Genomic DNA, 1,035,853 nt, shown 5'->3' on the forward strand with positions numbered 1-1,035,853 from the left:
AAAGCAAATTGTTGAGGTCCTGGCAGAGAAATTGAAATTGCTCAAAGAAATTCCACACCCAGTCAATCTGCCACTAATGCCCACAACCAATAATCACCACCTCCAACAATTGTTACGCACCCCCAAATTTGTTTATGTTCCACCAAAGTTGTGGCAAGTTAATTCAATTCAGCTTCCCTTTCTGTGAAATTCAGGTTGTTTTTCAGTAATAAGTGTTTGCAAAAAAAATAAACAAATACACATGCAATGATTTTTAAAATCCCTACCATTAAATAATAGCAACGTGCTCCATCACTCGAACAGCAACAGACACCAAAAGCTTCCTTTACTTTTAAAACGTCCTTCTTTCTGTCTCTCCATATAAATAAACAGACACGCCCAAAAAGTCCTGCCTGTTAAGGAAAGTTAAATGATCCAGTTCTGAAACAGTCCAGAGTGCCTTCCTCCATCTCACAGAGACTGCTGAAGAGTTACAGCAGCTTCCCTATATATAGCTAGGTGAATCTACCTGCCCAAACTTGTTTTCTCAATTCTCTTAAAAGTTCGGGAATTTCAACGAATCTGGGATTGGGACAATGAATTCCCCAGAGTTTTACTCAGGACTGATGTGAATAAAGGGAGGAGGATCTTTTGACATCAGGGTGGCCCCCACACTAAGTTTATGTGTGTCTAGGGGCTTATCCCAGGCATACATTTCAACTATTTTATGGGTGGTCCTGTTAAACAGAATAGTCATGCTTATGGTCAGCATGAGGATTTCTAGTTGTGATGCTGCAAGGCAGACAGAGGTTTGAAAAGAACCGAGTCTTACTTACACTTTCCCATCTGCGTAAACGGTTCTATGTCCTTTCATCTACACCCGTTTTTACGACAGTGTTTTGCCGCGGAATCTTGCCCGCCAAAAAAACATTTTGAAATGTAATCCAAAATAATTCTGCTCCCCCAACTGCCCCGTCATTTACCTATTTTCTTTATTTCCCAACCCCCCCAACACTTTATATGTAATTGCCCAACCCCAAAAAACATTTTGAAAAAGTTTTTTTTCAGCAGAAATGCCACAGAAAAACGGGTGTCGCTGAAAGGACGCTATACTGTGTAAACCATGCAGTGTTGGACTAGGAACGGGGAACAGAGAGAGTTTTCCTGAACAAATCACTCTGGGAATCAGTGATTCCAACAGTCCTTTATAATAAAGTGCCAGAGGGGTGATGGTTCAAGATAGTTCAACTTCTTGGAGGCTATAATTTCTGTTCCCTGTTTTTAATAAGCATGGTAGGGTGCATTTCGAATGCAATCGCATGGTTGTCTGAACTCTATCTTTGCCACCTAAATGTTTTGGTAAAAGGTGTTTGAATATGTTCTGAAATAGACTGAGGAGGTACAACGACTGGTTAGCGCAAACTATGGATTTTTAAAGGGCATGTCTTCTACTTTCAATGTGTTACTCAAAATGGCCTTGCAATAGATTATGCCAAATGTTTGTGGCTGCTAATTTGTGATTTACACATATGAGGACTATATTTAACTATATACATGTAGAGAACCATGGAAAATCCACTCTTCTGTGGGAATGAGTTATAGACTGATATGAAAAATTAATGACATCAATTAAATAAATAATGTTTCTTCACTTAAATTCCATAAAACATATAGAAAAAACAAATACATACAATAAGTTCTCAAAAGTATTATAATACTTTAAAAACAATAGCATAGTATATGATTCTCTTATTTACATTTTTTTAAACATCTATTAAAATATACCAAACGCAATATTCAAGATCTTGTGCATAGCAGCAAGTAAAGAAACAAGGCATTTTGACAATGGGTAAAACCCATGTTCTTAAAATGGGCACCAAAACTCTGATGGATCGCAACCCATTCACAAAAACATTGTGTAACATTGCTTAGCCACAGAGATGTGCACTGAGCTGGGCCAGCCTCAAGTCCTCAATGTTCTACCACGTTGGGGTGAATTATCTACAACGTTGCAGGAGTTGAGCACATCACCAGCTAGAGTTGGACAGGAGCCTGTACCAAACTAATCAAAACTGCTGCCTTTCATAGTAAGAGGGACTGAACTTCCCATAAACTGTCCTGCAGACATTTTTGGTGAAAACGTTTGAAAATTTGAGGTGCCTTGTAGTCCATTAACAATACCCTTAATTCACCTCAACTTTCCATATAATTCTCAAACCGCAATCAATTTTGGGAGATTCAAAGTGGAAAAGGTATGGCAAGGATTGCTTAGGACTGATTTGTAGGATTGCTTGCTGAATTTCTGGGAGTGTCAAGTGAAGCCGTTCCCCCGGGTTTGTACACCAAATGGCTTCTTTGGGTACCTATACCAATCTTTCTGTCCTTCCTACATGGCTCACTAAGGAGATAAACACATTGATGTTCATCAATACACGTTGTATATCATTTGGGCCTCAATACCTTCAACTCTTTCTTCCTAAATATCTTCCTTCTCGTGCTCTTCGATCATCTGCCTCCAACTCTCTCAGGGTAAGTCGCTTCGCCAAGCAGTGAGTTGGTGGTAGATCTCTTTCTTCGGCTGGTGTCTCCGTCTGGAACAGCCTCCCTGCCTCCCTTAAACTTGAGCAGAACCATCTCTGGTTCCAGAAGCACCTCAAAACCTTTCTATTTGTTTCTACTTTTTCTCCCCCTCTCCTCTGCTGACTTCTGTAACCGGAACTGCACTGGCTACCTGGACACCTTCTGATCTTAGGCCCAGGTACCTTCACTGCCAGCGTCACACCTGCACAGCCCACCTGGCAACCCCCGCTCCTGGGGACTGTTTTTGTATCCCTACAGTCCCCCTCCCAGCCCTTGACACCTGATGCCTGCACTTACCTATGCACTTATCCTTGAACTTGCCACTTGCTGGTCGTTACTTTACTTATTGTTATTACCTATCCGCATGTACTGCACTGTCCCATCCGCCTTCCCTGGCACTTGCACGATCTGAATGACACCTGGCCTAGTAGGATCGATGTCCGTCCTCCCTTTGTTCCCCTCCCTGGCCTTGTCACGCCTTGAAGCACTTGTGTATAGGCGCGTTATAAATAACATATCATATATCATATCATGTAAGAACAATTTTCCAGAACACCGAGGCCTTGAGCCTCCAAACATGTAATTGACAAACAGAACAAAACTAGGACCCAGCAAATGCCAGTGCGGATCCGTGGTTATGAAATGACATCCCACTAAACTGAAGGCTTTCTCTGAGTCTAAAGCCAGACTAGCTAGACTGTCAGGAGAGGTTTCTGCTGCAAAGAGGCTGGATAGTAGGACCCTGGTATGGGATGCAGACATAGACGTATGCCCCAAAACAAACCCCAGTTATTGGTATGTCATTCATGTGAGAAGTGGGATCCACATTAAGTTTAGAATCAGAGTAAACATAGCCTCCAGGGTCAAGCTCATTACAATCCCCATATTATTGAAGAGAGTTAGTAACCTGGGTGGTAAGTGCATCCACAAATGGCTAGAACAAGACAACAGTGACACTGCTTGGCCATAGTCTTAAATGTTTTAAACTCCTTAAGGTTCTTTCTCAGGCTATTTAATTTTTCAATTCTCCTATCAAGTTAGTATACATATTTTTTTCATGTTGGCCTAAAATATTTGCTTCAATATCTGCATCGTTGTCCTAGGAGTTGGGGTTTTATATCTCCTTGTAGAAATAAACATCTCTTTAAATATCCCGTAAGATTTTTTAACCCTAGGAATACACTTCTTCTCCTTCGACACATTTAATGTTCACATTTTGTAGCACTATCTCCTAGACTTTACCAATTTATGGAAGTTGGTGTCACTGGGAAAGGCAAAGTGTATTGTCACCAGACCTTTCATTTTGGTCATTTGTTCCCTCTCAAGGGACATAAACGCTTTTTTCTTCTTGGCTGTGTACGCTAGTGTCTGGTGCACTGTTCATTTTAATCTACATCATGAGATCATGAATCCTGTCAGAAATCAAGGAATGTGCTGTGAGACATCAGTGTTGCAAGGCTTGCTTGCCAAGAAGGACGCAACATAGGAGGAGTGGATGATACGTCTGCTTTATTTAACTGTTACACTGAAACTGCTGTTTGCCTCCTTGGTTCCTCTTCCTCCCTTTCTTCCCTCTCGTTCCCGCTTCCCTCCAGTGCCCTGGTCTCTCACTTAAAGGTGCAGAGACCCCTAACATCACCCCCAGACAAATGTTCTGTCTTCTGGCTTATCATTCTTCCACCAGGCATGCAGGCTTCCTCGTTATGCATTGTGGATGCAGCCATGCCTCACTGGGTCCTGCTGCTTTGGCTGCTCTTGATGGGTACAGTGTTTCACGTCAATCTTTCTTGGGAGGGATCCTTGTCTCATCCCTGTGTTTCCTGGGTTCTGGGTCAGGTTCTGGTGGGAGCAGTTCAGGCTCCTCTCTTTTGAGCAGGTGCTTGAATTGTGAACTGTTTCCCGTTATCTCACGGGCTGGGTTTTGGGCTGTCACCGTGGATCCTTTAGGCAGCCACGTTTAGAGGTTTTTGTGCGTATCTTGCATCGGTTTTCCTGTTCATGGCTTGATGTACCAGAATGTCATATCCAAACTGGAATTCTTTGGGCACAGCTCTCCGTCTTGAGTCAGTGTCTACTTCTACTCGCTCTTTCCCTTCTGTGTCTCTCCTTATGATTTCTTTGCTAGCTTTCTCTTGTTCACTGGTGTTTCTCACAATCCTGTTGTGAACTTGATAGCACATCATTATTTCTGCAGGTGATTTGTTGGGGGCTTCATGGGGCGTGATGTGATAGTCCCGGAGCATCCTGCAGAGTGCTTGGTGTGGATTGGTGGACTCTATGTGAGATATCTGGATCGTCTTTTTAATTGACGCCATGAAGTGTTCCGCCATTCTGTTGGCTTGTGGCCAGCGGGGGGTAATATTCTGATGTGTGAATCCCATGTGCCTTGCAAATGCTGAGAATTCATGACTGTTAAACAGGAGTCCGTTATCAGACTTGATGGAGCGGGGAATGCCCCAATTGCTGAGTACCTCATGGAAGGTGGCGGCCACCTGAGGGTATGCCGTTGTTGTCAACTTCTCTATAATGGGAAACCTTGAGTATTCATCCAAAATACTAGTAAATATTCTCCTGACTCTATAGGAGCATAGAGGTCGACAGCCACTCTGTCCCACGGGTTGTTCCAGTATGTGTGTTCTGAATCCCATTTGGTTGGGCGTCCTGCTGATTGTGGCCCCTCATTCTGCAGGTCGTTCTGGTATTGGTTGGATGGCAGAATTAGTCTCTCCCTTCACATGTTTTGCATTGGAATGGCCTTCAATGGAAGCCGCTTGCGCGTCTACCCTCTCAAAGATCCTGGCCATCTCGTTCATGTCATCTATAGAAAGATTTTTTTTAATAGTTGTTTCCTGAGGGCAGGTGACAGGCATCCTTCTATTACTCGTAGTCTGATTGCCTTGTCAGTGTATAATAGGTTGAATTGACAGTGGCCACTTTTCAGCTGTAGGCGAGTGATGAACTCGTCGATGGACTCCTCTGGTTTCTGCGTGCATTGGTTACATATGTATCCCTCATAGACCCTGTTGGGTTCAATAATGAGTTTTCTGTTGAGGGAGGTGATCAGTGCAGTGAAATCCGTCTTGTCTTCTGGGGCAATTATTTTGAGAGTGGTTTTTATTTCGCTGCCAACCAGGTTGATGATCATGTTGCTTAAATTTGAGGATTACTCCTCACCCTCTGCCTTCACAAAGTGATTGTAGTCTTCCACCCACTCACATCAGGGTGAACAGGAGTGGTTTGCGCAGCAGCGCTGCCTTGGACGTGGGTGCAGGGGAGGGTGGTTGTGCCTCAGGCTGCTCATAATGGCAGGCTGGTAGGTGGGTGCCTACGAAGTGGTCTAGGCCTGTTCTTTTTTTTGGCACCTGGTAGGCTGTGTGCCTTATACATGACGTGCCTCCTGCCGTTGGGATGCTGGCACACTTGTAATGTCCTGTCTGTGTCTCTTTCCAGGGTCAGGAAGTGGGGCTCTGGTGTGTAGCACCTGCTGTGCAGTGTGCACGTGGCTTGCAGGCTCTTTGGTGGTCTCAGGCGGTGGGCTGTGTGGCCGTGTTGTGAGGGGTGCCTTGGTAGCAGGCGTGCATTTTTGGTGGGATCGCCTTTCACTTACTTCCTTTTCCTGTCTTTACATCGTCCTCTGCTGTCAATACGGGTAGAATTGTTGTAGGGTAGCAGCTCCTGCTGCAGGGATGTCTTTGGGAGCAGGTTGCTGTCGGATTGCAGCACGGAGGAATGGCGGAAAGCCTTTGGAGTGTGTCTGCGGTGGGATCGCCGAGCACTGTAGGATGCCAGCACGAAATTCTGCATGGATATGGAGTAGCGGATTGCCACCGAAGCGGGCGCGTGGCTGGATTGCTAGGCCTCTGGTATGCAGCTCGCGAGGTAGGATCACCTCTTGGAGGACGGGTGCATTGGGATCACTGCTCTGGAAGTGCAGAGCATGGTGTCCAGTGCGCGGGAAAACATCCTTGTCGCCAGTTGTTGCCAGGCATGCTTGCCAGGAAGGACGCGCCACCGGAGGAGTGGATGATACGTCTGCTTTATTTTACTGTTACACAACGAAACTGCAGTTTCCCACCTTGGCTCCTCCCTTTCCTCCCTCTCGCTCCCGCTTCCCGCCAGTGGAGGAAGGTTTGAGTTACTGCACTACCCAGGGATGAAACCAGCCGCGGTACTGCCCAATGAATAAAAGGTACGCTCCTTTAAATCGCGGTCCAGGTGGACGGGTGCTTGGGCAGGGCAGGTGCAGGAAGGCAATTGGCAAACTGGTTGGCCCCACCAGCTCAAGGGAAGAAGGCTCTTGCAGATGAAGATCTTCTCTTGTCGTGTGGAGAAAAGTGGTGAGACGCTGCAGCAGGGCTTCACCGGTGGTTCAGTCATTGCAGGTGTCTTTGGCTTCTCTCCTCTTTGGCTTCTTAGTTCCAGTGGCGATGTCTTGCTCTTCCAGTCCTCAAGACCCTGCTTTTATGCAAAAAGATCCCCATTCATACAGCATAGCTGTCACTCATACAGTGAAGTGGTCATCTTGGCGGGAGACCCTCCAGCCTATCAGGATAGAGTGCGACATGGGTTGCCGAGGCAACCCTGTCCAGGGGTCCTACTCCCCTCCCGCACAATGGACCCACCCCAGACTCAGTGGCGCCGAAAGGAGGGCTTCTTGGCAGAAGCCCGCCAAAAGGACGAACAAAGGATCCCCGACCTGGGTTAGGAGTTTAGAGAAAGACACGAGAAAGAAGTTATATTAAAGTTCTGGCAAATAAAACTTACCGGAGTAAAGTTAATATTAAAATGCACAGGCAGTATGTTAGAGGCTGTCAGAAAATGTCATAGTCTCGAACAATGGGAAAATCCCATAGGAAAATATTTGCGGTCGAATATTTACAGTAGTAACCACTGCCACCAGCCAGAAACTTTTGAAAGAGGGAATGTACGGTACCCTCTCGAAAATGTACACCAGGGAAAAACTATTAACCCTTTCCAGTACCTCCATAGTAAGATGGGTTGTACTGGTTTAGTTCATAACAATTGACTAGTAAAGTCAATTGGATCTTTACATGCCCTGGGAGACAGTAGTCAGTCCCAGGGTATGGAGTCTATGTTTGGGGGTCGCTACAACAACCCTGTGTCACTGCACGGAGGGGGCTGTGTAACACATGTGAATAAAGATGGTCCCTATGGGGGTGAGAAAAACCCCATAGACATTAAACACAAAAATAGCCTAGAACACACATAGCAAAAATGCCTAATAGTGGGAAAAGAGTCTCACTCTTAACAGGAGGAAGAAACACACACTTCAAATCCAGCAAAGCTGCTGGGGGACTCTATAGGTAAGGGAAATTAGCCATAAGATGAGAATTCTCCCTAACAGGTGTGCTGACAGATGGCCATTGATTCTTTGCAGCATAACATCAGTGATCTCATTACAATAACCTCAGGTAATCATACGTAAGCAGGGGTATTTGATGCTAACTTCTGAAATATTTTGCAAATGTGCATAACTCCCTTGTTTGCTGTCCACAAATGTTGGCACCCATTTAATTGTTAGCTTATGGCACTTTGCCTGTGTTTCTCCTTAACATTGGCTTCCTGTTATCCAACTGGTGCTCTTTCTGAAAACCTTTCTGTTGCCTGTTGTTGCCTCTCCACCTCTGTCCTAGATGAGTGGCTGTACAATAGTCCAGAGATGAGAACAAGTTGTGAGGCATTTTATGAGGCTGTACAAAAAGAAAGTAGAACAAAAAAACTAAATAAATGTAAAATATATATAAGAAACATGTGACTTCTAGAGGTAAAATGAACTTAAAGGGGGAGCGCTTCAAATTAGAGGAGTACTACATAAATATGCAAAATTACATATTTAAGAGTCACGTGAGGGGTTGTTGGGTCAAGTAGGGAGGATGGGCTAGTGCACAGAGGGACCTCCCTCTTTAGCAAGTAAGTGAAGTGTAAGCTAAACTCTGATTGTGATGGGTCGCAGGTTCCAGTGGAGTGTGGCAACCCAGGAGAAAAAGCAGAAGCAGCAGGAGGCACAGGGGGCATGGGACAGTGAAGATGAAATCAGAGGAGAACCTATTCAAGGTGGTCACTGTCATTCTGTCCTCCCATAGTATTCACAAAAAGATGACTTATTCTTAGGCTAATAATATTTCCCCAAATCAATCTTATTTCAATGTTCCACCTCTCACTGAATTAAATCCTATTTCAATTTTCTGGATTCAAATGCAATTTTCTACACCTTCCTGCTCGAGAAACCTTCTACAAGACTTATAAACAACTCCATTAAAACAAGACGTGTATACGTTTTTAAGTGACCCTTGCCAGATCACTTTGCCTAAACCCTGAAGACAGTTTGGATAAGCTCAGCTTGGACAACTCACTCGAAATTCGGGTGATTTTGAATTTGTTTGAATTAATTGGCATGGTCTTACTGGGGGCCATGCATGTCTGAGTGTTGGGCACTAGGCCGAATCTTGGAATTGCAGGCAGCTGCGTAACACTTTTGAGTGCCCTGTCCACTTCACATATCACTCCTCTGTGAATGAGGTTACCATGTGAATGGGGTCATCTATTTAAAATACCTGGCTACTTCCAAAATCTTTGACCTCTATGAACATGCCTTGTCGGAATTGACACGTGGACAAGTAAATCATTTGCAGATTTGTATGGCATTTGCTTAAAAGATGATATGAAGATGCCAAAAGTTAAAAAGGGTATTTTAGGCAGAGCCAAGAGATGTCTTGCATCATTCAGAGGAAGGCACATAAGATTTATTTTGCAAACTAAACGGGCAAACAGAGGCTCAGCACAGCTGCCTGGCGACCACCTTTGCTTAAGCTACTTAAAGCATTCAAGTATATAAGGTAAGAAGAGTGAGACTTTTCTGATGATTTGTGTTCTATAGTTTGTGTTTTCCTTATTGGCTGCTTTGTGTTTGTTAATTAATTATTTACTAAACTTTATGTAGTGCTTCTGGAACCTATAGTTTTTCAATTAGTATGTTACAGGCCTTCTGGTTTTGTGCACTTTAATTATATATGTGATTTTCTTTGCATAATGGACTTTTTCTCCTTTTATGGTTAAGTGTAATGCACTCTATTTGTAATACGTTTTTTAGGTCAAATATGTTCTGATCTGCCCACACCCACAAATTATAAGATGTAATCCGTTAATAGACATTCAAGCGTTCTACATCTAGCAAACATTTTTGGAATACACTTGAGGTCTAATTTACCAAAAAAGCACCAAGTCCATGCAAAGTAGTTAGCATGAGAAAGAACATTGCACAGATGAAAAGAAGAAATCTGCTGGTCAAAGAATAATGAGTTGTGCATGGAAATCTACATAAAAAAGAAATTTCAAACAACACATAGAAAAAAGTAATTGCAGATTACTTACCAGTAATCATAATTACTCCCTCTTCACTCCTGCAAACGACAGTTCCTTGTCCGAGCAACCCTGACTAAATTGCGCCTCGTCCCCCTAACTGCAAACAGCTGCCCCGTAACCTGACAAAACTGCTCCTCGCCACTGTAACTTGAAGTAGCACCCATGTACACTGTTGAAACTGCGGCTCACTCCCATACCTTGATGCAGAACCCACCTACCCCAACAAAAATTTGCTTCTGTCCCCTAACTTGAAGAGAAACCGCGTACCCCAATGAAACTGCGTCTCGGTCCCCTAACTTAAAGCTGCAACTGCCTACCCTGATGAACCTGCGCCTCAGCCCCCTAACTTGAAGCATTACCGATAGTCTGCCTTTGTCCCAGTGCCCCCTTGACCTGTGCCCCAACTCAAGGCAGCAGCACACAGGTCTGCCCTTGTTTCAGTACCCCCACTGACCTGTGGCCTAACCCAAGGCAATACCCGCAAGTCCACCATCATTCCAGTATCCTCACTGACCTTTACTCCAACTCAAGGAAGCACCCACAAGTCTGCCCTCTTCCTAGTACCCCCACTGACCTGTGCCCCAACACAAGGCAGCACCCGCAGGTCTACCCTCGCCCCAGAACACCCACTGACCTGTGCAGCAACCCCCAAACCAAGGGAGCACCCGCAAGTCCACCCTCACCCCTGTACCCCTACTGACCTGTGCCCCAACCCTCTAACCCAAGGCAGTACTTGCAAGTCTTCCCTAGTCTCAGTAGTCCCATTGACCTGTGCCCAAAACCCCCCAACTCAAGGGAGCACCCGCAAGTCCACCCTCACCCCTGTACCCCTACTGACCTGTGCCCCAACCCTCTAACCCAAGGCAGTACTTGCAAGTCTTCCCTAGTCTGTGTAGTCCCATTGACCTGTGCCCAAAACCCCCCAACTCAAGGGAGCACCCGCAAGTCCACCCTCACCCCTTACCCCTACTGACCTGTGCCCCAACCCTCTAACCCAAGGCAGTACTTGCAAGTCTTCCCTAGTCTCAGTAGTCCCATTGACCTGTGCCCAAAACCCCCCAACTCGAGGGAGCACCCGCAACCTCCCCTTGTCGAAGTCCATTGTGGAGCACCAACCAACTCTTCTGCCCTCGGTCCACCATGCAGTACATCTACCAGGCATCCTCCTCCATCATGAACTCCTGAAAGCAGTGCTGTAGAATCCAGGACCATAGCCTCTTCCACAGCCCCCTTTTTGATCACACTCAGATTCACATCAACAGCCAGCAATGTTGTTAAAGCAGCCACATTTTACTCCCTCGATGTACATTTGTCATAGTTCACATGTGATGTGCATAGCCCAGTGATCCAGAGTGGAGCCAATTCCCACCTGAACATCCCCAATGCCAATGACCCATACCTGTGAATGAAGTGTGAGCACATCCACATTGACAAGCCAAAGGGACACCAAAACATCAATGGGCCAGAAAGGAATAACATGCCAATGAATGGAACCTCAGGTAGGTGAATGAGCTGTCATCAAAAACAACAACCATCTAAACCTTTGCCGAACATGTGGCAAGACACATGAAGAAATGAGCACCCATCCCCAATGAGAGACCCCAAACACCATCAAGAAACATTTAACTTATCACCAACCGCATCCGTGCATTGACACCAAAAGGGAAACACGGGCACCAAACATGCAGTGCTACTGCACAAGGATTGGTATCAGGCAACCAGCCCTTGCCCCTCAGGCTGTTTGATGGTCTCTCCCCTACATGTAAAACACATGTCCAAGTTAATCAAAGTAATACCATCATGGAATCCACAAACAACCCACAACATTACTTAACACCCATGAACATATTCACAAAAGAAGTGCCATGTCAACCACAGCATGCATGCATCACACACCAACGTCAACCATTGGCCAATATGCCTGTACTGCAAAGCACTGAAGTAGGCAAGCAAGAGATGGACATGTCAAAGATGTGAAACACGTGAATCCCAAAACATGTCACCTCCCCACATCTACAATAGACTACATACCTTTATCGATCATATATGGAACGTTCTAAACAGCATACACACATGTCCCCCAGCAAAGAGCGCAGTAACAAAATTACCCACAGCGTGAGCCCCCAATCCACATTACAGCCATAGGACAAACTCAACAAACAAAAGGTGCTGATGAATAATAGACAGCAAGCAGTGTTGTATAACAGTTCCATGTGTTAAAATCCCCGCAAAAATATCGCCATACAAAAAGATTACCATATTTTTGTGGCAACATTAAGGCATGGAACCTGCTGGGGACACCCGCACAACCCTGCATTATTTTTAAAGGAGCAGGGGACACCTCCACAACCCCTGCTCCCAAAAACCCCAAAAATTGTCCCCCCAAAAAATATCGCCTATGGCCATTCCAGATGACCAGATATACAGCGATATTTTTGGTGGGGTTAATATGTAGTGATACCGGTATAACCATGAAACTAAGATGACTTTAAGAAAACCTATGTAGAAAAAAAAGGGAATGGAAAAATTGTTCTTGAAAAGTAAATAAATAAAAAAGGAAACCCACAACTAAGAACTATGTACACGAGTCAGCAGGCTGGTCCCTTGTGATTTCCAACAATGCCTCCACCAAGGCTGATTCCCCCTCCACCTCTGCTGCTTGCAGGCGGGCCTCCATTGCTGCCTGGAGGGCTGCAAGGCTTTCCTCATATGAGACTAGATCTCCACACCTGCCCTGCAAGACTCCAACAGGATGGCATCCCACGCCATCGTCTCTGCCATCTCAGCCCCGGCCCTGGATATTGCTGCATCATGTGCCCACTGCCCCTCCACCTCCTGTGCCCTCACATAGTCCACATGGGCCAAACCCAAAGCCTGCAGGTGCCATCCTACTTCCTGCTTCACTTCTGCCATGTTTGTGCCTGCTTGCCTCCTCCTACTGCCAATGCCCTCCAGGATTTCCCTCCTCAGTCACAATCTCCTGCTGCCTGGCATTCATGTGTGTCACAGGTATCTTACAACTGGATTACAGTCTGCATCTGGGGAGTACAGCACTTGCACTGCCTTTAAGTCTCTGATGTACCTCACACCCTGTTCCTCTGTAGGCTCCTGGGCAGGCTCCGTGATTACCTCATCTGCCACTGTATGGACTTCCATCTCCACCAGGGGCACTGGCACATCCAGATTGGGCAATGGTGGGACTGGTGCACAGGAGGCCATGGTGGTATCTGGCATAAAGGCCTTATTGGTGGACAACTGGGGCACACATGAGGAGGAGGAGGAAGCTATTGCAGCGGCCCGCCCAGAGAGACCAGAAAAAAAGTTCTTTTGCTGATTGTGCCAAGAGGCAGACCATCTGCAAGTAATGCTCTATGAGCAGCTCACGAGATGCATGCACAGAATCATGCATAGAATCCTACCACCTCAAGGCACCCATCAGTAGGGGCAGGACTTCATCCCAGATGGCCATTTCAACTGGAAGTGCGACCTCTGTCTGGGTGGAGGAATCGCTGAAGGTAGGTAGTGATACAGTAGATGGCCTTGGGACAGGAGGTTGTGATGGCCCCTCCATTGTCCTGTCTCAGGGCCAGGTGTGCAGCCTGTCCACCCCTTTCAGTACCCCCACCTAACACTGTGATCAGGGCTGGAGTGGCCTCCTCCACCTACTCCTTCAACCCAGATAGCACTCCAGAGGTCTCCATGTTTTGGGGCCCCTGCATGGCAACATCACCACCATCCTGTCCCACCGCTGCCGTGGTGCCCACGCCAATGATGGAATCCTGGGACTCACCCTCAGCAGCATTGACTGATACATGGACTTCTGCCCCAACCACATTATCCTTTAGAAGAGGTGGACACAACTGAGCATTGCTGGGGTCTGTGCATCGATCTGGAGGCCTTATCCCTGTGTTTCTCCTCTACAGCACAGCGTGTCACCTCTTCACAAGAAGCAGCAACTGTGGATAAGGGAACAAAGAACATAGCCATCAACCAACAGTGTCAATGCATGTGTAGTATACACAATAGTAACAGTAGCATGCAGTCAGCATGTGTCACAACCTGAAACTGCCACACACACACAGACCCATGCCGTGCAATCACAATGTATATGGTCACGCAAGTGTAGGAAAAATGACGAGTCACAATGACATGCACATGTGAACCCTATACGAAGACATGTGGCCACATACACATGGCAATACATCATTCACCTTGCCAATGCTGCAGTGACCCAATGTAATCCAACAGGCAGGGCCATGTGAAGGGCACCTGACCACATGCATCCATAGCACCATAGCATGGCTTACGATATCTGCTTGTTCGCTAGCATAGACATGCAGTGCGAGAAACAAACAAATACAGGACTGACCCAAGGAGTTCTGGAAGGAACAGGTAAAATTGACAGCTATGTCCTACCCAGTGGCACCCAAGGGTGGGGCGGCACCCGAGTCTGTCTGTGGCTATGCATTTGATGCCTTAGAGCATTGCCCTCTTGAGATGGCTGGGTCCCGCCTGGGCCTTCAACTGCAGAGCTTGCTTAGCCTCTCCCTCTACAGCCAGACCCATTGTTGCACACCTGCTCTGGTACCCCGGTCTGAGCACAGAGGAGTTTATTTGGCTCCCATGACACATGTCCATCCCACAGAGAGACACTTCCCACCGACATTCAAACCCCACAAAGTGGGGGCTCATGGAGCCCTGCTGCAGACAAATGTAGGTGACAGCCGGTTCAGCCGCAACTCAGGCCATCTGGTCTGACCGCCCCGGACAGATGTCCAATTGGGCCTGGTCGAAGGAACTGATGGCCCAGGCCTACAGGCATGGAGCAGATGGTCGGGAGTTCATGAAGTTGTGCCTGCCTTAATGATATCGTCTAGGGTCCCGGGCTTAAGCCACCACCTCTGCGCCTGGGGCCACTGGGTGAGCCTTGATCTCAAGGACTTGGGCCCCCCTGAGCAATGCCAGGTAGTTTTTCTTCTGTACGCCCCTTTTCCCACGCCCTGTGTCAGATGGGGATTCGGTGTTGGGCTCTTCCCTCTTCACTCGCTGTTAATGGGGGAATCCTGGTCTGTTTATTTTCCTCTACTTTGCAACATCTGATCTGAGGTTGTAGTCAGTGAGCTGAAGTGCGGGAGGTCAGCCTCAATCCCAGGGCTGAGGGTGAGTTTGACCCAGCCTTGCGCCTCCAGCGTGCCCTCATGTGCACTGTCCCGATCTGCACCAAAGTACATCTGGGGGGAGGTTGCTCGCGGACGCAGTCACGAGGCCTGCGCTGCTGGGCCGTCCTACACAAGCATTCATAGGACAACACCAACAGCCACACGTGGCATGTCCAGCTGCCCCAGCAATAGGGAAAGGTGCATCGGGTATTAAGGCTGCCGCCACTACCACCGGGGCAGCCTGGCCTTCCCGACCACTGTAAGGGGAGAACGGAGAGGCCAGTACCCGCCGGCAACAATCCTCTGTACCAGGTACAGGGATCCTGCGATGGTGCTGATTGGGGTTTGGCCTTAGGGTGACTTATGATACGGGGTCCCTGCAACTGTCACAGCTGTGCCCCGGGATGGTCCCAAGGTTGATTGATGTATAAGATACCCTCAGACACGCAAAGCCCTGGGAGGAACCCGAGGCCGCAAAGTGCTTTTGAAGTGTCTATGATATGATATGATATGATAGGTTATTTATAACGTGCTTAATACCCAGATGTTTCTAAGAGCGGACCAGGGGATCGAACTTGTGTTGCTATGTGTCATCTTGCTTCCAAGGCGAGCATGTTGCCCCTGAGCTATTCTCCCGATCTGTGTCCTCCTGATCTGTGTCCTGCTATTCACACTAATCTTCACAGCTAGCTGCACTCTTCAGTGAAGTGCGAGCAGAGTGGTCCACTGCCAAGTGTCACAGGACATTTTCTTTTCCAGATGTTGGTCCATAGATACCCAGTGCAGGAGAGGCTGGTGAGAGGCAGCATCACCATTCCGCCCACACAGCGAGATGACCCAGTGCCCTGTTTAGCTTACCCACTTGGAAGTCGGCCAAGACCACCGCGGTTTTATACAAATGGGTTACAGTTGCTCATGTTGGCAAGCTTGCCCATCATTTTCTGCGGTAGTGCAACTGAGCTTTCAACAGCGACAAAGGCAGAATGCTCTGCTGCTGGGCCCACCCAGCCAATCCACCCACTGTGACCTCCCACTCCCCTTTCAGGGGGAATCAGAGGAGGGCTGGAAGTGACATGGGGATCAGGTGGGAAGGCAAGGAATTTGAAATCACTGCAAGGCTGCACATGGTCTAACTGGTATCTGGACACAAGGGAATGCCACCTGTTATTCAGGTAAACCTGGCCATCGCTCACCCATTGTAGTGGGCAGCAGGAATCTTGACTCCTGGCCCTCAAGAAGTCCTGGCTGTGCTATGGCTCAGAGCACACACAATATGCTGGACCTCCGTCTGATAGTGAAGGTGTCCTTCACAAACAACCAGGATTCCCTCAGATCATGGCTGCCCCCACTCAGAACTTCCTTACTGACTCGGGGGCCCCTGCCAACACCCACCCGCTGGCGGTTTGGAGACTGGAGTGCCCGGCTGGCACAGTGGCTCAAGGGTTAACTTGCAGAGGGGGTGCCACTCAGGGCACCCCTTCATCTGCTCCATCATGTACAGTGTTTTATTCGTGAAACGCGGAACAAATTTAGAATAATATTCTGCAAGTCCAAATAAAGACCAAAGCTGGTCTTTATTGGTGGGATTATGGCTACCTTCTATGGTTTCAACATGTTCCTTTTTTGGCTTGATCCCCTCACTTTTAATCACATGGCCCAAATACATAACCTCCTGAACCTTGCTCTTGCACTTCTCAAGGTTCAGCGTGAGTCCCTTCTCTCGGATACCTTGCAGGACACCCACAAGTTTCACATCATGCTCTTTTTCTGTGAGTGTGGCTATCAAAAGATCATATTGGAAAACCCCTTACAGCTCCCCAAAGAGTTGTTGCATAAGTCTATGGAAGACTCCAGTCACCTACACTCATCGAAAAGGAATGCACTTGTATCTGTATGCTCCCAGGAGTGTAACAAAAGATGTTAAGTGCTTTGAATCATCGTCAAGAAAAACCTGCTTTTTAGGCCAATGATAGGTACAATGATGTGAAATGTTTCTGCCATTGTGGTCAACAACTTATTGATATTCGGGATGGGATGTTTGTCAACCCAAAGGATTGCATTGAGGTCCCTAAAATCCACACAAATTTGTATTGAGCTGTCACTCTTCTGCAATATTATTATGAAAGACAACCACTCTGAGGACTCTACAGGATATATAATGTCTTTTATATCTCCTTCTGCAAAGCACAGTTGGTCAATGTTTCTCACTCTATTCAAAACTGCCTTGACTCCCCTCCTCAAAACAATCTGGTGCTTAAATCCTTTAAGATTCCCAATACTGTCATTGAACACTTGTAGACATGTCTTCACCAAACCTTCTTTAGAGGATATATCTTGGGTTATAGCACTCAGAATTGGTTTGCTTCACCTGGATGTATTCTGAGTTGTAAGGCAGCCTGCTCACCCCACCACATGACGGATGATCCATTCTCGGCCACAAATAACTTCAAGAATGTTTCTCTTTCCCTGTACAAGAGGTATACCCATTTGTATTCTGTAATGCATATGGGATTCTTGCCATTGGTAGGCTGCACATCTCATAGACACCCACCTAACTAATTTTGATAGGTAAGAAAATCCAGCATAGTGTACGGTGAGCCAGTGTCCACCATCAAATCTGAGAGGGTCTATCTCCACCTGCTCCCAAGGGCCTTTCTTCTTAGAGGTATTTACAGTAAAAATGCATATCGGCCCTTCTTCTTTCCACTCCATAATTGTGAGGATGCTGCTGAGACCACCAATTTCCTCAAGGGCTCTTATGTTGTGGTGCCCTGTACCCATGGGATTCTTGCAAGCCCTACCACAGTGGCCCAACCTACCACATCTAAAACATTCAGCGCTGACATATGGGCACTCCTTTTCACCATTATAATGTCTGGTGCATCCACACCTGTAAACCCTGATTGAGAACAAGCACCCTGCACACTCTTGTCCGGGGACTTCTCTCTTTTAACTTTGTCATTCACCTTCAGATTGCACCATACTGAAGTTCTCTTTACTAATGCAACCATTGCATCATCACTGTCATCGTCACACTCTTCAATACTCTTCACTTTGGGGGTGATGCAATCTTGCTGCACACCTTCATGCACGTGTTGCCTAATGGGAAGTCTCTGGAGGATATCTTAGGGGCAATGCGCTGGCCTTGGAAGCAAGACAATGTGGAGCAACACAGGATCGATCCCCAGGTCCAAGCTTAGAAACCTCTGGGTATTAAGCGTGTTATAAATAACCAATTACAATTACAACTCAATGGACCTGGCTAATTCAATGGCTTGATATAACGTCAGGTCCTTTGCTTGCCATAACTTCTGTTGAATTTTCAGATCTGCAATGTGTAGCATGAGTTGATTTCTGAAATGTTCATAAGCCACCCCTGTAAACTTACAGGAAGTAATGAGACCACTCAGAGCAGCAATGTTTATGTTTGTTTATGTTTATATGTTTGCATAGCGCCGCAGCCCGCAGGCATCAGGGCACTTAAAAAGGAGACGCGGACAACAATAAGTAACGGGACAAGCAGCCCCTATAAATAGGTAGAGATTGGAGGTCCTGTATAGGAGCAATATAATAACTGTCCTCTGATTCCCCTTTACTCCTCTGTAGTAGTTATCAAGCAAAAGGTTTGTTTAATTCCCCAAATGTTTCTCTAGTTTAGCCAAAGCTGGTTCATAGTTTCTGGTGCAGCCTGGAGTCCCTTGCTCCCTCCAAGCTAAATATATTAGGACGGGTACGGAAAATTCACAGAACCTCAGCATCAATTCAGAAATGACACTCCTTCAGGTCATCATTAAACTTGCCACCACCGATTGCCCTAATGTAGAATTGGAAGGAATCTATTCACTGCTCCCATGGATCCCCAGGAGACACTAGGAATTAACATGAGGCAGGCACATTCAGCATGTTGCACAGTTATCAGTTCTCACAGTTCCCATTAATATGTATCTTCCTGTCAGTTCCTATGATATTTATTATTTATTATTCACTTCCTTGCACTCTTTTGCAATTTAACATGTTCGCTCCCTTCCTTTACTTTAGTTGTTCTCCTGCATTCTCTGAAGTACAGTCTTAGATTTGTTGTTGTTTTGTTTCCTGCAGTGTCTCTTTCACAATATTTATCCTCTGTGATCTGTTTTAAAGTTCACTGCACCCCATATGCAATCTAAATCACTGAGACAAGGATGATTGCATCTCGAGGGAGCATGACACCATCAAAGGAACCAAAACGGCCCCATGCTTTACATACTTTCCTCTAGTCCTTCAGCTGGTGTCGGTACGCTCATGACTTGAGGTGCTTTCTACCAATGCCCCAGCTCACACTACTCTTCAAAATTCTCAGCATGACGGCTCTCGTGCTGTCCTTCACGGGCACTTCCTTGAAGTCCTGCACTGTACGTGGCAACTGCCTGCCCACCCCCAGCATGCCAGGGACAATAACCATAGGCCCTCCCAGATGGGAGTCCCGAGGACATAAACTGGGAGGTGGGGGTTTGTTAAAGGTCCGGTAGGGCAGCACCTTCAAGGTGCTGCCTTACTTTGCATGCCGGTGTTAGGGCGGGCAGGTGAGTCCCCACAACAATGGGGACTCAGACTGCCTGGAGCCTCCAGGAAAGCGAGGTGACAGGGGTAGGCGACAACAGGTAGTCCCTGCCCCTTGTCACCTCACATCAAAGGTCCCCCTCCCACCCGGATGGACGTGGAGCGGGGGGCCTTTGATGATCAAAGAGAGGCTGCCTTGCCCTTGGGCAAAAATATGCCTGTATCCAGGGAGTGCAAGGCAGCCCCTCTGATTCATTGCCTCTCCCCCTGACAGGCTCCAGCAGGACCACGGTCCTGATCTGTGAGAAAAATACCTCCCGCCCACCCTGCAAACAGCTTCTAGGAATCCCACAAACAGGGAACAGGTAGAATCCGCAATGACAGCAAAAACAAGACAATTTTTAATAATTTGAAACACAAAGTAGTACAAGAAAGGCTGAAACGCCTGCAGAAATCAAACACTGACGCCACATGGGTTTCTGTCAAAAACACAAGCAGATCAGCACTGAGAAATATCATAGTAAGGCTCCAGAACCCACCCCCATGCATAAGCAATCTGACAAAAGCGCTCAAAGGGGGTCAAACACAAGTCGATCAGGAACAAGGTAAGTTCCTAGTAAGGCTCTAGAACCCACCACCGTCGAAAAAATAGTGCAACAAAAGCACTTTGGGTGTATCATAACCAAGTGGATCGGGAGCAGGGCAGAATCCCAGCAAGGCTCCCGACAGCACACTGCAGGCAAAGAAAACAAAGCCGCTGATGCACTGTCCCATTTTCAGTTCTCCACTTTCAGGGCACTAAACCCACAGGCAGAAGCCAAGAGGACCAAATATGAGGTCAGACTTTAGCCGGGCATAGGAGACCGACTACCAACGTCTCCTCCATTTGCACTTTCATCCTGTGCTTTCTACATTCATTGGCATGGAACATTTTGCTTACAAACAAACTGCCAGTTAAATGTACAAGTGAATGATCTATTTTCCATGCCTTTTGCATTTATGTCATAGTGAATGTATAACTATGCTTTTGTGTTCCACAATGGACATTATAGATTGTCATATATAAAAATCTACTAAAATGTTTTTTATAAAGAAAATAAGCATCAGCTAATTAATAAAAAGCTGCAATTTTGTATAAAAAAGTTGGAATTTTCTATATGAATGGTGTATATGAATTGGAGATACCTGTTTGACAGCAGCAAGCATGCTGTTTCTTACAACAGTTGCCCAAACTGCACGGGCACCCGTAAGGGTCTAAAAAACCAGTGTGCACTGAATTCACCCTGCGCACCCCTGAGATCCATAGAGGGCAGGACAACCCCCCTTGTTATAGAAGCCAAGAGGTCAGCAGTTCCAAAGGAGGTTTGGGACATCCTGGAACAACACATGACAGACTGCGCCACCCCTCCAGGCATGGCTCCCCCATGAGAAACCCTTCTCCAGCTTTCACCCGCCCCCAGGGCATAAGCAAGGGGGGGACATATCCTGGCACCACACACCAACAGGTGAGCCCAGGTGGTCCTAGGCGAATTGGCCAAAAAAGCACTGGCCCAAAAAACGGCTAAAATGTACAACAAGTGCTTAATTGACTTTGGCAACATCACAAAAATCACCAACATCAGAGACATACAGGAGAGCCATGTCAATGACTTTATGGACTGGGCCTTCAAACAGAACAAAAAGAAAGCATGGGGCTCATCCCACCTGGCAGCAGTATCTTAATACACCAGATTAGCAGGGGCCACCGATCCCACACACAACGCCTTAACTAGGTACGCACTAAAAGGGTGGTCCAAATTGGAAGGGGTGAAAAAAGACACCAGACGCCCTCTCAATTTTGCAAAATTAAAAACCCTGTTGGACACCCTCCCCAAAGTATGCAACAATGCATATGAGACCACCCTATTTAGAGCAGCTTTCACTCTCAACTAGTTTGGGGCCTTCAGGATTAGCGAGATAGCCTAAAAAAGCAGAGGATCTGAGGAAGGGCTGGATGTAGGCGACATCCACTTGGGGAAGGAGTCAATGGCAGTAAAACTCAACAGAAACAAAACGGATCAACTAGGAAAATGGAGGATTATCAATCTGTACTGCATTGAGGAAACAGAGTACTGCCCTATCTGCAACACAAGGGCTTTTCTAAGCAAACGCCCCGGCCGCAGGAGGAAAACTTTTCACACACAAAAATGGGTCTGCTCTCAGTAGATTCCAATTAAGGTCAGTTCTAAAAAAACATAATTGCAATAGGTTGGAACCCCTCTGAATTTGGGTTCCACTCCTTTAGGATAGGAGCAGCCACTTCAGCTTGGATGGGAGGGCTGCAAGAAAATGCCATAAAAGGGATAGGGGGCTGTAAATCAGACACTTATAAAAGATATATCAGGAAAGACTTGATCTAACAGTCCCCCCACCTCCTTGCTTTCTCACAGGCAACCCCCCTTCAAAGACAGCATGGATAGTGGGCCACTTATTTGACACCAGAGCCAGCAGATGGCTGGAGGAAACCCAGGACGGCATACATTTCCAGGACACCATCACTTACTGGTGGGGCAAGCCAGGCATGGCTGGGGGGACCTCCACTAAAAACTGGCCTGCTCCCCTCCCCCCGATTTCCTTATCATCCACCTTGGGGGCAATGACTTACCCCACCTGGGCAGGAAGCCCCTACTGGCAGAAATCTGCACCTCTCTCAGATCCCTGGCTCACATGTTAAGACTACGAACAGAAGTGATGATATCTGAAATCATCCCACGCCAGCATTGGCATGGTGCTGAGTGCAATAAAGCCATGGAAATATCCAGGTGCAAACTGAATAAGGCAGTGGCCAATTTCTGCATATTTTCAGGCCTCAATTTCATAAAGCATGGGATCTCGGTGCACAACCAGGCCATGTTCTGCAGCGATGGGGTCCACCTGTCCATTGAAGGCATGGACATCTTCACCAGAAATATCTTCTGGACCCTGGCTGCCAGGGGCTGTGTCTAAGTTATGTCACCTATTTTGGGGGGACCTAGGGGCCGCAGGTCAGCACCCCCTCAGGGTGGTGGAGGGGATCAACCTTGAGCGGGCCCTAAATGGGAGTAGGGCCCCCCGCTCACCTGATCTCTCTGTCTCCAAAACATATTCTGTTATTCTTTATATGATGTTGTTATGGTCGGTTTTCTTTTGCACCACGGCTTTTACTAAAATAAAGCTTGTGGCCAAAGTATTTCCACCTCACACCCTGTTTGGCCTCCTCATTCCGCACACCGTAATTACTGTCATGTCATACTTGTCATTTGTCACTCATGACACCTGTCAGCTGCATGCACCCTCTGCACGAAAACACTTCCAGGCTTATAAACATGGGCTCTCCCAGATGGGAGGCCCGAGGACATAAGCTGGGAGGTTGGGGGTTTGTTATAGGTTCGGTAGGGCTGCACCTTACAGGTGCTGCCCTACTTTGCATGTGGGTGTTAGGGCGGGCAGCTGAGTCCCCACAACAATGGGGACTCAGACTGCCTGGCGCCCTCCAGGAAAGCAAGGTGACAGGGGCAGGTGACAACAGGTAGTCTCTGCCCCTTGTCACCTCACATCAAAGGTCCCCCTCCCATCCGGACGGACGTGGTGCGGGGGGCCTTTGATGATCAAAGGGGGGCTGCCTTGCCCTTGGGCAGAAATATGCCTATACCCAGGGAGGGCAAGGTAGCCCCTCTCATTCATTGCCTCTCCCCCTGACGGTCTCCAGCAGGACCATGGTCCTGATCTGTGAGAAAAATACCTCCCGCCAACCCTGCAAACAGCTTCTAGGAATCCCACAAACAGGGATCAGGTAGAATCCACAATGACAGCAAAAACAAAACAATTTATAATAATTTGAAACACAAAGTAGTACGAGAAAGGCTAAAACGCCTGCAGAAATCAAACACAGACACCACAGGGGTTTCTGTCAAAAACACAAGCGGATCAGGAGCAGGGAAATATCATAGTAAGGCACCAGAACCCACCCCCATGCATAAGAAATCCGACAAAAGCGCTCAAAGGGGGTCAAAACACAAGTGGATCAGGAGCAGGGTAAGTTCCTAGTAAGGCTCTAGAACCCACCACTGTCGAAAAAATAGTGCAACAAAAGCACTTCAGGGGGTATCATAACCAAGTGGATCGGGAGCAGGGCAAAATCCTAGCAAGGCTCAAGAACCTACACCCGTGCATAAGCAATTCAATAGGAGCGCTCAATGGGTCAAAATGCAAGCGGATCATGAGCAGGGTAAGTTCCTAGTAAGGCTCCTAGAACCCAACCCCAAAGAAATAACAGGACAACAAAAGAGCTTGGAGGATCATGAAATTAGAAAATGCCAAATTTTGACGCCAAAGTGCTACACACCAAGGCTAAAACAACTCCAAAAACAGCAATCCACATGATCACACAACACATTGGTTCAAAGAACCCACCCCGAGGATTATCAGAGGCATGGTTTCGCAGAGGGGGTTTTCAGACAAAAAGTGGATCATGATCCAAGAAAACAGCAAGAAGTCCCAAACATGGATCAGGTTGGATGCAAGCGGAGGAGGGAAACCAATAACACCTCATCAAGCACATACCTTTCCACCTCAGACAGAAAAGAAAAGTTAAAGCGGGGTACACCTACTGCAAAGCCAGGCATGTTAAAAATCAAGACACAGCTCACACGCTGGGTCCACTGAATACACCGACACAGCTCACAGACTGGGTCCACCAAATGTCACAAGCATGAGTATGAAGAGCGGAGGGGATCATCCTCAAGTGGGCCCTACATGGGAGTAAGGCCCCCTGCTCACCTGATCCCTCTGCCCCCAAAATATATTCTGTTATTCTTTATATGATGTTGTTATGGTCGGTTTTCTTTTGTACCATGGCTTGTACAAAAATAAAGCTTGTGGCCAAAGTTCTTCCGCCTCCTCATTCCTGACACTGTCATTAGTGTCATTACTGTCATGTCATACTTGTCATTTGTCACTCATGACACCTGTCACCTGCATGCACCCCCTGCACAAAAACACTTCCAAGCTTACAGCAGGAGCACAGAGAATGCAGCTGCTCCACGAGGGTTTCTGCCTTCACCGCCGCCTCTCTCTCCATACTCAAACCCCACATTCCAATGCAGCCGTTGCCAGGAATCTTGTCACAAATATGTTGAGAATAGAAGCACAGAGAGGCAAGGAGACTTAGCGGGTGAGGAGTTTAATTTGTACAGAGACCTCCCTTAGCTCCAAAAGGAAACAGAGCGCTCACATCAACTTGCTCAGCTCCACTCAACGACTCTCCTGTACCACTCTCAAATCCATGTGGAGATTCTAGAATGGCACGGGAAAAGCCATCATAACAGTCAATTATGTTCGGCACATCATAGTTGAGCTTAAATAAACAATGAAAATGCCCCCCGGCCTCCCGGTTAAAAGTTAAATGTGAGGACCAATCACAGCAGGGGCACCAGCTCCAACTATTATATTTACTTATGTTTTGGTTCGTTTATTTCAAACATTTCACATATCAAAACATATCACAACTTAAATTCATCATTGTCCTTCAGTAAAAAAACATCTTCAGACATTTCACAGATTAAAAAGAAAAAGAAAAGAAACACACACAAAAAAGAAAAGGTTACCAGTGTCCACTATCCCCAACATGTTCAATTTTTTTAATTTAATTTTTAACACTTTATCCCAAAAAATTGCTCACGTTTTCAATGTGTGTTTTTAAGTATAAAGTTCTCTTTGCAGAAAGGGCGGGACAAAAACGTATCAAGTGTTTTGTGCATTCTATTTTTTTTTTTCAGAAACAATATTTGTTATCTTCCTAACCCTGCTGTTTCTTGGCAAACAGTAATTCCTTCATGTGGTATACATTCTATCTTAGTCACAGACATTGGTTAAAATACATGCTAGGAAACCTCATCAAGTACCTAAGCATTGTATTCATTGGTCGAGATTCAAGTGATAGATCTAGCACCAATTTATGTTGCATTCTGTGGCGCTGGGTTTCTATCCAATCCTGCCTCCTCAGCTTCTGCTTGACTGCACAAGGGCTGGTTATTAGGGTCTCTATGGACATATCTATGCATTTGTTGTGCCACTTCGTTAAGGGCCATGATTGTTCCTGGATGTTTAGCTTTTCACTAGCCACCACACTTTCATGTTCCTAATGTTCTGCTTTCAAAACCGTGGGTGGATTCTTCCTGATGGCAGGCAGGCAGGAGAAGCAGGGTCAATGCACCTTTAGAAAGCTGTTTTTATTTGGGTGTTTTTAATAATTGTTGGAGTCATATACTTGATTTTAATAACTAATGGAACTTAGTTTTTCTCTCTTTTCTCTTCTTTGTTTTTATTGTTGGTTTCCCACGTGCCTTGGGTTTCACATGCATCGTGTTTTGATACTCTGAATTTTTGTATTGTTTTAGTTTGATTTCATGGACTTATCAGCCTTGAGAAAGACCTTCAGGGGTCAAAACACGTGTCTGTTGATCTCTGTTAGTGGTGTTATTTCTTGTTTTGAATGACACAGTATTAAACATTGTGTTATTCGTGTGTCACGGCAGATATTGTCATTGTTTGCCATCTGATTCTTGAGTATTATTGTTCTTCTGTTCTAACAGCCAGTATGTGGGGAAAGAATACTTGATATTTAAATTTCATGATCAAGCACATTTTGTGTATATACATGCTCAGCTATGCCACATGTTTAGATGTTGTAAGGGCATTGTCATCTTACCCATGGACACTTGCGACTAGGTCAAATCTCACACTGAATCACAAAACCATGTGCAGTTTTATAGGTGTTTTACTGCCCTCTTATTATTTTGTAGTAATCTGTAGACAGATTCGGCTCTGAGATGGCTCCAAGATGGCTGTCATTATATGTATGTATCTGTTGCCCTTGTGGGTCGAACTAGCATATTGTTTGTTTCCCGGAACGCGGCACGCGTCACCACTCTGATGAGACGTAAAATTGTTCCTCTTGGACGTGCAGTGGGAATAGTTTACTGCAATCCATGCCAAAGGTTTACATTGAGGACGACAGAACTGCTGCAGGCTGTAAATGGACTCTAAAAAGGTATTTCACAATGATAATAAGATTAGCATACATGCACTGTCCGTATACAGTGTTTGAAAGAGGTTCTCACTTCTGAAAGTGTTTATCCTTATCATTTCAGATTACCGTAACTGGGTCTTAGCTTTTTAGTAGCTTTAGAAGTACCATAGCTTTCCTGGTCATATTAGTGCAGGATGTGCAGGAGTGGTCACGTGACTATCACTTGACTGCTACTTCAGAAAGTGGCCTTAAGGCGTTATTAGCCCTAGGCATCCCATTCAAGGGGCGAACCTTTAAGGGCATTGTCTTTCCCTGTTTGAACCAGTTTGTGTCTGATCATGCTCCCATCTGCTGACCACCTGCTCCTTTTCCCACTTATCATTTGCACTCTATTTTTCATGACTAGCCCTATTCCATCTAGGATAGCCCACTATTCCTTACTTTCCTCAGGTAGTCTCTGCTGGGTCTTGCCACCATTCCAATCCATGTTCCCCTCTAATTTCTACTTATCCCTTGCCTGCTTTTCACTTTGGTCTTCTCAATGCCTGTTCAGTCTGCAATAGGTTTCACTTGATTCTTGATCTGTTTTTCTGTTCTAATTTGCACCTTCTATCCCTTACCGAAGGCTGGAAAACCCCTAACTCTTTTATACCACCTTAATTTCATACTGTGTCTACCCTATTGTCTAATAGTCCTCGCCTTCTCAGACGTGGTGGGGGTACTGGGATTCTCTATAATTCCTCCTAGAATCTCGTAACATCTTTTTTCTGGCCATCTCATCTTTAATTCTCTTGAATATCATTTTTCTTCATTCTCAGGATCCTTTCCGGTCTCACTTCTTTTTGTGTACTGGACAGTGATATTCTGGACCATCTTTATTTCCTTCTAACCTTTCTTCTTCCTTCTTTGTCACCATTTTTCCTTTTGGGTGACTTTAATCTCCCTTCTTCTAATCCTTCCTGCTCTCAGTTGATCTCACTTACTGATGCCTATTATCTTCAATTGTTCCCATCCCCGCTTTCACACAGTCTGGCTCTTCTCTTGACCTAATCTTTTCCTCACTGACTTCAGCCGAGTTTGTGTCTTCTTGTCCCTTCTATGCTCTGATAACTTTTTACTTTCCTTTTCTCTCTCCCCCTAACTTTTCTACTACTCCTCCTTCTTTACCTACTTTTACTCGTCATAATATTTGTTCTCTACACTATTCTCTTCCATCTCTTCCTACTTTCTCTTCATTGTCTCCTGATGTGGCTGCTAGTACCGTCATTTCCACTTTGTTGCCTGTACTTGATTCTGTCACTCCTCTTTGCTCTTTTACTTCCACTCGTAAAACTCCATAGTCTTGGCTTACTTCTAAACTTATCTCCCCCTGCTGCTCTCTGCGTAAAGCTGAGTGGCACTGGAAAAAATCTAGATCACCATCTGATCTTGTTGTGCTTTCCTCTTTATACTCTTCTTATGACTCTGCCTCACTTGCAGCCAAATAATCTTTATTTTCAGATCTTACTGTTTCTCTTTCTCATCACTCTTGTTGTCTTTTCCAACTTCTCCACAATATCCGGTCTCCTAAATCTCCTGACCTGTCCCTCCTTACATCTTTCTCCCTCTGACTTTGCTAGTTACTTCACATCCAAAGTTGCTTATCTTCGTTCTGCTTTTGCTCCTTTCTCTTCTTCCAGTTTACCTTCATACTCTTTATCCTCATTCTCTCCTCTTACTGATTCTGATACTTTTGCCCTTCTTGCCCATGCTCATCCAACAGTGTCTCCTTCTGATCCTCTTCTCTTTTCTTTTATTTCACATGTTCATCCCCATCTTCTTCCTTACCTTACTTCACTCATTAATTCTTCTCTTTCTAACACCCTGAATCAGCTTAGCTCGTCTCTTGCTCAGAGGCCTGATTTGCTAGATGCTAATTTTCCTAAACCTTATAATGCGGTTTCTACAGTGTCCATGCTGTACTACATTTCCATAGGTTATTCACACTTTGGCTATGTCAGGTCCCATAGGTGCTCCTGCAGTTTCACTCGTATAGTGGTGTATAGTGCCTCAAGCGCCATTGCCATTCTCTGTGGTACTTCCCTGTAGTGTATTTGTAACCAATAAGTCACACTCATTTCAAACACCATCTCTATTTCTAGTCTGTCTTCCCTGAAAAGATCTTAATCTGTCACTGTGGTCTACCTGCACCCTTCTGCCTCTGTGATCATTGCTCTCCATGCCTGTTCTGTGTCATCCATCCCGTACACTGCAAACCAAACCTCTTTCGCAACCACTGCCTCTATATCTATTGGCACTATGGTTCAATCTTCCTCATCCATTGGTAGCACATGTTTAAATAGGTATTCGTTTGGAACTCGCCACATCTTCCCTGCAATTCCTGGAAGCCATGGAATGGCAATGTCAGTTCCGTACTGGAATATTTCTGCATCCACTCGCACCCTCCTCTGTACCTTGCATCCGCAATAGGCTTGGACAATCTGTCTTACATTGAGCATGTGCATTCCTGGTGTGGAGCACACTATTCCCTTGTCTGTGCATGAGATGGTCATGTTCAGTCTGCTCATAATGTCTTGTCCCAGAATGTTTACAGGTGTCTGTCGAGAGTAAATTAAAGGCAGTTATAGATCGTGATCTCCTATAGAAAGTGAGATGTTGCCTGTGAAAGAAACCACTTCCCGAGCCCCAGAGAATCTTTAATTGTTCATGGCATCACCTGACAATGTAGATGCTCCTTCCTTAATACATGACCTAGTCGCCCCTGTGTCAACAAGAAAGGACAACGTTTTGTCACCTATCACCACCCCTATGTGAGGTTCCTCCACAGAGTTGGGTTTCATCAACAGGATGGGACACATCAAGTTCATCTGTGTGCTGTCCTATTGAGGGTACAGGGACATTGCATTCCCTGTAAAGGGGCTGTTGCCCATCATGGTAACTCCTCCCAGTTGTCTGTCGGGAACTGTTGCCATTGAGTATACATGTGCTGCTGCGTCATTGCTCTGTATCTGTGCTAGTTGCTGTGTATTTCCTCAGATCTGTGGATCTTGTAAATACTGTGGTGCTGGTCTTGATGTGTTTCCTGCATATGTCCTTGTTGTTGTTGGTCCTGTTTGTTTGTTTGTTTTTTTTGTTTATTAGCTTAATATACATACATACATATGAATGGGTATTGATGCAGATTACAATGTGGAATGACGTAGGAGCAGTGAATCAAAGAAGATAACAGACAACTACCATGGTTGTTAACAAAAACAAAAAGTACATGGATACATTGTCAGTGAGTAGAGGCTATGAATAAATTGTGATAGGGTATAGATGCAGGCGAGATAGTGCCGGTACAGATTTGGAGTTTGTTTAGTACATGTTTATTGGCTCCTGCCATAGCCTACAATGATGAACTATCATGAGTTCTATTTTTGGCCACCCTTTTTCTTCCATCCCTACCAATTTTCTTAAACTGAGAAAGTTTCTCCCGCTCTGCTTCTCCTCTTTGCCTTTTGCTCTCTTCCACTTTCCTTGTCTTTCTATCCCGCTGCTCTTGCTCTGCTCTCTACCTTTCCTTGAGGTCTCTTTCGATCCTCTCCTCCCGCTCCCTTTCTATGCGCTCCTTCTCCTCCCTTTGTTCCCTATCCTCCCTCTCCAGCTTCTCTTCTCTCCTCCTCTCTTTGTCCTCACATTGTAATCTCTCATCCCAATCCTTCTCCCTCCTATCTTCCTCATCCATTATCTCTGCCCAGTCTGATACTTGGCAGCTTCTCTTCAGGCCCTCATTGCCTTAGTCGCCCCTTCTGCCTCTCCCTCTGTTTTCCCTTCGAGCTTCAGAAGTATCTGTCCTCCTATCCACTCATGTGTGGCTATGTTCCCAAGTCCCTCCCTCACGCCCCTCTACACCTCACAGCTCCCTTCTTGATCAGTAGCTGGCTGCCCTGCACCTTTCGGCCTCTCCTCCTTAGTATATGGTGCTGGTTTATATGTCAGATTTTAGTACCCCTCTGCCTCCCTTAATTCTCACATTGGGTACATCCCTTGCTCATCATCTGTGTCATCGGATGCTACACTTGGAAGAACATGGGGACGTGCGGAGGGATGAGCCCCTGGTCCCTTCACCTCCTGTTGGCTCAGCATCCGCTGACACCTCACGACATCCTTATTGCCCTCCTGAAACAAGCGCCACATCTCGAACATGGCCGTGCATTTTGTAAACTTCTCCTCCTTATGTATGTGTGTCAGTAGTGATAGCTGCATGTCTTTGGATAAACTTCCACAAGGTGGCCATGGTTTAATTAACTTCCCTGTGGTACTTTCTATGCTATACTTGCAAATCTTCTCTTTCTGTCATGTGGGAGTGTCTTACACAGGTGCTGAAGGGGTGTGACCCCCACGCACTTCCCTTGATACATGTTTTTTGTGCCTTTACCTGACCTCAAGTCAAGGGTTTTAATAGTCTACTGTTCAGGGAGAAAGGTACAATATAATGTCAATACTTTTCAATTTATATGAGCCTTTCTGGCTCCACGACTTATTAGGTGTGCACCGCCCCTCCTTCACAACAACTGCCTCCTCAGGCAGACCCACAATTGCACGCATGCGCCTTCGGCGCACCACCACTGGTTCATCTCGTCTGCCAATCCCAAATTTCCAATACTAGCTCCTCACCATCGCATGCTCTCCGCGTCCTATGTGCAACCCTATGGGTGATGCACCATTCTATTAACCAAGGTAGTGCAGAAATATGAAATACCGCCCGCACACTGTAATAGCCTGTGACTCCCAGCCAACACAAAACCCACACATAGCTGTCGTCTCGCCTCCAGGCAGAGTATACCAATATTCTCTTGCGATCGAACTGTACCTGTGGCGTCGCCTTGAGTGTAAAAACGTCTCACTCCAGGAAACTTAATCAGTCGACTCACCTTCTGCAATCTAGGCCAGCACCCTTGCTTACCCTTACAGGGATACTGTTGGAATTCTAGAATGGCCTCTGAGGGAGTAGCAGCTTAAGGCAGCAGCTCCTGCTCTCCACCCTGGCAACCATTGAAAACCTGATGATTATTGGCTGAAAATGTCCAGAAAAAAGAAGAATGAACTCGTGGACAACCCTCTTTCCAAGAAGCCCAAGCAGGTGGCAGCGGATCTTGAGGAAGAAACTCCAAGCAATGCTGAGATATTTAAATTGCTTAAGCAGGTGGCCAGTGATATGGTTGAAGTGAAAAATGACTTTATGTGATTTATCTGGAGCTGTCAGTGGTCTGGAAACACGCATGAAAGATGTTGAAGGCAGAACTGCAGGTTTGAAGAGAGAGGCCTCGGGTAGTTATAGAGCCTATCAGGAACTACAAGAATGGGTGTCTACACTCCAACTGTCAAATATGAACTTGGAAATCCAGGCCAGAAATAACAACCTGCGCTTGATTGGGATCAAAGAGCAGCCTGAGCTTAATCTGTTTGCTTTGGTTACCAAGATCCTTCAAAAGAGTTTGCCGGGATGCAATGAGCAATCAACGGATTTGGATGTGGTGTTCAGGGCTGGGAAGGTGGAAACTGGTAAACCCAGACAGATATGTGAAATTCATGAGAGCCAGCATGAAAGAAGATGTTTTGAATATTGCGAGGTGACAGATCTCTCTGTTTTGGGAAGGAGTGTCTTTTAATGTTTACCCTGATTTCCCTAAAGAAGTAGTCCTTAAAAGGAAGGCATTTGGGGAGGCAGAACGCTTGGCCAAAAAAAGAGGATTGAAGACTTCCCTACTGAAACCTGCTGTTTTGAAATTGTTTCTGCCAGATGGAGTTAAACTCACTGAGACTCCTGAACAGGTCTGTGTTTGGCTTCGAAAATACCCATGCGTGGCTGTGCAAACAAAAACTTAATACTTTGAGGTTTTACTGTCCGATTCGATGTTCATTTTTAATAGTTTATTAGTTTTTTTATTATTGTTCGTATTGTTCCTCATTTTGATGCTCGTGTTTGTTGATGGTATTGTTATTTCCTGGCGATATTAATGTTTTATTATAATTTGACTTCCTTTTTGTTGACGTTTAAACTGAGTCAGTTTAAACGTACGCTGAGCGTGCTACTTTCAATTGTCGCGGTGGGCCGTAAGTATGGTGCCATATTAGAGGAAAGGACCTACATGCGTGGCGTAATGTAACGTAGTGTAGTGTAGCGTAACGTTGAGGGATGATGTCTTCCTTGTTCTATTTCGTGTTAACAGAGCGTTTTTCTTTAACCCCGTTGTTGTTGTGGTTCCCTGTGGGATTGCGATCCCTGAAGTTGTCCCAGGATGCGGGTCCAGGTGGGCGGCGGTGGATTTCCTGAGCGCTCTCCTCACCTTCATATGGGATCTCAGGTTAGTAGTGGTGAGTGAAATGCCTCTTGGTTCCTGTTGGGGGTGGCGGTGTCTGCCTGGTGCGGTTTCGCGCATGTCGGAGGGGATGTCTATTCTTTATGATGAGAAACGTTTTAATATCATGCATCCGCGGCCCCCACTCCCCTTGACCTTTGAATTAGCGCAGGGCTCCCTTTGTCATGTGTGGGCTGTGCTGGGTGAATGTCGCCGCTGCTTTCAGATTCCTATATTTGGAGTGGGTGTCTGTGATGTTAAGATGCTTCCGCATTAGTGGCACCCGAATGGGGCACGGGCAGTGTTGCACCGGGCCACTGATCCTTCAATGTTCTATATAGGATCGGAGGTTTGGTCCATAATGAATATGCTGTGTTTACCTCAGACTTGTATGACCTCTATTGCCTGAACGTTGCATTAATTTCATTTCCAACTGTTGTGGTTGGTGTAGGATACACTACAAACTGTTCTTGGGGTTCATAGGTGTAGGCTGCAAGTTACGTTTGTGTGTCTCAAGCGCTGCATCCTTGCTGGTGGGTAGTGTGGCAAATGAATACTATGTTTGGGATTGTGGCGTGCCAATTGCTGGGTATTGTGGAACAACTATTCGGGTTTACACTCTAATGTAGTGTCCTGTGCCTCTAATCCACTGGGGGCCTGGGCCGTAGGAGCATAATTTGTGTTCTCCCGCTAAGGTTTACTTGAGTCAATGCACACCTTATCCTGTTAGGCTCATTATTCTGACTTGAGCACATGTTCAATGTTTTGGGAGAATCCATGCATTTCAAATGCATGGCCTAGCACTTCAGCCCTCTGTCCTTGGATGGGCTCTTGGTGGGGATGCTTTCTGCCAATTTGAGGTTTTTGGAGTACAGGGGTGGAATTGGTTCTGCTCTCCAATATAGTGACCTGCATTGCGCTGCATTGATTTCTCCTTTCCCTACTTTATAGTCGAGTATGGGATGTTCCTGGATGGTGGGGGTATTGTGGGTTCGTAGATCTTCCGGTGTGTGCAGGGGGATGCACTAGTGCGACAATGGTGATGTATTATGATCTTTGTGTGATTCACGCTGCTTACTGCGTGGTGTTGCTTGGCCAATTCTCGGTTTCATGTTGTGTTACGTTCCTTGTGACGATTGTTGCACTAGCGTTGGGGTCACTCAAGGTTGGGTTGTGATTGTGTGCCCCTTTTTATATTATTGGAGGCATATGTGGGGACAGTGATTGGTTACAGGAGGTATGGGGTCCAATTGCTACTTACCTCCGTCCTTGGTGTATTGTGGCATCCATCTTTATTTGTGGTTCATGCAGTTCTGTGTCGCTGGGGCACTTGGACTTTATTCTGCAATTTGTGGGGCGGTTGGGTGTGTCTGTTCAATTATTGTTGGACTACAGTGAGAATGGGAGTATGGCGAAGGACTAGCACACAATGCATGACGCAGCAATCTTGGGTTGACTTAAGCAGAGGAGAGAACTCGTGGGTCTGAATGGTTGGGTGTGTCTACTGGACCCAGATGCGGATGACTACATTATTGTATGTACGGTAGCAATCTAGGCCATGACCCAGATGTGGCTGCGTTGTGGTTGGTTTGGACTTTTTCATCTGTTGCTGCCAGTGGCAGGTGGATGTGATTTTTTGTGTGATGAGTAGAGCAGAGGACTGGTGGTGGTTTGTACTTAGCTTCTCTATTGCAAGTGGGTTGTCCTTGTTGTATGTGGACAATTATATTGCTATGTTTTCGACTTTGGGTGTAATTTTTGGGTGGGAGTGGGAGACGTAGGTTTGGTATTTACTGAAAGCTTAGTGTTTTGTGACATTATACTTTTAGTTGCCTTGCTGCTGTATCTGTACAGTGTGCCATCTATTTGTTACCTTTGTTAATATATTCTAGAGGTTTACTGCCCTTCTGGGCATGTACTTACCCTTTTGTCTTTCCCTTCTTTTCTGTTTTCTATTCTATCTTCCTATCCTGTTCTCTGACTGTTCTTGCATTTACTATAAATTGTCTAGAAATTTGAATTGTGCCATGAGTGCTAAAATTGTGGATCATCTAAATATTATCTCATGGAACGTTAATGGACTCAACAATGTGTTGAAAAGTACTAAGATTCTGTCTCATCTACGTTCAAGCTCTTATGATATTGCATTCCTCCAGGAGACGCATTTGGAGGATCCTGAGGCTGAAAAGTTGAAGAGAGGTTGGGTAGGGGATACTTACTTCTCTAATCACTCATCTAGTAGAAGAGGGGTTTCAATTCTTATTTAAAAGAATCTGCCTATATCAGTCATCAATTACAAAGGTGACAAAGAAGGACATATTATTTGTGTGCTGGTGAGGATTCAAGGTGTGGACATTCTACTATGCAATCTATATGTGCCAAATTTGGATGATCCAATCTTTTTTCATGAAGTGGCTCAATTGCTTCAAAGTTTTCATATGGACTCAATTGTGGTTGGAGGTGATTTTAATCAGGTCATGGACTCTGCTTTGGATCGATCAAATGGAGATTGCACTAGAACCCCGACCAGATGTAGGCGATCCTTGGAGAATTTAGTCAGGGAGTTCAACCTGGCTGACATCTGGAGGCTGGAACACCCATCGGACAGGGACTATAGCTTTCATTCAAGGTGTCATGACACGTACTCTAGAATTGACTTCTTGTTGACTTCTGGACGGGTGACTTCAAGTTGCTATGCTTCAACTATTGGACTTATTGCCCTATCCGATCACGCACCTGTTTCATTGCAATTGTCCTTGCAGTACTCTCTAATCAAATCACCAAGGTGGAGAAGGAACTCTTCTATACTGAAAAATGATCAGATTAGGCAAGAGGTGGCAGAGGAAATTGACAACTTCATCCGGATTAATAGAACTGCCGACGTCCGAATATCGACAGTCTGGGAGGCGCTGAAATGTTTTATTAGAGGGGTGCTGATTTCGAAAACTGGCAAAGAGAGGAAATTGAGAACGAAAGAAATTCAGAGGCTCTCGTCTGAGGCAAAGCGCCTGGATGTTCTATTTGCAGCAAGCAAGGATGAAAATACTAGAAATCAATTGCGAAAAACTAAGTATGAACTAAACAAACTCAACTCTAGCCAGGTTGAATATGCACTGTTTAGACAAAAGATTAATTACCTTGAGAATGGTGAGAAGGCGGGGAAGTTGCTGGCACATCGGATGAAGGTGGCTGACAGCGATCGCTTCATTACCGCAATCAGAGGTCTTGATAACTCATTGGAGACTCAGCAAAAGTGTATTAACGATTCATTCCATGGCTTCTATGAAAAACTCTATGCCTCTGAACTATCTTGTGGAGATGAAGAAATTGGGAACTTCCTTGATTCGCATGTTCTCTCTCGTCTGACGACGGATGAGGCGGCAACCTTGGAGGGGAAGGTGGAGGTGGATGATGTTCAAAATGCAATTTCCAGACTGTCAGTGGGTAAATCACCTGGCACTGATGGTCTACCTAATGAATTTTATAAGGCCCTCCCTGATTCCGCACTACAGCTTCTGTGTGATGTTTTTAATGACGCCTTTGAGTCTAGTTCGCTACCGGATACAATGAGACATGCATTGATTACGGTGATGAAAAAGAAGGACAGGTCTGGCACAAGGTACGAGAATTATCGGCTGATCAGTCTGATAAACTGTGATAGCAAAATATTGGCCAAAATCCTGGCTGTTCATCTGGGTAGAGTCATTTCAACTTTGGTGCATGTGAACCAAGTGGGTTTTGTCTCTGGCAGGGCTGTGGCGGACAACATGAGACGCCTGCTATTGACAAATGAGAAAGGGCACAGTCAACCTATTGCCAGTGCGGTCATTTCCCTAGATGCTGAAAAGGCATTTGATCGTGTTGAATGGAACTTTATGTTTGCATGCTTGGGGAGAGTGAAGTTTGGGCACGATTTCCAGCGTTGGGTTGAACTGTTGTACTACAATCCTTCTGCTAGTGTGCTGACGAATGGACTTATCTCCGATCCATTTGAACTTCATCGTGGTACAAGGCAGGGTTGCCCTCTTTCACCTCTCCTATTTATTTTGTCTATGGAACCACTTGCTGTGAGCCTGCGGGAGGACGTTCATCTTCTACCCGTCATTGGAAATGGTCGGAATAACTTGGTATGGTTGTATGCTGATGATTTGCTGATTGCCCTTCAAGACCCAGCTGTTGGTGTTTCTTATTTGATATGAGATATTCAATCCTTTTCCTTGGTATCAGGATATAAGATTAATTGGAGTAAATCCGAGATCCTGCCTATCAATGGGTTGTGTCACCGACACACATGTGCTCAATTTCAATTCCGGTGGTGTGCTGTGAAGTTGAGGTATCTTGGGATATGGATTGGAGCGGACGTAGGGAAGTTACCAGCCATTCATTTTGCTTGGATCCTTCTGAATCTTAAATCAGATTTGATGAGGTGGAGTGTTTTGAAGTTGTCAACCTGGGGCAGGATCAACTGTTTGAAAATGAACCTGGCACCTCGGATAAATTATTTCTTAAGCATGCTCCCCATTAAGATAACTGGAAGCATTTTTAAAGAGATCAATAGGATTGTGCAGACCTTTATTTGGGATGTGTGTCAGTAGTGATAGCTGCATGTCTTTGGATAAACTTCCACAAGGTGGCCATGGTTTAATTAACTTCCCTGTGGTACTTTCTATGCTATACTTGCAAATCTTCTCTTTCTGTCAGGTGGGAGTGTCTTACACAGGTGCTGAAGGGGTGTGACCCCCACGCACTTCCCTTGATACATGTTTTTTGTGCCTTTACCTGACCTCAAGTCAAGGGTTTTAATAGTCTACTGTTCAGGGAGAAAGGTACAATATAATGTCAATACTTTTCAATTTATATGAGCCTTTCTGGCTCCACGACTTATTAGGTGTGCACCGCCCCTCCTTCACAACAACTGCCTCCTCAGGCAGACCCACAATTGCACGCATGCGCCTTCGGCGCACCACCACTGGTTCATCTCATCTGCCAATCCCAAATTTCCAATACTAGCTCCTCACTATCGCATGCTCTCCGCGTCCTATGTGCAACCCTATGGGTGATGCACCATTCTATTAACCAAGGTAGTGCAGAAATATGAAATACCGCCCGCACACTGTAATAGCCTGTGACTCCCAGCCAACGCAAAACCCACACATAGCTGTCGTCTCGCCTCCAGGCAGAGTATACCAATATTCTCTTGCGATCGAACTGTACCTGTGGCGTCGCCTTGAGTGTAAAAGCGTCTCACTCCAGGAAACTTAATCAGTCGACTCACCTTCTGCAATCTAGGCCAGCACCCTTGCTTACCCTTACAGGGATACTGTTGGAATTCTAGAATGGCCTCTGAGGGAGTAGCAGCTTAAGGCAGCAGCTCCTGCTCTCCACCCTGGCAACCATTGAAAACCTGATGATTATTGGCTGAAAATGTCCAGAAAAAAGAAGAATGAACTCGTCGACAACCCTCTTTCCAAGAAGCCCAACCAGGTGGCAGCGGATCTTGAGGAAGAAACTCCAAGCAATGCTGAGATATTTAAATTGCTTAAGCAGGTGGCCAGTGATATGGTTGAAGTGAAAAATGACTTTATGTGATTTATCTGGAGCTGTCAGTGGTCTGGAAACACTCATGAAAGATGTTGAAGGCAGAACTGCAGGTTTGAAGAGAGAGGCCTCGGGTAGTTATAGAGCCTATCAGGAACTACAAGAATGGGTGTCTACACTCCAACTGTCAAATATGAACTTGGAAATCCAGGCCAGAAATAACAACCTGCGCTTGATTGGGATCAAAGAGCAGCCTGAGCTTAATCTGTTTGCTTTGGTTACCAAGATCCTTCAAAAGAGTTTGCCAGGATGCAATGAGCAATCAACGGATTTGGATGTGGTGTTCAGGGCTGGGAAGGTGGAAACTGGTAAACCCAGACAGATATGTGAAATTCATGAGAGCCAGCATGAAAGAAGATGTTTTGAATATTGCGAGGCGACAGATCTCTCTGTTTTGGGAAGGAGTATCTTTTAATGTTTACCCTGATTTCCCTAAAGAAGTAGTCCTTAAAAGGAAGGCATTTGGGGAGGCAGAACGCTTGGCCAAAAAAAGAGGATTGAAGACTTCCCTACTGAAACCTGCTGTTTTGAAATTGTTTCTGCCAGATGGAGTTAAACTCACTGAGACTCCTGAACAGGTCTGTGTTTGGCTTCGAAAATACCCATGCGTGGCTGTGCAAACAAAAACTTAATACTTTGAGGTTTTACTGTCTGATTCGATGTTCATTTTTAAAAGTTTATTAGTTTTTTTATTATTGTTCGTATTGTTCCTCATTTTGATGCTCGTGTTTGTTGATGGTATTGTTATTTCCTGGCGATATTAATGTTTTATTATAATTTGACTTCCTTTTTGTTGACGTTTAAACTGAGTCAGTTTAAACGTACGCTGCGCGTGCTACTTTCAATTGTCGCGGTGGGCCGTAAGTATGGTGCCATATTAGAGGAAAGGACCTACATGCGTGGCGTAATGTAACGTAGTGTAGTGTAGCGTAACGTTGAGGGATGATGTCTTCCTTGTTCTATTTCGTGTTAACAGAGCGTTTTTCTTTAACCCCGTTGTTGTTGTGGTTCCCTGTGGGATTGCGATCCCTGAAGTTGTCCCAGGATGCGGGTGCAGGTGGGCGGCGGTGGATTTCCTGAGCGCTCTCCTCACCTTCATATGGGATCTCAGGTTAGTAGTGGTGAGTGAAATGTCTCTTGGTTCCTGTTGGGGGTGGCGGTGTCTGCCTGGTGCGATTTCGCGCATGTCGGAGGGGATGTCTATTCTTTATGATGAGAAACGTTTTAATATCATGCATCCGCGGCCCCCACTCACCTTGACCTTTGAATTAGCGCAGGGCTCCTTTTGTCATGTGTGGGCTGTGCTGGGTGAATGTCGCCGCTGCTTTCAGACTCCTATATTTGGAGTGGGTGTCTGTGATGTTAAGATGCTTCCGCATTAGTGGCACCCGAATGGGGCACGGGCAGTGTTGCACCGGGCCACTGATCCTTCAATGTTCTATATAGGATCGGAGGTTTGGTCCATAATGAATATGCTGTGTTTACCTCAGACTTGTATGACCTCTATTGCCTGAACGTTGCATTAATTTCATTTCCAACTGTTGTGGTTGGTGTAGGATACACTACAAACTGTTCTTGGGGTTCATAGGTGTAGGATGCAAGTTACGTTTGTGTGTCTCAAGCGCTGCATCCTTGCTGGTGGGTAGTGTGGCAAATGAATACTATGTTTGGGATTGTGGCGTGCCAATTGCTGGGTATTGTGGAACAACTATTCGGGCTTACACTCTAATGTAGTGTCCTGTGCCTCTAATCCACTGGGGGCCTGGGCCGTAGGAGCATAATTTGTGTTCTCCCGCTAAGGTTTACTTGAGTCAATGCACACCTTATCCTGTTAGGCTCATTATTCTGACTTGAGCACATGTTCAATGTATTGGGAGAATCCATGCATTTCAAATGCATGGCCTAGCACTTCAGCCCTCTGTCCTTGGATGGGCTCTTGGTGGGGATGCTTTCTGCCAATTTGAGGTTTTTGGAGTACAGGGGTGGAATTGGTTCTGCTCTCCAATATGGTGACCTGCATTGCACTGCATTGATTTCTCCTTTCCCTACTTTATAGTCGAGTATGGGATGTTCCTGGATGGTGGGGGTATTGTGGGTTCGTAGATCTTCCGGTGTGTGCAGGGGATGCACTAGTGCGACAATAGTGATGTATTATGATCTTTGTGTGATTCACGCTGCTTACTGCGTGGTGTTGCTTGGCCAATTCTCGGTTTCATGTTGTGTTACGTTCCTTGTGACGATTGTTGCACTAGCGTTGGGGTCACTCAAGGTTGGGTTGTGATTGTGTGCCCCTTTTTATATTATTGGAGGCTTATGTGGGGCAAGTGATTGGTTACTGGAGGTACGGGGTCCAATTGCTACTTGCCTCCGTCCTTGGTGTATTGTGGCATCCATCTTTATTTGTGGGTCATGCAGTTCTGTGTCGCTGGGGCACTTGGACTTTATTCTGCAATTTGTGGGGCGGTTGGGTGTGTCTGTTCAATTATTGTTGGACTACAGTGAGAATGGGAGTATGGCGAAGGACTAGCACACAATGCATGACACAGCAATCTTGGGTTGACTTAAGCAGAGGAGAGAACTCGTGGGTCTGAATGGTTGGGTGTGTCTACTGGACCCAGATGCGGATGACTACATTATTGTATGTACGGTAGCAATCTAGGCCATGACCCAGATGTGGCTGCGTTGTGGTTGGTTTGGACTTTTTCATCTGTTGCTGCCAGTGGCAGGTGGATGTGATTTTTTGTGTGATGAGTAGAGCAGAGGACTGGTGGTGGTTTGTACTCAGCTTCTCTATTGCAAGTGGGTTGTCCTTGTTGTATGTGGACAATTATATTGCTATGTTTTCGACTTTGGGTGTAATTTTTGGGTGGGAGTGGGAGACGTAGGTTTGGTATTTACTGAAAGCTTAGTGTTTTGTGACATTATACTTTTAGTTGCCTTGCTGCTGTATCTGTACAGTGTGCCATCTATTTGTTACCTTTGTTAATATATTCTAGAGGTTTACTGCCCTTCTGGGCATGTACTTACCCTTTTGTCTTTCCCTTCTTTTCTGTTTTCTATTCTATCTTCCTATCCTGTTCTCTGACTGTTCTTGCATTTACTATAAATTGTCTAGAAATTTGAATTGTGCCATGAGTGCTAAAATTGTGGATCATCTAAATATTATCTCATGGAACGTTAATGGACTCAACAATGTGTTGAAAAGGACTAAGATTCTGTCTCATCTACGTTCAAGCTCTTATGATATTGCATTCCTCCAGGAGACGCATTTGGAGGATCCTGAGGCTGAAAAGTTGAAGAGAGGTTGGGTAGGGGATACTTACTTCTCTAATCACTCATCTAGTAGAAGAGGGGTTTCAATTCTTATTAAAAAGAATCTGCCTATATCAGTCATCAATTACAAAGGTGACAAAGAAGGACATATTATTTGTGTGCTGGTGAGGATTCAAGGTGTGGACATTCTACTATGCAATCTATATGCGCCAAATTTGGATGATCCAATCTTTTTTCATGAAGTGGCTCAATTGCTTCAAAGTTTTCATATGGACTCAATTGTGGTTGGAGGTGATTTTAATCAGGTCATGGACTCTGCTTTGGATCGATCAAATGGAGATTGCACTAGAACCCCGACCAGATGTAGGCTATCCTTGGAGAATTTAGTCAGGGAGTTCAACCTGGCTGACATCTGGAGGCTGGAACACCCATCGGACAGGGACTATAGCTTTCATTCAAGGTGTCATGACACGTACTCTAGAATTGACTTCTTCTTGACTTCTGGACGGGTGACTTCAAGTTGCTATGCTTCAACTATTGGACTTATTGCCCTATCCGATCACGCACCTGTTTCATTGCAATTGTCCTTGCAGTACTCTCTAATCAAATCACCAAGGTGGAGAATGAACTCTTCTATACTGAAAAATGATCAGATTAGGCAAGAGGTGGCAGAGGAAATTGACAACTTCATCCGGATTAATAGAACTGCCGACGTCCGAATATCGACAGTCTGGGAGGCGCTGAAATGTTTTATTAGAGGGGTGCTGATTTCGGAAACTGGCAAAGAGAGGAAATTGAGAACGAAAGAAATTCAGAGGCTCTCGTCTGAGGCAAAGCGCCTGGATGTTCTATTTGCAGCAAGCAAGGATGAAAATACTAGAAATCAATTGCGAAAAACTAAGTATGAACTAAACAAACTCAACTCTAGCCAGGTTGAATATGCACTGTTTAGACAAAAGATTAATTACCTTGAGAATGGTGAGAAGGCGGGGAAGTTGCTGGCACATCGGATGAAGGTGGCTGACAGCGATCGCTTCATTACCGCAATCAGAGGTCTTGATAACTCATTGGAGACTCAGCAAATGTGTATTAACGATTCATTCCATGGCTTCTATGAAAAACTCTATGCCTCTGAACTATCTTGAGGAGATGAAGAAATTGGGAACTTCCTTGATTCGCATGTTTTCTCTCGTCTGACGACGGATGAGGCGGCAACCTTGGAGGGGAAGGTGGAGGTGGATGATGTTCAACATGTAATTTCCAGACTGTCAGTGGGTAAATCACCTGGCACTGATGGTCTACCTAATGAATTTTATAAGGCCCTCCCTGATTCCGCACTACAGCTTCTGTGTGATGTTTTTAATGACGCCTTTGAGTCTAGTTCGCTGCCGGATACAATGAGACATGCATTGATTACGGTGATGAAAAAGAAGGACAGGTCTGGCACAAGGTGCGAGAATTATCGGCTGATCAGTCTGATAAACTGTGATAGCAAAATATTGGCCAAAATCCTGGCTGTTCTTCTGGGTAGAGTCATTTCAACTTTGGTGCATGTGAACCAAGTGGGTTTTGTCTCTGGCAGGGCTGTGGCGGACAACATGAGACGCCTGCTATTGACAATTGAGAAAGGGCACAGTCAACCTATTGCCAGTGCGGTCATTTCCCTAGATGCTGAAAAGGCATTTGATCGTGTTGAATGGAACTTTATGTTTGCATGCTTGGGGAGAATGAAGTTTGGGCACGATTTCCAGCGTTGCGTTGAACTGTTGTACTACAATCCTTCTGCTAGTGTGCTGACGAATGGACTTCTCCGATCCATTTGAACTTCATCGTGGTACAAGGCAGGGTTGCCCTCTTTCACCTCTCCTATTTATTTTGTCTATGGAACCACTTGCTGTGAGCCTGCGGGAGGACGTTCATCTTCTACCCGTCATTGGAAATGGTCGGAATAACTTGGTATGGTTGTATGCTGATGATTTGCTGATTGCCCTTCAAGACCCAGCTGTTGGTGTTTCTTATTTGATATGAGATATTCAATCCTTTTCCTTGGTATCAGGATATAAGATTAATTGGAGTAAATCCGAGATCCTGCCTATCAATGGGTTGTGTCACCGACACACATGTGCTCAATTTCAATTCCGGTGGTGTTCTGTGAAGTTGAGGTATCTTGGGATATCGATTGGAGCAGACGTAGGGAAGTTACCAGCCATTAATTTTGCTTGGATCCTTCTGAATCTTAAATCAGATTTGATGAGGTGGAGTGTTTTGAAGTTGTCAACTTGGGGCAGGATCAATTGTTTGAAAATGAACCTGGCACCTCGGATAAATTATTTCTTAAGCATGCTCCCCATTAAGATAACTGGAAGCATTTTTTAAGAGATCAATAGGATTGTGCAGACCTTTATTTGGGATGTGTGTCAGTAGTGATAGCTGCATGTCTTTGGATAAACTTCCACAAGGTGGCCATGGTTTAATTAACTTCCCTGTGGTACTTTCTATGCTATACTTGCAAATCTTCTCTTTCTGTCAGGTGGGAATGTCTTACACAGGTGCTGAAGGGGTGTGACCCCCACGCACTTCCCTTGATACATGTTTTTTGTGCCTTTACCTGACCTCATGTCAAGGGTTTTAATAGTCTACTGTTCAGGGAGAAAGGTACAATATAATGTCAATACTTTTCAATTTATATGAGCCTTTCTGGCTCCACGACTTATTAGGTGTGCACCGCCCCTCCTTCACAACAACTGCCTCCTCAGGCAGACCCACAATTGCACGCATGCGCCTTCGGCGCACCACCACTGGTTCATCTCGTCTGCCAATCCCAAATTTCCAATACTAGCTCCTCACCATCGCATGCTCTCCGCGTCCTATGTGCAACCCTATGGGTGATGCACCATTCTATTAACCAAGGTAGTGCAGAAATATGAAATACCGCCCGCACACTGTAATAGCCTGTGACTCCCAGCCAACACAAAACCCACACATAGCTGTCGTCTCGCCTCCAGGCAGAGTATACCAATATTCTCTTGCGATCGAACTGTACCTGTGGCGTCGCCTTGAGTGTAAAAACGTCTCACTCCAGGAAACTTAATCAGTCGACTCACCTTCTGCAATCTAGGCCAGCACCCTTGCTTACCCTTACAGGGATACTGTTGGAATTCTAGAATGGCCTCTGAGGGAGTAGCAGCTTAAGGCAGCAGCTCCTGCTCTCCACCCTGGCAACCATTGAAAACCTGATGATTATTGGCTAAAAATGTCCAGAAAAAAGAAGAATGAACTCGTGGACAACCCTCTTTCCAAGAAGCCCAAGCAGGTGGCAGCGGATCTTGAGGAAGAAACTCCAAGCAATGCTGAGATATTTAAATTGCTTAAGCAGGTGGCCAGTGATATGGTTGAAGTGAAAAATGACTTTATGTGATTTATCTGGAGCTGTCAGTGGTCTGGAAACACGCATGAAAGATGTTGAAGGCAGAACTGCAGGTTTGAAGAGAGAGGCCTCGGGTAGTTATAGAGCCTATCAGGAACTACAAGAATGGGTGTCTACACTCCAACTGTCAAATATGAACTTGGAAATCCAGGCCAGACATAACAACCTGCGCTTGATTGGGATCAAAGAGCAGCCTGAGCTTAATCTGTTTGCTTTGGTTACCAAGATCCTTCAAAAGAGTTTGCCGGGATGCAATGAGCAATCAACGGATTTGGATGTGGTGTTCAGGGCTGGGAAGGTGGAAACTGGTAAACCCAGACAGATATGTGAAATTCATGAGAGTCAGCATGAAAGAAGATGTTTTGAATATTGCGAGCCGACAGATCTCTCTGTTTTGGGAAGGAGTATCTTTTAATGTTTACCCTGATTTCCCTAAAGAAGTAGTCCTTAAAAGGAAGGCATTTGGGGAGGCAGAACGCTTGGCCAAAAAAAGAGGATTGAAGACTTCCCTACTGAAACCTGCTGTTTTGAAATTGTTTCTGCCAGATGGAGTTAAACTCACTGAGACTCCTGAACAGGTCTGTGTTTGGCTTCGAAAATACCCATGCGTGGCTGTGCAAACAAAAACTTAATACTTTGAGGTTTTACTGTCCGATTCGATGTTCATTTTTAATAGTTTATTAGTTTTTTTATTATTGTTCGTATTGTTCCTCATTTTGATGCTCGTGTTTGTTGATGGTATTGTTATTTCCTGGCGATATTAATGTTTTATTATAATTTGACTTCCTTTTTGTTGACGTTTAAACTGAGTCAGTTTAAACGTACGCTGTGCCTGCTACTTTCAATTGTCGCGGTGGGCCGTAAGTATGGTGCCATATTAGAGGAAAGGACCTACATGCGTGGCGTAATGTAACGTAGTGTAGTGTAGCGTAACGTTGAGGGATGATGTCTTCCTTGTTCTATTTCGTGTTAACAGAGCGTTTTTCTTTAACCCCGTTGTTGTTGTGGTTCCCTGTGGGATTGCGATCCCTGAAGTTGTCCCAGGATGCGGGTGCAGGTGGGCGGCGGTGGATTTCCTGAGCGCTCTCCTCACCTTCATATGGGATCTCAGGTTAGTAGTGGTGAGTGAAATGTCTCTTGGTTCCTGTTGGGGGTGGCGGTGTCTGCCTGGTGCGGTTTCGGTCATGTCGGAGGGGATGTCTATTCTTTATGATGAGAAACGTTTTAATATCATGCATCCGCGGCCCCCACTCCCCTTGACCTTTGAATTAGCACAGGGCTCCCTTTGTCATGTTTGGGCTGTGCTGGGTGAATGTCGCCGCTGCTTTCAGACTCCTATATTTGGAGTGGGTGTCTGTGATGTTAAGATGCTTCCGCATTAGTGGCACCCGAATGGGGCACGGGCAGTGTTGCACCGGGCCACTGATCCTTCAATGTTCTATATAGGATCGGAGGTTTGGTCCATAATGAATATGCTGTGTTTACCTCAGACTTGTATGACCTCTATGCCTGAACGTTGCATTAATTTCATTTCCAACTGTTGTGGTTGGTGTAGGATACACTACAAACTGTTCTTGGGGTTCATAGGTGTAGGCTGCAAGTTACGTTTGTGTGTCTCAAGCGCTGCATCCTTGCTGGTGGGTAGTGTGGCAAATGAATACTATGTTTGGGATTGTGGCGTGCCCCTTGCTGGGTATTGTGGAACAACTATTCGGGCTTACACTCTAATGTAGTGTCCTGTGCCTCTAATCCACTGGGGGCCTGGGCCGTAGGATCATAATTTGTGTTCTCCCGCTAAGGTTTACTTGAGTCAATGCACACCTTATCCTGTTAGGCTCATTATTCTGACTTGAGCACATGTTCAATGTATTGGGAGAATCCATGCATTTCAAATGCATGGCCTAGCACTTCAGCCCTCTGTCCTTGGATGGGCTCTTGGTGGGGATGCTTTCTGCCAATTTGAGGTTTTTGGAGTACAGGGGTGGAATTGGTTCTGCTCTCCAATATGGTGACCTGCATTGCGCTGCATTGATTTCTCCTTTCCCTACTTTATAGTCGAGTATGGGATGTTCCTGGATGGTGGGGGTATTGTGGGTTCGTAGATCTTCCGGTGTGTGCAGGGGGATGCACTAGTGCGACAATGGTGATGTATTATGATCTTTGTGTGATTCACGCTGCTTACTGCGTGGTGTTGCTTGGCCAATTCTCGGTTTCATGTTGTGTTACGTTCCTTGTGACAATTGTTGCACTAGCGTTGGGGTCACTCAAGGTTGGGTTGTGATTGTGTGCCCCTTTTTATATTATTGGAGGCATATGTGGGGACAGTGATTGGTTACAGGAGGTATGGGGTCCAATTGCTACTTGCCTCCGTCCTTGGTGTATTGTGGCATCCATCTTTATTTGTGGGTCATGCAGTTCTGTGTCGCTGGGGCACTTGGACTTTATTCTGCAATTTGTGGGGCGGTTGGGTTGTCTGTTCAATTATTGTTGGACTACAGTGAGAATGGGAGTATGGCGAAGGACTAGCACACAATGCATGACGCAGCAATCTTGGGTTGACTTAAGCAGAGGAGAGAACTTGTGGGTCTGAATGGTTGGGTGTGTCTACTGGACCCAGATGCGGATGACTACATTATTGTATGTACGGTAGTAATCTAGGCCATGACCCAGATGTGGCTGCGTTGTGGTTGGTTTGGACTTTTTCATCTGTTGCTGCCAGTGGCAGGTGGATGTGATTTTTTGTGTGATGAGTAGAGCAGAGGACTGGTGGTGGTTTGTACTCAGCTTCTCTATTGCAAGTGGGTTGTCCTTGTTGTATATGGACAATTATATTGCTATGTTTTCGACTTTGGGTGTAATTTTTGGGTGGGAGTGGGAGACGTAGGTTTGGTATTTACTGAAAGCTTAGTGTTTTGTGACATTATACTTTTAGTTGCCTTGCTGCTGTATCTGTACAGTGTGCCATCTATTTGTTACCTTTGTTAATATATTCTAGAGGTTTACTGCCCTTCTGGGCATGTACTTACCCTTTTGTCTTTCCCTTCTTTTCTGTTTTCTATTCTATCTTCCTATCCTGTTCTCTGACTGTTCTTGCATTTACTATAAATTGTCTAGAAATTTGAATTGTGCCATGAGTGCTAAAATTGTGGATCATCTAAATATTATCTCATGGAACGTTAATGGACTCAACAATGTGTTGAAAAGGACTAAGATTCTGTCTCATCTACGTTCAAGCTCTTATGGTATTGCATTCCTCCAGGAGACGCATTTGGAGGATCCTGAGGCTGAAAAGTTGAAGAGAGGTTGGGTAGGGGATACTTACTTCTCTAATCACTCATCTAGTAGAAGAGGGGTTTCAATTCTTATTAAAAAGAATCTGCCTATATCAGTCATCAATTACAAAGGTGACAAAGAAGGACATATTATTTGTGTGCTGGTGAGGATTCAAGGTGTGGACATTCTACTATGCAATCTATATGCGCCAAATTTGGATGATCCAATCTTTTTTCATGAAGTGGCTCAATTGCTTCAAAGTTTTCATATGGACTCAAATGTGGTTGGAGGTGATTTTAATCAGGTCATGGACTCTGCTTTGGATCGATCAAATGGAGATTGCACTAGAACCCCGACCAGATGTAGGCGATCCTTGGAGAATTTAGTCAGGGAGTTCAACCTGGCTGACATCTGGAGGCTGGAACACCCATCGGACAGGGACTATAGCTTTCATTCAAGGTGTCATGACACGTACTCTAGAATTGACTTCTTCTTGACTTCTGGACGGGTGACTTCAAGTTGCTATGCTTCAACTATTGGACTTATTGCCCTATCCGATCATGCACCTGTTTCATTGCAATTGTCCTTGCAGTACTCTCTAATCAAATCACCAAGGTGGAGACTGAACTCTTCTATACTGAAAAATGATCAGATTAGGCAAGAGGTGGCAGAGGAAATTGACAACTTCATCCGGATTAATAGAACTGCCGACGTCCGAATATCGACAGTCTGGGAGGCGCTGAAATGTTTTATTAGAGGGGTGCTGATTTCGAAAACTGGCAAAGAGAGGAAATTGAGAACGAAAGAAAGTCAGAGGCTCTCGTCTGAGGCAAAGCGCCTGGATGTTCTATTTGCAGCAAGCAAGGATGAAAATACTAGAAATCAATTGCGAAAAACTAAGTATGAACTAAACAAACTCAACTCTAGCCAGGTTGAATATGCACTGTTTAGACAAAAGATTAATTACCTTGAGAATGGTGAGAAGGCGGGGAAGTTGCTGGCACATCGGATGAAGGTGGCTGACAGCGATCGCTTCATTACCGCAATCAGAGGTCTTGATAACTCTTTGGAGACTCAGCAAAAGTGTATTAACGATTCATTCCATGGCTTCTATGAAAAACTCTATGCCTCTGAACTATCTTGTGGAGATGAAGAAATTGGGAACTTCCTTGATTCGCATGTTCTCTCTCGTCTGACGACGGATGAGGCGGCAACCTTGGAGGGGAAGGTGGAGGTGGATGATGTTCAACATGCAATTTCCAGACTGTCAGTGGGTAAATCACCTGGCACTGATGGTCTACCTAATGAATTTTATAAGGCCCTCCCTGATTCCGCACTACAGCTTCTGTGTGATGTTTTTAATGACGCCTTTGAGTCTAGTTCGCTGCCGGATACAATGAGACATGCATTGATTACGGTGATGAAAAAGAAGGACAGGTCTGGCACAAGGTGCAAGAATTATCGGCTGATCAGTCTGATAAACTGTGATAGCAAAATATTGGCCAAAATCCTGGCTGTTCATCTGGGTAGAGTCATTTCAACTTTGGTGCATGTGAACCAAGTGGGTTTTGTCTCTGGCAGGGCTGTGGCGGACAACATGAGACGCCTGCTATTGACAATTGAGAAAGGGCACAGTCAACCTATTGCCAGTGCGGTCATTTCCCTAGATGCTGAAAAGGCATTTGATCGTGTTGAATGGAACTTTATGTTTGCATGCTTGGGGAGAATGAAGTTTGGGCACGATTTCCAGCGTTGGGTTGAACTGTTGTACTACAATCCTTCTGCTAGTGTGCTGACGAATGGACTTATCTCCGATCCATTTGAACTTCATCGTGGTACAAGGCAGGGTTGCCCTCTTTCACCTCTCCTATTTATTTTGTCTATGGAACCACTTGCTGTGAGCCTGCGGGAGGACGTTCATCTTCTACCCGTCATTGGAAATGGTCGGAATAACTTGGTATGGTTGTATGCTGATGATTTGCTGATTGCCCTTCAAGACCCAGCTGTTGGTGTTTCTTATTTGATATGAGATATTCAATCCTTTTCCTTGGTATCAGGATATAAGATTAATTGGAGTAAATCCTAGATCCTGCCTATCAATGGGTTGTGTCACCGACACACATGTGCTCAATTTCAATTCCGGTGGTGTGCTGTGAAGTTGAGGTATCTTGGGATATGGATTGGAGCGGACGTAGGGAAGTTACCAGCCATTAATTTTGCTTGGATCCTTCTGAATCTTAAATCAGATTTGATGAGGTGGAGTGTTTTGAAGTTGTCAACCTGGGGCAGGATCAACTGTTTGAAAATGAACCTGGCACCTCGGATAAATTATTTCTTAAGCATGCTCCCCATTAAGATAACTGGAAGTATTTTTAAAGAGATCAATAGGATTGTGCAGAACTTTATTTGGGATGGGAAGCCTCCGAGGCTCGCAATTTACAAACTTCAGCTCCCGTTGAAATTGGGTGGAATGAACTTGCCTAATTTCTCAGACTACCATTTGTCGTTTTCCACTCGACACTTGTGCAGGATTATTGACTCTGAAGTTGTACAGTCTGTACATTCTGACCTCTTATCCTGGGAATGTAGTGCTGTTTCCCAATTGGACCCGAAAGCGCTACTGACTACTCTGATGAGTAAATCTAAAAAAGTCAGCGCCCCTATGTCATTCTTGCAAGACTGCTGGTGTGAGCTCTCGAACCGAGTGAATGCTGATCCCTATTTGCACCCGGATGCCTCCATATGGAATAATTTGGCCTTGAAATATCAGGGTAAGACTCTATTTTGGGCGTAATGGTTTGTGGCTGGCATCAAATACACTGGGAATTTGTTTGAGGGGGCCGACTGGTTGACGTACACTCAGCTTGGCCAGAAGTTTGACATGGCAGGTTGTTCATTTGCTGAATATAGGAAGTTGAAGATTATTATTTCAGCTTGTGTTGAGGTGCCACAATTGACTGTTCAGAGTCCTGCCTGGGCAGCACTTTCTGTATGCGTGAGTGCATCACATCCTGCTTCTACCATGTATGGAGTCCTTAAAGCTACTTGGAAAGGTGATCCGAGATTGCCTACGATTTTGGCAGAGGAACTGGGGGAAGATGTGAACTTCAGATGTTGGCGGAGATGCTGTGAAAACACTTGTCTGGTGAGTTTGGATTGGTCCCTCAGAGCTTCTCAGACGAAGTTGTTGTTTAGGGCCTATTGGACGCCGGAGAAACTATTCAGGAGGCAACTTTTAGACAACAATCTTTTCTGGAAGTGTAAATGTTCGAGAGGATCTCTTAGTCACTTGATTTGGTCCTGTTCCAAAACGATGCAGTTCTGGGACAAGATTCGTGAAAGGTTAACTCTGGTCTTGGACATCACAATCCCCATGAATGCCTCATTACTGGTTTTAGGTGATGTCTCTTCGCTGGAGGACATTGACTTTGGTAAGAAAGTTTGTTTGCTACGTGCGTGCATGGTTCCTAAAAAAATCATATTGAGGTCCTGGAAATCGAGTGCTTCATTTAACATTGATGACTGGGTGGAGGAGCTTCTTACTGTTTCAACGTATGAAAGAGCCATTTATAAACTCACTGATGACATTGACAAATTTTGGGACATTTGGAGCTGCTTTCTTGATGCCTATGGATAATTCTGGACTTTGCTCTGGGGTATGCATGCCTTTATACGCTCATGCTCTGTATGTAACTTATGGTTTGTGTGATGATTTTGTAATGCCTTTCGTTTGATTTATAGTATTTTGCAATTGTCATTCTTGGTCCCTTTCTCCTACATTTATGCTCTTTTTCTTTTCTTCCTTGTCTTTTACCTTTTCTTTTTTCCTTTCTTCCTTCTTGTTCTCTTTTTTAATATTTATATGATGTTTTGGATTGGTTGTGACGTGGTGGTTACTTTGCTTTCACTTGGTTGTTATATGTGAATTTCTTGGAATACTGTTCATTTTGTTCTTGTTTGTTACTATGAAAATAAAAATGTTGAACCTATTACAGGGATACTGTCATCTATGACCGGAGCTAAAACGCCCAACCCACAGGAAAACCACGTATTTACATATCGTCTGTCATCCGTGCCCTTGAGTCAATAGTCTAGGTTATTCACCAGAATTGTTTACCTCTAAAACTGAACATACCCTAAACATAGAAGAAGGACTTCTACCTCCGCTCCTGGCCCTACTAACATTGGCAATACTAGACAATACCTTGTCAATACTCGACAATACTAAACAATACTCCACAATAAACAATACCCTTCCTCACACCCACAGTTGCAGTTAGACTGGGTCAGTACTAACACTCTGTGGTCTGCTGGCGCTGCTCGGCTGCCGACTCCTCCAAAAGGTGCTCACTTGCCCATCCTGGTCTGCCTGGATTCCTCGCTGACTTCGGGCAGGGTGATTTACAAGTGGCTCCTGATGGCCTTTTCACGGGCAAGCGCTTTCCCTTTGTCTTGAAATATGGGGGGGTCCTGCAGCCTCTCAGTTTTGGCGGCGGACGATCGGGTGCCGGGCTGGCGCATTCAAACAGCCTCTCTGCTACCAACATTTTGGGGACGGACCCTCAGGTATGCCAGAGGGACACTGGAAGTCTGCGGACTTGGAGGCCCCAAAATTCTCCCCCAGGATACACGGAGGACTCAGTCAACGGCAAGTACAAACTGTGGTTTATTACAGACAAAACCAACAGGGATCAGCACAGGAACAGAAAATGTTCATGCACATCTCGCTCTTCCTCGGCTTGCAGGCCGGTTTTACTTCCAAATGGCATCAGCACTTTGTCCCTTCTCCAGAACACCTATCGGGCCAAGTGACTGGGTATTGAGTATTCTGTTACCTATATAGGACATTATAGATGTTATTCTACTGGCCCTTACATGTCAGGTGGCTGGCCTGCCTTTTAATAGTGTGCTAAGTGTAGTAGGTAGATTCTGTCTTTGGAAGGTTTTCTCTCATGTACGTAACGACTGGGATGAGGAAGACGGATGAGTAGTAATGTGCCATTTGTCAATGTGCTTTGAACATTTCCTAGAAACATGCAATCCGTTTGTTAATCATACTCTGACATGTTTTTTTCTTTCATTGATAAGGTGTTGTCAAGATGGTACAATGCTTTCTTCACGGTTTACGGTTCTAATTGGAGCATTTTTTACATTGCAGGTGAAGAGGTAGCCGGCTGGATTCCAAGATGGAAATGTGGATAGTGCTTGTTTCTGCACTGGTTTTCTTGGTCTCCTGCCTCATATTGAGGAATGTACTACGGAAGAAAGACAAATACGACACTCCCCCTGGACCAACTCCCTTGCCTATTGTAGGCAACCTAATGCAAATCCGTTATAATGACATTGTCAAATCACTCATGAAGGTAGCCTCTGCTTTCTCAAATTCAAATAACACATTTTATTTGCACCAGTGAATTAATGATTATGTAGCCTGAAATTGGAATCTGTATGGAATACTTTTCGTAGTTGGCTGTGCCCATATCTGGGCGACATATTCAAATGCCTGAGGTTAAGACAGCAGATGTTGTATTCAGGGGTAGAGAAGGATGGGTTGGGGGCATTAGGATATGATCCAAAGCCTATTCGCTCTCACGGATGGGTTGTAAAGTGTCAAGCTACTGTACAACAGTTTTAAAAAGTAATTCTTTTGTGAAAGCCCCCCATTGCGTGTTGCCCCCTCCCATTGCAATTACCGTGCATATTGGATATTTAGTTTGCAATGTTGCCCCACATAGATGGCTTGAGCAATCATTTAAGAAGTGACTTGATCCTAGTGTGTTTTAGAATGAACCCTGGGCCCACCTACTGTGTCTCATACAGTTACCACTTCATGCAGACTGGAAATAATTGCTTTTTTGGGTGGGGATATAGATTTTTAAATGCTATGTTCAATTAGGTGACATTTGCAAAGCGCTGATGGGGAGTACTGTGTGTTTTTGACAATGTCGGAAAATTTGTGATTGCTGGTGTGAGAAGTACCTTTAGGGCATGGGACGCTGCTATCTGTTATGGGTATGTTGAACTAAAAAGATGTAGCGAGTACAGTGAATCGGGACACACATGGAATAGTGTACGGTACGCAAAGGGTGCATTGAAATGTGTATGTTACCCTGCTTGTGAAGCAGAGCCATGTGGATGATAACTAGCAATGATATTCCTACGAAGAAATGCAAAGCCCTTGTGATAATTGTGCATCTTGCACTTGGGGGCCACACGTTTCTCTGATGGGGACACGTTTCAAGTAGAACTTAGATATACAAACATTGCCAAAATTGAAGGGTCTCGGATGATTAAGGGTAGTGTTTTTCTCGTGCTTGGGGTTTAACTAACCAGATTCCAATTACCCTACAAACTTGGCAGATTAATGGCATCTTCTGTATTCCGAGTGACCCCTCATGTTCTCCCATCCTTCCTTACCCTTCTTTACAGCTCTCTCCTCGTGATCCTCTCCCTTTCCTGACAGTTTCTCTTCTTATTCCTTAACAAACCCCTTTCTTGCCCTTCAACCAACATTTCCAATTTCAACTTCTATCTTACTTCCATCTTTATTATCCCCTTATCAATTCTTCCAAATCGCCCTTTTTTATATATGTTTTTGTATGAAAGTGTTTGAACCAGAAACACTCATAACAGTAAAAAATTGTCTGTTGGGCCATCCTGCAGCATGTATGTGCCTGATAATAGCATGCATAATGAGGCACTGACCAGTTGATGGTGGGCAATGCATGTAGCATGAGGCAGGGACTGGTCAGGGCAACTGTAATCCAAGAGGAGGATGAATATATACAGGCAAGTGGTAGTGACAGGATTGTTAGGAGTAGTAGTGATGCTTTTGAATATCAAAGGTGCATCCTCCATGCTCAAGAGTTGGAGATTCAGGATGGATGGTCATGCTATTATTGATATGATATGGAGGTTGCAGAGGTGAGGGGGCAAGGAAGGAGATGGAGTGGAAATGAGAGGAAGCACAGGGTGCCCGAGTAACAGGCAGATTTAGAAAGTTTTTATAGGAGAAGTTGGAAAAAGTGTAGCAGGAGAGTGGGGGTTTCAGCCAGTCGAGAGAGAGGCAAGGCCATGAGTGAATTTAAAAATGTGCAGTCGAAATTTGAAGAGGGGCCAACTTTTCATAGTCATCAACTATAGAGAGGATGTCAGGCAGTGTAGAAGAGTGGGTTAGAATATAGAGGGTGCATGTGGTAAAGTGGAGTATTTTGTCCAATGGGGAGAAGAAATAGACCGGGAGTCTGATGCTAATACAGAGTGAGGATGATAGTGTTGGCAGAATGTCGGTTGAGAAGAGGGCAGATTTTTCTTATATTGAGCAGGTCGAACTTGTCAGCAGTTTTTATAGCTGTGATAAAGTGGTGAAGATTGACATTGCTGTCAAAAATGGCCATAGGAGATACTAGTGGGTATGGACGGCAATGGCCGACTGAATTTGAGCTTGAAGGCCTGTTGGCAAATGAGAGAGGATATCGGGCACAGACACTCCACAACAACGTGCAGAGATCAGTGCCAGTGCTGGGTGTAGCTGCCCTGCATATGGTGAGGGAGGCGGGTGTGCAGAAGGAGCTACCCCGCTCTCGTGAAAGGAAATGCTCTGCACTGAAGACCCTGTGGTGGCTGTGGCACGACGAGCGGGCCTGCCAGTAGGGAAAGACTACAGGCCCGTGGTGGTGACTGTGCGCCAGAGACCTCGGAGAGCAGACATTGAGGAGGTGGCCATGACACAGGGGACCTGGGGAGGCTGGATCCACTGGAGTGAGGGAGTCTTCGTGAGAGCCCGCTGCATAGAAGAGGCCCACGGCCCACGAGTGAAGAGCAACTCAGGCCCACATTGTTATTGCGCCACCTGCAGTGTGTGATGACAATGGTTGCAGAAATGGTGGTAAAAAGATCCCAAGGGGGCTCCTTAGGATCTAGGTGAAGAAGGGCAGGCCTCCGCTCCCACGTGCATGAACATAGGTGGTTGGACACTTACAGAGTCAGAGGATAAAGTTCCAGAGCCTCCAGGCTAAAAACATGGCGTGGGGGAGGGGGGTGCAATCAACAGCACGCAGTCGGTGACTACAGAGGAGTGGCCAGTCACGAAGAGGGAGGAAGACAAGCTGTAAATATTAACAGGATTCTGTGTGCCCTGGCCAGCCCCAGCCTGACTGTGAAGAAGGCCAGATTGGTTAGATTAGCACTGAAGGCCATGGTGGAGAGGCCCAAAGCAAGTGAAGTGAAGAGATACATGCTTGGTGCACCCAGGGGTACGGGCAGCAATGCTGCCATGTTGTAAACCGTTCCAGCATGGCTGGGAGGGCAACTGGTGAGGAAGCAGATTCCCAATCCTCTCGACAGGATACCAGAGATGGTGTAGGGTGCTTGAGCCCCTGAACCACAGGCAGACGAACGAGTAGAAAGCAGCAAGATGGAGTGGACCTAGCGACAGAGGAGGTTGACTGATCCCCCAGCAATGAAGACAGCAGAAAGGTGGCACGCACCACCCTACAGATGTACAGGAGAGGAGTGGCAAGGGTGAGGTTGGGGGGGCGCAGCCCAGAACGCAACCATGACCGAGGCTTCTACCAAAGAGGACATTGCCGGGATTATGACCAAAATACGGGCCCTACGGGCCATTTTCAGCATTTTTGGGGCCCTGGGCATGGACATCTTTGGGGCCCCCTCCACCACACCAAAGTAATTAAGTGATCAATAATATCTGGTGGCATACCCCCCACTCCTCCCATCATGATCATAACCTATAGGTTGATATGCTGCCTGCAGCATTCAAAATAAGCATGTTTCCTCCCTTTAAGTCACCTTACCCTCTCCATACTCCATCAGAATGATAAACAAGTAGAATTTGAAGGCCAACATTAGCAGTCTACAAAGAGGTTACTTCTCTTCTAGTATAGAACATGATACTTTTTATCAATAGCATCCGGGAAGGTATGCACCCTGTAGTATTATCGGAGGACTGTAAGTAAAAGGTACATTTGCCCAGAATAGGCAGAGAACTCACATTAACTGCCTCAGAGAATGCAAAAGTGCTCGAGGATGATAGAGTAGACCAATTGTGAGGGAGGAGAAAGCTACATATAGCATAGCATGGATAGTGAATGCATATTAGAAGCTACCAGGAAGGTGTCTCTATCCAGGCAGACCGAGATTAGAGGTGGGACATGGTTTTCAAATAGTGTTGCCCTTGGAGATCAAGGGAACAAGTGCCTGTGGTGTGCAGTATATCAATGCTCACTATTATAGTGGCTGGGACACTATAGCCAGTTAAACCATGAGTGAGGCTTTTATGAAGATCATACCCTGAGAAGGAAATCACTCTGAAGGGCTGACAATTCAGAAAGGATTAGGGACTGGCAATTCTGAGAGGTTAGGCAATACAAAATTAAATGAGATGCCCAGGATCACACATTGCTTAAGGGGTGAAGCTGGGATTTGTGCCAACTCTGCAATTTCTGCATTTGAACACTTTCTTTTCCAGCTCTTACATGTGCTAAAACAATCTCATTGTATAATACTGACTTGCAAAGTACACAAATCACATTTCCAAACATGACAATTTTTAAAACCAAAATATTACAGAAGGGTGTTACGCAAAATGGGAATGATTCTAGCTTAAGTCTCTCCATCATCAAATGAAGTATATGAGTACCAGCATACCAATCAGTGTGATTTAACAGACTTAATCTAGGTATGTCTTTTGTACTTTTAAGAATTAAATACTTCCAAACAATGGCTTGTGAAATTGTCATTCATAAACGTGCAGAAAAACGTATGACTTGTATACAAAAACCAAAACGTTTTTCGTGTCAAATGAGCAGACCTTAAAATATGGTTGCCCAAGGCCTACAACATCTGGTCCGCTCTCTCTTGTCCACCACCACTTCTACTCAAATGGCCTACATAAGAAGAATGATCAAGTAATGAGCTACACAATGCCACCAAGCATGCAAGAAGGCAAACCGCACAGAAAACAGCACAGTAATGCAAGAGATAATATATGATTGGACCAGGATCACTGTATCGTCTGCTGGCAAAGCCAGAATACAAGAATGAACAGTTTGGTTCCACAGTCTTGAATTTGGACACTTATTCACCTCTTGTATTAATAGTTTATGCTCATCTTTGGAGGGGATTGCCTAGGTTTTGGAACGCCCCATCTGAACAAAACAATTTCTAGACCTTCACCATACGAATTACATGTTACTTTTTATAGCAACCCCTATCTGGTGCAGGAGCATTGCTGATAATAGCACCTCTTATGCTGCAAAACCAAGTACATATGCAGGTAGGTTTATAGACTTCAGACATAGGAAAGTTCAACCAGCCTTGCTGGAATGTGCTCTTCTAATCATTCGAATGAACACATATCTCTGCAATGAGTGCTTAACACACTAAGCTAACTTCTGAACCATTATGGCACTCAATTTATCAATATGGATTTCAACTTTGGCTATAACAATGATCAACATAATTCCCACAGGAAGGAAAGTATGCTACAGAACTGTGCCACACAAACTATGTATTCCACAGTGAACACAGAATCCATTACATGATTAATTGATCAAGGCAGAATGTTCTTGTCAAAACAGACAGGCGCATGCCATAAAATCTCCTGGCATGTGCTATTTAAGTCTGGTGAACAATGGAATCTTACTTTAGACCAGGCACCCTTGTGGGGGCCCCCTCAAAGGTGGGGGTCCTGGGCAAGTGCCCCTTTTGCCCTCCCAAAAAAACGTCTCTGCTTGCAGGGTCAAATTCAAACATCTATCACTGAGCTGCAAGCCGCTCGCATGACGGATCTGGAGCTCCGAGAGGAAGATTTCACCTTAAAACTTGATGACCTAAAAAACTGAGAGCAGAGGAACAACATCTCAGTTCTCGGTTTAGTGGAGAAAGATGGAGAGACACCCTTGCAAGTTGACCAGGTCGTGCAGGACTTGGTGAACATTCTATTCCAAGGCAAAGGGGGGAAACTACCTGGTTGGGGCATCCCTCATTTTGGATCTCAGTTCATCTTTGCCCTGCTGTTTGAGCCTGCAGTGAAGAATACAGGGTGGCCACTGGAAAAGAAGCAGAACAGGTGTTGAAATGCCTACAAGATGAACTGAGATCCAGAATGAGGGAATCCCCAACCAGGCAAGACGGGCCCCTCCCCAATCAAACAATCATGAACAGCGCACAGAAGATGCTGGAGGTGTGTCTGTCAACTCACTTGATGGACATTGTAGGTGGCGGCTTACAGTTTGGAAGTGCCAATGGGCAGAGCAGGCCCTCAGCTAGCCCTCTGGTGCTAAAATGGTGTCTCAGTTGAAGGAATGTTTTCTATCATTGTAAATGTTTTGGGGGTATGGGTACTGTTATTGGGGGAAGGGAGAAAAGGAAGATGGTTCACCCGCACTTACACACATAAAGGGGAATGGGGGATGTAAAAGCTGGAGGGGGTATCGGTACTTCTGCCTTCTATATGGTAGGGTAGAGGAACAGAACACCCCAGAAAGACTCTCAATTGGGTAAAACGTGGCGAGCAGCAGGCTTAAGCTTTCAGAAGGTGATACATGCAGATTCTTAAGTACAATGTTTCCCCAAAGCCTACACAATAGAATGTCCACACACTATGTTAGGTAATAACAGCTTTTCTATATAAAATAAGGTTGCTAACTCTACCATAAATATATACATATAAATAAAAAACACTTTGTACTTGAAATACTTATTCAAAGAATGGCAAATATATACACTCTATGTGGTACCACACATTACTAAAAAATCAATAATAGATGCACTAACTGCAGACAGTTTTAAATAGGCAGTTGAATTCTTAAGAGACTTGTAACAGCATGGAATAGGGAAGAAAGGCAGGTTAGTGGTGAATAGTGGCATAATACTTTCTTTGTGCTAGATAGATAATTCTGAGTGGGGATCCCCCCACCTGGCAACCTGTAAAGGAAATGTTAGGGAGTAACTTATTCTGTCTTTTACAGCCCAGTCCAATAATGTTCAATAACTGTGTGCTTTCTTTAAAAGGTTCTAGCACCCCAAAGTACCTGAGAGGCCACAGGAGAACAGGATCCAAGACAACTCTGGGACCCCAGATGACTCCTGAGGCTAAAAGATGCTCTTCCTCATCACAGTACCTTTTGGTGCCTTGGCAGGCGAAGTGGCAGAGTTTCTCGGTTTCACTCGACAATTCCCTCCCGGGCTGGACCCCCTCTGGAAGAAGGAGCCACTGTGATGCAGCAGTTTTACTCTTTGTGGTGCTCTTGTTTGGTCGATGATTTCTATGACTGTGGATGTCCTGTGAAGATAACATTTGCTGTGAGCGCCTGAAAAGGCTTGTTGGATGAAAGTAAAACCCCTGGCACCCTTTGATGACTTTGGCCAGTGTCAGGTGCATAGTTCACCGATGTCGGGTTTCGGATATATGCAGTTATCTGACTATTGGTTCTTCAGTGCTGCAGCTGTAATACCGACATCTGGATGACTTTTGGTGACCTGGACTAGACCACTGGTGTGGACCTCAGACCCTTTCCAAGTCTAGACCCTTGGGAGATCTTCGGTAGCTTCTAGTGGCGGCAAACCCACCAGCGGACCTTCTTCTGCACCTAATGACTCTGAGCTCTCACTGGTGGGAAAAAGTGGTCAGTGATGATGGCAAGGATGTCCTTTGAAATGGTCATAGGCAGTTTGGAACTTTCACAGCTCTGGGTATCCAGCAGGACTATGCCAGTGTACCCCCTTTTCTGGGCGGTAGATTGCAACGGTTTCCAGCGGTAACAAAATGCACCTCCGGACCCTGGTCGATACCAATTGACTTCTCTGATTCGAAATGTCCCGGCAATACTCGTCAGGACTCGCAAAGTCCCTTTCACCAGACGGCAGGCACACAGGACTGGCTTCGAGGGCACTTCGGATGAAGAGGAGCAGGTTTGCACGATGGTCCCTCATAGCTCTGGGAGCGGTCTCCTTCGCAGGTCCTATCTGGATCAATCCTTGGGAGACACAACAGTTTTCCGATAACTTAAAGAAATTGCAGCAGCAGATTTCTCCTCCAGCTGGGCTTCAAGGAACAGTTTCTTCTTGCAAAGCTTCAACTTCACCTTCTGAACAAATTGCTAAGTGAGAGGTCCCCAGATATACACATATGTTCCCCATTCACTCTAGCTGAGCCAGGCTCAGTCAGCCAATTACGCAGAAGGGCATTCATGCAGGCAGCTGATCAGGCTCACCGGCATTTAGGCCATTCACTCCACCCAAACAACCATAACAAAGAATGTGGATTGGGGCATGTACCCAGCATTTCAGCACACTACCCTGCATTAAAGTCAGTTTCAGTCAGGGCTGTCTCCTTCATTGTGTCACACACACATAAACCAGACACCCATAAAAGAGAATGTGAGTTGACTCCCAACTCCATTCACACAGGTCCCACCCCTAGGGTGTACCCACACCACACCATGCCTGGGAAGGATCCAGTCAGTCTGACAGGAGGCAGCCCCAGAGCCATGTATGGTATTTCCACCCAATAGCCACTCAGTAGGAAAGGGAACAACAGAAACATGTATGGTGGTTCCACCCAACAGCCATTCAGGAGGAAAGGACAGAGTCAGGGCTTCCCAGGACTTTGGGGAAAAAAGGTAAAAGGCAATTGAAACCAAGAGGCCACAGTGGCCATCTTGCCTTTGTGTAGGAATCCATTGATTCCTATGGCAGGGCATGGATATCCCAAAAATGAGGACACTCAGAGCCACTGCCAGGTCAGTATGTAGCTGTCACCATCCCATACCCTGCTCTGTGGGCAACACACAGGTGCCCCAAAACACACATGAGGGGTACAAGGGTGTACCCCCACCCATGCGTGCCATAAGAGTATCCCATGGGTGTGGTTCACCAACAGATCAAATGAAGAACTGCACTGCCAGAGGTCCAGGCTGGACCTCAGTTTCAGAAAATATAAGGAAACCACACACAGAGAATTGGTAAGTACTAGGATGTCCTGTCTCTCCATAAGGCATTTCCAGCATCACAAGGGGTGCACTGGGGGAGGCCAATAAGAGGATGGGGAGCACAGGAGAGATCTGCAGAGAGCCTGGATGATAGGAAGAAAGCAGGCAACTAAAGAGATGCCTATGCTAAGATGAGAACGCTCAATGTTAAGGGCCTTAAATCACCAGGTAAGAGATTGTTAGTTGTAAGGAAATTTCAAAGAGCGAGATTAGATGTCATATTTCTTCAGCAGACTCAACTAAAGGTGGATAAGGATAGGTCACTTAAGGGGAGGGATTTAGCAAGGACACTGGGCTTTGAATACCTTCAAGAAGGGGGGTATTGGTATGCTGCTGCATAAGATTGTCCGTATGACACATGTACAAGTATCGGCCCCAAAGCCAGGTAGATTGGCTTTAGTTTTGGCCATGGTGGAAGGTGCGTGGGTGGTGTTCACTTCAGCCTTTGCTCCCAATCAAAGTCAATAAGCCTTCTACATGCAAGCTCTGGATAAGATACTGACCTCAGGAGGTTGCCTGGTAATTGTGGGAGGAGACTTCAATTCATTTGCGGAAGCGGTTATGGACAGGTTCTCTGTGAACGAGGTGGATGGTGGACCTGCAGTAGAAGGAGATGATGCATTTTGGTGAGACCTTGAACGTAGGGCTCTAGTTGATGTATCGAGATCTATCCACCCACACCGGAAAGGGTGCACTTTTCGCTATACACCACATGATACATTTACACGTATAGATGAGCTGCTTCTGATTGGAGAACATGCATCTAGGATCTGCAAAATCCTCCTGGTGGGATTGTCCAACCATGACATTGTGGGAATGACAATGAACTTTGCAGGGTTAAAGAGAGGAGACTCCCATTGAAGGTGCAACAACACCCTATGGAGGGATTCACATTTCTCTGAGATGTTTAGCAACTAGATGGCAGAGTACTTTCAATTAAACTATACAGAGGTGGTGGGGTTCAATACAGTGTGGGAAGCAGGGTAGGCCACCTGGAGAGATTGAGAAATCAGTGAAGGAGCAAGGTGGGAAAAGGACTGGAAAGTGATAGAGGATAGGCTCTGTCGAAAGATCATAGAACTTGAGGACGAAATGCATAAGAAAGATAAATATGGCGTAGCGGACAGAGATGCCTTGATACAGAAACGGGTAGAGTTGAAGGTACTGGCAGAAGGAGACACCGTTCGTAACATCCGCCGAAGGGATAGCATAATATTGTGCATAGTACTACACAGAGCTCTTTGCAAGTGAGGGCCAAGGACTGCATGCTGAGACTGTAGAATACGTAGAGAGTTTGGAATTAGTCCCTTTAAGGGACGAAGAGATTGATGCATTAGAGGCACCGCTCATAGCAGAAGTAGTACAGAAAAAGTACAAGCTATTAGCAGACCTCCCAGTATGAAGGCACCAGGGGAGGATGGGTATACCGTAGGCTTTTCTACAAAATGTGCACATCTTGTTAAGCTGTACAATAACATACTGGAGACAGGGACGCTGTGGGCTACATTGACCCACTGAACAGAATGTCGCCAAATCCAAGCTGCATTTGCGCAGAAACAGCAAAATGGTTGCACTGGCTTCTGTGAGCACCATGGCTTTAAAACTGCATTTTGCAGCAACAAAAAGATGCCTGTACCATCTTGACAAGCATACATGGGGAAGGATGGAACAAGGGGACACACTGAGGAAGCGTGCCAGTGTGATCTAAGATATACAGATGGAATAAAGTGAAAAGGCAGCACTGCTTTGCTGAAAGCCCAAAATCCCTATTAAATGGAAACTTTTTCACCTTCAAAAATAATGCTGCTCTGACACTATTTCCATCTATTTTTCCTTAGACCACTATGATTAATATGGACCTGCCATATCCAGTATATTTCATTGTGCTTCAGCAAAAACAAGCATGATTTCTGAATGACAGGTCCTGTCAAATCAACTCTGAGGAAAATCAAAAAAGAGCTTCACTTTTCCCGCATGGGAAAACGCGTTCATTTTCTTTACAATGTACAAACTACTTTACAGTAGTTCCAAGAAACTCCAGCTATCTGAGCCATGTCAATATCAATACATTGTGCTTCGAACAAAACTCCTGCATACAAGTAAACATTTATAGCTGCAAGACAGTGTGGAAATCCAGAGGGAGATGCAAAACCGAATTTACACAAAAAAAATGCCAGCTTTTCATCACACGTGTAAATTGGGCTTTGAAAACTCAAGTAGAAAAGCCTGTTTTAAAAGTAAACTGTTGAATGAAAGCCTGCCATTATCTAGCAATGTGAAGGGGTTTGTTGCTGTGGAAAATACAGACATGGGTTATTTTATTCAACTGGCTTGTTTAACTCAGGACCAAAATATAAGAAAGTAAAACTGTTAACCTATATCGGCTGGATTTTGCAAGTTCCAAAAGAAAAGTAGGTTTCTGCTTGGGGGGGGGGAGGATGCTACCAAACAGGAGGGCCTCTCTCAGCAGACACTAACACCCCAGTGATAATTATTAGGTTGAACAGAATCTAGTCTAGGCTGAACCCACGGACAATGGGACCTCCAGAAAAAGGAAGTGTGAAGTGGGGAAGGGGCAATAAAACCTTCAATCCAGAGGGTAAACCCCCAACTTGCACTTGTGGAAATGACAGTTGGTGGCAGCTGAAGAAAGAAAAAAATGGCCAAGTGACAGAAAAAGGACTGCCATTTCCTTCCAAAGATTATTTATGAATATAAATGTAAAGACTTTTAACTCTGCAGCAAGACTTTGTAAAAATGTAAATGTTCGCAGTTTAAAAGTGATTTTATTGGGCTTTCATTTAAGACATGGTAGAATTCAATGACCCGTTGGGAATAGAAATGGCAAAGAATAAGGGATTACGAGGAAAGTATCCATGATGCCAATGCACATTTTTAAAATTACATCCATTATGTTAATCCACACATGTGTATAAAGTTTTGGAATTTTAGGCCGAAGCGTTCATACTCAAAATTACCAAAATGTCTTAGAAGGGCGAAAAAATGTCTCACGGATTGCAGAGTTGGAGTGCTATGCTCTACTCAAAATATGTAACCTGTGTATACAATTTGCTAAGAGATTTCAAATGTATAAATGTACCATTTGTGGCAAAATCGGATTTTGGCTAAAATAACTGTGGGAGGTTTTTGAACATTGTAAACTCACACCATAAATCTGCCCTCCTGCTTTGAAATCCAACCAGTTGAGAGTGAGGCAGGGACGAGCACCACTGGCCAATCCCGTCAGTTAGAGGTGTGCTTAGCTAAGCATGCCCAGCCATCTACTTTGATGTTGTCACGATGCATTATAATTAAGAGTCCCTGACAGGACTCTAGACACACACTAACTGATTTTCCTGCGCTGGCGTTCCGTTCCTGTTCTGTTCATCCTGCTGAGTCCAGATTCCAACTACAAGGCCAAAGCATTGCTGACCCTACTCCAGGGCCCAATGCAAAACCCAAGCAGTGCTGATCCTATTCCCAGCAAGGCCATTTCTCCAGAATCAACCCACTAATCTCCCATTAAAAAGGGGAAAGCTGTGGTATTCTTTGGGAAGCATTCTGAACCAGCCTGGCTTGCTGCCTACTAACTGCTTGCCCACTAACTGCATCCAGAGGTACCTGTGCCGTCCCATGACCAGAATTCCCATCCGGTGACCCGACCAGCTGTCTTTGCCCAACTGTCTTTTGCCAGGCGTGCTGCTGTGTAGTGACCAGAACCATTGACGGTCCGAAAATCCCAAACTAAAAGTGAACTGTAAGTATAATCCCTACCCCATAGAAATCCATAGTCTACCTTGTCTTGCATTTGTCCTTAACACTCTCTAAGCCATCCTATCCTTATCCTGGTAACTTGTTAAAACTGTCAGAATTTTCTGTGTTCTTGCCCTTGATCTCCAAGTGTTAGCGCCACTTTTCTCTTAATTACTGTCTTGCACAGATCATAAATCATTAGCAATACTTTAATTAAATAAATTAATTTTCCCTCAAGAAAAGGGGTACACTGCGTGAATGGTTAGAACTGCAGCGTAACTTTGATATTAATGGGTGGTGTTCCTCTTTTCTTAGCTATTCAATTTGCCTTTCACTTTTAAAAAATTATTTCTCATTTCACCGCTTCTACCTTCCAAATCTCTCTCAATTCACAACCAACCTAGAGACCTATTTCCACCTCTATGTTGTACCCTTGATATATATTTATTCCCCAGCCCAAAACCGCACTCCAAATCACAGTATCTCACCTGTTTTTATAAAAAAAACGTTTGGGTGAATTTACACGGAAATCGAAAGGAAATGCAACTTTTACACGTGTCATTTTGCTACAACATGTTTTAAACTTTCCATTAATTTTTGAATGATATGCTCTTGGTAATCCATTGCTTGTGATTGTTAATGTCTATGCATGGTTGCTTTAGTGAGAAATTGTATTTGCCTTAAAGTATTAACCATACATTAATTAATTATTTGTCCATTTTCGAGTGTCATTTCATAACATTGCAAGGGGTTTAAATCCATTTTCCACTCTTATTTGGTGAGGGAAGGTCGAATTTGGACTCTGTTTTATGCATCTTATTCTTGATTACCTGCTGTGCCTTTCTATTCTTTCCCATTCAGAAATAATTATTTGTGGGTTGAGGGAACATTGCAGGGGGAAATCCTAACTTTGGTGCCATCTTTCCTAAATCAAAAAAGTACTCCTATTCCCCAGCGTTTTGTATAGGTTCCACTAGAAGGTTCATTAAGGTTCATTAAGTGCATTGCTTTCATTTTCATTGTGATTATCACCCCATTGGTGAAAAATTATATGATTTCTTTTGAATTTTAAAATAAAATAAATAAACTACTTCTGTGACTGCATAACTGTTTTTGATCCACCTAAAACAGCAGTATACCATTTGTGTTATCACATTGAGATCCAGTTGTCCATACTGGACTGTACTCATTTTGTATTGTTGTGTCTTTAATACGCCTGGGGTGCTCTATCCCAACTAATACTATCCATTTGTTATTAAAAATATACATTTTGTGAAAAAAGGATTGCAGTATGACTAACTGTTTCTTTCTGGTATTAGATTGGAATTGTTGCTTTACCTCCCACCCTGAAATTTTGGTTCAGTTTATTTAAGTATTCCCTCCTGGGTTTTTCAGGGCTCTGCCAGGTGCCCTTTATTTAATTTAGTATGAACCTGGAATGGACACGTGGCAGGATGGTGGCCTATTACACCAAGCTTTGAGTGAATTATATATGACCCCAAAAATTAAAGAGGAGCAAATCAAAATTGCCAGAATTACAGCCTACATGTATCGCCACATGGGAGCGATGCGGGAAAGGCATGAGGAAAACATGACAGAAGAGGACAGAAATTACAAAATCCTGACGCATATGTACACCTCAACGCCCATCTGCAACAGCAGGGGTTGGGGTTAAACCCAACACCATTATTCAATGTAGAACACAACACCATTCCAATTTTAATGGATAACAATGACCTTAGGAGTATCACTCTGGGTGCAGGCACCATTATTGGAATGGCGGTGTATGACCGAAAGTTTTCCATGGATCTAGGAAAAGAACTGATAGGATCAATCCCCAATGACTATTTTGACATTGATAGTGACAATGACATACCGCCTGACAGGATCTTCACCCGGCAAGGGGGGAATTTCCTGGTGTACTCTTCCTGCCCTTACAGTGAGGAAGAGGTGACCTGTGCTATCAGGCAGAATGAGGTGATATTTCAGGTCCACAATGACTGCCTCTCCTACCTAAAACCCTCTGTCCAGGTAAACACTCTAACTAGGGACCTCTCCACCCAGCTGGAGGAGGCCACTGAGAGAGCAAAACCAGAAGTCTTTCCAGGCTTCAGGCACATGGTGAAGAGCGGGTCATGCCTGTGAGACTCTGGAGCAAAGCAAAAGTTGAAACAGGTGTTCTTAGATTTTCAAGATCTCTTTGTGGTGGACTCGTATGACTGTGGTCGCACCGAAATCCATACAACAATTCCCACGGACCCTGAAATGACTCCAGTGTTTTGAAGCAATACCGCTTGCCTCTCGCATCCATGGAGTCCCTGACGGAAATAATCAAAAATCTTGAGTCCTGTGGGATAATTCGTCCAGTCCACAGCACCTTTAATAATCCGGTGCTGGGGATTTTAAAACCGAAGGGCCAGTGGAGACTCTGTGCTGACCTGAGGGAGCTGAATTAATGGGTCCACATGTCCCGATGGCCTCTTCACTACATTGACCAAAGACTGGCCTAAATCCAGGGGTCAAAGGTATACACTGCCATTGACCTGACCAATAGGTACTGGACCGTGCCTGTCAGTAGGGAGGACCAACACAAGCTGGCCTTTACCTTCAGGGGCAGCAGTAGACCTGTACCCAGACTCCCTTCAGATACATCAACTCCGGCAACAAATTCAACATCTTCTTACATAAGGTCATGCCCGACTCGGGTGAAAGGGGTAAACTGGCCTATGATGATGATTTCCTGATAAAAAGCTCAACTGTGGAAGAATACATAGTGGAAATCCATTATGTTCTGACACAGTTGAGGGTTGCCGGAGCAAAACTATCCTTCCAAAAGGCATAGTGGTGCAGAACCCATGTCAACTTCTTGGGACATGAAATAACTCCTGAGGGTCTCTGTCCCCAGGAGAAGAAAGTGGAAGCACTCCCAAAAGTTAAAGACCCCACAACTCTGCAGGAGCTAAGAAGCCTCCTTGGACTGACTAATTACAGTAGGAAGTTCATTGAGGACTATGCAGAGGTCACAAGACCCTTAATGTATTTGTTGAAGGGGGGTCAAGTGGGAGTGGGGTCCAGAATAAGCCAAAGCAGTAAAGCAACTCAAAAGAAGCCTCTCACATGCACCTTGTCTAGCTTACCCTGTCAAAAACAAGGAGTTGTTCTTGGAGACAGGGTTCTTGAATACATGCTTAACAGCATTATTACATCAAAAGCATGACAAGGTCAATAAAGTCATCTCCTATGCAAGCAAGACTTTATCCTCTGTGGAGGAAGAATTCAACGATTGTGAGAAGGCACTCCTGGCAACGGTGTGGGTATTGAAAAATACCGCCTGTTCATCTAGGGGGAACACATCATAGTGGAGACTCCACACTAGCAATACCTCCAAAGTGACAGAATCCGGGCCGGAAATGTGAGTAATTCCAGAATTACTTCCTGGATTCTGTCAATGCAAGGCTTTCCTGTGGAGGTCAGATATGGCCAAAACAAGAAGAGTCCCCTCGCGCAAGGTCTGGCTGACTTGCATGATTGTGCTAGAGAAAACTGTCTCGGGAAGAAAGTCAGTCTTAAAACCAAGGACAACATGGAGGCGTACCTGAATTCCCACACAAAGTCTATGACAAAGACAAGTGCGAGGGAATGCCCATAGTTTATGTGGATGGGTGCTCCTACCATATTGACAACAACAGGGAAAATGAACTGGTGGCCGGCGTTGGGAATGCCTGGGTGAATGGTGCCCCGGAACCCTCCACTGGGTACAGAATCAGTTCCCGTATTAGTCAGGTGGCGGAGTTGATGGCAGTTCATCAAGCCATCCTCACTGCCGTCCAACACCAACTCCACAAACTGGTCATAATCACTGATTCAGATTATATCCGGAACGGGTTTGTGGAGCACCTCGTTAATTGGAAAACCAGAGGCATGCTATGTGCTAACAACAAACTGCTCAAACATGGCAAGCTAATACAAAATATTGATGATCTGGTCACCTCTAGTGGGATGGCCATTTACTGGAAAAAAATCAAGGGTTATTCCAGAATAGAGGGCCCAGAGAAAACTGGAAACAACCTAGCTGATCAGCTGACCAAAACCAGAGCCATCCAGGGGGATCTCCTCGAGATTGAGTCCATGTTGGGGCAAAACCAGGTCACTGCTATCACTAGGTCCCAGACAAATGCTCACAATGAACTCTGAACTGCCCAGTGGAGTAAGGTGACCACAGATGCTGACTTAATCATGGCACAAAAAGGGGATCCGATTATTGGTAAGTGTTATCAACACATTGAGGACCCTGAGAACTTTCCCCTAATGGATAACGATTACATTGGGAAAGAGGACCTCAGAGTGTTGATGAAATGTCCAAAAATGTTCCAAATTCCAAGGCGGTTTGTTGGTAAGGAGATCCATATCTGGCTGTGACCAGTGGGTGGTCCCTTTCTCATTCCGAACCCTGATTCTACGTCACGCCCATGATGTGGCCACAGCCGGTCATCAGAGGTTTCACACTACTTTAGAAATCTTATGAAAGGTTGCATACTGGCCACACATGGGGCAGGACCTCGACCAATACTTGAAGGGGTGTCTTGTGTGTGCACAATTTCAGCCAACATCACTCACACTGAGCTCCCCTCCAGAAGAGGGAGATGACACTGCCTTGGTCAGATTTACAAATAGATTTCATCGGGCCTGTGATTCACTCCTCTAGGGGGAACAAGTACATGTTAACGGTAACATGCTTGTTTACCAAATGGTTGGAATGTCTCCCGGCCCCAAATTGTAAAGCAGAAACACCAGCTGCCCTGATGATCTTCTCGCATTTTGGCCTACCCCAAAGGATTGAGTCAGATTGTGGTAGTCACTTCACAAGCGAAGTGATGACAAAGATGTGGGAGATACTTGGGTTAAAAGGAAACTTCACATTGCATACCGCTGTCCTCTAGTGGTGGAGATGAGAGGTACAATAAAACCATTGTGAGCATTCTAAAAAGGTTTGTGTTAGACTCTGGGCCAAGTTGGGACATCCGATTACCACTTGTCCTGATGGCCATCAGATCTACACCTTCTTATGCAACCAAGATGTCGCCATTTGAGCTGATGACTGGACGAAGGATGGTGCTACTTCAGCATTTGCTCTATAGAACCCAGCAGCAGACACTGATAAACGCTTCCACAACTCATGAGTATGTTGAGAATCTAAGAAAACACCTTCAACATGCTTTTGCGTACACTCAGTCGAATCTAGAGTAATTTGCAGAGGGTATGAAGACACAATATTCTATAGGAACCAGAACAAAGAGCATATATTTTTACAGTGTTGGCACAGTCCTATTGAAATTGTAGATAAAATCTCACCTGTCGCCTACAGACTCTGCATCCCCAAAGGTGAATTGACAGAAGAGAAATGGGTCCATATTAATCAGCTAAAGAGTTGTCACCATAGGCACACTTTGCAACAAATTGAGGAGCCCAGAGAGAATCAAATAGAGGAGACATCTGAAGCATGAGGATAAGAAAAAGAAGAATCAGAAGGAAGCAAGGGATTTATTAATATAATGATATAACAGGGAGTATTTTTCTTGACTATCCATTGTCAGTATTGAATGCATGCGTGCCCCACTGCTGTCAACCCTATTGGAAGGCAGTTAGTGGGAAAATGAAGTACCAGTTCTGATTTGTTTAATAGATTCACGCTGGGTGCACCTATTCAAAGACCAAGGAGGACCTTGGAAGCCCAGCGACCTGGAAGGGAGAAATCAAAGAAAATCTGGGAGTGTCGCTCAACACCCTAAAGGAAGATCCAAGAGAAAGCTGGGGGTGTCGTTCAACGCTCCAACGAGAGACCACAAGATGATTGGGGGGTTCCGCTCTCTGATGGAAGAAGGACTCCTGACTGATGAAGCCCACCTTGCCCTTCTCTCCCTAAACAAGGATCTCAGAAGAGTCGGGATGGGGATCTGTGGGCTACATTGACCCACTGAACAGAATGTCACCAAAACCATCTGCATTTGCGCAGAAACAGCAAAATGGTTGTGCTGGCTCCTGTGAGTATCATGGCCTTAAAACTGCATTTTGCAGCAACAAAAAAATGCCTGCACCGTATTGCCAAGCATACATGGGGCAGTACATGGGGCAGGATGGAACAAGGGGACACAGTGAGGGAGCGGGCGAGTGTGTTCTGACATATACAGATGGAATAAAGTGAAAAGGCAGCACTGCTTTTCTGAAAGCCCAAAATCCCTATTACAAAGGAAACGTTTTCACCTTTAAAAATAATGCTGCTCTGACGCTGTTTCCATCTGTTTTTCCTTAAACCACTGTGATTAATAAGGCCCTGCCATGCCCAGTATATTTCATTGTGCTTCAGCAAAAGCAGGCATGATTTCTGAATGACAGGTCCTGTCAAAGCAACTCTGAGGAAAATCAACAAAGAGCTTCACTTTTCCTGCACGGGAAAATACATTCATTTTCTTATCAATGTATCAAAGCTCAGTAGTTCAAAGAAACTCCAGCTATCTGAGCCATGTCAATTTCAATTTCAATAAATCTGTGCTTCAAACAAAACTCCTGCATACAAGCAAACAACTATAGTTGCAAGACAGGGTGGGAATCTAGAGGGAGATGCAAAACCAAATTTACAAAAAAAGAAATGCCAGCTTTTCACCAAACATGTAAAATGGGCTTTGAAAACTCAACGAGAAAGGCCTGTTTTAAAAGTAAACTATTGAATGAAAGCCTGCCATTATCTAGCAATGTGAAGGGAGTTGTTGCTGGGGAAAATAAACACATGGGTTATTTTATTTAACTGGCTTGTTTAACTCAGGACCAAAATATAAGAAAGTAAAACTGTTAACCTATATTGGCTGGATTTTGAAAGTCCCAAAAGAAAAATAGGTTTCTGCTTGGGGGGGGGGGGTGCAACCAATCAGGAGGGTCTCTCTCAGCAGATACTAACACCCCAGTGATAATTATTAGGTTGGACAGAATCTAGTCTAGGCTGAACCCCACGCACAATGGGACCTCCAGGAAAAGGAAGTGTGAAGTGGGGAAGGGGCAGTAAAACCTTCAATCCAGATGGGAAACCCCCACCTCGCTCTGGAGGAAATGACAGTTGGTGGCAGCTGAAGAAAGAAAAAAATGGCCCAGTGACAGACAAAGGACTGCCATTTGCTTCCAAAGACTGTTTAAGAATAAAAATGTATAGAATGTTATCTCTGCAGCAAAACTTTGTAAAAATGTAAAATTTTGCAGTTTAGAAGTGATTTTTGTTGCCGTTCATTTAAGACATGGTAGACATCACTGACCCTTTGGGAATGGAAATGGCAAAGAATCAGGGAATATAGGGAAAGTATCCGTGATTACATCCCTTATGTTAATCCACACATGTGTATAACATTTTGGAATTTTAGGCCAAAGTGTTCATACTCAAAATTACCCAAAAGACTTAGAAGGGCGAAACAATGTCTCACAGATTGCAGAGTTGGAGTGCTATGCTCTGCACAAAATATGTAACCTGTGTTTTTCCTGCGCCGGTGTTCCGTTTTTGTTCTATTCATCCTGCTGAGTCCAGATTCCAACTACAAGGCCAAAGCTGCATCCAGAGGTACCTGTGCCATCCAGTGACCAGAATTACCATCCGGCGACCCGACCTACCCAGCTGTCTTTGCCCAGCTGTGCTTTGCCAGGCGTGCTGCTGTGTAGTGACCAGAACCATTAACGGTCCGAAAATCCCAAACTGAAAGTGTACTTTAAGTATAATCCCTACCCTATAGAAATCCATAGTCTACCTTGTCTTGCATTTGTCCTTTTCACTCTCTAGGCCATCCTATAGTTATCCTGGTAATTTTTTAGAATTGTCAGAAATCTCTGTGTTCTTGCCCTTGATCTCCAAGCGTTAGCGCCACTTTTCTCTTCATTCCTGTCTTGCATAGATCATATTTTGATTAAATAAATGAATTTTCCCTCAAGAAAAGGGGTACACTGCGTGGAGGGTTACAACTGCAGCGTAACTTTGATATTCACAGGTGGCGTTCCTCATTTCTTAGCCATTTAATTTAGTTTAAATAAAATTTGCCTTAAACTTATAAAAAACGATTTCCCTTTTTCACTGCTATATTTTCCTAAAAACGTACCTCACTCTACCTTCCACATCTCTCTCAATTCACCAGCTAGAGATCTATTTCCACCTCTATGTTGTACCTGTGATATATATCTATTCCCCAGGCCAAAAACCACACTCCAAATCAGAGTATCTCACCTGTTTTTTTTTTTATTAAAAACCGTTTGGGTGAATTTACACAGAAATCAAAAGGAAATGCAACTTTTATACGTGTCATTTTGCTGCAACATGCTTTATTCTTTCCATTCATTTTTTAATTATATGCTCTTGGTAATCAATTGCTTGTGATTGTTAATGTCTATAAATGATTGCTTTAGTGAGAAATTGCATTTACCTTAAAGTTTTAACCGCACATTAATTAATTATTTGTCAATTTCCGAGCATCTTATTCCTGATTACCTGCTGTGCTTTTCTATCCATTCAGAAGTAATTATTTGTGGGTTGAGGGAACATTGCAGGGGGAACTCCTAACTTGGGTGTTATCTTTCCTAAATCAAAAAGTGCACCTATTCCCCCGGTGTTTTGTATAGGTTCCACTAGAAGGTTCATTAAGTGCATTGCTTTCATTTTCATTGTGATTATCACCCCATTGGTGATTGCTGCCCCATATTAAAAATGGTATGACTTCTTTTGAAATGTAAAATAAATAAATAAATATTGCATTATTCCAACCAGCTTAGTTCATGGTCATGGTCCATAGTGACCCGGGTATTTGAAAAGGGGGTGTGATACGAGTTGTGTACCATCTCAAATTGAATCTGTATAAAATAAGGAGAAAAGCATATCAGGTGTGTGCTACATACTAGGCCGAGACCAAGGTGTGTGTCGCCTGAATGAAATCCTGAACAACACCCCCCTTCCCCCCATCCTTTAATAAGGACCTAATCTCTGTGATCCCTGAGGAAGCCACAGACTCGGGTAGCTGTCATTCCTACCACCCAATCCCCTACTGAACCTTGATGAAATCATTTTCACTCGAGTATTGGCCACCAGGTTGGAGACTATATTACCCTGTCTGATACACAGGGCCATCTTGAAGAATTTTGGGGCCCGGGGCAGAGACTTCTTTTGGGCCCCACTCTCAACCAGAGAAATTACGGGATCTAAAATCTCTGATCGCGTCCCCCCTCATCACATTCTCAACCCACATCTTGATATTTTTTCTTGCAGCAATGAACATATGCATGGGTACTCACTCTCAGTCCCCTTAACCTCTTCAGACTTGCTGAATAAAAAACAAGCAATATTTGAAGGGCAGCATTTTCAGTGCAGGAACTTCCCGACGTCCTCCCTCTTGTCCCCGCGATTGAGGCTCAGGAAGAGCGAGATCTGCAGAAACTAGCAGGAACAACTGCCTCAGGTACAGCTTTCTTTCACCCAAAAGGTAATGTGCAAATGCGGTAGAGAAAATCTCTTTGCCGTGGTGAAAGTTTGTGAAACTTTCCCAACTTTGGAGTCTTGTTCGCTCCTAAATCCTCATACAACTCTTTTTCGTGCAAACTACTTCTAAAAACATTGACAAAGACTTAACCGTTCACTACCAAAACTGTGCTATCCTATTGAAGACACTGATCCATTGACTTTGGCCCAGGCCTATTGATATGAGCTGCCTCTTGTAGTAAACTGAAACTAGTTGCCCTGCCTATGAAAGTAATTGTGTTTGATTCTTACAACCTTTGTCTTGCTACCCCTTTTGAAAGTTACTGAATGCCATTTTGCTCCCACTTCGGGGGATCCTAACTTGTTCCAAAACGTATTGGTTTGGTACTGAAGTGTATTATAGTGTGATTTTGAGCTGCTTATTATTAGTGGAATGTTTTCTAACTAACTGTGTAAATAAATGTATATTTTTATACCAAGAAACCTTGAGTAAGTGTTTGTTTGAATCACTGTGATTGTAAGTCCTTTGTGTAACACCTTGTACTGCTCACATCCCCTTTGAGATAAGCCTGGCTGCTAAGCCCTGCTACCACAAAACTGTTCAGTACAGACTTATACCAAAGGTTAGATTGTGCTTACACCTGTTTTCTTAATTGTGTGTAGCGTTCCCAAAGGATACTGCTTGTAATTCTGCCTAACAAGGGCTGAAAATTTTCAAAGGTTTGTAGACTGCCAATTTTGGCAGGTTAGGCAAAACGAGATTAAATGAGTTGCCCAAGATCATACATCATAGTTAAGAGGTGAAGCTCAGATTTGAGCACAATCTGCAATTTCTGAGCTTAAGGACAGTGTTTCCATGTTCCTATCAGAAAATGAGGTGCAATGATTTGTCAATATATCACTTTCATGAACTAGTATCCTATTGTTTTAAGAAATGACATGGAAAATACACAAATACACAAATCACATAATAACCCAACATGACAACATTTAAAAAACAAAACTTTATAGATGCATTTTGTGCAAAAGGACATTGATTCTTGCTTCATTTTCACTATCACAAAGGCAGGTGCATAGCAGTGCAATATTATCTTAATAGATGTGAATTTAAAAGGTTAATCTGGATTTATTGATTGTATTTAAATGCTTTACATACACCCAACACACATCATTGAGGACTGTTATTCTTGTTGTGCAGCAATACCTTCGAAATAGTATAAGAAAGAAGTCTGTTTTTTTATATGGAAATATGATCACCAAAGACCTGTGACATTTTATCAGCTCTCTTCTGTCTGGGATCCCTTCCACCCAAAGGGCCTACATGAAAAGAAAGATCTGGCATTAGGGTATACAATGCCATCGGAAATTGAGAAGGCAACACTTTTCACAGAAGACAACAGTTATCTAGGGTGAAATAATATGATTTTTTTAGGATCAATGTATCATCTGCAGGTAAACCCGGGATATGAGCATCCATACTTTAGTTCCCGTCTCTCAAATTTGACTACCTAGTCACCTCTCCCTACTAAAAATGTATGCTCCTTGTTGAGGTGTGTGGGGTGACTGACACTTTTTACAACCGACATTTAGAGGAACAGAGCACTATACCTGCACCACACTGATGCTATGTTACCTTTTACAGATAGCACCAACTGGGACAGTTACGTTCCTGTGTAGCACACAGTAAGTGTTACTATCGCAAAAGGATATATACATGCAAGTTTATTCACTTCAGACATAGGAAAGGTTGAGGCGGTCTTGCTGGAATTTGGTTATGTGAACTGACATATTAACCCAAATCTCTGTAACAAGTGCTTAACATATTCCCCATAGAAGGTTAAAAATACTACAAGAGTTGTGCCATCATTAATGGACAAACTGTATGCACTATCATGAACCCGAAACACATTGTAGGATTAATTGATAAAATTCATACAAGCAGAATTCACTTGTCAGCAACAGCCTGGAAGCAGGCTTGGTGCATCTAGTGCACCATAAAATATCTCGTTTCATGTTATTTTAGTTTTGTTAAAGAATGGGCACTGACTTTTTTCAATCAGTCAGCCATGCATGCCCTCCTCCCCATGGTGGGGGCCTGGGGAATTCACCCCTTTTGCCCTCCCATAAAGATGTCTCTGCAGTTCCGCACCCAACCCATCTTACCTTGGGCCATATAGAGCTTTTTGGCGGTTAAAAACAGATCAAAATGTATCTTTTTTAGATACTACTGAAGGAGCTTCCTAATTGAAAATCACCTTGAGAAGTCCCAATTAAATTGGATACCTTAATAATGACCGCACCCACTAACTAAATCAGGTAATTATAACCTTGATAGTAGTTCTATAGTCGATACTGACTAAAATAGTAACACAAGCAACTATAGCTCATACAATTCTTTGTTGGTTTTCTACCAACAGTTCAAGGATTCAATACTAACATAGTGAAAAGAAGGGAAGCTAAAAACTGAACATCTGAATAGCCAAGTGACCGTCCATCTTTCTCCTGATGAATGTTCCTCATTCTAAATAGTGAAAAGAAACATGTTGAGCCATATCCTGTATAAACAAATGCACTAGGACCTATACATAGTTTGGAATCTATACCAATTCTGATAAGAATTGGAGTTTTTTTCTTATCTCTCAATCTTTTCACTCTTAGCTATAAGAGCTCCATTGAAAGGATAAAGCAAGTCACAGACTATTTTTTATAATAGTTTTTATGTGTATTAATATATGCACTTACTAGATAATATACTTGTTGTTACAATGTGTTAAAATGAAAATTGATGTATTTTTCTTTAATTAGAGTTTGACTCTTTGAACTGTGGGTATATCTATCTACCTTTACAATTGTTAGACATTACCCACACCCGGGAAAAGGTAGGGATTTCACTATTGAAATGGTGTGCATCGGGATTCCCCTTACATTTTGAAGTGTTGTGGGGGTAGACCATGCCCCTACTCCTTCAAAGCTCCAAGTTCAGCCCGATTAGGCCAAAGCCTGTGGGACCAAGGGAGCAGGTGTTGTACTCCTGCAGGCTGTTCAGCGCCCCCAGAGGGAGAGGGGCTGCTGTTCTGAACTGCTTCCTGACATCTATCCGGGGAGGTGAGTAGGGAGGCCATCCATTGAACAACAATTGAACACTTGTCAAGGTGTGGATACTGTTCTCTGTGACTCTTCTCAGCAATCTGTGTCTGGCTAACTGCAGCTGATAGCTGTTATGGAGATGAGGGTGAGGAGGCCTAACCACCCCTCACAATGAAATTCTGAGGTGCCTTCCCATTCAAAGAGAAGAATACTGACTGTGAGACGTAAACTGCCTGTGCTGGATTCACAATTTGACTTAAGCAGACTTAATGTTGACACGTGAATGATAACTGGTGAGGCATATACACTGATTAAGGAAATTAACCAATTTCTTGTGGATAGCCAGGGCACCACGGAGAGTCATGGGCTTGAGGACATTCACACTGCATAAAATGCCAAAGTCAGCCCATCTACGGGCATGGCTTGTAGAAAGGATACAAATAGTCTATTGAGGGGAGCAGCAGAGAACTCAGACAATTCTGACAACTTTGTTGGTCATGTTCCAACTTGCAGACCCAGCGGAACACTGCTTGAGATTCAACCTGGTTCTTTACTGGGTTCTCTAACAGGGTCTGACTTGTGCAAAGACAATGCAAAGAGCCACGAGCTTATTGTTTTCACTCCCTGCACTACAAATACCAGCAAACCGATTTTAAACCATTCAAAGGGGCCTTGAACAGATGCCATTGGCACCTACATTGATATTGTCCCTTACCCTGCCTTAAACAAACTCGATGTGGCTGAAACAACACAGGCCAGACCATAGAACTATGCACCACGCTAAGTGAATCGCCAAATGAATTTCAGAGGGGAGGGATGTTGCTAAGTCCCAGCCCCTTAACAACTATAACCGACAGGGAGTGAATTGAGCAGACTAAACCTTGGATCTTGGAAATGGGTGAATGCTCCCTGTTCCCTAGCCACCAACAGATTGTCACATGGAAGGCCTTCAAACTCTGCTGTTCACCAAGAAGAGAAACCATCAGGGGCTATTGGATGCAAGTGTAATCTTGTGTTGACTGAACTAGCAGTCATAAAAGGACTTCATTTGTCTCCCCTTACAAAGCGAAGCAAAGGAGATGTAGTAGGTGTATATTATTCAACAACAGAGGCTGGTATAGGGGCTTTTCAGTCCCAATTCCACCCACTTCAGGAGGAAGCCTATTGCAATGTGGTGCCTGACCCAAAGCTGCTCAACCCTTCTGGTAGAAATCTATGTTTATTCGAGCAAGGGCCTTTGTCATCAGCTGATCCAGGCACTGGTGTTATTCCAAGCACTCAAAACATGTCATGATCTCTGCTTCCAAAAGGTCAGGGTTTTCCCAACTCCCTTGGAAGCAGATCCATAACCCAGGTTCCGAGTGCCAACCAGTCCCAATTGGGACCTTTTGGACCCAGTCCTGGCGCCAGTGGCACCAGGCTCATAAATATGCCCAGTCCCAGCACTGGAAGCGCCGGGCTCATAATGCTTGGGTGGACTTACCTGCAGCAGACCATGCTGCTTACTTGCCTGCCAGTTGAGTCTCTGATCCTCTTCTGTTTGGAACTACTTTTCCTGTTGGGTGGGGCAGGAGCCACTCCCTAGATTCAGAACACTGGAACTCTTCTGGAAAGCAGGAACTCTTTTCTTACCTAGGCGTGGCTGTGGAAGGAGACACCTAAGCACTACAGGAGGCTATTTAAACCACACGCGATGGATGAATCTTGCTTTGCGTTATTCTGCATCCTCAGCAGCAGAACGCTCATCGTGTCTTCTGCATCTGATCCTGGGCCTAAGGAAAAAGGCTTACCATTCTGAATCCAGTCTTCAGCAACACCTATAAAGACAAGAAAGAACAGGTTAGCATTACGGTCTTCAGTGACAGCTCTTCACTTACCTGGTCCATCGGCTGTCACCAACGCCTCGCGCTGCATTCCGGCATCTGAAAGACAAAGGCTTACCTACTCTTCGTGCGCTCCGGAGGTCTTCACACTGCATTCCAGCATCTGAAAGACAAAAGCTTACCAACTCTTTGCACGCTCCGGAGGCCTTCGGCGCTGCATCCCGCATCTGAAAGACAAAACAAGGTGCGTTTAAAGACATTGGGGAACTTTAATACTCACGTGCCGGCTATTCACTAAGTTAGTTTCAGCATAGAGGGTTTTATAAAACGAAGCCCATACCTCCTGTGGAATGGGATTCAGCTGGTGAATCATTTCGACCTTAGCCTGGGGGACTTTCAAAAGGTTCCAGATCTTTGCTGAGTTTTTTGATTTTAATTGTTCTAACATATTTTCCGCATCCTGTTGATACATTAACGCATGTCTTGATTTTACCCAATTTTTGTAGTTACATTTCAGGGATCTAAGTCTGGCATCTCTTTTCGACGGACTTAAGTATTTTAATTGTCTCTTTTCTTTCCTATATTGTGCTTTCCGTACAGACACGTCTTCATCATATGAGTGTAGCCTCAACTTAGAATTTATTCCTGAATTGTTCATTATTTTAACTACGAATATCTGCATTTCTTCTACGTAAGTGCGGTCAGTGCCTTTAATCTGATTTTGTCGATCATTTTGAGTTCTCATAAGATTCTGCTCCAATGTTTTTAATGACTGAGGAGACCATTTAAACCTATTGCGAGCTGCATTTAAGGTTAAATTAGTAGCTCGAGAGTTGTCAAAATATTTCTTTTGAGCATTCCAATTCCATTGCATAGTCTGGATATCATGATCACTAGATGTCTGTGAGACAATTGTGAAATTTACCATACTATTAAATAAGGAGTTATCAACAAAAGTATAGTCAATCATAGATGATTGCGAACCCCGATGCAAGGTGTTTTGTTGTGGAATGTCCCCTTCTATTGCTCCATTCAGTTTGAATAGTTGCCTTTCCTTCATTAACAAATTCCATTTCATCGCCACTGCGGATAGTTGTTTTCCCTCTTGTCTTTAACAGGTAATGTTAAGATCGCCTGTGATGATGACATGATCACAGGACCGATCCACGACTGTCATGTTCAAGAGCTCTTCCAGGGCGGTAAAGAAAACTTCTTCTGTAATTGCTCCATGATTCCAATAAACATTTATTAACCCTATTGTTCTGGTGTATATTTTTATTCTTACCAATTGAAGAAAACTATTTGGAGATGCCCATGGTTCCAAGTAGACATTTGGTGATATTTTTATAGCCACCATCAGACCAGCCATCGGTCGACCTTTTACAGGGACTATTGCCGGTATCAGAGATATTATATGATTGTCCCAGACCGGGGCAGTTGCCAGCCATATTTCTTGGAACACTAAAATATCATATTGGCCTAGAATAGTATTCTTAAATTTGGTTAGATGTTTAAAGCCTCTGGTGTTCCAAGAGGCAAGAGAGACAAATGTGGAAGGCTGAGATAGTTAATTCCCACATGATCTTCCAGGCATATCATCTGATCGACTAAGACTCTCCAGCTCATTGATCAAAAATTGATTAGTGTATTGGTTCTTCACATTTTGATTTGCCTTAGATTGATATTGATTTCTCCCCAACGGAGTCGGTAGTTGCACAGGTTCAGCTAGATTTATTAACACAAAACCCAGTTCGTATAAATCCATTCTGGCTTGCCACAAAGCATTTTTGACAAACCCTGATTTCATCCATAGTTTAACCACTGATAGGTCAGAACCGTGTATAAACTCCACTTGATCAATGTCACCCGAACAAATCCCCTCTAATGACGGTACATCTGAAATGATGTTCATAACAGATTGTCTATTCAAATCAAAACATCGAAACGGGTGCGAGCGGCACTGCAGAATCAGGTGATGCATTGTTACAGATTTTACCAATTTTCCTTGTGCTCTTCTAGGGGCAGAGATCGGATAAGGTTGATTCCGAAAGGCTAGAGGAGTTGTATTAAACGATGAAGCATCATTCCCGACATCGTTTTTCCCCTCACTCTGCTGCGCTACATTCGGTCTATTTACAATGGAAACGATTCTCTTTAACGAGTTTTCAATTTCCTCTTTCCACTCTTTCAATCTTAATATATTCTCACCCACCAATTCCACTGGTGCCACTCGCACTCCTTCCTTTGCAAATTCAGGCAACATCGTACCATTTGAAGTAGAAGTAGTAAACTCAGGCTCCGCTTGAGCTTTCGGAGCTTCCTGTGCAGTAGTCACTTCCCTTGCATCTGTACTGAAGTGGGAGAATGGAAAACCAGGCTCCCGTCCTTCACCTCTCGCGCTTGGCCTAGAGGGTCAAGACCCAAACACCCGCCACGAGAAGAGTTTGCCCATTTACCAAACGACCAGATACCCTGGTACAGGAACATACGGATGTGTCCATCTGCTTGCCCAGCAGCCCGCACTGGCCATGCCGACACCTGCGGCACGGATCAACTAGACTAAAATCTACACGTCGTTAGAGATGCCATGACGACCTAGACAACGGGAAGCACATCTGTACAAATATACACACTGGACATTCCCACACCAACCTACACGAAGAATATACTCAGTGCTATGACGTAGGCGACAGGCATATTCACGGACGTGCATCTTTATTATTTTTATATAGGCTTTCAGAATGCAGAAACGCAAGACGCGTCATGAACTTTTACTAGCTTGCTCACGCTTCTCTTTGAAATCAGGTACAACGATGAGAAATATAATAAAGACAATACCGATTATGGAATTATATGCTCCTATAACCTAAAGCACCTGTGCACCAAACGAACAACTTATGCACCGGGCCAAAGTAGGCCTCAAACGAGCGTGGACATCAACAAGACAAGAGTCAGTTGCTGATCCTGCAGAACGAGCTTGGCGAAGCAACCAGCCAAGGTCGCAATGTTGCAAACCCATGTTCCAAGAGCAAATCATCAAAGGCACGATGTTGCAACCTTGCACTCCGCGCACCAACGTTAAAGTCACACCGACAAATTAAACCAGACGCACAGTAGAAAAACAATATTAATTGTGCAGAATTATGCCTCTTTCACGGTCCCTCCCCACGTGATCAAGCCAAACCTGACGAGATGCCAAACCCGGGAGAACAGAGGCGTCTAGATCCCTCGCTACGAGACACTGGCAGATACACTTGAAAGGCTCAATGGACATCTGCAACAGTGGGAACGGTACCCCGTCTAGCTATGAATAAGTCCTCACATTGTCTGCATGTACCCATAGTGAAACATTGTTGCAACTTACAGGTGCACCGAGAGCTGGGAACGACGGTGATCCCAGGCTGGGAAGCTCACGGGCGCACCAATTAGAACATGGGGTTCTTATCACTGACGCCAGCACATTTAGCCAATCCTCAGGAGCCTTCATGTAACAATTTTCATGTATCTAATTGTAGGGACAACCCAGATATACCACCTGACTACACCTTGTCCACTAATATCTTTCTCTATATGTGTGCTATACTAACCCTACCACTCGAACACCCAATTAAGAGTGGCAATAGGTTTTTTTGTTAACTTTCTGAAGTGACGCACGTAGCGCGTCATAATACAGTAAAAAGGGCCTGCGAGCCCCACGATTGAGTGTGTGTCAGGACGAACGCGTGCGCTCCTTGACCCATCCCTGCCGTTTTGTTTAATAAACAGCAGAGTCACCTTGCTCTTTGTGTGCGTCTCATACTCTATCTCATCTTATCTGGGATACACACGGGAGGAGTTGGGGCCTCCCTGCCTGGAGGTCTGCGGACGGTCCGGCCGACCCCGGCAGAATTTCCCCCCGACAGTACTCTCATTCTGATTACTCAACAATACTAAGTTATCAAGGGGCTCATATGCGAGGGAGGCTAGTTTATTTTGACTTGCTTGACTAGTTCTGATTAACATTGCGTCCCTATACTTATTGGCTATTGCTTTTCGAGCCAAAGCTGTTACAGTTTTTGGTTTTGTCAGAGATTGTAAAAAGTGCCTAGTACCAGAGATCTTAGAATTTGGTAAGGTTTTCAAATTTTTTGACTTTTTAGTTTCTTGCACTTTTACCATCTGAGTCTTTTGATTTTTTTTTTCAAATATCAAATATGTTGGCTCTTTATCACCTGTCAGAATTACATTAGTATTTTCAACAACCATTTCTTGATGAACCTTTTCATCACCTAGTGTGGACGGGGTTATCATATTCTTCACTTTTGTTTTTTTTTTCTTCAAGCATTGCTGGCCTATTTGACATACTTCCTTATTGTCCGCATTTAATTTCGAAATAGGCTGTATGTCGATCTTAATGGGGTCTTGGACCAATATTAAAGATTTTTCATGATCTTCAATCTGCTTATTATTAGTTAGTGGTTTTAATCTTATTTCTTTCCCAGCATCTTGTTGTAAGATCAGTTGCTGATTCTGATTACAATCAATCAATAAAACATCATGATCATTAGTATAATTCATCTTTCTTTGCATATCAGTAAGATTTTTCCCCATTTGCGATTGTACATTATTACAAGTCTTACACTGTTCGCATGACGTCAAGTTCGCTGACTGTCCCTGGACCAGTTTCAATAACAACATCTGTTGATCATTCAATTTTGTGTCCAACGAATCATATAGCCTTGTCAGTGAAAACAGCGCAGCATTCATTGTTTGGATAGAGGTCTCCAAACCAATTACAAAATTCCCCTGCGTAATCTGGTTATTGCCACCAGGGTTTACGTAGTTTCTGCGCGGAGTGGGCTGCACAAAAGAACATGATAACACCGGAGATTCATTTTGTGTCGGTGAAAACATTATTGGGGATCTCGATAGATCATGCCGAATTGCATCGTTATCGGGAAACTGCTCAACCAAATTACTGTTATCTGGCATTCTTATAGGAACAGTGCTGTCAACATTAGAGCCTTCTTCCAAGACCGGGAAAACCTTCACTATAGCACTATCAGAGGGAGAGCCCGTACAAACATCTTGCTTAGCGCCGCCTTGATTTATATCAACTACAGTTACTGTAGTTTGTTGTGAAATGATAATAGGCAACGTTTCTTTATCACCCCCCTTAACGGCCAATTGTTCTTTAATTTGCCTCTCCTGACCTTCCACCATAAATGAGAAGGGAGTATTATCAATATCTTGAATTAACTGAACTTTGATATTACTACCCAAGGGCATTTTTGCTGTTTCTACATTCAACAAGTTTTCTTGAGGAGTTTCTTTTCCCTCCCTCATTTTGGGCCCCAGCGCACAAAACTTTCGTATGTCAGCCAATGGAGCACAAGACCGAGATACAGTTGCTGACTTGGACGCTCGTTTTAGATGAATAGTACGCGAGGAGGATTTCGGGGTCATGATTGATTCTGCTACGCATACATTAATTTTTTCAATTGCAGGCATTCCTGATTTAAGCGTCAACACCATTGTAATGAAAGGGGAGAAATTTTCACTTACGGTGAGTAGATTAAGAGTATTAGGAGGTGTTCACACAACGTACAAAACTCTCCACACAGAAATTGTCACTCGCAACTAGCAGTGAGCAAGGTTGATATTTAGAACAGTGCGTCGCTGCTCCGTGGCTACGCGGCTAAGCGGCAAAGCGGTACTTAACCGAGTACTTGCCCGAGATGCGCGCGCGCGATGCGCGTGCGTTTGGGCTGTTAAGCAATATCCAATGGGAGAGGAAAAAATCACAGACCAATCCGTGGAGAAGGGAGGCGGGATGCAGCAAAAGTGTCAATCAAGGCGCTGAGGAAAGAGAAAGGAGCAGGAGCCAATCAGCCAAAAGTCAGCCAAAGTTCGCACATGAAAGTCAGTTGCCAGTAAGCTCTGGCGCAATGGTCACCTGTTTCCCTCGTTGTACACGTCTCAGCTCCTTACAGTCTCGCAGCTTCTTTCACAGTGGCACCCGGCTTGAAAACAAAAGAGACCGCGGCAAAGCGGTACTTAACCGAGTACTTGCCCGAGATGCGCGCGCGCGATGCGCGTGCGTTTGGGCTGTTAAGCAATATCCAATGGGAGAGGAAAAAATCACAGACCAATCCGTGGAGAAGGGAGGCGGGATGCAGCAAAAGTGTCAATCAAGGCGCTGTTTCCCTCGTTGTACACGTCTCAGCTCCTTACAGTCTCGCAGCTTCTTTCACAGTGGCACCCGGCTTTAATACTCACGTGCCATTACTCCTTTACACATCTAACCCAGTGGGTATTCCGGCACCCTGCAGCCGCCCCGAACTTGTACCTGCAAAATAAAAAGACAGTTAGAGCGCATCGTGAAGCAGGCAACAAGCGCTTACTTACGTGCTTCCAGGCGCTTCTATTCATCACACGGGCTCCATCTTCAACTCACTTCAGCCCACCATCCGCCATCGCCGGAACCCTGCAAAACAAGAGACATCATTACTAAAGACTTTAAAGACATTAGAATTACTCGAAACTTACCGTTCGTGCAGTAAACGACGGACAGCAGTCCTCTGAAGTCAAGAGGCCTGCTCCCCTTATCCAGTGAAGAAACTGGTTACAGCACCCTGCCTCGAGGCAGATGGAGAGCACGGCGTTCACTTACCTAAGACATCTTACCCTTCGAGCCAGACATACAGTGCACAGAGGTCCAGCCCAAAGAGCCAGCCGTGTGTTACACATCACCTTTGAAGATACGGTATACGCCCAGTCAAGACCGGCGCCTCTACGGGAATCAGGTGAGCGTTACAAAACATCACTATTCCCCCAGCACTTGTGGCCATAGGTGGGAGGGTCAGACAGGGTCCCACATCCATGCACACCGGTGTCAGCTTGGGCGGAGAATCAGCCAACAGAGACTCCAACCCGGCTACTAATGGCACCAGCCCCAGGGCCTGTACATTGCGCCCTGGATATGGTGACCCAAGGGTTAATATGAGAATGACACAGAAGGTGGCGTGGTATTTCTTCACAGAGTACCCAAAATCTCCTCTGGCTGCATAGAATCCAGGGAATCCCTTGCCAACAAGTGCACGTAGTGGTTTTGAGATGTGTGAAGGTGCCTGTCCCTAATTCATGAGGACATTATAAACTGCTCTAGAATTCACTATAATGCAGGAAGCACTCATTACTATGTATGCATAGAATTAAGTCAGCAATCACTTGTTAATGGTATACTTGCCATTTCTAGGAGACGCTGTCCATCACCACACAGCATTGTTGAAATGGGTGCCTATCCCCACCATAATAGCTCTCACCCCCTCCCCCCCACCCCCCGGACCTTAGGTTTCAAAATCCACTGCTATCGGGGCCAATGCACTCCCATTGGGGATTAGGTTCTGGGAAACTATTAAGGGAACCAGCAAGGGAGGTGAAGAGCTTGTTAATTTGGTCAGTACACTTGATTCCAACTTCTATAAAGTCTGGGCACAGTAGAAAAGCACTTGGGGCACAGTCACTAATTTCCCCCTTGGGTAATACAGACTGCATCTTAATGTGTTGTGAATTTGGATGAGCAATGTGTTTTGTGTTTTGTTATATGCTGTACTTTGATGGCCTTATGGGCGAATACAGTTAATATGATGATGAATAAATGCCAATTTTACCATTAATAATACATAGGTGGTGGTGCTGAAACCAGGATGGTCACAGAGATATCCATGTACTGAGCCCTGAAAATATTAGTGAAAGGTACTAAATATCCTGGAACGTAAATTAAGAATATCCCAACTCTGAAATAAGGATGGAGACTACGCATATATTGAAGCGCAAGTATGTAAAGCCGGAAAGCCTTAAATTAGAAAGAAAATGAACGCTCATAGCTCAAATGTTACCTGCACAACAGTCTACGCAGCACTAGCCCTGTGAAGAAAAAGTGAATTACATATTTTATTTTTAACTTACAAAAAGCCAAATATCATGTAATGAACTAACCAAGCAGATCTAGCCAAAGCAGGTAGTTACAAAAACACTTCAAACACATCAATTGTATGTAGCCCATGAAGCACAGTCCTAAATTGACAAATCAGACGGGATTCCAATTGCCTCAATTTCAATTGGTGCTTGCCACCTCTTGCTGGCAAGGTCACTTGCATCAAGCCCGTAAAACATACATGCTTTGTATTGTCTAGTTGGTGATACTTTTTACGGTGGACGGCAAGTGGAAACCTGGAGTCTTGGTTTGAGATGGTACTTAGATGCTCTCTAATCCTCACTTTATTTATTTATTTATTTATAATATGCTCATAGCCAAATAATGGCTTTACATATACAAACAATTTACACACACAAACAATTTAAAATACAAAAATCACACAATCCATAAAAATGAAAAACAGAGATTTCATACAAAAATACTCTCAAATAAATCCTTTAAAATTGTTAAGACTAGTTCGTAAAATGTCATCATATGATATATTAAATTGATATCATTTCCTTCTAGTAGTTTTTTCCAAATAATTTCAACATCCTCAGTAATACTGGTGTTATTATAGCGTAAGAGAAATTTTCCACGAATAAATGCAAGACTTTAACAGTAACATATTAAGTGCTTCGCATTTTCAATTTCTAAAATTCCACATAATAGACAGAACCTTATATTTCTCTCGAGCTTAAGTTTAGCTTCTAAAATTTCCAGAGTATCACAACGGTTGAACTTAAACAAAAAGTACTGTCTTATAGTCGCTGCGGTCGGAAAGGCAAGTTGATATTTAGGTTTCTCAGTTGTTGGCTACCAGTGTTCTAGGAATAAACCACTTGTGGATTTTGTGGACAGAGTAATCATGTCACGTTCTTTTGCATGGCTATATATCCTCACTTTAAGAGGCTGAATGGTGCTAATGATATAATAGGTGTTACACACATTTTATGCAGTATATTACATATTTCGTGTTACAATTAATGAACTTAAACATTTTATGGGTGCCAATACTCCCAGATTGTACACTCTTGGTTTCCCATGCAAATGTACACATATTATAATGGCCACATTTGTGAAAACCCCCTGTTTGCATTTGAGTCAGACAGTCCAGACTCTTGGGTTCATCCGCCATGTATGAGGGACACAAAAGATTCCTAAGCATGGGTGCCTTACTATATGTTATACTCAAGGTGGGAGCTAAATGTGTCACCAACTCTCTAGTCAAAGCAAGTGTCAGTGCTTGTTTAGAATGGTAATGAATGGATAACTGTCCGTGTTGAATCTGGTGATCAGTCTCAATTGATTGGAACCCCTGTGTCTGATCTAATGGATTTAGCAATTAGTAAACTTGATCGCTCCATTTTGCTAACCTGACATTTAGCCTGCTGGAGAAGGGACAATGGGTAACCTCTTGACAAAAACGGTTAGGGAGAATTCACCAGAGTGGCTAATTTCCCTTACCTACTGAATCCCTCAGCAGCTTTGCTGGATTTCTAGGATTTATTTTTTCACCTGGTAAGAGTGTGAGCCTTTTTTTACCACTCTTACATTTCTTTTTGCTTTGTGTGTTTAACATATTTGTGTTTATAGACTGTGGAGCCTCACCACAGGCATCATCTTTTTTACTATGTGTTACACCGCACCTTCAGTGAAGTGACACAGGGTTGTCTTTTAGACTTCCCAACTCAGACTCCATTTTTCTGGGACCGACTAGTGTCTCCCAGAACACATAAAGTTGCCATTAACTTTATTAGCCTCTGTAAAACCACAGACCCAGTACAAACGATCTTACATGGAGTAATGGAAAGGGTTAATACGTATCCCTTTGTGACTGTTTCTCTTGGAGCATTGTTTCGCTCCCTTTTCATCAAGACTTGGCTGGTGGCAGTGGTAACCCCTATTTTTCCTACCACGGTTATCTTAAATAAACTTGGTATTGTTTTAGGCTATCTTGGTAGCCTCGAACTTGAATCCGAAAGACCATATATGTTTTATTACGGTTCTGGCTGGGTTTATTCGCCATTTCTTTTTGTAAAAGTCTTTCTCGTGTTTTACTCTGTGTGCCAAACCAGGTTTGATTCCTTTGTTCACAGTCTTTTCGCGGGCCTCTATGCAGAAGCCCTTCTTAGGCACCTGTATGTCTGGGGGGGACAGGATGTGAGGGAGGGGTTTATGACTCTCTGCAGAGGGTCTCCTTGGAGACCCATGTCGCACTCTGAAATGATTGGCTGTGGTGATTGTCCCAGCGGGACAGCCACCCTGCTGTGTGATTGACAGCCAGGCTGTGAATGGGGGAAAACTGCATTAAAAGCAGGACTCTGGGTATGGAAATGCAGAGTCGCCACTAGAACGAAGGAATCGACGAGGATCTGATGGAAGAGGACCCCTACCATGACTGAACTGCCCGGTGAAGCCCTGCTGCAGGTCTGAATCCTCGAACTCCAATGACAGAGAAGATCCTCCAGGAATCCTCTTCCCCTGAACTGGTGGGACCAACCAGTTCGTCCAAACTGTAAGCCAGGACTAACTCCTCTGGTCGAATTCGATGTACAGAGCTACAGTGGGCCGGATAGCCAGGAAGGTCGGACCCTGCTTGGGTTTTAAGGAGCACACCTTTTATTTGTTGCTTTGCTCTGCTGCTGGTTTCTTTCATGGGTAGTGCGAGACCCTTCAGTCTTCCTACTTCGTCCGGAATTCGATTTGGTTCCGTCACTGTAGTTTCTCTTTCTAGATTGCCCTGCTTACTTACCTGTTGGTGCTGCTCAATTTTAGCCTAACTTTGTTTTTCCCTACCTTTTAAAATTACTAGAGTGCCATTTTGCTCCCACTTCATTTTGTGAGCTTAACTTGTCTGATAATTATTGGGAGTGGTGTGGTTTATTGGTAACTTGATTTTTCGACTGCTTTACTTTAGTGAAATGCTATACAACTGATGTGTAAATAAATGTATATTCTTTTACTCAGAAACCTTGAGTCAGTGTTTGTTTGAATCATAGTAATTGCTGTCCTTGTGTAACTATTTGATACTGCCCACTTACTCTTGAGAAAAGTCAGGCTGCTCAGCCATCGCTACCACTTATTCTGTATAGTACAGGCTTGTACCAAAGGTGAATTTGTACTGTCACTGTAGTCTTAATTGTGTGTGGTGTTCCCAAAGGGTACTGCATTTAATTCTGCCTAACACTGGTGTACAGCGGTGAGGATCAAGTATAGTAATTACACTTAGAGTGCAGCTATTACCTTGGATCGACTAACCACAAGACTAACATCACTAAAAAGCAATATTAATCATGTCTGATATGGAAAGCTACAGTCAGGAGACCCTCCTTAGTTACACTGTGGATTATTTAAAGAATCTGTGTAGAGAAAGGAACCTCTCTGTTAAAGGCAAAAAGTCTGAATTGATTGAACGATTGTTAGAGAAACAAAGTCTGGAGGGTGGGTCTGAGATACTTGACCCATCAGCAAATGTGGAAAATAATGAGGATGGTAATGTGTCTATTATTGATGAGGTGGAGGAAGAAGATGTGTCTCCTAATGTAGGCACACTGCTCCCTTGTCTGCTCAACAACTTCAACCTTTGTCCACTGGGACCCCACCAGGTCCTACACTCAGTCCTGAATTCATTGCTCTAGAAAATAGGAGGCTTGAACTGGAATTCAAACGTTTAAATTCTCAACCTGAACAAAAACACCAAGAACTTAAGCTCAGAGAAATGGAGTTGAATCATGAACTTGAAATTAAAAGGTTTTCTCTTGAAAATGCTTCTCTCCAAGAGTCGTTTAGTTCTTCCAGTCCTAAGAGACCATGTATACCTAAAGAAATTGTGGGTATGTATGAGGTTAAAGGATAGTTCTGGGACTTTTTTTTTATTGTCCCTACTATTCGGCCATGTGTTTTTAAGCATAAATCGGTAGATTGTAGAAAACTTTCCTATGGACCTTACCCGACTTTTCGTCCATTAACGCACTCGAAATCAGCCGCCATTTTGTGATAATCCTATCATTTCCCCCCATCGACCTGGCTCACCTGCGTTTGCGGCACTAAATCATATCCCCCGCCCCTGAAACAGACTTTATCAAAACATTCATATTCCCCGCCTCTATCCGTGACGTGACTGTGCTGCGTAGGCAAACGCGCCCAGGCGTCTTCTAAGCGAGTCCACACAGAACCCGGAAACCAACACAGATCAGCTCACAACACAGCGCGCCACAATTCGGAAAATGAAACTGTACTTTTAAATCAAACCGCAAGATTGTAAATTTGGTAAAGTACATTTATTTGACATTAAATGTTTAGAGAATATTCAGCGATTTGCATTTTTCTTTGCTCTCGATGCAAAATAGTTTGTCTTGAGGCAAGCGATGTTCGTGTGCAGTACACAGGGTGTTGGTTTACGATAAAATAAGCTCTTCGGTCGCACTGATAATCGCATGGCTGTTCCAACAACGAGGCACTAGGCCACCACAACGGTATGTCTGTTGCATCTAGCCATTAGTACCGCGTTAGGGCATACTTGTACTTGGCGATCGTCCCATAAAATGGTCAGGGTGGTAACGTTGTTCACGCGGAGAAGCAACTGGCGGTTGTAAAAGCCATCCGCCGGTGTCTGGTACTCGAGACACATACAATAATGAAGGATGTACCTGTTTTAAAAACATAAAAAATGAAATTAGTCTCACCATCAGATCTTTATTAAAATTATTCATTTTATATATTAGGTCGGGAAATTATTTCATAGCTAGGACAGTGCAACTGGGTATTATACGTCATTTCCAGTAACCCACCCCCTCTCCTCTGCCTTTTTCAGAGCCGCCTGAGCGCCAGTGGACCACTTCGTCACTGATATGATATAATATGGCATTTGCAACGCGCCTATACACAAGTGTTTCAAGGCGTGGCGAGGCAGGGAGGGGGGGGAACAAGGAGAAGACAGACAACGATCCTACTAGGCCAGGTGTCATTCAGATCGCGCAAGTGCAGGGGTAGGGGGAAGGTAAAAGTGCAAGGGGAAGGGGAGGGGGGAAGTGGAGTACAAGGTAAGTAGAATAAAATAATAAATACATAGGGACAGCTGGTGGCGAGTGCAAGGTAAGTGCAGAACAAGTGCTGGGAAGGGGGGGCTGTAGGATACTGAGACAGTCCCCCAGTGCAGGAGTTGACAGGGAGGCAGTGCAGGTGGAGAGTGGAAGGGCCCAGGACCGAGGTCGCAGACAGTGGACCAGTTGTAGCAGGGGAGAGGGAGAGAGAAAGCAGAAGCAAAGAGGAAGGTTTTGAGGTGCTTCCGTAAAAGGAGATGGTTCTCCTCAAGATAGTGCGCAGTACAAAACAATATGCCACATAGAACGAACAAGTACAACTTAACCCGTCTTTAAAGCTACTGTATAGTAATTAAATTGCGGTATAAACTCATCTAAAGAGTTACTTACATTATATTTGCATTTTCCATTGTGTCTGTCAGCCCCGAAATACCACCCCTTCTATGCCAACGTTATTTCTTCTAATGAACGAACATTAAATGGCTTTCGTTTCTGAAATTATATTCATTATCGTTTACGTTATTGCACCACACCCCCAAAAAGAAGTCTTTCGGGATGGTCCCGGCCTGTCAAGGTCAAATAACAATAGAACCTTATACTGAGTCGTGGGCCATTCCGGCACCCGAGCAAAAAATCAAAGCAGCTGACCTTCACTTTGAACGAGCACACATTCCTAGTTAGCTACATTCAGTGTAAGGCCATCTCACAGGACTTGAAATTTACATTCCATCTTTGCATTTTGTCTGCGTGCATTTGCAGCCCCAGAGAACCATAAATACGTAGACATTCTATATTTTTTGAAAAATGATTTATATTACTGTTTGGTTTAATTTAATGCGCAAATGAACAAGGTTGGATAGACACATTGCATGTACATTGAGCAATCACTTTTATTTACACAATACATAGATACACATATTCAATGGGCCTGCGACATGAGGAGACTCCAGAGCAAAGTCACAGGTGACACCCGGGTGGTTCGCACAACTGCACGGTGAAGGGAGGGGCAACGGTGGAGAGACACATTGCATGTACACTGAGCAATCACTTTTATTTACACATTACATAGATACACATATTCAATGGGCCTGCAACATAAGGAGACTCAAGAGAACAGACAATCAAATTACAATCATTTAAACTGTGATGTGTATTTCTCAATGAGCTCTGCTTTAGGTGGACATGGAACAGAGGCAATGTTGGGTGGCAATGCAGTTGTCCCCTGCACAGGTTCGTTCACAACTCCATGTATGTGCCTATCTAGGACATCAACAATAAGTCTCTCAATAAACTCATATTGCATATCCTGAAACACTGGTTTGATCACCCATTGTTTACTTCTTTTAGTGAAGGCCTTATTGTAGCGAAGTGTCCCTAAAGTTCCGGTCGTCCTACTTTGTTGACGGCCAACATTATGGTTATGTGCCAAGACCGCTAGAAGAGTCCGATTTATCATGCCCTCCATGCCAAAATGCAATCGTTTTGGGCTGTACTTTAGGCACATATTGTGGAACACCTCCAAATCTCCTGTGTGGCAGAATTCCGTGAGTCCCCTCAAATCTCTTGTTATAGTTTTATCAAATACAATCTTTTCAATGGCTTTGTGAGTGGGTGATGAAGGAATCAACCACTTCTTCTTCCGTGCCTCCTCTGTGGACAAATGGCCATGTTCACAATTGTGGAAATGTTGGTTTGTGGTCCAGCGGTGAACGTTGCTACAGTGTAGCATTACTGACCGCCATTTATCCAGTAGAATTTCCAACGACCCTCCACATGTTTTTTAGCTCCACCAAAGATGGTTGCTGATTGACTTGGACCACTGTGAAATACCTTGCATATCTTTTTTTTTTACCTGCAGCCGACATTTTTTTATTGATTGTTTTTGCAAGATGCCATACGTCAAATTGGTGATTTATATTTTTGTACTCTTCTCTCATTGTCTTGGCAATTGAAACGTGTGTGTCCGTGGCTATCAGGTCGATCACCATTCCCCGCGATTGTAGTTCTTGCAATGATGCTACAAAGCCAACTTTCTCCATGGCCACTGAGGATGTACTTTGTGACACCTGCACGACCACCAAACTCACAATTTTCTTACTTTCCATGTCCTGAAAGTGGTAGGTGCAGTACTTGGCTGAAAATCCTGGGCTGTCGCACTGTCCATCACCGGCTAGCCTGAACCGTTTGCCCGCGAATGTACTATCAATAGACATTTTTTCCATTCTCCAAGCTTCGCTAATGGCTGGAAATAGATAATCGATTTGGTATTTGTAGAACTGAGTTTTCGCAATGAAATGGATTCCCACAAACTGAAAGAAATACTCTAACTTTTTAAAACTTGAACCACTAAAAAGTGCGGCCGCTGCACAAAGTAGATTGCCTGCTGGCAGTTTCCCCAGCATGGGTTGTGCAGACCATGAGAAAGGATGATATTTTGTACAGGTGGCATGTATTTTAAGGTTAGTGCCTCAAATTGCATGAGTCACATTAATCAATGGCTCCCCACATACTTCCCCACCAACTGAATGCCCACATTTCATCCTAATAATAATATCAATCAAACAACTATCGAATACAATGAATTTGGCCTCTTTCCTTATACTGTCACTCTGCATCCCAGCTGGTTCGGCCTGTAACGTTGAGGACATGTCACTCACATGAAAGGTAGAATCTCTGATATCGTCTTCCGCTATGTTCAGTGATATTGATGGTGTTTCATTGTCGTCCACTTCATTCTCTTCCATTGCAACATCTGTTCCTTCTCCGGCGATGGGTGAATAAAACAATTTCTTCAACTTTCTCGCGGTCTTAGTTTTTGCGGGTGTGGATTCTGTGAATTGATCTCCGACTGCATCCGAACTACCAGGAGGACATTCACTATCAATGGCTGGTGGTGGTATAGCTCCGTTGTCAATCACTTCATATTCTTCCCATTGGCACGATGCATCTCCAGTCTCAAGTCCCTGCCAAAAGGTTTGACACGCAACATCTCTCGTTCGCTTCACTGTCTGTGTAGATTTAGTTCGTACACCCACTCGCAACTAGAGGACAGATTGGAAAAGGGATGTTCAGTTTAAACACAACTTACAGTATTGAACTATTAACAGTGAAAAACAACATAATATAGTGACCAGGACACTAACCTTCTTTTGCTTTCTTTTCTTTGAAACTTTCTTGCCTCGAACTTCAACATCAGGACGCTGTTGCTCCGACTCGTGTGTGCATGTCTCCACTTCCTCTTGCGCTGCAACGACTATATTTTCATGATAAGCACATCCATCACGCACTGACGCTCCATCGACTCCCTGAAACATAGAACTTTCATTAGTATGTATAATAATATTGAAAACACAAAATGTACTTGGGGACCAATACCCACGTACATCTCAATAGCAAAACACGAATGAACGCATTGTGTAGAACATTCAAACGACAATTATTCATGCATTGTTGATCTAGTTAGATGGAACTGTCAAGATCCATACCTCGGGCTCCGCATAGACTTCCATTGATGATATTATTGAAGATGACGCTTCAGCAACTCCCTGAAACACAGTAATTGCATTAGTATGGTTTTCTATTTTGTTAAAAAGAACATAAACTTTGTGCAGGCGTCAACGGCTCATCTAAATAGACCTGCACAAATGATCAGTTGTCTAAAATAAGTAATGGATATCTAAATATGATTCGATTTGCTCGATCGTTGGAAGTGTCACCACCCAGAGATCTGCATCAACTACTAGGGGTGATGTTCTTGTAGAACATTGCGCCGACCCGTAACTGCATGCTCCCCCTTCTTTTTGGACTAATGCTCCATCGACTCCCTGAAACATAGGACTTTCATTAGTAATGAACACAATATTGAAAAAAGAAGACACATAGGACGGCGACGACAGAAGGACATATCAATGGCTAAAAACGAAAGAAACATTGTGTGTAACAATCACGCTACAAGAATGCAAGATCTGATGATCTCCATCGATGGAACTGTCCGGAAACGTACCTCGAGCATCTGAGTGACATCAACGGTTGTCGTCAATGCGTTGGACTCCTCAGCATCTCCCTGAAAGACAGTACTTGCATTATTTTGGATAACAATAATTATAACTGAAAACAAAGACTAGAGGACGAGTACTAGGGTGTACCATTAGGTAAAATAATTACACGATAAATTAAAACTATTGATTTACATGCCTAAAACAAGTCAGTGGCAGAATAGCTAAGTAAGATTACCCGATAGGCGCTTGAAGTGGCTGATGACTGCAATAACGACACGGATGGAGAATCTTCCGCCTTCATATTGAGTGGATACATAAATGGGGAAATTATTGTTAGCTAATGCTACACACTACCGCAAGGCCGAGAGCTAAATCCGTAAACTTGACTCACCAGTGGAGGGATGTGGACGAATAGAGTGGGAATAGTGGTTGAGAGCAATTTTCGCTTCGCTCGCGGTGTGTTCTTCTTTATTAGCAATGATGTGGAGTACATGTCTGAGCTAAAGTGCCTGCTGCAGATGCGGTATCGATCACCCCTCTTGTCCGCAAAGACTTCTAGGACTCTACTTTCAAGCTCAGACGGTGGATATCCGCAATATTGGACCCATTCTCTTATCAGATCTATTGTCTTAGGGAAAACATGCATTATAGTACCTTCAGATTTTTTATGGGTCTTCGAAGGGCAACCGCCAATGGAACAGGCAGGCATTGTGGAAAGTTCTGAAAAGTAAAGATCAACAATTCTCTATGAATACCAATGTGTTAAAAATTAAATGACACATAAAAGGTTCAATGCAAGGTTCGTTTTGGTTCTTGGAACTATACACGTTATTCACATGCGGATAAGTATTTGAATAACTTTAAAAAAATAGAAAAATAATTTGACTAAACTCAGAACATGTGACTAGTTCCTTGCATGTACTGTCTTGAACGAAAAGAAAACATGGATGCAATTTGATGACTACAAGCAAATAGATATAAATTAAAAAATTGGACGCAAAATGATTATGGTACATGGCCTTACCTTGACGAACAAACAGTTAGATGCAGGGATCAGAGTAGTTTCTTGTCGTAGAACAGGGAGCAGTTCACAGGTTGCAAACTGACGAGTTTGCTCGAAGTGGTCACGGAAGTTCACAGAGACGAAGAGCAGATAACCAGCACCTTCACAGGTTGACTAGCAAAGCGCAAAGAAGTTCTCATTAGAAATATGAAGTGGGTTATAAAGAATTCGAAACAGGGGTGTGTTTGTGAATGAATGACGTGAATATGTCGTGGCATTATGCGGTTTGCAGGGGGGCGTCCAGCGTGAGGGGGGATGCTTGGCAGGAGACACAGGGTCTGGAGGTAGACATGGGAACAACAACCCATGCTCTATAGACCACTTTGAAGTGTACATGGTCTTTGGCACCTCTTGGCCTTTATCGCTCCCTGACAGCTCCACTTGCCAGCGCAAGTACCCCGGTGCGAACTGCCTTTGATAGGGTAGGGGGGTGGATTGGGGCGGTGGTCGTGCAGACAAGACACAGGAAGACTCGTGAATGGAGACACACTTATGTGGATTGCAGGGGGGCGTCCAGCATGAGGGGGGATGCTTGGCAGGAGACACGGGGTCTGGAGGTGGACATGGGAACAACAACCCATGCTCTATAGACCACTTTGAAGTGTACATGGTCTTTGGCACCTCTTGGCCTTTATCGCTCCCTGACAGCTCCACTTGCCAGCACAAGTACCCCGGTGCGAACTGCCTTTGATAGGGCGGGGGGGTGGATTGGGGCGGTGGTCGTGCAGACAAGACACAGGAAGACTTGTGAATGGAGACACACTTATGTGGATTGCAGGGGGGCATCCAGCGTGAGGGGGGATGCTTGGCAGGAGACACGGGGTCTGGAGGTAGACATGGGAACAACAACCCATGCTCTATAGACCACTTTGAAGTGTACATGGTCTTTGGCACCTCTTGGCCTTTATCGCTCCCTGACAGCTCCACTTGCCAGCGCAAGTACCCCGGTGCGAACTGCCTTTGATAGGGCGGGGGGTGGATTGGGGCGGTGGTCGTGCAGACAAGACTCGTTTGCCACAGGGCCTCACCAAGGAGAGGCCATCTAACTGCATGTAAGAGGCAGGCTGCAGGATCTAGTACATGGAAGGCAGGGGGGTGAGTTTATAAATACCTCACCCTCCCAGGAGAATATATGGGTGCAGTTCACCCTGGAGACCCTGGATGCCTAGGCAGTTAGTCAGCAGCAGGCTGGCCTGTGGTGGCAAGGCGGCACGGGCCAGAGGGGGTCATCTCTGTACCCGGTGCCCAAAAGGATGATTTATTATGATCAACCATATTGATTATTTACCTATAACCATGTTTTGTATCAATAAAATCCAACAGCCTTTTATTGCCAACGCTTGAACAAAGTGGTGTGGTAAGTATTTTTGGGGGTGGAGGCAAGGCCGGGAGGCTTGATGCCAACCCGCAAAATAACATATGTATGTCTGCTGCATATGGGTTCAACGGTTATGTGGATTGAAGGTGGGCGGCCAGCGTGAGGGAGGATGCTGGCCGGAGACATGTGGTGTGACAAGACAAGGCACAGGAAGACTATTCAATGGAGACACACTAGATTCATTTAAAAAATCAAAACAACCATTGTTAAAATATATGTTGGGTTTTATTTTAGATCTTAATTTCAATTGAACATAAATAATTAACATTACACATTGTAAAGTTCCGGTTGCAGCACATCCAGGGAAAATCTGCGGTATTGTCCACTGTCGCTGGGGAAATGTTGTCTAATGGCAAGTACCGCACAGGCAGGTATTACTCTCCGAACGCGGTGTCCGAGCCTCCCGTGAAGCCACCAAGTGAAGCAACGATAGGCCACCAGCCTGTACCACCGGTGAAAAAGAAAGATGCAAACGGTATTAAAATGACAAAACTTTCTTATCAATGTCGATGAAGGTAAAAAATGTCATTCTGCTTTGAAAAAAATTCTATCTAGAAAATGCACAATATGGAACCAATTTACATGCGTTCGAATGATATGTAGATGTAATTTTATATGTGGGTGACGACCATGAAATAGTAGTGGCATCACTGACATCACAACCAGAGTATGTTTACTCGTTACTCGGATTACGCGGACGAACAGTGCCGCGAAGTTCGTGCATGAGCACCATCATCATCCTCAACACGGTCCGTGAGAGGCAGGCTTCCCTGAACTCTGGCAGCTCGGTGATGCATTGCGGACTTGGCTCGCCTTCCGAAATGTAGGCCACGCACCCGGAATTTTCACGGCAGCAGCAGTTCTCCTCCTCAGTTGGCATTAGCTCGCACCGATTGCACGTGCACCAGGTGGAGACGCCGTCCATGCGACATGGTCCAGGCTCTTCATCCGTTGACTGGTCCTCCCAACTGCCGTCCGAATCCCCATCGTTTTCGCGTGCTTGCCTTTCCAGTAGTTCCTCCTCGGTGTACTCAGGCTCGTACATATACGCCATTATTGTAGCCATTGTGTGGTAAAGAAAGTAAAATAATTTACAGAGATGGTACAGGTGTTCACAAGGCCTAGAAGCGGCGAAGGTAGCTGACCAGAGCACAGAAACAAGTCACAGAATACTCAAAGTAACACAGAGAGAGTAATGGAATCGAAAATCTGCTGCTGTGTGTTGTGAAATGGTGTGTTTATACTTATTGAGGAAAGAGGCGTCCTGCCATTTCCATGGCGACACTTCATTAGCTGAGGCGCAGCGATTGCTGACACGAAACGTGCTTTGGCGTTGGGAAATGGGCGGTACGCGTCTGCTGATGTCAGGCTCAGGGGCGGGGGATATGATTTAGTGCCGCAAACGCAGGTGAGCCAGGTCGATGGGGGGAAATGATAGGATTATCACAAAATGGCGGCTGATTTCGAGTGCGTTAATGGACGAAAAGTCGGGTAAGGTCAATAGGAAAGTTTTCTACGATCTACCGATTTATGCTTAAAAACACATGGCCGAATCGTAGGGACAATAAAAAAAAAGTCCCGGAACTATCCTTTAAGCTTGATATTTTGGATTGGTTGACAATGTTTGAATATAACCATTGTATTCAAGGTCTTAATCAGGTGCTTCCCTGGCTCTTCTCTAGGCTACCCACTGTTGCATCTGATGTTGTGATGGAGTTGGGGGAGGTGGATTGGATGGATTATGAGTGTGTGAAGCTAGCTTTAATTGCTAGATTTGGGAGCACTCCTTCCCAGTACCTTAAGAGGTTTAGGACCCTCAAAAAGCATGATTGTACCCCTTGGGCTACCTTTGTATGTGAATGTTTGAAAAACTTAGATGGTTGGGTTAAGGGTTACAGAGTGAACACTTATGAAGGTATGAGAAATCTTGTTATGTTGGAGTCAATTTATGATGCCTGCTCTCCCGAGCTCAGACAGCACTTGACTGATTCTAAGGAGATAGATCCAAAGAAGTTAGCTAAGGCTGCTGACTTGTGAGTTGCCAACAGGGCTACTCACAAGTATTCTGGGGCAACTCAGATGAAGGATGTGGGAAGGCAGCCAAAGAAAGATAATAAAAAGAATATTAATACCTCCTATCCAAAAGAGGGCCGCAAACAGCAACATAATGGTAAACCAAAGGGAAAACCAAATCAGGCTAGTGCACCATATGGACCCAAACCATATGGAGGTCAGAACAAACCCCCATTCATCAAGACATTTGGGAAATGTTATGTTCGTGGGTCAACTCACCATGTGAAAAGGGGGTCCCAGATGTAAGGGTAAACCTTCAGGGATCCACACTGTCTCCTTAGCCTTCTCCCCAGAGGAAGAAGTACCTATGGCAAGTGGAAACTTTTACCTACTGGCTGATGAACCCATGAGAGTCTCAGCTATTGTTTCTTTAGTGTCCCTGGCCTTGTGTTGTGGGAACAACAGAATTTAGATGTCTAGAATTCCATCCCAGATAACACTAAAGAGTATTATAAAGATAGTGTTCTTGTGAATGGTACAGAGATTCCTGCCATCAGAGACACTGGAGCCAGCATAACTCTGGTAGATGAATCATTTTTCAAGGTGGAGGATGTTGCTAAGCCACCCAAATGCCTCACCAGGTTAGCTGGAGGCCCTGTGCAAATGCTTCCCTGGTTACCAGCTCTCATCCAGTGTAATAATATGACTTTCAAAATACCTGTTAGTGTGCAGAGTGAAGTGCCTGGGAGAGTTCTGTTGGGTAATGACCTGAAAACTCTTGGAGTTGTGTCAAGTACCCGAGGCCTCCCAGTAAAAGGAGACAGGAGCTCACTAGGCCTGCAAGGGAGAGGACCCTGAGGGGCTCTCAAGCGGGGCTGATAGAAGAAATATCACTCCCACTCCACAGGAGTTGCTCACTGCCATTTCTAAAAAGACAGAGGCAAAGGGGAAACCCAAGGCCTCCAGGAAAAAGTCAACAGCACCCCTGTGCTACCAACAAGGACATCCCCAAAATTGTCTAAGACCACACCTGTGATCCCTCCACCTGCTGAGGCAGAGTGTGAGGTGCAACCTGTGTGGTTGAGCCAGTTTCTGAAGAATCAGATTGGAAGAAGACACTGTTTTGGTTGGAGATCTTGACCCTGTTGACCATCCTGAGCTGCAGTCTTTACTGGCAGAAGGTGGATCCAACAGGGCAGACTTCAGCAGAGGACAAAGAGAGTGTCCTACTCTTGAAGGTCTTCAACAACAGGTTGCTAACCAACTTGATGGGCAAGAAGTTGGAAAACACAGGTTAAGCTGGGAAGATGGCCTCTTCTACAGTGAACCGACTGAGTGTATCCCTGGGGACTGCAAAAGAATTGTATGCCCCTTGCCAACAGACTCCAGTTCCTACGGTTGGCCCATGAGATAACTCTGGCTGGTCATTTAAGTTTCAAAAAGACCAAGGAAAGGCTCTCCTTATACTACTACTGGCCTAAAATGGGTTCAGAATTTAATAAATTCTGTAGGAGCTCTCACACTTGCCAAACCTCTGGCAAGAGTGGAGCCAAGAATATGGCACCCCTGGTGCCTCTCCCAGTGGTGGGAGTTCCTTTTGAGAGGGTGGGCATTGACATTGTTGGTCCCCTTGACCCTCCCACATCTTCAGGGAACAGGTTTATCCTGGTTGTAGTGGATCATGCTACAAGATATCAGAAGCCATACCTCTGAGAACTGTTGCAGCTCAGGCTGTGGCTAAGGCTCTACTTGGTATTTTCTTACAGGAGTAGGGTTTCCAAAGGAAGTGATATCAGACAGGGGATCCAACTTTATGCCCCACTACATGCAAGCCATGTGGAAGAACTGAAGTGTCACTTACAAGTTCTCTACAGCCTAACATCCACAGACAAATGGACTGGTAGAGAGGTTTAATCATACCATGAAGAGCATGATAGGTGCTTTAGAGGAACCCCTTAAAAGAAAGTGGGACCTTATACTGCCATGCCTTCTCTTTGCTTATAGAGAAATCCCTTAGGAGGGAGTTGGATACTGATTAAGGAGGGGTTGGAGAGTGCTCCTTCACCCAGGCTAGTCGGAGTGACTGACTATGTGATAGGTCTCCGGAAGAGAATGTCACACATGATGGCAGAAGCTAGTGATAACTTAAAAGCAGGTCAGGCTCTGGTCAAACATTGGCATGACCAGAAGGCCACCATGGTTGAGTTTACTCAAGACCAGCTTGTATTAGTTATGGTGCCCGCAAGGCAGAGGGCCTTGCAGGACAAATGGATAGGACCCTTCAATTTTGTGGGCAAACTTGGAGAGGTGAACTATTTGGTGGACTTAGGCAGACCTAAGGAGGCTCCCAGAGTCTTTCACACCAACCGTTTAAAGGCATATGGCTCGAGACCAAGAGGAGGAGGAGAGTGAGCCTCTACCTGACCTCCTCAGAAGCCAACCTTTGGATTAGAAAATAGAAGGAGTCAATCTCTCTTCTCAACTGACATCTGTTAAATCAGTTTGCCTCCCTGTTTTCACTATCACCAGGCTTAACCCATCAGGGCCAGCATGATATTCTCACTGGTGACTGTCTACTTGTAAAGAGCAGGGGTTATAGAATGCCAGAACATGTAAGATCCCACATCAAAGGATAGGTCAACAAGCTGCTTGATCTTGGGGTTATAGAGCTCTCGACAAGTCCATGGTCTAGTACAGTTGTTCTAGTACCAAAGGCAGGATCCAGGGAGTTGAGATTCTGTGTGGACTATAGAGCTATAAATGCAGTCACTAAGACTGATGCCCATCTTTTGCCAAGGACAGATGAACTAGTGGATAGACTTGGTTCAGCCAAGTACCTCATTACATTTGTTCTGACGTCAGGCTATTGGCAAGTAGCCCTGACAGACCAGCCAAGGAGAAAACTGCATTCTCAACTCCAGCAGGCCTCTACCAGTTTAAGGTTATACCTTTTGGACTAAAGAATGCACCAGCAACATTCCAAAGGATGGTCAATCAAGTTCTGAATGGGATGGAGGACTTCTGCATGGCATACCTGGATGACATTGCAGTGTTCAGCCCTACACGGAAAGAACATATTGATCAATTAGGATATGTTTTGCAGGCTCTTGAGCAGGCCCATCTGACCATAAAGTCAAGCAAATGTCAAATTGGTCAGAGCAAAGTGATCTCCCCTGGTCATGAGGTAGGAGGAGGTGAAATAAGGCCATTACCTAGCAAAGTACAAGCTGTACACAACTGGGCCACCTCTACTACGCAAACCCAAGGGAGAGCGTTCCTAGGTCTCAGCGGGTACTACAGGAATTTCATAGAGAACTATGAGACCATAGCTTCTCCCTCGAATGTGATTTTCTCTCCAAAAGTCCCTAAAAAGGTTAGATGGAATGAGGAGTGCACTCAAGCCTTTGAAAACCTGAAGAAAGTCCTTTGTCAGGCTCCAGTCCTAAGAGCTCCTGATTATCACCAACCATTCATTGTGCAGAAAGATGCATCCAATACAGGTATAGGTGCAGTCCTTAGTCAACTGCATGAGAAAGGTAGGGAGAACCCCATTTGCTTCGTCAGTAGGAAACTGAAGGAACCAGAAAGAAGGTGGGAACCATAGAGCGTGAATGTTTTGCCATTGTGTGCTCGCTGAAGAAGTTTGGGCCATACTTGTGTGGATCTACTTTTGTGATTCATACAGACCACCAACCCTTGAGATGGTTAATTCAAATGGAAGGGGAAAACCCAAAACTTCTGAGATGGTCAATCTGCCTGCAAGGGTTTGATTTCACCATTGAGCACAGAGCAGGATGTCACCACCAAAATGCTGATGGTCTCCCTAGGATGTTTTTAACCAACTAGAGGTAGAGATTCATCCAGGAGTGGATTAAATCCTCCTGTCCCTTTGTTTGGGGGGGGGGTTAGGGAGAATTCTCCAGAGTGGCTAATTCCCCTTACCTACTGAGTCCCTCAGCAGCTTTGCTGGATTTCTAGGATTATTTTTTTCACCTGGTAAGAGTGTGAGCCTTTTCTTTCCCACTCTTACATGTGTTTTTGCTGTGTATGTTTAACATGTTTGTGTTCATAGACTGTGGAGCCTCACCTACTCCACAGGCATCATATTTTTTACTATGTGTTATACAGCACCTTCAGTGTAGTGTCACAGGGTTGTCTTTTAGACTTCCCAACTCAGACTCCATTTTTCTGGGACTGACTACTGTCTTCCAGAACACATAAAGTTGCCATTAACTTTATTAGCCTCTGTAAAACCACAGACCCAGTACAAACCATTTTACATGGAGTACTGGAAAGGGTTACTACTTTTCCCTTTTTGTCAGTTTCTCTTGGAGCATTGTTTTGCTCCTGTCCATCAAGACTTGGCTGGGGGCAGTGGTAACACCCTATTTTTCCTACCGCGGTTATCTTAAATAACCTTGGTATTGTTTTAGGCTATCTTGGTAGACTCGAACTTAAATCTGCTAGACCATATATGTTTTATTACGGTTCCGGCTGGGTTTATTCGCCACTTATTTTTGTAAAAGTCTTTCTCGTATTTTACTCTGCACGCCAAACCAGGTTTCATTCCTTTGTTCACCGTCTTTTCGTGGGCTTCTATGCAGAAGCCCTCCTTAGGTGCCTGTATGTCTGGGCAGGACAAGATGTGAGGGAGAGGTTTAGGACTCCCTGCATAGGGTCTCCTTGTAGACCCATGTAGCACTCTGAAATGATTGGCTGCGGTGACTGTCCCAGCAGGACAGCCACCCTGCTGTGTGATTCACAGCCAGGTTGTGTGAATGGGGGAAAACTGCATTAAAAGCAGGTCTCTGGGTCTGGACAGGCAGAGTCTCCACTGGAACGAAAGAACCGATGAGCAGCTGAAAAAAGAGGACCTCTTCCATGACTGAACCACCCGGTGAAGCCCTGCTGCAGGTCCGAATCCTTGAACTCCAACGACAGAGAAGATCCTCCAGGAATTGTCTTCCCCTGAGCTGGTGGGACCAACCAGTTTGCCCAAACCTGCAAGCCAGGACTTCCCTGTACAGAGCTACAGTGGGCCGGATAGCCAGGAAGGCTGGACCCTGTTTGGGTTTTAAGGAGCGCACCTTTTATTTGTTGCTTTGCTCTGCTGCTGATTTCTTACCTGGGTAGTGCAGGACCCTCCTGTCTTCCTACTTCGTGTCAGTCCGACAGTTGGTTCAGGAACCGTGAGCCTGCAGGAACTACCAGGAACATTCGCTTCAGCTACATCTTCTTCTCCATTTAAAGGTACTGTGCAAATCCAGCTGTGTGTTTCGTTCAGCCGCGGAGAAGGTGTGTGAAACCTTTCGCCAATTCGAGGGCTTGTCCTTCTCTTCTCTTTAAACTAACTTTTCTGCTGACCACCTTCGTCCGGAACTCTTGGCAACAACTTAATTCCGAACATCCCTGAACTCTGTGAACTTGAGCAAAAGACTTTTGTCTTATTGACTTTGGCCCTAAGCCTATTTCCATCACTGTAGTTCCTCTTTCTATATTGCCCTGCTTACTTACCTGTTGGTGCTGCTCAATTTTAGCCTAACTTTGTTTTTTTCCCTCCCTTTTAACATTACTGGAGCGCCATGTTGCTCCCACTTCATTTTGAGAGCTTAACTTGTCTGATAATTATTGGCAGTCGCGTGGTGTATTGGTAACATGAATATTTGACTGCTTTACTTTAGTGAAATATTATACAACTGATGTGTAAATAAATGTATATTCTTTTACTCAGAAACCTTGAGTCAGTGTGTTTTTGAATCATAGTAATTGATGTCCTTTGTGTAACTATTTGATACTGCTCACTTACTCTTGAGATAAGTCTGGCTGCTCAGCCATCGCTACCACTTTTTCTGTATAGTACAGGCTTGTACCAAAGGTGAATTTGTACTGTCACTTGTAGTCTTAATTGTGTGTGGTGTTCCCAAAGGGTACTGCATTACATTCTGCCTAACAAAAACCTACCTTGAATATTCTTACATTCTGCAGGATAAGTCCTGGCTATGGCTACAGCCTCTTAATGCATCTGATAAATTCCACTTTCGTGATATTAGAAACCACTGATTTCTTATGGCAGCTCTTTGCATGTAGCACTGAATAAACTGCTGTAGCTTTCCTGAAAGTTTTAGTAATATACCCTGTGCGTGAGGTATGCATATGTAGGTCTAAGAAGTCTACACTGGACCTGCTGGACAAATGTGTAAATGAAAGGCCCGAGTTGCTAGCATTCAGATAATCCATAAATTGTGTCAATTCATATTCAGTGCTTTGCCAAATCATGATAACATCATCGATGTAAGGTCGCCATAAATGTACTGATTTTTTAAAAACTGGATTTTCAAAAACATAGGATTCTTCAAACTGATGCATGGAAATGTTAGCTAATACAGTGGCATAACTCGCTCCCATTGCAATGCCCACCTGCTGCTTGTAATAAATGCCATTAAACAAAGATATGCTATTGTCCAACGCAGACTTTAACAATTCTCGAATCATTACAATGTGATCATGAAAAGAGGCTGAATGTTGTCTGAAGATGTAACTAACACTTGCAATAGCTAACTTGTGCCAAATGGATGCATTGACACATTTGACATCTAGAGTGACCAGTTTATGGTCTGTATCAATTTCAAGCTAATTAAATATCTTGAGCAAATGCATAATATCTCTTAGGTAGATTGGTGTGTGTTTGACCTCCTGTAACAGATTTTCATTAATATATTGAGAGATACCCAACCCTTCCCACTCATGATAGGTTTACCTCCCAGGATTAAGTCATATAGTTTATGTATTCTGGGACGAAAATACATTTTGGGGATATTAGGATGTTCTACCACCAAGAATTGCTTTACTGCATCCATCACCAGTCCTCTACTATGCCATTTGTGAATCAATTTGATCAAATTGATTATGATAGATTTAGTTGGGTTAGTTTCAAGTGCAGAATAACAACCAGGGCAATTGCGATGTTTGTAAGCCATTTGAATATAATCTTTTTCATCCAGAATAACCACATTGCCTCCTTTGTCTAGCTCTTTAATAATAAGCAAATTATTATGAATCAGTTGTTTCAAAGCTATAGATTCTGAAGATGAAAGATTAGTTTTGCAAGTATATTGTCCTTGATCTTCTAAAGCATGAAGGTCACTAATCATTGCCTCATGAAAAGTGTTCATTATATTCTCTCCTGCGACGTTAGGAGTAAACCGTGATTTTTGCATGAATTCTTTCATCTGCATAGACTGCTTTTCTATGTCAAGCTCATACAATAATTCATCAAATGTTGGTTCCAATACATCTTCCCTCCCATCCAGGGACATTAGTACTTGAATGGCAGACAAAGTGTCCATAGATATATCAGAAGGTAACAAATATGGGCCTGGAGGAGAGTATTGATTGACCTGGGTAGCAAAAATTTTTTTTCAATTTTAATTTATGGACACATTTGAACAAGCCAATCTGTTTATCTGTAAAACTGTTATATACTGATTGTATTTTCACAGCTCAGTGTGGTTGTGTACTTAATTTTTTTATAAAAGAATCCAGCCCGCAGAATGAACGGTTAAAAAAAAAGGCATATTTAGGAACACCAACGTAGAGTGAACAACAATAATACATAAAGGACAAAACTAAAGTTTGAAGCAATGTTTTGGCAGAAGAAAAAGTTACTAAAGGGCTCATCCTCTTAATATTGAATAAATGAAAACAACACAAATGGACAACTGAGGAGATTTGAATCTGAGAGGAAAAGGAAGGATCAAATATGACACCAATATTGCATGCCTATGACGATAAGGGGAGAAACAGAGTAGGAAAGAAGGAAGAAAGCGGCAGGGATATTTTTTAAGGAGGAAGAACAAGATTTCAATCTTTTTTTTATTTAAACAAAGAAAATGAGGAGATAGTCACAAGACAAGTGGAACGACAAGAGTGAATATTATTGAATGAAGGGAAGGGCAGAAGGAGCTAGGTGTCGTCAGCATACAGATCAACCTGTAACCCAAGTCATTGATTAGAGAAAACAGCGAGGAGGTATGAAGCTTGGATATGACAGGACCTAAAGCGCACCCCTGAGGGACACACCATGAAAAAGAGAACAATGTTGAGAAGTGATTTGCAAGCTAAAAAGAAAACCACTTCCGAAGAGTGCCAGAAACCCCAAGGGAAGAGACAGTCAAAAGTAAAGTGGAGTAAGCAATAGTGTCAAATGCAGCTCTGTGGTCGAGCAAAATTAACAACGGTTATGAGCATGAAGAATATGATAAGATACTATCAAAGTAAAGCAAAACAAAAATGACTCGGGAGTAGCTTTGGAAATGGACAAAGCAAGACGCCCTTCATTGCTGGTTTACAAATCACATAAACAGACAGCACCCCATTAGCCCACCACCCAAACTAACCTAACCCACCTCCAATTCGCCTTCCTGTTATATCTCCCCATAGTCTATCCCCTCACAATATACATACTTCCGCTTGACCTATCCCTCCCAACAATAGCCCTTTATATATCTACCCATATTCTGTCTTCCGTTTCCATCCTGTTTCTCGTCATCACGTTATCCTCTGCTTTCGGGTTGGTCGCTCTGGTCTGATGATATCCAGTGTCCACCTCCTCATGTGAGGGGCGTAAGGCTGCCATGTCCTGATGCACTTCCACCCAGGAATAAGGTTCCATTCTCCAAACCGGTATACGCTTATGAGGTAAATAAAATGGCACTAGGTGGCCTTCACCCAGTTACCCCGAGATCTCCTGAAAGCACTGCCTTGGCAGCACTACCACACATAATCCCTCTAGAGAGCCCTTGGGGCAAGCATTGCCTCAAGCCAGCAAACAGGGATTACCCTATCCCTTGTCCACTAGGATTTAAAGAAGAAGAATAAACACTCAAATATATATATATATATATATATATATATATAAAAAAATGACACTTCAGGTATTCAAATATATTCCTAGTCTCCTCCCATATCGCTCTTTACCTTGATTTATGATCACTATTATCACATGACTTTATGGCATCATCACAACATATGTCTTGTCACCCCTCGGGGGTTATCAACGTTCGCAGACCCCCTGTTGCACCTACTGTGCAACTAATCAAGCTAAACCTCTTATACCCAGGCACTAATTCCCCAATTCACCTGTTTTTCATTTGCACAGGGTATTCTGTTCTAATCCTTACCTAAATATGGTATACTCCGGCTTTTTGATTGTGCAGGTAAAACAACTACCGCTACCACATTACTCTTTACAGTATCAACAATCATCCCTGTGTGCTTGCAACAATGTCCCCAACTTCTTCTGTAACATCACAGTTTCCTGCTGTGTTTCTAGCAGTGTGAAGGAGGAGATGAAGACAGGGGCCGACCAAAGAGGAGGTGAGTTGGAGTGTCTGTTTTGCATTACCCTTGTACAACACCATATTACCCCTGTCATTATAAGAGAAAGTGTTGTGAAACATACTGTGATGGTAATGTGCGGCTGTTCAGATTCTTCCTGATTCATGGACACAAACATCCTTTGCAATACATATTGTGGCTGTGCGATGAGCCACTTCAAATGCCTGTTTCTCTTTATTAAACACTGTCTCCGACACCTGGAGACTCCATTGCCACATCTTTTACATGTCTCACTGCTTCTTCTTCCTGCAAATCCTGAAATCTATATGGCACTAACCCCTGCCACCCCTTCAAAAACTGAACATACACCTTTACTGTCCTCCTCTTTATAGCTGGCTGGAAAACTGTAAATTGCTTAGTACTTGTATGGACAGCGAAATGAACACAAGACTCTGGCAGAGCTTCTAATTCTACACACTGATCCTTCCCTTGAAACAACCTGTTCCTACCAAACTATATCCATCTGCCTCATCTTTTCAGCACGCTCTGTTTCCAATCAACATTATCTGACTCTTACTTAATTTGCTCAAACATTGCAACAGTGGGGACTGTGAATACCATAACTCCCAATTTGATCCTAGACCGAACCACCTATTAGGGATCATCCCCGGGGAAGAGATCAGGTATTGGGAGGCATTGTTAGGTAGTTTGATTTCACATACTTCCTGATGCATCAGCCACTCCCAGTTACATCTTGCCCATGACAGTATTCTGCTGGCCAGCACCCATAGTCCTTTCATTGGCCCATATGCTGTAAACAAACACTCTTTACTTCACAGTATGAACCACTGTATTTCCAGAAGTTCCTCTATTGCCATAGACTTCCAGGAATCCCAGAGTAATTTTTCAACAATCTGGGACAACTATTATGTCGCACATCATCTCTGATTGATATCAATTGGTTGTCCAGATAATCTTGCGCCTCTTCGCGTGACAAGGTTCCTTCCTGTTTCCAGCACGTCATCCATCAATCTCTGGAGGCCACCTTTGGTAAACTGACTAAAGGTGCACATCACATGAAGCTCCTCAAGCCATGCCTCAATACCTGTAAATCATGCCCCGATATGAGCCTGGTGGCCTTCTGAAGTTAGTCAACTCAAGCCTCTAAATGTGTACCTTTATATAAATCCCAGGGTGCAAGAGCAGTATTAGCCCCACTCCAAATATCATCCAGTATGTTCATTTTCTGTTGTACTTCAAAGAACTTCTCTCATTTTTGTGCCAACCGAATTCCAGCCCATTGGTGCAATTACAGTAATAGGTAGTCACCGGGAAAGCAGACAAAGGAACAGTAAACAAAATCGTGGCTACAGTCTCGTTTAACACCATATATAGTTATCCAGATCTATGTGTTGCACACAGTGTTATACTACAACCGTTGATTATACGCTTCAGTATACTTCATGACCTCTCCGAAATCCATCTCTAGGGACTGCAAAAGCTGAATCATAGTACATGTTCAATTGTCTAGACTGTCTGAAAAAAGACACTGGGCATCAGTAGAATTCTAACCTACTTTCACAGACCTGGTACTATTTTTCCTATCCACTAGTGTTAGTAAATAACATGCCAAACGTACTGGTTGTTCCTTCCTTTACCTACTACAGCATTGGGACCTTCCATTTTACAATGCCCTGGCACGACCTCTCTGTGCATAGCCTTGGGCAAGTTTACTAAATCAGGAGCTGCCCTTCAATTACCACCAAGATTTCTTCATGCAGTCCCCACTGTGAATCCTGTCCATTGTGTGTACCAATATATGAGTTTAAAAATCATTGTGTTGTTTCTCCTAGTAAAAAGAACAGAGTGACAGTAATACATCAGATCAATAACATGTGAAGGTTCTGGATATAATGCAATCAGCTCTTTGGTTACAGTAGTAGGCATGTTAGCAGTTTAGGCTTCACTATGGGCTCTTCCAATTCAGAACTTTCAAATAATCTTCATCACTCATCCAATTCAGGAGAGCCTCACAGGAAGATGGTACTACCCCACTGGACATTCAGCCTCCATTTATATCACAGGTTCCCCCTTGCCGATGCACTATCCATTGTTTCTTATACCACGGCCAGACCCTGACACAAATAGATGTCACAACGTTAATCACGTTTTTCATAGATATTATAGTTTGTACAACATAGTCATGTTCTCCTATAACTACGTAAGTGCAAACCAGATCAGCAAAACAACAGGAACTATACTACAGGGGTTACGCCTGTTTGGAGTGACTCACTGTAAAGATACTCACATAATTGTTGTACTCGAGACTTCACCGTAATCGTGATGATCTGGTCTGGACCATAATAGGATAGCCAAGTAGGGGCCTCCTCAAAGAGGGGGACCTTCCCTATGAAATACCACCCTGTCTGAGCCAGTAGGAAATGGACAGGATGGTGGTTCACCTGAAAGAGTGCAAAAAATACCACCAGGTATTGCCAAGCTGAAAATAAATGAAGGTGATAACTAATACAGGAATTTGGTAAGATATATATGATCGGGAAATTAATGAAAGACTAACCTGATCATGCTGTGAATAGATGTTTAATGAATGATCAGGTGTAGGTGGTAAAAATAACTTTTTGTAGAAATATTCTTTGATAGAATGTCTGGATTAGAGTGGTAGCAAAGCTTACAGGGTTTCTTGGGGAAGTAGGTTAAAAGTGAAGGGTCGTTAATTTGGTTAGTAAGGACCCTATTTCCCGGGTGGAATGAGGGTGCACTAATGGAAAGCAAAGAGGCAATGACAACAGCAAAGTGTCCACAGTTCAAAACATTCTGAGAAAATATTGGTTAATCCAGTAAGAAGTCAGTAGAAACAAATAATGGGTAAACAACCAGGTTATCAGCAAGGAAGCAAGTACAAAATCCAGTTAGAAATCCTTAATACAAAAATGGGTCAAAAGCCATACAATCAGAAGGAGTAAGTACAAAAAGGGGTTAATCCAAAAAGCAGAGTCGAATTACCCGACCCAGGGTCGAGGATCACATATAGGTTCAGTTTGGGAAGTGAGTCAACAGAGCAGGAGATCGGTAACCAGGAAAGCAGAGCAGAACGTTGAGGAACAGGGAAGCGAGAAACAAAGTGTAACTTCAATCAGAAGCATCAGTCGATTGCAACGCAGCTATACTTAAGCGTGTTGGCTTGACGCCTTCTTTGATGACTTGATACATGTGCGAGGTCCAGGAGGGTTGTGTGGCCATGACAACCAATTGGGGGTGTGATCACTGTTGGTGATCGGGCAGTTTGAGACCGCAATGTTCTCGAAGGCGCCATGGCAACTGCCAGAAGCATCTAACGGTCACGTGTCTATTCTGTGTGTGCACACGGCGGTGGCGCAGAATGGTGGGAATGGGAACTGTGATACTCACATGCACTCATGCTGTGTGCCCCCAAACATTTACAGCAGAGTTTGAGGTGAGTAGTACGAAGAAGGTCCCCTTCTACCTGGTTGCTCGAACTGTCTTTCTTTGGTGAACCTTTGTCAGGACACTTCACTGGGCTGTAGGGAATGTCCTGAAGAGTGTAGCTCCCATTGCAGAGCAGCTTGAAATTGATTGTGAATGAGACTGACATAAGATATTAATGTCTTGACATATTCCAACAATCGATCATCTGACAATTGCAAATCATCTAATACAGTTTTCACTGGTGGTGTTCAGGCAATCGCATAGGTGGGAGGGCTTCTGGGCATGTCAACCCTGTCTCCTGACACAGTTTGGCAAAGATGAATCTTCAAAGTGTTTTGAGGAGATTTTTGACAAAATGGATTCCCTGATCATTTTTAATACATACAGGTATTCCAAACCTTGGTACAAATTCTTGAATCAGAATTTTTGCAAGTCACCATCTGCCGTTCTACAGATGTAGGCTTACACCCACCCTGAAAACACGTCCACTATCACTAACAGGTATGACAGCTGGTTATAATGTGTAAGTTGGAGAAATTCAATCTGTACACTCATGAATGGGTCATAAGGGGGAGAGTGCACCCTTGGTCTGATAGGCAAACTACTCCCCATGTTATTCTGTAGACATATTACACATCTTTGACAGTATTCTTGACACTAGTGGTAAACTTTGTTGTAAACCATGAACATCCCACTAGCATGGTTATTCCATCCCTACCAACATGTGCCTGTTCATGGTACATCCTGATAAGATGTGACACTAGTATTCTTGGAGCCACTAACCAAACCTGCTCCTCATACAACAGAGAGACCGCATGCAACTGGCAGCCTTTCTGATCAAATAATCCTTTTCATTAGATGGTGCATTCTCCTGCATATGTCTTCTAATGTCTTATACAGAGTTAGCTCCAGCACTGTTTGAACTGGTAAAACTTGCACATCACTGTCCTTTATTGTTACAGCCAATTTAGGGGTTCATCAGCAAAATAATTTCCACAACAAATAGGATAATCCTGCCACTGGTGGGTGGCACACTTAACCGTAACAATCCACTCAGGCAGCATTAAGGCATCAAAAAGAGCCAATAAATACTGACTGTTTTTTATGGGAGTACCGGTTGAGAGAAGTCTCTCTGCTTCAAGAGCTGACCAAAGGCGTGGGCTACATCAAATGCGTATCGTGAATCAGTAGAAACATTAACAGACTGTTAGGCTGCTAATTATCAGGCTTGTGTAAGGGCCACTAACTCTGTGGCCTGGCCTGTCATCACCTGTGGCAATTTGCCACTCTCCACCAGCTCCCTGTGGGCACATGCTGTGTACCCTGTGACCACCTGCCCATTCCTATTTCTAAAACACGACCCGTCTACAAAGTACTCGAGGTAAGGGCTTGGCAGTGGTACATCAGAGAGGTTGGTATGGGGCATTAACAGACAGTCTGTCATTGACACACAGTCATGGAGGGTGGGATGGTGTTTCTCTCCCTCCTATGGAGTAGACAACAAAGAAGCTGGATTCAGAATTGCTCATCTAGTCAACATGATGTTGGATGAGTTCAAAATGTGCATTTCATATTTGCTAGCTCTCAAGGCATGCCTAGTCTTGGTTTTTAATAATAATTACACCACTGCATGTGGAATAACCACCTCTAAAGGTTACACCAATATTACATTCTCACTTTGTTCAACTGCCAGAGCAGCAGCAGTCACTGTTCATAGACAGGGCGACAATTCTGTCAAACCAGGTTCAATTCTTTACTGTAATAGTCTATAAGTCTATGATGGATCCCTTGCTTCTGGGCCAGGAGAACCACCGGAAGCCCCTTTATTTTGTGACCGTACAAAGTTTATCCTTTTTATAATCAGGTAGGCCCAATGCGGGGGCTTCTGCAAATAACTGTTTGATCTTAATAAAAGCCTCTTCTGCTGCTGGCGTCCACTGCAATGGGTTGACAGAGTTCAATCCGGTGCACTCCTGAAGTAGTTTAACTATTTCTGTAAATCCTGTGATTCAATGCTGGCAGTAAGTGACTACCCCTAAGAAAGCACACATTTGGGTTATGGTCTGAGGTTTTGATATGTTATAAACAGCCTTTTTCCGAGAAGCGGATTTCAGCTGACATCCCTTCGTAATGTCATGTCACACATAGTGTACCCTAGAGGCACATGACTGTAGCTTCTTCTTCGAGGCCTTACAGCCTTTCTCTACCACTGCTGTTAGCAGGACGGCAGTATCTTCTTTACAAGCCTCATTTGAGGATGCGACAATTAACAAATCATCACTGCATGGTATCAATACTGAATTCCCTGCCAACTTTATATCATCCAGATATTTCTTTAGCTTTTGTTAAAAGATGGTTGGGGACTCTGTATACCCCTGTGGCAAACGAGTCCACATGTACTGGACTCCCCTATCTGAAAATGCAAACAGGTACTGGGCATCCTTATGTATGAGAACAGAGTAAAAAAGCTGTACACAAGTTGACCACCGTAAAATTGATGGCCTCTGATGGAATACAAGACAATATGATAGCCAGGTTTGGCACCACAGGAAAGGAAGGTATCACCACAGCATTGATATTTTGTGAGTCCTCAACAAAATGATAAACCTCCTTCCGAGGCTTCTTGTTGCATATACTACTGGTCTGAAAAAATATTGCCTGACTCAGCAAAGACTCAATGACTTGGGTGATACATGCCTCTACTTCAGGCTTCACGTGGTACTGGGTGAGCGGGGCAACCTTTCAAACAAATCTAATGTTATCTTCACTGGTTCAGAAGTGTGTATATATCCCACCTCATTATCATGGGTGGCCCACAAGCACTCTGGTATAGAATCAAATTTCGTATATCCTCATTGCACATCTTTCTCCATTTCTCTAGCTCCTGTTTCGTCCCTTAAGGGAGCCATCAGCACTAGCATATTATCTAATGGTACACTGAAAAACACCCCCCCCCTTGGGGTGTCTGGTTGGAATACCTCGGGATTCCGTGGTCTGCAGCATTGCGTGACAGGACCAAGTCACGGTCCCCATCTATCAAAGTAAAGAAAAACAAAGGGGACTCAGGAGTCATATTGGAAATGGACAAAGCAAGACACCTTTTATTGCAGGTTTGCAAACCACATACACAGACAGCACCCCATTAGCCTACCACCCAAAACTAACCCAACCCACCTCCAATACGCCTTCCCCTTATATATCACCATAGTCTGCCCCCTCATAATATAGCTCACTTCAGTTGACCTTCCAAACCCCAAGATATAACAATAGCACTTTATGTATAACTCCATAGTCTGTATTCTGTTTCCATACCGTTTCTCGTCATCATGTCATCTTGTGCTTTCAGGACGGTTGCTCTAGTCTGACGATATTCAGTATTCACCTCCTCCGCTGAGGTGCATAGGGCTGCTGCCCTCTGACACACTTCCGGACAAGAATAAGATTCCATTGTTCTAATAGTTATACAACGGTGAAATCAGAAAATGGTGGCCAGGTGGCCTTCACCCACGTACGCCGAGAGCACCTGAAAGTGCTGACTCAGCAGTCCTACAGTGCATCTCTCTCTAGAGAGCCTCCAGAGCAGACACCAAATTGAGTAGAAGGGAGAATATTATGAAAATGAAAGTTGAGAAAAAGTTATGAATGCACAAGGCGTTACAGAAATATGGATAGATATGTGAGCAAAGAAATGGAATGGAAGTTCAAAGGGTCCGAGCGGGAATGTTTTTTTAAAAAGTGGAACAGTTATTGTAGATTTGAATAATGAAGGAAAGGAACCAGAAGACAATTATAGTTTGAAAAAGTCAGTGAGTACCGGAGCAAATGCAGAAAATATGGGCTTCACCAAAGTCCCAGGAAGACAATTAGAAGGAGCAGCCGTAGGATCCGACCGAGAAATAACCGTAGTGATATCAGTCACTATAATGAGGGAAAAAGAAGAAAGAGAGAGAGAAACATGGGGTGAAAGATTATTCAGCAGGGAAACCGGGGAAGCAGACGTATAAAAGGCAGTAGAGGCTGCAGTATTAGACGAAGATGACCTAATATTGTAAATTTTAGCCAGCAAGAAGGTAGCAAAATCATCAGGAGAAAAAGAAGACGAAGAAGAATCATCTGGGGGAGGTGCTAAGATCTTATTAAGAATGGAAAAGAGAACTCTAGGTGAGTTAGCATGTTGACTAATAAGGGATTCAAAATAGTTCATTTTAGCTTATTTGAGAGTAGAAATGTAAAAACAAAGAGATGAGGAAAATTGATGATAGCACTGGGCAATGTATAGACATTCGATCCAGAACCCTTCATGATATTAACACTGATGCTACCAATAAGCAGCACAGAGGACTCGAATAAACACATGGATATCATCAGAGGAGGGGTCTGCTGAAGCTGTGAACTTGGACCAAGTCAGGTGACACAGCAATAGCAGCATGACGCTGCCTGTTGTGGAGATAATCTGACAGGAGGGGCACAGCTCCTACATTGCATGCAATTTCTGCAGTGTGGGGAATGTGATACATGTCACAGCTTCAATAGGAGGATTTATCCGGAGAAATGTTGTGGGCTTCAAAATGTAAATGAATTTGGATTACATGGCACTGAGCATATTCACTGAAGTAGATATTTATTCTCCTGAACGTGGTGAGTCTTTGACGTTTACTACATTCATTATTCATCTGTGCCTTTTATATGTGTAATTCCTGCGCGTTTGCTCATCCTCCCCTCGAAGATTATTGGGCAACATAACATACAATGAATGCCCATTGGAGAAAATACTCAAATAGATGTTTTTAATAAGCTGGGTTTCTAAACACTTTATTGGAAAAGGTCTGTTTAGATGTTTCAGGTTACTGGAAGCTGCAGAGGAGGCCCTTCTATTGATAGTAGTTTTACTTCCTTTGCAAAGCACTCTTATTTCCCAATATCACACATATCTAGGGTGGATGTGGGACTTGCTATATGCATGATGCGGAGGATAAAAAAGTCTACCTCCTCTCCAGGAGTAAACTCGTGGTGTTCTCCCCCAGACCTTCAAAGTTATTGTGGCAAAGGGCAGTACCGAAGTCCAGTGGGCATATATGAGTCTTGAACACTGGTAAGCAGTCTCAGGGTTCCCATGGGGCCAAAGGAATTACTAAGACTGATCTGCAGCAATGCTTTGCGACCTTACAAGAAACATTTGTGTCATTTCAGTATCAATTTAACTCCCTGAAAACTGACCTGCAGAGGTCAGTAGCAGATATTAAGGGAGATGTGACACAGCTGGGCAAATTCACTGACACCAATGAACAGGTAATTTTGAACTGTGGCAGAGGAGGTCCAAAAGTACCGTGAGCTTCTGGAACATATTAATCAAGCCTGGAGAATCATTCTGGGAGGTCTAACCTTTGCTTCAGAAACCTTCTGGAAAATGTTGCTGACAAGGACTTTAAAGATACTGTACTGAGACTGTTTCGGGAAGTGTTGGCCATTTCATCACCAGAATTGGTCCTGATAGACTGTGTTCATCATACGGGTCTCAAACAACTTAGTTCTGTTCAAAGACTGGGAGATGTTATAGTGGCGATGTCTTCAAAAGGACATACCCTCAAAAGGAAAGTATTTTGATTGCTACTAGGGGAAAACCTCTGATGCAAGTAAATGGAAAGGAGATTCAGATCTACCAGGACATCGCTGTGAAAACTTTACAGAAGACAAGGGCCCATTACTAAATAACTATCCAGAAAGAACATCAAATATAGTAGGACCCTTCCTTTTGGTCTCGTGTTCACCGAGGAAGGCATTCAACCCAGGATTACAACTCTGTAGGAGGGTCTTAGCATCTTGAGTCCTGATGATGAAAATCTTGGATGGTCAATGTTTTCTAAAAAGGGGGTTACAATTAACAGGCACCCATGGTCTTGGTTGAATGTTTCAAGAGCTGCTACTGCTGGGGTGATGAATGCCCCTTGGATTGGGACTTTTTAGCACTGTTGCTTGACTGGTTGGCTTCCTGGTAACATTAGTAATTGATTTGTTGGGATATGGTTAGACTATGTTATAATTTATCCTTAGGTAATAGGTTTTTTCCTAGGTTACTCCAACAAGAGATAGTCAAAGGGGGGGTTTATTCATTGAGGGGGCGGATGTGGGATTGCTCATTGGAATCCACTTAGAGGGTCTTAGGGATGCCATGGCTAGTTCTGGGCCACTTTGCCAGTACCTGTGTTTTAGTATATTGGGAACCTAGTGGTAAAATGGCTATGGCTGAAGTTGTGGAAGTTTGGTTTGGTTTCTTTTAGCATGTCTTTTGTAGGTTTTATACTTTATAAAGTATGTTCTTTTTCATTTCAGGGGGGCAGATAGGGGGCTCATGGGATGGAATGTGTGCAGAACATAATTTGTCACATGAATACATATATGTTAAACTGAGCATTGTTGGAGTTTGTCTTGGGAGTTTAGGTCCAATTATTGGTAAGTGAAACTAATGGAACAAGTATAGTTAAGTTGTTGATTTTCTCTCAGAACATCAGGGGCTTGAAATCCCCTACTAAAAGAAGACAAGTGGACTACTATTTGTAAGGAAATAAAGCTGATATAATGGGCCTTCAAGAAACACATATCGGCCTCACCGACCGGGATAAAGTTAGAATTCAACACTATACGAACATGTTTCAGGCAAATTCCAATATTGAACTTAATGGGGTCTTAGCCACTTTTCAGAGAGGCCTGACAGTAAATATTCAAAATCACAAGTAGGAGAGGACCTCTATTTATTTTTTAATGTATGTTGTGAAGGTTCAAATTTGACAGTGTCTACTTTGTATGCCCCTAATACAGTTCAGGAAGTTTTTTTATTGAATGTTTTTATCCCAGATGAGTGATTTTTCAATGGGTGATATTCTCCTTATGGGTGACGTTAGTATTACATGGTCACGATTGTGGATCGTACCCACAATCGTTTTACATTGGATAGTGCCCTATCCAAAACTTTGCAAAACTAATATGGACACGTTAAAGCTTAGGAATTCTTGAAATTCAGTGAACTGAGTAGGGGTTTATGTTTTATTTGCATATATATGGAACCTATTTAAGAATTGATAATGTCTGGGTTGCAGCCCTTCTTTTGGGAAAAAGTATGAAGGTTGAAATAGGTGTGATATCTATAACCAATCACGCCGATCACGCTACCGTCTTGGTTACGATTGAGATCTCTGGAAGCAGGGATGGAATGTGGAGATGGAGCTTTCTGTCTGAGCTTCTTAAGGACTCAGTTCTCAGAGATCGTATTCAAGGAGTTAAAGAAGGATCATTTGAGAACAATCCTATGGAAATGTCACCCTTTAGTACAACGTGGGATGCAATACTGAGGGAAGAATTTATCTCGATGAAAGCTCAAAGGGATTAACATCTATGTGTTCTAGAAGAAGAATTGGAAGCGGAATCGTTAGTTCTTCCCAAAAAATAGGAGCATACTCTTTCTAGGAATAATTTGAAGACATATAGAGGGCCAATTAGATCAACCTATTGTTGGAAGGTGCGCTTCGCACACAAGGAGGTGAAAGGTGTGTCAAATCATTTATTGTTGATAAAATGGAAGGCTTACTGGAGGAGTTAAACACATTCCATATGGCTTTTTATATGATGGAGAAACCAGCAGATGTTCCTTAGGGGTGTATTTTGTTAATTTACAGTTGTCCAGAACAACCTTGGAGGAGCAGGGGAGATTAGAGGAGGGCATTTTAGAGGCGCAGGTATGGATAACTATAAAATCATTATCGAGCAATAAGGCTGCCTGTGCAGATGGCTTTTCCTCCCTGTTTTATAAAATCTTAGGTTGTATTTTGTTCCCCAAGTTGGTGAGTCTTTATAATTCCTTTCCAACTACGGATCAAATCACTCCATCAATGGAAGAGGCTACATTTATCCTAATTGTGAAACCTGGGAAAGATGTAACTAGTTCAGTTTCATACAGACCCACAGCCTTAATTAATACTAAAAATGTATATGATTATTTTGGCCACTCGATTAGACCCCTTGTTACCTACATTGGTCAAATCAAATCAATCAGGATTCATAAGGAATCATCAAACCATTGATAATATCTCAAGTTCTGGTGATTCCAGTCCTTGTGCCTCCTCACCTGGCTCTCTTTTGGGACTGTCTTTGGTTTCAGTATTCTTCTTTCTCTGTGTCTTCTTAGTCTCTTCGTCCTTCTTGTCCTTCTTTTCTTTCTTCTTTTTGAAGAGACAAGGCCACCTTGACTGGGTAAGTACACTCCAGACAAAGGGGACACAGAGGAGCCAACCCCTACCAGGGAAAAAGCCTTACGGCTAAAAAAAACCTGGATCAGTGTGGACATGTAGTTGGAGTTGATAGTTCTGTAGTCCACAAAATGGAGGGTCCGGACTGAAGGAAGGCACTTGCATGAGTCTGATCTTTACCAGAAAGTAGGAATGCCGGATCCAAGAAGGCGTAGCGTATGCAGAAGCGAAAGTGGCAAACTCTTCTGAAATCCACAATACTGAATATCCTGAAATGCTGCTTACCGAAAAGGAGATACCCAGTAGGCATAGGAACGAAGAGCTAAGAGAATTAGGCATTGTGTGGTGGGAGGTCGCAATAGAGCGAGCCGCTGGAGTAGACGGCACAGCAGGGCACAATGGGTGGTGTGGCGCTAGCCGACAGCAACAAATGAACAGGAGAAGCAGAGAGAGAGTTGGCATTCCGGGAATTCGAACGACGAGAGGGAATTGCTAGCGCAAGATTATAACAGAGAAGCAAAGGCTTGCAGAAGGCGGACATACAAGTGTCTACCAAAAACGAGTCGGGGGTGAGACTCCAGTAAATGGTATGTGGCCATGTTGGAAAATACTAGAGCGTTGCTGCGATTAGGTGGAAGAATGTGACAGCACGAGCTAACAAAGCCGCCAGCCATACTTTCCAGGGACGGAGCGTGACATAATATTAGAAGTGTGATCCACTTAATGGAAAAAGTGCAAAAAACAGGAATACAAGCAGTGTTTTTCTCTTTAGATGCTGAGAAAACATTTGAGCATGTTGAGTGGTTGTTTTTGTTTTGCACACTAGAAAGGATGGTTTTTGGCATCCGGTTCTTGTGAGATATTAAAGCTAACCCCATTAGTGCTTATATTAGTTAGCAATGTGTTGTTGTGGAAAATCTTACTTACTGTAGGAACCAAACAAGGCTGTCCACTTTCTCCAATTTGTTATTTATTTGGAACTGTTTTTGGCAAGCATTAGACTGAAAAGAGATATCAAGGGAATTCCATTTGGGGGGAGGAACATAAGATCTCTGCATTTGCAGACAACATGTTGCTAACATTGGCAGCCCCTATCACACCTCTTAAAGCTGTTCAAAGATAACTTGGTATATTTAGGAAGGTGGCGGGTCTCAAGATTAATGTGGAAACCTCTAAGATTCTCAAACTCTCTCTGATGGAACCAGAGCTACAGTTTGCAAAGTGCTCTTGTCCATTTAAATAGGCAACCACAGATATTAAATATCTGGGAGTGCTTTTTACTAAAAGCATTGTACATTTATGTTTTGCCAATTTTCCTCTTGTACTGTAGAAACTTAAGGGTGCTCTCTCTATGTGGGGTCCAGATTTTTGATCTTGTGGATGGGTAGGACCCGGGAAGGACACCTGGTAAAACCAGGCATCATTACCGGGTCCCGCAAGGGGACCAGGGAGCTAACAACGGGCCGGTTGTAATGGGCCCGTTGTTAGCTCCCTCTCCCATTCCCATTGAGACCTATGGGGGCTCGAATGGGAATGGGGAAGGTCCGGGCCCAGGTTCCATGAGGGAGGAATTACCGGGCCCTCCGAATTCAGAATGGCCCGGTAATTCCCCATTCAGGGAACCCGGACCCGGTTTTGGAGCAGCCATGCCGCCAATAGCGGCATGGCTACCAACAAACCCGTAATGAGGCCCATTGTGTCAAACACCAGATATTAGACACCCACAACACAGAATGTGTATTTGTCACACACTTCATTCACCCAGGTCCCACCCCACGGGCGTACCCACAATATACAGTCATTGGGAAGGCTCCAGCCAGTCTGTCCTGGACTTCCCCACAACACCATATATGGAACTTCCACCCAACAGCCAGTCAGGTGGAAGGGACAGATTCAGGGCTTCCAGGACTTCTGGAAAAGTACGCTAACAGGCGATAGAAAGCCAGAGGCCACAGGGGCCATATTGTTTACTATCATGAATCCACTGTTACCAATGACAGGGCCTGGGCATCCCAAAATGGAGAACAATCAGGGCACCTGTCAATTCAGCACAGAGCTGCTACCAGCCCGTACCCTGCTCTGTGGGCCACACACAGGTGACCAAAAACATACACTAGGAGTACAGGATCGTACTCCCAACCATGGGTGCCATAAGGGTTTTCCACGGGTCTGTTCACCAAACCAAATACAGGAAGAGCCGCACCGCCAGGAGTCCCAAATGAACTCCTTCGTGGAAAACAAGACAGAACGTACATGATAAGGCAATAAAGGACAAGGATTTGTAGGCCCTGTCCCTCCAATGCATTTCCAGCATCACAAACACGAGCTGCAACCCGACCTTGTGCTAAATTTATTGGTATCACTTCTGCTCCTTTTACCCCAAATCACAAGACGATTCAGACACGGCTCCTCCCTTATCTCCTCCCAACTCCTGGTGCCCAAGGATGACGTTATAAATGATTTCAATCTGGCACACACCCAAGTCAATGACTAGCATGTAGTGCACAACTGAAAGATTTATTTTTGTCTAAAAGTTCTTTATTTTGAACGATATACCACTCATATCACACCCTTCTCCTGGAACCTCCCTAGTCACACTGAACCAGGAATCAGGCTGGTTTGCAAAGGTACATATTTATTTATGAATTTAAAAGTTAATGACAATATGTTTTAATAGGTACACAACAATCACCAATAGGGTGAGGTAACACTGAGTAATCTCTTTAATACATGAGGAGTAAGTAGTGAGCAAAATAATTCAGCACATAAAATGATACTTTTGTGTTGGTTCTAATAAAATAGCACTGTGGTTAGAGGTTCCCCCTGCAATACCACTCAACCCCCAATAGGTAATGTAAAGTAATAGGAGGAGAGAGCAGGTATTCAGGAATTGCAGAAATCAAATAGAATATCAATCCCACTTTCCACCTTTGAAACACAAGGGAAAATGGAATTGACTTCAAGTTGTCAGAATGGCTTTTAAAGTTATGTTTAGAATGGACTGGGCAAAAACACCAAATAGGGTTAAAATTGCTGAAATTGTTATAAATCCTTATGGGGGACACTTTGGATAGATGCACACAAACACAAACAATGATTTAATCCCAAGAAAACATTTGAAATCTTAAAAGTCAGAAGCAATGAAATGCTGTTTTACACTTGTAAAAATGTCCCAAAATGAAAAGATATTCGCGATAACAGGAGATGGAAAGGTGCGATGGATAGATGTGGATGTCAGCTACAAGCAGAAGTTGAAATTTTGTTTCTATCACAAGAACTGAGGGAGTTACAGAAGTTTTAGTAGAGGTTGTTTTTTCGAGATAGGCGCAAGACTGGAAAACAGGAATGCACTTTTAAAATGACTAATGGGTTGCTTACACTAAAGGATGACTATGAACAAAACAAATACTACACAGGAAAACAGTCACTTGATCAGGGTGACTGCCTGCTAAGGAAACTCGCCTTCTTCAGATGAGAAAGGATCAGTGCAAAGATAGTTTTAACAATACTGGTTATGGAGGAAGGGTAGGATAGTTTGGAGAGAGGGTTCAGACAATGCAAAGATACTCCTAACAATACAGTTTCTGAATACAAGATAGGATGGGTTTAAGATAGGGATAAGACTATGCAAGGACATATGCTAGTGACACAATTCTTCCTATTTATACTCACTCGATACATTTTTAACTGGAACCGTCAGTTCTGGTCAGGGAATTGGATCTGGTTTAGGACAGATGGCTTGGCACATCGGACGGGAAAGGGTCAGCAAGGTGCTCTGGTCACAGCACGGCACAAGACTGGATTGGATCTGCCATTCTTGTTTCTGAGGATATTTATTTTCAGCACGCAAGCAGTAACAGCACAGCCCCACTCTATTATGTTGCTTTCCCTTAGCCTTGTGGGGTTCTGCTCTGGAATTTGAGGCCTAGCTGAGAATGGTTCAGCTATGCAGTGGGCCTTTTTTCTTTGCCAAGTTTCTGGAGTCTGGAGCAAGGAAGATGTAGAGTTCAGAAGCAGGGTGCTAAGCCAGCATCAGGATAGTCAGTGAATCTGTCTTTCCTTATGTGTGGTGAGCTGTCTCTATTTATGTAATGAAATGACATCTTAAAGGTGGTGTGTGGGCCGGTTTAGCCTAAGCTTGCCCCGTTGAAATGTGATTGGATCAAAGTCTGCTCTCTGCCTTGATAGGAGGAGAGAAACAAAGTGTCATCTTTATGGTGTGATTTTATGAGGCTGAGAATCCACCCCTAGCCCTTGGAACACAAAGTCTACTTTTGGCACAATACATATTTACACACGTGCAACCTCTATAAAAATCACATATACAGATTGCATATTTTACCTAGCAGTTATTCCTCAAGACCCTGTAGCTGTGGGATCTTGTCACCGCTTTTCACAGAATTTTGCCCTTTTCACTATGAACACATTGTCCAATTTTTAAGCAAATTTCTGCAAGTGTGAGTGTTTAACATGGGAATAAGTGTATAAAGTTTCACAATTCTAGCAGAAATACATTTTGCGTAAAGTCACATTTCATGCCATTGCTGACGAGAACAGGTCACATAGGTCTGGCGCCTCTTCACCAGTGCAGCCATTAACACTCTGTTATTTTTATATTTTTCACAATTTTAAACAGAAAGTTATCAGTCTTTTTAAAATGTGTTCTTTGTGCTTGTTAAGCAACAAACGGTTGTTTGGCCCCACCCCTTGGTCACTCCCTGGAACCCCAGGAGCCATCCCCCAAGCTTGTTCCTTGCAGAGGCCATTTATGACTGTCTTCACACTTCGAATTTCCTGCTCTGCAGCTTGTCATTGTTCCTTTTGCCTCTGTAGATCAGGTACCCTGTAATTAACACCTCTGCTTGATTAACTGCAAGGGGCAAAGACCTTCCTTCTTTGAGAAAAACCTGTTATTCAAGTTCTGCAGCTTCCGCCAGGTTTAAATTAATTGTTAAATTTTGTGGCCTTTTGCTTAGCACAAAACAAACCTGTTATATCAAATACAGCTAGAATTCTCATTCAAGATTTTAAACCATGGGATCAAACAATTACAATATGGGTTACTATCAGTAACATGCCTCTTCGATTGCAAACATTTGATTTTCAGTTTATACATGTTAAAGTTTAATCAGGCAGGCTCCTGACATCTGTCATCATCGCAGCCCTCTGCTGCACAGATATTTTTGACAGATCCACAGGCAGGCCACTTTTGCTGTGGAAATCTCTTTATGCTCCCAGCCTTTCAGGACCATGTAAGTTCACAATGATTTCATAACTAAGTGAATTGTAGCACCCAGTAAGAATTTTGAATTTTTTGAAAGGTGTTTTGTGCCGGCATTCTGAAGTTTCAGCAACAAAGAAAAAGAAATGTAAAGCAATCTTGGAGTTTAATTTAGCAAAGTACTGCTTTTTCCTTCTGCAATCCACTTTCAATTGTTGTGGAGCCCAGTGACACATTTCAGTAGTTTTGCTCTGTTCCAACACCAACAACATGCGTGGCAGATTGGGCAGCCATATTTTTGTGCGTGGAAAAGCGTGATTTTCAGGGGTTTTGGCACGCACAAGGGTTTTGTTGCCATTTTGTTGTTTCTGTCACCATCATAAAAGAGTGATGCAGAATAGCAGTGCAAAAGTGGGTCAATACATCCCACAGAGTCCCCCCTCACAACTTGAGTTTGACCGCCCATCAAGGGGAAGTCAAGAGATTGGGATGCTCTTTTTTTTTGGTCCAGGTGGAGAAAGTCATCTGCTTCTCCCGTCAGTGCTGGATGGACACGCTATCCTCGCCGGTTCTGGTTGGGAGTATGGAATAGCACTCTGGGCTCCTTGGGTCTTTCCTCCCGGTTCCCGAGTGGTCCTGCTTGGTAATCAGAATTTCTTAGTTCCAATGCTAGGAGACAGAATATAGCATGGTTATGGATATTTCCCCACTACTACTCCCTGAGGGTGTAGTGGGGCACATGCATGCATTGAATACAATTTACAATATTCCCGCCTGTATTTACTAATGGTTTTAACAGGTGGATTCTTCTAGGGATCCGGAATTTCCTCCTCTGCATTTTCGGTTGGCTCCTCTATTTGCCGCAAAGTATGCCTGGGATGGCAACTCTTCAGCTGGTTTATGTGGACCCACTTATCTTTCCCATCTGCCAAAATGCCCTTGGGGATGCAGATTCTGTAGGCGACTGGTGAGATTCTGTCCACAATTTCAAAAGGACCCCGCCAACTTGGTGGGAATTTGCACTCTTTGGCTTGGTTCCTTTGGAAATTGAACAAATAGACCCGGTCTCCTACTTGATATTCTTTTTTAGTTGTCTTAAGATCATAGTGGGTCTTCGTACTGTATGCAGATCTTTCTAGATTCCACTGAGCATAGGCAAAAGCATGTTGAAGGTGTTTTCTCAGATTCTCAACATACTCATGAGTTGTGGAGGCATTTATCAAGGTCTGCTCTTGGGTCCGGTAGCGCAGATGCTGGGGTAGCACCATCCTTCGTCCAGTCATAAGCTCAAATGGAGACATTTTTGTTGTGGAAGAAGGGGGTAGATCTGATGGCCATCAGGACAAGGGGTAATCGAATGTCCCAACTTGGCCCAGAATCTGCCACAAACTTTTTTTAATATGCTCACAATAGTCTTGTTGTATCTCTCAACTCCACCACTAGAGGTTGTCGGTAGGCAATGTGTAGTTTCCTCTTCACCCCACGTATCTCCCATATCTTTGTCATCACTTCGCTAGTGAAGTGACTACCTCGGTCTGACTCAATCCTTTAGGGTAGTCCAAGACACATTGATCATCAGGGCAGCTGCTGTTTCTGCCTTGCAATTTGGAGCCGGGAGACATTCCACCCATTTAGTGAACCAGCATGTTACGGTCAACATGTACTTGTTCCCCTTAGAGGAGCGAATCACGGGCCCGATAAAATCGACTTGCAAATCTGACCAAGGCAGTGTCATCCCCCTCTTTTGGAGGGGAGCACGGTGTGTGAGTGATGTTGGCTGAAATTGTGCACACACAAGACACCCATTCAAGTTTTGGGCAAGGTCCTGCCCCATGTGTGGCCAGTATGCAACCTCTCGCAAGATTTCTAATGTTGTATGAAACCCCCGATGACCAGCTGTGGCCGCATCATGGGCATGACGTAGCATCAGGCTTCGGAATGAGGTAGGGACCACCCACTGGTCATGGCCAGATATGGATTTCCTCATCAAAAATCCATCTTGGATTCGGGACATTTCTGGATATTTCATCAAAACTCTGAGGTCCTCTTTCCCAATGTAATCGGTATCCGTCAGGGGAAAGTTCTCAGGGTCCTCAATGTGTTGATAAAACTTACCAATTATTGGATCCCCTTTTTGAGCCATAATCAAATCAGCATCTGGGGTCTCCTTACTCCATTGTGCAGTTGAGAGTTCATTGTGCGCATTTGTCTGGGACCTAGTGATAGCAGTGACCTGGATTTCCCCCAACAGGCACTCGATCTCAAGTAGATCCCCTTGGATGGCTCTGGTTTTGGCCTGCTGATCAGCTAGGTCATTTCCAGTTTTGTCTGGTCCCTCTACTTTAGAATGACCCTTGATCTTTTTCCAGTAGATGGTCATCCCATTCGAGGTGACCAGATCATCAATATGTTGCATTAATTTTCCGTGTTTTAATGGTTTATTATTAGCACATAGCATGCCTCTGGTTTTCCAATTGACCAGGTGCTCCACAAACCTGTTCCGTACATAATCTGAATCAGTGATTATGACCAGTTTGTGGAGTTGGTGATTGACATCAGTGAGGATGGCTTGATGCACAGCCATCAGCTCTGCCACTTGACTACTTCTAGGACTGATTTTGTACCCAGCTGAGGGTTCTGGGGCATCATTCACCCATGCATTTCCTACGCCGGCCACAAGTTCCTTTTCCCCGTTGTTGTCAACATGGTAGAAGCACCCATCTACATAGACAGTGGCCATTCCCTCACACTAGTCTTCTTCATAGACTTTCTGTGGGGAATTAAGGTACGCCTTCATGTTGTCCTCAATTTTAAGATTTTTGTCCTCGAGACAGTTTTCTCTAGCACAATCATGCAAGTCAGTCAGACTCTGCGCGAGGGGACTCTTCTTGTTTTGGCCATATCTGACTTCCACAGGAAAGCCTTGCATTGACAGAATCCAGGAAGTAATTCGGGAATTACTCACATTTCCAGCCCGGATTCTGTCACTTTGAAGATATTGCAAAGGTTGGTGTGGAGTCTCCACTATGATATGTTCCTCCTGGATAAACGGGCGGTAGTTCTTTAATGCCCACACCGTCACCAGGAGTGCCTTCTCACAATCGTTGAATTTTTCCTCCACAGAGGATAAAGTCTTACTCGCATAGGAGATTACTTTATTGACCTTGTCATGCTTTTTATATAATACCACAGTCAAGCATGTATTTGAGAACCCTGTCTCCAAGAAGAACTCCTTGTCTTTGAAAGGGTAAGCTAGGCAAGGTGCTTGTGAGAGGCTTATTTTGAGTTGTCTTACTGCCTCGGCTTGTTCTGGACCCCACTCCCACTTGACCCCCCTTCAAAAGATGGACCAGGGGTCTTGTGATCTCTGCGTAATCCTCAATGAACTTTCTGCTGTAATTAGTTAGTCCAAGGAGGCTCCTTAGTTCCCGCAGAGTGGTGGGATCTCTTATTTTCTGGAGGGCTTCTACTTTCTTTTCCTGGGGACAGAGACCCTGAGGAGTTATCTCATGCCCCAAGAAATTGACACAGGTTCTGCACCACTGTGCCTTTTCGAAAGAGAGTTTTGCTACGGCAGCCCTCAACTGTGTCAGGATATAACGGATCTCTGTTATGTGTTCCTCCACAGTTGAGATTTTGACTAGAACATTGTCTACATAGGCCAGGTTACCCCTTTCACCCAGGTCGGACATGGCCTTATGTAGAAAGATGTTAAATTCATTGCCGGAGTTTATGTATCAGAAAGGAGTCCGGGTCCAAGTGTACTGCTGCCCCCGAAGGTAAAGGGCCGCTTGAATTGGTCCTCTCTACTGTTCAGTACCAATTGGTCAGGTCAATGGCAGTGAATACCTTAGACCACTGGATCTGGACCATCCCTTGGTCAATGTAGGGAAGAGGCCACCGGGAAGTATGGACTCATTTGTTGAGCTCCCTTAGGTCAGCAGAGAGTCTCCACTGGCCGTTAGGTTTCAAAATCCCCAGCACCGGATTATTGAAGGTGCTGTGGACTGGACAAATTATCCCACGGGACTCAAGGTTCTTAATTATTTCAGTAAGGGACTCCATTGATGCGAGAGGCAAGCGATATTGCTTCACAAACACTGGAGTCATGCCAGGATCAATGGGAATTGTTGTTGTGTGGATGTCGGTGTGACCTCAGTCATATGAGTCCACCACAAAGAGATCTTGAAAATCTAAGAAAACTTGTTTCAATTTTTGCTTTTGCTCCAGAGTCTCACAGGCATCAGCTAGGTTGACTCTCTCTTCAACCATCTGCCTGAAGCCTGGAAATACTTTTGGTTTGGCTTTCTCAGCGGCCTCCTCCAGCTGGGTGGAGAAGTCCCTAGTCAAAGTGCTGATTTGGACGAACGGCTTCAGGTGGGGAAGGTAGTCCTTGTGGACTTGAAAAATCACATCATCCCTCCTGAAGTCACAGGTCACATCTTCCTTACCATAAGGGCAGGAAGAGTACACCAGGAAATTCCCCCCATGCCGGGTGATGATCCTGTCGGGTGTTGTGTCATCGTCTCTATCACTGTCAAAACAGTCCTTGGGGATTGGTCCTAACAGTTTGTTACCTAAATCTATGGAACAATGTCGGTCATCAACCGCTATTCCAATAATGGTGCCTGCGCCCAGAGTAATACTCTTTAGGTGGCTGTTATCCACCTCTATTGGAATGGTGTTGAGTTCTATGTTGACTAGTGGTGTTAGGTTTACCCCCAACCCATGCAGTTGACCTCACCAAAATGCTTTCTCTGGATCATCAAAATCCATGGGATTACCCACTAATCGGGACCAGGCTTTGAAGTTTATTAGGTCCAAACTAATGGCAAAGAGATTGAGAATGTCACTGCCTAAATAAAATGTGGCTGGGACATCTTCCACAACCCGACAATGATGGACTATGCTCTTGTTGCTTATGGAAATTTTGAACATATACTTGCTAGGCAGGAGATGTTTGGAATTGTGTGTTTCCAGGTCCATTTCCCATTTGTCTAACAGTTTAAATGTGGGAATGGCTGGATCTTTTGGGAGTTTGGGGAACATGGCCACACTGATGAAGCTCTTACCGTTGTTCACACATACTCGGGCGAGAACAGAGTCCTTCCCCTCTTTTAACTGAATAGGGATGAACAACTGCTCTCCAATTTTCTGAATACCAGCCAAGCCTTGAGCTGATTTATCATCTTTTTAGACTATAGGAATGGGATTTTCTGATTGTGAATTTGTATAGAATTTCAGAGTGTTTCCTTCCCGTGTGGAATGCCACCTTAGACTGGAAGGAAGGTTGATTTTCAGAACTAGAGTGGACTCCCCATCACCAGTTTGTTGTCCTACTGCAATTACTGTCACATCTGGGATTTGATTATTCTGGAAATGAAATTCAATTTAGTCAGGTTTTTGTTCAACCACTTGGCATGTGCCATTTAAACTAACATGGTTGGCACTCTGTTTCAATTTTATTGGTCCGTTAGTCTGAGTCCAGAGGACCTTGTTTACATAATATATGAGGGGAGACAATCTACGCAGGATGTCATTCCCTAGTAAACATGGTGTGCCCTCTGGAGTCACAACTATGACCGGGTGCTTCACCTTGTGTTGCCCAATTTTAATGTCTAAATTTGCAGTCCCCTCGACAGGAATTTCCTTCCCATCGAAGTTCTGAAGTTGTCCAGGAAGAGGTGTGAGAGGAATTTGGTATTTCTTATCCCTTCCCGAATTCAGCTGATCTAAGGCCCTTTTTGACAGAAGGGTGGCTTGGGATCCAGTGTCCATCAGTGCCAAAATTGTACATTGCCCCTGTATTTGGACCGGGGCATACAATCTTCCCTCCTTCTCCTCAAGGGGGCAAAGATAATGCACATTTTTGGCCAGTTGGTGGGTTAATGTCTTTGCTTCGGATACTGACAGAGAGGTGATTTGGCCAGGATTCTGTTTGGGATCTTGGGAACCTGTAAGAACAAGGTGACAGCTAGATATGAGGCAAGTTTTGGCCTCCCCTGGTTCTGATTCTGGGCTGCCCACCCTCCCCTTTTTGGAGGCAGTCACCAGAATGGGTTTGAACAAGGGGATTTTCATGGTGGTCATTCTGGGGTTTGATGATGGGTGGTTTTAACTCGGTCCCCACATCTACCCAGTCTGGATTGGGATCCTTTGAGACCCATTTTTCTTTGGGAGGAGTTCCCCCATCCCTGAAGGAGAAGATCCTTTTCCCAGAATCCTCTGAGGAGCCCTCGCCTTCAAACGGGAAGATTTGCACCTCCTCCAATAAATGGGCCTTTTCAGGCTCTTATTTCTCCTACCCACCCTCTGTTCCTTGGGTTGCAGACTTTCGGGGGCCGGAGATTTTGGTTCCGGTTCCTGGGCTTCCAGGGGCTTTACACAAGTGGGGAAGGAAGCTTCCTCTAAGGCTTTACACCCCCTTCTCCTTGTGCCTCCTCCTTGGGAACTGGTGGGTTGTCAGGGTTCTTCCCCCATCATTGTTCTGAATCACCAGACCCTGGATTTGAGGAGTTCTGGGCTGCAATGCTTATCTGAGGGTTCTGTTGAGCCCTCAGCATGCAACCTAGATCCTGTGCCATGTTCTGGACCTGGCGCTACAGTTGGGACACCCGCTCTGGCTGTTGCAGGATCCTCTGGTCTACCCTGGGTTGATCCCGGGAAGGGTAACTATCCCTTCTCGCATAATACCCCTGGTTAGGATAATTTGGTTACCACTCCACCATTGGCCTCCCCTCTCCCTGATTGGGCTGTCTGGGCTCAGGAAAGTGGGGAAAGAAGGAGGGGTTGTTTTGGGGGTTGAAGTTTGGCGGATACTGGGGAAAGAAATTTGGTCCGGCATTTGGGGGATTACTGCCCTCCTGGGGAATGTGAGGAGGGAAGTTTCCTGGGTTTCCAGCTGTCTGGTTGCATCTCCCCCTCCCTTGGGCTGGGGAGTACACACGTAGCCCAGGATTGGCCTGTTGCCCTTGTAGCATGGGCTGATGTAGTCAGGGGAGTTAGGGGTCACATTTGTGGGGTTACCTCCCTGACTCCCTGATTGGGATTGGCTCAAGGGCCTTCTGGGTCTGGGGTTGGTCGGGTTCTGTGCGGGAAGGTTTTTAGGCCCCCAATCTCCAGATCTAAAATGGGGGCAACCTTCACCTCTGTCACCTTAGCAGCAGCAGGGGTGCTGGTTGGTTTGGGGTTTTTGCTAATAGTTTTACTTTCTAGGGGCTTCTGCACTTCATAGATGCATGTTGCTGGTTCAATGACCCAGTCTAGTGATCTTTTCTCATTAAAGTCCCTCACTAGCTGGGTCATAATGTATTTAGGGAGAGCATGAAAGAAGTTGTTCACAAATTCCTTACTGTCAGTGCGAACCTTTCTAGTGGTCTGCGTAAAGGCACGTTTCAATTCCTGGACAAATTCTTGTGGGGCCTGGTCTTCCCCACATTGTAGGTTGAAGGCTGCCTTGCGGGCCGCTTGAGGGTTTCTATGAATAGAAAAATGTTTCAGGATGGCCATCTGGAATGGTTCTGATCCTCCAGCCCCGCAAAGAAGCTGGAGTACTCAGGTGAAAATGTCCACTCTACATACTGAATACAGCTTTGGCTGTTCTTCAGGTGGAACGTCTCCATCATCTGCTCAAATAATTCAAGGTGTTCCCAAACCGAATATTTGGCATTTTTGTGGTAGGGCGTAATGATGCTCCTAATAGCTTTTATTTACTTTAGGGGATCCTTGAGTAAAGCTCTCTTGACTTTTGTTAACCTTTTTAGTTCTGGTCACCCTGGTCCACTCATCCTCTGACTCAGAGGCACTGCTACCAGAGGTGGCTGTCTGATCTTCTAGACTCTCCCGGATTCTGCGAGCTTGGGAATGGCTGGCAGAATGTGGGGGCCTAGTCTCTTGGGACCTGTGGTGCTCAGTCTTTTGACTCTTTCTTGCTCCCAGGATTGGTTGAGTACCCCCCACTGTCCTAGCTGAGAAGAGGTTTTTAGCATGCTCTTAGTGGGCCTAGTCTCATGGAATTCCCCACCAAATGTTACTGCCTGATCTCTTGGTATGTGATATTTCTGAGGATCCAGTTCCCTTATTCTCCCCTCACTGGAGTCTCCCTGATCAGAGAAGATGTCCCTAGCACTTGGGAACCTGTACATATATGCCCACCCATCCATCTCCTGGAGGCGCTGACCTATTAGTCCCATATTGCCCATTGGGTTGAAGTCTACCATCCCTGTGCCCCTTGGTTCATATGAGCCAGTGGACATGGGGGTGACAGAGTCCATGGTATTGAAGGGATTAAAGTCCCTGATACCAGGGTTCCTGAGGTTATGCTCAGGGGTTTCCCTCTCCCATCTGACCTCATCTCTTTCAGCCCCTACTCCCAGATAACCTGCAAGAATCTGACCCTTTTGTTCCTCTATTAAGGCCTTACTGGTTTCTATGAGTTTTTCCTGCATGGCTATCTGTCTATGGAGCCTGTCATGTATTTCACAGAGAGCCTCAATGTCTCTCTGTGCTTCCTGTCTGAATTGGGAGTATTGGGCCAATTTTTGCTGCAGGAGACTCACCTCCTGAGCTTGGTCATTACTGGCCTGATTATTCTGTCCCAGAGCATCTTCCACCCTCCTGGTATGCTCTAACAGATTTTCATAGTCCATTTTGAGTTCACCCAGTCCCTGTAGGGTCAGGTGATTTTCTCCTAACTTGCTTTTTAAATGGCTGACTTCCTGGCCTAAGGTGTCCCTTTCCTGAGTTGGAGTGCCCCCAATGGCATATAATTTCTGGCGCTCCTCATCAACATCTGTTTGAGTGTGGAGATCCTTCACTATTAATTTATTATTTTCCTCCTTTAGCTCATCAATCTGACTTTCTAGGGCAATTATCTGCCCTGCACAGGCTCCATTATAATTTAATTGCAGCTCCAGATTTGTTTTCTCTGTTGTAGAGAATCCAACCTTTCTTGACACTCTTTTTGCAGTGTCAGTATTTTGGTATCTTGCTCTGCCTTCTCTTGCTGCAGGAGATCCAGATCTTCCTTTACTTCTGTCAGGTATTGTCTGGTTTCTCTCTCTGATTCTTGACTCTTTTGTAGCCTTTGCTCTGCAGTGTCCAGATCAGTTTGGGTTTTTCTCTAGGAATTGTACTTGTCTCTTTATCAGATCTAGGCTTAAGGCATATTTTTCCTGTATTACTCCAATGTGGAGGTACAGGTAAGCCGCTATTTTGCCAATTTTATATTGCTCTTCTTTTACTTTTGGGGCCATATACAATTCACTAAGTACCTGGTGTAATTGACTTGACTATAAAGTTGTCAGAATGGCTTTTAAAGTTATCTTTAGAATGGACTGGGCAAAAACACCAAATATGGTCAACATTGCTGAAATTGTTATAAATTCGTATGGGAGCCACTTTGGATAGTTGCACACAATGATTTACTCCCAAGAAAACATTTGAAATTTTAAAAATCAAGTCGGAAGCAATTAAAAGCTGTTTTACATGTGTATAAATTACCCACAATGAAAATTTGCGGCAAATTTTTCACTGCGCGATATTCGTGATAACGGTAGAATCGATTTGGAAAATGATTTGGAGTGTGGTTTTAGATGGATAGATATGGATGTCAGCTACAAGCAGAAGTTGACATTTTGTTTCTATCACAAAAACTGATGGAGTTAAAGACGTTTTAGTAGAGGTCGTTTTTTCGAGATAGGCGCAAGAATGGAAAACAGGAATGCATTTTTAAAAGGACAAATGGGTTGCTTATACTAAAGGATGACTATGAACAAAAACGAATACCACACAGGAACACAATCACGTGATCAGGGTGACTGCCTGCTAAGGAAACTCGCCTTCTTCAGATGAGAAAGGATCAGCGCAAAGATAGTTTTAACAAAACTGGTTATGGAGGAAGGATATGATAGTTTGGAGAGAGTGTTCAGACAATGCAAAGATTGTCCTAATAATACAGGTTCTGAATACAAGATAGGATGGGTTTAAGATAGGGATAAGACTATGCAAGTACATATGCTAGTGACACAATTCTTCCTATTTATACTCACTGGATACATTTTTAACTGGAACTCTCAGTTCTGGTCAGGGAATTGGATCTGGTTTAGGACAGACGGCTTGGCACATCGGATGGGACAGGGTCAACAAGGTGCTCGGGTCACAGCACGGCACAGGACGGACTGGGTCAGCAAGGTGCTCTGGTCACAGCACGGCACAAGACTGGATCGGATCTGCCCTTCTTGCTTCTAAAGATATTTATTTTCAGCAGGCAAGCAGTAACAGCAGAGCCCGGCTGTATTATGTTACTTCCCTTTAGGCTTGTGGGGTTCTGTTCTGGAATTTGAGGCCTAGCTGAGAATGGTTCAGCTATGCAATGGGCCTTTTTTCTTTGTCAAGTTTCTGGAGTCTGGAGCCAGGAAGATGTAGAGTTCAGCAGCAGGGTGCTCCGGCAGCATCAGGATAGTGGGTGAATCTGTCTGTCCTTATGTGAGCTGTCTCTATGCTATGAAATGACATCATAAAGGGTGTGTGGGCCGGTTTAGCCTAAGCTTGCCCCTTCGAAATGTGATTGGGTCAAAGTCTGCTCTCTGCCTTGATAGGAGGAGAGAAACAGAGTGTCATCTTTATGGTGTGATTTTATGAGTCTGAGAATCCACCCCTAGCCCCTGGAACATAAAGTCTACTTTTGGCACAATACATATTTACACATGTGCAACCTCTATAAAAATCACATATACAGATTGCATATTTTACCTAGCAGCTATTCCTCAAAACCCTGTAGGTGTGGGATCTTGTCTTTGCTTTTCACAGAATGTTTCCCTTTTCACTATGAACACAATGTCCAATTGTTAAGCACATTTCTGCAAGTGTGTGTGTTTAACATGGGAATAAGTGTATAACGCTTCACAATTCTAGCAGAAATACATTTTGCGTAAAGTCACATTTCTTGCCGTTGCTGTCCAGAACATGTCACATAGTTCTGGTGCCACTTCACCCGTGCAGCCAGAAATTGCATTAACACTCTGTTATTTTTATATTTTTTCACAATTTTAAATAGAAAGTTATCAGTCTTTTTAAAATGTGTTCTTTGTCCTTGTTAAGCAACAAATGGTTGTTTGGCTCTACCCCTTGGTCTCTCCCTGGAAGCCCAGGAGCCATCCCCCAAGTTTGTTCCTTGCAGAGGCCATTTAGTCCTGTCTTCACACTTTGAATTTCCTGCTCTGCAGCTTGTCATTGTTCCTTTTGCCTCTGTAGACCTGGTTCTTTCCTACCCTGTATTTAACACCTCTGCATGATTTCCCGCTGTTGGAAGTCCTTCCTTCTGTGAGATAAACCTGTTATTCAAGTTCTGCAGCTTCAGCCAGGTTTAAATTAATTTTTAAATTCTGTGGCCTTTTCCTTAGCACAAAACAAACTTGTTATATCAAATACAGCTAGAATTCTCATTCAAGATTTTAAACCATGGGATCAAACAATTACAATATGGGTTACTATCAGGCAAACATTTGACTTTCAGTTTGTATGTGTTAAAGTTTAATCAGGCAGGCTCCTGACAGCTGTCATCACAGCAGCCCTCTGCTGCACAGAGATTTTTGACAGATCCACAGGCAGGCTGCTTTTGCTGTGGAAATCTCTTTATGCTCTCAGCCTTTCAGGACCTTGTAAATTTATAATAATTTCATAACTAAGTGAAATGTACCACCCAGTAAGAATTTTCAATTTTTTGAAAAGTGTTTTGTACCGGCATTCTGAAGTTTCAGCAACAAAGAAAAAGAGATTTAAAGCAATCTTGGAGTTTCATTTAGCAAAGCACTGCGTTTTCCTTCAGTATTCCACTTGTTGTGGAGCCCAGTGACACATTTCAGTAGTTTTGCTCTTTTCCACCACCGACAACATGCGTGGCAGATTGGGCAGCCATCTTTTTGTGGATGGAAAAGCGCAATTTTCAGGGGTTTTGGCACGCACAAGGGTTTTGCAGCCATTTTGCTCTTTCTGGCACCATCATAACAGAGTGATGCAGCATAGTAGTGCAAAAGTGGGTCAATACATCCCACAACGTGAACAGGGCACCACTCTTGAGTCTGAATTTTGAGGATGTGTTTGCTTGAGTTATGTGTTTAGCTGTAGTTCATGTGGGGTGTTTTTCATCTTCTCATCACCAAGTGGTGTATAATGAAAAAAACAATCAAAGTTCATCAGGCTCCTCACATTTCACAGACTCAAAGGGTATGGTTCTTCCCTTGATCGTCTTTCTCACTTTCACAATTCACAATGTCAAGAAGTTATTCCTCTTTTCTTGGCTCCTGGGAAATGTCCAGCGTTACCATAGTGAATGCCACTCTTCCCCTGTTTGCAATGTTCACAGTTCACAATTTTCCAATCACTATGGGATTGTTTCCTTTACCTCAGTCACAATATGCTGGTTGCAAGTCTAGAGGGAATTACTCTTGTCCCCTGATTTCACACTCAGGAGGTTGAATCCCTACTTTTGATTTCCTCATTTACATGCAGATTCTTTGACAAACATGAGAGTGAGTTGCAGACCCTCCTTTGTCGGTCTGGTACGCGTGCCTCCTTTGCCCCCACACACTTACCTTGGGTGCAGGTCCGAGACTCAGCAAATTGTTCACCTGCTGTACTCTCCTGCCAGGACATTCTCAATTTGTGCACTTATACTTCTGTGCCGGTCCCAGACTTGCAATTACTTTGCTTGGTGTTCTGTCCTGCTGGGACTTTACCAATTTGGAATAGTTCCAGGATTTTATATTTTCTTCAATCAACCATTGGGTCCTTGACCCTCTTTCACTTGCTTCATTCAATAATTGACTTGGCCTCCCAGCTTCCCTTCTCAGATTCACCCAGTTCAAATATCTGTCCTCTGATGATTGCAGCATATGCCACAAAATGCTCCGGCATCCCAACTCCCCTCTATGGAATCACTGTTCTCCCCTGGCGGCTTCAGCATTCTCAGCGACCTGCAAATTTCCCAGCGGGTCACTTCCTCTTTGCTGGTGGCTCGCCAGCTCTCTGGTACCTGCAATGCCTCAGCCTTCATTCCACAGTTTCCTATACTCTCGGCCTATATGCAACAGACCTCTGGCTTCCAAGCCTCTTGTGACAGCACCTACAGGAGCTCTCTTGCTCCCCTCTGCAAAATGCTTCCTCTCTGTTTCCTGACCACGTCGGGAGTAGTAGATCTCCATGTTTCTTGCTGCTTTATCTTTATTAAACATCCAGGTACGTATTGGACTCATCCAACAACTAGTGTGTGTCTCTGGTTTTGTGGCTTCAGTCTCTGCATATTTGTTGTCAGCGCGGATGTGAGGCTGTAGTTCTACATTACAATAGGCCATACAGGATTGGGAATTTAAGCGGTTGGTGTCATACCCAAAGTGGAAAGGGGAATACCATGTTCCAGCTAGTGAGTCCATCTCCCTCGCATAAGGGATGTCTCCCCCCATATGGTCCTCCCTGAGACAGCCACTCTCATGGTCAGGTTCAGGTAGCAGTTACCTTTCCCAGGACATGTGGGAAGACAGTTTCCCAGGAGAGGCAGTGATGTCATCGCTAGATTCATCATAACTACCAGAACCACAGCTCCATACCACATCCTATGTTCCCTTCTGTTCATCGTGAGCTTCGGCCTTAACAGCAAAATGGCAACACATCAGCCAAATTAATACAGCAACCTTGCTTCTACCACACTACCTTGCTGACTCCATCTTCAACCTATTTCAATCCTTCTCACACATCACACTATCCTATGTCACTACAATACAGCGACCAAACACTGTGCCTATAACACTGCACATCCTCTGAGGTCAGGGCAGGAGCCCCCTCAATTTATCTGCTGCTGGAGCAGCTGTTCTCCTTCATCGCCTGAAACCCGCTTCTGCAGGAGCAGCTAGACATCGGCTCCCGACACTGAAACCAGCCGATGCAGCAGATGCTGGATGCTGGAAAAGGTGGATTAATAGTGCCCCCGCACTCTATTTTACAGCCAGAAGCCCTTTTTGCCCCATTTTCATACCTGAAACCACGTGGAGGCTCACAGCACGTGGTAGAATCCATAAAATGGCTGCCACCGCATCGCGCAGCTTTGTTTAGAGCTGTCACCTAGCAACAAGCAAGGTCATTGCTTGTAACCTGACGAGGGTCCGCCGAAAGGCAGAAGCCGGCCCACAAGCCTAAGGCTCACAGCACAAGATCCCTAATGTCTGTGGCTGTCCGTGGATGGTTGTGACCACTCTCCTTAATTCCTCAACAAGCAAGTAGAGGTGTTTTCAGACATAATCTAATCCACCATCCGTCACCTTGCCTTTTAGAGGCCGGAGTAAGCTCCACACTTCAGCCAAGCACATCCTTACAAGGTGCACCACCCCTAGCCCTGCCCCATACCCGCTCATCCCTCTCCACGCTTCCCGTTGATAGCCCCTGAGACCTCAACCTAGCTTATGTGCTGCGCCACTAAGCCACAAGTTTGTAATTACGGCGTTAAGTGTACAGAATCGACATCTACTGTCACAGGGCTCTACCTTTTGCCATTTCAAACATTGACTACCTCACCTCTGCCTAGCCCCTTTTGGACTGCGACCTGCCAACTATCGGCACCTTTGCCCAATTTGTGACTATTGAACTTTTGCATTGTGCACAGTGGAGCTTAATAAGATGTGTGTACCTTTGCCCATTACTGTGATTACTGTTAACTCTGCATCTTGCCTAGTGGTGTCTAATATGATTTGTGTACCCTGCGCATTAATGTGATTACTGTTAACTCTGAATCTTGCCTAGTGGTGTCTAATACGATTTGTGTACCCTGCTCATTACTGTGATTACTGTTAACCCTGCATTTTCCCTTGTGCTGGCTTATATGATTTGTGTACCTTGTCCATTACTGTGATTACTGTTAACCTTGCATCTTGCCCAGTGGTGGCACATTGTGAACTTATGACTCACCATAGATGTGCATTTCGTCCCCTATCCCTCGGCAATTCTTAGCTCACCGTGATCTTAAGACTGCTTTGAGTTTACTATGATAGTCAGCCCTACGTGCTGTTTAGTGATTCTGAGCTTGCTGTGTCATTTTGCCCTACGTGCCATTTAGTGATTCTGAGCTTGCTGTGTCATTTTGCCCTACATGCCATTTAGTGATTCTGAGCTTGCTGTGTTATTTAGCCTCACGGGCCATTGATATTGATATTATTGTAATACTCAGCCTAATGTGATACTAGTGATTAGTTTTGTTAGTTAACCTGCCAATCCTGCATTCTTAGACCACCCTGCACATTGTATCACAAACCTTGCACCAGCGCATTGCGTGTGCTGCTTCAGCTTGCTGCTCCGTGCTCCCTGTCCCGATTGAACCAGACACTGTGTAATCTGCTCACCACTCTGCCAAACATTTTGCACCTTCAAGGTTAGCACTACTTCTGCCCACATGGCCACCTTATGCAGAGTCACACTCACCATGGCTAGTATCCTGCCATTGTTCCACACCTTTGCTCCTACCAATTTCTTACCCCCTCTCGACTTACACACTTTGCACACAGCCTTTGCTAGGACTCACCGCAATAACAATATACTGGCACACACAGCCCAGCAGAATGGATCCAACACTTCGCCTCACCACCCACTCCATGGATACCCTGTCCTGTGAACTCTAGAAATGAAAGACTAGATCCCATTTCCCAAACAGTAACACTATCCTTAGGCCAACTGGTCCGCCTCATTCAACTAGAATCACCCCCTCAGAGCTGGATCCTTTACTTGCAGAGACTACAATGCCTATTGATAATGCCAGCCCACTGCCACCTTCACATTAGCACCAGGAAGCTCCGCACTTAATCACCCCCGTCATCAAAGGAGCCCTCACCAATGCTCGGGCGCTGGTTGCGCATGCTCTTGATATTGCTGATCTTATTTCAACCAACCACCTTGACTTCCTGCCCATCACCGAAACCTGGTTGCATCAGGCAGCAGGTCCTGCCCTTTCGCTAGCTCTCCCTGAGGGCTATAACATCATCTGGTCAGACAGAGACACTGGTAAAGGAGAAGGAGTAGCTTTTATAGCCAAAACCTACCTTGGTCTTCGAGCTGCTTCCTTTATCTGCCCCCCTTCAGCGAAACTCCTGTTAGTTAAGCTCCCTCTCTCAGCTACCCGAACGATACTACTGCATCTAATCTACCGACCACCAGGTCCTATCTTCTCTTTCGAGGAAGGCAAAACAGACCTCTTAATCTCAAATACCAAACCAGGCTCTCAAATTATCCTGATGGGTAACCTGAACCTAGGCCTCTACGACGCTAATGACACGAACGCAGCCTCTGTGGAAAATTCCATAACCCAGCTGGGCTTCAAACACTGTATCAGCGGGCCTATGCACAACAAGGGCAGAACGTTGAACTGGTTGGCAGATCTCAATTGCACAACCACAATCCTCCAGAAAGAACCCACTGCATGGTCAGACCATCATTGTATCTTTTTCTCTATTCAGGAGAATGTACTCCCCAATATCAGCGCTACCATTGCCCCACAAACTCTCTCCAGAAACAACCGGAACATAACGATTCAGAACCTACGACCTTTGCTCCAAGATATATTAGACCCCCCTAACTATGACAACCTAGATTTGGATGAACTGGTGCACCTTTATGATGGTACCCTAGAACTAGCCATAAATAACATCGCCCCTATCAAACAAAAAAAAGCCATGCCTGCAACCCACCTTAACAAATGGTTTACGGATGAATTAAAGACCCTCTGCAATATCAAAAGAGTTGCCGAAGCCACGTGGAGAAAACAGCTAACCACTGCTAACAAGGCAATGTTTGCCTCAGCGGCTGCCACCTATAAATCAGCTATCCTCATGAAGATTGGTGTTTTAAAATTCCGAAGGCTTTATCTGACGAAATAGCTATGCTACAAACCAGAATAGAAACAAAAAAGAACAGCTTGGCGAATAGTTCTAATCGCAACACTCCGGTGGACCCTCACCCTCTATCCTGCCCTCCGTTCTTTTCTCCAGTCACTCCGAAAGAAGTGGAAAATATCATTAGAGGCCTAAAACCATCAAGGTGCCAGGGAGACATCTATCCTGCCACAATCATTAAGGAAGGCGCTAAAGACTTGGCCCCTTTCATTGCCGCTGTGATTAACTCCTCGTTCAATACTAGCTTGGTCCCCAATAACCTCAAGGAGGCTTGGGTCATGCCAATCCTCAAAAAACCGAACCTAGACCCTAACATACCGACCAATTATAGGCTGATCACAATTGTCCCCTTCCTCTTAAAAACTCTGGATAGAGTGGCCTATCTCCAAATTCCCAAAGATTTGGAAGATAACCTAAAACGGCCCTCTTGGACTTAAAAATCCAAATACATGAAGCCAAAGATAACGGCAATTTGGCCATCCTTTTGCTTTTGGACCTCTCTGCTGTGTTTGATCTGGTCGACCACCAAATCCTCACAGAACATCTGACTACAGCCGCTGCCTTCTCTACAAACACTGCTAAATGGATCCAGTCATTTCTCTCTAACCGAACAACTAGTGTCTTTGCACCCTCAGCCGATCCAGTCCCCATCTATTGCGGAGTTCCACAGGGCTCATGCGTATCTCCAACGCTTTATAATATCTTCACAAAGCTACTCTTTGATTGTCTTGCTAACATTGGTGTCACCTACACAAACTATGCAGATGACACCCAGATTCTCATTACGCTGACTGGTTGCTATGTAAATGACTCCAAACTGATAAACGACATCTACCTTGAAATCCAGTCGTGGATGGCTGCTCACAGTCTATGTCTTAATGATAAGATGGAGCTCCTGATCAATGGTTCACAAGCTCGCCTAAACAAACTTGACACACAGTACACTTCCTTCAATATTAACGGGAACACTATCAAAATGGCCAAGGAGGTCAAAACCTTGGGCGTCTATCTGGACTCGATGCTCTCACTTAAGAAACAAGTGAACGCCACCGCCTCAACAAAGGCTTATACCAATAAACTGATTAACACCTGCAAATCATAGTTATCCACCAACAGTTGCATCACGCTAGCCAGGGCAATAGTCCTATCGAAGCTGGACTACTGCAATACTCTCTTCTAAGGATCCTCAGAACGCAATCTTGATAGACTGCAGGTCCTACAGAATAATGCATTGAGATCAGCATCAAACATACCTCAATCCAACCATATCTCATTCATTAGACGGTACGCCCACTGGCTCCTGGTGTGCGACAGGATCTCATTCTGCATGCTTGTCATCACTCATAAATGCTTGTCAAATTCCACCCCGAAATATCTGGCTGACAAGTTCTCTAGAAACTAACCAGCCAGACATACCATATCAATCTACTCGCACTGCCTTAACATCCCGATGTTCAAATGAAAAACTGCAGGAGGAGCCAGCTTCCCAGTTTTGGCTGCCAAAACCTGGAATTCTCTCCCCCTCACTATCAGATCTGAACCATCCTTCTGGGTCTTCAGAACCCAAGTAAAAAATTGGCTCCTTGACATGAAACATTAACAAGTCACAAGTAATTCACTACCCCCACACGCTGTTAGCTCTGCACTTTATCCATACCACCATGTATCTTGTTTTACTGTACTTCATGCATTGTCAACTAAATTGTAACCACTGTCGGCTCCACTACTCATTTATATGTAGCATTCAGCTAGTCGACGATCTTGTAACCTTCTTTTCGACAGGATCCTATGTACTATATATGTATGGTTTTGTAAACTTGTCACAAGTTACAGCACCCAGTTACCTCAGGGTTAGGTGCGCTCTAAAAATAATAAACTAAACTAAACTAAACTGCCCTATCTATGACCTCTGCAACTAAGACATTTAAACATTTGTTGCTCTTTCAATGTTGCTATGTCTGAGTTTGTTATATGTTTCAGGCCTAACTATGACAATGTTTATGCTGTCCGCGGAACAAACCTTCACTCTGCTATTATGATGTTGCTGTCTGGTTGGTTTTCGTGAACCTGAAACGGTTTGACTAGCTGGTACTCTATTTGTGCATCTCAGCATAGGCCCCAAAGAAACATATTGGTGCAATATGTACAGTGGTCACAGCCAAAGGCCATGCCTAGTCGGCCCCAATGAAACTATAGTATAACAATACACTTCAAATTCTGTGATGCCATCATTGTGGTCATGCGCTGGGCAAAGGATGGCGCAAAGTTATGGTGTACTTGATTGAAATGCAAGCGCTGAATTTCAAGGTTTTTGTTGCGTTAATGCTGATCACCTTAACTGTCTCTTTACAAAGGTTTTTCACTGAATATTTATAGGAGGAATTGTTGTTTTATGGAGTCGAATAGTGCTACCAAGCTATATAAGACATTGTTCATCCTGGTATAAATAGGATATTGAAGTAACCAGGAAGTCAGCGTGGATATATGAGGTAATGTATTTATTATAAGAATGGAGAAGTTAAGACCCTCTCGTCAGCAGAGGAGGCCAACAGAAGTTAGGGATAGCATTGATGAACATAGTAATATGCGAGCATTTACACAATATATCATAACAGAAAAACAGAGTGATAATAAAAAGACCTACACCAGTTGATGTGTATTACTAGTTAGTTAGCATTCATAAGGTTTAGCTGACTTGAGCTCATATGGGTGTAGTACTTATATGTATGAAAAATGTAAGCACCATTTAATAAGAGCAACTGATAAATTGCATACAATGAACATTGATTACTTATACAGTTCATAGTCATAAAATTTCACTGGTCTTTTTCTCATGCAGAACGTGGTATCATAACCACCATTATGCCCCTTGTTAGGCAAGATTGTATGCAATACCCTTTGGTGCACTACAACAACCCTGACCTCCTGGCAATAGGAACCCAACCTTTGGTATAAGTCTGTACTACACAGGTTGGTAGTGTGTTGAGCAGCCAGGCTTATCTCAAGAGGGGTCAATGTGAGCTGTATGGGAGTTACACAGAGATTCACAGTGACAGGTATTCAAATAAACTCTTACACACAAGGTTTCTTGATTAAACAATTATTAATTCATTTAACAGTCAGTTTGAGTAAGCCTTCTTCAGAAGGGGCAATATAATAGTAGCACACAAATACACTCCAAAATAGTCACTCTGAGGTTCCCTACATCACCAAATACCCATTTGGGATGGCACACAGAAACTTCCTACACCTTCAGGTGACTTCAATAGATGGGGCACTGTGGACATTAATATATCACTGTTGCATTTAGGGCAATACTTGGGAGTATGTCAAAGAAAAGGATTATTAGAATAAAACAAGAGATATCTCAAATGTTCTGAAGCAGGTAAGTACTTTTGGTAACCCTCAATGCAAAGTAAGTTAACCCCTTCCTTGAAGGAGGGCTAAACATAGAGTCAGAGGGAAGAAGGGTTATTCAGGGAGCCAGGCCGGGCCAAAGTCAATTGGACAAAAGTCAAGGTGAGCTGAAGCACTTCTTGCAGGTAGGTAAACGTCTTGCACAATGTTTTAAAAGTCTTTGTAGAAAAGCAGAAATCAATGTAGGGCCACAGGCTGATTAGGCTTGTGAGGTAAAGAAGCAGTTAGCAACTCTACAGTAGCAACAAAGACAAGTCTCTACTGAGAACAAGTGAGTTTACACAACAAGAGGTAAGTTCTCTTAGATTTTGGTTAGAAGAAAAGGGCTTTGGCTGGCTTCTGTTCCTGTGTAGCTCTGAAAATCCTGTGTTTCTGGGCCTCAGTTGTGGGGACAAGAGGGAGGATGTCTAGAGGACTCCTGAACTGCAATGGGATGGCCGGCGACAGAAAAGGACCAACTTCTATTCAGTGGCACTTTGCAGTTTCGCTCCTTGCGTCTCAGCAAATAGCACCACTGCGGACTCTTGGCTGTTGAGATGGGCTTTCCTTGCATCTGGGGTCCAGTAATCTGTTGAGGTGGCTCAGGCTCAGTCAGCACTCCTTTCTGGGAGTCAGGAGGATCTTCCTGGAGCTATTGGCCAAATTAAAAGCAACACATACAATCTGGTGTTCCTCTCCCTGGCTCTTCAGTTCCAGCAGCAACTGCAGTGTAACTACAACCAGCTTCGAGAGGATGTCCAGGTGGCTTACTTTGGAGTTGATTGGTCCCACCAACTCAAGGGGAGAACTCGTCCTTGCAGGGTTTCTCTAGTCGATACGAATATCGAACTTCCGCACCGCAGCAGAGCTTCACTGGGCAAACCAACGGTCCAGGAGTTGCAGCAGGTGTCTCTTCCAAGTTCTTCTTCGGATTCCTTCGTCCAGTGGTCGACTCGCCTTCCAAGCCAAAAAGTCTCACCTGTTATGCAGGTTTCTCCCATTCATTCCAGCTTAGCTGTCAGTCACCCAGTAGGGTGGCTGTCTTTGGTGGGCAGCCAGCCGGCCAATCATCTAAGAGTGCATTTCTGTCTCCTAGGAGACTAAGCACATGGAGTTTCGGGCACACTCCCTCGCTTCTTGCCCCCACCAGAAACCCTGGAGCCAGAGGCGGGCTTCATTCATGAATCCCGCCAAAGACAAAATGAACAAAGGGACCAAACCTTTCCACTAAGAAATGGCAAAAAAGAAGATTGGGCCATTTTGACAAAAATGGCACCCTTGGGTACTTTACTGCAGCTGCGAAAGCAGCCCGCAGTAAAAGTACACCACAGTAGTTAAAAGTAAACCACTGCCACCAGCCATTCATCAAGGAAAGGGTAACATAAAAACGTTACATGAGAAACTAGACAAAGGGGATACTAAGTAACCCCTCCAGCACCCTATTGTGAGATAGTGTGTGCTGGGTCTAAAAAGTCACAAATGCAAGTAAAGTCAATTTCACTTCACTGTGCTTCAAAACAGTAGTTTAACCAGAGAAGGTATTTAAACCTTTGGGAAATCTGAAAGATTTCCCTGTGCCACTGCACTGAAGGTGCTGTGTGACACAATGTAAAGAGGATGCCTATAGAGTTTGTCAGACTCCAAACTTAACAAAGAAACACATAGTTCAAAATCACAACAAAAATACATAAGAGAGTGGGAAATAGGGTCTCACTCTCTCTAGGTTAAAAATGAAAAGTCCTAGAATCCAGCAAAGTTGCTGGGTGTCTCTAAGGTAGAGAGGAATTAGCACATTTCTGAGAATTCTCCCTAAAACCCCAACACACTGTTATCACATCTTTCATTACATGTGGGTTGAGACCCGTTGTCCATAGTATCATTGAATATGATTCCCTGCTCATCAGTGTTAAGCATACCCTCAAATTCACCTCCACACTCATTCTCTTCTTGCAATGGAAGTGCTTAATTCGTGGGGGTGGTTGCCAGTGCCCAACACCGGCACTCTTTTTTGGGCACCGGAACTCATGCGGGGCCAGCGCACATGCAATTGCTTTGTTTGTTCTTCCACTTCGCTTTTCTTCGATTATAAATCATTGGGATTTGTCATTCTGATCTCGATCCCTCTCTTGCTTGCAGGCCATGGCTGGCTGGGCCTGGGAGGGGCCAGCAATAGCAATGAACAACAAACTGTTACAAACAGCCAATGAAAACTACCATTCTGTTGTTACCATGCAGTATTTGATACTTTCTGTATAGTAACACAGAATGTGCAGTTATCATTGGCTGTTCTTCTGAGCCAGTGAAATTACATGGTGACGTGGTGTTGTTGCCACAGGAGGCGGTCTTGACTTGTGAGAGAGAGACCCTGCCCTGCTGCCCCCTCTGCCTGCTTTTTCATGTGTGCGGGTGCCAGTATGTGCACCCGCGCCCCCCAACCCTGAGGCCCTGACAGGAGAACAAGAACCAGCCGGAAAAGCAGGTAAGTCACTTGTTGTTGCGTGCGGTGGAGCCTGAGCCTGTCACAGTCAAGTGATCAAGCAAGGAAGGCCCAGGTCGGGGCTCGGGTGGTGGCGTGGTCGCCTGAGGTGTACTGACTGCCCAGTAGTCAGAACCCCATTAGGGGCCCGTCTGCGCCCGGGCTTCTGTCTGTGTGACCTGTGTGCAGTGTGCTGCTGACTGCAGTCAGTGCCAGGCCTAGGCCAATTTCTGTGACCAGGGGCTGCCGGCTGCCACAGACTGAATCGATGACTTTGCCGCAGGCGGCCGGGCCCGTGGATTGTGCCCAAAGGTATGTTTTTTTACTTTTTTCTTTGAAAACCTGACCTTCCGTGGGACCGGTGGCTGGGGCCCCACCCCACGGAAGGGAGGTTTTAAAAGAAATAACTTATTTTGAGTGGCGGCTGTGGCCCAGCCACCCAAATATATGTTTTTTCTTTTAAAATCTTACCTTCCGTGGGGGCGCTGCGCCGCACACCTATTTTTGTCATCATCAGGCTCAGCATGGCGGTGGTGGCCCCACGGAAGGTAGCCTAAGTGATTGAGGCAAGGCAGGGCAAAGGCCAGGACCGGGGGGCACGGGCGGCAGCGTGGTCCCACAAGTGTCTGTCACAAAAGGAATGAATTGTCGTTTGCAACTTTGGCCACTTTTTCATTGGTGCCGAGCTCTACTCGAGACAATTGTATGCCCCAGTCCGACCCTGGATAGCATTCATCTAAGCGAAACATGAACTGTGAACTTTTGCCTGGGTGTTTCCGTTCTTCCTTTTAATGTTATCGGCCTCATTAGTTCACAAACGAGCTTCAGCGAAGCGACCCGGAATGGTGCAGGTATTGGGCCGAAACCGAACCGGCTGCACTTCGCGAGAAAAGCCCATGCAAAGACGAACTTCTGAAATGCTATTTCAGGCTTAAAGATACACACATGGATACTAGACAGGGATAAACATGGTGCACTGCCCACTAATCTGTCGTCATAAATAAAAGCACTAGTTGAGTATTCGTGTATAATTCTCAACCGTCTTTTCCTGTCATTGTTTTACATAATTCCAGCACATGTTTTCTATCCTGATGTGTGGTTTATAAACCAGATGTGGCCCCTTAACCTGGGTACAATACACTCCGAGCATGTGCTCCGAATGAGAGCACATGCACTCATCAGATAGGAATCCTCAGATAGGGAGGTGGGTGTCTGTTACACCCCGCAGTTTAGTGAAGTATGTCAAGAACATGTCAGTGGGAAGGAGATATCCGAATATGCACTCTCCTCTGGCTCCAGAATTTGGGTGACAAAACATATTTAGTTTTTTAATATGTGCTAAGGTGGAAAGAGGCCCTAAAGCAGAAGTAGCACAGGCCGTTGATTTCACAACAAAACGTCTTGCAGAAATGACTTTTCCAAGTAATACAACACCATGCTCATGCTTGAAGGAAGGGTGAAGGGGGATGCATTTCTGAGATGTGATGACTGATAAGGGCTTGAGAGTAAATTGATTACACAAAACACCTGGATGAGGTGACTGAAGAACGGGCTGAGGGGAGGGTGCTCTTCCTGGAGGGAACCGATTAACAATACTTGGTGTATTTAACTGACTGCCAGATGGGGCAGAAGGGGTAGAGACAAATACAGTGCAACAGTGACTGAAACAGAATGCTTTTTTATTTATTTGCATTTTTAAAGCGCTCACAGAGCCCGGTGGCATAGGGCACAGTTACAGGAGGAGCATGCCTTAGTTGCGTATTTACTACTAGCCTGTGCCAGCAGTTGCTGCAGTACCAAACATGTGACATGGAGCAGCAGCTGTGTGATGGGCTGCTGGTGGGCCGATCTAGGTAGGTCTAGCACTGAACTGGTGCGGCAGGTGTGCCCGTGCTGAGGGCGGCGCTGCACCCGCGCTGAAGGTGGCACCACGCCCACACTGGGTGCCGCGTCTGGCATTTTGGGGCCTATATTTTTTGGGCACTGGCACTTATTTTTTTACAAATTAAGCACTGAATGGAACATTCGTGTACCATTCATCCCCCAACTCATTGTAGGTGGGATTTAAACTGTTACCATGCAGTATCTCATAACTGCCACACGGTTCATACTCCAGCATTTCCCATTGCTGGTTACCACATGTTTCTGACCTACTTTAGTGTTACAATAGGGTTGAAGTATTGAGAACATCCTTTAAGTACTTTGAACGGTTTCTTTACCCTTACTGTTAGACCCACTTTTATTCCTTGCTTCTTACTCACACACCTACTCTTGACACTCTTACACTGATTCATTAACCAATCCGGAAATATATCAGGGCCCATATCTCTACCTCTCCTCATACAGAACTGTGATGTACCCGATAATACATGTGGAGTGTCATGTTGTGCCATCAACATGTCATGCATACCCCTTTTCCAGTCCAGCCCACTTGCCAAAGACAGTTGTAATAATTCTATGATTATGTGATTGGTGCGTTCCACTAAGCCATTTGCTCTAGAATTGTATAAGATTGTGCGATGATTTTTGATTCCATGAAGTTCCAAGTATTGCCTCATTTCATTAGATACTAATTGAACAGCGTTGTCAGGTACTCTCATTTTGGGATAACCTTCCCTAGAAAACAACCTTTCCAAATAGTTGATAGCAACTCCTGTTGATATACTGTCTACAAACCCAACTTCAAACCACCTCGAAGCATAGTCAACAACCACAATTGCAAACCTATACCCACGCCCAGTCCTGCACAAAGGACCTATCAAATCAATTTCTATCTTCTCCCAAGCCCTATTCGGAATGTGCACTATGTGTTTTCAAGGATTTGTCACTGACAGAACATGGAATACAATGCCCCACTTCTGAATCTACCATTGCATCCATTCCCAGCCACCAAAACCTAAGACGTATTGCCAAATGACCTTTGTGGGCTCTCTTTGTCAGTTCACTATGTAGTGAATAAGGTGGAACCATCCTCTCACCCCGAGCTAGACCCCATTCCGAACTACTCAACTCATCTCTAAATTTATAGTGGCTTCTCCCCATCTTGAACTTAGCTCCATGCTCAACATAGCCACTCTCATCTCTTGGTCCTCTTTCACTGCAGCAAACCACAGCTTTTCAGAAGAAACATTGCTGACAGTACTCTTAATCTGTGCAATCTACTCATTACATACATCATCATGTGGATCCACTCCTTCTAAGGGATCTCTGGATACACAGTCTGCCACCGGATTGCACTTCCCAGAAATATACTCAACAGTGAAATTATATCTCTGTAATGCTGCTAACCACCTAGCTATTTTGGGGGTCGCCAACCCTGACCCCTTTGTAGAAAACAAATGTGCCAAAGGCTTATGGTCCCTCCTGATCTTGTAAGGTATTCCCCAAATGTAAGTCTTAAAATACACAGAGGCCCAATAACATGCAAGGCTTTCTCGTTCAATGGTAAACTAACTGGATTCCGTGTCAGATAATGTTCTAGATGCAAAAGCCACCAGTACTTCTTTACGATGCCTGACCTGACTTAAGACAGCCCCCAAACCTGACACATATGCATCCACTGACATAATTGTTTCCACCAAGGGATCAAATCTATACAGAGTGTGTGCATTCGCTGTTCCTTCCTTAAAACCCCTTAATGCAGTTTTTTTTTTTTTTAAAGTTTATTGATTAAATTTTGTTTTTGATGCTTACGCATCCTTACAAAATTATAACATAGTTCACATCAATTTCATTCAATAAACATCTTTACCTACATTCACTACACATCTTATGAAAAGAGAAACCAGATAATTACAAATATCTACATTAAACATAACATACAGAAAGGAACATCCAAAATTGATTGTTCAATACAAATATGATTGTCATTTTACATAAAAACATTTCATTATTCACAAAAACAAATAGGTTCTGGGAAAAACCTCTTATAACAGAGCCGATCATACAAAGAAACCTAGGAATTCTAGGTCTCTTCATCGGGGATATGGTGTGCCTCGATAATTTTCACTAGGCGTACAGTCGCTAAAATTATTGAATTACAAGAGCCCCACATACAACGTGACCATATTAATTCCCTTCCAAAAACTGAGTGAGTAGAAATAAACGAGTTAATATTTTTTAACCTTTTGGTTTCAAAAAAAGGACATATAAGTAAGAGATGTTTTAAAGTTTCAATTACTTCGTCCTTATTACAAAATCTGCAGGTGGTATCGAGAAGAGTGTTAGAGTTGCAGTTCCAATGTTTTGTTCTCGTTTTCGTGTGAAATAAATCTAAGCGGAATTGCATGTATAATGTCTTGGTTTCAACACTAGGGCAAAGGATGAGGTAGTGTAAACGTGGCGATTGCTTGTGTCTAAATATCGCATATTCCGTAAATGATACATAAGAAGATATCTGAGAGCAGGTAGCAGCCCAGTCATTCCAAAACAAACGTTTATGAGCTGTTTTAGTTTGAATTGTAAATCTCTAGAAGAAATATTAATTCCGGCTAAAATGATAAGTATACGCTTATGGAAAGTTGCAATCGAAGTCGGATGGGATTCTCTCAACATGACAAGGAAGTCCTTGTATATCGAGTTTTCAAGAGGGAAACACATCTTTGCATAATTTTACAGTATACGCCAATTATGACGTGCTGCCAGGGAATTTAATCCTAGTTCGTGGCGTAAGATTGCATTCGGAAGATAAGAAGGTAGACCGAGAGTAGTTTTCCACAATTTAGCTTGCAATTTGTTTAAAAATGTGGAGAGATCTAATAAACATAGATCTAATCCATATAGGATAATTGCCTCTACCTTTTTAGAATAGATTTCGAAGAGCGGCACTAAAGAGAACTTACATTATTTGCGAAAAATTATTTTCATTTGGTTTTGCAGTGGAAAAACTTTTTCAGCCAATGTTTCTTGCCAAAAAATAGCAGAAGTGTTATTTGCGAAATAATAACCCAAATAAGTAAACTGTGTGACAATTTGAATATAGATGGAGTCTAATTGCCAGCAAAATTTGTGCACCTTTCTCCTTGAAGACAGCACAAGGATATTCGATTTTGCAGAATTTATCGTCAAGTTGTTTACTCTACAAAAGTGCTGAAAGGTTTCCAGTTTGTTCTGAAGACCCGATTGGGTACTATCAAACAAAAGCACATCGTCAGCGTACGCTAACCACAAGAGTTGAAGCCCACCAAGACGGACGATGAAAGATTTTTCAGAGTTCCATGACCCTTCGAGATCTGATAAGTATAGGTTAAATAGGACTGCCGGAAGATTACAACCCTGCTTGACACCAATTGCCGTTGGAATAGGCTCGGTCAGGCGACCATTGCTTGATATGCGTACTCTAAAGGACGTGTTATGATGTAGCAACGCAATGAGTGCTACTAAGGAGAGCGGAAATTTGAGTTTTGCCATTTTATCCCATAGTCTGCTACGAATTACGCAGTCAAATGCGGAAGATAAGTCTAAGGAAGCAATAAAAATAAGTCCATAATGAGGACCATGCGCTTTCGCAATTAAATGCGCCAATATAGTGCCATTTAATTGTGTCCCCATATTTTTTCGGAAACCAGTTTGTACTTTGTTTAAGATACGATTTTCCATAATGTGGGTTTCGACATCCTTCAATAAGAATAGTGCGAAGATTTTAGACGCCACGTCCATAAGGGCAATAGGCCTGAAATTAAGAGGGTTGTTAAACGGACATTTTTTGTGCAAAGGAATAATGATGAGCTAACCCACGAGGGTGGAAGAGATTTTAAGGTGAAGATTGATTGAAAAATCCTCAACAATACAGTGGCCCAAAATAACGGGTCATCCTTAATTACGCAGGGAGGCATCCCATCAGGGCCTGCACATTTTGAGATTTTTAGCTTAGTAATAGCACAAAGTATGTCCTCAACAGACCATGGGCACAGCGCTGGGATGTGAATGACTAACTCAAATATATCAGTAGGTGTAAATCTCACTGGTAAGAGTTATTTCTGTTAAAAAAATTCAAACCAAGAAGTGCCGTCTATGGCTGATTCCAGTGGAGGCGTGGAGTTTTTATTCGATGCCCTAAGTCATTTCCATATATCTCGAATATTATGCTTACAGATCAGGCGTACCATATTTTGGTTGCCTATTAAGTGGAACGAGGTTCGGGCAGCTTTTATGCTATTTTTATGTTTTCGTACAAGTGATTTTTTAGCTGCCAAGTAGTCAATACAATCGCTAGAGCGGAATTTTCGCTTAAGGGTTCTTAACTCACTATTTCTCACCGCTTTTAGTTTGGCAAGTATGTTTGCCAAATGAGAAGCCGAGGAATTTGTGTTCTGCTGTAACTGCGCCTATTCTGCTATGGCAGCTAGATGTCCTTGAATCATCTGCAGATTCCACTCGAGAACAGACTGAGAGGGGTTATCCTCAAAAGCGGAATCAGGCCACCAATCCCGATTGACTAAAAATGTCAATTGCCTGCAAATCGAAATATTCCAGCGAATTGACAAAAACTGTTGATCACTCTGAACTAAGGCAAGAGCCTGCATCTTATCAAACACTTTAGTTTCAACAGTCATAGTGCTCGAGAGTATGGCATGATCGCCATAAGGTGGAAAATGGAAATTAGTGAGCAAAATAATACCAGAAAGATATTGGGAGGCAACTATGTAATCAATAGAAGAGCATGAATTTCCTCGACGCCAAGTAAAGCAGGCCTGAGGATGCTGTGGTTGTATCACCACAAGATCCCAGCTAGAAAGGAAATGTGTCCATCTTACACCATTTGCGTGAGCAGTTTTAAAGTGGTATGAAGATTCATTTGATGGGGGAACATTTAAAGAGGCGTATAGGTATGCATTAAAGTCACCACAGATCAAAACCTCTGCGGTGGGATAATTACAGAAAGTTTCCATTAGTGTTTCATTTAGGATAGAAATGGCTTCTTCAATACCAAGGGTAGAGGGATTCCAATAAATGGATATCAGGACCACTCTTTTCGGACTAAAATTGTTAATATCAATATCAATCATTAAGAACAATTGATTGGACACATTAGAATTTATTGCAAAGAAAAGGTCATTGTTGATTAAAATGGAAGTCCCCCCTACAGGACGACCAGACCAAGGCTGAGTCGTGACATTGTGAACGACGGTAAAGCCATCCAGAAATAATTCATTACAGCACATGGTTTCTTGCAAAAAGAAAATAGATGGAAGGTCTTTCCTATTCATATTTGCGAACCATGTTAAACGATTATTAAATCCGCAACAGTTCCAGGACTGAATAATGAACTTGTTGCATCATGAGGTCATCATGACAGAGGAGTTCGTACTTGTTAATTGTGATGGAGCTTTTGCCGCAGGCAGGATCCCCAAGATACCGTCAAAGCAGTAGTGAGAGAGGCCAGTTGCACTAAAATTTTATCGTTCTCAGATGGAGCAGAACCCGAATTATTCACAGCAGTACAATTTTTTGGGATTAGAGGAGGAGTAAACTCCAAAAATTGCACTGCTTTTTCAAAGGATGGGAATGCTTGTAATTCGAATCCAAGAAAAAACAAATCAGTTTTGTATTCCCAAATCAATTTCGCTATGATAGGCGATATTACTTTACACAACATACGATTATTGTTAATCAGATGTAGCTTTATCCACTCTATATCTTGCGAAATTAAATTGCGCAAGGAAGAAATTTTATAGAGAGTGTTCATCAAAAATGTGCGGTTAATGGGAACTGCCCCGTTGATTTGTTGGTTACTGGACCATCCAATTAGAGTTTGCATTTCAACAGGGATTTCATTAAATGATTGTAAGTCTCGATTGATAATAAGAGGGGAAGAGGATTTTGATTCAACACTGCAAGATGTAATAGGTGTTTGAACAGCCGCTACCGGGGGGAAGTTGTGCACAGCGTCGGCCGCTTGCTCTGATGTGTCCACTCTTGGACAAGTAGACTCTTGACACCTTTTACCTAAAAAAGGCACCAGAGGTGATGTATGCTGCGCAATGGATACTTGGGGTTCTAGCAAAGGTGGCGCAGACAGAGGTTGATGAATCAATGCCTGAACGACCGTTGGAGCAGGGCCCTTAGAGTCAAGTGCCCCCATGTTGGAAGTACTACTAGCACCACAGCACAATGTTTTTTTATTGTCCACAAGAGGAAACAAAGTATTCAAATTTGTCTGTGTTAATACACTCGAAGGGATAGTGCCTTCGCAACCAGCCGTTGCTCCAACACTAATGTGATCTTCTAGTACATTCTCCTCAATAGGTTTGAGCACGGAAGAACCCATGCCTTTCTTTGCTCTTGTTTGTGCTTTTTTAGATGATTTCAATTGAAGTGCCATTAAAATCTCTTCATTCAATTGACTGACATTAAGTTGAAATTCTTCATTTCCGATTTGAGAGGAGTTCAACAACGCATCTGCTTTATCACAGTTTTTGGCTGAGCATTGCAAGGAGGCAACTGCATTGCTAACATTCGAGATGGAGGCACTAGTCCTCTTGGATCTATTTCTCTGTTTCAATGCTCTTTGATATGATTTTTTTATTCTGCACGACGAATGGTAACTATTTTAGACATATCAATTAATTCTAAGGAGGTGGACTCCTCAAGTAGATTCGTAATCGCTGAAGGGCTATCAGGGGGGGCTCCGCAGAAGCGGAGGCCGGAACATTTGTATCATTTTGGAGTAATTCAGCCGAAAACAACTGAGATTTAAATAGAATCTGTTCAATTTGTAGAATTCTCTCGTGTTGAAATTTCACCACTTCAACTACGTCATTCTCTGGGGAATTTGATGTTAACGGCTCCTGTAAGTTAGGTTTGGCCGCTGCATTAGCAAATGACGTTGGCATACCATTTAGCAGAACGGTGACTTCGTCCGTTTGAGTACATTGCGATGTCAAGGCCTGCATTGAAAGATTAGCGGGCAAGCTCCTCTTTACAAGCTCAGCCATCCGTTCTGGACAAGTTATATGGAATTTGTGACACGCTTCTTGAGCTAACATAAACCCTTCGATTTTAGAGAGTTTAATGGAGTTAGTTAGAATTGAGTCTTTGATGTCTTTTAATAGCACATGAGTAAGTTCATGTCCCTTATCAAGTAAAGTTAAAATACGCGTAAGAACAGGAAATGAATGGAGTTCTTGTTCTAACAGATGAGAAGAGTTTTCATTAGGTGGAATTGGAGACAATGAAGAATGAGGCGAAAGCGGAGTAGCTACAAACGCCTGTGCCACGTATTTGTTAGAAGAATCATGAAGTAAAAGATCATCTAACTGTAGCTTCCTTTGAGACTGAAATTCAGGAGTAGGCAAACTACCCATTTTGCTAGGCGCAAAAGGATCTCTCAAGTGGTTTCTAGATGTAGTTAGAGTGTTAATTGGGGCTAAAGTGGAAAAAGGCATCGGATGAAAGTGCACTTGTCCACGCAGTCCACAGGACGCTGTCACAGGGGTAGAAGGACCTAACGAGAGGCTAATACGTCTCAATAGGATAGGAATATGAATATTGTCAGTCGCCTCCAAGCAAGTGTCTGCCTTAATCGGCATGTCGTTGGCAATTTGTAATGTAAAGGGTGTGTTATCTTTTACCTCTAATTTGGAAGCAGATAGCTCGGTGCCAGTGTGTTGGTCAGTGGGTGTTTGAAGAGGCAACTGCTCTACAGAGTTGAGCAAGGGATCTGCTTGTGTAGAGGCAGATAAAAAAGATTGCTGACCTGTTGCAATAGCATACGGTCCTTCCATTTTCACTTTTGGGAACGTCTTGTTCCCAAGAATTTTAACCGATTCTTTAAGCCGCTTACCGTTCCTTAAAGTGAGTAAAGGGGAATCCATAAAGCAGACTCTAGTAATTATAATGAATCAGACAAAGTAGCGTTTTACCAATAAGATGACTACAGACAGCCTAGAATAAATCATGCAAACAAGTTCCTGAACATAGCTATGAGGGCTGCTTGCGGCATTAGAATCAGGCCAAAAATCAACCAAACAAGTCTTACCAGAAAGCAACAAAGCTTGCCAAAAAATGAGAGCCAGACACCACACACCACGAACCGCGAACAGCAAACAGTCCTTTGCGGTGCTTCGCGGTGCGCAGCGCGGGTGAGCTGGCGATGTGTATTTAAATGTACCAGGAAGGGCGTTACCCAATGCGTGGGAGGCGTAACAAGTCCCCACCACCTTGAAAAGAATGCAAAAGAATACAGATATTAAAGATTGCGCATGTAACGTTCACCATCCATTGTTCATTGTATATAATTCATAGTCCCATATGCCCCAAGCTCAAGAGGAGAGGAGGAGGCACACTGCAATTCACCTGTTTCCTGCTCTGACGCAGGTCAGGCACAAAGCGGTGTCGCTGAAAAAGACTTCCGCCACGATTGGCATGATCAGCACGGCAGCTCGAATGAAGAGAGCGCAAGATTCCAGCCACAACGGACTCCTATAAAATAGTCAGCAGCACAGCAAACAGTCCTTTGCGGTGCTTCGCGGTGCGCAGCGCGGGTGCGCTGTCGATGTGTATTTAAATGTACCAGTAAGGGCGTTACCCAATGCGTGGGAGGCGTAACAAGTCCCCAGCACCTGTTTCCTGCTCTGACGCAGGTCAGGCACAAAACAGTGTCGCTGAAAAAGACTTCCTCCACGATCGGCACGATCAGCACGGCAGCTCGAATGAAGAGTGCGCAAGATTCCAGCCACAACGGACTCCTCGAAAATAGTCGGCAGCACAGCAAATAGTCCTTTGCGGTGCTTCGTGGTTTATTCCTCTTTACTCCAACAAAATTCTTTCCTCTCCTTCAACAAAGCTCAAGAAGTTTGCTTTTTACTGCTAGATTCCCCACACATTTACAATAATACTCTATTAAACCTTAATCCCAAAAAGGATTTCAGCTCATCTTTGTTGGATGGTGATTTTACCTCCACAATAGCATTCACCATTTCCGGACGCTGAATCATGCCCTCTTTTGTGAGCCTATGTCCGAAATATGATACTTGGTTGATTTTAAACTGGCACTTGCTTATTTTGACTATCAAGCCAGCCCTTTCCAGTCTCCCTAACACTTCATACACTCTGGCATTATGTTCACTCACAATTTTTTGCACCAATTAATATATCTCCCTGAAAACACTTCACACCCGGTACATCCCCCAACAAATCCTCCATAATTGTTTTAAATATGGCAGATGCCGATGCTAACCCAAAAGGCATTCTTTTGAACTTGTAAGCACCCATCAGGGTGATGAAAGCCGTTAAGGCTCGGGATGAAGTATGTAGGTCTATCTGATAGTATGCCAATGCGAGATCCAGGGTAGTATATCATTCCACTTCCTCCATGGTCATGAGCATTTCATTGATCTTAGCTAACAGGTGTCTATTGACCCAGATAGATTTATTGAGGTCACTTAAGTCAATGCATAGTCTAATGCGACCATCTGGGCATTGAGTGACTATAATTAGTGACAACCACTCTCTATCCTCAGTGGGTTCAACTCCTCATTGCTCACATAGGCCCTGTAACTCTTTTCTCAATTTCTCTCTCACACTCAAAGGAAGATTCCGTACTTTGTGCACACATGTTGTTGCTTGGGCAGACAATTCAATCTTATGGCAGTACCCCTTCAGATTCCCTGTGCCATGACTAAACACCAGCTTAAACCTAACACCCGCCTTTTTGGCAAATTTCTCCACCCTGTTTACCTCCACCACTCTGACTTGCATCTGTTTACCAGGATGTAATTAAAGATCCAATTTCCCTTGGTGCCACCAACCCAATATGCAATCACCTTTGACAGCTATATAAATCTTTACTCTTATGTTCCTGTCACCGTAAGCAATGTTGCCCCACACAAAACCTTTGATATCAATCTTCCCCCCACAATATGCTCTTGGCTAAATGGCTGTTTTGTGTAACACATGGCCTTTGTCACCCCAAATGTCCTTGTATATGGAGACCTAGAGTCAGCTAATGCTTTCCCTAAACACCCCGCCACTACAATTTCCACTTCCGGAGGAACATACAGCTCTTCCTCATCATTCTCTATACCACCCACAATATGGGACATTTTATTTGCCCACTCACTTTTCCCTTCCCCCACAAACTAAACATCTCTTTCTTCCTCCAATGGTGTGTTGTTAAATTTACACATTCTGGTGAAATACCCCATTTTACCACAATGCCTACATTTCACTCTCATGGCCAGACATTCTTTAGCATTCATGGCAGGTTTTTTCAAACCCGCACCTCGTGCATTGTCCCTTGCAGTTATCATGTACTGCTGAATTATTCCTGCTAGTCAACATAGGTCCACTATTTCCATAATGGCCCATACCTGATTTGGTGTACTTTTTCACTACACACACTTTTGTTTTCTCACCACTATTTGCATTTTCTCCCTCATTGTCTACTATTGTTTGTACCAACTCCTTATTATTTTTGGAATTCACCTCCTTAAGTCACATACTTGTTAATTCCATTCCCTTGGTAATTTCCAATGCATCCAGTAACTGTGGATTCTTTGCCTGCCACAACTGTTCTTGAATTTGGGGGATGGACATATCCATCATGAATCTCTAATATATTCATCTTCATTACCCGTAAACTCACTGTTGCCAAGAGTACTCTAAGTCTGCTACAAATGAGTCTACCACCTCCCCCACTCCCTGTCTCCTTGAGAAAAACATGTACCTCTGCAAATCTAAATTAATCTGTTTGCCAATCTACCTGCAATTGTTTCATTGCCATTGAATATAAACCATCACCGCTCCCTCCATCATCTACACCTTCATCCACAACATCAGGCAGTTTTTTGATTATTCATACAGCTTCAGACCCCAGACAACACATTAGTTTCGAAAATGTCCTCACATCAGAGTATCGTTCTACCCCAGATGCAACAAAATGAAATTTAAACGCACCTCTCCATTCTTCCTAAGGAATTGGAGGTTCCCCGAGTGTGGCCAGAAATGTGGGTGGTGGCTCTTAGTTTTGCATAGTGGTGCCACTTAGCAATTGCACCAACCACAGTTTCCAGCAATCTTCAGACAGGAGTGCCTCCTACTGTCAATTCCAGATGGTGCTGGGAAAGTCCCTCATAATACCAAAAAGTTCTCTCCAGGCGCTAAGCACAGTTCCCAGCTATCTTCAGATAGGAGTACCTCCCACTGTCACTTCCAGGTGGTGCTGAGACAGTTCCTCACACACACTGCACCAGAATTTCCCAAGTAATGCAGATTGCTATTCTTGAGAAACAGGGGTCCTCAAAACTGATCCCTTGGTGCACATCCTTTGGTTCTCCATTATCCACGGAGTGTAACCTTAAAATGTGATGACAATTGGCTTTCCTCAGGCTACTCGCATAATACCAACTTCATCTGGACTGCATTCTCCCTCCTGTGTGCCTCATAGATAACATGCCCAAAAGATCAGGCATATATCTGACGATAGATGGAGTAATCTTTATACCACCACAGTGTGGGCGTAGCTTTAATCTTATGCAGCATGAACTGTGATGCTACAGCCCCTGACTTCTCTGGCATTCAACCCTGCCATGCGTTGCTTCCTCCGGTGCGCCTCCCTGCTTTCTGCTGTGTATTCCAGAAGTTGCCGACACCTGGTCCGTCTCTCAGGACTGCATACATCAATGACCTCACCTTCGCTGCAGATCCACCCGCGCCAGCCGTGTGTGGAGCTGGGTCAATGGTGTTGTAATACCCTGGGATGCAGCCCCATCGGACGCCAGACCAGTGCGAGCCACTACCACGATGTGCCAGACGAGGAGACTCGCCCTGATCCAGGTCAAAGATGGTAACTGGGGTCTTCCTACACGTCTCTCACCCTAGTCACCACTTGAAGTAACTAGGAAGTCAGCATGGATATATGAGGTAACGTATTTATTATAAGAAGGGAGAAGATAAGACCCACTCATCAGCAGAGGAGGGCAACACGATATGACAGTTGAACTGTCAGTTACGTCATAGCCTCGCGTAAGGGAAAACAGTGGGAGTCATCTCGCGCATGGAGACTATACTACAGATGTCTTAGTTATCGTACAAATATAGTACAATATGCAATTTGCTTTCAGTGTGTATATTTTCCCTATCGGTCCCATCGGCACTGCTACAAATTTAAGCACAGTAAAAATAAATATTACCAAATCTAATATGGACTCAAAACAGCTGACTTGCATGATGTGCACACATTCCTGAAGCAGTCACTCAATGCACAGAGCTATCTTAAAGGCAAGCTCCATGTTGCGCAATATTACTTTGCTGCTTAAACAGTCTCATTCATGGAAAGCTGTAAAGATGATTTGCACTATGGTAGTAAGAGCTCTGCAAAGAATCCTCTGTCAGTTTCCAAGAAAATCAACTCACAGCCTCTTGCAAAATTGGCAACATCTTGCTGACTAACATTATCTAGCATTGCTCCTAACTATCGGCCTGGCATGATGAACCAACAAAGGGTGCTTGATCTAAATAAAATGAATGACTGAAAATGGGTACAGACACAGTGCCTCAAATGCACTGACACAGCAAGTACAACTCTGAAGTCCGCCTAAAGTATATGGCAAGCATATCCAGGAAAAGTGCAGCTATGATGATAGAGCACTCTTCCTTTGGATCTCTGCTGCAAAGGATGTAGAAACAAGCCTTCACAGGTTGCACTGGCCTAGGGGATTGTCAGTTATGGAAAGTGTCAAAATGTAAAGATTTATTTGCGATAATACTCATTTAGCTCAGCATATTTTTGCTGAGGCCTCTAAAGGTCGTAGCGTTGGCACTCTGGGACAGCAGAACACATGCAAAAGAACAAAGTGCTACATGTCTAGGCAATTCTACCACCTACATATCAGAGGGCCAACACTTGATGGAGTTGTTTGTGTCCACAGTTTTAATTGCATAGGTAGAGACGAGTGTTCAGATACCAGTACCACAGTGATATATGAAGATGTATAAAGGTTGTTTATCAGAAGTAGTAGATCTGAATGCTGAAATGTGTACTGGGGCCTTATTGAACTGGTTCGATAATGGTGACGGATAAGAGGTGTGGAAGCCTGGTGAAAGGAAAAAGGTTCTGGCCTGCTTCCTCCAGTATTTCTACAGAGGAGATTACCCTGGTTCCCATATTTAGCGCAATTCATGGCAGACCCAGCAATTCCTGAGCCTGGAACCCCTACAGAGCAGGGCCGATTCTCCAAGCTTGGACACTTCTTCGCATAGATGCAAACTGAGCAACAATGGCCTGGTTGGAGCTCCAGACTAATAGAAGCATACACATCCTTGCCACCAATACGAACTGGGTACTATTCAGCACGGACAGGCTTAGGAATGCTCATGTATGTACTTACCATATGAGCATGTGCACTGGTCCAATAAAAAGTGCTGTCACATCCACATCCATTCTAAAACAAAACCTATGAAGCTGCTTCAACCAGGGGTAAAGGGAGGAGAAGAGGTGGCAGGGGGCATTCTCTATCAGACTGTGGCCGTGTGAAAGGGGCTTGAGGCATCTTGGTGAAACTAGGCTAAACGTTGGGGAGAAACAAAAGTAGATACTGGCCTCTGTCCCATCAGCAAACAAAAGCCTGGCAAACACTGTGTGTTGCCCTGACGGCCAGAGATGCCAACAGGTACACTGAGAACAGCACCTGAACAGGTTAGAGTGAGATTTGAGATGGCATTTATACTGTCAACTACCATACTAAGGAAGGTAAAATTAAGCCCAGGAGTCTTCAGATATAAATCAGCTATTTTCCTGTACCAAATGTTCATGCCTCCTATAAGCCTTAGCCCTTTATTTATGGTAATGTGTGAAGTCTCCAGAATGCTCCCTCCACTCATCTGCCAATGTTCAGATCCTCGTTGTACAAGGTGTACAATGTATCTATCTAAGCAGTATAGGAAGAGGGAGAGGCATGAAGAAGGGGCGAGAGAAACAGAGTATGACAGAGAGAGAGAGAAAGAAAGAGAAAGTGCAAGGGAGGGAAAGAGAAAGCAAAAGATAAAGTAAAAGAGAAAGAGAAAGAGAAAGAGAAAGAGAAAGAGAAAGAGAAAAAAGAAAGAGGGCCAAGTCCTGAACTGTGGCAAAGTGAGAAAGTAAAAATGGCAGCTGTTTGCTCAGGCCAGTGGTAGGAATGCATCAAAAGCGCAGCATAACCACCTTATATAAGGTATGGACATACGATGATTGTGTCTCTCATAAATGGTGGACATTTGTGGTTTTCCAAATAGAGGAACTCAACGTAACGTAATTAGTGCATACACTGATATAAAATTACATTTTAGAGTTAAAAAAAAGTAGTGCTTCACTATAAGCAAAGTATACCAATGGAAAAGGACACCTCAAACGTGTGATTTGGTGAAGTTTGACATCTGCATTAATAAAATGTGTAATTTAACACAGCATAACATAAGTAATACATACAACTCTATAAGATGACACTTTAGAGGTCCAAAAGAAGGCACTATCAGCAACACATATGAATGAAGAAAGATCCCTTAAAAACATGATTCTGTGAAGTGTACAATTTGCATATTTAACGAGAAGGCAGTTTAAAAAAATAAACTTCACATGGTTCAGGCAAGTTATATTTTTATAGGGTATGTGATGCTGAGTTTGAAAATGCAAATTATGTCCGCCTCCCATTTCAGGATTCAGAGGTGAATGACATAGATTTACTTATCACTTAAATGCTCCCCTTCGTGTTGCGCTTTAGATGATTTAATATTGCAAAGCCTTATAGGTTCTAATTTATACATATTAAGGGTGCAATTGATGACTTTATTAGTCTGGGCCACAGACCAGCTCACAGAGGAGTTGAGGGAGGGGCTAAGGGACTACAGCCCCCTGGTCTTTTGGTTGTAGCTCCGGATAGAAGCTCAGGGGCTACAGCCAGAAGGCTAGCTAGCTAGCCCGCAGTCCCAACACTCCCGACTGTCCCATGATTATGTAGCCGGAGATCTTTTCCAGACCTAGCACCATATAGTTGCATAATGCCCACGGGTATCTTCTTTATATCGTATGACTTCTTTTATACCTGTCAAGTGTTTCAAGATATTTGTACTTTGCACTCAATTGGCTTTCTTTGTTCTTGTGTTAAACTGTATTTGTATGATACCGCCTTGTTATGAATATTGGCCTAAGCCCATTCGAGCTTCACAGAAAACCACATCTGAAATGTTTCGATTTCTGATCAACTTCGCCTCCATTTTAAGAATCATCCGCCATTTTGATCTCAACTCTTGCTTTGTGTTCTAAAATGGTGGACTGTGTTTTCAACTGCAGCCGAGCCGAACAACCTTTGAATTGTGTCAACATTTAGGCTGACCGAGAGCAGACTGTTTTATGCAAAGAAACCTTGTGACTCGTATGAACTGCAATCCAAGTGTTGTCTGCGCTCACAAGCCTCATCCTCATCTAAACAGTGGAACAATGCAGAGCAAACTCAAACCGTGTGCTTTGGTTGTAATATATTGTGTTCTTTCTTGAAAAAAGGCTTACTGTGGATCAGAGAACCAATGTCACCATTGTTACTTCATGGACATGCAAACGTGTTAAATCCGTTGAACAATATTGTAATATTTGTCATATGAACTGGGCACAAACCCTAGCATGTAAATTATTAGTTTGGAGAGGTGCTGGACAATGTTTGGAAAATTGTATAAAGACATCCGTGTTAAGATGTCCAGAACTCTCACCCCTCACTGTGTCTGCTGGTACACACTGCGAGGTGTTGGGAGCCAGACAGCTATCTGTTTGCTTTGAACTCTGTATAGAATAAAAATATTTGTATCTTTACGACCCGTGATTGGCGTATTTAATTTTGTGGTACTAAGCCTCGATATTTCTTTGGTCTTTCACTTGGATGTCTGCTAATACAGCTCATTAATATGTGGCATACTCACTTACATAATGCACTCAGCCTTTGATAGCAGAATTGAGCTCTTCTGCTCATTTTCCCCCAGTTCATATTTCTGTCCTTTAATTGTGTGTGACATAAGCCATGAAGAACCCCAGTGTCCCAACTCCACTCTCTGGGCACACCAGTCTCCCCTGGCAGCTTCAGCATTCTCTGCGATCTGCAATTTGCCCAGTGAATCGCTCAGGGCAAACTTAAAGAATTTTGGAGCCCCCTCTGAACAAGAGAATTTACAGGATCCATAATCTCTGATCGCGTCTCTCCCGCCACTCCCTGCCCTCCCTATCCTGTTCACAACCCACAGCTGGATATTCGTTTCATGAAGCAATGCAAATATGCATGGGTACTCACTCTTAGTCCCCTTACACCCTTCATACTTGCTGGAATCAAAATAAACAAGCAGCATTGGAAAGTCAACATTTTCAGTACTTTCAGTACTTGTCTTCAAGCATAAGTACAGGGCGCATTGTAACAACAGCAGCCACGACAAAGATGTAGTTCAGATGCAGGACACAGCGGAAGTAGCTGTATGAAAAAGGCACACATTCCCCAGCATAGAGAGAGGACTCAGAGTAGCCATCTCAATAGATATTAAAGTGCTCAAGCATGCAAACAGATTCCATAGATTGTGGATATAAATTAGGAGCTATGGTTTTCAAGTAGTAGTGCTATTAGTCCTGATTAAGAATGTTTTGAAGAGCATAACATCAGAACTAAATGACTCTTAAGGGCTGACATTTTTCTAAGGTTTACAGACTGGAAATGTTGGCAGGTTAGGCAAAAACGAGATTACATTAGTTGCCCAGGGGATCATATATCTGAGGTGAAGCTGAGATTTGAGCCCAATCTGCAATGTCTGCACTTGACCACATCGGTTCCCAGTTCCTATCATAAAGCAAGGTGCAATTTTTTGTGAATGTTTCTCTTTCATGAACTAAACTAATTCCCGATTGTTTGAAGAACAAAATTGGACAATTACATAAATCCCATAATTACCCAACATGACATTTGAAAACAAAGATTAATAGAAGCATGTTGTGCAAAATTACAATGATTCTATTGTCATGTTCACTATCACAAAGGCAAGTATAAAGCACTGTAATATTATATTAATTTATGGGAATTTAAAAGATTTCATCTCGGATTTGTGTTTCAAAGCTTTATATACATACACCCAACACACATTTGAGGAGTGTTCTTTAGGTTGTGCAGTTATACCTTCAGAATTGTATAAGAAAGCAGTCTGTTTTTTCCATATGAAAATATGCTCACCAGAGGCCTGTGACATGCAATAGGCTATACAATGCCACCAGAAATTGAGAAGGCAACACTTTTTCGCAGAAGACAGCACATTAATATAGGGTGACATAAGATGATTTATCTAGGATCACTGCATCGTCCGCTGACAAAGCCGGGATATGAGCCTCAACACTTTAGTTCCAGTGTCTCGAATTTAACTACCGAATCACCTCTCCCTACTAACAATTGATGCTCCTCATTGGTGTGTGGGGGTGTGACTGACACTTTTAATGACTCGCATTTGGAGGAACAAAGTTCTAGACCTTCACCATATTGATGCTATGTTAGTTTTCACTGCTAGCACTAACTGGAGCAGGTATGTTCCTGTGTAGCGCACAGTAAGTGTTACTAGCACAAAAGGATATCTACATGCAAGTTCATCCACCTCTGACGTAGGAAAGGCTGAGCCAGCCTTGCTGGAATTTGCTTCTATGAACTGGCATATGAACACAAATCTCCGTAATAAGTGCTAAAAAAACTGAGCTATATTCTGAGAACTCCTGGCACTCACATTATTAATATCCATTCCAACATTCGGTATATCACATGATCTATATATCCTCCATAGAAGGGGGGAAATGCTACAGGAGAAGTGCTATCATGAATGGACAAATTGTGTGTACTATGGTGAACACAATCTGCATTATAGGATTAATTGGTATTATTGATACAAGCATAATGTACTTTTCAGCAATAGCCTGGCAGCCCGTGTGGTGTCTCAGCAGCACACCATAAAATATCCTGGTACGTGTTATTTTAGTTTTGTAAATAAATGGGCACTGACTGCTTTCAATCAGTCAGCGATGTGGGCTCCCCTCCCAGGGTGTGGGCCCAGGGCACGTGCCCCTTTTACCCTCCCATAAAGATGTCTCTTCTGATGCACTCAGTTTCAAGTGGGTATCATCATGGGAAGACAGGGTGGGGATGCCATGTGGAAAACGCTCAGGATAATGGAGTACTCAGGACTACCGGGGTGACCATGTATTCGTAAGCGTGGATGCCGAGAAGGCTTTTGACAGGGTGGAATGGGACTTTCTCTTTACAGTTCTCAAACAAAAGAGGTTTGAGAGCAGTTTATGCAGAGAGTGCAAGCTATCTACAGGGACCCGCCAGAATCTCTGGTGGTTAATGGAAAAATGTCAAGGGAATTCATATTAAAAAGAGGCACTAGTCAGTGCTGTCCCCTCCCGCCATTTCTCTTTGCTCATTTCTCGAGACCCTGGGTAATCTCATCAGGGATGAGGGCAAGACAGACACCTAGGATCTCTAGAAGGCAAACTTCAAATAGCTCCTTCACAGACTCTTCTCGGACCTAGATGAATGGTCAACTTTGACCATGTCCTGGCTGGATCGCTTAAATGTGATCAAAATGACGCTTCTCCCACATGTTGTCTCCATCTATCAGTTGCTCCCAGTAGACATGCCGAGAGGGCACTTCAGAGCTGAAACGCAAGGATAGGAAGGTTTCTGTGGCAGGGAAAGAAGCTGAGGTTGGCATATACAACATTGATTCAGCCAAATAATGCGGGGGAGTTGGGCTTCCTAACATGTATGGCTATTATAGGGCAGCACAGTGTAGGGCACTAATAGCACACTTGAGAGGAGACAATAGCAAACAATGGGTGACAATGGAGAATTACTGTCAGTAGCCAGTGACACTGGGGGGAATGGCTTTGGGCCTCAAAATAGGCCATGCCTCATAACCTTTTAGAGCATACAACACTGGGACCCCTTTTACAGTTTTGGTGGGGGAAAGCAGAAATGAAGGGTGTTACAACCTGGCCATTGCTGCTTAGCCATATGTGGGCCCCTCCGATAAGGCATGACATTCTGGAACCGCTTTTCTTTCAGGCATGGTTCGAGGCAGGATTGAAGAGGGTGGGACAGATGATAGCTGAATTGCCATTGGAGAACTTGAAGAGGTGCTACACCTGGGGTAGCACTGTGCGTTGCAGTACCTTCAGTTGAATGGACCCTGATGTCAGTGAAATGGAAGGACGGAATAGAAAGGGGCCTCAATGCAACAGAGACTATTTTGAGCAATGCCACATCAATGAGGGACCTAATCCCAGGTTTGTATAGAGTACTTGTGATTGCTCGAGGAATGGTGGTGGATACTTTAAGGAAATAGGTGAGGGATCTGGAAAGAGACCTAGATGAATGGCAATGGGAACATCTTTGGGGGGGCTCTGGGCAAAAGACAGATTATTGCCGTATGTGGTGCCCATGCTAGAGAATTCAGACATATTGGAGGGAAATGTTGGGATAGGTGAATGAGGTGGTGGGAATTGATAGAGTGTGTATCCTTGTTGCTATTTGGAATAGAAGGAGAGGAAGGGTGGACGTGTCTGACACACATGCCGCATGTTTTATTGCTATCTGTGAGGGTGTGCACAGTGATTAGATGTAAATGCCCTGAATTACTGACAGAGAAACAAGTGGGCTTTGAAAGCCAGGAACATATATGAGGTGGAGAATATCACAAGGGCTTTCAAGACCTGCACCCCTCTACCCCTCTAGAGAAATGGAATGGGCACCCTGCCTTCATAAACATAGTTTATGGCTTCCCTCAGACATCTCTACGTTTGATTTGTATAACCCATAGATAAAGCACTACTGGGTTCTCCCAATCCCAGAGTACGACCAAGAACCAATAATGTAGTGTCTAAGGAGGTGCTGTAAGGGGGGTCATTGTGAAATTGTCATTCAGTGAGGACCCTGAAGGTCTCATTTGCCCAGGGCTAAACTGATGGACCATCTGCCAACGGGGGGGGGGGGGGTGGTGTTGCGGGGTAATTGAGTTTTTTAGTAAAGTTACAATTGTAACATAAGCTGGACAAGTTGATGTGTGGGATAAGTGTAGACTATGTTGGACGATCACTCTGTGCAATTATAAAAATAATGATTTTACACAAAATAACATGGTCTTAAAGTTGCTTGGAGGAGGGGTAGACCAGGTCAGGGACAAGTGGGATGAGTAAGGGAAATAGAGGAGACATTGAAGGCAGGAAGGTAGCTGTCTTTGTTCTTCATGGAGTTAAGAGAGACAACAAAGTGCCATCTAGTGATGGATTGCTGAGATGCACTCAAATATACTTGCAGAGATTGTGAGTAAGACAAGGGGAGGAAATTATTTGATTGTCATCTGCAAATAAACGATAAGAAAACCCAAAGGAGGAAATGAGTTGTTGAAAGGAGGAGGAAGAAACAATGGAGGACTGATGACAGATATGTGCTCTAAAATGAAGAAGGAATGATTAGAGAGGTATGAAGCAATCCAGTTAAGAGCAGTATCCTGAATGTCAAGATCGTCTTGGATCTGAAAGAGAGGATAAAAGGAGGACTGCACAGGGCCTAGAGGCCTAAACATCGTGAGAAACGGGAAAAGGGAGAGTGCAGAGGGGAGGTGGGTATGAGTAAACCAAGGTGACTGAAGAGAGGAGAGAAGTGGGCGTTGATGATCATTTCATGAACCTCAAACACTCTTTTGAATGTATTGAAGGAGTACACAACGGTGGCAGGGTTTTTGTGAATGGCAAAAGGGATAGTGGTATTGTGTGGAGTGGTCCAGGTTTTCGGTATGCCCATAACATAAATGTGGGGTTGTGAGTGCCAATGTGGTCCGTGAGGAAGGAGATTTTTTTGTACATCAATTGGGCACTCCAGAGCTCAGGCTTGAGAGTAGGGAGAGTGGGCAGGAAGATGGAGTAAGCACTAGAGGGAGGCAAAGGGGAGTGAATGAGATTGAACTGTTGTGGTCAGCAAAGAACCATTTTCTGAGAGGGGTGGAAGGAAGAGATGCAATAGGAGTGGGGAGAAGGAGAGTTGAAGAGATGAGGAGGATGGCAAGGAGGAAAGGACCCAGATGGACTGAGAAAAGGGAGAGGAGTTCAGTGAGAATTAAGAATTGTGGGATGCATTGTGTTGTGATCGAGTGGAAGATAAGTACAAGATTGAGACATCCTCACGTTAGTAGAATGGTGAAGAGCTCCTAGTGTTTGGGATATAGAATTACCAGTTACCTAAATGTAAATATCTCATACAGAACCAGTAGTGACAATATAAACGCTTATAAAAGACTGTTTATTAATGTGTTTTGTTCTACCCACTATTGTTTCCATCCAGTTAGCACATTCTCTCCTTTTGTGATCTTCAGTGATACGACCATTGATATCTAAAACAGTGTCTATGGGCAATAACATTCCAAAAGGCAGGCTAGTACCGTAATGTCCATTTGCAGAGCATTCATGCTCTAGTTTATTGGATTTTTTTAAGGCACCAACACGCCTGCAGGCCACAGGGCACTCGACAGACAGTACAAACAAAAAACAAGTAGCCGAAATACACTGAAGTAACTGTCCGGTCAATGGGTAAGGTCAGAGGAAATATTGCTTCCATCAAACAGATAAGTTTTGAGGGCTCTCCTAAATTTAACTGATGAGGGCAGTTGTCTAATGGATAGGGGGAGGTTGTTCCAAACTCTTGGCCCCCAGGCTTCAAAGCTCAGGTCACTGTATGTCTTAATTTCAAAGTGTGGTTGGAATAGAATGCCCCTATCATTAGAGCGCAGGTTTAGTCTATGTGACAATCTCTTGATACGTGCCTGAAGATACCTGGGGGCTGTGCCAGCAAGCCACTTTTATACTAGGCGGGATGCTTTCAACTGAACCCTTTCATGAATGAGGAGCCGGTGCAGCTTCCTCCAGGAGTTGAATACATGGTCTCTGCATCCTAAACAACACACTGCTTTGATGGCTCCGTTCTGGATTGTCTGCAATTTCTTTACATTGACTTCTGAGAGGTATGGTTGAATCTGCCGCAACAAATGAGTTGTATACATACAGCTGGAGCTTACATTGGCAACATGTTTTTCATAATTTAGATTGCTGTTGAAAACCACTCCCGATGTTTTAACGTAACTGGAGACCTGGATGGTGGCCCCTCCAACTAGGGATTCTTTATATTGGGGGTCAAGAGTCTTGACATTAGCCACACTTGCAACAATCAAGATCTCTGTCTTTTCGTCATTTAATGCCAAGAAGTTGTCTCTCATCCAGGTTATAATGGTGTCAAAGACTCCTGTAACCAGCAAAGTGTCCACTTTCTAATAGCCTGTTAGTTCCAGGACGATCTGGGTGTCGTCTGCGTAATTTACATATTTGACACCCAGACCGTCTAGGAGACCAAAACAAGGCGTAGAATAGATATTATAAAGCAGCATGGAACCTTACAACTAAGAGCAACCTCTCCTAACTTGAAGTCCCCATTAGCTACCTTCGCCCTCCTGTTGCCGGTTTAGCTCAATACATGTTCAGTGAATGTATAGAAACCAATTGAAAAATACATTGAAACAAGGGGAACATAATTTTTTGTATCTCTGGGCTGTAATTTGCCTCCTACCTGTCTCATTTAATTTCCCATCAGGAGAGATGTCACCCAAACTCAAATGTATGACATTGAGTAGTGTCTTCTCTCCACAGCTGCATAAGAAGTACGGCTCATTGTATACTGTTCACCTTGGGCCTACGCGATATATGGTTCTCTGTGGCTATGACATCATGAAGGAGGCCCTAGTTAACGATGCTGATGCCTTCAGTGGCCGCGGAGATTATCCTCTATTTTACAATTTCACCAAAGGAAACGGTAAGCCAAAATCTTTAGAAATTCACTTTTTTTTTAAATGTAAAACTGGAATTCAGCTGAACCACTAAATGTAACATTCAGCCACTTTCATTTAGGGCCTGATTCTGAGCTCGTGCTAAATGTAGTCTGGAAAGCTGGCATTCTCCACTCCAGTTTCCAGCAATACCATTCTGAGGTGGGTGGAACAATTGCAGGGGAAATTGTGTGCTTTCCAGCAGCAAAGGGCCTGTTTCAGATCAGAGATGCATGTTAATGTTAAAATGGAAAAGTGTCGTGTCTCAGTTGAAAGATACGTTTCCATGAAAAAATGAATTCTGATGTAATCTGAGAGTGGCAGCAATATATCAAGTCTGCCACTCCTGCAAAGCCGTGATTTATAGCATAGCAACAGCCTTGTCAACCACCTCATGTGTGAGGGGCTGACAAGGCCTGTATTCCGAAGCTTAGAGCACCATTTCAGCACCAGCCAAAAGAGGTGTTAATTAACAGCAACTTGGAGGTGTTGTTGGTGATGAAAAGAGGCAGTAAGCCTTACAAAGTTGTTGCTTTTCTGTATAAAAATGAAGTTTGTATGCAGACTGTTAAAAAGGTATTACACTAAAAGACCACAAGATGGCAGACTGCACAAGTAGTAAGCAGACAATCTAAATTATAGGACTGTCTTTTATATGTTTTCTTTTTAAACTATCAGCACCACATTTTCGGCGGGCTAGAAGAGTCTCGTCAGCACTTTCTGTAAAGCAGAAAATGTGGTGCTGACGAGACTCTTCTATCCCGCCGACACTGTCTGTACTGTAGAAATCCGTCTTTACTTTTTGGATTTTAGGCCAGAGGTGCTCACTGCATGGTAACACTGAAATTCTTCATCTGCACATATTTTACATATTTATTCTTGCCTGCTGCACAACTCTCCTCCAGAGAATGTATTACTAGCCCTCGCAGGACAAGGTTGCAGTGCTCAGCAACGCAGGTTCACAGGATGTGCTGCCCGACGACAAGTAACACGTTTGTAACATCCACGCTGCCGTGCCTATAAAATCTGAGGTTCAGACCCTCTGTGGCAAAGCCCTCGCAGGACAACGTGGCGGTGTTGAGCAACACATGTGTTTGGCAAAAGAAGGGGTCTGCAGCGCAGACAGTGAGTGGGGTCGATTGACCCTACTGTCTGTGGCTGCCAGTTAATGAGTTGGGGAAGTTAGCTGGCATTGCGCTTGTTAGCTCTTCTACTGTGCCCTTTCCCTTTCTCTGTCTCCTGAAACCTTCGCCTTTGCCCCGTCCCCTGCCCTTGCTGTTCATGTCCCGTCCCTATTGCTCCCTGCGCTGTCCCCTCCCACCCCTCCTTGAGTTCCCCTCTCCCCACCTCCAATCTTACCCCCCTTTTCCTGGGCCTTTCCCAGAGTGGTCCTTCGCATTCCCTTACGTGTGTGCGTCCACGCCACTTCCATTCTTGGCTTGCACACACTGTGTGTTCCTGATGTGTGTGGCCCCTCCCATCTTTCGATCGCATGTGCCTTACCGCCCCTTCATCCCTGTCGGCTGTGATCTGTCGATCCACTCCCTGTGTGCTCCCTCGCATTTTCTTACACGTTGGCGTTCGCGCCATTTCCATCCTTGGCTTTGCACCTGCTGTGCGGTCCTGACATGCATGGCCCCTTGCAGTTTTTGATCGCCTCTATGCCCCTTCCATCCCTGTCTGATTGCTCTGCGCATCCTCAGCATGTGTGGTCCCTCGCATTTCTGTGAGCGCGTGTGCATCCGCGCACTCCATCCTTGGCGCACCTCCATTTTGTGTGGCCCCTCACATTCCGCGAGTGCGTGAGCCTCTACGTCCTCTCTTTCCCTGCCTGGCCACACTACGCATCCTCGGCCTGGGTTGTTCCTCACATTGCCGTGATCGCATGTGTTCCAGCGCCTCCTCCATCCTTGGCGACTATTGTGCCTGTGGGTCCTAGCCTGCATGGTCCCTCGATCCTCAGTTGTGTTGGTTCCTCGCACCCCACTTCCTGGTTGATCACACTGCGCATCCTTTGCCCGTGCATTCCCTTGCAATCCCTTGATCGCGTGTGCCCCGTGCCCTTCCCTCTCCAGTTCGCCATTACCCATGTGTTTCCTCCCCTGTGTGTCCTTGCTCCCCTGCTGGTCTTTCCTTCACCCTCCCCCTGGCGCTTCTCTGTCCTTGGTCTTTTGCTCTCTGTCTGCTTTGCTCTCCCCCTCTATGTTTTCTGTTTTACTTGGATTGCTCTAGGTTTCTGCTGCTCTCTTCCTTCTTCTAGGTTCCCTCGTCAACTATCTTGGTTTTGCTGTTTTTTTGCCTTGTACTGTTCTGTGTTCTGCTTTGTTTTTTCTCACTCTTCTCAGTCTTCTTCCACCGTCTGTTCTGGTTTTGCTGTGAATTGTCTTTTGTACTGCTGTGCTCTTCCTTCCTCTTGGCTCTCCTCCTGCTGTTCTGGTTTCTGGTTGCCCTGCTAACCTGGTTGTTGTTCATCCAATTGCCCTGAGTTCTTTTGTGCTCTCTCCCGAGCAATCAATCTAGTTCAGTTTTGTTTATACATTTACCACTTGTTCTTGTCTCGTTCTGTCTCTTCTACTTGCACCCCCCTGCGTGTTTTCCCCTGGTGTCTACCCCACCCTTTCCTTTCTTCTCCCACTCCCCATCCACACCCCTTTCATCTATCCTCTCCCCCTCTCCTCTGCATCATCTATGGTGCTCTCTGTTTCTCCTATCTTCTCTAACTGCTTTTCTATTGACTATCTGACCATTCTCACTAAGTCTGGTCAGCAGAAATACAAAAAGGCCTCCCTATCACTGATACCTACACCAGTGTTTCCTCCAGACAGACTCTTACCAACATCCTCTTTGTCGTTCCTTCGCTCTTCATATGGACTCTGTGCTCTCTCCTTTATCTTCTTCTCCCATTAAGGGTGGCACCCGGTGGGAGGCCCTCCTGGCTTCCTTCCACTCCTCCCAGGTCATCATTAATATTTACCGGAATGGCACATGTCCTGGCCCAAGGCCTTCAGGCCAACCTCCTCCTCCTCTTTGATAGATGCTTCTTGAGCCTTATCAATTTCCTTTCCTCTCTCACTGTCCCTTCTCTCCCTTCTTCGGCTTCCTTGTCTGCCCCCTCTGCCACTTCTCTGTCACCCTCTTCCTCCTCCTTGGCTACCTTAACCTCTCCTCCTACTGTAAGGGATATTCAATCAACACTACAGCTAAGTCAATGCCTAGTCTGGGATGCTGAGGAAAACCCTTATTGATGTATTTGTATGTCCAGTTCAGTACTCTGGATGACAACCCTTGTATAACACCCCCCTCTTCGAATCCCCCTGACCCCACTGAGCCAAGAAGTAGATTTGTTTTGCAAATTAAAAGGTTTATTTGAAAAATTAAACAATATATATGTGTCACACTTTTATAACAAATTAATATCTGATAGTACACTTAGATATATGATGTGGATCCACAATGGGTAATGTTACAGTGGTACACTTGATTACTTAGGAGTAGTATAGAGGATGAGGTAGCTGAAATGCTTTATGGTTTCAAGGAAATGCAAGGTGGAATAAATGCAGTACAGAAAATAAACTGATATGGTTTCACAAGAGATAATATGTTCACTTTTCCCCTGGTGGCAATTCACCCCCCCCCCCCCCAATATGCAATGCAAGGAGATGGAAGTAACACACACAGTCTTCAGGAATACAATCAAATACAATACGGAACTGAGTTCCCCCCCAGCAAGCTTAGAGGAAACAGGTAGAAGTTTGAAACACAGGCCCAAAATGCTTTTAAATGTGATGGCAATGGATGGGAAAATGTGCTAACTGATTTTAATTCCCTCTAGAGATTCAGGGTGAGTGAGAGATGCTTGTTGGTATTAGTTCAGACTCACTTTAGCAATGCTCTATGAGTTATTACCAGGTTGCAAACGGATTTAAACAAAGGAAGGATTGGAGCTGCTATTTTGACAAGTGGAGAAATTGAGCCAAATCGCAAATCGCGGTAGATTTCGCGAGTGCGTAAATCGCGATTGCGGAAAAGGTATAGGGAGTAGAAAGTCAGTTCGTTAGAAAGCCTAGAATCACAGCTTTAAAATGAAAGTTACATTTCGTTCCTAGCCCTAACGGTTCCAGAGATACGGACGATTTAATAAAGGTAGATTTTCGGATTTAAGTAAAACTCAAAATGACAGGTGACAGCTCGCAGCTGCAGAATTGACAGGTGACAGTTGTGCAGCTTTAAAAATGACAGATGACACGATTTCTAGGAGGCAGTTCTACTTAGGTTAAAATAGCTTGAATTAGATTATTTTAACTAAGAGATTGGTTCTGCACAGTTCTGCTAGGTACTCACAATATAAATTTGAACTAGGCCTCGTCACGGATCTGGTCAACACGTCCGGCGGCGGTTCTGTCTGCTCGGCGGGTCAATCAGGCACCAGTTCTGCTCACAGTGATCCGGATCTCTGGTTATGCTCACAGCGGTCTGGGTCAGCTCTGCTCTGCTGGTCTAGCCTCTCTGGATACAGCAGCCTCTGGTTCTGGATACTGCTCTGCTTTCCGGTCCAGATCAAGTGGATTCTGGATGTAACACTGCTTTCTGGGTACTGGCAAAAGTTCTTGGCAAAAGAATTCAGACAGCTCGCCCGGCTGTGGAATAGTTTGCAAATGATTTTAAGGATGCTGAGGCCTGCTGAGAAGAGTTCTCAGTTTGTGGGTTTAGGCCCTTGCTTTAAGTTCTGAAGTAAATTTCTGGTGTCTGAAGATTGATGGATGTGAAGTCTGGAGTCTCCCGGCAGAGCGTTCCGCAGAAAATGGAATTGAATGTCCCCTACCTGTCCCAGCAGTCTCTTTTTATGTGTTTTGGAAGTTGGTGTGTCCGTGGCATAACTGAGCCTGCCCCTCTCTACTTGTCATTGGCCCAATTCTCCCCTCTCCCATGATTGGGGGAAGGAAATGGATTGTCATCATGATGAGGTCTGTTTATGGGTCAGAGGATCCTCCCCTGGTCAATTTGCCCACAAATCTATATTTGATTCAAATACATATTTCCCAGATACACAATTTGTTGAAATTACATGTACACATTATATATTCCTTATGGTTGAAAGGAAGCGCCCCCAATTTCAGCACGATCCTCCCCGCAATGAGAGACAATAAGGCACTCTCCCGTAATGGGAATAAGACCAAGACAGAGTGCGGGTGAGCGTAAGTGGGAGTTTATCCAAAGAATAGGGCATGCAAAGAACTCTGCAACCTCCGAGAGCGCTCTGTCTGACAATAGCAAAGACAGGCGTATTTCTAATACAAAAAACGTCATCAGAACCTACACACTATAGGGGGCACAAGTTAATTGGGATTGGGTGGCGTCGACTAACTATAGGTGTTGCTGCAGCGTGGTTGGTCTTGGCATGAGGACGTCACTGGTCAGCCTCGTGGGTTTGGGTTGGGCCTGGCAGGCCAGCTTGAGGTCATCCGAGCGGTGTTGGTATGCTGGGGCAGCCTGTGACAAAGATGAATACCTTTCCTGACTCGTTTGCCCTAGGCCATGCACACTGCAGTTATTCAAGAAACGACATCTAAGTTCATCAATAAATCGCTCAGCAGTTTGTCTTATAAAATAAACGCAACACATGAGGAATGCACCTCGTGAGAGGTCCGGTGGTTGTCGGCTGGGGTGAGATTTACCTGTGTCCTATTGACCGGTATTTTAGGTCGAGGGGCTGGGCTCTGGGGCCTGAGCCGAATGATACACGTCTGTCTGCCGCGTTAGAAGTTATTACATAAATGGGTCTCTGTGTCTTGTCCCAGTGATGGGGGTCGTCTTTGATTCTTGGGGTGGTCTAGGGGGGGGGTTGTAGAATTTACGAGAGGGTGCTGGTAGATCAGTGGATTCAAACGTGGGTTTATTACCGTGCTGTAAATAACACAGGTGGCGGGCTGTGGTCTTGGGTGCGGTACCGGGGCCTCTGACTCTCTGAAGCGGCTCCAGCTTGGTTGGGGGAGGTGAGGGAGCGCGGCACAGGCCTTAGCTTCTTTATCTGGCAGGCTTGGTAGGGTGGGAGGGAGAATGGCCTTGCATATATTCACAAAGGTTTTTTCCTCGTGCGTTGCTAACTTTTGAATGCAGAACTTTTATAATGTTCCGCCTTATTTTGATGTTATTTAAACACACATATATATTTCAATTTCGTTACACATTTCTTTAATACAGTCGGTCCGAGTACCTTTTCATTACCTAACATTATATTTACTACATGGTGTGATTATTTTATGTACATTAGACGTTACACGAGGTAGTTCTAGGTTATGGCCTACAGAAATTGATGCTCGCTGCTTTAGGTGATTAAGAAAACATATATGAGTTCAGGTTTCTACATAAAATTGTAAGAACACTTATACAGATAAAGGCTATACATTTGGTCGACATCTTTCTCTGTGGTTATAGCAGCACTAGTCCAGACCTGGGGTGGTATCATGTAACGTTACATCTTTATGGTTTATTCACAGTTTACAGGATCTGTTTAAACAGAGGTAGTTCGTTAATACCAATACTTGAATTATTTTCTATTTTCTTCAGATAGTGATGCTTCAGCTTTTTTCCCGTCACCCCGGCCTCGCGGACCAGGTCATGCGGGGTGCAATATTACATTGTGAACGATAAAATGTTACAGTGTTAGCATCTCGGGTTAGCTCATACCCGACTTTCTCATGGGAACGCGCTCGCAGCGGATCTACCAGGGCTATTGCGGCGGCAGAGATGCATGAAAGGCCCTCCAAAGGTGGGGGCCTCGTTACAGTGTGCTGAACTCACGCCATGTTTGCTAGACAAGATGGCTTCTAGGCCTAACTGATTTTTGGTATATGCAGGGAACGGATACGTGTGGGCAATGTCGTCGGCGGGTGAGCCCTCCTCCACCTGGGCCCGGGTGGCATGAGGGGACGCCCACCGAGTCATGGTCCTCACCTGGGGAGAAGGCTGCAGGTGAGGAGGGCCTCGCGGCCAGTCCTCCCCTACATTTCCCCCCTTTCGTTACTAAAGTAACGAATTCTTTAGCTCTTCTAATCTTCTACATTCTTGCTCCTCTATCACTGCGTCATCCCATGCAGGTGTTCCTTTTCTAGGCATCCAGGCTCTGCATACCCCCCTCAAGCTCTCACCTCTTCTAGCATACTCATCTGGTGTACATGTTAAATATATACAGTCACCAGTTTCTTCCAAGTCTACCCAGACCTCCTCATACCATTCCAGTTCCACGTCTCGTGGTTCTTTGATAGTGGTGTGCCATAGTTTATCTACTATGTACTTATCACGGTACATAGGCACTAACTGGTACCTGGGAGTGTTATCTGTTCCTGTCTGTACATGACCTTCTTGTGTCGCCTTAATTGTACCACCAGAGTTGCCCATTGTCACCATCATCATTGCACCGTTAGGGACTGCGTTAGCACAACATCGGAGGCCCACCTGGCACAGGCAGAACACCACGAGGAGGACCACCACAACTGGTATCAAGAACTTCATCGCCATTCCAAGCCATGAGGGAACCCAGGAGAAGATATTGTCGAACCATGAGCTATCTTTAGCCCCACCTTCCAGCTTCATCTTCTCTCCCAGGTTATGTACTGCTTCAATGACGTGGGACAGGGACCCATTTTCTGCGTCTTCAGAAGGTACGAACGTGCAGCACGCACTTCCTATTTTTCGGCAAACACCTCCATCGATCGCTGTTAGCAGGTCCAGAACATACCTGTTCTGCATGGTCATTAGTCGCAGAGCTCGTAGTTCCACCTTTATTATGTTGAACCCTTCTTCAGTGTCATTGGCCAGCTGAATCAGTTCCCACCGTGTGATCTGGAGCCATTTTGCATTTGCTCTTGCTTGGACACTTGAAACTAGTGAGGCAAAAAATGTTTCCACGGAGCTGAACAGGCGATACCTGTCTGGGATCTGTGCCAATAAATCGGATGATGCTTGTGATATGTAGTTCGATGCTCGCTTGTTCCGTGATAGCTCCTCTTCTTTCCCTCCGGAGGACAGGACATAGAGGTGCGCTTCTGCAGTGGGAGACGTCGCATCCTTGTTCACGTTTCCTTGCGTCCTTTTATTTTCGTCGACGTGACTTTCTGGAATCACCATTAGGGCCGAATGCAAAGTGGCCATTGAGCAGCTGCCACTCCATGCCTGGGGAAGGTGCAAGTAAGCCTGATTCCCGCATACCCAGTATGTGTCCATTAGTGCTGCTGTTCCTTTTTTCATGTCTGGGATGGTGAGAGTTTTGTTACAGTTTTTATTCGTTCCCATTGCCACTTTTCCTTCTCCCTTGAAACATAGTTCGTTTTGTATTTCACTTTGTAGCTTGAAGGGTTTCTCCATCGCTGTTACCCATGTTAGTTTAGAGATGTGTTCTTTCCATATTGGTAAGCACGTTTTTTCCATCCACCGCAGCTTATCCGGTTGGACACCTCTCAGTGCTTCCGCTTTGCACAGTACTTCTTCATCTTTCCATTTGTTTTCGGAAAACAGCGTCCCTTGTATTGCAAAGAAAGGTTCTTTAAGACAGACCACTCCAGACGCTTTTGAATAGCACGTTTTGTTGTCCTGTATCATTTTGAAAGAGACATCGTGTGCTTGGAAGGTGTTCTTTATTCTACACAGTGTGAGATGAAGGAGACATTGGGCATCCACAATGGGCAATTCTCTTGGCAACAACACTTTGGGTGTACCTGATGCATGGGGGATGAGCGAACAGACATAGCAGCTTTCATTGGTTGTCTGTTTAGCTGTTGTACTCATATCTGCATACCATTTATTTGCTTGGTGGGGGTGTCGTGGGTCTTCCATCTTGTCTAATCCTAACCCATAATACTCATCATACCCCCTCCTGCTTGTCTCTCTTCTTCGCCTACTTCTCTCCCTCCTCCTATACCTTTTAGTTTCGATAGGTGAAAGAATAGGCCCCCCTTTCTCATTCCCACCCCCCTTTTCCAATTCCTCATATAGGAACTTGTGTTCTGTCATCGTAATTACTTTTCCATTTTCCTCAATAAACAACAAATCGCTGTTTTGTATCGGGGCGGGAAGGGTAGTGGGGCTGTTATATATTTCAGGTAGGGACATTGTGTCATTTTCCATATCTTTATCTCTTGATTGTGACGGGGCAGCAGTGGGTGGTGCAGTATAGTAACCCCATACAAGGTGTGATCCATCCCAGACCAAAAAATCACCTTCTTTAATATTCATACTTGTAATTGAATTCGTGCCAGGGGCAAGGGTGGTGTTACTCCCCCCTCCCCCCTCGTTCATCTCGATAGAGATGAACGCTATGACCCAATATGTCACCAGGCAAAATATTGAGATGAAGAACACAATAACACACATTGATAAACCACATTCGTATGAATATGTCAATCTATCTACTAACATTTCTCTAAATCTAACAAATCTATTAGTTGCAGGCTGCCCATTCGATGCCATAGTAAATCCTGTTTGAAACATAAAAGTGCATTAAGTACAAGCATGTAAACATTTATAACGTTGTGACATTTTTTCGACAAAGTATGGGAGTGGGTGAGGGAGGGGGTGTGTCCACAGACAAGGTAACTTTACAATCATTACTATCCGTACATTATTTCATATATAAAGAGGAAAGTCGAGAGAAAAAAACTTCTCCAAAACCAAAAAAAAACCACAAAAACCTTCAAAAGTTGTGAAAACTTATATATATATATATACATATTTATTTCAGTACACTTGTCGTGCGCCAGTCGCGTTCAATGTTCATCGCTTAATGCACACAAAATTCCCATCATTCATTCTGCACAACTTCATTGTCCGCAGTTGCCTGTGCCTCGTCCTGCACCTCACCTTCCACGGTGCTATAGGCTCTGCGTACGTCTGTCAAATGCACCCAGTATCGTAGGCCCTTCACCTTTACTGCTGTGGGTGTGCAAAACACTACCTCATAAGGGCCATGGAAACGTGGCGCATTCCACCTTCGCACAAAACTTCTGACATATATAAGGTCACCAGGCATTAGTTGTAATGGTTTTTCAGGCAGTGTCTCTGTTTCTGTTGTGTTCCCCTCCTCTCTTGTAGAGGGGGGGGCTAGTTGCTTCGCAATTACGCGCGCTGCCCGTGTCAGTTTTTTCAAGTACTCTGTGAACTCCTCTCCCAATATCGCTGCACTTCTGTGTGCATCAGAACGTTCACGGAGAGGCGAATGCGCTGTGTGCATTCTCCTTCCCGTGACGATCTCATGCGGGGACAAATGGTGGTCTTTACTTGGCTGATTTCGTAACTCAAACAGGGCCAAAGGCAGGCAGTACATCCAGGTCTTTTTAAGGGAAAAACACAGTTTTGACAATCTGCTTTTTAACAGACCGTTCATCTTTTCCACTACGCCATTACTTTGAGGATGATAAATCGAACATAATTTGTGCTTTATTCCCAATAGCGTAGTCACTTCCTTGAATAGTTCATTAACAAAATTCGTGCCGTTGTCTGAGCGAATAACTTCGCAAATCCCCCAGCGCGGGAATACTTCCCGCACTAGGAACTTCGCGGCGCCCTTCGCATCAGGGCGCGCACAGGGGCCTGCCTCCACCCACCTCGAAAATGGACATACAACCACAATCATGTAGCGAGCCCCGTTACATCTTTCTCCCATATCTACATAATCAATGTGGAGCTCTCTGAATGGGCCATTTGGTTTTGGTATCGTTCCTCTTAGTGTGCGCAATGTCATACCTGAGTTGTAAATCTGACATGTCGTGCATTCTAAAGCCAGCCTTGTGATGTGTTCATGGAGGCAAGGTGCAAACCAATCTTCTTGTATGTCCGCCATTATGTGTTGCTTTGCGTTATGTGCGGGAAAGTGTAGTTGTTGAAATGCTATTTCTAACAATGTAACTGGCATTACCACTTTTCCTGAACTTTTTTGTCGCCACAATAAATCAGTCGGCGATTTGCTGCATCCCCTCTTAATCCACAGCAATTTTTCTTCTGCACTAGCTCCCTCTTGCAGCTCTATTATTTCCTGTGTGGGCATCATGTTGTATCCTGTGGGGACCTCTTGGCTTGCTGTGTGGTGCAACATGTACTCTCCTACTTCACCTTTCTGTAAATACGAAGCTTCTTTGGCAGCGGCGTCTGCTGCCGCGTTCCCCAAAGATATAAAATCTGTATTTGTGGTGTGGGCTTGGCATTTTACGATGGCCACTGCCGTGGGGTCTTGCAGGGCCTCAATCAGTTCTTTCAATAATTCTGCATGCTGAACCGGTGTTCCATCTGCTCGTCGAAACCCTCTCCGCCCCCACCGTGCCAACCCGCCGTGTACTGTTGTTGTCATGTATGCTGAGTCTGTATATACTGTCACTGCGCACCCCTTGGTGGCATGCAATGCTTCTATTAGCGCTATTAGTTCTGCTGCTTGGGCTGAATAGTGTGATGGGAGGCGGTGTTGCACTAGTGTCTCGTATTCATCTTCCTCTAACCGTACAACTGCCATACCCACATGTTTCTCTCCTGTCTCCATGTCTATTGATGCTGACCCGTCCACGAAATACACCTCTCCCTCGTTCAGGGCATTCTCAAAAATCACTTGATCCTGACCTTCGTCACCTGTGTACGTAGCGCAGTTGTGGTTCTGCATGTCCTCTACGGTGCACGCCTCTGTGATGAATGTGGCCGGGTTCACTGTTTTACATCTTACTATGTGGATGTTTGCGCTGGACAGTATTATTTCATATGCTGTGGCGCGCTGTGTCGTCAATGTGCTCTTTGATCGCTCTAATATTGCAAAGAGTGAGTGTTCCACAAACAGTGTCACAGGACAGCCCATCACTATCGTGGCACTTTTTTCAATAGCAAACGCGGCTGCAGCTAGGGATTGCTCGCACGCGAAATGACCTTGCATTACTGCGTCCAGGGTGCCACTATAGTAAGCCAGTGGTTTGTGCCCTAACGATGTCTTTTGTGTCAGTACTGCTGTCATCAGTGTTCCTTTGCAGTGTGAAAATAAGAAGAATTCGCACCCATAATCTGGATTTGCCAGTACTGGAGCGCTTGATATCAGCTCTTTTAGTGAGTTAAATGCTGTGTTCATCTCTTCTGTCCATTCTATGTGTTTGTTTTCCTGCTGTGCTTCTTTTAGTGCCTGTAACAAGGGCCTTGTGTACGCTGCATAATCCAATATCCATGCTCGGCAATAGTTGCACATACCCAGAAATTTCTGCATCTCTTTTACTGTTTTGGGCTCCCCAACTGTTCTAATCGCCTGTGCCCTGTCTGGTATGATCCGCTTGCCATCCTTTGATATCAGCTGTCCCAAGTATAGGACCTCTGTCAGACAGTATTGTAACTTCCCCTTGTCCACCTTGTACCCTTTATTGGCCAATAATGTCAGGAGTGTTATTGAGTCCTTTCTACACTCCTCCTCAGTTTGTGCACAAACCAATAAATCATCAACGTACTGAATCACTGTGCTTTCTACAGACAAATTCCCCAGATCTTCATGTAGTACCCTGTTGAATATGCTTGGGCTCTCGCAATATCCTTGTGGTAGTCTGCAGTGTTCGAACCTCCTCCCCCCTAGTGTAAACGCTGTTAAGTACCTGCTCTCTTCTGCTAAGGGAATCGAGAAAAATGCATTTTTCAAGTCAATAACTGTGAAGTGGGATGCCGTTTTCGGAATGTTGCACAGTATTGTCGCCGGGTTCGGGACTAAAGGGAACTCCTTCTGAATCACATCATTGAGTGGGCGTAAATCTTGTATCATCCTCCATGAACCTCCCTTCGCCTTCTTAATCGGGTAAATGCATGTGTTGCATGGGGAGTTTGAGGGCACTATTATTCCTTGTGCTAGCAGTGCATCTATTGTCTCTCTGATCCCTTCTTCTGCTTCGCGTGACAATGGATATTGTTTTACCCGGGGTAGGATTGCTCCCTGTTTAAGTTTTATTACCACAGGCTGAACCCCATGTAGTAACCCCACATCGTGGGGGCCATTTGTCCATAGGTTAGTGGGTACTGACCTCATGTCATCATCAAAAAATGTATGTGGTGCTCCTACTACTGCCATTAATTTAACTTTAGTTTTTCTGGCTGTAACTACAATGTCGCACGGCATTGCTAGTTCCATCACTATTTCGCCATCTGTCTCAGTGTCAGAAAATAGCTCCTCATCCGAGAGCTCCCTCAGTGGGATATTTGCATTTGTACACAGTACTGTCCGCCACTCACATCCTTCCATGTCAACGCCAATCACACATATTCTGTTTGCTGACACGTGTACTGCGTGTAAATCCAACGATAGCACTGACCCGGGAGCAGTGTCGGGGCTTGCTATGGGGCGGAATAGGAATTCGGCTGGAATCCTCCAATCCATCCTTTTTAGTTCTGGTACTATGAGAGCCAATGTTCTCATGCCCTCAACAAACATCTCCTCGTTTCTTGGTAACCCTCTGATCTCTTGCATGATTGTGTGGCCGTGTATTACTGCTAATATGCGGAGGGGGCATATGCCTGGCGTCGAACATACGATGCCGCTCCCTGTGAATGATATTGTCATATTTAGTTTGCTTAAGAGATCTCTCCCCAGCAAATTAATGGGAGAGTGTTCATAGTACAGTAAGGGTGCTTTCACTGTTTTACCCCCCACTGTCACATCCAATGCCTCTGTGTAAGGAACTTCAATTACAGCCCCAGAGAACCCCTGCGTCTCTAACGTTCTATTAGATAACGGGAACCGGCCCTCTCTAATGCATGATTTCTCCGCTCCCGAATCCACCATGAATATGAACTGCTTGTCTCCTATCTGCGCTCCTATCAATGGTTCCTCTGATGCATTGTGGGTCGTAGATAGTACTGGACACGCAAGTGCTCTCTGTGGGCTGTCCTATGCGGGGTGTCTCATTGCCCCCCCTTGATCAAAAATGTTCCCCGAAACTACTGACACCCCGCTGTAAGGTGCGGGGGCAGGCGCTCCATTAGCTACTGTGGCGAAAGTGTTACCTGGCGTGTATTGCATATTGTCATTATTCTGTGGGTGGTTTTGTGTTCTGTACTGATGTCCGTGTAGTTGTGCGTTACTTCTTTGCCCTACATTTTCTGGTTGCTGGTATTGTCCCATGGGGAGGCCGTAGGGGCTTCCTGGGTGGGGGTGACCGTACTGCTCTGTCTCCTGGAACCCGTTGTTTTGTCTGCTCCTGCACTCTCTTGAGTAGTGCCCCCATCTCCCACAATTCCAGCAGCTCCCCTGTGGACCTCTGGGACCCTGCCACCCATTTCCTCCCATTCCTCCATACCCTTGTCCTCCTCTTCGGCCCCTGTACCCACCTCTTCCCCCTCTTGGGGCCCACTCTTGCCACGTTGGACCTCCGTTCTGCTCCTGCTCAGTCCACTGTCGTTGTCCTTGTCCTGCCCAATTTGCTGCTATTCTTCCTTGTATTGCTATTTGCCCCTCCTCTCCTTCGTCTCCCTCCCTCATGAGTGGGAGCCCTGCTACCGCTGCTGCAACCTTCACTAGCTTTGATTGTACCAACTTTGCCTCGTCTGCCAACCTTTTCTGTGCTACTTCCCTCTCTCTCTCTTTGATCCTTTTGCAATGGTGCACTATTATACTTTGGATCTCTGGCCACCCCTTTGCCTCAACGCCCGCTATTTTATCGAGTGCCTTCTGCACCTCTTTTGGGAGCCCTCTCTTAATGATAAAATAAAATAGAGATGTGGATTGGTGCCAGGGCGTGCCCGTTTCCGCTCTCCACATCTCCTGCACCCGGAGAATGTAATCCATAGCATCCTCCCCGTCATTCATTGTACATTGCATTACTGACTGTAAATCAGGGGTATCTGGGAATGTCTCCCGCAGTGCGTCCCACACCCTTGCTCGTACTGTATTAAAGGAAGCTCCATCATGGCGGTCACAGTCTAACGTCACGGCCGGGAAACCAGCCTTAGCCCATACTCTGTCCGCTTGATCTCCTACTGCGGTTACTAGTAGGCTTTTCACATCGCCTACTGCCAACGGTATGCCGGCGGTATGTTTCTCAAATGCATATATCCACTTGCTCGCCCCTCCTGACAGCTGGGGCAATAATTTCATTAAATTAGCCTTATCCATCTGAGCCCATGGTATATAGTTTGGTCTCCCCCCCCCTCTGTGTATCAATGGAAGTTGTAACTTCCCTTTTGCAGTTGCACCCTCCCTTTCCTTAGTCGCTGCTGACTCCAATGACGCCATCTTCCCCACCCTATTTCTTAGTCGTCCCATCCATTCGTCGTCTATAGTCCCTAGCGAACATGCACCGTCCACCTCCTCGCTTTCCCCTCCCACTGCCATACTCAACCTATCACTCTCATCCAACCCTCCTCTGACATCACATAACAAGTCCTCTCTGATCCCTCTCTCTCGTGATACATCACCAATGCTCCCTTCTACTGCTCCTACCTCTATTATTCGTGTCGGCTCTTCCTCAATTCTGAACAGTATTTCCCCCTTTTTCCATCCTTCCTCAATTTGTCTACCTTCGCTCGACGCTCTAGACGTGCGTCCTGATTGTGTAGGGGCGCACGCTGTGCGCTCACATATGTCTTTTATTCTTGAGAGTTCATCCCTTGCCACAGTAAGCCTCGACTCTAAGTCACTCGTTAGCTTCTCTATATCCACCCTCTGTGTGCTTCCCTGGGCGCGCTCTCTGGTGCTTTCGTATGGCGGGGGGGGCTGTCGGTCTTTGTGGTGTACCAGTTGTGGGGGGAGGCACATAAGTAGGGTCGCTATATCCTGCTGCGGGGGCTGGTTTAGGTAATATCGGGTACAAACTAATCACCTCCGCAGGTTGTTCTGTACTTAGCTGTTCCTTTTCCTCTCTTGGAATCATCAGTGGATTATCTGTGGTGGAAGGTAGATCAATATTTGGTGCCGGAGCTTTGGGTGGGGGTACTTCCTCAAACAATCTCCAGAGGTCTAATATCTCCTTCCTATTTTGCCATTGTTTCCCCTTATACTTGAGGCTAATGCATGCTCGTACCATATCAAGAACGCTTTTGTCAAAAGACCCTCCCTCGGGCCAAATCTGGGGCAGACCCTCCCCTTTCAATTCTGTTACCCATTGATCGTGATATTTATTTATTCGTTCAGCGTATCCCGGTAAGCTTTTACAAATATGTGACAAGGGAGTTTCTGCCCCCATACTCTAAATCACTAACACAGCCGTGTCCACCTTCTTTACTTTTAGTTAGGTGTAGATATGTGTATGTATACCTTTATGGCACAGACAAGAGCGGACGTCTCAAAAATTATCACCCAACTTTATTCACTGCGCAAATCCTTTCTCACTCACCATAGCTCATCTCCTTCCCATTCCCATACACTCTCATGTGATTTCACTTGCAACTGATCAATTACTAGTTATGGCCAACACTCTCTGGCAACACCTCGCGGTCAACCGTTCGTCTCCAATACTCACACGGTGCGCGCACCCTTCACAATGCTTTTCCACTCACACCTCGTCTTTTTTCCTCCCTTTCCTCCCTGGCCAGCTGTCCCTGTTTTTCTGCTAAGGTTACTGTGTTCACGTCTGTACGTGCCACTGCTTGGTCCCCACTCCTCAAAATGTGCTCCCTATTTTATAGTTCTTCTACAAGTATATTTATCTTATACCCTTTTCGCTTTCTCCCCCTGCCCCGTGGAATGGAAAAAAGAAATAGAGAGAGTAGCAATCACTAAAAAATATTCCCGGTGTCTCCCTTTGCCAGACACCAATAACTTATTTCTTACTTCTTCATATATTCCCAGTACTAGTTTAGATAGCACTATGCGGCGCCGCCTTCCACCCCCTTTCGGAGCTAGGTTTCCGTCACTTCTACCACTTCACTTATTTCTTACTCCTAATGGCCATATGCAAAGAAAAGATAAAGAAAGTTTCAAGACCCGTCTTTAGTAGACCCCCGTTATTCTTCTCCTCTACCTGTCCCCGTTCTTCTGTTCACAATTTCCCCTCCCTTCCCCTTTACGATCGCTCGCACTCAGTACTCACGTGCCCGTCTTGAACCGATAGTCTCCGAAACTGGGTCCGTCCAGGCAGTGTCACCGGTAACTCAACGGTCAGCCCCTGGCTCCGGCGAGCGGCACTCAAAGGGGATTTTTTTCCAATCGGGATCCCGTACCCTTTCTCATTGAGTGCGCACTTCTTATTGTGCCGGTCGCCGTTGGCGGGCAGCCTCCCGGAGCCGGCTCACCGTGCGTATCCCTTCTCGACCGGAGATTCACGTGCCACAAGGGGGTCGTTAAAAAGGAGTTAGGAAAAATAATTTGGAGATATCACGCTATCGGGGTCACCACTGAAAGGAAGCGCCCCCAATTTCAGCACGATCCTCCCCGCAATGAGAGACAATAAGGGACTCTCCCGTAATGGGAATAAGACCAAGACAGAGTGCGGGTGAGCGTAAGTGGGAGTTTATCCAAAGAATAGGGCATGCAAAGAACTCTGCAACCTCCGAGAGCGCTCTGTCTGACAATAGCAAAGACAGGCGTATTTCTAATACAAAAAACGTCATCAGAACCTACACACTATAGGGGGCACAAGTTAATTGGGATTGGGTGGCGTCGACTAACTATAGGTGTTGCTGCAGCGTGGTTGGTCTTGGCGTGAGGACGTCACTGGTCAGCCTCGTGGGTTTGGGTTGGGCCTGGCAGGCCAGCTTGAGGTCATCCGAGCGGTGTTGGTATGCTGGGGCAGCCTGTGACAAAGATGAATACCTTTCCTGACTCGTTTGCCCTAGGCCATGCACACTGCAGTTATTCAAGAAACGACATCTAAGTTCATCAATAAATCGCTCAGCAGTTTGTCTTATAAAATAAACGCAACACATGAGGAATGCACCTCGTGAGAGGTCCGGTGGTTGTCGGCTGGGGTGAGATTTACCTGTGTCCTATTGACCGGTATTTTAGGTCGAGGGGCTGGGCTCTGGGGCCTGAGCCGAATGATACACGTCTGTCTGCCGCGTTAGAAGTTATTACATAAATGGGTCTCTGTGTCTTGTCCCAGTGATGGGGGTCGTCTTTGATTCTTGGGGTGGTCTAGGGGGGGGGTTGTAGAATTTACGAGAGGGTGCTGGTAGATCAGTGGATTCAAACGTGGGTTTATTACCGTGCTGTAAATAACACAGGTGGCGGGCTGTGGCCTTGGGTGCGGTACCGGGGCCTCTGACTCTCTGAAGCGGCTCCAGCTTGGTTGGGGGAGGTGAGGGAGCGCGGCACAGGCCTTAGCTTCTTTATCTGGCAGGCTTGGTAGGGTGGGAGGGAGAATGGCCTTGCATATATTCACAAAGGTTTTTTCCTCGTGCGTTGCTAACTTTTGAATGCAGAACTTTTATAATGTTCCGCCTTATTTTGATGTTATTTAAACACACATATATATTTCAATTTCGTTACACATTTCTTTAATACAGTCGGTCCGAGTACCTTTTCATTACCTAACATTATATTTACTACATGGTGTGATTATTTTATGTACATTAGACGTTACACGAGGTAGTTCTAGGTTATGGCCTACAGAAATTGATGCTCGCTGCTTTAGGTGATTAAGAAAACATATATGAGTTCAGGTTTCTACATAAAATTGTAAGAACACTTATACAGATAAAGGCTATACATTTGGTCGACATCTTTCTCTGTGGTTATAGCAGCACTAGTCCAGACCTGGGGTGGTATCATGTAACGTTACATCTTTATGGTTTATTCACAGTTTACAGGATCTGTTTAAACAGAGGTAGTTCGTTAATACCAATACTTGAATTATTTTCTACTTTCTTCAGATAGTGATGCTTCAGCTTTTTTCCCGTCACCCCGGCCTCGCGGACCAGGTCATGCGGGGTGCAATATTACATTGTGAACGATAAAATGTTACAGTGTTAGCATCTCGGGTTAGCTCATACCCGACTTTCTCATGGGAACGCGCTCGCAGCGGATCTACCAGGGCTATTGCGGCGGCAGAGATGCATGAAAGGCCCTCCAAAGGTGGGGGCCTCGTTACAGTGTGCTGAACTCACGCCATGTTTGCTAGACAAGATGGCTTCTAGGCCTAACTGATTTTTGGTATATGCAGGGAACGGATACGTGTGGGCAATGTCGTCGGCGGGTGAGCCCTCCTCCACCTGGGCCCGGGTGGCATGAGGGGACGCCCACCGAGTCATGGTCCTCACCTGGGGAGAAGGCTGCAGGTGAGGAGGGCCTCGCGGCCAGTCCTCCCCTACATGGTCCATGCTTGTCCGCCTCTGATCTTCTTGGGGGCTTGCATTAAAAAATGACAACATTTTGCGCTTTTTGACTGGTTTACCAATATCGGACATTTACCAAAAATTACACACATGTGCGCAAGGAGTATGGACATTAATTGATGAAGTGTCAGATTTTTAACATGCAGACATTTGGAGTAAGACCCTATTTTCCGCAAGCAACCCCCCAGCATACACCACAGGGTCCTAACACCTCTTAAAATGTGCACAGCAAAATCACAAGAATAATGATATTACTTATATAATTCTGACAAGTCCGTACTATGAATTATCAATCTTTTTTTTAAATTATGCTCTGGCCCAGATGGGTGTGGTTTAGGTTCCAACGCACATGGGGGAAGCTTCTGTCTGCCCCCGCCTCCAGCTCGGGTGGCTCCCAGAGGCACTTCTCCTCCCACTTCTCCCAAGAGGAAGCCACTTTACGGCCCCCCCCAATATAACATTTGCCTGAGTCCATTGTTCAGTTTCCTGCAGTCCCCAGGTAATTCAATCAGAGAGGTGTCAACTCCTTTTGGTGGGGAAGCAGGATGCAGCTAGGCCTGGGAAGAGTGGCTGAGAAGGTTTCTCCTGTCGGGGGTAGTTGTCAAGCAGAATTCAGCTAAATGTCACTTTAGTTCCCAGTTTAAATCAAACTTACAATTTTTACCTATACATTAAATAATTACTTCCTTCAAGTCATTTCAGAATATAGTTTTACATTGTATCCACCTCTTAGCAAGTCTTTCCTTGGTCTGGTTTGGGTTCCTCTGTTCAGTTATACAGAAAAGTCTGGTGGTTTTAAAACGCCGGCTTTCTGATAGTGGTGAGTACCGGTATTGCAACCATTTTTGAGATTAAGAAAATGAATTCCCCACAGTTCTGAGTTGCTTTTTGGCAATCAGCATTGCCATTCCCAATGGTTTCAGGATACTGTGTGTGTAGCCCAATGGTGGTTTTAGGCAGTGCCCTCCTGTGCTCACAACATAGGCAAACATGGGTGGCAGCCTATTCTTCATGTTTTCCCTGTGCACTCTCTGGGGAGTTCTGGCCATCATGATGTTTTCCATGCCAGTACTGCACAGTTTTATGGTAGGGTTTGGATGCATGGGTAAAAACATCCCACAAGCCCCCCCCTCTTGTGATGGCCATTCTGTCCTTTCACTGATGGAGCTCGCAAGATCTGGGATGTTCGCCTCCTCTTCTTCCAATTCCATAGATGGCACAGTTCAGCATCTTTTCCTCCCTCTAGTCGATCAATCAGTTCTCCTTGCTGGTCCTGATGGGAGGATTGGGCGGTTCCCCCGGGCCCCTCAGATCTTCGCTCCCGGTCCCCAGGTCGCCTTCCGTGGTCAGTCTCCATGTTTTCTTTCTCCTAGGACGACAAAGGAAAGCGGCAATACCTATTCATAGACATTTCTCCCCCACTATTGATATAGTGGGGCGACATATACATTTTATACTTAAATAGACATAGCATTCCAATTTTGAAAAACAAGATATAATTCAGAGACAGTGGCTTACAAGCATCATAATATTTTAGAGACTATCTATGGGATATTTTAGGGTTGGAACTGAATTACTCTGGAGCGGCCCCCTCTGGTATTGCAGAGGACTCCTCCAGTTGCTGCAGAGTGTGTCTGGGATGGCAACACTTCAGCTGATTAATATGGACCCACTTATCTTCCCCTTCTGCCAAATTACCTTTGGGGATGCGGATTTTGTAGGCAACTGGGGAGATCTTGTCTATAATTTCAAAGGGTCCCTTCCATGTAGGCAAACATTTTCGCTGTTTGGCCTGGTTCCTTTGGAAATTGTATAGATAGACCCGGTCTCCCACATCATATTCCTTCCTGGTGGTTTTCAAATCATAGTGCGTTTTCATACTCTCAGCTGATCTTTCTAGATTCCGCTGAGCATAGGCAAAAGCATGTTGGAGATGTTTCCTTAAATTCTCCACATACTCATGAGTTGTGGAGGCATTTATCAGTGTCTGCTCTTGGGTCCTGTAGAGCAAATGCTGGGGAAGCACCATCTTGCGTCCGGTCATCAACTCAAATGGTGACATTTTAGTTGCAGATGAAGGGGTAGATCCGATGGCCATTAGGACCAGAGGTAGTCGGATATCCCAACTTGGCCCAGAATCTGCCACAAACCTTTTTAAGATGCTCACAATGGTTCGGTTGTATCTCTCCACTGCTCCAGAAGAAGCTGGCTGGTAAGCAATATGTAGCTTCCTTTTGACCCCCAGTATCTCCCACATTTTTGTCATTACTTCACTGGTGAAGTGGCTACCTCTGTCTGACTCAATCCTTTGAGGTAGACCAAAACGGGAAAAGATGTGGTTAATCATCAGGGCAGCTGCTGTTTCTGCCTTGCAGTTTGGGGCCGGGAGACATTCCACCCACTTGGTAAACAAGCATGTAACGGTCAACATGTACTTGTTTCCTCTAGACGAGCGAATTACAGGGCCTACAAAGTCAATTTGCGAATCTGACCATGGCAGTGTCATCCCCCTCTTTTAGAGAGGCGTTCGGTGTGTGAGGGATGATGGCTAAAATTGTGCACACACAAGACACCCCTTCAAGTATTGGTCGAGGTCCTGCCCCATGTGTGGCCAGTATGCAACCTCTCTTAAGATTTCCAGTGTTGTGTGAAACCCCCTATGACCGGCGGTGGCCGCATCATGGGCATGACTTAACATCAGGCTTCGGAATGAGGTAGGAAGCACCCACTGATCATGGCCAGCTTGGGATTTCCTTACCAACAAACCGTCTTGGATTCAGAACATCTTTGGACATTTCATCAACACTCTAAGGTCCTCCTTCCCAATGTAATCGTTATCCGTCAGGGGAAAGTTCTCAGGGTCCTCAATGTGTTGGTAAAACTTACCAATTATTGGATCCCCCTTCTGAGCTGTAATCAAATCAGCATCAGGGGTCTCCTTACTCCATTGTGCAGTTGAAAGATCATTGTGAGCATTGGTCTGGGACCTAGTGATGGCAGTGACCTGGATTTCCCCCAACAGGGATTCTATTTCTATTAGATCCCCTTGGATGGCCCCTGTTTTGGCCAGCTGATCAGCTAAGTCATTTCCAGTTTTGTCTGATCCCTCTACTTTGGAATGACCCTTGATCTTTTTCCAGTAGATGGTCATCCCATTCGATGTGACCAGATCATCAATATTTTGGATTAACTTCCCATGTTTCAAGGGTTTGTTATTAGCACATAACATGCCTCTGGTTTTCCAATTAACCAGGTGCTCCACGAACCCGTTCCGTACATAATCCGAATCTGTGATTATGACCAGTTCGTGGAGTTGATGTTGGACAGCAGTGAGGATGGCCTGATGCACAGCCATCAATTCTGCCACCTGACTACTTCGGGGACCAATTTTGTATCCAGTGGAGGGTTCTGGGGACTCATTCACCCATGCATTCCCTACGCTGGCCACCAGTTCTTTCTCCCCGTTGTTGTCAACATGGTACGAGCATCCATCCACATAAACAGTGGGCATTCCCTCACACTTGTCTTCTTCAAATGCTTTGTGTGGGGAATTATGGTATGCCTCCATGTTGTCCTTGATTTTTAGACTTTCGTCCTCAAGACAGTTTTCTCTGGCACAATCATGCAAGTCAGCCAGACCTTGCGCGAGGGGACTCTTCTTGTTTTGGCCATATCTGACCTCCACAGGAAAGCCTTGCATTGACAGAATCCAGGAAGTAATTCGGGAATTACTCACATTTCCGGCCCGGATTCTGTCACTTTGGAGATATTGCAGAGGCTGGTGTGGAGTCTCCACTATAATGTGTTCCCCCTGGATAAACGGGCGGTAATTCTTCAATGCCCACACCGTTGCCAGGAGTGCCTTCTCACAATCGTTGAATTTTTCCTCCACAGAGGATACATTTTTGCTTACATAGGAGATTACTTTATTGACCTTGTAATGCTTTTGGTACAATACTGCACGTATTAGAGAACCCTGTCTCCAGGAAGAACTCCTTGTTTCTGACAGGGTAAGCTAGGCAAGGTGCTTGTGAGAGGCTTCTCTTGAGTTGTCTTACTGCCTCGGATTGTTCTGGACCCCATTCCCACTTGAACCCACCCTTCAAGAGATGAATCAGGGGTCTAGTGATCTCTGCGTAGCCCTCAATGAACTTTCTGTTGTAATTAGTCAGTCCAAGGAGGCTCCTTAGTTCCCGCAGAGTGGTGGGGTCTTTCAGTTTCTGGAGTGCTTCCACTTTCTTTTCTTGGGGACAGAGACCCTGAGGAGTAATCTCATGCCCCAAGAAATTAACACGGGTTCTACACCACTGTGCTTTCTGAAAGGAAAGTTTTGCTCCGGCGGCCCTCAACTGCGTCAGAACATAACGGATCTCCGCTATGTGTTCCTCCACAGATGAACTTTTGATGAGGACATCATCTACATAAGCCAGGTTACCCCTCGCACCCAGGTCGGGCATGGCCTTATGTAGGAAAATGTTGAATTCATTGCCGGAGTTGAGGTATCCGAAGGGAGTCCGGGTCCATGTGTACTGCTGGCCCCAAAGGTAAAAGCCAGTTTGTATTGGTCCTCCCTACTGGCAGGCACGGTCCAGTATCCATTGGTCAGGTCTATTGCTGTGAATACCTGTGACCCCTGAATCTGGGCCAGCCCTTGGTCAATGTAGGGCAGAGGCCATCGGGAAGTATGAACCCGTTTGTTGAGCTCCCTAAGGTCGGCGCAGAGTCTCTACTGGCCGTTTGGCTTCAATATTCCCAGCACCGGATTATTGAAGGTGCTATGGACTGGACGGATTATTCCCCGAGACTCCAGGTTCTTAATTATTTCAGTAAAGGAACTCCATGGATGCGAGAGTCAAGCGATATTGCTTCACAAATACTGGAGTCATGCCAGGGTCCGTGGGAATTGTTGTTGTGTGGATGTCGGTGCGACCACAGTCATATGAGTCTACCACAAAGAGATCTTGGAAATGCAAGAAAACTTGTTTCAACTTTTGCTTCTGTTCCAGAGTCACACAGGCATCAGCTAGGTTGACTCTTTCTTCCACCATCTGCCTGAAGCCTGGAAAGACTTCTGGCTTGGCTATCTCAGCGGCCTCCTCCAGCTGGGTGGAGAAGTCCCCGGTCAGAGTGCTGATTTGGACTGGAGGCCTCAGGTGGGAAAGGCAGCCCTCATGGACCTGGAAAATCACCTCATCCCTCCTGAAGTCACAAGTCACATCTTCCTTAATATAAGGGCAAGAAGTGTACAACAGGAAGTTCCCCCCATGCCGGGTGAAAATCCTGTCTAGTGTTGTATTGTCATCACTGTCACTGTCAAAACAGTCCTTGGGGATTGGTCCTAACAGTTCATTTCCTAGATCAATGGAAAAATGTTGGTCATCAACCGTCATTCCGATAATGGTGCCTGTGGCTAGAGTAATACTCTTTAAGTCGCTGTTATCCACCTCTATTGGAATGGTGTCATGTTCTATGTTGACTAATGGTGTAGGGTTTATCCCCAACCCTTGCTGTTGGAGAGAAGCATTTAGATGTATATAAGCATCAGGGTTTTTCAATTTTTGTCCTCTTTTAACTTTCACTTCCAGGGAGAATTGTCGGGTCCTTTCTGGGATCGTAACTTACTCTTTGATCTGAATTTCAACTGCATAAGGTAGCAATTGAGCTGACCTAAATGCTTTTTCTGGATCATCAAAGCCCATGGGATTATCCGCTAATCGGGACCAAGCTTTGAAGTTTATTAGGTCCAAACTAATGGCAAAGCGATTGAGAATGTCACTGCCTAAGTAAAAGGTGGCAGTGACGTCTCGCACGACCCAACAATTATGGACTATGCTCTTGTTGCCAACGGAGATTTTGAGCATACACCTGCTTGGCAGGAGATGTTTTGAATTGGGTGCTTCCAGGTCCATTTCCCATTTGTCTATCAGTTTGAATGTGGGAATGGCTGGATCTTTTGGGAGTTGGCGAAACATGGCTTCGCTGATGAAGCTCTTACCGTTGTTCACACACACTCGGGCGAGAACAGAGTCCTTCCCCTCATTTAACTGAACAGGGATGAACAACTGATCTCCAATTTGCTGAATATCAGCCAGGCTCTGAGCTGATTTCACATCTTTCTGAACTATTGGGGTGGGAATGTCTGGTTGTGGATTGGTAAAGAATTTCAGAGTATTTCCTTCCAGTGTGGAATACCACCTTAAACTGGAAGGAAGGTTGATTTTCAGAAATAGAGAGGATCCCCCATCACCAGTCTGTTGTCCTACTGCTATTACTGTCACGTCTGGAATCTGGTTGTTCTGGAAGTGAAATTCTACTTGGTCAGATTTTTGTTCAACCATGTGGCAGGTGCCATTTAAACTAACATGGTTGACACTCTGTTTTAATTTTATCGGTCGGCTAGTCTGGCTCCAGAGGACCTTGTTCACACAATCTATTAGGGGTGACAACCTTCTCAGGAGGTCATTCCCAAGTAAACAAGGGGTCCCATCTGGAGTCACTACTATGACCGGGTGTTTCACCTTGTGTCGCCCAATTTTGATGTCCAAATCTGCAGTCCCTTCCACAGGAATTTCCTTCCCGTCAAAGTTCTGCAGTTGTCCAGGAAGAGAGGTGAGAGGAATATGGTAATTCTCCACCCTTCCTGCATTTAGTTCATCAAAGGCCCTTTTGGACAGAAGGGTAGCTTGGGATCCAGTGTCCACCAGTGCCCAAATTGTACCCTGCCCTTGTACTTGTACCGGGGAATAATATCTTCCCTCCTTCTCCTCAAGGGGGCACAGATAATGCACATTTTTGGACAACTGGTGGGCTAACTTTCTGGTTTTGGACATCGCTATCGAAGAGATTTGGGCAGAATTCTGTGGAGAGCCTGGGGAATCTGAAAGAAAAAGTTGGCAACTGGAAATGGTTTTGGGTTGTGGGCCGCCCCCCCCTTTTTGGAGACAGTCATCAGGATGGGTTTGACCCATGGGATTTTGGTATTGTCGGTTCTGGGATGAGATGATGGGCGGCGGTAGCTCAGTCTCCACATCTCCCCAGTCTGAATTGGCATCCCTTGGGACCCATTTTTCCTTGGGAGGAGTTCCCCCATCTCTGAAGGAGAAGATCCTTTTCCCAGGATCTTCTGAGGATCCCTCTCCCTCAAATTGGAAGACCTGTACCTCCTCCACAAAGTGGGTCGGTTTGGGTCCTTTGTTTCTCCTACCCCCCTCTGCTCCTTGGGAGGCAGGCTTTTAGGGGCAGGAGATTTTGTTTCCGGTTCCTGGTTTTCCAAGGGCTGTTTACAAGTTGGGAAGGAAGCTTCCTCCAAGGCTTTACACCCCCCTTCCCCTTGTGCCTCCTCCCTGGGAACCGGTGGGTTATCAGGTTGCTGCCCCCGTCATTGTTCTGGAGCACCAGGTCCAGAGTTTGGGGCATTCTGCGGTGGCATGCTCATCTGAGGGTTCTGTTGAGCCCTCAGTATGTGACCCAGATCCCGTGCCATATTTTGGACCTGGCGCTCAAGTTGTGAAACCCGCTCAGGCTGATACGGGGCTCTATTTTCTCCCCTGGGCTGATCCTGGGAAGGGTAGCTATCCCTTCTCTGGTAATACCCCAGATTGGGAAGATTTGGGTACCCCTCCACCCTTGGCCTCCCCTCTCCCGGATTAGGTTGTCTGGGCTCAGGGAATTGGGGAAAGAAGGATGGATGGTTTTGGGGTTGGAAATTGGGTGGATACCTGGAATAAAAGTTCTGCCCAGGATTTGGTGAATTTCTGCCCCCCGGGGGACGTTAGGAGGGAAGTTCCCTGGGCCAGGTGCTTGGCTGGACCCCCCCCCTTGGGCTGGAGGAGTCCACACATAACCCAGGATGGGTCGGTTTCCCTTGTAGTGGGGACTTACATAATCAGGGGAGCGAGGGAGCCCATTTGTGGGACTACCTCCTCGACTCCCTGTCTGTGACTGGCCCGAGGGCCTTCTGGGCTGTGAATTATTTGGTGCAGGCAGGTTTTTAGGCCCCCCCATCTCCAAATCCAAAACGGGGGTGACCTTTACCGCTGCCACCTTGGCAGCAGCAGGGGCGCTGTTGGTTTTAGGGTTTTTCTGCGCATTATTTTTATTTTCGCTGGGCTTCTGCACCTCATAGATCCAGGTAGCCTGTTCATTGACCCAGTCTAAAGATCTTTTCTCATGAAAATCTCTCACGAGCTGGGTCATTATGTATTTGGGTAAGGCATGGAAAAACGTATTGATAAATTCTCTGCTATCCGTGCGCACCCTTTTGGTGGTCTGCGCAAAAGCACGCTTTAATTCTTGCACAAACTCTTGTGGGGCCTGATCCTCCCCACATTGCAAATTGTAGGCTGCCTTGCGAGCCTCTTGAGGATTTCTGTGCACAGAAAAATGTTTCAAGATGGCTGCCCTATATGCGGACCATTTTGAATGGTTTTGGTCCTCCAGCCCTGCAAAGAAACTGGAGTATTCTGGTGAGAAGGTCCATTTGACGTACTGGATGCAGCTACTGCTGTCCTTCAACTGGAAAGTCTCCATCATTTGCTCATAGAGCTCCAAGTGTTCCCAAACAGAATACTTGGCGTTCTTCTGATAAGGCGTGATGACACTCCTTATTGCCTTTATTTGTTTCAATGGGTCCTTAAGCAAGGCCCTTTTTGCCTTATTGGCCTTTTTGGTTCGGGTAACCCTGGTCCATTCATCCTCTGACTCAGAAGCACTGCTCCCAGAGGTGCCCGTCTGATCTTCCAGGTTTTTCCGGATTCTGCGAGCCTGGGAATGGCTGGCATAATGTGGGGACCTGGTCTCCTGTGTCCTGTAATGCTCAGAGGAGTCTTCAGATCCCTCCTTGCTGCCAGGATTTGATGGGTACCCCCCCACTGACCTAACTGGGCAGAGGTTTTCAGGATGCCCTTAATGGGCCTACTCTCCTGGGGTTCCCCACTAAATTGCACTGTGCTAGGGTGCCCATACCTGGATGCCCGCCCATCCATGCCTGGGAGGTACTGGCCTATGAGCCCCATACTTCTAGCTGGATAGTAATCTGCCATCCCCGTGGCCCTGGGCTCATGTGCGCGAGGGGACATGGGGGTGGCAGAGTCCAGGGACTGGGAGAGATGAAGGCTTCTGGTACTAGGGCTCCTGAGGTTATGCTCAGGAGTTTCTCTTTCCCAGCGAACCTCATCTCTATACGCCCCTGTTCCCTGTTGCAATGCAAGAGCCTGCGCTTTCAGTTCCTCAGTTAAGGCCTTACTAGACTCTATCAGTCTCTCCTGCATCGCTACCTGTTGCTGGAGCCTATCATTGTGCTGGCAGAGAGCCTCATTCTCTCTCTGTGCCTCCTGATTGGTCCTGGAGTACTGGGCCAGTCTCTGCTGCAGGAGGGTTAGCTCCTGAGTCCCATCCCTACTGGCCTGCTCCTTTCTTGCCAGAGCCTCCTCCACCCTCCTGGTGTGCTCTAACAAGTTCTGGTGTTCTTTTTGGAGGTCACGCAGTCCCTGGAGGGCCAGGTGATTTTCTTCCATTTTCCTTTTTAAGTGGCAGACTGGCCTAAGGTATCCCTTTCCTGACTAAGAGCCTGCATCTGTGCCGCCAGTTTGTCCCTTTGCCTTTGGAAGGTACCAGCTTTCTGGCGCTCCTGGTCAAACTCTGCCTGGGTATCCAGGTCTTTCAAAATCAGTTTATTGCTTTCCTCTTTTTCCCTATCTAGGTGGATTTGCAGGGTGACTACTTGCTCAGCACATGCCCTGTTGAAATATAATTGTTGCTCCAGCTTTTTCTGGCTCTGCAGTAGGGAGTCCAAACCTTCTTGGTACTCCTTCTGCAAGGCCAGAAATCTGGTATCCTGGTATGCCTTTTCCTGTTGCAGCACATCCATATCCTCCTTTATTTTAGTGATGTACTGTCTGCTGTCCTTTTCTGACTCCTGGCTCCTGAGCAGCCTCTGCTCAGAAGAGTCCAGATCAGTTTGGGCCTTCTCTAACGCCATCTGTTGCCTATTTGCCAGATCTTGGCCTTCAGCACATTTGTCCTGCATGGCTCCCATATATAGGTACAAATATGCCGCTATCCTGGCAATCTTATTATGTTCATCTTTGGCTTTAGGGGCCATATATAGTTCACTCAGGGCCCCATGTAGGGGACCCTGATCTCTCCATATAGCTGACCCTGTTTCAGTGACCTGTTGCGCGATTGCCTGCAACCAGACCGTTTGGTCCTGATGAGTCTACTCACCTCTCACAAATAGCTTATGTAAGAAGTGCTCTCTGGCTATTTTGATGTCTACCAGTGTCGTCATTCTGGAATTTGAGTTCCTTCCTGACTTACAGAAGTTTGTATTTCATTTTTGCAAAACAGACCGTTTCCTTAGAGCGTTCCTTTGAGGAGTGCTTTACAGCGTAACACAGCATGGTGATCCGACCGGATGTATGTCTCCTGTCAGTTAGCACCCTGTATTAATCTGCACAAGTGATAGATCTAACCCAGAATCTCCGGCTACGAGCCCCCACTGTTGTAAGCAATATTCAATCAACACTACAGCTAAGTCAATGCCTAGTCTGGGATGCTGAGGAAAACCCTTATTGATGTATTTTTATGTCCAGTTCAGTACTCTGGATGACAACCCTTGTATAACACCCCCCTCTTAGAATCCCCCTGACCCCACTGAGCCAAGAAGTAGGTTTGTTTTGCAAATTAAAAGGTTTATTTGAAAAAGTTAACAATATATATGTGTCACACTTTTATAACAAATTAATATCTGATAGTACACTTAGACATATGATGTGGATCCACAATGGGTAATGTTACAGTGGTACACTTGATTACTTAGGAGTAGTATAGAGGATGAGGTAGCTGAAATGCTTTATGGTTTCAAGGAAATGCAAGGTGGAATAAATGCAGTACAGAAAATAAACTGATATGGTTTCACAAGAGATAATATGTTCACTTTTCCCCTGGTGGCAATTCACCCCCCCCCAATATGCAATGCAAGGAGATGGAAGTAACACACACAGTCTTCAGGAATACAATCAAATACAATACGGAACTCAGTTCCCCCCCAGCAAGCTTAGAGGAAACAGGTAGAAGTTTGAAACACAGGCCCAAAATGCTTTTAAATGTGATGGCAATGGATGGGAAAATGTGCTAACTGATTTTAATTCCCTCTAGAGATTCAGGGTGAGTGAGAGATGCTTGTTGGTATAAGTTCAGGCTCACTTCAGCAATGCTCTATGAGTTATTACCAGGTTGCAAACGGATTTTAACAAAGGAAGGAATGGAGCTGCTATTTTGAAAAGTGGAGAAATTGAGCCAAATCGCAAATCGCGGTAAATTTCGCGAGTGCGTAAATCGCGATTGCAGTTCCAGAGATACGGACGATTTAATAAAGGTAGATTTTCGGATTTAAGTAAAACTCAAAATGACAGGTGACAGCTCGCAGCTCCAGAATTGACAGGTGACAGTTGTGCAGCTTTAAAAATGACAAATGACACGATTTCTAGGAGGCAGTTCTACTTAGGTTAAAATAGCTTGAATTAGATTATTTTAACTAAGAGATTGGTTCTGCACAGTTCTGCTAGGTACTCACAATATAAATTTAAACTAGGCCTCTTCACGGATCTGGCAACAAGTCCGGCGGCGGTTCTGTTTGCTCGGCGGGTCAATCAGGCACCGGTTCTGCTCCCCGCGATCCGGATCTCTGGTTCTGCTCACAGCGGTCGGGGTCAGCTCTGCTCTGCTGGTCTAGCCTCTCTGCATACAGCGGCCTCTGGTTCTGGATACTGCTCTGCTTTCCGGTCCGGATCAAGTGGATTCTGGATGTAACACTGCTTTCTGGGTACTGGCAAAAGTTCTTGGCAAAAGAATTCAGACAGCTCGCCCGGCTGTGGAATAGTTTGCAAATGATTTCAAGGATGCTGAGGCCTGCTGAGAAGAGTTCTCAGTTTGTGGATTTAGGCCCTTGCTTTAAGTTCTGAAGTAAATTTCTGGTCCCTGAAGATTGATGGATGTGAAGTCTGGAGTCTCCCGGCAGAGTGTCCCGCAGAAAATGGAATTGAATGTCTCCTACCTGTCCCAGCATTCTCTTTTTATGTGTTTTTGAAGTGGGTGTGTCCGTGGCATAACTGAGCCTGCCCCTCTCTACTTGTCATTGGCCCAATTCTCCCCTCTCCCATGATTGGGGGAAGGAAATGGATTGTCATCATGATGAGGTCTGTTTATGGGTCAGAGGATCCTCCCCTGGTCAATTTGCCCACAAATCTATATTTGATTCAAATACATATTTCCCAGATACACAATTTGTTGAAATTACATGTACACATTATATATTCCTTATGGTCCATGCTTGTCCGCCTCTGATCTTCCTGGGGGCTTGCATTCAAAAATGACAACATTTTGTGCTTTTTGACTGGTTTACCAATATCAGACATTTACCAAAAATTACACACATGTGCGCAAGGAGTATGGATATTAATTGATGAAGTGTCAGATTTTTAACATGCAGACATTTGGAGTAAGACCCTATTTTCCGCTAGCAACCCCCCAGCATACACCACAGGGTCCTAACACCTCTTAAAACGTGCACAGAAAAATCACAAGAATAATGATATTACTTATATCATTCTGACAAGTCCGTACTATGAATTATCCATCTTTTTTTTAAATTATGCTCTGGCCCAGATGGGTGTGGTTTAGGTTCCAAAGCACATGGGGGAAGCTTCTGTCTGCCCCCGCCTCCAGCTCGGGTGGCTCCCAGAGGCACTTCTCCTCCCACTTCTCCCAAGAGGAAGCCACTTTACGGCCCCCCAATATAACATTTGCCTGAGTCCATTGTTCAGTTTCCTGCAGTCCACAGGTAATTCAATCAGAGAGGTGTCAACTCCTTTTGGTGGGGAAGCAGGATGCAGTTAGGCTTGGGAAGAGTGGCTGACCATGTTTCTTCTGTCGGGGGTAGTTGTCAGGCAGAATTCAGCTAAATGTCACTTTAGTTCCCAGTTTAAATCAAACTTACAATTTTTAACTATACATTAAATAATTACTTCCTTCAAGTCATTTCAGAATATAGTTTTACATTGTATCCACCTCTTAGCATGTCTTTCCTTGGTCTGGTTTGGGTTCCTCTGTTTAATTTTACACAAAAGTCTGGTGGTTTTAAAATGCCGGCTTTCTTATAGTGGTGAGTACCGGTATTGCAACCATTTTTGGGATTAAGAAAATTAATTCCCCACAGTTCTGAGTTGCTTTTTGGCAATCAGCATTGCCATTCCCAATGGTTTCAGGCTACTGTGTGTGTAGCCCAATGGTGGTTTTAGGCAGTGCCCTCCTGCCTATTCTTCATGCTTTCCCTGTGCACTCTCTGGGGAGTTCTGGCCATCATAATGTTTTCCATGCCAGTACTGCACAGTTTTATGGTAGGGCTTGGATGCATGGGTAAAAGCATCCCACACTACCTCCTCTGCCCACCCTCGGGCTGCTTCTACACCTCCACAGGGAGTAACTCTGATTTGTACCCCTCCCCTCAAGTCTTTCAAGGATGGCAACCTTCTCCACCTCAACACTCTTAACTCTTGCTCATCTGTCAAACATTCCTGTGACATCTGCAGTCTCCTGGAAGAATTCGACCGTCATGTCCTTGGTCTCACCGAGACATGGTTCACGGCCAGCTCTGTCATGAGCTTTGACAGTCTCCTCCCTGATGGCTACAAGACCCTTTCCGCGCCCAGATCCAACCATTCCAGTGGGGGTGTAGCCTTGATCTTCTCAGAGTGGATTCCTGCCTCTATCATTCCTATAGAGGTCTACTACTCCTTCGATTGCCAGATCTGCTGGCTTTCTCTCTCTCCTGGCCACTCTCTTACAGTGACTATTATCTACCGGCCACCTGGTCATATCACCTCCTTCCTCGCCGAGTGGGCAGACCTCTCTTCCTCCTTCCTGGCCTTGACCACTCAATTCCTCCTCCTTGGAGACTTCAGTATACATCTGGATATTTCCTGTTCCGCCACGGGACTCTTTTGCGGCCTTTGCGACTCTCGCTATCTTACTATTCTTCTGTCTGGCCCGACTCACTGTGCAGGACACACTATTGATGCTCTGATCACCTCAGACCTCCCCCTCTCTAACCCTCTCAGCTCCCCTCTCTCCTCGAGTGATCATTTTCTCCCCTTCTCTCATCTTTCTCTCTCTACCCCTCAGGCCAAGCCAACCCTCACACTGACACCCACCTTTTCGATCATTTGACCGAAGAAGCGTGTGTCAGTTGAGGCTTTCGCTGCCACTTTCTCTTCCCCTCCTGCTACTCTGGCTGACTCACACCCTGACGCAGCCCTTTCCATGCTCCACTGTGCTATCTCTGACACGCTGGATGTACTTGCCCCTGTCATGAGGTTCCGCATGAAGCCTAAAGCCAAGTGCAACTCCTGGTACGACTCAGATCTTGTCACACTTAAATGCAAGTGTAGGGTTGCTGAGAGGAAATTGTGTGCATCTTGTTCATCCTCTGATAAACTGGCCTGCTGCCTGCTCCAAAGGCAAAACCGACTCCTTATCCTCACTAAGAAGAGAGCTCACACCAAGCCTGTGTATCTGTGCCATCTAACAACTTGGCTGAACAGTTTAAAATCTGCAAGGAGCTGGCCAATCCTGATAATCCAGATAATTCCTATACAAGCCTACTCCTCCTTCGATTGCCAGATCTGCTGGCTTTCTTTCTCTCCTGGCCATTTTCTTACAGTGCCTACCATCTACTGGCCACCTGGTCAGACCACCTCCTTCCTCGCTGAGTGGGCGGACCTCTCGTCCTCCTTCCTGGCCTCGACCACTCAACTCCTCCTTCTTGGAGACTTCAGCATCCATCTGGATGTTTCCTGTCCCGCCACAGGACTCTTTCGGGACCTTTGCGACTCTCGCTATCCTACTATTCTTCTGTCTGGCCCAACTCACTGTGCAGGACACACTATTGATGCTCTGATCGCCTCCGACCTCCCCCTCTCTAACCCTCACACCACTCCGCTCTCCTTGAGTGACCACTTTTTCCCCTTCTCTCATCTCTCTCTCTCTACCCCTCAGGCCAAGCCAACCCTCACACTGCCACCCACCTTTTCGATCATTCGACCCAAGAAGCGCTTGTCAGTTGAGGCTTTTACCGCCACTTTCTCTCCCCCTCCTGCTACTCTGGCTGACTCACACCCTGACACAGCCCTTTCCATGCTCCACTGTGCTATCTCTGACATGCTGGATGTACTTGCCCCTGTCATGAGGTTCTGCATGAAGCCTAAAGCCAAGTGCAACTCCTGGTACGACTCAGATCTTGTCACACTTAAATGCAAGTGTAGGGTGGCTGAGAGGAAATTGTGGGCATCTTGTTCATCCTCTGATAAACTGGCCTGCTGCCTGCTGCAAAGGCAAAACCGACTCCCTATCCTCACTAAGAAGAGAGCTCACACCAAGCCTGTGTATCTGAGCCATCTAACAACTAGGCTGAACAGTTTAAAATCTGCAAGGAGCTGGCCAGTCCTGATAATCCAGATAATTCCTATACAGGCCTACTCCTCCTTCGATTGCCAGATCTGCTGGCTTTCTTTCTCTCCTGGCCACTTTCTTACAGTGCCTACTATCTACCAGCCACTTGGTCATATCACCGCCTTCCTCGCCGAGTGAGCGGACCTCTCTTCCTCCTTCATGGCCTCAACCACTCAACTCCTCCTTCTTGGAGATTTCAGCATCCATCTGGATGTTTCCTGTCCCGCCATGGGACTCTTTCACGACCTTTGCGACTCTCGCTATCTTACTATTCTTCTGTCTGGCCCAACTCACTGTGCAGGACACACTATTGATGCTCTGATCGCCTCAGACTTCCCCCTATCTAACCCTCTCACCACTCCTCTCTCCTTGAGTGACCACTTTCTCTCCTTCTCTCATCTCTCTCTCTCTACCCCTCAGGCCAAGCCAACCCTCACACTGCCACCCACCTTTTCGATCATTCGACCCAAGAAGCGCTTGTCAGTTGAGGCTTTCGCCGCCACTTTCTCTCCCCCTCCTGCTACTCTGGCTGACTCACACCCTGACACAGCCCTTTCCATGCTCCACTGTGCTATCTCTGACACGCTGGATGTACTTGCCCGTCATGAGGTTCTGCATGAAGCCTAAAGTCAAGTACAACTCCTGGTACGACTCATATCTTGTCACACTTAAATGCAAGTGTAGGGTGGCTGAGAGGAAATTGTGGGCATCTTGTTCATCCTCTGATAAACTGGCCTGCTGCCTGCTCCAAAGGCAAAACCGACTCCTTATCCTCACTAAAAAGAGAGCTCACACCAAGCCTGTGTATCTGAGCCATCTAACAACTAGGCTGAACTGTTTAAAATCTGCAAGGAGCTGGCCAGTCCTGATAATCCAGATAATTCCTATACAGGCCTACTCCTCCTTCGATTGCCAGATCTGCTGGCTTTCTTTCTCTCCTGGCCACTTGCTTACAGTGCCTACTATCTACCGGCCACTTGGTCATATCACCGCCTTCCTCGCCGAGTGGGCGGACCTCGCTTCCTCCTTACTGGCCTCGACCACTCAACTCCTCCTCCTTGGAGACTTCAGCATCCATCTGGATGTTTCTTGTCCCGCCACGGGACTCTTTTGTGACCTTTGCGTCTCTCACTATCTTACTATTCTTCTGTCTGGCCCGACTCACTGCAGGACACACTATTGATGCTCTGATCGCTTCAGACCTCCCCCTCTCTAACCCTCTCACCACTCCTCTCTCCTCGAGTGACCACTTTCTTCCCTTCTCTCATCTCTCTCTCTACCCCTCAGGCCAAGCCAACCCTCCCCTCACACTGCCACCCACCTTTTCAATCATTCGACCCAAGAAGCGTGTGTCAGTTGAGGCTTTCGCCGCCACTTTCTCTCCCCCTCCTGCTACTCTGGCTGACTCACACCCTAACACAGCCCTTTCCATGCTCCACTGTGCTATCTCTGACACGCTGGATTTACTTGCCCCTGTCATGAGGTTCCGCATGAAGCCTAAAGCCAAGTGCAACTCCTGGTACGACTCAGACCTTTTCTCCCTTAAATGCAAGTGTAGGGTGGCTGAGAGGAAATTGTGGGCATCTTGTTCATCCTCTGATAAACTGGCCTGCTGCCTGCTCCAGAGGCAAAACCGACTCCCAATCCTAACTAAGAAGAGAGCTCACACCAACCTGTGTATCTGAGCCATCTAACAACTAGGCTGAACAGTTTAAAATCTACAAGGAGCTGGCCAATCCTGCCGCTGTCTTTACCTCTCCTGTCCCCTCCTAGGCCCTCTGTATGGCCCTGGCTTCTCTCTTATTCTTTGAAACCCAGGAAATACTGTCCACCCTCTCATCCTCTCCTATCTTTCCCTCCCCTCTCTCCTCTGGCACCCCTTCTCTGCCTTTCCTCTCTTCACACATGACAGTGTTTCTAGACAAGTCCGATCTTTGAACGCCTCATCGCGCATATCATGGAGCGCATCAAGTGCCATTTGCTATAACCTCTCCCTGGTGGTTCTCAACTCGACCCTTTTATTGATTTGTGGATTAAAGCTCCAGCCCTTGGAGAAGGAACTGCTTTATTCCTACTGGCGGTAGGACTCTGACTGAGTATATTATATTTGTGGTATATCAAAGTAATCACCAATTTCATTATGATTGCTACATTTGTTTTTAAATAGTCTGAGGGCACGCCCACTTTTGAACACTCACCTTGCGTGCATCATGCGCGCGCATCGTGGAGTGCGTCGAGTGCTGTTAGCTGTTCAATGTGCAGCAGGCAGTCATCGACGTACTCTGGGTGCTGTGAGGCGCGTTGTTCCCAGGCTTCCCCTAGCTAGATAGCAATTTTTTTTTTTTTTGAAAGCTACAGTTTTAACATAAGAGAAAACTTTTGTTTCAATTGATCACTTCGAAGATTGAGAAAAAACAAAACAATATCCCAAAGGTTCATCACAATTAGTTCAAGGTTCAAGGGTTCAGAAATTTCTTTGAGGTGATTAATTTTTGAATTTGCTAGAACTAAAGCTAGCACGATTCTTCATACCTGAGTAGACTAAGGACGACAGAAGGAAGATACAAGGATAAAAGAGCAGAATTCAAATGCAACATAAACAAGCTTTGTCTCAAACTGCCAACAGATCGGTTTCTGATCTATTAAAAGTCTAAGCACAAATGCTCTCAACAGATTCAAGTCAGAAAGTGACAAAGTCACATCACAAGCCCTCGTGGGGCATGCCTAACTTGCAAGCACAGTTAGCATGGAGACTGAAGCAATATATTTAAGTAATTTACAACGGCACATACGTGTTTAACATTATTGCCACTGGAAATTAGTCGCCACCAAGCCTCCATATCTCCATCTAAAGGCGCAAATTGGCTCAGGTGCTTTGAGCGTAAATCGCAGGTGGCTAGACAATCAAGAATTAGATGTTTTAAGGTCTCAGTGGACCCTCGACAGAAACGGCATAAATTGTCCTTCAGCGAGGCATCCTTTCTTTGCCATAGAATTTCCTTTGTTCTCAAAATATTTAAACGAAATCTTAGGAATTGCTCGCGATAATGTCTCGAGTAGCAACGCAAAAGATAGGAAGATTGTACGTTTAATTTTTTGTGGTCAGGACTCAGCCATTTTGAAGAGGCTAATTTCTCGTGTGCTTCCAGGTTGATGGTCCATGCCCAGCTATCAAATTTTCGTTTCGCATGTTGTGGTCGTTTGAACAGATCGTAATTGCCAATTTCCGCAACATCAGCCCAATGTTGGACTCGTGAACGCCAATGGTCTAGTAAGCAGGCCCTGGTGCAGTCATCCTCACCTGAGAAGATACAGTAGGCCGCTGGTTTTCTGTTTTCTTTCATCTTTCGCATCAGTGCAATTGATTTCCAGATCATATGGCTATAAAGAGAGTTCAAGGACAGTTCATGTCTTAAAGTGATAACAGGGACACACTTCGGAAGGTTTAATGCACGTTTCCAGAAGCAACCTTCAAGCTGGTTCCAGGTGTTTTCATTTATGTGCCAGCTAGCTTCTGCACCAAAGGTCAGAATCCGTACCACCTTTTGTAGGTAGAACATTATGATCGGAGTTAGCGAAAATTTGCCGAAGTTTTTGTTTATTTTGGCCGCTTGAAGAGCCAGTCCTAGACATTTTACTTTCAGGGCGTCCACCCATGACTTTTCGCAGAGCGAATTATTGAACTGCACTCCAAGGTACCGTATTGAGTTTACTGATGACAAGTGCTGGCCACCGACCGCCCAGTTAAAGGCTTTATCTTTCTTGCTTCTCACATGGCCAATTGTCACGATTTTTGTTTTTTCAGTGTTTATTTGCAGCTCATTAGACGATAAGTAATCTTACAGACAATGAAGTAGTCGCTGCAGTCCAACTTGTGTTCGATCCAGCAGCACCAGATCATCAGCATAGGCGATGTATCGTACAGATGTCCTATGTAATTTCGGAGGGAAGCAGTGGGCTTGATCTAAGTGGGGCTGTAGATCTGCTAAAAATAATTTAAACAGATCAGCTGCCAATGGGCACCCTTGCTTTACACCTCTTGTTGTTGTGATTTTATCAGATAGTTCCCCAGCCTTATTTAGACGTACTCGTATTGAAGTATTAGAATGTAGGGCCAAGATAGGATTGAGTATACCAGCTGGACATTTCCATCTTAATAATTTTAGCCACAGCAGATTACGATTTATACCATCAAAGGCTTGCTTCATATCAATGAAGGCCAGATGTAACTTGGTATTTGCTTTTAAGGCTTCTAATTTCAGGATGGTTAATATTGAGATGTTTACATCAACGCCAACGCCCTTTGAGAAACCAGTTTGACGGTCATCTAAAATGCCAACCTCACAAGCCCAGGTTGCCAATTTTGATCTCAGATTTGATCCGAAGATTTTACCGATCGAATCAAGTAGGGCGATCGGGCGATAGTTTTCAGGAGAATCCCAACGCCCCTTTTTGTGGATGGGAACAACAATTGCAGTTAACCAAGACTCAGGCAATGATTTATGTTTGGTGATATTCTTGAACAGACATTCAATGAAAGGCGCCCATTGCTGCATGTTTTTTTTTTAGCATTACGTTACTGATCAAATCTGGGCCGGCTGCACGCGAGTTCTTTAGTAATTTAATAGCGTGGGTTATGTCATCAAGCGCCATTTCTGTGTTCCATGGCTCACCTTTGGACCTGGACTGTAGTTCCGGTTCAAAAGTTTGGCTGTTAAAAACTTTAGAGAAATGTTCGCACCAGACGTCAGCTGAAATGATGTTCTGTGTCGAATTCATGCTGTTTGCCTGGCCTATGTTTAAAATTTGCCATATATCGCGTGTGTTTTTTGTCAGCATATATTTCATCATTAATTCGGCGCGGTCTTGCTCTATTATCATACGATTGGAAGTAACCCAATTTCTAAACAGCGTGCGTCTGTTTCTCACTTCCACTGATAATTTTTGCTTTGATGTGTTTCTGTTTTTTTTTTTTAGACACCTCAAGTCTCTTCTTAGCTCTTGTTTTTTCTCATGCAGGAGCTTACAGAATAGATGTTTATGACTTTTTTGTTGTGTTTTCGAACGATTAGGATCGATTGTATGTATCGATAGAAGGGGTGTGTAATCTATCCCAATAGGCAATCTCATGAGCTTCTCAGTTAAGCAGCCAATCTGGTTAAGACTAATCCGCAGCCGATTTCCGCTCCTGTTTGTTTCGACGGGCAAGTTGTATAAATCTATAGGAATGGCAGTTGACAAGAGACATTCAAGGTTTAATAGTCTATGGTCGCTATTGGACATGTGATGGACATGTAGTGAGTTGATCTTTGGCTCAAACACTCTTGAAATCCAAAAATAATCAATGATACTATGTAGGTGCTCTCTATGCCAAGTTGGTTGTGCAGGATTATCACCTTTGACTGCACCATTAACCATTATACAATCACGTATTTTCATTGCCTTTGACCATTGTTGAGCTCTGACTCCAATCTGATCTTTGGGAATCAGATGGTAAGTCTGATCCTTTGGAGCATATTTAAACCAGGTGCAATTTAAGTCTCCGCAGCAAATAATTGTTAAATTGCTGTGTTTTAAAATTGCGTTATCCATTAGAGAGCATACAGCATCTATGAGTACCTTCGAGCTGATATTAGCCGCATTCCAGTAACAGTTTATGATTAGAAGCGATGTCCTTATTAAGTCAGCATTGTTGCACATTGCGTGCATAAGGGTACCTTGCACAAAAGGATTGGGATTAAATGCTTCTGGTGTGGACCAGTTTTGTGACAGGCGAACCATAGTTATGAGTCCTGCGCTTGGGCGCCCATGGGCATTTTTAATGGCTGGATTGATTAAGGTAGTAAAGCCATCTCTCAGGGGGGCCTCAGACAACCAAGTCTCCTGTAAACAGATGGCAAACACCTTTTCGAGAGGAAATTCAAAGTCATTAAATAAGTGGCTAAACCCTCGAGTGTTCCAAGAGAGAATTGAATGAGGAGCCTCCGCTGTTGTCAATCATGGCTAAACTTGAGCATGTACTCTCGAACGGCTCACATAGTTCTTCTTTTGGGGCTTTATGTGGCCGTGGGTACCTACTGTAGTTAGATGCTTTCGGAAGTTTGCAACGTCTTCAACTTGTTTTGCGAGCAGTTGCTTGTCGGACTTCTTATCGGAATTATTTACGATGTCAGTCTCAGGTTCACTTGAAATTTCGAAGCTAAACATCAAGAGGTCATCTGCAGCTTTCAATAGAGTATTACGAACTCCCCATGAAGCGATGTGTAACAGAACAGAATCAGAGCATTGCTCTGTTACATATTCAACTATTTGGATGTCCTCAGTGACAATCAGCCGCAGAGGAGGAATGTGTTTGAACAACCTTAGCACATTAGTCCGGTTCAAATTTAACTCGTTGTCATCACCCAGAATGTTTTGTAATCTCAATTTATGATTACTTTTTGATGTTTGCCGGGAACTTTTTGTCAGCATCCTTGAAATTAGAAGTGAGCTGCAGTTTGCGCTGATTTAGCGTTAGTTTTGGGTTGAGACTGAGACTCGTTAGGGCAGAGTCGGCAGGCCCTCCTTCCGTCGCACACCGCCTTGAAGAAAGCTCAACATTTCGCTGAATGGATATAACACTCTTAGCCGGAAAAGACTTATGGCGTGGAGGCTGAGGCGAAGGCAAGCTTGCCTCGCCGCACAATTTAGACCTTTCGTCATCACCTGAGATCGAATAAGTTGACAAGTCACATAGGTCAATCGAAGGAGAGTTAACTGATGCAGCAGAAGAACGGTCCTCCGAAATTATACGCCGCCGCTTCACTCCAAGTTTCAAGGAAGAGGGATGGCCAATGCGTTGTGTCTTTACATTTTCAGTGCAAGATTTCATGTTACGCTTAAATAGGCCTACTCTAGGTGGAGTGGATAAGTTCCTGATGAAGCTTTTGGTGGTTGAATGTATGCCTTGCTTTGGATTAGGGCATGATGTCATGGTTTTTCTCTTTCTCAAAGGGACTGTGGATTTTGCATTCTGCGTGCCAACATTCCTTTTTGGCACCACACCCAGATCACCTGTTTTGGCTGGACCTGAGAAAATGCCGAATGATGAAAATGGATTATTAAGTGGAGCTAATTGAAGCGCTGGAGGCTTTGACGAGTCAATGTCCTTTAGAGGGCCTGCGTCGATAACTACAGATGACTCACTTTCTAGTAAAGGTTGACTTGCATCAAATGAAGGTTGTGGGATTACCTTTGCCAAGTCATTTATGCTTGAATTTGCTGTACGTGCACTGGATATAGAAGTATTTGCTGCGTCTTTTGAGTCAGAGTTCTGTGAGCTTACAGCCAAAGAAGGAGGCATTAAATGAATATTCTTAACCAATGAACAAGTGTGCTTACACACATTAGCTTTTCCGATTGTGGTAGGTGGTGATAGGCTATCGCAGTTAAATCCTTAAGATCTGATAACAGGGTTTCATTCCTCTTTTGATTAGTTGAGATGACCTCGCTGATATGCGATTGCCAACGAACTCTCAAGCCTTCTTCAGCTTGCATTTGATCTTTTGAAAATGTGATGAAATTATCAATTCTTTCAAGTTTTGACATTAGGTTCAATATCATCGCTCCTTGATCGCGAATGGTTTCATTTATAGACTCATACAGTTTTACAAAAGGAATCATTGCTTGCGAGGAAGCAGCAAGCACGTTGTTGTGAATTTGAATTGCAGCGGCAACTGATAGACTGGATTTTGAGCTTGGAGTTTTGCAGGATTCATTGGCGAGGCTTGAGTCATGTGATAAGTCCTTGCATGGAGTGTGGAGTGCAGGTAAAGACACAGGAGTCGTACTAGCACTCACTCTTTTTTTACTCAATTTCCCATCTAAACAGGTGCCCGCTTGTTGCGGTATATGAGATTTCTTTTGCTGACCCTTCTGAGGCGAAAACTGCGTCGACTGACGTGCCGGAACTGAGAGTGCACTAATGTCAGGATCTAAGGGCTGACCACTCAGGTTCAGTGCTGGGATCCGCACTGTTAGACTGGGGGTGTCCTTCATCAGGGGAGCTTGCAGAGATGCATCAGAACTGTTGGTAGGAAAGGTTTTTGAAGGCACTTTAGGAGTGTGACTTATATGCGGAGCATTGGACCTCTCCGGGTACTCATATTGAGATGAGCGGGCAGAGCCAGAGCTGGCAGTGAATGAGTCTGCACAGTTAGAATTTATCGAAATAATTGTGTCACGACGTGGATCTGGCTGTGGCATCCAGTGAATATTGGAGGCAGAAGCTTGTGAGAGCATTCTCGACTCTTGAGTTGAGGCGTCTTTTGCACGTGGACCTTCAAGGTGAAGAGCAGAATTCTGTGGACAGAGCGTGAAGGAAGATGACGCTTCAATATCTTCTGCATGTTTTGTCGGAAGGATAACTTCGTTCGATTTCACAGCTCGAGACGGGGCAAGAAAAGGAGCAGTAGATGGTTGTTCCTGGACTAAAGTATCTGCACACATGATTTCCGCATCCGTTAAGTCGAAAGGAAAAAGGGGGATGTCGCAAGAAACAATTTGCATAGAGGGGAGTGCATCTTCCGGGCCTTCCTCCACAGGCGGGGCTGGATTTAAATTTGCGAGAGAGAGTTGCGGTATTAAGCGTAATACCTTTTCTTGGATTGCATCACTGTGCGTATTACTCAGGGGGGTATCGGTAGTTGATGGAATTGAATCACCGAGGACAGAGTCATGGTTTGCTGCAAGATGTACTTGAGCAGTTATATTGTGAGTAACAACAGGTGCAATTAGATCAACAACTTGCTTGCTTACCTTTGCACAAGTCTTAATTTTGCCTGGCATGGCAGTCCAGGGGTTCAACATTCGTGCACTCACAACAGGTGCAATTAGATCAACAACTTGCTTGCTTACCTTTGCACAAGTCTTAATTTTGCCTGGCATGGCAGTCCAGGGGTTCAACATTCGTCGCTGTTGTAATGTATTGAGTCTTGTCTGAGGGCCACGAGCCGGAGAGGGCGCCGGATGTCGACCATGTTCCAGCGGCGTACCAGCGAACCAGCAAACAGCCAAACAGCCGCAGTAAAAATACACTCGCCCTTCACACACGAGGGCTTAACGCCGCGAGGGCGCTTGGGTCTTGATTTTGTAGGTTTCCACCTGGAGGGGGCGGGGCTAGATCCACGCCGCATGCCGACTTGCTCCACGGCAACCAGGCAACCAGGAATGCAGAGCGTCGAGGAACAGCAGTGACTGGGAATTAGTCACGCAAACGCCAAACAGCATAGATAGCAATTATGACCGCCTACACATTGAAAACTACAATGCCTCTTGCGGCTGCAAAACTAACTGAACAAGGAATGGAAACCGCAGCTTGCATTACGAACAAGTCTCCCCGACCATTATGCTCTTCATCTGCCAAAACAAAGGTGAAACCCTGCTCTAAATCGATCTGTATGGATATCCGAATGCTGTGGGTCACGCAGCGCCGATTGTTTAAGCAGATGCGATAAGCCATTTGCTAAACAGTACACAAAACGATACCTTTGTAACGCTGTTAATTAAAATTCCGTGTGAAAATGAGAGTCATACGAAATTTCTCCACACCCTACTCGCGGATGTTTTATTCTCCTTAAGTAGAACAAAAGAAAATCACTTGGACACTATCTCTTGGAAAGAAACCCCCATTCATGAGAAACTTCTAAATTCGACCCATACACCTGTACAGGTGTGTCCTAAACCACTGCTGTCTTAAGCCCACATGGTAGCACAAAACTCCCCAAAGGCTTTAAACCCTCCATGTGCAAAAGGCGAATGAAATCCCTCATAAAAGCCCTGATACAAGCTCAAACTCAGTGGCAGAACATTCCTTTATCAATGTTTGCGATGACCATAATAGTCAAGAGAGAGAAAACTTTGAAAGCCCCATAATTTCTCTCTCCCAAACCCCGATACTGCACCCACCTTCACTAGAATCGTCACCTGATACCTCTGGCTGGACTCAAGTGTCGTTTAGCAAACCCACAGCGAGACCCTCTTTTGGGTTCCAAACACAAACGGCAATATCTTGGGAAATAACTATAAATGCCTTAACCACTGGCTTAAACTGCCTTCTGACAATTTTGGAAATTTGGGGGGAAAAAGTGGAAATTCACACCACTATACTCACACAACTGGATCCTAAGGTAGATTGGTTTGCGAATGAATTACTTAGGCAAATTCGCTCACCTTTACTGAATGCTGATTTGCCCCCAGCCCAAACGTCATGTACAAAAAACAACCTAGCCAAATTGTGATTGATTCCCAAGGGGAAACCGCTGTGGCGGAATGAAGCAATGTAATGCTGAAAAAAGCAAATGTTGCGCTATCTGTTCTGCCTCATATTGACTTAATTGACGATCAGGGAAAAACCTCAGTTACTCTCAGTTTGAACCTTCCCTGTATGAGGTCTTCGCAGACAATGCTGACAAAAAAAAAAAAAAAGAGTAATATTTTTTTTTTTAAAAGAGGCAACTCAAGGTTCCAAAATCATGAATGCGTGACCCAAGACTGTACTTTAAAAAAAAAAATGAAGAAGCAAGATAGTGCCCCAAATGATACCAAAATTAAAACCACATATTTTAAAAGCAGAAAAAGCAACTGCAAAAATTTGTGAAAGAGGAAACACTCATCTCAGAGAGTTCTGAGCAATTACTTGAGCAAAGTGGAGCAAACAGCTCAACTCTATTACCTTCGGCTATGCAAACGCCAATCTGGATGAACCAATGAATTTGTCCACATACTACATAACATCTTTGCATAAAACCTCCTAGTCCCCTTCCCAAGTACAAAATTACCTATCCATGATCACAGACTGACTTAATAAAGGTTATGATGCCCCCCCCCCCATGGGAAGTCTTTCTTCACATTAGAACAAAAAAAGAGCAAACCATGCAAGGGGGGCAATCAAACTCTAACGTATGCTAAACGCCCTCCTAGCAAACGAAAACGAGTACCTTGCCCGACTAGAAAGACTGCGAGGCCAAAGTTTGACAGTACTCCGTTGAATACACTTTGCTAAATCAAAAACAAACAGCATTAATGTGAGATAAGGATCTTCTGGGAGTACAGATGAGAGACAGAGAACGTTATGATCCTTATCCAAATCGAACTACAATACTGTATTTAAATGAATACCTAGCCTAGAACTTATCCAGTCAAGCAACATTCTGTACCTTAAAAACATCAACAATAACTATATGGACACAGTGGAGATTATGTTCCCATCTTTACTGGTCAAGGAGATACTTTCGGACACTAGAGATAAATTGAGAGACTTAGGTTTAAAAATGTCCATACTCAAGCTAAGATAGCATGAAATTACGACTACGAGAACACGAACTACAAAATCCTTTGTTAGGACTGATCATGCTGCACAATATAAACCGATGACAATAAGCTGCCAAGAGCAGATGGGCCAACTCAAAAGATGTTACCTTAATTAGCCCGGACCTTAATAGAAATCTCTCAAGATGGGCATGGATTCTAAACCCAGCTACTCACACATAGCAGTTGCATAGGTCATCGAGCCACCCACCCTCACTGCATACACAATTTAGAAAGGTGGTTTGGAACACACACGGATTTAAACATTTGATGCTCACTAACTCCTAAGTACTCCTAGCCAAGTATGATCTATTGATATTACAGGAGACTTGGTGATTGAATCAACCTGTCTGGTCGGGTTATCATATCTTTTGGATACTCGTGATTAAGCATCAAATAGGTAGATGTACTGCTGGCATGATGACAGCAATTAAACTATCTACTCGTCCTGATTTGACCCGTTGGGCATCACCTTACTCTGAATTACAACTCTCAAAACTATCCATTGCAAATTCCAAACATGTAATTCCTACCAATATCGCTACCTATATTGGAATCCATGCACTATAGCAGACGACAAATTTATAAACATTAATGGGCTGATTCATGGAACAAATGTGCGCCGAAATTTGTGGCGCTAGGTGGCGCAAGCGTGAAAAAGCAAGCACACTCGAACGCGTGCTATTCATGGAAAGCCCTGCGTGTGTTTTCCCGGGGATGTGCATGAAATCCGCAGGTGGCACACACAGGTGCACACGTCATTGCAACTTCCAGAACACTGTGCGCATCGTGCACAGCAAAAGCACACAACATTAGCGCACACACCAAAAAGGGGGCGGAACACGGGGCAGAACACGTGGAATGGGGAACAGGACATGAAAATAAGGGTGTAACTGGGGAAGTACTGCTGTTAAATACACGGAACGTCCACACGCACGCGAACTACAAGTATTCATGGAAACGAATAGGGGAACCACGTGCACGCCAAAAGACACGCACAGGCCTAAACACGTCTGCCACCCAAAGGCAGGCGGAAGCGTCCCCGCGCAGTATAAAAGGACGCACAAACAACAAAGCACGAATATACAGCTATGTATATGCAGTCCCATTCTTTGGCCCCTTAGGAGAAATGAAGTGTCACGCAGCGCTCAGGCATCCCAAAAAAGCAAGAAAAAGAGATACACAACCCCTGTAGCCCACGTGCATGTAAAAAAACACACGCAGTACGCTATGGCAGCCAGGAACACAAAAAATGCATACGTGATCAACATGCAGGCTAGTATGCCCGAAAAAAAGGGGTACGCGACTAACAGGGACACCTGCAGTAGGACAAATAGCGTTTGCGACTCACCGTCTGCCTTGCATGTAGAAGAAGAACGTGTAGCCAACACCCACGCCAAAAGAAGAAGTACGCACTGTAGCCGCTGTGAATTAATCGCGTGTGAACCCCAACGTCTGGAAAACACACGCAACGCTTTCCACGAAAAGCACGTACAGAGCAATGGAAACCCACATGGGACCTTCAAACCGTGCTGAGGGAAACGCCCGTGCGTGTCATGTCACTTACGCGCTTAGGCCCTTTCCTCGAATGACATGCATTAACACGCGGACATGTTGTTTTTTCACGTGCTGAATCACTATGCACCCGTGACGAGGGAAACGCCCACGTGTACCACGTCACATATGCGCTTACGTGCTAAGGGCCTTTCCTCGAATTACACGCTAACATGCTGTTTTTTCACGTGCCAAATTACTCCGTATCAAGCTGGCCACGCAAGAATACATGGAAGAGCACACTCCTGCCCAGAAGGCCATTTTCCTCCCCTAGAGCCCCGAGCAGACTCCCACCTGCCATCTGCTGCTGCCTGCCTGTCTGCTGTGCCTGCCTGCTGGCCACGTGCCCTGCCATTTGGTGCCTGCACGTCAGCCATCTGCAGGGGTCCAGTTGCTGTGACCACCCCTCCTGAAACAGAAGACTCCCGACTGCTGTTCCATCGCTCCACAGCCCAGCCCCAGGACCCAGTTACCCACCCACACCTGCCTCGGGGGTTTCCATGTCGGGGGAAACACCATCAGACACCACTGGAAACCCCCAGCCAGAGAGGCAGAGGGCTGCCAGCTTCTCAGCAGGAGAGGTTGGCATCCTGGTGGAGCAAGTCCTGGGGCGTTATGATGCCCTCTACGGAAGAAGATGCGCTGACAATGATGGACAGGAGAGGATCTGGCTTGACATCGTGGTTTCCATCAACACAGAGGGGTTGGCAACCCGCGACATACAACACGTCCGTAAGCGCTGGGAGGACTTCAGGTCCAGGACCCTCTGAAGGCCCGGCACTTCTTGGAAGCAGCGCATGCATTGAGGCACCAGGTCCACCTTACCACCAAAGACATGAGGATCCTGGAACGTATTAACCCAGCGCTTCACCGCCAGGTCCTCGAGAGGGAGATCAGTCCGGAGTCGAGCAGTAAGTGTCCATGTGTACTTATTGGATGCAGTGCATGTTAAGGTGTGCAAGGAGTGTGCAGCTTGGACATATGTCTGAAAAGGGCCATGTATGGATGTGAATGTGCAGGGAAATGACTGTGCTGCATGTGAGTCCTGTCATGAGTGATGCACATCAATGGTGTATGTGTTCCAAAGCATGATGCACAACTACATGTGGAGATGCACTCATGATGGTATTTCTGTGTATGTACTATGGCATGGTTGGGGTGTGACACATGGATGCTGGTTACACCTTCATGTATGTGCACAGCATACATGTGCATGTGTGGGTTGTTCGTGTGCGACAGTGATACAACATGGATGCATGTGACACGGACATGTATGAACCCGATTGGCAGATGTGACATAGTTGCTAATGATTGCACTGTGACAGGTAGTGAAGATGTACAGATGCATGTATGTTTGTTGGCATGTGTGCATGTGTTTGGCACTCCCCATGTTGCTTGTGACATCATGCCAACCTTCGGAAGTTCATGCTGGTGTGTGCTTGACACTGCCACTCATGTGCAACTGTCACATGTGTATCCGACCATTGCACAGTGCCCTGATGCCTGTGTTCTGTCTCTCTCTGTCTGCCGCGTCGACTGATGAAGAGGGCGGAGACGGTGCTGTGGAGCACAGAGGCAGGGATCCCACCGCCAGACAGAGACGCAAGGCCCAGCTCTCCTCCCACGTTGTCATCTCTTCCGGGAGTGAGGAGTCTGGTGCCGCATCCATGGCCGCAGCTGCTGAGGGAAGGTCCAAGAGGCGGAGGTCGGAGGTGGACTACTCGGCAGCAGTAGGGGCAGCTGAGCCCCCACAGGTGCCTATGGAGGAAGATGGCACAGAGTCATCCAGGTTGGTGGGGAGTTTGGTTGAAGAGGAGGCCGTGTAAGGCCCACGCACGGGGGCTGGAGGGGGGCATTCCACTGGTGCTAGTGGTGCAGTCCAGGGGCATGGACAGGAGGCAGCCAGGCCGCCACGGAGGTGCCTGTGTGTAATCCTGTCCCCGATCCTGTGACTGCATCATCCCACACCAGCAGGGATGCCTTCGTCCAGACCCGTTTTCAGGGAGGGGATGCGAGAACAACAACTGGCCTTCCTCTCCCTGCAGACGTGGCAATCCGTGACTGGGTTGAGCCTGCCCTAGCTGGGGTGGCGATGCGTCAACGTGGTATTCAGGATGATGTGCAGGGTTCTCGTGAGGACAATGCATGTCATTTCGAATACCTCATTGACCGCGTCGGCCTACTAGGACAGGTCACCAAGGCTGGGTTCCTCCGTGTGCTGGATCTTCTAGCGACCCCCTCCTCAACTGAACCCCCAATGCGCCAGTCCTCCTCCGTGCCCTCTTCCTGCCCAAGTATCACCTGGGCACCTTGTGAAGCCACCCCTGACCCAGCGGCCAGGCTGGTGGAGGACACATCCCTGCCACAGTCGGGAGTCAGAGGTCCAGCAGGGGTGGCCACCCCAACAACTGGACCCCAGCAAGAGAAGGACATGCAGGCATCGACAAATAGGGCACATGCACGGCAGCAGCAGGCTCAGGGTGGGAGCGATGATGGCTCGGGGCCTTTAACATCACAGGAGTAGGAATCAGCTGGAGGGCAGTAGGACCCTGGATTGGGAGTGTCTTCTGTGTTGCAGTGGTTGGGCCAGCCGGATAGATGCGGAGCGGCGGCGGGCGGAGGAGGAACAGCTCACTATGGTCAGGGCGGAGAACTCCATGCGCAGGGCATTGAGGCGGGCTAAGTGCCTTGAGGCAACTCGCAGGGAGTTGGAGGAGGCCATGACTGCATCCTTGCGAGACCTAGAGGCCAAAGAAGAGGCCCGCCTCCAGGACATCGACATGGGGTTCGATGATGCCCTGACCCGGAACATCAACAAGTGAGCAGTTGGACTTGCCCGCCGCCTTTGTACATAGTTCTTCAGTGTTAGGTTTCCTTTGTTTTTCTTTTTTTTTGAGTTAATGGACTTTGCTCCACTTCAGGTATACAGTTTTTTATTCATAGGACCTTTTGGTAGGTTTCATTTGTTTTGGGGATCATGGACCCTTTGGACTTGGATTGTAAATAGTTGAAGACTTGTACATACTTTCTTTTTTGACATTTTCCATGGATCAAGGGTTTCATTTTTTTTCTATTATTTTATTCATATTGACATTGGCGATGGACCACTTTTCTTTTTTCATGCGTGGATTTTGGATTTTCATTGGATTTTCTGTTTTTTTGGTAATATCTGTCATTGTTTATTGATTTTCAAGTTTTATTTTCTTTATGTTATTTCATTATGTTTTTAACACATTTATTCTAACTTCATGATTGGTGTTGTGTATTATCATTGGTTTTGTGCATGTCTCAATGAACATTGCCTCAGTCATGTGTTGCCACTGTGTGGCTCTGTTGTGCATTTATGCATGGGCATGGTGGTTCTTTTAAGACTGTCAAGGCATGGGTAATTTGGGAGTGGGTGCTGGGGATGGTTGCATGCTTGTACTGGGGGGCAAGGGGGATTTGGGTTGGCATTAGGGCCATGGGTCTGTTTTGTTAGGACATGTTATTTGGTGGGCCATGTGTCGGGGCCTGCTGGCAGGTGCCCATCAATGGGGGTGGGTGGCGGGTGTGGGAGGACATGAGTCGGGGCCTGCTGGCAGGTGCCCGTCAATGGGGGTGTGCGGGGGTGTTGGGGGACTTGAGTCGGGGCATTCTGGCAGGTGCCCATCAATGGGGGTGGATGAGGGTGTGGGGGGACATGAGTCGGGGCCTGCTGGCAGGTGCCCGTCAATGGGGGTGGGTGGGGGAAATGTGTCGGTGCTCCCGAGTGCATGGGGCCATGTGGGCTGCCTGTGGGGCATGGTGTGGGGTGATGGGCTGCCTGTGGGACATGGTCTGGGGTGATGGGCTGCCTGCGGGGCATGGGGAGTGGGGGCACACCCAGGAGGGCACACACTGCCAAATCGCGTGTTAAAGTCCACGTGCACCCCCAGAATACATGTAGGCCAGCAAAAACATGTGTGAAAGTCCACGCACACCCCCAGAATATACGTACCCCGTCTGCGCTAGCGAAATCACATGTGAAAGTCCACGCACACCCCCGGAATACACGTACCCCACCCACGCTAGTGAAAACGCGTGTGTAAGTCCACGCGTACCCCCGGAATGCGCGCAGGCAGGCCATACACCCTCCCCATAGCCTGCAGGCAGCCCATCACCCCTGGGCATGCGCGCAGGCAGCCCATCAACCCTGGGCATGCCCCGCAGGCAGGCCACAACACAGGGTGGACTTTTCCCATGCATTTTACCTGACGCAGTGAGGTATGTGTATTCCCAGGGTGACGTGGACTTTCACATGCGTTTTCGCTAGCGCAGGCGGGGTATGTGTATTCCGGGGGTGCGCATGGACTTTCACAAGTGTTTTCACTAGCGCGGGTGGGGTACATGTAGTCCGAGGGGTGCGCGTGGACTTTCACACGCCTTTTTGCTGGCGCGAGCGTGGTACACGTATTCTGAGTTTTCGATGCATTTTCATGGTTATGGCTGTATGCTGGTCCACTGGCCTTTGCGCCATGTAGGGGATTTGTGCGATGTTTTTGGCGCATGGGGCGGGGTTGGGGCCGTAACTGGCGCTGCTGCAGGGTCGCTGCGCCACTCTGTGCCACGGCTGGTTATGGATGTTAGTATCCATGAATACTCTGTGTACTAAAATGGGTTTTGTCGCACGCGGCTGGCGCAGACTGCTGCACGCACTTGCGCGTTAAATTCTATGATTTACCCCCTAAATGTTTTTCCAAAAAAGGAAGCTGTTTTGGTGGAATGAACTAAGCGCTGGCTAAACATGATGAAGAATAGCGATTTTACGATGTGTTAAACGTCACAATTAAGGGAGATATTCCGCCAGCCCCGACCTGGCACAGAGAAGAGACATTTTCGATTCTGGATTACGCTTTTGTTCCTCAAATAAATGTATCACTAATAACAGGTTTTAAAATATTTCCAACAACCTCCGGTGACCGCAATATCTTAACAGTAACATGGTTAATTGAAGATCCGACAGAGAACGTTAATTAAAATCATCTCATGGAATTAACAGCAGGTATAAATCGTATCAAAACCTCTACCCAATATTGAATCAACTAGTATCCTATTATAACATTCCCCTTCTTTGTTGAGCAAAAATCTAAGGGAGGACAAATAACCACAGTCAAAAAACACTCTCATGATGTAATTATTCAGAATCTCAAATCCCAATTGCAAAAACAAGTGAGATTTATCTGCGCTAGTAGTAGCATAAACCAAGATAAATGAATTAATATGGCAAGAAATACATATAAAAATAGAATGAAACAGTGTAAAAAACAAAAAGAGCAATCCGATGCGGAAGATATGTGAAATGCAATTTAAAATGTCCAGTGGCGAAAATTGGAAATGTTTAAAAGAATCCAAAACGAATGTATTATTGACAAGAATGTTCAGCGTAATTACAGAAACCGTGTGGTGTAACCATTTCACAGCTTTATTTAGCAATCCCAACCAAGTTGCTTTGACCTGTGTCCCTCGACTGAGTCACATGCAGCTTAAATGCGATTTCTTGGATATCTTAATACTTATCAAAAATTAAGCTCCTCTCGAGCTCCTGGCCCGGATGGACTATCACATAGGACCTTAAAGGCTAATCCTGAGATCTGGCCCACAATCTGGCTAGCAGTCTTCCTTGAAATTCGTGCTCTGAAACACTTGTGTATGAGTGCGATATAATTAAAATATTTCATTTCAAATTATAAAAACCCAAATAATACCTGACAGATGGAAAAAATCCATACTGATTCCGATCTTTAAAAATTGTAGCAGAGAGGATCCAATTAATGATTGGCCTATTGCATTGCTAGAGGTGCCAGCACATCTGTTTGGCCGTCTAATTTTTGACAGTGCTTTTGAAAAGAGAATCCCTTGTACTGCCTGGCTTGCATTTCTAATTATTTTTAAGACTGCTGTCAAGCAATAAATCAGGTGCATAAAAAAGTCGTGGCTTTGATGCCAGACCACCAAATTACCACTTTATCAGAATATGGTGCTGTTAAGAAAAGTGTTCATCCTGCACAGATGAACATTTTCCTATTTGTGCACGCTCCTCAGAATTGGACCCTGAATGTTGTGATCTTATGTTTGAGAAATTGCATATGTTCACAATTTTGGGCTACCAGGAACATGAAAAGCTCTTGCCCACTCTTGTTTACAGCCTTTTGGCAATTTTGTTTGCCTTTTGCCAAAGCTGTAATTTCAATTGCTCATCTACTTGTGTAGCAGAATGTAGTCGCTCTGAATACTGACTCCTGGAGGCGTTAATTACCGAAAAAGACGTACAAAGGGGTACCTACACTTTCAGCAATTAACACCTATTCTGATGTTGTTGTTTTTTCCAAGGAGCACAGAAAGGGACACTTTACACACTTGTGTGCCAGTTGCTAGGATTGGCTGGAAACCAAACTAGCAACCGACAATTTGGGAAAGTGTTACTTTGCATGTTTATTTTGGTGCCACTCCTCCACATTAGCAACACTGTGAAATTGTCGTACATATACAGCATCTCCTTTAGTGGTGGTCTGCTCACTACAGTTTCTCTTTTCTGGAGGAGTGAAACCAGGATTGCTGCAGAAAGGGCACCGTACTCCTTTGTCTCAGGTCGATGCTAAATGGCAGTAACACAGCTTTATGTGCACCTAACCCCGTGTCTACCTGCTGTTCCAAGTATACATAGGCTTCTATCCGGAGGTATACATTCTTTAGTACTACTGATCTTGTTATTGAGTTAACACAAGCTTTAAAATAAAATACATATGAACTAAGCTAATTCTAAAAAAGCACTTTCGGACAACACCATGTGTATGAACAGCCACTGGTGCAATACCATTGAGCAGAACAGGCTTTAGTCCCCTCCCACTCCAGCATTTTTGGGCTATGTTGCGCACAACCCTGCCCTTGTGAACCATGCCACCCTAAAGATGCTATTGTGAATGAACCATGCCCATGTGACCCAAGCAAGTACTGTGCACAACCTAAGGTGCATAAGCCTCACTCATATGAACCCAATCATGCCAACAGGCATAAGCCATGCCCTAATGAACCTAATGTTGCCATTATGGACGAGTCCGGCCACAGGGCATTTATTGCCTATGTCACTATCCCTTTAGCCAACAACAACCCTTCACCAGCAATTATCCAAGGAGGGCTTATCAACCCCAGATCAGTAATAGTCCATACCCTCGATATCACAGACCTCAGCACGACTAACCAACTTAACAAACTAGCGATCACAGAAAAGTGGCTGCACGCAGCCGCAGGCTCATCCCTCTCCTTAGCTATGCCAGAGGGCTACACCAACTTCAGGAAGGATAGACCCCTTGGCAGAGGCGGTGGGGTGGTGCTTATCGCTTACATCAGAAAATTACCTTGCCAGACCTTCCCCTCAGGTGAGTTACTCTCAGTCAAACTCTCGCTCCCCACCACTGCCTCATTGACTCTCCACATCATCTATAGACCACCAGGCCCACCTCAATACTTTGATGAGGACATAGCTCTCCTCCTCACTAACAATACTAAACCCTCTTCTAGAATTATTATTCTAGGAGACTTTAATCTAGGCCTCAATCATCCTACAGACACTAACGCCTTGGCCATAAATAACACAATTGGATCACTAGGATTCACCCAGAGTATTGACCACCCCACACACAACAGGTTCAACACTAGATTGGTCGGCGGATATGAATGGTATGATTGACATCACTTCCAAATATACATGCCCCTGGTCTGATCATAATGTTATTACCTTCTCTAGCCCATCCCTAAATACACCACAAACAAAGCCCTATCACAAATAGCTCCAGGCACACATTCAATAAACAAGTGCAATGTCACCCCTGAAAACATGCTCCCTCTGCTAAGTCTGATCACGGAGCATGCACACACAGCATGTGACCCCAACACAATGGTAGAGCTTTACAATCACACTCTCCTTAACGCGCTAAACAAAATTGCGCTGCTAAGCCTTTGCAAACCAAAACAAGTTGCCCACCTCAATTCCTGATATACACTCAAACTCAAAACCCTATGTTGGGACAAGTGAGCCGCTGAGGCCTCTTGGAAAACCACGGCCTCTAAAACGAATAAAGACCAATTCCTCACTGCAGCAAAAAATAACAAACAAGGCAATCTTCAGGCAAAGAGCCTTACGTATAATGAGTGCATGGCAAATGCCAAATCTGTTACAAAATAACTATTTGCCATTCTTTGGGAACTTGAATCCCCAGTCAACCCACCAGAAAGTGACCTTAAGGACAACTCCTGGTGCACACATATCCAAAAGGCACTCCTGGATATAATATCCCAGTTACAAGCCAAAATTGCTGACAAATCAACCAAGCTACTCCTCCCAGACACCCTCACTGACACTAACATTGTATGCAAACCCAACAAATTATTTGAATTCAGCCCAATCTCGATACAAGATATCACCAAGATAATCTCGGACATGAAAACTTTGAGGTGTCAAGGTGACATATGCCCTGCTCCCTTTATCAGAGACTGTGCAACTGAATTCTCCCTTTCGTCACCTCTCTCATCAACAACTCCTTTACTCAAGGCAATGTCCCAAACAATCTAAAAGATGCCTGGGTCCTTCCACTTTTTAAAAAAACAACACTAGACCCCAACATTCCAAACAATTACAGTTGCATCACCACTGTCCCTTTCCTCCTTAAAATATTAGACAAAGCAGCATAGCTACAGATACAAGAATAACTTGAGGGGAACAACCTCCTTGTCTTACGTCAATCTGTCTTCTGCCCTAAGCATGGCACCGAGACAGCATTCCTTGATGTAAAAATCCAGATAGATGAGATTACTGACAACAGGAATTTAGCTATTTTACTTCTTCTCAACCTATCTGCAGCATTCGACCTAGTGAACCACATAATAATATGCCAACACCTCTCCTGAGCAGTCCACTTCTCTACCAAAGCCATAGCCTGGATTGAATCATTCCTATCTGATCGCACGATGAGAGTGTTCTGCAATCTAGCAGCCACCACACCGGCCCCAGTCCTCTGTGGCGTGACTCTAGGCTCCTGTGTATCACCTACACACTACAACATCTTCACAAATCCTCTGGTTGACCATTTGGACGAACAAGGTGTCTTCTCACCAAATATGCGGACGATACGCAGATCCTTCTGCCTATCTCCGGGAACCACAAGACGGACACCAATGCCCGCAATAAAATTTACAAAATCATCCAAACCTGGATTATACAACATGAACTCTGTCTCAATGATGACAAACCAGAACTCTTCCTGGTAGGGACCCAATCCTGACTCAACAAATTGAATGACGATTTGAAATCCTTCACTATAGATGGGAATTCCATCACCGTCCTGAAGGGAGTGAAACCTTAGGGGTCTATCTAGACTTCTCGCTCTCCCTAACTAGACATGCCAATGCTACAGCCCCTTCTGCAGCATACACTGCTAAACTTATTAATGGCTGCAGACCATACCTAACCACAGACAGTTGCATTATGCTAGCCAGAGCTCACATACTTCACAGACTAGATTACTGCTAAGCCCTCTTTGCAGGCTCCTCTGCAAGGAAAAAATAAAAAGTTCAAGTCACACCGAATAATGGCCTACGAGCAGCACTGAACATAAAAAAAAGAACATATATCTGCAGCCAGGTGCAGCGTCCACAGGCTTCCATCCAGGACCGAATCAGATTCAAAACCTTGTCCATCACGCACAAGTGCCTAACTAACACGACCCCAAAGTACCTCTCCAACAAAATTGCTACACCCCACTCCAACAGACCTACCCGGGCATCCACCCTGCACATCCAAAATGCATTCAAGAGGCTAAGGCAGGGGGATGCAGCTTCCCAGTTGTGGCTGCCAAACAGTGGAATGCCCTCCCTTTAACCCTCAGATCTGACCCTTCCCCCTGGACCTTTCACAAAAAAAAACAAAAAAAACTACCTGTTTGCACAAAGCCTATAGAGCACTTTGCACCTTACCTGTGGTCCTATTACATGTGTTGCCTGTTTTCTTTCCTCTTGTATTTACTGTTTCCAGCACCCAGACCTGTGGGTTTGGCACGCTCTACAAATGCCAAATAAATCAATAATAAATAATAAATGTTGACTCAACCTGGCTGACCTACAGAGCCATGGCTGTACAGAACAGGAGACACGTTAAACAATAACTGGGCTTCGCTGCTAACAAAGATCCTGCTATTATAAAGTAAAGCATTTCATTATTAGTACCTGCATTTATATGAATACGTTTTTAGGCAATTCAAATTGTGATGTGGGTTTGGTACTTGCATGCCAGGGGAGTGATTGGAAAGGTAGGGGAGACAGGAGATGGCTCATTCTCACATCAGTCCATAACTGTCTGGTTTCCAGACATGTAGGTGAGAGGTAACTGCTTGTAACATTGACCCCATCACACCCCAAATGATATCCACAGTGGAGCTCTGTAAACAGCATGGTTTGCATCTGCTTTGGAAGTAGAGCACTGCCATTATATTTACCCTGAGTCAGTCCGCACAACACTGGGGGCAGCACAAAAGAACACTGTCTCCCAATTCCCTCTCCATATTTTCTTCTTTGCTTCTTCTGAAGGAGCTATGTTGCTGACTCCCATTGCACATCCAATTCATTAATGTCTCTATGTATGTGTGATTAACTGTAAAGATGCTGATATTTGGTTCTGTTGACCCTTCAGTTATGGCGATTCGGATGGCTACTCATTTCACTTACATTCCACTATCTGGTTTGTAGGTGAAAGAAACCCCTCCTCAGGAAGTGTTCAGGCACTGGTCAAACATACTACAGCTTTAACTAAGGCATGGCACAGCAGTAAGGTCAACTGTAGTTGCAGTATATTTCTTGTGTCAGTGTAATCATGGCAAAAATGAAGGACAACATCATCCTCACCTGTCTGTGAACAAGGTATCTGATCAAGTGCTGAAGGCCACACATTTAAGAAGACGGGCAATCAAAGAACGCATTTACCGTACTACAGTGAATTTGTTCAACATGTCACCAGAGCACATCATTCATCTATACCAAGTAGATGCTCACGCCATTATATACTTGGTGGACTGATCAAAGAGGACATTGATTAAGGTGCTAGCAGTTCGTCATGTTTGTGCTACTGGATTGTACCAGGGTACTGTAGCCGTGGCAACATGCTTCTCGCAGCCAGCATTTTCTAAGCTGTTAAAGTGGTGCTGTCAGCAATGTTGAAACACATGACCATATCATTATGTTGGCCCATAGTGCTCGGGATTTGGCCTCTGTGAAGGCTGGGTTCTTTGGATTAGCCAGTTTCCAAAAGGTTGTAGGGCCATTGATTGCACCCATATCTGCATCATACCAGCCAGGGCAAGGGAGAAAATGTTTAGAAATGGTGAAATGTACTACTCCCTTAACATCCAGATGAAATGCAACGCCGACTTATGAATTGCACGTTGCTCTGCCAATTTCCCTGGTTCTGTGCACAATGCATACATCATTCGCAGCACCAACCCTCCACTGGTGATGGGTAGCATGGTACAAGCCAGAAATTGTCTGTTTGAGGATGGGGCATACCCAGGGACGTCATTTCACCAAAATGCCTGGGGTAGCGGAAGTGACATCACACGACCCTTGACCCCTGGTGACATCACAGGAAGTGATGTCATTTGATCCCACCCCAAAGTGATATCGCGGGATGCGATGGCACGCAACCTTTCACCCGTTGACAAAACAAGAAGTGCTATGACATAGTATTCTACACTACAAAAAATATGGTTATGATATCACTATAATGTGATGTACATTTCATACAAGAATGGATCACCATATGTATGGTTAAGATCAGTGTGTATAGGCCCATATTACCAAATTACTGTGAATGCAAGCAGACGTCCATCACCAAATGATAATGATGTATTATATAGCACTTACGCTTAAGCGCTTTATATAGAAAAAATATACACCCAAAATCACCCAACCTGTGTTGGTACTCATTTATCAACCTCAGAAGGATGAAAGACTGTGTTGAGGCGTTTAAGAACAGACTAAATCAGTGACTCACCCCCTGAAGTGTGCCTGAAATAAACCTTTAATGAGTCTATCAATTATTGGATAGAATTCCAGAAAGACACATTATTTGGTATTCCTAATCTTTCTTATTTAGGGTCAGTGCTGAAAGTGTTAGACTTGTGTCACTCCTTTTCTTCTTTTTTTTTAAGGGGCTTTAACAAGAAAGCCAGCCACTCCAAAACTAAAGAGCCACATGGTGCTGGGCACAGCCCATGAGCTTGCATTACAAAAAAAAAAACACTTTTTTTTCCTTTTTTTTCTAGAGGTCGCAGTTGCGACCTCTGGCGACCCCTAAATGACGTCCCTGGGCATACCCACTAAAACCATCTTTCTTAGATGGACCAGACTGCAGCGAGACAGAAATATAATGCCGCACATGTCAAGACAAGAAACCCAATAAAACACACTTTCAGACTTTTGAAACGTCGCTTTCAGTGTCTACATGTGTCCGAGGGGGGAGGAACCTTATGTATGCTCCAGGCAAATTATGCAATAATATAGTATTGCACTGTATGTTACACAATTTAGCCATTCGTCAGAGACTATCTGAACCCAAGGATGGATTTATGAGGAGGAGGCGGCGGATGATCCCATTTAGAATGAGGAGGAACCTCAGGAAAGATGAAGTGTCTGTGATGATGTTGCACATTTCTTTTAGATGAAAAACTTCTCAAAGGGCAGGCTATTGGTGGTGTGGTGTGGCAGTATCAGATACCAGCATGATATGTGAATTAGCATTATTGATGGTTGCTTCTGGGGGCGCTGTTGCGCACGCGGCGAAATGGCTGCTCTTCCGTGAGCTCCTGAGACACTCCAGGCCAAAGCACACAGAAATCCTTCAAAACGGTCCAGTTCTGCCTACAAATCACATACATTCAGAATTCAAGTTTGCAACGTCCAAATTATGACTTTGCTCGCGGCGTATTGCTAAAGTTACGCCATTCCGAACAGCTGCGTGGGACTGGTGAATCCAACAGCGGCGAGGGAGGAGGAGCCCCGCCGCGAGAGAGTCAACAGCAAGGCCGCACGACTCCACTCCCGGGGACACAACACGCTGAATGGTCGCGGTCACTCCGTTTACACGTAGAGTGCCCACTGATCCACCAAAGCCACCCGTTGCAAGAAGGTGGGAACTGCGGCACCCCCCAGCGAAGCAAGACCACACAGCAGTGGTGAGGAGAGGGGGAGGTGGGTGGCAGAGGGTACGTATCACCCAAGAAAATATCTCCTGCTAGAAGGAGAATCGAAGTCCGCCACCCCCAGGCCCTGCCATACAGCCCCCGGACATTAAATCTGATAAATCTGACAGTCTGCCCAGCTGCACGAGTGGTGCAGCATGAGGGGCACTGGAGGGCTTGGAACACTGTGCAACTTAGATCACCAGCAAACAAGTTTCACCCAACACGCAAGCAATTGAAACCTTAAAACAATAGCACATAAGCTCTGGGACCGCGTGTGGGTGATGCGGCAGGGGCCAGGATATCTCTGTGCAAGTGCACATTGGTCAACAGCCCTACATCACACCCCAAAATAAGATTCAGAGCGCTAAGGGCAGCCATGCAATTAGACAGCAATAATTCCTTGCCAAAGACAGCGCAGTGACTAGGAGCACCTCAGCAACGCCCCCTGCCTGGAGGCCTGCGGGGCCCCCCTGAGAGAAACTCAGACCCACAGAAGAGAGGCACCTCAAGACCACAACGGAGCGTCACTCTGGAAATTAAACAGTGAACGCCATTAACACATGCAGCACAGAAATAATTACGCAGCAGAGTGTGCTGGATACCCCTACAGGAACTACCACAATCTACCCAAAAACTGTACACCTAACACCACATCAGAGGAGCAAGGAACCCTGAAGCTGCCCCGCCGCCTTTTCACCCGTTTAGTTATCTTTAAGACATATCTTACAGAAGGAGGCACCTGAACGCACCAGGGTGTAATACATCAAACCCTGGACTATTTGGGCTTGAACATTCAAATGCCTTAGCCAAATTTGAATGCTGAACTGCCCATTGAAACATGGGTGAGACTCCGGAGTGGTATAACCACAACAGCCGTGTCGGTGACCGCAACACGTGTCATACCACTCTAAATTATAGCGCAACAGAGATTGTAAACAACTGCCGATAGGGGGAATACTACCCTTATACAGCTGGGACAGCAGCAGCCGTAGTTCCTTCGAGGGAGGTGAGGCCAAACAAGGTTTGCCACCGCTACCACCCCAATGCGCCCGACGAGTTAAAAATAGTCATCAGAGAAGCTACGCAACCACGGAATAGCATGGCAGTTTACCACAGGGAAGGACAGGCGTAGCACAGCACTCAGAGATACTATATTATGATGCCCAAGGGCCCAGGCCCGAAAAGGGGAAAGGCGCTATAGAAAAGTTTACCACGGCAACAAAGAAATGATCGAAACCCCTATGTCCACAGAATCAATGCTGCAGCCACTTACACCAACAACGACTGCCGTGATGGACGCACAGGCGGTCTTTCCAGCCATGCAGCAGGGATTCACATCTTTCAATGAAAAACTGGATGGCATAACAGCTAACGTAGCATCTATCAAGACGCAACTGGACAAGTCTACTAGTTGCATCACTGAGGCCGAGACCCGAATCAGCAACACAGAGGATATGCTGGAAGCGCTAAAAAACACTGTGACAACGATGGCGAAGGAACTGGGAACGGTCAAAATGAAATGTGAAGATTTGGAAGCTAGATTCAGACGCAACAACATACGCATAATTGGTATGCCAGAAGAAGCATTGAAGGGAAGTATGGAACAAGCAGTGGAGAAACTGCTCCAGGACCTGCTGGGAGACCCTGGCTGGTCACCCATGTACATAGTCGAGCGAGCTCACAGATCACTGGCACGAAACCCGAGCCTGGAGTCTTCACAAGGCCTATCATTGAACGTATGATGAATTACAGGGACAGAGACTTGGTGCTGAAAACAGCCAGAGAAAAACAGGAATTAAGATGGGAGGCCAACACTATACGCATATTCCCTGATTACACGCTGGCAGTACAGCAGGAAAGACAATCATTCACAGGAGTTAAGAAACTGCTAAGTGAGCTTAACGTTCCCTATGCAATGCTTTACCCGGCCAGGTTGAGGCTACAGTATCAAAACAAAAACCTACTTCTTCACATTCCCGGAGGAAGCGGCGATCTTCGTTGAAGCTAACATCTCACTACCAAAGTGCCAACGAACGAACGAACGGGGATGACACCTAAAACCCTGAGGAGCTCATTGTTACATAAATGATGAGAGAACAATGATGAGGGGGCGAAGATACCTCCACGTGGGAGCATTTATAATACCAAAACAATCTGTATTATATATCGAGTATGCTCCCACCGTTCAATATGGGATCAACTAACAGCAAGCAGGACCAGCCTTGAAGGCCACGAATACTAGGCATCCGGCCTGGATTGTTGCAGCAGAACCCTCTGTTGCAGGTGCACATCTAAGACATGGAAGGGAAAGGGGATGGGTGGATTGACATAGTTAAAGTTTGAGTAACTATGAGGGAAAGGGCGGGACATGGTGTTAGCTTGTTGGGGAACCAGTTGGGGAAGGAGGGAGTAGTTAAAAGCACACAGGTACTGCAAAAGTATACAGACACATGCACGGCGGGGGGGAACATGTCACACATCACCAAATGAGGTCACGAGATGATGGCTAAGATAAACAAAGAGAATATCATTATGCTGAGTTGGTATGTCCGCGGGCTGGGATCCCCGATAAAAAGAAGAAAATCTATGGCATACATTGCTAGGCTTGGCCCTAAAATAGTGTTACTACAGGAAACACACTTGCTACAACATCAAGCTGAAAAGTTGGCCCCTTCTTGGGGTACGCACCACTATTACACAGCATATTCAAGTCACGCTAGGGGAGTAGTGACCCAGATACTTAAATCCATGCCCTTCAGATGCCTCCATACAGAAAGCGACCCACAGGGTAGGTATGTTTTGGTCCACAGTAACCTCCATGATACAGAGGTGCTACTGCTAAATTTATATGGCCCAAACGTGGATAATCCCGACTTTTACTCTACACAATTTCCCACGGCCCAATTGGTGTGTAGGGGGGACATAAATGTCATACTCGACAGACAGCTCGCACATCAGTTCAGCCTAGGACACTCACTAAGGCAGCCCAAAGGATACTTACCGACATGGCTGATCTTGGACTCAGGGACGTGTGGCGCTCACTAAATGGCGCCAAATGTGCATACACATTCTACTTCTATCTAGACGTATGGCTTCTATCCGACGAGGCACTTGGCTGGATCACAGACACACATATCTACTCGAGGACATACTCAGACCATTCACCCATTCAGATAACACTGCAAATCCCGGAGATTAAAATACAAAGACCCCCATGAAGATTCAAACCGGCAGCAAGGCAAGACCAGGTTTACAAGTCATCCCTATCACAACATATCCAAGAATACTTTCAGATGAATAAGGGTTCGGTGTCCAGCCAATCGGTGCTCTGGCAGGCGTCCAAAGTGTGCATTAGAGGCACAGCAATGTCAACCGAATTCAGAGTACTGAGGGATATCCGCAGGGATATACCACGACGGGAGAAGGACATCGCCCAAATGCAACATCAGTACACACAAGCGCCGTCCACGCAATTGAGGCTTGACATCAGAACCAAGATAGATGAATTTAGAGAGGCCGCAGACCGCAAGATTCACTACTTTGATTGGCCAGCTGCAGGGTGCCGATATGGGGAACAAGAACCCCGGGTAGACTATTGGCTAGGATGGCACATGGAGAACGAGGGCCAACGGGTATTCCATGTATAGCAATGAATGATGGGTCTGTGACCACAGACCAATTGGAGTTTGAGGGGGCATTCTTTGACTTTTATAAACGTCTCTACTCACCACAGAGCACTGCCACGGAACAGGAGATAGATCAATACTTAGCCCAGATACCAACGACACTTCTATCTGATGCCACTAGGGAGGCCCTGGAATCCCCGATTACTGACACCAAGATAATTGAAGCCATAAAAGTACTGTCCAACGGGAAAGCCCCCGGTACTGATGGCCTTGGTGCAGAATTCTATAAAGAATTTGCACCACTCCTTGTCCCCAAACTACTCACCGTTTGGGTCATGGCCCTAGGAAGAGGTGAGCTACCGGAAACCACCAGAGAAGCGGTCATCACTCTACTGCTTAAACCAGGGAGGCCCCCCGAAGACTGTGGCTCCTACCAGCCACTATCATTAATAAATGCAGACGCTGAGATCTTTGCAAAGATCCTGGCCACGCGATTAACGCCACTAATGCAGCATATGGTCCACGAAGACCAAGCGGGATTCATAACGGGCAGATCCACGGCTATGAATATTAGACGCTGCCACAAAATTCTAGCAGCAAAACCCGAAGAATCACACGCAGTGGCTGTCTCATTGGACATGCAAAAGTCCTTCGACACAGTATATTAGCCCTTCCTGTTCAGGGTCCTACACAATTACGGGTTTGGCCCTAACTTTATTAAATGGATAAGGGTCCTCTATACACGCCCCTATGCTAGGATAAGTATAAACGGCACACTATCAGAAATACTGGAACTACTAGGGGGCACCTGTCAAAGCTGTCCACTGCCCCCCCTACTGTTTGCTTTAGTGATTGAACCCCTAGCAGACATACTTAGGGCTCGATATAGCAAATATGGAATATCACGTGAGGGTAAATTATAGATCATTACACTATACGCTGGCAATATCTTGCTATACTTAAAAAAACCCGGGATATACCCTAGGTAAGGTCCTATCAGTGGTCAAAACATTTGGCGTGTACTCGGCCCTGAAATTAAACTTGGCCAAATCGGTGGTTTTTCCCCCTCACAGATGCAACAGTAGAACCAATTGATTTGCATGGCCTTATCTGGAGCCCGGTACATATTAAATACTTGGTGGTGCCCGTGGCCAGGACAGCACAGCTTACCCGCACATTGAACTGTAACGCTCTTGCAGATGCCCTATGCGTCAAGATGTCCCGTTGGAGCGCCCTACCAATATCACTGATGGGGAGAATCGCCCTTGTAAAAATGATAATTCTACCAAAACTCTTACATTTATTTGCCACCCTGCCGGTATGGCCAGAGAGGGCATTGTTTGCAAAAAGTGTGCGGCGCATGCACTGCATTGGTGTGGGGCGGTCCCTCTAGGTTGAGGTGGAAGATCCTCAGAGATCAGTACCCGTAAGGTGGCCTAGCGGCTCCTAATTTCGAGATTTACTATTTGGCAGCACAGGCACAATATGCGGCACAATGGGCGACAGATTTCCTTGACCCCAAGGAAACAACAAATGAAGGCCCAATACCAAATTCTGCCATACTACTCCATGAAATGACAACGTCACTCCCCAAACACTACAACACTATTAACCCCACACAGGTTATATCAGAGCCTGGGCAAAGATTGTTGACTTACAAGGCACGGGCACATTGTATCATCCAAGCATGCCAATCTGAGGTGCCCACTACATACCACCCACTATGGATAGAGAAGTAGCGGCACATTGGGGTACAAGAGGAACCATGCAGTGGGGACAATTGTTCCGAGATAAGCGTTTTGTGACCTGGGAAATCCTCAAAGACACTGTGGGAGGTACACCGAAACACAAGCTATACTACATGTGAATAAACTCTGCCATGGTGAAGACATGGTCAGAATTTCCGGCAGAACCAACAATAAACCTGGCCCTGGGATACATGTTCACTGCTGGTATGGGGAGAGTACCAGCATTGTCACTTTGCAAAACCATCATTCAAACCTGCCCAACAGTGACACATAATGCCAAAGAGAAGTGGGAGCAGGACCCGGGACAAGTAATCACCGACAACCAATGGTCACGAATATGTGCCTTAACCAAATCCACATCGTGCAATGCCAGATACAAACTGATTATTCACTATAAGGTCGTACATAGACTGCATTATACCCCAGCCAAACTGAAACGTATATATCCCACCACTGAAGGTTTGTGTCCTAGGTGCTGTTGTGAGACAACTGACATTCTTCACATGTTCTGGTCTTGCATACATCTAAGGGATTACTGGGCGGAGATCTGCAACACATTGGATGACATGGCCGATGAGCCTATTGAATGGTCACCGATGATATGTTTACTGGTTGCCACAGGGAAGATGAATCCAATATGGCGGAAATGATTGAACGTGAGCTTACTACTTGCTAAGAGAGCGATATTACTGTAATGGAAACGCAAAAATCCCCTCACTAAGAATGATTGGGACAGTGACATGATATGGGTGAATGACAACGAGGAGATATACATTGACTCATTACAAGTAGCTTTGAGACCTAAAAACATTTGGTCCAGATACAAACAGTACCTGGCAGATAAAGCCGAAAGTGAAGAAATGATGCGATGTGCAGTGCTTTCTTTCTCCCCTCTCTTACTATCCTTTGTGTTCAACAATGTATACGTGGTTTGTTTGACATGCCCATGTGACTTGCTGCACCTGTGTGTCATTACAAATAAAGTTTAAACAAAACAAAGAATTACCATGATTGATGCATGCATAGGAGCAACGTTGTAAATAACAGTGTACACAGTTGATTCAATGTGGTTGTTACTTAACATTGTTTATTGTCAACAGCACATGATTGCTACAGTCAATAAGGAAGCCAAACTGTCATGTATGTACATTACTTTTTTTTCCCCACAGATGGCATATTTCCACACGCCGCTGTAAATACTTAAAATGTTACATGGGTTGGATGCAATAATTTGACAATAAGAAACATGAACTTGGTAGAACATAGCAAAGTACATGGGTACTGGTGAGACTTTTATGTCCAACACCAAACACGTCGACTGTTCTTAAAATATTTACCCAAAACAAAAGGTAAAGAGCACCAGGCCCAGGACCCACATTTAAACAACACACAGTTAAACTAACAAGCCAACCATTCTTCTCTTGCACACTCTGGGCTTAGTTATTGCCCTTATTGGCCAGTTGTTTCTTACAGCCTCGCTGAGGTCTTCTCCTTGCCGTTACTTCCCCTTGGGCAGGGGAGTTGCTAGGCCCGGAAAAGACCCGGGGCTAAGCTGATGTTGGAACTATTGGGACTGGGGGCTAGCCAGTGTTTTGGCTGTAGCTCCTGAGATTCTATCCGGGGCTACAACCAAAAGATCAGGGGCTATAGCCCCCTTAGCCCCCCCTAGCAACGCCCCTGCCCTTGGGCATGTCTACAGAAGTACATGGAGAAATGCTAGAAAGCACTATAGAAAGTTCTTCATGGGTGAACCCGTCAGTAGGCACAGCCATGCGGCTGTGAGTTATGTGTACTATTTTTTACCATGTTCACTGCGCCTACATGAGTATCAGGACCTGAGGGTCTGATTCTTGGGCAAGTGTTATTTATCGAAAATGTTGAATAGTGCAAGTCTGGCATTTTTGGTAAATAATACCTATTCTCTTAATGTCTGTTTTAAGCAAGGGTGTAGGCGGTACGCCAATTTGCCGTTGAATGGCATGGTTTTTCGGCATTGCCTTGAAACCATCCTGGGAACCAGAACTTTTGATAATGTTAGAGGAGCACTCATATTCTGTTTGTGCTCCGCCATTAGCGAAAGTGCACATTTTCAGGGAAATGCGGTACATCTACACGAGAGACATTTTACAACGGGAAAGAGGGAATTGAATGCCCAATTCCCTTTTTCCTATTGCAAAATGTCTCTCATATTGTGCACATTTCTGTTTACCGTAATTTATATTGCCTTTATTTTACTATTACATGTTTTCGTTTTGCATGGTTTTTTCTGTCAGTACTTTGATTTAAAAAAAAAAACACATACAGAAAAATACATTAAAGTGCAATTGGACTGATTACTAGTTTTCTTTAAAAAATCGCAGCGATCAGCTGCCGCCATTTCAAAGCCTAAACCTGTAATACTGCCTAGGATATATCTGTCAACAGGCGCTGTTTAAACGTCTTCCTTCTGCCACGTCTGTGTGACAGCAACACTTCAGTAAAACAAAACGAACATCTCAGAATTCTACGAAAATGCTGTCAACGCCTGAAATCCGCCAGAACACAAGAAAAAACAGACAGACTTTGTGCACTGACGCCCAGGAGTTCCTAAAAATGGGGCTATGCTGGATGACTGAAAAAGCGTGAATGCAAACTGTCACGTCGTTAGCATTCCATGCAGAAAGCTAAGGTTTTTAAATCGCACACTTTGCACTTAAGGGGATAATATAAAAGAAGAGGATCAGATGCATGTAGCCCCGTATTTCTTTATTATTATTTATCTTCCCTCTTCTTCATTTCCTGCATCCATGTTTTGCTTTTTGCCTGTTGCCATAATGCAGGTTTGCTACCCCCTACCTTCCCAGCAAAACAATTAAGTATTTCATTTATCATCATAATGTTTATTTCGGAAATGTATCAACTTTCCATAAAAACAGTGCAAATATAAGATAAAATACACAACACTAGAGATGTCCAAAATAACACATTTTTAAAAAAAAACATATCGATCATCATATTATATCATTAATTCTTTAGCAACCATACAAAACCACATGTCATGACCTATTCCTAAGGCTAGCACTTTATAATATAAAGTGCTATTTTAGGTCCGATAAGAGAGTCCACCCAGTAGTTGGAGACTCGACACAGAATGAAAGTCACTGCCAGTCGATATTGCACAAAACCCAATTCATGCAGCAATGGCTATAAGAGAGAACCTCTCACTCTCTCATAGGCCGGGCAAAAAAATAACAAATGGGCGAGGTCCCTGATATGGGGCATCACACAGAGGACAAGACTGATTGCCAGTCTCCCCTGACCATGTTGCCACCACCGCCCTTAACAAGGCACAGACAAACCTTGCACCTGTTATGATGACTCGCTCCGCTGGTGACTCAGCCCACAGTAGCTACTTCAGAAGACATGGTGGTCACTAGCCCTCTCTGTTCTTGGGTTTCAACATCTCCAAGCCCTCTCTCATTGAGCCTAGATGATTACGAAAGCGGCTAGTCAACAATCTAATCTCCCCTTGCGATATGACTTTAAGAGATGGATACGAATGTGTGATGTTAATTTACACCATTTGTTTCTTTAAGTGACTCAGCCATGTAATCTTTCCACCAGTATCTTTGACAATCATGAAGTTGATCAACTCATGGTTAAGGACTGCTTTTTCATTGCCCCATAATTTAAGCCAATAAATGATGGGCAGCAGGGAAATCACATCCCCAATTAGTGTGCAGCTCAATTCCAAATGTACCCCAAAGTTTGGAGTAGAGGACGGCAGGCCCAGGATACTTTTCAAAAATGGGTTCTCCACTGCTTGGATGGAGTTAATATTAGAGTATCCCCATAACTCCTCCGAAATCTAGGGACATAAGCCGCATTGCCATTATACAATTTTAACAGCAGGTCAATTGGTTGAGCTCTAAACATACCAATTGACCTGCTGACGCCGCCCATTGTCTGTTTAAAATGAGCTGCCTGTTTCATCACGTGCGGATTTGGGCCAACATTGGAAGAGAACCTGACACCCAGATAGTCAAAATTATCAACCCTGGGAATCAGAGAACCCCTACAATAGGACAATATACAATGCAAGCGGCAGATTAAAAGATCCCAGTTAGTGAATATCGAACTAAATAAAGGCTTTTGGCAGAGTTATAACCTGATGATGAGTCTGTGTGAAATTCAAGTACCGTCTATTGAAAGCAAAGCATGAGCCATATGAAATGCAATGGCTTCAAAGTATGAAACAGGGTGGTGAGGGAACAAGAATGCCACAAAAAGAACTATATGCGAAAACATGTTGTCGCAAAGCCCAGGGGCTGACCAGGAAAAACCAAGTTACCTGTGATGGGTGGACTGTGTGGTCCGATAACTGCGCCTAGACCGGGGAAACCCCAACTGTGAAAGCCAACGAGGTTGCTGAAGTGAAACAGGAAAAAGCTATCTGATTGAAATGTTAAGAAACCTGAAGTAGTACAAAGTTGGTTTGGAGTTCTTTTGAACATTAAAAGATGAGAAGAAGTACAAGTTGACAAACTGAACTTGGGAAAGGGAATCCGAGGCTGTGTGGAATTGTCTTGAACTTGGGGAAGGGAACCCTGAGACATTGAGGAGTTGTCTTGTACTTGGGGAAAGGAACCCCAATACTTTGTGTAACTGTCTTGAACTTGGGAAAGGGAACCCCGAGATTGTTGTGGAACTATCTTGAACTTCGGGAAAGGGAGATTAAAAGTAAGCCAGGAGCTGGAAGAAACTCAGAACTTTATTTGGAACACTATTTCGTTTATTGGTGACATCCCTGCACATTGTTTAACTTTAGTTGTGAAGGCAATTATTGGTTTTGGACACAGACAGACATGTAAGTAGAATTTTCTGACGCAGACTTTCCTTGGTTTCTTTAGGTAGGGAAATCCGACCTTAGTATAGTGCAAGTTAGTCCTTTAACTATCCGGACGTCTGAGTTAATACAACATTTCTTTTTGAACTTTGAATCTGTTGTCTGTGTCTTGTTTCATGATGCCTTCAGAGGTGGTACAACCCCCCCCACCCCCCTGCAACAATAGCTTTGAACTCCTGAGTCAACACCGGAGCCCACAGTTCCAGAGCCATTGCAAACAAGTCTGCTGGGACATTGCCGGGTCTGGGAGCGCAATTGGAGTGCGGACAACCAATGGCTTTGGTTATTTCTGCCACTGTGAAAACAATCCTTGCTGCAATGCCCCCCTCCTACATAATCCCTAAACTCCCCAAGGTGACAGGGTTTGATGCTGGAAATGCCTTATGGAAGGACAGGGCCTCCTGTCCTGGCCCTACCACTTTTTTTGTGTGTGTTTTCTGCATGTATTCTGCCTCAGAGGTCCTGCCTGAACCTCTGGCAGTGCAGCTGTCCATTTTATCTTTTGGTAAACAACACCAATGGGATACCCTTATGGCACCCATGGGTGAGGGTACACCCTTATACCCCCTATGTGTGTTTTTGGGCACCTGTGTGTTGCCTACAGAGCAGGGCATGGGCTGGTGGCAGCTACATGCTGACTTAACAGTGGCTCTGAGTGTCCTCCATTTTTGGGATACCCAGGCCCTACCATAGGAATCAATGGATTCCTACACAAAGGCAAGATGACCACTGTGCCCTCTTGGTTTTTATTGCCTTTTACCTTGTTTCCCAAAGTCCCGGAAAGCCCTGAGTTTGCCCCTTCATCCAGAATGGCTGTTGGGTGGAAACACCATATATGTCTTGTTCACTCCCCCCCCTAACTGGCCGTTGGGTGGAAATAACATACATGGCCCTGGGGCTGCCTCGTGTGAGACTGACTGGAGCCTCCCCAGGTGTTGTGTTTTGTGGGTACACCCTATGGGTCGGACCGTTGTGAATGGAGTTGGGAGTCAACTGACATTCTCTGTTGTGGGTGTCTGGTTTTCTGTGCATGACACAATGAATGAGACAGCCCTGACTAAAACAACTGACATGAATTCAGTGTAGTGTGCTGAAAGGCTGGGCCATTGCCCCAATCCACATCTTTTGGTTTGGGAATCTGGATGGAGTGAATGTCCTGACCGTCTGCATGAATGCCCTTCTCTTTGATTGGCTGACTGAGTCTGGCGCAGCCAGAGTGAATGAGGGACAGATGTGTATATCGGGGAACCTCTCACTTACCAATGTGTTCAGAAGCTGAAGTCGAAGCTGAAGCAAGAAGAAGCTTTTCCTTGAAGCCCAGCTGGAGGAGAGATCTGCTGTTGCAATGTCTTCAAGTAATCCGAAAGCTGTCAGGTCTCCCAAGGACTGATCCAGAGAGGACCTGAGGGACCATCTTTCAAAGCCGCATCTCTTCATTGAAGTATCCTGGAAACCAGTCTGGTGTGATTGCCATCCAGAGAAAGGGTCCTTGAAGTTCAGAAGAGGAGTGCTGGACATCTTGAGCCAGAAACGTCCATTGGTGTCGCCCTGGTCCGGAGGTGCGTTTTGTGACTGCTGGAAGCTGTTGCAGTCTATCGCCCACAAGAGGGGGTCCCCTGCTGGATACCCGGGGCTGTGAAAGTTCCAAACTGCCTAAGAAGATTTCGAGGGACATCCTCCTAATCATCAATGACCACTTTTCCCTGGCAGAGAGTCCAGAGTCGCTGACTGCCAAGGAAGGTTTCCCACCACCAGAAGGTAACAAAGATGTCCTGAGTGTCCAGAATTTGTGAGAGTCTGAGGACCGCACCATTCGTGGAGTCCATGTTGCCAGAAGCCGTCCAGCGAACCTAAACTCAGAAAACCCCAATATTCTGAAACCCGACAAAAAAAGTGACTTATGTACCCGTCGGTGCCAGAAGTCATTGAGGGATCCTAGGGGTCTTACTTCATCTGCCAAGCCTTTAAGGAGCCAACAGAAAGTTTCATCTTCACAGGACCTCTACAGTCGGAGAAATCATAGACAAAAGGAGAGTCCCGCGAAGAGTCAAACTTTTGCACTTAAGAAAGACTCTAGTTCCTTTTTATTCTTGGACTCAGCATCCCAGTGCCTCCTTCTTCTAAAGGGGGTCCATCCTCGGAGGTAATCGTCAAGTAAAGCGAGAATCTCTGCCACTTGGCCTGCCAAGGCACCAAAGGTACTGTGATAAGGAAGAGCCTCTTCTAGCCTCAGGAGTCATACAGGGGTCCCAGGTTTGTCTTGGATACTGTTCTCCTGTGTCCCCTCAGGTACTTTGCGGTGGTAGAACCTTTTTAAAGAAAGCACAAGGTTATCGAACATTATTGGACTGTGCTGTAAAAGACCATACACTAATCCCTGAACTTTCCATTACGGTTGGCCAGGTGGGGGGTGCGGAGGGTCCTGACACAGAATTATCTATCTAAATGAAAGAATGTATTATGCCACTGTTCACAACTAACCGCTTTCCTATTCTTTGCTTTTAAAACTATCTTAAGAATTCACCTATTTAAAACTGTCTGCAGTTAGTGCATCTTTTACTGGATTGAGTATTGTGTGGTACCACACAGAGTTATATATTTGCCATTCCTTGTATAAGTAATCCATGTACAAAGTGTTATTATTTATATGTGTATATTTTCCTGAACCCTTATTTTATATAAAGAAGTTGTGTTATCACCTAGCATAGTGTGGGGACATTCCTTTGTGGGGGCCTTGGGGAAACACTGTACTTAAGGACTAGCCCGCATCACCACCTGAAAGCTTAAGCCCGGCTGCTCGTCCATTGCTACCAAATTGAGAAACTTGCTGGGGTGTTCTGTGCCTTTACCGGACCATATAGAGGGCAGAAGTACAGATACCCCCCACCCCAGACTTTACACAGGGCTACATTTCACTTCCTCTTGATGCAAGCTATATAAACATGAGAAATGGTCCAGCCTAGCCAGGTCGGATACATTAGAGACCGGGACTTTCTTATTATATTTGTAGAACATGCCATAATTTGCATTTTCCCCCAAAAAGTTTTACATCATTAACCTAGGAAGCTCTAACCCATGTTTCCCATGCCTCATCTTCAATAAACCTTTTTCTCCAGGCCAAAACCTTCTTAAAAAGGGACCTTGCACAGATAATAGAGTGTTTTGTGACCAGATGATTTTGCAGTACTTAAAAGTAAATGTGATTTAGCTTTAGTGCAATCCTGATCAAAGGAGCCCGTCCTTGGTACATCCCTTCTTTTACCCGCTGCATGGGAACACCACTGACAGATTTCACAATAATCACCCAAACTCCTTTGACATAGAGTTCTGTTCCCCAGTCCCTCACAGTATAACCTCCAACTCATGTGGACTAGAATGAACCTCCTTTCTGAGTAATTCCTCCCTCCTGTCATTGTTCCACCTGAGTCTACCTCCAGGTGTGGTCAGAGATACCTCTGGCAAATAAACCTGTTCAAGTGGAACATTTCTACGGCCCAATGGAATATCAAGCATGATAGGAAAGTGGTCACTGCAGTTCACCCCAAAACTTCACTGGGACACAGAAATAACCGATTATTTTCATCAACTGTTTCTGCAATTCTTGTGCTTTCATCAGAGGCGGCAGCTCCGTCATTGAGGTTTACCATGAGAACCTACTTGGTTGCGTTAGTTCTTTCATCGATCTCTGCCCGAGGTGCTACCATCAAACCTATTCTGACTTCAGGCAAGCAGCCTTGCAAACTTTGCTTTCATAATGAGCCACACATATATGCGGGTGGGAAGCATGGATTGGAGCCGCCCTTTGTTTTCAGTGCAAATTCCTGCAGTGCAAAGGTGGCCCAACTCTTACTACTTTTAGGGTGATCACAACTTTGACATCTGCCTCTTAGGAAATGGTGCCTTCTGCTTTTATGGAATAATCTACAACCATTCCTTATTATACATCTGAGTTCCCTGGAGATCCAGAAGATACTCCTATCAAGAAGAGGAGATTTGTTCAGGGAGCAGATTTATTCCCAACCCCCCAAAATATGAGACACTGAAATTGCTGGCTCTAGCTATTCCTGAAGAAGTCCATGACCATGTAGAGAATTGTTATGAAACGTTTGTACCTGAGACCCTTTAGCCTTCACACGACAGTATGATGACTAGAGTTTAGCAACATGTTTCCCCAGCAAAGCAAAAAGTGTAGAATCAACCCTGGAATCCGCTTCCAGCCATTCCGCAAGCCTTGCTATTATGGCCAAGCCTTGCTATTATGGCCAAGCCTTGCTATTATGGCCAAGCCGCCACAGAAATGTCTCCCAGTTTTGTAATTTCGTGCAAAGGGTTATGTTTTGTTCCCATATTCATTTTTTGTAGCACAGCGAGACACTTCGAACTCGTCTTTTTTGATCGATGCTTGTGTCGTGCAGCGACACAAGAAACTTTGTGCATGTTTTTACGAACCATGCTACTTTCGCGCAGTGCCACGCAAAACCTTTTGTGGGTCTTTTTTCGATCCCTGGTTATTTTGTGCAGTACCACGAGAATCTTTGCATGATTTTCCCCGATCCGTGCTAGTTCTGCGTTGCGGCATGAGAAACTGTGCACACTTTTTCAAACCATGCTACATTCGTGCTGTGGCACAAGAAACGTTATGCATCTTTTAGTTCGATTCATGCTGGGTCCACGCCGCGGCACAAGATACTTTGCACGTTTCGGTTCACGCAAAGGCTTGAGAAACGTTGTGCACCTCTTTTCCTTACACTTGGGTGGCGAAAACAGCAGATTGGGGTGAAACGTATCAAAATGTTACAGATTTTGCTTCCGTGATTGGCGGGATGGTATTTAACACTTTCACCCAGCCCTAGAGATGACTGCTTTTGAAAGAATTGAAGGATTTGGAAAAGTTAGTGTAACCATGTTACCGTCTTTAACACTCATCTATTATGTTTCAATTCAGAGTTTCCTCCAATGGCTGAACTAAGTCCTTAACCCGTAATCCCCTTGCTCATGCTTTGCCTCTATACGAGACCCACAAGATTTTAGAGATCGAGTTGCTGGTAAAAGGGCCTTCACTGCAATTAACAGTTTGATCACAGTTGCGAATTATACCGCATGTGTACCATTTCTATGATTTAAGGTGTTCATAACTTTTATGGCAAAGTGCAACTGCAGGGTAACTTGTACAACGTACTTGTTTTTTTCTCTTTTGGAACTTTCAGCAGTTCCTGTTCTATGGTAAGGGCCTCTGACTAAGAACTGGCTGCATGAAGTCCTGGTAGTTTCAGGCGTCCCAGAAATCGCTTCACCCTCATTTAGCCTATAATGCATTTTACCCTTCAATGCATCGCACATCTTTGGTCACAGTATGTATTAAGACAAAACAGGATATGTTTCTGCCAAGTTCAATAGATGCCATCTGTATTTGCACATCCAGTTCACCGTCTCTTTTGATGAAGGGCTCTTCGTCAGAGTGCCTTATGTCCAAATACTTCCTGTCCACAGTTTCAAACATAACCTCTTGCAATCCAGACCAGCGGGTTCTGAAAATCCTAAACAGAGGTGTTTTCAGCAAATAGTTAACTTCTGAAAGAATCCTACTCTAACTCCTGTCTTTTTTTTCAGAATTGGGTCAGGGATCCCATTCGTTCTGGGTTTGGGTCAAATGGTCTCAGGGCTTTTACATAACAGTGTCCCACTTTAAATCCTTGAAAACGATAAGGAAAGGTCTTTTTTTAGATACTCTGGATCTCCAAGATGCATGTTTCAATGTTCTAGTAGCATACATAGACCTTCAATGTTTTGTGTGTTTTGCAATAATTAACTGATATTATTCATTTTTGTTGCTCCAATTTGACTTTGCTTCGGCTTTACGGGCCGTCACCAATGTTTTGGTTTCTTAGGTTTCCCATTTGCATGTAGAGGTAACACTTTGATTACCAATCTTGATGACTGAATCATTTCGTCCTCTTCCTTTTTTAAGGCAGAAATTGATACCCCAAGGGCTGTGAAGTTCATTAAATCTATGGTTGTCTTATAAACTCAAACATGTTTCATCTAGTTCCATCATGTAGCTGAGCTTGTGGCTCTCACATGTGCATGTGCATTGGGTCAGGGTAGGTCAGTGATGATCTACATCGACTTCATGTATGCCCACAGGGTGGTTCTTCAACGTGCTCTGGAAACAACATGGATACTTATCCTCCACTGGCACCCCTCATAGTCCTTTACTGCCCTAGGAAATGCTTGAACTGATGGTGCAGCTTACTCAGCACCCCTGAAAGGGCCAGCTCCTAATGAATGTCTTGTTTGTGTTACAGCTCCACGGTCACCCATAAGGCTTGTCATTGGTTACTTGGTTGCCCATCAACTGGGGAGGGAGCAATTACATGGGATATGTCCTGCCTACAGTAAGTCACCCCTACACTCTTCCTGCCCCACCCCGGTCCAAATGAAGCACGGATCGGGAGTCCTTAATTGCAGGGGTGGGATATCTGATTCAAGTACTTCGGGTCAAGATAAACAGGAACTGATTGACTCAACTGTCCTCGTTAGGGTATCGTTCCATAACGGTGACTATAAAATGTCACCCATTACCAAAACTGTGCCTTTGCGCAAGAAAAAAATCCTGACCCCTATGACCCCAAACAAGGGGAACAAGGGTTGCAGGGGTGTCCCCCACTCCCCTTGTTTGGGTTAATGGGGGTCAGGGATTGCAAGGTGTCCCTGCTTTCATTAGAGAGTTGGGGACAAGAAAATTAAGAAGAAAGAAAAGGACCCTGCAGCGCCAGTGCCAACCCATGTAAAGGAGAGGATGGAGTCAGCGGCAGACTTCTATTTGTGCCTCTAAGAAGGTAAGTACGCTGGTGAGGGGTGCAGGTAGGGGGTTACAGATGCAAGGGACAAATGATCTATGTGGTCACTGCGCCGTAATGGAAGTCAACATTTTCAAAGTTGACATTGCGTGCGGCGCAGTGATCTCATAGATCCCCGATTAGTAGAGAACATTGCCCATGCCACCACTGTATTGTTATCCTATTGACCAGTAAACAGCTGACCCTCAGAACTATGGTCCTCCAGACCTGTATGAGTCTGGATTTCAGGCTTGCCTCACAGGGGGGCGTTGTGCCGTCATAAAAAGCGAGTGCTGAACTTTTGAACCAAATTACGCAAGCAATCTCATTAACATCATCACACGTATTCGACACATGGTGACCCTGCTGCACAGTAACGATGAGACCTCCTGGTCTTTTGAGTCCTGGATTGTCGGGTTAATAGGACTCTCAATTACCCAACTGCCTCAAACCCTGAGGAAATATCATAGTGGCTCGCAACAGTCCGTTTCCAAACTAGTTCCTATCACTTTGAGAAAGAAACCAATGACTAGAGCATGTGAACACCTTGAGGGCACAGCTAAAACTCTAGAAAACTCCTCCCTTTGTTCTTTATTTTCAAAAATGCAACACAGGACAGCAGCCTGCTTCAACCACAAAGAAGCTCAACACTTCTCAGCATATGGGATTGGTCACCTAAGTTACCTGGGGGAATTCAGACGTGGACCCTTGCTCACTGTGCTCAGAGAGGCAGAGCTCCACCTCACTGATGAGGCCCGACTATGTACCCTAGGTGTCTGGGTTTGCTGTTGGCACTCTTGTTCAAAAGAGGTTTGCCAGTCATTTTGGTGCTGCACTACCCTTGTGGGTGGTTCAAAGACTGATATGCAAATGTATATTCCTCCTTTGTGAAAAGTACAGTGAGCAAAAAGTGATGGCTGCGCACTCTCAAAGTGGGTAAAAACCACAGAACAGGTTACCATTCCATTTTCTTTCTAGACAGGGTTCCCTGGTACCATTTTTATACTTCTCTGTATAACGTAACCAACAGTGATGTCATGTGCTTGAAAACAATAATGAAAACCTGAAGGACCAACCACTTACCTAATCAACCTCTATTTCTCCATCTGATTCACCACATGATAGACTGCACTCCCTCGGAATACGAGATTCAGCGCGCACCTGGAACGGCTTGTTCCTCACTAACAGACAGCAAATCACTCTTCTCCCCCCTTTTCACACCACCACACGCCCAGTGAACACTGGAGTACCCTGAAGTGGCTGCCTCTCACCCCTTCTCTTCAACCTTTACGTGACCCCTCTGCCCCAGATCCTCTGCTCACAAAACCTCACATACTATAACTATGTGGATTACACACAAATCATCTTGAGAATTCTTAAATTGACTTCTGACCCTCGTCCTGACCTAGATGTCTCACTGACATTGACCGCTAGATGACGACTAACCATCGCCTTTTAAACCTAGGGAAAACAGAGATCATTTCTATGTGGCGAAACTGCTCTATTCCCCCAACTGACTCCCTGACCACCCTCACTCGGTCCACCCCCGCATCCCCAACAACCACCACTGTCAAAAACCTCAGCTGCACAATGGACTCAGACCTACCTCTATCTCACCACATCACCAATGCATCCAAATATTGTCATTTCTACTTTAGCCTTCTGAAATGCAACTTCCCTTACCTCACCTACCCCAATACACTGGCTGCAATTATGTCCATTTTCATGTCCAGACTTGATCATGAGAACTCCCTCTACCTGGGTGCACCAGCCTACCAACAAAACAAACTCCAAAGAGTCAAAATCTCGGCTGCCAGGCTGCTTCTCACAATGGGATGAAGAAAGCACATCCAACCCGCTCTCAGCAGCCTGCCCTGGCTACCAATTGGACGTAGAGCCACCTTCAAAATCCTGTGTATTTCTTACTGAGTGGTGCACAAAACAGGATCTAAATACCTAAACAAAAGAAAATGATGCCTTACCACCCAACTCCTCCTAATGATCCCCGCCTCCAATTCGGCCAGGATGGAGGTTTGCCTACTCAACGCTGGCACCAAATTTGTAGGACTCACTGCCAATACGCATTAGACGGTATCAGGTATTACTATCGCCACATATATGGTCTCCGTAAATAATATCGCCGGGAAAATGTCATGGCGATATTATTTGGGTGTGGCGATAGGGGCAAAAACAAAACAAAAAAATAATAAATAAATAAATAAATAAATAAATAAAAATAAAAAATGTGGGGGTTGCGGGGGTGTCACTCTAATGTCTTGGTTCTGATTGTTCCATTCATTTTACACCTGTGTTTACAATTTATCCTTATTAACACCCTTAAATTGTGTAATGACATTTTCTTTTGGAAACTAGAGAAACTTAGGCAGTGTTTGTACACCTTAGAATTTACGCCCTGTTGGCGCCAAATGTTTAAATGAATTTTGATTTAAAATAGAGGGTACTTATTGTCCCTGTTGAGTGCATCTGAGCTTGCTGGGTAGCAATACACAGCTTTGGATTTGTTTGGTTTTCTCTGTCCCAAGTGGCCTTGTGACGACAGCCTGATTGCACCAGAAGTCTTTGTATAACATTTGCACACTATTTCTTGTTGATACATTCTTATTCACAATCCTTCCACTCTCAAACCTTTATATAACTTGTCTGTGCACCCCTATACTTCTCTCTTTTGCTCCATGCAATAATGTTGCCACAAAAAACGACAATTTTTCGGCGATATTTTTGTATGGCGATATTTTTGTCGTGACATTATTACATGGAACCCATTAGACACAGCGAAGATTACATGGATAACCAGTTGCTTCACAGGCTCAAAGGAATTGGTGAGTTCCTGGACAATAGTGACTCCGATATTCCCAGCAAGACGCCATAAGTATGTAGTTCGTAAGAGTTCAAATGCCTGACTTTCACTCTTGTCTGATTCCTTGCAGGTTGCAGCTTGACCCTACTCAAGAGTTCCTCGTGGCAACCGGTAATGTTCTGGTAAGGATTTGTATTATCCAACACAGTTCGATAAAATAATGTCCATATGTAACCTGTTGCTTTCTCCCTTATTCAGGCGCTGAGAGAAAGTATGAAGTCTCGGGGAATGATGCCTCCGGCGGTAAAATCAGGTAAGTCTTTTGTGGTGAGGAGGGTTCCCCTTGTTAGTCCCTTGTTTCACCTTGCTGTCCTTTTGTTTCCCCTTAGGGGCCGGGGTTCGGCTAGAATGCAGTGGAAGCTGCGCCGACCCGTGAAGAAGAATAGTGCCCCCTGTGGTGAAATCAGGTAAGTCTATGGGGGTATTCCTCTGTGTATTACCTTGGCTCAGCGGCGGTAACATGCAGGAGGATGCGGTGAAATGTGAAGATGCTGCGAAGGCCGTTGAGTTCAGCGCAGCGCTGCAGCAGGTGAGGCAACGCGCATAAAATAACTTCTTTCTTCCAGCTCGAAGGCATGATGGATTGGGAATTCAGGTAAGGATCAAAGGTATTGCTCTTGTTCTAACCTTTTCTCCTTCTTTCTCCCTTTTGCTAGGAGCTCCAAACTCGAGGCGGGCGTGGCACAAGACTGGATGCAGACTTGCAGGCACGGTGAGCGTTACGCTGCTGGATGCAGAATAACGCAAAGCGTGTGCTGCTCTTCGGGCGTGGTTTAAATAGCCTCCAAAGTAGTCCCAGGTAAGTATTCCTCCCCAGCCCCACCCGAGTAAAAAAATAGTCCCTAGGTAAAATAGTCCCTTCCAAGCCTCGTTTGGCTTGGAGCTCTTGCAGCATGGTCTGCATCAGGTAAGTTTTAATCTATGATGCTGGCGCCTATGGCGCCAGGACTGACTCTCCATATGAGAGTTTGGCCTGCACCCAAATAGCCCCTAGCGGGGGTTGTTGGGCTTGTTTGGGGTAACTTGATGCCTTCTTCCGGGGTTGCTGGACTTGGTCTGGGTCCCCGGGGGTAGGGATCATGACACCACCCCAACCAATGACAGAATACAGCTATAGCCCTCGATTAATTTGGCCTAGCTGCACACATACTTATACACCTACATGCAGTGGCGCAACTGTGCCCCTGCCCCCTCTGCAGTGTGGGGGGCCCCGCCCATGTCCTGGGAGGGGCCCCTCAGACAAAAAACAATTGTTTGCAATTTTTTTTTTAAACACAGAAAAAAATCAAGTTTCTTTTTGGAGCACTCTGCCTTCATAAAGTTTTTTTTACAGAAATAGTTTCTTTATGAAGGCAGTGACTTATAGATTCTATTTCTTTATGAAGTCCGAGGGCTCCCACAGCTCATTACGTGGAAGCCTAAAAGCTAGTGTCTTCCAATGCATGGGGCGGGCAGCCCTATGACTTCAAAAAGAAAAAGGGCCTCATTATGAGGTTGGCGGTAACCCGCCGGTGTGACCGGCGGGTTGCCATCGACCTCGTAACACCATTTCAAACACCTACCTTCCCGATGCTACCGTGACATTTCAAGTCCAGGAGAACCAGGAAGCTATGTGCCGGAAAATGTTAGTCCCCACAGAAGCACCGGCACTGTCACTAACGGTGCCGGTGCTTCTGTGATGAGTCTGCCAACTGGGGCTGCTGCGCCTGCCAGAGTCAGGCCTGTTGGGCGCAGCAGCCCCTGCAGGTAGACTATGAGTTTGGTGGTCCGGAAACAAGGGTGTCATTAAGCTTACCAGCACACTTGTTTCCGGAACCACCACACTCATAATGAGGCCCACAGTTTCAGTTTGAAGTCACTCTGCCTTCACAAAATTCTGTTCCGGTTTGGTCCTTTAATAGAAATTATTTCTTTATGAAGTCAGAGTGACTTCAAAAACAAACCATTTCTTTTTGAAGTAATGGGACTCCCCTCCACCCCATGACACGGGGGCCTCACAATCCTCTGTAGATGATGGCAACAAGCATTCCTGGCAACTGCAGAAAGCTGAAGGTCTTGTTCCCTGGACCAACGGAAAGGTGTGTGTGCATGCATGTAAGTATGTGTATATGTATGTATAGAATGTAATGTGCATTAATGAGTGAGTGCATGATGCTGCCTGGGTATGCCTGTGTGAGTGTATGGTGAAAGTGTGCACAATCAAATGTATGGGTGGCTGGGTGTGTGAGTGTATGCTGAAAGGGTGCACACTTAAATGTATGGGTGGCTGCCTGGGTGTGCCTCTATGGTGAAATGGTACGCACTTAAATGTATGGGTGGCTGGGTGTGCGTGTGTGTGTATGTATGTGTATGGTGACTGGTGTGTGTGCTTGTGTTCAGGGGCTCAACTAAACCTAAATTTCAGAAGACCGCTAACCCTTCAAATGTTAGGAGAGGCGCTAACTTCATAGGCAGTGGGGGAGGGCCAAACTTATTTGTGTGGGGGCATCTAACTTCTTTATGCATTCTTATGAGACTATTTTAGTGCAGATTCAATGTTACAAGCAGTTAACTCTCTCCTTTAAGTCTGAAAGCACTCACTATGGACTGCTGTGGGACTACCCTTCCAGTCACTCCCCTGACTTGCAAGTACTAAACCCACATCACAATTTCAACTGCCTAAAAACGAACAGTGAAATGCTTTACGTTAGTATTAGCTGGGCCTTAACGGCAAAACGCGGGTACCGTTTAACATCTGGGTCCTGTTCTGTCTGGCAGCGGCATAGTAGGTCAGCCAGGTCGAGTCAACATAGCCCAAAATGTTAGGGGGTCAGGGAGAGGACTGAAGCCCAGTCATATCAATGGTGTTGTGCCACTGCATGTGTTTAATGCCATGATGACTTATTGGTAATCTCCATCACTCGTATCCCCATTCTTCCTCATCCCAGTACTTGTGTATGAGGCACTTTGCCTCATACACATGTACTAGGATGAGGTAGCGGGACTTGGAGGTAATGCCTGGCTTATTTACCTGTAATCTTCATTACTTCTAGCCCCACTCTTCGTCGTCCTTGTACTTACCGTAGAGGGAAGGTGCATCATACATCAGCACTGGGACAAGAAAGAAGGACGTGGAGGTAATTCTGGGCCGATGTGCTGATTTTGGGGGTTGGAGCAGGGGGTTGGAGGGAGAGGGGGCGTGTGGGGGCAGGTATTGTGGGATAAATCATAATGGCAATCCATCTCCAGGCTAAGCAGGCATGATATGCGGTGTTAGTGGCTAGAGAGGCATTTTTGTGCAGCCAGTCTAGTAATTTCTTAGTTTGGCTTGACGTACTTTAACTGGACATCTCTGATAAAGCAGTTCTGCTAAGTAATTACCTGGCTAGACTGACATTTTGTTGCTGCCAGTCTCACCGTTTCTTACTGTGGCATTGTATATTTTTCTGGGCATCTGTGATGAAACAACCATGATAAGTGTTATGGCTTCAGCTACCATTTTGGTGCAACCAGTTTAGGTATGTCTAAATGTGACCTTGGCATGCTTTACTGTAATATGTTGTTACGTGTCTAGACTGGTGTACAGCCAGTTGGACATGTTTTCATTGTGGCATGGCATTTTAATAGCAACACATTCAATTAATGAAAACATCAATGTTCCTGTGCACTGATGGTGACTTGCATGTATTGGATTTTTGGACTGGTGTTACCCTACAAAACAATTGCAAATGCTCAGCCCTCAGTGCGCAAGAGGAACTAATAACAAACTAACAGACAAAGCAGACTAGGTCAGGAGGGAGGAAGTTGGGAGGGACGCTTGTTAATCCTTGGAATTAAAGAGATGCGTTTTAACTGCCTTTTTAAAATTAGAGAGACATGACATTTTGCTGATGCTTTGAGGAACCGATTTCCAAAGCGAGGGTGGCACAAACGTTGAAGCTTGTGTCTCTAAAAGTTAAAACTTATGTCTTGGGCTGGCAAGCTTGTTAGTAGCACTTGAAGGTATTTGTTTTGGCTCAGGTGCCTTGTGTATGCATTCTTTAAGGTATTCATGAGCCTTTCCTGAAATACACTTGTGAGAGTGAAGATTGTGTGTCTAATGCGTTGACAGACTGGAAGCCAGTACAAGCATCTTCTGGCTTCGGTTATTTGATGTCTACTATTTTTTCCAAGAATAGCTCTAACGGCCCCATTCTGTTCAACTTGAAGTGTTCTAATGTTGCAATTGGATCTACTGATCACCAAGCTGTTGCAATCGTCGATGTGGGTGTTCAGTAGGGCAGCAGCAACTGATGCGAGGTTGGAAGTAGTAAGATGAATGTATTTATTTATTTATTTATTTATTTTTGCCTTTATAAAGCACGTCAAACCGTTGGGCATCAGGGCGCTGTTACATGAATTGCATAGTTGCCAGGTTACCTTAATTGCATAATTATAGGGTGAAGCAGATCCTCAAGGTTGGTGGTAGGTAAGGCTTGTTTTGACTCAACAGTTTACTTACGTAGGCGCATGAGGCACATGAGGCATTCACCTGTACTAGTCATGTTTAAGCATGTTAAGCCAAGAATCCAAGAAAACCCCAAGTGTCTAAACTTTCGAACAAATCTGTGTGAGGCAAATGTGTATGAATTTTCAAAGACCCTTCCCCAGATTCCAAACAACATGGCTCTACAACCCTACCATCAATTAGCACACCCAGCACTCACCAATATATAACCACACAGCAAGCATGAGGGTCCCTATATGAACAAAAAGTCCTCAATGCGAACACTTCAAACTTAAAAGCTGTCATGCATTCATAGCTAAAGGTACTTCTGATCTTCACTATCAACAAAAGGCACCACAGTCTCACTTTTTCACTCTCCTCTCAACTAACCGAACCCACCTACTCATTTTCCTGATCTGCCAGAGCACATGGTTAGTGTTAGGCAGAATCCTATGCAGTACCATTTTGGAACACCACACACAATTAAGGCTACAAGTGTCAGTACAAAGTCACCTTTGGTACAAGCCTGTACTACACAGTAAAGTGGTAGCGATGGCTGAGCAGCCAGACTTATCTCAAGAGTAAAGTGAGCAGTACCAATAGTTACACAAAGGACAGCAATTACTATGGTTCAAACAAACACTGACTCAAGGTTTCTGAGTAAAAGAATATACATTTATTTACACATCAATCGTAAAACAATTCACCAAAGTAAAGCAGTAGAAAAATCAAACTCTTAACATACTACATCCTACCCAATAGATTCTGGACAAGTTAAGCTCAAAATGAAGTGTGAGTAAAATGGCACTCCAGCAATTTAAAAGGGAAAGACAAGGTTAGACAAAAGTTGAGCAGTACCAACAAGTAAGTAAGCAGGGCAATCTAGAAAAAGTAACTACAGTGAGGAAATCAAATCAAGAGGCCTGGGCCAAAGTCAATATACCAATGTCTTTGCAGAGGATCACACAGTTCAGTGTAGTTTGCGGTTAAGTATTTGCCAAAAGTTCAGAACTAAGTTGGTCGGAAAAAAGTTAGTTTAAAGAATAGAGAAGGACAAGCCCTCGGATTGGCAAAAGGTTTCAGACACTTTCATCGCGTCGGATGGAACGAACAACCGGGTTTGAACAGTACCTTATATGAAGAAGGCGGCTGTAGCTGAGGCAAATGTTCCTGGCAGGTCCTGCAGGCTCACGGTTCCTGAAGCGACTGTCAGACTGACACGAAGTAGGAAGACTGGAGGGTCCTGCACTGTCCAGGGAAGAAACCAGCAGCATAGCAAAGCAACGAATAAAAGGTGCGCTCCTTAAAACCCAAGCAGGGTCCGGTCCTCCTGGCAATCCGGTTCACTGCAGCTGCAAGTTCGACCAGAGGAGGGAGGCCTGGCTTGTAGTTTGGCAAACTGGTTGGTCCCACCAGCTCAAGGGGAGAAGATTCCTTGCAGATCTTCCCTGTCATCGAAGTTTGGACATTCCGACCCACAGCAGGGCTTCACCGGGAGGTTCAGTCGTGGTAGAGGTCCTCTTGTGTCAGCTTCTCTTCCGTTCTCTCGATCCAGTGATGACTTAGCCTTCTCAGTCCCAGAGACCTGCTTTTTATGCAGTTTGCCCCCATTCACACAGCCTGGCTGTCAATCACACAGCAGGGTGGCTGTCCCAGCAGGACAGTCAACACAGCCAATCATACAGAGTGCTACATGGGTCTCTAAGGAGACCCTGTGCAGGGAGTCTCAAACCCCTCCCTCAGATCCTGTCCCCCACAGACATTCAGGCGCCTAAGGAGGGCTTCTGTGCAGAAGCCCGCCAAAGTACGGTGAACAAAGGAACCAAACCTGGTTTGGCACGCAGAGTAAAGCACGAGAAAGCCCTTTAAAAAAAAATGGTGAATAAACCCAGCCGGAACCAAATAAAAGTAAATGGGGTCCAGCGGGTTTATTATTAATAATACAGCTTGTATGGGGAATGTAACAGTTCTGCTCGGTTCTGCCCCCGCAAATAATGTCATCATCAATATACATTCCATACAGTGGAATACAGGAGTTGTTAATAGAGGTGCATATTTTGGTGGGACACAGTTGGCCTCCCAAAAAGTGTCACCATCATTCATCATAATTCCAATATTTCTGAAGTGTCACCATGCCTCTGTTCAATTAAGGGTTATACTATTATATGTTTACACTATTTTTTCTGGTACAAAACAAAAAGGGCTCCACAGATGACCAATTCTGGTATTGGACTCGTATTATAGAATGTCAGCATCATTAGAAATGACAGGATGCACATTTAAAAAATGAAATATTTGACAAGTCTCTTCTATGGGCTCGTGTAAAGTAACTCTGTCAATCTCTTGATATTATTTATGTCTTTACCCTGACAACCATCTCTCTTCTCACCTGGCTGACATGATGGATATTAACCCACACCTTCAAGGTAAATTCTGTATGGCATGATGACGCTGTATTGGTGCCTTACATAATTACTGCTCAACCGCACCTTTAGTCACTCTTTTCCCTGCCTTTACACAAGAGAGGTTTTCTCAATTCTTAATTAGCACCCGGGGCGGGGGGCACAGCCAATGAGGTTCTGCAGATCGTGGGCTGAAATCTCTGATCTCAGCCTGCATTCCACAGAACTCACAGGCTTCCCCCCCCACTGTGGGCTCCTATCTTCCCCCCAGCCTACAGACTTTGTTTCTTTTCATTTCCCTGCCCCACTTACTTTATAGTTGCGGCGGCAGCACCAGCTTCAGTCCTCCTCCCTTTTCTGGCCGCAATGATAATAGGAAAGTGGCTCCATATGCATCTCCGCCTTCTACAACCATGGCAGCCATTTTGGACCAGTATTTTCATATACTGTTTTTTTAGCACCCCAGGTTATCGCCTTGGTAACCCTGGGTGCTAATGTTGTTACCCCGTTCCAAGTGCTGGAACTGGGGGTAACCAACCGGAGCCCTCGTTAACTTGGGCTGCCGGGCCATTACCCCTATTCCAGCTCTTGGAATGGGGTGTTTGTTAGGGAGCTTTATAATTATTGTGCTTCATCCCCTTTCCTAGTGAGACCTCCAGCACTATTTGCTGGACTCCTGGACCTGTTTTTTTAAATCCTGAATGAGTGGAGCCTTTTTTGACTCATTAATTCTTATGGGCTCTGTCTTTTGGAACTCTATCCTTTGTATTCTACCTGGACTATGTAGTCTGTCTGCTCCATAGATATTAAACGCATCTGTATTTTGCGCCTGCAGCACACGGCTCCTTATGGGCAGTATTGCTGGGGACACTTTGGGTACTCCTTTAAGACTCGTTTTCCTATATCCTTAAGTTTACTACAGTTCTTAAGGATAGAGATATACTTAGTGTCTCTCCCAAAACTCTACAGTCCAAGAGATTGGCACACACCACCTTCAGGAGAGTACGAAAGGGATATTTAGTATTCCCCTTCTCTCTGCTCCTGTGACTTTTTAGTCACAAAGACAATCACCTAGTTATGGCTGGTGGCAGTGGATGTGTTCTACCAACTATTGTGTATTTTCTGTACCGCAGGCTATGTTCATAGCCTTAGTAGTGCCCATATAGGGGCACACAAGTACCAACATGAGGCTTCCCTTCTTTTTTCACCATTACTAGCATGGTTATCCTTTGTTAGCCCTTCGTCTACCATTCTGGGAGGGGGAGGTCTGTGTGTGTGTGTTTTGCCTTTGGCGGGAACCAGTTGGGATCCCTTCCTACGCTCCAGAGTGTCTGATTAGGACCAGCCCCCACTGGGGGTCTGGCTCTCCTGATTGGATAGCCAAACACCCCTTTCTGTAAAATGCTGAGAGAGATTTAAGAGGAGTGTGTGCTGGAACTGTATAAAAGGTGAGGCTTCAGGAGTGTAGGACACGTCGACCACTTGAAACAGAAGTAACCGAAGAAGAAGACAAAAAGAGACAACGGCAGACCGTTTGCATCACTATGAAGCGACCACTGCTGTTCTGGCCCCGTTTATATGTGACAGAGGAACTCCGAAGAGGACAACTCCATCCATTTGGCTGGTGGGAACAACCAGTCCCAAGAGGAACTTTGAATCTAGCCATCTCCAGATGTCCTAGAAGTTTCTAGAGCTGTGGAATCCCAAGGTATTGACAAGGAGACCTGCTTCCCATTTAAAGTGCATCATCGTAGAAAGGCCAACTCCGTCCAAATGTGTGCTGAGCCTGGAAGGATACTCCAGATCCAACGTGCTCAGACCCCCTGACCAGAGTGTGGGACTACAGGAAGCGAAGAAGATTTACCGGGCGTTCCGTGTCCTTTGTTGGCGCTGCTGAAAAGGCACCAAAACCGCAGAATTAACTCAGAAGTTGCTGAAAGTTGTGCCACAGGTACGCCATTGAGACTGCTGCTTGAATACACTGTCCATGTCCTGCCTTTCATCACCAGACCAAGGAATCCAGAGGTCGGGTACAGAGCTGCCACAATATAGAGGAGTTAACACAAACACTTTCTTCAAACTCAAGGTACCATGGGGAAAAAGGTATTGCTTACCTGATTCAGAGAAGTCGCTCACCTTTACAAGTCCGTTTTTTGGTATCCATTGTTAGTTGTTAACTTGCTACTTCAATAACTTTAGACACTGGAAGAAATCCGCAGGTGCTCTTCATTATTCGCTGTTTGCCAAGACTTCATGCCCCCTCTGAACTGCCTTTACCTAAGGTTGCATTTTTGGACCTAAATGACTTGCCAGGCGAAGAAACCATCTCTAGAACCTTGAACTGAGATTATGTTGCACTAACCACTAACACTTATTTTCCTCCCTTTAAGTGACTTTTCTACATGTGTTTGCAGATTAAATGTATTACCGTATAACCTCTTGAAAACTGCATGAGTGTGCAATTACCGATGATACAATAACTGTCTTTTCCCTTTCTAATGCTGCTACAAATGTATGCGCAAACAAACACAAAAGTGAAAGTGCCCTTTGAAGTGTATTATCTATTATTCCTAAGTGTTCTACCGTTACCATCTGAAGTATTTAAAGTGATTCTGGTGTAAATATAATAAATACATATTTTTGTATAACTTTACATGTAAGTGCTTCTTTGCTGTGCCTGTCTAACTAAGATTCAGAGTACTTACCTACTGCTCACATCTTCCTCTTAAGATAAGCCTGACTGCTCTGCCCACTACCAAGGTCCTGAGCTAGTACAGACTGATACTAAGAGTTGGGGATCTACAAACCACTGGGATAGCTTACTTAAGAGTTACTACCAGTAGGACTTTAGGAAAACTCCTTAACACTGATGTTACAGTTGGTGGGATCTGTGAAGGTTGGACTGCTGATTTCTGGTTTTATTGCACGCAAATAATCCATCCTCCTGGTCATTATACTATAAAGTACAAAAACTATGTCCACTATGGAAAACTATAAGGCAGGAGCTCTTATGTGTCTTATTGTTGAAAAACTGAAAGACACGTGTAAAGATAAATGTCTTAGTACAAAAGGAAAAAAAGCTGAGTTAATCCAAACTTGTTGGATTACCAAACTGTAAGTAGGCTTGTAACTCCTACTTCCAGAATAGATCTAGAAGAGAATGATGGTCAAAGTTTAACCCTTAGCCCTCAACTTCCAGTACAAGAGGTATAAGATGATGTAAATAAAAGTATGAATATTAATCCACCTGCCAATCCGCTGACCTCAACCCTACCTATATCTAACATGTCAGCTGAGCTGGTTCTAGAATAAAAAAAAATAAAAATGCAGCTTGAATTCAGGAAACTGGATATACAGTCTGAAATGAGAGACAAAGAAATGAGGAAGGAACTGCAATTTATGGAAAAAGAGATGCAGCATGAACTAGAGATGAAAATGTTGCCCCTTGATTCCATTTATGTTTCAGAGTCCTCTTCCTGCTTCCTCGAGAAGCAGGAAGCCTTGTCTACCCAAAGATGTTATGAGTTTGTATGATGTGAAAACTGATATTCTTGATTGGCTCAGTACATTTGAGTTTACTTGCAAAGTACAAGGTATTTGTGAAAGTGAATTTGTTCCATGAGTAATCTCTAGGCTCCCCCAGAAAGGCTGTGATGCTGTGAGGGAGTTGAATGATGTTGATAGACAAGATTACCAGTTGGTAAAAATTGCCCTCATAGCCCGGTTTGGGAAGACTCCTTCCCAGTAGCTAAAAAGGTTTAGGAACCACATGAAGAGCATGGTTACTTGTGGGCAACTTGGGTGTGTGAAAGCCTACAAAAACTTATATGGGTCTATTAAGGGCTACAAGGTGAGCTCTTATAAAGGCATAGGGTGTCTATTCATGCTGGAAAGTTTTTTTGCTGCCTGTTCCAGGGAGTTGAGACAGTATCTTGCAGATTCTAAAGAACTGGATCCCAAGAAGCTAGCCGTGGCTGCTGACTTATGGGTGGCCGATAGGGCTACTCATAAGGATTCTGTGGTTCATCAAAAGAAAAAGGAGTGGAAAAGGCATAAAAAGGATGCGAAGGATTATTCCAAACCCCACACCAAAGAGAGCCACAAACACAACAAGGGTAAATAACCCCCTAAAAAACCTTTATAGTGCTAGTGAAACCTCTGTACCCAAACCATAGGGAGGTTATCAAAAACCCCCATTCCAAAAGACCTTTGAGAAATGTGTGCTTTGTTGGTCTGGTGACCATGTGAAAGGGTATCCCAGATGTAAGGCTAAACCTTCAGGGATCCCCTCTGTCATCTTAGAATTCACATATAATGTGGATAGTCCAATGGCAGGGGCTAGCTTTCACCCTCACGCTGAAGAACCCATTGGTGTTCAGACTAGAGTTTCTTTAGTACTTCTGGGACTGTGGGAACAACAGAACATTGAGGTGCATAATTGCATCCCTGATAATACTAAAGAGTATTATAAAGATAGTGTACTTGCGAATGGTCAGGACACACCTGCCAATAGAGACGATACACTGGGCCAGTATAACTGTGGTAGATGAAAGTTTCTTTCAACCTGAGGAAGTTGCTAATGCTCCCAAAAGGCTTACCAAGTTAGCAGGAGTCCCAGTCCAAATGTACCCAGTATTGCCCGCTATCATTAACTGTGATGAGATGACTGTAAACAATCTTGTAAGTGTTTAGTCAGAAGTACCAGGAAGAGTATTGTTGGGCAATGATTTGAAGGACTAAGTTGTAGTCTCCAGCACATCAAATCCCCCTCTAAGAGAAGGGAGGTGACAAGGAAAGCCTGAGAGGCAACCTTAAAGGACCTGACAACTGATACCAAGGGGTAACCCAGAGTCTCCCAAGGAAAGAAGGGCCCCAAGCCCGAAAATTCCACCAGGAAAAAGGTTCCTGTAGGAAACCTAGAGGTCACCCCAGTGACCCCACCACCAGATGAGGTTGAGTTGGTGAAAGAAGAATCCCCTGAAGAGCCTTCTACTGATGAGTTAGAGGAGGAGGAGATTAAACCCTGTCTGGAAGATCTGGATCGCAGAGACCATCCTGAGATGCAGACTTTGCTTGCAGAAAGTGGACCCTCCAGGACAGACTTCAGTAGGGGACAAAGAGAGGACCCCTCTCTAGAAGGACTGCATCAGAAGGCATCTTGCAAGAATGAAGGTCATGACCCTGGGATGCATAGTCTGCACTGTGAAGATGGAATTCTATGCAGTAAACCTATGGAGTCTATTCCAGGAGACCTCCGGAGACAGGTAGTCCCCCAGGAACTAAGAACCAAATTGCTAGAGTTAGCACATGAAGTCCCCCTGGCTGGTCACTTAAGCTCTAAGAGGACCAAGGAGAGGATTTCACTGTACGTCTGTTGGCCCAGGATGGGTGCAGACACAGCACAACAATGTAGGATGTGTCACACCTGCCAGTTATCTGGTAAGTGTGGAGCTAAGAATGTGGCACTCTTAGTGCCTCTCCCAGTGGTGGGAGTTCCTTTTGAGAGGGTGGAGATTGATACCTGTAAGACGGAAATTCTCCTCATCAGCACACCAGCACCTTCCTTTCTGGTCACTCTCTGGCAGGCCTCCCTTGGCCCTCTTCTTGCTCCCACCTGTGAGGCTAAGAACCTCGGGGTCATCTTCGACTCCACAATCTCCTTTTCTCCTCACATCTCTGATGTCTCTAAGAAGTCAAACTACCAACTGCACCTCCTCAGAGGTATTCTTCCTTTCCTCTCGTTCCCCAAGGAGCTCACTGTCTCTAGAGCTCTAGTTCTCTCTAGACTGGACTACTGCAACAGCCTCTTTCTAAATGTGCCTGCTTGTACTCTCCACCCTCTGCAACTCATCCAGAGCAGGACTGCAAGACTTGTCCTTGGCCTCAAGCCCAGGGATCGTATCTCTCCAGTACTGCAATATCTGCATTGGCTCCCATTGGCTGCAAGGATTAAGTTCTGACCATCTGCATTGCCCACAAGGCCTTCTGGGGCCTGGGTGCTCAATACCTCCAACTCTCTCTTTGTAAAAATATCTTCCTACTCTAGCTCTTCGCTCCTCCACCTCCAACTCCCTCAGTGTCAGTCGCTTCTCCAAGCAATGAGTTGGTGGTAGATCCCTTTCTTCGGCTGGGGCCTCCCTCTGGAACAGCCTCCCAGCCTCTCTGAAACTTGAGCGGAATTATCTCCAGTTCCGTAAGCACCTCAGGACCTTCCTCTTTGGTTCTGCCTTCTCTCTTCCTCTCCCCTGCTGATATCCTGTCGGATAGTGCACTTGTCACCTGGCTACCCTCTGATTTCTGGCCCAGGTCCCTGCCCGCCCAGTTGCAAACCCGCACTGCCTCCCGGCAACCTTTGCACTTGGGTCTGTATCTGTAACCGTACAGTCCCCCACCTACACTTTCGGACATCTGCTGGCTGCAGTTACCCTTGCACCTGCCAACTGCTGGCCGCACTTCTTGTTATTGTTTTGATCCCATATACAGCACTGCCCCTCTCCTTTCCACTGGCACTCCCCCCAACCCTGCACTTGCACGATCTCAATGTCACTTGGCCTAGTAAGATCGTGATCTCTCTCATCCCTCTTTTCCCCCTTCCTTGCCTCATCGCACTTTGAAACACTTGTGTATCGGCGCGTTACAAATGCAATGTCATATCATATCATATCATTGTTGGTGCCCTAGACCCTCCAACCTCTTCAGGCAACCAATTTATATTGTTTGTGGTGGACCATGCTACCAGGTACCCTGAAGCAATCCCAATTAGAACTGTTACTGCTCAGGCAGTGGCTTAGGCCCTACTCATATTTTTACCAGAGTAGAATTTCCTAAGGAGGTAGTATATGACAGGGGGTCATATTGTATGGCCAGGCCATGTGAAACACATGTGGGGTCACCTACAAGTTCTCAACTGCCTACCACCCTCAGACAAATGGGTTGGTAGATCGTTTTTTAATAGAGCCATGAACAGCATGATTGGAGCTTTGTAAGAACCACTTAGAAGAAAGTGGGACCTTCTTCTGGCATGTCTTCTATTTACCAACAGAGAAGTTCCTCAAGCTGCAGGAGGGTTCAGCCCCTTTGCGTTACTTTATGGTCATCCAGTCAGAGGCCCTTTGGCCCTGATTAAGTAGGGTCTGGAGAGTGTTCCTTCCCTCAAGCCAGTACAAATTACTGACAATGTGCTTGGCTTCAGACAGAGGATGGCACATATGATGACAGAGGCTAGTGAGAATTTAAAATCTGGTCAAGCTCTGGTTAAGCAATGGCATGACCAGAAGGCAAACATGGTGGAGTTTACTCCAGACCAGCAAGTTCTCATTATGGTCCCAGTAAGACATAGGGTCTTACAGGAAAAATGGACTGGATCCTTCTAAATTGTGGGAAAACTAAAAGTTGGAGAGGTCAATTATTTGGTAGACTTGAGCAAATCAAGGAGGTCCCTAGGGTCTTTCATGCCAACTGTTTTAAGGCTTATGTTTGCAGACGAAAGATAGGAGCCTTGCTCTTAGCTTCTGATCGAGAAGAAGAGGAGAGTGAGCCTCTCCAAGATAGTTTAAGGGGACACCCTTCAGATGGGTCAGTAGAAGGGGTGAAACTCTCTACTAATCTGACAATGCAGCAAAAGGTGGAGTGCAGAGCTTTGCTGACTCAGTTTGCCTTTGCTCTCACTTACATCAGGCTTGACCCCTTGGGGCCAGCATAACATTGACACTGGTGACAGTGTACTTGTTAAAAGCAGGGGCTACAGGATGTCAGATAATGTGAGGGATCACATAAAAGAAGAGGTCAATAATATGCTTGACCTTGGAGTGATTGAACATTCCACAGGTCATGAGCTAGCCCAGTTTTGTTAGTACCAAAGACAGGAACTAGGATTCTGTGTGGACTATAGGGCATTAAATGTAATCACCAAGACTGATGCCTGTCCCTTGTCAAGGACCGACAAACTAGTGGATAAGCTGGGCTTGGAAAAATTTCTCAGTACTTTTGACCTGACAAGTGGTTATTGGCAGATTGTCATGACTGACCAGTCCAAGGAGAAGACAGCATTCTCAACTCGAGAAGGCTTGAAACAGTTTAAGGTCATGCCTTTTGGCTTAAAGAATGTACCTGTCACATTACAGAGAATGGTTAACCATGTTCTGACTGGGTTAAAGAACTTCTGCATGGAATACTTGGAGGACATAACAGTGTTCAGCCCTACCTGGGAAGAACATCTACACCACCTGGGACACGTGTTGCAAGCCCTTAAACAAGCCAATCTGACCATCAAAGCAAGTAAATGGCAAGTTGGTCAGAGTAAAGTGGTCTACCTTGGTCATGAGGTAGGAGGAGGGGAGATCAAGCCATTACCCTGGAAAGTACAGGCTGTCCAAGACTGGGCAACTTCAACTACTCACACTCACCTAAGAGCCTTCTTATGACTTACTGGCTAGTACAGGAACATCATTGAGAACTATGGGACCATAGCTTCTCCTATGAATACCATATCATCTCCCAAGTGCCCTAAACAGATCTACTGGAATGAGGACTGTGACAAAGCCTTCTAGAGACTGAAAGCTCCAGCGCTAAGAGCTCCAGATTACCCTCTGGCCTTCCTAGTCAACATGATGCTTACAACAGAGGGATAGGAGCAGTCTTGAGCCAATTTGATAGTAAAGGCAGGGAGCACCCCATCTGTTTCATAAGTAAAACATTCAAAGATAGGGAAACCAGGTGGACAACCATTGAACGTGAATGTTTTTCTATTGTGTGGGCCCTGAAGAAATTCATACCATACCTCTAATTAACTACTTTCAAGATTTAAACTGACCACCAAACCTTAAGTTGGCTGAAGCAGATGAAAGGAGAAAACCCCAAATTGCCACCTTCAATGGAGTGCCAAAAGGATACTTAGTATCCCCCTTCTCTCTGATCCTGGGACATTTTGGTCACATAGACAATCCACTATTTATGGCGGTGGCAGGGGACGTGTTCTACCAACTATTGTGTATTTTCTATACCGTAGGCTATATCCATAGCCTCTCTAGTGCAAAATACGAGCATGCAAGTACCAACTTGGGGCCTCCCTTCTTTTTTTGCCATTACCAGTGTGGTTGTCCTTTGTTAGCCCTTCTTCTACCATTCTGGGAGGTGAAGGTCTGTGTGTTCATTTTTCCTTTGGCGGGAACTCTTAGGTATCCCTGCCTAGGCTCCATAGTTTCTGGGCAGGCAGGAAGTGGTGGAGGAGTCCTCCAACCACATGTCCTTTGTCTGCCAGAGTACCTGAATAGGACCAGCTCCGAGTGGGGGGTCTGGCTTTCTTGATTGGACAGCCAAACACCCCTTTTGTAAAATTCTGAGAGAGATTGCAGAGGAGTGTGTGTTGGAACTGTATAAAAGGTGAGGCTTCTGGAGTGTAGAGCAAATCGACCACTGTTAACAGAAGTAACCAAAGAAGATGATGACCAGAGACACCTGCAGACCCTTTGCAACACGTGAAGCAACCACTACTGTCCTGACCCCATTTTCTATGCAACAGAGGCGCTCCGAAGAGGACGACTCCTTCCCTTTTGCTGGTGGGAACAAACAGTCCCAAAAACACTTTGAAACAAGCCATCTCCTGAGGTCCTTGGAGTTTCCAGAGCTGTGGAACCCCAATAGCAGGAGAACTTCTGCCCATTCCGGGTGCATCATTATAGAAAGGGCGAATCCATCCAAATCTGTGCTGAGCCTGTAAGGGCACTCCAGAGATCCGTTCCATCTCACCCAGACCCCCTCACTAGATTGTGGGACTGCAAGAAGTGAAGAAGATTGACTGGGGGATCCATGTCCTTTGTTGGTGCTGCTGAAAAGGCACCAAAACTGCAGAGTGAACCAAGAAGTTGCTTGACATCGTGCTACAGGTTCCCCCCTCGAGACTGCTGCTGGACGACACCATCCATTGTCCTGCCTTCCGTCACCACACCAAGGAATCCTGAGGTCGGGTCCAGAGCTGCCACATTGTGGAGGAGTGAACACAAACACTTTCTTCAAACTGAAGGTACTGTGGGGAAAACGTATTGCTTACCTGATTCAGAGAAGTTGCTCCAGAACATTGGAGTGCACCTAGAGGTGTCCGGGGCAACCCCCTCTTACCTCTGACCCAAGCTGCTGCTTGTGTTCCCTTTGGAAGTCTGTTTTTCGGTCTCTGTTGTTAGTTGTTAACTTTTTACTTCAATAACGCTAGACACGGAAGAAATCTGCAGGAGCTCTTCATTATTCACTGTTTGCCAAGACTTCAAGCCCTCTCTGAACTGCCTAGATAGGGTTGAGTTTTTGGACTTAAAAGACTTGCCAGGTGAAGAAACCATCTCTAGAACCTTGAACTAAGCTCATGTTGCACTAACCGCTAATTTACCTCCTTTTTAGTGGCTTTTCTATATGTGTTTGCAGAGTAAATGCATTACCGTATAACCTGTTGAAAACCGCATGTTAGCCCAATTACTGATCAAACGATAACCTTGTCTTTTCCCTTTCTAACGTTGCTACAAATGTAACCGGGAACAAACACAAAATAGAATGCGCCCTTTGAAGTGTATTATCTAATATTCCTAAGTGTTCTACTGATACCGTCTAAATTATTTAAAGTGATTCTGGTGTAAATATAATAAATATATATCTCTTATATAACTATATGTGTAAGTGCTTCTTTGATGTGCCTGTCTAACTGAGATTTAGTGTACTTACTTACAGATCACATCTTCCTCTTAAGATAAGCCTGACTGCTCTGCCCACTACCAAGGTCCTGAGCTAGTACAAACTGCTACTAAGAGTTGGGGATTTACAGTAGGATTTTAGGAAATCTCCCCTAACAGTGTTAATGCCACATTCAAAAACATTTAAATTGTTAGCCATTTTCTCTACGGGAGGAAAGATTTTGAACATCAGTGGTTTCTGTAAAAACCATGTGTTGACATTGTTGCAGGTAAGGGTGAAGGCATGCATTGAATGAGATGAAGAAAGGGTTTGGTAGCATAAGCCATCGGCAGCCTAGAGAACAGTAAACCTACTATTGGAGACGGTGCTGAAGGTCACACCTCCTAGATCTGCGGCACTCTTTTAGACCCTCACTATAACTGAAACTATGTTTTATTATCTTGTGTGTTAAAGCAATGTGTTTAGAAACAAAAGCACACGTTTCAATCAAGCAGCACATCTTAACTGTAGGCCACGGTGGAGAAAAAGTACAGTAATAAAACTATCAAACATTTCTTAATAAGATATGCAATAATACTTTATATAATCAGTTATATAACAATTCAATGTTTTAATAGGCCATTATAGGCCATTTTAGGCCAAAGCAAGTCACAATAGCAAACCAAACAAAAAAAATCCATCAAAGACCAGTTCACACACTGCTTCGAGAGATTATCCCTTTTCAAATCAAGTGTTTAAAACTCTGCACTACCAATGATGAGCTTCTGAAACAATCATTATTGTTTGTTAGCTTAAGCTCACTCTGTAACGGAGGTCACTTTGCACTCAGCGCCCTCTTGGGAATGGCACTGAGTGTTCACCTGCTAGGATAGTACATAGTTTGACATGATGGGTACAGCTAAAACCTTGTGCATGGCTCTGCAGTTTACGTCTCTTGCCGCTGTTAGGGCGAATTCTAATTTCTATGCTAACTCCCTTCAGCCTTAGAGACCCCCAGCTCTTTTTCTGGACTTTAGTACTTTCTAATTTTAACCCTGGAGAGAGTGAGCCCTTTTGCTCACTCTCTCCTGTATTTTGATCTGATTTGGATTATCTGTATCCTTTGTTTTTGGAGTCTGACAAACTCCATAGGCATCTACTTTGTGTATGGTGACACACAGCACCTCCAGTGCACTGTCACAGGGAAATCCTATAGATTTCTCATGAGGTTTAAATACCTTTTCTTGGGTGAACTACCGTTCCCAAGAATAGTAAAGTGAAATTGACTTTACTTACCTTTTCCCTTTGCAGGTCCAGCACACCCCATTTTATGTGGAGTGCTGAGGGGTTAATTAGTAGCCCCTTTTCCTACTTACGCTACTTTAAATAGCTAGTGCCAGTGTTTTAATGTTCCTACTATTGTGCTTGTCTACCGCATGTTGAATCCTCAGCTGCAGTATACCACCCATGGGTGACCATTTTGTTAAAATGGCCCGGTCTTCTTTTTTGCCATTTTTTGTTTGTGAGGTATTTCTTGGGTTTTAATCTGCGCGCCAAACCAGGTTTGAGCCTTTTGTTTGTTTTGTCTTTGGTGCGCGCCAAACCAGGTTTGAGCCTTTTGTTTGTTTTGTCTTTGGTGGGCTTCAGTACTGAAACCAGCCTCTGGCTCCAGTGTGTCTGGAAGGGTAGGAAGTGAGGGAGGTGCCTGAAACTCCCCTGCACTTTTTTCTCCTTGGTTACCTGAATGCACTCAGTCCTGATTGTCTGGCTGGCTGTTCTTTCAGGAAAGCCACCCTGCTGTGTGAGTGACAGCTAGGCTGTACATGAATGGGAGAAACCTGCTTAAAAGGCAATGCTTTTTGGACCAAAGACAGAGTCGACCACTGGGAAGAACAACCCAACGAAGAAACCATGACCAAAGCTTGCTGCATCCTCCTGGACCATTGAAGGGCCCGGTGAAGCCCTGCTGCTGTGCTGGAACCCCTTTTTTCTGAATGACAAGAGAAGCTCCAGAGGGAACGACTTCTCCTCTTGGGTTAGTGCCACCAACTAACCCAGAGACTATCTTTGCAGGAAGGCCTTACCTAACCGGCTGTACTTCTTTTCAACTCCTTGAACCGAGTGCCTGGGGTCGAGAAATCCGTAGTCAAGTGCAACGTCTGTAAGCCGGCCAAAAGCTACAGGAGTCTCTTGAGGACTCTCCGAAAGCAGGACAACCCAAGCTTGAGTCACCTCATCAGAGCGCTTGACTCAAGGAGTGAAGAAGCCCAACCGCTGTCCAAGATCCGCAGTGGTGCTGTTTATCGAGTGCTGAAACCATGAAGTGCTGCTGATCCGAAGAGCGTCCGTAGCTGCTACCGACCTTTGAATTGCTGTGCAGGAATCCTCCAGACGTCCTCCCTCTTGTCCCCACGACTGAGGCCCAGGAACACAGGATCTGCATCACTGCAACCAGACAGCTGGATCCTCTTCTTCTAACCAAAGGTACTGTTCTGACTTTAGGGTCTTTATTTTTTATTTTTTTTATTTTAATTCTTGTAATGCACCACATGCCCAAGGCCTCAGGGGGCACAAAAAACAGACAAGACAATACAACAAAGGCAGGAAATTGTCATATCAAAAAAACAGCAGAGGAAATGTGCCGAGCATTAGTCAGGACTAAGATTAAAGAGATGTGTTTTGATGGCTTTTTTAAATGAAGAACGGTTGTTGATAAGACGCATGGAGGAAGGAAGAGGATTGCAGAGAAGGAGTGCCTGAACATCCAAACAAGTGCTGTCAAAACACACCCATTTAAATCTTGGTTGAACAAGTGTGGGTGCCAAGGATGACCGAAGGTTTCTGGTCGGTATATTATGCTTGGCACAATCAGATAGATATGCAGGACATGAATGAGACAAGCATTTATAGGCAAGAATAAGGGTTTGGTTTGAAATTCTTTGTTTCACAGGAAGCCAATGTAAGGCTTTTCTAGACATCGAAACATGTGTTCGGCGAGAGGGATCAAAAGTTGCTCACACCGCGTTATTCTGGGTGACATGCAGAGATCGAATATTAAGGCTGGTGGTACCAGCTAGCAGGCTATTGCAGTAACCAAGCCTGGAATTGATTAGGGCAGTAGAGAACAGGGCACAGTTTTCTGTGGTAATAAAAGGACAAATGTAGTTTATGCGTTTGTTGATAAGACTGCATGTAGAACAGATGTATGATACATGGGGCTTCATGGATAATTCATCATCTAGAATTACTCCCAGGGTTTTAACCTTCTTGGAGACAAGAAAAGTGTGACCTGCAATTAGAAATCTAGACTATTTACCCACTATTACCTCATCGTCTGTAGCTCGCTCTTCTCAGTTGAGACTTGCAGTAACTGCGTTTTTCTAGAGTTGATTGTAACTCTAATTTTCACAAGTGTAACAGCTGGTGACCCAACAGTGATTTTCTTCAACAAACTCTCTGCAAGACATTTACTATCTAAGAAGTGCCTCAGCTCCATAGACTTTGCTCCAGTTGACTTTGGCGATCCTGGCACCCTGCAGACTCTTCTATTCCATTGACTTTGATTCTTACTGTCCCTAATAAGTGGTACATTCTTTTTTTAACTAATATTGCTGGGAAAGGTTTTTATCTAGACTTCATTGGAAGATTTAAAGTGCTCACATGCTCTGAGACCCTGTTTAACCCTTTTCCTTCCTTTAACCTTTCCTTTCTGGCAACCTCAGAATTTTACAAAGTACAAAAGTGATATATAAATGCCAATACTGTTTTAGCTAGTACTGGCCTAGCTAGTGAAGTCACCTCACTGTGTAGGAAGTGTGTATGAAGCATCTCTAAAGAGTATCTACTTGCTTTGACTTGATTCTGAGAAAGTATTTTGAAGTGCATATTCATTGTTGGACACTGCCCTTTTTAAAGAATGTTTATTTAAAACTGACAGTTAAATGAATACATCATTATTTTACTAGAAAACTTTGAGTGTAAGTGTTATTTGGATACGTGTATTGATGAATTTTCGATGCTACAGCTCTACAGCTCAGATGTACCCCTCTTGAGATGTCTGGCTGCTCAGTCACACTACCTACGTGTGTACTACAGACCTATACCAATAGGTCGGATACCTAATACCAAAGAGTACAAGGCTTGTGTAGTCTCCCACGGGGTTACTACATCAATTCCTGCCTAACACTGGTGTCAGGTGGTGAGGATATACGTAGAGTGGTTACATTGACTATGTGCTGTACTTGTGTGCAACTAAACCAGCCACAAGGCTAAGCTCCATCAAAAAGTGAAGCAATTGTAACATGCAAAATATGGATAACTTCAATGAGGAAGCTCTAATTGTTCTAACATTAGATCAACTGAAAGATATGTGCAAAGCCAAGTGTCTGACTGAGAGGAAAGAAATGTGAATTAATTACAAGGTTGCTAAATTACCAAGGTTTCGGTAGTAGGCCTGTAACACCTACTCATCCAAGAAATGTGGAAAGTAATGATGAGGAAGACAGTTTAGAGTCAAACTCCAATCTGCAGGAGGAGTTAGAGGAGGTGGAAGAGTTTCAGGAAGAGAGATCCTCTCTGCCATAGCCTGCCCTTATGCCTCAGCCTGTTTCCATTAGCACCCCACAAGGTCCACAGTTATGCCCAGACATGTTTCTCTTGAAAGAATGAGATTAGAGTTGGAGTTCAAAAAGTTGAATGCTCAAGCTGAAGCCAAACATCAAGATATCAAACTCAGAGAGAGGGAGATGCAACATGAAATGGATATGAAGAGACTGCCCCTTGATTCTGCTTCCCTTTATGGGTCCTCTAGGTCTGCTAGTCCCAAGAGGCCTCGCCTGCCCAAAGAAGCAGTAAGTATGTATGAATCTAAACTTGATGTGTTGGATTGGCTGGGTATGTTTGAATACACCTATGGTCTTCAAGGAATCACTGGGAATGATGTTATCCCTTGAATCATGTCTAGGCTCCCCTGAATGGATGTGATGCTGTAATGTAGTTCGGTGCCATTCAGAGCAAGGATTATGAATCTATAAAGCTGGCATTAATAGCCAGATTTGGGAAAACTCCTTCCCAGTATCTTAAGAGGTATAGGACCCTCAAAATGACTGATGGTACCCCTTTGGCTACCTGGGTATGTGATTGTTTAAAGAACTTAGATGGTTGGGTTAAGGGTTACAGAGTGAACACACTTGAAGGAATGCACATTTTCTTTTGTTAGAATCTATTTTTGATGCCTGCTCTCCTTAGCTGAGACAGCACTCTGCTGACTCAAAAGAGCTTGATCTCAAAAAGATAGCACAGGCTGCTGACTTGCGGGTAGCCAACAGGGCCAATCACAAGGACTCTGGGGTAACTCACGAGAAGGAAGAGGGGAAGCAGCACACGAAAGAGGGAAAAGAGAATTCTAATTCCAACCATCCAAAAGAGGACCCCCCCACATAGCAAGGGTAAGTCAGATGGGAAACCTGGTAAGTCTAGTGAAATCTCTGGTGCCAAATCAGAGGGAGGTCAATAGAAATCCCCAGTCTAGAGAACATTTGGGAAATGTTTTGCATGTGGGTCTGAAGATCATGTGAAATGGGATCCCAGATGCAAGGGTAAACCTTCAGGGGTCCACATTGCCTCCTTAGCATTTATCCCTCAGGGAGAAGTTCAAAGGGCAAGTGGCACATTTCAACTACTGGCTGAAGACCCCATTGGAGTTGAAGTCAGTGTTTCCTTAGTGTCGCTGGGTCTGTGGGAACAACAGAATGTGGATGTGTAGAACTCCATAGCAGATCATACAAAAGACTATTATAAGGACAGTGTACTTGGAAATGGTAAGGCAACCCCTGCCATTAGAGACACTGAGGCAAGCATTACAGTGGTTGATGAACGTTTTTTAAAACCTGAGGATGTAGCTAAGGCACCCAAAGGTCCTATTAAATTTTCAGGATACTCTTTCCAAATAGTTCCTATTCTGCCAGCTACCATCCAATGCAATAATATGACTTTAAGAATATCTGTCAGTGTACAGAATGAAGTGCCAGGGAGGGTCTTATTGGGGAATGATTTGAAAACTCTTGGAGTTGGATCTAGTACTCCCAGGACTGCCAGTAAAAGGAAGCAGGAGCAAACACGATTGGCCAGAGAGGCAACCTTGAAAGACTCTGAGTGGGAGGTTGAGGACATTTCCAAAACCCTCAGTCCACAGGAAGGCCAACCTTCTATTTCCAAGAAACAGAAAGAGACAAAGAAGAAACCCAAGTTTTCAGGGAAAAGGCTTTGAACCTAAACCTGTTCACAGGACAAGGACATCCCACAGAGGACAGTCCCAGGTCACCCGAGTTACCCCTTCCCCAGCTGAGGCTGAGTGGGAGGACCAACCAAACTCAAAAGAGTCACCTACTGGTGACACAGAGCTGGAAGAAGAACTTCCCCTATGTTGGAGATCTGGATCCTAAGGACCATCCTGTGCTGCAGACTTTACTTGCATAAGGTGGAACCTCTAGGGAAGACTTCAAAGAGAGTGTCCCTATCTAGAAGGTCTTCCCCAACAGACAGCTTCCTAGCTGGAAGGGCAAGAGCCAGGGAAACACAGGCTTTATTGAGATGATGGCCTCCTGTACAGTGAACCTACTGAGTATACCCCTGGAGACTACAGGAGACTTGTAGTGCCCCAGGAGGCGAGACAGAAGTTCGTACAGTTAGCCCATGAGATTCCTCTGGCTGGCCACTTGAGTTTAAAGAGGATCAAAGAGAGGCTATCTCTATATTTTTACTGGCCCAAGATGGGGACTGATGTAGAAAAGTTCTCTAAGAGTTGCCACAGTTGTCGGACTTCTGGCAAGAGTGGCGCCAACAATGTGGCACCTTTAGTGACCCTCCCTGTGGGGGGAGTCCCTTTTGAGAGGGCGAGGATTGACATTGTTGATCCCCTAGACCCTCCAACTTCTTCAGGCAACTGATTTATATTGGTTGTGGTAAACCATACCACCAAGTAACCTGAAGCCATACCTATGAGAACTGTTCCTGCTCAGGCAGTCGCTAAGGCCCTCCTTGGCATCTTTACCAGGGTAGGTTTTCCTAAGGAGGTCATCCCTAACAGGCGCTCAAATGTTATGTCTCACTACATGCAGACCAAAAAAAACTGTGGATTTACCTACAAGTTCTCAACAGCCTACCACCCCCAAACTATTGGATTAGTAGAGAATTTTAACCGAACTATGAACAGCATGATAGGTGCTTTAGAGGAACCCCTCAGAAGAATGTGGGACCTTCTACTGCCATGCCTTCCCTTTGCCTATAGAGAAGTACCTCAAGCAGGGGTTGGGTACAGCCCCTTTGAACTTCGCTATAGTCATCTGGTCAAAGGTCCATTGGTTCTGATTAAGGAGGGGTTGGAGAGTGCTCCTTCCCTACAGCCAGTGAGAATCACTGACTATGTGCTAGGTCTCCGCAGGAGGATGGCACTCATGGTGAAAGAAGCTTCAGATAACCTGAACGCAGGTCAGGCTATGGTCAAGCATTGGCACAACCAGAAGACCAACATGGTGGAGTTTACTCCAGACCAGCTTGTTTTGGTTATGGTACCTACAAGGCAGAAGGCCTTACAGGAGAAATGGATTGGACGCTTCAAGGTTGTGGGTAAACTTGGAGAGATCAATTATTTAGTGAACTTGGGCAATCCCAAGGAGACCCCGAGGGCTATCACACTAACTGTCTGAAGGCAAATATTTCCAAACTAGAACTAGGAGCTTTGCTTTTAGCCTCTGATCAGTATGAGGAGGAGAGTGAACCTCTCCCTGATCTCCTCAGGGGACAAACCTTAGATGAGACACTTGAAGGAGTAAAACTCTCTTCAGATCTGACTCTGCAACAACAGGAGGAATGCAAGGCTCTGTTAAATCAGTTTGCCTCCCTAATCTCATTGACACCAGGCTTCAACACTCTGGGCCAGCATGATATTCTAACTGGTGACAATCTCCCTGTCAAAAACAGGGGTTACATCAGACCATATCAGATCCCACATAAAGCAAGAGGTCAACAAGATGCTTGATCTTGGGGTTATAGAACCATCTACAAGTCCATGGGTTGGTCCAGTTGTACTAGTGCCAAGAGCAGAAACCAAGAAATTGAGATTCTGTGTGGACTATAGAGCTCTTAATGCAGTCACCATGACTGATGCCCATCTTTTACCCGAGAACAGATGAGCTGGTGGACAAACTTGGTTCAGCCAAGTTCCTCAGTACATTTGACCTGAACTCAGGCTATTGGCAAATAGCTCTGACAGACCATGCCAAGGAGAAAACTGCATTGTCTAACCCAAGAAGTCTCTACCAGTTTAAGGGTATGCCTTTTGGACTCACAAATGCACCTGCTACATTTCAGAGGATAGTGAATCAAGTAGTGAATGGGATGGAGAACTTCTGCATGGCATACTTGGATGACATTGCAGTGGTCAGCCCCACTTGGGAAAAGCATCTTCACCACCTAGGATATATTTCACAGGCTCTTGAACGGGCCCATCTGACCATAAAGGCTGGTAAATGTCAAATTGGTCAGAGTAAAATGGCCTACCTTGGACATGAGGTTGGGGGAGGTGAAATAAGGCCATTGCCTAGCAAAGTGCAAGCTGTGCAAGACAGGGCCACCCCTACTACTCAGACCCAAGTGAGAGCCTTTATAGGTCTCACTAGGTACTAATGGATCTTAATAGAGAACTATGGGACCATAGCTTCTCCCTTGAATGTGGTCTCCTCACCCAAATTCCCCAAGAAGGTCAGGTGGAATGAGGAGTGCACTAACACTTTTGAAGGACTGAAGAAAACCCTTTGTGAAGCTCCAGTCTTGAGAGCTCCTTACTACAACCAATCCTTCATTGTACAGACAGATGCTTCTAACACAGGGATACGTGATGTTTTGAGTCAACTAGATGAGAAAGGCAGGGAACACCCTATTTGCTTCATCTGTAGGAAACTGAAGGACCGTGAGCCAAGGTGGGCAACTATTAAATGTGAGTGTTTTGCCATTGTGTGGTCTCAGAAGAAGTTTAGGCCATACTTGTATGGTTCTGCTTTTGTTATTCAGACAGACCACCAACCCTTGAGATGGTTAATGCAGATGAAGCAGGAGAATCCAACATTGTTAAGGTGGTCAATCAGCCTCCAAGGTTTGATTTCACCATAGAACGCAGGTCAGGATCAAATCACCAAAATGCTAACGGTCTCTCCAGAAAGTTTGACAGACTGCATTAGTAGATTAATCCAGGAGTGGATTAAATCCTCATGTACCTTAGTTTGGGGGGGATGAGTGTTAGGAAGAATTCTCATTTCTGTGCTAATTCCCTTCAACCTTAGAGATCCCAGCTCTTTGGCTGGACTTCAGTACTTTTTCATTTTAACCCTGGAGAGAGTGAGCCCTATTTCTCACTTGTGTATTTTGATCTGATGTGGATTATCTGTATCCTTTGTTTTTGGAGTCTGACAAACTCCATAGGCATCTACTTTTTGTACGGTGACACACAGTGCCTTTAGATTTCTCATAAGCTTTAAATACCTTTTCTTGGGTGAACTACCATTCACAAGAATAGTAAAGTGAAATTGACTTTACTTAACTTCTCGCTTTGCAGGTCCAGAACACCCCATCGTATGTGGAGTGCTGGAGGGTTACTTAGTAGCCCCTTTTCCTACTTACTCATGTACCGTTTTTTATGTTACCCTCACTAATTTAAATGGCTGGTTTAATTTTTCTACCATTGTGCTTTTCTGCCGCAGGTCGAATCCTCAGGTGCAGTATAGCACCCATTGATGACCATTTTTTCAAAATCGCCATTTCTTGTTTGTACGGTCTTTCTTGGGTTTTACTCTTTTGCACCAAACCAGGTTTGAGCCCTTCGTTCGTTTTGCCTTTGGCGGGCTTCAGTACTAAAACCCGCCTCTGGATCCAGTGTGTCTGAAAGGGAAGTGAGGGAGGTGCCTGAAACTCCACTATCCTTTGTCTGCTTGGTTACCTGAATGCACCCTATCCTGATTGGCTGGTTGGCTGTCCTTGCAGGACAGCCACCCTGCTGTGTGATTGACAGTTAGGCTGTGCATGAATGGGAGAAACCTGCTTAAAAGGCAAGGCTTTTAGGACTGAAGGCAGTCAACCACTGGAAAGAACAACCCAATGAAGAAACCATTAACGAAGCTTGCTGCATCCTCCTGGAACATTGAACTGCCTGGTGAAGCCCTGCTGTGCAGAAACTCCTTTTTCTGATCGACAAGCGAAGCTCTGGACGGAACGACTTCTCCCCTTGGGTTAGTGGGACAAACTAACCGCAAGACGAACTTTGCTGGAAGAACTTCCCCAACTGGCTGTATTTCTTTCCTGCTCCTGGAACCGAGTGCCAGGGGTCGAGAAATCTGTAGTCGAGTGCAATGTCTGTAAGCAGTCCAAAAGATACAGGAGTCACCTGTGGACCATCTTAAGCAGGATGACCCAAGTTCGAGTCACCTCACCGGAGTGCTGGACTCAAGGAGTAAATGAAGCCCAACCGGTGTCCAAGATCCATGGTGGTGCTGTTTATCGAGCGCTGAAACCGCAACGTGCCGCTATTTAGAAGAACGCCCGTAGCTGGCACCGACCTTTGAATTGCTGTGCAGGAGTCCTCCAGACGTCCTCCCTCTTGTCCCCACGACTGAGGCCCAGGAACACAGGATCTGCATCACTGCAACCAGACAGAAGCCAACTGGATCCTCTTCTTCTAACCAAAGGTACTGTTCTGACTTTGGGGTATTTACCTCATAGTCTATAGCTTGCTCTTCTCAGTTGAGAATAGCAATAGCAATAGCTGCATTTTTCTAGAATTGATTGTAGCTCTAACTTTCACAATTGTAACAGCTTGTTACCCAGCAGTGATTTTCTTCAACAGACTCTCTAACTTTGTGCAAGACTTTTACTAAGAAATGCCTCAGCTCCATAGACTTTTCTCCAATTGACTTTGGCTGTCCTGGCTCCCGACAGACTCTTATTCCATTGACTTTGATTCTTTCTCTCCCTCATAGGTGACAGGGATGTCATTTGGGGGTTCACAGAGGTCGCAAGTGCAACCTCTGAGGTCTCCCTTGCGACCTCTTTCGCAAAGCAAGCTCCTGGGCTGTGGCCTGCACCATGTGGGTCTTTAATTCTGGAGTGGCTGGCTTTCTTGTTCAGGCCCCTTAAAAAAAGAAGAACAATAAGAACAAGAGGGCCACAAGTCTAACACTTTCAGCACTGAACCTTATTAAGAAAGAATAGGAATGCCAAAAAATGTGTCTTTTTGGAATTCTATACAATAATTGCTAGACTCATTAAAGGCTTATTTCAGGCACACTTCAGGGGGTGAGTCACTGATTTAGTCTGTTCTCAAATGCCTCAACTCAGCCTTTCATCCTTCTGAGGTCGATAAATGGGTACCAACACAGGTTGGGTGATATTGGGTGTATATTTCTTCTATGTAAAGTGCTTAAGCTTAAGTGCTATATAATAACACATCATTATCATTTGGTCATGGACGTCTACTTGCAATCACAATAATTTGGTAATATGGGCCTATACACACTGATCTTAATGGTACATATGGAGATCCATTCAGGTATGAAATGTACATCATATTATAGTGATATCGTAACCATATTTTTTGTAATGTACAATGCTATGTGATGCCACTTCCTGTTTTGTCAATGGGTGAAAGGTTGTGTTCCATCGCTTCCCGCGATATCACTTTGGGGTGGGGTCACATGACATCACTTCCTGTGATGTCATCAGGAGGTCAAGGGTCGTGTGATGTCACTTCCGCTACCCCTGGCATTTTGGTGAAATCACGTCCGTGATAGGTGATACATTGTTTTCTAACCAATAATGCTGCAAAAGGTTTTATCTAGACTTCATTTGAAGATTTAAAGTGCTCACATGCTCTGAGAACCTGTTTCACCTTTTTCCTTCCCTTAACCTTTCCTTTCTGCCAACCTAAGAATTTACCAAGTACAAAAGTGATATCGAAAAGCCATTACTGCCCTAGCTAGTGAAGTCACCTCAGGGTGTAGGAAGTGTGTACGAAGCATATCTAAAGAGCCTCTACTTGCTTTGACTTGCTTCTGAGAAAGTATTTTGAAGTGTATTTTTATGGTTGCACATTGCCCTTTTTAAAGAATGCTCATTTAAAATGGACCGTTAAATGAATAAATACTTATTTTACTAGAATACCTCATTACACTGTATGCGGTAAGGGTTTACCGGTACCGGTAAGGGCACCAGTACCGGTAAACCCTTACCGCCTTACTACGAGGTCCCTTTGCCGGACTCAACCTCAACGGCTGGTTTTACCAGCCGTTAAGGAACGGGCCCGCAAAGGGACCTTGATGCTAATTACGGTACTGCAATTTGCGGTACCGCAATTACCTCCTTCCCCATTCCCATTGAGTCTTATGGGGGCAAAAATGGGAATGGGGAAGTGCCTTGGTGAATGGGGAATTACCGGCCCCGCTCACCTTGGAGTAGGCCGGTAATTCCGCCATCCACCAAGGCGGACATGGTAAAATACCGGCAGCAACCATGGCGCCAATAGCGCCATGGTTACTGCATACCGTGTAATGAGGCCCCTTGAGTGTAAGGGTTGTTTGGATGCTTGTATTGGTGAATTTCGATGCTACAGCTCACATTTACCCCTCTTGAAGTCTGGCTGCTCAGTCACACTACCAACGTGTGTAGTACAGAGCTATACCAATATATGGGTTACCTAATACCAAGAGGACATGGGTTGTGTAGTCTCCCATGGGGTTACTGCATCAGTTCTTGCCTAACAGCCACATTATTGGAAAAGCAGAGAGGTGCAATTTGATTTTCGTTAGGAAACAAGACATAAATGTGCTGGAGCCTGCACGCTTAAATGCCTGTCATCTCGCTGCAGCAAATGGTGCACCATGTGATGGCCGATGGCCGATACTACAAATATCGATGTCAAGTACTGTACCCCTATTTAGACTGATAGTTTTAGATGTACTATGGTCACTGCAGTGATAATCAAGATTTTCTATGGATATATATCCTTGACTCAATATTTTGATGAGGTTATTTCCTGCATAAATGCCAGAACATAATGTTCTTGTGTAATAACACAGGAAACATGTTTTCTTTATTTCCCCAGAGCCCGCATCCACTGAGCAGGCAGATGGCATTTAACACAATACAGCAGTAAGGCTGTTATGTAAGTCTGCAAAAAGGATGAGCGTACTCGTCCTTGGCACTTAAGGGGTTAAAGGCATTTGATACAACCCTGCAATTATGTGGGCGGAGTCTGGCAGAGTCTGAGGAGTGACCAGTAACTCTTCGCTTTCTATTGCTGTGGGAGTGACTTTTGCTTAAAACCTGCCTCTCCCCGCGGAGCGGGCGCGGAGTCTGGCAGAGTCTGAGGAGTGACCAGTAACTCTTCGCTTTCTATTGCTGTGGGAGTGACTTTTGCTTAAAACCTGCCTCTCCCCGCGGAGCGGGCGCAGAGTCTGGCAGAGTCTGAGGAGTGACCAGTAACTCTTCGCTTTCTATTGCTGTGGGAGTGACTTTTGCTTAAAACCTGCCTCTCCCCGCGGAGCGGGCGCGGAGTCTGGCAGAGTCTGAGGAGTGACCAGTAACTCTTCGCTTTCTATTGCTGTGGGAGTGACTTTTGCTTAAAACCTGCCTCTCCCCGCAGAGCGGGCGCGGAGTCTGGCAGAGTCTGAGGAGTGACCAGTAACTCTTCGCTTTCTATTGCTGTGGGAGTGACTTTTGCTTAAAACCTGCCTCTCCCCGCGGAGCGGGCGCGGAGTCTGGCAGAGTCTGAGGAGTCAGAGGAAGTCCGTGGAATCCGGGACTTTTCGTTGGACTCCCCTGGCTCCCTGCATACTGTACTCATTCCCGCTTCAGTCGCAGCTATAATGCGAACAAACGCTTTCACGGCTCTGGTGAAAGGGAAGACCGCGAGTGCTGCTATAAAGACTCGAGCCCAAAGGAAGCGTGTGCGCGAGCCAGCGTGCCTTGACTCCGAACACTCATGGATTTCGGCGGAGTCTTCGGAGGCGCCCCATACACCTATCCATGCTGTCGCTGCTGACCCCGACTGTGTACAATTTAAGAACGAAGGTGAGCGTCTGTTGCAGCTAGCATCGATACAAACACACAACGATAACGATGGAGAAACAGTAAGTGTTTGTGTGGCTGCCACTTCACGAGCGGACCCAGACTCTCCTTCTCATTTCCGGCAAATGGGAGGAGCGGCAGAGGGTCTGGGGGCTGAGAGAGTGGCTGAGGCAACTGCAACTGCTTTACAGTCTACCATTGACATCGTTATTGCCCAGCCCAGTCCATCTAAAATGGTCCCTCCCAATGCTTTTTCATCCCGCTCCCCGTGTCAAAGTAAACGTGATGGGCCACCTGATAAGTGTGCTAGTTCCCATGAAGCACAAACTATTCCGATGGTTATGCTTAATTCGGCCCTAATACATGGCCCTTCTGAATCCCCAGCTAGTACTTCATCATACGACAGTAGCCCAATGCGATATGATCTCGCGGTCATGCAAACGCCTCTTTGTCAACTCACTAGTCAACTCACTAGTGCGACGCCCGGTGCCCAGGTGCCCCAAACGAGCCCTTTTGATTGTGATGCAGTGGGTGTCTTAACACAAAAAGAATCAAGTAATGGTTCCCCACGCACACGATTCTACAGTGCACATGAGAAGTTGCTACCTTCGCCGGCGTCGCCACTAAATACGCTGCACGAAGGTAGTTCTCCTGACACAGCGTTCACATTTAATGAAGTGATTAAACTGGTTCAAAATCCGGATCCACAATCCTTTTCCCGTGATTCCTTTGTAAATGCTGAGGGGGAGAGGGTGCCGATTCTGCAAGAAAAAGACCCAATCAACCGCAGAAATTCCTTAGAAGTTGTTAATAAGCTCCTGGTGGACCTTAAGCATTTGAATAAAAGCAGGTCAAATAACTCGGCCATAAAAAACTTTACGCCGGGTGCTACAGCCACAACGAGAGCGTCCACTAACTCTGTGGCTGGGGTGCCCCTATCAGCGTTGCTGGCTAAAAGCCCCCCGCTGAGCCTTTCTACGGCCAACCTGATCGAAAGTAGAAGTGGACGCTCGAGTCTCTCACCGAGCATCTTATGCTCACAGAAGAAATCTGCTACGGCCAACCTGATCGAAAGTAGAAGTGGACGCTCGAGTCTCTCACCGACCATTTTATGCTCACAGAAGAAATCTGCTTTGGTGAAAGGGGCTGACCCCACTATATCGCAAAATGGTGTATCGTCTAACTTACATCAACGCATGCATGGACCCTCAAGCGTGAGTTCCCAATCTGACGATAAGTCAGATTCATCTACATCAGACTCATCTTTAATGGAGCGCCCCTTTCCCAAAATCAGACGCCTTCCAGTGAGCAAAAGGCGATCTAAAGGCCACACAATGGACAGTATTGGCAATGCATGCCATACACCAAGTATGCAAGAGCTTCAAACTCTCATTATGTCATCAACCACAATTGCTTTGGCTCCTTTTTTAAAAATGTATGAACACATAAATGACACCATGAAAGACCTAACAGCTTCAATTAGTGGTTCAAATGCGAAGATTGCTAAACTGGAGAATTCTCAAACGATTCTAATGAATACATCCTTGCATACCAACAAACAGGTGGAATTGGCACTAGTTGCTCTAATAGACAGTAACAAAAACGCACTCTTAGACAGAAAATTACTGGCTGAAGTGGCTAAACAGGCTTTACACCTCTTTCAACAAAAAGCCGATAATTCTGGCTATATTGAGGTTCCTGAAGACAGAGATGCACAGACCTCTCGAATTCCAAATAATCACGTAGCATGTTCACCTCCTCGGATACCAATAGCCACATGTGCCCAGATTGCAGAAGCCACTGCTCTTGAGCGCAAGAGAAATGCAGACAAGCTGGCTTGTACTGAAAAGGCGACACTAGAAGATGGTCAAGAACAATCTTTGCTGTTACTCGATCCATGTGCTTCAGGCCCGCAAACGGCCGAGCTTGCCCCCTCCGCCACTGATCTGACTACACTTGTGTTGACCAATTTTCAGGCCATTTGCCTGGAAACTGAAGCTGCAGAGAATTTGGCTCTACAGGATACTCAAGTGGCTGCCTCTTCAAACCTAAATCTTGGTCCTGTTCCTGCTAAAGAGGTGCCGGTCGATGTACTAAAACCTGGAAATGACGCTGCTGCTGCAGTCTTCGACATATTTAAACACCCTACGAGAGAGCCCATCATTGGTCTGAAATCCGGAAATTACAGAGGTAACGAATCCAAAAAATCAAAAAACATGCCCATGAAAAAAAGGAACCGAGGTAATGATCCCAGGAAATTCTTGCGTAATTTAAAAACTTTGAATGTAACTGTGAACAAAACAACTCCAAAAGGCAAAAAAGATGTGTGTGAACCTCAACCAAATGCTACTGCCATTGAGCCGGACCCGGCCACTGAACCTATAATTGACTTATGTGGCGTACCAGAGGAGCTGTTAAACATGTCGGTATATGACGATGAAGTAGCCGAGAAAGTGGATGGGGCTGCGGAGCACAATTTGTTGTTGGTTACCCCCCTTGATGTACCCAGGCTGATTGATAACACCGCTGTTCTCTCGAATGCAGTCTGTCACCAAATAATCAACCGGCCCGACACCGGATCAAATTTGTCTGGCATTCATTCTTTTCCGTCAAAAGTGCCGGCCCGGAAAACATCTAGAATCATATCTTTATGTGAAGTAACTGGGCCAATTACCACTTCAACAGATGATATGAACACCTGCTCTAAATCCTTCATGACGCTCGAAGAGAAACGTCGTAAGATCTGCAGCCAGTCTAACAAGGGCCCTTTTAAATCGAAAGAGCCAGAAACTCAAGCTTCTTTAATCCCTTGCACTAACCGGCAACTACCCAAAGCCTTTAAGACTGATCCTTCAAGTTCTAAATTACAGGACCAGACTCAGACTAAACCGTTGCAATCTAAGGCCATGGGAGTTCCGCAAGGAAATCCTACACTGAAAATGCAAATAACAAAAGAACCACCTAAGAGCAAACATTGGAAGAGTGAGTCTTCTTACCATCAGGTACTCTTAGAACGTATTGATTCTGACGATGATCTGATGATGAATCGCCACAATGTTTTGTGGCTATGTCACCTGGTCCCAAGCCTTCAGGCAATTGAATCAGGCGACTTGAAAATTGTAGAATTCCTCGAGGAAACCAAAAATGATGCAGTCATTTTACACGTTCAGTCAAAAATCATAGCTGATACATTGCTCCAAGCCGGACCGGTGTTAATGTCGCTAGGTTTTGATATCTCACTAGTTTCAACATAGGCCTCAGCAGAGGCCTTGAATGAAGCTGCGAACCCGATGGAAGCTGGTAGAGATGACAAAAATCCTCCAACGCGCTCAAGCGAGCGGGTTACTGCAGCTTTTCATTCAAGACCACTCTCCCCGGTACAGAAGACTTGGAAGCCCATGAATGAGTCATCTAGCCAAAACAACATCAAGATTACAATCCAAGGAGTCAGCCAAACACACCGAACTGAAGACCGGCCAGTGTCTGACACATCATCTATGACGCAAGGGAATGACTGGGCTTGGGTTGCTGAAACCCTAAACAATACCATGCCTTGTTAACGCCAGGCCCCCAAGCATCTTAACAACAAAAAAACCCTCACCTTGGGCTCCTGGAATACAAGAGGCTTCAGTCACCTGTTCAACACCACCTGGGCCGATGACTTGGATCTTATCTGCCTACAGGAGACATGGCTCTGTGAAAAACCCATTTTGGAAGGATTTGAAATTGCCTTTACACCGGCGCTCAAACAGACTAGGGGGAGGCCGATGGCAGGCCTCCTTGTAGCTGCCAGGATCAACTCAGGTCTTCGGATTCTGAATTCAATTGACATCTCTCCATATATCGAGGTGACTACGGTCGGGGTGGGAAGCACACCCGCTGGAGCTTCAACCATCATCTGTATTTTTAATCTTTATTGGAACCATGCGGTTAGTGGAACCATAAACTTCAAAGATGAAGTTACGAAGTCCTTGGACGAGTATATGGAAGCTGGCCCCCCATACGAGCTGATAGTCTGTGGAGACCTTAATATTGACTGCTTTGATCATTCGAATGAATCAGGTTACAAGAAGACTGTAAATAACTTAGAATTTCTTCCGGCAACCCAATGGTGTCTAGAAATGAAGATACGTGACCTGATGATGCTGAATGGTCAAACGTTGGGCGATATTCCTGCTGCTCCTACTTGGCGTCGAGGCGAACTCAATTCAACCTTGGACTACATCTTTGTATCCAATAGGATTCATATGAGAACGACTAGTCTGTCTGTCCAAACAATGCAGCACAGCGACCATGACATGGTGGTCTTGACATTCATGGAAACGGTTGAAAACCCTCGGAATCTTTGGGCCTTTCCTATCAGAACAGGAACTGGTAGGATCCGTTTAAATCTAGACTGTACTGAGACAAGCAACATCATGAGGGGTTTCCAGACCTCTGAATTCACGGAATATGACTATCTTTTTACTCAATACCGTGAATACAGGACCCACATGGGCAACAGTCTGTTTTCATCGAAGCACAAATTTGATCTTGAGGTACAAAAACGGAAACGTCTCTTACGCTGGCAGACATGATCGGCCCGCAAACAAATACCCAGTGTTGCTAACGGACTTGTCAGAAAATTTAAACAACGCTATAAGAACTGGCTTAAGTCCCACAAGCATATCATGTTGCAGAATGATGCAGAACTAATGTTATCAAAAATGAAGAGCTCAAATGCCGCTGAATACTGGAGACTGATAAACGACAATCTTGCTCCTCAACATGCTCTCCAGGCTAACTTGGTCTCTGAGGCCGAGTGGGTATCCTTCTATGCAAACCTCTTCTGCAATAACAATGAGGTTGCTGCTTGGAGGCCTCCTGCACTGTTACATTGGGACTTGGTCTTCGACCACAAGGATATATTGAGTGTCATTAAGAACTTGCACAACTCAAGAGCCCCTGGTCCTGATGGCCTAACGAACTTTACGCTCAAGCTCCAACCTGAAATATGGACCACCTTTTGCGAGCTATTGTTCAAAAGGATTGTCAATAACTGAAAGACTCCCGCGTCCTGGAAATCAGCAGTGATTATACCCATTTTCAAAAAAGGCGACCGCCGCAATCCAAAGAATTATAGACCAATTGCTCTACTTGACGTATTGGGCAAGGTCTATGCTACTCTCCTTCAACAAAAACTGACGGAATGGTTAACAAATTGCAACCAGATGGACCCTAGACAAACTGGTTTCGTCAAAGGTTTGGGCTGCGGTATTAACCTTTTAATACTAAACCTATTGAAAATGGAAGCCTTACGATCTAACTCCAAGATTTATCTCGCCTTCGTGGACTTGTCCCAGGCATTCGACAATATTAATAGAGAACTGCTCTGGTCCAAATTGACCAAATGGAACTGCCCAGCAAGTCTGCTGGCCGCCATTTATGAACTCCACACGAACACGACCATCAGAGATCGACTAGATCAAAAGGGTAACCTTTCTTCACCTATTGACACCTTTCGAGGTGTCAAGCAAGGATGCCCGCTTGCGGCAATCCTATTTAACTTGTTCATATCCGATATTAAGAATGTATTCTGTGGCCTTCGCACTTTCCCGCCAAAACTCCATGGCTTCCATGTGGACTATTTAGTCTATGCAGACGACATCATTCTGATAGACTCAACTCCTATAGGTCTACAGCGGAAACTGAATGCTGTGGAAAAATACCTAACAGATAACGGGCTGGTTATCAACAGAGGGAAATGCGAAGCCATGGTCCTTGAAAGACTCCAAGGATCTAATCTGATTCGGCAGAAATTCAAATGGTATGTGAACAAAGAACCCATTGGGCGCGTGTTCAACACCAGATACCTAGGAATTCAGCTAAGTGCTAGCAGAAATGACGCACCCTGGGTTGATTCAGTCAAGAAAAAATGCCGTCAATTGGCATGCCAAGCAGTCTTAATTAATAAAAAGTTTGGAAAATTTAGTTTAAGACCGACGCTAACTTTCTTCCAGCAGAAGGTGGTACCGTCTCTGATATATGCTGGCGAAAACGCCTTTGGGTGTGGGTTGTGGGATGTATTTACCCATGCATCCGAGCCCTACCTCAAAACTGTGCAGTACTGACATGAAAACATCATGATGGCCAGAGCTTCCCAGAAAATGCACAGGGAAATGCAGGAAGAATAGGCTGCCACCCATTTTTGCCGATGTTATGGGCACAGAAGGACACTGCCTAAAACCACCATTGGACTACCCGCACAGTAGTCTGAAACCATTGGGAATGGCAATGCTGATTGCCAAATGCAACCTAGAATTGTGGGGAATTCATTTCTTAAATCCCAAAAATGGGTGCAGTACCAGTACTCACCACTATCCAAAAGCCGGCAGTTTAAAACCACCCTGTGTTTCTCTGAAGGCAAGTCAAAATGCCTATTTTCAAACATTGCAATATGTGCAAAATATTCACTGAACACCAGCAGACATTTGGTAGAATGGAGTTTTGTGTGCCTACAAAATCTGGGAAATGAAGAGCCCAGAACAATGCTTATAACAAAACTAGCTGAGCTATGGAGTCAGCAGTTTAAGTTGCACTGGATTTAAAGACACTAAAATCTAAATGTTTAAATTGACTGAGTGACCTACTTTTGAGTGTCACATAGGTTGCAATTGTTTAAATGTCATAGTTTTGCACTTAGAATCAGCATTCTAGCTGCATGTGTAAAATTGCAAGTTAATTTAAAAAGCAACAAATAACATGACAGTAGCTGAAAGTCTGGCTTAAGGAACTGAATTCTGCCTGGCAACTACCCCCATCAGGAGTGAAATTTGAGTCACCACTGTGTTCCCAGGCCAACCTTCCTTTTGCTGCCCACACTAAGGATATGCCATCTATCTGATAATTGAATTATCTGTGCTCTGCAGGAGAGTGAACAAAGCCCTCTTCACTCAGGCAAAGGTTTTTATTACCGCAGTCGTAAAATGTAGCTTCCTCTTGGCAAGAGCTGGGAGGAGCACTGCCTGTGAGAGCAAGCTGGCTTGGCAGAAACTGGAAAGACTGGTTTCTATACCATGTGCTGAGGGTAAACCACACCCCTTTGGAGCCAGAACATAACTTTAAAAAGATGAATAACTCATAGAGCGGACATGTGAAAATTTTATAAATGATACCATAATTCTTGTGATTTTTCTGCCCACATTTTAAGAGGTTTTTCGACCCGGTGGCATGTTCAGGGGGGTGTCAGCGGAAAAGTGGATATTACTCTAAATGTATGCATGTTAAAAATCTGAAACTTCTTCAGTTAATGTCCCTACTCCCTGCACACATGTATGTAAAGTTGGGTCCATGTCAGAAATTGCAAAATCAGTTAAAAAGTGAAATATGTGCCAGTTCTGAATGCAAGCTCCCAGGAAGAGCAGAGTTTGAACAGGGGATACCTCCTGTAATGCATGATGGGTGCATATGATTTTAAAACAATATGTACCTCTGCAAATATGTATTTGTTTCAAATCTAGATTTGTGTGTAAGTTGACAGGAGGAGTGGACTTTCTGCAGGCTGTAAAATGACATCACTCTGACCCAACCTAGCTCCCCCAATCAAATGATAAATGGAAGTTTGACCAATTAGAAGCTGAGAGAGAGGTAGGGTCAGTGATGCTAGAACACACCCACATTCTAAACACATAAAAGCAGACAGACAGGACAGATAGGGACCTTTCCAAATCCATCTGCAGCGGGACGCTCTGCCGGAAAAATCCATACTTACCTCCATCAACCTCCAGAAAGCCAAACTAGAGACTTCAATCTATCCAGAACTAAGAGAACCAGAGAGAAAGCAGTGCTGTACCCAGAGAGACCCAGACCAGCAGAGAGAGCTGACCCAGATCACTGTGAAGTGCAGAGGCCAGACCAGACCAGACCAGAGTCCAGTCTAAAACCCTGACCAGATCCGTGGCGAGGCCCATTTCACTCAAGAATATAGTGTGAGTACCTAGAAAACTGTGCAGAACCAATCTCTTAGTTAAAATAATATAATTCAATCTATTTAACCTAAGTAGAACTGCCTCCTAGCTGTCACCTGTCATTCTAGCTGCAAAAAGCTGCACTTGTCTTTTTGAAACTTTAAAATTTCAAATCTGAAAAACGACCTTTATTTAATCGCTCATATCTCCGCAACCGTTTGTGCTAGAGACTTGCAGTAACTTTTATCTGAAAGCTTAGAATCGTGGCTTTCCTATGAACCTAGAACCGCATTCCTACCCCTTATAGTTTTACCGCAATCGCGGAACACGCATTCGCGAATTTTACCGCGATTTGCAATTTCTTCACATGTAAAAACTGCTGCTGTTTGCCTTCCATTTGCCAGAAATTCGTTTAACCTGCTAACTATCCCTGCCTCATTGCTAGTGTGAGCCTGGACTAATATTAACTAGATACCACTCACCCTGAACCTCTGAAAGGGAATCAAAAAGCATTTCCAGCATATTTCTCATCCATTGCTAGCACATATCAAAGCATTTGGGCCTGTGTTTTCAAAACTCCTATCTGTGTTTTAAACTTCTGTTGTCTAAGCTTGCTGGATTGAACTGATTACATTGATTACATTTCTGAGAACTGTGTGCTTTCCTCCCATTTCCTTGCATTGCATAAAGAGGGGGGGGGTGAATAGCCAGAGAAAAGTGATTACATTGTTTGGTTGAAATCATATTGCGTATTTTCTGTACTGCATTCATTGAATATTGCATCCACCTGAGCTTACATAAAGCATCCTCTACCACATTATACTTTTGTTCCTATTTACCAGTGTGCTACCTTATCCATTTCATGTCAACTCATTAGTGATTATAAGAAGTGTGCTAGTGCCAGATTCTCCGTTGTTGATTTTTATCATATCAGATTAAGTGTGCTATTCAATTATTAATTTATTATAAAGCGTGATATATATATCTATTTTAAATTATCAAATAAACCTTTTAAACTTGCAAAACAGAACTACTTCTTGGCTCAGTGGGGTCAGGGGGATTCCAAGAGAGGGGCGTTATATAGGGGTAGTCATCCAGAACGCATGAACTGGACCTAAAGATATATCAATAAGGGTTTTCATTCAGTATTCTAGACTAGGCGTTAACTTAGCTGTAGTGCTGAATTGAATCCTCTTACAAAGTGGGGGCTCGAGCCGGACGTTTGGGTTAGAATACCATTTTTGCAGCTTAATACAGTGTGCTAACTGACGGGATACATACATCCAGTCGGATCACCACGCTGCATTACGCTGTGAAGCATTCCTCAAAAGGGACACTCCAAGAAAAGTTCTGTTCTGCAAAACTAAAATACTAACTTCTGTAAGTCAGGACAGAGACCAATCTCTAGAATGACGACCTTGGTAGATATGAAAATAGCCAGAGAGCACTTCTTACACAAACTATTTGTGAGAGGTGAATGGACTCACCAGGACCAAACAATCTGGTTGCAGGCCATCACGCAACAGGTCACTGAAACAGGGTCAGATATATATAGAGATCAGGGTCCATTACACGTGGCCCTGAGTGAACTATATATGGCTCCTAAGGCCAAAGATGAGCACGACAAGATTGTTAGGATAGCGGCATATTTATATTTATACATGGGAGCCATACAGGATAAATGTGCTGAAGGCCATGATCTGGCAAAAAGGCAACAGATGGCGTTAGAGAAGGCCCAATCTGATCTGGACTCTTCTGAGCAAAGGCTGCACAGAAGCCAGGAGTCAGAAAATGAGACCAGACAGTACATCACTAAAATAAAGGAGGATATGGATGTGCTGCAAAAGGAAAAGTCAGAACAGGATACCAGATTTCTGGCCTTGCAGAAGGAACACCAAGAAGGTTTGGACTCCCTACTGCAAAGCCAGAAAAAGCTGGAGCAACAGCTAGACTTCAATAGGGCATGTGCTGAGCAGGTAGTCACCCTGCAAGGCCACCTAGATAGAGTGAAGGAGGAGAGCAATAAACTGATTCTGAAAGACCTGGATACCCAGGCAGAGTTTGATCAGGAGCGCCAGAAAGCTGGTGCCTTCCAAAGGCAAAGGGACGACCTGGCGGCACAAATGCAGGCTCTTAGTCAGGAAAGAGACGCCTTAGGCCAGGAAGTCTGCCATTTAAAAAGAAAAATGGAAGAAAATCACCTGGCCCACCAGGGGCTGGGTGACCTCCAAAAAGAAAACCAGAACTTGGTAGAGCACACCAGAAGGGTGGAGGATGCTCTAGCAAGAAAGGAGCAGGCCAATAGGGACATTGCCCAGGAGGTAACCCTCCTGCAGGAAAGACTGGCCCAGTTCTCCAGGACCAATCAGGAAACACAGAGAGAGAATGAAGCTCTCTGCCAGCACAATGATAGGCTCCAACAGCAGGTAGCGATGCAGGAGAGACTGATAGAGTCGAGTAAGGCCTTAACTGAGGAACTGAAGGCACAAATGCAGGCTCTTGCATTGCAACAGGGAGCAGGGGCGGATAGAGATGAGGTTCGCTGGGAAATGGAAACTCCGGAGCATAACCTCAGGAGCCCTAGTACCAGAGGCCCTCATACCTCTCAGTCCCTGGACTCTGCCACCCCCATGTCCCCTGGCGCACATGAGCACAGGGCCACAGGGATGGCAGATTACTATACATCCAGAAGCATGGGGCTCATAGGCCAGTACCATCCAGGAATGGAGGGGTGGGCATCCGGGTATGGGCACCCAAGTACAATACAGTTCAGTGGGGAACCCCAGGAGAGTAGGCCCATTAAGGGCATCCTGAAAACCTCTGCCCAGTTAGGTCAGTGGAGGGGGTACCCATCAAATCCTGGCAGCAAGGAGGAATCTGAAGACTCCTCTGAACTGCGCAGGACACAGGAGACCAGGTCCCCACATTCTGCCAGCCATTCCCAGGCTCGCAGAATCCGGGAAAACCTGGAAGAACAGACGGGAACCTCTGGGAGCAGTGCCTCTGAGTCCGAGGAAGAATGGACAAGGGTTACCCGAACCAAAAAGGCCAATAAGGCAAAAAGGGCCTTGCTTAGGGACCCCTTAAAGCAGATTAAGCCGATCAGGAGCGTCATCACGCCTTACCATAAGAACGCTAAGTATTCTGTTTGGGAGCACTTAGAGTTGTTTGAACAAATGATGGAGACTTTCCATTTGAAGGACAGCCAAAGCTGCATTCAATATGTAAAGTGGACCTTCTCCCCGGAATACTCCAGTTTCTTTGCAGGGCTGGAGGACCAAAATCATTTAAGATGGTCCACCTATAAGGCGGCCATCTTGAAACATTTTTCCGTTCACAGAAATCCTCAAGAGGCTCGCAAGGCAGCCTACAATTTACAATGTGGGGAGGATCAGGCCCCACAAGAATTTGTGCAGGAGTTAAAGCGTGCTTTTGCACAGACCACAAGAAGGGTGCGCACAGACAGTCGAGAATTCGTTAATACAGTTTTTCATGCCTTGCCCAAATACATCATGACCCAGCTCGTGAGGGATTTTCACGAGAAAAGATCCTTAGACTGGGTCATTGAACAGGCTACCCGGATCTATGAGGTGCAGAAACCGGTAGATAGCAAAAGTAATGCCCAGAAAAACCCCAAAGCCAACACCTCCCCTGCTGCTGCCAAGGTGGCAGAGGTAAAGGTCACCCCCGTTTTAGATTTGGAGATGGGGGGGCCTAAAAACCTACCTGCACCTAATAATGCTAGGCCCAGAAGGTCCTCGGGCCAGTCCCAGACAGGGAGCCAGGGAGGCAGCCCCACAAATGGGGTCCCTCGCTCTCCTGACTATGTAAGTCCTCGCTACAAGGGAAATCGACCCATCCTGGGTTATGTGTGGACTCCTACAGCCCAAGGGGGGGGATCCAGCCAAGCACCTAACCCAGGGAACTTCCCTCCAAACTTCCCACAGGAGGGCAGAAATTTACCAAACCCTGGGCAGAACTTTTTCCCCAGATATCCACCCGACTTCCAACCCCAAAATCATCCATCCTTCTTTCCCCAATTCCCCGAGCCCAGACCACTGAATCCGGGAGAGGGGAGGCCAAGGCCCAACCAGGGGTACTACCAAAGAAGGGACAGCTACCCTTCCCGGGATCAGCCCAGGGGAGAAAACAGGGCCCCGTATCAGCCTGAGCGGGTTTCCCAGTTAGAGCGCCAGGTTCAAAACATGGCGCGGGATATGGGTCATATACTGAGGGCGCAGCAGAACCCTCAGATCAGCATGCCGGCGCAGAACGCACCCAACTCTGGACCTGGTGCTCCAGAACAATGACGGGGGCAGCACCCCGATAACTCACCGGTTCCCAGGGAGGAGGCACAAAGGGAAGGGGGGTGTAAAGCCTTGGAGGAAGCTTCCTTCCTCACTTGTAAACAGCCCCTGGAAACCCAGGAACCGGAAACAAAATCTCTTGCCCCTGAAAGTCTGCCTCCTAAGGAGCAGAGGGGGGGTAGGAGAAACAAAAGACCCAAACAGACTCAGTTTGAGGAGGAGGTACAGATCTTCCAATTTGAGGGAGAGGGATCCTCAGAGGATCCTGGGAAAAGGATCTTCTCCTTCAGAGAGGGGGGAACTCCTCCCAAAGAAAAATGGGTCCCTAGGGATGCAAATCCAGACTGGGGAGATGTGGAGACTGAGCTACCGCCGCCCACCATCTCATCCCAGAACCAACCGCAAGAAAATCCCCTGGTTCAAACCCATCCTGGTGACTGCCTCCAAAAAGGGGGGGGCGGCCCAGAACCGGAGCCAGGGGAACCCACAATGGCTCTGATCTCCAGTTGCCAACTTTTTCTTTCAGATTCCCAAGGCTCTCCACAGAATTCTGCCCAAATCTCTTCGCTATCGATGTCCAAAACCAGAAAGTTAGCCCACCAGTTGTCCAAAAATGTACATTATCTGTGCCCCCTTGAGGAGAAGGAGGGAAGATATTATGCCCCGGTACAAGTACAGGGGCAGGGTACAATCTCGGCACTGGTGGACACTGGATCTCAAGCTACCCTTCTGTCCAGAAGGGCCTTTGATGAACTGAATGCAGGAAGGGGAGAGGATTACCAAATTCCTCTCACCTCTCTTCCGGGACAACTACAGAACTTTGATGGGAAGGAAATTCCCGTTGAGGGGACTGCAGACTTGGACATTAAAATTGGGCGACATAAGTTGAAACACCCGGTCATAGTAGTGACCCCAGAGGGCACCCCTTGTTTACTAGGGAATGACCTCCTGAGAAGGTTGTCACCCCTAATAGATTGCGTAAACAAGGTCCTCTGGACCCAGACTAGCCGACCAATAAAATTAAAACAGAGTGTCAACCATGTTAGTTTAAACGGCACATGCCACATGGTTGAACAAAAATCTGACCAAGTAGAATTTCACTTCCAGAACAACCAGATTCCAGACGTGACAGTAATAGCAGTAGGACAACAGACTAGTGATGGGGGGTCCTCTCTATTTCTGAAAATCAACCTTCCTTCCAGTTTAAGGTGGTATTCCACGCTGGAAGGAAACACTCTGAAATTCTATACCAATCCACAATCTGAAACTCCCACTCCTATAGTCCAGAAAGATGTGAAATCAGCTCAAAGCCTGGCTGATATTCAGCAAATTGAAGAGCAGTTGTTCATCCCTGTTCAGTTAAATGATGGGAAGGACTCTGTTCTCGCTCGAGTGTGTGTAAACAACGGTAAGAGCTTCATCAGCGAAGCCATGTTCCGCCAACTCCCAAAAGATCCAGCCATTCCCACCTTCAAACTGATAGACAAATGGGAAATGGACCTGGAAGCACCTAATTCCAAACATCTCCTGCCAAGCAGGTGTATGCTCAAAATCTCCATTGGCAACAAGAACATAGTCCACAATTGTTGGGTCGTGCGAGACGTCCCTGCCGACTTTTACTTAGGCAGTGACATTCTCAATCGCTTTGCCATTAGTTTGGACCTAATAAACTTCAAAGCTTGGTCCCGATTAGCGGATAATCCCATGGGCTTTGATGATCCAGAAAAAGCATTTAGGTCAGCTCAATTACTACCTTATGCAGTTGAAATTCAGATCAAAGAGGAAGTCACCATCCCAGAAAGGACCCGACAATTCTCCCTGGAAGTGAAAGTTAAAAGGGGACAAGAGTTGAAAAACCCTGATGCTTACATACATCTAAACGCTTCTCTCCAACAGCAAGGGTTGGGGGTAAACCCAACTCCATTAGTCAACATAGAACATGACACCATTCCAATAGAGGTGGATAACAGCGACTTAAAGAGTATTACTCTAGCCGCAGGCACCATTATTGGAATGGCGGTTGATGACCGACATTTCTCCATTGATCTTAGAAATGAACTGTTAGGACCAATCCCCAAGGACTGTTTTGACAGTGACAGTGATGACAATACAACACCAGACAGGATTTCTACCCGGCATGGGGGGAACTTCCTGGTGTACACTTCCTGCCCCTATGGTAAAGGAGATGTGACTTGTGACTTCAGGAGGGATGAGGTGATTTTCCAAGTCCATGAGGGCTGCCTTGCCCACCTGAAGCCTCCGGTCCAAATCAGCACTCTGACCAGGGACTTCTCCACCCAGCTGGAGGAGGCCGCGGAGATAGCCAAACCAGAAGTCTTTCCAGGCTTCAGGCAGATGGTGGAAGAGAGAGTCAACCTAGCTGATGCCTGTGTGACTCTGGAACAAAAGCAAAAGTTGAAACAAGTTTTCTTGGATTTCCAAGATCTCTTTGCGGTAGACTCATATGACTGTGGTCGCACTGACATCCATACAACAACAATCCCCACGGACCCTGGCATGACTCCTGTGTTTGTGAAGCAATATCGATTGCCTCTCGCATCAATGGAGTCCCTTACTGAAATAATTAAGAACCTTGAGTCCCGGGGAATAATCCGTCCAGTCCACAGCACCTTCAATAATCCGGTGCTGGGAATATTGAAGCCAAACGGCCAGTGGAGACTCTGCGCCGACCTTAGGGAGCTCAACAAACGGGTCCATACTTCCCGATGGCCTCTGCCCTACATTGACCAAGGGCTGGCCCAGATCCAGGGATCACAGGTATTCACTGCAATAGACCTGACCAATGGATACTGGACTGTGCCTGTCAGTAGGGAGGACCAATACAAGCTGGCTTTTACCTTTGGGGGCCAGCAGTACACATGGACCCAGACTCCCTTCGGATACCTCAACTCCGGCAATGAATTCAACATTTTTCTACACAAGGCCATGCCTGACTTGGGTGCAAGGGGTAACTTGGCTTATGTAGATGATGTCCTCATCAAAAGTTCATCTGTGGAGGAACACATAGCGGAGATCCGTTATGTTCTGACACAGTTGAGGGCCGCCGGAGCAAAACTTTCCTTTCAGAAAGCACAGTGGTGTAGAACCCGTGTTAATTTCTTGGGGCATGAGATTACTCCTCAGGGCCTCTGTCCCCAGGAAAAGAAAGTGGAAGCACTTCAGAAACTGAAAGACCCCACAACTCTGCGGGAACTAAGGAGCCTCCTTGGACTGACTAATTACAGCAGAAAGTTCATTGAGGGCTACGCAGAGATCACCAGACCCCTGATTCATCTCCTGAAGGGGGGGGTCAAGTGGGAATGGGGTCCAGAACAAGCCGAGGCAGTAAAACAACTCAAAAGAAGCCTCTCACAAGCGCCTTGCCTAGCTTACCCGGTCAGAAACAAGGAGTTCTTCCTGGAGACAGGGTTCTCTAATACGTGCTTGACGGCAGTATTATATCAAAAGCATGACAAGGTCAATAAAGTAATCTCCTATGCGAGCAAAACTTTATCCTCTGTGGAGAAAAAATTCAACGATTGTGAGAAGGCACTCCTGGCAACGGTGTGGGCATTGAAGAATTACCGCCCGTTTATCCAGGGGGAACACATCATAGTGGAGACTCCACACCAGCCTCTGCAATATCTCCAAAGTGACAGAATCCGGGCCGGAAATGTGAGTAATTCCCGAATTACTTCCTGGATTCTGTCAATGCAAGGCTTTCCTGTGGAGGTCCGATATGGCCAAAACAAGAAGAGTCCCCTCGCGCAAGGTCTGGCTGACTTGCATGATTGTGCCAGAGAAAACTGTCGCGAGGATGAAAGTCTAAAAATAAAGGACAACCTGGAGGCATACCTTAATTCCCCCCACAAAGTCTTTGAAGAGGACAAGTGTGAGGGAATGCCCACTGTCTATGTGGATGGATGCTCTTACCATGTTGACAACGACGGGGAGAAAGAACTGGTGGCCGGCGTAGGGAATGCATGGGTGAATGAGTCCCCAGAACCCTCCGCTGGATACAAAATTGGTCCCCGAAGTAGTCAGGTGGCAGAATTGATGGCTGTGCATCAGGCCATCCTCACTGCTGTCCAGCATCAACTCCACGAACTGGTCATAATCACAGATTCGGATTATGTACGGAACGGGTTCGTGGAGCACCTGGTTAATTGGAAAACCAGAGGCATGTTATGTGCTAACAACAAACCCTTGAAACATGGGAAGTTGATCCAAAACATTGATGATCTGGTCACCTCGAATGAGATGACCATCTATTGGAAAAAGATCAAGGGCCATTCCAAAGTAGAGGGACCAGACAAAACTGGAAATGACTTAGCTGATCAGCTGGCCAAAACCGGGGCCATCCAAGGGGATCTAATTGAGATTGAGTCCCTATTGGGGGAAATCCAGGTCACTGCTATCACTAGGTCCCAGACCAATGCTCACAACGACCTTTCAATTGCACAATGGAGTAAGGAGACCCCTGATGCTGATTTGATTACCGCTCAGAAGGGGGATCCAATTATTGGTAAATTTTACCAGCACCTTGAGGACCCTGAGAACTTTCCCCTGACGGATACCGATTACATTGGGAAAGAGGACCTAAGAGTGTTGATGAAATGTCCAAAAATGTTCCGAATCCAAGACGGTTTGCTGGTAAGGAAATCCAAAGCTGGCCACGATCAGTGGGTGGTTCCTACCTCATTCCGAAGCCTGATGTTAAGTCACGCCCATGATGCGGCCACCGCCGGTCATAGGGGGTTTCACACAACATTGGAAATCTTAAGAGAGGTTGCATACTGGCCACACATGGGCCAGGACCTCAACCAATATTTGAAGGGTTGTCTTGTGTGTGCACAATTTCAGCCGACATCCCTCACACACCGGGCGCCTTTACAAAAGAGGGGAATGACACTGCCATGGTCAGATTTACAAATCGACTTTGTAGGCCCTGTGATTCGCTCGGCTAGGGGGAATAAGTACATGTTGACTGTGACATGCTTGTTTACCAAGTGGGTGGAATGTCTCCCAGCCCCAAATTGCAAGGCAGAAACTGCAGCTGCCTTGATGATTAACCACATCTTTTCCCGTTTTGGTCTACCTCAAAGGATTGAGTCAGACAGAGGTAGCCACTTCACCAGTGAAGTAATGACAAAGATGTGGGAGATACTGGGGGTCAAGAGAAAGCTGCATATTGCTTATAGACCAGCTTCTTCTGGGGCAGTAGAGAGATATAACCGGACCATTGTGAGCATCTTAAAAAAGTTTGTGGCAGATTCTGGGCCAAGTTGGGATATCCGATTACCTCTGGTCCTAATGGCTATCAGATCTACCCCTTCATCTGCAACCAAAATGTCACCATTTGAGTTGATGACTGGGCGCAAGATGGTGCTTCCGCAGCATTTGCTCTACAGGACCCAAGAGCAGACACTGATAAATGCCTCCACTACTCATGAGTATGTAGAGAATTTAAGGAAACACCTTCAACATGCTTTTGCTTATGCTCAGCGGAATCTAGAAAGATCAGCTGATAGCATGAAGACCCATTATGACCTGAAAACTTCCAGGAAGGAATATCAGGTGGGAGACCGGGTCTATCTATACAACTTCCAAAGGAACCAGGCCAAGCAGCGCATATTTTTGCCTACATGGAAGGGACCCTTTGAGATCGTCGATAAGATCTCCCCTGTGGCCTACAAAATCCACATCCCCAAAGGTCCTTCGGCAGCGGGGGAAGACAAGTGGGTCCACATAAACCAGTTGAAATGTTGCCATCCCAGGCACACTCTGCAACAACTGGAGGAATCCTCTGGAATCCTAGCGGGTACTGTATCAGACTAATTCAGTTCCAATCATAAAACATACCACATCTAGTCTCTAAAATATTGTGATTTGCATGAAACTGTCTCTTAGTTATACTGTTTTTTTTTTCAAAATAAGAATGTAATGTTTCGTGATGATGAAATGCATATGCTGCCCCACTATCTCAACGGTGGTGGAAAAACGTCTATGAATAGGTATTGCCGCTCTTCCTTTGTCGTCCTAGGAGAAAGAAAACCTTGAGACGGGCCAAGGAGGACGATCCGGAGACCGGGAGCTGAGACGCAACGGGCTCGGGGTACCGCCCAATCTTCCCATCAGGACCGGCGAGGAGAACCGATCGATCAGTACCGGATGGAGAAGAAGATGCTGAACTGTGCCATCTATTGGAAGAAGATGAGGAAACATCCCAGATCTTGCGAGTCCCATCAGTGAAATAGAATGGCCATCGCAAGAGGGGGGCTTGTGGGATGTATTTACCCATGCATCCGAGCCCTACCTCAAAACTGTGCAGTACTGACATGAAAACATCATGATGGCCAGAGCTTCCCAGAAAATGCACAGGGAAATGCAGGAAGAATAGGCTGCCACCCATTTTTGCCGATGTTATGGGCTGCCTAAAACCACCATTGGACTACCCGCACAGTAGTCTGAAACCATTGGGAATGGCAATGCTGATTGCCAAATGCAACCTAGAATTGTGGGGAATTCATTTCTTAAATCCCAAAAATGGGTGCAGTACCAGTACTCACCACTATCCAAAAGCCGGCAGTTTAAAACCACCCTGTGTTTCTCTGAAGGCAAGTCAAAATGCCTATTTTCAAACATTGCAATATGTGCAAAATATTCACTGAACACCAGCAGACATTTGGTAGAATGGAGTTTTGTGTGCCTACAAAATCTGGGAAATGAAGAGCCCAGAACAATGCTTATAACAAAACTAGCTGAGCTATGGAGTCAGCAGTTTAAGTTGCACTGGATTTAAAGACACTAAAATCTAAATGTTTAAATTGACTGAGTGACCTACTTTTGAGTGTCACATAGGTTGCAATTGTTTAAATGTCATAGTTTTGCACTTAGAATCAGCATTCTAGCTGCATGTGTAAAATTGCAAGTTAATTTAAAAAGCAACAAATAACATGACAGTAGCTGAAAGTCTGGCTTAAGGAACTGAATTCTGCCTGGCAACTACCCCCATCAGGAGTGAAATTTGAGTCACCACTGTGTTCCCAGGCCAACCTTCCTTTTGCTGCCCACACTAAGGATATGCCATCTATCTGATAATTGAATTATCTGTGCTCTGCAGGAGAGTGAACAAAGCCCTCTTCACTCAGGCAAAGGTTTTTATTACCGCAGTCGTAAAATGTAGCTTCCTCTTGGCAAGAGCTGGGAGGAGCACTGCCTGTGAGAGCAAGCTGGCTTGGCAGAAACTGGAAAGACTGGTTTCTATACCATGTGCTGGGGGTAAACCACACCCCTTTGGAGCCAGAACATAACTTTAAAAAGATGAATAACTCATAGAGCGGACATGTGAAAATTTTATAAATGATACCATAATTCTTGTGATTTTTCTGCCCACATTTTAAGAGGTTTTTCGACCCGGTGGCATGTTCAGGGGGGTGTCAGCGGAAAAGTGGATATTACTCTAAATGTATGCATGTTAAAAATCTGAAACTTCTTCAGTTAATGTCCCTACTCCCTGCACACATGTATGTAAAGTTGGGTCCATGTCAGAAATTGCAAAATCAGTTAAAAAGTGAAATATGTGCCAGTTCTGAATGCAAGCTCCCAGGAAGAGCAGAGTTTGAACAGGGGATACCTCCTGTAATGCATGATGGGTGCATATGATTTTAAAACAATATGTACCTCTGCAAATATGTATTTGTTTCAAATCTAGATGTGTGTGTAAGTTGACAGGAGGAGTGGACTTTCTGCAGGCTGTAAAATGACATCACTCTGACCCAACCTAGCTCCCCCAATCAAATGATAAATGGAAGTTTGACCAATTAGAAGCTGAGAGAGAGGTAGGGTCAGTGATGCTAGAACACACCCACATTCTAAACACATAAAAGCAGACAGACAGGACAGATAGGGACCTTTCCAAATCCATCTGCAGCGGGACGCTCTGCCGGAAAAATCCATACTTACCTCCATCAACCTCCAGAAAGCCAAACTAGAGACTTCAATCTATCCAGAACTAAGAGAACCAGAGAGAAAGCAGTGCTGTACCCAGAGAGACCCAGACCAGCAGAGAGAGCTGACCCAGATCACTGTGAAGTGCAGAGGCCAGACCAGACCAGACCAGAGTCCAGTCTAAAACCCTGACCAGATCCGTGGCGAGGCCCATTTCACTCAAGAATATAGTGTGAGTACCTAGAAAACTGTGCAGAACCAATCTCTTAGTTAAAATAATATAATTCAATCTATTTAACCTAAGTAGAACTGCCTCCTAGCTGTCACCTGTCATTCTAGCTGCAAAAAGCTGCACTTGTCTTTTTGAAACTTTAAAATTTCAAATCTGAAAAACGACCTTTATTTAATCGCTCATATCTCCGCAACCGTTTGTGCTAGAGACTTGCAGTAACTTTTATCTGAAAGCTTAGAATCGTGGCTTTCCTATGAACCTAGAACCGCATTCCTACCCCTTATAGTTTTACCGCAATCGCGGAACACGCATTCGCGAATTTTACCGCGATTTGCAATTTCTTCACATGTAAAAACTGCTGCTGTTTGCCTTCCATTTGCCAGAAATTCGTTTAACCTGCTAACTATCCCTGCCTCATTGCTAGTGTGAGCCTGGACTAATATTTACTAGATACCACTCACCCTGAACCTCTGAAAGGGAATCAAAAAGCATTTCCAGCATATTTCTCATCCATTGCTAGCACATATCAAAGCATTTGGGCCTGTGTTTTCAAAACTCCTATCTGTGTTTTAAACTTCTGTTGTCTAAGCTTGCTGGATTGAACTGATTACATTGATTGCATTTCTGAGAACTGTGTGCTTTCCTCCCATTTCCTTGCATTGCATAAAGAGGGGGGGAGTGAATAGCCAGAGAAAAGTGATTACATTGTTTGGTTGAAATCATATTGCGTATTTTCTGTACTGCATTCATTGAATATTGCATCCACCTGAGCTTACATAAAGCATCCTCTACCACATTATACTTTTGTTCCTATTTACCAGTGTGCTACCTTATCCATTTCATGTCAACTCATTAGTGATTATAAGAAGTGTGCTAGTGCCAGATTCTCCGTTGTTGATTTTTATCATATCAGATTAAGTGTGCTATTCAATTATTAATTTATTATAAAGCGTGATATATATATCTATTTTAAATTATCAAATAAACCTTTTAAACTTGCAAAACAGAACTACTTCTTGGCTCAGTGGGGTCAGGGGGATTCCAAGAGAGGGGTGTTATATAGGGGTAGTCATCCAGAACGCATGAACTGGACCTAAAGATATATCAATAAGGGTTTTCATTCAGTATTCTAGACTAGGCGTTAACTTAGCTGTAGTGCTGAATTGAATCCTCTTACAGGGTCTGAAGTGTGGAATTCCTTAGAAAACATCTTCTGGTCTAGGGTTCTCCATCTCCCCAAAGGCACCGCCACAGTGTGTATTAGATATGAACTTGGATACATATCTATGCAAGCGAGAGTCGCTTGGAAACTTCTAAGCGTTTTCAGGAAATTAAACGCGAAGATCACATTGCCCCAGATGGATATTTTATACAACCTACAGTCTGCCAAGCCCCCTACAATTGTATTCCAATGGAACAAGCTATGCCATGATGTGCTTAGCACGTATGATACTACGATGCAACTGCTGCTTGAAAACCCAGATGCCGCAAAACTAAAGATCTGGAGAAATGACTGGATCCAGACCTGTGATAAACGAGCCAAATCGAGGTCCATGCTTGAAGTGCCGGCTGAGGCAAGAGCATATGGATGTGTACCTCCGTATTTAGCTTGTTTTCCGGAGGCTCGGGCCTCTTATCTCCACTTTAGGTTGAATGCTATGACAACTAAAGAACGCCTCTGCTACTGGTCACAATCCCCGGACTTGGACCTTACTTGTCGTTTCTGCTCCACCTCCAAAGAAACCCTGAAACATCTAATCCTAATGTGCCCCGAGTTTGAGACTAAAAGAGTTAACATCTTTAGCCCAATAACAATGAACTTTCAATTCCTCACCCGAGATGATTGGTGGAGAGCCCTGTTTGATGGGTCAAACAGAGCGGTGCTATATGCACTGGTTTCTTTCCTCCGTGTTATAAACGATCATCTACACGATGTCTCGGTGGATTCGATCGCTGGGACGCTCTGAGATCCGTACCCGAGCCCATGTTATGGGAAATAGATGTAGAGATGAGGGCTGGCACTGATTCGAGACGAATGTAAAAATATTTTGGCTTGGCTTGTGTTTGTTTCTTTTTAAAGGGTTGTAATATAACCCAATAAAAAATAAAATAAAAAAAAAAATTATGTGGGCCACTGCGAGTTTTCAATGGGTATTGCTGATAACGCACACAATTTAGTTTCAGGGAATGCTATTCAAGGAGGAGCATTGTTCTTTGCTTGTCTGAATTCTTTGCAGACCATGGCCATTCCATGTGCTCCATACAATGAGGTGCACTACGGTAAGTGTATACTGAAGAAGGGATTGCTTGCCGTTTCAATGGTAGTCCTTGCAATCGTGACAATGCAGTGAAGTTGAAGTCTATTTTCAGTCGGGAAAGCCTCATGGGAAAAGTGCAGAACGTATTCAGACACACTTTTGCAAAATGTGCGTAAGGCATTTTGACCCACTATAGGTTCACATGGTGTGAATAATCAGAGTAAAAATTTCTGAGTAGCAACTTTATTTATTTGTACATTTCCTTATAATTGATTAGAAAATTTAGCAAACTTTTTTTGGTGTGAATGTAGGTTATCAAAAACATTGAAAATGTGATCCCGAGGAAGGCGTATAACTGAACTTAACCCACAAAAACGCCCTGAATGTCAAACGTCATGCCGTATTGTGATTGTTCAAATACATGTTCTTGCTTTATGTCATGAAGAAACGTATATAACAAAGATGCATACTTTTTTTAACTTCAATTGTGTAATCATAACATGATGCGTATAGCATAGGTGGACTAAGAAAACGTGATGGTGGTTAATGCTACAAATACTGTATATGAGTTGATCAAATAATTGATTTCAAATACATTGTAAAAATGTCTAGAAGGAGCATTTTCTCTTTTTTGTTTTCATATGCAAACTCCTGTCCTTAATTCGGATTACTCCTCTTTTATATAGTACCCCCATCTAGACTGTGCTAAAAAAAAAAAAACTCTAGTATGACTAGTATGTAATTCGGTAAGTTGAAAATGTCAATAGGAAATACCGTGAATGTTCTTGTGTGAAGAATGTGCCATGTGCAAGTTCTGTGAACATGTGAGCTATGTGCATTCTGCACAGCTTGAGCATGGACATCTTAGTGAATAACCAAGCATGGGAATACGATGGACAGGGGCAATATGCCCATGAAAAAGCTTGGAAAACTATTGATCAACATTAATTTGCACCTAATAACTGTGGAAGTGGACGGAGCTTACAATGGGCCTCATTACGAGTTTGGAGGTAGCCATGCCGTCATGGCTACCTCCAAACTCACGTGCGGGTCCCGAAAAAAGGGAATTACCAGGCCATTCCGACTTTTGTGGGCCCGGTAATTCCCATTATCGGGACTCAGACCCGATACGGCCGATTCCCATTTGAGCCCCCATAGGGCTCAATGGGAATGGGGAGGATGCTAACAACGGACCCGTAATGACAGGTCTGTTGTTAGCATCCAGGGGCCAGATTACAGAAACTTTGCACCGGTGCAAGGGCAAAGTTGCACGGTATTAGCACTAGGGCAAAGTTTGCCCTATTTTTAAAAAAAACTGGGACATATTAGAAAACTATTGCACCATGACAATTGCACCCTGGCATTGTATAAGCACCTGGGAAAAAATTGCCCTAGTGCTAGAAAGATACATTTTGGATGCATTTTTTCACCAGGGCAAAGTTTGCCCTAGTGCCAATACCATTCCGTATTAGCACTAGGGCAAACTTTGCCCTGTTGCAATAATGCTGTGAAAATCTATATTTTTTGCCCAAGAGCAATTTTTGCCCTGATGCCTACACCATGCCAAACTTCACTTGTCATGGTGCAATAGTTTTCTAATATGTCCCAGTGTTTTAAAAAATAGGGCAATCTTTGCCCTAGTGCTAATACCATGCAACTTTGCACTTGCACCGGTGCAAAGTTTCTGTAATCTGGCCTCTGGTCTGCTTGCAGGTGCTGGTATGCACGTCTGGCCAGACCAGACGTGTATACCGCCACCCGCGAGCAAACTCGTAATGTGGCAGCCCGGTGTGAACGGTGCTGGTACCTTACGCCACTGTTCATACGGCGGCCGCCATGGTCGTAATGAGGCCCAATGATTTCTTATGGCAATTCAGGACAAACATCCTTACCCTTACCACTTTTGTGGTTGAATCTCCTTTGATTCACAATGATCCACCTTGCCTTCTTACATGCACAGCTCACCTGTAAAGAAGCACCCTAAAGTACACAGGACAACATGTCTATCAGGAGTGTGCAACCGGATTGTGAATGCGTTTCCCTGCCTTTGGTTTTGTCACAGTTTCTGGTATAGCCCACAAAGCCACAGTATTTCTATACTTTGGGGAAGGTGAAAGCTTAAGGACTGAGATCAGATGACAACACCAAGCCAAACAATGCATGTATTGCATCAGAGTAACATCAGTTGCTCTCCTCAGTAGAGTCACTGCTGATGGTTCTTGATGTTATTCCTAATGTTGTTCAATCCATGTGGAAGTGTGTCTGAGAAAAGCGCAACACATATTTCTGATTTTAGAAGAAGATTGGCTAACGTTCCACTGTGACATTTTGGTTGTTTGGAAGCTTAAGGGCTGAGATCAGATGACAGAATCAAGGCAAGCGATACATGTATTGCATCAGAGTAACAGCAGTTCCATTAAGAAATTAGCCAGCTATATGCAGATCAGAGAGAGATAACCACGGCGGATTTAGATATACCTACAGCAACGCACACACAATCAAGTGAGCATCCACAGTACCCAGTCATTTCGTTTTTACACTGTGTTTTGCTAGTAGTCTATAGTTTGCTCGTGCTGTAAACTCTTGCCAGTCAGGGCAGTTTGTGAATAGAGGCTAGGTTGCGTAAGTGCACTCCTCTGCATGAGTGGGGGTGTGTACCAGTGATACGCGTGGTTTGCTAGTGGTATCCTGAATATTCTGGTCAGGTGCATGTGGCACAACCGATGAGTGAATTCTACACCAAGTGGTAGCCTGCCAGACATTTGACAGAGCTGGGAGGTGTTGTGAACTGTAGAGATGCGTGCACTCATGTTATGATCGTCTCTTTTAGGAATTACCTTCAGCAATGGGGAGAAATGGAAGCAGCTCCGCAGATTTGCCATGTCGGCCTTGGGGCATTTCGGAATGGGGAAGAGGAGCATGGAGGAGAGGATCCAGGAGGAAGTTAAACACTTAATCAAATTCTTCAGAGACACACAAAGTTAGTTGCTAACTCTAGCTAATGCCACACTAAAAAGCAACAATATGAATAATTTCAGAAATGTGGTGTCTATTTCTGACATTGTTGGATTTTAAAAAATATATATTTTATGAACTGCAATAACATGCTTGATACTGCCACAGAGTGTCACACTAGGTATCCTGTGGCTTATATGAGAAACACGGGTTCTAATGTGTAATCTTTCCCTGAAAGTCCTGCTGTCACCAAACACATGCAAAGACTTCTATAGTGACTAATATTGAATGAATGCATGTATGGATGATACTGTATTTTGCACAAACTAGAACGCCAAACATCACAAGACCAAATATCAACCTACATTAAAGCTCAGTATTTTCTGAAAATGTGGTAAATTAAAAGATAGCATTATAGACATCTATAACTGTTATTTGGTCATCAGTGCAATGTTCTTTTCTGCTCTATAGTGTTAGTGTTAGGTATGTTTCACAGTAAAGGTATTACCTTAGTTGCGTCCTGTCCTTCCTTAAGTGGGACATCTGCACCTGAGACAGACTTTACTTAATACCCTTTCCGCCCACACTAGAAGTAAGACTGCATGAAACCACCAGAAATGTGTCTTCTATTTACATGACTATGGAAATGATGCTGTATTCTTTTGAGTTAACTGTAGGAAAGATAGAGGGAAAGGCTGTCCCCAGGAAAACCTCACGTGGGGAAAGTAGGACAAAGGCCAGAACAGCTGGAAACTCAAGAGGAGTAGATGAGACACAAGACAGCGATGAGACATGAGACCGACTCAAGAGGAGTAGAGACCAAAGGGGAAACAGAGTCACAAACTTTGACAGAGTGCCATATCTCGAGGGTTTGAAAGCCCTAGATTTTTTAAAAATGTGTTTATGAATATAAAATAATGCAGGTAATTGTTTCTGAATGGGAGGTCTGCTAACAAGAACCCACTTTTTTAACAAAAGTTATATGCCAAAAACAATATGCCTCTATGCGCCTTCACTGCACCAGTCTCCTGTCATCTGCAGTACCTGCTCTTTAGCGGCACAAGGCAGGTGCAGTGGTTACATGCAAATGTATACAACTACTGGAAACAAAGTCCTCGCAGAAAAATGTAGCATTTTTATTTTTTCAGTTTTTATCTCAATTATAATAATTGTCTACCTTAATCAATCTGGTGGAAGGTTACTCTCTAAAAATAATCCATGCCTACTTGCTGGTATGGTGACTGATAAGAGCACACAATTATTAAAGCAATATGACATCATAGAAGTCTCATTTCTGTTAGCCCAGGCACAAGTATGGCATGGCAATGTATATTTGTATTTGTTTATTATTTGTATTGCGCACCTAACCCTGAGGTAACTTGGCGCTTGAAAAAACTTAAAGGTTACAGACATAGATGGGCATACAGATTAGAAGCAACAAACAAACAGAAAACAGAAAGGACCCTGGTTACAGATGGGTCTAAATCTGGGATGCAGGAAAAGAAATACAATAGTAGGCTAACAGGCGATTGAACCAAAGTATAGACAATGTTCGGCAAGTCTAGTGAGTACTTCTTACTGGGTAGGTTTGTTACTCAACCAGTTTTTTATACTGGCTTTAAAAGTGAGGAAGGAGGGTTTCTGTCTGAGGGGGATGGGGATGGAGTTTGGCCGCTTGGACTGAGAAGCTGGCCCTTCCTGCTGTTTTTAGATTGTATCTTGGAACCACTAAGTTGTGTGAATGCAATGATCTGGTAATGCGTGTGGGTTAGTGTAAGCAGATTTTGTCTGCCAGGTATTTCAGGGCTGAGTTAGTGAGGCATTTGTGGGTGATGGCCAAGGTGCGTTGACTGATTCTGTCATGGATGGGTAGCCAGTGGGCCATATGTCTGTGTGTGGAAATGTGGCATGGTTTTGGGAGATTGAGTGCTGCTCTCAATTAGTTATTCTCTAGCACCTGGAGTTTGTTTAGGTTGTATTCCAAGGAGCCAAGGAAAAGTGTGTTGCAGTAAACAATTTTCGATAGAGCATGTGCTCTGGCCAACGTTAAGCAACTATTTGGGGATTAAAAGTATTTGCAACTATACATCAGATTATTGGTATAGGCCGTGGAGGACGCAACACTTTAGACCTGTTTTTTAAGTGAGAGAGTTCAATCAACGTAATCCCCCAATGTTTTTATCTCTTTGGAGACGTTGATTATGTTGTTATCAATGACAAAGGAGTAGTATCTAGTGTCGAGTTTGTTCAGGTGTGCCTGAGTACCCACGATCATTAACTCAGTCTTATCGTCGTTGAGACAAAGGCCGTTGGGGGCCATCCAGACTTGGATTTCCAGATAGATGTTGTTAAGCAGTTTGGAGTCGTGGTCGTAAGAGCCAGTGAGAGGAATAAGGACTAGAGTGTCATCTGCGTAGTTGGTGTAGACGACACCCAAGTTGTATAATGTGGGTGAGACACCGGATCCCTGAGAGACACCACACAATATCGGAGTTGGGTCAGCTGAGGCCAAGGGTGAGAAGACTCAGGTGGTCCAGTTTGATAGGAAGGATTTAACCCAATTGGAAGCATCAGTGGATAATGCTGCTGCTGTGGTCAGGTGTTTGGTGAGAATTTGGTGGTCGACGAGGTCGAAGGCTGCAGATAGGTTGAGTAGTAAGAGGATTGCTAACTTGCCTTTATCCTTCGTCTCATCCCTTTGTATTTTTAGATCTAGGAGGGCTGTCTCAGTTCCATGTCTGGATCTGAAACCAGTTTGTCTAAGTCCTAGGATATTGTTCTCCTCTAAATGTTTCTGGATTTGTAGATAAGCTACGCAATCCAGAATTTTTAGAAGGAACGTGACGGTGGTGATGGGCCTATAGTTAGTGGGGACATTCGGGTCAAGGTTGTTTTTCTTAAGTAATGGCATAACCCAGGCTTCCTTGAGGTTGTTAGGTACCTGATTAGAAGCAAATTAGGAGTTAATCAAGGTGGTGATGAAAGGGGCTAGTTTTTTTGCTCCGTCCTTGATGATGGTTGCAGGACAGACATCGCCTTGGCAGTGGGGTGGTTTTAGGCTTTTTATGATCTCTTCAACTTCTTGGGAGTTCCTTGCGAGAAGGAGAAGGAGGTGCAAGGGTGGGAGGTTCTGTCTGGGTTGGGATGGAGGGGCTGGGAGCCTGTGATGAGACTTTCCTTTTTAGCTTTGATTTTATTTTGGAGTAAAGTGATTTTATCTGCAAGGGCTTGTTGGGTTTTAGTGCACCATTTTGTGTTTTTGTTGCAGTCTTGTGTAGGTGGTGCAGGCGATTCGAGCTCTTTTAATATGCTGAATAGTTCCTTAGTTCTGGAATTCCCATTCTGGATTCTGGAATCGTAGGTGTCTATTTTAGCAGAAAGGATGGCCGTTTTGTAGATTGTGGATGCTGACGTGAAAGCAGTTTTGTTAGATATGGAGGGTACTTTGTGCCAGGTGGCTCCTGCTGATCTTTTTTAAATTTCTGAGACTATTTAATTTGGGGGTGAACCACTTGTTGAGATGAGCCAATGGTTTGGCTTTCCTGCGTTTGAGGGGGGCCACAGTATCTAGAGCAGATTTAAATGTGCTACTGTAGAGGTCTACCAAATGGGTCGAGATTAAAGAATTTAGTCTTGTTAAGGATGTCGCTAATGAGGGGTTGGAGACTGTCTATAATGATGTCCCGACAGTTTCTGGATAGCGATGGGGGTTCTGGAGTGGTTTTGGCCAAAGAAGGTCCAGGGATGGAGAACAGGATGAGATGATGGTCTGACCATGCAACAGGTTTATTTTGGGTGATGGAAATGGAACAGTTAAGGTCAGAGACCCAGTCCAGCATTCTGCCTTTGGAGTGGGTAGGTGTTGTTATTCTATGTATAAAGCCTATGTTAGAGATGGTGTTGTCCACTGCTAAGGCATGAGGATCGTTAGGGTCCTTGAGGCCCAGGTTGAGGTCTCCTAGGAGGATCGTTTTGGATCCAAGTTTGGTATGAGTGGAGAGGAGGTCCAGGATGTCGTCCTCAAAGGAAGGCCAGGGGACCAGGGGGCCGTTAGACAAGATGCATGAGTATTGTGTGGGAAGGCGTCAGGGTTAGTTTCACCGATAAGAGTTCCGCCAATGGGAGGCTTGTGTGGGGCATGGCTCTAAGGGCTACTTGGGATTTGGCCACCATTTGTGCCTGAGGTTCTGTCAACTCTGATGATGGTATAGCCATCCGGTAGGGCTAGAGAGAGTGCAAGGCCTGCTGCCTGGTGAAGCCATGTTTCTGTAACAGCCAGGAAGTCTAAGCTGTTTGAGTTAATGAGGTGAGAGATCTCTGTGGCATGAGCCACGAGGGAGCGTGCATTGATGAGGGCTCCTTTGATATTGGCGGATGGTGGCAAGGAGATAGGCTCTTGGAGAAGGGCTTGAGCTGTGGCACTGCTGGTTTTGAGATGAGGGTTTTTGGGCTTGACGGTGACTTTATGGTTGAGGAAGCGAGTACCTAGTCTTTGTTTCCGAGTATGGAGTGAGAGTGGGATGAGTGGTGTAGGTCGTGAGGCGAAACGGTGTATCCACTAAAGGGGGCTGAGTAGGTCACTATTAGCTGTGTTTGGGGTTGCTGCACTAGTTGGACTAGTGTTAGGTGTGGGTAGGATAGATGGAGGCAGGTGGATGGGTGTGACTGAGTGAACTAGTGGTAGGATTGAGGCTAGGGCCAGCGTAGCTCTGTGGAAAGAGGACATGGTATTCTATATGCAGTAGGCCAGTTCCAATAATAACAGTTGGGGCTCACAAATATGCAGTAGGCTAAATCCAGAGTTAGAATATGGGTCAAGTATGTAGGCGCTAGGCAGTGCACACAAGTTGCCAGCGTGATGACAAGCAGGCACAATAACACTGTGGATGTAACAAAGAGCAATAACAATGTGGATATATCAGGAGCAGGACGTTGCAGACACAGGTATCAGGCACTCGGACACTATGGTATAATGTGCGTGCCAGATACAGTGGCAAGTAGATGGGCTACAACTCTAGGTACTGTCGGACCACGAGGCGGGCAGTAAAGTACAAGAGTAGGCACCATAAGTATTGGGGGGACAGCAGAGTTGTATAAACAGATAATCAGGTTGTATGATTGGCGTGGTAGCGATGAGATACAAGTGTGCACGGGTAATGTATATGTTGATGATGGGAGATCACTTCGGAAAGGGGTGGACTACGTGGAGTAGCACAAGTTATTGCGTTAGTAATTGGGTGCTAACATGATGGCGGCAGTTTGGTAATTTTCGAGTGCTAATGAGGCTATGGATAGGCAGTAGAATCGGAAGGGCAAACGTGGTATAACAGACACATGAATCAGTTTACCTCTGCTGCAGAACTGGCAGGGGGTCGGGCCCTGGTCTCTGGTCTGCTCTGGACAGTCTCGGGACAGTTGCTAGCCTCAACCTCAGGGCCTTCCCTTGAAGGGGTGGCTCACGCCTCCCGGCACGTGGTAGGCTCAGATATTGGATGGAGGAGCAAATCGAGATGTGACTGTGCTCTGATGAGGAAGTGGGGCTGTAAAAGCAGCTCCGGATTCACAGACGGCCATCTTAGAAAGGCCTGTGACTCTTGTTGCTGAATGGCGTCAGGTTGCACAGATATGGATGCAGAATCAGGGCAAAAGTAATCACGGCTTTCTAGCTATGTGAATACAGTGGTAACCCGTGGCAATGGTTACCGAATATAATATGATGGGTTACCGCGCCTATAGCGCTAAGAGTGAACCCACTAATAGCAGAATGATGAAATCAGGTAGCACCCGATGCATACCTTGGAGGTGCTGGGCTTCAGGGAGGACTGCAGGAAGGCACTGCTCTGGCAGCGTTCGGAAGCTCCTGCTCCTTCTTAAGCAGTTCTTAGGTACTCATGGCTGGCTTGGCTTTCTCCACTAGTATCAAGTTAGACAATAGCCAGGTGCTGCCCCTGATTCCCAGTTGAATACGTCCCCTCAATTCCCCAGACATCTCAGACAGAGATCTCATGGGATTCTGTGTTTAAAAGTCAGCACTGACATAGCAATACTAGTCCCACGCTAGGGTGTTGCACATCAGAGATCCTTTAAAGTCAGAAGGCATGGGAAAGGGGTGGATTTAGAGGAGCCAGAGATGGAATGTAGGGCAGAAGGGGGTCCCACCATCTTGGTCTTCCAGCAGGTCTCTTTTCTGTCAAACCCCCTACATTTCAGGAAGGGCAATGCTCTCTGATCATGTTGCCACAAGACAAGGGGCATTTGTCACAGCAACAGAGATTGGACTTTTTAGAGTAGTCTTGATTTGGACAAATCCTCTGTGAGAATGTGTCCTTATAAGTAAGGGGCTCTCACTCCTTTATTTATCTCTGGACTTCCACAAGAGCAAAACACGTTTGTCTGGACCACTGTTGTGGAGACAAATAATCAAAGAGCACTCTGTTAGAGAGGTAAAAATAGAAGGCAACCAAGGCAGAGGAAAGCTCTGCTCCCTAAACATCCCCAGGGCACATTGGGGTGAACTCGTCTAGCACCTATTCCTCACTGGGCAGCGCTGGAACAAGAACCCTGTCAATGCACGTGAAGGGAACCCTGCCGGTATAAGCCAAGATTCCAGGAGAGGGAGCGCATGAGAAAGACCCACTTTCTTCTGAAGCCCCTGGATTGGGACAGTCACAGCAAACTAAAAGCCCAGGAGTAACTGTAATACTGTATTTTACATCTTAAGAAACTCTTCAAGTAATCATGTTGTCACACTGGTGGGCGGAGATGAGACATGAGACAGACTGTTTCTGCACATTAGTCACCCAAAATAAAAAATGTTGCACTTACAGTTAACTGCCAGATAAGTTTGAAATGCAGTGGAGATGGACATGGGCTGAGTGCAGGCGGCTTTTGGAAGCTTTGTAAAGAAAGTGGCCTCCCCTCCATCAGTAAGGATAGTAAGGCCACATTGATCCAGAACCTACAAGCTTTTTAGGAAGATGGGGGGATGGAGGAGACCTACATAGATAGTAGTGATCTGTAACATTATGGGGCATGGAAGTAGATGGGGACAGTCTTAGTGAAATCTGGTCCCACCATTCATCCCAAAGGACGGGTAGTGTCATTCTCAGAAGACCAAGAAGGCTAAAGCAAAGAACGGTGATAGTAAAGAATATTGCCTCTTACATGGTTTCTGATGAACAGAACTTTAATAAGGAATCTGGTGGTAAAATGGCCACGGAGGATGGCACACACTTCCAAGAGTCTGGGAAGGATATGGGAAAAAGAACAGTTATCAATGGTCCTAATTTACAATATTTGGCCTAGGTCTCTCAAATAGCCTTCAGACATAGACTCAGTGATCACATTTCATCACAGCCACTTCAACAGATGTGTAATAGGGATGACGCCCCTGGGTCTATCGATTGCTGGATGGGTGTTGATGCATTCTTTTTTTGACAGAGAAACCATTCTGCTAAATCTCTTACGCTATAGCTCAAGGGTAATTCCCTATCTGAGAGACTAGACTAGGTGATATTCCACCTGAACTCCAGTCGAGTCTCAAATATCATGTGGTGGGAGTCAGTTGCCATTTTTTGCAAGGGTGTTTTGATTTGTTTACTTTCAGTGATCCAATGTGTAGAATACCAGATTCGATCTCATGTGATTACAAATGTGTGTGTAAAACCAAAGACAATTTGAAAATGGAATGCCATTTTGGTAATTCTGACAAAAAGATCTGTTTGTATATGACCTTAGCCTCCACAGCATGTGAGCCATTCCTTTAGCATACACGTGCCACTAAATATCTTGGAATTGCCAGGGTCATAAAAATCTGTTTGCAGAATCTAACATTTTTCCTACCATTACATGTTTGAAAACTTGAATGGTGAATACACTAATGATAGATGGTTATACTGCATCTTATATGCCCGCTTTCCAAAGTCTGAGTAGATGGCTGGTGGTGGTATCATTACGACCACTGCATCCTCATTCGGGCTCAGACAACTGTTTTTTTTTTCATAAACACCAATTGCATATTGACCACAAAATTGTAAAGCAATCACTGGTCCCATCAATGCGCCATGCTGCTAATAAATAAAACTGTATTGGAATCCATCTAAATACGCTCTGACTGAGATATTGGAGGGCTTGAATGGAATCTTTACTATGAGGGCATTGGGGCGGGAGTGGTAATATACTTGCCATGCTAACGGTAAGTCTGCCAACCCTTCTTTGCATCTGGTAAGTCAATTGGGGTGAATCAAGCCCCCTTATTTCCACTTCCATTCGTTGAGCAGCCTTTTGAGATAATATGCAAAGACACTGTGGGCCCATTGGATCCCCAAACCCTCGCAAGGGACTGGTACATCTTGGTCCTAGTAGATCCTGCCACCCAGTCCTTAAAGACATACCCTTGAGGAGCATCAAAGCTCCTTTTGTAGCAACAGATATAACTAGGATATTCTCCTGTGTAGGATTGCCTAAAATGGTGATATCTGACAGGGCTCCAACTGAATATATGAAAGTGATGTCAGAGGAGTGTGGAGTACCTTACAAGTTCTCTACAGCTTTCCACACAAAAAACAATGGGCTTGCTCAGAGATCTCACAAGACCCTGAAAGGCATGATAGTTAGCTTGGTAGAGCACCTGAGGAGGCAATAGGCTATGCTCCTGTCATCTCCCTGTTCACCTACCCGGATGTAACACAGAGCAGAATACGGTTGAACCATATTTGAGCTTCTGCTTGTTCATCTTGATGGGGTCCCCTCATCTTGATGGTGTCCCCTAGTCTAGTGTATGAAGGATCGAAGAATAATCCCTTTATCCCTTTCCATGACATGGTTGACTATGTACTTGGGTTCCGATCCAAAATGGCCAAGCAAAGGGAACAGAGTACACAAGTTCGCAAGGTAAGCCTATAGCTCATGAAGCACTGATATGATGAGAAGGCCAGAGTGACTGACTACACTCCTGGACAGTGTGATGAATCCAATGGAGTCATCATGGATTCCCCAGCAGTACCCTCCTCCCATGTGGCCAAGGAACTGGAGTTGCTTCATGATCCTGACCTTGGGGGAGGCTATATGAGGGAGGATCACATGGGAGGTGACAGTCACTGGGAAGATGTCATGGCTTCATTGGATTAGACACGCTATCCCCCATTTTTTTATGTAAAAGCCCCCCTGATGCCCCATATCGAAATGGCCTTTTGTCACACATTTGTTCCTCCCTTTCGGGAAAGTAGAGACACATTTGTACAGCACCATTCAGATCAATATCCCATTTTTGTTCTAGGAACTGAAAGCTCCAACAAAATCCTTTTTACTTCTGATAGAACAGATTTTTCATATGGAATTATTGGGTGAGATTCTCCAAATGCTGCGCATCAAGTGACATCATTGGACTCCAACTCCCACAACCACCTAAGTACTGAGACGAGGAGGAGGAAAAAAATAGATGCCAACGGACAAGGTCAAGCTCCATGAGCAGGCTAGTCGTTTGATGAGAACACCTGTGTGCGGGACATTTAAAAATGGAAACTGCACTATCAGAAATTGTTCAAGTGAAGAAGTTTGTTCTTCCGCAGAGCGTGTGAACACTGGAGTCACAAGCATTGCGTGGCAGAGCAGTGGAGCTCACCAGCAAAGAAGGAGACTCACGTTGCAAGAGCAGGATGTGCCGTGCAGATTCCAGAAACTGCAAAAAAAGTTCCAGGGCACTTGACATCAGGCAATGTTAGCCTTACTGGGACCTAGAGGAAATCAGGCGTGCAAGACCTGAACCATGAGGGAAGCCGAAGAGAGGTCTGAATAGCCCAGAGTGGGAAGTAAGCGGCACAGCTACACCACTTATGCGCGAACAGCCCCGTAAAAGCTACACAGAGCCCGTGGGGACCCCAAGGCATTTTGGCAACTGTGCCAAAGACAATTTCAACTTTATGAGATTGCCAATACAGAAAAAATAAGATAATTGTGTATGAATCATGAAAACAGAATCCAAACAGGAACCCCAATAACATTTGAATTCATGGAGTGCAGATGTGGGGCTGGTTCAAAAAGAACATTCAACCAGATAAATATACTGAGGCAAGATAGGTACATACGGTTTTGAATGCAAAGAGGGACTGTAATAAACACATGGAAGCGAGAGAAGTCCTGGCAGGAGAGTACACCAAGTAGTAGTGAATACATAAGAATCTGGCAGGTGCGTACACCAGGACGATTGCAAAGCTACTACAAGTGTTCAGAAAGGACAGTGTTTGTTGAACATAGCAGGCAGTTGTGAATACATAAGAATCCAGGCAGGCAAGTATACCAGGAAATCTGCAAAGCTACAACAAGTATCAAGAAAGAACAGTGTTTGTTGAATGTATTAGACAGTTGGAAGTGAATAAGAAGTCCTGGAAGGGGAGTGTACCAGGCAGATTGAAAAGCAACAATAAGTGCCAAGAAGGATACAAGAACTATTAGATCAAAAGACATTTCCAGACCTTGAAGAATCCAGGGGAAGAGAATCCCTGTTATGCACACTGTGTATGGATTCACAGATAGACCCTTTAAGCCAGATATATTGGAAATGTACAGCATGCAACTAACCTGATCAGGTGCAGAGTGCGGAGTAGTAAAGAATCCCTTAAAATCGCTGCAGTGCCCTTCTCTAAAAAGGAATGACGTAGGAGATACAGCAACCTCAGGGAAACGCTCTGGGGAAGAATACCCGGATATCAGGCTCTGCAGGGTGTTGGAATGGGATCCAGCTCTTGTGGAGCCGCAAATGTAGAAGTCGAGTGGGAAGGCTGTAGAAGCGTCATTCTGCCTGCATGTTCTATTCTTCATGCAGCACTCGGGTTCTGGGGCAAAGCGTAGCTGTGTCGCCGAAGGTTTTGTGAGTTCGGCATCATGCACGATAAGGATAGCGATCTCTAAGAGTTTAATCGCGCTGGAGCATCCAGAGAAAGTAGTAGCAATGCGCTGTGTTGCTGGAGGAGACTGCATTAGGCTTGTTCTGGTGCTGGAACCAGGGGAAACCAGGAAATCAGCTCCAGAGCAAACTAGACCTGCACACGGCAAGGCACAGCAGGTGCTATATTGGAAGAACACAGGAAAACAGCCCGGATTCCACTCCACCTATGCCAAACAGAATGTTGCTGTACCCGGGATGTTACAATATTCCCCCCTCCAAGGGGAGACAGACCCCTTTTACCGGGATGGAGCCAGCAAAACAAACAAACCAGGTCCTGGAGTCAACCACTATGGTAACGGGAGTTGCAAATACCAGACACCTCAAATTCCAGCCCTGAAACTGTGTACATAGGGGGAGGGCAATGAATCTCAGGGCAGTGAAAATGTTCCGGCACTGCCAGCTGCAACTGTGAGATGTGAAACACTGGATACATCCTGGACCATGAAGGAGGAAGCTGGAGCAGAAAAGCAGCCAAACCTTGTCTATTCAGCACCTTAAAAGAACAAAAGAACCTGGGCAACAGCTTGGAAGGAACCAGATGAAGGGGCAAGAAACGGGATGCAAGCCAAACCATAGCACCCGGCAAGTTGACAGGCGACAGCGTGCAATGCCAATTGCCAGACCGCTTGGCCTGGTCCTGTGCCTCCTATAAGGCAATGCCAGCAAACGAATGGCCCCATTGGATATCCGAAACCAGGGCGTCCATATCCAGAAATTTGGTAGATGACAGAGTAGCAGTAGGAAACAGGAAAGGAGAATGGCATATGTGCACAAGAATGGGCTGGAATTCAATGCAGCATGTTTATAGTTATTATAAGCAAACTCAGCCAGAGACAACAACTCCACCCAGTTATCCTGGGCGGCAGAAATGACACACCATAATGTACGCTCAGTCTGGCCGTTGGTCTGGGGGTGGTACCCCAAACTCAAACCCCACTTAATGTGCAAAATAGACAGACTTGTTGCCAATTACAGGAAGCATACTGAGGACCACGGTCAGAAACTATAGTGTCCAGCAAACTGTGCCGCAAAAAGAAATTGTGTCAATGAAAATCCTGGCCATGCTGGTGGCAGATGGAACCTTCGGAAAGGCATGGTAGTGAGCGAGTTTAGTGAAATAATCAATGGTTACCATGATGGCAGTGGAACCCTTAGAGGGGGGTAAGTCCACTACATTAGTTTGCAAACAGGTGGTACATGCAGAGACGCAGACTCAGACATCTGGAATCATAGAAGGCCATCAGAAATGAAGACAAATAAGATCCCAGGTTTTCCCAGGAAGTCCTCTCCACCTATGCCAAACAGAATATCACCATAGCCGGGATATTACAATCCCCTTCTGGAATCAAGGTCTTTTCATCTTGGTCTTCATTTTAATTGGAGTTGTTCCATTTTTGTTTCATTAAGACTTTTTTGTGAATGGCAGATTAAAGACATTTTCCCTTCTCACTTTCTTATTTTGTTTGTAGTGTGAGGATCAGGTTATAACGTTGGGGATACAAGAACAGCTTTATGATTTCTGATATCCTGACACAGACAGTTCCTTCGTTTTTGGTTTTAGGTAGGAAAATTCCTCTTAGAATAGGGACAGAGAAGCATGTTCCCAACCCATTTCAGTAACATAAAAGTCTTTAACCAACAACATGACAACTTTGTGTCCGGCTTTCATTTCAGACCCCTCACAACAGTGTATTATGGAACCTATCAAACCCAGCACACTTCAGAATTACTCGACTGGGCCTTACGTATTTCTGGAAAAGCTCAGTGAGATTAACTATCTCTTTGATACAAAGGTCCCAAGGCAAATGCACAGGGTCTTTCATTTCAACCGGCTGTCACATCATTACAACAGGGATGCCTTTGTGTTGGCTCTTGTGACAGATGAAGAGACAGAGTAGGGTACAGATCCTCTGCCTGACTTGCTACATGCAGAGTCCACAGATGGGTCTCTATAGGGAGCTCAAATCTCCACAGAGTTGACCAAAGAACACTATCTGGATTGCATTTCCGGGGTCTGTTCCATGCATTCATAAACTTGACACTGGAAGCCAATAAATAGTAGAATTCACTGGATGTATGACAAGGTAAAGGATGGCATCAAGGGCGTAGTCTTCAAGAATTTCTACTTAGGGGTTATTGTGCTATCTCATAGTCCATGGGATGGTACTGGTACCTAAAATGCCCAGTAATGGGAAGACTGAACATTGTTTTTGTGTGGCTTACAGAGGGCTCAATGCTGTTACCCAATACCTTGGGTAGATGAGCTGATTGACAAGATGGCTAAACTGACAGAGCAAGCCCGTGTTCAGCATTTTCCACACCAGATGGGCACTGTGGTTTACTCTCATGCTCTTTGGGTTAGAAAATGTCCTTGCACGTTTCAGAATCTGGTCAATTAGGTCCTTTCTAGGTTAGAGGATTTCAAAATTGTCTGTTTACATTGTACTTATCTTTGTATTTTGTATTTGTACTCTTGTTCAAAAGAGGATTAGCCAGCATTTCGGTGCTGGACTGCTCAGGTGGGCGGGACAAAGACTGATATGCAAATGGATGTTCCACCATTGTGAAAGGTACAGTGAGCTAAAACATGTGGCTGCAGACTCTGAATGGGTACATTCTCACGGAGCAGGTTATCATGCCATGTTCCTTCTCGCAGAGGGACGCCTTGACCTCCTTCTTTATGTTTGCATTTATTTGAAGAACAGGCATGTACATTTCTATCAGAAAGGAGTCACAATAGGACATTTACTCATGGCAGAGTGAGTCCCATGAAGGTTTACACTACAATAGCGCGAATGTGACAAGTGATGAGCCAGTTTATAGGGGTCTATAAACGTGGGCCAAATACCAATGCCAAAAATGAAGTGAATGTATGTAAGAAAACAGAGGTCTTACAAAGGTAACATAATCCTAAACATAATACTAAAGTGGCAAGTGCTTCAAATACAGAGGAGTGCTATGTAAATATACAAAATGAAATTATTAAGCGTCACAGAAGGACGTGGTAGGGTCAGGTTGGGAGGATGGAGGAAAGGGCAGGGGGACATATCGTTTCACCTATTTCTAATTACTTGTAGAAATGATTAGTGGTGGCTAAACCTGATGAAGAAAGACATTTCAAAACGCGTTGGAAATGAAATCCATAACCACTTCGAATTGGTGAAATTTGGATAGTAGCTTTGTAAAAGGAAGTGTTTATTTAAAGACTTTATAACTACAGAAACTTGTGTGTTGTTTGAAGCCATATGCATGGAACTGTGTATGAATAATACACTTATATCTATTGTGTGACTCTATATTTTTATTTAACGGAAATTATGTATAGAATGTATTACTTAATTATTTGAGAAAACATAACCTATGGTTTATGAAAAGTAAATTTTCTACTTAACTAGTTATCTTTGTTTGGAAGAGTTTTCTTATTCTATGTAGAGTGCAGGAAGTTCAACTTCAATCTTTTTGAGTGTTGTTTTTGTGTTTTGATTTTATACATTAGTTATTCGTGGTACCTTCTATTTCACAGCACTATAAATTGCTAGAACTTGTTTGAATTATAGGTCTACTGATAATACTGCATAATTGTATACCGTGAATGATAAAATTGACTGCAGTCAGTTTTGGTGTGTTACAGTTTTCCCTTTAGCAAGAGTGAATTTTAAGCCAAGCTTTGAAGAGGTCCATAGTTTGGCTGGCTATAATTGTGATGGGCAGTGGGTTCCAGTGGAGTGGGGCGAATAGGGAGAACAAGCAGAACTAAGAAGGGGCAGAAGGAGGGCATGGGATAGTGAGGGCATGTGTAGGATAGTAATGAAGGGAACAAGATGGTGATTAAATAGGGATAAAATAAGACAGGTACTGAGGAGCAAGACCATTGATAGCTTTGTAGACTAGGAGAAGGATCTTGAAAAGGGGGTGGTTGTGCACGGAGAGCCAAGCAGCATGTTGTCGGAAGGTAGATGTGGGGGAGGATATCAGTAGTTTGTAGAGAGGGCATGTTGCAAAGTTGAAGACTTTGTGTAGGTGGAGGAAGGAGTAGAGAAGGAGGCCAAAGAGTAGACTTGATAAGTAGTTAAGTTTGCTGAGCATGCAAATGGAGAAAAGAGTTTGTGCAGAGTGGTTAGTAAGAAAAGGACACATTTTCTAAATGTTGAGGAGGTTATTATGAACAGTAGAGGCAGTGGCAGTGATGAATTGTTGCTGTAAGAGGATGTGATGAAGAAAACTACAAGATTATAAGCCTTGGGTAAGGGAGCAAGAGAGAGATGTTGAGAGGCTGTGGCCGGCCTCCTAGAAAATGGCCTCCTCACCAAGGAGATCCTCACTCAAGTGCGTGGTAAAACCAAGTGTAAGATGAGATGTAACAGGAAGCAGAGATGAAGAGTACCCATGAAAATCAGATGTCTGCACATAGAAAATAAAAAGATTGTTCATGGAAAAATAGGGTAGATATTGGTGAGGAAGGCAAAATTACCATGCCCCTTGTGGCTCAATCATGTCACCTGCTATGGAGGGCAGGATACCTTTTGGATGAGTGCTTCCATTTCTGTCTCATCAGCCAAAATGTGTAGGTCCCCCAGATCCATGGCGATTTCTGTTTTATCACAACTGTCCATTGTTCATTCCAATTTAGACTGGTCAGTTCTGCTGGGCTCAGGCCTTCTGCCTTTCTTCAGTAACCCCGAAGGGGATGGAACTGATAGTTCCCAGTCTCTGCTCATGCAGTTTTTAATATCTGCCAAAACAAACATTGGCTTAAGCCAACGGTTAAAAGGGATGTCCTAAAACAATGTCTGCTAAAAGGAAAGAAACTAGGGATGTGAGAGAGAGGTTTTGCAAATAACAGCGTCCGGAACATGGGGTGCAGATGTCAATCTGCATAGGATGGCTACCAAACAGTAAGTGGTTTTTCACTTGTACTTTACAGTCCAATGTCTACTTTACAACACACAATGACACGGAGGACATCAATTCCTGTTTAATCCTAATGACATTAGCAGAAGTGGCTTACAGGAGTAAAAGAAGTACATACATGTACACGTATTAAAATATCAAATATGCACTGAAGCCGACAAGAGTATTTTAGATGCTAACCACATTCTAATAAGGGTGCTGCCTTCATATGCCATTGATGGGATCATACTATAATAGGGTTAGACCCAGTAGTACAACATAGGCCCAGGCAATATTGGTTCAACCATCGTGTTTGCTATTTGAAGATTTGAATATATCTTTGAGCAATAATTAAGACAACGCATTGAGCAATTTTGGGTAGTGCTGTGACCCGATTCTTGCTGAAATTGACTCAGAAAAGCAAGCTTAACTTAAAGGAAAGCACAGTGAAGATGTACAACAAAATGAAAATTTTATCGCAAAGGGAGCTAACCACACACCTCAGGGGACATATAAGGAGATGCAGTCCTCTGTGAAGAGATTAATAGGGCTGAAATATAGTTACATGTATATGCTCTTTTGTCTTAACTTACAAAGCTCCCTGCAAAGGTGGGGTCGCATAAGAAGGATCCCTTGGCAAGAAAGCAATTGTCTGCTCTGTAAAAACCCTTGGGCGGGCAGAAACGCTAAAACATTGGTTGATTGACTTCAGCGCAACACTAGGGCTGAGGAAAATGTTGTTGGGAAAGAGATTTGCGGATTTAAACAGTGAAGTCAAGTGGGCTAGCTCTTGTATGGATACTATAGCTCAATGACCATTGTTTTAGTGAATATTTTAATAGTGATACACACAAAAACATTCTCTATTAGTCCACCATAATGAAGTAGGGAAGGGAGCAATTTCTCGGATAGGCGAAAAATGTAATCTTGCGGGTTAGAAAGGGAGGCCCTGCTAGGTCTATATTAAATTATATTATATTATATTGTGTTAAATGAATTAATGTCTGTAACATTTGTTTTAGAATATTGTGCCTGATGTAATGTATTACCATTTGTAATGAACTAAGTTGTGAAGTATATGATTAAAATGTGTTAACCTTTATAAACACAACAAAAGTAGGCCAACGCACTGCTTTAGATATGCCACTTCAGCATGCTATGACCAGTTACTTCCATATTATGGCAATTATAGCTGCATGGCCTAAATTGTCATTATTATTGCCATTATATGAAAAGTAGATGCCCTACATTGCCAGTTGCTGCAATAATCCAGCATCCAATAGATGTCAGTCACTTTCAGTGCTCAGGGGCATTAAGGCTTTAATGATAATGATGTGTTATTTCTATAGCACGTTCGCCAAAGCACTGTCCATAGTTCAAATTTACATACAATTTATAACCCCACCGAAGTTGGTACTCTTTTATCAACCTCGGAAAAATGAAAGGCTGAGTTGGCCTTGCCAGGATTTGAACCTGCAGTCTGCAGATCACTCACAGATCACAGCAGCAAGCTCTCAACCTGTTGAGCTATCTTACCACTTTGCTATTACAAATGCAATGCCACCATAATTAAGCATGTCAAAAATGGCTGCACAATGTAGGCCAAATACGTAATAACACTTATCATGTTTGTTGTAGCCTTGATGATGCACAATAAAACAATGTCATGCCAGAGTAAGACATACCTAGACAGGCAGCACCAACATGCCATCATACTTACTTTGTCATAGCTGCAGAGAAAAATATATAATGCCACAGTAAGTGCTGGCTTCACCCAAATGCCAGTCTAGCCAGATACTTACATGTATTTTGATTGTTTTCTCAGATATGCCTAGTACAAAATGTCAAACCACAGTAAGAAATGGATAATCTTCCTGCAGCAGAATGCTAGTCTAGACACGTGATAACACTTACGATGCTTACTACATTATAAATGCCCAGCAAATTATGGCATGGCACAGTAAGAAATGGCTAGACTGGTTGCATCCAAATGTCAATCTAGACAGGTAATAACACTTATCATTCCTGCTTTGTCATAGTTGCCCTGTAAAAATGTCATTCCACATTAAGAAATGACAAGACTTGCTGTACCAAAATGTGAATCTAGACACTAATAAACCATATCTTGCCTGCTTTATATTTGTAACAGAAATAATTTATTTTTGCAGTCAGACTGACTTGAAAAAGAAATGACTGTATAGAGGGCTCTCGTCTGGGAACCCTCTTTACATTCGGTTTCTCTCTACATCTTCAGACCCCAGGGGTTGCAGAGGCAGAGTCCGGGTCACACAGGAGTTTCCAGGGGTCGCAATTGTGACCCCTGCCAACCCCCAATTGATGTCCCTCCTACCTGGACAATTGGGATGTCATGGAGGGAGATTAGATATTAACACTCAAGTTAGTTTATCATCATGGTGGAATGTATGAATAAAGAGAGCCCGGTGGGACAGTCTCCACATCAATTTTTCTGGGAAGGCTGAGAGGAGGGAATGCTGCACAGACATGTCCAGATCCTGTGTTGCAGAACTCCTTGTGGGAAGACAAATGGGTCACAGGCGAGCCTAATTTTGTAGAATGCATTGCTCAAACTTGTTTTTTAAACCTGCCCTTCGCTCGAGTACTGCCACGTAGGCTTGAGGTGTGGAGGTGTGGCGAGGAGGGTTTGGAAAATATTTGTTCTTAAATACAGAAGACCCTGCTGAGGATAGGGAAACATGTGTCCCTTCCTGATCAGGACATAGCACAGAGATGTATGTGTACTGCTCCTTTCTCTTCACCCCAGTGCTCTTCACATAATTAATAACAGTCTGACAGACCAGATGTTGCAGCTCATTAAGTACTTGCTAGAGTAAACAATGTCACTGAAATTATTTTCAGTTGTTAGAGCATTGCATGTCAATCCTGAGGTTTATAGTGCAATTTCCCATACAGACTCAACAATCCCTTTCCATTTATGTGCCACCTATGACAGATTCACAACTGTATTATTGGAAAGGGATTGTTGAGTCTATATGGGAAATTGCACGGATGGTGGTGGGAGCACAGCCTGCGGGTCCTTTCACTGACCGTGGCCTGAGCAGGAACACATGGGGATAATGAATAAACAATGATAAATACATAAGTATACAGGCTGTGGCCTGTTGGACTGATCACACACCTTTTCCATGTTTTCTAGTAATGCTTGTTGATGTTCCATTGGGTGGTGATTCGCTCTTCAGAATAATGAGAATATTTATAACTGGTTATGTCTATCCTGTGGGAATGTGATGTGCCCTGAGGAAGGCTGAGTTGTGGTGAAGAAATTCAGGACCCTTAGAGCCAAAACTATAGTTGGCAACTGTGATATATGTTATAAATGTTTTATTTGAAACTAATTAATTAGTTATTTACCAGGTATATGTTATATTGAGATTTATATAGCCCCTACATTGTGACTGGCAAGTAAGGTGAAATAGTGGCACACTTAGTTGGAACTATTGGTGCCAGGTGATGATTGATTAAACCACCCTGTTATTTACTTATTTTATTGGGTTAATGATAGAAGGTTGCAAGTGTGGTTGTGTATGAAGAGTGAATGGTTGTTGTGATAATTGTGTGATAATTGAGTTTATGCTTGGGTTAGAGATGTTTGATGCAGAGAGCAATCCGGCTCTGTTAGAATAATTTTAGTTTATGCTAGTCTTGGTAAATTGATGTCAGAAAAAATCAAGATTTGAATGTATTTTTCTAAACATTGGTGGTGGTCTGGTAAATGCAATTACTGCTTGAACTTAAAATAGTGGTGTAGGCCTGTCTGAAAGAAGGTTTGGGCTAGGGCTCTCTTTTTGTGCTATTCACAGGACAAGGCAGTGTGTTGCCTGTCATTTTGGGTTGTCTCTACTATTTCTCAGAACTGGTCAAAGCAGCATTGGGAGATACTGCTCCAGTGAATTGAAGTACTTCCTAAATATTAGGGAACCATGCATGTCCTTTCAAGTTGGTGTACATAGCACATGGGCCTACAAAGGAGATCCTTGTACAGTTTTCAGCACAGTCAGGAACGATTATGCCCCCATTCATTTTCCTTACTACTCACCCTATGTTCCCATAAAATGGATACATATAATAAGGGGGCTTTCTTCACTAATGCATTGTCACAGTCATGCTGTTAAATTGGTTCTCAGAAGTTAGGGGTCTGGTTTCCAACCCGTTGCCAAGAATTCTGTCCACAATGGAAAACACACTTTGGAGTATCCATAGTACATCCTTTGTCTTATAGCATGTCCACAAAGAACAATGATCAGTTGGCTGCTCTATTAAGGAAAGGGATGCATTAGTTCTGCAACAAATGCATGAGACTCCCACTCTCAGATTAGTGAGTTAAGTGCCCTAGTCAGGCAGTAAAACATGCACTCATTGGGCATTCTCCTTGCACCACCCAACATAAAGGATTGAGGAAGTTCTGACTTATTAGTCCTTTAGAGCCAGAGCATTCGTGCTTGGAGTAGATCTGCCTTGTGGCCAACCCGAGAGAGAAAGAGAGGATCTTTCCAACTGCTTACCTTTTGGTCTTATATACCCATTTCCTCTGTCACCCTTGTCTACCTCTCCCATACATTTATATTGCAATATTGATCTCCTTTTAAGGAATTTGTAGTAGGAGGAAGCTCAGCATGGTCACATTTGATTTTTCAGTCATCTACCATGTTTATATTTCAAGCAAGCTGAGGTGAATGTGTACTTTCCTTAGTAATATGCCTTACTACTGTTCGCGACAATCTCCTCCTGACTTCCTCACACAAACATCTACTTTTCAGTTCTCCTCTTTCTGTTAAGTCACACAATGATGGCACATTCTTCACTGGATTATTTGCTGTTCTAGGTTCCACCTCCATCCAAGGGTTGAATCCGGTCTCAGTGGAAATGTCTCGCCTCATCTCGACGTCCTCTGTTGTCTGGCTTCCTCAGTGTTAATTGACTAGTGAGGACTTTGCCCTCTCTAGCTATCTTCATACAAACCTGGTAAGACAGTTTAGTCATGTGAGGCATCCTGTTGTATATATGGGTTTACTGTACTAGGGGAATGTTAAGTGTTGCTATGGGGATGATGAGCATTCATTGTGTGCTGTCATTGGGCTTTGCATGGTTGAAGTCACAATGCACTGCTATGGAACTTAGGACTTGTTTTGTATTTTATTTAGGCAGTTGGAGATCTTATGCTGTGCTGGTTGGGGGTCTCAACTATATGTCTGATTCATATTCTAATAAATCTGCTTATAATCTCACCTGGTGTGTCCTGCCTCGCTACACATCCATTGCAGTGATTGGTGTGTGATTTGATGGGCATGTGTTCATATCGTGGATTGAGCATCATTGACCTGGGTAATGTTTTACATTTGCTATATGTCCAAAATGTGGCAAGATACCCTGTGCTATATTAAGGCAAATAGTATGTTATCTGGATTCAATTTACCGTTTTGGTCTTCTCCAACGTATTCCACTGACCAGGGAAATTACTTCATATGAATTGAAGACATTCATGTGGATTTACAGGTCTTGGCACTCACTGGATGAAAGCTTCTTACCTCTCTTCTCAGTTGTAACAGTTCTCTTCCTAGCCTAGGTGTATAGGCAGAGGCCCGTCTTCCGTCTTTACCAGAGAATTTTGAAATTGGAGAAAGGAAGCACAGAAGCCGGCTCTAGACTTCAGTTCTTTTTCTGAAAGGTTCTTTTACTGGTAGCCTTAGGACCTGAAGATCTTTGGCACCAAAATGGTGGTCCCCTAGATGTATTGGACTAGAGGTTTTATCCTTCTGTGCTTTTAATAAGGTACTGGTCATCTGATCTCAACAGTCTTATCGAGGTCTAGGCCTCCCCTGACTCTCTTATTCACGGAATTCTCCACTGGCAACCTGGGAAAGGTGATAACCCTTCTGATATGTCTCAGTGTTAGACAATGGGGTATATGCAAGGTCTACATGCACAACATTGGCGCCCTGAAGGGTGCCACTCCATTGCCATACGGGTCCTTCATGTTGATACTTCCACATTAGGATTCTGGGGGATCTTTTTGTCATTCCAAAAGCAACTGTTTGGATGTTGAATATTAATTCATTTCACATCTGTGCATCATGAGTGCTGATTTGTGTGGGTTCAGAGCTGATGATATGGCCACCGCTCCATCATTTTTGTATCCTGATTGAATTTGTTCTCCAGCTCTCCTCATTTGGGAATCTGTCTAATCTGTCTATGTTCCCTGGACAGTAGTTGGCCTCCTGGGTACACTTATTGCAGGTAGTTGATATATGGAGCAGGTTAATTTACATGTTGTGAGGAATTTCCATCTGGCAAAGGTAACAAGCCCTGGCTTTTTTTTAATTTTTAGTACATAAAATGTTGCAAGTGATTCCTTCTACAAAGGGGTATCTGCTAACCAGCCCCCCTCTTTGTCGCAACTCCATGCCAAAAGCATAGTGCACTTATGCCCTGCTGTATCAGTAGTGTATTTCACACTGCTCGCTCTACTGATGGCGCAGAGCAGGTTCAAACATCACAAGATGCCCCCTCGACCGCCGCAGCAACAGCAAAGCCACAGCAGCACAGGGGTGGCACTCAAGATATGCCATCTGTACCCAAACTACATGATCATGAGTACCCCATGCTGGAGGCATAGTCCATGGTGCTGCTTATGATCATGGCTGCCACATCTCAATGTATATTTCACATATACCAGCTCCTGTGAATCCGCTCTGCTGTGGAAGGGAATGTGTATTGGGGTCAGAAAGACCCATATTGCTACACGGCAGGACAGAAACTCAGAGGATCCAGCCTCTCTTTCACTCTCTTTGTGAGGGCCGGTAACCCCTATGCCCAGAGACAGCCACACATCAGGCAGCTGTCCTTGGCCCAGGTATTAAAAGAGCACACACATTCCGGAGGAGTAGTCTCACACCAGGGAGCTGCATGTCAAAAGGTATTTGTTGTCTTTTGGAGTGAAGGGGCAGGAGAAGGATAGGCAGGAGTGCTCTGGATACTTTAAGATGCCTTCCACCATCTTATTTCTCACTATCTCTCTTTCCCTTTCCTATACCCTCCTCTTCTTCTGGAGCGAAGCACTTGGCTGTGACATCAAGAGGGAAAAGTACACACCAGCCAAGAACAGGGATTGGTCTCATAAAGCAGGCTAGCTTCAGACCAATCACCTGGGGAATTGTGCCATTAAAACCAGGCACGCCTGCAGCAGAATTCCACAGTTCCTCAAGGATTTTTAAGGCCTCTCAGCAACCGGAGGGGCAGAACAGCTGCAGCTTCCTGTTTTCTTTCAACAAATTGGTTGCTCCGTGTTACCCGCTTCCTGAAAAATAGGGAAGGTGCTGATACTGGTGTCTATGTTACTCCAACCAGCCAAACTATTGCCCTTCATCTAACCCAGCTTGACACAGTATCGTGTCCTAGTGAAGCACGTCACCTGTTAGGCCCAAAGTAACTGCTCAAAGGCCGTTCAGGACTGGATCTCTGGAGGGTCACTCAGAGACTCTAATCGGGTGTCACAACCACAGCTCAAACGAACTATGCAAAAGCCGGCACATCATTAACTGCACAATGACACACCCTCAATCACCACTTCCCTGAACATCACCCACTAGCTCGAACCGCTGAAGCTTCACTCGCCAGCCTCTGCCAGGTCCAAAGCCTGACTCGGCCTGAAAAACTGTGAAAGGTTCTTGGGACTGCCCAAACTTGCATCACTTGAATCACTGCTATTCAACTGCACAGAGCACTCACATTTGACCCTACTCGACCCTATACTAAGTGCTAAAAGGAGACAAAGGATCCAGAAAGATCATCTCCTGCTCACTAATAAAGATTACAAGATTGATGCCAGCAAAGCTGGTCCCCTCCCTCCCACATATATGTAATCATTGATAAAGGTGTGTGATCTTCATGATGTCCATGTGGGGGTCGGGGGATGTAACTGGAGCGTCATCAGAGGACAAGGAACCTGATAAATCAGAATGCTGTGTGCCTATGGGCACCCAGATACCTCCATCTTGGCCAAATAAAAACAGGTGAGCGGTCCGGAGAAGGGCCGTAGAAAGTGCTGGTAGTGGGTTGGGTGATTCCAAGGCACCAGATAATTGGCTGCTTCTTAAGGAATATTTGCTGCAGGACCTTGCTGCATGTTCAAACATCGAGGATTTTCAAGCTTGAGCGGTTTCTGTAGGCCCCAAAATGCTTGCGTCACACCCGTTAAACTTGCAGAAGTGTAGCCAAATGGAACGTAAAGGAGTTGAAAAGTCCTCTCAAACCCCCCCTTTTCCAGAATGGGTTCCATCAGGGCTGCCAAACCGACCTCAGAGTCTCCACATAAAGGAATGTTTTCAGAGCTTGAGGTAGCCCATCCTGCTCTTTGTCCAGTGGGTGAAGTCCCATCGGGTGTACTCCTCTTCCTATTAAGCCTGCTACTTCATCTGCTCCCTTAATTTCCAATGATATTTGCCTCAAAAAATCAACGATGACAAAAATGATGGATCCCAGTTTAAGGAGTTTTGTTCTGGACTGCAGAAACATCAGCATCACAAATGTTGACAAGCCGAGGGAATTTGAATCAAGGGGGGCACTTAAGAACAAAATCCTAGCCTGACTCAACCAAAAAGTGGGCTATAACTGTGTCAGAACCCAAGACTGGAAAATTCTTCTCAGGATACAGATTAACAATTGGTGTTCCACTGATAACACTGATTGGATTGTTATTGGATGTGGTTCAAGTAGTTTACCTTTGTTTTTTAACAAAATCACTAATCTGCAGAATACGCTTTCTTCTGGTAAGTTAAGAATTATTTCTTAATATTATTCACCATGTATGTTTTTGTGTAATATATCTTGCTTTCACTTTTTTTTCTTTGATGTATTTTAATTTGCCCATGTATCTCAGATTTTGTGCTTAGTATCCGGGCTGTTTATTATTTTACCAGGGCCACCACAAACCTGCGTGAACAACTGAGCCTGATCAGCTCCCATCGTTCGAACCTGGGTCTGATGCGTCAGCCCACCAAGAACGAAATCTAGTGACACTGAACTACCTTCATGTTCCACTTGAATCCTAGAGACTAGATAGGTAACAATCAATCCTGTTTTCAACCCAATATCCTTTTCATGGTAGTACCTTAGCTACCAAGTCAGGAATTACGCTCAGAGTGCTATTTTCTCCAGTCTGCTGCATCTTATCTGTTCTTCCCAAGGGTGGGTTTTTGTATAGTGATCTCTTTCGTTCTACTTGCAGATGATGTGTTTTATTTAAGTGTTTATATTTTTATAGAACCTTCATTGGACATTCCCTTTATTTTAGACTGTGATACTATGTTGTTTGGATCACAACTTGTTCACCTTCACACTCCTACGAGCATAGTCTTCCCTCAGCCTGTGTTACCACAAACGTCAAAGGAGTTATATCTGTTGATTGTCTATGTTTTACCTTCATGATTGCGTTGTGTTTTGGTTTGTAGAAGTCTGAGGGCTGAGTAAGCCATTTTACCCCTTCCTATCCTTGTACCACTAAAAAACAGAATGTAATTTGTCACACATGTATTACCCACGTAGCTATTTTACTTGGCCAAGTTGGGATCAGGATTTGGCCCATTTCCCTTTCTACCCAATAATAGAACATATTGCCACCTTATTGAAGTGAGTGTAGGCTTAACTTCTACTCAGAATGTCAGACATGCCAACATTCCGACCCAACTTGGTGGGAGATTTAATCAAAGAAATAGGGAGTCGCACATTTCCCATAGGGATGCATTGGGGCTAGAAGTTTTTTATTCGGGAGAACGTGAAAAATAGCAATATTTTTTCATGAAAAGTCGGGAGTCTCCCACCTAAATCCCACCCAAATCGAGAGTGTTAGCATGTATGGAATATTCTGGTTTCTTACTTCTAGACAGTGCCACAAAGTTCATTTATAGAAGCTGATTCCATGGCACAACGCTATCAGCGATCTCCATTTTCAAAAGCTACTACAACTTTGCTTTTGATGCCCTAGCAACTTGTTGCATGTAGCCCTTCTAGGGACGTCATTTTGGGGTGGCTAGGAACCCCTGTGCGACCCCTGGTGGAGGGCTCGGATTTCAAAGAGAAATAAGGTCTTTTTGAGGTCTGTGACTTCAAAAATAAATTATTTCCGTTTCGGTTTTGCGTAACAGAAATTATTTCTTTTCAAAGTCAGTCATTTGTGACCTTAAAATACATTATTTCAGTCATGCCTGCAGAGGAGAAAAACAACGGATTCTGGAAGGTAAGGAAACCTATTTTTTAAATGTAAAAGTGTATGTGTGTGTGCGCGCGCGTGCGTGAGTGTGTTTGTGTGTATATTATGTAATGTATGTGTGTGTATATGTCATGTAATGTGTGTGAATGAGTGCATGATGTTTGGGGGCTGAGTGAACGGTGAATGACCGCATGTGTAAATGAGCAAATGGTGTATGAATGTGTGTGCTTGTGTTAAATAGCTGGATTATTTACCGTTAATCTTTATTACTCCTAGTCTCACTCTTTGTCATCTCAGTACTCGCCTATGAACCTCATTCATAAGTGCTGGGAGGAGGAAGACGAGGAGTTAATACTGGACTGAGGAGTTTCTTTTGGGAGTTGGAGGATGAGAGAGGGATGGATAGGGGATGTGTGGAAAGGGTGGGGCAGGAGAGGGGCACGCTAATACATAAAGATCATCAATGATAAAGGAGGTATGATATGTATGAGATATGTATGAGTGGCTAGACTGGCATTTTGGTACAGCCAGTTTAGTCCTGTCTTACTGTGGCATGACATTTTTACTGGGAAACTATTATAAAGTAAGCATTATAAGTGTTATTACCTGCCTAGCCTGGCATTTATGTGCAGTCAGTATAGCATTTTCTTACTATGGGCCTCCTTACGACCCCGGCGCTAAGTGAAAAACGATGGCGGTAAATGGTTACCGCTCCCGTTTTCCGCCAGGTCTGATCATGACCCGTGACCGTTAACTAAGATGCCATTAGCGGCATCGTAGTTAGGGCTGCCACTAACTGCGCTAAGGCTGCGCGCACGCGACCGGCCACACCGTACTTAGCGCCATGGCGGAAAGGTACGCAAATGCCGACCCAAGCGGACATGCACCTAACGCCATCACCCAGCCCGTTAAGTACCTTACCGCCATGGTGCTAGTTACGCCATCGCGAACCAACCGTAAAGGGCAATGTAAAGTGAATGCAGCTGCCACAGGTGCACAGAAACAGCACAGGGGAAGGCAATACAGACTCAGGAAGTACAAAAAGAGCACACCCCACCCCTTCCCACACCCAGTCACACTCCACAATGATACCAATATGACTAGCAATGTTGGGGCTGGAGGACCTGATAGCAACGCATGTGCTACAACAGCAACAACAACAACAGGCAGCACAGAGGAGACGCAGGAGGAGAAGGATGGCAAGGCAGGCCCAGCAAGCCCCACCAGCACAGCCAGTGCCACCACGCAGGCAGCCCCCAATCCCACGCATCAGAGCCAATCCATTCAACCTCACTGCTGAGCAGATCCACACCCTGTACCGTTTGGACCGGGACACCATCACCGCCATCGTAGACATGATACACAACGACATCGTCAGCATGATAGAAACTCCAACCTCCATCCCCCCCCCTACTGAAGGTAGTGTCTGTACTCCACTTCCTGGCCACAGGCACCTACCAGCACACAGTGGGGCACTTGCATGGCATTTCACAACCATTATTCTCACGAACACTCATCCAAGTACTCGATGCCCTCCTCAAGCACACAGACGACCACATCTCATTACCACGGACTGCCCAGGACATTGCAAACACCAAAGTGGGTTTCCATGCACTAGCCGGCATACCCGGTTGCATTGGTGCCATCGACTGCACCCATGTGGAATTGGTGGTTCCATGTGCCATGGAGGTACCGTACCGCAACCGGAAACAGTTCCACTCAATCAACGTGCAAATGGTCTGTGACTACAACAAGATCATCACACATTGTTGTGCCCGATTCCCCGGATCAACCCATGATTCTATGGTCCTGAGGAACTCCACAATACCACGCTACATGGAGCGACATGGAGGCCCAAGATCCTGGCTACTCGGTGAGTCCAATGTCATGGAAGTGGGCAGGTGAATGACGTACCGATGCATACTCCACCTGGCTGAAAGGGGGGGGGGGGAATGATGCATACTCCACCTGGCTGATAGGGGGGGGGGGGTGATGCATACTCCACCTGGCTGAGGGGGGGGGGGGGGAATGATGCATACTCCACCTGGCTGTGAGTAACACAGAGAACGGAGACAGAGGATGGCCACTCACAATGCACTCAACCCCTCTGCATACATTGGGTGATGGCATGCAAAACAGGCCAGGGGAGCCATGAGCATATACTGGTTGCATTGTGTGAATCAATTAGTGCATGTAGAAGTGAGCCGAAGTAACAGTTGGATGCAAGCCATGGTGGCACATCATGTTCTTGATCAGACGACATGGCTGACACATACATTCTCGCCTGCATAGAGGTGATGCAGGCTATCACCTGAAGAGGTGGCTCCTTACACCAGTCCGGAACCCGCAGAACCAGCACGAGGAGGACTTCAACCGTGCACATACACGTACTCGTGTGGTCATAGAGCAGACATTCGGCCTATTGAAGGCACGGTTCCGAAGCCTCAGCAGGTCTGGTGGGGCACTCCTGAACCACCATGAGAAGATGGCAAAGATCGTCATGGCATGTGTCATGCTACACAATATGTGCGTCAGACGGAATGTGCCCCTGCCCCCTGACGCAGAACTGCAACCACCTGACGATGAGGATGAGGAGGGTGCAGATGGGGCGGCACCCCATGGAGGAGGCGACGCACAGGAGGGGCGTGCAATGCGCCAAAGTATCATCGACCACTGCTTCTAGCACACACGGCTGGTGTGAATCACATGGAGACTGCACTTGGGGCACTGTGTGTCTCTGGGACATGCACACTGTGGACTGTACACCAATAAAGCACACATACGCAATGAAAATGTCCACACATTTCATTTTGGGAAAGAAAAAAGTGCATTTAAACTATGAAACGTTGTGACACACCCCCTCCCCCCTCCCCCCTGCACACCCCAACACACCGTCTCCCCCCTCCCCCCTGCACACCCCAACACACCCCCTCCTCCCTCCCCCTGCACACCCCAACACACCCCCTCCCCCCTGCACACCCCAACACACCCCATGTAGGTGTCAACAGATGCCTGTGACAGTGGCCACAGGCTGTTACAAGCCCCCTCTCCCGGCCCCCGGGGCACCCCTGGCTGTGGAGCGCAGGTTACGTCCGGAACGTCGGACGGGGCTGCTCTGTGCAGAACTGGCAGTGGAGGATGTCCCTGCCTGCCCCCGTGCATGCACGTCCTGTAGGGTGTGGGTGAGCTCAGTGAGCGCACGACGCAAGCCGGCAAGTTCAGCACAGATGTCCCTGGACATGGCCTGCATGGCATCCCTCAGGGTGGCAGTGCTCTGCGCTACTTCGGCCCTTAGGGTCTCCGTGGCCTGTTCAATGGTTGCCCTAGCCCCCACACATTCCGCGGCATGCTCAGCCAGCATCGTGGACAGTTGTTGCTGCCGTTCTGTGATGTCCTCGAGGGACTGCTGCCCCTGCTGGCCCATGGCCAGTGCTGGTGGTGTGATGGAGGGGCTGCTCCCCTCCTGTGGACTGAGGACTGGGCATGGGGTAGAAGGCCACTCCTCTACCTCTGTGTGCCCCTGTGTGTGATCCTCATGGGGGCTGGCGTCTGACAAACAGGGGGAATGTAGTAGGTCAGTGGGGCTTCTGACTTCGTGCTCCTCAATGTCTGAGTCTGAACATGCAGCTATTGCAGCTGTCTCACCCATGTTGCTGCTGGCCGCTGACCCGGTGCCTTCTGTGGCAGGCAATGTTGGTAGAAGTGGAGCAGCTGCTGCTGGCCTGCTGACTACAGGGGTGCTTGCCGGTGGGACGTCCGGTATGCTTGCAGTGGGTCCTGCTTGTTGTGGGGTCTGCCTCACTGCAGCTGAGGTTGAGGGTGCGAGGACGGTATTATTGGCCTTCTTGGCTCTCTTCGTCGCAGGGGTGTCCTGGTCCTCGGGGTGTGAATCTGTGCCTGTGGTGGAGCAAAGGAGGGAGGGCGTTATTGATGGGTCTGCGGACTTTGGAATGACAATGATAGACATTATTCTGGTCAGTAGATGAGGCAGATTTCAGGCAGGGCCATGCAGGTTTTCTCCTTTTAGTGTGGAATGTGGATGCAGGTATGCGGGTGCCAGCAGTGTATACAGGGTGGTGCTCGCATGTGGCTATGGGCAGTGTGGAAATGTGTTGCATTTACACTCTAGGGCAACCTTGTGCTACACATGAATGGACTGCAGTGACTATGGCATGTCTTGTTTGAGGCACCTACCTTCATCGCCTGATGTCGGAGCTCCCCTTTCCATCCCTCCGACGCCTTCAATGGCTTCCATGCCAATCGTGGTTGCACAAATCTCCTCCCATGGAGTTTTAGTGGGGATTCCGACCCTCCACCGGTACCCAGGGCAAGGTTGCGGTTCGCAGAGATGACGGCTATGACCCGTATGCGAAGGTCGTCCCAGCGCTTCCTGCACTGCTGTGGGGTGCGGGGTACGGTCCCCACCGCGCTGACGCGCTCGGCCACCAGGGCCCAGATGGCCTTCTTTTTCCCTGTCGCTGTCCTGGTCATTTCCGGGGAGAAAACGACAGCTGCGTTGTCTTGCAGGGTCTCCACAAGCATGCAGAGTTCCTCCCAGCTGAATCTTTCCTGGCGCTGGCGGTCACATGCCTTCTTAACAGCTTTAGGCATTTTTGGGTAGTTGGATGGGTGGGTGATTGGTTGGGACAGGTGTCAGGGTTGGATCTGGTGTTGTTCGGTAGGATGGCAATGGATTGTGTTTTTAAAGATGGCCGACGTGCTGTTTCCCTTTCCGGCGCGATGACGCTATTTCCGGTTCTGCTTTTTACGGCCACCACAAATTACGGTGGCCGCTAATTACGGTGGCTGCTAATTACGGTGGCCGCTACTTACAGTGGCGGAAGTGCACCTTGCTCGCTTTACGATGCCGGTAGGGGCCTTTTCCGCCATGGCGTTAATTGCATTACCGCCATGGCGTAATGCTTGTGCGCGATGGGTCGTAATGTGGCGCTCTTTACACCATCGGCCCACGGCGTAAACGCTCATTACGCCATGGCGGTAATGACGGAAGATTACCGCCTGGGTCGTAATGAGGCCCTATGTCATGGTATATTTTCTGGGCTAATATAATGAAGTAAGCATCATAAGTGTGTTATTATGTGGCTAGACTAGCATTTTGGTGCAGCTAGTCTAGCAATTTGAGACTTTGAGTACTGGGCATCTCTGATAAAACAATCATGATAAGTGTAATTACCTGGCTAGACTGGCTTTTGAGTGCAGCCAGTCTAGCCTTTCCTTACTATGCAATAGAATATTTTTCTGGGCATCTATGATTAAGTATGATAAGTGTTGTTACGTGGTTAGATTGCCATTTTGGTGCAACCCATCTATGTATGTCTTACTGCGGCGTGGCATTTTTTACTGTGCATCATCAAGTCTACAGCAAACATGATAAGTGCTATTACGTGTCTAGCCTACATTGTTCAACCAGTTTTGACATGTTTTCTTATTGTGGCATTGCATTTTTAATAGCAAAGCGATAAGATAGCTTAGCGGAGTGAGCGCTCACTGCTGCTATGTATGTGTGATATGAAGATTCGAATCCCGGCAAGGGTAACTCAATCTTTCATTCTTCCGAGGTTGATAAATGAGTATCAACTTCGGTTGGAATGATAATTGTATTTAAAAATGTGCTATGTATATTGCTTTGGTGAAAGCGCTAAATAATTAACAAATCATCATCATGAATCAGAGCATTAATGCTCCTGTGAATTGTTGGTGACTGGCATTTATTAGATTTTTGGATGCTGTAATATCGCAGCAACTCGCAATGTAGGGGCACTACTGATCATGCAGCTATAACTGGCATAATATGGAAGTAACTGCCCATACAATGCTGAAATGGCATATCTGCGGCAGTGCCTCAGCCTATGTTGATTGCACTGGGTCTAACCCTACCATATCATATCATGACCCCATCCATGGCATATGAAGGCAGCACCCTTGCTAAAAATGTCCATAACTTCCTAGTCACAGTCCTATATTCCATCCCTCCTTCCTGGGTCAGAATTAGTTTTGCTTAAATAACTTCAGGAGTTGGGTAGGAAAGATGGCAAGGGTGTGTTCCCGGGTGGGTGTGGGTGTGGCCATTTTCAAAATCATGGAAATCGAATACTGGTTTTGGATAGTTAGTAGTCTTTAATCAACTTATGGTTAGTGGTAAGTAGAGGCTGTATCAGCTGCTGATGCTTCTCCTAAGTAAGTGCTGTGATATGGAAGACCACGACTCGGAGTAATGAAGATTACTGGTAAATAACCGTGGCGTTGAGAGTATTGCATTCTTAATAAAAGCATAATTTGGTCAATACACAGTGATAGCAGTGCATGCAAAATGAAACATAATTGTAAATAGACAAGACCTGTTTATTTTAGAAAACTCATTAAAAATGAGTGGGCCAAGGTTGGTGAAATACACAGCTTGTAACTAATGGGTGGTGACAGCACACAAGACAGGATACTTCACCTTGCCGCACTTTGTTGGTATTACATATTAACTTGAATTCTTATATTTGTACATACCTCAATGATGCAGAGCAGTGGCATCTGTGTGAGTCATGTCACCGCTACACGTCTATCTTTCTGACTACTTTTTCCTCTTGCTCTCTCTAGCTGCCCCGATTGATCCTGAGTTCTGTATGAGCTGCTCGCTTGCCAACATCATCAGCTCCATTGTCTTTGGGGATAGGTTTGACTACAATGATAAAGATTTTGAAGAGATTGTTCATTGTGTACAAGATTGTTTCCAGATTATGAGCAGCGCTTGGGGGACGGTGAGTTCGGTTAGATATATTTTCTGGAGGCGTTACACCTAATTTTGTGGTATTTTATTATTGTGGTAAATAGTGGTATCTTATTGTGGTAAAATATCTCTTATGATAGTTTGTTGGTGGATTCCCTTTTATAGTGGTAAAACTCTCCTCAGAATATAATCTAACAAATGTACTTTTGCTACCCGGGTTACTCTCTAGACGAGATACTGGACTTGGTACACTCAGTAAACTCACTTACTGGGAAAAACCTACTTCAGATATTACCACATGTGGTCAAATGAATTATCACCTATGGTAAAATAAGCCTAGCACCTTTTGAACCTCATTCTATGTGCTAATAAAATGCAGTCATGCAATAAAAAACACAACATGCTTGTTTACAAGTCTTTAATTTTATGTAAAGTTAATTATGTAAAGTTAAAATTCAAAGTTCTTCAGACAATTATATTCTGCGATACAAACTACTCGTACATAAGAATCCAAAAGGTTTTACGTTGGAGTGTGTCCACACATTAATAGAATTGGCTGTATGCAATCTTACCATCTGACCTTGGGAACAAGAAAATTGGCCGGAAACGCGATTTGAGATTCCTTCATGAGCATTAGAAAATTTTAACTGTATATTGCCTAGATCTGACGGCTATACTTCTGGTCCAATTTGGCAGGGAATCCATGGTTGCACAGATAAACCTAGTGAGCAGCTAGTCTATAAGCCTGCCAGCTTGCTGCAAATCACTGTCCCTCTGGATAGAATCCCAGTCTGCCTCAGCCCGTCTCAGCATTCAAGGATCCCAGCATATCTCTCTCAGGATGTTTCTAAATTACTGCCTGCCAACACCCACTCACAGTCCCTTTTATGACCTCTTGCTACCACTCAAAAGAAACTACCTTCCATCTAGATCATACCACTGAACCCTACATGGCTTTACTGTTTGACAGAAATAAGATACATTTCTTTCCTTCGCTTCCTGATTCAACAAGGGTTTGTCTTTAGCAAACTGAACTTCATATTTCATATTTGCGAAAACCACACAACTCCTAACTGCACACTTAAACCTCATTGCAGAAGGGCATTTTCCAAAATAATTTTCAAGTTATTTCATCAGGACCAATTTTAATTAATGTATATTAAGGACATGTTATAGGTTACTGGGAAGGGGTTAGCATGTTAATTTATATTAGTGTTTATGTTAAGTGCAAGCCAGTCAAATGAAATTTCATCCTGAACAATAAACACTTTTAATCATGTGCTCTCTGTTCCTGAACCCCGTACATGTATTGGAAAGGGTATTTGCTCACCCTGGGACCAGCCCTGATTGAAATATAACCCTTTACGACCCCCTCACAAGCTCAAAACTATGTGAGGCACAATCTACGCAGTCTGGAAGAAACCCACTCACAAGAAGATTTTACACTTGCATTTATTTGCTAATAAACCAAATATATCCAAGCAGCAGTTTTCAATAAAATGGGATTAAAGTGCAAGCTAACCAATACAGGTTATCAGTTACAGATGAAATGCAATATTCTTACGCTCCTAGTAATCGCTGATGTTGACACAATCTGGTCACACCTATGACCCACGCCGCCCTTGTGCCTGGCGTCTCTCTCTCTCTCTCTGGGACTGGCATAGCCCCGGCAGCCTACACGGAGATGGGATGTGACAGCAAGAGCCTCTGCCTTTCAGTGCTGGCTGGTATTTCAGCCGCTGCTTTGTGTGTGCACGGTACAAAAAGCCCAGGAAGAGTCCGTCCGCCCTTGCTCAGGTAAGGGCTTCTTATTATGGCCTGCTTGTCAATCAATGTGATGTACTGGATTTTTGAGAATCGTCTCGACAGACCCTTCTGTGCACCAAAACATGTCATTGAGAAGAAATGTCCACCCTCCTTGGCCCTCAGCTCCCTTTACTTTGTTTTGGGAAGCTCCCCTGAATTCCCACCTTATCAGTGCACCTGTCTACGAGGTCAAGCCATTTCCGCAGAAGGCAGTGCCGGGCTGCTAATGTCTGTGCAGAGTCTCTTTCAAGAACTGGATGTTTATGATCTGAAGTGCTTTTTGTAGTTACCCCCTCACAAGCACAAGCAGGCTCACTCAGAGTCTCTTTCAAGAACTGGATGTTTATGATCTGAAGTGCTTTTTGTAGTTACCCCCTCACAAGCACAAGCAGGCTCACTCAGACTATGAGGCTCTGCTGAGCAGCATTTTTCTACACCCTTCGAATAAGCTTTATATTTGCACAACAAGCCATGGGCCTAAATATACAGCATAGTTAGCTCAGTAGGTTAACGCAAGCGCCTAGATGCTTTCCACTACAGTACATTTCCCATCTAGTACATGTTATTAGGGAGAATTCTCCAGAATGGCTAATTTCACTTACCTACTGAATCCCTCAGCAGCTTTGCTGGATTTCTAGGATTTATTTGTTTCACCTGGTAAGAGTGTGAGCCAATTTTCCCACTCTTACATGTGTTTTTGCTGTGTGTTGTACATTTTGTGCTCATGGATTATGGAGTTTCACCTACTACATAGGCATCATCTTTTTACTGTGTGCCACACAGCACCTTTAGTGCAGTGACACAGGGTTGTCTTTTTAGACTTCCCACTTTGAACTCCATTTTCTGGGACTGACTACTGTCTCCCAAAACATGTAAAGTTGCCATTGACTTTACTAGTCTTTTTAAATTTACAGACCCAGTACAAAGTATCTTCCATAGAGTACTGGAAAGGGTAAATAGTTATCCCTTTTTGTCTGTCTCTCATGGAACATTATGTCATTCCCCTTTCTCTAAGACTTGGCTGGTGGCAGTGGTATCTAGCATTTTCTTCCTACCGCAAACTATGAAAATAGCCTTGATACTGTTAGAGGCTATGTTGGTAGCCTCAAACTTTAATCCGCTGGAACCCTTTTTATTTAATTTGGTTCTGGTTGTGTTTATTCGCCATTTCTTGTTGTCAAGGTCTTTCTCATGTTTTACTCTGTGTGCCAAACCATGTTTGGTTCCTTTGTCCGCCGTCCTTTGGCGGGCTTCTGCACAGAAGCCCTCGTAGGCACCTGAATCTCTCGATGGACAGAATATCAGGGAGGGGTTTGAGGCCCCCTGCACGAGACCCAAGTCACACTGTAGTTTGATTGGCTAGGTGGCTGTCCTACCAGGACAACCACCATGCTGCGTGATTGACAGCCAGGCTGTGTGATTGGGAGAAAACTGCATAAAAAGCAAGTCTCTGGGACTTTGAAGGCAGAGTCGCCACTGGATCGAGAGAACCAAAGAGAAGCTGAAGGAAGAAGACTAATGCAACGACTGAACCTCCTGGTGAAGCCCCGCTGCGGGTCTGAATTTCATGAAAATTCAACGACAGGGAAGATCTGCAAAGAATCCTCTCCCCTTGAGCTGGTGGAACCAACCAGTTCGCCAAATGCCAAGCAAGGCCTCCCTCCCCTGGTCGAATTTGCTCTGTATCGCTGCAGTGAACCGGATAGCCAGGAGGACTAGACCCTGTTTGGGTTTTAAGGAGCGCACCTTTTTTTGTCGCTTTGCTCTGCTGTTGGTTTCTTCCCTGGGCAGTGCAGGACCCTCCAGTCTTCCTCCTTCTTGTCAGTCTGACGGTCACTTCAGGAATCGTGAGCCTGCAGGAATGGCCAGGAACTTTTGCCTAAGCTCCTGCATTCTTCTTCTACTAAGGTACTGTTCAAATCCAGTCATTTGTTCTGTCCGACCACAGTGAAAGTGTTTTAAATCTTTCGCTAACCTGAGGGCTTGTCCTTCTCTACTCTTTTAAATAACTTTTCTTTCGACCAACTACGTTTTAAACTCTGGCAAATACTTAACTGCAAACTACTCTGAACTGTGGGATCCTCTGCAAAGACTCTAAACCATTAACATTGGCCCAGGCCTATTGATTTGAATCCTAGTTGTAGTAAGCCTTTTCTAGATTGCCCTGCCTCTTACTTGTTGGTGCTGCTTGATTTTGAATAACCTTGTCTTTCCCACCCTTCTAAAATTACTGGAGTGCTATTTTGCTCACACTTCATTTTAAGCTTAACTTGACCAGAATTGATTGGGTGTTGTGTAGTATATTAAGATTGTGATTTTTTGCTGTTTTATATCAGTGAACTGTTTTATAACTGATGGTGTAAATAAATGTATATTCTTTTATGCAGAAACCTTGAGTCAGTGTTTGTTTGAACCATACCAATTGCTGTCCTTTGTGTAACTTCTGATATTGCTCACTTTACTGTTGAGATAAGTCTGGCTGCTCAGCCATCACTACCACTTTACTGTGTAGTACAGGCTTGTACCAAAGGTGAATTTGTACTTACACTTGTAGTCTTAATTGTGTGTGGTGTTCCCAAAGGGTACTGTATATGATTCTGCCTAACACTGGTGTACAGTGGTGAGAATAAAGTATAGTGATTACACTTAGAGTGCAGCTATTACCTTGGCTCAACTAACCACAAGGCTAAACATCACTAAAAAGCAATTTAATAATGCCTGATATGGAAAGCTACAGTTAGGAGACCCTCCTTAGTTACACTGTTGATTATCTGAAAAATCTGTGTAGAGAACAGAATCTCTCTGGTAAAGGCAAAAAGTCCAAATTAATTGAAAGGTTGTTAGAGAAACAAAGTCTGGAGTGTGGGTCTCAAATACCCAACCCTCCAGCAAATGTGGAAAATAATGAGGATTATAATGTTTCAGATATTATTGATGATCTAGATGAGGCAGATGTGTCTCATAATGTAAGCCCTATTGCTCCTCTGCTTGCTCAGCAACCTCAGCCTTTGTCCACTGGGACCCCATCAGGTCCTACACTCGGTCCTGAATTAATTGCTCTAGAAAAGATGAGGCTTGAATTGGAATTCAAACGTATTAATGCTCAAACTGAACAAAAGCATCAAGAACTTAAGCTCAGAGAAATGGAGTTCAACCATGCACTAGAAATGAAAAACTTGTCTATTGAAAATGCTTCTCTCCCAGAGTGTCCTAGGTCTTCCAGTCCTAAGAGACCCTGTATGCTTAAAAAAAAGATGGTATGTATGAGGCTAAGCTTGATATTTTGAATTGGTTGGGAATGTTTGTGTATAACCATGGGATTCAAGACAATACAGGGAATCAGTTGTTTCCATTGCTCTTCTCTGGCTACCCACTGTTGCATCTGATGTTGTGATGGAGTTGGGGGAGGTGGATAGGATGGATTAAAAGAGTGTGAAGCTAGCTTTAATTGCTAGATTTGTGAAGACCCCTTGCCAGTACTTTAAGAGGTTTAGGACCTGCAAAAAGCATGATGGTACCCCTTGGGCTACCTGGGTATGTGAATGTTTGAACAACGTAGATGGTTGGGTTAGGGTTACAGAGTTAACACTTATGAAGGTATGAGAAATCTTGTTATGTTGGAGGCAATTTATGATGCCTGCTCTCCTGAGCTCAGACAGCACTTGGCTGATTCTAAGGAGATAGATCCAAAGAAGTTAGCTAAGGCTGCTGACTTGTGGGTTGCCAACAGGGCTACTCCCAATAATTCTGGGACAACTCAGAAGAAGGATGATGGAAAGCAGCCAAAGAAAGATAACAAGGAAAATTCTAATACCTCCAATCCAGAAGAGGGCCCCAAACATAACCAGAGTAAGACACATGGGAAACCAAATAGGGCTAGTGAATCCTCTGGTGCCTAACCAGAGGGAGGTCAGCAGATACTCCCATTCCAGAGAGCATTTGGTAAATACTATGTTTGTGGGTAAACTGACCATGTGAAAGGAGATCCCAGCCGCAAGGGTAAACCCGCAGGGATCAGCACTGCCTCCTTAGCCTTATCCCCAGAGGAAGAATTACAAATGGCTCTTGCCCACTTTCAACTATTTGCTGAAGCACCTTGGGTCTTCAGGCCACTGTATCCTTAGAATCCATGGGTCTGGGTAAGAAACAGAATATAAGTGTGTACAACTCCATTCCAGAAAACTCTAGCGGGTATTATATGGACAGTGTTCTTGTCAATGGCCAGGATACTCCTGCCAGGAGAGAAACTGGGGCCAGCAGAACAGTAGTGGATGAAAGCTTTTTCAAGCCTGAGGATGTTGCTAAGGCACCCAGAGGTCCCACTAAATTCTGTGGAGGCCCTGTCCAGTTGGTTCTAGTTCTACCATCTCTCTTTCAGTGTAATAATATGACAGTGAATATTCCTGTCATTGTCCAGAATGAGGTGCCTGGGAGAGTTATGTTGGGGAATGATTTACAAGCTCTAGGAGTAGTATCAAGTACCCCCAGGCCTTCTAGTGAGAGAAAACAGAACAAAACCAAATTGGCTGGAGAGACAACCTGAAGAGACCACTCTGAGCCTGTGGGTACCTCTACCGAGAACCCCACTGCAAGCCCTGGTGTTACTAAGTTGACCTCTAACCCAGGCAAATCTGAAACCTACTGAATTCCAGAAGTGCAGGATGCAGCAAATGGGTGAGATTTCCACAGTTCCCAGGAAGGCCAAAAGTCTCAAACTAGCTAACCCGGGCGGCATGAGGGCGCGACTAACTAGCCAGTGTTCAAATCCCAGGTAAACAGAGAGCGTCCCAAAAAGCAATCCCAAAGGAGTGTCCTTGTGAAGGTCAAGAATCCTCAGCAGAGTGTCCAAAGAGTGTTTCAAAAGCAAGGTAATGTGAAATCCAGGGAGTGACCAGGTAACGAGTCAGCAGAGCATCCCAATGTCACTTGGAAGAAAAGTTGCTTAGTGGGGATGAAGGAATTGAAAGCGGTGAAGCGTTTCCCAAACAGATACCAGCAGTAAAAGGAAAAGAAACCTTAGGACAAAAAGTTTGCAAGCGGTTAGCAAAACCGTAGTCTCCGAACACCGCAGGCTGTACTCCAGAGAGTGTGGGGCGATTTGAAACATACAGCAGAGCCCAGTGGTGTTTGGCTGATAACAAGTTCGAGGAAGCAATGATAATCCAATCTAGGAGTAGGCGAAAACACAGTCCATTTGGAAGTGCCCAGTTCCGGTAACCAGGTAAGCAGTAGAAGTGGGAGGGAACAGAGCGTCAGGAACAATGAAGGGTAATCCACAAAAACATAGTAAAAAACGGCAAACAGGAGTCGGATAACAGGAAAGCAGAGTAACAAGAATGCGACTTAACAACCTGAAAAGCACTTGTTAAGGAGCACTCAAGCGGTGTCCCAGAGCTGCATATAATGATGCAGAGGGACGCACATGTTGCCGGCAAATAACGTGACCTCTCTTTGTCCCGGAATGCTGGGAGATGTAGATTATTCTGAAATGGCGTTGTGCAAGGCGCCAGGGCAACTTCCAAGTCTTCCTATGGATCATAGGCAAGAAGGCACGGGGAATGACAGTAACCCCCCGCAAAGAGCGGCCACCCCGCGGACTCCGAGAACGGAGCTGCCAAAACTGATGCAATAGGCGAGGGGTATGCAAATGATAGGCAGGTTCCCAAGATCTTTCCTCCGGGCCGTATCACTTCCAGTCCACCAGTTAGAACATCCTGCCCCGGCAAAGACAGGTATCCAAAATAGCCTTAACCTCGTACTCATCTTCACCCTGTACAGAAACAGGAGCAGGGGCAGTTGGAAGACGAGTCCCAGGAGTATAAGGACAGAGCAGGGACACATGGAATACAGGAGAGTGGTGTTTACCGGCCTGAACTTTTCGCCCATGATTGGGCCGTGAACAGGTGTTGAGAGACCGATTTGCAAACCGACACTAAAGTGCCCCGTAAATCTTGAGCTGCAGGAACCCTTTCCAAAGAGGGCAATACAGGCGGAAAGAGCGAGGGTGTTGACCGTATAGCGCTTAAAATGTTGAACAATCTATAGGAGAATTTCTCGAATTGTTGTAGGCAAATTTGGCCGCAGCAAGTACTGAGAGCCAGTTCGCCTGATGTTGCAGGCATAGACAACAGAGGTATTGTTCCAACCTAGCGTTGGTGTGCTCCATTTTCTCATCAGTCTCAGGATGGTATGCTGAAGAAAGACGTGCATCAACACCTAACAACCGAGTCAAGGCCTGCCAACAACGTGACGTGAATTGTGAGCCACGATCGGAGATCATCACCGTAGGGAGTCCAAAAAAACGTACCACATGATCAAAAAATAAGGATGCTAAATGAGTGGCAGAAGGAATACATTATCAGGGGATGAAGCGTGCCATCTTTGTGAAGACATCAACAACAACCAGGATGGTTGACATGTTCTTGATTACTGGTAACTCAACTATGAAGTCAAGAGTTACGGTGTGCCATGGGTACGGAGGAAGAGGCATTCTCATCAGACCGAATGGCTTACCAGATGGTTTTTTACACTGCATGCAAACCGCACACTGGGAAATATACTGGTTGACATCATTTTTCATACATGGCCACCAACACCAGCGATGTAACAAGTGGTATGTTTTTGATTGACCTGGGTGTGCAGCTAATCGTGCATCATGTGACCATTTTAAGGCCATACCTCTGGTATGAATATCAGGCAGATGCAAACTATCTTTCACATAGGGAAGACCCGAAACAAGCCTGACCCCTAGACTTTCAAGAGAAAGAACATGATCATTGGCCCATTTCTTTAGGCAGTCCAACAGTGAGGGGGAAACGGAACAAACACACACCACTGACCCCATAGGTAGGATGGGTGGTTTTGGTTTTGGTGTGTCCAGATCAACCTCAATGCGAGATAGTGCATCAGCTTTACCATGTAATGGACGCCGACGATAGGTGACAGTGAAATTGAAAAAAGTGAAAAATAAATGCCAACGAATCTGTCGGGCGTTGGTGCACTTAGCATGTGATAACGCCTGCAGGTTGCGATGATCCGTTTAGACAATAACCGGGTGCCGGGCACCCAGAAGATGATGCCTCCATTCTTTGAAAGCGGCTCAGATTGCCAATAATTCCCTTTCCATGATGGTATAGTTACATTCAGCTGATGACAAAGACCGGGAATAACAAGCCACTGGATGTAGTTGTCACGTGGCAGGACACATCTGTGAAAGGATGGCCCCCACCGCAATGGCAGATGCATCGGCTTCCACAATAAAGGGAAGAGAAGGATTGGGATGTTGCAGGACCGGGGCAGATGTGAAGGCCTTCTTTAAGGTCTGAAAATCCGCTTGGGTCCGATGATCCCAACAGAAAGGGACAGAGGGGCTAGTGAGACGAGAAAGGGGGGCCACAATTTCCGAAAAGGAGGAGATGAACCGTCTGTAAAAGTTTGAGAAACCAAAGAAGTATTGCAATGCCTTCACCGAAGTTGGAACAGGCCAATCCAGTACTGCCTGCACCTTGGAAGAGCACATGTGTACCCCTTCTGTGGATATCCGAAAACCAAGAAATTCCACTGAAGGAGCATGGAAAATGCACTTTTCTAGTTTAGCGAAAATCGAGTGCTCCCGGAGGCATTGTAGGACAGAGATAACATGTTGCAAATGATGTTGAAGGGTGTCAGAAAATATCAGGATGTCGTCTAGATAGATTACGACATATAAATCCAACATATCCCAAAAAATATAATTGACAAAGTGTTGGAAGGTAGCCGGGGCGTTACATAGCTCAAAAGGCATTACAAAATATTCATAAAGGCCAAACTTGGTTTTAAAAGCGGTCTTCCATTCGTCACCATGCCTAACCCTTACCAGATTATATGCACCTCTTAAATCAAGCTTTGTAAAGATAGTGGAAGAGGAAACCCTATCTAACAATTCCGAAATAAGAGGCAAAGGGTACTGGTTCTTAATCGTGATTTTATTAAGGGCTCTATAATCCACACATGGGCATAGATCCCCCTCTTTGTTAGGAACAAAAAATATAGGAGAGGCTGCAGGAGACCGGGATGGTCGAATGTGACCTAAATGTAGAGCCTTATCCACATATTCACGCAAATGTTCCTCCTCTTTTTGGGCCAGAGAGTAAATGCGGCCATGCAGAACGATTGCTCCAGGCACCAAGTCAATAGGGCAATCGTAACTGCGATGAGGAGGGAGCTTTTCTGACAACCCCTTGTCAAAAACATCAGCATAGCCCACGTATTGCAAAAGCAATGCAGAAGTAGAAACCTGAAGCGTGGCACTAATCGAAGGAACATTGGCCACTAAGGCTAAACAAGGTGAAAAGTTGGTTTCAGAACAAAATTGCAGACGAAGTTCCGAAGAAAATCGGACTGTTTGTTTCACCCAGTCAATGACAGGATTATGTAATTGCAACCAGGAAAGCCCAAGAATCACCCCAAACTGCCGCGTGGAGATCAGGTCAAAAGTAATCCATTCGGAATGTCCCTCCTCTGTGGACATAAGAACAGAATCATTATTCTTGGTCACCTGTCCTGATACCAAGCATGATCCGTCCACAGCGTGTACCTCCTCCGGTGTAGACTTTGAGAAAGTGGGCAATCCATGATCCCTAGCAAAGTGGATATCCATATAGTAGCCGCTTGCGCCAGAGTCCAGCATAACTGGACAAGAAAAAGATACCCCATCTGTCACAGTAAAATGCATACATAGGTAAATATGCATTGAAGTCCCTTCCGAACAGTCCAAAGGCAGACTCATCCTCCCGGTTCAGTTCAAGGACGAGCCATGGCGTTTCCCACCGTTTTCTGGGGTCTCTTGGGGCACAACCAAATGAAATCCCCGGACTGTCCACAATAGAAACATGACTCCAATTTCGTCAACAGACCTCCCACAGCCCCGATTTGCATTGGCTCCGGATCTCCTGGCGAGGCGGAGGAAGGTGAGTCAGGTCTGGAAGAATGCAATTCGGGCATTCAGCGCTCACCCTTATGTTGTCGCAGTCGAGCATCGATTTTCAGGACTAATTCCATCAACTCTGGAAATCCTGATGGAATAGAGGGCACAATGGACAGAGCGTCTTTTAGTTCCTCAGACAGTCCTTTGTAAATGACGGCTGTTTTCTTTTGTTCGGGCCAGGTTGTTTCTGCAGCCAACTGATTAAACCAAGCCAGATACTGCAAGAGTCCTTGCTTACCCTTGCTGATAGTTAAGAACTCCAAGTCCGAAGCCTTGGCCTTATACCTAGCATCGAAAACTAAGTTCATAGCCTGTAGAAGGGCCTCGAAATCATATAATGCAGGGTCATCGGCTTCCAACAAAGGGTTGGCCCAGGCTGCTGCTGTCCCTCCCAAATGGGATAGAACAAAAGCAGCCTTCGTAGTAGCATCAGGAAAGGCCAATGGGCGACACAAAAAATGCCTGCGACATTGATTGATAAATGTCCGGTAAGACTTGGGGTCACCCAAAAAAAGCTGCGGGGGAGCCAATGGAAAAGGCCCGGGAAGAACCACAGGCGCAGGGGGAGGAGTAGGTTGAACCGGAGGGGGTGCGGCAGCTGCAGCATCTCCAAACTCCTCATCAGGAGGTAGAGGGTGCACAAAGCTCTGTAGGACATCCATCTGTTGATGGTGTGTCGCATGTGAAGATGCCATATCGGTGAGCAAAGCAGCGAATGCTTGCATAAGCATGGAATCAGCCCTGGTTTCCATACCGATAGGCAAAAAAAGATAAGGCTCCTTAATCTGTCATGATCTAGTAGAGGAATCACTGCTGAACTACTTCTTAATCCGAAGATAGGTGCATCTACAGTAGACCGTTGACAAAATAAACCTTCCCCCCAAGAGCACAGCTTGCAGGACTAGAAACACCTGACAGGCCGAGCTTTTGGGTGAAAAGTCAGGAGCAGCAACAGAGCTAAGGAAAAAACACAAAAGTACAAATACCATAAATAAAGGTTTCAACCAGTGTCTCTGAGCCGCACCGACCTCAGCAACCCCACTCTTACCTGCAGTGATGGAGAAAGAAACGGGAAACCTACTAAATTCCAGAAGTGAAGGATGCAGCAAATGGGTGAGAGTTCCACAGTTCCCAGGAAGGCCAAAAGTCTCAAACTAGCTAACCCGGGCGGCACAAGGGCGCGGCTAACTAGCCAGTGTTCAAATCCCAGGTAAACAGGAGAGCGTCCCAAAAAGGAATCCCAAAGGAGTGTCCTTGTGAAGGTCAAGAATCCTCAGCAAAGCGTCCAAAGAGTGTTTCAAAAGCAAGGTAATGTGAAATCCAGGGAGTGACCAAGTAACGAGTCAGCAGAGCGTCCCGATGTCACTTGGAAGAAAATTTGCTTAGTGGGAATGAAGGAATTGAAAGCGGTGCAGCGTTTCCCAAAAACAGATACCAGCAGTAAAAGGAAAAGAAAGCTCAGGACAAAAAGTTTGCATGCGGTTAGCAAAACCTTAGCCTCCGAACACTGCAGGCTGTACTCCCAGAGAGTGTGGGGCGAGTTGCAACATACAGCAGAGCCCAGCAGTGTTCGGCTGATAACAAGTTTGAGGAAGCAATGATAAACCAATCTAGGATTAGGCGAAAACACAGTCCGTTTGGAATCGCCAAGTACCGGTAACCAGTAGAAGCGGAGGGAACTGAGCATTAGGAACAGTGAAGGGTAATCCACAAAAACGTATTCAAAAACGGTAAACAGGATTCGGATAACAGGAAAACAGAGTTACAAGAATGCGACTTAACAACCTGAAAATCAATTGTTAAGGAGCATTCAAGCAGTGTCCCAGAGCTGCATATAATGATGCAGAGGGATGCAGACGTTGACGGCAAATCATGTGACCTCCCTTTTTCCCGGAATGCTGGGAGATATAGTTTATTCTGAAATGGTGTTGCGCAAGGTGCCAGGGCAACTTCCAAGTCTTCCTAGGGATCATAGGCAAGATGGCACGGGACATGAGAGAAACTTCTAAAATAGGTAAGGTCAGATCTCAGAGGAAGTGACAGCATGTACCTTGCTTGACCACAGCCTCTCCAACCAAGATACCTGAGACCCAACCTGCTCTTGTGAGAGAGGTGGTGAGGACCCTGGAGGCCCCTCTAGATCTAAGGGATTCCTTTCTAAGGACCCCTTGAAAAAGCCTATTGTAGGTTCAGAGGTTGTTACAACTTCTGAGGGACTGTTAGATCAGATCCCCAATACATTAAAAAAGAGATATGTACCACTACAGGTTTGTAGGTCATATACTTTACAAATGAAAACTACTAAAATGGTCAAATCTGCCTGCAAGGGTTTCATTTCACCATTGAGCACAGGTCAGGATGTCACCACCAAAATGCTGATGGTCTCTCTAGGATGTTTATAACTGACTAGAGTGAAGAGATTCATCCAGGAGTGGATTAAATGCTCCTGTCCCTTAATCTGGGGTGGGGGGCGAGTGTTAGGGAGAATTCTCCAGAATAGCTAATTTCCCTTACCTACTGAGTCCCTCAGCAGCTTTGCTGGATTTCTAGGATTTACTTTTTTCACCTGGTAAGAGTGTGAGCCTTTTTTCGCACTCTTACATGTGTTTTGTTGTATGTGTTGAACATTTTTGTGCTCATAGACTGTGGAGCCTCACCTACTCCAAAGGCATCATCTTTTTACTGTGTGTTACACAGCACATTTAGTGCAGTGAAACAGGGTTGTCTTTTTCAGACTTCCCATTTTAAACTCAAATTTCTGGTACAGACTACTGTCTCCCAGAACATGTAAAGTTGCCATTGACTTTATTAGTCTTTTTAAATTCACAGACCCAGTACAAACTATCTTCCATAGAGTACTGGAAAGGGTTACTAGTTATCCCTTTTTGTCTGTCTCTCATGGAACATTATTTCGTTCCCCTTTTGTGGCTGGTGGCAGTGGTATCTACCCCATTTTTCCTACCATGGTCTATGTCAATAGCCTTGTTATTGTTTCAGGCTATGTTAGCAGCCTCAAACATAAATATGCTGGACCCCATTTACTTTTATTTGGTTCCGTCTGGGTTTACTCGCCATTTTCTTTTTGTAAAGGTGTTTCTCGTATTTTACTCTGCACGTCAAACCAGGTTTGGTTCCTTTGTTCGCCGTCCTTTGGCAGGCTTCTGCACAGAAGCCCTCCTTAAGCACCTGAATGTCTGAGCGGGACAGGATGTGAGGGAGGGGTCTGAGACTCCCTGCACAGGGTCTCCTTGGAGACCCTTCTCGCACTCTGTATGATTGGCTGTGGTGACTGTCGCGCCAGAACAGCCACCCTGCTGCGTGATTGACAGCCAGGCTGGGTGAATGGGGAAAAACTGCATAAAAAGCAGGTCTCTGGGGCTTGGAAGGCAGAGTCGCCACTGGATCGAGAGAAGGGAAGAGAAGCTGAAAGAAGAGGACCACTACCACGACTGAACCTCCCGGTGAAGCCCTGCTGCAAGTCCGAATCTCCAAACTTCGACGACAGAGAAGATCTGCAAGGAATCTTCTTCCCTTGAGCTGGTGGGACCAACCAATTCACCAAACACCAAGCAAGGCATCCCTCCACTGGTCAAATTTGCTGTGCAAAGCTGCAGTGAACCGGATAGCCAGGAGGACCGGACCCTGTTTGTGATTTAGGGAGCGCACCTTTTATTCGTTGCTTTGCTCTGCTGCTGGTTTCTTCCATGGGCAATGCTGGACCCTCCAATCTTCCTACTTCATGTCAGTCCGACAGTCGCTTCAGGAACCGTGAGCCTGCAGGATCTGCCAGGAACATCTGCCTCAGCTACAGCCGTTTTCTTCATTTAAGGTACTGTTCTAACCTGGTTGTTTGTTCCGTCCGACCGCGGTGTAAGTGCTTGAAATCTTTCGCCAATCTGATGGCTTGTCCTTCTCTACTCTTTTAAGTAACTTTTGTTCTGACCAACTTCTTTTCAAACTCTTGGCAAAGACTTAACCACAAACTACACTGAACTGTGTCATCCTCTGCAAAGACTTTGCACCATTAACATTGGCCCAGGCTTATTGATTTGAATCCTCATTGTAGCAAGCCTTTTCTGGATTTCCTTGCTTACGTACTTGTTGGTGCTGCTTAATTTTGTATAACCTTGTCTTTCCCTCCCTTTCAAATTGCTGGAGTGCCATTTTGCTCACACTTCATTTTGAGCTTAACTTGTCCAGAATTCATCAGGTATTGTGTAGTATATTAAGAGTTTGATTTTTCTTCTGTTTCACTTAGTGAATTGTTTTACAACTGATGTTTAAATAAATGTATATTCTTTTACTCAGAAACCTTGAGTCAGTCTTTGTTTGAACCATAGTAATAGTTGCCCTTTGTGTAACTATTGTTACTGCTCACTTTACTCTTGAGATAAATCTGGCTGCTCAGCCATCGCTATCACTTTACAGGCGTGTACCAAAGGTGCATTTGTACTGTCACTTGTAGTCTTATTTGTGTATGGTGTTCCCAAGGTTATTGCATATGATTCTACCTAACAGCCCCTTTTTTTATCATAAGGAGAAAGTGAGCTGGCCAATGTGAGTTTCCACATTTTGTCTATGTGTAGATCCAATCCATCTGCATAAGGGCCCCTTTGGTCTTGTCTAAATTAGTAATGAGAGTCTCCACATTACTATTACAGTCCATGAGGGCACCTAGCACCAATCTCTGGAGTGTGCATAAGCGGGGTGACCTTCGCTGGTCAAAATGAGTTTGGAGGTCTTCAAAGAGGGAGTCTCACTGAGGGGCCCTTATCTGTCGCTACAGTGAAATTAGCTTCCAGGTTACTTGTACCTTTAAGGATTTGAGCCCCAGCTCCTACCCTGAGGCTTACTATTGGGAGGCTCTGGGAAGACCCAGAAACCTTTTCCATATGGATCCCTGCAGAAGCTGCCAATTGAATCCCAAACCAGTGGTTTCGCCTGCAGCCCATATAAAAGTCTTGGGATGACCTTTGCTGTTTAATATCTGAAAAGAGATACATTTGAGAATTTACAATGCTTCCTCTTAATTTTGGTCTTTTGGCCAGATAATTGAGATGTTTTTCCTAAGAGGTTCCTTGCTACTTTGAGCCAAACTCGCATCGCGTACAGGGGAAAACCCAAATAGATGACCTCCTTGACCACCGGAATAACTTGTCCTTCCAGTGACCAAATACATTTGGTTTCCCTATTTACCTCAACTCTTAAAGGCAACTTGATTTACTTTGATTCACTAGGAGATTATTTTTCTTAATATAGTCCTCCAGAGAATGCAACAATCGCTGCAGGCCTACTTCAGTCATATCCACAAGTACAATATCGTCCGCGTATATAAGGCATCTAATAGCACTGTCACCTACCCTAGGGCTTACCAATGTGGAGGCTTCCAACTTCCTTCCCCTGTCTGCCAGGTATAAGTTGAAAAGGAAAGGTGCAACCAAGCATCCCTGCCTGACTCCTCTTTCTACCTTGATGTAATCGGAGAGAGAACCTACACCATCTAATCTTATTGCACCGTATTATCTCTATCTCTATACAGAGTGATCAGAATAGAGACTAATGGTTTTGGTATCCCAAATGTCCAACTAAGCCCAAAGGTGATCTCTGTCAATAGATCAAATGCCTTAGACAAATTAATGCAGGCACCAATAGATTCCCCCACCCCCTTAGTACCTGACTTCTCCATTAAGGTTGCTATTATAGTCACATTCAGTGATGTGGAGAGGCCTTTCCGGAAACTGGTTTGGAATTTGGAGATTGTGTGATTATGATTTGCCCATTTCTGTAACTCCCCAAGCACTAGACCCGCAAACAATTTACTTTCCACGTCCAAAAGGGCTATAGGGCGATAATTTGCTGCAGATGTCTGCTTGCCCTTTTTGAATATGGGAACGGCAATCGAGGTTGTCCAGGACTTGAGGACTATTCTATTAATCAACATTTCTTTGAACAACTGGATTAGGACCTTCCCCCATAAATGTATGCTACCTTTGAGTACTTGATATGTCAGGCCATCTGGCCCGCCGCCCGAGAAGATGATGCCTTGTTTATTAGTTCCCTTACATCACTCTCTTCAAAATCCAATCCCAAATGACATCTGGGATGTTATAGCTAAAGGAGCCCTGTTGCCTTTGTTATTGGGACGTCAGGTACTCTTTCCAGTCTACTTCCACTACTGAATTTATTAAGTCCCGATTTAGAGCATTTTCATCCCCATCGGCGATTGCCCAGAAATTACAAGAGTTGTTTACATTGAGTACCATGATTATTCTCTCACTATCCTTCTGAAGGTGCGATGCCTGATATTGACGGGAACAGTTTTTATAGGCTCATCTGATTTTATGAGCCTTCTTTGCATATTGATCTCTTGATAAAGTAGTTAACTTCAGGGCCCTAAGAGTGTGTCACATTTCTCTTTTTTTCCCTTACATTACTTCATCGAATGAGTGATGGTGCACCCTCTCTTTGCTAGTGTCTGGTCGATCAAAGGACCACAGGAAATCATGGAAAATTAAAGGACTACAATTGTCCCTCCATTCCCTTTTTGATGTATTCCTCTGATAATCTACTAATTTATCATTCAGGCGTCTACCCATACTCTTATATTTCACAAAACAGTTATTACCATTGTTTAATGTGAGTTGTTGTTTTAGATAGATGACTTTCTTTGTAAATTTACAAGACATTACTGCCGCTACCTTGTGATCACTCGTACCCCCCTCTTTAATCTCCAGTTGCGTGCAAATCCAAAGATCTGTGAAGAGAGCAGAATATAGTCTAGAGTCGAGGAGTATTTACCCCTACTCCATGTTACTGAAGCCGCGATATCCCCTTCGAGGGAGCCATTAAGCATTTTCATATCCCACTCAGCATACAAGGCTTGCCATCTTCTACCCAACTGGGATGTGCTCTTCTCTTTTAACGCCTCTCGAGCTACTGGCATTGTTACACATTGAGTGTTAAAGTCTCCGGCCGTTATTATTCGAATACCTGGGAAATCTAAATTTATGCCGGTCAGCAAAGTAGCTAATGACTCAAGGAAAATTGTGAGCTTGGTACAGGCAGGGTTCCAGTAGATGTTGATTTCTATTAGTTGTTTGAAACCATCTTTTGATTTCAAAGACTGCTTTCCTGCAAGAATTCCCTTCTGCGAGGCAGTTAATTCCTGTACATTCCAGATTAAAGAAGACTTGAATGCTATGGTGAGTCCCCCCCCCCCCATGACCTTCCTCTTCCCTGCCTTGATGCTGGCTGGTGTAATATTTTGAACCCTTCTACATAGAAGGGATTTACTAGCCATGTCTCTTGCAGGAAAATGAAATCGGTATCAAATACAACCTCCCTCATTCAATTTGAATGAAGTTGAGCCCTGTGTGTTCCAGCTCACAAAATGCCACTTGTACCAACTAAAGAGACTCCCTTCCTACTGCCAGACTCTGGAGAACTTATGCCAGGATCTACTGGAGCATTGTGAGGACTTTTGTTCTGCTGGTTCTCTTGGAGTACTATCCCTCCCTTAGGCTTTGTTGTGTCAATAGTACCCAGATTACAGGGTGTAGGTGGGCACTACGTCAAATAGTTTTAAATTCTTTTTGCTCTTGTAAAATAGTACAAAATTGCTTTGGTTGCTTTGACCTGGAACTACCAGTAGAAAAAGGTCATATGGCATCAGGACCACCAAACACACAGAAAAAGAAAAATAGAGTGAATCCACCCTATTAAAACTGGTGCTCCCACCCCCCTCCAGCACTATTTGAAATGTTGCCACGCCTAGTACAATAGTTGCTCGTTTTGTTCCTCCCGTACCTTTCTGCACCCCTCTCCCTCACCTCTTGATTTTCTCCAGCTCTACCATTCCTTATCTATTTCTTAGGTCTTGCACTATCTGGAATGTCGTCAGGCCGAGTATGATAGTGAATTTCACATCCTGACTGTACATGGCCTGTAAGAATGTCATTGTATTTTCCCTTGTTCCCTCGCTTGCCTTGAAGCACTTTGAAACACATTGGGCCTCATTACACGGAAGGCGGTGGTCCAGGGTGCTATTAGCACCCTGGACCATGCCGGTAAATTACCGGCACCGCCTTGGTGGAAAGGGGATTTACCGCCCCATTCCAAGGTTGGTGGGGCGGTAAATCCCCCTTCCGCCATTGCCCTTCCCCATTCCCATTTCTGCCCCATAGGGCTCTATGGGAATGGGGAAGGCGCTAATTACGGCACCGCAATTTTGCGGTGCCGTAATTAGCTCCGAGGTCCCTTAGCGGGTTGGTTTTTAACGCCTGCAAAAAGCAGGCGTTAAAAAACCAACCCGCTAAGGGACCTCGTAGCAAGGCGGTAATGGTTAACGGCCACCGTTACCATTAACGGTGGCCGTTAACCATTACCGCCTTCCCTGTAATGAGGCCCATTGTGTATAGGCACTATATAAATAAACTATCATATCATATCATATCTAACAGATGCAGACTGAAGAAATATCGGGATACGGAAACAACATAAGGAATGTCTGCATTTCAAGCAATAAGGAAAGAAGAGGACTCACATGAGAAGAATAAACTATTGCTTGCTGGAGCCAAAGACACCAAAAGACACAATCAAATAGGCTACTATTTTTAATTGTGGGAAAACAAAGAAGATAACAGGAAAAGGGGATGAATCGAAACAAACGCAGCAGTCAAAAAAGCCCTTAGGATTGGCCCCCATTTTCTGTTGGGGTCAAATACCTGTGAAGGTGACACACTCAGAGACTGACAACAAATCAGTGGCTGAGTAACATGAAATACAAAGAGATGGAAATCGCCAGCCAATGGGACCTGAGAGTGTCTCCTGTAAAAAAAACTTTGGAAAGTGAAGGACAATGCAGAGGCAAATGACCCCCAAGGAGACATAATAATTAATTATAATTAGCATTTATATAGCACTACTAACCCTTGGGTATCTGAGCACTGCTTAATTACCCAGGGTATGTGGTGCTGATTTATCGACTTCGGAAGGATGAAAGGCTGAGTTTGGCCCTGCTGGGATTCAATCCTGTGTCAGCAGGCTCTGCCCAGATGTCAAAGCGAGCGCTCTACTCGCTGTGCTATCGGACCGACATGAGAAGAGAGGTCTCATTATCACCTAAGCAGAAGCAATCAGTTGCCATGGAAGAAACAGCTCCCTTTGTTGTACCTAGGTTATGGCCCAAATGTGTGAAACGGTCAGCCACTCATAGATCACTGAATAGAACTATTCTGTTTTTCTTGAAGAGAATCCCAGGCTTGTATTTCTTTTGCTCAGATGATATAGAATTTGTTAAGTTTCCCTTCTCACATACAACTGTAGTAGCTGAGGTGGGACTGAAATCTAAGACAGGGGCTAGACCAATCCGGCATTTTCCGATTTGCTCTCTCAGGAGGGCTTGGAAAGGTTCTCAGCTCGTCCAGTATTAGATTTTCCAGAAAAAGGGAAGGTCCCAGGGAGGGGAAAGGAGGAGAGTCCAAAGAAAGGTAATGTGAATCTGGGTACTTTTCAGAAAAAGAAAAATAGAGTGAATCCGCCCTATTAAAACTGGTGCTCTCATTTTGCCCAAACTGGGCTGCTCAAATAAATAGTTATGAATGTATGGTTTTCGAAAATCAAGAATTTCAAAATGCCATTCCTTGAAGTTATCACAAAAGGAAATGTTTATTCACATTCCTCTATATTTTTTCATTGAATATTATTTCTTCATATTCGCTGAGGCCAGGCAAATGTCATGGCTAATATTTCTTGTACTTATGCCAATGCATTTCGGTAAATAACGTTCTTCAGGGCAGTACAAAATATGCCAATTCATAACTGGCCAACATACAGTTTAATTTCCAGATTGGATAGTAGATAAACAATTACGACCCAGGCGGTAAGTTACCGCCTGGGCCGTGACTTTACCACCATGGCGTAAACTACGTTTACGCCATGGTGGTTGGCGGACTTACCGCCCCATTCCGACCTTGGCGGGGCGGTAAGTCCCCAATCCCCATTTACCCTTCCCCATTCCCATTTTTGCCCCATAGGGCATAATGGGAGTGGGGAAGGCGTTAATTACGCCACCGTAAATTACGGTGGCGTAATTAACTCCATGGTCCCTTAGCGCCATGGATTTTAACACCCGCTAAAAGCGGGTGTTAAAACCTCCATGGCGCTAAGGGACCTCGTAATCAGGCGGTAAGGGTCGGCGCTGTTAACGCTGCCGCTAACCCCTTACCGCCTGGGTCGTAATGAGGCCAAATGTCAATTTGTTCCATACATGCACAAAAAGGATCAATTACATACCTGATAGTGTACATCAATGTGTCCAAATGTGTCATTAAAAGGAAAAAAGAAAGCTTCATGTATTTCAAATAGTGCTGGAGGGGGCTGGGTAAGAAAAAAACAGTAAGGGAAGGGGGAGGAGGCAGACGAGGTTGCTATCATACTAGGTCCAGAGACATGTGCATAGAAGAAAGTAAGGAGAGGAGATAGGAAAAGGGAGATGGGAAAGGATCAGAGAACAGAGAGTTAGCAGTCAGAAGAGTGGAGAAGCAAGAGGGGAGAGTGAATACAATTGCAGATGTCAATAGTAACACATAATGTTGCAAGCCTGGATACAAGATGAAGATGGTAACAGCATGATTCAGGGCCACCGTGAGTACAAGATGCAAAAGAAGTCCAGCATGAGAGTTGAGAAAGGGTGACGCGCTGTGAATGAATGAAGTCCATAAAAGTCAAATCCAGCATTGGCTACAAGACGGTTATGGTGAAACCAGAATTTATAAGGACAGGCTCCTGAAGAAGTAGGCTTGTGGTGGGTGAGGGGGGAGCAGGGTAGAAGAATCAAGCAAAACATGCAACACCTGTTTGCGAGAATGGTGGGGGCACAGGGAACATCACAGTGGAACCATAGGTGGTGGGGATGGCCTGAGGGGACAGAGGGAGCAAATACATGTTGGTGCATGCTTACCTGCTGTCTGAGCAGGGGGTTGGGCCCTGGGTACTCCTGGTTCGAACAGGTCCAAACAGGCAGAATCATTTGCAGTACCCTTTGGGAACACCACACACAATTAAGACTACAAGTGTAAGTACAATTTCACCTTTGGTACAAGCCTGTACTACACGGTAAAGTGGTAGCGATGGCTGAGCAGACTTATTTCAAGGGTAAAGTGAGCAGTATCAGAGGTTACACAAAGGACAGCAATGACTATGGTTCAAACAAACATTGACACAGCGTTTCTGAGTAAAAGAACATACATTTATTTACACATTCATTTGTAAAACAGTTCAATAAGTAAAGCAGCAGGAAAATCACAATCTTAATATACTACACAACACCCAATCAATTCTGGACAAGTTAAGCTCAAAATGAAGTGTGAGCAAAATGGCATTCCAGCAATTTAAAAAGGGAGGGAAAGACAAGGTTATGCAAAAATTAAGCAGCACCAACAACTTAGTAAGCAGGGCAATCAAGAAAAGGCTTGATACAATGAAGATTCAAATCAATAGGCCTGGGCCAATGTTAATGGTTCAGAGTCTTTGCAGAGGATCACACAGTTCACAGTAGTTCACGGTTAAGTCTTTGCCAAGAGTTTGAAACTAAGTTGGTCGGAAGAAAATTTACTTAAAAGAGTAGAGAAGGACAAGCACTTGGATTGACGAAAGATTTAAAACACTTTCACCGCAGTCGGACGGAACTAACAACCCGGTTTGAACAGTACCTTAGAAGAAGAAGAATGCTGTAGCTGAGGCAGAAGTTCCTGGCAGGTCCTGCAGGCTCATGGTTCCTGAAGCGACTGTCGGACTGACATGAAGAAGGAAGACTGGAGGGTCCTGCACTGTCCAGGGAAGAAAACAGTAGAGCAGAGCAACAAATAAAAGGTGCACTCGTTAAAATCCAAACAGGGTCCGGTCCTCCTGGCTATCCAGTTCACCGCAGCTGTGCACAGCAAATTCGACCAGGGGAGGGAGGCCTTGTTTGGTGTTTGGAGAACTGGTTGGTCCCACCAGCTCAAGGGAAGAAGATTCCTTGCAGATCTTCTCTGTCGTTGAAGTTTGGTGATTCGGGCCCGCAGCAGGGCTTCACCGGGAGGTTTGGTTGTGGTAGTGGTCCTCTTCCTTTAGCTTCTCTTCGGTTCTCTCTAAGTGGCGACTCTGACTTCCAAGTCCCAGATACCTGCTTTTTATGCAGTTTTCCCCCATTCACACAGACTGGCTGTCAATCACACAGCAGGGTGGATGTCCTGGCAGGACAGTCACTTAGCCGAACAAACAAGAGTGTGACTTGTGTTTCCAAGGGAACCCTGTGCAGGGGTCCTAAAACCTCTCCCTCACATCCTGTCTACCCAGACTCTCAGGCGCCTAAGGAGGGCTTCTGTGCAGAAGCCCACCAAAGGACGGTGAACAAAGGAACCAAACCAGGTTTGCCCGCAGTGTCTAACACGAGAAAGACCTCTAAAAAAAGAAATGGTGAATAAACCCAGCCGGAACCAAATAAAAATAAATGAGGTGCTGGGGATATAAGTTTGAGGCTACTAACATAGCCTAAAACAGTACCAAAGCTATTTTCATAGACCGCGATAGGAAAAATATTGTAGATACCACTGCCACCAGCCAAATCTTAAAGAAAGTGGAACGAAATAATGTTCCATGAGAGACAGACAAAAAGGGATAACTATTAACCCTTTCCAGTAATCTATGTAAGATAGTTTGTACTGGGTCTGTGAATTTAAAAAGACTAATAATGTCAAAGGCAACCTTACATGTTCAGGGAGACAGTAGTCAGTCCCAGAAAATGGAGTTTAAAGTGGGAAGCCTGAAAGGACAACCCTGTGTCACTGCACTAAATGTGCTATGTGACACACAGTAAAAAGATGATGCATATCGAGTAGGTAAGGCTCCACAGTCTATAAACACAAATATGTTAAACACACAGCAACACGCATGTAAGAGTGGGAAAAAAGGCTCACACTCTTACCAGGTGAAAAAAAGAAATCATAGAAATCCAGCAAACTGCTGAGGGACTCAGTAGGTAAGGGAATTTAGCCATTCTGGAAAACTTTACCTAACAGCATCCCAATCGTTACCTTAGTTATTTTGAAGTTCTTCAGACACATGACCCTTGGGCTCTTTGCATAGTGTCTCTAAAATGTCATTATCGATTGTTTCAGGGTGGTTTTACTAGAGCTTGGTGTTATAGAGATATCCAGTGTCTCACTTTCCACCACAAGCCCATTCTCCAAACTTCCTCTAGGACTGACTCAGAGAGAAGAGTATCATCAAAGCTGTTTACTTGCATCCTCTCCCTCCCTGCCAATCCACATTCTTGGCTAGGCTCATTTTATTCTCGTGGCAAGGTCTAAATGTTCTTTGGCCAGAACTAGTGTCTCTTGTTCACCTGATTTTAATTCCAGCACCATCTGCCTTAGCGTATTTGTTTCATGGGTTTGTTTTGCCATTTCCTCATTCAAGGCTGAGAGTTGGTATTATTGAAATATTTAATGTGTTCTTGAGGCACACCATTGAGATTCACATAGTTCCATTTCTTTGGTCATTTCAACAGTATCTACGAATGAGTATGAGTATCCCCCTTCAATAACTCAAGTACATTAACCAGTGAATTTAGAATAAAATTGAGGGCTGCCAAAGTTGCTTCATTGGCTTTAGCGTCAGGTAGAGACCCCCAGATTTTTTTCTTGCAGTTCCCCAACTGCTAAGCTTAAATTCTGCATGCCAAGTTGCGCTTGATCCGAAGAAATCAATTCAAATGAGATGTTTTGCCTTGTATCTAACTGAATCGGTGATGGTTCAGTTCCTTGGGAAAGTGCCATCCCTTGTTATCGTGATCCATGTCTATGTCCAGATCTGGTCTTAAGGATGAATTCCTGGCATCTGGAGAGCCTAGCTTCAAGTCCCCCAAACTCTGAAGTCTCCTTTTGTGAAAATACTCCTTGATTGCTTTCTTGATGTTTGTAGCCATAACTGTAAAGTCCATTTCCATTAGCAAGAAATGCTGGAAGTTCCTTGGACCACTTGGCTTCACCATTCTATGATACTTTGTTTGAGAGGAATCAGACATGTGCACCTGAGCACATGTGATCACCTCTTGACCCAATGGCCTAGGTTGCTACAGTTCTAAGTAGGGGATTAAAGTCGTTGGAGTAGTTGAAACAAACATTCTTGAATTCGTGGATCATCCATCATAGTACCACTGCGCAGTGTCATCATGACAATCGCCTGTTAACCTCTCAAGTATTTTAAATGTTTGAGGTTTGATTGTAGTAAGTGTTCCCCCTTTATTACGAAGTGAGACTGGTGGACACGGAATAACACTTTCTGCTACTTTGATCCGCTGCACATGGTTGATTGTATGTTGCAGCTACAAAAGTCAATTGTTAGGTGCAATGAGCCAGACCAAAAGTTCACTAAGCCTGCAACCCTCCACTGGCTGCACTGTCCGGCCTTAATGTGGCTGCCCCACGTTTAACACGGGTTATCTATCACTGCACCCCAACTTGAACTGCTCCTTCGTAATGCTGACAATTCCTGTCAGAAGAGCACTGGCCATCACAGAGAAAAACTGTGATTGCAGGTCCCACCGTCCAAAGTCAATTTCAAACAGGGTTTAGATCAGGAGAGAGCAAAAGAGTGGAAAGAAAAAGGGAAACGTACATCAGCTCAGAAAATATTTTTCTCAATTGGTCCTTTTCTTCTTCATTTGTGCAAGCGTCTGCAGCCTGAATGTGCTCATTTTAGAGAACTCTGGCAAGTCCTCCAACAGAGGAACCTCTGTACTTTCATCTAGCCATGTAGCTGTATCAATTTGGAGAGTCGACACACTTAAATATTTTGAATACTGACTTCCATTTCAATATGCTGGAAAAAGAGAATTCTCTTCTCAATGAATGTCCTGGCACCCTTTATTGTCCACCAGAATTTTAATGGTTCCATCCCCAATCTCGATCAGTGGTGTATATTTGCATTCTAACCCTTGCTGCCGCACAGATTCATTTAAACATATAAATGCATCAGACTTTAGTAGAATTAGTAATATCCTTTTTCACCTGCAATTCAACTTCATATGGTGCCATCTGCATGCAGTGATAAGCTTGCCTTTTGACGTCAAATTCAGGTGCAGCCCTTCCTAATCTGGACCAAACCTTTTGATTTAGAAAGTCTAAAACCATATACATTCTGTGCATGATGTACTTTCCCAAGTAAAATTTGTTGTGTGTCTCACTCACGATCATCACATTTTGATGGAACTCTTAGGACCAATTGTAATCTTTAACATGCATCTTCCTGCAATTCTTTGCCTTGACTCTGGATTATACAGACCAAACATGTGTTGATTCTTTATTCTGAGTTTTGGGATCTCCTGCCTGTCAATTATCTGCTGGAGTACTTTTTCATTAATGAAATGTCTTTCATATATTTGAGTGCTAAAGTGGCTTCTATCATTTCAGAATGCCCATTTACATGGATCCATGGCTGCCCATCTCCTATGTGTGTTTCAGAAAGGGTTGAAATGTGTTTTTTGGTATTTGTCTCTGGAGTGACATTTGGCTTGCATTTTTCTTAATTTAGATAAAAATGCAATGTGTTTTCATCTATTTCTGTTTGCCATTTTTTCGTGGGGTCCAAGTACATTTCCATGGACTGCTTCTGTTTTTCACCCCACATTCCACCCTGACACATGAAAATACACTAGGCACACAGCCATTCTGAAGGTATACCTCCACTGCACTTTGCCACGGCATGGCATTCTCTTACATTGTCGTTTTGTGTCATTAGGATGCAATGTTTTTTTTGGCTAGGGACCATAATATCCCATTTACCCCAACAATGAGGGGCGACAACCTCTTCAGGCAATTCGTCCCTATTAGGAAAGGTATTTCACTGATGGATGTGATCAATACTTCCTGTCTCATTTGATGCTTCCCTATCTTTTTGTCAACCTCAGTCACACCTTCGATAGGTATTCCTTCACCATTGAAGTTGTGTACAAAGCCTTCATTTTGTCTCACTTTTATGTAATTTTGTGGGGATATCCCTTCATTGATAATTTTTACTAGTTCTTTTGACATTTTCGTGGCTTGGGAAACCGTATCAATCATTGGAAATGCAGTACATTTTTCTTCCACGGTCATAGGAACATAATACCTGTCTTCAACCTCCTCTAGCACACAAAAAAGTGTGAGTTTTTGCTGATTTCAGGACTGACCTTCCTACCCCCTTTTCACTCCTTGCTAAACACATGGGCATGTGAAATTATATTGTTCCCTCCTTTTTGCCCACTTCATTTTGGATTTCTATTTCTATTTTCCTGTGCTCAGATCCCAATTGGAGTGTAGCCACTGACTGCCGCTCTGACTTGGCACTACCAGTGTTCACACTGTCCATTTTTGACAGAACATTTTCACAAGTGTCATGTGACAGCCTAATATTTTCTGGCGATGACACTTATCAGTGTTTTACATGGTGCCTGCCCTTTCGGTCTCTTGTAATATTTGTGGTTCAAAATACTCCTCAGGTGACTGACCTGCACCCTGCTTTTGAGCTACAATTTTTTCTGTCTGGAGTTCAACAGTATTTTGACTATCAAGGGAGGATATTATAACTACTGGTCCTATCTCTTCGCCTTGTGTTTTATTTTCACATTGGATGCTCTTTTTAAATGTGTTTCTCTATTCTTTAGGTTTTTCTTGTTCGTTTTCCCTTTTTTGGTCTTCATCTTCACATACTTCAATAGTCTGATTCAACTGCAAATTAACCACACCCCTTTTTGTGTGTGTTGAAATTCCCTGTCTCACTTTCATTCATTTGTGTTCTTATTTTTGAATCGGCAGGTATTCAGAACCGTTATACAAAGGTGATTCATAAGCTTCTGTGTTTTTATCACTGCAGGGGTTATTAAATATTCACTTGTTGTCAGAACGCACAAGATCATTCCTATGGCATTCTGCAACTTTGCTTGGCTGTTGTTTTTGAACTGCACATAGCTTTCCTATTTGTTCTGACAACATTTTGACTTGTGCCTCTAAGCATTGAAACCTGCCCATGTCTCTGGATTCTTTCCTTTGTGGCCTGGGCTGGTACTGGTTAAGTTCACCCTGATTGGGCCTATTCTGGTACATCTCAGGAGATTCATTTCTAATTTGTTTTACCTCTGAATTCATTAAACATAGGAAGCGGAGAACGTGGAGTGACCATCCTTTGACCATAGTGAACTGGTGGTGGTGATTGGTTATAATGGTGAGGGACATAGTTGATATTTTGTCTTTTGTTTGGTGGAAATTGTCCCCTATGCTAATTTCCATTTTCAATGAATCTACCCATATATCTTGGTCTTTCTTGGTGGCCATACACCATCGTATTAGTGTCAAACCGGCTCTGAGTCCCCAAAGTCTGCTACGGGCCACTGTACATTTGTTTTTGATTGATATTTAGACCTGACATATCTAGGCGAAAACCCACTCGGGGGGCATTACCCAGATATCTAGGGCTAATGTAAGACTCCATAACGTTGGGATCAACTGATTGGAACATAGGCGATTGAGGTGCTGTTCTCTGTGGAGGCATACCCCCTTGGTTCAGTGTCATGTTATTTCTAGCCTTGGGTTGGGTGAGAGAAAATTGTCAGGAAACACGATTTGAGAATGAGAAATAACAACAGTGTGAATTCCTTCATGAGTATTAGAAAATGCTCATGTTTAAAACATTGATAAACATTAAACATGAAAAGATCTGCCTCTCTATCTGACTACTTGCGAAGCACTCTGCTTGTTCCTCAAATTTTAACTGTATATTACCTAGATCTGATGGCGATACTTCTGGTCCAATTTCACATGGAATCCTGCGTCGTGCAGATAAAGAGAGAATTGCTTGCCATACTGGCTATCTTATCTTGACAGGATAATTTGCAAAGGGTTCATTTGGTTCGAGAAAGTTGTGATTTAGTTCTGAGTTCACTTCTACAAACTGATGTTTAAGTGTCAAATCTATGTTCTTTCAAAAAATGGGCATTCATGAAAAGTTAAAAAGAATCCCCCAGAGCATGAAAGTGTAATTCTTTCAACATAAGAATATTCAAAACATAAGCACATTAACATTCACTCAGGGAGACCAAGACATAACACATTTTCCCTCTTTGACACATCAAAAGGAAGTGAATTGAAAATGAAAAAAGGAATCCATGATCTGAAGTCAACATACAACCAAAACCCAAATCACCCCACAAGATGCAAAAGCTCCCACACCTATCTAGACATTTCACAAGAAACAAGGAGCAGACTCCCACCAGACAATATCCCCTTTGAACTGCTCCAAAATGTGCAACCTGCCCAAACCATCTAACAATTTAAGTCCAAGAGTGCGGGCCCTGCAGCTGGACACACCACAATGGGGGCCAGCCCCAATTCCAACTCTCACAACCTACCAGGTCCAACACAAACCACTCACAACACCATCTCATCACACCATCAAACCGCTAAAATACACTGCACTATCACAGTCACCTCACAAACACAACTTCCAAAAATAAGCAACATGCAAACACCAATGCCAACACCTCCCACGACCACAGGGCAACGGGAAACCATGAACAACAATGATACCACAGAATGCCCCCCTTAAAGAGCACGGGCTGCTCAACCGGCGTATCAGATGAATCAGGTGATCCCTCCCAGTAAAAACTGCTGGATGTTCAACACCCAAAATAGAATAAACAAGCACGGGTCCTAGACCCCCCTCCAACTGCTGGTTGTCCCACACCCCGGGCAGCCCATGGCCAGGCCATACTCCCAAGCGGACCTGCACCATCCAACAAACAGACAGGTCAAGCCCCATAGCGGACACTCTCTTAAAACACACATAACATAAGGTTTAGGCCACCACGAAACTAGCCCTGCAGTTCGCTACTCCAGTGGGTGGGGTTCACAAAACAATACATACAATGTACAGACCTCTCCAGACAAGCATACGCAAATTGAGCAATAGAGGCATGGTAAACGAGAGCTTAGAGCTGCAAGGTCCTTTAACATGGGTGGTCCTGTGGAGGCAAAATATTGTTAAACTGAACCCAAAACGACACTAAACATCAGATTCCCTGGTTAGATAGAGGCCACGTCATGCAAAATCTCAGTCACCAGCTAAACACTCAGCAAATCCTACTTCCGACATTCTCTTATGGTATAATCCTCACCTCAACAATCCCCAGCCTGAATGCAATTTAAACAAATCCCATACCAATTACAGGCCTCACATGAGATCTAAAACTTAGCATAACACTGAAGATCTTATTCAGTGCAATTAATATCTTTGCTCCACCTCACAAAACAAACAATGGTCAGCAGAGCATCTCTAGAAATGACGAGAAACACTTGCTGGTATGGACAGCCAACTAGAACACATAGTTATCATTGCATGTCCTTGCTTGGAACTCTCTAACAGCGCGGTAGTACGCTATCTTCGCCAACTCGCCAGTAACCACAACCAACGTAATCATTCAACATCAATGCTCCGAGCAGCGTTGAGTTCCCAGGCTGCCAACTACCTCCTTGATCGCGTGCCACTGACAATGCTCCGTAACAAGATCCCTGGACGTCTTCTCCCTCTATTGACCCGCTACTCCCAAAGTCAGGTAAGATGCTGCATACTCCAGAACACTCATGTGCACTAACACCAGGAAGGCAGGCTTCTCACTCATGCACCGCACTGCCAAAGATGGTAGTTAGGCCTCTTTTCTTTTCTTTTTTTTAAAATATATATCTTACTCTGTCAGGCTGTCTCAGATGCCTCTCTGTTCTCTCCTAGGCTCGTCGCCGCCAGATAAATCTTGTTCCCAGATGCATTTTACTGACTATCCCAGCTATCTCCAATGTCTCTCCCAGGCCCAGTGGCCGCCTTTAACATCTTCCTCTCCCAGGTTGGGGTCACACCCTGGCCCTACCGCCTTAGTGGTCCTGACTGTGCAGGTTAAATCCACTGCCAACACGGCCTGTTGACTCATCCTTTCAGCTCGCTCCCGTCCCCAACTACCCAAAACTGGAACTGGAATGACTTCTTTGCTTTGCGCAAGGAGTCAGCTCACATAGGGAGCTCAGGGGGGCTGGTGGATGCCTCCTCTTCCTCTGCGTTACAGTACTGTACCTTTGCTCTGTGCTGTAGAGGTAACAACATGAGCACATTCACTCAGCGAGATCAAGACATAACACCCGCTTACCAGCTTATATTTGCAGGTCTACTTTGTTAATTGTGTTTTTTTCTTGAACTGAGTGATGCTCATGTGTACTATTTTAATTATATGGGTGTTTTCTTTAGCGCTGTTAGCCATCTTTTGGCTGCTTCAAAGCCTTTGGCAGCCTTGTACAGAACAAACGTGACATTGCTGTGAAAAGACACAACAAAATCTACCTTAACCTGCTAGTCTTATAAAATCAGCATCATTTTTCACAAAGTGTAGGGTGGAATTAATAAATAAACATACAACTAAAAAGAAAATGAGCAAATGTCCCCGCCAACCAAAACAAAATTGTTGCAGGATCACTATTGGGGAGGTAAAATGGAAAAACAAAAGTGTGGAGCATGGTTGGGTAACATACACTGAGGGAGGGATTGGAAGTACAACAAGGGGTTAGTGTGGAGGGTGGGATCACCCACCTAAAAGGAGGAGGAAGGTGTACATCGAAAGCACATTTTCAACTTCCCATGTCCATCCAAGATGCATTTGGGAACAAAACTCTTAGACCCTAAAAAACAAACATTTTACAACATGTCCCAGTAACTTAAACATGGCATGGAATAGCTTGAAATATCACGTTGTATAACAAACTTAAGAACGTATAGTATTTCAAAGCAGGGCAGAGTATTGCGAAGATAAGATAAGATGGGGTGGCAGAGCACAGCTAAACATGGCATTGTGTAGCATACCAAACAAATAATAATGTAACCCAGCAACACACACACACACACACTTCTCACTGCTTCTAAGTGTGAGATCTGCGTCCCATGGTAAGAAAACACACAGGAGCACACTGAGCGCAAACTCTCATAAGCCTGTTTGTTATAAAAAAAAAAAGGAGGAGATGTTTTCATTGTTTTGGGCTTAAAGACCTGGCCCTAAAGAGGAAAGCGCTCTAGAGGAAAGAAGAGGGTGGCAGGAAGTGGGCAATAAAGGGTGAGGCACGAAGTCACAGGGGCACTGAGAGCAAATGATTAGGGCAGGCAGTTTTACCTGCAAGAGATGCTTATTTGAATGTTAGCCTGATTAGGAAGCAGAGTCTCGCACATATTGTGAATTGTCCTATTGGACCTCTAGAATAGACTATTTATTTCCTAGAGTGTGAAATTGGCGGCACTTGGTAATCTACAGCAGCGTGGATCGAGATGACATTACCGCCCTGACATGTATTTTCAGCAGTACACCACATGTACACGCATGATAGCTTCAATCAAGGGTACAACATGAGATGGGGTTAAAAATCAAACTACAGCTATGAGCAAAGAGTATGAATCATGTCAGTTATGTTTTTGATTATTGGGATGGCTGAACCTCTTCCCCATCCAGAGTAGGAAAAGATTGTTGGATTAGTGGAGCCATGACCCAGACTCCTTATGGATTTTTAGAGGTGTGATTTGATTTTGATATGATAGTTTTTATACCGTTTCAGCTCCCTGAGTTCTTTGTCTTTGCAGTTTACTATTAATTTCTCTGGTATCAATATAAACAGTGTCCTTGTATCTTTGAGTTTATGTTTATCATGTGTGTCTCTTCTGTGTTTTACTTGCCCACATTTGAAGTATGTTGCCTTCTCCTACGTGACTTAACAAACTAAAGGCATTGCATGTTGTTGATATTATGCACATGTATTAAAAATGTCCATAAATGTATGACTTTATTCTATTTTTCCAGATGTATCATATTTTTCCAGCTCTCTTTCAATACCTACCAGGGCCTCATACCCAGGCATTCAAAAAGCTGCAGACATTGAAAAACTATGTTTCAAAGCGCGCAAGTATGAACCAAAACACATTGGATCCAAATCATCCTAGAGACTACATTGATAACTTCCTCATCAAGATGGAGCAGGTACAGCTCATTTTTACATTTGAAGGTTGGGGATGGCAAGGGCAATTGTGGATCCTTGAGTTATCACAATATTGTGTAAGTGTTTAACCTTCATGTTGATAGCTCTGTTATTAAAGGACACTGGGAGGAAAATGGACCAAGGGACTGGGATGAGGAATAATAACTGGGATAGGAAGAGTAACTGGGATAAGGAAGAGGGAATCGGCTGAGAAAGAGGAAGAAGGACTGGGACACGAGAAGAACTAGGACAAGGGAGAGAATAAGCAACTGGGACAAAGGAGAGGGACGTTCTCCTGGCCATGGGACTGAGAAGGGACACTGGGACAGGGGCATGGAAGAGTAAGAGGAACTTGAGAAGGAAAAAGAGACTGAGATGACAGAAAGGAAAAGCAACTCTTAGTGGGAAGTAAGGCTTGAAAGAGAAATGAGAAGAGAAACTGGGATGATTAGGAAGAGGGACTAGGATGAGGAAAATGAGTGACTGGAAGGAGGAAGAGGGGCTGTTGCTAGAGTGAAAAAACAGACTGGGATGATAAAGAGGGATTGGCATGAGGTAGAAGAATAGAGATTGGGACAAGGAAGAGTGGCAGGGAAAAGGAAGTGGATGAGAATGAGGCATAGGACAAGAGAACTGGATGGAGTAGGCAAGGTAGTGAGACTAGGAAGAGATAAAGGAAGAGGGGCTGGCACAAGTAAGAGCTAGAGTGAATAGCATGAGGAAGAGAGTGTGATGAGGATGTAGGATTGGGATAAAGAAGGCCGGTGCAGATGAGGTGGAGAAACTGGGATGATTAAGTGGAAGTGGTTGTGCGCAAAGGAAGACAAACTTGGAAAAGGAAGATGAGGGACTGAGATGAGGAAACCAAACAGAGAGGTATCAGGAAGAGTAGCTAGTCCATTATGAGGTATTGGCATGAAGATTGGGCTGAGACGAGGAACAGAAAGATGGACTATGATGAATAAGTTGAGGAGGGACAGACACGAGAAAAAACGACTAAGGTGAGGAAGAGAAAGAGGAACTGGGACAATGAAGAGAACAAAGAAATGTGTAGAGGAAGAATGATAGGGGCAGGGAGGAGGGCAAATAATACGGGGCTGTGAGGAGGAAGAGGGACGGGGATGATGAAAAGGAAGATAAAATGGTAACGGAAAACAACACTGGTTTCATATTGAAAAAGAGAGAGGGGCGAGGAAGAGGTATGAGCAAGTGGTAGGACAGTAATAATGAAGAGGTACAGGGACAAGGAAGAGAATATTGGAATGGGACACAGAAGAGGGACTGGATGGAAAAGAGGAAGAGTGACTGAAGTGATGGAATAGGAAGTGGGACAACAATTAGTGGGATGGATGAGGAAGAGGCCCAGCATGAGGAAAAGACACAGGGGAGAGGAAGAGAAAGAGAACGTGAGCACGGGAGAAGGATGAGCAAGAAAAAGAAGGGATGGCATGCGCAAGATTGACTGGGATGAGGAAAGCTATCAGGTACTGGGAAAGGGAAGAGGGACTGGAATGGGGAAAAGCAACTGGGACCAGAAAGAGACGGAAGGTCTGGGATGAGGAAAATAGCCTTGGATGAGAAAGAGGATTATAGACTGGGATGAGGAACAAGCCCTGGGACAATGAAGATAAGTGACTGGGTAGAGGAAGGGAAAGAGGGACTTTAACAGGAAGGAGGGACTGGGACAATCAAGAGGAAATGTCTGGGAGTCAGACTATAGGCTTGTATGAGGAAGAGACACATTGGTGGCTAAGAGAAACTAGGAAACGATGAAGAAGAGGATGAGGGACTGGGATGGGGAAGCCGCACTCGACAAGGCAGAGTAAAAAGTAATGGCATGAGAGAGAGGGACTCGAAAAAGAAAGTGGAGAAAACAGATGGTCGAAGAAGAAGGACTGGGATGAGGAGGTGGGATTGGGAGGAGAAAGAAAAAAGGGACAGGGAGGTAGAGGAGGAATAGGAACTGGGAAAAGGATGAAGTACTTGGAAGAGCAAGAGAAACGGAGAAGAGAAAGAGGCACTAGGACAAGGGATATGATTATCACAAGGCAAATGAACTGGCGTAGGAAGGGGGTCTGTGATTAATAAGGGCAACTGGGATGGGGAAGCAGTGGAACTGGGACTAGGAAACCGAGGTTAGAGAGATATAAGTGAGAGGGAAGAGGAAAATAACGAGGGAGTAGTATGACGATGAAGAAAAGAAATTAGGAAGAGGATTTGCGACTGCGATGAAGAGGTGCTGAAATCATAGTATATGCATTCTCATACACATATGCACTCATACTCACATTCCTCACAAAGCACTGGGGTAAAGCAATTTCATGAGTCAAGTAGGTGTCAGTGTGCAGCCCTCAGCGTTCCACTCAATATCACATTAGTACCAGAAATAGTTGGGGCCCACCCATACTCAGACTATTACCTCCATTTGCACATGTAGAACGCTTTACGGGTAGTCTTTCCCCCAGTTTCAATTTACTTAAGATAGAGTGGGGACTCTAATGATGTTCCACCTTGGGGGTGGCCCTGTATGTGAACCCAAACTCTGAAGAGCTACAGAATCCTCCGACTGCTCTGGTGGACGTTCTACGCATGTCTGGTTTCTTCTGGGCAGGTCGTCCAATATGACGTTGCTCAAGTAGTTTTGGTACTAGGTATTACTGGGAGTTGCAGTTCCCGCATGTTCCTTGCTTGCTGCTTGCAGTGTGTCGTTCTGGTCCTGTGCTGGTTGTGTCTGCAGATTGAGCACAAGGAGCACCTGGCATGCCCCAGCAGGGTTCTGTTTTTCTTCCTGTCTTCCTGTGCCCCTAACACATACTGGGTGTGCTCTATGTCCTCCTTTTGGCCCTGGTCCCTGAGGAGACGAAAGAGGGGCTGGGGTGAACGTGATGATGAGGAACTGAGGTGTGGAAGAGAAAGTGGGAGTGTGAAGAAGGACAAGATCGAGGAACACGTTGAGGGAATGGAACAAGGAACATGGAGTGGCATGCACAGGAGGGACTGAGATGAGAAAAAGGGAGATGGACTGGTTTGAGGGAGAGGGACTGGGATGAGGTCGAGGAATACGGCTGAAGAAGAAACACTAGAATGAGGAAGGGGGATATTGACTAAGATGAGAAAGAGGGACTGTGGTGAAGAACAGGATACGTGACTGTGACAAGGACAAATTAATTGGGATGAGTAAGATGGACTGGGACAAGTAAAATGGGCTGGGATAAGGAAGAGGGACTGGGACAAGCAAGAGGAAGCGGAATGGGAGAAGGAAGAAGTCCTGGGATTCAGAAGAAAAGGTACATGAAAGCGGAAGAAGGACCTGGGTGAGGAAGAGTGATGGGGATGAGGAAGAGGTACTGGGATAAGAAAGAGGAAAACGAAATGGGATGAGGGAGAGGGACTGGGTCGAGTAAGATTGAGTGGGACAAGAAAGAGGCAGGGCGGCATAGAATAGGAATTGGATAAGGAAGATGGACTGGGGCAATGAAGAGACCGATGGACTGGCACAAGGGAGAGAAAGGTGGACTGGGATGAGGAAAAGGAGGATGCACTGGGAAGAAAACGCTGAAGAGATACTAGGACAATGAAGACAGTGAGATACTGGGACACGAAGAGGGACTGGGACAGGAAGAGGGATTGGAATGAGGAAGTGGAAAGGAGACAAAGAAAAGGGCCTGGGAGGAGTAAGAGGGACTGGGCAAGGAAGAGGCTGAGGAATGGGCCAGGAAGACAAGGGACTAGACAAGGAGGAGGGAGTGGGGCAAAGTAGAGAGACTTGGGAGAGGAAGAGGGACTGGGAAGAGGAAGAAGGACTGGGATGTAGAAGAGGAATAAAAGGAGTTACTTACAGATGGATGAAGGAGAGGGACTGTGACAGAATGTCTTTTGCCCAGGAAGTGACTTCTAAGCACTATACATCGCCCTGCACTACTATAACTGCTACACTGATGCTGTTCGAAAGGTAGAAACGGCACCCAAATGAATAATATGCCTCCTTCTCCTCTAAAGGTAGCGTATGCAGAGAGCTGCGAACCATTATGGAAGCACCCAAACAACAAGGGAACAGTGATATCAAAATTCATTGAGTGTACACAGAGGGTTCTATATATATTAGTGAAATTGAAACACTGGTTAAAAACATCAAAGCAAACTGGCTCCATTGCTCCACAAAATATTGAGGAAGACCCATTTCTGTTCTTTCCTATCCCCACCTATTGCCCATCCCATATTGTCTCACCCAAACCACCTTTGCAGTTTGCAACACAAATTACAATGCAGAAGTGCAGTAAAGAAAATCAGCAGTGAAATGTCTGTGGTAAAAGACTGGATACCAGGCACACATAGATATATGCTGGTGCATCTGTGTATAAATGAGAGAAGGGAGGAAAATGGGCATGGATGCAGAAACAAAGGACCTGTAACAATGGTTACTTACAAATGTCTATTAAAGTAGGCCATGCTGTTATCACTGTTTCTAGAGCCCACGGCAAAAAGTCCAGGGGGCCAGAGCCACGAAAATCCTTTTTAGTGGTGTGTATTCTTTTGAAATTCTACTTCTGTCTTTTATAGAGGCTCGGCATGATCTAAAGGAGGCAAGAGGCTCGATTGGATTCAGTTATCGGTGCGTTTATTCTTGTCCATGTGCAACACAAGGAGCTTGACAGTGTTCAGATGCAGGTGACAGTGGCTCCAGTTGTCAGGGCATGATTTCTGAAATGGTGGCTTGAAATTGCAGGAGCTTTTGTCATGTTGGCTGTATGCAGCGTGCTAGCCTCGAATGTGCGAATCAATCAACTACAAGAGGCCTTAGAATTATATGCAGTGCCCTTTGGGAACACCACACATAATTAGGACTACAAGTGACACTACAAAGTCACCTTTGGTACACACTCTTACAGGTGAAAAAATAAATCCTAGAAATCCAGCAAAGCTGCTGAGGGACTCAGTAGGTAAAGGGAAATTAGCCATTCTGGAGAATTCTCCCTAACAATAGGCCACACAGAATCTCAAATCCTTGGATCCTGCCTTTAGTACTAGAACAACTGGACTAGACCATGGACTTGTAGAGGGCTCTATAACCCTGAGATCAAGCATCTTGTTGACCTCTCCTTTGATGTGGGATCTCACATGTTCTGACATTCTGTAACCTCTGCTTTTCACAGGTAGACAGTCACCAGTGAGAATATCATGCTGGCCCCAAGGGGTCAGGCCTGGTGAAAGTGAAAACAGGGAGGCAAACTGGTTTAACAGATGTTTGCACTCCTCCTGTTGTTCAGATGTCAGTTGAGAAGAGAGATTGACTCCTTCTATTTTCTCATCCAAAGGTTGGCCTCTGAGGAGGTCAAGTAGAAGTTCACTCTCCTCCTCCTCTTGAACTGAAGCTAGAGGCAAAGCTCCCACTTCTGGTCTCGAGACATATGCCTTCAAAGGGTTGTTGTGAAATACTCTAGGAGCCTCCTTAGGTCTGCCTAAGTCCACCAAATAGTTCACCTCTCCAAGTTTGCCCACAACCTTGTAGATTCCTATCCATTTGTCCTGCAAGTCCCTCTGCCTTGTTGGCACCATAACTAATACAAGCTGGTCTTGAGTAAACTCACCCATGCTGGCCTTCTGGTCATGCCACTGCTTGACCAGAGCCTGACCTGCTTTTAAGTTATAACTAGCTTCTGCCATCATGTGTGACACTCTCCTCTGGAGACCTATCACATAGTCACTCACTCTGAGTGGCTTGGGTGAAGGAGCACTCTCCAACCTCTCCTTAATTAGGGCCAATGGACCTCTGATTGGATGGCCATAAAGAAGTTCAAAGGGACTGTATCCAACTCCCTCCTGAGGGACTTCCCTATAAGCAAAGAGAAGGCATGGCATTTGAAGGTCCCACTTTCTTTTAAGGGGTTACTCTAAAGCACCTATCATGCTCTTCATAGTTCGAGTAAACCTCTTTACCAGTTACTTTATCTTTGGTTGGTAGGCTGTAGAGAACTTGTAAGTGACACCACAGTTTTTCCACATGGTTTGCATGTAGTGGGGCATGAAATTGGATCCCCTGTCGGGTATCACTTCCTTAGGAAACCCTACTCTGGTAAAAATACCAAGTAGAGCCTTAGCCACAGCCTGAGCCGTAACAGTCCTCATAGGTATTGCTTCAGTATACCTAGTAGCATGGTCCACTACAACAAGGATAAACCTGTTCCCTGAAGGTGTGGGAGGGTCAAGGGTACCAACAATGTTGATTCCCACCCTCTCAAAAGGAACTCCCACCACTGAGAGAGGCACCAGGGGTGTCACATTCTTGGCTCCACTCTTGCCAAAGGTTTGGCAAGTGTGACAGCGCCTACAGAATTTGTCAAATTCTGAACCGATCCTAGGCCAGTAAAAGTAAAAGGAGAGCCTTTCCTTGGTCTTTTTGAAAATCAAATGACCAGCCAAAGGAATCTCTGGGGCCAACTGTAGGAACTGGGGTATGTTGGCAAGGGGCACTACAATTCTTTTGCAGTTCCCAGGGATAAACTCTTTCAGTTCACTGTAGAAGAGGCCATCTTCCCAGCTTAACATACGCTTTCCTACTTCATGCCCATCAAGTTGAGAAGAAGCCTGTTGTCGAAGACCTTCAAGTGTAGGACACTCCCTTTGTCCTCTGCTGAAGACTGCTCTGTTGAGTCCACCTTCTGCCAGTAAAGACTGCAGCTGAGGCTGGTCAACAGGGTCAAGATCTCCAACCAAAACAGTGTCTACCTCCAGATCCGACTCTCCAGAAACTGGATCAACCACACATTGTTGTACGTCACACTGTGCCTCAGCAGGTGGAGGAGTCAGAGGTGTGACTTTGGACAATCTTGGCGATGTCCTTGTTGGTAGCATAAGGGTGCTGTCTGACTTTTTCCTTGAGGTCTTGGGTTTCCCCTTTGCGTCTTTATTTTCAGAAACAGCAGTGATCAACTCATGTGGATTGGGAGTGATTGTTTCCTCTATCAACTCCTCTGGAGAGCCTCTTAAGGTCCTCTCCCTTGCAGGCCTAGTGAGCTCCTGTTTACTTTTACTGGGAGGCCTGGGGGTGCTAGACACAACTCCTAGAGTTTTTAGGTCATTACCCAACAGGACTCTCCCAGGCACTTCACTCTGCACACTAACAGGTATTTTGACAGTCATATCATTACACTCGGTGGGAGCTGGTAACTGGGGAAGCATTTGCACAGAGCCACCAGCTAACTTGGTGAGGCGTTTGGGTGCCTTAGCAACATTGCCCACCTTGAAAAATGATTCATCCACCACAGTTATGCTGGCTCCAGTTTCTCTGATGGCAGGAGTCTCCTGGCCATTCACAAGAACACTATCTTTATAATACTCGTTAGTATTATCTGGGATGGAATCATAGACAACTAAGTTCTGTTGTTGCCACAAGCCCAGGGATACTAAAGAAACACTAGCTGAGACTCTCATGGGTTCATCAGCCAGTAGGTGAAAGTTTCCACTTGCCATAGGTACTTCTTCCTCTGGGGAGAAGGCTAAGGAGACAGTGTGGACCGCTGAAGGTTTACCCTTACATCTGGAATCCCCTTTCACATGGTTAGTTGACCCACAAACATAACATTTCCCAAATGTCTTGATGAATGGGGGTTTGTTCTGACCTCCATCTGGTTTGGGTCCAGATGGTGCACTAGCCTGTTTTGGTTTCCCCTGTGGTGTACCCTTATGTTGCTTTTTGTGGCCTTCTTTTGGATTCGAGGTATTGGAATTCTCCTTGTTATCTTTCTTTGGTTGCTTTCCCTCATATTTCTTCTGAGTTTCCCCAGAATCCTTGTGAGTAGCCCTGTTGGCAACCCACGAGTCAGCAGCCTTAGCACGTTTCTTGGGTTCTATCTCCTTTGAATCAGCCAAGTGCTGTCTAAACTCAGGAGAGTAGGAATCATAAATTGACTCCAACATATCAAAATTTATCATACCTTCATAAGTTTTTACTCTGTAATCCTTAACCCAACCATCTAAGTTTTTCAAACATTCACATACACAGGTAGCCCAAGGGGTACCATCCTGCTTTTTAAGGGTCCTAAACCTCTTAAGGTACTGGGAAGGGGTCTTCCCAAGTCTAGCAATTAAAGCTAGCTTCATGCACTCATAATCCATCCTATGCACATCCCCCAACTCCATCACAACATCAGATGCAACAGTGGGTAGCCTAGAGAAGAGCCAGGGAAGCAACTGATTCCCTGTAAGCAAAACAGAGGGTGGTCTAGGAAACTCTCTACCAGCACGAACACAGCCCATTGACTTGTTCTTGGGTGGATGGCCCCTGAGAGAGTCTCAACCAAGTCTTTAGCTCACTGTTCTTTTCACAGAGAAGAAATTTCCCCGCATATCAGTCTTTGTCCTGCCCAGGGGCAGTCCAGCACCGAAATGCTAGGCAATTCTCCTCTGAACAAAAGTACCACAGCAACCCCATACACGTGTTTCAGCCTAGTTGGGCATCATCAGTAAGGTGAAGCTGTGCCTCTCTAAGAGCAGTGAGCAAGGGGTCCACGTCTTGATTCCCCTGGTAACTTAGGGTGAGACCCAAAGTTACTTGGTATGCAAAACAGAGGGGGTCTTGGAAACTCTCTACCAGCACAAACACAACCCGTTGACTTGTTATTGGGTGGATGGCCCCTGGGTGAGTCTCAACCAAGTCTTTAGCTCACTGTTCCATTCACAGAGAAGCACAGGGGCAGTCCAGCACCGAAATGCTAGGCAATTCTCCTCTGAACAAAAGTACCACAGCAACCCCATACACGCCCAGGTCATTGGGCTGTGTTTGTGCTGGTAGAGAGATTCACAGACCCCCCTTTGTTTTGATTCCCTGTAAGACCTTGAATCCCATTGTTATATGCAATCATTGCCAACCAATCTAAAACATCAAGCTTAACCTCATACATACCCACAATTTCTTTAGGGATACAGGGTCTCTTAGGACTGGAAGACCTAGAAGACTCTGGTAGAGAAGCATTTTCAATAGGCAACCTTTTCATTTCTAATGCATGGTTCATCTCCATTTCTCTGAGCTTAAATTCGTGATGCTTTTGTTCAGTTTGAGCATTTAAACGTTTAAATTCCAATTCAAGCCTCATCTTTTCTAGAGCAATGAATTCAGTACTGAGTGTAGGACCGGTGAAGGTCCCAGTGGGCAACGGTTAACGTTGCTGAGCAGGTAAGGGAGCAGTGAGGCCTACATTATGAAACATCTATGTCTCTTCTAACTCATCAATAATAGACACATTATCATCCTCATTATTTTCCATATTTGCTGAGGGGTCAGGTATTTCAGACCCACCCTCTAGACTTTGTTTCTCTAAGAACCTTTCAATCACCTCAGAATGTTTACCTTTGACAGAGAGATTCCTTTCTCTACACAGATATTTCAGATAATCAACAGTGTAACTAAGGAGGGTCTCCTGACTGTAGCTTTCCATATCAGACATGATTAATATTGCTTTTTAGTGATGTTTAGTTGATCCAAGGTAATAGCAGCACTCTAAGTGTAATCACTATAATTGATCCTCACCTCTGTACACCAGTGTTAGGCAGAATTATATGCAGTGCCCTTTGGGAACACCACACACAATTAGGACTACAAGTGACAGTACAAATTCACCTTTGGTACAAGCCTGTACTACACAGTAAAGTGGTAGTGATGGCTGATCAGCCAGACGTATCTCAAGAGCAAGTGAGTAGTAGCAATGGTTATACAAAGGACAGCAATTACTATGATTCAAACAAACACTGACTCAAGGTTTCTGAGTAAAAGAATAATCATTTATTTACACATCAGTTGTAAAACATTTCACTATTATCAAGCAATTGAAAAAAATCACACTCTTAATACACTACACCACACCAAATAGATTCTGGACAAGTTAAGCTCAACATGAAGTGTGAGCAAAATGGCACTCCAGCAATTTAAAAGGGAGGGAAAGACAAAGTTAGACAAGAATTGAGCAGCACCAAAAATTGAGTAAGCAGGGCAATCTAGAAAAAGGAACTACAGTGAGGAAATCAAATTAAAGGGGCCTGGCCCAAAGTCAATGGACAAAAGTCTTTGCTCAAGATCACTCAGTTCAGGGTAGTTCGCAGTTAATTCTTTGCCAAGAGTTCAGAACAAAATTGGTTGGCAGAAAAGTTAGTTTAAAGAATGGAGAAGGACAAGCCATCTGATTTGCGAAAGGTTTCACACACTTTCACCGCGGGTGGCCGAAACTAACAACCGGATTTGAACAGTACCTTAAATGGAGAAGAAGGCTGTAGCTGAGGCGGATGTTCCTGGCAGGTCCTGCAGGCTCACGGTTCCTGAAGTGACTGTCAAACTGACACAAAGTAGGGAGACTGGAGGGTCCTGCACTGCCCAGGGAAGAAACCAGCAGCAGAGCAAATCAACAGATAAAAGGCGCGCTCCTTAAAACGCAAGCAGGGTCCATTCCTCCTGGCTATCCGGTTCACTGTAGCTCTGTACAGCAGATTTAACCAGAGAAGGGAGGCCTGGCGAGCAGTTTGGTAAACTTGTTGTTCCCACCAGTTCAAGGGGAGAAGATTCCTTGCAGATCTTCCCTGTTATTTGAGTATGAAGATTTGGACCTGCAGCATGGCTTCACCAGGACGTTCAGTCGTGGTAGGGGTCCTCTTCTGTCAGCTCCTCTTCGGTTCTCTCTTTCCAGTGGCGACTGCGCCTTTCCAGCCCCAGAGACCTGCTTTTTATGCAGTTTAACCCCATTCACACAGCCTGGCTGTCAATCACACAGCAGGGTGGCTGTCCCGCCGGGACAGTCACCACAGCCAATCAGATCAGAGTGCGACATGGGTTCACCAAGGAGACCCTGTGCAGGGAGTCCTAAACCCCTTCCTCACATCCTGTTCCCCCCTTTGAAGAAGCCCAAGAAAGGACGGTGAACAAAGGAACCAAACCTGGTTTGGCACACAGAGTAAAACACGAGAATGACTTTTACAAAAAGAAATGTTGACTAAACCCAGCCGGAACCATATAAAACGTATATGGTCTAAGTTCGAGGCTACCAAGATAGCCTAAAACAATACCAAGGTTATTTAAGATAAAGATATTTTATTTATTTAAGATAAAGATAGGAAAAATAGGGTAGTTACCACCTCCACCAGCCAAGTCTTAATGAAAAGGGAGCGAAACAATGCTCCAAAGGAAACAGACAAAAAGGGATAAGTATTAACCCTTTCCAGCACTATATTTAAGATAGTTTGTACTGGGTCTGTGAGTTGTAAAAGAGACTAATAAAGTCAATGGCAGCTTTACCTGTTCTGGGAGACAGTAGTCAGTCCCAGAAAATGGAGTCGGAGTTGGGAAGTCAAAAAGACAACCCTGTGTCACTGCACTGAAGGTGCTGTGTAACACACAGTAAAAAGATGATGCCTATGGAGTAGGTGAGGCACCACAGTCTATGAACACAAGCACATATTAAACACACACAGCAAAACACATGTAAGAGTGGGAGAAGACAGGCTCACACTCTTACCAGGTGAAAAAATAAACCCCAGAAATCCAGCAAAGCTGCTGAGGGACTCAGTAGCTAAGGGAAATTAGCCATTCTGGAGAATTCTCCCTAACAGAAGCACAGGTGATGGGGAAATATGAAAGCATTAACAGCTCAATGGTAGCTCGATTTTTGTTTCGTTCCACTCAAAGTAGCTTGAGGGCCCTTACAATAATGATGCCACAACCTGCCCTACACGCCCAGGGAAGTCCTTGCTGGGTCTTTGCCACAGTCCTAGGCAGAGTCTTTCTGGGTACCCTGCAATCTTCCATAGCAGCAGGCTTTCTTCAAGTAGGTCACCTCTCTGGTCTCAGAGCCATCAACTCTCTTGGAGATGTCTTCACCCCATGGATGAGAATTTTGGCAGCATATGTTATACTTCTATCTGTATGAAGATCCTTATTCTCCCACTCTGGAAATCCAGAGTGGGAAGATAAGGAATGTTGCACATTTGGTGTGGCTGATTAATGTAATCCCCTCATGAATCACTATGTCTATCTTTTACATTTTAATTGAGTATAATTTTCGATTTACTTTAGCACTGCCCCAGTTTGAAAGGAGCAGCAGCTTTGACACCATAATCATTTTACTTCTATTAATATTATTATTGTTATTGTTATTATTGTATTTATTGAGTGCAGATCTAGCTTCGAGAAGCAACAAAGCGCTTTACGGAGGTATACACCAATCCAGATGCATAACTGAGCACTTTTTACAGAGCAGATATACAGAGGGGGGTAGGATACAGAGAGGTTCAGAGGAGGGGTTACAGCTGTACCGTGTGGCGAAGAGGAGAGTGGAGGGTGGCGTCTAGCATGTCAGGTGGCACGAGGGGCAATGTGATTGCCTAGGTGTTGAAGCAGCGAGACTCCTTGAAGAGGTGGGTCTGGAGTTGTTTTCTGAATTGTAGGAACGTGGGGGCAAGTCTGCTGCTGATGGGGAGGAGGTTCCATAGTCTTGAGGCATAGGTAGGAAAGGCTTGTTTCTGTTTTGCAGCAGCAGATTTAATATCCTGGCTTTTGGTGGGGCGCTGTCCAATGGAGATGCTGATTTTCTTCACAAGGTAGCTGGGTGACTTGAGGGCAACTGCCTTATAGATGATGCAGCAGGAAGGTGATTTGTACATGCAGTGGGAGCCAGTGAAGGTCAGTGAAGTTCACTGAGAGCCGGGGTGATGTGGTTGCATCTGCGTAGACCCTTGATGAGGCAGGCAGCCACATGTAGGACCCTTCTGTGGGGCACAGAGGGATAGCAGGAGGCCTTGGAAGAGTGCATTGCTCCCAACCAGATGGAATTGGACCAGTGCTTGAACAGTTGAGATAAAGCTGTGCAGAGGGAAGGTAGTGCTTGACTTTTTGCAGGAGGGAGAGTTGAAACCAATCTGTCTGAGCTTTCTTAGCTATGCATCTCTTGAAGGAGAGGTTTTTGTCGATGTGGAACCCAAGGGACTTGGCACAGGAGCTGTAATCTGGTGTGAAGCCCCCAGAGATCATGGTTGATAGTCAGGTCTGTATGGCTGGGTGTTTGATGTTGTTGGTGAGGAGTAGGAATTTGGTCTTGGAGGAGGTGAGTTTAAAGTATGCACAGACATCCAAGGCTGGATCAGAGAGGGGCAGGTTTTCAGCCTATGGATGTCTTTGATAGAGTAAATCTTGAGGTATAGCTGTGTGTCATCTGCGTTTTTGGTGGATGTGGATGTTGTGTTTGGCTAGGTGGGCTCCCAACGGTAACTGTTAATAAGATCAAATTAATACCTGTTTCAATTCATAAAAAGGTCAGTGTACATTTTAGAATAACTTTCTTTGTAAACATGGTAGAATCAAATCCCCAATTACATTGTCTGGAATGTGCCTTCCAATGTATATACTGGTAAACCGTTTGCAGCAGGCATGCCAAGTAAAACACTTTTACACGTTAGCAGTCACCTGGGCCACTTTTTGAAAGTGTAGCCCCACTGCTGCTAAAACAAAATTAGTTTTAGCAGACTGTTGCTAGATCCACAACCTACTTTCCCTCATCGTATAATACTTGATTAATAAGTCGATGTAACAATAGATATCTGTATAATGCGAAGTATTCCCTTTAGGGCCAATTATGTTTTTAAAAGGGTACCTGCATGAGAAACTGTTACTCAGTTTCTACATGTGCACACTTCCTGCATTGCATACATTTATAATATCTACTATTTGGCCTAGCAGCTGTTGGCATGACAATTACAGATGCCCAGCAGAAAGAATGCATTGAGGTAATTTATATATGAATGTTGGTAAATTTGACACCCAATTGTTGTCAAGCCCATTTGGGTAGCAACAAACCAATATCATCTGTGTTAAAACCAGGATCACTGTATGAAAGCCAGTAGCAGTACTCATTTGCATGGCACAATTCATTTACTTGCACTCCTGAAACTTCAAAAGTCAATGAGGTTTCCCCTAACATATGGAAATGCATCACACACACACACACACACGTCATCTAAAAAAAAGACGGATCAATCCACATCATAACACCAACGACAAGTCTTCGGGGATCCATCTAGGCTGGAATACCTTCTTCCAGGTCCAAGCATGGTGTTCCTACTGAATGCCAGTTAGGGTCTGGACAGTTGCATGTGCCCTGAACATTCTCTTGGCCCAGTCATGAATCTGTTTTATACCACCACCAACATGATTTCCTGAGTAAGACACAGTCCTCTGCTCTATACGACATGTAGATGCATTCAAAGCCAAGTCATAATTCTGCATGACCTGATGCAGTTGATTGAGGTGGAATAAATTACCCTCTGATGTATGCTTGAAAATAACAACACTGTTAAATGGGTGACAATGAGGTCTTCTATCCCCAACAGGACCTGATTTACCATCCACTGAAAAGTAGCATGTGCTATTTTTACCCCAAAGGGCATCACACTAAATGGGTAGTGCACCTTCTGTATGAAACATAAAGACGTTGTTATTATTGTTTTGGTTGTAATATATTTTTATTGTGCAACCCAAGCGCGAGAGCAATAGGGCTCTGTACATGTCATTGAGCAAAAAATTGGTAGCGAGAATTAAAAAATGGTATTAAGTAAACATTAGTAAGAATTATCACAGTACAACATATGGATGTTGGTGTTCACAACATGGCCAGAATATAGGTCACACCAAGGTGTTTTGTTTTTAAGAGTGAGGTGTACAGTCAATTCCTAAACTAAAGGATACTTGCAGCAGTGCACAACCTGGAAATCTGTGGATATGTGGGAATACACCTGTAATATAAATGACTTCATTGACCTATACTGGTATGTAGTATTAAAAATATCTCACTTTGACATGAATCATCAATCACAACAATTCATAATAAACTAAGATTCAAATTAAAAGAGATCTCAAATAACCAAATCTCAATCAAATTAGAAGTCAGATGAGATTGCTCAGTCACTTAATTCTTGATCAAATTGTGAACTTAATCAAAAAGGTTTCCCAACATCGGTTTCAACACTTTTCTCTTCTTTGCGGCATGTGATTTAGTAATGTTAGTATAGTGATCATGACGAAACACTCATTTTCTTGAATCAGTATTAACTTCTAAATGGTTATGGGTGTCCCTAAGAACGATATAAAACAAAACAAAACACAATTAATTATACACTGAATTTGTAGAGATACAAATTATTTTCCACAGCTCTGCAGTATATTCATCTGTTACAGTCAAAATATGAAGTGACTTGGATGCCCTGTGGTAAACACTGCCGAAATTATGTCAAATAATGTTGACCCTTCGATATCAGTGTTGTATTCTTCTGGTATACAAAAGAATCAGATGGGAATTGCTTTTAATCCTTTAAAGAAACTAATGGCTTCTGATATTCACTGTCCAAGATATATTAAAACACAGTATTCTTTTATGGTAGGCAAATATTCATGCCTTAAACCGAACGTAAGGTCAGTGTTGGGTAAAAACTAATTATGTGAAAAATTATGCTCACCAAATGTTTTATATAAATTGTGTTCTGATGTGTATACTATCATCCACATCACTCAATTTTCATGGTCCTAAATAATGATGAGGCCGGTAATAATCATATATTCACCTCCTGTTAACAAACATACCAATGCAACTTTAATAGCTACTTCATCCAAACATACCAATGCAATATTAATAGCTACTTCATCAATTTGCCTATTAGTTCTCACACCATTAAGAGCTTATGAAATACATAATTCACAAATTATTGACAAATGAATATATATGCGGTCCAATGTTCCCCTATCTTAAATATTCATCATATAGAACTCCCTTGTAAATTATGTTTTTAAAAGGTAATCCGTAATGAGTCATCAAATGACCTGTCAAAAATATATAGAGTCACCACACGTCTAAATAATCCTGTTAAAATGGGAGCTTTCACAGACATGCTAGAGTTGCAGATTCACTTTGTGCATGGACAATGTCATACTGACTTGAGCCTCCAGCTCACGGAATATTCACTCAGTTCTGACACTATCTTCATGTCTGATTCATCTGTGGCATCCATCTCAAAATGCCTTTCTAATGTAGTAGGTAATCTAGAGATCACTGATAAATTTTCTCCCACAATAGGGATTTCAGTAGCCACTGGTTTCTCTCTCATAGAAGTAAGCAACTCTGTGGGCTGTGGTACATGACATTGTGTCCTCTGATAATCAGGCATTAAGTCTCTCCAGCAGGAAGAATCTCTTGGCCAACATGTGTGTCTACATTGGCATGTCACAGACCTCTCTCTGGCTTGTTGCAGAGCTGTTGTTCTAGTTACCGTGGCAATAATGTCCAGATTAACATGTTCATTAGCATACACTCTTTGGGAATAGAGATACAGAGTCTGTGGAGCATTCACCACTTCAACTAAATTTGTCTATTGATTGTGGTTATGTGCTGGCTCCTTCTAACCTGAATACATTTTGTCTGGTTTTGGTTGAACTTGCCTGATCTTTCTCCTGTACATGAGTGTTCTCATACCCGCCTGCAGATTTTCCAAGCTCCCTAGAGTATGTCATCCTCTTTTTCACAAGGTGTTGATGCAACTCTTCCTCACATATGCTGTCAGATGTGTTAACATTGATACTAGTTACCCAATCAATATGATAATTCAGAGACAAATGTGAGGAGGCTTGAAAAGTTGTATTGCCAATTTTTGTGAGTTCTCTAAAATTCCTAACTTATTGTTCCGGGGTTTTGAACAATTTCCTCAACGTAGCTGTCTTCATTTTGGAATAAAAGGGCTTCACCTCAGAGGTAAGCTTGATGGAAATATATGTGCCTTGTGTCGATAGGTAACACTTCAGGGCAGCCCTCACAATCCCTCATTCAACTTTTAGAGTTGGAATGCTAGTTGCAAGGCCTCAAACCAGCTAAAAATAGTATTCCCCCATCTCCTAGGAATGAACTAAATGTATGGAGCTCTGATGCCTATGCTTGTCCAAGGCTCCTGGACGCGGGTACCACTTACCTCTCTAGAGGTGTTCTTTTGGCCATTCTTCTAACCATCAAGCTACAATCTGTACCAACCAAGCTTTATCAGTTTTCTCTATTTCTGCTCCTTTAAGGTTAGCTTTCCCTCCTTTTGAAGTAACTGCCTGCCCCAATAACCTGCTCCAGATAGAGCTCCCTGTGGTCTAGCAGAGCAGCGCCTATGGGAGTGCAAGCTACCACTTCCCCTCTCAGAAGCGATGCCACCTTTTCTCTGGCAAACCATGTTAAGTATCCAATGGGATAAATAACCGGAAATCATCTATCCTAGTCTTGTCTTCTCCCTCCCCTGTAATGGGTGTTTTTAGGTCGGGATCACCACTCTCCCCCAAGGTTTCCTCGGGCATGCTAGCTTGCTTAAAAATGATAATGCTTTTTAGGAGTTCAGGTTTGTTAATTCCTCTGCTTAAGGAAAGTCCCCTTTCCTGGCATTGCTCCGGAAGTGCACATGCTTCCAATCCCTTCAAAGGTTTCATGTTCAGTTCCAATTCTACAATAATGCCTGACAAGTGTTTTAAAATTTTATCTGGAGAGTTTTTTATTTTTATTTTTGATGGCTGAAAGTGCAGTCTGGTATTAAATCCCAATGCTGCTACCAGTGTGACAATATGGATCTACGCGTAAATAACAAAAAAATAAAATTGAATAGAAAAAATGTTTGAATTATGGGCATGCAATAATAACGTTAATACAAAATAACCAAAAAAGAGTAACTGCGCTATTAGAGGCAATAATGAAAAGAAGAGATGAAAGGCATAAAAATGACAAGCAAGGGTCGACAAAAAAGCAAATTTACTATAAGCTTGCATTGTATTTCCAACACAAAATCGAACATGAGCCATTGCATTTCCAAAAAATACGCAATTTATACGAAATGCAGCTCTAATAATGACTCGGGATTGCATTCATTGTTGTGTGCAATGAGGTTGAAAATCTGTTTTAATTAGAACAAGTGTGATGACCATAAAACATAAGGAAGTGTGCAAAGCCAGCACAGACATAATATATAATTAATTTCTAAAAGTAACATAAAGTCATGCGACGGGAGGGTGGAGTAGTTATAGATTTGTGGACAAATGAGCATAACTTGAGCGAAAATGGAACCTACGGATCGAATAGTTATGTAAACGAGAAAATGTATCAACCAATGCGTGTGTACACTCGTATAAACACTTACCTTGTTTAGCTTTTTCTCATTCGTTCACTTCACTTACCAGCGGAGGAAGAGTGTGTTTCAGTCACAGAGAAACGCTTGCAGAATTTCCATTATCACACATGCTCTTGTGTGGTTATGGAATGAGATAAAAATAAGAGGAAAGAGAAGACGGAAGTAAACATGAAATTGCTTCATCTTGAGCAAACTCTTGCGATTCGGAAACACGGCGAAAAATATAACACGAAGAAGAAAACAAAGCTGAAATACACTTAAATTCATATCATTGGGCACACAACAGCATTAATATGCAATGCGGAAAACGAAAGGTGGAAGAAAATATGATGAATATATTTACAATGTGAACAATGGTTAATCCCCCTCACTATCGTGAGAGGAGGTTTAGATTCTATTAAAGACAAGGAGGCGAGTATTATACCACCCACCCACCCTTTCTTTCTGTTTAACCATTCTATGTTGAAACAGGAGGCTTCATATTAAGCAAGTTTAAAGCACTTGCATCACATTGATGGCAACATACTACATATGTTTATGATAAAAAAAATCTTGAATGTGGACTCAGTTGACCAATTAGCTGCTTTCAGAATCTGTTCCAAACATCCCCCCACCCCCAGGAAGGCAGCTTTGGAAGCCAAGGCAACCCTTACTGAATGATCCCCGAAAGAAGACATGTTAATACCTGCTTCTTTCATGATCCACCAAACTCATCTGGCTAGAGTGGCCGACAACACAGGTTTATCGGTCTACGGTCAGAAATGAGCAGCTGTGAGGCCAACGGGGTCCTAAACCCCACAGCCTTTTTTTTCAAAACATTGAACAACACATTGGACAACACACAGTTTGTGATCTTATGGAAAAGTAGGGTATGATACTGAAGAAATCATACATTTTATTCTTTTAGAGATGAAGGTCACCCCTTGATTTGAAAACACTTTATTATCCACATCTGATGCCCTGATATCTGGGACCCCTTTGATGGGAACAAGACACAGTAACATGGCTACCTTGGTGAAGAGTTGTTGTTAAATCGTTATTATGAGGCCAAGCACGAAATAAATTCAAGACTAAATTGACATCCCACAAGATGGAATACCTTGCCTTAGGGGGGACTTTGATGCAAATAGATTTAAGAGCCTACGCACCAAGAAGTGCTTACCCACTGGTTCTCCCTTAACCAGGATATGCCCAGCAGAAATGGTTGACCTGAACCCATTAATAGTTTTGTAGGCCTTATCCTCTTTAAATAGCTCAACCAAAAATTAGCCACTTCTACAGAAGGAGCAAAAACGGGATCGAGGTGCTGAGCCACACACCAGCCCACCCACGGGCTCATGCTGTGGAGTAACCCAGTTTGGTGGAGACTGCCCAAGAGTCCTTGTTGATACAGAGAGAGTATTGCACAATTCCTTGTAAGCACCAAGAAGAGCTGAAATCTTCCAGGCCATAAGGGACAGATGCGCCAGCATGATCTGCTTGTGAGGGTGACTGCCGGATCCATTATGAGACGAGAGTGAAGAGGAAGAAGTCGAGGATCGACAGCTAACTCTAAGAGGGCTAGAAACCAGACCTGAGAGGGTCAATATTTGCAGCTTGCCTTCACACTTGTACCAGGACCCTTGCTATTATTGCGAACGGAGGAAAGGTATAAGAAAGGTTTCTGTTGGCTTCCAAGTGCTGGAGTTGGTGTTTGTCAGCTGCTCTGTTCCTGCCTTTCCCCTGCACCGAAGTTCATTTCTGGTGTAAAAAGGGGAATCACAATAGACAGGAAAACCTCTATCGGAGTTCGGGCTGAGTTCAGTCTGCGGCAGTCGCTGGTCCTGTTGGTTGCTGTGAGGAGCTGCTGCTACACCCAGCGTTTCGGAGATCCTGTGCTTTGGATCACTTCTTCTTTAAGAAAAAGAAGCCCAACTCCCTTTAAAAACTCGCCCGGAGCGCGGAGCGCGCGCGGAGTTCGGGCTGAGTTCAGTCTGCGGCAGTCCGCGGCCGTACGCCGCCGTACGCCGCTGCGGTGAAGCCAGATCCCTGCCGGAGAGAAGGTAAGAAACCTGCCACCATGGCTGAGTTGGGGCCCCTGACTCGTGCCATGTCCAGACAAACATTACAATCCAATGGCAAGTTGGACGCCCTTAGAGTGGAGGGCTCACTGTCCGCCTATCCAGCTGAGCCCGAGCCAATGGATGTGGCGGTGTCTCGGGATTTGAAGCCATTGACTGTGTCTTCCCTCCAGAGAGACTGTGTGCCTAAGGAGGGTTTGTCAGATGACTCCATGGGGAGTCATGACTGGGAGCAGCAGAGGTCGAGTGGGCCTCGTATGGTGGGCAAACCACTCCTTAGCCCAGGTTCAGGCTTTGCCCACTCCATAAGTTCATCAAGCCCACATTCGTCATTTGAACCTACGATGCCTGGCTGCATCCATAGTCCCTCCTGTAATTCTTGTGCCTCTACTTCACGGCGTCAGTCTTTAACTCCTGACCTAGCGCCTGAATTACCGAGCGATCCCACAGTGTACCATTAGATCTGGAAGTGGGTGAAACCCCTCAGTTGATTGTGTCACATACACAGTCAGCGACGGATTTGTCCGTGGCAGCACCATCTGTCCCTGTGGTCGGCCAGGAGGAAATTTCGATTGACGAAGTCTGTGCAACCATTATAACCAACGATTATACCAAATTGAAGAGAAACGCCTCTGTCCCTGTCATGAACGCCTCTCACCATGCGAATGAAGGAATAAGGGGAAGACCACTGCATGAGTGCGATGTGACGGACCACGAACTCATTGAGCACGAGAAAGAAATGGTGCTGGTCTCCACTGATGCTTAAATATTCGAACTAACGAACCTTGCAAATACTTGTAACCATCAAACACCTGAGGTAGAATTGAGCCTCGAACCCTCTGACGATATGGAAGCGAGATTAGGTCCCCCTTCGAACAAAAATCCGAAAACATTACCAAGATCAAGCGCTGAAATTGCGATTAACTTGATTAAAGCCAAAGCAATTCGGAAAGAGAGATGTGCTACTGCTGAGTTGCAAAACTCACTTGCATACTCCCCTGCATGCAGCTTAAACTCAACTCGGGTGTTAGATCTAGCAGGACGTGAAGCTAGACTCGCGGAACGCCTGAAAGCTGACTTTGAAACAATGAAAGAACGCTTGTCTATAGGCCCCTCAAGAACTGAAATGGAGCCCCTTGACATCTATATTAGAAAGCCTCGCCCTGTCGGCCCCTATAATGTCGCAATGGTCTCCCCTCCTCAAATGTTCCAGCACGCATCAAGAGAGGTGCAGAGAAATGCTGATGAAGTCTCAAGCCATCAGAGAAACAGACTCTCACGACTAGAGAACCTAGGGGGGGACTGCGTCTCCAGTAACTACCAGAACTCATTGACGAAAATTGTATCTACCTGTTCCACTCCGAGAACCCCGCTTAACTTCAAACCTACGAGTAACAAAAGGACCGGACCTGGAGTAATGGGGCCTAAGAAGCAAAAGGACCCACTGATCCCGTTTGATGGCAACACAGATGGTGATGCGGCCGCAGCCTACAAATCAAATCTGTCGGCTGCCGCCGCTCTTCAAATTCATAATAATGTGTTAGCCGCACCATCGGTTGCTTTATTACCCTTCACCAAATTATACGAAAACTTACATGAGGCGCTGCAATCAAATGGAGGGCTACTGTCCCACATTGTAGAAAAATTAGCCAAACAAGAACAACAAATTGCACAGTTGCAAGACAACCTTGAATCTGAAAAAACAGCGCTGTCAGAGATCCAAAAGCAAGTAAATGAAGGTATGGCAAAAGGAAATCAGGAAAAGAATGACTTGATAACATCAATTGCTGCCTGCCTAAAGCAATCAATCACATTAATGAGATCAATGCGTTCAATGGAGCCTATAACACCGACTCCTAAAGCAAAAGAAACCACTGGAACACCTCATTCCGACCCAATGGAATTGATGCCGAAAGAGCCAGTCGTGTCTAACGACGTGGCAATAATAGTAGGGACCGTGGAGCCACCTTCTATGTCTTCTAACCTTAAGCCAGGACCAGATGAGTGCAAACCCAAGTCCCAAGACACCATTAAATGTGCCACTCAAACCCGACCAAGCTCATCTTTTGGGATTTTCTTTGGAGCAGCAAAAAATTTTAAAGGAATAGGAAAAAATCCAACCTTGGAGAAAGAAAACGTTGAGAAACCTAAAAAGTTGCTGGCCACTGATAACACCCCGAAGAAACGGAAAGAAAAGCAAAAACATTGTGAACCTCGCAATCAAACTAACAATTCTAGAAAATTTATACGCAATCTGACGTCTCCGGCCAAACCGAATTTCTTTTCAAGACCTCAAAAAAATAATGCACCAATGCCGTCTAAAGAGACCGCAAGTATGAGTAAATATGTCGGAGAAGCTACAGCTGAAAAGGGAAACCCCAAAAAACGCCAGATAGTGGAAACGGAAGATGCTGAAAGCCCAGCCCAAACCTCGTCTATCGATCTTTGCAATCTATCAACGTATTCAATAGAAGATGATTGCGAGACAAACAACCCAAACGCCTCAATTATTTCGACGAGCAGCTTGGAAACAAATGAGTCCCCCAATCCTGACCAAAATGAATTCTATACATCCAAGGGAAAAAGGGCGGGAAACCCTTGGATACTAAAATCCAAATCTCGCTCGAAGGCCTCCGTGCATCGGGCCAAATCGGACTGTAAAAATCAAAAAATGCCCAGAGGCGATTTGTCAGACGTGGGCTCTTTAACACAATGCTTAGGTGGCAGCCCTATTAACATGAGAAGTCTAAATCCCAAATGTACAGCCGGACAAAGATTACATCAGGCGGTGAAGACCAGGCCTAGAATCCACGAATCAACGGTCGATAGAAACCCACGAATTGCAATCACGAACATCCACAAAGACGATCCTGATGTGAATTTGAACAGAAGGAATGTAATGCGCCTCTTACACTCGGTACCCGCTCTGAGAACTGTGACGTCTAATGACATTGCTATTATCGAATATGTGTCTGAGAAATACGCTGACAAAGTATATCTTCACATATCTTCCAAAGCAGTACGCAATACAATTTTGGCAGCAAAGGATGAAATTCTGCAGTTTGGCTTTGAGACAAGGGAAGTATCGTCTGACGTGGCAAGTCATAGACCAGCCAATATAAAGAATCCGTTAAACAGATTAGGACATCAAGTGTACTCTCAAGAACAACGGAGGAGTGAACTAAGAAAACAACTAAGACCTGAACCGCCCATGCTCCACTCTGGGAAAATCAACAAATAGGGGGCAGGTTCTAAATAGCTAGTCTCTAACAAAGAGATGAAATTGACTTCCTTGATCTCCTGGAACACGAGAGGCTTCCGTCATCTCTATGAAAGCTTTCCGATTGAGCTGAATGATAATCTCATAATTTGTCTACAGGAAACATGGCTAAGATGTCCTCCTGTGAAAGAAGGCTATGCCACAATGCTGAATTCTGCAGGAAAAAATTTTCATGGACGCCCTTTTTCCGGCCTGATAACCATGATGAAAATCGGATGTGATTGGAAGGTGCTTAAAAGTAAAAACCCAAATCTGTTTGTGCAATGTACGCTGATGCAACAAAAAAGTCGCGATGGGAACAATCCACAACAACTCCTCGTATTAAATGTATACTGGAATCCGGCGATGATCACCACCAAACGATTCATAGGCACGGTAATAAATCTGCTGGATAAGTACATGCACAAGAAGAACAATACCATACTACTAATATGTGGTGACATGAACTTGTCCTGGTTTTCTGAGAAGGGTGCGCGAATATCCAATGACCGTGCCATTAGCCCCTCAAATCAGGAGAGAAGGATCATCTGGGATAATATCATGGAGGCGTATGATTGTGACATGGTCAACAGTCAAATTGATGGAGACAGGCCCCCTAAAAATACGTGGCAGAACATGGGCACTGCAAAGGTTTTGGACTATATATGGGTCTCAAAACATGCCTGGAACTTACTTCATGAATTGAATGTAACCCCTACAAAAATCAGTGACCATGACCCGTTAGTATTACTTCTGAGGATACAATCAGGAACAAATAAGTCAACAGTGACTCAAGCTCTGGAAGTAAACAACGGAAAAAACAGGCTACGATTATCTACTGCTCAGATAACCGGTCTAATGGCGAAACTGGATGCAGCAGACCGTCTGTCTCTGTGTAACGTGGATTATGTATCACTGTTAACGTTGAAAAGTTTACCGACCTTGTGGAAGAAAAATTCCGAGAAAAAACATATTCATGAATGGAGCACAAGAGTCAACGAAGAAAATAAGTGTCTAAAGAGTGATATACGCAAGCTGAAAGCGCAAGGTGGTATTAACAGCGCCAAACTAATAAAATAAAGGTCCCAAACATACCGTAATTGGACTAAGGCATTTAAATTCCAACGCGACCAAGAAAGAGGCGAACTCATGCTGACCATGATAAAATCACACAAATGCAGAGACATCTGGCACACTCTAAACAACTGTACAGCCGACCAAGCGACCAAAATGGCAAACGTGGTCACTGAGGCGGAGAGGAATAAACATTTTCTTAAGGTCTTCTCAGGAGTTAATGAAACAGATATCAAACAAAGAAATCTGAGGTCTGTAAACTGGGACTGTACCGAAACCAGGGATGACATCCTATCTGCCATTGGAAAACTGAACAACTCGCGAGCCGCTGGGCCAGACAGCATTTCTAACGTTATGCTCAAACAACACAAATCGGAATGGGCAAAACTGATCGAAATTCTATTTGCCAACATTAAAAAGCTTAGAGAGATACCGGCATCGTGGACATCTGCAATTATAGTCCCTATATTTAAGAAAGGCGATCGAGCTGTTCCGGCAAACTATCGCCCTATCGCCTTACTGGACACCATCGGCAAAGTGTTTGCGAACTTCCTGCAAAAAAAACTAACGAAGTGGGCTAACACGAGAGGAATTACTGATCCCAGACAAACAGGCTTTACGAAAGGCGTTGGAACTGAAAACAATCTGACCCTGTTAAACTTACTCAAGTTGAATGCTATGGAAAAAAAAACACAGTTATTTATAGCATTCATTGATCTCCATCAAGCTTTCGACTGCATTGATCGGGAAACCTTGTGGGCTAAACTAATCAACTGGAATTGTCCAGAGGAGATTTTGTTCCCCATCATTGCATTGCATACAGCCACGACCATTCAGATAAGGCTAAATGAAGCCGGGACTTTATCGGACAAAATGAAGACCCAGAGAGGTGTAAAACAGGGATGCCCTATTGCAGCATGCTTGTTTAAACTATTCATCGCGGATATTCCATCAGCATTGAAAGAGGTGCGTTGCTTTCCACCGAAACTGAATGGATTCCACCTAAACTGCTTAATATATGCAGACGACATAATCTTAATAGACACCACGCCGATCGGCCTACAACGTCTATTACATAAACTATACCAATATATGAATATAAACCATCTGAAGATAAATACGTCAAAAACAAAAATTATGAAAATTGGAACGCAGAAAGGAACAAAGAAAAAATGTTTCAAGTGGCAAATTGGAAATACGAGTCTTGAAGAGGTAAACGAATTCAGATACCTAGGTATAATGATATCATCCTCGATATGTGAGAAGAGCTGGTCAAGACATCTACAATGTCGTATGAATACCTTGGCCATCCAAGGAACCAGAATTCATAACCTTTTCGGCAAATTTTCCCTGATCCCGATTCGGCTATTCTACTTGCAAAAAGTAATTCCATGTGTCACCTATGGAACAGAAGCCGGTTGGAATCTTGATTACAATCTCTGGGCAAAACTGGAAGGCTATTTCTGGCGACGTGTCTTAAAGCTACCGAAATGCTTTTCAACATCAATAATAAGGCATGAACTTGCCTTGGATGCTCTACACACAACAGTTATCTGGAAATCAATAGCACTACTGAGAAAGATGACAATAACAGAGAAAGAACCCGCCTACGAAATCTTAGCAACCAATGACGTGCGCCCTTCAAAGACGATCCTAAACATCTGGGCCACAAGAATTCATGACATTATGCGAGCAGCCAATATAAGCAACGAAATGCTAGTAAAATGGCCTCAACTCGCAAAGAAAAAACTAAAAGAATGGGCTTGGGTACAAAACATCGAGCGCCTGGAGAAAATGGTATCGGCGCCTAAATTGGGACCAACCATCAACAAAATAAATAAGATGCCGAGATATCTTACTCAGTTCCCTTCAAGACATCACTGTGACCGTTTTCTTCATTTGCGAATGAATGCGTTACGAACAAAAGAAGTTTTATTAAGACGGAAAGTCCCAATGATCTGTGACAATTGGTGCAGATTTTGTCTAAAGGAAACCGAAACCATAAAACATTTGGTAATTGGCTGCACTAAACTGAATTCAATTAGATCGATACATCTGAGCAAATATGCACCGACAAATGGAAACATGGAGGACTGGTGGTTTAGAATACTGAGTGGGAGCTCCGTATTTCTAACTTGTTCGGTGATAAACTTTATCGACATGCTCGATGTATAAGATTGTACGCCGGACATGAGATCTGTAATCCCTGAGCTTCCTTAACAGAATGGGGAAATGATTAAGAAATAGTGTATTTCAAAAAGTTTATTATTAAACTAAGAAAAAAAAAAATAATAAAAAATAAGAAAGGGCAATCGACCAATCCTGTAGGAAAGAGTTTGCTGCTATATCACTGGGATCAGGGCTCCAACTGTAAAAGCAGGACACCAGACAATTGAGCCTTGAGACGAAGAGATTTACATGAAATGGACCCCAGAGAGAGAGAGTATCTTGGCAAATAAGGCCTTGTCTAGCATCCGCTCTCTTCTGTCCTGAAGGTTTCTGGAATTGTAGTCTACTACTACATTGCTGGACCCCGGGAGGCACTCTACTTTCAAATGAATGTCTCTGTCCAGGCAATAATGCCAGAATTCCCTTGCCAGATCCGCTAGGGCCTTGGAGCGAGTTTTCCCTACATGGTTTATGTAACTAACTGCCGACACATTGTCCATCCGAAGCCAAGACTCTTGATCCTTGAGAAGACTCTTGACTGCAAATGAGACCGTTAAAAGCTCTAGTCAGTTGATCTGACCACCTTCCTCCAGTGGACACCTGTCCGATTATGGCACCCAGCCCTCCCTGCTGGCATTTGACTCTAAAACAACATCCGGAGATGGCCCAAAAATCACTCAGCCATTCCAGGCTCCAATGTGGTTGAGCCACCAAAGAAGTTCTACTCTGGCTTCAGGAGATAGAATCACTGGTTTAGAATAAGACAGCCTTTTGCGTAAATGTCTGCCCTTGAGGCACTGCTAGGACCTGTAATGCAGAGGAGCTTGAAATATGGGCTGAATAGAGGCTGAAAGCATCCCCATTACCCTGGCCAGTTTCCTGAGAGAGACTATCCCCTTCTTGAGGACAAAACAAATCTCCTTCTGGATTTTTTTGAGATTGCTGTCTGGAAGCAGGAGGATGCACTGCCTGGAAGCTATACTGAAGCCCAGAAATTGGCTGCATTGTGTGAGTTGGAAAATTGACTTCTTTGCATTTATGACAAAGCCTGGCACTTGTAAAAGAGATACCGTCAAAGCTAGATGATTCTGAATAGTCTGACAACTCTGCACTAGAAGAGCATGTTGTATATTATTATCTGAATGCTGTTCAACCTAAGATGAGCCATCACCGGCCTCATTAGCTTGGTGAAGCACCAGAGGGCTGATGAGAGGCCAAACGGGAGGGAAGAAAACTGCCAAGTGCTAGTTCTCCAAAGGAACTGCAGAAACTCCTGGTGGGGAGGATAAACTGAGACTACTAAATGGACGTCCTTGAGGACTGGTTTTACCATCCAGTCTGCAGGGAGAAGGTGAACTCCTTCCATTTTGAAATGTTGATAAATTACAAAAGAGTTGAGGGCCTGCAAATTTATGACTGTACGAAACCCCTCCTCAGGTTTTGGGACCAGGAAGATGCTGCTTATGAACTGGGAGGCTTTAAACCTGGCCGGAACCACCGCCCCTTTGGAAATTAGGACGTGGACCTCCACATCAACTACGTTTTGCTTGGCCTAGTCAAACAATAGGGGAAGACGCATGCAAGTTGACATGGAAGGGAGTAGAATTCTATTTGGAAACCTCTTACAGTTTGTAATACCCAAGGATCTGAAGTGAGCCCCTCCCACTGAAGAAACATTTAAAACAAGCGGATCTAAATAGAGCCGTCCTCGCTCTACCAGAACCTCTGCCGGCATGTCCTCTCCATTGGAAACCCCTTTGTGGGTGGTAGGTGGGTTGGGCTCCTCGAGCAGAGGAGGAATTGTGGGCACCTCTGGAAGCATATTGCCTGGGATGGGAAGAGCCCTGGGAAATGCAGCCAGATGAGCGGGCTCTGCCTCTTTCGGCCTTGTCAAAAACCTTAAGGGAAAATACCTTCCTGATATTAGCCTGCGCTTTATCTAGGGCAGTGAAAGTATGAACATAAGCAGAGATGTCTTTAATTAATCTTTCTGCGAACAAATTGCCTTGGGCCTTGGGACCTGCATCCCCTTCTGCAATGTCTGCCAACTTAGAACCTATTCTCATAAAGTGTGCTTTACGCCATTCCTTGGAAATGGCGGAGTTGGTCTTGCCTAGCAGACAAAACCACTCTCTGCACCCAGCCCTGCAGGGCCTGCACATCTATGGGTGACTGAGAAATCGCAGCTCCCTCTGCCATTTCAAAAGTCTGCGTCAGGGGACCCAGCATGTCTAACAACTTGTCCTTAAAGCCCCTCAATGCTTTATCTATCCCTTTATTGGGGTCCTTCCCTTTTTGTGACAAGAAAGAAAGCATGGACTGGTTGATATCAGGAGTGAAGGCCACCTTGCCTGGGATGGCAGGCCTAGGACACTAAGAGCGTATCTTCCATAGGTAAGGATCTCCTAACAAGATACTTTAAAAAAGAAGAGACATCGTCTGACGGATGCCACTCTGCTGACCTCGGATGTTGACTAAGGGATGGGTAAAAGAATGAACCCCACTTTTATCCAATAATGGAACCCCATTATTTGCAGAGATTTACAGAAGGATCTTTACTTCTTTGCCTTTTAGGCGAGGAGTCAGAATCTTCGGAATTATCTTACAAATAGATATGAATATATATGAATATGGAAGAAACTCTAGTAGCTGGCCCTGACTGACATGCCCAGGAAGGGAGGGACTGAGAGTGAGAGGAGCCCCCCTCTGCAATTTTTCACTTAAAACTCTTTCTAGGGTAGAGGTCCTGGGACGGGGAGGTAGAAACCAGACTTAGTTGTCCTTCCAAATGCTTGGACTTTGCAACACACATATGTGGTACTTGTGAAGGGAGTGAAGATCCTGCCTTAGAGTGAGGATGGAAATCAGACATTTTATTTATGAGTCTATCAAATGCGGAGCCAAGAGTGGAGTTGAGGTCATGTAGGGCAGAATCCATTGTATCCTTTCCCTCCGTTATTTTTCTTTGAAGGCCTGACCTGAGTACTTGCATCGGCAGAATAAGCCCCCCCCCCCCCTTATTGGCTACCGTGGTCATAGGAGTTTGGGAAATATGTAGGCAGGGATAGAGAAACAACAAGAGTTGCACAAGCCTTGTGGAAAAACACACCAGTGTAAAGCAAATAAATGTTGGAATTGAACACTGACACAGCACAACGGCTGTGGGATAAATAAGGCACTTCAGTTGTGCTTCACTACACACAGGACGAGCAGTCGTTGAGCGTATAGCTGCTTCATACAGCCGCTCCTTTTCCCCATTGCAGGGGGTGGGCCGTAGGTAGCCCGAATGCCATAGTGAAAAGAGGGAAAAGCAATATTCTCCTCACCAGAGCAAGGAGAAGCCTTGCAGCCGAGCAGGCATCACGAGGGCCGGGCAACGTTGAGTCGGGAGGCTCCAGACACCCGCTGCAGCACCATACATGCTGTTTAAAGCAAGTCTGCACATGGCAGACTGAAACTACCAGGAGGCCAGAAACTAAGTTCATGCTGCTTTGCTAATAATGCATCGTCTCTGAGGCACAAGCGCAGCCCGAGATGGGTGCATATTAATATAATGACTGACCATCAAGGCTGCAACCCCTATGGTTGGAAGGAAGAAACAACGTTTCTCTTGAGGGAGCGTCAATTGAAACCAGAAGCAGAAAAAACCTCTGACAATATTAACGGTGCACTGCAAATGAATTCAAAGGCTACAAAATAACATGTTACAGAAATTAGAACACCTGACTAACAACAAAGTGCACAACTGAAAGGAAGTACCTAGATTGTGGCATCAGCAGCAAAGAAAGAGGATTTGTTGTTAAAGGAAAGCATTCATATGGGGGAGGGTCTCTGCCCATTGGTTGATGGCAGGGCATGACCTAGCCTCCATCTTTTTTTTAAATGTATTTTGATATAGCTGTAAAAATACAGCCTTTCAAAAATGAACATCATACAATATAAAAATTACAATAACATACAATAATAAAGCATCTGATAAATACATTTAGTAACATATACAAACTTAGTGCATAATAAAAGAAATGTAAATCATTTCAAAACAAACTAACTAATCACTACAACATTATAGCTCTATACAATTTATTGCCTATTTGATTGAAACAAGAGAAAACGTTTGAATGAGACTTCTATAATCCCTTGATGCCCTCAGTTGCTCATTATACAATCTTTTCAATTGGTATAATGCCTGTTTTCCCAGAAATATTCATATTATGAGTCAGCACTTTTGATGTAAACTTTTCTCAAAGGCAATTATTTGATACGCTGTAACAATTTGCAGTCAATGATGTCAGTTTGATTCATCAAACTTAAAGATTCAATAAACAAAAAAAAAAAAACGCAATATTCATTTTAGGTGATTGACTATTGTACAAGATGTTCCAAAAATGTTCTTGGTTCAGCATGAAGTAACCCACAAACATATGTTTAAACAGTTGACATCTTTGCCATACTAGCGCTGGACATTCGGAAATTAGATGTTTCAATGTCTCTATATCTGACGGTACAATGCAGAATCTACAACTAGCCTTTGATGTACTTTGCGCATAAAGCGCACTTCATTAGCAAGGCAGACATTCAATCTGATTCTCATATATGCAAATCTACTCTTGGGATCTGGAAACTTAACCAAGTATTTTTCAACAACCTGGAGTTCTTTAATTGCAAACGTTTGATGTTTAACCAGTCTCAATTTCATGCAAGAATCTCTAGTTTTGATCCAATCATTCAACCACTGTTTCTTTTTAGCTCTTTCAGGATTTTTCATCAGAAGGTCTTCATCAATGCCTGCCTTCTCCATTATTGATTTTATCGATTTTCTCCATCTCAGAATTTTAGAATTTGTTGATTCCCCATAGTGCACATTATTCCATTTTCCTTCATGACCATCAGATATTTCCGATACAAGGTCAGAACTTTCCATGTGTATATTGCTTTCAAGGATACTAACCCCATTTCATGTCTTAGTAGGCACACTGATACAGACATTGGGAGACCACAAATTTTCTTCCAAAAGCGACTTTCCAATTTTATCCAGGCATTCTGCCGGACAATACCTCTAGTTTCAGCTCCATAAGTTATTATGGGGGTAACTCTTTGCTTATAAAATATTATAACCAGTAATATCGAGTATTTTCCAAATTTAACCTGTATAATTTTTGTCTGGGCTATAATTGTGCTCACTTTTTGTTCCAATTCTCTTTGATATGGATTGTCATGCTGATCATTGCTGATGGTTATTCCCAGATACTTGTATTCAGTTACATTTTCAATATTTACATTCTGTATATACCACATTTTGAGTTTAGATAAACTCCTCTTTTTAGAACCAATTATCATGATTTTACATTTGGCTTGATTAATTTTCAATAGGTTTGCATCAGCATAATCACTCAAGCATGATAATAGGGCTTGCAGACCCCCAGGTGTCTTAGCTAGCAACACAAGGTCGTCAGCATAGAATAACCAGGGGACCGCATGACCTCAAAGACGGGGTGCGACAGATCTGATGTTCATGAATTCTTGCTGCACCACCAACATGAAAACATTGAACAGCGTACTAACCAGTATGCACCCTTGTTTTAATCCACAAAATGTTTCAATTGGGTCTGACAATGTGCGTCTAAGGCTAATCTAATTTGAACCGTAGTTTAAGAATGTAATTCATTTACCCAAAATACCAAGTAGTTAGGGCAGTTTGCATCTTGTTTATTAGGAGTTTCCTACAGACTGAATTGAAAGCAGCCTGGAAGTCAATAAAGGTCATATAGACCACCTGTCCCTTTTGCTGTTCTTGATCCTTTATGACTTCCAGGATATGAAGATTAATTGCCATCCCCATCCCAGGCATAAAGCCAGTTTGATTTGGGTCTCTGCTTCCCGTTTCATTCAGCCATTTATTAAAATCTCTTAATAAAAGTCTTGCAAATATTTTGCTCTGTATATCCAACAGAGATATAGGTCTGTAATGTACTGCATTGGCATTATCCGCCTTTTAATAGATGGGGATAATGATAGATTTCCTCCATGAATCAGGAATGCACCGAGTTGTCACAATTTGCTTGAAAATAGTGACTAGAATTTGATCTCAGGCGATGGGATTTTTTTTAATCATAAAGTTGGATAGTCCATCAGGACAAGGGGCACGGGATGATGATAACTTTGAGATGAATAGTAGTATATCATCAACATCAAAAACAAGATCTCTTTTTTGCCTCCTCTCCAAGGCGTCCTCATATCTACTAGTTATTGTATCAGCATAGAAGGACTTATAGAAGACCACCCACACTTCTTGAGGGATCGGATTAATTTGACTGATTATTTGATTTTTACTTTGAGTATATTTTAAATGTGACCATATTGTGGTTGAACTCTTTCATTGTAGACTCATTAGCATGCTCTCTGCATCATACTGGCACATATGGGCTTTCCTTGCTTTTATCCAATTTTTATATTTTCATTTTAAAACATTCAATTAGATCAGTTGATCAGGAGGATTTACCTTCAGAAGCTTCCTTTTATCAGATCTAAATTGAGTTTTATGATGGGCAGCTTCATGATCATATGTATGCATGTCTTGAAACCTGTTATATTAGACTTGTTTTTCTTTGTTATAAAGATTTGCATTTCTTCAACATAGGAAGGGAACATATCAGAGCCATGATACACGTTATTATTCAGGGACCGATTAAGATTTCTATTTAAAGTCTCCAAAGAGAGGGGGGTCCAATAAAATCTTTTTTGTGCGGTGTTCATAGTCATATTACATGCTAAGGAAGACTCATGTGTTTTAGTTTCTATATTCCAAGACCATTGAGTGGATTGAATATCATGGTCGCTTATTTTCTGAGAGACAATTTGGAACTTGGTTATGTATGTGAACAACCCTCTATCAACAAAGGTGTAGTCAATCATAGCAGCTTTTGTGCCTCTATGCCATGTGCTTTGAGGTGGCATGTCTCCTTTTTTAGCTCCATTTAATTTCAGGAACTGCCGTTCATCCATGAATGTGTTCCATCTGATGGCTGTCGGAGTCAGTGGTTTCCCCCTTTGGGCTATACAAGTTTTAAGGCACCTGTAATTATTACATGACCGCAGTTCGGGTCCAGTATTGTTAAACCCAACAATTCATCCATGCAATCAAAAAAATCAGTATCATTCATTGCAGCATGGTTCCAAAAAACATTTATTAAACCAATATTTGTTGACTTAAATTTTATTTTTACCATCTGAAGAAAACTATTAGGGGAGAGCCAAGGCTCGATTTGCATGATTGGTGATGTTTTTATAGCTGCCATTAGACCATCCATGGGTCTACCCCTGACTGGCATAATAGTAATGCAATATGTTTATCCCAAACAGGCACGGTGGAAAGCCATATTTCTTGAAAGGCCAATTTGTCATATTTCATTAGCAAGCTATCTTTGGACTTTGTAAGATGCTTAAAGCCTCTTGTATTCCAAGAGGCTAAAAAAAGGGTATTCAAATTGTGGTCTAGTTAATTATTATTCACCCTCGTTTCTCTAACATCCAACATTAATCCATCAATTCTTGCCAAATCCACTTGTGGGATTAGACTTTGGCTCTTGGTGTAAACATTAGGTTTGGAGACGTACCAATTTCTCAAAGTTGGAAGCTGTTGGTAATCAAGTAGTGCTGGATTCAACAAGAGAAAATCAGCTCATACAGGTCATCTCTCGCCTGCCACAAAGCATTTTTAACAAAACCAGATTTCATCCATAGTTTTATCATATATAGTTCATTTCTGTGGACAAATTCTATTTGATCTATGTCCCCCGAACATATTCCTTCAAGTACTGGAAAATCTGCAAATGAATTCATCACTGACTGTCTGTTCAGATAGAAACTGCGAAAAGGGTGGGGGCGGCACTGCATCGTCAAGGAATTTGAGATCATCTCTTGACGGGGTACGGTACCCAGCTTTGGTCGCATTATTTACTTTACACTGGGTCTGAAACTGAGATTGCTTTGAGTTGATAAAAGTAGGTGTTTGGGCTGTATTATTTACTGCATTTGATACTTGATTCTCTTGGTTATTCGCCTGAGCAATGATTCTTTTTAGAGATTGCTCTAATTCTGTTTTCCATTCACCCATTGAAATTACCTTCTCCTGGCTCAACTCAGCTGTGCCGCACCATACATCCCCCTTGCAGGACTGTTCTGATTGCTGACCCGATATCATTCTGACTGAGGGATTTAGATCACTACTTTGCTGACACGGCAGCGGTTTAAGTGTAACATTTGATTCAATATTAACATTCATTCTGTTCTGCTCCCTTTGAGCACTTTCAGGTGCCACTTCCTTTTGCTGTTTTGCCAATAGGATTAGATTGTCCAAAGGCTCATACGCCATTGGCATATTCTGTGCCTGGCGACCATGACCCACTTTTTGTAATAGCACCTTGCGATATTTATTGGCAATGGCCATACGAACTATGGCAGTTGCAGATTGGGGCATCGTTAGTGAACGGATGAACTGTCGAGTGCCTGTAATTTTAGAATTTGCTACGGTTGGGATTTTTTTTCTTTTTTTCTTACAGATTTTACGGTAGTGTTCATTTTTTTCTTTTTCATATCAAAGATGTTATAAGTTAATGTGTTACTATCCCTAGATGTCTCTGGTACAGTTTGATCCACATTACTCTTTTGAATCTGTTTCAGGCAGTGTATAATGGGCGTTTCCAAGTTTTTAGACTTGGCTTTCTTTTATTTAGTAGATGACTGCCCTGGTTTAAATTTATCATTTTTATCTGTGGTAGTATTTGTTGGTACATTTCCCATTTACTTTTCTTTATATAATTCAGGGGGCGAGGTTTGTTAACAAGCTCAATAAAGCTTTCTCCTTTTTTTTGCACCCAGTTGCAATACCGCCTGTTGATTTTGCATGCAATCAATTAACAATACCTCATCCTGATCCATTTTTAACTCCTCAATCCTCGTGATGGACTCCACAATTGGTCTGTTCACTAAATTGTTTTGTTTTTCACAGCATACACAATATAATTCACTGGATGTATTGCCCTGCAACAATTTAACCAGCAACGTATGTTGATCATGGAGTCTGTCAGAGTGTCTGGTGTGCCGTGAATACTCTGAGGATTTCTTGGGACTGCTGCTAGAAATCACTGCTGGAAAACGTATTTTTTTTTTTTTTTTGCTGCCTTGGAACTTTACATTGGAGTCTGCTTTCACTTCGCAGACACAGAAGGCTGCTTTCACTTGCTGTTGCCCTGCCTGCACTGACGCTCCATCTCCCTACGCCTGCTTGCTTCATAAACCGGAAGTCAAGCGAAGCGTAGCGGAGTGTGTCAGAGTGTCCGGTGTCCGGTGGTAGGTGGAGTGTGGAGTGCTAGACCCCAGCGCCGTAAAAGATCTTCTAAACTTCAAAAGACAAAGGAAGGTAAGTCTTCCTTTTTTTTTTTTTCTACACGGGTCATCTGGATTAAGTGAAGAAGAGCACGGATATAAAATGCTCTTAAGGAGAGACAGTGAACAAACTGGAGGGGCTGAGGGCACAGCTGGGGACACAGATATCACCTGTTCCAGCCCCTCCTGGGCTGCGGAGGCAGAACTACAGTTGGAGGTCCCTGATCCCCTATTAAACGAAAACCCTTGCCCCTTTAACAATCAAGTGAAAATTGGAGCAAGCACAGCTCTATACATAGATAACGGGCTGGGGGCACCCAATACTGGGGAAACACCCAAAGTCACGGGAGCTGCCATGGATGACATTGAAATTGTAGCAGGAAGCCTACAGACGGCTGCTGAGCATTCGGCAAATCAGGTCACACAAAAAACCATAGACAAACCAGTAGAAACCCAAACGCAAAATCTGGTCAGTTCGCCAAATCCAACAACATGGAACGTTTCTACTATTGAGCATTGGGCAAGCCCAAATGAGGCAAGCATAGGTGACAACGCCAGTCTAGGGCCTGGATCCAGTGGGATAGAAAAATCGAACTTACCAACATCGGGGGAGCATCTCATACAGAAGATCCTGAAAAGAAAAGACTCAAACTCCGAGGCAGAAGAAGAAAGGCCGTGGATGGAGTCAGCAAAGTCGGAAGGCTGTGAGGGAGCAAACCCAAGGAACCAGCTTAGCCCCCCAGCCAGATATACAGTTAAGAGGAAGAAATACCGACCAACCAAAAGGAAGGTGCCCCCAGAAGCATTATATGGAAACCATTTACTGCAGGACCATTGCCAATAAACCTAACAAAAGGGGGGACCAAAACTCCAACCATCACAAATGGAGGAACCATAGTAACCCCAGTAAACGTAGGACAGACCCTTAGCCTCAGTTTTGGCAGCAGGAGCTCCGCCTGTACGAATCAATTAAAGAAAACGACAGGAGTGGAAATATCAGACGCAGTTTTGTTGGAAATGTCAATGGACATGGAGAACGCATTCAGAGATAAGTTTACAGGAATCAAAAATGTTGACAAAGCAAAAGGAACGAGTGCCAAAGTAGCTACTGAAGACAAATTGACGCAAATGTTGCCACCAAACCAAGTGGGAAGCGTAGACCAGGTCATATCAGGCCGAACAATGGAAGACAATTTCCTAATGGTCGCAACTTTGTCGGGTGTCCTAGCACCCTTCATGAAATTGTACGAGGATATCGCGGACACACTATGAGATCATTCTACAATACTTGCTATGGTTCACACTAAAACAATATTTGTGGAGGGCTTTATCTCAGCAATCCAAAACAACTTGGACAACAGTACCGCCAACGTCACCCAACTGCTACATGACATAATCAAACCTATACTAAAAGAGAGAAAACTAGGGAAGTCAAATCCAAAAAGCAAGGAACCAATAAGGAAAGACTCTGGAATAATGACCACACAAGAGGTCAGCCCAATCATAGAAAAAGAAAACAAAGCTGGATCCAACGAGCAAGAAAACAAAGGAGAAAGGTCCACGGCAACACCGGTAAACGTAGAAGAGGTCGCAGAAACCCAAAGTGCGTCCGTTACGGGACCGCGAGCAGCCCAAAATGAAGAGAAGGGGGAGGCAAAACAAAACGAAGACAGACCCACCCTGGCCGAGGACTGCACCAGCAATAATCTTTTGAGAGAAAAATCAAAGAGCACATCATCTGATCCAGATATAAGAAACGAGCCAACGAAATCACTAGAGACTGAAGTGGAAAAAAAAACCCTAAACAGAAGTGCCAGGGAAGGGCTAAACAATTCTACAGAAACAGTGGAGGCTATCTCTAGTAAAAAATCGACAACAAGGCCTGAAGACCCCACCACTACGGATAAGTGTCGGGAGAAAGGAAAGAAAAAGGGGAACATGTGTGAGATCTTCAAAACAAGAGACACAAACACAGGAGGGAACAAATCAGATAACCAAATAAAAACGAAGAACAACGGGCCCGCATACAACAAAACAGGGGGTCAACACAAGATCGCAGGACCCACTAAAAAACAGAAAAATCAACCACCAGTAAAAGCCACAAGCAGTAGCAAAAGCCGGGCATTTATGAAAAATTTGACAATACCAAAAGAACAACCGAGTATAATTGACAGCTAAGAAACAACAAGAAAAAGGTCAGAACAGAACAAAAGACTGAAGGACAAAAGATCTTAGAAATCGAAGAAGACGATTGTCCTGAAAATGACCTGCTGGATCTCTCTACATACCCGGTCTCAGATGATGAAGACAAACAGGGAATAAGAGGCTTTGAAGAGGTAAATACAGAGGCAGAAGACTCCTTGAGTGGGGAGCATACAGACTATAGTGAGAGTGATACCTTATCTATAATGTCAATACAGACCGAAAACGAGACACAGAGAGACAACAAAAAAGTTCCAGATACTCATACAGAAAAGGATGCATTGAGAAAAAACCGGGATCTAAGTTAAAAAACTCAGAAGAGTGAACGTAGAGGTCGAGAAAGGAACGTGGGGCGGTCTGAGACCGGGAACCATGGAACCAGTCGGGAAAGTGAAACAAGATACAGCAAAAAGCGGACCGAGATGGAGGAAAGAAGAGATCGGCATCAACTAAAAGAGGGGGAAAGAGACCTACAGCATCGACCGTGCAAAACAAGTGCTGGTGACAGTTATAAACAGCCAGGGCTTGTCCTAGAACGTATCCTTCATTATGAAGACCGACTAATTCTCAACAGAACCAATGTAAAAAGATTACTCCACCATATACCGGCATTAAGACTAATTACAACAGACAACCTGGCACTGTGGAATTCGTCGAGGAAGATCGCACTGATAAAGTAATTCTGCACACAAGATCAAATCTGGTGAGACAACTACTACTGGAAGAAGCCCCGCAATTAAGACCAATAGGTTTTGACTTACAAGAAAGTGACAAAGTCCTAAAAACCCAGGAGAGAGTAAAGAAACACTTGGTGAGACAGATCAACAGAAAAGACAGAGAGACCAGTAGTGTTAAAACAAATAGAACATCAGCAGTGAGAAGGGGCAACCAGAACACACAAAGCTCAAACAATAGAAGTCAACATCAAGGAGAAGAAAATGAAGCAGCAAGGTGGAAATGGTTGAAAAACATGATTGATAACAAAACAAACACCCAATAACATAAAACAGTAAAACGTGTGGGTTCATGGAGCCTGGGAAGTTGGAACACTAGAGGCTCTACCCACCTTTTTACTAAGGGAGCGCTTCAAAAAGAGAACTTTAGTGTGTTATGCCTACAAGAAACATGGCTGTTGCAACCACCGACACTGGAAGGTTACGTGGTTCTGCTAAATCCAGCGTCAAAGGTCAAAAAGGCAGACCCATGTCAGGTCTACTTATAGCCATCAAAAACGATCTGGATTGGCAAGTCCTGGAGGAGTCAAACCCAAATTTATTCATCCAGATGGTAGTGTTACAGCTGGACAAAAAAGCCAGTAAAATACTAATATTGATCAACATATACTGGAACCCAGCAAATTTATCAAACGAAAACCTACCAGATAAAATAGCAGAACTAATTGATGAACAAAGAGAAAAATGGACTGATCCAATATTCATATTGGCAGGAGATCTAAATTGTTCATGCCTGAACAAGGACAACCAACCCGAATACGATACAACAACTGCCTCAGCAAAGAAAAAAAGAGGAACAATGTGGAATCATATGGTACAATCAAGGGACTGTGTCGTTCTGAATGGAAAGGTGAAGGGGGACCAACCAGCAAAACCTACTTGGAAGGGAACACAATCAGTAGAGATCCTGGATTACATTTGCATTTCAAGCAACTTGTCAGATAACATCCAGACCTTGAAAGTAATCCCAACAGTAGAAAGTGACCACAATCTGTTAAAACTGACGTGCAAAAACATAAGCAATAACAAGATTGGAACCTACAACCAGAAGGTGGTCATAGACCAAAGGGGTATTAAATTAAGGATCAGACCAGAGAAAACAGGAGAACTAAACCATAACCTAAAACAAATGATCTCGACGCTTAAAAACGAACAAAGCCAAAAAAGGATTGACTACACCCCGCTTTTCAGAGCATTTGTTACAGAAAGGAAGCTTGGAAGTAACCATCAAACAACGACTCACCAACATCAGTATGACAGTCGCATACGAGAAAGGAGAAAAGCATTAAGGAGAGATATTAGACGACTAAAAAAGACCAAACATGACAACTGGAGTAAAGAGATACATAAGTTAAAACAAAAGTACAGAAACTGGTTACACTTACACAAGAAGACATCGCTAAACCAGGACGCAGAAAGAATGTTGGGGAAAATTAGATCTAAAAACACAGCTGAAATTTGGGCATTTATCAACGAAGTGGAGAAGCCTCAAGCAATAAGTCAAATGAACCCAATAAGTGCTTCAACATGGGTTAAGTATTATACACAGCTGCAAGGGGAAATTTACATCGACCCAAAGCGGAAATGAATGACAAACAAAAATGAGGCAGTAATAGATATCAGTATTGAGGAAATAGAAAACATCCTGAAAAAATTGAAAGACTCGAGAGCCCCACGGCCCGACGGGCTCACGAATGTAATACTGAAAAGCAACATAGGTGAATGGGCCAAATTCCTTCAACTTCTATTCAACTACCTATTAACAACAGAAAAAATCCCGGATTCCTGGCGAAAGGCAGTAGTGGTACCCATTTTCAAAAAGGGTCTCAGAACATCAGCAGACAACTACAGACCGATTGCATTACTGGACGTGGTGGGGAAGGTCTTTGCGTCCACACTATTGAAAGCATTAAACCACTGGGTACAGCAAAGTGGACGTCTTGATCCTTGGCATTCGGGTTTTGTGAAGGGGAGAGGCACAGCACTCAACATTTTCCTGATTAACTTATTGAAAGCCAGAACACAAAGGAACAAAAACCAAGGAATCTACATCGCGTTTGTAGAGTTGTCGAAAGCTTTCAACACCATAAAAAGAGCCAAACTATGGAAGAAAATGGAAAACTGGGAATGTCCTCAGTCACTGGTGGAGAACATCAAGGACTTGTACACGGACACAAGCATCAGAGTCAGACTGGATACAGCGGGTACACTAACAGACGAAATTCAGATAAAAATGGGCTTAAAGCAAGGATGCCCGCTGGCACCAGAACTGTACAACCTGTTCACGTCAGATCTGGAAGATTCATTTGAGTCCACCAGCTGCTTTCCACCAAAAATAGCAGGAACGCCGATTGGGAGACTGCTTTACGCAGACGATATCGTCCTGATGGACCAAACCCAAATCGGCTTGGAAAGACAGCTTACATCATTACAGTCGTATGTGGACTCAAATGACCTGGTTATAAACCCAGAAAAATCAAGAATTCTGAAGTTAGGCCCAGGAGGTAATAAAGCCAGAGGGAAAAAACTAGGATGGTCTCTGAGAAACAAAAAAATTCTGGAAGTCGAAGCATTCACGTACTTAGGAGTCTGTATAGACAACACGAAGAACAATACGCCAAGAATAGCTGGGCTAAAAAGAAAAGCAACCAATCTAGCTGCCCAAGGGAGAAATCTGCGTAAAAGGTACTGCAGATTTACCTTATCACCTCTAATAGCCTTTTATAGGATGAAAGTGGTGCCAATACTAACATATGGGGTAGAATCACCAATCCCCTTACAAGCTCAAGCATGGTCAATCCTGGAGGGTCTGTTTTGGAGGAAAGCTTTACAGCTGCCTAAATCAGCCCCAATACAGCAGATAAGAAGAGAGCTGGCTCTGACATCACTCAAAACAATAGTGGTATGGAAAACACTAAGTTTCTATCGGAAATGTCTTGAGGAAAACACTACGGGTGGATTTGGGGTGTTGAAAAAAGCGCTAAAAGATCAATCCGATGTAATCCTAACAGACTGGCAAAAGTTATGTCGAGGGATCCTAGTGAACCTCAGCGAGTCAGAGGATGACTTATGGATTAACCCAGACAAAACTAAAAAGAAACTATACATGGCAGATTGGATCAAAACCCAAGAAGATAACTGTAAATATAAAGGTTACGAAGACTTCTGGGCCCAGCCACGAAAACTGAATCAGATCCCGAGCTATCTGACTTTATTCCCCAATTGGTACTTCCGAGACCTTTTCCTGAGATTCAGATTGAACATGTTACCAACAGGAGAAATATTACAAAGAAGAAAAAGGCTGGACATTAGGGAAGGCTGCAGAATGTGCAAAAAAAAGGAGAGATAGAATCTCTGAAACACCTCATGCTACAGTGTACCGGTTTAAGGAAAGAGCGAGAGCAGTGCTTGGGGGACATCTTTAGAAGCTACACGACAAGGAATGTCGATGAGTGGTGGAGGACTCTTGTAGAGGAGAAAAAATGAAAACGACATTAGCACTCATAAAATTTGTGATTTTAATCCTTAAGAAACCAGAGGAGATCAACAACATAACCCAGGACTAATAAGATGCTACCAAGCACTGCTACTAAGATACTGTATACCAAACGAAGAATCATGATGAAAGAACGGACATGCTCAGGTTAAAGGTTTCAAATAAGGAAACCACACAATCTGTTTAAATAAAATAAAAAAAATTTAAAAAAAATATGTTGATCATTTATTTTTGTGTCCAGGATGTCATATATACGGGTGAGTGAGAACAGGGCAACATTCATTGTCTGCAAAGATGCTTCTAGATCTATTACGAAATTCCCTGAAATTGCTTGTGTTTTCTCATTAGGAGCGAGTGATTTTGACGAGGGGTCGGTTGGGCAAAGGAGCAAGACATCACTGAAGACACATTAGCCATTGGGGAAAACATCATAGGTGATTGGTATAGGTCTTGCCAATTTCGACTGACATCCAGATCATGTATATTACTGTTAGTTTTCTTTTTTGGTGAGCTAGCCCTGGTTCTATCATGGGCATTTCCAATCGTCACATCATCTATGTTCCCACTTTCTACAGTAATCGCAGGCGGAATCATTTCAATTTGCTCTTTGCTATATTCGTGAGTAGTTTTTGAAACGGGTGGGATTGATATCATTTCTTTGGGGATTTCCCCTTCCTTCCCCCCGTCCCCTTGCTGGTCAACTACAGTGAGGACTCCTGCTGCAATTAGCGAGTCGGGTATAGAGGCTTCTATGGTAACATCATCTCTCTCAATGTCCACACCCGAAAAGCCCTGATTAGTTAAGTCACCATTGAGACTGAGAGGCTGCACTTTCTCAAAACTCTTTCCGACTTTCCCCCCCGGCGCACAAAATTTTCTTATGTCAGCCATTACTGAGCATGCTCTTATATTAGAGGCTGATTTACTGACTCGCATTAAATGTATTGTTCTCGAGGACAATTTGGGCATGCAAATAGCTTCTCAAGAGCACACAGTAATGGCCTCTTCTGCCGGCATACCCGTACGCATAGTCATTACCGTTTCGCTGTTTCAGATTAAAGCAGTGGCTTATTCTGGCAGGGAATATCACAATGCTGCGCTTTACCTCGCACTCTCAGCAGTCACAATGCGAGCGGATACACGCAAAGCTGCGTCCCTTCAAACTGCCAGAGTCAAAATTTAGACCGCTGCGGGTATGATTACGCAGAAAACAGAGAACATTCACAAATGAAACTCTGATGTCCCTTCACATCCACTGCTCTTGTCAATAGTGTGCAACGATAATTCACACACTGGCAATCAAAACTGCTCGAAGGAACAGACACTTAAAAACTGGATATATTATGATCCACTAATATTTCAGAATGGTAAAGTATTTTAACCCACCGCCCACAGACTCTCAGCCAACAGACAGCCGACAGCACTTCTCAAAAGCACTTCCTCCAAATGCGCGTGCGCCAAATGTGCACGGCTCGTTATTTTAAGGATTCTGGGAGAAAGGGGCAGAGCTTAAGTTCGTATCTCTGCAAATAAGTAGAATAATAATAAAATGTATTATATATATAGCACTTCTTTCAGTGTAATAAAGAGGTTGGATGAAAGTCTTGGCTTTCTCTGTGTCTTTACCCAATTATTAAGCAGTTTTCTCAAGTCCAAGAAAAACGGGCATTCAGTCACCTCCACAGCCGACAGCACTTCCCAAAAGTACTTCCTCCAAATATGCGCGCGCCAAATGCGCGTGGCTCGTTCTTTTTAAGGATTCTGGGAGAAAGGGGCTGAGCTTAAGTTTGTATCTCCAATTATTAAGCAGTTTTCTCAAGTCCAGGAAAAACATGCATTCAGTCACCTCCACAGCCGACAGCACTTCTCAAAAGCACTTCCTCCAAATGCGCGCCATCTTTGTTTGGGATGTTTTCCCTGAACTTTGGTTTAGGTACTGTCTTTCAGTTTTGAAGATAAAACAAACTTTTTGTGTTTACGTTTTTTCTCTTTGCTGCTGTGGTGTGAAGTAGTAAAGATTGGAAAGCATAATATGAAGCCGCCTGTCATGACATAAAATTGAAAGTCGGACAAATTTGATCCAATCAATTTGGATGCATTTTTTTATTTTTGGATTTGAGATTTTCTGCGGATACCTGACAAAATTATAACTTTAGTCCAGCAATAATGCAGAGGACAGTGAATGTTTCTAAACCATATTGTATTCTACAGAGTACTATTTCTAGTGCTACTTTTATTTTGCTATTGTGATCAGGTCTTAACCTTGAAAATGGTACCACAATGAATGATATACTGCCTTTGCCTCTTATTATTGCATGGGCAGAGGGCAGGCTATACTCTTCGGGATTTGAAAATCAGTACAGAGCATCCAAATAACAATAGCACTATGGTACTACAATGAGTGCCAACACAGGTTTTTTATAAAATATAAGTACTTTACTTAAACACAGACAAGTCATCAAAAAGAATAAAGTCCAATCCTGTAAATCAAATACAGAGTTGAAGTTTGTGTGTGAGTGTATATATCAAAGGCATGGCTGGGCTGGCCTATAGGCAGGGTCGGACTGGGACAAGAAATAGTCCCAGACACAAAATATAAAGTGGCCCACCCCTCGCCTCAAAAAAGTGGCCCATCCCTCGCCTCAAAAAAAGTGGCCCACCCCTCACCTCAAAAAAAGTGGCCCTCATATCATCATCCGTGAATCGTGTCAATTCACAACTTTACAGACAATGCTATGTATGGAGGGTTCATGTGTCTGTTACATTACAACACAACTCATAAAATAACATTACTTTGCATACGGTTCTGTGACAGGGTCCGCCCACAGCTCCGAGGCACAGGAGTGGCATGAACGAACCACCCCCACTGCAGTTTTGGGACCTGCTGAAAGTCAATGCTTATACAGGGCTCAGCAACCCCAGCAGGGAAGGAGGGTTAGGTAGATGATGGTTGGATAGGAAAGGGGGAGCGGAGGGGAGTAGGGAAACCGGAATGAGGTTTAGGGAGAGGTCAGAAAATGCTACAAATGGAGGGTTCATGTGTCTGTTACATTACAACTCATAAAATAACATTACTTTGCATACAGTTATGTGACAAGGTCCACAACTCAGAGGCGTAGGAGTGGCATGATCCAACCACCCCCACTGCAGTTTTGGGACCTGATGCAAGTCAATGCTTATACAGGGCTCCACAACCCCAGCAGGGAATGAAGGTTAGGGTGACGATGGTTGGATAGGAGGGGGGAGTAGGGAAACAGGAATGAGGTTTAGGGAGAGTTTTGATCACTGTGCATTCTTCCAGCTAGCTGTTACACTCATAGAAACACACAGTGGGATGTACTGACCCACTAGGCTCTGGTGGTTTTGTAGCAATTGTTGTGATGCCAGAAACAGGAAACTTCACATGATTATTCCCAGATATCATGCGCACATATGTGTAAAATTGGGGATAAATCTGACTTTGGGTACCGGACCAAAAGTGTGAAAAATTGCCAAATCTAGACCCAAGCTCTCACTGTGATGGGGCTCGGATTAATATTTGCTCCACCAAATATGGGATATAAATATGCCATTGCTAGCAAGTTTGTAAAATTGTAAATATGTCTTGTATGAAAAATAGATTTTCTATGCAGAAACAAAGGGGAGGTTTTCCCTGGTCCATAAAACACAGCATCATGATGACACCCTATTTTCTTCTCAAATCAAGGGAGAGGAAAGACCCTAACCAATAGAATACCTAGGGGTGTGCCTAGTATAATTCAGCATACACACCCCATTAGGAAATATATAAATAGAAATAGCTTAGGACCTAGACACACACACATTCACTCACCAACCGATTGCTGGCGGAGCACTTTGCAAGAGAAATCCATATTCCAGACTCCAGTCTCCAGACTCCAGAACTTTGAAAGCAGAAAGGCACATTTCCAAAGCTGAACCATTCTCAGCTTGGCCTTTGAAAATCCTGAAACCAGATTTTACCCCAGATCTCTAAGGGGAACCCAAGAACAGCCAGGCTGTGATGTACTGCTTTCTTGCTCAAAACTATTGCCAGAACCCGTGAGATCCAGTCCAGTCCCGCCATGCAGTGTCCAGAGTGCCTTGCTGATTGCAGAACCAGAGCACCTTGAGTCCAGTCTGGTGTGCTAGCAGAATTCCAGTCCAGAAAATCTCTGACCAGATCTCTGACGGGTCCATTCCAAACATTGGTAGTGAGTATCTATAGCATAGGATTGTCCCTAGCATATGTATTATCCATAATTCATCCATATTTGGTCTTTCCTGAACTCTTTCTCTTACCCTATAGTCCTTTGTAATAGTAGTGTTAAAAATCATCTTTGCGCTAATATATTTTCTGAAGAAAGGCGAGCGTCTCGGCAGGCCAAATCAACCAGTGATATCCTGGCCTGGTGGCTGTGCTGTCGTGTAGTTTGTGGCTTCATAGTCTACCCCTAGTGTAAAGAAATCTTGTTTGTAAATTTACAAAGCACATCTTTCTTTTGCAAATTTTGACTCTTTCTGAAAAAACAACCTCCACAAAAACCTTCATAACTCCTTCCCCGTGTATGCTAGAAACAAAATTTAAGTGTCCACTTGAAGCTAACATCCTCAGCTTTCCAATGAACCCACACTACCTATAGTTTTTCTGCAATCATGCTTACCGAGCACAGAAAAGTTTGCCGTGAATGTTTCGTTTGGCTCAAATCCATCACATGTGAAATAGCTGTTAATTGCATCCGACCTCAGAATTAAGTTTTCAATCTGCTAGTTACTCAATAATCATTGATAGTGTTTATCTGAAACCATATGAAGTGGCTCCCACAAGTATTGAAACAATTTTAGTGAATTAAATCAATTTCCAGTGTTTTTACCATTCATGCAAAGCCAACTTTAAAACCATTTTGATCAGTTTGCAATCATTCCTGTTTCTCTCTCTGTGTTTGCTGGAGAGTGGGGGGAGAGATTAGGATTGATACTCCTTTGTTGAATTCTGTATTCCTGAAACCTGTTTTCTCTCCTTCCATCTCTTTATACTGCATATTGGGGGGATTGAGTAGTGTGCAGGGGGAAAAGAGTAATCACTTTGCAATTTGATTGAATCCACACCAAAGTATTATTCTATGCTGCATTATTTTTCCTATCATTACTCCGTGTGATTAAAGAGATTTATTGTGACATCACCCCATTGGTAATCATTGTATAACCATTAAAATAGTGTGATATATATATTGTGAAATACCTAAAATAAATCAGGGGGGGTTCAAAGAGAGAGGCATGATATAAGGGTGCATCATTCAGAAATAAAAGAACTTATAGACATAAGTAAATAATTAAGGGTTCCAGCTGTGCATCACACGCTAGGCATTGACTTAGGTGGAGTGCCGGGTTGAAATCACTTACAACACGTCCCTGCTTCTGACTCTACCCACAAATACAATATCACTATAGCAGTATACAAAGGCACAGCAACATGATGACCACATATGAGGCAGTGCAGCACTTAGCTTAGGTTAGTTGTCACCAGAGTGTCACTTGTCTCCTGCAATTTTGTTGTGCCAGGATGTGTCATAGTAGCTGTTCAAATGCTGCAAAAAAAAGGGCTACAATTAGTGAACATATCAAACACTGACACATGTTGCTGTTCACATGCTTGTACACATGCAAGAGATTTAGAGAGGCCGCATGCACAAGGCTGCTAAACATGCACAGTAGGGTCGCATGTGGCTCTGGTAAGTGGTGGTAAAGTGTTAGTGCATGCAGGAGTAAGCAGTTAGTAACTAACGCCTTAGGAAGGTGTTCCAAATTGTGTCCCCAGCTAGCAAGCCGGCCCGCTATCCAATGATTTATGGTGCTGTGCATGGCTGGGAAGTGCTGATTAGTCTTGTGCTCTGTTATGTGGCAGGCAGAGTCTTACTGGTACAGTTACCTTTGTAGGAAACAGGCACCAGTTGTCTCTGTCTGGTGGCACTGGCTGGGTTCCATGCATGCCCCACTGCTCTCCGTGGTTATGCAAAGCGCTGTGGAACTTATCTGTGTCAGGCGAGGTACCAGGATATCGATCCGGTGGGGCATGGCCCCTCGCAATGATATGAAGCCGGAGTTGCTCGGAGACATGTCTTCTCAGCAAGAGGACTTGAGCACAAGCACTGTGCCTTTGATCCTGGGCACAGACAATGACGTGCCACACCCAAAATGGCCTTCCTGTAGTTCTGGGGCCAGGAGCTGCTGGGAAACAGTTTGCTAGGTGTTGCCCTACAAACGGGGTAGAGAGAAGTCTTCAAAAAGGCTGGATTGTCCATTTGGGGTGCATTTTAGTTGTTGCTGTGTCTTTGGCACTATTACAATGTCTTTGGCCTGGCTATGCCATATATTGCTTGCTTGCCTTTCTTGCTTGTTGGGTTGTGCCTCCCCTTGACCACGAGCCCTATCATCTATCTGATGATACAGAAAGATGTAAAGCTGAATGATTCATATATTGTCCCCACTGATGTAAACACTGTCTTGATGAATGCTACCATCTTCACAGAAACTTTATGATTCTAAGTACTGTGTCACCCTTCCCACTTTGGCCTTTGATTTGACACATCATCATGGTTTCAGAGTACATGATATATTGCAAAAAACAGGTAGCAGGTGCTCCTCTCCAGGAAGAACATGGAATGATAACCTGTTCTGAGATGAGTGTTTGCAGCACACACTTTTTGCTCACTGTACCTTTCACAGATGGGAAATATCCATTTCCATATCAGTCTTTGTCCCGCCCACATGGGCAGTCCAGCACCAAAATGCTATGGCAATTCCTTTCTGAACACGAATTCCAACAGCAACCTCATGCGCCTGTTTTAGCCTTGTTGGGCCTCATCAGTGAGGTGAAGCTGTGCCTCTCTGGGCACAGTGAGCAGGGAGTCCAAGTCTGGTTACCCCCAGGTAACTCAGGGTGACCAACCCCAAGTTCCTTTCAAATACTTCAAAAAAAGGTAGCAGGCGCTCCTCTCCAGAAAGAACATGGCATGATAACCTGTTCTGAGATGAGAGTTTGCAGCACACACTTTTTGCTCACTGCACCTTTCACAGATGGAAATATCCATTTGCATATCAGTCTTTGTCCCGCCCACATGGCCAGTCCATGACCGAAATGCTATGCCAATTCCTCTCTGAGCAAGAGTACCAACAGCAACCCCATAAACTTGTTTCAGACTTGTTGGGCCTCATCAGTAGGGTGAAGCTGTGCCTCTCTGAGCACAGTGAGCAGGGAGTCCACGTTTGGTTGCCCCCAGGTAACTCAGGATGACCCACCTCAAGTTTCTTTTAAATGCTTCAAAAAAAGGTAGCAGGCACCCCTCTCCAGACAGAACATGGCATGATAACCTGTTCTGAGATGAGAGTTTGCAGCACACGCTTTTTGCTCATTGTACCTTTCACAGATGGGAACTATTCATTTGCATATCAGTCTTTGTCCCGTCCACATGGGCAGTCCAGCACTGAATTGCTATGGCAATTCCTCTCTGAACAAGAGTACCAACAGCAACCCCCATACACGTGTTTCAGCTTTGTTGGGCCTCATCATTGAGATGAAGCTGTGCCTCTCTGAGCACAGTGAGCAGGGAGTCCACGTCGGGTTGCCCGCAGGTAACTCAGGATGACCCACCTCAAGTTTCTTTTAAATACTTGAAAAAAAGGTAGCAGGCGCTCCTCTCCAGAAAGAACATGGCATGATAACCTGTTCTGAGATGAGAGTTTGCAGCACGCGCTTTTTGCTCACTGTACCTTTCACAGATGGGAAATATCCATTTGCATATCAGTCTTTGTCCCCCCCACATGGGCAGTCGAGCACTGAAATGCTATGGCAATTCCGTTCTGAGCAAGAGTACCAACAGCAACCCCCAAATACGTGTTTCAGCCTTGTTTGGCCTCATCAGTGAGGTGAAGCTGTGCCTCTGTGAGCACAGTGAGCAGGGAGTCAACGTCTTGATGCCCCCAGGAAACTCATGGTGACCAACCCCAAGTTTCTTGTAAATACTTCAAAAAAAGGTAGCAGGCGCTCCTCTGCAGAAAAAACATGGCATGATAACCTGTTCTGAGATAAGAGTTTGCAGCACACGCTTTTTGCTCACTGCACCTTTTACAGATGGTAAATATCCATTTGCATATCAGTCTTTGTCCCGCTCACGAGGGCAGTCCAGCACCGAAATGCTATGGCAATTCCTCTCTGAACAAGAGTACCAACAGCAACCCCATACACGTGTTTCAGCCTTGTTGGGCCTCATCAGTGAAATTAAACTGTGCCTCTTTGAGCACAGTGAGCAGGGAGTCCACGTTTGGTTGCCCCCAGGTAACTCAGGGTTATCAACCCCAAGTTCCTTGCAAATACTTCAAAAAAAGGTAGCAGGCGCTCCGCTCCAGAAAGAACATGGCATGATAACCTGTTCTGAGATGAGAGTTTGCAGCACACGCATTTTGCTCACTGCACCTTTTACAGATGGTAAATATCCATTTGCATATCAGTCTTTGTCCCGCCCACGAGGGCAGTACAGCACCGAAATGCTATGGCAATTCCTCTCTGAACAAGAGTACCAACAGCAACCCCATACACGTGTTTCAGCCTTGTTGGGCCTCAACAGTGAGGTGAAGCTCTGCCTCTCTGAGCACAGTGAGCAGGGAGTACACGTCTGGTTGCCCCCAGGTAACTCAGGGTGACCAACCACGAGATCCTTGCAAATACTTCAAAAAAAGGTAGCAGGCGCTTCTCTCCAGAAAGAACATGGCATGATAACCTCTTCTGAGATGAGAGTTTGCAGCACACGCTTTTTGCTCACTGTACCTTTCCCAGATGGGAAATATCCATTTGCATATAAGTCTTTGTCCCCCCCACATGAGCAGTCCAGCACCTAAATGCTATGGCAATTCCTCTCTGAACAAGAGTACCAACAGCAACCCCATACATGTGCTTCAGCCTTGTTGGGCCTCATCTGTTTGGTGAAGCTGTGCCTCTCTGAGCACAGTGAGCAGGGAGTCCACGTCTGGTTGCCCCAGGTAACACAGGGTGACCAACCCCAAGTTCCTTGTAAATACTTCAAGAAAAGGCTGCAGACGCTCCTCCCCAGAAAGAACATGGCATGATAACCTGTTCAGAGATGAGATGAGAGTTTGCAGAACATGCTTTTTGCTCACTGTACCTTTCCCATATGGGAAATAGCCATTTGCATATCAGTCTTTGTCCCGCCCACATGGGCAGTCCAGCACCGAAATGCTATAGCAATTCCTTTATGAACAAGAGTACCAATAGCAACCCCCGTACACGTGTTTCAGCCTTGTTTGGCCTCATCAGTGAGGTAAAGCTGTGCCTCTGTGAGCACAGTGAGCAGGGAGTCAACGTCTGGTTGCCCCCAGGAAACTCATGGTGACCAACCCCAAGTTTCTTGTAAATACTTCAAAAAAAGGTAGCAGGCGCTCCTCTGCAGAAAAAACATGGCATGATAACCTGTTCTGAGATGAGAGTTTGCAGCACACGCTTTTTGCTCACTGCACCTTTTACAGACGGTAAATATCCATTTGCATATCAGTCTTTGTCCCGCCCACGAGGGCAGTCCAGCACCGAAATGCTATGGCAATTCCTCTCTGAACAAGAGTACCAACAGCAACCCCATACACGTGTTTCAGCCTTGTTTGGCCTCATCAGTGAGGTAAAGCTGTGCCTCTGTGAGCACAGTGAGCAGGGAGTCAACGTCTGGTTGCCCCCAGGAAACTCATGGTGACCAACCCCAAGTTTCTTGTAAATACTTCAAAAAAAGGTAGCAGGCGCTCCTCTGCAGAGAAAACATGGCATGATAACCTGTTCTGAGATGAGAGTTTGCAGCACACGCTTTTTGCTCACTGCACCTTTTACAGACGGTAAATATCCATTTGCATATCAGTCTTTGTCCTGCCCACGAGGGCAGTCCAGCACCGAAATGCTATGGCAATTCCTCTCTGAACAAGAGTACCAACAGCAACCCCATACACGTGTTTCAGCCTTGTTGGGCCTCAACAGTGAGGTGAAGCTCTGCCTCTCTGAGCACAGTGAGCAGGGAGTACACGTCTGGTTGCCCCCAGGTAACTGAGGGTGACCAACCCCAAGTTCCTTGCAAATACTTCAAAAAAAGGTAGCAGGCGCTTCTCTCCAGAAAGAACATGGCATGATAACCTCTTCTGAGATGAGAGTTTGCAGCACACGCTTTTTGCTCACTGTACCTTTCACAGATGGGAAATATCCATTTGCATATCAGTCTTTGTCCCACCCACATGGGCAGTCCAGCACTGAAATGCTATGGCAATTCCTTTCTGAGCAAGAGTACCAACAGCAACCCCCAAATATGTGTTTCAGCCTTGTTTGGCCTCATCAGTTAATTGAAGCTGTGCCTCTGTGAGCACAGTGAGCAGGGAGTCCACGTCTGGTTGCCCCCAGATAACTTATGGTGACCAACCCCAAGTTTCTGGTAAATACCTCAAAAAAAAGGTAGTGGGTGCTCCTCTACAGAAGGAAAATGGCATGATAACCTGTTCTGAGATACGAGTTTGCAGCACACGCTTTTTGCTCACTGTACCTTTCACAGATGGGAAATAACCATTTGCATATCAGTCTTTGTCCTGCCCACATGAGCAGCCCAGAACCAAAATGCTATGGCAATTCCTCTCTGAAAAAGAGTACCAACAGCAACCCCATACATGTGCTTAAGCCTTGTTGGGCCTCATCAGTGAGGTGAAGCTGCGCCTCTCTGAGCACAGTGAGCAGGAAGTCCACATCTGGTTGCCCCCAGGTAACTCAGGGTGATCAACCCCAAGTTCCTTGCAAATACTTCAAAAAAAGGTAGCACATGGTCCTCTCCAGAAAGAACATGGCATGATAACCTGTTCTGAGATGAGAGTTTGCAGCACACGGTTTTTGCTCACTGTACCTTTCACAGATGGGAAATATCCACTTGCATATCAGTCTTTGTCCCGCCCACATGAGCAGTCCAGCACCGAAATGCTATGTCAATTCCTCTCTGAAAAAGAGTACCAACAGCAACCCCATACACGTGTTTCAGCCTTGTTGGGCCTCATCAGTGAGGTGAAGCTGTGCCTCTCTGAGCACAGTGAGCAGGAAGTCCACATCTGGTTGCCCCCAGGTAACTCAGGGTGACCAACCCCTAGTTCCTTGCAAATACTTCAAAAAAAGGTAGCAGGCGCTCCTCTCCAGAAAGAACATGGCAACCTGTTCTGAGATGAGAGTTTGCAGTACACAGTTTTTGCTCACTGTACTTTTCACAGATGGGAAATATTCATTTGCATATCAGTCTATGTCCCGCCCACATGGGCAGTCCAGCACCAAAATGCTACGGCAATTTGCTCTCTGAACAAGAGTACAAACAGCAACCCCCATACACGTGTTTCATCCTTGTTGGGCCTCATCTGCGCAGTGAAGCTGTGCCTCTCTGAGCAAAGTGAGCAGGGAGTCCACGTCTAGTTACCCCTAGGTAACTCAGGGTGACCAACCTCAAGTTCCTTGTGAATACTTCAAAAAAAGGTAGCAGGCGCTCCTCTCCAGAATGAACATGGCATGATAACCTGTTCTGAGTTGAGAGTTTGCAGCACATGCTTTTTGCTCACTGCAACTTTCGCAGATGGGAAATATTAATTTGCATATCAGTCTTTGTCCCGCCCACATGGGCAGTCCAGCACCAAAATGCTATGGGAATTCCTCTCTGAACAAGAGTATCAACAGCAACCCCCATACACATGTTTCAGCCTTGTTGTGCCTCATCAGTGAGGTGAACCTGTGCCTCTCTAAGCACAGTGAGCAGGGAGTCCACGTCTGGTTGTCCACAGGTAACTCAGGGTGACCAACCCCAAGGTCCTTGAAAATACTTCAAAAAAAGGTAGCAGGCGCTCCTCTCCGGAAAGAACATGGCATGATAACCTGTTCTGAGATGAGAGTTTGCAGCACACGCTTTTTGATTACTGTACCTTTCACAGGTGGGAAATACCCATTTGCATATCAGTCTTTGTCCCGCCCACATGGGCAGTCCAGCACCGAAATGATATGGCAATTCCTCTCTGAACAAGAGTACCAATAGCAACTCCCATGCAGGTGTTTCAGCCTTGTTGGGCCTCATCAGTGAGGTGAAGCTGTGCCCCTCTGAGCACAGTGAGCAGGGAGTCCACGTCTGGTTGCCCCCAGGTAACTCAGGGTGACCCACCCCAAGTTCCTTGCAAATACTTCAAAAAAAGGCAGCAGCTGCTCCTCTCCAGAAAGAACATGGCATGATAACCTGTTCTGTGATATGAGCTTGCAGCACAAGCTTGTTGCTCACTGTACCTTTCACATATGGGAAATATCCATTTGCATATCTGCGTTTGTCCCGCCCACATGGGCAGTCCAGCACCGAAATGCTATGGCAATTCCTCTCTGAACAAGAGTAGCAACAGCAACCCCATAAACTTGTTTCAGACTTGTTGGGCCTCATCAGTAGAGTGAAGCTGTGCCTCTCTGACCACAGTGAGCAGGGAGTCCACGTTTGGTTGCCCCCAGGTAACACAGGGTGACCAACCTCAAGTTCCTTGTAAATACTTCAAAAAAAGGCAGCAGGCGCTCCTCCCCAGAAAGAACATGGCATGATAACCTGTTCTGAAATGAGATGAGAGTTTGCAGAACACGCTTTTTGCTCACTGTACCTATCACAGGTGGAAAATATCTATTTGCATATCAGTCTTTATCCCGCCCACATGGGCAGTCCAGCACCAAAATGATATGGCAATTCCTCCCTGAACAAGAGTACCAATAGCAACTCCCATGCACATGTTTCAGCCTTGTTGGGCCTCATCAGTGAGGTGAAGCTGTGCCCCTCTGAGCACAGTGAGCAGGGAGTCCACGTCTGGTTGCCCCCAGGTAACTCAGGGTGACCAACCCCAAGTTCCTTGCAAATACTTCAAAAAAAGGTAGCAGGCGCTCCTCTCCAGAAAGAACATGGCATGATAACCTGTTCTGTGATGAGAGCTTGCAGCACAAGCTTGTTGCTCACTGTACCTTTCACAGATGGGAAAAAACCATTTGCATATCAGCCTTTGTCCCGCCCACATGGGCAGTCCAGCACCGAAATGCAATGGCAATTCCTCTCTGAGAAAGAGTACCAACAGCAACCCCCAAATACGTGTTTCAGCCTTGTTTGGCCTCATCAGTGAGGTGAAGCTGTGCCTCTGTGAGAACAGTGAGCAGGGAGTCCACGTCAGTTTCCCCCAGGTAACTCATGGTGACCAACCCCAAGTTTCTTGTAAATACTTCAAAAAAAGGTAGCAGACGCTCCTCTCCAGAAAGAACATGGCATGATAACCTGTTCTGAGATGAGAGTTTGCAGCACACGCTTTTTGCTTACTGTACCATTCACGGATTGGAAATATCCATTTGCATATCAGTCTTTGTCCCGCCCACATGGACAGTCCAGCACCAAAATCCTATAGCAATTCCTCTCTGAACAAGAGTACCAACAGCAACCTCATAAACTTGTTTCAGCCTTGTTGGGCCTCATCAGTAGGGTGAAGCTGTGACTCTCTGAGCACAGTGAGCAGGGAGTCAACATCTGGTTTCCCCCAGGTAACTCAGGGTGACCAACCCCAAGTTCCTTGTAAATACTTCAAAAAAAGGTAGCAGGCACTCCTCCCCAGAAAGAACATGGCATGATAACCTGTTTTGAGATGAGAGTTTGCAGAACACGCTTTTTGCTTACTCTACCATTCACAGATTGGAAATATCCATTTGCATATCAGTCTTTGTCCCGCCCACATGGACAGTCCAACACCGAAATGCTATAGCAATTTCTCTCTGAACAAGATTACCAATAGCAACCCCATACACTTGTTTCAGCCTTGTTGGACAGCAACAGTGAGGTGAAGCTGTGCCTCTCTGAGCACAGTGAGCAGGGAGTCCATGTCTGGTTGCCCCCAGGTAACTCAGGGTGACCAACCCCAAGTTCCTTGTAAATAATTCAAAAAAAAGGTAACAGGCACTCTGCTCCAGAAAGAACATGGCATGATAACCTGTTCTGAGATGAGAGTTTGCAGCACAAGCTTGTTGCTCACTATACCTTTCACAGATGGGAAATATCCATTTGCATATCAGTCTTTGTCCCGCCCACATGGGCAGTCCAGCACCAAAATGCTATGGCAATTCCTCTCTTAACAAGAGTAGCAACAGCAACCCCCATGCACGTGTTTCAGCCTTGTTGGGCCTCATCAGTGAGGTGATGATGTGCCTCTCTGAGCACAGTGAGCAAGGAGTCCACGTCTGGTTGCTCCCAGGTAACACAGGGTGACCAACCCCAAGATCCTTGTAAATACTTAAAAAAAAGGCAGCAGGCGCGCCTCTCCAGAAAGAACATGGCATGATAACCTGTTCTGAGATGAGAGTTTGCAGCACACGCTTTTTACTCACTGCACCTTTCACAGATGGAAATATCCATTTGCATATCAGTCTTTGTCCGGCCCACATGGCCAGTCCATGACCGAAATGCTATACCAATTCCTCCCTACACAAGAGTACCAACAGCAACCCTATACACGTGTTTCAGCCTTGTTGGGCCTCATCAGTGAGGTGAAGCTGTGCCTCTCTGAGCACAGTGAGCAGGGAGTCCACATCTGGTTGCCCCCAGGTAACTCAGGGTGACCAACCCCAAGTTCCTTACAAATACTTCAATAAAAAGGTAGCATGCGCTCCTCTCCAGAAAGAACATGGCATGATAACCTGTTCTGAGATGAGATTTTGCAGCACACGCTTTTTGCTTACTGTACCTTTCACAGATGGGAAATATCCATTTGCATATCAGTCTTTGTCCCGCCCACATGGGCAGTCCAGCACTGAAATGCTATGGCAATTCCTTTCTGAGAAAGAGTACCAACAGCAACCCCCATACACGTGTTTCAGCCTTGTTGGGCCTCATCAGTGAGGTGAAGCTGTGCCTCTCTGAGCACAGTGAGCAAGGAGTCCACATCTGGTTGCCCCCAGGTAACTCAGGGTGACCAACCTCAAGTTTCTTGTAAATACTTCAAAAAAAGGTAGCAGGCACTCCTCTCCAGAAAGAACATGGCATGATAACCTGTTCTGAGATGAGAGTTTGCAGCACACACTTTTTGTTCACTGTACCTTTCACAGATGGGAAATATCCATTTGCATATCAGTCTTTGTCCCGCCCACATGGGCAGTCCAGCACTGAAATGCTATGGCAATTCCTTTCTGAGAAAGAGTACCAACAGCAATCCCCAAATTCGTGTTTCAGCCTTGTTTGACCTCATCAGTGAGGTGAAGCTGTGCCTCTGTGAGAACAGTGAGCAGGGAGTCCACGTCGGTTGCCCCCAGGTAACTCATGGTGACCAACCCCAAGTTCCTTGCAAATACTTCAAAAAAAGTTAGCAGGCGCTCCTCTCCAGAAAGAACATGGCATGATAACGTGTTCTGTGATGAGAGTTTGCAGCACACGCTTTTTGCTCACTGCACCTTTCACAGATGGGAAATATCCATTTGCATATCAGTCTTTGTCCCGCCCACATGGGCAGTCCAGCACCGAAATGCTATGGCAATTCCTCTCTGAACAAGAGTACCAACAGCAACCCCATACACGTGTTTCAGCCTTGTTGGGCCTCATCAGTGAAATGAAGCTGTGGCTCTCTGAGCACAGTGAGCAGGGAGTCCTCGTCTGGTTGCCCCCAGGTAACTCAGGGTGATCAACCCCAAGTTCCTTGCAAATACTTCAATAAAAGGTAGCAGGCGCTCCTATCCAGAAAGAACATGGCATGATAACCTGTTCTGAGATGAGAGTTCTCAGCACAAGCTTGTTGCTCACTGTACCTTTCACAGATGGTAAATATCCATTTGCATATCAGTCTTTGTCCCACCCACATGAGCAGTCCAGCACCTAAATGCTATGGCAATTCCTCTCTGAACAAGAGTACCAACAGCAACCCCCATACATGTTTTTCAGCCTTGTTGGGCCTCACCAGTGAGGTGAAGCTGTGCCTCTCTGAGTACAGTGAGCAGGGAGTCCACGTCTGGTTGCCCCCAGGTAACTCAGGGTGACCAACCTCAAGTTTCTTGTAAATACTTCAAAAAAAGGTAGCAGGCACTCCTTTCCAGAAAGAACATGGCATGATAACCTGTTCTGAGATGAGAGTTTGCAGCACACGCTTTTTGCTCACTGTACCTTTCACAGATGGAAAATATTAATTTGCATATCAGTCTTTGTCCCGCCCACATGGGCAGTCCAGCACTGAAATGCTATGGCAATTCCGTTCTGAGCAAGAGTACCAACAGCAACCCCCAAATACGTGTTTCAGCCTTGTTTGGCCTTATCAGTGAGGTGAAGCTGTGCCTCTGTGAGCACAGTGAGCAGGGAGTCAACGTCTGGTTGCCCCCAGGAAACTCATGGTGACCAACCCCAAGTTTCTTGTAAATACTTCAAAAAAAGGTAGCAGGCACTCCTCCCCAGAAAGAACATGGCATGATAACCTGTTCTGAGATGAGATGAGAGTTTGCAGAACACGCTTTTTGCTCACTGTACCTTTCCCAGATGGGAAATATCCATTTGCATATCAGTCTTTGTCCCGCCCACGAGGGCAGTCCAGCACCAAAATGCTATGGCAATTCCTCTCTGAACAAGAGTACCAACAGCAACCCCATACACGTGTTTCAGCCTTGTTGGGCCTCAACAGTGAGGTGAAGCTCTGCCTCTCTAAGCACAGTGAGCAGGGAGTACACATCTGGTTGCCCCCAGGTAACTCAGGGTGACCAACCCCAAGTTCCTTGCAAATACTTCAAAAAAAGGTAGCAGGCGCTTCTCTCCAGAAAGAACATGGCATGATAACGTGTTCTGTGATGAGAGTTTGCAGCACACGCTTTTTGCTCACTGCACCTTTCACAGATGGAAAATTTCCATTTGCATATCAGTCTTTGTCCCGCCCACATGGGCAGTCCAGCACCGAAATGCTATGGCAATTCCTCTCTGAACAAGAGTACCAACAGCAACCCCATAAACGTGTTTCAGCCTTGTTGGGCCTCATCAGTGAGATGAAGCTGTGGCTCTCTGAGCACAGTGAGCAGGGAGTCCACGTCTGGTTGCCCCCAGGTAACTCAGGGTGATCAACCCCAAGTTCCTTGCAAACACTTCAAAAAAAGGTAGCAGGCGCTCCTATCCAGAAAGAACATGGCATGATAAACTGTTCTGAGATGAGAGTTCGCAGTACAAGCTTGTTGCTCACTGTACCTTTCACAGATGGGAAATATCCATTTGCATATCAGTCTTTGTCCCACCCACATGAGCAGTCCAGCACCTAAATGCTATGGCAATTCCTCTCTGAACAAGAGTACCAACAGCAACCCCCATACATGTTTTTCAGCCTTGTTGGGCCTCATCAGTGAGGTGAAGCTGTGCCTCTCTGAGTACAGTGAGCAGGGAGTCCACGTCGGGTTGCCCCCAGGTAACTCGGGGTGACCAACCTCAAGTTTCTTGTAAATACTTCAAAAAAAGGTAGCAGGCACTCCTCTCCAGAAAGAACATGGCATGATAACCTGTTCTGAGATGAGAGTTTGCAGCACACGCTTTTTGCTCACTGTAACTTTCACAGATGGGAAATATTCATTTGCATATCAGTCTTTGTCCCGCCCACATGGGCAGTCCAGCACTGAATTGCTATGGCAATTCCTCTCTGAACAAGAGTACCAACAGCAACCCCCATACAAGTGTTTCAGCTTTGTTGGGCCTCATCAGTGAGGTGAAGCTGTGCCTCTGTGAGCACAGTGAGCAGGGAGTCCACATCTGGTTGCCCCCAGGTAACTCAGGGTGATCAACCCCAAGTTCCTTGCAAACACTTCAAAAAAAGGTAGCAGGCGCTCCTCTCCAGAAAGAACATGGCATGATAACCTGTTCTGAGATGAGAGTTTGCAGCACACGCTTTTTGCTCAGTGTACCTTTCACAGATGGGAAATATCCATCTGCATAACAGTCTTGGTCCCTCCCACATGGGCAGTCGAGCACTGAAATGCTATGGCAATTACGTTATGAGCAAGAGTACCAACAGCAACCCCCAAATACGTGTTTCAGCCTTGTTTGGCCTCATCAGTGAGGTGAAGCTGTGCCTCTGTGAGCACAGTGAGCAGGGAGTCAACGTCTGGTTGCACCCAGGAAACTCATGGTGACCAACCCCAAGTTTCTTGTAAATACTTCAAAAAAAGGTAGCAGGCGCTCCTCTGCAGAAAAAACATGGCATGATAACCTGTTCTGAGATAAGAGTTTGCAGCACATGCTTTTTGCTCACTGTACCTTTCACAGATGGGAAATATCCATTTGCATATCAGTCTTTGTCCCCCCCACATGAGCAGTCCAGCACCTAAATGCTATGGCAATTCCTCTCTGAACAAGAGTACCAACAGCAACCCCATACATATGCTTCAGCCTTGTTGGGCCTCATCTGTGAGGTGAAGCTGTGCCTCTCTGAGCACAGTGAGCAGGGAGTCCACGTCTGGTTGCCCCCAGGTAACACAGGGTGACCAACCCCAAGATCCTTGTAAATACTTAAAAAAAAGGCAGCAGGCGCTCCTCTCCAGAAAGAACATGGCATGATAACCTGTTCTGAGATGAGAGTTTGCAGCACACGCTTTTTACTCACTGCACCTTTCACAGATGGAAATAACCATTTGCATATCAGTCTTTGTCCCGCCCACATGGCCAGTCCATGACCGAAATGCTATACCAATTCCTCCCTACACAAGAGTACCAACAGCAACCCTATACACGTGTTTCAGCCTTGTTGGGCCTCATCAGTGAGGTGAAGCTGTGCCTCTCTGAGCACAGTGAGCAGGGAGTCCACATCTGGTTGCCCCCAGGTAACTCAGGGTGACCAACCCCAAGTTCCTTGCAAATACTTCAATAAAAAGGTAGCATGCGCTCCTCTCCAGAAAGAACATGGCATGATAACCTGTTCTGAGATGAGATTTTGCAGCACACGCTTTTTGCTTACTGTACCTTTCACAGATGGGAAATATCTATTTACATATCAGTCTTTGTCCCGCTCATATGGGCAGTCCAGCACCGAAATGCTATAGCAATTCGTCCCTGAACAAGAGTACCAACAGCAACCCCATTAACTTGTTTCAGCCTTGTTGGGCCTCATCAGTAGGGTGAAGCTGTGCCTCTCTGAGCACAGTGAGTAGGGAGTCCACGTTTGGTTGCCCCCAGGTAACACAGGGTGACCAACCCCAAGTTCCTTGTAAATACTTCAAAAAAAGGCAGCAGGCGCTCCTCCCCAGAAAGAACATGGCATGATAACCTGTTCTGTGATGAGAGCTTGCAGCACAAGCTTGTTGCTCACTGTACCTTTCACAGATGGGAAATATCCATTTGCATATCAGCCTTTGTCCCGCCCACATGGGCAGTCCAGCACCGAAATGCTATGGCAATTCCTCTCTGAACAAGAGTACCAACAGCAACCCCCATACACGTGTTTCAGCCTTGTTGGGCCTCATCAGTGAGGTGAAGCTGTGCCCCTCTGAGCACAGTGAGCAGGGAGTCCACGTCTGGTTGCCCCCAGGTAACTCAGGGTGATCAACCCCAAGTTCCTTGCAAACACTTCGAGAAAAGGCTGCAGATGCTCCTCCCCAGAAAGAACATGGCATGATAACCTGTTCTGAGATGAGATAAAGAGTTTGCAGCACACGCTTTTTGCTCACTGTACCTTTCCCAGATGGGAAATATCCATTTGCATATCAGTCTTTGTCCCGCCCACATGGGCAGTCCAGCACCGAAATGCTATGGCAATTCCTTTCTGAACAAGAGTACCAATAGCAACCCCTGTACACATGTTTCATCCTTGTTGGGTCTCATCAGTGAGTTAATGCTGTGCCCCTCTGAGTACAGTGAGCAGAAAGTCCATATCTGGTTGTTCCCAGGTAACTCAGGGTGACCAACCCCTGGTTCCTTGTAAATACTTCAAAAAAAGGTAGCAGGCGCTCCTCTCCAGAAAGAACATGGCATGATAACCTGTTCTGTGATGAGAGTTTACAGCACACGCTTTTTGCTCACTGCACCTTTCACAGATGGGAAATATCCATTTGCATATCAGTCTTTGTCCCGCCCACGAGGGCAGTCCAGCACCGAAATGCTATGGCAATTCCTCTCTGAACAAGAGTACCAACAGCAAACCCATACACGTGTTTCAGCCTTGTTGGGCCTCAACAGTGAGGTGAAGCTCTGCCTCTCTGAGGACAGTGAGCAGGGAGTACACGTCTGGTTGCCCCCAGGTAACTCAGGGTGACCAACCCAAGTTCCTTGCAAATTCTTCAAAAAAAGGTAGCAGGCGCTTCTCTCCAGAAAGAACATGGCATGATAACGTGTTCTGTGATGAGAGTTTGCAGCACACGCTTTTTGCTCACTGCACCGTTCACAGATGGGAAATTTCCATTTGCATATCAGACTTTGTCCCGCCCACACGGGCAGTCCAGCACCGAAATGCTATGGCAATTCCTCTCTGAACAAGAGTACCAACAGCAACCCCATACACGTATTTCAGCCTTGTTGGGCCTCATCAGTGAGGTGAAGCTGTGCCCCTCTGAGCACAGTGAGCAGGGAGTCCATGTCTGGTTGTTCCCACGTAACTCAGGGTGACCAACCCCTGGTTCCTTGTAAATACTTCAAAAAAAGGTAGCAGGCGCTACTCTCCAGAAAGAACATGGCATGATAACCTGTTCTGTGATGAGAGTTTACAGAACACGCTTTTTGCTCACTGCACCTTTCACAGATGGGAAATATCCATTTGCATATCAGTCTTTGTCCAGCCCACGAGGGCAGTTCAGCACCGAAATGCTATGGCAATTCCTCTCTGAACAAGAGTACCAACAGCAACCCCATACACGTGTTTCAGCCTTGTTGGGCCTCAACAGTGAGGTGAAGCTCTGCCTCTCTAAGCACAGTGAGCAGGGAGTACACCTCTGGTTGCCCCCAGGTAACTCAGGGTGACCAACCCCAAGTTCCTTGCAAATACTTCAAAAAAAGGTAGCACGCGTTTCTCTCCAGAAAGAACATGGCATGATAACCTCTTCTGAGATGAGAGTTTGCAGCACACGCTTTTTGCTCACTGTACCTTTCACAGATGGGAAATTTCCATTTGCATATCAGTCTTTGTCCCACCCACATGGGCAGTCCAGCACTGAAATGCTATGGCAATTCCTTTCTGAGCAAGAGTACCAACAGCAACCCCCAAATACGTGTTTCAGCCTTGTTTGGCCTCATCAGTTAGGTGTGCCTCTGTGAGCACAGTGAGCAGGGAGTCCACGTCTGGTTGCCCCCAGATAACTTATGGTGACCAACCCCAAGTTTCTGGTAAATACTTAAAAAAAAGGTAGTGGGCGCTCCTCTACAGAAGGAAAATGGCATGATAACCTGTTCTGAGATACGAGTTTGTAGCACACGCTTTTTGCTTACTGTACCTTTCACAGATGGGAAATAACCATTTGCATATCAATCTTTGTCCTGCCCACATGAGCAGTCCAGCACCGAAATGCTATGGCAATTCCTCTCTGAAAAAGAGTACCAAAAGCAACCCCCAAATACACGTGCTTAAGCCTTGTTGGGCCTCATCAGTGAGGTGAAGCTGTGCCTCTCTGAGCACAGTGAGCAGGAAGTCCACATCTGGTTGACCCTAGGTAACTCAGGGTGACCAACCCCAAGTTCCTTGCAAATACTTCAAAAAAAGGTAGCACATGGTCCTCTCCAGAAAGAACATGGCATGATAACCTGTTCTGAGATGAGAGTTTGCAGCACACGGTTTTTGCTCACTGTACCTTTCGCAGATGGGAAATAACCATTTGCATATCAGTCTTTGTCCCCCCCACGAGGGCAGTCCAGCACCGAAATGCTATGGCAATTCCTCTCTGAAAAAGAGTACCAAAAGCAACCCCCAAATACACGTGCTTAAGCCTTGTTGGGCCTCATCTGTGAGGTGAAGCTGTGCCTCTCTGAGCACAGTGAGCAGGGAGTCCATGTCTGGTTGCCCCAGGTAACACAGGGTGAACACCCCCAAGTTCCTTGTAAATACTTCGAGAAAAGGCTGCAGATGCCCCTCCCCAGAAAGAACATGGCATGATAACCTGTTCTGAGATGAGATAAAGAGTTTGCAGCACACCCTTTTTGCTCACTGTACTTTTCCCAGATGGGAAATATCCATTTGCATATCAGTCTTTGTCCCGCCCACATGGGCAGTCCAGCACCGAAATGCTATGGCAATTCCTCTCTGAACAAGAGTACCAACAGCAACCCCATAAACGTGTTTCAGCCTTGTTGGGCCTCATCAGTGAGATGAAGCTGTGGCTCTCTGAGCACAGTGAGCAGGGAGTCCACGTCTGGTTGCCCCCAGGTAACTCAGGGTGATCAACCCCAAGTTCCTTGCAAACACTTCAAAAAAAGGTAGCAGGCGCTCCTATCCAGAAAGAACATGGCATGATAAACTGTTCTGAGATGAGAGTTCGCAGTACAAGCTTGTTGCTCACTGTACCTTTCACAGATGGGAAATATCCATTTGCATATCAGTCTTTGTCCCACCCACATGAGCAGTCCAGCACCTAAATGCTATGGCAATTCCTCTCTGAACAAGAGTACCAACAGCAACCCCCATACATGTTTTTCAGCCTTGTTGGGCCTCATCAGTGAGGTGAAGCTGTGCCTCTCTGAGTACAGTGAGCAGGGAGTCCACGTCGGGTTGCCCCCAGGTATCTCGGGGTGACCAACCTCAAGTTTCTTGTAAATACTTCAAAAAAAGGTAGCAGGCACTCCTCTCCAGAAAGAACATGGCATGATAACCTGTTCTGAGATGAGAGTTTGCAGCACACGCTTTTTGCTCACTGTAACTTTCACAGATGGGAAATATTCATTTGCATATCAGTCTTTGTCCCGCCCACATGGGCAGTCCAGCACTGAATTGCTATGGCAATTCCTCTCTGAACAAGAGTACCAACAGCAACCCCCATACAAGTGTTTCAGCTTTGTTGGGCCTCATCAGTGAGGTGAAGCTGTGCCTCTGTGAGCACAGTGAGCAGGGAGTCCACATCTGGTTGCCCCCAGGTAACTCAGGGTGATCAACCCCAAGTTCCTTGCAAACACTTCAAAAAAAGGTAGCAGGCGCTCCTCTCCAGAAAGAACATGGCATGATAACCTGTTCTGAGATGAGAGTTTGCAGCACACGCTTTTTGCTCACTGTACCTTTCACAGATGGGAAATATCCATCTGCATAACAGTCTTGGTCCCTCCCACATGGGCAGTCGAGCACTGAAATGCTATGGCAATTACGTTCTGAGCAAGAGTACCAACAGCAACCCCCAAATACGTGTTTCAGCCTTGTTTGGCCTCATCAGTGAGGTGAAGCTGTGCCTCTGTGAGCACAGTGAGCAGGGAGTCAACGTCTGGTTGCACCCAGGAAACTCATGGTGACCAACCCCAAGTTTCTTGTAAATACTTCAAAAAAAGGTAGCAGGCGCTCCTCTGCAGAAAAAACATGGCATGATAACCTGTTCTGAGATAAGAGTTTGCAGCACATGCTTTTTGCTCACTGTACCTTTCACAGATGGGAAATATCCATTTGCATATCAGTCTTTGTCCCCCCCACATGAGCAGTCCAGCACCTAAATGCTATGGCAATTCCTCTCTGAACAAGAGTACCAACAGCAACCCCATACATATGCTTCAGCCTTGTTGGGCCTCATCTGTGAGGTGAAGCTGTGCCTCTCTGAGCACAGTGAGCAGGGAGTCCACGTCTGGTTGCCCCCAGGTAACACAGGGTGACCAACCCCAAGATCCTTGTAAATACTTAAAAAAAAGGCAGCAGGCGCTCCTCTCCAGAAAGAACATGGCATGATAACCTGTTCTGAGATGAGAGTTTGCAGCACACGCTTTTTACTCACTGCACCTTTCACAGATGGAAATAACCATTTGCATATCAGTCTTTGTCCCGCCCACATGGCCAGTCCATGACCGAAATGCTATACCAATTCCTCCCTACACAAGAGTACCAACAGCAACCCTATACACGTGCTTCAGCCTTGTTGGGCCTCATCAGTGAGGTGAAGCTGTGCCTCTCTGAGCACAGTGAGCAGGGAGTCCACATCTGGTTGCCCCCAGGTAACTCAGGGTGACCAACCCCAAGTTCCTTGCAAATTCTTCAATAAAAAGGTAGCATGCGCTCCTCTCCAGAAAGAACATGGCATGATAACCTGTTCTGAGATGAGATTTTGCAGCACACGCTTTTTGCTTACTGTACCTTTCACAGATGGGAAATATCTATTTACATATCAGTCTTTGTCCCGCTCATATGGGCAGTCCAGCACCGAAATGCTATAGCAATTCGTCCCTGAACAAGAGTACCAACAGCAACCCCATTAACTTGTTTCAGCCTTGTTGGGCCTCATCAGTAGGGTGAAGCTGTGCCTCTCTGAGCACAGTGAGTAGGGAGTCCACGTTTGGTTGCCCCCAGGTAACACAGGGTGACCAACCCCAAGTTCCTTGTAAATACTTCAAAAAAAGGCAGCAGGCGCTCCTCCCCAGAAAGAACATGGCATGATAACCTGTTCTGTGATGAGAGCTTGCAGCACAAGCTTGTTGCTCACTGTACCTTTCACAGATGGGAAATATCCATTTGCATATCAGCCTTTGTCCCGCCCACATGGGCAGTCCAGCACCGAAATGCTATGGCAATTCCTCTCTGAACAAGAGTACCAACAGCAACCCCCATACACGTGTTTCAGCCTTGTTGGGCCTCATCAGTGAGGTGAAGCTGTGCCCCTCTGAGCACAGTGAGCAGGGAGTCCACGTCTGGTTGCCCCCAGGTAACTCAGGGTGATCAACCCCAAGTTCCTTGCAAACACTTCGAGAAAAGGCTGCAGATGCTCCTCCCCAGAAAGAACATGGCATGATAACCTGTTCTGAGATGAGATAAAGAGTTTGCAGCACACGCTTTTTGCTCACTGTACCTTTCCCAGATGGGAAATATCCATTTGCATATCAGTCTTTGTCCCGCCCACATGGGCAGTCCAGCACCGAAATGCTATGGCAATTCCTTTCTGAACAAGAGTACCAATAGCAACCCCTGTACACATGTTTCATCCTTGTTGGGTCTCATCAGTGAGTTAATGCTGTGCCCCTCTGAGTACAGTGAGCAGAAAGTCCATATCTGGTTGTTCCCAGGTAACTCAGGGTGACCAACCCCTGGTTCCTTGTAAATACTTCAAAAAAAGGTAGCAGGCGCTCCTCTCCAGAAAGAACATGGCATGATAACCTGTTCTGTGATGAGAGTTTACAGCACACGCTTTTTGCTCACTGCACCTTTCACAGATGGGAAATATCCATTTGCATATCAGTCTTTGTCCCGCCCACGAGGGCAGTCCAGCACCGAAATGCTATGGCAATTCCTCTCTGAACAAGAGTACCAACAGCAAACCCATACACGTGTTTCAGCCTTGTTGGGCCTCAACAGTGAGGTGAAGCTCTGCCTCTCTGAGGACAGTGAGCAGGGAGTACACGTCTGGTTGCCCCCAGGTAACTCAGGGTGACCAACCCAAGTTCCTTGCAAATTCTTCAAAAAAAGGTAGCAGGCGCTTCTCTCCAGAAAGAACATGGCATGATAACGTGTTCTGTGATGAGAGTTTGCAGCACACGCTTTTTGCTCACTGCACCGTTCACAGATGGGAAATTTCCATTTGCATATCAGTCTTTGTCCCGCCCACACGGGCAGTCCAGCACCGAAATGCTATGGCAATTCCTCTCTGAACAAGAGTACCAACAGCAACCCCATACACGTGTTTCAGCCTTGTTGGGCCTCATCAGTGAGGTGAAGCTGTGCCCCTCTGAGCACAGTGAGCAGGGAGTCCATGTCTGGTTGTTCCCACGTAACTCAGGGTGACCAACCCCTAGTTCCTTGTAAATACTTCAAAAAAAGGTAGCAGGCGCTACTCTCCAGAAAGAACATGGCATGATAACCTCTTCTGAGATGAGAGTTTGCAGCACACGCTTTTTGCTCACTGTACCTTTCACAGATGGGAAATTTCCATTTGCATATCAGTCTTTGTCCCACCCACATGGGCAGTCCAGCACTGAAATGCTATGGCAATTCCTTTCTGAGCAAGAGTACCAACAGCAACCCCCAAATATGTGTTTCAGCCTTGTTTGGCCTCATCAGTTAGGTGTGCCTCTGTGAGCACAGTGAGCAGGGAGTCCACGTCTGGTAGCCCCCAGATAACTTATGGTGACCAACCCCAAGTTTCTGGTAAATACTTAAAAAAAAGGTAGTGGGCGCTCCTCTACAGAAGGAAAATGGCATGATAACCTGTTCTGAGATACGAGTTTGTAGCACACGCTTTTTGCTCACTGTACCTTTCACAGATGGGAAATAACCATTTGCATATCAATCTTTGTCCTGCCCACATGAGCAGTCCAGCACCGAAATGCTATGGCAATTCCTCTCTGAAAAAGAGTACCAAAAGCAACCCCCAAATACACGTGCTTAAGCCTTGTTGGGCCTCATCAGTGAGGTGAAGCTGTGCCTCTCTGAGCACAGTGAGCAGGAAGTCCACATCTGGTTGACCCTAGGTAACTCAGGGTGACCAACCCCAAGTTCCTTGCAAATACTTCAAAAAAAGGTAGCACATGGTCCTCTCCAGAAAGAACATGGCATGATAACCTGTTCTGAGATGAGAGTTTGCAGCACACGGTTTTTGCTCACTGTACCTTTCGCAGATGGGAAATAACCATTTGCATATCAGTCTTTGTCCCCCCCACGAGGGCAGTCCAGCACCGAAATGCTATGGCAATTCCTCTCTGAAAAAGAGTACCAAAAGCAACCCCCAAATACACGTGCTTAAGCCTTGTTGGGCCTCATCTGTGAGGTGAAGCTGTGCCTCTCTGAGCACAGTGAGCAGGGAGTCCATGTCTGGTTGCCCCAGGTAACACAGGGTGAACACCCCCAAGTTCCTTGTAAATACTTCGAGAAAAGGCTGCAGATGCCCCTCCCCAGAAAGAACATGGCATGATAACCTGTTCTGAGATGAGATAAAGAGTTTGCAGCACACCCTTTTTGCTCACTGTACTTTTCCCAGATGGGAAATATCCATTTGCATATCAGTCTTTGTCCCGCCCACATGGGCAGTCCAGCACCGAAATGCTATGGCAATTCCTTTCTGAACAAGAGTACCAATAGCAACACCTGTACACATGTTTCAGCCTTGTTGGGCCTCATCAGTGAGTTAAAGCTGTGCCCCTCTGACTACAGTGAGCAGGGAGTCCATGTCTGGTTGTTCCCAGGTAACTCAGGGTGACCAACCACTGGTTCCTTGTAAATACTTCAAAAAAAGGTAGCAGGCGCTCCTCTCCAGAAAGAACATGGCATGATAACCTGTTCTGTGATGAGAGTTTGCAGCACACGCTTTTTGCTCACTGCACCTTTCACAGATGGGAAATATCCATTTGCATATCAGTCTTTGTCCCGCCCACGAGGGCAGTCCAGCACCGAAATGCTATGGCAATTCCTCTCTGAACAAGAATACCAACAGCAACCCCATACACGTGTTTCAGCCTTGTTGGGCCTCAACAGTGAGGTGAAGCTCTGCCTCTCTGAGCACAGTGAGCAGGGAGTACACGTCTGGTTGCCCCCAGGTAACTCAGGGTGACCAACCCCAAGTTCCTTGCAAATACTTCAAAAAAAGGTAGCAGGCGCTTCTCTCCAGAAAGAACATGGAATGATAACGTGTTCTGTGATGAGAGTTTGCAGCACACGCTTTTTGCTCACTGCACCGTTCACAGATGGGAAATTTCCATTTGCATATCAGTCTTTGTCCCGCCCACACGGGCAGTCCAGCACCGAAATGCTATGGCAATTCCTCTCTGAACAAGAGTACCAACAGAAACCCCATACACGTGTTTCAGCCTTTTTGGGCCTCAACAGTGAGGTGAAGCTCTGCCTCTCTGAGCCCAGTGAGCAGGGAGTACACCTCTGGTTGCCCCCAGGTAACTCAGGGTGACCAACCCCAAGTTCCTTGCAAATACTTCAAAAAAAGGTAGCACGCGCTTCTCTCCAGAAAGAACATGGCATGATAACCTCTTCTGAGATGAGAGTTTGCAGCACACGCTTTTTGCTCACTGTACCTTTCACAGATGGGAAATATCCATTTGCATATCAGTCTTTGTCCCGCCCACATGGGCAGTCCAGCACTGAAATGCTATGGCAATTCCTTTCTGAGCAAGAGTACCAACAGCAACCCCCAAATACGTGTTTCAGCCTTGTTTGGCCTCATCAGTTAGGTGAAGCTGTGCCTCTGTGAGCACAGTGAGCAGGGAGTCCACGTCTGGTTGCCCCCAGATAACTTATGGTGACCAACCCCATGTTTCTGGTAAATACTTAAAAAAATAAGGTAGTGGGCGCTCCTCTACAGAAGGAAAATGGCATGATAACCTGTTCTGAGATACGAGTTTGCAGCACACGCTTTTTGCTCACTGTACCTTTCACAGATGGGAAATAACCATTTGCATATCAATCTTTGTCCTGCCCACATGAGCAGTCCAGCACCAAAATGCTATGGCAATTCCTCTCTGAAAAAGAGTACCAAAAGCAACCCCCAAATACATGTGCTTAAGCCTTGTTGGGCCTCATCAGTGAGGTGAAGCTGTGCCTCTCTGAGCACAGTGAGCAGGAAGTCCACATCTGGTTGCCCCCAGGTAACTCAGGGTGACCAACCCCAAGTTCCTTGCAAATACTTCAAAAAAAGGTAGCACATGGTCCTCTCCAGAAAGAACATGGCATGATAACCTGTTCTGAGATGAGAGTTTGCAGCACACGGTTTTTGCTCACTGTACCTTTCCCAGATGGGAAATATCCACTTGCATATCAGTCTTTGTCCCGCCCACATGAGCAGTCCAGCATCAAAATGCTATGGCAATTCCTCTCTGAAAAAGAGTACCAACAGCAACCCCATACATGTGTTTCAGCCTTGTTGGGCCTCATCAGTGAGGTGAAGCTGTGCCTCTCTGAGCACAGTGAGCAGGAAGTCCACGTCTAGTTGCCCCCAGATAACTTATGGTGACCAACCTCAAGTTCCTTGTAAATACTTCAAAAAAAAGGTAGTGGGCAGTCCTCTACAGAAGGAAAATGGCATGATAACCTGTTCTGAGATACGAGTTTGCAGCACACGCTTTTTGCTCACTGTACCTTTCGCAGATGGGAAATAACCATTTGCATATCAGTCTTTGTCCTGCCCACATGAGCAGTCCAGCACCGAAATGCTATGGCAATTCCTCTCTGAAAAAGAGTACCAACAGCAACGCCATACATGTGCTTAAGCCTTGTTAGGCCTCATCAGTGAGGTGAAGCTGTGCCTCTCTGAGCACAGTGACCAGGAAGTCCACATCTGGTTGCCCCCAGGTAACTCAGGGTGACCAACCCCAGGTTTCTTGCAATACTTCAAAAAAAGGTAGCAGGCGCTCCTCTCCAGAATGAACATGGCATGATAACCTGTTCTGAGATGAGAGTTTGCAGCACACGGTTTTTGCTCACTGTACCTTTCACAGATGGGAAATATCCACTTGCATATCAGTCTTTGTCCCGCCCACATGAGCAGTACAGCACCAAAATGCTATGGCAATTCCTCTCTGAACAAGAGTACCAACAGCAACCCCCATACACGTGTTTCAGCCTTGTTGGGCCTCATCAGTGAGGTGAAGCTGTGCCTCTCTGAGCACAGTGAGCAGGAAGTCCACGTCTGGTTGCCCACAGGTAACTCAGGGTGACCAACCTCAAGTTCCTTGTGAATACTTCAAAAAAAGGTAGCAGGCACTCCTCTCCAGAATGAACATGGCATGATAACCTGTTCTGAGATGAGAGTTTGCAGCACATGCATTTTGCTCACTGCAACTGTCACAGATGGGAAATATTAATTTGCATATCAGTCTTTGTCCCGCCCACATGGGCAGTCCAGCACCAAAATGCTATGGCAATTTCTCTCTGAACAAGAGTACCAACAGCAACCCCCATACACGTGTTTCATCCTTGTTGGGCCTCATCAGCGCGGTAAAGCTGTGCCTCTCTGAGCAAAGTGAGCAGGGAGTCCACGTCTAGTTGCCCCCAGGTAACTCAGGGTGACCAACCTCAAGTTCCTTGTGAATACTTCAAAAAAAGGTAGCAGGCACTCCTCTCCAGAATGAACATGGCATGATAACCTTTTCTGAGATGAGAGTTTGCAGCACATGCTTTTTGCTCACTGCAACTTTCACAGATGGGAAATATTAATTTGCATATCAGTCTTTGTCCCGCCCACGAGGGCAGTCCAGCACCGAAATGCTATGGCAATTCCTCTCTGAACAAGAGTACCAACAGCAACCCCATACACGTGTTTCAGCCTTGTTGGGCCTCAACAGTGAGGTGAAGCTCTGCCTCTCTGAGCACAGTGAGCAGGGAGTACACGTCTGGTTTCCCCCAGGTAACTCAGGGTGACCAACCCCAAGTTCCTTGTAAATACTTCAAAAAAAGGTAGCCGGCACTCCTCTCCAGAAAGAACATGGCATGATAACCTGTTCTGAGATGAGAGTTTGCAGCACACGCTTTTTGTTCACTGTACCTTTCACAGATGGGAAATATCCATTTGCATATCAGTCTTTGTGCCGCCCACATGGGCAGTCCAGCACTGAAATGCTATGGCAATTCCTTTCTGAGAAAGAGTACCAACAGCAACCCCCAAATACGTGTTTTAGCCTTGTTTGGCCTCATCAGTGAGGTGAAGCTGTGCCTCTGTGAGAACAGTGAGCAGGGAGTCCACGTCGGTTGCCCCCAGGTAACTCATGGTGACCAACCCAAAGTTTCTTGTAAATACTTCAAAAAAAGGTAGCAGACGCTCCTCTCCAGAAAGAACATGACATGATAACCTGTTCTGAGATGAGAGTTTGCAGCACACACTTTTTGCTTACTGTACCATTCACAGATTGGAAATATCCATTTGCATATCAGTCTTTGTCCCGCCCACATGGACAGTCCAGCACCAACATCCTATAGCAATTCCTCTCTGAACAAGAGTACCAACAGCAACCTCATAAACTGGTTTCAAGCTTGTTGGGCCTCATCAGTAGGGTGAAGCTGTGCCTCTCTGAGCACAGTGAGCAGGGAGTCAACGTCTGGTTTCCACCAGGTAACTCAGGGTGACCAACCCCAAGTTCCTTGTAAATACTTCAAAAAAAGGTAGCAGGCACTCCTCCCCAGAAAGAACATGGCATGATAACCTGTTCTGAGATGAGAGTTTGCAGAACACTCTTTTTGCTTACTGTACCATTCACAGATTGGAAATACCCATTTGCATATCAGTCTTTGTCCCGCCCACATGGACAGTCCAGCACCAAAATGCTACAGCAATTTCTCTCTGAACAAGAGTACCAACAGCAACCCCATACACTTGTTTCAGCCTTGTTGGACAGCATCAGTGAGGTGAAGCTGTGCCTCTCTGAGCACAGTGAGCAGGGAGTCCATGTCTGGTTGCCCCCAGGTTACTCAGGGTGACCAACCCCAAGTTCCTTGTAAATAATTAAAAAAAAACGTAAAGGCACTCCGCTCCAGAAAGAACATGGCATGATAACCTGTTCTGAGATGAGAGTTTGCAGCACAAGCTTGTTGCTCACTATACCTTTCACAGATGGGAAATATCCATTTGAATATCAGTTTTTGTCCCGCCCACATGGGCAGTCCAGCACCGAAATGCTATGGCAATTCCTCTCTTAACAAGAGTAGCAACAGCAACCCCCATGCACGTGTTTCAGCCTTGTTGGGCCTCATCAGTGAGGTGATGATGTGCCTCTCTGAGCACAGTGAGCAGGGAGTCCACGTCTGGTTGCCCCCAGGTAACACAGGGTGACCAACCCCAAGATCCTTATAAATACTTAAAAAAAGGCAGCAGGCGCTCCTCTCCAGAAAGAACATGGCATGATAACCTGTTCTGAGATGAGAGTTTGCAGCACACGCTTTTTACTCACTGCACCTTTCACAGATGGAAATATCCATTTGCATATCAGTCTTTGTCCCGCCCACATGGCCAGTCCATGACCGAAATGCTATACCAATTCCTCCCTACAAAAGAGTACCAACAGCAACCCGATACACGTGTTTCAGCCTTGTTGGGCCTCATCAGTGAGATGAAGCTGTGCCTCTCTGAGCACAGTGAGCAGGGAGTCCACATCTGGTTGCCCCTGGTAACTCAGGGTGACCAACCCCAAGTTCCTTGCAAATACTTCAATAAAAAGGTAGCATGCGCTCCTCTCCAGAAAGAACATGGCATGATAACCTGTTCTGAGATGAGATTTTGCAGCACATGCTTTTTGCTTACTGTACCTTTCACAGATGGGAAATATCCATTTGCATATCAGTCTTTGTCCCGCTCATATGGGCAGTCCAGCACCGAAATGCTATAGCAATTCGTCCCTGAACAAGAGTACCAACAGCAACCCCATAAACTTGTTTCAGCCTTGTTGGGCCTCATCAGTAGGGTGAAGCTGTGCTTCTCTGAACACAGTGAGTAGGGAGTCCACGTTTGGTTGCCCCCAGGTAACACAGGGTGACCAACCCCAAGTTCCTTGTAAATACTTCAAAAAAAGGCAGCAGGCGCTCCTCCCCAGAAAGAACATGGCATGATAACCTGTTCTGTGATGAGAGCTTGCAGCACAAGCTTGTTGCTCACTGTACCTTTCACAGATGGGAAATATCCATTTGCATATCAGCCTTTGTCCCGCCCACACGGGCAGTCCAGCACCGAAATGCTATGGCAATTCCTCTCTGAACAAGAGTACCAACAGCAACCCCCATACACGTGTTTCAGCATTGTTGGGCCTCATCAGTGAGGTGAAGCTGTGCCTCTCTGAGCACAGTGAGCAGGGAGTCCACATCTGGTTGCCCCCAGGTAACTCAGGGTGACCAACCTCAAGTTTCTTGTAAATACTTCAAAAAAAGGTAGCAGGCACTCCTCTCCAGAAAGAACATGGCATGATAACCTGTTCTGAGATGAGAGTTTGCAGCACACACTTTTTGTTCACTGTACCTTTCACTGATGGGAAATATCCATTTGCATATCAGACTTTGTCCCGCCCACATGGGCAGTCCAGCACTGAAATGCTATGGCAATTCCTTTCTGAGAAAGAGTACCAACAGCAATCCCCAAATTCGTGTTTCAGCCTTGTAGGGGCCTCATCAGTGAGGTGAAGCTGTGCCTCTGTGAGAACAGTGAGCAGGGAGTCCACGTCGGTTGCACCCAGGTAACTCATGGTGACCAACCCCAAGTTCCTTGCAAATACTTCAAAAAAAGGTAGCAGGCGCGCCTATCCAGAAAGAACATGGCATGATAACCTGTTCTGAGATGAGAGTTCTCAGCACAAGCTTGTTGCTCACTATACCTTTCACAGATGGGAACTATCCATTTGCATATCAGTCTTTGTCCAACCCACATGAGCAGTCCAGCACCTAAATGCTATGCCAATTTCTCTCTGAACAAGAGTACCAACAGCAACCCCCATACACGTTTTTCAGCCTTGTTGGGCCTCATCAGTGAGGTGAAGCTGTGCCTCTTTGAGCACAGTAAGCAGGGAGTCCACGTCTGGTTGCCCCAGGTAACACAGGGTGACCAACCCCAAGTTCCTTGTAAATACTTCAAGAAAAGGCTGCAGACGCTCCTCCCCAGAAATAACATGGCATGATAACCTGTGCTGAGATGAGATGAGAGTTTGCAAAACATGCTTTTTGCTCACTGTATCTTTCCCAGATGGGAAATATGCATTTGCATATCAGTCTTTGTCCCGCCCACATGGGCAGTCCAGCACCGAAATGCTATGGCAAATCCTTTTTGAACAAGAGTACCAATTGCAACCCCCGTACACATGTTTCAGCCTTGTTGGGCCTCATCAGTGAGGTGAAGCTGTGCCCCTCTGAGCACAGTGAGCAGGGAGTCCTTGTCTGGTTGTTCCCAGGTAACTCAGGGTCACCAACCCCTGGTTCCTTGTAAATACTTCAAAAAAAGGTAGCAGGCGCTCCTCTCCAGAAAGAACATAGCATGATAACCTGTTCTGTGATGAGAGTTTACAGCACACGCTTTTTGCTTACTGCACCTTTCATAGATGGGAAATATCCATTTGCATATCAGTCTTTGTCCCGCCCACGAGGGCAGTCCAGCACCGAAATGCTATGGCAATTCCTCTCTGAACAAGAGTACCAACAGCAACCCCATACACTTGTTTCAGCCTTGTTTGGCCTCAACAGTGAGGTGAAGCTCTGCCTCTCTGAGCACAGTGAGCAGGGAGTACACGTCTGGTTGCCCCCAGGTAACTCAGGGTGATCAACCCCAAGTTCCTTGCAAACACTTCAAAAAAAGGTAGCAGGCGCTCCTATCCAGAAAGAACATGGCATGATAAACTGTTCTGAGATGAGAGTTCGCAGCACAAGCTTGTTGCTCACTGTACCTTTCACAGATGGGAAATATCCATTTGCATATCAGTCTTTGTCCCACCCACATTAGCAGTCCAGCACCTAAATGCTATGGCAATTCCTCTCTGAACAAGAGTACCAACAGCAACCCCCATACATGTTTTTCAGCCTTGTTGGGCCTCATCAGTGAGGTGAAGCTGTGCCTCTCTAAGTACAGTGAGCAGGGAGTCCACGTCGGGTTGCCCCCAGGTAACTCGGGGTGACCAACCTCAAGTTTCTTGTAAATACTTCAAAAAAAGGTAGCAGGCACTCCTCTCCAGAAAGAACATGGCATGATAACCTGTTCTGAGATGAGATGAGAGTTTGCAGCACACACTTTTTGCTCACTGTACCTTTCACAGATGGGAAATATTCATTTGCATATCAGTCTTTGTCCCGCCCACATGGGCAGTCCAGCACCGAAATGCTATGGCAATTCCTTTCTGAACAAGAGTACCAATAGCAACCCCTGTACACATGTTTCAGCCTTGTTGGGCCTCATCAGTGAGTTAAAGCTGTGCCCCTCTGAGTACAGTGAGCAGGGAGTCCATGTCTGGTTGTTCCCAGGTAACTCAGGGTGACCAACCCCTGGTTCCTTGTAAATACTTCAAAAAAAGGTAGCAGGGGCTCCTCTCCAGAAAGAACATGGCATGATAACGTGTTCTGTGATGAGAGTTTGCAGCACACGCTTTTTGCTCACTGCACCTTTCACAGATGGGAAATATCCATTTGCATATCAGTCTTTGTCCCGCCCACATGGGCAGTCCAGCACCGAAATGCTATGGCAATTCCTCTCTGAACAAGAGTACCAACAGCAACCCCATACACGTGTTTCAGCCTAGTTGGGCCTCATCAGTGAAATGAAGCTGTGGCTCTCTGAGCACAGTGAGCAGGGAGTCCTCGTCTGGTTGCCCCCAGGTAACTCAGGGTGATCAACCCCAAGTTCCTCGCAAATACTTCAATAAAAGGTAGCAGGCGCTCCTATCCAGAAAGAACATGGCATGATAACCTGTTCTGAGATGAGAGTTCTCAGCACAAGCTTGTTGCTCACTGTACCTTTCACAGATGGGAAATATCCATTTGCATATCAGTCTTTGTCCCGCCCACATGAGCAGTCCAGCACTGAAATGCTATGGCAATTCCGTTCTGAGCAAGAGTACCAACAGCAACCCCCAAATACGTGTTTCAGCCTTGTTTGGCCTCATCAGTGAGGTGAAGCTGTGCCTCTGTGAGCACAGTGAGCAGGGAGTCAACGTCTGGTTGCCCCCAGGAAACTCATTGTGACCAACCCCAAGTTTCTTGTAAATACTTCAAAAAAAGGTAGCAGGCACTCCTCCCCAGAAAGAACATGGCATGATAACCTGTTCTGAGATGAGATGAGAGTTTGCAGAACACGCTTTTTGCTCACTGTACCTTTCCCAGATGGGAAATATCCATTTGCATATCAGTCTTTGTCCCGCCCACATGGGCCGTCGAGCACCGAAATGCTATGGCAATTCCTTTCTGAACAAGAGTACCAATAGCAACCCCCGTACGCGTGTTTCAGCCTTGTTGGGCCTCATCAGTGAGGTGAAGCTGTGCCCCTCTGAGCACAGTGAGCAGGGAGTCCATGTCTGGTTGTTCCCAGGTAACTCAGGGTGACCAACCCCTGGTTCTTTGTAAATACTTCAAAAAAAGGTAGCAGGCGCTCCTCTCCAGAAAGAACATGGCATGATAACCTGTTCTGTGATTAGAGTTTACAGCACACGCTTTTTGCTTACTGCACCTTTCATAGATGGGAAATATCCATTTGCATATCAGTCTTTGTCCCGCCCACGAGGGCAGTCCAGCACCGAAATGCTATGGCAATTCCTCTCTGAACAAGAGTACCAACAGCAACCCCATACACATGTTTCAGCCTTGTTTGGCCTCAACAGTGAGGTGAAGCTCTGCCTCTCTGAGCACAGTGAGCAGGGAGTACACGTCTGGTTGCCCCCAGGTAACTCAGGGTGACCAACCCCAAAGTTCCTTGCAAATACTTCAAAAAAAGGTAGCAGGCGCTTCTCTCCAGAAAGAACATGGCATGATAACGTGTTCTGTGATGAGAGTTTGCAGCACACGCTTTTTGCTCACTGCACCTTTCACAGATGGAAAATTCCCATTTGCATATCAGTCTTTGTCCCGCCCACATGGGCAGTCCAGCACCGAAATGCTATGGCAATTCCTCTCTGAACAAGAGTACCAACAGCAACCCCATACACGTGTTTCAGCCTTGTTGGCCTCATCAGTGAGATGAAGCTGTGGCTCTCTGAGCACAGTGAGCAGGGAGTCCACGTCTGGTTGCCCCCAGGTAACTCAGGGTGATCAACCCAAGTTCCTTGCAAACACTTCAAAAAAAGGTAGCAGGCGCTCCTATCCAGAAAGAACATGGCATGATAAACTGTTCTGAGATGAGAGTTCGCAGCACAAGCTTGTTGCTCACTGTACCTTTCACAGATGGGAAATATCCATTTGCATATCAGTCTTTGTCCCACCCACATGAGCAGTCCAGCACCTAAATGCTATGGCAATTCCTCTCTGAACAAGAGTACCAACAGCAACCCCCATACATGTTTTTCAGCCTTGTTGGGCCTCATCAGTGAGGTGAAGCTGTGCCTCTCTGAGTACAGTGAGCAGGGAGTCCACGTCGGGTTGCCCCCAGGTAACTCGGGGTGACCAACCTCAAGTTTCTTGTAAATACTTCAAAAAAAGGTAGCAGGCACTCCTCTCCAGAAAGAACATGGCATGAGAACCTGTTATGAGATGACATGAGAGTTTGCAGCACACGCTTTTTGCTCACTGTACCTTTCACAGATGGGAAATATTCATTTGCATATCAGTCTTTGTCCCGCCCACATGGGCAGTCCAGCACCGAAATGCTATGGCAATTCCTTTCTGAACAAGAGTACCAATAGCAACCCCTGTACACATGTTTCAGCCTTGTTGGGCCTCATCAGTGAGTTAAAGCTGTGCCCCTCTGAGTACAGTGAGCAGGGAGTCCATGTTTCGTTGTTCCCAGGTAACTCAGGGTGACCAACCCCTGGTTCCTTGTAAATACTTCAAAAAAAGGTAGCAGGCGCTCCTCTCCAGAAAGAACATGGCATGATAACGTGTTCTGTGATGAGAGTTTGCAGCACACGCTTTTTGCTCACTGCACCGTTCACAGATGGGAAATTTCCATTTGCATATCAGTCTTTGTCCCGCCCAGACGGGCAGTCCAGCACCGAAATGCTCTGGTAATTCCTCTCTGAACAAGAGTACCAACAGCAACCCCATGCACGTGTTTCAGCCTTGTTGGGCCTCATCAGTGAGGTAAAGCTGTGCATCTCTGAGCACAGTGAGCAGGGAGTCCATGTCTGGTTGTTCCCAGGTAACTCAGGGTGACCAGCCCCTGGTTCCTTGTAAATACTTCAAAAAAAGATAGCAGGCGCTACTCTCCAGAAAGAACATGGCATGATAACCTGTTCTGTGATGAGATTTTACAGCACACGCTTTTTGCTCACTGCACCTTTCACAGATGGGAAGTATCCATTTGCATATCAGTCTTTGTCCAGCCCACGAGGGCAGTTCAGCACCAAAATGCTATGGCAATTCCTCTCTGAACAAGAGTACCAACAGCAACCCCATACACGTGTTTCAGCCTTGTTGGGCCTCAACAGTGAGGTGAAGCTCTGCCTCTCTGAGCACAGTGAGCAGGAAGTCCACATCTGGTTGCCCCCAGGTAACTCAGGGTGACCAACCCCAAGTTCCTTGCAAATACTTCAAAAAAAGGTAGCACATGGTCCTCTCCAGAAAGAACATGGCATGATAACCTGTTCTGAGATGAGAGTTTGCAGCACACGCTTTTTGCTCACTGTACCTTTCACAGATGGGAAATATCCATTTGCATATCAGTCGTTGTCCCACCCACATGGGCAGTCCAGCACTGAAATGCTATGGCAATTCCTTTCTGAGCAAGAGTACCAACAGCAACCCCCAAATACGTGTTTCAGCCTTGTTTGGCCTCATCAGTTAGGTGAAGCTGTGCCTCTGTGAGCACAGTGAGCAGGGAGTCCACGTCTGGTTGCCCCCAGATAACTTATGGTGACCAACCCCACGTTTCTGGTAAATACTTCAAAAAAAAGGTAGTGGGCGCTCCTCTACAGAAGGAAAATGGCATGATAACCTGTTCTGAGATGAGAGTTTGCAGCACACGGTTTTTGCTCACTGTACCTTTCACAGATGGGAAATATCCACTTGCATATCAGTCGTTGTCCCGCCCACATGAGCAGTCCAGCATCAAAATGCTATGGCAATTCCTCTCTGAACAAGAGTACCAACAGCAACCCCCATACACGTGTTTCAGCCTTGTATCAGTGAGGTGAAGCTGTGCCTCTCTGAGCACAGTGAGCAGGAAGTCCACGTCTGGTTGCCCACAGGTAACTCAGGGTGACCAACCCCAAGTTCCTTGCAATACTTCAAAAAAAGGTAGCAGGCGCTCCTCTCCAGAATGAACATGGCATGATAACCTGTTCTGAGATGAGATTTTGCAGCACATGCTTTTTGCTCACTGCAACTGTCACAGATGGGAAATATTAATATGCATATCAGTCTTTGTCCCGCCCACAGGGGCAGTCCAGCACCAAAATGCTATGGTAATTTCTCTCTGAACAAGAGTACCAACAGCAACCCCCATACACGTGTTTCATCCTTGTTGGGCCTCATCACCGCGGTGAAGCTGTGCCTCTCTGAGCAAAGTGAGCAGGGAGTCCACGTCTAGTTGCCCCCAGGTAACTCAGGGTGACCAACCTCAAGTTCCTTGTGAATACTTCAAAAAAAGGTAGCAGGCGCTCCTCTCCAGAATGAACATGGCATGATAACCTGTTCTGAGATGAGAGTTTGCAGCACATGCTTTTTGCTCACTGCAACTTTCACAGATGGGAAATATTAATTTGCATATCAGTCTTTGTCCCACCCACATGGCAGTCCAGCATTGAAATGCTATGGCAATTCCTCTCTGAAAAAGAGTACCAACAGCAACAAACATACATGTGTTTCAGCCTTGTTGGGCTTCATCAGTGAGGTGAACCTGTGCCTCTCTAAGCACAGTGAACAGGGAGTCCACGTCTGGTTGTCCCCAGGTAACTCAGGGTGACCAACCCCTGGTTCCTTGCAAATACTTCAAAAAAAGGTAGCAGGCGCTCCTCTCCAGACAGAACATGGCATGATAACCTGTTCTGAGATGAGAGTTTGCATCACACGCTTTTTGCTCACTGCACCTTTCACAGATGGAAAATATCCATTTGCATATCAGTCTTTGTCCCGCCCACATGGCCAGTCCAGCACCGAAATGCTATAGCAATTTCTCTCTGAACAAGAGTACCAACAGCAACCTCATACACTTGTTTCAGCCTTGTTGGACCTCATCAGTGAGGTGAAGCTGTGCCTCACTGAGCACAGTGAGCAGGGAGTCCATGTCTGGTTGCCCCCAGGTAACTCAGGGTGACCAACCCCAAGTTCCTTGCAAATACTTCAAAAAAAGGTAGCAGTGCTCCTCTCCAGAAAGAACATGGCATGATAACCTGTTCTGAGATGAGAGTTTGCAGCACACGCTTTTTGCTCACTGTACCTTTCACAGATGGGAAATATCCATTTGCATATCAGTCGTTGTCCCACCCACATGGGCAGTCCAGCACTGAAATGCTATGGCAATTCCTTTCTGAGCAAGAGTAACAACAGCAACCCCCAAATACGTGTTTCAGCCTTGTTTGGCCTCATCAGTTAGGTGAAGCTGTGCCTCTGTGAGCACAGTGAGCAGGGAGTCCACGTCTGGTTGCCCCCAGATAACTTATGGTGACCAACCCCACGTTTCTGGTAAATACTTCAAAAAAAAGGTAGTGGGCGCTCCTCTACAGAAGGAAAATGGCATGATAACCTGTTCTGAGATACGAGTTTGCAGCATACGCTTTTTGCTCACTGTACCTTTCACAGATGGGAAATAACCATTTGCATATCAATCTTTGTCCTGCCCACATGAGCAGTCCAGCACCGAAATGCTATGGCAATTCCTCTCTGAAATAGAGTACCAAAAGCAACCCCCAAATACATGTGCTTAAGCCTTGTTGGGCCTCATCAGTGAGGTGAAGCTGTGCCTCTCTGAGCACAGTGAGCAGGAAGTCCACATCTGGTTGCCCCCAGGTAACTCAGGGTGACCAACCCCAAGTTCCTTGCAAATACTTCAAAAAAAGGTAGCACATGGTCCTCTCCAGAAAGAACTTGGCATGATAACCTGTTCTGAGATGAGAGTTTGCAGCACACGGTTTTTGCTCACTGTACCTTTCACAGATGGGAAATATCCACTTGCATATCAGTCGTTGTCCCGCCCACATGAGCAGTCCAGCATCAAAATGCTATGGCAATTCCTCTCTGAACAAGAGTACCAACAGCAACCCCCATACACGTGTTTCAGCCTTGTATCAGTGAGGTGAAGCTGTGCCTCTCTGAGCACAGTGAGCAGGAAGTCCACGTCTGGTTGCCCACAGGTAACTCAGGGTGACCAACCCTAAGTTCCTTGCAATACTTCAAAAAAAGGTAGCAGGCGCTCCTCTCCAGAATGAACATGGCATGATAACCTGTTCTGAGATGAGATTTTGCAGCACATGCTTTTTGCTCACTGCAACTGTCACAGATGGGAAATATTAATATGCATATCAGTCTTTGTCCCGCCCACAGGGGCAGTCCAGCACCAAAATGCTATGGTAATTTCTCTCTGAACAAGAGTACCAACAGCAACCCCCATACAAGTGTTTCATCCTTGTTGGGCCTCATCACCGCAGTGAAGCTGTGCCTCTCTGAGCAAAGTGAGCAGGGAGTCCACGTCTAGTTGCTCCCAGGTAACTCAGGGTGACCAACCTCAAGTTCCTTGTGAATACTTCAAAAAAAGGTAGCAGGCGCTCCTCTCCAGAATGAACATGGCATGATAACCTGTTCTGAGATGAGAGTTTGCAGCACATGCTTTTTGCTCACTGCAACTTTCACAGATGGGAAATATTAATTTGCATATCAGTCTTTGTCCCACCCACATGGCAGTCCAGCATTGAAATGCTATGGCAATTCCTCTCTGAAAAAGAGTACCAACAGCAACAAACATACATGTGTTTCAGCCTTGTTGGGCTTCATCAGTGAGGTGAACCTGTGCCTCTCTAAGCACAGTGAACAGGGAGTCCACGTCTGGTTGTCCCCAGGTAACTCAGGGTGACCAACCCCTGGTTCCTTGCAAATACTTCAAAAAAAGGTAGCAGGCGCTCCTCTCCAGACAGAACATGGCATGATAACCTGCTCTGAGATGAGAGTTTGCATCACACGCTTTTTGCTCACTGCACCTTTCACAGATGGAAAATATCCATTTGCATATCAGTCTTTGTCCCGCCCACATGGCCAGTCCAGCACCGAAATGCTATAGCAATTTCTCTCTGAACAAGAGTACCAACAGCAACCTCATACACTTGTTTCAGCCTTGTTGGACCTCATCAGTGAGGTGAAGCTGTGCCTCACTGAGCACAGTGAGCAGGGAGTCCATGTCTGGTTGCCCCCAGGTAACTCAGGGTGACCAACCCCAAGTTCCTTGCAAATACTTCAAAAAAAGGTAGCAGTGCTCCTCTCCAGAAAGAACATGGCATGATAACCTGTTCTGAGATGATAGTTTGCAGCACACGCTTTTTGATTACTGTACCTTTCACAGATGGGAAATAACCATTTGCATATCAGTCTTTGTCCCGCCCACATGGGCAGTCCAGCACTGAAATGCTATGGCAATTCCTCTCTGAACAAGAGTACCAACAGCAACCCCATACACGTGTTTCAGCCTTGTTGGGCCTCATCAGTGAGGTGAAGCTGTGCCTCTGTGAGCACAGTGAGCAGGGAGTCCACGCCTGGTTGCCCCAGATAACTCATGGTGACCAACCCCAACTTTCTGGTAAATACTTCAAAAAAAAGGTAGTGGGCGCTCCTCTACAGAAGGAAAATGGCATGATAACCTGTTCTGAGATACGAGTTTGCAGCACACGCTTTTTGCTCACTGTACCTTTCACAGATGGGAAATAACCATTTGCATATCAGTCTTTGTCCTGCCCACATAAGCAGCCCAGCACCGAAATCCTATGGCAATTCCTCTCTGAAAAAGAGTACCAACAGCAACCCCATACATGTGCTTCAGCCTTGTTGGGCCTCATCAGTGAGGTGAAGCTGTGCCTCTCTGAGCACAGTGAGCAGGAAGTCCACGTCTGGTTGCCCCCAGGTAACTCAGGGTGACCAACCCCAAGTTCCTTGCAAATACTTCAAAAAAAGGTAGCACGTGCTCCTCTCCAGAAAGAACATGGCATGATAACCTGTTCTGAGATGAGAGTTTGCAGCACACGGTTTTTGCTCACTGTACCTTTCACAGATGGGAAATATAAATTTGCATATCAGTCTTTGTCCCACCCACATGGCAGTCCAGCATTGAAATGCTATGGCAATTCCTCTCTGAACAAGAGTACCAACAGCAACCCCATACATGTGTTTCAGCCTTGTTGGGCTTCATCAGTGAGGTGAACCTGTGCCTCTCTGAGCACAGTGAGCAGGGAGTCCATGTCTGGTGTCCCGCAGGTAACTCAGGGTGACCAACCCCAAGTTCCTTGCAAATACTTCAAAAAAAGGTAGCAGGCGCTCCTTTCCAGACAGAACATGGCATGATAACCTGTTCTGAGATGAGAGTTTGCATCACACGCTTTTTGCTCACTGCACCTTTCACAGATGGGAAATTACCATTTGCATATCAGTCTTTGTCCCACCCACATGGGCTGTCCAGCACCAAAATGCTATGGCAATTCCTCTCTGAACAAGAGTACCAACAGCAACCCCATCCACGTGTTTCAGCCTTGTTGGGCCTCATCAGTGAGGTGAAGCTGTGCCTCTCTGAGCACAGTGAGCAGGGATTCCACGTCTGGTTGCCCCCAGGAAACTCAGGGTGACCAACCCCAAGTTCCTTGCAAATACTTCAAAAAAGGTAGCAGGCGCTCTTTCCAGATAGAACATGGCATGATAACCTGTTCTTAGATGAGAGTTTGCAGCACACACTTTTTGCTCGCTGCAACTTTCACAGATGGGAAATATCCATTTGCATATCAGTCTTTGTCCCGCCCACATGGGCAATCCAGCACCGAAATGCTATGGCAATTCCTCTTTGAACAAGAGTACCAACAGCAACCCCATGCACGTGTTTCAGCCTTGTTGGGCCTCATCAGTGAGGTGAAGCTGTGCCTCTCTGAGTACAGTGAGCAGGGAGTCCACGTCAGGTTGGTCCGGGTAACTCATGGTGACCAACCCCAAGTTCCTTGCAAATACTTCCAAAAAATTTAGCAGGCACTCCTCTCCAGAAAGAACATGGCATGATAACCTGTTCTGAGATGAGAGTTTGCAGCACACGCGTTTTGCTCACTGTACTTTTCACAGCTGGGAAATATCCATGTGCATATCAGTATTTGTCCCGCCCACATGGGCAGTCCAGCACCGAAATGCTATAGCATTTCCTCTCTGAACAAGAGTAGCAGCAGCAACCCCATACACATGTTTCATCCTTGTTGGGCCTCATCAGTGAGGTGATGCTGTGCCTCTCTAAGCCCAGTGAGCAGGGAGTCCACGTCTGAACCAAGTCAAGGTCCTAGTGATTGAAGTGAATCCTGCAGGTGCCATACATTAAGTTTTTAAGATGCTAGTTGGTGACTTATCCAAACTTAAATGTTTTGTTTTACTTTAAAAACGATATTCGGATGCTTGCCTTCAAGAAATGTGGTTTGGGAAAGCAATCTAAGCACATTGTTGCATGCATTTACAAGCTGGCTCTAAGGTCTTCGTGGAAATCCTGAAAAATCACTCAATCAAGACATTAGGTCTGGAATTTGCAAATTCACAATAACAAAACTTGACCAGATTGAAAGAGGAGAGCGACTGATTGTCTAACTCTAACTTGGGTGGGGAGGAATAGGATAGGAATCCTGTCTGGTCACTGCTGATTATAGGCTGCACTGGAGCCTAGGGTGGCTGTACTCCTGGGGGGAGACAAAAGGTGTGCATAATGAAGGTTGCCAAAGTGGTTTGAGTGTGCTATACTGACGACCTTACATTACACTGCATTAAAGACATAGTGTCACTAGTGGTTACTTACCCACAGGGATGAGCTCGCCTGGCTGGCTGTTGGTAGCTCTAAGGCTTGAGTGGATACTTGAACAGCAATCTGCCTGCAACAAGAAACAAAGTTAAGATGACAAAAACCCAATAAACACAGTATATATCATTTATATCATATAAATACTAATAGCATATTGCTAAAGAAAAGTAGGCACCCGGAACGCCTGTGTCAGGCACCTGGCAATGGGGAGACTGGTAGTATGTAACTGACCATACGGGAGGTTCTGAAAACAATATGAACCCTTACCCTTTCCATCCCCTTCCAGCGCAAGATCAAAGGATTTCTCCCTTCTCTGGCAGCTTTGGTTTAAGTTTCTGGCTGAAATAGCCCATAAGCCTCTCACTCTTATACATTGTACACAGTAGAGGTGCCGGGACTTGGGCTCCAGTCCCCAGTAAGTTAGTAACTCCCCTCATCTCCCTAGGTACAGCATTTGTGGGATCTGGAAGCATGTACCTGTTTACATACAACACCACCAATCCTGCCACCATTTTTAGTTTGCTCTATTGGTCAGGGGTGTTGCTAGGGTTGGAAAAGATCCAGGAGCAAACTATGCCAATGTCGGGACTGGCAGGACTCTGGGCTAGCTACCATTTTAGTTGTAGGCAGCCCTGCCCCATGAGCTTATATCCAGGGCTATAACGAAAAGAGGACCGAGGCAATAGCCTCCTCAGCCCCCCCACAACCTCCCTAGCAATACCTTTGCTCATGGGAACTCTTTCAGCTCACTTTAATCAGGCCTTACCAACCTTTGCACTTGAAGTGTGCCTGCTGGTGTGTTTATCAAAGTCGTGTTCTGAGAGTTAATAGATTAATTGGAGTTGCAAAAATGTCTTAACCAGGTCTTAACCAGGTCATCCTAGAGCCACTTGATTTATAGGTATTCTGAGTGACCTCCTCTGAAGTCCTGTTAAAAACACTTGTGCTTGTGTGGAATGTAACCATTGTGCATGCGTGGTCCGTGTGCATCAGGTCTTTTATGACTCTTGTGCCGTGTGTGTAAAATGCTTGGTTATGATTATGGTTTTTGCTGTAGAGTACATATGTGTTGTGGGCAATTTGTTTACTTCACACTATTGCTTGTTGCACTGCACAAACACTAGTCAGTTAAGTAAGAGTCACACCCTTGAATTTGGTGGCCGTGAGAGCTGCTGAACATGGGAAAGCGTAAGCCAAGCGTATGTGAAAAGTGAGACCGGTCTGTAATTATACTGCCCATTGGATTGGAAGTGTAAAAGTAGGTGACGCTCATTGCTGGTGACATATATTGTGAACGCTTGCCTTTTTTGGAAAGTGTGCTTTAAACCCCTGTAAGTTACAATGTGGTGGTAAAAAATGGGCATGAATTCCATAATCATTCATGGAGAAAGACATGTGACAGCCCTTGCAATAATCCATTCATCAAACACACAGTCACAAAAAAAGGATAAAATAAAGTGGACAGAACAATCAGAGGTTCAGTGGTGCAATTCAAAACGATGGGCCATCCGATTCAGAATGCGTTGAGCAGGAAGCCAAATGTGGCACAAGTATATCGCATTGTCTGCTTTCCTTTTGGCCATGTTTTGGCTCTATTCTATATAATAAAACACTAACTGCTGTAGACTATTCAATGCCACCAGGCCCAGGAGACACTGACACAGCACCCGCAGTGCACCACCAGCTCCCCTCCAGAGACGTCATTTCACCAAAATGCCAGGGGTAGCGGAAGTGACATCACATGACCCTTGGCCCCTGGTGACATCACCGGAAGTAATGTCATTTGACCGCACCCCGAAGTGATATCGCGGGAAGCGATGGAACACAACCTTTCACCCGTTCACAAAACAGGAAGTGACATCACATAGCATTGTACACTACAAAAAATATGCTTACGATATCACTATAATGTGATGTACATTTCATACAAGAATGGATCACCATATGTATCTTTAAGATCAGTGTGTATGACCCATATTACCAAATTACTGTGAATGCAAGCAGACGGCCATGACCAAATGATAATGATGTGTTATTATATAGCACTTATGCTTACGCACTTTATATAGAAAAAATATACACCCAATATCACCCAACCTTGGTTGGTACTCATTTATCAACCTCAGAAAGATGAAAGGCTTAGATGAGGGGTTTCTGAGCAGACTAAATCAATCAGTGACTCAACCCCTGAAGTGTGCCTGAAATAAACATTTAATGAGCCTAGCAATTACTGTATAGAATTCTAAAAAGACACCTGATTTAGTATTCCTATTCTTTCTTATTTAGGGTCAGTGCTGAAAGTGCTTCTGGCACTCTTGTTCTTATTTTTCTTTTTTTTAAGGGGCCTGAACAAGAAAGCCAGCCACTCCTGAAGCAAAGAGCCACATGGTGCTGGCCACAGCCCAGGTGCTTTAATTACAAAATATATATATATATATATCTTTTTTTTCTTTTTTTTTTTTTTAGAGGTCGCAAGGGAGAATACAGTGGTCGCAAGGGAGACCACAGGGGTTGCAGTTGCACCCTCTGGCAACCCCTAAATGACGTCCCTGTCCCCTCTCACTGCAGCCAAGCAGCAGCAAACCCCCCAACTCGAGCAGAAATTATAAACCATTACAAATAAAACTGGAGTGTTTATGCAGCACCAAAAAAACGGAAGTAAGGCACACCAAACTGGATTAAGGGGCGGACACCCATAATTCGATCCCCTACAATCTGCTGGCTAAATTCAGAATCCACCAATGAAAAACACTGCTGCTCAAAATGGGAGGGGGGCATGCCCGACTGGCTTGGAGGACTTCCGTAATCCGACTCCCACACAACAAACTTAGTACTTATCATTTGGGTTGACAGATATCAGTGTCAATTTCGGTGTTAATGCTGCTGAAATCCAAATGAGCTCCGGGAAAGACAGGAATTTCTAAGTGCTGTTATCCAGTGCCTTAAACCGGCTCACTCTCAAGAGTGGGGCAGGTACCGTACACCACGGGAGCTGCAGTGGTGTAGGTACACTCCCAGTCCTCCCTTTAGCTAACCAAGACTGCTGGACACACTTTTCAAAAGGGTTAGAATAAACCTGCACGATATCTTGTGAAAGAAGCTGCAAAGACTTTGGATTCAGATAAGCAGGTTTTCTATTTTTTTTAAACATTGGTAGTGGTAAGGTTTGAGGTGCATTAACAATTCATTAATCAATAGAACACTTTTTTTCATGTGAACATATAAAATGATGTATGTCATGATAAATGCATAGAAATGAGCCACAAGTAATGTATTTGCCGCCGGGTTTCATATATACTCTGCTTGACTGCTTCACTTAGTATGTGTGTGCTATTTCAAGAGCACAAAATTAACAACAATGCAAAATAGTGTACCAGTCTGATATCCGGTGTACACTTCTGCTTTCCAATGCGATTGCGTGCCACAAGGAAATAAGCAAATCCGCAGACTGAATTTGCTACGACTTGATACAAAATTTTACCGTACCACGCACAGCACCTATATACTTCCATTACCTCCCCAAAGGCCAGCGTGCTGAAATTCCACTTATCACCCTGGTGACTCAATACAAAATAGCCATTACCATCCATAGTGTGGTGTGAATTATGATTTCTGCATGGGTAAAGGGTCATTCATTTTGGCACCGTTAGGAAATATGGCCACATGAATAATGAGGTCCTAAATGCGTTGGTGGGCTCTATGGTGTGTATTTCAGGCTGCATGGCCAAGGAGACGGCGGCTTAGCTAAAATTCGAACCAAATCTGTTAAGGTCGGTGGCGCCAAGCAACCAGCTTTCTGCAACCAACGGCTCTCCAGATGGTTTGGAATACAACTAGGACTAATGGGAGTTGTAGTCCAATGCATCCGTGGCCGGGGAGCCAAACGATGCAATCATGCGGACCACAATGGTGGCACACCAAGGAGAAAACTAAAAGCAGACTAGACTAAATGTCTAACCAAATCTGTTTCTTGTTGTTAACTGTAAAGCGCCTTGGATAACGGTGCTATATAAAACAATAAAATAAAATTACAAATACAAATGTGGCACCAAGAAGCATTAGAACAATAGGTTTAGGATCTGGAAGACAATCTCTTTCCAAAGAGCTCCATTATTGCTCTTTTGGCATTGATATGTCTATTTTCTTTTTTTGCCTAAATGAAATGTTAAAAAACAGAAAAAAATAAAACATTTAAAAAAGCCATCCTACTTTACGCCATCCTAAAATACCATTCCAGAAGTGCAGCCTTCCTTACCTGTTTGTGCAGCACAGCTGGCTGCCTGCTGCCTGCTGTGGTTGGGCACTGGCGGGCTGGCCTCTCCAACTCATCTCATGTGGTGGTGGTCCTTCTGTGGGCACTGTCAGGCGGCCTCCAACTCTGACTCGCCTGGTAGTCCTCCTGTGGGCAGTGGCAGCCTGCGACTCGCCTGGTGGTCTCCTCTCTGACTGAGTCCTGGTTTGCAGTGTGACTATGCGGCTCAGCTGGCTCTCAGTCTCTACTCTGTCTGCGCCGTGCCCAGGGTCATCTTAAGCGCTTTTGGGGCCCAGGGCACAGACACCCTTGGGGCCCCCTCCACCAAACCAACGGAATTAAGAAATCCAGAATATCTGGGTGTGCCCCTCTCATCGCAATCAAAGCCCATAGCTTGCTATGCTGCCTCACAGTGATCAAAATAAGCATGGGTACTCCTTTTCAGTCCCCTTACCATTCTCGTTGTAATTAGAATGATAAACAAGTTACATTTCAGTCAATATTCACAGTCCAGGATAAGGGTTCTAGCATAGCTGCTGCCTGCTGGACAATCGTCAGCAATAATAGCAACGAGGATGTTAAACTGGCCAAATTATAAATGTGTGACACAGATCATTTAAAAAGGTTCACATAATCCAGAATTAGCAGAGGATTTAGATTACCAACCTCACGGAATACAGAGCTGCTCAAGCATGGAAACAGGAGACCCAATAGGAAGCACGGAGAAAGCTGACCATGCCATAGCATAGATAGTGGATTAAAATTAGAAGTTGCCAGGAAGGTGTCCGTATCCAGAAGGACGGAGATTCAAAGAGGGACATGGTTTTTAAGTAGTGTTGCCATTAGAGAGCAAAGGAACACGTGGATGTGGTGCACAATATATCAATGCTCACTATTATTGTAGAGGAAGAAACACTATAGCCATTGAAGCCATGAGTGAGGCTTTTCTGACGATCATACTCTAAGAACAAAATCACTCTGATACCCAGGATCACACATTGGTGAAGAGGTGAAGTTGGGATATGTGCCCATTCTGCAATGTGTGCACTCCACCACTTTTTTCCTCCTGTTCTTAGCATGAACTAAAATAATCCCATTTTATAGAAGTGACTTGGAAAGTACACAAATCACTTAACCCAACATGACCAGTTTTGAAAATAAAATGTTATAAAAGCTTGTTATGCCAAATGGGAATGATTCTAGGGTCATTTTCTCCATCATCAAGGGAAGCATATAGGTAGCACCATACTAATTGATGCCATCTTAAAATGTTTCATCTTGGTTACTCTTTTGTATTTTAAAGCTTTAAAAAACATAAAATACAGGCTTGTGAAATTGTCATTCATAAATGTGCATACAAATCTTTCAATTGTACAAAAAAGCAACCCATATTTTTTGTCAAATGAACAGACCTTAAAGATGGTTGCCAGAGGCTGGCAATACCTGGACCATTCTCTTCTGTCTAGAATCCCTTCTACTCAAATGGCCTACATAAACAGAAAGACCAGGTAATGGGCTAAACAACGCCATCAGCATGTAAAATGGCAACCCTTTTCACAGAAGGCAGCACAGTAATGTCAGTGCTATAAGATGAAATATGAGTCCAGGATCACTGTATTGTCTGCTGGCAAAGTCATGACACAAGCATGAACGCTTTGGTCTCACTGTCTTGAATTCGGATACCTAATTACCTCTCGAACTGAAACTTTATGCTCATCATTGGAGGTGGCTTCCTCGGTTTTACAACTCCACATTTGAAGAGACCAATCTCTAAACCTTCTCTGTGCTGACTGACGTTATGTTACTTTTTATAGCAAATGCTATCTGGTGCAGGTATATTGCTCATAATAGCACCTGTTGTGCTACAGAACAAGTCCAAATCAATGCACATATACATGCTGCTTGAATTTGTAATCTCTGCAATGAGTGCTTAACACACTGAGCAATCTTCTGAACCATTGCTTCACTCAAATTTATTAATATGCTTTTCAACTTTAGCTGCTTTACATGATCAACAGAATTCCCATGGAAAGTTGAGAATGCTGTACAACATGTGCCGCAGTGAATGAACAAACCATGTATTCCATAGTGAGCGCAGAAAGCATTACAAGATGAATTGATTAGAAAATAATCCACTTGTCACCAACAGACAAGCAAAACGTTTAGAGCCTCAGCAGCACACTATAAAGTATCCTGGTGTGTGCTATTAAAGTTTGTTGAACAATGAGAACTGACTTCTTTAGATCAAACAGTTTGTGGAGGCCCCCCTCCAAGATGGGGGCCTGGGGCAAGTGCCCCTTTTGCCCTCCCATAAAGACGTCTCTGCCTGTGGTGGCCAAAATCATGCCCAGGGTCAGAGAGGCCCAAGGCAAATATCTGAGAGTCAATCACGTGGTGTGAGTGACGTGCCCAGTACCTTTCAACTTTGCAAAAATGCAACAATGTGTTGTTACTTCCTGCAAAGTTGAAAGCAACTGACAGTCTGAGTGTGAAATGCCGCAGCCAGAAAGTGCCACTGCCCACCGAGGCTCAGCCAGCTCTCAGACAAGCCCTGGGCCTGCAGGCAGGCTGCCCCATGGCCCCCCAGGGTCAGGACGGAGGTGTTATGCTCTTTAGTTTGCTAACTTACTTTGCTTAATTGCTTCAGCAACTCAGCCGACCCGCCCGAGTGAGTACACCTCACAGTGCCGGCCCCTGCAGTGGCGGTGGCACGCCGCCGGTGGCCACCTATGATGATATGCATCTGACTGCATGCATCATAAATTATGAATCATAATGCAATTATTTATGCTACAGACTCTTCAGACAGTGACTGCCTGCCTTCTGCTGCCCAGCCCCAGCCCATCCACCGGCCTGCTACGAGCCTCGAGGCAAGCTGATTTGCTCCACTCAGGTCATGGCAGGCAGGGCCGCCTGCCCGCAGGCAGCCTCGCGGCACGCTATCACACACACACACCCACACACTGCACAGAGACAATTTAGTCACTATCAAAGCAAAGTGTAGTACAAAAAAAATAAAACATCTTTAAAACCGGCCCAGGGTGCCTGTCCGAAAAACCAGCCCCAGGGGTCACCAACTTCGTTCTGCCAAGGGCCAGTCTGAGCCTGCCTGTAGGAGACTCTGGAGATTTCCCGGTAGGCCTCTGCACCCTGGGCCTCTTTTGTGTGGTATTTCCAAATGTTCCCATAGGAAAATGATTGGGCTTGCTGAAAATGTATAATATGGGGCCATTTTGTAAATAATTTCCAGGGCCTCTTTTTGTTCCCACTCCACCCCTGATTACAGGGCTTGCGGTAGCAGCCCTCTAGTTATGGTTAAGTTGATCAATCCATAGGGAGAGAAGTTTTTAGGCAGTTTATAAGTTTGGCACCGTTCAACTAATCCTCAACAAACTTTGCAAAAAAGGTGGATGGCCACCTCTGAATGAGTCTCTGAAGTTTGGTATGGTTGTGTCAAGGGGACCAAAGTTATATCAGGATCCCATAACACTTGAAATCCTCCGAGACATGATGAGAAACAAAATGTGCTCACGGCTACAGCCCAAACCACTGGACACATTTTCACCAAACATGTGCGAAGAGTGGTGGCTTGGTCCTGAAAGCATACTTTAGCATATTTGGTGTAAATCCATCCAGTCATTTTTTTTTTTTTTTAATGGCCGAAAGAAGGTAAAATAAAATTAGGGATATCTGTGTCCTGTCCATGAATTAATCTCCTGGTTCGGTGTCCACGGACACCTCTCGACCATTCAGAGGGAGTTGTGGTGTTTGCTATCATCAAACGTGCAAGCTGACTGGTTGTTGAAAAATGTGAGCTGCATCACATTTTTTGAAACAGTCGCCATATTGAATCCTTGGACAATGACCATGGCCTTTCTCTGTGGAAAGTGGGGTGAGAAAAAACTCTGAAACGTACATTTGGGGTTCTTTTGTGGCTGAAAGAGTGTCTGGGGGCTTTGAAAAAAAAAAGTTCATGTGGAGACTCTTCAATGATTTTGGCCAAAGTAGTATCTTGATAGAACTTGATGTTGGGGATGGCTGCTTAGTTGAATATTTTAAGAAGGATGACATGTAGAATTGTAGACACTGGTGAAACCTATAATAATTGGTCCTTAGTAATTGTGGCCACAGTAATATGCCAAGAGTAATTGATTCACATGTGAATATTTACTTAAATATGGTAAGACGGCTTCAATCTGTGGTTGAGTGTCGGTAAAGAAAAAAACAACTTTTAATTACATACAGTTGTACATATAGATGTACATTATTGATCCTCATAAATAGCACTATTGATCCTCATAAATAGTACATTGTATGTACTATCTTTGGTACAACACGTGGGACACTGTTGTTGTATTAACATGAAGTAATAATTGAGTCATTGGTTAAATAAATCCATGGTGTATTGAAAAAACCCTATTGCATACTGATACAATTTGTGGTAATTACATGGTTTTAAAGTTTACTTGTTACAGAATACAATGGAAATATAATGTAAGAATAAGTTTGATTAGATGTTTGAAATGTATTTTAATGAAGGGTATGTTTGAAGTAGTTAGATACCTGTTGGTGTATTCTAACTGTATTAGATGTTAAAGGTATTACTGTAGTATTATGGATGTATTATGTAAGTACTAATGTAGAAGCCTGTGTGCATGGACCAAAGTGCAGGTTGTCATTAACACAGTAGGACCACTATATATCCTAAGACAATAGCTCCCTCTAACGGTGACAGCAGACAAAGCTATGCACATTGGCATTGTCTCTATATAAACATATATCTGGCCTTTTATTATACTGTCAGATATGTGTGATGGCATGTTTGAAGTGTGTTGCAATGAAGGGTAAGTTGAAAGTAGTTAGATACCCGTTAGCATATTCTAACTGTGTATTCTAGTGTACTTTAATGGGTACATTTGGGTTGCAAGAATATTAGGTAGGCATTGGTTAGATTTGTTGGTAACCCATGTTTTTGATGAAGGAAAGTGCTGGTACATTCAACCCAACCACTTCTTCTTTGGACATATGCAGTATAGTGGCCTGAAGTGGGTGTGGCACAAGTGTGGTAGAGTATGCCTACTGTTGTGAAGGTTTTCTTGGCAAGAGATACTTGGACATACTTGGCAGTGTGTAAAGCTGGTGAGTTTACAGTTATTTTGGGAAACATCTCCATTGTACCTTAGAAGCATTAGTATGACATAATGGCCATGTGAAGTTATTTGTATGCCGGAGTGTTGGAATGATTGTCTGAATTATAAAAAAAAGAGCATAATATGCCATGATTTGCATGCTGCATAAGCTGGTGAAATGGAATGCATTCAGAATTTGTTATGGATACATACACAAATTCTTTATAAGTGATTTGCTCTTGTGAAACATGGTTACAGAGAATGCATGCATGTTTCCACGTGTATGAAATGTGAAAGATTTCATTTATAGGGATGTTTTTGGTTTCTAGTACTTGTCATAAGTGCATTAGGGATTCTTGCAGAGCTTCCTGTGTGTTTAGGGTGAATTCTACCATTCCCGCACAGTAGTCCAATTCTTGTCCTATACCTGTAGGTGCTGTCAGAATTATTTGTGGCATTTTTATGAAGGACGACCATTTGCAAACACAACTTGTCCAAGCCGCTTAAGTAAATGTTGTGAACAATTGGTTGCAATAGGAAGAGAAGATTGATTGTTACATTTGCATAACAATTTATTCCAGTTGTGTTGTTGAATTTAAATGAACCACGGAGTTGTGCATCTGAATACTCTGATGGGCTGTTGTTTTTTGTGAAGAGACATTTGTCTCTGTGTCTATTGATGGACGTGCAGCTGTTTTTGGACTTCATAGTTTTGTGCTTGTGTAATTTGATGGACTTGCACTTGTTGCTTGTGTTCTTAGTGGTATTGCAGCAAGAACTGGTATAGCTTTTGTTTGTATTTGTTTTTTTAAAGGTTCTTTTTTTTAGGTACAGGCGTACAGTGCATGTAGCCTGTTGTATTCTAGGATGCAAGGAATGTCAGCATTGAATTTGTTTGCATCAAAGTTAACTAGGAATAGACCATCAAGTGTACAGAGATGTTAAAGTGCTACATAACTGATACCTTCTTTGAAGACTGTGCTGCTAATGTCGACCAGTGTGTGGTCTAGAGTTAGACCTTGCAACTCGTGAATAGTGGCAGCAAATGCAAGCGATAGAGAGAATTGTTATCTATGCACATATATGTCTTTGAAAAGAAGGCAATGTGCTGTAGTGTGGCATATTCTTTTTACTTTTGGAATTTTGTCCAAGTGGATGTTGACAAACTGAATTTTGTTGTCATGTGGATATGTTTGAAAGCCAACAACTGTGCCAGTTGCTCCATTGACAAAACCTTGTTCTATGTCAAGGTTACACATTAGGATTACTCTGCAGTTTAGATACAGAGTTAAATGATTTTCTAATAAAGCTATGTTGGAGATACATTTGTATAAGCTAGGTGATTCTAATAGCGTTGTTCTTTCTGTTTCTTTCCTCTTGTTCTGTCTCTCTTCTGTAACTTTCCTCTTGGCTACTTTCCACTTGTTTACCTTACCGGCATTCTGCTGTTCCGGTTTTCTCACTCTTATCCCCTTCGGATACCTGTTCCTGGATGAATTTGTTGGTGTGCAGTCCTGCGGTGCACTGCCTTTTCTTTGCGCATTGCTCTCTCAGCAGTAGTTTCTCCCGGACTCCAACAGCTACTGCAAAGGTATAACACAATAAACCATCCTACTCTGCTACTTGTGAATATTGCTTCGAATACCACATCCTACCTCTTATCTACCTGGACTGCGTCAGGTTTTCTACCCCAGGAAAGTTTCCCGCGGGTGCTGCCTCTGAGGTGCACAGAGTTCTTTTCACTGGCCTCTGAACACTTTGGGGGAAGAATTTCCACACACAATCTCTTTGGCATGACAGCTACAGGTCAGTGTCTACACAGTAACGAAAACTGTCATTGTAAGTACCAACTAAACAAAGTAATACTTATAATTGTCACAATAGTAGATTTATAGTCATAATCTCGAATACAAATATGTCGAAAGTCATAATGTCGAAAAAATAAAGTTGAAAACAAAAATGTAGAATTTCTTTTTTTTGTTGATTTTTATTCGAAATGGGGGGGGTCCCCCCCCAACCCCCCTTTTTTATTCATTTTTTTATGTTTTACCCCTTTTTTTTACCACCGGAACCCCAAAAAAACATGTAAATTAAAAAAAAAAGAAATTCGACATTTTTGTTTTCGACATTTTGTTTTCGAGATAATGACTGGACACCTACTTGACCATATTCTACAACTTCAAGTCATCCACTGGAGACTGTTACCAGGTTTTTTGGCGCCTTGTGGATTTTTCCCTAGTTTGGGGGTTTGGCTCCTTGGAGTTCTCTGCGATTTGGTACTTTTACCGGTCAAGGGGGCTAGACCCTATTTACTCGAAAGGAAGAACAAGAAAACCAAGGGGAAGGGGGACCCTGAAGCCAGGTAGACTAGAAGGACTAGACGGACTAGAAGGAAGAAGCTGATGGAACCAGAGACAGTTCTTCTGAAGGTCAAGGTGATGAGGAAATGAGGGAGGGGCTTTCATTGTCAGACAGTGTACTTGGGCTACAGTGATTGGTCACTGTCTGACATTGTCAATGTGGAGTAATATGTACATGATGTGTTCTGCTGGTCAATGGATGTTCCTGTGTTGGGTTTATTTTTCAGGTGTCAGGGGATTGGTGTGCTTTGAAACACTGGGGTGTCCACATGGGCAATGTTCACATGTGATGTGTACAGGACACTGAGGGTCACTTCATTTCACAATCATGTATTGAGTGCATGTCCCTACTGACACACACTTAAACAATCACCACCACGCATACAACCACCTATCCATGCCCACACGTGCAGACAGATTGCCTTCTCTGCCATGCTGTGTCCCTGCAGCACATGATCACTTACAATTTTCAGATAGTGTTCATGCGTCACTGGGTAATTTTAGTTGCTTGTCTTTTTTTATATGATGCTCAAGGTGTATCCCCAACACAATGGGCACTCACTGTGCTGTCTGTTGAGCGGTGTGTTGCAGGGGACACACACAGCACACGGTTTTCTGATTTGCTGATTTGGATTCGCCAATGTGCATGCCAACAGGCATTCTGTCTTTTGTTGATGGTACCAATGGTGGCATGCATTTGTGTATGACTTTGTATGTGTGGGAGGTTGTTGGTCAGTCATTTCATCTGATTCCATGTCAGGTGTGATTGTCCCAGGCCTGTTTCCATTCATCACGTGGCACTTGGTGACTAATTTGTTGTGCGTTGTGCATTAGGTTTGCTATTTTGATGTTGCATGCCATGTCATGGTGTGGCTGACAAAGGTAATGGGGGTTGGGAGGGTTAGGGTGACATACCAGTGATTTTTTCATGGTCTTTTTTGCAGGGGGGTGGTGTGATATGCACCTTGCATGTGTTTCTTTTGGTCACACCGGGTTGGTTATGTTTAAGTAGTTAGGGTTGCACACAATGTGGCACTTCCGTGGAAACATTGTCAGGGTGGTAAAGTTGTGAGAGTTGACTGTCTCTTTGTCATCATCGATTTTCACCTGGTATGTGCCAGGCCTGTATGCACTCCGCAGGGGTGGGAGTTTAGGTGAAACATCTGGCCACAATCTGGGTCTGGGCTGCCTCGCCACGAGGCCTTTCCGCTCCCATGAGCAGCACCTGTGCGTGTGGTTGGGGATGTGGGGGCACCACCATGTCCACCGGTATGCCCTGCTGTGTTGCAACATTGTGCAGGACACTTGCTGCCACAATGATTCTGCACACTACTGGGGGTGCATATTCTAAATGCACCCCAGAGCGGTCATGGGAGCAGAAGCGTGACTTAAGCACTCTGAATGTGCGCTCCACTATGGCCCTGGTTGCAATATGGGCTGCATTGTATCTTATCTGGGGTGGTGTGGTGGGGTTCCGTATTGGCGTCATCATGTGGGTGCTCAGAGGGTAGGCACTGTCCCCTGGGGAGGTTATGATGGTTGTCGTTAGTTGGGTTTGTGTATTTGTCTGTGTGTGACATACATGCATGTGCACAGACATTTCTACTCACCAATGAGCCATGTGTCGCCATGCTTCCCAGCTTCCAGGTCCTGGCTCAGGGCGGGCATTCTATATATGAAACTGTCCTGTGTAGACCAGGATTGTTTGCATAGACAGAGGTGATGATTCCCTTAGCATCGCATACCACCTGCACATTGATGGAAAGCCAGTGCTTGCGGTTGCGGTAGATGTTCTCAGTGGCCCTAGGTGGACGTAGGGCCACATGGGTGCAATCTATGGCACCGAGCACTTTGGGGAAGTGTGCCACCCTGTAAAAGTCCAGGACCATGGCCTGCCTTTCTGCAGGTGTTCTGGGCATGTATATGTGCCTGCGGACTGTAGGCAGTGTGACTGCGTGGGCTCTGAGACACCCCCAACTATGGCAGTTGTCCACTGAAATTACCCAGTGGCCAAAAAATGAAGGACATTGAGCACCTTTTCCAAGAGGCTCGGTGCTTGGGAGCACAAGGTGGGTGATGTGAGGTCATCCTCCCACTCAGTGACCAGGTCTAGAATGATATGAGGTGGAAACCTATACCTGGCATAGATCTCGTCATCAGGCATTCAAAAAAGACTGGTCTTGGGCTGGGCAAAAAAATGCAGGGTCTGGCTATTCTCCTCCTCCTGCGGTGTCACATGATCACTGCTGCGAGAAATAGGACTTTCATCGTAGCTGTATATGCATGTTTGTTGTTTGCACGCACTTTTATACTGAGTGGGGCCGCTTCCGCCTGCCTTCGTGTTGCGGAGATGTTTACGCATGTGCGTGTCTTTTGGTGTGCGTGGGTTTTCCCTATTCAATTCCATGAATACGTGTTGTTCACGCACGTGTGGGTGTTCTATGTATTTCCCAGCAGTACGTCCCCAGTTACGCCCTCATTTTCACACATTGTTCTCCATTCGGCGTTTTCCTTCCCCCTTTTTGGTGTGTGCGCTACATGTTGTGCGCTTTCACTGTGTGCGTTGCGCACATCGTTCAGGATGTCGCAGTGTGGTGTGCGCCACGCGTGGTTTTGGCACAGCTCACAGGAAAAACACATGCACAGACTTCCATGAATCGCTTGCGTGCGCTGGATTTTTCTCGCTTGCGCCACTGATTTCGGCGCACAATTATTCCATGAATCGGCCCCTCTATGTGTCCCTTGTCGGTATAAAGAATTGATTCCTCATGATTACTCGTCTCATAATTGATTGTCAACATCCATTATTTCAGTACAATTTTAGATATATGTGTGTATTTTCCATTAATAAATTGTTTATCACTCATGACATCTTTAGGGAAGTACTCCTCCAGTATTCAAGTGTGCTTGCCATTCTGTAGAAATATGTAATCAGTAACATTAGTTATTAAGAAATTATTATAAATATATTTAGTTACTATGGAAAACATTTACAATAAAAGGGAAGATAATATTTTCGTATTACATTCATGAGAGTGCAGTTCCTAAGAGGTGTTCAAGTGCATTGCTTACATAAGGTATAAAGTTGTGTTTACTATTTAGTATAATCCATTTTTATTGCGGAATGATAAAAGATATAGTCCACAGAACTTTAAACTGCGGCATGGTGGGTGGAGTATGTTTTTAATGTTATGGATGTTTATATATGTTCAAAGAGGAAAATAACTTACATGCATCACTCTAAAATTATGCAATGTTTAGATTCATAAAAACTATTGAAATTCAGTGAAAAAACATTTTTAAAGGAACACTATCTTTACAAGTGAAATCAAAAAACACAAGAAATGCAACCGTAACTCACCCACTGCCATTCACTGCTAAGATTTACACCCAGGACATCAAAGATGATATCACAAATGGCATCATTGCTGACATCACTGATGACATCACATATCATTTGAATTCTAATGAAAAGTCCCTATAAGGGGTTATGTTTAGAATGCTGCGTCCAACATATTGAGGTGGTTTGGGAGACCTCTCAGGAACCACTGTATCTAAAAATGCACTTATTTAAACTGAAATGTTATATTGAAGTGTTGTTAATACAGCAATGTAATAATACGTATACATAGCCGACGCCTGCAGTATGGACCATTGAACTACAGTATTGTTATCCTGGTAATATTGGCTAGAACAATGATAAATCCAAGCCTATCAGAATCTTCACTAATGTTAAACTTCGAATTAACAGCTAACAATACAATAATTACTTCAGACTTGTGTTAGTACAAAAAATGTGTATGAAGAGCATCAATGCATACACATGCGAGGCAAATACAGAGATACTCTAATAAGGAAGAAAGAAATACCATGACCAGAAAATGACAATAACAAGTTCATCATCATGTTTAAAAATGAATTGTCTATTGGGGGCCTGCTTAATGTCCCATCTATGTGCACCATGAGGTCATGCCAAACCCTAAGGAAAGTACCTTATGAACATATGACAAGGTAAATGTCTAGATATACAGCACCTTTGCTTATTTCTTTATTTATTTTATTTAGTTTAATCAAGAACTTTTACAATTTCATCAATTCTTAGACATACAAAACAATTTTAAAATTCTCAACATCAGGCCCAGCTATATGATGTCATCAGTGATGGCATCAATGATGCCATTTGTGATGTCATCTTTGGAGGCCTAGGTGTTGATCTTAGTGCAGGGCAGTGGCGCGAGTTTTGGTTGCATAGCTTACCATAACTGGCACATTTCTTGGGTTTTTCGATTTTACTTGTAACCATAACGTCCCTTTAAGAAAACATTTTCTCTGAATTGCATGGTTTTTGTCAGTGCAACATAAGCATAACATCCCTTTAACAACGTTTTTTCAAGGAAAACAACTTTAGTTGCAGAGATGTTAAGGTGAGAACATAACACAACAAACCCCCTGAAATTCAGCTAAAGCCACCTTAAATGTGTGCCCCGTGTTGCGCAGCCTACAACCACAATGATGACATCACAGTTTGGAGTGGCTCCTTATTGTGGTAAAATATACAGTGGGCACGGCCAAACATCATTGCCACAATACATGGCCAGTAAATATTTTAATGTAATCAGTGAATTAATCAGTGATGTCATCAGTGATGTCATAGATGATGTAATGAGTGATTCCACCAGTGATGTCATCAGGAATGTCAACTGTGGTGTCATCATTGTGGTCATATTGTGGTTACATCACTAATATCATTTATGACTTCACTGATGGCACCACCGATAGCATCACTGATGACAGTGCTGGTGCCATCACTAATAACAACATATGTGACAACTATGAATATTTACCTGATGGCATCATACAAGATCACTCTAGGTCCTTACACATATGTTGACTACCATTTAATTTCTAAATATATGTTTTTAGCATTTTAGAATAGTTCATAACAATGAGTACTGTGAGAAATAGTCAACATCTACAGATACATCATATCACTACTTGTGAAGCTTTCATTTGTAGTAGTTTGGTAAAATATGAGATCTGAATTTCAAGTATGAAGGAGTGAGAGATAGAGGAGACCCACTGCCCCCAGGAGTCATATGCCACCACACAGGGCAATATTACAGGAGGTAGGAGAGTTAAATGGTAATAGAAGAATAATGGAGTCTGACAACTGTGGCAGCAGCAGGGCTCAGTTGTGTCATGGTGAGAAGCATAGAATCCAGCATAGAGACAGCACCGGCTGTCCAAGGTCAGGGTCTGCGATTGAAGGACCATCCTTAAACCGGAAGAAAACGGTGACTGTAGTTCTTCTCTGGCCGTTGGTGAGTGTAAAGTTGATGACACCAGTGATGTCATCAGGGATGTCATTTGTGATATCATTATTGTGGTCATAGGATGCACAACAGGGGGCAAGCCGCTAAGGTGGCTTTAGCTGAATTTCAGGCGTTTTGTTGTGTTAAGTTCTTACCTTAACACCCCAGCCAAGTGTTTCCCTTGAATTTCCAAAGATTTCTTATACCATAGATGTTTTCGGTCCTACTGGCCTGAAGGTCATGGCTAGTGGTCTTGGAGTGATTTTAAAAATACAGTTGCCATGCGAACTGGCAATAGTCAATGGCTACGGCTAGTGGTCTGGAAGTGATTTACAAAATGAAGTGGTCTGTCCACTGGCCATGGCCTTGGCCAAAGGTCATGGCTTGCGGGCTGGTAGTGTTTTAAAATGGACAGTGGGCACACTGAAGGCCATGGCTAGTGGCTTGTTAATTTTCTAAGATGAACAGTAGAAATGGCTGACGGCCATAAATAATGGTCTGGTAGTGTTTGAAAATGGACAGTGGGCATGGCAGAATGGCCAAAGGCCATGGCTAGTGGCCTTGGAGTGATTTAAAAAATAAGGTGGGCATGGCATGAGGCTGTGCCCACTGGCCATGGCCGAAGGCCAAAGTTACTGGTCTGGTAGTGTTCTAAAATGGACAGTGGGAACAGCCGAAGGCCATGGCTTGTGGTCTGATAGTGTTCCAAAATATACAGTGGCCACGGCCAAAGACCAGTCTCACTAGCCACTGGAGGCCATGGCTAGTGGTCTGGTAGTGTTTTTTGATATACAGTGGACACAGCCAAAGGGGGTCGTATATGAATCCTGTGGGCATTGGGTCCCCTCTATCTCTCACTCCTTCATACTTATAATTCATGTATCATCTTTTACCAAACTACTACAAATGAACACTTTGCAAGTAAAGATATTATGTATGTGCAGCTTTTGAAACGTAATGGTGGTTTAAGTATGTCAAGTACCCACTCTCATCTTATGACTGATGTCATCAGTTAAATAGTCGTTGTTGCCTTATATGTTATTAATGATGGCATTAGTGATGTCATCAGTGATGCTATCAGCGATGTTATCAGTGAAGTTAGACATGATGGTATTAGTGATGTAAATATAACAGAACATGTGTGAGGTGCACAGCTATTCTAATTGTTAACTTCATAAAGTATATATGTAATGATTTAAATGCAATTTCAGGTGCAGCTGGCCCACGAAGAGTGAGACAATGTTCGACAAATAAGCCCACTGTTGCCAGTAGGTGGAGAAAACTCTCCTAATAAACTTTGTTTGCTAATAAATCACTCATAAACTGTGTATCAGTGATGTAACCTCAAAAATGACCACAATTATGGCATCACAGTTGAAATTCCAGATGACATCACTGTTGAAATCACTGGTGCCATCACTAATTACTTCTATGACACCACTGATGACCTTCCCATTTCAAAGCCCAAAAGTGCATATTTATTGGAAGAGAAGGGATTCACAATGCTATAGAAAATGCCATTGTGTGGATTTAGTATTATAGTGGCGATCAATGGGAATGTGCAAGTGTTTTAAAAAATAGCGTGGGCACGGCCGAGGGCCATGCACACTGTCCATGTCCAAAGACCATCGCTAGTGGTCTGGTAGTGATGTAAAAAAAACAGTGGCCACGGCCAGAGGTGGTGCCCACTGGTCAGGGCCAAAGGCCATGTGTAGTGGTCTGGTAGTTTTCTAAAATGGACTGGGAGTGTTCTAAAATAGACATCGGGCACGGCTAGTGGTCTGGCAGTACTAAAAAATATACAGTGGGCATGGCTGAATGGCGTGGCCAAAGGCCATGGCAGATGGCAAGAAAAAATCTATGGTGTAACAAAACTTTGGAAATTCAAGCAAACAACTTTAGTTGCAGGGACGTTAAGGTGAGAACTTAACACAACTAAAGCCACTTTAATGTGCCCCATATATATATATATATATATATATACTGAAGCAACCTTAGGAAAGGTACAGTTAATTTGCTCAGATTTAACTCAACAAAAGCCTGGAAATTCAAAATTCATAGGATGTAAGAAGCCATGACCAGCTTAACTAGCCACGCTCCCATTGAGGTCCCTCGTATTTCCATGTCCTCCATAATGGCATTTTGTATGTTATTGTGAATCCCTTCTCTTATAATAGGTATGTGCTCATGGGTTTTGCAACGGGAACGCATCAAGTCAAGCTAGTCATGACTTCCCACATCCACTGAATTTCATGGGTTTTGGTGCTTTAAATCTGTGCAACTTAACTGCACCTTAACTAAGGGATTTTCAGTGAATTTCAAGAGTTTTGTTATGCCATAGTTTTTTAATGGGCCACTAGCCATGGCCTCTGGCCAATATGTTTCTTTTGGACCAAAGCGGGGCTTGGCCAGCAGCCATGCAGTGAGGTTGTGATTCCTGTAAGCTCCCGCATGATCCTTTATTTCCATGTTTTATATTGCCCTAAATATATTCCAAACACTGTATTTGAAGACAGGTATGCATATTGCACAGTAGAAGAGACATGCCAACACTGTTGGACGGCAAACAGCCTTGTTTTGGGATGCAGTTTGGCAGCAGACCGTGCGGCCAAATGGCACCTGCAGGCAGACAGAGTGCCGAGTGAGGCCCTGGAGGAGCGTTGGGGAGGCTTGCCAGCACCGTGCGGAAGCGTATTGAGTGAGCGGTGGCCCTGACAGCCAAGAGGTTCGAGGACTGGATCCCACCCCACCCATGTTCGGGCTTACGGGATACGAATTGAGGCTCAGCTTACTGCCGAGGGATTGGATATGCTGATGAGGCTGGTGAGCACAACTGTGTGAAGGCCTGTGGGGACCTGGCTCACAAAGGGTGATGGAGCTGGTGACCTGCTGTCATGGCAGAGATTGCTGCGCTGCCCTTTTGTGTGCTGCTGGTTGGGGTAGTGCCTGCCGTAACCAACTTGTAGGTGACGGGTGCAGCTGCTCACATGCCGAGATTTAAATATCATGCCTCTGAGAATGGATCACAATGCCAGTATTTCTCTCTCAGCCAGCTGGATTATTTGCTTTATCTGCTGCAACTATGCTACCAGATAAACGTCCTTGATTGCTTACTATGGAAACTGATATACTGGAGTCTGGTAGGGGGCATTATTGGTGACACGGGTGTTAAAATCAAGGTGCTCACAGTGGACAAGAACGCTATCATTGTGTTTCCCAATCCAGGTGTTGATCCTAAGGACATGCATGTTAGTGAGAATTCTCATTCTATGGCTAATTTCCCTTACATATAGAGTCCCGCAGCAGCTTTGCTGGATTTGAAGGGTTTGTTTCTTTTTTCCTGCTAAGAGTGAGACTCTTTTTCCCACTCTTAGGCATTTTTGCTATGTGTGTTCAAGGCTATTTTTGTGTTTAATGCCTATGAGATCTTTCTCAACCCCATAGGAACCATCTTTATTCACATGTGTTACACAGCACCCTCAGTGCAGTGACACAGGGGTGTCGTAGCGACCCCCAAACATAGACTCCATACCCTGGGACTGACTACTGTCTCCCAGGGCATGTAAAGTCCCCATTGACTTTACTAGTCGAATCCTATGAACTAAACCAGTACAACCCATCTTCCTATGGAGGTACTGGAAGGGGTTAATAGTTTTTCCCCTATGTTCATTTTCGAGAGGGTACCGTACAGTCCCTCCCTCAAAGGTTTCTGGCTGGTGGCAGTGGTTACTACCATAAATATTCGACCTATGGGATTTTGACATTGTTCGAGGCTACCACTTTTTATGACAGCCTCTAACATACCACCGGTGTATTTTAATATTAACTTTACTCTGGTAGGTTTTTATTGCCAGAACTTTAATATAACTTCTTTCTTGTGTCTTCCTCTAAACTCCTAACCCAGGTCGGGGAACCTTTGTTCGTCATTTTGGCGGGCTTCTGCCGAGAAGCACTCCTTTCAGCGCCACTGAGTCTGGGATGGGTCCACTGTGTGGGAGGGGGAGTAGGATCCCTGGTAGGGTTGCCTCAGCAACCCATCTCGCACTCTATCCTGATAGGCTGGAGGGTCTCCCGCCAAGATGACCACTCCACTGTGTGAGTGACAGCTAGGCTGTATGAATGGGGATCTTTTTACATAAAAGCAGGGTCCTGAGGACTGGAGAAGCAAGACGTCGCCACTGGAACTAAGAAGCCAAAGAGGAGAGAAGCCAAAGACATCTGCAACGACTGAACCACCGGTGAAGCCCTGCTGCAGCATCTCACCACTTTCCTCCACACGACGAGAGAAGATCTTCACCTGCAAGAGCCTTCTTCCCTTGAACTAGTGGGGCCAACCAGTTTGCCAATCACCTTCCCAGACCTGCCTTGGTCGAATCTCCCGTACCCTGTACTCGGAGGCCGGATAGCCAGGCACCAGTCCACCCGGACCGCGATTTAAAGGAGCGTACCTTTTATACATCAGGCAGCACCGCGGCTGGTTTCTTCCCTGGGTAGTGCAGTAACTCGAACCTTCCTCCACGATGAGAGACTCTCTTCCTCTGCTGGTTCACCCAAACTGCAGGAACTACCAGGAACAACTGCCACTGCAGGAGCCACTTCTCCAATTTAAGGTACATTGTTCCGCCAGGCCGCCCTTTCTTCGCGCTAGCACTAAAGGTGTTTTAAATCCTTTACCTAGCTGTTGGGTTGGCCACCCCTCTCTCTTAACATTGTGTTTTCAATGTCTGCATCCACCTTTTCCACTTTGTTAACCAAAGACTTGACTGCAGCTACAAGAACATTTTGCTCCTGGGCCCTTGCCCTGTACCAACTGACTATGGCACAGGCCTACTGACTCTGGTCACATTTGTTAGATCTGCCTTCTTTAGATTTATTCTGAGCTACAACTGTGTGGTGTACCTATTTTCTTTTAACTACCCTTTCCTTCCCATTTTTTAACCTTGTGAAATGCCATTTTGCTCAGTTTTCATTTATGTATTGCTTATACTGATACACTGCCTTGCTTAGACTGGTTCACAAACTGATGGAAAGTGTTGCTAGGGTATGTAAGAACCTATTTCTATATAACTTGTGCTTTGCCTCCCTTGTGAGGAATTGTTAAAGTATCCCTTTTGTGTAGTTGTCACTGTGCCGTTTTGCTCAGTTTTCACTCTGGTTCACTTGGCCTACAATTTAACTAGGGAGTGTGTATATTTTTCCTTTGACTTAATTTAACTTGCTTGATGACTGCGATACATGTGTTTTATTAGAAATGTATAAAATAAATATATATCTATTTTTTAAACACAAAGCTTTGATCAGTGTTTCCTAGTGCCATAGCTTAGTGGGCCTATTTTGTAAACCCTGAATACTGCTCATCTCCCTCTTGAGATAAGTCTGACTGATCAGCCATGCTACCAACTAAATCTTTGTGGTACAGACTGATACCAAAAGGGGATTTATTGTTCTCACCTGTAGTCCTAATCTTGTGTAGTGCTCCCTAAGGGAACTTGCCAGGATTCTGCCTAACAATGCAGAGAGAGAATTTCTGATTGAGGTGGTGCAGCAGAAGGAGACATTTGCCTTGGGAGGTTAAGAGGGTGCACAGTTGACTGTTGATTATAGGCAGTTCTGCCCTGTGATTGCTTGTGCTTATTCTGACGGCACCCACGCAGCCTGTCCTGTCTTGCTCGGGGCGCATGCAGCACCTTACCAGTGGCAAGTGTGGTATTTAACGCTGCAGAGTGCAGGATGCTTGGTGCTGCCTGCGTATTGCTGGGCACTTGATTGTATTTGCAAATGCTGGACAAGCACACCAAGGTAGGTCTAAACAAGCAGTTATGGAGGCCTTTTCTAGCAGGAATGCCTCTGCGCCAATCAGCTAGAAGGGGGAAAGGCATATACTTGTGGCCATTGTGGGGGTGCAGCCATCATAGTTGATGTTGAAGTCGTGAGACAGGATGTGCGCTCACTTGCGAATACCAGATGGGCACTGTGGAGGCGCACGTGCAGGACAACAGGACCTAAATCACTGACACTCAGACAGAAATGGCTGCATTGATCAATTAGGTCTGTATACTTGAGTGCCGAGCAGAGGACGCTGAAGGTAGGGCCAGATGAAACAACATATAAATCCTTGGCTTGCCTAAAGGGGAGGTGGGTGCAAACCCCACTGAATAGGTAGATGATTTATTGCTTATGGGGGTGTGTCTCAGCACTTTGTCATAGTGCTTTATTGAATGGGCGCATAAATCATTGGCTCTCCAGGCCGCTGATTACAAGGATATTGAATTATCATGATGGAGAGAAGATACTGGCCTTTTCCAGGGATGGGGGTACGTTTGAACGGACATCCTCAAAGCTGGCAATGTACCTGGATTACATGCTGTACAGAACAGCAGAGCAAGGTTTGGTCCCACCAAGGAGCGAGCGGCTAATAAGGGCTAAACTGCGTTATATATGATACTTTATCTGGCCAAGCTTAAGGTGTTGCAAAATGGTAGATTGCACTTTTCTGCTGACACTACGGAAGCCCACTCTTGGATGGACTTGTTGGAATCCCACAACTGACAGAAAGAAGAAACAAAATCCTTAATCGATGCGACATTTAGGCGCAGAAAAAGGATTCTCCATAGGAATAACATAAGGCACTATACTTTTGGTAACTTGTGGGAGTAGAATGCAACGGCCTACTCGCCTGGGGCCTTGTGTGCCAGTGGCAGGCTGTAGCTGCTCCACCCCAGAGGTACCGTACTTTTGGATACAAGTTTGAAAGTATCCAGCCATTGTACAACAACCAGGATGCGGGGATGGTGTGTGTGGGTCGAGTATGCTTCACGCCGCTGGGTTGAAGTTAAGTTATTGAGAAGTGTGTTTTTATTTTTATGTTCCACTTTTTCTTCTCTTTGTTTTGTTTTTTCTTCTTCCTCTTCTTTTCTCTTCTCTTCTTAATTTTGTTTAATTTGTTCACTCTCTTTGTCGAAGGGTATGGACAACATCAACCTTTGTAGGTTGTGCTCGCCATAATGGAAACTTGGCTTCACGAGGCAGCAGGACCTGCCCTTAGGATAGCTATACCAGATGGCTACCAGATACTCAGAACAGATAGACCAAACACTAAAGCTGGTGGACTAGCCATTATCTTCAAATCTAATCTACCCATCAGACTCACTATATCTCCTTCTTACCAATCTTGCGAGATACTCACTGCTAAACTCCCTCTTTCCAACAACTGAACTCTTACTATCCACTTAATATATCGACCACCAGGACCACTAGGTACCTTTGAGGATGACCTGACCGGCCTCCAAGCCAACAATACCAAAGACCCTGCTCAAATCCTGCTGTTGGGTGACTTCAATCTTGGCTGCAATCATATTGATGACAAACATGCCCATTCAGTCGCCACACTACTGAAGAATCATGGCCTAGTACAAAAAGTCCTCTCCCCCACCCATATCAAGGGAAGGACCCTAGACAGGGTTGTTAATTTGAATTGCAATATTAACATCAGCAATATCGCCCCGCAATCCTGGACTGACCACTATCTAATTAATTTCTCTGCCACACTAAACCTCACTTGCCCCAAAACTATTGTTATGGCACCCCCACTTCCTACAAGAAGCAACAAGTATATTACAGTGGAAAAGTTACTCCCACACCTTCTTCCTGCTATCAACAACATTTGTTATGTTACTTTGCATTTACATAGCGCCTTATGTACCATTGGTATGATCTCAAGGTGCTGGTAGGTTGAACGCCCTCGGGAACCAAAGTTCAAGTCAGTAGAGACAGAAGAGATAGTCGTAAGGTGCGTGTGAGCACCGGATATGTATGCAGCTGCTTCTTAGCGGTAGGTGTGGTGGTCGAGAGATCAGGAGTATGTGTTTGTTCTGGCAGATTGTTATCCAGACCGATTCTGGCTGCATTAGACCTGAGGAGAACGCCTGGCTGGGCGGGGTGTAATCAGCTGTGTTTAGTTAGGATGATGGGGAGTATGAGGCAAGTGATGGTATGAGAACAGCTATAACGAATGGTGTCATAGTATCGCTGTGTTCTAGTTGAGAGTTGGTGTAAAGAAGAGAGTAAGCGTGGAGATGTGATACGGTGGTTTACCTTCGGTGCTTGAGATCGAGCACTCCAATAGTTCCATGCACTCCATACGTTTCATGCATTCCAACTGTTCCATGCATTTGGACTATTCCATGCACTCCAAACCATTCCATGCACTCTAGACCGTTCCATGCACTCCAGTCTGTTCAATGCACTCCAAACTGTTCCATGTACTCCAAACCTTTCCATGCACTCCAAACCGTTCCATGTACTCCAAACCGTTTTATACACTCCGTTTTATGCACTCCTACCATTTTATGCATTCCAACCATTCAATGTGCTCCAACCATTCTATGCACTTTGATCGTTTTATGCACTTCGATCTTTTTATGCATTTCGATATCCAGTAACACAGACCCCAACTTGCTAGTGGAGGCGTTCAATAGTGCTATAACCAAGGCCTTGGACACTATTGCACCGGACAAAACCTGTAAAGGCAGACAGAATTCCCACCTTAATACTTGGTTCATTCCCCAACTCAAAGAATTAAGACTTAAAAAAAGAAAGCTTCAGTCAACCTGGCGCCACTCTCCCACTGAAGAGAACAAAGCCCACCTTACAAACCTATCCAAACTACCATGGCAAAGTCTGACACTAAAGAACTATTCTCTATCCTATGGGAAATGGAATCACCAATACCACAGGCCGACAATACCCCTAAAGACAAGTCCTGGTGTACGGACATACAAAATGCCCTTTCAAATAAAATCACCTCCCTCCAATTTAAAATAGCCAAAAAGAAAGCCTCACTGCTCCTACCTGAACAACAACCCCCTTTAGTCAAAGCGGACAGTACAACCCCTCGTTTCAGTTTCAAGAAGATTTCCATCGTTGAGACAGAAAAAAATCATACTCTCACTCAAACCGTCAAACTGTAAAGGAGACAACTTCTCGGCTCAAATCTTAAAGGATGCAGCCAGAGACTTAGCTCTGTTTATCTAGAAGCTCATCAATGCCTCATTTAAGACAAACTCAGGGCCTAATAATCTAAAAGAATCCTGGGTGCTCCCATTGCTTAAAAAGCAAACTCCAGATACCTCCATCCCTACTAATTACAGGCCCATTACCACAGTCCCCTTCCTACTTAAAATTCTCGATAGAGTGCCTTATTTGCATATACAGGATTACCATGAAGTGAACTACTTGCTAGGATCACGGCAGTCTGGCTTCCACCCCTCCACTGCACGGAAACAGCCCTAATAGATATCAAGACCCAAATTGACGTGCTGAAGGACAACGAGAAATCAGCTATGCTACTCCTCCTTGACCTATCTGCAGCCTTTGACCTAGTGGATCGTGCAGTCTCATGTAACCACCTTAGGTCAGCTGCCCATTTCTCAAGTGATGCTATAGCATGGGTTCAGTCCTTCCTAGCCTACCGTACAATGAGAGTCTTCTCCTCATCAGCAGCTGCTGATCCCATACAAGTCTACTGCTGGGTCCCCCAAGGATCATGCGTTTCTCCCACCATGTATAACATATTTACCAAGCCCCAGTTTGATATGTTGGATAGACTGGGTGTCACCTTCACTAATTATGCAGATGATACCCAGATCCTCATACCCCTTTCAGGCAACTTTCCTGAGGACTCGGCCTTGGTAAATAGGATGTACCTCCTCATTCAGGCATGGATGGCATCCCACGGCCTCTGCCTGAATGATGACAAAACAGGCTAGGATAAATCAGCATATCCAATCCCTAGGCTCAGAGACGGCTGTTAAAAAGCTCAATCCCAGCTACGCCCCCTTCAATATTGATAAAGATGTTATCAAAGTAATGCCCTCAGTTAAAACACTAGGATTTTACCTGGACTCGGCACTCACCCTCAGAAAGCAAGTGAACTCACATCATGCACATGCAAACTGATTAGAGACTGCAGACCATTTCTCTCTGAAACTAGTTGTATTACCCTGGCCAATGCTCTTATAATATCCAGATTGGAATATTGCAATGCCCTGTACGCGGGAGCCAATAAGTATATTATTGACAAATTGCAAAGACTTCAAAACAATGCCCTCAGAGCAGCCCTCAATCCCCCCACAGAAACCACATCTCTACATTTAGGATAAACGTCCACTGGCTTAAGATTAATGACAGGATCCTCCTTAAAACACTCTCACTTACGTCTAAATGCCTGAACAATATAACGCCACTCTATCTTGTTGAAAGGATAAACAAGAGACGTTCTGCCCACCCCCTGAGACCCACCAATGCCCGTACTCTAGAAATCCCTAGATTTAAACGCACTACAGCGTGCGGCTCCAGCTTCCCGGTAATAGCTGCACAATCTTGGAATGTTCTCCCCTTAGATCTCAGAACTGACTTACCCTTACTTTGCTACGAGAAAACAACTCCTAAACCTACTGTGCCTGACTTCTAACTCATCTCCTACTGCACTCACATTATGTCTGTACTTGCTACCCAATATTCCTTAGGCCTCACCACCTATTCATCTGTTACTATTGTACCGGTTGACTGGAATTTGTAATACCTTTCTTGTAACCTCTAGCCTTCTGTGATAATTATGTGGCATTAATTCTGTGTATACCCTGTATGTATACTTTTAACTTACTGAGTAACTAACCTCTTAGTATACCTGTAACATTGCGCACAACTACCTGAGGGTTCGGTGCGCCATACCAATTAAATAAGCAAACAAACAAAGAAGATTTACAATGAGGGGTAAACTCTATACTGGCACATGCTTCTCTGCACTTGTAGGGGGGTGGGCTTTCGCTACTTCAAGGCCACCCTCGTTGACCTTTACAACTTAGAACGCACTGGTGGGCAAGTTGGGGTGCATAGATGAGATGCAGCTGGGGGGCTATGGGGATAGGCTGGACTTGAAGAAAATTGGCAATGGCTTGCAGTATAAGGGTATTTACTTGGAATGTCAGAGTTATGTTCAAATGCTTAGAGTACACACTTACCTGCGTTGGAAATTGGCTGGGATTGCACTACTGCAGGAGACACATCTTCCTTTGAAGAGATATAATTTGATTGCCAGGAAATGCAGGGGTACGTTGTATGGCTCTCCATATTTGGTCATATTCAGGAGTGGTCCTCATATGGATAGCACCTACTGTACCCTTCAAGCTGCTTGAAACAAAACAAGACAATGACTACCGAATGGTGCTTGTTTATTGGTTCCTAGAGAACAAAAAGTTGTCTATTTTAAATTCATACGCCCCAATCATCATGCTGCAGCTTTCTTTACTTCCCTTTATTGTAGACTGTGTGCCCATAGGGATGCCCTGTGGTTCTCGGGTGGGGGTTGTGGCTGCATGGTAAATTTCAATTGTGCCCTAGACCCGACAGTTGATAGATCAGATAATAAATATCAAAGACCTGCACTGCCGGCTAGGGTACTGACTGTTCTGTTGAGAAACTTAGAGCTGATGGATATATGGTTATGGCTTCATGGGAATGATTGGGGCTATTCTTACTATTCATCTCTGTACAGAGTGAGTACTTGCATCAACTATTTCTTTATGGGGCAGGAAACTTGGGGAGAATTCCTTGATGCTGATTATAAGGCTATAGTGCTCTTGGATCATTCCCCTTTGTTGGTTACTTGACAGAAGAAACCAGAGAAACCCCTGACCCACCCCTGGAGATCGCGTGCAGAGGCATTGCTGGAGGAGTCCTATCAGGAATATCTGTGGGACAAGATTGATAATTATTTTGAGACTAACTCTGGAAGTATTGCAAAAACTAGCACACTGTGGGAGGCCTTTAAAATAGTATTGCGTGCAGAGTTGATAAGAAGAAGGGGGGTTTGAGGAAGGATTTACCTTTGCAAAAACAGAAGCTGCAATTGAGCTTTCTAAATGCAGGGAAGTAGGACGTGTTGAGTAGGCTAAGGAACTACTTAAATTGTGCCAGGAGTGTATTGCTGACTGGGACAGACTCGTAAGTTTCATTTAGCTAAATATGCACAGAGGCTACATGATGAGAGAGACAAACCGGGAATGCTACTGCCATGGTTGTGCAGCAGGGAAGACAGGAGGGAAATGATCTGCACCATTGAGTTCTGTACATGTCCGACATTGAGGGGGGTGAGCTTAACATTGGGTATGCCTTGTCCTAGATGAATCTGCCTCAGCTTAGTGAAGAACAGAGGGATATGTTAGAAGCCCCTCTTTCAGTGGTGGAGATACGGGCCACCATACAAACCTTGCTATCTGGAAAAACTCCTGGGGCGGATGGATGGTCAGGGGAGTTTTACAAGGAGTATGCGGGCGTGCTCGCTCCTAAACCTTTGGAAATGTTAGAGGAGGCTTATGAGGCAGGGGGGTTACCACCAAGCATAAGAGAATCGCTTATTGTACCTATACCCAAAACCGATAAATGCCTGTTGGATTGTGGTTCCTATAGAACCATCTCTATGGTGAATCGGGATTGAAAGATCCTAATGGCCTTGTTGCCTAATAGACTAAAGGGGGTAATCGGCTTCCTGATACATGATATGACATTGCATCTATAACGTGCCTTTACACAAGTGTTTTACTTGACGAGAGGCAAGGGAGGGGAAACAGAGCGATGACAGACAACAATTCTACTAGGCCAGGTGACATTGAAAAAAGTGCATGGGAGGGGGAAGGGGAGAATTGTGGGGGGAAAGGTGAGGGGGAAGTGCAGTACATAGGATAACAGTAAAAATAAATAAAGACAATAATGCAGATCAGACTGGGTATGTCCATGGTAGGAGCACTTCATGGAACTTATGGAGACTCCATAATGCCATCGATAGCACTAGTCATCATGAGGAGGATTGTGTGATAGCATCCTTGGATGCTGTTAAAGCATTTGATTCTGTCAAATGGGACTGGTTATATGCAACCTTACCACATAGAGGGCTTTCTGAGGTTGGTACAACTGATTTATATGAAACAGATTGCTAGAGTGAGGATGGGGAAACAAATCTCTAATAGCTGGGAGTTACTGAAGGGATCTAAGCAGGGATGTCAGCTGTCCCCGATGTTGTCTATTCTCGCATGGGAGCTGCTTGACGTATTCTTGAGAGCATAATATGCAGAAGCCGGCATCCTGATTGATGGGGTAAGGCACTTGATCTGTGGATGATATTCTCCTTTACATCACATACCTTGATCCCAATCTACAGTCTATCCTAGAGGTAGTCAGCCGCTTTGCTCACCGTTCGGGCATGCACACTAGCTGCCAGAAGTCCTGCTTGTTACCGCTAGTCAGACTGGTGAATCTTCATAGACATCAGCTGCCCAGTCGAGAGTTGAAATAGAAAATTGACACTTTTCGATACTGCTGTTAATGTGTGGCATGATTTCTAAGACTTGAAAACTCATAATAGTATGAAGGCCTTCGATAAGATAGTAAAATATGTGACATTCTGAAGGAAACTCCCTTTGTCAAAGAAAGGCAAAGTTGCACTTCTGAAGATGGTAGTACTCCCTTGCTTGCTTTATCATTTTGTCAACATAGCGTTTAATATTTGTGGAAGTTCTTTAGCAAATTGTATTCAATGTCTATGGAATTTTTTGGGGGAGAGAGACATAGAATTGCAACACTTGCGCTCGGGCTCCCTTCCCCGGACTAGCCCTAATCTGGTCCATGCTGTCCACTGCACTCTTAATCCCTTCCCCCTCTTTTCCCCCTGGCACTTGTCGTCTTGGTCCCCCCAGCACTTACCCACTCCCTTCCCTTCAGGCACCCCCTCCTGCACTTCTCCCTCTACCCCCTGCACTTTTACCCTTTGTCTTGCAATTGCACAGAAGGATTGTCACAAGGCCAATATAACTGTTTTTTGTTGTTCTTCTATCTTTCCTTTGCCTCAACGCCCCCCCACACCCCACCATCCACCCAACTGGTCTTGTGGCACCTGGAAACACTTGTGCATATGCGCCATACAGATGTCCAACAGGGTAATTCATAGAATTTCGCAGAAAAGTGTCGCAAGCGGCTGGCGCAGAGTGTCCGCGTGCGATTGTCTGCGCCAGGCACGTGCGCTAAAACCGATTTCCGCGCACAGCGTATTCATGGATTTTAGGCTCCCAAACCAGCCGTGGCGCAGAGTATCGCAGCGACCCTGCAGCAGCGCCAGTAACGCCCCCAAGAACGCCCTCGCGCAAGGAAAAGCCATCAAAATCGCTAAATCATCGCAAAGGGCTGCGCTAACCCTGGACCAGTTTACAGGGCTGCCAAACAAGGAACGCAAAGCGGGTAATGTGCATATCAGGGGTACGCGTGAAGTTATACACGCGATTAGCCAGGGTGCCAGGGTACGTGTATTTCAGGGGTGCGCGGGAAGTTCAACACGCGATAGTCCAGGGAACGTGTATTACAGGGGTACACGGGAAGTTCAACACGCGATTGTCCAGGGAACGTGTATTACAGGGGTACGCGGGAAGTTCAACACGCGATTGTCCAGGGAACGTGTATTACAGGGGTACACGGGAAGTCTTACATGCGATTAGCCAGGGCACGTGTAATACAGGGGTACGCGGGAATTATCACACGCGATTTGGCAGGGTACGTGAATTACAGGGTTGAGTGGGAATTATCACACGCCATTTTGCTGGGTACGTGTATTACAGGGGTGCGTGGGAATTATCACACGCGATTAGGCTGGGTGGGTCCTCACAGGTGTTCCCTGTACACCCTCCACGGCCCCTGCAGGCAGCCCACAAAACAGGGGACTACCCTGCACACCTGCTCATGTCCCCCTGCACCCCCACCCCCCAGCCACCAGGGGCACCCACCACCAGGCCCCCACCCATGTCTCCTACCACCCCCACCCCCCAGCAGTGCAGGGGCAGCCTCCACCAGGCCCCCACTCATGTCTCCCACCACCCCCACCCCCCAGCACTGTGGGGCACCTGCCAGCAGGCCCCAACCCATGTCACCCACCACCCCCACCCCCCAGCAGTGCAGGGGCATCCTCCACCAGGCCCACACTCATGTCCCCTATCACCCCCACCCCCCAGCAGTGCAGGGGCACCCTCCACCAGGCCCCCACTCATGTCTCCCAGCGTGCTACGTGTATTTCAGGGGTGCGCGGGAAGTTCCACTCGCGAATAGCCTGGGCGCGTGTAATTCAGGGGTGCGCGGGACGTTCCACACGCGAATAGCCTGGGCGCGTGTATTTCAGGGGTGCGCAGGAAGTTCCACACGCGAATAGCCTGGGCGCATGCATTTCAGGGGTGCGCGGGAAGTTTTACACACGATTTCAGCAGGGTACGTGTATTTCAGGGGTGCGCGGGAATTCTCACACGCGATTTGGCTTGGTACGTGTATTACAGGGGTGCGTGGGAAGTTACACACGCGATTAGGCTGGGTGGGTCCTCACAGGTGTTCCCTGTACACCCTCCACGGCCCCTGCAGGCAGCCCACAAAACAGGGGACTACCCTGCACACCTGCTCATGTCCCCCTGCACCCCCACCCCCCAGCAGTGCAGGGGCAGCCTCCACCAGGCCCCCACCCATGTCTCCCACCACCCCCACCCCCCAGCAGTGCAGGGGCATCCTCCACCAGGCCCCCACTCAAGTCCCCTATCACCCCCACCCCCCCAGTCACCAGGGGCAGCCTCCACCAGGCCCCCACTCATGTCTCCCACCACCCCCAAACCCCCCAGTCACCAGGGGCACCCTACACCAGGCCCCCACCCATGTCTCCCACCCTCCAGCAGTGCAGGGGCAGCCTCCACCAGGCCCCCACTCATGTCCCCTATCACCCCCACCCCCCCAGTCACCAGGGGCACTCTCCACCAGGCCCCCACTCATGTCTCCCACCACCCCCACCCCCCCAGTCACCAGGGGCACCCTACACCAGGCCCCCACCCATGTCTCCCACCGCCCCCACGCCCCAGCAGTGCAGGGGCAGCCTCCACCAGGCCCCCACTCATGTCTCCCACCACCCCCAACTCCCCAGCACTGTGGGGCACCTGCCAGCAGGCCCCAACCCATGTCACCCACCACCCCCACCCCCCAGCAGTGCAGGGGCATCCTCCACCAGGCCCACACTCATGTCCCCTATCACCCCCACCCCCCAGCAGTGCAGGGGCACCCTCCACCAGGCCCCCACTCATGTCTCCCACCACCCCCACCCCCCCAGTCACCAGGGGCACCCTACACCAGGCCCCCACCCATGTCTCCCACCACCCCCACCCCCCAGCAGTGCAGGGGCAGCCTCCACCAGGCCCCCACTCATGTCCCCTATCACCCCCACCCCCCCAGTCACCAGGGGCACCCTCCACCAGGCCCCCACTCATGTCTCCCACCACCCCCACCCCCCCAGTCACCAGGGGCACCCTCCACCAGGCCCCCGCTCATGTCTCCCACCACCCCCAGCCCCCAGCAGTGCAGGGGCATCCTCCACCAGGCCCCCACCCATGTCTCCCACCACCCCCACCCCCCAGCAGTGCAGGGGCATCCTCCACCAGGCCCCCACCCATGTCACCCACCACCCCCACCCCCCAGCAGTGCAGGGGCAGCAGGCAGTCAAGCAGCAGCAGGTGGGAGCGTGCTCGGGCTCTGGGGGGGCAGTAGTTCGGCCTTCCGGGCATGAGCGTGGTATTCCGTGTGCGTACGCGTGGCCAGATTGGTACGGAGTGATTTGGCACGTGAAAATCCTGCACGTCAGCGTGAAAACTGAGGAAAGGCCCTCAGCGCGTAAGCGCGTCTGTGACGTGACCCGCACAGGTGCTTCCCACACAGCACGTGATGACAGAGCACACGTGGAAAGACTGCACGTCAGAGTGTAATCGCGTGTGATTGGTGGAAATGGCCCTACACGCAGAAGGAAGTGACAAAGCGTATGATTGGTGGAAATGGCCCTACACGCAGAAGTGACAAAGCGTGTGATTGGTGGAAATGGCCCTACACGCAGAAGTGACAAAGCGTGTAATTGGTGGAAATGGCCCTACACGCAGAAATGACAAAGCATGTAATTGGTGGAAATGGCCCTAGCGCGTACACGCCGAGTAAGTGACGCTGGACCTGTGTGGGCCTGTATAAAAGGTACGTGTAGAACACGTTTTCCTTGTACGTGCTTTTCGTGGAGAGCGAGTGGGTGAATTCTGTACTTCTTGTTGTTTCACACGCAATTTACTTCACGGCGTTTCAAGTTCGTATTCCCTGTTACCTCTGACAGCTTTTTCTCTTTTTTCTCTTTTACTGGTTTACCTGGGCCTGTTCCCTCCAACAGTGTTCCCTTCTACTGTTGTCCTGTCTCCTCAGACAGCGTACAAATCTTCTTTTGGCGGGGGTGTTGCCAACCAAACGTGCTCCTTTTACACGCTCGTTTACCTGCGCAGCTGCATTTGGCCATAGCAGTATCCCTTCTGCCAACAGTAGACATCCAGCCCAACTGCACGCCAGTTGCCCTTGAAGTGTCACCTTGCCACAACATTGTTGCTTATTTTTCACTGTTCATTCAGTCAGATTGTTTGCATTCCCCCACTTTTACTAGCCATGTCGCTGTCCACTAGTCACATGTCTGACATGGCAATGGTGAAGTGGAGTGACTTTGTTACCTGGATATCATTTGTACACACATGTCCCTGTGCAATTGGACCATTTCAGACTGGCAGCTCCAGGTGAAAAATCTGACCTGTTAGAATTAGAAAAGCAATTACATGCGGGAACTGGACTGAATGAATAGGTGCTGCCCTCCTCTCCATCTTCACTCAATAGCAATGGTACATGCCATCTGTGTGATGGCATGTGTGTTTCACCTGGCAATCACAGGCCAATGTGTGATGCCACTGCCAGGCAGCATGCAGAAAATGGGTTCATTTTCCATCTTGGTGTCATCAGTGTGTGCCATTTGCCTGCACTTCATACGCAGTGAGGGTGCATGCATGGGAGGGTTTTAGTCATGTGGGACATGTGTCAATCAAGTACTGGTTCTCTTGCTTCTCAGCCCTCATTGTGTGCCATGGTGCTAATGCCTGTTTCCATTTCTTTGTTTTCATGTCTTTGCAGGGGAAGACGCACCTGATACTGCTGGGGTTGTGGAGATGGTGCAGACCCAGGATGGGTCCGAGGGCCGACCAACCACCAGTGAGGGACGTGGTGTGGTGGTGGGGGAGAACCCACAAGTGCTGCAGGTCGTGCTCTCAAGGGGTGTCTCTGGCTGCACCTCCCCCAAGCTCTACTCAGGTGTTGATTCGGATGAGACCTACGTGCCGTCGCAGGTGAGTGTTCCAGGGAGGGATTCTGTTCTGTCTCACCCACCTGCACCAGGGTCAGAACCCTCCATGGGGATGTCAGTGTTGGCAGCTACGCCTTCGGTGGTTACGGATGCAGGGTCACACTCCGCGACATCTGATCCTGTTCCTGGGCCAGCAGATCAGAGGGGGAATGCAGTCCTGCAGCCTCAGGCAGTGCCGGCACAGCAAGGCGCAGTTCGCCTTGCCCCAGACAGGTGGGGTGCCCGCCGACGTGGTGGCCGTACGCCACCCGGCAATACCGCTTGGGAGCAATCCATTTACGGTATGGCAACCCAACAGGCTGCATCATCCGAGATGATGGCTCAGGCCATGGATAGGGTGGCCACTTCCATTGTCCCCCCAGAAAGGCTGATGGAGCGACTAGAGCAGGCAACCGACTCCATCTGCCAGTCACACAGGGAGGACATGTTGGGGTCCAACAGGGACAGGCGGGCGGCACTGGCGACTCTGCAGGAGGCCATCTCCATTGAGTCCCAGGGCCACAGGGAAGCCCTGAGGCAGGAGCTCCTTCACCTCAGGACGACTCTTGTTGAGCTTGAGGCTTCAACACACCAAAGGACAGAACAGCAGCTGGAGCGTCTCACCCGTACGCTCTCAGCTGAGATGCAGGCAACGAGGGCGGAGGTCCGGGCATCCCGTGTTGCATGGGGACCTCCGCACACTCATCCTCCAGAACCAGACCTACCACACCCGCATGCTTGCAGCCATGGAGGAGCAGACTAGGGCCTTGCGTGGGCTGCCTCCCATAGTGCAACCACCTCCGGATGCAGCTGCACAGGGTGATAATAGCGACAGCAGTGATACTCCCACAACAGGGTAGCCGTGTGGGCCATGAGCCCATGGAGGTGTTTTATCTTCCCAGGATCCACGCAGGTGGGTTCTGGTGTGCATCCTGTCCTCGGACCTCCTGGGTGGCCTCCCCAACCCCCCCGGCCCATCAATGGCCATTTTTGATTGTTTCTTATTTTTATTTTTATTTTGATTTCTTTTATTCCCAATTTTTTTGGGACGATTTGTTGGCTTCCGTGGTTACTGTGGGCATACGCTGCATTGTGGCTGGGCACATGCAGGCTTGTAATGTATTTGGTTCAGATGCTTGGGTTTGAGTCACACACACCCCTCCTGCTTCCCGTTTCCATGGGCTTGCAAAGGGTGTGCCCAAGTGACAGTGAATTACACAGTGACGTTGGACTCCCATGAGCTGTGTGGGCAGTCTGTTGTCAATACTGTGTATACATTCCTAGTGCATATTGCTGTTGTGTTGTACACTGCATGTTGCATTGATGTGTAACTCTTCTTCTGTGTCTACCTCCCAATTTGCAGGTCCCTTCCTCATGTCTACACAAGGACCTCTAGTCTGGAGATGGGGTCCATGTTGGCAGCAGTGCACCTACAACTCTACATGGCACCAACACTGCACAGTTGGTAGTGGTGGGAGTGCAGGCATTTCCAGGTGGTGAGACTACTCATATATAACATTTGTGATGTCATGTTAATGGTACTACGTGCTCAAGTATGTTGTTGGTCCGGCATTGCTGTGAGCATTTCAGGTGTTGCAGGTTTCCAATAGGGACACTGTACATAGTGTGACTAGTGTCATGTTGTGGGGATTACTTTGTTTAACTGCAATTAGCATGACATGGCACGGTGTGTCGTGTGGCGGTGCTGGGGTTGGGTTGGCTGACATGGCACTGTCCTCTTGTTGCATTTTGCAAGTGGGTAATCATTTTAGCTGCTTGAATGTGTAACTTCACAAAACTGCATTGGTGGTGTCTGTGTGGGTAGGGATGCACACATTGTGACACTTCCAGGTGAACAATCTCAGGCTGATATGGTATTCACGGTTCATTCTCCAGACATTCAGGATCAGTGTCAGGTTGAGTCATCATTGATTGTCAGATGGAATATGCCAGGGCAGTGTGCACTCCACAGGGGTGTGATTTCTATGTGAAGTAATTAGCCACTAGCTGTGTACGGGCTGCCTCCCCCCGTGCCCTTTCCCCTCCCATGCGCAGCGGCTGTGCATGTGGTTGGGGATGTGGGGCCACCACCATGTCCACGGCCAGGCACCGGCGTGTTGCAACGTTGTGCAGGACACATGCTGCCACTATGATCCTGCACACTACTGGGGGAGCGTATAACAGCTGCCCGCCAGAACGGTCAAGGGAGCGAAAGCGTGACTTTAGCACTCCGAATGTGCGCTCCACTATGCCCCGGGTCGTAATGTGGGCTGTGTTATATCTTACCTCGGGTGGCGTGGTGGGGTTCCGAATTGGCGTCATCATGTGGGGGCTGAGAGGGTAGGCACTGTCCCCTGTGGAGGTGGTGATTGGTATCATTGGTGGGGTTGTGACCTTGCTCAGTATCCAACATGCATGCATGTGCAGTGGCATACATACTCACCAAGCAGCCATGTATCGCCATGCCGCCCAGCTTCTAGGTCCCGGCTTAGGGTGGACATTCGGTAAATGAAGCTGTCATGGGTGGAGCCGGGATAGTTGGCATATACTGAGGTGATGATTCCCTTGGCATTACATGCTACCTGCACGTTGATGGAATGTGCTCAGATGCCCTGGGGGGACGTAGAGTCACATGGGTGCAGTCGATGGCACCTAGCACTTTGGGGAATCGTGCCACACCGTAAAAATCCAGTGCGGCAGCATGCCTTTCTGCAGGTGTTCTGGGCAGGTATATGTGCCTGCGGACTGATGGGCGTGCAGTCATGATGTTCAAGACCTGGTGTAGGCAGCGTGACTGGGTGGCCTGTGACACCCCACCCACTATGGCACTTGTCCGCTGAAATGATCCAGTGGCTAAGAAGTGCAGTACATTGAGGACCTTCTCCAGGGGGCTGAGTGCTTGGGAGCACAGGGTGGGTGATGTGAGGTCATCCTCCCACTCACTCACCAGGTCCAGTATAATGTGTGGTGGAAACCTGTACCTCCCATACACCTGGTCATCAGGCATCCCGAAAAGGCTGGTTCTGGGTGTGAATATTCTGGCCCTGACTATCCTCCTCCTCCTCCTTTGGTAGCCCACTGCCACTGCTGCTAGGAACGGTATGTTCATCCTGGCGTCTGAGCTTGTTATTGTTAAAGTGCGCAAATTTATGCTTTGCGCGTGTTCTAGCCGAGCGTGTGACCCGCGCACCCCTGGAATCCAGTTCCCAGTCCAATAGCGTGTGGAAATTCACACGCACCACGGGATACAGCGTGTGACCCGCGCACCCCTGGAATCCAGTTCCCAGTCCAATAGCGTGTGGAAATTCACACGCACCACGGGATACAGCGTGTGACCCGCGCACCCATGGAATCCAGTTCCCAGTCCAATAGCGTGTGGAAATTCACACGCACCACGGGATACAGCGTGTGACCCGCGCACCCCTGGAATCCAGTTCCCAGTCCAATAGCGTGTGGAAATTCACACGCACCACGGGATACAGCGTGTGACCCGCGCACCCCTGGAATCCAGTTCCCAGTCCAATAGCGTGTGGAAATTCACACGCACCACGGGATACAGGTTCGCTGACGTACTTGCGTGTGTAAGTGCCCGCGCACCCATTAAATACACGTACATAGGCCAATCGCGTGTACGCGCACTTTTGTCCAATTACACGCGATGACACTCTGACGTGCAGTATTTCCACGTGTGCCCCGTCATCACGTGCTGAGTGGGGAACACCCGTGCGGGTCACGTCACAGACGCGCTTACGCGCTGAGGGACTCTGGTCCAATAGAATCGCGTATGCGTGCTGACGCGCTTACGCGATAAGGGCCTTTCCTCGGATTTCACGCTGACGTGCAGGATTTTCACGTGCCAAATCACTCCGTATCAAGCTGGCCACGCGAAAACACACGGAAGACCACGCTCCTGCCCAGAAGGCCGAGTTTCTGCCCCCCAGTGCCCCGAGCAGCCTCCCACGTGCCATCTGCTGCTGCCTGCCTGCCTGCCTGCCTGTTGCCACCGTGCCCTGCCATTTGGTGCCTGCACATCAGCCATCTGCAGGGGTCCAGTTGCTGTGTCCACCCCTGCTGGAACTGAAGACTCCCGACTGGGATTACATCTCTCCACAGCCCAGCCCCAGGACCCAGTTGCCCACCCACACCTGCCTCTGGGGTTGCCATGTCGGGCACTTCCACATCTGGCACCAGTGGCAACCCCAGGCCAGAGGGGCAGAGGGGCACCAGCTTCACTGACACCGAAGTTGGTGTCCTTGTGGAGCATGTCCTGGGGCAGTATGATGCCCTCTTTGGATCGTCCCGCGCCAGCAAGGAAGGACGGCAGAGGATCTGGGCCGACTGTGTGGTTGCCATCAACGCGGAGGGGGTGGCAACCCGCGACGTCCTGAAGATCAAGAAGCGCTGGGAGGACTTGAGGTCCAGGACCCTTGTGAAGGCCCGGCGCCTCGTGGAGGGGGGCCGGGGCCGCATGAGTACCATCCAGATGAGGGTCCTGGAACGCGTACGCCCAGCGCTCCACGCCCAGATCCTTGAGAGGGAGGCCCGTCTGGAGTTGAGCGGTAAGTGTCCAAGCATTACTGTGTGAGACAGGGCATGTTGCGGTGTGCTGGTTCTATGATACTTGCCTGTATGTGTGCCATAGGCCATGTATGCATGTATGTGTGCAGGGACATCATGGTAATGCATGTGCGACCAGTGATGTGTGACCCACATGGTTGTTGCATGTGTTCAAATGCCGCATGGGGAGCCCTATGCAGATTTTGAACATGAGAGCATGCCAGTCTCTGTACCTGGACATGGGTGGGGGTGGGGGATGGGTGCTGATGCCAGGTACATATATGGTAGCCATGTCTGTGTGCCTGATCTGCGTGTCTGTGACTTGTGCATGCCATGGATGCATGGCACATGTGTGTGACAATGCACAGATTCAGTGAAGCAGCCAAATTACCCTTGTATCCGCTGTGTTTGGTGTGTTTGGGGCCAGATGGGTGTGACTGAGGTGAAGTGTGTGCATGTGATAGGCATGAGCCATGATGCATGTGAGTTACATATCATTGAATGTTTCAAGAGTCCATTGGACATGCATGGAAATGTCCATGGCATGCACCATGCCTGTTACTGTGTGTGTTTTGCCTGAACTGACCCATGTGTTGTGGTGGGACATGATGGAAGTGTACTTTGACAGTGGTGCTCATCTGCTATTGCTTCCTGTGTAGGGGACCATTGTACAGTGCCCTGATGCTTGTGTTCTTTGTCTCCCTCTACGCAGCGGCTAGTGAAGAAGAGGGCAGAGACGGCGCTGTGGAGCAAGGCGGCGGGGATGCCCCCACGGCTGCCGCGGAAGGGGTGGGTGAGCCCCCACAGGGGCCTGCTACGGTGGGAGACGGTCAGGAGCCATCCAGGTTGGTGGTTTGCACAGAGGAGGAGGAGGCCGCCACTGGGGCACACATGGGGCCTGGTGGGGGCATCCCTGCTGGTGCAAGTGGTGCAGTCCAGGGCCAGGGGCAGGAGGCAGCACAGGTCACCGTGGAGGGGCCTGTGCAGGTCGCTGTCCCTGACCCTGTGAGTGCACCACCATGCACCAGCAGGGATGCCCCGTCCCAGGCCCGTCCGCAGGTAGAGGGGATGTCCATGTCACCTGACTGCCCTCCACCTGCGGACGTGGGAACCCCTGGCCGTGCGGAGAAGGTCCTGATTGGGGTCGCGATGCGCACGGCTGTGATTCGTGATGCCGTGCGTGCTTCCCGGGAGGAGCACGCACGTCATCACGAAGTGCACCGTGCCGACGTGGCCCAATTGGGATCGGCCATGTTCGGGGGTTTCCTGCATGTGTTGGCCAATGTGGCGGCCCTCTCCTCCTCTGTGCAGGCTATACACCAGTCGTTCTCCTTGCCGTCTTCCAGCCCAGATGCCACCAGGGCCCCCTGTGGACCTGCCCCGACCAATGCAGCCAGCTCGGTGGGGATCCCATCCCTGCCACAGTTGGGAGTCGGAGGTCCAGCAGGGGTGGACAACACAGCAACTGGACCCCAGCAGATGGAAGATGTGACAGCATCATCAGGCAGGGCACGTGCACGACGGCGTCGGTGGTTTCCATCATCCTGGATGCCGTCGTGCTGGCAGAGGCAGTGGCGTCGGAGGCAGCAGCAGGCTCGACGTGGGAGGCATCATGGCTCGGGGCCATCAAGATCAGAGGGGCAGGCATCGGCCGGAGGGCAGGGCAACCCTGGGATGGTGGTGTCTTCCGTGTGGGAGCAGTTGGTCCAGCGTATAGGTGCGGAGCGGCAGCGGGCGGAAGAGGAGCGGCTCGCCATGGTCAGGGCGGAGTTCTCCATGCGTCGGGCGTTGAGGCGGGCTGAGTGCCTCGAGGAAGCTCGCAGGGAGTTTGAGCTGAACATGGGGTTATCCCTGCGAGACCTCGGGGCCAGGACAGAGTCCCGCCTCCAGGACATCGACATGGAGTTCGATGATGCCCTGGCCAGCAACATCAACAAGTGAGCCGCAGGACTTGCCCGCTGCCTTTGTATATAGTTATATAGTTAGTTAGTGTTAGGTTTCCTTTATTTGTTTTTATTATTTTGGACCGCTCGGACAATGGCCACTTTCTTGTATATATTTTTTTCATTAGGTAGTAGTAGGTTTCCTTTATGGTGTTGGGCTCATGGACTTTGGTACATTCCTGTATATAGTTTGTTTTTTGAAGAAACATTTTCTTTTTTTTTGTTATTGTCTTCACCATGTGGAAATGGTTTCTCATTCTTTTCCTTCTACTTGATATTGCTTTGGTCAACATTTGTTTTTGTATTCCTTTTTGTATTTTATTTTTACTTTTGTTCTCCGACATGGGCCATTTATTTTGTTATCCACATAGTTGTATGTTTGATTTGTTTACTTATTTTTCATCTTTAATACATTTGTTATTTTTACTTCCACTTGTGTTTTTTTGTCTTTGGTTTCATACATGTCATGATATGGGTTTTGACATTCACTTGCAGCCATTGTGTATGTGTGTGTGACGGACATGTGTTCATTTACATACTTGCCATTGGGGTTGTGTCATGTAATTGCATTCACTATGTGGGTGGATGCAATCCTTGTCTGGGTGTTTGTGCTGGGTATGCTGCCCATTACTGACATTATTGTGTATCGTCAGGACCTGGGGGCAGAGGGACATGGGTGGGGGCCTGCTGGCAGGTGCCCCACAGTGCTGGGGGGTGGGGGTGCAAGGGGACATGAGTGGGGGCCTGGTGGAGGCTGACCCTGCACTGCTGGGGGGTGGGGGTGGTGGGAGACATGGGTGGGGGCCTGCTGGCAGGTGCCACACAGTGCTGGGGGGTGGGGGTGGTGGGAGACATGAGTGGGGGCCTGGTGGAGGGTGCCCCTGGTGGCTGGGGGGTGGGGGTTGTGGGAGACATGAGTGGGGGCCTGGTGGAGGGTGCCCCTGGTGGCTGGGGGGTGGGGGTGGTGATAGACATGGGTGGGGGCCTGGTGGAGGCTGCCCCTGCACTGCTGGGGGGTGGGGGTGGTGGGAGACATGAGTGGGGGCCTGGTGGAGGGTGCCCCTGGTGGCTGGGGGGTGGGGGTGGTGGGAGACATGGGTTGGACATGGGTGGGGGCCTGCTGGCAGGTGCCCCACAGTGCTGGGGGGTGAGGGTGCAAGGGGACATGAGTGGGGGCCTGGTGGAGGGTGCCCCTGCACTGCTGGGGTGTGGGGGTGGTGGGAGACATGAGTGGGGGCCTGGTGGAGGGTGCCCCTGGTGGCTGGGGGGTGGGGGTGGTGGGTGACATGAGTGGGGGCCTGGTGGAGGCTGCCCCTGCACTGCTGGGGTGTGGGGTGGTGGGAGACATGAGTGGGGGCCTGGTAGAGGGTGCCCCTGCACTGCTGGGGTGTGGGGGTGGTGGGAGACATGAGTGGGGGCCTGGTGGAGGGTGCCCCTGGTGGCTTGGGGGGCGGCGGGTGGTGTATGACATGAGTGGGGGCCTGGTGGAGGCTGACCCTGCACTGCTGGGGGGTGGGGGTGGTGGGAGACATGGGTGGGGGCCTGCTGGCAGGTGCCCCACAGTGCTGGGGGGTGGGGGTGGTGGGAGACATGAGTGGGGGCCTGGTGGAGGGTGCCCCTGGTGGCTGGGGGGTGGGGGTGGTGGGAGACATGAGTGGGGGCCTGGTGGAGGGTGCCCCTGGTGGCTGGGGGGTGGGGGTGGTGGGAGACATGGGTAGGGGCCTGGTGGAGGCTGCCCCTGCACTGCTGGGGGGTGGGGGAGGTGGGAGACATGAGTGGGGGCCTGGTGGAGGGTGCCCCTGGTGGCTGGGGGGTGGGGGTGGTGGGAGACATGGGTTGGACATGGGTGGGGGCCTGCTGGCAGGTGCCCCACAGTGCTGGGGGGTGGGGGTGCAAGGGGACATGAGTGGGGGCCTGGTGGAGGGTGCCCCTGCACTGCTGGGGTGTGGGGGTGGTGGGAGACATGAGTGGGGGCCTGGTGGAGGGTGCCCCTGGTGGCTGGGGGGGTGGGGGTGGTGGGTGACATGAGTGGGGGCCTGGAGGAGGCTGCCCCTGTACTGCTGGGGTGTGGGGGTGGTGGGAGACATGAGTGGGGGCCTGGTGGAGGGTGCCCCTGCACTGCTGGGGTGTGGGGGTGGGGGTGGTGGGAGACATGAGTGGGGGCCTGGTGGAGGGTGCCCCTGGTGGCTGGGGGGGTGGGGGTGGTGGGTGACATGAGTGGGGGCCTGGTGGAGGCTGCCCCTGCACTGCTGGGGTGTGGGGGTGGTGGGAGACATGAGTGGGGGCCTGGTGGAGGGTGACCCTGGTGGCTGGGGGGTGGGGGTGGTGGGAGACATGAGTGGGGGCCTGGTGGAGGGTGCCCCTGGTGGCTGGGGAGGTGGGGGTGGTGGGTGACATGAGTGGGGGCCTGGTGGAGGGTGCCCCTGCACTGCTGGGGGGTGGGGGTGGTGGGAGACATGAGTGGGGGCCTGGTGGAGGGTGCCCCTGGTGGCTGGGGTGTGGGGGTGGTGGGAGACATGGGTGGGGGCCTGCTGGCAGGTGCCCCACAGTGCTGGGGGGTGGGGGTGGTGGGGGACATGAGTTGGACATGGGTGGGGGCCTGCTGGCAGGTGCCCCACATTGCTGGGGGGTGGGGGTGCAAGGGGACATGAGTTGGTGTTCATTAGTTCAAGGAGACATGTGCCTTTGCTGGGGGGCATGCCCATGTTGGGTGGGCTGCCTGCGGGACATGACCAGGGATGCAGGGTAGTCCCCTGTGGTGTGGGCTGCCTGCAGGGGCCGTGGAGGGTGTACAGGGTACACCTGGGAGGACCCACACTGTCAAATCACATGTGGGACTCCCCGGCACCCCTGAAATACACGTACCGTGCAGAAATCGCGTGTGAAACTTCCCGCGCACCCCTGAAATACACGCGCCCAGGCTATTCGCGTGTGGAACTTCCCGCGCACCCCTGAAATACACGCGCCCAGGCTATTCGCGTGTGGAACTTCCCGCGCACCCCTGAAATACACGCGCCCAGGCTATTCGCGTGTGGAACTTCCCGCGCACCCCTGAAATACACGCGCCCAGGCTATTCGCGTGTAAAACTTCCCGCACACCCCTGAAATACACGCGCCCAGGCTATTCGCGTGTGGAACTTCCCGCGCACCCCCAAAATACACACGCCCAGGCTAATCGCGTGTGAAACTTCCCGCGCACCCCTGAAATACACGCGCCCAGGCTATTCGCGTGTGGAACTTCCCGCGCACCCCTGAAATACACGCGCCCAGGCTATTCGCGTGTGGAACTTCCCGCGCACCCCTGAAATACACGCGCCCAGGCTATTCGCGTGTGGAACTTCCCGCGCACCCCTGAAATACACGCGCCCAGGCTATTCGCGTGTGGAACTTCCCGCGCACCCCTGAAATACACGCGCCCAGTCTATTCGCGTGTGGAACTTCCCACGCACCCCTGAAATACACGCGCCCAGGCTATTCGCGTGTGGAACTTCTCACGCACCCCTGGAAAACACGTAACCCGCTCCCCCAGGCCCGATCGCGTGAGGAACTTCACGCGAACCCCTGTAATACACGTAGCCCGCTCCCCCAGGCCCGATCGCGTGTGAAACTTCACGCGAACCCCTGAAATACACGTAGCACGCTCCCCCAGGCCCGATCGCGTGAGGAACTTCACGCGAACCCCTGTAATACACGTAGCCCGCTCCCCCAGGCATGATCGCGTGTGAAACTTCACGCGAACCCCTGTGATGCACGTACCCTGCTGAAATCGCATGTGAGACTTCCCGCGCACCCCGGTATACACGCACACGTATTTATTTTCAGCGGGTGTCCGTGTTTGTGGGTACCCCTTTGCACGTCATTTTTCCTGGAGGGCCACAGTATGGGACATTCATCATGGCAGTATATAGGTGCTATTTGTTGGCGCACCTTTTGGCGCACATTTCTTACAGCCGCAGAGACGCTACCGCCTGCTTTCTTGTGGCGGTCGTGTTTGTGGCTGTGCGCTGGTTTGAGCGTGCGCTTTTTTCCCCTATTCTATTCCATGAATACGTGTTGTAGGTGAGCGTGTGGGCGTTCCGCGCACTTGTGCCCTGTACTTCCCCCGTGACGCCCACGTTTTGGCAAGTTGTTCCCCATTCCGAGTGTTACGCCCGTGTTCCGCCTACTTTTCTTGCGTGCGCCGCGCTATGTGCGAATTTCGCTGTGGCCTGTGCGATTTTCGCTGTGACCTGGCGCACGCTGTTAGATGGCCTGTGCGCCAACGTGCGCCGCGCACTTTTTTATCGCACATCTGCTGGTTTTCTCGCGCACGGCCTTCCATGAATCGACGTGCGCTGCTTTTCATGCGATTTTCGCACTTGCACTGCGATTTTCGCTATTCCACTGCGATTCGCACGTTTTTGGCCACTTGCGCCGCGCTAATTATTCCATGAATCGGCCTGTGAATAACAAATAAATAAATTGGGTACTCTATGACGGGACTACAGGGATGGGGGAATAGACTACCCCACTTTCAAATATACTATCTCGCCGTACAGTTGTAGGTTGTGGTGAGCTGGCTGGCAAACAAGCAAGGTTCTTTGGAAACTATGTTACTGCAGACTTTCATCAGGGGGTCCTTTTTGAAAGAAGTGCTATGGGTCCAAGAGGCCCATTTCCCCTGTTTGCCTCACCTCCTGGCACTGGTCAAAGCTCTGTGGCATTAGACATGGATGATCTTGGGAACGGTAGATCCCTATTCCCCTAACATTCCACTGACTGTGATACAAACCAAACTCTGTTAGTGTGGTCAGGAGGAATTGGGAAATTCATGTGGTGGCCACTCTTGGTGACTTGTTGCCGGAAGGAAAGTTGATGTATTTTGAGTCTCTGGCGCAGCACTCTGGCTTGCACAAAGGCCAATTTTTTTATACTGGGGCCTGATTAGGAACATAGATCTTAGATGGCACGACTTTTGTGAGGGTACAGAGGGTGATCCGGTACTTGGACCAATTTATGAAAAAAAACAGAAGAAAGCCAAGTTGTTTCTAGGCTGTATGAGTCGCTTTTACATAAAATGAATGAGTCTGATTTGAAGGTGCACTCCAGATGGGAGGCAGACCTGGGGAGGACATTTTCAGATACAGAATGGGCTGGACATTGATTTGTACCAGAAAGGTCTCCAGAAATGCCAGATTTAAGCAACTGTAATTATATATTCTACCCAGGACATATATGACTCTTCAAAGAATATCTCAATTCCATGTGGCTGGAAGGCAGGTCTGCCCGGGATGCTCTGCTGATACTGCAGACATCATGCCTATGTTCTGGTCATGCCCTGTAGTCCAGAGGTTTTGGCGGTCGATTGCAGTGAGATGGATTCTTGACCCCCAGAGGTGTTCTTATTGGGTATGTTCCTGAAGGGAAAAAACATATGACACACCTCACAAGGATGAAAGATCTATTCAGTATGCTTGACAAATGCAGGTTAGCAGTGACCTGGACATCTGTAGATGCCACCAACATTGAAGCATGGTGGAATGTTTGCAGAGATGGGCTATGGCAAAAAGCTCTGTCTGGTATAGAGCAGCGCTTAGAGGGATGAGGGAGGTGAGTGAGGATGTAGCCCCATGGAATACCCTGACTCAAGAAATGTTGGCCACCTCAGATTAAATGCCCCCATAGGAGAGAGGGGGAAGGGGATAATCATTCTTTTTCTTTCCCCCACCCTGCTTTTTTTTTCTTTCTTTTCCTTTTGGGTTTGTGTAACCCCAGGAGGGAATTAGTGAGACTCCAGTGAAATGCTCCAGAGATTAGAGTTTGTCATCTCTAAAGAAATTATGCATTGATTGGACTGGAACTGTACAATCAGGAACCTTCGGTGAATATTTTTGTTTGCTTATTGGGTTTGGTTGACAGCATTCTGTATCTTTTAAAACACTACCTTTCTTCCCTGCTTGCTAGCCATGGCATTCGGCCAAGACCATTGGCTCTGGCCTTCAGCTGAGACCCAATCAGGCTGGGTCCCACCCCAAAAGAGGCAGTCCAGCCCAAACTGCTTGGTCACATCCCTTCTGTATGAGACCATAAGCATCCCCAAACATGCTTTGACCTCATTGGGCCTCAACAGTGAAGAGCAGCGTGGGTCTCTAGGCCCAGCAGGCACAGGACCCACGTCTGGGCATACCAGTCCCACTCGGGGTCACAAGCAAAATAAAATAAGAGATGGGTGGAAGCTTTACAACTAATTTCAACTGTGAGGAGTAGTTTGGGTCTCGCCATCATATTTTGGGTATGTAATGAGACCACTTGAAAAAGGGATTGTGTTTAGTAAATGTATCCATTGGGGTTACAGAATATAGGGGATGTTTGGGTTCGTTGCATAGGTTTTAGCTAATGGGGATTGTGGGATAACATTGTAGTTGCAATGTGTAATTATGTAAATTATTATGATTTTGTGTATACCTGCTTTAACTTTGTTGAACACGCTGCAGTGTTGTTCATTTTCAGCTTTATGAATCTGACTAACTTCCCACCGGCCGTTTGCATGTAATAAATGTGCTTTTCCAGCAATGTGCATGCACTATCTTTTTGAGTTTAGACTGTATCAGGTTTTGGGTCTACTCTTCTACATTTGCTTCAGCAGACACAGTTGCCAAAGTACATTATCAAATGGTTGTCAAATGGTAAACATCAGGGAGGTCAGTGAGAAAGCATTGTTGTCTCCCTCAATTCAACCTTTTGATGCAGGACTCTACTGTGCTTCAGTGGACATGTTTGCTGTTTTTATTGTGGAAGTATTTTAGCCATTTGGAGCCATAACCCGACACATTTTCAAACTTTAGCGAAATCATGACATTTTATAAATAGTGGATCAAGTATTACCTTTTTTCAAACAATTTGTGCTTTTTAGGAATTTTACCACTCTCAAGGAAACCCCTTAATGTTTCCAAGGTAATTGTTTGTTTTTGGTATGTATTGCTAGTAAGATAACATGGCTTTCTCGAGACTGCATTCGATGGATAGCATCGACTTCGTAGTGTATAGGAATGCCCCATTACTGTTTACCCTTCTCATGCTGTTGCTACCATCTGATGAATACGTTTGACTTGACTTAAAATGCTAATGCATGTTTCATCCTCTTAACATATTGTATTCCGTTAGTCCCCAAAAAATATTAAAATATGTATATGTGTTTTTAAAATAAAAACTGGATTAACACACCATCAAACCCTTCTTTTGATTTTGAAAGAAAAGAAGTACAAAAACTATCCTTAAAGTTAGTCTGACATCAGGGGCTGTTCCTAGACCTCTTATTGTAGCCTGTGTTTTCTGCTCGTTTAACTCAGTGGTAGCACCTCAGGTGGATTAACGACCAGCCTTTCAGTTGTGCAATTGTTATCAAAGTAATTCAAAGGTCTGTGCAGGATAATATACAGGGAATGCAATCATGATTTCCCCACATCTATATATATGCACATATTTAACATTCAAAATGTGTTTGTGGCGGGATTTGTAGTGAAGCGTTGTTACTTATACAATTCTATGCCGTTTTACCAATCTGCACCAAATTTTGCATAATTGCTTGTTAGGACCCTCCAAACATTACTGGCTACATGACATTTGCACATCCCACCCCTTTCTCCGGATTTCAGCAAAAGTCAAAATTGTTTTGTGTGTTTGTGGCAAAGCGTTGTTCCTTATACAATTCTACACCATTTCACCAATCTGCACCAGATTTTGCATAGTTACCTTTTAGGACCCTCCCGACATTACTGTTTACATGGCATTTGGAGACCGCCACATTTCCCGCATTTCAGCACATTACATTGCCTTGTTCCTTATACAATTCCACACTGTTTCATCAATCTGCACCACATTTTGGATAGTTACCAGTTAGGACCCTACAGACATTACTGACAACATGGTATTTGAAGACCCCCGCACTTCCCCCATTTCGGCACAAATCAAAATGTGTTTGTGTTGTCTGGAGAAGCATTGTTCCTTATAAAATTCCACACTGTTTCACCAATCTGCACCAGGTTTTGCATAGTAACCTGTAAGGACCATCCGGACATTACTAGCTACATGCCATTTGGACATCCCAACCCTTTCCCTGGATTTCAGCACCTTCACACATGAGATCGTTGCCTGAAATTGGCAAAACATCAATGTGGTCGTAGAAGGACCGGTCCCGACACGAGGAACAAAACTTGAGGTCCAGGCCCTAGGATGCACGGTTTCCAAGATATTTGCACCAACATGCACTGCAAAAAGTTGCACTACGCCAGGGTGAGGCGACAGGTTGGGAGAGAGCACAGAAGGTGCCAGTATGCAGCAGCACACCAACTATCGCCTCCCCCCAACGTCTGCTCCAGGGTATGTCAGCCAGCCACACACACACATTCTTAGTGCAGTTTACTTCAGGGTGCAAAGCACATCAAGCAATAAGTGAATCAGAACAGTGACCTACGGGATCAGTTTTATCATGTCTGTTGACACAACCGGTTTGGAGAACAGGTACTTCTGCTAGTATTAAATAAAGGGGGGCGTTTTATGATCAATTGTTCTAATATGGAAATTACAAATGTTATTGTTAAACTCACCCATAGGAGGTTTAAAGCACAGTTTCCTCTTTGTATTTAAAAATCTTTACTGCAGGTATTTTGAGGATACAAAATAGGAATCTCTGTATGAGACAATAGAAAACCCAGGGCCTGATTACAAGTTGTATAGTTATTTATCAGTATATCCGTTGAGTAACTGCTAAAATCATTAACCGGTACTGCTGTTTGCTCCTGTGGCATTACTACATAATTAGAAGTGGTGGTACAGCACTGTAAATCCCTATTTTTTAGTTGCGTAGGACTCCATGTTTTCTTTTGGTAGATTTAACATGAGTGGTACTAACCTGTGGGAAATCCACTGTTTTTTTAGGTAAGTGAATTAGGCAATGTGGTAAATGAGGCAGTCATTTTGTTACCATAAACAATAGTGGCGTTAATGGAATTACCACCAATTGTTCACCACAGCGCTGAACTTGTAAAGATGCCACTAGCATGAGCAACTAGTGCAAAATTATACTCAGGTAGTATCTGGCTTAAAGTTGACTTCTAAAGAGGAAAAGGAAGAAGGCTCACTGATTTATTAATGGCATGCTGCATGCTAGACCGCTGCGATTTTGAGCCCATGAAAATGTTGACTAAGGTACAGCATGATCTAAATACATACAGGGGCTGATTCATGGAATTATTTGCGCCGAAAACCAGAGATTTGTGCTCCATTCTGCCCGCAAATCCCTGTTTAAGAATTCCGCACAAATCCTCGTTTTTTGGTGCAAATAATTCCATGAATCAGCCCCACAGTGTAATGATATCGATCAAGGTTCATGGTAAATGCCTTTTAGGTGAAATACCTGCCCTTATTACAAAGTTTTTAGGTAATCCATCAGCAAAGCTGTGGGAATTTACACCGGAAACTGTTCACTGATACAACCTCTCACTCTGGTGGATACCAGCGTATTGAGAGTGGTGCCAATCTCCATCTCTAGAGACTATGGGGTCGATTCATGGAGCAAAGGTGCGCCGAAAAATCCCAGCGCAAGCAGGCGCAAGGTGGCGCAAGCGTGAGAAACCCAGCGCACGCGCACGCGTGCGATTCAAGGAAGACGCTGCGCGTGTTTCCCGCTGTCCATGCGCCAAATCCTGCCATGGCGCACGCGGGCACAAACGGCGTGCGCTACGCGCACAGCAAAAGCGCACATAACGCGGCGCACACAACCAAAAGTGGGCGGAACAGTGGGCGTAACATGCGGAATGGGGAATAACGCGTGAAAAAGAAGGCGTAACTGGGGAAGTACTGCAGGGAACTACACGGATCGCCCACACGCACGCGAACAACCCGTATTCATGGATTCCAATACGGGAAACCCGCGCACGGCAAAAGACGCACACAGGCGTCAACGCGTCCGCCACACGAAGGCAGGCGGAAGCGTCCCCGCGCATAGTATAAAAGTGCGCGCAAACAACAAACACGTATATACAAGCCTTTTTGGGATGCCTGACGACCTGCCAGGTCTACGGCAGGTATAGGTTTTCACCCCATATCATCCTAGACCTGGTCAGGGAGTGGGAAGATGACCTTACATCCCCCACCCTTTGCTCCCAAGCATTGAGCCCCTTGGAGAAGGTGCTCAATGTCCTGCATTTCTTGGCCACTGGGTCATTTTAGCGGACTACTGCCATACTGGGGGGGGTCTCACAGGCCACGCAGTCACGCTGCCTACACCAGGTACTGGCAATCATGACAGCGCGCCCCTCAGTCCGCAGGCACATATACATGCCCAGAACACCCGCAGAAAGGCAGGCCGTTGTCCTGGATTTTTTCAGGGTGGCACACTACCCCAAAGTGCTCGGTGCCATAGATTGCACCCATGTGGCCCTACGTCCACCTGGGGCCACTGAGCACATCTACCAAAACCGCAAGCACTGGCATTCCATCAATGTACAGGTGGTATGCGATGCAAAGGGAATCATCACCTCTGTCTACGCAAACTACCCTGGCTCCACCCATGACAGTTTCATATAGAGAATGTCCACCCTGAGCCGGGCCCTGGAAGCTGGCCAGCATGGCGACACCTGGCTCCTAGGTGAGTACAAATGCCCTTGCACATGCATGCATGTCACACACACACACACAAATACACAAACCCCAATAATCACAACCATTTACACCTCCCCAGGGGACAGTGCCTACCCTCTGAGCAACCACATGATGACACCAATCCGAAACCCCACCACACCACCCCAGGTAAGATACAACGCCGCCTATATTGCAACCAGGGCCATAGTGGAGCGCACATTCGGAGTGCTCAAGTCACGTTTCCGCTCCCTTGACCGCTCTGGCGGGCAGCTACTCTCTGCACCCCCAGTAGTGTGCAGGATCATTGTGGCAGCATGTGTCCTGCACAATGTTGCAACACGGCAGGGCGTACCGGTGGACATGGTGGTGCCCCCACATCCCCAATCACAGGCACAGGCGCTGCCCATGGGAGGGGACAGGGCACATGGCGAGGAAGCCCGGACCCAGCTTGTGGCCACATTTTTCACCTAAACTCCCACCCCTGCGGAGTGCACACAGGCCTGGCACATACCAGGTGACAATCCATGATGACATAGAGACAGTGAACTGTCACAACCCTGCCACCCTGAGATAGTTGCCATGGAAGTGCCACATTGTTTGCATCCCTAGCTACTTAAACGCAAGCTATCCTGTGTGACCAAAAGGCACACATATGACATATGACATGACATGATATGGCATTTGTAACGTGCCTATACACAAGTGTTTGAAGGTGCGACGAGGCAGGGAGGTGGGAACAAGGGAAGACAGACAACGATACTACTAGGCCAGGTGTCATTTAGATTGTGCAAGAGCAGGGATAAGGGGAAGGGAAAAGTGCAAGGGGAAGGGGAAGGGGGGAGTGCAGTACAGGGTAAGTAGAATAAAAAACAAATAAATAGGCCAGCTGGTGGCAACTGCAAAGGTAAGTGCAGACAAGTGCTGGGAAGGGGGGGCTGTAGGGATAGAGAGACAGTCCCGCAGTGCAGGGGTTGCCAGGGAGGCAGTGCAAGTGGAGAGTGGCTGGGCCAGGGACCGAGGTCGGTGAGAGTGGCCCAGTTGCAGATCCAGTGCAGTTCCAGTGAAGAATTTAGCAAGGGAGAGGGAGAGAGAAAGCAGAAGCAAAGAGGAAGGTCTTGAGGTACTTCCGGAACCGGAGATGGTTCTCCTCAAGTTCCAGTGAGGCAGGAAGGCTGTTCCAGAGGGAGGCCCCTGCCGCGGAGAGAGATCTACCCCCAGCTAGTTGCTTTGAGAAGCGGATGACCCTGACACGCAAGGTGTGAATCACACAAAACAGGCCATGACCATCACTGTTATGTCACTCAAACCCTCCCAAACGACAACATTACATGGCAAGCAATAGCCATACACCAACACAGTACCAATAAGGTACACATTGCCATGTCAAAAATGTACAGTGGCATCAGACAATGATGCCGGACATGGAATCAGATGAAATGACTGACCAACAACCTCCCACCAAAAATAAGTCATTCCCAAATGCATTACAAAAGTTGTAGACGTAACATAACAATGAATGCCTGTCTACATGCACATTGTGCATTGCAAAATCAACACTGCAGCTTCTGTGTGCTGTGTCCAACTCCTGCAACACACTGCTCAGCTCACAGCACAGTGAACAGCTATTGTGTGTGATGCACACCCTGAGCATCACATCTAAGCGACAAACCACATCAAAAAGCAAATTAGGCATGTACAGGATCCATAATTGGTCACAGAACATGTGCTGCAGGGACACAGTGGGCACCAGAAGGCAAACAGAGTGTACACGTGGATATCCAAGGGTGGTTGTACATGTAGTGCATCAGAGTGCAAGTGTGTGGGTCAGTAAGGACATGCACTCAACATTTGCATGTGCAATGAAGTGACCAATAGTGTCCTCTACGCATCACATGTGAACATTCACCATGTGTACACCCCAGCATGTCAAACCACAACTATCCCCTCACACCTGAAAGGTAAACACAACACATGAACAGGCATTGATCAGCAGAACACAACATGTACATAAGAACTATCCCATCACACTGCAAGGCAAGGCAACTATCAACAACAAAACACCCCCCCTCCCTCACAAATGACCATGACCCACTGAACAACTGCACCTGGGTCATGAAGCCTTCAACCCTCAATTTCACCTGGCCACAGGATCACCCTTCCCCTTCGTCACCATCTCCCACCTTGTGTGTAAAAAGGTGCCTGCACCCTCAGAGTCCACCCTCATTTGCAAAATCACAAAATCCAAGCCATCAAAACAAACCAGAACACCCTCCAGTACATGACTTGACGTAGCAGTACCTCACAAAGGCCAAGTACTACCACATTGATGTAACAACCAAGGTAGCACAGTAAAACAATGTCACAATACGATGTGAACCATGTGTGGTACATAACATAGAATGATGCACCATGAACGGATGTGTACTGTCACAGGTCCCGTGTACAGGTGCAGGAGTGGCACGAAACAACCACCCCCACCGTGGCCCGGGTGCCTGCAAGATCAAACTCACACAGGCCTCTGAGACCCTGGTGGGGAAGGAGGGTCAGGGATATGCAGTCGGGACAGGTGTTGGCACACTGGATAACTGGAATGAGTGGCAGGAGAGGGGAGGAGGAATGACACATGAAAGTAGGGAATGCACGAAAATGTACTACCTGCATGAACACATACACAATCCGAACACACTTGGACATCATTGTCATGGCCTTCTGTAGTCCAGGCGTAGGAGTGGCACGAACCAACCACCACCTCTAGGGTTTTGGCGCCTGCAAGTTTGGGGCTTACACAGGCATCCGCAACCCCAGCGGGGAAAGAGGGTTAGGGAACGTTGCTTGGATAGGTACGGGAAGCAGGAACACCGGGTAGAGGGTACAGGGTTTAAAATTGGATAGGACTCCGGGAGATTAGGGGAAAACAAACATACCAAATTGAATTACACATTCATCCATGCATTAGTGCACCCCCAGCAAGCCTATGCAGAGCAGTTTGAAAGAAAAACAACAAGACACTTAGCTCTGGTTTTGAGTGCTGGCCTCCTGTCTGCGCACTCTCAGGTCCGGTTACAAGAGCACTTCAATGCTGCAAAGAGAGCCACAGTTAATAATCTGTCCGTGCCCATAACACAAAAACACACCACCAAATATGCCCCATAGCAAAAAACTACTCTACAAACAGACAATCTGGTGTAGATGCTTCGTACCCATATGTAACATTACCCCTGTGATGGGTCATACACAGTCAATGCAGTAAGTCAGCCGCCGGTGGGTGCGTGGCAAATGGAACACCAATGTGTCACAATTCACACAACATGCAATGTTCCCTGGGTAAGCAGACAGACCCATATAGCAAGGCATGACTTCAGAACAAGTCGTGTTCCACCATGACCAAAACAAAGTAGGCAGTGCATGTTTCCAAATGTACATGGAAATGAAATGCACTGCACCCGAGTATGTCCCTTGCTGAATGTCCCTGTGAGCTGCCCCTTTCCATGTCTCGGAAGGCTACATGGTTGATACAAGTGCCTCGATGGACCTTGGTGTACCGGAGGGTATGTGCCACTGCCCCTGCAGGTGCCCCAGACAACCTTACAATCAACAGCTATCAGTCCACCAACACATCTGAGCTGTATTGTGTGCTTCAACACCAATATTCGTCCAAGCTCACCCTCAGTGTTGTTACTAAGCCTGCATGTGCAACTCGCCTGGTGCAAGCTTTGCTGTGTTGTGGCCCCTCTGTGCTGCTCACCTTGCCTGGAGTTCCTTGTAACACGTCAGCAGTTCTAGGATGTAGGTCTGCAATCCCTGCGCCTCGCTTGTGCACACATGTGCATGTGGGCACCAACAAACGTGTCCAGAATTCAGACTTCCAATGGGCCATGTCTGCTGGCAAAGGTGGTCTGGAGGCTCACCCCCCTGCAGAAAGGGCATGAAACACATGATTATTGCTTTAAAGTCATATGTGTGTGTCTCTTCAGGCATCTCATTACTGGACCATGTCAGAGACTTACATCAGAAATCACACCATCAGTCCGTCTTTCACATCAAAAGTGTGGAACACACTATCTATGGCATGAATTGCAACAAGCACGTGTAAAGTAAAGATAAGAAACATACTACACAATGCATAGCAATGAATGTACACATTAATCACATTAGTCAAGGACCCCAAGCAGCAAACACATACACAAGAAAAGCCTGAAGGGCCCAGCTGGAACAGACAGTGGATGCCTTCAAAAGCCACAACGCACCGCACCATCACATGAAAGCACAATAGACAAGCAATTTTAAACTATATTAACTAATTACACTAACTATGAAAAACCTACTTTACCTAATTAAACTAACTATCAAACAGAAACTTAACTCACTAAACTAAAAGAAAAATCAAAAATGGCCACATACGACCCGGGGGGAGGGGAGGCACCCAGGAGGAGGGAGGTACAGGGTGCTGCTCAACACCCACATGCAATGATGCTGAGCCAAAAAAAAAAACCTCCATGGGCTCAACGCCTGCACAGCCCGACCTATGTGGGAGATAGATGGTCATCCGAGTCTGGCTCATCCTGGAAAGGAGGACGTGGCACAGTAGCCTGGCCACGCCTAGCCGCAGCTTGCCCCTCGTTGACAGCAAGTCTGCCGGATGGTTGAGCCTGGTTCTGTGTGGTGATGTGACGTAGGTCTGCATGCAGAACCTCAGGTGATACACGTGCTTCCTCTTGCAAGGTAGCACGTGTAACACGAGTTCCTCCTGCAAGGCCTGGCTGGACAACCGCTTCACCTCCCGGCAAGCCTGTAGCTCAGCCGAGATGGTACGCTCCAGCTGTGCAAACCTCTCCTCTGCCCGCTGCCCCTGGGACATCATAAGGACACCCAGATTGGATTTGAGGGAAGCATACTCCTCCCTCAGGGCATCCATGTGCGCCTCTACGTGAGCAGCAATTGCTTGACGCAGAGACGACATTTCAGCCTGGCATGCCCTGTCTGAGGCCGCCATGCCCAGCCTGAGCGAGCGGGCCGTGGACCGTGCAGCCTGCGGCTGGAGAAGCGACTGCCTAGCAGGGGGGAGCACAGATCGGGCCACACGCTCCATGCTCTCAGCGATGTTCTCCATTGCTGCCCCCTGCCGTTCTGAATTGGCAGTCATGTCTTGCTCCCACTCAGTATACAGCGGTTGCGCGCGGCTACCGCGTTGCTGGGCTTGACCCCTGCGGGACCCAAGGACCGGGTGTCCTCGCTGTGTTGGCACCACCCACGGCTGCACGACTACATGCCCCCGTCAATGTGATGTCCCAGGCACATCAGTGACTGGTGTGGAGGGTGACCCTGCGTCCCGATCCACCACGGGCGGAGGAACCAAGACTGTCTGATCCCTCAGTGCAGTTGTCGCGGACAGAGGAGTGTCCACATCAGAATCAGTCACCCCTGACACATGGACTTGATGCTCATCCAAGTCGACATGGACGTCAGAGTCGTCATCAAGGCTGGACTCATAGGCAGCCAGAGACGAGATGGACTGTAGCACTTGGGGGTTTTCATGGCCTACCACCCCACGGCCCCCACTTGTGCCGGGTTGATGTAGTGGTAACAACCCGGTGTCTGGCATGACAACACCATCCTCCGCCTCCATTGCGTCATCACCTGAAAAATAGAGAGAAAAAAGGTCACTACACATGTCAGAAGCACACAACACACACACACACCAACAACAAACGCATCAGGCAGACATGTGACACACAACATATAACCTGGCATGCATGCTGGGTCAACTTTGAATTGCTTCTGTGATCAGACCTGTTGAAAGGTGGCAGTTTCCATGGAAGTGGGTCTATGCAGTGCAGAAAATGTGTATGCCACTCACTACCTACATGTGCAAGGACTCCATGGTGTGTGTCAGGAAATGTGAAGGCAGTGCAAGGACAAATTCAGGCATCACGTGCATTGTGCATTCAATGTGTACCATATCTAGAAGCCAAGAACCCCTCCACCCAAGTACAAAAGCAGTGATGCCTAGCATGGTATCAAAAGGCTGACCATAGACCTGTGTATTGACAGGCAGTGTTGACTGGCATCAACAGCCTAATGTGATTCAAGTGACAACACTGCAAATGATGATGGGACAGTAAGCAGGACACACGATGAAAACTCTGGAGGCCGCCGACGTGTGAAGAAGACACTACAGCAGTTGGACAGACATTGGCCATTAAACAGGCTGAGGCCTGGGAGCCTCACAGATTGTCAGACCCTAAACATGTGTGCAACGCAGTACTGACCCACAGTTGACATGGGAAGGCTGATGAGATGCCATGCAATATATGTCACCCAGGACTTGTATTACAGTGATTATCCAGTCAAGGACACATAGGGGCATGCGTGCAATGCACATGGGGCATGAATGGGCACTCATGTCCCTGCGGGACATCTGACCTATGTACAGTACAAGTGAGATACCCTGCATCAAGTACTAAGGCTGTACCACACGGCATATGTCTGGCAGATTGTACGCTGGAAGTTAGCATCTACACAGGATGCATGAACAGGAAAGTACACATTGGCAAGATTGAAGCAGACCAGTGCAAAGGTGGAACTGGGGTGCAGAGTGGCGGAGGAGAGGCAAGGGAGCATGCCTACATGGAGTCCCTGCATGCAGGCAGAGGAGACATGCACGTCAGTCATGCAATGACATTGTGCCTGGGCTGAGAGGAAGGTCACCCCACGCCACATGCAGAAGGGCCAGTGAGCTGGAACATGGACCGGAGGGGCATACTTGTAACCAGCATGTCAGTAAGGTGCAATAGTGGTGATGCAGATAGTCCCCGTATGCTCCACATGTCCACCATCCAGCAGAGCAGACATGCATCACGGAAGCATTGCATTTCTTACACATCAGAACCATGTACACTTCACATGTAGTGGCAATCAGGCACAACACATCCCACAAGTGAAACACACACGTCCTCAACAAACACGCATCAACACTCACTGGAGTGGGCATCAAAGTCCAGCATCTCTCCCACTCCTTCGACCAATTCAGGTGGTATGAACTCCGCAACGAGTGCCTCATGCGGAGTGAGCTTTTCCTCCTCTGGTGCAGGCCCACCGCCAGTCACCAGAGTCAAGTTGTAATAAGAGGCACGCTTAGCCTTAGTGCCGCGTTTGATGTCATTCCAACGCTTTTTGCACTCTTGCGCCGTGCGCACCTCATGGCCGAATGAACTGACATGTTCTGCAACATGCTTCCAGTGGGTGTCACGTTGGGCAGCCGTAGTCTGACTATTGGCACCCACTAGCATGTCACGGCTGTGGCCCCGCACGTAGCCCACGAGGATGTCCAGTTCCTGCTTGCAGAAAGGCTTCTTCCTCGACGTGCAGGAGGTTGTGGCTGTGTGTGGGGTCCCAGCCTGTGCTGCAGGTGCAACCTTCCTCCTCTTGGACTGTGGCGCAGACCCTGGCTGGCTAATGCCGCCGTGACCCGTATGGCCAGTGGGTTCGGTGGATTGAGCCAAGGGAGTGGCAGGTGGAGGGACGACCAAAGGCCTGACTTGTGTCAGTGGCATCTGGGTGCCCTCTAATGGACGCTGCGCAGCAACATTAGCTGTGGCAGGGTCATTGACTGCAATGGTCCTGGTTGGCAGACTCACAACCAGGGTGTTGTTGGGTGCATCTGCCCCTGCACTTGCCAACACCTGTTCGGGGCACAGATGACATAACTGCCCCAGGGACACGTGTCTTGGTCTGAGCAGCCCTGCCTGCCCCTATGGTTTCCCTCTTGGCCTGTTGGAAATCTACCAAGGGCTCCTCAAGTGCCAACGCAGCCTGCGCTGGCAGACCCTGAGCCTGGGTGGCGGTGTCCACAGCTGCACCCTTCTGTGGCTGCCCTGGACACCCTGGAGTCCCCCTACTCCCTGGTCACCATGGCCACGTCCCCGACCACGCCCGCCACGAGGAGTACTCCCAGCTGAGGCGCCCCTCACCTTTGGTGTCCTCCCAACCATGACACAGATGTAGTAGTGCCGGCACAGATGGAGTAGTGCCAATAGGAGGTGTACACCACAATTGACCTGGGAAATTGGGGTGAAGGGGGTGGGAAGCAAGATGTTAACAGCCCCCCTGCACCTGCAAGGCTGTATGTGACCCCGGTGATGTAGTGACGGGTCACGCAACGCTCAGGCACCCCAAAACTGCAGTAAAACTGTGCACGCAACCCTGCAGCTCACGTGCGTGGAATCAACCTCCCGCAGTACGCGGTGGCACCCAGTAACACGAATAACGCATACGCGTGGGACACGCAGGCTACTATGACATCGAAAATGGGTGCAATACACAGGGGCACCCGAAGTGGGAAAAATAGTGTGTGCGACTCACCGTCTGACTAGCGCGATGCAGAAAAACACACGTAGCCAATACCCCCGCCAAAAGAAGAGATACGTCCTTGATAGCTGTGAAGTTGTGATGGCACGCGAAACAACAGGAAGCAGCAACACACGTTGGTCTCCACGAAAGGCACGTACAGCGAACTGCTGCCCCCGCTCACCTTTAACCCGTGCTGAGGGAAACGCCCGCGCGCGTCACGTCACTTACGCGCATGGGCCCTTTCCTCGGAGAACATGCATTCCCACGCGGACGTGCAGTTTTTCACATGCGCTGAAATGCCCATGCACGCCTGCGCGCGTCACGTCACAGAGGCGCTTGCACTTGAAGGGCCTTCTGTCCAATGAAATCACGTATGCGTGCAGGCTCGCTTACGCGCTAAGGGCCTTTCCTCGAATTACACGCTGACGTGCAGAATTTTCACGTGCCAAATCACTCTGTATCAAGCTGGCCACGCATAAGCACACGGAAGACCACGCTGCTGCCCAAAAGGCCGAATTACTGCCCCCAAGAGCCCCGAGCAGCCTCCCACGAGCCATCTGCTGCTGCCTGCCTGCCTGCCTGCTGCTGCCACCGTGCCCTGCCATTTGGTGCCTGCACATCAGCCATCTGCAGGGGTCCAGTTGCTGTGTCCACCCCTGCTGGAACAGAAGACTCCCGACTGGGATACCATCGCTATACAGCCCAGCCCCAGAACCCAGTTGCCCACCCACGCCTGCCTCGGGGGTCGCCATGTCGGGGCAAACACCATCCGAGACCAATGGCGACCCCCAGCCAGAGGGGCAGAGGGCCACCAGCTTCAGTCAGAAGGAAGTTGGTGTCCTGGTGGAGCATGTCCTGGGGCATTATGATGCCCTCTTTGGATCATCACGCGCCGACAAGGATGGACGGGACAGGATCTGGATGGACATCGTGACTGCCATCAATGCGGAGGGGGTGGCAGTCTGCGACTTCCAACATGTCAAGAAGCGCTGGGAGGACTTCAGGTCCAGGACCCTCAACAAGGCCTGGCGCCTCTTGAAGGCAGCAGATGCTAAGGGGCGCCGGGGCCACTTATCGGAAGATCAGATGAGGGTCCTGGAACGCATATGCCCAGCGCTCCACGTCCAAGTCCTTGAGAGGCAGACCCGTCTGGAGTCGAGCGGTAAGTGGCCAGGCATTGCTGTGTGAGACAAGGCATGTTGTAGTGTGCTGGTTGTCTGATACTTGCCTGTATGTGTGACATAGGCCATGTACGCGTGTGTGTGTGCAGGGACATCATGGTCATGCATGTGAGACCAGTAATGTGTGAAGCACACGGTTGGTGTATGTGTTTAAATGCTACATGGAGAGCCCTATCCGGAATGGACACATTAGAGCATGCCAGTCTCTGTTCCTGGACATGGGTTGGGGTGAGGGATGGGTGATGATGCCATTTACATGTATGGCTTCAATGTCTGTGTGTCTGACCTGTGTTTCTGTGACTTGTGAATGCCATGGATGCATGACACATGTCTGTGTCAATGTTCAGATCCACTGATGCAGCCTAGCGATCCTTGCATCCACTGTGTCTGGGGTGTACAAGTCTAGATGGATGAAAGTACGGTGAAGTGTGTGAATGTGATAGGCATGACCCATGGTGCATGTGAGTTCAAAAACAACATTGTATGTTTCAAGCGTCCCTTGGACATGTTTGCTTATGTCCATAGCATGCGCCATGCCTGTTACTGCATGTGTTTTGCCTGCACTGACCCATGTGTTGTGGAGGGACATGATGGAAGTGATCTTTGACAGTGCCACTCATCTGCTATTGCTTCCTGTCTAGGGGACCATTGTACAGTACCCTGATGCTTGTGTTCTATGTCTCCCTCTACACAGCGCAAAGTGAAGAAGAGGGCGGAGACGGCACTGTGGAGCAAAGCGGCGGGGATGCCCCCACGGCTGCAGCAGAAGGGGTGGGTGAGCCCCCACAGGTGCTTGCAACAGCGGAAGACGGTGTGGAGCCATCCAGGTTGGTGGTTTCCACAGAGGAGGAGGAGGCCGCTACTGAGCCGCACATGGGGCCCGGTGGGGGCATCCCTGCTGGTGCAAGTGGTGCAGTCCAGGGGCTGGGGCAGGAGGCAGCACAGGTCGCCGTGGAGGTGCCTGTGCATGTCACTGTCCCTGACACTGTGACTGCACCACCATGCACCAGCAGGGATGCCCCATCGCAGGCCCGTCCGCAGGTAGGGGGGATGTCCATGTCATCTGACTCCCCTCTACCCGCGGATGAGGGGACCCCTGGCCATATGGAGAAGGTCCTGATTGGTGTCACGTTGCACACGAGTGTCATTCGTGATGAGGTGCATGCTTCCCGGGGGGAGCACGCACGTCATCACGAAGAGCACCGTGCCAACGTGGCCCAGTTGGGAGCGGTCGTGGTCGGGGGTCTCGTACATGTGTCGGGCACTTTGGCGACCCTCTCCTCCTCTGTGGAGGCTATGCGCCAGTCGTTCTCCATGCCGTCTTCCGGCCCAGATGCCACCAGGGCCCCCTGTGGACCTGCCCCGACCAATGCAGCCAACTCGGTGGGGATCCCATCCCTGCCACAGTCGGGAGTCGGAGGTCCAGCAGGGGTGGATACACCAGCAACTGGACCCCAGCAGATGGAGGATGTGACGGCATCATCGGGCAGGGCACACGCACAACGGCGTCTGTGGATTCCATCAGCCTGGATGCCGTCGTGCTGGCACAGGCAGTTGCGTCGGAGGCAGTGGCAGGCTCGACGTGGGAGGCATCATGGCTCGGGGCCATCAACATCAGGGGTGCAGGCATCGGCCGGAGGGCAGGAGAACCCTGGAATGGGAGTGGCTTCCGTGTGGGAGCGGTTGGGCCAGCAGATAGGTGCGGAGCGGCAGCGTGCAGAGGAGGAACGGCTCACAATGGTCAGGGCGGAGAACTCCCTTGAGGGCGTTGAGGCGGGCTGAGTGCCTTGAGGGTCTTCGCAGGGAGTTGGAGCTGGACACTGCTTTATCCCTGCGAGACCTCGAGCCAGGGAACATGCCCGCCTCCAAGCCATTGAACAGGAGTTTGATGATGCCCTGGCCCATGACAACATCCAGTGAGCCGTTGGGCTAGCCTGCTGCCCTTGTAAATAGTTATGTAGTTAGTGTTAGGTTTCCTTTGCTTTTTCCTTGATTTTGGACCTTTTGGACAATGAGCAACATTTTTGTATATAGTTTTTTTATTACGTAGTATTTTTAGATAGGTTTCATTTCTTCTGTTCGGGATCATGGACCCTGGATTGTTTATCTGTATATAGTTGACTGTTGGATTATGTTTTTTTTTTATTTACCCATGTGACTTTGGACACCTTTCCTTTGGATTATGATTTGTGGTTTTTCATTATTTTACGGACATGCTGCTTTTTGATTTTAATTCCCATTGTCGTTTGTTTATTTTTAATCCCATTTATGTTGCTTTTAATACATTTTTTTCATCAAACTTCAATGTGTAGTATCATATCATTGGTTTCATGCATGTCATGATATGGGTTTTGACATTCACTTACACCCATTGTGTGTATGTGAGGGACATGTGTTCATTTACATACTTGCCATTGGGGTTGTATCATGTAATTGGCAATTCTGAGTGGGTGGATGAAATACTTGGGTGGGTGTTTGGCATGTGGAGGCTGCCATAAGGGCAAGGGATCTAGATTGTGATGACGTGTTGACTGGGGGACATGTGTCAGGGCCTTCTGGCAGGTGCCTCGCAATGCTGGGGGGTGGGAGTGCAGGGGGACATGAGTGGGACATGAGTGAGGGCCTGCTGGCAGGTGCCTCGCAATGCTGGGGGGTGGGGGTGCAGGGGGGACATGAGTGGGACATGAGTGGGGGCCTGCTGGTGGGTGCCTCGCAATGCTGGGGGGTGGGGGTGCCGGGGACATGAGTGGGACATGAGTGGGGGCCTGCTGGCAGGTGCCTCGCAATGCTGGGGGGTGGGGGTGCAGGGGGACATGATTGGGACATGAGTGGGGGCCTGCTTGCAGGTGCCTCGCAATGCTGGGGGGTGGGGGTGCAGGGGACATGATTGGGACATGAGTGGGGGCCGGCTGGCAGGTGCCCCACAGTGCTGGGGGTTGGGGGTGCAGGGTGACATGTGTGGGGGCCTGGTGGAGGGTGCCCCTGACTGGTGGGGGGTGGGGGTGCAGGGAGACAGGAGTGGGGGCCTGGTGGAGGGTGCCCCACAGTGCTGGGGGGTGGGGGTGCTGGGAGGCATGTGTGGGGGCCTGGTGGAGGGTGCCCTGCACTGCTGGGGGGTGGGGGTGCTGGGAGACATGTGTGGGGGCCTGGTGGAGGGTGCCCCTGACTGTTGGGGGGTGGGTGTGCTGGGAGACATGTGTGGGGGCCTGGTGGAGGGTGCCCTGCACTGCTGGGGGGTGGGGGTGCAGGGTGACATGTGTGGGACATGAGGGGGGGCCTGCTGGCAGGTGCCCCACAGTGCTGGGGGGTGGGGGTGCAGGGGGACATGTGTGGGGGGCCTGGTGGAGGGTGCCCCTGACTGGTGGGGGGTGGGGGTGCAGGGAGACAGGTGTGGGGGCCTGGTGGAGGGTGCCCCACATTACTGGGGGGTGGGGGTGCTGGGAGGCATGTGTGGGGGCCTGGTGGAGGGTGCCCTGCACTGCTGGGGGTGGGGGTGCAGGGAGATAGGAGTGGGGGCCTGGTGGAGTGTGCCTTGCACTGCTGGTGGGTGGGGGTGCTGGGAGACATGTGTGGGGGCCTGGTGGAGGGTGCCCTGCACTGCTGGGGTGTGGGGGTTCTGGGAGACAGGAGTGGGGGCCTGGTGGAGGGTGCCCTGCACTGCTGGGGGTTGGGGGTGCTGGGAGACATGTGTGGGGGCCTGGTGGAGGGTGCCCCTGACTGGTGGGGGGTGGGGGTGCAGGGAGACAGGAGTGGGGGCCTGGTGGAGGGTGCCCTGCACTGCTGGGGGGTGGGGGTGCTGGGAGACTTGTGTGAGGTTCTGGTGGAGGGTGCCCTGCACTGCTGGGGGGTGGGGGTGCGGGGAGACAGGAGTGGGGGCCTGGTGGAGGGTGCCGCTAACTGGTGGCGGGTGGGGGTGCAGGGAGACAGGAGTGGGGGGCCTGGTGGAGGGTGCCCTGCACGCTGGGGGGTGGGGGTGCTGGGAGACATGTGTGGTGGCCTGGTGGAGGGTGCCCCACAGTGCTGGGGGGTTGGGGTTCAGGGGGACATGTGTGGGGGCCTGGTGGAGGGTGCCCCTGACTGGTGGGGGGTGGGGGTGCGTGGAGACAGGAGTGGGGGCCTGGTGGAGGGTGCCCCTGACTGGTGGGGGGTGGGGGTGCAAGGAGACAGGAGTGGGGGCCTGGGGGAGGGTGCCCCACAGTGCTGGGGGGTGGGGGTGCTAGGAGACATGCATTGTTGATCAGCAGTGCAAGGTGACATGTGGCTTGGCTGGGAGGCATGCCCATGGTGGATGGGCTGCCTGCGGGACATGAGCAGGGGTGCAGGGTAGTCCCCCGTGGTGTAGGCTGCCTGAAGGGGCCGTGGAGGTTGTAGAGAGAACACCTGGGAGGACCCGCACGGCCAATTCACGTGTAGTACTCCCCGGAACCCCTGAAATACACGTACCCTGCTGAAATTGCTTGTGAGACTTCCCGCGCACCACGAAATACACGTACCCAGGACATTCGCGTGTGAGACTTCCCGCGCACCCCTGAAATACACGTACCCTGCTGAATTTGCTTGTGAAACTTCCCGCACACCCCAGGAATACACATACCCAGGACATTTGCATGTGGAACTTCCCACGCACCCCTGAAATACACGTACCCTGATGGAATCGTGTGTGAAACTTCCCGCGCACCCCTGAAATCCACGTACCCTGCTGAATTTGCGTGTGTAACTTCCCGCGCACCCCAAAATACACGTACACAGGACATTCACGTGTGGAACTTCCCGCGCACCCCTGAAATACACGTACCCAGCTGAAATCGCATGCGAAACTTCCCGCGCACCCCAGTAATACACGTACCCCGCTCGCACTGGGCCAATCGCGTGTGGAACTTCCCGTGCACCCCTGAAATACACGTACCCTGATGGAATTGCGTGTGAAACTTCCCGCGCACCCCTGAAATACACGTACCCTGCTGAATTTGCCTGTGAAACTTCCTGCGCACCCCTGAAATACACGTACCCTGCTGAATTCGCGTGTGAAACTTCCTGCGCACCCCAGTAATACATGTACCCCGCTCGCACGGGGCCAATCGCATGTGGAACTTCCCGCCACCCCTGAAATACACGTACCCTGATGGAATCGCGTGTGAAGCTTCCCGCGCACGCCTGAAATACACATACCCTACTGAATTTGAGTGTGAAACTTCCCGCACACCCCTGAAATACACGTACCCTGCTGAATTTGCGTGTGAAACTTCCCGCGCATCCCAGTAATACACGTACCCAGCTGAAATCACGTGAGAAACTTCCCGCGCACCCCAGTGATACATGTACCCCGCTTGCCGTGCTGGTACAGGGCTAGCGCAGCCCTTTGCGCTGGTTTGGGGATTTTGATGGCTTTTCCCTGCGCAAGGGGCGTTCTTGGGGGCGTAACTGGCGCTACTGCAGGGTTGCTGCGCCACTGTGCACCACGGCTGGTTTTGGTGGCTGGAATCCATGAATACGCTGTGCGCGGAAATGTATTTTAGCGCACGCGGCTGGCGCGGGGATTCGCACACGCACACTGTGCGCCAGCCGCTTGTGCCACTTGTGCGCTGAATTCTATGAATTACCCCCTATAGGCTCCATAGGTTTTTTTAGAATTACCACAAGCGATAATTGTGATGCAGTAATTTTGAATATAATTGTGGAGCTACAATTTATGATTTATCTAGAGTGCTGGTGCAGAGAAATCCTCCACTTTAACTCAAAACTCAAGTTAGAGAGTACGGTATGAAGTGGCAGTCACTGATTTACCTCCCATTTACTGTAATTGTACATACATTGCCAAACTAGGAATGCAGCCCTAGCCTGGCGTCCTTGTATCGAGCTATTTGGGGAAGATAATGTTTAGTGTTCCAATACTGAAGGATTTTACTATACCAATGCTAACGGAATGTTGGTCAGGATTAGCTGCATTTCACAGGGGTACATACCTAATAGCATGTCTCATTAAAGGTAGAATTATTGAATTGGATCCAGCTTCTGGCAGATATGTAGGTAGGCAGCTAGAAAAATTGTAGAACACAACAGATTGCCTCAGTCAAGGCATCAAGGCGCCAGAAAAGATCTCGGATTGTGGGCAGACAGTAAAGAGTCAAACTCTGGGGAAGAACCGGGCGTTCAATTGTCGTGGTCCAATTCATTCTGAATTGTAAAGGGCAGAGAGTTCCAAAGTGTTGAAGCTGCCCCATCTATGTCTTTTGAATTTAGGAATAGTCAAATGTTTAGCAGAGGTAGAGCGAAAATGAAACTATTCATAAACTGCACTTTCTCAGAGAATGAAAAATAGCTCATGAAGCCCTTCGAAGTTTTTAGTTGGATGAAGCAGCTACTCCACACTTTGCTAAGTTGTCCCTTTAAGGACAGTTCAGGTTCTAACCAGACTCCAAGATTACATCATGAATAAGAATGTTTGGGACAGGATCCTGGCGCAGACGGACAGACATCCCACTTTCCCAAAGATTCTTGAGCAGATACACTGATCTTATTTGAATTCAAATAAGTAATTCTGTTAATTTAGCTGGAGAAATGTCATTGTCATCCATCTCTTCACTTGTTCGAGGCAGCTCTAGAATTGGTCAATCTAGTTCACATTTGAATTAACCAAGTGTAAAATTAGCTTGGTGTCATCAGCATACATGTAGCAATTCACATTGAAGCTACGTACTAACTCTGCCATAGGGGCCATATAAAGATTGACGAGAAGAGTGCTCAGACAGGATACCTGAAGAAACCCCCAAGGGACCTCTCTCATGGCAGAGGAAAAGGGGGAAAAGGTACACTATTTATTTGCGGTTAGTTAGAAACAATGAATCCATTCCCATGCTTTTCGCTCTAATCTGAGTTTATAGATACAGTTGAAGAGGATGGTATGATCCACCATATCAAAAGCTGTGGATCGATCAATTAAGAGGAGTACACTAGTGCCTCCTGCATCCTCCCACAATTGTATGTCATCTAGCGTGGCTAGCAGGACTGCCTCAGTATTATAACTCAGGTGGATGCCAGCATGAATATCATCAGGGAAAGGTACACTATTTATTTGCGGTTAGTTAGAAACAATTGAATCCATTCCCATGCTTTTCGCTCTAATCTGAGTTTATAGATACAGTTGAAGAGGATGGTATAATCCACCGTATCAAAAGCTGTGGATCGATCTATTAAGAGGAGTACACTATTGCCTCCTGGATCCTCCCACAATTGTATGTCATCTAGCGTGGCTAGCAGGACTGATTCAGTATTATAACTCAGGTGGATGCCAGCATGAATATCATCAAGCCAGCCAGCTTCTTACATGAAAGATTGAAGTTGTGATATTACTACAGTCTCCAATAGTTTCCCAATATACGGGAGATGCAAGATCGGCTAGCTGTGCAGGGTCCGGCAAAGTCTTTTTTAGATGAGGAGAGATAGCAGCTATATTAAATCGGTCAGGAAATGTGCTATCTATCAGTGAGTGATTAATAATTATGCGCACATGAGAAATTTCAAAAGATCGTAGATGTCTGAACATTTTAGCTGGGCAACCGTCAAAGGAGAACCATCAGTCTAAGTAGAACAGTTTCAGCTGTAGTGTAGAAGGAATCGATAATTTCAAAATGGTTGTCGTTACTCATGACCCCTGCAGAGAAGAGGTAGATCACACTGGTAGCATTGGAGAAGAATGAATATATTGAATGTTCTTCTAAAAGCTATTTTCTTTGCATGTTTGTAACTCCAAGTTCATGGCAAACATTGAAAACATTGAATCTCTTAGCTGTAGTTTAGTGGTGAAAGTTGTTGGGAAGGCGGGACGATCCGATCGGGTGAGTCAGAGGACTGGAAGAGTGCAGAAGAGGCTCAGGGAGTTTACAGGGGGGAGTGTCGGCATGGGCTATAGTGCATGGAGGGTGGTACATGCTTCAGCTTCAGAGTACATTCGAAATCAAACACCCTCTTAGATAGTAGCAGCCATATTGAAATTGAGGCCTAGGGGCGTGGCTATGTGCCTACTCAGATGGCCACTTGACTTTGTGCTCCCACTCTGCCGAGCAAACTTAACATATAAACAGCTTCCCAAATTACATGAAAGTGCTGTAAAGCTTGCTTTCCACCACTACTACTAACCTAAAATTGGTGGCACTGTTCGTTGTTAGGCACAAACATATGCAGTACCCTTTGGGAACACCGCACACAATTAAGACTACAAGTGACAGTACAAATTCACCTTTGGTACAAGCCTGTACTACACAGTAGAGTGGTAGCAATGGCTGAGCAGCCAGACTTATCTCAAGAATAAAGTGAGCAATATCAATAGTTACACAAAGGACAGCAATTACTATGGTTCAAACAAGCACTGGCTCAAGGTTTCTGAGTAAAAGAATATACATTTATTTACATGCCAGTTGTAAAACAATTCACTAAAGTAAAGCAGGAGAAAAATCACACTCTTAATATAATCACACCACCCCATAGATTCTGGACAAGTTAAGCTCAAAATGAAGCGTGAGCAAAATGGCACTCAAGCAATTTAAAAGGGAGGGACAGACAAGGTTAGACACAAATTAAGCAGCACCAACAAGTAAGTAAACAGGGCAATCTAGAAAAGGCTACTGCGGTGAGGAAATCAAATCAAGAGGCCTGTGCCGAAGTCAATGGACCAAAGTCTTTGCAGAGGATCACACAGTTCAGAGTAGTTTGTGGTTAAGTCTTTGCCAAGAGTTCGGAACGAAGTTGGTCAGAAGAAAAGTTACTTTAAAGAATAGAGAAGGACAAGCCCTTGGATTGGTGAAAGATTTCAAACACTTTCATGGCGGTCGGACGGAACGAACAACCGGGTTTGAACAGTACCTTAAATGAAGAAGGCTGTATCTGAGGCAGAAGTTCCTGGCAGGTCCTGCAGGCTCACGGTTCCTGAAGTGACTGTTGGACTGACGCAAAGTAGGAAAACTGGAGGGACCTGCACTTTCCAGGGAAGAAACTAGAAGCAGAGCAAAGCAACAAATAAAAGGTGTGCTCCTTTAAACCCAAGCAGATTCCGGTCCTCCTGGCTATCCGGGTCACGGTAGTTGAGCACAGCAAATTCGACCAGAGGAGGGAGGCCTGGCTTGCAGTATGGCAAACTGGTTGGTCCCAGCAGCTCAAGGGGTGAAGATTCCATGCAGATCTTCCCTGTCAAAGAAGTTTGGAGATTCAGACCCGCAGCATGGATTCACCGGAAGGTTCAGTCGTAGTAGAGGTCCTTTTCTGTCAGCTTCTCTTCGGTTCTCTCGATCCAGTGGCGACTCTGCCTTCTCAGTCCCAGAGACCTATTTTTTATGCAGTTTTCCCCTATTCACACAGCCTGGCTGTCAATCACACAGCAGGAGGCTGTCCTGGCAGGACAGTCACCACAGCCCATCATACAGAGTGTGACATGGGTCTCCAAGGAGACCCTGTCGAGGGAGTCTCAAACCCCTCCCTCACATCCTGTCCCCCTCAGACATTCAGGTGCCTACGCAGGGCTTCTGTGCAGAAGCACGTCAAAGGACGGCGAACAAAGGAACCAAACCTGGTTTGGCGCGCAGAGTAAAAAACGAGAAAGACCTTCACAACAAGAAATGGTAAATAAACCCAGCCAGAACCAAATAAAAGTAAATGGGGTCCAGCGGATTTAAGTTTGAGGCTACTAATTTAGCCTAAAACAGTAACAAGGCTATTTAACTAGACAGCGGTAGGAAAAATAGTGTAGACACCACTGCCACCGGCCAAATCTTAAAGAAAGGGGAACGAAATAATGTTCCATGAGAAACAGACAAAAAGGGATAACTGTTAACCCTTTCTAGAACTCTATGTAAGATAGTGTTTAGTGGGTCTGTGCATTTAAAAAGACTAATAAAGTCAATGGCAAATTTACTTGTTCTGGGAGACAGTAGTCAGTCCCAGAAAATGGAGTTTAAAGTGGGAAGTCTGGAAAAGACAGCCCTGTGTCACTGCACTGAAGGTGCTGTGCAACGCGCAGTAAAACGATGATGCCTATGGAGTAGGTGAGGCGCTACAGTCTATGAACACAAAAATGTAAAACACACACAGCAAAACACATGAAAGAGTAGGAAAAAGGCTCACACTCTTACCAGGTGAAAAAAATAAATCCTAGAACTTCAGCAAAGGTGCTGAGGGACTCAGTAGGGAAGGGAAATTAGCCATTCTGGAGAATTCTCCCTAACATTCGTGGAACCCAGGTCCCTGCTATGAGGTGAGGCAGAGAGAAAGTGAAAGCATCCACAGATGTGGCCTGTGGCAGCTCATTTGCGTAGTGAAGGAGCTGACGTTTCCTGTCAACTGGTACGGCTGACGTGATGGGAAATACATTGCTTACAGCACAGAGGCTGAATTTCTTCACAACAAAGGCACACAAGCAGGATACAAGCACAGTTTACAAGGAAAAGGTTCTTTTGGCACACAGTTACCTTTAATATTTAGTGGAAATGGGAAACTTAAGCAGTCTATGCTTATTATAATATTCTACTTGGCTGCAGGCATATATTAAGTGCATAATTCTATAAAAAGCATACAATTTATGTGGCTTCTTGGTTATTAACTAAATTATTGGTCATACACATTGTATACATGTATTGCCACCAAACCAACCCAGTAGGGCATCTAAAAAAGGGCAACCGAAGGAAATGCCCTTAACTTCAGCTAAAAATGCCCCTAAATGAAAAAAAAGTGACTTCCCCACTGCTAAAGGTGACATACAAGACCGGTCATGCGAGCCATCTTAACAGAGATAAAGGCCCTTAAATCATTTATGGAGAAGGGTTAGCAATTCCGAAGATGTAACAGGTAGAGTGGCAATACTCAAAAATACTGTTAACTCTCCTCAGAACCAAACAGAAAATCTTGAAAATAGGAATAGGAGGAATAATCTACGGATGGTGTGCCCTGCGGAAAAAACAAGGAAAAGGATAACACCATTCAATTCCTATACTACATGCTTCCTTTACTCCTGGAGCTTCCATCGCCCATCAGGTAGGGCCCGTATTCTCAACATGCAACTCTCCCAGAACCACCAAAATCTTTATATCTCAAGATGTACCTAATGCCACTGTGGCAAGAAGAAAATAATTACTGACTTTTAGACCTGCTCTAAAACAATTAAAAGCCATGTATGGAATCATTCATCCAGGCATTCTAAAGGTTACTCTTAATGATCATACATTCACCTTTCAAAATCCAACCGATTTGCGAAACTTCATCCAGTCCCATAGAAGAGAGGAAATTGATATATCCGGACCACCTACTTGAACATAAATGTGTCGTATGAAGCCAAGATCAACACGTGACTTTCTCGCCATAGAGGGTTACCGGGTGAGCCTTTTCAGGTCTGGCTCTTCACCCCTACTCTACATTTCTTCAATCCCAGCATGGATGGGAGTAGCTGTTTCCCGTCAGCCACTACTCTTTTGAAGGTTATCTGTTCTACATGAAGGTTACAGAAATCCATTTTATTTTCGTTTGTCTACCCCTTTACCTTATGTGTCTCTTCCTCTTGTCTATTAATACTAACACAGATCAACTTAGCAATGCTCTCTGAATGGTTATCACATAGTTTTGCTATCCATAATATGATGCTACATGCACATATACAACATATTCTGTTATTGTGGCCCATACATTTGTGTACACTAACCCTATTGTGAACTATGTTGTTTAATATAATTTCATGGGAGGTTAAAGGACTGCGCAATCCTATTACAAGACAGAAAGTTATTTCTCATCTCAATCAAGCTAAACCATCCATCCCATCTATACAAGAATCTCACGTTTCACAGTCTGAAGCTGCTAAACTGAAATGCTTGCAGGTGGGTCAAGTGTTCCCGAGTGCTGCAAATGGGAAAAAGAATGGAGTGATCATCCTTATCAATAAACATTTTCAAAGTAAGGTCCCAGCTACTGAATCAGACGTGGGAAGATGGGTACTTGTCAAGTTACTTATTGATCCCACAGAATACTCTATTTTAAATGTATATTGCCCAACCAATGCTGAACCCTCATTCTGAATTCAGTTAAGAAATTAAATCCTCAATTCCAGTCCTAAAAACCTTATTGTATGTGGTGACTGTAATGAGATTACAGATCCCTATCTTAATAGGAATCCAATGTATGGTTCAAGAAAACAAAATCCCACTTGCAATTTTCCAACTTTGTTTCTGAATTAGGTTTAACTGATGCTTGGACTCATCCCTCTGATTTGGAACACACTTTTTATTCCAATCCTCACAACTCCTTCTCAAAAATTGACTATGTTTTTATTTCTAAATCCATGACTAATCATCTGCTAAATGCCAAGACAGAATGTATCACCTTGTCGGACCATGCACCTGTTCACATTTAACACTCTGATCCACAATATGTATATAAATCTACTAGATGGATATTTAATTCAGCCCTCTTGAAAGATGAACACTTCACACAATTCCTCCAGCAGCATCATATCCATTTCTTCTCAGAAAATCTGAGTACAGACACCTCCATTGTAAAGAAATGGGATTGATATAAAGCCATAGTTCGAGGACATAGCATATCTTATACTGCTACTAAAAAGAAAAAACTCAAACAAGAAGCAGTTGACATTCTTAAAACAATTAAACACAGCAACTTTGAATACAGTACAGTACAATTATATGGCCACACAACATTCCTGTGCCAAAAATATAAAACAAAAATATATCACTTCTCTAATAGATCTAGTAAATCTCTAGCATCTTATCTTGGATGTAAGAAGGAAAAATCCAATAATGTAGTTATTGAAGACCACAATGGTAATAGAGTCTTCACTGGTAAAGGAATTATGCAATTTCACATTTTTAACAAATATTATATACTTCTGAAGCTTCGTCTAACAATGCTCAGGCTCAAGACTTTCTTCGGCACATACACCATAACTCATATTCAAAAATAGACTTCCAAGCACTAAATGCTCCTATATCCTCCAATGAAATATACAAAGCTATTAAAGACCTCAAGAAAGGTAAAGCCCCTGGCACAGACAGTTTTCCAATTGACTTTGTTTCCCACTTTAATGATCTCTTAGTTCCTAAAATGAATGAACTAAACACTCTATTTATAGCAAATGAAAAAGCACTAGGAACCATTTCAGAAGCTATGTTAATCGTATTCCCTAAACCTAACAAATGTCCTGAACTACACCAAAATTACAGCCCAATCTCCTTAATCAATACAGATTGCAAAATCTTCACCACGATTCTAGCAAATAGACTTTCTTCCAAATCGAATTAAAAAGTGATCAGGTCGGTTATGTTAATGGGTGATTATCATCAGCCAATATTAGACTTTTTATTGATATTCTTGAACCATTCAGAAATCTACAGACCAATGTGCGGCCATAGCACTAGATGCAGAAAAAAGCTTTTGATAGGGTAGATTGAAACTACATGTTTAAGGCTCTAAAATGGCATGGGATTAAAGATCCTTTCATATATATGGTTAAAGTACTGTACTATAACCCTAAAACAGCAGTTTTTATAAACTGACAAATGTGCTCATACTTTCCATTATACAGAGTTACACATCAAGGGTGCCCCCTCTCCCCACTTCTCTTTTTTCTTGCGATGGAGCCTTTCCTAGAAGCAATACGACAAGATGACAATATAACAGGCATACATTGTAGTGGTATTTAGACTAAGACAGCTGCTTATGCAGATGATATATTATAGCTTCTGAATAAAACAGTCACTAGCTTAAAATATTTACCTAACATTATTACACATTTCTCCCTAGCATCAGGATACAAGTTCAATACAGATAAGTCAGAAATTGTACCACTCAATTTCACTGTACTAAACTTAACATTAAGTTCTCTGATATGAAATGGTGCCTCACAGGTATCAAATATCTGGGCATTCACATATCATCCTACACCAAAGATATTATCAAACAAAATACTCCAACTATCCTAGCTAGAGTAAAAGAGCTTACTAATTCATGCTCCCCCCTTTATTTATCATGGCGGGGTAGGCTAAAATCTATCAAAATGATGATCTCCCCAATCATAATTTACTTTCTATACATGCTCCCAATCCCCTCCCCCCTTATTTGTTTAAATGACTGGATTTCTTTATTCTCAAATTTCTCTGGGGGAAAAAGAAGCGAAGAATTTCTTTATGCAAACTTAAAAAGTCACAAACTAATGGCGCAGTGGGCTTCCCGGATAAAAAAAATATATATCATATGGCATTTGTATTACGTCAAGCACAGCTGTGGTTCATTCCTACTTACTCTAATATGCCTAATTGACTTCTTTTAGAGAGGGCAATGGTTTTCCCCATACTCTTGCTGGTTGCCCCAACACCAAGAGAAACAATAGATTTTTTTACCAGTGATAGCATTAATCTTTCTGTCCAATATCTTTGATCCTAATTGTTTCCATCTGTTACAAAAATATCCCAGTTTATTTCACAATATACTTGGATGAATCCCTCAATAAAAGTCAACAAAATAATTATCTGTTGGAAACCATGGCTCTCTATGGGTATTCAATATGTAAAACAACTGTTTACTCAAGGAGTTTCACTCACCTTTAATGATATTGCAACTAAATTATGTATGCCGATGTTATTTATGCAGCAATATTTGAGTTTGATTGATACAAATATGGAAAATGTGGATTCATTAATATGTAAAGCTATCGTCTCTCAGGTTGAAAGAGTACAACATATGTCAAACTCAAATTTTACGGCTTCCATGTTTTATAAGATATTGTCATTGATATCAACTAATGAAGATGCATGGAAATGTCTAGTAGCATGGAAGCAAGACTTTTCTTCAACAGATACCCAACTAGTATGGCCCTCTTTGTGGAAAAACATCTCCAAGGTTATCACATCAGCAAGCCTTTTTCACACCTTGAACTTCTTCCACCATAGAGCCTTTTCTTACCCCACTAATTCTCTTCAAGGCAGGAATTATACAAAATGACAATTGTTTGAGTTGCCTTCTTACTCAAGGCTCCTTTAAACATATAATTGTTGAGTGTGCAGGTGTTAAAGTATTTTGGGAAAAACACCTAGAAATCTTTTAAGCATATTTTTTTATCTGCAACAAGATTTCTGCCTTAGCTTTCTTTATCTTGGTAGCACAACTATACAGCCAGAGATTGACAAAAAACAAATGTTATTTGTTTGACCTCTTAATTGTAATAGAAATTCAAGCTATAACACTTAATTGGAAAGTTCTTAAGCGTCTACATTTTAAAATATGGTGGATATGTAATATCCATAGAATTGAAAAATGAAATGCAACATCTCCAATTTTAAAGCTCAAGCATGAATTGAAATGGCAGCCATTCATATAATTCTTAGAGGATACAGCTAATAGATATGACAATATTCTGTTAACATTGTTCATCTCGGCAAATACCTTACCCCCCCTTCTTTTTGTTCATGTTTGTCCTGTTTGTCATTCGTCTGTTAATGTTCAGGAAACATGTTATATCACAACTATTAGTTTATCTTAAAATGCATTCTTGTGCATCAGTCTACTTATTTTCTATAATACCATATAAGGCTCTAATATTGTGTAACTCTATTTTAGGTAAGTTATTTGCTCTATCACTTGCATATCTCGATTTGTTCCATTATATGAACTGGAAGCCTTATAACCTCATTAATCTTAATAAAATATTTAAACAAAAAACAAAGAAATCAAGGCCTAGCTTTGTACTGTAGCCAGTCCCGCATGCCAGAGCCACACATATGGAAATGAGTGTGTGTATGCAGGAATAGGTTGTAGCTTGGGCACCAGTGAGAAAGGCCAGAGCTGCGGCGATTCATAGACCCTTAATTGTCTCATGTTGCCAGCATTCGTATCCCAGAAGGAATGTACCCTGCAAGACCACAAGGGCGTTGAGAGCTCTGAAAAAAGCAATCCCATGAAAAGGAGGACACAAGCCTCCGACCTTCAGGCCCCATCCAAGAACCCCAGCATTCCAAAGTACCAGTCAGTCCCAGACCACCGGCCATAAAATTGTTAGACTGCCAATCGATCAGAAAAGATCAGAAATCAGGGACCAGTTGCCTTCACCATAGGTCACAGGATTTGTGCTGCGAGGTGCCACGAGGGGCAGAACAGCAAATCTAAAATGAGGGTGGGAAGATTTAGTCAGGTGCCAACATGTCTGGAATCGAGCTGTAGTCTGTTAGATGCAATGATCTCGAAGAATACTCTTAGCCCTTGTCTGCAGTACCAGTTTCACATTAGGTTAGAGATAGATCATGTATTTTTTTTCTTTGCATAATGACCAATTAATTGTAGCTTCATGCCTAATGACGCGCAAGAAGAAACCCACGAGGAAGAAATTGGACAGAAGGGTCTGGGACCAATGACCTGGCATCCCTTACCCTATGTAGAGGGTCTCACCAACCAGCCATTTGGATTTGTACATTATGTAATTTATGTCACTAATGATGCTGTGTGCCTTCATAAAGTGTTGCTCATGCTGATTTTGCAAGAACGTTCCGCGGCAGCAGAGTACTTTGCTGGCACATCTTTATTTTAGTGGAAATACAACCTTGTTCACCTTGCAAGGGGTTTCTCTACAAAGACTAGGCCGAACATTCTTATAAAAAGTGAGGTAGTTGCCCAAACTCCTTAAAGATTTGCAAGAACAAAAATTTGGTTGGTGATACCAGTACAATTGGTATTTTGTTTAAAGAATGTGAACATGTTCATTTAAATGGTGAAAAGACCTGCAAAGTAGTGGTCGCCTATGCTGATGTGTTTACTTTCATATTGATCTACCTATTTTTGAAGCTCTGTTGATAAATATATATTGTTCTCTTTTAAAAAATTGATTAATTTTTGTTTCAGGAGAAAGATAATCCAGCTTCTTTTTTCAACTGGGAGACTTTGACAATGTCCACTTTGATTCTGTTTTTTGCTGGGATTGAATCAGGCAGCACAACCATGAGGTTTGGATTCATATATCTGATGAAAAACCCTCAGATACAAGGTAGGTTCACGATAAAAAAAAAAAACATTACCCAATGAGGTAAATTACTTGATCTGCTGGTGATTTCATAGATTAGTGCATACGTGCAGAGGAAGAAGAACTTGAAATTCATGTGTAAGAGGACGGAGATTTGCCGAGAGACACATCAGATGCAGGGGACATACAAAAGAACACTTTCAGACATTCACATCTCTACAATAGGGTCCATAGGTATATTTAAATGAGGAAAAAGCCTGTGTATGTAGCAACTTTATATGTCAGTTTTCACTTTGGCAAACTCCCAGTTGCTGCCTTCACCTGTGGTTGGAAAAGGGAAAACTAATAAATGTGCTAATTGCGATTGTGTGAAAGAAGCGAAAAACACATTTTCCTTTTATTTGCCCTTTATACAACTTGTCTAGTAGAAAGTTATTATTCCTGCTTCTTAGGTTGCTTGTGGTGTGTAGTTTTAACTTTGCAAAAAATGTATCTAATTCTACCCCTCAAAGCATGTCCCCATTTTTGTACCTAAATGTATGGGTATAGCCTGGAAACGTAGAACTAGAGTATTCATGTAAACTAAATAGTTTTATGAACAAAACCTCTTTTAAACTGCACTGAGCACTTTGATCTCTAATGGTGTAATACCCAGAAATGAATGAATCAAGATGTTCATCATGTATATATATTGTTTTAATATTGCTTGCTATTTTACTATAGAAGTATATGACTATAATGATGTGCAATATTTTGGATTTAATTGAATCTTGTGGATGAACAGAAAATAAATCAACTTTTTAATATTGAGGGATGCCTGGCTTGTCGTGTTGACATAACCCATACATAAAAAGTATATGTTAAAGTGCAGGATGTCTTTGTACCAAAAGATGAGAGGACCCAGCATAAGCACAATAGGCTGTATAGCACTGGCCAAACCTCTGGTGTCAATATCGCTTATGCCGGTCACAAGGCAGCTGTACCCCTCCCTGCTCAAATAGAAAATTCAGCATGTGGTGAATGGTGGGCCTTGTACCCTGCTCTTCCCACCTAGCATGGTACTCCAACCCTAGGTGTCCCCACCCCATGGTGGTGTCCTTAACCCACGGGCTGCCCATCCGGATGGCTGGCCAGCACTTGGGGGTCACCGCCATGAGATCCACTAAGTCCCTACCAATTCAACTATTAGCTAGTCACACAGCCTGTCCTCTTCCTAAGCCACAACCTATCTTTCAACAACCCCAAACTGAACCACACCACATAGCCAACCCCTATACCTGCTGCCCTAGCTAGCCCATTCACAGGTGTTTAACAGCTATTCACCTGAACCTACACAACAACTCAACCACCTATATTAGCAGAAACTACCAGGCAACTTCAAAACATTGTTACTAGACAGAGTTTATCCTACAACATCAACCAAAGGTCCCCCAAGATAAAAAACAAAACCACATCAGGGCCACAAAGGAAATACCAATAAATGACCAAATCGCAAGCATTTACAGCTCCTGGTTCGACAACCACAACCAAAGAGCCCTGAGATAAACACCAAAAATCAATCGGACCCACAAAGGAAATACCAGTAAAAGACTGAACTGCAAGGGATTACAACCCTTGGTTCAATAACCACAACCAAATGACCCCCTAGAAAAACACCTAAAACTACATCAGAGCTGTTCACGAGGGGAGGAATTTACTGACGGGCCCATAGATCAGCGCTCACCCACTAGAACTTGTAGGAAAAGAAAGCTGCACCATGTGAGGACAGGGGGTGCAGGATTCACATACTCCAGCACGACTCAGTAAGTTGGCAAAGGGAAGTCTGTTTAATGGCAAGTACAGAGAACAAAGAAACAAATGGGAATCAGCAGCATTGCGATCACCTGTCTGGCTCCGACTTCCTCGAACTTCAGTTGAACAGTAATTCTTATAGGCAATATTCGTCATCATTGACGTCTAACTCTACAAAACTCAACATGCAATATAATTGGTTAGGAAAGGTAACTTAAGTATAGGTGCTATATCTGTATATGATAATAGGGCATGCGGATTAGATAACTCTTATCTGGTGGGCATTTACGCCCATCCCACTACATCACACGTGATTGATGTCATCACAAGTACGACGTCTCATTGGTTCTGCCTTCTATAGGACTCCAGATACCTTGGTCCATTGTGATTGGTCAGGTTACACCCCTAGACATAAATCCACATTTTAATTAGCAGCATGCAGAATGGACAACCAAGGGCCTGGTGTACCAAGTTTCACCCTGCCTCCCTTCCATCAATCAGTATTTTAGGGCTATGTGTCAATTAGTTGTCTGGGTTTGGCCTCGAGACTGTAGTCTCTTATCGGGAAAGGTTATGACATCTTGGGTTCTGCATGACATCAGGCGATGGTACCTCTTTGCGCCTGGCTGGTCACGTGTCTGATCACCATGGATCTGCTTCAGTTTTCAAGCTTTTATTGCATTTAATTCTGTTTGGGCCCTACCACCTGCCTGGGCCTCTCTTATCTTGACCTTCAAGGGTTAGCTGGTATGCTCTGAAGTTTGGTTCTTGCGAGTTGATGCTCTCCTCCACTCTCTGGGTGACCTCGATTTCTTAGGCATGAGCCGCTCTATGTTGAGATTCCGTTCTTCCTCTCTTTTCTAGCTGAGTTGTGAAACTTGGCCTGCCAGGCCTCTGGCAGCCTGGGCCCATTTCTGCTTTACGAAATGGAGTCACACTCGTATAACGTGCCTCTTGAGGTAGCTATATAGTTGGCGCATGCCGCTTCTAATATTCTACTAAGCATTGCAAGCAGTATCGATTTCTTAGCATCTTGCGTTCCATGCCTATTTACAGACGGTTAACAGGTTGGTTGCTTCCATATTGTCTCGTAGCTCTGTTTCCTCATGTTTTATCATTGTCTATTCTCTGTGTCCATTATATTTATTTAGTCTTTACTTACGTTGGCGTGTTCTAGTCGATAGTGACTTTTTGTTCATTCATGAGTCTGTTTAGGCCCTTGTGTCATTTCCAATGGCCTTCCATTAGGGCTCTTGGGGTCTCTTTGTGGATCGTATGTAGGCACTCCTCATTTCGTATTGGCGGCAGGTATGGCTGTCTGATAGGGTACCGTGCTGCCCAGGGTTTTCTGGTTATGGGTGCTTCAACAGGTACGGATCTTCTAATGTATACTGGGCAGAGTGCTAGTGCAACTCTCTGTTGGTTAATTTGCTCCTCATACGTCACGTGCCTTGGTGAGTACCATCCTGGTAGCTCGAAATCAGGGGCAGGGGTGCAGGTCATGTCTGGGACCTCCTTTACAAAGCCACAAAAGAAATACCAGTAAAAAACCAAACCACGAGGGTTCACAACCCCTGGTTCAACAACCACACCCTCACCAACTACAAGCAACAACTAACCACAAAGACTGAACAACTACACCACGAAGACTGAACAGCAAGGGCCAAGAAACATACCAATCCAAAGAGGACACCCACTCAAAGTAATCCAACCCACAACCCAAACACCATGCCTCGCCACAAGAAAGACAAAGCAGCTATGATGGACAACAGAAATATTAATGAAACTTCAGCTGCACAGGAAGGTGCCAACCAGCAAGATCTCACAACTCTGAAAAACTGGGTAAAGAAGTTCCAGATGACCCGAGGACACACTCAAAGAACAGAGCAAAAACAGACTACATTGTTCACTACCTCTCCAGATACGACTGCTTGGTAAGTAAAGTCAGACCACCAACAAGGAACTCACAGGCAAGAAGCGAAATAAATACAGACCCCACCAGTATGCCAAATGCAACACGAAAATTGATAAACCACCCCAACCCGGATTACACAATGGACCATACTCCAACTAGAATCAGGGACAAACTGGAATCCATTTCTCTCTACACGCCCTACATCACCAAAGACTGGAACAAAGGACAGGCACCAACACAACTCACTAGCCGGAATGAATCAAAATCAATAAACCCTGCCATCAACCTAATCAGTCTACTCAATGAAGAGGCTGACCACCAAAAATCTTCCTTCCCCTCTCAACAGGCACAACCAGGAGAGAAATGCCAGCAACGGAATCCCAACCGGTAACACACCAAACAAAACTAACAACACAAACAAAAGCCCAAAATGAAAATCAAACAAGCTACACTGCAGCCTTTCCAACATTAGATCCATGGCAAAACACTCAATAATAATACTTGATCTTCTAAGCGAAGGAGGCACAGACGTGCTCTTTCCTACAGAAACCTGGTTACCAGACAACAACAAAGTAATCGCGAACAAAGCTATACCAGACAACTTAAAATTAATACATGCAGAAAACAGAAGATGAGGCAGAATCGCAATTATACACAAAGAACACATCCAAGCGTCTTAACTCATTCCAACCGATGTAGAAGACTGTGAATCGCTCCTCATCAAGACTGAACTCAAAGACCAAACCAACATAGTATTCCTTCTGATCTACAAACCAACATCTTACAACATTTTACAAAGCCAGTTTAGCAACAAAATTAGCTGACGCCACTGCTTTTTTATCAACCTACCATGACAACCTAGTCATAGTCATAGTGGGAAACATCAACATTTGGTTTGAAAAAAAAAATGAAACCACAGCAAACTCACTTGGCGCACTCCTGGAAACATTGCATTTCAAGCAAATAGTAAATGGATCCACAGACAACACCGGACACACCTTGGACGCAATTTTCTGCAGAGAAGAACTATGCGAATCTGCGGCACCTACACCGATGGTATGAAGCGACCATTACTTGATACCATTCTACATCGCACTCCAAATCCACCTACCAGCCGGAAGAGATTTGCTCCATGCCAGTTAGAAAAGAAACTGGAAGAACCTAGACCTGGAGGCATTAGCAAATTTACTAGGATCGACCCTTCCAAGCTGAACAGAACCCATTGAAACAACCATAGATGCAGCAAACACACTCAACACCTGGATCAACAAGGCCTTAGATGACCTGGCACCAGAAAAACCATTCAAAGCCGTCCAAACCAAAAATACTGGCAGAAAAATGATTCTCAGAAGAACTGAAAAATCAGAAGAGCCAGCAGCAAAATGGAAAGAATATGGAGAGAAAAATACACAGAGAAGAAAAAATAAAATACCAAAGACAGCTCATACTATATAAATTAACAGTCCTCAAAGCAAAACAATACTATTATGCCACAAAAATAGAATCGGCAAACAGTCCACAGAAAGAACTCTTCAGAATCATCAACTAGATAAAAACAACCTCATCCTGCTAGAAGCCATCATCCCGACACAAGCACTCTGTGACAACATCATCAACCACCTGAGTTCAAAAATAGATACAATCCAGCTGACCATCAACACAACCGTGGCAAATACAACCACACCCGCCGAACTACAGACACTGGGCGAAATACAGACTACAGCAAAACTCACCTGCCTAGAACCAATCACCAATCGGCATACTGATCAAGGACACCAACCATGCAGGATCCACAAGGGACCCTTGCCCCCTGACATCTTCAAAGGAATCCTCAGTCACAGAACCCTTGTGACACACTTCCGGAACCTAAGGAACCTATCACTCAAAAGAGGAATCAATCTGTCCACCTTCAAATCAGGATACATAAAACTACTGATCAAAAAAGAATCAGAAAGTGCAGAAGACCCAAGCAACTACAGACTGATATCCAACCTGCCCTACCCAGCAAAGATCCTGGGGAACCATGTGTACAAGATCCACTTAAATATGTGGAAACAAATGGAATACTTGACCGGTGACAAGTTGGCTTCAGACCAATGTGAGGCACAGAACCAGTGTTCCTATCGATATGGGACGACCTGAAAATAAACACAGACAAGGATGCCCAATCGGCCCTCATACTATTGAACATAGTAGCTTTCGATACAATCAACCCTGCAACACTATTAAAAAGGCTGATGAGATGTGGCATACAGGAATCCACATTAAAGTGGCTTACCTCAATCTTACCTCAATCCTAACAAAATGAACAGAAAGAACCCATCTACCACCGTTCACCCAAACACCAAAAATAAATCCTGCAGAGTCCCACAGAGATCCAGCCTCTCCCTTCTGCTTTTTAACATCTACATGTGCCCACTGATGAAAATCATTTGAACACACGGACAACAGCATACAACTATGCAGATGACACACAACTGATTGTGAAAACCATGATAGACCAAAAAGTAATACACACAGGGACACAGTTTCACAACACCAATAGTTTATAGGACCAGAACACAGAACCACTCCACCTCCTTGCTCAGACACCTTCCATGTCCCAACAAGATGGGCCGAAGACCCAAAACCAAGAACGTTGGTTGATAACATCAAGCGTCAACCAAAGAGTCACTCCAGAGGCTCCATCAAACCGACTGACCTACTAACCCAGCCCCCTTCCTGCTCCTCCAACATAACCAACACAACTACACTAGACCTTGGGCTAGCCACACTACACATAAACACACCAAGAATCAATTCAATGTTCACATCCCACCATCTCTCTGGGTTTATGGAAGTACACTTAGAATAAACCACCCGCCAAATAGTCCATACAACTGCCAACAACACAACTAAACATCAAGACACCAGATAGTCGATCAGTAACAGCCACCTGCAACTCTGGATCCCTTATGGATACAATCTAGCCAGTGAGCACAACCACAACCCACCCAACATCACTTGCAACACTAATAACAACACAAACACTGTCACACTCTCGAGGCACTATTTTTTTACTCTTATGGTTCTAATGCATGGGCCTCCCGTACCAACTCCCACATGCAAACAACATTCACTGGTTCTGAACCTATCCTCTCATCCCATCCTCAGGAACCCCACCGCCTTCCTCTTTTGCAGAACCACATGAGAGCCTGGACACTGACCGTAGGAGGTAACGGTGCATGGTATAAATCAACATAACATAACAATATGTGCTTTAGTGCGCTGGGGGAATGTCAATGTTCTTGCAAGTAGAGGAGTCCAAAAAAGAGATCGAACAGTGATAAGAAGGATGTGCTGGGATATTACGGACAACATTAAAGAGCTTAGCCAGCAGTACCCATCTTGCAAATAATGCATTCAAATAGCATAACAATCCACACCATTTCTATCTTGGTGCAGAGGCATAATGGTCTTTCTGGTAATTATATGGATTAGCAGGAATATCAGACTTTAAAATTACAGTCACTCCAATCTGGAAGAAACATGGACTTTTGTGACATGATTTAAAACTGGCCTGACAATGGGCAAGAATATTGCTCCCTTCAGAGATCCATTAAAAAGAGTGAAGGAGTGAGCAAACATATATCTTGCACATTCAAACAGAATGAACTACCTCAAGGTGCAGAATTGATGTGAATATAGGAGAATACAGAGAAGAGGAATTTTGATCTGTTGCTTCAGTTATCTGGCAGACAAAAGTTTCACTGTTTAAACTCTTATTTTGTTAATATGAGGAGAATCTTGGGAGAGCCAGTTCCGTAATAGAGTAATTAGAAATGTGCTCTAGAGGGTATTTTGGAGGACATGTAAACAGTATCCAATGAATAAGACTCTACAATTTAATTTGATCATCAAAAATTACCAGAGAAGGTTTTCAGGGACTCTCCTGCACTGGACACATGCCTGTGTTGTAAATTTCCTACAGGGAAACAATGTGAACTTTTCCTAGCACCTCTAAATACCCTCAACACTGCATTCTAGGGTAATTAAAGTTGATGTGGAATCCAATTTGAGACACCTACATTCAGGCAGCTACAGCAATCCAACTGTGATTTCATTACTGCACAAACTACCCTGCCCATGTTGCACTTTAGAGTCGTGGTGCATCATGATGAGGGTGTGTTGTGGTATGTGCATGTAAGGTTTATTGTCGTTGGTCATGGTATGGTAAGAGATCAGCAGTGAAGCATGTTTAGGCATGCACTGCTCTAGCCAAAGGATAAGTCGTTTTCTTTTGAATTGGTCTCTGCTCCTTGGTTAGGTTTTAGGAGTTCATATGCTGCGGTTTACCTCCACATCATCTGCCTTTTTCAGACTTTCTATTCCTGCATTGTTCTGTCTACCTACAATCATCTGCCTTTTTCTGACAGCACATGATTACCCATGCTCTAACTTATTTATGTGCATTGTATTTTTGTTTTGGCCACTGGACATCATCCTATACCTATACCTTTCTTTGGGTGGTACATTTGGAAAAATATCGTTGCATTCTTTTTTAATGTGAGAACTTTAATGTGGCACTGTTTTTCTAGTTCAAAGATGATAACTAATACAGCGTTAATGTTAGTGTTCCAATTCAAGAATAATCTTGTTGGTTGTAGAAAATGATTTGATTGAATGTGATGCTTTCTATTAAATGAAACAAGGTCAGAATGATAGTTTACACTAAAATATTAAGTATACAATGTTAAATGGCTCAATGTTCCACAAGAAAAACATGCAATGTTTGAAGTCTTTAAAGAAAACCAAATAATGTGACTCGATGGTGCTTCAGCATATGTGTGCAATTTTCTATAAAGAATTAAAAGAAAAGGGTTACAAAGTTTGAATTTGTATCAAAGTTCACACCAACAACGGTGGGAAATGAAGGAATCCAGGCTGTCTTGGCTCCTATGTGTTGCGCTCCCATCTCAGAGGTCTCAGGGACAAATGTGTTCTTGTTCTTTGGCTCCCTAATCAAGGGTGCATACTTCCAGGGGTCCTTCACCGATAGGTCCTGGGAGGCATTGGGACTGGCAGTGATGCAGGCTTTATTCCAGCAGCAGGTACCCCCAATTTGCCCAGGGGATGCATTGAGAACAGAGCTCTCCTCTGCATTGGACACTCATTATTCACCTCACTGGTGGAGGGATCTGGAAAGTCAACTCTCCTAACAGAGGCCCAATAAATCCAACCTTAGGTGTGTGTTCTAAGTATATTCAAAGAAGGACGCCTGGGGACTCTGTTGCGATCCCAATTATTTAAAACAATAAAAACAATCTTTTACAAAAAGACCAGAAGCTCCTGGTGTAGCTGCGGCCTGCAGCCCCTGCAGTGCAGAGGGCCCCCACCACACCAGGTCTGGGGAGTCCCCACCTATCAGGGTGAAGGCTGGCCTGGGGATGCACGCAGTAGGGATTGGTGTCAGAGCTGACTGTGATATGTGGCACTTGTCACATGCCACACTCAGCTCCAACCCCTTCTACCTTGCAGCTCACATAGAGGAAACAGGAAGCTCACACAGGTTCTTGGTTCCTGTTTGTGAGCAGCACGGGCAGCTGATTTTGGCCTGGAAGGACAGACCAAAGCTGCAAGAAAAAGGTAGAAGGCTTTTTTAAATCATATGATGTGTATTTTGCATGTGTGAAGTGCTTGTCAGATATATGTATGTGCATGGCGGGTGAATGAGAAGTAATGTGATGTGATGTGATGTGTGTTCTTTAATGCTGTGGGTGGGTGGGTGGGTGGGTGTGTGCCTGTGTAGAGAATGCAATGAGTGGATGTAAGCAAAGGTGTGAGTGTGTGACTGAGTATGAATGTGATGGTATGTTTTTGAATGTTCTAGGTTGGTGTGTGCCTGTGTAGAGAATGCAATGAGTGGGTGTAAGAGAAGGTGTGAGTGACTAGTGGGTAAATGAGTATGAATGTGATGGTGTGTTTTTGAATGTGCTGGTTGCGTGGCTCTGTAGCGAATGAAATGAGTGAATGTACCCAGAGGTGTGAGTGAGTAACTTGTCAGTGAATGAGTATGAATGTGATAGGTGGAGCCAGTTTCCCCTACTTAGCTGCCCAGCACTGGAATGCCCTCCCCACTTCCCTGCGAGCAGAACCCTCACTCACTGCCTTCCGTAAAACCACGAAAACCATCCCATTCGCCTGATCTCCTCTACCCCGTACATTACGTTCATCACCTATGTGAATATCTTAACTGTGTACGCTTTTTTATGCATGACCTGTATTACATCTCTGCGCCCAATGTTGTAAGCTATGCATAATGTAACTAAGTCTGCTGCAAGTAACAGCGCCACAATGCCCCTGGGCTGTATGTGCGCTATATAAATTTAAAAAATAAAATAAAATAAAATAAATAGTGTGTTTTTGAATGTTCCTGGTGGGTGGATGTGTGCCTCTGTAGAAAATACAACGAGTGGATATAAGCTAAGGTGTGAGTGATTGACTGGTGGGGGAATGAGTATGAAGGTGATGGTATCTTTTTGAATGTTCTGGGTTGGTATGTGCCTGTGTAGAGAATGCAATGAGTGGATGTAAGAGAAGGTATCAGTGACTGGTGGGTGAATGAGTATGATTGTGGTGGTGTGTTTATTAATGTTGTGGGTGGTTATGTGCCTGTGTACAGAATGCAATGAATGGATCTAAGCAAAGTTGTGAGTGTTTGACTGGTGAGTGAATGAGTATGAATGTGATGGTATGTTTTTGAATTTTGTGGGTGGATGGTTGGGTGGGTGTGTGCCTGTGTAGAGAATGCAATGCGTCGAGGCAAGCGAAGGTGTGAGTGAGTGACTGGTGGGTGAATGAGCATGAATATGATGATGTGTTTTTGAATGTTCTGGGTGGGTGTGTGACTGTGTAGAGAATACAATGAGTGGGTGTAACAGAGGGTGTGAGTCACTGTCGTGTGAATGCATATGAATTTGATAGTGAGTTTTTGTGTGTTGTGGGTGGATGGGTGTGTACCTGTGCAGAGAATGCAATGAGTGAATGTAAGAGAAGGTGTGAGTGACTGGTGGGCGAATGAGTATGAATGTGAGTGTGTGTTTTGGAATGTTCTGGGTGGGTGGGTGTTTTCCTGTGTATGGAATCCAATGGTGGAGGTAAGAAAAGGTGTATGAGTGACTTATACGGTGGGTGAATGATTATGAATGTGATGGTGTGTTTTTGAATGTTCTGTGTGGGTGACCATGTGCCTGTGTAGAGAATGCAATGCGTGGGTGTAAGAGAAGGTGTGAGTGGGTGACTTGTGGGTGAATGAGTATGAATGTGGTAGTGTGTGTTTGAATATTATGGGTTGGTGGGTGGTTGTGTGCCTGTGTGGTGAATGCAGTGTGAATGAATGTGAGAGAGGATGTATGGGCAAGTGACAGGTGGGTGAAAGGGGCTGCATGTGTGCATGTGTGTGGAAGGCCCTGGGAGACTGTAGATTACTATATCATTGTTTACACATCCTTTATTGACATTGCATGTTTTACTGGTATTATCAGGCAAAGCCAAGTTCATGTGTGTCATTACCTGGCTAGACTGGCATTTTGGTGCAGTCAGTCCCACCAGTGCCTACTGTGGCATGACATTTATTACTTGGCATCTTTAAAGAAGCAAGCATGATAAGTAGTGATACCTCACTAGACTGATGTTTTGGTGTAGTGGCCTGTACCTTTTTTAGTGTAGCTTGACTTTTTATTAACTGAGCATCTACAATGAATCAAGAATGATAAGTGTTCTTATGGGTCTAGACTGGCTTATATTGGAACCAGTTGGGACAGGTGTTCATTTATGATATGTCATGTTTAATATCCAAACCAACGGGATTATGTTCTTAAATGGTAGTACCGGCATATATATTGGCAGAGTCAGTTTTGTGCAGAGTGCCAGTATTGATACTAGAAAGAAACATCTTAAAGCGAACATGAGTATGGTCTTATATGGGAATACTAGCATATGTTGATGGAGCCAGCATGGAAATGTATGGGCACAGCCAGCATGAAAAAGTTTTTATACTGGCATATATTGCAGGGCCCGCATGATAATGCACTGGGAAATGCCTGGTGCACTTTTCGTGAATTTCATCTATTGTACTTTTTTCATGATTTACCCTACACTCTACACTAAACTACTAGAGTGTTTGACTGGTGAGTGAATGAGTATGAATGTGATGGTATGTTTTTGAATTTTGTGGGTGGGTGGGTGGGTGTGTGCCTGTATAGAGAATGCAATGAGTGGAGGCAAGCAAAGGTGTGAGTGAGTGACTGGTGGGTGAATATGATGATGTGTTTTTGAATGTTCTGGGTGGGTGGGTGTGTGACTGTGTAGAGAATATAATGAGTGGGTGTAACAGAAGGTGTGAGTCACTGTCGTGTGAATGCATATGAATTTGATAGTGAGTTTTTGTATGTTGTGGGTGGGTGGGTGGATGTGTACCTGTGCAGAGAATGCAATGAGTGGATGTAAGAGAAGGTGTGAGTGACTGGTGGGTGTGTCATGCCCTGTGTTTTGTTCAGGAGAATGGGGGCCCCCACAGCATGACTCAGTTCAGGCCCCCACATTGTGTGCTATGCCATTGTCTGAAAAAAGGGGTAGTGTGCAGTACGCTCCTTGAAGTTTGCCAGTGAGTCCCGAGTGAGAAGTAACGTGTGGGTGTTTTCTATTTAAGATAACTGTGTGGTGCCACAGATTTATGTGTGCAGCAATGATATTACATTAAATGGTGGGGGCTTTTTAAGTCCTCTGACACCCAGTGTTACGCTTAGATAATTAAAACTATGGGGGGTCCTGGGTATATTGAAAGAACCTTTCTCAGGTACGATACTCCAGCAAAGATAACATTAGCAGGTGCACTCCCCTGTGAGCACGCAGACCAGTCTAATAGGTTTCTTCTATCGTAGTGGTAGCTGACTCATAGATACATTTATAACCAGGAAATTTTGTTGATATAAAATCTTGGTCAATGATTTCATTTCAGGCCTTGCTCGTGCAGCATTTTGCTCCTGGGTAAACATCAGCATACACCTCCCCAGGCCAGTGGTTTGTTGGCTTGTTTAACACAGCAACGCCACACTTGTCTACCCAGTGAAAATGAGAATTCAGCATGGAGGCAGGGCTCCCTTTTTTGAAAATCCAACCGAAGCCATGCTCTACGTTGAAGCCTCCATCCCTCTACCGACCTGGGAGTGGGCCGGGAACCAGAATCTGCCGCCCCGGGGCGCGGTGGAGCCTGACGACCCCGCAGGGTGATGTGCTTTTTGATGCCACACTGCTATAATGTTTTAAATTGAAGGCCGCAAGGTGGCCCTGAATGTAAATGTTTGTTGGAATAGAGCCGTGCAGGCTTCCTGGGGCGGCGGTCATATGAGTGCAGCTCACCCCCCCAGGAGTGTTCCTAGGTTATGGTTTTAGGGGTACATCGTCCAGTTGGGGTTGGGGGTGGAATAGGGATACGGTGTTGCCGTGCGAAATGCCGGGCTTGTTGGGGGAACCCATGTTTCGGGTTGTTATAGCGGTTAAAATAGATAGCTGTTTTGCAGCAGGATACCCATTCTCCCTGTGACAGGGGCGGGAGTATGGACGTATGTCTAGTCTCAGGTACGACCATGACACAGGTCAATAAGGGCTTAAATGTTAAGCTCCTTTCCTGGAATATCCGAGGGTTAAATAACCCGGTTAAGGCAAGGAAGATCACAACTTACATCACACGCCACAACCCTCACATTATTTTTATGCAAGAGACGCATGCGCTTGGGCAGGTCAATACTAAACTTTTACCGAGGTGGGGGTCGCACAGGTACTACAAAGAATATTCAGCACAATCCAGAGGAGTGTTGACTCTCATACACCCCAAATTATGTTTTAAATATAGGTCCAGCAAAATAGACCCACAGGGTAGATACGTACTGGTGTGGGGGGAATTGGCTGGACACCAAGTGCTTCTGATGAATACCTATGGTCCCAATTTAGATGACCCACAGTTTTACTGCACAATACTCGATATGCTATCATCATCTGGGGAGACACAAATACTCTGGGGTGGCGATTTCAATATGATATTGGACCAATCCCTGGATCGCTCATCGACTGTCCCCAGAACCCCCTCCAAGGGCGCACTGGTAGTAACACAATTAATGGAACAGATGGGTATGGTAGACGACGCATGGCGTGCATTACACCCAAGCGAGAAGAAATACACCTTTTACTCGTCGGTGCACGATTCTCATTCACGCATTGACTATTGGATCGTTAGTCAGTCCCTATCTGGGGCGATCTCCCAATGTGATATACATCCCCGTCCCCTTTTGGATCACTCACCGGTATCGCGAGAAGATGGAGGATGCCCCCTGCAATCCTAAGAGACTCCAACATATGCAAATCGTTGCATACAGAGATTGCAGAGTTCCTAGAACTAAACGAGGGTTCGGTTGCCACTTATGCCACATTATGGGATGCATTCAAGGCCTGGGTCCGGGGAGCCATCCTGGGCAAGTCGACTGGTATGTTGAAGTCGGTACGTGAGGAATTGGGGGTGGCCGAGACAAAAATTGACCTGTTACAGACTGAGTACAGCATCACACAGGATAAGGGAACCCTTTTGCAAATACATACTACGCTAAAAGAATTCCACAAGTTGGCCCATAGAGAAGTTCTCTATATGGCTGCACCAGCCAAAGCCCGACGATACAGGGAAAGCAATAAGGCTGGGAGATTCCTGGCCAACATGCTTAGAACTGATAGGCACCATAACCCGATCCCGAGCATACAGACACCGATTGGAGGGACGGTAAACAGAGACCGAGACATTAACTCTGCTTTTACTGAGTTCTACTCCTCCCTCTATTCCAACCACGATAAAAAAACAAAGAGGACACGTTTCAATATCTAGATAATCTCGACCTTCCCACATTAACGGCCGAAACCCGTAATATACTAGACAGGCCAATCACATCAGAGGAGATTGCAGAGGCCATAAAAGCTCTATAAAGCGGCCGTTCCCCTGGCTCGGATGGCCTTCCAGCGGAACTATACAAAGAATTCTCTAGTGAATTTGCTCCGATACTGCTGAAAGTGTGGGAGGAGACAATGAGCCTGCGGGTTCTCCCGGAATCGATGCGAGAAGCAATCATCACTGTCCTTTTGAAACCCTGTAGACCCCCACAAGACATGGCGTCCTATCGACCCCTGTCCTTAATCAACACTGACGCAAAAATCTTCACAAAAGTGCTGGCCACCAGACTCCTACCATACATGCCGATCCTGGTTCATCCTGACCAGGCCAGCTTTATAACGGCCCGATCCACGGCTCTCAACCTGAGACGCCTATTTAATGTTATGGCACAGATAGACCCAGATGCCAAGGCGGCCGTGGTCACATTCGATGCCGAGAAGGCTTTTGACTCTGTTTCCTGGGCATACCTCTTTCTGGTGCTGGAGCGGTTTGGTCTTGGCCAGTACTATATTAACTGTGTCCGATTATTATATACACAGCCGACAGCTAAGGTCCTGACTAACACCACTCTCTCCCCGTCATTCCACCTACACAGGGGGACCAGGCAGGGATGTCCTTTCTCGCCCATACTTTTCGCTCTGACCATTGAACCAATGGCGGAATTCATACATCAGGACCACTCGCACAGAGGTCTTAGGATGACCGGCCTCCCTCAGATAATATCACTTTACGCGGACAACACTTTACTATATGTCCGTGACCCCAAAGAAAATGTGCAACACATCATGTCGGACATATATGAATTCTCAGAATACTCGGGATATAGAATTAATGTACCGAAGTCAGAAATATTTCCCCTTACTGACGGCACGGGAGACCTAGCTGAAATACAGGGATTTAGACCTGCCCCCACCAAGGTACGCTATCTAGGGATAATGGTTGCCAGAGATAAAACCCTGCTATACACGCACAATCATGGGAAACTGTTGTCAGCCCTTGCGACCGAATTTCAGATGTGGGCTATCCTTCCACTATCCCTGTATGGCAGAGTTGCGCTACTCAAAATGGTGGTCCTCCCCAAGCTCCTATATTACTTCAATAACATCCCACTTTTGCCTGGTAAACCCTTTTTCTCGAAACTTAAATCACTCGCCTCCTCGTTTATCTGGAATGGGAAAACTGCCAGGATGGGTTCGGATAAAATGGTTGAGCCTTTCGTGCAGGGAGGCATCGCGGCACCAGACTTCGAGCTCTATTATTTATGCGCCCAAGCTCAACTTGCAAAGCATTGGTTCGACCCAGAGGACACTGCCCCCCGTATATTGATTGAAAAGCACTCTGTTCGCCCAAACAACATACGCTCAGTCCTTCTTAACCCAAGCTATGGGGACATATGCCAGTTCGATCCGGTATACACGACCACTCATGCTTGGGCCAGAATTTACAAGAGGCTGGGACTGGAATCCCCCTATGACCTGGAAGTCCCCCTGTGGGATTTCTCCAGAATTTCCCCCACATTTGATCGAGCCCTCCAGCAATCCTGGGACCCTAACAAGCTTTTCACGCTACGCAACATGTTCCCTGATGGTGAGTTCTGTGACCTCACTGGCTTTACTGAAGCGGTGGGAAGGGGCCAACTTAAACGCCTTCAATACTACAGGATGAGGGCTGCTTTATCAGTGAAATGGCCAACATTTCCGCAGGAACCCCAGTCTCATGCATGTATTAGGTCAATAGTGTCTATGGACGGTCACGGCAAGGGGGTCTCTATGCTATATTCATTGGTGCAGACCTATTCTCCATCGCGCAACACGATGCAAGAAATCTGGGAGCGAGACGTGGGCACTCAGATAGATGAGGTCCGCTGGGCCCTGTATTGTCAGCTTACTCGATCAGTGTCCATGAAAGCTGGGCTCCGGCTGATTCAGTTCAAAGTTTTAAACCAATTACACTATTCCCCTGCCAGATTAGCTAAATTTGTGGAAAATTGCACATGTGCCTGCCCCAAATGTGACGCCCCCAATGCGGGGGCCTTATCATATGTACTGGACATGTCAGTTAATTGTGGAGTTCTGGAGGGAAGTCGCGAGGCTCCTTGAAGATATCACGGCCATCCCGGCGACTCTCTCCCCCCTGAAATACTTGTTGGGCGATATAGGCAAGGTAAAGGAAACCACGAGGCGATTATTTAACATCTCTTGCATTATTGCCAAGCGCTGTATTCTTTAATGTTGGAAGTCCTCCACCGCTCCAACCAGAGCCACTTTCCTAAAAGACGTTTGTATGGTAAATGACGATGAGGAACTATTTGTATTGTCGGTTCTGTCACCATGTCGTCCCAAAGATATTTGGTAATTGCTACGCTTTTACCTGTGCGACCTGGACTCGAACCCTGATGCAACAGCCGGGTCCTCGCCTTGATTTGTAATGTCTACTACTCTTGTACTGGCTGCTCTCATGCCCGAAAACTGTGATGTCTTCCTCTTCCCATCCTCCCTTAACTTGAAGGCTGTAAAATAATTAAGCTATGTTTTGATATGTTTATGTTGTGTCTTGCTGCTGACCTACTCTCTCAATAAAAATATGTTTAAAAAAAAAAGAAGGTGGAAACTTCCTCTCACTGGTTTGATCTCCCCCTGTATACACTAACCCTGCACCCTTCCCTTGTCAATAGCATCAACAGTCCTTTTGGTATGCGGCACCCTGGTGTGAGACTATTCCTCTTGTAAATGGTATGCCCTTCGATTTCTGTTCCCAGGACAGCTTCCTGTGAAGGGGCTGTTTCCCTGTAGTGAGTGTTACTTGCCCTCTCAAAGGCTTCTGCCCTGTCACTTGGCAGGGCCATGCTGTCGTACCAGAAAAAATATAACCCTTCAACAGCTGAGCTGTGCTCACAGTGCTGACACAATGACAATATCAGATTTTTGTGGCTGAAATAGGTATAAGAGATGCTAGCCACCACACTATAACTAAGGCAATGCTTATATCTAAAATGTATAAACTGCCAACAGGATAGTAGGAGTCTGTTCCATTTAGTCGTGGGATGCGATCCTGTCGGAAGCGGCCGTTCAATCCTCTGACTGACTGACTGGGAGAGATTGTTACTGCGGCGCGGCTTGACAGTCTGTCGGTCGATGTGAGAGGTTCTTTCCTCTAGTCCTCCAGCCTTCGAGTCCCCCAGCCCTCAGAGTGTGGCGTGGAAGCTGGGTGCCTGATCACTGCCGGAGCGACCTGTACGCCGCCTGGAACTGGGGAACCTTGTCTGAAGAGGCAGGAATTTGCCACGCCACGAGAAGGGAGCCGCAGGGGCTACTACTGGCGGTCGGCTCTGCCACTCGCGCGTATAGTAACTCTCATGTAGTTTCAGGAGAGAGGTGCATATTCCTTGTGCTGCATTGGCTTGGTTGTCAGTGCAGCTGTCATTAGGCACCAGGGATCACTGACTCTGCTCTGTGTCACAAGAGAATAGGTGCTGCAGATCGGGATACTGATCCAGCAGGATACAGGTGTACACTATGCATTTGGTAGCCCAGGGTGCTAATGGCCTTAAGACCCGCTCCAAGTGCTGGAACGGAGGGTAAGGGCCCAGGGCCCTCATTAAAGGCCCTTGCTTCACTCAGGCCATTAACTTTGGCTGCTGCTACCTCCCACCCCGTTCCAGCCCTTGGAACAGGGGCTTAACGCCACAAAAGAGCCTACACTTCTGCATCTTTGCCAAATGACAATCCTTCACACTGCCACAGTGTTGTAAGTTATGTACGGTGCAAGCCTGTGTTCCATTCCGCCTGACCGCTCCTCCTAGGGAACAACTCCCACGTCAGTTGTTAGGCAGCTATGAGTAAGCTTTATCCCCACAGATGAAATAGGTTCCAGTTTGTGTGGGTGTGAATCCGAAATCAAAGGCAATAGTGACACTTTTGATAACTATACTAGCCCAAGTGGATATATAATACTGACATTTACTTGTCCCCATGTACTGGGTTCCTTGGTTGAAATGGCATAGGGGACCCATGCCCTTTGGTGCAGGATGCCGCGTGGCTGGTTGGCACATGACTAGCGCTGGGGAGGCAGTTTCCATGGAGCCTTTGAGTTCCCTGTGGGATGAGGCATTTCTGCAGTTGCCCTGGCTAGTGGACTGAGTCACCGGTTTGGAGTTAGTGCAGAAATCACACGACTGGAAGGGTCTGAGAGTTATAGGGAACTGGGCGGACATGTCATGCGGCAGGTGTGAGCATACCCAACAGTCGGTCAGGTTGAAAATGCAGCTTCGGGTGGACAGTGCCTTCGCTTTGGCTAGCAGGTGCAGAGAGGTAGGTGCATAGAGGTAGGTGCAGATCGCACAGCTCCATTTGGAAAATGTACAAGTTCTCAGTGGTCGATGCATACGTTTTGGGGTGTCTCGCGTATGAATGATTTCTAATGGCACACGTGTCTGGCCGAGAAACAGTTGCAGGGAACAAAAGTTCCAGTAGCAACAGTTCCAACCAAAATTAAAATTCCACTATCAAAAGGTTCAAACACAATCCGAGTTTCAGTAGTAAAAGGTTCAAATGAAACGAAGGTTCCAGAAGCAAACGCTTAAAATGAAACAGCAGTTCCAGTAACAGAAGGCTCAAACAAAGTCAAAGTTCCTGTAACAAAAGTTTAAAAAAAAACGGCAGTTCCAAAGTTCCAAATTAAACGGCAGTTCCAGTGACAAAAGCTCCTTTGCTGCCACTCTGCGTTAAAACATTTTTAGGTACCAGAGCCAGGAGGGTCATTGTTACAAAGCTGAAAACCAGCAGGTTATAGCAGCAAGGGAAATAATGCATCACTACTTGTAGCATGGTAGAACTGAAACTGCTTCTCTGCTCAGGAACCGCCTCGAATGATGGATTCATGGTTGCTGACGAGCAGGCACTCGGCGAGTAGCTTGCCAATGCGCCACTATGTCCAGTGTTTACGTTTCTCTGGTATTCTGCCTTCGGATCGCAGGAAGAATCTGAGGACAGCTGTGTTGAGAGATCCAGGGGTACCAAGCTCCTGAGGTAGTTGAGAAGCAGGGGAACTTGGATTGGGATTGTTCGGTCCAGAGCTGGAGGAGATTTAGCAGTGGTCCCCACAGAGCCCTTATACTGGTGAACAGACTCTGTAATTGCGGGTTCTGTTGCAGCACGTGCATGTACTGGCTCTGGTTTGTCTGTACAGGTTGGCCTTCTCTGGATACATAGAATGACCCTGGCACTGGTTCAGCTGCGACACAGGCGATGGTATCAGGGTTCTAGGCAGTTCTGTTGTTTGGCCCAGGAGGATCGGCGTCTCAGCAGTGATGTCATCAGGTGGCAGTGGAACCTTGTGGCAAGTGGGCGGTGTGGATCCAGACAGGGATTCCATTGCACTTTGCGGACGATTTGGTGACCAGGAGAACTTGGAACGGTCAAGTCGCCTTGGCTGGAGAGAGGTCTTTCAATGGAGGCTCTTCATGAAGAACCAGGGCCTGTGCACTGAGAGATCAAAGAGTTTTAATGAATGTGCAACAGACTGGATTATTGTGCCGTCCCCCAAAGCTAAGTTCAGGGTGCAAGGTGCAATGGGGGGAGTGGTTCCCATTCTCATTGGGCACCCTGTGAAGATTTTGTGGGCAGATATCTGGTGCTTTTGCTGGGGACTGTTTCTTATAGCCATCCACTCTAGTGGGAGGGCATGAGGCCATTTCAGACGAGTTTCCTTTTATGCTATTGACAGTCTCAACTTAAGTTCACCTTTGCAGCTTTTTACGTATGCACTAGAACGTGGGTGGTAAGGGCAATGAAACTGCTGGGCTATTTTGAGCGCTGTGTCAATATGCAAATCCGATGTCTACATGGGGGCTGCATGTACAAGAAAAGGAAGTGGCGGAAGGGTAACGTGATTGGTGACATCGCAGTGTACTTACAATACACATAGTGTGACACACGTCAGAGAGCTGCCACTTTGCAGATAAGTACACATGCAAAAATATAGAAACTGCATGAGAACTCATGCAGTAGGTGTAAATAGCGGTAGTTGAAAGAGCAATGAGGGAGGGGTGTGGGGTATAATAGAATATTAGGCGTAGTGGAGAATGGGGGAATGGCCATGGCTACAGTAGTGAAAAGTACATGTGCAGCAAAGCCATTCCTCTATGCTTTCTTTTCTATATTTCCATTTGTAAAGCACATTCCTGCACACGCTTGTTATATGTGCAAAAAAGACTTTCCTTTCTGCTTTCAATTATTCTAGTATATGCAGGCAGAACATTTGCTTATCGGTCTCGCTAACCATGCATAGCTTTTATCATCTTTTTAACATATGTTAATAACCACATTTACATTAGCCGGTCAGATAGCACAGTGAGTTGAGCACTCGCTTGTGATACCTCTGCACAGCCTGATGTGGCTGGTTTGAATCCTGGCAAGGTCAACTCAGGCTTTCTTCCTTCTGAGGTCAATTAATTGAGTACCACTCTGTTGGAAAATAGTGCCACCTGTTATGTCAGTGCTCTGAGTTACAACGGTGTGTAAGGCTGTATAAGAAATAGATATTATTAATATTATTGCATAGAAGTAGGTAGGGGTAGGGTTGGGTGCAAATAGAGTTCCACAGAGCTTAAGGGTTAGGTGTAATAATCTACAAGATATTCCCCATGTTTCAGCAGGCCCTTGTTAAACATTGCAGAGGCCACAGCTCACGCTAAAATTAATTTCTGCGGATGTACTGAGAAATATTGAGCAAGCCAAGGTCGAAACACAAAGGAGAAGCTTGCAGAGTCTAATTAACTGTTGGTAGGGAGAGGTTTCTCAAGAGAATGGTAACTGAAGCCAGACAACAAGTGCATTCCCACATGATAGTTTGAATGATGTCATGCTGGGCACGAATGGCCCAGTTAGCGATTAAATGGCAGAAGCAAATAAAATAGGAGAAATTGAACTTCACCTACCCTACGGTGCCTTGCCAAGTTTTTTTCAAGTTAATCTGGCACGATGCAAGAAGTTAGGTGGGGAGGTAGCAGGTGCAGGGGGTGAGTGATGAAGTGGACCAATCAGGAGGCTGCAATAGGGTGCTCCATGGGCTGATACAATGCCTTTGACCTTGCTGTTGTTCACTTATAATGGAATTGGTCAGCTTCGGTGTGAGGCTCTAGCTCGCCCTGTCTCCAAGTAACAGTCCAATCAGCATCAATAAAATTATTGACTTGCAAATTACTGGATGCCAACCAATCAGGTTTCAGAGTTTTCTTTTGGTCAGCATATTCTGATGTGATTGAGGGGTGGTGGATGTAGTATCATAATGGCATTAAGGGGTGTTATGGGTTCAGTTCCAAAATAATTGTGTTGTCCAATCTTAGTGCTTAATGTATATGGTGCCGTATAGGGTTCTTTAGGGGCTTGTGGAGATTCAGCCAATCACATTGTAAGGATTTACCTAAAATGTTGCACCTGTGGAATATTATGTTTTGTGTCTTCCTTGCTATAACAATGTAGCCCGCCATGGGAAGTTTTGAGAATGTCTTCCAGTTAAGTTCCACACAGCTGTCTGTTTTTTTCCCAGCTGATTTGAACAATAAAGCTGTGTTCTTTCCTTCATGGTGTACACTCATTTTTATTTTACTTTTGCATTATTCTTTGATTACCCCTGGTAACTGCCCTTTTACATTTGGAGGCACAAATGAGATATCAAGTCTTCCCAAAGAGCTGAGTGCTCTGTCGCATTCCTTGGGGGCGCAGTACAGGTCAGTCGAGATCAGATCAAGTGCACTCACGAGGTGTTTTGGCAGGCGCAGAGTTCCTGAATGTCTGCCTGATCCCATGGGCTGACCATGATATGGGTAGGTACAGGCATGTGAAGGGAAACTCAGCATTGAGAGGATTTAAATGTCCTAGAGCATGCCAGTGTACCAGTGCATTATGGAGTGGCATTACGCATACATGGCATATTGTTTTGTGGATTTTTGAGTTTGAAGGGATTTGCTGCGAAATACAGGAACAATGATTTTTACTGAACCTACAGGAGCATGCGCTGGAATTTTTAAATAACTGTGTGACATGTCAATGGTACAACGCAGGTCACACCTTCAAACCAATAAAGACACATTGCCATGCCATCAGGACTGTTCAGACATTTGCACATCATTACATAAATACGATGACTGGTTGTAACTCGTATTGTTATGTGCTTGTAGTTGCATGTCCATTTTCATGTTGGCTTGAGGCAGGCCCACGAGCCCATAATGATGCCAAATCTGCAGCAACATTTTTAGTGTGAAAAGTTTTCCCTAGGTGTGGAGTATGTGAACGATTGGGATCTGACAACCTACCACACTTTGCCAATGTGCTTTTTAAGGAGTTAACGTCCCTATTAGGCATCAAACACAAGCTGTTTTCTGTTTACCATCCCAAGCCAACAGAGTTGTGGAGTGATTAGGTAGCAATGAAGATGTGTCATATGCTGTGTCATATGCTTCGCAAGAGCTAGCTTCCCTCTCTGCTTCTTGCTTTGTTTGCATTGCGTAACATTCCTGTCTCTGACTAAAATGTAACGCCTCACGAGATAGTTACAGGCAACAGAATGCATGAGCCTCTCACTCCTGCACATACTTTCTCTGATGCTCATAGCACTGCACACATTCTTGGAGATGAATTTCACGGATATCTTCAACAGCTCATCAATTGCTTGAAGTATATATCACTATGGGTACAACCTTATCTAAGCAGACCGGCCACCTCCTCAGCAGAAGTGCCATCACCACGTGGAGAAGACTTATTGCCATAGTCTCCACTGTAGCTAGGAGAGCAAGTGTACATCCAGAATTTCACCAGGTGATGGAGCAACCCCCAATTTAAAGGCCCTTTTACAGTAATCTACTGTACCGCACCTACAGTGAAGGGCAAAGGTGGCGCACATGGATTCACCAAACAGACGTCTGCAGTACAGAGCCTAGCTCATTTTTCACAGCAGCATAGCATGAAGGATTGTTAGAAGTAGATAAGTTTAGCAATGTATTTAGTTTAAAGTAGAGAACGGGTGCCTATTACCCCATCAACACTAATAGTGTAGTAGCAGGAAATGAAACCGTGACGTGGCCCTCATTCTGTGTTTGGAGGTAAGTACTGGTTATTGCTGGCATGGTGCAAATAGCGTGTCCGAACTGGCAATAGACTGCTAAAAGCGGACTATTATGACTTTGCGGGAACGAGCTTTGCGCCATGCCGGTAACATACCTAGCACCATGCGGCAAAGGGCCCCAAAAAGCCCTTACCGGCATCAAACGCACCGTACATAACACTACCGCCATAGAGCAAAGCAGCAATAGCGGTGACTGTAAATAGCTGTGACCGTAATAAGCGATCACCACTATTTACAGTCACTGTTAAATAGCGGAACCGGAAACAGTGTCATCGCACAGGAAGTGGAAGGAGCACGGCGGCCATCTTTAAAAACACAATCCATTGTCATCCTCACCGCACAGGACCCAGAGCCATCCAGTGAATACAGACATCTACCATCAACACCACCATCATGCTGAAAGCACCAAAAAAGGGAGCTGCCCACCTCAGGAAGGAGTGCTTTACCCCGGATGAGCTCCAGATTATGGTGGACACGCTCCACGAGCATTCGGACACCGTTCTTAGCGGTGACATGTGGAGGGTGACAATTGTAAAAAAGAAGGAGATCTGCGCCATGGTAGCACAGAAGGTGAGCGCCATGGGCAACACCCCCTGCACCGCCAAGGACTGCCAAAAACGGTGGGACGACCTACAGCTGAGGGTGCAGAGCATCCTCTCTGCCAACAGAAGCCATGCCCTGGAGACAGGGGGAGGGCCAGGTTCTCCCATCAAATTGATGCCGTGGGAGTAGACGTGTGCAGCCATGATTGGCCCAGAAGCCATTGAAGGGGTTGGCGACATGGAGTGTGGGGCAACGTCATCCGTTGATGGAGGTGAGTGTCCAAAGTCAATACTGACAACGCACTTGTAATGAAAGGCTGTACTGCCAAGGGCATGTAATGGTTGGCCAAACCCCCCCTTTCAATAATGCCGAAACAAGTGAGACCCAGGCAAATGCCAGGTGCAGGGCTGTAACTCATATGCCACATACCACAAAAAGAGGCCTATTCCGTGAGGCACACAGGGAAGGTGATGTAAACATTGTGCATGTGAGCCAGCACAGTACCCGGCCAACTTGAGTGACCCAGACATATGCATGCATTTACCATCCAAGCATGGATCAATGTGCCGCTCACCACCCAAATGGAGACAACCCACTAGAATCCCATTGTGATATTGTACGTATGTCCAAATGCAGAATCTAAAATCATTGCTGATGCCGTCTCTCTCTTCCACCCCCACAGGCAGCGAGCATGACAGCGAGGACCAAGCAGACAACTGGCCCAGTACCTCCAGGGGACAAGCCAGGGCCCGCCGTCTACCTGCAATCAGGAAGACACTGCAAGCCACAGCACCGGCTCCTGCAGGGCCAATGGAGGGTGCACAACCCCACCCCTACCCCACTCTACACTGGCGCAGGACACATGCCCCATGCCACACACTGAGGAGACCTGTGTGGCTGGGGAGGTTGCAGCCACAACCCCCTCGATGTCCCTGACAGCCCCTCATATGTATGCATAGCTACTGAGGAGGACACTGATGTGAATGTCCACACCCCTGATGCCCAATCCAATCCCCAGGTGTCATACAGCGACTCCGGTGAGAGCGATACACCAGGGCATACAGGACAAGGAGCCACACTGGAACATGCCAGTCCAGTATCCACTTCCCTTACTGAAGCAACAGGAATCCATGCAAGCCCAATTCCCAGCGGGCCAACCACATCTGCCACATTAGCCATGGATGCAGAGCGCTCGGAGTAGCTCACAGGCCTCATTAATGAGTTCATCCGAGACAATCGGGAGTCCATGGAGGAGTGGCGCAATGAACTCAGGGCACTGGGTGAGGTCATCACAAGCAGCACGAACTGGCTCTGCAAGGTCCTTGGCCGAATTGCAGACACCCTGGAGGCTGCACCTCCTGCACGACAGCCCCAGCAGGAGGACACAAATTCTCAAAGCTCCTCCACCCAGACCAGCCTGCTCCGTCGGTCACAGCGTACATTGCGCTGCCATGACATGGATCCCCCTGGCTATGGGAGCGCACATTGACAATGCTGCCATACACGTGTGGCCTATGTAGTCCTTATGGGACTAGTGCGGGGTTGTTGTGGGGGGAGGCGGTGGGGGGTGAGGGTGTGTTTGGGAGTTGTGGGAGATGAGGGGGCGAGGGTGTGTTTGGGAGTTGTGGGGGGAGGAGGAGGAGGGTGAGGGTGTGTTTGGGAGTTGTGGGGGAGGGGGAGGGGGGTGAGGGTGGTGGAGGGTTTGTTTTTCACATTTGAACCTACTAATTCAATACACCGGTTGTTCATAAAAAAAACAACAGAGTGGACATTCATCATTGCGCATGTGTCATTTAATGTTTCACAGTGCATAGTGTACATGTATCCCCACACCCAGTGCCCGATGTCCTGACATCCTCACATCCTCTGCTGACTTGTGTGTCAGAAATACTGTCCAATCAATGATTGGTTCACGGCACGTCCCTCCTGTGCATCGGCACCGTGATGCTGTCCTGCCACTTCTTCCTCCTCCTCCCCTTCATCATCGTCAGGTGGTTGCAGCTCCATGTCAAGGGGCAGGGGTACGTTCCGACGGATGCACATTCGGAATGAACCCCAATGTGCAGCATTACATATGCCATGGTGATCTTGGCCACCTTCTCATGGCTGTAGATAAGTGCCCCACCTGACCGGCTGAGGCAACGAAATTGTGCCTTCAACAGGCCAAAGGTCTGCTCAATCACCACACGTGTACGGGTATGGGAACGAATGTAGTCCTCCTCATGCCTGTTCTATGGGTTTCGGACAAGGGTCATGAGCCATGCCTTCAAGGGATAGCCACCATCACCTGCATGAGAGGGGAAGGAAGGTAAGTGATTATACATTCATGGCGGACAACTTAACTAGTCTTACATGGCAGCAGGTAATTTATGCCCATACCCTGGATGCATTGGCCCCATTTCTGATCCCGCTATGTGTCCTATGCAATGGGATGATGGAGTGGGTAGCATTCTCAGGATGGTTTATGGTGTGCACCCACATCTTGTTGCACGTGCATCGTATATGCATGCAGCAGTGTTGGAGTGTGATCATTGCTGTGTTGTGTTCTGTGAGATTTGGTATTAGGGAATGGTGGCTGTTGTCAGTAGCACATTCGTACCACGCTGTGGTATCCCTGTTAGGCTCAGTTCAATGCACTCCCAGGGATGACTCTCTGGTGTGGTGATATGCTGGAGGCAGCGACATAGTGCATATGCAGTGCATATTGCTAGATGCCCTTACGGTGTGTGCGGGCCGCCGACGAGTAGTGCATGTGTTGTGGGATGTGGCCTGGTCACCTGTTGGTCATGTAGTGTTAGGTGTCAGCCTTACTTCATCACGTGGGATTTGGTAGTCATGTCCCATTTCACTTGCTCTGGGGCACAGTGTTCGGTGAGGTGCTCATCGTGCACTGGCATCATCATTTCCACCCAGGTAGAGTATGCATCCCCCCCCACTTCCCACCCAGCTGGAGTATGCAGGCACCCACCTCATAACCCTTATGCACTGCCATGGGCCAGTCAAGCAACTCACCAAGCAGCCAGGCACGTCGTCCAGCATGTCGCTCCATGTAGTGTGGTAGCGTGGTGTTCCGCAGGACCAAAGAGTCATGAGTTGATCCTGGATAACGGGCACAGCGATGTGTGATGATCTTGCTTGCGTTGCATACCATCTGCACGTTGATGGAGTGGTATTGCTTGCGGTTGCGATACGCCACCTCCATGGCATACGGGACCACCAACTCCACGTGGGTGCAATCGAGGGCACTGATACAATTTGGCATGCCTGCCAGTGCATGGAAGGTAACTTTTGTTTCGCATATCTCCTGGGGTGTTGGTGGTAGGGATATGTAGTCCCTTGTGTGCTTGAGGAGGGCATCCAGCACTTGATTCAGTATCGGGGGAAAATAAGGGCTGTGAAATGCCATGCATGTGCCCCACTGTGTGCTGGTAGGTGCCTGTGGCAAGGAATTGGAGCACAGCCACTACCTTTAGTGGAGGGGGGATGGCGGTGCGTATTTCTATGAGGCTCACTATGTTGTCGTGTATCAGGTCCACTATGGTGGTGATGGTGTCACGGTCAAGCCGGTACAGGGTGTAGATCTGCTCTGGTGTTATGTTGAAGGGGGTGGCTCTGATGTGAGGGATTGGGGGCTGCTGGTGTGGTAACGGTGGCTGCACTGGTGGGGCCTGCTGGGCCTGTCTCACCCTCCTTCTCCTCCTGTGTATCCTCTGTGGTGGGGGCTGTAGTTGTTGTTGTTGCTGTTGTTGTTGTTGCTGCCTTGCAAGCAGGGCCTCCAGCTCCAGTAATGCTACTACTATTGGTATCATCTTGGTTTGGGAGGGGGTCTGGTGTGTGGGTGTGCTCCTTTTGTGCTGTGCCAGACTCCATTGCCTCCACCTGTGCTGATTGTGTGCACCTGTGGCTCTTGGAAACACTGCTCAGGGTTCTTAACACCTTCTCGGAGATGCTGGTAATTACTCCATGCCGGTATGGTACTTTTCGGGCTTCAGGAGGCCGTTATTTGCATGTCCGCATTTCTTGGGATCAGCTCCGGTTTACAGCATGCCGCTAATATCGGCATGGTGTGTCACGCACGCGACCCTAGACTGCTATTTACGGCATCGTACTTTACGGTGCCATAAATAGCGATCTGGTTGGTCAGAATAGCTGTAGCGGTAAGCGATGCCGGTAATCCCTTACCAGCATCATTTTTCCCTTACCTCCAACCTCGGAATGACCCCATGGTCTATGAAGATAAGTATATTAAAATTAAAAAGATGGCAGAAGTGGAAGAAACAAAACATATTGCTTTAAATTATAAGACAGAGGAAGGGGGAGCAATTATTTACCACGCAGTGTACGCTATCATGCATGAACGATACACAGCATCCATTATTAAGCAGGCTGGCTCCTTTCCCTGCTGGCTCCCCAGATTCAGAGGTTTTTGCTGTGGAGCTCACTACTTTGCTGTGGAGGGCCACGTGTAAGTGTGGAGCTGGGGCCTGTATACAGTTTCATTGCAGTGCAGACCTTTAATATTGGGCTGAGTGCTGGGGCTATGCTGAGATCTGCCCCCACTTTTTCCTTTTTTGCTACTATTCTTTCTAGTCTCACTGGGGGCATTTGTGGACTAGGGTGGTGTGCTGGATCAGTGCTTTTGGACTTCTGTTTGGGGCTGGTGGTTCTTCATAGGGCCACTGTGGCTGGGTATTCCCCACCCAGTTGCTTTGGGTTGACAAGTGTCCCGTGCTGGTGAAGAAGTGTGGCTGCTGGATGGCCAAGGAAATAAAAAGCAGGGTTGCCTACAGTTTACCCAGAAGGAGTACTTGGCACTGTGCAAAGGCACCATGGAGACGTCCCACTCTGCATGTCTGGAGGAGGCGGCAATAGCAGTGGGTACCCTGACTACACCTACAGGGTCTACAAACTCAGCTCTGGAGCTCAGTATAATATTAGCATAGATTTTGCTTGCATCAACACCAAGCTAGATAGAATGGAATACAAAATGGAACACATGCAAGACCACAAAGAGGAGAGTGGTCGTCTCCGGGAGGCTGAACACAGAGTTGGTGTGCTTGAGGATATGAGCTCTGAGGTGTGCCAGGTAATCCGTACGTTCCAGCAGGAGGTGAAAGATTTCCAGAAGAAGAACGCAGACTTCGAGTCGAGGTCTTTCTGCAACAACTTAAGGGTAGTGGGGATAGCGGAATCTATTCTGATGCAGAACATGGAAATATTTATGGAATTCTTTAATAAGGAGATGCTGGGGGACCCCCTTGCTGTCCTCCCAGTTCTTAATTGAGGGAGCTCACCACGTATCAGTACATAGGCCCAGGCAGAAGCCTCGTGCAGTCATCGCAGAGCTCCTTAATTAACAGGACTGTGATGTTTTTTTGTGCAGAGCACGTGAAATGGGTGACTTACAATACATGGAGTCCAGAGTATCGTTTAACCTGGATTTTACCCAAATTTTACCCCAATGGTCCAGAGGGCCCAACTGTCTTTTTTGGGCAGCTAAACATTTGCTAAGGGGGCAGGGATTTCAATATGCTATGTTGTACCCTTCCAAGCTAAGAGTCATTCACGATAAAAAGACTCATTTGTTTCAGATCTGGTTTAAGTACTCACCTTTTTGGAGTCCCTGCTTAAGGACTGATGGGGTGGTGACTGGGGTGCGCTGCACTGCTGACTTGCTGTTTCCCTGTGCTTTCTGTTCATTTATGAAACAGACACTATTATTGGGGGCATAAGCATTCAGGGTTCTGTTTCCTTGGTTAATATTGAGTTGTTTTTTCAATGGCTGTGTAACAGTGCGGGATAGCTGCTTTACATATTAATAGATAATTTGCTTACTCCTCCTGAGGGTTGCTTTATTATGCTGGGCCAATTGAGACACTGAGTCCAACGTCCCTGGGTAGGTACCCAGATTTGTGCTGTTGGGGGGTGGTGGTAGTTGAGGGTCTCACTGCAAGTTGGGGTTGGTGTGACGAATCAACATCTGGGGCACCAGTGGTCCATGGATGAATATTGGTTTCTAAACCATCAATCAACTTCACAACTCTAGTACACCCAAAAGGATGCAAACAGATTGTAATACAAGTAAATTATAATGCCTCCTTGTCCAGTTTTGGTAACGTGGATTGAACGTCGGTCAAGTGGAGCGCTCGCTTTGACATCAGTGCAGAGTTTGCTAACGCAGGTTCGAATCCCGGCCAAACTCAGCCTTTCATCCTTCCGAGGTCGATAAATGAGCACACACACCGTGGGTAATAATAAGCAGCCCTCAGATGCCTGAGGGTTTGTAGCCCTTTATAAATGCGAATCTGAAAGGTCGTGGATTGTTGGTTAGATGTAACACGCTAATACAGTTATTCCTCTATGATAAACTGTCCAGTCAAGGTTGTATACAAATATCTACTTTATTATTATCACAATAGACAGTTCTAGCACACCACAATCTACAACCCACACTATAAAGGAACACAAAGGACAGACAGTTTCACGAAGAAAGGGATGCACCTTGGATACTGACAGGAGGGTAGTTGGTAAAGTAATCAGTCTCTGAGTTCAAGGTTATTTGGTTTCAACACCAAAGGGGCAAAAGGTTGTAACTGTCTCTAGGGGCCTTCGGAGAAGGACCAGCGTGCAGAACCACAATGTACCTGGTGCTGAAGAATTTCTTGGTGCTCGACAGCATCGAAGCGATTCCAGGACGCTTAGAATTAGTGGTGGGAGACAGGCAGTTCGGCAAGCGAGGCTGGACAGACGTCTGCAGGCCATCCGGCGTGGCGGCTCGGGGTCAAGAATTGTTGTCTCTGTGCTGGTTGGTGGATCTGGAATGCTGGTCGAAGTGTCTCGGACTGCTCAGGCGACTGCAGTGTGAAAACAATCAGCAGTGCAGCCGGATGCGGTTCGAGGACACAACTGTCTCGAAATTGTCCTTAAAAAGATGGACGCTGAATGATGCCTGTATGGCACTCTTCTTAGCTTCTTCGCAGGGCTCATGTCCTTTCAAGGCGGACAGCCCAAAGCTCAGGAGGGTGTTAGTGGGCAATGGCTCCCACCTAGGAAGCTTGCTGTCAAAACCTAACAGGGCACTCTGTCTGCTGGCCGAGTACCAGTTCTGGAGCTGCTGGATGTGTCCTTTGAGTCCGGTATCTCCCTGTGTTCCCTGGGAGATGTTTAGGGGAGGGATTGTGCTTCCCTCTTGGAACTCCTGGCCTTCCTTCACTGGCAGAAGATGTAAGTTAGACTGTACCTTCAGCTCGTGTCCAAATGAGTCCTTATTATTCCTTGCAAAGTCTTCAGATGATCTGATCAGTGAGGGGCTCAGCCCTCTTTTAAAGCCAAACGTGCCCCAGTCATTGTTGCAGGCCAAACCCACCTTAATTAACCAATCCTGGGTCCCCACCAACAATCTCCAGTGATGCTTCAGGTCAGAATCAGAGTACTTGGCAACAGACAGGGGAAGGATGACAACATATACTTCTAAGTCCCACCCATCTTCCTGTCTGCTTTTCATCAAAGTGTCTCCCTAATTAACTGAGCACTATGCACCGCTTGGTTACAACATGGGCCTCCTTTGAAGTAGGGGTTTGCAGGCAGACTTTTGTTTCCTACAATTCACATTGAATTGGAGTTACGGACCCAGCCCTTTAAGACGAGATAGCAATAGTTTGAGATGGATGGGGATGCAGACGATACTCAAACATCAATAATCAAACTCAGGAAGTTAGCAAATTACATCTGTTTTATTTACAATTGTCTAAAACAGGGAGTTACAACGAACATCGACAATTATCTCGATCTTCTCGCTCAGCAAAGTTTTATAAAAAAGCAAATTTAAATAGTAAAAATGTGTCACTATTGACGTCATCCTACAAAGTAAATTATAAAAACTTATTTGAGAAAGTGATAGGGTTAAAGGGAACATCTAGGTATACGTTCCATGCTTGTTGGGAAGGTGATTGGGTCTCTAACATCAGGTGGGGCAACTAAGCCCTCCCTTCATACAGGTCACTATGAACATCATCAAATACACAACATCCCATTGGTTACACAAACTATAGGGCTCTTTACTACGTGGCCCTCTATAAATGGTTGGCACCCTTGTATCCGTCAGTACTTTTCCACATATGCCAGGAGCACACAGGTTGACATCCAGGTGCTGGTGAGTTGGTCTACCCATCAATTAGCCTGCTATCTATTATCAGTCTGATGTCTGCCAGTCAATTATACCTTTGAAGATTGGCCTTGAGTTTGTTCTTCAGACCTGGGAATAAGAGGGAGTATAGCATACTCTGGGCATCATTACGAGAATCATGGTAAAATACAGTCATTACCGGCATGGAGGTACTAACGCGTCTGAGTTGGCTCGACGCCGCAAATAGTGGCAGGATCTGGCAACAGGCGGCGGGGACCACTCTCCCACAAAACTCACAAGGTGGGAGGAAACATGCAGCAGCACCATAAGCATGGAGCCAATCGAGGGATTTGGAAATGTGGAGTTGGGAGTACCGTCATCGGCAGATGGAGGTGAGTGTCCCCACAAACCACAGATAACCAAAGCATGATGTAGGCCAAGTAATGTGATAGTGAAGTAAGGCAATGCATGCCCCATCATACACACATTTACATATCCAGGTCCAGATGGTGGAACAAACACTGTCACATTGATATGCATGCTGCATGCCAATTCCATGACCAACAGACACCAAACACACAGCAAAACTGATTGTGTCACACATAATGCAAACCACAATACAACAGTAGGCCACACAGCAGACACCATTGCTAAAATGTGAGTACCCGACTTATGCCGATATGCCGCCCCATTACAAGCACCCTGTCCGCCACAACTATAAGCATGCAATGCATCAAATGGGAAAAACTGCACCAACACCAATGTATGCATCATGCACATACCACCATCACTGGTCCCCCAAAGGCACGGGTGCTGACAGTGACGGCCAGGTTGCTGCCGCATAGGCCATGACACCCGTCAAGGAATCCAGGCCCAATGATGATGGCAATATCAATTCCCAGACTGCCACACAGAGCAGTAGCACCAACACAGGGCAGGCCACAGGACACCCAAACACCATCCGAGACACCAGCTGATGAATCTGCTACACAGGACTTGTCCACTGTGGTGGAAGCAGAGGCGGACGGGACACAGTCTGCTGCCACCAGCTCCATTAGGGAGGCAGCTGCCTCAGCCTACCATAGCGATGCCGAGGGAGAGGGCCACAGTGATAACCACTTTGACGGGGACACCAACCTCTATGGGGATGGCCAATTCTCGATTGTATGCTTCATATTCTTTGTATTACCATGGGGTCCTCACAATTATCCATAAATCACTGGTGTTTCAACCACTGCGCTTCGACTGTGATCCCCAAGGGTGCTATGTGATTATTTCATGGACGCTGCAAAGGCAATTGAACACATTTGTTAATGTGTATGTCTCAAATATTGATGATCTTCGGTTCTATGACTATGTCTGCGTTAGGTGTATGCCATTTTCTCAAACTCAGCCGATAGTGGCGGGTGATTTCAATACATTTCTACATCATGAGTTAGATAACTCAACTCCTGGGGTGAGGTGTTGTCATTGACTGCTAGGGCTATACATGGGGGGATGGAGGATCTAGGCTTACATGATCTTTGGAGAACGCTACACCATGATAGGACTTTTCCTTTTATTCTTCTGTGCAAGACATGAACTTGCATATAGACTACATTATGGTGGGCCTGGATTGGGTTCACAATACCAGTAGCTACATGACATGATATTATATGATATGGAATTTATAACGTGCCTATACACAAGTATTTCAAAGCATGTGTTTCAAGATGCTACTGAGGACATGGTCGGACCACTCCCCGATCTGGTTGCAGTTTCGGTTGTCAGATTTGGAGATCTGTAGACTGCACTGGCGTTTTAAGGGTCAGACGTTGCTGGATGTTGTGTACCGGGGTGAGGTTCAGGACATTATTTTGCACATGGGCGAAGTACCTGTGAAGTGCCTCTTGGCCGCTTTCCCTCCTCAGCGCTTTTGGATCGTGAGATTATCATCAACTGCTACGGATAATTTCTGAGCACATTTGCTCTTTAAATATACAAGCTCCGCCTCTTTGGGACGTGCAGCTACATAAAACATAACGCGCGTGCACTCACACCCGCGCACCTGGACGAAGAACCTCTGAAGTGCCTCTTGGCCGCTGTCTCTGCTCACCGCTTTTGGTTCATGAGATTATCATCAACTGCTACAGTATTTGCTCTCAGATACAAGACTACTTTGGCTAACTCTCCGCTACAGAGAACGGTGGACTAATATACTCCTTTTGTATTCTTATATTTCGTTATTTAGGATCTTTTCTGAGCACATTTGCTCTTTAAATATACAAGCTCCGCCTCTATGGGACGTGCAGCTACATAAAGCATCACGTGTGGGCACCCGCGCGCGTGCACCTGGGTGAAGTATCTGTGAAGTGCCTCTTAGCCGCTTTGGCGCGTTTGTTGCGGCGTTGCGGTCAGCCTGATTTACAGAGGTACAGAGTAACTACAGAGTGGTAAATTGCATTGCGGATAAAACACCAAATTATATATTTTTTTTTTATTTTGGGGTATCCCCTTAAGCCCCCTGTTTTTTTACCTTTATAACACCATCCCAACCCCATTCGGACCTATTTTAAACCTTTACCCAACTACCCTTCTTTTATTTAATTAATGTTTCCTGTGTTTTTAGATATTATGGTACACTCTACCACTCTGTAATGTTTTAGATATATTGACTGGATACCCGTTAGGTTAAGTAGCATTAAGTAATTGGGATCCTATACAGTGCTGCAGGCTAACTTTTCTTTCTGGATTGTTGCTAACATCTTGTGACAAGGCTGAGATTGGCACTGATCTGTAGCTTTCTTCACTGGCCTACACACACAAACACGTTTATTGACACTCAGCATGATCTTAAGAAGCCGTCCTTCTCTGAATAACGGTTACAAATCAAACCCCTGGCACTGGTGAACCCTTTCTTCTAATACGTAAATGCCTTACGATGCTCCCTCTTTAAAATGCTGGCAAATGATGTACAATTTGCCACCGTACAGTATTTTGTGCCGCAGTTGCTAGGCGCCGATGGTATGGCGCCCCAAGTACACTTAAGACTGGATGTTTTTGCTTCAAGAAATACCTTGCGATTGGTGATTGAAGGCTGTGTGCGGATTTTGCAGTGGGGTCTGTCCCACCAGAGATCAGCCTTACTTCCCACCTACTGCAGGAGAAGCATGAGCTTCTGCTGCATCTGACTCTTAGCACCTTGCGCCATCTCAGCCACATCTCACTCAGCTAAGAACAACTTGCCACCCTTCAACCCCCCCACCCTATAATCGTCCTGACTCTGCTTTTCGGCCCACCACCAGGGGAAAGTGGGAGAGCCTTGTTTTCGCCACTGTGCACTGCAAATGGCACCCTTAGGTTGGTTATATGTAATCTTACCGAGCACAATTACAGACTGGTAAATCGAATTGCTGACAAAATACCAAATTATAATTTGTTTTAATTTGAGGGGGCCCCGCCCCCAAACCCCCTGTTTTTTACCCTTATAATGCCACATCAACCCCATCCCAGCCCATTTTAACCCCTTTACCTCACTCTCCTTTATTTATTTAATTGATGTTTGCTGTGTTTTTCGGTATTATGATCCACTCTGAAATTTACCACTATGTAATGTTTTTAGATTTATTGACTGGAGACGCCTTAGGTTAGGTAGCATTAAGCAATTGGGATCCAATAGAGTGCTACAGGCCAACTTTTCTTTCTGTATTGTTGCTAACATCTTGTTACATAACTGAGGTTGGCACTGATCTACAGCTTTCTTCACTGGCACACACACTAGTATTGCCTTCACTCGGCCTGATCTTAAGAAGCAGTCCTTCTCTGCAGACTGGTTGCAAACCAAACCCCTGGCATTGGTGAACCCTTTCTCTTAATACGTACATGTTTTACGATGCTCCCTCTATAAGATGCTGGCAAATGAAGATGTACAACTTGCCACGGCGCAGTGTTTTGTGCTGCAGTTACTAGGCGCCGATGGTATGGCGCCCCAAGTACAGTTACTACGACTGGATGTCCTGGCTTCAACAAGTGCCTTTTGATTGGTGATTCAAGGCTGTGTGTGCATTTTACACCAGGGTTCGAACCACCTGAGATCTGCCTTACTTCCCACCTGCTGCAGGAGCAGTGTGAGCCTCTGCTGCATCTGACTCTAAGCACCTTGCGCCATCTTAGCCACATCTCACTCAGATAAGAACTACTTGCCACCCTTTGAACCCCCCTTCCCTATACTCATCCTGCCTCTGCTTTTCACCCCGGTCTGAGTGGCTTGACTCATTCACACAGTGGCAGTGGGCTGCTGAAACCTTCCACTAATGGGCTACCACCCCCTTCCCTACAATCTGCTTGAAGGAAGCTACCCACTCTGTTTTCAGCAATCTGGGATGTATTATGTACCTGATTTGTCTGCAGCTGTCTCTCTGCTGGGCCACCTGGTGAGTGTGTCGTTCATTGTGCAGTTTCTCCGTGCTTTGCATTTTCTCCTCCTCTTTCTCTCCCCTTTTCCATCTCACTGCTCTCTCCTTCAACAATGCTCTCCATCTCTCCCATTTACTCTAACTGCTACTCTATCACCTATCATACCTCTCACTCGAAGTCTGGAAGGAAAAAGTTCAAAAAAGATCTTGTCTCCAATCCAGGCCTGCCCATCGCTGACAGCTATTGTTACAGAGAATTCTCATAAATGTGCTAATTCCCTTAACCTTAGAGACCCCCCGCAACTTTGCTGGGTTTTGAGGACTTCATTTTTTTACCTGGAGAGAGTGTGAGCTTTTTTTCCCACTCGATCATGTATTTTGATGTGTGTTTTACTCTTTTGTTCTTTGATCATGGAGTTTAATACAACTCCATGGGCATCATCTTTTCATGTGTGTCACACAGCACCCTAAGTGCAGTGGCACAGGGAAGCCTTTTAGGCTGTCCCAAGGTTTAAATACCTTGGCCCTCATTACGACCCAGGCGGTAAGGGGTTTACGCCGGCGTAAACTTCGCCGACCCTTACCGCCTGAGTACGAGTTCCCGTAGCGCCATGGTGATTTTAATGCCTGCTTTTTGCAGGCGTTAAAATCCATGGCGCTAAGGGACCTTGTTGTTAATTACGCCACCGTAATTTACGGTGGCGTAATTAACGCCTTCCCCACTCCCATTATGCCCTATGGGGCAAAAATGGGAATGGGGAAGGGTAAATGGGGATTGGGGACTTACCGCCCCGCCAATGTCGGAATGGGGCGGTAAGTCCGCCAACCACCATGGCGGAGTTGGAAACTTAGCGCCATGGACCATGGTGCTAATAGCACCATGGTTCTCCGCCAAGGTCGTAATGAGGGCCCTTATCTGGGATAAACTACTGTTTCCCAGAGAAAGTAGAGTTAAATTGACTTTACTAGTTTTTATAAAATTCCTAGACCCAGCACACCCTATCTTACAATAGAGTGCTGGAGGGGTGACCTAGCATCCCCTATGTATAGCAACTCATGTAGCAGTCAAATACTAACCTTTCCTCTCGAAATGACTGGTAGCAGTAGTTTTACAACAAACATCCATGATTTTTCCCGACCGCGAACACCGGTAGCGTTAAATTCCGGGGGCCATGTTTTTCAAGATGGCGTCTGAGCATCCTTTGTTTAAACGGGTCCCGGTCTTCTTTTTTCACCATTTCTGTTTGGAAAGGTCCTTCTAGAGTTTGTCTCTGCACGCCAAACTAGGTTTGGTCCCTTTGTTCCTATGCCTTTGGCAGGCTTCAGGACTAAAGACTGCCTCTGGCGCTTGAGTGTCTGGGGTGGGCAGGAAGTGAGGGAGGTGCCCGAAACTCTCTGTGCTTAGTCTCGTAGGAGACCCAAATGCACTCTGGCGTGATTGGCTAGCTGACTGTCTGGCAAGGACAGCCACCCTGCTGGGTGAGTGGCAGCTAGGCCGGAATGAATGGGGGAAAACTGTTTAAAAGGTGAGTCTGTTGGTTTGGAAGGCAGAGTCGACCACTGGAACGAAAGAACAGAAGATGAGCTGGAAGAGGACGACTGCTGCAATTCCTGGACCGTTGGTTTGCCTGGTGAAGCCCTGCTGCAGGTCCGAATCGCCAAGTTCATCTCCACAGAGAAGCCCTTCAAGGACGACTTCTTCGTTTGAGTTGGTGGGACCAATCAACTCATAAGCCACTTGGATACCATTCTCGGGGCTGTTTGGATGCTGAGTGCTGCAGGAAACTGAATAGCCAGGGAGAAGGACACCAGTTTGTGTGCTTGACGACAGCTGCCGGAATCGAAGGTTTGCCAGTTTGCCAGCTTTGCGACCAGTTCCTGTGCAGTGCAGGAGTCCCCCGCCGTCAACCCTATTGTCCCCACAACTGAGGCTAAGGAACAGCGAGATCTGCAGGAACTGCCAGGAACAGAAGCCTTGAGCTGCATCTTTTACTTCAATATAAGGTACTGTGAAAACCTGACCAAGAGAACTTACCTCACACTGCGAAAGTGCGTGAAACTTTGGCAACTTGCAGGCCTAGTCAGCTTGTGACCCGACATATGAACCTTTCTTCTTTGAACTACTTCTGAGAACCAATGCAAAGACTTTTCCGTTTAAACTATTTAAACTACCAGAACCATTTTACTTATAGAAGACTCTAGCCCATTGACTTTGGCCTATCTATTGCATTGGAACAACTCCTGTGGTGAACTCAAACTATTTGCACTGTTTAAGAGTAACTCTGTTATTCATTTTTATCAATGTATTCCTTTTTGCTCCTACTTCATATGCTCTGAATGCTATTTTGCTCCTCCTTCGAAGTAGTTTAAATTCCTCAGACCCTGATAGTGTGAAGTACTGTAGTATATTTCTTGTGTGATATTGATTGCCTCCTTTTAGTGAATGTTTTCTAACTGACAGAGTAATTAATTAATAAGTGTTTTACCAAGAAACCTTGAGTATAAGAGTCTATTTGAATACTTGTAATTGTAGACCTCTGTGTAACCTCATTACAAGCTCACATTCCCTCTTGAGATAAGCCTGCTTGCTCAGCTAGCTACCAAAAACTGTATGGTACAGACTTATACCAAAGGGTGGTTTTGCTAACACCTTTAGTCATAGTTGTGTGTAGTGGTATCAGAGGGTACTATATACAAACTTTGCCTAACACTGGTGGCAGACGGTGAGGATAAATTGTGGAGTTGTTACATTGAGAGTTCTGCTTTATTTATGTTCAAATAGTAACCTTCACAAAACTAAGCACCACTAGAAAAGCAATTGTATCATGTCTGATATGGATAACTACAGACAGGAGGCCCTGATCATTGTAGCAGTAGATCAACTGAAGGAAATGTGTAAGGTCAGGAACCTATCTGTTAAAGGAAAGAACAATGAATTGATTGTAAAATTGTTGGAATTTAAAAGTCTGAGAAGTAGGCCTGTTACACCTGTGGGAAATGTTGATGAGGATGATAATGATTCAGAGTCTAACTCCAATGTTATTGAGGAGCAAGAAGATTTGGAGGAGTATCAGGATGTGAGCCCCTCTGCACATCAACAAGCTCTTAGGCCTCAACCTTTAGCCACAGGGACCCTACCAGGTCCAGTACTGAGTCCAGAATGTGTCTCTCTTGAAAAAACAAAACTTGAGTTAGAGTTCAAAAGGATCCAAATGAAAACTGAAAGTAAACACCAAGAAATCAAACTCAGAGAAATGGAAATGCATCATGCTCTTGAAATGAAGAAATTGTCTCTTGAAAATTAAATGGTTCTATCCCAGAGTCTTCTAGGTCTTCCAGTCCTAAGAGACCTTGCGTGCCTAAGGAAGCTGTATGTGTGGGTTGAAACTTTATATTTTGGATTGGTTGGCTTCTTTTGAGTATAACTATATGATTCAAGGTTTTACAGGGAATCAGCTGATTCCTTGGCTTTTGTCTAGGCTCACCCAGGTTGCAACTGATGCTGTAATGGAGGTGGGGGAACTTGGAAGATTGGAGTATGAAAATATAAAGCTAGCTTTGATAGCTAGATTTGGGAAGACTCCTTGCCAGTACCTTAAGAGGTTTAGGACCCTCAAAAAGCATGATGGTACCCCTTGGGCCATCTGGGTGTGTGAATGTTTGAAGAACTTAGATGGTTGGGTAAACGGTTACAGAGTTAACACTTTTGAAGGAATGAGAAATCTATTTTTGTTGGAATCTATTTTTGATTCTTGCTTTCCTGGGCTGAGACAGGAACTTGGCTGACTCTAAAGACATTGATCCGAAGTTAGCAAAGGCTGCTGACTTGTGGGTTGCCAACAGGGCTACTCACAAGGATTCTGGGGCAACTCAGAAGAAGGATGATGGGAAACAGCAAATGAAAGATGGCAAAGAGAATTCCAATACCTATAATCCAAAAGAGGGCCCCAGACAGGAAAAGGGTAAACCACAAGGGAAACTGAATCAGGCTAGTAAAACCTCTGGTGCTAAATCAGAGGGAGGTCAGCAGAAACCCCTATTTGGAAAATGTGATGCTTGTGGGTCTACTAACCATGCGAAAGGGGATCCCAGAAGAAAGGGTAAACCTTCAGGGGCCCACACTGCTTCCTTAGCTTTTTCCCCAGAGGGAGAATTACATACGGCAAGTGAAAACTTTCAACTACTGACTGAAGATCCCATTGGAGTCTCTGCCATTGTTTCTTTAGTGTCTCTGTGTCTGTGGGAACAGCAGAATTTAGATGTTTATAATTCAATTCCAGATAACACAAAAGAATATTACAAGGACAGTGTACTTGTAAATGGTCAGGAGACCCCTGTCACTAGAGACACAAGGGCCAGCATTGCAGGGGTGGATGAATCTTTTTTCAAACCTGAGGATGTTGCTGAGGCTCTCAAAGGCCTCACTAAGCTTGCTGGATGCCCTGTTAAAATGCTTCCAAGCATTTACCAGCTCTCATCCAGTGCAACCACATGACTGTCAAGATACCTGTTAGTGTGCAGAGTGAGGTGCCTGGGAGAGTCCTATTGGGGAATGACTTAAAAACTCTTGTAGTTGTATCAAGCACCCCTAGGCCTCCACCCAGTAAGAGGAAACAGGAACAGACAAGGAAGGCCAGAAAGAGTACCTTACTGATGCTCCAGAGGATGTTACAGAAGAAACTATAACACTCAGCCCACAGGAACTACTAACTGCTATTTCTAAGAAAGAAGAGACAAAGGGGAAACCCAAGGTCTCAAAGAAAAAGCCAGAGAGCACTCCCGTGCAACCAACAAGGACATCCCCGAGAGTACTGTCCAAAGTCACACCTGTGACTTCTCCACCAGCTGAGGCTAAGTGTGAGGAACAACCAAGAAAGATTGAATGAGCTGCTGAAGATTCAGATCTGGAAGAAGGCCTTCCCCCTGTTGGAGATCTGGATCCTAAAGACCATCCTGAGCTGCAGTCTTTACTAAGAGCCAGGGAAGGACAGGTTGTACTGGGAAAATTGCCTCTTCTACAGTGGACAAACTGAGTCTATTCCAGGGGACTACAGAAGACTTGTAGTGCCTCTAGAGATAAGACAACAGTTGATACAGTTACCCCATGAGATTCCTTTGTCTGGACACTTAACCTTTAAGAAGACCAAGGAAAAGCTCTCTCTTTATATCTACTGGCCTAAGTTGGGGTCAGATGTAGATACATTCTGTAGGAGCTGTCACTCTTGTCAGACATCTGGGAAGAGTGAGCCAAGAATGTGGCACCTTTGGTGCCTCTCCCAGTGTTGGGAATCCCTTTTGAGAGGGTAGGAATCAACATTGTTGGTCCCTTAGACCCTCCAACCTCATCAGGCAATCGATTTATATTGGTTGTAGTAGACCATGCTACTAGGTATCCTGAAGCCATACATATGAGGACGGATACATCTCAGGCTGTTGCTAAGGCCCTACTTGGTATTTTTACCATGGTAGGCTTTCCTAAGGAAGTCATCTCTGACAGAGGATCCAACCTTATATCCGACTACCTGCAGGCCATGTGGAAAAACTGTGGAGTGACTTACAAGTTCGCAACTGCCTACCATCCCCAGACGAATGGGTTGGTAGAGAGGTTTAACCGTACTTTGAAGAGAATGATATGTGCTTTAGAGGAACCCCTTAGGAGAAAGTGGGACCTTCTACTGTCATGCCTTCTATATGCTTATTGAGAAGTCCTTCAGGAGGGAGTTGCATTTAGTCCCTTTGTGCTTCTCTATGGTCATCCAGTTAGAGGTCCATTGGCCCTAATTAAGGAGGGGTTGGAGAGTGCTCCTTCCCCCAAGCCAGTGAGAGTCACTATGTGCTTGGTCTCTGGAGGAGAATGACACACATAATGACAGAAGCATCTGATAACTTGAAGGCAGGTCAGGCTCTGGAGAAGCATTGGCATGACCAGAAGGCCAACATGGTTGAGTTTACTCAAGACCAGCAACTTATAGTTATGGTACCTACAAGGCAGAGGGCTTTCCAGGACAAATGGATTGGACCCTTCAAGGTTGTGGGAAAACTTGGAGAGGTCAGTTATTTGGTGGACTTAAGCAATCCTAAGGAGGCCCCCAGGGACTTTCACACCAACTGTCTAAAAGCCTATGTCTCAAGACCAGAAGTGGGAGCTTTGCTTCTAGCTTCTGCTCAGGAGGAGGAGGAGAGTGGGGACAAGCTGTATATGAGAAGATAGAAGGAGTGAATCTCTCTTCTAATCTCTTCTAATCTGACACTGGAACACCAAAAGGAGTGCAAGTTTCTGTTAAATCTATTTGCCTCCCGGTTTTCACTATCACCAGGCTTGACCCCTTGGGGTCTGCATGATATTCTCACTGGTGACTGTTTACCTGGTAAAAGCAGAGGTAACAGGATGTCAGACCATGTAATAACCCACCTAAAGGAAGAGGTCAACAAGATGCTAGATCTCAGGGTAATAGAGCCATCTACAAGTCCATGGTCTAGTCCAGTTGTACTAGTGGCAAAGGCAGGATCCAAGGAGTTGAGATTCTGTGTGGACTGTAGAGCTCTAAATTCAGTCACAAAGACTGATGCCCATCCTTTACCTAGGACAGATGAGCTGGTGGACAAACGTGGTTCAGCCAAATACCTCAGTACATTTGACCTAATGTCAGGCTATTGGCAAATAGCCCTGACAGACCATGCCTATGTCATGATGCCTACCCCGGGGAACCAGACCAGGTCCAGCAACCCCGGCAGCAGGCATCAAGGTGTTTTGAGCAAGCCCAAAAGCCCCTGTTAGGGGCTGTTTGGGTGCGGTCTGGCGCCTGTGGCACCAGGCTCATATGGAGAGTCAGTTCTGGCGCCATAGGCGCCAGGCTCATAGAGTAAACTTACCTGGTGCAGACCATGCTGCAGAGCTCCAAGCCAAATGAGGCTTGAAAGGGACTATTTTACCTAGGGACTATTTTTTTTTTTTTACTCGGGTGGGGCTGGGGAAGAATACTCACCTGGGACTACTTTGGAGGCTATTTAAACCACACCCAAGGAGCAGCACACTCTTCGTGTTATTCTGCATCCAGCAGCGTAATGCTCACTGTGTCTGCAAGCCTGCATCCAGTCTTCTGCCACGCCCGCCTCGAGTCTGCAGCTCCTAGAAAAAGGGAGGAACAGAAGGAGAAAGGTTAGAATAAGAGCAAACCTTCGATCCTTACCTGGATTCCGGATCCACCGCACCTTCGAACTGGAAGAAAGAAGCATTTACGCGTGCCGCCTCGCCTGCTGCAGCGCCGCGCTGAACTCACCGGCCCTCGCAGCATCCTCACGATACCGCATCCTTCTGCACATTCCGCCGCATTCTGGCACCTAAGGGGAACACAAGAACAGCAAAGGTGAGCCAAGGAAATAAACAGAGGCAATAGTAACTACCCCCATAGACTTACCTGATTACCGCCGGGGGTACTATTCCTCTTCACGGGTCGGCGCAGTCTCCATTGCATCCTCGCCACACCCCGGCCCCTAAGGGGAACAAAAGGACAACAAGGTGAGACAACGGGACAGTAAGGGGAACTATTCTCACCGCAATAGACTTACCTAATTTTACCGCCGGAGGCATAATTCCTTGAACTTCATATTTTCTCGCCACACCTGAATAAGGGAACAGGCAGCTTACATCCTGGCCTTATTTTATTGAACTTTGTAGGATAAGCCAAATCCTTACTTGAACTTCGTCAGCTACCACGAGGAACTCTTCGCTGAGGTCAAGCTGCAAACTGCAAGGAATCGGACAAGAGTGAAAGTCAGACATTGGAACTCTTACAAACTACATATTTTTCGGAGTCATTATTGTTCTGGAACTCACCGATTCCTTCAAGCCAGTGAAGCAACTGGTTATCAACGCGCCCCTGCGCTCAATGCAGGATGGAGAGCTCATCTTTTCAAACCATCAGGTGAGACTATAGGAGGGGACATCAAAGGTGATCTGTGGGGAGAACAGCGGGGGTGGGGGGAATTTACACTCGACTCCACGGGTGGTTAATTCCCTTTCTCCATTTGCAGAAGGATATTCCAACGGGCCAAGCAAACGAAGCTAGGTAGGCCAGTCCAGCCCGTCATCTCGGCCCTATGCGTCACATTGGTGGAGACTGCAGCTGTCCAGTTCAGATCAACGCCTCTGTGGGAGCCAGGTGAGCGTAACAGAATGCAAAGCCTTCCCACAAATTCCCACCCGGGTATTATGGATACCTCAGAGACTGACCAATTGGCCCAATTACTAGGGGAACTGAGGGCTGAAGTGCATTTGGCCCGTCAAGAAACTAATGCTCTAAGGAGAGAACTGATTTTGTCAAAGGAGCAAACTGATGATCTTGCTAGGCAGCTATTGCAAAGCCAGGCTGGACAGGCACCCCTACCTGGTTCCGGGGGTAACCCAGCTCCTGTGTTATCGAGTAACCCTGTGAAAATAAACCTACCAGGAAATATTCCATTAGCTCCACCCGAACGCTTTGCCGGAGATCCCAAAAGGTTTGCCGTGTTTATGAACCAATGCCGCCTGCACTTTTTATGCAGACCTGGAGCCTTCCCAAACGACCAAGCCAAGGTAGCCTTTGTATTGTCATATCTCAGCGGCAGTGCAGCTGATTGGTCAATTCCACTTGTCACTCAGGATGACCCAATTCTTCGGGATTTTCAAGGCTTTCAAACTAGCATGGAAAGACTATTTGCCTGGCACTCCCAAGGACAGGCCCTGGATAACAAACTTTTGTCCCTATGACAGGGTAACCAGGACCTTCTATCCTACATCGCGACCTTTAATAGGTTGATAGTGGAAACTGGATGGCCTGAGGAAAAACGAATCACGTTATTTCATCGAGGGCTTCAAGGAGAACTCAAGGATGTCTTGGCTCAAGTCGTGAACCCACCTCAAGACTGCGCTGAATATATAGACTTAGTGGTCCAGGTAGATCACAGACTTCAGAACAGAATCGGGTATTGGTCAAAACTCACGCCAACCCCAAAGGAGCAGATGCTTCAGAACCCATGAAAATCGGAGGGGTTAAAGGACCCTTAACCCAGAAGGAAAGAGAAAGGAGACGACAAATGCAATTGTGTCTATATTGTGGAACTTCTGGGCATTTTCTACGGGATTGCCCTGTAAAACCACCCAAGAAGGTGGTAGGAGCTGCTGATAAAAGCCATATGGAGTCAGACTCGGGAAACGACCACGCCCGACAAGCGTAGAGGTCCGCTTGCCGAGCTTGAAGAAGGATACTCAGACCTCGCATTTCATCATATCAATGGTCCTCGTAGATCCAGGGCAGCCATCGCGTATGCACGCAGTAAGGGCATACATTGATAGCGGGGCCTTACGAAACTACATGGACTATGAATTGGCTTCCAGGATGAATCTACCTCTCTGCCGAAAAACCACCTCAGATGTCATCACCACAGTCGATGGAACTGAAATTTCCTCTGGGCCTGTAACTCTATCCGCCACAGAGATGACACTATTGGGTCAGGATGGGCATCGAGAGACTATTGTGTTTGATCTAATCAAAGCCTCACAGTTCCAAATAATACTGGGGATACCTTGGTTGGAAACACATAATCCTTGTATTGATTGGCGAGAGAAGAGAATAACCTTCCCGGATTGTGCACAAACCTGTTACCCACAGAAAAATCAAAACATAGGCCTGGCCACAGTAACCACAGCAGTCATGCAACTACCTCCAGAATACCAAGAATTCCAGGATGTCTTCCAAAAGGAACAGGCAAAGACCTTACCTCCTCACAGATTGTACGATTGTCAAATCAATATCATACCCGGTGCACAACCCCCTTGTAGCAGGATCCATGCCCTTACGGAACCTGAGAACCTTCACCTACGACAATATTTAGACCAGTACCTTACCAATGGCTTTATTCGCCCATCCAAGTCCCCTGCATCTTCAGCTTTGTTCTTCGTGCCCAAAAAGGAAGGTGACCTCAGAACGTGCATAGACTACTGCGCATTGAACCAGATAACTGTTAAGAACCGATACCCATTGCCCCTGATCCCTGAACTATTAGACCAAGTGAAGGATGCCTGTATATACACCAAGTTAGATCTCAGGGGGGCATACCATCTGGTACGTGTGAAAGAGGGCGACGAATGGAAGACTGCTTTCCGCACTAAGTATGGGTTATTCGAGTACCAGGTGATGCCTTTCGGGTTGTGCAATGCAGCAGCAGCCTTCCAATACTTCATGAACGATGTCCTTCGTGAACTCATTGACGTTTGTGTTGTTGTGTATATCGATGATATTCTAGTATACTCCTATTCAGAATATGACCATGTGAAGCACGTCCGAGCAGTCCTTGAGAAATTACGCCAGCACAAACTATCCGCAAAACTAGAAAAATGCATTTTTCATGCCACAGAAGTTGAATTCCTTGGGTTTATCCTGACCCCAAGGGAGTCCGAATGGACTCACGAAAGGTGGACGCAATCCTTAAGTGGCCATCACCAAGTTCAGTTAAGGGAGTACAAAGCATGCTTGGCTTTGTCAATTTCTACCGTAGATTCATCCCAGATTTTTCACATGTCGTACATACCATCACAGCACTCTTGCGAAAAAATAAACGCTTTATATGGACTGAAGAAGCTGAAAAGGCCTTCCAAGAGCTGAAAGTGAAATTCACGTCTGCACCTGTGTTAAAGCACCCGCGCCCTGAACTTCCATACATAGTGGAAACTGATCCATCCAGTCTAGCCATGGGAGCGGTCCTGTCTCAAAAGGATCCTGAAACTGGCCAGCTTCACCCAGTAGCATTTTGGACCAGAAAGTTCTCGGCACCCGAGTTAAAGTATGCGGTTACCGACAAGGAGTTATTAGCCATTAAATCCGCCTTGAAGGCTTGGCGGCATTACCTTCTTGGTGCCAGGCATACCATTACTGTGATCACCGATCACCGGTATTTACAGTATTTAAAAACAGCCAAGGCCCAATCGTCACGTCAACTCTGATGGGCATTGTTCTTTGCCGAGTTCGATTTTGTGATAACCTATCGACCAGGTTGTAAGAATGGTAAAGCAGACACCTTATCCCGAATAGGGATGGGAGAGGCAGAAGTGAACCCAGAACCAGTACCGATAATTTCTAAACAAAGGATCCTAATGGAGGGGCACCCAGGTATTGCAAAAACTGAAGCTAAGATTAAAAGACAATTCTGGTGGCCCACCTGGCGAAAGGATGTTAAATCATTTGTGATGTCTTGTGGCATTTGCGCCCAAAACAAAAGTCAAAAGAAAAAACCAGCTGGACTCTTAAAACCTTTAGACATTCCGCCTACACCATGGCACACCTTATCGTTAGACTTTATTACTGATCTACCTCCTTGTAATGGGTTTAACACCATTCTAGTTATTGTGGATCTTTTTTCCAAGATGGCCCACTTTATTCCTTTAAAAGGACTACCTACAGCCTTAATCCTGGCCAAAGAATTCCTCGAAAACATTGTTCGCTTACATGGATTTCCGTCCGTGTTGGTCTCTGACCAGGGCAGTCAATTTGTTTCACATTTTTGGAAGAAATGTTGTCAATTGGCGCAAGTCGACGTGAGATTATCGACCATGGTCAAACGGAGAGGACCAACCAGACTCTTGAACAATACCTGCGTTGTATGTTACATCAAACTGAGAGTAATTGGAAGGACATCCTTTGGATCGCCGAATATGCATACAATAATTCAGTACATTCTGGAACTGGACAAAGTCCCTTTTATACCCTATATGGGAACCACCATCGAACCTCAGACCTTGACTCACCCCAACACTTAGACATGCCCGCAGTGGACCATCTACACGCTACGATTACACAAGCCTTTAAGCAGGCAATGGCACATTTGAAACAGGCGAAGGATAAATATAAGAAGGATGCTGATCGGCATAGAAGTGATACTCGCCAGTACCAGATAGGGGACCAAGTATGGTTGGCCACAAAACACATACCTCTCAAGGGAACGCGGACCTTTAACCCTAGGTATTTGGGACCTTACTCTATAACGGCCATTATCAACCCGGTGGCCATCAAGTAGGACTAACCTGCTAATATGCAAATTCATCCCGTCTTTCATGTGTCACTTTTGAAGCCAGTGCAACCAGGGACAAGACTAACCAAGGCACCAGACCCCGTCCTTATAGACGGGGAACCCGAATTTGAAGTTAAGAATATCCTGGACTCCAAGATGGTGAAGTCAAAACTTTTTTATTTAATCCACTGGAAAGGGTACGGACCACAGGAAAGGTCTTGGGAACCCAGTGACCACGCGCATGCACCTTGATTGGTGAAAAGATTCCACCGAAATTTCCCAGACAAACCAAAACCACGGGGAAGAACGACTTTAGGAGGGGCCTTGGGGGGGGGGGTGCTGTCATGATGCCTAACCCTGGTGAACCAGACCAGGTCCAGCAATCCCAGAAGCAGGCATCAAGATGTTTTGAGCAAGCCCAAAAGCCCAAAAGCTGTTTGGGTGCGGTCCTGGCGCCTATGGTGCCAGGCTCATATGGAGAGTCAGTTCTGGTGCCATAGGCGCCAGGCTCATAGAGTAAACTTACCTGGTGCAGACCATGCTGCAGAGCTCCAAGCCAAATGAGGCTTCGAAGGGACTATTTTACCTAGGGACTATTTTTTTTACTCGGGTGGTGTCAGTCTAGAAATACAGATACCTCTACTTTGAGACCGCAAACGCATTTTGGTGGCCGTGGACCAACCGTCTCATGCACGATACGACAGAATATAGGTTTTCGAGTTTGCCAATGAACGGCCATTTTGATGTAACAAGAATCGCCATTTTGTTTTCTAACCATTGCTCATTGCTTTCTGTTCCTATTGCTTTGCAGTATATTTTCCGCTTACTCTGCTCGACTGTGGAATATTGTTGGCTGTATGTGAAAAGGACAAGGCCGCAGGATCGTGAGGATTACAAGAGTTCGCTGAAACACAAACATAGGCAGCGCCAATAAGAATGCCCGGCTCCCTCCCGAATGTAGCCTTGAAGCAGAGCTGCAGGGCATTTAATCATTTCACAGCTGCCAGCCAGTCTCGTTATATGGCAGAATATGTTAGAATAATACAGCTTAAGGCTTGAATTATGCTGTTCTAACAGCCCCCCTTTGCTGAGCCCGCTAGAGCAATGTCGGCTCCCAGGACGCAAATAGCACCTGATAGATAGCAAGGTCCGGAAAGCAACTCCCCTTGTATGTAGTTCGCTTCCAAGAACAGAAGCTCCGTGTTCTATTCAATAACCAAAAGATGCCTTCCCACTCACAAATTACAAATTGTTACTAGAATAGATGTTTGAAGGTGTCATAGTGGTCGGAGATGTCCATCATCACACCAAGTTCAAAGAAACCCAATAAAGGGGGGGTGTTAAACATGTCATAGCTGATTGTTTGATATGCATTTTGTATATATGTAACTGATGTACGTAATTCAGGCTCTTGCGTCCCTCGAGGTCTTGAGATACACGTCGCGGGGCGTGAGACCGAGTTGGCCAACTGAGACTTTTGCTTTGCAATAAAACCCTAGCTTTGGGAATACAACCTTGTGTCTGGCATCTCTATCGTGTGTGGTGACCCGCCTTGTTTCCATAGACGTCAGGGTCCCCTAGTAGCCCCTTTCAGTGGGGCTGGGGAAGAATACTCACCTGGGACTACTTTGGAGGCTATTTAAACCACGCCCGAAGAGCAGCACACGCTTTGCGTTAATCTGCATCCAGCAGCGTAATGCTCACCGTGTCTGCAAGCCTGCATCCAGTCTTCTGCCACGCCCGCCTCGAGTCTGCAGCTCCTAGAAAAAGGGAAGAACAGAAGGAGAAAGGTTAGAATAAGAGCAAACCTCGATCCTTACCTGGATTCCGGATCCACTGCACCTTCGAACTGGAAGAAAGAAGCATTTACGCGTGCGCCTCGTCTGCTGCAGCGCCGCGCTGATCTCACTGGCCCTCGCAGCATCCTCACGATCCACCGCATCCTTCTGCACGTTCCGCCGCATTCTGGCACCTAAGGGAAACACAAGAACAGCAAAGGTGAGCCAAGGATATAAACAGAGACAATAGTAACTACCCCCATAGACGTACCTGATTACCGCCGGGGGTACTATTCCTCTTCACGGGTCGGCGCAGTCTCCATTGCATCCTCGCCGCACCCCGGCCCCTAAGGGGAACAAAAGGACGACAAGGTGAGACAACGGGACAATAAGGGGAACTCTCCTCACCGCAATAGACTTACCTAATTTTACCACCTGAGGCATAATTCCTCGAACTTCATATTTTCTCGCCACACCTGAATAAGGGAACACGCAGCTTACATTCTGGCCTTATTTTATTGAACTGTGTAGGATAAACCAAATCCTTACCTGAACTTCGTCAGCTACCACGAGGAACTCTTCGCTGGGGTCAAGCTGCAAACTGCAAGGAATCGGACAAGAGTGAAAGTCAGACATGTGAACTCTTACGAACTACATATTTTTCGGAGTCATTATTGTTCTGGAACTCACCGATTCCTTCGAGCCAGTGAAGCAACTGGTTATCAACGCGCCCCTGCGCTCAATGCAGGATGGAGAGCTCATCTTTTCAAACCATCAGGTGAGACTATAGGAGGGCACATCAAAGGTGATCTGTGGGGAGAACAGAGGGGGTGGGGGAATTTACACTTGACTCCACGGGTGGTTAATTCTGTTTCTACATTTGCAGAAGGATATTCCTACGGGCCAAGCAAACGAAGCTAGGTGGGCCGGTCCAGTCCGTCATCTCGGCCCTACGCGTCACATTGGTGGCGACCGCAGCTGTCCAGTTCAGATCGACACCTCTGTGGGAGCCAGGTGAGCGTAACAACCTAGGCGAAAAATGCATTTTCATCCCCAGCAGGCCTCTGCCAGTTTAAGGTAATGCCTTTTGGAATAAAAACTGCACTTGCTACATTCCAAAGGATGATTAATCAAGTTCTGAATGGGATGGAGGACTTCAGCATTGCATACTTGGATGACATTGCAGTGTTGAGCCCTACTTGGAAAGAACATATTGAACACTTAGGATATGTTTTGCAGGCTCTTGAGCAGGCCCATCTGACCATAAAGGCAAGAAAATATTAAATTGGTCAGAGCAAAGTGGTCTACCTTGGACACGAGGTGCGAGGATTTAAATAAGGCCATTGCCTATTAAAGTATAGGATTTAAATAAGGCCATTGCCTATTAAAGTATAAGCTGTACAATAATGGGCCACCTCTACTACTCAAACAAAAGTGAGAACCTTTCTAGGCCTCACTGGTTATTATAGGAACTTCATGGAGAACTTTGGGTCCATAGCTTCTCCCTTGAATGTGGTCTGCTCACCCAAATTCCCCAAGAAAATCAGGTGGAATGAGGAGTGCACTAAGGCATTTGAAGGACTCAAGAAATTCCTTTGTTACGCTCCAGTCTTAAGAGCTCCTGACTACAACCAAACCTTCATTGTGCAAACAGATGTTCCAATGTAGGTATGGAAATTTTTCTGAGTCAGCTGGATGAGAAAGGTAGGGAACACCCAATCTGCTTCATCAGCAGGAAGCTGAAGGAACCTGAGACAAGGTGGGCAACCATAGAAAGTGAGTGGCGTGTAGTCTCTGAAGAAGTTTAGACCATACGTGTATGGATCTACTTTTGTGATTCAGACAGACCACCAACCCTTGAGATGGTTAATGCAGATGAAAGGGGAAAATCCTAAATTGTTAAGATGGTCAATTAGCCTTAAAGGGGTTTGATTTTACCATTGAACACAGGTCATGTTGTAATCACCAAAATGCTGATGGTCTCTCCGGAATGTATGACCAACTGGAGTAAGGGGATTCATCCAGGGGTGGATTAAATCCTCTTGTCCCTTAGTCTGGGGGGGACGAGTGTTAGGGAGAATTTTCATAAATGTGCTAATTTCCTTCACCTTAGAGACCCCCAGCAACTTTGCTGGATTTTGAGGACTTGATTTTTTTTTACCTGAAGAGAGTGTCAGCTTTATTTTCCCACTCTCTCATATATTTTGATGTGTGTTTTACTCTTGTGGTCTTTGATTATCGAGTTTTAGACAACTCAATAGGCATCATCTTTTCATGTGCGTCACACAGCACCCTCAGTGCAGTGGCACAGGGAAACCTTTCAGGCTGTCCCATGGTTTACCAACCTTCTCTGGGATAAACTACTGTTTCCCAGAGAAAGTAGAGACACATACACTTTACTAGTCTTTTTAAATTCCCAGACCAGCACACCCTATCTTACAATAGAGTGCTGGAGGGGTTACCTAATATCCCCTATGTCTAGAAACTCATGTAGCAGTTAAATTCTACCCTTTCCTCTTGAAATGGCTGGTGGCAGTGGTTTCACAACAAACTAACATGTTTTTTCCCGACCGCAAACACCGGTAGTGTTGAATCGCAGGAGCCATGTTTTTCAAGATGACGTCTGAGCCTCCTTTGTTTAAACGAATCCCGTTCTTCTTTTTTTGCCATTGCTTATTGAAAAGGTCCTTCTAGAGTTTGTCTCTGCATGCCAAACTAGGTTTGGTCCCTTTGTTCCTACGCCTTTGGCGGACTTCAAGACTGAAGACTGCCTCTGGTGCCTGAGTTTCTGGGGTGGGCAGGAAGTGAGGGAGGTGCCCGAAACTCCCTGTGCTAAGTCTTCTAGCAGACCCAAATGCACTCTGGCGTGATTGGCTGGCAGACTGTCCGGAAAGGACAGCCACAGTGCTGGTTGAGTGGCAGCTAGGCTGGAATGAATGGGGGAACACTGTTTAAAAGGCGAGTCTCTTGGTTTGGAAGGCAGAGTTGACCACTGGAACAAATTAACCATAGACGAGCTGGAAGAGGACGGGTGCTGCAACTCCTGGACCACTGGTTTTCCCGGTGTAGCCCTGCTGCAGGTCCAAATCACCAAGTTCATCTTGACAGAGAAGCCCTTCAAGGAGGACTTCTTACTTTGAGTTTGTGGGACCAATCAACTCATAAGCCACCTGAATGCCATTCTCAGAGCTGGTTGTATTTTCTTCAGAGTGTTTCAGGAAACCGAATAGCCAGGGAGAAGGACACCAGTTTGTGTGCTTGATGACAACTACCGGAATCGAGGATTTGGCAGTTTGCCAGCTTTGCGACCAGCCCCTGTGCAGTGCAGGAGTCCCCCGACGTCCTCCCTCTTGTCCCCACGACTGAGGCTCAGGAACAGCGAGATCTACAGGAACTGCCAGGAACAGAAGTCTTCAGCTGCATCTTTTTTTTCAATATAAGGTACTGTGAAAACCTGACCGAGAGAACTTACATCTCACTGCGAAAGTGTGTGAAACTTTGGCAACTTCTAGGCCTAGTCAGCTTGTGACCCGACATACAAACCTTTCTTCTTTGAACTACTTATGAGAACCGCGGCAAAGACTTTTCCCTATAAACTACCAGAACCGTCTTACTCGTACAAGACTCTTGCCCATTGACTTTGGCCTATCTATTGCATTGGAACAACTCCTCTAGTGAACTCATACTATTTGCACTGTTTAAGAGTAACTCTATTATTCGTTTTATCAATGTATGTTTTTTTGCTCCTACTTTAAATGCTCTGAATGCCATTTCGCTCCTACTTCAAAGTAGTTTAAATGCCTGAGAACCTGATTTTGTGACGTACGGTAGTATAATTTGTGTGTGATATCGATTGCCTCATTTTAGTGAATGTTTTCTAACTCACTGTCTAATACATTAATAAGTGTTTTACCAAGAAACCTTGAGTATAAGAGTCTATTTGAATACTTGTAATTGTAGACCTCTGTGTAATCTCATTAAAAGCTCACATTCCCTCTTGAGATAAGCCTGGCTGCTCAGCTCGCTACCACAAACTGTGTGGTACAGACTTATACCAAAGGTTGGTTTTGCTTACACCTGTAGTCATAGTTGTGTGTAGTGGTCCCAGAGGGTACTGCATACAAACTTTGCCTAACAGCTATGCCATTGCTTTGTCCAGGCAGACTGTCACAGACATCCTCTTTGTCGCTCCCTCTCTGGACCTATGAACTCCCCACATGGTCTCTGTCCTCTCCCCCTTCTCTACTTCGCCCATTAATCGTGGCATCAGATGGTACTCTTGGAATGCTTCTCATCTTCTAGGTGCATCATTAATGTCCTTCGGGATGGCACTGCCATGACCCAGGGCTCTCAGCCCAACTTCCTCCATCTTGATCGGCGTCTTCCATCTCTCATCATCTTCCTCCCCTGTCGTGCCACTCCTCCATCTGCCACTGGTACTGCCTCTTTTGCTCCACCAACAGATGTACCACATACCTGTACCCATCCTCGGAAGACCTTCAAAGGTGGCAACCAGCTACACTTGCTTTCTTCTTGAAGGCTTTGACGTTCTTTCTCACACTGAGACACGGTTCACCGCCAGCACTGTCACCTCTTTTGACACACTCCTCCCTGTTGGCTACAAGATCCTCTCTAACCCAGGCCTAACTGGTCTGAAGAGGGAACATACCGGAGAAGGTGGCCACTACCCACCTGCAAACATTCATAGAAAAGGAGTCACTGCTGGATGGTCTTCAATCAGGATGCCGGCCCAAGTTTGGAATTGAAACAGCACTGCTATCGGTATACGATGGGTTGTTGGAGTTTGCAGATAAAAGGGGGTTATCACTGTTAGTGATGCTAGACCTGTCTGTGGCCTTTGACATGGTTTACTACAATATCTTGCTTAATCACCTGAGACGGGTATGGGACTTCTCCAAGCATGCCATTAAATGGTTTAGATCATTCTTTCCAATAGACAGCAGAAAATTAAATTTGCGGGATATCTCGGATCCCATTGTAATGGGCGGTGGTGTTCTGCAGGGATCTTCATTATCCCCTTTGCTTTTCAATTTACATATGTGACCTTTGATGGATATCATGAAGAGTCATGGACTGAGCTATCACTCTTATGCTGATGACACAGATAAACATCGAAATTGGGAACATAGAAGAGGCTTTCCGGGAAGATCAATCAATGTTTGGAAGACATAAATGAGTGCATTGCCAAAAACCAGTTCAGTTAAATGCATCAAAGACCAAGCTCATATTGTTTTGGCCAAAACAGCTGGGTATGGCTGCTAAAGAATCTTTGGTACCAAGGATTCTCAGTGAAAAGTTGCAAATCGTCTCCAAGATTAAGAACTTAGGCTGTTTTTGGCAAGATAACATTGGAAGTGAGGCACAGGTGACCAAATGTCCAGGCATTCTTTTACTCTTTTCCCTTTATTCCTGATAAGGATCATGACTGGTAGGCCACCTTGGTAAATCAGCCCAAATCTCCCCTCTTCACAGAACATTGCATTGGTTGGCAATGGAAGATCACATTAAATTTAAGGTGGCATGTTTAATCTTTAAATGTCTTAACGGTTTGGCTCCCGCTTATTTGAGTGACAAAATCCACTGCAACCAATCATCAAGGACGCTTTGATCTAAAGACCAGCTGTTGCTGATTGTTCCCTGACCCATTACAAGTCACCCTTTAGCCTGGCTCTGGTAGACATTTCCAAGATCTCTTCCTTACTAGATCAGCCATATTAGTGATGCCTTCTCTAGGAAGATGTAAATGAACAAAGTATATATATATATATATATATATATATATATATATATATATATATATATATATATATATATATATATATATATATATATATATATATATGGGCACAAAGCTCCCAATGTTGTAGCATTAGGTGCTCCAAGTTGTTCTATGATTTATATTGTATACTTGTGTGCACTTCTTGATACATGGCATACTGCTTTGGATCAACTTGCCTTTTCCTATAAAGTAATGCCAACTGTGGAATGTTTCTTTGTCTATATGGTCCACAATTCTGCTCAAATACTGCATTTGCCTGCACTAATATGACTCCTTGCATGATGTAATGCCTTGCGTGAATTTCTTTCCTTATGTATGTTGTTCACAATAATGTGTTGCTCTACAAAAGTCATTTTGATACATGTGCAAAGGGAACCAATTCTGTTACCCTCAGTTGACTACTGATTGACTCATGCTCTTTATTAATCCACAACTAAAAATTAAAAACAAGTTCAGAATAGTGAAAAGCTGTTCTACATCACCCAATGTGAGTGTTTGTTTGTATTTTGCACAGTAACACATTACATGGTAAAAAATAATAATTACCTATTAATCTCGATGACTACAAATGATTAAATTTGTACTGAATTACGTTGCAATTATCAAACTATCACAGGCAGGACATCCCCCCTCGTCTACATCCATTAATAGCCTAAAGTCCTGTTCCTGTATTGGGCCATCCCTCCAGTTACCCCAGTGTTCCCTGATTGGCATGTGCTTCCAGAGGAAACAGAAGATTTGCAGTCGCTGGCACGAAACTCTGTAACAGTATTCCTATAGAGATCATGGCATGTGATACGCACATTGAATTTCGCAAGGCCCTTAAGACCTTTCTGTTCAAATAGTAGAGGGGGGCAATTGGTGGGCTTCCCCCTCCATTTAACTCAGAGAACATCCAGATGTACTTCTTATATGCTATTTAAGTTATCTTTTTTTTATTCCAACTGCATCTTTATACGGTTGAGTCTGTCTTGAGCACATTTATAAATACTCAAATAAAATAAAATCTAGAGGGAGACACAAACATGGCCCTCATTACACCCATCCCACTCTCAGCCCGGATAGAGAGAAATGAGAGGTATAGATCACTTCTGGGCCCTTCCTTCCCATCGTTGATGTATCGCAGGTCTGAGAAGCGCTACTCACTCAGACAACCATTCAGACCATGCCCGGATGACAGTATTGAAGAGATACAGTTGTCATCGATCGAACAAGTCGACTGACTACAAACTTGAAGAACACCTATGATGTCATGACTGACATCACAAAATAGATACGTTAGACATGAAGCACATAGACATCCCTGCACAAAGTTAAGCAGACATTTAGTTTATTGCTGATAGACATGAAGCAAATGTTTATGACTCACATAGTTAGAGGACTGACACACACCCACCTTTTGCTATGCGAAAATGGAAAGATGCCTAAGAATACATATGAACAGCATGCTGGCGCTTAACCGCAATTAACATAGGCAGTCATGCAAATAAAGATGGAAGCCATAAGTACATTAAAGTGAATGGGAAAAGCAAGACAAACTTCAGAACACAAGGAAAGGCAGACAGGCTGATTCTGCTGACGCATGCAGACAAGGCTTTCAGTGAGGACATCATGCACAGCCTCGCCAAGGACATGTACAGAAGGACCGTTTCGAGGTAGCAAGAGAGATAGGACACCTGGAAGGGACACAGTCAAAACTCCTTTTAATTACAAGCAAGAGAGCACTTTGTGGTACCTACACACATGACCTGAATCTACGAGACGGAGCCAATTCATTTGAGGCAGACAGAGAAGGCTGTTCCCATCGAATCATGAGCAGGAAGATACAAAAATAATACAGGTTCAAAGCTGAATGTCCGGTCTCAGGGCCTAGGAGATCAGAGATGGTAACTTACTGTGAACATGCAGTACTTGCTGGGTCGTCCCCACTACCTTGAATAGTTGCACTTGTCGTGGTAACTGTCCAAAGCTACAAGACTGAGAAGACCCTTTCTGTCCTATCCCTAACCCCCTTACACGATAAGCATGCATTTTGTTGCACCGGCCAATCACCTATACAGTAGCCTGTAACTTTGTATTTGTGGCACATAGAGGTGGTCTCAGGAGGAGCCACCAGATATGGCTTAGCCAAATGGTCCTACTAATCCCGTATGTAATGCATATATAGTTTGCCTCACTAACCAATTCCTTACCCTGTTAGGTTTTTGTGATGTAACTTTGTTTTTGTGATGTCTCTGCTTAACAAAATGGAATGACAAGCGCCTGGAGAACGAAAGCACTGGCGAATTGTATATTGTTCATGTTGTGATAGCTGTCATTTTATTTGTTAATAAAACCAGTGAACTCTTGCACGTAACTAGGGAGACAGATAATGCACGTAACTAGGGAGACAGATAATAGTTCCCCTGCCACTCTGTTACAAGTGGTAGCAGAGGACGGTCGCTAAGACCTTTCGGCATTAAGACCATCTTTTTCCCACCAATTGCCCAAAGGGATGCATCATGACCCACGAGGACCGGATTGAAAAGCCACACGTGAATACTGAGAAGGTCATCAGGAGCCGCCTTGGAGAAATTCCTGCCCTCACCCAGTGGGACGCCAAGCAGACCGAATGGCAGAGGATTGTGGATTGTGTCGGTGCCCGAGGGGCTTCAGCGGATCCACAGAGTGTAAGTATAGACTCAGCCATATTACAAATATTGGGGAGGGGAAAGCGTTGATTGTTGTTGTGTCTCAAGGTGTTTGTGAAGGTTCCGTGTTTTTACCAGCGCATTAGCTAGTTTATGGATGAAAAAAGAAAAAAAGACTATAAAAAGTATACCTGTTCTCTAGGCAATTAAGCTTAGTTTGCGGATGAAAAGGACACAAGACAAAGAAAAGTGTACATGTTCTCCAGGCGCTAGCTTAGTTTGCTGATGAAAAATAAGAAAGACAATAAGAAGGATACCTGTATTCTAGGCTGTCAAGCTTGGTTTACAGATGATTTATGAATGGATCCCTGTGTCTAGGTGCTTGCGCAGCTCACTTAGGTCACGGAAGGTGGGTTCTTAGTTTTTCTCATTGAGATACATGCACCGGTATAGAAGAAGGACCACATGATTTTGGTATTCCCTGTGATTGGAGAGGCAGGAAGATGGCCAGGTGTTATGTCATTTGTGTTGTTGTGTCTTGGGGTGTAATAATCATTGGGTGTGTATTTGAAGTATTAGGGTTTTTACTTTTGAGCTTGTGATGTCATGCACAGGGTTGTTGAATAGGACTTGGTACGTTTATGTGGGAGCGAAGGGCCGCAGTAAGGTGACAGATGTGATAGTGAGGGAGGCGCAAAGGGTATGAATAAACAGAAGATGATGGGTTTTAAGTTGATGAAATGGTGTTTAGATTATCGTGGAGTGTTATGCCATTTGGGCTGGGCTTGAGGAGCACGTGAAGAAATTGTGGTTTGGCTTTAAGGGCACAGAATACAGCGGCAGCTACCTTGACACTATGAGCGTGGGTGGTGCACGGAGCACTCTTGTAATGATGGTGATGAGTCAAAGAGGCTGGCATAGTGGTTTGAGAAATGTCACGGCTTTGGAGAATTAAACTGAAAATTGACGATAACTGTGAAATATACAAATTGACGTGGTATTCAAGTGTGTCAATAATCCTGATTTCAGGTCAAGTAAGTATCGGCAGTAAAAAAGTGATGTGCCAGATCGTCCACCAGGGGGCGCACGGATGGTGTCCTCCTCTGTGTGAGCTCCGTCCCCATAGGTCTGCGAGGTGACCTGAGCCCCCACCCTGCAAACCCCCAACGGTGAAAACAGCAGAGAATCGTGCATCGGAATACTCCTGCACCATCCTGGAGAAAAACCAATCGAAATCGGACCCGTGAAGCGCAAGTAAACTTCGAGTGAAGTTCTTCACCGGAGACGGCACGAAATCAAAAGCAAACTGGCCGGACCAGCGAGTGGGCCCAGCGGGAGAGCGACGCGCACCCCGTGAGGCGCTGACCAGCGAGCCCCCCCTTGGCCCTCAGAGCTACCCCCCTGAGGTGCCCCCGAACAACCCACGGCGTGGACCCCCCAGTCACGCCCCCCGGCCCACGGATCATCGGAAAATAAGGAAGGCCCCGCCGAGAGGTAAGCTGTGCCTTCCACTATACGCAGCCCACACTGTCTGCCGCAACTGCGGTACATCCGAACACCGCGGCCTACGTGCAGGGCCCCGGCCCTCAAAGGGACTAACTGGGAGGCGCGCTCTAGGGCTACCATAACTTCTCTGAACACCTACAACACACGTTACCACATGCAAAATGGAGAAGCACGGGGCGAGGTGAATCCCAACAACGCACAGTCTTCTACCGGCCCCCCCTCCTTATGGACACATAGCCTTCCGGCCCCGCAGATCATCTGCTCCTCCTAATGCATAGGGAAAGGATCCTTCGGACTGAGGGTAGGGCCCCGAAACAGGGGTGTGTGCCTCCTCAGATCCCTGGTGTTGATTGGAATTGAGACCAAGGAGACACCTTCCAACCTTGCCCCTAAACCAGGGACCCTGCATATTTTGAAGGTTATCTGCTGGAGCGTGTCGCCAACTTGTCCCTCCTGCAGGGTGAGCCCATCACGGCTAACAGATGACTAAGAAACGTGTGGGGTCACAGCGCAGTCTGAGGGGTAAGCCCTCACATCCTACCTTCGCCTGTCCGAACCCGAGACCTGGAGGTGAGGCACCCAAGTATATGCAGGCCAAAATAAAACTGGCTAGTTACGCTCCCTCCACCCACACACTCATCACCCCCAAGTTGGTGTCGGAACCGTGGCACAGGGAGAGACAGCAGCCACGAAAGGTGACATAGCGGCCCTCCTGACAGAGATAAAGAATATGGGGGCCAACATAGGCGGCAAGATTGACAAAATCACCCAACGCATAGATAAGATTGAGGGCAGGTTGGAGGGGGTAGAAAACAATCAAGCCTCCATAGATACTTTGGAAACACAACTCGAACACAGGATCACGGATCTCGAACAGCGGGAAGAGGAATACAGACTTAAGATGAATGATCTGGAAAATCGGGAGAGGCGGAACAATTTACGCTTTTTTGGGATCTCGGAACAGGATAGGGAGACGGAGGAGAGCCTGAAAGCAACACTTCATGATATCATCAAAATCTTGGCAGCAGATAATGAGATTGATGAACCAAGAACAGAACGGATCCACAGAGCGGGTGGCCCACCTGGAGGCCCGAGATCGGTCCTCGCCCACTTCCACAGTTACCAGGACAAAGCAAAGATTCTCGAGAAGGCAAGGCGTGGAGGCGTGATCACTCTCAACGGTGCCCAGGTCACCATATATCAAGACCTATCTGCCATGACATTGGCGCTGAGAAGGATGTGTGGCCCCCTGACAAAATGGTTGAAAGAGCGGGATACCCGATATCGGTGGGGATACCCCTTCTCGCTCTCTTTTGAACATGATGTCATGAGAATCAGACTACAGTCGGAGAGGGAAATAAAGGCCTGCATCTCCGATCTTGTCGATCCCCGTGAACGAAGGGAGGATGAAAACACTCCAAGAAACGAAGGGCGAGATTGGAAACTCCGGGGACCTAAGAGGCAGAGAGTCAAAGGGTCGAGAAAGTTTCGGAGAGGTAACAACACCCCGGAGGGGGACAAGTGAGCTAGATCAGCGGCAGCTACCTTGACACTATGAGTATGTTTGAGATAAGGACTGCTTTCGGTCCAACACTAAAGTTATTTTTGATGGTTGTAAATTGGGGTGAAAGGGAGGTTGGGAGGGGGGGCTCAGATTTATGTGGTGTTTATTGTTAATTAAAGGACGGTGCGACGATGGTCCCTATTGGTGGTTTGCTGCTAGTTCAGTGAATCTAACTGGACCTGCTCGGACGCCGACGTATGGGGGGGTGAGTGGGAGGGAGAGGGAGGGATCTGCAAGACAAGGGGGAGGGTACAACTATTACAGAACGTTTACTCACTGCTGGGATGGGAAAGACACTAAGATTGGTTGAGGGTACGGAACACAAGATATGGGAGCCATTGTTGTGAATATCGCATTGTCATAGATTGATGGCCACTTCTGATGCGAGCATACGAGGCCCCTTGAAAGTCGGGACGCTTAATGTCAAAGGCCTTAACTCACCTACTAAGAGGTTGTTAGTCCTGCGGGAATTCCGAAGGGCTAACATTGATATCCTACTCTTACAACAAACAAAGTACATGAAGGGGGAGGAGAGGTCTATTCTGAGGAAACGTTTTGGCATGGAGTTTTGGGGCTCGGGAGCATTGCGAAGAGGGGGAGTGGGAATCCTTATCAGAAAAGGCCTTAATTTCCTTGTCTCGAAAACCTGGTCAGATGCGGAAGGGTGAGGTTTGCTAGTTGTGGGGACTATTGGGAAGGTGGATGTAACAATTGCCACAATCTACTCCCCCAATGTACGACAGCTCTGATTCCTTTCTAAAACTGTCCCCAAAATAATGTTGGAAGCCACCGGCCATATTATACTAAGCGGAGACTTCAACCTATGGGCGGATCACGACTTAGACCGGAAAGCGGGATGCCCAGACGTCGATGTTTCTGTGAGAGGAGAACGCAGTGATTTTGCAAACATGATGCAGGTCTATGCGCTAGTAGACGCATGGAGGATGATGCATCATGATGAAAGAGGGTATACATTTTATTCACCTCCACACAGTACTTTCACCCGAATAGATTACATCTACCTTTCACGAGAACTGAACAACACCACCTCACACTTAGGGATTACCCCGATAACGTGGTCCGACCACGACATGGTTACAGTCGATATACAGTGGGAACATCTACCAGTTAAGGGCGGGAAGTGGAGATGTAATGAGGCCCTATGGAGAGACCCTGTCTTCAAAGAGGAACTCGAAACAGAGATCAAAGAAAACTTTAAAGCCAACGATACCGGGGAGGTCTCTAAACAGAGTGTGTGGGAGACGGCCATGGCAACCTGGAGAGGGATCCTCATACGGGAGGGGGCTCGGAAGAAAAGGGAAAGAACCTTTATTGAGAATAAGCTCTGGAGTGAAATATGTCATCTTGATAGAGAAGCTAGGGTGGGGGACACCACGGACCCTGATAAGATCCAAGAGGCCAGGAGAAAAAACGGTAAGAACTCCGCCACCTAGAACATGGTCAGATAGCATGTAGGCTACACCTACTGAAGCAGAAATTTTATGAAAAGGGAGATAAGGCTGATGCGCTGCTAGCGGCTAGACTCAGGATGCAACGGGCAGAACGTAGGGTGAAAGAGATTACAGACCCGACCCCTGACCAGGCACAACCTATGCCCCCCATCCTAGAATTTTTCACAAATTTCTACGAGTCCCTATACACTTCTGAAGTAGACCCACACCCACAAGAGATAGACAACTACCTCGCTAGCATTGCTCTTCCGAAAGTTGCAAGCGCTGACTCGGCCCATCTTGAATCCCCCATAACTGAAGACGAATTACACGAGGCGATCAAACGACTTACACTGGGCAAATCCCCTGGCGAAGACTGATTCACTGCCGGCTTCTATAAAACCTTTTGTACCCTCCTGGCTCCATTCCTGACCACCCTATTTAATGAAATCCTTGACACAGGGATTGTCCCTGACTCATTCGTCCGAGCACTCATATCAGTCATTCCCAAGGAAGACAGAGACCCCCAATGTTGCGGATCATACCGTCCAATATCCTTGCTCAACCTTGATGCCAAACTTTACACAAGAGTCCTGCCAGCCAGGCTAGGGGTCCACATGCCCCATCTCATCCATCCCCACCAGGTAGGGTTCATAATTGGACAACAGGGTGCAGATACCATGAGAAAGACTCTCCATTTGGTTGAAGCCTCCCAAACTATGTGCAACGATCTGCCTTACTCTCCATTGATGCTGAAAAAGCCTTTGATCGTGTGGAATGGGGCTTCCTTGCCACAGTCCTCCGTGCTGTGGGAATGGGGCCGAAATTTAGAAGGGGGATAAAAGTATTCTACACCTCTCCAAAAGCCTCAGTGTCTGTCAATGGGGAATACTCAAGATGGTTCGAGCTGAAACGTGGTACCCGGCAAGGATGCCCCGTATCGGCCATCCTCTTCGCCTTCTCCGTAGAACCCCAGGCCTAAAAAATGCGACAGGATACTCAAGTAACAGGCATGCGTCTAGGGGACGAGGAATACAAAGTAGCGCTTTATGCCGATTACCTACTCCTTCATGTGACGAACCCTACTACATCCATTCCCAGGGCTTTGTACCTCTTAGACGAATACGGCCAAATATCCGGGTTCAAGGTTAACAAATCTAAGTCCATCCTTTTCCCCTTAGAGGGACCAATAATACAAACACCAGTCCCTGGGCCTTATGATTGAACTGGAAAAAATGAAGTACTTAGGCATACATGTCACAAGATCACTAAAAGATTTATATGAAGCCAATTTCCCTGCGCTCCTCCAAAAATTTCACGCAGACCTTGCCCGATGGGATAACCTAACCATATCCTGGTTGGGGTGTTTAAATGCGATAAAAATGACCTGTCTCCCGAGATTTTTATACCCCTTTCAAATGCTCCCCATTCAGATGCCACGTCAATTCTTTGCAGAAGTCAAGAAGGCGATATTAAAATTCCTATGGCAAGGGAAAAGCCCAGAATTGCGTACTCCAATTTGACATTACCAAAAGACAAGGGTGGAGTGGGTCTCCCGGACATCCGAAAATATTACGAGGCAGCCCAATTACGTATTCTTATTCCCCATCTTCGTAACCAAAAAACACCCCAGTGGATTGCTATGGACAACCACTACCTGTCCCCGGCAACAATCTCCGAATGGCTATGGTCCCCTAGGAAGAGGGTACTGAAAAGATCTAAGACACACCCAATGTATGTAACCATATGGGACATATGGCGAGAGAGTAGGGATATGGAAAAGATTACCACATGGCCATCACCATTAAGTCACCTCTGGTCACCGGGCATGAATGACCAGATCCCCAATGCGGAAAGGTTTCAAGCTTGGTATGAGGCAGGCCTGGAGAGGGTGGGACAACTCCTAAAGAAGGACTCCTTCACTGCGCTCCCTGAACTAGAGGAGGCACTCGGAATAGGCACAGTGTCTGCATTCCACTTTCTGCAGATCAAGGGTGTATTGACAAAACCAGAATGGAGGGAAAAGCTGAGCAGGGAATTTACCCTGTTTGAAACCATACTCGACTCCAGGACGGAAACGAAAGGGTTAATATCTGCCTTGTATAAAACACTAATAGAAGCGGGAATGGGCCCAACAGAACCGCTTAGGTTAAAAAGGGAAAAGGACATGGGCGAAGACATCGACCCAGAGATATGGGATAAGATATGTAGGACAGCACCCAAGGCCTCGATATCATGCCAATATAAGTTTCACTCGATTAAATTATTGAATAGGTGGCAATAAGACCTGCACAGGCTCTCCAAGATGTATCAGTCATATAGTCCAATGTGTAGGCAGGGATGTGGGTCTGCGGCAGATTACTGGCACATGTGGTGGGGCTGTCCTCAGGTCAGAATATACTGGAATGAAGTCCTAGGTTGGATTAAGGATCTAGACAGGATCCAACGAACAGCGGACCCCTACTTGGTCTTATTTGGTTTCGAGAGGATCGAGGATGAATTGAGAAGGGTCACAGAAATAGCTGCACCACTGTTACTAGCTGCGAGGGGCTCTATTGACCTCGAAATGGAAATCCCCCTGTAAGCCCCTCAGTAAATGAATGGGTTAATGTGACCTCCAATATGTGTATCATGGAAAAAATCACAGCATCTATAGACGGGAAAGCCACGCAATGCAACATCTTATGGTTAGAGTTTGTCAACAAATATATGCCCGGAACAGCCCACTAATGCCCAGCGAATGACCAATGCCATGAGTAGTGAAACATCATGTTAACCTCCCTAACAAGGTACGCCTCAAGGTCTGACAAACCTATCAACCAATCGGCCAAACGCTAGACAATACATCCTATGACAGCAGCTAATAAAGTCTTGTGGGGTGGAGAGAGGGAGGGGGGGAGGGGAGAAGAGCGCCCAATGCTTATTGACATTGTAAAGGGGATTTAACTGTTGATGGAACGAAATGCAAGAATTTTGCTGATATATGAAACTAAATCTCAACCGTGCTTTCTATTTGAATGTAATACCTGCTTTCTTGTTATGATTGTTAACTTTGGTTGTATAAGCTGTAATCTGTTTGATATAAACTCCAATAAAATGAAGTTTAAAAAAAAAAAAGTGATGTGCCACCATGGGGATACACACCTTCCCCATTTGTGCAAGTCCCTTCTGTGATTTCAAGACAAAATACGCAAGTGAGGCACGGAATGTACTTGCAATAATGAGGGCAAAATAGCTAAGCCATGGCCCCGGGAGGGCAGTATTTCCGAATATATACTGCAACACATGACCACGTACCTATATGCCGCCTATAAAGGGAAGAAATTTAGTAACAGATTAGCTATATTGGAGCTATGGAAAACGTTTCGGGATGGGGAAGAGGATGCTGAGCCAATGCGATGTGGGGGGCGAAGCACCCACGGCTCCTCCGCCTTCTCAAAGCACAGACCCCACAAAAGAAAGCAAGGGATTTTGCCACTTCGAGGAATTAAAAGTAGCAGCAGGAAATATCCACCCCGTTTATTCACCACCCGTGTATAGCGGCGAGGACGCGCTTAGTAGCGTGAAGCAGGTATATAAGACAATAGAGGCTATAAATGATGAATACAAGGAGTGCAGCAACCTGCAATTGAAAATGAGGGGAGACAAGAAAAGGGTTAGCGGGACATAGTGAGGATAACGAAATGATGATCCTGGCAAACTAGTGGGTAGGGGGATAGATATTGCTCAAATTGGATGTAAGGGCTACAGACGAGCATGAAAGTATGCTCTGAAACATAAGGGGATGGAAGAAGAGGACAGAGAATTGGCAGAGATAATGGAGGAAGTAAAGAGAAGAAAGAGGGAAGAGAAAGAGAAATGAGAGTGGCTGAAAAGTGAGGAAACAGGAAAAGGCAGAAGGAAATAGAAGAAAAGGTGATGAGGGAAGTGGAGGAAAGTGGAGGAAGAAAAAGAGAAGCAATTGCAAGTGAAGAGAGAGAAAAGGAAGTTGGAAGTTGGAAGTTGTTAAAGAGCATTGATGCAGAGAGATAGAAGAGAGGGATTGGAGGGATAGGAGACAGGGACGGGAAAGACACACAAGTCGAGATGCCTCAGGGAGGTAGCAGAAATTATGACGGGACAGAAACATCTAAATGACGAAGAGGAAGAGGGGATTCGATGAAGAATAGGGATACTGTATAGAAGCAGGAGGGATAGTGTCAATGCCCCAAGGACAAGCAGGAGTATAGTGGGGTCTCCATTGAGGGGGGGAAAATGATTAATTGGAAAGGGGTGACAGGGAAACAACTTGGAAAATGCAAGTTAAGGAGACTTAATTTTGAAGACAGCGGAGGAGAGGACAGCAATAACAATATCAGAATTATGGGGTCAGATGACAACCTAGGGAAAAGTGACAATGACAAAGGGAGGAGGCTTTGCCGCTCCTCCAGGGAAATAAGCCACGAAAGAGAGACACTGTGCGGAAGAGAGGAATACACTGAGAAAAATAATGGAGAACCCGAAGGACACCAGGAGCGTCACAAAGATAGGTTGCATAGCGCAGACAAATTTACCTCATATGCAGAGAGACTCAGAGTCATCCAGGGACGGAAAAGAGCAAGCATGACAACATCATTCACAGCTACCAAAGACATAGAGAGTCATAATACCGAAATGTAATTGACACAGTTTCTGGATCTAGAAAAGGGTGGCAGACAACCCCAATATATACCATGGCAACAGATGGACAAGGGTAATTTGAGGTGCAAGTTGCCCTTGTTGAACACAGGAGTGTGGAAATGGTTATATGAGCTAGGGATGTGATGGCAGGGAAGACATTGGCACACCAAGAGATTCCTGGGGAGGTAGAGGACAATGTTTGGACATGGGCAGGGTATCCCGGAGTGATGGCACAGACCATAGATAATGTTGGTGCACCATTTAATAACTGCAGAACAGCCATACGGCAAGCTCTGAGAGTACAGTACCCAGACACATCTGACATAAGCATGATTATGGCCCACAAAATGCATGAGGATGAACACCCAACACAATATATTCAAGAGATACAAGAACATTGGTGTCTCGAGATGAGAGTGACATGGGATAAAACAGTGGGGTTGTTTTACTACATATTAAGCCAAGTGCTACCAGAGCAGTTACAGAAGCAACTGAAGAAATTAGTGGGGATGGAAGCGAAGCCATGCTCAGAAATTCAGCTGACGATAGTACATTATTGCTGACTAATGCAGGAGAACACGAGAAAGAAGTGTGAGGAGAGGAAGCGGGAAGAAGCGAAATTAGTGCAGAAGAACCTGTCGAAGTATACAATAGAAGCAGCGATGTTGAAGAGCAGAGAGTAGCTACTCAGAATGCGCAAAATCGACCACAGGTGGCAGGGGAACGTTTTGCGGGAAGAGGAGATGACAATTACTGGCCACATGGAAGGGGAGGAATGGCCCGGGGAGAGTATCTGGACACTCAATGCAGCAGGGTGGAGACAGGTTTAACGGAGGACAACAGAGACTCATGGGGGTATCCACCACAATTCAGGATGTGTGCTAGAATAGGTGATATATCATGACTGTGCAGAAGCAGGGATAGAGTACCGCAAAATGGGGTGAGGACATTCCAGCCAGCATATCAGGCAGAGCAACCAGACTATTATGCCAAAGATCACACATAGATGCAGAAATATGTGCCGCAACTAACCCAACAGAAGATACAGCAGTACAGTCCCGCCAACCAATGGTATACACACTGCAGACACAGGAGTATACACAGTCACTGCAACCAGCACAGCAAGCACTAGCACAGCAGAATGTCATAGCCACGAGACACACATATTCTAAGATGCATATTCCCGTACGAAAACTAGGGGGAGCGACCATGGTGGGAGGTAACCCCTTTACAGGGATAGGGATTTATTATTTTTATTTTTTTATTGGGCCTGTAAAAGGCGCTTATACAACAAGACAGTGTTTCAAAATGCCAAACGACTTTTCAAATGACTCTATACACACAATAGGACAGCCCACAGAAATATCTGATGTGTTCACTCCTATCCGTTATACTTCACCCCAACGAGGAACCACGTGTAGGTGTGGCCATAGGTGACAAGACATTCTCTTTTCTCATAGATACGGGGGCCACCAGATCTTGTATTAAGAAAGGGTGATACCCGATGTCAGGCATTGCCATGAATGTGTAGGGATTCTCTGGGTTTACCGATTTGACTCCTTTTACTGACAAGCTTCTAATTTACATAGGGGAACATAATCTGACCATGCCATTGTTACATTCCTGACAGACACCAGTCAACATAATGGGTAGGAACATGATGAGCCGACTTAAAATGAACATATCATTCATTGATTAGGGGATAGTGTGCTCTACCCCAGGAATTCACTACATGAACATGTGAGAACTCATTCAGGCATATTGCAGGCAGACTGCACAGAGGGGGTGCCAGTGAAACCAGAGTTGTTCCAATGTGGAGTCAAAGTTCTGTTAGCATGGCTTCCAGGAATACAGGGCAAACTGCTTTGAATACCCAATGAATTTTTGTTCAGAACAGAGGTTCCCTTAGATGAGAAGGATGGGCAAGTGTTCCAACCAGAACTGGAGAAAGATATAGGGACAATAGGGTAGTACTGCATGGGACTGATGACACAGCACATGCATGGAAAACAGACATTGGGGTAGGAGAAAAGCAGAGACTGATTGACTTGACAGATGAACAACTATTCTGAGACGATTCTTCAGACCTTGAGACAGTGGCCCTCATTACGAGTGAGCCGGTATTTTGCAGGTGATTCTGTGGATCCGGTGGCACCAGGGGAGCGCACATTCCAGCATGCCGGAAACGGTGCAACCGGCATGATGTAAACAACATCATCACCGGGTGAAATTGGTGGCACCGCCAGAAACAATACCAGTGGCACCATTTACGGCATGTCAATCGATGGACCAACAGCGCAGAACACAAGAAAAAATGGCATCTGGAAGAAGGTAGCTCAGATGGTGTTGCACGTCGGACCTGTACCTCGCACGGTACGCGACTGCCATAAGCGTTGGGATGAAATCCGCGTGAGGGTTTGCAACCTGCTGTCGGCCCACTGTAAGGAATGCCTAGCCACTCGTGGTACGATGACCTCACCAATCAAACTGTAAGCGATATTCAATCAACACTACAGCTAAGTCAATGCCTAGTCTGGGATGCTGAGGAAAACCCTTATTGATGTATTTTTATGTCCAGTTAAGTTCTCTGGATGACAACCCTTGGATAACACCCCCCTCTTAGAATCCCCCTGACCCCACTGAGCCAAGAAGTAGGTTTGTTTTGCAAATTAAAAGGTTTATTTGAAAATTTAAACAATATATATATATCACACTTCTATAAATAAATTGATAATGGATATTACACTTGTGAATATGAGCAGTAATCAGCAAGAGGTAACTTATGAATAGGAACAGAAGAATAAGGTGGCAAAGAATGCTTTATATGGTTCAAGGAAACGCAATGATGAATCAAGTGCAGTACAGAAGATAACTTGATATGGCTTCAACAAAAGACAATGTAATCACTTTTCCTTGACAATTCACTCCCCCCCTATGCAATGTAAGAAATGGAAGGAGAGCACACAGTCTTCAAGAATCCCAACAAAATGCAATACGAAATGCAGTTCCCCCCAGCAAGCTTAGAGGAAAACAGGTAGAGGTTTGAAACACAGGCCCAAAATGCTTTTAAATGTGATGACAAAGAAGTGAGAAATATGCTAAAAATGCTTTTAATTCCCTCTAGAGATTCAGGGTGAGTGAGAGATGCTTGTTGGCATTGGTTCAGGCTCACTTTAGCAATGCTCTATGAGTTATTACCAGGTTGCAAACGGATTTTAACAAAGGAAAGAATGGAGCTGCTATTTTGACAAGTGGAGAAATTGAGCCAAATCGCAAATCGCGGTAAATTTCGCGAGTGAGTAAATCACGATTGCGGAAAAAGTATAGGAAGTGTAGGGAGTCGGAAAGCCTAGAATCACAGCTTTAAAATGAAAGTTAAATCTTGTTCCTAGCCCAAACGGTTCAAGAGATACGGACGATTTAATAAAGGTAGATTTTCGGATTTAAAGTAAAACTCAAAATGACAGGTGACAGTTTGCAGCTTTAGAATGACAGATGACCGGATTACTAGGAGGCACTTCTACTTAGGTTAAAATAGTTTGGATTAGATTATTTTAACTAAGAGATTGGTTCTGCACAGTTCTGCTAGGTACTCACAATATAAATTTGAAATAGGCCTCGTCACGGATCTGGTCAACACTTCCAGCGGTGGTTCTCTCTGCTCGGCGGGTCATTCAGGCACCGGTTCTGCTCACAGCGATCCGGATCTTTGGTTCTGCTCACAGCGGTCTGGGTCTGGTCTGCGGTTCTGGCAAAAGTTCTTGGCACAGCTTTCAAACAGCTCGTCCGGCTGTAGAATAGTTTGCAGATGATTTTAAGGATGCTGAGGCCTGCTGAGAAGAGTTCTCAGTTTGTGGGTTTAGGCCCTTGCTTTAAGTTCTGAAGTAAAGTTCGGGTCTTTGGAGATTGATGGATGTGAAGTCTGGAGTCTCATGGCAGAGCGTCCCGCAGAAAATGGAATTGAATGTCTCTACCTGTCCCAGCAGTCTCTTTTTATGTGTTCTGGAAGTGGGTGTGTGCGTGGCATAACTGAGCCTGCCCCTCTCTACTTGTCATTGGCCCAATTCTCCCCTCTCCCATGATTGGGGGAAGGAAATGGATTGTCATCATGATGAGGTCTGTTTATGGGTCAGAGGATCCTCCCCTGGTCAATTTGCCCACAAATCTATATTTGATTCAAATACATATTTCCCAGATACACAATTTGTTGAAATTACATGTACACATTATATATTCCTTATGGTCCATGCTTGTCCGCCTCTGATCTTCCTGGGGGCTTGCATTCAAAAATGACAACATTTTGCGCTTTTTGACTGGTTTACCAATATCGGACATTTACCAAAAATTACACACATGTGCGCAAGGAGTATGGACATTAATTGATGAAGTGTCAGATTTTTAACATGCAGACATTTGGAGTGAGACCCTATTTTCCGCTAGCAACCCCCCAGAATACACCACAGGGTCCTAACGCCTCTTAAAACGTGCACAGAAAAATCCCAAGAATAATGATATTACTTATATAATTTTGACCAGTCTGCACTATGAGTTATCTATCTTTTTAACTTATGCCCTGTTCAAAAAGGGGTGTGGCTTCCCACATGAAATGGTGGAAGAACTGGTTTATCCACTTCCCCCAAGCTCAGCTGGCTCTCACAGGCACTTCTCCTCCCACTTCTCCCAAGAGGAAGCCACTTTACGCCCCCCCCCAATATAACATTTTCCTGAGTCCATTGTTCAGTTCCTGCAGTCCCCAGGTAATTCAATCAGAGAGGTGTCACCTCCTTTTTTGTGGGGGCATCAGAATGCAGCCAGGCCTGGGAACACAGCTGTTGATCCAGTTTCAACACCTGTCGGGGGTAGTTGTCAGGCAGAATCCAGTTTCATTAAGCCAGGTTTCAGCTAAATGTCACTTTTTGTTCCCAGTTTTCTACATTCAAATCAAACTGACAATTTTTACACATGCAGCTAGAGTGCTGATTCTAAGTTCAAAACTATGACATTTCAACAGTTACAAACTATGTGATACTCAAAAGTAGGTCCCTCATTTAATTTAAACATTTCGATTTTAGTGGTTTTCAGTTCAGTTTAACTTAAGCTGCTGACCTCCACAGCTCAGCCAGTTTTGTTATGAACATTGTTTTGGGCTCTTTTTCTTTCCAGATTTTGTATGCACACAAAACTTCATTCTGCCAAATGTCTGCTGGTGTTCAGTGAGATTTTTGAATATCCTGCAATGTTTGAAAGCTTGCATTCAGAGAAACCAAGGTGATTTCAAAGGGCTTTTTAAGCTAACAGGCACTGCTATTTTTCCTTTGGCACACATTCCACTCATGGCATCCCTGGCCCATCACGCTCGCACTGGTGGGTGGAAGGTTAGGCGACCATTTTGGTGTGCGCACAAACTGCGTGGTTCTCCTGGATTCTGGCGCACATGTGGGCTTTTTGGCCATCTTGGATTTTCTAAGCCCACAGCACCAAATGTTGCAGCTTAATGACTCAAACGTGGGTCAATACACCTGACAAAACGCATGCCATGGGAGGAGAAATGCAGCAGTGGGCTGTACCTTGAAGGGATTCTGGGAGTGGGAGCGGCGGAGGCTGGTGCAGGGACACCTGGAGAGGGTGGTGAGTGCGACATGCCACACCAAAACAGATACAGAGGGCATTGAAATGCAGTGCACAACACACAGAGACATGCCCAACTGCATGATACCAGGCCGCATTCAACCCATTCAGTGTCCATCGAACCCTGACTCTTGGCCAAGGGTTCACAAACATTGCCCCCCCCCCCCCGCAAACACACATATGCCCACAGTACTGGTCTTGTGCATAAAGCAAAAGTATATATCGGTACACACCTAATGGTATTGTAATTTCACTAATTGAGTAATTATAGTGAGGTGCATGGGAGTAAATGTCAACCTTGACACTAGGTTGCAGTTGAACAGAACGAGAAGAAACAGTGTGCAACACTCACATCCCACCCACACTCTTGACTTTGTATATATACAAACAACAATTATTGAAGTGTTAGTTCAAGTTAAATAGAGGGTTGATGAAGGTGGAATGTCCACCTATATTGTATATGTCCAAGCAATTTCATAAATACAAGTACTTCAATGTTTCTCTTTTTCAAAGGTTTTATAATCAAAAACAAGGGTTTCCCTTAAAATATGATTATATTTCATAAATATCATATTACAATATTCCATTCATATTGTACAGTATTTTCTATACATAATGTGTAGTACATTAGAATCACAATAGTGCAAAGAAATGGAATTCATATGCTCAACGCATTTCGGGATATAATATCTCTTCTTCAGGAGCAAAGTTTTACATATGTCTGATTAATCCTTTTGTCATAGTTGGTACATTCTGTATGGGTGGAATGAGACAATCGATATAATGTTCATTAACTGTTGTCTTCTAATGGTAAGTTCTTCAAAAATAACTTCAAAAATAACATTTCTTATGATAATGCCATCATACCTCTCATGGGTGCCAGCTGGTGGTTACTATGTAGGCCCCTAGGGTAAGGGATCAGTAGGGCTCCTCTAGGAGAAAAAGAGAAGCATCATCCAATGGGGCTGTATCCTAAATAAATTGTATGAACATGTAAGCTAGCGTGCCTAGGTCTATATAATGGATCGTTAATAGAACAGTCATATTTTGTCACTAGTTAACATTGCAATTAGAAGTCCGACTTGATGTCCGGTTGGGATGTTGAAAATCTTGCGAACAGTTGCGCTATAAACTCCATTATCTGTTAAAGACAGAGGTTAGGACTTTGAGTCAGTTGTACTGAGAATATTTGTGTTGAAAATACTCCTCCACTATATGAAGTTGTAAGAAAAAATGTGGTCACTTTCATAAATAGAAATACCCCTTCTTAATCAGAGTCACCGCGTTTGTATGTGTATATTACTGTAAAAAGAAATACAATGATCGCGTAAGTGTGCCGATCTATTAAGTCACCAGAGTGGCGCTATGTATGTCTATATCGTGATTCAATTACCGAGAAGAATCTCATGGGGAAGATTCACTCTATAGTCCTTCCTTCTAGACACTGTCGGTCACAGTCCCGCATAAAGGAGAAAGGTCCACAGACGCCAGCATTTATGGTTCCCAGGCCATCTGCACACACCGACGTGGTCACGTCACAAGTAAACAAGTGGCATCACCACTTGGAGAATGCGCACGTCACTCTCCCCATTGAGTCACTGAGTGTCTCTTGTCGTGTGGTCAATATACTCATACTTGGCGTAATACCAATGTAAGATCTATATTATGGTATATGAAGAATAATTAAAAGTGTTCTACAATAGATGTGTTGAAAGTAATGTCTTGAAACGACCTTTATGGAGTGAAGAGTAGTCAATTTTTAATACTACTGCAATTGCATAGTAAATATCCATTCTGATGGATATGGTATCCTTGCTAGGGCGGGTATTCCTCTGTGTAATATATCATGAGGTTCTCCACTGTAACCGGATAACTGTCTGTATGTATGCATAATGTACTAAAAAATCTTCAGGAGGAAATTAGGCCTAAATGCCCAGATCAAAAATCCAAATAACCACCACTTGGCAACCATGTGCACAATCTAGCTTCTCCAGAGGGCCATATATTAAAATGACATTGCTTAATGTCTCCATGAATATGTACAATAGGTCTGGTTTGCCAATTACAACCCACAACAAACATCACTGTAGACAACTTTCCCATCGTAGGTTGATGTGATCTATATCCATTATCAGTATACCAATGTCCAGTGTGTCTAGTTAATTACAAATACTGGACAGTAAAAATCCTGGGTGTAGTCCCTATCTGTTAAGTTTGTGGAAATATATGGTTATTATTACATTGGTCGTATCAGTTGGTCATACACATTCCTTATTGTGATATTATTCTCATACTTGTTGTGGCCATGGGATCCCATAGGGGGTCAGTCTATATCTAGCTCCTGTGTTCTCTGGATTATTCATAGAAAGGCTCCCAGACAGGACTCTTCGTTCATCCCATGAGGGGCAAGACTGTCCAGTTTGTCAATACAAAATAACTCTCTTTGGTCAAGTTTCTTGGCATGATCTCGTCCTCTTGGGAATCCTTGGACAACTTCTGGTCATGTGCAGACATTGACAACATGAGAAGAAACACATACATGAGGCACATACCCTCCAAGGTATAATGTATGCACCACAAACAATCTGCCCCGTGACATACTCACATGCATGCATCAAATGCGCCTTGACAGACCTAGCCCTGGCATGGTTGACCGCCTAGCTTTCAGACCGACACCCCCAAGTGCAATAGGGCCCGTCCACCACCTCCACCTCACTCCCCACCTATTGCATCCCTCAGGGCACCATTCAATCATCATGGCTCCCCGACAGCTACCTTGCCCCTCTGGCCCACTCAACCACCACCATTGCACCCCACTCCCAGTGTAATGCTGATAACACACTGCTCAACTTAAATCTTCCATCCTCTACTTCCTCCCCATCCTCTCTCATACATGAGTGCCTGCCTAATAATCATGCTACATGCTCTGCTGACGATCCCTGTATTAATGCCAGTGAGACAGAGAAGCCCCTCATTGAAATGCCTGTGCCCTGTTACCCACCCACTCCCTGGCCACCCTCCATTGGCCCCCTCTCCAAACCCAACTTGAGAGGCTACAGACCTTGGTGTCACCTTTGTCTCTTCCCACACCTTGCCTCCACACATCACAGACTGACCAGGGCAAGAGGTCAAACTTACAGCACCACCACCTCAGAGGCACCCTCCCTTTCCTCAACTACCCCCAGAAGTCCAATTTCTCCAGAGCTCTGATTCCCACTAGGCTTGACAACATCCTCATCCTCTATATGCAATAGGGTCTTCCAGGTGGATCTAGGGGAGATACATTTGGACAGCACAGTCATTCAGTATGTAAACAATGGGCCTCATTACAAACCTGCCAGACCAGAAACAAATGTGCTGGTAAGCTTACCGGAACCCTTGTTTTGTGGACCAGTACATAATTACACATTAGCCTGTCGGGCTGCTGTGCCAGACATGTCTGACCCTGCGGGCAATAGCAGTCACTGTAAGCTGACTGATCACGGAAGCACCAGCACTGTTAGTAAAGGTGCTGGTGCTTCCATGAACCCATTCTCGTGAAGTCCTGTGGGACTCCATGGTGTCACAGTTTTATAACACGGAACACTCCCGCCAGGGACTCCTTCCCCTGACAATGAATGTGGCGCACGATAAAAACGCTTTTTATCTTTAATATACCGTGGCTTCTTTTATCTGAGTAGGCACCCAACCCGTCTCGCACCCAACCTTCACAAGCACCCCGTGTCCCAATGGACTAGGAACCAGGCAGGTGTGTATCAATAAGACATTTATCAATTTATGATTTAATGAAAAAGAAAAATCAAACAATTTTACAACATCCACCAATGTAGTGGCAACACAAATGTAATGATTACGACAGAACAATTTGTTTAAAAATCCTAACACAGTTCACACAGATCTTTAATGACAGCACAGGAAAAATAGTTTTAAAGCAAGTGATAGCACCAGGGGTAAGCACTCTCCCTGCAACACTCACCCCCAAACATCAGCTAACTTAATTCCCTTTGAATGCAAGGCAGTGGCAGGGAGTAAAGATAGAGGGAGAAAAGTCGGATTTGGAATAAAGCCCACCACTCTAAGATGGGAAGCCAGAAAAGAAAGTGAAAACCTGTTTTTGGAGCAAAACAGCAGAATCAGTTTTTGCTTATTACTCGCACGACTACTCACAACTGCGGTGGAACAGAATAAAAGGACATTTGTGTTGCTACACTTGAGGAGATATGGAAGCTTAGAGACTACTAATCAGCACACCAGGGCAATGTGTAAACAAGGTAGGAAAATCGATTTTGGGAAGAAAGCAAATGCAAAAGAAAAATACAAACAGCAAATGGAAATTTGTTTTACACAGGATTTGCAATGACAGGTAGCTGTCAAAACCGGAAATAAGTTTTCACGGACAAGGACAGAAGCACATAACTGTTAGGATTGTAGAGAAAAAAGGTTGCTCTCAATGGGACTATGGTTTGGGGTATTTAATAGGACAGATGCAATTTTGGTGTGTGTGGGGTGATGCACACAATCCACGGGCAAATTCGGGTTTCCGTTACACAGAGACTAATTCTGTCGAGTGTTGAGGCTATACTTTAATGAGTATAATTAATAAAAACATCAGACAAAACTTTCGATTTTTGAATGGCAACAATATTGAACATGAATTTCAATGGGGGATTTAATTGATTTATTTCAAAATGATACTAAGGACTTATTCAAACAACTGAAATATTTATCAAAGGAATACTCTAACATACACAGGCTAATAAAGATTCTTCTATGGCAAGCTGAATTAATTATACTGGCAATTTGGGACTTTCAATGGGTCATTCAATGGGGTTTTCCATGGTGTTTCAATGGGATTTACAATGTTGTTTCAGTGGGGGGAAATATTGGATGTAATGTTACAAAAGGATAGGTTTATGAAAAATGGGACTTTGGTTATTTGCTACTTACAAAGTAAGCCTATTTTGGGATTCTGGAAAGTCAGCTGGATCTCAGGACCCTCTGGACAGCTAGGCAAGGGGTCTCGTCTCTGCCCTCTGCCTGGATGGTATTCTGGACAGCCAGCTGGACCTCAGGTCTCGCGGTATAGCTAGGGTAAGGGATCTGGTCTCTGAACTCTGCATGGATGGGATTCTGGACAGCCAGCTGGATATCAGGACATCTGGGCAAGGGGTCTGGTCTCTGACCTCTCCTTGGTATGGGATCAGCTGCCTCCTCTCTGTCCTTGTTCTCCTGTCTCCCTGGATTCTTGTGTGTGTTGCCTAGTACAGACGCCTGTTATATAGCCCAAATTACATCATTCACTTTACAATCTAGGGGGAGTATTCTATCATTACTCCAACCCTGGGATAGGACAGTCTACCATTCCTCTCCCCGCACCCTGGCATCATTTGTTCAATGGGAGGGAGCAGCATCATCTGTATGTTTGTCATTTATTACACTTCTTTGTTCCCAGGTCCAGGTCTTTTTTAGCAAAACTGAGTTATGTATCATAACTTCAAACTAATAGTATCCACCGCCATAAGAAATAGATATGTGGTTTCAGTGGGTCATAGGGAATTAGGTAAGCTGATCGCCAACTCTGTGCAAGGTAGCATGGTCCCTTGGCACCTTTTTGTTCTTTTCATGAAATGTATAAAAGTTATAACTCTGCAAATCATTAAGCATGCTCATACTCTCATTTTCCATCTTTCCACCAATTTTCATATTTGTCCCATTTATAAATCAGCCAGAAACAATTCTTTACTGGCCATTTCATTCCATAAAGTCCTAGGAACATGCACTTAGTCTCTTCATAACCCCCTGGAAATCACATGGAAAAATATGATAATATGAAATTATTTCTTATTCTGAGTGCTGGGAAAAATGCCTAAAATGAATCAATCCTTTAATGTCAATTTGGATGATCTGTCACATATGGGAGGGCGGTGCCTCATCCCTCACAGCCAAATGTCTCCCCCTGGCTCAGAATGCAACAAAAGACTTGTATTACACCCTTTGAGGAACGCACAATTCTTGGTCAAGCTCTAGCCACACTACATGTCATTGCAGAATGGTTCACTTATAGGTGTGACTTCCAGTGGGAGGCAAGGCTTTCAATTGAGAAGCTTCCTGCCTGAGCCAAAAAACAGTTTTTTACGGTCCTAAGGTGATTGACGTCATATGGGGACAAACATAATGTACAATGCTTAGCCAATGCACCACCACCAGCGTATTTCATTGACATTTCTGTGCAAGCAAAGCTGTCCTTTCATATTTTCTTATACACGTATGCAAGCTGTATTTTTCATCTAGGTAGGTCTGGATTTTTCATCTTCTGTAGGTCAAGGGATTTTTTTTATTTGTCGTTTTGAGGAGGTTTGCATTTACTGTTGGTCCATTGACATAGAGGGTTAGGCCCCCTGCACATGGCTCTTTTGATTTGACATGGGATAAAAAGAAAAAGCCAAGCCGTTTTTCACTTGCTTGTTTAGAACGCTGCTGTTCACATGAAAGGGAAAACAATAGCTGTGTCGGGTTGCAATGTCAAAATCCTTGCCCCTCATGTGAATTAACAGTAAGACAAGGCCATTTTTTTTAACGTAGTGCATAACTTTTTGGCATTTAGATAGAATAAAGCAAATGCAGGGCCGTTCTTCTATGCAGTGTATAACTTCTTGTTATTCAGAAGAAAGAGAAGTAAATGCAGGGCCATTTTTCAATGTAGTGCATAACTTCTTGTTATTGAGATGAAAGAGAAGCAAACACAGAGCCATTTGTGATGAAATGTTTAACTGTTGGTCATTCAACATAGAATAAAAGAAATTGTGCAGGGACGTCCTTGGTGAAATGTTTTTAACTTTTGTCATTCAATGGAATAGAAGCACATTCATAGCCATTCTTTGGGTTGCAGTGTTCAAATGCTTGCCACACATGTGCCGGGGAAAGCAACGCACAGCCGTTTTTGGTGGCAATGTTTTATGATATTTTTTATCTGACAGGGATTTCTGTTTCAGGGCCTTAAATGCACCCCAAAGATCCCCCCCTACTATTCCATGACTTTTTGTTGGGGAAGAGAAGTGCAGAGTGGGGTTTCCTTTGGCAGAATTCTGCTTCATCAGTGAGTGGCACTTCAGGATCCCCTTCCGTCATTGGGTTGGAGAGTATGGTGGAGCACCTTCTTTCCTTCCTTCCCTTCCAGGTCCCTGGGGCGTTCATCTCCAGGCTGGAATGTAAGGATGCTAATTCTATAATAGAATATAGAAAAAAACAAGTTTTAGTACTTTTTACTGACATTTTTCCTGGAAGATTTACCACAATGGAACAACGGCAACAACTTGCAATTTTCATGACTTTTTTTTCATTTTTACAATAACACCAAGCAAATTACTCAGCGGAACAATGACAACAATTTGCAATTTTCATGACATCTTCTTTTTCATTTTACAATAACACCAAGTAAATTACTCCCTGTTATATAGATATACCTACATCTAAATACTTCTGTCTGCTTTTTCCTCCTTTATTTTCATTCTTCCGATGGTTCTTCTGCTCGATTTTCATTTGGCTCATCAATCAGCCGCAAAGCGTGTCTGGGATGACAGCTTTTCAACTGATTGATGTGGACCCATTTTTCATCTGCCTGTTTTCCTTTCGGTATGCAGATCTTATTGGTGACAGGTGACGTTGTGTCTACAATTTGAAAGGGGCCGCACCAGGAGGGGAGGAATTTCCGCTCCTTGGTCTGTTTCCTCTGAAAATTGTACAAGTAGACCTTGTCTCCTACTTGATATTCTTTTTTAGTAGTCTTTAAATCGTAGTGGGTTTCCATCCCCTCTGCCGATTTCTCTTGATTCCGCTGAGCGTACGCAAAAGCATGCTGAAGGTGTTTTCCCAGATTCTCAATCTATTCATGTGTTGTTTATGCGTTAAACAGGGTCTGCTCTTGTGTTCTGTAGAGATGATGCTCGGGTAGCACCATTTGTCATCCAGTCATTAGCTCAAATGGAGACATTTTGATCGCCGAAGATGGTGTAGACCTGATGGCCATCAAGACAAGCAGTAGTTGGATGTCCCAACTAGGCCCAGAGTCCACCATAAACTTCTTAAGAATGTTCACAATTATTTTATTGTACCTCTCAACTCCCCCATTAGAGGTTATGTGGTAAGCAATATGGAGTTTTCTCTTTACCCCAAGTAGCTCCCACATCTTTGTCATCACCTCGCTGGTGAAGTGACTTCCTCGGTCTGACTCAATCCTTTGAGGAAGGCCGAAACATGAGAATATGTGGTTGATCATCTGGGCAGCTGCTGTTTCTGCCTTGCAAATTGGTGCCGGGAGACATTCCACCATTTGCTAAACAAGCATGTTACTGTTAACATGTACTTCTTCCCTCTAGTGGAGCGAATCACGGACCTGATGAAATCTACTTGTAAATCTGACCAAGGCAGTGTCATCCCCCTTTTCTGGAGGGGAGCTTGGTGTGTGAGTGAATTTAGCTGAAATTGTGCACACACAAGACACCCCTTTAAATATTGGTTGAGGTCCTGACCAATGTGTGGCCAGTATGCAACCTCTTGCAAGATTTCCAAAGTAGTATGAAACCCCCAATACCCGGCTGTGGCCACATCATGGGTGTGACTTAGCATCAGGCTTCGGAATGAGGTAGCTACCACATACTGGTCACACTCAGGGATGAATCTCCTTACCAAAAAACCATCTTGGATTCGGAACATTTTGGGAAACTTCATCAACACCCGGAGATCCTCTTTCCCGATGTAATTGGTTTTGGTCACGGGGTCTTCAATGTTTTGCTAACATTTCCCAATAATCAGATCCCCGTTTTGTGACATAATCAAATCAGCATCTGGATTCTCCGTACTCCACTGGACAGTTCAGAGTTTATGTTGGGCAAGTGTTTGGGAACCGGTGACGGCAGCAACCTGGATTTCCCCCAAATGGGACTCAATCTCAAGGAAATCCCCCTGTACAGCTCTGGTTTTGGCCAACTGGTCAGCCAGGTAATTTCTGGTTTCGTCTGGTCCCTGTACTCTGGAATGACCCTTGATCTTCTTCCAGTAGATGGTCATCCCATTAGAGGTGACCAGATCATCCATGGATTTTACTAGTTTGCCATACTTGAGTGGTTTATTGTTTGAGCACAGCATGCCTCTGGTTTTCCAATAAATCAGGTGCTCTATGAACCCATTCCGGCATAATCTGAATCGGTGATTATGACCACTACGTGGAGTCGGTGTATGGCAGTGAGAATGGCCTGTTGAACTGCCATCAACTTTGCACCTGACTACATCGGGGACCGATCTTGTAGCCAGCGGAGGGCTTTGGGGCATCATTCACCCAGGCATTCCCAACACCGGCCACCGGTTCCTTTTCCCCATTGTTATCAACATGTTAGGAGCACCCGTCCATATAAACGGTGGGCATCCCCTGGCACGCGTATTCTTCATAGACTTTGTGCAATACATTGAGGTACGCCTCTATGGTGTTTTGAGACTTTTTGAGACTTTCATCCTTGAGACAGTTTTCTCAGGCACAATCATGCAAGTCAGCCAAACCTTGCGCGAGAGGACTCTTTCTTGTTTTGGCCACATCTGACCTCCACAGGAAAGCATTGCATGGACAGAATCCCGGATGTAATCCTGGAATTACTCACATTCCCTGCCGGGATTCTGTCACTTTGGAGGTATTCCAAAGTATGGTGAGGAGTCTTGGTGATGATGTGCTCCCCCTAGATGAACGGGCGATAATCCTTCAATGCCCACACCGTTGCCAGGAGTGCCATCTCACAATCTTTGAATTTTTCCTCCACAGAGGATAAAGTCTTACTCGTGTAGGAGATGACTTTATTGACCATGTCTTGCTTTTGGTATAATACTGTTGTTAAGCACGTATTTGAGAACCCTGTTTCCAAGAAGAACTCCTTGTTTTTGATGGGGTAAGCTAGACAAGGTGCTTGTGAGGGGCTTATCTTCAGTTGTTTCACTGGCTCTGCTTGGTCTGGACCCCACTCCCACTTAATCCTGGCCTTTAATAAATGGACCAGGGGTCTAGTGACCTCTGCGTAATCCTCTATGAACCTTCTACTGTAATTAGTCAGTCCAAGAAGGCTCCTTAGTTCATACAGAGTTGTGGGGTCTTTCAGTTTAAGTAGTGCTTCCACTTTTTTCTCCTGGGGACAGAGACCCTCAGGGGTGATTTCATGCCCTAAGAAGTTCACGCGGGTCCTACACCACTGCACCTTCTGAAAGGACAGTTTAGCTCCGGCAACCTTAAACTGGGTCAGAACATAGCGGATTTCCGCTATGTGCTCCTCCAGAGTTGAACTTTTAATTAGAACATCATCTACATAGGCCAGGTTACCCTTGTCACCCAAGTCGGGCATGGCCTTCTGCAGAAAGATGTTACATTAATTGCCGCTGTTTATATATCCAAAGGGAGTTCGGGTCAATGTGTATTGCTGCCCCTCAAAAGGTGAAGACCAGCTTGTTCTGGTCTTCCCTACTTACGGTTACTGTCCATTATCCATTGGTCAGTTCAATGGCGGTATACACGTTTGACCCCTGGATCTGGGCCAGTCCCTGGTCAATGTAGGGAAGAGGCCATCGGGACATGTGGACCCATTTATTCAGCTACCTAAAGTCTGGCCATAGTCTCCATTGGCCATTAGGTTTTAGATCCCTAATACTGGATTGTTAAAGGTACTGTGGACTGGAGAAATTATCTCATGGGACTCTTTATGATTTCCGTGAGTGACTCCATAGACGCGAGAGGCAACCAATAGTTCTTCATTATTACGGGAGTCATCACACAGTCCATGGGAATGGATGTAGAATGTATCTCGGTGCAAGCACAATCGTACGAGTCCACCTCAATAATTTCTTGAAAATCTAAAAACACCTGCTTCAGCTTTTGCTTTTGCTCCTCGGTCTCACAAGCCTCAGTGAGGTTGGCCCATTCCTCAACCATATGTCTGAAGCCTGGAAAGAACTCGGGTTTTGCAATTTCAGCGGTATCCTCCAGCTGCAGGGAGAGATCTCTGGTTAAGGGTTTTGCCCTGGACAGGAGGTTTCAGATAGGAGAGGAAGTCATTGTGGACCTGGAATATCACCTTTCCTTCCTGATCTCACAGGTCACCTCTTCCCCCTGTAAGGGCAGGAAGAGTACACCAAGAAATTCCCCCCTTGCCGGGTAAAGATCTTTTCTGGCGGTATGTCATTGTCACAGTCACAGCAGTCATTGGGGATTGGTCCTATGATTTCATTCCCTAGGTCAATGGAGAAATGCTGGTCATCAACCACCATTCCAATAAAGGTGTCTGCGCCCAGAGTGATGGTCCTAGGGTTGTTGTTATCCATCCCTATTCAAATGGTGTTGTGTTCTAAGACCACTAATGGTGTTGGGTTCAAAGCCAACCCTTGTTGTTGAAGATGGTGATTTAAATGTACATAAGCATCCGGGTTTTGGAATTTCTGTCCTCTCTTAATTTTTAGGGAAATCGGGAATTGTCGGGTCCATCCTGGGATGGTGACCTCCTCTCCAATATGAATTTCAACTGCATACAGTAGCAATTGAGCTGACCGAAATGCCTTTTCAGGATTGTCAAAGCCCATGGGGTTGCCCACCAGTCGGGACCAGGCTTTGCAATTGATGAGGTCCAAATTAATTGCAAACTGATTTGAGGATGTCACTGCCTAAGTAGAATGAAGAGGGGACATCTTTCTCTACCCAACAATTATGTTCTATACTTTTATCACCAATGGACATTTTTACCATACACCTGCTAGGCTGGAGATGTTTGGAATTGCGAGTTTCCAGGCTTATTTCCCACTTATCTATCAATTTAAATGTGGGAATGGTCTGATCTTTTGGGAGTTTCCTGAATAACGCTTTGCTGATGAAGCTTTTTTCCATTATTCAGGCATATTCTGGCGAGAACAGGCTCCCCCCCTCATTTACCTGAATGGGGAGGAACAGCTGTTCAGCCTTTCTCTGAATATCGGCCAAGCTTTGAGCTGGCTTTTCATCACTTTTTTTCATGGGACTTGGGTTTTCAAATTATGGATCAGTATAACATTTCAGGGTATTTCCTTCCAGTGTGGAATGCCATTTGGAACTGGAAGGAAGGTTAATTTTCAGGAATGATGAAGGGTCCACATCACAGGTTTGTTGTCCTACCGCAATTACAGCGATGTTGGGGACTTGATTGTTCCTGAAATGTAACTCAATTTTGTCAGATCACTGCTCCACCATGTGGCTGAAATAGTTGGAGCTCTGTTTTTATTTTATTGGCCGATTAGCCTGCATCCAGAGGACCTTCTTCACACAGTCCAATAGTGGAGACAACCTCCGAAGTAGCTAATTCCCTAAGAGACAGGGGTCCCCTCTGGAGTAACTACTGTAACCGGGTGTTTCACCTTGTGTCGCCCAATTTTGATCTCCAGGTCTGCAGTCCCTTCGACAGGAATGTTATTTCTGTTGAAGTTCTGGAGTTGTCCAGGAAGAGGTGTGAGGGGAATTTGGTGTCCACCAGTGTTGAAATTACACACTGCCCTTTCACCCGGATGGGTGCTAAAAGCTACTTTCTTTCTCCTCTAGGGGGCAAAGGAAAGGGGCATTTTGTGCAAGCTGGGCAGTTAATGTATTTATTTTGGACTCCAACACCGTGGGATCTTGGGCAGTTTTCTGTGTCGTAGTCCGGGAATCTGAAAATAAAATTTGGCATCCTGAGATTGGTGGGATTTTGAAATCCCCTTTTTCCCTTGATTCTGTGCTGTCCCCCTTTTCCCGGAGATAGTCACTTGAACCAGTTTGGGGGGAGGATACCTCTTTCATCGCTGATCTCTCCGGATGACATTTCTGGGGTTCAGGGATAGGTGGTTCTAGGTCAGTCCCCATACCTAACCAGTCTGAGTTATGGTCTTTTGGGACCCATTTTTCTTTGGGAGGAATCCTTCATCCTTGAAAGAGAAGACTTTTTTCCCAGAATCCTCCAAGGATTCTTCCCCTTCAAACTGGAGGACGCAGACCTCCTCCACAAAATGGGTTGTCTTTGTCTCTTTGTTTCTCTTACTTACCCTCTGTTCCCTAGGTTGCAGCTCTTCAGGGGTAGGAGATTTGGGTTCAGATTCAGAGGTTTCTAGGGGATTTTCATGGGTGAGGAAGGAAGCCTCTTCTAGGGATTTGCATCCCCCTTCCTCCCGAGCCTCCTTCTCTGGAACCTGTTGGTTGTCGGGGTTTTCTCCCTGTCATTGTTCCAGGGTGCCAGACCCTGGATTCAAGCTGTTCTGAGCAGCCATGTTCATCTGAGGGTTCTGCTGAGCCCTCAACATGTGACTCAGGTCTTGGGTCAAGTTCTGGACCTGGCGCTCCAGTTGTGACACCTTCTCAGGGGTCTTAAGTCAACTCTTTGCTGCTCTCAGGAAGGGTAACTGTCCCTTCTACCGAGTAGCCTTGATATGGATGGTTTCCTTGGCAGCCCTCCATTCTTGGCCTTCCTTCTCCCTGATTTGGTGTTCTAGACTCCTGAAAGGAGGGTTATTCGGCAGATTGAGGTTTGGAGGATATCTGGGGAACAAACCTAAACTAGAGGGTGGAAGATTACTGTCCTCCTGAGGGGAGTTTGGTGGGAAGTTTCCTGGGCCTGTACTCACTTGATTGGGTCCCCCCCCGGGGGCCGGGGAGTCCATACGTACCACAAGATGGGTCTATTTCCCCTTGTACATTGGACTGATGTAGGTGGCAGAGTGAGGTGATACATTTGTGAGGTACCCTGCCTTTCTACCACCTGCTTGGGACTGGTCAGAGGGTCTTTTCTGCCTCTGGTTTGATTGGTTAGTGGGAGTTGTATTTTTAGGTCCCCCATTTCTAGGTCAAAAATGGGTGTAATCTTCACCTCTGCCACCTTGGCAGTGGCGGGGTTGTTAGTTTGTTTGGGGTTTTTGGGAGAATTCTTATTTTCTACAGGCTTTTGGACCTCATTGATCTGGGTAGCTTGCTCTATTAACCAGTCCAGGGTCCTTTCATCGTGGAAGTCCCTAACCAACTGCATCATTTTATACTTGGGGAGAGCATGGAAATAGGTAGTGATGAACTCTCTACTCTTTGTACGCACTCACCTAGTGTTTTGTGCAAATGCCCGCTTAAATTCCTGGACACATTCTCTCGGGGCCTGATCCTCTCCGCACTGCAGGTTGTAGACTGCCTTGCAAGCCTCCTTGGGGTTTCTGTGTGTGGAAAAGTGCTTCAAGATAGCCACCTTGTAGGTAGACCACCTTGAATGGTTCTGATCCTCCAGCAAAGAAGCTGCAGTATTCTGGGGAGAATGTCCATTTGCCAAACACCATAGAATTATGATAATTTTTAATGTCAAATTACGTCATCATCTGGTCATGCAGCTCCAGATGCTCCCAGCATTGGCATTTTTATGATACAAAGTCATGAAACTTCTAATGGCTTTTATCCGTCTAATGGGGTATTTTACCAAAGTTCTTTTTTGCTTGGCAGCCTTTTTTTCCACTGCACCAGAGTTAATTTGTCCTCAGACTCAGAGTTGCTACTATTTGAGGACCCATCCCTATCCTCTAGGTGCTCCCTGATTCTTTGAGCCTGGGAGCCACTCCCAAACTGATGGGGCCTAGTCTCATCTCCCATGTTGTATTGTGGGCTCCCTTGGTCACTTCCCTTGGACTCCCTCTTTCACACTAGGGAGTCATCTTCTGACTCCCCCCTACTTCCGGGTTGGTGGAGAACATCCCCACCTCCCTGATTGGATGGAGGTTTTCAGGATGTTCTTTTGGGGCCTAAACCCAGACTCCTTTTTATCTGCAAAGTTCACCAGGTGGTTCCTTTGTAGCTGAGGTTTCTGCCAGTCTAACTACCTGATTTTCTATTCATAGGAGTCTTCCTTGTCAGATACATTGGCCACAATATGTTTGAAACTGAACAGGGATGCATGTCCACCAATCTCTGTTGGACGCTGGCCTGACGGCTCAATCATGCTCGGCCTAATTGAGTCTGGCTGCCTCATGGTTTCAAATTCTTGTGAACCTGTGGGCGTGAAGTTAGCAGTGCCCTGTGCATATAGGGTTGTACATTGGCTTGAGGCCCTTGGTGCAGAGGGCATCACACTGTGATCAGGGGTTGCCCCGCCACTCTCTAACTGTTCAGGGTTTCTTCAAGTACTTATTTAACCTTGCACACTCTTTTTCTAACCTCTCAAATTTCTCTTTCTCAGCCCCTATTTCTTGATAGTATGCAAAGGCCTGGGCCTTGTGCTCTGGTATCAGGGCTTGACTGGCTTCTATGACCTTCCCATGTGCTTCTACCTGGCTCTGGAGTCCTCTGTTCTCATCAACTAGGGCCTCATTTTCTTTTTGTGCTTCGTCTATTGTCTGGGAGTACTCAGACCATTTCTGTTGCAGGAGATTAATCTCCTTGCTCTGTGCAGTTTTGGCTTGTGTTGCCTGCTCTAGATCAAATTCTCTTCACCTCATATGTCCCATCAATTTTTCATACTCTGCTTTTAGGTCAGTAATTTCCTGAAAACATGACTCACCTGTCTCCAGGTCTGTTTTTAATTTGCACACGTCCTGACACAGGGCATATTTTTCCTGATACAGTGCGCAATTCTGTTCACTAAAGTTATCTCTCTGTTGTTTTATAGAACCAAACTTCTGGCCCTCCTGGTCAAATTCTGTTTGGGAATGAACTTCTTTAATGGTTAACTTATTATTCTCATCTTTTAATTGCTTAATCTGATTTTGCAAAGCAATCGTATCCTCTAAGCAGGTTCTATTGTATATCACTTGTTGGTTCAATTAGAGTCAATCCTTTTTTGGTACTCCTCTTTTAATGCAGATAATTGGGTCTCTTGTTCTGAATTAGTATGTTGCTGAACTGCCAACTCCTCTCTGAGCTGCTTGATGAGGTTTCCTAACTCTAACTCAGAATTGTGGCTCTCTCGCATGTTCTCCTCTACCTGCCTTAACTCACTCTTTGTTTGATTTAAAAGCTCAGACTGATTTTGCACAGAGGTTCAATTTTCATGGTACCTTTCTTCCATGAGTAAAATGTGGAAGTACATGTATGCAGTGAGTTGGACCATCTTAATTTGCTCAGTTTGATGTTCTGAGTCATATAAAACTCAGTCAGGGCTTGATGTAACAGTCCACTGTCCTGCCACACATCCATGACTATAGAGGGCACCTGTTGCATCATGCTAGATAGCCAGGTTTCATGTTTTTGTTCTGCCCACTCACCTCTAATGAATAATTTGGACAGAAGGTGCTGCCTAGCCATTTCAATTTCCATGGTGCTCATTATGAGAGTGTTATTCTGGTTATCTATGTAAGGACAAAATCTCTACCCTGCTCTTGCCTAGTTTAGGTTTACACTATTTTATTTTGAGAGATAGGCCTGATACCGAAAGACACGTTTTTGGATGGCACCTTCACAGTGTAACACAGTTTTCTAGCCAATAAAAGTAACACTATCTTCAATGGGTCAGTCTGCTGTGTTGGACTGTCATGGGTGAAAACTCTAACCTCAATTGCGGCATGAGCCCCCACTTTGTCACGGTTTTATAACACAGCACACTCCCGCCAGGGACTCCTCCTGACAATTAATGTGGCGCACAATAAAAACATTTTTTATCTTTAATAAACCACAGGTTCTTTTATTTGAGTAGGCCCCAAACCATCTCACACCCAAACTTCATAAACACCCCGTGTCACAATAGACTCGGAACCAGGCTGGTGTGTATCAATAAGGTATTTATTAATTTATGATTTAATGAAAAAAAAAATCAAACAATTTGACAACAGCCACCAATGTAGTGGCAATACAAATGTAATGATTCCTACAGAACAATTGGTTCAGAAATCCTAACACAGTTCACAAATATCTTTAATGACAGCACAGGAACAATAGTTTTAAAGCAAGTGATAGCACCAAGGTTAAGCACTCCACCTGCAACACTCACCCCCAAACATCAGCTAACGTAATTCCCTTTAAATGGAAGGCAGTGGCAAGGAGAAAGGATAGAGGGAGACAAGTTGGATTTGGAATAAAGTCCACCACCCCAAGATGGGAAGCCAGAAAAGGTGAAAACCCGTTTTTGGAGCAAAACGGCAGAATCAGATTTTGTCATTACTCGCACGGCTACTCATACCTGCGGCGGAACAGAATAAAAGGAAATTTGTGTTGGTACACTTGAGGAGACAGGGAAGCTTAGAGACTACTAATCAGCACACCAGGGAGACATGGAAACAAGGTAGGAAAATCGATTTTGGGAAGAAAGCAAATGCAAAAGAAAAATACAAACGTCAAATGGAAGTTCATTTTACACAGGATTTGCAATGACAGGTAGTTAAGGTATATGTGAAAATAGGAAGTCTGTTTACACGGACAAGGACAGAGGTACATAACAGATAGGATTCTAGACAAAAGAGGTTGCTCTCAATGGGACTACGGTTTGGGTTATTTAATAGGACAGATGCAATTAAGGAGTTTGTGGGGTAATGCACACAATACACAGCCAAATTCGGTGTTCGGTTACACAGGGACTGATTCTGTTGAGGCTATACTTTAATGACATTAGTTAATAAAAACACTCAACAAAATTGTTGATTTCAAATGGCAACAATATTGAAAGTGAATTTCAATGGAGGAATTCATTGATTTATTTCAAAATGATAATTAGGACTTATACAGACAACTGATAGATTTATCAAATGAATACGCTAACATACACAGGCTAATACAGATTCTTCTATGGAAAGGTAAAAGAATTATACTGGCAAATTGGCACTTTGTAACGCTCACCTGATTCCCACGGAGGCGCGGGTCTTGGCAGGAAGGTGTCTGTAACACGAAACGTGATGTGCAGGATTCGGTTGGCTTCTGGGGTCGAACCTCTCCGCACTGTGTGTCGGACTCGAAGGGTGAGGTTTCTGCAGGTGAAATAATATGGGGGTTAAAGGTCTGGGTTGTGAATGTCCCTATCTCTCTCCTCTCAGCCTGACTGTTGAGCCCCCCTCCCAGGTCAACGTGCTCACCTTAGATAGGTGAATGCTGGGCTCTCCATCTGCGTCTAGTGCAGGGTGCCGTTGCCAGTTCCTTCACTGGTGAAACGTTGGCCTCTTGACTTCAGAGGATGGGTACCGTCGTTGTCTGCACGACCGGTAAGTTTCTGGACACCTTTACTCTTTATAGTCTTTTTATGCGTGGCGGAGAAGCGCCTGGAATTGCGTAAGTATGGCAAGCGCTCTTACTGTCTCTTTCTTTGTCTTTGCAGGCGATGATGCAGAATGAAGAAATCCGGAATTCGCCGCGTGCCGGTAAGTGTAACACTGCTGTTTATCTTTGCAGGTGAAGATGCAGCGTGAAGAATCCGGAATGCACAGCGTGCCGGTAAGTAGAATAATGCTGTTTATCTTTGCAGGTGAAGATGCAGCGTGAAGAAGCCGGAATGCACAGCGTGCCAGTAAGTATGATAATGCTGTTTATCTTTGCAGGTGAAGATGCAGCGTGAAGAAGCCGGAATGCACAGCGTGCCAGTAAGTATGATAATGCTGTTTATCTTTGCAGGCGAAGGTGCAGCGTGAGACACGGCCGCTGCCGATGGATCAGGTAAGTAAACACTGCGTGTTAAAGTTCGTTCTGCTAACCTGTTGTTTCTGGTCTTTTGCAGGTGCTGATGTTGATCGGGTACAGGAATGGTAAGTATAATTCTTGCAGGTTCAGGATCCAAAGAAGAAAGGCTGGAACAGACTAGGTGAGCATTCTGCTGCAGATGCAGAATAACGCGAAGCACATTTCATCAATCGGGTGTGGTTTAAATAGCCTAGGAGTGATGAGGCGTCTCCTTCCACGGCCCCGCCTAGGTAAGAAAAGAGTTCCTGCTTCCAGAAGAGTTCCAGTGCTGTATCCAGGGAGTGGAGCTGCCCCACCCAGGTAAGAAAGTAGTCCCAGTTCACCGAGGACTTCTAAGAGTCTGGTAAGTAAGCAGCATGGTCTGCCACAGGTAAGTCCACCCAAGCACCTTCACACCAATGATGAGCCCGGCGCTTCCAGTGCCGGGACCGATGCTTCTGATGAGCCTGGTGCCACCGGCGCCAGGACAAGGTCCAAAAGGTCCCTGTGGGGACCGGCTGGTGCCTAGGATCAGAGTTAGGGGCCTGCTTCCAAGGACGTTGGGCTGGCCCTGACTCCTTGGAAGCAGTGATCATGACACACTTTCAATGGAATTTTCAGTGGGATTTCCCATGGGGTTTCAATGGGATTTACAATGTTGTTTCAATGGGGGAAATATTGGATGCAATCTTACAAAAGGAGAGGTTTATGCCATTTGGGACTCGGGTTATTTGCTACTTACAAAGTAAGCCTCGGTTTGGGATTCTGGGAAGTCAGCTGGATCTCAGGACCCTCTGGACAGCTAGGCAAGGGGTCTGGTCTCTGCACTCTGCCTGGATGGTATTCTGGACAGCCAGCTGGATCTGAGGGCTTTCTGGAAAGCTAGGTAAGGGGTCTAGTCTCTGCCCTCTCCTTGGTATGGGATCAGCTGCCTCATCTTCGTCGTCCTCCTGTCTCCCTGGATTCTTGTGTGTGTATCCTAGTACAGTCGCCCCTTATATAGCCCAAATGATATCATTCAATTTATCATCTAGGGGGAGTATTCTACAATTACTTTAACCCTGGGATAGGACAGTCTGCCATTCCTCTTCCCGCCCCTTGGCATCATTGGTTTAAGGCGAGGGAACATCATCTGTCTGTCATTTATTACAGTTCTTTGTTCCCAGGTCCATTTTTTTGCAAACCTGAGTAATGTATCATAACTTCAAACTTATACTAGCCACCGCCATAAGAAATAGATATGCGGTATCAGTGGGTCATAGGTAATTACGTAAGCCAAATCTGTGCAAGGTAGCATGGCCCCTTGGCACCTTTTTGTCCTGTTCATGAAATGCATAACAGTTTTAACTCTGCAAACGATTAAGCTTGTTCATATTCTAATGTTCAATTTTTCCACCAATTTTCATATTTGTCCCATTTATAAATCAGCCAGAAACAAGTCTTTACTGGCCATTTCAGCCCACAAAGTCCTAGGAACATGCACTTAGTCTTTTCAGAACCCCCTGGAAATCACATGAAACAATATCATAAACCAAAGTTATTTCTTATTCTGAGTGCTGGGAAAAAATGCCCAAAATGAATCAATCCTTTAATGCCAGTTCAGAGGATCTGTCACATATGGGAGGGCTGTGCTTCATCCCCCACAGCCAAATGTATCCCCCTGGCTCAGCTTGCAACAAAAGATTTTTATTACACCCTTTGAAGTTTGTCAGTTTGTCCTTGGGAGTGGGTGCTGGAGGAACTCACACTTCTTGGTCAAGCTTTAGCCACACTACATGCCATTGCAGAATGGTTCACTTATAGGTACGACTTCCAGTGGGGGGCAAGGCTTTCAATTGAGTTTCCTGCCTGAGCCAAAAAAACAGATTTTTCTGGTCCTCTGAGCCTCTTCCAAGGTGATTGACATCATGTGGGGACAAACATAGTGTACATTGCTTAGCCAACACCCCACCCCCAACATATTTCACTGACATTTCTGTGCAAGCAAAGCTATCCTTTCATATTTTCTTTCACACATGTGCAAGCCATATTGTTCATCTACTGTTTGAAATGCGATTCTGTAGGTCATGGGATTTTTTAATTTGTCCTTTTGAGTGGGTTTGCATTTACTGTTGGTCCATTGACACAGAGGAGTAGTCCCCCTGATCAGGGATCTTTTGATTCGACACGGGATAAAAAATAAAAGCCAAGCCGTGTTTCACTTGCAATGTTTAGAGCACAGCTATTCACATGAAAGGGGAAATAAAAGCTGTGTCGGGTTGCAATGTCAAAATACTTGCCCCTCAGGTGAATTAACAGTAAGACAAGATTGTTTTTTTTATGCAGTGCATAACTTATTGGCATGCGGATAAAATAAAGCAAACGCAGGGCCATTCTTCAATGCAGTGCATAACTTCTTGTTATTCAGATGAAAGAGAAGCAAATGCTGGGTTGTTTTTCAATGCAGTGCATAACTGCTTGTTAGTCAGATAAAAGAGAAGCAAACACAAATCTTTTTTGGTAAAATGTTTAACTTTTGGTCATTCAACATGGAATAAAAGCAATTGCGCAGGGCCGTCCGTGGGAAATGTTTTTAACTTTTGTCATTCAATGGAATAGAAGCAAACGCAGAGCCATTCTTTGGGTTGCAGTGTTCAAATGCTTGCCACACATGTGCCGGGGAAAGCAGCCATTTTTGGTGGCAATGTTTTATGTAATTTTTCAAGTGACAGGAATTTCTGTTTCAGAGCCTTACGGTAACCACAGAAAGAGCAGAGGTGATGTTTAAAATGCCTCTGCCATGAACGGTAAGAGAGATGCAGCAATTCTTAGGTCTCTGTAATTATTGCAGGGCATGGGTGATCGACTACAGCACAAACACAAGACTCCTTTTAAGCAGCCTCTGTGAGGACCTGAAGGGGGACGGTAACCTGAAAAGGACACAGGAGATGACTGAAGCATTCGAGGAATTGAAGGGGGCTATATGCATGGCCTTAGTGTTAGGGTTTCCCAATTACAGTGAAGAATTCTATTTGATTTCATACACCAATGGAGTAGTGATGACAGCAGTGCTCACGCAGAAAGCAACCTTAGGGCACAAATCAATGGCCTATTATAGTGGACATTTGCACCCATTGATGAATGGGCACAATCCTTTGTAAAAGAGCATTGGATGCTGCTGCATTTGCAGTAGAGAAGACTGCAAATATCACAATGGGGTGTAGTACCATATTTTTCATGGAGCATGCCCTTTTTGATATATCCTTGAAAAGCCCAAGAGCACATTGACCACGCAAAGAACATCTGGATATGAGGTGATGGTCTTGAATCCAGCAATAAAAATAGTGAGTTGCATAATTGTAAACCCAGCGACATTCATAGCTGAACCAGTAGAGGAGGGAGACTATGTCCACGACTGTACCACATACACAGATCATTATGACAACATTCTCAGAGCAGGAGAGAACGCCCTCGAACGAGGGGAAGTGATCTTCATTAATGGGTCTTCAACTATAAGATGACAGAAGAAAGACATACTGGGACGGCAGTAGTAAAATTATAGCCAAGCAGGACAGTTGAAGTAGTAGCAAGCACACGATTGCCTTGACATATTTCAGCACAAGCAGCAGAATTAGTAGCTTCTATAATGGCATTAGAAGGGCATGAGGATGAGGAGATCACTGTGTATTCCGATTCCACCTAGGTGAAATCCACAGTACATGCCAGACTGTTGCGGTGAAAGAGGATGGGCTATCGATGTGCTGACGGCACACTAGTGCAACATGAGCCCCTATTGCCCAGACTCCTAGACGCACTACAACTCTATCAGTCATAGCAGTCGTGAAGTGCCAGGCACACATGAGGGGGGGAGGACTTGATCTCCCGTGGCAACTTGGCTGCAGATACAGAGGTGAAGCAAGCAGCATACTTTACTGTGAAAGACCAAAGAAATATTGAGGATTAGTACCGCAAATTGAAATACTCCAATCACTGGTCGAAAGATACAAGTATCTTTATTTCTGCACAGCAAAACAGATAGCTATCTGGCTCCCAACACTTTGCAGTGTGTACCAGCAGACACAGTGAGGGCGAGAGTGCTGGACATCCTAATGCAGGCTCTTTGATACATTATTCCAATCATTGTCCAGCCCCTCACCAAACTAATAATTTACATGCTAGGGTTTGTGCCCAGTTTACATGACAAATATGAAAATAATTTTTAAAATATTTAACAAGTTTGCTTGTCCATGAAAATACAATGGTGACATTGGTTCTCTAATCCACAGTAAGTCTTGTTTCAAGAATCGATACAATGTAGTTCAGCAAAAACACACGGTCTGAGTTTGTTCTACATTGTCTCATTGTTTATATGAGGATGAGGCTTGTGAGCACAGACAACACTTGGATTGCAGTTCATACGAGTCACAAGGTTTCTTTGCACAGAACAAACATTCTTCTCTCGGCAGCTCAAATGTTGACGTAACTCAAAGGTCGTTCGGCTCAGCTGTAGTTAAAAACACAGTCCACCATTTTAGGACACAAAGTTAAAATCAAAATGGTGGATGGTTCTTAAAATGGCGGCAAAGTCGATTTGAATTGGAGTATTTCGAACACGGTTTACTGTACGACGCGAATGGGCTAAGGTCAATATTCATAACAAGGCAGTATTATACAAATACAGTTTAACAAACCCTCCTTTTGGCCTAAGCCAAGAGCATTACTCAAACATTCAATTTATTCAAAAACCCACTCCTCAATGTCCGTACATCCTGAATCACATTCTTCAGAAATATCAATCACCATGAGTTCCTTGATAGTAATATACCTCATTACTAAAGCATTAGCAGTTTTCCTGGGTGCATATACCTTAGGTCCCAGTGTACCTATCGTTTGTGCACAACATCCTCCTAACATCGAACAGATGACAGGGAGACATTGTACACAACAACAGCAAAACAGTAGAACACCAAGAACTATCATTAGGACTGCAAAGATTTTACAACCCCACGATCGTAACAAGTCCCAGAACCAAGCACTACAATTCCAGTTTCCCTCTGGGACATGTACTTCAGTGCTCAAGATATGTAGGATTTGTATTACCTTGAATATGGTAGGGGAGGAGTTGGGTGCAAAAACACAATATGCGGATCCCACCAATTTGCATAACCCACCACGCTCAACTAGGATGACATCTAACACCATTCTATTTTGTAGGGCCACTAATCTAATTGCCTTTTGCTCCAGCGTCATATTGAACAGAATATCGGTGGTCTTATTGATGGTCTTTTCCAGTACCCTTGCTAGTCTTCTAATATCCTCGGAGTTCATTATCTGTCCCCAAAATGGCTAAAAGGATTTTGCTACATCACCCATGACTTGTCAAGGAGTGTTACCATCCCGCCTTGGACGAACTCTAGAGACTCCAATGGTGGTAGCCACATATACCCCTGGTAACAAGGTACCCAAGTAACAAGTACCCTGCCAATCTCTGGGTCACCAAGGATAGGCCTCATTGCCACAAACAAAGTAAACATGGTCTCCTACATACAAAGGTCTGTCCTCACTGGTTAGATTCGCAATGTTAGTACAACCCTCAAATGTACCCATTGGCTGAGAACCCTCCCTTTGTATACAGAAAGAAACAGAGTTGGGGCTATGATTAATAGTATAGGAAGGAGGCATGGCATCCCGGTTGCCTACGGGAGCCATCTTGAAGGAAATCAATGACTGAAAAGGTCTAGAGAGTCTATCAGAAGGCCTAATAGAAGCAACATTGAGCTTGCTTCTATTTGCAAAGAGAGAACATCCCAGTGGTGTTAAGACTCGCTTTTGAAACTCATTTAAATTAGTCCCATCGAAGATCCCAGAAATACTATCATTCCAACGACCAAAGAATAGTGCACTGAGCGAGGCATAGCATGCAGTAGTTAGAGGAAGAGGATGAATATACCAGCTGAGTCCCTTTTCCCCGTGTTGTGGCAAGTGTGAACACACCCAGCAATTCGTTATGTTCACAATTGCATGGGTCACATTCATGATCATTAAGAGAGTGTTATGGTAACCCTGTCTCTGTTGGGAGTCTCGAGGAGGAGGAGTGTGCAGATGCACGAAATGTGGAGATTATTTCAGTGGATAATAGTTTATCAAGTGGATGCATCTGTTCTATGTACCAAAAACAAAGCGTAAATATAACTATGAAACAGACCAGTACTATGATTAAAAAACAGTGGGTCCTCACGGACCATGATCCTCAGTGAACAGATTCTTTATCAACAAGACCGATAGCTTGCTCTGCACGAGTGGATTTAGGAAGAGAGTCCGTTTAGAAGCCTCTCTGTTAGGCATTTTTAGGTAATCCATCGGTGGCTCCTGACCGCGTGGCCTATCTTGCTTGAAGGTAACTTTGCCGGTCCCTGCCTCTTATTTATTTTTCAGCGGAAGAGTGACAAGGGACTGGCTCAACGATGATTCCTAGTGGGCACAGCCGATGATGTAAGTCCAGTTTCTCGGAAGCAGATCGTACCTCAAGAATCCAGGTACGGTGTGATCTACAAACAGAGTCCCGCGCTTCCTGAAGCAAGTGATGAAGAGGAAGCAAGGTTGCTCAATGCTGAAGAAAAATTCAAAGAAGAACTTGAAGGCAAAGCAGCAGTCTCCCCAAGCCCCAAGGGCTCATGAAGGATTTCCGTAGACAAAACAGGCTTGTGATGAGAATCAAAGTGAACAATCTCCTTCTTTTCCCCTTGGCCGTTGGGCAGAGGAAAAGGAATCTTCTTGATGTGCGTTGCGTGTATCCAGTGTCTTTTCCCTTCCACTCATACAGCAGACTGTGTGTCCAAGAGGCCTTGGTGCAGTCCTCTCCAGCGAGGTGCGAGATAGGAGGCTCTTTCAAATGACTTTATGAGCACCCAGTCCCCAGGTCGGAGTCGATGTCCTGGTCACTTGTACTTTTACTGGGAGGCCTCTCGCACTTGTTGATAAATCAAATACAAGTTTTGAGTTAACTGGTCACAGTACTCAGAAAGGAGCAGCTTGGGTTTAGGTACATTCCAAATATTGGCTGGTCTCCCCATGATTATCTCATAAATAGAGAGCTATCTTTGATTGTGCGGTCGTTCGTATGGACAATAGAGCTATCCGCAAGGCATCTGGCCATTTCAAATTTCTGTTTGCACAGATCTTTGCGATCTTATTCTTTAGTATACTGTTATGGCGTTCTACAAGTCCGGCACTTCGAGCGTGTCTGGCCGAATGGAACCGTTTATCGATCTGTAATCCCATGCATACTTGCAGGATAACAGCAGAGATAAATTGTGGACCATTGTCCGACCAAATGACTATCGGTAAACCAAACCTAGGAAAATATTCCTTCAGCATGGTTTTTGCCATCGTTATTGCTGTGGCATCTTTTAGAGGAAAAGCTTCGACCCATTTACTGAAAGCGCAAATATCTACTAGAACATACTTATAATTCTGACAACGCTCCATTTCGATTAAGTCAAAGTGTACAACCTCAGAAGGCATAGAGGGCGGACCAAAACTACCCCTCGGTGTCGATGTACCTTTCCCAACATTATGCTGTAAGCATACCATGCAATTTTGGACAAAACACTCAGCAGTTTTTGAGATATTTATATTAGCTCAGACAGGTTCTAAGAATTTACAAATCTGTTTTGCACATATGGAAGTTGGACCATGAGCCATCGTAACTATAGCGGTGACATAAGCATCGGGCAGCATCCATTTTGTTTTCCATTATCTACCTAACAACCTTCATCATCTAAACTTGCTGAACCCTCAGCCCACTGTTTAAGTTTGTCTGGAGAGGCATCAGGCTGAATGTCTTTTATGCAACCAATTCCTACATCTATCACACAAGTGTTAGTGACTTCTTTCGTTATATACATCCGGGAATGCAAATCGGTGGCAGTCTGTTTGGCTATTCTGTCAGCAAAAGTGTTTCCTTTCCCCACATCATCTGTTATTTTCTGGTGTGCTGCGCACTTCATTATTGCTAACTGAGTAGGAAGCGCAAGTGCTCAAAGTAGCCGAACTATTGTATCTTAGTTCCATGCGAGGTCAAGAATCCTCTTTCAGCCCATAATCGATAGAAGTTGTGAACCACCCCAAAGGCATACTGACTGTCTGTAAATATATTCACGCTAAGCCATTCGGAAAGTTCACAAGCTCGAGTCAATACAATAATCTCTGCGGCCTGCGCAGAGTTATGCAGAATTCTTTTGGTTTCCACAATAGTGCTTAATGTAGCGATTGCAGATCTTTTAACAATGTATCACTTAGATCAATTCTGCCCTTAGTCTCTTGTTCTGTGGTATAGAGGCAGTCATGTGACATTTTGTCACTGCAAATAATGTCTTGCGGAAGAGGTAATAGTATGGCTGGATTTAATGAGCAACATCTCTTAATTTGGACATGTGGTGCAAATAGAATCAGCTTGTACCTTGTTAGTCGTGCTGATGTGAGATGTTGCGTCTGTGTTCTGTTTAATAGAGGTACCATCAGAGTTAAGGAGTGACCCAGAACCATACCCTCACTTTGTTTTACAGATGCAGCAGCAGCAGCAACAGCTCTCACACATCTCGGCAAAGCGCATGCAACAGGGTCAAACGTGGAGGAAAAATAACCACATGGTCTATTCTTTCCCCCATGTTCCTACATTAACACAGCCAAAGCACATCCATCACATTCATGCACATACAGAATAAAAGCCTTGTCATAATTTGGTGTGCCCAAAACCGGTGCTGACCACAATGCAGCCTTGAGCAGATCAAAAGCTTTCTGGCAACCCATGTTCCACAGTAAAGGCAAAGAAATGCCCTTCTTTGTTAATGCCAACATTGGTTTTTATCATTATTGAAAAGTTAGGGATCCACTGTCTACAGTATGAAGCCATGCCTATCAAGGCTCTGACCTCTTTCTGTGTATTTGGGGTGGACATGCTAGAGATGATTTGTATCTGTTCAGGTGTCGGTCTCTCCCCTCCTTTGACAGGAGATATCCTAGATAGGAGACCTCCTGTCGACAATATTGAAACTTTTTTAATGAAGCCTTACGCCCATGTTCTGCTAGATGGATAAGCAGCAACACGGTGCCCTCCTTGCAAGCAACTTCAGACTCTGCAGCTAAAAGAAGATCGTCAACATACTACAACAACGTGCAGGTGGAAGGCAACTCAAGCGTATCAAGCTGTTCCTTCAATGCTCTACTATAAATGCTTGAACTTTCGGTGTACCCTTGTGGCACATGAGTAAATGTAAACCAGCATCCCCTAGGGTGAACGTGAACAAATATCTACTGTCAACATGTACAGGAATACTAAAGAAACTGTTCTTTAGATCCACAACACTAAAATGAGTAGCTGAAGCTGGAATCATTTTCAATATAGTAGTCACATCAGGCACAATCGGAAATTGTGGAGCAACAATCTTATTAATAGCGCGCAAATCAATAATACAATGGAAAGGAATTGCATTATCCCCTTTCTTATACACTGGTTGAAATGGACTATTACACAAACTTCCTGCAATTTCCTGAATCACTCCTCGATGTACAAAATCAGAAACTATACTCTTTAAAGCTTGTTCACCGTCAACTGAAATCTTATACTGCGGAATACGTGGTAGTTTAACACCTGGTTTCAACAAAATTTTAACAGGCTCAATTTGCAAAATACCAACGTCATTATCATCAACTGCCCATAAACATCACGGAACCATATCCAATTCAGTTGGTAAAGGCCTAGTCAATAATTGTGAAACAGAAGTTCGTTGAGGTGAAATCATCAAAAATACACTCCATCCGGAGAGAAGTACATTACAGCATTCAATTCTTTCAAAAGATTCAACCCCAACAAGTTTTCACCACAATTCGTTGTCAAAAGAAATGGACATGAATCAGTGAATGGCCCTAGTCAAATCGGTACCGGCTGAGAGACCAGACTAACACTGGCGTACCAGAGAACGCTATAGAAATATTGTTTTGCCTTGAAAGTGGATATCTGGAACCCGCAAATGATCAACGGAACCCTTCTGTGCTCCTGTATCTATCAAAAATAGATGCTTCCCATTTCCCACCTTCATCTCAACGTAGGGCCATTTCTGATCGACGGCAATAGGTACTGGTTCCAGACTCTGCTTCGGGCTGTCCTAACAGAACAGTACATCATTAAATGCAAGATCCTCAGAAAAATAGACAGTCGAAGGATTATCAAAAATGTTCCCATTATTAACACTGATGCTGCTGACTATCCTGTGAAAATGACTGTTGGTTTTGAGCGAACTGACTTCTAACAGGATCCCATATCCCAGGACGGCCTCTGGATCATCTACCCATGGTACCATACATGTTATTCGATCGCTGCTGAAGGATTGGGCATTGTACTCACCAATGACCTTCCTGTCTGCAATAGGCACATTGGTTCATGTGTACAGGACCCATTTGCGCATTACTCTGTGGTGCAAATTGACCTCTAAACTGTGTATTGCTACCTCTGGTTCCTCTTACTATTTTCTGAAACAATACTTTTGTTTTCAAGTCTCCCTTCTTCTTTTCTATCCTCTCTTTTTCAGTTTTCACCCTATTCTTATAATACTGAGCCATATGCAATACTTCAGACTGTAATTTTGCTTGCTTGCTAGGTGCTTTCAGAAGTCATAATCTGTGATTGGATATCAGGCAACAATCCACACACAAATTTGTCTACAAAGAGCCTTTTTCCTGACTCCGTACTTAAGGCCCGACCGCTGAAATCTGAAAACACTTGATCGAACCGATTAAAAAATTCAGTAGCACCTTTAGATTTCCCCTGGATGTAAGCTGTAAGTTTGTCCCAAACTATTCTTCTCTATGGAACCAAAGTGTTCAATTTAGTTACTATTCTGTCTGGCAGTGTCAATATCACCTGTAGCGGTTTCTCACCAGCATTCCTTTCTCCATCTATCCGTACCAAGTTAACCCATGTGTCACCCAGTCCTGCCTGATCATCTACAGTTCTAATCTGTTTCCATAAATCAGCAGGTAGGATCACAGGGAACATCAGATCTATAACACCCAGCGTGAAAAATGATGAATGCTAGAGAGATTCAATTTCTTTATAAAATCCGGTTGGATTTTTCCTGATATCCAGAGTCATCTATCTATTGATATTCACTTCCTGTCTGGAAAATGGGACATGAACAAACTGCGAGACATAATGAGCTTCAATAGTAGTCGCTGCTGTGCCTGTTGCAGAATTAGCTGGAATTTATACTTTAGGAACAAATGTCGGAGGAGCCTCCTTCATTAGCACTTGAGAAGTAGGCAATTCTGAACGTTCATTAAGTAACAAGGCTAAATCAAGGGACAAACAAGTCAAAGCAGTATCGGGCGAAAATGTTCTCTTATTAATGCCCATCAAATCTGCGGGACAACAAACCTTTTTCTTCATAAACTCATCCTGTAGACTCTACCATTACCTGTAACACTTTCCTTTGCATTGCCGGAGCATACTGACTAAACATGACATACACTTCAATGGGAGAAATTGAAACATCCGAAATCCATCTAAGCGCGTCTCTTGTGCAAACACGCATCTCTTCACCGATTGGTTTACATGAAGGAAGAAATATTTTCTGCACATATGATGCTTCTAATCTATTACCATCTATTTCATCATTCTGTAACCGATCTAACTCCCTCTTAAACTCAAATACCCTCTGAACATGCTCATGTACATTCTCCGCAGGGTTTCTTGAGCGAGCTAGGACATTCAAATCCCTCAACCCCTGCGGGACTTTCATGTCCGTCAAATTATTCAGCCAAATGCATTCCCATCCCCATATCAAAATATTCTGTTAAGGGAAAACTTTCTTGGACAGAAATCGCAGTTAAAATAGCTGATTTTCACCTTCCTCAATATATTTCTTAGCCCATGCATACAATTCTCTTTTTCTAGCCTTAGATACTGTACTACGAGTCAATAATCTTCAATCAGCACTTGCTCCTTCAATCGCTACAAGTGGAGCAGAACCACTCAGAAAAGAAAGTTCAGACAAATCTTGTTCAATAGGTAGTGGGGACACTACTGCTGGCGGTAAAGACGGAATTAAGGGAACGACAACTGTCGGTAAGGGCCAGGATGCAGAAGGGGAAACTACAACAGGAAGAAGAGAAACAACTGGAGGAGGAGCAACAACGGAAGGAAAAGGGCAAATAACAGGAGGAGGTGCAACAGCGGGAAGAGGTAAAACAACAGGGAGAGTCACATAACGAGGTGGTGCAGTGGCAACAGTGCTATACTCATTCAATAGCTTATCGATTAGCTTGTCCGTGGCATGAAAATCCTGAGACGGATATATTTTCTGTACTCCAAGTTGAAAGCCCTATACATACTTCTAATAGATTCTGACTGTTTCAGTGCATCATACAATAATGCTTTTTCAGACATATGTCGACGTGCATGTTTCTCTTTACTCTTAAGTTGCTGCATAGCTTCCTTTCTCCAATCCTTAATTACGTCAAATGCTGCGGGCCTTGCCTTTTTCTTAAATAATATAGACTCTAAGTACTCTATACAGGCAATTTCAAAACTACCATGAACTGGACACTGAAATTCAGAAGCCTGTCTAGTTTGTCTGTGCCAAATATCGTTAAATACAATACTATTTAGGCCGTACTTACAGTACATTAAAAAAGCCGGTGAGCCAACAGGTGGTGCCGGTTGGCCATGTCCCAAAGATTGTCTGTCTCTGTGGAATAAACCCCTGAAACAGGCAGACAATTTCCCAGGCATGTCAGATTACTGGTGCTACCTGGCGTTGTTTGTACTCATGAGAACAAATCTGCAACCAATATCAGGATTCTTAGGAATCGGGGCACGGCTCACCTGATTTCAAAATCTAAGGAGGTCCGATCGGATTACAAAGGATCCTCGTGGTTGGCGATTTTGGCAAAGATCCCACCTCAATATGGGGACCCTCATCAAGATGCCCTCTCGAACCGCTTGCTCTGCGTCCAGGGATGGGATCGTGCAGTATTGTCGAGATGTTGCATCTCATACAAATGGGCGCCCTTTTTTCACTTTCTGATGCCGGTCCGATAGCCGCGTCTTCTTTTCAGTGAGGTGAAATCAATCTTGAGGGTCCCGATTTGGACGCCATCTGAAAGACCAAAGAAATATCGAGGCTTAGTACCACAAAATGAAATACGCCAATCACGGTCGAAACATACAAGTATCTTTATTGCTGTACAGATTCAAAGCAAAACAGAAAGCTGTCTGGCTCCCAACACCTGGCAGTGTGTACCAGCAGACACAGTGAGGGGTGAGAGGTCTGGACATCCTAATGCAGGCTCAATTATACATTATTCCAATCTTTGTCCAGCCCCTCCCTAAACTAATAATGTACATGCTAGGGTTTGTGCCCAGTTCACATGACACATATGACAGTATTGTTTAACATATTTAACAAGTTTGCTTGTCCATGAAAATACAATGTTGACATTGGTTCTCTAATCCACAGTAAGCCTTGTTTCAAGAATAGATACAATGTAATACAAGCACGCACAGACAGCAGTTCGATAAGGTTGCAGCAATCACACAACGGATTTACCCATCATTCCCGAACGAACCCGAAATAAACATGGGACTTAGTTACATATTCACGGGGGGGACTCAGAAAGTCACGGCCTCCACTCTCTACAAAACCATATGCAATCACGCACGAAAACGCCCCACGCTGCAAAGACCGGTTGGGAGCGGGATCTGGACCAACCAATAGAAGATCAGGATTGGTCCCAGATCTGTGCACTGACGAAGCTGATATCATGCAACTCTAGATTCAAACTGATCCACTATAAAATTATCCATAGAACCCACTACATGCCGGTGAAACTCAAGCGACTATACCCTGCTCTCTCTGGCAACTGTCCAAGATGTAGTTCTGAAAATGCTAATATATACCATATGTTATGGGACTGTATAGAACTGAGACAATATTGGGCCGGGGTCTGCGGAGCTCTAGGTAAGATGGCAGACCAACCGGTCGAATGGACACCGCAGTTGTGTATATTAGGTGCGATTGGGAAAATGAACCCAACTTGGCGAAAACTGCTCAATTTAAGTCTGCTGTTAGCAAAAAGGGTCATATTGATGAGGTGGAAGAATGCTCGGCCGCCAACAATAGAGGACTGGAACAGTGACATGCTGTGGGATAACAACACCGAAGAACTGTACATAGACTCAGTGATAGCCCCCTCTAAACCCAGGAATATATGGGCATGGAACAAGCAATACCTGGCGGATTTATCTGCCCATGTTGACTTAAATGTAACATAAAACCAACCAATATATGTTATATGCTCACCGAAATTGAATGTCGCAAATGTATCTGCTTAATCTAACAGTGCGCACAAGCAGACATAGGAAGGAAGGAGCCACCTCGAGAGTGGAGCCCAAGTAGAGTGAGCAAGGTAGGCGCCCATGTAAAAGGAGAGATACAAGCTCATATCCCTTCCCCCACTACATAAGTAAAGTAAAAGGCGGCACAGCTGGAACTAAAGAGGAGTACGGGGGCTGCACTGAGAAGTACTGTGTCCAGCCTTTTCAGGGCATGAACTGAGGAACTGGGTGCAGGTGAAGCGAACTGGTGCTGCGCCATTACTTCATTCCGGCGCAGCCAGCTGTCTGACCCTGAGCCCCTACCTTGCACCCAGAGGCAATAAACTGCTGACACTGCCAGAACGAGCAGGGAGGAACTGCCGCGTGTGGACAATGACAACATTGAAACTCTGCAAACATCCTTTGCCAAAGCAGTGCTGTATTACTGGGAGAAATGGTCAGTGTGGGCAAATTCTGTGGAACCACCTTGAGACCCCCAGAACCACGTCAACAAAAGGAAACAAGCGAGCGCAGGAGCCCAGAAAAGTGCAGAGAATGCAGGGAAGGCAAGAGAAAGCACAGGAAAGTGGGGTGAGTGTATTGGAGTGTGCACTGAGAAGGTGGATAAAGGAGCAGCACGAAGGCCGTAGCCCACACTGATACACCCGGAGAGGGAAGCTCACTAAGGTGCGCCAACCCTGGGCCCTCTCTCAGGCCAAATCCTGACCTCCTGCATACCATAGCATTTGGCTCGCCTGACCTCAATATTGCCAAGATTCAGCACGCAACCCTAGCCCGTAACCCTACAACAAAGAGCCCACCAACAGGGCTGCACGCCTTTGCCTTACTGCCCCCTCCTGGCTCTCCCACTGTCCTCTCTTCTAAGGACGCTCTGCTGCTCACTGCCCTGGATGCTCTGCTGCCCTGCTGATCTCTCCAGCTGCCCTTGATCGCACCCTGCCACAACCCTTACTCTAGCCCCCTGCTGTTGCCGTTCTGGCCCCTTCCCCTTGGGACTCCTCCTAACCTCCACTACCCACCCCTTTGCCCTAGACGCTCTGCCTCCCTCTGTCCAGGCCGCTCTGCCACTCTGCTGACCTCTCCAATTCCCCCTTGATCACTCTCTGCTGCATCCCCTATTCCTGACCCCTGCTGTCCTCACTTCTCCCACATCCACCAGCACGTACTTCTTCCCCTCCCTTCCATGCACCCGTCTCTCACTTCGTCAAATTCATCCTTCTCCCTCCCCCTCTCCCTCCTCCTCCTCCTCCTCCTCTACCTTCCCCTCATCCTAATGTCCACCCCCTCCTCACACCACCCCCCTGCCCACGCCTCCCTCCCGCACTATCCCTTCTTGCCCCAATCTTATCCATCTTCCCACTGCTACCCCCTCAAGCATCATCAACATTGTCCTCTGGAATGCCCGTTCCATCTGCAATAAAGCCAGGGCGACCCTTGACCTGTTCTTCCGACTCAATCTTCACTTCCTCTGCATCACCGAGACTATGATCCCCCTCTTCAATTCCACAGTCCCTGCGTCTCTCTCCACCTCCTCCTCCTCCTCCTTCTCCCATGTCTCACACCCCTTTGGTCGTGGAGGCGGCGTCGGCCTTATTTTTCACCCTAAATGTCTTTCCTCATCCGCTTCCCTCACCCTCCACACCTTCTCTTCCTTGAATTTCTTTACAAATCCTTCACCTTTCCTCACACAATCTACTTCTTAATTATTTACAGACCTCCTGGCCCCCTCTCTTCCTTCTACGAAGACCATGACCATCTTCTCTCTCTCATCTCTCCTTCTCCTACTCCTCTCTCTGTCCTTGGCGACTTCAACCTCCCTCTCTCATCCACAGCTCCTTCTTCTCCTCTTCTCTCATTACTTGACTCCTACCTCCTCTCTCCTCTTCCTACCCACCCTACCCACTCCTCTGGCTCCACACTTGATCTCATCTTCCTCTCTTCTAACTCTTCCTCCCCGTATCACCTCTTCCCAACTATCTCTCCGACCACGCCTTGCTCTCTTTCTCCCTCACTGCTCCCCCCTTCTCTTCCTCCACCTCTCCCTCCCCTGCCTCCTTCTCTCGGCGCGACCTCCGCATCTTTAACCCTACTCCCTTCCATGACTCACATTCTTCCTCCCTTCCCCCTCCCTGATTTTGCTTCCCTCTCAGCAGATGACGCCCTCTCCACACTGTCCTCCTCTTTAACCTCCAGTCTTGACCAACTCTATCCTCTTAATCCCTTCTCCCCTTCTCACAAACCTCTCCAACCCTGGCTCTTTTCACACCTTCTGTCCATGCGCCGCCTCCTCTGAGGCCTCGAATGACGCTGGATCAAATCCCCTTCTCTGACTAATCAATCCTCTTATTTCTCATATCATTCTCTCTATGACTCTTGCCTCACAGCTGCCAAACACTCCTACTACTCTAGCCTCCTCCACTCACAAGCCTCTCATCCTCGCCGTATCTTCCAGACCCTCTCCCGGCTTCTCTCCCCTCCCACTTCTGACCCTTCCACGAACTCTCCCCTCTCTCCCTCTGACTTCGCCAACTTCTTCTCATCCAAAATCCTCTCTCTTCGCCAGAACATCCTCTCCTCTTCTTCCTTCTCCCTCCCTACCCCCTCCTTCTCTTCCATCTCTGCCAACTTCTCCACCTTCTCTCCTATCACCCCTGCATGTGTCTCCCACCTACTGTCCAAAACTCACCCTACTGCTGCCCCCTCTGACCCCATCCCCACCTCCCTCATCCCCAAAATGTACCCCCTCTTTATTCCCTACATAACCTCCTTCTTCAACATCTGTCTCTCCTCCGCCACCTTTCCTTCAACTTTCAAACATGCCACCATAATCCCTATCCTGAAGAAACCTTCTGCGAATCCTCTTGTTGCCTCCAACTTCCGGCCAATCTCCCTTCTCCCCTTTATTGCTAAGCTCCTTGAGCGCCTTGCGTACTCCCAACTTTCTGCTTTCGTCTCATCCCACTCCCTTCTGCCCGTCTCTCAATCTGGCTCCCGCCCTAAACACTCCACTTAGACAGCCCTCACCTATGTCCTCAACTCTCTCCTCACTGCTCGCTACACTAAGCAATCTTCAATTCTCATCCTCCTTGATCTTTCTGCAGCTTTTGATACCGTAGATCACACCTTACTTCTTAGCACTCTGTCCTCCTTCGGCTTCAAAGATTCTGTTCTCTCCTGGCTCACCTCTTACCTCTCCAATCGAACTCCTGGGGCGGCCGCACCTCCTCCAGCCTCCCCCTGAACTATGGCGTCCCTCAGGGTTCCGTGCTGGGACCCTTTCTTTTCTCTCTCTATACCTCCTGTCTGACCCGCATTGATTTCAGCCTGTATTTTGACTCTTCTCCTGCCTTCTCTGTATCTTTAACTGCCCGCTCCCTGAGGACATTGGTCTGTCCGGACATTCTCTTGTCATTTCCCTTTACCTCCTTTACCTCCTGGGATACCCAGCACCAGACTGTGGATGCTTTGTGGTTATTGAGTGCTACAACCCGACACTAGCGCAACCCTCATGCCACCCAGTTTAGTTTCCACTACTATCCTTCCTTCCCTCATTTTGCTTCCTCCTGCACCAATTGCCCTCTTTGACTTCTGACTTCCTGGATACTATACTCATCATGTCACTGTAAGACCCGTTGCTACTTCCTGTACGGAATTAGTTAGACTTCTGTATGTTTTGGTTCAGAATTACTTATGTGTGCCTCTATTTACCTTACAGTGGCAGTTCACAAGACAGGGACAGTCCTTGAACCCCTTTTCAAGGTTTACCAGGGATTAGTGAAATACACCTCTGACTTTCACCCCTTGTTCTTCCAGCCTGGTGTCCTTGTCTTGCGTTATTTCATTCTCGCCCTTTCATGTGATTAACTCATCTGTCCCATATTATATATAGGGCAGTAGGGTGCATCATAGGGAAGGTTTCCTCCTGGTGAGGGTAAAGGGGGCTCGGATAAAGCCTGGTCACATACATAGTCCATCAGCATCTCCGGGGTTCCTTTTTGGATGAGTACCAAACCTATTCAGTTTACCACTGTTTCTGTACTGTGCATCTGGATCTTGACAGCGACACACCTATATTCGCATTGCTCAGTAGTGCCAAGGTGCGACTTGTATGGGAGCAATTTATTTTTGCTGCCCTTGCACAGTATAACCACAACAAAACAATAATGATGCATTTTAAAGACTTTTTCAAATGTTCCCATGAACTCTATGGACAATATAAAAGACATCTGGCAGTACAGAAAATGGAAGCTGTGACAAGATCTATTGTGTCGATATTGTTTGCCTTCTGTTGTCTCTACTCTTTGCACTACAAAAACTCATGCATCTGTTTTGGTCCCTGTTAATACAGCCCCTATTCCTACTCTTACTGAACTCATATCGGGGCGTATGACAAATGCTGCCCGAGAAGTAAAAAGACTCAGGCGAAGCATAGATATAGACTTTGTACATGTAAATTCATACCTAGCTGATTCAGCCCACATGTCTAACAACGTGTGGTACCAGCATGTGAACAAGGTGGAGAAAGAGACAATGAAGGACAGCTGCTAAGTGTGCCCTTTCATCCCCTATGCCACGAGTACGTCCAGAACATTCATAGCAAAAGAAATCCCAACAGCCATAGCACAATGACTCATGCAACTGTCGCTCTGCACAACAAGAGCCCAATTCCAAGGCAGATGGGCTACACTAATATGGATGTCACAAAAGATGTTCCCATATGAAGACAGCTATATCAAAACTCAAGAAATGATATATGACTATTTGAGCACTGACAAGACAATAGAGTATGTTCCTGATGGCCCAAATAAGGGAGAAGCCAGAATAGTGACACAAAAGGAGTTGCAATGTCCAAAGACAGGACAAACACAGATAAGAGGAATGCCAGCATGATGGGAACGACCTCAGTTACTAGAATATGGACAGATATTCACAGTAGAAGGTTGGAAGGCAGGAATGGTAGGGTGCAAAGCACATGCACTCCTGACAGTTCCATTGTAAGCAATGCAGAAGGAAAATGATGATTGTCTCAAGGAGTGGGCAGCTGGTGTAGAACTGCTCACCTGGGTGGAAAATGAATCAGGTCCCATGCCAATTATACCACTTGAGAATGCTTCCATGTGTTTCAAGAATGATGGTCCAGTGCAGGTTGTAGAGAATAAAGGATGCAAATGAATATCGAAGCTATCAGGCATTAGCGTTGGTACTGCAGTGCAAATGTATCATTTCTGGGCCTGCAATCCAACGCATACATGCAACTACTGCCATACTGAGGAGGGATATGCTCTCTAGTACATCTGAACACACCAGCATTAATAGTGCTTCGTAAAGACATAAAAGTAGATGGATTTCTGAAAATGGATACACACCAGAGGAAGTAGATATCTGTAGAGCTGACAAGAGTAAAGAGAGGAAACTATGTGTCATCAAAGAAGGAAGACGCACTAGACGCGGTACCACCAGAACAGAGATTATTCAGCAGGATGGAGATGTTCTTAGCGTCAGTCGTTCCAGTAGTTCAGGCCAATATGAACGCCAAGTGGCTCTATATCACCAGATGGGAACTGTTGCAGATTTTAAACTCGACCGTTGAGGGGTTTAATGCCATCAAAGAAGTGTTGAGAGCCATCAGATTGATGTCTTTACAGAACAGATACATCTGGAATCATATTACAGCAATGGAGGAGGCGTTTGCACCAAGATTGGGCCTTCTTGCTGTATGTATGTGCCTTCCCATGATGGAGAGAATGGAACGCTAACAGAGGCAATTATGCAATTATCATACCTGCATGCTAGAATGGAAGCAGTAAGAAACCCATTAGGAGAAGACAAAGAATCGTTAACTTACATCTTTTCCTGGAATCCTTCATGGATGGCTAGTGGACTGAAGGTGCTGCTAGCAGCCTTAGTGTTAGTATTATTTGCCTTCAGCATTATCAGAGTAGCAAGAGCACAGTGCAAGAGGACTACTTAAAAGTTGATAGAGATGAAAATATTACTGTACGTTGATACGAAAACGGATGGAGAGACATGTTAAAATCAGATTTGACATAGTGCCTTCTGTTCCTGCCAGGTACCACGTTCTCTTTTCCTCCAGATCCATGCAACTATTGGGGAAAATGGATATGGTGCAAACCCGATGGAGATTGCTGCTTTATGACCTGGAGCTTAGATGAGCACGTGAAGTACCATCGACATCTGGCAGTGGCAAAGGTCTGTATCGCAAGCTCGAATGTGAATAGAGAGGGTTGTCTAGGGAGTGTGTTCGACTTGCAACCAGAAGGGGGATTGAAGAGGGAGACCCAAACGTGGCCTTGTTACACCCATCCCACTCTCAGCCAGGTGACAGAGAAATGAGAGGTGTACATCGCTTCTGGGCCCTTCCTCCCCATCGTTGATGTATCACATGTGTGAGAAGTGATTCTCACCCAGACAATCATTCAGACCAAACCCAGATGACACTATTGAAGAGATACAGTTGCCATCAATCGAACAAGTCGACTTACTGCAACCTCGAAGAACGCCTGTGACATCATCACTGACATCACGACATAGGCATCCCTGCACAAAGTTATATAGGCATTTTGTTTATTGCTGAAAGACACAAAGCAAATGCTTATGACTCACATAGTTAGATGACTGACAGCTTGCTGGCGCTTAACCGCAACTAACATGGGCGGCCATGTGAATAAAGATGCAAGCCATAGGTACATTGGAATGAATAGGAAAAGCAAGTCGAAACTTCAGAACACAGGGAAAGGTGGACAGGCCGGTCCTGCTGAAGCATGCAGACAAGGCTTCCAGCAGGGACTCCATGCACACCCTTGCCAAGGACATGTAGGAAAGGAAAGTTTCAAGTTAGCAGGAGAGATAGGACACCTGTGAGATAAACAGTCAAAAAGCCTCTTAATTACAAGCAAGAGAGCTCCATTTTGTGGTCCCTACACAGGTGACCTGAATTTACGAGACAGAGCCTATTAATTTGAGGCAGACAGAGAAGGTTGTTCCCCTCAGACCACAAGCAGGAATATACAAAAGCAATAAAGGCTCAAAGCCTAATGTTCTGTCTCAGGGTCTCTTTAGTATAGCTTAGGGGCAACGTGCTTGCATCGGAAGCAAGACAACACAGAGCAACACAGGTTTGATCCCTGCATCCACGCTTAGAAACCTCTGGCTATTAAGCACGTTATAAATAACCTATCATATCATATCATATCAGAGATGGTACCCATTTGGCAACATGCTGCACCATCAGGGCTGTTCCCACTACCTTGAATAGTTGCACTTGTCCTGGTAACTGTCCAAATCTCCAAGGCTGAGAAGACCCTCTGTGTCTAATCCCTAAACACCTTCCATGAGAAGCATACACTATGTTGCACTTGCAAATCACCTTTATAATAAACTCTAACTTTGTATTTGTGACACATAGAGTTGGTCTCAGGAGGAGCCACCAGTTATGGCTTACCCAATGATCATACTAATGTCTCATGGAATGCAAATATAGTTCACTTAACTAGCCAATCCCTTCACCATTTTTGTGACGTCACTGGATAACAAAATGGAATGATAAGCCGCTGTAGAGCGAGAGCACTTGGAGATTTTTGAGTTGTTCATGTTGCGATCTGTGCCATTTTAATTATTAATAAAGACAGTGAACTTTGTCCTATGGCTTGGTCTTTCGTTCTTGTGGCAGGGGATTTCCACAACTCAGTTCCTCTTGCATGTAACCGGGGTGACTGATAATAGTTCTCCTGCCACTCTATTACAGGTCTGGAGGTGGAGTGGCCTTGATCTTCCCTGAATGGGTTCTTGCTACTATCATTCTAACTCAGACCTACTCTTCCTTTTGAAAGCCTCATCTCCAGGCATTGGAGTCTCTGCAACCCTCTTGTTGACTCTCACACCATCTACAGCCCCCCTGGTCCAGTCTCCCTCTTCCTCTCAGAGTGGTATGACCTCACCTCTTTTCTTCTTGCCTCCACCTCCAAGCTTCTCCTCTTTGGATACTTCAATATTCACCTTGACTCTTCTGATTCAGCCACTGGTCTCTTCCGCAGCCTCTGTGACTTTCTTTCCCTTACCATTTATCCCTCCGGTCTGACGCACTCAGCCAAGCATACATTGTATGCTCTCATCTCAGCAGACATCCCTATCTCCAGCCCTCTCACTTCACCTCTCTAATGGGGTTCTGACAAGTGCTGAACTTACAAACACACATTTATATGAGAAGCTGTCTGTGAAGTTGCTCAGAAAAGCAGTGGCAGGACATGCCAAGGTTAAACATAGAAGGGAGTAGTATGCGTGCAGAGGGTGCACAAAGATAAGATAAAAGTTCCCAGGAGATGAAGCAGTAGCCTTTCAAGTTAATTGAATTAATAGAAACAACCAGCACTTGATTTCCAGGTGCATGTGAATACCATGAAAGAGTGTAACAAATGGCTACGAAGAACACATAATGCATGTTAGAATTAGCTAAAATCTTAATAAATAGAAGAAGATCCACTCTCAAACACTTGATCCAGACATGCAAACACTGGCTATTCATTGCAAGTCAAACCCGGATAAGACACCTGCAGAACTCGCTCCGAGCTCATGCAGACACCAGGCGGCAAACCCGGCCGAGTTTAAAGGAGAGCCAAGGCCTCATTTCCTTGGGATGATAAGGAAGTATTCTTTAATTGCAGTTATGGCAGACGATGGAGTTTGATGCCCCCACTCATGTCTCGCACATATATTGATGCCTTGTCAAAATTTCCAAGGTTGGTAAAATAAATGCCAAACAATTAAAAGTCCCTTTGCCACACCACCTATGATTGACAACGCAAAACAATTAGCTGTTCCTGTAATCATGTATTAGGAATATTATCAGTAGTAGGATGTCTCAAGGCAGAGTCGTCAGATAGACAGTAACCAATGAAGTGACTAACCACATAAATTCTATGTGTAGCTTGCACCACTAACCAATCCAACTTCCCCGTAGGTTTTGTAAACTGAAATGAAAATGTGAGGTCAATGATGACACAGTTGTGGTACAAAACATGCTTGTAATCATTGTGAGAGTTGAGAGTGTGAGAACAAAGATGCTTGTATGCTATCCCGGCTTAGTTTTGTTGTTTGAATCAAGCTAGTTTTTGACGTGCACCTCAGTACTCCAGTCTTGAGTATTATTCTGACTAATTGTATGATCGTGGGTGTACCTTTACATAATGAATGAGAGATATGTCATGTTTTAGCAACCCCAGGTTAAACGTTTCAGAAGCTACAATCATTTAACTGAAGTCCACAGCTCACAGTAACACTGAATTTCTGCTGATGCACTAAGAAGCATTGAAAAAAACAAGGTCGAGACATGAAGGAGAAGCTGGCAGTGTCTAATTGTTGAAAGGGAGAAGTCTCTCATAGGAAGGGTAAAGCAAGTCAGACAACAGGTGTGTTCCCACACAACAGTGTGAAGGACGCTGTGTTGCGCACGAATGGGCCCGGAAGCAATTGAAATGACAAAAGCAAATAAAATAGGAGAAATTGAATTTCACCAACTGTGCCTTGCAAGGTTTTTCCAAGTAAAGCTGGCACAATGCAAGAAGTGGTATGGGGTGGTAGCAGTGTGCAGGGGGCAAGGAATGTAGAGAACCATCAGGAGGCTGGTATATGAAGTTTTGCGGGCTGAAACAAGGTCTTTGACCTTGTTACTCTTCCCTCATAATTTAATTGGACAGTTTTGGTGAGATGCTCTAGCTCGCGCTGTCTCCAATGTCAGGGTCCAATCGGCATCACAAAAGTTATCGACTTGCATATAACTAGATGCCAACCAATCAGGTTGCAGTTTTCTGTCAGTCAGCAAATGCTGATGTCATTGGGGGCGGTGGGTATAGCATCATGATGTTATTAAGGGGTATTCTGGGTTCAGTTCCAAAATGGTGTTGTCCAATCCTAATATTCAATGTATAGGGGTCTTAAGGGTCTTGTGGGGATGCAGCCAATCACATTGTAAGGATTTACCTAAAATGTTGCACCTTTGGAAAATTGGGCCTCATTACGAGTATGGCTGTAAGTGGTAAAACTGGTGGTAACTCCATTAATGCCAATTTTACCAAAATGCCAAATTATAAGGTCAGTCCTGGAGTGGAAAATTTATCTCCAGAAAAATCCTGGAGGTAAATTCTGCCACTCACCACTGAAGAATTGGCAGAATCCATGGGATTGCAGCAGAATTCCGATGCAGTAATTCTGCCAAAAAGCCCCATTGAGTCCAATGGAATAAAAATAATGGGGAATTACACTGCCACCACCACTTGTAATCTGGCGGTAATTCCGCCAGACCAAGTGGCAGTAACAGTAATTCAGGTGGGCAGTATTCTAGAGGATTTACCCGCAGGATACCGGCCAACTTGTAATGAGACCCATTATATGTTGTGTCTTCCTCACTATAAAAATGTTGCCCACCATGGGCGGAGTTGAGAACGTCTTCCAGTTCAGTTGCACTGAGCTGTCTGTTTTTCTCCCAGCTGATTGATCAATAGAGCTGTGTTCTTTCCTGCACAGTGTTCACTGCTTATCGGATTACCTTTGCATTCTACATGGATTACCCTGTGTGACTGCCCCTTTACAGCTTTGCAAAGGTGTCTGATAACCTGACCCATGGAATGGGTACCTCCGTCACTGTCTATACATTGGGACTGTCCAAAGCGAGGTATAATCCCAGCCAGCAGTTTCATGGCTACAGTGATTGCATCTGCCTTTCGGCAGGAGTAAGCTTCCACCCACCCTCAAAAATACATCTACTATCACGAAAGAGGATGGATATGACAGGCAGGTGGAGATTTGTATAGAGTCTATTTGAATGTACAGGAATAGATCTTCAGGAATGGGGCGTGCAGATAGACTTGTGGGTACTGCTCTTGCAAATTGACAAGGGGGTCCTGGGACTCTCTCTGCCAGACATTAGTCCTGGTTACGAGAGACTTACCCAGAGTCTTTAGCTCACTATCTTTCACAGAGAAGAAATATCCCAAACATATCAGTCTTTGTCCTGCCCTGGGGCAGTCCAGCACCGAAATGCTAGGCAATTCTCCTCTGAACAAGAGTACCAACAGATGTGGACCCCTTGCTCATTATTCTTAGAGAGGCACAGCTCCTCCCTACTGATGAGGTCCAACCAGACCGAAACACGTGTCTGGGGATGCTGTTGGTACTCTTGTTCAGAGGAGAATTGCCTAGCATTTCGGTGCTGGACTGCCCCAGGGCAGGACAAAGACTGATATGTTTGGGATATTTCTTCTCTGTGAAAGATAGTGAGCTAAAGACTCTGGGTAAGTATCTCATAACCAGGACTAATGTCTGGCAGAGAGACTCCCAGGACCCCCCTTGTCAATTTACTGTTCTTGCAAGATTATATGACAAACATGTACACTGTTCACAGTGGTGCTGGGCCAAAGAGGCCAGCCCGGGTGCATGATAATGGCATTATTTCCTGAATGTGCCACATGATGAGCTATGCGGACCAAGTAAGAGAGTAGTACCTTGGACGCCGCCAGGTGGCCATTCGGGGAGCACCACAGGGAGTGTATTCCCACGCTATACCTATGTTGAGTCCAGGTCACCTTCTCATTCTCTGGAGCTTGATCTTGGAGAATCGCCAGACTGGCAAGAGACGGGATAGGTGACCGTGGAACTGCAACACAAACAAGACATGCATTAGGAGCCAGGGCCCTTCTGAAGGCCGCTGAACGAGCTGGGCCATCTGCTAATTCATTTCCTAATGCAGTGAACATGGGCACAGGTTAGGGTCATGAGCTCAGCCCCTTGAGCTGACTTTTCAATGGACAGTTGGTGTGCTTCTAGGACTTAATGGGGGGGCGCACACTGAATACTCTGAGACCAGTTGTCTGGTCTCTGAGATGCGGGTGCATGAACCATCTGTGAAGAGGTCTGGGTTCAACAGGAGCACATCAAACAAATCAGTGAAAGGGAACAATTATGCGTCAACAACCACCTGACAGTCATGTGGTTCTCCATCTTCCGGGCTTGGTAACAGTGAGGCTGGGTTAAGGTCAGGGCATCTACTTCGGGTCACATTTGCAGCATAAATTAATAGTATTTTATACTTCGTGAGACAGGAATTGGACACCTGTTGGTTTCTACCTTTCGGTGATAATGACAATAAGGCAAGTGGGACAGAAATCGTGACTGGATGTTCCTGGACCAGGGAGTCATTTTTTCAATCAATAGGGCAGTGGTGGCGACTACTCACAGACAGGCTGTGGGTCCAGCAGACACTGTTGTCCAGAGCCATGCTGTGGTATGACACAGTTCTATGCCTATCCCTGTGTAGATGGGTAAACACACCTTGCACACACCCGTTGCACTCTTCGCAAAATCAAACAAAAGGCATGCAATTGTCTGGCAGACTTAGAGCCGGTCTTGTTGCGAGCACCTGTTTAATGGTGAAAAAGGTATCTTCTGCTTCCTGGGCGCATGCCACAGGGTCAGGGGTTAAATCATGAGTGAGGTTCTGGGGGGGGTCTTCATTTTGGCTGCAAACCCAAGGATCCACTGCCTACAGTAACTAACTAACCATTGTTATGAACCCCCTAATCTGCTTCTTTGTTGAGATGGTGGAAATCAGATCGTGGTACAGGTGTCTTTCCGCTTGCATAAATCTCATGGCCCAGGTAGTGTACATGGGGCAGACATAATTGGAATTTGGCTTTGGATGACTTGTTACCCTTTTCAGCAAGCGCTTTCAACAGAACCAGAGTGTCTTCCTCATATGCTTCCAAGGAGGGGGAGTCTATAAGCAGATCATCTACATACTGCACAAGCGTCGACCCTCCTGGGAACTGTACTGAGCGTCAGTCTTTCTTCAGAAATTGGGAGAACAGTGAGGGGCTTTCTACACACCCCATCAGGAGGCAAGTGAACACTATGTGACCAACTAAACAAAAAGGACAAGCAAGTTCAGGCTTGTCAGTCGAACAAAGAACTGACTCCAGTGTGTTTACTGATAGAACCATGCTGGTGGCACGCTGCATGCCGAAGGCCTACAGGCATGGCCCAGCATTCGGACGGCGCTCGTGCTGGGCAACATTGTCCTTTGTCTTTGGTATGCTGTGTGACCACGGCTCTGGTTGCAGCCCGACCTAGGTGACCCCAAGGCCGAGGCTGCTGGGTGCCCCCAGCCACTGTATCCTGCTGCAGTGATCCGGAGCATGCAGGGTTGCTCCCTGTGGTGTTCCAGCTGCATGGACGCAGCTCCATGGTGCATGTTGGGAGGACAGGACATCTGAGGAGGTCCGCTGCTGTGACCCGGGAGCAGGCCACAACAGACATTGGAGAAAGCAATTAGAGGGATGTTAATTTAGAGAGTTCCTCCCATTAGACCAGGTTCACATATACTTAGCTCTCCAGAGAGATTTGTGGAACATGAGCACTTATGTTCGATTTTTGGCAGGCCCTTTCTGCCTTTCATGATATACAAGATTAAAAAGTAGCCCACAGTCGCAAATGGCAATTTGTTTCTTTTGTCACAGAAAGTTTAGGGTACTACTAAATGAGGAGCTTTTGCAGAAAATGTTGCACTTGTGCACTGTAAATAATATTTATAAGTTCAGCAACACAGATCAAAACTACATGTCCAGTGAAGTAACTTATCAAACTGTCAAAGTTTTACCAACAAACTGGCCCACACCAGCCCGTTGCCCTATTGCCCTGTAGGTCAGTCCGAGACTGTCCTTATACATAGTTGATTGAATGAGTAACATTTATTTGGGCAATTGTACCATCTGTTATTTATAATGTTACAAACGATAGCCTACAAAAACTCACATTTCCTGGACACAAAAGAAAACTCCCTATAGGAACCGCTTCCCTCGGCCCGGTTGTACATTGCACCCCATTATGCTGTGAAAAATAGACTTCACCATGGCACAGCGAAAGCTCTTCATACGCATTATTCTGTTAAGCAGGTTGAGATGATGAAACAGGAGCTAAGTATCCATTTTCTCTACAGGAAAGGTGCACGAGGAGATAGATCGTGTAATCGGCCAAAATGGTATTCCAAACTTTGAACACAGGAAGCAGATGCCGTACACGCAGGCTGTCATCCATGAAATTCAGAGACACGGTGATGTCATTCCGTTGTCCCTCACCCACGCACTGACAAAGGACACCGAGTTACGAGGATACAAGTTTCCAAAGGTATAGTAGACATGGCATGGCGATTTGCCCCGTGAAGAGGTGTGTTTTAAAACGTTATCCAGTGACTCATTGAAACATTCCGCTTTTCTCACAACATAATGTGCATTGAAACTAGTGGGGAACATTTAGGTTACTCATTATAAGCTATAGTGTATGACTTGACCTATTGTATCTTTATAGTCAATGTTAACTCATATTTGCAAGAATGTTCCAAAGCTTAATCATGAATCTGGTATAAATGAATTAGAGAAATGTCAGTTCAGTGGTTCTCTGACATATTTCAGATGTGTTGTGTTGTGCTTGTAAGTGTATGCAGAAGTATGTGATGTAATGTTGAATGTTATGGTTAGTCAAGTTAGGCGGGGGAGGGGGTCATGCCCTTCGTCAGTGGTAAGGGGAGGTCATGCCTGCCACCAGAGTTAAAAGGTTGGGAATTGGTAGTTTACCGACAAAGTGGACAGGGGGCAGGTCATGCCTTCTGATAATGTTAAGAATTTGGGAATTGTGAGTTTCCCACAGGGGTAAATGGGGGTGGGGTGGAGGGTCATGCCTTCTGCAATTTAAGTGGAATTTGTGAGTTTCCTACAGAGGTAAATGGGGGCGGGGTCATGCCTTCCGTCAATTTAACTGGGAATCAATCCTTACAAAGCCAGTGCCTGTCCAAATTTGCATTAACCTGAGGTGATAGGGGTGTAAAGGCATTGTGACATGGTATGTTTCTTATCTATGAAATTAGAGCTAGATTAGAGAGGGGGGACGCCTCCGTGTTGTGGATTCAGAGTTTAATAGGAGGAGGGACGCCTCCCATTGCCAATTTTACAGAGTTGCGCTCCTCTTTAAATAAGGTGCACCGTGTGTTGTGTGTGTGTGTTAGGGACATGTTGTGTATGTTTGTGTGTGTGGTGTTCTTGGATGGATGGGAGATGTGTTGTGATGTGCTTTGTGTGTGTATGTGGTGTCTCTTGAAGTGTATGCAGAAGTATGTTATGTAATGTTAAATGTTATGGTGTGGATGAGAGAATGTTGGTGGTGAGGGTTCCTAGCCCAGTCAGTTGAAGAACCCATGCCTGGTTGATGGGTGACAGTGTAACTGTTCCTGTTAACCCACATTAAGATGTAATAAACTTAAAGGAATTTAACAGAAGCCTATGGAAGTCACTTTATTACAAGATGCTTGCACAGAAAACTGTACAGAAAAGCAAAGCATTGACGATTGTGTAAAGGCATGCTAGGCATTGCCATATTGGCCTGGCCATAAAATGTCAATAGTTGGGCAGTGGTGAGTGCCTTAGCATATAATAGGAGTACATATGCCTATACACAATCCAGAACTGTTGGATTTGGCAATACTTGCTTTTAACACCTTGAGTACAAGGGACAGGTGTGAGGACACATACTAGTGGCTGAAGATACACATGATTAGGGCACTTTTATTACACTGGTAGCACAATTGCAGCTGAAATTAAGACATTGGGCCTCATTACACGGACGGCGGTAAGGGTTAACGGTCACCGTTAATGGCAACGGTGACCGTTAACCCTTACCGCCGTACTACGAGGTCCCTTAGCGGGTTGGTGCTCTAACGCCTGCTTTTTGCAGGAGTTAAAAACCAACCCGCTAAGGGACCTCGGAGCTAATTACGGCACCGCAAAATTGCGGTGCCGTAATTAGCGCCTTCCCCATTCCCATAGAGCCCTATGGGGCAGAAATGGGAATGGAGAAGGGCAATGGCGGAAGGGGGATTTACCGCCCCACCGACCTTGGGATGGGGCGGTAAATCCCCTTACCGCCAAGGCGGTGCCGGTAATTTACCGGCATGGTCCAGGGTGCTAATAGCACCGTGGATCACCGCCTTCCGTGTAATGAGGCCCATTAACTCTCAGAAAACAGCTAAGAATTAACCTGGAATGGCAATGTTGTGAGAAATTGCCACCTGGCAAGGGTGTAGAAGCCAAGGCTTTTTCTGATTTGTATTAACTAATAGAATGATATGGGTAATTAATCTCAGAAAGGATGACCTGCTAGCCAGGTCCCCCTTTCACAAAGCTCCAAGCCAAAAACACACTTTACATCCGTGCCCTGCTGGATCATTATACTTATCTGAAGTACCTCCTCTTTAGTGGCACAGAGCAAGCAGAGCAGGTTCGGAGGTCACAGGTGCCCTCTTGACAACCGCATTGACAGCCAAATTCACTATAGTGCAGGGGCTGCTTTTCAGATATGAACCCGTGTTCTGAAAATTACATGTGAATGGTGTACTGGTGGCACACTAAACTGTAAAGATAGGCTATACCTGAGTTTAGGGTATGGTGTCCAGCATCTCTCAAAGTTATTCAAGCCACCTCAATTTGATATTATACATGTGTCAACCCAGTGAGCCCAATTCAGCTGTGGAAGTGTGATATATATTCACCCCAGACAAGCTGTCCTTGCTGTTGCTAACAAGTATGTAGCCCTGGGGGTTGTCTCTCTTTGTGCCCTCATGAGGGCCGGTAACACCATTTGCAGAGAAAAAGCCACTCCACAGGAAGCTATCCTGGGAAGAGGAAGCAAACTGCACAAACATTCACAAAAGGAGTAGCCTTACACCAGGGTGCGCATACCAAAAGGCATTTGATTTTATTGAGAAGGGAAGGGTCGGGTTTTGTATAGACAGAGGGCGCTCTTTACAGCTCGAAGAAGGTCCCACCATCTTGTTTCTCTCTGCCTCTACCTTTCCTTCCACCCCAATCCACTTCCTGTAGCACAAAGCACTTTGGGTATGATTAATACATTAATTGTTTGTTGTGTGCTCAATCCCAGAGACCATTTGCTAAGCACATGGCCAGGATTCAAACCTGTGTTGCTCTGTGTTGTCTTGCGTATAAGACAAATGCATTGCCCTTGAGCTATCCTCCCAGCCTCTGATATCACATGGCAAGGTCCACTTAGTCCAAGGGATTGGACCCTTAAAGTTGGCTTGCTTTTGTACAATCACAGGTAGAAATGTCGCGCCCTGATGCTTGCGAGCTGCGGCGTGTTATAAATATATAAATAAAATAAATATATAAATAAATAAAAGAAATGTGCCTTTAAAGAAAGGGGCTCGCTTCACTTCTTTGTACTTGTATTTGTATTTATTGGGTTTTATATAGTGCCTTTGTCCAAAGCGCTTCACATAGGACAGTCAACAATATAATGAATCAGAATGCAAATCAGCATTCATAAACAGTAACATTCAAACTGTGTTCATGAATAGTAACAATCAATTAGCATTCCTGGGAGTAAACAGTCAATTAGGGTTTATAAACGGTAACAATGAATTTGCGTTCATAAAAGTAAATTAATCAGGGTTCAAAGCAGATTAAATCAGTTAGAGGACTCTAGCAGGTGTTTTTTTTGTAGACCGGACGGAACAGAGGATAGGAAATAATGGATCAAAGAGACAGGCAAAGCATGTTCCAGTGAGGAGGGGCTAGGAGCTGGAATGAGCAAAAACGGGATTGGGTGCAAGGGTGACGTGGGATATTGAGTCTAAAAAGAGCTGAGGGAGTGAGATGGAGGATAAAAAGAAAGGAGAGATGCAACGTAGTCAGAAGCAAGCCCATAGAGACATTTGAACACAAGAGAGAGAAAGTTATATTTAAGTTGAGAATAGAAGGGCAACCAGCCAAAAGAGGCCAGTGAAGGATAAATTGGGTCATGGCAGGAGAGAAGACAGAGTGAGCGAATTGAAAAATGATAGATAGATTTAAGAGGAGCAAGGCTTGAGTGAGGAAGACCAAAGAACAGAACAGAACAATAGAATAGTTGGGAGAAGACTAGTGACGAGTTTTGTAGCGTGGAAAGTGAGAAAAGGGCGGACTTTGCGAATGTTGTAGAGATGAAATCGACAGGCACAGGATTTAAGGGAGATGTAGTAGTCAAAGGAGAGATTAGAGTCAAAGTAAATGCCAGGTTTGCGGACGGCGGGAGAGATTGGGAGAAAGGATGGAGGAAAAGAGATGGAAGAGGTTGGAGATTGCGAGATGAGATTGTTTGTGGGAAAGAATAGGACCTCCATTTTCTTGGCATTGAGAGTGAGGAAGTGAGAGGACATCTTCTTCTTTGAATCATCTGTGGACTTCAAACCGTCAAGAATACTTTGTTGTTTGTTGAACCCTGTTGGGAGAGCAGTCCTTTCCAAAGTCCTCCAGTTATGAGGTGAAGGCAGGTGTTCCAAGGCAGAGGCAATCTCTTTCCCCTAACCATCGCCAGGGACCTTGGCAGTGAAACTCCTGCTGGATCAAGACATGCCTCTCTAACAGTCACACTGCTGGACATCAACATAATGAAGGACCCCTGAAGGTGTGTACCAGCCTCTGCCATATTTGGGAGTCCGGACAAAGGACTCATCTTGTTCCTGGGACCTGTAGTGGAGCTTACAGCTCTTGAGACCCAAGACAGCCAGGATTCCTGCAATGTCACCATTGAACCACTGCGAGTAATGATTTGAACGCTTTCTACCCAGAACAAAACCACCATGACCCTTCAGAGCTGCCTTTGGTACTCGCTGATCTTCAGACCCTTTTTTCCACCGATTCTCCGCTGCACTGCGTCATCTAAAAGCTTGTTGTTACCTCAGCTTGAACAAAGAAGTACTGCTACATCTACACTGCGCGAACCCCTGTTCTCTCCTCCAGCTTCTTCATATCGAAAAGAGTCGCCCATCAAATTAATCCTGATGTCCTTTCTGAAATGTGTCCTTCAAGCCCCTGCATCGAACCAATTTGTCTACGTATCCTGTCATCAAACCATCTGCTGTCGAACCTCGATCACCAAACAGACTCTGATTACCTCAACGATCTGCATCACTTGAGTAACATTTTGAACTATAGCCTTCTTCAGTTCTAGCCTGCTTAAACATCACTTTTACTGGTAAGGCACAGTGACTGCTGCCATTCAAAACATTGACAGCACTAAGTAGCTGGGTTTGCCATTGTTTAGCTGCCAAGACACTGCAAGACGTATTATTGCCTGATAAGTGTCCCCTTGGTCAATTTTTAGATCTGGGCACTGGCTATGTCACATTAATCCCTTTTTGCAAAACAAGAACATAACCTTTTTTGAAGATTGTGGTTTTTATTGCCTTATGATCCTTGTCCCATTAACAAACAAATTAATCCAGAGCTAGGATTAATGGAAGTGATCTCTTTTACCTTCTCTCCTGGAACACACAGGGCCATTCACCATTGTGTGGCAACCAAGTATTGGGGTGAGAGCTAAAGTCCCACTGGGTTGTGTGCCTACAGGAAACCTGGTTGTGCACCAGCCCTGTGATGGATGGTTTTGTAGTAACTGGGCGGGTTGCATGGTGGGGGGCGAGGGGAAGTTCCTTTGGGTGTCTTCTAACAATGGTAAAATCAACAGATAACCTGAGAGTTGAACAGATAGAACAGGGGTCAAATGGTATTCTTCTTACCCAGGTCGAAGTGATTGGAGTGCACTGCTTTCACCTACAAAATGTTAATATTTATTGGCACGAGAAAGTACAAGAGCTCATTTATTTTTAGATCATCTAGTGGATGGTGTTGTGTACACAAGGGTGGGCAGGTTTTACTTGCAGGAGACTTAAATTCGGAATGTATGGTGCAAGTTGGGCAAGGGGGTCTTTTTGGGTGTGATGAACATAGAGGATCTAAATAATTCATAGACTCGCATTGGCTTTGTAGTTGAGGAGGATTGGGTCTGCACCCACTTAATGGGGGGGCGCAAGGGGACATTCCTCAAAATCACACTTGACCAACGGCCACTCACACTCAACCAATCATTATATCTTTGTCATGAATGGCTTCTCGAGAGGTGCCATTCTCTGATTATTAAGCCAAACCCACTAAGCGATCATGCTATGCTACTAGCTTCATTTACCTTGGATGGATTGGTTGCACAAGTAGGGTCTGGTTGATCTGGTCACCAATCCTTCTGGCACTCGTGTCATTTGGAATCAGAGATTGGTTGACCGTGTTAATAACTCATTAGCTGTGGTTTTAGAAAATGCAAGAACAGATTGGAAGCTACTAGTGTTTAACACCTCCAATTCTGAGGATTTTACAGGGGGCCTTATTCAAGAACAACAAGGAAAAAGTGGTAGTCATGTCTTTGCCAATAAAAAAACATTCTCATGTATACAATAAGGAATTAGTGAACATGAAAAAAAAACACTGAGAAGTGAGCTGAGATTCTTGAGGCAAAGAGGGGACCTTTCCCCCGACACGGTGAGCAGTTTGAGTAAAAAAGTTTGTCAGAGTTATTGTAACTGGTAGAGAAATAATTGTAGCAACTGAAGCCAGGTGGACACGGAGCTCATGTTATCCTTGCTGAATAGCAAGAACTCTGGGACGTTTTGACGACTGATTAACTCATTCGACCTCCCTGAATGTATCAATCAGATGAATGCAGTCTCTGAGAACGATTGGTATGCTCATTTTCTGTTCTCTATGTGCAACCTAAGCAGAGTGTTCCGTTCTCTCGTCCCGAGACAGCTGATAGAATTAATTTAGCTACATTTAATCCTGAAAGGATCTGAGAGGTTCTTAAGTGGATTTGTTCATTGCGTGCTCCAGGCTCTGATGGGCTTTGCAACTTCTTCTTTAAGGCCAATCCTTCTAACTGGGATGAAGTGCTGAGCTTCCTTTTTAAGGATGTGATAACCCATGATCGGTTTCCAGCATCTTGGTCTAAAGCCTATATAATCCCCATTTTTAAGAGAGGTATGAAAATAAGTCTGCTTAACTATCGACCAGTTGCCCTCCTGGATGCAGACAGCAAGGTGTTATCTTCTATCTTGCTGTCCCATGTGGCGGAGTGGGCAGTAGCGGAAGGAAGACTAACTAAATGTCAAACGGGTTCCCATAGGACCCTGGGTACCAGACTTGATGGGACAATCATAAAACTTGTTCAGGATCTGGGCTGGAATGGTAAGTATAAAACAGTTTGCATAGCCTTAATAGATCTAAGCGCTGCATTTCAAGGGGTGGATCGCAAGCTTTTGTGGGCCAAATTGTATCATTGGGGATTGCCTTTCGGTATGAATTCCAAGTCAGAAATTCAGGTGCGATTGAACTGCAAGGGGGCATTGTCTTGTCATATCCCGATGGTTAGGGGTGTCAGACAGGGATGCATTTTCTCCCCCAGTCTGTTCATCTTATATCTATCGGATATCGACACAAATTTAAAATCTGCCGTTCCGGCTTCAGCTGCAGCTGATCAGTGTAGGCCTTTTTGGTTGCCATATGCTGATGATTTCCTCTTGTTTGGCCTTACACCAGTGGGGCAAAGTTTCAGTGCCACACGGGAACAGAACCAATAATGAAAGTTAACTCATTGGTTTACCTAGGGTTTTTAATCCAGGATACCCCGGGCCGGACCAAGCTAAAAGTCTGGGTGAGAGAACGGACCATCCGACTAGTAAACCAATTGGCAAGTGTGGATAGCCGGTACAGAAGCTATACACTGATAGCCGCCTTAAATTATTATACTGGGAAATTGGTTCCTAAAATGACGTATTCAATGGAAATATATTCGTTATCTTTAACAGATAATCTGCCTTGCCTTGAAGATATGGTCTGGTGCAGGGGGTTGGGCTTGCCCAACGCAGTTCCTATCGATGCTATACGATATGAACTGGGGATAACTTCCTTGTCTGCCCGCGTAGAATGGGAGCAGTTGTCCTTAGTGAGGAAAATATTAATTCCTGTGGGGGGCTATCTCTTTGAAGATCTAAAAACATTCTGGACAGTAGGAGTAGCTCATTGCTTAGTGAGATATTTGATAATTGTTTAGTGGTGCTTTTGAAAATGTATTGCTCATTGGAGGAACTATCTGATAATCCAGAACGAGTGAAGAAAACTATTTGAGCAAGACTGGATCTCTACCATGGACAAATTGCATGGCTTCCCCTGCCTCTTACATTTAAAATAAAATCATAAGAAATTGGAAGTGTTGGCCCTTTTTCTGTCAGTGTACCCAGAAAGATGGGCTTGACGTGACTCTGAGCTTTAGTTGGACTCTTCTTTTAACTAAAGAAATCATGTGCAGAAGGGGTCTCATTTTTGGGGACCGGGTGGGGTGCAGGTATTGTAAGAATGAGGAAGTTCATGAAACTCTGAAACATGTATTTATAGTATGCCCAGCATTGAGTGACTTCAGATCGAAGCACCTACAAATGTTTGTGCAACTTGTAACCTCAGGTGACTCTGATATGATGTGGTCATCTTGTTTGTCTGGTCATCTGACATCCACCGTAATTGTTGTAGTTACCTTCATGAGAGCATTTAGATTGGAGTTGGGACCAGAATAGGGGGAAGAGCCATCACTTCTCATTTACATCGGCTGGAATTCTGTCTCTCTGCAGCCACGGTGGTAACAAAATACGTTTTTTTTTATTACTGGGGATGTACTTTGAACTATTGATATGACCCGGATTGATGTGGTATTCATGTTTCTCTACTTTTATCCATTCTTTTTATTTTTTATGGGTATTTTTCTTTTGTTATTTTTCTTTTCTTCTTATGATTGATTGATTGCTTTTTCTTTTTAATTCATTGTATTGTCAAGGATGTTAAAGGTTGACTTGTTTAACCATAAAACAATACAAAAATAAAAGAAAAAAAAAATGTCTTATCTCCCCATGTCTCATTACCCAGAGGCCTGCCTCTTGATATCTTGCATATTCTGTGTGCTTTCTACTGTGGTGGATTGTTGTAGTGTTTTCTATTTAGTTATTATTGTAAATGGTGTGTTCAAGTGTGTTTAAGTTAAGTATATATACATTTATAGCAAAACCTTAAGTTGATGGCTGGAAGGTTCTGAGAAAATCATAACCACAGGTGCAGTTTTTTTTGGGTCAAAGTGGGCCAGTTTGATGAGTTACTTCACTATGTGGCAATTCGTTTTGACCATTGTTTCTGAATATATATTCTTTAAATTGCTCAATTTGCATTACATTGTATCAAAAAACTTCCCCTTGTGTACTATTCAAACAGTCTGTCACAAAAGGAATGAATTGCCATTTGCAACTGTGGGACACTTTTTCATTGGGGCCCGAGTCGGAGGTGGTGTTGATCGCTTTATGTAGCTAGATGGCCGGTGTGGCCTGTACGGTTGGAAAATAATGTATTCAAGTAGGTTCTAAAGAGTGACACAATTGTAAATACATGGGGATGTCACCAAATGCTAAACAGTTTCGTGCTGTTTTACTTGAAGTAGGCAATTAGGATGGCATGTGTGTGGCCGTACAGTGGAAAATGATCAGCTGACACATGTACTAGGAATAACACAACTGCTCAAATTTAGGATGACATTGGTGCTGTGTAAAATAATTCCTAATCATGCCATTTTGCTATAAACAATGGTAAATTAGTTTAGCTAGATGCCACATGTGTAACATTTACAGTGGGAAAAAGTGATAAACTGACACATGTTCAAGGAAGAGCGCTGTTGCATACATTCAGGATAACACTGGTGAGGTGTAGGATAATTCCTAAACACATTGTTATTACTTCAGACAATAGTCCAGCTCAATGACACAGTGGATAGGACAAAATGCAGAACAGAAACCACGACTGTGGTGCATGGCCCTGAGCTATATAATCACGCCCCTAAAAAATTATTCCACTCGACCATGAGATTTACACCATTGTTCACAGTGTCTAAAGATTAGACCATTGTTCACAGTGTGTAAACGATGTATCCACCTTTTATCAAGTTTGGTCATTGGTGGGGAGGCACAGGTAGAGGGTTGCAATGGCCATAATGACTAGCATGGCTATGGACAGTCAATGGTTGGATAAATAACCAAACAACATGCACAAGCTCAGTGTACCTCCTCAAGTCTCATCTCCTACCTAAGTGTACTCCAATGCAGTAGTTCCACCTAATAGCCAAAACTAAAAACAGTGACTGTGCATATGTATTGTGAGAGGTAGGCAGCAGTGAATTCCAAGATATAATGATAGGAGCAGTTATTGTAATGAGTGACAGACAAGGATGTTTAATATAACAGAGGAATGTGAGTAAAATGTGACTGCCTGAAAACACGCTTGAGAAACTATTCTGTTCAGCACTGCAGTTAAAAAACTGTCATACACAACATAGTTGATATTTGAATTCCTGGGGCAATGGTCTTTGAGGGCAAGTGGACATTATTTGCACAGTTGCATGTGTCACACCAATGATAGGACCCCGATTATTGCCTATGTTGATTAATTCTATCACCAAAGCATGCAAATATGACATCTAGCCTGCGCTTTTGCACCGCTAGGTGGCGAACTGAAAGGGGTAGAGGCGGATTCCAGATACACAGTTTGAAGCTATCCTCAAGGGTTCCAAAGTTACACACAGCTAACACTGGGCTGCCATGACACCGGTTCTTGTTATGGGCTGATGTGCGCATACACAATGAATACGCAATAGACAGGTCATCACGTCTTACTCCTTTTTTCTCCATTTACAGAATGCCTCCCTCTGGCTCTCGTTCCCTCCCTACCCCATTCCCTCCCTTGCCTTCAAGTCCTCTCCTTCTTAAACAGAACCACGCCCAGTGGTGCTCAACACCCCCCCTTGCGTATCACGGGAGATTGTGGCCTACATCTGTTCGATGAGGCGGGGGAGCTTACGGATGGTATGCTGGGGCTGACCAGGTAGGTTGGGTGCCTCCTCATCGGGTGCCTTGGCGGGGGTCCTCGGGCGGTTCTGCCCTGGGCTCCTCTTTTTCTTCTTCAGCTTGTGGTTCCTTTTTTGCATCCTCTAGGAACAGTTTGCAAAAGAACGAGGCATTACAGGTTATCTTTTCATCATCTCCCAGGGCCGTAACCATTGATCCATTGACCTTAGTGACTACAAGCGGTTCCGCTCTGTACCTTGTGTCTGTTTTTTTTGTTGTTTTTGTTGGAGAAGTACGACCTCACCAACAGAGAGTTGTGGTACTTCAGCCTTTTGCTTGCGATCCGTCCATTCCTTGTCCGTCCTTCTTTTTTTGGCCTCCCATTCTCCAATCTCGTCATCTTCCGCCGGGGTGTAGCCTTCCAGTTGCAGAAGTCGGGTCCGTGGTTTATATGTGATCATACGTTCAGTGGGTGTGTGCCCAGTTGTCTCGTGTGGTGTGTTCTTATAGCTTCTCTGCATTTGAGAGATGGCTTGAGACATGGGTAATTAGGTCTGCTGCTGCTTTTTGATGTGTCATTTTTATCGTGGCCATGAATCTCTCCACCATGCTGTTGGCCTGTGGCCATAGGGGAGTGATCCTTTGGTGGTGGAATCCTAGGTGCGCTGCAAATTTCTTGAATTCCTGCACCTGAAATGGTGGGCCATTGTCTTTTTTGACAATGTTGGGGACGGCCCATTTGCTGAATAGCTCGTCAAATACTGCCACTACATGGTGGAATGCTGTGGAGGGGACGTGCTTCACCAGAGGAAACTGGGAGTATTCGTCTATGGTTACTAGTAGATGTCCTCCTTCTTCTAGTGGCCCATAAAAATCCATTGCCACCATTTGCCAGGGTCCCTCGGGTAGTGGGACTATTTGGAGTGGACATGGGGGCCTGATAGGTGCAGTCAGTTGTCAGGGCATGCAATGTCTTTGTGTGTATTCCACTGTTGTGTCCATATACGGGAACCACACATGGTTTTGCAGAATCTTCTTTGTATTTGCTACTCCCCTGTGGCCTTCATGCACTATGATGACACGACCTTTCCTGAGGCTTGTGGGGGCCATCAGTCGGTTGCTTCTCACCAGTGTTCTTTGGTCTGTTCTTGCCAGTTCCCCTTGTATTCTTGCCATTCTCTGCAGGTCCCTCTTGTCCACCTCCCCATTCTCAAAGCGTTCCGCAGTTAGGTGTTGCCACATGTTGTAGTTTGTGAGCTGAATGACTGCTTGGATGGTGAGGTCAGCCTTGCACTTCTCAGCAAACAGGTGCTTTGTGAGGGCTGGGGGGAGGGCGTTGAGAGACAGGTATGCAATATATGCTTCAGCCTCCAGTTGCATGCCATTTTCAGGTGCGTTGTCCGGATGTCGCGACAGGTAGTCTGCAGGATTGGCCTCGCCTCCCAGTTTGTGGACGATGGTGTAGTCATATTCTTGCAATTTAATACCCCATCGCTCTATTCGTGGTGTCATCTTGATCCTGGGGTTTCCGAAGAGGGACAGAAGTGCTTGATGGTCCGTTTTGAGAACAAATGCTCTCCCGATGACAAAGTGGTGAAACTTCTCACATGCCCAGAGTGCGGCAAGACTTTTGCGTTCAGCCTGGGAATAAGCTTGCTCGATGGTGGTGGGCGCTCTGATGGCTTATGCTACTATGTGCCTGTCGTATTTTTTGTCTGGGTTCGTTTGGGCTAGGATGGCACCCAGTCCAACTGGACTGGCATCAAGCGTGATCTTAGTGTCCCAATCGGGGGTTGAAGTACGCCAGCTGGCGGTCATTTGCCAGTTCGCGCTTGATCTCGCCAAAGGCCGTTTGACAGTCTTTATTCCATGAGAAGGTGAGGTCTTTCTTGAGGAGCCGCTGGAGTGGGATAGTGGTGCGTTGCTTAGTGGGGCAGGTAGCGAGCAACGGAAGTCTGCCATTCCGAGGAAGGATCATAGTACTGCCACATCTTTTGGGGCCTCCAGATTTAAAATGGGGTTGATTTTGTCAGGGTATGCTCTTGTCCCTTCATCAGAGAATATGTGTCCAAATAAGGACAGGCTGAGCTTATTGACGTTGCATTTTGGGCAGTTGAGAGTGAGGCCGTTGTCATGCAGGATGGTGCAGACCTGTTGTAGTGCCTCATCATGTTGATCTTGGGTTATGCCGAATACCAATATGTCATCACTGTAATTGAAAGCGCTTGTGACAGAAGAGACCTTTCTGTGTAGTGATGGTGTTGATGGGCCTGGAAGCCGGGTCGATGACCAGTTGATTGTAGCCCTGATTCAGATCTAACTCCAAGAATCTGGTGGCGTGGTTAACTCTGACCAGCATGTCCTCGATGTCGGGCTGGGATGTCTCTCCCTCTGAATTGCGGTGTTCGGGATTCGCATATATATACATAGGCGTAGGCGTCCGTCGGACTTGGGCACGACCACCAAGGGGGATACCTGTCATGATCACTGCTTCCAAGGAGTAAGGAACAGCCCAACGTACTTGGAAGCAGGCCCCTAACCGTTATCTTAGGCACCAGCCGGTCCCCACTGGGACCTTTTGGACCTTGTCCTGGTGCCGGTGGCACCAGGCTCATCAAAGCCATCGGTCCCGGCACTGGAAGCGCCGGGCTCATAATATGTATGAAGATGCTTGGGTGGACTTACCTGCAGCAGACCATACTGCTTACTTACCAGCCACATAGGAATCCTCTGTGAACAGGAACTACTTCCTTACCTGGGTGGGTCAAGCTCCACTCCCTGGATACAACACGGGAACTCTTCTGGAACTGGAACTCTTTTCTTACCTAGGCGGGGCCGTGGAGGAAGACGCCTCATCACTCCAAGGCTATTTAAACCACACCCGATTGAACAAACGTGCTTCGTGTTATTCTGCATCTGCAGCAGAACGCTCACCGAGTCTGTTCCAGCCTTTCTTCCTTCCGATCCTGAACCTGCAAGAACAATACTTACCACTCCTGTATCCAGTATTCAGCAGCGCCTGCAAAGACAAGAAACAACAGGTTAGCACTGCAACCTTTACACGCAGCGCTTTCCTCACCTGATCCATCGGCAGCGAACATTTCTTCACGCTGCACCTCCGCCTGTGAAGACAAAAGCATTGTTATTACTTACCGGCACTCCGCGAATTCCGGATTTCTTCAACGCTGCAACCCAGCATCTGAAAGACAAACGAAGAGACATTAGACAGGTATTTACTCACGTCCATCGCGCTCGCCACAGTAGAACCCCTGCAACTCCTCGGCGTTTTCCAGCATCTCTTCAGCACGAACTCACAGCTGCAAGGGAAAAGAGACAGTTAGAGCGCTTGCATTTACTTACGCATTTCCAAGCGCTTCATTCCAAGGCTCTGGCTCCAACTTCGGCTCTCTTCACACCATCTCCTATCTCAAGAGCCCTGCAAGACAAATAGGAAAAAGCATTATACAGAGTCCTGTTCTATATTAACGTGCCCGCGCACCTAAAGACTAAAAGGACTAAAAAGGTGTCCAGAAACTCACCGCTCGTGCAGTTAACGACGGTAGCGATCCTCTGATGTCAAGAGGCCTATGTTTCACCAGTGAAGGAACTGGCAACGTCACCCTGCACCAGACGCAGATGGAGAGTCCAGCATTCACCTATCTAAGGTGAGCATGTTGACCTGGGGGCTCTACGGAGAAGCTAAGAAGAGAGAGAGAGAGAGAGAGAGGGACATTCAACAACCCAGATCATTAACCCCCATATTCTTTCACCTGCAGAAATCTCACTCTTCGAGTTCGACACACAGTGCGAAGAGGTTCGGCCCCAGAAGCAAATCGAGTCCTGCACATCACTTTTCGGGTCACAGACACCTTCCTGCCAAGACCAGCGCCTCCGTGGGAATCAGGTGAGCGTTACAGAACGCGAAGCCCACCGCAAAACTCCTACCCAGGCGCAATGGAAACCTCAGACACTGATCAATTAGCCCAGTTGCTTGGGGAACTAAGAGCAGAAGTACATGCAGCTCGTCAGGAAACAAACTCTCTAAGAAGAGAGCTGATAATTTCCAAGGAGCGAACAGAGGACCTCACTAGGCAATTGCTACAAACGCAGGCAGGACAGACACCTTTGCCCGCTCCAGGAGGAAGTTATCCTTCTGCATCATCCTTAAATCCTGTGCAAATCAATCTACCCGGCAATGTGCCCTTGGCTCCGCCCGAACGCTTTTCTGGTGACCCAAAGAAATTTGCAGTGTTCATTAACCAGTGCCGCCTACACTTCTTATGTCGACCAGCTGCCTTCCCAACAGATCAGACCAAGGTGGCTTTCGTGCTTTCTTATCTCAGTGGCAGCGCTGCAGATTGGTCGATCCCTTTAGTCACTCAGGATGATCCGGTTCTGCATGATTTCCAGGCCTTCCAGGCCAGCATTGAGAAACTGTTCGCAAGACATGCACAAGGGCAGGCCTTGGACAATGAACTTCTTTCGTTACGACAGGGTAATCAAGACCTCTTGACTTATATAGCCTCATTCAACAGACTTATAGTGGAAACTCAATGGCCTGAGGATAAGAGAATAACGCTCTTCTACAGAGGCCTGCGTGGAGAGCTCAAGGATGTGTTAGCTCAAGTCGTGAATCCTCCACAAGAATGCTCAGACTATATTGACTTAGTTGTCCAATCGGACCACAGATTACAGAACAGGAAGGCTGATCGTTCCAAATTTGATACCCGAATGTTTTCTCAACCACAGACCTCTACTAGGGGAGCTGACACTGTGGAACCCATGCAAATAGGGGGCATGAAAGGACCTTTAACCCAAAAGGAGCGGGAAAGAAGAAGACAGCTGCAATTATGCCTCTATTGCGGAAACTCGGGGCACTTTCTTCGAGACTGTCCAGTGAAACCAGCTAAGAAGGCTGTAGGAGCCGCAGATACCTGTACCACAAATTCTGAGCAGGGAAACGACCTAGCCCGACAAGTGTAGAGGTCCTCTTGCCGAGCGTTAAAATCTGTCCCGTGACCTCGCATTTCGTGGTGCCTATAGTCCTCATTAGTCCTGAACGTCCGGATCGTTTGCATGCAATTGAAGCTTACATCGACAGCGGAGCAATCGGTAATTATGTGGACCGTGAACTGGTATCAAGGATGAATCTACCCCTTGTCCCTAAGGCAGTAAAAGACGTCATTACTACAGTGGATGGCACGGAGATAGCCTCCGGGCCAGTAACGCACGCCACCCAAGAAGTGACGTTAGTGAGCCAAGATGGACACCGGGAGAAAATAGTGTTCGATGTGATCAAGGCCCCTCAGTTCCAGATCATTCTGGGAATCCCTTGGTTAGAGAAGCACAATCCTCAGATCGATTGGCGAGCAAAGACGGTTCAGTTTCCAGAATGTTTTACCACTTGTTATCCTCGGCCTGATGTTTCACTGGCGGCAATCTCTTCTGAGGTTCCCAAATTACCTCCCGAATACCAGGAATTCCAAGACGTCTTTCGGAAGGACCAAGCTAACACCCTGCCTCCTCATAGGTCTTACGACTGTCAAATAGATATGATACCCGGAACAACTCCTCCTTGCAGTAGGATTTAAGCCCTCACCGAGCCAGAGAATCTTCACCTCAGACAATATCTGGACCAGTACCTAGCTAACGGGTTTATCCGTCCTTCAAAATCTCCAGCTTCCTCGGCTTTGTTCTTCGTTCCGAAAAAGGAAGGAGACCTTAGGACTTGTATAGATTACCGTGCCCTGAATCAAATCACCGTTAAAAACAGATACCCGTTACCTTTGATCCCTGAACTCCTGGACCAAGTCAAAGACGCATGTAAATATACAAAGTTGGATCTCAGAGGAGCCTACCATTTGGTACGAATAAAAGAGGGCGATGAATGGAAGACGGCCTTCCGCACCAAGTATGGGCTGTTTGAGTATCAAGTTATGCCCTTTGGACTTTGCAACGCTCCTGCCGCCTTCCAGTATTTTATGAATGATGTCCTTAGAGAACTCATTGATGTGTGTGTTGTTGTCTACATTGATGACATCCTCGTCTATTCATCATCTGAAGAAGAACATCGGAAACACGTTAGAGAGGTCCTCGAGAGATTACGTCGACATAACCTTTTTGCTAAGCTCGAAAAATGCGTTTTCAACGTAACTGAAGTTGAGTTCCTGGGATTCATATTGTCACCTAACAGAGTCCATATGGATTCAAAGAAAGTCGATGCAATCATTAAGTGGCCTTCACCAACCTCTGTAAAAGGAGTCCAAAGCATGTTAGGCTTCGCTAACTTTTACCGCAGATTCATCCCTGAATTCTCTCGAATAGTCCAGCCCATCACCGCTCTGTTAAAGAAAAACAAACGTTTTGAGTGGTCTACCGAGGCAGAACAAGCTTTTCAGGATTTAAAGACTAAATTCATTTCTGCACCTGTTCTAAAACATCCTCGCCCAGAACTCCCCTACATCGTAGAAACAGATGCTTCTAGTCTTGCTATGGGGGCAGTTTTATCACAAAGGGATCCGGTCACACACCAATTACATCCTGTAGCCTTTTGGTCCCGCAAATTCTCGGCTCCCGAGATCAACTATTCAATTACAGACAAGGAACTTTTAGCTATCAGATCGGCCTTTAAAGCCTGGCAGCATTATCTTTTGGGAGCCAGACACACAGTCACCGTAATGACTGATCACCGCAACTTACAGTATCTGAAGACAGCCAAAGCTAAGTCTTCCAGGCAGCTTCGCTGGGCTCTGTTTTTGGCTGAGTTTGACTTTATAATTACTTATCGACCAGGCAGTAAAAATGGAAAAGCAGATGCCCTCTCCCGGATGGGAATAGATGAACATTTGACCAATCCAGAACCAATACCCATAATCCCAGAACAAAGGATTTTGGGCTTGGTCAGCGCTCAATCCTTTGAAGACATTAAGACTACCGTCAAATCACTTTTAACTCCGGTCGACTTACAGGACTGGCAATAAAAAAGAAAAGAATTCTCAGTGGATCGAGACCTACCATATTTCCGAGGGCGATTGTACTTGCCCAGTGAGAAAATACAAAAACAGGTAATCTCCTGTTATCACGATTCACTAATGGAGGGTCACCCTGGCATAACCAAAACCATGGAAAAGGTCAAAAGACATTTCTGGTGGCCATCATGGAAGAAGGACATTACAGACTTTGTAATCTCCTGCGGTGTGTGTGCCCAGAATAAGAGTCAGAAGGAGAAACCAACCGGTCTCTTACACCCACTAGACATCCCTCCCTGTCCATGGCATACCCTGTCCATGGATTTCATCACGGACTTACCTCCATGCTCAGGGTATAATACCATTTTAGTAGTCGTGGATCTATTCTCCAAGATGGCTCACTTCATTCCCCTGAAGGGCCTACCTTCAGCTTCAGTATTAGCCCGAGAATTCTTAGAAAACATCGTTCGGTTACACGGTTTCCCCTCGGTTTTGGTCTCCGATAGGGGAAGTCAATTCATCTCCCACCTTTGGCGAAGTTGCTGTCGTTTAGCCCAAATTGATGTGAGACTTTCTACCAGTCACCATCCCCAAACTGACGGACAAACCGAGAGGACAAATCAAACTCTAGAGCAATATCTACGTTGCATGCTCCAACAAACTGAAAACCCTTGGAAGGACATTCTTTGGATCGCTGAATACGCCTATAACAATTCGACTCATTCTGGAACCGGGAAGACTCCCTTCTTCCTATTATACGGACACCATCTTAGAACCTCTAACCTGGATCCTCCCCAAGAATTCGAAACACCTTCTGTGGATCACTTGCACTCGGAGATCACTCGTGAATTTAAGGAAGCCACTGCCCATCTGCAAAGAGCTAAAGCTCAATTTAAGAAAGGAGCAGATCAGCACTGTAAAGAGGCCCCTCACTACGCAGTGGGAGATCAGGTCTGGTTATCCACTAAGCACCTACCTCTAAAAGGACCCCGCACTTTCATCCCGAGATACCTTGGACGCTATCTTATCTCTACCATAATTAATCCGGTGGCTGTTAAATTGGAATTGCCTTCGCATATGAAAATACATCCAGTATTCCATGTCTCCTTACTAAAACCAGTGCAACCAGGAACCCGATTGACCGAACTCCCGGAACCTGTTTTAGTAGATGGAGAACTTGAGTTCGAAGTAAAGAACATCCTAGACTCCAAAATCTCCAAATCTAAATTATATTACCTGGTTGATTGGAAAGGATACAGCCCCAAGGAAAGGTCTTGGGAACCCTCAGAGCATGTCCATGCACCTCGTCTGGTCAAGAAATTCCATTTGAATCACCCCGACAAGCCAAAACCCCCGGAGAAGACACGCTTGGGAGGGGCCTTGAGGGGGGGTGCTGTCATGATCACTGCTTCCAAGGAGTCAGGAACAGCCCAACGTCCTTGGAAGCAGGCCCCTAACCGTTATCTTAGGCACCAGCCGGTCCCCACTGGGACCTTTTGGACCTTGTCCTGGCGCCGGTGGCACCAGGCTCATCAAAGCCATCGGTCCCAGCACTGGAAGCGCCGGGCTCATAATATGTATGAAGATGCTTGGGTGGACTTACCTGCAGCAGACCATGCTGCTTACTTACCAGCCACATAGGAATCCTCTGTGAACAGGAACTACTTCCTTACCTGGGTGGGGCAAGCTCCACTCCCTGGATACAACACGGGAACTCTTCTGGAACTGGAACTCTTTTCTTACCTAGGCGGGGCCGTGGAGGAAGACGCCTCATCACTCCAAGGCTATTTAAACCACACCCGATTGAACAAACGTGCTTCGCGTTATTCTGCATCTGCAGCAGAACGCTCACCGAGTCTGTTCCAGCCTTTCTTCCTTCCGATCCTGAACCTGCAAGAACAATACTTACCACTCCTGTATCCAGTATTCAGCAGCACCTGCAAAGACAAGAAACAACAGGTTAGCACTGCAACCTTTACACGCAGCGCTTTCCTCACCTGATCCATCGGCAGCGAACATTTCTTCACGCTGCACCTCCGCCTGTGAAGACAAAAGCATTGTTATTACTTACCGGCACTCCGCGAATTCCGGATTTCTTCAACGCTGCAACCCAGCATCTGAAAGACAAACGAAGAGACATTAGACAGGTATTTACTCACGTCCATCGCGCTCGCCACAGTAGAACGCCTGCAAATACTCTGGCGTTTTCCAGCATCTCTTCAGCACGAACTCACAGCTGCAAGGGAAAAGAGACAGTTAGAGCGCTTGCATTTACTTACGCATTTCCAAGCGCTTCATTCCAAGGCTCTGGCTCCAACTTCGGCTCTCTTCACACCATCTCCTATCTCAAGAGCCCTGCAAGACAAATAGGAAAAAGCATTATACAGAGTCCTGTTCTATATTAACGTGCCCGCGCACCTAAAGACTAAAAGGACTAAAAAGGTGTCCAGAAACTCACCGCTCGTGCAGTTAACGACGGTAGCGATCCTCTGATGTCAAGAGGCCTATGTTTCACCAGTGAAGGAACTGGCAACGGCACCTTGCACCAGACGCAGATGGAGAGTCCAGCATTCACCTATCTAAGGTGAGCACGTTGACCTGGGGGCTCTACGGAGAAGCTAAGAAGAGAGAGAGAGAGAGAGGGACATTCAACAACCCAGATCATTAACCCCCATATTCTTTCACCTGCAGAAATCTCACTCTTCGAGTTCGACACACAGTGCGAAGAGGTTCGGCCCCAGAAGCAAATCGAGTCCTGCACATCACTTTTCGGGTCACAGACACCTTCCTGCCAAGACCAGCGCCTCCGTGGGAATCAGGTGAGCGTTACAATACCCATGGGGTGGGTCCATCAACTCTTTCAATTATGTCGTTCTCAAGCAGTAGTTGTAGCTCATGTGTCACCTAACCTTGCATGTGAAACCCTATTCTTTGGGGGTGTTGTAGTGCGGGCCGTACCGTGGGATCAATGTGGAGTCATATAACAGTGTCCTTTAGCATGCTGACACCCTTGAATAAGTTAGGGAATGTGTCTCTTAGTTCACCAATGTCTAATTCTCTCAGAGATAGGGTCTGTAGGGTCTAGGTCTGTGGAGAGAGGCCCTGTATTGTCTCGGACTGGTTTTATTGGATGTTAATAAGCTATAGAGCGGTGGCCGTTTTGTAACTGAGGAGACATCTCCCATTTACTGGGCTGTTTATGATGTGAAACGTGACAGTGATGTGCTGTACTCTATGCAGTAGATCACACCAGTATTGTCCTTTAGATTGTAAGGGATGGGTCGCTCCCCACTGGAAGATGCAAGCTTAGCTTTGGATGGTTGTAGATGATATATGCTCCCCATGGTCTTGTATGATTTCTCATTCATCACCTTTACAAAAGCTCCCGTATCAATGAGGAATGGGGTGTGGAGTCCACCCATGTGTACTGTCACTTTTGAGGCGGCGCTATCATCAGAGGGGTCGTATATGAGCTGGATATATTCCCGGCTATATCTGTCGTACTCATAGTATGGCTCCATGTTGAATGGCTGTTCTGCTACAAGGGGGTTCTCGTACTTTCTCACTTCTGGGTCTTTGGTCTTCCTCCTGGTATGGTTGTGTGTGGAAGAGGTGCTCTGATGTCTCAAAGAGACAGCCAGGTGCCTCAACTTGTAAATTCTCCATGCCACATATGAATCCTGGCTGTGTCGGGCAGGGTGCTGTGTTTCCGTTTAGGTTGGACCTCATGCTGTTCCTCTCTGGATATGGCTGAGGGTTAGGTGATCTCGTGGGTCGTGCCTCCTGGTGGGGGCCGACTGTGGCAGCGGTCTGTATCCCGACAGTAACAGAGCTTTTTCTCTGTACATAATTTGGTAATGGTTCTCCTCGCCGCACTTCATACACATTTGATTAAGGGCTGGGCATTGGCCCTTGTGTGGGAATTTAAACCCGCATTTGTAGCATTGTCTTTATGGTGGCGTTCTGCGATTGGTGTTCCATGTTTCTTGACGAGTTGTAGTGTTCGAGTATCGAGTTGGCCCTTGTGGGTTGGAGACAATGGTGGCTATGATGTCTGTTTTTTGGGGGTTTTGAATGTTGGCTGCCTAGGCGTCAACTCTTTCGTATACCCTTGCCAGGTCTGCAACCTCGTTAAGCAGGAGGGTAGTAGATATTTCCTGAATTGTGATGATATGCACCCTTCTATCACCTTTAGTCTGATGGCTTTGTCATTGTTAAATTTTGGGAAGTCGCAGTATGTAATTTTCCTCTGGAGGTGCAAGACGAATTGTCCAATTGTTTCATGGGGTGCTTGTGCACATTGATTGAATGTGTATCGCTTGAAGTCCCTGTTAGGGAGGGCTACCAGTTGTCCGTTGATAGCATCGGTTAGCAGTTGATATGTGGATTTCTCTTGGACAGGGATGGCTTTAATGATGCCTTTCACTTCTTTCCCTACTAGGTTCATGAAAATGTTCAGCTTGTTGGGCGCATCCTGATTCCCTACTGCTCTCATAAACTCCTCAAACTCCTCCATCCACTCTTGCCATCTTTGGCCTTGATCTTCCTGTGGTTCTAAGGTGAAGGGTTTTGGATGGCGTAAGAAGGTCGCCAGATTTGTGGGGACCACACCTGCAGCGTTCCGCGCCGGTGCGGCCGCTGCTCCTGCAACACCTTGGGACATGATTGTCTTGGTCTCGTTTGTCCCTAGAGTTTGTTCATTGTTTGAGTGACTGGGAGTTGTCTGCGGCACTGTCCTGGTTAGCCCTGCACTCGTGGTGCTGATTGACATGGTTGCTGAGGCTATGATGGCTTGTGTGGGCTTGTTAGTCCATGAGCCACAAAGTGGCTGTGGGTGTGTCGGCAGGATTATGCCTTTATTGTCTCATATTCCTTGTTTTTTAGTGTGTAAGGCCATAGTGACTACGATCGTTACTTTTAATCTCCTCGCGTTCTAGTGGGTTTGTGTGGGTAGGCCATGTGGTGTTTGTCATACACACTGTGGTTGGTGGGTGTATTCCTTCTGCTTTGCTCCTTACCTGTGCTGGTGCCGCTCGTAGCATCAGGGTACACCTCCTTGCTGTGAGCGGGTGTTCACTCCGATTCCTGGTACCTTTGCTGTCCGGTCTCCCTCGCTGTCGTAGTGACTTCCTCCGGCAGCTTTCACACATCCTCAGCTGGGCCTCCTCCTCACCAGCTGGAATGTTGGTGTCCTCCTCAGGTTGCTATCCTCCTACAGTTCTCTGGTCCACCTCATCACATGAGTAACGCAGGTGCCGACTGCCTCCTCAGGTCACGCTGCATTCCGTTCTTCTGGTGTCACCTGCTCCTCAGCCTGCAGCACAGATCTGGTGCTAGCAGATTGGTCAACGTCCTCTCCTTGGTCCGCCTCCCCTTCTCCTCAAGATGGCAGGGGTGGGCCTCTGCTCATCGCCGTTTGTTATGGGCTGACGTGGCGCATACACAATGAATACGCGAGAGACAGGTTGTCACGTCTTCCTCCTTCATTCTGCATTTACAGAATGCCTCCCCCTGGCTCTCAACCCCTCCCCCATTCCCTCCCTTGCCTCCAAGTCCTCTCCTTCTTGAAAGGGCCGCGCCCAGTGGTCCTTAACAGTTCCTATGTTTTTCCTCGCCTGCGCCTACCCTTGTGCCAGTGTTTGTGAACAGGCTCCTGCAGATCATTTTAAAGAGCAGTGTGTGCCTCCATCACACCGCAAAATGATGTATGCATTTTCTAAGCACTGTTTCAGTGTTCAGAAAATAAACATTTTGTTTTGCTTAAGTTGTATAGTCCCGGTGTGCGTCAGATGTCAGGGGTTTGCACTATGCCTGCACCTAAAAGTGACACCTGAGAACAGGCCTCTGTTGATGATTATTTTTAGGTAAATCTTTCCTTTATTGCCATGTTGTGAAAGTCATATGTCTCTTTTTCAGGGCAGTCTTTTCATTCCTCTGTTGACCTCTGTGCATTTCGACCCTACGATGTACAAAGAAGCTGAGATTTTTGACCCCACACATTTTCTGGATGAAAACGGTTCCTTCTTCTTGAATCCTGCCTTCATGCCATTTTCTGCAGGTATATAATCAGTTGTATTGCATTTCATTTATTCTTTAGGTAATTTGAAAGGTGCATGTAATGGATGAGGTCATCCTAAGGGAATGGTTCTAATTTGCCTAAGAGTTGATACCTTGGCAACCGCTCAGTCTCACGAAGATGCTTAAGGCTCCAACCTTTGTTGAAAATCTGCCAAGATCTCATTCAAGTTTGATTGGCGAAATCCTAAACCCCAGATCAGAAACAAACTAAGACCACAATATCGTAGATACTATCTTTGCATATTCCCTATGAGTTACCGCAATCACAGAGACTTGATTCTCTTTGCGTGCCTTTTCTTACTCCTTTCAACGACTCACAAGACCTTTTGCAAAAACTGAAAGGACAGCATAGGTGATAGTTTTGATGTTAATCTCCCTTATCAATCCCTCTCTTAGGCAAGGTGTGGTCCACCAAGGAAAGAAACATGAAGTCATCACACCCATTCTAAAATAAGCCATTTAAGGATGCATCATTTCCTACACTGCCCCTCACAGAGTTCACTGGCGCTGATTGGTGGTGACACAGGGCCCTGGAGAACCCTGTAGGGAAATGAGAGTTAGCGAGCGGGAGTGATTGGGCATGGGTGACATCAGCAGTAGGGGGTTCTTGGAAAAGCCTGTTTTGAGTTTCATTTGCATTTTAATGGCAAGGTATTTGCTGAAGTACCCTCACTCTGTATAGTTACAATCTGCATTCACTCAAGAATACAGTTCCACATTAACTCATGTGGTACAATGATGTCAACAATATCATATCACATTGCTTCATGTATTTCTTCACTGATATATACATAGGGATTGAAATAAGGATTTGATGAGCCAGAGCTAAAAGAAGCTTCTGAGTATTCACACCACCAGAATGCAGGAACTGCCCCAGGGGAGCAAGGAGCTAGTATATAGCATGCTGAAAATTGAACTTCCACATGAGATGCAAACTATAACTTCTTCTCCATTGTATATGACCCTTTATATCTTTAGGATGATTAACAGTGCTCCTCTATGCATATTGTCAAATACACAAAGGTAATCTTAGATAGGTATGATTGTATGGTACAAGTTGACCTGGGGAGGCAAACATATCTCCTGGTATCAGATGGTGTCATGTCAAGAAGGCTCTTGTAGTCAACAAGCAGGAGCTACATCACTCCAATCCCCCACCAATCTTGCAACCTACATAAACAATCAAGTTACATTTGCAGAATTTCACTTTCTTCCAAATGGTTAGGCAGATTCTCTTAAAGCACAATGAACAGGGTCTTTATAAGTGTAACCCTCCCCCCACACACACATACACCGTGTCACCTAGAGTCTGATAAGTCTAGGTATAGCACTTAGTTTACCACTCCAGTCTCTGTTAGTTTGTCTTTAGGAATCTAATGTGTGTTCCTCTGAAATACCCACAAAACCCATATTACTCAAAACATTTTGGTTCAGTCACATGCAATGTTAGTGCATGCCATGCTGCTAGCACTTGGGATGAGCCCGATAGACATTCCCATCAAATTGTAGCTGAAGGCTTTGACTCTCCTATGTGGGTTGAGCTGGCAGAGATTACAGACGTGTGGGTGCGATCTCAGCATGGGCTGTGAGAGTGTTCTAAAGTGCGGTATTGGTAGCATGCTGGCGCAAACTTCAATCTGCAATCTTAACTCTGGCATGGCCACAATTCTATCCTTGTGTGCAGGTCGCTGCCCAAGATGGGGGCTTGCATTGCATTCTGAGGGGCTGTATTCCTTAATGATACATAGATATTTAATCATGTTCGCTGACTTTAATATTTCAGTTTAAGGCCCTTCTTAATCCAATCTGTGCTGTTACGTGGACCCTGGAGTTTGTCCAGAAGTCCGTAAATCCTCACATTGTATCCTCTGGACCATCAAGTCAAGGCCTTTCAGGGTCCAAGATGTTCTGTGGTTGTGTATAGAGGTCCTGGGTATGGTCTGCTTATCCCAAGATGGTGAATGTGGGATCCTAGGTGGCACATAGTACAAGCCCAGACACAATCTGTCAACCCCTCTCTAGTGTCTTCAAGCATCCAAGATTTTGTAAAATATGGGGCCTCATTACAAATCGGCCGGTATGGAAACAACGGTGGCGGTAAACCCGCCGTCACCGTTGTTTCCATGCCGGGCGATCACAACTCCTGCAGGCGGGAGGTGATGTTCCCGCCAGGTCTGACCTGACGGGTTTAACACTGCCCGCGTGCAGGCGGACGAGGAAACACCGGCAGCATTACGAGATGCTGCCGGTGTTTCCATGATCCCCATTCCCATCGAGTCCCATAGGACTCAATGGGAATGGGATTAACACCATTCCGCCTCCGTGATTCCTGTAAAACCGGGGTTGTAATGCCCCGGTAATTCCGGGAATCACGGAGGCGGAATGGTAATACGAGTCCGGCGGTAACCAGGCAGTTTTACCGCCGCGGTTACCGCCGGACTCGTAATGAGGCCCAGTGTCTGTCATATTACAAAGTTATTCAAAAGCCACCTAAATTGTTATTAATCATCATTTCTACCCACAAAAAGAGCCTGAGACCACTCTAATGGATGTTTGCAAGGAATTACTACAGAGATCAAGGTAAGACCTGCGCCTTGATCCTTCGAGATTGATGAGTTGCCTTTGATACCATGGGTCAGGACATCCTACTGAACTGACTTAAGCAAACAATGGGTACCAATGGTAATGCTCTTATTGGACCAAATCAATCATAGCTGCCAAAACTCACCGAGTGATATTGGATCCTTCCATCTCTTTTTCTAAGAAAGTAACCTGCGGAATCCCCAGAGGAACAGAATTGTCCTTTAACATGTTCCGTATCTTTTATGATGCTCCCCACCATCTGATATCTTCGGAAAACATGCATTTTACAGCTGTACATCAGAGTGGAGTAACAGACTAAAGAATGCCATTTCATAGGATAGTGCCTGTTACATTTCAAGCTTGAATGTCTGCAAACAACCTTTGCCTCAATGCAGCTAAATTCTGGCTATTCGGGGCAGCAATGGTGACCAATAAACTGACACTACGAACAATGAACTAAGACAGGTTTCCCCAACAAAGGAGAACTTAGTACAGGAACTACTTGCAACCTCTTTGATTGAGAATGCTTAGTGAGAAGGCAGAAGAACAGACTTTTCTAGGAGACGTGGTCAGGCTTCCTATCTGAATTTGGATCACATGAAGGGGAGAGGGATGGCAGAGTTGAATCCTGGTATGGTATGGAGGGCGGCTGGGGCATTATGCCTAGGATCACATGAAATGTTCACATTGTAGAAATGTTATTGCCAGTTAAATGCATATGTAAGCATTAACATCCTGCACATAAAAGCATTGAATGTTGATATACAACAAAATGTCTCTTTGTGCTTCCAGTATGATAACTATGGCAATGTTGGAAAGAGTCTTTCACCTGGGTTCTTTGATGCTGCCAGTCTTGAGTCTTGAGAAAGCAAACAAAGTGTGAAACCAATAAAATTGTCTTGTGCTAGGACTAAGGAGTCTTCTCTTTTCAACATTATCTATGAAAAGCCTTGCAGAAGATAAACAAAGAATCCCCTAAAGTACCCATATAGAATTAGCACAGCACAAGGGCACTTTGCACCATTTTAGTGAGGACCAGTGCATACCCGCCTTTCACTAGTTGCCTGTACATTTCAGGATTCCCTTCAAGATCCTCTGCCTGTGAGGTGGAGATAGTCTGAACTTCCTTTTCAGAAATAACATGATGCAGGGAATCCTATCCCTGAAAGTGAACACTGTTAGTCAGAATCACTTTCATAAAATCTCCATGACATGTTCCTGGCTGTAAATGTAAACTAACTTCTCATGGACAAATTGGACAAACACCATCACACAAGGTCTAAAATCTAGGGTCGCAAAACCACTGTCCAAATTTGACAAACCAAGAGGTGCCAAATATCTCAGGAAGTTTTTAAGTTCTACAAGCAGAACGATTTTCTAAGGGTCCGCCTGAATTTATTACCAAGTGAGAATGATTTGGAATCAATTCTCCATATACTAGTTCCTGTGCCTTCTGTGAAATGCCAATCATACAAGCCGTAAAACACATTATGAGGGAATGCAGAGCAACTCAAGCGTTAAGAATCAAACTCTTGAAACATTTTGTACACAGAGAGGAAGGACTGTATATAGATGACTTTTGGAAAAGTTTAATTGTAGGACATGAGATTCTTCTCAGTAATGTCATTTAAAAAATCTTGCGAATATTTGGCTTATTGATCTTTTATTGATGTAATGAATTGATGTGATTTCTTTTTCAGTTGTGTAATTAATGTGTTTCTTGTTATGAAAAGTCGACATGTGTCGACTGTGACATTAGAAATAAAAAATAAAAAATACAAATAACTAACATCTCCCAGCAGCTGCCCTACATTGGCAACAGGGTATGTTCAAAGGGCCTGGTCACATTCCTGGACTCAGCTGCTGGAATTCAAAGCTAAATATTAACAGAGGTGACTCCCTCGCGGGACCCGCTCTGGACGTCTGGTTTTAGGAGGAAAGGACTGTCCTTGCCCTGGGGCCCTGAACTGGGTTTCCCAGCAAGTCCTGAACCAAGGAGGCCCCCCCAGGTTCTGTCTGCAGTGCCATCCAATTTGCTAAAATGGAGCTGCCGGGGTCATCTCTGACCTTGTTGCTGAACCACCTCCATAGCTCTGTGTCCTGCTCAACAACAATTCCGGAAATTCTGCTGTGTCCAGAATGATCTAGAAACATTGTCAGGTGTTATCAGAGAGAAGGAAGAAAAAGGAAAAGAAGAGACAGAGGCGGCCAAAGAGTGCCTGAGATAGGTAGAGCAAAAGAAAGCAAGGACTGCTATGTCCACATTTGAGACCTCTGAGTCTCCTAGCACACCCAACTCTATACAACATGCCTGCTTGCAAGGTGATTCAAGCTCCAAGCCGAGGCAAATGCAGTATATGGACACCATGTTGAGCCCTCTGAGCCTGCTCTCCACAAATGACCAGTTTCTAATTCTCTGCACTGGGGCCACCAAGCATTCCAAAGCTACAAACCTGACATCCCCAGCATCTCTGACCCGCAAGCTGTTGTCACTACAAAACAGCACTGCATTGTTGGACCCGGTTCCACCACTTACTGACTCGACACCAGTCCAGCATCTAATGTATCCAGAGTGCCAGTTTGATAGCGGAAAAACTGGCTCAATACTGTTGAGTCCCAAAGACAAGAGCATAGGGTCTTTGAAGAGGCCCCACTCCCTGGACTACCTTAAGGGCCCTAGTGGCGTTTAAGCCCCCCCCTTCTGTAACATGACCCTTTGACATTTTCTGCTAAAATCAATTGTCTGCATGCCGATCTTCACCCAAAGTGCCCTTTTTCTATTAAAGTCTGTATTCTTTCTAATTATTTTACACAGGTGGGATTTGTATGTATTTAATTAGTTGTGTGCATTGTTCGTTTTTGTGTAGTTCTTATTTTTATTTTGGTACCACCACGTTATTGTTGTTTGGATTTGGATTGCTTCCGTACTAGCTCACACCTCTCCTGAAGTGTATAGCCTGCCCTCTGTCTACCTTACCAAAACAGGTGAAGGACTTGTGCCTCTTGCCCTGTGCCTATTTCCCCTTTATTATTGAGATCCTTTTTCCCTGATGGATGGAAAAAACACAGAGCTATTGATAAAGTGCTTTTATGACTTTGGTTTAGTAAAATATAAAAGTGGATGTGGGTTAGTTGTGTGTGTGCGCAATTATGTGTGTGTGCGTGTGTATGTGCATGCATTTCAACTATGGGTTTGTGTTTCTATTCAGTTTAAATTATCCTTGTGTTTGGAAGCATTCTGCTGCATATAATGGTACATGACGGGGAATGAATCACAGCATTTTATTATTTTATTTTAACATAACGTTATTGTTGTTTTTGTTTTTTCAACAGTGAACACATCTCTGCATTGTAATGTAGGAGAACATCTCCATTTTAATATTGCTTTGCAATGAAGTTTAATTTAGTGATGCACAGTATATCATCTGCAATCCAAATCTAGCCACTCGGTGCATGATTTATTGCCTTCCAAGCCACTGGAGTTTAACAATTCCAATTGTTTGACCTTTCAACTTTAGCACAAACAAAGCAAGATGGGAAATTCAATCAGTCTGATCGATGTTTATTCTGTGAGTGTTTATTTTCATACAACAATCGTAGGATTGTAGCGTCTCTGTGGCCTCTAACAACACAACCAAACTCTTTAAAATCTGAAAGGAGCTGTCCAATCCTACTGCAGTCTCCACCTCTCCTGTTGCCTCCAGGGCCCAATGTACGGCTCTACATCTAATTTCACCACTAAAACTCAGGACATCTTGTCCTCGCTTTCCTCTTCCTTTCCCTCTACCTCTCTCAGGCCCTCTTTAGCACCTCTCCCTCTTCTCTTCCCTTTTCTTCCTTCTCTCTGATAACACCTGACCATGTTTCTACATAATTCTGATCTATGAAAGTGTCATCCAAACAGGTGCTTCCCTGCTCTTCCGGAACCATCAAGGACAACATTGCCACCCACGCTTCAGCCTTTGCCGATTTCTGCAAACACTCTTTTGCCACTGGATATTTCCCCTGTCCTTTTGCCGCTCCATTGTGCACCCCCCCTAAAAAAGCCTTCTGCCAATCCTACCTGTCTGGCTGACTATCGCCCGATTTCTATCACTCCTTTCCTGGGCAAATTCCTGGAAAAGCTAGCCATCTCCTAGCTTACTCTCCACCCTTAATCTGTTGGTGTCTTCCTGATCATCAGTCTGGTTTCAGAGCAGCCAGAGGCACAGAAACTGCTCTCCTGAATACCCGCGAAGATCTGCTCTCTAATCTTGACTCCAGCTCTCCCTCTGTCCTCATCCTCCTTGATCTTTCCTCTGCTTTTGACATGGTCAATCACGCCACCCTGATCAATCGACTCCGCAAGAACCTGGGTGTGGCTGACCTCCTTCTCCTAGACCAAACCTATCAGGTCCTTTCTCTCCACCACCACTCTCTCTACATGTGGTGTCCACAGCGCACTATCCTCTCATCCTGGCTCTTCAATGTCTATCTGGCCCACCTGACCTCCATCTTCTCTTCAAAATGTTGGTGTTATGCGGATAACATAGACTCCCCTCAGCCCCCTCTCCTCCCTCGCTCATTCCTGAATGTCCATCCACAATTCAGGATTGGTGCACCTCCAACTTTCTCTGCCTTAATGCCAGTAATGCCAGTAAGACGGTGATCCTTCCCATTGGGACCCCTACTCCTGCTTTCCATTCTGCTTTCCATCTCTCACTCTATCCACTCTCTTTGGGCCCTCACCTTCCTTGGTGTCATCTTCGACTCCACCCTCTCCTTCTCTCCTCACATCAAGTACCATGCCAAGAAGGGCCACTTCAAGCTTCACCTCCTCAGAAGTATTCTACCTTTTCTCACTTTCCCCCAGAGCTCACTGTCTTCAGAGCCCTGGTTCTCTCCAGACTGGACTACTGCAACAGCCTATTTCTCGATCTACCAACTCTACTCTGCGTCTCCTCAACTAATCCAGAACAGGACTGCAAGACTATGCCTTGGCCTCAAGACCAGGGACCATATCTCTCCAGCTCTGAAATCCCTCCACTGGCTCCAGTTGGCTGCAAGGATCAAGTTTAAGACCCTCTGCATCATCCACAGTGCTTTCTGGGGTCGAGGCCCTCACTACAACCAGCTCTCTCTCTCTGCCGAAATACCTTCCTTCTAGAGACCTTCGCTCAGCTACCGCCAACTCCCTGAGGGTCAGGCGTTTCTCCAAGCAGAGAGTGGGGTGTAGATCTCTCTCCTCTGCAGGTGCCTCCCTCTGGAACTGCCTCCCTGACCTTCTCAGACTTGAGTCGTACCACCTGAAGTTCTGGAAGCAGCTCAAGACCTTTCTGTTCTCCTCTGTCTTCTCTCTCTCGCTTCCTTGCTAACTTACCAGTCAGCTGCGCCGACTGGTTGCTTGATACCCTCAGAGTCTCACTGGGTATCATGCGCCTCCATGACCAGTTCTCCTTGCACTGCCCCCTGGCCTACCACACACTTAGGGACTGTAACCCCTACAGACACCTTGCCTCCTTGCGCTTATGCAGAGCCACGCTGCCCTGGCTGCACTTATTCATAGCCTGCTGCCCTGATTATACTTTCCCCCTTACCTCTCCAAGGACTTCCCCATAGCCCTTCCCCCTGCACTTCTGATGTCACACTTGCACAATATGAATGACACAAGGCCTAGTAAGATAATTTGTCTCTTCTTCCCTTTCTCTTCCCTCCCTTGTTTTGTGGTGCATGTGAGTTATAAATGCTTATCATATCATATACAAGAACCAAATCACTGAATCACTTTTGAAAAAATACAAACATTTCCTTGAAAGGGGTTTATTACAGCTATGGTTTTATCAGTAAAAATTGGTACTACTTACAAATACAACCTTTTTACTGACTCTCACATACAGGATGTTTATTGATAGGTGTATGCAAAATGAAAATATTGCCAGCAGTAAATACAATTTTATTACAAGGTGGAAGAACAGTGGAAGTAAAAATGGTATTATCATCATAAAATGTATTTTAATCCGCCAGATCATAAAAGTTACATGTACAATTAATCAAAGGAAAAGCAACAATTAGTGACATGTTAAAAGGAGATGAGAGGATCCATTACAACAGCGATAACAAATTGATGTAATCATGAAACTGGTGATACATTGTGCAGTGCTGAAACACCATTCATCGGACTAGTGATAAAACCTCCAGGCTCGATAAAGAAAGTTCCCCATACAGTGGGTTGCTAATTCACAGTCCCCTGCCAGGCATAGCTAAAGGGCCTCATTCAGCCTTCTTACATGAAACTGTTTAAACAAAGGAATCAAATATTTCTTTCTGATGTGGCAGTATTCTGGACAGAAAAAGATAAAGTGCAATGTATGTATGTATGTATTTGTATTTGTATAGCGCCGGAAGCCCGCAGGCATCAGGGCGCTTAGGACAAAAACACATAACATGAAGACAAGGGGCCTCATTACAACCCAGGCGCTAATGGGTTAACAGCGCTGTAAAAGGCTGCGGCGCCGTTAACCTATTAGCGCCTAATTACGAGGTCCCTTTGCGGGACCCGACCTTAACGGCTGGTTTTACCAGCCGTTAAAGTAGGGACCCGCAAAGGGACCTTGGTGCTAAGTACGGTGTCCCCATTCCCATTGAGCCCTATGGGCAAAAATGGGAATGGGGAAGGGCCATGGAGGAAGGGGGAATTACCGCCCTGCCAACCTTGTAATGGGGTGGTAATTCCCCCTTTCACCATGGCGGAGTCGGTAACTTACCGGCATGGACCATGGTGCTAATAGCACCATGGTCTTCCGCCAGGGTCGTAATGATGCCCAAGATCTTACACTAATCTAAACTAGAATCTACTAGACTCCTAACAGAGAGTTTCTTACTGAAAGATGAAAGTCTTGAGACGCTTCCTGAAGGCCAGATGATTTTCCTCTATTCTCAGGACCTCTGGCAGACTATTCCATTGTTGTGGAGCCAGTACCACAAAGGATCTCCCTAGCCCTGTTTTCAGTCTGTATTTGGGAATGACCAGAAGGCCCATGCCTTCTGATCGCAGGCTCCTCTGAGGAACATATGGAACTATGCTTCTCTTTAAATAGCCGGGGGCTTTGCCATATAGGCACTTGTGTACTAATGTGAGGGTTTAAAATTGTATCGGCTCCTCTACTTTAAGCCAGTGAAGCGATCTTCTTTGGTATGTTACATGGTCCCTTCTATTCATGTTTTTAACCAGCCTCACCGCGTCATTTTGAATGACTTGGCATTTAGCCAAGTCTTTAGCGGTGGCTCCTATCATTAGGGCATTCCCGTAGTCCAGCCTTGACAGAATAATGGCTCTGGCTATTGTGGCCACATTCTTTTCATTCAGGAAGGGCTTTATGGCTTTTATAAGCCTGAGGTAGTAAGAGGTATTCTTTTGGAGGTAGTTGGTCTGCGCCTCAGCGTTGACCTCTGAGTTAACAATCATTCCCAGGGTTTTGACATGAGAGGAGACTTGAATCTTCACGTCCTTAATCTGAATGGATTTATACCCCCCTCCTAGTTTAGCTAATTGCCGAGTTGAACCAAATATCATCAATTCCGTCTTTGTCTTTGTGTCATTTAGACACATCCAATTGGCTTGCATCCACATCAGTCAGTCCATATACTTTCCCTATTATGGCAGTATCTGTATCGTAATTTCCGCTTAGCTCAAGAATGAGCTGTGTGTCATCAGCGTAATTTGTAAAGAACACACCAGCCTTTACCAGGATACTGCATAGGGCCTGCATATATATGTTGAAAGCATAGGGGACAAACTTGCCCCCTGTGGAGCCCCAAAGAGTATGGGGCATGGATCCGAAAAATGATTGCCCCAGTGGACTCTTGCCTGGCGGTCTGAAAGAAATGACACCAGCCACTTTATAGCTTCTTCAGAACAGCCCACGCTCTCTTTAAGGGCTTTAATGAGGAGCTGATGATCTACAAGATCAAATGCTGTGCTTAGGTCCAGCAGCATCAGCATCCCTATTTTGTTTCCATGCACCAGACCAGCATGTGGTTCTGGAGATCCAGCATCATTGTTTCCGTACTATGTGTGGCTCTAAATCCTGATTGTTGTTGGTGTAAAGCTGAGTGCTTCTCTACATGCAATTGTAGCTGTTGGGTAGCTAATTTATCCAAAACTTTGAGTACAAAGTTGGAGTTAGTTATGGGGCGGAGGTTAGCTGGGTCTTTGGGATCCAGGCCTGCCTTCTTTACTAAAGGGGTGATGGTGACCTTTTTCAGTACTTTGGGAACCTCGCCTTCCCTGAAAGAAGCATTCACTAATTCTAGAAGAATAGGGGTGAAAAGTTCTTTATGCTGCAGAATAACACTTGAGGGCAAAATGTTTTCTTCACCTGGTGTAGGTTTCATGTGAGAAAGTGCTTCAAGCAGTTCGGCTTCCGACACTGTCTCAAATTTAAAGAGATTGCCACTGGGTCTAGGATTGTCTTCCATTAAAGGTGTTATCTGCATAGCAGATTCTCTGGCTTTAATGATGTTATGCCTGGCTTTATCTATTTTAGCTGAGAAGGCCTTCTGTACCATGTTACAGTCGTGTAGGCTGAAGAGGAGGTGTAAGGTTTTCATGTTTTTCAGTACTCTTCAGGAGGTTGAAGAGTTTATTAGTTTTGTTCGCTCCTTTTTCTATTTCTTCATTGAAGAAATTCTTCTTCGCCTTTCTGATCATTTCTCTATGTATCTTATCCTTATTTTTCCAATTGTTTTTACTTTCATCGTCTTTATCCGCTATCCACTTTCTTTCCAATGCCCTTTTTTCCTTCTTCATAGTTGAGAGTTTGGCAGAAAACCATTTTTGATTGTTATTGTTTATTCTCACTAGCATGGTTTCAGCATGCTTTCACCATAGTTCAAGCAAAGGGACATACTACTGGAGTCTAATATGTAGACACGGTATATATAGAAAATGCCATTGAGTGGGTTTTTTGCAGATTTATCGTGAGGCTATTATCCTTGCAGAAATTCTCAAAGCAAACCAACTGCTTGCAGAGACCCTAGGGAGTAAGAGACAAAAGGACGCTATTGTCAGCAAAGAAGAGAATTTAAATTCTCTCATTCACTAATAACAGAGCGTCAGTAGTCTCAGAAAACACTAGATCGATAACCCCATTAATAAACAGAAAGAACAAGCTAGGGGCAATGACATAGCCTGGCTTTACTCCCACATCATTTGTGATTTTCCCTGTTGTTTGGTCTCCCCAACCATATCTGATTACCGCCTCATTGTTGGTGTAAAGAGATTGTATCAGTCTTACAATACCAGACGGTATACCCAGTTTCTTCAGTGCTTGCCATCATTTTACTCTGGGTACACTATCGAAGGTGGTCTTCAAATCAATTAAAATTGCATGACCATTCATGTTCCTTAAGCTGACATATTTCTCCAACACCAGACGTTACCTCATACCTTGGTCAGTAGTACTGACATTACGTTGGAACCCAGCTTGTAAATGGCTCAAAGCACTCAGTTCAAGGATCCATGCATCCAGATGAATTAGTATCACCTTTGCAAATGATTTCCTGCTGCATTATGAAGGGAGATGGGTCGATAGTTAGAGGGAGATCCCCCACCGCCATCTTGAATATAGGGACTTATATAGCCCGGGTCCATGAGTGGGGGACAACATTTACCGACAATAAAACATTTAAAAGATTTAGCAAAGAAGGGGTCCACATATCAGTCTCTTCTCTGTACCAGTCAGCAGGTAGCATATCAGGACTAGGGGCCTTCCCTGCTTTCTGCAATCAAACAGGAACCTTAATGTCCAGTATAGATAACACCAGTATAGTATAGATAACTTCCCCTCCAGTGCCTCCCAGAATGAGTTCATCAAGTACGGACGCTGGTGGGTTGGTATCCTTATAAAGGTTTTCAAAATGGGCCAACCAGAGATGGAAGGATACTAGCATAGGCTTGAGGGTGGCTGGATACCATTTGATGATGCGCCTTGCAGTGCCCTTGATCTCAATCGAAGCAATCCTCTGCTCGATGGGTGGGTCCTTCATGCCAAATATCATTGGAAGATCTATAAGTACTACAGGATTGTGGTGGTTCTCAGGTCTTACCAATACACTAAAGTCTTGCAGATATTTCCAGGCCTCGACATTCATCTAGATGTAATCGATCAAGCTGTTTTTGAGATTGGTGCCAAAAGTTGTTTGGGTTGGCTGATCCCCTGTAAAACTCACTTTGCACTCCCTAAGACCTAAAGAGAGAAACACACTCACTGCCACCTGTGCGTTTCTGCATTTCCTCTTGGAGGGATTTGCCATTAGTCCAATTATGCCCCATCTGACATCTTCTTCATTGGTCAAACCTGACATGCTATCAAGAGGTTGAAACTGGATATTCAGGTCACCCATGATCATGATTTTTATAATACCTGGTAGACTTTTCTTCCATTGGGAAATCCTATTTTTCATGGAGGGGAATAGATAATTTTCAGCAAAATTTCCATTTCGATTGTACAAGTTCATAAAAGAAAGTTGCACCCATCAGAACATTTGGCATGGACCTCCATGAAATCCATGGAGCTGGCTGTGCCCATAGGCAGGGATGTGAACAGACTTGCATTAACCCATAGAGTGAGAGCGCCACTAGGATGACCACCCCTTCCTTTTATCGTCGGAATAAAAAAGGTACAATAACCTGGATGTCATTGGGTAATAAGGACCACGTTTTCTGAACAGCCAGTATGTTGTAGGAGCGAACCAGATCCAGGCAGACTGTTTCAACAAGGTATTTGTAGATTCCAGCAATATTCCAAGGCATAATCTGCAAAACACTAATTTGGGCGCCATGGGACATGGCAGGATCAACTTCGGAGGAAAACACTGTGCAGTTATGGTGGAAGAGTCACTCGAACATACTCCGCTTACGTTCTCTTGTCAATCAATGGTTCCTGCCACTGATAAATTAAGCCCACCCCCCCCTCAGACGAGCTCATTGCGCTATGGTATTCAGCCTGTCACCTACGGTTGGTTTGGGCACTAAAATCTCTCCCAGTGTTGCCTCCCCCCCGTGGGATCAGTTACAATACACATCTGGGGAGGGGGGGCAAACTCACACAGGATGCCTGGGGACGCACTTAAGGGCAAAAGTAGGAATTATTGGGCCTGTCAGAATGACTGATGCACAGAGGGGCTTCGATGGGTGGGGGTTCAGACTAAAGATAATTTCCGAAGTGCTAGGGGGCATAAACTGCTGTTCCATGGCCAACAGCCCTTCCACAGGCAGATTAGATTTTAAATCTACTTAGATAAAATCTCTCAATATAGTATGGGATGTGTGAGTTCACTGCTTTATATTGCTCCTGACTATTGACAGGCAGCCTCTCTTCCATCTGAGCAACACAATGAGGTGGCAGGTACTGAATTGTTGTGATTGTGTCAAATAAAGTAAAGAAAAAGAACGCATGCATGGACACACATAGCACTTACTGTAGCTGTTATATTGGCAGTACTTGTTTTAATAGGCAGTCCACTTAATTTATATTTTGGAAGTACTACCGAGCTGGGACAGCCTGCTGCATTGACTGGAACGGTACCTGCCCATTGCTATCCACCTGGGGGTGTTGTGCTGGGATCAGTCCATCACGTATTCTTATGACGTCCATTATTTTTAACCTCTAAATGTCTTACCTGTGTATTAAAGGGATGAATGGTGGTGTGGGTCAGGCTCGGGCTACTGTGCATCTGTGTGTATGAGGGCATAGGTAATTCATTGCTGCTGTGGCTTTGCAGGTGTACTGTATGTACACAGGATGGGAACAGGCTCCGAACCAGGGGGCTAACCACAAGACATTTATAAATTGTCAGTATCCATTGGAAACCTAGGCATGTCTGGGGCAGGACGCAGGCCACTTTGCATACAGTAATGAGATTGATAAGGAAGAGTGACAAGGCAGTAATTGACCTTGGTAGGTGTAAAATGTGGGACGGAATGCCTCCGTGTTATGGTTGGTTGCCAGTGAGCATTAGTATATTTAACACAACATGTGCCCTGGGGCAGTGCTTCAAGGGCCCCTATGTTATATGTTGCACACTCTAAAGACCTGTTTGTGTAATTGTAGATAGCAGCTATGTTGTGGAACAGCTCTCTGTATAATGATTTACATTGTGTGTGTAGCCGCTATTCCTCTGCCTGCTATTGTGTAAATAATGGTGGCAGTATGAGGATTGCGTGCAAAAGCACTTAGTTGTTAGCAGAAATGCAGGGTTCAATATGTTGTGCAGCTTGGAGCTATTTGCTGTTCTCTTAGAAGAGCCTGGTTAGCATGACACTAATAGTGCCTGGGAAAACTGGTATCGAAGAAACACACATATGTTGCAGTAACTCTGTGCTTTGTGACATAAAGCATTGGGACACATATATACAATATTGAAAGCAAAAGGGGTAAGAAGTAATGGACAAAGGTGTAGGTGTGCATGTTATGTGTGAGTGAAATTTTCAGACCATTATGTGCCATCTCCTGGTTTTCACTTGTTGCTAGTGGTCACTAGGTAATTCAAGATAATGAAGAGCTGCTTGTTTCTCCTGCTTATTAAATCTTACTGTGGATCCCTGACACAAGGCCCTTCACTCTTGGCTGCTTAGATACTGTATTGGTCACCCAATGAGGTGTTACATGTGGGTTACAGCAACCAAAACTAAGTGTCTATCAGATGCACTGTTTGCATGGTGTTTTGCTGTAAATATACCTCTTGTGCAGTAACACTAGTTGAGGCGGGAAGACATGACACCCACTGGTGTATTACCCGGTTGTTAGGATATCTATTGCTTACAAATTGACCACCTCCCTGTTTTCAAATCTTCACTCACTTTTGCTGCTTCCCTAATGTTGTCCTTCCCCATAAGATTGTAAAGTTCTGCATTGGTTCTACACCTAGGACCATGCACAATAAATGCCCCAGTAATAGCAATGGGCCTGTGAAGCAGGAAGCAATTAAGAAGCAGCCAGGATACCGTTTATGATCTGGGTACGTGCTGTACACCTGAAATCCATACACATCAGCTGCATCGAGATACCAAGTTAATTTATTTATTTATTTTTATTTTTTACATTTGTATAGCGCACAAACAGCCATTGGGCATCGAGGCACTGTTACTTGCGGGGAGCTTAGTTACAGGGGAGATACATGTGGGTAATGCATTTAAAGTTGTACATTAATACATTAGGATACAGGTTATAAACACATTTTGTAGTTTACCAGGAGATGCATTCAGCTATCACAGGTGGTGAGTGTGTAGTTTACCAGGAGATGCATTCATCAATCACAGATGGTGAGTGTGGCGTACATCAAGCGAAAAGCACTGTTTTCATAGCTTAGGAGTAGTGGACAGAAATGTTCACTCGGTTTAGCCACTAGGGAAGGGGTTACAGGGTAAACTTGCATTAGTATTTGGTGAGTGAGGAGGAAAGAAATGTGTGAATTGAAGGCGAGTGGTCAGAGAGGGAGGGGTGGATTGTGGGAGCAGGGGAGGACATGGTTCAAAGTAACCATGACGGGTTGAACATGTTTTTGGTGCATTGGCACAGTGTTATGTACGGTGAGTAGTCACTTTTGAAAGAGAGCAGTTTGCATCTATTGTTGGGTATTTGCCATATTGGAGTGGCAGTGATTAGCCATTAAAATGGCAGGGACATAAGCTGGGAGGATTTTTAGTATGCAGTTTAGTTTAGGGAAGCCGGTCAAGGTGACGACGAGGCTAGCAATGAAAATAGTGAGAGGAGTGAAAGTGTTCAGTCACACCAGCATATGTTCAAAGGAGGAGGGAGTGAAAGTAGAGTGGGGAGTGGTGCATTTCTTTTTATCAAGAGATCAAGAGCACCACCTTTTTGAAGGGTTGTGAGAGAAAGGAGTGCACATTTCTGTGATGGGCAGGCCGGAAGACCAGGTCGTAGGGACAATTGAAATGTAAGTATTGGTGATCTCTAACACTTTGCAACGTTATATGACATTTTCCAATGTTCTGTGGTGTATAGGCACAAGATGAACAGTGAGGAAAATAGGACAAACAGTGTCAGAGGTTGTAATGGCCTTTGAAGCTATGGTGTATACCTAGTACTGTGAACAAACTTTCAGGGGGACTGCTCTAATATTTAATAGTAATGTTTTGCTTAACAGGAAGTGAAGGCTTAACCCAGCATACCAGTGACCATCAACAATAGTATTTTTGGGACCGCACTTGCGAATTCCGCATGACCAAATAGGATGGTTTATGGCCAGTGTGACAGACAATATAGGTAATCTCAAATCCAATTTCACATCGGATTTGTTCTGCTTGATGGGTACTATATTTGTTTAACTATATATTCTGCGGCCAAATGAAGGTGTGGAGGCTCACCTGTATAATTATCGGATGGAGGCTCTCGCAATTTAGGGAGGGATGCATAATGATGCTTACGTATAATCAAACCTAGAGTTATCCAGATAAGGGATACCAGGGATACAAGTACCTGACAGATGATTATTAAGTACCACTAACATTGAAGATAACACAATATCCTAAATAGCTGTTATATTCACTCGTTCTCTCTCCTCCCAGGGATATCAACATATATTGATATTGATATTTTATTTCTATAGCACTCGTACACAAGTGTGTCAGAGCGCGACAAGGCAAGGGAGGGGAACAGGGGAGAACAAAACAGCGATCCTACTAGACCCAGTGACATTGAGAATGCACAAGTGCATGGGAGAGGGGAGGGGAAAAGTGCATGGAAGGGGGGAGAAGTGGAAAGTGCGAAGCAAAGGAGAAACAGATAATAATAAATAAGTAAATAATAAAGGCAACAAACAGTGGTAGTGCAGCCAGCAATTGGCAAGTGCTAGGTATAAGGCAGCAGACAGTGTAGGTCTGATAAGTGCGGGAAGAAAAAGGGGGGGCTGTATGGGTACAGATACAGACCCCACTGCAAGGGATGGCCTGGAGGCAGTGCAGGAGGGTGGCAGGGTGAACAGGTACGTGGGCCCGGAGGACAGAGGGTGGCCAGATGCATGGTGCCAAGAGAGAACAGATCAGCAGGGGAGAGGGGGAGCGAAGGCAGAAGAAAAGAGTATGGTGCTTCCGGAACCGGAGATGGTTCTCCTCAAGTTTTAGAGTGGCAGGGAGGCGGTTCCAGGGGGAAGCCCCAGCCGAAGACAGACATCTACCTTCGAAAAACGACTGACCCTGAGGGAGTTAGAGGTAGAGAAGCGAAGAGCTCGAGAGGGGAGATATTTGCAGAGGGATAGCTGAACGTATTTTGGACCCAGGCCCCAGAAAGCCTTGTGGACAATGCAGAGGGTTTTGATTTTAATTCTTGCATCCACTGGGAGCCAATGGAGGGATTTCAGTGCTGGAGAGATACGGCCCCTTGGCTTGAGGCCAAGGACAAGTCTTGCAGTCCTGTTCTGGATTAGTTGCAGGGTGTGGAGAGTAGAGGCAGGTAGATTTAGAAAGAGGCTGTTACAATAGTACAACCTAGAGAGAACCAGAGCTTGGGAAATCATGAGCTTCTGGGGGACAGAGAGGAAAGGCAGAGTACCTCTGAGGAGGTGCAGTAGGAATTTTGACTTTTTAGAGACATCAGAGATGTGGGCCGAGAAGGAAAGTGTGGAGTCAAAGATGACCCTGAGGTTCTTAGCCTCGCATGTGGGGGTAGGAGGAGGGCCAAGGGAGGCCGGCCAGAGAGTGAGGGGAAAGGATTGTGAAGGTGTGCCGATGAGGAGGATCTCCATCTTGCTGGCATTCAGACAAAGATCATTGGCAGCACACCAATCTTGAATGGCAGTTAGGCGATCCGAGATGAGAGAGGGAGAGGAGGTGTCCAAGGGCAGCCTGAAAAGGAGTTGAGTGTCGTCAGCGTAGCACTGGAAATTTGAGGAGAAAATGGCAATGCATTGGGCAAGAGTTGCCAGGTATTGGTTGAAAAACCAGGGTGAGAGGTTAGACCCCTTGGGAACACCACAGGTAGAGAGGAAGCTGGATGATAGGAAAGACCCAAGTTGGACTTGGGAGGGTCGATCAGAGAGGAAAGAGGTCAGCCAAGCTTGAGCCTGATCAGTGATACCCAGGTCATCACAGAGATGGTTGAGCAGGATGGTATGGTTGACCGTGTCAAAGGCAGAAAAGAGATTGAGGAGGATGAGGACAGAGGGAATGTTAGAGTCAAGGTTGGAGAGCAGATCTTCACGGATGTTCAGGAGAGCAGTTTCCATGTTCTGGGAGCTCTGAAGCCAGACTGGAGGTCATGGAGACAGCCAACAGAATTGGAATGCAGGTTAAGCTGAGAGATGGCCAACGTTTCCAGGAGTATTCCCAGAAAGTGAGTAATGGAAATTGGGTGATAGTTGGATGGACAAGAAGGATCAGCTGTGGGTTTCTTGAGAAGAGGATGCACAAGGGAGTGCTTCAGAGGGGAGGGGAAGGATCCCGAGGCAAAGGAGTGGTTGAAAAAATCAGCAAGGGCTGGAGCAAGGATGTCAATGTGCTCCTTGATGGTTTTAGAGGAACAGGGATGAACCTGTTTTGGCAAGGCTTTCATAGATCGGACTTGTCTAGCTACCTTGTCAGGGGAGAAAAGAGGGAAGAACGAGAAGGATGGCGAGGGGGTAGCTAAAGGAGGGTCAGCAAGCACAGATGAAGAGGGGAGAGGAAGGGTGGGGGTGGAGAGGCTGAACAGGATGTCTGGGTTTTTGAGATAAAGTGAGAGGCAAGGGCATTGCAAAGAGCCTGGGAGGCAACAGGAGGGGTAGAGACTGCAGCAGGGTTGGCCAGCTACTTGCAGATTTTAAAGAGTTTGGCCGAGTTGTTAGATGCCGCATGAATGTGGACTCTTTTCTTCATGAGGACAGGTAGTCGGTATGCCTTTGTAGCAGGCGACAGGCCAGTTTGTCAGAGGATGACCAAGTAGCGCTCCATTTCCTCTCAGCCACCCTACACTTACATTTAAGTGTAGCTAGGTCTTAGTCATATCAGGAATTGCACTTAGATTTGGACTTCAAACCGATCCTCATGACAGGGGCAAGAGCATCAAGAGTATCAGAAAGTGAAGAGTTTAGCAGAGACAGGGCTGTGTCAGGATGTGAGACAGCCAGAGGTGGAGGGGGGGGAGAGAAAGTGGCGGCAAAAGCCTCAACTGACACATGCTTCATGGGTCGGATGCCCGAGAAGGTAGGTGGCAGTATTGGGGTAGGCTGGCTTGGGGGGAAGAGAGGGAGAGATGAGAGGAGGGAGTGATTGCTCCAGGAGAGAGGGATGGAGAGGGGGAGGTCAGAGGAGATCAAGACCTTGAGTGTGTGCCCTGCAGAGTGAGTCGGGCCGGAGGGGAGGATGGACAGGTAGAGGGAGTCGCAGAGGTCACGGAAGAGTACAGAGGAGGAACAAGGACAGTCTAAATGTATATTGAGGTCGCCGAGGAGGAGGATGTGAGAGGTAGAGGCCAGGAGGGAGGAGGAGAGGTCTGCTCACTCTGAGAGAAATGAGGTGATTTAACCAGGAGGCCGGTAGATGGTAGCTACAGTAAGAGAATGGGTAGGCGAGAGACAGAGCCTACAGACAAGGCATTCAAAAGAGGAGTAGGTCAGAGTGGGAATGAAAGAGGTAGGAATCCACTCAGGAAATATGAGGACTACCCCCCCCACACCGGAGCGGGAGGATCTGGGTGAGGAAAGGATCTTGTAGCCATCAGGGAGGAGAGTGCCAAAGCTTTTGACAGAGCTGGCTGTGAACCTTGTCTCAGTAAGAAAAAGGACATCAAGGTCTAGTTCTACAAGGAGGTGGCAGATGTTAGAGGAGTGTTTGACAGCAGAGCGAGAGTTGAGAGTGGCAATATGAAGAAGGTTGCCAGCCTTAAAGACCTTCCGGGAGGGGTACAGATCAGAGGTACGCCCTGCAGAGGAGAAAGAGCCCTAGCAGGGGCAGAGGAGGAAGAGGAGAGAGAGGGCAAGGTAGCCAAGGGGGGAGAGGAGGAGACAGCAGGAGAGGAGAGGAAATTGATGAGGCAAGGGAAGTGTCATAAAATATGAAGGGTCTTCATTGATATTTGGTTCAAATCTGTATTGACTGTAGTAGAAGTACTGATTCAAGCCAGCCCTGATGATGACCCAACAGGTCGAAACACGTGTCGGCAAAACAGTTGCAAAATAGTGCCCATTTGTTGACTAGATCAAGTGGCATAAGCTATTGATGTCAAACTGTGTATGTTATTGAGTCAATAGACAAACTTGGTGGCAAAACAGTCACAAAACAGTGTTCATTTGTTTGCAAACTCAAGCCCAATTTTGTTAGTTAAGTGGCTACCTTGTAATACGACCTAATTTTCTTCTACCCTGTCACATAACCTAACTTTTCTTTCTTTTTTGGAGGCATGCTAAATTGATTTTATGTTATAGATACAACTCAGCACTGGCCACAGGCAAATAATATTGTAGTATTAATTGCTTGCGCAGCTTCTGCAAGCAGTGTGTTGAGCGCGGCAGAGGAGAAAAAATGCTATTTTCATAATACTGTGAAGCATGACATTTTGGAGCATCGATTGCATGATGTGGCTGATTGGTACAGCTGTGCCTAACATGTATGCATTGTTTGTGTGTTCCACTGTATGCAATATAATAGTTTCTTGCTAGTAAGGCCCCCAACCCTTTTTTTGCCTTACAATTATTGGACAGTTGTGGAATGCCTATTAGGGAATGTAGCCACCTCTCCTTCCAACCTGCCACATGTTCTCCTTGATTCTGAGTCCCTTCTCGGTTTGGCATTGTTTTTTCCCAGACATGAATAACAAATGCAGAGTCGTATAGCAGCTGGTATGGTGTCATATAGCACAGTGGACACGGCAGAAGGCCAACTGGTTTTGGTTTGTGTGAAAACATTGTCCATACATATTTTTTCCATACCCCCTTGTAAACATACTGTAAAGGATGCCAATAACACACAATGACCTTACCTTTGGTCACCATATTTGCTTGGGCTATAGCACTCATAGTAGTATATTATAAAAGCCTTAAACTACACATTTGATGCATGAACTGTGTATTAAATTCTGTTTCTAGTAGATCGGCCACCTAAAGAAAACATTATTTTTGTGTTTACAGGTGACAGTGGTTACCCTTTGCGTAAATATTTACTCACTCCAATAGCAAATACAAGTAATGCAGCAGAGAGGCGTTACAACATGTTGCATGTTCAAACTAGAAATGTGGTAGAGCGAACATTCGGTCCCCTAAAGTCACGGTTTTGCTGCTTACACGTTTCTCGTTTGGATCTTTGCAATACAATGCATCTTTCTGCTTTGATATCATTTTAGCTTGTACTGTATTGCATAACATTGCCATTCGTCACTCAATGCCTCTTTAAAATGATATTTTTGATATGCCAGATGAGTCTCCAGAGTGCCTACCCTTAGATAGACCAATAGCTGCAGCAGTAAATGTTCGGAACAGATTGGTGTCCGAATGTTTTTCCATATCATTGCCTCGAAGGAGGTTATGTAATTGAGGGGCCGATTCATGGAACAAACGTGCGCCGAAAATCCCAGCGCAAGGTGGCGCAAGCTTGAGAAAGCAAGCGCACGCGCACGCATGCGATTCAAGGAAGGCGCTGTGCACGTTTTCCACTGGTTGTGCGCCAAATCCGTGCGTGGCGCACACGGGCGCACACATCATTGCAACAACCCGAACGCCATGCGGGACGTGCACAGGGACAGCGCACAACATCCGCGCACACACCAAAAAGGGGGCGGGACACGGGGCGTAACTCACGGAATGGGGAACAACGTGTGAAAAAGAAGGCGTAACTGGGGAAGTACTGCAGGGAAATACACGGAACGCCCACACGCACGCAAACAACTCGTATTCATGGATTTGAATACGGGAAACAAGCGCATGCTAAAAGACATGCACAGGCGTCAACACATCCCCCACAGGAAGGCGTAAGCGTCCCTGCGCACAGTATAAAAGCGCGCACAAACAACAAACACGTACACACCGCTACAAAGAATGCCCCATTTGTCGCAGCACTGATTGTGGGACACCGCAGGAAGAGGAGAATAGCCAGGGCCCACATTTTTTCTTAGCTTTTTGGGATGCCTGACGACCAGGTCTACGGCAGGTATAGGTTTCCACCTCGTATCATCCTAGACCTGGTCAGGGATTGGGAAGATGACCTTGGGCCTCATTACTACCCTGGCGGTAAGGGGTTTACGCCAGCGTTAGCTGCGCCGAACCCTTACCGCCAATTACGAGGTCCCTTAGCGCCATGGAGGTTTTAACACCCGCTTTTAGCGGGTGTTAAAATCCATGGCGCTAAGGGACCATGGAGTTAATTACGCCACCGTAATTTACGGTGGCGTAATTAACGCCTTCCCCACTCCCATTATGCCCTATGGGGCAAAAATGGGAATGGGGAAGGGTAAATGGGGATTGGGGACTTACCGCCCCGCCTAGGTCGGAATGGGGCGGTAAGTCCGCCAACCACCATGGCGTAAACGTAGTTTACGCCATGGTGGTAAAGTCACGGCCCAGGCGGTAACTTACCGCCTGGGTCGTAATGAGGCCCCTTATATCCCCCACCCTCTGCTCCCAAGCATTGAGCCCCTTGGAGAAGGTGCTCAATGTCCTGCATTTTTTGGCCACTGGGTCATTTCAGCGGACTACTGCCATAGTGAGGGGGGTTTCACACGCCACGCAGTCACGCTGCCTACACCAGGTGTTGGCAATCATGACTGCGCGCCCCTCAGTCCGCAGGCACATATACATGCCCAGAACACCTGCAGAAAGGCAGGCCATTGTCCAGTACTTTTACAGGGTGGCACACTTCCCCAAGTGCTCGGTGCCATAGATTGCACCCATGTGGCCCTACGTCCACCTAGGGCCACTGAGCACATCTACCGAAACCGCAAGCACTGGCATTCAATCAATGTGCAGATGGTATGCGATGCCAAGGGAATCATCACCTCTGTCTATGCAAACTACCATGGCTACACCCATGACAGTTTCATATACAGAATGTCCGCTCTGAGCCGGGCCCTGAAAGCTTTGCAGCATGGTGACACATGGCTCCTAGGTGAGTACAAATGCCCGTGCACATGCATGCATGTCACACACAGACAAATACACAAACACCAATAATCACAACCATTATCACCTCTCCAGTGGACAGTGCCTACCCTCTGAGCAACCACATGATGACGCCAATCCGGAACCCCACCACACCACCCCGTGTAAGATACAACGCTGCCCATATTGCAACCAGGGCCATAGTGGAGCGCACATTCGGAGTGCTCAAGTCACTCTTCCGCTCCCTTGACCGCTCGGGCGGACAGCTACTCTATGCACCCCCAGTAGTGTGCAGGATCATTGTGGCAGCATGTGTCCTGCACAATGTTGCAACACGGCAGGGCATACCGGTGGACATGGTGGTGCTCCCACATCCCCAACCACAGGCACAGGCGCTGCCCATGGGTGGGGATAGGGCACGTGGCGAGGCAGCCCGGACCCAGCTCGTGGCCACATTTTTCACCTAAACTCCCACCCCTGCGGAGTGCACACAGGCCAGGCACATACCAGGTGACAATCGATGATGACAAAGAGACAGTCAACTGTCACAACTTTACCATCCTGAGAATGTTGCCATGGAGGTGCCACATTGCGTGCATCCCTAGCTACTCAAACCTAACCATCATGTGTGACCAAAAGGTACACATGCAAGGTGTGTATCACACAGACCTGCAAAACAGGCCATGACAATCACTGTTATGTCACCCAAAGCCACCAAAATCACAACATGACATGGCAAGCAATAGCAAAACACCAACACAGTAACAATAATGTACACATTGACACGTGAAAAATGCAAAGTGGCGTCAGACAATGATGCCTGACATGGAATCAGATGAAATGACTGACCAACAACCTCCCACACAAAGCAGGTAACACCCAAATGTATACCAACAGTTGTAGCTTGACCATAATAATGAATGCCTGTTTACATGCACATTGTGCACAGAAAAATCAACACTGCATAATGCGTGTGCTGTGTCCATCTCCTGCAACACACTGCTCAGCACGCAGCATAGTGACCAGCCATTGTGTGTGACGCACACCCTGAGCATCACATGAAAACGACAAACTAAATAAAAAAAACAAATCACGCATGTACAGGATCCACAAATGGTCATAGATCATGTGCTGCATGGACACAGTGGGCACGAGAAGGCAAACTGAGTGCACATGTGGACATGGAAAGGTGCTTGTACATGGTGTGGATCATAGTGCGAGTGTGTGTGTCAGTAGGCGACATGCATTCAATACATGCATGTGCAATCAAGTGACCATCAGTGTCCTCATCACATGTGAACATTGCCCATGTGTACACCCCAGCATGTCAAACCACAACTATACCCTCACACCTGAAAGGTAAACACAACACATGAACAGCCATTGATCAGCAGAATACATCATGTACATAGGATACCACAATTACAATGTCATGGTGCCCATCACACTGTGGAGGAAGGCAACTGTCCAACAACAAAATACCCCCCCTCACATATCACCATGACACACTGAACAACTGTGCATGGGGTATGTAGCCTTCATCCTTGAAGTCTACCTGGCCACAGGATCACCCTTCCCCTTTGTCTCCATCTTCCACCTTGCGTGTAAAAAGCGTCCAGCAACCTCAGAGGCCACCTTGACTTGCAAAAACCCCAAATCAAAGAGAACTCAAAGCGGGCAAACACACAAGCCAAGCAAAAAGCCTGCAGGCAGCAAAATAAACCAGAAGAGTCTCCAGTAGATGAATTGAAGTAGCAGTATATCACAAAGTACAAGTAGTAGCACAATGATAGCACAGTAAAACAATTCACAACAGGATGTGTACCATGTTTGGTACATAATATACAATGATGCACCATGAACTTATGTGTACTGTCACAGCTCCCATGTACAGGTGCTGGAGTGGCACGAACCAACCACCCCCACCGTGGTCTGGGTGCCTGCAAGGTCAAACTCACACAGGCCTCTGAGACCCTGGTGAGGAAGGAGGGTCAGGGATATGTAGTCGGGACAGGCATTGGTATACTGGATGACCGGAATGAGGGGCAGGAGAGGGGAGTAGGATGGAAAGGGAAAGTAGGGAATGTACAAAAATATAATAATCACTTTAACACATACACAATCAGACCAAACGTGTACATCATGCACATAGTACCAAATTACTCAAATGGAAGTCAAAGAGAAACTTATCTCTGTGGTGAGTGCGGGCCTCCTGCCTGCGCACTCTCAGGTCCCGTAACATGAGCAGTTCAATGCTGCAAAGAGAGCCAGAGTCACTAATCTGTGCGTGCCAATGACACACACACACACCACCATGCATGCCCCAAAGTAACAAAATACTCTACAAACAAACTATCTGGTGTGGTGCTTTGTACCCATACGTAAGAGTCCCCCCCTGATGGTTCATACACAGTCAATGCAGTAAGTCAGGCGCCGGTGGGTGCGTGGCAAATGGAAGACCAATGTGTCAAGATTCACACAACATCCAATGTTCCCTGGGTAAGCAGCCAGATGATTTTAGCAAGGTACAACTTCAGTACAAGTCGTGTTCCAGCATAACCCAAATAAAGTAGGTAGTGCATGTGGCGATTTCAACATGAAAATGAAATGCACTGCACACGAGTCTGTCCCGCGCTGTCTGACCCTGTGAGCTGATTCGTTCCCTGTCTTGGAATGCTACATGGCTAATACAACTGCCTCAATGGACCATGCTGGGCCGTAGGATATGTGCCACTGCCCCTGCATGTGCCCCTGACAACATTCCCATCAATTAGCCATTAGTCCACCAACGCATCTTAGCTGTACTGGGTGCTTCAACACCAATATCTGTCCAAGCTCACCGTCAGTGGTGCTACTTAGCATGCATGTGCAACTGGCCTGATGGAAGGTTGGTTGCGGTGTGGCCCCCTTGTGCTGCTCACCTTGCCTGGAGTTCCTTGAAACACGTCAGCCTCTTTAGGATGTATGAGCGCAATCCCTGTGGCTCTGCCTGCGCACACATGCGCATGTCTGCACCACCGAGCGTGGCCAGCTTCCATGCGTCCAATGGGCCATGTCTGCTAGGAAAGGTGGTCTGGAGGCTCATCCCCCTGCAGAAAGGGCAGAAAACACATGATTAATGCTTGAAATGTCCCTGTGTGTGTCTCCTAAGGTATGTCATAACTGGACCATGTCAGAGACGTACATCAGAAATCACTCCATCAGTGCGACTTTCACAGGCAAAGTGAGTTAGCCACTGTCTACAGCATGAATTGCATCAAGCACATGTACAGTAAAGATAAGAAATATGCTACACAATGTATAGCAATTAATGTACACATGAATTGTGAAACCACCCATCTATCAAAGGAAGATATCACCCCTATTATCCCCAATAGGGGTGTCAACACAAGTAGTACAGCAGCAGACATGCCACAGATATGACAGTCCAAAGCCCTTGTGTAATAGGCTGTAACACCGAACCATCCTTTCAAGCCCATGTATAAGGGAAGCAGGAGTGGCATATGTGAGTCAGGACCCCAAGCTGCAAACACATACACGAGACAAGCTTGAAGGGACCAGCTGGAACAGACAGCGGATGCTTTCAAAAGCCACAAAGCACCACACCGTTACATGAAAGCACAATAGACAAGCAATGTTAAACTATATTAACTAATTAGACTAACAATGAAAAACCTACATTACCTAATTAAACAAACTATCAGATTGAAAGTTAACTAACTAAACTAAAAGAAAAATCAAAAATGGCCACATACGACCCGGGGGGGCACCCAGGAGGGGAGAGGTACAGGGTGCTGCTCAACACCCACATGCGATGATGTTGAGGAAAATAAAAACCTCCATGGGCTCAACACCTGCACAGCCCGACCTATGTGGGAGATACCTCATCGTCCGAGTCTGGCTCTTCCTGAAAAGGACGATGTGGCACAGGAGCCTGAACACACCTAGCCGCAGCTTGCCCCTCGTCGGCAGCAAGTCTGCCGGACAGGTGAGCCTGGTTCTGTGCGGCGATGACACATAGGTCTGCATGCAGAACCTCCCGTGATATGCGTGCTTCCTCTTGCAAGGTAACACGTGTAACACAGAGTTCTTCCTGCAAGGCCTGACTGGACAACTGATGCACCTCCCGGCAAGCAAGTAGCTCAGCAGAGATGGTACGCTCAAGCTGCTCAAACCTGTCTTCTGACCGCTTCCTCTGGGACATCAAGAGGTCACCCAGAGTGGATCTGAGGGACTCATACTCAGCCTTCAGGGCCTCAATGTGTGCCTCTGCATGAGCAGCAATTGCTTGACGCAGAGACAACATTTCAGCCTGGCATGCCCTGTCTGAGGCCGCCATGCCCAGCCTGAGCGAGCGGGCCATGGACCGTGCCGCCTGCTGCTGGAGAAGCACCTGCCTAGCAGAGGGGAGCACGGATTGGGCCACACACTCCATGCTCACAGCGATGTTCTCCATTGCTGCCCCCTGGTGTTCAGAATTGGCAGTCATGTCTTGCTCCCACTCAGTATACCGCGGTTGCGCACAGCCACCGATTTGCTGGGCTTGACACCTGCGGGACCCAAGGACTGGGTGTCCTTGTTGGGTTGGCACCGCCCGCGGCTGCACGACTACATGCCCCCGTCGACGTGATGGCCCAGGCACATCAGCGACTGGTGTGGAGGGTGACTGTGCGTCCTGATCCACCACAGGCGGAGGTTCCACCACTGACTGACCCCTCAGTGCAGGTGTCGCGGACACAGCTGTGTCCACATCAGAATCACTCACCCCTGACATATACACCTGATGCACATCCAACTCGACATGGACGTCAGAGTGGTCATCAGGGATGGACTCATTGCCAGCCAAAGACAAGATGGTCTGTAGCACATGTTGATTTTCGTGGCCTACCACCCCACGACCCCCACTTGTGCCGGGTTGCTGTAGTGATAACAATCCTGTGCCTGGCATGACAACACCATCCTCTGGCTCTATTGCGTCATCATCTGAAAAGTAGAGAGAAAAAAGGTCACAACACATGTTAGAAGCACACAACACACACACACATAGACATCACACAGACACCAAACACATCAAGCAGACATGTCACACACAAAAGAGAAACTGCCAAGCATGCAGGGTCAACTTGACATTGCTTCTGTGATTAGGCATGTAGAAGGGTGTTATACCTATCAGAAGTGGGTCGATGCAGTGCAGCAAATTTGTACGTTACTCACTATCTACATGTACAAGTACTTCATGATGTGTATCAGAAAATGTCAAGGCAGTGCAAGGTCAACTTCAGGCATCACTTGCAATGTGCATGCAATGGGTAGCATGGCTACAAGCAAACCACCCCTCCCCCTAAGTGGAAATGCAGGGATGCCTTGCATGGTATCAAAAGGATGACCATAGACCTGTGTATTGACAGACAGTGTTGACTAGCATCAATTGCATCATCTGAGTCAAGTGACAACACAGCAGATGATGATGGGACAGTAAGCAGGACACATGATGAAACCTCAGGAGTACACCCATGTGTGAAGAAGACATTACACCAGTTGGACACAGTCATTGGCCATGAAACAGGCTGAGGCCTGTGACCCACACAGACTGTCACACCCTAAACATGTGTGGGATGCAGGACTGAGCCACCATGGCCATGGGAAGGCTGAATAAATGCCATGCAATGTAGGTCACCCTGGACACGTACTACAATGATCATCCAATCAAAGACACACAGGAGCATGCATGGAATGCACATGGAGCATGAATGGGCACTCATGTCCCTGCGGAGCATCTGACATCTGGACAGTCCCAGTGAGACACCCTGCATCAAGTACAAAAGATGTACCAAACAGCATATGTCTGGCAGGTTGGCTGGTGGAAGTTAGCATGTACAAAGGACGCATGAACAGGCAAGTACTTTACGGCAAAATTGATGCAGACCAGTGCAAAGGTGAAATTGGGGTGCAGAGGGGGGGGTGGAGGGGCAAGGGAGTATGCCTACGTGGAGTACCCGCATGCAGGCAGAGGACACATGCACGTCAGTCATGCTGTGACATAGTCCCAGGACTGAGAGGAAGGTCACCCCAGGCTGCATGCAGAAGGGCCAGTGAGCTGGAACATGGACCGGAGGGGCATCCTGGTGACCAGCATGCGAGTAGGGTGCAATAATGGTGATGCGGACAATCCCCATCTGCTCCACATGTCCACCATCCTGCAGAGCAGCCATGTATCAGTGAAACATTGCATTACTTGCACATCAGAACCATGTACACATGACATGCAGTGGCAGTCATGCACAACACATCACACAAGTAACACACACATGTCCTCGACAAACATGCAGCAAAACTCACTGGACTGGGCATCAAAGTCCAGCATCTCTCCCACTCCTTCGACCAATTCAGGTGGTATGAACTCTGCAACGAGTGACTCGTGAGGAGTGGGGTCTTCCTCCTCAGGTGCCGGCCCACTGCCAGTCACTAGAGTGAAGTTGTAATTTGAGGCACGCTTAGCCTTAGCGCTGCGTTTGAAGTATTTCCAACGCTTTTTACACTCTTGTGCCGTGTGCACCTCTTTGCCGAATTCTCTCACATGTTCTACAACTTGCTTACAGTGGGTATCACGGTGGGCAGTCGTAGTTTGGCAATTAGGCCCCACTAGCATGTCACAGCTGTGGTCCCGCATGTAGTCCATGAGGAAGTCCAGTTCCTGGTTGCAGAAAGGCTTCCTCCTCGACATGCAGGAGGTCGCGGCTGTGTGTGAGATCCCAGCCTGTGCTGCAGGTGCAACCTTCCTCCTCTTGGATTGTGGCGCAGACCCTGGCTGGCAAATGCCGCCCTGATCAGTATGGCCAGTGGCACCAGTGGATTGAGCCAAGGGAGTGGTGGAGGGACAACCAAAGGCCTGACTTGCGTCAGTGGCAGGTGGGCGCCCTCTAATGGACCCTGCTCAGCAACATCCGCTGTGGCAGGGTGATTGACCGCGACTGTCCGGGTTGGTAGAGTCACAACCGGGGTGTGGTTGGCTGCATCTGCCCCTGCACTTGCCAATACCCGGCTGGTCGGGGCAGCAGATGACATTACTGCTCCAGGGACACGTGTCTCGGTCAGGGCAGCCCTGTGTGCACCTACGGTTTGCCTCCTGCCCTGTTGGAAATCTTCCATGGACTCTTCAAGTGCCAATGCAGCCTGCGCTGGCAGACCCTGAGCCTGGGTGGTGGTGTCCACAGCTGCATCTGCAAGATGTTAACAGCACCCCTGCACCTGCAAGGCTGTATGTGACCCCGGTGATGAAGTGACGGGTCACGCAACGCTCAGGCACCCCAAAACTGCAGTAAAACCGTGAACGCAACCCCTGCAGCCTACGTGCGTGGAATTAACCTCCCGCAGTACACGGTGGCACCCAGGGACACGAAAAATGCGTACGCGTGTGACACGCAGGCTACTATGACCTTGAAAATGGGTACGCGATACACAGGATCACCCGCAGTGGGAAAAATAGCATGCGGACACACCGTCAGACTAGCGTAATTATGAAAAACACACGTAGCCAATACCCTCACCAAAAGACGAGATACGTCCTTGATCCGCTGTGAAGTTGTGATGGTGCACGAAACAACACGAAGTAGCAACACACACGTCGGTCTCCACGAAAGGCACGTACAGCGAACTGCTGGCCCTGTTCACCTTTAACCCGTGCTGAGGAAAACGCCCGCGTGCGTCACATCACTTACGTGCTTAGGCCATTTCCTCGAATTACACGCATTCACAAACGGATGTGTGGTTTTTTCACGTGCTAATCCACTATGCACCCATGTTGAGGAAAACACCTGTGCGCGCTATGTCACAGACGCGCTTACGCGCTTTGGGCCTTTCCTCGAATTACACGCTGACATGCAATTTTTTCACGTGCCAAATCACTCCGTATCAAGCTGGCCAAGCGAAAATACACATAAGACCATGCTCCTGCCCAAAAGGCCATTTTCCTGCCCCCAAGAGCCCTGAGCACGCTCCCACCTGCCATCTGCTGCCTGTCTGCTGCCTACGTGCCCTGATATTTGGTGCCTACATGTCAGCCATCTGCAGGGGTCCAGTTGCTGTGTCCACCCCTGCTGGAACAGAAGACTCCCGACTGGGATACCATTGCTCCACAGCCCAGCCCCAGGACCCAGTTGCCCACCCACACCTGCCTCAGGGGTTGCCATGTCGGGGCAAACACCATCCGAGACCACTGGCGACCCCCAGCCAGAGAGGCAGAGGCCACCAGCCTCAATGAGAAGGAAGTTGGTGTTCTGGTGGAGCATGTCCTGGGGCATTATGATTCCCTCTTCACACCATTGCGCGCCGACAAGGAATAATGGGAGAGGATCTTGGAGGACGTTCTGGTTGCCATCAACGCGGAGGGGGTGGCAACCCGTGACATCAAGCACGTCCGGAAGCACTGGGAGCACCTCAGGTCCAAGACCCTCAACAAGGCCTGGCGCCTCGTGAAGGCAGAGGATGCAGAGGGGTGCCGGGTCCACCTGAGCAACATTCCAGATGAGGGTCCTGGAATGCCTAAGCCCAGCACTCCATGCCCAGATCCTTCGGAGGAAGACCCGTCTGGAGTCGAGCGGTAAGTGGCCATGCATTGCTGTGTGAAACAGGGCATGTTGCAGTGTGCTGGTAGTCAGCTACTTTCCTGTATGTGTAACATAGGCCATGTATGGATGTGTGTGTGCCGGGACATCATGGTAATGCATGTGAGACCAGTAATGCGTGAACCAAATGGATGGTGCATGTGTTCCAATGAGACATGGGGAGCTGCATGCGTAATGCACACATTAATGCATGCCAGTCCCTGTTCTTGGACATGGGTGGGGGGTAAGAGATGGGTGCTGCTCTCATGTACATGTATGGTGTGTATGTCTGTGTGTCTGAGAAGCATGTGTGTGACTTTGAAACGCCATGGATGCATGACACATGTCCATGACGATGTGCAGATTCACTCATGCAGTCTGGTCACCGTTGTATCCACTGTGTCTGTGGTGTACGAGCCATGATGCATGACCCTCTGGTGATGTGAGTGCATGGGATCAGTATGAGCCATGATGCATGTGAGTTTGAATGCAACATGTATGTCCACGGAGGCCCTTGTACATGGATGCTGATGTTTATTGCATGTGCCATGCCTGTTTCTGCATGTGTGTTATGTGCATTGACCCATGTGTTCTGGAGGGACAGGATGAAAGTGACGTTTGACAGTGCCACTCATGTGTTATTGCTTCCTGTCTAGGGGACTATTGTACAGTGCCCTGATGCTTTTGTTCTATGTCTCCCTCTATGCAGCGTCGAGTGAAGAAGAGGGTGGAGACGGCGCTGTGGAGCCAAGCGGCGTGGATGCCTCCACCGGGCAGCGACGCAAGGCCCAGCCCCCCTCCCAGGAATCGCCATCATCCGGGAGCGAGGGGACTGGTGCCACGTCTGCCACTACGGCTGTAGAGGAAGGGCCAGGTGAGCCCCCACAGGGGCTTGCAATGGCGGAAGATAGTGCGGAGACATCCAGGTTGGTGGTCTCCACAGAGGAGGAGGAGCCCGCTACTGAGCCGCACATGGGGCCTGGTGGGGGTAGTACCACTGGTGCAAGTGGTGCAGTCCAGGGCTAGGGTCAGGAGGCAGCACAGGTCACCACGGAGGGGCCTGTGCATGTCGCTGTCCCAGACCTTGTGACTGCACCACCATGCACCAGCAGGGATGCCCCATCCCAGGCCCGTCCGCAAGTAGGGGGGAGGCCCTCGTCATCTGGCTATCCACTACCTGCAGACGAGGGGTCCCATAATCGTATGGGCTCCGTCCTGATTGGTGTCGAGATGCACACGCGTGACATTCGTGATGACTTGCATGCTTCCTGGGGGGAGCACGCACGCCATCACGAAGAGCTGCATGTCAACGTGGCACTGTTGGGAGGGGCCCTGGTCGGTGGGTTCCTACATGTGTCGCGCACTCTGGCGGACCTCTCCTCTGTGGAGACTATGCGCCAGTCGTTCGCCCTGCCGTCTTCCGGCCCAGATTCCACCAGGGCCCGCTGTGGACCTAGCCCGACCAACACAGCCAGCTTGGTGGAGATCCCATCCCTGCCATAGTCGGGAGTCGGCGGTCCAGCAGGGGTGGACACGCCAACAACTGGAGACCAGCAGATGGAGGATGTGCAGGCATCATTGGACAGGGCACATGAACAGCAGCAGCAGCAGGCTCTAGGTGGGAGCGATGATGGCTCGGGGCCATCAACATCAGAGGGGCAGGCATCGGCCAGAGGGTAGGAGAACCCAGGAATGGGAGTGTCTTCCGTGTGGCTGTGGTTGGGCCAGCAGATAGATGCGGAGGGGCGGCGGGCGGAAGAGGCGCAGCTCACCATGGTCAGGGCGGAGTTCTCCACGTGTGGGGAGTTGAGGCGGGCTGAGTGCCTCGAGGCAACTCGCAGGGAGTTGGAACAGGCCATGAGTGCATCCCTGCAAGACCTCGGGGCCAGGACAGAATCCCGCCTCCAGGAGATAGACATGGAGTTCGATGATGCCCCGGCCCGCAACATCACAGAGTGAGCTGCAGGACTTGCCCGCCGCCGTTGTATATAGTTAGTTAGTGATAGGTTTCCTTTCTTTTTTAAATTATTTTGGGACTCTTGGACAATGCCCCACTTTTTGTATATAGTTGTAAATTAGGTAGGGTTTTGCAAATAGGTTTCATTTCATTTGTTGGGCTCATGGACCCTTGTTGCAATATTTGTACATAGTTGGACACTGGATTTTTTTTTCTAACATCATTTACCCTCACCATGGATCAATGGATTTTTTGGGATTTTAGTTCCCTTTGGATTTACTTTGGTGGACAAGGATTTTGGATTCATTTGGATTGTGTCATCATTATTATTTTTTTGATTTAGACATGCCTTTTTTTCTTGTTTATGATTATTTACATGCTTTGAATCATTTTTATTATTTTTGTGCACATTACATTTTGATTTCTTACACCCATGTGTGGTATTTGCTCTTTGGTTTACTGCATGTCACAATGTGGGTTTACACAATCACTCGCACCCAATGTGTGTGTGTGTGACGGACATGTGTTGATGTGCATATTTGACTTTTGGTTAGTGACAAGTAATAGGCCTTTCAGTGTGGGGTGGATGGGAAACTTGATTGTGTCTGAAGACTGGGGTGGCATGCTGTGGGATTTTGGTGGACATGAGGCCCATGAATGTGCATCTTCATGACATGTTGGATGGGGACCTGGGGGACATGAGTCGGGGCCTGACCCTCAATGCTGGGTGGATGGGGGCTCTGGGGGACATGAGTCGGGACCTGATCCTCAATGCTGGGTGGATGAGGGTGCTGGGGAACATGAGTCGGGGCCTGACCCTCAATGCTGGGTGGATGGGGGTTCTGGGGGACATGTGTCAGTGTTCACTTGTGCGTGGTGACATGTGGGCTGGCTGGGGGGCTTCGCCAAGTTGGATGGGCTGCCTGTGGGGCATGGCTAGGGGTGCAGTGTGTTCCCCTGTGTTGTGGTCTGCCTGCAGGCCCTGGGGAGGGGGGAGACGGCACACCTGGGAGGACACACACTGCCAATTCGTTGGGGCACACCCAAAATACACGTACCTCGCCCGCACAGGGCCAATCGTGTGTAAAACTTCCCGCGCACCCCCGAAATACACGTACCCCGCTCGCACAGGGCCAATCGCGGGTAAAACTTCCCGCGCACCCCCGAAATACATGTACCCCACTCGCACAGGGCCAATCGTGTGTGATTCTCCCCGCGCACCCCCGTAATACACGTACCCCGCTCGCACAAGGCCAATTGCGGGTAAAACTTCCTGCGCACCCCTGTAATACAATTACCCCGCTTGCACAGGGCCAATCGCATGTAAAACTACCTGCGCACCCCCGAAATACACGTACCCCGCTCGCACAGGGCCTATCGCGTGTGATGTCCCCACGCACCCCCATAATACACGTATCCCGCTTGCACAAGGCCAATTGTAGGTAAAACTTCCTGCGCACCCCCGAAATACACGTACCCCGCTCGCACAGGGCCAATCGCGTGTGATTCTCCCCGCGCACCCCCGAAATACACATACCCCGCACCTGGCCAATTACGTGTAAAACTTCCTGCGCACCCCCAAAATACACGTACCCCGCTCGCACAGGGCCAATCGCATGTAAAACTTCCCACGCACCCCCAAAATATACGTACCCCGCTCGCACAGGGCCAATCGCGTGTAAAACATCCCACGCACCCCTGAAATACACATACCCCGCTCGCACAGGGCCAATCACGTGTAAAACTTCCTGTGTACCCCCGAAATACACGTACCCCGCTCGCACAGGGCCTATCGCGTGTGATTCTCCCTGCGCACCCCCGTAATACACGTACCCCGCTCACACAAGGCCAATTGCGGGTAAATCTTCCCACGCACCCCCGAAATACACGTACCCCACTCGGACAGGGCCAATCGCATGTGATTCTCCCTGCGCAGCGGGGTACGTGTATTCGGAGGGGTGCGCAGGGAGTTTTACAGGGTTGAGGGGTTGGGAGGCTGTATGCTGGTCCACTGGCCTTTGCGCCATGTATGGTATTTGTGCGCTGTTCATGGAACACAGGGAGGGTTTGGAGGCATAACTGGCGCTGCTGCATGGTCGCTGTGCCACTCTGCACCACGGCTGGTTATGGATGTTTAAATCCATGAATACGCTGAAAACGCACAGAAATGGATTTTGGCGCACGCGGCTGGCGCAGACTGCCACACACGCACACTGTGCGCCAGCCACGTGCCCCACTTGTGCGCTGAATTCTATGAACTACCCCCTTACTATTTTCAGTTTCATGTTTGTAATTTCATGACCTTTCCACTGCAAAGATTGAGTGTGGTGTAATTTAATTTGAAGTACCTTTCTGCAGAACATGTTCATTGTGTTAGTACGAAAGCTGTACAGTTGAACATCTTGATTTGTACTTTGTGAAACATGCTTGGCTGTTCACTGTTAAATAATGACGAGCAATGTAGTAACTGACAATGTAATGTAACTTTTATTTACTTGAAACACATTCTTTAGTTGCCGTTATTAAATGTAAAATGGAAATATGCCAATACAGTGAAGCGAGACAAAGGTGACTTTGAACAAGGTTGTTCCAGTCTGTGATTCTGTAATGAAAGCAAACCAGTTGTAATGTGCATTGCAAAGTACAAATTGGAGACACAACTATGTTCCATGCAGTAGTGCAACCAATGAAAATTAGAAAACTTTTCAAGACAACCAGTCAACAAGGGTACTTTCTGGGGGAACACTGGCATACTTTACTATGGCCTACTGCTTCCACATATGCTCTTCCTTAAAGATCGCTGTAATGGTATGGGACGCCTCCTAGGTTGAGGGTGCAGCCTTTCCAGATTGCAATTTGTTACATTCTCACTGCTATCACTTTTGTTGCATGTTCTGCGAGACTGTGGTTTCACTGTGCTGTTACAGAAACCTTTAGGGTTTATGTTGCTTTCTGTCCCTTGAGAGCTAGTGTTACTATTTGCTGGATTCATACCTTCCACAATAGGTTCTGTAGTCAGGGACTCCACACTTTTACATAACTGTGAACTTGTGTCATCATTATAAGATGGGCAGGGGAAGACATTTTTGGAGGGTTGCAAAGGGTTTCAACACAATGAAGTAGTAGCTTACTTATTTGAGCCTGCTGCCGCAGCACACCACTTATGTCCCTACGATCTGACTTTAACAACTGAATGTGAGTTTTTGCTCTCTGATGAAGTAGGAAAGAAGAGGTTTGCAATTGGTTATCTATACTTTTCAGGACATTCACTTCATCTTTATGAAATTAGCATTTGATCTTCTAAGTTAGGTGTCGATTGACAGCTATTATGGCTGGAGGATGGTTCATTTGGAACGTGTACGCTTGACTGTGCATTCACATCCTCACGTGGGTGATGGGTTACAGTAATCTGTGTCATACTTTCCTTATTATCTGTATTTGGTGATCCAGAGCTTTCATATCCTTGAACAGATTCCCCTCCAGTAGATGCTGGAGACAGTATAGAATTATTGCATACATGAGATAATGCACAGAGTGAGTGATTGACACTGTGCCTAAGACTGCATGGCATGTTTCCTCAGTAATTCTCTTTGCCTGTAGGAGGCCTGCAGCGTTTCTTTTTTCTATGCCCCTTGTTTGCGATGCATTGCTGTGTACTTAGTGCAGCTTGTAATTCAGCCCTTTTAGCAAGAGACACAGGAACATTGTTGTTGAGTGTTTCTTTTCGTGATGGGTATTGGACAGTCGTGCAATTGTAGACACTTGTTAATTTCCTGCAGGCGACAAATAGTGTATGCTATTTATTTATGATCAATTGTAAGAAAGTGCCCTCATTGCACATCAAGGCATAATGACAGCTTTGGCTAGGACTAATGTTGGTCTTGCAACTAAAATTCAATGGAACATCACATCTAGCAAACACCCATACCTAACAGTTTCAAGTGCAGGTTAATGGCCCTACTCATCCACACAGATAGCCATTGTTTTATACTGTCGGAGGAATCCACAAATGTACATTGTGCCCAATGCAAAACAAACTAAAATATATAATTTGGCCCTGGCAGCACATATTGCAGCAAATTCTATTTCCAGTAACAGTGAGTGTGGGCATTGAATATGAAAGGCACATTACATGCATTTGGAAGCATGTGGTAAACCTCTCTGACAGTGTGGAATGGCACACTAGATGGAGTACATGTATGATGCTTACCCCATGCTGGATGTAAGTGGAAATTCACACTGAAACGCTAAGTGCACATGTTTTACAAGGTAATTGGTCTGAAAGTATAGAGTTTTGACCATTGCAAGAGGTATGTGTATACACTGTGTGATAGTGGTAGCTTATAGAGATCCACAAACTGTGTTGCTGTGTGTGAGAAGTGTGTGACTATGAGCTGTGGGATAATCATGGAAAACTGTGGTCTTTAACTTGTTCAAGTATGTTGCATCCATAAGGAATGTAAATAGGGGGCCTGACAGGACAGACCAAGTCATTCCTTAAAGAGGGGGCACACTTTGAAGTTGCAAGCTATTCGTCAGCCTTCAAAAGTTGCTCACTCCTACATTCTATACATACATACACACGCAACACTGTTTCTTAGTCAGCAAGAGCCACATGTGACTAGCAAAAGGCATTTGGCGAATGCACATTTTTCACCATGCCTTCACTATTCAGATACAGCTATTGGCTAAGGAACGGTACATGTTTGAAAGGTCTTTTTCCATTTTGTTGTACTATGTTGCTGCATTCACTTCCCATTGAAGCAATTGGTGATTTTTATTGTTCTCTCCACTATTTGGGGGTCACTCTGGTTATTCTCCTTCTTTTTTGGCACGTTGTTTTCTTGGGCCTAATGGACATCCCCTAAGTGGTTGTCCAGGCATTCCCTACTTCTAAAGGTTTTCACACACACATTCCATTTTGGGAACCCATTCCACCTAAAGTAAGTTCAATATTTAATGTTATTCAAGGACTATTTAAGGCAAGATGTTACTGTACTACAGCAAGGTGAAGCATTACCGTGCAAAGAACAAAAGTGAAAATAGAGGTGGGTGAAATTGTTTCTACTCTCTCCATAATGGTTGAATCCAGCAAAATGTGTCCTGTGTACTATTATTTGTTATACACTGTATAATAGATCACCAAAACGTTTTATGCACTGTAAACATGTCTGCAGAACCCAACTAGAAAAACTCCCTTTCAATCATTGTCTTGCATCTCACATGGACTCTAGCACAAGTCTTCAACATGGGTATGTACTTGTGTAGGCCGAAGAATCAGTCTAAGGTTTGTTACATATACATCTCTGACACTGCTTCGGATGTAGAGTGTTTGGAAAGTGCCTAACATGATTTCATCCTTCGATTACTTTTGTTGAAGGCAACCGGTCAGCCAGCGGGGCAACATGTATAAGGCACCCATAAGTCCTACTGTAATTGCTGCATGCTGCAATGATTAGCAGACTGGAGTGAACAATGGACGGAATTGCGCGATGCGAGATGTGAAAAAACTCTCAATTTATCTAAAGGTAATACACTGGTAGAAGATACAAGCTTGGTGACCATTGGGAGACCAATAAAGAGAGAAAAGAATAGGATAAGCACTGGGTGTACGAAGATTAAGACGTCAGAAAAAGGAAAATAGAGACAAACTTCTCCGTCCACAAGAAGGAGACTTAGACAAATACAATAATGATGTATTTAGTAATTATAAGCCCTGACCAGTTATGTCAGGTTTATGTCCTGAAGAAAGCGGATATCAACACCATCAAGCTGAAACTGGTCGACCATAAACAGAGGTTCAAGGTGATGACCAGAACCCCGAGACCTATACACAATTGGCAAAGCTCAGTGAAAATACATCATTTCATTTAACAGATTAACTCTGCAAAATTCATTGTGGAAACAGAAATATACAAGGAAACCTTTGACATTTTCTTAAACCTTATTTTTCGAATTTTATAAGATACACGATATGGAAGGAATAAAAAGTATATCCGACAACCTATAGTGTGCATTTGCTTTTTAGTTGTGGGCAAAGTAGTGAGAGAGGGAAGGGTCAGTCTTTTTTCTATCCCCTAACCTAGACAGGTGGCACAGCAGCGCTGACTACGGAGACTGTATTCAACTGAGGAATAGTTAGTCTCTTTCGCACAGGGAAATTTAGTAAGCGACAGGCTACTATAGATGTAGAAGTTTAAAATTATCTCACCCAAAGATTGTGGTGTGAAAAAGTACAGGGCCTCAGGCAGAATTTGCTTGCCCCTAGACTTCTGTGGTATTTAGACTGTACTACAGCTAGGTGAAGAACTACCGTGCAAAGAACAAAAGTGAAAATAGAGGTGGGTGAAATTGTTTCTACTCTCTCCATAATGGTTGAATCACCAAAACGTTTTATGCACTGTAAACATGGCTGCAGAACCCAACCAGCAAAATTCCCTTTTGATCATTGTCTTGCATGTACCATGGACTCTGGCAGAAGTCTTCAACATAGGTATGTACTTGTGTAGGCCGAGGAATCAGTCTAAGTTTGGTTACATACACATCTCCGACACTGCTTCGGAATGTTAATCGTTTGGAAAAGTGCCTAACATGATGTCATCCTTTGATTACTTTTGATGAAGGCAACCGGTCAGTCAATTGGGCAACACGTATAAGGTATCCGTATGTCCTACTACCACTCAGTTTGTGTTCTTGCACACGTGTTTTGCACCACTGAGAACATTGTTAATTATGGACCAATGGTGCTACCTGTGTGTTTATTTTGTGGGTATGAAAGTCCTTAGTGACATCCACATGTACTAGGATACCTGGCTCAGTGTGGGAATGAGCCTCGGTTCTGTGCTCTCAAAATTTGCACACATCACTAATCAGGGCACAGTGCAAATTAACTGCTGGCAAGTGAGAAATGGTGTGCGCCAAACAATTGCAAATGTGGGGAGTCAATCACTTTTATAGCTGCCTTGGCATTTCCACTGTGACCCATTTACCAACCTACATACTACAGCCTATCCCAAAATAAGTCCTATATAAGCAGCGAAGATTAAACATACATCCACATGATGGCATACTCTAGTACTGTAAGACTGACAGACATAGGATCCTGCTTCATTTCAGTAGTCAAATACCATCCTCTCTCCTGTAAACAAGAACATTTCCACCCATGAAGCAACACATTTTAATCCTCAGGTTTACCACCATCACTGTACAACAACAGGGCTCTCCAAGAATGTAATTGTGCATCTCTTCCATGCTATTAACATGCTCCACAGAACCTTATGGCAAGGTGCCTTAATAGGACCCGTAATCTTGGACACTACACAGTTGTGAATTAGAAAGGTTATGTGGGTCCCAATTCATGGGATCTTGTCACTTCTCCAAAGGGGGAGCCCTTTCCTATGAGACTCTCCCTAGGGCTGGTAGACAGTGCCACCTTACAGGGTGTGACTCCCCTTTTGGGGAGAAATACTCCTGTAATGTCAAGAAAAGTGGTATGTCCCTTTCTTAGAAGTTCACCAAAAGAGCTGATGGCCACTCAGGGCCTTCAAGTCTGTACCTATTTGGTACTGTATTATCAGCAAGATTCCCTCTTGTCAGAATAGTGTGACTGTGAAGTACAATAACAATATCACAACCATGAGCAGTACTCAATGGTTGACAGCCAACCACACTGGAACAACAAGGATTAACCAAGGATTCCCAAGTCCTGAAAGGAAATAAATAGACTAGGAAGGACCCAGCGTACAATAAATATAGTAGAAGGACCAATGAAGTTGGTCGCTAGAGGCTAAGAGGTTGCCACCTGGCCTCAGGGAGAAACAGTGAGAAGCCGACATGTCCTCAGTGGAAAGGGCATGGAGAAGCTGAAGGAGGAGGCACAAAGACAACAGTTATTTGCATGGCATGCCTGCAAAAGACTTGAAGGCGCTATTGTGACCTAAAGAGGGATGCTCGTGTGATCCTGGACCTGTGCCAAGACCCTACCAGGAAGGGCTCTGAATAGCTACGCAATGGACAACAAACACACAGCCAACCACAGCGGTTAAACTGCAGGCGGACCCTGGCGCTACGGGTAGAAACAGTGACTCCTACAACAGGAATGATGAAAGTCTTGGGTGGTGAACAGATTGGGAAGAGAGCAAAGAGTACCACGGGAGTCATCAAAATCTTCATAGCATATGTGGATACCACAAAGGGAGTAAAGATTACCAAAGTATTAATCACACTACCCTCTGCATATTAGCACGTTGGGAAAAGAGTAGACACTGTCAACAGACCCATTAAGATTACTTTAACACTAATAATAATAAATAAGAGTACAGACTGCCAAGAGATAATTGTACAGAAACACTGTAACCATGCAACGAGTAGCACTTGAGCCAATCAGAGTACGCTTTCCAACATATGGAGACTTAAAAATAAACACTGCAAGATGCAAAGATGATTCAGGGGATAGATTGCTGTTTCTGGAATGAAGGACCCTTTTATCAAAAAAAATGGGAAGCCCGGGAGGGTTAAAAGTTTCTTGGAACAATTTCACATACTCCTAAATCTCAATAGCATCTACCTTTTTCTTTGTGTTTCCATAATTGCTGGTAGGGACAAATTACAATAATTTTCAACGGAGGCCATAATATTGATCTGGACAATCCTCACTGTGGCAATAAGACCCGAGGCGGTGGCCCAATACCGCCCCAGGCAATGCACCTGGGGCCATTACTGTGGGCGGTATTGGCCCGCCACCAAGGTCTAATTGCCATTAGTATCCCAGCCTGATAGACCGTGGTACTAATGGCATTTTTTTCTGTTTCGAAACGCTGCCCCGTTTTGAAACAGAATAAAAATAAAATAATAAAAGGTGAAAAAAAATGGCTGCCGGGAAAGGGAAAACATAGTCCGCATTCCCTTTTCCATGGCGGCCACCAGGAGTGGACGTGCTGGGAACAGAAGTGTTTTCAGCACATTTGCTCCCAAGAAAAGAAGAAAAAAGAAGGTAAGTGGGGTTGGAAGGGCAGGGAGCGTATAGTTTGCAGGGGAGAGGGGTGGATGCAGCCTCCAGCCATGGGAAAGCTCGGAGCGGGGGTTGCCCGCTTCGTGCCTCCTCATTGGCTAAGGGGCTGCCATGCCCCTCGCCAGGAACAGAGTACCCGGCACGTGGGGGACACACTAATGTACACAGGAATACCGTGTGGTATGGCTTGGAAAAGAGCCAATACACACATAGTATTCCCAGTGTACAGCGCACGCCGGTTACTAATGATGTTTAACTCCCTACTTCCTTTTATTTTACGTAGGGCGACCCTTTGTGTCTAAACCGCAGAGTAATTCTAAAACGTAACCTTGACGTAGAACAAGGTTTAGTTAATGGAGCAATTGGTACAGTTGTTGACCTCCAAACATATTCACATAACAACAACATTCAGTTTGTCAACATCCACTTTGACAAACCTGCAGAATTTAAAAGAATAGGCGGCACAATAGCATGTTTTCTTCTTTTCAAAGACATGCATCTAGGCAGAGCACAATTCTCTCTATCTCTTTCATACGCAGTCACTATTCACAAGGTCGAACTATAGAGCATGCACTGATAGACATGCACTGGCAGCACAGTCTTCAAAGAAGGTATGAGTTAGCTAGCACTTCCATGTCTCTTTACACTCAATGGTCTATTCCTAATTAACTTTGATGCAAATGCAAAGTCAACGCTAATATTCCTTGCATCCTAGAATACAACAGGGTACGTGCACTATGCATCCCCATCTATATATGTACCCTCTACCTCAAAAACAAAACCTTTAAATAGAAAACAAATACAAACAGAAGCTATACCAGATCTCCCTGCAATACTACTTGAAAAACAAAGAACCACTGCTGGTCCATCAAATCATGTGAACACAAAACTCTCTAGTCCAAAAACAACTGCACATCCATCAAAAGACACAGAGACAAATGTCTCTTCTCGAAAAATAACTGTAGGCCCACCAAAGGATACAGAGGTACAACTTATAGCCCATTAAAATTCAGCAACACAACTGGAATAAATAGCTATGAAAATGTAGCAATCAATCTTCTCTTCCAATTTCCACCAATTGTTCAAAACATTTACTTAACTGGCACGGACCAGTGGTGTTTGCAAATGATCATCCTTCATACAAATGCCACAAATAATCCTGACAGCACCTATGGTGTCTCAGGTGTAAGGCAACATTTGGAATACTGTGCAGCAATGGAAAAATTCACCATAAACACAGAGGAAGATCCACAAGATTTCCTAATGTAATGTACTTACTGCAAGTACTACAAACCAAAAACATCCCTATGCGTAGCATTTTCCAGATTTCATACACGTGGAAACATACATGAACTCTCTGCAGCCGTGTTTCAAAAAAGCACATCCCTACTGAATGATTTGTGTATTTATCCACACCAAGTACTGAATGCATTCCATTTCATCAGCTTCTGTGAATGCAAATCATGGCATGTTATGCTCCTTTTGCAATTCAGTCAATCGCTCCAGCATTCAAATAATTTCACATGGCTAATATGTCATACTAATGCTAATAGGTCCTTTCCTATTAGGCTCCTTTCCTCTAGGCTCCTGGCTCGCTCGCGAGCTCCACAGCGTTTCTGGTACCCGTGGCTGTGCCTGTGGCTGCGGTTGCGTTTGTGCCTGTGGCTTCGTCTGCGTCTCCAGACTATCACTGCGGTCGAAGCAGGAACATCCAGGAATATCCAAGCCATAAGGCAAGCCCAAGAAGGTTTGAATTAAGGTCCGAATTAAACTCGGCATAACTTGCTGGTAAGAGTCTTGAAGACACATAGCCTCTTACGTGTGTATACCATTGCGGGTACTTCTCTTTCTCTTTCATGATGTTTTTTAAACGTTTTTTAAACGGTAGGTTTCCTTTATTTCTAGCAGTATGGCTGCTCCTAAAAAAACGGGCATCAAGCCATTGCCAAGTAGAGGTATGGGGGAGCTAGGGGACCCTACGACCCTTTCCCCAGTGGCTAATAGAGAGAGTACTTGAGGTCTTGGCGTTTAGTAAGCGCAGAAGACTAAGAGCGCAGCTCAACCAGAACAAATCTTTAACCACGAAAACGCCTCCTTCTGCGATATTTATCCCCCCCTGTAAGGTATCAGAGTCAACACGGGTCACGGATAAATCCCCTGCGAAGGCAAGCCACCCAGTACATATGCTAATGGACGGCCCTCTCAGCCCTATGGATGATAGGGAGCCAGTGCTGACTGTAAATGTCCCACTGGCTAGAAGTCCTGAGATACCTCTCATTTTACCATTTCCTGCTTCTGAAGGGAGTGACTCATCTAAACCTGTAGAACCTGAGGGCATTGTACCCTCCCAAAGGCCTGCGCTTATGGCCAACATTGCTAAAGAGCTTATCCTTTGTAAGGAACCTTTTGAGCTCAGTCTCCTGGTGGATGCTTTCAATGATTGGGTAGTGTTTTTTCGGCCCTCAAAGGTAAATACCGCCTCTCAGACCCATGAGCCTCTTAGTAAGGACTCTTTGGCTCCTGTGTTGAGGGTAGACACCGCCTGTCAAACTCCCATAGAAAAGAAAATGTGTGATCAAGCCACGCAAACAGATGTAGACACCAAACTTCATTTGGGATCATCTGAGCCACCTCTGCCAGAAAAGGAAAGAATAAAAGACTCCAGCGTAGACTCTATACAGGAAATTGATCCACCTTTACAGAAGTTAAGTGGTGACCTTAAAGTAGCTAATCAGCCCTTAGCCATGAACTCTAAATTGAAAAGGATGCTATCACGTAATCTTCAAGTAAAAAAAGCACAAATGCCACCGTTAAAAAAGTCAAACTCTTCTGACTTTATAATGGATGAGAGAAAATTTATCATCACTAATATTCAGAAATCTAATGGAAATGAGTCCAAAGAAGCGCTGCAACATAAGACTCTTGCATGGCTGCGCCAGAGAACAGGCCCGGGTGTAATTAGACTGAACGATTTATTGATCATTAAAAGGCTGGACTGGTGCTCTTCTCCCAACAGTGACTGCATCTCAGTTGGCTGTGGGAAGAGCTCCTTACCGGTGTATCTCAGACGCTGCAAATATTTGCCTAAAGGGTCATCAAACTGTAATTTAATCTTTTGATTTTTTCCCGCAAAGTCAGTCATTCGTATGACTATATTGTTTATCTTCTCTATGTTTTGCTCTTTTGTTATTTTTGTATATCTTGTATTTTCTTGTCTTTTGTGACGTCTCCGCCCTCAAGCCTTTGGGTCCGTAGGTGCGCAATAAAAATTCAATAAACATAAACATAAACATAATAAGGTACAGTGCAGATGGAACCAAAAATAACTGTAAGCTCACCAACATCACACATGCACAAGGACCTCTTGGCAAGAAAACCTTCACAACAGTAGGGATAATCTGCCACGCTGGTGCCACAACCCTTTAGGCCACTATACTGCATATGTCAAAAAGGAAAGTGGTTGGTTTGAATGTAACAACACTTCCGTTACTCCAAAACATAGGTTACCAGTAAATCTAACAAATGCCTACCTAATATTGTTGCAACCCAAATGTACTCACTAATGTACATTACAATACACAGAATACGCCAACGGGTATCTAACTACTTTAAGCATACTCTTCATTACAGCACACTTCAAACATCCCATCACACTTAGACTTACATATTACATCCATAGTAAAACAATAGTACTTTTAAAATCCAAAACAGGTAGTGGTTTTTTCAATCCACCATGGATTTATTTCCCCAATGATTACTACATGTTAATACAACAACAGTGTAGCATGCACAAATGTTGTACCAAACATAGTACATACAAGGTACTATTTATGAGGGTCATATTTTCTTTACTTTCCAGAGAAACAACCACAGATTGCAGCCTTGTTGCCATATTCAAGTAATTATCCCTACCCAGTATCAATTACTGTCAGAATATTACTATACCCATAATTACTAAGGACAATTTTGTATACATGTCGCTAGTCTACAATTGTACATTACAGCCATTTTACAATATTCAAGTAAGCATCTATTCCCACTATCAATTTCTATCAAGATACTACTGTAGTCAAAACCATGAAGGACAAACTATTGTAACCATACACAGTCTCCCCAATGGTGATAGTATTATAAATACCATATGCACTTCTATAATTTCCTTCCACCATATTACAAATATTGTTTACTCACCCTAGAGTAGCTACAATTACTATAAACATATTACTTTGGCCGTGACCAGTGTCCACATTCTTGGGGCATAGCCTATGGCCTTGCCCCCAAGAATCTGAACACTGGCCACAGACAAAACAATAGAATTCAACCATATTATAAATAAGCAAAGTACACCTTCAAATGCCATGGCTCACTCAATTTGTTTTTACTGTTGTCTGCCACAACTACACAACCATGGTAGCCATTGCCACAACTATTCAGCCATGTCCCCAATAATATACCCATTAACCACCGTCACAGCTATACTCTTAAAACACACAACTATACACTTTAGCCATTGTACAACCACTTCAGCAACAACTATCAAAAACTATATGTTTATTCCAAGCACACACATATTACTAACACTTACTACTTAAATAAAATATGTGTAAATCTACTAAAACACCGAACCCCTCCCAATTCCGATATTATGTCTGCGGACAAATCTTTGTGTCCGTGGTTCCAAATATGGAAGCAGACAGTAACATTCACTGAAGACTCAGCAGCACCTGCACAGCCTTTTTCTCCTATAAAAACACTTCAATCTTAACTTTTTCCCATCCCTCCAACCTTCCCATATACTCTTTCAGCCACAAAATAATCCCACAATATATTTTCCAGAAATTCTTCTCACCACACTGTCTGCGGACAAAGGCTGTGCACCGCATATCCAATATGGTGCCCATTTCAAGAAGTTTGACGCAGCTCATGTTTTTCAACAACCAATCAGTGATGTGCATTTGATGTCCATGAACACCACCCACCACCTGACTGGCCCGGAGGTGTCTGCGGACACCGAAGGAAATTAGTCTGTGATCCAGATGCAGATATGACACATTTGTTTGCACCTATTTTTTAGCCATAAAAAAATATGGATTTACACGCCGCTGCTCCTCATGCAAATTTGGTGCAAATCCGTCCAGAGGTTTGTGCTGTAGGCATGCGCAAACATTTTGTATGCATTATATCTAAAAGGATTTTAAAAGTTTTGGGATCCCCCATAACTTTTCTCCTCCTTGACAAAACCACATCAACCTTCGCAAAATAATTCGGAAGTGGCCATATACTCTTTTTGCAAAGTTTGGTGAGTATTGGTCGAACTGCGCCAAAGTTATACGCGAGTTATGGTTGCTTAGCCTACCATAACTGGCGAATTTCTGGGTTTTTTTTGGTCTTACTTGTAACCATAATATGGATAGGTTGTTATTAGTGCAAAGTAACTATAATGTCCCTTTCAAATAGTTGTTGCACTGAGGTTGATAGGTGTTTCTTAGGGCAACTGAACAATAACGTCCCTTTAACAATGTTTTTGTCAGTGAATTTCATGGGTTTTTAGTAGGGCACTGTAACCAGAACGTTCCTTTAGCATAGTTTTTTCAGTAAATGTGATAGGTTTTTAGTAGCACAACTTAACTATTACATCCCTTTAACAATGTTTTTTGTCAGTGAATTTCATAGGTTTTTAGTTGGGCACTTTAACCATAACGTTCCTTTATCATAGTTTTTCCAGTAAAGGTGATACGGTTTTAGTAGCTCAACTTAACCATAACGTCCCTTTAACAACGTTTTTTTCACTGAATTTCATAGGTTTTTACCAGGATACTCTCTGTTTGTATAGATGTACTGTACAGCACACTAATAGCCACAGTGGTTGTGAACAGTGCGTCTGTTCATGGACATCGGGTGGGATCCAACCTGCCGAGAAAGGTAGGGGTGGTCGTACATAGTGGTACCATGCAGCAAAGACAAGAAACATATACAAACAGCAGCAAGTATGTGAATTGGAAGGGAAAATGAAGTAGGTGTACAAACTCTATACTTTTGAAACAAACAATGCAAAGGCATAGGGTATGTAGCATAAGTGAATGCACCAAGAGAAGTCTGCCTTCAACAATCTTACCACACAGCTGCTTTACATACGAGCAAAGAACAAAGAGGCAGAGTTAGGCCCGCAAACTAGTGAGAGCAGAACGTCACTGCAAACGTGATAGGTACACCAAAGTTTACCTCATAATTGCACAGGTCCTGCAGTGTACAATAGTAGGAAAGCATGATGTTTTCTTTTATGGCAACCCCACTAGAATGACTGGAAGAGAATTTCCTGCATGATGAAATGAGTGAGGACGACAGACCCATTGATAGGCAATGCAGGGCGAAAAGTAAAAGAATTACTGCAATCGCAAGCACACTAGAATGGCTGGAAGAGAATTTCCCGCATGATGAAATGAGTGACAATAGTATCCACATAGGTAGGGAACGCAGTGTGAAAAGTAACACTGTTACAATATATTGCTTCATGTATACCAAACACATTTGTTTTTCTTTAACAGAACATACAGGAATAGAAAGGAGTATACCACAAGCGGGACCTCTTCCACAACAACATAAGGCCACAGGAACTGAAGGAAATGCTGTAAATAGCAACCTAGACCACCTGGATGCCAAAATTGATGAATTTGTGAACAATTTTGCCGCCTTGAAAGATTTCGTACAAGGACATATTATGGAGAAAATAAAATACCACTGCCCCACCTGCACATCCCTTCGTCCCCATTTTCCAGCCCCATCCCGCAAATTCTGTGTCATGAGAGAAGCTTCGATGAGACCTCAATCCCTTCCTCCCCTCATGACCAACTTGTAGAAATGCCGAAATCCCTGTATATAGGTATCCATTTCTGGTGCCCCTTTCCTAAAAGTGGCTATGAATGTGTGGAAGTAAAGGTTGATATGTAAATTGTTGCTGAATTTATATGTGCCTTTTCCTGTTTTAACAGGCCCATTATAACTCTGAGGGGCACAGTACTGGTGGGGATGATTGCAAGTGAGGGAAATGGAGGAGTCGTACGACCGCCACACCTGGTTGGCCTATGCGCAATCACAACGGAAGCATCCGTAGGACGCCACTATAGGCCACATGTCCACATCCACAGAACTATCTGTAAGTAGTTGTAGGAGCGTACGTTTGTCGGTCGCACAACTTTGCATATGCGTATCTCTTCCTCTGACACGTGGTAACGCCGCTGATATGTGAAGAAACATGTAATGTACTTTTAGTAGGTGGTAGCGCTCACCCGAGTCCTGTGGGTACCTTTGCACATAAACATTCCACCTACTGTACCATTCACACACCCAGCTTGTTTAGAAATGTTCGGGGCACACGTGCCGTTCTTTTCAGTAGTCCAGGGATCCCACGGGTGTCCGCAGGACACCTATGCACATGGGCACAAAGTATTCCGGCCAATATGCGTCATGCACCATGGAAACGGAACCACGCTACACGTGGACCCTTATTTCGCGGACATGATCTGGGCGCGTGCACATTGAAAAAGTACTACTTTCTGCAATTTATGGAGTGTTACTGTGAAAGTGCACCCTTACAGAGGTCCTACACGCTTCCTTCTGCATCTAATTATTTTGGTAAAAATTTGGGCCACTTTCCAGTTGCACGTGCTCCACAACAGACCTATAAAAAGCCACATCCCACAGCTGTGCTGCAATCCCTGTTTGGATTTCCAGAACAGAGCAGCAGTGCACATCGCTTTGTGCAAAAATTGCTTTGTGACCAATTTTGTGCCTCGAAAGTACCATTTCAAGTAATGGCCACCAGGGCTGCTGCTACTACCTCTGGCCCAGCAGCACCCACACCCTCACCACCACGACCTCCTTCAGGAAAGCCTGAACAACTGAACAAGCATGATAATGTAGATGGAGATCAAGAAGGAAACAAGAATAAAGTAGAGTGATTCCCCATTGCCTGCAGCCAGCGTGAGTCGTTGGTGTGGAAACTATTTACCACTGCTTAGCAGCACCTGCCCATCTCACAACTTGGATGACAACGTTTTCATTTAACACCGAACAATGCGTGCACAAGCAGAATTAGCGCCACCTATCTGCTCACGTGTCACACGGCAGTAAGAAGGAGGGACGAATAATTCAGAGACCCGTCCTTTCCATTCCCGATGCAAAAACGTATATTCATCAGGGTACAAAGACTGTCCTGAAGAAAATTGTACGCATCCGGAAGTGCTCGGAAGTGCAGCTGTTGGGCTGCATTGGCTGCTGCGGATTGGATCTTGATACCGGCGTCGTCAGCAAGCTGAAGCTCGAGGTCTCCTTGTCGCGCGAAACGCGCAACTTTTGAGAAGGACTCTTTCTGTGGACATTGAGGCTACGCCCAAGGACCCGCCTACCACCGGCCCATCGACACACAGCCAAGCCCACTTCCATATAAGCACCGGTGCACGCGCGCGCATCCGAAAGTGCTCGGAAGTGCGGCTTTTGGGCTGCATTGGCTGCTGCGGATTGGATCTTGATACCGGCGTCGTCGGCAAGCTGTAGCTCGAGGTCTCCTCGTCGCGCGAAACGCGCAACTTTTGAGAAGGACTCTTTCTGTGGACATTGAGGGTATTTATGTTCATTTCTCCCTCCCTGCCTTAACTTGACCGCGGGTCTACCACGGGTCCCGCTCACGGAAGGAGTGTTACTTATTTTGGTCTCCCTTCCCTCTTAGCTACGCCCCAGGACCCGCCTACCACCGGCCCATCGACACACAGCCAGCCCACTTCCATATAAGCACCGGTGCACGCGCATCTCGCGCGCGCATCCGGAAGTGCTCGGAAGTGCGGATGTTGGGCTGTTCGGCTGGCGGAGGGTGGAGGGGGGAATAATTATCTGGGAAGAAGAGTTTACGAAGCAGGTGGGTGCAGGTTTCAGGGAGCCTGATTGGGCTCACTTGTTGGTATAGGGTACACTGCTGCAGGGTATAACCGGGAGAAATTGAGTAATAGGGAAAGTAAAACCTCCGCCCCGCAAAGATGCGAGGGCAGACTTCTTCATGGCAGTAAGCACCAGAAGGGCAAGTTTGGCCCGGGCAGCTGCGCTACCACTGCCGGTAGCTAACGAGGAGGAGGTAGAATTACTACAATGTGCACAACCATATTCCTCGCAGGAAAAACACCAGGATGATATTATTGACCCCTCTCAAGAGGCTGAATTTCTAAAAATTGCCCAAGAACGTTCTCTTCTTGAGAAACAGTCTGAGGACAGTATTGATAATTCTCAACCGCTGTTTGGAGATGAGGATATAGCGAATATCACTCAGTCTAAAGTGATGGAAATTAATACAAATACGGAGTTTGAGAACTATCAAAATCCTGATGACAAGGATGTGCAGGTTGAATTGAACTATGACAAATTATTAGATTTCTCTAATGGCAGTACGTTGGGAAAGGAGAATTCAACGAAAACTAGCTCTAACTCTTCTCCCTCTGAATTTACTGTAATGATGACAATTTTTAATCACCTTATCTTGTCAGAATTGCGTAAGCAAACGGAATGTTTGAATAACTTGTCCATTGATTTCAGAGCGTTACCTGATAAATTATCATAAGTTTACCTTAACTCTCAGAAGAAAATTACGGAGAGCGTAGGGGAGAACAGGGTGGATGATTCTACTAAGGCTCTTATGGAAGAGATAATTCTGGTAGATGGCTCACAAGAAAATGCACCTGACTCAAGTGGGGGGGAGGGAATTATCCTGTTGGAGGATACTGACCCAAACTGTCTAGATGTAAGCACTGGGGCAATTGGGTCAGGGGGTCAAATGTCTGAACTTAAAATGTCGAAAAGACAGGTAAAAGAAATGGCAAAACAAAACAAGAAAAATATGAACAAAAATGGTGGAATGGGCAAAACATCTAGAAAATTCTTGCGAAATGTTATTCAGGGGGAAGTGAATGAGGAATTCCCACCCAGAGTAAACATACAACCACAGAAAATAAATTCACTGAAGGAGAATTGTTGGTTCACTAACAAGGGGAAGGACAAAGCTACTCACAATGAATAGACACAGGGTAATCAACAATTATGTGAAGTAATGAAAAATAAAAAAAGCGATGAGGTATATGAAATTTTCAATGCAGTTCCCCAGCAGGAAGTGATGACTAGCATAGGGCCGCTGGTAATAGCGAATGAGTCTAACCATGCAACTCGAAGGGAAGGACTTATGACAAAAAGTAAGCAGAAGGAGACAAATGAAACTCCAACTAATAAGGGTCCCGTAAGGAATTTGATCCCCATTGTTGATTATAGGGGTGTGGGCACCTGGGACTGGAAAATCCCTCAGGGAAATGAAACGGAATCCAACCCGAACTTGATCAGGGGTAATTCAAATCCTGGTGTCCAGGACCATGGACGGGATGGGGGGGAAAATAACCCATGTCAACTGAACCCTGAGGAGAATGGGGGGGCTCAGAGGGGAAATCAGGCTCAGCAGGAGAATCAGAAACAGGAAGGGACAAGTCATCAGAATGTCAATGATGAGGCACTTTATTTAAATATCCTTAGAGTGCTAGGGGGAAAAACAACAGTTGGAGGTTCCCAAAAATGGGTTTGAACAGCTACAGAACCATAGGATGCTGGATTCATATGAATAATACTGTGCGGGAGGGAGGGAAGAGGATCTGGGGAGGGGAAAGGAGTTGATGGAGAAGGACAAGCTTCTTTCGAACCAGATACTTGATCTGAAGGACCCGGTGAGACCAGACTTACCTGGCCTTGTTTTGACAACATTATTTGCAGATCAGAACTTCACTTCCCTCAATCGACCATACATTCTGTCCCTACTGGGTCAGATTCCAAATTTAAGCCTGATTGAATCAACTGACATTTTCCTGATGGATTATATACACAGGCAAAGGCTGGACTATGTCCGTTTAGTTATACCATCCTCTCTGGTCAGAAATTTGATGATGAAAGAAGCGGAAGAATTTCATCGTAGGGGTTTTGATATCTTTGAGTATGTTCAGAATCACTCCTATCTAACAGATACATCAAGAAATATAGGCAGATCAAAGAAGGAGGATCCTCCAAACAAAGAGGAAGGTGTTAGGGGTGAAGCGAGGGATAAGGAGGAGACACAGGACTGGAGATGGCTCGCACTTACATTGAGAGAATCCATTGACAACCTCAAAAAGTTAGGGAAGCCTCTTTAGCCAAGGTAAAATGTAAATTGAAATTGTTAACCTGGAACTCGAGAGGCTCCGTTAATCTCCTACATAATGTGAATTTAATGAGGAACCTGGCACAATATGATTTACTTTTAATTCAAGAAACTTGGTCAAGGGTCCCTTTATGTTGGGAGGGTTATACGGTATCCCCTATATGTGCACAATGGGGAGGTAGAGGTCGCCCGAAAGGTGGCCTATTTATTGCAGCGAAAAGCCATTTGAACCCTATAATTAGGGGACAATGGCTTTTTGCGCATCACTTTTTGGCTGTGGGCTTCTCACTACTGTATAATAATATGGACACACCTTTTCTGTTGGTCAACTTATATTGGAATCCGGCTGAGTTATCGGATAGACAATTGTGCTTGGAACTATGTAACTTAGGATCCCTTATACAGAACTGGTTGGCAATTAATACAGGTGGCCAGATAGTGATCGCAGGTGACCTCAATGCAGTCATTCATAGGGACTCCTTCAATGGGGACGTTTTGATTAGTAAGTTGGGGGAAGTTCCCCTAGGTGGTGATAATCAATTGTGTAGGGGGAGATTGTGGTCACACTTTGCCGAGACGTGGGGCTTGGAAATTTTGGTAAATAACCTGCCAACTTGAAAGCTAGAGGCTGTCAATCAACAATTGACTATATCATCTGCTCTGGGGACTTGTTCTATCGCTCTGGTAAACTGGATTGCATTGAGACTCCCTTTAGCGATCATTGTATCTTGTCGTTGGAAATATGTAGTATTGTTCTTAATGAACCCAAAACTGTGTTTAATTACAACATAAATGTCAATCACACAGGGAATCGTATTTCATGGACGGGGAAAAAAAGTAGACAATTTACTGGCTTAATGGTAGCAGACTTTGAGAATTTTACTAAAATACAGAGAAATAAGACCTATGCATCTAGTAATTTTACGAAATACATTGGTAGCGCAGTGGCAAAACTGGGTGATACTAACCCTGGGGACAACCGACGGAAGAAAGATATATCCCATAATTTTGATATAGAAATTAGAGAAAAAAAGAGGGACATGAGAAAAGAAATTAGACTAATTAAGAAATCGGGACTTTCTTTTGTAAATATGGTGGACGGAATTAAAAAAGCCAAACAAAGGTACAAAAACTGGTCCATTCAACATAGAATAAAGAAAGGTCAGAGTGAAGGGGAAAAAATGTTGAGTTCATTAAAAGGCACACATTCAGGAAACTTCTGGTACTTAATAAACAATTGGGACAAACCACAGAAAGAGTTATTAGTGAATCCAATCAACGAAGCCACTTGGAAGGGACATTTTTCAAACATGTTCGGTCCAATTAAGGAGCGGGCCGGGGCCCCATTGAATCAGGAAATTAATTGGCGCCTGAATTTTACCACAAGGGACATAAAAAACCTTATTGTTAAATCCAAAAACTTGGGAGCACCGGCCACAATAACATGTCCAACAAAATTCTTAAATCAGAGCCCGAATTATGGGCAAAAATATTGTCAACCTTGTTTTTCAATATATTACTGACTAAGTCCTTCCCGACATCCTGGAGGGTATCAATTATCATTCCTGTATTCAAAAAGGGTTCCCGACTATGTCCAAAAAGATACAGGCCAATAGCCATCGCTGACCCGGAATCCAAACTATTCTCATCACTTGTTTTAAGAGATATCCAGAAATGGATCGATGAAAAACATATTTTGGATACGAGACATTTTGGTTTTAGGAGGAATATGGGGACGGAATGTGGGGGGCTGATCCTGTACTGTTTAAGAGCTGAGGCAATGAAAAAGGTGGATATTTCGGTCTTCATTGCGTCTATGGATCTGAGTTCAGCATTTGATCTGGTGGACAGGAATATACTCTGGATAAGATTAAGAACTTTAAATATGCCTGCAATTTTGCTAGACATAGTAAGGGCAATTTACTCTCAGACAGATGTGAAAGTTAGACTGGACTCAGCAGGTACCCTTTCGGATCAATTCACCACCCATAATGGACTGCGCCAAGGCTGTAGATTGGCCCCCACTATTTTTAACCTATATGTTAGTGGCGCTAATACGGCATTATTAAATAGGGGACTAGTATCATCGAGAATTTCTAACATGTGTATGTCCTGGTTGGCATATGCGGATGATTTCCTCCTTATTGACACCACTAAGGTTGGACTCCAACGTATGCTCAGAGCTTTTGAGGGATTTATTACCTCTATTGCACTTAAAGTGAACCCGGACAAAACAGTGATTGTGCGCCTAGGGAGGAAGAACAAGAAATCAAATATGTTATCTTGGGTATCCGGGAACACCAAAATCAAAGCAAAATCAGAGTTTAAATATTTGGGTTTCTCTATAGCTGGTGCACAATCCATACCCCTACTTAGGACACAATTGAAACTTATTGCCGACATAGCTATTTCACAAATGCGGGCGCTAGATGTAAGATTTGGGAAATTCTCTATGACCCCTCTTAGAGAATTTTATACAAAAAAAGTAATTCCCCATTTAATATACGGGCTGAATTTCACTCCTTATCCAGTGAAAGTGTGTGGTCCGCGGTAGAAAGCTACATTTGGAAATCTGTAATGTATTATTTACCAAAATGTATTCCGTACAATTTAATCAAGTATGAAATGGGTCTAAACTTACTCCAGGCACTTGTGACCTGGAAAAGAATGACGCTATGGAGGAAATGCAATTCTTCTGAGACTAACTCTTTATACTATCATGCAGGTCGCGATATTTGCAATCCTTTCATAGTGGAATTAAATGAAGATATAAATAAAAACTTGACTTTAATGGGTATCTCAACTATCTCCCTCCGGAATAACACGTGAAGGGTTAAAGAAAGCGTGCTCGGCTTTGATTGGATCCATATGAAAAATTTGATATTGAATACAAAATTGTACCAACAAGTGTGTGCCGTAAATAAATGGTTACCGGGGATGGAAAGTTACCTAACAAAATATCCAAATAAAATAATCCGTAACGATTTTATGCGTTTTAGGTTCAATGTTTTACCCACTAACCAAATACTCTCAATTCGATCTACTGTTCAGCTAATATGGCTGTGGTGCAGATTCTGTGGTATTGAAGGAATGGTCGAAGACCTGAAACACATACTTTTGGTATGTGTGGCGCTGAGGGAAAAAAGGCTCCTATACTTTGCGCAATTTGTTCATAATACGGCTGAAGAAAATAGAGAATTTATTTGGTATAAAATTTTACATAACAGCAAGGGCAATTTCAATATCAGGGTAGCAACATTTCTGAGAAATGTTTGTGAACTGTTTTAAATTTACTTTTTATTCCGTTTTCAAACTGTTAAATATCTTCCTTTATTGTTTTTGGCTTTGGTTTTCTTACTGTGTAAGAGCTTTGAGGATTATTGGTTTTTGGATTGTAATTAAGTGAATATCAAGCAACGATGTGTAAATCTATGAAATGTTCTTGGTATAAGTTTTTACTATGTTAGATATAAGAGAAATACTATCCTTTTTCTAGTGAGAATGTAATTTTATCTCTGTTTTTTTACTCTGTTTTGACTATGTATCCTTATAAAGAAAATGAATTTTGTAAAGGTTTTTCTAAACCAAAACAAATAAAGTATAATAATAATTTACCACCATAGGAGATGTTCCCACATCTTTTGCTAACCAGGTAAAATGCACGGAGTACACTCAGTCATTGAAAACCTGGTTTGTACAGCTACGGCACCACCTCCATGCGGCGGCACCTGAAATCGAACCACAAGTCAGTTGTTCGGAGAGTTGTCCCCTTCAAACAAGACACTCCAGTGGGCCAGCGCATACCGCAAACAGCCTTGCAGGCCGTACGCACCACAGTGGACCCGTACCTTTCAAAGGTCACTGTATTGTGCATGTATTGTGATGCAGTACGGTGCAGGGGGGAAGAACTTGAAAGTGCTTTTGAGGCTTCGGTCCCGGAGCATGACAAAGAGTGCCCACTACCCAAGTAAGGTCCACCCAACAAATTCTTCTCTCCACTTGCAGTTTCTTATCCCTGTGTTTGGTACACCCTGCCAAACCGCCCTTCGATTCCTTTCCATCTGTGGCGTGTGTTAGAAGAACAGGAAAAATGCAACAAAACCAGAAGGAGGGTTAGTGGGGAGCCAAAAAGGCTCTTTTCAGAGCCACCTTGCACTGTTCAAAAATAGAATTTCAATGAAAGCATGCAGGTGGTCAAGCAGCCTATAAGCACTGCGTACAGTGTGGTGAACAATGGGCGGCACAACTCCATCAAAAACATTGTACGCATTCGCAAAACAAAGTGGTGTCTCTTAAAAGAGCCTTTGTGTGCTGTTTGTAAGGTTGGAAGTGGTGAACGCCCACTGGGGAAATGCTTACTAAACTTGCAGGAAGCTCTGCACTGCATTTTGGATATTAAGCACGAACAGCTCCTTGCCAGCATCAGTCAGATGAACTCCATCTGAACAAAAAAATGTTGCTACTACTAAAAGTAATGTTTTCATTTTGGAAGGAGAACATGCCAACGTCTCATAAAAAGGCGCAAACAGCGTTGTTCAAATTGTGCCACACTTTCTCCATTTGTAGCCCACACGAGGAAGAACGCAGCCCCATCTGTCTCTGGGCAATGTGAGAAAAAATGATGTGCGAAATGTCTCCTTCATCGCAAACTGCAGTGAGATGCCGCTAACATGCCCTAAACTGTTCCCATCACAATGAACAATAATAATGTCTGGATGAATGAGCGTCACCAAACTGACACAGAGGGGACCCACATGAAGCCACTTCATCCCACGTATTCCGTACCAGTGGACATCAACATTATGGAACCCAAGATGTGGAGCCAGTGCACAGCGTTCAGTGTAAACCTTTAACCAATGTATCCAGGAGTCACCCAAAATCCATATGGTCTGCCTATTAAACGGCACAACCATGCCCATAGCCATGTGTACTCCTATTTCCAAACACACCTTCTGGCACAATCTGTTACACACCACACCCAGGAAATCTAATTGACCAATCCCAACTCCTGCACAGTCCCATTTCCATGCCAGCATCACTGAAAAGACCCGGCTGTAGCACATGTGCACCTCCAAATGCTGCAGCTTTCACAAACATATTGTCCTGTGTGGGGGTGAGGTGCGCAAGCACATTTAAAGCAGGATAGAGAGTCCCCTCTTTGTTGGTAGTTGTGAAAAGTGTTTTTTTTTGTAAAGCGACTTGTAAAGAAACACCTTTTTGTTTGGTATTTGTTGGGGATTGCTCTCTGCTTTTCCTGCTTACATTATTACACAAGCTTCTGCAAACTACATTTTACATTGTGGAACACAAGACTATTTTCAATAGGGGTAAAAAAAAATATCTGCTCCACTGCCAAACGTCACATTAGAAGCACTAAGGTTCTCTTGGGCACAGAAGAACATCCCAGCATGGAACAGAAAAGCAGACATACACCTGATTGGATAATCCGTAGTGACATTTCCATGGCAAGCATAATAAGAAGACAAGCATGTAATACGTGCACTTTGCCAACTACCGTGAGTGCCACGCCCTAGTAAAGCAGGGGCAGTCCTTCTTCCCTTTCCAGTAGTCTTTTTCCAGCACTTCCTCATTGGCTACTGTTAAACAGTCACAGACGCATCCACCATTTACATCCAAGAATTCTGCATCTAACCGATCATCTCTTTTGTCTATACTAACCATTAAACACACAGAGTTCAAGTATCCAGTGAATCAAAAGCACCTGCACTGGAAAGTACTGTAAAACAATCTACGAGTTCTGCATCCACATTCATTGGCATCGCCACCCATCACCATGCCCTGCAGGTATCACTACTTTTTGTACAGTACATTTTCAACTGTGTTATAAGGCTGTCCCAACAGGGTACCTGGCACTGAAAAATGCATGCTGTTATTTCTCCCATCACCTACCACCTCCTATGAAATTTGTAAAAATCGCACAGAAAAGGATCAGTCAGCGTATCCCACCAAACTAAGCCAAGTGCATACATTTCATGCATAACACCAGTTTCCTGCCACTTACCTTTCCCACTTTATAGTTTGCAACATTATTTAAAAAAGAAAAAACATTTGTGTGCATTGACAACAGTACCATTCATAAATGTGCATAATGTAATGAAAGAACGGAAACAATGGCTCCTTTCATGTAGCAAACATGTATATGTAGAAAAGTACATGCAAATGCACACACAAAAACATTCTGCTTTGCAGTCTGTACATATTTCCGAACATTTTTGTCATCCTTCCACAATGAGAAGTACTACATTTTCAAAGTGAATAGTCCTACACTAATACAAACACTTGATAAATAGGACATTGTAGAATACACTTGAAAATAACCCACCTACCCCCTTACCATACATGCTTATGCTCCCATGTCCCCATTCATATAGTAAACCATCCATTTATACGCACACACTTTCTCTTCCTGCCAAGACATCCCCCCACACTTTTAAAGAATGTATTGTACAAATGCAATCACTATGCCATTAGCCAACATATTTTCCTACCATATTCAATTCACTTCAAAATACAACCTGCAATAAACCTACTCTCACCAAGAAAAAAAGTAAGTACAATACCATCATAGTGTTTTACGTCTTACTGGGGGAGTGGACTATTCTTGTTTTGTAGAATATAGATTTGCACCAAACCAACAGTATGTACTTCATTCATGCTCATGACACCTCTACAGGTGCTCAGTGTTTATTATGGCACCAGCATTAGACTAATCCCTACATAGTAAGATACTGTCCCCAACTGAAAGTTAGAGGCCATACACAGTGACACACTTCCATTTATATGCCTACCCTCATATTGAACCACTCATGCACATTGCACACATGTACATGTGAGAATCTGGACACACAGACTTCCCTTTCTTCTCCAACAGCTACTACATAATGCCTACCAAACTGCAACTCCATTGAAAGCAATGCAGAAATAGAGCCATGCAACCTAAAATCATAGAAAGTAGCCATCCACTGCAAGCAGAACTTCTCCAGAAAGTTGAAAGAGAAGAGCTAATACAGTCATTAATCAAAGCCGATGCACCTACCAGTACAGAAAGTGTAATTCATCTGCCAAAATGTGACAATGAAAAGAAAAGCACTAAAAAGAGTGCAACTCGCACTATTGCTAACAGAGCACGTACAAATGGTAATGTAACCACAAGCAAGCATTCCATAAAATTCATTTTACAAAACATTTTCCACCAAAGAGTCCTTCGGAACCATATAAATAGAGGGGAGAAATCACGCTAAACCCTCAAAACTTACTGCAGAAAAGTATCCTGGAAGCTCTTGGAGACGGTGCAATGATCGTGAAACGGAATAGTTTATAGTAATTTTAAACAGAATGAAACCACTAACAACATAAATTGGTAAACTACAAGCACTACGTTGAAACAAACGCAATATAAGCATAGATATCTTTGACCACATCTGTACAGGTGAGTGGAGTCACACCACCAACACAGAGCCATACTTCAATGAAGAATCATACAAACAAGAGCAACCAAACCAAAATGCCTTACATCAGAGTGGAGGAGGGTATGAAAAGATATACAATACCATAATGGAAGAGAAAACATTGCTTTCAGAAATATCCCCATCAAACCTAGATGTCACTCTCCATTCCACCAAACCAACCCGCCTCACCTACAAATGGCCTTGCACATCAATATGTAAGGTTCACCAATGCTTAATCAAATCTTTGAAGCAGTTCCTCAATCACTAAGTGAAAGGTAACAAGACAGGAATATGAGGACATTTCTTAGCCTGGATTTCTGGACCTGCTTGCAAAAGTACCTTCCACTGTATCAAAATGTTCTACTTTATCAAAATGTTAGCAACCCAACATTCAACCATCAGAAATCTAGGTTACAAACTGTACTATTGTAACGCTCACCTGATTCCCGTAGAGGCGCCGGTCTTGACTGGGCGTATACCGTATCTTCAAAGGTGATGTGTAACACACGGCTGGCTCTTTGGGCTGGACCTCTGTGCACTTTATGACTGACTTGAAGGGTAAGATGTCTGCAGATAGAAAATATGGGATTAAGGAACTGGGTTATTGAATGTCTCTCTCTTCTTCCCTTTCTCTTCTCCTGTAGAACCCCAAAGGTTAACGCTCTCACCTTAGGTAAGTGAACGCCGTGCTCTCCATCTGCCTCGGGGCAGGGTGCTGTAACCAGTTTCTTCACTGGATAAGGGGAGCAGGCCTCTTGACATCAGAGGACTGCTGTCCGTCGTTTACTGCACGAACGGTAAGTTTCGAGTAATTCTAATGTCTTTAAAGTCTTTAGTAATGATGTTTCTTGTTTTGCAGGGTTCCGGCGATGGCGGATGACGGGCTGAAGTGAGTTGAAGATGGAGCCCGTGTGATGAATAGAAGCGCCTGGAAGCACGTAAGTAAGCGCTTGTTGCCTGCTTCACGATGCGCTCTAACTGTCTTTTTATTTTGCAGGTACAAGTTCGGAGCGGCTGCAGGGTGCCGGAATACCCACTGGGTTAGATGTGGAAAGGAGTAATGGCACGTGAGTATTAAAGTTCCCCAATGTCTTTAAACGCACCTTGTTTTGTCTTTCAGATGCGGGATGCAGCGCCGAAGGCCTCCGGAGCGTGCGAAGAGTTGGTAAGCTTTTGTCTTTCAGATGCCGGAATGCAGTGTGAAGACCTCCGGAGCGCACGAAGAGTAGGTAAGCCTTTGTCTTTCAGATGCCGGAATGCAGCGCGAGGCGTTGGTGACAGCCGATGGACCAGGTAAGTGAAGAGCTGTCACTGAAGACCGTAATGCTAACCTGTTCTTTCTTGTCTTTATAGGTGTTGCTGAAGACTGGATTCAGGATGGTAAGCCTTTTTCCTTAGGCCCAGGATCAGATGCAGAAGACACGATGAGCGTTCTGCTGCAGAGGATGCAGAATAACGCAAAGCAAGATTCATCCATCGGGTGTGGTTTAAATAGCCTCCTGTAGTGCTTAGGTGTCTCCTTCCACAGCCACGCCTAGGTAAGAAAAGAGTTCCTGCTTTCCAGAAGAGTTCCAGTGTTCTGAATCTAGGGAGTGGCTCCTGCCCCACCCAACAGGAAAAGTAGTTCCAAACAGAAGAGGATCAGAGGCTCAACTGGCAGGCAAGTAAGCAGCATGGTCTGCTGCAGGTAAGTCCACCCAAGCATTATGAGCCCGGCACTTCCAGCGCTGGAACTGGGCATATTTATGAGCCTGGTGCCACTGGCGCCAGGACTGGGTCCAAAAGGTCCCAATTGGGACTGGTTGGCACTCGGAACCTGGGTTATGGATCTGCTTCCAAGGGAGTTGGGAAAACCCTGACCTTTTGGAAGCAGAGATCATGACAGTACCCCCCCTCAAGGCCCCTCCCAAACCGGGCTTCTCCGGGGGTTTTGGCTTGTCAGGAAATGTTCGGTGAAATCTTTTGATTAGGCGAGGAGCGTGGACATATTCAGCAGGTTCCCAGGATCTCTCTTGGAGGCCGTAGCCTTTCCAGTCAATTAGGTAAAATAGTTTAGATTTGGAGATCTTGGAGTCCAGAATGCTTTTGACTTCAAACTCGAGTTCTCCATCAACTAGGATAGGTTTTGGAGATTTAGTTAGTCGGGTTTGAGGTTGCACGGGTTTTAATAGAGAGACGTGGAAGACCGGATGTATCTTCATGTGCGGGGGCAAGTCCAACTTGACCGCTACTGGGTTTACTATGGTAGTGATGGAATAGGGACCAAGGTATCTTGGGTTGAATGTGCGTGGCCCTTTTAGAGGTAGATATTTGGTGGATAACCAGACTTGATCCCCTACTTGATATTGAGGGGCTTCCTTCCGATGTTGATCTGCTCCTTTCTTGTATTGTTCTTTAGCCCTTTGAAGGTGAGAAACAGCTTCCTTAAAGGCTTGGGTGATTGTAGAATGCAGGTAGTCTACCGCTGGTGTTTCAAGATCTTGGAGGGGATCCAACTCCGAGGTTCGAGGGTGACTGCCGTACAAAAGAAAAAACGGGGTTTTCCCAGTTCCCGAATGGACAGAGTTATTGTAGGCATATTCGGCTATCCAAAGGATGTCTTTCCAAGTTTTTTCAGTTTGTTGCAGCATGCAGCGTAAATACTGTTCCAGAGTTTGATTGGTCCTCTCGGTTTGTCCGTCGGTCTGAGGGTGGTGACTGGTCGATAGTCTCACATCAATTTGAGCCGACCGACAGCAACTTTGCCAAAAATGAGAAATAAATTGACTACCTCGATCCGAAATTAGAACCGAAGGAAAACCGTGCAGTCGGACGATGTTTTCGAGAAATTCTTGGGCCAGAGTTGCTGCTGTTGGCAAGCCTTTGAGCGGAATGAAATGCGCCATCTTGGAGAATAAGTCCACGATTACTAGAATCGTATTGTATCCGGAGCATGGAGGTAGATCGGTGATGAAGTCCATAGAAAGTGTATGCCAAGGGCAAGGTGGGATGTCAATAGGGCGTAAGAGGCCTGCTGGTCTTTCCTTTTGACTCTTGTTTTGGGCGCATACTCCACAGGACATAATAAAGTCTCTGATATCTTTTTTCCAAGACGGCCACCAGAAGTAGCGCTTGATCTTTTCTGAGGTCTTGGCCATACCGGGATGTCCTTCCATTAAAGAATCGTGATAACAAGAGATTACTTTTTTCTGTAAATCTGTGCTGGGTAGGTATAATCGTTCTTGGAAATACAATAAGTTGTCCTTTACTGCAAAGTCCTTTCCCTGCAGATGCCAATTCTGTATGTCTGTTGGAGTTACAAGTTGCCTGGCCTTATCCTTAACTTCCTCTATGGATTCTGTGGCGATTACACCCAGAATTCTTTGTTCGGGAATGATTGGTACAGGTTTAGGGTTGATCAAGTGTTCTTCCACTCCCATCCGAGAAAGGGCATCAGCTTTACCGTTCTTTGTACCAGGTCGATAGGTAATTATGAAGTCAAACTCGGCAAAGAATAATGCCCAACGGAGTTGTCTAGAGGATTGGGCTTTTGCGGTTTTCAAATATTGCAGGTTTCGGTGATCCGTAATCACAGTAACGGTGTGTCGGGCCCCCAGCAGATAATGCCGCCAAGCCTTAAAGGCAGACTTGATAGCCAGAAGTTCCTTGTCAGTAATCGTGTAATTGATTTCAGGAGGCGAGAATTTGCGGGACCAAAATGCCACGGGATGCAACTGATTGGTTACCGGGTCCTTTTGTGATAGAACTGCCCCCATGGCAAGGCTTGAAGCATCAGTTTCCACGATGTAGGGGAGTTCGGGGCAAGGGTGTTTTAAGATTGGTGCAGAGATAAATTTAGTCTTCAAATCCTGGAAAGCTTGTTCCGCCTCGGTAGACCATTCAAAACGTTTGTTTTTCTTTAACAAGGCAGTGATGGGCTGGACTATTCGAGAGAATTCGGTGATAAACCTGCGGTAAAAGTTAGCGAAGCCTAACATGCTTTGCACACCTTTTACGGAGGATGGTGATGGCCATTTGAGAACTGCATCGACCTTCTTTGAATCCATACGCACTCCGCCAGGTGATAATATGAATCCCAAGAATTCAACTTCAGTCACGTTGAAAACACATTTTTCCAACTTAGCGACACGTAAGTAAGCGCTTGTTGCCTGCTTCACGATGCGCTCTAACTGTCTTTTTATTTTGCAGGTACAAGTTCGGAGCGGCTGCAGGGTGCCGGAATACCCACTGGGTTAGATGTGGAAAGGAGTAATGGCATGTGAGTATTAAAGTTCCCCAATGTCTTTAAACGCACCTTGTTTTGTCTTTCAGATGCGGGATGCAGCGCCCAAGGCCTCCGGAGCGTGCGAAGAGTTGGTAAGCTTTTGTCTTTCAGATGCCGGAATGCAGTGTGAAGACCTCCGGAGCGCACGAAGAGTAGGTAAGCCTTTGTCTTTCGAATGCTGGAATGCAGCGCGAGGCGTTGGTGACAGCCGATGGACCAGGTAAGTGAAGAGCTGTCACTGAAGACCGTAATGCTAACCTGTTCTTTCTTGTCTTTATAGGTGTTGCTGAAGACTGGATTCAGGATGGTAAGCCTTTTTCCTTAGGCCCAGGATCAGATGCAGAAGACACGATGAGCGTTCTGCTGCAGAGGATGCAGAATAACGCAAAGCAAGATTCATCCATCGGGTGTGGTTTAAATAGCCTCCTGTAGTGCTTAGGTGTCTCCTTCCACAGCCACGCCTAGGTAAGAAAAGAGGTCCTGCTTTCCAGAAGAGTTCCAGTGTTCTGAATCTAGGGAGTGGCTCCTGCCCCACCCAACAGGAAAAGTAGTTCCAAACAGAAGAGGATCAGAGGCTCAACTGGCAGGCAAGTAAGCAGCATGGTCTGCTGCAGGTAAGTCCACCCAAGCATTATGAGCCCGGCACTTCCAGCGCTGGAACTGGGCATATTTATGAGCCTGGTGCCACTGGCGCCAGGACTGGGTCCAAAAGGTCCCAATTGGGACTGGTTGGCACTCGGAACCTGGGTTATGGATCTGCTTCCAAGGGAGTTGGGAAAACCCTGACCTTTTGGAAGCAGAGATCATGACAACTATGCAAAAAGTCCAGCTTTAGCAATACAACATTTAAATGATATTCTCCTACATGGTACAGTCAAAAAAGTGCTCAAGAAATAGAGCACATCCCAACAAAATATTGTGGCACTGAAGAGCACTTACAAACTCCAGCATTTTCAGACAACAGTACTGACAACATTGCAAATGTCAACTTTGTATGTCACACATACAAAAAAGAAATACAAAAGTTCAAAAGCACACCTGCAGAAAATGCCAAACCAAGTATGTGTGTGTTGTCGTAGAAATGTCTATAGAAAGAGCACCAAAACTAAAGATATAATGCAGAAAATAGAAGGCAATGAGGAATCCCTATGGTTTCAAACAGCTCTGTACCTTATAGCTGAAAACAAATACGAACTTACTAACACCTCCATACTGTGCACATACTGCACTGCAAAACTTGACAATAACCAAATGAATTCATGGGCGATCAGTAATAATTTGGAAGTATTTCCATTGTCAAACGCACCACACTGAGCTGCTTAATTTGTATGAGAGCATTATAATCCAAACAGTGCACCCATTTCAAGCAATAATACGACTTCAACCGAGAACTGCAAAATTGCCTCCCACTGAATTACTGAGATGCATTTGTGGGAAAGTAGTTTATGTATCATTAGATCTGAAAGAAAATGTAGACACTCCTGGTAAATGGTGTACCTACAAAAGACAAGAAAATTCGGCAGCAACTTGTGGACTTAAACATAGTTACGGTAGCCTTGCAATACCTTAACAAAATACTACAAGGAAATAAACATTGAAGAAAACCTGAGAGAAACCACTGAAATAATTAATGACTCCTCACAAACTGGCCAATTTCAACATCTAGATCCTACTGCAGCCTCCAATATTTTATATCACTAAACAATTCACCACCTGCACTCCAAAGACACTATAGACGATGCACTAGAAACATATGAAATGCGGCAAGCCAAAGGAGCGCCAATCAGTATATGGATAAAAAGTGTAGAAGCATGAGCCTTTCCTCTACTCTTCCTGACTGGAAAAGGTGGAAGATATGATGAAAGAAGCATACAAATAACAGCATCAGAATATCGCTGTTTACGAATGTATTCTGAAGATCCTAGATTTAGACAGAATGTGGAGTAGATATTCAACCTCCTCTTTGAAAGAGAACTGGCAACGCTATGTTATGGAGTTGCACACACATTGAATACAGGTTCCCATTTTCCAAACATGTCTGCTACACAGCTACTTCAAAAGGTGCAAGACAAAGACAAACTTTTACAGTCAAGTGTTACAAATCTCTTGGCAAACATGCAAGGTATGAAAGAGTACTGGTTCTGACGGCACGCAGATATATGGTGTAAACTACGCAACCTTGGCCCACCCACATGGTTTGTCACTTTAAGTTGTGCAGAGTATGCATGGGAAAACTTGCACACTTTCCTACGCATAGCAAACAAAAACAAAACAGGTGTAGACATGAAAACACCAGGAGAACTTTGCTCTCTTGAGCTTGTAAATGTTTCACAGCTGTTCTATCATCGCTTCCTTGCCATGCTGCACTTCATTTGCAATAAAGCTCTTCCTCCCCTCGGGGAAGTGGAACACTTCTTCTGGAGGAAAGAAATTCTAGACACAGGAGCACCACACATCCACATGCTTTTTTGAATTAAAATGTTCCTAAATTTGATGAGGAGTGTGATGAAACTGTTTTGCAGTTCATTCACAAATATGTCACTTGTGAAATCCTTTCAGAAAGTACACATAGTGGACCTACATGCACACATTTTGCAATTCCAAAGCCACAAGAGTGGCAAGTATTGTCAGTGCAAATTTAAGAACAGAGGCAAATACTACACCAAATGCCACTTTGGTTTCCCTAGACCAGTTTCAGCAACAGGGCAAGTAAACAGCTTAATGCCTTCGGTTCAACACATTGTGAAAGGGAAATCTCCTACGAACACATACTGCATAAAAAGGAGCAAAGCATCGAAGTACATCAATGATTACAATGCAATAATTGCCCTTCTATGGAATGCTAATGTTGATGTACAGTACATTACAGACAATTCCACTGCAGTTGCACGATATGTCAGAGCCTACTTAACCAAGGCAGAGAAAACAGAGCTCAAAGACCTCTGGGATGACATATCATCTGATAAAACACTGCCACAAAAATTGTACAGCTTTGGCATACAAATGCTGTCCCATAGAGAATGTGGCTGCTACGAAGCCACAGACTGTTAACCGGCACCTCCTTCTATGGGAAATCTGAAAATATAGTGTGGCTAAGCCTTGGTCCTGCTGCATCCAGAAAAAGGGTACTGAAATTGTACGAAGACATACAAACTGTCCCTCTGGAACAGGCTCCCTGCCTCCCTGAAACTTGAGGAGAACCATCTTCCGGTTCCGGAAGCACCTAACATCCTATCTATTTGCTTCTGCCTTTTTTCCTCCTCTCCTCTGATGACCTCCTGGCTGAAGCTGAATCTGCACTGGTTACCTGGCCACCCTCTGTTTTTGGGGCCAGGTCCCTCCCACGCCAGTCTCACACACACCTGCACTGCCTGCCTGTCAACCTCCACACTTGGGGACTGTTTCTGTATCCCTACATTCCCACTACAGCACTTAACACCTGATGTCTGCACTTACCTTTGCACTTGCCACCTGCTCGCTGTTACCTTACCTATTGTCATTATTCTATGTGCCATGTACTGCACTGGCCCCTCCCCCCTCACTTCTCATACAAAAATAACATTAAACCAGATGAGAAAAAAGGTAGATACAGAGTGGAAAGTTGTGAAGGCAGCCTGGTGAAACTTACCAAATACAGCCTAATTAATCATATGAAATTGTCATTAAAAACTCCTCCACACAAAGAACTGTACTATATGGCTCTACTGCAACTTTTCAAACCATGGAGAAAAGAAGAAGATGTATTAGCCACCCACGCCTCCTATAAAGATGCTTTCAATGCAAGTGAAAGTACAATTATAGATGTAGACTTTACATGGTACAAAACCATATTGGACAATGAGTGCCAACAAGAAGAAGAACTTCAAGCACAACTAAAAGTAGACACTTCCGAGAGCAGTGAACCTTCTGTAACAGGTAGCCATGAACCACTTGGACAGCCACTCATTCTAAATGAGGCAGAACTAGCCATGATGAAGTAACTACCACCATGTTTCAGTATGATCAATCTGCAGAAGAATTGGCTGTACTGAAATACCAACTAAACAATGAGCAATGTACCATTTTTCTAGAAGTGAAAACATGTAACATGGTATACAGCACGAAAGTAAAACTTGTACCTGTGACATCTGCAAACCCGTACTGCTGTATGTAAGTGGTGAAGCTGGGTCAGGGAAAACATTCTTAATAAAAATTATCAGTAAATACCTCCAACAATTAACACGCAACAACCTTCAGCTGTTTTAACTGCCCCCACATGTTTAGCTGCCTACAACATAAGTGGAGTCACTCTACACCGATTGCTACTCCTTCCAGTAGAAAACCAAGACAAATTAGAGTACTTTAAACTTTCAGATGAAGCTGCTATGGAGCAACACAGAGTTTTGAAACAAATGAAAAATGTTCCTTATAGATGGGGTGAGCATTGTTTCTAACCTAAAGTTAGCATTGATTCACCTCAGATTGCAAGAGGTCCTCAAAACAGACTATGTAGAACTGTTTGGAGGAAAACATGTAATTGTTTTCGTAGATCTCCTACAGTTAACACCAGTGAAAGGTGAACCTATCTTCAAAACATTAGGACACAAAGTGTGCCGTAAAAGTCTTGGAAGCATCAGGAATGTAAATCTGTGGCAACATTTCCAATAAAGAGAACTAACTCAAAACGTGTGTCAGTATGCAGACCTCACCTATGCCAACATTTAAAAATACTTACAGATTGGTGTACTATCAACACAAGCACAGTCTACCTTCAATACTAGACACATCCATGAGCTGTACGGGCGTAGCACATGTGCTGCTGATGTCATGGAACAATTAGCTCACAAGAATGTCACCTGTATGTCCTTAATGCCAACTCTAGCAAGCTGTGCACAATTCAATGCAACAATGCTGAAAAAAGAAAAACACCCACTAGTCGAAATTCACACCACAGACAAACTGGACGTACATGGTATGACAATACCTATGTGTCAAAAAGCCATAGCACAACTAAATACCTTAGAAAACTCTATCTCCAACACAACTGGTTTGGAAAAAATTTTAACATTATGTTGGAACTGGAGTGTAATGCTAAAGTGTAACCTTGATTTAGAGCAAGGTTTATTTAATGGAGCACTTGGTACAGTTGTTGGCTTCCACACATATCCACTGGAAAACAGCATTCAGTTTGTCGACAAACTTTCAGAAGGTAAAAAGATAGGACACACAATGGCTCGATTCCTTCTTTTCAAAGACATGAATTTACACAGAGAACAGTTTTCTCTGTCGCTAGCTTATGCAGTAACTATTCATAAATCGCAAGGTCTAACCTTAGATCAAGCATTGATTGATATTTGCAGCATAGTCTTCAAAGAAGGCATGAGTTACGTAGCACTCTTACGGCTACATACATTGGAAGGACTATATCTAGTGATTTTTGATGCAACTGCAGTCAGCGCAGGCATTCCTTGCATCATAGAGTACAATAGACTATGTGCACTCTACACACCCCATCTGAAAATATACCCTGTTCCTCAGAAACCCAAACATTTTTAAAAGACAGCTAATTCAATCAGTCCTAAATGATTTGGCAACAGTACCACCAAAGAAATTTAAATCAGCTCACACTCCATCAACTGCCAAAAGCACAGACAAAAGGAGTAGAAAAGACAGGACATACCCAATCCCACACACAAAAAAGTGCCTCTTCAAACAAACCACATGCCCTTCCATCAAAATACTCAGACACAGAAGTACCTGGTCCATTCAAATGTTCTAATACAACAGGTGTTAATTGCTATGCAAATCTAACAATTAATGTTATATTCCAAATGCCAGCAATTGTTGAAAACATGTATTTAAATGGCGCAGACCAGTTGTGTTTTGTCCTTCACAGAAATGCAGTAAATAATCTTGACAACATTTACAGTATCTCAGGGGTAAGGCAAGAATTGGACTACTGTGCTGGAATGGTTAAATTCACGTTAAACAGACAAGAAGATCCACAGGAATTTCTAATTTACTTACTACAAATACTGGAAAGGAAAAACATACTCATAAATTAAATCTTTCAGATTTCCTACATGTGGAAACATACATGCAGTCTCTGCAACCATGTAATTTAGGAACAAGTCCCTAACATATGCTTTGTGTATGTATCAATACCTAACTGTGACTCCATTCCATTCCAGAACTGGTGCAAAATTCAAACCATGGCATATTGTGTACATCATGCAATTCTGATAATGGTTCAAAGCTACATATACACTCACATAGTCAATATGTAATTGTAATGCTCTTAAGATACAATGCAGATGGAACCATAAACAACTGCAAACTGACTGCCTTCACACATGGGCAGGTATCACCTGGCAAGAAAACCTTCAGAACAGTAGCCATAATCTACCACACAGGCGACAACCAGTGCAGGCCACTATACCACATACATTAGAAATTAATGATCATGGTGGGAATTCAATGATGCTTCCATTATTCCAAAGCAGAGATTACCTGCAAATATTGCAAAAGTCTACTTAATATTCTTGAAGCCAACATTTAGTCCAAACCTGCTATATCCTACTCCCCAGCACCCGTGCACAAAAAAAGAATTACCTTCCATACTGTGGACCTAAAGCAACTTAGCATATAGCAAGTATTCAAGAAATGCATTAAAGTGTGTGTTGGACAATTTTATTCCCAATGAACCCAATGAGTACACTCAGACAAACAATACGTGTGCAGAAATGACACTAGCAGTATTTTGCACATGATATGTAAAGGGGAAAGTACTAAGTATGAGGGTTCAAAACTATCCTCAGTAACCTCTGAAACCAGCAAGTACTCAAATGAGTCACCACCTGTCTAAGAATACCCATACAAATGCAATACATATGTAACTATCACTATGTAAACCCTTAATGATACGCTACCACTTCAGAATGTACACAGATATGAAAGTAGCAACAGGAATGCACAAGCTTGTAAACGTATCCTATAGGAATGGGACAATGTAAACCGTTACAGTACGCCACCTGGTATCTAACTGCAACCACAATACTACAATGTTACTTGCAGTATTGAAACAACCCAACGCAACCTTCAACCATCAGTGTGCGACAAGCATATCCTCAAACACTTCCAAAGTATGAACAGTTACAGTACGCCAACAGGTACATAACTAACCTCACAATTCTGCAGTAGCACAGTACAATGGCACAATACTTGCAAAAAGCACCAGCAGCAACCAAACACATAAAGAAACAGTGCTGAAAAAAGGAAGAAGGTAAACATTTATGAAACACCAACTGCTATACAACGCCACCCATACTACCAACATGCATAGAAAAGAAATAGTAAACCATTGCAATTCCTCCTACTTCAAGAGCACACCTTAAAAATTGCTATAACCACTGCAAACGTTACTGTAATTCATTGTGCACCTAAGCAGCAAAGAAATTCAGAAGTTTTTGTTGTTAATCCAACATGGATTCTTTTTCCCCACAGACCCAATGATTATGCAAAGAAACACAGGAACTGCTCACATTGCACAGTACACTTGCCACAATTTACAATGTACACCTATATCACACTACGTGGCTGTGCCTACACTACACCCTGTACAGTGTAGGGGCTCCAGTCATGCACTCAATATTGTAGACCCTGCCTAAAACTACCGCAGCACAGTAAAACCATCCATACAAACATCTATCCATGTACCACAAACCCCACGCATAACACGGCCACCTTCCCCTTAACCAGTACATTTCACATTGCAGGGCATTTCTTACACACAAGGAATAACCTCTTTCCCACATACACTATTCACCTAATCCTATAATAAGTGGATACATTGAATGCACTATAGTAAAGTAACCTACCCGATAATCTGCACAATCACAACAATGCAAACTGAAAAATGCATGCCTATGGCTTACGTAATTGTCCTGTGTGCTGCAACATTTGCCTCCTCACATGCCACTTGCACCGTTTAGGACATTAGGTCATCTTTATTGTTAGGTACACCATTTCAAAAGAAGGTATACAACACAGATTTAACTGGAGCACATGGTACATAGATCGGCAGCCATATTTGACACTCTGCGTTACTCCTTAAACTTTCAAATGTCTGATTCCCTTTTTTTAATCTATAATCGAAACACCATTTGAAAACTATATCCCCCTTACAGTGTTTGAAGGAGTTATGAAGTAATTCCTTTTCTTTGATTAACGAGAGCCCCCAACCATCTTCATGCTGCAAGACACCAAACTGCATATGATGGCCCATCCACCCACGTATGCTGAGCCATCGCACACACAGTCTGCCATCGTACACCGTTGCCTATTAACACACTGCACATATAAATGTTCCTTAGGGCCTGTAAATGCACATTTAATGAGTGTTGCCATCTGTGCATTCAGTGCAGGATGTGTACGGCACCATCATCGACCCAAACACCATTCATAAACACATGGTAAAATCGAAACGCGTTGCCGCCTGGATCCTTTTTTTTTGGCATGGTCTCCGGAAAGCGAAACCTAATATACCTCTCCTTCAACAGGACGAATGCTCATTATAAAACAGCCTTCAGTGGGAAGCATGATTAGCTCCAAGGACAGACATTGTATGGAACTGTAGAAAAAAAGGAAAGATAACTTACAGTGCAGTTTCTCTGCCCATGTGCCCCAAAGGTAGTCTGCAATGATTCAATACGCCGTACACAGCAATTTGTCATCCACCCAATACAAGCATGACATTTGCACAAGTTATGTAAGTACAACTTTACATTACATGTCTGTTAGGATTAAAATGTATTAGGATGCAGTTCTGTATGCATAATTATGAAGTTACTTTACCGCACACTTTCCCTGTGTGCATTGTACGGGGGTTTGTAACGGCAGTAGTCATGTGCCATTACAGTGACATGTCTCTACCATTCAGCGTAAATGGTAGCTACGATTGAGTTTGTTTTGTTGCCATTCTTCTCCAGCCCCCGAGAATCCAGACATAAAGGACAAGACAGAAAGGGAACGCAACTCATGCAATGAAACAGCATACCTTATGCTCACTCGTATACTGCTACATAGCCTGTTTTGTCTTTGCCAAGCCCTTTCAAACAGTTACCAGTTCTATGCGCCCTCATTGCATTGAACGTAATAATGGCCAGAGGTGCGTGTAGCACTCGACCAGCACAAAAATGTTGACATGTGATATTTTAGTGTTGCATTTTTTAGCAAAACAGCTCCTGCATACTCCTGTAATCGGAGGGGGCCCCCATGAGGATTTTATTTGTATGTTTGTTTGGACACACACAGACAGATTGTGCCATGGGTCTAACGACACTCGCTGGCACTGTCATTTTTTGTAAAAAGGAAACACATGAAAGGAGGGTCTGTTGGCAACATTTGAAAGACATTTTGCATGTGTGAAGCTGTAGAAAGAGGGCATCACCTACAAAGCACAGAGCAAGGCAGTGGGTGAACATATGACGCTACTCATTCACCCAGAGAAGATCACCGAAAGGTCCATGAGGCAGCCACCTACAGCCCGTCTATGGCATCCTTCCCTTAAACTGTTGTCCTGTACGCTGCCACTAATAACGGCTACTTACATGTATTCTTATTCCTGTTTCTTCTCAGATACCTTGCACCTCACTGCGCGTGTAACTCCTTCCACTTCCAACAGATGGGTGGTGGACCAATCATTGCAAGATTACCATAAGTGATGTCTTTTCCATTGTTGTTATCTGGGCCGACCGATATGGGCCTCTTTGTCAATTTGCGGTTCCGGAAATAAGAACCAACCTGCAAACCTTTATGCTATAAGGCATCACAGAGGCAACATCTGTTACCTTTCCTACCTTGCAAAGTAAATGTGTTTTTCCACACAGCCCACCAAGGACCATAAAGTAATCCTTTTCCCACTTTGCCAGATGTCAAAAGAAGTACAGAAGTGCACAGGCGGCATTGGACACTGGAAATTGTTTGTAAAATAAAAGAGCTGTGGTAGCAGCCACCTTACACGTTCTCATGAACATTCTGTAACAAAATAAAGCACGTGCAACAATTCACAGTGTTGTTTGTAAAGTATGGAAATGTTCTGAAACCATACGCTCTATGTGCGCATGTCTGCTTTTGCTTTTGTTTATGTTGTTGGTTTCTGGACGTAGGTGCTCACATGACAGAGTGGGCTACGCTGGGCATGCACGTTAGTAAAGTAGCTGGAGTGCATGCCATAAGCAACGACTGTCCACAACTAATGTCCGCTATGCAAGTGAGTGTTGCGATGGTGTGTTGCGCCCACACGTAAAGGTAATGCAAACAATACACACAACAATTGGACACAATAGGAATGCCAACTCAAACAGTATTCAAAAGAAAGCTAACATTGAGATGGCCTGCAATCCTGTTTATGGTGGGACTTAACTGGGTAGATGGTTTTGTCTGTTGCAAATGTATGTGGGTCAGTCTGTACATGTGTGATGCTAAGTAACTCGTACCATGTCACAATGTCTTCCTTCACTCTAAAAGCAAAGGGTATGATCAGGGTATGATCAGGGACACACCATACCAAACCCAAATGGTGGCATGCCCGTCGGTGAACGACAACATGTCCAATGATGTACACCATATGCAAGTCCAAGCACTTCACGCCACCTCTGGTGGTGTACCAAGTCCTCCACAACCATTCTATAATCGAGTTTTGGAACAGACCCAAAGAAGGCAACAATCTGAAACCTACTTCCAACCAGTGGCCAGACTGTTAGGTCCACTAGCCATGCAGACAAGGCAGTAAGGGCTTGGCACTCACAACACAAATGGTACACCAAATGGAAATATCCTGATATCATCTGCAATGCACTCCCCATTCCCAATGGAATCTCTCTGCACTCACCACACAAGGTAGTCACCTGTGCAGCTACCCGCCAATGACATATATGTCAGTAGCTGCATAAATGGTCCATAATGCAAAAGTGTGATGGTAAAAAATTCCTTTCATGTCGCACTGTCTTACTGCACTCCCTGCTGTGTTCATGGCCACACCTTTCCAAACGCAATGGTGGCATGCCTCACCGCTGCTGCTGCAACCAGTCTAGCATGTCCTCCACAATGAATCTGCAAAGGTGAGTATCTTAAGACAGTTAAATATTTAAAGGTGTGTGTAATGGAGCAACGTATGGTTATAAAAACGTACCCAAATAAGCGAAGCAAAAGGGAATACACTCTGCATAGATATGTGTACAATCCACATACCAAAATCATACTGCTCTCATGCCCAAGGCCTAGGCTCTTGAATACATGCGGAAGCCTACAACCTCTGCCCATGCTCCCAAAATGCTAGGTCTTGCCCACAACCACTACAAGGCAATGGAGGCATGCATGGGAACATGTGGCCACGTACCATAACTGACAAATGTACCACAGCCACCAGCACCCCTACCCAATGCCACAACACAATGGGAACCCACAAAGGCAACATAACCAACGGCACCACCAGCCAACAGCACAACACATTGTTAATATCTTTGTATCATCTGCAATGCAGACCCCATTCCCAATGGAGCATCCATGCAGTCACCATAGCAGGTAGTCGCCTGAGGAGGTACCCGCAAATTGCTGCAGTGCTTGCGGATACCACTCCCACAGCGCCGTCTTCTTTAACCTAAACAAACATATCATATACAAATATATCATATGTTCTGCTTTTCACCCCCCCAAACTTTTCATCCCCTCTTTCACCCATCTGACCCTGCAAACCATGTTTTGCAAACACTTCTGGCACTGCACTATTCTCTGATACACCATGGCAGGTTTTCCCAAAAATGTTGATGCACAGCACGCTTCCCTCTAGCCAACCATCGGTCGTGTCCAATGTTCGCCGATATTACGGTGTACTGCAAGCCAATGAGAGTTTTGTCTGCGGAGCAAATAGGGAAATGGGTCTGCAGAGTGGAACCAGATGTCACTTATTTTTTTAGATGTACATTTCCGTTCTTTGAACAAAAGTACTGGTCGGATTTCCACCAAACAAACAAAAGCACGCTTTCAGAGCCAAGCCCCTGACCCAAATTTGGTTAAAATCCGTCCAGCCGTTTGGCCTGTAGAAATATGCACATTTTGTGCCCATTCAGTATATGGAAAAAACAATTGTCCCCCTCCCCCATAACTTTACCCCAATCCATGAAACTTTTGGCAACGTTTTATCCAAATTTGTCCATGGGGAGCAAAGTTATAAGCCGGCCAAAAAGTGGTCTTCCTATGGGTTAAGCAACTGTAATAATGTAATAATAATAGTGCAGCAGTAACTGCACTATAGTTAAGTTGATTATCGAGATATATAGGAACCCCCGAAAAATGAATTGCTAATACATTTTGACTTGAATGCCAAAATTTGGCTGAAATTAAGCAAACACATTTTTTTTACAGGCCCCCTTGACTGGATATTTTGGGAAAGACCTGCTAAATAATATCAAAGTTATTAAGAAACTAGAAAAAAATCCAGTTTCAGCCAGATTCATTTTGACATTGAGAAATTGCCATAAATTAATTTTCAATAACCATTGGCTAAGACCATGCCCATAACGGTGCAATCCTCGTGGCTATATGCCCATAACATTAAATATTCAAAATGTAAGTGTGTCACAGCAAATATCAAGTATATCTGAAGAGGGAGAGCTGGGGCATCATAAAAAGGGAGGGAGAGTGAGTTTGTGTGTGGGAAGGGTAACTGGATACATTTAGGGATACTCAAGGGTCTCAAGAACTGAAAAGCACACAAATGATGTACAAACTGTAAGGGTGCAGAAAAATGAGTCTGACACAGAGGTGGCATGTTTGTTGGCAAAGATTTTTTATTAAAAGAGTTAAAAGAAAGGAATAGCCTATCTGACCGTATTTCCATGATGGGTTGCTCTACCTCAACAAAAAGACTAAGGTTTCTGCCAGGATGTCTAGTCAAATATGTCCACAATCCTGTGTCAAACCTATTGCCATCCCTTAAATTCTATAGTAACTAAGGAAAACTGCGTGTCTCATATGGTTCTACGTGATTTCGCCAAAGTATTTTTCATCGTGGGACTTTTCATCGCCACATTTTCATCGACCAAAACTCTTTTTTAAAAAAATGTTTTATTTCAGGTGGGGTTCCCCCCAAAGACCCCCCCCATTAATTAAATAATCCTACCCCAACCCCAACAAAACACCCACCAAATTTCTTTTTTTTAAAAACGAGTTTTGGTCGATGAAAATGTTGGCGATGAAATGTCCCACGTTGAAAAATACTTTGACGAAATGCGTGTATACCGTCTCATATATCCAGAAGAAGGCTCCTTTTGTTCTGGATATTAGGTGAAATGTTCAGTTCTTGGTGAAAGGGCACAAGGATTTTTTCTTTGACTTAAACATACTTAACGTTGAATGCCTCTCCAAAAGTAAACAGAAAAAAACACAACAGGATTCCTGGTGAATCGTCTTCCCTCCTCTTCTTTTCTACTGTTGCCATATTTTACAAAAACATTCTTTCCACGTATCAAAAAGGGGCTCTCTTCCCCTCCTCTTTTTCCAATTCACAAATATAGCTTACATGCTGCTCTAATCTCCTGCAAGATCTGACTATAGAGGTTCTTCTTTCACAAACACAGCACTCAAAATATCAGGGTGAGTATCTTCTCCAGTTCTCATCCTCCAGTTTGCAAATGTAAACTCAAGTCTGATATACTCTCCCGCCAGACCTGACTGTAGAGGTGCTTCTTTCACTAAAACAGTTCTCAAATTTTGGAAGGGAGTCTCTTCTCTCATTCTCTTTCTTCAGTTTGCAAATGTCTTGTCAAGTCTGGTTCACTTGACTGCCAGACTTGACTGCAGATATTATTATTCCAGAAAATATTTCTCCTTCTGACTGTGGGTCTTTGACCCCTTATCTCTCTCTCTCTCTCTCTCTCTCATATGGGTTCCAGACCCCTCTAAATTGGCTCGGGGTCTCCCCAACTTGCTGTGCACTTTCTCTCTCCTTTTCATGGTTTGCAGGCCCCTCTGTGTTGTCTCAGCACTTTCCTGAGGTGGGATGTATGCGTCCCTTCGTTCTCATGGACCCAAGACCACTTTGTTCTGCTTCTTCAGGGCTTCTGTGAATATGTGTGGGTCCCAGACCCTGGTGTCTTGCTTTCGCAGTGCTTCCCTGACTTTGTATGTGTCCCAGACCCTGCTCTCTGGTTTCTTGTGCTTCGCCCCAGGCACTGGCTTGCATAAATATTCTTCTTACTTTCTCACAGATATTGGCATGAGGAAATGGGAATCCTCAGTCTCCCCCAATTGCTGATGTGGCTCTCTCTCTCTCTTCCACCACCTGTTACGGTAGCCCAGGTACATTTTGTGGCATTAACGTCTTGCTAGGGCTGCTTCATGCATCTGCTTCTTTTTTCTGCAGGCTTCTACATGCCTGTGAGTGGTCTCCACGTCACCTCACAGCGTTTCCAGATTTGGTCCCTATCGGCTTCAACTTCCAGGTCTGATCTTGTAGTCTGATTCCCGGTCTCTCCTATGCCCCCGGTTCTCCAGCCTGAACAACTGGTAACAGAGCCCTTTCTGTTCTCCGTGGTGAGTCTTAAATCGGCTCTTAATTCCTCCAGGAAGGATCTATCTGATAGCATAGTCAATCTTCCCTTTTTATGTTCGGCATAGGCCCTGGATGACTGCACCGTGTATGTTGGTACCGTGGTGGGATTTTGCCTCCTGGCCAGCTCTACTTTCTGTCAGTGTGTTCTGTATGGAATGGGTCCTCCACACTACAGAGATACACAGATGTTTGGGGAGCCTGGAATGGCTGAGAGGAAAGAGGGGGAAGAGATTGAGATTCTATATAGACCGTTCTCCATCACTAGTCCCATGGAGGGATTCCCTCCCCATGAGATCCACCCGCCGAGCACCACCTCCAGGCGTACCATTAGGTAGCAGCCTCACATCCCTGAGATCATGGGAAGGGGCTCCACCTATGGGAGCAGTGATGATACTCTGGGATTCGTGACAACACATAGCGATGTACTGACACATATTGTATAAAATGGATCATATAAGGGTTATTGATCCAATCCATGTATACAGTCTGTGTATGCTTTTGTTCTATCTTCATAGTGATTCTCCTGCTCTTGCATACTCTCCAAACTACCTCTCAGGACCTGTGCACTACTCTAAGATACATTGCACAACACCTCTGCCTCAAAACCAGCGACCTTATCTCTCCAGTGCTAAAAACTCTCCACTGGCTCCCGGTTGCAGCAAAGATCAAATTCAAACCCTCTGCATCATCCACAAGGCTGTCTGGGGCCTGGGACTATGCTACCTGCAACTTGCTTTAAGTAAGTACTCTCTCTCTCTCTCTCAGGGAGCAACTCTCTGTGTACTAAACATTTCAATAAACAGCGAGCTGGTGTCTGATCTCTTTCCTCAGCAGCCTCACCCTTCCTCCTCGTCTTGAGCATCTCAAATTCTGGAACCTCCTCAAGACTCCCTTTCACCTCCCCCTTCCCTTCCTCCCTCCTCTGCTAACGTCACAGCTGCTGAAATTGGTGTCCAGGGCCCTTATGTGTCCTCCTGGGTACTGGCCTCCCACACCCAATTGCCCACAGTCTCCGCCCCTCCCAGCACTTTGACTTGGCACCCATTGGCCTGTGCCACCAGAGGCCTGCACTGTTAGGGAGAATTCTCTGTTTAGGCTGAATTTCCCTACCTAGTGAGTCCCCCAGCAGCTTTGCTGGATTTCTGGGGTTTCTTTTTTTCTCCTGCCAAGAGTGAGACTCTTTTACCCTCACTCTTGGACATGTTGAAGTGTGTTTTCTTGGTTAAACCTTGTGTTGAATGGGCTATGGGGTCTTTTACCCCATAGGGCCTCATGTATTTTTGCGATGTGGGTTACACAGCACCCTCTGTGCCGTGACCCAGGGGTGTCCTAGGGACTCCCCAACATAGACTCCATACCCTGGGACTGACTACTGTCTCCCAGGGCATGTAAAGTCACCAAAGACTTTGCTAGTCGTGAATCCTGAACAGAACCAGTACAAACCATCATATTGTGGACGTACTGGCTGGGGCAATTCGATTGCCCCAGGGTCTGTTAGTCGAGGGGGCACGTCTCCGTCCCCCCTGATCGAGTTTTGGCTGGTGGCAGTGGAAACTACGTTTTATATTCGACCGCGAATATTTTCCTATGGGATTTCCCATTGTTTTAGGCTAACACATTTAATTATTTATTTACGGTAGCCTTAAACATACCGCCGGTTTATATATTTATTTTTATAACTCCGGTTGGGATTTTTTGCCAAAACTTGATTCTAAAATGGCGTTGGTGTTCGCCTCTGTAACTCTGACCCAAAGTGGAGCCCTTTGTTCCACTTTTGGCGGGCTTCTCCACAGAAGCCTTCCAAAGTGGTGCCACTCTGTCTGGGGTACTTAGGAGGGGTGGAGGGGGATTTAGGCACCCTGGACTGAGTTACCTTGGTAACTCAAGTCGCACTCCGTCCTGATTGGCCCAAGTGGTGAGCCGGCCGGCTCACCACTTAGCATGTTTGAGTGACAGCTAGGCTGGGTGAATGGGGGTTTGCTGCATAAAAGCAGGGCTTTGGGGACTGGAACTTCAGAAGTCGCCACAGGACCAAGAATCCGACGAGGGAAGAGCTGAGCCGACCTGCTTCGACGACACCACCCGGTGGAGCCCTGCTGAACCGTCTCACCACTTTTCCCGACGACCGAGGAGAACTCTTAACGGAGTGGCTCCTTCCCTTGACTGGTGGGGACAACCAGTTTTCGCCTTCTTTTCGCTTCTCGAGGTATCTCGTGGCCGCCTTGCCAGTGCCAAGCACCCCGGCAACCGGAACCCCACCACTTTTACCCCAACCACGAAAGTCGGTACAACCCTTTAACCGGAGGACTCCGCGGCTGGTTTCTTCCCGGGCAGTGCAACGACCTTCTTCTTCTGCTCTTCAGCGAGAACTTCTTCTCCCCTGACCGACGTCGAGCCTTGCTGCCACTGCCTGGAACAACTGCCACCGCTGGAGGATCCTTTCCGCTTAAGGTACCGTGTTCCGCCTGGCTTCCCTTGCTACCGACTGTACGGGGTAGATTTAGCCCCCGGCTTTCGACCCTGGGAGTGCCTGGGACACCCTGGCTAAACTTTCTAAACCACTCTAAACTCTTTCTAACTCTTTGCAAGACTTTGAATCCCTAATAACAGTGTGATCTTGGGCACATTTTCGCTCCGGCTACTCTAAGAGTGGGCCCTGCCTAGTGACTTTTGCTCACCTGTGACTTTGTGTTTCTTTGAGCCTATTGCAAGTGTTCTGGACCTTAGAGTGGTGTGTTTAACCCATTTCTGTTTCTTTTTATCCCTTCCTTAAACCTACTAGAGTGTCATCTAACGTTAAGCGCTCACCTCTGTTTTAACTATGTGGAGTTAACTTAGAGTTGTCTAGATAGGAGTAAGGGTTGAAACTGCTTTCATTATAACTGTGTTTTAAGTGTTTTTGACTATACTTTGCTAGAGTGTTTTCAACTTATGTGTTCTTAAAAAATAAAATAACTATATACTTTTGAAACCAAGCTCTGGTCAGTGTTTGCTTGTGCTATTGTGTCTGAGTACATATTGTGTATACTCTGCATACTGCCTAACTCTTCTTGAGGGAAGTCTGACTGCTCAGCCACAGCTACCAGGTAAATCTGGGTGGTGCGGACTGCTACCAAGTGGGTTTACTGCTATACCTGTAGTCTTAAATCTTTTGCAGTGTTCCCCAAGGGAACTGCACAGGTTTCTGCCTAACATGCACTTACCTAGTTATTGGTGGTTGACCACTCCACTTAGGCACTTAGAGCTGCTCATTCCTAGTATTTACTGCATACACCTAGCACTTATCACCAACCCCCACCCCTTTTCTCTATCTGCACTTGCATGTTCTGAATGCTCACAAGGCCTAGTAGGTCCACCTTTATCTTACAGCATTACATACAATGTTACTCTCTTGTTCACTCCATGTTGCTCTGTGGGCGCTTTGAAACACAATTTACTTGTTGTTGTTGCCTTACAAATGCACAATAAATAAAATAAAAAAATGAGAATGCAACTTCCCCCATGATAAATATTTGGTCTAGCTGCACACATAATGATTATTTTACTCTTGCACACTCTCCATCCTATCTCTCTGCACACATCCACATGCCTGCTTAATATGCGTGACTCGCAGGGACTTGACCATCCCTACCTACCTTCGTATTGGCTAAAATGCACACTCCCTTTCTATAATTCTCAGACAAAGTTCCCATACCTGGACTTCTTTCCTCCAAGAACATTCAACCTACGTTGAATGTTGGGTCCATACCAATGGTGAAAGGCACTATACAAATGACAGTTACATTACATTACATGTTTATCACTTGAAGGGTGGTTCTGAAAAGAACCATTTGGGGGCGGAAGGAGAAGGCGGAGCCTGGATGGAAATAAAATGAGGGTTGGACCATGTAATATGGGTTTAAACGAGAAATATATTTGCTTTACGGCTTTGTTTTTTACATTTTTGTGTGTGTTTTCGTGAAAAAGGGAACAAAAATAAAAGCCTAGCGGTGGCAGTTGACTTTGTGCTCCACTCATCTAGGCTGGCATCTCCCACAGGAATCCTGTTGTGGAATACAGGGCACAGGACCATGAACTCGCTCATGTTTATCACCAGCAGAATGACAACAGGTTGGGTCGCAGGTGGTACGGTTGGTGTTTCCCCGCTGGTCGACAGTGCTGCAGCTGTGGCCCCGCCAGACGTCACTGAAGGTGATGTGGTTGGATCTCATGGTGCTGCAAGTGAGACGGTGAATGCAGCATGTGTGACACTTCATGCTGCTTGATGTCCATGGACCTTCACCTTCTGCTTGTAGTAGACCTGCTGTTAGTGCTCATCCAGTTAATCCCAGTGCACCCTCATCAGATGCGGGAGGCCCATGTCACCGGACCGTGTGGCAGAAGGTTCAACTGACCTCCTAAACCTCCTTCAGGCTGTGGCGCTCCGGCACCAGGAAGTACCTCCAGCATAATGTGTGTTTAGAATAGAACCGAGCAAATCCTTGCATATTGATGTTCTGGCTCTGTTGTCCATTCATGGAGGAATATTCATTATAGTCTATTCTCTAATGAGACGACGGACACATAAGCCACTATTACAGTTCTTTTTTCCCAAAGTACGATGGCCGCTGCTATTTGCTCTGTAGTTGATTACCCGAAGTACGATGGCCGCTGCTATTTGCTCTGTAGTTGATTACGTCAAGTGATGCTATATAATGGCTGCTAACTGGTTCCGCAACTCAGATTGAGATGAAGGACGTGTGATAACGTTGACTTTGATTGACTGAACAAGCGGCATTCGCCATTACACGGGAGCAGTCTCTCTGCCCAGACATGACTGATGTGCATTATCCATCTTAGTGGCATTCGCCAGACGGCTTTATTCACTCAAACCGGATGTTCACGTTCTTCTGTAGAATGCTGATGACCAGCAACTGCCCCTGGCATGCCTAGTACAGTGCAGACAATTAACCCCCCACGTGCGGACAGTGTCTGCCTCATCTACACCACTGAATAATTACATCTGATCCTCCGTTACTTATCAATTCAGTGAGTATGGTTGGACGTATTTGAAATACTTGTATTATATTGGCGAGTCAGTGAGCACTTCTCCTAATAACAATTCTTAGGCACATAGATAACTGGATACCCAATGTGCATTGATAACCATGCCTACCAATGTCCTTACCTAGTTTTGACAACTTTTCTACAATTTTACATGGTGTCGATAGATTTAAATTTTGATGACATCTCTTCACCTTGATTGACCGCATTTCACTTCAAGTGGATAGATACACATTGTTTGAGAAGAACTACACACTCGAAGTAAGTCATGACAAGAGTCTTATTCTCAGGCAGACCTTCCACTTATGAATATGACACACTGGTGTCAATCCAGTTTCTAACGGCGTATAATAATAATAGTATAACAGACTGTCACTAATCTTTGTTCTTTATCACTGGAATCCTTCAGGGTACAGCTGACTCTGCGAATTGAAACCCCTACGCACCCACTACCACTGTGTATTGATTACTACCAGTAAGTGTATGCAGAACTTATGTGAGTGACTTAAATATTCTGCATAACATTAGTTCTCTGGCAATTATTAATCATTAGCCTAGAAGCAACAAATAATTGTTTGCTTTTATACTATTTTGCAGAGCAACACGAATTGGGACAGCCCAGACTTATCTGTTAAGAAAGAACGGCACAGTCATTGCCACCCAGTACTAATACCCCTGAAGAATTTCCCGAGAATTAGTTGTAATTGTTCGGTTATGGGAAAGAAACATGTCGGTTCATACAGAGTTCTATTCATATTGCTCTTCCTTGCTGTTTATTACTTTTGTTTCTATGTGTGATGTATGTAAAAAAAGTTGTAATGTGTTGTGTTTTATGCTCCATTGATAAACTTTGAGTATGAAGAACGTTTTGATTATTTCGTATGGGTAAGTGGGGTGTCTTCGGACACTGTGACAGTGTAAAGATAAACTATCTTACAGATTGTAATTTTTCTTAACCATTGGATACGTTTTAAAAAAGAGAATATTATTTTGATTTTGTACATTGACTTAATTAAATATTTGTTATTTTTTATCAGCATCGAGTGACTATTGAATTCTTAGTTGCCCACCTCAGTTTGTCTTATATACATGTTTCCTCTGCCTTTGGATATATCATAGTGACCGGCCTCCGGGACACAATATTTAAAGCATAAAACCGCAAAATTGACATGTCTACAAATGCAACATTAATTTTAATTCAATTCTAACATTCCCATTGGCCATTCGTCCTTAAGCCCCAAAAGAACACTATGAATTGAACAATACAAATGGAGGTTTCCTTTCTTGCAGCCATCAAAATACGACATCTGAAACATGAAATAATTTCATATACAGCACAAAAATGCATTCTTTGATTGGTTGGCACTCTTCATGCTGAGATTGAAAGGAAAAAAAATCTACCTTAATTGGACAGTGACATCTGAGACAGCTTGGGTTTTATCATCCCACCGAGATGGACGAATGATACATTGAGTGGAAATCAGCAAGGTCAAACTTTTTTTGCAACACATGGAATACCACAATCCCCATCAAATAATTGAGCCTTTTTGCTTCACGCACTTTGCACCTGCTCACCCTGTGAATCCTAGCTTGATGCATGCTGCCAACTCTGAAAGCAACCTTCTTGTTATCTTCTTACAATGAATAGGTGCATGAAATTATTTTTACTAAGGCCTTGATCATGTAACTTGTTATTTTCTTACATTAATTTTACCATGCACTTTTACCACCACTGAACCGAGTGTCCTTCTCTCAGTGGGGGAGCTGTGTTCACAGCTTTGTTCTACATTTTGGCAATACTTCTGTATAGGGCCTTCACACATATCTCGCCATATCCTTCACAACTATTGTGTATTCATTCTTCTATCGTCTGGGATGGCACCTGCTGTTTCAAGTCTTGTTGTTTCAGACCTTTGAGAAATTCCCCCCTTGCAGCAATTAATTGGAAGCTATTTGACAACCCTTTCCATCCTGACCTTAGCTACATGAGCTTTCTGCCCAACAGCAAAAATAAACTTGAATTAAATGATCATAGCTCAAAAATGTGACCTAACACACCAGAATGGCAAAGTCTACAGCCTCTAATAACGGCCTATTCCAACATGGCAGATCTAAAAGCTCTACACAATCAAAATAAATCCAAACTATATAGTAAATCCAAGCTATATAATAAGTGTGGTTAAAAGAATACAATATAATAGAAGTAATGCTTCACTGCAAATGTGTTTTACTGTGCAACAAACAAAACAAAAGTCCCTAAAATATAATAAAACTATGTCTACCCAAGATACAATATCACACCACATAAGCATTTGACAGATACCTCACTACCAGGGCCTAATGTCTTGCCCAACTGAGTTTTCTTAACTTATACTTGTGCACACATTAGGACGTTGGATTTGCATATTTACACTCACTTGTTGGTTAATTTATTAACCAATAACTCCTCCTCCTTCTTCCTATCCCAATCATCTCTTGGAATCCACTTCTAACAGACACCACGTAAGCTTTTCCCCCATGCTAGTACTCTTCAGGTGTACAGGTCATAAAATGGCAATTACCATCGCCATTAGAATGTATCCAATGTTCAGTATCATTTTTAGAATCTGGAGGTATACTGAAATGTGTCTCTTGCAGCCCAATTGTGTTCCCTATCTGAACCATACAGTATTAAACCTCAACATTCCTTTTATCTGGCTGTGTATGAACATGCCTCGAGAGGGTTGCGGCAATGTCATTGGAGTGCTTCAGGGTAAGCAACATCATGGATGTTCCCTTAGACCAGTGATCTTCAAACCTTTTAGGCCTGGGACCTCTGAGCAAAATGTGGGGAGGGCGCCCCCCCCAAAAAATGCCAAATGGACAGTAAGTCCAAATGGTTATGAACTATTGTGCACTGGCACTACATCCTACTCCCAGTATAGTCCCCCAACTACTCCAATCACAGTCTCCAGACTCCCTCATCACACTCATAGCCCGGTCCTAGTGCTCTCTCCACCCCACCACAGACACTGAGCTCTCCAACACCTTCTCCCACCACTTTCCCATGGCTCCCATCCATCCTTCCATTGCAGGACTAATGGATAGAACCCTTCAAGGTTTTGGGCAAACCTGGAGAGGTCAACTATTTGGTGGACTTAGGCAGACCTAAGGAGGCTCCCATAGTCTTTCACACCAAATGTTTGAAGGCATATGTCTCGAGACCAGAAGTGGGAGCTCTGCTTCTAGCTTCAGCTCAAGAGGAGGAGGAGAATGAATCTCTACCTGACCTACTCAGAGGCCAACTTTGGATGAGAACATAGAAGGAGCCAATCTCTCTTCTAGTCTGACATCTGAACAGCAGGATGAGTGCAAGTTTCTATTGAATCAGTTTGCCTCCCTGTTTTCACTTTCACCAGGCTTGACCCCTTGGGGGGCCAGCATGATATTCTCACTGGTGATTGTTTACCTGTGAAAAGCATGTGAGATCCCACATCAAAGGAGAGATCAACAAAATGCTTGATCTCGGGGTTATAGAGCCCTCTACAAGTCCATGGTCTAGTCCAGTTGTTCTAGTACCAAAGGCAGGATCCAAGGAGTTGAGATTCTGTGTGGACTATAGAGCTCCAAATGCAGTCACCAAGACTGATGCCCATACTTTGTCAAGGACAGATGAACTAATGGATAAACTTGGTGCAGCCAAGTACCTCAGTACATTTGACCTGACAGGCTATTGGCAAATAGCCCTGACAGACCATGTCAAGGAGAAAACTGCATTCCCAACCCTAGCAGGCCTCCACCAGTTTAAGGTTATGCCTTTTAGATTAAAGAATGCCCTGCAACATTCCAAGGATGGTCAATCAAGTTCTGAATGGGATGGAGGACTTCTGAATGGCATTGCAGTGTTCAGCCCTACTTGGAAAGAACATGTTGATCCCTTAGGATTTGTTTTGCAGGCTCTTGAGCAGGCCTATCTGACCATAAAGGTAAGCAAATGCCAAATTGGTCAGAGCAAAGTGGTCTATCTTGGCAATGAGGTAGGAGGAGGTGAAATACAGCCATTGCCTAGCAAAGTACAAGCTGTACAAAACTCGGCCACCCCTACTACTCAAAACCGAGTGAGAGCCTTCCTATGTCTCACTGGGTACTACAGGAATTTCATTGAGAAGTATGGGTCCATAGCTTCTCCTCTGAATGTAATCTCCTCTCGAAAATTCCCTAAAAATGTTAGATGGAATGAGGAGTGCACTCAAGCCTTTGAAAACCTGAAGAAAGCCCTTTGTCAAGCTCCAGTCCTAAGAGCTCCTGATTATCACCAACCCTTCACTGTGCAGATAGATGCATTCAGTAAAGGTATAGGTGCAGTCCTTAGTCAACTGGATTAAAATGGTAGGGAGCACCCCATTTGCTTCATCAGTAAGAAACTGAAGGAACCAGAAACAAGGTGGGCAACCATAGAGTATGAGAGTTTTGCGATTGTGTGGTCTCTGAAGAAGTTTAGACCATACTTGTATGTATCTACTTTTGTGATTCAGTCAGACCACCAACCCTTGAGATGGTTAATGCAAATGAAAAGGGAGAACCCAAAACTTCTAAAATGGTCAATCTGTCTGCAAGGGTTTGATTTCACCATTGAGCACAGGTCAGATGTCACCACCAAAATGCTGATGGTCTCTCTAGGATGTTTATAACTGACTAGAGTGAAGAGATTCATCCAGGAGTGGATTAAATCCTCCTGTCCCTTAGTCTGGGGGGTCGAGTGTTAGGTAGAATTCTCCAGAATGGCTAATTTCCCTGACCTACTGAGTCCATCATCAGCTTTGCTGGATTTCTAGGATTTATTTTTTCACCTGGTAAGAGTGTGCCTTTTATTCCACTCGTACATGTCTTTTGCTGTGTGTGTTTAATCATTTTTTGTGTTCATAAACTGTGGAGCCTCACCTACTCCATAGGTATCATCTTTTTACTGTGTGTTACACAGCACCTTGAGTACAGAGGGTTGTCTTTTTCAGAATTCCCACTTCAAAATCCATATTCTGGGACTGACTACTGTCTCCCCGAACATTTAAGTTGCCAATGACTGTATAATTCTTTTTAAAACCACAGACCCAGTAGAAACTATCTTACATAGAGTACTGGAAAGGGTTAAAAGCTGTCCCTTTGTGTCTGTCTCTCATGGAACATTGTTTTGTTCCCTTTTCATTAAGATTTGGCTGATGGCAGTGGTATCTACCCTACTTTCCCTAATGTGGTTACTTGAAATAGCCTTGGTATTGTTTTAGGCTACCTTAGTAGCCTCGAACTGAAATCCGCTGGAACCCATTTACTTTTATTTGGTTCTGTCTGGGTTTATTCGCCATTTCTTTTTGTAAAGGTCTTTCTCGTGTTTTACTCTGCGCGCCAAACCAGGTTTGGTTCCTTTGTTTGCCGTCCTTTGGAAGACTTCTGCCCTCCTTAGGTGCCTGAAAGTCTGGGTAGGCAGGATGTGAGTGTCATGATCTCTGCTTCCAAAAGGTCAGGGTTTTCCCAGCTCCCTTGGAAGCAGATCCATAACCCAGGTTCCGAGTGCCAACCAGTCCCAATTGGGACCTTTTGGACCCAGTCCTGGCGCCAGTGGCACCAGGCTCATAAATATGCCCAGTCCCAGCGCTGGAAGCGCCGGGCTCATAATGCTTGGGTGGACTTACCTGCAGCAGACCATGCTGCGTACTTGCCTGCCAGTTGAGCCTCTGATCCTCTTCTGTTTGGAACTACTTTTCCTGTTGGGTGGGGCAGGAGCCACTCCCTAGATTCAGAACACTGGAACTCTTCTGGAAAGCAGGAACTCTTTTCTTACCTAGGCGTGGCTGTGGAAGGAGACACCTAAGCACTACAGGAGGCTATTTAAACCACACCCGATGGATGAATCTTGCTTTGCGTTATTCTGCATCCTCTGCAGCAGAACGCTCATCGTGTCTTCTGCATCTGATCCTGGGCCTAAGGAAAAAGGCTTACCATCCTGAATCCAGTCTTCAGCAACACCTATAAAGACAAGAAAGAACAGGTTAGCATTACGGTCTTCAGTGACAGCTCTTCACTTACCTGGTCCATCGGCTGTCACCAACGCCTCGCGCTGCATTCCGGCATCTGAAAGACAAAGGCTTACCTACTCTTCGTGCGCTCCGGAGGTCTTCACACTGCATTCCGGCATCTGAAAGACAAAAGCTTACCAACTCTTCGCACGCTCCGGAGGCCTTCGGCGCTGCATCCCGCATCTGAAAGACAAAACAAGGTGCGTTTAAAGACATTGGGGAACTTTAATACTCACGTGCCATTACTCCTTTCCACATCTAACCCAGTGGGTATTCCGGCACCCTGCAGTCGCTCCGAACTTGTACCTGCAAAATAAAAAGATAGTTAGAGCGCATCGTGAAGCAGGCAACAAGCGCTTACTTACGTGCTTCCAGGCGCTTCTATTCATCACACGGGCTCCATCTTCAACTCACTTCAGCCCGTCATCCGCCATCGCCGGAACCCTGCAAAACAAGAAACATCATTACTAAAGACTTTAAAGACATTAGAATTACTCGAAACTTACCGTTCGTGCAGTAAACGACGGACAGCAGTCCTCTGAAGTCAAGAGGCCTGCTCCCCTTATCCAGTGAAGAAACTGGTTACAGCACCCTGCCCCGAGGCAGATGGAGAGCACGGCGTTCACTTACCTAAGGTGAGAGCGTTAACCTTTGGGGTTCTACAGGAGAAGAGAAAGGGAAGAAGAGAGAGACATTCAATAACCCAGTTCCTTAATCCCATATTTTCTATCTGCAGACATCTTACCCTTCGAGTCAGACATACAGTGCACAGAGGTCCAGCCCAAAGAGCCAGCCGTGTGTTACACATCACCTTTGAAGATACGGTATACACCCAGTCAAGACCGGCGCCTCTACGGGAATCAGGTGAGCGTTACAGAACGCAAAGCCTACCACAAAACTCCCGTCCAGGCGCTATGGAAACCTCGGATACCGACCAGCTAGCCCAGTTACTTGGGGAACTAAGGGCAGAAGTGCATGCAGCCCGTCAGGAAACGAACGCTCTAAGAAGGGAACTGATTATTTCCAAGGAGCGAACAGATGATCTCGCTAGACAATTGCTACAGTCACAACCCGGACAGACCCCGTTACCCGCATCTAGGGGAAATCTTCCTTCTGCATCCTCTATGAATCCAGTGCAGATCAACCTACCTGGGAATGTACCTCTGGCTCCGCCCGAACGATTTTCTGGTGACCCAAAGAGGTTTGCAGTATTTATCAATCAGTGCCGGTTGCATTTCTTATGCCGGCCAGCAGCCTTTCCAACTGATCAAGCTAAAGTAGCTTTCGTGCTTTCGTACCTTAGTGGCAATGCGGCAGACTGGTCGATCCCTCTAGTAAATCAAGATGATCCGGTCCTCCATGATTTTCAAGCTTTTCAGCTCAGTATGGAAAAACTGTTCGCAAGACATTCACAGGGGCAGGCCTTGGACAATGAGCTTCTTTCGTTGCGACAAGGTAATCAAGACCTTTTGGCTTATATTGCGTCTTTCAACAGACTGAGAGTGGAAACTCAATGGCCTGAGGACAAAAGGATTACGCTGTTTTATAGAGGTCTACGTGGAGAGCTCAAAGATGTGTTAGCCCAAGTAGTGAATCCCCCACAAGATTGTTCGGACTATATAGACTTAGTCGTTCAAATAGATCACAGACTGCAGAACAGGAAGGCTGATCGTTCCAAGTTTGATGCTCAAGTATTTTCCAAACCGCCAACTCCTTCCAACTCCGGGGAACCCATGCAAATAGGGGGTCTGAAAGGTCCTCTAACACAAAAGGAGCGGGAAAGGAGAAAACAGTTGCAATTATGCCTCTATTGCGGAAACTCAGGGCACTTTCTTCGAGACTGTCCGGTGAAACCTGCCAAGAAGGCAGTAGGAGCTGCAGTTACCAAAGTTACAAACTCTGAGCAGGGAAACGACCTCGCCCGACAAGAATAGAGGTCCTCTTGCCGAGCGTGAAAACCAGTTCCATGACCTCGCATTTCGTGATACCTATGGTCCTCATTAGCCCTGATAATCCGGATCGATTACATGCAATTGAAGCTTACGTCGACAGCGGTGCCATCGGCAATTATGTGGATCATGAAATGGTTTTGAGGCTGAATCTAACTCTTTGTCCCAAAGCTGTAAAGGACGTCATTACTACGGTGGATGGTACGGAGATAGCCTCCGGGCCAGTAAGGCATACCACTCAAGAGGTGACGCTAGTAAGTCAAGATGGACACCATGAGAAGATCGTGTTCGATGTTATCAAGGCCCCTCAGTTTCAGATTATTCTAGGAATACCTTGGTTAGAGAAACACAATCCTCTGATCGATTGGCGAGCAAGAACGGTCCAGTTTCCAGAATGTGTCTCTACTTGTCACCCTCCACCTGGTGTTGCACTGGCATCAATTTCTTCAGAGACTCCCCAGTTACCTCCCGAATACCTAGAATACCAAGATGTTTTGCGGAAGGATCAGGCTAACTCTCTACCTCCTCATAGGTCTTATGACTGCCAGATAGACCTGATACGTGGATCTACTCCTCCTTGTAGTAGAATTTATGCCCTCACCGAGCCTGAGAACCTTCACCTTCGACAATACCTGGATCAATACCTGGCAAATGGGTTTATTCGTCCTTCCAAGTCCCCTGCTTCTTCAGCTTTGTTCTTCGTTCCAAAAAAGGAAGGAGACCTTAGAACTTGTATAGATTATCGCTCCCTGAACCAGATCACCGTTAAGAATAGATATCCGTTACCTTTGATCCCTGAACTCCTGGACCAAGTCAGAAAAGCATGCATATATACAAAGCTGGATCTTAGAGGAGCTTACCACTTGGTACGAGTAAAAGAGGGCGATGAATGGAAGACGGCCTTCCGCACCAAGTATGGGCTATTTGAATATCAGGTCATGCCCTTCGGACTTTGCAATGCCCCGGCCGCCTTTCAATATTTTATGAATGATGTCCTCAGAGAGCTCATAGATGTGTGTGTTGTTGTTTACATTGACGACATCCTCGTTTATTCTTCATCGGAATCTGAACATCGGAAACACGTGAAAATGGTCCTCGAAAGATTGCGTCAACACAAACTTTTCGCTAAGTTGGAAAAATGTGTTTTCAACGTGACTGAAGTTGAATTCTTGGGATTCATATTATCACCTGGCGGAGTGCGTATGGATTCAAAGAAGGTCGATGCAGTTCTCAAATGGCCATCACCATCCTCCGTAAAAGGTGTGCAAAGCATGTTAGGCTTCGCTAACTTTTACTGCAGGTTTATCCCGGAATTCTCTCGAATAGTCCAGCCCATCACTGCCTTGTTAAAGAAAAACAAACGTTTTGAATGGTCTACCGAGGCGGAACAAGCTTTCCAGGATTTGAAGACTAAATTTATCTCTGCACCAATCTTAAAACACCCTCGCCCCGAACTCCCCTACATCGTGGAAACTGATGCTTCAAGCCTTGCCATGGGGGCAGTTCTATCACAAAAGGACCCGGTAACCAATCAGTTGCATCCCGTGGCATTTTGGTCCCGCAAATTCTCGCCTCCTGAAATCAATTACACGATTACTGACAAGGAACTTCTGGCTATCAAGTCTGCCTTTAAGGCTTGGCGGCATTATCTGCTGGGGGCCCGACACACCGTTACTGTGATTACGGATCACCGAAACCTGCAATATTTGAAAACCGCAAAAGCCCAATCCTCTAGACAACTCCGTTGGGCATTATTCTTTGCCGAGTTTGACTTCATAATTACCTATCGACCTGGTACAAAGAACGGTAAAGCTGATGCCCTTTCTCGGATGGGAGTGGAAGAACACTTGATCAACCCTAAACCTGTACCAATCATTCCCGAACAAAGAATTCTGGGTGTAATCGCCACAGAATCCATAGAGGAAGTTAAGGATAAAGCCAGGCAACTTGTAACTCCAGCAGACATACAGAATTGGCATCTGCAGGGAAAGGACTTTGCAGTAAAGGACAACTTATTGTATTTCCAAGAACGATTATACCTACCCAGCACAGATTTACAGAAAAAAGTAATCTCTTGTTATCACGATTCTTTAATGGAAGGACATCCCGGTATGGCCAAGACCTCAGAAAAGATCAAGCGCTACTTCTGGTGGCCGTCTTGGAAAAAAGATATCAGAGACTTTATAATGTCCTGTGGAGTATGCGCCCAAAACAAGAGTCAAAAGGAAAGACCAGCAGGCCTCTTACGCCCTATTGACATCCCTCCTCGCCCTTGGCATACGCTTTCTATGGACTTCATCACCGATCTACCTCCATGCTTCGGATACAATACGATTCTAGTAATCGTGGACTTATTCTCCAAGATGGCGCATTTCATTCCGCTCAAAGGCTTGCCAACAGCAGCAACTCTGGCCCGAGAATTTCTCAAAAACATCGTCCGACTGCACGGTTTTCCTTCGGTTCTAATTTCGGATCGAGGTAGTCAATTTATTTCTCATTTTTGGCGAAGTTGCTGTCGGTCGGCTCAAATTGATGTGAGACTATCGACCAGTCACCACCCTCAGACCGACGGACAAACCGAGAGGACCAATCAAACTCTGGAACAGTATTTACGCTGCATGCTGCAACAAACTGAAAAAACTTGGAAAGACATCCTTTGGATAGCCGAATATGCCTACAATAACTCTGTCCATTCGGGAACTGGGAAAACCCCGTTTTTTCTTTTGTACGGCAGTCACCCTCGGAGTTGGATCCCCTCCAAGATCTTGAAACACCAGCAGTAGACTACCTGCATTCTACAATCACACAAGCCTTTAAGGAAGCTGTTTCTCACCTTCAAAGGGCTAAAGAACAATACAAGAAAGGAGCAGATCAACATCGGAAGGAAGCCCCTCAATATCAAGTAGGGGATCAAGTCTGGTTATCCACCAAATATCTACCTCTAAAAGGGCCACGCACATTCAACCCAAGATACCTTGGTCCCTATTCCATCACTACCATAGTAAACCCAGTAGCGGTCAAGTTGGACTTGCCCCCGCACATGAAGATACATCCGGTCTTCCACGTCTCTCTATTAAAACCCGTGCAACCTCAAACCCGACTAACTAAATCTCCAAAACCTATCCTAGTTGATGGAGAACTCGAGTTTGAAGTCAAAAGCATTCTGGACTCCAAGATCTCCAAATCTAAACTATTTTACCTAATTGACTGGAAAGGCTACGGCCCCCAAGAGAGATCCTGGGAACCTGCTGAATATGTCCACGCTCCTCGCCTAATCAAAAGATTTCACCGAACATTTCCTGACAAGCCAAAACCCCCGGAGAAGCCCGGTTTGGGAGGGGCCTTGAGGGGGGGTACTGTCATGATCTCTACTTCCAAAAGGTCAGGGTTTTCCCAACTCCCTTGGAAGCAGATCCATAACCCAGGTTCCGAGTGCCAACCTTGGACCCAGTCCTGGCGCCAGTGGCACCAGGCTCATAAATATGCCCAGTCCCAGCGCTGGAAGTGCCGGGCTCATAATGCTTGGGTGGACTTACCTGCAGCAGACCATGCTGCTTACTTGCCTGCCAGTTGAGCCTCTGATCCTCTTCTGTTTGGAACTACTTTTCCTGTTGGGTGGGGCAGGAGCCACTCCCTAGATTCAGAACACTGGAACTCTTCTGGAAAGCAGGAACTCTTTTCTTACCTAGGCGTGGCTGTGGAAGGAGACACCTAAGCACTACAGGAGGCTATTTAAACCACACCCGATGGATGAATCTTGCTTTGCGTTATTCTGCATCCTCTGCAGCAGAACGCTCATCGTGTCTTCTGCATCTGATCCTGGGCCTAAGGAAAAAGGCTTACCATCCTGAATCCAGTCTTCAGCAACACCTATAAAGACAAGAAAGAACAGGTTAGCATTACGGTCTTCAGTGACAGCTCTTCACTTACCTGGTCCATCGGCTGTCACCAACGCCTCGCGCTGCATTCCGGCATCTGAAAGACAAAGGCTTACCTACTCTTCGTGCGCTCCGGAGGTCTTCACACTGCATTCCGGCATCTGAAAGACAAAAGCTTACCAACTCTTCGCACGCTCGGGAGGCCTTCGGCGCTGCATCCCGCATCTGAAAGACAAAACAAGGTGCGTTTAAAGACATTGGGGAACTTTAATACTCACGTGCCATTACTCCTTTCCACATCTAACCCAGTGGGTATTCCGGCACCCTGCAGCCGCTCCGAACTTGTACCTGCAAAATAAAAAGACAGTTAGAGCGCATCGTGAAGCAGGCAACAAGCGCTTACTTACGTGCTTCCAGGCGCTTCTATTCATCACACGGGCTCCATCTTCAACTCACTTCAGCCCGTCATCCGCCATCGCCGGAACCCTGCAAAACAAGAAACATCATTACTAAAGACTTTAAAGACATTAGAATTACTCGAAACTTACCGTTCGTGCAGTAAACGACGGACAGCAGTCCTCTGAAGTCAAGAGGCCTGCTCCCCTTATACAGTGAAGAAACTGGTTACAGCACCCTGCCCCGAGGCAGATGGAGAGCACGGCGTTCACTTACCTAAGGTGAGAGCGTTAACCTTCGGGGTTCTACAGGAGAAGAGAAAGGGAAGAAGAGAGAGACATTCAATAACCCAGTTCCTTAATCCCATATTTTCTATCTGCAGACATCTTACCCTTCGAGTCAGACATACAGTGCACAGAGGTCCAGCCCAAAGAGCCAGCCTTGTGTTACACATCACCTTTGAAGATACGGTATACGCCCAGTCAAGACCAGCGCCTCTACGGGAATCAGGTGAGCGTTACAGTGAGGTAGGGGTTTTAGGACCCCTACCCTGGGTCCCTTGGTAACCCAAGTCGCACTCCTGTTTGATTGGCTAGGTGAATGTCCCACCAGGACAGCCACCCTGCTGTGCGATTAAAAGCCATTCTGTGTGAATGGGGGAAAACTGCATAAAAATCAGGTCTCTGGGACTGAGAAGGCAGATTCACCATTGGATCCAGAGAACCGAAGAGAAGCTGACAGAAGAGGACCCCTACCACGGCTGAACCTCCCGGTGAAGCCCTGCTGCGGGTCCGAATCTCCAAACTTCGACGACAGGGAAGATATTCAAGGAATCTTCTCCCCTTGAGCTGGTGGGACCAACCAGTTCACCAAACTGCAAGCCAGGCCTCCCCCTCTGGTCAAATTTGCTGTGCACAGCTACAGTGAACCGGATAGCCAGAAGGACCGGACCCTGCTTGGGTTTTAAGGGGTGCACCTTTTATGGGTTGCTTTGACTGCTGCTGGTTCCTTCCCTGGGAAGTGCAGGACCCTCCAGTCTTCCTACTTCGTGTCAGTCTGACAGTCGCTTCAGGAACAGTAAGCCTGCAGGACCTGCCTGGAACGTCTGCCTCAGCTACAGCCTTCTTCTTAAGGTACTGTTCTAACCCGGTTGTTCGTTCCATCCGACTGTGGTGAAATCTTTCGCCAATCCGAGGGCTTGTCCTTCTCTATTCTTTAAATTAACTTTTCTTCCGACCCACTTCGTTCCGAACTCTTGGCAAAGACTTAACCGCAAACTACTGTGAACTGTGTGATCCTCTGCAAAGACTCTGTACCACTAACATTGGCTGAGGCCTATTGAATTGAATCGTCATTGTAGAAAGGTTTTTCTAGATTGCCCTGCTTACTTAATTGTTGGTGCTGCTTGATTTTGAATAAACGTGCCTTTCCCTCCCTTTTAAATTGCTGCAGTGCCATTTTGCTCACACTTCATTTTGAGCTTAACTTAACCAGAATCTATTGGGTGGTGTCTAGTATATTAAGAGTGTGATTTTTCTACTGCTTTACTTTAGTGAATTGTTTTACAACTGATGTGTAAATAAATGTATATTCTTTTACTGAAAAACCTTGAGTCAGTGTTTGTTTGAACCATAGTAATTGCTGTCCTTTGTGTAACTATTGATACTGCTCACTTTAATCTTGAGATAAGTCTGGCTGCTCAGCCACTGCTATCACTTTACTGTGTAGTACAGGCTTGTACCAAAGGTGAATTTGTACTGTCACTTGTAGTATTAATTGTGTGTGGTGTTCCCAAAGTGTACTGCATATGATTCTGCCTAACATGTACAACCCTCCTTCCCCCCTCTACTCTCCTCTCACCAAAATTAGCTCAACAGCCCAAAACAAACACACACACACACACACACACACACACACAAAGCAATCACTCTATCATTCACATTAGCACCTATCACCACCCACTCACTCATAATACAAGCATGCACGCATCCATAAACATATTTAAATAAAACATAAATTAACATAAACGTACCTTCTGCAGGGGCCTGCGTGTGGGTGCTGAAGTGCCCTGGTCCAGGCTGCTCTGTCTGTATGTGCAAGGAGGCGCAGGAGCTCCCCCTCACACATACAGACATGCAGTGCCCCAGCCAGCATTTCGAATTAGCTATGCAAGACTGGTGAAGCAAAACGCCTCCAGCCTTGCATGGCTCAGTGAGCATGTGCAGCTGGTGAACTAAAGTGAACTGACAAAGGGAAACAGAGATTCCCTTTGGCAGTTCAGCCAGCCCAGGGGCACTCCCTCAGCTGGAAAAAGCAGCTGAGGGAGTGCTCAGTGCTGTCTGCTCAGATCCTCCATAGTCGGTGAGGGGGCCCCTGAGTGGATGCCCCCTCGCCCATCATGGATGAGCCGCCAGGCTCAGATTGGGCAATAGGTCAATGCCCGTACCAGAAATGCAAAATGTCAGTGTGGGCCAGTCCAAATGGGCCACTTTTTTTGGGCAGTGTGGGCCAGTTTGATGAGCCTCACCATGCAACTATTTGTTTTGACCATTGTTGCTGAATAAATATTCTTTAAATATCAAAATGTGCTTACATTGTAACAAAAACACCCCCTTGGGGACTATTCAAACTCTCTGTGACTAAAGGAATGAATATCCATTTTCAGCCGCGTGCCACTTTTTCATTGGGGCCTGAGACAATTTTATGCTCCAGTCCAACCATGAGAGCCACCCCTGCCCATTTCTCCAATCTAAAAAAGAATATATATTTAAAACATTTCATGTTGGGCTCTCGTGCAACCCCAACCCACCGGGGATGCGGCCATGCCCTCCTAGCGAGACGCACTCCAAAGTTTGAAAACCACTCCCTTAGACCAAATCCCTTTTCAGAAACCCCAAACCATTTGGCAGACACAAAGACCAATGAGCAACATTATGAGGATTGGAACTAGCAGTTTTACAATGTTGTTCAACCAGCTGGGCACCCAAGAAAAAAATTGTAGTATACCAGTCATCTTCAACCACCCTGCTGCTTCCATTTTCCATAGTAGTGTGCAGTCTGTGCAGTGGATTGATAGCTTCAGTCAATCTTCCATTATTCACGTCATTTAGGGGTACGTATGTGCAACATGAACTTCCGATTTTGGCACACATGCTCCCTTCCATTACTGTCATCAGATTGAGTGCATGCCTGTTCTGGACAATCTCACTGCCCTTAGTTCTTCCCCAATGACATTTCAACCCTGCTTGGTACCACTTGAAGAGCTGCAATAGCTCCCATCAAGTTATCAGAAGCCATTTTTCATTGGCAGCCGTCTGAATAGCTGATGCAAGAAATGATGTAAAAAAGGTCATCATTCTACTGAAGAGACAATACTCCATAGGTATTTCTGTCAGATGATTCCTGGGGAAAATAATTATTATTCCAGCAACATCTTTGCAAGTTCAGGCAATGCCGAGTATGCTTGTGGTACACAGTTCCAACAACATGATGTTTGCAAATGACACAAGATCAGAATTTGATACTACCAGTGCTGCGAAGTGCAGGGTAACAAGGAAACAAACTCCAACTCAACGTGGTGGAAGTTGGGTGTAGGCCAGGGTGTAGCATGCCCAATAATAATCCATTAGTTCTGCTGTTCCTTCTGGTAGATTTGGGTGCTCAATTGTTCTTGTGCACCCAATGCTACCCTTGGATATGAAACACACAGATGATTGTGTAAATGCCTGTGTTTTAATGGGCTGCTTGTTTTCAACAAGCCATGTTAGTGTCTGTATATCTCTTTCCCAAATGCTAAAGCGAGTATTGTTGATATGCATAGCCACTGCTCCTGAAAATCCCAATCTGTCTCCCCTACATCCCAGGAGCCCTTCCACCCACTCGTCCTTGTAAAAAACAGCACCCTCGACATGTAATTGTGTTCTCGTCTTGCACCAGGGTAACGTATGTCCTGTTCCATTTTCACAAGAAAGTGTGTGTTGTATTTTAAATGATAGTTCCCCTCTCCTTGGTACCTTTGTTTCATAATGTAATACAACATCCTTTGTTTGTTCCTTTTCTGCCATCTTCTTAGGCTTCATGTAATTATCTTGATAAACAACATTGCCTTGCTCCACTCACTGTACCTGGACTCTGTGTCTCTGGACCATCCTCCTAAGCCTGCATCACACCAGATGAACCAAACAGTGCTGCCTGTGCTGGTATCTCCTGTGGGATAAAAAATGTGGGCGTGCCAGTCGCATGTGGCATTAAGGAGCAGACATAGCAGTTATCATTTGCCTCTATGTTCCAATTGCTCTCATGTGGTTATACAGTGTCCGTGTAATTCTCACCCCTAACAGTGCTCAAAAGGATTTCCAATTTCAAAACATCCCTTTTTCTTCTGGTCACAGACTTATTCATACTATCTAATACATATATACCATGTGTGCGATGTTCCTGTACAACTCATCCTTGTTTAAACAAATTAAAAGGGAGAGAGAAAAAAGAATACAACAATCAAACATGACATACATTACATTTTTTTTTATTAAAATGTTTTATTGGATTAAATGAGAAAACATACACAAACGACCATATAGTGGCCACACCAACATAAACCTTTAACATTATACATCTTCCAACACACAATTATTTAATCCCTTCTTCATATACATCATAAAAAAGAACATTATTCCATTTCTCTCAATTCATTCTTCTTCACTTAGGACCATTTCAATCATCTTCAATACCGCAATCACTATGCTGATTTGTTCTCCAATGAGCACCCAGGCCCACCATTCCTTATGACTTAGTGTAGTTTTGTCTACTCTATAGTCATCCAAGAAATATTTTCTGATTTTACTTAGGGACTCACAGGCAGTTACCCAATGGAACAGCGGTCCCACAGTATCCCCACCCTTACAGAAGCTACAACCATAGGCATACTCTGTCTCTCGGTTTTGATACAGCTCAACTCAGTATCTATTTCCATCCATCCACGTGACTGTAGACCATATTTCAGAGTCTTTCTGTATTTAAAATACTATTAAATGATGAACCTCTGACATCTTCAATGTTCTCACTCCTCAACCAATACAGGAGTTTGTTCTTTTCACACGTTCTGTAACTACTGCATGAACATTCAGGTTCATGGTGGCCTTGACTTCCTGGTGCTGGGCAAACCAAGCCTCTCTTCAATTCACCTCTGAATGTTGATTGCTTTTCCAACTGCAACACACTGAAACCTTTCTTTTCACTGTATCTAAAATGCGTTGTGGAATCATCCGTAGTCCATACATTCCTATACATGTACATTGGCGCATCGCTGTAGTCTATTCACTACATAGCCAGCCATCTTTTAAGAATAATACTTGCGTTAATGCCTCTGTACACTTGTAAAATGACTTAATGTCTTCTTCATTATTTCTTGTAGCATAAGCATCTTCATCTCGATCCCAAAATGTTGCTCATCTTTAACATCTCCTTTATTGTTTCTATAGAATGTCTCTAGTCTTCAGCCTTTTCTTCTGAGTGCCTCAGCTCTACTCTGTATGACGTCTTCTCTTTTGCTCAGTTTTAACCATTCTTCCGGCACTGAAATGGCCATCATTTTGTCTCGAATGCTTGTATGGCTTCCTCAATGGGAATCTTACTTCCAAGATCCTTTTCATTATCAGTATTTATACCGGTACTGCACATGTCTCACACTCTGGCTCTCAACATATAGGCAGCATGGGGGAAGAGTTTTGGGTGGGAGTACTTTGCTCCATCTCTACACTCCCCCCTCTGGGTGATTCATCGACCACTCTCTCATCAATCTTCACATCTAGACATCCTCGTCTGAAGAAATGCTTCTTTGGGACCCATATCTTTATAACTCCTTTCAGGCCTCCTGCTGCTTTCACATGCTCATCTTTATTCCAAGACATAATCATGCATTGTCCACTTGGACTGCAGTAGATCCATTTCTCCACATACTTCTTGTGTATTTTTGGATACAGGAACTTCGTTCCCTCAGGTGCATGAATACTGGCCTTCACATAGCCTCTGATTTCTTCATCTGTCAGCTCTTTAGTCATCCATCCTGATTCAACACCAATCACAATCTTCATTCCTATTGCCTTTTTTGCAGTCTTCTTGCATTGTGTGATCATTATCCTGATTACACAAAATCCAAGCAATGCCATCACTATTAGGGCTCCAAGAAACGTGAACATATCTGCCATCCATTTTGGAACCCACGAGAAGATTGATCCAAACCAACTGTCATCATCAATGGCTTCCACTTTGTCCATCATCTGGATGTGTAACTTTGTCAGCATCGCTATGGCCTCTGTCAAGGTGCCATTCTCGTCATCATGAGAAGGTATGAATGTGCAACACGATTCTCCAATTATGGGACAAACGCCTCCATTCATAGCTGTAATCATGTACAGGAAATATCTTTTCTGAAGAGTCAACAGTAGTGTGGCTCTCAGCTCTTCCTTGACAGCATTGAATCTCTTTATAGTAGTGTTAATTGTCTGCAACAATTCCCATCTGGTTATTTGTAACCACTTAGTATTTGCATACATCTGGAATATCAATGAAGTCTTGCTGAATAATCTATGTTCATATGGAATAGAATCAAAAGCCTCTATTGACTTGGCTGAGAAATAATTATCTATCTTCATTCGATAAAGTGGTTCAGCTTATCTCTTCTTCCTGGGGTGAGCAACTGCTTTCAGAAACTCACCAATATTCAGGTCACTTTTAAGAATGACAAATGCAGGAACATGGACATTTACCATAGAACATGGCCCTCCCCAATCTATCGGCAGCTTCATGTAAGCACTGGATCCACAAGCCCAGTAGTGATCCATTATCACTGCAGTTCCAATGCTCATTCCTGGCATGTTGAAGATTCAACCACAATTCTGATTCTCTCCAAGTTTTCTAAAACACAGTTTTGCACTCTCCAGAGGCACTATCTGCAATGGATCTCTTTTGTCTTCGACCCATGTCAGTAGTTTAGTAAGTCTAGGCAATAACGGTTTGCATCAGTTTTCCACAATGTCAATGTTTTGTTTGTAGTGGCCAATTACTACCCATGCTCTGCAGATAACCACTCCTTCTTCCCATCCGTCTGGAGAAAGTACTGATCAAATCTCCATATCTGTATCTGGCCTCTGTTTTTCCATCTTCAAATTTCTTCTGCAGGTTTTCCTGGACTCGCAAGTCTTCTGTTCACTACCCATCTGATTCCAGCCCCTTTCACTCCAGGATGTTAATTTCTTATCACATGATTTCTAGTGTGGGCTCTTGCTCTTGTCTTCATGTCTTGAACATAATCATCTTCATCTGGATCTGTCCATTCTGTTGGCCATACTTAGGAAGCCAATCGGCGCATGAACTGACCTCTTGTTCAGCAGAGTGGAATGTGTGATATAAAGTGTTCTCTCTGCACATCTATTTCAATGGCTATGAATATTTTAGACTTTCCCATAATATAAGGCAGGATTGCACATACATAGCATTCATCCTCAGAGGTTTGTTTGCCCACTTCTTTATATGTTGATACCACATATTGTTACCCAAGTATGCTGCACTATCTAGTTAGTCATTTAAATCATGATCATCCTCCTTTGCACTTCTCTTAGGTCTCTTCCTTGCCTCATGAGCTCTTATAATCATATCATGAAGTATGTCAGCATAATTCATTCTTACTGGGGGAACCATAGAGACATTTGTCAGTGGAATCGGTGTTGTTACATGTGCTACTGGTGTAGGGATAATTACATACGGCCTTGGCGGTCTTACAATCGTCATAGCTGTACCTTCCTGCTGAATATGAAGATATACAGGAACTACTGCTCTCTTTGGATCGATATACTAAATAGTAGGTATCGTGAAGGAGAGAAGGATAACAATGAACATGACACATATATATATTATTTAACAGTATGTCCATTTTATACAGAAATAGCTTTTTACACGTCATGGTCCTATCTCATTGGTTGCTACATTGTTGTTACTATCAATGTGACCATATTGACTGCAACTATTTTTTATCAGACGAATTCTCATAACATTTTCTGCCAACTGTTGAATCTTCTCCACAAGCAGCTGGCTGAATGCAGGACGATTGACAGGATTCTGAATAAATACAAAAGTGTTATCTTTGTACCAAACAAGATGAGGATGAGTTTCAAGCAAATAGTAAAAGATCAAAGCCAGTAGATTGTGATTGTCATTACTAGACAGCAACATCCATACCTTCAACAAGATGTTCAGGCAGCAAACGAATCTGCTCACGTATTTCACTTATCAGCCAATTTATCACATGTCGATTCCTGGGATCTCTCAGGAATACACAAGTATTGTTTTGTCATCCAACAAGATAAGGATGCTCTTCAATCAAGAAATAAAACACTATTTCAAGCAGTTTGCGCGTGTGCTCGTCAGATATGACCATCTGTATTTTTTGGGCTATACTCGGGTAACTGGAGGATTTGCTCAATTATAGCTGTGAGCAGCCTCCTCACGACTGGACCATTTTTAGAATCTTGCAAGAACACGTGAAAGTCAACAGTTCTCCCAACCAGCACAGGATATGCACGAAGAATGAAGAGGAAAACAGCAAGAATGATACGATGAATGTTGGCATTAGGCACTACCATAGGTGTCTCCAAAGTGAAACTCAGTAAGAAAGGAATCAGGGAACTGCTCCCTCTTCCAAAACTAAAGATGAACTCAAGATTTGACATTTTTCTTTTTCTGATACTCAATGCTTCGCAGTCCAATGTTTATCAAACTCCTGTGGCTCAGGAAGAATAACTTTTTCACTCCTTGCTTAGCAGCTACAAAGAGTGTCTCGAAAGAACCACAGTCCAATGTACTTATTATCTGTCTACTGGACATTCTCTGCGTCCTTCTTCCTCCTCATCGATTTAGTCTGCACATGCTGAACTTCTTCTCTGTGGCTTGCTTCCGAATGTGGTGGGGGTCTCTCCAGTATAGACTTTCACGTCTCCCAGGTGCAACCAAGCGCGTCTCCCTAGGCCCTTCACTGCCGATGGAGTTACATCCTCTACTACGAAAGGACCATTAAATCTGGGTTGGTGCCATTTGTGGGTAAAGTTCCTGATCAAAACCTGATCTCCAGGAAACAATTTTGGCAATAATAGTTCTTTAGTCCTGGTTGCTATATGGTCTTCATCTATGTTCTGAGCCCGACACCCTGTCTTCTTCACTTTGTCTGAAATTACAGAGATACTTGCATTCATACATGTAAAGTAGGTACGTAACGCATCTCTTAACAATTCTATGGTTGTCTGGGCATTACTTCTAGTCCTCCATGGAGGAGTGAAAGGTATTCTCATTTGCCTCCCTGTTACTAGTTCATGGGGCCTGAGGTGATGGTCAGAGCCTGGTTGATTTCTCAGTGCATATAATGCAAGAGGCAGACAATGCAGCCATCTTTTTTTGAAAGTTAGCTTTAGCTTAGCTAAGCAGTAAGTTAATTTGCACAAACACTTCATTCACAAAATGTGGGCCATTATCTGATCTCAACACCTCATATATTCCCCATCTACGAAATACTTTGCAGACTTAAAACATTGCAGCGCAAGTGGCATCTGAGTGTGTGCATGGACCAGCCTCGATCGACCTAGAAAAGGGTCACACCACCACTATCAGATATCTATAACCATTACATACTTGCACTCTCGGGATCTCATCATAGAATTCCTTGTATTTTGAACAATCATGTACATGCACATCTTCTGCCACTGGTTCAGCTACAAATGTGGCAGGATTTACTTTTTTACATCTTTCTATTTTAATTGCTGGATTTGATATAACTACCTCATAAGCAGAATCTCTTTGAGACGTCAGTATAACCTTTAGGTTTTTCCGAAATAGCAAATAATGCATGCTCTACAAACTACATCATGGAACACCCCATTACTATTCCAGCAGACTTTTCAATAGCAAATGTGGCAGCTGCCACAGATTGTTCTCAAGGGAAGTTACCTCTCATTACTGGGTCCAGATTCCCACTGTAATATGCTACGGCCTTATACCCTAACGTAATTCTCTGCATAAGTACCACCGTCCTAACTGTTCCATTCGTGTGTGAGAATAAAAAGAATTCCTCAGAATAATTAGGAATCCCTAAGACTGGAGCTGTGCACATTGCCCTTTTTAACTCATCAAACCCTTCCTCCATTTCCTCCATTTCCTCAGTCCATAAAATATTTTCCTGGCTCTCTTGTGCCTTTTTCAGGTCCTGCAACAATGGCCTTGTGTATGGACTATAATCAAATAACCATGCTCTTACATAATTGCACAGACCCAGATACTGCTGCATGTGCGTTATCGTGTGTGGTTTAGCTGGTTTCAAAATTGCCTCAGCCCTTTCAGGTGTGACTTTCTTTGCTTCATAAGAAATTAACTGACCTATAATTTAACACATCTTCTTGGCAATACTGCAATATTTCTTTATCTGCTTTGTATCCTTTCTCGGCTAAAATAATCATTAGCTGAACTGAGTCACATCTGCACTCTACCTCTGATATGCTACAGACCAAAATATCATCTACATATTGTAAAACAACACTCAGCTAATCAATATTGATTAAGTCCATCTGCAGGACTCTATTGAAAATTGATGGCGGCTCACAATACCCTTGAGGTAATCTTGTCCTTTTCAACATAGTCTGATGAAACGTAAATGATGTCCGATTCTGAGAATCTTGATGCAACAGGATTGATAAAAAATGCATTTTTCAAGTAAGTCACCATGAAATATTGTGCTTCTGGGGTGATACTGCATAATATTGTCACTGGATTATGAACTAGAGAAAACACAGCCTCTACAATCTGATTAATTGGGTGCATGTCTTACACTAAATGCCACAACCCTCCCTTAGATATTTTAACCAGATACACTATGGTATTGCATGGTGACTCTGATGCCACTAAAATGCCTTGATCCATCATGGCAGATATCGTCTTGAAAATATCCTTGTCTGCCTCTCAAGACATGGGATACTGTCTTGCGAGAAGGTAAAATTGTTCCTGGTTTCAGTTTAATCTTGACTTCTCCAACCTCTGTTAATAGGACTAAGTCATAAGGGCCCATAGTCCATAAAAAAACTCTCCAAACTATCATCCTCCTCTGTGCAACCTCACGTCTTTCTGCCATAACCCAATATGTACTGCTCATCTCGAAAACTACCTCGTCATCAGATGGGTCATCCTTAAATATGTCATCCTCATTGATGTCAGTTAGTCTGTAACCCTCTCCAATAGCAATTATTGTACTCCAGGATCTGCCATTATCATCAAATCCTATAAGCATGGTCTAAAGAGAAATTCATCAAGTATTCGCATATTCTTCCCCACTAAACAAGGCAGCCTTGTTAACAAAATGTGTACCCCATAATGAAAAACATCTGGTTCTAACAGTACTCCTCTTATGGCTATCTGCCCTGTAAATGCATAATAAATTTACTTACATTTAAAGAATGTATTCCTGGTGTTGAACACACTATGCCTTCATCAGTAAAAGAAATCATCAAGTTTAACTTTGTCATTAAATCTCGACCTAGTATATTAACTGGTGTATGTTTTGAACAGAACAATGGGCCAGACATATCAAATTCTCCTGTAGAGACTGGCAATTTTTATGTAAAAGGAACTCTACCTGTAACTCCTGTGAAAACGTGAGCATTCATGGCTTTACCCGATAATAAAAATGTTCTCTCCCATGTACATGAGCGAGTTGCACCCATGTCTACCAAAAAAGAAAACTATTTGCCTCCTATCGTGATGTCAACCCTTGGTTCCTCTTGAGGGTTTGGCGTTATTGACATAAGGTCACCCTGTGAGCTGTCCTATTATGGATACATACTTATTCCTATGCCTGTCTAAGGATTCCCACCCTCGATAGTGACACCCCCTAACCTAGGAGTCAGTAACTATCCTGTATTTGGCTATGTTGTATCTGCATGGGTGTATGTTGCGACTGCTCTTGTGGCAGGTTCAATGGTGCTTGCTGTGGTTGCAAAGCCTGTTGCATTCTCGGCACATGTGCTTGATACACTGTTTGATCTTGGGCAAACCCGTCCCTACTTGAGCTATATGAAGGTGGAGAAGCGGTCCCCTCTCTTGAGAACTACCCATACCTTTGGCTCCCACATGTTCGTGCTATATGCCCTGTCATTCTACATGTCCAATATACATGAGGGAGTCTTATGACTTGTCCTCCCTGCATTCCCTGGTTATCGTTCTGCATAGGCTGAATGTATTGACTCCTGTCATTTTCTGTAATTCATAGATCCATTTTCCGGCACCCGATGTCAAACTTGGCAGTTTACACCTTAGATTTTCCTTATCCATTTGGGGCCATGGTACATACTGTGGTCTGGCTCCTCCTTTTTCTAACAACGGGAACTGTGAGATCCCAAAATCACACTCATCTCCCATCATCTGCCCATCCATAGCAGTGACAATGGTTCCACACCATATTCTTCCCAGTAGTGACCTTGGTCTGCTCATATAAGGTGGTGAGTCCCCCTTAACACTATGGGATCACCCTTCCGGTCCATCTGGCCACGCCAGGGGCTAAGGCGTCCTCGGTTTAGGTAGGTCCATATCTGACCATCTAACTTCCCTGCATGTCAGAGAACACCCTTCAGGACCACATGCACTAACTTCCTCCTCCCACGGAAGGTTTCTCTGTCTTTGTCTGACATATCTTGTCCCCATCGAGTGTGGCTTCCTTCTTTCTCATCTGTGTTTAATGTTAGTTTATCCAAAGACCAGGCTCTGTGCTCAAAGCTAAACAAACCTCCCTCTTTGCCTCGTGTCTGAGGCCCTTAAAATCAATACATTTTTCCTTTCTTTTTTTATTCACTTTCGGCCCTGATTTTATGATGAACCCTATCGATTTTTTTCTTCAATGCTTCTGATATCAAAATAATCCTCTAGATCTGCTCTAGAAGGCCCTGGCATTGGTTCATGTGTCGGGAAGAATTCTACTATGTCCTCCCATGCTACTACTGGATTTGGTTCCATTAACTCTTTCACAATGCGATCAATGTCGCGTGCCCTTTGCCTTCTCTTTCATTCCATCTCCTTGTCAAACTCTCTTTGATTCTTTGCTTCCTCCCTGACCCTGTCCTCTTGTTGTCTTTTAACCTCTCTTCTCTCATTTGCCCTATGCACTTCTTCATCTCTGCGTCTTTGCATTCTTTTATCTCTTAATTTCTGTTCCTTCTCTTCTGCTCTTTTCTAGCTTATCTCGTTCTTTGATTGATCTTTGCCTGTTATCATATTTTCTTTGCTTCTCTGCTCTTTCCTCTTTTCTTAACTTTTCATCTTGAAACAGTTGTTCCCGTCTTTGTCTACTCTTTTTTTTTGGCCTGATCTTCTTTCAATCATTTTTCTCTCTCTTTATCTGTTTTATTTTGTTTGTCCTGATCTTCCTTTTGCCTTACTTCCACGATGCTCTTCCCATCAACTTTGAGCAGTATCTGACCTCCCATCCATTTGTTCTGTACGAGCAATACCTCATCAGCGTTGTCTTTCTCTACTTTCCATCTCTTTATTTCTCTCTCTATATGTAGAGACATACCTGGTTGATCACTTCTCTCCTTGTCTCCTCTCTTTCTGGAGTCTTTTCTGTACCCTCGGCGCTGCTAAATGCAGGCAACTTATATGTGGGGTTGCTATAACCTGTCGCTGCCTTAAGCTCTCTTAAAGGATATAATCCTTCATCTTTCGGACTATCGCCATTTACTTTAGTCACAGTAGAGGGAGCAGAAGGCTCACCACCCCCCTCCTTACACTGGCTAAGCATCCAGTCTTCGGGGGGCAGGTCTTCCCGTTCCTTCTGGTACATCTTCCAAAGCTCTAAGCTAGCTAACCTTTTCTCTAACCTTTTTCCTGTGTGTGCTGCATGCACGTATGTTGTCATGTGTTGCAAAACTGCTTTAGACAGCGATCCCCCTTGTGGCCATGGCATGAACATTGTATCTGCCGTGCCCTTAACCCATTCTGCACTGTACTGCTTGAGCTTGGGTGTGTGTTTTGGCAACTGTCTGCACAAGTGTATAAGCGGAGTAATATCCTCCATCATGACTTAGTCACAGTCGAATGTCACTACTTACTGTTATTTTACACAAATGAATGCCTTCCAGAAAAATAATACCAATCGTTGCAGCTCCAAACCTCTATATCATGTTTCACTCGAATCTACTTATTAATGATCATCATTAGTCAACTAATAAATAAATAATTACATTTCAACTCTCAATATTCTCTACCTTTGTCTATTTCTTCCTTGTTTCTCAATATTTCATTTCTTTACCACATACATCATATACAATATATAAACAGACAGACAAAATGACATACTGGCTGGCCCACATAAATTTCCGTCAACGTTCCTCACGACTTTTATTCGTGCCCCTAAGAAGGACTACGATTAAAGTATGAACTGTCCTCTTTAACGATTCTTGATCGTTCGTAGTCTAGGTACATCCACTTGGACAATTTCCTTCTAAACGTCCTTGACGTAGGATTCTGGGCTTATCATGTAGATCGCTCCTCATCAATATACCTTAAACTATGACACTCTTCGTCTTAATCATGACGCTCTTAATCATGACGCTCTTCATCTTAAACCAAAAATAAAATACCCCAACCGACCCTCTGTTACTCTTTCCCGGTTATCACTCTTCCTCACTCACTGCTCATTCAGTTTGCCACCTCACTCAGCCTACTCACCATTGCTTTTCGACTTCCTACCGTCGGGATCGTGTCCTTTTCAGCTTTCGGTCCACTCAGCTTCAGGTAGAAGTCGGGAAGGGATTCCGCTTGAAAGCGAGGGACCCCGTTCCACCTATACTTGCAAGATTTTTAAATAATGGCTGCTATCTACAGGGAGTTTTAGCTAAATTGCGGAGGACATCCAATATTTTCGGGACCCCAAAGCTTACTACGATGATGGATTTTTAACCATCATCTCTCTGCTACCACGTGAACTTGTGTGACTACACAAGCCCTTTAAGACGAGGTAACAATACTTTGAGATGGATAGGGATGCAGAATATACTCAAACATCAATAATCCAACTGACTCAGGAAGTTGGCAAAGTGCGTCTGTTTTGATATCAATTATCTAAAACGGAGTATAACGAACATCAACAAACTCGCTCGATCTTCTCACTCAATGCATTTAATAAAAAACATAGCTTATATACTAAAAATGTGTCATCATTGACATCAATCTATGTTGCAAACTACACAAACCTACTTGGGGATGTGATGGGATTACAGGAGACCTCTAGGTATACCTTCCATACTACTTGGGAAGCTGATTGGGTCTCTATCCTCTAGTGCAGGTCACTACGAACATCATCAAATACATGAAGTCCCACTGGTTATACAAACTATAGGGTTCTCTACTATCAGTCCCTCTATTATTGGTTGGCACCCTTGTACCCCTCTGTAATATTCCACCTATGCAAGCAGCACGAAGGCTAACATCTAGGTGCTGGTTTGCTGACTTTAACCATAGCTTCCCACCAATTAGCCTGTCATCAATCATCACTTTTGCAGTCTGCCAGTCAATTAGCCCTTTGAACACTGGTCTTGGAAATGTTCTCCGTGCCTGAGAATAAGAGGGAGTATAGGAATACTCTGTCTCTTGGTTTCGATACAGCTCAACTCAGTATCTATTTTCATCCATCCATGTGACTGCAGACCATGTTTTAGAGTCTTGCTGTATTTAAAATACTATTAAATGATGAACCTCTGATGTCTTCAATGTTCTCACTCCTCATCCAAGACAGGAGTTTGTTCTTTTCACACGTTCTGTAACTACTGCATGAACTTTCAGGTTCACGGTGGCCATGACTTCCTGGTGCTGGGCCAACCAAGCTTCTCTTCAATTCACCTCTGAATGTCGATTGCTTTTAAAATTTGCAACACACTGAACGCCTTTCTTTTCACTGTATCTGGTTCTGCTAAAATGTGTTGTGAATTCATCTATAGTCCATACATTCTTATGAATATACATTGGTGCATCGCCGCAATTAATTCACTACATAGCCAACCTTTAAGAATACTTTGTCTACTTGCTTTACTGCATCTGTACACTTGTAAAATGACTAGATGTCTTCTTCATTATTTCTTGTAGCATGAGAATCGTCATCTCGAGTCCGAAATGTTGCTCTTCTTTAACACCTCCTCCTTTGTTTCTATAGAATATCTATATTCTTCAGCCTCTTTTTCTGAGTGTGTCAGCTCTATTCTGTATGACGTCACAAGGCTTCTCTTTTGCTCACTTTTCACACTTCTTCCGGGATTTCATTCAAATGGCCATCATATTATCTTGAATGCTTGTATGGCTTCCTTAATGGGAATCTTACTTCCAAGATCTTTTTGGGTATCAGTATTTTCACCAGTACTGCATGTGTCTCACACTCTGGCTTCAAACATATAGGCAGCATGGGGGAGGAGATTTGGGTGGGGGAACTTGGCTCCACCTCTACGAGACAGATAAAATTGTATAACGATTCCTGGCAGGGGAGTATACTAGGTAATCTCCAAAGTTACAAGAACTGCTACAGAAAGACTGTTACAGATCTTTTTTTTTGAGCCAGAACTTTGTGAGTGCAGTGAAGACACAAAGGAACTGTTAACTAAAAGAGGAATTTTTGCCATCCTGTTTAAGAATCCAAAGGAAGGGAATCCCCCTCTGGATGTAAGGGTATTTACATTGGAGAACAATTTCAGTGGAATCATTCTTATACTTTTGGTTTCGAAAGCGTTTGCCAGCATCAAATTAAAGACATTTCCTTGCACCCTTTTGATGTTTTAGTGTGATAGGATGGTCTGCACACAAGGACATTGTTTTGGTTACTGACACCCTGACAGAGACAGATCCTTAGTTTTGATTTCAAGATAGGGACATTTATCTGTAGAATAGGCTAGAGAGGCATTTTGCCAAACCCATTTTTATTTAATAAACATGTCTTTGAGCAGGAATATGAGAACGTTGTGTCTGCCACTCATTTCTGACTACTCACACCTGCCTATCTCCAAAGTCTGTCTGCCTGTTCACCCAATAAATAGGCAAACAAGCTCTTCATGTCACCTACAGCCACTGCAATTCCTGTTTGTTTCTCAGTGGCATAATCCACTTGCCTGCTCCTGCTGTGAGGGGCAGTAAGCTGTTCATTAGGTTCTTCTTATCCATGTTTGGCCAAGGTACATACTGAAACCCCCTCTACCTTTTTGTAATTTAGGGAACTGTGTCCCTGTGTCTGAGGCTTTGATGTCTCCTCTCCCTTCTTGCTTTTCACTACAGCTATTCTTTCAGCCTCCTCCCAAGCCGCCCAGACCATGGTATCCCATGCCTGTCCTTCCATGGAAACCTGTCCACTGTCTCCTCCATTACACACCCGCCATCATCATCTTCTACTTATCCGTGGTCACAAGGTGAATTGCTATCCACTTCTTGAATTGTTTTCTTATTTCCAAAAGTAAATTGTTTGTAACAGCATCTGTTGTTGGGTTACTAGTAGCCTGTGTTGGTTACTTTGTCAGCCTTTTTTATGCTCAATAGCGGGTGCATAACAGGGATTGGTTTGCCTGCACTGGGCTGTAAAGTAAATTACCTATAAGTGGGTGGGACGGAGTCCATTGTAAGATTCTCATTCTTTGTGCCTGTCTTATCATTAGGGTCATTCTCCTCCTCTTCATACATTTTCCACAATTGCAATATGGTCTGTCTATTCTTCTACTGTTTTGACAACAAATATATATACATGTGCTCTAAAATATCTTTTTCATGCATTCCCTCAGTAGGCGATTATGTAAGCATTCTTCCTGCAGTGTCCTGTACCCACTCTGTGTGGTACTTAATATGTTATCGCTATACTGCAGAAGTGTTCTGCACATGTGCTCTAAATGAATCTCCATAATGTCTATGTAAAGACTGGAGGGGGTATCTGTACTTTTGCCCTCTATATGATTGGAACAGAGGCACAGAACACCCCAGACAAGGCTCCCAATTGGTAATGTTGGACCTCAGCCAGGCTTCAGCTCTCAGGTGGTGATGCAGGCTGGTTCGTAAGTACAGGTATTCCACAACCCCCCACAAAGGAAAGTCCACACATTATGTTATGTGATAACACAGTTCTTTACTACCACCAAGATTTAAATAAATAAGGTTCAAGTAAATAAACACATATAGATAATACCACTTTGTAATCAATGGAAGTTCAAATAATTTCAATATAGTGGTACCACACAAGACTTAAATTCAGTAATAATGCACCAACTGATGAGTTTTAAAAAGGCATGTGAATTCTGAAGTAAGTTTTACTTTCATAGATCAAGAAAGAAAGGCAGGTTAGTTTCAGAACATAGGCAGTATACTTTCATGAGACTCAAATAGTAATATTGTGTTAGGATCCTCCCACCTAGGAAACCTGTAATGGAAATGTTAGGGAGTACCTTTTCTTGTCTTTTACAGCCCAGTCCAAAAATGTTCAATAATGTTCTGCTTTCTTTTTTACATGTTCTACCACCCCAATGTACCTGAGTTGGCACAGGAGAACAAGATCCAAGATGAATCTGGGACCGCTGGGCGACTCATGCGGCTGGAAGACTCTATTCCTCATCACAGTATTTTTTGTGCCTTGGAAGGCGAAGTGCAGAGTTTCTTGGCTTTACTCAATGGGAAACCTGAAGGGTGAACCACCCTTGCAAGAATGTATTGCTGGGATGCCAAGACCAAGAGAAAAGGAGGATTCAAGTGCTTTCAGAAAGGCAGTAGTTTCGGTCTTTGCAGTGTTCTCAGTTGGATCGGTGTTACTTCAGAAGTCCTAAGAAGGTGTAACTTGCTGTAGCCTCAGCATGGACCTCTGGATCGCTTCTGGCAACCTTGATTTGACCCGTAGATGGGACTGCATAACCTCACCCAGGCTGGAACTTTAGACATCTTCTTTGGATTTTGGTGGTGTGAAACCCACTGGCGGACCTTCCTCTGCACACAGCAAACTGGAATCTTCTTCAGAATGAAACAGTGGTCAGGTGTTGTGTCAGGGATGTCCCTTGAAGGATTCTTTGATCAAGTGGAACTTTCATAGCTCCAGGTGTAAAGCAGAAGTATGCCAGGGTACCCACTATTTTGGGCAGTGGACAGCAATCTGGCTTCCAGCGTTTGCAAACAATCCTCTGGACCCTCAGTGACACAACTCGCCTCTTTTCATTCAAGCGGTCCAAGCACTTCTCTTCCAAACTCATGAAGACCCCTTCTCTGGATGGCAGACACACAGGACTGACTTCCAGGGTACTTCTGATGAAGAGTAGCAGGTGCATGATAGTCCATCATAGCTCAGGAAGAGGTCTCCTATCCAGGTACTCTCTTGATTCTGTCTTTGGGCCAGTTCAGCAGTCTTCAGAGTCCTTGACGAAATGTAGCTGCAGGCTCCTTCCTCTGACTGGACCCAGGGTTCAAGCTTCAGGTTTCAGCTTCAGCTCACAGACAAATTAGTGAGTGAGAGGTCCCCAGTTATACACATCAGTTCCCCAATCACCCAGGCTGAGCCAGACTCAGGCAGCCACTCATTCACGAGTACAGCTGCCAATTAGGTTCACAGGCATTCATGCAATTCACTCCAGACAAGCACCCATAACAAACAATATGGATTGGAATAAGCACCCAACCTTTCAGAACACTATACTGCATTCACTCCAGTTTCAGTCAGGACTGTCGCAGGCAGTGTGTCATTCAACCAAAACCAGACACCCACAACACAGAATGTGAGTTGACTTCAGACTCCATTTCTACAGGTCCCATCCCAAAAGTGTATCCACAACACACAGCCCCTGGGATGGCTCCACTCATTCTGACAGGAGAAATCCCCAGAGCCATATATGGTATTTCCACCCAACAGCCAGGAAGAAAGAGACAGAGTCAGGGCTTCCCTGGACTTTGGAAAACAAGATACAGGCAATAGAAACCAAGAGGCTATAGTGGCCATCTTGACTTTCTTCAGGAATCCATTGATTCCCATGGCAGGGCCTGTGTGTCCCAAAAATGGAGGACACTTATAGCCCTTCCAATTCTGAATGTATCTGCCACCATCTCATACCTTGATCTGTAGACACAGACAGGTGCCCTAAAACATACATAAGGGGTACATTTCTCATACCAAACAAAACATCGGCATCTGATAAACCTCTAAATACATCACCCTAACAAATCACTCCTATTTACAACAAATACTTCCTCTCACCCCCCACTCACTGGGACATATGGATATCCCTCTACATTTACAAAGCACTGTCTTTCCCCTTATAAGAGGAGTTATCCTACATCAAATCACATTTCTACTCCACTTATGACATCATCTTTCCTCATAATGGAGGCGTTCCCCTTCAATATCTCATTGAAACCTCATGCAATACTACTCAGCGCCATCTTTCTCCACAACGGAGACATTCCCCCTTCAACGTAATCTACTAATCAAAATAATAACAAATTAAACAAACAAAAAACATCCACCATGCTGTGTTTTCAAGCAAGAATACACACATGTTATATGGGAACTCCAAGTCCCCTCGATGCTGTGTCTCCCCTATGAATTGGTTTGTGGAAGAGAAAAGTTACCCTTCGGGTGTACTCATGCGCCCAGTAATCGTAGTATTTCTGAAATAATATTTGCTTCCACACGATATCAATTGGTTAGAGATGTATTGCCCTATATTGATGACACGTGTTTCGATGTCTACAACGTCTTTCTCAGATCAGAGCTTCAAAAATTAGTGTAAAATGTGATTTTTACAATTTAAGAAAAATAAAAACAAAAACAAATAGTCCCAAAGTTGCTTGCAAATAGCACAATAAATGTCATGTCGTTTGATAAATAGACAAATAGAATTTCACAATGCCATGTTTGTTGTTAAGCAAAATAAGTATTAATGCATGCATTGTACAATAAACAAAATTAGAAAAAACGCAACATGCCATGTTAAAAGGAGGGGGAGAGGGGTAGGAGGTTTGAGGGAAAAGAAAGAAAAGAAAGAAAAAGAAAATAATACAATTATATTACCATTCATAAGTATGGTACAAAAAATTGAGAGCCTTTTTGTCATCTTGGTCATATTGGCTTATTTCCTCTTCATTATATCCTTACCCGATAGTGATTACGGCTTGAAAATGTTCTCACAGTCTTTTCTTCCAGTCATGGGATAATCCCTGTCCTAATAATAAATACATTTACATTCTCTCAGTCAATGAGTCTGTGTTTCAACATAAAAAATCAACAAAATTGTTGTAATTCCCTAACTGAACATTATTGTGCGTAATGCATTTATAGAAATTGAGCAGGGCGGACAGAGTAATACGAGTACAGGAAGGCCCAACACGCAGACGACGAAGGTACGTTTTCTAACAATACTAGCCCACCATCACTCCCTGAAACAGAATAGCAACACGTGGACCCTCATGGTCCCTGCTTACGTACTGAGTTGAAATAGACTGTTATGCCCAAAGGCGAATAAGACATGCGAGACGTAAATAAACCTCAAGGCACACAACAAACATAAACAAGGTTTTTTGCCACGTACGGAATGTGGCAAACCATGACAGCTAAGTAAAAGAATATTTGAGCCCGTGCAAAGCCATAGTCAAGAGAGAACAAGAACACTAACACTATAATGCTCAATTTCTATAAATGCATTCCATTTGTCTATTTACTAAACGACATGACAATGATTGTGCTATTTGCAACCAACTTTGGGAATATTTGTTTTTGTTTTTATTTTTCTTAAATTGTAAAAATCACATTTTACACTAATTTTTGAAGCCCTGATCTGAGAAAGACGTTGTAGACGTCAAAACACGTGTCATCAATATAGGGCAATAAATCTCTCACCAATTGATATTGTGTGGAAGCAAATATTATTTCAGAAATACTACGATTACTGGGCGCATGAGTACACCCGAAGGGTAACTTTTCTCTTCCACAAACTGCACCATCCTAATGGAGTAGAGAAATCAAGGACTCCATTGTTACCCGGGTCAATGCGACCTCATATACCAAGTGCCTAAATCAAGACAAAGGGCGCAGAGTTCTGTTTCACAAGTACCTCAAATAGATTCCTCACCGTTCTACAGTCCCCTATGAATTGCCTGCACCACCTGGATTGGCAGCCTGCTTTAGGGATCAGGCAGAACATAGGGTAACTCAGCGTCTGCTCATCTCCTCAGGATTAATTGTAACATTCCCATTGGCTATTCGTTCTTAAGCCCCAAAGGCTGTGGGCACCTAGTGGTTCCAAAAGAAACATATTGGGGGAACATGTAAATTGTCTGTGTTTTAAAATGTACATAGGGCACCGCCAAATGAGGTGCTCACTCGCTGGAACAGAAGGCCCGAGGTAGTGGGCTCAAAAGACTATGAACAGTTTGGTGTAACATATACAGGGGATGCCATTGCTAGTGGCCCATAAAAAAACATTTATAGAACACCCTTGAAATTCAATAAAAAACCTTTAGTTAAAGTGCAGTTAAGTTGAGCTGATTTAACGCAACAAAATACTTGAAATTCAGTCAGTGTGGGAAGTCATGAGCAGTTTAACTCGGCACATTCCTGTTGCAAAGCCCATGAGCACATACATATTATATGAGAAAGGATTCACACTGACATACAAAATGGCATTATGGGGGACATGGCATTATGTGGTATATCAACGAGAATGTGCAGGCTTAAACTGAACACTGACTTTCCACATACGCTGAATATTAAGGGTTTTGTTGCGTTAAATCTGCTCAACTTAACTGCACCCTAACTAAAGTTTTGAATTGAAAAATATATGTATATATCTGTGTATACAAACATATATCATAGGGCGGCAGTAGTTAAGGTGAGTCAGAGTAACATAGGAAATCAAAAATAATGAATTGTTAATAACTATTGACTCATGGAATGGATTTGGCTGACATTTTGCAGACCATTTTGTGGAAAGGTTGGGAAATATTCATTGAAAAATAAAGTTATTAAGAAAACAAAGAAAAAACTTGGCTTAATCCCCACTCATTTTTCCATAGACAAAAAAAGGTGTATTTTTGATCCACTGCACAGCCAAAACCGCTGTATGGATTTGGATCACGTTTGAAACAACTTGGGAATGAAGCATTGACTCACAAATCTTTTGTGGTTTGGAGTTATTCCATCTAGTACTTTTTAAAATATTTGATATAGAAGGGCGTGCCCTCTTCTCCAAAACAAATATCTATATGTACCAGGGTACATTGAGAATCTGGGTGTTTATAAATGAAACAGCTGTCATCTTTTGTTTTTCTCCATGCAAGCGATAACCGCGATTATTACCCAGGTTATACCCCTGGTAGCAGTAAATAAAATGCTGAAAAAAGTCATTTGCAGGTAAGGAACATGCAAATGTCCTCAGGCTAGAGGTGGGGGGGCAAGAGGACATCAAGGGAAGTTTGGGAGTTGGAGGGGGGCTAGCGACCAAGTTTTCACCACAAGGCAGAAACCTTTTTCACATACCCTTGGGTATATCCTGGGGCATAAATGCGTCTACCCGACATTTCTGGGAGGGTAGGGAAGCATTAGTTTTGCTGTTGTTCCTGATAACTGTGGGTATAATGACTACAAATAATCGAGGATGTAACCAAGGGTATTTGTAGTTCATTACAATGTAACTGCGATTATAGAAAGAAAGTTATACAGAAATACAATTATACATTTTTACAGCTACTGTGACATTGGGGGTGAAAAATAAAAGCATTTTAATCAGCTGAAGGCCTGATAGTGTTGTAAAATATAACATCGGCACGGCCGGTTGGTGTTAAAATAATGGAGATTAGGCCCTGCTGAAGGGCCACTGGCCATGCCCGAATGCCATGGTTACTGAGCAGGGAGTAATTTAAAAAATAAAGGCCGTGCATGCTGCCCATGGCTAATCATCATGGACATTGGCTCTGAAAAATATACAATAGGCAAAGCCGAAGGCTATGGCCAGTGGCGCCCAAATATATATAGCAGGGATGAAAAAAAACTCTGGTAGTGCAGTTAAGGCGAGTAAACTTAATGAAACAAAACTCATGAAATTCAGCGCATTGGCAAACTCTGAACCAGTTTAACTCTGCACTTTACTGTTGCAAAGCCCAAGAGCCATATATATTATATGAGAAGGAATTTACAATGCCATACAAAAAGGCATTATCGGTCATATGACATTATTGGGGAGATAAACGTGAATGCCGGTCCTGAGTTTCCCAATGCACTGAATTTCAAGGGTTTTGTTGAGTTAAGTTTACTCATCTTAACTGCACTTCAACTGAAGTTTTTTTCTTGAAAAACAATAAATAACACTTTGTTAAAGGGACGTTATGGTTAAGTTGTGCGACTAAAAACTATGAAATTCAGCAAAAAACATTGTTAAAGGGACGTTATTGTCATTTTTGATGTCATCTTTGATGTCATGGGTGTTATTCTTAGCAGTGCACGGTGGTGGTGCGAGTTATGGTTGCTTACCTTACCTTAACTGGCGAATTTCAGGGGGTTTTCAATTAATTTCATATGTTTTTAGTAGTGTAACTTGACCATAACATCCCTTTAAGAAATATTTTCACTGAATTTCATAGTTTTTTAGTAGCGTAACTTAACCATAACATCCCTTAAACACATTTTTTCACTGAATATAGATATTGATATCATGAATTTCATAGGTTTTTACTAGAATACCCTTAGTTTATATAGATATACCATACAACATATAGAACCCCCTGTCCCATGCTAGTGGCTGAAATGTTTGTGGACAATGCGAATGTCCGCGGACTGACTAGGTGAACATCAAGACTATCCAAAAGCTCAGGGGCTATCTTACATTGTTGTATCATACAACAAACATACTGAACATGTTCAAAGAGCAGCATACAAATACATTACCTTAAAAAATAAATAAGAAGTACAAACTGTATACTGTGACATCTACAGTCCAATTACATAGCATATGAAACATACCAAAACATTAAATAACATATGCCTCCAGAAGAATTACCTCACCGATACTTTATACAGAAACATGCACCACAAATATGAACAGCACACCTACTAAGCAGTAACAGAAAACTGAAAAACAAACTTTTAAGTACAATACATTAATTCCAATAGTTATAAACTTTCTTTAGTAGCATACACTAAAAAATAATGTATCTTTTTTTACACAGAAATGACTAGCACTCTGGAGTGGCTTGAAGAACATTTTCTCCAGGATGAAATTAGTGAAAACAGTGATACTAATGATAGACACTGAAGTTATCAAAGTAAGACAATGAATGCACATTATTTTATATGTACCTGACACATGTTTTTGTCTTTAACAGAACATACAGAAAATAAGAATAATACTGAAACAGACACTGTAAAAATCATCTACAGCGTTTAGAACAAAAAATGGATCAATGAATGACCAATTTCATAATTTTGAAGAACCATATCATGGAAAAAATTAAATATCGCTGTCCCATATGCACCTATACCCCTTCTCCATGTCCCAGTCAACCATCCCCAAAATACCCCCATCACCAAAATCGTTATGATGAGACTTCAATTCCTTCCTCCCCTACCATCCAAAATGTAGAAAACCCTAATTCCCCTGTATTTGTCTACATTTCTGCTTCCCCCTCTCTTTCATAATTTCTATATTTTTGTACAATAAAAAAATATTATGTATACTGTTACTACATTTCTCTGTGTTTTTCTTTTATTAAAAGGCTGTTAGGGTGTCTGTGGACGGCGCGGCTGTCCGGGATGTCAGCAATTGACCAAAATGGGGGTGTCCTAATGACACTATGGGCCTCATTACAACCTTGGTGCTAAGTGCACCAACTTTACCACCATGGTGTAAACTCCGTTTACACCATGGTGGATGGCGGATTTACCGCCCCATTCCAAGGTGAGTGGGGCGGTAAATCCCCATTTCCCATTTTCCCTTCCCCATTCCCATTTTTGCCCCATAGGGCATAATGGGAGTGGGGAAGGCGCTAATTACGCCGCCGTAAATTACGGCGGCGTAATTAGCACCATGGCAGGTTAGCGCCATGGATTTTAACGCCTGCTAAAAGCAGGCGTTAAAATCAGAATCAGGCGTTAAGGGTTAACGGTGGCGTTAACCCTTAACGCCTGAGTTGTAATGAGGCCCTATGTCTGTTCGTACTGTCCACAATCAAAATGGGGTGTCTGTAGGACACATAATCTGTCCGCCTGTCCGTAATTAATCAAAATGTGGTGTCCTAAGAACACCCCCCTGTCCGTATTGTCTGCAATCAAAGTGAAGGTGTCCATTGAACACATAACCCGTCGGCATGTCCGCAAAGTTGTGACACACCTTTAATTAGTTCGGTGTCACAAACCCTGTCGGGCGGACACTTGTACGCATGTGCATCCCACCCTCGGGTCCTACGAACATTGTGCCTGTCCGTACCTGTCCACCACACGTTTGTCACACTTTTAATTAGTTCGGGGACTCAAACACTGTCTGTAGAACACCTGTTTTCATGCGCGTATCCAACCTCGCACATTCGGTGTCCTATGCACAGCCGGCCCATTCGCGAACTTGTCCGCGACGTCATCATGTGACCGCACCCACGCTAAGCGAGGTTTCTTGTCCGAGGATTCATTCTGGGCCCCCGGACAATGAAAAAGAGCTTTTTGGAGCAATCCAAGGTACTTTACTGTGATACTTCACCTTTGCACATGTCCCAGACCATGTCCCAGGCGATCTGGATATTTTTTGGAACTTTTTGACCCCTTTTCGGTTTTGAAGTGTACGAGGATGGCGCGGCTGTCCATGGAGCATGCACCAGCACCCCTATAAAAGGCCACACCCCAGAGCTGCTTCTCATTCTGTTTTTGGCATTGCAGGACAGACACTGCTCCACATTGCTGGATTAATATTGTGAAGATTGCTGACTTTGCTGTGCCTCCTGACACCATTGAGGATGGCAACCATGGGTGCTGCTGCTCCTGCTTGTGCTAGTTCTGCCTCAACACCACCCCAGACCCACCACCACCATCCCCTCCCCAAGGGCCTTGAGAGGGGAACATGCTTGAAGATGCAGAGAGTGATGAAGAGGATGATGAGGTTGAGGTAGTGGAAGTCCCTACTACTAGCAGCCCCTGTGGATCTTGGGTGTGGAGGGGTACCCAAAGCTTGTGCACACAAGGTGCGCTGCACTGAATGCCAGATGGAGCTCAGTCGTGGCAAACCAGGTTTGTACAGTTACGGGACTACCTCCATGCGGCGACACCTAAGAACGTTCCACACGGGGACAATTTGCAGGGTCGTCCCCTGCGATAAAAGTAGTAGGTTGAGTTCCTCTACAGCAAGTTCTGTTTCTGCTCCTGTCACCAAAAGAAACACTCCTGTGGAGCAACGCATCCCACAAACTGCCTCGCAGGCCATACATTATGCTGTAGACCCTTACCTTTCGAGGGTTACAATATTGTGTATGAGCTGTGACGTGGTACTCTGCAGGGGGGAGACACTTCGAAGTGCTTTCGAGGCTATAGTCCGGGAGCATGAGAATTTCTGCCACCTACATGATTAAGGCCCACCCAACATCTTCCATTCTCCACCTGCCCTTTCTTATCCCTGTGGTTGGTGTCCCTTGATTACCCTCCCTTCCCTTCCTTTCCTTGTGTGTCTTGTTAAAAAAAAAAAAAAAATACAAATCAACAAAAAAAAAAAAAGGCTCTTTTCAGAGCCGCCTTTTACAGTTTAAAAATAGAAGTGCCAGTGAAATGATGCAGGGCCCTGTGCATTTTTCGGACAGTCCGTGGACAAGTACATTTTTGGGGTGCTGCGCTATCAAAACCATTGCACTCTTCTCTGGGGGGAAGGGGTGGCTCTGAAAATAGCCTTTTTATGTTTTTTTTTGTGTTTCAACACCTACTGGAAAAAGGATTGCTACAATTCCAAAAACGATCGCAATGCATTTTGTATATTATGTAGAAAAATCTGATTCCCAGCATGAGTAAGATGTGCTCCATCTCTGCGAAAAATGTGTCTGCTATGAAACATAATATTTTCATTGTGAAAAGAGGACATACCAACATCTCTCAAAAAAGCAATAACTTCTTTGTTGACATTGCGCCTCGGTTTCTCGATTTGTGGACCAAATGAAGAGGAACGCTGCCACATTTTTCTTTACTCAATACGATAAAAAATGACTCAGGAGTTTAGAAACATGTCCATAACTTTCCCAAGTCCTTCTTTCTTTGCAAATTGCAATGAGATTCCACAGACCTGTCCTAAAGTGTTCCCTCCACAATGAATAATAAAAATGCCTGGATGACAGTGTGTCATCAAAGTGGCACAAATAGGAACCAGATCTAACCACTTCATTTGCATACTCCATGCCAGTGCACAATCACATGAGAGAATCCATGATCTGCAGCCACTCCACAGCGAACAACCTCCATCACTGCTTGAACCAAGTTTTCTAGAGCACTCAACAAACTAGGAGCACTTATACATCCCAAATGGACAGCACCCCAATGCAGCACCGCTACATCTGGACTCTTCCACGTGCAGAAACTCTCATAAGCTCCAGCCACTGCCTGCATATTAGATCCAGGCACAGTTGACCAGAAAACCTCCACTCCTTCAAAACCAAAACTGGCAGCCTTATGTTTAAACACAGCATACCTCTCCAAACCATTTAGAAACAGATCTCCGACAACCAACACCCTCACTTTCTTCAACTCTGCCATCTTCACTACACACACAGACATCGATTCATGGAATTAATGTGCGGCGAAAATTCCCGCGCTGAGGTGCCAAAACGTGCGATTTGCAGTAAAAGTGCGAAAATTGCAGGGAAACCAGCGCACATCGATTCATGGAAGTCCGTGCGCGAGAAAAACATTGGATTTGCTGAAAAAGTGCGCGGCACACGCCGGCGCACAGGTCATCCAACAGGGTGCGCCCCGGCCACTGCGAAATCGCACATAGCGCGGCGTACATCACAAAAGTAGGCAGAACACGGGGCGTAACACTCGGAATGGGGAACAACGCGTGAAAATATGGGCGTCACGGGGGAAGTACAGGAGACAAGTGCGCGGAACGCCCACACGCTCGCCTACAACCCGTATTCATGGAATCGAATAGCGCAAACCAGCGCACGGTGAAAAACGCGCACAGGGCCAAACAAGTACGCCACAAGAAAGCAAGCGGTAGCGTCCCTGCGCCTGAAATAAATGTGCGCCAAAAAGTGCGCTAACAAAAAGCACCCATATACAGCCATGATGAATGGTCCATACAGTGGCCCTCTAGGACAAATGAGGTGCAAAGGGGTACCGACAAACAGGGACACCCGCTGTGTGAAAATTAGCGTGTGCGTGTATTACAGGGTTCGCGGGAAGTTCCACACGCGATTGGCCTAGGCACGTGTATTTCGGGGTGCGCGGGAAGTTTCACACGCAAATTTGCAGGGTACATGTATTACGGGGTTCGAGGGAAGTTTCACATGCGAATTTGCAGGGTACGTGTATTACGGGGTTCGCGGGAAGTTCCACACGCGATTGCCCTGGGTCTGTGTATTTCGGGGTGAGCGGGAAGTTTCACACGCAAATTAGCAGGGTATGTGTATTTCGGTGTGCGAGGGAAGTTTCACATGCGAATTAGCAGGGTAGGTGTGTTTCGGTGTGCGCGTGAAGTTCCACATGCAATTTCAGCAGGGTACGTGTACTCCGGGTGTGCGGCAAATTCCACACGCGAATCCAGCAGCCTACGTGTATTTCTGGGGTGCCGGGGAGTCCCAAATGTGAATTGGCCGTGTGGGTCCTCTCAGCTGCTCCCTATACATCCTGCACGGCCCCTGCAGGCGGCCCACACCACAGGGGACTACACTGCACCCCTGCACATGTCCCGCAGGCAGCCCATCCACCATGGCCATGCCCCCTAGCCAACCCACATGTCACCTTGCACTACTGCCCACCAACGCATGTCTCCCAGCACCCCCACCCCCCTGCATCCAGGGGCACCCTCCACCAGGCCCCCACTCATGTCCCCCTGCACCCCCAGCACTGTGGGGCACCCTCCACCAGGCCCCCACTCATGTCTCCCAGCACCCCCACCCCCCTGCATCCAGGGGCACCCTCCACCAGGCCCCCACTCATGTAACTCATGTCTCCTTGTACCCCCACCCCCCAGCATCCAGGGGCACCCTCCACCAGGCCCCCACTCATGTCTCCCAGCACCCCCACCCCCTTGCATCCAGGGGCACCCTCACCAGGCCCCCACTCATGTCCAACTCATGTCTCCCAGAACCCCCACCGCACACCAGTCAGGGGCACCCTCCACCAGGCCCCCACTCATGTCTCCCAGCACCCCCACCAGTCAGGGAGACCCTCCACCATGCCCCCACTCATGTCTCCCAGCACCCCCACCCCCAGCACTGTGGGCACCCTCCACCAGGCCCCCACTCATGTCTCCCAGCACCCCCACCCCCCACCAGTTGGGGCACCCTCCACCAGGCCCCCACTCATGTCTCACAGCACCCCCACCCCCCTGCATCCAGGGGCACCCTCCACCAGGCCCCCACTCATGTCTCCTAGCACCCCCACCCCTCACCAGTCAGAGGCACCCTCTACCAGGCCCCCACTCATGTCCAACTCATGTCTCCCTGCACCCCCACCCCTCTGCATCCAGGGGCACCCTCCACCAGGCCCCCACTCATGTCTCCTAGCACCCCCACTCCCCTTCATCCAGGGGCACCCTCCACCAGGCCCCCACTCATGTCCAACTCATGTCTCCTTGCACCCCCAACCCCCAGCATCCAGGGGCACCCTCCACCAGGCCCCCACTCATGTCTCCCAGCACCCCCACCCCCCACCAGTCAGGGGCACCCTCCACCAGGCCCCCACTCATGTCCAACTCATGTCTCTTTGCACCCCCACCCCCCAGCATCCAGGGGCACCCTCCACCAGGCCCCACTCATGTTTCCCAGCACCCCCACTGTAACGCTCACCTGATTCCCGTAGAGGCGCCGGTCTTGACAGGCGTATACCGTATCTTCAAAGGTGATGTGTAACACACGGCTGGCTCTTTGGGCTGGACCTCTGTGCACTGTATGTCTGACTCGAAGGGTAAGAAGTCTGCAGATAGAAAATATGGGATTAAGGAACTGGGTTATTGAATGTCTCTCTCTTCTTCCCTTTCTCTTCTCCTGTATAACCCCAAAGGTTAACGCTCTCACCTTAAGTAAGTGAACGCCGTGCTCTCCATCTGCCTCGGGGCAGGGTGCTGTAACCAGTTTCTTCACTGGATAAGGGGAGCAGGCCTCTTGACTTCAGAGGACTGCTGTCCGTCGTTTACTGCACGAACGGTAAGTTTCGAGTAATTCTAATGTCTTTAAAGTCTTTAGTAATGATGTTTCTTGTTTTGCAGGGTTCCGGCGATGGCGGATGACGGGCTGAAGTGAGTTGAAGATGGAGCCCGTGTGATGAATAGAAGCGCCTGGAAGCACGTAAGTAAGCACTTGTTGCCTGCTTCACGATGCGCTCTAACTGTCTTTTTATTTTGCAGGTACAAGTTCGGAGCGGCTGCAGGGTGCCGGAATACCCACTGGGTTAGATGTGGAAAGGAGTAATGGCACGTGAGTATTAAAGTTCCCCAATGTCTTTAAACGCACCTTGTTTTGTCTTTCAGATGCGGGATGCAGCGCCGAAGGCCTCCGGAGCGTGCGAAGAGTTGGTAAGCTTTTGTCTTTCAGATGCCGGAATGCAGTGTGAAGACCTCCAGAGCGCACGAAGAGTAGGTAAGCCTTTGTCTTTCAGATGCCGGAATGCAGCGCGAGGCGTTGGTGACAGCCGATGGACCAGGTAAGTGAAGAGCTGTCACTGAAGACCGTAATGCTAACCTGTTCTTTCTTGTCTTTATAGGTGTTGCTGAAGACTGAATTCAGGATGGTAAGCCTTTTTCCTTAGGCCCAGGATCAGATGCAGAAGACACGATGAGCGTTCTGCTGCAGAGGATGCAGAATAACGCAAAGCAAGATTCATCCATCGGGTGTGGTTTAAATAGCCTCCTGTAGTGCTTAGGTGTCTCCTTCCACAGCCACGCCTAGGTAAGAAAAGAGTTCCTGCTTTCCAGAAGAGTTCCAGTGTTCTGAATCTAGGGAGTGGCTCCTGCCCCACCCAACAGGAAAAGTAGTTCCAAACAGAAGAGGATCAGAGGCTCAACTGGCAGGCAAGTAAGCAGCATGGTCTGCTGCAGGTAAGTCCACCCATGCATTATGAGCCCGGCGCTTCCAGCGCTGGGACTGGGCATGTTTATGAGCCTGGTGCCAATGGCGCCAGGACTGGGTCCAAAAGGTCCCAATTGGGACTGGTTGGCACTCGGAACCTGGGTTATGGATCTGCTTCCAAGGGAGTTGGGAAAACCCTGACCTTTTGGAAGCAGAGATCATGACACCCACCCCCCACCAGTCAGGGGCTCCCTCCACCAGGCCCCCACTCATGTCTCCCAGCACCCCCACCCCCCAGCACTGGGGCACCCTCCACCAGGCCCCCACTTATGTCTCCTAGCACACCCACCCCCCACCAGTCAGGGGCACCCTCCACCAAGCACCCACTCATGTCTCCCAGCACCCCCACCCCCCTGCATCCAGGGGCACCCTCCACCAGGCCCCCACTCATGTCTCCCAGCACCCCCACCCCCCTGCATCCAGGGGCACCCTCCACCAGGCCCCCACTCATGTCTCCCAGCACCCCCAACCCCCTGCATCCAGGGGCACCCTCCACCAGGCTCCCACTCATGTCCAACTCATGTCTCCTTGCACCCCCACCCCCCAGCATCCAGGGGCACCCTCCACCAGGCCCCCACTCATGTCTCCCAGCACCCCCAACCCCCTGCATCCAGGGGCACCCTCCACCAGGCTCCCACTCATGTCCAACTCATGTCTCCTTGCACCCCCACCCCCCAGCATCCAGGGACACCCTCCACCAGGCCCCCACTCATGTCTCCCAGCACCCCCACCCCCCACCAGTCAGAGGCACCCTCCACCAGGCCCCCACACATATGTCTCCCAGCACCCCCAAGCACTGTGGGGCACCCTCCGCCAGGCCCCCACTCATGTCTCCCAGCACCCCCACCCCCCTGCATCCAGGGGCTCCCTCCACCAGGCCCCCACTCATGTCTCCCAGCACCCCCACCCCCCACCAGTCAGGGGCACCCTCCACCAGGCCCCCACTCATGTCTCCCAGCACCCCCACCCCCAGCATCCAGGGGCACCCTCCACCAGGCCCCCACTCATGTCTCCCAGCACCCCCACCCCTGAGCATCCAGGGGCACCCTCCACCGGGCCCCCACTCATGTCTCCCAGCACCCCCACCCCCTTGCATCCAGGGGCACCCTCCACCAGGCCCCCACTCATGTCTCACAGCACCCCCACCCCCCAGCATCCAGGGGCACTCTCCACCAGGACCCCACTCCTTCCTACCACCCCCCCAACCCCCAGCAGTGCGAATCGCCTGTGTACGTGTAGATCAGGGTTGCGCGTGTAATCTGACACGCGATATCAGCAGGGTACGCGTATTACGGGGTTCGCGGGAAGTTCCACACGGGATTTCCACAGGGTACGTGTATTTCGGGGTGCGCGGGAAGTTTCACACGCAAATTTGCAGGGTACGTGTATTTTGGGGTGCGCGGGAAGTTTCACACGCAAATTTGCAGGGTACGTATATTTCGGTGTGTGCGGTGTGAAGTTACACACGCGACTGTGCCTGTGAGAGTGGGGTACGTGTATTCCAGGGGTGGGTGGCATTATTTACTTGCGTCTGGGCCTGGGAGAGCATGTTACTTGTATTCCTGGGGTGGGCGGGAAGATTTACACGCTCGCCTACAATGCGCCTAAAAATAAAAGGACCAATCCTGAAACACGTACGCCAGCATGAAGCAGGCGCACGTCCCGCGCAGCATAAAAGAGTGCGCAAACAACAAACAAGCTCATACGCCAGGATGAATATACCGTTCCTAGCAGCAGTGGCCGTGGGATACCGCAGGAGGAGGAGAAGGATAGTCAGGGCCAGAATCTTCACACCCAGAACCAGCCTATTTGGTATGCCATATGACCAGGTGTATGGGAGGTACAGGTTTCCACCACACATAATACTCGACCTGGTCAGTGAGTGGGAGGATGACCTCACATCACCCACCCTGTGCTCCCAAGCACTCAGCCCCCTGGAGAAGGTCCTCAATGTACTGCACTTCTTGGCTGCCGGATCATTTCAGCGGACAAGTGCCATAGTGGGGGGGTGTCACAGGCCACGCAGTCACAGTGCCTACACCAGGTGTTGGCCATCATCACTGCATGCCCATCAGTCCGCAGGCACATATACCTGCCCAGAACACCTGCAGAAAGGCAGGCTGTCAGCCAGGATTTCTACAGGGTGGCACAATTCCCCAAAGTGCTTGGTGCCATTGATTGCACCCATGTGGCTCTACGTCCCCCCAGGGCATCTGAGCACATCTATAGAAACCGCAAGCACTGGCATTCCATCAACGTCCAGGTAGTATGTGATGCCAAGGGAATCATCACCTCAGTATATGCCAACTATCCAGGGTCCACCCACGACAGCTTCGTTTACAGGATGTCAACCCTAAACCGGAACATGGAAGCTGAGCGGCATGGCGATGCATGGCTGCTTGGTGAGTCGAAATTACAGATACATAGTAATGCCAATACCCCACTAATGATCCCCATCACCACCTCCCCAGGGGACAGTGCCTACCCTCTGAGCAAACACATGATGACGCCAATTTGGAATCCCATCACGCCTCCCGAGGTAAGATACAACACAGCCCATATTGCAACACGGGGCATAGTGGAGCGCACATTCGGAGTGCTCAAGTCACGCTTTCGCTCCCTTGACTGTTCTGGCGGGCAGCTGTTATACGCTCCCCCAGTAGTGTGCAGGATCATAGTGGCAGCATGTGTCCTGCACAATGTTGCAACACGCCGGGGCCTGGCTGTGGACATGGTGGTGCCCCCACATCCCCAACCACATGCACGCCCGCTGCGCATGGGAGAGGAAAGGGCACGGGGTGAGGCAGCCCGTACGGAGCTGGTGGCTAATTACTTCACATAGAAAGCACACCCCTGTGGAGTGCACACAGCCCTGGCACATACCATCTGACAATCAATGATGACTCAATCTGACAATTATGATGAACAAAGGGACAGTCAACTGTCAGAACCATAGCAGCCTGAGATTGTTCATCTGGAAGTGTCACAATGTGTGCATCCCTACCTACACAAACACCACCAATGCAGTGTCATCAAAAGACACACTTCCATGCAGCAAAAATGAATACCCACTTGCAAAAAACAACATGACAACAGTGCCATGTCACCCAACCCCTCCCCGGCATGGCCACACAACACACCATGGCATGTCATGCAATGTGAGAGCAAACAAATTAATCCCCACAACATGTCCCAAGTGTCACCAACTACAGTGTCCCTAATGGAAACTGGCCACACATGAAATGCTCACAGTAATGCAGGACCAACAACACACATTACCAAATACTTACCAAGAATACCAATCACCTACACAACCTCCAACCTACCATAAACATGACAGTACAGACTTAAAAAATTGGTAGCCTCACTACCTGAGTATACAGTGTTAGCGCCACGCAAGAGTGTAGGTGCACTGCTTACAATATGGACTCCAGTCCCAAAGTAGACCGCCTTGTGAAGACATGAGAAATTGACCTGCAAATTAGGAGGATGAGATGGATGCAGAGGCACATATCAATACACCATGCAGTGTACAATACAACAACAATATGCACTAGGAATGTATACACAGTATTGACTACAGACTGCCCACACATCAAATGGGAGTCCAACGTCACCGTGTACGTCAATGTCACTTGGGCACACCCTTTGCAAGCCCATGGAAACGGGAAGCAGGAGGGGTGTGCGTCACACAAACCCAAGCATCTGACCCAAATTCAGGACAAGCCTGCATGTGCCCAGTCACAATACAGCGTATGCCCACGGGAGCCACACAAGGCAACACGCTGTCCAAAAAATCAAAAATCAAAAAAATAAATAAATAAATAAAAAATGGCCATTAATTGGCCCGGGGGGTGCGGGAGGCCACCCAGGAGGTCCGAGGACAGGGTGCACACCTAAACCCACCTGTGTGGATCTTGCAAAAAAAAAACACCTCCATGGGCTCATGGCCTGCACGGCTACCCTATTGTGAGAGATTCGCTGCTGTCGCTCTCCTCACCATCTGCAGCTGCATCAGGAGGTGGTGGCACTATGGGAGAGAGCCCACGCAAAGCCCTAGTCTGGTCCTCCATGGCAGCAAGCATGCAGGTGTGGAAGGTCTGGTTCTGGAGGATAATTGTGCGGAGGTCCCCATGCAACAACTCACAGGATGCTCGGACCTCTGCCTTATTTGCCTGCATCTCAGCTGAGAGCGTACGTGTGAGCCGCTCCAGCTGCTGTTCTGTCCTCGTGTTAGCTGAAGCCTCAAGCTCAACCAGAGTTGCCCTGAGCTGATGGAGTTCCACCCTCAGGGCTTTCCTGTGGCTCTGGGACTCAATGGAAATGGCTTCCCGCAGAGTCTCCAGTGCCGCCCGCCTGTTCCTGTTGGACGCCAACATGTTCTCACTGTGTGACTGGCTAATGGAGTCTGTTGCCTGCTGTAGTTCTTCAATTAGCCTTTCTTGCGGGACAATGGAAGTGGCCACCCTATCCATGGCCTGAGCCATCATCTCAGTTGATGCTGCCTGTTGGTTTGCCATACAGTATATGGATTGCTCCCATGTGGTATTGCCTGGTGGCGTACGGCCACCGCGTCGGCGGGCACCACACCTGTCTGGGGCAAGGCGAACTGCACCTTGCTGTGCCGGCACTGCCTGAGGCTGCAGGACTGCATTCCCCCTCTGATCTGCTGGCCCAGGAACAGGATCAGATGTAGCAGAGTGTGACCCTGCATCCGTAACCACCAAAGGCTGACCTACCAACACTGACATCCCCATTGAGAGTTCGTCCCCTGGTGCAGGTAGGTTGGACAGTACAGAATCCCTCCCAGAGACACTTACCTGCAACGGCACATAGGTCTCATCATCCGAATCGACACCTGAATAGATCTCGGGGAGGTGCACCCAGAGACACCCCTTGAGATGACGGCCTACAGCAAGTGTGTGTTCTCACCCACCACCACACCATGTCCCTCACTGGTGCCCGGTCGGGCCTGAGACCCCTCCTGGGTCTGCACCATCTCCACAACCCCAGCAGTATCAAGTGCGTCATCCCCTGCAAAGACATGAAAGAAAAGAAATGGGAACAGGCATTAGCAACATGGAACACAATTAGGGCTGAGAAGCAACAGAAACAGTACTTCATTGACACATGTTCCACATGACTATAACCCTCCCATGCATGCACTGTCACTGCGTATGAAGGGGAGGCAAATGGCACACATTGATGACACCAAGATGGAAGACCAACACATTTGCTGCATGCTGCCTAGCAGTGCCATCACACATTGGCCTGTGATTGGCATGTCCAATACACATACATGACACATGCCATCACACAGATGGCATGTACCCTAGCCATGTCACACATGTGACAATAGGACTGAGATATGCCTAGTGTAAGTGGTGGAATGCAGACAATCAGCCTGAATGAACACAGAATAACATGCAACTATGTTGTGGCAAGATGACAATTCAAGGGCAACTGGCGTGAGGTTGGGCTGAATGTCTACTGTTGCCAGAAGGGATACTGCAACACCCAAATCCTGGTGCGCAGAATGTTTTGGATGAAGCACATGGGTGACCCAAACCACTCAGGCACACACCCCCTCACCTGGCACTCAATCAGAAGCACTCACACACACGCCATGCACATGGATGACACACGCATGCATGTGCACTCACCGGACAATGCCTCGTAATCTGGCAGGTCTCCCACGCCTTGGATCTGTTCCTCCGTGACATAGGTCCCAGCAACATACTCATGTGGAGTGAGTTCTATGTCCTCTGCCGGAGACCCACCTCCAGTCACTAGAGTTGTGGCATGACGTGAGGTCAGCTTTTTCTTTGCCCTGCGCTTAAAGTCATTCCAGCGCTTGTAGCAATCATTAGCTGTGCGCCTCACGAATCCAAGGGCACTTATGAGTTCCGCTATGGTCTGCCAGTGTGCCTGACGTTGTGCAGCTGTGGTCTTGCATCCTGCAGTAATCACCATTTCGGTGTCATGTGCGGACACATACTCCAGAAGTGCATCAAGTTCGACCCGATTGAAGCAGGGCTTCCTTGGTGGGCCGGACTGTGTAGCCGTGTCTGGGGCATCAGCCTGTACTGGACGAGCACTCTTCCTCTTCCGCTTGGAAGGTGATGGTGGTACTGAGTGTCCTACGCCGCTCTGGACACTAGGGGCAGGAGCCCCGGTGGACTGTGGACTAGGAGTGTGGGAATGAACACTCACCATGGGAGTTGGTGCAGGCATTAGCTGAAGTGTGATGTGGTCAGGGGGAACGTCAGCAGGATGGACTAGGACCGACACTGTCCTGGCTGGGACACTCAGAGCTGGGGTGGATGGAGCCGCAGCTGCCCCTGCAGCCTCCCCACCCTGCCTACTCGGGGCAGCAGATGACATAGCTGCCCCTGATCCACGTGGGCTGGTGACACCAACGTGCAGTGCCACACGTGGCCTAGAACTGCTGACCTGGAAGTCAGCCATTGAGTCATCCAGTGCCAGGTCTGGTGCCACAATGGGCTGGTCCAACAAGGGCTGAGTAGGGATGGTGTCAGCCACGTTACCCTCAACCAGGGGAGGGGGCATGGGTGTCCCTGACTGGTCACCCACACATCGGGGGCTAGGGGCACCGTGCAAGTCCTGGCCACGTCCCCTACCATATCCACCACGGCCACCTCTTGTGGCTCGCCCACCTTTGCCACCCTTACCGCGTGCTTGCCTCCTAACCATGGCACTGATGTTGTTGTGCGTATGGGAGTTGCAGTAAACTATTGTCCTGGGCAATTGGGGGTAAAAGGGGTAGGGTACTAGATGGAATTCGTACCCTACTGCTTTAGCAAGGCAGTATGTGACTCCTGGGGGAAGATGACGAGTCACGCAACGCACAGGCACCCCGAAAAAGGTAGATAATGTGCAGGCAATCCCTCCTAGACCACGTGCGTGGAAAAAAAACCCTGCACTACGCTGTGGCACCCAGAAACACAAAAATGAACGTATGCGTGTCACACACAGCCTAGACTGACCTCTGAAGGGGTAGGCAACACACGGGGCAAGTACAGATGTCAAATACGTGCGCAACTCACCGTCTGCCAGGAAAAATCACATGTAAAATACGCACGTGTGCGCGTTGGCAACACCCCCACCAAAAGAAGAATTGTACGCTGTCTGAGGAGACAGGACAACAGGAGAAGTGAATGCTGTTTGAGGAAACAGGCCCAGGAAAAAGACAAAAAGAGAAAAAGCTGTCAGAGGTAACAGGGAGTACGAACTTGGAACGCCGTGAAGTAAATCGCGTGTGAACCAACAAGAAGTACAGATTTCACCCATTCGCTCTCACGAAAAGCACGTACAAGGAAATGTCGTTCTACACGTACCTTTTAAACATGCTCACACGTCCAGTGTCACTTCCGCGTGTACGTGCTAAGGCCCCATCCTCCAATTACACACGCTGACACTCTGACGTGCAGTCATTGGACGTGTAACATGCACCCGAGTACAGGGAAACGCCTGTGCACGCACGTCACAGACGCGCATATGCGCTGTTGCCCTTTGGGCCAATGAATTTGCATACGTGTGCTGACGTGCTTACGCGCTAAGGCCCTTTTCTCGAATTACACGCAGACGTGCTGGATTTTCACGTGCCAAATCACTCCGTATCAAGCTGGCCACGCGTAAGCACACGGAAGACCACGCTCCTGCCCAGAAGGCCAAATTACTGCCCCCCAGAGCCCCGAGCACGCTCCCACCTGCCATCTGCTGCTGCCTGATTGCCTGCTGCCCACATGCCCTGCCATTTGCTGCCTGCACATCAGCCAGGGGTGCTGTTGCTGTGACCACCCCTGCTGGAACCAAAGACTCCCGACTGGGATTCCATAGCTCCACAGCCCAGCCCCAGGACCCAGTTGCCCACCCACTCCTGCCTCTGGGGTTGTCATGTCGGGCACTGCAACATCTGGCACCACTGACAACCCCCGGCCAGAGAGGCAGAGGGGCACCAGCTTCACTGCCACCGAAGTTGGTGTCCTGGTGGAGCAAGTCCTGGGGCAGTATGATGCCCTCTTCGGTAGTTCCCGCGCCGACAAGGAAGGACGGACTCGGATCTGGACGGACATCATGAATGCCATCAACGCGGAGGGGGTGGCAGTCCGCGACTTCCAACATGTCAAGAAGCGCTGGGAGGACTTCAGGTCCAGGACCCTGAACAAGGCCCGGCACCTCTTGAAGGCAGCGGATACTAAGGGTGCCGGGGCCACTTGTCGGAAGATCAGATGAGGGTCCTGGAACGCATATCCCCAGCGCTCCACGTCCAGGTCCTTGAGAGGCAGTCCCGTCTGGAGTCGAGCGTTAAGTGTACATGCATCATGATTGTAAGCTGTGCGTGTGGTGATGTGCCGGTAGTGTGCCGGTTGCACATCTGTTTGTATGGGGCCGAGTATGGGTGGGGGTGTACAGGGCTGTGAGGCTAACACATGCGAGGGCTGTCATGTGTGAGACATGGATGGTGCTTGTGTGTGTAGGCTTGCATGCCAAATGCAGTTGTGTGGGCACGCATGTTTGGATGAATGTGTATGTAAGTGGGCATGTTTGTGATGTCACGCATGTATGTTGTTTTCAGCTGCATGTATCAGCACTGTGTACATGTGCATTGTGTGTATTTGACAAGGATGCAACAGTGATGCAACATGGATGCATGTGACAGCGGGATGTGGAAGCCTGATTGGCAGATGTGACATGGATGCCCATCGGAACACTGCGACAGTTGGCTGAGGTGTACACATGCATGCAAGTGTGGTGGTGTGCGTGCATGTGTAGTACACTCCCTGTGTTGCATGTGATGTCTGGCTCACCTTTGTCTGCTCATGCTTTTGTATGTGTATGGATGGTGCTGGCTGTTGGGATGTGGCTGTGGTATGGCTCATGTGTGCAAGTTGAAATGACATGTGTGTTGCCGATTGTGCTGCCATGTCTGAGGTTTTACAATGCCACTCATGTGCAACTGTCATGTGTGTATGTGTCCATTGTACAGTGCCCTGATGTCTGTGTTTAATTTCTCCCTGTCTGCAGCGTCAACTGATGAAGAGGGCGGAGAAGGTGATGTGGAGCACAGCGGCGGGGATCGCACCGCCAGCCGGAGACGCAAGGCCCGGCTCCCCTCCCATGTTGTGATCTCGTCGGAGAGTGAGGAGTCCGGTGCCGCGTACCAGGTCGCAGCTGCCGGGGGGAGGTCCAAGAGGCGGAGGTCGGAGTTGGACTCCTCGGCAGCAGAAGGGGCAGCTTGGACCCCACAGGGCCCAACGGGGGAAGATGGCACGGAGTCATCCAGGTTGGTGGGGGGTTTGGTGGAGGAGGAGGCCGTGCAAGCAACAGAGACGGGGTCTGGAGGTGGGGATTCCACTGGTGCTAGTGGTGCAGTGCAGGACCAGATACAGGAGGCAGCACAGGTCGCCGCGGAGGTGCCTGTGTGCAATCCTGTCCCTGATCCTGTCACTGCATCATCTTGCACCTGCAGGGATGCCGACGTCCAGACCCGTTTTCAGGCAGGGGATGAGCTCACGACAACTGGCCTTCCTCTGCCTGCGGATGTGGCTATCCGTGTCCGGGTTGTCCTGACTGGTGTGGCGTTGCGTCAATGGGCCGTGCGAGGTGACCTGCAGTCTTTTCATGAGGAGACTGCACGTCATCTCGAATGGCTCGTTGACCGTGTTAGCCTACTGGGACAGGTCACCCAGGCCGGATTCCTCCGTTTGATGGGGCTTGCTCAGACCCCCTCCTCAACTGAACCCCCTATGCGCCAGTCGTCTTCCGTGCCATCTTCCCACCCATCAGTCACCTGGGTGCCCTGTGGAGCTGCCTCTGACGGTGCGGCCAGGCCGGTGGAGGAGGCATCCCTGCCACAGTCGGGAGTCGGTCGTCCAGTAGGGGTGGCCACATCAACGACTGCACCCCAGCCAGCGGAGGATGTGCAGGCAGCAGGAGGCAGTGCACGGGCAGAGGCGCAGCAGCAGCAACGTGGTGGGAGCCATGATGGCTCGGGGCCTTCCACATCGGAGGGGCAGGCATCGGCTGGAGGGCAGGAGGAAGTGTCTTCCGTGTGGCGGCGGTTGGGCCACTCCATAGATGCGGAGCGGCAGCGGGCGGAAGAGGCACGGCAAACGATGGTCAGGGCGGAGAACTCCATGCAGAGGGCCCTGAGGCGTGCCGAGTGCCTCGAGGCAATCCACAGGGAGTTTGGGGGGAACATGTGGACGGCCCTGCGGACCCTTGGGGCCATGGAGGAGGAGCGCCTCCGGGACATTGAGCAGGAGTTCGATGATGCCCTGGCCCGGAACATCCTGAAGTGAGCCGTCGGACTAGCCCGCTGCCCTTGTAAATAGTTATATAGTTAGTGTTAGGTTTCCTTTGGTTTGGCTTTATTTTTGGACCTTTTGGACAATGGGCCACAATTTTGTATATAGTTATTTTTTTTAGGTAGTGTTTTTAGATAGGTTTCATTTCTTCGTTTGGGATCATGGACCCTGGATAGTTATCTGTACATCGTTGACTTTTGGAATTTCAATTTTTATTATGATTTCGCCATGGAGCAATGGTTTTCGATTTTAATTTGTGACTTTGGACACCTTTCCTTTGCATTATGATTTGTGGTTTAGCATTTTTTCACGGACCTGCTGTTTTTTTTTTTGTTAAATTTCTATTATTGTTTGTTTATTTTTGATTCAGTTTATGTTGCTTTTAATACATATTTGTTCTTCAAAGTTCAATGTGTAGTATCATCTCATTGGTTTCATGCATATCATGATATGGGTTTTGACATTCACTGACACCCATTGGGTGTATGTGAGGGACATGTGTTCATTTCAAAACTTGCAATTGGGCTTCTGTCATGTTTTTGCAATTTCTAAGTGGGTGGATGCAATACTCGGGTGGGTGTTTGCCATTTGGAGGCTGACCATAAGGGCCAGGGATCTACATTGGGGTGACATGTTGGCTGGGAGACGTGAGTGGGGGCCTGGTGGAGGCTGCCCCTGCACTGCTGGGGGGTGGCGGTGGTGGTAGACATGGGTGGGGGCCTGGTGGAGGCTGCCCCTGCACTGCTGGGGGTGGGGGTGATGGGAGACATGAGTGGGGGCCTGGTGGAGGCCGCCCCTGCACTGCTGGGGGGTGGCGGTGGTGGTAGACATGGGTGGGGGCCTGGTGAAGGCTGCCCCTGGTGGCTGGGGGGTGATGGGAGACATGGGTGGGGTTCCTGGTGGAGGCTGCCCCTGCACTGCTGGGGGGTGGGGGTGATGGGAGACATGAGTGGGGGCCTGGTGGAGGCTGCCCCTGGTGGCTGGGGGGTGGGGGTGCAGGGGGACATGGGTGGGGGCCTGGTGGAGGCTGCCCCTGCACTGCTGGGGGGTGGGGGTGATGGGAGACATGAGTGGGGGCCTGGTGGAGGCTGCCCCTGGTGGCTGGGGGGTGGGGGTGATGGGAGACATGGGTAGGGGCCTGGTGGAGGCTGCCCCTGCACTGCTGGGGGGTGGGGGTGATGGGAGACATGGGTGGGGGCCTGGTGGAGGCTGCCCCTGGTGTCTGGGGTGTGGGGGTGCAGGGGAACATGTGTGGGGGCCTGGTGGAGGCTGCCCCTGCACTGCTGGGGGGAGGGGGTGCAGGGGGACATGTGTGGGAGCCTGGTGGAGGCTGCCCCTGCACTTCTGGGGGGTGGGGGTGGTGGTAGACATGGGCGGGGGCCTGGTGGAGGCTGCCCCTGGTGGCTGGGGGGTGGGGGTGGTGGTAGACATGGGTGGGGGCCTGGTGGAGGCTGCCCCTGCACTGCTGGGGGGTGGGGGTGATGGGAGACATGAGTGGGAGCCTGGTGGAGGCTGCCCCTGGTGGCTGGAGGGTGGGGGTGCAGGGGGACATGTGTGGGGGCCTGGTGGAGGCTGCCCCTGCACTGCTGGGGGGTGGTGGTGGTGGTAGACCTGAGTGGGGGCCTGGTGGAGGCTGCCCCTGGTAGCAGGGGGGTGGGGGTGATGGGAGACATGGGTGGGAGCCTGGTGGAGGCTGCCCCTGCACTGTGGGGGGTGCAGGGGGACATGTGTGGGGGCCTGGTGGACGCTGCCCCTGCACTGCTGGGGGGTGGCGGTGGTGGTAGACATGAGTGGGAGCCTGGTGGAGGCTGCCCCTGGTGGCTGGGCGGTGGGGGTGGTGGTAGACATGGGTGGGGGCCTGGTGGAGGCTGCCCCTGCACTGCTGGGGGGTGGGGGTGATGGGAGACATGAGTGGGGACATGGTGGAGGCTGCCCCTGGTGGCTGGGGGGTGGAGGTGCAGGGAGACATGAGTTGGACATGAGTGGGAGCCTGGTGGAGGCTGCCCCTGCACTGCTGGGGGGTGGGGGTGATGGGAGACATGAGTGGGGGCCTGGTGGAGGCTGCCCCTGCACTGCTGAGGGGTGGGGGTGATGGGAGACATGAGTGGGGGCCTGATGGAGGCTGCCCCTGGTGGCTGGGGGGTGGAGGTGCAGGGAGACATGAGTTGGACATGAGTGGGGGCCTGGTGGAGGCTGCCCCTGGTGGCTGGGGGGTGGAGGTGCAGGGAGACATGAGTTGGACATGAGTGGGGGCCTGGTGGAGGCTGCCCCTGCACTGCTGGGGGGTGGCGGTGATAGGGGACATGAGTGGGGGCCTGGTGGAGGATGCCCCTGCACTGCTGGGGGGTGGGGGTGATAGGGGACATGAGTGGGGGCCTGGTGGAGGCTGCCCCTGCACTGCTGGGTGGTGGGGGTGATAGGGGACATGAGTGGGGGCCTGTTGGAGGCTGCCCCTGCACTGCTGGGGGGTGGGGGTGATGGGAGACATGGGTGGGGGCCTGGTGGAGGCTGCCCCTGCACTGCTGGGGGGTGGGGGTGATGGGAGACATGGGTGGGGGCCTGGTGGAGGCTGCCCCTGCACTGCCGGGGGCTGGGGGTGATAGGGGACATGAGTGGGGGCCTGGTGGAGGCTGCCCCAGCACTGCTGGGGGCTGGGGGTAGACATGAGTGGGGGCCTGGTGGAGGGTGCCCCTGCACTGCTGGGGGGTGGGGGTGATGGGAGACATGAGTGGGGGCCTGGTGGAGGCTGCCCCTGCACTGCTGGGGGTGGGGGTGATGGGAGACATGAGTGGGGGCCTGGTGGAGGCTGCCCCTGCACTGCTGGGGGGTGGCGGTGGTGGTAGACATGAGTGGGGGCCTGGTGGAGGCTGCCCCTGGTGGCAGGGGGCTGGGGGTGATGGGAGACATGAGTGGGAGCCTGGTGGAGGCTGCCCCTGCACTGCTGGGGGGTGGGGGTGCAGGGGGACATGTGTGGGAGCATGGTGGAGGCTGTCCCTGCTGGCTGGGGGTGCAGGGGGACATGCGTTGGTGGCCAGTAGTGCAAGGTGACATGTGGGTTGGCTGGGGGGCATGGCCATGGTGGATGGGGTGCCTGCAGGACATGTGCAGGGTAGGCCCCTGTGGTGTGGGCCACCTGCAGGGGCCGTGGAGGGTGTAGAGGGAACACCTGGGAGGACACACACGTGCAATTCACGTGTGGTGCTCCCCGCGCACCCCTGTAATACACGTACCCTGATGGAATCGCGTGTGATACTTCCCGTGCACCCCTGGAATACACGTACCCTGCTGTTTTTGCATGTGATACTTCCTGCGCACCCCTGGAATACACGTACCCTGATGGGATCGCGTGTGATACTTCCCGCGCACCCCTGAAATACACGTACCCTGCTGTTTTTGCGTGTGATACTTCCCGTGCACCCCTGAAATACACGTACCCTGCTGTTTTTGCGTGTGATGCTTCCCGCGCACCCCTGGAATACACGTACCCTGATGGAATCGCGTGTGATACTTCCCGCGCACCCCTGAGATACACGTACCCTGCTGCTTTTGCGTGTGATACTTCCCGTGCACCCCTGGAATACACGTACCCTGCTGTTTTTGCATGTGATACTTCCCGCGCACCCCTGGAATACACGTACCCTGATGGAATCGCGTGTGATACTTCCCGCGCACCCCTGAGATACACGTACCCTGCTGCTTTTGCGTGTGATACTTCCCACGCACCCCTGAAATACACGTACCCTGCTGCTTTTGCGTGTGTTACTTCCCACGCACCCCTGATGCACACGTACACAGGACAATCGCGTGTGGAACTTCCCGCGAACCACTGAAATACACGTTCCCCGCTTGACGTTTGCTGTTTGCCAGCCCTGTGAACTGTTCCAGGGTTGGCGCAGCTCTTTGCGATTATTTGGGGATTTTGAAGGCTTTTCCTTGCGCGAGGGCGTTCTTGGGGGCGTAACTGGCGCTGCTGCAGGGTCGCTGCGCCACGGCTGGTTTTGGATGCGAAAATCCATGAATACGCTGTGCGCGGAAATCAATTTTAGCGCACGCGGCTGGCGCAGACATTCGCACGGGCACGCTGTGCGCCAGCCGCGTGCGCCACTTTTGTGCGAATTTCTATGAATTACCCTGTTAATGTATAGGCCTCATTATGAGTGTGCTGGTGTGGTATTAACGTGCCGGTATTACTGCATACCGATACGTTACCGCACCAGCACACTTCAAGTTTGCCAATAGGGTGGTGGATTTAACTCCACTGGAGCTGGAGGTATGTATATCTGCCACCCTACCAGCAAAAACAAAACACTGGTATTACTGGTCTGGTGATACTGGTGTCAGTAATACCGGAAAATCCCCCCATGAAGTCTTATCAGTCTCCATAGAATAGGGATTTACAGGCGTTTCCGCCACTTGGAATCTGCCATTAATTCCATCAGATGAAGCGGCAGAAACAGTTTTACAGTTTGCCGTTATCCCACCGGTAATACCATCGGGATACTGGCAAACATGTAATGAGGCCCAATGTCTTTCTATACTGAATAACCACACCACAATCCAACTACAAGATCTTTCCACTGCTACATACATACTTAGTTCATTATATTTTCTACTTTGATTTAAAGGAGGATCCTTTTGTTCTAACTTTGACATCAATTCCCTGTGATATCAGTGATGTTCAACAGGTATATATTTGATCATTGATTTATTTTTTGCAAATTTCATATTTCATGAATAAACAACTTTGTTTTTAGTAATATTTTTTTAATGATAACCATATGTGGTTCTTAGATAATTACTTTATTGTGGTCTTCTCGTCACTTGTGCTGCAAAATATTAATGTTTAAAAGCCACAATTTTATAATTATCACATGACAACATATCCTAAACATTCTGATTGCTAGTTATTTTTAATCAAAGTCATTCATTACTATATGTAGAAGACTATGGAGTACTTAGAGTGTCTTATATGTAATCACTAATGAAATTCAATAGATACTCAATGTTCATACTAGCAATAATTTAATGTGTGCTTATTTCATGTGTTGCTTTGTGCAAAGAATCTGCTGCTGCTGCTCCTGCGATGGAGATAGAAGAAACACAAGGATGACAGGGTAAAAGTGACAGGCATCATTTAATATGCATTGCACTTTGATTTAACTTTCAATGTGCAAAGTGATGATTACAGTGAAATAGTGTGGGTTCTACAATTGACTTACATCATGTATCTTCGTACTGATGATTCTGCTGTTTCCAATACATGAAGCACATGCAAACAGTAATATGTTTTAATATTTGATTATTTTGTGAGGATTAATCTGTTATTTTCTGTAATCCTTAGGAGGATACATTGGAGCAAATGTTTAATATCATCAGCCAGACAATGCTAAGATTTGTTCTATTAAAATCCCTTATGTGATCCTCCTATATAGTAAGTGTGTATAATGTTAATCCTTCAAAATTATTTTATTTTCAATCTGATCTCCTCACTTCTTGTGCATTGTCATGACTCTGTACATTAAAGTGATGTTTACATATCTAGTTCTAGCACACAGGGAACATGGTTAGAGTGAGCATGTACCTGGTTATGATATATTGATCAATAATAGCCCCTCTATGGATATTATAGCATACTTTCTAATGAACTATATTAAACTTGAAATGAATGAGTAAAAGAAAATTAAAAAACATTTCTAATCAAATTCATTTTTGCTTTGCAATGTACAATAATTTTAATCACGGATGCAGTTGACCATGATCAAACTCAAGGAGTACCGCTAGAAATTTTGAAAGAACATACTTTTTCTATTCTGTTGAAACTTGAAAGTGTTTGTATCTAATAGCATAACTGTACTTGCAAGCCAGTTTTGAAGTTATGCTATTGCCTATTATTTGTGTATCTTTTGTGTATTTCACTTTTTTTTATTTTTAAATCAAAGAGATCATAATCAAACATGTTCATTATGGCACAATGTACATAATTCAAGGATCTAGGGCATGCTGATATGAAAAATGATGTACATATACATATTTTTGTATTTTATGGTTCACCTTATTGCCTGGTCGATTTCCACCCACACATGCTATTGCCATATGATTAAAGTACTCTATTGCAACCTACTGTAACCACATATCCTACATGTCTTCTCATTTATCCAATAAGTTTCCTGAAAGTAATCATTGTAACCAATAAGCTTGTAAGTAATCTACTGTAACAAATAATCCTAAATAAATGGAAGTATTCATGTAACCTATGCCGTGATACCTCAGGGTCTGGGCGTATAACCGAATGTAATAAATAAATACATTATTAATTCCATAAATATCAATGTTCATATAAATGTCCATTTAAAATTATAGATGTATTTTAAATATTAGGTTAAAAATAATTGATTTAAAAAATAATTACAAATTATTTCAAATGTACTGGTATTTTAAATGTACTATTACAGATGGGGAATGATATCGGCACATCAACAGTGACAGATTCAAAATGCATTAGAAAAACCAGGGTAAATAATATATAATTTTTTTAAACATTTTATAAAAGTATTTTTGGGTAAATTGGTTGTATTTGACTACATTTTAAGCTTTATATAGATATGTTATGGAAATAAGAACATATTATTAAATGTTTCTTTTTACCATTTAGAGGTCTAGGAAGAAGACGAACAGGAAGACTCAGACCAAATCAAAAATTTATGTTGCTTGTCAAACTGATCTGACTTAGGAGCATTTTTTTGATAAACATTCCAACACCCATCCCAAAGTTAAGACTCAGGATGACCATGTACAGTGTCCAGAGTTTGAACTGAACATCACCAGCGAGCCATGGAAAGTAACAATGGTTCATTGTTACAGCAACAATGTCCACCTGAGCTGACAAACTACCCCAGAAGATGAGTCTGGATTACTTGCCGATCCACTCATGCCTTCAAAAGAATTGGTGTAATATAAAGAGCTACTGTTCCCTCTTTCCCCAGCTGAGTCTCAAAATCTGGAAATAACACAGTTTGACTTTGATGGCTTATTGTCTGAATTGATTGACAACAAGGGGATAGATCCTGACTACACCATGGGTATTAAAGAGGAAGTCACCACCACATCTGCCAAATCTGAGTACACCACAGATCAGGACAAATGGATATGCCTCATTACAAGTTGGCCGGTTTGGCAATAATGTGTGCTGGTAATTACTTTTACCAGAACATTACTGCACGCGTCAACTGCGAGTTTGATGGTGGCATGGATAAAATACCTCCAGCTAACAGATGGAGGTAATTCTTACACCCTTCTGGCAAGAATAGCCGGTATTAGCAGTACCATTATGACTGGCAAATCCCCCATGGAGTCCAATAGGACTCCATGGAATGGGTATTTACCACCAACACCAGCACTTGTAATCTGGTGGTAATACTGCTGGACTGAGTGCTGGCAGATTTACAGCGTGGATACCGGTAAACCTGAAATGAGGCCCATTGTCTTTGACAGCTGCCGGTTTGAGATAAAAATGATTAAATGCAACTTTGGGAAAAGTGGTAGGACTTGTGGGAAGCCTTTGGTTAATTTTACTCTGAAGATTATCGGGAGCACTGTGTGCAAACATTGTCATGCTCCTCACAAGTTATTATTGGAAAAGTGTCTGCACGAAATGTAATTAGTTCTTGTGATCAATTATTCAGCTGATCAACATTTCCTACGATCTCATGCTTCTGTACATTTTTATGACTTCATTGTTAAACTGCATACTGCAAATATCAGAGACATTACTTGTTTGCCGATATAATTTATGCATGGAATCTGAAACAGGTAGCAATTGACAATGCTCTTGCAGAAAAAAGGCTCAGGATTGCTGGTGATGGACCATGGGACAGTCCCGGATTTTTGGCAAAATTCTGCGCTTACCACTTCTAGGAGACAGGCATCCAAGAAATAGTGAGCTCATTTGCAGAAGTGCATTTGTCTAAGTGCTGATCCCTGGCCCGGCTCGGAGACTCTGTCCTTCGGGTATGTTACATCAAAGGGAAAGTGGAGTTTAAAGGGAGAGAGACCATCACAAGAATATACTTCAGTCAAGAAGGCCCAGCAGTGTTATGTTGGGACGATCAGGCAAAACTTCAAATCAAGCTTGACCCCAGCACAGAGGACCAGGTGTTGTCAGTTGGTACAAGAGGAGCGCCAGTTGTCAGAGAAGATTATCCAAAACTGTTCTTGGAAGTTCCTAGACAAATCAAAGGCTGTGTTGATAAAATACTACTCAAGGCCAACGCAGTCCCCGGCAAGCACAAAGTGAGCCAGTACCAGCGACCGCCAGAGACACGCTCAGAAACCAACTTGACAGAATGGTGAAAGAAGGCACCATCAAAGACATGGAGGCATCAGAGTGGTTGAGCCCGGTCGTTCTCATAAGAAAAACAAAATTCACAAGATCTAAGCGTATGCATTGACCTCCGCAGTCTGAACCTGGAAGTAATCGCAGAGAGCTACCCCCTGCCAAGCATCAACAAGTTAATTCTCATGATGAAAGAAGCCAGAGTGTTCTCAAAGTTAGACATGAGGGATGTGTATCATCAAATACAGTTGCACAAAGACTCCAAGCCTTTTACCATATTCATTACCCCATTTGAAACCTACCAGTTCACGAAGATGCTTTTCGGCCTGTCATTAGCGGCCTCAGTGTTTGAACGCATGATGGACATGCTATTGCGGGACCCAAAGAATGTGTCCCATTTCCAGGATGATATCCTGGTGTACGCTGCAGACGAGCAGACGAGTATACGAGCAAACACAAGATGTCACTTTGAAGAAGGTTCTCACCAAGCTGCAAGAAGCTAGAGTGAAGCTAAGATATGAGAAATGCATATTGAAAGAATATTTGGGATACAAAATATTGTCACAAGGCATAAGGCCCAAACAGAACCTGCTACGAGCAATAATCAAAGCTCCCAAGCCAACAAATAAGAATGAAGTGAGGTCATTCCTAAATCTAGCCGAATATTATGCTAAATTTATCCCCAAGTTTCGGGGACTTCAACGCCGCTGCATGATCTACTTAAAAAAAGGACTGAATTCACATGGCAAGAACCCCAGACAAAAGCGGTAGAAAGCATCAAACGACGTATAGTGGAAGCACTGAACCGTTCAATCCAGACTGGTGCATAGTCATCACCATGGATGCCAGCGCGTGTGGATTAGGAGCCGTTCTCACCCAAAATAAAGGAGACACTGAACACGTAGTGCAGGGGTGCACAACTGATTTTGACAGAGGGCCGAAAGTACCTTACATGAGGGCTATAGTGGGCCGAAAAGTAAATGTGGGCGGGGCGTGGAAGGAGGCTTTTTAAACCCCCAATTTGTACTAAACACATGGAAAAAGAATGTTTTTGAGGGGTAACGATTTTTATCTGCATTTCAAACTTACATTTTGTACTACACATTTTCCATTGTTATAATTTATTTCTATTTAGTTATTGTATCTCGCCGGTTTAATTAACTTATATATATTTTATTGACCCTAGATTGGATATGCCGTTATTTTGGACTGCTACAGTTTGCTATTTGGGTTGCCCAAGAGAAGCATGGCCTTCGTTGAGTCAGGTTTCCTCAAAAAGCCAAAGATGAACATCTCCTAACTGTGTCTGTTTTAGCTTTATTATTGGGTTCACTCTTGGAGTGCAACACTATGCCCCATGGCCCCCTAACCCCCAACCAAACACTATGCCCCATGTCCCTCACCCCCAACCAAACACTATGCCCCATGGCCCCCTTACACCCAACCAAACATTATGCCCCATGGCCCCCTCACCCCCAACCAAACACTATGCCCCATGGCCCTCACCCCCAACCAAACACAATGCCCCATGGCCCCCTCACCCCCAACCAAACACTATGCCCCATGGCCCCCTCACCCCCAACCAAACACTATGCCCCATGTCCCTCACCCCCAACCAAACACTATGCCCCATGGCCCCCTTACACCCAACCAAACATTATGCCCCATGGCACCCTCACCCCCAACCAAACACTATGCCCCATGGCTCCCTCACCCTCAACCAAACACTATGCCCCATGACACCCTCACCCCCAACCAAACACTATGCCCCAGGACCCCTTTACCCCCAACCAAACACTATGCCCCATGGCCCCCTCACCCCCAACCAAACTCTATGCCCCATGGCCCTCACCCCCAACCAAACACAATGCCCCATGGCCCCCTCACCCCCAACCAAACAGTATGCCCCATGGCCCCCTCACACCCAACCAAACACTATGCCCCATGGCACCCTCACCCCAACCAAACACTATGTCCCATGGCCCCCTCACCCCCAACCACACCCCCCACCCCATGGCCCCCTCACCCCCAACCAAACCCCCCACCCGCCAAATCAGCACACACAAACCAGCACCAATAAAGACCCGAACACCCACCCCCAACTCAGCACACACACAAACATGCACCCATAAAGACCCGAACCCCCCACCCCTCAAATCAGCACACACACAAACATGCACCCATAAAGACCCGAACTCCCCACCCTCCCAACTCCAAACCCCCCACCCCCCAACTCAGCACACACACTCTCAAGCATGCACCCATACAGACCCGAACCCCCCACTCCCCAACTCAGCACACACACAAACATGCACCCATACAGACCCGAACCCGCACCCCCCAACTCAGCACACAAAAAACATTCAAATCAAAACATTCATACACATCCAACAACCCCCCCACCCCCGCATCTCAACATACACACAAAAAACATTCTAATCCAAACATTCATACACATCCGACACCCCCCACCCCCGCATCTCAACATACACACAAAAAACATTAAAATCCAAACATTCATACACATCCGACACCCCCCACCCCTGCATCTCAACATACACACAAAAAACATTAAAATCCAAACATTCATACACATCCAACACCCCCCACCCCCGCATCTCAACATACACACAAAATACATTCAAATCCAAACATTCATACACATCCGACACCCCCTCCACCCCCGCATCTCAACATACACACAAAATACATTAAAATCCAAACATTCATACACATCCGACACCCCCCAACCCCCGCATCTCAACATACACACAAAAAACATTAAAATCCAAGCATTCATACACATCCGACACACATCCGACACCCCCCGCCCCCGCATCTCAACATACACACAAAAAACATTAAAATCCAAACATTCATACACATCCGACACCCTCCCACCCCCGCATCTCAACATACACACAAAATACATTCAAATCCAAACATTCATACACATCCGACACCCCCCCGACCCCCGCATCTCAACATACACACAAAATACATTCAAATCCAGACATTCATACACATCTGACCCCCCCCGCATCTCAACATACACACAAAATACATTAAAATCCAAACATTCATACACATCCGACACACATCCGACCCCCCCCCCTCATCGCAACATACACACACAAACATAAAGCAAAACAAACCCGACACACAAACACAAACAGACCACTTACCGGAGACGTGCTGGAAGGCAGGCAGGTAAGCGGCATGTAAGCTGGAACGCTGGAATCGTACTACGGCTGGCGTGGTCCAAGGCTGAAATGCCTTCCGGCATCAAGCCTTATGGACCACACCAGCCGTAGTGCTGGCCCTCCATTGGTGCAGCACACACGCATTACGTGGCTCGTAGGAGCGAAGTGGTGCGTGTGAGTGCTGAGCCAATGAGGGCCAGTGTTTTGTCCGGCCCGGAAGACAACAAAGACTTTCCTAATGGAGGGCGGCCGTGGGCCGCCCTCCATTAGGAAAGTCTTAGTGCCTCGCGGGCCGGACAAAACAGCATGGCGGGCCGCAACTGGCCCGCGGGCCGTATGTTGTACACCCATGACGTAGTGGCTTTGGCCTCCAAAGCCCTATCCATGGCTGAACAAAATTACTCCACAGTCAAGAAAGAGAGGTTGGCCTGTGCATGGGCTGTGTAACACTTCAGCACGTATGTATGGGGCACAAAATTTAAATTGGTCTCCGACCACAAGCCCCACATTCACATGCTCAGTCCGGGAGGTACAAATGTGTCGACACCCAGGTTGGCACGCATAGCAGCCAAGCTTCAGGAATATACCTTTGAGATCTATCATATATCAGGATGGAAGAATTTGCAGGCAGACTGCATGTCAAGATTGCCTGAAGGCAAAAACAAAGCCACCACCTTCCTGAAAGAGGAATGCATAGTAGCATCTATCTTAGACCTTAAGGCCCCAGACTACCTGAAGCTGAGTGAAAGACATTGGATTGAAGAACATGGGAAAGACCTCATCATGATGATAATCAGGGAATGGATCAGGAATGGATGGCAAAATGAAAGGTCAGTGCCAGAAGGAATGTGACTGTAATGGAAATTGGCAGAGGAAATTTCAGATACTGACAGGTTAGTCATGAAAAATGATCAAGTGATACTACCTACGGGGATCAGGAAAATTATTCTCTGCAGAGCCCACGCAGGGCATCTAGGGAACACCATGACGCAACAAAGGGTGAGAGAAGCATACTGGTGGCCTTCCATGAATCAGGAGATACTCACAATGATTGAGAGATGCCATGAGTGTCTGATCAGTGATAAAAACTTGAAGATCAGACAAGCTCCCATGATTCCCACCAAGATCCCCGAAGCCGTATGGCCAAAAGTAGGACTGTACTTTATCGGACCACTGGAGGCAATGACGTCCGAACACCGGTATGGCATAGTACTGGTGGACTATCTGCCGAAGTGGGTGGAAGCTGAGTTTGTCCCCAATATAACGACTGCCACCGTGATAGAAGTCCTCACAGTAATCTTTCAGAGGGAAGGGCTCCCCAGCGAGTTAGTAACAGTCAATGGAGTACAGCTAATATTGAGGGACATGGAGTCGTTCCTGCAGAAACACAACCTTTGCCAAAGGAAAGCAGCGCTGTATCATCCCCAAGCAAATGGACTCGTGGAGAGAGCCAACAGTTTAATTAAAGGAGCCATCCAATTAGCGAGCGCCTCAGGGATTGATCCCCTCAAGACGGCCAAGGAGGCCATTGCAGCTCATAGGCTAACGCCAAATGGCATTACCCAAATCTCCCCATTTCGCATGTTGAGAGGGAGGAGAGCAGCGTCCACACTAGTGCCACCATGGTTGGCCAGAGTAAAAGAGGACGATGAAGTAGGCATGTCGGAAGTGGTATGGAGAATAGAGAACAGCAAAGCACGCATGAAAAGGTGGAGCAACAGAAGAAGAAGGACAACTCAAGGTGTTATGTAAAATAAGGAGATTGGATTAAAGTACATCTACCAACCAAGGACCAAATGAGTGGTTCAAATTTCAATAAACCCATAAGAGTGATTCATAGAGGAACCAACCATGTCCGCACCAAGGATGGCCGCACATGGAACATGGAGAGAGCAGCCATGTTCGAAAAGAAGTACGAAGGAGAAAAGACCCAATAGGGACCCAAAACCTATGAAGGACCCGACATAGAGACTATGAGAGAGCAAGAGCCGGAAGCAGGAAGGAAAGAGTTTGCAGAAGAAGAAGTCAAAGAGGACGCACCGGAGGTCATCCAGGAAACCGATCGAATACTGGACACCAGCAGCAAGAGGGAAGACCGGCCGAGAAGGGAACACAGAAGATCGGTGCGATAAAATGACTATGTTATGCAATACACTGTTTTGCATTATCAAGGGGAGGTGTGTAGAGATATCGCGGGACCCAAAGTCTCACAAGATCTCGAGTTGGAAAGCGGAAGTGAAAGCTCCTGCGAGCGCGAAGTGCCAGAAGCCGAGGGCACTGAAACGTAAAGAGACTGGCACTTAAAGACTGATAGTGACTAATAATAAGGACTTCATCCCTTGATCTGAAGCAAGCTTTGTTGTTAGTGCCTCTTGCCCCATAGTTTGGAGCTAAGTGTGTTGTTGGAGCCACAATAAAAGAGTCCATCAAGAAACTCTAAAGTCCCCTGTGCATCATTATACTACAGCAAGCACTCGAAACTTTCCGGAGACACTGAAAACTTGGAAAAATACTGAGTTTTTTTGTTATTGAAAGTCAATTGGTAATGTGTACCAGGTTAAGCACGGCTGTGGTTGTATCTGTGTTTGCACCTATTGAGCTTCTTCTGTCCTATTAACAAGTGGGAAGATTTAACACTTGGATAACTAATTAACACTGTTTAAACCTTGTTGCACTTTGTGGGAATATGTGAATGGACAACATGCAGCAGGTAGAACCTTCTAGTGATTTTTGTGGCATCTGCTCTCCTGATAGTGCATGAACAACACCCCTTTACACACATACGAATTTGTCTTCTGAAAGCCTTAATACTGGACCTCCGCTGCATTCTCGCCGCATTTGTACCCAAAAAGTTATATTGAGCTCAAAATTAGTAACTGTTAGCATTCGTTGTGCCTTTAAGGCATACACCCGCCAAACAAGGGGGTGTAGTTAGAGACGAAGAATCGGACGGAGGAGTGTTGGTGCAGAGATGCCAGTTTCCTGTAGTATCCTAATAAAGCAAGTTGTATGTTAAATGCTCCACCGGCTCTGTGTCCTTCCTTATATGAGCAGGCCCAGCCTGGGCCAAGGTAACTCATTCTACTAAAAGATGACAGCAAATACACTGAGTGCGGTTGATGAGGAAAGCGCTACCCAACAGATTACATCTGAACTGAATGTATATTTAAGTTGTCTGGGAACTAAATTAATTGGTGACATGCTACAAAAGAAAATTTCTGTAATACCAGGTTCCTCTCCAACCAGAGAATTAGTAATACCATTGTCACCAAATGCTAACTCTCTAGGCATAAATAGTGACCCGAGTGACCTGGAAAGTTGTGAAATCAAGCGAGGTGGTGAATGCCACATAATGGACCCACTTATGAAAATGCTAGATAAGGACCAAGACTCAGGTGTCATCACTGCACCTATAGGGGCTGATTCCCCATTTTTGAAACAGGGATTTGTGGGCAGAATGGCACACAATATTCCATGAATCAGCCCCATAGTGTCTCCAACTGCTAGAGTTGATGTGATGATACACAATGAAGTAACCTCCTCCCTGATTGACCTAGATGAAAATATTGACTAACCACCACAAATGTATTAATAAAAACAGGAAATGTACACATGATCAGTGTACTAATACTGATATTCTGGGAAGGGAATCTAGTACTATTTTCACATTGCATGCAAATAAACCAATAACAGCAGCTCCAAAAATCGCAGCCAGTATCTCTGGATGTGTAAAACTGCCAGCAATATCTAAGAAAGTATCCAAAAGAAAAAAACAAAAAAATCTGTCTCACAAGCATTCATGTATGCTAGACGTGCAAAGCCCAAAAATAACTTCTGTTGTGACGATATGGAAAATGTTCCAGCAAATGTGATTAAGCATCTAACAGGGTAATTCATAGAATTTCGCAGAAAAGTGTCGCAAGCGGCTGGCGCAGGGTGTCCGCGTGCGATTGTCTGCGCCAGGCACGTGCGCTAAAACCGATTTCCGCGCACAGCGTATTCATGGATTTTAGGCTCCCAAACCAGCCGTGGCGCAGAGTATCGCAGCGACCCTGCAGCAGCGCCAGTAACGCCCCCAAGAACGCCCTCGCGCAAGGAAAAGCCATCAAAATCGCTAAATCATCGCAAAGGGCTGCGCTAACCCTGGACCAGTTTACAGGGCTGCCAAACAAGGAACGCAAAGCGGGTAACGTTCATATCAGGGGTACGCGGGAAGTTTGACACGCGATTAGCCAGGGTACGTGTATTACAGGGGTACGCGGGAAGGTTAACACGCGATTGGCCAGGGTACGTGTATTAGAGGGGTACGCGTGAAGTTTGACACGCGATTAGCCAGGGTACGTGTATTACAGGGGTACGCGGGAAGTTTAACACGCGATTAGCCAGGGCACGTGTATTACAGGGGTACGCGGGAATGATCACACGCGATTTGGCTGGGTAGGTGTATTACAGGGGTACACAGGAAGTTTTACACGCGATTTGGCTGGGTACGTGTATTACAGGGGTGCGCTGGAATTATCACACGCGATTTGGCCAGGTACGTGTATTACAGGGGTGCGCGGGAATTATCACACGCGATTTGGCTGGGTACGTGTATTACAGGGGTGCGTGGGAAGTTACACACGCGATTAGGCTGGGTGGGTCCTCACAGGTGTTCCCTGTACACCCTCCACGGCCCCTGCAGGCAGCCCACAAAACAGGGGACTACCCTGCACACCTGCTCATGTCCCCCTTCACCCCCAGCCACCAGGGGCAGCCTCCACCAGGCCCCCACCCATGTCTACCATCCTTCCCACCCCCCAGCAGTGCAGGGGCACCCTCCACCAGGCCCCCACTCATGTCTCCCAGCGTGCTACGTGTATTTCAGGGGTGCGCGGGAAGTCCCACTCGCGAATAGCCTGGGCGCGTGTATTTCAGGGGTGCGCGGGAAGTTCCACACGCGAATAGTCTGGGCGCATGCATTTCAGGGGTGCGCGGGAAGTTCCACACGCGAATAGTCTGGGCGCATGCATTTCAGGGGTGCGCGGGAATTATCACACGCGATTTGGCTGGGTACGTGTATTACAGGGGTGCGTGGGAAGTTACACACGCGATTAGGCTGGGTGGGTCCTCACAGGTGTTCCCTGTACACCCTCCACGGCCCCTGCAGGCAGCCCACAAAACAGGGGACTACCCTGCACACCTGCTCATGTCCCCCTGCACCCCCAGCCACCAGGGGCAGCCTCCACCAGGCCCCCACCCATGTCTACCATCCTTCCCACCCCCCAGCAGTGCAGGGGCACCCTCCACCAGGCCCCCACTCATGTCTCCCAGCGTGCTACGTGTATTTCAGGGGTGCGCGGGAAGTCCCACTCGCGAATAGCCTGGGCGCGTGTATTTCAGGGGTGCGCGGGAAGTTCCACACGCGAATAGTCTGGGCGCATGCATTTCAGGGGTGCGCGGGAAGTTTTACACGCGACTTCAGCAGGGTACGTGTATTTCAGGTATGCGCGGGAATTCTCACACGCGATTTGGCTTGGTACGTGTATTACAGGGGTGCGTGGGAAGTTACACACGCGATTAGGCTGGGTGGGTCCTCACAGGTGTTCCCTGTACACCCTCCACGCTCCCCTGCAGGCAGCCCACAAAACAGGGGACTACCCTGCACACCTGCTCATGTCCCCCTGCACCCCCACCCCCCAGCCACCAGGGGCAGCCTCCACCAGGCCCCCACCCATGTCTACCACCACCCCCACCCCCCAGCCACCAGGGGCAGCCTCCACCAGGCCCCCACTCATGTCTACCACCCCACCCCCACCCCCCAGCAGTGCAGGGGCACCCTCCACCAGGCCCCCACTCATGTCCCCTATCACCCCCACCCCCCAGCCACCAGGGGCAGCCTCCACCAGGCCCCCACTCATGTCTACCACCCCACCCCCACCCCCCAGCCACCAGGGGAAGCCTCCACCAGGCGCCCACCCATGTCCCCCTGCACCCCCACCCCCAGCCACCAGGGGAAGCCTCCACCAGGCCCCCACCCATGTCTACCACCCTTCCCACCCCCCAGCAGTGCAGGGGCACCCTCCACCAGGCCCCCACTCATGTCTACCAGCGTGCTACGTGTATTTCAGGGGTGCGCGGGAAGTCCCACTCGCGAATAGCCTGGGCGCGTGTATTTCAGGGGTGCGCGGGAAGTTCCACACGCGAATAGTCTGGGCGCATGCATTTCAGGGGTGCGCGGGAAGTTTTACACGCGATTAGGCTGGGTGGGTCCTCACAGGTGTTCCCTGTACACCCTCCACGCTCCCCTGCAGGCAGCCCACAAAACAGGGGACTACCCTGCACACCTGCTCATGTCCCCCTGCACCCCCACCCCCCAGCCACCAGGGGCAGCCTCCACCAGGCCCCCACCCATGTCTACCACCACCCCCACCCCCCAGCCACCAGGGGCAGCCTCCACCAGGCCCCCACTCATGTCCCCTATCACCCCCACCCCCCAGCAGTGCAGGGGCAGCAGGCAGTCAGGCAGCAGCAGGTGGGAGCGTGCTCGGGCTCTGGGGGGCAGTAGTTCGGCCTTCCGGGCAGGAGCGTGGTATTCCGTGTGCGTACGCGTGGCCAGCTTGGTACGGAGTGATTTTGCACGTGAAAATCCTGCACGTCAGCGTGAAAACTGAGGAAAGGCCCTCAGCGCGTAAGCGCTTCTGTGACGTGACCCGCACAGGTGTTTCCCACACAGCACGTGATGACAGAGCACACGTGGAAAGACTGCACGTCAGAGTGTAATCGCGTGTGATTGGTGGAAATGGCCCTACACGCAGAAGTGACAAAGCGTGTAATTGGTGGAAATAGCCCTACACGCAGAAGTGACAAAGCATGTAATAGGTGGAAATGGCCCTAGCGCGTACACGCCGCGTAAGTGACGCTGGACGTGTGGGCCTATATAAAAGGTACGTGTAGAACACGTTTTCCTTGTACGTGCTTTTCGTGGAGAGCGAGTGGGTGAATTCTGTACTTCTCGTCGTTTCACACGCGATTTACTTCACGGCGTTTCTAGTTCGTATTCCCTGTTACCTCTGACAGCTTTTTCTCTTTTTTCTCTTTTACTGGTTTACCTGGGCCTGTTCCCTCAAACAGTGTTCCCTTCTACTGTTGTCCTGTCTCCTCAGACAGCGTACAAATCTTCTTTTGACGGGGGTGTTGCCAACCAAACGTGCTCCTTTTACACGCTTGTTTACCAGGCAGACGGTGAGTCACGCACGTATCTAACATCTGTGCTTGCCCCGTGTGTAGCCTACCCCTTCAGAGGTCATTCTAGGCTGCGTGTGACACGCATACGTTCATTCTTGTGTTTCTGGGTGCCACAGCGTAGTGCAGGTTTTTCTTTCTGCACACGTGGTCTAGGAGGGGTTGCGTGCACGTCATCTCCCTTTTTTGGGCCTCCTGTGCGTTGCGTGACCCGTCATCTTTCCCTAGGGGTTACATTCAGCCTTGCTAGAGCACTAGGGTACAATTACCATCTGGTACCCAACCCCTTTGACCCCCAATTGCCCAGGACAATAGTCTACATCCACTCCCATACGCACATTAACATCAGTGCCATGGCTGGGAGGCGAGGATTCCGTAAGGGTGGCAAAGGTGGAAGAGCCACAAGTGGTGGCCGTGGTGGATCCGGTAGGGGACGTGGTCGTAACTTGCAGGGTGAGCCTGTCCCCCCATGTGTGGAGGACCAGTCAAGGGCACCCATCATCCCCTCCCTCCCCCCCTCCCCCCCTCCCGTTGAGGCTGAAGTGGCTGACACCATCCATGCTCAGCCCTTGTTGGACCAGCCCATTGTGGCACCAGACCTGGCTGACTCCATGGCTGACTTCCAGGTCAGCAGGGCTACGACACGTGCGCTGGTGCACGTTGATGCCATCATGCCACGTGGATCTGGGGCAGCAAGGTCATCTGCTGCACCAAGGAGGCAGGGCGGAGAGGCTGCAGGGGCAGCTGCGGCTCCATCCACCCCAGCCCTCACACACCCAGCCAGGACAGTGTCGGTCCTAGTCCATGCTGCTGACATTCCCCCTGACACCATCACACTAGAGCCAATGCCTGCACCAACTCCCATGCTGAGTGTGCAATCCCACACTCCTGATACAGAGTCCACCAGGGCTCCTGCCCCTAGTGTCCAGAGCGGCGCAGGACACTCAGGATCACCACCACCTTCCAAGCGGAAGAGGAAGAGTGCTCGTCCCGCACAGGCTGATGCCCCAGACACGGCTACACAGTCCGGCCCGTCCAGGAAGCCCAGCTTCACGGATGACAAACTGAATGCACTTGTCGAGTATGTGTCCGGACATGACAACGAGATGGTCATTGTTGCAGGATCCAAGACCACACCTGCACAACGCCAGGCACACTGGCAGACCGTTGCGGACATCGTAAGTGCCCTTGGAATCGTGAGGCGCACAGCCAATGATTGCTATAAGCGCTGGAATGACCTAAAGCGCAGGGCAAAGAGTAAGCTGGCCTCAAGTCATGCCGCAACTCTAGTGACTGGAGGTGGGTCTCCAGTAGTAGACATGGAACTCACTCCACATGAGTCAGTCGCTGGGACCTACGTCACGGAGGAACAGATCCAAGGCGTGGGAGATCTGGCTGATTACGAGGCATTGTCCGGTGAGTGCACATGCATGTGTGTGTCATCCATGTGCATGGTGTGTGTGTGAGGGCTTCTGTTCGGGTGCCAGGTGAGAGTGTGTGTGCCTGAGTCGTATGGGTCAGCCATGTGCTTCATGCAATCCTTCCTGTGCAGCTGCATTTGGCCATAGCAGTATCCCTTCTGCCAACAGTAGACATCTAGCACAACTGCACGCCAGTTGCCCTTGAAGTGTCACCTTGACACAACATATTTGCTTATTTTTCACTGTTCATTCAGTCAGTTTGTTTGCATTCCACCACTTTCACTAGGCATGTCGCTGTCCACTAGTCACATGTCTGACATGGGTATGGTAAAGTGGAGTGACTTTGTTACCTGGATATCATTTGTACACACATGTCCCTGTGCAATTTGACCATTTCAGACTGGCAGCTCCAGGTGAAAAATCTGACCTGTTAGAATTAGAAAAGCTATTACATGCGGGAACTGGACTGAATGAATAGGTGCTGCCCTCCTCTCCATCTTCACTCAATAGCAATGGTACATGCCATCTGTGTGATGGCATGTGTGTCTCACCTGCCAATCACAGGCCAATGTGTGATGCCACTGCCAGGCAGCATGCAGAAAATGTGTTCATCTTCCATCTTGGTGTCATCAGTGTGTGCCATTTGCCTGCACTTCATACGCAGTGAGGGTGCATGCATGGGAGGTTTTTAGTCATGTGGGACATGTGTCAATCAAGTACTGGTTCTCTTGCTTCTCAGCCCTCAATGTGTGCCATGGTGCTAATGCCTGTTTCCATTTCTTTGTTTTCATGTCTTTGCAGGGGAAGACGCACCTGATACTGCTGGGGTTGTGGAGATGGTGCAGACCCAGGAGGTGTCCCAGGGCCGACCAACCACCAGTGAGGGACGTGGTGTGGTGGTGGGGGAGAACCCACAAGTGCTGCAGGTCGTGCTCTCAAGGGGTGTCTCTGGCTGCACCTCCCCCGAGCTGTACTCAGGTGTTGATTCGGATGAGACCTACGTGCCGTCGCAGGTGAGTGTTCCAGGGAGGGATTCTGTTCTGTCTCACCCACCTGCACCAGGGTCAGTACCCTCCATGGGGATGTCAGTGTTGGCAGCTATGCCTTCGGTGGTTACGGATGCAGGGTCACACTCCGCGACATCTGATCCTGTTCCTGGGCCAGCAGATCAGAGGGGGAATGCAGTCCTGCAGCCTCAGGCAGTGCCGGCACAGCAAGGCGCAGTTCGCCTTGCCCCAGACAGGTGTGGTGCCCGCCGACGTGGTGGCCGTACGCCACCCGGCAATACCGCATGGGAGCAATCCATTTACGGTATGGCTACCCAACAGGCTGCATCATCCGAGATGATGGCTCAGGCCATGGATAGGGTGGCCACTTCCATTGTCCCCCCAGAAAGGATGATGGAGCGACTAGAGCAGGCAACCGACTCCATCTGCCAGTCACACAGGGAGGACATGATGGGGTCCAACAGGGACAGGCGGGCGGCACTGGCGACTCTGCAGGAGGCCATCTCCATTGAGTCCCAGGGCCACAGGGAAGCCCTGAGGCAGGAGCTCCTACACCTCAGGACGACTCTTGTTGAGCTTGAGGCTTCAACACACCAAAGGACAGAACAGCAGCTGGAGCGTCTCACCCGTACGCTCTCAGCTGAGATGCAGGCAACGAGGGCGGAGGTCCGGGCATCCCGTGAGTTGTTGCATGGGGACCTCCGCACACTCATCCTCCAGAACCAGACCTACCACACCCGCATGCTTGCAGCCATGGAGGAGCAGACTAGGGCCTTGCGTGGGCTGCCTCCCATAGTGCAACCACCTCCGGATGCAGCTGCACAGGGTGATAATAGCGACAGCAGTGATATTCCCACAATAGGGTAGCCGTGTGGGCCATGAGCCCATGGAGGTGTTTTATCTTCCCAGGATCCACGCAGGTGGGTTCTGGTGTGCATCCTGTCCTCGGACCTCCTGGGTGGCCTCCCCAACCCCCCCGGGCCCATCAATGGCCATTTCTGATTGTTTCTTATTTTTATTTTTATTTTGATTTCTTTTATTCCCAATTCTTTTGGGACGATCTGTTGGCTTCGATCTGTTGGCTCCGATCTGTTGGCTTCGATCTGTTGGCTCCGATCTGTTGGCTTCGATCTGTTGGCTTCGATCTGTTGGCTCCGATCTGTTGGCTCCGATCTGTTGGCTCCGATCTGTTGGCTTCCGTGGTTCCTGTGGGCATACGCTGCATTGTGGCTGGGCACATGCAGGCTTGTAATGTATTTGGTTCAGATGCTTGGGTTTGAGTCACACACACCCCTCCTGCTTCCCGTTTCCATGGGCTTGCAAAGGGTGTGCCCAAGTGACAGTGAATTACACAGTGACGTTGGACTCCCATGAGCTGTGTGGCCAGTCTGTAGTCAATACTGTGTATACATTCATAGTGCATATTGCTGTTGTGTTGTACACTGCATGGTGCATTGATGTGTAACTCTTCTTCTGTGTCTACCTCCCAATTTGCAGGTCCCTTCCTCAAGTCCACACAAGGACCTCTAGTCTGGAGATGGGGACCATGATGGCAGCAGTGCACCTACAACTCTACATGGCGCCAACACTGCACAGTTGGTAGTGGTGGGAGTGCAGGCATTTCCAGGTGGTGAGACTACTAATATGTAACATTTGTGATGTCATGTTAATGGTACTACGTGCTCAAGTATGTTGTTGGTCCGGCATTGCTGTGAGCATATCAGGTGTTGCAGGTTTCTAATAGTGCCACTGTACATAGTGAGAGTGATGTCATGTTGTGGGGATTACTTTGTTTCCCTGCAATTAGCATGACATGGCACGGTGTGTCGTGTGGCAGTGCTGGGGTTGGGTTGGCTGACATGGCACTGTCCTCTTGTTGCATTTTGCAAGTGGGTATTCATTTTAGCTGCTTCAATGTGTAACTTCACAAAACTGCATTGGTGGTGTCTGTGAGGGTAGGGATGCACACATTGTGACACTTCCAGGTGAACAATCTCAGGCTGACATGGTATTCCCGGTTCATTCTCCAGACATTCATGATCAGTGTCAGGTTGAGTCATCATTGATTGTCAGATGGAATGTGCCAGGGCAGTGTGCACTCCACAGGGGTGTGATTTGTATGTGAAGTAATTAGCCACTAGCTGTGTACGGGCTGCCTCCCCCCGTGCCCTTTCCCCTCCCATGCGCAGCGGCTGTGCATGTGGTTGGGGATGTGGGGCCACCACCATGTCCACGGCCAGGCCCCGGCGTGTTGCAACGTTGTGCAGGACACATGCTGCCACTATGATCCTGCACACTACTGGGGGAGCGTATAACAGCTGCCCGCCAGAACGGTCAAGGGAGCGAAAGCGTGACTTTAGCACTCGGAAAGTGCGCTCCACTATGCCCCTGGTTGTAATGTGGGCTGTGTTATATCTTACCTGGGGTGGCGTGGTGGGGTTCCGAATTGGCGTCATCATGTGGGGGCTGAGAGGGTAGGCACTGTCCACTGTGGAGGTGGGGATTGGTATCATTGGTGAGGTTGTGGCCTTGCTCAGTATCCAACATGCATGCATGTGCAGTGGCATACATACTCACCAAGCAGCCATGTATCGCCATGCCGCCCAGCTTCTAGGTCCCGGCTTAGGGAGGACATTCGGTAAATGAAGCTGTCGTGGGTGGAGCCGGGATAGTTGGCATATACTGAGGTGATGATTCCCTTGGCATTACATGCTACCTGCACGTTGATGGAATGCCAGTGCTTGCGGTTCCTATAGATGTGCTCAGATGCCCTGGGGGGACGTAGAGCCACATGGGTGCAGTCGATGGCACCTAGCACTTTGGGGAATCGTGCCACAGCGTAAAAATCCAGGGCGGCAGCATGCCTTTCTGCAGGTGTTCTGGGCAGGTATATGTGCCTGCGGACTGATGGCCGTGCAGTGATGATGTTCAAGACCTGGTGTAGGCAGCGTGACTGGGTGGCCTGTGACACCCCACCCACTATGGCACTTGTTCGCTGAAATGATCCAGTGGCTAAGAAGTGCAGTACATTGAGGACCTTCTCCAGGGGGCTGAGTGCTTGGGAGCACAGGGTGGGTGATGTGAGGTCATCCTCCCACTCACTCACCAGGTCCAGTATAATGTGTGGTGGAAACCTGTACCTCCCATACACCTGGTCATCAGGCATCCCGAAAAGGCTGGTTCTGGGTGTGAATATTCTGGCCCTGACTATCCTCCTCCTCCTCCTTTGGTAGTCCACTGCCACTGCTGCTAGGAACGGTATGTTCATCCTGGCGTCTGAGCTTGTTATTGTTATAGTGCGCAAATTTATGCTTTGCGCGTGTTCTAGGCGAGCGTGTGACCCGCGCACCCCTGGAATCCAGTTCCCAGTCCAATAGCGTGTGGAAATTCACACGCACCACGGGATACAGCGTGTGACCCGCGCACCCCTGGAATCCAGTTCCCAGTCCAATAGCGTGTGGAAATTCACACGCACCACGGGATACAGGTTCGCTGACGTACTTGCGTGTGTAAGTGCCCGCACACCCATTAAATACACGTACATAGGCCAATCGCGTGTACGCGCACTTTTGTCCAATTACACGCGATGACACTCTGACGTGCAGTATCTCCACGTGTGCCCCGTCATCACGTGCTGAGTGGGGAACACCCGTGCGGGTCACGTCACAGACGCGCTTACGCGCTGAGGGACTCTGGTCCAATAGAATCGCGTATGCGTGCTGACGCGCTTACGCGCTAAGGGCCTTTCCTCGGATTTCACGCTGACGTGCAGGATTTTCACGTGCCAAATCACTCCGTATCAAGCTGGCCACGCGACAACACACGGAAAGACCACGCTCCTGCCCAGAAGGCAGAGTTACTGCCCCCCGTGCCCCGAGCAGCCTCCCACGTGCCATCTGCTGCTGCCTGCCTGCCTGCCTGCCTGCCTGCTGCCACCGTGCCCTGCCATTTGGTGCCTGCACATCAGCCATCTGCAGGGGTCCAGTTGCTGTGTCCACCCCTGCTGGAACTGAAGACTCCCGACTGGGATTACATCGCTCCACAGCCCAGCCCCAGGACCCAGTTGCCCACCCACACCTGCCTCTGGGGTTGCCATGTCGGGCACTTCCACATCTGGCACCAGTGGCAACCCCAGGCCAGAGGGGCAGAGGGGCACCAGCTTCACTGTCACCGAAGTTGGTGTCCTGGTGGAGCATGTCCTGGGGCAGTATGATGCCCTCTTTGGATCGTCCCGCGCCAGCAAGGAAGGACGGCAGAGGATCTGGGCCGACTGTGTGGTTGCCATCAACGCGGAGGGGGTGGCAACCCGCGACGTCCTGAAGATCAAGAAGCGCTGGGAGGACTTGAGGTCCAGGACCCTTGTGAAGGCCCGGCGCCTCGTGGAGGGGGGCCGGGGCCGCATGAGTTCCATCCAGATGAGGGTCCTGGAACGCGTACGCCCAGCGCTCCACGCCCAGATCCTTGAGAGGGAGGCCCGTCTGGAGTTGAGCGGTAAGTGTCCATGCATTACTGTGTGAGACAGGGCATGTTGCGGTGTGCTGGTTCTATGATACTTGCCTGTATGTGTGCCATAGGCCATGTATGCATGTATGTGTGCAGGGACATCATGGTAATGCATGTGCGACCAGTGATTTGTGACCCACATGGTTGTTGCATGTGTTGAAATGCCGCATGGGGAGCCCTATGCAAATTTTGAACATGAGAGCATGCCAGTCTCTGTACCTGGACATGGGTGGGGGTGAGGGATGGGTGCTGATGCCAGGTACATATATGGTAGCCATGTCTGTGTGCCTGACCTGCGTGTCTGTGACTTGTGCATGCCATGGATGCATGACACATGTGTGTGACAATGCACAGATTCAGTAAAGCAGCCAAATTACCCTTGTATCCGCTGTGTTTGGTGTGTTTGGGGCCAGATGGATGTGACTGAGGTGAAGTGTGTGCATGTGATAGGCATGAGCCATGATGCATGTGAGTTACATATCATTGAATGTTCCAAGAGTCCATTGGACATGCATGGAAATGTCCATGGCATGCACCATGCCTGTTACTGTGTGTGTATTGCCTGGACTGACCCATGTGTTGTGGAGGGACATGATGGAAGTGTACTTTGACAGTGGTGCTCATCTGCTATTGCTTCCTGTCTAGGGGACCATTGTACAGTGCCCTGATGCTTGTGTTCTTTGTCTCCCTCTACGCAGCGGCTAGTGAAGAGGAGGGCGGAGACGGCGCTGTGGAGCAAGGCGGCGGGGATGCCCCCACGGCTGCAGCGGAAGGGGTGGGTGAGCCCCCACAGGGGCCTGCTACGGTGGGAGACGGTGAGGAGCCATCCAGGTTGGTGGTTTGCACAGAGGAGGTGGAGGCCGCCACTGGGGCACACATGGGGCCTAGTGGGGGCATCCCTGCTGGTGCAAGTGGTGCAGTCCAGGGCCAGGGGCAGGAGGCAGCACAGGTCACCGTGGAGGGGCCTGTGCATGTCGCTGTCCCTGACCCTGTGAGTGCACCACCATGCACCAGCAGGGATGCCCCGTCCCAGGCCTGTCCGCAGGTAGAGGGGATGTCCATGTCACCTGACTCCCCTCCACCTGCGGACGTGGGAACCCCTGGCCGTGCGGAGAAGGTCCTGATTGGGGTCGCGATGCGCACGGCTGTGATTCGTGATGCCGTGCGTGCTTCCCGGGAGGAGCACGCACGGCATCACGAAGTGCACCGTGCCGACGTGGCCCAATTGGGATCGGCCATGTTCGGGGGTTTCCTGCATGTGTTGGCCAATGTGGCGGCCCTCTCCTCCTCTGTGCAGGCTATCCACCAGTCGTTCTCCTTGCCGTCTTCCAGCCCAGATGCCACCAGGGCCCCCTGTGGACCTGCCCCGACCAATGCAGCCAGCTCGGTGGGGATCCCATCCCTGCCACAGTCGGGAGTCAGTGATCCAGCAGGGGTGGACACCAGAGCAACTGGACCCCAGCAAATGGAGGATGTGACGGCATCATCGGGCAGGGCACGTGCACGACGGCGTCGGTGGTTTCCATCAGCCTGGATGCCGTTGTGCTGGCACAGGCAGTTGCGTCGGAGGCAGCAGCAGGCTCAATGTGGGAGGCATCATGGCTCGGGGCCATCAACATCAGGGGTGCAGGCATCGGCCGGAGGGCACGAGAACCCTGGAATGGGAGTGGCTTCCGTGTGGGAGCGGTTGTGCCAGCGGATAGGTGCGGAGCGGCAGCGGGCAGAGGAGGAACGGCTCACGATGGTCAGGGCGGAGGACTCCATGCGGAGGGCGCTGAGGCGGGCTGAGTGCCTCGAGGGTCTTCGCAGGGAGTTTGAGCTTGACACTGCGTTAACCCTGCGGGACCTCGGGGCCAGGGAACATGCCCGCCTCCAAGCCATTGACCAGGAGTTCGATGATGCCCTGGCCCATGACAACAACCAGTGAGCCGTCCGAATAGCCTGCTGCCTTTGTATATAGTTGTATAGTTAGGTTTAGGTTTCCTTTGTTTTTTTGATTTTTTTTGGTAGCGATTGGACAATGCACCACTTTTTTGTATATAGTTCAGTTTTTAGTTAGTAGTCATAGTTAGGTTTAATTTGGTTGGGCTCATGGACCCAGGATGATCTTCTTCATGGTTCTTCGTTGGCTTATTTTTATTTTTCAGATTATTTTCTTGGACATTCATCTTGTTTTGTTTGATTTGCTTTGTGTTTTTTCTTATTTCATTTCCATTATACTTGCTGTTCAATACATTATTTTTTTTATTCTTCAATGTGTCTTATCATCTCATTGCTTTCAGGCATGTCATGTTGGGTGTTTTGTCATTCACTTGCAGCCATTGTGTGTGACAGACATGTGTTCAATTGCATTATTTAAATTGGGGGTGTAACATGTAATTGCCTTTGATATGTGGGTGGGTGTGATAGTTGGTTGGGCCTTTTGGCAGGGGAGGATGGGCATTACGGACATGATTGGGGAATGTTGGGACCCAGGTGCAGGGGGGCATGGATTGGACATGGGTGGGGGCCTGCTGGCAGGTGCCCCACAGTGCTGGGGGGTGGGGGTGGTGGGAGACATGAGTGGGGGCCTGGTGGAGGGTGCCCCTGGTGGCTGGGGGGTGGGGGTGGTGGGAGACATGAGTTGGACATGGGTGGGGGCCTGCTGGCAGGTGCCCCACAGTGCTGGGGGGTGGGGGTGGTGGGAGACATGAGTGGGGGCCTGGTGGAGGGTGCCCCTGGTGGCTGGGGGGTGGGGGTGGTGGGAGACATGAGTGGGGGCCTGGTGGAGGGTGACCCTGCACTGCTGGGGTTTGGGGGTGGTGGGAGACATGAGTGGGGGCCTGGTGGAGGGTGACCCTGGTGGCTGGGGGGTGGGGGTGGTGGGAGACATGAGTGGGGGCCTGGTGGAGGGTGCCCCTGGGGGGTGGGGGTGGTGGGAGACATGAGTGGGGGCCTGGTGGAGGGTGACCCTGGTGGCTGGGGGGTGGGGGTGGTGGGAGACATGAGTGGGGGCCTGGTGGAGGGTGCCCCTGCACTGCTGGGGGGTGGGGGTGGGGGGAGACATGAGTGGGGGCCTGGTGGAGGCTGCCCCTGCACTGCTGGGGTGTGGGGGTGGTGGGTGACATGAGTGGGGGCCTGGTGGAGGCTGCCCCTGCACTGCTGGGGTGTGGGGGTGGTGGGTGACATGAGTGGGGGCCTGGTGGAGGCTGCCCCTGCACTGCTGGGGTGTGGGGGTGGTGGGTGACATGAGTGGGGGCCTGGTGGAGGCTGCCCCTGCACTGCTGGGGTTTGGGGGTAGTGGGAGACATGAGTGGGGGCCTGGTGGAGGGTGACCCTGCACTGCTGGGGTTTGGGGGTGGTGGGAGACATGAGTGGGGGCCTGGTGGAGGGTGACCCTGGTGGCTGGGGGGTGGGGGTGGTGGGGGACATGAGTTGGACATGGGTGGGGGCCTGCTGGCAGGTGCCCCACAGTGCTGGGGGGTGGGGGTGGTGGGGGACATGAGTTGGACATGGGTGGGGGCCTGCTGGCAGGTGCCCCACAGTGCTGGGGGGTGGGGGTGCAAGGGGACATGAGTTGGTGTTCATTAGTTCAAGGAGACATGTGCCTTTGCTGGGGGGCATGCCCATGGTGGGTGGGCTGCCTGCGGGACATGACCAGGGATGCAGGGTAGTCCCCTGTGGTGTGGGCTGCCTGCAGGGGCCGTGGAGGGTGTACAGGGTACGCCCGGGAGGACCCACACTGTCAAATCACATGTGGAACTTCCCGCGCACCCCTGAAATACATGCGCCCCGGCTATTCGCGTGTGGAACTTCCCGCGCACCCCTGAAATACACGCGCCCAGGCTATTCGCGTGTGGAACTTCCCGCGCACCCCTGAAATACACGCGCCCAGGCTATTCGTGTGTGGAACTTCCCGCGCACCCCTGAAATACACGCGCCCAGGCTATTCGCGTGTGGAACTTCCCGCGCACCCCTGAAATACACGCGCCCAGGCTATTCGCGTGTGGAACTTCCCGCGCACCCCTGAAATACACGCGCCCAGGCTATTCGCGTGTGGAACTTACCGCGCACCCCTGAAATACACGCGCCCAGGCTATTCGCGTGTGGAACTTCCCGCGCACCCCTGGAATACACGCGCCCAGGCTATTCGCGTGTGGAACTTCCCGCGCACCCCTGAAATACACGCGCCCAGGCTATTCGCGTGTGGAACTTCCCGCGCACCCCTGAAATACACGCGCCCAGGCTATTCGCGTGTGGAACTTCCCGCGCACCCCTGAAATACACGCGCCCAGGCTATTCGCGTGTGGAACTTCCCGCGCACCCCTGGAATACACGCGCCCCCAGGCTATTCGCGTGTGGAACTTCCCGCGCACCCCTGAAATACACGCGCCCAGGCTATTCGCTTGTGGAACTTCCCGCGCACCCCTGAAATACACGCGCCCAGGCTATTCGCGTGTGGAACTTCCCGCGCACCCCTGAAATACACGCGCCCAGGCTATTCGCATGTGGAACTTCACGCGAACCCCTGAAATACACGTAGCCCGCTCCCCCAGGCCCGATCGCGTGAGGAACTTCACGCGAACCCCTGTAATACACGTAGCCCGCTCCCCCAGGCCCGATCGCGTGTGAAACTTCACGCGAACCCCTGAAATACACGTAGCACGCTCCCCCAGGCCCGATCGCGTGAGGTACTTCACGCGAACCCCTGTAATACACGTAGCCCGCTCCCCCAGGCCCGATCGCGTGTGAAACTTCACGCGAACCCCTGAAATACACGTAGCCCGCTCCCCCAGGCCCGATCGCGTGAGGAACTTCACGCGAACCCCTGTAATACACGTAGCCCGCTACCCCAGGCCCGATCGCGTGAGGAACTTCACGCGAACCTCTAATACACGTAGCCCGCTCCCCCAGGCCCGATCGCGTGTGAAACTTCACGCGAACCCCTGAAATACACGTAGCCCGCTCCCCCAGGCCCGATCGCGTGTGAAACTTCACGCGAACCCCTGAAATACACGTAGCACGCTCCCCCAGGCCCGATCGCGTGAGGTACTTCACGCGAACCCCTGTAATACACGTAGCCCGCTCCCCCAGGCCCGATCGCGTGTGAAACTTCACGCGAACCCCTGAAATACACGTAGCACGCTCCCCCAGGCCCGATCGCGTGAGGAACTTCACGCGAACCCCTGTGATGCACGTACCCTGCTGAAATCGCGTGTTAGACTTCCCGCGCACCCCGGTATACACGCACACGTATTTTTTGTCAGCGGGTGTCCGTGTTTGTGGGTACCCCTTTGCACGTCATTTTTCCTGGAGGGCCACAGTATGGGACATTCATCATGGCAGTATATAGGTGCTATTTGTTGGCGCACCTTTTGGCGCACATTTCTTACAGCCGCAGAGACGCTACCGCCTGCTTTCTTGTGGCGGTCGTGTTTGTGCCTGTGCGCTGGTTTGAGCGTGCGCTTTTTTGCCCTATTCTATTCCATGAATACGAGTTTTAGGCGAGCGTGTGGGCGTTCCGCGCACTTGTGCCCTGTACTTCCCCCGTGACGCCCACGTTTTGGCAAGTTGTTCCCCATTCCGAGTGTTACGCCCGTGTTCCGCCTACTTTTGTTGCGTGCGCCACGCTATGTGCGAATTTCGCTGTGGCCTGTGCGATTTTCGCTGTGACCTGGCGCACGCTGTTAGATGGCCTGTGCGCCAACGTGCGCCGCGCACTTTTTTATCGCACATCCGCTGGTTTTCTCGCGCACGGCCTTCCATGAATCGACGTGCGCTGCTTTTCGTGCGATTTTCGCAATTGCACTGCGATTTTCGCTATTCCACTGCGATTTTCGCTATTCCACTGCGAATCGCACGTTTTTGGCCACTTGCGCCGCGCTAATTATTCCATGAATCGGCCTGAGAGTGTGACAAACCTATTAATAATTTTGAATTCAGAAAGCAAACTGGGCACACCGGTACCACCACCTAAGGAGATATCAATCCCTCAAATTTCTCCATGCATGCTCTACTCTTTAAAATCATTGTCCAATGGCCGTAAGCCATCCAATGATGTTGTCCTCCCTCTGTCTCAATCCAAAGGAACTATTGTGTTTCAGAAAAAGGATAGCATAGACCGGATGGGACAGATGAGACTATCTGACCTTTAGACAGCAACTCAGTCCAAATCTGTTGCTGCACAAAACCATCTGGCAGTACATAAATCCCTTCAGTTGGCACCTATCTCAATTGAGACAAAATATCCACCTCTTAATAGGGCTGCTGTCCTGCAAATATTTCATTCTATTGTCTCAGATTGTGAGTGATAAGCTCTGATGACGTTAGAATAGTAGATCAAGTCGAACATAGCAAAATTAGTATTGCTAATGTTTGGTTTAATTCTACCTCTATATTCGTACATCTTAAAACATGAAACAGAAATATTCTGTTTGGGCTTTTGCTGTGATATAGTGGATATATATCCTGAGAAGCGAAGAAAGTCTAATCCTAACATTGAGAAAAACAACATTACCAATAAGGGAGGACCTACTGGTAAACTGCCATCTGTAGCGACTCCCAGTATTATCAACACTAATCAGCAATTAAATAAGAATAAGATAATGGACGTACCATCTAGTAATCTAACCCAGTGTACTCATCATGATTTGAATTGCAGAATCGCTGATGGAATCAATAATGCAAATACAATTGCTGAAAATTCTGAAGAAACAGGGTTTTGGCAATGGCTACCACTCGCTTTTAAACCCCCCAACTAAGTCAATGACATCGATATACTGTATACATGGAATACTAGAGGGTTTAACCACTTATTTGGAGAAAATGGTCTGTGGTGCAATATGCACTTTTTTAGTATTATTGTCTTACAGGAAACCTGTTTAATAGAGAAATTGCTGCTTGATGGAACAGTAACCATACAAAAAGATGCCCTAAAAGGTTGGCTTGGCTGGCCGAAAGGTGGTTTGTTGATTACAGTAAGCCCACCATGGTCTGTGTTGGAGATTCCTTGTAAATCCACATCTGTGCTGGTAGGAAAATTATCAAGGCCCGGCACAACCCTTATAATATTTGATGTATATGACCCCACTTCAAGGGTAAGAACAAAAATCAATTTGAAAGTAGTAAAAGACATATAGGGCCTCATCACGAGTTTGGCGGTAACCCTTAAATCCGGCGGTCGCGCTATTACGGCCGGATTTAAGGGTCCGCCAAATCAGGGCTTCGGCGGACTTTTCCCCAGCTCTGAGCTGGGGGGAAATCCGCCGAAAATTTGCGCTATTACCGCCGGTGGGAAATCCGCCGGCAGTAAGAGCGCGAAAAATCCCCATTGAGCCCAATGGGGAATGGGGCATTCCCGAATGGGCTCATTGGGGAATGGGGAATTCCATTACCGCCAAACCCGTGATCCGGCGCTAATAGTGCCGGGGGTTTGGCGGTAGGGCTAATACCCTAGCTCAAAGCTGGGGAGAAATCCGCCGAAGCCCTGATTTGGTGGACCCTTAAATCCGCCGGTAATAGCGCGACCGCCGTATTTAAGGGTTACCGCCAAACTCGTGATGAGGCCCATAGTGACGAAATATGGGACTGAATTCCCTTTGTATGTGATGGGTGACTTCAATGCAAACATTATCTTACCAGTTTTAGAAACAGAAGTCAAACTTTGCTCTAGCCCAAATAGGGAGTTTAAACCAGAAAGTCACATTAGTCCTTGGTTTAACATGCTTGTGGAACACGAATTGATGAGTCTGAATGGGTGGTTTCTGGGTGATAAACAAAGAGGATTCACGCAAAATTAGCGTAAATAGCGCTTCCACCCTTGATTATGTGTTTACTAATGCATATGGGCTAGAAAGGGTGGTGGATATGGGGATTGCATCGCGTGATGAGAGTGATTGTTTACCACTTTGCATACTGTTTAAGACCTTTCATACAGTTCCCTGTGAGAATACTTATGATAAATCTGGCACTATTTTCTTAAATAACAATGAAAATCGCATTCAATGGCACCGGGCGAATCTTATCAAGGGAAAAATTGTCTGTGAGCAATTGTTGCCCACCTCTGTTGCGGCTTGTCAAAGAGCTAGTGGAGGAGGTCGGAATATAAGTGAGGTATTCACGTCAACTATTGAGCAAATTAAAAAACAGGTGGCCTGTACATGTGAATATCTGTCCAGGAACGTACCAATATGGTACCAAAGAAATGCAATCATTTTGACCTAAAATTACTCGGGAAAAGAAGAAACTTTGTTCCGTAATTGCCACTTTACTCTTGTCCTCAACATGGCAAACTGATGCAGAGGCAGTAAATATTAAAATTAAAAAGGCCAAATCTCATTACAGAAGATGACTACGGCAATACAAAAGAGTATGTGAAAATGAGCGATGGTTAACCATTGCCCATTTGGCCACCACAAAGCATACATTGGCAATATGTAAGAAAATAAGGGCAAGCAAAAAGTGCCAATTACCAATTAATTACATTCCTGAAGAGGTATGGGGGCTGGTCATATGGGCTGATCATATAACAAAAACGTTGGGTTCTGTAGATGAAACTGAGATAAATATTGTCATCTCTTATACACCATGGATATGTCAAGTGACACGCTCAGATATCTAACTATAATTGAACATTTAAACTGCTCTCGAGAGTGTGGCCCTGATGGGATCAATAATGGTCTAATGAAAATTCTGTCTGTCCCTCAATATGGGCAGAAGCACTGTGGCATTTATTCATCGATATTGGGAAGTCTGGTATCCTACCGCTATCTTGGATAGAGAGTCATATTCTCCTGTATATAAAAAGGGCCAGCATTGTGATCCCCGTAACTGTCAACTCCTGGCCATGTTGGACAACCCTGCTAAGGTGTTTGCATGGATACTATTACTCGATCTGAATGTATGGATAGATGAACGGGAAATATTAAGTAAGTTTCAGACAGGATTCACAGCGAAATCACGAACCAGTCATAACATACTTAAACTTGTATCTTCTGTAGAATATGCCTGGATCTGTAGAAAAACCAAAATATATGTTGCCTATATAGACTTCAGTGTCGCTTTTGACACTGTAGTCAGACATAAACTCTGGCATAGATTTCAGGCATGGAACATCCCTTGTGGTCTCCTAAAGAAGTTGACGCTACTCCATTCTGATACAAGTGTTAAAGTGCGGTTGAATGCAATCGGCCATCTGTCTGCATCTATTTTGACTGGTACGGGAGTAAAGCAAGGATGCATAGTCACTACAACCTTATTTAATCTATATTTGGCTGACCTTCCTGCGTCCTTCAATTTAAATTTGTTACATCCTATCAAAGTTGGTACACAGCGCATAAACTGGCTTGGCTATGCGGATAATGTATTATTAGATTATACACCGAAGGGACTGCAAGGTTAGCTTGATGGCCTAGACAGATTTTCCAAACTGAACGGGTTACGTATCAATACTGATAAAAGCAAAATAATGGAATTTGCAGGCCCTCGGAAAAAACAGTTGTCCATGTGTTGGGTCCTAGATAATAAGAAATTAGAGTGTGTTACGTCTTACACTTATTTAGGACTATTAGTTGATAATAAACTTCTCATTGGGAGAGAACCAAGATCAAATGCTGGACGTTGGTGGGAGCTGTGAGTGCTTTTATAGGCTGAAATGTTGGCTTCTCATTTAAGACAGTCTTATTACTTTATACAATGAAATGAGTGCCTGTCCTAACATATGGGATATAGATATGGGGACATTGCTTCACTAAAGAGCTAAACAAACTTGAAGCCAGAATGTTAAGAAAATTGTTTTGCATGCCACAATCTGTGTCAGTTGAATTTTTTTATCTTCAGTATGATCTTACATTTATTCAATCCATCGTGATTAACAGATCCTTTATTTGCCCAGTGGATCTTATGACTTTAAATAATAACACCATTACTGGGGATTACGCTAAGGCCTTTCTATGCCTAGATAATTTTACACGGACTGGTCTTTGGGGAAAAATATTCACTATCTTCAATAAGTGGAAGAGTGGATGTGAAATTGACCCACTCCCGAACAACATTAATCGTATAAAACATTGGCTAAAAAAGAAGATTAGATCATATAATCATGACAATGTTGTGATACAGCTCTCCTGTAACTCACATTTTGGACCCTTCATTGAATATATTAATTCACAAAATTGCCTGGCAAAGTATAGTGTGGCATTTCCTGAAAGTGGGTCATTAGACAGTACTTGTTGCTAAAATTTAACAAAAGCAAAGTATTGGAATGTGAGGGTGCAAAGAAAGGCTTACACTGTAATGAATGTAACTGCCGATTATTTTGAGATAACAAAGTTGAATCCCTTGAGCACATAGTGACAGAATGTGAAAGTTTAAACAGTATTAAAAATAAAATTATGAAATCCTATAGTAATTGTTTTAATTGTCATGACCCAAAAGTATTGTGGACAATGTTTATGGATGGGAATGATGAGAATTTCATCTATTATATGATGAGATTTTACAGGAAATGTACTGAAATATTTGATATATATGACCTTTGAGGTACATGACTCCCAACAGTGTTTCTTAGTCATATTGTGAATATGTTGTCCTCTGTTCTGATCAATTTTAAACCAAACATAAGATGTGATTTTAATTTCTAATAGACTTGGTTTTATCGATTTGTATTGGATGTATGTATTAATGTATGTACCTCATACATTTTATATTGCAAAAATGGTTGGTTTTATGTGGTATATACAAAGCTTTTAGCTGTATGTATATTAATACAATTGAAATTCAAATAGGTGAGCTCTGTCATGTTGCAAGTGCAAGAATTTACATCCTCTGTTGCCATGAAGAAACACGGTTTCAATAAATCCATTGAAATTCTGCTTTCACAGGGATTGCAAATAGAATTGATAGCCACAGACAGGTTTGTGAGCATTAGGTCATGCAAGAGCAGTTTCTAAACATAAATGATCAGTGTGCGTATGGCACATGTCTAAATCAATAGCCAAGAAAGTTAATGCTGCTGGTAAAAAAGGGGATGTGAAGACATTCTAAAATGGTCACAGTCCATCTGCAATCATCTTTGTAGGAGTTCAAAAACATGTAAGGGTTCAGTTGAAGTTCTCTTGAAAAAGTGGCAAACAGTGCTCCAACATTCTTAAAACAAACAATCATAGGAATATAACAAGCAAAAGGTTGCATTTTTTCACAGACGGTATGCAGGCCTATACAAGGCTGGTGGTACTTGCTCTCAATGAGAACGTTGGGAGGGAACGAGTGAGAACTGATGGTGCTTATGGTATGCTTTGTCACAAGATGACATTTAACAAAAGAAAAAAGCAATGGGTGGCTAAGTGAGTTTTAGAACAGATACACTTTGATTTTGTCAAAGATCTGACTTTGACTGTCTTGGCAATGGAAATGCATGGACTGACAACGGAATATATTTCCAGGGCACAGTCCATGACAAAAAAACATTGTTACTTTGGCCCGTCCTCCAAAGTATGACATTGTGGTAAAACTAACCATAAGATTCAAGTGAAGTGGTGTGTTTGATTAACGTTCTTCTCTAATTGTAAAAATGTGTATCCATGAATATTTCTGTTTAGAATGTATTAATAATTAGATGTCTTCTTTTCCCTCAAAAAATAAAAAAGTATGCACATTTTATATTGCTTTGCAAGTGATTGAACTCTGTTGGACCCAACAACAAGACAGGTCTTCCTATTCTTCTCTGTCCTATCAATCATACCTATGTACACTCCAGGGTTCAGAGCTACCCCACTGAGCTGTGTAAAAATAAAATAAACACATTCTTGAAGATACAAAGGCCTAGCCTCTGAACCCCACCCCTCGAAAATGGTCAGCAGATGATGAGCATGTCTTTATTAATAACCTTAAGTACTCCACAGGAATCATGGCCACAATGCTGTTCAAACATGTGTTCACATTGAAGCAGTAGTTCAAGTGAGTGAACTTTGATGGCTCCAGCAACAAGGTATGACTTCCTGTTCCTTGAATGAGTACCATTCACATCGATGTGCTCACATGGTTTGAGAGTTCCCACACTAAGCTGTGTAAGAATAAAATAACACCTTCTTGCAGATGCAAAAAAGAAGCAACGTGGCTCCCACTCACTCCCCTTCTGATTCCCCAAACCTCCCACCTTAGTCTCCAAGACCAGTAGAAGATCTGGTGGTTCCATCATTCCCCTCCATCAGTTCCACTGTACGGCCCCTTCATAATGATGTTCTGTTTAATGAAGATCATGTCCGTTAGGCCCTTAAATTAAATGTTTCACCTGGGCACCACTTAGAGATGCTGCTCCAGACATGTACTTTGAGAGGATGCTGTGGCGCTGGGCGGGGGTGGAGGGAGGGCTCTGGAAACATGTTCTTTAATGTGGACAGGCACCCTTTTGAAATGTTCTATTGTACCATCAGTCTCTACCCTAAAGAGAATATCCACCTCTATGCCTTCACATGCACATGAGCCACCCACCTTCCTTTGTTGATGTTGCAGATCATAGGGCATATTGTGTGAATGCAGACGTTGTGGTTTCAATAAATGAAATACACATGGCCCTGGTCACTTCCCAACATGATTCATAAAGGGCATGGAGGGAAGGTCAAGGGTCAGAGTAAGGCATTGGTGTAATAAAGAAATAAAACCTGTCCTGGTTACCACCCAGAAATTATGCACAGGGGAAGGAGTCAGAATGAGGCATAAAAAAAGAAATGAATACTGTTCTGGTTAGCACCCAAACATGATTCACAAGGGAAAGTCAAGGAGTCTGAATAAGACATGGCTGCAACATAAAAAATAAACACTGCCCTGGTTACCATCCAACATGTTCCACATGTGATGGGAGGGAAGGTTAAGGAGTCCCAACAAGGCATGTTTGTAATAAAAGAAATACAATCTATCCTGGTTGACACCCAGACATGATACATAAGGGGAGTGTGAAGGCCAAAGAGTCACAATATTGCATGGTTGTAGTAAAAGAAATAAAGACTGCCCTGGTTACCACAGAGGTGGAGGGAAGGCCAAGAAGTCAGAATAAGTGTCATCCCCCGAACATGATGCATGGAGGGGCAGGAAGGCAAAGTCATCAGAATAATTAAATAAATAAATATTGTCATAAGTGACGTTGCAGTCCTCCACTTTTAGCCTGGACCCAGGGAGCATGGTAGATCATGTGTGGGCTTACTTTAATTCTGTGATCTTGCTACAGGATCACCTTTAGCTGCCAGTTTTCTCAATGTCTTGTTTCATCAGTTCATCTATTATATTTCCAGGCACCTAAAGTCACGCACAACCAATAGTCATTGCTACTTTAGCAAATAGCAACAGCTATGAAAAATGTATGGAAAATAAAAACATATTGCCCTAGAAAACGAGAAATCATGAGTTTACCATTCCATACTATTGATTGTTAGCATGTATGGAAACCCCCAATACAGCAAAAATGTGAAAACTTCACAAAAGTGTATTACTGTAAAACCTGACAACACCCATCCTTCAACTAAATTATACAGTACAGTATAACACTTACTCGTCTTCATGCTTAAGCCTCATCTTGCATGGGTACACCTTGCCACTAGTATGGCAGTGCATTGCAGATTGTGTGTGGGAATTCCCGAGAGTGATAATCCATTACTGGATTTCAGCAATAAAATAATAAGCTCCATAAAGCTCCCTCCGCTTGGTGTTAATCCATGGATTTATGTATTTTGGCATTGGTGGGAAAGCAAGTATACATAAAGTAAGTACAACAGATAAAGTCACGAATGAGTTGCACCGCAAGATGAATAATTAACTGTAAGGTCATCTTCAGAACTGGGTCCTTCAAATGGGGTAGAGTAGTAGAAGGAGGCAACCCACACGATGCATGAAGGTCTGCCATCTAATTGTTTCTTTGAGCAGCATCTTAAAAACAGTCACCAAGACTTGGCCCCTTAATCAGGGGCCATTGACAATTTTCATCCCTGGCACACAGAAGTTGTCCTTGTGAAAAGGTGGAAATACCTTTTATAGACTTTGCAGCCAACATTGTGATAAGGAAACCAGGAGAAGCAAGATAAGTTTCAACCCATTGCCATACATCACAATGCATGCTGCTCAGCCAAATCCTTGCCCATATACAGCATGACTTGTCCCAAATTTCACACAATGGAGAGTTTTGAGAGGTGCAGTTAGATTTCCCTACAGAATATCAGTGACTGGGGAAAAAAACGTGTAGAGTACAATTGACATGAAAATGAGTGTCATCAGCAGGATACAAGGGTATTGTTGGACATTACACATTTCAAAGAAAGGTACTGTATTCTTGTAATCATGTGGAGACCCTCAGAATAGTGAAGTACAGCAGAGTGCGGGCAACAAGCGTAGTGTCCCCCGAGGGGGCTGACAAACCCTCATCCTCTCCATTGCACAGGGAAAGTAACGCACAGTGACAAAGCTACAAGCAGGGAGGGCCTCAGCGGCAGAGCCAAGAGAATGAGCAGGGTGGTGCTGGAGAGGCTGGGAGAGCATACAGCCTCTCCTTATCGGTTGTGCGGTCTCCGATGCAAGCATGGATTAAAGGGACCGGTCCCAAGAGACCATAGAGACCATGGAGTGCTGTGGTGCCATCAGGGCTGGCAGGCCCTCCCCTTTGATGCTGCTAACCGCGTGCAGACAATGAATAGCACACAGCAGGGTGTCGGTTTTCCTTCTCCTCCCTGTGATGAGGGCCAGGGAGAGAGAGGTGAAATGGAGCCATGCTGAAGACGGCTGAAGGCAGAGTGGGCTGTGCGCCTGTGATCCAGGCAGAGGTACAGAGAGTGGTCCTGTGATACAGTATAAGGGCAAGAAGGTAAGTCAGTGTGTTGGCACCTGGGATCAGGGGCTACTGACCACCCGCATGCTGCTTCCCAGTCCCCCCCAAGAAGCTGAACAAGCGGTGCTCACCTAACCAGAGGCCACCAGACAAGGCCGACTGGAATTGTTCCTGAGAGAGGAGGTGCAAGAGACCGAAGGCCGATGTACCCACAGCTGGAGGGAATGGCTGGGCTTGTTACCTGTGGCCTGGGCTACTGAGCCACCCACTATCATGCAGACCAGACTTTCTGAGACCTGGCCAGGGCGCAGTCTTCCAGTGATACACAGACAGACCTGGCCAGGCATGCAAGTGAACCCTGTCCTCCACCTAAGGTCAACTTTGAAGGCCCCTGTCTGTGCCTGTATGGGCCTTTGAGGAGCCAGAGGTCCCCCCTCGCTGCACTGCAACATCACCTCATGAAACAACCACAAAGCAGGCAGCCTGTTACCATATGAACTTGGGCCTCTGGAACTTTGTGCACCACTCAAGAAAACCTGTGAGTAATGGTTGAACAGTGTTATCACCTTTTTACTAACCTAAACAGCTGTTGAACCTAGGAGTGCCTTTGCCATTCTGCCTTCGCTTCCTTAATACCTGTTTTCATTGCATTTCTGTGCTTCTGTGTAATTCGAATCCTGGTGTGCTTTTTACTTCTCTGCACCCCTTTTTGCATTGCATTTCTGTGCCTCTGTGTAATCCAAATCCTGGTGTGCGTTTAACTTCTCTGCACCCCATGTTGCATTGCATTTCTCTGCCTCTGTGTAATTTGAATCCTGGTGTGCATTTAATTTCTCTGCACCCCATTATGTATCGCATTTCTGTGCCTCTGTGAATAAGTCTGTGTAATTCGAATCGTGGTGTGCTTTTAAGTTCAAGCACCCCATTTTCGGTACTAAAGTGTTTCCATTGCATCTTCTTTCTTGCTGTTCTTGTCTACTAAGCCCGGCGCGCAAAGGGCATCGTTTTTTTGGAGTGAATCAGCTGTTAAGCTGTGGCTGCGACCACCTTCACCTGCCCTCTGCTAGCATCTGGAGGACTTTGGAGGTGCTGTGGGGCACGCGTCTTGTAGCTTTGAGGATGCAGAGCAGGAGTGAGCGCCGTAGCGCTGGTTGGCTGCGCCCCCTGCCCGCCCCCAGTGATGCCTACAGGAAGTGATACAAATTCTGCACACAGACACCCTTGCGGCGCTAAGCCCGGCGCGCAAAGCGCATTGTTTATGTGGAGTGAATCAGCTGTTAAGCTATTTGACTGCTTGATGCTTGCTGTGGGCTTGCAGGGAACTTAATCCAGTTGGCTGCCGACAACAGTTGATGCAAAGTAATCAAGATCGTACTCAAATTGAGGAAACTCTAACAACTGCAAAATCCCCAAGGGAAAAAGGGAGTCTATCTGTAAATTCTCCTAATGAAATAAATAAAATAGACCATACCCTTGGGTATGACAGAGATTATGCCAGGACCCAATTGGGGAGGACAACTTCATTAGGAAAAAGTATTACCAATGGAATCTCAGACCCAATACCAGCGAATCTGAGTAATTCAAGTCTAGCAAATAAAATTATGCATAACTTAACTATACTGACGGGAAAAATCAAAAGAGAGAAAAGAAAGAGTTTTTGCCTGATAAATGAGAGAATGGCAGCTTTGGACAAAGAACAAGCCGCAGGGAGATCTTTTGTGGCCGAGGATTTGATTACAACATTGATTAAGATTCAGGAAAACAAAACATCAACGAAAGAGACCCAAACACCAGCTTCCGAGGAGAGAAACTTACTTTCTCGGAAGATCCCTACATGCACTCAGGAGAGTCAGGGAATGAACAAATCTTACGGACAATAACTGAAGCCTGTAAACTTGGAAGAGAAAAGGATATGGAGCATATCGAAAAAGTGATCATGGCTTTGTTAAATATTACATTGGCTCCCTTCTTAAAACTATATGAGGCAATTAAAGACTCTGTCCAAGAGGTGACTAATAGCAATATTCAAATAAAAGAGACACACGTCCAAATGGAGTCCTCTCTGCAAACTATAAATATACGAATAAACAAGGAAGCAGAACTAACCCAACTTTGGCAAAGTCGCCTCAGAGATCTAGCAAGATGAGATGCGACCGATAAATCCTTGCTAATGGAAGCAGTCCTAGGGGACTGCAAATGGATGAGAAGCGTCCATAAACAGAGGAACGATGGCGAGCTGTCAGAAACAAAACTCAAAGAAGGGAAAGGTCTGATGAAACTGAAACAGAGCGTAAATGCCCTCTCCAAACAAAAGTAGTCACAATTGGACGATGTGATTCTGATCCCCTCTAGGAAAAAGGGAGTGGGAAAAGGTACCGCAAATAACAAGTCGACCTTAGCCTAATCGGAACTATCTTCCTTTGCAATCTTTGCAGGGGCTCCGCCTAAGGATCAGGTCCAGCAAAAGGAACAAGAGGCAATAAGAAAACTTAATGAAAAGGGAAAAAAATCTAAAAATGAAGCCCTTAAACACAAAGTAAATGGCTCAAGGGCATTTCTGACCTAAGAACACCACCGAGAAGAGAAAATATTCAGTGCGCAAAGAAGCCTAGAAGAGAACGGATGATGAGTGAGCTAGACTGCATTGAGGTTAACGAGATAAAAGATCCCGGAAATGCGGTAACAGAAGAGAAATGGGATGATCAGCAACAGCCAGAAAATCTAAGTGATTTAATTGAGCTGATGGATAATAACCGCGAGGAAGAAGATTGGGAAAGTGTCAGTCTATCAGAATGGCAAACTATAGACAACTGGGACACCACAGATACAATCTCAAATTCTAAGGATCGCAAGAAATTGAAGCCTCAACGAGAGACTGTCCCGGAAAACATCTGGAATTCAGGAAGAAGATCGGAGCCATTGGTAAGAGAACCTGATACAGAAAAGGAATCTGTCAAATTTAGAACCCTGCAACAAAAAAGAAAAAAGCAGGACAATAAAGGGATGAAAGAACGAAAGAGACAGGATAGCCCCAGTCCAAAACAAAAAAACGACACAAAAGATAATAAGCATATTGAAGCTAATAAAAGTGAAGTGCTGCCTCTACCACCTCTAAAGAAATCCATTCTATTTAAAGGGTGTTACCTAAAACTAGAAACCGCAGCAAATAGACCCAGAAGGGTGGTACTAAATAGGAGCTATGTGATGGAGCTCTGCAGCCAAGTTTCACCACTACCTATGATATCAACTGAGGATATAAAAATAGTTGAATTCCCAAGGGAACAGAGGATGGACCAAGTCATTCTACATCTGTCTTCCAATAAGACCAAGCAGAAATTTCTGGCGGCGAGTGACGCCCTACAAAAACGGGATTTCGGTTAGAGGACCTGGACGATGACTTAATGCAAAAGAAAGAAAAAACAGCAACGGAGCAAAGAAAAGAAGTGAAGGATGTTGCTCCAATATATAACAAAGATAAAGCGACTGAGAAAAAGCATACAAAAAATAAATCAGTCGCTGAGACACCAATGGAAAAGGTTGAAAAGGGAAAAGAAGGAGGAAAAAATCAAAAAGGAAACCCTGCAACAACTAAAAAAAGCTATGAGGCAATGAAAACCTTGAGGTTTACAGTGGACAATTCGGAAAATCCAAAGAGGATAAAAAGTAAGCCAAATAAAGTAGACAACAACAAAAAGGATTGGTCATGGATGGCAAGTGCCTTGAACTCTAAGAAGAAACAATAGCCAGTAGAAGCCGGTCCTCTGTGCCTCGTGGAACACTAGAAGATTTAAACATCTGCTCTCTAAAGATAGTTTTTTTTTGGCCAAATATGATCTCATTTCAATTCAGGAATCATGGCTACGAGAACATCCAATATGTGAGCGCTATGAAGTGTACATAAACCCGGCCAGAAAGGGACCAAAGGGAAGACCATGTGGAGGCCTCATGACACTAAAGAAATTGGACAGCCCACTAAAAGTGCTAGAACATCACATACCGAACCCGTATGTGCAAATACTCAAAATAACACTCGAAGCAGATGACATGAAAACTGCGATACAAATGCTTCTGATAAATACCTATTGGAGTGAAAATATGCCAGGACCGGTGAGCTACTTAAAATCAATCATGAACGCAATTGATAAATCTATGATGGAGGAGAAAGACCAGCTGATACTATTAAATGGTCACCTAAACATCAAATTGCTGGACAAAGAGGGTAAAATCAAAGAAATAGAACATCTACTAGGAAAGGAAAAAACATGGATGAAGGAAATGAGAATTTGTGAGATGAAGATGTTAAACGGCCAGACAAAAGGAGACTAGTTGGGGGCAAGTACATGGCACAGTGGAAAATCGGGAGCATGTCTTGACTACTGTTTTGTTGGAGGAAACACGCTGGAGTGGATAAATTCCTAGACAATAATGAAACAAACAAGTAGTGATCACTATCTGCTGGCCATTGAACTCGACTGGGAAACAAGATCTACTATAGCGAGCGAAAGATCAATGGAAACTGAGGTGTCATGGGGAAGAAATCGATTGAGACTAAAACATCAGATAATCCCAAAATTGGTACAGGGTTATAAAGATGCAATAACCAAAGATGAGGAGGTGGTCGAGTACAAATGCTTACTGGGAGCATACGTGGTCAAGTACGACGCTACCAAAAGTAAGCACATTTTAAAAAAACATGCTTATGATGAACATCTAGTGGCTAGGCGAAAACAATATGGAGCAGATCTCAGATGTATAAAAAAGGATAATCGTATAGAGAGACATGAACTACTGAGGAAATGTCGCCTAACCTACAAAAATTGGCTGCGTGCAACTCGTCATCTAAGACTGTAAAGGGATGCCGAGAAAATGTTAGCCGCAATATCAACGAATAATGCAAGAAGTACATGGGAGTTATTAAACAACAGGGAACTTAACCAATCGGCTATAGGAATTAACCAAGTCTCAGAGGAAAATTGGTTCCAAAATTATACTGCACTATATGAAGGGGAAACCCAGGGAAAAATCATAAAAGAGAGGCCTGACAATACACCATGGGCACTGGAATTTGATAGAGATGATATTGTAATTCTAATTAAAAACTCAGTACTTCCAGAGCAGCAGGCCCAGACGGCATCTCCAACAAGTTGTTGAAAGAAAATTGTGAGGACTGGGCTGATCTAATATACCCCCTATTTTAACAAATTAGAAAAGCTAAACAAATACCAACTACGTGGAATGAGGCTTGCATCGTACCGATCTACAAGAAGGGAGATCGGGGAAACCCCAGGAATTACTGGCCAATAGCGCTCCTAGATTCAATTGGCAAGCTATTTGCATCACTTCTATTAAGGGATCTAAACAAATGGGCCACCCAGGCTAAAATCTTGGACGAAAGGCAAACAGCCTTCATTAGTGGAGTTGGCACCGCTGTAAATCTGTTTTTGATTAACTTGCTGAAGGCCAAGACTCTAGCAGGGAAAAAAAAAACTCTATTTAGCTTTCATCGACCTAGAATAAGCATTTGATGGAATAAATAGAGAACGTCTGTGGTCAAAAATGAAGATGTGGGGATGTCCAAAGGACCTGTTGGGAGCCATCCAAGCCGTATATACTGATACTTCAATCAAGGTCCAGATTACAGGAAACGGAGGGCTATCTAGGAAGATTAAAACCTCCAGGGGAATTAAAAAGGGATGTGCGTTAGCCCCTTTCCTCTTTGTATTGTATATGGCCGACATGAAGACTACCCAAGAGCAGATCTGTGCATTTCCTCCGAAGGTAAACAGAAGAGAGATACCGTGGATGCTATAGGCCTACAAAGACAGATTGAGAACTTCAATAAATACCTAAAGGATAACAGCATGAAGATCAACATCAAGAAATCTATGATCCTAATCATGAGATCTGGTAGGGGAAGAAAATTTGCAGGAAAATCTCAGACGTGGTCTCTGGAAAATGAAAAATTGGAGGAAGTGGAAACTACAATGTACCTTGGGATAATGATACATAAAAACTGTAACGAACAGGCACATTATATATTGATTCAGGAAAAACTAACGGCCCTGACAAATCAAGGAATCTGCTTACATCGCAGGTATGGCAAATTTTCCCTAACTCTGATAGTAACTTTTTTCAAGCAAAAAGTGGTGGCGGTCATCATGTATGGTGCTGAGGCACTCTTAGCCTTGAGATGGGAAGTTTGGTATATATGTGAGGCCTACTTTTGGCAAAAGATCCTGCGCCTCCCGACCTCGCTACTGGTGGAGCTCATAAGAACAGTGCTCAGGCTTCAATCTATGGCTTCAATTGCTCTTTGGAAAACTCTATCCCTGTATAGAAAGTGTATCCTCGACAATCCATCCAAGCCGTTTGAAATCTTAATGCAGAGGGAAGTACCAAATGAGGATACTATGATTCTTAATTGGAAAAGAGGATGCAAAGCTAGCTTGAAACAGGTAAACCTCTCGGAAGACACCCTAAAGGAAAATCCAGCTAAAGCCAAAAGATCCATCCGGGAAAAGGACTGGTAGGAAACACAGGAGCAAAGATTGAAAATAAATCAATGGGCCTCATTACGACCCTGGCGGAAATCGCGGTGCTAAATGCACCGCGGAGCACGGCGGAAAGCTGCCGATAGCGCCATGGGGGTTGGCGGATTTTCCGCCCCATGCCGACCTTGGCGGGGCGGTAAATCCCCATTCCCCATTTTACCCTTCCCCATTCCCATTTTTGCCCCATAGGGTATAATGGGAGTGGGGAAGGCGTTAATTACGCCACCGTAAAATACGGTGGCGTAATTAACAACAAGGTCCCGTAGCGCCATGGATTTCTCCGCCCGGAAAAACCAGGCGGAAAACGCTCCATGGCGCTAGGGGAACTCGTAGTAGGGCGGACGGGTCCGCCGCGAATAACGCTGGCGTAAACCCACTCCGCCAGGGTCGTAATGAGGCCCAATGTCATAATATTGTCTGGGGAAAAAAGGCTTGAATATGCTACCACCCTACCTGCTGAAATTTCCATCTAACCAATACCGAGACCTGTTGATGCGCTGCAGACTTAACATCTGGCACTGCAGAGAGGTAAAATGGAAAAGAAGGCAAATTGAAAAATCAACTGCATACTGTAGGTTCTGCAAAACTAAAGACCAACTTGAAACTATCAGACAGGTAATGTTAGCCTGCCCGGCCTTGAAATCGAAAAGAGAGAACTACTTGGTTAGTTATACTAGTAACATCACTGAGGAGACGGAAGCAGAATATTGGGAACGGCTTCTGACCGTTGATAAGGTCGGCAGAACCCTTGAGGCATTAAAATTTGTTGAATTATTAAACCTGGACCAGGAGAAAGATGGTACTGGACTTTGAGATAATTCTAAGGAGGCAAACTAGACTTAGTTAAATAATTATCTAAATAATTATTTAAACAACTCCTTAATTAACTACCTCCGGCCAATTGATGGGACAAGATGCAGCTTAGGGAACAATCTTTGGATATGTTTCTATTGAATGAAAATGAACTTAATAATGGAATAATGGAGTAATGAACTAATATTTAAGGTTTAAATATGACTAACCAATAAAGGATAAAAAAAATAAAAAAATGTATGCGTGTACTGCGCTGTGCAGTCCGTCATAAAACTTCCGTCCTATCCTCTGCCGCCCAATGGCACTCACAATCTCCCCTATCTTTTATAACTTCCATACCATCCCCTATTCTCCCTCACTCATGAAGTCTGGAAGAAAAAAGAATAAAAAAGACATCATGACCACTAACCCTGGCCTACCCATCGCGCACACCTATGTCAGCGCAACTTCCAGACATATTTTCACTGATATCCTCTTTTCTGTCCCCTCTCCAGATCTATTGACACCTTGTCTTATCTCTACTCTCTCTCCTCTCAAATCTTCACCCATTAATGGTGGTACTAGATGGGGAGTACTCTTCGCTGGCTTCACATCATCCAGGTGTATAAATAATATCTATCCCAATGGCACTATCATGGCTCAGGGTCCTCAATCAAACCACCTCCTCTTCAACTGGCGCAGGCCACCCCTCATCAACTTCATTCCAACACCTGCTACTACTTCTACCTCTCTCTCTCTGTCCCCTCTCTTCTGAATGGTGTACAAAGCCCCTGCCCCCTCCTTGGAAAACCTTCAAAGGCAGTAACCTCTTGCATCTAGCCACGCTTAATGCTCGCTCTGCTATCAGGCACTATGGCGAAATCTCCCTCATGCACTGATTTCTTCTCCTTTCTCCTCTCATCCCCCTCTAAACTCTTTCTCCTGGGTGACTTCAACATCCACCTTGACTCCTCAATCATGGAATCTCCTCTCTTCTTCTACCTCTGCACCTTGCTCTCCCTCTCCATTCTCCCCTCTGGTCCTACCTACTCGGCTGGACACACTCTTGATGCCATCATCTGCACTGATTGTTTGCTCTCCTCCCCACTCACCACCCCACTCTCCTGACCAGACTCTCCTCTCCTCTCACCTGGACCCTTTTTGCAATCTGACTGCACCTCTCCAAGCCCTGCCAACCTTTTTCATAAACATCCGTCCAATGAAACGAGTGTCAGCTGCTCCCTTTGCATCTACCTTCACCCTCCTTCTCCCCCACCGCAGACTCTACCTCTGACACCGCTCTCAGCAACCTCCAACTTCTCATCAAAAATACTCTTGACATTCTTTCCCCAGCCATGAGGACGCGCTAAAAGTTGACTCCAAGTGCAGAGCTGCAGAATGGAAGGGCCAGACCTCAGTCTCACTCTCTGACAAACTGGCCTGTCACCTGCTCCAAAGGCAATACCAACTCACCATTCGCTACAAGAAAAGGGCCCACATCCAGGCTCGCATCTCAAGTGCTTCCAACAACACACCTGAACTCTTAAAATCTGCAAGAAACTAGCCAACCCTTCCACAGTCTCCACATCTACTCTTCCCTCCGAGGCCCTCTTCAATGCACTGACCACACACTTCACTGCAAAAACTCAGGACATCCTGAGCATCCTCACTTCCCTTTTCACCTCCCCTTCGCCCACCCTCCTGCCACCTATGGCGTCCCATTCTCCCTCTGCCTTTCTCTCCTCCTCTCCTATCAAATCCAACGAAGTCAATAGAGCCATCCGCTCTATGAAGGTCTCCTCCAGACAGGTCTTCCCCGGTTCTTCCAGAACTATTAAAGACAATATTGGCTCTCTTGCCCCTGCACTTGATGATTTCTGCAATCACTCTTTTTCTACCGGGTCTTTCCCCTCCTCCCTCAAGCATTATCTTGTCTTCAGCCTTCTAATAAAAACCTCTGCAGACCCATCTTGTCTGGCTAACTAGCACCCCATCTCTGTTGTCTCCTACCTTCGGAAACTCTCGGAGAAGCTGGTATTCCCCCACTGACCCAGCATACTGAGCTTGTTGGTTGCCTATACGACCATCAACCTGGATTCCGAGCATCCAGAGGCACATAAAATGCTCTTCTAAACACCTGTGAAGAACTGCTTGCATCTCTTGATTCTAACTCTCCTGCCATTCTCCATCCTCATAAACCACTCCATCCTCATTAAACAGCTCCACAATACCCTAGCTATCTCGGAGCGGGAACTGGACTGGCTGACCTTCTTCCTCAATGACATCCCTCCCAGGTTAACCCAGGCTCTTTCTCCTCTCCTACCTCTATTTCTACCTATGGCGTACCCAGGGCTCCAACCTTTCTTCCAGGCTCTTTAACATATAGCTAGCTCTGCTGGCACACCTAATGTCCACCTACTCCCGTTACTTCCAGTGCTATGCAGATGACACAAAACTCTTCTTCAAACTTCCCCCTGATCCTCTCCTCTTCCTCCATCATTCCTGACTGCCTATCTGCCATGCAGTTATGGTGTGCCTACAATTATCTCTGCCTCAATGCCAGAAAGGCTGAGATCCTTCCCATTGGGATTCCTGCTCCCTCTTTCTTCCACTCACTCTGGCTGCCCTCTATGGGTTCTCCCCATTCTCCTTAATCGAAGCCAAAAACCTTGGAGTCATCTTCAACTCTTCTCTTTCCTTCCTCCATCACATCCAGGACCTTGCCCACTTTCAACTTCACCTCCTCAAAGGAATCCTTCCTTTCCTCACTTTTTCCAAGAAGCTCAATGTCTCTAGAGCACTGGTACTCTTTAGGCTTGATTACTGCTTTAGCCTTAATCTACCTTCATCCTCTCTCCAGGGACCACATTTTTCCAGCCCTAAGAACTCACTACTGACTCCTGGTTTCTGCACGGATCAAATTCAAGTCCCTCTGCATCATCCATACGGCTGGCTGGGGCCGGCGGCCACGCTATCTACAACTGGCTATCAGTAAATACACTCCTGCCAGATCTTTACATTCCTCCGGCACCAACTCTCTGCATATCATGTGCTTCACTAAACAGCATGCTGGTGGCCAAATCCTTTCCTTGGCTGGCTCCCTACTATGGAACAGCCTCCCCCCCGCTTCATCTTGAGCCGGATCACCTCAAATTCCAGAAGCTACTCAAGACATTCCTTTTCAACTCCCCCTTTCCCTCCTCCCTTCTTTGCTAGACCTCACAGTCGCTGAGATTGGTGACCAGGTGCCTTATGTGGCCACCTGGGCCCTGGCCTCCTACCCCCAAAGGCCCCCAATGGCCTTCAGTCTCCGCCCACTCCCAGCACTTGATTTGGCACCCACTGGACTGTGCTATCACAGGCACTTATTTATTGGTGGTTGATCTCTGCTAGTCACTTAACAGTTGCTTGCAACTTACTCCCTTACCCCTTACAGCACTTACCCCTGTGTTATTCCTAGCACTTACCCCGGCCTCCTCATCCCTCTCTCTCTCTTCGTTTGCACGTTCTGAATGCTCATACGGCCAAATAGGACTGCCTTTCACTTTCATTGTTATATTTGCCTTTCATTCCCATGTTCTCTCCCTGGTGCCATGTAGGCGCTTCGAAAACCCAATTACTTGATGTATAAGCGCCCTACAAATGCACAATAACTAAAATAAGTAAATAAATACGATTACGACTGGTGGAAATCAGCACAGAAAAGGAATCATTGAGGTCCAAAACAGGTAGGACCTCAATTGTACAATCATAATCCAATACCAACATGCAAGTTGCAACCAAAAACATCAACAATTCCCTGCATACCAAACTCATTCAAGCAGTTTAGAAATTACTATAATTGTTGCAGTTATGAAAATGCATAACACAAGGGTGGTATGCAAGATGGTGTTGGTTAAGATAAAAAGCAATGTAATAAGATCTCAGTTTGTAAACCTGTTCAAAATCAAGCATATAATCAAGCAAATTCAGTAATATGTGAATTAGACTGAAAACAGTGCTCCTCAGATATTACAACTGATTTTTACAACATCAAGTGATGTTTGGTATTCCATTTAAAGATCACTGTAGCAATTCCCCCTTGCGATTGTGGGCATATCATGTATTCATGGGAAGGAAATGGAATTCATCAATACACAATGATACAGTACACCCTGCTGATGCTGGGTAAACACCAAAGCCACTTGGCTCAACCCTGGGAGAAAGAGACAATCATTATGTTGCATCCTTCTAATCTTTGGCAGGCAGTTTACGGTTAGGTCTTGATTCCCATGGGGAGGTATGAAAAGCAGCCTTGTGATGTTTGGCGAACAGTATATTCACAGGAATTGTGTTCCAGTCCATGAGTAAGATATCAGTCAGAACAGTAGTTAGAATTGGGGTTGGAAGGGCTCATTGTTATCAGTGAATTGTGATATTGGGCAAACAGTATATCTAGAGCACATGTGCTGCAACAAAGGGTTGGGAGGAGTGTGGCAATCAGACTTGGAATTAATAACTGTTTTTGCAAATCTGCCTCTTGACATTAGAAAAACTGTATTCCCAGTGATAAGTTGCTCAATTATGAAAAATGACACACAACATTGTGCAATGTTCTTTCTTTCTCTGTTGAGATTTCTCCTCAACCACATAGCACAAAGATGGGTTGCTGTCCCTTAATGCACCATATTTGTAAATATCATTAAATATCATCACAGTGCCTACATTTTGACTTTCTGTGAACTGACAGAAGCTGATTTTGAACTTGCAGAGGGCTTCTCGCCAGTGGTAAATTGTATGCTTGGGGGTCATGTCAATAGGATTTATTTCTGCCCTTTCTCGACCACAAGTACGGTTCTGTAACTTACTCTAGGTACGGGTTTCTATGAAGCATTGCACATCTTCTAAGAAGAATGTTTTTTACAAGATGTAACATATATTCATGTTCAAAATAGAACTATAAAGCTAATTTGTATCCCTCAAAAGGTTTATTTTTAAATTTAAAGGAAATCCCATAGCAAACATACTACCCAACCACTCCTTGGATTTTCCATCCTGCCATAAAAGGCCTTACAAACAAAACAAACTAAAAGGTGCACCCCTGGTCTTTCATTTCCATGAAGTTTTACAAAACCTCTGGATGGGTGGAGAGATCATTTTTGTTAAAGCAGGTTGTGATATTTCTTGACTGTGTACTGTACTCAACAGTGTGTTCTAGAGTAAAACAAATATGTACTTATATGGCACTATATGTTGACAAGTTTCTTTGTAGCGTGGTTTCACAGTATCACATAACAGAAGGTTATGGCTTTGTTTAAGAAGTTCTTACTAATGTTTTAACAGGTGAAGTTCATTATTTGCACTGCCATGGAAGCAATACTGGTGAAGAAAAGGGAAATTTGCTTCCACACTTTTCTTTAAGGATGCTTGGCTTTCTTTGGTAGGGACCAAACTCTCTGTTATAGGAATGCTAGCTGGGGTACCCAGCGCTGCCGTGTCCTGATCGAGGGGTGTCTCATGTGCCCTGGATGATGTTGCTCTTGTCCTCATGTCAGCAAGTCTTGCTTCAGTTTGCTCTGGCGTCTCATTTGCCCTGGAGAAAGTTGCTCTTGTCCTCTGGTCGGCAAGTCGTGCTGCTGTTTGTTGTGTTTCACAAGCTCTTGATATTGATTTTTTTGCTTTGCATCAGATGGAGCTTTTCCAAGGGATGTTTGTTTGTGTCACTCAATGGCTTCAGCACACTTGAGAAAATGTCCAAGAAAGATTAATTGATTGTGCTCCCTTCTCATGAATGAACTTAAGTAAACTGTAACCTTGTCATTTCCCAAATTTGGAGTGGTGTGATAAAGTAAATGTCATTTTTTGTTAATTCCCTTTAGAAATGTTTTAGTAAACACTTTCAAACTGTATACAGTAGTAATACATTGCAAAGGACAACCAACGTATTGAACATTTAGCTTCAGACACTTTTCAAAACACTTTTCAAAATGGTGCCTCCTTCTAGTACCTAGTGTAGTGAATCAGGGTTAGCATCAGTAAATGAGGGTGTCTACGGAGAGCATTATTTTACATCCAAACCTATACTACAATCTTGCTTCAGACAAATGACGAATCCATGCAAAATTTGGTAGCAGTGGGTTCAACGGTGTGGATTTGTATGACCAGACAAACATACACACCTATGTACATTCAGCTTTATATATAAAGATTAGAATCAATTTGTATTTATGTTTATTGGGTATTTATAATGTGCCTATACACAATGTGTTTTGAGGCACAACAAGAAAAGAGAGCGGGGAACTGGGAGGACAAAATAAAATGATACTACCAGGCCTTGTGACATTCGGATTGTGCAAGTGCAGTACAGAGAAGTGCAAGGGGGAGGGGAGCTGGGAGAAGTGCTGGTTTGGGAAGAAGGGCCCATGAGAAAACGCGAGTGGCAGGGGAGGCCAGGTGGACAGAGCCAGGGGAAAGCAGAGAGTGCAGGGGAAGGACGGTCCACAAGACAAGTGCGAGGTAAGGGGCTAGAAGGGCTACAAGGGTGCAGGCCCAGTCAGACTAGTGCTGTATTTGAAACTTAGCATGTATTATACAATTGATTGGTGAATAAAACTCCTTATTTCCTACAGACCTACAAATATCTATTTCTATTCCTTCCACATATGTGTTTATCATGACAGTTTATACATGTATGAGGGGGTTGAAATATGTTGTAGTGAACATTTTGGCAGTTGACAAGTCTTAATACGTTCTCTGTTCTCTGTTTTCTTGCAGGGAAGCGTGTTTGCCTTGCAGCAAACCTTGCCAGCATGGAGCTTTTCATCTATTTTGCCACCATCCTTCAGAACTTCAAGTTGACGCCTCTTGTTAGTCCTAAAGACATTGATGCACGTCCAATAGCGGCTTTTCTGTCGAATGTCCCTCCCCCTTTCCAGTTCATCTTGCATCCACGTTAAGGCAGCCATCGCCAGGACTATAACACCCTTTGTTTATCATGTGCACTGTCGTATTATCTTATTCAAATCTTAAACAAGTTAATGAAGCACACACGCAACACATGAATAATTTGGTTGAAAATTCAATGTACTACTAAGTTTCAAATCGCCCATCACTATAGCTTTGGTATTTTAATATTTTTGTTTTTAATAGACTTGACTATAAGGACTCACAGCAACTGGTATATTTGTCATGTGAGCAGTACGATAAGATGCCACCAGTCATAATTTAATTTCTGATTAATATTATTTAAAAATAAGGACACGATGTGAAACAGACTTTCCCACCCCATCACCTTTTAAGTAACAAATGGAAAAGTAACCTAGGTGACATGGTGGCAAGAAGTAGCATAGAAAATGACATGTCCATGACCCATACATCAGCAGAGCACTTCCAAGGGTAAGCACCCAGAAAGTGCCATTATGAATCATGTGTGAATAAACTATGTCAACACGTTACTCCAAAAAGAGTACGTACGCCTATACTGCTCAAAGAACATCCACCAGCTTCAACTTTCCTAATGCCAGCCATGCTTCATGACTGCCCACTGCTCGATGATCGAAATATGCACATATTGCCTTCACGACTATTTAGTTGCAGAGCTATCCCTATGACTAGAATGCCAACATGCACGGCCTATGAGCCTCTCTCCCAGCACAAATGTCGAAGCAATATGTTCTTCACCTCACCACTGCTTACTAATCGCATCTCAAAGTGCAACACATATTCACATCCCCCTGCCAGTCTGCCGCCCGAGGCACTTGAAGTATTGGAAGACCAATCGCTATCCATGCCATCCGATCCTGGCGCGCTGATGCTGGTCTCTAAGGACCTGCGCAAGTTAAGAGCCGAGTCTGCCATTCGACACAAGACGCCAACTCCCAAGGTCTATTAGCTTGCCACTGGCCCCCACTTGCCCGCCATTACCTTCATGTACCAACATCGACTCACCTCTGCAGCACGACCTAACCCGCGAGGACACGATGGAGCTCCTCCTTTCGCATGTATCACTGGGATTACACTCCCCATCATCCTCTCTTCCTGCACATGCGTGCCAATTGAAACAACGGCTACTCGTCATCCCGACGTCCAAATCCCCATTCATGGATTCCTCTGCCGAAAAGCCAAAAGCTCTGCATTCCCGCAGAAAGTGCTACCTTTCACGTGGCACGGCCATATTCAACAACGAGACTGAACGTTGTATTCCAATTAACAGCCTTCAAGCACGCCCATGACAAAAGCCTGGCCTCCTCCACGACGCTGTTGTCCCCTACTGCAGCCGACCCTATGGTCTGTTTCATTCTTCCATGTCCATCGAATCTCCATTAGCTGCACTGTCCTGCTCACACTCAGCCCGCAACCTCAGACTGAGAACACCTGAAAAGTCAGCACTAATCCCATCCAAAACTAATCAAAACACGGAATCGACACCTGAGAGTGTGCACAGATCCAGGCCCAGCCAGGAAAAGCCTTGTGGCTCTCTGCTCCTATGAATTTACCACAGACACTACAATCGCATACAGCCACTGCCACTAACAAGGCAAGTGTACCTATACTGCCCAACTGTAATTCTGTTATTCCTATGCCTGCAGTTACCAGACTTCTTCATAATTATATGCCATGCACTCCTTCTGCTATTAATGTTCCTTTGGTATATTATGTCTGCAAAGAATCAAAACATTCTCACGCTCATGTCTCTGACTCCTCACATTCACCAAAATCTCTAAACTTTACAAATCTGCAATAATAACAGATAAAGCCAACTCCTTCAATTCCAGGATCCGCAACGCCAAATCAGACACCAAAGAGAAATGTACCATTATTAGGGAACTGGAAAATGCAGCCACACCTCCCCCTGCCCTCACCAAGGATGAGACCTGGTGTTCTAACATCCAAATGGCAATGTTAAATAAAATTGACACCTTGAACAGGAACATTCTTAACCATCCATCAACACCCCACAGGGACCCTCTTGCCCTATACACGAGCATATCACCCTCCTCCTCCAACCCTGCCATGACCCAGTTTTTCTTCAAAGACCTATCAGAAACTGGGGTCCTAAAGATAATCAAAGGTCTCAAACCCTTGAAATGTAAAGGAGACATATGCACAGTACCCATCATCAAAGACTGTGCAGAAATACTAACCCCATTCATCACTGCCTTAATAAATGCCTCCTCCTCCACAAGCACAGTGCCATCCAGCCTCAAAGAAGCTTGGGTCCGCGCCCTCCTAAAAAAAAAAAAATCCTTAGACCCTACTATTCCTACCAATTACAGGCCAATAACAACTGTCACCTTCTTCCTAAAATTCCTTGACCGAGCAGCTTACCTGCATGTTCAACACTTCTTGAAGCAAACCATGTCCCATGAATGAATCAATCTTGCTTCCGCCCTGGGCACAGCACCAAAACAGCCCTGGTAGACCTAAAGAATCAGCTAGATGAGAGCAGGGATGAGGGAAAGTCAGCACTTCTCCTCCTCCTAGATGTGTGTGCTTCATTTGACATGGTCGACCACCTCACCAGGTCTGCCAACCTATCCACCATGGCTACTGCCTGGATAGCCTCCTTTCTAGAAGGAAGAGTCATGAGGGTTTTCTCAGAAAATGCCAATGCCTTGCCCTCCCCCATCCCATGTGGAGTACCACAAGGGTCCTGTATTTCGCCTACCCTTTTTGTAGCATCTTCATGAGGCGTCTCTTAGATATCCTGAATTCCCTCGGCATAGCCTATACCAACTATGCCGATGACACCAACATTCTGATCCCACTCACAGGTAATAATACAGATGACGCAAACACCCTCAACAATACTTACTCCTTAATCCAATCATGGTTTGCAGCAAACCACCTGTGCCTCAACGGCGACAAAACAGAAATCTTGCTCATCGGCCCACCAAGAGCACTTAAAAATCTCCATGAACAATACACTGCCTTCCAGATTGTCGTCTCAATCACTGTCTCAGTTTATGTAAAAACCCTGGGAGTTTACACAGACTCCTCCCTGACCATGTCTCGCCAAGTGAACACCATTGCCTCATCAGCAGCCTTAAATCCTGCCAGACCTGTACTCTCAAAAAACAGCTGCTTTACTGTAGCATAAGCTATCATTAGTTCGAGGATTGATTACTGCAATGTCCTCTTTACAGGTACCTCCTCCAGAAACATCCACAAACTCAAAGTAATTCAAAACGACGTCCTCCGAGCAGTCCTGAATATCTCTAAAAGAGAACATATCACAAAAGCGAGACGAGAAGCCCACTGGCTGCCCATACAAGATTGCATAGTCTTCAAAATTGTGTCCTTTACTCATAAGTGTTTATCCACCAAAGCCCCCGTACCTCGCTCAGAAAGTAGCCAAAGCTCACTCCACAGGACCCACAAGGACGCCATACTCTGACCGCCTACACATACCCAAAGTAAAACGTACCAAAACCTGTGGCTCCAGCTTCCCCTACTTAGCAGCCAAACAGTGGAACTACCCCTGCCCCCCTCAGGGCAGAATAATCTTACTGGGTATTCCGTAAAGCCTTATAAACACAGATCTTTTACTAAAATCTGTTTTACCTCCTGCACCTGCTCTTGTAAATCAGAAGTACTATATGTCAATGTGCTGATCCTGTTTGCCAACCGCATATAACATGTACGTGTAACATCGTCTCGATGCCTACGGGCTGTTTCTACACTATATAAATGAAATAAATGTAAAATCTTCAATGTGCCAGCATTATCATGCAATGTCTGGCCTTATTACTTTGAAAACCACAAGGACTGAGGAGTCTTCGTTCATCGGAAGTAATAATGGTAACCTAATTGATCGATGCCTGGAAATGATGCCAGAGGAGTGATTTAAGGATGGACACAATTTCTGAGACTGGAAAATATGCAAAGCATATACAGTACAACATTTTCTCAAGAGCAATAGATACTGTAGGTCTCCTATCATAGATATGATTATGCCTTATATTGCAAGACAGCGTACTTAGCATATTGAGCCGCTCAAATATTTTAAAAGGTATTTTTGAATATAAGCCACAAAATGTCATTAATAAAATGTTGCTCATTTGTGCAAGTGCAACCTGTTTTGCCCCAGAATATGCCTTTGAAAAATAATGAGAAAATACACACGTTGTAGATACATTTGTTCCTATTAAACATTTTTATTTTTTTATGAGTGTTACAGTTCACAAATAAACTTTTCACACATGACTTACAACTCACCTACAATAAAATACAATGTAATACAGTACAACACGATACATTATTATACAATATTATACAATCCCTCAATTAAAAACCTAACTGACGAAAATAAAACAACAATACAGAATGGGGTCCCATGAGCATGAGTTCATGAGTCCATGAGTTTGATGATAAAATAAATCAGTAGCTACCATGAGTTCCTGGTTAACAAATCTGCTCAATAACTGAGCAAACAGCATGCAGAGTAACTTACCGTCAATCATTAAATGCCTTAAAGTTTCTACCTATTGTGAGCAATATCGACATAACCTTTCAGCTCTTGTAATGCCATTTCTGGCACTGAGATCTCTATAGTTAAAAAACAAAGTCAATTTCATTCTTAAAAAATCACTTCTAAAATTATGATGTTTTTTTTTTTTTAAAGGCAGCGAGGGACCATGTTAAAAATGTTAAAAGCTTTACAGGGTAATTCATAGAATTTCGCACAAAAGTGGCGCACGCGGCTGGCGCACAGCGTGCCCGTGCGAACGTCTGCGCCAGCCGCGTGCGATAAAATCAATTTCCGCGCACAGTGTATTCATGGATTCCCACCACCAAAAGAAGACGTGGCGCAGAGTGGCGCAGCGACCCTGCATCAGCGCCAGTTACGCCCCCAAGAACGCCCTCGCGCAAGGAAAAGCCATCAAGATCGCAAAACCATCGCAAAGGGCTGCGCCTGCGTGAAGTATTACACGCGAATGGTCTGGGTGCGTGTATTTCAGTGGTGCGCGAGAAGTCCCACACGCGATTGGCCTGGGCGCGTGTATTTCAGAGGTGCGCGAGAAGTCCCACACGCGATTGGCCTGGGCGCGTGTATTTCAGAGGTGCGCGAGAAGTTCCACACGCGACTGGCCTGGGCGCGTGTATTTCAGAGGTGCGCGAGAAGTTCCACACGCGATTGGCCTGGGCGCGTGTATTTCAGGGGTGTGCGAGAAGTTCCACACGCGATTGGCCTGGGCGCGTGTATTTCAGGGGCTCGCGGGTGGTTTCACACCGAATCGGGCCTGGGGGAGCAGGTGCGTGTATTTCAGGGGTGCGCGAGAAGTTCCACACGCGATTGGCCTGGGCGCGTGTATTTCAGAGGTGCGCGAGAAGTTCCACACGCGATTGGCCTGGGCGCGTGTATTTCAGGGGTGCGCGAGAAGTTCCACACGCGATTGGCCTGGGCGCGTGTATTTCAGGGGCTCGCGGGTGGTTTCACATGCGATCGGGCCTGGGGGAGCGGGTGCGTGTATTTCAGGGGTGCGCGAGAAGTTCCACACGCGATTGGCCTGGGCGCGTGTATTTCAGGGGCTCGCCGGTGGGTACACACGCGATCGTGTATTACAGGGGTGCGCGAGAAGTTCCACATGTGATTGGCCTGGGCGCGTGTTTTTCAGAGGTGCGCGAGAAGTTCCACACGCGATTGGCCTGGGCGCGTGTATTTCAGAGGTGCGCGAGAAGTTCCACATGCGATTGGCTTGGGCGCGTGTATTTCAGGGGTGCGCGAGAAGTTCCACACGCGATTGGCCTGGGCGCGTGTATTTCAGGGGCTCGCGGGTGGTTTCACACCGAATTGGGCCTGGGGGAGCGGGTGCGTGTATTTCAGGGGTGCGCGAGAAGTTCCACACGCGATTGGCCTGGGCGCGTGTATTTCAGGGGTGCGCGAGAAGTTCCACACGCGATTGGCCTGGGCGCGTGTATTTCAGAGGTGCGCGAGAAGTTCCACACGGGATTGGCCTGGGCGCGTGTATTTCAGGGGCACACGGGTGGTATCACACGCGATCGGGCCTGGGGGAGCGTGTGCGTGTATAACAGGGGTGCGCGAGAAGTTCCACACGTGATTGGGCTGCGTGCGGGTATTTCAGGGGTGCGCGCAAAGTTTTACACGCGATCTGGCCTGGGGGAGCATGTGCGTGTATACCAGGAGTGCGCGGAAAGTTTTACACGCGATTTCAGCAGGGTACGTGTATTTCAGGGGTGCCGGGGAGTCCTACATGTGATTTGCCAGTGTGAGTCCTCCCAGGTGTTCCCTGTACACCCTCCACGGCCCCTGCAGGCAGCCCACACCACAGGGGACTACCCTGCATCCCTGGTCACGTCCCGCAGGCAGCCCACCCAACATGGGCATGCCCCCCAGCAAAGGCACATGTCTCCTTGCACTAATGATCACCAACTCATGTCCCCTTGCACTCCCACCCCCAGAATTGCGGGGCACCCTCCACCAGGCCCCCACCCATGTCTGTCACCACCCCCACCCCCAGCACTGTGGGGCACCTGCCAGCAGGCCCCCACCCATGTCCAACTCATGTTCCCCACCACCCCCACTCCCCAGCACTGTGGGGCACCCTCCACCAGGCCCCCACCCATGTCTCCCACCACCCCCACCCCCAGCACTGTGGGGCACCTGCCAGCAGGCCCCCACCCATGTCCAACTCATGTTCCCCACCACCCCCACCCCCCAGCACTGTGGGGCACCCTCCACCAGGCCCCCACCCATGTCCAACTCATGTTCCCCACCACCCCCACCCCCCAGCACTGTGGGGCACCCTCCACCAGGCCCCCACCCATGTCTCCCACCACCCCCACCACTGTGGGGCACCTGCCAGCAGGCCCCCACCCATGTCCAACTCATGTTCCCCACCACCCCACCCCCCAGCACTGTGGGGCACCCTCCACCAGGCCCCCACCCATGTCTCCCACCACCCCCACCCCCAGCACTGTGGGGCACTTGCCAGCAGGCCCCCACCCATGTCCAACTCATGTTCCCCACCACCCCCACCCCCCAGCACTGTGGGGCACCCTCCACCAGGCCCCCACCCATGTCTCCCACCACCCCCACCCCCAGCACTGTGGGGCACCTGCCAGCAGGCCCCCACCCATGTCCAACTCATGTTCCCCACCACCCCCACCCCCCAGCACTGTGGGGCACCCTCCACCAGGCCTCCACCCATGTCTCCCACCACCCCCACCCCCAGCACTGTGGGGCACCTGCCAGCAGGCCCCCACCCATGTCCAACTCATGTTCCCCACCACCCCCACCCCCCAGCACTGTGAGGCACCCTCCACCAGGCCCCCACCCATGTCTCCCACCACCCCCACCCCCAGCACTGTGGGGCACCTGCCAGCAGGCCCCCACCCATGTCCAACTCATGTTCCCCACCACCCACACCCCCCAGCACTGTGGGGCACCCTCCACCAGGCCCCCACCCATGTCTCCCACCACCCCCACCCCCAGCACTGTGGGGCACCCTCCACCAGGCCCTCGCCCATGTCCCATCCATGCCCCCCTGCACCCGAGTCCCAACAATCCCCAATCATGTCCGTAATGGCCATCCTCCCCTGCCAAAAGGCCCAACCAACTATCACATCCACCCACATGTCAAAGGCAATTACATGTTACACACCCAATGTAAATAATGCAAATTAACACATGTCTGTCACACACAATGGCTGCAAGTGAATGTTAAAACACCCAACATGACATGCATGAAAGCAATGAGATGATACGACACATTGAAGGATGAAAATAAAAATGTATTGAAAATCAACTTGAATGGAAATGAAATGAGAAAAACCACAAAGCAAAACAACCAAAAGAAGATGAATGTCCATGAAAAAAATCCAAAAAATAAAAAAAGCCATTGAAGAACTATTTACAAGATAATCCCGGGTCCATGAGCCCAACCAAATGAAACCTAACTATGACAACTAACTAAAAACTGAACTATATACAAAAATGTGGCGCATTGTCCAATCGCAACCAAATAAAAAAAAGGGAATTAAAGGAAACCTAACACTAACTAAATAACTATATACAAAGGCAGCGGGCTAGTCCGACGGCTCACCGGTTGTTGTCATGGGCCAGCGCATCATCGAACTCCTGGTCAATGGCTTGGAGGCGGGCATGTTCCCTGGCCCCGAGGTCCCGCAGGGATAATGCAATGTCCAGCTCCAACTCCCTGCGAAGACCCTCGAGGCCCTCAGCCCACCTCAGCGCCCTCCGCATGGAGTCCTCCGCCCTGACCATTGTGAGCCGTTCCTCCTCTGCCCGCTGCCGCTCCGCACCTATCTGCTGGCACAACCGCTCCCACACGGAAGCCACTCCCATTCCAGGGTTCTCCTGCCCTCCGGCCGATGCCTGCACCCCTGATGTTGATGGCCCCGAGCCATGATGCCTCCCACGTTGAGCCTGCTGCTGCCTCCGACCAACTGCCTGTGCCAGCACGACGGAATCCAGGCTGATGGAATCCACCGACGCCGTCGTGCACGTGCCCTGCCCGATGATGCCGTCACATCCTCCATCTGCTGGGGTCCAGTTGCTGTGGTGTCCACCCCTGCAGGACCTCTGACTCCGGACTGTGGCAGGGATGGGATCCCCACCGAGCTGGCTGCATTGGTCAGGGCAGGTCCACAGGGGGCCCTGGTGGCATCTGGGCCGGAAGACGGCAAGGAGAACGAGTGGCGTATAGTCTCCACAGAGGAGGAGAGGGCCGCCAGATTGGCCGACACATGCAGGAAACCCCCGAACATGGACGATCCCAATTGGGCCACGTCGGCACGGTACTCTTCGTGATGACGTGCATGCTCCTCCTGGGAAGCACGCACGGCATCACGAATCACAGCCGTGCGCATCGTGACCCCAATCAGGACCTTCTCCATACGGCCAGGGGTCCCCTCGTCCGCAGGTGGAGGGGCGTCCGATGACATGGACATCCCCTCTACCTGCGGACGGGCCTGGGACGGGGCATCCCTGCTGTTGCATGGTGGTGCACCCACAGGGTCAGGGACAGCGACATGCACAGGCCCCTCCACGGTGGCCTGTGCTGCCTCCTGCCCCTGGACTGCACCACTTGCACCAGCAGGGATGCCCCCACCAAGCCCCATGTGCGCCTCAGTGGCGGCCTCCTCCTCCTCTGTGGAAACCACCAACCAGGATGGCTCCTCACCGTCTACCGCCGTAGCAGGTCCCTGTGGGGGCTCACCCACCCCTTCCGCTGCAGCTGTGGGGGCATCCCTGCCGCCTTGCTCCACAGCATCGTCTCCGCCCTCTTCTTCACTAGCCGCTGCATAGAGGGAGACATAGAACACAAGCATCAGGGTACTGTACAATGGTCCCCTAGACAGGAAGCAATAGCAGATGAGTGCCACTGTCAAAGTACACTTCCATCTTGTCACTCCACAACACATGTGTCAGTCCAGGCAAAACACACACAGTGACAGTCATGGTGCATGCCATGGACATTTCCATACATGTCCAATGGCCTCTCGAATCATACAATGTGATGGTACTCACATGCATCATGGGTCATGCCTATCACATGCACACACTTCACCTCAGTCACATCCATCTGGCCCCGTACACCCCAATCACAGTGCATACAAGGATGACTAGGCTGCATCAGTGAATCTGTAAATTGTCACAGACATGTGTCATGCATCCATGGCATTCACAAGTCACAGACACGCAGGTCAGGCACACAGACATGGATACCATATATGTACCTGGCATCAGCACCCATCCCTCACCCCCACCCATGTCCAGGAACAGAGACTGCCATGCTCTCATGTGTGCAATCTGCATAGGGCTCCCCATGTCGCATTTAAACACATGCAACAACCGTGCGGTTCACACATTACTGGTCGCACATGCATTACCATGATGTCCCTGCACACATACATGCGTACATGGCCTATGTCACACATGCAGGCAAGTATCAGACAACCAGCACACTGCAACATGCCCTGTCTCACACAGCAATGCTTGGCCACTTACCGCTCAACTCCAGACGGGTCTCCCTCTCAAGGACCTGGGCGTGGAGCGCTGGGTGTACGCGTTCCAGGACCCTCATCTGGATGGAACTCATGCGGCCCCGGCCCCCCTCCACGAGGCGCCGGGCCTTTATGAGAGTCCTGGACCTCAAGTCCTCCCAGCGCTTCTTGACCATCTGGATGGTGCGGGTTGCCACCCCCTCCGCGTTGATGGCAACCACACAGTCGGCCCAGATCCTCTCCCGTCCTTCCTTGTTGGCGCGGGACGATCCGAAGAGGGCATCATACTGCCCCAGGACTTGCTCCACCAGGACACCAACTTTGGTGGCAGTGAAGCTGGTGCCCCTCTGCCCCTCTGGCTGGGGGTTGCCACTGGTGTCAGATGTTGATGTGCCCGACATGGCAACCCCAGGGGCAGGAGTGGGTGGGCAACTGGGTCCTGGGGCTGGGCTGTGGAGCGATGTTATCCGAGTCGGGAGTCTTCTGTTCCAGCAGGGGTGGACACAGCAACTGGACCCCTGCAGATGGCTGATGTGCAGGCACCAAATGGCAGGGCACGGTGGCAGCAGGCAGGCAGCAGCAGATGGCACGTGGGAGGCTGCTCGGGGCACTGGGGGGCAGTAATTCGGCCTTCTGGGCAGGAGTGTGGTCTTCCGTGTGTTTTCGCGTGGCCAGCTTGATACGGAGTGATTTGGCACGTGAAAATCCTGCACGTCAGCGTGAAATTCGAGGAAAGGGCCTTAGCGCGTCAGCACGCGTACGCGATTTCATTGGACCAAAGGCCCTTACAGCGTAAGCGCGTCTGTGGAGTTTCGCGCACGGGCGTTGCCCTGGCAGGGCTTGGAGATCCCGCCTGTCTTCACACTGCTCTGTACGTGCTTTTCGTGCGCTGCGTGTGTTTTCCATCCGTTGGGGTTCACACGCTATTACTTCACAGCGGGTGTTGGCTACGCGTTCTTCTACACGCAAGGCAGACGGTGAGTGGTACCCCGCTCCCCCCCAGGCCCGATCGCGTGATAAACTTCACGTGCACCCCTGAAATACACGCACACGCTCTCCCAGACCCGATCGCGTGTGTAAACACCCGCGAGCCCCTGAAATACACGTACCCCGCTCCCCCAGGCCCGATCGCGTGTGAAACCACCCGCGAGCCCCTGAAATACGCGCGCCCAGGCCAATCGCGTGTGGAACTTCTCACGCACCCCTGGAATACACGCACACGCTCCCCCAGGCCCGATCGCGTGTGAAACCACCCGCGAGCCCCTGAAATACACGCGCCCAGGCCAATCGCGTGTGGAACTTCTCGCGCACCCCTGGAATACACGCACACGCTCCCCCAGGCCCGATCGCGTGTGAAACCACCCGCGTGCCCCTGAAATACACGTGCCCAGGCCAATCGCGTGTGGAACTTCTCGCGCACCCCTGGAATACACGCACATGCTCCCCCAGGCCCGATCGCGTGTAGAAACACTCGCGAGCCCCTGTAATACACGCGCCCAGGCCAATCGCGTGTGAGAAGCTTCTCGCGCACCCCTGAAATACACGCGCCCAGGCCAATCAAGTGTGGAACTTCACGCGCACCCCTGAAATTCACGCACACGCTCCCCCAGCCCCGATCGCGTGTGAAACCACCCGCGAGCCCCTGAAATACACGCGCCCAGGCCAATCGCGTGTGGAACTTCTCGCGCACCCCTGGAATACACGCACACACTCCCCCAGGCCCGATCGCCTGTAAAAACACCCGCAAGCCCCTGTAATACACGCGCCCAGGCCAATCGCGTGTGAGAAGCTTCTCGCGCACCCCTGAAATACACGCGCCCAGGCCAATCGCGTGTGGAACTTCACGCGCACCCCTGAAATTCACGCACACGCTCCCCCAGGCCCGATCGCGTGTGAAAACACCCGCAAGCCCCTGGAATACACGTACCCTGCTCCCCCAGGCCCGATCGCGTGTGATAACACCCGGGAGCCCCTGAAATACACGCGCCCAGGCCAATCGCGTGTGGAACTTCTCACGCACCCCTGGAATACACGCACACGCTCCCCCAGGCCCGATCGCGTGGGAAACCACCCGCAAGCCCCTGAAATACACGCGCCCAGGCCAATCGCGTGTGGAACTTCTCGCGCACCCCTGGAATACACGCACACGCTCCCCCAGGCCCGATCGCGTGTGAAACCACCCGCGTGCCCCTGAAATACACGCGCCCAGGCCAATCGCGTGTGGAACTTCTCCCGCACCCCTGGAATACACGCACATGCTCCCCCAGGCCCGATCGCGTGTAGAAACACCCGCGAGCCCCTGTAATACACGCGCCCAGGCCAATCACGTGTGAGAAGCTTCTCGTGCACCCCTGAAATACACGCGCCCAGGCCAATCGTGTGTGGAACTTCACGCGCACCCCTGAAATTCATGCACACGCTCCCCCAGGCCCGATCGCGTGTGAAACCACCCGCGAGCCCCTGAAATACACGTGCCCAGGCCAATCGCGTGTGGAACTTCTCGCGCACCCCTGGAATACACGCACACGCTCCCCCAGGCCCGATCGCATGTGAAACCACCCGCGTGCCCCTGAAATACACGCGCCCAGGCCAATCGCGTGTGGAACTTCTCGCGCACCCCGGGAATACACGCACACGCTCCCCCAGGCCCGATCGCGTGTAGAAACACCCGCAAGCCCCTGTAATACACGCGCCCAGGCCAATCGCGTGTGAGAAGCTTCTCGCGCACCCCTGAAATACACGCGCCCAGGCCAATCGCGTGTGGAACTTCACGCTCACCCCTGAAATTCACGCACATGCTCCCCCAGGCCCGATCGCGTGTGAAAACACCCGCGAGCCCCTGGAATACACGTACCCTGCTCCCCCAGGCCCGATCGCGTGTGATAACACCCGGGAGCCCCTGAAATACACGCGCCCAGGCCAATCGCATGTGAGAAGCTTCTCGCGCACCACTGAAATACACGCGCCCAGGCCAATCGACCACAATAGACCACAATTGACCTGTGCCTTATTCTGTGCTGTGCCCTATGGTTGTCATCAGACTTTACCTGATTTGTGCCTTAATTTGTGTTGTGCCCTATGATCGCCAATAGACCACAATTGACCTGTGCCTTATTCTGTGCTGTGCCCTATGGTTGCCATCAGACTTTACCTGATTTGTGCCTTAATTTGTGTTGTGCCTTATGATCGCCAATAGACCACAATTGACCTGTGCCTTATTCTGTGCTGTGCCCTATGGTTGCCATCAGACTTTACCTGATTTGTGCCTTAATTTGTGCTGTGCCTTAAGGTCGCCAATAGACCACAATTGACCTGTGCCTTATTCTGTGCTGTGCCCTATGCTTGCCATCAGACTTTACCTGATTTGTGCCCTAATTTGTGCTGTGCCTTATGGTCGCCAATAGACCACAATTGACCTGTGCCTTATTCTGTGCTGTTGCAGATAGTACTTCACCAGATTTGTGCCCCGACCTGTGCCCCTGCCCCATGGTTGTCATTAGGTATAACACTGCCCTAGCCACTTTATATACCTCAATGTGCTTCGAGTTGCCCTGACATACTTAGGTGACACACTACCTAGCTAGTCTTCTACACTTGCCTAGTTTGCCACTGCTTTGCCCACATAGAACCTAGCCTGGTTCTCGCCTAGATCACCTAACAGCCAATATACAGGTCTCTTTACAAACTGCTCAGACCTCTCTGGCACCGAACCACTAAATGCACGCCTTTGCATGTAACCTAGTCCACGCCCATAGCTTGAACCTGAACTTGCCCACCCTCGCATCCCTGCCCACCTCCAGAATGATAATCACCTATTACCAATCTCTACACATTGCTTTGAGCCTCCTTACCACCATGGCATCTGCAACTGCGGACTCACACCCTGCTAAGGACAGAAACATGAGACTGAGGGCAAGACTGTCCTGTCTTCATGAACCATCTTCCTACCACAATCACAGAGGCTATATCGATCTAGCAAACAAACGTTCGCAATACCCCAAACCCACCACCCCTCGCCCTGCTCCTACAACTACTAATCAGCCACCGATACAAAGAGATGCCCCTACCAAAAATAAACAACCCTCCTCGACTCAACCAAATAGTACCCTATCAATAATTGGATCTCTCATTAATGCAAGATCCATGGTCGCCCATGCTACCGAGATCTCGGACACCTTAACCAATGAAAACTTAGACCTACTAGTCATAACCGAAACATGGCTCCATGATACAGCTGGCCCTACCATCATGCTAGCTATACCTGACGGCTACCAACTACTAAGAGTCGATAGACCTAACACTAAAGGTGGCGGCCTAGCCATCATTCACAAAGCTACCTTACCTATCAAACTAGCTACTACCCTGATATTCTCATCTTGTGAACTCCTTACTGCCAAATTGCACCTCTCTTGTAACCGGACTCTCACCTTGCATGTTATCTACAGACCACCTGGACCACTGGGAACCTTTGAAGACGACATAACCAGCATTATAACCAACAATACTAAAGACCACGCTCAAATACTATTACTGGGAGACTTTAACCTGGGCTTTAATGACAGCAACGACAAACATGCCCTATCTGTCGCCTCACTCCTGAATGACTACGCCCTATCTCAAAAAGTCTCCTCTCCTACTCATGCCAAAGGCAGAACCTTAGACTGGGTTGCTGATCGGAACTGTAACATCAGTATTACCAACATAATGCCACAATCCTGGACTGACCACCACTTAATTGTATTCAATGCCTCACTAGACCTTATCCGGCCCAAACCTATACTCATGGCCCCGCCACTTCCCACCAGAAGTAAAAAAGACATCACATCAGAACAACTCCTACCCTACCTTCTCCCTACTCTTAATAACTTAGACAACATTACAGACCCTACGTCGCTGGTAGAAGCTTACAACAGCTCTATGCTCAAGGCACTTGACTCGATTGCCCCCACCAAGCTGCGCAAAAGCAAACAACTCTGTCACCTTAACAACTGGTTCACGCCACACCTGAAAGACCTTAGAATCCAAAAAAGAAAGTTGCAGTCTATCTGGCAACACTCACCCACCGAGGAGAACAAAACCAAATTAGCCACCCTTGCCAAACAGTATAAAAAGGAAATCATAAACACTAAAAGAAATACCTTCAATGACAGAATCTCTAAAGCCAAATCAGACACCAAGGAGCCATTTTCCATCCTCCGTGAAATGGAATCACCCATAACCCCACCTGACAACATTCCCAAAAACAAGTCCTGGTGCACTAATATACAAAATGCCCTGGCGGATAAAATTAGCTCGCTCCAATCTAAAATTGCTAACAAAAAAGCCTCCTTGCTCCTGCCAACAGAACCCATATTGCAACCTCAGCTCCTCCCAAACCAATCTAACACCCCCCACCTATTTAGCTTCAGAAAGATATCCATATTGGAGACAGAAAAAATCATACTATCTCTAAAACCCTCCAACTGTAAAGGTGACAGCTGTCCGGCCCAAATTATAAAAGATGCAGCTCGAGACCTTGCACCCTTCATTTCAAAAATCATTAATGCATCCTTTAAGTCTAATCTAGTACCGAACAACCTCAAACAATCCTGGGTGCTTCCCTTGCTAAAAAAACAAACACTTGACCCTGCTATACCAACTAACTACAGACCCATCACTACTGTCCCTTTCTTACTTAAAATCATAGACAGAGTAGCATACCTGCAAATCCAGGACAACTTAGAAACTAACAATTTACTAGGATCACGGCAATCTGGCTTCCGTCCCCTTCATGGCACTGAAACAGCCTTGATTGACCTCAAGACCCAAATTGACGAGTTGAAGACAATGGTAAAACAGCGATGCTACTCCTCCTTGACCTATCCGCGGCCTTCGACTTGGTAGATCATGCAGTCTTATGCAATCACCTAAGCTCGGCCGCTCATTTCTCAAGTGATGCCATAACCTGGGTACAATCCTTCCTTGCAAACCGGACAATGAGAGTCTTCTCACCCTCAGCAGCCGCTGATCCCATACAAGTTTCATGCGGTGTTCCCCAAGGATCATGTGTTTCTCCGACGATGTATAACATCTTTACTAAGCCCCTGTTTGATAAGTTGGACAGACTGGGTGTTGTCTACACTAATTACGCAGATGACACTCAGATTCTAATCCCCCTTTCGGGTAACTTCTTGGAAGACACGGACTTAGTAAATAAGATATATCTCCTCATTCAGGCTTGGATGGCATCCCATGGCCTCTGCCTGAACGACGACAAGACGGAGCTACTAATCACTGGCTCAGCGCTGGCTATCAAAAAACTTGACCCCAACTATGCCTCATTCAACATTGACAATAACGTCATTAAAGTGATGCCTGCAGTCAAAACCCTCGGGGTCTATCTTGATTCAGCGCTCACCTTCAAAAAGCAAACGAACTCGCTAGCATCCTCCACGGCATATACTTGCAAATTGATCCGAGCATGCAGACCTTTTCTAACTGAGACCAGCTGCATCACATTAGCCAATGCTCTCATCATATCCAAGCTGGATTACTGCAATGCCCTTTATGCAGGCTCTAACAAGTATATCCTTGACAAACTACAAACTCTCCAAAATAACGCTATCAGAGCAGCTTTAAATATTCCTAACAGAGCCCACATCTCCACCTTTAGGAAAAATATCCATTGGCTAAAAATCAAAGACAGGATCACCCTCAAAATACTCTCCCTCACATCCAAATGTCTCAACAACATTGCCCCCCCCTTATCTGGCCAACAGAATCCACAAGAGAACCTCTAACCGTCCCACTAGACTGACCAACGCCTTCACCTTAGTGGTGCCTAGATTCAAAAAGAGTGCAGCCGCCGGCTCTAGTTTCCCAATCATAGCTGCGCAAACTTGGAACAAACTCCCCTTGGATCTCAGAATGGACCAACCTTACTCTAGTTTCAGGCGAAAAGTCCTCACTTGGATCCGTGCCAATGACACTTAGCTCGACCTCCCCCTCCCACATAGACACTAGATGCCTGCAACCAGCTGAATGACATCCGATCAACTAGACTGAACCGTAGTTCCGCATTTCTTTATTTCGTTGATCTAACGTGAACTGTATAAACTGCACTTTTCTTGATTTAATTGCGAACTGCATAACGTGTATTTCTCCTGTAACTAAGTTCTTAAGCAATCTTGTACTGTTTGCGCCCAGCTACCCCTTCGGGTTTGGTTCTGCGCTATACCAAATAAACAAACAACAACAACAACAACAATCGTGTGGAACTTCTCGCGCACCCCTGTAATACACGCACATGCTCCCCCAGGCCCGATCGCGTGTGAAAACACCCGCGAGCCCCTGGAATACACGTACCCCGCTCCCCCAGGCCCGATCGCGTGTGATAACACCCGGGAGCCCCGGAAATACACGCGCCCAGGCCAATCGCATGTGAGAAGCTTCTCACGCACCCCTGAAATACACGCGCCCAGGCCAATCGTGTGGAACTTCTCGCGCACCCCTGTAATACACGCACACGCTCCCCCAGGCCCGATCGCGTGTGAAACCACCCGCGAGCCCCTGAAATACACGAGCCCAGGCCAATCGCGTGTGGAACTTCTCGAGCACACCTGGAATACACGCACACGCTCCCCCAGGCCAGATCGCGTGTGGGCCTTCTCGCGCGTGTAGGACTTTGGCGCACATTTTTTCCTGCGCAGGGACGCTACCGCCTGCTTTCGTGTGGCGGACATGTATGGGCCTGTGCGCGTCTTTGGCCGTGCGCTCTTTTTCCCTATTCGATTCCATGAATACGTGTTGTAGGCGAGCGTGTGGGCGTTCTGTGCACTTGCCTCCTGTACTTCCCTCGTGACGCCCACATTTTCACGAGTTGTTCCCCATTCTGCGTGTGACGCCCCGTGTTACGCCTACTTTTGTTATGTGCGCCGCGCTATGTGCGAATTCGCTGTGGCCTTATCGCACAGCATTCGTTGACCTGTGCGCCAGCGTGCGCCAGCGTGCGTCGCGCACTTTCTCAGCTCTCATCCCACATTTCGCGCGTGCACGGACTTCCATGAATTGATGTGCAATGTTTTCTGTGCGATAATCGCACTTGCACTGCGATTTTCGCTGTTTCTCTGCGAATCGCACGTTTTCGAACGTGTGCGCCGTTTTTTCGGCGCACGTTGATTCCATGAATCGGCCTGTAAATTTCAAGCCTCCAATGATGAAACAAATGATACTTCAGGATCAAATCTCTATTGAAAACCTAGTCACATTCATACAGCTTCTTTTTGACCTTGTCAGGGTGTGACATGAACTCCTCTTTAGATGCATTCACTGCAGTTAATTTTTCATCACAATTGGTTGCCCAAGCCTGCAGCACTTTACAGGCATTATTAGTTAACTGATCCTGCACATTAAAAAAACGACTATCTTCAGGAAGATTCAATAGTTTACTATAAAATTGGAACAATTTACAATCAACACAAGCTTGTAGGGAGATCAACCCAGATTCGTGTTGAATAAACTCCAATGGGGAAGCTATGCGGAAGGGTTAATGTTTTCCACCTGATTATGGCCTCAAGTTCCCCATGCTTGATTCCAGCACCATATAATGTTTTGGGGACTTTCTGTTAATGTTAAAAACATAAAAGGGGAGACATTGAAACACGCCAGTCAAGCATACAGATTTGTACGGCCACCACATTGGCTGCCGTGTGAAGTGGCTTTACCAAATCATGCCTTTTCGGTCTATTGTAAAACACAACCCCAAGTTTATGATGATTTAAGTCCAATTTAAAGACCTTTTAACAATTTAGATAGTTTCAACAACAAGGTTTTGGTTTTTGCAGCATTCACCTTTAGATCCAGTCCCAGTTAATAGCTGTTTATGGCAGACAGAGCGCTGAAGATAAGTCACAGAGAATTATGTCATCATCGTACGCCAAATACTGAACCTGTAGTCTGCTCAAACATGGTGGTTAAGCATCCAGCTGTTGTAAGACCGAAGTGATGTCACTAATATAAGCATTAAACAAAAATGCTCCCAGCACACATTCTTTGCGCAAGCCAAAGTGGGTCCTGACCCATTCAGTAAAATTACCTTTTTGATCCAACCTAATCTTTATCATAGTCTCCGTATGTAGAGCTCAACAGAGACAGCCTGTTAGAGGTAATTTATCCCATAGCTTGTGTCCATTGACAGAGTCAAATGCATGCAAATGGTCTAAGAAGGCCACATATAAAGTTCTTTCTGTGAGACAACTAACATCTGGAATATGAAACATTTCAGTGAATTACCAACCCTTTCTTAAACCCAACTTAGCAGGGGTCAATGCACCCGACTGAAATGGCCCATCTCTGAAGTTCCTTTAAAATGATCACAGAAAAGATTTTACGGGACGCATCAAGAAGCGAAATAGGCCGGTAGCTGGAGTGTTCCAGTCTATCGCCTTGTTTATACACAAAAATGATAGAGGTGCCTTTCAAAGAATTAAGAGCAGCACAGGTTGAAATAATATTGTTAAAAAGGCCAGCAGAACCTCAGCCCATAAAAATGGGTTAGATTTCAAGGTTGCATTTGAGAGTCTGTCAGGGCTAGGAGCGTTAGATGGTTCACATTTCTTGATAATATTAACAATTGCATCAACGTCAAATTCTAGGCACCATTCCACAATCAAATCATGCTTTGATACACTGTGCTACTTGAGGGGCTCGTTATACATCACTGAAAAGTACACCACCAATTTAGATTATTCAATAGGCTGCTCCTGCCATGCATCTTCATTACCCAGGGACATAATTAGGGACCAAAAGGATCAAGAGTCCTTTTTCGCCAAACATCTAAGCATGGGCTCACAATTTTGTGAGATTTTAGCCAATTAGAGTAGGTACATTTTAATTTGCGACTTCAATGGCATAAGACACACTGGTTTTCCTAAGGTTTCTAATACTAGTACTCAGTTCCTTGTTCTTACGTTGTATAGCCACATCAAGAACATGTACGTGTTATGTGCAGGCGAGAAATCAAGTTGTTTTCCTGTTTTTAACCTTGTGAGCAAGTCCTGGAGCAAGCCCTGGAGCAAGTCCTGGACAACCTATACATGCTGATCGGGATTCAATAAATCTAAATTATTGTCATGCAGAAGATCACTGACTCTGTTTTTAAAACACCTGGCAAAAGGGTGTCTCCAACTCGGTGAAGAGTCTCTTGGTCGCATCTCCAGCATTAAATTGGGCACAAAGATCTCCTTTTCATGCTTGGAAATAAGTAAGTCTAGGGTCAAGATGCAATGATCCATCTCTGTTGCTTCACAAATTTCCAACTTGATGCAGTAACTATTCAGATCCTATGAAACAAAGATGAAGTTGCAGGTAGAACAAGAAGTTGTTTTGGACCACTTAAACATGCAACGGGCAATCACTGAGAATGTATTCAATTTAATAGTAACAACTTCTAGGAATCAATTTCTTGTCGATTAGGTACCTGCATTCTCTTGAACTTCAGGGCACAGACCATTCAGCTATTGATCAGCATCCACGCACTATTAAAATCACCCAAACTCATAATATGGTACCCACAATTCGAAGACCAATAAATCAATGGATCAGATATAATGTTGTTGAAAACAAATCTATATCGGACTTCCTTGGATTAAAATACGCATTTAAAAGCAAACAAGTTTGTGATTTCATCAAAATAACGTTCCACCAGCTCAATTTAACTATTTTTTACTGCACATAGCAAGCTACCTAAAGGTCGGCCCAGAGCACCCCTGCACCAAGCTTTGTCAAAACAAATCATAAAGCCATCTAGAATAGGTAAGCCCTCTAGCCTGGTTCCTTGCAGACAAATAATTGAATATATCTCAACCAAGAACCTATGATGGGAAGTGTACAGTAAGTGTGAAGTGTCCCTGGTATTCCAGGATGCTATCTTAACAGCTCATGAATTACTCTCTTCGGTTATTACCAAAGGATCAAAAGAATTACAAATAATGTCCCCCTGACATACAATTGCCTGCTGCGCTTGTTCACTGTCAATTTTAGTGCCCAGAGATTGAAAAGTATCATACCCAAGAGATAATAACATGAGATCTTCTTCCAATAAAGCATTTCTTATCATTTTACATCGAAAGTTTAGCCATACAAAGTCAACATGGACGTCCCGTACGAATTCAACCTGGTCGATATCAACAGAACTAATTAATGTTAGATTTGCAATCTCATAAAATAAAGTCAGAACATACTGCCTACTCAGCGGCATATCACTGTGGTCTTTAAACAACCATTCTAATACCAAAATAAGATCAGGATTCGTTGCATTGTCTCAAGGACTAAGACAGACCATTGACCATATCTTTTGATTTACAGTTAATATTTCTTTGGATGGCCACTGCCTCAGGTTCTTTTTTACTCTTAGATTCACAATAATTCAACCTGGCACTAGATTGAGTGTCAGCCCGGCTTGCATCCTGCTCTAGCCCACTCGTACCCAACAGTCTTTAGGCCTCATTACACGGTAGGCGGTAAGGGTTTACCAGTACCGGTAAGGGCACCGGTAACGGTAAACCCTTACCTCCTTACTACGAGTTCCCTTTGCGGGACCCGACCTTAACGGCTGGTTTTACCAGCCGTTAAAGTAGGGTGCCGCAAAGGGACCTCAGTGCTAATTACGGTACCGCAATTTGCGGTACCTTAATTAGCTCCTTCCCCCTTCCCATTATGCCCTATGGGGCAAAAATGGGAATGGGGAAGTGCCTTTGTGAATGGGGAATTACCGCTCCCGCTCACCTTGGAATAGGGCGGTAATTCCGCCATCCACCAAGGCGGACACGGTAAAATACCGGCGGCAACCATGGCGCTAATAGCGCCATGGTTACCGCCTACCGTGTAATGAGGCCCTTTGTCTCTTATCCACCATAGTTAGGAAGATGGGAGCTGTCAACAAAGGTAATAGACGATTGGCACTTGTGAGACCCAGGCCACTCCTGCTAGCTGCTTTATCCTCCATCACCAAGCATTGGGATTTCACCTTGACATTTATTTGAGTGTCAGCCCGCCCTGTGTCTTGATTTGGCCCACGATTACAAAGCAATCTTTGTCTCTTCTCCTTCATGGTAAGGAAGATATGAAATGTCAACGGAGGTGATGCAGGTTTGGCACCCGCAACGCACAGACTCCCCCTGCAAACAACATTGACCTCTCTCCCTGGGCCGGGGGATAATAAACCGGGATCAACACCAATAGACCTATCCATGTGTTCTAATGACACATCAGAATGAAAAGCCAAAATACTTATAATCAGCAAAGTATCTATTAGCTGCTTGTATCGACTGTGCCGGTTTTAAAAAGTGGGTTATGGCTTTTATGCCCACCGCAGGTTTCACCTTTTCAGAATATTTTTACCTTGCTGCCTCTGTGATATTGTTGTATCCCCAGTAAGCAGGTCCTTACTGCCATTAGATGCACCTAGCAAGAGAGGCATCTCTGCCTCTATAATCTCAGCAATGTAGGCATCATTAATACAAGTGAGACGAGATTTCAACTTTCGCAAACATTCTCAAGAGCCCTTGTTTTGCAGCTCACACACGATTTCATTTGTCTTTGAGAGAACCATTCATGTCATAGGGTCATCTACCCTATTAATAGGACCCGGCAACATGACAACCATCACACTTCCATGTGCACCAGCTGTGGTTTCTATTACATTGGCAGGGTAAGAAGGGCCAGGCAATGGGCCTTCTATTACAGCTTTCAACATTGAATCATACCCCTGACTCACGTTTGTAGAATCCAATAAGTGAATTTCCTTATTCGATTTGCCAAAAATAAAGCCTTCTACAAACATTAACTTGGACACAATAGAACAAAGGGCGCATTTTTGTTCCCTAAGATCTTCTTGCAGGATCTCATAAAGTTTTACTAAAGAAGTCACAGTAAAGTTCGGAGCATGCATTGCAGTCCCAGGTGTATTTAAAGCATCTCTTGTCATCGGGCACCAGTACATGAACTCCGAAGGATGAGAGGACCAATAGGAAAGCACTGACAGGTCACATATCGAAAGGTCAGAAGCATACATGGATGAAGAAAGCGAAAGCCTGGAGGCTGGGATGTCAGGATCTACTAGAGGCTGCTCTAATGGGACTCTTGATGCGTTGAGCCCAATGCTGTGTCGCGAATCAGGCGACCCCACCACTGAATCATGACCTGGGCCCGTACCAACTGGTTAATTTATAATGAAGTCAAGAAAGGATCTGTCACTTCTACCTTGGCCATCCCCGCCCAGAGGCTCCAATGCTACCATTGTAGGATTAGCCACCCTTTCACTAGACTCCATAAACAGTGTCCTACAAGGCATTTCCTCATCAGTTGGAGCAAGTAACAGCAACATGGTAATAACCTGAAGCACTTTGGCTCCTGAGTGACCACGAGGCATATTAGCCATGTCCGACATTGCCTTACTGCGCACAGCATAAGCATCCATCAGTGTCACACGTAGTACTCACAGTCAGCAAGTGAGGGTGGTATTGAGATTTCCAATCTCCTCGATCTTCCATGGACTGCTGAGACTGCCATTCTGCACCTCACTCCGCGCGCCACTCCGCGCCATGTAGGGATTTAAATAGGCCACTCTTTGCCACAGTAAGATAGAGGATTGCCAGAGGTCGAGTGGGATCACATTTGAGGTTTCAAAACTGACCAACGTTTGCGCTTTCAAAAGTGCCAGAGTTTCCTAAAACAACGCATACAAATATTCAGTCGATCAAATACGTCACAGTTACCAGGGCAATAATCGAGGCTTCCTCACTGCTTGACGTTTCCGTTACGTAAAGCACTAGGGGTTGGCATGACAATGGATAAACAACCCGAGATGTCCTCTCATATCACCCGCAGAGCCGGCGTCAACGCACCCAATCAGCACAAGAGCGCATATCACTTAGCGCATATTCAAATATTACTATGGCAACGTCTTAAACGTTTGTGGCAGACCCGAGGAGACTCATTGAAACACCAGCCACAATGCACAGATACAGCAAGGTATGCTATATCACAGCACTGAGTCAGATTATCACTAAATGAGGCATTCTCAACTAAGGTCACTTATTTCCCCACACTACTGTTCTGTTCTAGCACCTCCACAAGAGACCATGGATCTTGTTCTCAAGACTCAGCAGAAGGATTTCTTCCAGCCGGAAGACCAATACACTACATGCAATTGATAATGCCAAAGTGCCAAGGTATGTCGATTTCCATGGTTGAGCCCATATACCTGCCAGCCCCCCTCTTCACCCTACGGCCACCATTAAAACACATTTTCGCGTTCCCTTTAGGTTTTTGATTTTTGTACTCCACATTAATTTGCAGACCATCCCCATCCATGGGACCAGACTCACAGGACTACAGACTTAAACAATTGGACCAGGTACCCCCCGAAATCCTTTGATACAGACACCGCAGAATGATGGGGCTTCTTTACCGCCCACTTGACAGTTAGTGGCATAACAGCACCACGAGCACTCAGCAACTCAGAATCCTATATCACTTCTATCTCCTGATTCACAGACAGAAATTACAGAACCACCATGCAGGCCGTACTCGCCTTGCACAGTGCCCTCTGCTTGAAGACTCTACTTTTGTTACTCCCCTCATCTTATTATAAGGGTAAGTCCACACCTAGGGCGGTGGTACATTCTGGGCCGATGCTAATAATTTTAAGTATCCCGATCAGACTACATTCACGTTTTTTCATTTCCATTTTGTCTGCTTCCCCCTAGGATGCTTCCAAGTGCCCTGAGGAAGGCTTTATTGATTGCCACAGTTGGCTCCCCACCGTAATGTGCAGCTGTACCACAACTATATATTAGGGGCTCAATTAAGAAATCAAGAGGTTTACATCCACGTAGGCAGACCTAGATGTGGATATCTGAACACCATGTCCAATAGAGGGACTATTTCTCCATGTGCTTAGTCACACCTGTATGGATACTACAATTTGTATAAATTGATATCCTACTGATCAGGATCAAATCTATTGACATAAGTTTAATCTCAAACTATTTACGAGTTAGACTCTTTTCCAAAATCAGATATGGAATTGATATGTTTCAACCAACTGATTATACTGACTTTCTTTACTCCTTAACTGACTGCATTGATTTTCTTGATTTTCTTTCAAACATGTTTAGATTTGTGTCTACTCAATGTTTGAATGAATTGAAGATTTGTTCTCACTATATTGTATTAAGTATAATTAATGGTTTCTATTTTGAAATTACATGTGACTGTCTCTCTGAGTTAAAGAATACCAGACGTGATATCCCTGCTAATACACGTGTTTTACTAAAATATGTATATACTGAATATTGAATCACTCTGTCTACAGCGTGGACTATATATATCTCTTGATAGGGATTTAAATAGCAGCATGTGTTGTATTCAATATTTTGTCAACTGGGAGACAAGCAGCACACAAATAGTTCAACTGCCTCCACTCCACTCCATTACACTTAATAGCAAATACAACTGCTGCAGACTGCCACTCTGCGTCTCACTCCACATGGCGCTCCGCGCAAGGTAGTGATTTAAATAGCAGTGTGTGTTTCCTTCACAAAAGTCCTCTGAGACACAAGCAGCAAACAAATATTTCCCAAATCAGATGTGTGGTTTAATAATTCCTTCCTCAAACATGGTACCTATAACATATATAACATCTATCGAAAACCTAAGAGAATGACCCCCTTAGAATGCAGCACAACCACAAAAGGCCAAGTATCTGAGGCTAAGCATATCTCTTTCTCATCCATGACTTTTTTCAGGACCCGCCTGTACTCTTCTTAGAAGAGCTATGTTCTGAATATTCAGTCCAACATTATTTTTATGATGTATTAATTTGTACTGCAATGTATTAAGTTTTACTTAATTTACACAAAAGGGTTGTGGGTTAGTGAAAGCTGTAACTCACCAGAGAAAAAGAATATCAGCCTTCGAGAGATATATAAGGAAAGACCAAAAGGCACCACTACTAATACAGCCCACGTGGCATAGGCCCTGTATCACCAATAAATACTGCTAGTCCCTCAACCTTTACAGTTCTAGTGGCAAAAGCGAGCCAAACAACATAAAATATCTCAAGGGGAGCACACGTTTTTATTACAAAAGGAAAAAATAACAGTTGTTACAGCAATGCAAAAGAAAAAAGAACAAATGGGTCTATCAAAATAAATAACCTTAAAACAGAAACATAAAAAAATGGAAGAGAACCATAAAATCATGCCACCCATCATGCCACTAGACATGAAGTCCATGTTTAGTCTGCCTTCGAATTGGCTATTCATTACATCCATATGATCCAGCTAGACCTCCATTGGCCACATAGTCCAATGTAATATGTTCATGTTCCTACAAATGGGTGCCTGAAAGGGATTGCAATGGTGCTATATATGCTGGTTTGTAATGCCATATGATCTTCTTTTTCTCCTTCTTGGGGGTGGACTGTTGGCTGTTCCCTCTTCAGGTATTATTCCTGCAGCTGTGAAAACCTTTGCACTTTACAACCCCTTCGATCCTGCCTTTGGCACTAGTACAACATGACTAGCCTATAGACTTGTAGATGGCTCTATTACCCCAAGATCAAGCATCTTCTTGACCTCTTCCTTTATGTGGGTTCTTACATGGTCTGACATCCTGTAACCCCTGCTTTCGACAGGTAAACAGTCACCAGTGAGAATCTCATGCTGGCCCCAAGGGGTCCAGCCAGGTTGTAGTAAAAACAGAGGGGCAAACTGATTTAACAGAACGTTTGCACTCCTCCTGTTGTTCCAGTGATAGATCAGAAGAGAGATTAACTCCTATCTTTCCATCTAAAGGTTGTCCCCTGAGGAAGTCAGGTAGAGGCTCGCTCTAGACCTCCTCTTGAGCAGAGGCTAGAAGCAAAGCTCCGAGCTCTGATCTAGAGACATAGGCCTTTAGGCGGTTGGTGTGAAAAACCCTGGGGGCCTCCTTAGGATTGCCTAAGTCCTCCAAATAATTGACCTCTCCAAATGTTCCCACAACCTTGAAGGTTCCAATCCATTTGTCCTGTAAGGCCCTCGGCCTTGTAGGTACCATAACTAGAACTAGCTGGTCTTGAGTAAACTGAACCATGTTGGCCTTCTGGTTGCCAATGCTTCACCAGAGCCTGACCTGCTTTCAAGTTATCAGAAGTTTCTGTCATCATTTGTATCATTCTCCTTCGGAGATCTAATACATAGTCACTGGCTTGTGGGAAGGAGCACTCTCCAACCCCTCCTTGATTAGGGCCAATGGACCTCTAACCGGATGACCATAGATGAGCTCAAAGGGACTGAAAACAGCCCCTTCCTGAGGGCCTTCTCTGTAAGCAAAGAGAAGGCATGGCAGTAGAAGGTCCCCCTTTCTTCAAAGTGGTTCTTCTAAATCACCTATCATGCTCTTCATAGTTCTATTAAACCTCTCCACCAACCCATTGGTTTGGATGTGGTAGGCTGTTGAGATCTTGTAGGTCAGTCCACAGTTTTTCCACATGGCTTGCTTGTAGTGGGACATAAAATTGATCCCCCTGTCTGAGATAACCTGCTTAGGAAAACCAACTCTGGTAAAAATGCCAAGTAGGGCCTTAGCCACTGCCTGAGCAGTAACAGTCCTCATAGGTATGGCTTCAGGATACCTGGTAGCATGGTCTACCACAACCAATATAAACCGGATGCTTGAAGATGTGGGAGGGTCTAAGGGACCAACAATGTTGATTCACCCTCTCAAAAGGGACTCCCACCACTGGGAGGGGCACCAAAGGTGCCACATTCTTGGCTCCATTCTTGCCAGAAGTCTGACAAGTGTTGACAGCCTCTACAGAATTTATCTACATCAGACCCCATGTTGGGCCAGTAGAAATAAAGAGAAATCCTTTCCTTGGTCTTCTTAAAACTTGTGACCAGCTACAGGGATCTTATGGGCTAACTGTAGAAACTGGGGTCTTATCTCCTGAGGTACTACAAGTCTTCTGTAGTCTCCTGGGGTAGACTCAATAGGTTCACTGTAGATGAGGTCATCCTACCAATACTACCTTGCTTCCTGGCTCTTGCCCTTCCAGCTGGGAAGCTGCCTGTAGGCAAAGACTTCCCAGACTAGGACACTCTCTTTGACCTCTGCTGAAGTCTGCCCTACAGGGGCCATCTTCTGCAAGCAAAGTCTGCAGCTCAGGATGGTCTTTAGGATCCAGATCTCCAACAGGGGGAAGGTCTTCTTCCAGCTGTGTGTCATCAGTAGCTGAGTCACCATCTTCTGATTGAACCTCACACACAGCTTCAGCTGGTGGAGGAGTCACAGGTGTGAATGTGGACGGTCATCTCGAGGATGCCCTGGTTTTGTGCACAGGAGTGCTACTTTTCTTGTTTCCTGAGACCTTGGGTTTCCCCTTTGTCTCTTTCTTCCTGGAAGTAGAAGTTGGCTCTTACTGTGGACTGGGTGTTATAGGTTCCTCTGTAACAACCAACTGAAAGTTATTTACAGTGAGCTCTCTAGCCTTTTCTAGTCTGCTCCTGCTTCATTTTACTGGGAGGCCTGGGGGTGCTTGATACAACCACAAGAATGTTTGTCATTCCCCAGCAGGACTCTCCCAGGTACCTCACTTTGTACACTGACAGGTATTCTTACAGTCATTTTGTTGCACTGGATGAGAGCTGGTAGTATTGGAACCAACTGGATAGGGCCTCCTTCAAGCTTAGTGGGGCCCTTGGGTGCCTTAGCAAAATCCTCAGGTTTGAAAAAGGTTTCATCCACCACTGTGATGCTGGCCCCAGTGTCTCTAATGGCAGGGGTCTCCTGGCCATTCACAAGTACACTGTCTTTGTAATATTCTTTTGTGTTGTCTGGTATAGAGGTATAACCATCTAAATTCTGCTGTTCCCACAGACCCAGGGACACTAAACAAACACTGGCTAAGACTCCAATGGTATCTTCAGCCAATAGATGAACGTTTCCACTTGCCATATGAACTTCTCCCTCAGGGATGAAGGCTAAGGAAGCGGTGTGGACCCCTGAAGGTTTATCCTTACATCTGGTATCCCCTTTCACATGGTCAGTAGACCCACAAGCATAGCATTTACCAAATGTTTTCTGGAATGGGGGTTTCTGCTGACCTCCCTCTGGTTTGGCACCAGACGTCTCACTAGACTGACCTGGTTTCCCAAATGGCTTACCCTTCTTATGTTTGTGGCCCTCTTTTGGATGGGAGGTTTTAGAATTCTCTTTGTCATCTTTCTTGTGCTGCTTCCCCTCATCCGTTTTGTGAGTGGGCCCAGAATCCTTGTGAGTGGCCCTTTTGGCAACCCACAAGTCAGCAGCTTTTGCTAGCTTCTTGGGATCAATCTCTTTTGAGTCAGCCAAGTGGTGTCTCAGTTCAGGAGAGCGGGGGGTCAAATATAGATTCCAAAAAAAATAGATTTCTCATTCCTTCAAAGGAGTTCACCCTGTAACCCTTTACCCAACCATCTAGGTTTTTCAAACATTCACAGACCCAGGTAGCCCAAGGGGTACCATCAGTCTTTTTGAGGGTCCTAAACCTTTTAAGGTACTGGGAAGGAGTTTCCCCAAAAATAGCTATCAAAGCTAGCTTCACATTTTCATACCCCAATCTTTCAAGTTTCCCCACCTCCATTACAGCGCATCAGTTGCAACCTGGGGAGCCTAGACAAAAGCCAAGGAATCAACTGATTCCCTGTGAAACCCTGAATCCCATAGTTATATTCAAAAGCACCCGACCAATTCAAAATATAAGGTTTCACATCATACATACTCACTGCTTCTTTAGGCTTGCGAGGTTTCTTTGGACTGGAAGACCTAGAAGACTCTGGGATAGAAACATTTTCAAGAGACAATTTCTTCATTTCAATAGCATGTTGTATTTCCATTTGCCTTAGTTTAATGTCCTTATGTTTGGTTTCAGCTTGGATTTGTAACCTTTTTAATTTCTCACTCAAGTCTCATTATCTCAGGAGAGAGACATTCTGACCTCAGTGATGGACCTTGTGGGGTCCCAGTGGCTAAAGGTTGAGGCAAAAGCGCCTGTTGAGGCAAAGAGGGGCTCTCTTCCTGAGACTCCTCTCCCTCTTCTGACTCTTCTAAGACATCAGGGTTGGACTCTGCATTATCATCCCCAGTATCATTTTCCACATTTCCTGGGTTAGTAGGTGTGACAGGCCTACTACCCAGACTTTGATGATTCAACAATCTTGCAATTAGTTCAGTTTCTTTCCTTTAACAGGGAGACTCCTGACTTTACACATTTCTTTCAGTTGCTCTACTGTCAAAATAATCAGGGCTTCCTGACTGAAGTTATCCATAATTGGCATGTTACAATTGCTTTTCTAGTGAAGCTTAGCCTTGTGAAAGTTTTTAGTTGAATAAAAGCAAAGTATATTCTTAGTGTAACAACTCTACAATAGATCCTCACCGCTTGCCACCAGTATTAGGCAAGATTTTATGCAGTACCCTTTGGGTGCACTGCAACAACCCAGACCTCCCGGCAATAGGAACCCAACCTTTGGTATAAGTCTGTACTACACAGGATGGTTGTGTGTTGAGCAGCCATGCTTATCTCAAGAGGGGTCAATGTGAGCTGTAGGGGAGTTACACAGAGATTCAAAGTGACACATATTCGAATAAACTCTTACACACAAAGTTTCTTAATTAAACCATTATTAATTTATCAGTTAGTTAGAATAAGACTTCTTCAGAAGGGGCAATATAACAGTAACACTCAAATACACTTCAAAAACACACACTCTTAAGATGTCTAAATCAGTAAGTAGCTATTTGGGAAGGCACAGGGACACTGCCCAAACCCTCAGGTGACTTCTATAGTTAGAGTGCTTCAGACATTAACCTATCACTGTTGCATTTAAAATCAGATTTAGGAATATGTCAAAGGGAAAAGGTGATTTGGAACAACACAACAGATCACAGAAGTATTCATAAGCAGGTAAGTACTTTTGGTAACACCCAATGCAAAGTGAGTTAACCCCTTCCTGTAAGGAAGACACACCGCCTAAACAGAGGAGAGAAGAGTCATCCAGGGAGCCAGGCCAGCCAATGTTATGTTAGCTAAAGTCAAGGTGAACTGAAGCACTTCTTGCAGGTAAGTAAAAGTCTTGCACAATGTTTTAGAAGTATTTGTAGAATAGAAGAAATTCAAAGTAGGGCCGCAAACTTTATTCTTGTGAGGTAAAGAAGCTGTTAGCAACTCTACAGGGACAACCAAGACAAGTCTCCAACAAGGATAAGCAAGGTGGCACAACAAGAGGTAAGTTCTCTCAGACTTTACAGTACCTATAGATTGAAGAAAAGTGCAGCAGATGACTTCTGTTCCTGTGCAGCTCTGTAGATCCTGGTGTTCCTGGGCCTCACTCGTGCTGACAAGAGGGAGGATGTCATGGGACTCCTGCACTACAATGGAACGGTCACCGCTCACAACCAGCAATCTTCACACAAGTGGCACTTTGGTGTTTCGGCTCCTCGCATCTACCGCAAATAGCAACACTGTGGTTCCTGGCTGTTGAGATGGGCTTTCCTTTCATCTGGGGTCCCACACTCTATTGAGGGGGCTCAGGCTTGGGCAGTCCTGCTTCCTGGGAGTCCAAAGGATCTTCCTGGAACTCTTGGCCACTTAAAAGCCACAATCTGGTGTTCCTCTACCTGGCTCTTCAGTTCCAGCAGCAACTGCAGTGGAATTTCAACCAGCTCTGAGAGGATGTCCAGGTGGCTTACTTTGGAGTTGATTGGTCCCACCAACTCAAAGGGATAAGTCGTCCTTGCAGGGGCTTCTCTGTCGCTACGAATTTGTAGTTTCAGCACAGCAGCAGGGCTTCACCGGGCAAACCAACAGTCCAGGAGTTGCAGTAAGCATCCTCTTCAAGTTCTTCTTTGGATTCCTTCAACCAGTGGTCGACTCTGCCTTCCAAGCCAAAAAGCCTTGCCTTTTATGCAGGTTTCTCCCATTCATTTCAGCCTAGCTGTCAGTCACCCAGCAGGGTGGCAGTCCTTGTCTGATAGCCAGCCAGCCAAACACCTAAGAGTGCATTCCTGTCTCCTAGGAGACTAAGCACAGGGGGTTTCAGGCACCCTCATCGCTTCCTGCCCCCGCCAGACACCCTGGAGCCAGAGGCGGACTTCACTCGTGAATCTCGCTAAAGGCAAAATAAACAAAGGGATGAAACCTAGGTTGGCACGCAGAGTAAATCTCAATAAGGACCTTTCCACAAAGAAATTGTGAAAAAAGAAGACCCGCCCATTTTGACAAAAATGGCACCCATGGGTGCTTTACCATGGCTGCGAATGCAGCCCGCGGTAAAAACACACAATGGTAGTTAAAAGTAAACCACTGCCATCAGCCATTCGGCGAGGAAAGGGTAACATAAAAATGTTACATGAGAAGCTAGATCAAGGGGATACTAAGTAACCCCCCCAGCACCCTATTGTAAGATAGTGTGTGCTGGGTCTAGAAATTTGTATAAGTGTAAGCAAAGTCAATTTCACTTCACTGCTCTTGAAAACAGTAGTTTGTCCAAGAGAAGGTTTTTAAATCTTGGGAAAATCTGAAAGACTTTCCGGTGTCACTGCACTGAAGGTGCTTTGTGGCACAATGTAAAAGATCATGCCTATGGAGTTTGTCAGACTCCACAACCAAAAGAAACACTGTGTTCAAAATCACATTAAAATACATGAGAGAGTGGGGAAAAAAGGCCTAGTAGGTCCACCTTTATCTTACAGTGTTATATACAATTGTACTCCCTTGTTCCTTCCCTGTTGCCCTGTAGGCACTTTGAAACACAATGTATTTTTTGTATAAGCACCTTATGTTAGGCAGAATCATATGCAGTACCCTTTGGCAACACCACAATCGATTAAGACTACAAGTGTAAGTACAAATTCACCTTTGGTACAAGCCTGTACTACACAGTAAAGTGGTAGCGATGGCTGAGCAGCCAGACTTATCTCAAGAGTAAAGTGAGCTGTATCAGAAGTTACACAAAGGACAACAATTACCATGGTTCAAACAAACACTGATTCAAGGTTTCTGAGTAAAAGAATATACATTTATTTACACCATCAGTTATAAAACAGTTCACGAATATAAAGCAGCAGAAAATCACAATCTTAATATACTACACACCACCAAATCAATTCAGGACAAGTTAAGCTCAAAATGAAGTGTGAGCAAAATGGCACTCCAGCAATTTAAAAAGGGAGGGAAAGACATGGTTATTCAAAATCAAGCAGCACCAACAAGTAATAGGCAGGGCAATCTAGAAAAAGCTTGCTACAACTAGGATTCAAATCAATAGGCCTGGGCCAATGTTAATGGTTCAGTGTCTTTGCAGAGGATCACACAGTACAGAGTAGTTCGCGGTTGTCTTTGCCAAGAGTTCGAAACAAAGTTGGTCAGAAGAAAAGTTATTTTAAAAATTAGAGAAGGACAAGCCCTTGGATTAGCAAAAGATTTAAAACACTTTCACCACGGTCGGACGGATCGAACGACCAGATTTGAACAGTACCTTAGTAGAAGAAGAATTCTGTAGCTGAGGCAGAAGTTCCTGGAAGGTCCTGCAGGCTCACGGTTCCAGAAGCCACTGTCGGGCTGACAAGAAGGAGGAAGACTGGAGGGCCCTGCACTGCCCCGGGAAGAAACCAGCAGCAGAGCAAAGCTACGAATAAAAGGTGCGCTCCTTAAAACCCAAACAGGGTTCGGTCCTCCTGGCTATCCAGTTCACTGCAGCGATGCACAGCAAATTGGACCAGGAGATGGAGGCCTTGCTCGGCATTTGGCGAACTGGTTGGTCCCACCAGCTCAAGGGGAGAAGATTCCTTGCAGATCTTCCCTGTTCTCGAAGTTTCAGGCGATTCGAACCTGCAGCAGGGCTTCACCGTGAGGTTCAGTAGTTGCAGTAGTCCTCTTCCTTTAGTTTCTCTTCGGTTCTCTCCATCCAGTGGCGACTCCACCTTCCAAGTGCCAGAGACCTGCTTTTTATCCAGTTTTCCCCCATTCACACAGCCTGGCTGTAATTCACACAGCAGGGCGGCTGTCCTGGCAGGACAGCCACCTAGCCAATCAAACTATAGTGCGACTTGAGTCTCCAAGGAGACCCTGTGCAGGGGGCCTCAAACCCTTCCCTCACATCCTGTCCACCCAGACACTCAGGCGCCTAAGGAGGGCTTCTGTGCAGAAGCCCGCCAAAGGACAGAGAACAAAGGAACCAAACCTGGTTTGGCGCGCAGAGTAAAACACAAGAAAGACCTTTACAAAAAGAAATGGCGAATAAACCAAACTGGAACCAAATAAAATTAAAAGGTGTCCAGCGGATTAAAGTTTGAGGCTACCACCATAGCCTCTAACAGTACCCAGGCTATTTTCATAGTCCGCGGTAGGAAAACAATGGTAGATACCACTGCCACCAGACAAATCTTAGAGAAAGGGGAATGAAATTATGTTCCATGAGAAACAGACAAAAAGGGATAACTATTAACCCTTCCAGTACTCTATGGAACATAGTTTGTACTGGGTCTGTACATTTAAAAAGACTATTAAAGTCAATGGCAACTTTTCATGTTCTGGGAGACAGTAGACAGTCCCAGAAAATGGAGTTTAAAGTGGGAAGTCTAAAAGACAACCCTCTGTCACTGCACTAAAGGTGCTGTGTGACACACAGCAGAAAGATGATGCCTATGGAGTAGGTGAGGCTCCACAGTCTATGTGTAAAAGCAAAAAGAAATATCGAGGCTGAGTACCACAAAAGCAAGTTCATGGATAAGTTATGCTTTGCCGCTCGTGAAGACTACTCGTCTGCTTTTTTGCTACTGTGTTTCCTTGTGGACTCAGAGGACTTCGTTATATCTAACCAGCACTGCGTGCTCAAGCGGATTGCTTTCACTGTGACACCATCATTTTGATTGACACTTTCAACCAAGGCCCGCCCAGGAAAAGGCATGTCTCTTCCATCTAGGCAACCCTGAGTGCACTGTGGATGTGACATATGCAGAGTCTAAATAAACGGTGGCACAGCATCCTTTGGGTATTTCTATTGCGGTTATCAAGGCCACAGTTTCTGATGCTTGTGATGAATAGTGTTGCAGCAGTTTCACTTTTGATATGTTCTCATACTCCACATCCTCATAACGTACTACTGCCAGCCCGTGTATCTGTAGCTCATACTCTGATAGCTCGTTCATGATCCGTAAATAAACTATCTCTCCTTCTTCTAAGGCAACTTCTTTGACATGCGTTGGGTCATCTAATCCTTCACAAGTACAATTGTGCATATAGTCGCCTGGCTGCACTGGTTCTGCAAGAAACGGTGCTGGGTTAACTGTGTGACGCCTCACAATGTCGAGAGATTTGACAATATTTTACCCCATTGCCTGAAGCTCGTTGGGTGGTGAAAGGAAACTTCGTTTTGGCCAAGATAGCAAACACTGCATGTTCCACATAAATTATTTGTTTAATTGTTTTTTCATAACACTCCTCATACCGTACCTGAGTTGGATTTCTAGGTGTGGATCCGGGAATTAAACCTCTGTTTCTCTGCATGGTCTTGCTTACAAGACCAGCACATTGCCCTTGTGCTATCCTCCATATCACTGAGAAACCCATAGTAATTATAGAAAAAAGTAAGTCAGGCGCGCACTCTAGTTCCCAGTCAAAAATTCTTAATGCAAATAGTAAATGGGTTAAATCCCATGTGTTGCAGTTCCAATTCTTCTGTTGGTTTTCTCCTCCTAGTACTTTCCTGTCTCAAACATTCTTCAGGGAGGCTGTAACCTTTTCAAGTGCTGCTAATTAGTTTTTGATTTCAGTCTCAAAGGATTCTAGTACATGTAGTGATAACAAAGTTCAATCATTTCAGGAGGCCAGGAACCAACACCCCTCCAAAACACAGTTCTTACCAAAATTGGGGGAGGGGAGAGTACCAGCATTGTGGTCCTCCAAAGTGGGGCATGGTAGCCCCATTGGTACTGCCTCTAGAGCCGGGAACCCATGTAGAAAAATTGAAAAAAGTAGGTCAAGCGTGCACTCTAGACCAGTCGAAAATTCCGAATACAAATGGTGACACTAGGAGGGGTGTCGGTTCCTGGTCACCTGATTGGTAACATGTGAAAGCTACAGCTACCAGAATCCCTGAAGACTATAAGAGCTACTAATTGGAATCACCTGCATACCAGTGCAGCCTCCCTGATGATTGTTTGTGACAGGAAAGCGCTAGGAGGAGAACAAAAACAGAGCAACTGAACAGCAGATGGGATACAACCCTGTTAATACTTTTTCACTGCTTTGGGATTCAACCCTGTTAATACATATTAAATTGTTTTTGGGATCTAACCCAGTTGCTTTTTGTATCCAGTCTAATTTGACTGGGAACTGGAGTGCGCGCCTCACCATCCCCCTTTTGTTTCATAGTAATTATAGACTGCTTCTGTATGGTGAATTCCGCCGCTGTGAGTCCTTGCTTATATGGAAAATGTCACTGCATTACTGTGTCTACCACACAACTGTAATAAGCCAAGGGTGTATGGCCTTGTACAGTTTTCTGGGTGAGGACAGCCGTCATGACCAATAGAATGTGAACAAATAAAAAAATGTTTGTTATAATATGGGGTCACTAAAACAGGTGCATTAAAAAGTGCATTCTTTAATTCTGTGAATTATTCGATTATTCCAGGTGTCCAAATGATATGGCCCTGCACCTTCTGTGCTTCCTTCAACCCCTGTAGGAGGGACCTGGTGTAAGTAGAATAATACAAAATCTAGGACCGGCAGTAATTGGACAGGTCCAAGAACTGTTGCTGTTGCTTCACAGTACTTGGCTGTAGTATGCCTTGCACCACTGCTGCTCTTTCTGGGGTAACCCATCTCCCTGCTGATATTATCTGCCCTAAATATACTCCTCTGTCTGTCAGTATTGCAGCTTCTTTGTCAACCCTGCACCCCTTTTCTGTCAAGAGTGTCACTGAATCATCCCTACACTTTTTGTCTGTGATGCTACACACCAAGGGGTCACCCATGTATTGTATCACTGTACTGTGTTTTCAAGTTTGCTAGATCCATTTGTAACACTGTTAAAAACCCTTGGGGGTTTGCAATACCCTTGTGGTAAATGGGTGTGTTGGAATATTTGTCTGCACAATGTAAATGCAGTAAGGTTTTGGGAATCTAGGTGGAATGGAATGTAAAAGAATGCATTCTTACAGTCAACTTCTGTGAAGTGAGTTGCTTCTGTAGGTATGTTACATACAATGGTGGCTGGATTTGGCACCAACAGGAATTCTGCCTCTACTATGTTTAAAGGGGCGGAGGCCCAGCACCATTCTCCAAGAACCCCCTTTGCTTTTTTGACTGGGTAATGTGATGAATACAATGGCGCAATCATGGATTCCTTGGCGTTGGCGGTGACCTCCTCCCATGTGTCCAGGGGACAGCAGCTGCTACCTAATCCTGATCCTGGGGCTGGTTATATCCCATGAGGAAGACCCTCTGATACCAGAGTTCTTAGTGGCCTATTGACATTCTAGTCAGACCCCCACCATTTACCCAAACACCCACAACTCACACTTTTGTTCTTGCTGTGCCTGTGAAATGAATGAGAAAAACCATCCAGAAGTTAAAAGCCCAAAGCAAGTTATGGACTTCAACTCCCATAACCACTCAGGTAATAAGACGAGGAGGAGGACAAGGGAGTTTGTGGAAAGGGACAGGAGCTCAAAATCTAACATGCAGACAGCGAGCAGTGCAGAAGAAAAAATTGCCATCCATGCTAGGGCTCCTAAAGGCGATACACACTGAGAGCTGCCAAAGCAGAGAAGGCCGCTGGGACAAGGAGATGGACTCCACGTGGGAGCAAGGAGGGCAGCGGAGACACCTGGGGGAGCAGTGCAGACGTTTCTGAATTTTGGGACACGCTAGAGGACAGCAGGCTTCACCCTAGTCCACGAAGGAAAGCTGGCATGTGCCTGAGTCACGCTGGATGTTGGATAATCGTCCACACACTCGAAACAAAGGCAGGTGGAGAAGCCATATCGCAGAAGTGCCAGCAGCATCGGACACTCTGGAAGAAACCAGAGATTCTACCCAAAGCAGCTGGGGACCCTGGGGCATTCCAATAAGCGACCCAACAAGTGATTGAATGGTACACGCTTGTTAATGCAGAAAATATACAAAAGCAAAGTTCTTGAATGCAGCCAAGGCAAAGTCAAAGGCAAGATTTAATTAAAAACATGTTTGAATGGAGACACAATGAAGTATATAGGCAAACCCAAATCAAAAACAAATGCATGAGATGTCAATGCGGGGTAGAAGTTTGAGCAAGTACATTTGAGCAAATATTACCAAAGACAGATATACCATAGACCACATGGTGTATACTGAAGCGGTATCGAGGAAATGTGAAACAAAAGAAGTACTGGCAGTCAAGTATAACAGGCAGTTGAAATTGTACAAAGATTTCTGGCAGGAGAGTACACCAGGTGATCTGAATACCCTAAAAAGAAGTCCTGGCAGGTGAGTACACCAGGCAGCTGAACATTGTATGAATTTTCCTAGCAGCAGAGAATACCAGGTAATCTGCAGTGTTGCAAGAACCTTTCCAGAAAGACAGTTACAGAACTTTTGGCTTGAAAATAACTTTTTGGTTGAACAAACACTTTGCGAGTACAATGAAGACACAAAGGAACTGTTAGCTAAAGAGACATGTTGCCATCCTGTATAAGAATCCAGGGGAACGAGACCAGCTTCTGGATCCAGGGGTCTTTACATTTTCGTTGGAGTCATTCTTACACATTCGCTTTTGAACACTTTTTCTAACATCAGGTTAAAGACATTCCCTTGTACCTTTTGTTTTTTTTAAAAGTGTAAGGGTCAGAATAGGTTGTTTTGGACGCAGGGGCAGCTTTTCAGTTACTGACATCCTGACATAGACATATGATTAGTGTTAGTTTCTAGGTAGGGAAGTCCCTCTTTAGAATAGGGCTAAAGAAGTATTTTTCCAACCCATTTTTATTTCATAAAAATGTCTTTTGAGCAAGAGTATGAGAAGCATGTGTCCAACTCATTTCTGACCCATCATTTATGGTGTTAGGGTGGGATACGCTGAATCATTCTACAGAAACTGGGAACCCACTGGCCATGTCTTTATTCTGTAATGCACCTTATCATCCAGCAGTTTTGGACATTGGCCCCAACAAGACTGTCCTAAGCATTAAAATAAATATCTTGGCAAGGTTTGTTTTTCCCATCCATCAACATATTTTTCATGGTAGACCCTTGTTACATATCTTTAAGGTGTCAGACTATAATATAAGACCCCCACAGCAAATTCAACTTAATAGTTAAGGCAAAAATAAACCTGCCTCTGAGGCCCTTTCCCGGTGTCAGCCCTCGTCTTGGGAGACCTGCCCGAGACCCTGGAGAGCAGGAAGAGTTGCCTTTTACCATTCCCCCAGTGTAAAGTGAACCAATAGAGGTAGACCCATCTCGAGAAGTGGAGGAAGAGGTATCTTCCTTATCGACCAACCAGCTAGAGACCTTGACACATCCCAGTTTGAATGAGATCGTTTTCAGTGAGGAAAAGGATCCCAAAAAAATGGCATCCTTAGATGATCTTTTAGCTGAGACTGCCCATCAGTTGCAGGCAGAGGGCAGATTCTAAGCTGGACAGGATAGAATTGATCCATCTTCCTAGAGGCCCACATGACCACATTGGTATTACAACCCTATAGAGCAGTGGAAGCCTTAGATCAATTTCAGTGGGAGGGCTAAGTAAAAACCTCCTATTTGGCTACCTTACGGAGAGGAGAAATCCAGAACTCTAAAAGTTGTTAAATCCTCTAGCAACAACGCCTTTTTTGACATAAAACAAGGGCTGTTGAAAAAGGTGGGCCAAATGGACAATTTTCATAAGCAAACTTTAAAGTATTAAGTTTAACCTTGACGAACCTCCAGTGGAGCTAGCAGCCTGAATACAAAATGCTTTATCTCTATGCTTGGTGGGGGGGAGTCTCTACCAGAGGTATTAGAAACACTTGTCATAATGCAATTTAGAAAATATTTTCCTCCCTACTTGCAAAAGGTGAGTCTTCAATTGAACAAACCCAGTTTAGCATTATCCAGACAGCACAGAACTTTTCAGAAGCCAACTGTTACCTTAAGTCTCCATAACTTTGTGGAGCCTAAAAAGGATACAAGAGGATTTTCCCATCCCTCCCCCCTCTTCAGGAAAATATGGAAACCAAAATGGTCCTTACAAACCCATGGTGAGAAATCTAACAAAGGGGAGATCAAATTTGTAGAAATTAGAGAAATGGTAGAGATAAGATCTGAAGAGGGTTGTCTTTTTTTTTGGTGTGGGAAACTAGGACATCTGGCCTGACAATGTCCTTCCAATAAGAAAGAAGAACCAATGGAAATTGGCTACATGATAGGAAAGGATTGGGTAATAGATGATTTAAATGAGAAATATGTGGCGACTACTGGCATTTTATTGTCACAAACACTCCCTTTAAAATCCATAATTCTGTGGTCGTAAACAGTTCATGTTAGAGCCTTGATTGATTGTGGGAGTAAACAGATGACAGTAAGATCTAATCTAATAACTTAATATCCACCAGGCCATTAAGAAAGGGGCCCCCCAACCTGCCTACATGGAGATGAGATCTATCATAGAACCCCCATCACCATCACGTTTCAAGGCAAATCCACTGAAATGAAAGCGGCTGTTATTCCAGGATTAGCCATAATGGGCACTGACTTCCCCAACTTCGAAACAATACAAAAAAATAAGACAATTCTTCCATACTCCCCAATTTGATCATGGAAAGAAGAGGGGTTTCCTTCAAAGAACCCTGTTTGGAACTGGGAACCCCAAACTAAGGAGCCTATTCAGCATATGCGGGAGGCTATTAATGATCACCCATGCATTAGCCCTAGAGTGGGAAGGTGAGTCTTGGTGGAGGGGTATGTGAGGAATGCAGTGTAGTCATCAGATTCCCCAGATGCCCTCCTCCCTTGTGGCCAGGGGATGGCAGCTGCTCCCTGATCCTGACCCTGGGGGTGGTAATATAAAGGAGTATCACCTAGTAGGAGACAACTACCGGGTAGATGTTATGACTTCATTGGAATTTTTGCAGTGTTCCCCCCTTTCCCATGAGAAAGAGCCGCTAACCCCCAAGACCTTAATGGCCTATTGTCAGCTAATGATTCCACCCTGTAGAGGAAGTGAATAAACGTTTTCTCTAAATCCTTCTAGTCAGGATCCAACTTTCCACCCAAACACCCATAACTCACACATCACCTTGTGTTCTTGATGTACATTTAGGGTTCCAAAGACGGGCACAATCTCTAATAGTGTTTTGGCTTTATGTGAAATGCACAAGAAAAACCACTTGAAAGTTAAAAGTCCAAAGACAGTTATCAACTCCAACTCCTCTTCCATAACCACCTAGGTACTGAGACGAGGAGGAGAACAATGGAGTTTGTGCAAAGTGACAGGTGCTCAAAGCACAACATGCAGACTAGTTTTTCCAAACTTTAGTGAATGGGACATTTAAAGATGGCATCCGCGATACCGAGACAAGCAGTGCAGGAGCAGACGTTGCCATCCACACCTACACTCATGAACACGAGGGACAGCGACAAGGCTGAAGAAGCAGAGAAGGACTCCAGAACAGCAAACAAGACAGTGTGTGAGCAGGAGAGGGCTTTGAGACACTGGGAACCATGCAGGAGCTCCTAGAGGTGGGCCCTCTTGACGAGACAGCATTCAGCACACTGGACCGAGAAGGAAAGCTGGTGTGTGATCGCAGAGCTGCACAGGAAGCTGGAGGAATGACCACACACTCCAAACTGGAAGGCGGGAGCGCAAGCCACACTGCAGGAGCACGAGCAGCATCAGAGACCATGGGAAAAGCCGCAGACAATGCACAAAACAGATGGGGACCCTGGAGCATTCCGACAAGAGCGCCAACAAGTGATTGAATGGTACACGAATGCTAATGCCGAAATACAGTCGAGACAAAGTACAAATTCAAAGCCGAATAAAAGAATGTTTGAATGCAGACAAGGCAAAGAGCAAATTAAGTGTTTGAATGCAGTATGGCAAAGTACAATCTCAAGGCAGACAAGACACAGTACAAAGACAAACCCCAAATCAGTTCAGATGCATGAGATGTCAATGTTCAAAAGGTTTGAGTAAATATGTTTGCGCAAATATTACCATAGATATACAATGCATCTTATGGTATATGCTATTGTGCTGTATCAGGGAACTGTGAAATGCATGAGGGGTCCTGGCAGGTGAGTACACCAGGCAGGTGAAGTTATTAAAGAACTGTGCAATACATGTTGAAATTGTGTAAAGATCCCTGGCAGTAGAGTATACCAGGTATCTGAAAAACCTCAAGAGATACTAGCAGGCGAACACACCAGGCAGATGAAATTGTATAAAGATTCTTGGCAGGGGAATATACTAGATAATCTCCAAAATTACAAGAACTGCTACAGAAAGACTGCTACAGATCTTTTTGTATGAACCAGAATTTTGCGAGTCCAGTGAAGACACAAAGGAACTGTTAGCTAAGAGACCTTTTTGCCATCCTGTTTAATAATCCAAAGGAAGGGAACCCCCCCTCTAGATTCAAGGGTATTTACATTGATGAACATTTTCATTGGAATCATGCTTATACTTTTAGTTTTTAAAACCTTGCTAACATCAAGTTAACAGCATTTCCTTGCACCATTGTTTGTTTATAGTGTCATAGGATGTTTTGCTCACAAGGACGTTGTTTTGGTTACTGACATCCTGACACAGATCCCTGGGTTTAATTTCAAGGTAGGGAGGTTCCTCTGTAGAATAGTCTAGAGCCATTTTTCCAAACCATGTTTATTTAATAAAAATGTTTTTGAGCAGGAATGAGAACCTTATGTCTGCCTATAATTTCGGGCTCCTCACACCTGCGAGTCTACAAAATCTGTTTGCCTGTTCACCCAATAAATAGGCGAACAAGCTCTTAATGTCACCTGCAGCCACGGTAATCCCTGTTTGTCGATGGCATAATCCACTTGCTTGTCCCTGCTCTGAGGGACGGCAAGCTGTTAATTTTCTCCTTATCCATATTTGACCAAGTTACATACGGAAATCCCCTCTACCTTTTTGTAATAGAGGCAACTGTGTCCCCTGAGCCTGAAGACTTGATGTCTACTCTCCCTTCTTTCTAGTCACTACAGCTATTTGTTCAACCACCTCCCAAGCCGCCCAGACCATGGTATCCCATCTCTTCCCTCCCATGAAACCCTGTCAACTATCTCCTCTGTTACTTACCTGCCATCATCATCTTCTACTTTTCTGTGGTCATAAGGTGAATCGTTATCCACTTCTTGAATCTTTTTCTTATTTCCAAAAATAATGGGTTTCTAACATTATCTGTTGTTTTGTGTTTCTAGTAGCCCCTGTTGATTAGTTTGTCAGCCCTTTTTTATGCTCAACAGTGGGTGCCTAACGGAGATTTATATAGCCTGCACGGGGCTGTAAAGTAAATTTCCCATAAGTAGGTGGGGCGAAGGCCATTGTAAGTTTCTCATTCATTGTGCCTGTCTTATCATTAGGGTCAGTCACCTCTTCTTCATACATTTTCCACAATTGCAATATGCTCTGTCTATTCAACCTTTTCCCTTTTGTGTCGACAAGTGATATATATACATATGCTCTAAAAGATCTTTTGCATTGATTGGACATTAAAACCGAAACACAAGTCAGCAGAGGGTGTCATGACATGGGGACATAGGGCACTGGGTGTGGGAATACATGTACACCATGCACTGTCAGATATCAGAATACAAATGCTCAATGCTGAATGTCCACACAGGTTTACCTTTGCAACACAAATGGTGTATTGAAATTGTATGTGCATAAGTGTATAACAAACCCTCCACCACCCCTCCTCCTTCCCCCTCCCCCCCAACTCCCTAACACACCCTCATCCCCCTCCCCCTCCCCCTCAACTCCTCAAAACACCCTCAACCCCCTCCCCCTCAACTCCCCAACACAACCTCACCCCCCTGCCCCCTCAACTCCCCAACAGTAGTCCCATGGTGTCCATTTAGGCCACATGTGGCAGGTATGCAAATTACTCCGCGCTCCCGGGGCCTGGGGTAGCCATGTCCCGGCGGCGCTGGGAATGTAATGAACGACACAGTGGGCTTGTGCGGGTTGAGTGACTGGTCGAGGGGGTGTCCTCATGCTGAGCCAGCTGAGAGGGACGCGCAGCCTCACGGGCATGAGCAATGCGTCCGAGGACTGCACATAGGCGGTTTGTGCTGTCCGTCACCACCTGCCGTGTTGCCCTTAGTTCCTCCCGCCACTCCTCCCTGCCTTGGTGATTGTCTTGCAGGGGATTGAGCTTCCATGCCCTGACAGGGCTTCGGCTGGGGGACTGGGCACAGGATTGGCCTGTTCCTGTGCTTCTCCACGGGCACATCGGCCAGGTGTGTCTGGCTCCCCTGAGTCGCTGCATGACACCTGTGGGTAGTTTCTGGCCTCTGGGGTGTGGACGATTGGGTATGAGTCCTCCTCTGCCGCTCCACAGGTGGACAAGGGGCTGTCCACGGTTTTCAGGGGGGCTGTGTATGCCACCTCCCCAGCGATGCTGGACTCATCGGACCTTGGGGTGGACAATGTACCTGCCGCCAATGCAGGGAGGGGTGGGGGTGGCGCACCCTCCATGGGCCTTGCAGGAGCCGGTGTAGGTGTGTCCTTCCTGGCTGGGATGCCGCGGACCCTGCGTTTGCCCCTGGAGGTGGTGGGACAGCTGGTCTCGGGGTCCTCGCTGTCATGCTCACTGCCTGTGGGGGTAGAGGGACGGCATAAGTGATGATTTGAAATGCAACTTACATTCATGGCTACATTCACATATTCTACATTTGTGGTTTATGGACATTTGGGTATGCAACAGCACTACATTCTATTTATGGGTGTGATATGTATGCAGGTGTCGGTGTCACTCATCCTGGCTGGGTACTGTGCAGTCTGACTCCACACTGGCCACACCAGCTGCACAGTGTGCATCATGGGATGTGCCAGTTCGTGCACTATGTGTGATGTGCGTTATGGCCTTGCACTTGGAACTTGCTTGGGTCGCAGTTGGTTCGGCATGATTTTAATGGGGGGGGAGGGCACCATGCCGTGATTCCTTGGCCGGGCCTTGGGAGTGTATATCATGGAATTGGCATTGGCAGTGTTGACTTTGGGCACTCACCTCATCAGCGGACCACGGTCCCCCACACTCCATGTTGCCGACGCCTTCTATTGATTCCTGTCCGATCAGGCCGGCACACGTCTTCTCCCATGGCATCAGTTTCATGGGGGAACTTGGGCCCCCTCCGGTCTCCTGGGCCTGGTTGCAGTTGGCAGATAGGATGCTCCGGACCCTCAGCCACAGATCGTCCCACCGCTTGCGGCAGTCCTTGTGGGCGAGGGGGGTGGTGCCGACTGCGCTCACCCTCTGGGCCACTAGTGCCCAGATGTTCTTCTTCCGGAGCACCGGCTCTCTGCGCATGTCCCCGCTGACCACGATGTCAGCGTGCTCCTCAAGGGTGTCAGCCATGATTTGCAGTTTGTCTGGGCTGAATCGCTGCTTGTGGAGCTGGTCTGCTGTCTTCTTGGGTGCTTTTGGCATTCCTGCAGATTCTGATGGCCTTTTCCAGGGTTCAAAATGCTCCCAAGGGTGCTGCCTGTTGAGGATGGCAATGGATTGTGTTTTTAAAGATGGCCGCCCCGCTCCTTCCCGTTCCTGTGCGATGACGATATTTCCGGTTCCGTTGTTTAACGGTGGCCATAATTTATGGCCACCCTTATTTACAGACATCGCTGTTTCCACTTTGTTCTATGGCGGTATTGTCAAGTACGGTGCGCTTCATGTGGGTAAGGGCTTTTTCGGCCCTTTTGCGGCATGGCGCTAGGTACTTTACCGGTATGGCGCAAAGCTGGTGCCCACCAAGTCGTACTAGACCGCAATTAGCAGTCTGTTACCAGATTGGACACGTTGTTTGCTCCATGCCGGTAAAGCCCTGTACTTACCTCCAACCTCGGAATGACCCCCATTGTGTTTTCATGCAATAATACATTCATGTTATATGGGAACTCCGAGTCCACACAATGCTGAGTGTACCCTCTGAACTGACTGGATCGGCAGCCTGCATTAGGGATCAGGCAGACCATCGGGTAACTCAGCATCTGCTCACTTCAGGATTATTACTAATTCTAACATTCCCATGGGCTATTTATCCTTACGCCCTGAAGGCAGTGGCCAACTAGTAGGTCCAAAAGAAACCATATTGGGGGGGAATGCGTAATGTAGCTGTGGCCAAGGCTTGTGGCCCAATAGTGTTTTAAAATATACAGTGAGCATGGCCAAATGAGGTACTCACTCGCCAGGGCCGAAGGCCCTAGCTACTGGGCTCAAAAGAATTTGAACATATTGGGGTAACGTCTACAGGGGATGCCATGGCTAGTGGCCCGTACAATATGATGGTAGAACGCCGTTGAAATTCTATGAAAATCCTTTAAGGTACAGTTCAGTTGAGCCGATTTAACGCTGCAAAACTCTTGAATTTCAGTGGGTGTGGGAAGTCATGATCAGTTTAATTTGGCAAATTCCTGTTGCAAAGCCCATGAACACATCCATAGTTTACAAGGAGGGATTCACACTGACATACAAAAGGGCATTATGAGGGACATGGCATTATGGGGTATATTAACGAGAATGCCCCGGGTTAAGCTGGTCATAACTTCCCGCATACACTGAATTTCAATGGTTTTATTGCGTTAATTCTGCTCAATTTAAGTGCACCCTAACTAAAGTTTTGAATTAGAAAAAAATGTGTATATATCTGCATGCACACATATATTATAGGGCAGCAGTCACCGTCCTATAGTTAAGGTGAGTCGGATTAACATAGGAAATCAAAAATAATGAATTGTTAATAACTATTTACTTGTGCAATGGATTTGGCTGACATTTTGCACAACATTTTTTGGGAAATATTCTTTGAAAAATAAAGTTATTAAGAAAACAAAAAAAATTACTTTCAGCTTAATTTTTCCATGGACAAAAAAGGTGAATTGTTGCTCCACCACCCAGCCAAAACTGCTGTATGGATTAAGATCAGGTTTGAAACAACTTGGGTACGAAGCATTGACTCACAATTATTCTGTGGTTTGGAGTTATTCCTTCTAGTACTTTTTTTAAATATTGGATGGAGAAGGGGGTGCCCCCTTCTCCAAAACAAATAGATTAATTGACCAGGGTACATTGAGGATCCGGGTGTTTATAAATTAAACAACTGTCATCTTTTGGTTTCTCTATGCAAGAGATACCCGCTATTGTAACCTCGGTTATACACCAGGTATCAGCAAATAAAATGCATAACAAAGTAATTTGCAGGTGAAAACACATTCCAATGCCCTCAAGCTAGAGGTGGGGGGTGGGCAAGAGGAAATCAAGTGAAATTTAGGAGTTGGGACGGGGGGTTATGGACCAAGTTTCCAACACAAGGCTCAAACATTTTTCACATACCCTCGGGGACATCCTGGGGCATGACCGTGACTACCTGACATTTCAACTGAAACTGTGCCACAGAAACAAATGTGGGGGAAATGGGAGAGGGTAGGTGAGGCGAGGCCATGAGGGGGAGGGGGAATCAGGCACACATGAGAGCGCACTTGGTCAGGGATATGGCATTATTCGGTAGCTAAATGGGAATGCGCTGAGTTCAGCCAGTCCTGAGTTTCCCAAAGAACTGAATTTCAAGGGTTTTGTTGCATTAAGTTTACTCACCTTAACTGCACTAAACATGCAGACGAGAGCTATCTTTCTCTCTCTATATTCAGTGAAAACACTTTGTTAAAGGGACGTTATGGTTCAGTTGCGCTAAAAAAAACATACAATTCAGTGCAAAAACTTTGTTAAAGGGATGTTATAGTTACTTTGCACTAATAAAAACCTATCCATATTATGTAAAACCGAAAAACCCCAGAAATTCGCCAGTCATGGTAAGCTAAATAACTCATGCCATCACCATGGACTAATGAGCCTTTTTTAAAAAAAAAATGTTTTATGTGCTACTGATCACACCTTTTTTTTCCTTCTATTTTTTGGGGTATTTGTTCTCTTTTCCTCCGTACTGCCTTACAGCATCCCTTAGAGTGCAAGAAAAATGAGATTTCCAAGAATGGACAACAGAACGCTGTCTGTGGTAAAATAGTGCACACTAAGGGAGTCAATGTTGTCATTGGAGAAAACTGACATCTCAGCACGTCGCAAAACTATACCCATGCCTCTATTAACAAGGCACCTTCTAACATTTTTCTGGGGATTAAAGACATTCAGGTTGTTCTATTGTGCGCTAGGAAGTATTTCAGAGAAAACCACCTTTGGAGTAGGTAAAAGCAGCATTAGTTCTTCCACCAACAACTTCAATACAGGAACCAAACTTGGAGCAGTGATGTAGCCTCAATGCTCTCATACACAGTGCATCACCAGAACATCAGGACTACCAAAAGTGGCCATGTTTCTGCAAAGAGCAAATAGTGCCTGCAAACTGCTGCCAGGCACACTGCACCATAATTAATCCAGGCCTGGAAAACCAAGATCACAGAAACACCTCTTCCCTTTGCATGCCTCTCCAGATCACATACAAAGGAATCTCCCACTATCCATACAATAACTCCAGCCATCTTCACTACACAACCAACACAGCAATGGAAAAAGGTATTGCCCTCACTTCCTTTAATGCACACCCTTAACACTGGATTTTCTAATCCCCACAGTCCCATTTCCATACCAGGCATGTTGAGAAGCCCCAGATGTAGCACGTGTGAACTGTGAACTACCACAGTGTTCGCAGATCCCATAACACAGGGGCAGCCCTTCTTCCCTTTCCACTTTCAGCACGCTCTCATTGCTACTGGTAAGCAGTCCCACAACCATCCACCAATCACATCCAAGATCTCTACATCTAACTCTATAAACTCAATACAACACTGCAGATGTACTGTTCAAAACTCAAGAGCCTATGTATCCTATGATTCCCAAGCACCTGCATTCAAAAGTACTGTAAAACTCTCCAAGAGTCCTACTTCCAGATTCAGCCACATCTACATCCATCAACACAAACTACAGGTATGCATATGTTTTGTAATGTACACAGAAAATGAAAACTGCATCTGTTACCAGAGCTTAGCAAGTATACATATTACATGCATATGAACAGGGTGCCTGCAACTTGCCCTGCATAACCTACTCAATAATCATACTCTCATTTGTCCCATCCACTCACATCAACTGACAGTTACTTACAATGCTGTTTGCTTTCAAAGTTTTCTTGTACTGCCCACTAGCATAACAGCTGCAAACCACATATTTTAATTTCAGCATCACGGGGGTCATTACAAGTTTGGAGGCAGCCATGGTGCTATTAGCACCATGGCTGCCTCCAAACTCGTGTCCGGGTTCCTTGAATGGGGACTTACCGGGTCATTCCAACCTTGGAGGACCCGGTAAATCCCCATTCAAAATACCCATCCCCATTCCCATTCAAGCCCCCATAGGGCTCAATGGGAATGGGGAGGGAGCTAATAACGGGCCCGTTATTAGCTCCCTGGTACCTTAGTGGTTCCCACTAAGAGAGGCTGGTAAACCAGCCGTCCTTAGCAGGACCCGATAAGGGACCTCGTAATGCAGCAATAAGGGGCACTGGTGCAGTTAACCCTTTACCGAAGAACTCGTAATGACCCCCATTGTCTGTAATTATTTTTTATTTATCTGTTACCTGAACTCAGATGGCCCTTCATTATTAACTCCGCCAATATGAGTTTAAAAATAGCATCGGTGAACTTTCTTAATGCCCTACTTTTGAATGAATGAAATTGATACTCTGACATTTTGAAATGATTTGTTAAAACATATCTATGGTACACAATGTTCTGTACTAATAGCCTAGAAATTGTCATTTAACATCTTACAAATATAAGTACACATCAATCGTCTATGGCTTAATTTGTTTTATTTAACATGTTGATGACAGTGTTTTATTTTTATGTTCATTTTTATTTGTGTAAATAACTAACGTTTAATTGTGTAATATTCCTTTTCTTCTGTAACTTAGTGTGGTGAAATGAAATATATTTTTGATTAATTGAAAAACGTTGATTGAATTCAGCTAAATTTCTATTAAAAAAAATGTTTTATAAAAAACCACATTGGGAACATTTAAACACATTCAAGTGCTAGATCCTATGTAAAATGCCCAGAATGCACACAAAAAAGAGAAACTGCATGTATGTTAGGAAAGCATGGCAAGTACATACATTGCCCAATTGACACAATGCACCATTGGGAGGAAAGCAAAGAAATGCATGTGTACACTGAAAACAGTAATATCTGTAAATTTGGATAAATAAATGAAACAAAGGATTTCTGCACTCATGTAGCAAGCATTTATGCATGAGAAAGTTAACAAAATTACACACACAGTAACATTCTCCTTTCCAATCTGTACATCTTTCTGCCCCTTGTCTCACTGTACTATGACTTGCACTACTCCATTTCCAAAGCAAGTAGTGCAACATCTTACACACTTCAAAAGTGCATCCAGCACCATAGGGCACAGTTATCACTGCAGCACTGGCCCCCATACTAAGAATGCTGATACTCCCACTCCTATGCAGTACTGTACAATTGCACACACACTATGGGCCTCATTACGAGTTTGGCGGTAACCATGGAGCTATGCCGCCAAACCAGGCTCCTTTACCGGGTTCCCATAATGGGGAATTACCAGGCCATTCCGAGTTCGGAGGGCCCGGTAATTCCACCCTCTGGGAACCCGGGCCCGGACCTTCCCCATTCCCATCTGAGCCCCCAGGGGGGCTCAATGGGAATGGGAGAGGGAGTTACGACCGGCCCGTTGTTAGCTCCCTCTTCCCCTCACAGGACCCGGTAACGACGCCTGGTTTCACCAGGCGTCCTTACCGGGTCCCGCGAGGGGACCTCGTAATTTCACGGAATCGGTTTAACGGGTCCGCCTCCATTAGCGGAGCCTGTTAACCCGTTCCGCGAAGGTTGTAATGAGGCCCTATCTCTTCCTGCCAACAAATCCTACAATCTAAAATGTGTTCTCCTATTTCTGTACCATTAACACACATACCCACTAACTTCCTTCTTTTACAATTGCAGTGAAGAACCGCCTTCTCAAAGCCAGTGGGCCTGGTTCATGGAACGTTTTCCTATGGGATTCTGCATTATAACATACTTCCATATATCAGGCCCAGTGACGTCTTTGTTGGAAGATGCAGAGTTGTTGTATTATAGCCTAGACCATTTTATCCAATCCCACAACACTCGCTTCATCCTTACTCATTGCGCCTTGCCAGGTCCACTGTTTGTATTGTCATCAGAACACCAGTATGTAAATACAAACTAGTTTTATAAAAATATTGTAATGTCCTTACTACTTCAAGCACATTACTGTCATACACACTGAAGCAAACTTTTCCCACAGGAACACACACATACCAGAACAACCTTCCTAACCAAAAGTAACAGACCTTTGCACAATCACACTCCTCTATGTATGCCTACCCTCATATTCAGACACTCATGTACAGTACACACAAATACATTGCACAACTTCCAAACCCACACGTTCCTTTTTTCTCCAACAGACAGAAGACAATGGGCCTCATTACACGGTAGGCGGTAAAAAACGGAATTTACCGTCATGGCGCTATTAGTGTGTCCACCCTCGCAGGCGACCGTTAATACCGCCCCATTCCGAGTACGCGGACACGCGCATAGTGCCATGCCGGTAAATGACCCTACCGCCATGCCGCAAAAGTCCCCCAAGAGCACCTTACCGGTTTTGACCAAAGTGCTGATAGCACCTCCGCCCTCACGCAACATGAAAATAGCGGTTACCGCTAATAGCGCTTACCGCCATAAGTGGTCACCGCTATTAGCGGTCACCGTAAAAAAGCGGAACCGGAAATAGCGTCATCGCACAGGAACGGGAAAGAGCTCGGTGGCCATCTTTAAAAACACAATCCATTGCCATCCTCTGCACCCAGGACCTGCAGCAACAACACAGCTGGAAAAACTCCTACCCACGACATCAAAGAATGCCCAAGGCCCTAAAGAAAGCTGATGTGCGCCAGCGCAAACAACGCTTCTCCGACGAGGAGTTGACAATGCTAGCAGACACACTAGCTGAAAACGCAGATGTAGTGTTTGCAAGCGACATGCGGCGTCTCACACTGCTGAGAAAAAAGGAGATCTGGGCAGAGGTGCGCAAGCGGTGGTAAAGGACGTGCGCAAGCGGTGGGACGATCTGCGCCTCCGGGTACGCAGTATACTATCGGCCAACAGGAGTCTGGCCATGGGCACAGGAGGCGGAGGAGGATCCCCGATGAAGATGCAGGAGTGGGAGGAGACATGTGCCAGCATCATTGGCATTGAATGCATCGAGGGAGTGGGCCAAATGGAGCGCGGTGTGGCAACAACGTCAGATGGAGGTGAGTGTCCACGCAAAACACTGCAATGCAAAGCATGAGGTCCTCCCCCAAATGTGACATGGGAATTATCTAATGGATGGGGGCATCACACACACATGCATAAAACCCTGCACACATGCCGTGCACATCCCCACACAACCACATGCATGCAGCACCTCACACACGTGTCACCCTGACTCATGTCTGGATGACCCACCCATCTGGCCAACAACTGCATGTCCAAACTAGATGTACATATCCATAGAACTGCAGCAACAACAACATATGCATGATGCACGTTGACCCATCACTGATGCTATCCCTGTCTTGCTCCCCCACAGGCTCACAATCCGACAGTGAGGAGCTGGACTCTGCAACGCAGGCCCCACCACCCAAAAAGTAGGCCAAGGGCAAGGATGCAGGCACCAGGCCCAGTACATCGAGGGGCACTGGGAAATCTGGAGTGGCCCAGCGGTCCAAAGCCACACACGCACCGACAACACCAAGGGTTGATATCCCATCCGACACTGTGGTAGCACCCACACCACCCACCCCCACCACTCAGGAGCCAGTGGCAGAAGGCACGCTGTCCGCAGCCAATAGCTCCGTCGGGGAAGCAACTACCACGGCACCCATGAGTGATGTGGAGGACCCATGTCCGACACCGGAAGTGCAGCGTACACCCAGTCCCCAGCTGTCTTCACACCACAGCCCATGCAACACACCAAATGGCAGCATCCATGAGGTGTATGCCGGAGAATCACTGGCAGGGTTATTGAGTCCCGTGGCGAGCTCACCTGATGGCGGCCACATGCAGCAAGCTGCGCCGAGGAGGAACAGGGGCAGGGCCACAGACGAGGGCATAAGCCTAATACGACAGCGCCAGGAGGAGCTCAATGCCCTGGTTGGCCAGCAAGTGAGCGAGGCTGCCTTGTCCAGGGAGGAGATTCGGGAATTTTCAAGGGACATGAAAGCCGCCATGGAAAGCAACACGACGCGCTTATGTAATGAGATGGCCGCTGTGAAGCAGGTCCTAACCCGCATTGCTGAGGCGATGGAGAGCATGCGTCACACACAGGGACCTGATCAACCAGGCACCTCATCGTCTGCCAGCTCCGACCAAACAAGCACCCTGCGCAGGTCCAGCCGGTCCTTGCGGCGGCCAGACTCACAACCCCCCAATGGTGGTAGTGGAGGAGGGAAGTAGGGCCAGCCTGTCACTGTTGACACTTGCAGACTAATGCAGCACTGATGTGCACACCATGTTTGTGGGAGTTGTGGGGGGAGGGAGGTGAGGGTGTTTGGGGGAGTTATGGGGGGAGGGGGGTGAGGGTGTTTGGGGGAGTTATGGGGGGAGGGGGGGAGGGTGTTTGGGGGAGTTGTGGGGGGAGGGGGGGAGGGTGTTTGGGGGAGTCATGGGGGGAGGGGTGAAGGAAGAGGATGTTTGGGGTCGAGGGTACATGCACTTTTGATTCACATAATGCTCAATACACACGTTATGGCATGGATAATCACATGACTGTACATTGATTATTGTGTATGTGTGCTTTATTGGTGAAGGGTGCACAGTGTCAAAGTCCTCCCAATACCCAGTGCCCTGAGCTCCACATCAATTGCACCCTCCTAATCCATGTGTATCAGAAACAATGGTCTATCAGGTGCTGGCGCACAGCACGTCCCTCCTGGGAATCTCCACCTGCATGACCTGCAGCCCCCTCTCCTCCATCCTCATCCCCGTCATCATCCTCAGCAGGTGGTTGCAGTTCAATGTCAGTGGGCATTGGCACATTCCGTCTGATACACATATTGTGCAGCATGACACATGCCATGGTGATCTTGGCCACCTTCTCATGCCCGTACAGGAGTGCCCCGCCCGACCTGCTGAGGCACCGGAAGCGTGCCTTCAAAAGGCCAAATGTCTGCTCAATTACCACGCGGGTATGGGTATGTGCACGGTTGTAGTCCTCTTCGTGCCTGTTCTGTGGGTTCCGTACAGGGGTAAGGAGCCACCTCTTCAGGGGATAACCAGCATCACCTGCATGGGTGCAACAATGGGTATGTGTAAGTGTTTACATCAAGTGGAACCTGTACATATCACACAAACAATCATAGCATTGTGAATGACATCCACTGATCCAAGCACGCATGGCAATCAGGGTAACTGCAATATGGGAAGGTGAAGTAGTCCTTGCAAGTGGACATGCACCATGCATGCATACGGCAGAGATTGCCATGTCCTGGCCGAGTTTAAGTCATTCCTGTTTCCCGGCCCTGGCAACGTTTGTACCACACTGCTAGTATACTGCCATTCCTCATTTGAAGTCACCATGCTGTTTGATAGCAATTCATTAGTGTGGTACGGGTGTGGCTCACTTCAATGGCACCCCCCACTCACACCCAGTTGGAGTATGCATCCCCCCCACTCACACCCAGTTGGAGTATGCATCTCCCCACCCTCACAATCCACATCACACTGCCATGTGGTTGGCCTGCTACTCACCAAGTAGCCACGAACGTTGTCCAGCATGTCGCTCCATGTATCGTGGTATTGTCGAGTTCCGCAGGACCATTGAATCATGGGTTGATCCGGGATATCGGGCACAACAATGTGTGATGATCTTGTTGGAGTCACATACCATTTGGACGTTGATGGAGTGGTATTGCTTTCTGTTACGGTAGACTACCTCATTGGCATGTGGGACCACCAGTTCAACATGGGTACAGTCGATGGCCCCGATGCAACTTGGGAGGCCTGCCAGTGAATGGAAGCCAACTTTAGTGTTGGAGATCTCCTGGGCAGTCCGTGGCATGGCTATGTGTTGACTTGTGTGTTTCAGGAGGGCATCGAGCACCTGGTTCAGCGTGCGTGAGAATACTGGTTGTGATATGCCATGCATCTGACCTACCGTATGCTGGTAGGTGCCTGTGGCCAAGAAGTGGAGCACAGTTACCACCTTCCGTAGAGGGGGGATGGCAGTACGGATGTCTATGAGACTCACAATGTCGTTGTATATCATGTCTACAATGGTGGTCATGGTATCCCGGTCCAGACGGTAAAGGGTGTGTATCTGCTCAGGGGTTAGGTTGAATGGACTGGCTCTGATCCTGGGAATTGGTGGCTGCCTCTGTGGTATCACTAGGTGCACTGGTGGTGCTTGCTGCGCCTGTCTTGCCCTCCTCCTCCTCCTCCTGCGTCTCCTCTGTGCTGCCTGTTGTTGTAGCTGCTGCACTGCAATCATGTCCTCCAGCCCATGTAATGCTGCTAGTATTGCATCCATCTTGGTGTGGGAATGGGTGTGGGAAGGGGTGTGGTGTGCTCTTTTGTGCTGCCAGTCTCCATTGCCTCCACCTGTGCTGATTTTGTCAACTTGTGGCAGGTGGGAACACTGCTCAGGTCTTTTAACGGGTGGTTCGCGATGCCGGTATTAGCGCCTTGACGGTAAGGGGTTTTTGGGTCTTCGCCATGCGGGTATTGCCATGTCCGCATGGCTTATGATGGCGTGCTATTAGCGCTATGGCGCTATTTCCGGACTGAGGGGTGGCGCCCATGGACTTGCCGCTAATAGTGCCACCGTACTTAGCGGTGCCGCTAATAGCGGTTTGTTTGGGTCGTAGTTGGGGAGGGGATTTAACGATACCGGTAATCCCTTACCGGTACCGGTAAATCCCTACCGCCTACCGTGTAATGAGGCCCAATGCCTACCAAAAAGCAACTCGGTGGAAAACAACACAGAAATAGAGCAGATAAAACGCAAACCATGCAAAATAGCCATCCAACATGTACAACTAAAAGTAAATGTATTAATAATGCAACTACCAGTAGTGCTAACACTACATCTACCAACATTACCAACATGAACGTAGCCACAAGTAAGCATTCCAGATTTACTGCAGAAAATCATCAAAAAGAAATTATTTATATTAATTTTAAGCAGAATGAAACCACTAACAACATGAATTAGTAAACTACAAAAAGTACTTCGCAACGTATGGAATATCAACCTAGATGCTTTTGCAAACGACTGTGCAGGTGAGTGGATTCACAAAACCAGCACAGAGCCATATTTCAATGAAGAGGCATACAAACATGAGCAAACCAACCCAATTGCCATACATAGCAGTGGCCGAGGATATGAAAAGGTAGACAGTAACATTATGGCATAAAAACGCTGATTGCAAGAATATCACCAACAAACTTACAATCAACTCTCCATTCCACCGAACCAATCCATCCCGTCTACAAATGGCTGTGCACCTCAATGTTTAACGTACAAAAAGAAATCCTTCAAATCTTAGTAGCAGTTCCTCAATCAGTATGTGACAGCCAAAGACAAATCAAAAATTTAAATATCACAAACCTTGGACTCCTATCCAGTGTGCAAATACACAGGACTATGAGGACATTCATTAGCCTGCATTTCCGGGCCTGCTTGCAAAAGCTCCTTCCAGCCCATCACAATGTTAGCAACATCTACTATATGAAATCTCATTCAGAGTCTGTACTCTGCAAAAAGTCCTGCTTTAGCACTGGTGCATTTAAATCATTCTCCTACATGGCACAGCCAAAGAACCGCTGGAAGAAATAGACATCCAAAGCAAATAATTTGGAAGGGAAGAGCACTTACAAAATCCAGCAACTCTAGAAGAGAGTAGCAACAACCTTGCAGACCCCAACCTTCTATTACACACATACAAAAAAGAAATGGCAAAGTTTAAAAGCATATCTGCTGAAGTACCAAACCAAGTATGTGTGTTGTTGCATAACTTATACAAAGAGCACTTAAACTGTAGATATAATGTAAAAAATAGAAGACCATGGGGAATCCCAATGATTCCAATTAGCTCTTATAGCAGAAAACAAATATGAAATTACACTAACCCCTAAATACTTTGCACATACTGCACTAGAAAACTTGACAATAACTAAGTGCCTTCTCGGGCTATCACTAATAACTTGGAAATATTCCCATTTCCAAAACCACTCCAACAGCTTAATTTGTATGAGAGCATTGTTTGTTTGTTTGTTTGTTTGTTTATTTCTTTGGTAATGCGCACCAAGCCCTTAGGTAGACGGGCGCAACAGAAACAAGAAATCTTAAAACTTAGATACAGTACAAGGTAGCAATACATAGAGCAGTGATTGCAGTTGGAGCAAAAACACAGGTACAAGATACAAAAAATGTGAAGCAATGGTCTTGGTAAGATTGTAATCCAAACAGTGTACCCATTTCAAGGGATAATGCTCCATGAACTGTTAACAGCCAAGTTGCCTCCGTCTGAATTACTGAAAGGCATTTGTGGCAAAGTAATTTATTTGCCATTAGATCTTAAAGAAAATGTAGACAGTCTGGGAGTGCAATGGCCAATAGATCAATCTTTGATTATACTAGTGAATAGCGTACCTACAAAAGACACACATTTGGCAGCAACTAGTAGACTTAAGCACAGTTAGAGAAGCCCTGCAATATCTTAAAGAAAATAATGAATAATACGAAGAAATAAACAATGAAGAAAACCTGAGAGAAACCACTGAAATAATTCAGGATTCCTCATCAACTGGCTAATTTGACCTTCTAGATCCTACTACAGCGTCCAATATTTTAGACCACTATTCAATTCACCCACTGCAGTCCAAAGACACCATAGATGATGCCCTAGAAACATATCAAATGCGGCAAGCCAAAGGATCTCAATCAGCATATGGAAAAAAAGTGTAGAAGCATGAGCTTTTCCTCTACTCTTTCCTACTGGAAAAGGTGGAAGGTATGATGAAAGATGCACACAAATAGCATCAGAATACCACTCTTTACAAACGTATTCTGAAGACCCCAGATTCAGACAAAACCAAATATAAATTCCACCTCCTCTTTGAAAGTGAACTAGCAACTTTGTTATGGAGCTGCACAAACATTGAAAACAGGTTCCAATTTTTTTGACATGGCTGCACTTCAAATGGTGCAAGAGAAAGATGTGTTTTACAGTCCAGTATTACAAATCTCTTGGCAAAAATGCGTGGTACGAAAGAATAGTGGTTCCGACGTCACGCAGATGTACGGTGTATGCTACACATCCTTGGACCGCCCACACGGTTTGTCACTTTAAGTTGTGCAAAGTATGCATGGGTAGACTTTCATGATTTCCTGCGCATAGCAAACATCAACAAAGCAGTCATAGACATGAAAACACCAGGATAACTCTGCTCTCTTGACCCAGTAAATGTGGCCAGGTACATCCATCACTGCTTCATTGCCATGCTGCACTTCATCTGTAATAAAACAATTCCTCCCCTCTGAGAAGTGCAACACTTCTTTTGGAGAACATATCAATCCAGAGGAGCACCACACATCCACATGCTATTGTGGATTGAAGATGCTCCTAAATTTGGTCAGGACAGTGATGCCACTGTTTTGTCATTCATTCACAAATGTGACTTGCGAAATCCCTTCCAAAAGCGCACAGTGACCTACATGCACAAATGTTGTGGTTTCAAAGGCACAAATGTGGCAAGTATTGTTGGCGCAGATGTAAAAACAAAGGCAAATACTACACCAAATGTTGCTTTGGTTTCCCTAGACCAGTTTCAGAAAAGGGACAAATTAACAGCTTCATGTTAGACAGTGTGAAAGGCAAATCACCTAAGAACACATACTGTATTAATAGAACAGAAGCATCAAAGTACATCAATGATTACGATGCAATCATTGCCCTCCTGTGGAATGCAAAGACAGATGTTAAGTTCATTGCAGACAACTTCACTGAAGTTGCACGATATGTCACAGCCTATTTAACTAAAGCTGATCAAACAGAGCTAAAAGACCTCTGGGATTACATATCATCTGATAAAACAATGTCACCATAATAAAAAATATACAGCTTTGGCATAGAAATGCTCTCCCATAGAGAATGTGGCTGCTACGAAGCTGCAGACAGTTTAACCGGCACAGCCTTGTATGGAAATCTGAAAACATAGTCTGGCTAAGCCTTGGTCCTGCTGCATCCGGAAAGAGTTCTCAAATTGTACCAAGACATTGAAACACTAGCCAAAAACTATCCCAACAGCCAGGACATTTTTTAAGAAATATATTGGACACATACTACCCAAACGGGAGTACTGATTTGGAAACCATGTTTCCATACCACATAGCCCAAAACATCTCATACAAAATGTTTAAATCAGATGAGAAAAAAGGTAAATACATAGTCAAATGTTTTGAGGGCAGACTGGTTAAACTTACCAAACACAGCCTGATTAATCATATGAAGCTGTCGTTAAAAAACTCCTCAACATACAGAACTTTACTACATGTCCCTACTGGAACTTTTTAAACCATGGAGAAAAGATTTATTGGACACCCATGCCTCCTATGAAGATGCCTTCAATGTGAGTGAAAACACTATAACAGACAAACTTCAAACAGTACAAAAACATGTGAACAATGAATGCCAACAAGAGGAGAAATTTCAAGCACAGCTAAATGTAGACACTCCTGAGAGCAGTCAACCTTCTCTCACAGGAAGCCAAGACCACTTGGAGAGCCACTCATAGTAAATGAGGCAGAAGTAGCCATGAACAAAGTAGAAAATACCATGTGTTAGCATGTTGAATTTGAAGAAAACTTTGCTGTACTGAAATAACAACTGAATGATGAGCAGCGTAGCAATTTCCTAGAAGTAACTAATGACATTTAATAAGGTGTGCAGCAAGAAACCTGTACTCCTGTATGTAAGTGGTGAAGCTGGTTCAGGCAAAACATTCTTAATAAAAATCAGCAAGTTCCTCCAACAATTGACAAACAAGCTTTCAGCTGTTGTAACTGCCACCCACATGTTTAGCTGTCTACAACATAGGTGATGTTATTTTACACCGATTGCTACTCCTTCCAGTAGAACACCAAAACAAATTATAGTACTACAAACTTTCAGCAGAAGCTGCTATGGAACTACGCAGAGTTTTGAAACAAATGAAAATGCTCCTAATAGATGAGGTGAGCATGGTCTCCAACCTAATGTTGGCTTTGATTCACCTCAGATTGCAAGAGGTCCTTAAAGTGGACTACGAAAAACTCTTTGGAGGAAACACATTATTATTTTAGGAGATCTTCTTCAATTAACACCAGTGAAAGGTGAATCTATTATTAACACCTTAGGACACAAACTGTGCCGTAAAACACTTGGCAGCATAGGAAAAGTAAATCCATGGCAACATTTTCAATAAAGAGAACTAACTGAAAACATGCCTCAGTCTGCAGACGTCACCTATGCTAACATTTTGAAAAGCATTCAGATTGGTTTGCTTTCGAAGGAAGCACAGTCTATCTTAAATAACAGATGCATCCATGAGCTATACTGGCATAACACATCTGCTACTGATGTCATGGAACAATTGGCACACAACAATGTAAAATGTATGTCCTTAATGCCAACCCTTGCAAGCTGTGCACAATTCAATGACAATGTTGAAAAATGTACTCCACAGACAAACTGGACGTGCATGGTATAACGGTACCTATGTGTCAACAAGCCACAGCACGACTAAATAGCTTAGAAAACTCCAACACAGCTGTCTTGGAGAAAATGTTAATATTGTGTTTAAACTGTAGAGTAATGCTAAAGTGGAACCTTCACATAGAGCAAGGTTTAGTTAATGTAGCACTTGGAACAGTTGTTGGCTTCCAGACATACCCACTGGACAACAGCATTCAGTTTGTCAACATCCACTTTGACAAACCTTCAGAAGTTAAAAGTATAGGACGCTCAACAGCCCAATTCCTTCTTTTCAAAGATGTATGTACACAGAGAACAGTTTTCTTTGTCTTTTGCATATGCTTTTACTATTCATTAATCGTAAGGTTTAACCCTAGATCAATCATTGATTGACATTGGCAGCAGAGTCTTTAAAGAATGCATGAGTTACATAGCACTGTCAAACCTGCGTACTCTTGTAGGACTATTTCTAGTCAATTTTGATGCAAGCAAAGTCAAGGATGACATTCCTTGCATCATAGAGTACAACAGACTATGTGCTCTCTACACACCCTATCTCAAAATGTACCCTATTCCTAAAAAAGGCAAACTTTGTAAACAAAAACTAGTGCAAACACAACTTATACGAGATCTCCCAACAGTAGCACCAGAGAAATTGAAAGCAGCCACTACTTTATCAATTACCACAACCACAGAAGGATGTACTGAAATACAACTTTTGTAAATTGCTATGCAAATGTGGCTATCAATGTTCTATTCCAATTGCCACCAATTGTTGAAAACGTTTAGTTAAACGGCGCAGACCAGTTTTTATTTTCTTTATTTTTTTTCTATAGTGCTCCTGACCCTGAGGTATCTGGGCGCATATGTCTACAGATAGGTTATCACAGGTAATGTGGTCAAAATAGTATTTTTACAGGTTGCAGACCTGGTAAATCAGAAAAGGCAGTTAGCTTGCAGTTACATTGTGGACATATAGTAGGAAATACATAAATGCAGTTACAAAACAGTGAACATACAGAGACGTCAGTCTGGTACTGTTTGAGTATATGAGTGCAAGCAGGACGGGGAATCCCTGGTGGTTTTAGCATAGATATTGCTTGCTAAGTAACCAGGATATGGTATTTCTCTGGAAGTTGGAGAACAGCCGGGTCGTTTTGAGGGCCGGTGGGAGGGTGTTCCAAAGTTGGGACGCCATGACTGGGAAGCTGCTACCTCCTGCTCTTTTAGAGTTATATCTAGCAAACATCAGGCATGAGTTATTGGACGACATGGTGACCTGTGTTGAAGATCTAATAGTGAACTTGTCAGTGCGGTATGAAGGGGCTGTATGGTTCAGAGCTTTAAAGGTGAGGCACAGTGTTTTCAGCTCAATCTTTTCCTTTATCGAGAGCCATTTGCGCTGTTTCCTTATTGCAGAGATATGCTCTCTTGATGCTATATTTAATGCGGCTCTTAGTGCATTATTCTGCATAATTTGTAATTTGTTAATCACTAGCTTGCTGGCTCCCAAGTAGAAGCTGTTGCAATAGTCCAGTTTGGACAGTATGGGAGTCAAACCGAGGTTTGAGGTAAGGTAAAAACTATGCCGGTAATGGATTACCGGCATCGCTTACCACTGTGGGCTATTCTGACCAACCAGACCGGTATTTACGGCATCGTACTTTACAATCCCGTAAATAGCGGTCCAGACGCGCGCGACACAACATGCCGGCATTACCGACATGCCGTAAACCGGAGCTGATCAGAAGCCATGTGGACATGCAAATAACGGCCTACTGAAGCCCGAAAAGTACCTTACCGCCATGGAGTAAATACCGGCATCTCCGAGAAGGTGTTAAGAACCCTGAGCAGTGTTACCAAGAGCCACAGGTGCACACAATCAGCACAGGTGGAGGCAATGGAGTCTGGCACAGCACAAAAGGAGCACACCCACACACTACACCCCCTCCCACACCAAGATGATACCAATAGTAGTAGCATTACTGGAGCTGGAGGCCCCGCTTGCAAGGCAGCAACAACAACAACAACAACCACAGCCCCCACCACAGAGGAGACACAGGAGGAGAAGGAGGGTGAGACAGGCCCAGCATGCCCCACCAGTGCAGCCACTGTTACCACACCGGCAGCCACCAATCCCTCGCATCAGAGCCACCCCCTTCAACCTAACACCAGTCCGGATCCACACCCTGTACCGGCTTGACCGTGACACCATCACCACCGTAGTGGACCTGATACACAACGACATAGTGTGCCTCATTGAAATATGCACCGCCATCCCCCCTTCTACTGAAGGTAGTGTCTGTGCTCCACTTCCTTGCCACAGGCACCTACCAGCACACAGTGGGGAACATGCATGGCATATCACAACCCTTATTTTCTCGGATACTGAACCAAGTGCTGGATGCCCTCCTCAAGGACACAAGGGACTATATTCGATACAAAAGTTGCCTTCCATGCACTGGCAGACATGCCAAATTGTATAGGTGCCCTCGACTGCACCCACATGGAGTTGGTGGTCCTGCATGCCATGGAGGTGGCATATCGCAACCACAAGCAATACCACCCCATCAACGTGCAGATGGTATGCAACACCAGCAAGATCATCACACATTGCTGGATCAACTCATGACTCTTTGGTCCTGCGGAACTCCACGTGACCACGCTATATGGAGCGACATGCTGGACGACGTGCCTGGCTGCTTGGTGAGTTGCCTGACTGGGCCATGTCAGTGCATCTGGGTTGTGAGGTGGGTGGCTGCATACCCCACCTGGGTGGGAAGGGGGGGAAATGCATACTCCACCTGGGTGGGAAGGGGGGAAGATGCATACTCCACCTGGGTGGGAAGGGAGGGAGATGCATACTCCACCTGGGTGGGAAGGTGGGGTGATGCATACTTCACCTGGGTGGAAATGTTGATGCCAGTGCACGATGGGCACCTCACCGAACACTGTGCCCCAAAGCAAGTGAAACGGCACATGACTGCCAAATCCCACAGTGATGAAATAAGGCCGACACCCAACACATGACTAACAGGTAACCAGGCCACATCCCACAACACATGCACCACTCTTCGGTGGCCCTCAGACACCGTAAGGGCATCCTGCACTATGCACTGCATATTCACAATGTTGCTGCCTCCAGCATTTCACCACACAGGACAGTCATCCCTGGGAGTGCATTGAAGTGAGCCTAACAGGGATACCACAGCGTGTCACTGGCTCCGCACACCCATAGGATTGCTGCAAGTCACCATGGTACTGATCAGTGCAGAATGACGAATATGGTAGTGACTACAGCCAACACTCCCTACTACCAAATCTCACAGAACACAACACATCAATGATTTTACTACAACACTGCTGCATGCATATACGATGCATGTGCAAAAAGCTGTGAGTGCACACCATAACCCATCTTGAAGATGCTACCCCCTCCATCATTCCATTGCACAGGACACATAGCAGGGCCAGAAATGGGGTCAATGCACCCAGGGACATGTGCGTATGGGCAGAAATCACCTGCTGCCATGTAAGTCCAGTACAGTTGTCCGCCATGAATGTACGAACACTTACCTTCACTCCCCTCTCATGCCTGTGATGGTGGCTATCCCTTGAAGCTGTGGCTCATGACCCCTGTCCGAAACCCACAGAACAGGCATGAGGAGGACTACAATCGTTCCCATTCTCGTACACGTGTGGTGATTGAACAGACCTTTGGCCTGTTGAAGGCAGGATTTCGTTGCCTCAGCCGGTCGGTGGGGCACTCATTTCGTTGCCTCAGCCGGTCGGTGGGGCACTCATCTACAGCCATGAGAAGGTGTCCAAGATCACCATGGCATGTGTAATGCTGCACAATATGTGCATCCGTTGGAACATGCCCCTGCCCCCTGACATGGAACTGCTACCACCTGATGATGAAGAAGGGGAGGAGGAGGAAGAAGGGGCAGGACAGCATCACGGTGCCGATGCACAGGAGGGACGTGCCGTGCGGCTATCATTGATTGGACAATATCTTTGAGACACAAGTCAGCAGAGGGTGTGAGGATGTCTGGACATCCGGCACTGGGTGTGGGGATACATGTACACTATGCACTGTGCAATATTAAATGACACATGCGCATTGATGAATGTTTTTTTTAGATGAACTACCGGTGTATTTAAAGTGAACATTTCAACGTGATAAACAAACCCTCCACCACCTTCACCAGTCTCGCCCTCCCACCCCAACTCTCAAACACACCCTCACCCCCCTCCCCCTCCCACCACAACTCCCAAACATGCCCTCACCCCCTCCGCCTCCCACCACAACTCCCAAACACACCCTCACCCCCCTCCCACCACAACAACCCCACACTAGTCCCATAGTGTCCACATAGCCCACATGTGGATGGCAGTATTGTCACTGTGCGCTCCCAGAGCCAGGGGGAGGCATGTCCTGGCGGTGCATCGTACAGCATGACCGACGGAGCGGGCTGGCCTGGGTCGAGTTGCTAGTTGAGGGGGTGTCCTCATGCTGGGGCTGTTGTGCAGGATATGCAGCCTCCAGAGCATCTGCTATCCGGCCAAGGACCTCACAGAGCCGGTTGGTGCTGTCCGTTATGACATGGCCAGTGCCCTCAGTTCATCCCGCCACTCCTCCCTGGCCTGCCGATTGTCCTGCATGAAGTCAGTGATCAGGGCTGTGAGCTGCTCAGCCCGCTGTGCATCTACGGCTGATGTTGTGGCCCTGCTGGTGATCGGGCTCACATGTGTTTCCGGCGCTTCCTCAAGGGAACTGGCCACAGGACTGGCATGTCCCTGTGTTGCTCCTTGGCCAAATAGTTCAGGTGTGTTGGTCTTACCCGAGTTACTATAGGAGACCTGGGGGTTGGAGTGGGCATCAGGGGTGTGGACGACTTCAAATGTGTCCTCCTCAGTTGCTCCACAGATGGAATTGGGGCTGTCGGCACCTTGAGGGGGGCCATGGCTGCCACCTCCCCAGCCACACTCGACTCCTCAGAGCGCGGCATAGGGCATGTGTCTGCCGCCAGTACAGGATGGGGTGGGGGTGGGGGTGGTGCACCCTCTACGGGCCTTGCTGGAGCCGGTGGTGTGCGTCCAGGTGTTGTCTTCCTGGCTGGGAGACGGCAGCCCCTGCCTTGGCCCCTGGAGGTGCTGGGGTGGTTGCTCTCCTGCTCCTCACTGTCATGCTCACTGCCTGTGGGGGTGGAAGAGAGGGACGACATGAGTGATGATTTGAGAGGCAGCATTTATACATGGCTACAATAGCACATTCAGATACTTGTGGGTTATCGGCATTTCGGTGGGGAACGGCACATAATTCAATACTTGGGTGGTAGATGCATGCATATGTCTGTGTCACTCATGTTGGCCGGGTACTGTGCTGTCTAACATGCACACGGTTTACATCAACTGCCCTGTGTGCCTCATGGAATGGGCCACTTTGTGTGGTATGTGTCAGATAGGTTACGGCCTCGCACCTGGCACTAGCCTGGGTCTCACTTGCTTCGGCATGATTTACAAGGCGGGGAGGTGGCCGACCATGCCGTGACTCCTTGGTCAGACCTTAGCAGTGACTTTCATAACATTGGGGTTGGCAGTATTGACTTTGGACACTCACCTCCATCAGCGGATGATGTTGCCCCACATTCCATTGCTCCAACCCCTTTGATAGATTCGGGGCCTATCATGGCTGCACAGTTCTCCTCCCACGGCATTAGTTTCATGGGTGAACCTGGCCCTCCTCCAGTCTCCAAGGCCTGGCTTCTATTGGCAGAGAGGATGCTCCGCACCCTCAGCCGCAGGTCATCCCACCTTTTGCAGCAGTCCTTTGTGGTGCGGGGGGTGTTGCCCACAGCGTTCACCTTCTGTGCCACTAGTGCCCAGATGTCTTTTTTTTTTGCACCGCCACCCTCCGCATGTCGGTGCTGAAAACAGTGTCAGCATGCTCATGGAGGGTGTCCACTAGCATTTGCAGTTCGTCAGGGCTGAACTGCTCCTTTCGGAGGCAGGCAGCTCCCTTTTTCGGCACTTTGGGCATTCCTCAGTAGTGGTGGTAACTCTGCGGTATGTCAACAATGTGCCAGGTGTCCTGTCTGGTGAGGATGGCAGTGGATTGTGTTTTTAAAGATGGCCGCCAAAGTTCCTGTGCGATGACGCTATTTCCGGTTCCGCAATTTAACGGTGACCATAAATAACGGTCACCGCTATTTACGGTCACCGCTAATGCCGCATTGCTCCATGGCGGTAGTGTTCGCTATGGTGCGATTCATGCCGGTAGTGGGTTTTTGGGCATTTTTGTGCCATGGCGCTATGCCCATTACCGGCATGGCGCAAAGCTTGTGCCCGCGAACTCGTAATAGTGCGCTTTTAGCGGTCTATTGCCAGCTCGGACACGCTATTTGCGTCATGCCGGTAATGGACAGAACTTACCTCCAAACTCGGTGTGAGGGCCTATGAGTGCTCTAGCCAAGGTGAGGCTACTATCAGTCGAAAGCAATGATCTGCAAGCCCTTATTCATTTGTCTGTGTAAGCAGTAGCTGACAAAGTCATGTTATCTTGTTTGTTGAGGTTAGAGTTGCATCGAAGTAGAAACCTAGAGTTTTTACATATTTGGCAACTGGGATGCTGTTCCCATCTATATTGAAGGCGGCATAGTTTGTGCTCATTTTATTTACGTTAGCTGGTGAGCCCACCATCAAAAGTTCTGTTTTGTCATCATTCAGGCAGAGGCCATGGGTGGTTTTCCATGCCTAAATGATTTGGTAGATTTTGTTCACAAGCCGTACATCTGTGTCATAGGTCCCTGTTAGAGGAATTAGGTTCTGGGTGTCGTCTGCATAATTCAAGTAGGTGACACCAAGAGGGTCTGGTTCATCAGAGGCTTTATAAAGATGTTGTATAGGGTCAGGGACACACATGAGGCCTGACACACTCCGCACGTGACGGGTATGGGGGCAGCCGATGCAGATAGTGAGAAGACTCACATGGTTCTATTATGTAGGAATGATTAAATCCAAGTGATTGCTGACTGAGAAAACTGGGCTGCAGCTGTGACATGATCACATAGTACTCTATGGTCGACCAGATCAAAGGCCGCCGATAGGTCCAGGAGAAGTAGGATTGCAATTTTATTTTCTGTATTTTTGATGTCAATCTGGCATTTGAGGTCAATGAGGGCCGTTTGGTCCCATGTTGAGGTCTCAATATTCTTGGATTTGCAGGTATGCTACCCTATCCAGAATCTTTAGAAGAAATGGGACAGTAGTGATTGCCGGTCAAGTGGCACAACGAGTTGAGCGCTCACTTTGACTTCAGTGCAGATCCTGCTAATGCAGGTTCGAATCCCAGCAGGACCAAACTCAGCCTTTCATCCTTCCGAGGTCGATAAATGAGCACCACATACCGTGCGTAATAGTAAGCAGCGCTCAGATACCTGAGGGTTTGTAGCGCTATATAAATGTGAAAATATTATTATCATTATTATTATTATTGACCTGTAATTGGTAGGTATGGTTGGGTCTAAGGTTTGTTTTTTAAGCAGTGGGAGTACCCAGGATTCCTTCAAGTTGCTGGGTACAGTACCTGATGAGAATGAGACATTGATTAGTTTGGTTATAAATGGGGCCAAGTCTCTGGCGGTGTCTTTGATAACCTGTGCTGGACAACTATCACTTCGGCACTTTGAAAGTTTCCGAGAGGTGCTGATTTTGTGTACCTCTGGTATCGATATTTTGGAAAATTTTAAGTCTTGGGGTTGTTGGATGTGAGGCTCATGTGGTGACTGAGTTGAGGCTAGGTTGGTAAGGTTGCACCGTTTGTCTGCTATTTTGGTTTGTATGGTGGCAATTTTGTTGGTGAGAAAATTCTGAATGTTCGTGCACCAGAGTTTGCCTTTTTGGCAGGTATCGATGAGGGAGATGTGGTGACTCTATTTCTCTCAAGATGGTGAAAAGCTCTTTGGTACTGGACTTAGCTTGGTTGATTCTATCATTATAGGTATCTTGTTTGGTGCGGATGATCTTTTTATTTTGCGGAGAGAGTGGTCAGATTATTTTTGTTCTTTGAAGACTCGGTGTGTTTCCAGAGTGATTCAAGTTTTTTTTTTTCCAGAGCGTAGACTTTTTAGCTCGGGGGTAAACCAGGAGTTAAGGTGGGCTCTTGGTTTACTTTTGCGCATTTTGAGCGATGCAACTATGTCTAAGGCTTTGGGCATAGTGGCGTTGTATGTGTCTACCGGTAGGTTGGGGTAAGAGGTGTTTAGAAGGGTTTAAGGTCTGGATTACCAGAGGCATGATTGCCTCTGCCGTGATAGCATTTATTTCATGTAGGCATGGCAGAACTAGAGGGCTAATGATGTTCAGTGGTTTAATATTGTTGATTTCAAACGGGATCAGGTGGTGATCGGTCCAAGGTTGTGGATAGATATCCTTCACTGTGATATTGCAATTTAGGTCTACTACCCGATCAAGGGTCCTCCTTTTCTCATGGGTCGACTGGGTACTCTTTTGGGTGAATCAGTGCCCGGTCAGGGTGTTGGCTATTGTGGTGGCGTGAGGGTCGCTTGGATCGTTAAAGCCTAAGTTGAATTCCCCTAATATTAGAGTTTGAGAGGCTGTTTTGATGTTGTCAGATATCTTCCTTGAAGGATCCTAGGGGCACTGGGGGGTCGATAAATTAAGTGCACAGTGATGGTACTTTTGTGCAATGTCTGCGGTGTGGCTTTAAGCATGCATTATGGGAGAGCAGAAGTATTGACTGTTCTCATTTCTAGTACATTTTTGAAGATGGCGGTACCCCCTCCTCTGGAGTCTGGTCTGTCTACTCTATTGGAGTAGTTGTCTGGTACAACTAGTAGAAGTGATGGGCCCCCTGCTGCATGCAGCCAGGTTTCTGCTACTGCTAGGAAATCCAGATTTTTGGCTAGGATGATGTCTGCTATGTCGGTAGCGTGAGCTATCCGAGATATAGCATTTATTAAGGCTCCCAGGATGATGGGTTTGGCCTTGTTGGGGGCAGTGGTATTGAGTTTAGGCTGTTTCTGGTTCTCATTTTGTGTGTTTGGTATTATGTTGGTGGCTGGGGCTCCTCTAGTGGGCTTTATCTTGGTAGTTGAGGTGGGTTTGTTGTCATATTTGTTGAGGAGTGGCTGGTTGTTATAAAGTGGCAGTCTGGAACAGAGTCTATGTCAGTCAGTTGTGTTTGCAAATGCTACTGAAATGCAACAAACAATCCTGAAAACCCTTAGAGTCTCAGGAATAAGGCAGGAATTGGACTACTGTGCGAGAACGGTGAGATTCACTATAAACACACAAGAAGATCACAAGAATTTCTAATGTACTTACTGCAAGTACTGGAAAGCAAAAACATACCTATAAATGAAATCTTCCAGATTTCATACATGTGGAAACATGCATACACTATCTGCAGTCATGTGGCGCAGGAACAATTCACTAACGCGCACTTTGTGTATGTATCTATACCGAACTGTGAATCCATTCCATTTCAACAGCTCATACAAAATGCAAATAAAGGCATATTATGTACTACTTGCAATTCAGACAATCGTTCCACCTTACAGATAGTCACATAGCCAATACGTAATAGTAATGCTTTTACGATACAGTGCAGAAGGTACCAAACACAACTGCAAGTTTACTAGCTTCACACATGGCCAAGTATCCCTTGGCAAGAAAACCTTCACTACAGTAGGCATAATCTATGACACGGACGCAAAACAACCATTGCAGGTCACTATACTACATACATTGAAAAGTAATGTGGGTGGTTTGAATGCAATGATAATTCCATTAATTTGAAGCAGAGATTACCAGCAAATCTTGCAAATGATTACTTAATACTCTTGAAACCAAAATGTACTTGCTGATCTAAAGTATCATAGCCTACTGCCCAATACCCACCAACAGATATGTAGCTGCAAACAAAAAATAACCTTCTGTCCTGTGAAAATGGAACAACTTGGCATACACCAAGTGGCCCATGAGGATATCATCTACGCTGCTATACAGTTTGTTCCCCAATGACACAATGATTATAGTCACAAACAACAACTGTGGAAAGGACACTAATATTGTTTCACCCATAGTACTTAAAAAAGTAAAGTACTGAGTATGAGGCCCTACAAACTGTCCTTAATGACATGTGAAATGACCAACTGTTGGAATAAGGCAAAGCCCATACCAATGTAATAAATACACTACTGCATGTAACTACACCCATAATACTGCAAAGGCACTTCATAATAGTGGAAAATGGAAATCCGCCAGCAAGAATGAAGGTGCTTGAAGACATACCCTGCAAAACTGAAACTGTAAACAGTTAGAATATGCCAACTGGTATCTAAGATGCAACCATAATAATGCAATATTACTTCCCATTACTACAAATTTAAAAAATCCACCAGCAAAAATGAAACTTCTTCTGAGGAATCCATTCAACACTTATTAAGTATAAACAGCCAGAACACACAAACTGGTATTTTACCACACCCACAGTACTACAATATTATTTCCAGCGGTCAAACTACCAACAGTTAGAATGTGCCAACAGGTATCTAACTGCCCCCCAATCCTGCAATATTAGTTTGCAATAGTACAGTACTTAGAAAAAAGCACAAACAGTAATCAAACGGCATAAACAGATACTGCTAAAAAGAGGAAACGGATAAACAGCTAAAATACACCAACTGGACACCATAGTACCAACACTTCCAAAAAGAAAAGCATACACCATTTCAATTCCTCCTACTGCAACAGTGCTTATAACAGCAAGATCAAATCGATGTGCACTTTAAGTACAGCACACATCAATGAAACAATGTGCCACATAACATCAAATGAATGTAGAAGGTTGTTATTAATCCATCATGGATTTTATTTCCCACAGGCCCAATGATTATGCAAACAAACACAGGAACTGAGATCATTGCACAGTGCACTTGTTTAAAGCATAGTACTTTCTGTACTAATATGAGGGTCCACAAGGTACATAAATGTCGGGCATAGAATACCATACGACATTATGAAGTACCTTCCCTAACATGTTATGTTTTCTTTTTTTTATCAGAGACAATGGAGGTCATTCCGAGGATGGAGGTAAGGAATTACCGGCACCGGTAAGGGTGCCGATGACGGTAATCCGTTAACTCCGTATTCCGTGTTCCCTTTGCGGGCCCTTCCTTACCTCCTGCTTTTAGCAGGAGTTAAGTACGGGACCCGCAAAGGTACCTCAGAGTTAATTACGGTACCGTAATTTACGGTGCCGTAATTACCTCCTTCCCCATTCCCATTGAGCCCTATGGGGCAGAAATGGGAATGGGGAAGGGCAAAAGGTGACTGGGGAATTACCGGTCCCTCCAACCCTGGAATGGACCGGTAATTACTCTATTCACCATGCCGGATTTGGGACGGTTTCGGAGGCAACCATGGAGCTATTTACTCCATGGTTAGCTCCAAACCCGGAATGAGGCCCAATGCTACAATATTCAAATCTGCTATTGCCACTTCAATGGTATTCTATCACAGAGTTAAAAAAAAAGATGTACAATGCCTCAACAATATATACAGTGAGTATACCATTATTGGTGTTATGCTTCTTTGTAATCAGCAAATTGCATTTCTATACATTTGTGCAATCCATATGCCAGTGTTGCATGCTTAAGTGCATGGACGTATTATGCTAGAGTTTAGGGCCTGGCCACACACACTGCAGAATAATACGCCCATGCACCCAAAAATATGACCAGTGACCACAACCCATACACATAATGCAGCCGCCTGGGGCCCTGTCCACTTCAGTTCACGTACTATTACACTACCTGCACACACTGAATCTCTGGGCAGTCCAATAAGCCATCTGCCACACACCCTGCGCACTGTGGGATTGGGCGTGAGCATTTTCTCTGCTGACCAGATGACTACATCTACCAGTAGCCCTTGCAGCAGATTTTTATCACCTGCACCTGCGGTGAGCTGCAAATCCACCCAGCCTCCCTGATGACGTGTATTGGCACAGAAACCGGTCGGAGGAGGACACCAGTGGCCTGGACGGTTATGCAGAGAATTGGAGTGCGCACCTTTCCTTGTTTTTTCATTTTTCGCAGGACCTTGAGTGGTGGAATCCTCAAGACCTGACAAGGTGCGCACCAGGGTTATATATGCCCGGCTTTTGAGTGCCTCACTTGAGGCTACACTCCCCCCCTTTCTCCACTGTGGGATTGGGCATGAGTGTTTTCAAGGCTGACCAGATGACTACATCTACCAGTAGCCCTTGCAGCAGATTTTTATCACCTGCACCTGCGGTGAGCTGCAAATCCACCCAGCCTCCCTGATGACGTGTATTGGCACAGAAACCGGTCGGAGGAGTACACCAGTGGCCTGGATGGTTATACAGAGAATTGGAGTGCGCACCTTTCCTTGTTTTTTCATTTTTCGAAGGACCTTGAGGGGTGGAATTCTCAAGACCTGACAAGGTGCGCACCAGGGTTATATATGCCCGGCTTTGGAGTGCCTCACTTGAGGCTACACTCCCCCCCTTTCTCACTGTGTGATTGGGCGTGAGCGTTTTCTCTGCTGACCAGATGACTACATCTACCAGTAGCCCTTGCAGCAGATTTTTATCACCTGCACCTGCGGTGAGCTGCAAATCCACCCAGCCTCCCTGATGACGTGTATTGGCACAGAAACCGGTCGGAGGAGTACACCAGTGGCCTGGACGGTTATGCAGAGAATTGGAGTGCGCACCTTTCCTTGTTTTTTCATTTTTCGCAGGACCTTGAGGGGTGGAATCCTCAAGACCTGACAAGGTGCGCACCAGGGTTATATATGCCCGGCTTTGGAGTGCCTCACTTGAGGCTACACTCCCCCCCCTTTCTCCACTGTGGGATTGGGCGTGAGCGTTTTCTCTGCTGACCAGATGACTACATCTACCAGTAGCCCTTGCAGCAGATTTTTATCACCTGCACCTGCGGTGAGCTGCAAATCCACCCAGCCTACCTGATGACATGTATTGGCACAGAAACCGGTCGGAGGAGTACACCAGTGGCCTGGACAGTTATGCAGAGAATTGAAGTGCGCACCTTTCCTTGTTTTTTCATTTTTCGCAGGACCTTGAGTGGTGGAATCCTCAAGACCTGACAAGGTGCGCACCAGGGTTATATATGCCCGGCTTTTGAGTGCCTCACTTGAGGCTACACTCCCCCCCTTTCTCCACTGTGGGATTGGGCGTGAGCGTTTTCTCTGCTGACCAGATGACTACATCTACCAGTAGCCGTTGCAGCAGATTTTTATCACCTGCACCTGCGGTGAGCTGCAAATCCACCCAGCCTCCCTGATGACGTGTATTGGCACAGAAACCGGTCGGAGGAGTACACCAGTGGCCTGGACGGTTATGCAGAGAATTGGAGTGCGCATCTTTCCTTGTTTTTTCATATATATATATATATATATATATATATATATATATATATATATATATATATATTGGGACCCCCCTATAACTTTGCCCCCCTTGACGAAACCTCATCGAACATCAAACTTGCCAACCCCAATAAATTCGGAGCAGCTCAAAAGTTTGGTGAGGATTCGATACAGGGGGAGCAAAGTTGTAATCCACCCAAAAAGTGCTCTTCCTATGGGTTTAGCAACTTAACCATAACTACACGGTTGCTACCGCAGGCTTTGTAATATATATATATATATATATATTCTCGCTTTCATGATTGTATCTTTCCATCTCTTATCTTATTTTGCCTTGTCTTTTTGACATCTTATGCTTGTTCCTCAAAAAATAACAGGTATACCTGTTTTTTGATTATTTAATTGATTTTCTTAAATTCGTTCTACTTTTTGATTTTCTTACACTTTAAAACTTATCTTTCCTTACTTTATGTGACTTACACTGATACTGGAATTTAAGATTCAGGGTTCTACATTTTATTTTATCAATACATAAAGCATACTATTTAGCAAACATGATAAACAGTTTTTATCAAAATATGTGTATCAAGACAGTTAGATAGGCTTTGCCGCATCTTAAAACATCATATTGTCTATGTTTAAGGCATAAGCACTTTATTCTGTACTGGACACATCAGTATTCATTCCCATATTTTTGGGAAACTTTTGATCATCTTAAACTAATGACTTTCGTATTCCTAAATGGATTATGAAGTTGTAACATAAGGTTGTACAAATATGATGTTTAGTAATGAATTATACCTTCAACTATTGGTAATATTAGGGAGTAATTTTACCCCTGATTATGAATATTATGAATATGACCATTATAATGAAGTTGGGCACTAGCACTTTATTATACTATATCTTATAGGAATGTGTTTTTAGCTAAAGGCCATGTCTGTTTCCTTTGTTGCACTATGCATTGACTTTTTTCATATGATGATTAAGCTTAGATGCGGCAGAATTAACAGCATTATGTCTTGATATGTGCAATGTTTAGAATCCACTATGGATATATTTAACAACACCAGGAATTATTCACACTTATATGTGCATGAAGTACTGTTTACCACTGTTGTATTAACTTCTATTGTATGTATTCATTACATGTGACATGAACTCGTTCCAAAATGGCTGCCTGCATTTGCAACAGCCAGTAAGTCACCTTTTTACTGTTTGTTAACTGTTTCAGTGTGTTTAAATTTGGGCTCCAATCACTGGGAGGAGCAACGGTGAACAAGCCACAGGAATGTGGCGAAACGCGTCAGTCAGCCTCTTATATCCTGGGAAGCCTTTCGTTTTAAAAAAACTGCTATGATGAAATAAAGCTCTTTTCTATTTTTGCATATACTTGGCAGAGCAGCTTTTTTTGAGTCCCTGAAGCCTTATTTTGCAGCAATTACAGCCGCGGATTGGTGCCATTCCGGAGTGTTGGGAGTGCAGCTCCATACAATGAAGGCTTCACCGCCTTATTTTGGGAATATATATATATATATATATATATATATATATATATATATATATATATCAGTAAAAAAAAAAAACCTTTGTTAAAGGGACATTATGGTTAAGCTGCCCTACTAAAAACCCGTAAAATTCACTTGAAAAACTATTTATGGGGACGTTATGGTTAAATTGCCCTACTAAAAACCTGTGCAATTCACTAACAGTGCACTGCTAACAGTAACACCCAGGACATGAAAGATGGCATCACAAATGTCATTGATGACATCACTGATATCAAATGTGTAGCCCCTTTGTTTTTGTTCACTGCCATATATATATATGTATATTCATTAAAAAAACTTTGTTAAAGGGACGTTATGGTTCACAGTAAAACCGAAAACACTTGCCATTCGCTAATTATGATAAGCTAAGCAACCATAACTCGCGCCACCTACGTGCATTGCTAAGACTAACACACAGGACATCAAATATGACATCACAAATGTCATTGATAACATCACTGATGACATCACATGTCTGGCTCCCTCTTTTTTCCTTTAGTGAAATTGTACTATTGTGTTACATAAAAAATGCACAACTTTGAAAAAGGACACATAAAGACATTATAGGTATTAATAGATAAATAGGTAAACCTAAACGTCTGAAACAATAACCATGCATTTAATAGCCATGTAGAATGAAAAGGATTATACCATAACAAAAGAAAGTATGCCTCCAACGTAATTACCTCACAGAAACTGTGCAGCCAGTAGACGCACACAGTACAAGGAAGACAAAATTACAACAAAATAGTAAGTGAACTTCATTTTTCTTACATGTGTGTGTACTTTTTTTGTATGAGGGGCAGAAAAAATAATTTCTTTCTGTTGTTTTGACACAGAAATGTGCAGTACTTTGGAGTGGCTGGAGGAGAATTTTCTGCATGGGGAAATGTCCGAAGATAGCGATAATAATGGTACAAACTACTCTGCATAAGCAAATTAATGGTCAGTATTTTATGGGCATTTAACATATATATATTTATTTTTAACAGACCAGGAAAAAAAAGAAGAAAGGCCAACAAACGACACATAGGAAGACACGCTGAAAAGGATAGAAGTGAAAATGGACACACTAAATGACAATTTTAACAGTTTACGGCAATTTGTGGAGGAATTGTTAAACCCTAATTCCCCTATATTCGTTTCAGTATCTACTTCCCCCTGTATTTCTCCTGATTGATGTGTGTGTGTTTGAAAGTTATTTTTATAGAAGTTGTAGTGGAAGGGTTTAAGGAAAACATTTTTTTTAAAAAAGAGTTAAAATGTCAGTGGACAGCGCACCTGTTCGAGCTAGCCGTAAGCAATAGAATATGGATGCTCTAAAGGCAATACACCTACCCCTACCAATGGCAACCAAGATGGAACTGATTTTAGAGTGCACCATCTGTTCAAGTTGTGCGTAAATGAAAAGAATGGGGCGTCCTATAGACAATATAACTCTCTGTACCGCTCACAAACGAGATAAAACATGTTCTTTGAACACTCCAGGTGTCCGGGATGTCTGTAAATGAGCAAAATGGGAGTGTCCTAAGGACACTATACCAGTCCGTACTGTCCGCAGCCAAGATGGAACCGTCCGTAGAACAGGCGCGGTGGCCGGCATGTCCGTAATCAAACAAAATGGAGGTGTCCTAAGGACACTGTACCTGGCCGTACAGTCAGTAGATCATGTACACACATGCGCAGTACACCCATAAGTACTGCGAACATCACGCCTGTCCCTAACTGTCCGTCTCAATTTTGTGTCGCACTTTTAATCCGTTTCAGGACCCGAGCAGTGTCCGTAGAACACTTGCGCGCATGCATACGTCCGTTACTCTGCATTTGCTGTCCAGCGGGCACCCATTTCCCTCGCGGATGTGTTCAGGACCTCATCATGTGAGTGCACCCATGCTGAGCGTGTGGACTAATTTGCGCAGTTTGTCTGCTTCAGCAACATTGCAAAAGAACTTATACAAACATGGGAAATTGTTTTACAGTATAAAATCACCATTTCACATGTCCCATACAATGGCTCTACCTTTGAACGTATTGTTTAGAATTTTTGCAACGCTTTTGAGTGATCAATATGGTCATGAGCCGCACCCCTCCACCATTATAAATGGCCACACCCCCGAGCTCATCTTCATTGTGCTTCTGGCTATGGCAGATTGAGTTGTGCTGCCTTTACTGCTGTAGCGACAATTAGCCAAGTAATCTTTATGGCATACATGACTACTGTTGCGTCATTAGCCTCAGCACCAACCCCAAACCCTCCACCGCCACCACCTCCCCAAGGGCCTGCAGAAGGAAATACGTGTGAGGATGTAGAGATTGAGGAAGAAGAGGAAGAAGAGGATGAGGTGGAGGAACTCCGCACTACAAGCACTCGCTGGGAGTCGTGGGTGTGGCGGTTGTTTTCTGTTTTTGGGAACGTACCACAAGCACGTGCGAACCTGGCCATGTGTAACCAGTGCCAGTTGGTGCTGAGTCGCGGGAGACCTGGTGCATACAGCTTTGGTAGGACAACCATGAAGCGACACCTAACTTCGTTCCACAGTGCAGACATTCGCAAGGTGGTGCCATGTGAAGAACTTAGTAGATTGAGTCCCTCCACAGCATTCTCCGTGTCCGACCCTCTCACCACAAGCGACACTCCTGTGGGGGAGCGCACCCCTCCAGCTGCTTCACAAGCCATTCGTGATGCCGTTGACTCTTACCTTTCGAGGGTCACAATATTGTGTATGAACTGTGACGTAGTACTCTGCAGGGGGGAGAGTCTTCGAAGTGCTTTTGAGGCTACGGTCACGGAGCACCAGAAGAACTGCCCCCAACCTAATTAAAGCCCACCCTACATCGTTCTCTTTCCACCTGCCCTTTCTTATCCCTGTGGTTGGTGTCCCTTCCTTACCCTCCTTTGCCCTCCTCTCCTAGTGCGTTGTGTGCTCAAAAGCAGTAAACTGGAAAAACAACAAAAATTACAAAAAAGGCTCTTTTCAGAGCCGCCTTTCGCAGTTTAACAATAGAACTATCAAGTGACCGTTGTAGGCCCCGCGCATTTTTCAAAAAGTCTGCGGACAGTCGTAGGACGCAGAAAAATGGAGGGTGCAAGCGTAGCAAAACAAATGGACTTTTCGCTGGGAGTAAGTGGTGGCTCTGAAAAAGAGCCTTTTGGTGGTGTTTTGTGTGTTTCAAAAACTGTAGATTGGAAAAAACGGATTGCCAAATAGGTGACTATGAATCCAAAAAAGGTCACAATGCATTTTGTACATTGCGAAGAAAAATCTGATTGCCAGCATATGTGATATGGACTCCATCTCTGCGAAAAATGAAAGTGCTGCAAAACAAAATGTTTTCATTGTGGAATGAGGACATGCCAACATCTCTTAGAAAGGCACAAACAGCCTTATTGACATTGCGCCTCGCTTTCTCCATTTGTGGACCAAATGCAGAAGAATGCAGCCATATTTGTCTTATCATAGCCTCACTCACGTAACTCAAAATTGCGGTTACTTTTTGTCGGTAGAATATGAGGATCGGTTGTAAGGAGTATTTTCCGAATTTTCTGTGTATAAATAACCCTTGTCTCGCCAGTGAGGCTGTTTTTGTTCTTAATTGTTTTATCCATGGTGTCTCAACTTCTGATTGATTCACTAGAACTCCCAGGTATTTGATTTCTGTTACCTTTGTCAATTTTTGTTCGTTCATGTAAAATTGAAAAGACTGTTGCTTTCTTTTTTGTCCTTTTTTTACTGAAAGTGGCATGATTCTTGTTTTGGCGGTGTTAATCTCTAAGCCATTTTCCACCATATAAGTTTCCAACTCCCATAGGTTTCTTTGTAGCCCTAATTCTGTTTTGTCTAAGATGGCAATGTCATCTGCATACATCAAGTGCTTAATCTGCTGGTTATTCAATTTTGGTGGATTTGCCTTCTGAATATGAGGAGGATCAGGGAGATCCATAGTATACAGCTTAAACAGTGTTGCTGCAAGAGGGCAGCCCTGTTTTAGACCATTTTCCGCTTCAATAGGAGCCGATAATTGACCCTGTTATGAAAGTCTGATTCTGCTATATAGTTGCTTGATGGGTTCCACTATTGTTGATGGACACTTCCACTTCATTAGTTTTTCCCACAATGTTCTCCTATTTACCAAATCAAAGGCCATATGCAGGTCTATGAATTCTGCATATGTGGTATGCTTGTTGACCAATACCTCCTGTTTCAATAGATTCAAGGTCATAAGATTTACAAGAGTACCCGTGCTCTTTGTGAATCCAGTCTGCCTGATGTCAAATTGCTTATTTTCCTTAATCCATATATTAAGTTTGTTTAGTAGAAGCATTGCAAAAATCTTCCCAATCGGGTCCAAAAGTGTGATTGGTCTGTAGTTTGTAGGTAGTTGCCTATCACCTGCTTTATATATTGGTATCAGGATTGCAGTTGTCCAGGTATCGGGTATTTGTTTCCATTTTTCAATTGCAGAGAATAGATAAACGCAGAATTTTGCCCAATCCTCTGGGTGTTTCTTTATAAGCATGTTACTTAGACCATGTGGGCTAGGGGCCCTTGATGAGTTGAGCTTCTATATGATTGTCAACATATCCTCCTCTGTCCAGGAGTTTGTCCAAACAGACATTTCATTCTGCTCCATACTGGTAGAATGAATTCTCACTGTAGATTTGTAGATTGCCTTGAAGTGATTAGTCCATGTAGATTCTGATATCCCTTGAATTGTTTTATGGTGCCTGTCCATTTGCGGATTCAATAGGTTCCATAATCCTCGCGTATTATTAATTTTCAAGAGGGCTAAGATTGCTTCTGCATCTTGTTGTAAGAGCAATGCTTTTGCATTCTTTGTCCAATTTCTGTAACTTTGTTTTGCTTGTCTAATTGCGATCCATGAGTTGGCCTCTTTCTTTCTTTTTATTTCTGTGATCGTTTTCCGCAATTCTTTTTTTTTGTTTACTACTTGTAGGTTATAAGCATGGGTGTGGCACTTCTTTGAGGACGCTTGGTTATGGGTCTTTTGTAAGAATGGCGAGAGTATCCATTCATAATTTATTTTTTCCATACCAGATACCACAGAGCTGGTGTAAGTACTTACTAATTTCTTCATTTGATTATAATTGATGCGCAGTCGGCTGACTGAGGAGTTTGTTTCCATGGGTGGTAGATGAATTTTATTACTTTCACAATATGGTGCTTTCCATGTTATGCTGACAATGTGATGATCACTATTATCTGAGGTTATATTGTCTTGAGCCGTTACTTTGGAGATTAGATTTGGTGACATATAAATGTAATCCAAAGTGGCTGACACTTTTCCATTTGACCATGTTGCACTTTTTGGATTGTAGTTCAGTTGATTGGTGCAGCAGAGCTGTCGCCCTGTGGTTTCTTTGCTCCATATTTTTGCTCTCGCTTAGAGTTGCGTTTTCTCAATCGCTAACCCTTGTAGGTCAAATAAATGTATATTGAGGTCTCCACATAAGATCACCTCAGTATCTTGTGATTCTAGCATAACTTTATCTACGGCGGAGAATAGCGTATCAATGAATTCTTCCATTTGAATCGCCACCTGATTCCAATATATATTGAATATTGCTAATCTCTGCACCGGCACTTGCACCAAGTTTTCATGTTTCTTCTTGCCACTCAAGATTTCTACCATCTTTAGTTGGGTCCACGGTTAGATGTTTATAGAATCTGCCACTAGGATATTTTCTTCCATTTTTATCAAAGTTAAGAGTCCAGCTGATGGACGTCCTTTTTTACGGGATATGGCAGGATTCATGATCACTGTGTACCCGTCGCATCCTGGCATAATGTCAATCCATGTTTCTTGTAAACATATGAAGGTATATTTACATAGATCATCCGTATTTAGTCAAAAGAGATGAGAAAATCCTCTGGTATTCCAAGTACACAGAGTCAGAGTAGTGTTAGGTATGTTAATTGATGGTTATGAATAGTTTTTTCTCATTGCTGTCATCAATTTATGTGGGGTTTCCTCCTCTCTCCAGAATGGCATGTTAGTAACATTTACTCTCGTATATTTATTTATCACTCTTTCTGCTGAGCGTACCATTCTGCTTTTTGGAGAGATCCCCGGAGAGTGTGCACCGTCATTTTCCCCTCTCTCCTGTTTTATCAATCTCTTCATGTAATGCTGAGGTTCCCGTGTTGGTTTCCTCGTACTTGCTGTTTCAGCCGTACATGAGAACCCCAATTTCAAAAAGAGATGTGACTCTTTCATGATCCTTTCACTATCTTCGGTATTATGCAAATGTACGAGAATCACATCTGAATTCTTTTCATCCATGAATTCCACCACTTTTTAATGTCCTGTGTTGACCCATCTAAGTGCGGGTATTGCGTGTATCAGTCTCAAAGTATTTGTTGTGTTTAGGATCAGAGCTTGTTGGTAATTATCATTTTCCACTTGCTTGATTTTTAATTTTATGGTTTGAGGAGTATCCATAGGATTAATAAATAAAGGTTGCCGCATTTTTGATCTATTACCTGTGTCTACACTATTTTCTAATTCGTTGTTTCTTTGGCTCCTCTCCGAGTAATGTGATGTTGAATTTTCGCTGTCTGAAATTGATTGCACACTAAGTCTAGACGTCTCCAGATCTAGATCAGAAATGTCTTCACAGCTGAGGTCAGTGTAGCTGGACTCTATGGTGTAACCTTCTTCATAACAGTCAACAATGATTAGAGAATGATCATTGGTAGAAATTTGTGAATCCCAGTTACTCTCTTGCTCGTCTTTGGAGTAAGTAGATAGGTTCAACAAACCATCTTGACTATGTGCATTTCTTCGTTGTCGTTCTTTGTTTGTTTCAGTCATCACATCATCCATCCTAGTGATATCTGTTTGGATATTTTCGGTCGTATTGGGTTTTTGTGGCTTCACTGTCCTACTTAGTGTTGCCTCTTTTTTTTTCTCTCCTTGTTGTATGTTTTTGTTCGCTTTAGGGGTTGTCAAATTACGTAAGAAGGCTCTAGACCCATTTGTTTTCTTTTCTTTGTTGATTTGGTAGTTTATTTCTGTGATGGTTGTGGGATATTTGCAATGTTCTTATTGTTGTCAAAAATAGGAAAACTTTCCATTGGCTTCTCAGGTAAGGAGGTCAGAGCCTCAGTGGTTTCAATCGCGTTCTCACCTTGTTGGATAGAGTCCAATGTCAAAATGTCGGTACTACCCTGCACATATTCAGATTGTGCTTGCGCAATTTGATGTGGCACAGGTTCCTTTTGTCCAGTTTCATTTTGCGGTCTTACACTAGGCGGCAGGTGCCCTTTTGCTAAGATTTCCATCATACCTGCTGTCAGTGTTGCCTTCTTTTCATGTTCTCTTCGTGCTATTTAAAATAGCCTGGACTGCCATTGGGCACTTGTTTCAGCCTCTTGATTCAATCGATTATTTATCGTGTTTAGAAAGGACTCCACAAAAATCTGCTTGAATGGATGAGAGCCAGCAGGGTAGCTTGATCTTTTTGTGCATTGCGATTACTTTCTAGTAACTTCATGAATGGTATCATCGCCTGTGAGGTTACAGCTAACAGCAAATTTTGTAAGTCTAGCATAGTTGTGGGTATTGATTCTGGTGTGTTTGTCGGTAATGCATTTGGTTGACATTGACAGAAGTTGTCATTATTCGATGTATGCTCTGTTGTTGGGGATCTATCTCCAGGTTGTCTGATATTATGTACTATAGTAGATGTGTGATACTCCTTTGTCATCACATCAGGCATTAAGATTCGTGGTGTTGATGCTAACCATGGAGGCTCTCCCTTTATGCTTTTCTGCATGTTAAAAACTTCATTTCTTTTAGCCTGATTCATCATCAAATCCTCAATTTCTGTAATGTCCATCGATGATCGAGCTTGCCTGGTATTTTTTCGCTGGAAGCTCCTTTGTCCGATATCTTCTCGCAACTTGGCCTTTGTGTATGCCAGCTCCCAATTTTTTTTTGCCGCAATCGCTTTTTTCCTTTTGTGATAATTGCGGCTCGCAAGTTTCTGTCTGGATCTTGTATACATGATTTGGGGGCTGGCTTGGCACTGTTGAATTTTGTTTGGATTGAACATGTCCTTACTAATCTCAGGGTTAATGTTGCTTTCCTGAATATTATCCTCCAATGTGTTTACTAGTGTTACAATATCTCCTTTTGTGTTCAATGCTTGTGAAATGTCAACTAGTGTGGTTTCATCGGGATGATTGGTTCCAAGTGGCCTCAGTTCAACCATAGTACCAAGTGTGCTCTTGGATTTGGTTGCAATTCTTGTTCCAGTCGCCATTAGTAGTAGTGTTTGCAGGCAAATAGTGCTACATTCAAATGAGACTTTTCCGCTCAGTTTGTTTGCCTCCAAATTTGGTTGATAAGGTGAGCTTCACTATGCGCTGATCATAAACACACTCTGCAGATAGTTCGTTGCACACAGCAGCAGAGTGGCTTTTATGATAAACTGAGGCCCTACTCACCAGCAGGATCAAAGGCCGTAGGCCCGCAGTCTCCTGTTGTAGTGGCCCACAACCACAGAGTGCCTGTTGTAATATGGGGTGGGCCAACTCAACAGCAGAGTCTCCTGCTACTGCTGACCCACTCCTGCCACTCGATTACTCCTCTAAGTTTACTCACTCAGGTACCGGTAGTGTTAGAGGTACCACAACCCCAGATTGCTCCTTTCTTTGCTGGTTACCGCTATTTACCTTGGCTCATATTCCAGTTTGAAAGAAGGAGAAAGAGAGAAAAAAAAGGGGGTTATTGGAGAGTCCAACAGTTTTCTACCTGATCGCTCCGTGAGATAGCTCACGCAGGCTGTCTCTCACAAACTCCCACAAATTCCCACAGGCAGCAGCAGGGGGAACACCGCAAGCACACAGAGTTAGCAGCACTCGCAGACGCGGATCGCTGCTTCCGTGTCTCCTTGGCATGCCCAACCCACAGCTGCACTCCGCGTGCGACCCGAACTAGCAAGGAGGTAGGAGCAGGGAGCGGGGAGCAGGCAGGGAGTGGGAAGGGAGATGGAAGAAGGGAGGGGGGTGGATCCACAGCGGCCTGACGGCGAGAGTCGCAGCAAATTTTCCCAGTGCCAATGCCCGAGGCAAGTTTGGTGTTTTGACACCAGGTAGGCGGTTTCTCTTGGGCTTCCAGAAGAATCGGGCCTCAGACGGGCAGAGTTAGGCGTAAACCTTTAAGATGTCGACGCCCAACTTGTTCCCGCTTAACCAAATGTAACAGTTTACAATTGCTCACTACTCGTTGCTGCGGATGTAAGTGGAGGGCAATGATAGGTTTTCCTGGGATCCACAAATCAGTACTGTTTGGAAAGTTTTACAGGGCATTTTACCGTCTTTCGTCAGCCCAGCTCAGCCCAACAGTCCCAATAGTCCCAGCAGACCAGAGACAGGAGACTCTGCAACCCGACTCCGCGGCCCGCTCCGCGGCCAGGTCAGGGTTTTAATGAGTCAGCTGGTGGTGTAGCAGCAATAGTTGACAGACTTCAGCTCCTGTGTGAAACATCAGACTCCAATGCAGACAAGAGACTCTGCAACCCGACTCCGCGGCCCGCTCCGCGGCCAGGTCAGGGTTTTAATGAGTCAGCTGGTCGTGTAGCAGCAATAGTGGACAGACTGCAGCTCCTCTGCGAAAAATCACACTCCAATACAGACAAGACCTTTGCAACCCGACTCCGCGGCCCGCTCCGCGGCCAGGTCAGGATTTTAATGAGTCAGCTGGTGGTGGTGTAGCAGCAATAGTGGACAGACTGCAGCTCCTCTGTGAGAAATCAGACTCCAATGCAGACAAGAGACTCTGCAACCCGACTCTGCAACCCGACTCCGCGGCCCGCTCCGCGGCCAGGTCAGGGTTTTAATGAGTCAGCTGGTGGTGTAGGAGCAATAGTGGACAGACTGCAGCTCCTCTGTGAAAAATCAGACTCCAATGCAGACAAGAGACTCTGCAACCCGACTCCACGGCACGCTCCGCGGCCAGGTCAGGGTTTTAATGAGTCAGCTGGTGGTGTAGTAGCAGTAGTGGACAGACTGCAGCTCCTCTATGAAAAACCAGACTCCACAGGCACCTGTTATTTTGTTTTTTTTAAATATTTTTTCTTCTTACTTTACTCATACAACCATTACATAACCTTCTCCAAAGCAAGTCTTACATTCCAAAAGAACATGGCATTTCACAAAGAACATAACGCAACACCATCTGCTTCAAAATAAGCCGTATTACTGGGAACAATGTTCTTGTGGCTGCAGAAAAACATACAAGCTCGTAACATGAAATCATGCATGCCGCGATTGATGTTACACCTCCCAATACTTTGATTAGGACAGAAAACAGAACTGTTGTCCCATTTTCTTCTAGGGAGTAACCCAGAAAAAATTACTTTCGCAGTTGGAAAGATGTTCATAACTGCTTGAACCAACTCTTCCAAATCTTCCAACAAAGTACGTGAACTCACATAGCCCAAATTCCAAGCACCGTAGTGCAAAAGTACCACATGATGAGTGGTCATGGTACGCATGTCTCTGCAAACTTGGAAAATTGCCGCAACATTGCGATCAGTCTCAGCGCTCCACACCACCTCCACTCCTCTCACATCGAAATTGTGTGCCACATGCCTACTTTCGGCATAGTGCTGTAAACCATGGACAAAAATATCTCCAAGCACCAAAACCCTGACCCTCTCCACCTCTGCCATCTTCAGTATACGCACCGACTTTCGACACAAAAGAGCAATGTGAACATCTGATTGGCTGATGCCTACAGTCCCCTTTGCATGCTGGATTTGCTGTAGAACCCCGTATGTGACACGCTCTACCCGCGGACAAACATTGTCAACGTGCGGCACGTAACTCTTAGCCAGTCCTTCTACCCTTTCCACATCACTCGTGAATCCATTCCCTCATTGGACACAGCTAAGCAGTTACACAACCATCCACCAATCACATTCAACATCTCTACATCTAACTCCGTCATCAAAATTTCACACTTCAAATGTACTATTGATCACTCTGAATGCAAGTCGCATATCATTGCAAAGCACCAACTTCAAAAACTACTTTGCAAGTGTCGCGGATTTCTACGTACAGCTTCATGCATGTGCTCATGCATGAGTATAAAGTAAAGGTATGCATATTTTAATCAGAGAACATGTGCAACCCTTATGATTTCATTTAAACAAATGAATGCCACTAAATCTGCATAGCCAATACATAGCAACGCTCCCCCTTTAAGTGCAAGATATCTGATTTTTCATTGACAAACCACACTACTTCTTACTGTCTCCCGCATAACCTATACATATGTTACAACCCTCCCTATTTAACGCGAAACTCGATTTTCCATTAGAAAATGTCACCATTTTTTACTGTGTCCCGCCTACATTAATGCTACTTCAATGCGATCGGATGAGAAAAATAAATGCTCCTGATTGCTGTGTTGACATCTCCCTCGTACTTATAATATGAAAGTAGTGACATTTTTCCCATCTACTATAATGAGCTATCACTTACAAACCTCTCTGCTATGGATAACACAACTTAAAAAAACAAGGCATTTTAATAACCTAAAAATTGTACTCATTTCTGAATCACGAGCAACTAACATACTGGAAACAACATACAAAGGCAGCACATAGTGAAGTGAAATGCACACATGCACTGTGTTGAAATATCAAAGGAGAATACTCCGACGAAAAATGCAAAATTAATGTGTACAGTAACATCACTACTTTAAACACACAAAGTTACTAACTTCTTCTTTTTACATTGGCAGTGAAGACTACTCTCCTGAAAATCAACAGCCTCTACACTGCAAACGACATATCCGAAGAAACCTGGTCATTCCACAAAAAAAAGTAAGTACAGTACTACCTTTATATTCTAACTATTTCTCAACGAGACTGTGTTGGTTATTTATTTAATTTACGCACCAAAACAAACATTGATTTCTGAACCATTCTACCCACAAATCTCCATTTATTAAACAAAGAATAACAGGCAGAATGGCTCACAAATCCCTGTGTTTTTGGAACTCATACAGTCAAATAACATACAGAAGCCTTAGAATGTTAGTACTAGAAAACAAACAGCTGTTTCAATTTTATACCATTACGTTTACTATTAATGCTTCTCCTCACCACTAGCTCACTTTGTACTCTCATCTGAAGCACATTGTAGTAGTATACAAACAGAAAAATAGCCTTCCCAAATCATTGTAAGAGGCCAATGCACCTTCACACACCACCACAAAGAGCTTCCCCTTCAAACTCATGCACGCATGCGCACAGCACAAATACATTGTACAACAGACCAAACCATGCCTTCTTTTTTTCAACAGACCCCAAAGAATTCATACCAAAAAGCAAGTCCGTAGAAAGGAACGCAGAAATAGAGCAAATAAAAATAAAAGTGTCCAACCTAAGCATCCATCTGTAGCAGAGTTTGTAGAGAACGTTGGAACAAAACAGCTAATTCAGTTGTTTAGCGAAACAAAGGAAGCTTCAACTACCGAAACTTTACCTTCACCATCAAAATGCGGCATGACGCACAAAACTCTTCACAAAAAATCGGCTACCAGTACTGCTAACATTGCTCCTATTAATCCTGATATCGTAACAAGAACCTACAGTAAAAAAAAAGTATTTTAGCAAAAATATTTCACCACAGAGTCCTTCAGAATCTAATAAGAAGAGGACCGAAATCATCCTCAACCCTTATAACCTACCGTAGAAAACTAATCCTACAAGCTCTCGTGGAGTGCAATCCTTCTCAAAAGGAAGTTGTTTATATTAGTGTTAAATAGGAGGAAACCACTAACAAAACTAAGTACCAAACTACAAAAGAAACTTATCAATAAACGGAATGTGAACAAAAATAACTTCTTACATAGTTGTGGAGGTGAATGGAGTCACACAACAACCACAGAACCATATTTTAATGAAGACGCATACAAACAAAATCAAACAAACACAATTGTCATCCATAGCAGTGGACGAGGGTATGAAAACATCAATAATACCATCATGGAACAAGAAACACTGCTTAGAAAAGTATCCCCTGAAAACTCAGAATTACCTCTCGATTCGACTGAACCAGACCGTCCAGTATACAAATGGCCGTGCACGTCAATGTGTGCCATTCCTAACAAATCTTTCAAATCTTTACGTCAGTTCCTCAATCAGTATGTAAAGACAAAACTAAAATGAAAGTACTGCAAAATATGGATATCTGTCCAGTGCGCAAATGCACAGGACTACAAGGACATTCATTAGCCTGCATTTAAGGACCTATTTGCAAAAGCACCTTCCATGATATCAAAAGGATATCAATACATCATTGAAATGTAAGAAATCTAGTGTATAAAATATACTATGCTAAAATTCCAGCTTCAGAATTAGCCAATTTAAATAACACTCTTCTGCATGGTACACCCAAATACCTACAAGAAGAAATCAACCGTATCCAGAGAAAATATTTTGGAAGTGAAAGCCACTTACAAAATGCAATAGTTTTAGAACAGACTAGCAACAATTCTGCACATAGCAACCTTCTATTACACACATACAAAAAAGAAATACTAACATTTAAATGTGTATCGGCTGAAGTACCAAACCATGTGTGTGTGTGTTGCTGCAGAACGTTAAGATACACAAAAAATGTAGACATAGCATACACAATAGAAGACAATAAAGATTCCAAATGGTTTCAATTAGCTCTCCACCTTTTAGAAGTAAACACATACCAAATAAGTGAACCCCTAATATGTTGCAGTTACTGCACTACAAAACTGGACAATAACCAAACTCCTTCACGTGCTATCACAAATAATTTGGAATTGTTCCCACTAGCAAAAACCCTGCAACAACTCAATTTGTATGAGAGCATCATAATTCAAACAGTTCACCCATTTCAAGCAATTATACACCTTCAACCAAAAACAGCAAAATTACCTCCCTCTGAATTGGTAAAAGGCATTCGTGGCAAAGTAGTTTATTTGCCATTAGATCTAACAGAAAATGTACACACTCTAGGAGTGCAACGTTCAATAGAGCATTCTTTAATTGTCTTGGTAAATGGTGTACCAACAAAAGACAAACAAATTTGGCAACAGCTGGTGGATTTACATAAAGTTAGAGAAGCCTTGCAATATCTAAAAGACAATAACGAATACTACAAGGAAATAAATATTGAAGAGAACTTAAGAGAAACAACTGAAATAATTCAAGAGTCATCAGAAACTGGACAATTTGAACTTCTGGATCCTGCTGCAGTATCCACTCTTTTGGACCATTACACAATTCATCCATTGCATTCCAATGAAAGCATAGATGATGCACTAGAAACTTACCAAATGCGACAAACCAAAGGGTCACCAATGAGCAGATGGGAAAAAAGTATAGAAGCATGTGCTTTTCCACTGATATTTCCTACTGGCAAAAGGTGGAAGATACGATGATAGACCCACTCAGATTACGGCATCAGTATACCGCTCATTACGAATGTATTCGCAAGATCCCAGATTTAGACTCTTTGAAAGTGAACTAGCAACCCTATGTTACAGAGTTGCACACATTTTGAAATCTGGAACCCACTTTCAAAATATGTCAGCTACGCAATTAATACAAACAGTACAAAGAAAAGATGAGGTTTTACAATCAAGTATAACACATCTGTTAGCAAACATGCGTGGTACAAAGGAATACTGGTTCCGACGGCATGGAGACATACGTTGTATGATCAGAAACCTTGGACCACCGACTTGGTTTGTTACACTAAGTTGCGCAGAATATGCATGGGAAGATTTACATGAGTTCCTGCACATATCAAACAACAACAAAACCAACATAGATATATTAACACCTGGAGAACTTTGCTCTCTACATCCAGTTAATGTGTCAAGATATTTCCATCATCGTTTCATTGCTATGCTACACTTTATTTTGCAATAAAACTGTTCCTCCCCTCGGAGAAGTGCAACACTTCTTTTGGAGAAAAGAATACCAAGCGAGAGGAGCACCACATTTTCACATGCTTTTATGGAACAAAGGCGCACCTAAATTTGGTCACTACACTGAAGCCACTGTTTTGCAGTTCATCAAAATATATGTCATTTGTGAAATCCCTTCACAACGGACACATAGTACCCTGCATGGGCAGATTTTACAATTTCAAAGACACAAATGTGGCAAATATTGTCATCGTAAATACAAAAACAAATTGAAATACTACATCAAATGCCGCTTTGGTTTCCCTAGACCAGTTACATAAACAGGTGAAGTGAACAACTTCATGTCTTCAGTTTGACATATTGTTAAAGTTAAATCACCTAGGAATATGTATTACATAAAAAGAACAGAAGAATCAAAATATATCAATGATTACGATGCAATCATTGCCCTCTTATGGAATGCAAACATAGATGTGCAGTACATTGCAGACAATTCCACTGCTGTTGCACGATATGTTACAGCCTACTTAACAAAAGCAGAAAAACAGAGCTTCAAGACCTCTGGGATGACCTATCATCAGACAAAACACTATCAGAAATTGTACAGCCTAGGCATAAAAATACTTGTGGCGCCTATGAAGTGGCAGATCGTTTAACCGGTACTGCTTTGTATGGAAAATCAGACAACATAGTATGGCTAAGTCTTGGTCCTGCTAAATCTAGAAAAAGAGTTCTGAAATCATATGAGGACAAACAATTGCCAGAAATTACCCCAACAGCCAAGACATTCTAAAAACCAATTTACTGGACACATACTATCCGAACAGGAGTAGCACTTTGGAAAGCATGTGTCTATACACATAGCTCAAAACTTTGCATACAAAAATTATATAAAACCCGATGAAAGCAAGGGTAGATATAAAGTGACAGATTGTGAAGGCAGTTTAGTAAAATTTACCAAACGAAGCTTAATTAATCATGTTAAATTGTCATTAAAAACTCCTCAACAGAAAGAACTATATCACATGTCGCTGCTACAACTTTTTAAACCATGGAGAAAAGAAGAAGAGATACTAGATAACTATGACTGCTATGAAGATGCTTTCAAAGAAAATGAAAGCGCTATCACCGATGTGAACTTTACGCAGTACAAAACAATGTTGCACAATCAACAGCAACAGGAAGAAGAACTTCAGGCCCAACTAGATAAGGACTCTTCCGACAGTAGTCAACCTTCTGTAACAGGAAGCCAAGAACCACTAGGACAGTCACTAATAGCAAATGCGTCAGAATTAGCTATGACAGAAGTGGAAAACACCATGTGTCACTATCAAGAAGATATAGAAGACTTAACTGTACAACAAGTAAAACTTAACAAAGAGCAGCGCACAGTTTTTGAAGACGTAACAAAACAAATTGCACATGGTGTACAACACGAAAATAAAGAATGTACCTGCCAAAATTACAAACCTATACTGCTGTACATCAGTGGTGAAGCTGGGTCAGGAAAAACATTCTTAATCAAAATCATCAGCAAGTTCCTTCAACAATTGACAAACAACAAACTGTCAGCTGTTGTAACTGCCCCCACAGGTTTAGCTGCCTACAACATAGGCGGTGTCACTTTACACTGATTACTACTCCTTCCAGTAGAACACCAAAACAAATTAGACTATTACAAACTTTCTGCAGAAGCTGCAATGGAACTACGCAGAGTATTAAAACAAATGAAAATGCTACTAATAGATGAAGTGAGCACCTAATGTTGGCTTTGATTCACCTCAGATTGCAAGAAGTACTTAAAACAAACTACGAAGAACACTTTGCAGGTAAACACATTATCATTTTCGGAGATCTTCTACAATTGACACCAGTGAAAGGTGAACCTATTTTTAAAACCTTAGGACACAAACTCTGCCGTAAAACTGTTGGCAGCATAGGAAATGTCAACCTTTGGCAACATTTCCAATACAGAGATTTAACAGAAAACATGCGGCAATCCGCAGATCTCACTTATGCCAACATCTTAAAAAGTATTAGAGTTGGTCTACTATCTCAAGAAGCACAAGCAATATTGAAAAACCGGCACATTCATGCACTTTATGGAGATACTGCATGTGCTACTGATGTTATGGAACAATTAGCGCACAAAAATGTCAATTGTATGGCCCTAATGACAACTCTTGCAAGCTGTTTCAAATTCAACGAAACAATGTTAAATAAAGAAATGCAACCAATAATGGAAATTTGCGCCACAGACAAATTAGATGTAGATGGTATGACACTACCCATGTGTGAGCAAGCCACAACAAGACTAAATAGCTTAGAAAATTCAATCTCCAACACAGCTGGGTTGGAAAAAATATTAAAATTATCCTTAAATTGTAGAGTAATGCTTGAACGTAACCTTGACGTGGAGCAAGGGCTAGTTAATGGGGCACTGGGTATAGTAGTTGGCTTTCAAACATACCCAAGTGACAACAACATTCAGTTTGTCAATATTCGCTTTGACAAACTTTCAGAAGTGAAAAGGATAGGACTCTCAACTGCTCGATTCCTTCTCTTCAAAGACATGTATGCACATAGAGAACAATTTTCTCTCACTCTTGCATATGCAGTCACCTTTCATAAATCCCAAGGTCTTACCCTAGACAAAGCATTGATAGATATAGGAAACACAGTCTTTAAAGAAGGCATGAGCTACGTAGCACTATCACGCTTACATAGACTTGACGGTCTATTCCTAATCAACTTTGATGCAAGTAAACTGAACGCTCATATTCCTTGAATTTTAGAATACAATAGACTGCGTTCACTGTCCCCCCCCATCTGAAACAATATCCTGTTCCAGAAAAAGTAAAACGTGGTAAAAGAAAACTAATTCAAACAGAAATGCAACAGAATCTGACGGCAAATCCTTCAAAGAAAACAAAAGAAGCTAAAACTTACTCAATTACCACAGGCAAAGAAGAACCTATTAGGGAAAGTAAACCACTTCCTTAAAGAAGGAACAGAAACTCGAAAAAAAACACTCAGATACAGAACTAGCTGGTCCATTCAAATTTTCTAATGAAACTGGTATAAGTTGCTGTGCAATCGTAGCAATGAATATTCTTTTTCAATTGGCATCAATTGTTAACAGTATTTACTTACACAGTACAGACCAATTGTGTTTGCAAATGTTAGTCCTTCATAGAAACGCAACAAACAATCCTGACAACACGTACAGTGTTCACAGAATAAGGTAAGAATTGGACTAATGTGCTGGAATGGTGAGATTCACTATAAACTCACAAGAACATCCACAAGAATTTCTAATGTACTTACTACAAGTACTGGAAATCAAAAGCATACCTATAAATGAAATCTTCGAGATTTCATACACATGGAAACATACATGCACTCTCTGTAACAATGTGATACAGGAACAAATCACAAATGAGTGATTTGTGTATGTATCCATGCCAAATTGTGAATCCATTCCATTTCAGCAACTTGTACAGAATGCAAACCAGGGCAGATTATGTACTATGTGCAATTCAGACTATCGCTCCACCTTACTGATACAAACACATAGTAACTACACAATACTTATGCTTCTACGTTATAATGCAGATGGTACCAAAAACGACTGCAAGCTGCTTGGATTCACACACGGTCAAGTGTCACTTGGAAAGAAAACCTTTACAACAATAGGTATAATCTACCACGCAGGAGCTACAACCAATGCAGATCACTACACTGCATACATTAAAAAGAAATGTGGATGGTTGGAATGTAATGATAGCACCATTACTCTAAAGCAGAGATTGCCAGCTAATCTTACAAATGCATTTTTAATATTCTTAAAGCCAAAATGTAATAACTAATGTGTACTTCAACATTACCAAACAATCAAGTTAAAGACTATAAACAGTTAGAATAGGCCAACATGTATCTATCTGCCCAAGAGTGTATAACAACGACAGATATAAATGAACACCACAGATCCGTAACAACAAATGCATAGTTAGAATACCCCAACAGGTATCTAACTGTTGTTAAAAATCTGCAACAAGGCAACAAACATAACATTAATCAGAAAGAACAAGGAAACACTCAAAGGGCCTCATTACGACCCAGGTGGTAAGGGGTTTACGGCAGCGTAAACAGCGCCGACCCTTACCGCCTGAGTACGAGGTCCCTTAGCGCCATGGCGGATTTAACACCTGCTTTTAGCAGGTGTTAAAATCCATGGCGCTAAGGGACCATGGAGTTAATTACGCCACCGTAATTTACGTGGCGTAATTAACGCCTTCCCCACTCCCATTATGCCCTATGGGGCAAAAATGGGAATGGGGAAGGGTAAATGGGGATTGGGGACTTACCGCCCCGCCAAGGTCGGAATGGGGCGGTAAGTCCGCCAACCACCATGGCGTAAACGTAGTTTACGCCATGGTGGAAAAGTCATGGCCCAGGCGGTAACTTACCGCCTGGGTCGTAATGAGGCCTAAAGAAAACAAAGAAATAGTTTGTAGCATAGCAAATAAAGTTTTTTTTTTAATCCGACAAGGATTTTTTTCCCCCAGCCCAAGGATTTGAAAAACAAACACAGAAACTGGGGAAAATGCACAGTACACTGGTTTGTAAACTACATATGAGGGTAAAAATAAAGCTAAACTGTCTATTATACAATGTAATAAGTCTTCATAAAATGCAAACACTAACATGCTTTTTTCTTTTATCACAGAAATTAAAAAAGAATATTTCCGCCAAGTACTAAAGTCATGTAAGACATACATGGATTCTGAACAAAGTAAACAGTAAGTATAATTACAGTCATGTCATACTTATTCAAATCTACATGTCTAATCTATGGCAGTAATATGGTGCAGCGGCTGTAGGCTGGGCCTAGCGTCTTCGATGTATAACCTACCACCTACACCCTACGGCCAAGCAACCAAGACTATAGGTCCTACCCACAACCATCGCATCATATCAAAACCATGGTGCTTGTAATTTCACTACTTATAAGTTTACTCTTGGGTGCATGGTCTGCAGCCATGCACCCAAGACACTAGGTTGTGCACACAACCACCGCACCAGAGCACACCCATGTTCACTGATAACATCACTGCTTATGACTTCACTCTTGGGTGCATTACCTTTGGCCATGCACCCATGACTCTGGGTCCTGGCCAGAACCACCACAGCATATTGCACCCATTGTGGCTTCTAATTTCACCATGTATAAAGTTGGTTTTGTGAGCATGGCTTTCGGCAATGCACCAAAACACTACGCCCTCCCCACAACCACCTGAATGATGTTTGATAGTACGAGTGTACCTATACCTGTGATATGCTGCAGTAGTTGTGGCCACAGGCTACAGACTTAGGTGTAAGGCCATAGATTTTTCAATATATGGGTATGCAGTATATAAAATCCATAGTGGCTTATAACTGCAGTGCTTATAACTTTGCCTACAGCCCCTCCCCACAGCCACCTGAGTGATGTTCAATACTACGGGTGTATCTATAGCTGTGATATGCTGCAGTGGTTGTGGCCAGGGCCTAAAGTTTTAGGTGTATGTCCATAAATATTTCAATGTATGGGTGTGAAGTGGCTTATAACTCCAGTGCTTATAACTTTGTTCTTGGGTGCATGCCTTCGGCCATGCAGCCAAGACTCTACACACTCGCCACAACCATCAGATTGATAATGAATACTACAGGTGTATCCATTGCTGTGACATGCTGCGGTAGTTGTGGCCAGGCCCTAGAGTCTTGGAAGTATGGCCCACGTCCTACGGCCTACAGCCATGCACACAAGACTCTAAGCCCTGGCCACAACCACTGCAGCATATTACACCTATGGTCGCTTTTAAATCAGTAGCACACCCATAGAATGAAACATTGTAACTGTAGCATTTACTCAATTTGTACCAAGGACTCTAGGCCCTGCCCACACCTACCAGATACATAATCGATTGTATGGGCGTGATTTATGAATGTGATATGCTGCAGTAGTTGTGGGCAGGGTGTACACGCTTGGGTGTACGGCATACAGCCTGCAGCCATGCACCCAAAAGTCAACATCCTGCCCACAACCACTGCACTATATAAAACCCATGTTGGCTTATAAGTTAAGAGGTTATAACTTTGTTCTCGGGTGCATGGCCTTTGGCCATGCACCCAAGAGTGCAGGCCCTTCCCACAACCACCTGAGTGATGTGTGATACTACGGGTGTATCTATAGGTGTGGTATGCTGCAGTGGATGTGGCCAGAGTCTAGACTCTTAGCTGTATGTCCATAGATATTGCAATGTATGGGTGTACAGTAGCTTATAACTCAAGTGCTTACAACTTTGTTCTTGGGTGCATGGCCTTTGGCCATGCACCCAAGTCTCTACACACTCTTCACAACCATTTGATACATAAGCAATACTACAAGTGTATCCATTGCTGTGACATGCTGAGGTGGTTGTGGCCAGGGCCTAGAGTCTTGGAAGTATGGCCTACGGCCTACGTCCATGCACCCAAGACTCTAGACCCTGGCCACAACCACCGCAGCATATTACACCCATGGTTGCTTATAAATCATTAGTACACCCATAGAATGAAACATTATAACTGTAGCATGTACTCAATTTGTACCCAGGACTCTAGGCCCTGCCCACATCTACCAGATACATATTCAAATGTATGGGTGTGATGTATGAATGTGATATCCTGCAGTGCTTGTGGGCAAGGTCTACACTCTTGGATGTATGGCCTACAGCCTGAAGCCATGCATCCAAAAGTCTACGCCCTGCTCGCAACCACCGCACTATATAAAACCCATGTTGACTTATAACTTAAGAGCTTATACGTTTGTTCTTGGGTGCATGGCCTTTGGCCATGCACCCAAGCCTGCAGGCCCTCCCCACAACCACCTGAGTGATGTGCGGTAGTACAGGTGTATCTATAAGTGTGGTATGCTTCAGTGGTTGTGGCCAGAGGCTAGACTCCTAGCTGTATGTCCATAGATATTACAATGTATGGGTGTGCAATGGTTCATACCTCCAGTGCTTATAACTTTGTCCTAGGGTGCATGGCCTTTGGCCATGCACCCAAGACTCTACACACTCCCAACAACCATCTGATCGATAAGCAATACTACAGGTGTATCCATTGCTGTGACATGCTGCGGCGGTTGTGGCCAGGGCCTACAGTCTTGGAAGTATGGCCTTCGGCCTATGGCCATGCATCCAAGACTCTAGGCCCTGGCCACAACCACAGCAGCATGTCACACCCAAGGCGGCATACAAATGAATAGCACACCCATAGAAAAAAATAATTTAATTACGGCATGTACTCAATTTCAATGTTCGCTAACACCACGCGTGTCCTATGAACAGTTTCAAGTTGCCTGCGCACAGCACGGACTGAAATACTACCCTTATGAGACCCCTCATTTTCTGTACTTACAAACATCTCGAACAAGGCAGGCATAGGGAATACATCATTAACACCTACCGCCTGAACAAATACAGTTTGTCACCCATCTCTTACTGTCTGAACCTCCCCAAGCAATCTGAAACAGCAAAATAGTTTTCGAAATAGCATGTTGCTGCTGGTTGCCGCTGCGCTGTCGGCGGATCCAAGGTGTCAGGCGCATCCAAACAATCTGATGGAGAACATGGCTCACTGCAGCCAATCGGCGGAGACGTCGCATGTCCGCGGTCATGACGCTAGCCCCTTAGCCAACCGTTATCTTGTCCACGGAGCGAACAGGGAAGTGTGACCGCGGAGCGGACATAGATATCACTAATTTTTGTAGACCTTCTTTTTGGTCATTTTAAAAAAAGTACTGCACGGATTGTCACCAAATTTACAAAAGCACGCTTTCGGGACCAAGCCCCTGCCCCTGCTACAAATTTGGTGAACATCCGTCCAGCGGTTTGGCCTGTAGCCGTGCACAAAGTTTTTCCCCCATTCAGTCTATGGGGAAAAAAGATGTTTAGAGACCTCCCCTATAACTTTTCACTCCCTAGACGAATCCTCACCAAACTTTGCAAACAAATCCGATGTGGCCCATACACTTCCTTTGCAAAGTTTGGTGAGGATTCGTCCAGGGGGAGCGGAGTTATAGACCGACCAAAAAGTGCTCTCCCTATGGAAACAGCAACTTAACCATAACTACACGCCCACTACTGTGGCCGTGATATATATATATATATATATATGGACGCGGTAGCGTCCATGTAGTTATGGTTAAGTTGGTGTTTCCATAGGAAGATCATTTTTTGGGTGGCTTATAACTTCACTCCCTCTGGACGAATCCTCACCAAACTTTGCAAAAACAGTATATGGCCCACTCTGAATTATTTTGCAAAGTTTGGAGAGGTTTGGTCCACGGGGGGCAAAGTTATAGGGGGGTCCCAAAACTTTTGTTTTTTCCCATAGACATAGCCCAAACCGCTGGACGGATTTACACCAAATTTGCGGCAGGAGCGGGGGCTTGGTCCCGAAAGCGTGCTTTTGAAAATTTGGTGTAAATCCGTCCAGTAGTTTTTTTTGAAATGACCAAAATGTAAGGCAAAAAAATGAGTGATATCTCCGTTCGCTCCGCGGACGGACTTCCCGGTTCGCTTGCGGACAGTGCCCTGATTGGCCGAGCGGCTTGCGTGATGTCCGCAGACATGCGACGTGTTTGCTGATTGGACGGCGTGGTGCGTGAAGCGCGTCAGATTTTCTGTGGCGCCCGCCATCTTGCATTTGCCGATGACCGCAGACAGCGCAGTGAAACTTGGATTAAAAATTGTATTTAGTGGAGTGTGTTGGTGTGTAAGAGTGTTTGGGGAGGGTGGGGGAGTATGAGATAGGTTCAATGTTCTGTTTTTTTTATGTGCTAGACACTTTTGTTGTGTTCGATTTGTCTGCGGACAACACGGCTGTTCTGAAATGTTCTATATAAACTAAATGGTGGGGTGTTCTGAGGACGGAGTATGTGTCCGTTTTGTTCGCAAGCAAGCTAAAATTGAGCTAAGAACACTTGCAGTGTCCTTAAATGTTCGTACATAAACAAAATGGGGGTGTCCTGAGGACGCTGTCCGTATTGTACTCTGGCAAGTTGAATGTGTTCTAAGAACACTCGCGGTGTCCTGAAATGCTCTGATTACTTACTGGTAATCTTCATTACTCCTAGTCCTACTCTTCCTCGTCACAGTACTGACGACCCTCCTCACCCTCCGTGCGGGGAAGGTCCCATGCTCTGGCTTGGTAATATGAAACTGAGTGATGTGCATGTGGGGGAGGAGTTATAGGAATTTAAAGAAATAGAAGAAGGTCCTGTGTCGGAGGCAGGGGCCTCATGAAGTAAGTACTGGGACGAGGAAGAGTGGACGTGGAGGTAATGTTTGCAATTAAAAAAAAATGGGGGTGTTCTGAGAACGCTGTTCGTATTGTTCTTTGTCAGGTTGAAAGTGTTCTAAGAACCCTCCTTATGTCCGTTGACATTACAATTTCCTATGGGCCTTACCCGACTTTTTGTCCACTAAACAAACGATCAATCAGGCTGCTATGCGCTGACATTATGTGATAATCCTATCACTTGCCCCATCGACCTGGCTGACCTGCTTTTGCGACACTAAATCATATCTCCCGCCCCTAAGCCTGACATTATCAAAGCATTCATATTCCCTGTCTCTCTCCGTGACGTTACAGGGTGCGTAGCCAAACGCGCCCAGTTGTCTCGAGTCCTACGCGACTTTACACAGAACCTGGAAAACAACACAGATCATCTCACAACACAGCGTGCCACAATTCGGAATATGAAACTGTGATTTAAAAGCAAACAGCAAGATTGTACATTTCGTAAAGTACTTTTATTTGACATCAAATGTTTAGAGAATATTCAGCGATTTGCATTTGTCTTTGCTGTCGGTCTGCAAAAGTTCATCTTGAGTCACGCGCTGTTCCTTTGCGGTACACAGGGTGTTGCTTTATGACTATGGTCGCACTGATAATCGGAAGGCTGTTCCAACAACGAGGCATTAGACCACCATGGTTGGTATGTTGCTTCTAGCCGCTAGTACCGCGTAAGGGCATATTGGTCCTTGGCGATTGTCCCATAAAATGTTGAAAATCGTGGCATTGACAGTAGGGAAGGATGTACCTGTTTTAAAAACATAAATTATTCTCACGAGCCAATCTTCATTAAAAATATTCATTTTATTTATTAGGCCGTGAAACTATTTGCTAGCGAAGATAGTGCAACGGAGTATGTTAACTTATTCCCACTGACCCACCCTCTCTCCTCTGCCTTTTTCAGAGCCGTCTGAGCGCCGGGGGACCACTTTGGCGGTGATAGTACAAAACAATATGCCACATTGAACCAACAAGTACAATTTAACCGGGCTTTTACGCCACGCTATTGTTATTATATTCCTGTATAAAATAATCTAAAGGGTTACTTACATTATATTGGCATTTTCCATTGTCTACGCGTAATGCAGTCCCTAAATACGACTCCATCTGTGCCAACGATCTTTCTCAAGTGATATAATATATAAAAGCAGTTTAATTTCAGAAATGTCATCCTTATCGTCTCTTATGTTTTTGCACCCCTCCTTCAAAAGAAGTCTTTTGGCACGATCCATGTTTATGAAGGTCAAAAAACAATAGAACCTTATAGTGCGAGTCGTGGGCCACTCCGGCCCGCAAGCAAAAAATGGAAGTAGCTGACCTTCACTGTGAACAAGCATAAATTCTTACTTTGCAACATTCTGTGTAAAGCCATCCCTGAGAAATTGCTTTTTACACTCCATCTTTGTATATGGTCTGCGTGCTAATGAAAAAAGTTTGTTAAAGGCAGTTTATGGTTAACTTGCGCTACTAAAAACCTATGAAATTCAGTAAAAAAACTTTGTTAACGGGACGTTATGGTTAAGTTGCGCAACTAAAAACCTATGAAATTCAGTGAAAAAACTTTGTTAAAGTGACGTTATGGTTCCAAGTAAAACCGATAAACCCCTGAAATTCGCAAGTTGTGGTAAACTAAGCAACTATAACTCGCGCCACCACCGTGCACTGCTAAGCCTAACACCCAGGACATCAAAGATGACATCACAAATGTAATTGATGACATCACTGATGACATCACATGTGCATTTACCTTTCATGAAAAGTCTGTACAAGGGATTCTTAGTGTAATGTTAATAAAAAAGTGTCAAAGATTATTGGAATAAATATCAAGTGCTAATCAGTGCATTAAGCTAGGCATTGCTATAAATTCTATTATTAACTTCAATCCAGTATACTAAGGTACTCATGTAGGAACATAGACATTCTGTGCAGCATACATGATGGAGGTGCAATATTCATAAGCTTGCCATGTGGAATAGTGAAATGATAACTGTTTTCATATTAGAGTTTTGCGTACAGTGAAACTTGTGATAAGTAGGTAATAAAACCCACTTACTACAGAATTGCATTATTATAGACAAATCACAAAGAGACAACACCAGATACAAATATGAATATATACAAGGGAATTGAAATAAGAAAAAGAAACAGCAATAGTAGCAGAAAGTGTTCATAACCTAACTGATTACCTTTATGTAGAGAAATGATTGCTCTGTTTCAAAGCTGTTACTTACCCTATCTATATATATCACATGATGTGTCTGGACCCTAAGGAAAATAGTGCGAGTACAACATATAAAAATATGAGCATATACAGGGAAAGTACAGTAATAAAAAAACATCAAAAGTATCAGAAAGTGCTGATAAATCTACTGCTAATTTTAATGCACAAAAAGGATTGCTGTCTTTCAAGGTTGTGTCTTCCCCTATGTATTTGTTTCACTGATATGACTGGACCATAAGGGAATTATTCTAAGAACATACTTGAAGGATAAGTCTACGAATATAGTAATTTACAATTTTTAGTTCCTGACTGTTACTGAAGAAAATCATGTGGCCTAGATATGTCAGGGAAGGAAAAAAGGGGGAGTCAGACATGTGATGTCATCAGTGATGTCATCAATGACATTTGTGATGTCATCTTTGATGTCCTGAGTGTTAGGTTTAGCAGTGCACAGTGGTGGCGCGAGTTATGGTTGCTTAGCTCACCATAACTGGCGAATTTCAGGGGTTTTTCGGTTTTACTTGGAACCATAACGCCCCTTTAACAAAGTTTTTTCAATGAATTTCATAGGTTTTTAGTTGCGCAACTTAACCGTAACGTCCCGTTAACAACGTTTTTTTACTGAATATATATATATATACCTCAGAAATTCAACAGTTTTGGTAAGCTAAGCAACCTTAACTCATGCCACCACCGTGCATTGCTAAGACTAACACTCAGGACATCAAAGATAACATCATAAATGTCATTGATGACATCCTTGACATCACATATCTGGCCCACTTGTTTTTGTTCACTGACATATTTAGGCAAGGTGTTTTTGTTCATTGACAGAATATTAAAATTCAAAAGGTGCTGTATGTCTAGACATTAACCTTATCAAATGTTAAAGTACTTTCCTTGGGGTTTGATCTCAGCTCATGGAACCAGTACATGGGGCAATAGACAGGCCTCAAACACACAATTCATTTTTATACATGAAGATAACTTTAATGCTATTAACATTTTCTGATGATGCTGTTTCTTTCTTCCTTACTTTAGTTTCCCTGTATGTGCCTCTGATTTGTATGCAGTGTGGGTCTTCATATGTATTGTTTGTACTAGCACAAGTGTGTAGTAAGTATTGAATTGTTACCTAGTTATCACAGGTTTAACATAACACAAAACTCTGATATGGTAGAATCCATTATACTATTCAAAATTGCAAGAGTATACATATTATACTTCTATGTGCATGCTGCAGCCATTGTTTATGTATGATTAGGTTCCTGTATTAACAACCCTCCAATATGTTTTGTTTAGAGGAGTGCATTCTTTAAAAGATTAAGTAGTTCATATGTCTCCCGATCACCCCTGACATCTTGTTACCAACATTATAAACACAACCCCTTGTTGGGACTTATCATCAAAATTAATTTCACGTGATGTTTGTTTCATTGATTTATATGGCGCACCAAACCCAGAGGTATATGGGCCCTTTTACATAGACTTACAAGTATACTTTCGGCGTGAGTTGAAATATTTACAATATTTACAATTGATTATGCTTAATAGAACAGACAGTATATACATGCAGTACAGGTGCAGAAGAAAATACATTAGCAGTCAATGGTGGTGGTTACCATGCCATGGAGCCCTATATCGAACCAAGTGCAAGGCCCGGACTATACAGTTGTCAGTGGTCATTCGCTACAAGGCAATTTATGGTGTCACCTAAAGCTTTCAAATGGTTGGTGAGCTCTCTTGGAGGTAGGGAGGGTGTTCCAGGCTTGCACTGCCATAACGGGGAAACTACCCCCCTTGATTTTTTTGTTTGAATCTAGGAACGACCAGACAGAATTAATTGACTTTCCTCATAGGTTGTGAGGTGGATTTTTTGCTGATTCTCTCAGAGATAAAGTGGGGCTGCTTGATTCAGCCATTTATGGGTTAATGAGACCATTTTCAGCATAATTCTGTCCTTAGTGGTAAGCAAGTGTCTCCTCAGTTCCGAAATATGCTCTCTCCTTGGTATGCTGAGTTCTGTTCTGAGTGCATTGTTTTGAAGAATTTGGATTTTGTTAACAATGTACGTGCTCGCACCCATGTACAACACATTGCAATAATCCATCTTAGAAAGGATGAGGGCTCTAGCTAGGATTGTGCAACTTTCTTTGGAAAGAAAGGGTTTGCAGGCTCTGATCAATTTACAAGTGTATGCTGTAGAGGCCATAGCATTGACTTGCTTACTTGAATTGAGGTAGAAACCTAAGGTGTTTACTTCTTTTACCACTTTAATGTTCCCATCGATATTGAAGGAAGTGTATTCAGTCCCTAAGTTTAAGGTTGGCTGTGGTACAGAGTATCAAGAGCTCTGGTTTATCATCATTCAAGCACAGGCCGTGTGGCCATTCATGCCTGAATGATTAGGTACATTTTATTCACTAGTGCCATGTCCTTGTTGTAGTCTCTGGTAAGCGGTATGAGAATCTGGGTGTCATCTGCATAATTAATGTAGGTGACACCCAGAGGGTCCAGGTTGTCGAATGGCTTTAATATATCATACATTGTAGGTGAGACACAAGAGCCATGTGGCACACCACAGGTTATTGGAATAGGATCAGTGGCCGCTCAAGGAGAGAAGACTCTCATGGACCTGTTAAATAAAGGACTTGATTCAGGTAATGGCATACTGTGAAAAGTGAGCCGCTGAGGCATGTTGTGTACAAAGTACTTTGTGATCCACCAAATCGAAAGTGGCAAAAAGATCAAGGAGAAATAGCAGGGCCATTTTTCGATCTGAGACTTTACATCTAATAATGCTGTTTCGGTACCGTGTTGAGGTCTAAAGCCAGATTGGCGGACTCCTAGAAGGTGATTAGTTTCTAGGTACTCCTGCCTCCCTCAAACTGTCAAGGAGACAGTTGCCCAGCTCAGATTATTAACGACGCCACCAGAGACTTGGCGCCATTTATCTCTATATTGATTAATGCCTTGTTCTCATCTGCACTATATCTAGCAATTTAAAGGAGTCATGGGTTTTACCCCTCCTAAAAAAAATCTTTGGACCCAACCATCCCTACTAATTACAGGCCGATTACCACCATACTGTTCCTACTCAAGATAACTGACAATGTGGCCTACATTCAGATACAAGAGCAGTGGCTGATGCCGCAGCCCCGGCCACCAGTGCTCCAGCCCCTACTGACCCAAGTGGTCCCAGCCACAAAGGGACTGTACAACCCTGCAGGAAGGGTAAGCGGGCAGTAGGCAAACAGGCTCAGTCCTTAGGCACGGCACAGGGGACTTGTACAGGGAGGAAGAGGTGCTTTAGTGATGCAGGGATTCAGATGCTCTTGGACTACTTGCGGGGAACACGAGGCTAACATGCTTGTGCGGGCAGGTAGCACTCATACGCACGCCCAGCATATGACCCATTGGTAGTGTGTCGTGGATCGTATCAGCGCCCTGGGCATTGAGAGGCGAACAGCTTCTGAGGCAGTGAAGCACTGGAATGCCCTCCAGCGCCGAGCCAAAGATAAGCTGAGTGCCAACTACTCCTCCACTCTGGTGACTGGAGGTGGACCAGCAGTGGAGGAAGAAGTACTCAGTCCACATGAGGACATCGCTAGTCAGATGATTGATGCAGAGCTGATCCAGAGGGTGGGGGATCTTCCAAATTATGAGGCAATGTCTGGTGAGTGGTGATGGGTCTGTGTGTCAATGACAGGTGTATGTTGCGTTATGGCAGTATGATTGTCTGGCAGTTCTGCATGCATTCATAGGACTACCATGGATGTACCATTTCATGGTGGTCTGACACATACTTGTCCTGCAGCCTACACATGCACAATGGGCTGCAATCTCTGACAATGGACATCTGCACACCTGCTCAATCCTCCGGTTACACCCTCTGTCTGGGATCTCTTGACCGTCTTCCTGATCAAACCTGTGATGTCTGATGGGCTGTGACCATATGCCATTCAACATTGTCCATCTCTCTGCTCATCTCTAACGTCTCTGAATGTTCACCCTGCCAGCAGAACCTTCACTGGGGTGGCCTCCCTTTCCCCACCTCCTCACAGCAGCCCACATTCTCCAGGGGACTGGTCATACATGTGGTGTGGTTCTGCAAACTCCTCTAGCAAAATATATGTGCTTGGCAACTCATCCTGAGCTGGACTGTGTGGGTTGTTATTTTGTCTTGGGGGCAGGTGTTGCATCTCCATAGGACTGTGATACTGGCATTGGGTCACAGAGGGTACGGCTGTTGATTTCCTACACGGTGCAATGTCCACAGGGACATTTGGGAGCTGTGGGCCATTACTTTGGGCCTCATTACGACCCAGGCGGTAAATTACTGCCTGGGCCGTGACTTTACCACCATGGCGTAAACTACGTTTACGCCATGGTGGTTGGCGGACTTACCGCCCCATTCCGACCTTGGCGGGGCGGTAAGTCCCCAATACCCATTTACCCTTCCCCATTCCCATTTTTGCCCCATAGGGCATAATGGGAGTGGGGAAGGCGTTAATTACGCCACCGTAAATTACGGTGGCGTAATTAACTCCATGGTCCCTTAGCGCCATGGATTTTAACACCTGCTAAAAGCAGGTGTAAAATCCGCCATGGTGCTAAGGGACCTCGTACTCAGGCGGTAAGGGTCGGCGCTGTTTACGCTGCCGTAAACCCCTTACCGCCTGGGTCGTAATGAATCCATCTTCCAAATCCATCTTTTGCATTGACTTACCTATCATGGATTTTAATCATGCCTTCACTGTTCACTCAGGGTAGATTACTTCTCAAATTGCAATCAGTTGGTGGTGAGGGTCTCTCTTGGGCAGTGGCCTCCCTCTGGTGTGGGCTCCATGCCTGATTTGGACTGGAGGTGATCCTTATCCAGGACAGGTGCCACTTATGGTGATTGGACATGTGTTGTGCTGTCACTACTCCTCACCCCTGCTGACATCCAAGATAAATGATAGAATGCACTAGTCACCTGCCCAAACTCTGTCCTCAGTCACAGGCCTCTGAGCTGACAGTTTTCCATGTGCACTACATCCACACCATACTCCACAGTCGGGAGGTTGGTTGTAAACCTACAACCCTCTTCACGCTATTGACACATGCTGTATGCACTTTCACTTCCACCTGGCCACTACATTCCCATGGGTTGTCAGTGTGTTGTGTTTTATGTGTGACATTCACCTGTGGTGCATGGGCCACTCCCACTTACATCCACTGGGATCACCTCCATTGTGCATTTTGACTTGAATGGTGTCGATGTGACATGGGGCCTCATTACGAGGTGGGCGTAAAGGGATACCGGGCACCGTTAAGGACATCAGTAATCCCTTTGCACCCTATTCCGAGGTCCCTTAGTGGGAGCCGCAAAGGGTCCAGGGAGCAAATAACGGTACCGCAAATTGCGGTACCGTTATTTGCACCTTCCCCATTCCCATTGAGCCCTCTGGGGGCTCAAATGGGAATGGGGAATGGTATTTTCAATGGGGACTTACCCGTCCCGCAAAGGTCCGACTAGAGGGTAAGCCCCCATTGAATGAGGGCGGACTCAGTAACGTTATTGGAGGCAGCCATGGCGCTATTGGCGCCATGGCTACCTCCAATCTCGGAATGAGGCCCATGGACTCATGGGACGTGTGTCCACATTCAACATTTCACTACAGCCTTGTATCTTGCCACCTTGTGGTACTTGTGTATAAGTAGTTTGTGTGTTACATGTCACGTCACATTCCGTATTCATTGCTCTGTCACAGTGGTATGCATGTTACATCTGATGCATTTAGCAGATCAAGGAATGGCTATGCTACATGGCATATGTGTGTTTACATCATGGATGTTGGTGTCGGACTATGCCATTCAGGTGCTCCATGGTTGGAGAAGGTGCTGGGCACCATGCACCAAATGTGGTGTTGCCCTTCCCACACATGTCCATGCCGTCTTTCATTCTGTCCATCACTTGCATTGACACTGCATACGTGTGTGAGATTGTGACAGAGCAGGTTGATGTCTTGCATGTCGACATTGTGGTGGCTATGTGTATGGTCTATGCTGTTTCCATGACTAATCATGTGTTTTTCTGTCTATATGCATGTGTTGAGGAACTGGAGGCAGAGGAGGAGGAGGGGTTGGAGGAGGTACAGGATAGTGAGCCACAACCAACCACCAGTGGAGGAAGTGGGGTGGTAGCCCATAACAATCCACTGGTTTTGCAAGACATCCTGGACGTGACTCAGTCTGAGTCAGCCTCTGAAAAAGCCTATGGCTCCGGTGGTGAAACAGACATGGATGCCTCTGTAATGTTGCAGGTGAGTGCATGGAGTGTGGATTCTGTTGCAGCACCATCACATAATGCTGTGCATCAACTGGCTTTACTGTGTGGGAGCAGTCCATGTATGCTGTTGCACTACAACAGGCTGCTTCACAGGAATTGTTGGCTCAGGGCATGGATAGGGTGGCCATTTTCATGATCCCCCCAGCTAGACAGGTGGAGCACCAGCAGCAGGCATTGCGCTCCCCATGCCGCTCACACAGTCTGAACATGCTGGCCAGCAACTGGAGCTGACGGGCAGACCTGAGGGATCTGCGTGTATCCTTGGCTGTAGAGGGTCGGGCCCACAGGGAAGCCCTGAGGTTGGAGTATAGGTCCCTCAGGACAGAACTTGCTGCACTTGAGGCATCCAGTGGTAGGCGGTCTGAACAGCAGTTGCAACTGATGACTCATGCAATAACAGAGGAACTGCATGCATCCCGTGAGGTGTTGCATGGAGACCTCCGAGACATTAGGTTGCAGCTGCAGGCATTGCAGTCCTGCATTGCCAATGCCATCAAGAACCAGACCAGGGCCTTATGCGGTGTACCCCCCGTGCCACTTCCACATTCAGATGCACTACCAGAGTATGACGACAGCAGCGACAGGTCTCCTGATCTCTGAAAGCCATGCGGCCCATTAACCCATGGAGGTTTTATTTTCACACATCATCCATGCATGTGGGTGTTGGTGTGCACCCTGAACCTCCTCCCTCCTGGGTGCCTCCCTACCCCCAAGACCCACAAGACCAATTTTGATTTTTCTCTTTTTCTGTCTAGTGTGCATATATGTGACAGTGGGCCTCATTACACGGACGGCGGTAAGGATTTACTGGTACCGGTAAGGGCACCGGTACCGGTAAACCCTTACCGCCTTACTACGAGGTCCCTTTGCGGGTTGGTACTTTAACACCTGCTGTTTAGCAGGCGTTAAAAACCAACCCGCAAAGTGACCAGGGTGCTAATTACGGTACCACAATTTGCGGTACCGTAATTAGCGCCTTGGGGAAGGGCAATGGGGGAAGGGGGAATTATGTCATGATCTCTGCTTCCAAAAGGTCAGGGTTTTCCCAACTCCCTTGGAAGCAGATCCATAACCCAGGTTCCGAGTGCCAACCAGTCCCAATTGGGACCTTTTGGACCCAGTCCTGGCGCCAGTGGCACCAGGCTCATAAATATGCCCAGTCCCAGCGCTGGAAGCGCCGGGCTCATAATGCTTGGGTGGACTTACCTGCAGCAGACCATGCTGCTTACTTGCCTGCCAGTTGAGTCTCTGATCCTCTTCTGTTTGGAACTACTTTTCCTGTTGGGTGGGGCAGGAGCCACTCCCTAGATTCAGAACACTGGAACTCTTCTGGAAAGCAGGAACTCTTTTCTTACCTAGGCGTGGCTGTGGAAGGAGACACCTAAGCACTACAGGAGGCTATTTAAACCACACCCGATGGATGAATCTTGCTTTGCGTTATTCTGCATCCTCAGCAGCAGAACGCTCATCGTGTCTTCTGCATCTGATCCTGGGCCTAAGGAAAAAGGCTTACCATTCTGAATCCAGTCTTCAGCAACACCTATAAAGACAAGAAAGAACAGGTTAGCATTACGGTCTTCAGTGACAGCTCTTCACTTACCTGGTCCATCGGCTGTCACCAACGCCTCGCGCTGCATTCCGGCATCTGAAAGACAAAGGCTTACCTACTCTTCGTGCGCTCCGGAGGTCTTCACACTGCATTCCGGCATCTGAAAGACAAAAGCTTACCAACTCTTCGCACGCTCCGGAGGCCTTCGGCGCTGCATCCCGCATCTGAAAGACAAAACAAGGTGCGTTTAAAGACATTGGGGAACTTTAATACTCACGTGCCATTACTCCTTTCCACATCTAACCCAGTGGGTATTCCGGCACCCTGCAGCCGCCCCGAACTTGTACCTGCAAAATAAAAAGACAGTTAGAGCGCATCGTGAAGCAGGCAACAAGCACTTACTTACGTGCTTCCAGGCGCTTCTATTCATCACACGGGCTCCATCTTCAACTCACTTCAGCCCGCCATCCGCCATCGCCGGAACCCTGCAAAACAAGAGACATCATTACTAAAGACTTTAAAGACATTAGAATTACTCGAAACTTACCGTTCGTGCAGTAAACGTCGGACAGCAGTCCTCTGAAGTCAAGAGGCCTGCTCCCCTTATCCAGTGAAGAAACTGGTTACAGCACCCTGCCTCGAGGCAGATGGAGAGCACGGCGTTCACTTACCTAAGGTGAGAGCGTTAACCTTTGGGGTTCTACAGGAGAAGAGAAAGGGAAGAAGAAAGAGACATTCAATAACCCAGTTCATTAATCCCACATTTTCTATCTGCAGACATCTTACCCTTCGAGCCAGACATACAGTGCACAGAGGTCCAGCCCAAAGAGCCAGCCGTGGGTTACACATCACCTTTGAAGATACGGTATACGCCCAGTCAAGACCGGCACCCCTACGGGAATCAGGTGAGCGTTACAGAACGCAAAGCCTACCACAAAACTCCCGTCCAGGCGCTATGGAAACCTCGGATACCGACCAGCTAGCCCAGTTACTTGGGGAACTAAGGGCAGAAGTGCATGCAGCCCGTCAGGAAACGAACGCTCTAAGAAGGGAACTGATTATTTCCAAGGAGCGAACAGATGATCTCGCTAGACAATTGCTACAGTCACAAGCCGGACAGACCCCGTTACCCGCATCTGGGGAAAATCTTCCTTCTACATCCTCTATGAATCCAGTGCAGATCAACCTACCTGGGAATGTACCTCTGGCTCCGCCCGAACGATTTTCTGGTGACCCAAAGAGGTTTGCAGTATTTATCAATCAGTGCCGGTTGCATTTCTTATGCCGGCCAGCAGCCTTTCCAACTGATCAAGCTAAAGTAGCTTTCGTGCTTTCGTACCTTAGTGGCAATGCGGCAGACTGGTCGATCCCTCTAGTAAATCAAGATGATCCGGTCCTCCATGATTTTCAAGCTTTTCAGCTCAGTATGGAAAAACTGTTCGCAAGACATTCACAGGGGCAGGCCTTGGACAATGAGCTTCTTTCGTTGCGACAAGGTAATCAAGACCTTTTGGCTTATATTGCGTCTTTCAACAGACTGATAGTGGAAACTCACTGGCCTGAGGACAAAAGGATTACGCTGTTTTATAGAGGTCTACGCGGAGAGCTCAAAGATGTGTTAGCCCAAGTAGTGATTCCCCCACAAGATTGTTCGGACTATATAGACTTAGTCGTTCAAATAGATCACAGACTGAAGAACAGGAAGGCCGATCGTTCCAAGTTTGATGCTCGAGTATTTTCCAAACCGCCAACTCCTTCCAAAGGAGTAGACTCCGGGGAACCCATGCAAATAAGGGGTCTGAAAGGTCCTCTAACACAAAAGGAGCGGGAAAGGAGAAAACAGTTGCAATTATGCCTCTATTGCGGAAACTCAGGGCACTTTCTTCGAGACTGTCCGGTGAAACCTGCCAAGAAGGCAGTAGGAGCTGCAGTTACCAAAGTTACAAACTCTGAGCAGGGAAACGACCTCGCCCGACAAGAATAGAGGTCCTCTTGCCGAGCGTGAAAACCAGTTCCGTGACCTCGCATTTCGTGATACCTATGGTCCTCATCAGCCATGATAATCCGGATCGATTACATGCAATTGAAGCTTACGTCGACAGCGGTGCCATCGGCAATTATGTGGATCATAAAATGGTTTTGAGGATGAATCTAACTCTTTGTCCCAAGGCTGTAAAGGACGTCATTACTACGGTGGATGGTACGGAGATAGCCTCCGGGCCAGTAATGCATACCACTCAAGAGGTGACGCTAGTAAGTCAAGATGGACACCATGAGAAGATCGTGTTCGATGTGATCAAGGCCCCTCAGTTTCAGATTATTCTAGGAATACCTTGGTTAGAGAAACACAATCCTCTGATCGATTGGCGAGCAAGAACGGTCCAGTTTCCAGAATGTGTCTCTACTTGTCACCTTCCACCTGGTGTTGCACTGGCAGCAATTTCTTCAGAGACTCCCCAGTTACCTCCCGAATACCTGGAATACCAAGATGTTTTCCGGAAGGATCAGGCTAACTCTCTACCTCCTCATAGGTCTTATGACTGCCAGATCGACCTGATACCTGGATCTACTCCTCCTTGTAGTAGAATTTATGCCCTCACCGAGCCTGAGAACCTTCACCTTCGACAATACCTGGATCAATACCTGGCAAATGGGTTTATTCGTCCTTCCAAGTCCCCTGCTTCTTCAGCTTTGTTCTTCGTTCCAAAAAAGGAAGGAGACCTTAGAACTTGTATAGATTATCGCTCCCTGAACCAGATCACTGTTAAGAATAGATATCCGTTACCTTTGATCCCTGAACTCCTGGACCAAGTCAGAAAAGCATGCATATATACAAAGCTGGATCTTAGAGGAGCTTACCATTTGGTACGAGTAAAAGAGGGCGATGAATGGAAGACGGCCTTCCGTACCAAGTATGGGCTATTTGAATATCAGGTCATGCCCTACGGACTTTGTAATGCCCCGGCCGCCTTTCAATATTTTATGAACGATGTCCTCAGAGAGCTCATAGATGTGTGTGTTGTTGTTTACATTGACGACATCCTCGTTTATTCTTCATCGGAATCTGAACATCGGAAACACGTGAAAATGGTCCTCGAAAGATTGCATCAACACAAACTTTTCGCTAAGTTGGAAAAATGTGTTTTCAACGTGACTGAAGTTGAATTCTTGGGATTCATATTATCACCTGGCGGAGTGCGTATGGATTCAAAGAAGGTCGATGCAGTTCTCAAATGGCCATCACCATCCTCCGTAAAAGGTGTGCAAAGCATGTTAGGCTTCGCTAACTTTTACCGCAGGTTTATCCCCGAAATCTCTCGAATAGTCCAGCCCATCACTGCCTTGTTAAAGAAAAACAAATGTTTTGAATGGTCTACCGAGGCGGAACAAGCTTTCCAGGATTTGAAGACTAAATTCATCTCTGCACCAATCTTAAAACACCCTCGCCCCGAACTCCCCTATATCGTGGAAACTGATGCTTCAAGCCTTGCCATGGGGGCAGTTCTATCACAAAAGAACCCGGTAACCAATCAGTTGCATCCCGTGGCATTTTGGTCCCGCAAATTCTCGCCTCCTGAAATCAATTACACGATTACTGACAAGGAACTTCTGGCTATCAAGTCTGCCTTTAAGGCTTGGCGGCATTATCTGCTGGGGGCCCGACACACTGTTACTGTGATTACGGATCACCGAAACCTGCAATATTTGAAAACCGCAAAAGCCCAATCCTCTAGACAACTCCGTTGGGCATTATTCTTTGCCGAGTTTGACTTCATAATTACCTATCGACCTGGTACAAAAAACGGTAAAGCTGATGCCCTTTCTCGGATGGGAGTGGAAGAACACTTGATCAACCCTAAACCTGTACCAATCATTCCCGAACAAAGAATTCTGGGTGTAATCGCCACAGAATCCATAGAGGAAGTTAAGGATAAAGCCAGGCAACTTGTAACTCCAGCAGACATACAGAATTGGCATCTGCAGGGAAAGGACTTTGCAGTAAAGGACAACTTATTGTATTTCCAAGAACGATTATACCTACCCAGCACAGATTTACAGAAAAAAGTAATCTCTTGTTATCACGATTCTTTAATGGAAGGACATCCCGGTATGGCCAAGACCTCAGAAAAGATCAATCGCTACTTCTGGTGGCCGTCTTGGAAAAAAGATATCAGAGACTTTATAATGTCCTGTGGAGTATGCGCCCAAAACAAGAGTCAAAAGGAAAGACCAGCAGGCCTCTTACGCCCTATTGACATCCCACCTCGCCCTTGGCATACGCTTTCTATGGACTTCATCACCGATCTACCTCCATGTTCCGGATACAATACGATTCTAGTAATCGTGGACTTATTCTCCAAGATGGCGCATTTCATTCCGCTCAAAGGCTTGCCAACAGCAGCAACTCTGGCCCGAGAATTTCTCGAAAACATCGTCCGACTGCACGGTTTTCCTTCGGTTCTAATTTCGGATCGAGGTAGTCAATTTATTTCTCATTTTTGGCGAAGTTGCTGTCGGTCGGCTCAAATTGATGTGAGACTATCGACCAGTCACCACCCTCAGACCGACGGACAAACCAAGAGGACCAATCAAACTCTGGAACAGTATTTACGCTGCATGCTGCAACAAACTGAAAAAAATTGGAAAGACATCCTTTGGATAGCCGAATATGCCTAAAATAACTTTGTCCATTCGGGAACTGGGAAAACCCCGTTTTTTCTTTTGTACGGCAGTCACCCTCGAACCTCGGAGTTGGATCCCCTCCAAGATCTTGAAACACCAGCAGTAGACTACCTGCATTCTACAATCGCCCAAGCCTTTAAGGAAGCTGTTTCTCACCTTCAAAGGGCTAAAGAACAATACAAGAAAGGAGCAGATCAACATCGGAAGGAAGCCCCTCAATATCAAGTAGGGGATCAAGTCTGGTTATCCACCAAATATCTACCTCTAAAAGGGCCACGCACATTCAACCCAAGATACCTTGGTCCCTATTCCATCACTACCATAGTAAACCCATTAGCGGTCAAGTTGGACTTGCCCCCGCACATGAAGATACATCCGGTCTTCCACGTCTCTCTATTAAAACCCGTGCAACCTCAAACCCGACTAACCAAATCTCCAAAACCTATCCTAGTTGATGGAGAACTCGAGTTTGAAGTCAAAAGCATTCTGGACTCCAAGATCTCCAAATCTAAACTATTCTACCCAATTGACTGGAAAGGCTACGGCCCCCAAGAGAGATCCTGGGAACCTGCTGAATATGTCCACGCTCCTCGCCTAATCAAAAGATTTCACCGAACATTTCCTGACAAGCCAAAACCCCCGGAGAAGCCCGGTTTGGGAGGGGCCTTGAGGGGGGGGTACTGTCATGATCTCTGCTTCCAAAAGGTCAGGGTTTTCCCAACTCCCTTGGAAGCAGATCCATAACCCAGGTTGAGTGCCAACCAGTCCCAATTTGGGACCTTTTGGACCCAGTCCTGGCGCCAGTGGCACCAGGCTCATAAATATGCCCAGTCCCAGCGCTGGAAGCGCCGGGCTCATAATGCTTGGGTGGACTTACCTGCAGCAGACCATGCTGCTTACTTGCCTGCCAGTTGAGTCTCTGATCCTCTTCTGTTTGGAACTACTTTTCCTGTTGGGTGGGGCAGGAGCCACTCCCTAGATTCAGAACACTGGAACTCTTCTGGAAAGCAGGAACTCTTTTCTTACCTAGGCGTGGCTGTGGAAGGAGACACCTAAGCACTACAGGAGGCTATTTAAACCACACCCGATGGATGAATCTTGCTTTGCGTTATTCTGCATCCTCAGCAGCAGAACGCTTATCGTGTCTTCTGCATCTGATCCTGGGCCTAAGGAAAAAGGCTTACCATTCTGAATCCAGTCTTCAGCAACACCTATAAAGACAAGAAAGAACAGGTTAGCATTACGGTCTTCAGTGACAGCTCTTCACTTACCTGGTCCATCGGCTGTCACCAACGCCTCGCGCTGCATTCCGGCATCTGGAAGACAAAGGCTTACCTACTCTTCGTGCGCTCCGGAGGTCTTCACACTGCATTCCGGCATCTGAAAGACAAAAGCTTACCAACTCTTTGCACGCTCCGGAGGCCTTCGGCGCTGCATCCCGCATCTGAAAGACAAAACAAGGTGCGTTTAAAAACATTGGGGAACTTTAATACTCACGTGCCATTACTCCTTTCCACATCTAACCCAGTGGGTATTCCGGCACCCTGCAGCCGCCCCGAACTTGTACCTGCAAAATAAAAAGACAGTTAGAGCGCATCGTGAAGCAGGCAACAAGCGCTTACTTATGTGCTTCCAGGCGCTTCTATTCATCACACGGGCTCCATCTTCAACTCACTTCAGCCCGCCATCCGCCATCGCCGGAACCCTGCAAAACAAGAGACATCATTACTAAAGACTTTAAAGACATTAGAATTACTCGAAACTTACCGTTCGTGCAGTAAACGTCGGACAGCAGTCCTCTGAAGTCAAGAGGCCTGCTCCCCTTATCCAGTGAAGAAACTGGTTACAGCACCCTGCCTCGAGGCAGATGGAGAGCACGGCGTTCGCTTACCTAAGGTGAGAGCGTTAACCGTTGGGGTTCTACAGGAGAAGAGAAAGGGAAGAAGAGAGAGACATTCAATAACCCAGTTCATTAATCCCACATTTTCTATCTGCAGACATCTTACCCTTCGAGCCAGACATACAGTGCACAGAGGTCCAGCCCAAAGAGCCAGCCGTGGGTTACACATCACCTTTGAAGATACGGTATACGCCCAGTCAAGACCGGCGCCCCTACGGGAATCAGGTGAGCGTTACAAATTACCGCCCCACCAACCTTGGAATAGGGCGGTAATTCCCCTTTCCTCCAAGGCGGTGCCGGTATTTTACCGGCATGGACCAAGGTGCTAATAGCACCTTGGTCCTCCGCCTACCGTGTAATGAGGCCCAGTGTGTTGCTTTGTGTGGCATCCGAAGGCATCCACTGTGGGTTCCAGCTGGAACTATGCAGGCTTGTCTCTTATTTTGTGTTGGTACTCTCCTTGTTTGTGCCTTGGGGTCCAGACACATGTGTGCCTACTGCTTCCCCTTTCCATGGGCTTGCAAGCAGTGCATCGTGTGAAAGTAACTTACACATTGGCAATGGGTTTCCATGATATCTGTTGGCAAGTCTCTAGCCCAACATGTGTATACAACCCTAGTGGGAATCATTATTGTGTGTCCCTTTTGGTTTGTGCATTTAGTCCCATACTTTGTTGGTGTGGTAATTTCATTTATTTGCTTGTCTGTCTTCATTGGTGTTGGCCGTATGGCTGTATGCAATTTGCTGATCCCTTTGGTTGTCTGTGACACACGTAGGTCCAAGGGTGACATGCACATTGTAGCTCAAGTGCAGTTATATCTGGTCACGGGAGGAGGGCTTCACTGTTGGGTGCTGTGTGTCTTGTATGTTGTACTGGCCAATTGTTGTTCCTGTGTACATTGTTGGGTTTAGTTGACATGGTGGGTTGATTCATGGACTTGGTCCGTTGATTGTTGATTGATAGGCAGAATCACATGCAGTATCCTTTGGAACCACTACTTGCAATTAGAACTTCAAGTGTCAGTAATATTTCACCTTTGGTAAAGCCTGCACTACACAGTATTGTGGTAGCAGTGGCTTAGCAGCCAGACATCAAGAGTAAAGTGAGCAGTACAAGGGGTTACACAAGGGGATAACAAGCAAAATGATTCAAATAACCATTTACTCAAGGTTTCTTGGTAAAATATTTTTTTTTTACACAGTCATTTGGAAAACATTACACTAGCAAGAGCAGCTCAATATCATATACTAGTAACTACAAATACACAACCAATAAGTTACTGAACAAGTTCAGCTCCCCTGAAGTGGGAGCAAAATTGCACTTCAGTTACTTTTAAAAGGGGTAAAAAGACAAGGTTAAAAGACATCAAGGAACAAATACATTTATAGGCCGAGCAAAGGGTTTTAGTTCTCTACACCATTCAATTCAATAGGCCTGGCCAAAGTCAATGGTTCAGAGTATTGTTGTTACGCTCACCTGGTCCCTACAGAGGTGTTGGGGCACGGTTGCAGCCCTCCCTGAACTTGAATCACCCCCTTCAGGCCTCTCCCTCAGTAGAAAAGCTGTGAGCGGTGATACGTGGTGATACTGCTCCTGCGTGGAGATAAAAGTGTGTGAGTGCGCCAATCTGTGATTGTTGTACTTCTCGAACCCTTCACCCCAAAGTATGGTTTCTGTGAGCACACGCTGGCCCATAAAGCTCACCTGTGAATTATGGAAGATAAGCTCTCCATCCTGCTACTTCGTGCAGGGCGTGTCAAATGGGATCTAGTTCCTTCACTGATAAAGATTAGTCCAGTCCAGCTGCAACTGTGCTTCTCCTTGTGATTGGTAAGTCTTTCTTGAGCTTGTGTGATGCTGTTTGTTCTGTTTAATGTCTTTATATGTTGCTCCTATTTATGCCCGTAATAATGTCTCTCTTCTGTTTTCTTCCCTTAGATGGAAATGGGGCCTCAATGCAGCTATGAGATGCGAGACGCGGCCAGATGCAAGATGGATGCTACCGCAATGTTCAACAGCAGGTACGTGATGGTTTAAGAAAAGCATGAAGTATGGCAAAGCGCAACCTTAAACTGACTGTTTTTTCAATGTCTAACCTTGTCTTCTGTTTTTCCTTGCAGGCGCTGCTGTCGATGATGGAGCGTGTCGTGCTGTGGTGCCAAGATGAACATTTTGGCATTCCGCAAAGTGTAAAGATGAATACTTGGTTTGCCAAAGAGCTATACAGGTAAGAACAGCTTCCCCCAGTTGGTAAGTATGCTGACAGGAAGCATGATGTCCAGGAAGCAGAAAGGATCTTCAATGGTAAGTCTGACTTCAGGTGACGGTGAGGATCGGGGCAGCTTATATAGCTGAGATTGTGGGCACGCCCATTAGGGCCAGCTTACCAGCCACACCCTGCCACTCCTAGAAAGTGAGCATGTGCGAAGGCAATCCATTAGCAGCCACACCCAAGCATACACTTGGGGCTGCTTAATGGATGGAATGTTCAAGGTTAATGCATCTGAAGTGCTATGACCATAATAAAAGATTTTTGGTGTTAAATGGATGTTCTTGTTTTCTTTTGTTCATGAGACTGGTACCAAAGGTGCCAGGACAGTGTCCACCCAGGTCTTCTGTGCATGCGAACCAAGCATGCCCCCGACTTCATGACCATGACAATTGTATAGGATAGCACAGTTCTGGTAGTAAACGGTTAAGACTTTCCCACGGATCTTAGGAGAATTTGGTCAGACAAAAAGTTAGATGTTGGTTTAGGGAAGGACAAGCCTTCAAAGTTGGGAAAGTTTCACAAACTTTCACGGCGGCTGAAAAGATTTCCTGACCACATTTGCACAGTACCTTTAAAGTGAAGAAGAGCTGTAGCTGAGGCAGTTGTTCCTGGCAGTGCCTGCAGATCTCACTGTTCCTGAGCTTCAGTTGTGGGGACAAGGAGGACGTCGGAAGGTTCCTGCACTGCCCAGGGAAGAGGGCACAAGCTTGGCAAAACATCAGTTTAAGGTGCGAGTGCCTTAAAGACCATGAACTGGTATCCTTCCCACTGGCTATCTGGTTTTCCACAGCACTCTGCAGAAAATTCGACCAGTATGGGGACGGTGTCCAGGTGGCTTACGAGTTTTGGTTGTTCCCACCTGACTCAAGGGAAGAAGTTAACCTTTAAGAGCTTCTCTGTCGATGGAGTTTCAGGCAATTCGGACCTGCAGCAGGGCTTCACCGGTGGACCAGGAGTTGCAGCAGTCGTCTTCCTTCAGCTTGTCTTTGGTTCTTTCGTTCCAGTGTTCGACTGTTTTCTAAGTCCCATAAACCTGCTTTTAAGCAGTTTTCACCCATTCTTTCCAGCCTGGCTGTCACTCACACAGCAGGGTGGCTGTCCTTGCTGGACAGCCAGCCAGCCAATCACGCAAACAGTGCATTCAGGTCTCCTAGGAGACTAAGCACAGGGAGTTTCGGGCACCTCCCTCACATCCTGTCCACCCCAGACACTCAGGTGCCAGAGAAGGGCTTCATCAGTGAAGCCCACCTAAGGCCAATGAACAAAGGGACCAAACCTGGTTTGGTGCACAGAGTTAGACACTAGAAGGCCCTTTCATAAAAGAAACAGGCAAAAAAAGTCAACCGGAGTCTGTTTTTACAGATAGGTCTTGGCCGCCATATTGGAAAACATGGCTAACCCAATTTTTAACTACCGTGGTAGTTTGTTTAAAACCACTGCCACTAGCCATTTCATGTAGGAAAGGGTAACATCTGACTGTTACATGAGTGTTCAGACTCAGGGATGCTAGGCACCCCCTCCAGCACTGTATAAGAGGATGGTGTGTGATGGGTCTGTAAATTTAAAAAAACTAGTAAAGTCAATTTAAGTTTACATGCTCTGGGAGACAGTAGTCAGTCCCAGAGAAGGTATTTAAACCTTGGGGAGTCTGAAAGACACCCCTATGCCACTGCAGGTGCTGTGTGACACAAAAAAAGATGATGCCTATGGAGTTATTTAAACTCCATAATCAAGGAACACAAAAGTAAAACACACACTTTGTGTGACAGTGGTGTTATGTGTTGGCCATTTGTTACTCTGCTTGGGAATTGCATGCCAGGGAACGTTGTGTGGGACAGGTGACCCGAATTGTGTGGGGGTTTGGGTGACATACCAGCATTTAGATGGTTGCTTTGGCATGGTGGTGGTTGGAAGTCACTTTTGTACACCCCAGATTTGTTGCTTTTAGTGCTACGGAATGCACAAAATGTGGCATATCTGAGGCCACATTCTCAGGGTGGTAAGGCTTGGACAGATGTTTGTCCCTTTGTCATCATTGATTGTGGCCTGGCATGTGCCAGGGCTGTGTGCACTCTGCATGGGTTGAATTTTAGGTGAAAAATTGTGCCTCAGCACGTGCCCTTCCCCTCCATGCACAGCGGCCGTGCATGTGGTGGGGGAACCACCATGTCCACCGATATGACACGCATTGTTGCAACATTGTGCAGCACACACGCTGCCACTATGATCCTGCACACTGCTGGTGGTGCACACAGTAGCTGTCCAGAGTGGTCAAGGGAGTGAAAGCCTGACTTTAGCACTCTGAATGTGCGCTCCACTATGGCCATAGTTGCAATGTGAGCTGTGTTGTATCTTAACTGGGGTGGTGTGGTGGGGTTTCCGTATTGGTGTCATCATGTAGGTGCTCAGAGTGTAGGCACTGTCCCCTGTGGAGATGAAATGGGTTGTCAGTGAGGTGGTTTAGTCTGCATGAGACATGCATGCAATTGGGGGTCATTTGTACTCACCAATGAGTCATGTGTTGCCATGCCTCCCAGCTTCCAGGGCCCGGTGTAGGGGTGACATTCTGAATATAAAACTATCATTGGTGGACCCTGGATAGTTGGAATATACAGAGTTAATGATTCCCTTGGCATCAGATACAACCTGCACGTTGATGGAATGCCAGTGCTTGCAATTTCGATAGACGTGCTCTGGGCCCTAGGTGTACGTACGGGGACATGTGTGCAATCAATGGCACCAAGCACTTTGGGGAAGTGTGCCACCCCATAAAAGTCCTGGACCACGGCCTTCTGCAGGTGATCTGGGCATGTATGTGTCTGCTGACTGAGGGGCGCAGTCATGATTGCTAACACCTGGTGTAGGCAGCGTGACTGCGAGGGCTGTGAAACACACCCAACTATGGCAGTTGTCCGCTGAAACGATCCAGTGGCCAAAACATGTAGTACATTGAGAACCTTTTCCAAGGGGCTCGGTGCTTGGGAGCACAGGGTGGGCTATGTGAGGTCATCCCCCCACTCAGTGACCATTTCTAGGATGATATTCGGTGGAAACCTATACATGCCATAGACCTGGTCATCAGGCATCCCAAAAAGTCTGGTCCTTGGTAAAAAAATACAGGGCCTGGCTATCTTCCTCCTCCGGTGTCCCACGATCACTGCTGCGAGGAATGGTACATTCATCGTAGCTGTATATGCCCGTTTCTGTTCGCATGTGCTTTTTATGGATTGCTTTAGGTGCGTGGTGATGCTTACACCTGCTTTCGCTTGGCGGACGTGTTTCCAGATTAGCGCGTCTTTTCCTGCGTGCAGGAGAGCCCTGTTCAATTCCATGAATATGTGTTAGAGCGCGTGTGCGCTTGTTGTTCCCCATTCCACGTGGTCCGCCCCCTTTTTAGGTGTGTGCGCTGGACGGTGTGCGCCTTCACTGGGCGTCTCGTGCAAGGCGTCCATGGTGTTGCAGTGACGTGTTGGATCCTCACGGATTCAACGCAGGTCTCGGGTAAGCCACGCGCAACGTATTCCATGAATTGGAAAACGGGCGCTTGCGCAGGTTTTGCACGCATGCGCCCCGTTTTCAGCTCAGATTTATTCTATGAATTGGGCCCCATGTCTTAATTGTTATTATGTAGGTACAAAAAATGGTCGTATCATTTTGGTGAATGAGGTATCCTGTGACCATGGGCAGTGGCCAGATTGTACGAGTCATGGACCAAAGGCCATGTCTCAGACAATCTGGCTACTGGTCATGACCACGAGGGACTGGCAATGGGGTTAAAGTGGGCATGGCCACCAGGGAATGGCTATGTGGTAAAGTGTTTCAAAATTGGGGTAGGTTTGAATGGGAAGAAATGTTTTGCCTGTGTCTAAAATGCTGCCCATGTCTACAGCTCAAAGTACTGCACATGATTGTATCAACAGTTATGACTACCAATTCATACACTCCGAGGCAATGCTAATCCACAGATGATTACTGAGGACGCCGTACCAGGTTCCCACGTGGTCACCAGGCCACCCGTTCAAATGATTAACCACCTTTATTGGCGACCATACCGGGACAAGATATTAGGATTGCATGCTGGACTAATTTCCACATCCTCGCAGCTGGCTCACAATCCACGCGCATTGAGAAAAATCCTAGAGAGTCGAAACACATGTCGGCTGACTTCTAACAATAAATATAGCACCAACAATGGTTTTCAAGACTGCTTAATTACAAAAATAGTTACTTATCGAATAACCCAGCGCTGAGGTGAACAGGGCTCACGCTCCTATCCAAAACCTAACACGTGAAGAAAAAATGGCACCTTGACAAAAGAACCCAATCACTAGCAGCAGGGTAATTTGTTTACCGTTCTACATGAAGCGCAGTGATCTACCTATTCTGCCACCCTGCAATGACTTGATAATCATGAACTCTGATTTGATTATTGGGGCATGCAACATGGCCGAAGCCCTAGGTTTCAATGGGAAAACATATTTTGCTTGCTTCTACAGCCTGAAGTGCTGTATGAATTACAACAAACCTGCACAAGCAACATCAGTAAGGATCTGAAAGCATGCTTTTGCATATTTCTTTTGTTTTATTTTTCCAAAGTGGCCAACTGTAAGCACAAAAAAATGTAAAATAAGGTTGTGCATGGACAATGTGCCTAGCCCTCAGCAAGGATAAATGCCTATTCTGATTTACTTATTGGAGCATGCAGCTTGGCCGAAGCTCTAGGGGAAAATGGCAAAACAATTCGACTTGTAGCGGTAGCCCAGAGTGATGGACGGGATTACTGCAAACCTGTGTGAGGGGCATAAGCAAGGACCTGAAAGGATGCTTTTGCAAATCTGGGCTTTTTAAATTTTTTTTGAAAGTGTCAAAATGTAAGTACACAATTTTCTGCCGTGGGCACTGGCACAATAAATAGTGATATAACTCTGTTGCATGGACAATGGCCCTGGCCCTGGGCAAGGATGAATGCACTCTGATTTACTTGTTGAGGCTTGTAGCTTGACTGAAGCTCGAAGAATGGGAAAATAAATTCTGCTTGCGGCTACTGCCCAGAATGCTGGACCGGATTTCAGCAAACCTGTGCGAGGAGCATTAGCAAGGACCTGAAAGTATGCTTTTACAAATCTGTCTGTTTTACTATTTTGAAAGTGTCGAAACAGAAGTACAAATAATAGTCATATAACATTTCAGCTCTGGGCAGTGGGCCTGACACTCAGGAAGGACAAATGTCTACTCTGATTTGCCTATGGGGGTATGAGGCATGGCTGAAGCTCATGCCCCATGGATTGTGGAGACTGGCCATGCAAGCCATGAAAACTGGCCATTGGTTACATTATATGGGTATAGTGGACACTGAACTTTGATACTGGGTAGGTGCAGTGGATAACATAGGTGTTTTGTTTGGGCTGGGGTCATGGTTGAGCCTCATGCCCTAGGCAATTGAACAATGACTTGCATCCCCAGCATGCGCTGTTGATAACGATAAACATAAGTATGCATTGCTAAAATATGTCTGTTAAAGGAGGTTTACAGTTGATTATATGTTAAAAGAGGAATTATTTATAACTTATAAATAGTGATGTAACATTATGAAATATTTTCACTTATAAAAACCTATTAAAATTGACAGAAAAACCTTTGTTGAAGGGACGTTACGGTTAAGATGTGCCCCACCCTTGGGACTCCTGTGCCCCAGCAGTTATAGTTAAGTGGGAGTTGCTGGGTGGAAGTTTAATATGTTGATAGTCTATATGTGGAGTTTTTTAAGTGATTGGTGTGTGAATGGTTTAAAACAGGCAATTAGAGAGTTTTACAAACAAGACAGTAAAAAGAGTACAAGGGCTGTCTTGTGCGAGGGTGTGCATGTGCAATCCTTGTCTTCCAATAAGGCATCGGCCAGACAGGGGAATGCAGAGACTGTGGAAAGTCATAAACGGCAATGGATTATGGTGTTTATTGTATACAAGAGAGAAGAATTTCTGACAGAAAAATGTTTCTGTGCTTTTTTTCTTTTTCTATAGTATACAACAATGATCCATTATTTCCAATAGCATAGCAGAAAATGTGCTAATGGGAATATTGGAGAATCTTATTGAATCTAAATACTTCACCGAAAAAACTAAAGTAGATGGAGTCTATAAGTTTTTTCTTTAGTTCTATTTTCTAACTATGAATGGTGGTTCCTAAAGGAATCTGTTTTTTTTTTTACTTGTTCATTTTGCAGGAGAGGCCAGAAAGTAAGGTTGGGAGGGAAATGAGGGAATGGGCACCAAACAGAAATATGGAGGTGCAGGTGCACAGGGCAAGATATTGTATGTGTGTCACATCTAAGGTAGGGTCATTATTTCTTAAGCCCCTTGATTACAGCTACAAAGCACTTCAAAATTGCCCCCCCCCCTTCAGAGTGGTGTGTTGCAATGCACGCAAAGTACTGTTGTCTTTGAAAGATATGGATCAACAGCCTCTTTTATCGCTTGCAAGGTAGCTGGTGGGATTTTGTGTCCCACAGAAGTAGGCTGTGTGGTTGCGGTATTGGTTGAGGAAGATGAGGTGGTGGAAGACAGCAACTACTTTCTAAGAAAGCAACAGCATTTCGGAGAGTATTGCAGTGGTTGGATTTGGTGTGGCAGCACAGAGATGTGCTAGATTGTAAATGGATAGTGAGTAAGAATATCTGTAGGAGCTATGAAAGGGTACATTTTGAGCTTCACAGTTCCTAGATGAGCTGGAAAAAGCAGTTCTGAATTGTTCTGGAAGCACGGAACCATTTGCGAAGTGCAGACATGCTCGCAAACATGTCATCATGCCGGGCGTGGTTACGTGACACTGTCCAGAAAGTCTGCGATACATCAGGCGTTTGCGAACATCGATGAACACAAACAGTGGAGAAAATTGCAAAAAGTGCATAGAAGTGTTAAAAATGATGCTAGAAGGTGGGGAATGGCAGAAGTAAACCTTTCGAAATTGGACAAAAATGTTGTTATATTAGGGCACGTATTATATTAGTAAATTCTAGGAAATAAGGGTGCACTGATAAAACCCTATGAAATTCAGTGAAAACACTTTCTTAAAGGGACGTTACTGTTACAAGTAAAACCAAAAACCCAAGAAATTCACAAGTTATGGTAAGCTAAGCAACCATCAATCGCGACAACACTGTGTACTGCTAAGACTAACACCCAGGACATGAACGATGACATCACATATGTCATTGATGACATCGCATATTAAATTTATTTTAATAAACAGTCCCAAGAAGGGGTTGGGTTTTTAATGTTGGTAATGAGATGTTAGGGGTGATTGGAAGACTTATCATGTACTACTTAATGTATGAAAGAATGATGATAAATGCATTCTCTGAGTACAATAATTCTGTATAGGCCACCACGAGATACTCCTCTTTTTGAGGAACAGCTATTGGCACGCATTGGAGGCTCATGTAAAAAGAATAGTGCCACTGTTATTTTAGGAGATTTTAACCTTGGGCTAATAACCAGCAAGATACTGAGGTACAAACACTATTTTTTACAAATGGTGGATAAACTGACCCACAAAGCAGGAAACATACTTGATTGGGTACTCAATAAAAACATTAAATCTTCTATAGACAATGTAGAATTATGCCCGTGGTCTGATCATTTTCTGATACATTTTGATCTATCATTAGAACTTGACAAAGATTTAAATAAAACAACTGCCCCAGTGAAATGCGTAATATAAAAAATATTACAGCTAACGCTTTCCAATCAACAATACAACCTTTATCACCACCATTAGGTGGAAAGTTGTCATTGGAAGAATTTACTGTTGCTTTCAGACATTCTATGAATAAAGCATTTGATATGCTTGCGCCCAGTCAAAAACAAGAAACACAGGGATATAAACATTGTTTCTCTTCCGAGCTAATTTCTGCCAGGAAAAAGAAAAGAAAATGTGAACGCCAATGGCATAATCACCCTTCTCCTATTACACTGGCAGTTTATAAAGCAGCAGCTAAGAAGTACAAGGGGACTACACTAGAATCTAAACAATTATTTCTCAATGAAAGAATTGAGAATGTCTCTATCAAGTCCGAAGAACTTTTCTCAGTCCTAAAGGAGCTTAAAGGCCCCATTACTGAATCCAGATTAAATATTAACAATGACTGGTGTGAGAATATACTTGATAGCTTCTGTAAGAAAATGCAGCTTCATCAAGCGCATATTAAGGAAATAAATTGTGTCACAATGTCTAGTCGAAGACACAGTGACCCCAATGTTGAAGGGACCTGCTCAAGAGATAGAACCCTTCACTTTTACCAAAATGACAGAACAGGAGATTTTGTTGATTATAGAAGGGCTTAATCCAACATTTTATAAGGGGGATATATTTCCTTCGACATGTTTTAAAGAATTTGCTAACATCATTATACCATGGGTTACAGAACTTGTCAACCCCTACTTTGATGAGGCGGTGGTACCTGTTGCCATCAAGGAGGTTTGGATTACCCCACTCCTGAAGAAGGATAACTTAGATCCTCTGGCTCCAGAAAACTATTGACCCATTACTAATGTCCCGTCTATACTCAAGATTGTGCACAAAATTGCTTATATTCGGTTCCATAAATGTGTTGAAACCAATAATATTCTGGCAAATGAGCAGTCTGGATTCAGAATTAATCATGGAACCGAGACTGCACTCTTGGATCTGAAGGCCAGTATTATAGAAATCATAGATGAAGGTAGTCCTGCTCTTCTGCTCTTGCTGGACCTATCTTCTGCGTTTGATTTAGTTGATCATATTCTTTTGGCAGAGAGACTTCTGAATGTAGGCCTTTGCTCTCCAGAAGCAGTACTGTGGCTAAAGTCATTCCTTGGTTCTAGAAGTGTGTGTAGCCAAGGGTTCCTCACAATCCCAGAAAGTCCCTGTTGATTGTGGTGTTCCCCAGGGATCATGCCTAGCTCTATCATTATTTAATAAATATATTAAATGCCAATGTGAACTGTTAAAATCCATGGGCATACTATTTACCAACTATCCTGATGACAACCAGATAGCTAAACTATCTGGGGTCTATGAAGATGATCTTGCCACTATTGATAGAATTTGAGGCAATCCAAAAATTGATGGCCTTAACTCTCTTGCTCTTTGACAAGAAAACAGTTATTGATTATCAGCACACCCTATAGGCTGAAAAATCTAGATGACTCCTGTAAGACTTTTGAGATGGGTGGCAATAACATTGCAGTATCTGATTATGTAAAAACCCTTGTTTTTTTGATGCACATCTGACTTTTCAGAAGCATGTGGCATATTTTAAATCATCATGTGCCTTCCATACACACCTTCTATGGCAAATAAGTCCTTACCTAGCCAAAGCTAATAGAGCACTAATTGCAGCAGCGATTGTCAATACTAAACTAGACTATTGCAACAGCCTCTTCACAGGTACTACTAAATCCAATATCTAGAGCCTTCAAACAATCCAAAATGGAGCAGTCCGGGCTATTTGTGGGTTGTGTCATCAATCACATATTACAGAACATCGTACTACACTGGCTCCCTATAGAGCAACGACTAACATTCAAGGGGTTAGTTATAGTGTTTAATGGCCTCATTTGGAGGCAGCCTCCAAACCCATGTAGGGTTCTGGTTGTCAGAATGGGGACTTACCGGGTCATTCCAACCTTGGAGGACCCAGTAAGTCCCCATTCTGAAAACCATTCCCCATTCCCATTCGAGCCCCCATAGGGCTCAATGGGAATGGGGAAGGAGCTAATAACGGGCCCGCAAATAGCTGGCCCGTTATTAGCTCCCTGGTCCCTTAGCGGGTCCCGCTAAGGGCGGCTGGTAAAACCAGCCGGCCGTAGCGGGACCTGCTAAGGGACCTCGGAATGCAGCGGTAGGGGGTTAACGGCACCGGCATCCTTACCAGTGCCGTTAACCCCTTACCGCCGGCCTCGTAATGAGGCCCTAAATGTTTATCAGGTAGTGCTCCAGAATACCTTAAAGCTAGACTAAAAATGGCTACACCTAAACGTAGCCTACGATCCAAAAATCAGATGTTACTGACCCAACCACGCACAACCATGAAAAAACTAGGCGGAGCAAGTTTTGCGGCCTGGGGCCCAAAAAAATTGGAATATGATTCTGCTTCATCTAAAACAATGGTGCAACTTTGCAGCAGTTTAGAAAGAGTCTTAAGACTTTTCTGTTTGAAGGTTAAAATTAGATATTTGTTCTTAAACCCCTGCTGCTCTTCATGACCATGCATGTCATTTTACTTAAAATGAATTCTTAACCCCTTATCTGGATCTGTTTGTTTCTTGGTTGTCTCTGTCTATGTAAGCGCCCTGAGACCTTCGGGTGAGAGTTGCACTATACAAAAAGCTATTCATTTAGTTAGTGTACTCATGTAAACAAAACATTATATTTGAGTGTTCTTGTTAATAGAGGAACCTAATCATAAATACAAATAGACAACGGTTGCCGCATGCACTTTAGAAGCACAATATTTTTAATCTGGTAATTTCTGATAGTAAAATAATAAATGCTACCTTATCAGAGTGTTGAGTAATGTTAAACATGGAATAAATAGGTAACAATTGAAAACTTACCAAACACCTGTGTTAGTAGAGCAAATACATATAGAAACCTACAATCCATACAAATTAGAGGCACACATAGGGAAACTAAAGTAAGGAAGAAGGAAACAGCACCAAAAAATGACCATAACATTAGACTTAATCATCATATACCCAAATTAATTGTGTGTTTGAGGCCTGCTTATTGCCCCATGTACGTGCACTATGAGCTCAGATTAAACTCTCAGGAAAGTACTTTAGGAACATATAAAAAGGTCAATGTTCAGATATATAGTACCTTTTATATTTTGGAATTTTGCATGTCAGTAAACAAAAACAAGTGGCCCAGATATGTGATGTCATCAATGCCATTTGTGATGTCATCGTTCTGTCCTGGGTGTTAGTCTTAGCAGTGCAAGGTGGTGGCGCGAGTTATGGTTGCTTAGCTGGCCATAACTGATGAATTTCTGGGGTGTTTCAGTTTTACTTGTAACCATAACGCCCCTTTCACAAAGTATTTTCATTGAATTTCGTAGGTTTACATTAGTGCAACTTAACCATAACTTCAATTTAACAAAGCTTTGTCACTGAATATACATATATAATTCATCACAGACTTTGTGGAGCAAAACTAATTTCCTGCAAGAACAATAACATAAGTGTACAATTTCTACTCCTCAAATAGTCTAGAATGCATAGGACCACATATACAAATACAGTTCATTATTTGAATGCATTTCTGTGTTCTTGTAACAAAATATATTTACACATTTCTAATGTTCCTGGGAGCCCTATAATCATTTAGCAGTCTCTAGCTAGGGGCCTATACAAGGCCAACATCGCCAATCAATAACCTGGATGGAAGCAGTTAGTGGAAAGCAGGGAGCGATGAAAAAGAGAGAGTGCCTGACTTTTACCAATAGAAGATGGCCACAGGAAGTGATGTTAGACAGAAAGTGAATTGACAAACCTGAAGTGATAATGCACACTCATCACCTAATTGCCTAGTCCATCAGTGGTTGGTCTCTCTGATTTTATCCCTCGGTTTGCTCGGAAGAGGCAACATGTTCCTGATTGGTGTTCCCAGAGGAGTCTCTTGTGGCCTTCAGCTGAAGATCCGGTTGACTCAAGATTACCACAGGAAGTGATGTCACTGGTCCAATTTGGCTGCAGAAAGTGAAGTCACCAATCCAAAATGGCTGCAGCAAGTAATATCACCAATCCAACATGGATGCAGAAAGTGATGTTACAGATGGAAAGTAATGCCACAAACCAGAAGCGATGACACACTCTTGTCACCTGATCACCTAGTACATCAGTAGTTGGTCTGTCTGAATTTGTTCCTGGTCTTGTACAGTGAATACATTGAGCTGTGTACTTGATGATGACCCATACAAGTTGTGGGCTACCCTCCCTTGCTTAGTTAAAACCCTAGCAGGGCATTCGTGCATGGTCAAGCTTCTGCTAGAGTGGAACACGTTTTTAAGGACGTGCCCACCCTTAACTTCTTCAGTCCTGATGATGTCACTTTAGGGTGCAAGGGAAGTCCCAAGATGGCCAGGATCATGATTCCTGTGACACAACCCCCTCACTGCATTGCCTGCATCCATTGCCCTGTTTTCTGTGAATAAAAGATTCTCTGACATTAACTACGTTTCTTGTGTCTAGTCAGCCACTCCTAGCAGGCTCTGTTTCAGCTGTGAATGGTTTCGCACTGCACTTAGAACACAGCCCGTCAACATATGGGTGAGTTGTTACTGCCTGACGTAAGGCTAAAAAAAGTGGTTCCTGGGTGGCCGGTAAACCATTTCCTATCAGTCTGTTAACAGAGGCATGCATGCAAGAACATGTGTCTTTCATCTTATGAGACAATGGTTCCTGCGGAAAATGTATTGGTAACTTTAAACAGGAAAATCCGAATTGGGTATAACTTTAATCCTCCCCCAAACACAATTCTTTAATTTTTTTTATTTTTTATTATTTGTAATGGCTGACATAAATCAACCTTTCAAATATACAAAGTACACACATCATTATTAAACAATACTTCATAATACATTTCATAAAAACGATCCCTTCTTACAAGAGCTCTGGTTATCAGGTCAAATCTAAACACACCAAACAAAGATTCAGAAACACGACAAAAAACAAATACAAATATTCCCATACAAAATTCAATCATACAATCAATTAAATTAATTAAGTACTTGATTACTGAGTTCATACTGGGCATGCTTTAACAACCCTGTACATTCTTATCACGACTCGTGACATTAGCACTTAAAATGTCAGTTCAATGTTTTCTTCCAGTTTTAAACTATGTAGATAATTGACAGCTGCAATTAGAATTGACATATTATTAAAGCCCAAAGGTAACGACCAACATTCGTGTTGAGATAAGCTCCCTAGATGTTCACAGTGTCGTGCAAAAACATTTCTCTTTTGGGTCGTGATATATGACACTCTGTAATCAAATGTGTTAGAGTCTCTGGAGTTGTACTATCATCACAAAAACGACACAAATTATTATCTGAACTCATAAACCTGCGCCTTGCTTTAATGGCATTAGTGGCCCATAGGCTAAAGTGAAGGCGAAGTATCCCATTGTGATACTTAAGCGAGGGACAGCATATCAAATAGGGTGGTAGGATACCTACTCTCTTCAGGGGAAAGCGCAGTATATCACCATCACAAAATGTTAAGCATAGATCACAGGTGGATATCCAATCAATCTGGTGGATCTTGAGTTTTGCTTTATCAGGTTTAGAAAGCAAAAGATCAAGAGTGATCTCGGCTTTTGCCAAGATGTAATAAACTCAGTCAAGCCAGTTGTTTACAAACACATGATGAGCCGAAAACATGTACTCAGATAGTATTTTCAGCAACACATTTTGCTTTGTGGACATCAAACATTTCTTGAAAGGGGAGCAAAGACGCCAGTTATAGTACGCCTGGAGCGAAGGGAACCCCAGCTCATATCTTATCCACATCATCGGTACACATTGAGGCAGATGTAAAATAGAACGCCAATATTTTGCTTCCCACTGAATAAATTTAAAGGGGGTATTTATCGGCATGGATTCCAGCCCATATAACAATACTGGAACCATTTTTTTGGACCAAAAGTGCCACGCAGGAAGAATAGAAAATTTACCATATTTATACATGATAATGTGGGCTTGAGAAATGGCTGAAATTAACTTGGTCTCCAACTGCTCCAACTGTCCCTGTGCCCTTGTTTTCCCTTCAAAAACACATTCCCAAATAACAATAATTTTGTACAACCAAGACCCAGGCAGAATTGATAGACCAAACAAAGGTCAGTGGACCCTGATGCCTGGGTGAATACCGAACAATTTGAGTTTTGGTTAAATTAATTGTTAATTCATTTGATTGTATGCAGACCTTGAAGGCATCAAGTAGCCGCTGGAGCCCAACTTGTGTCCTAGAAATTAAAACCATGTCATCTGCATACATTAGAGATTGGATCTGGTGACTATTTAGTTTGGGGGAAGCTGAAATAATTTTTGACACGTGTACTCTAGCATCATGTATAAAATAGTTAAAGACAGCAGAGGCCAATAAGCACCCTTGCTTTAGTCCTCTGTAAGTATGGATTTTCTTTGAAAGAAGTCCGTTCAAGGTGATACGAATCTGGACGGATGTGTCATGATGTAAGGAATGAATTATGTCATGTAAGGCAGCAGGACAACAATCTCTTTGTAATTTATTCATTAGTAAGGAGCGGCTAACTGAGTCAAAGGCTGCGTTAAGATCAATAAACGCAAAACAAACGTGCTGGTTGTGCTCATGACATTGGGCTTTAATGGCATTGAGGGTCAGAAGACTGATGTTTGATCCCATTCCCACCATAAACCCAGTCTTGATTGAATCGTGCATGTTGCTAGTCTCTGTCCAGATATTACATTCTCGAAGAACCAATCTAGTAAAGATCTTGCCCGGAGCGTCCAAAAGTGCTATTGGGCGGTAGTTTGAGGGGACAGACCGATCACCTTTTTTAAATATGGGGATGATAATGAAGGACTTCCATGATAACGGAATATTTCGTGTGTATAATATGTCTTTGAAAATAGTTGCTGGTATATGGGCCCATGCATGAGGGTTTGCATTGAACATCTGATTAGAGAGCCCATCGGGTCCCTCTGCTCTAGACGAGCTAATCTTCTGTATGATGGTATAAATTGTTTCATACGAGGAGTCCAGCTGCCAGACCAATGTTGAGACTGGCTCATATGGAAAGACAGCATACTGGCGGTCAGCATATAAGGTTGAAACATGGGCAACCCAAACTTGCTCGGACACACCATTAATTTGAGCATCTGCTTGCTGATAACAGGTATGATTATTTAATAGAAACCACATTCCAGAGTGGTTTTTGTTGCGCATGGCAAAAGCCATAGCTTCACTGTCCTGCTGGAATAATGTGGCCTTACGACCTTGCAGCCAATTTTTATATTTACATTTGGCGGATTTTAGATCTTGCCACTTAGTCAATGTTGCTGAGGCTAAGAATTGTCTTTTTGGTCTTTCTAAATTCAGCCCTTTTTCAGTGGGTTTCTTGGTCAAAAACATGAGGATGTCGAATGACATTATGTTGAGGAATTGTAACTGTCCATACAAAAGTTTGTAACAGGTCGGTATGCTGATTTCTAGGTGAAAATTTTGAATTATCAGCAACCGCACGCTCATATTGGGTTAATGTCCTAAAGTTCCATCTCACTCGGGAGCGGGAACTGCTAAATTTCCACGATAATAATCCTCATTTTGTTTTAGTGTCAAGTTCCAGTCAAGATGGAGAATCAAAAGACTGTGGCCACTCTTTGGGTGATCTTTTATGGTTAAGGATTCAATAGTTGAAAAAAGCTTGTGATCAACATAGATTTTGGGCCTCATTACATGGACGGCGGTAAGGGTTAACGGTCACCGTTAATGGTACCGGTGACCGTTAACCCTTACTGCCTTACTACGAGGTCCCTTTGCGGGTTGGAGAATTTAACGGCTGCTTTTTGCAGGCGTTAAAAACCAACCCGCAAAGGGACCAGGGAGCTAATTACGGTACCGCAATTTGCGGTGCCATAATTAGCACCTTCCCCATTCCCATTATGCCCTATGAGGCAAAAATGGGAATGGGGAGCGGCAATGGGGGAAGGGGGAATTACCACCCCACCAACCTTCGAATAGGGCGGTAATTCCCCTTTCCACCAAGGCGGTGCCGGTATTTTACCGGCATGGACCAAGGTGCTAATAGAACCTTGGTCCACCGCCGTCCATAGGCCCATAGTCAATTGTGCTATTGCACGGGCCACGATGCCATGTGTAATGCGCTGGCACATCTCCATGAACTCCACCATTCACCATATGATAGTTTTGCTCAAGCATATATTTATATACTGTTGGACTTTGAGACTGATCTTTCCAGCAGTCTAGGTTTAAATCTCCCAGAATAATAGTGTGTGTGATCATATGATCACGTGAGATGTAATGAAACATATCGAGGAGACCAGCATAGAAAATCTCATCAGACTTCGCAACAACATTTCGGTATATGTTAATTAGAGCAAAAGTCTTCCCATCATTCATGATTTTAACAAGCTGTATATGCGCCCCAGCGGAGGCCCACGGTAGAATTGAGAAACCTGCATTGATGTTTACCGCTGCAAGAAGGCCCGATGACGGTCTGCCACCACTGGAAACAGCTGAAATCAGGGCCAGTTCATAATTGTCCCATATTGGTGGTTTAATTAGCCAAGTCTCCTGGAGTGCTATGATATGATAGGATTCGGACATGTCTTTGAATGAAGAATGTAAATGAGCACGGCCTCTAGAGTTCCAACTAACAATGCTTAACTTTGTTATGGAGGTACGTTGTGATGGTTATTGTTGTGATCTCTCAGTTCCCCGAAGTTCTCGATTCTCTCGAGTAGAGCCCCGATAAATGTTTGGTTTTGTGGTGGGTGTTTTAAATCTTGTTGATACACTCGCTGGGTGTTCCGCTAGCAAAAATCCCATATCAAAAAGGAGCATTTTACTACGCCATACGGAATGCCACACCGCACGCGAAGGGATCCAGAGTCTAACTATGGAGAGGGGGGAATCAGTAAAAAATTCAATCTGATCAATATCTAGGGTCGAGATGTTACACAAGTCTTCAATTTCTCCAAATATGTTTAAAACATTTTGAATATTCAAATCATACACTGGGTGGTTGATCTCTCTACATTTTAGAATTCATGTATGGAAGTTTACACATTGTGGGTGTAAATGACGTGAGTTCATCCGATTTTCAGATTTGCGAGGGGTCCATTTCACAACAGCAGGCCGAGCAGTGATTTTTGATGGCCAGTCATTCTCTTGCCGACGTGAATCATGGAATTCAGCAGACAGATTTGTTTTATGCGAACCAGGCATATCGGTAGGACAGCTAGACACAGTAGTCGAAAAGTGTTGCTGTCCAACCTCTTGAGAAAAAGCCTTTGCCAAATTTATGGCTAGATATTCGTCCACTCTTTTTTTAAATTCATCAACCGCAACCTGTGGCATGGCGGTTTCACTTGGGTGAAGATGATGAGAAGGCAAGGCAAAAGACACTGATTTAGGCTGTATGGAGGGAATTGCTAAAGATGGTGGTTGCACCAGTGCTTCCTGACTCCCACAACCTACATGCTTCTGCAGGTGTGGAGTGTGGGATGACTTGACAGATTCAGGAGGATTAGGTATTAAATTCGACTCAAAAGGAGCAGTTTTCTGGACCTGGTGGAGTGATTGAACCAATTGCGAGAGTGGTGAGGGAGTCTCATTCGTCGTTTGCAAATGACTAGAAGTGCTTCTAGGTGGTGCGGGATGACTATTTACTCCCACCTTTTTAACTTGTTCAGCTTCAGTAGCTTTTAAGGCAGTCTTTGTGAAAAATCATATTTGACATTTTACCAAGTGCTTTAAGGAAGGCATTTAAAGTGCTTTTTGGATGTTTGGTACCAATCATATAGTTTTCATGATTGAGATTGCTGATTTTATTTTTTTACTGAACTTGGGATTTCTGGATTTAAGTTGTTGTAAGTGACTTTGCCCAGAGGACAATATAATAGTCGCACTTTGTGCACTTGGTGCCACAACAATTGGCAGGCTGGCAGGAACTTCAGTGGCAACAGCTGCTATTTTATTTAGTTGTGGAGATAGAACCCTTTCCGGATGAGTGTCCATAGAACCTATTATGCCCGAAATGGGCGGGAGTGGGCAAGATGCCATGACCACTGCAGCCACCAAATTTGAGGCTTGAGTAGACAATGCTTCAGTGGATGGCTTCTCATTACATGCAGCTGAAAGGCTTGAAACCAAGACTATGGACTCATCCGGACTTCGATTGCTTTGGTGAGTTTTAGATAAGTGTTGTGCGGAGAGCCATTTCATCAATTCCTCAAATTGGAGTGCTTGATGGGCGATTTTAGAGTCCAATGATTCAAAAAGTTTGCACAAACTAAAGATGGCAGTACTAATAGCTGTGAGAGCTGGGTCTAACATTAGTAAGGTTAGGGCAGAATTGTCAATGGGAAGCAGTCTGTTGGGACACAGTGTGGGTAAAGCAAAACACTTTAACATTGGTTGCTTGTTCACAATGGAAGGTTCACATATCAATGAGGCCACGGTAGACGAACATTGATCCCCTCCCATAGAATTATCAGACTCTCGTAGGCTTGCATGAATTGAGAGCACTGAATATTCTGATGACAATTGGGGAAAAGCAATCAGAGAAGTAGACATGCTTGTATTAGGCAATACGTGACAATTTTTTGTGGATTCCATCATAGTAATATCAGAGATAGGTTGAGGATTTACATGCTTCACTGCCGTACAATAAGACGCATGAACTTTGCCAATGGTCAAGGGAGATGGCGTGTGTACCTCAGATGAAGAAATGGATACGGGGGAAGAGGAGGGCACACCCGATCTATTAATTTACGTGTTCAAGGGAAATATTGTTTGCCTGCTAGCAGAGCATGGTGTGATAAACGTAGCACAGAAGAAGGTTTGTGGTAATGAGCCAGAGCCCATACGGCACAATAGGAGTCATGCTGATGGTCAGCTTGTACAAAGTGAAAGCCGACATTCGTGAACACATATCACGCAGTAAATTAGCAAAAAAAAGTAGACACTGACACTGACTAACACAATACTAATAGGCTAATATTCAACGTTCACGCTCACCTAGAATATCGGTTTCCAAGATGATCTTATTCCAAGTAGTGCCTGAACCCTTATCAAGTCAACAAAAGAAAAAGATAACAAAGTTTGCCAAGCCTTTACCTCAGTGCCGTGGCTATGCGGCTAAGCGGACAAGCGTACTTCAGAAAGCACTTGCGAACGAGTGCGCACACGCGTGTGCGCGAGCGTGCTTGTTCTTAAAGGAACCCAGCAGTTTGTTCACAATAAGGGCGGGACCTAGACAAACAAAAGCAGAAACGCTGTTAAAGTCGATGCTTGAGTCCAATTAAGGTCCAGAATAACCCACCCAGAAATTGACCGTGTCTTTTACTTGGGTCCACGAAACAGTCACTGGGCAAATCCAAGATTCTAAGAACAGCAACTGAGCAGCACCTCCAAGCGGACATGCCTAATTCAGAAAGTACTTGCGAACGGGTGCACACGTGCGTGTGCGCGAGGGGGCTCGGTCTTAAAGGAAACCAGCAGTTTGTTCATATAAGGGCGGGACTTGGGTCCACGAAACAGTCACTGGTAAATCCAAGATTCTAAGAACAGCAACTGAGCAGCACCTCCAAGTGGACAAGCGTACTTCAGAAAGTACTTGTGAATGAGTGCGCGTGCGCGCATGGGCGCGAGTGGGCACATTCTTAAAGGAACCCAGCAGCTTGTTCACAATAAGAGCGGGACTTGGGTCCACGAAACAGTCAATGGTAAATCCAAGATTCTAAGAATAGCAACTGATCAGCACCTCCAAGTGGACAAGCGTACTTCAGAAAGTACTTGTGAATGAGTGCGCGTGCGCGCATGGGCGCGAGTGGGCACATTCTTAAAGGAACCCAGCAGCTTGTTCACAATAAGAGCGGGACTTGGGTCCACGAAACAGTCAATGGTAAATCCAAGATTCTAAGAATAGCAACTGATCAGCACCTCCAAGCGGACAAGCGTACTTCAGAAAGTACTTGTGAACGAGTGCGCACACAATCCTTTAATAGAGAATTGAGTTATGTTTGCTCACAAAATTTATAGAATGCTACGACTCTGTTACCAGGTGTGAGAAAAACACACAAAAACTATGAAAGTTCAAATGAGTGTTTATTCAATCAAATAAATCCACATGGCTGCTAGGCGCATTTAGACCTTAACGTACAGTATTCAGTAATATCAAACTGTTCCCAATGCTATATTTCAGCTGTGAAAATGGTAGAGGTGTCAGTAGACATCAGTATCCATGTACCCCGTCTCCTGTATATACCTGTAGGTTTTTTAATGTGAGTTAACATGAAAAATTACTTTACGTATTTTTTAAAAAATGTTGTCATATTGGAAGTCTCATGAAACTCTTTTATCCGGGGTGACCAATTCAGCATTCAACTGTTAGTGTGCCTTTGGACTTCACACATCAGAGGTATTCATGCAACCACTATATGAATATATTATGCACTTGCTTAGCCTAAAAACAGCAAAGGGGTAACAACTATAGTGTGTGCTTGGCAAATCAAACTTTCATGCAAAGGAACCATCTTCCTTTTTCATTATAGACATTTAAAAAAAAAACAAAAAAAACGAAATCTCAGACCAGTACACCCTCTAGGATGGCATTGTATCACAGATTGTGTGTATCTTTTTCTGTGTATTTTTATTTTTATGTTTATCCAGTGGTTGAATGACACCTTATGTTTCTTGTCACTGTCCTCAAGGTCATCGGTCTGCAATCTGTGGCTCTCCAGATAATGTGGCCAACGACGCCCTTGATTTCATACCATTGACTCTGCTCTATATATACTATATCATGCGCCAACGTTTGCAAACCCCTGCTTTAGTGTAACCATGCTGACATTACAAAAGAATCTAACAGCACCAAAACGCAACATCTAAGGATACTGTTTGCATTACTAGAGTTGGCATTGAGCAATTAAGGGAGTTGATTGTTTGGAAAAGTATACAGATCTTACTGTGTCTAAAAATCTGAGAAGTCCATCTATGGGAGCAAGCTCCAGATATCCCACAAATACTTATAACTTGATATTAATATAATTGGTATAACATGCCACCTAGGTTGTAAACACTGTACTATATACATTGACAAATATAAGCAAAAAGAAAGGAATCCCACTAACCTCACCAGGAACTCGGACATGTTTCAATAACATACAATGCTCCCTGCAGACTTGCGGGTATTGCAAAGTGCATCCGTTTCTTCATCTGAAATCCTCATATAAGAAATGTATTCACACCAAGAAAGAGATCCTCTTATCTGTACAGAATGTTGTTCATTTAATCAAAATCCACATCATACAGAAAATAGGCATCCACCCATACGTTAATCTGCTGGACCCTTTCATCTTCCATTATAAAAAGGCAATTCCCCTTAGGCATAGCAGGCACAGGAAGATCTGAAACCTTGAAAAAAGGCTGAACATAGGGGAGTGTTCACTCTGGGAGGGAAAGCTAGGGTGTAAATCTAAAGTTACTTAGAGGTTATTTAGAAGGAAAAAGGAAGCAGTGTGAGATGGTATCGCATCATTTTGCCAACTGGTGTTTTGCCACGCAGGTTTTGACAAAAATTCCAATCTAAATTTTTTGGGGGGTAGGAAAGGGTATATAAAGGGTTGGTGGCAAGGTAAATAAAACAAATAATTACATTAACAGCGGCTTGGGGGAACCCACCCAAAAATAATTTTAAAAAATGTTGGTAAACTTTTTCAGCAAAACACCAGTCGGAAAAAAGGGGGTCAGCGAAATGACATGGAACTGTGAAACAGGCATGGTATCAAGAGATGGCACAGACAACAGATTTCAAATTCAACAGTAGAATCTTTATAAATTATCAGGATGGGGTAATGCCTAACATGTCCTATAACTATGGTGGGAATTTCCCTACCTTAAGAAAACTAAGGGCAGTATGTGTCTGCAAGTGCAAATCAAAAGTATGGTCACAACCTATGCTTGCCCTCACATCTAGAAATAAACATGGTATGGGGTTCTTCTTAATCAACAAAATAGTGTTAAAAAGTAAAGTCACATCTGTTTTTAGCTTATAGTTCTTCTTGAGCGCACTATCCCAAGTTCAGCACAGTGCCAACAGTGCTTGCCTCAACAATGTTCTGCCAGGTTGCAAGTTCAATACATCACAGTTCACACAAAAAGGAGGTCTTGAGATTCCCTTTCCCAAGACAGGGTTTCTCATTTCCTTCGACGCTCAGGGTTCCCTTCCCCAGGATTTCACTGTAGCACGTATACTGATTTCAAATGTTCAATACAAGAAAACAATAGGTCCACTTTAACCCACCTTCTGGCTTGCTTTAGTATTCAATTTGCAGTTCTCCATGGTTAATTCACACAGTCTTTTGCTTGTCATCATTTAGGACTCCCTGGTTCATGTGCTGTTTTCAGACCACATGGTTCACCCATCACAGGTAGTGCAACCTTGTACCCTATGTTGGGGGCTTACTCCAGATCACCGGGCAGGCCCTTTTCTGTGTCGGGACACCCGACACAGGCCAGATGAGCTGCGGTCACGCAGCGGATGAATGAGTGGGGGGGTCACCCCACCCACTAAAGATCACTGGAGGAGTCCACGTGGCTGAGGTCACCCAGCACACTGCGGCCCCGGCTCTGGGGCACTCAGGCCGGGGTCGCACCACCAGCCATGGTCACATGGCACTTGGATTCCCATGGGACGGAGTTGCCCAGCAGGGGCACCGTCCTCGTCCTGGGCCCCGTTCTTGGGCCCAGCTCACAAGGTGTGGCACCAGCATGGTGCAAAGCAAGAACAACACCAAAGCCTCCGATGGAGTGACTAATGAGCCGGAAGCGATATCTTTTATTAGGTTGGTCACGTGGCTACGGCCACATGACCAATTACAACATCCTGGGAGCTACCATGCTCCCAGGAGGGGTGCCATGCAACACCCTATCCTTCATCCTGACTTGGTTTGTGATGTCTTTGATATTCACAGTAGGGAACTCCCTGGACTAGACGCAGTTGTCAGACCACACGGTCCATCCATTACAGGTCATGCAACCATAAGCTCCCCATGGCCTTGTTTAACTCCTTCACAGGCTCTTGTGCTTTGGGCTTCTAACAATTAAATTCTCTTTGGTTAGTGAAACACTATTCTGCATCAGTCTTTTGCTTTAACACCAATGTATGTTTCCTTCAATTTTCAATGGGCTTACGTCTATTCACAGTTACACACAGTCTGACACACAATATGTAGGTTAACCTTCAAATGTTCATTCGGTATTCTGTATGCTGTAGTCTTATTCAATTAGCACTTTCCATTCAGTTTGGTATTCAATGTAACTTGGTTTCATTCAAATTGCAATTTCCATCCAGTTTGGTATTCAATATAGCATGGTCAGTTCGGTATTCAATATAATGTGGTTTCATTCAAACCTTAGTTTGCATTCAGTTTGGTATTTAATATAGTTCATATTGCTTTGTGTTTGTAGTCCGTTACTTGCCTGCTGTCCCCTGGGAGCGGGCCAGTCTTTCTGTGTCCTCCGACACTCACCAGCTCTTTGCATCTACACAGCGGCAGTTCCTGCTGCTCCTGCTCACCTTACCTGTAACTGGGAAGCAGACGGCCGGTGCTCTGCTTACTCACTGGACACTTCTCTGCACATGCCCGCGTCCTTAAGGGATGCAGATCGTGTCCCTTCTGCTTCTCTTCTGTCTGGCAGTTCCAGCTGCCGCCTTCTGATTCGAGGGCTCCTGGTCCTGCAACCTTCATGCGACTCGCTCGCTCCGGGTTGTGCATGTCCTCCAGTATCGTTGCGGGCATTCAGACCTCCTGGCCTCGTTCCACCACCGTGGTTCTCTTCTTCCTGCTTGCTTGGGTCTTCTCCCTTTATACACCTGAGCCCTATTAAGGGGTCTCAGGTGTGAGTCGTTGGCTTGTATTGCCTCCCCATAATGAACAAAATCACTGGGACATGACTGACCTTTAGTATTGGATGCCTTCATACCCCTCTTCTTCATCCCAATACTAGAGTGATTTTTGTAACAGGAAGTGTGAATTACTCCTAGTTGCTTCTTCCTCTTCTCAGTACTCGGTGGGTAATAACAGGGAAAAAATAGGCATGAATGTAAGTAGCCCATGAAGGCTGAAGGAAGGGTGGGTAAGTCAGTGTTAGGGAAGGGGGTATACCATGTCTCGCTGTCCAGCACCCACTCCCCAATCACCCTCCACCCAGGTGATCCTACCTTGGTTGTCCACCCCCAGGGGCGGGATCCAAAAGCTATGTCCCTTCCCAGGCAACCTGAGCAGAATATCCCTGGGGAGTGGTTGTGAGAGTGCCTTACGTGTTTGCACAGCAGTCATTATTGATTTGTTGCAAGAATTGTGGTCAAGACACAGCGAAGCTGTTTTAGAGATAGGCGGAACAGATCTGCCTGCACCCCCATGGTAAGTTGATATTACAGCTAGTAGCAGTCATGTTGGAACCTTTGGTTACAAGGTGATCGGTGTATAGGAAGGCCAGAACTGAAAAGGCATCAGCTGCTGCCATTTTAGAGTATATCACTGCAAACGTTGTGAATGCAGGAGAGTATGATTAACATTAGGATAGTTGTGATGTAACCTGAAATAGATCTTGTATGAAAAGCTCACAAAGGAGTGTTGTCACACTGCTAGGTATCAAAAGAAGACTTGAGAGGCAATCATTTCATAGTGAAACAGGTTTTTGGTGATGTATGCTAAAGTAGGAGTAAAAGTGAAAACCAAAGTAGGGTCTGTCTCTCTAATGAAAGTAAGGACAAACAAGAGACCTGATAAGTGCAAAAAGATTCACAAGGCAATGGCACCATTTGTCTTATGGTTATCACCAAGTAAAGTTCAACAAATGTTTATAGAAAAAAGAAGGTCCACAAGACAAAGTCACTCACAGTTGTTTTGGCAGTTAACCTCACCTGTAAATGAAATAATGCAGATGATTTTCAGGTCAACATTGATTTCTGCCCCATCAGTCTCCATGGATTTTCAGGCCATCATAATTCCATTGCCCATCAAGGACATTGAGCCCCAGAATCTCTTGTGTCTTCTCTGCTGGGCTATCAGGTTTCCTAGTGTGTCATTGGGGGACTTGCCAATTCCATCATTTATTGTATAGTGTTTCTGGCTAGCCTTTCTCGCATACTTGTTCACAGGTGTTCCAGTTTGGGCTTTGTCAGTGCTTGCCCCAGGTCTCTCAACCTCCTCGCCCCATGTATGTTGACTTTTCTACACATGTAGACCAACGGGTTCCACCTTCTACCTCCTGATCCCCTGTCTCTTGTACTCCTTGACCAAAACTAGGGTCTTTGTTGTCCACCCCTTGATCATTCCCATATCCTCATTATATTCCTTTCTTTTCCACTCCTCCTCCTCCTCTTCATCTTGCCTTTCTAGGTGTTACATCTCATCCCTGATCAGGACTTTATTCTTCCTGTTTTTCCACTCCTCTTTCTTTCCTTCTCAAATTCTTTTGACCTGCTTCCTCTTCATTTTGCCTTCCTTGTACTTGTTCCTCTCCCTGCTCCTCTCTGTACTTCACCTCACACTCTCCAGCTAACTCCCACTTTTACACCTGTGCCTGTGATCAATTATTCTCAATGAGCAGGTAAGCATGTGCAGCTTTGGGAGATAATGGAATGGTCTCGCAGACTGGTCTGTCAGTTGCCCATGACCCCAGCCTAATCAAGTAGTAATGCTCTTTTTATCACAAAAGAACATACAATAGATACGAAAGAAGATTTGACAGGAACCAGTGAGTTTCTTACAATGGGGTGAGTTTGAATGATATTCTGACCAGGTTGTGGAGGGGAGTAAATGGAAAAGTCACCAGGTACAATACATGGATGGACACACATAGATCATGGACAATCAACATTAGATATGTTTTATTGCAGGTTGGTGGTATGGCATGTTGTGCTAGGGATTTGACCATGATGGATGAAGTTCCAGAGTGGAGGCGGAGAAAGTGAGTGACCGAGCCAGGTAAGATATGTGGGAAAATATCTTGGGGATCCGTCAAGGTTTGCAGGCAGAGAAGAGGATTGGCCCAAGAGGCACTTAAGAGTGAAGCTTAGGATCTTAAATAGAAAATAATTCCCTGTTTTAAACCAGTGAAGGGATCTTCGACCAGCTGAAGTGTGATCATAAATATTTATGCTGCAAGCTACTCTAACTGCAGCATTCGCATGGTTTGGAGTTAACCAATAGATGACTCCAAAATATCTGCAAAAAGTGCATTACTGAAGTCCTGGTGGGCGTTAAAGAAACCACTGACTACAACTCCATGATTTTTATTGAGAAGGAAAGGGAGAATCTTTTGCAAGACTCAGCTGAGAGAAAACATTTATTTTCCATTTTGATTAATATTAAGTAGAAAGGCCATTGTAGAATCCAACGGAACACCAATATTTCTAACATGGTTAAATGATATGGAGACACCAGTCTGAATACTTGGGAACAGAATTATAGGGATACTCCGTCAAATAATTGTAGGGGGACCAAGATCAAGACTCCGATTTTGACTCATTCAGCTATAGGCAATTTCTTCTCATCCAAGATTGGATGGATGAGAGACAGAACTTGAGTTGGTTAAGCTGGGTTACTTAGTTTTCAAGTATCAAAATAAGCTGTGCATCATCAACATATGACTGATAACTGACGTCATGCACTTGCATGATTTTAAAGATAGGATGCATATACAGGTTAAAAAGCAAATGTGAAATAGCTGAGTCCTGAGGAACTCTGAAAGCGGTGTTTGAAGTGGCGGAGTAGCATTGGCCAAGACCCACCTTTTGAGTTCTCTCAGAGAAAAGCAGGATAACCAGATGCTGGAATACTCAGTGAGCAGTGGGGACACTCCTTTGATTAGGACTCCATTGTCCACCATTTCAAAGCCCACCAAGAAGTCCAGCAGGGAGCCCAGGGAACAGACTCTCACCTGCTGCTTCAAAGGCAGTGTCCCAGATGGATAACAGTGAGGATTGTATATTGTAGTCAGCTAGAAAACTCACTGACAATTATCAAGAAGATTATTTTCCAGAACAAAATCCTGGTTCTGAGTGGTTGGAAAAGTCTCTAGATGTTTGTCGAGAAGAAGGAAGTTGGCTATTGTAAGAACATTAGAAGGGTTGGCTGGATCTATGTATAGTTTCTTGACTAATGAGTGAATCACTGCATGTTTGTCTTGATCTAGATGCCTTGGAGAAGTTACTAATGGATGTGGGATCAAACAATACTAGATTATTCTGGGAACTAGGTAAATCATGGATCTGAGCACTTGATGACTCATAATGTTTTTTAGAATGTACCTGAATATCCACGGGTGGACCGTTATGATACACTTCATAAGGCAAAGGCAGTATCTGGTAATGAATATACTAATAATGCCTTGCATGTGCATACCACCGAGCTTAAGATAACATTAGAAGAAATTAAATTAGCTCCAGACAACCAGGCACTGGGCATGAGCCACTGCCCCTGATGGCATCCCAGAGACTTCTTCAGAAATCTTCAGGAATTCTGGGAATCATTAATATATATTTGTTTAGTACTCTTTTTTAAACTTAACTGTTTCCCAGAATACAAGAAGACCTCTATTATTTATAAGAAAGGCTCACTTCTACAACCCATTCTAATCTCTCTTCTGGACTCGCAGTTCAATATTTTCAGAAGGGTTATCCTTGCAAAATTGCAAGCATTGAAAACCAAAGAGGGTATTCTCTCCGACTTTCAAATTGGTTTCAGAGTGGGAGTATGCACAATGAGCAGGAATTACATTTGCACTTGGTGGTTGCGAATTTAATATGGCTGAAATGGGAAAACATTTGCCATGCCTTTATGATCTCAAAACAGCATTCGATAACGTAAATAGAGAACATCTATGGAAATCCCTAAGAGATTATAATTACCCGGATGATTTAGTTCATTTATTATGTATGATTCACCAAACCGCAAGGGCATGTCTGCATAGTGGAGGTGAAGGCCAATGTACACCATGGTTTGTGGTTGGAACAGGTGTCAGACAGGGCTGCCTTCTGGCCCCAATATTGTTTGCACTATCCATTAATTGACTTATGAAAAAATGAGTGCAACTCAAAGCAGATGTCCCCACATTTTGGTAAATTATCAATTCCAATTCCGGCATATGCAGAGGATATTGTTTTGATTGCCAGAATACCTTGTGCCCTACAAACCTTAATTGACCTGTACACCCACATGATGACCGAATTAGATATGGAAATAAATGTTTCCAAATTCATTGTGATGATCTGTCAAACTGAATGTCCTAAAAGGCAAGATGGATGTGCACTTTCCTTTTTTGTAAAATGTGATAAACTAACCCATACAACTCCTTCAAACTATTTAGGTATGACTTTCACCCCTTCTTTTTTGGGTACTAGACACTATAATACAGCCAATTGGCATGAACAAGGTATTAGGTGGGGTAGTTTGCGTTGTTGGCACTTATACATTTTACCCCATTGAGTTGATGTTGAAGATGTGTTTGATCAAAGTCAAAGCAATAGCAAAATATGGTATGGGGCTGTGGGGCTTTGCCAATTTAGGAAACTTGCAAGTGCATGAAAAAAGTTTCTAAAACAGCTGTTAGATTTACCTTTTGCTGCTGAAAATGTTGTAGTACGTCGGGAGCTGGATCTATCCTTTCTCAATGAGGAATTTATACAAGAGCCAATGTTCTTTTGGCTGCAAGTATGGTGCAATGATAGAACTGTTTTTAATACAAAAATCCTCTGACATTTCTTGTCTTCAGAAAATTGCTTTTTGGTTATTTGATTGTTAAGGCATATAAAAGGATTGTCTTATCTGATTATTGACAGATCTATAGTTTGAATATGGCAATCATTAAAATTCGAGCAGCCAGGATATACAAGGCAAGGTTTTCAGAGTTCCTTTTACTTCAGGGATAACAGATTAAGTTAATGAAATCTTCTAACCGTTTGCGTGCTATTGTTGATGGCAATTCTCTTTGAAATTATTGAGGATTTTCTATACATCTGAGATAACGCTCCCTTATAACTAGAACCCGGTTCAAACCCTCCCCCGAGGGTGGTAACTACAAAATCGGCCATGTTTCTATCCAACAAGGTTAAGAGGACCTTACTCTTTACCTCTTCCTTCCCTCCCTCTCTCCCCTGCTAATCGCACAGTGGCATCACTGGTGTGCAGGGGCCTTATACAACTTTGGGGCCCTGACCTCCCACATCTTACCATCCCAGCTGCTGCCTATCCTCTGCACTTGCCTCTGCCCACCCTCCACCACTAGAGGTTGCACTTACCTTTCTTCATAGCACTTCACCTGCTGCTCTCCATGAGCACCAGATAACCAATCCCATACCCCTTTCCCCACTGCACTTACACGTTCTGAACACTCACAAGGCTTAGTAGTTTCGTCTTCCCCTCCCCAATGGCTCTTCTTATTTTGTTGTACTTAATTATTTAATCATTGTTGTAATTACATTGTCTATCATCCCGTCCCCTCCTTGTTACCCTGCAGGCACTTTGAAACAGTATTGCGTCCTGTATAAGTGACTAACAAGTGAACAATAAATAAAAACATGTTATATGGTTACTTTGTAATGGGGGCTCTGGAAATCTACTGCATTTTATGTTTTTTGCTCCTGCTTATGCTAACATTCAGTGTTGTTTCAACTTCAGGCAATGCAGTAAGTATTTTATCTTTTTGGCTGAAACCCTTTTGGTTTCTTGGACATTGCTTTCTTAACTGAAGGGCATCTTCAGCAATCAGAAGGGAGATCTTTTAAACGTTTTGTTTACAAGCATTTCACAGAGACGGTCACTTTAAAGGCCCATATCTGTGAAATGCGCTCCCAAAGCCTTTCATACATTAGTGCAAGCAACACTCGGGGCTGGAGAGTGCATCTTTGTGTTATTTCCAGCCCCTCCTGAAAGGTGAATGTTGCCTAATGATCTGAAGCTAGCAACATATGCACAACATTTTATAATTCTTTATGAAGATAAAAGTTATCATAGCTCTCAACCATTTATGTGGGGGGGGTGGAAACCTCGGATTTTATTTTTGGCGGGTGAGAGGCCCATTGAAATGAATGGGCGTGCAGGAGGCTTGGTGGGTGAGTCAGTTGTTTTACAAGGTGGGTGAAACCCGCCAAAAGCGTGTGAGTTGAGAGCTATGAGTTATATTTATGTTTGATTCCGTTCAGTCTTA

At 45.6% G+C, this 1,035,853-nt stretch overlaps 1 protein-coding gene across 1 annotated transcript; it reads left to right on the plus strand.

Annotated features, from left to right (window-relative positions):
- The first annotated feature begins 53,789 nt into the window (after positions 1-53,789).
- On the plus strand, positions 53,790-886,494 carry LOC138567794 (cytochrome P450 2F2-like). Its single transcript, XM_069646284.1, has 9 exons — positions 53,790-53,966; positions 175,976-176,138; positions 314,206-314,355; positions 347,018-347,178; positions 379,820-379,996; positions 546,109-546,250; positions 667,158-667,345; positions 690,851-690,992; positions 886,313-886,494. The coding sequence occupies exons 1-9, from the start codon at positions 53,790-53,792 to the stop codon at positions 886,492-886,494; spliced, it is 1,482 nt and encodes a 493-aa protein (XP_069502385.1).
- Positions 886,495-1,035,853: the final 149,359 nt, after the last annotated feature.

Source organism: Ambystoma mexicanum, chromosome 2p (assembly GCF_040938575.1).
Source record: "Ambystoma mexicanum isolate Mex_15411 chromosome 2p, UKY_AmexF1_1, whole genome shotgun sequence".
In the NCBI taxonomy this organism is placed as follows: domain Eukaryota; kingdom Metazoa; phylum Chordata; class Amphibia; order Caudata; family Ambystomatidae; genus Ambystoma; species Ambystoma mexicanum.

Excerpts from the sequence above, each read along its gene's own strand:
- LOC138567794 (XM_069646284.1), top strand. The coding sequence starts at position 53,790 with ATGGAAATGTGGATAGTGCTTGTTTCTGCACTGGTTTTCTTGGTCTCC. Across the intron at positions 347,179-379,819 it reads TGAGCAGCGCTTGGGGGACG|ATGTATCATATTTTTCCAGC; the intron begins GTGAGTTCGGTT and ends CTATTTTTCCAG. Across the intron at positions 667,346-690,850 it reads GAGGATACAAGTTTCCAAAG|GGCAGTCTTTTCATTCCTCT; the intron begins GTATAGTAGACA and ends TCTCTTTTTCAG.